The 1,148,859-nt window shown below is 41.3% G+C and overlaps 3 protein-coding genes, 1 non-coding gene and 1 pseudogene across 15 annotated transcripts; 2 read left to right on the top strand and 3 right to left on the bottom strand.

Moving 5' to 3' along the window:
- The first annotated feature begins 268,884 nt into the window (after positions 1-268,884).
- PTPRG (protein tyrosine phosphatase receptor type G) lies at positions 268,885-1,024,356 on the top strand. 3 transcript variants are annotated; one of them, XM_065933358.1, is made up of 30 exons: positions 268,885-269,680; positions 468,703-468,813; positions 693,793-693,972; positions 708,374-708,522; positions 785,967-786,062; positions 849,655-849,721; positions 872,516-872,673; positions 885,342-885,534; positions 910,691-910,875; positions 913,862-913,970; positions 918,856-918,905; positions 920,709-921,471; positions 935,275-935,404; positions 946,280-946,366; positions 962,049-962,140; positions 977,512-977,603; positions 986,367-986,463; positions 992,309-992,391; positions 992,582-992,716; positions 993,913-994,047; positions 996,182-996,354; positions 998,484-998,619; positions 999,099-999,245; positions 1,001,099-1,001,192; positions 1,002,040-1,002,116; positions 1,002,608-1,002,736; positions 1,006,648-1,006,794; positions 1,007,764-1,007,906; positions 1,019,013-1,019,148; positions 1,019,727-1,024,356. In XM_065933358.1, the coding sequence occupies exons 1-30, from the start codon at positions 269,596-269,598 to the stop codon at positions 1,019,871-1,019,873; spliced, it is 4,326 nt and encodes a 1,441-aa protein (XP_065789430.1). In that variant the 5' UTR covers positions 268,885-269,595; the 3' UTR covers positions 1,019,874-1,024,356. The 3 variants fall into 3 exon arrangements, with proteins under 3 accessions (XP_065789430.1, XP_065789429.1, XP_065789431.1); XM_065933357.1 differs by having other exon boundaries at positions 935,272-935,404; XM_065933359.1 differs by lacking the exon at positions 946,280-946,366 and having other exon boundaries at positions 935,272-935,404.
- On the bottom strand, positions 315,305-316,239 carry LOC136166344 (large ribosomal subunit protein uL14-like; annotated as a pseudogene).
- TRNAE-UUC (transfer RNA glutamic acid (anticodon UUC)) lies at positions 570,673-570,745 on the bottom strand. The gene has a single exon. It is a non-coding gene; the product is annotated as a tRNA-Glu (tRNA).
- A 41,460-nt stretch (positions 1,024,357-1,065,816) lies between the features above and the next one.
- On the top strand, positions 1,065,817-1,080,435 carry CEP15 (centrosomal protein 15). 10 transcript variants are annotated; one of them, XM_065935315.1, is made up of 6 exons: positions 1,065,817-1,066,168; positions 1,066,537-1,066,649; positions 1,067,276-1,067,360; positions 1,068,706-1,068,829; positions 1,077,914-1,077,988; positions 1,080,038-1,080,435. In XM_065935315.1, the coding sequence occupies exons 3-6, from the start codon at positions 1,067,308-1,067,310 to the stop codon at positions 1,080,170-1,080,172; spliced, it is 387 nt and encodes a 128-aa protein (XP_065791387.1). In that variant the 5' UTR covers positions 1,065,817-1,066,168; positions 1,066,537-1,066,649; positions 1,067,276-1,067,307; the 3' UTR covers positions 1,080,173-1,080,435. The 10 variants fall into 10 exon arrangements, with proteins under 10 accessions (XP_065791387.1, XP_065791386.1, XP_065791389.1 ...); XM_065935314.1 differs by having other exon boundaries at positions 1,066,516-1,066,649; XM_065935316.1 differs by having other exon boundaries at positions 1,065,869-1,065,886; positions 1,066,516-1,066,649.
- Positions 1,080,436-1,125,141: 44,706 nt separating this feature from the next.
- Positions 1,125,142-1,127,955, bottom strand: FEZF2 (FEZ family zinc finger 2). Its single transcript, XM_065935312.1, has 4 exons — positions 1,127,098-1,127,955; positions 1,126,612-1,126,746; positions 1,126,277-1,126,409; positions 1,125,142-1,125,395 (listed from the first exon to the last, which is right to left on the bottom strand). Exons 1-4 carry the CDS (start codon positions 1,127,953-1,127,955, stop codon positions 1,125,142-1,125,144), a joined length of 1,380 nt encoding a protein of 459 aa, XP_065791384.1.
- Positions 1,127,956-1,148,859: the final 20,904 nt, after the last annotated feature.

Raw genomic sequence — 1,148,859 nt, 5'->3', positions numbered from 1 at the left:
AGGAGAAGGGGACGACAGAGGATGAGATGGCTAGATGGTGTCACCGACTCGATGGACATGAGTTTGAGTAAACTCCGGGAGTTGGTGATAGACAGGGAGACCTGGCGTGCTGCGATTCATGGAGTTACAAAGAGTCGGACTCGACTGAGCAACTGAACTGAACTGAACTGAAACCATAAAGTGAAGCAGCAAAAGTAACCCAGCAATAACCTCTGATTATCACAAAGCTTAGGACCATCCTGATGTGTAAAAACCCTGGTCATCACACACTCTGCTGCTTTAGTCAAACACTCCTGACAGCTCACAGGACCTACAAAGAAATCTTTACCGTGAAAACAATTTCAAAACTGGAAAGGCCTAGAGGTCTGAGTGTTGAACCCTCTACATAATTCATCTCAGCCATATATTGCAGTTATAATGCAGACTTTTGGACAAGAATCTTAGAGGTATTTTTTTAACTGGAAAAAATCATATCTAATAGGAAAATATAGTATTGGAATAAAGAAAAATGATGCATTGTTTTTGTAACAAGAGTATAAAAAGGTTGGGAAACAGCTGTACTCAAATGTTCCTGCCTCCTTCACAAATTTCTCACCTCATAATCACTCAGCTTTTTGACTGCTATTGGAGAATTCTGATTGTTAATAAAAGCCACCTGAAAATTCTAAAATTTTCCCCTAACTTTTTCTTTAATTCTCTCATCATATTTATCCACTTGTTGTTCTGTATTAGATATATTCCTTGGATAGATTTGTTCATCAGATATTTAGAGAGTAGTCTATTCCCTATAGTTAGTGAACATATGCATGCTGTCTCCTTTTAACTATGCCTCATAAATAATCACATTTAATCCTTCTTAGTGCCATCCTTTGCAATCATCTTCCAGTTACCTAGAACATAAGGTGCATAAAACTAAGCTCAGTGTCCAAGCTGTGATCTCACTAGGGTGGCTCAGAGATAAGCTATGATTTTTCATCACTCTCCTTCAAGAAATTATGCCTCTAAACATATTCCCCTGGTTTCACTGCAGCTTTAAAGGCATTTCTTCATTCTACAGGATAAAATCCACTCTAAGCATTTCTTAAAAATTAAAAAGCATATTTCCTTAGTAGAGAATTTACTTCAGAATGGGATACAACTACAATTCAGCTTACTTTTTCATGGATTGAGGGTTCCTCTGGGTCAGTCACTGTGCAAAGGGACAGGAGTCACCAGATAATCAGATGCAGTCCCTGGTGTTATATTTCACTGGAGGCCATAAACACATAAATAGGTGAGCGTATCAATATGATACAATAGAAGTCAATACCAGAAGGAGTCAATCCTGCTACATACAGTGGAGGACAAAGGGGGTTCTAGGCAGAAGCAAAGATAGCATATGGCAAGTGCCAGAGCTCAGACACAGTAGATTCACCAGGCCCAAATCTAGAATGGAGTTAGGGCAATGGGAAAAGAGGCTAGAAGTGTCCCAAGGGTCAGCTTATGGGAGTTAGATAGGCATCCTTTTTAATTTGCCATAAGAGCAACTGAGAGCCTTGTAACTATTAAATAAATTGCTAGACTTGGAGGCAAAAGAAAAATTGAATTTGATAAATACTTATTGAGCACCTACTGCATATCAGGCATTGTTCTAAGTGCTAGGGATACAGCAGTAAATAAGCCATAAAAAACATTTCCTACTTGTATGGAACTTCTAGTGGAAAAGACAGACCATACACTAGTAAAAACAATTCACGATATGTCATAAATTTTGATTTTTTTAAATGCTATGAAAAATAAGCAGTGTGAGGGACTAAATGATGAATGGCCTTCTCTTAGATAGGGTGGTCAGGAAGGCCCCTTTGAAGAGGAGTCACTTGAACAAACATCTCAGTAAAGTGAGAAAGCCAACCAGGAGAGAATCTATGGAAGAATGTTCCAGGCAGAGGAATCAGTGTAAAGGCCTTAAATAGGAAGAAGCTTGACAGGGTGAGAGAAGAGCAGGGAGGCCCAGGTAGCTAGAGGAAAATGAGAGGAAAAGTCATGAGAGATTAGGTCAAAGGTCACAAGAAGCCAGACTGTGTAGACCATGGTAAAGTCTTCAGGGAAAATGTTGAACTATTTCATAAATACATTTGCCAGGCAGTATATATGGAATGATCTATTAATATAAACAAAAGGACTGTGTGTTACAAAATTGTCACGATCCATAATCACTCATCCAAAATTCTGTGGACAGGTCACTTTTGAAAATTAATGGGTTTTTTTTTTTTTTTTTTTTTTTGGTTATTTGAAAGGTAATATATGCTCATAGTACCTAGTTTTTAACATTCCTGGAACAGTCTTGGGATAGCACCCTGTCATCAAAGATTAATACTTCTGCAGTGAAACACATACAAGATAAACAAACACTATAAATACCCCCATTTAGGTCAGCCTTTTGGTTTTCAGACCTTTTTGGAATTCAGAATTACAGATATATGACATTGTGGATTTGTGGTTACATGTGTATGGAAAACTGCTGCTGCTGCTAAGTCGCTTCAGTCATATCTGACTCTGTGTCACCCCGTAGACGGCAGCCCACCAGGCTCCTCTGTCCCTGGGATTCTCCAGGCATGAATACTGGAGTGGGTTGCCGTCTCCTTCTCCAAAGCATGCATGCCTGCCAAGTCGCTTCAGTCATGTCTGACTCTGTGTGACCCTATGGACAGCAGCCTCTGTCCCTATGGACAGGCTCCTCTGTCCACGGAATTCTCTAGGCAAGAATACTGGAGTGGATTGCCATTTCCTTCTCCGGAAAACTTCTGAGAGCATCCCAAATGTCTTTGAACAATGATTGGAGCAATAAGATGGGATTGGTGGCATAAGTATCTTTTATTTACTTTATAATGTTTGTTTTTTGACTTCTGAACTTTCTTTTTTAACCATACATTAGTTATGTCATTGAAGTAATACTTGTTTAAATTAAAAATAAAATGTGGATGTTAATGTTTTTGTTCATGTAGTTTTTGGGTAGTCAACAATATGGATGGCATGAAGGGAAAATACTTTAAACAAAAATGTAATAGAAAAGATTTCAAATATACATTACAAAATTGCTTTTAAATTTGAGTATTTTAGTCATGACATTCAGCTTTTACTGTGTCCTCTGTATGCTCTTAAATTTTCATTTTTAAATATATTTATGGAGAGAGTCATAGTATCAAGATGATTTTGTAAGGGATAGGAAAAATCTGTTTTAAACTTATTTTTTTAATTTATGGTAAATCATATTTCCTCATGTTTCAAGAAGTTTCTTCTGTTTCCATATAGAACATGGTCCATTCTCATGACTTGTGGTTGTTTGTGTTTTGTTTTTAAAGCAAATCTGTGGGGGTTTTGTCTGTTTTGATAACAGGATGTCATGCTTGTGATAAATACTTGCCTGAAAGAGATTTATAATGTACAAGCCCCTAAAATATTTAGACATTTTAAAATTGCAATTTGCAACCTCCCTATTTCCTTCCACTCTCCCCCCAAAATTCAGAGAGATGTATTTAACAGAAGCCGTGTTTCATGGTGAATGTTATTGGCTGTGTGACTGAAAACTGTAATTAGCCATGCCTCACTGATTCATACATGAATCGTTTTGAGGTTTTTTATTCCACTGGAATGTTAATGAACATGAATACAAAATACTCTGATTTTCTTTTTATCTTTGTAAAGTACATATGGGAAGGGGGGAAATTATTTAAAATAATTAATGAAAAAATATTTGGTGTATATAACTAGATCCTTTATTTTTTTGAATAGTAAATAAGACTGCATAATTTATTGAAGCCTCTTCTCTATGTACAATGACTTTACATACATTAATTTAAAAAATTTCAGGACCCCTACCATGTAAATGTTAATAAAACCCAGGAGTCCTAACTTTACTGACCCTTCACTTTAGTTTTCAGATGAGACTGTAGCTGACTAAGATGCCTCTACATCTTTGTCAACAAAATGTTCATGAAACCAACATTCAGAGTTCAGATGTCATTTATGAGTAGCATTCTCTCATGAACCTAGTTGAAAATAAAAGTAATTTAGGGAAAATGATATTTCATCACTGCCTTAATCTAGGAGGGATTTTCTTATTGAGAAAATTAAACCAAACACAAACTGGAAGTATGACTTAACTGGGCCTGCTTCTGCATTTAGGGTCACCAAAGCATACTGTAAATGGAAATCAGATTGCTTTAGAATCCAAGAACAAACTCTACTTTTGACCTTTACAAAGCTCATGATGTATATGCCCACAAAATAAACAAAATAATTTCAAAGTAAATTCGTTGAATGCACCTGACCTTTGAAATAGAGCAGATGATGTTAATCAGATTTGTACAACTTTAATCTAGCTCAGCCTCCATCTCTCCATGTAGTTTTTAAAATATCATAAAGAAGAATCTCACAAAAGGGAATCTTTCAAATCAGAATAGATTAAAAAATGGAACAGGATGTACGCCTTGCTTCAAACAATGAAGTACAATTCAGACATGTAAGCAAGTGAGCATTATGACTGTAAACCAATATACTATGCTCTTGATGAAAAGTGATTTTTTAAAAATATTAACCTAAGAACACTGTAGGCAGTTCTCCATATTATGATAAATATGGTTTGAGTCCTGATGATGTATAAAGTACCTTTGGGGAACTTTGAGTTGAAAATGGCCTGCATATTATAAAAAGGTGTTCCATCTGATCGTTGCATCTGTTTTTTTCCCAGCCATATCATTTCTGCGTTTTGGACCTCAAATGTTTGAGCAGTGGCTTTTCTACATGTTTAGTAACTTGGTAGATGCATGCTTATCTTCCCAAGATTGCCTCCTTTGGGTAACCAACCCTGGCCTGTAACACAGTAATCCTTCTTAATCCAAAGTGTCTCTAGTGGGACTAATCACATATGTTCCTTCCCAAAGGAGCAGGTGAAGGGGGTATTCAGAGGAAACAAACTTGGCCAAACAAACTACTTGGCCACACGATTGGTTAAGAGATCTGCTTATGGCCCAAGCGGAGCCAATTTCTTCAGAGACAATTTCATCAGAGACCATCAAAGATGGTCCCTCCTTTTCTTTGATCACAAGTTATACCATATTTGCTATGTGGGGCTGCTGGCTATCTTGCCCACCTAGGAGTTAAGTCAAACAGGGACACACAGAGATGAAGAGAGATGAAAAGAGCCCAGGTGGTACTGCATCCCAGACTCCATCTTTACCTAAAGCTACCCCTTGGATTTGAAAGTTAAATGAGACTTGTCTTATTTAAGTTGGTTTGTGTTATGTTTTTGTTACTTGCAGCCATAACTAATTCATAAAGTTCAGCTTATAGATAAACTCTTAAACTAACCAGAAAAGGAAAGTGAAATGAAAGATAAGCAGATTGCTTTAGAAAGTCAAGAAATCCAAACATCAACCTCTGCTCTACCAGCACCAAAACTGTGCAAGAAACACAGTGTAGTCATCTGAAGAACTGGAGATATTTAGCCTAAAAAAGAAGATTCAAAAATAAATTTAAAAAATAAAAAAATTTTAAAATAAAAATTAAAAAGAGAAGACTCAAGATGTTCTTACTGGGCTCAACCATGAGAAGATCTATTTTGTGGAAAGGGAGTTGAATTCATTCTGTAGAGTTAAAACTCAGACCCACAAGTGCTTGTCACTGAGAGGAATTTTCTATTCAACATGAGAGATAAATTTCTAACAACAAAAGTTATCATGGAAAACATAATGAGACCCTCTACCAGCAACAACACTTCTTTTGCTAAATGAGTGGTCAGACAAAGTGACATCTAAAATCTTGTCTAACTCTGTGATTCCCTGATATTAAAGAATACTATTGTAAATAAATAATTTTCCATGTCTTTTCTTAAATTTTGCTTATTTATTTATTTTTGTCTGTGCTAGGTCTCCCTTGCTGCCTGGGCTTTTTTCCTCTAATTGCAGCTAGCAGGGCTATTGTCTAGTTGTGGTGCTTGGGCTTATCAATGGTTGTGTCTCCCATAGTGTGACACAGGGGCTTAGTTTCTATGCAGCATGTGAGGATCTTCCCAGATCAGCAATAGAAACCATGTTTCTTGCATTGGCAGGTGGACTGGCAGAATCCACCACTGAGCCACCAAGGAAACCCTCCTGTGTCTTTTGAGTATGTTTTAAGGCATATGCTGCTGCTGCTGCTGCTGCTGCTAAGTCGCTTCAGTCGTGTCCGACTCTGTGCGACCCCATAGACGGCAGCCCACCAGGCTCCCCTGTCCCTGGGATTCTCCAGGCAAGAACACTGGAGTGGGTTGCCATTTCCTTCTCCATTGAGGCATATAGCTGCCTATAAATGAGCATTAACAAAGCAATTATTTCTAAACCCTCTCAGCCAATGAATGTGAGCCTCCACTATTGCACTTTACCACTCAACTTTGAGTAGAGTACCAGTGTTTTGAGTACTAGAAATTTATTTTATATCCTTAAAAGCATCTTTGACATGCAGTGCTTAACCATACGTAACTGACAGCACCATGCTAAAATACAAGGACTGAAGTTCAGGGTGCCTTCAAGAAGTGTTCAAGAAGACAGAATCAGGCAAATTGGGACTTACAGATATCTTTTTGGCACTATGAAGGGAAGTGTAAACTCAGCTGTAGCCAAGGAGCTTCAACAAAAATTTTATGAAAGTTACTTAGAAGAAATTGTTGTTGGAAGGCACATTGAGATTCAGGAGTTTAACAGAGAGCAGAAGTGTAGCTGCCATGTGAGGGGCTGGAACAGGTCTCCATGGGGACCATGATAAGAAGGTCTAGTACAGTGCTGATCACAGTAGCACACTTTCATTTTCAGAAATGGAACACTCCATCCATCTCCTGCCTTCTCTCTAAACAGGCTTTCTAAGTGTTGCAACCAAAGAGGGGGAAAGGCATTCAAGAAAGAATAGCATGTGGAAAAGAAAAGAAATGTGAAGCTGGCATTTTAGAGAACTGTAAATAATTTTACTCAAGAGGAGGATATGGGAAAGAGGGTGAAAATGAGACTGGAAATGTAAGCAAAAGATTATTATGGAAGGGCTGATAAAATCCCTAGACCAAGGACTTGACCTGCTAAAGGATGGGGGACCAGTGATTGGCCTTAGTATGCAAGTGATTCGATGAAGTTTGAATTTTAGGGAAAAATCTTTCTAGAAGCACTGTGAAGTCTTCATTAGAATTGGGATATGGCTCCAGGAAGATCGGTGAGGAAGTCATTGTTAACAGTTAGACAGTTTTTTGACCTGACAAATGACTAACAATAATGATAATAATAATACTCACCTCAGTTAGCATAATAAATGGGTAAACTTCCCAAAAGCTATTTGAAATACACAAGTCAACTAAAAACTTTTTTCTTGGGATTAACCAAAAGATCATACCCTCTGACCCAATCATGCTATTTCCGGGAATTGACAGTTAAGAGAATAGAGGTGCAGACAGAATTATATGCTCAGTGATGTTTCTTCTCACAGTTTTCTTTCTGAAAAATGAGAAATTATTTTAATGTTCAACAAAACAGCAATGGTTAAATAAATGATATAAGCTACTGTCATTTAAAATGTTCAACAAAACAGCAATGGTTAAATAAATGAAATAAGCTACTGTCATTTAAAATGTTTCTAAAAATGTTCAATGACATGGATAATTGCCCAAGAAATACTATTAAATGAAAGTTCAGAGAACAAGATTAAATATATGGTATAAGCTCAGTCTTCAGAAAATTATATACATTTGAAAACTGGGAAACACATAAAACTGTAATTGCTGCTTATCCTCAGGTGGTGAAATTATTGATGATTTTCATTTTGAACTTTCTATCATTCTGTATCTTTGATTTACTCTCATGAACATGTATTACTCTTGCAAACAAGTGTAAGGTTGAATCGTTTGAAATAACCTTCTGTGGACTGAAGTGTACCTCCTAAGCCATTCATATGTTGAGATCCTACCCTTTGATGTGACGATGTTGGAAATCAGGTTTTTGAGAGATAATTAGCTTTAAATAAGATCATAAAGTTGAGGCCTGCATGATGAGATTCAGTTCAGTTCAGTCACTCAGTTGTGTCCAACTGTGCAACCCCATGGACTGCAGCACGCCAGGCTTCCCTGTCCATCACCAACTCCCGAAGCTTGCTCAAACTCATGTCCATCAAAGCAGTGATGCCATCCAACCATCTAATCCTCTGTCATCCCCTTACTCCTGCCTTCAATCTTTCCCAGGATCAGGGTCTTTTCAAATGAGTCAGTTCTTTGCATCAGGTGGCCAGAGTATTGGAGTTTTAGCTTCAGCATCAGTCCTTCCAAAGAATTTTCAGGACTGATTTCCTTTAGGATTGACTGGTTTGATATCCTTGCAGTCCAAGAGACTGTCAAGAGTCTTCTCCAACACCACAGTTCAAAAGCATCAATTCTTTGGTGCTCAGCTTTCTTTATAGTCCAACTCTCACATCCATACATGACTACTGGAAAAACCATAACTTTGACTAGATAGACCTTTGTCAGCAGAGTAATGTCTCTGCCTTTTAATATGCTGTCTAGGTTGGTCATAGCTTTTCTTCCAAGGAACAAGTTTCTTTTAATTTCACAGCTGCACTCTCCGTCTGCAGTGCTTTTGGAGCCCCCCGAAATAAAGTCTGTCACTGTTTCCATTGTTTCCCCGTCTATTTGCCATGAAGTGATGGAACTGGCTGCCATGATCTTAGTTTTCTGAATGTTGAGTTTTAAGCCAGCTTTTTCACTCTCCTCTTTCACTTTCATCAAGAGGCTCTAGTTTTTCTTCACTTTCTGCCTTAAGGGTGGTGTCATCTGCATATCTGAGGTTATTGATGTTTCTTCCGGCAATCTTGATTCCAGCTTGTGGTTCATCCAGCCCAGCATTTCACATGATGTACTCTGCATATAAGCTGAATAAGCAGAGGAGGGGACTTCCTGGTGGTCCTGTGGTTAAGACTTCATCTTTCAGTGCAGGGGGTGTGGGTTTGATTCCTGATGGGAGATCCCACGTACCTCTCAGCCAAAAAACCAAAACATTAAAAAAATGAAACAGTATCATAACAAACCCAATTAAGATTTTGAGGGGAAAAAAGGAAAAAAAGGAGAAAAGGAAGAGACACCGCAATGCTTTCTCTCTGCATGCACTCAGAGAAGAAATCACATGAGCACAGTGAGATTATGGCCACCTACAAGTCAGGAAGAGATCCTCACTGGAACCCAACCATTCTAACACCTTAATATTGGGCTTCTGGCATCCAGAACTATGAGAAAATGAACCACTATTGTTTAAGCCGGTTAGTCTATGGTATTTTGGTTATGGCCACTCAAGTTGATGAATACACTGTTAAAACTGACTCCAGAAAATGGCAATGCCATATATGACTCAACCTACTTAAAAGAGAAATCAAACAAGAGATAGTCATTGAAAATGCACTTGAAATGGATGCTAAGGATCAGAACTAAAGCAGTAACAATAAAGATGTAAATGCAAAGGATATTAAGATAATAGAATCTGTAATTTCATGATGGAGTAGTGTTAGTGAATAAGAACATCTAGAAAATGAATCCAAAGTTTTACACTAAGAAACTGGGTGATGGCAATGGTATTCAAGACAAGGAGTATTCAGAAAAACCTGTTTGGGAACTCGCCTCTAAAATGCCCCACAATAAGTCCATAAATCCAAAATAACTCTTAACAATAGAGTTCTAAACATGTAAAAACTGATTAATCACATTAATGCTTGGACACATGACAGAAGAAAGGAGAAATAGAATGCAATGGACTGAATGTTTTTGTCTCTCCAAAATTCATATATTGAAATCCTAAGTCTCAGAAAGTGGGTCTTTTGGGAGGAAATTAGGACATAAGGGTAGAACCCTCCTGATTGGGGTTAGTGCCCTTATAAAAGGAATTCCAGAGACCTCTCTAGCCCTCTCTTTCCATCAAGTAAGGCTACAGAAAGTTGGTAGCGTGCAGACTGGAAGAAAACCTTACAGGACCCAAACATACAGGCTTGTAATCTTGGACTTACAGCCTCCAGAACTGTGTGAAATGAATTTCTGTTATTTATAAGCGACCCAGTTCATGACACGTTGTTACAGCAGCCTGAACTAAGACACAGAAAATGTAATAAAGAGAATCAGTCCATTTAAGCCTGAGTATATAGACCATGATGTCTGGTCTCTAGTGTGGTACTAAAATAATCCTATAAATACATACACACACAAACACACACATCCCAGATTTTACAAAACTAACTCATATTCTTTTCATCCCGGGGCTCAATGAAAGATAGAAGGAATTTGTGAATTTCTGGAATACACAATAGGCCTGATGAGAATGAAATCAGAAAAGTCTGGAGTACTCTTCAGAGATAACTTTATTAAAAATTAAAAAATTCTAGCCAAATGTAAGCAAAGATTCACAAGAAACCTTTCTGTCTCTGGATAAAACCACAAAAGCTGAGAAAAAAGAGGCAGGAAGGCCACCAAGTTAATCCACTGCCCATCTAAGGAGGGATTGGATCTTGCAACTCTCATTTACTAAAGTCTAGTTTCATTTGACCTCTCTTCAGCCACCCAGCTCTCGTAGCATTTGGTTCAAAGACTACCTAATTAGGTACAACAAATAAGAATTTCCGTTCCAGAGTGTGACTGGTTTTTCTTTATTTTATATCATTTCATAATTCACTTTGATATTCCTTGTACTACTTCCATAAAATTTGCAGCTTTCAAATAATGGAAGGTAGTTAGCATTATCATGTACATTCCATTTAACTAAATCATAGTCGGGCAGCTTTAACCTCTTTTAAAAAGAAATAGAAAGGTTATCTTTGACCTTCTATCTTAACTGTAATTAAGATATCATCTCCAGTGTTTCCCTCTAGCAAATCAATAAATAAAATATGAATTTATACAGCAAATTCATTCATACTGAAAACTAAATAACAGTATTTTTCATCATTCTTTTGCAGTCAAACAGAAGGACTCCTGGCTGTGTAACCTTTAGAAAAACATTTAACCTTCCTATGCTTTGGCTTTCTAATCTGTGATAGGGCAATATTTCCTATTTTTAAGATTGAGGACCAGTTGAGATTATATGACTCTCTTTCTACAATACAAGTATTATTATCTGTAATATCTCTCAGGTATGAATAAAATTACTTGGATTTCCTTTTTCAAAAATACTTAATATTTCATTAGTGCCTCATCACCTAAAACCCTTATGAAAAGCTTTTGTCTGTTGACTTCTTTTTAGATTTTGAATTATGAGCAGCTACTGAGTTGCAGCTTCCCAAGATGCAGTGGGCAGCACCATGATAGGATGTGTGCAGAAATATACATGTATGCACATGTGCATGACTCTATATACATATACATATATTTGCATATATGTGAAAACACCAACAATGGAGTGTGGTGAAGAAAGACAGATTTATACTGAAGCAGATTCAGTTCACTTCAGTTCAGTTGTTCAGTCTTGTCCGACTCTTTGTGACCCCATGGACTGCAGTACTCCAGACCTCCCTGTCCATCACCAACTCCCAGAGTTTACCCAAACTCATGTCCATTAAGTCGGTGATGCCATCCAACCATCTCATCTTCTGTTGCCCCCTTCTCTTCTTGCCTTCAATCTTTCCCAGCATCAAGGTCTTTTCCAGTGAGTCAGTTCTTTATATCAGGTGGCAAAAGTATTGGCGTTTCAGCTTCAGCATCAGTCCTTCCAATGAACACCCAGGACTGATCTCCTTTAGGATGAACTGGTTGGATCTCCTTGCAGTCCAAGGGACTCTCAAGAGTCTTCTCCAACACCACAGTTCAAAAGCATCAATTCTTCAGTGCTCAGCTCTCTTAATAGTCCAACTCTCACATGAACACATGACTACTGGAAAAACCTTAGCCTTGACTAGACGGACCTTTGTTGGCAAAGTAATGTCTGCTTTTTAATATGCTGTCTAGGTTGCTCATAACTTTCCTTCCAAGGAGTAAGCATCTTTTAATTTCATGGCTGTAGTCACCATCTGCAGTGATTTTGGAGACCAAAAAAATAAAATCTGACACTGTTTCCACTGTTTCCCCATCTATTTGCCATGAAGTGATGGGACCAGATGCCATGATCTTAGTTTTCTGAATCTTGAGCCTTAAGCCAACTTTTTCACTCTTCTCTTGCACTTTCATCAAGAGGCTTTTTAGTTCTTTTTCACTTTCTGCCATAAGGGTAGTGGCATCTGCATATCTGAGGTTATTGATATTTCTCCCAGCAATCTTGATTCCAGCTTGTAATTCATCCAGCCCAGCCTTTCTCATGATGTACTCTGCATATAAGTTAAATAAACAGGGTGCCAATATACAGCCTTGACGTACTCCTTTTCCTATTTGGAACCAGTCTGTTGTTCCATGTCCAGTTCTAACTGTTTCTTCCTGACCTGCATACAGGTTTCTCAAGAGGCAGGTCAGGTGGTCTGGTATTCCCATCTCTTTCAGAATTTTTCACAGTTTGTTGTGATCCATACAGTCAAAGGCTTTGGCATAGTTAGATTACTTGTATATTTGTCTATTTGGTTGTTCTGGTTTGGGGAAGACATGGTTATTCCTGTATACAGCCATTGTTGTTGTTTAGTTGCTAGGTTGTGTTTGACTCTTTATGTGACCCCATGGACTATAGCTCACCAAGCTTCTCTGTCTATGGGATTCTCCAGGCAAGAATACTGGAGTGGGTTGCCATTTCCTTTTCCAGGGGATCTTCCTGACCCAAGGATTGAACCCGAGGCTCCTGCTGTGTCTCCTGCATTGCAGGTGAATTCTTTACCACTGAGCCACTGGTGAAGCCTCATATACAGTCATAACTAAGAACAAAAATGGTTCCTCTGTGAGCTGCCCTTTCTGCTGCCAAAGCATCTATTGCAGACAGTTTATTCCTTTGCCTCTTCTCTTTACAGTCTTATTTCTCATTTCCCTGAAAGAAAGCTTGAGCTACATTCATGAGGAGCAGAAGAGTGAACTAGGAGAGCTCAGGCTCTGAAGCCCCTTTGATTTGTCTTCAAAAACAAACACTGATACTTACTAGCTATAAAACTGTGGCTAAGTTGCTGACTTTATCTGAACTTAGTTTACCCTTTTGCAAAATGGAAATAAAGAGACAACTCACCTCCATACAATTATATTGAGTATTCAATGTAATAACATATGTGAAACACAGGGCCTAGCACCCAGTAAGCCCTTAATGAAAGCTGGTGGTGGTTGTTGCACGAGACAGGATTTAGGCTCCAGCTGTTACAATGAATAACAAAGACCCAAATATAACAAAGATTTAATTAAACAAGACAGAATTGTATTTCTCCTCACACAAAACTGACATGAAAACTCTGTGGCTCCCCCTTTTTTTTAAGGTGGAAATACACTTTTATTCAACATAGGTTCTTAATTGCTATTTTGTAAATTTATAAAATCTTATTTGGATTTTATAAATTTCAGCCTTTATACCCCTCCTTTGTCTCTCTTTTTTAAAATTAATTTTATTTTAATTGGAGGCTAATTACAATATTGTGGTGGTCTGTGGCTCCTTTTATCTTGTCTTTTTGCATAATGAAGTGGTAGCTTCCTTCTCTGAGTTCAAAATGGCTACTCCAGTTTCTGCCATCTTGTCCACATTTCACAAAGGGAAGGTGAAAAAAGGTTGTGTAGTCATGTGTTCATCTATTTTTCTAACTATATATTTTTATGTAATAAACAAACAAAAAGTGACATAGAATAACAATCAATCATCTGTCATGGATTCTGCACCTGCATGACAAGCCATCATGAAGGGCACACCCAGAATGGCTTGTCTCTTTGTTCTACAATGTCCAGAACCTCATCTGGGAAGAATCAAGTGTTGGGGGTGAGTCAGTGGGTAAGGGTTTTAGTCATCTCTAGGGCTTCCTAATTCACATCTCTAGCAGTGGATGCTGGCTACCAGCTGGGACCTCAGCTGAGGTTATTAGCCAGGACACCTCCATGTGGCGTCTCTTTGAGTCTTCTTGGGTTTCCTAAGTGTATAGTTGCTGGGTTCTAAAGAGAGCAATTCAAAGAGAACCAGATGGAAGCGTCACCTTTTTTATGATCTAGCCTCAGGCATAAATAAATAGCCACACTTCCACTGCAGTCACAAATCTGCCCAAATTCAAGAGGGGGAACATAAACCCCACCTATCAAAGGGCAGGGTGTCAAAGTCACAGTGAAATGAGATCATAGAGATAGGAGATTGTAGTGAACATTTTTGGAAATACAGTCCCAGACAATCAGCCTGTGAATGACACAGCAACTTTATGGTAGTTATTATTTGTTCATTCATTCTTTTAACTGATACTTTTATTTACTTATTTAGCTGTGTCAGGTGTTAGTTGTGGCTTGTGGGATCTTCCTTGCATCATGCCAGATCTTTTATTCCAACACATGGACTCTAGTTGAGGTACACAGGTTTAGTAGTTGCAATGCATAGGCTTAGTAGCTTTGCCAGCATGTGGGATTTTAGTTCCCCAACCAGGGGTCAAAACTACATCTCCTGCCTTGCAAAGTGGAGTCGTAACCACTGGACCTTAAGTTAAGTCCCTTAACTGATATTTTTTGAGTGCCCGCAATTGTGAGGCACTGTTCCAGGTTCTAGGGATACAGGGTGAACAAAACCAAGTCCCTGCCCTCATGAGTAAATACATTCTAGTGGGAGAGACAGACAATGAACAAATATATAATAAACTGTTGAGTAGCAATGAATGCTACAAAGAAAACAGTGAAAGTATGGAAAATGACAGCATGTAATGTTATGTAGATTGTATGGTAAGAAAAGACTTTCTAAGGAAGTGACAGGTGAACAGCAACCTCACTGGTTAGATGGACCAGCCATGCAAGAGCTGGGAGAAGAAAATTCTAGGCAGAGGTCACTTCCCAAGTAAAGATCTGAGGTGGAATACATTTGACTTCTCTTGGCCCAGCAATGTACACATATACACATGTACTTCTCATAGTACATAGACACATGTACTTCTCATAGTACACATAGGAGTGAAATATAAAGATTCTGTAGATGAGAATCAGTCTACCAACAAGAAGTTGTTGGTTGTTTTTTTAAAGCTCATTCTGGCCACTACGTGAGAGACTAAGCGTGAAAGTAGAGGTTATTCTAGTAGTCCAAGCAAAAGGTGGGAGGGTCACCCTGGAGATGAGAAGAAGTAGCAGATTTGGAATCTGTTTGAAAGGTAGGGGCAACAGGACTTTATTGATGGATCAGGTGTGCAGTATGAAAGATAGAGAAACATAGGGGATGACTATTAGGCTTGAGGCTCTGGTTTGCAATGGAAGTCTCCATAGCACATCAAAGCTAGAGGCGGTATCATACAGTGGCAGTATCCTGTGCCTTGATACAGAGGCTCAAGGTCAAAACATAATTGAGACAGCCCAGCAGTGACCTTGAGTTCCTTCCATTGCCACCAAGCAAGGTCAGAACCAGCCCCACACACTGAAGTTTAGCTAGCAGAGGGAGGAACTACGCCTCTTAGATGAGGAGAGAAGAAGGAAGCAAAGGAGTGAGCTAGGAGTATGAGAGACTATAGCAGTGGCACAAAGGAGTCAGGCCACTCCCAGAGCAAAGCACAATGGAGCCCCACAGAAATCAGGCCTGGGAATCTCTCAGAATCATGGCCTTTGCTCCATTTATGCCAGGCACCCAGGGGGCACTCCGTAAACACCATTGACCACAAAAGTGGTGATGTTGACTGGGCAGCACTGCCACTCATTTGACCAGTTATTTATGATCATTCAGCTGATTTCCCACTCTGGTAATAGTCTTCAATTTTACTGCAAACACAATTAGGGCACGCCAACACAAATGCTTTACCACCACAAAAGTAGATCTTACCTCCCACTGGATACCTTTATGCACTAAATTTGTGGCTAACAGACCCACTATCAAAGTCCCAGGCAGTGTTCTCCTGCCTGCAGATGATGATGGTTGTAGGAAAAGTCAGTAGACTGAGGTCAGCCATACTAGTGTAGGATGGAATCTACATTTTCTTTTTTAGCAATCTTAGTCCATCTACTTCTTTCCCACCATTTTATTATAACCTCCTAATATATATATATATATATATATATATACATTTTTTCTTTCATTTCAAATACCAAATCTCAACTGATACAGAATGGCAGAGTTCTATTTTTGTGCTCTCTGTATGTCTTTCTCTTATGTTTCACACTCAAGTCAAATTGACGAGAAAAAGTTTGAAATTATATAATTCTTTAAAGTCTTAAAATTGAATCTTTTTCTTTAGAATGTCTATTTCTCCCTTTCCAGATTTCCTCCTAGTGTTTATTTCCTTGGTATGCTTATGAAATGTTTCTTTCTTTCTTTTTGGCTGCACTGGATCTTCATTGCTGTGCGTGGGCTTTCTCTAGTTGTGGCCAGCAGGGGCTACTCTCTCTAGTTGTGGTGCTCAGGCTTCTCATTGTAGTGACTCCCTTTGTTGCAGAGCACAGGCTCTAGAGCTTGAACTCAGTAGTTTTGGACCATGGCCCAGTTACTCTGAGGCATGTGAGAATCTTCCCAGACCAGAGATCAAACCTGTGTCCCCTGTATTGGCCAGTAGACTCTCAACCACTGGACCACCAGGGAAGTCCCTGGAATGTTATTCCTTGATGTCAAAACATATTGCAGCTTAGATCCTACACTACCTTTCTTGACCAGCCATAACTGACAAAAAATAAAATAAGACAAGTGCAGATCCAAAAGGCTGGCTTCCCTTTGGGCTACAGTATACCCACCCATTTCTACCCCAAACCCTTTAATTCACAGATAACTAGGGAAATCAACCTCCTAATAATAATTCCAGAACACATTTCAAACAAGAAAAGAACTGTGAATCCTCTAAATCGTAATATCTAGGGCCAAATGGAAAAAAAAAAAAAATGGGGATAATCCAAAAACTTTCAATTGGCACAGCTAATCAATATTTGATTTATATTTCTTTGAGACATTTAAACCATAGGTTTTCTTCCCTTCCTTTGAGATTTCTCAACAAACTCTGCAAAACTACCCTATGTGTGACAAATAATCTCAACTATCTCTCCGGGATGGATGGTCTAAGCTTCACTAGTTCTCATTTAACTGTTTTTGGTTTATTTTTTAGATCGATAATTAAGGAATACCTATCTCATCAAAACTGGCTTATTAATATTTGTGAGTGAATAAATAACTGATTGATTCTCTAAACTTAGAGACTGAAAGCTTAGTGGTTTTAACAAATTGAGACTCTAATCCTTACCCTCGCCTTATTTCCCTCCTACCCTAGAAGTAACTCTTATCTGCTCTACTAGAGTCTCATTGCCCTTTAAACCATGTTTCAATTTACACATTAGTCGCATGTCAAAATAATAGCTCATTGGAAAAGACCCTGATGTTGGGAGGGATTGGGGGCAGGAGGAGAAGGGGACGACAGAGGATGAGATGGCTGGATTGCATCACCAACTTGATGGACATGAGTTTGAGTAAACTCTGGGAGTTGGTGATGGACAGGGAGGCCTGGCATGCTGCGATTCATGGAGTCACAAAGAATCGGACATGACTGAGCGACTGAACTGAACTGAACTGAACTGAAGAAAGAAAACATAGAATCAAAGTATGATTTCCACAGTCTGTTGTAGTTTTTAAATATGTTCATAATGTTTCGATTGGGATGGACTTGTGACTCACTTTCAACAAAGAGAATATGCACAGATGTCTGTGTGTGACTTTCTAGATCAGGTCATGAACGTCATTGCCGCTTCTACCTTGGGTTACTTCCTTGGGAAGCACCCAGTTGCCATGGCATAAAGTCACTCAAGCAGCCATGAAGAGTATTCCAAATGACAAGGAACTGAAGCTTCTTATGAACAGCCATGTAAATGAACCATCTTGGAAATGAACCTTCCAGCCCCAGTCAAGCTTTCTAATGGCTGCCGCTCTGGCCAGTGCCTTCATTGCACCGTCATGAGAGACTGTGAGCCAGAGCCACACAGCAAAGCTGCTCCCGAACTTCTATCCCATAGAAACTATGAGGTGATAAATATTTATTGTTTTAAACTGATAAGTTTTTGGATAATTTGTTATGCAGCAGTAGATAACTAATGTACTGATTATTTCACTGATGCATTACCTCTTCCCTATTTGATCATGCATTCAGTTCAGTTCAGTTCAGTTCAGTCACTCAGTCGTGTCCAACTCTTTGCAACCCCATGGACTGCAGTACGCCAGGCCTCCCTGTCCATCACCAACTCCCAGAGCTTGCTCAAACTCATGTCCATCGAGTCGGTGACGCCATCCAACCATCTCATCCTCTGTCGTCCCCTTCTCCTCCTGCCTTCAATCTTTCCCAGCATCAGGGTCTTTTCCAATGCGTTAGCTTTTTGCATCAAGTGGCCAAAGTTTTGGAGTTTCAGCTTCAGCATCAGTCCTTCCAATGAATATTCAGGACTGATCTCCTTTAGGATGGACTGGCTGGATCTCCTTGCTGTCCAAGGGACTCTCAAGAGTCTTCTCCAACACCACAGTTCAAAAGCATCTATTCTTCGGTGCTCAGCTTTCTTTATAGTCCATACATCTTACAGTTACCTTTCTATAAGCCCCTCTAGTCATGACAGTTGACTATGGCACAGAATATCTGTGCAACATTTAATTGATTAAAAAATATATGCAAATATGTGTATGTGTTAAATTAGAAAAATATATATTTTAAATATTTATTTGGCTGTGCCAGGTTTTAGTTGTGGCACCCAGGATCTTGATCTTCCTTGTGGCATGCAGGATCTTTAGTAGTGGCATGCAAACTCTGAGTTGCAGCTTATGAGATCTAGTTCCCCAACCAGAGATTGAACCCAGGCCCCCTGCATTGGGAGTGCAGAGTCTTAGCCAATGAACCACTAGGAAAGTCCCCTAAAATATTTTTTAGTTATCATCTCTCTGATAGAAAATCCTAATAATAATTATTGTTGTTCAGTAGCTCAGTCGTGTCCGATTCTTTGCAACCCCATGGATCGCAGCAAACAGGCTATTGGTTATCAATGTGTCGGAGGCAATTATGTTATATTTATAAATACTATATAATTATACATTAGAAACTACATTATAATCTTATGTTATATGTTATTAAATTTTTATATTATAAAATTATTTCATTTTACACTCATCACAGCCTTTGCAATTGGCATCTTTATCCACATTTTATAGAGGAGAAAATTAAGTCTCAGAGAAGTTGAGAAACTCAACTGCTTAATAAATGACAAAGTTGGAACTCAAAATCATATCTTGGAAGACCACATTTCATGCTCTTTTTTTATGACCACCTGAAGATTCCTACTTTAAACTCTCCACCTGATGAAAGAGTAACCCAATACTTAATATGTGACTTTGAATTTAAACACATAACTTATCAGACAAGGTAACTCACCATCTTACAGTAACACAGTAATCAAGAGCCTAAATTATTATATTACTGTCTTCATCCAGTTAGATTATTTTTGCATCCTTGTTAATGAGTTTGAACATATCAAATGAATGTGGGAACTGTTCTTCTTAGCTGCCCCCAAATTTACCTCTTGCAGGAAGGAAAATTCTTTTACATTTTAATGAGCTTACTGGTACCACTGTTAACCAATTTCATTCTCTCTTACTCTCATATAGACTATAAAAATATTAGCAAGTTGTTGGGAAAAATTAATTCAAACATCTATATCATGAATGATAAAATAATGTTTCTTTAGAAATCTATCTCAATTTCTGAAATAAGCTATATGGAAGTGCACTAGAATATATGGATATTTTTCCACCATCAAAATGATCCTTCAGTTAATTCTGCTCAAAACAAGAATAAAAGTTGAGATGCTGGTTAGAATATTTTTTTCTCAAACTACTCTATTTTTTTTATATCAAGACTGACAATTAGCAATGGTTTCCTACATTCACTATGTTCACTGGTGAATTATTTTCTATAATTTCTAAAAGAAGTAACCCAAAATGAAGTATTTCTAGAGAGCTATATTATTGTGTTTGTTTTTCTAACTTCACATTTTTTAATTGAATCAAAGACTAAATGGATTTTTAAGCTTTTTCAACAATGGATCTCATTGTCTTACATTTTTATTCACACAATTCTTCATACTAGCAGATTTTTTTCCTTTCATATTTTCAGTTTGACACTCCAGATTGTTCAATTTGTTGAAAGACAGAAGACTTAAGAAGCACATTAATTTGTTTTTCTGAAACTGTGGAGCTCCTATAGTCTCCTTCTAAAATATGCATAATAAAAAGTACATTAGTATTTCTGGGAAATAAAAAAATTTTCCAAGTTTAGCTATTAGGCAATTTCTTCTGCATTTCTCAGTACAGAAAAAAAAAAAAAAAAAAAAACTTAGTAACTGGAAGATCAAACTAGGAAAACCCAGTTATTGTATAGTAATTCCTCTACCATTTTACTTGCAACTGGTCATTTAAGGACATATACCTTCTTAAATTTTGCTCTGGATTATTTATATAAATGTCTATTTTCTTCCCCAGAACATTATAATCAGTGTATAAGCAGGGCTCCTCTTTCAGAAGTTTGGATTTTCTTCAGATCCTAACTGATATGTAAAATTAAATATCTCTCAAATTAAAAAGATCTTTTTTAGACATTTAGCCCTGTAGGATTTCAGATGCAATATTAACAAAAAAAAAAAAAGAAATGGAATTGGTCTCTATGTGAAACTTTTGAAATTTGTTACTAACCCATTCTTCAAAAGTCTCTATGGTAGATTAAACTATTGGTTCCAGTTCTTCACTCTCCTATGATAGAATTAGCCACGTAAGTGTACATTTCTCTTTTGTACATTTCTCTCCCGCTGTGAGTGAAGCATGCTTCTCTGCCGTGTTGATATCACATTTGGGTCATTGGCATACTTGCTTTTGCCAGTGAAATGTTAGTGGGAGTCATAAATGTGGTCCCATAAAATTGGCTTGCTTCTTACATTCTTGCTATCCATCATGTGAGGAACATTCTAGGGGTAGATTCTGTTTCAAATGAGGATAAGAGAAATGTGGAATAAATTTGCACCCAAAATGTATACTGGAACCAAGGTCAGCTAATGCTGACCAAGCACAGCAGAACCTTAGCCAATGTCAGTCCATAAGCAAAACAAAATTAAATGCTTGCTATTATAAGCACTCAAATTTGGGAGAGCTTGTTACACAGCACTATGATAGCAATAACTGTCTGTTACAGTGTTCTCCCATTAGTTATACTGTCTTCATTGAAAAGATTAATAAGTTAATATATTTCAAGCCCTCAGTATATATTGTTTACTGTTATTCTGTCTAGTCCTAGATATAAGTGATAAATTGAGAGACACCAAACCCCAAATGTGCAAAAGTATGTTGCCTGCTGGGCTGTCCAAGTAGTACTATCCACACATACTCATAATATGATGTAGTGCATGGCGCAGCTAATTTCAGAGACAAATGAATTTTATTACAGGCCAACTGAGATGTAGTACAGAAAACAAAAATCTAAGCACAAACTCAACTACTGAGAAGTGACTTTCTTAAAATCACAAGCAAAAACATTTTGTAAGGGAAATAGAGTTAAAAGGTGGACATTGATATGACTTCATCTAAATAGCAATTCAGCTTCAATAATCTATCTACAATAAAATGAAGAGTTAATTTCTATTCCTGCTGTGCCCAAAGATTTATCTCTATAGTTATCTCAGCATTATTTTAAAAGCGAAATGTTGGAAACAACATAAATGTACAATAGGGAATTAATTAAATAAATTTTGATATAGATATAGAATGGTATAGTACAAAGCCTATTGCAGAAAAATGTTGCATAATATAGAAGCATACCCATTAATATTGCTTAAGTGAAAAAAACTATAAAATGTTATTTATGGTTTGATTCCAAATTTTTAAAAAAACATACATTCAAAATGTGAAAAAAATACTCAAGTTCATGCCTATATGAAAAATGCAAATTAAACTAGATAAAAAACAATTTTCACTTACTGGATTTCCAAAGATCCAGCGGGCAATAACACATTATATAAGAGGTTAAGAGAGACAGTATGTTCATCCATTGCTCATGAAAACTATAAATTGCTGCAATTTTTATAGAGGATAACTTGGCAATATCCATAAAAATTACAAGCATATCTAACCTTTGATTCAACTATCTGAATTCTAGAAGTTTGTCCCCAAATACACTTTTATTATGTGCAAAGTGATATATACAACAGGTATTGTAGATTGAACTGTGTCCCTCTCAAAAATTTCATATTAAAGTCCTAAACCCACTACCTCAGAACATGACCATATTTGGAGATAGGGTCCTTAGAAGGTAATGAAGTTAAAATGAGATAATTAAGGTGGGTCCTAACTCATTATAGTGCATCCCTGTGGCTCAGTTGGTAAAGGATCTGCCTGCAGTGTGGGAGACCCAGGTTCAGTCCCTGGGTTGGAAAGATCTTCTGGAGAAGGGAATGGCTACCCACTCCAGTATTTTTGCCTGGAGAACTACATGGAATAGAGGAGCCTGGCAGATTACAGTTCATGGGGTTGCAAAGAGTCAGACATGATTGAGCGACTAACCCTAATCCATTATGGCTGGTGTAAAAAGAGGAAATTTGAACACAGAGGCACACATGGAAGGAAGATGATGTGCAAAGACCTAGGGAAAGGTGGGTGTCTATAAGCCAAGGAGAGAGGCGTGGAGCTAGATCTTTTTCTCGAGCCTTCAGAAGGAACCAATGCTGCCAGCACTTCAATTTTAGATTTTGAGCCTCAGAACTCTGAGATAATAGATTTCTATTGATAAGCTACTCAGTTCACTGTGCTTTGGCCCAGCAGCCCTAGTAAGCTAATACACAAGATCACTCATTGTAGAACTACAAAAACACAAGATTGGAAACAACTTAAATAACCATTAATAGGGAACTGACTAAATAAATTATATATCTGCATTATATATTTAATGCTATACATCATTTTTAACAGAAGACATACTGTATTAATATGGAAATATCTCTAAGATAGATTATAAAATGAAAAAACACAAGGCACAGGACAGTTTGAATATTAAGCTACTATTTGGATTGGGGAGAAGGAAAATATATACATAAAGTTATTTAAATCTGCTTAAAGTATCTCTGCAAGAAGAAAGAATGGAGAACATTGGAGCCTCCATGGAAAGGAGCTAGAGAACTAAGGTTCTGAAGGAGGAAGATTTTTAATTTTACAATATATTTATCTTTTGAATTTTGATCCACAAAACTGATTCAGATATAATCCATGTGTATGTGTGCATGTGTATACTATATTAGAGAAATTAATTGAAAAATACAAGCATATAATCTTAAGGCAGTGAGATGCAAATGTTTTTAAAATTCTTGTCTTCTTTTTACTTAAAGTACTACCCTGGCAATTATATAAATGACTATATTTTTAAAATATTATGTCACTTTAAAATAGGAACATACAAACAATAAGAAAAGGACTGTTTTGTTTTGCTTTGCTTTTTAATCAATATGGTAGCTGGAAGTACACTAATATAAGTACTTTAGGGAAAAACCTCCCAGCCATATTTTGGCCTGAGAAACAGAAAACAAAAACAATATTAAATAATTGTCATGGTTATTGTAAATTCCACTCGTACTAAATCAAGGAGAAACTTTTTCTTTCAATAGATACAAGTACAACAACATAGCTTAATTCATTTGCTCAAAATACATAAAGTGAAAGTTGCTCAGTTGTGTTCGACTCTTTACAACCCCATGGACTATACAGTCCATTGAATTCTCCAGGCCAGAATACTGTAGTGGGTAACCTTTCCCTTCTTAGGGGATCTTCCCAACCCAGGGATCAAACCCAGGTCTCCTACATTGTGGGCAGTTTCTTTACCAGCTGAGCCACCAGAGAAGCCCAAGAATACTGGAGCGGGTAGCCTATCCCTTCTCTAGTGGGTCTTCCCGAGCCAGGAATCAAACTGGGGTCTCCTGCGTTGCAAGCAGATAAACCATTGTTCATTAGGATGCCACTAAAATAAAGCTGACATGCATATACTCTGAAATTTAGTCTACTTAGCACTACTTTTTTTTTTTAGCACTAGTTTTAATCTAATACTGCAAGTGTAGTAGTAGTGAAAGTTGGACTATAAAGAAAGCTGAGTGCCGAAGAATTGATGCTTTTGAACTGTGGTGTTGGGAAGAGTCTTGAGAGTCCCTTGGAGTGCAAGGAGATCCAACCAGTCCATCCTAAAGGAAATCAGTCCTGAATATTCATTGGAAGTACTGATGCTGAAGCTGAAACTCCTGTACTTTGGCCACCTGATGCAAAGAACTGATTAATTGGAAAAGACCCTGGTGCTGGGAAAGACTGAAGACAGGAGGAGAAGGGGGCGACAGAGGATGAGTTGGTTGGATGGCATCACTGACTCAATGGACATGAATTTGAGCAAGCTCCAGAAGTTGGTGATAGACTGGCGTACTGGAGTCCATGGAGTCACAAAAAGTCAGACACGACTGAGCAACTGGACTGACTGACTACAAGTGAGAAGAAATAGAAGTCTTACCATGTGTGAAATACATTAACAAACTGTATCGTATCTGAAAGATTGTCTCTCAGAAGAAAGAAATAAAATTGAGGGCAGGTAGTTGAGCCCTTATCAGTTCATTAATGAACTAGCAAACTCTTCTGTATAATAGATAACACCACAGGGCCCACAGAGCTAAAGCCAGCAGTGATACAATTGTACGTGGAGCTAAACAGCTCCCACAGGCACTCTCTAAGATAAACCGTGAAAAAGAAAACTGAATAATGTGAATTTTAATACTGACTTTGAAAAGATTTCATTTTTCTATAGGATAATCTAGGTCAGCAAAAGACATTTACAGTTTTGCTAGTATTAAAGGTCTATAGAAGGAAACCGCTATTTTTTTTTTTTAAAGACAGCACGATGTGTATTCTCTTGATTTTATAAAGCAGACAACATATCATTCATGGCCTCATATTTATCTTTAATATGCAGCTATTCAAAAACGAGGTAGTCCAAATGGGTTTTTCGTTTGCTGGGTTAGAAATAAAATCTTGTCAAACTCAGTAGAGAATTTACAGAGCACTAGGTAAGATTAGTTTTGCGTTACAGGTAGATTTAACGTCCCAGTTTCTTGAGTCAGATCCAAGTGCTTCTCAGTTCTTGTCCCCCAATAGCAACTGAAATAAAATTCTTGGCTGTGTTTCAAACGAGAAATAATGCATTGATATTTGATACTGGGCTTCCTTGGTGGTTCAGCTGGTAAAGAATCTGCCTGCAGTGTGGGAGACCTGGGTTTGATCCTTGGGTTGGGAAGATTCCCTAGAGAAGGGAACAGCTACCCACTCCAGTATTCTGGCCTGGAGAATTCCATGGACTGTATAGTCCATGGGGACACAAAGAGTGGCCTGTATAGTCCATGGGGTCGCAAAGAGTTGGACACAACTGAGAGACTTTCACTTTCACTTTTCTCCATGAGGATAACAGAGCCAAAATCATGTTTCCATAACTCCCAGTATTATGAAGAATGTTGAAGTATCTGGACAGTGCCTAATCCCGGAAATCACCTTGAGCAACAAGAGGAAGACTCTTCCAGTGCACTTTATCATGGTTTTAAAACATGTGTACAACTTTTTTGACACTCTTCCCTTAAGAGATGAGGGTCTGGGTCCCCTCCTCCAAATCTGCACTGCTCTTAGTGATGTTGTGCACACAAGAATGCTGTGGATATAGTGCCGCACACTTCTGAGGTTAGGTCGAAAAGGCCACACAACTTCTGCTTTGTTTTCTTAGGATGCTCATTCTGGGAAAGTCAAGTGCCATGTAAGAAACCTGACTACCTCTGAGATCACCATGCAGATGCCATGTGTAGGCAAACACAAGGTAGACAAACTTGTTGAGCTCCCAGGCAATAGTCAACATCAACTGCAGCTGGGTGAATGAACCATCTTGGATGTCCTACCCAGATATCTTTGTCCCAGCCAACACCTGACTGTAATCACATGAGAGATCCCCAAATAATAGCTGCCCAACTCAACCCTTCCCTATTTCCTGACTCACCCAGTAATGAGCAAAATAAAATGATTGTTTTATGCTACTCAGTTTGGGGGAAATTTATTACAAGGCCGTAACAGTCAGAGTACTGCTTTACACAAACTATGAAAAAAATAGATAATGGTTCAGGCTTTTAGTGTGTATAAAATCTAGGATCAGTAATCAACCTTCATTCTCTAAAAAGCAGTTGTATCTTTCCAGCTCTGATACTCCTGAGTTCTCAATATTCCATTGGTACTCAAATCTAGAGTTTAGACTGGGCTAGAAAAGATTGGGCTGAGATGCCAATAACTTCAAGAACAACTATTGGTCTCATTTACCAGCCAATAAAATTGACTATACATGAAAGCTGAACAAATGCTACTTTAGCAAGAAATCAGCACAGAGGAAGCCATCGTTCAGGAAATGCTCAAGGGTCTAAGAATATTGACTAGCTAGAAATACCTCACTTGAGCAGAGACATTACTCTCATGTCTTTTCTTATCCCTTAACGTTTTCCATTCTCTATCTATATTATTCAAAGTCAGAATAAAGTTTGGGGATTTTTTTATTGGCCCCAAAGTACAGCCATTTCTAAGTACACAGGGCACATCTAGAGATGGCAGAGTTTATGATAAAATTTAGATAATGGCTCATGGTTCATCCATATAACTGATTGTTGCAGGACATTTAAAGCCCCAAACCTAGATTTATCCTGCATAAAAGTGGGATGGTTAGATAGATTCAATGAGCTTCACTTCTCACTTGATTTGCCAGTGAAGCTAAGAACTTCCAGAGATGGGTGAGCATTTTTAAATGATAAATGACATAGCACCTTGGCCACATCCATTTAGATAACCTTTATACAGTGCTAGAAAGAACTCAGGCAAAATAGACTGAATTTTACAGTTCTGGGTCCAGTTCACTTATGACATTTGTCTCATCATAATGATAAATTTTCAAGCAGATAAGCAGAGGAGCCAAACCTGTGTCTCGGCTACAAAGCAATTTTAAGAATCTTCCCTGAGTTGTAATATTCTGTATGAATGATGTACTGCTTCAAAGATGTTCTCTTGCAAAGAAAATTCAGATTTCTTCTTTACAGACATTTTAATGATTTTCAATCACATAACCTCTTTTTAGATCACTTTCTCTACATATAATGTGAAATTCAAGTTATTGGTTAAAGAGCTTATTCAAAATTATTCAAAAAAAAAGAGGTTAAAATTACAAATCAGTTTGGGTAGTTTCTTTGGTAAACTTTCAGATAAAGAGCCCTGCGTGATACATGCTAAGTCACTTCAGTTGTGTCTGACTCTTCGTGACCCTATAGACCGTAGCCCACCAGGCTCCTCTGTCCATGGGTTCCTCCAGGCAAGAATACTGAAGTGTGTTGCCATGCCCTCCTCCAGAGGATCTTCGTCACCCAGGGATTGAAACTGTTTCTTGCATCTCCCCCACTGGTAGGCAGGCTCTTTAGCACTAGCGCCACCTGAGAAACCAGGTGATGTGATATTTATTACCTGCTTACTGCCCTTAATAACTCATTTATTGAGTGCTTATTGGATGTCCTTGATAGCTGATGAAAGATGAACCTATACTGTGTTTTCCCGACCTGCATTCACCTCTCGTTACACTGGCAACAGAACCCTTATTTTCACTGGGGGAAATTACCCTTTCTTCATTCATATGCCATACATTTTTCGTGGTGTAGACCCTGCTCCATGCCCTCCATTTCCACATGTAGATATGTATATGAACCAGGGCTTGCCAATCAGAATATTGGGAGTAGTGAGGGTATCACAAGTGGTGAGTGATAAATAAACAGTTCCTTCAGAGGGGTAGATGCAGGTGAACACAGGATGAATTCCCTGGAGTGTGGAATTCAGGGGAGGGGTGTGGAGAAAGGTAAGGGATGGTGGCCTCGGATGTCTGCTGAGGAGTCTGGAATATGTGCTGGGAGCCATGTGACAGCTTTCGACAGGGAAGATAGGAGATCGTAGATGTGTTTTTGTAAAGTAACTCAGTCTGCATTGTGGAGAATGATTTTTAGGGGCCCAAGATAGAATCAGGGAGACAGTCGGGGAGAGAGCTGTAGTTGTCTCAGATGTGATCATTATGTGCTGAACCAAGGTTCTGATATAATGGGGAGGAAGAGAAGAAATGTTGAGGTGGTAAAAGCCGGCTGTGATTGACTAAGGAGAGGAGTGAGGGGAGGAGGAAGTATACACGGGCTGCTTATTTACAAACTTTGAATTTGTTGTCAATCTCTTGGGGTGGAACTCATGTGTGTTTCTTTTCGGTATCTCATTTAGGGAGGGCTTGTTTGAATCCAATATAATGGGGTGCTTAGGAGACCAGATTCCAAAGCCAAACAGCCTGTGCTGAGTCTAGCTCTGCCAATTACTGATTGTGTGACTTATGCCTTTGATGCCTCAGTTTCCTCATCTGCAAAATAGAGGAGATACCTGTAGCTACCTCATAGAGTAGTTGGACATATTGAAAGAGCTATTCCATGTGTAATACTTAGAAGAGTTCTGGAACATAGCAAGTACTCTACAAGTGTTATCTATTATTATTAATATAGTGTACTTGTAATATGTGACTCATTGGTAAAGAATCCACCTGCCAAGCAGGAGACATATATTTGATCCCTGGGTTGGGAAGATCCCCTGGAGAAGTAAATGGCAAGCTACTCCTGTATTCTTGCCTGGAAAATTCCATGGACAGAGGAGCCTGGTGGAGTATAGTCCATGGGGTCACAGAGTCAGGCAACACTTAAGTGACTAAACAGCAGCAGCATATTTTCAATAAATATTATAATAACCAATTGACATTACCCCCAACACATATATTCCAGGGGAAAATAAAAAGATGTTTTTTGACATGATGTTTATCTTGGTTATCTTCTTCTTGGTGCTGAAAGTTACAGGTTACTTTCTGCATATACATGTATATATATTATTATTATTATTTTAGCAAGAAAAAAAATGACAGAATGAAAAAATAGCTGCTAACAGGCCAGAGTCAAATTGGGAAAAGCAAGAAGCCAGAAGGCAAAAGCTGAAGCACAAGCTATTTAATATCTTTATTAATGATCTGAAGCACAAAGTAAATTGTACATTATTCTTATTTGCAGAAAATCATAAACAGTGAAAAATAGATCAACAGTACAGAATAATCTAGAGACCTTGGAGAGGCACACACGTTTAAGTGTGATGAGTTCAATTTACAAAAACATAAAACAATACACTTTGGGGAAAATACAGTGAAGCACAGACATAAACTGAGAATTCTTCTAAAGAGCAAAAAGGCTTAAGAGGATTTGGAGATGAGAGTTGATAACAAATTCACAAGAGCTTACAATGTGCTGCTAGTAGCAAAAGAAAAAGGCAGGGGAGGTAAATAGCAGAGGAGAAGTGTGAAATTACTGAAACTGAGAGAACAGAATAATACTATGCAATAATCTAAGTTATTCCAAATCTCCCCATGATTTTCCAATTTCTGGTTTAGAAAAGTACCTAGCAATATATCCCTCACTATGAAAATGTATGTCTTCATCTCTGTATTCCTGAAATAGCAAGGGAACATAAAAAATAAGCCTGAGCAAATGGAAATAAACAAGACTCTTTTCATAGCGGAAATAGGGCTCCCAGATATTAATAAAACTTGTCCTTTAGTTTAAGGAATTTGGGTGAAAAATAATGTAGCACTATTAGAAGCTAGTTAGTGTCTACAAAGATGTAATTATTATAGACATTAGGTCTTGCCATCATTATCTGTAAGGGAAAAATACTTTGCCTTCATTTATTTATGTGGTCAGCAAATTTCATTGAGAAATAATGTAAATTATAATGAAGCCAGATGTTATACAGTGCATAGAGATCAAAAATGAATGAGATATAGTCCTTCTGCAAGAACCGTGACCTTAAAGCTGTTCATCGTAATCCCATGTGGTGAATCTACTGCCAGACATACAGACAGGAATAGAGCTTTAAAACTGCATGGTGGGGACAGCAGCACAAAGCTAAGGTAGGCAATGCTCTAAGCAGCAGCAGGTCTAGGCTGAGAGATGTGAGAAGTTAACACTGAAGAACCACCAGGTCCTTAAGGAGTCACTGAAGAGTGTTAAGCCGGGAAGGATAAGAGCAGTTTGGGGTTTTATGGGGGTCACTCTGAGCCAGCATGGAGACTGAATTTGAGAGAAACAAGTTTGGAGATAAATGACATCTAAGTCCCCAGGTATCGGGTATTACAAGTAACATCTGGTGTTTTTACCTGTGCTGTGTCCATGAGTGGACACCTTCCTTTGGTTAGAGCAGCTGGCTTTCTCCTGGGGAAGATCCTTCCCCAGTGGCTTCAGGCTTGATGAGGAGATGTGGGCAGAAGACTCAGGCTAGGCTGACCATACTCATCCTTTCTCTCTCCCCAGAATTTGAATCATGAGACAAGGGACAAATGAACTGAAAACAAAGGGAATTTCTTTGCCCCTACAGCAATGTCCTCACAAAACTGTTTTCTTTCTCCTATTTCCCCTGCACTCCCTTATTGCCTTTCTGTGCCCCTGCTGGCCCCTCCATAGGCCTCAGCTTTTCCCCCTGGATTCTGAGAACTGCTTCTTTAAGTTTTTGGTTTCAGTTAGCCAAATTCCCATTCTGTTACCTGCAACTAAAGGAGACAAACTAATAAAGGTCTGAGAAATAGTTAAAATAACCAGGGCACAGAGGTTCCCCTGGTGGCTTGGTGGTGAAGAATTTGCCTGCCAATGCAGGAGACATGGGTTCAACCCCTGATCTGGGAAGATTCCATATGCCACGGAGCAAGTAAGCCTGTGCTCCACAACTACTGAGGCTGCGCTCTGGAGCCTGGGAGCTGCAGCTGCTGGGCCCATATGCCTAGAGCCTGTGCTCCACAACAAGAGAAACCACTGCAGTGAGAAGTCTGCACATGGCAGCTAGAGACTAGCCCCTGCTTGCTGCAACTGCAAAAAAGCCCATGAAGCAATGAAGAGCCAGCACAGGCAAACATAAATAAATAAATAAAATTATTAAAAAAGAAAAAATACGCAGGGCATAGTTTCTATGTTTCAAACTATGCTTTATTAAGAAGTAGGGCTAGGAATATATATATTATACATATATAGTTATATATATGTATAATATATATATAACTCTCTATATATAGTTTCTAAAAGAGTATGTACAGTTTCTAAAAGAGTGTGTGTGATTATATATATATATATATATATATTTTTTTTTTTTTTTTTTTTTCTGAAAGAGTATGTACCAAATTGCAAACATTACAAAGTTCTACAACTGGCAGGAAAAAGAAATAGCAAGCATTCATAAACTATTTCAAATGCATCATTCCAAAAAATTATTTGTGAAATTCCTGTTTTTAAGGCACAAAGTAATTTAACTTTCAAAGATATGGGTTTTCCCAGCTAGCATTGGAAAATGCTTAAAGCTCTACTCCAAATGCCTTAAAAGCATATTGAAGGGACATGTAAAATCAAGGCATGATATTAGAACTATTGAACAGTGGGCTCCCCAAGCATTTTCCCTTAGGGAAAATAGGTAGAGTACTTAAAATTATTTTTTCCATTAGGTATAGAAATGAATGAATTTGAAATTATTGAGTATGCAACATTGCAGCACAGAGGAATAATGTTCTGGAAGTCTTACTTAAATTACTGACATCAGATATTTGAAAATGAATGACTATGAAATCTGCCTACAGGTAAGACACCATGTATGCAATTATTCATTCAATTTCAACTAGAGAGACATGCTTTTAAAAGCTTAAAATGAAAAGTTTTTTAAATTACATTAGCCATTGTAAGTATAATTGTACAATCATGGACACAGGGCCCTTCTCTTTCTCTAATAATTGGATATTTTAAAGTGAGAGTCACCCCCACTCAGGAGTTAAGTACCAGCAAGATATGTAACATCTGGCTACACTCTTGTTTAAAAATCTTTAAGGATTCTCCATTTCCCTCAGAACTAGTTCACACTGTTTATATGTAACTTTCAAGGATGTCTGTCAATTAACAAGATCTTTCAAATTTTGAGCTGAGGCATTGACCAAAATGTGTTCAATCCTACTCTACTCTCTGCCCCTGGATCCCTTTCTTGTGCCACTGTTTCCATCTGTCTGTCTGTACAAAACCAGTCAGTCCTTTAAAGATCACCTTAGAGTTTATCTCCTCTACAAAGATCATTGTAGCCATCAAACCACCCTGACTTCTTTTTCTTTAAACTCTTCTTAGCATTCACTGGCATGGATCAAACATCATTTTGTGTCACTATTTTTCTTTTTTTCTCTGATCATATCATGTGACATGTAGGAACTTACTTCCCCCAACCAGGGATCGAACTGATGCTCCCTGCATTTGAGCACAGCATCTTAACCACTGGACTACCAGGGAAGTCTGCTATCTTTCTTGTTACACGTTCACCTATCATTTCCGTGACTAGAGTGTTTATTCATTCATCAAATATTGCCTGAATTCCTACTCTGTGCAGATATGGTCCTTCATACAGAGAATCCAACAGTGAGCAAATAAGATATAGATACAAAAAAAAAAAAAAAAAAGATATAGATACATATAATCTGGTTGGGGAGAGAGATGGGAATTGATTTTTTCTTATTAATCAAATAACCAAACAGTTGAGAAAGAATTTTATTGTATCCATGAAGATAACTCTAGATTCAAGTGACAAAATCTTCATCTCAAATTGGCAAAAACAGTTTGGACATTTGCCACCTCTCAGGGGACATCTGACAGTAGGATGACTCCACCTGCTTGCAGGTGTCTCAGCGCTGCCTACCTCTTTCTGTGGTCTCCATCCACCAGCTAGCAGGAGAGCAGGATAGCAGAAGCTGTTCCAAGCAGCTCATTCTAGTCAGCAGAGGCAGAAAGATACTGTTTCCTTCTGAGTCCTCTCCTTAACAGCAAGAAACACTCCCTGCAGCCACCTGGCACACATCCCTTTCCGTTTCATGATCCAAAACTTGGTTATGTACCCATCCCTTAACCAGTCCTTGTCAAGGAGATTCACTGTGAGCTGGGAATAAGGTCATACTCACCTGAGTCACACAGGGAAGGGCAGATACCTGAACAAAATTCAGGCTTTTTAACTAAGGAAAAAGTTTTAAATGAATGGTGATTAGGCAACTATCTGTGCCTGATGGCAACTATCTACCAACCACGACTCGGTGCCATGACAGGAGGAAACGTGATGTCATGAGAATAGCACAGAACAGGACATAGACTGCAGGACTGTGGACTGAAGTGGTCAGATTCACGAGAGATACAGGAGGTAAAGTTAACGGGCCTCAATGAATCGGACAGCACGGTAAGAAGGACAGCAGCTTCAGAGATGACTTCCAGTCTTCTGGCTTGCATCTACCTGGAATAAGTCAAATAGAACTGGGGCCATTTCCCAAGCTAGAAAACACTGGAAGACCAAGTTTGGAAAATAACTTAGTTATTTTGTTGTATGTGTGTGCTTTCCTATCCTTTGAGACATCCAGGAAATAATATCCATGAAGCAGTGCAGTGTATGTGTTTGGAGTTAGGGGAGTGATCGGGCTGAAGAGGTAAATTTGTGAAACATCTATTTGTTAGAGGCCCTTTAAGCTGTGGGCATGAGTAAGATTTTCCAGACAAAGCGAAGAGAGTAAAGGATGTGACTCAGGACTGAGTGTGGAGAAGCCTCAGTGTTTAGTGGCCAGAAATAAAAACAGCTGAAAGGGGGATAGAGAAGGAACTGCCAGAAGGCGATAGCGTGTCCTACACAGGACATGTATATCGTATTTCTTCATTGACTATGGTTACTCTTTCCTGCTGCTGCTGCTGCTGCTAAGTTGCTTCAGTCGTGTCAAACTCTGTGCGACCCCCCATAGACGGCAGCCCACCAGGCTCCGCCATCCCTGGGATTCTCCAGGCAAGAACACTGGAGTGGGTTGCCATTTCCTTCTCCAATGCATGAAAGTGAAAGTGAAGTTGCTCAGTTGTGTCCAACTCTTAGCGACCCCATGGACTGCAGCCCACCAGGCTCCTCTGTCCATGGGATTTTCCAGGCAAGAGTACTGGAGTGGGGTGCCATTGTCTTCTACTCTTTCCATTTAAACTCAATTAATGATCATCACAATTAGCACCTTTGAAAAGTACTGTTATTCTCAAATTATCTCCACTATACAATTTAGCACTTCATTTTACCCATATGCATTACAGCTGTGTAGAACTGCACATCTACTGCATGCTTTTGTTTATTTCCCAGCCAGACAGTGAACTCTCCACTGGCAGTGACCAGCTCTTATATTTTATTTCCTTTGTTCTCAAGATTATAACACAATTTTCTTCCCACAGAAGTCATTCAGCAGATAATTAAATTAATTCTAACACATCCCATACGTTTATTTTTATTTTATTTTTTTGGCTGTGCTGCACAGCAGGCAGAATCTTAGTTCCCCAACCAGAGATGAAAACTGTGCCCCCTGCAGTGGAAGCGTGGGGTCTTAACCCATGGACCACCAGGGAAGTCCCTCTTGTACATTTATAATGTCCTTCATTCTAGGCTATGGAAAAGCCTTACTCTTCTTGTTCTGAGTTTAGTACCAGGCCTACCTGATGGTACAGTGTAAAGAACTAAGATGAGGAACCAACCAGTCTATCTCTCATGCATACCCATCACATTCCCAATATAAAAATTATCAAACGGCATTTTTTTTTTTACTAACTATGCCTTTGCCATTTAATCTGCAGCTTCTCATTATTTTTCTAATAGAATGGTTAATAATTTACAAAGTACAAAAATGAAGATTGTGCCTTCCAAGAAACATGACCCCTCCCTTTTTTAACTAGATAAGAATTGCTAATAACATTAGACTGCTGTCAGTCAAGCTACACCATTCTAATTTTATGCTCCTAAAATGCATTAGAACTCATTTCTTCTCTGTCCCTTCAATGGCCAACTTTTCAAATTAATTTTACAAACTCGATGCATAATGACTATAGGCCATCCCACTTTTAAGAAGCTGGGTCTTAAACACAACCTGTGGTCATTCAGTCAACATCTATCCACTTTGGCATCTCCAGTGGAGACATAACAAAAGCAGTTGTCTCAGGAACCTTAGAATCATTTTAAGTAAAGTAACAGGAAAATCCCTATTCAAATGGGCACCATAAAAATGTTATTGTCTGAATATTAAGAGGGAAATATTTTCACTCCAATCACCAGGAAAACAGAGGAGACATGGTAAGGTCAGCAGTGAAGAAGAGTTAGTGACCACTGCTAGCAGCTCTTGCCATGAAAATAGCCAAGCCAGGAACTCCAGAAGAGTTCTTGCCAAGTCTGTTGAAATTCCATAGCAATATCTCTGACAGTTTTCAGTAGGAAAAAAAAAGAACAGAAAACTGCCCCACATTTTCATCATTTGTAAGGACACAAACACAAAAGCGCAGGGTTTTTTATTGATGCTTTGTTGTTGTTCGCTCCCTAAGCTGTGTCTCACTTTTGTGACCCCATGGACTGCAGCACGCCAGGCTCCTCTGTCCTTCATTATCTCCCAGAGTTTGCTCAAATTCATGTCCATTGAGTCTGTGATGCCACCCAACCATCTCATCCTCTGCCGCCCCCTTCTCCTTTCACCTTCAATCTTTCCCAGCATCAGAGTCTTTTCCAATGAGTCGCCTCTTCGCCTTATGTGGCCAAAGTATTGGAGCTTCAGCTTCAGCATCAGCCCTTCCAGTGAATATTCAGGGTTGACTTCCTGAATATTGACTGGTTTGATCTCTTTGCTGTCCAAGGAACTCTCAAGAGTCTTCTCCAGCACTACAATTCAAAAGCATCAATTCTTTGGCACTCAGCCTTCTTTATAGTTCAACTCTCACATCTATACATGACTACTGGAAAAACCATAGCTTTGACTACACCAACCTTTGTTGGCAAAGTAATGTCTCTGCTATTTAATACACTAAGTTTGTCATAGCTTTTCTTCCAAGAAGCCAGCGTCTTTTAATTTCATGAATGCTTTGTACCAACCTGTACACTTACCTGCTTTGTGTCCTTAAGCTCTGTGCCCAGTAGGCCATCAGTTAGGCTGTCAATCAATCTGCACACCAATATTGAGAGCCTTCTGCAAGTCTGTGTGGAGAGGAGGCGAGGCTGTGGAAGCAAGCTTTCCAATCTGGCACCTTTCATTAAATTCCAGAGTCACTTGTCTTTGTCTCTGTATTAAAAGAAATGATTTCATGTCCAGTCCCTCCTTGAAAAAGTGACAGAACTCAACTATGCAATATTCATTAGCTCTTTTTGGCAATCCCATTAAGCTAATGGAAAATCAGGTACATTTATATGCAATTATTAGATATTGAAAAATTAGAAAATGTCCAACTTCTCTTTTTATAGCACACACATATTTCCAGGTTTCCCTCTATGGTTGTGAAATAAACACATGCAGCTGAGACATGTCTATAACCCATTGTAGAATTGGCAGGCTTTCAGTTTGCTTCATTTACATGCCATGTGACTAGCAGTCAGCTGGAACTGCTTTTGTTGGTTTAACTTTCCTGTACTTTTTCAAGCAAAGCTATGCAACTACTAACCCCAAATTTATCCATAGTAGAAGGTTTGAGGGGTGTCCTGAAGTGGGGAACTGTGTACCATTTCTATACTTCTTGTCATGGTCACCAAAAGGGCAGTGATTGAGAGACAGGTCTGCATTAGTGGTTAACAGTGCTCACCTTGGAGATACCTGGGGTCACCCAAGTGACTTAGAAGCATCTGCTTCATGTGTCTGAGCCTCAGCCTCTTCATCTGTAAAATGGAAATAATACTAGGGTGAAAGCCAGGCACATTAGCCTCAGGAACAAAAGTTAAGAGGATGCCCAAAACTCAGACATCAAGGAAAATCACATTTTAATCCAATATTTTAAGAAATCAAATTGAAAGTCTACAGCCACATGCTTTTTTTTTACTTAATTTATTTATTTTAATTGAAGGATAATCTCTTTACAATATTGCATACAGTCACCTGTTTTTATACATAAAGTTTTATTGAAACAAAGGCCAGCATTAGAGTGAAACAAGTGAGTCAGGGTCATGCAAGTCCAGGCTCAGTTCTGTCTTTATTTAAAAGGTTGACATTTTGTTTAGCATGATTTGTAGACATTGATTATGGGTTTTTCAAATATTGTCTTAAAATATGATTTATCTCAGTTACTGTTTTTCAACACTCACTCACTTGACTGTAGCCCCAGTTGTCACTAGTACCCACTTCCTGGTGTTATTGGAAAGACTGAATGAGATAGTGCCTCTAGATATTGGCTGTTGGCCACTCTTGTGACCCATCGTTCTTTTCTTCCTCACTCCCGATCTTCTTGGTCCACCCAAACTACAGTGCACTGGGTTCAGATGTGCTGACAACTCCCCACCTCAGGTGCCAGCCTCTCTCCTTCTCTATCTGAGGCTTCCCTCCCACAACAGGGGCGCTTACATAGCCCTGAGTGAGACATTCAGAGATGCCAGAAATTTAATGCCTCCAAAGGGAACCCTCAACCAATGAGAACAGTTGGTTGGTGGACAAATAGGCCATGGGGACTTCCCTACCAGTTCAGTGGTTAAGACTCCATCCATATTTCCAACGCAGGGGGTGCTCACTTGATCCCTCGCCAGGGAGCTAAGATTCCACATGCTGTAAAACATGGCCGAAAACAAAAAATAGGTCCTTCATTATATGGAGGTTTCTTCCTACAGGCTGTTGACAAATAGGACTAGGGTGAAACAAGTGAGGCACTATTTCAGGAGCAAACTTTAAGGGGGTACCCAAAAACTCAGTATCAGGATAGAGTTTTTCTTTTTTTTTTATTGAGGTATAATTGACATATTAGTTTCAGGTATATAAATAATCATTCAGTATTTGTACACATCACAAAATGATCACCATAAGTCTAATTAATATTCCTCACCATGCATAGTTACAAAAATTTTTTATTCTTGTGATGAGAAGTTTTAAGACCTACTCTCCTAGCAACTTTCAATATGCCTTGCAGTATTATTAACTATACTATGCAGCGCATTACATTCTCTGTCTTATTTTATAATTGGAAGTTTGTACCTTTTGACAGCCCTTCACTCTTTTTTCCCATCCCTCACCATCTCTGACAACCAACAATCTGTTCTCTATGTCTATGAGCTTGATTTTGTTTGGTTGTGGTGGTGGTTGTTGTTTAGATTCTATATAAAAGTGAGATCATATCATATTTGTTTTTCTCTGTCTGACTTATTTCACTTAGCATAATGTCTTCAAGTTTCATCTATTAACACAAATGGTGAGATTTTGTTTTTATGACTGAATAATATTCCATTGTATGAATATACTGTAGCTTCTTTATCCATTCACCCATTATTGGACCCTTAGATTGTGTTCATGTCTTGGGTACTTGTCAAGTATGTGGCAATGAACATGGAAATATATATATATATCTTTACAAGTTAACATTTTTGTTTTCTTTGGACAAATACCCAGAAATGGAATTGCTGTTTCCCAGGTGGCACTAGTGGTAAAGAATCCAGCTACCAATTCAGGAGACCTAAGAGACACCGGTTCGATCCCTGGGTCGAGAAGCTCCCCTGAAGGAGGGTGGGGCAACCACTCCCTTATTCCTGCCTGGAGAATCCCATGGACAGAAGAGCCTGGAGGGCTACAGTCCATGGAGTTGCAAAAAGTTGGACATGACTGAAGTGACTTGCCATGTCCCATGGTAGTTCTATTTTTAATTTTTTGAAGAACCTCCATATTTTCCATAGTGACTGTGCCAATTCACAATCCTACCAATAGTACACAAAGGTTCCCTTTCCTCCACATCCTTGCTAACACTTGGTATTTTCTTTTTGATAATAGCCATTCTAACAGGTGTAAAGTGATATTTCATTGTGGTTTTGACTTGCATTTCCCTGATTTGACTTGAAAATATTTTCATCACCTGTGTGTCTTCTTTGAATAGAAGTTGTAAAAATATTTATTTATTTGGCTGTGCCAGGTCTTATTTGCAATATGCAGGATCTTTAGATGCAGCACACAAACTCTTACTTGGGGCATGTTAGATCTAGTTCCCTGGCCAGGGATCGAACCCAGGCCCCCTGCATTGGGAACTCAGAGTCTTAGACAATGGCCAACCAGGAAAGTCCCCTTGAATAGAGTTTTAATGCAATATTTTAAAAGTAATGTACCATAACATTTAAGGACAGAAATTAAGATTGATTTGAGGTTGATGCAAATCTTACACTCCACATCCTTTCATCGCAATCCTGAAAGTAGAGCTAGAAATTTAGAGTTTCAGATTTAATATAAGAAACAAGTGAGGAGAAATAATGAGGGAAAACCTAAGCTCCAACATGCCAGGGATTCTCTTCATTTTCCATTCCCAACATCATAACACATTTCCCTAACAGCAAACTACTCATTACATATGAAAATATGACTGCAGTGTTTTTGCAAAGCAGACAATGAGGTGTAATCAAACACATTTAGCCCCCAAAACATTTTTTCCCTTCAGCCAAAAATCCTTTTTTACTTCTTTGATAAGAGAAGAAAACAAATTCACATATGTGAAGCAAATGAAAGGTCTCCATGTGTGTTTGAATTACTTAGTTTCTCCAATTCAACCTAGTTTTTAAAGAGAAGCCAAGTAGAGCCTGTCAAGAGCACGTATGGTATGCCTAGTTCAGTGGATGTTGAAAGTGCTAACTCTTTTCTTGTTTATACTCAATGCCTGACAACTTAAGAAAACCTAAACATAAGATTTTCCTCTCCACAATCCTTCACAGTGGCACAAGATTTTAATATTTTTCTTGTTCTCGCCAGTTCTACCTCACTCTGACATGGAGCCAAGTGCTTAGGAAAAATCAGTGCTTTTGCTGCCAAGGAGATCGGAAGGGCTGTCTGGAACAGAGATGCATGGGAAATGTAGTTTGTTTTATATTTACCTCTAAGTTTTCCATAAAAAACATGTTATCTTAAATAATCCTAGAGGGCTTGTAATGTAAAACATATGTATGTCTTTGCTCTGTCAGAAGTGTGGCATCTTCGACTTCTTCTTGATCTTAGCCCAGTTTCCTGGGAGAACCTACATTCATTCACATAGCACCTCACTGAGCTCTTTCTATTCAACCTGGGACATAATCTTCCTTGCTCCTCCACTTGTTTTCCACTGCTGCTGCCTCCATGATTATGACACAACCAGTCAGCATTTCTTTCAACTCAGGATATTAGCTTCATCCTATTTGCATCTAAAATCTAAAGACACATTCCCAGGAGAATCCATGCAGAAAGCACTGATGAAAGTCAATAATAAATAAGACTAGTTGTGATGGCCCACTAAATTCAGCAGTCCTCTGGTAACCTTCCTGAAAATAAATGCAGGTTGTAAAGGGCTGTTTTTTTTCCAAATAAATTTCAAAGTATTTTAGTCAAACACTCAATAAGATTAAAAGATGAGCAAGATTTGGTTTTTCTCATATACTATTAAGCTACATTAACTTGGTATAAAATGAATCCCATTTTAATACAAGTTAGATATCAAAAACAAATCCTTTTTTTTTTTTTTTTTTAGAGAAAGGTGAACTTTTTTTTTTCCCATTTACTTTATTAGTTGGAGGCTAATTACTTTACAGCATTGTAGTGGTTTTTGCCATACATTGACATGAATCAGTCATGGATTTCCATGTGTTCCCCAACCTGATCCCCCCTCCCGCCTCCCTCTCCATGCCATCCCTCTGGGTCTTCCCAGTGCACCAGCCCTGAGCACTTGTCTCATGCATCCAACCTGAGCTGGTGATCTGTTTCACCCCTGATAGTATATTTGTTTCAATGCTGTTCTCTCTGAACATCCCACCCTCACCTTCTCCCACAGAGTCTAAAAGTCTGTTCTGTACATCTGTGTCTCTTTTTCTGTTTTGCACATAGGGTTATCATTACTATCTTTTTAAATTCCATATATATGCATTAGTATACTGTATTGGTCTTTATCTTTCTGGCTTATTTCACTCTGTATAATGGGCTCCAGTTTCATCCATCTCATTAGAACTGGTTCAAATGAATTCTTTTTAATGGCTGAGTAATATTCCATAGTGTATATGTACCACAACTTCCTTATCCATTCGTCTGCTGATGGGCATCTAGGTTGCTTCCATGTCCTGGCTATTATAAACAGTGCTGCGATGAACATTGGGGTGCACGTGTCTCTTTCAGATCTGGTTTCCTCGGTGTGTATGCCCAGGAGTGGGATTGCTGGGTCATATGGCAGTTCTATTTCCAGTTTTTTAAGGAATCTCCACACTGTTCTCCATAGAGGCTGTACTAGTTTGCATTCCCACCAACAGTGTAAGAGGGTTCCCTTTTCTCCACACCCTCTCCAGCATTTATTGCTTGTAGACTTTTGGATAGCAGCCATTCTGACTGGTGTGTAATGGCACCTCATTGAGGTTTTGATTTGCATTTCTCTGATAATGAGTGATGTTGAGCATCTTTTCATGTGTTTGTTAGCCATCTGTATGTCTTCTTTGCAGAAATGTCTGATTTGATCTTTGGCCCATTTTTTACTGGGTCATTTATTTTTCTGGAATTGAGCTGCAGGAGTTGCTTGTATATTTTTGAGATTAATCCTTTGTTGCTTCATTTGCTATTATTTTCTCCCATTCTGAGGGCTGTCTTTTCACCTTGCTTATAGTTTCCTTTGTTGTGCAAAAGCTTTTAAGTTTAATTAGGTCCCATTTGTTTATTTTTGCTTTTATTTCCAATATTCTGGGAGGTGGGTCATAGAGGATCTTGTTGTGATTTATGTCAGAGAGTGTTTTGCCTATGTTCTCTTCTAGGAGTTTTATAGTTTCTGGTCTTACATTTAGATCTTTAATCCATTTTGAGTTTATTTTTGTGTATGGTGTTAGAAAGTGTTCTAGTTTCATTCTTTTACAAGTGGTTGACCAGTTTTCCCAGCACCACTTGTTAAAGAGGTTGTCTTTTTTCAATTGTATATTCTTGCCTCCTTTGTCGAAGATAAGGTGTCCGTAGGTACATGGTTTTATCTCTGGGCAGTTGGAAAATTAGTCTTAAAAGCAAGTGATAATGGGCTCTAACCCTATATGCAAAGCAGAAAAAGAGACACAGATGTACAGAACAGACTTTTGGACTCTGTGGGAGAAGGCGAGGGTGGGATGTTTCGAGAGAACAGCATCGAAACATGTATATTATCTAGGATGAAACAGATCACCAGCCCAGGTTGGATGCAGGAGACAAGTTCTCGGGCCTGGTGCACTGGGAAGACCCAGAGGGATAGGGTAGAGAGGGAGGCGGGAGTGGGGATCAGGATGGGGAATACATGTAAATCCATGGCTAATTCATGTCAATGTATGACAGAAATCACTACAATATTGTAAAGTAATTAGCCTCCAACTAATAAAAATAAATGAAAAAAAAAGCAAGTGATAAAATAGTGTTATAAAAGTAAAATCTGAAACTGAAGAAATTGACTAGATTTTTTTAGAAGGTTGAACAAACATGATCATATTGGAAAAACTTGTATTGGTTGCTTAGTTTTTGTCCTGTCAAAATCAGAATTTTGTTGTTGTTGTTGAATCTGTGAATATTATGTAGATTAGCCAAGGGTTTTGCTTTTGTTTTCTTTTAATTAGCTGGTTTAACTATCTCTTTACAAGCAGCAAAGCATTATGTGCATGGTGAGTGTTCTAATGTTCCTTAGTTTTCTCTGGGAACTTTGTGAGAATCTGGGAAGTGGTAAAAAGGTATCCTGGTGCATAGTAATAATTAGTAATAATTGAGTACTAAGATGATGCTGTGAAAGTGCTGCACTCCATATGCCAGCAAATTTGGAAAACCCAGCAATGGCCACAGGACTAGAAAAGGTCAGTTTTCATTCCAGTCCCTAAGAAAGGCAATGCCAAAGAATGCTCAAACTACTGCACAATTGTACTCATCTCACATGCTAGTAAAGTAATGCTCAAAATTCTCCAAGCCAGGCTTCAACAGTACGTGAACCATGAAATTCCAGATGTTCAAGCTGGACTTACAAAAGGCAGAGAAACCAGAGATCAAATTGCCAGCATCTGTTGGATCATAGAAAAATCAAGAGAGTTCCAAAAAATATCTACTTCTGCTTTATTGACTACGCCAAAGCCTTTGACTGTGTGGATAACAACAAACTGTGGAAAATTCCAAAATAGATAGGAATACCAGGGTTCCTGACCTGCCTCTTGAGAAATCTTTATGCAGGTCAGGAAGCAACAGTTAGAATTGGACACAGAACAACAGATTGGTTCCAAATTGGGAAAGGAGCACATCAAGGCTGTATATTGTCACCCTGCTTATTTAACTTACATGCAGAGTACATCATGACAAACACTGGGCTGGAAGAAGCACAAGCTGGAATCAAGATTGCCGGGAGAAATATCAATAACCTCAGATATGCAGATGACACCGCCCTTATGGCAGCAAGCGAAGAACTAAAGAGCCTCCTGATGAAAGTCAAAGAGGAGAGTGAAAAAGTTGCCTTAAAACTCAACGTTCAGAAAACTAAGATCATGGCATCTGATCCCATCACTTCATGGCAAATGGATGGGGAAACAGTGACTGACTTTATTTTGGGGGGCTCAAAAATCACTGCAGATGGTGAGTGCAGCCATGAAATTAAATGATGCTTACTCCTTGGAAGAAAAGCTATGACCAACCTAGACAGCATATTAAAAAACAGAGACATTACTTTGCTGACAAAGGTCCATCTATACAAAGCTATGGTTTTTCCAGGAGTCATGTATGGATGTGAGAGTTGGACTATAAAGAAATCTGAGCACCGAAGAATTGATGCTTTTGAACTGTGATGTTGGAGAAGACTCTTGAGAGTCCCTTGGACTGCAGGGAGATCCAACCAATCAATCCTAGAGGAAAGCAGTCCTAAATATTCATTGGGAAGACTGATGCTGAAGCTGAAACTCCAATCCTTTGGCCACCTGATGGAAAGAACTGACTCATTGGAAAAGACCCTGATGCTGGGAAAGATTGAAGGCGGGAGGAGAAGGGGATGACAGAGGATGAGATGGTTGGATAGCATCACTGTCTCAATGGACATGAGTTTGAGCAAGCTTCAGGAGTTGGTGGTAGGCAGGGAAGCCTGGTGTGCTGCAGTCCATGGAGTCGCAAAGAGTTAGACACGACTGAGCGACTGGACTGAACTGAATTCAGTTCTGAATGCACTCAGAACCTTCTGTGCATTACCTCATTTCATCTTTCTAACAACTCTCTGAAGTAGTACTATATTTTCATTTCACAGATGAGAAAATTAAGAACTAGGGAGGGAAAGATACCAGCACATGCTCACCCAACAAGGAAGGGGCAGAAGAGTGAGTCACAGTCAGGTCCACAGAATAGCATAAGCCCATGTTCTTATATTCTGTACTCAATTGCATCTCTGTTTTCCTTCATTAATTCTCAAGTAGGTATCGATGGTGACCTATAAATAAACTGTGTGCTATTTGGACTACAAATAAATAGGAAATGACAAGCTGAGAAGTATTGCTGCTCTGTCCCCTTTCCCTCTCTCTTCTGCTTTCCCACTTAAGAAACCCAGCCAGGCCATCTACTGCATGCCGATTGTGTTGTCACTCCCTCATATATTTCCTTGAATGGTTGCTGGAAAGTAAAATGAAACCATCATTTGGGCACAGAAAGGCAATTTAAGTGTAAACAGCCCAAATAGGTAATATTGATCAAGGGAGCTAAATGTAACATGAATAACATGAAATACTGTACATGGGAGGGTTAAAAAGATGAAAAGCAATCACCCAAAGTCTAACTTGCACACAAATGCAAATTATTCTACTCCTTAAGTGTTCATGGAAGAGTGGATCAAGGAAATAATGAATTTATGCTCTCAAGAAGCTCAGACTCTTGTTGGAGAAACAAAACTCTCCTGGATGAAACTGTTAAGGGAAAAAAAAATTATTCAGTCATAGTTCAGTACCAATAATAAGTGTTTCAGAGGACTCTGGGTAAGAAAGAAAATGTGGTTAGTAATTGTCCTCAGTCTTCTAGTTTCTCCAAGAAAACCCTAAGTAAACCTGGACTCCCGCCAAGAGGTGATGGAAATCAGTCAGTGCCTGCTTTCAAAAATGGCATATCTCTGCCAGAAACTTCAGGTCAATAAAGCACTGAGAACATCCTGTTGTGACTCTCCAAATGGTTGTCTTCTCAAGATTTGCCTCCACAAGTGGCACCCAAGGAAATAAAAGCAACCATGAGTGTCATCAACATTAGATAATAATATGGCCAGGTTGGTGGTGGTGCTGGCTCTGGTCTCCAGCACCTGTGGGATTTGGACATAGACCAGGGCATCCTGCCGCAGCTTCTAGATGGCTCATGAAGGCAGGGTCTGTGTCTGGCTCTCTCCTCTGCCCCCAATGCCTGAGGCATTGCCTGGCATACAGGGGGCTCTCAATAAATCAACCAAATGAATGAAGCTACCCAATCCAGTGGAAAACTAAAGACTAGTTTGGGGACAGTATTCACTTCTGTAGATTCTTCCTATGTCTTTATGATTCTCATTTCAAGCAGAGAACCAGACTTTGGGCTTTCTTGTCTCAGGGGAGATCTGAAGGCAGCAGCAATTCCTATCTTGTGTGGAAACCCAAAGTCACTGAAATGATTATTGTGGGCTTTCTGGAGTTGAAGGGGAGAGGGAAGCATTTGTCAGAGTTGATGGGGAAGAGAACAAATGTTGGGGATCCTTTGTTTGGTTGGGATATAAAGCCTAACCATGACAGCATTCTGGGAGCACTAAGATCTCAGAGAGTCCTACTCTGGGATGCTTAAGCAGGCTGGAAGCCAGGTGCCCAGGTTCCACCTCTGCCCCAACCCTGGTGCCTTAGCCTGAGAAGGTGCTGCAGCATAATAGAATGGTACCCCATGCTCTCTTTAAGACCGTGGGAGACCTTTGCACAGCACCCTTGGTACAGGGTGGTGGGAGGGAACATGGGGGAAAAAACTGTTCTGGTAATGACTGAGGCTGAAATTGGACCAACTATGGCAGGATGAGAAAGCTTAAGCAACGATTTAAGAAAATCATGAAATGCAGTCATTCTCCCACATGTGAGATTATAGGTGGCAGGTCATGACTGCCATAGTCACTTGGTACGCAAATTGCAAGCGTGTGTAAAGTCCTCTGAGGCTGATGCACTTCTCACTTGGCGAAGCCTGACAAGCTGATCAATGTCACTTAGCAGGAAGAGCAGCCACGCAGAACTGCGCTGGGGCGTGGGGACGCCATCGTCAGCTCTGCTGGGGGACACGGCTGCCGGGGGCCTGACTTCAGTCTCACAGGGCTCCAGTTCGGAGCCTCAGGGCAGGGTACCCCACAGGAGGCCAGATCCAGCAGTTTCTTCAGCCCCTTCTTGCCTGACGACTCAAGTTGTACATCAACTCCCAAGGATTTAGACCTTCATTTTGGTGCTGGAATTTATGCTTCAGCATTGCAGTCATTCCATTGCCTGATGATTGGCACCTAATTAATGCTAATAATGAGGCTTCCCAGGCCTCTCAGTGGTAAAGAATCCACCTGCCAATGCAGGAGACACAGATTTGATTTCTGGGTTGGGAAGATCCCCTGGAGAAGGAAATGGAACCCACTTCAATATTCTTGCCTGGAAAATCCCATGGACAGAGGAGCCTGGCAGGCTACAGTCCATGGGGCCTCAAAGAGTTGGACACGACTGAGCGACTAAACAACAACAACAACAATTAGTGCTAGTAATAACAACACAACCAACAACAATGATGATGAAAATAACAAAAACAATAATAGTGATAATGTTGCTGAATTCATACTCTTGCCAGGGAATGTACTCATCTCTTTACATGATCAGTAAGGTGAAAAACAAAAAAAAAACAAAACCCTCTTGTGCTACCACTTTACAAAGGAGAGGATTAGTTTTATCTCCACTTTGAAGACCAGGAAATGGAGACTTAGAACTGCTTTAAACTCACCCACAGTCCCAAATAAGCAGATAGTAGACCTGGGTTTGATCCCTGGGTCGGGAAGATCCCTGGAGAAGGAAATGGCAACCCACTCCAGTATCCTTGCCTGGAGAATCCCATGGACCGAGGAGCCTGGTAGGCTACAGTCCACAGGGTCGCAAAGAGTCGGACATGACTGAGCAACTTCACTCAAAGACAGGATTATGATCCAGGCAGTCTGATTCCAGAGCTCCTGGTTTTAGTTACTACAGAAGATGCCTTTGCTTTAGTATGCAGTAATCAACAAATAAATAAATGTTGATGTTCAAAGATGACCCCAGGTTCAGTGTAACGTACTTTGCAAACTACAAAGATTGACACAGGCCAAACATGCCGTGTCCCCTGATTCCCCAGTTTCCCATGAAATGCTGGTGAGAAGGCAACCACTATCCACTTTATCTACCTGCCTCCAGGTAAACTCCCTTTGGTCTAAAGGAATACTGTTCTCTATCCAGACACACACTGCAGCAACCAAGGGGGCGTTCTTCCTCCTATGAACCAGACCACTCAGCTTTAGAGATTTCCAAGAGGGGCTGGAGTGTGGGCTTGGGGTAGTTCCCCTGGGAAGACATATCACATCTGCAGGAAGGAGGTAGTTTAAAGTGCAAACTATAACATTTTATATTAAAATATAAAAAATGCAATATTATTTATTTATAAAAATAAAATAGTTTTTGAAAAGTACAAATCACATACTGCTTTATAACATATCCTATTGAAAGACCCTATGGAAAGACTCTGATGCTGGGAAAGATCGAAGGCAAGAGGAGAAAGGGGTGGCAAAGAATAAGATGGTTAGATGATATGACTGATTCTCATTTGAGTGGACTCTGGGAGATAATGAAGGACAGAGGAGCCTGGTGTGCTGCAGTCCACGGGGTCACAAAGTTAGCGACTAAACAACACCAAAAACAAGAGCTAACACCTCTATGAGAGGAGCCCTTATCTTAGTTTGGGTCCCCAAACTAAGACTTTGTGTGAAAGTAAAGGAAATGGCAACCCAATCCAGTATTCTTTCCTGGGAAATACCATGGACAGAGGAGCCTGCCAGGATACAGTCCATGGGGTCACAAACTGAGTCAACTCAGTTGGATGCAACTGAGCAACTAAACAACAAGGGAAGAGGAACCCTTATTTTAATTTGGGTTCCCAAACTGAGAATTTCTGTGAAAGTGTTAAAGTGTTCCATGACTAGTAGGCATGGAGAGAGAAATGAGAAAGCAGAGTAGGGAAGGGAAGAAGAGGAAAGAAGATTGTCATATAAGCAAAGTCTCCTCTCAAGGAGGTGGTTCACCCCTCAGAGCAGCTCTGGAGATCATGTATGTCAGTGATTCTCAAAGTGTGGTCCCCAGACCAGCAGCATCAACATCGCCCAGGAATTTGTTAGAAGTGCAGATTCTCGGGTCTGCACCCCTGGTTGCTAAATGAGAAACCCTGAGGTAGGACCAGCATGTTGGATTTTACCAAGCCCTCCTGGGATTGTGATGTATACTAACGTGTTGGTGTAGGACACCTCAGAGTTGTCCTGATCGGGCAAGGGAGCCAAGAGTGTTTAGACCTCACAGCTGTTCATAATTAGTTCTGTGCTGGGTGGCAGAGTGGAGGGAATGTGTAGTGGGAGAGAAAACCCACCAGCAGGTGGCAAGAGATTCAGAGAGACTCGGGGTGGGGGAGGTCCCTTCTTTTCAAATTGGTCAGTGAGGCAGTGTGACTTGCCCAAGGCCGCACAGTTTATCAGTGCCAAAGTCAAGATTCAAGTCTACTTCCATGTGACAGGAGAAACACCACACTGCTTTCAGAGGGCATGAATGAAAAAATGGATGGGCAGATACCACTGCATCGGCTCAGGCGCCCCTCCTCTTTTCTCCCCCGCCCCCACCTCCACCCCTAGCTCTTTTCCTCAAGTAAACACTCTCTATGAATAAATCAGTCACTTAAGTTTAAACTATCAATGAAGTAAGTAAGTGTATCTACCTGCCTATCAGCGATAAAGCTGCATCCCTTATTTAGAGTCTGCCGTGGTCTCTACCCTACCAAATCGGTGAAGGAAGAAGAACTTTTTTCTTAGTTTGGAAGTGTGAAAAAGACATTCTAAATACAATACCAGAAATAGAAAGGCTTGCCTTCTAGTCCTACCTGTAGTGGGACCTATTTATATACTGATGAGAGGAAACATGTAAAATGAAGATTATATAAATTGGTTTTGCAAGTGATCCAATATAGCTGCTTGGAAAGAATCATGATCTATGAAGATTTTCTAAATAATAACCTTTGTAGTGCTAATGTAGCAGCAACCGAGGAAACTGGGAGAAGAGTCACTTCATAAATGTGGATTATTGATTGACAAACTGCCATGAAACATGTAGTGCAATTTTTCTCAATTTGGGTTTTATAGGCACCCCAAGAGTTCATAGACTTTACATTGCAGTTCACATGTTACACAAGTATTTTATATTTTCACCTAAATTATAGTCTAAATTGCTATGATGTTTCTTAAATGAAAGACAGTTTAATAGAATTAGATTCCAGTTTATCCATGGTGTTTCTGTAGGCAGCATCCCAAGATTTCCACCTATATTTTCTAAACAGAGTCCATATAATACTCAAGCATGGGAACCACTGTGTGGTGGCTTAGACAATTGCTTCTCAAACTGTGGTCCCTGGATCATCAGCATTGGCATCTCTAGGGGATGATCAGATATGTAGAACTCAAGGCTTCCTCCTGCATCCACAGAATCAGAATCTGTACTGGGTTCCAACCCAGACAGTGCAGGGGTTAGATCCCAGCTCCAGCACTTAACAAATTTTTATTTAACCTTTTTCAGGCTGAGGCTGTAACTGAAGATAATAATGTAAAATCCTATTTCATAGGTTTGCTATGGGAACTAAATGAAAGAATGAACATAAAAGTGTCACTCATACAGTATAACCCAATGCTCTCAATAAATACTAGCTATTGTATTTTCATCAAAACAATAAGAAAGAATAGAAAAATGCTTTATCAGAAAAGTGACTTTCTACTTCAGCCAATAAAATGACGCATCTCCAACAATGCTTGTGGCTGACATTGCCTTCAGTGTTCGAAGAAGAAATGCTCAGATTTCCTACTAATTTGTTAATGGATGATAGACTCAATATTGATTTGCTTAATGGCAACGTGAAACCTAATAGCTTATCAAATTCTTGGTGTAGTGAAAGTAGATTTCCAGAAACAGCATTTAAGCTCTGCTTCATAGAATGCTCTTGTTTGATGGAGAAATGAGGAGAGTAAATTGGAAGTTCTCTTACTGGCAAACTCACATTCAGACAAGAAATCAGTCCATACAATTCATATTTACATCTTTTCTTCAAAACCCCTGCAATATTGACTCATTTTAAAACATGACGTCAAGTCAGATTCAGTGTGACTGAAATTAAGCCACACGGACAGCCTCATCATGTCGTTAAGCAACTTCTCACACAACTTGTCCTTGTAGTCACTGAACAATTGCTAATTTCCTTGCTTTGTGAGGAAGCCTGTGTTGCTTTCTCAGAAGGCTCATCCTGGTAACAAAGGAAATTGTGTATGATGGTGATAGAAATGGTCACAATAGTAACTTTTGTAAGAATAGTATTTCATTATTAGTCACAATTTGCATTTAAATTTGTTTTCTTCTTCAGCATGCCATTTGTGTTGGTGTTGGCTTCCAATAGCCCAGCTGACTTCAGCTATAGGGCTTGGTTGGAACTTTGCTTCCTTTTCTAAAACCCAGGCTGATAAAAAAAAAAAAGCATGAAAATATCTCTAACTAAAAAGGGATTTTAGACCAGTCTGTGATTAGAAGCTGAGCATCTTAAAAGCTGAGATAGAAGCTTTCTCTTCTTTGTATCTTTCAGTCTAACCACCATGTTTACTGGATGAACAATGGAGAATCATTGAAAATCTAGGTGCATGGGCTTTCCAGGTGGTGCAGTGGTAAAGAATCTGCCTGCCAATGCAGGAAATTCTAGGTGTATTTTGACATTATTTTCATCTTTTTCAGAGTGCATAAGAATTATTTTAATATTTCACTTTTGCAGGGTTCCAGGGGAATAATTTAGTAAACAAATTAGCAATGCTGAACGTAAAGGTGAAGATGTTTAAAACAAGCATCTTTATTTCTCAAACACTAAAAAGTCTAAGGGTTTGTTCTAGATTGAAAGGAAACCAAAGAGACATGATAACTAAATATAATGTGGGATCTTCAGTTAAATCCTGGATTGGAAAAAAAAAAAAGGTGGGGGGTCGGGGTTATGACCCAGAAAGGATATGACTGGGACAACTGGACAAATCTGCATATGCACAAAATACTAGATGGTCTTAAATTAAGGTTAAATGTCCCAAATATATAGTCATGGCATATTGTCCATTATGGACGAAAATTTTCTTGTTCTCAGAATATGACTCTTGAAGGATTTGTTACAATGTCTGCAGCCAATTCTCAAATGGTTCAGAAAAATTATGTATATATACATATATACCTTACACATACACACATCCACACACATTTACAGAAAGATGTATTACAGAAAAACAAAGAAAGCAAGTGTGGCAAAGTGCTAACAACTGATGAATCTAGGTGAATAGTATAAAGCTGATTGTTGTACTACACTTACAGATTTTCTCTTAGAAACAAAAGGAAAGGGTGGGAAGTCCTTGATGGTGAAAAGCTTCAAATCTGTAGGGAGAGAAATGACCATAGAAACCAACAACAACAACAACCAAGATCTGGTAATTGGGTAACAGTATAATACGATGATCTGAAAGTATAAGAAATCATACAAAAGATTTGTGGAGACCAAAAGTATCCACATAAGATGAGTCTCCATAGAGACTACATTAGATCCTAAATATATAAATAGATTTTATTACACAGAAGAAAACACCTTAAAAATAACAGAACTAAAGTGAGATAATGTAAGACTTCTTACAGAAGCACCAGAAATAGTCATATAGTCATTCAAGTCAAGAGAGAGGAATAGATATCTTGGACTTGTTTTCTTAGATGAGGAGTCCATAGACAGAGGACTGGCACAGCCTTCAACCACTCATGTCAAGTGACTGACATCAATTGCATAACCTCTTGCAAAAACGCCTAATCCCACGCAATCACTAAACTTATGAGATCATAAGCTTTCTAAACAGAAGAAAAGATCCAATAAATCAATATCATTTCTCAAATTCATCTCAATAATGGATGTAAATCTGACAAATGCTTCTTCTGTTCATGTCTGTTCTTGTAAATTGTTTTCAGATTGAAAAAAAAATGATCAGTCTATTTCTTCTTTCAGTTACATTTTTCAAAAATCATTAATATGCAATATAATAGACTGGTAAAAGGTATAGGCTCTGAAGTCAGGCTACCAGAGATTGAAATTTACTAGCTATCAGATCTTTCAACCTGAATCTTCACATCCTCATCTGTAAAATGGGAAAGAGAAATACCTGGAATCTCACAGACTTCCTGTGCTAATTTAAAGTGATGCTTTGGGGACTTCCCTGGTGGCCCACTGGTTAAGAACCCTCCTGCTAATGCAGGAGACGTGGGCTCAACCCTGGACCAGGAACGTTCTGTGTGCTTCAGGGATCTAAGCCGGGGTGCCACAACTACTGAGCCTGCACTCTAGAGCCTACAAACCACAACTACCAAAGCCCACACGGTGCGGACTCTTAGGCTTTGGAAGTGTGCTAGCATCAGCTAGCGTTTATAACTCATTTCAGTGTATCTACATTCACATATTTTCTAAGGCAAAAGACAGGAATATTTAAGGGTGACACAGGGACCCTGGTGGTCCAGTGGTAAAGAATCCGCCTTCTGGTGCAGGGAACTTGAGTTTGATTCCTGGTCAGGGAACTAAGATCCCACATGCCTCAGGGCAACTAAGCCTGCGCACCATAGCTAGAGAAACCTACAAGATGCAACAAAGAGCCTGCACATTGCAATGAAGACCTAACAAGAAAAAACAAAACAAAAAAATATCTCTACACATAGCAGAATACCTTGCCTGTGATAAAAAAGACTAGCAAGAATACTAACTCATAATTATCTACCTGGCTGCCATATAGAGTGGGAGAAACTACATAGGCTTTGGAGTTTTAGAAACCTGAATTTGAATCTAATTGCTTCTCTTTCGCTATGCGTTCTCTGGCAACTACTTAAGATCTTTCTGGTTCCATCTCCTCATCTGGAAAATAGGAATAATATCACCTTCCCTACACTGAGATGACAAACTGTACATACAATGCCTGTCCTACTGCAGGCAATCAGGAAATAGAAACCATAATCATTCTCATTCGACCAGCCTACTGAGCAGAAAAGCTTATCCAATAACAAGTATACAAAATTTTAATAATAGTAATGTATCAGATAGTCTCAGATATAGTCCATAGCCACTGCAAGTGTTTATTAAAGATTTTGGTAACTGACTTGGTAAACACCGTAATTGTTTCATTTTGCTTGGGCCCATTTTTTAAGTGCACTCATCACAAGGGTACAGCTTGATCAACTTTTACAAAATACATACATACACATCCATATATCCAACACCCAAGATCTTCATCCTATAGAACACATTCAGGATCTTCAGGACCTTTCCAATCATTAGTCATCCTCAGGGGTAACCACTACTCTGACTTCTGTCTCCACAGTTCAGTTTAGCCTATTCTTGAAACACGTAAATGTAATGGTACAATGCGTGCACTTTTTTTTGTAGTAAACAGTATGTACCCTTTTCAAAACACATTCAAATTCCCAGCATGTTTCTAATGAGGTATATCCATGGGCTCTTTCCCTTTGTATTATTATTTTTTTACTTGTAATTGGAAACCCCTTGTCTTGGTTTCATATTCACTTGCTGTTTGCTTTCAGATCAATTTTCTGGACATGCTTTGAAATTAATGGAATGCATCCAACCATCTTTCAGGAACTAAATGATAACTACTTGTGTTGTTCTATTGAAAGGAAAAACATGGGTGTGGGCATTCAAGTACATCCTCTAGAAAAAGAACACACAAGTGGCTGGTGGGTGCTATTATATAACCAACAGGCATATTCTGTTATACAAGGTTTAAAGAATAAATGTTTTCTTTTGGGGAAAGAAAAGCAAAAATCCAGTTGTGTAGAGTTTGGGGAAAAGAATTCACAATATGAAGAAGATATAACTCCAGGAGATGGCTGAAAGGAGATGACTTAGAGAAGCAAAAGAAGCAAGAATTATGGCAAAGCCTTCTAAATATAAAATAGGATGTTATGCCCAAGAAAAAAATAAAAGGCTACTTTTGTGAAACCAGGGATGAGAGCATATTATGAAAGATGCAAAGAATAGTGAATATGGAACTACTCTCTTGTCTCTGCCTTTAACACAAAGAATGAAGGAAGTAGGAGCTCGGCAAGATAAATATTAATGAGTCTCTGGGAGTATCAAGAAACGGAATTAATAAGAGGCAGGTAAAAGAATACTTATACAATTTAAATATTTATAAATCAGCAGAGCTGGATGAGATTCATTTGAACACATTCAACAAACTGGCTAAGGCAGGACATACTTCCAGGACTAGTGTTTGTCGTGGAGACTTATGTACTGGGAAATTTTAAGCAGGCTGATTTAGTGTTGAAGATAAAGCAACCAACAGCAGATCCAGGAAAAGGTGGGCTAGTTAACGTATCCAAACTACCAGTCAAATCCTTAAATGAAACCATAAATCAGTCCATGAGCACCTTGAGGAAAATAACATAGTAAGTAATAGCCAGAGAGGTTCATAAAAAATAGAGCCTGTCAAAGCAACTTAATCCATTTTTGGATATGCTAAGAAATTTGGGGAAGGTAATGGATGTTACAGACGTCGTTTAGGGAGGCCCTGCAGATACCACCAGACCATTCATTTGGGACCCATCTCATTGATGCTGTTGCTGTTGTTCTCACACTTCTCAGCAGTGAAAGACAGTGTCACTTCCACATTTAATACGTGGGGATAGGACTGTCATTTACACCCTGTGACACCCCAGCATGGAATTTAGTTATCAGGTAAATGCAGTCTGCACCTAAAAGTACAAAGTAAATGCTACCTAAATGAGAATGAGAGGTAGAGATTATACTGGGACAAACTGGACTGACATCTTTTGGAAGAGGTGTGTGTGTGTGTGTGTGTGTGGTGTGTGGTGTGTGTCTGCAATTATCAGCATAACTGAGGCAAAACCAAATGTTTTTCTTTGAATTCTCATATCATTATAAAAAACATAAAAGAACATTGAGAAAAGGCCCTGTTTAAAAAAACGTGCAGATCTGATCATATCAGCAGGTCCTGCTGAAAGCAAACATTGACTTCCCATTTCTCTTAGACCAGAATGCTTAGCCTGCCCAAAAGGTCTGCCTAGCTGGCCTGTACTTACCTCTCAGCCTTCCTCATTCCCTACTCCTCTTCCCCCTCCTCCTCCTCCTTCTGGGCTAGCCAGTTCCCCTGGCATCTTTCAGTTCTTCCAAGGCAACATGTTATTCTTACCTCTGGGCCTTTGCAGAGTCTATCCCTTCTTTCTTTACTTATTCATTCTTCAGCTTTCTACTCAAAGCTCACCTGGTGGAGTGGGAAACTTTTTTAACCTCTCAGACCATATGGTTCCCATTGTAGTTTGCTCTGATAAAATTATATATCTTTCGCAAAAGTGTTTTTTTTTTTTTGGAATGTTAATTTAATACTTATTTTAAATAATTAATATAGTTCTTCCCTGCTAGACTATAAGCCCCACAAGAGGAGGGACTGACTAGGAGTTTTTTTCAAGGTTGTATCCCCAAGACCTAGTACAGTATCAAGCACAATATCTGTGATCTGATAAAAGAAAAAAAAAAAACTAGAAATATATACACAGAGGAGTTCCCTTCATAAAGAGTTAACTGGAAAGAACATCTCTCTATCCTGAATATTATAATATTCTCCAGTCTTTTTTTCAAGTAGAATAATGGGGGAAAGTCTTTAATGAGGGTCTTGTTGACAGAGGTGTAAAAACACGAGGCAGTGAAAACTCAAATTGTTGAATTCTACATTTGCACATTATATTTACCTCTGATGTGTTCCAAAATTTCATTTCATGGTGATAATGAATCTGTGGGAAATTAGCATTCTATCGCTCTTCACATAAGAGTGTTAGTGAAGGTTTTCCAAGCCCCGTATCATGCAGGAAACGAAATACTTTTCGAGTAACTAACTTTGTAACACATCCTTACTGCTTCAACAGTGTTCATCTTTACACCTTGGAGGGATGGAAACCTAGAATTAGAGAGAGCCATCAAGTTGGAGACAACACTTTGTTCCAAAATCAGTCACTGATGGGGAATTTTCTCCTTTTAAAATAACGCTTGGATTTGAAATTTAAAAAAAAATATATGAATTTGTAAGTTCATAAGGAACTAAATGGCTGTATGTGAGGTTTTGATATAGTCAAGGTCACACAGAAATTAGTGATCCAGCGGAGACTAGAATTCAGGCTTCTAGATTCAGTCTATTGTTCTTTCACTAGTTCCTTCCTTCATTCAGCAAATGAGACCTGAAGGGCTCCCATGAGTCTGGCACTGTGCTAAGCACTGTGGAGACGGAGATGAAGGATCTTTCCTTGTAGGATTCAGTAGTCTGTGGGAGAAAGCAGGCAAGAAGCAATGATTTCAGTACAGCTGTGATAAATGCTGCTTGTAGCTGCATTGGCTGGAGCCCCAGGCTGAATGCTCTCAGTGCTTCTCAGACTTCAGCTGCGACTGTGGTGGACAGCTCCAGGCCTGCTGGTGGCTTCCTGAGCACGAGAGCTCACTTAGCAGGGAGGGATGTGACCGCCCTGAAGGGCAGCCCTCAAACAGAGGATGCTGCAAGTTGGTGGATAAATGTCCCATTCTTCAGAAGGACAAATCTGAGGGGCATTCTACGCAGTGCTTCAGAGTCCCCTGGAGACTGAGCCTCACAGGCCACAACAATAACCAGCTCAGTAATGTACCTTTTCTGGCTTTTTGTCCGTCCGTGGCTCACTCTCTCCATTCCTCCACTCCTGCTCCCCAAGATCACCTTCTAAACAAGCTCCCTGCCCCCAACCCTTTGTTTCAGGCTCTGCTTTTAGAGGAGTGGATACCATTACATAGTAACAGTGAAGGAGCATGTGAACAAGTTAATGAATGCAGAGGAAACATGAGGGCCAAGGTTGCAAACTGCAGCATCTTTTGTTGGCTGTCCACAAGGTCACTGTCTACAGTGCATTGGTTTGTGTGTGTGTGTGTGTGTGTGTGTGTGTGTGTAAACCTCCCTGGAGATCATGTTAAGTGTTGGGTGTGGGGATGTAAGATTGGAGCATCCAGGTCAGAGGTGAATTGCTCTCCTGAAGAAATAGATACGTATGTGTGGGAGGAAGAAGATTCAGGAGCAGAGAAGGCTGGGCTGGTGCACCCGTTGGCCTAGATAGGAAATGGATGGAGAGACAGAAACAGTGAGCAGAGGAGAGGGTGTCAAAGATCTGGGTATTGAGGACTGCTTTTGGTAGGAGTGTTGTGGTGTGGTATAAAATCCCCTGACCTTTCCCCAGGCATAGACTGGACACTGTGTGCCTCCCAAGCTGCTGGGACCACCTCATAGGACATGGTTGCAGAGTCACTTCTGTGACTCCACTCTGAGCTTGTGGGAATAACTGTTGCTTACAAGGATCCCTACCAAACAAAGGACGCTGAATGGGAAATCAGAGGACAAAGGTGGAATTAAATGTCTGGTGAGGGCTAGCATTCCTTAGGCTTTTCTGTGAAAACTAGTGCTTATTTGCAAGTCATGCCTTACAGGACTGGAATAAAGATTTAGCCTCAGGGAAGTAGTCCCAATCAACTGAAACTGGATCTGGTCATTCCCCTACAATGCTTTCTGTCATATTGAGATGCTATCTGCACTGGAGCCCCAGCACCCAGCATGGTACCTGGCACACAGTGGTACTCAATACATATGTTTATGAAACACAACTGGAAGAAAAGGAGGAAGGGAAATAATCAGTAGTTAAACAATTAATGCATCATCAATCAAAAGATTTTAACACTGGTGGAAACTTAGGATCAATGCACAGAACCCAGGAAATCAAATCTTCTGAGGACAAAGACAATAACATAATTAAGGATCTCCTTGAACCCTGTGGTTGGAGATGGCTATGGGGACTGAGGAGTAGGTGGAGGAAACACTGTTCCTATGAAGAAGGTAGAAAAGGTGATTTTTTTTTTTCATTCAGAAAACATCAGTGGATAAGACGATGCTCTCTTATTGGTAACGAGACATGGGCTTCTTTCCAGAGAGTGACAGAGATCCTTCCAGCAAATCTTGTTGTCTTTGATGTGAGCTCTGCTGAGAAAATACCTTCCGCTGAGCAAGGATGGGAGAGAAATTTGAAGAAGGTGTTTTATGTTCTCCTTGCATCTTTGATGTACACAAAGGATTTAGTCCTGGAAGATGAAGACTTTATCCATGTTCTTCTTGCTAAGGAGAGCTTTGTTCCATGTTTCCCTGTTGGGTATGATCCTGGTGAGCAGGTGACAGATAATTATAGGATTTTCTCATTATCTAAGTAACCATTACACAAGTCCCCACAGGCAACATGTTGCAGAGAAAAGCAAAAGTCATTGTAACACAAAAATATTTACTAATAAACTTATCATTTATAATAATACCTCTGACTAAAATCTGTCCTGTCAATTACAAATATCCATGTTACACTATAAATTCAAAGCAAATCAACTATGAAGATAATCTCAAACTCTTTTAAGGGATACAGTTTCATAAAGTCAATCAAGTGATCTGGGAGAAGCACTCTAAGTACAGGCAAAGCTTTTGGCAAATGACAAATCAGCCTACTTAAACCAGTTACCGTGTGGCAGGGGGCGGGGTGGGGGGGGGCGGAAATAAAGGGGATGACACAATAGCACTTCAAAAAGAAAATAATTGAACAGCAGAAAATGATCCCATTGGGGAAACTGACAAACCCAAATATGTACACCAGATGATCTCCATTATGAACTTATTGCAAAACTTAAACATGAAGTGAAAGATGTCATTGAACTGTTATAAAATTTGTGTTGAAAATTATGCCCTCTAAACTCCTGATTTATTCACCTTAAACATTAGTTCATACTTGTGATTATAAACTTTAAAATTATTTATCATATTAAAGTGGGGTTTTAAAAAATAATTTATTTATTGGGCTGTGCCAGGTCTAAGTTGCAGCATGTGGGATCTAGTTTCCAGACCAGGGAACAACCCTGGGCCCCTACACTGGGAGCATGGAGTCTTAGCACTGGACCACCAGGGAAGTCCTTAAATAGGGATTGTTAAATGATTTAAAAAAAAAAAAAAAAACTTTAATTTTTTCAAGTTAGAGTTTGAATCAAGTCTTTTGCCCTTGCTATTTACTTGAAAAACTGGCCCCTGTATTAAATGACTTTACTTTTTGTAGTCTATTCCAGGTATCAATTATCCTTGCAGAAAGACCTCCTCTTCTCATGAATCTCTCTCCTTCTTCCTCCTGTAATGTGACTTCCTTAATCAAGTCCACCATTGTTTCTCACTTGGATTGTTATTAATACAATCACCTCCTATGGCTCCTGCCTCCTGGCTTGCCCTTCTCCAGTTCTTCCTCCTAGTTGTAGCCATATGGCGGTTTCTAAAATACAAACATGAGGATGGCACTCCTCTACTTGCAGTCCTTTTAGGCGGCCCATCTGCCCACCATGTGCACGTGTCTTGGCATATCTTGCAATGCCTTCATCCACCTCTTTCCAACATCCTCAGCTTCATTTCCAACATCCTCTTCGTTTCAGCTTCTCATCATCTCTAATGTACTATCGTGCCACAGATCTGGCCATTGCACAAGCCTAATGCCTACTCAGCTTTCAGTTCTCACCTTAGAGGTCAATTCCTCCAGGAAGCCTTCCCAGATCACTTGGGTCTGATGTGTCTCCCTTGTGGTCAGTCCCACAGTATCCTGCACTAACTGTACCAAAGCCCTTATGAAACAATATTATCATCAATAATGGATGAGGGCACTGGAACTGATACTTCAAGAATCTACAGCTCAGCATCTGGCCCAGAATACACACCTTAGTCCTTGTGTGTGTGTTAGTTGCTCAGTTGTATCCGACTCTTTGTGACCCCATGCACTGTAGCTCACCAGACTCCTATGTCCATGGAATTCTCCAGGCAAGAATACTGGAATGGGTTGCCATTCTCTTCTCCTGGGGATCTTTCCGACCCAGGAATCAAACTTGGGTCTTCCACATTGCAGGCAGACTGTTTACCATCTGAGCCACCAGAGAAGCCCACTCTTGTCCTTAGTATATGCTTAATTAAAGGAATGACTGAATAAGTGTAGCACCAAGCAAAGCAAACCAAAATTAACAGTGTCATGAAAGCAGTAAAGCCTTGCAATTAAATGAGACATTTCCAAGTCTGGTAGGTAAAGAATATGAAAGTTAAGACATCAAAACTCTTCCCAGAGGTCATTTCTGGGGAGTGTGATTGGGACAGTGCAAACAGAGAATTTTGTTTTTTTACTTTATATACCAAACAGTTGATATTGCTATAAGAATGCATTACCAGTGTAACAGTTTTTTTTTTAATAAATGCCCATAACCAAGTATTTACTGTTAGTTATTAAATAGCCTCTGATCTTCTTGTCGGACATGACTTAGAGACTAAAAAACAACAACAAAATCTTCTTGCTTTTTTAATTTTATTAGAGTTGATTTACAATGTTGTGTTAATTTCAGGTGTACAGCCAAGTGATTCAGTTATACATATACATATATTCGTTCTTTTTCAGATTCTTTTTCTCATATGGGTTATCACACAATATTGAGTAGAATTCCCTGTGCTTTATAGTACATCCTTGGTGGATAGTGGTTATCTATGTTATATATAGTAGTTATCTATCTTATATATAGCAGTATCTTATATATAGTAGTGTAGTCTATCTTATATATAGTAGATATATATATCTTATATATATAAGATATATCTTATATATAGTAGTGTATAGTAGTGTTCATTTGTAAGTCTGTTTCTGTTTTTTAAGTAAAAATTCATTTGTGTCAGTTTTTTTTTTTCAATTAGATTCCACATTTAAGTGATATCATATGACATTTGTCTTTCTCTAACTTATTCCACTTAGTATGATCATCTCTAGGTCCAACTGTGTTGCTGCAAATGACTTTCATTTTTTATGGTTGAGTAATATTCCATTGTGTATATATAACACATCTTCTTTATCAACTCCTTATCAATTTCTCTGTCGATGGACATTTAAGCTTCCATGTCTTGGCTACTGTAAAAATAGTGCTAAAATGAACACTGGGGTGCACATATCTTCTCAGATTATGGTTTTCTCCAGATACATGCCCAGGAGTGGGATTGCTGGATCATACAGTAGTTTTTAGTTTTTTAGAGAACCTCTATACTGTTCTCCACAGTGGCTTTACTGATTTACATTCCCACCACCAGTGTAGGAGGGCTCCCTTTTCTCCATACCCTCTCCAGCATTTATGTTTGTAGACTTTTTGATGATGGCCTCCTCTTCTTAATTTGAATAGTTCCATTTGTTAAGCTTTTTCTAACAAAAGAAAAAAACAGAAAAACTTTAAAATGAAAGCTATCCTAAAGAAACAAAATATTCTGAACATTTTTAGCTTACCTGTATAAGATGTTTATATAAAATCTTCACGATTTCTGCTTGTCATGGAAAGTTTTAGGATGTTCTGAATAATTGTGTGTAATGAAAATTTAATCTTGTTTCTTCAAGAGAGTGCAATTGACTTAGGGGGAAGAATATACATTTGGAGGGAAGGAACTTTTATTTTTCACTGTATTATTATTCTGTACTATTATTCATTATTATTATCATTCTCTACTATTCAAAAACTTTCTAAGAAGCTCCTATTACCTTTATAATAAAATAAAAACTAATTAAAAATTTAAAAGTGAATATTGGCAAGCATTTTATGAAGCTTTTAAAAAATACATTAATATTCCTGTCAACTTTGCAAGGTAGATATAATCAGCATTTTAAAGATGGAAGAAACCTAGGCTACAAGAAGTTCTGTGACTTGTTTAAGGTCAAAGTGGTAATAAGGGGCAAACTGAGGGCTCAACCCCAAATCTAATTGTAACGCCAAGATATAATTCTTTAAAAATGTAATACACTGTGTCTTCTTGTTTTATTAAACAAGTAAATAGTAGTTTGCTAGAGGATAAGTGTATTACTTTAGGGATGGAGAGAGATTTATTTTCTTAGTTTAAGGCAGTAGTAATGCTTAGGGATTCAAAATAAATGCTTTCCTTGACCAAGGTACCAAAGAGGAATCATATTAGCTGCCAAATTGAAAACAAATTTCCTCCTAACATTCTTAATAGTGTCTTAAACCTTATCATATTTCCTAAATATTCTTTCTCATCTTTATCAACAACAAAGCCTTAGACATAAAGCCTTAAATATAGGAAGCAATCAATATTGACTTTAAATTTGTTAAAGTATAAATGTGTGTGTTTTTATGTACATGTATGTGTGTTTTCATACAAGTGTGTATTTGTATAGCGTAGAAAATATATATACCAGATTTAAATGTTGTTAGACTTGACTAAGGCAATTATAAATGTTTTAATTTCTCTGGAATTTCCTGTATCTGTTAATTTGTCTAAAAACGGACAATTTACTAATTTGTAATAAGAAGAAAAAAGAGTGGGGATTGTTACACAAGATAATGAGATTAATTATAAAGTCATAGTAATCATGTATACTGGCTCAGGAATAGACAAACTGACCAAAGAAACACAATACAAAGTGTAGAAATACACACAGAAATTTGACATATGAGAGTAATATGGTAGCCATGTGGGATCAGGGGAGGAGGCAAGATCATTCAATAAGTTGAACTGGAAAAAAGAAACATATCCATAATAGAAAAATATGATTTTGAATCCTTAACTCAAATCATACTCAAAAGTCAATTACAGATAGAGTAAGGATTTAAACGCCAAAGGGAAACAGAAAAGATTGAGAGAAATTCTTAAATTAGATATAAAGAGTGCTAATCATTAAAGAAAAGACTGATAAGCTCAATTCCATTAAAACTAAGAACTTATGCTAAGAATACCCTAAAGAAAGTGAAAAGGCAAGTCATAAGCAGGAAGAAAATATCTGCAAGGATACAAACACCATATTAGTCAGGGTCTCCAACAAAAAGGAGATGTGTGCACATATGAGATTTATGACAGGAATTGGCTCACGCGATTATGGCAGCTCAGAAGTCTCACAATCTGCCTTCTGCAAGCTGGAGACTCAGAAAGGCTGGTGATGTAATTCAGTCTGTTCCTGAGGGCCTGAGTACTAGGAACCTAGATGTCTGAGAGCAGGAAATGATGGACATCCCAACACAAACAGAGAGCATATTTTCTCTTTACATTTTTATTCTATCTAGTCCCTCAAAGGATTATGTGATGTTCATTCACCCAAAGAGGGTGATCTTATACTCAGTGTATGCATTCACATGCTAATCTCTTACAAAAACACCCTCACAGACACACCCAGAAATATTTTATCAGCTATCTGTAAATCTTTTGGCCCAGTCAAGTTGATACATAAAACTAACTATCATAACCACCAACAGATTAAAGTACAAATATATCAAGTACTTCTATAAACCAATAGGAGAAAGCAAACAAATCAATAGAAAAGCAAGAGACATGAACAGACATCTCACAGAAAAGGAGACATTTATGGCCAATTAATACAAAAAGAGGCCATCAACCTTATTAGTAATCAGAAAATACAGATCAAGATCAAAATACCATTTTATACCTAATAGCTTAAGGAAGGGGCTTCCCTGGTGGCTCTGGCGGTAGAGAGCCTGCTTGCAATGCAGGAAACCCAGCTTCAATCCCTGGATGGGGAAGATCTCCTGGAGAAGGAACTGCTTTAAAAAGAAACAAGAATACCAAGAGTAGGGGAGGATGTAACTCAACAGGAAAGCTTACACATTCTGGTGGGAGTATACATTATTACAGTCACTTTGGAGAATAATTTCATATTATTTGGTAAAGCTGAACATTCATTTATCCCCAATCCAGCATTTCTACTCCTGAGTGTGAACTCCTGAGAGAAAATCCTCTTTGTGTGCCCATGAAGACGTGTTTGAGAAGGTCCACAAGAGAAGAACTCTTCATAACAGCAAAAAAAGAAAGAAAGAGAGGAAATTACTAAATTGCCCACTGAGAAGAGAACAGATACAAGTAAGTATCTAACATAGCCATCTGGCACACAGTAAACAATCAATAAATGGCAGCCCTTACCATTAGCCCTGAGTATGAGTTTCATCATGCTAAATACAGCAATAATAATACCTATTTTACAGTAACATATAAAAGATTAAATGAGAAACAGATGTAAGTCCTTGGCACACAGATAGCATTTGACAAATGTTACTGCCTCCTTATGGATCTAGGTGAAGTTTGGGAGCTATCAGCTTGGTGACGGAAGAGTGTGCATATGTGATGCTGCCCAGCAAGGCCTACCCTTAGCAGGCTTCCAAGGCTGGCTGTTTTTGTCTTGAAACAGAGAGTATGCCCACTCCATGTCTGAAAACCACCTTCTGACGCGGTATTTTATACTATTGTTTCCATTGTACTGAGCCGTGAGAAGTAAGATGGCTTGCCTCAGGTCATCCAGCTCAGAAGCAGATATGGATTTGAACTCAGACTATCTGATCCTCAATATCAGCACCCTCTGTGTACTAAGTCACTTCAACTGTGTCTGACTCTGTGTGACCCTATGGTCTGTAGCCCACCAGCTGTCCATGGGATTCTCCAGGCAAGAATACTGGAGTGCACTGCCATTTCCTTCTCCAGGGGATCTTCCCAACCCAGGGATTGAACCAAAGTCTCTTACTTTTCCTGCATTGGCAGGCAGGTTCTTGACCCCTAGCACCACCTGGGGAGCCCACCAGTACCCTCTATCGCTTTCCAAATGTTACCAGATCTCAACATCACCTCTAACAGAAAGGCAACATAATCTCAACTGGCAGGGATTTCAGAACCCTTCTTCTAGTTCCAGTTCCTGTCCCCACCTGAGGGGGACAGTGTGTGTGTGTGTCTGCCTGTCTGTCTGTCTGTGTTGGGAAAGGGAGAAGACCCAGGCTTGACAAAACCAATGGGTGACCCTGGAGCAACTGTCAGGTCGAAGAGCAGAGGTCACAAATGGTTAATGGCATTATTCCCCGAAGGGCACCAGAAAGTCAAGTAAACCATTCTTGACCTTTCAGAAGCTATTATGAGGAAAACATAAAGAAACAATTCTGTGGGCTTAATGAAGGAACGCTGTGAAAAGTGTAATGGGCTATTTATGAACATCTCAAAAGCATCATATAATTTGCCACAATTGGCAGTCTATTCTCCAGCAAGGCCAAGCAGTGTGTTGCTCCTTTAGGCCCAAAGTGCCTTGGCAAAGCCAGGACCCCACCTCCATCCTTTCTCTAAAGCCGAGGGTGTCTATGATTTAATTTCTGAGGCTTAAACAGCAGCTGCTGAAACGAAATGTGGCACTGGCTCATTCATTTTCCCCAAGTGCTAAAATATGTTTTTTGCTTCAAAATATAAGCCCTATTCTGGTGTTGGGTTTTTTCCCACCACACACACAGAGTTCTTCTTCTTTTTAAAGTTACATTTTCAAGCAATTAGTTTATTCTATTGACTCAGCTCTTCATGACTTTGGTGGGGGCTGGTAGAATAGTGAGGTGGTAGAGTACTTCATTATTTTTAAAAATGGTTATTGGCCATGCTCAGCTCTCATATTTCATTCCCAATTTCAGAAGGGCATTTAGTATGCAATGTCTCCGAGTAAGACCATCAGCTGCCACATTAGCACAATGGCTCTTTGGAGTTGTAACAGTCGACCACAGAAATGATCCGTGGGTTATATAAGTCTATAAGGTCCAATACACTTACAGTTTTTAACCCTTCTCCATTATTTATTCCTCATTAGGCTTCCCCCTCCCTTTTTTCTGCTCTTAAAAACAAATGCAAAATTAACACCCAAAGCCAGGAAGAAATACATCGAAAGTATGTTTAACCAGAGCTAAGAGAAGGCTAAGAAAATGATTCTACAAAAGCAATGATTTTCAGCTAACTCTTACCTTCAGACTATGTTGTGTCCCGGCAGAGTTTCTGTTCACATTTCATATTGCCTCCCAAATAGAGGAATAGGTGACTTTGGATGCCAGGGTTTCTAGCTTTTTGTAGTCTGTTCCGCAGTCTGGGAAACTGTTGTGTGACCAGTCGTGTTCCTAAGGTGACTATTAAAGATTTGAATCTATTTCAGATTCCCGGCTGTTCTAAAACTGAGTGATAAAGGTAGGAAGCAAAACTGGTAACTATGTCTTCTGATAACATGAGCATTTGTAATCAACTTACTTAAAAGGTTAAAAATGGTTATTGGCCATGTTCAGTTCTCAGATAGAAAACTTGGTCTTAAGATGCCAGAGATCAGTGGGCAGAGAGCAAGCTGAAATATCCTCAGTGGCTCGAGCTGGGCCAGGACTGAGAGTCCAGGTTTGCTGAAGCCATAAACAAAGGCAGCAAAGTGATTTAATAACAGAAATATGTCCCAGACAACTGTCACTGCCCATATTTGATCTAGATAATTCTTCACCAGTTGTACAGCCTTGGCCTTCACTTCTGACACCAGAGAACAGATTGTTTTCTTAGAAATGGAATATTCAAGTGAAAGGTATTTTTAGACATCTGTAGAAGTGCATCCACTAGGAACAGAGGGTTGACCATCAGCATTTATCATCTCTCCCTGTCAAAACCCAATACATGATAGTGAAAGAATGAACCCATAACCAAGACAAGCACAGAAAGGAGGCTATCAGTGAGTAAGGCACCTGGAAAAATTTCTGATGGATGAGTTGAGGGTAGGAGGCTGTTGATGGACGAAGGAGAAGGAGCAAGGGAGTCGCTACAGAGTTTGCAGGAGGAGACTCCGGAGAAGGGAGACATGACTTAGGGGAGCCCTAAAGAAACCACAGTCAGGATGGGCTGAGTCAGCAGAAGCTAGGAATGAGAAAGAGGTTGACTGAAAGTATTTTTGGAAGGACTATTCCCATCGGCTCCCTCCCTCTCTTTCCCCCTTCCCAATCCTGCTGCAAACAGAGCAGCACTAGGTTGATGGGGCAACTGTGGCTCCAACACTCCCCGGCAAGTCCTCCTGTCCCCAGGCAAGTAAAGCTGAGTTGCCCTCCTGCTGCCACTTTCCAACTGCAGTATTTTGCCCCCAGGCTGAAAAACTAGAGATTCTTATCTAAAGAAGCTGAACAACTGCCTAGAGAGGAAGAGATGCTTGGTCAGATGCAGGTCCTACAGTAGAAAAGTACCTTTTGGCATTTGGGAACCTTGCTTGGAATCCACGCCCACACTGCTGAATTCATTCTCTCTGAAGTGAAATCAGCCCAGCAGGAATCCTTGTCCTTATCCTCAGAGCTTCCAGGAAGCCTGCCCATTCAAAGGCTAACAGTACAGAGACCTACTACCCCAGGCCACAGTCAGTAGTCATCCCTGAGGTCATCATCAGTGTCATCACCATCATCAAACACTTACTGAACACTGACATCACTCTAAGATCAAAGTGTTAGTCACTCAGTCGTGTCCGACTCTTCGCAACCACACAGATTGTGGAAGTCCACCAGGTTCCTGCCCATAGGATTCTCCTGGCAAGACTACCGGAGTGGGTTGCCATGCCCTCCTTCAGGGGAATCTCCTGACCCAGGGACGAACCCAGGTCTCCTGCACTGCAGGCAGATTCTTTACCGCTGAGCCACTGGAGAGGCCCAGTAGAACTGTGGCAGTGTTTTTTTAAAAATGTGTGCTCCCTTAAAAAAATTAAACACAGAATTATCAACTGATCCAGCACTTGCACTTCTGAGCATACACCCAAGGGAACTGAAAGGAAGCCTCAGGCAGACACCGGCACAGCCATGCTCACAGCAGCATTACTCACAACGGCTAAAGAGCAGAAACAATCCAAGTGCTCACTGTCTGAAGAATGGAAGAATAGAATATGGTATATACATACAGGGGAATATTACTCAGCCTTAGAAAGGAAGGACATTCTGGCATATGCTACAACCAGGATGAACCTTAAATACATGACACTAATAGCCAGCCACAAAAGGACAAATATTGCATGACTCTACTCACGTAAGGTTCTAAAGTATTCAAATTCATATAAACAGAAAGTAGAATGGTGTTTGCCAGAGGCTGAGGGGTTCGGGGAATAAGGAGTCACTGTTTAATGGGTACAGAGTTTCATCTGGAGAAGATGAAGTCCTGGAGATGGATGGTGGTAATGCCTGCAGAGCACTGTGAGTGTATTTAACACTACTGAATCATATATCTAAAAATGATAAGAATGGTAAATTTTATGTTATATGTATTTTACCAATAAGAAACCTAACAACAAACAAACCCACCCGAAATAATACAATTATTGAAATGTGAGTTCATCTGTTAAATATATGAGGTTTTAATAGATGAAATAATATATATTGCTTTAAAATCATGTGGTGAGGGGAGAGGTTGAGGAATGTAAGGGAAATGGAGGGTGAGGGATGGGGAGCTGACACAAGACTGTCCAAACACAAAATCACTGTTAACTGTGATGGTATATATGGGTGCATGATATGTGTATACTACTTTGTGTATGTTTGAACTTTTCCATGAAAGAAAACAAAACAGTTCATTTCATTTGACACCCTGCATGGTTTGCAGGATCTTAAGTTACCTGACCAGAGACTGAATTCACGCCTTTGGTAGTTAAACCACAGAGTTCTACCCACTGGACAACCAGGGAATTCCCTTGAAAAATCTCATCCCAGTAGATAACAGGACAGTAGCTGTCATCATATTTATTAAACTTTCAAATAGAGACAGGGCCATGGAAGGAAGCTTTCCTCTCAGCCCATTCCACGATGCTCCTGAGAACATACCCAACTGCTCACCAGTAAGGATTTCACCCTCAGAGTCCCTTAGAGAACTCTCAGAACCTTTACTATCAGCAGCTGCCCACCCAAGGTGATTTCAAGGGTTGGGAGAAATAAAAAGTATTCCCTTCTAGTGAACTACCATGTATAGAAAACTGTTTCATCCTGTAATACAAAAAGGAAAATGGCAGAGAAGGTCCACATCAAGAATCTTACCTAAAAGGTACATCTGCTTCATGTCATGGGACTCATCAAGTCAACAGCAACAACAAAAAACATATTTAAACTACAAAATTAAGGAATCCATGTTGCTGTGAATGTATTTTTTTCTGAGCTTTCTCTCTTTTTCACACACACACACACACACACACACACACACACACACACACACGCCACACACGCCATCTGCCTTGGCCAAGCAATCACAATGAGTTGGGAATTGGTCACATAAGCAAATAGTGAACACTCTACTCATTGCTTCATTTATTCATGGTTTAACAAGTATTTGCTGAGTACCATTGGTAATTAAGGCACAGTATCAATACTAGGTGCTAGGTAAAGTGCAGACCCACTCAGACCCTCAGAGCTGATATGAAGATCAACTGAAATAAAAACATTTGAGATTGAATAGATCCAGAAAGAAGCCTTTATTTATTTAGCTGTGCCCAGTCTTAGTTGTGGCATGAGGGATCTTTAGTTGTGGTATGCAAACTCTTGGTTGCAGCATGTAGGATACAGTTCCCTGACCAGGGATCAGCCCCACAGCTTGAGGGTGATGTCTTAGCCACTAGACACACCACCAGGGGAGTCCCCAGAAAGCAACCTGTTTTGGAGCTTCACTTACCTGATTAAAGGCAGACACTCCTGGAAATGAGGCTGTCATAAATACCCTCTGGGGCAGCTTCATTCTGAAGAAGGAAACTTAGAGTGGAATTGCCACAAATCTTCTCTTGGGGTGGCTTTTACTAACTAGAAAGAAGTGGGAGGTGAGTACTTGCACCTGCATTAAGAAACATAATCACAAATTTTCTATCTCCCATTTTGTCTCCTAAAAGCCCATCTGTCTTTCCTTAAGAAAACTCATTTGTTCTTCCCATTAAATCTTTTGTCTCCCCTCCCTTTCCCATTATTCAGTAAATATATAAACCCCTATCTTCGGCTGTTTGTTGAATCACATTTTTTCTGTTAACTCCCACATTTATAAGTGAATAAAAATCTGTCTTTTCTAATGCTAATCTCTGTAAGTTTAATTCACAGGCCCTCAACCACTGAATTTAAGAGGGTAGAGTGTGAGGCTGCCAGGGTTAATTCCATGACAGGCAGCCTGGACCTAAGTTTTAGCTTTCCCCGAAATGGTAAGATTCCCCACCCCCATCAGGTAACCTGAAGCCAGCCAATCAATATGCGCCCAGTAAGAGACAAAGGGAAAGCTGAAAAGCCCGCGAAAGCCCAGGTTTGAGAAAGCCCGCGAAAGCCCAGGTTTGAAAAAGCCCGCGAAAGTCTGTACCAATAGAATTGCTTTGTAAACATGTAACCAATCCGCTTAAGCCAGCTACTAATTGATTATGCATGTCTTATAAATTTCTGTAACAGCTTGGGCTCAGGGCTTTTCTGACCCTGCACCACTGTGATGGCAGAGGCAGAAGGCCCTGGCTCGAGTCAGTAATAAACTTCCCTTTTTTTGCGAGTTGCATTGCCTTGGAAGCCTTCTCTCTTCCCGCTCGGGGATTCGGACATCGGGCATAACAAGAGGAAAAGGTTTTCCTCCCTGACAGTGACAAAGACAGAAAAATTCTGGCTCTTGTGGAAACTGCATTCTATGAGGGAATATACACAGAAGGAGCAAATGCACAAATATTTATTTACATTTTGTCATTATTGCCTGATCAAATAATGGGTCAGTTAAGAGTTGGATTCACCTAGTTAGCCTCAGTACAAGAAAACAATATGTTAATACTGGAGTCTGTTCTGATCAGTTGGTACCTATACCTAAGGATGGTTAAAATATGTACATCATCACATTAAGTGGTCTAGAAAAGCCTCTCTAAGGAATGATACTTAGGCTGAGTCCAAAAGCATGAAGAAAAAAACAGTATTAGGAGACACAGGGAGGAGCATTCTGAATAAAGGGAGGAAGGGAAACATCACACAGGACATGGAAGTGTTTGTGTGTGTAGAGGAGGTCAGAATTTGTGAGGGTTACCACCGAAATCATGATCCTCTGTGATGGGTGAGGGATAGAGGGTGGGAGAAACTCACACTTACAGCCAAGTAAAGAGAGATTTAAAGTTAAACTGAGAGTAAAGTTGACAGAGGATATCCAAGATAGGAGATCAAGTTAAGCATTAAACAGTAAATTCAACAACAAAGACCTGATGGTAGTTACAGACATCAGTTAGAAAGTAGGGGATTTCCCTGATGCTCCAGTGATTAAGACTCCATGCTTCCAATGCAGGGGTTGTAAATTCAATGCCCCTACACCCTCTAAGGGGGGACTAAGATCCCACATGACTTGTGGTGCAGTATAAAAAAAAATAGAAGTAGAAGCTATCTTACCCCATAGAAACTAGGGAGGGTTGAAAGGTTAGGGGGCAGGGAAGAGTCCTTATAATTGTTTTGGCCACTTCATCCCAAGGCCTTACAATTTCATCCTATAGTTGGCTTGAATCCTAAGGAGGGGCCAGATGAAGCTGAATCCACAGGCAGAAATATAAAGTTCAGGTGCATTTATCAAGCCATGCAATATGGTTCACAAACATTTCACCCACTGTTGTGTTTTGGTTTTACTTTATACGAAGAATATAAAAAGGCAGATTCACACATTAACTTCAGGACTCAAGAGAAAGAATATTAGAGTTTCATCAAGTAAATAAAGTCCTTATTTCCCCTGGAGACAGGCCCTAGAAGCCTAGACTGTAGGCAGGGCTGCTTTATGCCATATATTTACATGCAGCATTGGGAAAGAGTCCACAAGAACACAACTCCGTCGTTCCTAGAATTCAGTTCATAGTTCTTCAGTAAAGACCTGGGCTTACTTTTTCTAAAGGAGAATGAATTTTATGTCATCCTACAGGAAGCGCAATATTTAAAGTTAACCTTATCACAGGAGGAATTCCTGGGAAAATATAATAAAATCCAACAGTTGGTGGATTCAAGCTGGAGGTCACCCTAATTAAGACAGTAAAGAGTAAATGGAATGCAAACAATCCTATTTCACACTAAACAATTCAACGTGGGGAATCATTTTAACATAATGACTCAAGGGTAGATTACATTCCCCCATGCATAGGCACAGCCCCCACTGACTACCAGCAGAGACACTGATGCATATCCAGAAACAGTTTGAGACCTAGAGGCTGGTGAAATAAATTGTGTGAATCAATTTAAAATGCAGCCAGATGTTTTTTTTTTTTACTCCAAAAATGAAAAGACAGGGGCTCCACAAAGCCCACGTGGCAGAAGACTGAGGCATACCGTTTTAAAGTCAGCCATAAATTGGTGAACTTGACCTCTTTTCCTATCTTGCCATCTTTTTATTCTGTTTAAGAAAGAATGCATATTAATAAGCTATTTCATTTTTAAGCATTTTGGGAGGCCTCTTCATTTTAAAGCACTCTGAGGAAAACAGAGATGGACTGACCTGAATGCTGATCTCAAGAAGTTCAAAACTTGGCTAGTAAGAGAAATGATCTGTATGTGTACAAGATTAAACAGGGAGACATTCAGAAAATAGTCACAGATGTGTGAATAAAGTTGCCTACAGGGATTTCATGGAAGTCATTATTGTAGTGAAAAACTACTCAGTAGAGAGTAGTTAAGAGTCATACTTTTTTAATCGCTCCCTATTACCTTTTCTTTTGGCCGCACTGCTTGGCATGCAGGATCTTTGTTCCCTAACCAGGGATTGAACTCTTGCCTTCTGTAGTGGATGCACAGAATCTTATTAATAGCTGGACTGCCAAGGAAGTCCTAAGATTGATATTTTTTTTTTAAGTATCTATTATTAATGATGGAATAGTTTGCAGCTACTATATTAATGTAGGAAAAAATATTTAAGGACTGCAAAACTGTTGATGAAATATTAAGTTTAAAAATAGCTAACCAAATACTATGTACACCGCACTCCATTTTTGAAAGAAAAAAAATATTTTTGTTGACGCAGTCCAAACACAGGTTGGAAAAGAATTTCCAGACACATAGCATTTCAGAAGGGAGTGAGTTTATTAAGAAAAAAGCAGCGATACGGTGGGTACTGCGAGCACAGCAGGCCAACCTCCTCACAGACCAGGGAGAGTCGACTGTTTTCGTGAGATAATAGCCAATTTTTATAGCCTCAAGACAAAGAAAATTCCTCCTGGAAGCGTGGCATTAAGTGATTGGTTAGGGGGCTACAGCATGTTCACGGAGTGGGCATCTTTGCCTAATTAGAGTCAGAAAGCTTATTAGGGATGATCAGGGGCTTTTAGCAACAGTTATAAAGGGACTGAGTTAGCTTTGGAGGTGACTTGGTTCTGGGCTCCACTTCTGTGGTCTTGGTACAAGGCCTCACACCTTGGCCTGGGGAGGGACTCAACAATTCTTACATTGATTTCTTTGTACAAGGAAGAAACAAGTATTTATTTAGAGAATATTAACAATGCATATCTTCTGGTGGTATCACTTAGTGATTGTTTACTTTCTTTTTACTTTTTAAAAAAATCATCTATATTTTCTGCAATAAAAATACATTATTTTTGAAAACAAAAAAAGAAAAGAAAATCAGAGTTATAGGGACAGAAATAAAACACAGAGGAATTTACAAGAGGGAGAAAATGTCAGTCTGTTTCAACAAGGGTCCTCCCTAGTGGAGTTGCTTGAGCCAATAGGATGAGACCCAAGTTCAGAAGAAAAGGTAAGTTCCAATCTTAGATCAAAGAATGAAGAGGGGTGAGCTCTGGCTCTAGAGCACACGCCATCCAGAAGGGCCCGGGTAGGGCTGCTATATAGAGTTCTTGTTCCTGGGCACGGGGTAAACTTCTTGTGGCTTGGGCACAGAGGAGAGCACAGGCAGGCACAGTGCCCGGCGCAGCGTCTCCGCACACAGCCCACTGCTGCCATCCTGAATGGAGCGTCCCGTGACTGCTGCACACCCTCAGCTGAGGGGCCAGCACAGCCATTAAGTGCCAGGAGCTCTGGTCTGAAGTGCTGGGGGCAAGGCCTCTGCATGTGGCCCCCTATGAGCTAGTGAAACTAGACTAAGCACAAAGGAAAAGAAATAGGAAAAAATGTCAGATTTTATTACCCAAATTCTACTTTTATTTTCTGGAAACTGCTAATGGGCTTTGCCAATGACAAATCCCTCATCTGGCTTTCGTCCTGCTCCTAATTCTTGAGGGGCTCTGAAGCGAAGCGGTCTCCTGTAGCTGCTTCCTGCAGTCAAATTTTCCCTAAAGACACTGGTATCTAGATCTATAGCATGTCTGCAGAGCACTCTAACGCTATGCTCACTGCCAGGCCCTTTATCTCCCTGGTCATATCTCTGTTGTTTTCCAGAAGAGAAACTTCAGATTACAGAGAGGTTTGCAGAAGCAGTTAGTCAAGTTGTTGCCCAAGGTTCTCTCCTTGGAGTTTGGTGCTTGGTGGTGGGGGGGCAGCGGGGGGTTGTCTCTTCACTCAAGTGCTATGTCCCCACTGAGTGAACCCCAGTGGCTTCAGGACAGAATGGGTGATGGGATCACAAGTGGAGCCCATTCCATCCAGGAGTGAACAGGTCTTGCCGGCTGACGGTTTGTCAGGTTTTTAGGTCTCAGGCTGGAAGCCATGTGGGGCCAGACTGGTGGGCGCCGGAGCGCCTGGTGACCATACTCCGTGAGTGCTTTCATGGTTTCTTCTACCTGGAGGATACACCTGAGTTGTTCCATTGTAACAGCTGTTCCTTCTCTTGGGCTTGGGTAATGGGCCTGCCACAGAGGAGTTCAGAATGTCATTCCCCTACTGATCTCTTAGGTCTTTTGCTAAAGCTTCCCCAAAGACAGTGCGGGAATTTTTGAGCACTTGAGACAGGACTCTCCAGCAGTACTGTTGTTTCCCTGTGTGTCTGACTCCTGCCATTCAAAGGCCAAAATATCTTGTCACTCTGGGCTAATGGAATACAGAAGACGATGTCCTTTTTTTTTTTTAAGGTTTTTTTTTTTTTTTTTTACTTATTTTGCTGTGCTGGATCTTCATTACTGCAACAGGGCTTTCTCAAATTGTGGGCTTCTCATTGCAGTGGCTTCTCTTGTTGTGTGGCACAGGCTGTAGGCACTTGGGCTTCAGTAGTTGTGGTATGTAGGCTCTGGAGCACAGGCCCAGCAGTTGTGGCACATGGGCTTAGCTGCTCCACAGCGTGTGAGATTTTACCGGACGATCAATTGAACCCGTGGCCCGTGCACTGGCAGGTGGATTCTTAACCCCTGGCCCACCAAGGAAGGCCACAAAGGCATTTTTTAAATGTAACACAGAATCCCAGGTCCCTGTGGACAGCAGAGTAGCCTGTAGGGTGTAGATTGGATGTGTATCCTCAGTGGCTTTCAGTACCATCCAGTATTTCCCACTGGGTTTCCTTACGGGGAGAATAAGGGTATTGCAGGCTGACTGCCATGGTCTGATAAGGCCCTGACAGGGGCAGTGCCCAGCAAAGCCTCTTGATGGAGAAGGTACTGGTTTTTATTGGATCATGAGTGTACTTCTCCAGTTACACAGATCAGAAGTGGTAAGTGGGATATGTACCTAGATGAGCCCGCCTTCTCCATTGGGAACCTGCCTCAAAAGGAGGTAGGTCCTTTGTACTTTTCCTGGCGGGTTGTTGGACCCTGGCTGGTAATTAGTACCGCTTTGTGTAGTTGCTTAACTGGGCTATGGCAGAAGGGACTTGTACGGAGGGAATCCCTGGGGCCTAGGGCCCAGGTTGGGACACAGGAAGGAAGAGGGTAGGGAGAGAAGAGCAGGAGAAGGATTAATGAAGATATCAAGAAGGTTCTCAGGGGGAGGGTCAAGCACCGCTATTACTGCAGTGGAGGAGAGCCCACATCCCTTTGGATTTTTTTCCGGGTGTGCTGCACAGGATGCGGGATTTTAGTTCTCCAGGCAAGGATTGAACTCACCACCTTTCCTTGAGTTGGAAGTGTGGAGTCCTAACCACTGGGTCACCAGGGAAGTCTCAGAAGGCCACTGTTCTGAGGCCATAAAAAAAGACAGACATAGGCAATTTCATCCCATTTTTTGTCTTTGGTATGGCAGGTCCAACTGAAAAACAGTGTTTATTAGAGACCCATCGACGGACCAACTTTCCCCATCTCCAAGCCACATACTGGGGCCAAGTGGTAAAACATAGGAAGATAAATGTTTTGGGGTTGAGGGTAATACTGGAAAAACTCCAGTTCTGCAGGATATACCCCAAGGGGCTATCCTTTCGTATTGAAGACATTTGGTTACCCATACCTTAGATGTTCTGTTTTTGATATGTTTCCAACTACTGGTTAAGGGCGGGGGCAGCAAATGTTATAAGATTTGGCCAAATAAGAATTCAGGCTTGGGAAATTTGGAACCAGCACCAAACTGTTAATGGATTCCTTGAAAGACCAATATAGGAAGCGTCCAAATGTCATGAACTCCGATGTAACTGGGGTCTCTCTTGAATGTATAATGGCACGTGCTTGAGATAGGCACCTCTCACAGGAGGTGAGACAGGACTGCCTCTTGGCCAGAGCAGCTTAGCCACATTAGTTCCTAACCAACTTGGTCTGTTAGTGGGTGGCACACATGTGAGAAGTGGGGGTCTTCTCTTTCCTTCTTTTAGTCAAAAAGGAGGAATTCATGGACTTCCCTGTGGTGAGAGCTAAAAGTACATGGAGTTCCCATGCGACACTCACCGGATCACTGGGGCAGCTGGCATTCTGTTTTGATACTGGGAGATGTACCTGTGGAACTTTGGTTGATAAAGAAAGGATCATCCCAGACAGGGAGAAGAGGTCAGACGGTGGATGTTTTCTGTTCTTGCCAGCAGTTCACAGTGTTTCTGGATGACGGGGTTCCTGGTCTTGCAACCAGCTCACAGGGCTCCCCAGCTCACTTCAGTGAAACCAACCTGACCAAAAAAGGTCAAGTTATGGGCGAACCTACCTTGGGAACCTTTTGCATTCAAGCGTCTCTGGTGCCTTTTCTTCAACTCAAAGCCAGCGTCCTTGTTTTGTTTCGTCAGGCGGTCCTAATTACCTGGGATTTTCCCAGCCTTATCTCCTAGCTCACAGGTCTGGCCACTTTCCTTTACCAAACTGAAACTGACTATGGAGAATGCTATTGTTGGCTCCTGGAGGTCTGCAAGGTGGGCAACAAGCCCTGACGTGGCAACTAGTGCCTTGTACAGAGGACAGCACTACTGGTGAGGCAGGAGCAAGACTGCCATGGCTCCTCACACCCATAGGTCCCATCATCCCCAGGTATCTTTTATCACTGGAAGGCCAGCCAGAGGCAGCAGGGAGACACGCCTGAGTTTCAGTCTCTGACCCCCAACCATGCCACAGCATGATCATCTCAAAGGAGTGCAGTCCAGATGACTCTAGGGGCTATGCTGTATGAGAACCACACCCGGGCATCAGGTTGCTGGGCAGAGTTGTTCTGAACTCGGCTAAAGACTGTTGCTGTTCTAACCTATCAGAGTGTACTCAAAGACCAGAGGCAGTCATTCCCAAGTGAACCTTCAAAGCCTACACCATCCACGGACTAGAGCCCTGAGCTCCAACGAGCCCAGAGCTGAGTGGATCGGTACAGATGAAAAAGCCATCTGGGTTGCCAAAAGTTGATCCTTTTGGGTCAGGTCCCAGGGTCCTCCTGCCTGGAGTCATTCCAGCTAATAAAACGAGTCCAAGTTCCATTCAGAAGCAAAGCAAAGTTTTATTCTTTGATGATCAAATGGAGAAGTGCAAGCTTGAGCTCAAGAGTACATGTTTATTCCAAACAGCCGTTGGCAGGGCTGCTTTATAGGGTTCTTATAGTGGGGAGAGGAGGATGGAGTTCTTGTTCTGCTGCTCGTGGCTCCAGATCCAAATTCGAGGTGCAGCATCTCTGCCATCTTAAAGTGTTGCGCACAGTATTTCTGCACGGGGTACATCAAGTTTAAGTGTTAGGCGCAGCTGTTTTGCATTAGGAACTCTGGTCTGAAGTGCTGGGTGCAGGCCCCTGCACTTGGCACCCTGTGAGTTAAGTGAAACTAGATTAAGCACAAAGGAAAAGAAAGAAAAAAAGGTTAGACTTATTTTGATTTCCCAGATTCTATTTTAATTTTCTGGAAATCATTAAAGACCTTTGCCAGTGGCAAGCTGAAATGGAACTGGGAATCAGGGATGGAATTGAAAGATGTCATGTTGGAGCTGGTTCAAGGAAGGAGAGACAGAACTGAAGGCAAAATGTCCAAAGTTGATTTCTCTCACCAAATTTCCAACCACTCCTGTTTTGTGGCCTTACTATAGCAGTAAGTAGGCAGGGCCACCGTGCCACAAGTATTAGAGGGCACCATCTACGCTGAGTCCATGTACATACTCCTCGAGTTGTACAACCTATATAGCCCAGTGGAAAAACTGGCTCCTTTCAGAAATTACGGCGTTGCTCTTACATACAAGCAAAAAGCAAAAGAAATCCAGCCAGCCAGCCAGGGAAATTCCAGTCACTTTATTGGTCTAGATCTGCAGAGACTAGGATTCCAATAAAGATGCCTCATGGGCATCAGGCAGAGACAGGCTTACTGGGTACGATTCTGGACTAATCTCCCCCAGCCCCACTTCCATAGCCAGCTACATAGGCTGCAGCGTTCTGAGCAAAATGAAATGTGAAATCCCTTCCCTTTCCAAAAAGCAGGGGGAAAATGCAAGTTATTTGAAAAGACTCAGAATATACCACTGTAGGATAAATATAACTTTGAGCTGAAAACATCTGAAAATCAACAGATGCAGGAAGAAGTTTTGTTTGTGCTCTCATTTTCTTTCTAAAACAGAGGCTTCCAAAAGAACTCAACTGCCAAAAACCCTCCTCCAAGGGACATGTCCTGTATCAGGGGCAAACAGTGACTCCTGTCGACTTTAAGGAAAAATGCACACCGTCAAGGGTTGTGAGTTTAGCTTTCCTGCAGGGGCCTTACTAACAGCTATCACCTGGGAAACAGTCCCCCAGTCACTCTGCTCCAAAGAGGCAGGGAAGCAACCAGCTTACCTATGCTTCTGGGCTAGTGAAAACATGCAGTCAAGCATTTTTCTCTGTAAAAGATTATGGCCAGTTACAGAAAACAGACATCTCAAGTTAATAAGTTTAGTGCTTTTGTACATATGGCAAGATGCACAAATCTGGGTTCATTAGAATACTTCCTGAGATACACATCTAACTTTGGAAGGGGCTGGTCTTCCAAAACACAGAGTACCTCATCTTGTTTTTCATCCTAAATTCCTCTCAAGGGGCATTGTTGGTCAGCAATATGATAATATGAAGTTAATAATATGATAACTTAATCCTATAGAGCTGGGTACAAGCAACCAGAACTCTTTGATCTTCTCACCTCCTGTCACCAGGTAAGAAAGATGGCTCTAGGGTAAGAAATTGTATAAATAGGCTTTACAAAAACAAAGCTTACCTTCTATTAAATTCCCCCCCCCTCCCATATATTTCTCTGTGCCTACCATTTACTGTCCCTTGAAATCCTAACCCTTTTCCTTGTAAAGATGGTATATACACCCCAAATTCTATCCATTGCTTCATTATAGTTTTCTGTGCACTTCTGTATATGTATGTGAATAAAGATCTATCTTTCCTCTTGCTAGGTTAACCTGTCTCTTGTCAGTTTAATTTGCAGGCCTCGAAGCACTGAAGCTAACAGGGAAGAGGAAAGGTTTTCCTCCCTCCCAACAATATTAAAACATAAAACTCTTTCTTCCTTCTTTGGTTTCTCTTTTGCTTTGTCATAGTGTCTTTAGTTGCTTCTTAGTGCTACTTTATATAAAGAAATTTAAAATTTAAATTATTAACATGAATTGTACCATTTACCTTTATATTGTACAGTGTAGTTTTAAGTGCAAATATAACCGCATTTGTGCAAAAATCACTGAAATTATACAATTTACATTTTGTAGCTCATTCATGCATATGTATTTTATTTTTATAAGAACAATGGAAGAGCTGCACAAAAATAACTCAACTGTTTTATATTTTACTTCTTAATGTTCACATATTCTATTAATACCAATACTCTCTACCATGACTTATGGATGACTAAGGAAGGACTGCTAAGAAAAACAACTATGGATTGCTCATCTTTCCCTTTCTTTTTCTGTAATTTTTGGTATAAGTGGTTGGATGATACAGAGAAGTAACAAGAAAAAGAAAGGATATGTTAGGGTTCCTTGGTCACTTAGGTCTCTCAGAATGCCACAGCCTTCTTTCTCTGTCAGAAGCAAGTTCGATTTGAATGAAAAATGTGGCCTCAGCCTCTACTTAGTCATAGATGTAAACCACTTACCTTGAAATGGCGTTGAGTCTCACTGAACTCCCACACATCCTTGGTCCATCAGGATTCTGTGTTCATGTGGCTCGTCTGGCACTATGTGCAAACGCATGGCAAGAAACTGAGGACTGCACACTGCACTATCCCCTCTGCTCATGTGTGCGCGCCCCGGTCCCCACGGACTGCACCTACAAAAAACATAAATTCAAATGTACAATTATTAAGAATTTTCAGGATGATTTCAGGGCCCTAGACATTTAAACCACGGGGCCCTTTTGAACAGGGCACCCTCTATAACTGCACAACTACATGTGGCTAGTAGTTACCATGTTAGATAGTACAGGTCTACAATACATAAGGAATTCTTTCAATTCAATAACTCCTATTAGGTTCAATACCTGCATTAGGAAGATCCCCTGGAGGAGGAAATGGCCACCCACTCCAATGTTCCTGAAGGGATAATCCCATGGACAGAGGAGCCTGACAGGCTACAGTTCATGGGGTTGCAAAGAGCTGGACACAAATGAGTGACTGAGCATGCACACAATGTCAATTCCTGTAGGAAAAGGGGTAAAGGATATGAAAAGGCAATTTACAAAGAGAAAGTACTACTAAGATACAAAAAGATGCTCAAAATTATTACTAAATTCAAAAAATCAAATTAAATCCATGAGCCCAGAAAAATCACAAAGTTGGACAATGCTAAATGTTGGTGGGGATACAGGTATAAGGTGTCATCATTAGCTGGGGGTTGGGGAGGATGGGCAAGTGCATACATTATGAACAGTGACTTAGTCAAATTAAATACATGAGAACAATTAATTCTGCTGCTAGCTATTTATCCTAAAAAAACAGACATTTCTTTTTGTGTTGATTGTCTTCTCCACTTGACTATAAGCTCCACTGAGAGCAGGGACTTTATTTAGGTCATCCAGCTCAAGTGGTAAAGAACCTGCCTGCAATACAAGAGACAAAGGAGGCTAGTGTTCGATCCCTGGTCAGGAAGATCCCCTGAAGGAGGAAATGGCAACCCACTCCAGTATCCTTGCCTGGGAAATCCCATAGACAGGAGAGCCTGGCAGGCTACAGACCACAGGATCACAGAGTTGGACATGACTATGATTGAGCGCACACACAGTCAAGTCCAATGTAGGGATCAGGGCTGGCACACAGTAGATGCTCAATAAGTACTTGCAAAATGAATGAACGAATGCTGCAGTCATTACAGAAACCCAGTGAAGCATGAGTTTTACAAATGAAGAAAATGAAACTCAGAGCTACCGTCATGATTCCAACATCATATGTCCAGTTGGAGGCAGAGTTGGCATCAGCAGAAGGTCCAAAAGGCTGACTCCCAGGCATCATCCATTTATTATTTCAACCTTTCTTACTGCATATCTCAGGGAAAATCAGCCTACAAGAACTGGAGAGAGCAACTGCACAATCACAATTTCAGGGTTTAAATTTGAGCCTATCTCAATATAGAAAGAGTCTACTAGGTAAGGCTTTCCTCTAATGCCTTCCTGAGTTCTTGAGTGGTGCCTTTTCCAAGAGTTGCTACTTTTTTAAAAAGATGAAAAAGGGATACAAGGAAAGGGAAAGATAGGAAGCTATCTAATAAACTTAAGGTTTTAATTTTACTGCACATATTCAGCCGTTCAGAAACAAAACAGGCAGACTCAGACAGAACCAATTCACAGCTTTATGTTACAGCCTTAATGTTAAAAAGGGTTAACATTTACCCGCCAGCTTGTTTGCTTTTTGCCTTTCACTTTCTCTCTGTAGTTTTGATGAGTTATCTTTTGAAAATAGTTTGAGTACTTGCTTCAGTTTTCTCAGCTCTTTTTGGCGATCCTTCCCTTGGCAGGTCGCACCTTATTTGGGTCTAAGTACTCACTCTACACCTTCTCTCCACCTGCTATTTCATGAATCAAGTGTTAACTAAGTTTGTAGCAAAACAAATCCATCTGGAAATTGGCATTTATATGATGTGTTCCTAAAACTGCCGTTTATTATTCCTGGCGTGTGCGCGTGTGTAAAAAACTCAGAATAATTTAAAGCAGGAAGTGCTGAAATGGCTGGGTGTGCGTTTAGAAGCTGGAATGCATGCCATAAGGGGAGGGCATACACGGAGAGCTCTGAAGGTTGAATGACTATCGTTGGTATCAGGCATGCTAAATATTTGACCATTTTAACTAAACACTGTTAGTCTGAACATGTTCTATCTTCTCTATTTACTTAAGGATTATTTTCCAATTGCAAAAAGGATTACAGTTGTACCAAGTCAAAATACATAGCCTCTTTTCTTCATTAGTTAATTTATTTATACCCACCCCTGCTTATGGCAAGAGGATTTGAACTAGCTCAAACATGGTGTGATGGACTGGATTATCTGGGGAAGCATTCTTTTCCTATACTGATTCCTACTTCCAAATGGATAACAGTACTAAAATTAATAACAAAATAATGATTCAGAATCACTAATATCCTCTGAGTGCCTACCATGTGCCAGGCTCTTTGCCAAGTACTATCCATATATTTTCTCATGCAGTCCTCACAACAAACCAGAAGTAGACACTACTTTTGACTCCATTTCATTGATAATAAAATGAAGTTTAGAGAAATAGAGTGAGCAACAGCATTTATTATAATGTAAGCAGTGAAGATGGGAATGAATGCAATCCTGTTCCAGGAGGTTTCCTCCCTACCAGCCCTATTCAGTACAGTCCTGGTGGAAGATGTTCTGGCTGGAGAAGACGTTCATAATCATTCACTTGAATCCAGGGGACACTTACTGACAGATTAGAGGAGAAGGACAACTAAGGCTGGAGGTACAGAGACAAACTGTGTGGTTATCTCAACTTGCTCATATCCAGTGGGAGGAATATAACAAGTTCCCACACACAGTTTTCCCCATGGCATCTCTCTGAGATTTCAAATAGTGAGCACATCTATTATACTGACCAGTCTATCCCTTGGAACATTTGTGTTTGATGGGTATTTGTTAAATGAATAAATATACCATTGGGTTCATCAACTCAGAAAAGAAACCTTCTTAGGAGGTGAGTGTCTAGAGGTACTACCTTCAGGAATTAAAGAAGGAAGACAAGTGAATTTCCCTCTAGTAGACAACTTCTAAGAATAAATGTTTCATATTTCAGTTTCTGTGCGTCAGAAGCACCCAATTAATGCTTGTATTCTGGACCCACAGAAATTGTGAAATATGAAACATTTATTGTTTCAGATAGATAGGTTTCAGTCTAATTTGTCATGCAGCAATAAATAACTAACACTTTTCCTGATAACTTCGACAGTAAAGAATCTGCCTGCAATGTAGGAGACAAGACTGAGGTTCAATCCCTGAGTCAGGAAGATCTGCTGGAGAAGGGAATGGCAACCCACTCCAGTATTCTTGCCTGGAGAATCCCATGGACAGAAGAACCTGGTGGGCTTTCCCAAGCATGGGCTTCCCTGGTGGCTCAGATGGTAAAGAGCCTGCCTGCAGTGTGGGAGATTCAGGTTTGATCCCTGGGTCGGGAAGATCCCTGGGAGAAGGAAATGGCATCCCACTCCAGTATCCTTGCCTGGAAAATTCCATGGACGGAGGGGCCTGGTGTATAGTCGTGGATTTGTAAAGAGTTAGACTCAACTGAGCGACTTCACTTTCACTTTCCAATGTAACAAGGACTATTAAAAGGAACTGAAGCTATGGAAATGGTTAAGACCATTTATAACTGACCTGTTTGTTATTTCCTGGCTGATTTACCCAGAGTAATTATCTGTAAACATCCTTACAACAGAAGGGGACAATGTGCTTATTTTCAGAGGCAACAAAAGGGAGAGGAGGCCTCAGGACCTTCAGTCCCATTCCACAGTCAGTCCTGGAAGAAAGGACACACAAGAAAATGAGCATGTCATCACAGCTTCGGACAGGGAAGATAGCCATGCATAGGGAGTATGTCCAAGAGTAACAATTAACTCTATGGAAAAATTCATCCTGGTTTCCAAATACTCTTTAACCCTGAAGTTGGGTGATGCATCAACTGGATTAGGTTCAGCTATGTAAAACAGAAAGCTCTCAAGTAACATAGGAAAATGAGCTTGCTTCTCGGTTACCTAGAATTCTCACATAGGACGAGGTCATTTGAGGACTGGTCTAGCAGCTCAGGGATGTCTTGCAGGTCCAGTCTCCCCCATTCATCCCTGAGGAGATGCCTAGAGGGCAGCCCCACTCTCCCAGTCCAACATGACTGTTTGATTTCTGTGTGTACATTGTCATTCTTACAACAGGATGGAGGAAAGCGCAAGGAAGAGTATACTCATCCGCTTCAACAGACCTCCTAGAGTCCCATGACTCTTCTGTTTATTTCTTATTGGCCAGAACTTATCCATGTGGACGCCGATAGCTGTAAAGGAGGCAGTGAAATGTGTCCAGATAAATATCAAGGTTCTGTTACTAAAAGCAAGGGGAGGAAAGAAGTAACCTTTGCTACAGGTAACAGGACTGTCAGAGCAGCAGATGGCTTGTTAATTCTAAGATTTCTAGGATCTGACACATTTCACATTTTCAGTTCTCTCTCTCGCCTTTAATTCTATCAAACAAGACTAGACACCACTCTCTTTGCCCTTCCATCTTCATACCTCTGCCTCTGCTGGTGCTGCTGCTGGAGTCCCAGCCCCCACCATCCATATTCATCCAGCAATATTGTCACTTCTGTGATTCTTTTCTCAATCTTCTCCCTCTTCTGAAAACTCACAGCACTGATTTGTACTTTTATCCACTTACTAGAGGAAATAAATATTACCATGTGCTTTTCAACTACTAGACACTCTGTCGGGAATGCAAATATGAATTAGGTAAGGACCCAGCCATTGAAAGAATGTTTGGTGAGAACAAGTGATAAATGTTTGCTAAATAACAAATGACTAATCTGCCTTGAAGCCTCATACTAAGAACTGATTATATATGGTTTTCGTAGTCATATGCATTATGAAGGATGAAATGTGGCCCATGTGCATCTAACTGAACAGGATTTCTTTAATACCTCCTGTGTGTTTGGTACTGTGATTTGCACATGACTCGTCCATCATACACTCACATGTTTAACAACAATGTGGCTGACATTATGCAAGGTGCTTGGCATAAGAAGAAATGCCTGATCCTTTTCCCTTAGAAACTCAGGGAATAGACAAATAAACAGATTATTACAACCTGTTGCAATAAAGAACTAGGCTGGAGACACCTATGGAGTGATAACAATATGAAACCTAGCCTATAAGGGGCAGAATGCCCCAATAAGAAAGTGGCATTTAAATCTGAAAGATAACTAGAAAGTGGCCAAACTCAGAAGAAAAGGGTTGAGGGAGCATCTCCTCCAAAGGCCCAGTGGTGAACAACAGAACATGGGGCACTTATGGTACAGTAGCATGGAGAAGGCAATGGCACCCCACTCCAGTACTCTTGCCTGGAAAATCCCATGGACGGAGGAGCCTGGTGGGCTGCAGTCCATGGGGTCACCAAGAGTCGGACACGACTGAATGACTCCACTTTCATTTTTCACTTTCATGCATTGGAGAAGGAAATGGCAACCCACTCCAGTGTTCTTGCCTGGAGAATCCCAGGGACCGCAGAGCCTGGTGGGCTGCCGTCTATGGGGTCACATGGATTCGGACACGACTGAAGCGACTTAGCAGCAGCAGCAGCAGCAGCAGCAGCAGCAGCATGGCCCCACATCAGGATTCCAGGTTGGGACCAATAGGAGGTGAAGCTGGAGGTGTATTAGGTAGACAGCTGTATAAAATCAGTAACGAACTATATTTGATGTGAATAACAGTCACCCAAAGTGTGTCTTAAACAAAAGATTATATTTTTCTATTTAATTTTTAACTTTCTCTAGCATTACTGAGGTAGAACTGACAAATAATTCATATTTAAGGTATACAATGTGATGTTTTCACATAAACATATTATGTGAAATGTTTACTAAAATCAAGTTAAATAACAGATTCAACACCTTACATAGTCACCCTGGTCTTTTGGGTGAGAACAATTAAGATACACACTGCTAGTAAATTTCAAACATACAATACATACATTATTATCAACTATAATCACTCTGTTGTACATAAGATCCCCGGAACTTACTATCCTGCATATCTGAAGTTTCATATCCTTTGGCCAACTTTAAAAGCTTCAAGTTTTTTTTCCCTAGTACAATGACTCCCAGGTTAGGCAGTTTAGAACTGATATAGAAGCCTAATGGTGCCACAAGGGACTCAGGGCCCTTCTGTCACTCAGCACAGCATCCTTAGGACATACTTGATCCTTGTGGTCAGAGGATGGTCATTCCACCTTCAGCATCTCCTCAACCACCAGAAACTAGGCAAGAAGCATGAAGCATTTCTCCCTCAGAGCTTCCAGAAGGAACCAAGCTTACTGACACCTTCACTTTGGACTCCTAAATTCCTGAAATGTGAAAGAATAAAGCTCTGCTGACTGTACCACTGAGTCTGTGGTAATCTGCTACAGCAGCTAATACAAGATTTAAATAAATGTTAAGGAGACTAAATCAACAAGACTGAGTGGGCATGAAAAAGATTCCCTGCTTTCTGGTTTGGCCAACTAGGCAAATGGTGGTGCTTTTGCTGAGGTGAGAAAACACAAGAGGAAGGACAGAATTGGAAGCACAAAAAAAGGTTCAGCTGCAGACAAGTTGCTTTGGAGACACCTACGGGACATGGAGGCGACAGGTCGGGATGGAGATTAGATGCAGCAGCACCTGAAGCCATCAGAGCGGATCTTGCCTGCAAGCTGCCTAAGACTTTTCCAGAGGGATGAGACTTTCATGTGTGAAGTGATTCAGGAACACCCGAGACAGTGTGTACTAAAATGCCCAAATGTGGAGCATAACTATTTCAGGAGGTCTGAATTGGGGAAAATTAATGTAAGGTGGAAAAAATGGCCCATGATTCTATACTAATGAGCAAGGTTGTTTCATTTTTATTATTAATTGGCACAAACGCACATTAGCCTCTGACCAAACAGGCTGCACCGACTCGAGAGGATGGTTTTCATCATGTGTGTGGATGCTCGCAGAATGTTAGAACCAGAGAGGACACATCCTGTTCAACCTCCTCCCCTCACAGATGGAAAAGCAGAGACTCTGAAGGAGAAGCACTTGCCAAAGTCAGTAAAGAAGATCAAATGAGATCCCAGCACAGGCTTGACCTCCACCCTGAAACTCACTTGAGAAAACAAATTGTGAAAAACTTTATCTGAAGGAAAATGATGCATGGTTTGATGTATAAAAGTCGAATGAGGAGGAAAATGAGCAGATGAAAATCCTGTCAGGCTCCAGAGCCAGAAACACCTGGTTTCAAACCCAAATGTAATCAGGGCATATCTGTAAGAATGCTTTTGGTTTGTTTTTTATTAATCACAAAGATAAGATGATTATTGGTTGGCACAATTGAGTAAGTCCAGTGGCAGGGAAGACTTTGAGTGTGGTTTAAGCAGGGCTCCAGTTTTGTTTCTGCTGCTAAGTTTTTCTCTGCCCTTCGCAGTTTCACTCTCAGACTAGTTTCCCACTGCAGCTGTACCTGACTGCATCTCACCACCCAGAGCACATGTACAGAGGTACACTGAGGGCGAGAGCAGGGGTGGTCCACGCATTAACTGTAGACAATCTTAAAACAGCAGTAAAACCAACGAAATTAGATCTATTATTATCATTACAACACAGAGGCCTTTTGACACAAGGTGAGTGATGAAGTGCTCCTCCCACCTAAGTCAACTGCAGCCACACCCAATGCGTGGCACCCCAGTGTAACTGTGCCCCAGAATTTCCAACACAAGTCAAGAGAGCCGTACTCACTGTAGATTAAACCACCTGCCTACTCCTAAACCCAAGTGTGGCCAGTGAAAGTATGGATGTGCTGACTGGCCTAATGTAAGTTACAGGCTGATTCCAGAGATGGAATCAGCTTTCCCAAACTTCTAAAAGTTCCCAGTTGAAACCTGGAATGGGTGAGATGGGGAAAGATGAACAGAGGCTGGTGAAGAAGCCATCAGATGTTCACCACACCTTGTGACCTTAAGAAAGGTCACGAGTGTCAAATATGTGCTAGATACTATCTTAAGAGTTCCACATGTAGGTATCAATACATTCTAACCCAGGATAGCTATTCTGATTATCTCCACGTATCAACCACAAGCCTAACAGAAAGCAAACAGCACACTTAAGTTAAAACACTTTGACAAGGGCTTATTTACAAAGAGACTATTTACAAAGGTGTAGGCTGTATGTGATCATGATGGCGTGACCACTCACCTAGAGCCAGACATTCTGGAATGCGAAGTCAAGTGGGCCTAAGGAAGCATCACTACGAACAAAGCTAGTGGAGGTGATGGAATTCCAGTTGAGCTATTTCAAATCCTAAAAGATGATGCTGTTCAAGTGCTGCACTCAATATGACAGCAAATTTGGGAAACTCTGCAGTGGCCACAGGACTGGAAAAGGGCAGTTTTCATTCCAATTCCAAAGAAAGGCAATGCCAAAGAATGCTCAAACTACCTCACAATTGCACTCATCTCACAGGCTAGAAGAGTAATGCTCAAAATTCTTCAAGCCAGGCTTCAACAGTGCATGAACCATGAACTTCCAGATGTTCAAGTTGGATTTAGAAAAGTAAGAGGAACGAGAGATCAAATTGCCAATATCCGTTGATCATCGAAAAAGCAAGAGAGTTTCAGAGAAACATCTACTTCTGCTTTACTGACTATGCCAAAGCCTTTGACTGTGTGGATCACAACAACCTGTGGAAAATTCTTCAAGAGATGGGAATACCAGACCACCTGACCTGCCTCCTGCGAAATGTATATGCAGGTCAAGAAGCAACAGTTAGAACTGGACATGGAACAACAGACTGGTTCCAAATTGGGAAAGGTGTGGGTCAAGGATGTATATTGTCACCCTGCTTATTTAACTTATATGCAGAGTTCATCATGAGAAATGCTGGTCTGGATGAAGCACAAGCTGGAATCAAGACTGCTGGGAGAAATATCAATAACCTCAGATATGCAGATGACACCACCCTTATGGCAGAAAGCAAAGAACTAAAGAGTCTCTTGATGAAAATGAAAGAGGACAGTGAAAGAATTGGCTTCAAGCTCAACATTCAGAAAACTAAGATCATGGCATCTGGTCCCATCACTTCATGGCAAATAGATGGGGAAACAGTGGAAACAGTGGCAGACTTTATTTTTCAGGGCTCCAAAATCACTGCACATGTTGAGTGCAGCCATGACATTAAATGATGCTTACTCCTTGGAAGGAAAGTTATGAGCAACCTAGACAGCATATTAAAAAGCAGAGACATTACTTTGCCAACAAAGGTCCTCTAGTCAAAACTATGGCTTTTCTTTTTTTTTTTTTTTTTAATTTATTTTTATTAGTTGGAGGCTAATTACTTCACAACATTGCTTCAAGTAGTCATGTATGGATGTGAGAGTTGGACTATAAAGAAAGTTGAGCACTGAAGAACTGATGCTTTTGAACTGTGGTGTTGGAGAAGACTCTTGAGAGTCCCTTGGACAGCAAGGAGATACAACCAGATAATCCTAAAGGAAATCAGTCCTGAATATTCATTGGAAGGACTGATATTGAAGCTGAAACTCCAATACTTTGACCACCTGATGCGAAGAACTGACTCCTTGGAAAAGACCTAATGCTGGGAAAGATTGCAGACAGGAGGAGAAGGGGACAACAGAGGATGAGATGGTTGGATGGCATCACCAACTCAATGGACATGAGTTTGAGTAAGCTCTGGGAGTTGGTGATAGACAGGGAAGCCTGGTATGCTGCAGTCCATGAGGTCACAAAGAGTTGGACACAACTCAGTGACTGAACTGAACTGAATTGAGGCTGTGTGTTAAAGAAGGAAATGGCAACCCACTGCAGTATTCTTGCCTGGGAAATCCCAAGGACAGAGGAGCCTGGTGGGCTATAATACATGAAGTCACAAGAGTCAGACATGACTTAGAGACTAAATAACAAAAGCAGCTTGTTGAGTGTAGAAAACTATGAAGGAGCACACAGGGACCTAAGAATAGGAGCAACAGAGCTGTCACCACCCTTAGCCCTACAGGGACACGGGGAGGAAGGAGTTATCGGAAGCTGAAAAAGAGAGTAAGATGTAAAGAGATGGTTCCAGAAACTTGACAGAAGTCATGGCATTTGGCTAAAAACGCAGTTAACCCAAGGCAGGTTCACAGCAAGAGAACCTAGGGAGTAAATAATCTCCCCTCATTCCTCTTCCTCCCAGCCATGGTGGGGGCTGTGTGCTGGTCAACCTGAATAGGAAGCATAGGGTGCCACAGCCTGCAGATGACACCAGACAGTCTCCTGGGTGGAAATCAGAGCAGAAAGGGTGGAGAGTAGATTTGGAGGGACAGAGAAATAACATCTAACCCATTCCATTTTACAGATGAGGAAATTGAGACTGGAAAGTTTAAGTTACTTTGTGTGGTCCAGAGCATATACTCTTTTTTTTTCTTTTTTCTAGCTTTACTGAGGAATACCTAGCAGAGAGGAGCATATTCTTTTAATCACTATACTATGTAATCTCTCTGAGCAAATAAAAATCCAGGCAGAGTGCCATATACATAAAACATGCTTCACAGATGTTATTTTTCCACTTCATTTTAGCCTCCACTGGCAAAGAGAAACCACTGATAAAATCAGAGTGTCCAGATTTTCCCCCAGCAAACCAACTAAAGCTCCCTCCCAGGGAGTCAGCCCACATCTCACAGTCCACACAGTTCCAAAGCACCGGGGAGGCCACAATATAAATGTAAAAGACATGCTGCCTTTCCTCTCTGCATTTCTAAACTAACTTGAATCACTGGCTGTACCACAAAAATAAATCAAAACGTGAGAGCTTGTGAACAATTGCCATTCAAGGTGCAGTTGAACTGTTACACAATGTACAGGGTAACCAGAGGCACACAGACCAGGCAGACAGGGTGTCTGACAATGTGTGCAGACGCCGGCAAGCAGCGCCTGCACGGGCCGCTCTAAGAAAATCAAAGCATTTGACTGGTTTCTTCTTAATCCAATTCATGCTCTTGCTTCACTCTTGTCAGGAAGGTGGGTGGCAGACATTATTTATCATTCCAGTGTCACCAGTGGGCTCAAAGAGTGACATGATTTACCTATCGTCAAAGGAGTTTTCAAAACAGCCCAACTCCATTTGACACATTCTTTTCAGCAAGCCAAATATGCTGTCGGTCCATACCTTCAATGTGTCAATATTATTTGCAAGCGACACCCACATCCCCATCCCATGTGATAGAGTTAGGTTAGTCATTTGAAAGAGTTGATAGGGAGGTTATTCAGAAAAGAGGAATGCTGGAAAATTTGTACTTTGGAGGCTACTCATCACATGGCTGAGAGGTTGATAATTATAATGCTGATACGTACAGGAGATGGCTGCAGAGGGTACCTCAAGTGAGTGTGCATATGACCCCACTTAAGGCTCAAAAGCACCCCAAGAAGGGGTACTACCGTCTCTATCATTTTACAAAACAGGAACATGAGTCCAGAGAGATTAAGTAACTCACCTGGAGACAGGGTCGGATTCTTGGACATGCAACTTTAGAAGGGACCAGCATTTGGTTCAGGGCTCTACTGTAGCCATCATGAAATTCCTGAAATTCATCATGAAATGCATTTTAATTTTGACCTGCATTTTATTTACCAGGCCCTGCAAATAATGTAGCAGGCTCTGCTTGGAGGCATCTATCCTATAAATACCTACATGCTGTCCCAGGAAGAGGGGGATGACAAGATGTTCAGGTCCCTGGTCTCATGAAGCTGCCATTCCACAGAGGGAGAAAGATGACAACAGCAAGATAATGACAGACGGTGAAGACTGCTATAAAGAAAGTAAACAGGGGGGTGAGATAAAGTAAACGTGGATGGGTAGGTGCTACTTCATATAGGGTGATCACCTGTGAACAGGTAGCACTTAATGAGACCGAGACTGAGAAGGAGCTAGCCTGTCAGGACCCAGAGCCAGGCTCAGGACAAGGGGGTGCAAACAAGGGTGAAGGAACAAAGGAGGCAGGAGCGGGACGCATGTGCAGGGGTCCAGGAAGAGTCCTCAGGGACTTCACTGGTGTGACGGGACCTCAAGTGTGGAGAGTGAGAGGAGAGGTGCAAGTTGAAGTGAAGGGTTAGGCAGAAATCATATCATTAGGGTTTTTAGGACAAGATTAGGAACTAGGATTTGAAGTTCCTGCACTGTGAGGTTAGCAAAGCATATATTAATCAAGGGCATGAGACAAGGTGATGCAATTTTAAGATCACACAGGCTATTGTGTGGAGAACAGATTAAATGAGGGCAGAAAACCAGGAGTAAATCACAACTATAACCCACCAGCACACATCACAGCTTCCAACAGAACCAGTTAGACAGAATGGGAGGATTTCAGGAAGGGCTCCAGAGAATCTACATGAAACTGAATCACATTTCATGTGCATGTGTGTGTACTTGCACACACACGCACACTTATAAGTCATCTGGAGAATCCACATATAATTGATTCACATTTCATATGAGTATAAAGATAAATTTTAAATAAAATGTTAAAAAAACAAAATATACATAAATATATCATATTCCAAAATTACATTCATTAATTTGTGAAGCTGGATTAACTCAAATTTGTATATTAACCTGAGATTTAAAATTCCTTTGCTATCTCTGCTTATTAGAAGAGTCTCCTAGGATTACATGATGAGATAATTAACAACACCATCACTATTTAAAAACATTATTAAGTGCTTCCTAATACTGTACAACCTGAACAAAATAAATAGGATGCTGCTGGGACCAACAGAAAATTGTATCTCTTATCCAAAGTTCGCAATTTCACATTTGGTGATCCCGAGCTTATCACTGGCTATTTTTAAAAAAGTAAGATGCCATGTGTTTAAAGGCATATACTTCTTTTGTATTCTTAAAGAATTTTCTATTTAATGTTGACATAGCAAATGATAATACTGACACATAAGGCAGGTCCATTCCTAAAGTTGCACATATATATTCACTCATATAACCCGAAAACAGCAAAAAGACTCTATTATTAGCCCCCTTTTCACAGATGAAGAAACTGAACTACAGAGAACTTAACTCTTCATATTAATAACTGAATAGCAACGTTGAATGTGTGTGTTCAGTCGCTGAATCGTGTCCAACTCTTTGTGACCCCATGGACTGCAGCCTGACAGGCTCCTCTGTCCACGGTATGTTCAGGCAAGAATACAGGAGTGGGTTGCCTTGTCCTCCTCCAGGGGATCTTCCCGATCCAGGGATAGAACCTACGTCTCCTGTGGCTACTCCATTGGCAGGTGGATTCTTTACCACTGAGCCACCTGTGAAGCCCCAAATAACAAGGCGGCACTGCTTTTAAGCAGTCGTTTCAGAAGAAACACCCAGGTAGTCCAGTTGTAGAGTTCACCTGTAAAGTACAGGTGGGAAGATACGGGTGGTAAACTACAGCCCAGAGGCCAAATCTGGTCCTCTGTTTTTGTAAATAAAGTTTTATTGGAACAGCCACACTCACTGGTTTGTTTATAGGTTGTTCAAGTTTGTTGTAGCAAACCTGATTTCGCTACACCAGCAGAGTGGGCTGTCATAGCAAAGATAATATGGTCCAAAAACCCTAAAGTATTTACTACCTGGTCCTTTCTACAGGACAAGTTTACTGAACCCTGCCCCAAACTATACTGCATGTACTACTTGTCAGGCACTGTTCAAGCACCAGGGATGACACGCAGATAGAACAAATGAGACTCCTGTTCTCACGGTGCTTACAATTTTATAATGGATTTTCTAAGATTGTATGTGTGGGTGTGTGTGCACGCATGCGCTTGTTTGTATATGGACACACGCAGGGGAGCAATAGTCTGCTGCTATAAATTTTGACCATCCAAATACAGATGATCCCTTACACTTTAGCCTTTGTTTAAAAAAAAAAAAAATCTAGTAGTAGCAGAGCCTTGGGTGTCTTAGAATTGCTTTGAAAGGGAAAACAACTGATATCATTCTAGGGCCTTCTGTCACAGGCAAGATACAAAGAGCGTGGCTCTGACACAGCAGAGTAATTCTCATGTATAAAATACACCTGCCTATTAGAACTGTACAGCTGCCTTGTTCTTGACAAGCATGCCAATAAAAGGCTAATTAATAAAAACAAAGATTGCTAAAATTGATAAATGTTTATAATAACCAAATCTGAGCTTGCAACTGAAAAAGGAAACCTGGCTAGTACTGCAGGAATTAAAATATTTCTCAATCAAAACTCTACCTGCAAGGTTTATTTTTTCCTTACACCCTTAGTAAGATGCTATTAAGATTTTGTGATTGTCAACATTACCATGGCAACCTGTTTGAGAAGGGATGCAAAAAGATGCACTTAAGGCTTCTCTATAGCTGATACTCACCAATAGTGCTCATCTTTGATTAAAAGGGTGAAGTACAAATTCTTGATGTAACCAGTATCCTATGCCAAAGAACTTGCTCTTTTTTTTGGCACATTATCAGATAATTAAGAAATTCATTGAATTCCTAATACGAGCTGAATCCTGGTAAAATTTCACACTTGTAATCAAAACGTGGTGAAAATCCATCGGTAGAGAATAGTTTGCTGATCATATTATCATAATTGTTGATTGATAGATGACATTAACAGTCTAAACACAGATTTTCTTCTCTCTTTAAAACTGCATTCTTAATTCTAACATGTGGCCTTACCTCGTGAATTTTGAAGCCACTCATCTAGAATTTGTGATTCAAATTCAATCAGAATGTATTGAGTTCCTACCAGGTGCCTTCACAAGCATCTTTTACTGAGTTCTCTCAGCTATACAACCATTCTTGGAAGTAGACATTATCACACCTATTTTGTAGATGAGTAAATAGAAGCTCAGAGAGGCTAAGTAACTTGCCGAAGGTCACCCAGTGAGAGAAGGGCACAGCCAAGAGTCAAATACTACTCTGTTTATGATACTTTCAGGTCCAATCTAATGTCTATCATTCACTCCTCAGCAATGTTTTCTTAATAGACTATTGATTATATATAGGACAGAGGAAAGGGCAGTATTAAAATAAGTGAGACAATTATTTTCAAGAAGCTCAAGCTCTTTAACATCTAACACCACTATTCAAATCCCTACATGTTTGATGATTATAAATAGTTCTCTTACTTGTTAAACCTTGAAACAAACTGTGCCGAATATTCTCCAGTCATCCCTTCAGACACACCCTCCATCATTTTCCACCCTATTCCATGCTAGGGAAGGCCTTTCTTGCCCTCTAGCTTTCTTGTGGGTTCAGTCAATGGACAGCACCACAGAAGATCAAAGGACAGAAAGCAAGTCAGGGTATTTATTCCCCTACCTTCCTACAAGTTGGCAGTGGCTTCATTCCTTTGATAAATGTCAAGCACCTTCCAGGCCACTTTATCCTCGAGCTGCAGTTCTCACCAGGTTTCAGCAGAAACTGTCTACTTCTGTGCCTCCAGGCCTATAGGGTAACAGCACTTTCTTGCCACTGGTATCCTGGGGTGCTTCACCATCCCTTGTGAGTTTCCTTTAACCCAGCCTTTTATCAACAGTCCCTTCACTGACTGCTATTCAATCAAGGTTCTTCAGGTAAGACCTTCGATTACTCATTTAAGATCTTTCCTCTTTTCTAAAACAAGCATTAATGCTATAAATTTTCCTCTCGGCACTGCTTTTGCTGTGTCCTACAAATTTGATACGAATTCTTTTACTCAGTTCAATGTTTTATTTCCCTTGAGGCATTCTTTTTCAACCACAGATTATTTAAAAGTGTGGTGGTTTAGTTTAAAATCGTTGGGAGATTTTTCTGTTATCTTTCTGATACTAGTTTTCTGTTCCATTTCTGGTCAAGTTCATTCCACATGGTTTCAGTGCTTTTAAATTTATTGAGGTTTGTTTCACGGCCCACATATAGTTTATTTAGTATATGTACCATGAGAACTCAAAAACAATGTGTATTCTGCTTTGTTGGATAGAGTGTTCCATGTATGTCAGTTAGATTACTTGGTCAGTGGTGATGATGAGCTCTTCATCCTTGCTGATTTTCTGTCAAGTTGCTCTATAAATTTTCAATTATAATCATCGATTTGTCCATTTCATGTCTTAGCTCTATCATTTTTTTTTTTTTTTTTGCTTATTGTGCAGCTCTGTTGCTTTGGCACCTCAGTAATCACCTGGTGAGGATGGGGCTCAGTCCCTTAGTCCATTTTCATAGGTGGGAATAAGGATAGGACAGTAATTTTTCAGTACAGCAGCTGTTTTCTAAAAGATTTTTGTCTTGCTAGGCTGCCCTTTTCCAGTCTTTTGGGTAAAGAAAGCAGGCTTTTGTTGGAGCTCATTTTGCCTGGACCCACTGGTCATTTCAAGTTGCCAGTTTCTTTGGCAGCCTGTCTGGGATGTGGGAGACAGAATAAACAAATACCCAAAACCCAGGGGACTCACTGCCATGTTATTATTTGGGTCCTGAGGTCTCTAGTCAGTTTGCCTTTCACAGTATTCTTATATATTCTATATATGTGTAACATAATACATTATAATAATGATTATACATATATATGCGTAATTTACAATATATGTAGTTAGTATTTATATAAATGTTAAATTACCTTATTTCTAGGGTTTTTAGTTATACTAAGCAAAAGGAATAGGACAAAATATGTCTATTCCATCTTCCCTGAAGCAGAAGTCTTCAGGTCAGGTAGTTTGAAACAGAAATTTTAATATAGGAAACTAGTTACAAAAGGTTGGATGAGCTGAAAAGCTAAACAGCAAATAAGGAGACCACCCAAAGATCTGCAACAGCAGAAAGTGGCTTCTACCGTAGGACTAGGGGTACACACAGAGTAGGTGTTGTAATCACAGCCTAAAGGTTGGAGCTGCCCAATGGGAGACTGGACCACAGAGGGAAAGGACTGTCCTACAGAGAGTCTGAAGCAGCTGGAGACCAGTTATGGACTACCCCCAACCCGAGGAAGAGACAGAGGGAGAAAAAATACATTGGCTTCTCCCCTGACATCTCTTCCTCAATAGCCAAAACAGCTGGAAGCCCCATGTCAGAGGAAATGTCATTCACAGGAGTTAGAAATCTTGGACACTGTGTAGAGAAGGGTGAGGAAGGGAGCAAATATGGAGGCAAATAGATGCCTGGCACAAAGATGAATACAGTTATTTTAGAGCTGCCTTGGATCTGAAGTCAACAATCCTTAAGAGAAGTATGTGCTAATGGCAAGAACATAGTAAATATTTCAGAAGCTATAAGTATATATTATTGGGTGGCCTGTGTGTGTCTGGAGTAGGAGGAAAACCAACCTAACATACCCTAAAACATTCAGATTATTTCCTTAAAATCCATCCACTTTACTCTGGCTATAATGTCGTAGCTTGAAAGATAACCACAAATATTTATTCTTGTGACTATGCTATCTTTAGACTCTGGTGTTCTGATAACTGGGGAAAAATAAGCCCAAAGGTATTGCTGTGCCCACCTCAGTAATTATTCTTTACTGGGCTAGAAGTCTTGTGATGTTTTGTTTTTTGTTGTTTCCGATCATCAGTGAAACTAACTACCTGCATGGTAGTTTTCATGCACGGAGATGATCTGAGTAGAAGCTGGCTATGTTTCCCTTTCAGTTGGATACATGAACTTAAAAAGGGCACTAGAAAATGTTCTGTTTGAACAGGGAAAAGTTTAACAAATAGATGTTCCATGAAAAAGGGCACTAGAAAATGTTCTGTTTGAACAGGGAAAAGTTTAACAAATAGATGTTCCATGCCTATGAGTAGATCAGTCCACAGACAAGACCAACAGATTTTAGACGGACAGCTACCACTGCATCAGCAGTGTTAATTTGGTGACAATCCATGTGAAATGTCTTGGAAAGGGTCTGGTAGAAAGTTTAATTCAGCAGAACCATAAAGTTAACAATGAAGAATGATGAGTGGAAGAACTTAAACCAAATGTTGTAAAGAATGCATTCAAAGAACCCATTTTAACGAACAACTACTGTATCCATCTAAATTCTTATCCTTTCACTATATTTTGAGAATATATTTCTAAACCTGGGAGACTAAATCAACATTCCTATACGATTATTTTATAGCTCAGACTTGTTGTTACACTTCTCTCAACTGTGTGTGTGTGGGGGGGGGAAGGGTTGTGTAAGAGAACTTATGTACAGGACAATAAGCTCTCTCTGTTCTCACAAACGAGTAATTGCCTTGACTGTTTTTCCCAATTAGTACAGCAACCTAGAGCTGACTATACTAGTGTTAGAAGACCAGTACATAAATTATCCTTCAACTGTCATTCAAGACAAATATCAAGACAGAACTAAATATCAGGCAGGGGGGAAAAAAGCATGGTATGCATGGTTTAATAATAATATACAAGGATAGCCAACACAGTACTTGAATAAGATGGAGGTGACAAAAGTCAATTAAAATTGGGAGACAGTTTTTGAGATTTGGAATATTAATTAGCAAAAGCAACAACAGAATACTGGCATAAACAGGCACATATTTTGAAATCTTGTTTGTAGTTCAAGGAGCCATTTTTTAAAGAGCACTTGAGAGACTGAAAAGACGCATCTAGAAAAGAAAGCAATTAAAATAATTCAGAACTGGAAGACTTTAGGTCAGCCTGGCACATGTAATCCAAAAGGATATGGTAGTCAGCAGGGCATACCAGGAAAACTACTAGGACAGCTATTTCCGTGGGACCCGAAAGTGTTTATTTTTTTCTGGCAAAAGCCACTTTAAAAACACAAATGTGAGAAAGTCCGTTACAAGCCTATAGTGTTGTAAACCATTATGAATTGCCTCTTTCAAGCATAAGTGAAAGAAAGGCCATTTCTGCTCTGGTTAAGCAAATCATATTTGTCCACAATAGGATTAGAGATGCCACAGACTGGGTAGTTTGGCTCTATTTCTGTGACAGGATGTCTACCCTGCAAAAATAAAAATAACTAACATCTTTCAAGAGCCTTCTTGTATACCAAGAACTACAGTAAGCTTCTAAATGCACTCAGCCTTCCAGAATGTAAACTACAGGAAGGCAGGGAAACTTGCTTGTCTTAAACATTATTGCACTCTTACACCCAGCACATAGTAGGAACTCAATATATATTTTATCAATGAATGGCGTTTTTTTCAATAGTTGAATTTTTATGTGTTTATCACGTCTGCAATCAGGAAAAAATAAACTGTAGCTTACTACCTCTTGATAGTCATGCCTTTGTGTAAGTCCCTCTCCTTGAGGGTGGGCTGGATCGACTGGCTCACTTTTAACAAGAATAGAGTGAAAGTAATGGAATGTCACTTCTGAGATTAGCTTAGAAAATGACTCGGATTTCTGTCTTGTCCTCTACTGCTCTTTGGCTTGCTTATTCTGATGGAAGCCAGCTGCCATGCTGTGACTCACCCTACCGAAGGGTCCATGTGACAAGGCCCTGAGGGAGGCCGCTGGCCAACAGCCAGTGAGGAAATGAGGCCATTAGTCCAGAGGCCACTGAGGAACTGGATTCTGTCATCAATGACATGAGAGAACTTGGAAGTAGACTCTCCAGCCTAAGTTGAGTCTAGAGATGACTGCAATACTGGCCATGAAATCTTTTGAGACCCTGAGCCACAGTTACCCACCCAATCCATCCCTTAATACCTGACACACAGAAACTATGAGATGAAAAGCACTTGTTTGAGCTGATAAGAATGCATAATTTATTATATAGCCATAGACAGCTAATACATAAATCTATAGGAAAACATCTTCTGTCACATTTTCCATTTTTTCCCCTCTAAGGCATTGTCATTATCTACTTTCTGCTCTTCATGGAATTACTTCTGTCTCTCAAAAATTGACTTGGCAATGTGGTAACAGCTGCTCCTTCCAAGACCAAAAGATGGAGGCTGTATTACAACTGAATGCTTTCTTATTTTAATATGGTGCCCTAGCACATTTACAAAGGGAGTCTTAAACAGTTCCTGGAAAATTATAATTAAATCAAAGTTCAGAAGCTACTTTAAAATCCATTAAGTTTATTCATTAAAACACTGTACATATCACAATGATGCTAAGTGTTAAAATTGATCTTCAGCCTCCTTCCTATTGAAGTTAAAATGGGTTCTCCCTATCTAGTTCCATCTATGGTATAATGACATCCATCTGTTTTCTTTCTAATAGCCAGACAACAGCTGTACAAAAGAGTCCTAAGGATTCACACCAATTCACCATTCCATTCTAAATATAGTTAACACTCTGTTGTCTGGTCCCCAAAGTCCAATAATATGTATACATTACAGCTTACTTGTGCGTTGCCAACATATAAGCCCTTAAATTCTGTAAGATACATCTGATACTAAAATGAAAGCATAATAATTTAACCTTTGAAACTGGAAGGGTCTTATGAGTTGCCATTATGAATAGAAAATATTATTTTATTTCATTAATGTGGGTCTCTTATAATGTAGCTTTATCACAGGCCTTTTGCTTATCTCCCTGGACTAGAGATATTCTATTTTATCCCCCCGGGACTATCTGACATACAGTAGAAACTCAGAAATAAATGCCTAATGATTTAATACATGAACTCCACCCTCATATCTTCATTCAAAGATATTTCAGCATGGTCCTAGCTCTCAAAAAGTGACAAGACAGGGGAGGAAATACACAAATAACAATGACATACTGAATAAAGCAGTAATAAGAACTGCTTTGGGAAGTATTAAAAATGATATTAGGAATTTATTAAAAACATACAAATCCCTGGACAAATCCCTCCAGGTGAATTTCTAATTTCATATGTGAGGGAGCTGCAAGCAAACTTTTCTTTTCATTTTTCCTCCCTAATGTTTATTTATTTGTTTGGCTTCATTGTGGGATCGCCAATCTTTGTTGTGGCATGTGGGCTCAAGTTCTCTGACCAGGGGTCAAACCTGGGCCCCCTGCATTGGGAGGATGGAGCCTTAGCCACTGGACCACTGGGAAGTCCTAGCAAATTTTTTCTATAAAACAGCCATAGAGTAAGTATTTGAGGCTTTGCCAGTCATATATTTCTGTTACAGCTAATCAAAGCTACTACTCTAGTGTGAAAGCGTCTGTGGACAACAGATAAGTGAACAAACATGGCCATATTCCAATAAAACATAATATGTAGGCATTGAAATCTGAATTTCAGAAATTTTTCATCACATTGTTCTTTAATTTTTTTTAACCATTATAAAAATATAATAACCATTCTTTGCTCCTGGACTATACAAAAACAGACAGCTGGCCATATTTGGCCTTCAGGCCATAGTGGAAAACCCTTGGCACAGATGAAAGAGCACAAACTCTGGAATCTTGGTGATCTAAGTTAGCATTCCACCTCTGAGCCTTTCTAGCGGGGGACTTGGGCAAGCTACTTCCCCATATGCACCTGTCTCTTCACCTGAGAGTTCACCTGACAGTAATATCTACTTCATCCATAGGATGACAAGAAACTTGAAGACCAAAAAAAAAAAAGAAAAGAGGGTAAAAGGCCTGTCTGCTAAAACAACAACTGTGCTACTTGAATTATCATAGTAAACATGTTTTCTTTTAACATGCCAATCAGAGAACTAATTTGGACATGGGATTTAATTAAATGCAGTTGGCTGCATCACTAATAAACTCCTCTCTCTTCATCATATTCTATTACACAGTAGTCACTTCTTTTTGGCATTTGTTATTGTAATGTGATGAGACCTCACCATAGCGTGTCATGGAGTGCACCAGGCAGCATCTTTTATTTTTATATGACTAGGTTTTAATGGGATTTTACAATTTAGCTCTAGGATGTCTAGCTTGCCAAATCATTCAGCAAATGCTAAGGAAATTGTCTTAACTAGCATACTGCAAGTAAATGGTTCAATTTAATATATCATAAAAATAATAAAAAGAGGAAAATAAAATGGATAGAAAAAAACCATTTTGGAGAAAAGCCTAGTTTTCTACTGAATTAAGATGTTAAGAAACACAGTTTATCTTTTATTTCTTCCATTTATAGAGGGAGAAGCATTATAGCTACTGTGATCACGATTCCCTGCAAACCTCTCCCCTCCCAAAAGACACGTTCTTAGTTTAATCACATTTACTTTACACCAGGCCTGACAAGTAGTCAGTCACCCAGGCTCTTTTCACAATCTTTCCCTGATAAAGAGGAGTCTTAAAGGAATGTGTTAACTCAAGGAAATGAATATCTAAATAACAGAACGTTAAGCATTAGACCACAAGCAAGTATGCAGTGGTGAGGGTAGTGAGACAGTACAGTTACAGGTAGAAAGTAAGCCCACCTCTGTTATTTGCAGGACCCAGGGAAGGAGCACAAACGGAGAACACATAGCATGTTTGAATATTTAGAAATTATAAATCAAGCAGCATCTCACCCAAAGTGCTAGGCCCAATATCTAGGTCTCGCCCTCCAGCCTGGATGTTAAAAGCCTGCTGGACTGTGTAATAGCACAGATATGCTGGGCAAGACAGGATGGAACCTAGACCTCGGTTCCCACCCTGGACTTCTGAGTGGTAACTGAACTTAAACACCATTAGAACTCATGATTGAGTTCAGCAAGGTCACAGGATACAAGATCAATGTGTAAAAATCAATGATATTTTAAGACACTAGCAATGAAAAATACAAAGCCAAAATTAAGAAAGCAATTCCATTCACAGTAGCATCAAAGATAAAATACTTAGACATAAACTTCATAAGTATCAAGTGTATACTCTTTAGGAAACATTATTGAAAGAAATTAAAGAAGACCTAAATAAATGGAAAAGACATTCCGTATTCAAGTATTACTAAAGTAAATACTGTTAAGGTAGTAATACAGTCTAACTTGGACAGATTCAATGCAATCCATATCAAAATCTCAGCTGGCCTTTTTTGCAGAAATCGACAACTTGGGCCTACATTTCACATGGAAATGAAAGGAACTCAGAATAGCTAAACCAACTTTGAAAAAAGAAGAGCAAACTTGGAAGATTCAATTCTCAATTTCAAAATTAACTATACAGCTATAGTAATCAAGACAGTGGTAATAGATGGACAGATGTATAAATCAATAAAATAGACTTAAAAATCCACAAGTGTAACCTCAATTGATTTATGGTCAGTTGATTTTTCATAAGAGTGCCAAGACAATTCAATGGGGGATATACTTGTCTTCTCAACAAATGGTTTGGGGATATTCACCAAGTAAAGAGGTTTAATCCCCACAATCTAGAAAATCTGACTCAAAATGGATTACAGAACTAAACATAAGAGGTATACTATGAAACTTTTAGAAGAAAATATAGAAGTAAATCTTTATGACTGTGTTAGGCAAAGTCCTCTGAGATATTACATCAAAAGCACAAAAAACAGAAGAAAAAAAACAGATAAATTAGACTTCATAAAAAATTAAGACCATTTGTGCTTCAGAGGACACCATGAATAAAATGAAAAAGCATGGACTGAGAAAAAAATACTTGCAAGTCATATATCTGATAAAGGACTTGTGTTCAGAATATATAAAGAACGCTTACAAATCAATAATTGAAAAGTAACGCAATTTAGAAATGGGCAAAGATTTTGAAGAGACATTTCTCCCAAGAAGGTATACAAACGGCTAATAAGCATTTGGGAAAATGCCCAATATCATTATTCATTAGGGAAATACAAATCAAAGCCACAAAGAGATACCATTTCATACCCACTAGAATGGCTATAACCAAAAGACAGAAGAAAGATAAAGTTGGAACCCTCAAACATTTCTGGTGTGAATATAAAATAATGCAACCACCATGGAAAATATTTGGCACTTCCTCAAAAAGTTAAACATGGAGTTATCATGTGACGCAGAACTTCTACTCCAAGGAAGCCAAGAGAAGTAAAAATACATGGACACACAAAAACTTGTACATGAACGTTCACAGCAACAGTATTCTTAATAGCCGAAAGGTGGAAACAACCCACATATCCATTAACTGAAGAATGGACAATGGAATATATGACAATAAAAAGGGGTGACATAGCTGTACGTGCTATGACATAGATGAGCCTTGAAAACATTACGTTAAGTGAAAGTAGTCACAAGATACCATATATTGTATGATTCCCGAAACAGGCAAAGCTCTAAGGACAGATACTACATTAGAAATTGTCTACTGCTGAGGTGGCTGGGAGGAAATGGGGAGTGACTGCTAATAGATACAGGTTTTGTTTTGGTGTGATGAAAGTTTTCTAAAGTTGATTGTTGTGATGGTTACACAACTGTGAATACACTAAAAACCACTGAATTGTACATTTTAAATGGATGAGTTGTATGATATGTGAATATATCAAAAAGTTGTTTTAAAAAAACCCAAAATTATACCACCCAGTTATCTGAGGAACATGGGCTGTCTAGACACCTGCTTGTTTATGTATTCATTAGATCATCAGATGTTTATGATTGCCCACTGTGTACAAAGTGTGAGACTGGGACTTTCTGTGGGCATGAAACTCGGTGTCTTGCTCACCCCTGTCCCTCGTGTCTAGAACTGTGTCTAGCACAGGGACTGTGAATTTCTCCCAGCCCCCACCTCCCACACTTGGAAGATTTCAGTCTTGAATCCTCAAAGGTCATTCTCTTCCTTAGTTGCCATACATTCAACCGTTTACTCAACTTTCTTACAAGAATGAAAAGAAAAAACAATCTTCATGCCTGGATATTTGTCATATGTGGGATCATTTAAAATTCGGTTCTTCTCTTGCCTGTGTCTAACAGTGGAACCAGCAGAAACTTTGGGGATGTCCACTACAGCACACAGGCAAGGCAGTCAGAGAGTCACTGGACACTCACTAAACTTCTCCTTGTTTCTCAGGGAATATGAAGGACGGGTAATGTCCCCCTCTCATTGGGAGGTTGAGCACGGCCAAGCAGATCAGGTCACGTGACCCCCACACTACGCACCCAGGCCCCTGAGTTCTCAATGTTCTTTACCTTAAATCCAAAGACAATCTAACTGATCTAGGGTAGAAACCAGAAAACTTTTTCATAAAGGAGCAGACATCACACATTTTAATCTTGAGGGACACACATCTAGTCTGTGGCTACTTTTTACTACAACACAACTTAAACAAATGGGAATGGCTGTTGCTGCAATAAAATTTTATTTATAAAATCAAGCAAGGGCCCTTAGAAGCCTAGTTTGCCAATTCTTGGTCTTGGGAGCTCTGCACTATCTTAAAACCAATACTTCTAATGTGACAAGGTACACAGGTACACCACCTTGTAAATCTGTAAACCACCTTGGTATTTTTCTCCTATCCTCCCTGGAGTGGAGGCAAGGCTTTGTATTTGGAGAACTCAGAGCTGGAATCTTTGTTTTTAAAAACCTTCATATCACACAGCAATATAATGATGTTTATAAAATAGCTGATATTTACTAACTGCCATGCACAATGGAAAGTAATCTTTAAGACAAATTATCTCATCCTCACCTCAACCTTATGCAGTAGGATTTATTATCATTTCCAATAGCTAGAAAACTGAGGTTTAGGAAGGTCCAAGGCAAAATAGCTGTGGAAAAAGTTAACAGTTTCAACCTGGGCAGAGCCTATGATTTTAACTACTACACATACTAGAATGCGAGAACCTCATTGTGGCCCAGGCATAGATTTTCAAAAACTGAAGGGAAGGAAAGTATTCTGATCCCTTAGATAGTTGGATCCTCCTAAAATCAGGGAAATGGAAGGGCTCACTAAAGATGAAGATGCCCCATATCCACACAAACCCATGGGTAAGCAAAAGCTTTGATGGGGTGAATATACAGGACTGAGCATCAAGCTTAATGGTATTGAAAGATGGTATGAAGCTCCAGTTTCTAAGTCTGGCATGGCAAAAGGGGATGAGGCGTATCTTCAGAGTTTCCCTCCTTCAAATGAATCCAGGTTAGGGAGAAGTATAACAGTCACTACTAACTGGTTTTTCTGGACACTGAAGTGCCTGGGACCATTCTCCAGCCCTGAGAAGAGGGCTGAAAACAATGCTGATTAGACATCATGCCAACTAGATTGCTGAGGTCTGAGTTAGACCCAGTTTAGTTGGGCAAACTACAGAAATATGTTTCCTTATAATGAAGGATCACAGAACAAATGCACACTACAAAATCTGGGGGTCATGAAGAGGAATGATAAAGAGATGTTATCTGGTGACTGAACAAAAAGTAGAAGGTTTAAGTTTCTTACATGAAAGAGTCGAATAAGTCACTGGAGGAATTAGCTTTGATGAGGTAAGGAGGTGATGTGAATAACCTATTTCAATCTTCATGAATCATACCAAGAAGTTACTCAACACTGTCCTTAGCACTCAGACCAAACTTGATTTCTGCTTCTGTGCTAGGCAATATTAGAACCAAACTATAAATAACTTAAGTCATTTGCTCCAAGGAATACCTGCTCCTGGAAGATAAGACTCATGTAACTTACAAAGTCAAACACCATGCTCATCAACATTTGCTTTAAAATTTCATCTTGTACCCACCAACCCAAAATAAGTATCCCACAAAACTCAGCCCAATTCCAATCAGTTTCCACCTTGCAAGTCTTGCCTTAAAATCATCCAGAGCTCTATAAAATAGTCTTCTCTGATCTTACCTTTCTAAGAAACTTATAAGATTCTGTGACAGTGTCCTCCCTGCTACAGTAATTCTAATAAGTTAATTTTGCTTGATCAACAGATGTTTCTGGTGGTCTGCTGATATCTTCAGTCAACAATCCAAAATGGATAAATTAAACAGGTGTAGGAAATGAGTGTTGTTACATTTAGATATGGCTTCCCTGATAGCTCAGGTGGAAAAGAATCCACCTGCAATGCAAGAGATACCAGCTCCATTCCTAGGTAGGGAAGATCCGCTGCAAAAGGGACAGAATACACACTCCAGTATTCTTGGGCCTCCTTTGTGGCTCAGCTGGTAAAGAATCTGCTTGCAATGTGGGAGACCTGGGTTCAATCCCTGGGTTGGGAAGATCCCCTGGAGAAGGGAAAGGCTACCCACTCCAGTATTCTGGCTTGGAGAATTCCATGGACTGTCTAGGACATGGGGTCCCAAAGAATCAGACACAACTGAGAAACTTTCACTTCACTCTCATATTTAGATATATTAAAGTAATCACCTAAAAACAAAAATGGCTGAAAGAGTAGCGAGGAAGAGCAGAGGAGGGGGCAACCGCATTTCATGTTCAGTCTTTGATATATGAATTTGTTTCAAAATGCGTGCATATTACTCTGATTGTTGTTCAGTCACTCAGTTGTGTTCAACTCTTTACAACTCCATGGACTGCAGCACACCAGGCTTCCCTATCCTTCACCATCTCCCGGAGCTTGCTCAAACTCATGTCTCTTGAGTAGGTGATGTCATCCAAACATCTCATCCTCTGTTATCCCCTTGTCCTCCTGCCTTCAATATTTTCCAGCAACAGGGTCTTTTCCGGTGAGTTGGTTCTTCACATCAGATAGCCAAAGTTTTGGAGCTTCAGCATCAGTCCTTCCAAAGAATATTCAGGACTGATTTCCTTTAGGATTGACTGGTTTGATCTCTCTGCAGTCCAAGGGACTCTCGAGAGTCTTCTCCAACACCACAGTTCAAAAGCATCAATTCCTCAGTGCTCGGCTGTCTTTACGGTCCAACTCTCACATCCATACATGACTACTGGAAAAATCATAGCTTTGATTATATGGACCTTAGGAGGCAAAGTAATATCTCTTTTTAATAATATGCTATCTAGGTTGGTCACAGCTTTTCTTCCAAGGAGCAAATGTCTTTTAATTTCATGGCTGCTGTCACTGTCCACAGTGATTTTGGAGCATAAGAAAATAGTCTGTCACTGTTTCCATTGTTTCCCCATTCTATTCTGGACCAGATGCCATGATCTTCATTTTTTGAATGTTAAGTTTTAAGTCAGCTTTTTCACTCTCCTCTTTCACCTTGAACAAGAGGCTCTTTAGTTCCTCTTTGCTTTCTGTCATAAAGGTGGTGTCATCTGCATATCTGAGGTTATTGATATTTCCTCCAGCCATCTTGATTATACCTTGAGCTTCATACAGCCTAGCATTTTGCATGATATACTCTGCATATAAGTTAAATAAGCAGGGTGACAATATACAGCCTTGACGCACTCCTTTCCCAAATCTGAAACAGTCCATTGTTCCATGTCTGGGTCTAACAGTTGCTTCAGTTACCGTTGCTGCATACAGATTTCACAGGAGGCAGGTAAGGTGGTCTGGTTATTCCCATCTCTTTAAGAATTTTCCACAGTTTGTTGTGATCCACACAGTCAAAGGTTTTAGCGTAGTCAGTGAAGCAAAAGTAGATGTTTATCTGGAATTCTCTTGCTTTTTCTATGATTCAACGGATGTTGGCAACTTGATTTCTCATTCTTCTGCCTTTTCTAAATCCAACTTGTATATGTGGAATTTCTCAGTTCACGTACTGTTGAAGCCTAGCTTGAAAGGATTCTGAGCATTAGCTTGCTAGCGCCAGCATGTGAATGAGTGCAATTGTGCGGCAGTCTGAACTTTCTTTGGCATTGCCCTTTTTTGAGATTGGAATGAAAACTGACCTTTTCCAGTCTTGTGACCACTGCTGAGTTTTCCAAATTTGCTGGCATACTGAATGAAACATTTTCACAGTATCATCTTTTAGGATCTGAAATACCTCAGCTGGAATTCCATCACCTTCACTAGCTTTATTTGTAGTGATGCTTCCTTAAGGCTCACTTGACTTCACACCCCAGGATGTCTGACTCTTGGTGAGTGATCACACCATCATGGTTATCTGCATCATTAATACTATACTTTATGTATAGTTTCTCTGTGTATTCTTCCCACCTCTTAATATTATCTGCTTCTGTTAGGTCCATACCATTTCTGTCCTTTATTGTGTCCATCTTTCCATGAAAATTCCCTTGGTATCTCTAATTTTCTTGAAGAGATCTCTAGTCTTTCCCATTCTTTCGTTTTCCTCTATTCTTGGCATTGTTCACTTAGGAAGGCTTTCTTATCTCCTTGCTATTCTTTGGAACTCTGCATTCAGATGGGTATATCTTTCCCCTTCTCCTTTGCCTTTTGCTTCTCTTCTTTTCTCAGCTATTTGTAAAGCCTCCTCACAAACCGTTTTGCCTCTTTGCATTTCTATTTCTTAGGGATGGTTTTGATCACTGCCTCCTGTAAAATGTTACAAACCTCTACCCATAGTTCTTCAGGCACTCTGTATATCAGATCTAATCTTTGAATCTATTTATCACTTCCACTGTATAATCCTAAGGGATTTGATTTAGATCATACCTAAATGGTCTAGTGGTTTTCCCTACTTTCTTCAATTTAAGTCTGAATTTTGCAATGAGTTCATGATCTGAGCCACAACACAACTCCCGGTCTTATTTTTCCTGACTATAGAGCTTCTCCATCTCTGGCTGCAAAGAATATAATCAATCTGATTTCAGTATTGACCATCTAGTGATGTCCATGTATAGTTAGTTACCTCTCGTGTTATTGAAAGAGGGTGTTTGCTATGACCTGTGTGTTCTCTTGGCAAAATCTTTTGGTCTTTGTCCTGCTTCATTTTGTACTCCAAGGCCAAACTTGCCTGTAACTCCGGTTATCTCCTGACTTTCTACTTTTGCATTCCAGTCCCCTATGATGAAAAGACATTATTTTGTCAACAAAGGTCGTGTAGTCAAAGCTATGGTTTTTCCAGTGGTCATGTATGGATGTAAGAGTTGGACTATAAAGAAAGCTGAGCGCTGAAGAATTGATGCTTTTGAACTGTGGTGTTGGAGAAGACTCTTAAGACTCCCTTGGACTGCAAGGAGATCCAACCAGTCCATCCTAAAGGAGATCAGTCCTGGGTATTCATTGGAGAGACTGATGTTGAAGCTGAAACTACAATACTTTGGCCACCTGATGCGAAGAGTTGACTCATTTGAAAAGACCCTGATGCCGGGAAGGATTGAGGGCGGGAGGAGAAGGGGACGACAGAGGATGAGATGGTTGGATGGCCGACTCAATGTACATGGATTTAGGTAGACTGCAGGAGTTGGCCATGGACAAAGAGGCCTGGAGTGCTGCGGTTCATGGAGTTGCAAAGAGTCGGACACGACTGACTGACTGAACTGATGATGAAAAGAACATCTTTTTTTTGGTGTTAGTTCTAGAAGGTCTTGTAGGTCTTCAAAGAACCGTTCAATTTCCACACTTCAGCATTAGGGGTTGGGGCATAGACTTGGATTACTCTGATACTGAATGGTTTGCCTCGGAAATGAACCAAGATCATTCTGTCAATTTTGAGGTTGCACCCAAGTACTTACTGCATTTTGGACTCAATGTTGACTATGAGGGCTACTCCATTTCTTCTAAGGGATTTTTGCCCACAGTAGTAGATATAATGGTCATCTGAATTAAATTCACCCATTCCCGTCCATTTTAGTTCACTGATTCCTAAAATGTCACTGTTCACTCTTGCCATCTCCTGTTTGATCACTTCCAATTTATCTTGATTCATGGACCTAACATTCCAGGTTCTTATGCAATTATGTTCTTTACAGCATCAGACTTTACTTTCACCACCAGACACATCCACAACTGGGTATTGTTTCCACTTTGGCTCAGCCTCTTCATTCCTTCTGGAGCTATATCTTTGCTCTTCTCCAACAGCATACTGGGCACCTACCGACCTGGGAGTTCATCTTTCAGTGTCATATCTCTTTACCTTTCATACTGTTCATGGGGTTCTCAAGGCAAGAATGATGAAGTGGTTTGCCCTTCCCTTCTCCAGTGGCCCACATTTTGTCAGAACTCCCCATCATGACCCATCTGTCTTGGCTGGCCCTACAGGGCATGGCTCACAGTTTCAGAGTTAGACAAGACTGTGATCCATGTGATCAGTTTGGTTAGTTTTCTGTGATTGTGGCTTTTATTCTGTCTGCCCTCTGATGGATGAGCATTAGAAGCCTGTAGAAACTTCCTGATGGGAAGGACTGGTTGTGGGGAAAATCGGGTCTTGCTCTGGTGGGCAAAACCATGTTCAGTAAATCTTTAATCGAATTTTCTGCTGATTGGTGGGGCTGTGTTCCCTCCCTGTAGTTTGGCCCTAGCCCAAACTATGGTAGGGGTAATTATATATTAAAAAATATAAAACCATTTAAAAATATTAGTAAACAGTAAGGCAGTGGCTAAGAAGCAATTTCCCTAACTTTTGTATCATATCAGGAGAGCTGGCATTCTTTGTTCTGAATTTAGCCCTGAAAACATAATACTGAGCTAACAAATAAACATTACAAGTTATGTCCATTCCTGTTACACAAACATAAAAGTCACAGTATAATAGGCATGTTTTACAGGCAGAGATGAGGTCAAGAAAATCGAAAAGACAATTGAAAGAGTCCATATTACCCTTCATCTCTTGCAGGGGGACTTCCTAGGTACTATGTCTTATTAATTGACCTAAACAAGTTTGGGACTGGGTTCCCCTTTGCCTGCCTATTCCCAACAAGAAAATATCACAAAGGAAAAAGTCATTTTTCTTGTAGGACAGACCATTTTCCTGAGCCCCAATTATTTTTTAATCTTAAACCTGAGAGAGGAAATTACCTTTTTAAATTGGAAACTGTAGTTTCTGCCTAGCTCCACTTTGAGTTTACATATGAAGTACATACTCTGCTATGAGGTGGTACTGGGAAGGCTGATGGGAGAACTGAGAGGGGGTTATGGAAGTCATTTAAGGGATCTCAGCAGACCAAATGCAAATACATTGCAGTTCAAAGAATAAAGAAGTGTGTGAAAAATTTCCAAAGTCCCTGCTACAAAAAGTCCCAATATAGTACTTCACACATAGTGGGCACATCATAAATCTTTGATGATTAAATGAATCAACAAAATGTTTTAAAATTTTAAGTCAAAAGATAATAAAATCACACTTAAGCATTAGAGTTTTCTAATCCTTTTAAAATTTCTTTTAAAAGTTGAGAAAATATTCATTTCTGAGAAGTATCATAACACTATCTTAGGGAGATACAAACTCCATATACAATTTTATTTAAATACACACACATACACACACACACATACACATATATCTCACTCCATAAGAAGGAAAAATCTCTAATGCAACAATCCAAAATATTAACTGTAATTTCCTTTAGGATTAGACAATATTTTTTTTATTTTTACTTTTACATCTTTTAATTTTTCTGTATTAAGCATACATTCTTTGAATAAGAAGGGAAAACTATTTTTAAAAGAAAAATATTTCTATAGTAACTCTTTACTTAGCAATGGAACTAAGACCTTCAGAAACATACTGGATTGACAACTTTGCCTATCAACAATGTGCTTAACACCACAAGACAACTTTTTTTTCCCTCAAATTTTTTCTCTGCGTGGTGAGGAAGTTCCTAATTCACAGAAAAGGAACTTGCAACTCTACCTCCAAGAAGAAACCAGAGAAGAAAAAAGCTCCACAGCACAGAATCCAGGCAACAATGAGGAACTTGTTTAAGGCAGCATATACCTGACACAAGAGAGCTCTTAACAATCACACAGGGTTGGAAACATTGTCAAATGATCTCTTGTTATTTTTATTTCATCTGTTCCCTAGCTCATGAAACTCATAATAGTATATTTCATATTCAGTTTCTATAAAAAGAAACTTTCTTTAAAACATTAATGGTAGGTATCATGGAATAAACAGATGCTAACAATTACAAGAATAGTTAATGTTTCTGCATGCCTGCTATGTTCCAGGCACCACGCCCTCTATTGTGCACACCATGCATGCATTATTTCGTTTAATCCTCAGCGCCATGAAATAGGTACTATTATCCATCACATCTGGAGATAAGGAAGCACAGAATAAGGAACTCACCCCAGATCACAATGCTGCATGGAAGAGGAGTCCTCAAACCCAGGTCTAACTGCATCTCGTATTCCTAATGATTAAGAGTCTTAGTTACTTACTATTATTTTTCTCTTCTTGTACCACAAAAAAATGTTCAGACCATGATATTAGACATTTCTTTCCAAAAACTGAGGAGAGAAAACACAAGGTTTAAGCATTTAGCAACCTCGAAGTCACTTAGTTGTGTCTGACTCTTTGCGACCCCGTGGACTGTAGCCCACTAGGCTTCTCCATCCATGGGATTCTCCAGGCAAGAAAACTGGAGTGGGTTGCCAGTTCCTTCTCCAGGGGATCTTGCCGACCCAGGGATCGAACCCAGGTCTCCCACATTGCAGGCAGACGCTTTAACCTCTGAGCCACCAGGGAAGCCCGTTTATCCCTTTATCCATGTTTTCTTCATTTTTTTTTTCAAGAAAGTGATGCTTTGAGGGATGGAAACATGCTAAAATTATTCTTTTTAATCTGAAAAAGTTAGCTGTAAAATGATACATGATCATTTCCACATCATTTTTTGTCTTATATTTTATAATGAAAAAAATACATGCCTTGGTATTTCTACCATTCTCAAGGCATCCGATATAGAAAACTGTGTAGGCAGAAAAATACTCCTTCTGATGAATTTACTGCTTCAACTTAACATTTAGAATGTAGTAGAAAGAATCAATAGGCATATACTCTTCTTGGGAGCCATAAACATTTATTTAAACAAACTCAATGTTCCTTTTGTGTATATTCAACACATAAACAATTTGAAATTGACTAGAAAAGGAACTATACTCTTAAAAATCTCAGATGAAATACTAGTGAATGGGAGAAGAACTATATGACAAGAGCAGCATTTATACACTGCAGGAGCATGAGTCTTTTCTATTACCCGATATTTGTACAAATGTGGTAGGTCAGTTTTGGATAAAACGTTAGAGCAAAGAGCAGTAGTTCACAACCTCAGGGCCCTAAAGAAAAATGGAAACTCATTACCTCACATTTCAGGGAGTCTGCCTGCTCTGGCATCTGAGAATCTATACTTGACAGGTGTCCCCTGGGATGGGGATGCAGGTGGCACATGATTCATACTTCCAGAAATACTGCTATGAATAACAGCAAATAAGAGCACGGGCTCCAGAGGCAACTGTACCAGTCTGAACCATGGCTCCCCACTCAGGCACAGAGTGTCCTTAGTTAGGCAGCTTAATCTCTCTAAACCTCAGTTTCTTCATCTGTGAAATGTGAGGACAGCAAGAGTATCTTCCATACTTGTGAGAATTTTTAAAAGGATTGTACAATATCTTATCTATCTTGAGATACACACACACACACACGGAGAGGCAGAGAAGGGAAGAAATTTCCCTTACTGCACAACAAAAAGTAAATGTTCAGGAACTGTATCTTGCTGATATTAAATTACTGTTCTAAATGAGGAAGCCCCAAAGCTCTAAAACCTCTGTTGTCATGCTCTCTACATTTCTCAATCTCCTCTCGGGGATACCGAGTCACCTTCATATTTTCTCTTAGTTAAATCTTCCGTTGAGTATTAATTCTAACTCGCTTTGATTGTGAGGTGCCAGCATTTTGTAAAAGCACCATTAGGCATTCAAACAGTTCTTCCCATATTTCAAAATATTAGAAAATCAGGACAATCTATGGCTCAATTTAGCCTTAGTTGGTACAATAATTGCAACTGGTCTCCCTGGATCCAATTATGCTATGAGTAAAATAAATCCCAGAGCACAAAAAGCAGATTAACTAGTGATCAAAGTACTGTGCAGATATTTTCTACCAAGATTATTCTATATATTGTTTGATTTGTAAAGGACACACATATGCACTCAAGAATAGACACTCAACTGTTTCTTTCTATTATCTTTGAATAATACAATAGCTGCATTCCATTTCTAAATCTTATAGAATTTTTGCCTAAAACATTTTGTTATAATTTGTATTATTCAGCAGAGAGGGTAAAAATGTTTTAATTTTTATTGAAATTCAAGTTTCCGGGGGAATTTGTGTTTTTGACCTTTTTATTGATAATATTCATGCAATTAAATGCACAAATCTTAAGGGTACTGCTCAGTGGATTCTAACCAAGTTAACATATTCCTGTAACCACTAGTGAGGCTGAGATTAGAAAACCAACACCTCAGAAAGCTCCCTCTTACTCCTCGAAATCACTACCTTCCCCACAGTTCAGTTCAGTTGCTCAGTCGTGTCCAGCTCTTTGCAACCCCATGGACTGCAACATGCCAGGCTTCTCTGTCCATCACCAACTCCCAGAGCTTGCTCAAGCTCATGTCCATCATGTACCTTCCCCACGGGTAACCACTAGTCCAACCTCCATCACCAATGATCAATTCCATTTGCTTTGGAACTTCAAATAAATGGAACCAGAGAGTGTGCATTTCCTCTACAACATTAAGTCTGTGAGATTCATTCATATTTTTGTTTATAACAGTAGTTCATATTTTTATCATCAGTATCTAGTGTTTCATTGTATAGCTGTGTCACAAGTTATCTATGGACATTTCTGTTTGGGGCTATTTTGAGTAAGGTGACTCTGAACATTCCTGTCCATGTTTATTTAGTACACATGTGTGCTTAAACTGCTGGGTGGTAAGTTGGCTTACATGCAATACTAGCTTACACTGTCAAAAAAAAGTTTACAATGATGATCTTAACAATTTATGCTCCCACTGACAGAGTATGAGAGTTCCATTCACTCAGCCAATTTTGCTATTGTCTGTCGTTTCCATTTTAGTTACATTGGAGGATGTGTAGTAGTACTGCATTGAGGTTTTAATTTGCATTTTTCTCATAAGTGATTACATTGATCATCTTTTCTTGTCTGTATTGGACATCTCAATATTAGCTTTGAGTTCCAAGTTTTTGCTTATGTTTGTACTGAGTTGTCCACCTCTTTTTATTTTTAGTAAGTTCTGGGGCAGTAAGGACAGCTTCAAATTCACAGAAAAACTGATATGAGAAAGATGGAAAGTGATAGGATATGCAAACAATAAAAGAAAGGTGTTTACCTGTAACAGTGGTAGACAAAGTTTGATCCAAGAACTATTACTAGAGATAAAAAACATCATTTCATAATGATTAAGAGATAATTCAAAAGGAGGATATAACAATGTCAAATTTGTTACGCCTCATGTCATAGACTCAAATACACAAAAGTGAAAACAGATATAAGTAAAAGGAAAAATAGACAAATCCATAATCATAGAGATTTTAATACATTTTTCTCAAAGAATTTAGTAGAAATATAAAATATTTGAGCAATACAATTAACAAACTTGACTGTGTACATATGTTTGTGTTGTATACCATGCACTAAACAAATGCAAAATATACACATTCTTTTTCAGGTGTACATGGAACATTTATTAAAATAAACCATCCACTGAGTCATAAAGCAAGTATTAACAAATGTCAGATTATTCCTTCCAAAACCCATAATCTCTATCCAATCATAAGGAAACTATCAAAATGAAATTCAGGGACGTTCTACAAAATACCAACAGATACTTCTCAAAACTGTGAAAGTTACAAAAACAAAGAGGACTGAAAAATTATATGGACCAGGGGAAACCAACGATACATAATGACTAAATACAGTTTGTTAGCCTGGTTTGGATGATGCAAGAGGAAAACAACAGTATAGTTCTTACATTTAAGGCATGTTATTTTTTACATCCAATCTGACAATCTTTGCTTTTAAAAATATCTCACTCATTTACAGTTAACGTAATTACTAACATTAGGTTGACCGAAATGTTCATCTAGGTTCTTCTGTAAGGTGGTACAGAAAAACCCAAATGAACTTTTTGGCCAACTCAATATTTGCATTTTTGTTTTGTTTTTTAATATCTGCATTTAAACCTACCGCCTTACTCTTTGTTTTCCATTTGTCCAGTCTCTTTTGTGTTCTTTTTTTTCTGCTTTCTTGCGAACTTTCTGACTACGTGAGTAATTTTTATCATTCCATTTTATTTTTTTAATCAGATTGTTAATTATACATTCTTTTTTGTTTATTTAGTATTTACCCTAGATACTGCAACATATATCCAGGACTTATTAATCTGCCTTAAATTACTAACCATACCACGTCCTAGATAATGCAAGAATCTTACAACACTTCAATGACCAATACTCCTCTCCTGCCTTTTGTGCTACTGTTGTCATGCATTTTAATTCTGCACATAGTTTAAGCCCACTGAACCTTATTGTTTTATAAAGTCAACATTTATTTAGACTTTTAAATATTTATTTACTTATTTAGATATATTTATCTTTGCTGTTGCTCTTCATTCCTTCTTGCATTTCCATCTAAGATCATTAACTTTCTGCTGAAAAACACCTTGTAGTGATTATTTTAGTGTGGGTTTTCTAGTAACAATTTCTCTCCATTTTTATTTGAATGAAAATGTCTTTATTTTACCTTCATTTTTGAAGGATACTTTCAGTGGGCATAGAATTTTTCTTTGGCAGTTATTTTCTTTCAATTGTGTATGTACACATCACTCTTTATCCAGGAGCTCTCATCATTTCTTTTGAAAGGTCAATTGTCAGTTTACTGTTGCTCTTTTAAAGGGAATTTATCTTAGATTTTCTCTTTATAGGTGTCATCACATTTTGTTATGATACTTTGTATTTATTTTGTTTGAGGTTTACAGGGCTTGGTGAATCTGCAGTGTTATCTTTCTTTAGTTTTGAGAGATTGTGGCCAGTTTATCTTCAAACATTTCTTCAGCTCTACTGCCCCTCTCGTTTATTTCCATTCATTTTATTCTCTGCACTTCTTACTTAGTATTTTCTACTTACCTATTTTCAGCTCACTAATTCTCTATTCTGCTGTGTTTAATCTGCAGTTAAACATATCTTTTGACTTTTAATTATTTCTGCTACAACTTCTATTTGGTAATACTTCCACAGATGCTAATTTTATGGTGACAGTGTCTACTCTTTATCTAGTTTCTTTAACTTAATAATCATATTTATTTCAAAATTTTATTTTTATTAACCACAATATCTGTATTACATATAGGCCTATTTTTCTTGCTATTTCTTTATTGTTTTTCTTGGCCGTGCCCTTGGCAATAAAAGCACAGAGTACTAACCACTGGACCACCAGGGAATTCCATAAAAGCCTATTTCTACTGTCAATTTTTTTCTCTTAGCTTTTGTCATTTGGTCTTATTTCCTGGCATAGTTGGTAATTTGGGGTTGAATGCTGACATTAAGCATGAGTGATTTCAGAGACTGTGGATGATCTTATATTTCTCCAGAGAATATTTTATTTTCTTTTGCCTGACAGGCAGGAAACTTTAGTCCAATCAGAAACTGAAATAATTAGAGGTGGTGTTTAAGACTTTGTGAGGCCTCATCTATTACTAATTTACCTCTATCATCAGCTGTAATACTTCAGAGGGCTGTTTTAAAAGCCTGAGGAATTTACTGGGATATATTCTCCTTGGCAGTTTCTAAATTGTAATGTTTGTCTCTCCTTAGAATCAAAAGCTAAGAGGACCCAAAGCTGTGATTATTTTTTTAGTCCCTTAGCAACTACTCTTTGGTGTTTCTTAGCCTCTCACTCCACGCACGCCCAGCTTAGGAATTAGCTAATTCCTTGAACGGAAATTGCATAGAGAATTCTGGATCGCTTCTCTCAAGTTCCCATTTCTTCAGATTTTTGGCTCCTTAAGTCTTGGCTATCTAAATAGCCCTGAAGTTAAGTCTGAGGTTCCCATTCCAGTAATATTGCTGTCTCTGCTTTCCCTATTTCAGTTTCCAAGTCTTGCAAGGCAAATAAACAAAGGTCCTAAAGGTAAAAGCATCAGTAAATGCAGGACTCACTTTATGCTTGTCCCTTCTCTTTAAGATGATCATCCTTCAAGTTTTAGGCACCTTTATTGTCTGATGGCTTCAAACAGCTGTTATTTTGAATTATACTGAGATTTTTATCACTGTTTTCAGTGGGAAGGTCAGACTAATGCTAGAGAATTTGGTTCTAGTTCACCTTACAACTAACTCAACCACTAACAAAACTGAAGCCAACCTTTGAATAGGATGATACCATATCCCAGTTTGTGTGGGATGGTTCTGATTCATGGCTTTTATTCTGTAACAGTGATTACTAGTGCCCCCTTTCATGTTCAAAAGTGTCCAATATGTGCAGTAAATTATATGATCACTTTACCTTCAAAGGTGATTTTTATCCTTTTTCCTGCCTCCATTAAAATAACTATTAATTACTTATAAAAGAATGCCATATGATCAAACGACTAAAAAACATATATTTCCTATGTATTGTTTGTATGACTGTGAAGAAAGCTGAGTGCCAAAAAATTGATGCTTTTGAACTGTGGTGTTGGAGAAGACTCTTGAGAGTCCCTTGGACTGCAAGGAGATCCAACCAATCCATCCTAAAGGAAACCAGTCCTGGGTATTCATTGGAAGGACTGACGCTGAAGCTGAAACTCCAGAACTTTGGCCACCTCATGCGAAGAGTTGACTCATTGGAAAAGACCCTGATGCTGGGAGAGACTGGGGGCAGGAGGAGAAGGGGACGACAGAGGATGAGATGGTTGGATGGCATGACTGACTCAATGGACAGGGGTTTGGGTAGACTCCAGAAGTTGGTGATGGACAGGGAGGCCTGGCATGCTGTGATTCATGGGGTCGCAAAGAGTGGGACACGACTGAGCAACTGAATTGAACTGAGAATTAGCATTTCTTCTATTTACTTGTATGTCTGACACATCATTCTGAAGCCAAACAAACAAAAAGGAATTTTTATTTTTAAAGATCAAGGAGATTTCCATAGATTGAATAATCAATCCCAATGTCTAAAACCATAACATCATGCATGTAAACATAAACATACATATAAATACAATGTGTTCATTTGCAAAAATCAAATTCTTTTCTATATGTATAATTTTCATGGTCTTTCGGGACTAGAAGAAACCACAAGATGACTGAACTCTGCCATACATTCCTTTTACAGAAAAAGACACTGAGGTCCCAAAAGTTAGTTTAGGATGACCTAAATGATTTGTCCAGCATCACAGGTATATTCTGAACTGTCTTGGCTTCTAGTTCAAAGTAGTTACACTACTTAACCCAGTGTTTGTGTATCAGCAGAATCTTCCTGCTCCTATAACCACCAATACCTCCCGTTCCTATATACTAGTATACAAGGATAAAAGGACTGGGGAATCCTTCCAAGTTGGGATATAAAGGGCAAGATTTGGACCTTTCATACTAGGATATAAAGGGCAAAAGCTCTTCTTGTGAATTTCATAAAGTAACCATTTACATTTTATTCACTTAGTGTTTGCCAGATTACCTATTGAGTAGCCCCCAAGGATTTGGAGTTGCAGATGGTTCATTAAGAATCTTCATTTATTTCAAATAGAAGAATTCACAGAGTACATGATTTATTAGGTAGCTGCAGCAGACACATCTGGTGCCCTGAGTCACATCCACTTACACTTATGCCTGATTTTAACCAGGTTGAAGTAGATAATTCAATGCAAGCTTAGATCTGTTTCCCTGATAGCATCTCACCTACAGCCAACTCTGAGTATCCTTACTTTCTGTTCTGTGACTTTCTTGCATGTTGGTGGGAGTTTTTGTACATGTGTGGAAAGAGCAGGGGCCATCTTAGACAATTCTTAGACTCACTCTTCTTAGGATGTTCATGTGCTTCCCAGGATGTTTCCGTGGAATTAAGCCCTGTTGCCCAAATATCACCCTTATGTTTTTCCTTTTTCTTCTCTCCAATCTCATTCTTCCTGCTCCCTCATTCTTGCCCCCTCCCTCAACATCACCTCTCAAATCCATTCACACACACGTCTTTATGTCAAAGCATGCTTTTGGAGGAACCTGTTGGAGAAGACTCTTGAGAGTCCCTTGGACTGCAAGGAGATCCAACCAGTCCATCCTAAAGGAGATCAGTCCTGGGTGTTCACTGGAAGGACTGATGTTGAAGCTGAAACTCCAATACTTTGGCCACCTGATGTGAAGAGTTGACTCATTTGAAAAGATCCTGATGCTAGGAAAGATTGAGGGCAGGAGGAGAAGGGGACGACAGAAGATGAGATGGTTGGATGGCATGACTGACTCAATGGACATGAGTTTGGGTGGACTCCAAGAGTTGGTGATGGACAGGGAGGCCTGGTGTGCTGCAGTTCATGGTGTCACAAAGAGTTGGACAACAACTGAGCGACTGAACTGAAACTGAACTGAAACTACATAATGTTCACACCCTATAAATTCTTCCACTTATAAAATGTCCCTATTTCAAACCCCTCTCAACTTCAGACTCGCATGTGAAGACTACTCCTTAGCTTCTATTTCTATGCCAGGTCTTCCTAGACAGTAAAGGAGAACTATAATGAATGTGTTCTATTACAGTGCCATCTAGTGGCAAGGATGAATCAAAACTCATGGCATCCTGTAAATACTAAACTTAAACTGGTTATTTCATATTATACAAGAAAGATAGATGTATTAAAGAGCAGGCAATCTTACAGTTCCATTGAAGGTCAAAAAGATAAATGTTTGTGACAGGGTATTAAAAGGTTGGGATAATTTTATGATATGTAGGTAACACAAGCTAAAACACTGATAAAGATAATGAAATCTCATGCATGAAAAGGCAAAAGCTAATCGCCAACAAGGTCAGGTAGAGGTTTACCTCTGTGTTTTGATTTACCTGAGCACAAAGCCATATTAAACATACAAAGTTGGTTCACACAGCATAGAAATCTGCCCCAACAGGCAGTGCTTAAGAGATCTCAGAACAGAAATCAGAAGTAACGCTAAATAATAATTACAACAATAACAACAGCAGCTACCATTTAAGGAGTACTTACTATGTTCCAGTCCCTATGCTAAACATTTAATCCATGTGGGCTCATTTAATTTTTACAACAGCCCTGTAAGGTAGGTACTACTGATACCTTCATTTTTTAGATAAAGAAAAGTAGATTCAGCAAAATTGGTGAAGTTCTCAACGTCACACACCCAATAAAGAGCAGAAGGAGATTCAAACCTAGTTTTGCCTGGCTGCAAGATCTGTTCTTTTATCCAGTTCACATTTCATGCTGCATCAGAAATGATGACCAATTTTATGCCAAGTACATTGTGAGTGATTGTTATCAATAACAACCCCCCATTTTACAGACAGAGTGATGAAACAGTCATGGTTAAATATTGCTTTAGGCCACCTGTAAATCAGTGACCTGCCTGAATTAAGATTCTTTGGTCATTAGACTCTAGTCAAAACATATATTCTTTCTCTTGACTGACTTCTGTCAGCAATTAATTTATATCCCTAAGCAAAAGATCTGATTGCCTTATCTAAGATTGTGTAACTAAAAATGCTATTATTAGATAAGATACTCTACAGAACTATGGAAAAAAAATCTGTCCTAGAGAATTTAATTGTGTGCCATTTTCTGACAGTGAGTTTCATAGTTCAACCAAGTTTTGGATAAATTAGAACTCAATGGTCAGGATTTATGGTCCCAGTAGGTCATCCTAACATAAGAACCAGGGACAAGATGGACTTATCATCAAAGGGCATATGGACCTTGATCATGACCAAAAATAGAATCTTCTTAGTTATACAGGCATGTCTCACTGAAGAAAGAAGAAATATGCTTTTGGATTCTGCTGAACAATCATTAGTACAACCTTGGGTAAGATATTTAACCTTTTGGGGCCTTAGTTTTTCACCTTTGAAGGGGAAAAATGAAACTAACTTCACAGAGTGGAGGCGGTGGTAAATTCAACCAAGAATAACATATGATACATAGTAAAACTTAAATGGTTTTCCTTTTCCATCCTTTCTTCATTTCATAAATATGTTTAAGCTGCTTATGAAAACAGTCTCAAAAAATGTTTTCTTTCTTCTTCCTTCCTCTGGTTCAAAGAAGAAAAGTTCTTGCAGCAATCTGAATAGTGTAAGGACCTAATAAAAAAATACTTCTGAAATACATGGCCTTGCCAGTGGAGGAAAATTTAGCAGTATCTAACAACTTATAAAGGCAAATACTATTTGATCTAGCAAATCTACCTGTAGGAATCTATCCTACACATAAATGATTTATGGGCAAGGCGATTCACTGAAGGATTAATTTAAACAGCCAAATATTTTTTAAAATCTGAATGTATATCAATAGAAGATTGCTTACATGAATTATGGTACATGGTATATCAATACAAGGGTATAATATGCAAATGGAAAAAAATCACAGGATATATTTTTAAGTAATAAAGCAAAGTATAGAACATTATGCATAATATACTACTACTGCATAAAAAGAGAAAATAAATATAAATTAATGTTTGTTTGCATGTGCACAAATTCTAAAAAAGACACCCTGAAAATTGTGGTTTCTAGTAAGCAAGGTGAGAGAAAACTGGATCCATGTGTGAAAAGAAAGATTTCACTGTATTTCACCTTTTTTAAATCAGTAGCAAAAATTTAATAAATTAACTACATCTAAAACATGTTTTGTTTGGATTTGTACCCACTTCCAACAGCTAGTAAGATCTTCAAGTCTGCCTCCTTATCTCATATAGTTTACAATAGAGAGATGGAAAAACTGAGCCATAAATTACCAGATTTCCCCACAGTTTTTTTTAAAAGTGAATTTAGCAAGATTATAGAACATAAGGTCAATATATAAAAATTAATTGTATTTCTCTATATTAGTGACAATTAAAATTTAAAATACCATTTGTAATAACATAACAAACATAAACACTTACGAGTTTAAGGGGAAAAAAGTACAACCTATACACTGAAAACAATACAATACTGCTGAGAGAAATTAAAGAAGGCATAAATAAATGAAGAGGCACACCATTTTCATGGATTAGAAGATTCAGTATTACTAAAATGTCAGTTCTCTTTAAATGAATCTGGATTCAACAATCCTGATCAAAATCTTATCAGATTTCTCTTGTAGAAATAGACAAAGTAATTTTAACATTTATTTGGAATTTCAGAGCTTAGAATACATCTTTAAAAACACTAAATTGAAAGACTCATCTGATTTCAAGACTTACTGTAAACCTACTGTAATTAAGACAAAAATAGCAAGATAATTCAATGGGGGGAGAAAAGAGTTGTTTCAACCAACTGTGCTACATCAAAAGTATACTGTATGGGAAAAAATGAAACTCAACATCTGCCTCACACTATACACAAAATTTACTTGAATTTACTTGAAATGAAAGATAGACCTAAACATAAAACTAAATGATGATACTTCTAGAAAAAAAAATGTAGAATACCTTCACAAATACCTCACCTTTTGAAGTAGGCAAATATTTCTTAGATAAGACAATGGAAAAGCATTAATCATAAAGAAAAAAATTAGTGAACCAGGCTATAACAAAATTTAAAACATAGCTTTTCAAAAGATCGTGGAGAGAAACTGAAAAGGCAAACCTCAGATTGAGTGAAAATATTTGACAAAGATCTCAAATAAAGAATAAATATATCAATGAACTGCGTACTTTACTAAAACGATAAACTGTATGTTATGAATATTTTAACAATAAAGGCAAAACAAGGAGAATATATACAGCACTCTTAAATCTCAATAATAAAAGATGCTCAACTTTATTAGTGACCAAGAAGATGTACATTAAAATCACAAAAAATGCTACTGTACTCCTCATAGGATGGTTAAAATTAAAAAGACTGACAATACCAAGAGTTGGCAAGGATGCAAAACAACTGCTACTTTCATAACTTGTTGCTGGGAATGCAAAATTGCACAATTTCATTATAAAAGCGTTTAGATGTTTCCTTAAATTTTAAATATGTATCTAAACCAAGTTTTCTCAGACTCAACACTACTGAGATTTTTGGTCAGATGGTTCTTTGCTATGGGAGCTGTCCTGTGCATTCCAAAATGTCTTGAAGTGTTCCTGGCCTCTACTTGTCTGATGCTACTAGCACCTCCACATTCATGACAAACATGTCCCCAAACACTGTCAAATGTCCTCTAGAGTGCAAAATTGTCCCCAGCTGAAAACCACTTAGCTATTCTATGGCCAAGCCACTGAACAACTAGTTACTTACTGAAAAGAAAACATATTTCCAAAAAGAGACTTGTGCATAAAAATCCGTATCATATATTTTCTTAATAACTAAAAAAAAAAAAAAACCAGAAATAATCCAAATGTCCCTTAACAGGTAAATGGATAAGAAAATTGTAATACATTCATTCATACAGTAGACTAACTCATGAATAATGTTGCTATGAACATTGGTATACAAGCATCTGTTTGAGACTATATTCTTAATTCTTTGGGGTGTTTACCTACAAGTGGAATTGCTAGATTACACAGTAATTCTTTGTTTAACTTTTTGAGAAGTCTACAATAACTTTCAAGAGTATAAAGGGATCTGAGATTTTTTAAAAGTTGAGAACTGCTGTCCTAGAACATTCCAGCTTTGCCTGCATAATTTCTGCTTGTATATTCAACATAAAGACAGGTATCATCTGCTGTGCTATGAGGCCCTCCTACGTGTAGCTTATGCATACCTTCATCTTGGCTCTTGGTATGCTATATTTTAATCACCTGTTAGCTCCACTCTCCCCTCTCTAAACTATATACTCTTTAAGGCTGAGATTCAGGTCTTTTCTATTTGTGTGTATACCCAATGTCTGGAACGTAATAATGCACAAGAAGTATTTGTGACATATTTTTGAAGGAAATTAAAGATGATTATTTGAAATGTTCTATAGAAGAGGATGGATAAAGATTTCACTCATATGTCATCTCTAATTGCCTAGTAATGGCTGCCTGCAGGTCTGTGTTGAAAAGGATCCTGGGGTCATCTACAGGCTTAGCAGGAAGGAATGCAGAGACTAATTAGCAATGTTACTGAGATGTGGAAAAATTCATACTTACACTAGATGCTAAATCCCCTCTCAGTTCTAACATTCCATGCAGGAAAAGCAATTATTTTTGCCTTCAAATCTCATCCTTATTAATTTAGTCTAAAAAATCTGATACCTCTTTTATTAGTAAATTAAATGTGACAATGTTGCAAAATCCACTAGATAAGAAACACAAATATTCCCTTTTCAGTCTGCATCCCTACCCCTGGATCCTGTCAAGATCAAAAGCCCCTTATAGAATTCTTCATGGATTTTTACAAATACATCAACACGATTTTATGATAATATGAGGTTGTTAGATTTGAAATGACTCATACTGCTTTCATCTGGGGACTCATTCCTTACCCAAGTAGCATTCAGAGAAAAATATATACAGCCTACATTTTCATTTTATTTCTAGTTTCATGTCTTTGGCTTTATTTATAAAAAGCTACACATTGCTAGAAAATGAAAATCATTCCACTGTATTATTACATTATTTCTTCAATCTCCTTTTACAGATGGACAGCTATTGGAGTTAAAGAAATTACTTGCTAAGATAAAAAAAATAATAATTATGACTTAGAAATCAGAAGATATATTTGAATGGGGAGTCCGAAATCATTATGGCCTCCATTTCAGGAAAAAATGGGGGGGAGAAATCTATAAATTAAGTGTGGGTATATTATCATTCACATAGGTGACATGTTGATATATCATGGTATTAATTTAATGACACTGACCCAAAGATGTTACTCCCAGAAAGATCCTTTCATTTGTGCTGTTTAGATTTCTGCAAAGATGACTAGGCCTCAGAGAATGAGCAATGTACTTATCTTAAACTCACCCTGTATGGTACAGAAACACTAAATGAGGAATTGAGAATTTCATGACAATCTAAATGATGCTACCTTCATAAAGGAACAGAAAATTTTTTTTTCTAATTTCTTGAGGATAGGAAAGAGCAGCAGGAATGCTTTTTCCATATGCATATGTGTGCAGAAGAGCTAATAAACTATGACTGTGATAGAAAACAATTTTGCAGCCAAGGCACAAAAAAATACCACCTTGAATTTTACAGCACTTTTTGCTTTTTAAAAACATGCTCACATTCATTATTTCATTTTATCCTCCCAAGAAACCTGTGAGGTAGGTAAGTCAAGTTTCATTATCTCCTAGATTTATCTAACTCTTGCCACTACTACTTTATGACACGGTTCGTGCATCCAGAGAGAAGAATTCCTTGCATTACAGTCATAGTAAATGACTCAGAAGAATTAGAGAAATGAATTAACAAATATGCATTACGAGGGACAGGGATGCTCTTTCTTAACTTGGGAGTTGACTTTCCCTTATAAATATTCTACCAGTAAAACATTAGCAATAAATACATTTGTCCTGGTGTATTGCAGTGGGGATTTTCAGACAAACCACAGTTGAATTGCCAGCACAGCACAGGGGGATAACTATATAAAAAGTGACCCCCATGACTATGTGCAACAAAAGCAATGACTCTTAATTTCTTATCCTCTTTCTCTTTTTTCTTACTTAACCCTCTTTCTGGCTTTTAAAAGATCAAAATCTAAGAGAAGAGGAGAGGAGCATTTTAGGTAAGACAATGCAATGAATAAAAATTGCCCATGATTCTATTTAATGTAAAACTACTATACATATTATTTATCCCATGCCTTATTAGAAATACAAATGAACAGTGCTTATTTAATTCTAATAATATAGCAGGCAGACTAAAGAAATTTGCTTATAAAAATACCACCTCAAAGTTTGTTCTTCTATCACAGTGAGGATGGGGAACACATGTACACCCATGGCAGATTCATGTCAATGTATGGCAAAACCACTACAATATTGTAAAGTAATTAGCTTCCAATTAAAATTAATAAATTCATATTAAAAAAGAAAAAAGAAAAGCATTTCTTTAGGAGTTGGGATAGAAAGAGGTTTTGGTCAGCTGTGCTTATCAGTATAGCCCGTTCACTTGTTTATCGTCAAAGCATTTCACCTCTGTGTGTAAAGTAGAGGGGCCACTGCACTCAGAGGTCTCTGCTCTAGACCCCCCAAGCTCTGACCCCCACAATTCCCGCTCGCCAAGTTCATATCTGAGATGAACATGGCTAAGAGACTGTCTATACTGGGTCTTAGAACCAAACTCAGTTTTTCTGCTGATGGCTTATATTTTTTGGAGGCAATAAGAATGTTATGTGATCATACTATATAGTAAGACACAAAGTTAAATTTGACAATATTCCAGGAAGCCTTCATGAACTGTTGTTTTTACCTGTAGTTGAAAATATCTAGCTAAAAGGTTTTCCTGCTCCTCCCCATCAGCTCAGTCTGGTTAGACAATGCTATTTGGACACAGAGCAACTAGAACTTTGTTCTTGTTGGCAGCAATTCACCCCTAAACAATGAGAGGGGAATGCTATCTTCTCTCCCTTCCTCACCCCTGCTATGCTTCAGAATCTAGTGATTAAGGCCTGGGATTTGTGTTTCAGCACCTCTCCTTTCTGACTTTAGAAAATAATTTATGTGGGCATTAGTTTCCTGATTTGTAAATGAGGATTCTGAAAGGCCCTGCCTCATAGGGGGTTGTGAGAATAAAATGAGGTCATCCTTAGGGCAGAGTGCCCAGAATGTTGTAAGTGCTCAATGTTAGAAGGGTACATTTATATAGTTAAAAATGTGGTTTTTCTCGATCCTGACAGCAGGCAACCTTAGGAGAGGTGAAATTTGTTGTTGTTGTTTCAGTTGCCTAGTCGTGTCCAACTCTTTACAACCCCATGAACTGTAGCATGCCACACCGCACTGTCCCTCATCATCTCCCACAGTTTGCCTAAGTTCATGTTCACTGCATTGGTGATGCCGTCCAGCCATCTCATCCTCTACCACCCTCTTCTCCTTCTGCCCTCAACCTTTCCCAGCATCAGGGACTTATTTTCTGACAACTTTTCAGACAGGGCCCAAGGCCAGTATGTATCTATAGTGTTGACTTCTGAAACCATGCTAAAATATAACACTGCTTTTTTATACCTTATGTAACCAATTCTTTCCTATCTCAATCTTCCGTTGTACCTCATGTTCAGCTACATATCATTCTACACAACTGTCCTGTTCATTATTTTGTCCTATCTCAGAGAATGGGCATGCGAAGAATGGAGGTCTTTTACTTAATGTTAGTTTCTGCTACTCTAGATCCACAGAAGTTCTTACACTGATTGCCTAAGATTTCCATGGTGCCCATAACCAAAATATTTTTCAGTCCTGATTTTCCTGGATCTATTTCTCCATTGTACCCAACTGACTACTCAGGGTTTCTTGAAACCTTCAAGAAGCTACTTTTACCTAATGCTCCTCCTCCCTCCCTCCCTATTTTTTCTTCTCCTTCTCTGCCCAACCACCAAATATCAGTATTCCCACTGGGCAGCAGCTTAAAAGGAAGAGGGAGTTTGTGCTGATGTAGATAAATTTCTAAAGTATCTCATGAACTTTTAAAAAGAGATGCTTTCACTTATCATTAGCTTTCTATGCTTATTTTTATATAACCCAACCATGTATATTAGTTTTGTGGGGCTGTTATGACAAAGAACCATAAATTGGGTGGATTAGCAAAACATAAATTTATTTTCTCATAGTTCTGTAGGCTGGAAGTCTGAGATTAATGTGTCAACAGGGTTGGCTCTTTTGGGGAGACTCTGGGGGAGAATCTCTTGCTTGCCATCTTCCTAGCTTCCACCCCTTGCTGGCAATTCTTAGCATTCTTTGGCTTGTAGATTCAACACCCCAATTTCTGCCTCTGTTGTAATATGGCATTCACCTCTGTGTGTGTCTGTGTCCAAATTTTTTCTTATCTTACAAAGACACCTGTGACTGTATTAGGATCTCCCCTCTCTGATCCCGTATGACTACATCTTAACTTGATGACACCTGCAGAGAACCTATTTTCGATTAAAGTCAAACTCACAGGTCCTGGGGGTTAGGATTTCAACATATCTTTCTGAAGAAAACAGTTCAACCCACAACACTATGCTTAACTTTTAACTGGTTTAAAATGTTAACAGAGGTAATCCAAGCAGTGGGTTTCTACAACTCATTTTCAATTTCTTCTCTGTGTCTTGTATATTTTTCTTAATCTAACAAATATTACACATATACACACAAGTATTGATATCTACATATGCATGTATATATATTGACATAAAATAATTAGTACCTTGCAACTTTCTATCCTTGGGTCACCTGGGTCTCCATTCTTGGATCAACTTCCTTTCTACTCACTCAGCAGTTTCACCCATTCTCATGAATTTAGTTCTGGCCTGTGCACTAAAGACTCCAAAATCAATGTCTCTAGCCCTTTGAAGGGTTTCAAATATGTATCATTTAATATGTCCACAACAAAATTATCACTGGCTTTTCCTTTCCTGTCCTCCTTCTGCCCAAACCAGACACCAGAGAGTCCTCTGAGGGCTCCTTGTCCCTCAGCTCTCACATCCAATCAAGCACCACTCTGCTGGTTCTTTCTCACTGACATCTCTCAATCCAAGTGATCCTCTCCATCCAACTGCAATTGCCTAAGTCCAGGCACTCATGATCTCTTACCTGGACTATGAAATAACTTACTAACTGCTTCCCCTGCAACCAGTTTTAACCCTTTAAATCCATCACTTTCAGGTTAGGCAGAGTTAGTTGTACATGTGTGTGTTAGTTGCTCAGTCTGTCTGACTCTTTGCAACCTCTTGGACTGCAGCCCGTCAGGCTCCTCTGTCCATGGGATTCTCCAGGCAATAATACTGGAATGGGTAGCCATGCCCTTCTCCAGGGAACATTCCTGACTCAGGGACTGAACCTGGGTCTTCTGCACTGCAGGCAGATTCTGTGCCATTTGAGCTCCCCAGGAAGCGCCAGAGTTAGATATATGAAATGCAAATTAGACTATATCGCTTTGCTGCTTAAAACCTGTGTCCTTTAGCTCCTGAGTCTGCACACAAGACTCTCCATCACTGTCCTCCTGATGCCTTCAGCCTTGTCTCCTGCCTCTCCTCGCTTTCAACACTCACTACTAACATCAGACAGCTTGCTAGTTCGGCTTCACACTCCTCCTCCTCTGCTGTGCTAGTCCCTCGGCCAACAAAGTCCATTCTTTCTCTTTAGGATGCATTCCAGGTGTACCATGTCTTCCGAGAAGCCTCTTTGAAACCCAGGTCAAAGAGTGTTCTTAGTATGTAGGACCAGAGCACCCTGTGACATTGCTCTTTCAATCTTTCCCATATATATCAAACGCCAAATTTTATGTCTGTCTCTCTGACTGTAAGCAGAACAGTGAACGCCAATTATTTTAACCAAGTGTCTACAGTGTCTAGTCCAGTGCCTGGAATGAAGGAGAGGCTAAAGAAATGCTGGTTTAGTGAAAAAGGAAAGCGTTTTACTATTCGGGGATTTCCACAAACTTAATTAACAAAGGAATAAATTACCATTTAGTTTTATGTTAATAACATCTCAAAACACTTATTTTATACAGAACAGGGTCTCTTGACCTTGGTACTAGTGACATTAGGGCTGGATGATACTTTAAGAACTGTTCTAAGCATTGCAGAACATTTAGCAGAATCACTGGCCTCTACACACTAGATATCTGTAGCTTCCCAATTCCAAGTTGTAACTATCAAAAACTATCCCCTAGTATCCCCTGGTGGGAAAGGAGGGACAGAATTAACCCAGCTAAGAGGAACTAGTGTAGATTGGTATTTAGTATAGATCTTAAATTTTATAACATCTGTGAAGGCAGGATTTCCCATAACATTTTATTTGATCCCAAGGGATATCAATTATTCTTTGTAACATGAAATCTGCCACTGTTTATTATATGTTTTTAAAGGCATTTAAATCAACTGTATGTAAAACTTTAAAGCATTTTTCCAATATAATTACCTTGTAAAAAGATGAGATCATGTCATTTGTTGTTCTAAAAAAATATAGGTTTGCTTTAAAAAAAAAAAACATATATATGTGCTAATTCTCATTTGGAAAGAAAAGATGCCATCCTCTGGCTGTGAGAGAAGGAAGGAGAGAGAGAGAAAAGGTATAAGAGAGGTGGTGAGGGAGAGGCTTGTTTTAATTCAAAATTCAGGTGTTTCTTTTTTTAATGTTAACTCCCAATTTCCTTTGCTTTCTGCGTGATTCTAACCCACTGTTATTGACCAGGGTGGTCAACATTAAACAAAGAACAGTGAACTCGATTACACAGCCTAGTCAGGTAAAGGTCAATCCAATATTCCAATTGACAGAGTTTCCAATATTCAGAGTATTCTACTATTCATAAACACCCTGAACATGAAAACTGTATGAAAATAGTTTAGAAATTCTGAGGCAAGGGGAGCACCTCCTATGGCCAGGAATTATAGATTTTTTTTTTTTTAATGAGCCACAGATATGAGCTCTCTTCTCTGAAAGTTTATGGTCTAGTAGGTGGATATAAAAGTTAATGAAACAGTCACAATGATGGGGGTATAATTAGAAACTGAATAAGTGCTATGAAGGAAAATAATTGAGGAACATGACCTGAACTTAGGGAAGTGACACAAGATCTGAAGAAGGAATTGAAAGAACTAACTAAAAGTGACAGAAGACAGCCAGCTGCAGGTGGAGGGGATAGCATGAGTAGGTGCCCTTGGCAGCAGGGAGCATGTCAGAATGCAAAGAGAACAGAGGAGCCTGATGGAGCTGGGGAGCTTGGCCAGGGCAGCCAGGTAGGACCTACTGGGCCATGTCACGGGTAGATAAGATACAAAGGCCATCAACTGACATAGATGAAACAAATCATTCTGCTGTGGTGTAGAGAATGTATTGGTAAAAGCAGAGCGGAAAGGATGCATGGAGACTAGCACCAGCATCTTACCAAATCACTATTTCTTGAAAGCTCAGGCAAAAGAGTTCCAGTTTTACAGCAGGGATGAGCCTTGAAAACACGATGCTGGACTTCCTTGGTGGTACAGTGGATAGGAATGCACCTGCCGATGCAGGGGACACTGGTTCAGTTCCTGGTCCGGGAGGATTCCATATGCCGCAGAGCAATAAAAGCCTATGCACCGAGAGTCTGGGCTCTGCAGCGGGAAAAGCCACCGCAAGGAGAAGCTGATGCACTGCAGCCAAGAGTGGCCCCTGCTTGCCACGAGAGAAGGCCTGCACACAGCAACAAAGACCCAATGCCAACAAAAATAAAGAAACACAATGCTAAGTGGAAAAAGCCGATCACAAAAGGCCACAAGTTGAATAACTCCATCTACATGAAATGTCTGGAATAAGTAAATCCATAGAAACAGAAAGATCAGTGGTTGTCAGGGGCTGGGGTGAGAAGGGACAGAGGAGAATGCTAGTGGGTACGGAGTTTCTTTATGGGAAGATAAAAAATGTTTTAGAAATAGATAGTAACAATGGCTGCACAACTTTGCTAATACACTGAAAACCAATGAACCAAACATTTCATAAGAGTGAATTTTATGGCATGTGAATTATATCTCAAAGCTGTTACAAAAAAAAAAAAAAAAAAAACCCTCCTATTATGCCATGGGAGAAAACAACTTCTAAATCTCTAAGCAAAAATAAGGTAAAGAACTGACTTTTAAAAGTCTTTAATTTTAAAGTCATGTTTTTTAAAATGCTTCTTGCATTCTAAAATTCAATGAGCCAAAATTTAACAATTATATTGAAAAAGGCATTCAAACACGAACAGCTGATCAATGATTTAGAGAGAGAGCCCTATAATTCCCAAATAAAAGTTTTTTTTTTGTTTTGTTTTTTTAATCTAAAAGCACCAGCCACTGGGAGTTAGATCAATTGGAATTTTACTATTTTGTCAATTCAGTCAAAGAATGGATTTTAACTTTCAGCACGATTTTAATTTTCTACCCAGACAGCCACTTAGCAGATATGTGATATCAATCCTGATTTCCAACTTCAGCTTTCTGTATGAATTTAATGGGGGAAATAATTGTGCAAGAATGTGTTTTAAAACACAAATCTCAACTACCCTATTATTACATTTACAGCTGATTACCATGTGAATTGCTTTTATGCTATGCTAGAATATCACAAATACTATTCTTTCAAGGAGTACAGTATGAAGTAAAGGATGTATGCAACAGCCTCTAACAACAATGACACTGGCTAACACTTAGTTTTAAATTCACATTTACATTAAAATTATTATCTAAGAAAAAGTAACATGTGGGGCACTTTCTACATCAGGACTCTTCTGGTGTATGTGAAAATCCAACTCAAAACAACACAGTGGAAATACAACACACTGACTTTCTTAACTGCAAAGTTCAGTGGTGATGCTTCCATCAGGCACAGCTGGATGCAGGGCTCCCAGGCTGGTTTTCTGACAGACTGGTTTCATTTTCAGACCCAAAGGTTGTCCCTGCTGATGGCAGGATGGGAGCAGCAGCTCCCCCCGATGCGCTCCCGCATTCTTAAGAAAAGACTCACTGTGGTTGCCAGGTTCTAATTGAACCCTGTGCTCAGTCCTGGACCAACCACCACACACAGCAGGATGAAGCATGTTGACTGACTCAGGCCCAGGTCACACACACAGCCCTGCAGGACAGAATCCCATTCCAGCCATACAGACTGACAACAGGGGAAGAATGAATCCTCCGGGTAGGGGTTTGGGGGTGGGAAACAGCAAGTATTGCTACTAGAAAGGATAATGGAGACTGGAAGGGGAAAATAACAAATGTCCCCTTCAAAGATGGGGCCATTTCCAGTTAAAGATGGGCCAACAGATAGGGCATGGGGAGGCAAACTGACAATGAGTTAGGAAGTACAGTGGACCCTTCTGAGGGTATCTTCACATTGGTTTCCCTCTCTGAGAATTTTTCCATTTGCCTCATGATCTGAACCAGATTCCTTCTATTTGCCCCTCCAGAGCCACTCTGCATCCTTCAAGCCCTGCTTCCTATTCCAGAAGCCTGAACTGAAAGGATGACAGAAACAGTTTCTGGACCCTCTCTCTGACTTTTTGGTTGGGGTTGGTAAGTGGGGAACACCTGCATAAGATCTAAGGGAAGAAGGAAGGGATTCTTTCAGTCTTGTTCTATCCCTCAACCAACCATCATAACTCCTCCCGACCCCTATCCTCATGGAGATATAACTGAAATGTGACACTGTGTAAGTTTAAGACGGACATGATGATATGACACACACATCTATATTTCAAAATAATTACCACAATAAGGTTAGTTAACATATTCCCCACCTCACATAACTACCTTTGTTGTTCTGGTAGTGGTAGTGAGAACATTTAAGATCTACTTTCAAGTATACAATATGGTATTATTAACAACTGCCACCATGCTGTACATTTCATCCCCTTTTATGACTGCCCTTTATACACAAACTTTTCTTCCTAGCTCTGGTAACCACTCCCCAGGTTGTCCTTTTAGGCCTAGACATGATCAGGGATTCTAGAATACTACATTATTCTTTATGAGTTTTCCTAAACCATGCCCAAAGCTTTGAAAATTGTCCCATAATTAAACCCTCTTTGAATTAGCACATTTGAGTGCACCATCTGTTTCCTGCTGGGACCCTGACAGATAAGTAATAAACATTGCAGCCATATTCCTTAATGCATGACCTCAATTTACATATTATTCTGAATTCTCACATTTGTTTAGCGAAATAGGCATTCTTAATCCTATTTGATCTAAAACGGAACAGAGGCTCAGAGAGGTTAAGTACCTTGACCAAGATCCCAAAGCTACTAAGGGACCCAACAGACACTAGTCTAATTTCTCATTCTGCATGTCCAAGATACATCATCTGTGGCCTGGATCATGACTTCCACTCTTGCCTTTCTTATAGTCTTTCTCCTCACAGTAGCCAAACACCACACAATAGATCTGCCAAGGTTGTTACCACATGTCAATGAAATAACAAGCAATTAACAGTAAAGTGCTTTACAGATTTAATAAATTAGCTCACTGAATATATATGTATGTGTGTGTGGGTATATATGTGTGTATGAGTGTGTGTGTGTGTGAATGAGAGATCAATCCTCTGACCACTTTCAGAATCAGACTCCCTGAAGATGGAGGATGTGGAGGAGACTTTGAAGGAATTGATTCTAGGGATCCAATCCTTCTGTACTCAGCTCACCCATCATCTTCTCTTGGAAGTCTTTCTGATACTCCTGGAAGGGTGAGGTACCCATTCTAGGCTCCCATAGTATTTATCCTACCCCAGCATTTATCCCATGTTATATAATTATTCTTTGCTTTCCTTCTTTTATCCCACATTCTGCCCCACTGTAATTGCCCATGTGTTTCTCCCTTTCTAGAATACAAATTTCTAGAAGGCAAGAGTCATATCTATTATTTCTGTATCCCTAAGGTCTGATATATACCCTTAGCTAGGTGCTAAATAGTTATCTGTTAAATGTGTGACAATATACTTCTGAACAAAACTCATGACAAGGAGTTTCCCAAGATGGGCTGTCAGGGACAAGATTGAAGGGATTCCCTCAAGAGGAAGAAGAGAAACTGTGACTGCTGAGATGACATCTAAACTCTAAAATTACATGATTCTGGATAATAGAGCTCCACAAATTACAGGAACTATGTTTCTTTCAAGGGGTAACAGTTAATAATTTTAAAACCACCTCATGTCATTTTTGCTAACACTGATCAAATAACAAAAGATAAGTGTAAATAATAAAACCTAGTTTTTCACTGTTGAAGAAAAAGACTATAGTGAAAAATCTGATGGAATTTTAATAAGATCTTTAATGTAGTTAACAGTATAACACCAATGTTAATTTCCTGGTTCTGATCACTACATTACAGTTATACAAGATATTAACATGAGGAGAAGCTGGGTGAGGGATAATGAAAACTTTTTTTTAATTTTCTAAAAAAATTTTTAAATTTACTTTTGACTACACTAGGTCTTTGTTGCTGCACGTAGGCTTTCTCTAGTTCTGGAAAGCAGGGGCCACTCTCTAGTTGGGGTGCTCAAGCTTCTCATTGTGGAGGCTTCCCTTGCTGCAGAGCACAAGCTTTAAGGCATGGATTTCAGTAGCTGCAGCTCAGCGGCCCTCGAGTGTGGGCTCAGTAGTTGCGGCCCACGGGCTTCGTGGCCCTGGGGCAGGTGGAATCTTCCCAGACCAGGGATTGAACTATGTCCCCTGCATTGGCAGGCAGATTTTTAACCACTACTGGACCACCAGGGAAGTCCAAAACTTTTTTTGAACTATTCGTAAAACTTTTCTCTAAGTCTAAAATAAGTTCAAAATTCAACTGTCTATGGTACATTCTTTTAAAGTCATACTCTAAGAATCTAACATAGGTGATAAAATTTCACCAAGAAGTACATGGGGGTGTAACACCTTAACAGCTTTCTGTGTTACTCAGAATGACAGAATTTTACAGTTTAAACTAAATCATGGCAGTCCCAGTCCATTACTCTACTCTTGAGGGAACCCCCTCAGTATTATCCCTGACAGCCTAAAGCCTTTGCTAAAATGTCTCCAAGGACAGCAGTGTACCTCTATCCTAAAAATGAATTACTGGAAGAACAGCTTGAATTGTTGGAAAGATCGTCCTCCTTTTACCCACCAAAGTGAAATTAGCCTCATGTTGACTCTCTGGACCCCACATGGTGACCCTTCAGATTCAAGAAAATAGTCAGCATCATTCCAACCTGTGGTTTCTCTTCTTCAAACAAAGCACCCCCAATCCCTCTCCAGATGATATAATGATGTTTTAACAGGGGCCACTGATGCTTTGATGCAGTCATTTCTAAACTTTCTTCTCAGCCACAGAACTCCTCATCAAAGAAATTCTCAGGTAGAAGTGAAAGTTGCTCAGTCATGTCCAACTCCTTGCAACCCCATGGACTGTAGCCTGCCAGGCTCCTGTCCATGGAATTCTCTAGGCAAGCCCCTCATGTAGAAGTCAGTATGTAAAACAGATAAAACTTCTCTGCTAGAGGTAGTAGGTAAGAAGACCTAGGGTTATCTGATCCCCTCACCCCTTCCCTTCCCTAGTGGTCCTTAAAGCACAACTGTTGGAACATTTAAAACCTCCAGAATACAAACTCTTCCTTAAACCAAACTCTTCCTTAAACCAAAGGTATGAAAGAGCATGGGCACCTCAGAAACCAAGGCAGGGGTAGAGGGAAGATGTTTTGAGTACCTGCTTTCTATTGTCTCCAAATCATACCATGTGGACAATCCCTGGCTCACCTGTTGGGCCACAAGTGGTAATGATCATGACAATAAGAACTAAGACTTTATATGTATTAACTGAAGAATCCTATGATACAGATCTTAGGCATATTCCATGTTATAAATGAGAAAACAAAGGCCTAACATAGATAAACCAACTTATTCAGTAGAAGTGGTAGAACTGGATTTATAACCCGTATCTCTCTGACTCTGAACTATGCCCTTAACTGCTGTATTCTCCTGCCTCTCAGGAACAGAAATCTCGAAGGATTATGGGACTCCAGCCTACTCATCTAGCATCCTCACCTATACAATAGTCACTTTACAACCTGGAATCATCCTGGAGTGGATTCACTAGGGAATCCATTGTAAACACTCTACTCCTGACATCAAGCCTCTACAATATAATCCGTCTCCCTTTCTTCAGACATATTTCAGTTCTCAATTTAACAATATCACCTTGGAATCTGAGATCCTAAGGATTAAGCATTCTTGGAATGGTCGGTCCATATATAAGGAAGGGTCATCTATAGATACTCTTAGGCTAATGCCCAGCAGGGAAATGGTTTGCAAGGAACCCAAGCACCCCATGTAGTTCTGACCTATCGCTGTTTTATGCTTTTACACAGGGCAGATGCTCGGTGAGCCTCAGTATTCAGACTCTCCTCCTCAAGTAAGGGCTGGGATGGTGTTCATTTGTTGTAAATGCCCTCCTGTGCTTCCTTTCGGTGGAAACCCCCTACCTTAACACTTCAGTATTTGGCGTTTGCATCATCAGACCTCACTTTCCAAGTTCCACCCCAGAGCACATACTTTGCTGAGCCTAGATAAATAGCATACTAACAGTTCCATGTGATCCTAGCCAGATCAATAAGACTCAATATCAAGACGTGTTGGAACCACTGGAAAAGACATGCCTTTTCCCTAGGACCTCTGAGTTAAGAGATTATAAATCTAGCAGCCATCTTGTTACCAGGAGACTACCAGCTCAATGTTGAAACCAAAGAGAAGAAAGCAAAGTCAAGATGTGAAACAGATTTCAGAAATCTTCACTTCAGACACCACATCCAGCTGTGCTTAGGGATGGACTCATTATATTTATGTGAACTAATAAATTCCCTTTGTAGTATAACCCATTCTAATTGGAAGTATGACCTTTGAATTCTCTATAAGCCTCTCCTGCTCATCCTTTATAAAATTATAACCTTCACCATACCGTGGTGCTCCCTAAACCCCTTCCTACACTTATCTTTTTTTCCTAAGCACTTATCTAATACACTACAAGCTTTACTTATTTGCCTCATTTATTTTCTGTCTCCCCAACTAAACTCCATAAAGGCAGAGCTTAGGCCTACTTGTTCATAGCTTACCTTGAAAGGAATGGCCCCAGAATACAGCAGGTACTCAATAAATATCAATGTTTGTGAAATGAGTGAGTGAGAGAACCTGGAAATCAGATAGTTCTAAATGGTTTATATGGAAATTCTCTTTGAGCATTATAAAGTCAGGATGGAAGCTTCCCCTGTGACCGAACATGAGGCAATTTCTCTTCTAATTTCAAATATATATTTAATAAGCATGTATGGAACACTTATCTAGCTCATCACTGTGCTAAACACAAAGATAAATACAGTCCCACCCTCCAGTAGCTTCGAAAGTGATGCTACTGTCTTGCACAATAGCCAGCTGGAGAAGCACCAGCTTTCAAGCATGAACATCCTTCCAGAGGAAGGCAAGGTAGTCTCTGGCCCCCTCCTTCTCCCTCTCCCATGTTTATAGGGTGATCTACAAACTCGAAGCGAAGATTCACAGATATCCCAGTCTGGAAACTGTGAGACAAGCAAAAAAGGGAAAGATACAGCTTAATTAAGGAGAGGAGAGGAAAAGTAATAATAATAGAATCTCATCAAGAACAGTGGAACTGACTGTCACTCCTCATGAGGACTGAACCGGACTCCTCTGGGACCTAAGACACCTTAGCCATCTGGTTATCCTGTGGTTTCCTCAGCGTCCCCTAGAGTTCTGCTGTTGGCATAACTCAGCCTTTCTTGGTCCATCTCTGTTTCTCTTGGTTTGCTTGCTCTCACATTCACGCCCTCTTTCCCCTCTTCTTTCCCCCCCTTTTCTTTCCTCATTTCCTTCCTTTCTTCCCTTCCTCCTCCCTCTCACTCTCCTACTCTTCCTTCCTTCCTTCACTTGTTTGAGTTATAACTGACATATTTAAAATTCAGCTCGCTAAATTTTTACATATACACACATCTGTGAATTTACCATCACAATTAAAAAGTAAACATATCTGTCATTCCCCAAATTTCCTAAATCTTTTCTTAATCCTCTTTGCCTCTGTCTGCTTCCTCTAGCCACGCCCATGCAATTGCTCACAGACAGTACAGGTTGTAGTTTCCGAACTTTCTTATAAAAAGAATCATGCAGTATGTACTCATTTGGTTTCTTTTACTCAGCACACTTATTTTGAGATTTATCCATGACATTGCCTATAGCAACATTCCACTCCTTCTTCCCTGTGGCCTGACAGTATTCCACTACAGGGACATACCACAGTTTGTTCATCCATTTACCTATTGATGGCTATTTGGATTGTTTTTAGTTATTTGACTAATAATGAATAAGATGTCTATGAATATTTGTGTACAATCTCTGTATAAACACACATTTTTGCTGTGATTCAGTAAATACCTGGGATTGGAATAGCTGGGTCTCATAGGAAGTGCTTATTTAAACTGTTAAGAAACTGCTGGTGAACACTTTTCCAAAATGGTTGTACCATTTTACATTCCCACCCAATGTATGGGAGTTCTAGTTGTTCCACACCCCCACCAACATTTGTCATCTCAATCGTTTTTTAACTCTAGCCATTCTAATCAGTGTGATGCTACTTACTTGTGGTTTTAATTTGCATTCTCTAGTGAATAATAATGTTGAGTATCTTTTTATGTGCCTAATTGCCATCTGTACATCTTCATTGCTGAAGTACACATTCAAATCTTTTGCCCGCTTTATTAGGTTATTTGTTTTCTTATTGTGCTTTGAGAATTCTTTAGATATTTTGGATATAAATTATTTCCCACGTATGTGATTTGTTAATATTCTCTCCCACTCTGTGGTTTACTTTCTCATTCCTTTACAGTAGAAGAAATTCATAATTTGATAAAGTCCAATTTATTACTTTTATTATGGTTCATGCTTTTGATGTTATATCTAAAACATACACTGAACTCAAGGTCACAAGGTACTCTTTTTTTCTCAAAGAAATTTTACACTTTTTGGTTTTATATTTAGGTCTATGGATCATTTCCAGTCAATTATTGTATATAGTATGAGGTATGGATTGAGGTTTATTTTGTGGCACATGGATATACAATTGTTCTGCAACAATTTGTTGGAAAAATTGTTCTTTCTCCATTGAACTGCCTTTTGAGGGGCCTTTGTCAGAAAATCTATTAATCAGATATGCTTGGGTCAATTTCTGGAGTCTGTATCTACTTCATTAATCTACTTATCTACCTTGGCTTCAATACCATACTGTCTTGATTATTATAGCTTTACAGTAAATCTTACAATCAGGTATGCTAGTTTAATTCTTTTTTTTTTTTTAATTTCTTTTGGCTCTTAAAACAATCTGCTGGAATTTCAAATGGGATTACAAAGACTATAGTTTAATTTGGGGAGAATCAGCACTTTAATAATGAATCTTTCAATTCATGTTAAGGATTCTCTCTTCATTTTGTGTACCACCTGTAATTTCTCTCAGCAATGTTCTATAGTTTTCAGTATACAGATCTGTAACATCTTTTGTCAAATTTACCCCCTAAGTATTTCATTTTTCCAATGCAGTGTAAACAGACTTTATTTTGTAATTTTAATTTCCAGTTGTTTGTTGCTAGAAGAGTTTGTTTTTGTTTCATTTCTATTTAGAGCAGATCTTATAAAACCAAGCCATTTCTTAAGGCACTGGCCCAAGTTGTTGTCTGAGATGTGGAATGAACCCAGTCCAGTCAGCTACAGCTAAGAGTGCAGAGTCATATGGTACAGATCAGGTACATATCTTTGCTCACCTCAGGGATGGTCCAGGGTCACTGACCCTCAGCAGGATTGGCCCTTGGTGAACCCATTTCATACCCTGTGTTAAATGATCACAAACAAATCAGTAAAATGATGAGAACTAAATGTTAATTCTGTCCTTTTAAATTTTGCACAGGAAACTTATATGGCTGTTTGGGAGGGCCAGCAAAAAAAGAATCTTGCATTGGAAGTCAAGTATTTATTTCTGTTGGCATCTCTAAATACAACCATATGGTCCTAGAGGCCAGAATGTTACAAATTCCACCTACTACAGGAAAATCTAAATTCCTAGGAGACCATATGTCTAATGATGTATCCCAGCCCCTTAATTTACACGCTTTTTTACAATAAACTCTGCTTTAACTGGTCTGCTAAGCTTAGAAGGCAGCAAAGTCAAAGGGATGCCCAGGGTAAAATAAATAGCAAGACTTAGAACTTTGTGACCATACGACTGCCCACCAAAAAAGGATATCTTGAGTCAAATACAATTTTAAAGGAAGGCATTTTTAAGCTGAGTTTTCTTAGTGAATTATGTTTTTCAGCACATGATTATGCCTTTTTTTTTAATTCTCATGCATTCATTCATTTCTTCATTCAGCAGTTGTCCATGTAAAGCTAATGTGGATCTCAATACTACGGTGGTGGTAGGGGTGGGAGGTAACACCAAGATTCATAATGCAGGATTCCTGTTCCTAGGTAGGGAAACACACAGACCAGTACAACATGAATAAAGATACAAAGTGGAATATTTGGCACTGTGATTTGTAAAATATAAGGCAGTATTCCAATGTCTGTTATTTCACAGCTCAGAAGCAAAGACAGCACTGTAGAGAGTTGAGAAAGGCCTTCTGGAGAATGGAGGGAGACATGACCTGGTTCAACAGATGCAGAGGAATTCCTTAACTGGGTGACAGGACAATGTCTACCCAGTTCTCCAAAGAGCTCAGTCTACGTGCTGGAGGAACACTGAGAGGAGGATGTGGTAGAAGGATGTGATCAATCACATTTTCAAAGATGGCCACACTCCTCATCAGGAGACAGAATCTAATTCTCTCCTTGAATGTGAGTGGGCTTTTGTGACTGTTCAACCAGTAGCAAATGGCAGACACAATACTACTTGGAAGATTCAGTCATAAAATTCCATGTCTGCCCTTTTCACCAGAACACTCTTGCTAGAGCCCTGAGCTACTGTGGGAGAACTCCCAGAGCCCTGAAGGTGCCATGCTACGTGGAGGCCCAGTCTACTTGATCCACAGACTGCATCGAGAAACCCTGACAAAGAAATGTCTAGTTGGCCCTCAGATGCTCTGGTCCCAGCCACCTCTGACTGCAACTGCATGAAACACTCGAAGTCAAACTGCCTAGCTGGGCCTTTCCCAAATTACTGACCCAGAGAAACCATGACAAATAAAGAAACAGCTGTTGTTGTTTTAAGCCACTAACTTTCAGGGTGATTGGTTACACTCAGTAACAGATGATCAGAACAAGGAAGTAAGAAGTGACGTGGCTGCTTTTATTTTTGTCCTTTCATGTCAGATTTGGGCTGACTGGGATTTGATGACAAGTCTGATTCCACAATGCAAAAGAGGTAGTTAGAATACACCCAACAGTAGAAGTAGTATCTAGATAATTGGTCAAGAAGATGGTAGAGGAAGAGGCTTTACAAAGCTTTGGGGACAAGACAGAACCACCACTGAAGCAGGTTGGCCTCACACACAGGAGGCAAAGGCAGAGAATCCACTACCCAAACCCATGACAAGATTACACAAAAATAAGCAAGTGAAGCTTGAGGAAGTGTGACCTGACACTGAGTTATGAAGATCTAGCTACAGTGTTTCTCCCAGCAAGGGATACAGAATGATCTCAGAGCCTGGAGCAAGATGGGACCTTTGACACCACCTGTGTGGATTAGATGGGAGTCATATCAGGGGAGGTGCCAATCAGTTTATTTTGTTTCCAGTCAACCCAGATTAACTGCCTATCCCACTCTACCCTACTTCTCTACTTGGAGAAGGAAATGGCAACCCACTCTAGTATTCTTGCCTGTAGAATCTCCATGGACAGAGGTGTCTGGAGGGTTACAGTCCATGGGGTCACAAAGAGATGGACATGACTGTGTGACTAAGCACCACTCTACCTATCCTCCAGCAAAAGGAAAAAAAAAGAGGCCAGAAGACCAAGAAAGTAAGTCTAAGAAAAAAAGAAGGTACTATGCAAAAAGGGAAGATATTATGGATGGCATTCTAGTATAGTACACATTCTCCAAAAAATCAAATTAGGGAACATATATTAATTTGGCAATATGCATCAAAACATTTCAGGCAACATGGTCAAAAACATTTTTAAAAGAATAGAATGCAAACACTTAAGTAACTGAAGAATGATCAATTTGATCAAACGTTTACAACAGCTACATTCACACCTTAAAAGGGGAACATTCAACAATCTAATTGTCCAACAGATTAGCAAAATTACAGAATAGTATGCAGCCTGTTTTGAAAATTATGTTATACAACATGAGAAAACACTACCAAAATATTGTTTAGTGTAAAATTTTTCCTTAATAGCACATTCTGGGCCTGTTCCTTTAAAGATACCTGTAAGAATTCCTCACACCAGTTGGTACTCAAGAAATGTTGGTTCCCTAAATGAATTCTATAGTTAATTTTCAGTGAGGACCTATTACATGCCAGGCATGGTTTTATGTTCCCTCCACATAATCTCTTTCACCTCCACGTAATCCTAGGAAGTAGATACTATTACCATCCCTGTTTTGAATGGGTGAAAATAGTGGCAGAAGATTAAGAAATATGCCCAGTAAAATGGTAACACTGGGGCAGCTAGGGACACACAGTCTGGATCCACAACACAGTATTGTCTCTTAGGCTAGACAACTCCTAAAATAAGTAATCTTTGAAAAACTAAAATTTAGTTTTGTCCCCATCAAGACTTTATTTACCCTCAATCATCAAGAAAAAAAAGTAGTAGTAATATTCACTAGGTCGCATGATTATTGGCAACAAATCTTTCAGAACTAAGGGCAGAGGGAATGGTAACCAAGATTCCAGAATGAAGAAGGAGAAGGTGGAGGGATCCAAGTATATTCATTATTTACATTTTTTTCATTTTCTTCACTGGCCTGGGGAAATAGAGAAAGCAGAAGGAAGGAGGATAAAAAGGAAAGCAAATCTGTTACTAGGTACTTTGGAATCATTATACAGGAAAGATTTCAGTAAAAACATTTTAAATGCATTATCTTGGGGTCTTCTACTTGCAGATTCATTTTATCTCCCTACTTATCCGTATGCATTTGTTTCAGCACCGATTACACTGGCGTAGTTTGTCGTAAATTAATTTAGGTCTGTTCAGGAAATTTTAAAAATCTTACCACCAAGAATTAAGATGAAATGAGAATAAAGAAACAGCTGATCACCGTCCCCTCAAGAGACTATCTCATGCTGTTTCTCAGTTGTTTCTAGACTCAGGTTAAGACCCTCAACTCGAAAACAGGATTAGTGCTACATGCACATTTGCAGCTTGAAATGCGGATGGCGCCAGCAAGTCGCTATTTCCCTCTCACACCTCCCGATTTCTCTGTCAGCATTGGGAATTGGGACTGACTTGAAGTGTGGGTGGTGGAAAGTGGGAAGTATTAACCAAAATTACCCCTCCCTCAACTTCTGTATGGCACTCACGCATGTATTATGCCACCCTAACGCTCTCCATACCGTCCAAGGGGAGAGCATATGGAGCCTCGCAATATATTTTACTTCATTTCTCCCTTCATTCTCACACTCAAAAAGAAACGGGTAAGGTTAGATAAAATTGCTACTTAATAAGGTGTTACTGAGTGTGTAATTGCTCCCAGAGTGTTTTTAGAGTGATAGTCCGCCGGTAGGAGCCAAGTTTGCTATAAAGAATCTCGCTAAACTGCCCAACGACTGCAATTCCATTCATTTGTGGTTGAGGAACACACCAAAGATTAAGCAGTATCTTTTACTAAAATACTTTTCCTCCCACCTCATTTCAAACAGGTCAGCAAATTCAGAAGTTCAAGGTTTCAGTCCTTAAGTTGCGAGGGAACAGGTTCTGAAGTTAGTGCTAAAGTGACTTCAGAACCTCCTTTCTAGCAGCAGCAATTTACTAGCAAGCACATGTGATCTTCGACGGGGCTGCAGGCAGAATCAAGGCACTGTATAATTTTTTCAGAGCTTAAGAAATCTTAAAGATCATGATTGCGTTCACGTGCCCTATTTCACAAAGTAGGTCACCCAGCTGGAAGTGGATGTTAGTTCTGCTGTTAACTTACTCCTCTTCCTATGTCCTCCCCAACAGAGGCATGGCAGACCCGGAACAATGTCGTGGTGGGCCGAGGGATGGGCATAGTCTGACTTGGCAGGTAGGCTTCTGCTTAAATTGACACAGTTCTCACTCAGCATTAAAGTTTCTCTTGATGAAAACCGTGCCAATTTCAGAGCCTCAGAAATGGTTTTAGCCCTTCCCCACCCTCCCCCACACATACCTTGTCGCTTTCAAGCCTTTCCTTCATAGCTCTGTCCAGAGGGTGCCAGGTGGGGACTGTCCAGGCCTCCCCATTCTCCTGCTGGACGCTTTTGGAGGTGGCGTAGAGCTACCCTAGAATCCCTGAGTTTTGGTTTCCTCTTGAATGTGTCTAAATTGCGCAGTTCACATCAAGCTGTTCATCAGAGAAGCACCGCCCGGGAAACGGCAGCTGTTTCCTCACTTCCGGTCATGGGACTTTCACTTCCGCAGGAGATAACGTAGCTAAGCACGTCACGTTCACCTGCTTTCCCAGCGTCCTTTTCAAAGTGCTTTGGTCAGGAGTGCAGGAAAAGCAAGGAAACTTGTTGGTGTATCTGCATGTCTAGGTAACGGAGTCTATGAGAGGCCTCAGCTTTTGCGGACTCCTGTCAATTTCTGGGGAGTCAGATAGATTTAGGGACTAGGACTACAGCCCCGCCACCCACCATCTTTCCAATCACTCTAAAATCTTGGAGGAGCTATTTTTTTCTGCTTTGGGAGTTTTCTCCAGAGCCTCCACTCTGAATTTTATTACTTTAATTTAACCTCCTTTGTTCTGTTGCTTTAGGTGAATTATTTTTGCTTATTTTTACAGTGTCGCTCGAGACTATACCCCTTGGGAAAGTTCACCAAGGTCAGGACCCTCCTGTTCATTTCATCTTTGCAAATGCCATGGACAGTGTCTGGAGTAGGTAGGCAGCCTACAGCTATTTGTAAAAATGAGTAATTGTGAGGTATTCAAAGGATATGAATATCTATTTTTTTAGTCTCCACAAAGTGAGCTATGAAATTTGAGAGGGGGAAGGGGAGGAGGTGTACTAGTGATTTGCTTTGTACATTTTACTGTTTACATTTACTAATATGCATAATTAAACACTGTGTGTCCATGGAAAGAAAAAAAGTGATAAGTCATGGTAATTGGAAAGGCCTGATTACAAGTCTCTAAGAGTGAGAATGTTCACAGAGGGATCATGAGTTAGCAGTTCAGCTGTTGCCTTCTAGTTCTTCATTTATAAGCAGCAGAAAACTTTGAGTAAATAGCTCAAGTGAAAATGGGAGGTGGAGGTTTACTGTAATGCTGCAGAAATCTCACAGAATCCAAGAAGCGGAAACAAAGCTTAGTTAAACTGTATGCAGCTCAGAACTTGGAGAACAGAAAAACCAAGATTTCTCGACAAGAGTTTTCTCATTTCTTCATCTCAGAGTCAGCGTCTTCACCTTTCTCACACTTGGCTTCCTCTGTCTAGCCATCTTAGGCAATATCCAGCAGTGATATCCTCAGATTCCAGATTATTTGGCGACTCTAGTGCTCATCTTCTATGACAACCTCTCTGAGAGGGTATGTGAGCAGCGCAAATCATCTGACTTTTTTAGTGTTGCCTCAGAAATCATAGATAGGTGGCCAGCCAATGGAGTGGCCATCTTCAGGTCAGATGTTCACCTCTAGTCCAACCTGCAGGCAAGGAGGGCAAGGAAGGAAGAATATATATTACCTAGAAAGCTTTATGAGTAGATTAGACTATGAAACATATCTAGTAGTTTTATATTTCTAGTAGTCTATGAATTCCTCAGTTTTAGAGGTGGTGTTCTATTCTTCTTTGTATGCTTGGCTGGTACATAGTAAATATTCAGCAACTATCTGATGAATGAATGAATGATGCATGGATGAGACTGACTGCCCATTAAATTCTTTGAGATACCATGAGACACGCAAGAATATTGATAACCAAAAAAACACAAAGAAAAAAGACAATAACAAGGGTTGACAAGGATGTAGAGAAGCAAACCTTCATACATTACTGGTGAGAAGATAAAATGATGCAACTTCTTTGCAAAACAGTTTATAACTTTCTTAAAATATTAAATATAATTTAACATATGACACAGCATAGTCATTTCCAGGTATTTAACCAAGAAAACTGAAAAAATACATCCACATAATAACTTGCACACAAGTACTCACAATAGCCAAGAAATAAAAACAACCAGTGAGTGGATAAATGAAATATGCCATATTCATACAATGGAATACTATAAAAATGAACTGCATATTATTAAGTGTTACAATGGAGGTGAACCAAAAAATATCATGCTGAGTAAAAAAAGACAATTACAGAAAACCACATATTATACGATTCAATTTATGTGAAATATTCAGAAAAGACAAATCTGTAGAGACAAAATAGATTAACAGTTGCCGAAAGGTGGGGATGGAAATAAGGAGTGACCGCAAATAGGGATTTTTTGGAGAGTGATAAAAATGTTCAAAAATTAGATTGTTGTGATCATCACACAGCTATAAATTTTCTGAAAATGATTGAATCATACACTTAAAATGAGCAAATGTTAGGGTTTGTAAATATACCTCAGTAAGCTTTTTTTAAAATCCATGGAAGAAAAATTGACCATACAGGTTCTGTAAGATAAAGTCCTTTGGCTGATCCTTAATTATATTTTTCTCTGTTTTCTGAATGGTCTTGCACCCAGTCTTCTGTTGGTTTCACATCTTCGTATAGTCTGGCTTGTACAGAAATGATCGTAGCAGAATCAGAGTGGACAAACTGGTTTGAGTGGACAAACCGTTCATTTGGGACTATAAAGAATAATGAAATTGTGTTGAGATAACATCACTAACTAAAGCTAAGATAGTATTTTTTATTGGAATATAATTGCTTTACAATGTTGTGTTAGTTTCTGGTTTTACAACAAAGTGAATCAGCAATATGCATAAATATATTCACTCCCTCTTGAACCTTCTTCCACCCCACCTCCATTGACTGTGGTAGCTTCTTCTTCATCTTCATGGCCCAGATGACCAGTAAAATCTTTCCCTACAATATAAATAATTTATTCATCTGGGGAGGTATTTTACACACTGTTATTATACGGACCATTTCCTTGCTCCAGAAAGTAGAAGCAGCTGGTCATTTCAAGCATCCATAGAGACTATAATGTAATTGCCTAATACAGAATGCCACATTACTGTATATAGAATGCACATTACATTCTTCACCAATATATATTGTGATGCTTCTATAATATCTTTAACATAAATAATCTTTCCATGTAGAAGAGTTTAAGCCTGAAGATGACATAAAGATGTGAAAGTACAAGTGGCTCAGTTGTGTCCAACTCTCTGTGACCCCATGAACTATACAATCCATGGAATTCTCCTGGCCAGAATACTGGACTAGGTAGCCCTTCCCTTCTCCAGGGGATCTTCCCAAACCAGGGACTGAACCCAGGTCTCCCCCATTGCAGGTGGATCCTTTACCAACTGAGCCACAAGGGACATAAAGATGTAGAAATAATCAAAATATGAATCAGTCACCATTCATTCCCTGAGTGGTAAAGGAGGATGATGTTGAGTAAATACTGATTTTAAAAATAGCAATATCACTTCTAGATATTTTATAGATACTTTTATAATTCAATTTTTAAAATTACTCTTATACATTCAATTGGCTATAACTCCAATCTTGCAACTCAAACAGTGCTTGAATACATGATTTGAAAGTAAAGAATTACTCAACTGTTCTGTTCTTTCTACCCTTTGCCACAGAGTGTTGTGCTCTAAATTTTTTTTATAGTTTTTCCTAATTTCATGGATGAATCATAAATTATGCCAGGTATGATATAAAGAATATTGACCTTTTTTTTTTTTTTTTTTGGTCACAACACACAGCTTGCTGAATCTTAGTTCCCCTGACCAGGAATTGAACTAGGACCATGGCAGTGAAAACATCAATTCCTAACCACTGAACCATCAGAAAATTCCCTAAAACTGACTTTAAAAATAAAACATGTTGTGAATACCCTAAACAGGTTGATTAGTTGGGTTTTAAAATTTCTAATGCATATGTAATTCTGAAAGAGATGGGAATACCAGAGCACCTGACCTGCCTCTTGAGAAACCTGTATGCAGGTCAGGAAGCGACAGTTAGAACTGCACATGGAACAACAGACTGGTTTCAAATAGGAAAAGGAGTACGTCAAGGCTGTATATTGTCACCCTGATTGTTTAACTTATATGCAGAGTACATCATGAGAAATGCTGGGCTGGAAGAAGCACAAGCTGGAATCAAGATCGCCGGGAGAAATATCAATAACTTCAGATATGCAGATGACACCACCCTTATGGCAGAAAGTGAAGAGGAACTAAAAAGCCTCTTGATGAAAGTGAAAAAGGAGAGTGAAAAAGTTGGCTTAAAGCTCAAGATTCAGAAAACTAAGATTATGGCATCTGGTCCCATCACTTCATGGGAAATAGATGGGGAAACAGTGAAAACAGTGTCAGACTTTATTTTTGGGGGCTCCAAGATCACTGCAGATGGTGATTGCAGCCATGAAATTAAAAGACGCTTACTCCTTGGAAGGAAAGTTATGACCAACATAGATAGCATATTAAAAAGCAGAGACATTACTTTGCCAACAAAGGTCCATCTGGTCAAGGCTATGGTTTTTCCAGTGGTCATGTATAAATGTGAGAGTTGGACTGTGAAGAAAGCTGAGCGCAGAAAAATTGATGCTTTTGAACTGTGGTGTTGGAGGAGACTCTTGAGAGTCCCTTGGACTGCAAGGAGATCCAACCAGTCCATCCTAAAGGAGATCAGTCCTGAATATTCACTGGAAGGACTGATGCTGAAGCTGAAACTCCAATACTTTGGCCACCTCATGCGAAGAGTTGACTCATTGGAAAAGACCCTGATGCTGGGAGGGATTGGAGGCAGGAGGAGGAGGGGACAACAGTGGATGAGGTGGCTGGATGGCATCACTGACTCGATGGACGTGAATTTGAGTGAACTCCGGGAGTTGGTGATGAACAGGGAGGCCTGGCGTGCTGCAATTCATGGGGTCGCAAAGGGTCGGACATGACTGAGTGACTGAATTGAACTGAACTGAAGTATGCATATATAAATATGCGTTCAATGTGTATGTTTGTATGTTCTATACTCAACTGCTCCAGCTGGTATGATATGGGTCCCTCTAAGATTTTTTCTCTGATGACCAAATTGAGCCAGTAAATGTTTGATTAATTCCTTTGATGAGCCCCATAAAAGGCAGTCACAGATAGAAAGGATAGTTAAGGAGGGAACAGATAGTTAAGGAGATTTTTTAAGGCTTAGAGTAGAACCTAGAGTCAAATAGAACAGAAAAGGATTAGCATCAAAAGAGAGTGAAAACCCAAAATTACTGGTCTCAGTCTCTAGAAATGCACAACAAAAACTCCCCCAAAAAACAAAAGAAAAAAACAAGAGTTGAGAATTCTTAAATGCAAAGACAAATAATAAAATGTTTCTTAATTAACCAGAGCACCTTGAATATATTGATTATAACTTAGTAAAATAATGAACTTGTACGTCATAAATCAAACAGAACATATTCCTTAAGGCATGATGGATGGAAAACAATGGAATGAACTTATTAAAAAGTTCATTACAAAAACAAAGGTATTTCAATGGTAAACTGATTATACTTCCTGTTTATCATATGATCTTCCAAAATGAAACAGATCTTGAAACACATTTTTCAAAAGCCTAGATACTGATCTTCCTACATTAATGGAAAATGAAGAAAGGAAATATATCAATCAAGCCAAAACATTACATGACTTAATGTCTTAGGGACATAATGGAATTAGAAATAAGTCTGTAATTGAGGTGTCTGTCTTTAAGGGTTAGTATTCAAGATATTTATCTTTATCTTATTGTGTTTAAAAGATACCTAGTTTAAAATGAAAGAGTTGGAAATAATCACATTTTTTGAAAACGGAAACCACTTTTAAATAGTATGGGGATGGAGGAATAAGTATTTGAGAGTTTGTATACTGTAAAATGGCTAATTTGGGTTAATGAGTATAAAGCTGGTCTAAATTAGTAAAATGTGAACATAAAAATAAGTGAAAAGAAAACGTTTTTCTAGTACATGCCCTTGAAATGAAAAAATGGCTAACAAAGTACTGGGCCTGATATTAGCGCTAGTTTAATTGGTATATGAGACACGTTTGTAAATGTACATTAATTGCTTCTTTTCACCTATATTAATCAAGAAGTTTTTACTAAGGTCCTTACTCCATGCCCACAAAATGCTGGGCAAGACATCAGTGAAACGTAAGAGAACTTTGTAAATCTGGTTTTCTTAGGGATGATTTATTGAGTAGCCCACCCAATCAGAGGGTCAAATATTTATAAAACAGTCAGAGACCCCCCAATATTATAAAAGAAGCTATTTCATAATCACTGATAATCATTGGCATTTGTTACATGTGTACTACCCTTCAGTGGGACTTACAAGAACTGTTACGGAGCAAATAGTCCTTGAAATATTTTTAGTCACTTGGTGTCTTGGTGTCTTCTTCAATTACTGCTTGTATGCCTTTAGGAAGAACCCTGCTCCATTCTAATTTACTGCTTACCCTCTCCATTATAATGGAAAACTGCATAGTTTCCCATTTTATTTTCATCTTAATCATTTTCATTACTTTAATCAAATCATGATTTAATTATTTACTGATACATTTATTTTTTTAATTTATTTTCAAAGTAATAATTATAATGGTAGCAACAGATATTCCTATATGATGCCAGCCTCTATGTTAACCTTCTCTGATGAACATCTGACTTTTGTCTACAGGCATCCATTTCCTTTTCTTTTGAAAATAGCATTTAGATTTCATTTTGCTTCATTTAGGTGAGTGGACTTGTGATACAGGTTGGCCTTCTCAAGATATCCCATCTCCCCAATTATGGTCATTAGTCAGGGCTGAGCCAGATTGATCCAAGAGATTTGCTCCCTGTCTTGATGAAACTTTCTGGAGGGAGATGATCTCCTTCTACTATGATGACTAGCTATAAAAATAATAATGAAAACTTGGAAAGTTCTCATGAAAATGAAGCCAACAGAGAAGAAAGCAAAAGCTAGATATGGAAAAAGAGGCTGAATCATGACAACATTAAGTCCCCTGGATTCAGCTGTACCTGAAATGCTCTCCTAGAGTTTTCAGTTATATGAGCCATTATAACCTCCTTTGGGCTTATGCCATTTTGGGTTCTATTTCTGACCCTTGCAATTATAAATACCTGCTTAATAGACATTCTCTATTTCATTTGTTCTCTCATTGTCAGGAGAAGACATTGTATCAATAACTCTCTATATTTTAGGTATCAGAAATCTGAGCCTCACAGAGATTAGGAATTTTTCCCAGTGACCCAGCCATTAAGTGATACAGTCATTGCTGCTGCTGCTAAGTTGCTACAGTTGTGTCTGACTCTTTGCGACCCCATAGACGGCAGCCCACCAGGCTCTGCCATCCCTAGGATTCTCCAGGCAAGAACACTGGAGTGGGCTGCCATTTCCTTTTCCAATGCATGAAAGTGAAAAGTGAAAGTGAAGTTGCTCAGTAGTGTCCAACTCTTTGCGACCCCATGGACTGCAGCCCACCAGGCTCCTCTGCCCATGGGATCTTCCACGCAAGAGTACTAGAGTGGGTTGCCATGTCCTTCTCCGGATACAGTCGTTAGACAGAGTCAAATCCATGAGTCATTAGATAGGCTCAAATCCATGTCTATCTAACACCAGTGTCCATGTTCTTAACCCCTGCAGCCATCTGCCTTCATGCTTCATTTCTCTGTCTCTTTAGCATTTAACACAACTTCTGACATATACTTAATGTTTTTTCAATGTTTTATGAACTAGTTGGCATTAGAGGAGAGAGGAACAGACTTTCCTGCCTAATGGACAAAGGCATATAATAAAATAGCAAGAAAGAAGGTAAATTGGAGAGTGAAAGATTTAAAGGAGTGAGGAATGTAATAAAACAGTTTGACTACAGCAAAAAGTTTTGGAGAATTCCTGGAAACTGGCCCAGTTAAATCCTTAAAAAACAGTTGATTCTCAAAAGTGGGTTCAACATTTACCCAAGCTAGCTTATTTATCTGATTCGTTTACTTTATAACCCCATACTTCATAGATAATACAAAAAAACAGAATGGTTAAATTTGCCCAAATTCCTAACAAGTAAAATCAACATATTCTTCTCCATATTTAAGATAAGCTTTCCACTCTGTTACTGTATTATGACATAGCTTTTTTTTTAAACTCACACTAGTTAATGATCCTGAAAGAAGCTACTTTTTGCTCATGTTCCAAAGGCTGTAATGCTTATCTGAGAGCAGATCTCTCACAGAGTTGAAAGGGAACTCATCCCTCAGATATGCTCTGTGGAATTGTGTAGCAAGATAAGAAACAACCTCTTAGATGGACATGTCCTAATTAAATAATGGTCTGTCCTAATTAAACAAATTAAACATGGTCTGTCCTAATTAAATAATACCCCATGTAGTCTCTGGTTTAATCATATCACCAAATGCAACACAAATATCACTTACCCCAACATAAAGACAGATATATGAGGACCAGCGCTGTGACATGAGGAAAGAATGTGCAGTGTGAGAATGGCTGCTAAATTATATCCATGTCATGGATCTCTGCCAAGGATGGCTGAGAAGCCTTACCTATCTGGTTCACTCATCCTTTGCAGGTCTAAGTCCATTAGGCAGATGATGGGGGAGTGAGACTAAAGCAAACTGAAGATATTAAGGCTCCATACATCCATGAAAATGGATGATTGCATGGAGATTTCATCCCAAGTGATAGCCTGGAAGGCAAAGAACTCATTGAAAAACTCCATAAATTGTCCTTATTATTTAGCATATGTAAAATATGTGTAATCATACTAGTAGTTTCAACTCACTGAAGCTTGCTGTAGTCAAGCACTTTGCTAAGCATCCTGCATTCCTTATCCCATCCTCATGACTCTCCAAGGGTTTGTTGCTGCTGTTAATCATACAGATTCCAGAGCTAGGGAGGATGAGGCTCAGTGAAGTCAGCAACTTATCTAAGGTCACACAATTCATAAGTGATGGGGTTGAGGTTCAATCTTATGGCTGGCTGTCTCGAGAATGAGGCTACTTATTCACCATATTATACAGCGCCTATGAAAGACTGCACAAAACATTAAAGATATCCTCTGGAACGTAATTTGGTTCAATTGCATTCCTTTTACTTTTTTTTTGTTGTGGTAAAATATACATAACTGATGCCTTATGTGTCTAGAACATGAATCATCAAACTTAACATTTGAAGGCCAAATCAAGCCCTCCCCCTGTTTTTGTATGGCCTATGAGCTAAGTATGGCTTTTACATTTTTATATGGTTGTAGAAAAATCAAGGGAAGAATATTTCACGACACGAAAATTATATGAAATTTGTATATAGTGTCCATAAATAAAATTTTGTTGGGAAGCAGCCACACTCTCTCATTTACATCTTGTCTATGGCTTCTTTCATGCTTCAGCTGCAGAACTGAATAGCTGTGAGAGAGACCACCACACACGCAAAGCGGAAGATATTCACTCGCTAGTATTTACAGAAAAGTTCCCTGATTCCTGCTGTAAAGTAAGGTCACCGCCAGCCTTGTACTGTTATGTGAGCCCCCCAAATTTAAGCTAATGGGAGTTCGATCTCTATCGCTTTCAACAAAGTGTTTCCCCAAAAATATCCTCTTGATGTGAAGGATGAGACACATGAAAGTTAGAAGGACCAAGTGACTGGCTTGGTCATATAGTTGGTGACAGAACTGAACCTGTATCCTCTTAGCCCGCTGCTGTCTAGGCTGGCTTCATGGGTGTACACCTGTACAGTTGCCCAGGGTCCTCCCTCCTCTCACTGAGACAGTTCTGCACTTGGATTCATGTGCTGTTATCTTTTTAATTAATTAATTAATTTGGCTGGGTCAGATCTTAGTTGTTGCATGTGTGGTCTTAGTTGCAAAGCATGGGTTTAATTGCCACTCAGCATGTGGGATCTTATTTCCCCAACCAGAGCTCAAACCCACGTTCCCTGCCCTGGAAGGCGGATTCTTAACCACTGGACTGCAGGACGTCCCAGTGCTGTTGTCTTAATCTTGAGGTTCTTAATACATTTCAAATGAGGAGTCTTGCATTTCATTTTATACTGGGCCCCGCAGATCATGTCATAATGCTACCCACACAGCCTTCCTAACCCTACAAACCTTACTGTTTCCTAATCCTATTCTATGTCCACAGTACAATTTTCAATCACCTGAGCACATTCAAATTAGAAGAAGTCACAGTGTAATGCCTCTACGTTTTAATGCCAACATAATTTATATATAGTTGAAAAGAAACATTTTCCTACCTTTATATACAAAATTATGTTTCTCCAGGATTCAAGTAAAATAGCTAAACTTTGATTTTTCATGTGATTTAGTAATTCTCATCACCGTCATTGTTTTGTATTTATTTTTGTATTTCACTTATACTCTGAGAGTGGTATGGCCCAAGAAATGGATTCAGTGACTCTACAAGTTCATAAATTGTAAATACAATTTCAAAAGTTGTGCCTGTTACAGAAGCATCTGTCTGCAGTGATACTTAAAAGGAAAACATTTATAAAGTGCTTAGATATCTCTGTAGCAGAGCAATGTGTGGGTCAAGAAATTTACAGCACAGGGCAAATCACAAGGTTTATTTGCCTAGTCAAACCTAAATCTCTTGTCCAAAACAATTGGGGCCACACACACACAAAAAGAACCCAAGAAATGTAAGAGAAAGAACAAGTTAAATTACATAGTACAATATTGTCCTCCATTTTTTCAAACATTGGCCTATTCAGGCTATGTTAGGTTTTTATGTTTCTCTTTCTCTCTCTCTCTCTCTCCTTTCTTTCTTTCCTTATCACTTTTGCAACTTTTACCATTATTGTAAATTACCAAAGTAATGTAGGATATTTTTTAAGTAAAGGTAAGGAAAAATAAGAACATAAAACCACCCATGGTTTTATTACCCAAAATAGCCATGGCTAACATCAACTTTTCCATTGCCAGTGTTTAGAAGATGTCCTTTCTAATCAACTTTCTATACACAAAACTTTAGAAAATGAAATCTCACTGTATACACCATTAGGAATGGACTTGTGAGCATTTCCCGATGTCTTCATTCTTCTTCTTCATTGCCGTTTTAATGACTACAATGTATATCACTGTGATAGTTAATTTTATGTGTTAGCCTGTCTGGGCTAAAGGGATGCCCAGAGAGCTGGCAAAACATTATTTCTGGGCCAGTCTGCGAGAGTGCTTCTGGAAGAGATTAGCATTTGAGTCAATAGGCTGAGTAAAGAAGATCTGTGCTCTTCAGTGTGGGTGGGCAATCATGCAATCTGTCGAGGGCCCGAATAGAACAAAAAGATGGAGGAAGGGCAGATTTTCTCTTTCTCTTCTTAAGCTGACTCATCCATCTTCCCCTGCCCTCAGACATCAGAGCTCCTGTATCTAGGGCTTTCAGCCTTGGATTGGGAGTTACACCGTCTGCTCCCCTGGTTCTCAAACGTTCTCCTTCAGACTAAATTATACCACCAACTTTCCTGATTATGCAGCTTGAGATAACATATCATGGGGCTTCTCAGCCTCCATAATCCTGTGAGGCAAATCCAACAGTAAACTGCCTCTTACATATCTATATATACCCTATTGGTTCTGTTTCTCTGGAGAATCCTAACACAATCACTTATTTAACAAATTCCCAGTTGATGGACGTTTGGGTTGTTTCCAATTTTCAGCTATTCGAAACAGTACTGCAGTGTTTAGTATAGTACTAATAGCTATATCGATAGCTATACCTGTGTTTCCTTTTCTCATTTCATGCACTGTGCTGTGCTAAGTCGCATCAGTCATCTCTGATTCTTTGCCACCCTATGTACTGTAGCTCACCGGGCTTCTCTGTCCATGCGATTCTCCAGGCAAGAAGACTGCAGTGTGTTGACATGCCCTCCTCCAGGAGACCTTCCCAGCCTAGAGAGCGAATCTGCGTCTCTTACGTCTCCTGTATTAGCAGGCGGATTCTTTACCACTAGCACGACCTGGGAAGCCCCTTTGTTTCACACCAAAGGCTGAAAGAAATGCCCCTTAATCTATGTAATCAAACAAGTTTATTTTGGCAACACTACTGACAAGGTAGCTTGGATGAAAGTATATATTAATATAATACTAAACAGTTGCATAACATAGTGCCTACCTATATAGTACTTGCTCAACAAATGGTGGCTGTTAAGAATGCCAAGGTGAAATTTCCTGATGATTCAGTGGTTTAGGACTCCACTCTTCCACTGCAGGGGCCGAGGGTTTGTTCCCTGGTCTGGGAACTGAGATCCTGTATGCAGTATGGTGCATCAAAAAAAAAAGCTCCAAAAATGAGTAACCTTTCTGACATCAAACTCAAAGAGCCACTTTCCTCAGCTGCCATATAAACTTTGACATAGCATTTTTAAAAAGCAATTTAAATGATTGTGTTAAACCATTCTTCAGGAAACAGGTTCCATTAATTTAGTACTTACGTGAAAAAAAGATTTCCTTCGCCCCACCTATATTTCAGTATCACCCTCCTCCTAATATTTCAAGATTAAGATGAATCTATTCTTAACTCAAAGTACATACAAAACTTACAAACTTATGGGGACATATTATATGCAAAACAGAGTTCACTATTTCTCTTTTTTTAATGGATTGTGATACTTTTAGAAAGAAAAATCCAGTCACATCAATAGAAATTAATAAATGAGGCTTAGGATTTTCACTTTTAATGTTAAATATATCTAAAATATTTTATTATAACTGACAGATAATTTTAATTTTTGAATTGGATTAAGTATTGTTAGTAAGAGGGCTAAATGCCTTCCCTATATGGTTCAATATCCTACAAAGGACCTGTGTCTTTTAGACTTTCAAGTAACCAAGCTTTCAAACTGGCAAATCTTCATTTAGATGTTAGCAAAGATCTTCTATAATCTCAGGTTTCTGATGAATGTCTAAAGTAATAATCACTTTAGGCACATTAGGAGCTAGTTTGGAGAGTACCACAGCCTAGTGATCAGCTTGTGTGTGTGCATGCTAAGTCGCTTCCGTCGTGTTCAACTCTTTGCGACCCTATGGACTGTAGCTCACCAGGCTCCTCTGTCCATGGGATTCTTGAGGCAAGAATACTGGAGTGGGTTGCCATGCCCTCCTCCAGGGGATCTTCCTGACCCAGAGATCAAACCCACATCCCTTATATCTCCTGCATTAGCAGGCAGGGTTTTTTTTACCACTAGAGCCAGCTGGGAAGTCCAGTAGTGATCAGCTTGGGCCTGGTATGTAGATAACAGTTAAATTTTTTATTAATGAATAAATGAGTGAGTCTACATCACCAGGTAACCAGGAAAGTTTTTATTCCTTCTCTTTATTTATCATCACCATTGATTCATAACTTCCCTTGGCTCTCTCATCTGTAAAATGGGAATAGTAATACTGCTTTGCTTAATTGTTGTGGGTATTCAGTAATGTAGTACATGTGAAGCACCTGCAGCAAGCTTGGTACTTGATAAGCCCTCAACAAATATTAGCTGTGTTATATTAACAGGAGGACAGTCATCATCATCATTATCATTAACAGCATCATCATCATCATTCTGGAATGCAAATGCCATTTGTCCTGCTCTCTTTTCAAGCAGGCTTGAGTCTTATTTTCTCTCTGAGAAGAAGGTTATTTGACTACAGTGGAGTTTCCAATACCTTCCCCACCTAAGGGCATGATGTGGAAGAGAGTCAGAATGTAAGAGCTGGAGGAGAAAGGGAGCCCATTATCTTGGGAAAAGCAACAAGTTCCAGAAAACCTTGGCCTAGTGTATGGGGAAAATGAACTTAGTAATTACAACTGTTATGAAACTTTCTGTTTTATAGAGCTACAGGCTAGAAGTGTGCAATAAAACAACTCTGAAATATCAAAACATCACTTTGGGTGGACTGCCAATGGATTATAGACATGACTTTTATATTGAGAGGGATTGTCTGGCATTGAATCGGAAGAACTATATGGTTTGAGCAGCAGGATATCAGTAGCTAGTTTGGGCTTAAATTTTTAAAAAATCGAAAGTGGCAAGTCAGTACGGCATAAGCAAAACCTAAGAGATTTGTTATGTACAGTGTAAAGTAAGAGAGAGTTCTATAAACATCCAACTCTGGAGGAAAATGCTGGAGATTTTTATTTAAATCATTTCTTTCAGCACACTGAAGCTTTTCAAGGACTTAATTGATTTTTAGGGAGACATTTAACATTACAATCTGTAGGGGAATGTTCGTCAAGTTAATTTAGGAGGAAATTTATCATAAAAGCTCATTTTTCTAATTATTGAGGGGAGAGTAAAAAAGATTGCATGTTGGAGAGAGACATGGCAAAGCCCAGTTTAAAAAAAAAAAATCTCTCCAGTTTCCTAACACAAAAGGAGAAAGGAAGTGCAGAATTGTCCTTCATTGAAAGCCACACCTGTGAAAATTAATGAGAACATGGCATTGTTATGTCTGTGAACTACTGACATTTGATAACACCTAGTTCAAAATGGAAACAAAAGCATGCACAAGTTTTAGCCATTATTTGGGCAGCTTCCAAAATTTAGCTTGCTGCTCCCTCTCCTCAAGACAGTCTACTGATCCACTTGCCATTCAAGTTCTAAATTCATATTTGCAGCAACCATGGCCATTTCTTATCCACAAGAATGAAACATATACCAAATATACAGTAGGGTGGCGAAATAGAGTTATGTCTTGGTATTCTTAGAAGCCAAGTGTTCCTTGTTTAGTCAGGTAAATTACAAAATAGAGGAGGTTATTAGTACTGAAACTGAACACAAACAATCCACCATTTCTCCCTGGAAATTTTCAAAATGGTTTTTGGCAATGAGTTACTCTATTCTAACAAAGAGGAGAGTTCTGGACCTTGTAAATGATGTTGTTATACCTGTAGGAAGCCATCTTCAAGAAACAGACTTTTATAATATTAGCACATTTGAAATGTTATGATTGGAGTCTAGTCCACCTTAGTTAGTTAGTTCAGTCGCTCAGTCGTGTCCGACTCTTTGTGACCCCATGAATTGCAGCACGTCAGGCCTCCCTATCCATCACCAACTCCGAGTTTACTCAAGCTCATGCCCATCGAGTCGGTGATGTCATCCAGCCACCTCATCCTTTGTCGTTCCCTTCTCATCCTGCCCCCAATCCCTCCCAGCATCAGGGTCTTTTCCAATGAGTCAACTCTTCACATGAGGTAGCCAAAGTACTGGAGTTTCAGCTTCAGCATCAGTCCTTCCAGTGAATATTCAGGACTGATCTCCTTTAGGATGGACTGGTTGGATCTCCTTGCAGTCCAAGGGACTCTCAAGAGTCTCCTCCAACACCACAGTTCAAAAGCATCAATTTTTTAGCACTCAGCTTTCTTCACAGTCCAACTCTCACATTTATACATGACCACTGGAAAAACCACAGCCTTGACGAGATGGACCTTTGTTGCCAAAGTAATGTCTCTGCTTTTTAATATGCTATCTAGGTTGGTCATAAACCTAGGGGGTTAAAAATGGAAGGCTTGTTATGTTACAGTCTTGTATACCAAAATGTCCTACAACCAAACCTGTTTGACTGGAGATTCATCCATTGACTTCCCAGTCTTTCCAGATTGTCTGAATGACTGCTTGATTGCAGCTAATTAGCTCAGCTTCAGCCAGTACATATACACGTTTCCACCCCAGACTCTTCTATCAGTGTTGGGAAGAAAATAAGAATTCTCTTTTTAAACTCTGACTAATCTTGCTGTTACCAGCCTTACCTCTTTGGATCAATCCTCCACAGTGCCTTCAGAGATACCTTTCTAAAATATAAATCTGATATTGTCAGGACTCTGTTTTAAAAATCTTTAGCGGCAAACCACTTTCTTACTGGATTAAGTCCAAAATCCTTATAATAACCATTTGTAAAAACCTATATTCTGGGCATTTTATAAACATTTCATTTAATAGCATAACAATTACAGTATTTTTATAAACTACTAAGCAATGATTTTTAAAATTTCTCTTAAATGATGTGCCCTGTGGCTTTTCATCTAATGAGTGAATGGCTTCGGTTTTTCTTGAGTGGAGCAGATACAGAGTAGAGCAGTGGATTTCAACCGGGGATAATTCATCCCCCAGAGAACATGTAATGTTCAGACATTTTTGATCTCCACTACTGGGAAGGGATGACTCGTCTCTAGTGAGTGGAGACTTAAGGATGCTGCTCAACATGCTACAGTGCAAACGACAGCCCCCCACCCCGACCCCAACAAATTATTACCCAGTACAAAATGTGGTTAGTGTTGAGGCTGAGAAACCCTGAGCTAAAGCAATAAAATATATTGCTCAGCTATGACCATGAAATTTGGGTTTGGAGTTTCATGCCACAAGGGTGGACCTCAGAGGCTGATGGGTGGGTCCCTCTGGGAATTTCCCTTTGCTTCATTCAGGGTTACGGTGAACACTAAGGAAGGAGTTGGGACTATGTTGCTCCAATATATATGGCACAGCTGGTGGGTCAGAATCTCCAGATGAGTCAGACAGGAAAAGGGGGCAGTGTGCCTGCATGTTCAGTCCCTCAGCTGTGTCTGACTTTTTGCGACCCCATAGACTGTAGCCCACCAGGTTCCTCCATCCATGGAATTTTTCAGGCAAGAATACTGGAGTGGGTTGCTGTTTCCTCCTCCAGAGAAAGAGGTCAGAAGAGTTAGAAAAAAATTAGAATGGCAAAGGGACATCTCATATGGGTGGGGAGCACTCCTCACTTAGCACAGTTAGGAGCATTCATTGCTGTAGGCTCTTATGAAGAACTTGGGGGAACTGCGAAGCCATCCCTCTGAGAGCATGCAGTGACAAATTCTGCTCGAGCTAATGGTCTGTTTCTACATTCTTTGCCATTTAAGATTCTTACATCCTCCAACTTCATCTGTTGGTGTTTCCATTAATCACCGTCTCTTTAGGACATGACGCACCAGTGAAACAATGATTTTTGGAAGCTAGGCTGAGTTGAGAAAGAAAAGGCAGTTCTAAAATCTCCTTTTAATGTATCAAAGATTAAGCTTTAACATCAGACTACACATTTTTTTTCTTTTTTGCTTTGTTTTCAGACTACACATTTTTAACAGAAGCCATAGGAACCTGGAAATTATGATATGACATAAGGAAATTTCCCAGCAACCCAGACACGCAATGAGGGGATTTTCATAATAGGGGAATCTGGAACTAATGTGGAGATAGAGGTAAGGAGGTCAGTGGTCAGGCACAAGGGTGATTTCCCTTCAGGATCAAGAGCTTGGATGGTTTGGGTGAAAGGCAGTGAAAATGCCAGAGAGCATTAGGTGGGAGCTGAAAGTTTCAGGGATTTGAAACCCAGTTCCTTCTTGTCATTCTGGAAGATCATTTTCAGCGTTCTTCTGACAAATGTACAACAGTGGAAGAAAAGAAAAGCGTGGCAAGTTGGTGGCAGAGATGGCATGGAAGGAGTCCAGATGTGTCCACATGCACCTGGTGAGGAATACAAAAGGATAACTAGATTATCCTCCAAGGTTTAGACTCAGCAGTTCAACAAGAGTTGACTTTATAGAAGAGGCTAGGAGCAGACAACCAGACCAGGCACTCAGATGCAGGATGTTGCTGAGATTCAGCGGACCTCATCAAGAAAGCCCATATCAGCATAGGAAGGGAGGAAAACACACCAAAGAAAACTAACCAAAAAAATAAAACAAAAGTTTTACCATCTCTCAACTTCAATGACAGTTACCAAGTGGGACCAAAGAAATCTTCACGAACCCAACAAAGTCCTGGAAGGACCAACCTTGTGGATTTGCAATCCAGGAGTCAGTCCATGACAGTGCATGTGATACATATACACAGGCACCAGCTTAGGAGAAAGAGGAAGAAAGGTAATGTTTTGAGAGAACCAGAGCTGAAATGTCTGTCAGACAGACATGTCAGACTATCCAAACGTCTAAGCAAAGTTAAACAAATGGACACTCAAGAATTTTAGATAAATTATGGGAAATAAAGAAGCTATTTTCTTGGTATATCTAAATTATAGTTGTTAAAATGTTGATACTCATTTCAGTAGAAAGCTCTACAGATAGAATTATGAGGAAACTGGAGCACAAAAAAATAACCTAACTTGCCCAAGTTCAAAGAACCAGTATGTGGAGGAGCTCTAACTCCAAAGACAAAGGGTATTTCCACTGTGCCCCCTCTTTAACATAGCATCTCAGCAGACCCTTGGCAGTCTGGCCTTATTTACCTCTACAATCTTCATAGTCCCTTTGTTTCAGTCACGGGACTATTTCTGAAACATGACATACATTTTTCCTCTTTCATGCTTTTAAACAAGTTTTCCCTGCTGCTTTAATGGACTTCCAAGCTACCTTTTTTTTCTTCCCCCTGTTGATTTTCTCTTCCATACAACTTGACACCTTTGAGTAGGCTTGAACCCTCTTTGTTGGCTAAAGGTGGAAAGTATTGAGAAACCTAGATAGCATATTGAACATTAGAGACATCACTTTGTCGACAAAGGTCCGTCTAGTCAAAGTTATGGTTTTTCCAGTAGTCATGTGTGGATGTGAGAGTTGGACCATAAAGAAAGACGATCACTGAAGAGCTGATGCTTTTGAACTGTGATGTTGGAGAAGACTCTTGAGAGTCCCTTGGACAACAAGGAGATCAAACCAGTCAATAAATCATAAAGGAAATCAGTCCTGAATATTCACTGGCAGGACTGATGCTGAAGCTGTGAAGCTCCAAAACTTTGGCCACCTGATGTGAAGAACTGACTCATTGGAAAAGACCCTGATGCTGGGAAAGATCGAAGGCAGGAGGAGAAGGGGATGACAGAGGATGAGATGGTTGGATGGCGTCACCGACTCGATGGACGTGAGTTTGAGCAAGCTCCGGGAGTTGGTGATGGACAGGGAGGCCTGGTGTGCTGCAGTCCATGGGCTTTTCACAGAGAGTTAGACATGACTGAGTGACTGAACTGAACTGATTGAGAAAAAAGCTGACAAAACTTAGTTCCCCAAGTCAAGTCCCAGAGAGGACTGCTGTCTCACCCACTTCGGTTTCCTCTGGGCAGAGGCTGCCATGTCAGCAGACAAGACCACCTACCTTGTTTTCAATAACTTCTACCATATCAGCAGAGTCTGCAGATCTGGTGAGTTCTCAGACTCAAAAAGGTGGATCAGTCATCCTGTTTAAAGCTCCACCATTCCCTTGATAGTCATCCTGCTTCTTCTGGATCACATGCCTCCTCAATTTCTCCCCAGCTTTCCTTCACCATGAAACTAGTCAGCCCACCAACAATTCCTGTTTATCTCTTTCCACATGGCCTTTCTCCTTACAGTGTCAGTAATATGACATGAAAACCCCTCCAACTAGGACAATCAGAAATGTGTCAGTCAAATCCTCTGCTTTACTTGGTTTATCTCCATCTGGCTTATCTCACTCTCATGGTCACAAGAATCTAAGCACCCCGCAACCTCTTCTCCTACTGACCTTCATGAGGTCTTCCTACAACTGCTTTGATCAACTCTTGTTCTCCTAAAGCCAATTAGGTTAGTACAACACTTTCCAAAAGAACTTGCTATGGTGATGGAAAATTTTGTGTCTGCACAGTCCAGTATGGGACCCACTAGCCATATGTGGCCACTGAACCTTTGAAATGTGGCTACTGTTATCAGGAAACTGATTTTTTTACATTTTAATTAACTATACATGTAAATAGCCATCTGCAGCTGGTGACTACAAGACTGAACAAATGCAAGGTTGGAACATTCCTCTTTGACCAATGTAACATAAAAAATATTTCCTAGTGTATATTCAAAGCACTCATGATATATTTATATAGGCACTAACCAAATATATCTTACATACTTAATACTTAACCTAAAATATTTTCCTTCCTCCAATACAGTAATTTTTCCTTTTCTTCAACGATAGCTATCAGCTATTCAGTTCAGTTCAGTCGCTCAGTCTTGTCCAACTCTTTGAGACCCATGGACTGTAGCACGCTAGGCCTCCCTGTCCATCACTAACTCCTGGAGCTTACTCAAACGCATGTCCATTGAGTTGGTGATGTCATCCAACCATCTCATCCTCTGTTGGCCCCTTCTCCTCCTGCCTTCAATCTTTCCCACCATCAGGGTCTTTTCAAATGAGTCAGTTCTTCACATCAGGTGGCCACAGTATTGGAGTTTCAGTTTCAACACCAGTTCTTCCAATGAACACTCGGGACTGATCTCCTTTAGGATGAACTGGTTGGATCTCCTTGCAGTCCAAGGGACTCTTAAGAGTCTTCTCTAGCACCACAATTCAAAAGCATCAGTTTTTCGGCACTCAGCTTTCTTTATGATCCAACTCTCATATTCATACATGACTACTGGAAAAACCATAGCCTTGACTAGACGGACCTTTGTTAGCAAAGTAATGTCTCTACTTTTTAATATGCTGTCTAGATTGGTCGTAACTTTCCTTCCAAGGAGTAAGCATCTTTTAATTTCATGGCTATTATAAGTAAGCAAAAATTATCCCCTAAGCAAAGCTTCCCTGTCACCACTATGGAAGCAGTCATCACTCTAAGACTCAAACATCATTTTATATGTATGTATCTATCACAGAACTCATCACAGTGTATTAGATCAGTGTTTACATTTTGATTCCCCCCATCTCTAACAGAATGTAAGCAATGATCTAATATGCTGTCCCACCCCTCCTGTTATAGGGCTTCCCTGGCGGCTCAGTGGTAAAGAATCCGATTACTAATGCAGGAGACAATGGGTTCGATCCCTGGGTCAGGATGATCCCTTAGAGAAGGAAATGCCAACCCTCTGCAGTATTCTTGCCTGGGAAATGGACAGAAGAGCCTCGACAGAGGAGCCTGGCAGGCTACAGTCCATGGGGTTGCAAAAGAGTCAGACAAGGCTTAGCGACCAAACAACTCCTATTAGAATGTGTTCTCTCAGAAAGAGAGGAGAGGCTCTTTTACTCCTCTTGGATTCACCAATACCTAGAGCAAGTGTGGACATAGGAAACATGAAACTGTCTGATGAGTAAATGAATGAAAAATAACTAAAGGCAAGATAGGTAGAAAGGTTAAAACTTTTTTTTTTTTTTTGAATGAACACAGGAAGGATAAAATCTAGCTGGGGCAGAGATAATTAAAGCATCATCTGTTTTATGTCTTTTTTTTCTTCCACATTTCTTTTTATGGAAGTCACTGTGATCTATTTGAGAGATGATGTAGAATTCTAATTGCCAATGAGAGCTCTGTGGAGGCCAGCATTAAACAGTATTTGAGTTGTCACTTAGCAAATGTTGGTAATAGATGGGAGACAACATGCCTGGTGGAACTGTTCTCACCACGGTTGTTATCTGTTACACACACCAACCCAAGACATTTCTCAGCAGACTTCTGAGTCACAGTTAATTTACTGGAGTGTTGCCATCACTCCAGCCCCCTCTAATCCTTTTTTGACATCGCTTCAGTGGTCTTTTAAATGCAAGAGGTATTGGGTCATGTTCGTGATTAAAATCCACTGCTGCCCAAACTCCTTAACATGAGTTGCAAGACCCTGTGTGATCTGATACCCAACTCAGCTCTCTACCACTCTAGCCTTTTTTAGCCTGTCTTTGCCGAGTTCTTCTGGCCTCAGAGCATATGCTCTTTCAATTCACGCTCCCTAGAATTCTCTTCACTCTCTTTTTTGCCTAGTTATTGTCAGCTCAGACATCACATTTCTTGGTGCCTGGACAAGGCTTATTATAAATCACACTTACCTCTCCATATTAAAAACACTCATCACTGATGGTTTTACATTGTATTTGTGAGTATTTGATACAAGTCAGTCTCTACCCCCAAATGCTTAGATCCACGGAGACATGAGTATGTTTAGTTTTGCTCCTAACACTGCCTGGCACAAAGTGGACACCCAGTAAATGTCTGTTTGATGAATTAATGAATGATTGATAAAAAAAAAAAAATCTCCCTTAAAAGCATAAACCCAACAACTAAATATTTTTAAAGATCACGACTCAAGTGCCTAAAGATCACAAAGGTTAGGTCCCTGATAAAGAAAAAAAAAAAAAAAACCCATACCAATCATGGCCTTTTTGCTAGTAAAAGACAGTAATGACTCTCAGGCAAAGGATAAGGTTCCAAGATCACTTAACAGATTCTATCTTATTCTAGGAAGTGACTCACTTGGTGTGCATGCTAAGTCGCTTCATCCGTATCCGACTTTGTGACCCCATGAACTATAGTCCACCAAGCTCCTCTGTCCATGGAATTTTCCAGGTAAGAATACTGGAGTAGGTTGCCATTTCCTACTCCAGGGGAGCTTCCCCACCCAGGGACTGAACCCACTTCTCTTATGTCTCCTTCATTGGCAGACAGGTTCTTTACCACTTGTGACACCTGGGAAGCTCTCACCTAGAGGTCACTAAATCAACACACCACATCACCATCTGCAGTGACCAGACAGATGCTTCCAGGGATAATTAGAAGCACTGATGTTAAAATATCCACAAATTTTCATTGTGGAATTTACTTCAGGTGTCAAGGATATGGACCTTTTAGCTTAAGTGTTTCCTGATGGTTAAAACAAGAGAAATGGCAAATCCCACGTTTCACATTTTGCATCTGGTTTTGCATATACTATGAATTTTGTAAGCATACAGTAAAACACATTGATTACATACTGACAGTCACTCATTCACTCATTCATCAACTATTCAATGACTCATTAATACTGCCCAGCCGTGGTGGACACACAGGGACACTATGTCTGGTCTCATGGTGCCTACACTCCAGTGGATGATAACAGCTAACATTTATTGAGTGAATGCTCTCATTCCAAGCACTGTGCTAAGAGCTGCATTACCTCATCTTAATGTTTCTGCAAATCATGTAAGTTAATATATGGGCATTAAGTTAATAAGTGGGCATTTTTTTGTTTGTTTGTTTGAAGACTGCCTAGAATCCACAGTTCTTAACAGCAACTGTTTCTCTTGAGAAATTATTCTTCCCAGAGACATTCTCTAGTTGGGACCATTGGACAAAGGCGCCATCCTCCCCAGTCAAGTGTCAAAATGTAACCCAGGCTTCTAAACCAAGCAAATGATCCCTCCCTGGAATCTGAATATTGGGCAGGGAGAGAGTGAGATGGAAAGGGGCTGCATTCAAACCAGACTTCTTTGATTGAGACATAATTTGGGCTTCCTTCTTCTTAATGCCCTATGTATGCTGCCATTAGATCCATGATATCATCATAATTAACTCTTCTTGCATAAGTTAGAGTCAGTTTCTGTTGCTTATAACTCTAGAATATTAGTTATCACTGAAAAGTTGACAAGATGTGTTGAGAAATGTTTCCAAGTTCATACAGCTGCAAAATGGTGGGGTTAGGACAGAAATAAAACTAGAACTCATGCAGTCTGATTCTAGAACTCTTATTCTTACTGGAAATTAAGATGCTGTCCGTAGGTGCCATGGCTCATAGGGTAAGTTCCAGCAGTTTCTATGCTGTCCTGTCTTGATCGAGGTTTTATGACTGTACCACCATCAGCTCTTGGTGGAGTCTCTGCCTCACACCCTTGTTTGAGTGTTTGAAGGGACTGCTAGAGCAGAACATGGAGGTTTCCTCTATGCAATAGACTGGTTGACATTTGTGAACAGGATTAGCCAGAGTCTCCAAGACACCGACTCCTGTCACTTCAAACTGGACACAGCAGCAGATGAGCTGGCCACTGGTAGTCTGTAGTTTCCTCTGCATAGCAACCAAAGTGACCTTGGAACAGAATCAGCTACAGGTCTAGCTGATTCTAGCTGAATGGAGCCTCCCTCTCCTTTCCCATGTTCCCTAGCCAGAAGTTTATCAAGTTCTAGGGAGTAGAGAAACTTGCTCCAAAAACATCCACCTAAAATCTTTGAGCCATAAATCTCTTTCTCTGAGTATTAAAGTCCTTGCTGCAGCTTCCAAAGTGAGTGAGTCAAGCCTGTGGGAAGAAAAAAGCCTTGGAGAACCAGCAAGGAGGCACAGGGGGAGGAATAACTACCAAGCCAGGGTTATAATCCTGCCCCATGACCTTAAGGACCTTGTCAATTCATGAGAGGAAGAAACACATATAAATACATTGTTGGAGTCCAGTGAAGAATCCAAGAGCATTTCTTTGGCTGTGTTGGTTGTGGATTTCTCATGCATACAATAACAAGTTTCTGGCTTCCCTGGCACATATGCTTGAGCAATGTGTTGCTGTGTCTCTGACAGTTGGTGACATTTCCTTTGCAGTCAGTAAGCAAGATTCATACAGAGGCTGTGTGTCCAACGAAGAAATCAACATCCTGAGTCCCATATTGGCTGTTAGTCATCATTTGTACCTCCATCCAAAACACATTCATTGAACACCTACTGTGTGCACAGCCTAGGGAAAACAAAGATGGATCTGAAGCAGTTCCTGCTCCCTCAAGGAGATGACACATGTACTTAAATAACTATATTACACAGTGATATTATTAATTAGAAGAGCTGCAATTAACATTTAATTGTGCCAAGAACTACTCTAAAATATTTTGCATGCAATATTTCTTTTAACCTTCACAGTAGTTATGCTATTATACCATTTTATAGATGAGAAGTATGGAGAAAATGTGTAATTTCCCCAAGATCATACTAGTACAATAAGAATGGGGGCAAAGTACTTCTGGATTCCGGGACAGTCACATAGAAGAGTAACAGGAAGATTTTGTAGTGAAGACAGTATGTGAACTGATCCTAAAACTCTACCATCTATTAAGCTGGTGTTAAGGAAACATGATCATATTTCTATTGTGATTCCTACCCTCAAGAATCATTGTTAACCTACATTCTTCATCTGAAAATTTCTTTTAAATCTGCTGGTACTGACAACAGACTTAACATGAAGGCTTTAGACTTATATTGATCTTTTTTTCAAAGCTTGAAAAAGCTCATTCTATTGTTCTGTGTTTGAGATCTGAGAATTCAGTAAATTGATTAAAAAATTAACACAAAGTTAGAAGATCAACTGAAAAACTGATACCTTGATGGATTTATCTATTGGCCACAAGGCCATTCAACAATGAGGATCTTTCCATCCAGTGAGACTCTGGACATAAACCAATCCATCACTTCCAATTTAAAAATGAAAGAATGAAGACATATAGAAGTAAAAGAGACTTGTCCAAGGATACACTCAGACTTTATATAAGAGCCAGGACTGGTGCCCTTACCTTCTGATTTTTAATCCAACATTCTTTTTTTATTTAAAAAAAAAAAAAAAACAGTAGCTTAATTTACTGAAGTATAATTGAAAGACGCAAAATCATATATTTTAAAGTATACAACTTGACCCATTTTGACATGTGCATCACCTCTGAAAGCATCACTAGAACAGACATAAATATTTTCATTGTCTTCAAAATTTTCATTATGCCTCTTTACCCCTCCGTATACCTCCATTCCCAGGCAACCACTGATCTACTCTCTATCACTGTAAGTTTTCTTTTTTGGGAATTTTATACAAATGGAATCATACACTATGTGCCTTTTTTTTTTTTTTTTTGGCTGGCTTCTTTTACACACATACTTACTCTGAAATCCTTCCACACTGTGTGTGTGTCCATAGCTCATCCCTTTTCGGTGCTGAATAATATTTCATTATGTGACTATAATGCAATTGTTCAGCCATTCATCTGTTAATGTACACTTGTGTTGTTTTTTATTATGAGCTGTTGTAAATAAATCCATGGTAAACATTCCTGTACTTACGTTCCTGTAAGTGTTTGTATGGACATATGCATTCATTTCTCTTGGACAAATACCCAGGAGTACGGTGGTTGAATCGTATAATAACTGTGTTTACCTTTTTCAGAAACTACCAAACTACTTTCCCAAAGTTGTACCATTTCACATCCCCACCAACACTGCATGTGACTTCTACATGCTCCCTGTCCCCTCCAACATGTAGCACCAATTTTCTCTTCAGTATTATTTTTATTAGCTGATAACGATTCCCATCACAACTGACTAGTAAAGTCTTTAATGCACAAGTAGAGGAACACCTTTCAGCGTCTGAGTTCTGACATGATTTTCTTACCCCTCGCCCTTTTCTTTTCTCTCCTCATTGGTTTTGGGAGGATAGCCTTTGCTCAAGTTGAGTAAAAAGAGTAGCTTTTTTTTTAGAGGAAAGGTCAGTGTGAAAAAGAGAAAGCTCTGACTTTCTTAGAGGTGCTCCCCTTTGGTGAATATGAAAGTTTGCTCATTCAGCACACAGGAAGAGCTTTGCATTACCACCAGACTGGAGCTAGGAAAAGCTCACTGACCTGAGGCTAGGAGTCTAAAGGGTCCTAGACTCTTTAGAAAAAAGAAGCAGGGAGACCAGTGAGAAGGCTCTCCATATTCCATTCTGGTAGGATCTTTATAGACCAAAAGGTAACCACCTTTTTCCTTCTGGATGTCTTCTCTTGGTTACCCCTGTAAGAAATCCATAAATACCTAACATTAGTTATTGAATCATAACAACTACTACTAAATTAGCAGAGACCTCATGTCAGGAACTGTACTAAGAATTTCACATTCAGTATCTCATTTTCTTTCTCAGAACAACCATGCGAGGTTGGTATTCCAAATCTTATTTGACAAAGAGGAGAGTGAAACAGAGATGTTAAGAGACTTGTCCATGACCATCAACCTAGTAACTGAATAGAATTTGAACCTAGTTCTGACTGATTTCAGAACCCAAGTGCCTAACCACTCAACCACCTTTTCCAATGACTGAATATGGATGTTGTGAACATAAGTGAATAGTAAATGAGTATGACCCCCCACTTCCAAGTCTAACCCTCAATGAGTTTATTCTGTAGTGTCATGGATTGATTGCAGGCATTGCATGCCAAATATTCAAGGAATTTCTGCAATCCTTAAATGTTTGCCAAGAATAGGTCCTTCGTGCTTTCTAAAAAATTCTGGAGGGAAGGGAAAATCCATATTTAGAACTTCAGTTACTAGCTGCATCGATCTTTTCTGCCTACTCATTCAAGCTTATATTTCAGAAATTGCTGTAGTTTTTTCCGCTCTGTGTACCCCTGCCCACAATGTTCAGTGATTCTCCACTTTTGATATACGTGTCTCACCTGGGGAGCTTGTTAAAAACAAAAATGCCAGGGCTTCACATTCTGAGATGCTCATTCCATAAGACAGGTTTTGAACCCAGCCTCAGTATTTTCAAGGAGCATCCTACCTAAATAGAGAGGCAACTGTTACTTTGTAGCTGCCATTACCCATTTCCTAACCTAAAATCAACCCAATTTTATTTGAGAGAATTACTTCTATACTGGGCTTGATCCCAGTGGGAGGGTAAATCCAGGCGCTCATTCTCATAGAAGCCAAACCCCTTTTCCCATCGGTTGGTTTTGCTAAGGAATTTTCAGGTAAACTAAGGTTAGCCAATCATGTGGCCTCTCGCAAGACTTTGAATTTTCAGGGAAGAAAAAAAAAAAGGAAATGTTGCAGCTCAACAAAGATGTCCTGTTCCATCCAAGAGTTTCCTTGAACCTAACTTGTCCCACATCCTACTTGCCCAAATATCTTTTCAACAAATATTTCCTGCTCAAGTTACCCAATCAGTTTCTGATTCTTGCAACTAAAGTGATACTCTGTTAGTATCACAACTTTCACAATGCAAGTTGTGAAAGAATTCATAGAAATATTAGCAAGAGGAGAAAAGAGAGTTTTTATTCACTTTCCAAGAGAAGAAAGGGACGAGACTCATAGAGTGGCATTTGCACTGAAAGGGGGGTTTGAGTCTTGTATTGAGCTTCAAAGGGCAAAATGCAGGAAAAGCGGGTAGGTTCATCTCTATTTTGGTCCACAGTAGTACTCAGCTTGCTGTGTCTCTATAGCAAGTCGATTTTTGGAGAACAGACTTACAGTCTTCAGTAATTTTCTAGTCCGTGAATGTCTGAAAGAGGCTTGATAGTGACTCTTGCGCTGTTCTATTTTGAACCATGTTAGATGCGTTGACATGTGTGTGTTAGTCACTCAGTCTTGTCCAACTCTTTGCAACCCCATGGACTGCAACCCTCCAGGCCCCTCTGTCCATGGGCTTTTCCAGGCAAGAATACTGGAGTAGATTGCTGTTTCTTTCTCCAGAGGATTTTTCCAACCCAGGGATCGAACCCAGGTCTCCTGCATTGGATGCAGATTCTTTCCCATTTGAGCCACCAGGGACGCCCAGGGGTCTGCATATTCCATGATAACTCTGGAAAGAGATCCAAAGGCCCGCCTTTGAGAAATATGGCCTTTAATTTTTAGTACTTCTCTACCTGGTCATTTTGTAAAAGGGTCTGTAATCAGTTCTGGCTATCTCTAGCCATTATTCCCACATGAGTAAACTTGTCAAATCTTTTCAAAAATAAAAGGATACCCAATGTTCACAATATTTTAATCTTTTTTTTGTTGTTGTCTTTGTATATAGTAAGGATCCTTTTTTTTTTCTTTTGCCGTGTTCACTCTTAAATAAGAACTCCAACATGCTGTTCTTAGGCTGACAAACTCACAATTACTCTTACTAGCTTTTCTCTGTTTGTGCACATCAGGAGCTGCTATTATACTAAAAGTACAGAAACCAAGTGGACATCTGACAACCCACTAATTAGCTAGCTGGTGGTGTGTTGATGTAGGCCATGACCTCTAGGAACTGACTGCAATGTGAAGATCCATAGGAAAGCATGGAAAACCAAAAGAGTCATGTTATTAGCAACTCCTCATGAAATGATGACATTCCAATGATAACAATAGATGCTAATTGTTCCCTCAAAGGAAGTTTCTATGGTAATGAGCACATGGTCACAGATTTTTGGCTAAAGAGTTAGTCGTTGCAGAACAAATTGTAGCAGAAAAGAATAAGGACTATGACCCTCGTTTCCCCCAGCTAAGGCGATCTTCTTTACTTTTGTGTTATGTACTGTTGTTAACAAACTAGTTCCAAAGACCGCAGTTATCTTGCTCTTCAGAAGAATGAGCTTCTGGTGGGTTGTGGACCTCTGAGGTTTGAGCAAGGGGTGGGGTGGGATGTAATTATTTATTTGGTAGTGCCAGGCCTTAGTTGCAGCACTGGAGATCTTCAATCTTCATTGTGGCATGTGGGATATTTAGTTGTGGCTTGAAAACCCCATAGTTCTGGCATGCAGGATCTAGTTTTCTGTTCAGGGATCAAACCCCAGCCCCGTGCTTTGGAAGCACAGAGTCTTAGCCACTGGACCACCAAGAAAGTCCCCTCTGAGGTTTTTGACTGGCCACCATCTTTATTTTTCCCCTTCTCTGAGAGTGACATCCACGTATGCTTCTGGGAGACCACCATTTGCCCATCATAGTCTGTGTATGTTCAGTGAGGGTAACACCACCTTATTATTTCCAAGAATGGGAGTAGAACCTAGGCCTGGCTAGTCAGGCATTCAGTTTCCCTGGCCAAAGTGACTGATTCAAGATAGACAGTATTGCACAAGACAGACCAGTGACCCTCTTGGGCTAGAGCCTTTGGGAAGATGGTTCTTTCAGCTGAGTTCTTTAAGCTAGCTAGACCCAGGCCATTTTTGCCATCAGGAAGGGAGAGCCAATTTCAGAATCAAATCAACTCAGAGAAAAGCAGAACCAGGAGACTGAGAAAGACATATTCCTGATATCATTGTACAAATCATTGAATCCAGCCATGACTGAGGTAGTTCTACCACCTGGCGTTTTCAACTACACCAGCCACCAAATTCCTGTTTAATTTTGCTTAAGTTATTTTTTAATTGGCGTCTGTGTCACTTGCAACTACAAAAATCTTGCGTAATTCACGTGAGAAGCAATATATTGACCCCCCTCCCCAATAAAGACTATTTGATGAAATTATTCTTCTATCCATCTGGAACTTTCTGAACTACTCTTTCTGGTCTAGGGGGAACAGTGGTATAGGCATAAGGGAAGGACAGGAAGCTCTTATAATTGAATTCTCCTGCTACAAACACTTTCCCACACATTTCCAAAGCTCTTCAGCAAAATCTCGTTTCCTTGCCTTCCTTCTGCACAATGTTTTCAAATTCAGAACATATGCTGAAACATTCCAAATGAACTTGACTTCTGCTGTTTCTCTCTCTTAACGAAAGCATTTCATTTTGTGTGAATGATTGGCCTCCTCATCACCTGATGCCTTTCTTCCGGTTGTGTTTTTCTGTAAGAAGCGAGAACAGCTTCCTATGAGGCCAAGGTCATTAAACCCATCATGACCACCCAATACTTCAGGCAAAGTCTCCATCAGAGTGAGTCACAGAGAGAAGACTCAGAGAACACAGGTCAGGGTCACCTCCTTGTATCTATCCTAATGTGCACATTCCACTTCTTAATGCATTCACACCCCAGTGAGGGACACTAGATCTTTGGTATTTAATGGCTCTTCTGATGTGATGAGATGAACTAGTGAGTAGTCCAACATACCTCACTAGTACGAAGTTATAAAGTCAGTTTGCAGCTTATCACCATTCTTGACCCCTCACAAGTAATTTATTGCCATACCATGTGATTTCTGTCAAGAAACTTAACAGTGAAGCTCAGAATGCTTTAATGAAAACACAAGCGGACTTTCCTCGTGGTCCAATGGCTAAGACTCCTCAGTCCCAATGCAGGGGGACCCGGGTTCAATCCCTGATCAGGGAACTAGATCCCACCTGCCGCGACTAAGAGAGCCTGCATGCCACAAAACAAAGATCAAAGATCCCACACCTGGAACTAAGACCCAGCTCAGCCAAATAAATAGATAAATATTAAAAAGAAAAAAGAAAAGAAAAAGAAAACACAGGGGATTTCCATACCTCTGGACAATAGTTTACTTGGCCCAAAGAGCATCTGCTTTACACACATAACAAAAATAAAATCTAAAACCTTGTGGAGAATGACTACAGACGAAGAAAAGATTGGGGAAATGTGAAAGAAAAAATAGTAAAATCTGGCAAAAACTGGACTGGGAATACAAAGAAAAAGACAAATTAGAAATCATGCTGGAGTTTGTTGCTTAGGAAGCTAGACATAAAGTAGAAAACAGCCATAAATTAGAGCTCACAAATTTAAAAGTATTGCTTTCATTTCTTTTACAAAGAGAATGCTGTTTAATTGTGGAAATAGAAATTCCCTATAATCACACTGCCCAAAGATAAACACAATTAAAACTTTAGTGCGTTTCTTTTTTTTTTAATTGGGGTATAATTACTTTATGATGTTGTGTTAGTTTCAGCTATACAGCCGTGTGAATCACCCGTATTTGTACATATACCCCCTCCTCCCTTGCCTCCCTCCATCCTTCCCCTGTAGGTCACCATGGAGCGCTGAGATGAGCTCTCTGTGCCATAGAGCGGCTTCCCACTAGCTGTCTATTTTATACACTGGCTAGTGCATTTCTTTTACAACCAGATTTACACACTATTTAGAAAGCTATGATTATGTTAGCATTATTTATTACAACCTATTTGTTTAAACATAATATTTTATGATCATTATTCCACATCATTAAAAATTCTAAATGCTACTTTTACATTTTATTTTTTCAGTTAATTATTCAACATCTCAGATATTTGAAGAGGCATAAGGAACAATACCATGAGCACCCTATACCCACTCCCCAGCTTAAGAAATTAGTTATTACAAACTCAGTTGAAGCTTTCTGTATAAACTTCTGGAGTAACATTCCTATCTTCTCTCCACTAAGTATGGAGTTTTTCTGGGTGCATAATGTTCCCTCATAGAAATGTATCATAACCTATACATAATCAGTGTATCATAATTAACCATTATTTTTCTTTTAAATTTTTTAACTTTTTATTTTGTATTTGGGTATAGCCGATAAAGACTGCTGTGATAGATTTAGGTGAACAGTGAAGGGACTCAGCCATGCATACATATATAGCCATCCTCCCCCAAACTCCCTTGCAATCCAGGCAGCCACATAACCTTGAGCAGAGTGTAATGTGCTGTATAGTAGGTCCTTGTTGATTATCCATTTTAAATATAGCAATGTGTAATGTCCATTCCGTGGATGAACCTAGAGATTATCATATTGAGTGAAGTAAGGCATACAGATATATTCCCTGGTGGCTCAGAGGTTAAAGCATCTGCCCGCAGTGCAGGAGACCTGGGTTCGACCCCTGGGTCGGGAAGATCCCCTGGAGAAGGAAATGCAACCCACTCCAGTACCCTTGCCTGGAGAATCCCATGGATGGAGGAGCCTGGTGGGCTACAGTCCACAGGGTCGCAAAGAGTTGGACACAACTGAGCAACTTCACTTTCACTTCAAGGCATACAGAAAAGGAGAAATATTGTATGACAACCCTTATATGCAGAAATATTGTATGACAACCCTTATATACAGAAAGAAATGATACAAATAAACTTACAAAACAAAAACTAACTAACAGTCTTAGAGAAGGAATTTATGGGTGCCGTTGCTAGGAAAAGAATGGGGGTAAGGGACAGTTAGCGAGTTTGGAATTAACCAGCTTTTTATTGCTGTTTTTCACAATTATGTATATTAGTGCAATGAATATCATTAAATATACATTTTTTACATACACATGTGTCATTATTTCAGGCTTCTCGGGTGGCACAGGTGGTAAAGAACCCGTCTGCCAATGTAGGACACATAAGAGATGCGAGTTCAATCCCTGGGTTGGGAGGATCCCCTGGAAGAGGGCATGGCGATCCACTCCAGTGTTCTTACCTGGAGAACCCCATGGACAGAGGAGCCTGGTGGGCTACAGTCCATAGTGTCACAAAGAGCCGAACACGACTGAAGTGACTTAGCACGCACACACATGTGATTATTTCCTTAAGACAAATTCCTAGAAGTAAAATTGCTTTTGCCCAATAGTAAGAACATTTTGCTCCATATTGTTAAGTGGCCACCAAAAAAAGTTCGGGCTGAGTACACCCCATCTCACCTGAGCATTGTCTGAAAGAGCTTATGAGATAGCTGCACATGGAATACTAGGTAAGCATCATAAATTTTGTTTCTATACCGTCTTTTTACCTGGCCTACAGAGTGTCTGTTTCTGGGCACAGGTTCTATACCCAGTGCTGGAGATACTGAAGTCAATAAAGCTCTGTCAGTTTAGCAGGGAACAGCGCTGGAGTGCAAGGCAGATGTGGGTGCTGGAGAGGCCGCCTAGCAAAGTGATTAGAGCACCGCTGTGGCAGCCAGGCTTCCCACTTGGGCTTCCCACTTCCGCTTCTCTGGGTCGCAGTTTGCTTATCTATGAAATATAGGGACAACAAATCAAACTTGTCCAGTATAACCCATAAATCTAAGTCTGAAAGTCAAAGTGAGAGTTGCTTTGTCGTATCGGACTCTTTACAACCCCATGGACTATACAGTCCATGGAATTCTCCAGGCCAGAATACTGGAGTGAGTAGCCTTTCCCTTCTCCAGGGGATTTTCCTAATTCAGGGATCGAACCCAGGTCTCCCACATTGCAGGCGGATTCTTTACCAGTTGAGCCATAACAGAAGTCCAAGAATACTGGAGTGGGTAGCCTATCCCTTCTCCAGCGAATCTTCCCAACCCAGGAATCGAACCGGGGTCTCCTCCATTGAAAGTGGATTCTTCACCAACTGAGCTATGAGAGAAGTCCCAGTCTAAGTCTAGAAAGACACAGTGCACAGTCCCACTGGATTGAAATGCATGTTACTAATTCATATACAGGGGCCTCACAGGTGATGCAGTTGTAAAGAATCTGCCTGTCAATGTAGGAGACATGGATTCTTCCCTGGGTCAGGAGGAGTCCCTGGAGTAGGAAGTAGCAACCCACTTCAGTATTCTTGCCTGGGAAATCTAGGGACAGAGGAGCCTGGTGGGCTACAGTCCATGGAGTGCCAAAGAATTGGACATGACTGAGTGACTGAGCACACACACGTACACAACTCACCTACATGCCCAGCATCTTAGGAGAAAGTAAGGGACCGAAAGGACGGGCAGAGTAGCAAGTCAGAAAATAAAAACAAGAAAGGGGAGATGGGCAGGGAGGAGAGCAGCAAGGTGCTCACAGCACAAAAATTCACTTACTCTACTAAGTTAGGGGGCCCAGGAAACACCCCATGACAGTTCTCCTGGGTCCCTGCCTGTGTGGCACCCCCAAAGCAGATGAGCTAAATGCTTCATGACTGTGATCTACTCTGCCTGCCTGAGGCTTCCTCTGAGCCGTGCAGAGGCAAGTTACTACAAGGGCTTTGGTTCCCATGAAGAGGAGTGTGCACTCTGCTGACAAGAAGAAAGGAAAATATGCCCTCTCGTTGCACATCCAGTGTAATCTCCCATGTACCATCACACAGAAAGAAAGCAGGCTGAAGACAATATGCTGCATGTGATCTCATGTATATGCATGTGAAACTATCATTCATTCATCCATACAGTGATTCCTTCAAAAGTCTTTATTGAGGTCTTGTTATGTGCCAGGCCCTGTACTTCCTGCAGAATATGGTCATTGTTGTAGGGGAGTTTCCATTCCAGTGGCTGAAACTGACATCAATATCCTATATACTTGAGACCACTTGAATTTTTTCTTATGTAATGATTAGATATTACTGGGCTAATACAAACTAATTTTTTTTTTTTTTTTTTGCTTTTGGAATGTGAATAGTCTGCAGCAGCTATTAAGACAGAGATAGAAGAAACAAATGAAAACACAAAACAAAGCAAGGAATAAACCAGATCATGGGGATGAGAGAGGGGTTCAAGAAGGAGGGGACATATATATACCTATGGCTGATTCATGTTGACATATGGCAGAAACCAACACAATACTGTAAAACAATTATCCTCCAACTGAAAATAAATAAAAATAACTGAATTTAAATAAACAGATAATCCAGTTCAAAGAATACTAGGAAAAAACCCACAATTGAAAAGAAAGCAGGCAGTTTAGGAAGGACAGGGGCTTAAAAATGAATCTGCTGTTGATAAGAATCTTGTTTAGTGATCTATTCTAGACCAGCAGTCAGTAAACGTTTTCTTTAAAGGGCTTGATCGTAAATATTTTAAGCTTTTCGGGCTACCCAGTTCCTGCTGAACTATTAATATTGTCCTCAACTCTGTCATGGAAGGGTTGAAGACAGTCAGCAACAGTACATTGATGGATTGGCTTGGCTATGTTCCAAAAAATCTTTATGAATGAACATAGTGATTTGAATCTCATATGATTTTCACGTGTCATGAGATATATTTCTTCTTTGAATTTTTTAACCATTTAAAACTACAAAAAAATCTCTCTTAATTCCTGAGGCAGATTTGGTCTGTGGGCCATAGATTGTCATCTGCTGATTTAAACAATAGCCCATTCCATGGGTACTCCAAAATACTTTGACCAGATCCCCAGCTGGTGACATCTAGATCATTTCCATTTTTCCCTATTGCATGCAGTGCTGTGATGAGCATCCTTATACATATACCTTTTGCATCCTTGAGTGTGTAAATAACTATCTTCTGTCTCTGAATCCATGCCTGTGTCCCTAGCAGGAGCCCATTCGAAAAAATTATATGGGAGGGGTTCTTAAGACAGTCCTGCTGAGCTCCAAATGCTAAGCATCATAATGGCTCTTTTATTCACTAACCTAATAATTCCATTTTTAAAGGGCTGTCAAACTGCCCAACATGAGTTATTTCCTGTGAAACCTGCTGCTCGTTTTCAGAAATCCATCGTCCTCTGTGTTTGCAGAATTGTCAAGATGGCCTTCACAGTTTTCTCCAGGAGGCTGTCAGAAACTTCAAGTCCACTCTCCAGTCCTCCCTGCCTCACTGAGAGACCTCTACCCACAGCGTCTCTCACCAGGCTCCTCACCCTGCCTTCATTTTAAGCATTCAGTCAGCTTGACATGCGATTACCCTCCCACTTGCACTGTGACTCAAATACTTGGATAGGTGTTTGCTACATTTGTAGATTTTTTTCCCCAACAATCCTCAACTTCTACTTACATATATATGGCAATCACCATCGTGTCTACACAGTTTTCAATTTTTTTCCCTTTGTTTAAATCACTTTGTGTTTTTCTTTCCAAAAAGGTATATTTTAAAATTATTTTTGCAAAAGGAATACCAGTTTGTAAGAAAAACAAATGCAAGCTCATTAAACTTCATAAAATATTAGTTGCTCAGTCATGTCCAACTCTTTGTGACCCCACGGCCTGTAGCCCACCAGGTCCATGGAATTCTCTAGGCAAGAATAGTGGCGTAGGTTGCTATTCCCTTCTCCAGGGGATCTTCCAGACATAGGGATTAAATCTGGGTCTCCTGCATTGCAGGCAGATTCTTTACCATCAGAGGCACCAGGGAAGCGCTCACCTTCATAAAATAGAACGTAAAATTTTTCCCTTCTCTGTCCCACCAGTAACTCCCAACCCCAGAAGCAGCCATTATTCTCAGACAAACTGGGGCTTTAGCAGGATATCTCCTTATCTTTGTGAACTCAGACAAGTCACTTAACTTCTCTGAATCTTAAGGTCTCCATTTGTAAAATAGGAGTGATGATTCCTATTACCACATATCTGAATCATACTTGTGCGGTTTAAGCCATAGTGCAGTGTCTGGCTGCAGGGAATGCTCAGGAAACAGTAGCTACGTTAGTATTCTTGATAGTTATAGCCTTACATTATCATTCCTCTGCAAATGTGGTCATAATTTTTCAACATAGCGTCTGATTTTTAATGCGGATGGTATCATTCTGTGTGTGTGTTTAAAAAATTGTCGGTTAATTTATCTGGGACATCTATCTCTATTTTGGCCCCATCGGGTCTTAGTCGGGGCTCACGGGACCGTTCTTTGCAATGCCGGAAATCTCTAGTTGCAGGAGGCAGCCTCAGTATTTTCAGTACTTGGGCTTAGTTGCTCTGCAGCACGTGGGATCTTAGTTTCCCGACCAGGGATCACCCCAGCATCCCCTGTATTGCAAGGTAGATTCTTAACCACTGCGACCACTAGGAAAGTTCCTTGGGACACCTATCTTCAACTTTTTAATACATTATAGAATACCAGTGCATCCATTACTGGCTTAATCATTTCACTATTGACAGTTATTTAGGCTTTCAAATCAGGCTCACAGTGCTGAAAGGAACATTCTTGAACACAAAGGTTTGAGTTTCTATGGGAGTGTTTTCTCAGTGGAATCTCAAAAATGGAACTGTTGTGTCCATTTTTAATTTTAATAGTTCTGACCCAAGGCAGTCATCTGTTTCGCTCCCAGAATATTTCCAGCGTTCTGCCTTCCAAGGCCTCATGGGGCTTCACCTCCTGGTCCTTTAGCCAGTAGAAAGGCTATGTGACTTGATCAGTAAACTGTGAGTGCAAGGGATACACGTCATCACCATTCTATTGCCAGTTTGAAGCCTTGCAGGCATTCTTTATCTTCTGCCACAGTGACCAGCAATGTTCCAGATAGTGGCTGCCTCACCGGCCTGAGTCCTGTAGTGAGGACAGTGTGGGACAGAGCCTCAGCTGACTCACCAAGAACGCACAGAATCATTGAGAGGTAAATGTGTTGTTTCAAACTACCATCATTTTGATTGTTGGTTACTGTGTCATAATTTGATTGACACATTGCCAAATTTCTCTATGTAAAAGTTTTTTTTTCCTCCAATTTACACTTGTACATAAAGTAAGTAAAAGAGTCTCATTATTGTGTACTCCTTGTGCAATTTTTCTTAATTTTACCAATTTTTCTTTTTGATTAGTCTTATTAGATATGAACAGAAAAAATGGGGTTTAATGCCTTAGCCACTTACCAAAACTTTATTAATTTCACCCCCTCCTTACTTGTTAGCAAATCCCATTTTTTTCAAAAATACCCTACATGCTAATATGCAACTAAAAGTCCTTTTCATACACTTTAATTGCCTTTTCCCTCCACATTGCCTAATTTCCTTTGTCAGCCTCATCTTAAATTTGCTAGCCTTAATAAGTGTGTATCACATCCATATCTCTCCCCACTACCTTGATTTTCACAACATATTTCCTCCCCATAGAGAAATGAGGAGTCACTCTATTTTATATGTGACTGTCTTGAATGGTCCTTTGTGAAAAATTCACTCTAACTCCATACGTCTTAGCATTATTCTTCATAAGATGGAACAAATTTAAGTGTGTATCCAGACCCTGGCAACTCTTTAAGAACCAGCTCAAATGCCACCTACTTCTTTAAGCCTGTCCTCTATCATCCCCAGCTCAAGGCAAGAACTCCCTCCTCGAAATACCCGTGATTTTTCTATATCTCTTTCAGGTCACTCACTTTGTTGAACTGCAATTAGAAAAGTCTGCTCTGTGAACTGACCCTTCCTGTGTCCCTTTTGAAGCACATTATTCACTTACATGTAAGGTATTTTGCTATCACTGCGTTACGAAGTTGCATTATTGAGTAGCAGCTCTCACTGGGAGAGAGGGAAGGCAAGTGATCAGAATACAAGTGCGAAGGCAGGGTCTTCCAGAGAGTTATTTGGGAAAAGCCTCAAAGCTTTAAAATATGAATGCTCTCTCAAACTCCCAGGACATTCTTGTATTTGTCTCATGGAAATTATTCTAATGATAAAATTCAGGAAGAGAAGAAACAGGGTGGATTTTATAACCATTGGTGTCTAAACAAAGTCTCCACCAGGATGTGTCTACCTCTGGCTTGGGAGGATATAGTAACAATGTGAACTTATTCAGGCCAATTTGCTTAAGTACAAACTACTAGGTTTATTTAATAGAATGTAAGTTCCAGGAAGGGACATAATAGTTGTTCAGTAAGTAATTTTTTAATTGGCGTATAATTGCTCTACACTGGTGCGTTTGTTTCTGCTGTACAACAGAGTGAATCAGCTATGTGGATGTACATATTTCCTCTTTCTTGTACCTCCCTACCTCTGCTATCACACTCTTCTGGGTCTTCGCGGAGCTTCGAGCTGAGCTCCCTTTGCTACATAACAGGTTCCCACTAGATATCTGTTTTACACACAGTAATGTATACATGTCAACCCTACTCCCCCAATTTACCCTCTCTTTCCCCCACTGTCCATGTGTCCATTCTCTACATCTATATCTCTACTGATTCCCCACAAACAGGGTCATCTGTACCATCTTTCTATATTCTTTACATATGCATTAATATACAGTATCTGTTTTTCTCTTTCTGACTTCACTCTGTATGATAGATTCTAGGTCCATCCATATCACTACAAGTGACCCAATTTTCTTCCTTTTTATGGCTGAGTAATATTATATTGTATATATACCACATCTTCTTCATCTGTTTATCTGTCGGTGGACATTTAGGTTGCTTCAGTATGCCTTTTAATAGTTAGAGATAGGTAACTGTAAACTGCCTCCCCCAAACCTTGCTGCAATAAAAGTATATCCAGTACTAAGTTCAATCCCACAGACATTTATTAGATAAGTATTTATCAGCAAAGAGGCACAAAACAGTCAAATAATCTCTATGCTTGATAACATCCCTGCTCTCTGTTCTTTAATGTGTTTCAATCATTCTTTGCATGACAAATTATCTTGCGATAAACACAACGTTCTTGAGGAAAGATTCAGTAAGCTTCCTAGAATCATCAGGCAAACAGAATCATCTCACTCAGTGAATGGAGATAGGACCATATTAGAGTCAAACCACAGGCATAATTTTGAAAGTTGAAGGGTAAAAGACTCATTAGAGTTGTAAGTCTTCTTCATGTAAGATTGAGAAATGTCTCTAAAATATTTTAGCCAATCTACAAATCTTGAGCACCAGTCGTTTTACTAGTGAAGACCCACTTCTAACATTGTTATAATAATTAATGAGACCTTTGGTATTGGTCAAGGATAAATATAGTTAAAGCACTTGTGATTAAATTCATCTGGAGTCCGATCTTATGAAGAAATGCAAACTGGCCATCTCTGGAACACATTCCCAATCAGAGACTGACTGCCCCTAGGGTGTAGCTTAAACTAATCAACCACATGCTTAGATCATACTATTTCAGCTAGCCTAATGTAAAATCAATTACAGGCACCAGAACACAAGGGGTCACTCATGTCAGATTCTCAAGCACAGAAATTAGAGTGTTTAAACTCAGCTTCCGAAACCAGGAGGAGATGAACAATAGGCTCAGTAGGCACCTCTCTGTTTGTCTCTGATCATATTAGCTTTTGTGACTGTGAAATAAAAAGGAGAATTTGATACACCAGGAAGACAGTTCTCCTGATAAATTGACTGTATATAATGGAAACAGCTAAGAGTGAGCCTCGGCTCTCCAGATTTCTCAGACTTTATCCCATATGTTTCTTCCCATCCCCACCACCCCATCTCATCACAAACTCTGGAAGATTTCTAACACACGGCTCTAAAACTGGGGATACAAGGCAGTAGATGCTTTATTCCTTCTTCATTTTCTGTAAGAAGGATGTAACGGAGAACAGACCTTCTCTTGGCCCTTCACTAAACTTGCTCCTTCTCACCCCATGTGCATCTCCCCTCCCCAGTACAGATGCGAAGTTGATGTAGAGGTAGAAGAAGTGGCTCTGGACAACCCTTACTCTCATGCTCCTCTCCCCTCATCACTCCTCACAATGAAGGATATACTTTTTATGTCCATGGTATTTTATGCAACATCTAACTGTACCCCTAAAATTCCTCCACCAAGCCAAAGCTCAACATTTTAAGGTGCAAATGATTGCCCATGGCTTTTTATTATTCCTTCAGTATTTACATAATGCCTTTTAAGTGTTTTTAAAATGTGTTTTAGATCAGTGTTAATGGATAAAAAAGTGTTGAGTGGTAAGGCTCTGAGCATGTATCTAGATTTTTTTTTACAATAGTTCTTATGGAAACAATTTCCCATTATAAATCTTTGCACTGTTAAGTTGCATTTGACGTGTGATACAAACTCCCTGTCTTCTCAGGCAAGTCGTCTCTCCCCATCAGAGTGTAACAAGAGCAGGATCTACACCTCTTTCTAGCTTCGTGTGTCCAGTTTCTAGATCAGTGTAATTTAACACAGCAGGCCTTCAGTATGAATTTCTGGGCTTCCCTGGTGGCTCATTAGTAAAGAATCCGCCTGCCAATGGAAGAGACTGAGATTCGAACCCTGATCTGGGAAGATCCCACATGCTGCAGGGCAACTAAGCCTGTGCACCACAACCTTGGGCTCTAGAGCCCAGGAGCTGCAACTAAAGAAGCCTGTGTGCCTAGACTCCACGCTCTGCAACAAGAGGAGCCACCGTGACGAGAAGCCCCAGTCTCTGCTCTCCACAAGCAGAGAAAAGCCCATGCAGCAATGAGGACCCAGTACAGCCAAAAATAAATAAATAAAAATACATACACGCCAGTCAGGATGGCTGCTATCCAAAAGTCTACAAGCAATACATGCTGGAGAGGGTGTGGAGAAAAGGGAACCCTCTTACACTGTTGGTGGGAATGCAAACTAGTACAGCCGCTATGGAGAACAGTGTGGAGATTTCTTAAAAAACTGGAAATAGAACTGCCATATGACCCAGCAATCCCACTTCTGGGCATACACACCGAGGAAACCAGATCTGAAAGAGACACGTGCACCCCAATGTTCATCGCAGCACTGTTTATAATAGCCAGGACATGGAAGCAACCTAGATGCCCATCAGCAGACGAATGAATAAGGAAGCTGTGGTACATATACACTATGGAATATTACTCAGCCATTAAAAAGAATTCATTTGAATCAGTTCTAATGAGATGGATGAAACTGGAGCCCATTATACAGAGTGAAGTAAGCCAGAAAGATAAAGACCATTACAGCATACTAACACATATATGTGGAATTTAGAAAGATGGTAACGATAACCCTATATGCAAAACAGAAAAAGAGACACAGAAGTACAGAACAGAATTTTGGACTCTGTGGGAGAAGGCGAGGGTGGGATGTTTCAAGAGAACAGCATCGAAACATGTATATTATCTAGGGTGAAACAGATCACCAGCCCAGGCTGGATGCTTGAGACAAGTGCTCGGGCCTGGTGGGCTGGGAAGACCCAGAGGAATTGGGTGGAGAGGGAGGTGGGAGGGGGGATCGGGATGGGGAATACATGTAAATCCATGGCTGATTCATGTCAATGTATGACAAAAACCACTACAATATTGTAAAGTAATTAGCCTCCAACTAATAAAAATAAATGGAAAAAAAAAGTGACAGACTATGAAGCATGACAGTAAATGAAATAAATCAGCCACATTGATCATGAAAAATAAGTAAATAAATAAAAATACATAAAATTATAAAAAATATGAATTTCTAGAGTAGGTTGATGAATACTTATGTGATCATGAGCAATTGGGGGCTGTTTTTGCTTAGTTGGACTATGATTCTGCATATAGACTTACCTTTGTTCTGAAATTATTTTCACAGTTCAACATGCTTAACTGTATCCTAAGTGCACATAGAAGTTAAGAAGTGTGGTTTATTTTATTTTTCTCCAATACTAATTCTACATTTTTATAGAAGTATGGTAAGCATTATGCCAATCCTACATTATTTTTGCATAAAATTAATTCAGTGTAGTTGCCATTTTTTAAAAAGACTCCAAACTGTGAGGAGAATTGGTAGCTAAGCAATTTTATAACTAGAGGAAACCTTGGAGATTATTTAGTAATACTGGTTTACATCTATTGTGTACTGACTATAGCAGAAGGCTTTGTGCTAAATACCTTACAAGCAGGGTCTCATTTAATCCTTTTTCTTTTTGCCTCAGACTCCAAAACAGCACTATTACTGATAATATCCTTATTGAAAATGTTCATGATAAATTTTTGCATTACTTTTGGTTTTTAAAATACGGTATTAAACCATTATTTATCTTGACTGCTGAGTGTTTGGCATCCCCTTACATTTTGCACTCTATTCCTGGCAACAACCTTAGAAGGTGAGGACTATTATTTCTCCCTTTAGAAATGAGAACCCTGGAAATCAGACTAGTTACAATTGCCCAAGTCTTACTAATTACAATTGCCAGTAATGGTGGAACCAAGATTGGAACCCACATGATCTAGACATATCAGCTCTCACCCACATAGTTTCACAGTTGGGAAAACTGAGAAGCAGAGAGGCATGAGAATGTTTGGAGTCACGTGACAACTCTGCTGTCGAGCCAAACTAGAGCCCAGAGTTCCTCCCCTGTCACTGAAATACAGCATTATGAGCCATTCACTGTAGATGCATTGTACTTATTCTCTACGCCACACCAGGCTGCAGAATTTATTCTCTCAATAATTTTACTAAGCATCTCCTAGCTACTGCACTCTATTTACATGGTATAATGATGGCTGACTTCCTCAGCAAAGAAGCTAGGAAAGGAAGTCTTGGAAGGCATTTGCCCATTACTAGGAAAAGGAAGTCTTAGAAGGCATTCATTCACTCTACTGTGTGATACACAGTGGAGTAAGATTCAAAAGGTTCATTGACAAAGGACACAGATATACAACTGAAAATTTGACATAAAGTATGATGGCATCACCAAATCAATGGACATGACTTTGGGCAAAGTCCGGGAGATAGTGAAGGACAGGAAAGCCTCACGTACTGCAATCCTGGGGTCGAAGATTCGGACATTACTTAGCAACTCAACGACAACAAAATGATAAGCACAACCATGGAAGGGTTCAAAAGTTCAGATTCTATCCAGAATCTGAAGTTGAATAGCTTTAGTAAGTACCTTCAGAATTTAAAACACTGTGCTAATATGATTGAGAGAATGTAAGATTCTCTGCCTTTGAGGAATTTATAGTTGACTTGAAGAAAAAGATCATATGTACATATGTCCTGTATGTACCTGATCTCTAATTAGGTAGTTGACACTTCTAAGAATTCTTGTAGTTTATAGCACTGCAGTCATTTCTTCTTTCCTTCATTCATTAAGAATGTATTGTGTGCCTACATGTGCTAGGCATTTTTTTAGGTATTGGGGATACAAGCATGAATCAAATGGGCAGAGCCTCTGTTCTCAAGAAGTTTTATAAACAAAGAAACTAGCTTTGTATAACAATGAATACCCAGGGACTACCCTGATGGTCCAGTGATTTAGAGTCCACCTTCCAATGCATGGGACACGGGTTCAGTCCCTGGTCTGGGAACTAAGATCCCACGTCCCACGGGGCCCCTAAACCCAAGCTCCACAACTAGAGAGTCCTTGCACAGCAACCACTGGACGTGCATGCTCTAGAGCCTGTGTGCCATAACTAGGGAGAAGCCTCTGCACCACACCGAAAGATCTTGCATGCCACAACTAGGACCCAGTGTAGCCATATTTAAAACAAAAAAAGCAATACATACCTAAAAATGGGCAAAGAGACAGTGTGGTCACGGAAGTCTTCTCCAGGCATTGATGGTTGAGCTGAGGCCCAAATAATAAGAAAGATCCATTCAGTGATGATGTGGAACGAGAGCAGAGGAAGCAGCAGATACAAAGACTAAGTGAGACTGACCATGGCTGTGCCAGTAGGAGGATGGGAGTTGCTCGGTCAAGCGCAAATCTTTGTGACCCCGTGGATTGTAGCCCATCAGGCTCCTCTGTTCATGGGATTCTCCAGGCAAGAATACTGGAGTGGGTTGCCATTCCCTTCTCCAGAGAATCTTCCTGAGCCAGGGATTGAACCCAGGTCTCCTGCATTGAAGGCGGATTCTTTAACGTCTGAGTCACCAAGGAAACCCTTGGTAAGAGCAAGGAGGAAGGTTGAAGATAAGGTAAAAAGATAGACAAGGACCAGACCCCATGAGGCCTCATAGGCCACAGTAAGGACTTAAGATTTTAGTCAAATTTATCCATCTTATAACTGTTCAACATCTACCCTCCACACCAGAAAATAAGATCCCTGAGGACAGGGCTTTGTTCCTTTTTTCTCCATGACATTCTCAGCACTCAGAGTAAGAAATGGATAGAACTGGTACTCGATGCTTATTTGGGGAATAAAGAAGAATAAGCAGAAGTAAATCATTTAGAAATTGTGTCATTCTGATTGAAATTGTGGACACATATTCCCCCCTTTAAATGTTTCTTTTGATTTATTTATTTTTGGCATTTTTTCCCCCTCAAATGCCAACTTGAATCATCATCTGTGTCTCCATGTGCAAAAATGATACAAGACAGTTCTTGTAGGGTAGTAGGGTAAGTGTTCTCACTGAAAAGTCTAAGCCTTAGCATTTGACTTAAGTAAGAAGATGTATGGTCTACTCCAACATGAGGTTTTAAGAATCTAGCAAATATTCAACTCTGTGTATAAAGGCCAGACTGTTTGAGCCTAATGCAGTATGCATGGTAGTCAATACTCACCTTAGAATTCCCCACCAGGCTGGATGAAAATTGCGTGGGAATCTTCTTCCACTTAGCTGTCCTGCTTTCTCCTCCTTTTTTCACAGTTTTGATCCCTAGCAAACATCTTGTATGCAAAGCTCTATCTTTGCATCTGCTTCTGGAGAACCCAACTGGTAACATATTCCAGATGCTTGGGCCATTTCCTAGCACATGGATCATAAACATTCAAAAACATTATTATTATTATTGTTATCAGTATTATTATTATTGGCCCTAATGAAGGCAAGAATAAAACTGCTTGCTTGTACTCAATGTGATTTTCTTCAATGGTACTGAGATTAAATTTTTTCAGTGGCGTTGCCAGGAAGTTTGAACCTAATTCATCTTTGCTCTCTCTCTTTCTCGGAGTGCATGTGGTTTCATTTATTTATTCTAAACCATGACTGACTACTATGGGCCACCCTCTGAGCTATGCCAGAAATGAGAATAATACAACCAGCCTTGCAAGGCATTTTAATTGGCCTCAACTAGACACTAAGGTGAGTGTGGGACTTACTGCCCTCAGTAAGTGATCTTGTAAATGCTGTTTATCCCTGAAACATGGACCCCAATGAGGAATGGAAAGGAAGCAGGGGCTCTACAGAATGTGATAACAGTAAATTATTCTACCTCTGTTGACACAAAGAGAAAAGTTATAGTCAGCCAAGATAGATGCATCTTTTACTACCTCCCTTGGTTTTCTCTCAAGTTTATGCATAGAGGAAGCACATAATTCCCCAAGCAGATGGAAATTCTGGTTTCAACTATGGCCAAACTGATGAAGAATAACATAGAAATAGGCAAGAATATAGAAATACAGTGGGAAGAAGAAAAAAAAAACACTTCAAAGGCAACCAATTATTTCATTCTATCATTTCATAAGCATGCTGGATGCAAAGACCAGCTATGATCCTGGGTGTAAGAGACACAGAAATAAATAAGACAGCTCTTAGCCTCAAGAAACTCAAGGCTCTTAGACACTGAGACCTATATAGACTTACACTGTAGATTTCTAATGGGTGTTTGTGTAAGAGCATCACATATGCATGAATATAAGGTAAGTTTTCATTTTCTCAAATGGTTATCCACCAAAGTGAAGAGAGTTGATATGTGTTTGAGTCCTTATCAAATCTCTCAATATAGGACATGTGCTCAAATATTTTAATTTAAAGAACAAATTATTAAAACAGAACCAACTTCAACAATGTTGGTTTGGGTTGATTATGGAGGTCACCTGATAATGTTTTTTAAAACAAATTAAAAGACAGGGAAATTTAAGACAGATTTAGAAAGTATTCCTAAATGTATAACTTCACAAATCCAAGAGTTATATTATTTATAAACAAGTCTTTGAGAATCCATTTTAGAAAGCAATTCAGGACTTTGATTTCACCAGGGCAGACACTAAATAAACAACACTGCTGAATGAAACAAGTAAGAAGCTGGATTAAAAATATAAAAACCATCTGTTTAAGTGCTTTGCTGGACTGGAATGGAAAGACAGATTCTCCAGAGGCCAAGAACGGAAAAGCAGGGTTCCTGGGAGACATTCTTCTGAGACTATAGATACTGATTTTTGGAAATAAAAGCAGTTCAGAGTGAGTTCCTGAGGGGATGGGGCCGGGGGTGTAGAGGGGTGCTGAGTTGGTGTACCAGGTGAAGGTGTAGAAAGTAGAGACCCAAACAGGCTGTACTTTCAGTGCAAGGAGCAAGGAGAAATAAACCTGTGTACTGAAATGAATCAGAAGAAAACAGCTCTGGGTGAGCAGGGAAAAAGTTCCCCTGAGAGTCTCCAACTACAAGCCAGCCTTCACCTGGGTTTGCAGTCTGCATTCTACCTGTGTGATCCAGCAACACTTCCAGAATAAAATTAAACACAAAATAGGACAGGATAATTTAAAAAACTGTGTCTTTTCATCCTTAAAACTACAATAATTTTTAAAAAAACATTCATTTTTTGTTACACAGGTATACTTAACTATCATATCTTTAAAAAACAGAAAATACAAAAAGAAAAAAATATGTGAACAGTTTTCAAGAAAAGCTATGCATTCATCTGAATGAATAAGAAATCACAGAGAGTTTTAAGGACGGCAGCCAAAGGTAGCTATGACAGCAAAATGTTGAAAAGTAGCTTCACATAAAAAATAACTGAACTATTTTCCTAACTGTCTTTACTTTTTTTTTTTTTTTTTTCACCCTTTCATGTGAGAAAAATGATATAAAACTTTTGGGGATATTTTGGAGCAAAGTGAAATGATGCTTCTTGTTAATTTGCTAAATTAATAAGAGTTCATAGTTTTCTTTAATTATATCAATATTCAGGCTCACCAGAAATAATAATAGACTTATCTGGGCACTGGGGAAGCATTTAACACCAGGAATATCTCAAAAGCTTGTATAAGACAAATGAAGAAGAGGAAAAGAAGTTAGATCCCTACATGTATTCAGGTCACCAGGGATAATTAGTATAAAGGGAATAATTACCTTGACATATCTGTGTTTTCCTCTGATAATTGCACACTTTCAGATATTCAAATTTACTTTATTTGTTCAAAGAGAATCAGTGAAGGCCATAAAGCACATCGTTTAAATAATCAGGCTCTGAACTTCATCCAAATGGATTTTTTTTTTTTTTGCCTCTATTACATGTTTTGCCCACCCTTCAACATTTTTTTTACAGACATTCCTAATACATATAATTTCAAGTAATTCAAGCATCACCATAAATTTATCTATTGATGGACAATGAAATGAGGCTAATGTTCACCAATGCCTAAATAATTTGTAGCTCTATTCTGAGGACATAGCTTGAAAGTCTGGATGGAACTGTTTTAAATCCAAAATCAAGAGTCTCAGCATGATTCCATTCAAACTTTAAAAATAGGTCTGCGTGGTATTTCATTAAACACAAAGATAGTTCTTTAATGAATTAAGATTAATCTTATCTTTCTGATGGATGTCTTCAATAGAAAAAGTTAGAGCCCACCCTCTTAATCTGGCTCTTTGTGTGTGTGCTCATTCGTGTAGAACTGTTTGCAACCCCATGAGCTGTAGCCCACCAGGCTCCTCTGTTTATGAGATTCTCCAGGGAAGACTACTGGAGTGGGTTGCCATTTCCTCCTCCAGGGGATCTTGCCGACCCAGGGATCGAACCCACGTCTCCTGCATATCCTGCATTGGCAGGCGGATTCCTTACTACAAGCGCCACCTGGGAAGCACTTTATCTCTAAGGCAGTCTAAAATAGGTTGGTGGATGACTGCTTTCTAACTAAAGCCAGACATCTGACCACAATCATCAAAACTTGTCAAAAGGGGTATTGCACTGCAATCTGGGGAAGACCATGAAATGAATATGCCTTGAAATAGAGGCAGTTTGGAGAGAACATATTTTGGTTGCCTTCTCCACATACCTTCTAGCCTTCTCTCTTTAAAAACAAAAACAAACCCACAAACTTCTCAGTCATGAGGTTTGGCTGGAATTGAACTCTCCTAAGAATCTAAAGACAGGCTGTTCAACCTGTGCTTCCTTCTCCCAGCCGGAGTGACTGGTTTTTTGGAGGAATTCTGAGAAGAAAGTGTCCTCTCTTTTCTGGAGAAGCTACTAAAATAATTCTTTCTCCTCTCTGCTAAAACAGAAAAGTGTGGGCCGTATCCCTGCTTCCAGCCTTTTGTGGACATCTTTAAATGAAAAGCCTTCCCTGGTGGACCAGTGATTAAGACTCTGTGCTTCAATGCAAAGGGTCATGGGTTCAATCCCTGGTCTGGGAACTAAGATCCCATATGCCGTGTGTCATGGCCAAGGAAATATGAAAGAAAAAGAGGAGGGGAAAGGAAAGTGAAGATGGAAAGGACAATACGGAGAAACAAAAAGAAACTAGGCCCCTAGTGATATGAGTGAACTACTAGATCAATCTATACCTGAAGTTTGTACCACTACTTTTCAGTTAAATAAGCTGATAAATTCCCTTTATTGTTTAAGATAATTCAAATTGGGCTTGCTGTTACTTGCAACCAAATAATTGCAAGTAACAGATACTTGTAATCTAGTTAATTATTAACAGAAGCTGAAACCAGACTAGAAGAACCTTAAAAACCCACAGAGTTGAATAAAATTATCCAGATTCAAAGCTTAGACAGCATAGGGCATTTTACTTGACAAGCAAATGTAGCCTGATTTTTAGAAAAGTTTACTTTATTACAATGAAAAGATTCTAACACTAGCATGTAGAAAAGTCTATTATTGCTTATAAAATGGCACATTTTGTTAAAACATTTTAGTTCACCGTGGAAAAAAAGAGCTGAGGCTAATACCTCAGTCCATTCACTATACACGGGCTGTGAAGAAGAAAAAGAACAAGTGTATAATTTCCTCTATCATCTCCATGGAAATTTGCAGTCTCCTTCATGAAATGTTTAATCCAAGAACACTATTTTGTTTTGTTTTTAAGAAGAAAGATAAGAATTCCCTTCTCAAAAATGAAAAAAAAAAGAAGAAAGATAAGAATTCACAGAGATATTCTTTGAACAACCAAGATAAAACAAAGACTGTTTTGCTTTTTTTTGGTTTTTTGTTTTTTTTTTTTGTCTGCTTCGTTTTTCCCTTTTCCTACTGAACACCACCAAGAAGTAGCACATTTAAAGGGAATTTCTTTGACATATCGTATACCAGGCTGTCTGGCCAGTGTCCACCACCTGACCCCTTTTCTCTCTCCACCTGGTTACCACGCTAGATTCCTGGCAACTGTGGTTAGCCCTGCCCACTCTTGTTGTTCAGTCACTCTGTCATGTCCAGCTCTTTGCAACTCCATGGACTGCAGCACGCCAGACTTCCCTGACCTTCACCATCTCCTGGAGTTTGCTCAAACTCATGTCCATCGAGTCAGTGATGCCATCCAACCATCTTGTCCTCTGCTGATCTTCAATCTTCTTCTCCTGCCTTCACTCTTTCCCAGCATCAGGGTCTTTTCCAGTGAGTCAGCTCTTCACATCAGATGGCAAAAGTATTGGAGCTTCAGCTTCAGCATCAGTCCTTCCAGTGAACACCCAGGACTGATCTCCTTTAGGATGGACTGGTTGGATCTCCTTGCAGTCCAAGGGACTCTCAAGAGTCTTCTCCAACACTTCAGTTCAAAAACATCAATTCTTCAGCACTCAGCCTTCTTTATGGTCCAGCTCTCACATCCGTATGTAACTACTGGAGAAACCATAGCTTTCACTATACAAACCTTTAGATTTAGTTTATTAGGCCTGAAATGCATGTCCATTCCAACAAGTCAAGGGCTCATCTTTAGAAATTTGACTTTGGAACTAAGAGAATGTCAAGTTAATTTCTTCCCTGTGACTAGTGCAGAAACCTATAAAATCAGTAGGACTGAGTGGTCATTCTTAACCATACAAACTGGAAAGTTAAGAAATCAAGCTTACAGTCACGTACTACAATAAGAAGAATTCAAAGAACAAATAGTTGCTGAGTGCTTAGTAAGTAGCAGGCTCTTTGATAAGTCCTTTGTGTGCATCACTGCTTACTGCTAAGAATCACCTTTAAGGAAGCTGCTATTATATCCATTTTTTTCAGGTGAGCTCTCTGAGTTAAGTAAACTGTTCAAGATCAGAGTTGTGTCAGAGCAAAGACTCAAACTCAATCTGTCTTCAGAGCATTTGCTTTAAACCACCACATCCCTTCTCTCGTTCCATTTTGTGCCTGTTTCAGATGTGTCTCTCTCTTTGCATGCTATAAAAGTCACTCAGTACTTCTGTCATAAACTCTCCCATTTTCTTTAGTTTAACGTGGCTTCTGTTTCATGCAGCCAAAAATGTCTTAAGGAGCACATTAGTGACAATCAGACATCAAACATTTATAGTTCCTAAGAAGTTGATAAACAGTGAGTAAACAGATAAATGAACAAATTAATGTCTTATTACCAGAAATCCCCCTTTGCTGCGGGCTACTGGACACTAATTCACAACAACTTCAGACTCAGATTCTCTGAGCAGTGCTTCTTATTTGTGCCCTGTATAGAGCAGATGCTCCATCCCTGGGCATTTTGGTAGTAGGTGGATAATTTCCTGGAAATTAATCAAATTCTTCATGTTCTTAAGAGGTGGCCAGAGACAATACCCTCCTCTGCAGTCTTGGCATTTTGAAGGACAGAAGCAGAACTCAGTCAGCAGTGAGAATCCAGGAGGAAAAAGACAGGTTAAATTTTTGAAAAATAAAACCCTATTACTTACGGCAAGGTTAACTCAAGGCTGAGAATTGAGCTTTGGAGGCAAGTAATTCTGATTCTGAACTCCCACCATCTCCACCCCTAGCAGCTTTCTGATATTAGACAACTTTCCTAATGTTTCTCTAACTGTTATGCATTTTTAAAGTATTGCTTTGGGAATTTAAAAAGTACCCCAAAAAAGAACAAAGAAAGAAATAATAATGAGCAATACTTACCCCAGAACTAATTGCCACTACATCTTGACTTGGGGCTTCCCAGGTGATGCTTGTGGTAAAGAACCTGTCTTCTAATACAGGAGATGCAAGAGATGGGGGTTTGATCCCTGGGTCAAAAAGATCCCCTGGAGTAGGAAATGGCAACCAACTCCAGTATTCTGGCCTGGAAAATTCCAAGGCCAGAGGAGCCTGGTGGGCTACAGTCCATAGGGTCGCAGAGATTCGGACATAACTCGGCACATACACAAACACACACACACATCTTGGCTTATTTGCCCCCATTTTCCATGTTTGCTTTCTAGGTTAGTTGGTTGACTCAAGAAAAATCACAAAATGATGTTCACAAAGAATGATATGTGTTCGATGTAAAGAATCTGAACAATGCAGGAAAAAAAGAAGGAAGTTTATTTTAATCACACTAAATTTCACCATGTAGAGATTATTATTGTTTACATCAGGTGAGCAATATTATGGACATTCTTCTATGTATGTACACTGAAAGGTTGGCTATATAGATAAATAAATTGTTTGAAAAATACTTTATTAAAATCTGATAGTTTCAATAGTTTTTAAATAAAATATTTGATTTTATTTGACTTCAATAGAAAAAATAAACTAAGGGAGCATTAGAGGAATTATTATAAGTAATTTTTAACTTTTAATTTTCTTAGCTTAAAAGCCTCAAATTCCAGATGATGCTTATGTAAATATCTCTACACTCCCTCACATTTACGTTACCTAAATTTCAGAAGAAATAAGACTTTCAGATTGTCCCATGGCATATTTTTTTTAATTATGACAAATTGTACATACCATTAAACTTACCATTTAAACCACTTTAAAGTATACAGTGGCATTTAAAACATTCGCAATGTTGTACAACCACCACCTCTTTCTAGTTATAAAATATTTTTATCACCTCAAAAAGAAAATCCTACAGCCATTAAACATCCACTCCCCACCCACCTCCTTCTAGGAGGAAGGATAGGCTCTCCCCAAAATATCTCCTCAAAATAGTCATGGACACAGGAAAGTACAGAAGCCCCTTTCCTCAATATTGCTGGCTAATAGGTAATATTAATAATTCAATCTGACAAATATTAACTCATTTACTAAGTAGTCGTTGTGAGCCAGGCACTGACTCTGCATTTCACACAGTTCTCCTTGAATCCTCACCATAACCCTACAGTTCAATAGGCACTATGACCATCCCTTTCAGGTTAGAAAACAGGCTCAGAATGGGCTTGCTGCTTCTCTGCAGGTGGCCTAAGTAACGTTTAAATACATCCTCAGTCTGATGCCAAACCCATGATCTTAACTCATACACTATCAGCCCATAGCTGAACGTCCCAAAAAAGCAAGTTTTCAAGCACAATACAAAAATGAGTTCAGGAGAAGACGCCTCTGAGAAACTAATTTGAGTATATTGACAAGGAAGAAGTGAAATGAAATATCGTTAACCCTGATACACCCAACCCATGAGCTTCACCAGACGTTAGATGGTGCAAGTCAAAAGCATTATCTCCAAATACATAATACATGACATAACAACGTTCAATCTCATCTCTTTCCAACATATTTCAATATAAATAAAAACAGATGTAATCATGCTATCTTTTAATCATTTAAGCCACATTCATGGACCACTACTCTGTGCCAGGCACTGTGCTGGGTAGGTGACACTTTTAAATCTGTTGAAAGTTGATTTATCCCATGTATTTAACTATTAGATATGCTGTAAGTTTCAGGAAGACCAGTTGTAAGTTTCATGAGGACCACTGAATGTGCTGTAGTCACAGCTTTCTTTTTGAGGGGCTTGGTAATTAGATACTAGGAATGAAATTAAAGAGGAATTTGAGTTAGTATTTAAAACTTTTCTCAGTATCTCCATCAATATTCTTGTAATTTGATTAATCCTTATCCCTTTTCTAATGCAAAAATTAAATGTCAGCTATGTCTAAGAATTTCACATTAAAAAAATATCAAGTCAGTATGAAACAATTCAAGCATGTTATCAGAATGAGACTACACGTACATGTTCTTACACCCTTGTTGTGGAAGGCAGAATAACAGCTCCCAAAGATGTCCACATGCTAGTCTGTGGAACCTGCAAATATGCTATTTTCCATGGCAGAAAGGACTTTGCAGATGCGATTAAGGGTCTTGAAATGAAAAGATTGTCCTGAATTATTCAGGTGGGCCCAAAGTAATCACAGATGTCTTCATTAAGAAGGAGACAGGCAAGTCAAAGAGATTAGTACATAAGATGAAAAAAAGAGAGGTCTAAGTGATACAGGGTCATAATTCAGGGAAGCACACAGCCTCTAGAAACTGGAAAAGACAAGGAAATGGACTCTCCCCTATATTCTCCAGAAGGAAGGTAGCCCTGTCAACACCTTGATTTTAGTACACTGAGACTGATTGTGGATCTCCAGAGCTGTAAGAAAATATTTGTACTATTTTAACTCCCTTAATTTGTGGTAGTTTGTTACAGCACCACTAAAATCTTGCAGACATACCTTTCTGAATCACATGAGGGTTAGCTTTTTTTCTGATCGGAGTATAGTTTCTTTACCATGTTGTGTTCATTTCTATTGTACAGTAAGTAAATCAGCTATGCAAACACATGTATCCCCTCTTTTTTGGATTTCCTTCCCATCTAGGTCACTACAGAGCATTGAGTAGAGTTCCCTGTGCTATACAGTAGGTTCTCATTAGTTATCTATTTTAGACATACTAGTATGTATATATGAAAATCCCAATCTCCCAATTCATCCCAACCCACCTTTTTCTCCCTTCAGCGTCCATAAGTTTGTTCTCTATTTTTACTTTGCAAATAGGTTCTTCTGTACCATTTTTCGAGATTCCATATATAGGCATTAATATATCATATTTGTTTTTCTCTTTCTGACTTACTTCACTTTGTATGACAGTCTATAGGCCCATCCATGTCTCTGCAAATGGCACAGTTTCATTCTTTTTTATATATTCCACTGTATATATGTAGGGGTCGTTAGATGTTAAATTACCTCTGAATGTACGGTCATCATTTAAAAAAGGAAAAAAAAAAAGGTGTCTTTTCATACTAGTCTTTTTAAATCTTGAGAAATTGAAATATTCCTTTTGTGAAGGCAAAGGGAAGAGGAAGGCAGAATGGCACAAGGTGAAGTCTTACCTTTCAGCGAGCTCAGGACATTGTCTATAAAAATGGGGATTCCATGAGTTTAAGACTGCTATGAACGTAACTCATACAAAATCTACACAAACCCCTACTATGTGGTCCAGTTTCAACACAGAGTCATATTCAAAGAAACACAACCAGATAAACAGAACAGACTTTTGAACTCTGGGGGAGAACGTGAGGGTGGGATGTTTTGAAAGAACAGCATGTATATTATCTAAGGTGAAACAGACCACCAGCCCAGGTGGGATGCATGAGTCAAGTGCTCGGGCCTGGTGCACCGGGAAGACCCAGAGGAATCGGGTGGAGAGGGAGGTGGGAGGGGGGATCGGGATGGGGAATACGTGTAACTATATGGCTGATTCATGTCAAAGTATGACAAAACCCACTGAAATGTTGTGAAGTGATTGGCCTCCAACTAATAAAATAATATTTAAAAAAAAAAAAATCACAATTCAGAGCAAGTAAAACCGTGATGCAAACTTTCAAGACGATTATAAAGGAGAAAATTTGCTAATAACTTCTCAAAATTTTTCTCAAAAATCTGTAGCAGTGGCTCCAAAAATTGTCCTTTTTATCTTTCTACCCCCTAAAATTGTCCTCATCACCACTCCATCACCTGGTGATGCTCCCTCTACCCTCCAGGTCTCAATCCTTAAACACGTATATCTGTGATTCTCAAGTAGGGACCAGGGTTGCCAATAAAACACCCTATGATGCATCTGACAGCCTCCAGAACAAAGAACTATTTGGCACAAGACATCAAGGTGTCAAGGATGTAGATGAGTCTCTCCATCTCTTGATTTTCTTTTCATTGTGGAACACCTGGACCCTGCACTACAGAGGTAGCTCCTTAACCAATGCAGCAGCCTTCCTCTTTTAGAAATGGGGGGAGGAAATCACCTGCGATCTCTTATAATTCAATATATTTTCTTTATCCCTATCCTATAAGGATAAATGCAGGAGCAAGTATAAATTTCCCAGCATGGTCACTCAAACCATGGATGCTAATGGGTGCTCAAAAATTATTAGTTCCCAACCCTTTTCCAGAAGGGAATGAAGAATCCAATTTATTCTTAATATGGTGTCCCCAAGATAAAAGCATCTCCCTACTGTGTCCTCCCACTCCAAAGTCACCTCAGATTTTTGAATATTTAAATTATAGACACTGTTCATCTGCTAAAAGGGAGTAATACATTCCCCAGGAGAATTATGTTTTAGAAATAAGAACATCAGAAAAACAGCAGAGAAGAGGATTACTGAAATCCGGTGTTTGGCTGTTGAATACTGAAGGCTTCAGTTAATATGTTTCAATATTTAAAATAAACAAAAATTTTATCAAGTTGCAGTCACAATGCATAAAAAGGGAAATGACTTATACCTGTCTTCAAAAATGTCTCATTTTTATTGTGATGACCATGAAGCTCTTAAAATTTGTCTGAATATATGGAATTTCAGTTTCTCTGTATAGATTTTTTTTACATTGAAATCATATATACATATCATAAACTTTACCATTGTAACCATTTTCCAGTGTACAGTGTAGTGGCATTGAGTGCAATCACATCATTGGGTAAACATCAACATCATCTATCCTCAGAACTTTTTTCCTCTTATAAAACTAAAGCAATAAATCCCCACTTCCCCTTTCCCAGTCCTGGCAGTTACCATCCCATTTTCTGTCTCTATGAATTTCATTGTTCTAGGTACCTCCTATAAATCAAATGATACAGTATTTGTCCTTTTATGCCTAGTTTAATTTCACTTAATGTCCTCAAGTTTTATCTCTGTTGTAGCACGTGACAGGATTATATGTATATACTACATTTTGTTTATCTATTCATTCATCAGTGAACACTTGGGTTGCTTCCACCTTTTGTCTATTGTGAATTATACTGCTAGGAATATGGCATTTGTTTTAAATGCACGTCACAATGATTGTGTTTATTTTTGTACATGTTTAAGGAAAGCTATGACCAACCTAGATAAAATATTAAAAAGCAGAGACATTACTTTGCCAACAAAGGTCCATCTAGTCAAGGCTATGGTTTTTCCAGTAGTCATGTATGCATGTGAGAGTTGGACTATAAAGTAAGCTGAGTGCAGAAGAATTGATGCTTTTGAACTGTGGAATTGGAGAAGAATCTTGAGAGTTCCTTGGATTGCAAGGAAATCCAACCAGTCCCTCCTAAAGGAGATCAGTCCTGGGTGTTCATTGGAGGGACTGATGCTGAAGCTGAAACTCCAATACTTTGGCCACCTGATGCAAAGAGCTGACTCATTTGAAAAGACCCTGATGCTGGGAAAGATTGAGGGCAGGAATAGGAGGGGATGATAGAGGATGAGATGGTTGGATGGCATCACCAACTCAATGGACATGAGTTTGGGTGAACTTCAGGAGTTGGCGATGGACAGGGAAGCCTGGTGTGGTGCAGTTCATGGGGTTGCAAAGAGTCGGACACGACTGAGCGACTGAACTAAAACTGAAAGTATGAAATTCAAGTTTTACTTTTACTGGCTGGTAATATTGCAACAAGTTAAGTTTTCTGAAACAAAATTAAACAAAACAGCTTCAACTAGAGATGACATAATTACAATAAATTCAAGAATATCTGTATAGTATTTTAAGGGTTAAAAGGATGGTGCTCTTTAGTGAGTCTGGCCATATGCAACTCTGGGTGAGTAACTTCACCTTCCAATAATAATTTTAATTTTTTATTGAGTAGTTACTAAGCAGCAGATTTTTTCCAGAGTTTGTTGTGGTCCACACAATCGGAGGCTTTGGTATAGTCAATAAAGCAGAAGTAGATATTTTTCTAGAACTCTCTTGCTTTTTCAATGATTCAACGGATGTTGGCAATTTGATCTCTCTTTCCTCTGCCTTTTCTAAATCTAGCTTGAACATCTGGAAGTTCATGGTTCATGTACTGTTGAAGCCTGACTTGGAGAATTTTGAACATTACTTTACTAGCATGTGAGATGAGTACAATTGTATGGTAGTTTGAACATTCTTTGACATTGCCTTTCTTTGGAATTGGAATGAAAACTGCCCTTTTCCAGTCCTGTGGCCACTGATGAATTTTCCAAATTTGCTGGCATATGGAGTGCAGCACTTTCACAGCATCAACTTTTATAACTCAACTGGAATTCCATCACACGTCCACTATCTTTGTTGGTAGTGATGTTCCTAAGGCCTACTTTGCATTCCAGAATTTCTGGCTCTAGGCTGGTGATCACACTATCGTGATTATCTGGATTGTGAAGATCTTTTCTGTATAGTTTTTCTGTGTATTCTTGCCACCTCTTTTTAATATCTTCTGCTTCTGTTAGGTCCATGCCATTTCTGTCCTTTATTGTACCCATCTTTGCATGAAATGTTCCCTTGGTATCTCTAATTTTCTTGAAGAGATCTCTAGATTTTCTTATTCTATTGTTTTCCTCTATTTCTTTGCACTGTTTGCTGAGAAGAGCTTTCTTATCTCTCCTTGTTCTTTTTTGGAACTGTGCATTCAAATAGGTATATCTTTCCTTTTCTCCTTTGCCTTTCACTTCTCTTTTATTCACAGCTATTTGTAAGGCTTCCTCAGAAAACCATTTTGCCTTTTTGCATTTCTTTTTCTTGGGGATGGTCTTGATCCCTTCCTCCTATACAATGTCATGAACCTCCATACAAAGTAGGCTTAAAACTCAACATTCAGAAAACTAAGATCATGGCATCTGGTCCCATCACTTCATGGCAAATAGATGGGGAGACAATGGAAACAGTGACAGACTTTATTTTCTTGGGCACAAAATCACAGTGACTGGTGACTACAGCCCTGAAATTAAAAGATGCTTGCTCCTTGGAAGAAAAGTTACGACCAACCTAAATAGCATATTAAAAAGCAGAGACATTACTTTGCCAACAAAGGTCTGTCTAGTGAAAGCTATGGTTTTTCCAGTAGTCATGTATGCATGCGGAGAGTTGGACTATACAGAAAGTTGAGCACCGAAGATCTGATGCTTTTGAACTGTGGTGTTGGAGAGGATTCTTGAGAGTCCCTTGGAGTGCAAGGAGATTCAACCAGTCCATCCTAAAGGAAATCAATCCTTAATATTCATTGGAAGGACTGATGCTGAAGCTGAAACTCCAATACTTTGACCACCTGATGTGAAGAACTGACTAATCTGAAAAGACCCTGATGCTGGGAAAGATTGAAGACAGGAGGAGAAGGGGATGACAGAGGATGAGATGGTTGGATGGCATCACCAACTCATTGGACATGAGTCTGAGTAAACTCCAGGAGCTGGGAATGGACAGGGAGGCCTGGCATGCTGCAGTCCATGGGGTCACAAAGAGTCAGATATGACTGAGCGACTGAACTGGACAGAAACAGCAGATGTTGAAGTAGACACTGATGTGCATTAACTCTTGAAATGATCATAACGGTGCTATGAGAAATACAGCATTATTATCCCCACTGTACTAAGCCTAGCAGTTGAGACCAGTAGAGTCATACTGCCTACGTCTAAATCATAGCTCCTTTACCTACCAGCTGTAAAACCCTGGTCAAGGTAATTAGTTGTGCACTAACTTCCTCAAAGGTAAGATAGAAATGATATTATCTGCTTTAATATTCTGTTATAAGGACTGAAACAATGCATGTGAACTCTTCTCTCAGCACCTTGCATGTATTTAGTACTCAATGTATATCACATGTTAATATTTGCAGCTACTCTTCATAGAGTGAATACAATATTTGCAACCTACTCTTAATATTAGCTTAATCCAAACATAATTAAGAAATGTTGGGATTCTCAAGGTTGATATTTATGTCAAGCATCAGTCATCAAAGTTGTATGAAATTCTTTTTTTGGTAAGCCCTATACCTTTGGATCTAACCTAATAAGACCCTACTTCCATCAAACAATATCACGCCCTAATTCCCTCAACCCTATTCAACAGAAAGGAAACAAGACCAGTATATGTGTGCAGTGTTAGTCGCTAAGTCATATCCAACTCTTTACGATCCCATGGACTGTAGACTGCCGGGCTCCTCTGAGCATGTAATTCTCTAGGCATGAATACTAGAGTGGGTAGCCATTCCCTTCTCTAGAAGATCTTCCTGGCCCAGGAATTGGACCCAGGGATCAAACCCAGGTCTCCCTGGGTTGAAGCAGATTCCTTACTGTCTGAACCAACCGTTTGGATACATGTGCAAGATAAAACCTTTTTATATGGATTGGATTCTGCTGAGTTAGTAAGCTACTCTTTGAAAAATAATTTCCACTCCCTCTAGTAAGAAATACCTAGACACTTCCCTGGTGGTCCAGTGTCTAAGACTCCATGCTCCCAAAGCAGGGGGACTGGGTTCAATCTCTGGTCAGGTAACTAGATCCAACTTGCCACATCTAAGACTTGGAACAGCCAAATAAATTATTTAATTTTTTTTGAAGAAATTCCTAGATGGCCTCTGTACAGAGATGACTCTTGATCAAGTGTATCAATTGCTTCCTATCTCTTCACCAGTATGAATGAAAGAGCTGGCATTTTGAAGTTTTGCTCACCAGAAGAGCATGCACAAAGCCTGCGACAGATGGATTTAACACCCTCTGACTCCCCAAATCCTAGGCCTTTTCATGTGCCATTTCATCCATCAGGCATATCCTTCCTTGCTGTGGAACTACTATCCATCTTTCAAGGCCCAGGTCCAACATGATGCTCCTCCATGAAATCTTCTAAAGCCTAGCAATTTGTAGGGTTCTTTCTCTGTTCAGCTCCGATAGTATTAATTCTTGCATCTCTATTGATCTTTATCATATACTTCCTTGCTTGATTTGCATATGTCTAGGAAACTTGCCTTTTTCATCTCCAGAATCCTCACAGTGCTTAACTCCACATGTTACAGATGCTCAACAAACATTGACTGGTTGATACTATCATAGACCATCTGCAGCTAGGTGCTACCTGTGAAATTGAATCAGGGAATTTATTGCATTTATCCCATTTATGTACCCCACAATCACCCTCCGAGTCACTGTTAGATTGATTTATTTTGACCAGATTATTTGTTTAGGATTATTTTCACACTGTTTAAATCTCCTTGGTCAGAAAAGTGTGAAAATGAGAAACGCAGAAAATCAGGAGCATCTTTGTTTCCCCGGATGGGAAAATCTTCTCACACTTGTTTCAGTGCTATTCTTAATGACTTAAAGAATGGAAAAACAGACATCAACTGGATGACCAATAGTATGCTGTGAAGTTTCCTGAAGATAAATAATCAAAAAACAGATGATTTCAGAAGTCATTATGAATAATCTCAGTGGACACTGAGCTGGGCCAGATGTCATTGCAAATAAACAAGTTTGGATAGGAAGACTGGTTGGAGATACTCAAACATGGACCAATACCAATTTGCAACTTCTGTGAAGAGAAAGTGGATGGCCTTTTGGATTTATCAAACCTGTTTATAAAAATCCATGAGGCAATGAATTAAGCATAGAGAACTAGAGAATTGGCAAGATATAAAAATCCATTGGCTGATGCTACCCAGAACTTAAGTGTTGAAAGTTGTCTCTCTACTTTACCTTGAAGGATTGAGTGATACATAATACAAAAGGAAGAAAGTCACACGCAATCAAAGATGGGAGTCATCAGATTCAATATAAACAAAGATGTCAATTGGCAAGCAATATTCATCTTGAATAATTAAATCTAGAATTGGCTGAAGGCAGATTCCAAGTAATTCCTTAATGTAAAACCAAATTCACTGAATAACCTCCAGGGAACTTCCCCATGTGTTAGGTGGAAATCAGAGTCCCAGGATTCTGGACACGGCTCTTGGAAAGAAAACAAGCTGGCTACATTTCTGATGTTATCACCATAGAGTCCTGCCCACATGCTCAGTGGGTTAGATGCCCAATATTTCTTTTTTTCTCAAGTTAAAATTGTATAAGGATGAAATGATCATTGTACTTTAACCAGTTCAGCATATTCTATTAAAGACATTTGTACTTGAACAGTTCATACAACTCAACAACAACAACAAAACAGATAACTGGGCTTCCCTGGTGGTCTAGTGGTTAAGAACCCACCTGCCAATGCAGAGGACATGGGTTTGGTCCCTAGTCCAGGACAATTCCAAATGCTGCGGGGCAACTAAGCCCATGCAGCAGCTACTGAGCCTGTGAGCCCCGGCTACTAAGCCTGCTTGCTGCAACTACTGAAGCCTGTGCACTCTACAGCCTCTGCTTCACAACAACAGAAGCCTCTGCAATGAGAAGCCTGCCCACCACAAGTAGAGAGTGGCCCCCACTTGCCGCAATTAGAGAAAGCCTGAACACAGCACCGAAGACCCAGCACAGCCAAAAATAAACAAATAAATAAAATTTAAAATGGGCAGAGATTAAAAGAGGTTTCTCCAATGCATCTACAATTAATTTAAAAAACTGTTTGTCAATTCCTATTAAAAAGAAGACAAATTTAAACTGGGATCATGTTGAATTTATAGATGAATTGGTATGAATTGACATCCTAACAATATTTAATGTTACAACCCATGAACATGGTATTTGTATATCCATTTATTTAGGTCTTTAAAATATCAGCAATATTTTCATTGTAAAAGTCTTGGATAGCATTAGTAGGTTTTCAAGAAGTTTATGTTTGGGAGCACTACTGTACATGGAATTTAAATTTTATTTTTTATTTGCAACCCTAGTGGCTCAGATGGTAAAGAATCTGCCTGCAATGCAGCAGACCCAGGTTTGATTCCTGAGTTGGGAAGATCCCCTGAAGAAGGGATTGGCTACCGTCTCAAGCATTCTTGTCTGGAGAATCCCCATGGACAGAGGAGCCTGGCAGTCCACTGGATCACAAACAGTCAGATACAACTGAGAGACTAACACTTTCACTTTTTCACTTTAGCATATAAATGCCCTATTTGGTCATGATATCTGATCCTTTTTATATTGTCACTTTCAATTTGCTTATTTTTTGATAAGAATTTTTGCATCAACGCTTCTGAGGGATATTGATCTGTAATTTTTTTTTAGTAATGTCTCTCTCGGGTTTGAGTATTAAGGTTATGCTGACCTCATAAAAGGAGTAAGGATGTATTCTCTCCTCTTTCCTGAGAAAGATTGTGTAATAGTGGTTTTATATCTTCCATAAGTGTTTGATACCATTCACCAGTGAAATCATCTGGGCTTAGGGAGTGTTTTATTTGTGGGAAGAACTTTGATAATGTATTTCATTTCTCTAAGAGAAATAAAACTATTGAGATTTTCTGCTTTGTCTTGTATTAGTTTAGGTAAATTGTATTTTTCATAAAATTGCCAGTTTCATCCAGCCTGTTGAATTTGTTGGCATAAAGTTATTTATAATATTATATTATCCTTTTACTGCCTGTGGGATCTGTAACAAAAACATCTATTTAAATCCTGATGTTGATGTTTTGTGTTTTGTTTTTCCATTGATCATTCTAGCTTGCGTGTCATCAATTTTGTTGATTGATTTTATATAAAATCGATATATATAAAATATATAAACAACAAAAATATAAATATTTTATATATATAAATATTTTATTTATATATAAATAATATGTATAATTTATTTATAAATATATAAATGTTTTATATATAAAATATAAAAACAATATAAAAAGACTCAACTTCTTGATTGGTTAATTCTCCTTATTCTTTATCTGTTTTTAATTTACTGATCCCTTATCTTTTATTTTCCCCCTTTTTTAGTGTGTGTGTTAGTCACTCAGACATGTCCAACTCTTTGTGACCTCATTGTCTGTCCATGGAATTCTCCAGGCAAGAATACTGGAGTGGGTTGCCATTCCCTTCTTCAGGGGATCTTCCTGACCCAGGGATTGAACCCAGATCTCCTGCACTGCAGGAAGACTCTTTACTGACTGAGATATAAAGGAAGATCCCCCTTTTGTCTTTAGTCTAGCTACTTGTAAATATATAATTTTTGGTCACTGATGAAAAGTGAAACTGAAAGTCATGTCTCACGCTGCAACCCCATGAACTACACAGTCCATAGAATTCTGCAGGCCAGAATACTGGAGTGGGTAGCTTTTCCCTTCTCCAGGGGATCTTCCCAACCCAGGGATCGAACCTAGGTCTCCCACACTGCAGGTAGATTCTTTACCAGCTGAGCCACAAGGGAAATCTAAGACTACTGGAATGGGTAGTCTATCCCTTCTCCAGTGGAGCTTCCCAACCTAGGAATCAAACCATGGTCTCCTAAATTGCAGGCAGATTCTTCACCAACTGAGCTATGAGGGAAGCCCTTTGGTCACTGATATAAACATTTAAACTTTTATCTTTTCTTCTAAATGCTGTTTTGGCTTCATCCTACAAATACCTGTTCAGTTCTGTTCAGTCACTCAGTAATGTCCGACCCTTTGTGACCCCATGGGCTGCAGCATTCCAGGCTTCCCTGTCCATCACCAACTCCTAGAGCTTACTCAAATTCATGTCCATTGAGTTGGTGATGCCATCCAACCATCTCATCCTCTGTTGGCCCCTTCTCCCACCTTCACTCTTTCCCACATCAGGGTCTTTTCAAATGAGTCAGTTCTTTGCATAGGGGGCCAAACTATTGGAGTTTCAGCTTCAGCATCAGTCCTTCAATGAATATTCAGATTGATTTCCTTTAGGATGAACTGATTGGATCTCCTTGCACTCCAAGGGACTCTCTAAAGTCTTCTCCAATACCACAGTTCAAAAGCATCAATTCTTCAGTGCTCAGCTTTCTTTATAGTCCAACTCTCACATGCATACATGACTACTGGAAAAACCATAGCTTTGACTATACAGACCTTCGTCGGCAAAGTAATGTCTCTGCTTTTTAATATGCTGTCTAGGTTGGTCATAACTTTTCTTCCAAGGAGCAAGCATCTTTTAATTTCAGGGTGCAGTCACCAGTCACTGTGATTTTGTGCCCAAGAAAATAAAGTCTGTCACTGTTTCCATTGTTTTCCCATCTATTTGCCACAAAGTGATGGGACCAGATGCCATGATCTTAGTTTTCTGAATGTTGAGTTTTGAACCAACTTTTTCACTCTCTCTTTCACTTTCATCAAGGGGCTCTTTAGTTCTTCTTCACTTTCTGCCATAAGTGTGGTATCATCTGCATATCTGAAGTTATTAATATTTCTCCTGGCAATCTTGATTCCAGTTTCATCCAGTCAGTAACAAATAACTGTTACATATTCTTTATCATATAGTTCAAAATATTTTCTACCTTTCTTTGTAATTTCTTCCTTGACTCATGAATTATTTAGAAGTATGCTGTTTAATTTTTGAGTATTTAATATTTTCCTAGATATTGTATTGTTTTTAATTTTAAATTTAAGTCCTCTGCAGTCAGAAATCATCTTTGCATGATTTAATTTCCTATACATTTACTGAGACTTGTTTTATGACCTAGTTTATAGTCTATTTTTAAGAATGTATAGTGAGACCTTGAAAAGAATGTGCATTCTGCATTTCTTGTATAGTATCCTATTATTAATCAGACCAATGTGGTTGGTAGTGTTGTTATTCTACATCTTTACTAAATATTTTGGTCTAGTTTTTGTGTCAATTCTTGTGATGGAATATTAAAAATTAGACCTATAGCTGTAAAATTATCTTTCTCCTTTTAATTCTGTCTTTGTTCCCTCATGTATTTTGAAGCATAGAAATAAGAAACAGCAGGATATAGTTAGGAAACCTTCATTCAAAGCTGGGTAAGACTGGGCATGGAGCAATGTTGGAGCTATTAATTTTCATCTTTATTAAATAATGATTGCATGGGTAGCAATAACAACATTATCATGCTGTTCCCAGCTCAGCCTGTAAAACTTTATTACAATAAAAATAGTGTTATCAGGAGAATCTGCAGGCACTTCTAGAAAAAAATAACATTAGATGGAGTTTAAATGAGATTCTTTATAGAAGATTATCTTAAAATGTATAAACACAAGTAGGAGTTATAATCATCACCATCATCATTATAAAATCATAGTCCTCTTCTATCCAATTCCAACCTAAAAAAGGTTATGTTCTATCAAGAATTTAGTATTCTTAAAGTTTATTAGAGCCATTTTTAAAACTCTTTAAAGAGTCATTATAGTGTTAGTCAAGAAGAGTTCTTTTCTGTGAAAAAAAGGGGGAGTGGAAGATAAAAATATTCTGAAAATTGCAAAAGGTACATTATATGAATATAATATTTGATAATAAATTAAATAAATTTATACATAAGCATATGGAAAGCTGAGTAGGACATATTGATAAATTAATAAAAACAGTTGTAGAACAATACATAATGTTGTTTTTTAAAAAATTCATGTCTGTAAATGCATAAGTATATTTGTATAGTCCTAGATCAAGAATTAGTGTTTCCTGGTAGGTCAGCTGGTAAAGAATCTACCTGCAATGTGGGAGACCTGGGTTCAATCCCTGGGTTGGAAAGATCCCCTGGAAAAGGGAAAGTCTGCCCACTCCAGCATTCTGGCCTGGAGAATTCCATGGACTGTATAGTCCATGGGGTCGCACAAAGTTGGACATGACTGAGTGACTTGCACATATCAAAAATTCAATTATTAGCTGTAGGCAGCTCTGTGAAGGGGCCTTTCAGGATGGAGAACTGGCTGGGGTGCAAGGGATGCAGATGAGAGAGGGGCACTTTTCCTTTTAACTTTCTGTAGTTTTAGATTATTTGTGTTCTTTCTTGCAGTGAGCATGCATTGTTAAACAATATTTTCTATTTAAAGATTTAAACAGACCTTTATCCTGTGACTCTCACTGACCACTCAATCCAACTAAGTACTGAGTTAGTGTTGCTCTGACTAGGGAGCCCTATGTGTCTTCCTCCTTCATGCTTCTGTAGAATTTGTGATCCCCTGAGCCAATTTAATTTAATTAATCTAATAAATGACAGCACAGGAGAAGGTTGCTTTAACAATTTCATTTAAATGGACCTAGGTTCTTTCCATCTTTCTGCTCTGCCATTTCCAGGGTATCAGTGACAGTGTTGGTTCAAAGATATAAGAAAGTTGCTACAGGAGCAAACAGCAACAGTGTCAAAAAGCAGGAAGAAAGATATCTTTCAATCATTTCTTTCTTCATCCCAGAAAATATCCCCAGAAAATATAATATAATTTAAACAATATTTTTTATTTGCACAAATAACAATTGATCAAAAAGGTGGAAAATGTGTAAACATAAGCTAAATTTTCTAATATTAGGACAGAGCAGAATCTTGAATAAAAACAAAGAGGAATTCTTCAGTGAATTTACCTCTAAATTCCAAGGTTAGATAAGATTACTGGAGTATTTTTTTCATAAGTATATGAAAACAATCTGCTCTGAAATTAATGATAATTATACATTGTAACCTGTTTGTTTTATTGAATTTTTAATCAAACTTAAAAAAAAAGCAAATACAGAGTTACCTCCTGAGCATTGTGGCAGAAAAGCAAACTTCTCCTGTGCTGTCATTTGTTAGATTAATTAAATTAAATTGGCTCAGAAGGTCACAAATTCTACAGAAGCATAAAGGAGGAACACACATAGGGTTCCCTAGTCAGGGCAACATGGAATCAGGACTTGGTTGGAGCGGTCAGTGAGAGACACAGGATTTGCTTGCCGACAGAAACATCTTTAAGCAAATTCATTTTATCCCAATAAGCTATGCCAGCCTGCTCAAGTGTGGTCGATTAAAGTGATTAGGTAACAAAAAGTGCAATTACCACTGTGTCAAAAAGCAGACAGTTTTAGCTGCCAACCTAACAGTCATATTCCTACCCTTCTTTCTTGCCGGCAGAGCCTTCCTGTTTTCCAAGGGAAGCTGAAAATCCAGATGTTTAATATCTGAGCCTCTTTGAAGTTAATGTATATTGTAACTCAGCCCTGTCCAGTAGGACTGAAAGGGGGATATTTTCTGGGATGAGGAAAGAAATGATTGAAAGAAATTTTTCTTCCTGCCTTTTGATACTGTTGCTTTTTGCTACTGTAGCAGCTTTCTTATACCTTTGAATGAACACTGTCACTGATACACTGGAAAGAGCAGAGCAGAAAGCTAGAAAGAACATAGGTCCATAAATCAGCTAGAAAACTCCACCTTGAAATCACGTACTTCCATGCTTCTATTTTGCTTGGGGAGATAGAGTAGTCTGTGGTCAGATCAAGTGTTGAGCAGAAAATGGGGGCAAATAGGAAAAGTCAGGTGTTATCCACCTCTTTGACACAGCTTAGAAAATGGCCACATTATTGCAGCAGAGGTATCAGATATGTGAACAAGGAAAGCTCCTGAGTCACCCATTGTAGTCTAGGAAGGTACTGAAGACAATGCAGCTGGAAATGGCAAATGAAATACCCACGGGGAAATACCCACGGGGCAGCCTGCTTCCCATCCCAAAACAGAGTTGCATTTACAAGGGGGAATTACATCTGTCAGGCCAATCAGGAATGAGATATAACCTACTTACCTGGTTGTTTAAAGCAGATGCCAGATCCATCCAATATACCTCTGTGCAAGTCATTCTTTGTGCAGAATTTCTCACTGTTGTCTTCAAGACCACACATCCTCCATGGTTTCACTAAGAATCCTCACAGCCTTCTTCTATGGTCCTGAAGATCTCTGTACCTCACTGTTACTCCAGCTGATGGCTCTAACTCCTGGGCAATAACAATATAATAATGAAATAGCTAGGGTTCATGGAGCACTCATTCCATGCCAAGTGATATTTTAAGTGCTTTAATGTGTGTCTCCGTGTGTGTACGTTCAGTCTCTCAGTCATGTCCAGCTCTTTGCGACCCTATGGACGATAACCCACCAGGCTTCTCTGTCCCTGGGTTTTCCAGGTGAGATTACTGGAGCAGGTTGCCATTTCCTTCTCCAGGGGATCTTCCCAATGCAGGGACTGAACCTGCATCTCTTGTGTCTCCTGCATTGGCAGGCGGATTATTTACCAGCTCACAATAATTCAATAAAGAGGATTCTATATATGTGAGGAAATAAAGATGCTGAGTAACCTGTCCAGCTCATATTTAGAGGGTAGCAGAGCTGAGCTATAATCCCTGGCAGTTTGGCTCCAATGCCTGTATATCCCGCCCCTACACAAAACTGCCTCACAAAAATAAGCCTATTTCAGAAGGAAGAGGCGGAAATGAGGAATTAGTCCAAAGAACAGATGTGTAGGAAGTCAGAGAGGCTCCAAATGTAAGAAGTAACACGGGAAAAAATGACTAACAATGTGAGAGACTTTCCCTGTATCACCAAATCATTCTAAGCGCAATCCTCCGTATTTCCACTTTTTTCTGAAAAAGCAGAGAAGGCACCACTGTAGTCAAAATATCTCCCTCACCAGCTTGCCAAGGTCACCAACGTCTTCTCCCGAAACTCCTACTTTTATGCTGTCCATCCCTTCATTACTCTTTGTTTAATAATGTATTTATCATCTGATAGACTTCAGGTGTAGGGTGCTGTTTTACTTATTGTTTTGGACACACTAGACTGTGTTGCCCTTTTGTGGCATATGACAAGGACTTGGATTTAGTTTTCTTAAACACAAAGGAGCCACAACAGTGAGAAGATATAGAAGAAATGTCCCTTTTTCCTAGTGTATGTCTCACCTAAGAACACAGTCAACATAAGACTAGTCCCCAAACATTATCTCTCTCCAACAACACCCAATCACATCCACTTTTCCGAGTGAGAATCCTGAGGCAACAAAGAGACTAGATCAGAAATGGTTTCAGTAGAACTTCTCTTAAGACAGTGATTGTCAACACCAAGTAATGTTAGGATCACCTGGGGAGCTTGAAAAAAAGAACAAACAGAGTGGATGCCAGTCCCAGGTCAATCACATCAGAATCTTTGGAGGAAGAACCAAATAAACAGAGTCCAGAGATAAATAAGGATAGAATTGACCAAGCCTATACATCTCTAGTCAATTGATTTTTGACAAAGGTGCTAGGACCACTTAATGAAGAAAGAATAGTCTCTTCAAAAATTGATCCTGGTAAAACTGATTACCCACATGCAAAAGAATTAAGTTGGACTTTTGACTCATACCATATACAAAAATGAACTCAAAATGGATCAAAGACCTAAAACTATAAAACCTAGAAGAAAACAAAGGAGTAAATCTTCATGACTTTGGATTTGACAATGTTTTCTTAGATATGACACCAAAAGCACAAGCAACAAACATAGCCAAAAATAAACTGAACTTTATCAAGAGAATGAGAAGACAACCCACAAAATGGGAGAAAATATTTGAAGATCATATATGTGATAGGAGTTTATTTAATGTCCAGAATATATAAAGAATACTTATAAACTCAACAACAGAAAGACAAACAACCCAATTTAAAAATAACAACAACAACAAAAAAATAGCAAAGGACTTGAAAAGATGTCTCCAAAGAAGACATACAAATGACCAACAAACACATAAAAAAATGCTCAATGTCATTAGTCATTATAGTAATACAAATTAACACCACAATGAGATCACATCCTCTAGATTGGTCACAGCCCTTAGAAAAGGAAAATAAATGTTGACAGGAATATGAAGAAATTGGAACACCTGTTATTGTCATTGGGAATGTAAAATGCGATAGCCACTATGGAAAACAGTTTGGTGGTTCCTCAGAAACTTAAACATAAAATTGCTACACGACCTAGCATTTCCAATCCAAGGTATATACCCAAAAGAATTAAACACAGATATTCAAACTAATACTTATATGAGAATGATCACAATAACACTGTTCATGGTAGCCAAAAGGTGGAAAGAACCCAATGTCCATCAACAGATGAATGGATAAACAAAATGTGAGCTAAATGTACTGTGGAAGGTTACCCGGTCATAAACAGGCATGAAATACTGATACATGCTACAGCATAGATAATCTCAAAAACATACTAAATGAAAGGAGCTAGACACAAAAGAAATATGCAGAGTAGGCAACTCCACAGGGACAGAGAGCAGATCAGTGGTTAACAGGAGATGGGAATATGGTGGAATGGGGATTTACTGTTTAATGGGTACAGAGTTTCCTTCTCGGGTGATGAAAATGTTCTAGAACTAGATAGAGGAGACTGTTGCACAAGATTCTGAACGTACTAAATTTGACTAAATTGCACACTTTAAAATAGTTAATGGTTAATTTTCTGTTGTATGAATTTTGCCTCAATTTTTTTTGCAGAATTGATTAATGTCCAACAAAATCATAAAGTGTACCCTTTATGGTCCTCTGTTCTACCAGATAGAATTTAATTTCATCTGGCTAAATCCTATCAGACAAAAATATACAAAATCTCTTCCTCCTATGAGTGATAAAATGTCCCTGACAGTGTCCAGTCAATCTAACACTGAACTAAATAACATTCAGGAACATCTTTCCTATTTCTAAATTTTAGATTTTTTTTTTTTTTTTTTTTTTTTTTTTTTTTTTTTTGCAGACTTACATATAGAGTCTGCATTATCAGTTCAGACTTCACCCTAATGAGAGTTAGTTTCACCTTTGGAGAGGGGTGCCTTTTTTTTTTTTTTTTTTTTTAACTCACTGGCCTCATTCAGGTCCTCCCCAATCAATTAGAAATATTGAACATACTGAAACTGGGAAGGGAAAGTATTAGTATCCAGATATTTTTCTTCCCTAAGGATTTCTTCACCATCTTTGGCTGCAAAGAATATTATCAATCCGATTCAATATTGACCATGTGGTAATGTTCATGTGTAAACTCTTCTCTTGTGTTGTTGGAAGAGGGTGTTTGCTATGACCAGTGCATTTCTCTTGGCAAAACTCTGTTAGCCCTTGACCTGCTTCGTTTTGTACTCCAAGGCCAAATTTGCCTGTTACTCCAGGTATCTCTTGACCTCCTACTTTTGCATGCCAGTCCCCTATAACGAAAAGGACATCTTTTTTGGGTGTTAGTTCTAGAAGGTCTTGTGGGTCTTCCTAGACCTGTTCACCTTCAGCTTCTTCAGCTTTACTAATTGGGGCATAGACTTGAATTACTGTAATATTGAATGGTTTGCCTTGGAAACAAACAGAGATCATTCTGTCATTTTTGAGACTGCATCCTAGTACTGCATTTCAAACTCTTTTCTTGACTATGAGGGCTACCCCATTTCTTCTAAGGGATTTTTGCCCAGAGTAATAGATATAATGGTCATCTGAGTTAAATTCACCCATTCCAATCCATTTTAGTTAACTGACTCCTAATATGCCAATGTTCACTCTTGCCATCTCCTGTTTGACCACTTCTAATGTGTCTTGATTCGTGGACCTAATATTCCAGGTTCCTATACAATATGACTCTTTACAGCGTTGTACTTTACTTCCATCACCAGTCACATCCACAACTGGGTGTTGTTTTTGCTTTGGCTCCATCTCTTCATTCTCTCTGGAGTTATTTCTCCACTGATCTCCAGTAGTATACTGGGCAGCTATCAACCTGGGGAGTTCATCCAAAGTTGGAGAAGCTCTATACAGTCAGCAAAAACAAGACCAGGAGTTGACAGAGGCTCAGATCATGAAATCCTTATTGCCAAATTCAGAGTTAAATTTAAGAAAGTAGGGGAAAACCACAAGGCCATTCAGTTATGACCTAAATAAAATCCCTCACGATTATACAGTGGAAGTGACAAATAGATTTAAGGGATTAAATCTAATAGACAGAGTGTCTGAAGAACTATGGATGGAGGTTCATGACATTGTACAGGAGGCAGTGACCAAGACCATCCCCAAGAAAAAGAAATGCAAAAGGCAAAACAGTTGTCTGAGGAGGCCTTACACATAGCTGAGAAAAGAAGAGAAGTGAAAGGCAAAGGAGAAAAGGAAAGATATACCCATCTGAATGCAAAGTTCCAAAGAATAGCAAGGAGAGATAAGAAAACCTTCCTCAGCCATCAGTGCAAAGAAATAGAGGAAAATAGTAGAATGGGAAAGACTAGAGATCTCTTCAAGAAAATTAGAGATACCAAAGAACATTTCATGCAAAGATGGGCACAATAAAGGACAGAAATGGTATGGACCTAACATAAGCAGAAGATATTAAGAAGAGGTGACAAGAATATACAGAAGAACTATACGAAAATGATTTTCATGACCCAGATAACCTCGATGGTGTGATCACTCACCTAGATCCAGACATTCTGGAATGCGAAGTCAAGTGGGCCTTAGGAAGCATCATTACGAATAAAGCTAGTGGAGGTGATGGAATTCCAGTTGAGCTATTTCAAATCCTAAAAGTTGATGCTGTGAAAGTGCTGTACTCAATGTGCCAGCAAATTTGGAAAACTCACCAGCAGACACAGGGCTGGAAAAGGGCAGTTTTTATTCCAATTCCAAAGAAAGGCAATGCCAAAGAATGCTCAAACTACCATACAGTTGCACTCATCTCATATGCTAGCGAAGTAATGCTCAAAATTCTCCAAGCCAAGCTTCAGCAGTATGTGAACCATGAAATTCCAGATGTTCAAGCTGGATTTAGAAAACGCAGAGGAACCAGAGATCAAATTGCCAATATCCGTTGGTTCATCGAAAAAGCAAAAGAGTTTGAGGAAAACATCTACTTCTGCTTTATTGACTATGCCAGAGCCTTTGACTGTGTGGATCACAGCAAACTGTGGAAAATTCTTTAAGAGATGGGAATACCAGATCACCTGACCTGCCTCCTGAGAAATCTGTATGCAGGCCAAGAAGCAACAGTTAGAACTGGACATGGAACAATTTATTTCTACCAAACTATACAATTAGATTGAATGGTTCTTGACTTGGTAAACGTTGGACTATTTCAGGAAGAAAAAAAATGTCAGAATGTATTTTCTTTTTGAGTTTAAAGTTAAAAGTAAGATTTACTTTGCATGCACCATTAAAGGTGGTAAATCTTGCAGCTTCAGTTAAGAACATAGCAGCGTCAAATGTCATAGAAATTCTTTCTTTATGCCACTTATTTCATTTTGAAATTTAAAGTAGCAGTTAAGATCTTTTTAAAAAGGTCATGGAGTTGATGAACATAACTTCTGGAAAGATGAGGAAAGCTACAAAACCAGGGCTAGTCATCAGCTGCCATGCATCAGTACCCAGTGTGGGGTTTCACATAAGGTATCTCTTCTCTTCGGGCTTCCCAGGTGGCTGAGTGGTAACAAATCTGCCTGCCAACACAGGAGACGAAGGTTTGATCCCTGAGTCGGAAGATCCCCTGGAAAAGGAAATGGCAACCCACTCCAGTATTCTTGCCTTGGAAATTCCATGGACAGAGGAACCTGGCGGGCTACAGTCCATGGGTTTTCAAAGACTGAGCAGGCACATGTCCCTTCTCTTTGGGCAGGTGTCCATTCTAATTGATCAGGCATCTCCAGTTTCAACACTGAAAATCCAACATCCTGGAAACCCTTTCAGTTCTGGGGAAACTGGGACAACTGTCACCCTAATGAACCATTTCAGCAAAACCCAACACTATTAATTTAAAAGCATCTCAAGTCCACATTTTGTATAAACAGTTGACCCTCTTCAGGTTTGTAATACACCCCAGAGATTTCTTTTTTTAATACTCAAGACATATTTAAGATAAGAATGGAAATCACATGAGTATCATGTCAGAGAAGCCTGGTAGCAGAAAGACTAATTTGCATTGGCATTTATAATGGAGAAAATTTACATATTACTTGTGAAATTAAAAATAAAGATTGTTTTAAGAGACAGATTTGGAAATATGCCTAAATGTTGTTAATCTGTAAGAAGTATAAAATAGAATTTCTTCTGAAGCTGAGATGTGTTATTGTTTTAAAATTTGAATTGTACTGATTGGAGTAGGTGTAAATTTACGTAGTACAAAAGTTCAAAGGAACAAACAGAAAATGAGCAATGAAACATCTTTCCTCCCACCCTTGTTTCCCAGCCATTCCACTGCCTAAACAATTGTTATTAATTTCTAATAATTGTCCAGAGATATTTTGTGCAAATATAAACAAAAAATAGAATTTTTAGAGGGTAAAATAATTACTGAAGATGAGATTAGAGCAGTGCAAAGATGCTGAGTTTGGAGTTGAAGGATAGGAGTTAGTCAAGCTGAAAAAGGCAAGGAAGAGCAAAAGAACAGCATGCATGAAGGGACAGGGTATGAAGTATCTTGGTGCACTTAGGCAGCTGCAAGCCGTCAGGTCAGAGCTAAGGCACAAAATCAGGGGCAGCACTGAGAGATTAATCTGGAGAGTCTGCAAAGCTAACACAATTTTTTCATGATAAAAGTATAATTTTCGTTTTAAATGACTAAGAACCAAAGAAAAGCAGCTTAAGTCTTCTAGGCGCTCGGGGTGAGGGTCTTGATAGGCAGTTCTCCAAGTCCATTTTCTACAAACCTCTGGATGATGTTTTAGATAGTTGGGAGGGGAAGGATATCTACATTCAAGACCAAACTGAGTTTCTTCCAAGGCTGATATCCATCTCTGTTAAGCGAACCACAAGCAAAGCTTTGGCAACGGTAGACATCAGAGGGAATCATTTCAGCAAGGGCCCCTACTTACATGCAGAGTGCCTTGACAAACACTGTTTATCTTGAGAGTGTTGAAAAATGCTGCTTTACACAGCTCCCATGAGCCTTGCCTCCCACAATCGTAGCTCAACAGATGTCATAGCTATGATCTTTTAGAAGGTGTTCTCTGTGACTGAAAGTCTCCATTTGAGAGACTTAGGGGACACTATCCTCACTTGTGCATTCCCTCTGCATGTCAATAGGCTTCTGGCAACTGTGAACATGTTCCCAGTTACTGAGCCGATAAACAGGGACTCCTGTTCTAGAGAGAATGACTTGCACCATCGCATAGTAATTTCTAAGAAAAAAGAAAGAGTTGCCACAATGCAACGCAGGAATTCCTTAACCTGGCTCTTGAAAACTAAAAGCACACAACACACAAACCCGTAATTCAAAACATTAAAAACACACAACACACACAAACCCATTATTCAGGGCATCAACTTTGAGGTATTAGCTCAGAATGGAGGATGAGCAATAAGTGTATCTTTTTAAAAGAGCACCCCTTAAAAAAATAAAGTAAAATAAAAGAACACCCCAGAGATTATAATGATCAGTCAGATTTGGGAGACCCCATCTATTAATTCAAAATGGGACAATCCTCAAACACTCTTTTGTAATCATGGACTCATTCCAAAGGATCCTGATTGCACTGAGGGTGTTGAAAGGTATCTAATCACTTAGGTTGTGAGACTCTATAACTTCTTGGCAATTTGGTAGTCTCCACAGCAGAGGAAATGGCCAGTGGAGAAAAAAATACTTATAGAAACCCATTGGCGATGGGTCATTGAACTGTATTGGTGTACCTTAATACAGTAGATGTGTTCCAGAAAAAAGAGTGTATGAATCAAATTTTTATAAGTGGATTTTTTTTCAAGTGTACTACAAGACCTAAAGATTTAAGGGAATCATGTGGGGGCATTTTTCAAGTCAGTATTTTATTTTAAATGTAATATATGCTCATGGTTTTTTTTTTTTTTTAAATCCCACTTATAGGAGAGAGGAAAATAATATGAAAAATAATATCACTTCTTTCTCTTCTTACTCTTCCCAAGTAGTCAATTTTAATACTTTCTTGTTTTCTAGCCACTTCTGCTGCATATTTCAGTATGATTTTATAGAATATTTGCCTTTTTAAAATTCACCCATATGTGATAAACTCCACTCCATGTTAGGACATAGAGAACCCCCTCATTCTTTCAACTGCTGAATGGATGTACCATGTACAATCTATGTTAGTATTGCTCTATCTAGGGAAATTTGGGTGATTTTCCCTCTTTCTCCTCTTTCTCTTTCTCTGTCTTTCTCTCTCTCTCACACACACACACAGAGCAATGCTCCAATATATATCCTTGCCCATATATGCAAGTATGCCTCTAGGATAATTACCAAGTGAAATGGCTGAGTGAAAGAGCATGTACATTTTACATTTGGTAAATATTCTCAAAATATATTCTTCAAAAGAGTATATCCACTTCCACTGCCATCAGCAGTATATGGGTCCCTATGCTCCCACTTCCTCTCCATTTTATCAAATAGTTTCATCTAGGTCATTTCATTGGTGAAAAATAGCATCTCATTCTTACTTTACTAGTATTTATTTTAGTATGAGGGAAGATGAGTGTTTCTTCCTATTTCTACTGGCCACTTAGCTCTCCCCCCAACCCTGGCCCCAGGCTATTGAGAATTCTTTTGCAAAGACTCATTTTTCAAAGTGATCCTTCAAGCACCATGATTTATTCCTTTTTAAGTTTCAGTCATCACAAATCAGCCTGAATAAGTCATTTCCTATGGATAACTGCACACAAGTCACTCTTATTTTGAAAAAGCCATTATTTGATCCTATTCACATCCCATTTCTCTCCTTTGCTTTGCTGCCAAGAGGCTGGTTCTTATCTCCTCTCCATCAGTACCTTCCTCAGTCCCGAAGATCTGGTATCTCTCCCCACCACTCTATTGAACGTGCTCCCTGGAACGCCACCAAGGGCTTCCTTATTGCTAAACCCACAAACTCTGCTCAATAATCATTCTCCTTCATCTGTAGTGGCAGATGGGTACTCCTCTGCTCCTTAACCTCTCTGGACTTCAAATTCCTCAAGAGATACTGATAACACCCTTTCTGTCTTGGGTTTGTTCAGAGGTTTAAATGAAAACATATGAATGTGCTTCATAAGCTATACAAAAACTACATAAATAAAAATTGTCATTACTGTTTGCCTGTGCCCCTGCATTTTCCTTCATAGGTTTAGCCATTAAGAGAAGTCGGTCTCCTGAGGCACTCCCCTAGATCCCTCTCCTGTTCTCCCCCTCCCTCTGACAAACTGACTTTTATTAAGCACCTACTGTGTGCCATGCAACATGCAGGGTGCTGGGGAAACAGCACTAACCACTTACGGGAAACGTTCGGTAACTATTGACAATGTGCCAGTGGGGTTCTTAGAAGCCCATAGGGATAACAATGCTTAGTCCTTATATTAAGTCTCAGAGTCAAGTATTATTTTACCTTGTTTCTTTTTTTTAATTTTTAAAGAGTTTTATTTATTTATTTATTTTTGGCTGTGCAGGATCTTTCTTGCTGCGAGGCCTTTCTCTCGTTGTGAGGAGTATTGGCTACTCTAGTTGCAGTGCATGGGCTTCTCACTGTAGTGCAAACTCTAGGGAGTGTGTGCTCAGTAGTTGCAGCTGTGTGGACTCTAAAGTCCGTGCTTCAGTAGTTGTGGTGCACGGACTTAATGACCCATTGCTGTGTGAGACTTTTCCAGATCAGGGATTGAACACGTGTCCCCTACACTGGCAGGCAGATTTACTGCACCACCAAGGAGGTCTCCTTACCTCTGTTTTAAAGTTAGGAGTCTGAGATCCAGAGAGGTTAAGCAACTTATCTGAAGCTACACAGCTAGTAAGTAGAGAAGTAAGTATTTAAATGCAAATCTCTATGGCTGTTCCATATAACGGCCATTACCCTGCATCCTGTCTTATATGGCTATAGGTGGGTGAGATCATGTAGATGTTTAATGAGATGATGTAGATGGGAATGAGATGTTGCTGTTCAGTCACCAAGTCAGGTCCAACTTTTTGTGACCCATGGACTGCACCCCATGGACTGAAGCACACCAGGCTGTCCAGTCTTTCACTATCTCCTGGAGTTTGTTCAAACTCATGTCCATTGAGTTGGTGATGCTACCAAACCATCACATCTTCTGCTGCCTTCTTCTCCTTTTGCCTTCAATCCTTCCCAGCATAAAGGTCTTTGCAGTGAGTTGGCTTTTCGTATCAGGTGGCCAAAATATTGAAACTTCAGCTTCAGCATCAGTCCTTCCAATGAATATTCAGTGTTGATTTCTTTTAGTGTTGTTTGATCTCCTTGCAGTCTAAGGGACTCTCAAAAGTCTTCTTCAACACCACAATTTGAAAACATCAGTTTTTTGACACTCAGCCTTCTTGATGGTCCAGCTCTCACATCTGTACCTGACAACTGGAAAAATCATAATTATATGGACCTTCGTTGACAATGTGATGTCTCTGCTTTTTAATATGCCATCCAGGTTTGTCATTGCTTTTCTTCCAAGGAGCAAGCATCTTTTAATTGTGTGGCTGCAGTCACCATTGGCAGTGGTTTTAGACCCCAAGAATATAAAATCTGTCACTGCTTCCACTTTTCCCCCTTCTATTAATATTTGCCATGAAATGATGAGACCGGATACCATTATCTTAGTTTGTTGAATGTTGAGTTTTAATCCAGCTTTTTCACTCTTCTCTTTCACCCTCATCAAGAGGCTTTTTAGTTCCTCTTCACTTTCTGCCATTAGAGTGGTATCATCTGCCTATCTGAGGTTGTTGATATTTCTCCTGGTAATCTTGATTCCAGCTTGTGATTCATCCAGCCTGGCATTTCACATGATGCACTCTGCATACAAGTTAAATATCAGAGTGGCGATATACGGCCTTGTCACACTCCTTTCCCAATTTTGAAACAGTCCATTGTTCCATGTCCAGTTCTAACTGTTGCTTCTTGACCTGCATACAGATTTCTCAGGAGGCAGGTAAGGTGGTCTGGTATTCCCATCTCTTGAAGAATTTTCCACAGTTTGTTGTGATCCACACAGTCAAAGGCTTTGTTGTTATTCAGTCGCTCAGTCATGTCCGACTCTTTGTGACCCCATGGCCTGCAGCACACCAGGCTTCTCTGTCTGCTTTAGCATAATCAATGAAGCAGAAGTAGATGTTTTTCTGGTATTCTCTTGCTTTCCCTATAATCCAACAAATGTTGGCAATTTGATCTCTGGTTCCTCTGCCTTTTCTAAACCCAGCTTGTACATCTGGAAGTTCTCGATTCACGTACTGCTGAAGCCTAGCTTGAAGGAGTTTGAGCATAACTTTACTAGCGTGCAAGATGAGCACAATTGTATGGTAGTTTGAACATTGTTTGGCCCCGTCCTTCTTTGGGATTGGAATGAAAACTGACCTTTTCCAGTAGGTGCTAATGAAGGTAGACTCTTACTAGCAAGAATATCAACATGGTCAATTCAAGGAAGAGCAGATTCCAGACAAGATTGGCAGAGCTGGTATACAGGCCGGGGATGGTTGGAGGGGAACTTTGACATTTCAAATGAGCATAACAGCAGCACTGCATGATGATCAGCTTGGGCCACAGCAATTACCTGTTTTCTTCTCTGCCACAGGAGTCCATGACGATTCTGTCTTGTCCACTCATGTATTGGCCTCTCACTGGAGGGAACAACAAAGGGATCAGATGTCACACCACAGTCCTGAGTCCCAAGAAAGACTTTTGAATTAGATGCCTGCAGGCAGAGAGAGCAGGCTGCTTTTTCAGGGGAGAAACTTAAGCACTTTTTGTGTGGATAGTATTCTCTTGAAGCAGGCACTCAGAACTAGCAACTCTGGGTCATTCTGCAGACTCATCTGCTAGGTCAAAGAGAGACAAAATTCGTTGGCCAGCCACCACTCCAAACAATGAAAAAACTACTTAGACGTTGCTATACAGTTCTATCAAGGATACACAAGTCCTGTGGCACAATAATCCAAGTGCGATTATGATACTGATGGCTGTAGCCATTTCTCATTCAACCTAAAACAGCATGAATTGTACAATATGATACTTTTTAATGCACCACCAAGGAAAAGGGATTCCCAGGAGGCTCAGTGGTAAAGAGTCCACCTACCAATGCAGGAGACACAGGAGAAGTGAGTTCGATCCTTGGGTCAGGAAGATCTCCTGGAAAAGGAAATGGCAACCTAGTCCAGTATTTTCACCTGGAGGATCCCATGGACAGAGGAGTCTGGTGGGCTAGAGTCCTTGGGGTCTCAAAGAGTTGGATACAACTGAGCATGCATGCCAACCTCACCAACCAAGAAAAAGGTCTACTACTTAACTTGCTGTGTGCCACTGATTGTGAGACACAGCCACATTTCTGAAAAGGTTAAAAATGGGGAAAAGACAATGTACATCTAAGAATTGACAAAATTGGTAATAGTAAGAACAGCTAAAATGTTAGCGGGCATTCTGGCTGGGCAGTCTGGCAGGTGCTTTGGATAACTTATGTTATTTCATCTTCAGAAGCTAGCGAGGGAGGCCTTACACTCCCTCTTTCACAGGTGAGGACACCCTGTGAGGCTTGGAAACACCCACTTCACACACACCAGAACACAGACACGGCGGAACCCAGACCTGTCCACACCCAAGCGCTCTTTCTGTCACCACCCTCTGTTGGTTTGGAAAAGGTCAGTGTGTCCTTTGCAATGCCCAGCAGACAACGTGGCATCTCCAAGACCAAGTTGGAGAATGAGCGGTGATGGGAACAGTGCCCAGAGCTGCCACCTGCCAAATGAGCCTGGGACGTATGGCAGATGACACATGTGGCTTCCTGAAGTTTCCCCAAGGTCATCTAACATGGAAGAACAAGAGAAAAGTTCAAGATGAGTTCTGGAATGTAGTTTTACTAACAGGCCATGATGAATCTCAAGCAGTGAGCTGACAGTGAGGGTGACAGCGAGCACGGTGGGTGGAAGGGACTCAGCCCTTCCTAACTTCATTTAATGAAGCTGAATTCTGGAAGGCTAGGAGCATCCACAGACAAGTCGGACTGGTTAGATAGGAAACAGAAGGAAGCACGCTCCTTTTGAACATGTTCTCTGAGACACTTCGAATGAATGCCCTAAAAACAGTTGGCTATAATCGTATTTGCTTCTATTATTAAATCTCCTACAAACTGATACTTTTGAATTGTGGTGCTGGAAAAGACTCTTGAGAGTCACTTGGAGTGCAAGGAGATCCAACCGGTCCATCCTAAAACAACCCTGAATATTCATTGGAAGGACTGATGCTGAAGCTGAAGCTCCAATAGTTTGGCCACCTGATGCGAAGAACTGATTCATCGAAAAAGACCCTGATGCTGGGAGAGATTGTGGGCAGGAGGAGAAAGGGGCAACAGAGGATGAGATGGCTGGATGGCATCACTGACTCAATGGACATGAGTTTGAGCAAACTCTGGGAGATAGCGGAGGACAGGGAAGCCTGGTGTGCTGCAGTCCATGATGCTGCAGTCAGTCATGACTTACCAACTGAACAACAACAACACTCTGAGCTCACCCTCTCCACATCCTTGCATGGAGCCCCTCATCCTCACTGGTACAGCTGAGGAAATGAACGAGAACAAAGTCATCCAAATAGGGGTCACAGGGAACTAAAAGTCAGTCCCCTGGCTGCCCAGTCCCATTCAAGCCAGTTGGTCTCTCGAGGAAAAAAAAAAAAAAGGCTGGATATTTTTACAAGGGAAATCAGTTCCCTGATTAATAAGGGGCAGGAAGCCCTCAAGCAACTCTCCCAGCAGACCTAATCTTAGGGATCCCCTGGGGAATCTCATTTAAATTGCTGGTGCTTGCACCCTCTCCTCCCATGTACACTACATCAAATTATCTAAGAATAGATCTAAAATTTGTATTTTTTTTTAAAAAGTGCCCTTGGTGATTCTTCTGAGCTGGATAGTTTGGAAAACCTTGCCCCGACGGCAGTTCTTGTTTCAACAGTTGGAGGGTCATTGGAGTAGGGTTACCCAGGGTGGGCAAATTGATGGACTGCATACTAGTCCTCTGGACAAATGGAAAATGGAAGGTTGCTGGTTCTCTTTTTTTTGTTTCAGTTTTATTTATTGTTTTCTTTTTGGCTGTGCTGGGTCTTTGTTGCTGGACGTGGCTTTCTCTAGTTGCAGCGAGCAAGGTCTCCTCTCTAGTTGCAGTGCATGGGCTTCTCAGTGCTGTGGCTTCCCTCGTTGTGGAGCACACGTTCTAGGCACATGCGCTTCAGTAGTTGCAGCTCTCGGGCTCTGGCGCGTGGGCTCAGTCGTTGTGGCACACGGGCTTAGGTGCCCCGCACCATATGGGATCTTCCTGGACCAGGGATTGAACCTGTGTCCTCTGCATTGGCAGGTGAATTCTTTATTCTTTATCACTAGACCACCAGGGAAAAATCCAGGTTGTTGATTCTTTACCATTATTTTCTCTTTAAAAAAGGTCTTCCAGCCAATTACCTGGACATGGGTGAGGATGAGTTGTACCCTTAGTGGCTACAGCACAAAAAGAATATTCAAGATTGTGAATCAGGGACTGTTTTACTGGCTACCGTTACTCTTCATGAAAACAGTTGGTAGTTGGTATGTTCTGTTATTCTTCCAATTTTACAGATGAGAATTCCAAAGCCCAAAGAGCCTCCTGGTGAGGAGTCAAGTATGAAAGAAGCAAATGGAAGCTGAAGAGATAGGAAGGAGTCTAAGCTTGAAACTGTCATTCAAGTAAATATAGTTTCCATTTGGAAATCTTATCTCAGGCTTCTTAAAAATCACTGGGCTTTGAGTTAAGAGGCATAAACCCTACTCTAAAGTAAATTAGCTTCCAACATGTTCTGCCATTTTAATTCACTTGGAAAAAAGTGACCAAAGCCCCACCATGACCAAATATTCTAAATTTTCTTCAGGTGTCACCTGATGAATTTTTTTTTAATTGGCCCACTGCCTTATCATCCTTATTAATAAGAATGGAGAAGATATTCTTTGCACTTCATCTATACCCATTTGCGGTTCTAATTGCAGACTTATAAGAAAGAACATCAACTTCTACACAAAGAACTTTAACTTCTATCCAGACAAGGCTACTCCATCCTTCTGAGTGTTGTTAAAATAATTCCTTAGTTCTGTTGATTGAAGTTCAGTGTGCAGAAGAATCCTTGTGCAGTTTGTTTAAAATGCACATTCCTGGACCCCAGATCCTGCAATTTTATTTCAATAGCTGAGGTCTCCAGTGAAGCCCAGAAATGTAATAATAAACTGCCCAGTTGAATCTCACAGTGAAGTGAAAAGTGAGTGTTAGTCACTCAGTGGCAACCGACTGTTTGCAACCCCGTAACTATAGCTCACCAGGCTCCTCCGTCCATGGAATTCTCCGGGCAAGAATACTGGGAGTGGGTTGCCATTCCCTTCTCCAGGGGATCTACCTGACCCAGAGATCAAACCTGGGTTTCCCACCTTGTGGGCAGATTCTTTACCATCTGAGCCACCAGGGAATCCCTTAATGAGGACCCCTTTATGAGAGTCTGTGTTAGTAAAACTTATTTGTAACTGCTTTTGACGCCTACAGTTTCCTTTCAGTCCAAGGAAGCCTGTTTTTACATTCAACTCACAACATGTCAGAGGTGGCATGAGTTTGAGGAACAGGTGAATTACCAGCAGAGTGATTTATGAAGAGAAATAGCTCCCTCATTTAGGCAAATCAGCTCCCCCTTGTGGAATGTGTTCTACGGCAGGTTCAGGCCTCATAAAGGAACCATAGGTTCTGGTTCTGAGTTGATCCACACAACTCAACCACGAATATTCTTATGGTTGTTGGACCTAGAATTATGGGAAAACCATTTGGTTTCCAATGTCCTGCTGGAACAGGACACTGGACTGCTTGTATCTGATTTGATGCTTAGAGTTCTTGTTTCACTGATGACATGAATAGAAATTAACTGAATTAGCCAGTCTCCAGTTTTCATTTGCACAAACTCACTTTGAATTTAATTCTGCAATGACTCCTTTCTCAGAACCCTCTCTTTTTAGAGGTAAAATCCCTAGATAAACAAACCACCAACAAAAAGCTTTTCCCCTTGGCTATTTCCAAAGATAGGTAAGCTAAAAGAATTTCATACAATAGGTTCCATCATCATTTCTCAAACCAGTAATTTTTTTTCCAAAATCGCTTAATTCTATGATAATCTCTTGTAATGTGTGTTTGCTGTATTATTTAAGATTATTCAATTCTGCAATGGAAAGTAAGAGAAGCAAATAGGGAGAAGAGATGAAACTAAACATAGAAGCAAGTATCTTATGAGCTACATTTGACATAGACAAACGAACTAGAGGAATATACATGCTAAACATAGACAGGAAGCGAGAGGAAAAATCTAGAGGCACCAGATATTCCTGCTATACACATAAGGACAAGATTTTTTTAAGGGTATTGTGTAGGAAATTACACTGATGCAGTTGCCTCCAGGTACATGAATCATGCACTACTCAATCTGTGAGGTCTTAATTGCTTCCTATTAATGACACTCATTCTGGTTCCAGGGTTTCTGCCCCAAAATAGGTTTTCTGCTCATCTGACTTTCTGGAGTACAGGTGTTGACCAGGGGTACTTGCAGGCATCTCAGAGCAAGTGTGTGTCTTGTCCCTGGTACCTTTCATTTTAGGGTGTTTTACTCAAACCTCACTTCTGGGGCTCATAAACACACCATTGCCAGGAAGACTGCTGTGGCAGAGACAGAGGGAGAAGGAGAGCCAGAGTAAGAGAGAAGGAACATGCAGACATGGTTTGAGCCTTTCAGCTCTTGGGTACCCTATATTATTATGTTAATCTGTCCCATCCTGTCCCCCTTGCTTTGCAATGTGTTTTTTTTTTTTTTTAATATTTATTTTTACTTCTTTATTTATTTGGCTGCACTGGGTCTTAGTTGAGGCACATGGGATCTTCGATCTTCACTGCAGCAGGTGGGATCTTTCAGCTGTGGTATGCAAACTCATTAGCTGTGTGCGGTATGCACACTCTCAGTTGAGGCATGTGGGATCTAGTTCCCTGACAAGGGATCAAACCCAGGCCCCCTACATTGGGAGCTCGGAATCTTGGCCATTGGACCACAGGGGGAGACCCTGCAATGTGTGTTTTAAATTACTTCAATAAGCCACATGATTTGAACATCTTGCTTGGTATATGAGGCTTTTAGTTAAGTATTCTGTGAGTTAGTTTGCCTGGCCGTTTGTTTGGAGACTATCATTGCATCCAGGTAATTTCCCATAAACATCTGTTGTTTCTATATTGTCTGTAACTTGTTTCCAAACATGTCAGTAGAGACATTAAGAGACATAAAGACAAAGGGGACTTCCCTGTCAGTCCATTGGTTAAGACTTCACCTTCCAATGCCGGAGGCATGGGTTCAATCCCTGGTCGAGGAGCTAAGACCCCCATATGCCTCAGGGCCAAAAAACCAAAAACGTAAAGCAGACACAATACTGTAACAAGTTCAATAAAGACTTTAAAAAGACAAAAAAGTATATGCGTTATCTATGTTCACTGCCCAAGGTGTGGTGAATTACCATACAAAGTACAGTAAACAAGAATCCACACTCAGTTGGCAATGAAGGATTTTAATCAGGAAGCAACACACTGGAAAAGCCCCTTCACCTAGAGCTTCAAATATCCCTAACTGAATCCACACCAGAAGTTTCATTAATTAACATAAGAGATGTTAAAAATAAGTTCTTGTGTGTGAAATGATGTGAAGTTGGCAGGAAATTTTGTACAGGCAGTTCATTCTGGCGTGGATGAGGTATAATTATCTGGTGAGCCCAGAAGCCTACCGCCCCCTGAGTGACACCTGAAGTTTATAACTCATTTCAGTTTTGTGTCACCCAGACCGACTTTCTGGAGGATTCTTTCATCCAATTCAGCTGGAAGGTTAGTCAACCCTGCCATTGCAACAAAGTCACATTTATCTCGGAATAAACCTTTCATGTGAAATACTATTAATATCAATCGGCCTAAAATGACAAAGGACGGGGACTTTACTGAGTTCAGAAGGCTCAATGTGTGATTATTTTGTTTCTACTTGTCTCCAGCCACAGAATTAGATCTGAGGTTTGCCATTGTCTTTTTGTTCAGTCATATTGTCAGGAAGAACTAGAGCCCTCACCTACTCTAATTATTGGAGGTTACCAATATTCATCAAAAAGAACACATGAATTGTGAACAACCAAATTGACTCAGGTTAATTTGAGGCATGTATTAGGGTGGCAGAGGATGAGATGGTTAGGTACCATCACCAACTCAATGGACAGAGAGTCGGACACGTCTTGAACAGTTGAACAAGAACAAATCAGTTATCTAGTGCTATGTAACAAATTACCTCAAAATTCACTGGCTTAAGAACATAAGCATTTTATATCTTTCCATTTCCACGGGTCAGGAATTCAAGAGTGGCTTAGCTGGGCAGTCTTGGCTCAGAGTCTCTTACGGAGGTTGTTGTCAAGATGTCAATCAAGACTGCAGTCACCTGGCTGAATCTGGCAGGTCCACTTCCAAGGTGGCTCACTCACATGCCCGGAAGGATGGGACTAGATGGTGACAGGAGACCTCTCTCCATAGGAATCCCTGAGTGTCCTCAGGATATTGAGGATGACTCTCCCAGAGTGAATGAGCCAAAAGACAGCAAGGTGACAATGACAATATCTTGTACAATACAGACGTAGGAATCACACATATGGCCACCACCACGTCCTATTCATTAGAAGTAAGTGATTAACTGTACAGTACAGGGCGCTCGCCTCAGTGCTCTGTAGTACCTAAATGGGAAGGAAATCCAGTAGACAGGGGATGTGTGTATTCAGATACCTGATTCACTTTCCTGTAGAGTAGAAACAGACACTGTGTAAAGCAACTATTTTCCAATTAAAAAAAAAGTGAGTAAGTCTGTCCCACACTCAAGGGAAGGAGAATTAGTTTCTACCTTTTATAGGGAGAAGGGTGAATTAAATTGTAGACATATTTGAAAACCTCCACAAGGCACTTACTTGATCTTCATCTTTGCAAGTGTAATAGTGTTTGTTCTATCCATGTTCATACAATAAATATTTATCAAGCACTTACTGTGTGCCAGGTTTTGCCTTAGAAATTAGGAATACATCTCTAAACAAAACAGATGAGGTAGGAGGTGAAGCAGGGTGGAGGAGACCACAAACCCATGTTTAAGGAAAGGGAGGTGACAAGTATAAGAATATGTAATAGTTGTTGTTCAGTCACTCAGTCATGTCTGACTTTTGTGACCCCATGGAATGCAGAATGCCAGGCTTCTGTGACCTTCATCATCTCCCAGAGCTTGCTCAGACTCATGTCCCTCTAGTCAGTGATGCCATCCAACCATCTGATCCTCTGTCGTCCTCTTCTCCTCCGGCCTTCAATCTTTCCCAGCATCAGGGTCTTTTCAAATGAGTCAGCCTTTCGAATCAGGTGGTTAAATTATTGGAGTTGCAGCTTCAGCATCCATCTTTCCAGTGAATATTCAGGATTGATTTCCTTTAGGATTGACTGACTTGATCTCCTTGCAGTCCAAGGGACTCTCAAGAGTCTTCTCCAACATCACAGTTCAAAACCATCAATTCTTTGGTGCCCAGCTTTCTTTATATTCCAACTCTCACATGCATACATGACTACTGGAAAAACCATAGCTTTGACTATATGGACCTTGGCCAACAAAGTAATGTCTCTGCTTTTTAATATGCTGTCTAGGTTGGTCATAGTTTTTCTTCTAAGGAGCAAGTGTCTTTTAATTTCATGCCTGTAGTCACCATCTGCAGTGATTTTGTGCCCAAGAAAATAATGTCTCTCACTGTTTCCATTATTTCCCCATCTATTTGCCATGAAGTGATAGACTGGATGCCATATCTTAGTTTTTTATGTTGAGTTTTAAGCCAGCTTTTTCACTCTCCTCTTTCACCTCCATCAAGAGGTTCTTCAGTTTCTCTTGATTTTCTGCCATAAGGGTGGTGTCATCTGCATATCTGAAGTTATTGATGTTTCTCCCGGCAATCTTGATTCCAGCTTGTGCTTCATCCAGCCAGGCATTTCACATGATGTACTTTGCATCTAAGTTAAATAAGTAATCAGGGTGACAATATATACCCTTGATATACTCCTTTCCCAATTTTGAACCAGGTGATTGTTCCATGTCTGGTTCTAACAATTGCTTCTTTACCTGCATACAGATTTCTCAGGAGGCAGGTAAGGTGGTCTGGTATTCCCATCTCTTTAAGAATTTTCCACAGTTTGTTGTGATCCACACAGTCAAAGGCTTTAGTGTAGTCAGTGAAGCAAAAGTAGATGTTTTTATGGTATTCTCTTTGATCTGATTCTGCTTTCTCTATGATCCCGTGGATGTTGGCAAATTGATCTCTGGTTCCTCTGCGTTTTCTAAATCCAGTTTGAACATCTGGAAGTTCTCGGTTTACATACTATTAAAGTCTAGCTTGAAGGATTTTGAGTATTACTTTGCTAGCATGTGAAATGAGTGCAATTGTGTGGTGGTTTGAGTATTCTTTGGCATTGCCTTTGTTTGGGATTGGAATGAAAACTGCCCTTTACCAGTCCTGTGGCCACTGCTGAATTTTCCAAATTTGCTGGCATATTGAGTGCAGCACTTTCACAGCATCATCTTTAAGGACTTGAAATAGCTCAGCTGGAATTTCATCACCTCCACTAGCTTTATTCGTAGTGATGCTTCCTAATGACCACTTGACTTCACATTCCAAAATGTCTGATTTTAGTTGAGTGATCACACCATCGAGGTTATCCGAGTCATGCAAATCATTTTTGTATAGTTCTTCTGTGTATTCTTGCCACCTCTTCTTAATGTCTTCTGCTTCTGTTAGGCCCATACCATTTCTGTCCTTTATTATGCCCATCTTTGCATGAAATGTTCCCTTGGTATCTCTGATTTTCTTGAAGCGATCTCTAGGCTTTCCCTTTCTATTGTTCTCCTCTATTTCTTTGCATTGTTCACTTAGGAAGGCTTTCTTATCTCTCCTTGCTATTCTTTGGAACTTTGCATTCAGATGGGTATATCTTTCCTTTTCTTCTTTGCCTTTCACTTCTCTTCTTTTCTCAGCTATTTGTAAAGCCTCCTCAGACAGCCATTTTGCCTTCTTGCATTTCTTTTTCTTGGGGATGGTTTTGATCACTGTCTCCTATACAATGTTATAAACCTCCCTCCATAGTTCTTTAGGCACCCTATCAGACCTAATCCTTTGAATCTATTTGTCACTTCCACTGTATATTGTAAGGGATTTGATTTAGGTCGTATCTGAATGGCCTAGTGGTTTTTCCCTTTCTTTGATATAAGTCTGAATTTTGCAATAAGGAGTTCATGATCTGAGCTACAGTCAGCTCCTGGTCTTATATTTTGACCACTTAGAGCTTCTCCATCTTCGGTTGCAAAGAATATAATCAATCTGATTTTGGTGTTGACCATCTGGTGATGTCCATGCGAAGAGTCATCTTTTGTATTGTTGGAAGAGTATTCACTATGACTAGTGCGTTCTCTTGACAAAACTCTATTAGCTTTTGCCCTACTTCATTTTGTACTCCATGGCCAAACCTGCCTGTAACTCTAGGTATCTTTTGACTTCCTACTTCTGCATTCCAGTCCCCTATGATGAAAAGGGCATGCTTTTTTTGGTGTTAGTTCTAGAAGGTCTTGTAGGTCTTCATAGAACCATTCAACTTCACCTTCTGCAGCATTAGTGGTTGGGGCATAGACTTGGATTACTGTGATATTGAATGGTTTGCCTTGGAAACAAACCAAAATCATCCTGTTGTTTTTGAGCACCCAAGTACTGCATTTTGGACTCTTTTGTTGACTACAAGGGCTACTCCACTTCTTCTAAGGGATTCTTGCCCACAGTAGTAGATATAATGCTCATCTGAATTAAATTTGCCCATTCTCATCCATTTCAGTTCACTGATTCCTAAAATGTCGATGTTCACTCTTGCCGTCTCCCGTTTGATCACTTCCAATTTACCTTGATTCATGAACCTAATATTCTAGGTTCCTATTCAATATTGTTTTTTTACAGCATTGGACTTTACTTTCTCCACCAGACACATCCACAACTGGGCATTGTTTTCCCTTTGACTCAGCTTTTTCATTCCTTCCATAGCTATTTCTCCACTCTTCTCCAGTAGCATATTGGGCACATACTGACCTGAGGAGTCATCTTTCAGTGTCATATCCTTTTCATACTATTCATGGGGTTCTCAAGGCAAGAATGCTGAAGTGACTTGCCATTCCTTTCTCCAGTGAATAACATTTTGTCAGAACTCTCCACCATGACCCACCCAATACATGGGTGGCCCTACATATAATGTAATAATAGGGATGGGTGAAATGGAGAATATGTAACCTATTCACAGAAGGCATTCTCTGCCAAGTCATATGGAACAATATGGGCTCAGTCTACCCAGATCTTCTGATTTTTCAAGAGACAGTGAAAAGTAAAGACCTGTGTATGAAATTTCCAGAATTTTAATGTTAGTAAATAGTTCAAATGTTATCAAAACATTCTGAGGGAAAAAAGTCAATGGACCTAATTCAACCACAGTTTGCCATTATACAATGTCTAAATGTTTACTAGAAAACAAAATTTCTGGATGACATGAGCAAAAGTAGGGATATGATACTGTTGTTGTTTAATCACTAAGTCATGTCCAACTGTTTTGCGACTCCATGAACTGCAGCTCACCAGGCTCCGATGTCCATGGGGTTTCCCAGGCAAAAATAGTGGAGTGCGTTGTTATTCCTCTCCAGGGGATCTTCCTGAACCTGGTATATAGTAATTGCTTGATAGATTTTTATTGTATGAATATGTATAGACCAAGTACCATTAGACTTGCAAACATGAAGATCAAGTAAGAAAGGACATGATAAGCAAGGTCTAAATGATAAAGTAACTCTTTAGCTAAGATGGAGAAAGATGAGATGTTCATATATAAATCTCAGATAGACAAAAGTATTCACAGAAAGCTCTGCTGTCATCTTAGTGTTACTAATGAGCTTGTACACTAATAGAGGCCTAAGTTTTTTAATGTTATAATGTCTTTAAGGCTTGCCACAGAGATCTTCGAGAAATAGAGTAGAAACAAATGGTATCTGGAAGAAATTGAAATCTTCTGCATTTCAATAACATGAATTTACAATCAAGTATACAATATTCTGGATAATTTTTGCCCTTTCCCTTTACTGAAAATAAAGCAATTATGGTATTTTTTAGAAATAGATGGAAATAGGGACTTCCCTGGTGGTCCAGTGGTAAATTGTTTCCAATGCTGGGGCTCCTTGTTTGGGAACTAAGATCCCTTATTTGGGAACTATGATCCCATGTGACTTGCAGCATGACCAAAAGTGAACAACAACAATAATAAAATATACCCCATGTATGTCAGCTAGAAGCAAGGACCATATTATACATTTCTCTGGAACTAGTTCTGAGCATAACATGTAGTATTTCAACAAATAATGAATGAACAAGTGAAAACTACTCTTTAAAAATAGATGGAATTAGAAGTAGATAAAGATATAGAGATACAGATATGTCCTAAACTCAGATTCTTGATTTTGGTGATTTAAATATCAGAGCTATTGGAAATTCTCTGGTCGTCCAGTGGCTAGGACTTAGCTGGGAGCTGGTTCAATCCCTAAGATCCCAGAAGCCACAAGACATGGCTGAAAAAAATAAAAATAAATAAAAATAAAAGCCATTAATACTCTTGCATGATCAATGTCCTTGTCATTCTTTTCATCTCCAAAATTATTTATTCTGTTCTAAAATGCAGCTTACAATTAAGAAATAGAAATAATGATGTAGCATGTCTTGCTTCAACAATGTGAACCATGGAGCCAGTAAGATTTAATCTACCAGGATTTCAAATTTAAATAAGAAATCATTATGATTGACAGTCTGTAAATGAAGCAGAGTGGGTGTGGATATTTGGTTTAGAAGGTGAATGACATCTACAGATATAATCACAGGATTAACATCATGAGGGTATCAGTTAGAATTTTAGGTTTTAGCTTCAATTTCTTGGTTCAATTTTAACCTTTAGGCAGATTGTTATATCTCTGTAAGGTTTTTATTTTTTAATTTGCAAAATGGAGATAATAAGGTGCACAATTCATCCCATTGGAGAGATAATGAGGTCAAGCAAGTAAAGTTCTGCACATACTATCAATGCTCAAGAAATGTTAGCTATGGCTATTGCTGGGCCATTTGTCTTCCATATGGCCGCCTCCTGGGAAGGAAATCAACCTGCCTTGTATAGCTCTTTCTTACCCTCAAAATCCACAGGATTCATTGTAGGCCTCAATTTGAGCCAACAGCTGCTTTCTTCAAAGGCAGCTTAACATCACCAGGTGGGTGTTTGTTAAGTCCCTGAAAAATTACCTTAATGGTCCTTGTACAGGTTCAAATCCTTGGAATTCTGTCTGTGACCTCTTCTCTAAGAAAGGGTAAATCACTTAAATTCTCAGCTTGTTTGCCTGGAGAAAAGAATAAAAAGTCACTTCCCCAACTGTGATATTAATTAGTAGAAGTAAAGTGTTTTGAAAATGCAGAATATGGTTAATTTTCAAAGGGTAAAACATAAATGCTAAGCGCAAAGGAATTTTATCATGTTGTGGAGGGAATGTAACTGTTTCGACACTTTTTTTTCCCCAGCAAAACATGGATGGCAGTGATAATGCTTTGCTTTTGGGAGTCAGGATTCATTTTGAACAGAGCCAAGAAGAGCCTTGGAAGATGAGGCAAGTTTTTTTTAATTTATTAATTTCTTTGGCTGCATTGGGTCTTAAGTTACTGCACGCATATGGGATCTTCATTGCATCATCCGAGATATTTTCTTGTGGCACATGGACTCTCTTGCTGTGGCACTCAAGCTTAGTAGCTGTGGCGAATGGGCTTAGTTGCTCCAAGGCATGTGGGATCTTAGCTCCCCGACCAGGGATTGAACTTTTATCCCCAGTATTGCAAGGTGGATTCTTAACCACTGGACCACCAGAGAAGTCTCATGAGGCAAGTTTTTAAAAATTGGAGGGGAAAAAAAAAAGCACTAGGAATTTTACATAATTGCTTTATCCATGAGATCCCTTTTGTAAAAGTGAATTTTTTTTTTCCAGTTTCCAAAGATTCCCAGTACTGAATACCTCTAGCTTTTAATATGGGCATAATAGCACTCAAATTTCTTCTTTGTCACAAAGAGGCTCTCTGTTGAGTATTAAATTGCTCATTTTACTTGTGGAAGTGAGGGTCCCTGAGTCACCAAGTCAATGTAATAGATTTTACGAGCTGGTTTAGATTGGTGAGGTGTTCCAGAATAATGACTTGCTTAAAGAACTATTTAGCCTTTCAACATGGAGGCATTATCCATTTGACCAGTAAAGTGCACAAAGAAATCCCGAGTGAGGGAATCATTGCCGTGGCACACACACGCAAAACAACGGTTGCTTATGAGCAAGGACACTGATCTGTTTTTATTTTGTAAGCGTGCTGATTTTATTATACCAGCCTTTAAAAATCCCCTGTAGAATAAAAGAGCAATATTGTCCCCATTGACTGGAGGAAATAGGGGCTTTTGGGCTTGGCGACTTTTCCTGACTTTGTGATGGAAGCTAATGAAAGAGCCAAAATTAGAATCACTAAGTTCCTGCATACTCTCCGCTGCCGCTGGCTCTACTGAACCCCCACCACTCCCCGCAAAAGCACTTCACTTGACTGTTTCCTGTTTGGTTTTGGAGGAGTTCAGCCCCTCCCTATTCTTTCTCCTTTTGTCTGACCTTCCGAAGACAGGAATATTCATCAAAATCCTCTCTCCAAATGATCTGGTTGGCATTAACCACTTTCAGATTTACCATAAAGAACAGGCTGGCGGCCCGCCAGAACTTGGTGAATTTGTTTCAGAGAGACAGTGTGCCTTCAAAAAGGGACAGTCCATGATGACAAGGGGTGGGGGATGGGTTTTATGAGAGAATGAAATTAGCTGAGGAAAGGAAAATAAAATCCAAAGCAAGCCTGGAAGAGGAAGTATTAAGGAAAAAGAAACATAGTAACTGGTGTTCTCTAGTGATTGGGAACAGAGCTGGAAATCAAAAGATTTAAATTGCAGGAAAGAGGTTAAAAGAGTAGGAAATGTTCGGTTTCCTGGCTCAGTGAAGAAACCTGGATAACTTGATGATGATAGCCATCAAGACTTAGAGATTTTGAATGCAATGCTGCCTGGGGCAAGGGGGCAGACTAAGTGAGTCTGGTTAAGCCACAAGGTTTCAGGCAGTGCAAAAAGTTGAAAGATGAGAGACAGAGGCACAAGGATCTTGGTCAAATGCAGAGTCTGGTTTAGTACCCTTGAATGGGACTCAAGCATAAATTTCTTTTTCTTTTGACTTTTTATTATTTATTTATTTGGCTGTGCCGGGTCTTAGTTGTGGCACGGCACGATCTTCAATCTTCGTTGTAGCTTGTGGGATCCTTAGTGGCTGCATCTGAACTCTTAGTTTTGGTGTGTGGGATCTAGTTCCCAAACCAGAGATCGAAACTGGACCCTCTACATTGGGTGCGCAAAGCCTTCACCACTGGACCACCAGGGAAGTACCCAAGCCCACATTTCTAACAGGCTGCCAGAAGACGCTGTTGCTACCGGTCTGTGGATCACATTTTGAATAGTAAAGCCCCAGAGCTACACTGTTATATGGAAATATAATGTGAACCGCATATGTAATTTATGGTATTCTAGTAGCTGTCTATGGGGTCGCACAGAGTCAGACACGACTGAAGCGATTTAGCAGCAGCAGCAGCAGTAGCTATCTTACAAAAATAAAACAAATTAATTTTAATATATTTTATTTCACCTAATTTATATAAAATATATTTTAACATGAACTCAATATAAAATTATGATAAGATTTTCTAGTAAGTCTTTGGAACCTGATATGTATTTCACACTGACAGAACATCTCAATTTGGACCAGCCACATGTAGCTGATGGCTTCTGTTTGGAGCAGTGCAGGTCTAGCCAAACTTGGCAGAAACTTAGCCAGTCCAAAGGCTGAGAAAAACTGTGCTTTCGCCACCAGAACCCACTTAAGTAGGATCCAAGAATTCCCAGAGCCTTAAGGAATTCCCTGCTGTGGAACAAAAGTCCTCAAAATATGATTATTCAACAGGATCTCCTGAGGACAGGGTTAAAATGCAGATTCCTTGGCTTCACCCCCAATTATTATTTTTTAATCTTTTTATTATAAAAATGTTAACAGGGGACTTCCCTGGCAACCCAATGGTTAAGACTCTGCGCTTCCATTGCAGGGGATATGGGTTGGATCCCTAGTTGGGAAACTAAGATCTCCCATGCCACAGGGTATGGCCAAATTTTTTTTTTCTTAACTGTGAATATCTGTGTCCTGAAATAGAGACACTGGAGTATCAGATGTCTTCTGCCTTTGTAATGCCATTGATGTTTCTATTAGAGAAACTGGGTTGCCACCCCTCCTTGACTTGGTGGGTTGCTTCCCTAAGGCATTATTTCGCCTGTCCTATGTCCCGCATTTCCTGAAAGCGGGCTTTAATTGCTGAAGAATTCACGAGATGCAGGTTCCAGAGATTCTAACTGGGGCAGAGATTCTCACTCCTGGCTCCACATGGGAAACAACACAGAGCTTTAAAAATGTCATATGCCAGGGATCCTCACCTAGAGCTTCTAATGTCATTGGTATGGGGTATGATCTGCACATAAGGCTTTTAAAAAAGCTTCTGATGGTTCTAGTAGAGCAAGGGTGGAGAACCACTAGATGAGACTAAGTGACTTGAAAAAGAGTCAAGGGCTCTGTAAAGATCTGGAAACAGGCCTTCTCTCCCTTTTCACTCTGATCGAAACAGCCTTGCAAGGTTAGCCTCAGAGACTGCTCCATGCTAAGAATTAGAGTCACCTGGGGAACTGAAACTACTCTCGACGTCCAGATTCCATGACCAGAGAATCTGATATAATTGTTCAAGGAAGGGCTCTGGTATCTTTCAGGTGCCCCCTGCTTTAATGGTGATTTAATGTATAGCAAGCATTTAATTTAAATATCTCCCAGGATTTAATGGTTTTTCTAATGTATAGCAAGGTTTGAGCTCTGAGACAGTGCTCCAATTGTAATGAGCATATCAATCAACTGAGGATTGTGTTAAAATACAGATTCTGACTTTGCAAGTCCGGATGGATGCTCAGGTTCTTCATTACTATTGAACCCCCAGGTTGTGTTGACACTGCTGGGACCAGTTTGAGGAGCTAGGGTGTAGACGGAAAATGTCTACTATAGAACCGGAAAGAACTGGCTTTGAATTCTGCTTTTGCAGCTTACTATTTTGTGTGGCTTTTAGTACTTCACCTCTCTGAGCCTTTTTCCTCATCTATGAAATAGGGTTCTGTAATGATACCTACCTTTACCCATCCCATGCCAGGTGTTCAGGAAACGGGACCCTCTTATACTGGCTGACATCAGTAGCCCAGGAACCTAGTTGAATGTTGAGTCTTTTTCCAAGCGCTTACCAACTGATGCTAGATCAGAAATTTGGGGAAGTTTGTTTGCCTTTCAATTGATTCTTTGCTTGAAATCCACACTGGATTTCACCAAGGACTCTTACCTTTAGACCTTTGCACATGCCGTTCATTCACTGTGCCTAGAATACCCTTTCCCTGGTGACTCAGATGGTAAAGAATCCTCCTGCAATGTAGGAGACACAGGTTCTATCCCTGGGTGGGGAAGATCCCCTGGAGGAGGATCTCCAGGGGAGAAGAACACCCCTCTGCAGTGTTCTTATGGAGTGCTTAGTAGGTTCCAGACAATGTACAAAGTGCTTATACATGATCTAATTTAGTCCTGATTCATTCTCAGTCATGTCCTCCTCTTTGCAACCACATGGCTTGTACCCTGCCAGGCTCCTCTGTCCATGGGATTCTCCAGGCAGGAGTACTGGAATGGGTTGCCATTCCCTTCTCCAGGAGATCTTCCCAATCCAGAGATTGAACCCGGGTCTCCTGAATTGCACGCAGAAATTCTTTACCATCTGAGCCACCAAAGGCATTCTATGGACAGAGGAGCCTGGCAGGCTATAGTCCATGGAGCCACACAAGAATCTGACACAACAGAGGCCGGAATCCGTATTCCTCTCCTTGTTGCCAGGGTTTCTGCTTGGCAAAGCGGAATTCTAGGTTATCCATGACCTGTCTCTTCACTTCTAGTCCTCCTTACCTCGGATTGGTTTCCCTCCCACTCTGCTTTCCCCAACACTCTGGATGAATTGTCTTTATGTCACCATAAATCACAGCCAGCACCACGTGTTTCTATGACTATGCTGAAATAAAAACCCTTTTCTCATCATCTGCCTGACTTGCCCCCACATCTGAATCTCAGAGAGTTGTTCATGCCATGACTTTCAGGGCTCAGAACACATGCCAAAAGGAAGGCATCTATCCTGAGGTTGAGGAAGAAAGCCTCCTGTTAGCATCTTATGAACTACAAGTTCAGATCCTCTATTTTTAGCCCCATGGAACAGTTTGGAACCCGATTAAACACATGACCGTGTAAACTAAAGTAAAACCACCTCTTTCTCACACTTACAAAAAAGTTTATTTTATTTTTTTTCTGTTTTCTAAAGTTGACAGACCAAAAAAAAAAAGTTTGCTGTGGCTTTCTGACTTTACAAATGTGTCTTCCAGGGGCTTTCAACATTGTTCTGAGTGTTAACAGTTCACAATGGAAACTGATTAACACCATTAATAGTTTTCCAGTTCAACAGCCCTCTCCTGTCTGAATGACTTTTAATATTTGTTTCTTTCCATGTGCTCCCCACTCAGGTACCTGACTTCCTCTCAATTTCAAGTTTTCGTTGTGTCTTTTGAGGAATCAAATAAATTAAAAGATTTTTTAATTTGTTTCCCAGTAGAGATGTCCTATGCTAAGTAAAGTGACTCAATATGCATTTTCTTTTCAAGTTAGAGGGGAGAAAAAAACACTCTCCCTATCAGTATTTTCAAAGCAAACTATTCACTGATTCAATAAGCAATTATTGGATGTTTGCTGTGTTAAGAATGCTGTGCTGAGTGCTAGGGAGGGCACCTAGAGAGATGAAAATAATGCAAATAAAGTTTGTCTCGAAGGACCTGAAAATCTAGGAAGGGAGAGAAATCTACATATAGGAGCACCTATAATATGAACACAAAGTGAAAGATGTTTCTCAAAGCCTTCCGAAGTCCTCTGAGATTTTCCTTGTACACTCTGTTTACAATGTAAATGTTAACCATTGGGTTAGTTTTGTTTGTTGTTTTGAAGGGAGCCCTCCTACACTGTGGGTGGGAATGTAAGTCGGTGCAGCCACTATAGAAAACAGTATGGAAGTTCCTCAGAAAACTAAAAATAGAACTACCATACAATCCAGCAATCCCACTCCTGGGCATGCACTTGGACAAAACTATCATTCAAAAAGATACATGCCTCTCTATCTTCATAGGAGCACTGTTCACAATGGCCAAGACTTGGAAATAACCTAAATGTCCATTGACAGGTGAATGGTAAACCATTGTGTTTTGAGTACTTGCCTCACCTATGTCTCCTTGGGAGGGCTGTAAGAACTCTGAGGTCACAAGTCTTATTTGACTACCTGTCTGGTTTAAGCAGATTCTAAGGTGCTGGATGAAAGAATGGGGCGGGGGAGGAGGGCCGGGGAGGAGAGAGCGTGCATTAGTGGCAGAGCGGGGACCCTAAGGGTAAGAAGCTGTTCCTGTGCTCCAGACATTCAAAGCTTCTCCAAAGAGGGAGGTAAAATTTAAGTCAGATTTTCAAGTCTGGGAAGAATAAAATTGGCTAAAAATGAGGGAAAAGACACTCAGGCTTAAGAAATGATATGAGGAGAAGAATGGAGGCAGGAAAGTCAGGGCTCATCTGAGGAATAATTCCTAAGTTTGCTGCTCCCATTAAACCCAAGATAGAGACATTAAGAAATGTTAAGAGGGGGATTAAGAAGTAGAAACCCTCAGTAGCAGAAATGCCAGTGACTGAGCTGGTAAAAAGCCTGTTGGCGATCCCTCTTTCATTCATTAAGCCAACCTGTTTAACTGTACATATTGAGCCCTAATTATATGCGTGTTATTATCCATGTTCTGAGGGCTCAGTGGTGATCGATTCAGATTTGTGAGTTTCCTGTCTGCATAGGACTCATGCTCCACTGAAGTAAATAAACCAACAAAACCAGACACATATATTATGCGCTAATTTACTGTGAAAGAGATAGTGTGCAGTGACAGAAAGTGACCAGTTTGATACGGTGGTCAGGGAATGACACTTTAGCAATGATTAACCTGGACCCCACAGCTGTTGCAAATTATGATTTTGGGTGGATAAAGTATTTCTTCTAATAACTTCAAAAAAAACCCCAAGTCATTGGTTTTGGTTGCTTTTCCCAGCTCTCTGCTATTCCAATAACAGAGCAAAAAATGATCTCTTCTGAGAGCTTCAAGAAAAAAATGTCCAAACAATTGGCCCGTACATTCTGTGGATCAACAAAATTCCTGTAGTGAAGAGGAATCCAGAAAATGAAATCTAGTTTAACCTTGTTAAATCCAATTCTTCAGTCTTCTGTCATGTATCTTTAAGGCTCTTTTGCCCACCCAAATTGCTAATGTAGGAAGAAAGACACCTTCATTACTGAGAACTCAGACATGATGGATGATGATGTAATGATTGATTTGCCATTGCTGGAAAACTGAGCTGTACATGTTAAAACCTCATTGGAGAGAAGCAAGATTAAACAAGAATGTGGCTATTAATGTGGTTCAAAGAAACATGAAATACTGTGCCTTTAGAAGCTTTTAATGCATACATAAACATATACTTCTATAAACATACTCATAAATACTTAGTTATCAGTCATTCTATCACTCATGTATGCTACAAATACTACAGAGCACCTACTAAGTTGAAAAAAAAATGTGTATGATGTTGGAATAGAAAAAGAAAAACAAGACAGTGAGAACTTGGTTTCACAGAATGCATGGCTTATAACTGAGGTATGGCATACACCCAGAGTCCCCAACCTTTTTGGTACCAGTGTCTGGCTTCATGCAAGACAAGTTTTCCATGGACCAGTGGGCACTGTGTGTGTGTGTGTGTGTGTGTGTGTGTGTGTGTGTGTGTGGGCACTCATGTTGGGGAAGTGGCTTCCGGATGGCTCAAATGTATTGCATTTATTGTATACTTTATTTTTATGATTGTTACATCAGTTCCACCTCAGATCATCAGGCATTACATCTTGGAGGCTGCGGACCCCTGACATGGACAACAGTGTATAATATAATCCCAAATTAAAGAAATGCTGGATGGAAGACAGGTATCTATAATTTCTGCCTGTCTAGCATATATTCTCTTTATTTTAGTAATAGCAAGTTGATTTTTCTTCAGGGAGCAACAGCCCCCACATCGTCTGTCCTTGTGGACTGGATCAATTTGGCTCTCACTTACCCTCATGCCCCTTGTTATCGATGTCCCTCACTCTGATAGCAGTAGACATATGACCAGGCTGAGCCAGTCGGCATATTCCATCCTTTGGCTGAAGCGTGGCTTGGTCCAAAATTCCAGGAAGACAACGGACTTACGGTGGTCAAATGCTAGTCACTTCCATCAAAGGGAAGGCCAAGTTTAGAATAAATCCAGCCTAGAATAAGAGAGACAAAAGTTAGAGAGAGGCTAATTCTTTCTGACATTGGGTAAGCCCTTACATTCATTTTTTTCTGAAGTCAGTATTTCCTGACCCACTTTAAAAAATATTATTTTTATTGCATTTATATACAGTAAATTTTACTTAATTTTTGGTGCACGGTTCTATAAGTTTAAACACAGGCATATATTCACATAAATGCCAGCACAATTAGGATACGAAACAACTTCCTCACCTGAAAAACTCACTTCCTTATGCTGAAACCCTCTGTATAACCCTCACCCCTGGCAAATATTGATTTGTTCTCTACTCTTACAGTCTTAATCATTCCAGAATGTTACACAACCATACAAATACAACTTTATGAGACTAGCTTCTTACATTCAGGATAATGCTTTTGAAATTCATCCAAGTTGTAGTGTATATTAATAATAGTTCATACCTTTATATTGCTGAGTAATCTTCCAGTAAATAAGCAGGGTGACAATATATAGCCTTAACGTACTCCTTTCCCAATTTTGAACCAGTCCATTGTTCCAAGTTAGATTCTAATTGTTGCTTCTTGACCTGTATACAGGTTTCTCAGGAGACAGGTAAGGTGATCTGGTATTCCCATCTCTTTAAGAATTTTCCACAGTTTGTTGTGATCCACACAGTCAAAGGCTTTAGCATAGTCGATGAAGCAGAAGTAGATGTTTTACCGGAATTCCCTTGCTTTCTCTCTGATCCAACAAATGTTGGCAATTTGGTCTCTGGTTCCTCTGCCTTTTCTAAACCCAGCTTGTACATCTGGAATTTCTCAGTTCACACACTGCTGAAGCCTGGCTTGAAGGATTTTGACCATAACTTTACTTGCACGAGTCTTCCCTGACAGCTTAGTTGGTAAAGAACCCGCCTGCAATGCTAGAAGACCCAGGTTTAATTCCTGGGTTGGGAAGATCCCCTGGAGAAGGGATAGGCTACCCACTCCAGTATTCTTGGGCTTCGCTTGTGGCTCAGCTGGCAAAGAATCCGCCTGCAATGTGGGAGACCTGGGTTTGATCCCCAGGTTGGGAAGGTTCCCTGGAGAAGGGAAAGGCTACCCATTCCAGTCCATGGGGTTGCAAAGGAGTCAGACACAACTGAGCGACTTTCACTTTCTTTTCTTTGCTTGCATGGGAAATGAGCACAAATGTATGGTAGTTTGAATATTCTTTGATATTTCCCTTCTTTGGGACTGGAATTGAAAACTACCCTTTTCCAGTCCTCTGGCCACTGCTGAGTTTTCCAAATTTGCTGACATATTGAGTGCAGCCCTTTAGGATTTTAAATAGCTCACCTGGAATTTCGTCACCTCCACTAACTTTTTCATAGTAATGCTTCCCAAGGCCCACTTGACTTCATATTCCAGGATGTCAGGCTCTAGGTGAGTGACCACACCATCATGGTTATCCTGGTCATTAAGACCTTTTTTGTATAGTTCTTCTGTGTGTTCTAACACCTCCTCTTAATATCTTCTGCTTCTGTTAGGTCTGTACCATTTCTGTCCTTTATCTCGCCCGTCTTTGCATGAAATTTTCCCTTGATATCTCTTGATAATTTTCTGTTCATCTACTTCTTTGCATTGTTTATTTAAAAAGATCTTATCTCTCCTTGCTATTCTCTGAAACTCTTCATTCAGTTGGGTATTTCTTTCCCTTTCTCCCTTGCTTTTCCCTTCTCTTCTTTTCTCACATATTTGTAAAGCCTCCTCAGACAATACTTTGCCTTCCTGCATTTCTTTTTCTTGCAGATGGTTTTGGTCACCACCTCCTGTACAATGTTACAAACTTCTGTCCATTGTTCTTCAGGCACTTTTCTACCAGATCTAATCCTTTGAACCTGTTCATCACCTCCACTGTATAATCATAAGGAATTTGATTTAGATCATACCTGAACGGCCTAGTGCTTTTCCCAAGTTTCTTCAAGTCTGAACTTTGCAGTTAGGAGCTAATGATCTGAGTCATAGTCAGCTCCAGGTCTTGTTTTTGCTGACTGTATAGAGCTTCTCCATCTTCGGCTGCAAAGAATATAATCAATGTGATTTCGGTATTGATCATTTGGTGATGTCTATATGTAGAGTCGTCTCTTGTATTGTTGGAAGAGCGATTTGTTATGACTGGTGTGTTCCGTTGACAAAACTCTGTTAACTTTTGCCCTACTTCATTTTGTACTCCAAGGCCAAATTTGTCTGTGACTCCAGGTATCACTTGATTTTGTACTTTTGCATTCCAATCCCTACCAGCAACAGATGAGAGTTTTGTATGCCAGGCATTCTAGCCACCACTTGGTATTGTCAATCTTTTTTTTAAAGTCATTTTAATAGGTGTACAGTGATACCTTATAACTTAATTTTCATTTTCATAATGGATTATAACGTTGAACAACTTTTCACATGCTTACTTGTCATCTATATATCCTCTTTGGTGAAATGTCTATTCATTTGTTTGCTCATTTCTGCTTGTTTCCTTGTTGAGTTTTGAGAATTCTTTAAAAATCCTAGATACAAGTGTTTTGTTAGATATGTAATTTGCAAATATTTTCTCAGAATCTTTAGCTTGACTTTTCATTCTCTTAACAGTATCTTTTTTTATCTTGATGACAAGTTTTTTATTTTGATAAAGTCTTATTAACCATTTTTTTTCTTTTTATGGACCGTGTTTTGGTGTCTTATTGAAGAATTCTTTGTCTAACTCAAGATAGAAAAGATTCTGACCTCTAAATTTGTTATTATTTTATGTTTTACCTGTAGATTTATAACCCATTTTGTTATTTTATTTTATTTTATTTATTTTTTTTTGTTATTTTATTTTTTAATTCAAGTCTAGTTGATTTACAATGTTGTGTTAATCACTTCTGTAATCAGTAAAGTGATTCAGTTATGCATGGATACACTTTCTTTTCTTTTTTTATATGCTTTCCCGCTACAGTTTTTCATAGAATATTAAATATAGTTCTCTGTGCTATGCAGTAGGACCTTGTTGTTTATCTATCCTATATTAAAAGCATACATCCACTAACTCCAATCTTCCACTCCATCCCTCCCCTGATTTCCTCCCCCAATAACCACCATTCTATATTTATAAACCATTTTGAGTTAATTTTTGGTTAAGGTGTGAGGTTTAGACTGAGGATTTTTTTTGCATATGGATGTCCAATAGTTTCATTCCATTTGTTGAAAAAATTGTCTTTACTACTGACATTATATTAAATCATCTTTGCAGTTCTGTGAAAATCAATTTGCCGTGCTGATGTGAGTCTATTTCTGGGATCTCTGTTCTATATATTTTACTCTTCTATGGGCATATACCTCCACCAACATCATATTGCCTTGATTAGTATAGTTTTATAGTACATCTTACAATCAAGCAATGTGTGAATTTCCAACTCTGTTCTTCTTTTTCATCATTAGTTGCCTATTCTATTTCATTTTTTTTCCATAAATTTAGAGCCACATTTAGAGTCTGTATTTACAAAAAGTCCTGCTTGGATTTTGATTGGAGATGCATTAAATTAGTAGTTTGGGATTAAAATATACACACTACATATGTAAAACAGCTAACCAACAAGGACCTATTGTATAGCACAGGGAGCTATGCTCAGTGCCTTGTAGTAACCTATAAAGGAAGAGAATGTATATAAGAGAACTTATATTTTTTACATATATATATAAAACTGAATCATTTTTCTGTACACTTGAAACTATCACAGTATTATAAATCAACTATAATTCAATAAAATGTTTTTAAAAATGAAAATTGTTAAAGAAATGCATTAAATCTATAGATTCGTTGAAAATTTACATCTTAACTGTAATGACTGTTCAAATTCATGAACATAATATGTCTCTCATTTATTCAGCTCTACTTTGATATCTTCCATTGGCATTTTGTAGTTTTCAGCATACTAATTTTGCACATTTTGTTAGCTTTATACCAAGGTATTTCATTTTCTTAGATGTATTATCAATAAGTTTTTGAATATCAGTTTTCAGTTATTCACTGTTTATGTGAAAACATAAAAGTTAATTTTGTAGGTTGACCTTGAATCTTAGAACCTTTGTAAGTTGATTTATTAGCACCAGAAACTTTTTTTGTAGATCCCTTGGACTTCCCAGGTGGTGCTGGTTGTAAAGAACCCACTTGCCAATGCAGGAGACATAAAAGACTCAGGTTCAATCCCTGGGTTGGGAAGATTCCCTGGAGGAGGGCGTGGAAACCCACCCCAATACTCTTGCCTGAAGAATCCCATGGATAGAAGAACCTGGCAGGCTTAGTCCTTAGGTTCTCAAAGAGTCATATACAATTGAAGCAAATTAGCATGCACAGGGGACCCCTATATAGAGAAACATGTCATCATCAAAATAGGGACAGTTTTATTTCTTGCTTTCTAATATGTATGCCTTTTTTGCAGTGTCTAAATGTCTAGAATAATGGTGAATAAGAGTGATGAGAGTGGATATCCTTGCCTTGTTGTGTGTCTTGAGGGCAAAGAATTTAGTCTCTTACAATTTACTCATACAAAGTACGACTTTAGTTGTTGATTTTTTTGTAGATGCTCTTTATCAGATAATGGAATTTCCCTTTTTCCTAGTTTTCTAACAGTTTTCTTTTTTTTAATCATGAATGGCTGTTGAATTTTGTCAAACCCTATCTCTGCTTTAATTAATATCACCATGTAGTCTTCTTTAGTCTGTTAATATGATGAAATATAATGACTGATTTTTCAAATATTGAATCAGTCTTATATTCCTGGGATAAATTATACTTGAAAATGGTATATTATTCTTATTATACATTGCAGGACTCAACTTGCCAATATTTTGAGTAGAGTCCCATTTTTTTGTTTAAGCCAATTTGAGTTGGGTTTCTGTAACTTATGAGTCCTGACTAGTATTTATAGGTTCAAACAAGTACTGTGACAATTCCTAAGAAAGTACAATAATTTCTGAAAGTTGTGAATAGGAAAGCTTACATAAAAGAGTAAAGTTCTCTCCTATTTCACAAGCAGTGAAGATAGAAATTATATAGTAAAATTAAATCACTGTGTAAGTTTCTATAATTGTTTTAGTAAATATTCCTAGACTTACATCACAATACTAAATTGTTTCTAAAGTTTAGAAATAATTTTATTTTTGAGATTGTACATGTAGTATATACAAGTTATAAGAAATTTAAACAACAAAATGTAAAAAATAGTATATATAGATTACCTGCAGTATTATTAGTTTATTATATTATCACATAACCACATTAGTACAATTTTATATGTACTGTCTATAATGGTATTTATCAAACATTGCTGCAAATTAGAATTACCTAGGAAGTTTTGAAGATATTGACATCTGTGATCTACCTGTAAAGATCAGGGTTGCGACCTCTGACTCAAGACTTTTGAAAACTCTTTCAGTGATTCTAATATGCAGCCAAGTTTGGCAAATGCTGCTTTAGAACTTAGTTCTTATGTGTACCCAGTAACATATGCATGTGTTTGTTACTGTATAAAAATTGAATCAGATATTCTTTAATGTTTGCAACTTATTTTTTAAAAATTAAACATTATTTTCAGATAATTGTATTCGATACACAGTTATAACAAATAACAGAATTCCTCAAAGTATAAAACATAGTTTTACAATATGACCCAACAATTCCATTCATTAATATATACCCAAGGGAATGAAAATATATGTCCACACAAAAATCTGTGTACAAATGCTTATGACAGCATTATTCATAATAGGTGAAAAGTGGAAATGACCCAAATAGTCATCAACTCTTGAATGGATAATCAACTGATGAATGGATAAAATATGGTATATCAAGACAATGAAATAATATTCAGCCATAAAGAGAAATGAAGTACTGATACATGCTACAAGGCAGATGACCCTTAAAAATATTATGCTAAGTGAAAGAGGCCACACACAAAAGGTCACATAGGGTATGGTTCCGTTTATATGAAATAACCACAGCAGACAAATCCATAAGACAGAAAGCCATGAGACAGGAGCTTGCAAGAAGCTAGAGAAGATAAGGTGATGGGGGATAGGGAGTAAGCGCTTAATAGGTATAGGGTTTCTTCTGAGGTTGATGAAAATCTTCTAGAATTAGATAGGAGTGTTGGCTGAACAACCTTGTGAGTATACTAAAAGCCACTGAAGGTGACTTGCACATTTTTGAATTTAAAAATTTATGATATGTGAATTATATCTCAATAAAGCTGTTGTTAAAAGGTAGAACAGAAAAATAATACTGTGAGGTCTCAGATACCCTTTACCCAGTTTCTCCCAGTGGTGACATCTACTAAAACTGTAATAATATAATATTAGAACCAGGATACTGATGGTGATACAGTCAAGATACAGAAAAATTCCATTTGCTATCTGTATATTCTCTTGGGTGAAATGTCTCTTCATTGCTTTTGTTCATTTTCTAATTGGTTTATTTGTTTTTACTCTGGAGTTTTGAGATGTCTTTAAATATTTTAGATACTAGACCTCTGTTGGATATATGGTGTGTAAATATTTTCTTTCACTCTGGAACTTATCTTCTGAATCTCGTCTTATGAGTTTTCAGAGAGTAAAAGTTTTAAATTTTTGATGAGGTCAAATTTAATCAATTTCTTTCTTTTTTTTTTGGATTTGGCTATTGGTGTTGTTTCTAACAACTCTTTCCTTAGCCCTGAACTCTGAAGGTTTTCACATTTTTCCTCTAAAATTTTATACTTTTATATTTCACACTTAAATCTATGATCCTTTTTAATTAATTTTTATGCAAATTGTCAAGTTTAAGCACAGGTTTATTCTTTTATAGATATATATAATTTTTTAATGGAGGTACAGTTGATTCACAGTTGTGTTAATTTCTGCTATTTGGCAAAGTGATTCAGTTATACATATACAATAACTACATTCTTTTTCAATATTCTTTTTCATTATGTTTATCACAGGTTATTGAATATAGTTCCCTGTGCTATACACAGGATGTTGCTGTTTACCCATTTTATATATATTAGTTTTCATCTACTAACCCCAAGCTCCCACTCCATCCCTCCCTACCTCCCCTTGGTAAACACAAGTCCATTTTCTGTGTCTGTAAGTCTGTTTCTTTGTTACTAGATAAGTTCATTTGTGTCATACTTTAGTGATATATTTATAATTTATATATATAATTAATTTTATTGACTTTAAATTTAATACCATATTATATATATATATATATATATATATATATATATATATATGTATATATAATTAAACTGTGGATGTACAACTGTTCCAGCCTTTTGTTGAAAAGACTGTCCTTCCTCCATTGAATTACTTCTGCACATTTGTTAAATACATCCTGGTCTAATCCAGTAGCACCTTCTGCAATGCTGGAAATGTTCTACTTCTGCACTCTACCATACAGTGTGTTCTATGTGTGTCTGCTAAGTCAATTTGGTTGAAAGAATGGTTCAAGTCTAACATTTCATTGTTGACTTTCTGTGTGGATGGTCTATCCATTGGTGACAGTGGCGAATTTAAGTTTCCTACTATTATTGTATTGTGTGCTTCTCCCTTGAAATCTGTTAATATTTGCTCAATGTATTTAGGTGTGCTGATATTGGATGTGTATATATTTATGATGGTTATCTCTCTTAATAAGTTGACCCCTTTGTAACTATATAATGATCCTCTTTGTGTCTAATTACCATTTTTTGGCTTAAAGTCTATGTTGTCTCAGTATAGCTACCTCTGCCTTTTTTTGATTTCCACTTGCATGAAATATCTTTTTCCATCCACTTACTTTGAGCCTATGTGTTTCCTTAAAGCTGCAGTGAGTCTTTTGTAGGTAGTACATAGACAGGTATGCTTTTTTTTTTTTTTTTTAAATCCATTATCCAGTCTTTAGATTGGAGAATTCAGTTTATTTACATTTACAGCAATTACTGATAAGTAAGGGTTTCCCTCATAGCTCAGTTGGTGAAGAATTTGCCTGAAGTGCAGGAAACCCAGGTTCGATTCCTGGGTCAGGAAGATCCCCTGGAGAAGGAAATGGCAACCCACTCCAGTATTCTTACCTGGAGAATCCCATGGACAGAGGAGCCTGGCAGGCTACAGTCCATGGGGTCGCAAGAGTTGGACACGACTTAGTGACTAAACCACCATCACCAAGGAGTTACTGCTTCCTGGAGAGATCAGCAGGTAAAGAATTGGCCTGCAACACAGGAGACAGGAGATGCAGGATTGATCCCTGGGTTGGGAGGATCCTCTGGAGTAGGGCATGGCAACCCACTCCGGTATTCTTGCCTGGGAAATCCCTTGGACAGAGAAGCCTGGCGGGCTACGGTTCATGGGGTCACAAAGAGTTAGAAACGACTGAAGCAGCTGAGAACGCACCCAAGGACTCACTAGTGTCGTATTACTCTTTTCTGTAGTTATTGCTTTCTACCTCTGTTGCCGCCTTTCTCTGTGATTTGATGATTTTGGGGTAGTAGTATCCTAATTCTAGTATTAGGATTCTCTTCTCTTTACTGTTTGTGAATGTATTATAGATTTTTGCTTTGTATAGTTACTGTGAAGCTTCCATGAAACATCCCATAGCTGTAATAGTCTATTACACACTGGTAAGTACTTAATTTCAAACACAAAGACTCTACCCTTTTATTCTCTTGTCCTTTATGGTTTTTTGGTTTTTTTTTTTTTTTTTTTTTTGTTTGGGGGTTTAGTTTGTTTATTTCATTTTTTTGAATGTCAAAATTTACTTCTTTCTGTATTGTGTATTCATTAACAAATTATTATAGCTATGATTATATTTAATACTCTTTTCCTTTAACCTTTATACTAGGATTAATTGGTTAACACTTCAGCAGATTACAGTCTGATAGTATTCTGAATTTGACTGTATACTTACCTTTATCAGTATGTTGTATATTTTCATCTTTCTGTTTCATCTTAAAGAATTTCCTGCAGCATTTCTCTTAAGGCAGATCTAGTGGTGGTGAATTCTCTTAGCTTTAGTTTGCCTAAGAAAATCTTTCTGTCTTTATTGCTGAAGGACAGCTTTGCCCAGCGAAGTACTCCTGGTTAGCAGTTTTTTTGTTTTTTTCTTTCAAAACTTTGAATATATCAACTCATTCTCTTTCGATGTATAAGATTTATGTTGAGAAATCTGCTGGTAACCTTATGGGGGATCACTTTAAATTACAAGATTTTTTTCTCTTACTGCTTTAAAGATTCTTTTTTTTTTTAATATATTTTACAATTTTATTATAATTTGTCTTGGACAAGTTCTCTTCAAATTGATTTTGTTTGGTTTGTTTGGTGACCTATGAAGTTCATGAAGTCAGATATCCAAATCTCTGCCCAGATTTGGAAAACTCAGCCATTATTTCTTTAGGTAAGTTTTCTTTCCCCCTTTCCATCTGGAACTTTAATAATTTGCAGTTTGCTTCTTTTGCTAGTATTCCATATATCATATAAGCATTCTTCATTCTTTTTCATGTTTTCCCCTTTGCTTCCCAATGATTGGATAATGTCAAAGTTCCTGTCTTCTGCCTCAGATTCTTTATTCTGGCTTGATCTATTTTGATATTGATGCACTCTGTCACAGTTTGAAGTTTTATTCACTGTATTCTTCAGCCCTGGAATTTCTGTTTGATTCTTTTTTTTTTTTTGTCATGATTCCTATCTCTTTCTTAAATTTCTCACTTTGTTATTGTTTTCCTGACTTCAGTGAATTATCTTTCTGTATTTTCTTGTAGCTCATTGAGTTTGTTTAAAATACCTATTTGAATTCTTCATCCAGTACATTTCTGATTTCCATGTCTGTAGCTTTGGCTATAAAAAGATTATTGTGATTCTTTGAAGAGTTCATGTTTCCTTGATCTTTCCAAGTTCCTTAATGTTTTTGTTGCTGTCTTTGCATTTCTAGTGGAAATGGCAACCCACTCCAGTACTCTTGCCTGGAAAATCCCATGGATGGAGAAGCCTGGTAGGCTACAATCCATGGGGTCACAAAGAGTCAGACATGACTGAGCGACTTCACTTTTGCATTATACCTTCTCCAGTCTTTACTAATTACCCATTCCAGTGTGTCCACTCATATATATATATATATATATATATATATTTTTTTTTTTTTTTTTTTCTCCAATGGTATGCTGTAATTTCTCCTGGAAACATGAACTCCCATATAGGCTTTGTCATTCATGGGAGATTTTCCAAGTGTTTTCCAGGAGTTCCCAAGTGTCGCTGAGAGGGGCTGGAGTGTGTTCACAGGCTACTTCAGTCCCAGTCAGGACTGAGGTCGGACTACACACTACCCAATGCATGGCACCTTCCAGGTGCCTTGGTGTATAATGCTGGATCCCGCAACCCTTTTGTGGATGAATGCCAAATTTTTGTTGTTTGGGGGTGCAAAGATGAGGAATATCTTGTTGCCACTACAAATGTTTCTGTTTTTTAAAAACACGGTCCTCATAGAAAAGTGCAAATGTGTTAGAAATGTAAAGAAGAAAATAAAAATCAGTGGTAATTTTACCAGCCTAAGATAAACATTTAAAATGTTGCAGTGTATCTTCTCCCAATCATTTTAGATATATAAAATGTCTTCATAAACATCATTTAAATGGCTGTGCAGTAATCTATAGTAGGTGTTTCAACATACTGTTATATACAACTTGGGTTATAAATACTTTTGCAAAGAATATCTTTGTAAATATTTTTGAGGCATTTGTGGTTATCTCTGATCATGTGTGTGTGTGTGTGTGTGTGTGTGTGAGTGTGCCCACTTTGTCACTCAGACGTGTCCAACTCTTTGCAACCCCACGAACTGTAGCCTGCCAGGTTCCTCTGTCCATGGTATTCTTCAGGCAAAAATACTGGAACCAGTTGCCATTTCCAACTGTAGGGGATCTTCCCGACCCAAGGATCTAACCAGAATCTCTTGCGTCTCTTGCATTGGCTAGCGTGTTCTTTACCACTGAGCCACCTGGGAAACCCTGTCTCCGATTATCTCTGTTTTAAGTGTACTAAGTTTAATTTGGGGTCAAGTGATACGAATGTTTTTGATACACACTGGCCATTTGTCTTTCAGAACATCTACAATTTGTCTTCCACTGATATATAGAAGTACGCTTTTCACTGCATGTTACCAAAATTTAGTATTATTAAGGAATACTTTATTTAAGAGCTCCCCTGGTTGCTCAGCAGTAAAGAATCTGTCTGCAATGCAGGAGATGCAGATTCGATCCCTGGGTCAGAAAGATCTGCTGGAGGAGGGCATGGCAACCCACTCTAGTATTCTTGCCTGGAGAATCCCATGGACAGAAGAGCCTGGCAGGCTACAGTCCATGGGGTCTCAGAGTCGTATATGACTAAATAGACTGAACACGCACACACACTCCTTTTTTTAAACAAATGTTTGTTTACGTATTTGGCTGCACCAGTTGGAGCAAGAGGGATCTTGTTGCGGTATGAGGGATCTAGTTCCCTAATCAGAATTGAACCCAGGTCCCTTGCATTGGGAACCAGGAGTCTTACACTACTGGACCACTTGGGAAGTCCCAGGAATACTTTACATGTAAATTTTCTTCCTTGTTTGCTTTTTTAAGAGGTTGGGTTGCCGAGATATTTTATAGGTCTGAAAAATCAGCCATTTCAGAAAATAATTGGGATTCTTCTTCACTAATAGAAAAATATTAAACAGAAAGAACTAAACCCACGGCTTTCACATTATTTCATATTTTTTTGTGAAATTGTGGAAAAGATTACTACAGCTGTATGAAAAATATTTTAGGGTTTAACACATTCAATGTCAAAAGCAATTTGTGAATAGCAGCATAATATTCCACTAAACAGGTAAATAATTATTTAATTGACCCCCCCACACAGTTGAACATTAATTTTTTTCTACTCTTTACCTGGAAATACTGAGATGAGGCTTCTTGTTCATGAATTGTTATCACCATCTGTGATTACTCTGGATCGATGATGTTTGTGAGTCATGTTATGATTTTTGGCTTTGACTCCTTTAGCATTTAGGTCTGGTAACTAGGTTTCAGGACTTATGTCTGAGCTTAAGTTACTCCAGTGACCGAACTGCTTTAATCCTCAGATCCTTGTTAGCCTCACTTCAAAGTACCTAACCTCTCAATCCTTTACTTTTTACCTATTCCCATTATTCCCTTAAAATCGGGATAATAATCTTTCCAATCTGAAAAAAGACTGTTGTCAGGAAGTTTCTTTCCTGACTATCCCTTTGTTCTCCTAATGTGATGGAAATCAAAAGGGAGTCCTGCCTCCATCACCAGGTTTGTCAAGTCCAGTACTTTGGTCCAGGCAGTTATGGGACCCAAGAGAGGGATATCAAAATATATCCAGCGGAATCAATATGGACACTGGGGAAGATCCTTTTTTGAGAACAGGAGTCACAGGAGCCAGTCAAGGAAATCAAAGTAAGGGAAAGCAGAACCATGAGATCTTAAGCAGAAGCATGAAGGCACCACTGGAGCCCACGCATCCAGTCTAACCCCAAGTCTTGAGTTTGCAAGCAGTGTCAAATCAATAACTTCCTTTCTTGGCTCCAGTTGACTTGTTTTAGGCTTCCTGCTCATTAAAAAAAAGAGCCTCATCAGTCATGTTTGCTGTTAGTATTGAATTTGACTTCTGAAATAGTATATTAAACTAACCCCACTACTTGTTTATTCTGTTTAGGCAGCTGGATATAGAGTTTTATGTAAGAATGGATATCATTATTATTAGAGGACTTTGAGGTTTTTCTTTGTCAGTTTTTTCAGAATAAGCAGTTATGCTAAGTCTAAATTTCTTTTCTCCTAAAATGAAACATCGCCTCAAAATGCAAAGTCAGTGTGACTAGAATAGGTTTTCTGTACAGTTTTGCAAACATTCATTTGTGAGGTGGAAAATATGGTCACAACTGTGATTTGTCTACACATGAAAACCATTTAAGGGCTCCGTTTAGGTTTCCTAGAGTTGCTGTAACAAAGCACCACAAATTGGGTTGCTTAAAACAATACAAATGTATTGTCTCAAAGTTCAGGAGGCTCGGAGTCCAAAATCAAAGTGTCGACAGGGCCATGCTCCCTCTGAAACATGGAGGGGAAATCTTTCTTACCTCTTCCTAGTTTCTGGTATTTGCCATCAATCCTTGGTGCTCCTCAACTTGTAGATGCGTCCCTGCAGTCACACAACCACTTCTGCCCATGTGTTTGCACATCAGTTTCTCTCTGTGCCTATCTGTTGTTGTTGTTGCTCAGTCATGTGCAACTCGTTGTGACCCCGTGGACTGTAGCCTGCCAGGCTCCTCTGTCCATGGGATTTCCCAGGCAAGAACACTGGAGTGGGTAGTCATTCCCTTCTCCAGGGGATCTTCCCGACTCAGAGATCGAACCCCCATCTCCTGTGTCTCCTGCATTGGCAGGCAGATTCTTGACCACTGTGCCACTCGGGAAGCCTACTCCCCGCAAGGACTACGGCCTATTTCCCCTGCATCTGGGCTTTTAGATTTGCTTTGACCAACAGAATGCTCTGGAAGGGACTTCCCTGGTGGTCCGGTGGCTAAGACTCCGCACCTAGGTTCAATCCCTGGTCAGGGAATTAGATTCCATACACCGCAAGTAAGACCCAGCACAGCCAAATAAATAAATATTTTTTTAAAATGCTGTGCAAGTGATGTAATGCCACTGCTAAGTCTAGATCTCAAGATGCCTTGCAGCTTCCACCTTCTGTCCTACTGGCCCGAGAGTTCTGTGTGAACAAGTCTGAGAGAGGTTACTGGAGAAGTCATTGGCTGAGATCTGAGGGGCCTCAGCCAACAGCCAACACCAGTTGGCAGGCATGTGACTGAGGCTATCTTGTCCTGTGCAGACCTAGCTGAGCATTGGAAGCTGGTGCCAATGCTGCATGTGTGACCTCAGAGAAAACTAGCAGAGCTGCCGAGCTGAGCTCAGCCCAGATTACTGGCCTACAAAATCAAGAACAAACAGAATGGCTATTGTTTCAAGTGACTAAATTTTGGATTGATTTTTTTTTACACAAGAAAGACATGATTGCTACCGTAGGTTGGGTGTCAGAAGCTGGAGTCTTCTGTTGTTTGTTATGTCAATCACCTCAGGTAAATTACTTAATTTTAAGAGCTCCTGCTTCTTTCTCTATAAAAAAATATAAAACGTGGATATTTCACTAGTCTTTTGCCATACGTCCCAGGTTTCAAGTTTTTAGTTCCAATTGAATAAAAACCCAAAGTAAAGAGGTAAAAAGAATAAAAGGAATTTAGCAGCGTAAGAAACTGAAAAGTCCAGCATCTGACCTGGGTTTAAGTAAGATTAACCCAAAGACACAAGTGATGCTATCAGAAGCTTGTTGGCCCCTAGCACTCCCACACCCCACCCCACTTTCCTCTGTGTCAACTTCACCCCAAGCAGGTTCTTCCCAAGCCTTCCTGCTTCTCAAGCCTGAAGTTCATCCAGCTTGGATAAACCCAGGAGGAAATTTGACTTTCACTGGACCAGGTAGAAACAGGTGGTCATATCTAAGTCAGTCAGGCCAGAAGGTTGAGATGGTCCAAACAGTCAAGCTGGGACACGTGAGGTGAGCCAGTGAGATGGAGAGGCAGAGGGTAGAGATGGGGGGAAGAAGGGGTTAGGCTTTCCAAGACCATCTGGGAGATTAGCACAAAGGAAGGTGGAATGCATTTCTTAGAAGAAAAGAAATGGGAGCTGAGCAGGTAAAAAAATAACAGATGTTCACTCCTTATTTCTAAAGCTTATTAAGAAGATAACAGTAATAGTTTATGTTTATTAATTGCTTATTAGGAACCTGACACTGCTCAAATTATTTTGTTCTGTTTAACTCCTTCTAATCTTCTCAATTTAAGTGTAGGTGTAGTTATTATTCCCTGTTGACACATGGGGAAACTGAGGCACTCAAGTGATGAAAAGTTAAGTGGTTAAGTTGCCCACAGTCAAGCAGATATAAGTATCAGAATCCAAAGAGATTGGCTTGGGAGCTGTTGCCAACTATCAGTCTGTACCCAAAACAGGGGCCTTCCGAGTGCTCTGGTGGTAAAGAATCTACCTGCCAATGCAGAAGACACAAGAGATGAGGATTCAATCCCTGGGTCGGGAAGATCCCTTGAAAGAGGAAATGGCAACCCACTCCAGTATGCTTGCCTGGAAAATCCCATGGACAGAGGAGCTTGGAAGGTTACAGTCTGTGAGGTCGAAAGGAGTTGAATACAACTTAGTGACTGAAGATGAAATACTCAAAAGAGATCAACAGCACTATGATAGGAAGAATTCTAAGATGATCCTCAAGATTCTTACCCCTGGTATATAATCCTCTTCTTATATGGGTGAGACCTGTGAATGTGAAAGGATAGTCACTCCTTAATTAGGTTACATCATATGGCAAATGTGTTGGAATTGTCATTCCCAAAATTCCTTCACAGCAAACTGGAGGGAGATTCTCTTGTTTTATTTATTTTTTTAAAATTAATTTTGACTGGAATACGGTTGCTTTGCAATGTAGTGTTAGCTTCTACCATACAACAAAATGCATCAGCTATACATATACATATATCCCCTCTTTTTTGGATTTCCTTTCCATTTAAGTTACCGCAGAGCATAGAGTAGGATTCCCTGAGCTATACACTAGGTTCTCATCAGTTATCTATTTTATACATAGTATCAATAGTGTGGCTTCCCTGGTTGACCAGTGGTAAAGAATCCGCCTGCCAATACAGATGACCCAGTTTCATTCTGTTTCATGTCTCAGTAACATTCCACTGTATATATGTACCACAGCTTCTTTATCTATTTCTCTCTTGATGGACATTCAGGTTGCTTCCATGTCCTGGCTATTGTGAATAGCGCTACAGTGAACATTGGGTTTGTGTGTCTTTTGGAATTACAGTTTTCTCTGGGTGTATGCCCTGTGGTGGGATTGCTGGGTCATATGGTAGTTCTTTAATACTTTGGCCACCGGATAGGAAGCGATGACTCATTGGAAAAGACCCTCATACTGGGAAAGATTGAAGCCAAAAGGAGAAAGGGGCAGCAGAGGATGAGATGGTTAGATGGCATCACCTACTCAATGGACATGAATCTGAGCAAACTGGGAAATAGTGAAGGACAGAGGAGCCTGATGTGCTGCAGTCCATGAAGTCACAGAGTTTGACATGACTGAACAACACAACAACAAATACTAACTCTATTTTTAATTTTTTTAAGGAACCTCCATATGGTTCTCAGAAATGGCTGTATCAATTTACATTTTCACCAACAGTGCAAGAGGGTTCCTTTAACTCCACACCCTCTCCAGCATTTATTGTTTGTAGATTTTTTAAATAGTTCTGACAGGTGTGAGGTGATACTTCATTGTAGTTTTGATTTCCATTTCTAGTGCAAATTGATTAGTCGAGCATCTTTTGATGTACTTAGTTGATCATCTTTTCAAGTGTTTGTTGGTCATCTGAACATCTTCGAAGAAATGTCTATTTAGGTCTTTCATCCATTTTTTGGTTGGGTGGTTTGCTTTTTTGATATTGAGCTGCATGAGCTGTTTGTACATTTTGGAGATTAATCCTCTATCAGTTGCTTCATTTGCAAATATTTTCTCCCATTATGAGGGTTGTCTTCTCATTTTTTTTAATGGTTTCCTTTACTGTACAAAAGCTTAAAAGTTTAAGTAGGCCCCATTTGATTATTTTTATTTTCATTTCTCTAGGAGGTGGGTCAAAAAATATCTTGCTGTGATTTATGTCAAAGGGTATTCCTGCCTATGTTTTCCTGTAGGTTTATATATAGTGTTTTACATTCAGGTCTTTGATCCATTTTGAGTTTATTTTTGTGTTTGGTGTTAGGGAGTGTTCTAATTTCATGCTTTTACATGCACCTGTCTAGTTTTCCCAGCACCACTTATTGAACATTCTGTCTTCTCTTTCTTGTCTTGTTGGTTTTAAAGAGATAAGATGTTACATTGTTAGGGGGCCATGTGGCTGGGACCGGAATGCAGCTTCTAGCTGAGACATACTTCTAGCCAACAGCTATTAGAGCAAGAAAATAGGGACCTCTAAACAACTCAAGTCATAAAATGAAAGCAAGAAACTGAATTCTGTCAATTATGTGAATGAGTTTCGAAGAGGATCCTGAACTCCAGAAGAGAACCTCTGGCCAACATCTTGATTTCAGCCTAGGGAGACCTGGAACAGAGGCACCCAGTTAGGCTGTAGCCCAGCTTCTGATCTACAGAGCCGTGAGATAATAAACGGATACTAGATTGTTTTAAGCCACTAAGTTGGGGAATAATTTATTACCAAAACCAGCACCTTCTGTCTACAGCCTTATTTTCACCCGGGGTAGATAAGCACTCCCAGGGCTGTTCACACCTTTGTTGGCACTCACAGGCTCCTTCACACCAACCACCCTGGAGTGCTCTCTGTATGATGCAGCCCCTGACATCACCTGGGGGGAGGGGGTCGTAATCAGCAGGTGAGAGCATTGTCAGGTCCACTGCCTGTCATTTTGTGCTGCTAACACTTGACACAATGTCTGGTGTGTAGGAACTGTTCTGTAATTGGTTGTAGAATGAATGAAAACGCTTCTCATGCGGTATGCCTGTAACATTGTATTTTATCATGGAAACTGATGGACCTGGGTTGTGGGCGGGTGCTTCCAAGAGCAGTTTCTGGTATACTTCAGCCTAGGGCCACCATAGTCATCAGCCCAGACCTAATTAAATGTTAATTTTGATTGTGGGCCTTCTATGTTTTAAGGGTAGTGCTAATTCACTCTCCTAACCCATGGGAAGTTTTCCCTACTCTGAAGTCATTTCTCCTCATCCCACATTTCAGTGTCTTCTCAAACCATCATTTCTTTGCCTTTCACGTCTATGGAGGCAGACAGACCTGAATACCTTAGCTTTGCTTCTCACTGGCTGGGGATCTGTTATTTTACGCCTCTGTGCATGGTTACTTGTCTACAATGGGGAGAATAATTCTTACAGCTCTAAGAACTGTTGTAGGGTTTTGAGGGAGTGAATCCTTACTTTGGAAGGTCCACACACGTCATGGGCCTCCTCTTTTTGTTCATGGCTGTGTCCCCAGTGGCCCCTTCCCTTCCTCAATAATTGCTCAATGAATTTATAGAATGAACAATTTAGAGAAATAATTTAGCACAGTACCTGGTAGATGGTACGCATTCCACAACCGGCAGTTTTTATTATGTTATTTTGCAGAGGAAACTCACTAGGGTATGTCTATCCAGGTGTTCTGTCCTGATTCAAATTCCAGAGATTTCCCCGTTTTATCACTCAGTTTTTAACGAGCTACTCAAGACACGCAGGGGTCCTATGCACCTCTCTGAAAGCTCCTACTGACCAATGGACATCCCTTAAACACAACACCCCCAAGAAAACTGACCCTCTCTGAGCATTTATGGGGGAGTCGGGATTCGAACAAAAGCAGGAAGGGCCAAATGCCAAAGCAAACAAACGATTCGTTCTCCACCCTGGGGGAGAGTGTTCTCCCCCGTTTTGCTAAAGATAGAGCGCGGGCCCTCCCCGGGAACTTCCTGGCTTTTATTAGTTCGTAATCCCAAATGTAACTTTTCAAAGGTTTTTCTTTTGGAAGTGTGGGTGTGAAAGTGCTTCCCTAATAACATCTTGCGGGAGGCTCTTGAACATCTGTACTTTTGAAAACCTAGCATCCGGTTGCCTGTTTGGGTGGGGGACCCTGCGGGGTGGGATGAAGCAGCAGGGGCAAGTTAACAACAAGTCTAGATGGCTTTTAAACAGAGGCAGAAAAATTAGGCAAAAATTACAAATGGCTAATTACTTTGGCTCAGTTACACGTTTAATCAAAAGCCTGCCTCCCCCACTTTTAGCACCGGCGTTAAGAGGGGAAAAGAGGGCGCTTAGAAGTCTAAGCGATAAAGATCTTTCTCTCCACGAACTAAGGGACGAAACTCATTACAGATAAGCCCTGTACTCCCATTTCCCTCGCATGCCTCTCCACGATTGCTAAAGAGGTTGCCGCTCCCCGCGTAGCTGCCAGGAAATCGGTCCAGCCCCGCGGCGCAGCTTTCACCCAGCCGGGGGTAAGAGGCGCACTTCCTGCGTCCTCCCCGCCACCAGGCTGGAGTGCGGGAACCTTCCCTCCTCTTGTGGGGCGGCGAGTTGGGAAAACTCGGCCACTGATCAGCCGTGGCGTGGGGAAAGGGGGCGTGGGGCTCGAAAAGGCTGGATCTTGCAAGCCTAGGATCGGTATTCCTCCCCTCCCCCACGCCTCCCCAGCCGGGAACAAGGCCAATGGAAGCCCGAAAAGGAAAAAAAAAAAAAAAAAAAAATTAAATTGCAAAGTGGAGCCGGAGTGCAAAGGCCGCTCAGCTTTGTTTCCTGGCGGGGGAATTCGTCGGGCTGGGGGCGCGAGCAGGGAGAGCAGGGGGCAAGCAGGGCGCGCCCCGCCGTGGCGCTGCCAGGGCGAAGAAACCCAGCCTAAAACCTTGCCGCCCTATAAACGCAGCTGGCCGCCTCTTCCTCTCCTCAAACCCGAGCCGGGGTCCCCCCGAGGCTCACCATCCGCGAGCAACGCAGACGGGGGCGGAGGGAGACCGAGTCAAGCCCGCTCAAAGAGTGGCGTCTTTAAGAGCTCGAAGGACGGGAAACAGGCAAAGACGTCGCCCCGCGAAGGCAGTCGCCCTCCTCCCTCTCTCCGAGACCCGACCAGAGCGGGTCCCCAGTCCCGAAACTGCCCCTGCCGGCTCAGCAGCGCGCGGGGAGAACCTAGTTGTGGGAAGCCCGAGAGGCGGGAGCCCCGCGCTGCAGCTTTAAGAGCTCGGGGCGCGCGCGCCCGCGACCGGCAGCCCGGCTGCGCGTCCCCGTCGCCGCCGCGCGCCCACTGCTCGCGCGCCGCCGCGCGTCCCCTGCTCGCTCGCTCGCCGGCTTTAAAGTCTCTGCCAGGATCCATGCTCACATGTTACTTCCTGTATGGAGGCATGGCTAGTTTGCAGCCCCGCGCTCCCCGATCCTCCCCAGCTCGCGCCAGAGCCACAACTTTCAGGAGCATGGACTGAAGGCGCCCTCGCCCCTGCGCCCCTCTGAGATCCTTTGTGTTTTCCTCGGTTTCCTCCGGCTGTTCTATTTTGGGGGCTCTTCGCTCTCCCCCCGCCTCTACCCTCCCCTTCCCCGCTTGCAAACATGCCTCCTTCCTTCCCGGGGCCCTGGAAGGAGCTGCCTGCCTGAAGCTCGGAGACGCCGCGCCGCGCTCAGCCCCGCCGCCGCCCGCCGGCTCTCGGGCTCCGCTGCCGACTCAAGTTGGGGATCTTCGGCTACTCGCCGCCGTCGCCGGCGGTCTCTGCCTGCCCGGGGCTCCGGGCATCGCCGCCGCCCGCCGACTCCTCGCCCTGCCCGCTCGACTCGCTCCTTTTTGAACATAAAGCAGCCTTTCTCCGCCGAGGATCGTCCCCAGCGTGGCTCCGCGTTCTCGGCCACTTTTTGAGATTTTCCGGGGGGCGCTCGGCGGCTTCCCGGATTCCAGGGGGGACTCGGGCCGCCGAGCGCGGGGGCCCCGTAGAGCAGGCGAGCAGGCGTAGAGCCGGGGCTCAGCGGAGGCTCACACCGAGGCAAGAACTTATTCAACAAGTTTACCCCCCCTGCCTTTCTCTTTTCGATGTGCGTTTTCGGACATGCGGAGGTTACTGGAACCGTGTTGGTGGATTTTGTTCCTGAAAATCACCAGTTCCGTGCTCCATTATGTCGTGTGCTTCCCCGGTGAGTGCTGACCGCCGAGGGGACGCGGCCCTGGCCAGCGCGCAAGGGGGAAGCGGAGTTGCCGCCGGGGCTTGGAGCTCAGGCGCCCGTCCCGGGGACCCCGGAGAGGGTTAAGTGGGGGTCGAGCACCCGGGGAGGAAAGAGGGATCCGCTCCGCTGACTCTGGCGGCGTAATTTAGGGAGGCTCGTGATTGGGAAGGGTGGAAGCAAAGAGCTGGCCGGGGAGAGGAACGGGGGCCGCAGGGGTCTATCTCTCGCTCGGCTTTGGGGGCCTGGGGGAGCCGGAGTCGGAAGAAAAGACTCGTTCGCTGCTCCGCCGCTGTGCAGGAGAGCTAGAGCTCTGAGGCTGTTGGGGAGAGTGGGGCCATGGGGAGGATGCCTCTGTGGGTTTGGGGGGATGCCTCTCTGGGTTTGGGGGGGCCCTGGGTGCGTTCTCCGCTCACGAGAGGATTGAAGGAGCTCAGAAGGGGGGATTGGATTTGTTGCTCCGCGACTCTTTGGAGGGGCTGATGTTCGGGGAGTGGAAGCTGGAGGCTCTCCGTGGAGGATTGGGGATGTCGGGAGCAGCCTGCGTTCGGGTCTCGGGGGTCAGGGACGACCTCAGCTCGGGGCTGGGGCGCGGGCTGCGCTTCGGTGCTGGCGCGGGGACCTGGGCGCGGTGGGAGAGCAGGGAACAGGAGGTTTAGGGAGATCCGTGACTCCTCATCCCGGGCCCGCGGCCCCCTTTGCTTGGCTGGGCTGCTCGGGCTGGGGCGTTGGTGGGGGGCCGGGTCGGCGGCTGGGTTGCTGTTCGCGCCCGGGCGTATTTTTTCTGTCTCGAGCCCTGCCTCGCGCCCTGTCTACCTGCGTCTTTGCCTTTTTGCAGGCTGTTTGCAGCTGGCGGACCCACACCCGCACCTTTCTGGTCGGGTTAAGACAGGAACACTGTTGACCATTGATGAAGATAATAAATCACCACACGCAGGGTGTGCGGCTCGGCGATCCTCCACTTCCAGCCCTCCATCGGCCGACCCGCCTTCTTTCTGCTAGGGGAGGGCAGAGGCCAGCTGCCTCCCTCTTTCCTCTTGCAGCCCCCTTTACACCAGGCTGCAGCCCTGAGCTCCCTTGAATCTGTCCGACTCCCTCTCCCCAGTGGAGGCCACGTCCCCTCTCCTAGTCGGGGACGGGGTGGGAAGAAGGGGACCATTCATATTTAATCCTTTGCTCTCCTAAGGACAGGGAAGCCCCCGTTTTTCTGCCTTCTCATCCACCAGCTCCTGGATATTCGGAGGTGGGGGTTATCCAGAAAAAAAGGAACGTTCCCCCCCCCCCCATGTTTGTGCTCCCCCTGGCCACAGCCGCCTGTCCCCTGGTGGCCCGAGCGCAGATTTTGGTGCAGCGGGTCCCCCAGCGGCGTCCTGCGCCCTGGAGCAGCGTGCGGGCGCTCTTGCTTGCTCTCGGGGATTGGCAGCGAGGGCCCCCTTTGCAGGCAAGTGGGTGCCTCGAGGGGCAGAGAGGCAAAGCGCGGTCTTTTCTTCGGCACCCCGCTTTTCCCTCTGCGCATCCTCCTGTCCCTGGACCCGCACAGAACTCCTGCCACAGTCCTGAATCCCAGCTCGAATGCGGAGCCAGGACGTGTGTCCACACTCGACCCGAGGCCTGGGTTTGTCCACCAGGCTCCTGCCTCCACAGGGGGCTGGAGGGGGTTTTGGCATTTACTCCTAAACATTCCCTCCACCACCACTCAGTATTTGTGTTAAGCATCTGCTCCTTCTAGACTCTTCTTTGCCGTGGACTTGCCGGCAGAGTGGGCTCAGAAGCACACACACTGGGGTTTAGCTTTGTAAGGGTCACGCTTTAATGGGGGCAGCGGGACGCAGCCAGAGAGCAGCCTTGCGAAATACAAGGAATTTCTGATTCCACTTCTGGCGTTCACCTTACACTCGGGTGTACAGTCAGTGGGCCAGCCGGGATTTTTCTTTTTCCTGATGTCTGAGGAAGCCTAAAATCCAAAATGGGACCGCCAGTGATGCCTCCTGCTTTGGGCTGGGATAGTTTTCATCTTCCACGTTTCCTATGCATGCCCTCGCTGCGAGGTAAACAAAGAGCCCGTTCCGTAGTCCGGGAGCCAAAGGCTGTCTATAAGGGAAAGGGCAGCGGTGCCCGGGGAAGGAGGGCTGTGGTTTGGAAGAGTGCCGCCGGAGAGGGTGCAGCGGCAGGCTTTGCAACCAAAGTTAAAATGTCAGAGCCGGAGACGTCGGCTTTCGGTTTTCCGAAAGTGTCGCGACGCCGCTGGACCTCAGGGGGCGCCCCCGAGCCACTTGTCAGGCTCCCGCCACCTCCGCCCGTCGGACTCGGCCGCCTCGGTGCGGTTGGGGCCGCGGCGGGAATGGGGCTGGGGCGCTCGGCTGGGTCCAGAGGCGCGGCAGCTGTAGATGCGCCCGGGAGCGGAGACGCGGTCTCTGCTCCTCCCGGCTGCTCCTTGGGGCTCTAAACCGCCCAGGAGCGGTGGGGACTTGAGTTCGCTTGGGACGCCCCCCTCAAACCTGGAAAGCGTTTAGTCTGGTTGGTACCAGGGATAAAGATGCTTCTGCTTAGGGTTAGGGTCCTCCTTGTGACATCTTAACCAAAATCCCTTGTTATTTTGTCTTCCCTCTCAGAATCGCGCCAACTTTTCTTATAACGTTTTGTTCTCAGCTCCTGTTCAGGATACAGGGTAGCTGTAATTTGGAAGGGTTTTGGAAACATCGCCCTGGAGTGAGTTTTTCTCCAGAGGATGGGAAACAGTGGCTTTTAGTTTCTCAACAACGGTGTGGCGGCTGTGGGACCCGCATCACCCTTAGTGTTTCCTGCTTTGCAGAGCATAAGGGTCATCTACATGGTGTAGTGCCTAGTATCTTGTTTTCTGACATCTTAAAAAAATACTTTTATGGAAGATTTTATGAAAATGGAGAAACTTAATGGGCCCCTGAGAATCCTCTGTCCAGCTGTAACAATTACAACTCAGTTTTTGCTCTTCCATTACCCCCAATACCCCATTATTTTAAAGCAAATCTTATCCATAATTCATTAGGGATTTGGTATATATCTCTAATCATTGGGAGTTTAAGTGCATCTTACAGCATATACATTGTTACTTGAAAGGGTTAACATTTTGTGTATTTTATATTCTTAAACTTTTAAAAGAAACTTACAATTTCTTTTAAGTTGATTTCTCTTTCCATCCTCAGAAATGCTTCTCTATGATTCTGGCATGTTTTGTAGGATATTTACATCTAGGAGGTTGATACTGGAAATGTTTTAGATGGATAAGCTCTGCTGTGTACCTTGATGTGTCAGACTCAGAGGATCTGTGATTGATGTCCCAAGAGTCTGCCTCTGAGCTGGCTCTTGGTATATTTGCATGTACATGCTTTGGTCCTGGTGGCCATCCTTCATGGCCTTATTAGAAACATGCAGAAGTAATGTTTATAAGTCAGCAGTCTTGCTCTTGAGGGATGGTGCATGAAAAATCATGCACCTCCAACTCCTTTCCCAAAGTGTGTGGTTTGAAAATGAAAGATTTTTGTCCAGCCTTGAAACTGGGTCCCTTTGATGCAGTGATGGAATGGAGTAAAATCTTTGCTGTTTCCTTGTAAACAGTGTTCATGTCACAGAGTTGATTAAGTTAGAATATTAGTACAAATAGACATGACAGAAAGAAGTCGGGAAGTTACTCTTGGTGGAGGCAGAATGGTTATTGGGAAGGCTGGCTGAAATGAGAAAAAGAACTAACCAATTGTGAAGCTCTGGGTAACTCCCCTTAATTATGGGCCCATTTTCACAGAGTAAAAGATAATGTTTACATGAGGCAGTACAGGGAATGCTGATGATTTAACACAGCAAAATAAAACAAAAACCCTTTCTGATTTCATCTTTCTATTTCTATTCTGAAAAACTCCCAAGTTTATGTGGTATAATCAGTTACATATCAGTGCACTAATTGAAATGAAGCTTCTCACCTCTCATGAAAGAGCATTTAAGATGCCCCAGAGCAATTGCTGTTAGGGATCTCCTACTTCCTTACCCTTCCTCCTCATTTTCCTAGAAACTTCTTGACCAAAAGGACAATCTGGACATGTCAGCCAGACCTAGGGTGAGGAAAGAAATTAAATGTTGCTGGTGCTTTGTTGTTTTCCTATTTCCTTTTATGGTGAAATTAAAAAAGAAAACCTGAATACATAACATTCAACATTTTAGTTACAGCATGCTGGACAATGCAGTGTCATTTTTAAGCAGGATAAAGTTGTAATAGGGGTGTGCTTTCTGAGTTGCAAAACTGAAAAAAACTGTGATTAACACTTTAATCCTAAGGCATATCTTTCATAGAGTCACATTTCAAAAATCAGTTTATGGTAGAAATTCACAGCATCTGAAGTTATCTCAGGAGGGTTTGATCCCCCACCCTCCCCCCAGCATACACCTTGCTATGCTTCGGTTATAGACTGAACATTACTAGGTGATGGGTGGTAATGACCTGAAACTTCACTTTTGATTGTCTGTGTAGAGAATAAAAGGCCTGTGTATCCCACAATATAAAGGAAGCCAAGAAAATGTGCCTGCCTCCACTTTCAGTTCTCCGTCTAAGCTTGATTTAGGCAAAGCTGGTAACTATGCAGGGAGGGCCTCGGGAAAATGAGACTGTTCTTCTGAGAGGAGCCTGCCCCCAACAGGCAGTGAGAGCTGCTTGTGGAATTCTGCGGCTGTTGCAGAACCAGAATGAGGCACTGGAACCAGAAGGAGGTTGCCTGAGCACACATTAGGCCCTCAGTAAGTAATCCCAAAGGATTAAATGATCTGATACCTTTGTTTGCCTGAGAAATGGAGGTGACTCTTTTGCTTGGTATAAGACCCAGGCCCAGAACTATGGCAGTGTTCTGTGCCCTCAGAAGATCAGATGCACGTGTGAAAAAAAGTTACCTGTTACAGACTGTGCTTTGACGCTTGTATTTTTTAGTTTCCATGGAGGTGAGCACACATCCTTCTCCTCTATCATCTTGAACCACTCTTATTTATGTGCAGTTGTAACCTAAAAATTACTTGAAAAACAATGTATATTTTAAATACCCTGTTTACTTCTCCCTGCTTTTTTCTTACAATTCCATTTTGTTTAAAATTTTCAAGACCAAGGATTTGTTTATGTCTTAAAAAAAAGAAAAAGGTCTGAAGGTAATGTAGGTGGATTTCATTTTCAAAATGAAATGTGATGACCGAAATATATAACGGGTAAATTTGTGGTTTTTCTCCTCTGATGAAAAGGGTGGTGAGGTTTATCAATGATGGATGTGCAAGATTGCTTGAGGTAGCTAGAGGGCTCCGTGTGCAAGTCTCCTCCTGTAGGGACACCTCTAATCGGAAAGGCCATTTCCTTGGTATCATTTATAGCAAAATGTTTGGTGTTTTGACAGAAAAAAAAAAAAACTATGAGAGTTGGCTTGTCGGACCTTTGCAGGCTCGGAAATTTTTAGGACTACATACAGCACTTGACATGACTACTTTAAAAAACATTGTGAAAAGTGTTTTTAGGGCTGGTTAGGGGAGTGCCAGTCAGCTCACCAGGTTTTAGATGTGCCTGATTTCTCTTTTCGAAGCCCTCTTAACTAAATTGGGTAGTGTTCGTGCTGAACTACCCACTCCAGTATTCTTGGGCTTCCCTTGTGGCTCAGCTGGTAAAGAATCTGCCTGCAATGTGGGAGACCTGGCTTCTATCCCTGGGTTGGGAAGATCCCCTGGAGAAGGGAAAGGCTACCCACTCCAGTATTCTGGCCTGGAGAATTCCATACACAGACTGTACAGTCCAGGGGATTGCAAAGAGTTAGACCCAACTGAGCAACTTTCACTTTCCCTTTCATTTGCCTGCTGTACTTGGGGTGGACGATGGGAGGGAACTTCCACATTGAAAGAGAATCACTGTGCTGTTTTATTTGCTTATGGAAAGGAGAAATCTCGGTTCATTTGCTTAGTTGTGTCCGACTCTTTGCGAACCCATGGACTGCAGCATGCCAGGCTTCCCTGTCCATCACCTGACTCCCGGATCTTGCTCAAACTCATGTTCATCAAGTTGGTGATGCCATCCAACCATCTCATCCCCTGTCATCCTCTTCTCCTCCTACCTTCAATTTTTCCCAGCATCAGGATCTTTTCCAATGAGTTGACTCGTCATATCAGGTGGTTAAAGCTTCAGCATCAGTCCTTCCAATGACTATTCAGGACTGATTTCCTTTAGAATTGATTGGTTGGATCTCCTTGCAGTCCAAGGGACTCTCAGGAGTCTTCTCCAACACCACAGTTCCAAAGTATCAATTGTTTGGTGCTCAGCTTTCTTTATGGTTCGATTCTCACATCCATACATGACTCCTGGAAAAACCATAGCCTTGACCAGATGGACCTTTGTCGGCAAAGTAATGTCTCTGCTTTTTAATATGCTGTCTAGGTTGGTCATAACTTTCTTCCAAGGAGCAAGCGTCATAACTTTCTTCCGAGGAGCAAGCGTCTTTTAATTTCATGACTTCAGTCACCATCTGCATGATTTTGGAGCCCCCCCCAAATAAAGTCTGTCACTGTTTCCATTGTTTCCCCATCTATTTGCCATGAAGTGATGGGACCGGGTGCCATGATCTTAGCTTTTTGAATGTTGTTAATACTTAATACCTTTTCTTTCCTTTCTAAATCAGGTAGCTATGGAAAATTGTTTAAAATAAATTGGAATATCATCTCAAGCCAGTTGGGCTCTGCCATTACTGCCTGTACTGCTTTAGACGAGTTACTTAATCTCTCTGTACCTTGCTTCCCCCCCCCCCCCCCCCCTGCAAAATGGCATCGTGAAAGGACCTTGACTTCCAAGGTCTTCATGAAGCTTGGAATGAGCATGCCTGCCAAACGACTTAGCTCTGTGCATGGTGAACAGTAAGTGCTCAATAAAGTAACCATGTTTATTTTTTGTGTATTGAAGAGAGTTGAGTTAGGAGTATGCATAAAGGAGAAAATTGAACTAAAAAAAGACAACTATATGTAAAAACAAAAACATTTTCAAAAAATTCATATGAACTTGCTTGATAGGTTTTGTGCCTGGATTTGCTCTTGAGGGCAAGCTAGGCTGGCAAGGGGACATTTCATGTATACTTAGTAAAATGGTTACATTTTGAGGTTTAAAGAAATGAGACAGCCTCTGTGAAGTGGGAGATACCTCCTTACTCCCATCTCAAAGGAGGTCTGTTCTTTCCCTGCTTAAAGATGAGAAATGGTATCTGCAGGCTTAAAATAAATATACCATGTGAATCTTCCAGGTCCGTGTGTGGTGTTACCCACTGTAGAAAGTGTTGCTTGGCCTTGCACCCAGGAATGCCCACCCCCCCTTTAAGACCTCTGTACTGTGTGGTAATTAAGGAGGAGGATCTACCTGTGACTCTCATTTCTGGATTTTAGTTGTATGCTACTACTGGGAAGCAAGCAGTGGTCTTTGGGTGTTGCTTTTATTTTGTACTTGACACTTGAACACATCATGCCTTTGTCTCCATATCTTCAGACCTGCAGCGTATCCAAGAGAGAGGCACACACTGTGTGTGCAAAACTCCTGCCCTCTAATCAGATTTTTTCAGACAAATCAGCATGATGGTTTTCTGACCAAACAACAGAATAGAATTTAAACTACTCAACTTAGCTATTTCGGGGCTGCAGCAAAGTGACACAGTTGGCTGCTGAAATTTAGCAACTAAGAAAGAAGCAATGAAAGCATAGTTCATGGAATATGTAACACTTCCATATGAGAAAATAGAACAACTGGTCTTATTTTTGGGTCTGTGATACTGTTTTCTTAAGGAGGAGGAGGAAACAGGTTGCTAACCGATACTGCAGTGGGTATACTTTTGAGGAATTCATACGAGTTATTAGATGAATCTAAGAGGTATTTGATTTCTGACACCATTGCAGCCACATGAATTTCACAGTGTACTTAAATCAGATAAACTCATCAGTGTAGAGTAATTTGGACAGGAGACATAGCTGTTAGCCATTTACCAAATATAAAAGCATAATCCAGATTAATGAGGAAATGTCATTGACTTTTCAAGAGTCAAGTTAGTCTCGAGTCATCAAAAGGATTTATTTTCAAAGCAATAGTTATTTATAACAAATGAGTTCTGTTCTTTTTAAGTATCACTTTTCCTGAAGTGTTTAGGTTAAATGAATGTGGACGTTAGAGCTGGCCATGCCCTTGGCTATGTCACTGGTTAGCTGGCATGTCACTATGCCACTGGGCAAATGCCTCCAACATCCTGTTGAAGTGGGGTTGGGTGGTAGTGGGGATCTGTGAGTCCCAGTTATACACACCTCTTATTCAGGAGCTACACTAGGACCTCAGAGGTCCAGGTTGAAATTCTATGTTAATTCTAGGTTATGTTGCTATGTTGAGAAAATGGCCTCATTTTTTTAATCTCTAAAGTGGGGACATTGGTTATAACAGCCCACACACACCAAGCACTTGCCATAATCTTGCTGCTGTGTGTGAGTTTTTTATATTCCTTTAATCCCTTCTGAAAAGAAACCATGAATATCCTCACTTAAGGATGAGGAAACTGAAACCAAAAGGAAGTTGTTGCTTGTTCAAGGTCACCTTTGTTCTTAGTGAGGGTAGCCAAAATGTCTCTTTAATTGTCTCTCAGAATTATTTTGAATCAGAATGCTTTCTGTTCATTTGGAAGATGTTTTTCCTAATTCCACAGGAAGGCAGATTAAAAGACCCAGCCTTTCCTATTTCATGCTTTTGCTTTTCCCATAGAAGCCAAGTACCATAAACACTGGGTGAAATAAAGGTGTCTTCCTGTATTTGCTACAATTAAATAAAGAAGTAATGCAATTACTATAGGATTTTATTTGGTTACATTGAAGAGATGACCTTTCTGCAAATTACTTTAGCTTCTGAATAAGCTGATAATAACTGTGGATAGAGTGAGTTTGTTGGTGGTTTTTCTGACTCCTCTTCAAAAGGATCTAAATTGGTTTAGTTTATAATTTGAGAACTTTTGTTTGGGGTGCTAAAGATAGTTATGTTATAATAATGGGGTGTTATTATCATCCCATCTATCATTTAAATGTGGGCTGCAGGCTCGAGTTATGACTTCAGGAAAATGTCTAAGGGAAGTTGTACTTGGCTGGAGAAAGTTTGGGTTCTGGATTTTTCCTTTGGAGTTAGAACTCGCCATGGAAGCCCGCCAAGCCAGCTGTGGAATCTGGGCAAGATCCTAGGTTTCTTTGGGGTTGTCTTCTTCACCCATAATGAAATGGCTTCTAACATTCTTCTGGAATTTTAGGGATTGTTGATTCCACACGGGATGGTTTCAGAGGTTGTGACTTTTGTGCTACGCTTGAGTCCAATGCCCAGTCTATATTATAATGCGATTTGTCAGGGGTCCTTCTGGTTAGTTTTACTATGACCGTTGCTTTTTAAGGCACTAAGAACCCTTTCATTATTTCTCAAGCCCTGCTGCAGAATATCCTGAGGGAATTAGCAAATGGGATAGTGAGTGGATCTTGGTTAATGAATTGCCTGTAAGCTGTTTTTTTTTTAAACAGGAAACCTCATTTCTCCTGGAGCCCTTGTTTTTTTTTTTTTAAACTTACTGAATGTGATTTAGGATGGGGAGAGTGGTGGCAGGGGTCTTTATCTAAAATGAAACACCCAAGCTAGTTCCAGAGCGGGCTCTGGAAAAGAGAAACGGAGAAGGGACAGTCATTCGGGTTGTCTGGAACTCTGCAGGGGGCATCTGGCATTTTTGGCTGTACTGTGTTGAGAAAAAGGTTGAATTAAAAATTGGAGCATTTCTCATTCATGTCATCAACAAGTGTGTCCTGAATACCTGCAGTACACCAGGCACTGGGGAGATAGCGGTGACCAAAACAGATGGAGAGGCCTGCTTTCACGGGGGCTTCTCGTAAAAATCTAGGTAACTCCTGGGAAATCGGCAGGTACAGCAGCCTAGGGAACGTGTCTTCCTTCGAGACAATAGTAGGCTGGAATTAAATGGTGGCTGCCCCTTGAGAGAGGGGCACTCACCTGGCCCGCAGTGGTTATTTACACTACTCAGCTGATCCCTGGAGGTGTTTGCCACCAGCATTTCTAGATTTCTAGATTTCTACCCGAGGGACACTCTTTTTTAAAAAAAAAAAAAATTTTTTTGCTGTTGCTTATTGGGGGTTTTGTATTGCCCAGATTGGCTGTGTGTAATTATGTATGTGTGCGCATGCGCTAGCGCGACGGAGCCCATCATTGGCTGAAGCCGTGACGTCATTCCCGTCTGTCTGAGGTCCAGCCGTCCTGGGTCTGTCATTTTTTGACTCTGCGCGTAGGTTGCTGCTTGGGTGCTTCATCGTAATGTGGCAGATTCCCTGCTGATCTAAATCGCAGTTGGCTTGTTCAGTTTAAAAAAGTTACATTTCTTTTTTTACAAAAGTTTCATTTTGAAGAACTAGGGCCCTTGGTCACTTTGTTGTTACCAAACCACCCAAGGCGGGGAAGATACGGGAAGGCCAGTGACCGCTCCAGTGGAATGTGAGTAAAGTAATATTGGAGATGTCACCTTCCCGAGGAGCTTCATTTTTAACATAAAATCCCTGACCCAGTAATTTTTTCACACGTGACACCTATGTGTGGATTTCTGATACATGACAGAAATATCAGGAATCTTAAGTTTTCCAACAGCTACATAGGAAAACCTGGACTATGGATGGAGCAGTGTGTATGGCTTTTGATGTGAGCAGTTGGAAGGTTGAGGAGGTGATTTCTTCACCCTAATTCCAGCTCCTTTTGTCATTATAATATGTCATCTATGTGAATTGTTCTCTAATGATTTACAGCCAAATTACATTCTACTGTTTGCCCTCTGAGGGCAGGAATTCCATCCTCCCTCTGCCTACTGAGTCCTCAGTGTTTAGGTGATGGTAGTCATATTTGACCACTGATAAAAAGTGAAAGTGTTAACCACTCAATCGTGTTCAACTCTTTGTGACTCCGGGGACTGTATAGTTGTCTGAGCATGGAATTTTCAAGGCAAGAATCCAGGAGTGGGTAGCACTCCAGGGCATCTTCCCAACCCAGGGATTGAACCTGAGTCTCCCATGTTGCGGGTGGATTCTTTTCCATTTGAGCTCAGTTTCCCTGAGCAAAATTACAAAATTAGAAAAATTACAGGACATTGTACAAGACTGTGATACCCTTGTATGTGTTTTCCAGAAATGTCACATTGTATCCTCTTAAGAGACATGTTACTCAAACTCAATATCTTTATTAAGAGAATTCAGAATGTATATAATATATGTTGTCATGGTGTTTGAAGTCCATCTTTGAAAACAGAAGCTAAATGGATGCTGTTACTCATCACCAAGGTATTTATTGCTGAAAATGACATATTCTAATTAAAGGTCAGATGTCTTACGTGGCAGCAGGACTAGGTTTTGATGGTCACCAATCTTCTATTATCTTCTCTTGTGGAATAATTTAGGCTAAATTCTGTGAATTTGGTGTTCATTTGCATCAGAAATGCCCTTGGCTGTAGGGTTGGCCCAGAAGAATTAGGCAGTCTTATTTCTGCTTTGGTTGTCCTGGTGTCAGTGACACTGATATGTAGAGGACAGCAGAGCTTCCTAGAGCTGAGTGTAGATCTGTTGCTTGGTAATGGCTTTGGGCAGATTGGTCTAGGAAAAGGACTGAAAATGACCACTTAGGCTTACTTGCCAGGTACTGGTTGACTATCCTGTCAGTTACCCTTGATTAATCAGATGTTGACTGTGCATCTTGTCATTCCAAAAATGCTTAGGCAGAAGTTAAGTTTTCTAGAACACATTGCTAGTCGATGCCTGCCTTCTTTCATTCCTCTCCCAACTAGTTTTTTTCTCTTCTAAAACTAGTCATTTTCTCAGCTTACATATGTGCAAGGGCCGTATGTGGAGGGTGCGGAAAATCACTTGACAGTTTTAGGCATCAGCCCCTCATTTTCTCAATTGGTCAATTTGCGCAGAAGCTGCTGAAATTGTTTTATGTGATAGAGGGTGGCTAACTCCGGCATGAGAGTTCTTCCTGAATGCTTTTTAGCTTGTGCTCTTTAAAAAGAAAAACACCTCAGTTACTGCAGTGAATTAACCAACTTGAGGGAGCTGCTGGTTCCTGAGGTTTCTGCCTTCACTCGAGATGCTGAGCGGAGGTAAAATTGATTTTTGGAGAATCTGGGGGAACTGTAAGCACTCTGACCAGATAAACAAAGCAGTTTGTGGAAATAACTCTCAGATGCCTGGGGACCTTTAACAGGATTTTGAGGAAATGAGACTTGAGATGGGTGGATTCAGATGAAAGAAGCCAGTGGCAAATGCATGTTCTTAGAATTGCACAGATCTGTCAGTCAGGTTAACTGGCTCAAGTTAGTGAATCTTAGTTTTGGCCTGTAGTAACTTGGCCCTGAACCTACTTGATTGGTTTTCTCATCTGTAGAATGGAGATACTGAGAGTTTCAGTCTCCCAGACTCCTTGTGAAAATGGAATGAAATTCTGTATGCAAAGCACCAGGAAAGCATTAAGCACATAGGACAGTATAAGTGGTACCTTCTTTTAGTAGCTGTTGGTTAAGATTTGTGAAAGAAGCATTTGCATAGCTATACTGTCAGTTAACCCCATGCAACCCTGAGAAAAGATAGGAGGGCTGGAGCTTGGGGAGAACAGAGATCCCCAGTTAATGAAGTATTGCAACAGAATTGAACTTTGCTTTCTGGATGATATCATATTCCTCCTCTGCTAGCAGAGTAGGCAGTGGATGAATTAAGGTACACGTGGCCACTCAGGAGCATTGTCTGTTGACAATCTCTGTTAGCTCGCATCTCTGTTAGCATGAGGCTGTTCACATCCGTGGGTAGGATGCACGTGCCTTGTGTATCTGTTAGTATGAGGCTATTCACATCCCCTGTGTGCGTACAGATGGAAACATTCAGTGACAGTCTGTACTGTGCTTTGTGTGTTTTTCTCTTTCCTGCCCCTGTGTTATTTTGTCGTTTTTTTCTACCCAGGGGTTGCAAATTGACATGTGAGGCCCTTCATTGTTACCCATACTCATGGCAGATACTGCTCATTGATCACAGAACTCTTTCCTGCTAAGGCCTGAACTGGGTCTTAGAGTCCTTTGCAAGGGTTGAACTGAGGGAGGACTTACTGTGAAAATAGTATTAGGAGAGGCAGATCTAGGGAGCTTTTGTATCCTTGCAAATACGTTTGCTGCTATATAAGCAATTTTAAAGCTGTATAGCTATTTTGAAATTGACCAAAATAGCAGGTATTGATAGCAAGTACCTTGTGCAAAGGTTTCCTGATCCATGAAATTGATTTGGGCTTATATTTGACTCACATTCATTTATTTAGTGGAAAGGAAGTCCAATCTCTTGGTGGTGGTTACATCATATTCTGATGGGTAAGCCTTACTAATGGAGATTTGGGGATCTAAAATTAGTTGCTTATTTTTCCTTTCTTCAAAGCCCAGAGGTTTTGCATCATATTATGGCTTTTGTAGGACTGTTTATATTCCAAAGCAACACCTTTCTGAATTCTTAGCTATTTAAGTAAGTGTTAAGTATAGGCTTGGTGACAGCAGTTTTTAAAACTGTGACTGAATAAATGGATCCTTTTCCTCTGTTGTTTATACCTGGTAAAGTATCTTGTGTTTACTGTGAATACATTCATTGTTCCCTTTAGGGTAGCTTGTTTCTCAAACTTTGAGTGGTCCTCTGACCAGTATTGTTTCTGATAAGGAAACTGGAGAGTTAGGATAAAAGGCAAAAGGAATTCTTTTGTGAAGTTGACATCAGATAAATTTGTGGTGTTCTTAATGCACCAAGTATTAATACTTGGGTGACACCAGGTGAGCCCATATTTGTTTCCTGGGTGTGGATTTTCCCCCCAGAGATCCCTTCCAATGTTGTTTAGTTGCACAGTCATGTCCAAGTCTTTCGCCACCCCCTTGGACTGTAGCCCTCCAGGCTCGTCTGTCTATGGGATTACCATTTCCTTCTCCAGGAGATCTTCCAGACGTAAGGATCAAACCCGCGTCTCCTGCATTGGCAGATGGATTCTTTACCACTAAACCACTTGGGAAGCCTTCTACTGTTGTACAGTTCAGTCAAGTCGTGTCCGGCTCTTTGTGAGCCCATGGACTGCAGCACGCTAGGCCTCCCTGTCCATCACCAACTCCGGGAACTCACTCAGACTCATGTCCATCGAGTAGATGATGCCATCCAAGCATCTCATCCTCTGTAGTCCCCTTCTTCTCCTGCCTTCGATCTTTCCCAGCATTGGGGTCTTTCCAAGTGAGTCAGTTCTTCGCATGAGGTGGCCAAAGTATTGGAGCTTCAGCTTTAGTATTAGTCCTTCCAATGATTACTCAGGACTGATTTCCTTTAGGATGGACTGGTTGGATCTCCTTGCAGTCCAAGGGACTCTTAAGAGTCTTCTCCAACACCATAGTTCAAAAGCATCAGTTCTTTGGGGCTCAGCTTTCTTTATAGTCCAACTCTCACATCCATATGTGGAAAACCATAGCCTTGACTAGATGGACCTTTGTTGGCAAAGTAAAGTCTCTGCTTTTTCATATGCTGTCTAGGTTGGTGATAGCTTTTCTTCCAAGGAGCAAACATCTTTTAATTTCATGGCTTCAGTCACCATCTGCAGTGATTTTGGAGCCCAGGAAAATAGTCTGTCACTGTATCCATTGTTTCCTCATCTATTTGCCATGAAATGATGGGACCGGATGGCATGATCTTAGTTTTCTGAATGTTGAGTTTTAAGCCCAACTTTTTCACTCTTCCTCTCTCACTTTCATCAAGAGGCTCTTTAGTTCTTCTTTGTTTTCTGCCATAAGGGTGGTATCATCTGCGTATCTGAGGTTATTGATAGAGCTCCTGGCAATCTTAATTCCAGCCTGCAGTTCATCCAGCCCGGCATTTCTCATGATGTACTCTGCATATAAGTTAAATAAGCAGGGTGACAATATACAGCCTTGACATACTCCTTTCCCGATTTAGAACCAGTGTGTTGTTCCATGTCCAGTTCTAAGTGTTGCTTCTTGACCTGCATATACATTTCACAGGAGGCAGGTCAGGTGGTCTGGTATTTCCATCTCTTGAAGAATTTTCCACAGTTTGCTGTGATCCACAACAAATCATAGGCTTTGGAGTAGTCAATAAAGCAAAAGTAGATGTTTTTCTGGAAGTCTCTTGCTTTTTTGATGACCCAGTGGATGTTGGCAATTTGATCTCTGGTTTCTCTGCCTTTTCTAAAACCAGCTTGAACATCTGGAAGTTCATGGTTCACATACTGTTGAAGCCTGACTTGGAGGATTTTGAGCATTTCTTTGCTAGCGTGTGAGAGGAGTGCAATTGTGCATTGTACTGCCGAGCCTTAGCTGATTTAACAGTATGTACTGTTGAGCCTTTGCTAATTTACTGTGAAATGTCTGTGAAGCTGTGCTATCCAGTATGGGACACCCCCCGCCCCCAGCCACATGTGGCCATTGAGCACTTGAAATGTGACTTGTCCGAATTGAGATGTGCTTTAAGTATGAAATTCACCTTGTATTTCAGAGATACATGAAACAAGTAGGTGTGTACCTAATTGCTCAGTCTTTGTAGGTCAGGAAGATCTGGAGAAGGGAACAGCAACCCACTCTGATATTCTTGCCTGGAGAATCCCCATGGATGGAGGAGCCTGGCAAGCTGTAGTTTATGTGACCCTATGGACTGTAGCCTGCCAGGCTTGTCTGTCTATGGGATTCTCCAGGCAAGAATACTGGAGTGGGTTGTTACCCTTCTCCAGGAGATCTTCCTGACCAAGGAAATGAACCTGGGTCTCCAGCATTGCAGATGGATTTTTTACCATCTGAACCACCAGGGAATCCCTGAAACAAGTATGTATAATATTAAAGTTTTATATTGTCTATTGAAATGATGATATTTTAAATATATAGGGTTAAATGTACAACATTAAGATGAATATCACTGCCTTTTTATTGTTTCACATGAGTATCATAAAATTTAAAAGAATATATGTGGCTCCCTTTCGTGGCTTGCACTGTGTCTTCATCGGATAGTGCTGGTCTAGGGCGTTCCTTCAGACTTTTCCTGACCTTTCACAAGAGCATTTCATAGCTGTCGTCCCTGTGTGACAGCAATCACATCTTCCATTCCTGCCCCTTGAATCCACAGGACCAAGAGAGACCCTTGTCATTGATAAGAGCATTTCCTTCTGAGAAGGACTGTCACTGGGAAGCATTTGAGTCTGGGTGGTGTCAGGATAGAGGGCTGGGGCTTTGTTGCCTGACTGTGAAAGGGGGTAATAGTCCCTGCTCCGAGAGGTTGTTGAAGGAGTAATTGAGGTAAGTCATGGAATGCATTTGACACAGGCCTGGCAAACACGAAGCACTTGAAAATAATGGCCATTATCGTTTTAGCTCCTGAGTGGGCATTTAGCAGAGCTCCAGACTTCTGTGTCTCCCCTTCCTGGTATCTAGCTGGTGATGCCTTGAGGGACCTGTGGAGGGTTACAAACAGGCCTGAATGCTCTTAAGATGCCAGCCTCTGCTGCAGAGGAAATCTAGGACTGTATAGAGTTGAGCATTCTGCATCCTTGCTCAACAGTTCAAAAAGCAGAGGGGACCTTAGAGATCTCTGGAGATTGCAGGGGTCCGCAGAGGTCTGCAGAAACTCCCTGACAAGATTGCGAATGGGTCACAGTGCCCATTGTCTCCTGCTGGTGGGAGAAGCCATCGAATCCTTCCTCACACAGCCTCCCAGGCTCTTGCATCTACTCTCCTGGATGTTTGGATTTACTGTGGCCCAAGTTCCCATTTTTAGCCAGTCTCATAGCAGATCCAAACACTGAACTCTACATATTACCAGGGAGCGGTCCAAGCTTTAACACAGCTGTGGAATTGTTGAGATGGATTGGGTGGTCGTCTCTGCATTAGTACAGTGTAGAGACGTCCTAAACGTCTCTAGAGGTTGTTTGATTCCTTCTTCCAACAGACTGTTAAAATGAGAGGCTCATATACGGATATGAGAGTTGGACCATACAGAAGGCTGAGCACCAAATAATTGATGCTTTCAAGCTGTGGTGTTGGAGAAGACTCCTGAGAGTCCCTTGGACTGCAAGGAGATCAAACAACTCAATCCTAAAGGAAAACAACCCTTAATATTCATTGGAAGGACTGATGGCCGAAGCTGAAGCTCCAATATTTTGGCCACCTGATGCCAAGAGCCGACTCATTGGAAAAGACCCTGATGCTGGCAAAGACTGAGGGCGGGAGGAGAAGGGGATGACAAATGATGAGATGGTTGGATGGCATAATCGACTGAGTGGACATGAGTTCTTGCAAACTTTGGGAGATAGTGAAGGATAGAAGCCTGCCATGCTGCAGTCCATGGGGTCATAAAGAGTAGGACACGACTGAGCTACTGAAGAACAACAAATTTGCCCACCTGCTCCTTAATTTGGATGTGGAAAATAGGGTGACTGCAAGAAACGAACATACTTGTATCAGAAAGCTCAGGTCTGCCTACAAGGGTTTCTAGCCAGGGTCCTGCATATCTCCAGGCCAAGAATTTGGGCAGGAGATGATGCTGCTGGGGAGCAGAGCAAGCAGTGAGCTGGCTGGGAAAATCCACCCCTGTTTATTTGTTCTTTTGGGTTGTGGATGGGGCCACTTCCTTCCCAGGGGACGATGGGCAGGGTGGACACATTTGGTGCAGCTGATAAGAACCTGGGCTTCAGTAGTAAGTTCATTTATAAGGGACAACCAAGGATGTTGAAGTCTTCAAGCTAGGGTGTTGAAGGGGTGTCAGTGGCGCTTCAGTCCCTATCCCCTCCCCGAGCCTACCTTGGAAACCCAGGGGAGAGATGATGAGAGCAGCTGTATGTACCCACATGGGAAGGGAAAGACAAGGAGCTCCCTACGGACCTTTTCACTCTTCAGCAGAGCCAGATTTCAGAGTGACTCTTAAAGGCAAATAGCCCTCCAGACCTTTCTGTCCACACAGAGCTTTCCTGTCTCCCTTGCTGAGTTGAGGCAGGTCCGTCCCTTTTCAGGGATGGTGTGATCGCCTGTGTGTGCTGATACTGACAGCTGCCCACTTCCTTGTCCTTTCTCTGGGTCTGGGAGTTTTATTCCTGGGTAGTATTTTCTGCTTCAAGCCCTGATTTCTTTTCTCTCTTTCTTTATTTTTTGGCTGTGCTGGGTCTTTGTTGCTGCGTGGGCTTTTCTCTAGTTGTGGAGAGTGGGGGCTTCTCTTGTTGCAGAGCAAGGGCTCTGGGCTGTGTTGGCTTCAGTAGCTGTGGCTCCCCAGCTCTAGGGCACAGACTTAATAGTTGTGCATGGGCCTGGTTGACTTTGCAGCATATGTGATCTTCCTGGATCAGGGATTGAACCCGTGTCTCTTGCATTGGCAGGTGGATTCTTTACCACTGATGCCCCAGAAAGCCCCAAGCCCTGATTTCTAGCATGAACACCCTTTTGCCCAGCCAGTTTTCCAGGGAAGAGGGAGCGTATCTTGAAATACTGCTATTACTCCTGCAGATGTGTTTACAGTGGTGTTGTTGAGTCGCTAAGTAAAGTCCGAATCTTTGCAACCCCATGGCCTGGGGCACACCGGGCTTCCCTGTCCTTCGCCATCTCCCGGATCTTGCTCAGCCTCATGCCCATTGAGTCAGTGATGCTAAGAATGGTATGGCCATTTATCGAGCACCTACTACCAGCATGGTTAGCATCATGCTAGGGGCTGGACCCATCTAATTTGAAATTCATCCTTATGCTTCCAGGTGAACACATGGAAGTTTTGCTTAATTAAGAAACTTACCCAGCATCAGATACCTTTGAACGTGGTGGAATCAGACTTCTGCCTCCAAAGCTAATGATGTTTTTCCTAACAACTTGTTATTGATACTCAGATGGTAAAGAATCTGCCTGTAGTGTAGGAGACCCAGGTTTGATCTGTGGGTCAGGAAGATCCCTTGGAGAAGGGAAGGGCAACCCACTCCAGTATTCCTGCCTGGAGGATTCCATGGACAGAGGAGCCTGGAGGGCTACAGTCCATGGAGTTGCAAAGAGTCGGACATGACTGAGTGACTGACACTTTCATTTTCACTGTTATTGATACTTATTCATACATAGATGACTACCTCCACACATATGAATAGCACTTACTGGATTGAACTCTGTGTAGTTTGAGACTGATATCTGAGTTCTGAAAAGGGGAAAGGCCAGGTGAGTGAGGACTGAAGGTCAAGTTGGCCAGATGTCTTCATTCTTTTATTCTTGGCCACTGTACGGGATCCACTCTGTGTGTATTCTGACGGAAGGTGGATGAAATGCTCGATTGCACTTTAAACTCAATAAGTGATTATGTGTCTTAATAGAAGTAAGGAAAAAAAGCTTTACTGGGTAAGTGTATTTTATTCCTATGGCTAAGAATAAAAAAATAAAAGGACTTATAAAAACTTTTCTTTTGGTCGCAGAAACCTTTCAGGAGTTCTTGGTAAGTTACCTTGGGTAACAGGATATAATTATACTTTTTGTCTGAGGAGGGCATGTTTGCGAGTTAGTGTGTGATTTGTGCTTAGTTTTTGGAGGTTTCTGAGTAGGTAGAAAAGTATTGTCTTTGATGGAGGTAAAGTATTTGTGCCTCCTTCATTGTTGTCTTACCCCAGAGCCTGGCAAACACATGTTCTCATCTTCTGATTGCTCCTGGGCTTCAGACTTCTGCTCAAATGTTTCTGTCCATGATGTTTGGGGCACCATCTGTAGTCAAGGGAGCCATCATTTAGTTGGGGATGAAGTCTTTAACGTTTGCTTCTTGGTGGTGGGTCCTTTGAAAGTCTGAATAGGTGGACTCTGTGAATAATGAACTCGCCTCACCGAGTTCTCTGCCAGTTCTGTCCTAAAGGAGCTGTTGTAAATCTAGAGTCATCAATTCCCTGAGAGAAAGTTGCCAAGGTTTGTTTTTTTCCTGCTTGCTTTCTTGCCACACCTGTTAATTAGTTCCAGACACTAGCTAATCAGCCGGCAAGCGTGAAAGCTCAGGGGTGAGAAGGAAGGTCAGATCAGCTTTGTCTCCTTACCACCAAAGCCCTTGTTTTAATAGAAAGGTTTTGCGGTCTCCTTTTTCCTCTGCTCCTGCCTCGGTGTTTGAGTCATTTCTGAGTGCAGGGCTATAGACAGCTGTGGGGCTTTTTCCGCTGTGATGTAAGATTTGTGCTTGGCAGTTTGGGAGCATGTGACCACAAGAATGTGAGCAGGAGAGAGCAGTGGCAAAGAATGCGAAGGGTAAATGAGAGCACCCAGAATTGTGTCTTTTATCTTGGTGGTTCCTGTGTCCCTGTCTTTTTAACTGGAAATGCTGAATATATAAAATATTCAGGTATATTGCAGTATATGTATGTAAGTATATGTGCTCAGTCATGTCTGACTCTGTGATCCCATGGACTACAGCCTGCCAGGCTTCACTGTCCATGGAATTCTCCAGGCAAACATACTGGAGTAGGTTGCCATTTCCTCCTCCAAGGGGTCTTCCTGATCCAGGGGTGAAACCTGCATCTCCTGGATTGTAGGCAAGATGCTTTTATGTTGAGCTACCAGGGAAGCCCATATTGTAGTATATCAGTGTTAAAAATCACAAAGGTATCAGTAGATTTGGGCAGAGCGATAAATTTTTTTTCAATACATTATTTCTCATCACATTAGAATGACTCTGAGATGCATACTCCTTGTCTTGGAGGACAGAGGGACAGTAAGAGATGGATCCATTTGGCCACGAAGGCAAAATGGAGCTAGGAAGTAGCATAATTTGAACTCAGCAAGCCTTTGCCTATGTTTGGCAAGAATGGGATCAGTGTCGAATTAAACCATGTACTCCTGTGTCACTGAGATGCTGCGAAACAAAGGATCAACAGGCTCACTCTTGGGTGAAATCAGTGACTTCTGGACTTTACTGTTTTGAGTCCATAGATAAAAAAATGAAGGCCTGAGCTGTTCAGTGGGGCGGCATGTTCTTTAACTTCAAAAGGTGGACATCCTCTTGCACGGTATTGCAAGGAAAGTTACAGGTTCAAGTCAAATGTAAATGGAAACTTCACATGTATAGATAGCACTTTGCTTGGTGTTACCGGGGTTCTAAAAACGTGTGCAAATTGGGAAAATAAAGTGAAAGCCCCTAAATCCATAAAATAGAGCTCCGAAATACTGATTCAGTCCCTTAGTGTTCAGGAGCAAAAGAGTAATGAGAATGATACCTTCCTGGGAGTAGGTACTTTAAAGCCTGGATACTATTTTATATATTTATACCCAGGGAACTGGTGAGCAGAGGCAGTAATGAGCTGGTGAAGGTGGTTGACTAGTGGGCAGAGTAATGCAGTTCTGGCACTCAGACTGGGTCTACCTTGTATCTTGGCTACTTCCTTATGGCATAAAACCAATAGTGACTGTCATCTTCAATGTGGACACTGTTGCGATTTGCGAGGTTCTCAATGTTGGATGCATTGACTGGATTTTGAATGCCAGGCTTAGGCATTTGGGCTTGAATTTGGTGGCGCTAGTGGTAAAGAATCCATGTGCTTGAGTTGGGAAGATCTCCTGCATTAGGAAATGGCAACCTGCTCCAGTATTCTTGCTGGGAAGATTCCATGGACAGAGGAGCCTGGTGGGCTACAGTCCTTGGGGCCAGAAAGAGTTGGACATGACTGAGTGACTGAACAAACACCCACTGTTGTCTAGAGACTGTAAGTTAGCACATGGAACAGCTGAATGACTTTCTCATGGTGGTCCTGTGTGCTGAGACTGTGATGTCATCTTGCTTTGTCATGGATTGTGTGTCCTTAAGCCCCTATTTCCTCATCTACGAGATAGACTAATGATTGCTGTCTCAAAGAGTTGATGTGAAAATTAAATGAGAATATAAGGCTCTGACCCTAGCAAGCACATAACTGTCATTAGTTGTTAGTTATTTATTTGTTTTTGAAGCAAAACAAGTAAAGTGTTCATTAGGAGGAAACAGTACATGTGGGTAGACACATGGGCTGGCTCAGAGAGAGTTGCTTATTATTACTGTGCCCTTGTTTTTGCCTGCTCAGCATCCCATTACCATTTCTTTCCCTCCTCTTTGGGTATTGATCCCTCCTCCATGGTCTTGAGGGGACCTTTTGCACATCAGGAAAATCTTGGATTTCCCTGGTGGCTCAGACGGTTAAGTGTCTGCCTGCAATGCAGGAGACCCAGGTTCGATCCCTGCGTCGGGAAGATCCTCTGGAGAAAGAAATGACAGTACTCTTGCCTGGAAAATCCCATGGAGGGAGGAGCCTGGTAGGCTACAGTCCACGGGGTCACAAGAGTCAGATATGACTGAGTGACTTCACTTCTGCACATCAACGGGCTCTGTCTACCCCTATTTGAGGTCCAAAAGCCAGGCTAGGCCAGTCATACCTTCTTTCCCTGGAACTGGACACTTGAGGCAAATGACATGAAGGTCTCTCTCTCACTTCCTCCTGCCTGAAACCCTGAGCTACTCTGTTCCTTGCCTTTCTGAAGCTGAATTATTTGATGGTTGATTGGATTCTTTGAGATGTCCACTTCAGTTCGGTTCAATTGCTTAGTCATGTCTGACTCTTTGCAACCCCATGGACTGCAGCACGCCAGGCTTCCCTGTCCATCACCAGCTCCCAGAGTTTATTCAAATTCATGTTCATTGAGTCGGTGATGCTATCCAACCATCTCTTCCTCTGTCATCCCCTTCTCAACCTGCCTTCAATCTTTCCCAGCATCAGGATCTTTACCAATGAGTCAGTTCTTCACTTCAGTTGGCCAAAGTATTGGAGTTTCAGCCTTAGCATCAGTCCTTCCAATGAATATTCAGGACTGATTTCCTTTAGGACTGGCTGATTTGATCTCCTTGCAGTCCAAGGAACTCTCAAGAGTCTTCTCCAACACCACAGTTCAAAAGTATCGATTGTTTGGTGCTCAGCTTTCTTATAGTCCAACTCTCACATCCATATATGACTATTGGAAAAACCATAGCTTTGGCTAGACAGACCTTTCTTGGCAAAGTAAAGTCTCTGCTTTTTCATATGCTGTCTAGGTTGGTCATAGCTTTTCTTCCAAAGAGCAAGTGTCTTTTAATTTTATGCCTGTAGTCAGCATGTGCAGTGATTTTGGAGCCCCCCAAAATAAAGTCTGTTTCCATTGTTTCCCCGTCTATTTGCCATAAAGTGATGGGACTGGATGCCATGATCTTAGTTTTCTAAATGTTGAGTTTCAAGCCAACTTTTTCCTCTCCTCTTTCACTTTCATCAAGAGGCTCTTTAGTTCTTCTTCACTTTCTGCCATAAAGCTGGCATCATCTACATATGTGAGATTATTGATATTTCTCCCAGCAATCTTGATTCCAGCTTATGCTTCATCCAGCCCGGCATTTCTCATGATGTACTCTGTATATAAGTTAAATAAACAGGGTGATAATGTACAGCCTTGACACACTCCTTTCCTGATTTGGAGCCAGTCTGTTGTTCATGTCTAGTTCTAACTGTTGCTTCTTGATCTGTATATAGATTTCTCAGGAGGCAGGTCAGGTGGTCTGGTATTCCTATCTCTTGAAGAGTTTTCCACAGTTTCTGTGATCCACACAGTCAAAGGCTTTGGCATAATCAATAAAGCAGAAGTAGATGTTTTCTGGAACTCTCTTGCTTTTTCGATGATCCAGTAGATATTGGCAATTCAATCTCTCGTTCCTCTGCCTTTTCTAAATCCAGCTTGAACATTTGGAAGTTCATGATTCACATACTGTTGAAGCTTGGCTTGGAGAATTTTGAGCATTACTCTGCTAGTGTGTGAGATGAGTACAATTGTGCGGTAGTTTGAACATTTTTTGGCATTGCCTTTGTTTGGGATTGGAATGAAAACTGCCCTTTTCCAGTCCTGTGGCCACTGCTGAGTTTTACAAATTTGCTGGCAAATTGAGTGCAGCACTTTCACAGCATCAACTTTTATAACTCAACTGGAATTCCATCACCTCCACTACCTTTGTTTGTGGTGATGCTTCCTAAGGCCCACCAGACCTCTCATTGCACAATGTTTGGCTCTAGGTGAGTGATCACACCATCGTGGTTATCTGGATCATGAAGATCTTTTTTGTACAGTTCTTCTGTTTATTCGTGCCATCTCTTCATAATATCTTCTGCTTCTGTTAGGCCCATACCATTTCTGTCCTTTATTGTGCCCATCTTTGCATGAAATGTTCCCTGGTATATCTAATTTTCTTGAAGAGGTCTCTAGTCTTTCCCATTCTATTGTTTTCCTCTATTTCTTTGCATTGATCACTGAGGAAGCCTTTTTTACCTCTCCTTGGTATTCTTTAGAACTCTACATTCAAATAGGTGTATCTTTCCTTTTCTCCATTGACTTTTGTATCTTTTCTTTCTCAGGTATTTGTAAGGAGATGTCCAAGAATCTTTCAGTACATTGTATTTCTGCTTATGTTAACCAAAGATTGATTTGGGTCATTTTCAATCAAAGGACACCAGGATCAGCTAGAAACTACATCAAAGGGAAGGTAACTAGGTGCATTGAGGACAGAAACCATCTCCCTTGCCTGCCAAAAATAGTCCTTTCTCCCTTTGATTTTTTGAGTTCATTCATTTTGAGCTTTTTATCTCTAGGAATAGGAGGACTTTTATTTTGGTGCAGAGGACAGCCTCTCTTGAGGAGACATGCTGATAACACTTAGCCTTAACTGCATCTCTTGATTTTATTTGTAAATGAGAATCCTAAGGATCTGTAAGGAAATGAGTAAAACTTAATTGAGCAACATTTAGAGCTGAAATTTAAAAAAATAATAAAAAGAGTCCATAATGGTAAGAGGCCCTGGAGGATGAGATGAATGGAAAATGGTGCATCTGGGTGTCTGTTCTGCCCGCACCTAATCCTGTCTATCACATTTTAACTACAGCTGAGACCGGAGGTTGGCCGAGTATCTGATGGCCTCTAGAGTTTGTCTCTCTTATCATATCTTGTCCTCACTCACAGTTTCCTTTGCTGGCGTTATTGGACAGCAAGTGTTCCAGCCTAAATTAAAATCAATAGGAAGCAATTTCATTTGTTTTTAACTATGGAGACAAGTGCTTCCAGCAGAGTACTGTACTTCCAAGTAAAGTTCAGTTGTGTTTTGGTTTGGTTTTTTTCGCTTCTTTCTGGCTGGAGCCCAAAAGGCATTCATTTTTCAGTGTGGGCTTTGCTAGTGTTGCCCTTCTTTGATTTAAGGCTTTGTTACCATCATCGTCTCTTTAAAACTAGGATTGTTGGCATGTGAATTACTTTTTTGTGTTTTATAGAGTCTTGGCAATCAAAGCACCACTGGGTTTGTCCAGCTATTGCGGGGGAGCTTGCTAGAAATTTTAGTCTTCAGCCGCACCCTAGTCTAATGGAACTGGAATTTGTCTTTCAGCAAAAGCTTCAGGTGACTTGGGAGCACCTTGGAGTTTAAAGACTGCTCTCTGTTTGAATGAGAATGTTATTTTCATCTACTTGGCTTTCATTTTTTTTTCTTTAATAGAAATGTAATAAATGTTCACTGTAGAAAATAGAATTCATAAAGGCACATAGAGAAAAAAGAAAATCATCTGTAACTTCAACACATTTATTTACTTGTTGGTCTACAGCCTTTTGGTGGGTTGTTGGTATCATTTTGTGAAAGATGTTAAAATGTCATAAATTCAGCATAAAGCTTAATTCTTAGGAAATGAAAGATGAAGGTCCAAGTTCTCCTTTGGTCAAGGACAGGAGATTCTTAGTGAGAAAGAGCTTCTCTACTCCCTAACCTGTATCATTTGTTAGGGACCAGCTATGTGCCAAGTACTGCCACCTGCCTATGGGACCCACATTTTGGTAATCAGAGAGTAAGATGACAATTTAGACACTGACTGGACTTTTGAACCCTAACATGCATTTTCTGGACAGTTGAGACCAAGGGAATTATTAATAAGGCTTGCATTTTGCTTCACTATCGTCCTTTTTATTTATTTATTTTTTGGTCTTGTTTTGCTGCTGTGGATTTTGAATTACTTGCCAGTTTAATTGCTTTCATTAAGTGATAGGTTCCTCTGATTGAGCAGACCTTTCCATCCAAAAATAGCTAGGATTTGAAACTTTAGGTCAGGAAGGATAACTTCTCCAACAGGGGAGAGGGAAAACGGTGGTTGTCTTGGCAGCGGAAGCTTGCTAATTTCGCTGCAAGTTGTAGTATCTATTTCTGATGGAGGCACTGGAGACCCAATTAGCAGGTCATTCTCATGTGAGGGTTTGGGAATTGAACTCTGGTGTGGAAGATGGAATGGCAACCAGCGAGCACCTTCTCAGTGCAAGGGAATTGGGGATGGTTTTAGATCCTGTCGCCTGGGATTGCCACAGGTCACTGATAGGAGAGAGAAGCTCTGCTGTTCTTCTGTCTCTCTGAACCAACAGGTTCTAAAGTTGTGTTGTCTACAGGGCCGCCAGTGTGCAAAAGTTGCTACTGTTAAGAGAGGCCGCCTTTCCGAAAAGGAACTGGCCATGTGATGAGAGGAGGCCGGGAGAGTCGTGAGAAGCAACAGACTGGAATTAAAGGAACAGGACCTGCTGGGGACAGTCTTTTGTCTGGTTTCCCATTTGTCTTGGGTAGGGGGGTGGTAAGGGAAGGAGACTCCCTTCCCTGGAAGGAATCTACCTGGATTCTTGGACTAGTGTTATTATGCAAATGGCAGGACATCAAGAGACAAGACTGAACCTTTTTCTCTCCTTGTTTATTCCTTTATCATTTATGGGGCCAGGTATCCCCCAGGTGGGTCTGCTTGCTTCCACCCCTCGGCCAACAGGAGGAGTGTAGAAGGAATGTGACCGACCTGGTGGGTGCCCCAGGCAGAGCGGTTGTCTGTGATGGCCTCACTGTTAGGGCTTGAGGGTATCTTGACTTGTTTTTAGTCTTGTGAAGGGCTTCTGTGATAGCTTTGTTGATAGAGAATCCGCCTGCAATGCAGGAGATCCTGATTCAATTCCCGGGTTAGGAAGATCCGCTGGAAAAAGGTAGGTTACCCACTCCAGTGTTCTTGGGCTTCCCTGGTGGTTCAGCTGGTAAAGAATCCGCCTGCAATGTGGGAGACCTGGGTTGGGACCATCTCCTGGAGAAGGGAAAGGCTACCCACTCCAGTATTCTGGCCTGGAGAATTCCATGGACTATATATATAGTCCATGGGGTCGCAAAGAGTCGGACACGACTGAGCATCTTTCACTTCACTTCACTTTAGTCTTGTGAAGACATGAGACACTGTCTTGATATTAGCTGATGTTAGCTGATTTATAGGAGTTGGTGATGGACAGGGAAGCCTGGCGTACTGCAGTCCATGGGGTTGCAAAGAGGCAGACGTGACTGAGTGACTGAACTGAACTAATAGTCGTTTTTTGTTGTTTAGTCACTAAGTCATGTCCAACTCTGTGACTCCATGGACTGCAGCATGCCAGGCTTCCCTGCCCTTCACTGTCTCCTGGAGTTTGCTCAAATTCATCTCCATTGAGTCAGTGATGCTATCTAACCATCTCATTCTTTGCCATCTTTTTCTTCTTTTGCCTTCAGTCTTTCCCACCATCAGTCTTTTCCAAAGAGTCAGCTCTTTGCATCAAGTGGCCAAAGTATTTTTTACAGTATTTAATAAATAAAAAATATTTACAGTATTAATGGCACATGTCACCTTCCATAGGCAAATTTTTGCCTTCCATTTTGTAAAATAGAAACAACAGAAATCAAATAGGCATGCTCTTTATATACGGTCTTTAGGCAGAGAACTTGTTGAAATCATTTATTCTTGGTCCTTAGATTTTTAAAGTTTGAAATGATTTCAGATTTCCCAAGAAGGTACAAAAATAGTACAAGGAATTTCTGTATCTCTTTCTGCCCAGAGAATCCAAATATTAAGCTTAGCACATTTACTTTCTGTTTAGTTTCTTCTGGGCAATTTGAGAGGAAATGGCAGATATGTGTTTATTTATATATATGTATATATACACATACATGTATATACATACATATGTGTCTATGAATGCTTAGTTGTTTTTTTTTCCCTTCAAGTAGCCCGGTGCTGGAGACTCCTGCAACAACTAGCAGTTAACAGTTCTTGTTTAGTTGCAAAGTTGCGTCCGACTCTTTTGTAACCCCACTGTCTGTAGCTCACCGGGCTCCTCTGTCCATGGATTCCCCAGGCAAGAATACTGGAGTGGGTTGCCATTTCCTTCTCTGGGGGATCTTCCCGACCAAGGGATCCAACCCGCGTCTCCTGCCGTGTCAGGCCAGTTCTTTACTGCTGAGTTGCCAGGGAAGCTAGTTATAGCTCTACAGACAGGAAAAACTTGTTATGTGATAGGAGTCTCTCTAGTTCGTAGGATTTCTTCTAATACAGGAGTCAGCAAACTGTAGACTAGGCCCAAATCAGACCTGCTCTTTGTTTTTGCCCAAGCCAGTGTGCTAAAAATGTTATTTTACATTTCTGAACTGTTGAAAAAATTAAAAAAATAATTTGAGACATGAAAATACGTCATTCACGTTAAAGGTCGGTAAATCATGTTTTATTGCAGCATAACCACACTTGTGGGCTTGCAAGCAGGAAAGTACTGTCTGACCTGCAGGCTTTAACTATTTAATGTGTGTAATATATAAACTCTGACCCATTAAAGCAAAAGTTTGCAAACTCCTCCCATAATGCCATGTTATTAATGAAACTACCACTTGCTGAATGATATGTTCCAGGTCATGAACTTAGAGCTATGCAGGTATTAATTTAACCCTTACCACAACCCCATGAGGAAGAGGTCTCCTAAGATACCTCCTTCAGGGATATTATGTCCATCCAAAAATGAGAACCTTGGAGCTTTGAAGAGAGCAAAATTTGCCCCAGTTACATAGTGAGATGAAGGGGCTGGAGTTTGAAAGCAGCTGCTCTGTACCTTAGCTCTTGGTGGTTCAGGCTCACTCTGGACTTGGAGAATTTGGGTGATGACTGGGATGGGTTGGGTGTGGATGCAGGTAGCCTGGACCACTAGACTGGTCTGTGCGGTCGGGATAATCTTCCCCATTGCTGTGTCTTTGGCATGCTGGGCATGGGGCAACTGCTTGGTGTGAAAGGATAGATGAATGGATGGAGAGATGATGCCCAAACCCAGCCTGGAAAGCGGAAGTGGAATACGGGGCGGTGGTTAGAGTCAGTCATTAGATTTGTCAAGAACAGCCTCTTCAAGATGGTCTAGATGAGCGTCTCATAGCCTTAGGACATCTGAGGCAAGAAGTTGAGGAGGTAGTGAGAGATGAGGCTGGAAGCACCAAGGGTGTCAAACCTAAGGTTTCCTGCATATTCGAGTGAGTGGTGACCGAGGACAGCACAGTCCTTTGCTAATGCCTGGGTGTAGTGTCTGTTTCAAGCGCTGGTGCCTTCTCAGGATGCATCTTATGTTTCTAATAGAAATAATAGGCCAGGAGCACAGGGCATCTACTGTTGGCTCTTGACACCCCCTGTCCTTTATTTTTTTCTTTAAAAAATTGCATATAATATATGAATATGTTTTTTCTTACAACATTTCAGCCAGATCTTTAATCTGTCAACTACTTCTTATCCTGCCTTCCCAAAGTGTGAAGCTATTTTAATAGACTTACATATAGTTATAAAAAAATATGGGCTTTCCAGGTGGCGATAGTGGTAAAGAACCCGCCAACCAACGCAGGAGACTTGAGAGACTTGGGTTTGATCCGTGGGTTGGGAAGATCCTCTGGAGGAAGGCATGGCTACCACTCCAGTATTCTTGCCTGGAGAATCCCATGGACAGAGGAGCCTGGTGGGCAACAGTCCATGGGGTCGCACATAGTTGGACATGACTGAAATGACTTAGCATGCAGTCACGCATGCAAGAATCTGCCTGTGATCCAGGAGAACCAAGTTCAGTCCCTGGATTGGGAAGATCCCCTGGAGAAGGCAATGGCAACCCATTCCAGTTCTCTTGCCTGGAGAATTCCATGGACGGAGAAGCCTGGCAGGCTACAGTCCATGGGGTCACAAAGAGTCAGACATGACTGAGCGACTAACCCTTTCACACACACTTACAAATGTATAGATTATTTTTACATAAATAATATATTGTATCAATCATGCTGCTGCTTTTTGGAGGGATTCAGCAATGATTTAAAAATTTTTTTTCATGGATGATACCTGATAATTTTAACACAGTCCTGTTACTTGCAGCATGGGGTTCCATTGTTAAGACTAGGCTGCAGAGCCTATTCTTGCTGGTGGTCCCTGAAGTCAGTTGACACAGAATAGTCTTTATGGATATCTCTTGGTGCACATGTGTCAGTATTGGCTCAGGGTCAACACAGACAATTAGAACTGCGGGGTCATAGGTTCATAGAAATGCGGGTCTTGATAAGTTCGTCCCTCCGCCTGGTCTTGGACACCCTAGGGTATGATTCTGTTTCTTTTTCTTTTTGGAGGTTGAGAGGGCAGGAAGATAAGCTTGCTGTGGTATTTGCAGGCCAAGTGTGCAGGAGTCCAGGGCTGTCCCCTGTACTGTGTCACTGGCCTCTTGATGGGTTTTCTTCCCTCGGTTTGTTGTGTCACAGAGATGTGTCACATTTGCCTGGGCATCCTTGCCTTCATGCTGGCCTGTTTTAGCAAGAATGGCCCAGAGCTGCCCACCTCCAGTTCAGTGGTGTGAAAACTAGTTGAAGTGGCAGCAGAAAGAGGGGGAGGGCAGTGAGGGGTGTAGAGCAACTAGAAAAGAGCTGCAGGTGACAGGTTTTGAACTTGACAGTGAACGCATGATCTGTTCCTCTTTAGAAATGCCGTGCTCACTAAAGCACTATGACGCAGTTGCGGGGTGGGAGTGGTATATAGGCTTTGGAACTGGATATCAGATTTTGTTTGAATCCTGTTTTTATGTTTAACCAGTTAAGGTAGTCATCCTGCTCTGAACCCGAGTTTCCATGAGGATCCTTGAGAATTATTCCTCAAGGGTGAGATTCTAGAAGATAATGGATGTGAAGGGCTACCCACAGTTGCCTAACGTTTTACTAAGTGCTAACTGTTGATTCTGGAGAAGGCAATGGCACCCCACTCCAGTACTCTTGCCTGGACAATCCCATGGGTGGGGGAGCCTGGTGGGCTGCAGTCCATGGGGTCGCTAAGAGTCGGACACGACTGAGTGACTTCACTTTCACTTTTTACTTTCATGCAGTGGAGAAGGAAATGGCAGTCCACTCCAGTGTTCTTGCCTGGAGAATCCCAGGGACGGGGGAGCCTGGTGGGCTGCCGTCTATGGGGTCGCACAGAGTCGGGCACGACTGAAGCGACTTAGCAGCAGCAGCAGCAGCAACTGTTGATTCTATGTTCCGTCCCAGTTACTGAGCTTGGTGCTGAGGTTAGAACGGGTAATTTAGACACATAACTGAATGAGTGAAGTGTTGAAAAAAGTAATGAAAGTGTTAGTCCCTCAGTTCTGTCTGACTGTTTGCGACCCCATGGACTGTAGCCTGCCAGACGCCTCTGTCCATGGGATTCTCCAGGCAAGAATACTGCAGTGGATAGCCAGTCCCTTCTCTAGGGAATCTTCCTGACTCGGATTGAACCCGGGTCTCCTTCATTGCAGGTGGATTCTTTACCGTCTGAGCCACCACAATGAGCTCAAAAGAGACAGAGAAACTGCTTGGAGTTTGCTCTGTTAGAGGCACTGGAGAAAAAAACTAAACAAAACATGTCTGAATCTTCTCTCTCTGCATCTTAAGCTGTGGTAAAGCAAGTAGATTCTGCAGCATACCAGTTTTGTTTTTATGTGAAGTTTATACAGAATCAGAATGATTTTAAATTATTTTCTTAGTCATTGTAAGAAACACCCATCTTGGGGGAAAGGAGATGGATCTGTCCCCTCTTGTGAACTTGATACACAGGTTGTCTTTGAGAATCACCTTCTCTTTGTCAGTACACCCCAATAAAGCTGTGGGGGATGGTGGAGGAAAAGAAACCACCTTCTTATACCTCCCTGAAGTCTGATTGGTTTTCTGTAGCCCCGAAGTAGATGCTGGGCAGGCAAAACCAATATAGGATAGTTATTTTAGATAGTTCCAAGTCTTCAGAGCCAAAGTGTCATTGTTTGATCAGCAGCATCAACATCACCCAGAAACTTGTTAGAAACACGGTTCTTAACCGTCTCAGCCTCCACTCTGGATCTGTTCTTAGTAAAACTGCCCAAGTGATTCCTTAGCACATGGAAAGTTTTGAGCAGACAGGGCCACTTGACCCCCATCTATATATTCCTTCTCTGCCGCATTTCCCCACATAACCATAGGCACCTCTGTCCCCCATCAGGACAGACACCTTTGAAATCCTAAAACTGTGTGTGTCAGGAAAGGCCCAGCTGGGGTGAATTACTTTTACAAAGCCCTGTACTTTGCTTCGCTTTCCCAGGCGGCCCAGTGGTAAAGAACTCGTCTCCCAATGCAGGAGACGTAGGTTCAATCCCTGGGTCGAGAATGTTCCCTAGAGGAGGGAATGGCAGCTGACACCAGTAATCTTGCCTGGGAAATTTCGTGGACAGAGAAGCCTGACAGTCTGTGGCTACAGTCCGTGGGGTCACAAATGAGTCAGATAAAACTAAGCGACCAACAACAGCAATACTTCCCTTCGGCCCAGAAATCAGCATTTCCGTTGTCGACTAGATAAAAATAATTAAATTACCAAAAAAGGACAAAAGGTGGTCCTAACTGTCAAAAAAGAGCTGTAGTGGCGTAGGTTGCAGTCACTGCTTCAGACTTAAAGGTCTGCTCCTTAAAGGTAAGCTGTGTGTTTATACAGTTGTCTTTTTCTTAGCTAAACAAAATGAAATGGGATTTTGAAAATTGGGGATAGATGAATGAGGTCTTTATTAATAATCACTTGCATTTACTCTTCAGTTCTTGTTCTTGCTCTCTTCATTTCCTTTCAGATGGAAGCATTTTTAATGAGATAAGTTGGAAAAAGGGGGTCAGGGAAACGAAAAGACAAAAATTCTGCTGAGCTTGGTAGCTGTTCTCAGTTCTTAAAGTGCTTGAAAAGTAATATTTTGTTGCTACTAAATCTAATTAATAGCTAGCTGGTACTCATCAAGACCTCATTTCTTTCGACCTGGAAGGCAGTTGGGAAGATATACAGATCTGTGTATTATCACAGCAAATGAAGTCTCTCTTTTTCCCTTAATGACTTAGAGCTTTATCGGCAATGTCGGCAGCAGATAGACAGCTGGCTTTAAAAAATAGAATGCATCTCAGGGTGTTCACTGTGGCATGTAATAAAATGGGTATTGATAGAATTACTTAAAAAAAAAAATACAGTTTTGAAATTGGAGTCTAAACTGTGTACCAAGCAGCCCTGATTCTCTACTGAGTCTCCAACTTCTTCCTGAATATTTGGATCAACAAGTCTTTGGGAGCCTGTTCTCTGCCCAGCGCCGACTAATCAGAATGCTGTGGACTAAAATGGATTTAAACACAAAGAGAGGGTGAAAATGCTCATCCGGGAGGAGGGGGGCCCAGCCGGGGGATTACAGTGCCCGGCGCTGCATCTCTACCAGTGTGGGGTGCAGCTGTGGGCTCTTAGTGGCGAGGGCATCTCCTGCATTCTGAGCAGACCACGTATGAATTGACTGAGTGAGCTGATGTGCTGCTGGCTCCAGTAAAGCAGCTCAGGCCCTAATTGTAGCCATCAGACGTGGGGAGTCCAGGCAGAAGAGGGGGGCAACGATTGCAAATGCTTATTTCAAGGGCCAGAGCTGCTTCCGAGGGCTGCCTGAGCACCCCGTCTTCACTCACCACCTCCCTCATCCAAATCAATTATTTCTGTTGAAGCACACCCAGGACTGGATGATGTTTCGTGTTTGTCAAGTAGAGTGTTACTCAGTTTGGCAAATATTTGTTGTGAAGTATCTACTTTGTGCCAGGTGTTTGGTGTAGCACTTTAAGCCTCAGATCCACCATTTGTTCGTCACGAGAGCACAGCCAACATCCATCAGTGCTTTGCATGTCCGTAATTTATACTATGGTAATAATCTGGCAGCCCTGCTTTCAGGCCCGACTCTTATCAATAAAGCATGACAGAGAAATCTGCACAGTGTGTTTGGGGAAATAGCTTTCAGGAAGAAACACGATGTTACAGCAAAATTGGCCTGATCCAAGCATAGCTAAGGTCTGACATGGACAGGGAATGGTTACAATTAATTAAGAAAAAAATTTTTTTTTTTGGTTAAATCATTTTTAATCTATTGTAGGAAAATGGAAGTTTTTCTTAATCCAGATGAACAGTGAGAACGTCTGTCTGTTTGCAGATGTTTGTCATTTAGTTCAAACACACAGATGATAGTCTGCATATTTTGGTTTCCATCTGGACACGCTCCGTGTGCCTGAGTACAGAGCACAGTGATAATTTCCCACCTCCCTGGACAGAACTGAGCGAGGCGTGGGGTATTTCCTTTGTAGCCTGAATGTAGCTTTGCCATCTGTGATGCCGGTGGACGTTGGGATCAGCACAGTCATTAACATGTGAAGAATTTTATTCCTTGTTTTCTTACTTTTTGCCTATAGGGAGAACAGTCTGATTATATAGTGTTACTGCTCAAAGAAATGAACTGTAAAACCATGGAAACACTATCATGTCTTTCCTTACAATTGGGAGTGTGCCCTCAAAGTTTGGGTGTTCTCCATGCTGTGTCAGCAATGTTGCAGGTCCAGGAAGGGGACCAGAACCTTTGGTAAATGGATATTTCTTACTGCTACTTGAGGGAACGTGTAAGAGAATTTCATTTATAACTTGGTAGTTTGGCCCTAGGCCTTGACCCTTCTACTAAATGAAGTAATGTCGTATTCATAAGCTATTCAGTAGAAGGCAGAGTACCATTTATAAACACACATCAGCTGTGTAGGTCTTGGTGGAACTACGTTTAAAGATTTCCATATAGGGTTAGATTTGAGTTTTAGTCTTGTATTAGTTTCATAGGTTTGGGTAGCTGTTTTATATAATGAGTAAGAAGTCTAGTTAATATTCTCCTCAAGATAAAGGTTAGAAAATTTATTTAGTACCATTGTATTCTTTAGCACAATCTGAAAATTAAAATATTTTTTAGAAGAAAGCATCTTTTCTTTTAGTTTATACACCTTCAAAGCAAAACCTATTTAGGCAGGTGGATAATTAGTTTTGAAAACAAATTTGAACACTCTCCATCCAAATTGAATGTCAGCAGGTATGGCAAAAGGTATGATTTTTACAACAATTTTCAGTAACTCTGGCCAAGAAATATCTCAAGACAAAGTTTTCTTCAAAAGTTGCTTAGTTTGAAATGCTTGGGTTAAGGCAAAAATTCATCTCTGGTCTCCCCTTTCTTGAATTCCCCTATAATTAGTTTCAGCTTTGTTTTCTCTCTCTGTATGTGGAGACACTAGATACCACATTTAGCTTAAAAATAAGCGGAATCTTGAAGTTCGCATTACTTATGTGATTGTGAAACAATATACACATTACATTCATTTCTACAAGTTATGGGATTACTTTTGAAAAAAGTAAAAGACCAAACTTAGCAATGGATTTCAAAGTTTTTTTTTAAAGCATGGAATGCTTCCTTCAAATTTCATTGTTCTTGTTGAAGCACAGACTATGAAACACATAAAATGTCTTATGTATTTGGCAAATAATTGGGAGGCTGCTCATGAGACCCCTGCCATCTTAGAGTTTACAATAGGTATCGGTTTTGTTTTTTTTTTTAAGCATTTTTATTTATTTCTTTTTGACTGCACGAGCTTTCCTTTCTCAGTTGTGGTGAGTGGGGGCTGCTCTTCTGTTGTGATATGCAGGCTTAGTTCCTCCATGGCGTGTGAAATCTTCCCCGACCAGGGATTGAACCTGTGCCCCCTGCATTGGCAAGTGGATTCTCATCCACCACCAGGCAAGTCCCAGTATTTGTTTTTGATATTATAGGCCAGACCTTCCCTTGTTTTTTTGATGGAGGTTAGTGAGGTCTAAGGTGTCTGAGACTCATTCAGATTAGTGAGTGAGTGGTAGAGGTGGGTTTGAACCTCACAACTCTTAGTTGCTATTCCTGATTATTTCCTCTTTGACAGATAGAAAGGATGATGAACAAAAATGATAATTGGACACATACAATTTTCAAATCTCAGCTGTTTTTCAGAATTGAATAATTTTCTCAAGGGTTTTATGCCATTTAACTCAACTTTTAGTAACTATGTAAGTGATTGATGTAAATGGTATAGAACATTTAATGTCAGTTTTCACTTTTCCCCTGGTCTGTTAGCAGTAGGTTACTGCTAACTGTCCACGTTGTCTAAGGCAGCCAAGTTCATTTGTTAAAAGGTTTGATTTAATCTTTTTACCATGTCAAATCTGGTGGTATGTCATTGTCCTGAATTTAGAAAACTTGTTTTAACAGCCTATGTGTTGTTTGCTTATAGCATGTTTATTTAAATCAATTAAACTGGACAAATTTGCAAGGGCATTGAAGATCCTGTATGTCTTTGATAAATTTGTGAGCCATTTAATTGTTTTATTTTAGCCTTATAGTGATATTTATGTCAAAATGCATAGACAGAGTGCTTTATGTTAGTAATTAGAGTCATTTCCCTAATATGAAACTTACCCCTCAAAGCCTTTGGAACCATTATCTTGGAATATAAAACATAACAAAACATTATTCTAGCATGGGAAATTCACTTAACGGGCACAGTTATTGCCATAGTTTGTTTTTCTTTACCAACTAAGATAGGCCTTTGGAACCAAGGGACATTGGCTATGGGAAGGACCACTGGCATGCAGTGAATAGAAATTTTGCACATGCTTGTTTTGAAACTAGACTGCTTCTGTTCAAGGTTGACTGGTCTCAGTGGTAACAAGCTTAAAATGAAATAATGCCTTTTTACCAACACCATCTTGATTCTTCTTGTATGGACTGCTTGAGCCAATGTAACACATAATGTAGAGCAAAACAAGGAATCGATAAAGCCATTAAGCGGCTCACTGTCTGGCCAGGAATGTTGATGAATGGGTTTTCATTTCCCCTTGGGTGTTTTTATTCACCACGGGAAGAAAAGGAGTGGGCCAACAAAGTAGAGAAATTGAGAAGAACGGCTTTTCTTGCTTGAGGGAGGCAGTGCAGCTCCCATCTCTGTCTTGTTCCCTTGGAGACGCCTTTCTCTTCTTACCTGTGAACCAGGACATGGGGTTGCTCGTCGTGTGCTGCCCCCTTCCTGTCCCTTACTTTAAGGTTTATTAGTGATGATAGACTGGAGTTATGTCACACATGCTCATTAACTCATGAGTCAGTTAAATTGGTAACTCTGCTTAGAGTCACAGGACCAGTGCCGAAGACCTTGGGTGCAATGGCCTGTCGTGGGACCACAGGAGAAAATGTCAGTTGGGTCGTCATATTCATTTGCTTGGGCTGCAGTAAAAGGGTACCACAGTTTGGATGGCTTACGCAGTAGAGATGTGTTGTCTCATTGGCTCGAAGTCCAAACTCAAAGGGTGGGTGGCATTGGTTCATTTTGAGTGCTGTGAGAAGGATGTGTTCCCTGCCTCTCTCCTAGCTTTTGGTGGTTTGCTGGCAGTCTGGCATTCCTTGGCTTGTAGAAGCATCGCCCTGATCTCTACCTTTGTGTTCGCATACTGGTCTCCCTGTGTGCACATTTCCCCTTTTTGTAAGGGTGTTAGTTGTATTGGATTAGGGTCTACCTAATGACTTCATCTTTAAAAAAAATTAATTTCTTTTATCTGTAGTTATTTTTGGTTGTGCTGGGACTTTGTGTCGTGGACTTGGTTGCTCCATGGCATGTGGGATCCTTCCGGACCAGGGATTGACCTGGTGTTCCCTGCATTGCCAGGTGGGTTTCTTAACCACCAGATTACCAGGGTAGTGCCATGACTTCATCTTTAATTACTTCTGTGATGACTCTCTTTCTTGCTGAGCCCATATTCTGAGGTACTGGGGAATTCAGTCCTGGGGTTGGAATGTATGAATTTGGGGAATGCAGTTCATGTGGTAACATGGCTGGTTTTATGTCTGTAAAATTCAAGTCAGAGTGGTTTCATTCAAGCCATCTACAGATTGAAAATGAGTAAGCATACACTGTATTTTACATTTTTTTCTAGGGAAAAAACACACAGGTTTCACATAACCTATGTTCCTTACTATAGCAAACAAATATATTCATGTGTATGAAGCTAATACAGACTTGATAATGGAATAGAATTCAGTAAACCCTATAGATGAACAGGAGCACTCTAGAATCTTTTCATCTGTTTTTTCCCTGGGTATCAAAAAGCATAATAGTTCTAATCTGTAGTTGCTTGCATGAAGACTTTGATTTACTTTATTCATGTTCAGTGGGGGGGACAGATGTTGGTATTATGCAATATGTGTACAATATTATAACATGAAAACACGCACTGCACTTTTTGGGTGATTTCAAGGGAATTGACAAGGATAATTCTGACTGTTGAAACCTTGTACACTGACTTTTGAATGTAACCTCATTACCCAAGCTGGTAATCCATGCTAATTAAGTGAATGTTTAATCATGATGGGTGTTTTTTTGATGGCGGGGGCAGGCAAAAAAATGTCTTAAGATCGAGTGTTTTCAAGTCTGCTATTAGCAGTGGAACTTATTTTGCAAATAGGACAGACAGCTCACTTGCCTGTGTAATCCTGTTTGGACCCCACAGTAGCCCTGTGAGAGCAGATACTGTAATGATGAAGCTGAGGCTCAAGTTGTCCACGAATTTTCCTGGTGGCTCAGTGGTAAAGAATCTGCCTGCAGCTCAGGAGACTCAGGTTCAATCCCTGGGTCAGGAAGATTCCCTGGAAAAGGAAATGGTAACCCACTCCAGTATTCTTGCCTGGAGAATCCCATGGACAGAGGAGCTTGGCAGGCTACTGTCTGTGGGGTCAAAGAAAGTCGGATACGACTGAGCGCCTAAGTATGCATGCAAGCTGTCCAAGATCAAGGGCCTTGGCAACAATGGTGGGATTCCAGCCAGGGGTGCAAGATGCACCAGGCTCATTGAACCCATGTCCCTCTGTGACTGTGTTAATGGGACGTTCTTAGGCCTCTGTTTCAGGCCCCCTTCGCCTTTCAATGGGTCACGGTGTTCAGAGCAGGGGAAGACCGGTTTCCTCATGGTGGATTCAGTCAGGCATGCGGCTGTGTGGTAGAATCCTGCAGCATGCTGGGCTGGGGCTCGCGGCGGCCGCCTCACATACATGGGCATCTGATTTTCTCTGTGTGTCCCACTGAATAGTCCATTGTTCATCAAGGGGAGGGGAAATTGATTTCGAATTACTCCTGTATTGGTTAAAACCCAAACTGCCACGAATGCTTTATGGGATCAGGGAGAAGATAGGCCCTGGGTTTTAGCTGCACTAAAACCTGCTTAATTAACCGAACACTGTGTATTACCATCCGACAGCAAGAGTGACCACTCTTCTGCAGAAGAGCTTGAGTTTGAAGATCAAACTCCCGAGGGCCAGGAGTGGTTGAGACCTGTGAGGGTGGAGGATTTATGCTTTGTGTGCTTCCCTTCTGCTCTGTGCATTCTTGGCCTGGGGTCAGGGAGCTGCTTGTGCAACCTGGGGAGAGCTGGTGGTGAAGTTCTTGGGAACTTTGTGAGCTGGTTGTTAAAATACAGTCTTATAAAGCACAATGTTACATAAAATTTACAACCAAGTCATACTTACAAAGTAAAAAATACTGCTCAATTCATTATTTCAGTTTAAAATTTTATGTATTTTTGGCCATGTTGGGGTTGCTGAGGGTTTTTCCTCTAGTTGCGGAGAGCAGGGGCTTCTCATTGCCGTGTCTTCTCTTGTGGTGGCGCGCAGGCTGCAGGACACGAGGGCTTCAGTAGTTGAGGCTCAGAGTACAGGCTCAGTCGTTGTGGTGTGTGGGCTTAGTTTTCCTGTGGCACGCGGGATCTGCCCCGATCTGGAATTGAACCTGTGCCTCCTGCATTGGCAGGCGAGTTCTTTACCACTGAACCACAAGCCAAGCCCCCTAAGTATTTGAATGCATTTTATTATTGTCTGTGCGCTTGAGCTTCTGTCTGGCGTATCTGCGGTAGAGATGCTGCCTGACGATGGGCTGCTGTAGACCTCTTTCCTGTTCACTCTTAGCGCTGTCGCGTGAGCAGGGTGAAATGAGCTGTGGTGGGAACGTTTACACGATGGTCATCAGCAAATGCTACAGGGGAGCACTGTATTGAAGTTTCAGCTGGAAAGGAAAGAGATCGACAGAAAGTGGATAGAAGACCTTATTGATGCCATATTGGAAGGTTCAGGCATGGCTGGATTCGGGTCCTCCATCCGTGTATCAGGTCTCTCTTTTCCTTTTTAACTAACTACCCTGTTTGGGCAGTTCTTGTGATATTGATAAATGGCCACCTTCAATCCCCCAACATCTGCAGATTTTGTTGACATAGTGCTCCATATTTCATTTTTTTTTCAACAACAACAAAATTTTGTCCATGCTGCATGTCATGTGAGATCCTAGTTCCCCAACCAGTGCCCCCTGCATTGGAAGCACGGAGTCTTTTTAACTACTGGACCATCAGGGAGATCGCCTCTCTCTATATATTTTTTAGGTTAATTAATTTTTCTATTGAAGGATAATTCCTTTCTAGAATTTTGTTTTCTCTCAAACTCAACCTGAATCAGGGTGATTCTCTCCCTTTTGAACTTCCCTCCCATCTCCCTCCCCATCCCACCCTCCTAGGTTGATACAGAGCCCCTGTTTGAGTTTCCTGACCCATACAGGAAATTCCCGTTGGCTATCTATTTGACATATGGTAATGTAAGTTTCCTTGTTACTCTTTCCATCCATCTCCCCCTTTCCTCCCCTTCCCCATGTCCACAAGTCTATTCTCTCTGTCTGTTTCTCCACCGCCGCCCTGTAAGTAAATTCTTCAGTACCATTTTTCTAGATTCTTTATATATGTGTTAGAATACGATATTTCTTTTTCTGACTTACTTCACTCTGTGTAATAGGTTCTGGGTTCATCCACCTCATTAGAACTGACTCAAAGGCGTTCCTTTTAATGGCTGAGTAATAATGCATTGTGTATATAGACCACAACTTCTTTATCCGTTCATCTGGTGATGGGCATCTAGGTTGCTTCCGTGTTTTAGCTATTGTCAATAGTGCTGCAGTGAACATGGATACATGTGTCTTTTTGAATTTTCTCCTCCATATTTTTACAGAGAAGAAATCTCCCTGAGCCTAGATATCATGCCTTACTCTTAATTATCAAGACTTGGGTCATATTTGGCTGGACTAACAACTGGACAGGCTCAGGTAATGTCCTCAGCACTGTTGACTGAGGTAAAAGGTAACTTCCCTGCCTTACCCTGTTGGAATGGGTTTCTCTTAGAAAAGACGGGTCTTTGCCAAAGGGAGAGAGAAGGAGCATTGAACAAGTGAAAGTTCTGCTTTGGACCCTGGAGTGACAGACACATCCTGAGTGAATGACCCTGATAAAATTTCGGGAGTCTGGACTTGGAATTCCTTATCCCTCCTTCCTTAGCACCATTGCCAGTGAAACAGAAATGGTTTGGACAGCGCCTGTGAAATACAAGCTTTGAGTAACGGGCAGTCCCTGGTAGGTTTTTATTTTTGTGTAAATCCTCCATCTTCTTGACATGGGTCTCCTTTAAAGACTTATAAACACTGTCCTGAGAAAATGCCACATGGATTCGGAAGTTGGATCAAGCTATGTTCTTTGGGATTCATTAAAGCTGAAATGCCTGGGGCTAGATCCTGGCCAGAGGGATCAAATGTTGCACCAAATCTGAGGCTTCACAGAGTGGGAGCGCAGCGACATGCTCATTTTATAGGATTTTTCTTTGCCATGAAAGGGCAGCTCCACAAACTCTTTAAATCTTACATGACTTTGTTTTCAGGGGGTCTGAGAATGTAGCTGGACATTTTTGATTAGGAACCTCTCTCTCATGCTTCTCCTTAGAATTAAATTCCCTGTGAGTCAGCCTGTCAGTTCAGTCGCTCGGTTGTGTCTAACTCTTTGCAACCTCATGGACTGCAGCACACAGGCCTCCCTGTCCATCACCAACTCCTGGAGCTTGCTCAAACTTACGTCCATCGAGTCGGGGATGCCATCCAACCATCTCATCCTCTGTCATCCTTTTCTTCTCCTACCTTCAGTCTTTGCCAGCCTCAGGGTCTTTTCCAGTGAATCAGTTCTTTGCATCAGGTGGCCAAAGTATTGGAATGTCAGTTTCAGCATCAGTCCTTCCAGTGAATATTCAGGACTGATCTCCTTTAGGATGGACTGGTTGGATCTCCTTGCAGTCCAAGGGACTCTCAAGAGTCTTCTCCAGCACCACAGTTCAAAAGCATCGATTCTTTGGTGCTCAGCTTTCTTTATGGTCCAGCTCTCAGTCAGTCAGTCAGTTCAGTCACTCAGTCCTGTCCGACTCTTTGCAACCCCAGCTCTCACATCCGTACATACAAGGCGGACATTATTCCCCTTGATGAAGTCACATTTGAGGAGGGCCAACCTGGAAAGGAAGGGAAGAAGCTGGATTCTTGTTGATGTCTTTGAGCTGCTGAATCTACCTGAGGCCTACCCTTCCAGTGGACTTGATTTTATGTAACATAACAAATTCTTTTTTTGGGCTCCAAAATCACTGCAGATGGTGATTGCAGCCATGAAATTAAAAGACACTTACTCCTTGGAAGGAAAGTTATGACCAACCTAGATAGCATATTAAAAAGCAGAGACATTACTTTGCCAACAAAGGTCTGTCTAGTCAAAGCTATGGTTTTTCCAGTGGTCATGTATGGATGTGAGAGTTGGACTGTGAAGAAATCTGAGTGCCGAAGAATTGATGCTTTTGAACTGCAGTGTTGGAGAAGACTCTTGAGAATCCCTTGGACTTCAAGGAAATCCAACCAGTCCATCCTAAAAGGAGGTCAGTCCTGGGTGTTTATTGGAAAGACTGATGGTGAGGCTGAAACTCCAATACTTTGGCCGCCTCATGTGAAGAGTTGACTCATTGGAAAAGACCCTGATGCTGGGAGGGATTGGGGGCGGGAGGAGAAGGGGACGACAGAGGATGAGATGGCTGGATGGCATCACTGACTCGATGGATATGAGTTTGAGTAAACTCAGGAGTTAGTGATGGACAGGGAGGCCTGGTGTGCTGCGATTCGTGGGGTCGCAAAGAGTTGGACACGACTGAGCGACTGAACTGAAGTGAATAAATTCTTGATTGTTAAATCAGTGCTGGTCAGGCTGAGAAGTTGACCAGGGAGAGGGCCTTAGTCCATTTCTAGACTCAGTGAACTGATGGTGATAAAGGTAGGGCTCTAAGCCCCGCTACCATCTTCTATGATGCTGGGCTGTGCTGTCAGTGATGTAAGGTTAGGTGCTAAAAGAATGTCTCATACCTTTACTCTGATCCCTTGTTATTGGTTGCCTGGCTCTGTCTAGTGTTATCTAAATAATACTGCATCCTTTTGTTGAGAGGGATGAACTCTGTGGGGAAGGGGAGCTTTGTCAATTATATCCACCAAACGGGAAGGAGGTTCAGAGTGTGAAGTGGGGAGCAACACTGTATGTTTGCCACGTGGTCAGATTCAGCCTGAACCCGTTACTGAGGTCTTTGGCCTCTGTAGTGGGTTCGATACAGGTTAATATAAAACTATAATAAAATATAAAAACTATAATAAAACGTTTCCGTTCATGAAAATTATTCTTCAGGTTTATAAGCCTTCATTATGGGAAGAGCCTCACCCTTTACGAGTCCATGGACTGTAGTCTTCCAGGCTCCTCTGTCCATGGAATTCTTCAGGCAAGAATATTGGAGTGAGTTGCCATTTCCTTCTCCAGGGGATCTTCCTGACCCAAAGATCAAACCCGGGTCTCCTGCGTTGCAGGCAGATTCTTTACTGTCTCAGCCACTGCTGCCTCTATACCCAAGGAATGACTGAGTTGTGTTTAACGTCATCCAAAAAGTTTCAGGCTCTTGGAACAGTATAAAACAGAAAGAGGTCCCTGTCTGACCTTTACTGTGAAGGTGAATCAGCTGGAAGCGTCCCCACCATCTCTAAACAGTTCAGATGTTTCTTGTTCCTTTTTCAAATAAGCAATAACATTGTGTTTTATTTATTTTTAAAAATACTTATTCATTTATTTGGCTGCTCCAGGTCTTTGTTGCAGCATGCAAAACCTGGGCTCCCTGCATGGGGAGTTCAGAGTCTTAGCCACTGGATTACCAGGAAAGTCCCTAACACTGCATTTTAGAGAAACTGTTTTCTTATTTTTATAGGTTTCTGCAGGTTATTCTTCACACTCTGTTTCCAATTGTTTAAAAATTAAAGATAGTCCTTCTACTCGTAATAATACAGGCAAGCCTGGTTATGCGCAATGGATTTTCACATTTAAATGTTTTGATTTGACCTGATGGGGAAATGCAGTGAGGTGTCAACTCCCATCTGTACTACCTGGTTTTGAATCCCGGCTCTGCCACCTGCTGGCTGTGGGAGCTTCGCAAATTGCTTAATTTCTTTTTGCCTCAGTTTCCTGATCCGTAAAATAAAAGCAATTATAGAGCTGACCTTGTAGGGGTGTGCAGATTAACAGTTTAATACATGAGCCCATTTAAAGTGCTTGGACCAGTGCCTGGGACACTGTCAGTGCTCCGTGTATTTGGTACTAGCCATCATCACAGTAATGATAATAAAATCTGCAAGGCTGCTGCTCCTGGCTGTATCATCAGGTTTTGTTAAGAGATTTTGAAAGACCTGAATCACTTGGTAGATGTAGTGTCGCTCTCTCTTAGATTACGAGTGATTTATCTCTGGATATAAAAAATTGCCCTGGGAAGTGAGCATGGGAGAAGGAGTGCCCATAGGGCAGGGATGCTGGTCCACAGCCAGCAGTCCTCATAGCAGATGGATAAAGAGATTATGTAGTGTGTTTGCCTAGATGGATTTGGCTGTACTCGGGGTGATGGTAAGTACAGGAACTGATTGTTACTTAAGAGCTCAACACTGAAGCATGCAGCATTTAATAAAACAAACATTTGTCTGTTAAATGGCTGTTCCTTTCAAAGGTAGGTCATTTTCTCATTTTATTCACTTAAATGTTACTTATTCTCTTACCTTCTCATTCTTTTTCTCTGGATGGCAAAACCAGTATGAGTTTTTGAACAGAAATCCTAGTCTCCTTATAATAGTTGAAACGTATGGGGTTGAGAGCTGACAAAACCTGGGTTCCAGGTCTGAAGACATATGTTCTGCCATGACCTTAGACAACCTCTTTAGGGCTCAGTCTGTCATCTGTAAAATGGGGATAACGTGTCCTCAGAACCTTGATGTGCTCATCAAATGGAATCCTGTATGTAAAGAGACTTGCACGGTGCCTTCCTTGTCAAATTTTTTTTTGAGCAAGTAATTTTTATTTAATTTTTTCCCCCCAAATACACTGAAGAATCATTCAGTGCTGCCGGCATTTGATTCAATCCTGGGCTAGAAGTCTACCCATTCCTTTTCAACTGGTCCTGTGATGGCAGAACCTGTCATCTCACCTCTATTGTTTACTATGATCTCTGCGTTATCTTCAGAATAAAGGACCACACCGTCTTTTCTCTGGTGTGACCTCTGTTGTCACGTTACCACTGCTGGATGTACCTTCTTTCTGAGCTCTGGTTTACTTTTCTTGAATGTGACCATCACCATGTCACCCACACCAGCAGCAGGAAGTCTTATTTAGCGTCCCTCAATCCCCTTCACAGAGTTGATATACAAATTTTTGGCTCTTGTGTTGTTGGCACAATTGATCATGGCCCCAGCCGGAAACAGAAAAGTGTTAGTTGATCAGTTGTGTCCGACTCTTTGTGACCCCATGGACTATAGCCCGCCAGGCTACTCTGTACATGAGATTTTCAGGCAAGAATACTGGAGTGGGTAGCCATTCCCTTCTCCAGGAGATCTTCCTGACCCAGACATCAAACCAGGTCTCCTACATTGCAGGAAATTCTTTACCTGCAATGATAAACACTGGTCCACTGTCTCCTTTCTCAGTCTTCAAGCTAAGAACGGTTCTTATATTTTTTTAATGGTTAGGAAAAAGTCAAAAGAATAATATCTTGTAACACAGGAAAGGTTTACGGAATTAAAATTTCAGTGTCTGTAAATAACATCTCATCGGAACCCTGTCATGCCCGATCACTGATGTATCTTCCCTGGTTACTTTCAAGCTACAAAGGAATGAGTAGGTACAGTTGCAATGCGAGGCCTAGAAAGTCAAAAATCTCTACGTGGCTCTTGACAGAGTTTGCAAATGCCTGCCATCTGAGCCACCAGGAAAGCCCCAAGGAGATTGGGAATTTTGCACCAAAAGACTCACCATGTCCTTGCTTTGACATCTTGAATGCCAGAAAGGGACAGAAAGTTTCCTTATCATTAGTTATATCTTTTTTGCCGCTTTATTTCAAACCACTGTCTTGCCACCAAATAAGCAAACTTAAAAGCTTTGCTGGGAATTTTATGTACATTTTGCCATTTTTTGCTGAGTTTTCTGAGAAGGGAGCCTAGTTAGAGGGCAGAGAGCAATTTTCCTTTCATATTTTCCTTAGCTTGAAGAGTGTGAGAAAGGAGACAGTGGACCAGTGTTTGTTGACTCTAGCATTAAAGTTTTGATAAGTCATATAATAATGTGTGCAGTGATGAGGGCTCTAGAGCTTGTCTAGCCAGTGTCTTGGAATCAGAAGCACCTTTGAGTAATATTCATGGCGATTCTGCAGTGTGATCACTATTTTCTCTGATGGCCTTGGTCCATAGTGAGGTGCCTGCCTGTTTCTGATTCAGGGTACATATGACCTCTTTCCAGTTAGGAAAATTAGTGCTATGAGCCCGGGTAGCTGCTGGTCATGAATTGCCTGATTGCCTCCCTCAAAAGTTGTTAACTTCCCCACTGCTTTTGAAAGGAACTTCAGCTTTATGCTTTCTCCAGCCTGTTTTGTTCCTTGTTTTTTTTTTTTTTCTCCCCCTCCTGTCTTCTCCACATTAAAGGTGCATTAGTGTATTCTCAGAGCAACACTTTAGAGTTTTTGGAATGGGCAGTGAGTAGTTATATCCCATAACAGCAGGATAATCAATGGAAAGAGATAGATTGCCAGATTGTAAATCATGTGAGAGAATTTGATGATATCAGCTTCGGGGGGAATGAGATCTTATTACTTGTTCTGAATTCTCTGGTTCCTGGAATTAATTTTTTTTCTTTTTTTTTTTCTTTGTAATCATTTGGTGGAACAGCCTTTGCTGTGAACCAGAGGATGACAAAGAACAGGTCAGCTGTCCTGCACATGCTCTCCTTTTCGCTCTATCTGTGCTCACCCTGGTAAAATTTCAGATCTGGAATGTGAAATGCTATTACTATAGCCATGGTCGGCACTGCAGAGTGGAATAGACTTAGGCTGTCAGAGTTCAAAGAACATTTTTTCCTCCATATTCAAAAGTGAAGAAAATCACACCCTTCACACTAGGACACTCAAAAATCTAGCAGCATTCTAGCTAATGCAGTTAACCAGCAATAGAAAGCAAAGGACTTTTTTTTTCTCCCCATTTTTAAGAGAAGTAGACTGTACCTTTTACTTTCTGACTTAATACAGAGAGATAAAAAAATGCTAAAGACATTTTCTTTTTTTTTTAAGGCCTAAACCAGAGACATTTTGGAGTCTTTTCATCTCGCAAATCCAACTTCCCTCTTTAAAGCAGAGCATCAGGATTGCTTCAATATTTAGGTATTAATTTTCCCTTGTGGCTCAGTCAGCTCTTTGAAAATGAATTTCTCGGCAGTGCTGTCACAATTAAGGAAGACATGCTGAGGTGAAAGGGAATTTGTGTGTTTCTTAGATTGGAAGGATGTGTTGAGTCAAATGAACATTCTTTCAAGGTTAAATTATCTATTTAAAACCCTCCCAATTACAGTGCCAGGTATAATCTTTGATGAGATTCAGGCAGAACAGATGACTTAATCTGTGGGAAAGAGATTCTCTTTGTAAGGAAGAAAGCTGTGAAATCATAATGAAGTGGACATTGTTTATGATCGGGGGAAAACAGTTACATCGATTGAGCGTGGTGTAGTCTCAGTAAACCATGTGCCATTATTGGGTCAGTGGAGGCCTCATAATACAAAAGGATGGGTGGGTTCTTTGTCCTGTTTTTTTCTTTTAAGAATCAGGAGATGATGATCATCAGAAAACCACCAGCAGTATACTGTGACCTGTATGCACTCTGACCCAAGGAACCAGGATGTTATATACAGTTTTGTTTAGAAGGTGGACTCAACACCTGGCTTTCTAAAACAATTATCCAAGTCCTACTGGCTTTACCTCAAAAATAAATCTGGTCAGAGCTCTCTGTCTCGCTGTGATATTGACTTGGTCTTGGCCACCATCCTGCCTAGGAGACACCTTCTAAGTGGTCTCCCTGCTTCAGAAGCATCTTCTGTGATACATGATAAACCCAGATTCTCACCTATGTTCTTGTTTTCCCTTGCATTATGTTGTCCTCATCCCCATTCCCTCCCTCCCTCCCTCCTTCCAGTTTTGTGGCTAGGATGGTCCAAAAGTTCTGTCTCCGTCCTGTCTCTGCATCCTGACAGTTAAATTTCCTGGGGTTGCCTTCATGTATTACTTTAAGTATAGACCCTGGAGCCACACTGGTAGGTTCAGATCCTGGTTGTGCTACTGACTAACCTGGATGAGTTACTGAAACCTTTGTCTCAGCTTCCTCATCTTTAAGTTGGGTGTAACACTTAATTCTACTTGAAGTATTTAATAAAAATTCTGCAAAAGGTCATTGTGAGGAATAAATGAGTTAAATTATGGAGAGCACTTAGACCTTTGCTTTACACTCAGTAAGACTGCATAAGAGTTAGAGGATGATAGCATTTTGTTGTATAGTCAGCATCATAATTGTCTTCTCCACCCCTAGGATTTTGTGTGTTTTTGTGTGTTTGGTCCTTCTCATGTATATCTCAGCACAAGTGTCCTTTCTGAGTCACCTTCCCTGTTCACTTTCTGAAAGTACTCATGCCTTCCATAGCCACCTTGCACTCTACCCATTACACTTTAAAAAAGTTTTTTTTTTTCAACCATAGAAGAAAAGACAGCCTACAGGATGGGAGAAAATATTTGCAAACAGTGCAACTGACAAGGGGTTAATTTGCAAAATATAGAAACAACTTACATAACTCAATATGAAAACGCCTGGTGGTGCAGTGAGTAAGAATCTGCCTGCCAACGCAGGGGACATGGGTTCACTCCTTGGTTCAGAATGATTCCATGTGCCACAGAGCAACTAAGCCAATGTGTTATGATTTCTGAGTCCACACTCTGGAGCTCCCGAGCCACATCTACTAAAGCCCGCATGCTCTAGAGTCTGCTCTGCAATAAGAGAAACCACTGCAATGAGAAGCTTGCATACAACAAGAAGAGTAGCCCTCCACTCCTTGCTCCATGTAACCAGAGAAAGCAGGAGCAACAATGAAGACCCAGCATAGCCAAAAATAAATAGGTAAACAATTAAATAAAAAACAGAATTCTAGTTAAAAAATGGACAGAAGACCTGAATAGACATTTCTCCAAAGAAGGATTGCAGGTGGTCAAGAGGCAGATGAAAATCGATGCTCAACATCACTAATTATTAGCAAAATGCATAGCACCGGTCAGAATGTCTACAAACATTTGTCTATAGAATTTGCTGTCTACAAGCAGTAAATGCTGGAGAGAATGTGGGCAAAAAGGAGCTTTCCTACACTGTTGGTGGGAAAGGAAATTGGTGCAGGCACTAAGGAAAACAATGTAAAGGGTCTTTTAAAAACTAAAAAGAGAGCTACCGTGTGATCCAGCAGTCCCATCCTGGGCATGTATCTGTAAAAGACAAAAACTCTCATCCAAAAAGACACATACACCCCAGTGTTAACAGCCACACGAATGACTGAGACTTGGAAGCAACCTAAATGTCCATCAACAGAAGAATGGATAAAGAAGATGTGGTACATCTAAACAGTGGAATATTACTCAGCCATTAAAAGAATCGAACATTGCCATTTGTAGCAGCATGGATGCACCTAGAGAATATTATACTGAGTGAAATAGATCAGACAAAGACAAATACTGTATGATAGCACTTAAATGTGGAATTGTAAAATAATACAAATGGATTTACTTACAAGATGAATACCCTCATAGACATAGAAAACAAAGTTACCAAAGGGAAAAGGGGGCCATGGGGGACATATGGGATTAACAGATACACACTGTGTATAAAATAGATAAACAATGAGGATTTACTGTATAGCACTGGGAACTATATTCAATGTTATAATAGCTTCAGTTGGAAAATAATCTGAGAAAGTATATAAATAAGTTTGCTGTACCCTTGAAACCAACATAATATTGTAAATTAATTATACTGTAATTTAAAAAAAAAAGGGCTTCCCTGGTGGTTCAGTGGTAAAGAGACATGAGTTCAATCTGTGATCCAGGAAGATCCCACCTGCTGGGCAGCCACTAAGCCTGTGAGTTACAACTATTGAGCCTGTGGTTTGCAGAGCTCGGAAGCTGCAACTACTGAAGCCTGAGTGCCTAGCCTCCGCAGTGGGAAGCCCGCACGCCACAGCTAGAGAGTAGCCCCCACCCCCCTCAACTAGAGAAAAGGCCTCACAGCAGTGAAGACCCAGCATAGCCAAAAATAAATAAATACAATTTTTAAAAATAAGTTGCAACAAATAAACCTTTCCCGCCTGCAAACCAGTTTGAATTTATTGCCAACCTTGTGCACTGTTGTCTCTGAAGACTTGTATGTGTTTCCTAATACAAGGATACTCCCCTGTAGGGCCATACTATGCCCGTCACAACTGAGAAAGTAACTTTGATACAACATTATCATTTAAATATCGGACCTCATTCAAATGTGCCCAGAATCTCCCAATTAATAAAGGAGCCATTTGAGATCCTGTGCCAGTCTCCTTTATTTCTGGAAGAATTCCTCAGGCTTTCTTGGACTTTCATGACCACTATTTTGAAGTTGACAAACCCAATGGTTTTGTAGACTGTCCATCAATTTGGGTTTATCTGAGGACTCTTCACCAGTAGATTTGGTTAATGTGTCAGGGCAGAAATATCACTGAAATAACGCTCTGTTCCTTTCATTGAATCTTAATCAGGTGGCATGTGATTTCCTTGTGTCCCTTTGCTGGTGATGTTGATAAGGACAACATCTTCCAGGCTTCTCTATTGTAGTTACTCCCCCCCCCCCCCCCCCCCCCGGCCCTGCCCCGCCCCCCGGCCTGCCTTTAAAGTCTTTATTAAAGTTATTACAATAGTGCTTCTGTTTTACATTTTGATTCTTTTACTTCGAGGCATGTGGGATCTGAGTTTCCTGACCAGAGAGTGAGCCCATACCTCCTGCATTGGAAGGCAAAGCCCCAACCACTGGACCACGAGGAAAGTGTCTTTCCTCCACTTGAAGGCCATTCTCTTGAAACTTTCGTACTGTTTATTTATACATCAGTTGGAAGTCATGAATTTCTGTTTCACTTAATGGGTTACTATCTGTTGCTATCCTTATTTTGATGCTCACAGCCCCCCCACATTTAGGTAGTGGGTGTTCCTTCCAGCCGGTTCCTGTGTCCTTTTGACATGTGTTGCTCTCATTATTTCAGTGCTTCCTTACTTTCTGGAACAAGAAGTTCTAGGTTTGTTTTGTTTGGCTAAGGTGTTGAGGAGCCATGGAGCTCTGATTCCTTTTAGAGGACAATGAAATTGACAAACCAAGAACTGGGCATTATATAGAAGTTCATTGCTCCTGAGATGTTACAGTTCCCAGACCCTCTTAGTGGACATAAATAGGGATTGTATATGTCTATGTATGTGGGGCTTCCCACTTGGCAGTAGTGGTAAAGAATCTGCCTGCCAGCAAATCAGACATAAGAGATACGGGTTTGATCCTTGGCTCCGGAAGATCCCCTGGAGAAGGGCATGGCAACCCACTCCAGTATTCTTGCCTGGAGAATCCTATGGACAGAGGAGCCTAGCGGGCTACAGTCCATAGGGTCACAAAGAGTCAGATACAACTGAAGCCATTTAGCATTGCATGCACAGTAGTCTTATCCATGCACACACATTTACATCTATGCATTACTGGGTTTTTATGTATTAGGAATCACAAGTTCACTACCTCCGATTCCATTTTGACACCACCTGGCTCAATTTAGTTTTCTCTTTTCTGTAACTCCCTTTCTCTAGCAGTGAGAAACTCAAACTATCTTGAATATAGTTAGTTATTCAATGACTTGCTCCGTATGTTGGGCCACTCTTCCATAAAGACACCCTTTTTAACTGTCAGATACCAATAATCCGTCCTTTTAACTCAGATACCAATAGTCCATCCAAGTCCTTCACCCTACCCCTTTCCCTCACTCCCCTTGTCCCCCAGACCCAGAAGTCTCCTTCACTGTACTTGGGCTCCCCTTGTGAACAGATTGTGCTTTTATGGAAAGAAAATGGCAGCGCTATCTCTTGACAGAGAGCAGCCCTATGCCGAGGTACTCAACTTGGCAAATGGAGGATGTGGGCTGCATTTCACTACTCTAGGTTGACCTTTGTCTTGTCCATCGAGTATCCAAGTTTATATGGTTCTTGAGTCTCCTCCTGGGCTACACTGGATTGATCGATGGTGGGCTCCTAACCCACTGCTGCTATTCTCAGAGATTCGCTGCTGTGCTGAACCAAGGAGATTTGATTACTGGAGGACGTTGGCAACTTGAGATAGGATTTTACTGGTAGCTGACTTCTTGCCTTTGGCCCTGAAAGACAAGAAATTGGTTGGACAAAAAAAGAAAAAAGAAGAAAAGTTGATGCAAAGAGAGAACATGGAGATGGAGGACTTTTGGAGACTTGGTAGAGGAATTGAGTGCCTGATCCTAGTTTGTGTCTGAGGCTAGCTGCATCCCTGTTTTGGTGTTGAGCGATAGCCCCATGTTCTTAACTAAATTCACTCTTGAAGCTAAATTACCTCAATGCAAGTCTTGTGTTCAAGCCCCACGTCGAGGGTCAGAGACGTTCTCTGTGGAACTGCAGGCTGGCAAAGAACCTGGATGCAGGGGTAAATTATCCAGTACACCGTGAAGAGGTCAAATTGTTTGCCAAAGGCTAACCTGTTAATAAGTGACAGAGCTAGGAATCAAATGAGGTCTGTCCAGTTAGGACGTCGGCATTTAATCACTCTTGTATTGCTTCTGGATATGATAGTCAGGGACTTGATTTGCATGTGGGTTTATCAGGGTGTGCAGGCAGTTTAAAAGGGGATTCCTCTCCTTGCTCTCTCCTGCTCTCGTTTGGAGGAAGTTTACTTTCAAGAAGATAGCGTTAGTCAGATACAGAACTTCTTCCAAGAACCAGATGGCCTTCATTTCTTTCTTCCTGATTAGCTATATAAAGCTAATTGTCCAACTGAGAGAGGCTTAATTTTACAGGCTTACATGGGAGGCGCGCTTATCGTTTACAGCTTTTCACCCCCTCTTGACTTCCTTGCCAGAGGCTCTGCTCCAGCAGGGAGACCTGAACCTAGTGTTAATGAATTTTGGAAGTTGGATTTTTAGAAAGAGTCATCACATACTGGATAGATATGAGAGCTGCTGCTGCTGCTGCTGCTGCTAAGTCTCCTCAGTCGTGTCTGACTCTGTGTGACCTCATAGACGGCAGCCCATCAGACTCCCCCGTCTCTGGAATTTTCCAGGCAAGAACACTGGAGTGGGTTGCCATTTCCTTCTCCAATGCATGAAAGTGAAAAGTGAAAGTGAAGTCGCTCAGTTGTGTTCGACTCTTCGCGACCCTGTGGATTGCAGCCTACCAGGCTCCTCCATCCATGGGATTTTCCAGACAAGAGTACTGGAGTGGGGTGCCATTGCCTTCTCCGAGATATGAGAGCACTTCTCTTTAATTCTGTGGGTTAAAAGCTGGCACATGTTCTTCTGAGGTTGTCCATTCTATGTCTTCTTTCATTTGTCTTATTTTAAGTGGCTTCGACTGATGGCTGGAGTTTGTGAGGTGGTTTTCAGATAGCGCCTGCATTAATGTTCTGTAGGCAGAGGGTTGATTGTACTGGAGACCATATTAAGGAGTTGTAATATAAAAATTACACCAAATTATAAACATGCAGGGGCACATTATTATAACTAATTGCTAAGCTTACAAAGAGGCCAAGTGGTACTTGGTAAATCTTATTATTTAGCATGGTGGAAAAACTGTTTTCCATCAGTGGAAATATTATACTGAAACATCGTGCCTTTTATGCAGAGTAAAGAGTGTAGTGGCTGGAATGCAGGATCAGCCATGTGCTGTGTGAAAGATGGCAGGCTTAGAAAAACTATTTGTATTTCTGGCAAATTGTCTTAACATAATCCTTATGGCTTTCTGATTTAAAATATGAAAGTTAAAGTTAATACTGAAGTTACATCCATTAAGAAACTGGTAAAACAGTTAAGTCTCCCAAGCCTAGAATCTACTGTGGGGGGTGTGTATATGTGTGTTGCTTACATAGGTATTGTGAATTCACATTGCATTCCCTTGTAAGGATTTGCCATTTTTAATTAAGACTAAAACATGATGGGGTATTCTAAATGAGGCCTGATTATAATTGCAGATGGCAATTGAGCTTTTGGAAGCTGGTTTCTTTAACAGTTAAATAAGAATTGTCTTTTTTAGTATTGGTTTGTAGAAGTTCAGCAGTGGTGGTTTGGGGAGAAAAAAGCAAGACTTTTACTAAACTCTTCATTTCCATTAAAGTGAATCTCAGAGTAAATCCATCTTCTTTTAAGTGGGTTTGACTCTGAAAACATTTTTCTGAGGGCTTTTCTTGACAATTGATTAAATAAAAATTTTTGGCCCATAAAACTGTACTTTCTGGGGATTTTCTGTTGTTGAATATGAAAAACTGTGACAGATAAATTCCAAGTGTTCTTCTCTGGGTAGTTATTGATCCAGTGCAATAATGTGGTAGATTTTTTTTTTAAAGATAAAGAGTATCTTTCACTATTCGTTGACCTTTACTGATAAAAATTAGCCTAACCATCTTCTATTTGGCAAGCAAACTTGACATTGTTCAGTGTCCCAGAAAGGTCTGTAGTTGTGATAGACATTGCTTGAGTATGCAGTGGATTTTCATTTCTTGTTCTCTGTGTAACCAGGCGTTCACAGTTTTGTCCCCCCACCTCCACCTTTTTCAAGGGGACATTTGGTAATGCGTGGAAACAGAACTGGCAGGTAGTGATACTGTCCTTTGCTTGGTTGAGGTTAAGGGGCTGCTAAGCGTCCTGCAGTGTACAGGCCAGCCTCCCACAGGGAAGAATGATCTGGTATAAAATGTCAGTAATGAGGCTGTAGAGAAGCCCAGCATTAAGCAGAAAACTTACCCTGCCTTTGTTCCCCACTGTCAGAATGGGTATGGGTTTTCCACGGACCAGCTTTCCTGGTGGCTCATGCTAAAGAATCTGGCTTCAATCAATGCAGGTGACCTGGGTTCAGTCCCTGGGTTGGCAGGACCCCCTGGAGACGGGAATGTCAATCCACTCCAGTATTCTTGCCTGGAGAATCCCATGGACAGAGGAGCCTGGCTGGCTACAGTCCATGGGGTCACAAAGAGTTGGATAGGACTGAGACAATAACACACATACTCCATCTTAACCTCCCATTGTAGTACCAGTGGGTAGTGCATTAAAATAAACATGAATTCTTAAGAAATAGTATTTCGTGGAAGAATTCATTAAGGAAGTTGCAAGGAGTGATGAACCAGGTATGTGTGGTTTGGAGAGAGCCAGAGTTTGTGTAACCAGCCTTGGGGACAGTGGATTGCTTTGTCTCCTCTTGGAAGTCTCTCTTTATTAAAGTAGATGTCACCCTTAAATATTAACTTAGAGGTGGTGGATTCATCAAAAGTTGATGATGAAAACATCTTAATGAACGACATCACACAACCATGTTCCTCCTTCACAATGAATTCTGCCTAATGAAGATTGGCTGTGTACAGCCACCACTGCTTAATTTTGTTGCATTTTGTGTACACAGCTCAGAAAATTAAGAGACCAGAGAAGTAGTCTTGAGCAGAATAATAAAAGGACTTTCTTGAATGGCAGCACGTTTGATGTGTGGTTTTTTTTCTTTTTACCCCGACATACGTGACTGGAGGAATAAGAGAGGAAGATGTCATGGGACTTATAAACAGCTGATAACAACAGGCTTCATTTACATTTTGTAGCTTGCATGGCCCCCCTGCTCCTTCAAGCACATGTGTAGGGAATTGAAATTGCAGTTTGCCTATTATGTGTTGGCAGTAATCTTTCCAAAAAAATTTTATGTTTCAAAATTAGGCAGCCAACAGCAGTAGCCAGTGATATATGGAGCTATTGATGTGAATTGAATTTGCAGAGGGAAAATGGGATTTGGTTGCAGTATGAACTCGTAATGAGGTGGCCCCACAGATTTGAAATGGTCAGCCATTGTTTGTCAGCTAGGAATCAAATACCTTTCAAAGGAAGACTGAAATAAAACTTGAGTTCTCTCTCTCTCTCTCTCTCTTTTTTTTTTAAAAACTAGCTAATGGAGTGGTTCCAAAGTGATGTCACTTAGTTTGGCTCTTGAGGGCACAGGAAGTTAACAAATTACCCTTTTAATAGACATGTGGACCAGTGGTCTTCACTGACCTCCTTCATTGTCTTGTAAGAAAAAAATTGGACCCTTGCCCTCATTATATGTATATATATTTTTACCATTTATGTATATGTGTTGTTACACTAAAACATTATATAAATTATAAAATGTGAGACACTGTAACACATGAAGTAAATACATTTATGGGGAAAAGATTGAATTTTTCTTATCCCCAAGGGATCATCTTACATCCCCCTGGGTGGCTGGCGCTGAAAACGACAAGCACTGGTATCGCCTTAGGTGACACTGTCGGGTGCTGGAGAAGATTGGGCTGCCTTCCTTCCATTTTGCAGGCGTCTCGTTAAAATAAGTAACTTAATCTTGAAACTTTACTGTGATTGTGTGCTGTGTACTGCAAATGGAATTGGATTAATATTAAAGATTCAGAAGTGGTTCTCCTCCCCAGTTGTGAAGTGTGGAACAGAAATAGAGTAAGTCAGCTAAAGCTGACCTCATGTTTTATCTGAATTCTATGCCTTAGAAGTTTACCTTCTGATTTATCTCAGTTATTTTCCTTTTTTTTCCCTTTTAGTCCCTACCTCTCTAACTTCTTTCCTTTCCTGCCTTTTTTTTTTTTTTTTTTTTGGTGCTAAGGGAAAACTGGGACACGGTAAATAATTCCAAATATATTTCTTCTCTGAGAATCAATTAGATTTTGTGGTTAAGAGTAGAGGGTTTGGGGTTTCACTGGTGATTCAGTGGTTAAGACTGTGCACTTCCACTGCACAGGACATGGGTTCAACTCCTGGTCAGGGAACTAAGATCCTGCATGCTGTGGGTGCAGACAGGAAAAAAAAAAAAAAGAGAAATAGGAGGTTTCAAGTTAAAATAATTACAGCCAATGAATAAGTGGATGTAAGAATTAGTGGATTTACCCCTTAGTGAAAACTATGTTGCTTAGATGATTTTGGTGGGCAGGCTGGTAAATTCCTCTTATTCTCTTGTTTCTTTATCTGTGAAGTGGGGATCATGGCCAACCCCTGTAGTTTTCTGTAGTGTTAAGTGAGGTGTGTGTGAAATAGCCAGCACAGGGCCTGGCATTGGGTAAATGCCCATATATTTATGGTGTAATTATTCTCAGCAGTCCCTGTTCTTTTTGGAATTCTTGGAAGTATTTCTTGAATTGTCTTCACTCACTCTAACTAACACTGATTTCCCCGACCTCTGTCTGAGCTGTCCGAGTGGTGCAGTGTAGCCACAGGCACAGTTATCACGTCATTCACGTAAGTGTTCTTTCCCTTTCCTTCGCCCCAGGTAAATTCAGTTTCTGGAGGGTGGAAACCATGTCTTCTCTTCACCTTTTCTTGCCTCCCTCCCCAGCACCAGGCTGAGTGAGTGATCTAGGAACTCAAAACTGTTCATTGTAAGGGGAAAAGGCATGTGTGGAGTCAGAAGACCTAGCTTTTGTTTTTATCAGAAGACCTGCTTTGGAATTAGAGAAGGTGAATGAGTTGCGGGGAGCTGAAAGAAGCATTTCAGAAAAGAGATTCTGCTGGTTGCAATTAGTGCTCAGCAGAAGTTGGTACACTTCTGTAGTTTCCTGTTGTCAATCACTTTGGATGATAATTTTTTTTTTTTGCTATTATTTTTAAGTGACAGATTGCAGTACATATTTTAGGACCTGCCACCCACTTTGATATGAAAGATTATGTTGTTAGAATTTTAGACAGTGCAGGTAAAGACCTAATTTTACTAAATAACAGAGACTTGAGAATCTTGTAAATTGCTTTCCTCTTGCCACGGAAAGTGTTTTTCTCTGATTTATTATGCAAATTACGGCAAACCCTAGAACTGAGCAAAGTAAAAGCTTTTCATGTCTTTTAGAGTCTGTTTTCTGGTTTTGCTCATTCTGTGACGGTCTTACCTTCATAGGCAAGAAGTATAAATTGGGTGGACTAGTGAGCAAAGATAAAGGACAGTATATTTTGGTTATTTCCAGTTAGCAACCAGCCTCTTTATGAATCAGATTAAGTGCCTCAGTCACTTCCTCTTTTTCAGGTTGTCTTTAGGAAGACAAGTACCCTAAGTACAGTAAAACCAAATTAGTATTTTGCTACTTTTACAAAAAGTGGTAATATTCTTGTTTCCCTATTAAAGAATTTCAGGCGTCACCCCCCTGAAGCTGAGGGAGAGGCTAAGTTTCCACAATGTGTCTTTTTTTTTTTTCCCACAATGTGTCTTAATATCAGGGAATTATCTCATTCACATATCATATTGATAGAAGGAGGTTTTCCTGATTGCTAGTAATGGGGCGGCTTCTGAGGGACTTAGTCAAAATTTAGCTTCGGAAGGGCACTGCAGGTTTATTCTAAGGATGAATGAAAAATGAGATCACCGACTTGGGAACGCCTGGAACCAGGACAGGGAGCTGATGACCAGTGGGTCTTGGAAAGAATCGGCACCTCCTATGTCTTGTTTTTAGGGAAGATGCTCTGCTCACGATTAAGATCCATTTCTAGGAGAGGTTCTGGTTTGCTTGACTGGGGAGGACAGGATGCCTGCATGGATATTGCAGAGGAAAATTGGGGGATCATGGCAAATAGAAGGGGAAAAAGTAGAAGCAATGATGGATTTTATTTTCTTGGGCTACAAAATCACTGTGGATGGTGCCTGCAGCCATGAAATTATTAGGAAAATTAATAGAAGACTCCTTGGTCTCTCCTTGGTTCCTTGCTGCTTGGAAGGAAAGCTGTGACAAACCCAGACAAGCATATTAAAAAGCAAGAGACATCACTTTGCTGGCAAAGGTTTATACAGATCAGGCTATGGTTTATCCAGTGATCATGTATGGGTGTGAGAGTTGGATCATAAACAAGGCTGAGTGTTGAAGAATTGATGCTTTTGAATTTTGGTGCTGGTAAAGACTCCTGAGAGCCCCTTGGGCTGCACAGAGATCAAACCAGTCCATCCTAAAGGAAATTAGTCTTGAATAGTCATGGGAAGGACTGATGCTGAAGTTGAAACTCCAGTATTTTGGTCATCTGAGGCAAAGAGCTGACTCATTGGGAAAGACCCTGATGCTGGGAAAGCTTGAGGGCAGGAGAAGAAAGCGGGCAACAGAGGATGAGAAAGTTAGATAGCATCACTGACTCAATGGACATGAATCTGAGCCAACTCCAGGAGATAGTGAAGGACAGGGGAGTCTGGTGTGCTGAACTCCATGGGGTTGCAAAGAGTTGGACATGCTGAATGAATGAACAGCAACCTGGACAAGTGAGTGGAAAGGACCATGAGGTTAACTACGCCAGAGATGTCTTTCTCTTAAGGTTATCCTCACCGTGGCTCCAGTCATAGAGTGGATTGCCAAATGTTGGAACAGGAAGGGCTCCAAGCCCCTCAGGGGAATGAGTGGGTGACTTTTTCAGGGGGACGCTACAGCTGTGAGTGATGGCTTAGCTTGGTTTTTGTTACCTTTGCATCTAGCGTCAGGCTAAAGAACGTAGTTTCTTTTTTATTTTAATTTTTAATTTTTTTCCCATTTATTTTTATTAGTTGGAGGCTAACTACTTTATAATATTGTAGTGGTTTTTGCCATACATTGACATGAATCAGCCATGGATTTACATGTGTTCCCCATCCCGATCCCCCCTCCCGCCTCCCTCTCCATCCCATCCCTCTGGGGTAATGTTATCTGACATTGGGGATGAAAACCTCTTTGAGTTAGCAGAGATTGACAAGGTAAGTGGATGGATTGCCTATAAATGCAAGCCTTCTACAATTGGAAAGGTGCAGTTAAAGAAGAGGTGAAGAAAACTTCCAGTTGCTGTTTGTAGAAACCAATAAGCCAAGTAAAGGACTACCTATGAAAGGCTTCACCTGTTTGAGGATTATAAATATTACTTGACTAAACAAACATCCAAGGGATTAGTAGCCGGCAGGGTAGGTGTATTCCTAAATTTTACTGCCAAGCACTGAAAGAAGCCTCTAGTATTGGGTAGGCCGGAAAGTTCACTTGGGTTTTTCTGTAATGCCTGAGTGGACTTTTTTGCCAACCTGGTATTTATGCAGAAAACACTGATGTTTGAGGGCACATCTGAGGAGCTCTTGGTCCTATGGCTTTCTTGGATACTCAAGAGTGCTCACGTTACCCAGAAACTCAAAAGGAGAGGCCACTGAACTCAGGAGCCACTTCTGGGATCCTCAACTCACTCTTAACTCTTTTTCAGTTAGGACTACTCTTTCATAAGGTTTTGGGTTTTTGAGGGTTGCAGCATAGCATGGTAGTTCCAGGTATGGCCCCACTTAATGGTTGTGAACTTGGGCAAGTTTCACCTCTCTGGGCCTCTGATAGATTTGCTTAATCAAGAGTCATTCTCTCCTTCCTTCTAATTTATCTTTGTACTATTGGGGACTGCAGTAAACCTAATAAGAACCCCTTCATTTCTTACCCTCCCCTGCTAGTAAGGATGATTGATGAGTTACAAGTGGAAGTTGTTATTTGGGATTTCCAGGAAAGTTGTTCTGAAAGGATTCATTCATTTGGGAAGTGTGTGCTTTTTGATATTTCATATTTTGCATTCCTAATGTGAAATCAAGATGTGATAGCTTGGAGCTGCAGCATCCATTTTAAGACCATGAGGGAAAGGCCGAGGGAATTGCAGGGACTGAGATGTCTTTCCCTGTAGGCCCCTACCTCCAGACTTGTTATATGAAATAACTCTTAGGTCTTTTAAGTCTCTAGTGGGTCTCTGGTAGTAGCATCAGAATATAGTTCCTGCCTTCTACACTGTTTGTGAGAGTGTAAATTGGTGCAGACACTATGGAAAACTGTACGGAGCTTCCTCCAAAATGAAAAATAAGAATAGCTGTATGATCCTGCAGTCCTTTCTGGGCATATATCCAGGGAAAGCTGTATTTTGAAAAGACACGTGTACCCCAGTGTTCACTGCAGCAGTATTTACATAGCCGAGACATGTAAACAACCTAAATGTCCATTGACATAACAGCATGGTACGTGTATACAAAGGAATGCTATTCAGCCATAAAAAAGAAGGAAATAATGCCATTTGCAGCAGTACCTATGGACCTAGAGATTACCATAGTAAGTCAGAAAGAGAAAGGCAATGACCATATGATATCACTTATATGTGGAATCTAAAACACAATAAAAATGAGCTTATCTATGAAATAGAAGCAGAGTCACAGATACAGAGAACAGACTTGTTCCCAGGAAGGAGGGGACATGAGTAAGGGAAAGATTGGGAGTTCAGGCTAAGCAGATACAAACTGTTATATATAGAATGGATACCAGTAAGGTCCTACTGTATGTTACAGGGAACTATATTCAATATCCTGTGGTAATCCTTAATGGAAAAGAATATGAAAAAGAATGTATATATAACTGAATCACTTTGTTGTGCACCAGAAATTAATACCACATTGTAAATCAACTATAATTCAATAAAATTTTAAAAAAGGAATATAGGTTCCTGATATTAAACCTCAGGTTCCTTGTCTGCAAAATGAGATAGTAGAACTTATACTATGGGATCATTGTAAGTATGTAATGATAGCAGGTGCAAAGAGTTGATTATTACCATCATGATTGACAGATGCTATTTTTGTTTTGAAATTACACTGCTAGCATTATCACACATGACATACCTGTTACATATAGGTATGTGAGTTTGTTCCCTAAGGTTGCTGTAACAAAGAACCACAAACTGGGTGGCTCAAAGAGCAGAAATGTAACTGTCTCACAGTTCTGGAGGCCAAAAGACCTACATCAAGGTGTCTTCCCACAGTCGGAGGGCTGTGACAGAAGGGTCTGTGCCAGGTCTTTCTCCTTGACTAGGAGATGGCTGTCTTCTCTCTGTATGCATGTCTGTGTACAGATACCCCCTTTTTTTATAATGGATTATAATGGTCATATGGATTAGGGCACTCTAAAGAACTCATTGTAATTTGATCACCTCTATAAAGATGCTGTCTCCAAACAAGGTCATTTTGTTAGGTACAGAGGATATATCCAGTATATGCTTTGCGGGGTGGACATGATTCAGCTTTTAACAGTACATGTGTAGTGTGTTATCAGTGAGGTTTCAGTCTCTCACCCTTTTTCTGATAAAAACTCTTGAGCAAAAAAAAATCAGATATTATTTATGAAAAATTACCCCCCAAGTGTCTTTTTTTTTTTTGTTAATGACTTTTAGCTTACTTGTTTCTAGATCCTGAAATCAGCAAGGGCTTCCAAATTCATTGTCGGCTTTGGGCAGTCGTTTGTTTGTTCTTAAAACTCTCTTGGATTTGGGTGTTCTCTTGGGTAGGTTTCAAGCTCATTACTGAGAAATACAGTAGTCTACTGTGCATCAGTCCAGAGTCTTTGGAATGCCTTAGAATATTTAATTTGTAAGCATGTATTCTTTCTTTATGTGGCTACACTGTGTCTCTGTTGCTGTGTGCAGGCTTTCTCTAGTTGAAGCCGGTAGGGGCTACTCTTGAGTTGCTGTGTGTGGGCTTCTCATTGTGGTGGCTTCTCCTGTTGCTGAGCATGGGCTTCAGGGTGCTTGGGCTTCAGTAGCTGTGGTGCATGGGCTTAGTTGCCCCGTAGCGTGTTGGATCTTCCCCGACTGGGAATTGAACCCATGTCCCCCTGCACTGGATTCTCGAGCACTGGACCACCAGGCGAGTCCTAGAACAGAGTATTGATGTGGCTACAGTCATACCCGTGGGCTGGTGGGTGAATTCGTGTGACTGAGATGTCCCAGAGTGTCCCCTACTGTGTTTCAAAGTCTCGATGCCCCAGGCTACAGCATCTATAACAATACCCGTGAACAACTTCGTTTACGTGGTGACAGAGGACCTGTTTAAATCCTATTCTGAGCATAATTATTTAAAAATGTTGACGTTGCCACCATTGGAGAATCACCTCAACTCTCTTTAAACCTGGAACTCAGTTAAGGCAGTGTTCTTACAGCTCCTTTCTTTTCCTTTGCAAATCCTTTAAGCATTTACCTCTGGAGCGAAGCAGACTACTTTGTATGTTACATAAATAATTTTCCTGTCCCAACAGCGTTTTTCTTTGAAGCTCACTTTTAGGTGACTTTACGTGTTTGGAGAGGATTGTCTTCAAATGAAAGGCATAACCGAAGCACAGTTGAATCTGTAGAGTGGGATTCAAATATAAGGTAAAATCGATGACATCCGTTATTGTTTTATAAATGAGTTACTTTTATGGTGGTCTAGTTCTTCATAAGGGCTTCCCAGGTGGCTCAGTGGTAAAGGATCCACCTGCCAATGCCGGAGACGCAGGTTCGATCCCTGGGTCAGGAAGATGCCCTGGAGAAGGAAATGGCAACCCACTCTAGTATTCTTGCCTGGGAAATCCCATCAACAGAGGAGCCCGGTGGACTGCAGTCCATGGGGCCGCAAAGAGTTGGACACATCTTAGCAACTAAACAGCAGCAGCAAAGTTCTCAATAAAGCCTTTTTTAAAAGTGAAAACTGCATTTTTCAATACTCTTAATTGTCCATCCTGATAGCAGTCAAAAAGAAGGGCTGCTCTTATCCCCTTCCTTACCATTTACAGTAGACGTTGCTTATTGCTTGAAAATCTATTTTTGCCTGCTGGTTTGCCATTAAAAAGGGATTTTGTAACCTGAATTCCATTTTTTAATTGAACATAAAGTGTTACATTTTCCATATTAGCAGGTTGTGGAATAGGTAGGTGACTTGAATATGGTCTTTTTTTCATTGGGTGTTACTAACTGTTCAAAATCTCTGTGTACAAGGAACTGGGAACGGTTTGCATGTGAGCAGGAAGAAGATGATACTGGGGTTAGTTCTCGGCATCCCCCCAGTTACTAAGCTTCTCAGACTAGGGAGCTCACCCCGAGGAGGAAGACCACCCCTCTTTAACTGATGTGCTGAGTTTTGCTGCTGGGTGCCAATGTTCCAGCAACATCAGGAGTAAAGACTTGGTGGAGGGGAGGGATGTCTCTCATATTGACGAGACATTAAATTGTCAGTTTAATTTATATGATCCATCTCACCACTTACGATGTATTTTTGGAAAAAAAGAGTAAATGGAATCAGATCAAGCTTCTCCATCAGATGCTAAGGATAGAGCATGATGTAAAAGGACAGACCTGGCATGCCATGAGCAAAACTCACAACGAGGGAAATTTTATACTTTAAACCACCCACCTTTGTTCAACAAATACTGGGTTGGCCAAAAAGTTCGTTCTGGTTTTCCTGCAAGGTGTTACAGAAACCCTGAACAACCCTTTTATTTAATTCAATATGTTGAACAGTTTAGAGAGACAGAGAACCTTTGGATTAAAAGAGTTTAAAGGAACGTAGCAACCAAATGCAGTCTGTGAACTTTGGGAATTAGCTCCTGACATGATCAAATCGATGTTAAACTTTTTCTTTTTTTGTTTTTTGAGATGGGAAATTTTGAATTAGATATTATCTGACTTATGGCATTATCACTTTTTTAGGGATAGACAAGATAGGAATGTTGGAATTATATTTTTTAAAAGTCCTTATCATTTAGTGATAGATATTGAATTAGTTATGGGGGAAATCATGATGTCTGGAATTTGTTTCAGGTTAATCCAGTCAGAGCAGGGAGTGGGTCAAGGTAAAAAGAAATAGGATTTTCAATATATGATAATTGTTGAAGGTAGGAGATAGGTATGTGGGGACTCTAATATTTTTGAATGTTTGAAATTTCCATAGCAAAAAATTGAATTGTATGAATGACCTACCTGTCTTCTATTCTTCATGATGGCTGTTGACTTTACAAGACCTACTTCATTTTAAGTTTTTTTGGGATAATGAATATTTTAATATATAACCTTTTACCTCAAAGTAATCCAGATATAAATATGGTCACTAACTGCAGCAACCCAGCCTCCAGGAATTGACAGGTTTTGCTTAATGACTCATTTTCCTTCATTTGAACTCAGCCCTGTGGAATAACAGGAATGTTTTATTCATCAGACTTCACTTTTTATAAATTTTCAGATGCCTTGGTAGGAATTAGCAGGTGTTTAATTATCAATGGGAGGATTCTTTATTTGCTGAATGCAGTGGAAGGTCATTAAAAGAAGTTGGAAGTATGGAAAAATCAAATGGGGGAACTTGCTGGGGGTAGGGAGTGAATAAATGTTCTCTTGTGTCCTGGGTTTATTAAGGTCAAATGAGGTGCGGCTTAATGTTTTGCAGCTTCATTGTAAACTGAGCCAAAAGGAAAGTTTTTCTGCCCTTTGGTTCAACATTCCTGTGTGAAGAGAACAACAGCTACAGTGGAACTCTGCCAAGTTTTTTTTTTTTTTTTTTTTTGAGTCATACCTTAGACCTTAGGTTATGATGGTTGAGATAAGCTGGGATTTATGTACAGATTTATTCCCTTTCTCAGTGTTGAGGTACTATTTCCATTTTCTTTCATGCTAAGTGGTTTTTTGTTGTTGTTCTTCTGTGTGTGTGTGTGTGTGTATGAAGTACCCGCTGTGTAATCAGCTCTGGGCTAGGCACTGAAGACCAAAACAAACTGAAATTAAATTTTTTTTGCTCTTTTCTCTTAAGTTGATTGTAAACTGTCTTTTGCGCCTTCTCATCTCTCCCCATTGCTATCCCCCCATTCTCTTGTCTTAGTTACTTTTCTCTTTTTCTGGTAACATTGCCCTTGCAGTTTGTAATGACTAAGTTTGTAATCCCTTATCTCACTTTGTAATCCCTAAGATGATCAATTATTTGGGTCTGGGATAAAGGTGTGATTAAGTTAAAGCAGTTGAGAGTTGGGTGGAGAACTACCATGTATGCGCTCTGACTGCGTACCAGCTACTACCCAGAGAAATACCTCCTTTGTGCCATCCCCAAATTCTGTGAGGTTAAGAATCATGCTTGTTTTACAAGGAAGGAGAGGAAGCTCAGGGAGCCTTAGTGACCTGATCAGTCCTCACGACTCCTGAGTATCTCTGCTGGTCAGTGTGCCCTTGTCTGTGCAGAACGGTGCTTTTAACCAACTCACCATGTATGTTTCCCAGGGCGAAGGTGATGAGGGCAGTTTTTCAGTGAAAGCCCAGCCATCCGTTTTCTCTATGGTGTTGCTTCGTATTGATTCTATATGGGAGCTTGAATGGCAGGGAGAGGGGTCAGGCTTTTGTGGTTTCACCCTGTACACCTGCTGGAATTTCAGGTTGGCCTAAATTGATGTTTAACTGAAATACCTTTTGGACAGAACAGGGGCACAGGAAGGACAGACAGACACTGGTGACTTGGTTACTGTAAAGTAGATTGGCTAGCTCCTTGTTTGCAGCACTGCTTTGTCTCAACCAGAGAGTTCAAAGGGTCTCCATGATGAGATCTTTGTGAACATATAAGATGCTTATGAGCCTTAGGCATTGCTGAAAAGCAGTATCTTCTTTTCAAAGAATTTTTAAAAAATTATGTATTTTAAAATTTCTTGGCTGCACCATGCAGTGTGTGGGGCCTTAATTCACCAGCCAGGGATCGAATCCGTGTCTTCTGCATTCGAAGCACTGAATCTTAACCACTGGACCACCAGGAGAGTCCAGCAGTATCTTCTTAAGGCTTGCAACGGGTGGTAACTTTTGTGGTCTCTGGTAAGGAGGAGATAAAAAGAGTAAAGGCTTCCTGAAGATTGTTTTGAAGGCCTGGGGTGTTGTGAAGTGTAGTGAACAAATTCTAGTTAATCTAGAAGCTCTCCAAGTTAACTAGTGTTGTGAGTATGCCGTCTTCAACTTTGGGCTCCTTCTGCATTCAAGACCTCTTCTATCAGGCTGGTGAGGAGCTTTGTGCCAGGAATGAAGCCTGGTGTTGGAGCAGAACGTTTGAAAACAGTTAGATGGAGAACAGCAATTTCAAGTAATGGACAGTAAATCATCAAATTGGAGAAGTTACTCCAGCTTTGATGCTGTGCCCGAGGATGCCAAGCACAGGCTGATGACGGAGACGGGCACTTAAGTAGTGTTTCTTGGCCACGGGGCAGCAGGAATGGGTCAGCTGGATGTGTGCTTTAAATGGATGGTGTTATTAGTAGGAAATAAAATGATGGGGAGAGGACTGGAGGCTTGCTTTCTGGACCTTACTGCAAATCTTTTCGATGGAGTTGTTGGCTGGAGCAGATTTTGAGAAAGTACTCATTTAGATAAGGAGATTGTCATGCTCTTTATTCTGAAAGAGTTTACTTGAGCTAAGTCACTTAATATGAACAGATTCCACTGTACTGGCAGTGATGTTCCTATATGATTTAAAAAGCAACAGAGGAATAAAACTAACCTCTCTTCGGTGTTTTAGGTATTAATCTGCAAGATGTCTCTTTAGGACTATAGTATTCCATGCTTTCCTATTATAATGACTTTTTTCCCAAGTCAAAGATTCTTTGTCTTGTCATCCACCCCCAGTCACAAAAGAAGTTACTGTCTTGTTTTTCTTTTTTTTGGAGAGTTCTTTGGGGGGTCTTTTAAAAGATTGATTCAGTGGAAGAAATTTTCCAACTCAGTTGACATTTTTTGCAATGTGTTTGTAGTTTGGCATGGTTGAAAATATGTATCCTGTCAAGTTTCTTTGACACCAAGGGTAGAAAGAAATGTTAGTGTACTTTCCCCAAAGTGCTCTAGTAATTGTCCACTACTTAAGAAATGTATCTTTAATGTGAGAGGAGAACATCTTGCCATTTGTGATGACCTGGATGAACCTTGGGACCTTAAAGTGCATTATGCCAAGTGAGATAAGTCAAGCAGAAAGACAAAGACTGTGTGATATCTACTTGTATGTGGAATCTAAAAAAGCCAAAGTTTAAAAAAAAATAAAATCTGTCTAAAGGGAGTTCCCTGGTGGTCTAGTGGTCAGGGCAGGGTTCTCTGCTTTCACTGCTGTGACCCAGGTTCAATCCCTGGGGAGGGAGTTGGTATCCTGAAAGCCACGTGGTCCAAAAAAAAAAAAAAAAAATCAATAAGAACTCAAATTCTTTATCTCAGTTAGTAGTCCCCTAAAGCAGTAGCCCTGTGATATGGAGAAGGAAATGGCAACCCACTCCAGTGTTCTTGCTTGGGAAACCCTACGGACCGAGGAGCCTGGTGGGCCACAGCGTGAAGAAGAGTCATACAGAACTTGGCGACCAAGCCTGCATACAGTAAGTCCTGTATCTCAACTTACACGTAAGGAACCTGAATCATAGAAAGGAAGCAACTTGCTTGTGGACACAGAAGTATTAATTATACTCAGGTGTTAAGAACCCAGGACACAGAAACTATTTGTGTCAGTTCTTTCTCTGACTTAAATCTTTAACCACTGTGTTATCCTCCTGTCTGATAGATTCTGGCTTCCTTGCATTGTCTGTTTTCTAGACATTCCCCAGCGTTTCCTTTAGACTGGCTAGGTACTTAACTGTGAAATAAGTTATGAACATCAGATCAGGGATTTTATAGAAGATTTGAAACATGAGGCACCACAAACTCTTTGCCTCTTTATAGTCTAGATTCAAATCTAATGATTCTAGTTTTCTCTATCTAGAATGCTTGTTTCACTTGTTTCTTTTGGAAAATTGTTAAAAGTTTTAATTGACGCATAGCCTCCTCTTTAGATCCTTTTATGATACCCTAAGATAAACAGGTTCTTATCCCCCATTATACATGACTTTGCTGAAACATAATTGTTCTAAAAATTATTTTCCTGAAGTTTGTAAGTTCTGTGGAGTGTGAGAGGCCCTTTTTAGTTTGCATAGCACAGTGGTTCTCAGACTTCAGTACACATCAGAATTATCCGGGACTCTAAACACAGGTTGTTTACTCCTCCCATTCTCCCCACTCCTCCCCCCACCCCCGAGATTCTAACTCTGTAGGTCTGGGGTGGGATGGTGTTTCTCACATCACTGTTGTTGTCTCTAGGCTGGGCTGAAATTTGAGAATTTCTCACCTACCAGCAGATACATAAAACCTTGTGAGAGGAACACCTGGCTGTAGGTGGATATTTATTCCTCATAACATGTTGCTAATGAGTTTTCCGTATGAAAAGGATGAGCTATTAATAGTATTGATCAGGCATGCAACTGACTCCTGCCCAGCGAGAAGGGCCTCAGGAGAGACTGTGGACGCACACTGAGTTTCATTTTCGTCTCCAGTCTTCCTGCCCTGTTGTTTCCAACTGAATAGAACGTGGGAACGAGTGCGTGCCCAGCTGTGTCCTCTTCCTTGCAACCCTATGGACTGTAGCCCATCAGACTCCTCTGTCCATGGGATTTCCCAGGCAAAAGCACTGGAATGGGTTGCCATTTTCTTCTCCAGGGAATCTTCCTGACCCAGGGGTTGAACCTGTGTCTCTTGTGTCTTCTGCATCGGCAGGCAGATTCTTTACCACTAGCTCCACCGGGAAAGCCCAAGAAAGTAGAAAGATAGACTTCTAACTTAGAAAAGAGGAGTTTCAGACTTCTGTGTCTTCTGCCTTGTGTCTGTAAGTACTTCGATGCATCTGTCTGTTTGCATGATTTTGGTGGGGTGGATATCACTCAGTAGGAATTGGATTTTAAACATTTTTTGGAAACCATTAGATTTAAAATAATTGTGCCTACATGAAATCAAGTTAATTATTTGGTGTTTTTCAATAAAATAACTTACATTTTTTTTTTTTTTTTACATTTTGTGTTTTAAAAAAAAAGTGTAAAAGCCAAATGCATAAAAACAGAAGAATGTTCTGATTATCAGGGTGTGAAGGTGGGGGGATAAGACAGATGTTTAAGGATACGAGGTTACAACAAGTAATAAATAAGCCCTAGAGAGCTAATGTACAGCATAGTGACTACAGACACTACTTTACTATAACCAAGAAACTTGCCAAGATATAGAACTTAATTATTCCTAAGATACTAAAACTTAATTATTCCAACCACTAAAGAAGAGATAATTATGTAATGTGATAGAGGTGTTAATTAGCACTGCAATGATAGTCATATTACAACATATGTGTAACAAATTTATGTGTTCTACACCTTAAATTCACACAATGTTATATATCAAGTATGTTGCCATTCAAAAAGATTATGTCTTGAAGATTAACTGAAATCCAAATCTTCAGACTGTAGGGTAGGACCTATCATTGTCACTGAGCAATCAGAACTAATGGTTCTGGTTTTACTCACTTGAAATTGATTAGTTATTAAAAAAGGGTAAATGAATAAGTCGCTAGCAACTTTTGATTCTCAGATTTGTTAAGTGAGTTATTGTTTTCTAAAAATTATGTTTGCTATCTACAGACAGACGTTGCCGAAGTTTTCAAAGTGCCCCCTTTTAAAAATTTTTATTTGTTTGGTCGTGCTGGGTTTTAGTTTCAGTATGTGAGATCTAGTTCCCTGAGCAGGGCTACAACCCAGGCCTCTCCTGCATTGGGAGCTCAGGGTCTTGACCACTGGACCACCAAGGAAACCCTTTGTTTTTATAAACAGTTAGGTTGCCATCAGAGTCTTTATTCTACTCACATGGTATGGAGACTCTTATTCAGTAGAGAAAAGGAATATTGTAGACACATGGAAAGCATACCCTTGGTTTTTCAGTGATGTAGCTAGTGGTGATATAGCTTTGAACAAGACATGAATCCGTCCTTTAAACAATTCATAGTCTGGTGACGAGGACAGGTAAATAATCAATTGCATTAAAATGATACAGATGCTCTGCTTGTAGTTTAGAATGGAGGCAGTAGGAATCAGTAATAGGGAGTTATCAATTCTGCCAAAGTGAGATTTGAGTCAACAGTCTTAACATCTAGAAGAGGTGATAAGATACATAGATAACGCTTACAATATTGAATAAAAAGTAATGTGTTAAAAGAGGTAGACAATTAAAGTGCTCTGTGTTTCTTGAGAAAGAAATTACTTTTGTTTTAGATTAGGGATGCCTCAGTATGATTAGTGATAATTTTGCTGTACATTCAGCAGCAACTTTCCGGTGGCATTGAACTTTCAAAGTATTGCATTGGACGAAATGTTCATTCAGATTTCTCTGTACCATTGTATGGAAAAACCCAAATGAACTGTTTGGTCAATCCAATATATCATCTGCTAGTTCCACAGAAAATCTGGGAGGCAGTTGAGATGTATTAGATATTGACCCAGAGAGGTAGGGTAACATACCGAGGGTCACACAGCAGGTGATTACACAAGCCTGTGTTTTGAGTTCAGCGTTTCTGACCTTTATTCCACAAAGAACCAGAGTTATCACATCATGACTTCCATTGTTCTCCTCTCCCCTCCTTGCCCCGAGCTTCAGCGGATGAAGCTTTCACTCTGGATCTTGGCCTGTAAGGCTCCATATGATGTGGCTCCTGTTTTCTACTAGGACTAGCCTTGGACAAGCTCCCGTGGCTCACCCCCGTCGACCCTGTGTTCTGGCTGTTTCAGGAACATAACAGGCTTATTTCCACCACTGCATTCTTTTTTATTTATTTATTTATTTTTGGCTGTGCTGGGTCTTCATTGCCGCTAGGGGTTTTTTCTACTTTGGACAAGCAGGGGCAACTTTCTAATTGGAATGGGTGGGCTTCTCGTTGTGGTGGCTTCTCGTTGTGGAGCATGGACTTTAGGGTGGGGGCTTCGGTTCTTGTGTTAACGTGGGCTCAGTAGTTTTGATGCCAGGGCTCTAAGCTGTTGTGGATGCACGGGCTTAGTTGCTCTGCAGCGTGTGGAATCTTCCAGGACCAGGGAGGGAACCGACGTCTCCTGCATCGTAAGGCAGATTCTTTACCACTGAGCCTCGAGGGGAGCCCCACCACAGCTTCTTCATTCTTACACGTGATTTGCTGCTGCTGCTAAGTTGCTTCAGTCGTGTCCGACTCTGTGCGACCCCATAGATGGCAGCCCACCAGGCTCCCCTGTCCCTGGGATTCTCCAGGCAAGAACACTGGAGTGGGTTGCCATTGCCTTCTCCAATGCATGAAAGTGAAAAGTGAAAGTGAAGTCGCTCAGTCGTGTCCTAGTCTTCGAGACCCCATGGACTGCAGCCTACCAGCCTCTTCCATCCATGGGATTTTCCAGGCAAGAGTACTGGAGTGGGATGCCATTGCCATCTCCGTATGATTTTCTAGTTGCATTGAAAACCAACTCCACCTGCCTTCTTGCTTTGGTTCGTTGTTAAAAACCTCAGGGAAACTTCCTTGAGCTCTGCATTCTAAAGCTCCCCCCAGCTTCTCATCAGCCTCCATCTTTGTTTTCTCTGCTACTTTTGTGACATTTAGCACTATCAGAAGTTTTAGTTTTCTGTTCATCTGTTGAATGTCTTGTATTCCTAACTGGAATGTGAATTATATAAAGTGGGTTGGCAGAAATTTCTTTTTTTTTTTTTTTTGTTTTGTTTTGTTCACTGATGTTTCCCTTGTAGCTGGGATATAGGAAATACTTGGTAAGTGTTTACTGAATAAACAAGAGTCTTTCATTGCTTAAGGTATGATTGGAATAGTTTTCCACGAGCCAGAAATGAATATCACTGAAGTGACTTTATAATTTTCTGTTTATAGATTGGAAATCTGGAGTTTAGGATAAGTTTGATGTGAAACACAAACTTTCAATCTTTGAATTGTTCATTGCTAATGTATAGAACTGTGATTGATTTTGCATATTCATCTTGTATCCTGCGACTGTGTGGAACAGTTAGCTCTGATAGGTATTTTTTTTGTTTTTTGGTGGATTCCTTAGAGTTTTCTGTATGCAGGATCATGACACCTGCAAACAGATAGTTTTGCTTCTTCCTTTCTAGTCTGGAAGCCGTTTTTTTTCTTTCTCTTGCCTAATCGCCCTGCCTAGCACCTCTGTTGTAGAAGTGAATCAGCGTGGCCCCTGGAATAGAAGTGGGGTGGGAGCAGACACTCTTACCTTGTTAGTGCTGGTGGAAAAGCATACAGTTTTTTGAGTATGATGTTCTCTGTGGGTTTTCCATGGACCTCCTGTATCAGTTTGAGGAAGTTCACTTTTATTCCTCTTTTGCCAAGTGCTTTTATTATGGAAGGGTATTGGATTTTGTCCAGTGATTTTTCTGCAGAAACTTCAACTTTTAGACTAGCACTCTTCTTTTTAAAGCACCACTTGTAAGATACTTGCTTGACCCCCGCTCAGCAGAGGTTTAGGAGTTTGCACCTTTCCTCCTGTGAGCGCCCTGTCTGGAACATCATTTGTCTCGGGCTGCACTGTCCAAGAATGACGGCCTGTGTTGCCCTCTGGGAGCAGTGCTAGTGATGAGATGTTTCCCTATATGTCTTGGAAACAAACGGCTGGACGGTGATGCCATATCCGATGTGCATGCGCTGCCATGTTTGTTTTGTGGGTGTTATCACACTGTCAAAGTGCTGTTGAGTGAGCGGATTCCGAGCTGTTGATATAGTTCAGACCTTGGCAGTTCTCTAATCTCCTTGAAGCTTTAGTGTTTGATTGCATTCCTTTGCCCTGCAAACAGTCAACGGTGTAAGTGATCTCAGAGAGAGAATATATCTAAAGCCTGTATTTATAATAGACAAGGTTCGATGGAGAGTGGAGACCTTGTAAAACACGCAGATGGACTTCCTGAACGAGTAATAAAGACCTAACTTCTACTTGATAGATCCTGTCAAACAGCCATATTACAGGCGTGATTGGGTTGCATGAGACTTCAATTCTTGATGGTAAAATAACATCCAGGAAAATGAGATGGTGAAAAAACAAGCTGTCAGGCCTGAGCAAGAAGGAAAAAGGAGGTTATCCATATAAGTGTGTCCTGTTAATTTAGTAAGATCAAAAGTTTGAGCCACTTTAGTATTTTTGTTGGGAACATTCCACTGTCCAATATGATACTATGTCTTCATTGTGGTATTAAAAGAGCAGTAATATTTTTTAGAACCTTTGGATATTTATTGGAAAAATATGTATATGTTGGGATCTCTGTTGAGGAGACAGTTCTGTCCCTTATAATTAGTGAATGCTATTGGGTGGTATGTTAATTTTAGTTAGAAATTGTTATATAGTTGATGTGGTGGTACTAAAACTACTGAGAGGTTATGGTGATGGCTCATAAAATTAAAATTAAGTGAGATGCTCTGGGAAAAGCCTCATCATCATGTTGGTTTTTATCAACTGTCCAGTCTTGATTTATGTTTTTATTGACTCCATTTTTTTCCCCCATGGAAGATATGTTTTCAGCTTGGATCCAATTTTTTTTAAATCAACTTTTAAAAAAAATTACATTTTAATTGGAGGAAATCCATTTTATAAAACAAAAAACTGAGTTTTGAGCTGATTGCTTCAGTAAGGTCATACATACCGTTATATGGTGGAGTGTGGGTGTGAGCCCAGGCAGCTCCTCCATGGCCCAGTGATAAAGAATCCACTTGTCACTGCAGGTGATGCAAGAGACTTGGGTTTGACTCCTGGGTCAAGAAGATTTCCTGGAGAAGGAAATGGTAACCCACTCCAGTGTTCTTGCCTGAAAAAATCCCATGGACAGAGGAGCCTGGAGGGCTCCATACAGTCCAGGGGGTATCAAAGAGTCAGACATGACTGAGTCCGTGCACACGCGCACACACACAGAGCTTACCTCCACATTTAGTACTTAAAAATTTTTTTTATTGAAATATAGTTGATTTACAATGTTGTGTTAGTTACAGATGTACAGCAAAATTATTGTCATACATATATAAATATATTTTTAACATTCTCTTTTGTTACAGCTTGTCACAAGATAATGAATATGGTTCCCTGTGTCATATAGTCGGTTCTTGTTAGTTACCTATTTTACATACAATAGTGTCTGTATTTTAATCTCAGACTCCTAATTTATCCTCCTCCCCTTCCTCTTTGGTAACCATAAGTTTATTTTCTATATGTGTGACTCTTATTTCTCTTTTGTAAATAAGTTCATTTGTATCATTTTATCAGTTTTTACAGTTCCACATAAAAGCAAAATCAGACTATTTGTCTTTCTCTGCCTAACTTATTTTACTCAATATGATAATCTCGAGGTCCATCCTTGTTGCTGCAAATGGTGTTACTTCGTTCTTTTTTATGGCTGCATATGATATACCTCTGTGTGTGCGCGCCACATCTTTATCCTTTCATCCACATGCAAAACTAAACTGAAAATGGATTGAAGATTCAAACGTAAAGCTGGACACTGTAAAACTCCTACATGTTTTGTACTTAAACATTCTTAATTCAGTGTCTAATTCTGCAATCACTTAGGTGTCATCCATGACAGATACTAGAATTTTAGCATTTTAGAGACAGTTTCTTCCGGCTTTCAGCCCACAATTGAAATAAATACCTTTGGTTGTAGTCTGACTGAAATGTCCATTAGTCTCTGCTTAAATTCTTTCAGTGCTGAAGAACTCACTACAGCATGTTGGTGATCTTTTTTACTGTTGTGTAAGTTCTTTCTTACTCTGAGCCAATCTGAGGGTCAAGTTAGGTTTCTTAACAATTATAATATATTGCTGTCTCTGTTTAAATTTATAGGCAACTGAATACTCCAACTTTTTTTTGAAGAGGGATGTAGTTCAGCTATATTGACATAGAATTTATATGCCATGTCATTCACCCATCTAAACTATTTTTCTTAAATTTACACCGTTGTGTCACCACTGTTTCTTTTCTATTTTAGTTGCTCAGTTGTGTCTGACTCTCCGTGACCCCGTGGACTGTAGTCTGCCAGACTCCTCTGTCCATGGAATTCTCCAGGCAAATGTACAGCAAAATGATTCAGTTATACATATATAAATATATATGTATTTTCAACATTGTCTTATAGTTTGTTATGAGGTAATGAATATAGTTCCCTGTGTCATATAGTAGGTCCTTGTTACTTATCTATTTTATATATAGTACTGTATAAAATACTACTGTAGCTATTCCATTCTCCAGGGGATCTTCCTGACCCAGGGCTCGAACCTGGGTCTCCCACACTGCTGGTAGATTCTTAACCGTCTGTCCCACCAGGGAAGCCACCACCACAAGGTTCAATTTAAGAACATTTTCATCACCCTCAGAAGAAGCTCTTTACTTTTTCTCAGTCATCCCATCCTCATTTTCCCTTAATCCCACCTAGCTCTAGGCAGCTACTAATCTATTGTATTTTTATAAATTTGCCTATTCCAGACATTTCCTAAAAATGAAATCATAAATATGTGGCCTTTTGTCCCTGACTTTTTTCACATAGTAGAATGCTTTTCAAGGTTCATCTGTCTTGTTGCATGTATCAGAACTTTATTCCTTTTTACGGACAAATAATAGTCCACTCATGAATATACCATGTCATGTTTATCCATTCATCACTTGATGGGCATTTGAGTAGTTTTCACTATTTGGCTATAAAGAATCATGCCAGTATTAACATTTGTTCCAAATGCTTTTTGACTGAACAGTCTGGTCTTTTAGTGTTTCTGGACTGCATTTCTTATTGATCAATCTGAATACAGTATTTTATATGGTTAAAATCTCCTATTGTTGGTTTTTAGTCAGGTGCCACTTTGCTGAATTCTTTGACATTTTGGTTCTTTGATTGATTGTGTGATCTGTTCATTTCAACCTTTGTATACTGTCTGTTCTTTAAATTTCCAGCCTCTGGCCTCATCCAAATCATAGATCAAAATAGTGTTCAGTGTCGGGTGTCTTCTCAGCCACGTGACTTGTTACTGTGGAGGACGTAACGTCTTCTCCAGCCACTGGTCTGTATGCAAATAGGGAAACAAAAAAATTTACCTAGAAGAGTATTTATTTATTTTTTCGCAGCATTGCACAGCATGTGGGCTCTTACTTTCCTGATCAGGTATTGAACCTGGACCCCCTGCTTTGGAAGCATGGAGTCCTGACCACTGGACCACTATGGAAGTTATGGAACTGGTATTCTTTTATGCTAAGATGAAGTATTTAAGGCTGTAAAAATGTCCCTTTTATTTTTTCCAGTGCCAAGTTGTCCTGATATGACCGGTTATCTGTGCCAGTTTCTTCTATGGAGTTGTTTCATATTCCAGCTCGGATGAGAATTTGAGTCCTGACTCGCGCACCATTTATTATCAGAATGACCTTGGGCAGGTTACCTGCAGTTTACTTTGGTATGTTTTCTCATCTGGGAAGTGAGGCCAGTAGGAGCGCTTGTTTTACAAGGTTACTGAGCGAACTGCGTGAAAGGATCCTAACCAGGTGTTCGGTGTGTGGGGGGCACGTTGGTAGGGGCTATATTTCAGGGAAGAAGATGGAAGGTAGAGAACTTTCTGTGGCTGTCCCAGTGCCAGAGCTGGAGCCACACGGATCAGGCAGGTCCTGTGGCTTGGGAGCCTCTTTCCCTTAGGACTTAGGTTTCTGAAGGGAATGAAGCTGCTGGTGATTGTGGAGCACACACCTATGGACCTTCTGACTTCCTGGGAGTTGCCCAGATTCCGAGGCTTTCCAGGTTACTTAGCGGAAAAGAATCAGTCTGCCAATGTCGGAGACATGGGTTCGATCTGTGGGTTGGGGAGATTCCCTTGGAGGAGGGCATGGCACCCCTCTCCAATATCTTGCCTGGAGCATCCCCATGGACAGAGCAGGTCACAAAGAGTTGGATACGCATACACGCAATCCCAGTTTCCACACGAGCCCCTCCTCTGCGGCGGTGTCCGGCATTTTCGTGTGTGTTTATCATCGTTGCCTTTGTGCTGCAGAGATGTCAGTCTCATCTGAAACTCAGCTGGTCACTGTGTTCAGAAAAGTCCCGCACTAGAACACAGTCCAGGTTTGACCAAGGATCTTACCTGCTTGTGATGATGATAAACCAGGATAGCCACCTTATCGTTCAAATCTGAAATTGTTACTTATTCACACTGGACTAATCTCGTTAGGAAAACTGTATATAATCTCTGCATTGTAATTGGATTTCAGTTATCACTTGGAACTCTGACTCAGTCTTGTGGAATTTTAAGGACATAATTTAAAGAAGACATTCCTGGTTACCTTTTATTTATTTATTTATTTATTTTTACCACGCAGAGCATTCTTTTTTCAGATTTTGTTTTTCATTTATTTTTGTTAGTTGGAGGCTAATTACTTTACAATATTGTAGTGGTTTTTGTCATACATTGACATGAATCAGCCGTGGATTTACATGTGTTCCCCATCCCGATCCCCCCTCCCACCTCCCTCCCCATCCCATCCCTCTGGGTCTTCCCAGTGCACCAGCCCTGAGCACTTGTCTCATGCATCCAACCTGGGCTGGTGATCTGTTTCACCCTAGATAATATACATGTTTCAATGCTATTCTCTCAGATCATCCCACGCTCGCCTTCTCCCACAGAGTCCAAAAGTCTGTTCTATCCTTTTAAAACACAGTTTCTTGTCCTTAGATTTGTTAAACCTTCAGCCATAGTTTTGTGGTCCTAAATTACCATTTGCAGATATTCATATAGCCTGGTCCTTTGAGGGCTTAGAAAAATCAAAAAGCCTGAGGGAAGAGAGGCATCTTTTTCCTGATTCTCTTTAGATATTGTCATGGAAATGATTCTGAGTTGTTGTGGTTGTTTTTTTTTTTTGGTATCCAAGGTTAAGAATATTTAAATTAATATCTGTATGTAGATGTTTTCTCTCTGTTTAGTGAAATGTCAGAACTGTACAGAGAGTAGTATTTCTCAGATTTACATACAGACCCCTTATCAAAGGGGGAGATACTTGGCAAGAACTCTGTGAATTTATCCAATCCCCACAGACAGAAGATGCTTGTTTTATGGCGTTGAAATGTCTTTTGACTGCCATTTATCAGAGTTCTTGCTTGGTTTGGTGTTCATAAATGGGGATGCTTTTTTGTTTTTTTTCGATTATTGTAGAAATAAAAGTCCTTGAACTTGTTTTGAAAATACCCCAGTGGTCTTTCGACCCTATTTTGAGAAACACTGCCCCAGAGATCAGCCTTTTGATAGAAAGTGAGGGGTCTGATTGTTTGCGGGAGGTTGCAGGCTGTACATCCTTGAAACTCTGGTTATAAGATGTGTCCTTTTCCGTGATTTTGTAAACCAGAGGTTTTCAAGTTTGCAGGTGATTAAAACATAATTAAATGCATATGTGTGTGTGTATAATATAAATAGGTATTTATCAATCTCAATTATCAGTCTTATCCACAACCAACATTCACGCTTTCTTTGAGTTCAGTCGTGTCTGACTTTTTTCGACCCCATGGACTGCAGCGCAGCAGGCTTCCCTGTCCATCACCAACTCCTGGAGCTTGCTCAAACTCAGGTCCGTCGAGTCGGTGATGCCATCCAACCATCTCATCCTCTCTTGTCCTGCTCTTCTCCTGCCTTCAGTCTTTCCCCGCATCAGGGTCTTTTCTTTACTTTCCTGATGGTCCTGTTGTACTATCTTTTGTTCTTTCCTAGCCCTTTGAGCTGCGCTGTTGCTCCGTTGCTTTCTGACACAGTTCTTTCCTTCATACTTGCCTGGTTGAACGTGTGACTCTGAGGCTAATTGAGAGGAAAGAAATGGTGACTCAGCTCTGTGACCTGTGAATGAGGTAACTGTTTTAGTTTCTTAGGGCACACAGCAAAACTTCAAACGTGAAGTCAAAAGTCAAGGTGGTGGGAAGGTCCTGCTCTCGCTGAAGGGTCTCAAGGACAGTCTGTTCGCCTCTTCCAGCTGCTGGTAGTTGTCGCATCCCTTGACTTGTGGCTCCATCGCTGTCTCTGTGGTCCCACTGCCACCTTCTCTCCTGCCTTGGCTTCTCTCTTCACATCTCCCTTGGCTTCACTCTTACAAGGTTACTTGTTAGGGCGTTTAGGGCCCACCTGGATAATCTGGGACAAATTCCTCTTCTCAAAATCCTTAACTTAATCACATCGTTTGCTAAGTAAAGTGATAGTTACTCTTTGACCGTGTAAGGTGACGTTTCCAGGTTCTGGGCGTTACTCTGTGGATTTATCTTCTTGGTGGTGGGATAGTACTATTCAGTCCACTTCTGTAGACCCGAAGCACTGGATTGTTTTAGCTGACAAAAGCCACCACTTGTGTATATAACGAGTACGCTGAAAGGATATTTTATGCAACACAGGCAATAGAGCCAGTATTTTATAATAACTATAAAGAGAGTATAACCTTAAAAAATTGTGAATCACTATGCTGTTCACCCGTAGCTTACATAATTTTGTACATAAACTATATTGCAATTAAAAAAATAAAAACAACAAAAAAGAAAAGGATCAGTGTACACTACTGGATGCTCAGTGGAAGAATATCACTCGCTCTTGAGAGCTGCCACTTTTCCTTCCAGGGATCAAGGTGATGCGTTAGTCTCCTGTTGCATCATTTTCTGTTTTTTGTTCTGTAAAAACTTAGCAGGTACCAGGCTCGGGGGTAGGCATGGGGGGATGCCCTTCAGAGCAGCCGAGATGCTATGCCTGTCTTTAATTGGGTCTGTATTCCTCTGGAGATGTAGTGTGTTGCCTCCTACCATTTGCCAGCCTTCTAGACATTTCTCTCACCCTGTCTTCCCCTCTCAGAGTGTCCTGCCCACAGTCCACGATTGACAGCCTCGTTTCCCGGTTGAGCGCTTCATGTGAACATAAAAATTCATAGCAGCCTTAAGGGAGGAAATGAAGCTGAAGCGGTTGGTGGGCAAGGGACAGCCATCACTGTCTTGTCTCTCCCCAGAATGAAAGCTACCCTCTGGAGAAATCAAGAGTTGGACATGGGGTTTATAACCTGGGTGTTTCCAACACTAAAAATAGGCCTTCTCTCTTGTGTGTGAGAAATATGCATTCATCATCTTCATCTTCATTGTCATCTTCATCGTGTTCATTTTTCTCTTCCTCCTGCTGAACACAACTTGTTAAGCATACATTGGGGTCAGACTCTGTTCTTTTTGTACAGTATCATATTTAATCCTCATATGACCCTGCAAAGGGGCTACTGTGATCCCATTTGACTGAGGAGGTAGACAAGGATTAGAGGAAAGAAGTCACCTATTGACAGATGCTTGTGATGCACGTGTCTACATTGTTTGATTCACAGCCTGAGTTTTATCATTAAGTAATCCTCCCTCTTTGTTCATTTTGGATTTCAGATTTTTAGGAAATGAATCTTAACACAGAAATAGGGCCTCCGTCTTTGGAGTTCCTTTCCTCCTCCAGTGCTTTAGGTGGGAAGGTGTTTGCAGATCAGAGAAGCTGATGAATTGCGTGGCGCCCCTTCACTGTTTGTGGCGGGGGGCTCTGAAGAAGATAGTGTGGAGATTGGCAGATCGGGGGAAAGCTCTGCCAATTTCATCTGGAGAAGGTCTAGGCAGGTTTTCTGATTTCCTGAAATTGAAGACTTGCAGAGAGGAATCTGAAGCTTAGCTCTTTGGCCATCTCCTTGGAGTATCCTGTTAGCTCCGAAACACCCCTGATTCTAGTGAAATCAATAAAATTCCTGTCTACCTTCTTCATTTCCCCACCTTTTCTCAACTATGTAGAGAACACCCACCATAAAGCATTATTCCTGGAACTGAGGTGTGACGATCAACAGAGACAGATGGAAACCTTTGCCCCTTTGCGTGCTTATGTGACTGTGTGTGTTTGCTCAGTCGTGTCCAACTCTTTGAGACCCTCTGGACTGTAGCCCGCCAGGCTCCTCTGTCCATGGGATTTTCCAGGCAAGAATACTGGAGTGGGTTGCCTTGTCCTACTCCAGGGGATCTTCCTGACCCAGGGATCGAACCTGTGCCTCTTGTGTCTCACGCATTGGCAGGCTTCTTTACCACTGTGCCACCTGTGAGCTGCCTTTATGTGCATGGGACGAAATGAAAACCTCAGGAGAGCGGGAAGCCACAACACATGGCTCTCCTGCGGAGGACAGGTGCATTGTGAGTGGTTGGTTAGCTAATAATTCCATATGTTAGTTTGACAAAGAGAGATCTTGCAAATGTGTATTGCTTTCTTCTGTGCCATCCTTTTTTATTAATTTTGAAGGAAAAGCACTCAGTTTGTTCTGAATCTCATTTAGGTAAATGTTTCCAGTTCGTTTAAGACTTACAATCGTTTCTGTTTTGACCTGCTCCAGATAGGCTTGTGGCTCTTGTTTAAAAAGATGGTCCTTTTGTATTTATATAGAAACTTAATCCGGTTTAGGAGTGTCAGCAGATGCCCCCTGAAATCTGACAGTGATTAAGGGAAAAAAAACCAATTTCTTTGTTTGGTTTGGGAAGAGTGGAGCCCAAATCTAGAGGCATACTCCTGGCTGTTAGAATTTCGTTGCTTATGCCTCTTAGAAAAATTAAAAGCAGGAAGTCAGTTCTGCCTGCTGCACAGAGCTGAGATTTAGGATGGATGGGTCTAATGTTTTGCACTTGTATTTAATGGCTCGGGCCCCTTCCTGTGGGCTGATGTACATTTAGCTAATGAATGCTTTCTGAGGAGACCTGGTGGACAGTAAGGAGGTCATGGCCAGCCTCCCCGTGGAAGCCCCAGAGAGGGATCCTGTGGACTGGCCGCGGAAGCCAAGGAAGGCCTTACCTGTGGTGGTGTTTTCATGCTCCCCACTCGCCTATATTGTTAGTTTATAGAAATCAAAGGAGCAAGGCAGAAGCCCATGTGCTGACCCTGTTATTAAGTCTGCTCCTCTGGCCATTTCTTACAGCCTCGGAGCTGCCCTGCAGCCGCAGAACCTGACCCTATGGTGGGCTGTGCGTCGTCCTTGCCTCGGGCCCGCCAGCCTCTCGATTTGTAAAGCCGTCGTTAAATTGCGTGGCGGCTGTGGATTCCATTTTTCTCATGTGCAGATTGTCACTGCTCTCTGCTCTGCTGCCCTCCTGCGAGGACTTTTCTCTGCTGGCCTCTGGGGATTTTCTGTGGGGTTTGTGATGCCTGTCTCCGGTTTGGGGTGTAGCCCAGGGTGCTCTGAGGGTTCCGGCAGAGCCATGGAGGAGCGGGCTGCTTCCCAGAGCTGGACTCAGCCAGGCCCGTGTCGGGGGGAGGTGGCCCCCCATGTCTGCACTGTGCTGCAGAGAGAGAGTCCCATGTGGATTGCATGTGTGTGCCCTAGGCTGCCCTTTGTGGTGCGTGTAACCCTGCAGGACCCCCCGAGGCCGCCCTGGGACAGGCCCTTCCCTCGTCCCCTCTGCTTTAGCTCCTCTCTGAAGTTCTTAGATCATAGTATCAGGCACACATTTCCTGAGTTGTTTTACAGGTGCTAAACCTCCCCCACCAAATGCAAGAAATAAACTGTTTGATGACCTTGAGCCCCCAGACCTAATGGAGACAAAGGGTTGATCACGTTACTAACCCCCTGTGACACCATCAGCCAGTCAGAGAATTGTGCACCGGCTGATCACAACTCCTGGGCCCCTTTTTCCTCACTTTTCCTTTAAATATGCTTTCCTGAAACTCAGGAGGGTTTAGGATTTTTGAGTATTAGCTGTCAGATTCCTTGTCCTGGTGAAAGTCAAAGTTGCTCAGTCATGTCCAATTGTTTGCGACCCCGTGGACTGTACAGTCCAAGGAATTCTCCAGGCCAGAATACTGGAGTGGGTAGCCTTTCCCTTCTCCAGGAGATCTTCCCAACCCAGGGATCAAATCCAGGTCTCCCACATTGCAGGTGGATTCTTTACCAGCTGAGTCACAAGGTAAGCCCAAGAATACTGGAGTGGGTATCCTATCCCTTCTCCAGGGGATCTCCTGGAGATAATAAATGCTACACTTTCCTTCTCCACTACCCGGGGTCAGTAGGCAGGCTTTCCTGTGCTCAGGCGAGCAGACCGAAGTGACTTAAATTCAGGTGCTTCCATCCTGACCTTTTGGGGCATCCCTTGAACTCCAGACTTCACTTCACGGTAATGAGGCTTTTGATTGGAGCCTCTGATTGTTCTCGGTGTAGTGGAAGCTTAGATGTCCATGTATGTGTGTATTTTAAAACTTAAGAATAGCTCCTAATATTGAGTAACCGAGTTGTGGTTGAGGGGATGTTTTCCTCTATGAAATTAGTGTAGCTAAAAATGATGAATGATTCAGTAACAAAAATTGGGGATGGCCGTTTTGCATTCCACTTGGGAACTGATCTAGGCATGGGGTGTCAATGTGTAATATCACGGAGGGAACAGAATATGAAACTTTAATGGTGGAACACATTAACCTCTTCAGAAGTACTCTTGTAATACCCTGCTCCTCCTGCCATAAGTAAAAACAAAACACCTGGACCTGTTCAAGTGTCCAACTACCAATTTCCAGGAACTAGAGAGGACTGGAAAACATGGTAAATGACACTGCAAGAATACAATAGGCAAATTCTAAACTAGCTAAGGATCTGGATTTTTTAAAGAAAAAATTGCAGGGACAAAAGAAGAGGAAAACCTGTAAAGATCTAAGACATATCAATGACTCTGGATAGACCTTACTTGAATCCTAATTCAAATGAATTAACTAGTAAAAACTAGGCATTAGAAATGGGATAGTATTAGGGAACTATCTTTAAATTATTAGGGGGTGATAATAGTTCTGGTGTGTGTATTTTTAAAACTCCCTGTCTTTTAAATATTTTTGGATGAAATTGTATAGTGCATATTTTTTTTAGAGAATCTTTGCTGTGTGTGCTCACTCATGCCCAATTCTTTGCGGCCCCATGAACTGTAGCCCACCAGGCTCCTCTATCCATGGAGTTTTCCAGGCAAGAATGCTGGAGTGGATTGCCAATTCCTCCTCCAGGGGTTCTCCCTGACCCAGGGATCAAACCCACAACTCCTGTGTCTCCTGCATTGGCAGGTGGGTTCTTACTGCTAGTGCCACCTGGGAAGCCCATAATTCAGATAGGTGGCAGGTAATCTCAGGAGGGAATATATGTAGGCATTGTGGAACATGATTGGTTGTGGGTTCATGATCTGCGAGGCTGGGCCTTGAGTATATGGGGCTTCTATTTATCTCAGTGTTGGAAATTTTTCATAATTGGAAATAAGAAGACAGATATAAGATCTCTCCAGAAAAGCTTTCCCTAGTATGAAAGCCATATGTGTTCATTTTAATAAATGCAGATAAAATAATCTTTGAGTTAGTTGCTTTGAATATTTTGGTTTATTTGTATCTGTATACGTGTCTAGGTTTTTCTTTTTTGGGTGAAAGTGAATACTGTTATCCTCTGTTATAACCTGCTATTTTCAGTGAATTGTTTATTTTCCATGTTGTCCTAGGTCATTAACTACTGTTCTAAAACTTTGAAAATTGACTGTCAATAAGTCTTTAATGCTTGTATGATTATTTTATTGAGCAATTTTTTATTGTTAAATGGTGCTTATGATTTTTGTATTATAATGAGTGCTGTAATTAAAATTCTTCTAACTAAATCTGAGCACATATCTTTCTTTCCTTAAACAAATTCCTTGGAAGTGCTAAGGCAATAACCATCCATCCCCAGTGTTTCTGATAGCTTTTGCTTACATGCTTTGCATGTGAAGTGTTCTTAATTTTCTTCTGGATAAATTTCTTTTTTCTTCCAGAATAGTAAGTTTCTTGAATTCAGGCCCCATATTTTCAGTATCCTTGTATATGGTAAACTTGTCTAGGTGTCCGTGGACATTCACACAGCTACTTTTCCCCTGGATTTTCAAAAGAAGCAGTATTCTTATTGGAGCCTGGCAAGGAAGCTGCCATTTCTGTTAGTTACAAGTGGCCGTGTAGCACCAAAAAATGTACTGAATATTCAATATTTTCATCCAGCTAAAATCAATGAGCCCCAGCCTGTGCTCTCATATGTGTTCATCTGGAGGTAAAATTCCCTTTGTAAGAAAGGAACATTGAGAATGAAACAGCAAGATGACTCTATGGTGCTCATATTTCGTGCAGGTTTGGAAAAAGACTCACTTGGTGTTTCAGATTGCTTTGCGTTGGGTGGCTTGGGTGCAGCCAGCTGCTAGGGTTGTTTAGAGACTTTGTCGAAACTTTTAGTTTGTGATCAGAGTTCTGCCCCTTGCATATCTCTGTCCTGTTTTCTCCTTTTCTCACGCTGGTCTGAATGTGGGCCTTGGTCATCCTGGGAAGGATGGATATGACATTGGTTTGTGTTTCCAAATTCCCCCCAAGATCCTGTCCTTTTCTCATCTCTGCAGAAGGGAACTTGAGTAACTGTAGCTTGAGATGTTTGGTTTGGAGGTGGGAGGGTGTTGAGAGAGGTTTTTTTGTGCCTGTGAACAACAGAAACATTATAGGAGGCTCATTTTATTTTTTAATTTTTATTTAACAAATATTAAAAAATTTTTTTTGACTGTTCCGGTTTTAGTTGTGGCAATGGGATAGTGATCTTTGTTGCGGCTTGCAGGATCTTTTAGTTAAGACATTTGAACTCTTAGGTGCAGCGTGTGTGATCCAGATCCCTGACCAGGGATCAAATCCAGGCCCTCTGCATTGGGATCATGGGGTCTTAGTCACTGGACCACCAAGGAAGTCCCATGAGTCCCATTTTAAAAAATGAAAGGCAGTACCATCCAGAGATGAAGTCACTCATCTAAAGTCACAGTATTGATGGTGAAAGCATGACCCCCCAACCAAGCCTTCTGTGAAGGGAGCCAAGCAGACAGGGGGTCCTCAGGACCCCTCCTTAGCCTTATAAACCCCTTGTTGTGGATTCGGTCAAAAGCCTCAGAGGACAGTGGTCAACTCTAGCATAGTGGTAAAAAGCAAAGGCTGTCATGTACATAGAACTGAGTTTGGAAACCGGCGTGCCACATGCAGTTTCGTGATTTTGACAAGACACATGAACCCGTGCCTCAGTTTCCCCATATGTAAAATGGTGGATAAGAATTGGGCCCACCTCACCGAGTGCTTGTGAGGAGTAAATGAAATAATAAATGAAGTACTGCGTGTGTTTAAAGTGATTAGAGGGGTGCCTGGTATGTAATAATGGCTTTATAAATAATAATTATAGATACGGTAGCTTTCTGAGAAGCATTTAAGGCATCTAATCTAGCACTGGGGGCTGTAGTGAGCATATGCATGTTACATGGTCAGTTTGATTGTATTTTATGATACTTTAGTTTATCTCTTCCAGATCTGCTGGGACACCGTTTCTGCCTGAGTTGACCATTTCCACCCTGAAGAAAAGAAGAGATTAGGCTCCCAATCCCCCCAACCCTGCCACCATCCTTGCCCTTCAGGCTCTGTGAAATCAAATCTATTATGTATACAGCACCTACCCTAACAGATAATCACAATCACATGTAAATTATGTTGCGCACCTACAGAGATTCAGCAGATGTGTGAATATTTAGTTATTAATAACTAATTGGGTGCTAATTATGTGCCCTGGAGTTCTTGGAGCTGATAAAGAGGTGTCACCTACTCTGTCAGGCCTCTGTTCAGCTCTGGAAAATCATTTTTGGCAGATGTACTGAAGTTACCTTTGGGCTTTAAGTTTCGAATGTTGTCTCCCACAACTCTTGGTTTTATCTTTTTTTTTTGGATTGTGACATCTTCCTTTGAAATTGATGTGGCTTCCCATGAGCAGAGATTCCATGCCCCGTTTCTGAAGAGGAGGGTCGCTGATATGTGACCATAGTTTTTCATCTCTTAAGGAAAGAGGGACCCCCATGAACTATGAGTCATCCAGAGGAAGAACGAAAAGCTACTGAAGGGAATTCAAGGGTGATTCTAAAACCCAGTGGGTGTTGGTGTATTTTGGGGAAATGACTATTTTTGAAGGGCCTTGATCTTAGATCTTGTAAGATCTGGCTTCAGCACTGAGGATATCCATCTCATATATGCCCCACACCAGCCTCACCCCATAGTTCCACTTCCATCCCAGTTGGTAATAGTTTGGCTTTCATTAACTGGAAGTTAATGACATCTTTCAGTTAGGAATCCTAGATGCGGAATATGATCCTTGCTATCTTAAGATTTATGGAACCATATGAAATGAAAGGATGCTGTGAATGAGATAATCTTTGAAAATACCACCTTCTCCCCCCTTTGTCTCTCTTTACTTGCAAGCTTTACATTGCTGGACGTTTTTGCCTCCTGCTTTGTACAGACAAGATAGTCATTTGTCTTAAAGTCAATCCAACGAGAGAAGAAGGTGTTGCGTTCTGGTTGACAGAACCTGTTTGCTGCTGGGAAGTCGTTAGAACATTAAGTCAGCCTGGTTTGCTCTGTCTTTTAAAATTAGCTTCATAAGCACACACGATTGAAGAGACTCCTGAGCTTCGATATTGCCTTTCCTGTCTACCCAAGTAAGAACATTTAAAATAATCGAAGCATTTCTAGGCTAAGGATAAAAAATGTAAAAGATATAAGGAAAAACTGAAAATGGAAGTACACAAATAGAAGCCCAGGCTTAGCAAATATTGACAACAATTAACACCTCTTATTGGTCAAGTTGGCAGTAAACCCAGTGTTTGGGTTCAACCGCAGAAAATAATAACTACCCAGCTGGGTTGTGGTTGATGGTCTTGTCCACACTCCACATCCCTGTTCTCTGTTGTGTTTTTGGCTGCTTGCTCTCTGAGATCACTTTCTTGATGGGGCTTTCCCCATGGTATGAGTCCTGGTGCAGGCATAGTCTGTGTGATGCTCAAGTTTCCAGCCTCCCTTGCAGCTAGGGTGGGACATGTAACCTGGACTCAACCAGTGACAATGACATACAGCTGTTCTGGACTTTGGATCCGTTGTTAGTTTTGCAAAGACAAAGAGCAGGGAAGTCATCGGTTTTGTCAGGTACTACAACGGTGGTGGCAGTGGAGGGGCCTAATTGACTTCAGTGGGTTGGTTCCAGAGCTTGGTTACCTCTCTCTTTTAAAAAATTGTCTTGGCGCAGCATGTGGGGTCTTAGTTCTCCTACAGGAATCGAACCTGCACCCCTTGCATTGGAAGCATGGCATTGTAACCGCTGGATCGCCAGGCAAGTCTCCTGAGCTTGGTTATTGAGCCCAGGGCTTGGCTTGTTGGTTTTTTTTTTTTTTTTTTTTTTTTTCTATAAAAGGTCTCCTAGTAAATATTTCAGGCTCTGTGGGACATACAGTCTTTGTTAGAGCTAATCAATCTTGCCTTTAGAGTATGAAAGGGGCTGTAGACCATGTGTGTGTTTGGCTATAGTTTGCCAATCCCAAATCATGCCTGCCCAATGATCCTGGGAGATGAGCTACCTAATGCTTTCCATAAATTCTTTTTCTTAGATTGGAGTAGATTTATTTTGCTTGCCTCTAGGATATGCATTTTTACTTCCAGATTCCTTAGTTCTAATTTACTGTGTGTAGGGGCTGTAAAATCCTACCTGCTTTACATAGACACAAATAGGACTGTCCTATCTCCAAAGAGATGGCAGCTCTTTGAGAGTAAAATACGACTCACTCCTGATTCTCTGCAGTACATAATTTAAATCTTAATTGAAAGTATTCTCTTTGCTCAAAGCTCTGGAATTACACATCCAGAAGTACTTCCATTCAAGCTTTTTCCCCTGCAAGGGTCCTGGATACACAGTACCCAGTCTCCCTCAATGGTACATTCTTTATAACTGTAGTATATCAAAACCAAGAAATTGACACTGTCACATCCACAAACTTTATTCAGACTTCACCAGTTTACATGTACCCAGTTATGTCTGTAGGGTGTGTGTGTATGTGTATGTGTAGTTCTCTGCTTTTTTTTTTGTTTGTTTGTTTTAATAGCTGCACTGAGCCTTTTTTGCTGCTCGACTAAGCCTTTTTTGCTGCTCACGGGCTTTCCCTAGTTGTGGTGAGCCAGGGTTAGTCTTTATTGCTGTGTTTGGGCTTTTCATCACGGTCGCTTCTCTTGGTGTGGAGCATGGGCTATAGGGGCTTGGGCTTAAGTAGTTGTACCACTCAGGCTAAGTAGCTGTGGGGCATGGGCTTTGTTGCTCCATGGCATGTGGCATCTTCCTGGACCAGCAATTGAACCTGTATCCCGTGTTGGCAAGCAGATTCTTAACTGCTGGACCACCAGGGAAGCCCAGTTCTTTGCCTTTTTATTATATGCATAGATTCATGTAATCATCACTACAAGTAAGGTATAAGACTTTTCCACCATCACAAAGATTCCTCTGTTGCCCTTTACAGCCACTTGGAGCCCACGCTTGACCCCTGACTCTCAGTTACCTTTTGTCACTTCAAGCATATTGCGTGAATATAGTGGTACAGTATGTTGTTTTTTGGGGTTGGCTGTTCACTCCACAGTAATTCACCTGACCGCCAGGTTGGTGGTCCCTTTCCCCCACCCCTCAGTGATATTCTGTGGTACAGATGGATGTAACTCAGTTTGTTCAATCATTCATCTGTTGAAAGGCATCTGGGTTTTTCTAGAATTGGACTATCGCAAATAAAGCTCCTATAGACATAAGTTTACAGTTTTTTTGAGTTCAACCTAGATGTTTGTTTCTTTGAGATAAATGCCTGAGAGTCCAATTGCTAGGTCAGGTAGTAAATGCATGTTCAGTTTTATACAAAACCGCCAAACTCTTAGAGGCACGTGATAACTTGAATTGGCAGTTTTCAAAATGTTCTGTCTTTCATTTTCCTCTCTTTCAAGCTATTATCTCAATTAATTTTCCCAAATAGTGATTGCAGTTCTCCTACATCACAGATACTATACTAAGCACTGTAACTATACTATCTTATTTAATCCTCATAATAACTCTCCAAAGGAGGGTTGATACCATTACTTCTCTAGAGAGGGAAACTGAATCAGTGTGTAATTAACTTGTTCAAGTTCATCCAGGTCATCAAGAGGCAGATTCAGCAGCTCACATTCTGTCTTGGAGTCAGTGTTGTTAACCGCCTTGCTAGAATGCCTTTCTAAAGTGCACCGAATGTTCAATGTACTTGATGCATTGAGATCTTTCCCAGAAAGTGTCCTGATTCTTTTCATGGCCTTTTCGGTGCTAAGTTGTTTCAGTTGTTTCCGACTCTATGTGACCATATGGACTGTAGCCCACCGGGCTCCTCTGTCCATATGATTCTCCAGGCAAGAATACTGGAGTGGGCTGCCATGCCCTCCTGCAGGGGATCTTCCTGCTCCAGGGACTGAATCTGCATCTCTTGTATTGTCTCCTGCGTTGCTGGCAGATTCCGAGGTAAGTCTTGGATGGCTTACACTGAGCCACTGAGGAAGCTCCGTGGCCTTTTTGGGGGCCCATTATAGCCTGCCCACCTACTGACATTCCTTTGTACCTATGCACGAATCCTTCGCCATTTTGGATTGTTTTTGCCCATTTGCTTTTGACATAAATGAAGCCCAAGGCATTCCACTAGTTCGGAAGTGGAGGCGTAATGTTTGGTCTAACGAATCCTGCTACTTAATCACTTGAGAAGGTCTTCAGAAGGGAAGTCGTGAAGAATTACTGTTGGATGGTGTCGAGAGCTACACTGAGAATGAACACTTTTTTTTAAGAGATTAAAATAATCCCAACACACTCCTGCAGCTCGTAGGTTTGTTACCCATGTGACCCTGTTCCGTGCCCAAGCCCTCATATCTAGCTGTCAGTACCTAAGTACAGAAGAGTCCCTGGCTTACCCAAGGAACCCATCTTTTCCTTGATGCCTTCATGTGTTTCATGCACAGTTCTAGGCTCCAAGGATCCAGCTAGAAGACAGCCTGCCCCTCTCAGGGTGCACACATTTACCCCAAGAAGGAGCCATGGAAACTGAACAGTAAAAGAGAATATCCAGGGAAAGAAGGAAATGTTCCCAACTGCTTATGGGATAGGAGACATTTTCTTCTGGAATGCACATGTTAAAATACCTAAATTCCTTTATCCTGAGAAAAAAGGCTTTTTATTTTGTGCCAGCAGCTAAATGCAGTTTTTTTTTTTTTTTTTAATTGGGATGACCCCAGGCTAACAAACCAAGGGTATGCCTGCATCTCCTCCGAGTTCTGCTGCTCAGCCCACACTACTGATCACCCATTTGGCTGCGATCTGGAGTACACTGCTTCCAAATAGAGGGGGTGGAAAATGTTCTCTTAGGTTCTATTACTTGGTATTGGAAGAAGAATGGCGTATTGTTTGACTCTTTTTCCAGAGACTATCTTCATGTGCTCCTCGTGTATTTCAAACTCCAAATAGGAAGCATCGTGGTGGCCATGGTGAGTGAGGGCTTGGATAGTGCCTCTCCACTTTAGATTCTGATCGTTGTTGAAGCAGTAGCCCTGTCCTTTCCTTGAAGTTCCACAGCAAGCCCACAAGCTAAGAAATGCATGCAGGTTTAATATAGTATATATAGTGATGCTAAGGACTAGTCAGATGTGAGTTTACTACCAAAGTTAAAAAAAAAAAAAATCTAGTGGCAACTTTGAGTTCCATTGGAATAAAAACTAGGGCTTCATTGTGCTAAAATGTAGCACCAGGTTCTTTGGTTGTATCATGACTCCTCTCAAGTAGTTTGTCCTGTTTTACAGATTAGCAAAGTGATTTAACATTTTAATTTTTCTGCTCAGGATCATATAGCTGGTGACAGGGCTTGTATGAATAACTGGAGGAGCCCTGGCTTGGAGTTTGGACCTTGCTTTGTGATGTCCTTAAGCCTGTTATTTCAACCAGCAGGTGATGTTCTGGCTCATGAAAAGCAGATTATAAATAAAGATCACCCTTTACAAAGAATAGCCCCCAAATCCTAATAAACATGACACTGGGTTTTACTCCTAAACTTAGTAAGTGGCATCTTTGGTTTCTCATGATGTCTCCTTGTTCTTAATTCTCTCTTTTCTTCCCCCCCGCCCCCCCCAAAAATTAAAGCTTTTAAGCACCAAGGGTTACAATGCTGAGTAGTTGTGTTTTTCCCAGTAGAAATGCAGTGATGCAGAGTGAAAGTATGAGGGGCAGAGCTGCATGCTGCTGTTGAGAAATGATCTTTTGATGCATCTGAGTCATAAAACTGAATCAAGATAGTTAAGAGTGGAGGCTGCATATACCATAATCCTAAAAACGTTGAATGCCAGCGAAGGATTATGGTATTGGCCACTGCCACGTCCCCGGGAACATCAGCTGGAATGTGTAACACAAGATTTTTGTCGAATGAGACTAATGTTTGAAAAGTGTGGTGGAGAGTTCTGTGCAAAACTGCTGAGAAGCAGCCCAAGGGGAAAAAAAAAAAAAGGAGCTCGTGAATGATTGAGCCCTGGCCAGGAAAAGGGGAATTTGGCACCTAATTTAACAGGATGTGATAGGTCTCCAACTGTTGGACGCATCTGCAGTTTTCATGAGGAACACCATGGGACCTCAGGGTGATGACTGTGCCAGCAAGAAGTTTCGTGTTTGAGCCCATGTGTTTCTAACCAGCAGTGTTCTTTTCTGCGGAATAGTTTCCGAGCACTGGTGTGAACATATAATCAAATTAACTAAACATCTCATCATCAAATGTGCAGTCAAGTTTTATTTTAAAATTTATTAATGCCATCATTTTCTGCTGCTTTGTGCTGACTCTTGACTTGCAAATGCGCTTCTTTGTCAAATGTGTCCCTTTGCAAGGGCCTTTCACCACTGTTTGGCTTTATAGCTTGCTTTTTTTATTTACTCTGTGCTGTAAACTTAAACTACCAATAAAAGTTTTAGGAATCCTATTTACATCTGAACAATGATTCAGCAACTTGAACATACATTTTTTTGCCGTGAAGCTGTCTAGTAAAAAGTTTATATGATTCAGCTCACTCTAATGACTTAGATGAGTTATACATTTATCTGTGTGTTTGTTTATATTTCCTTCCTCATTGCCTTAGACTTTTAGGACCCTATTCATCGACCTCAATTACACAGGTGTAGGTGGACAATCTCTTTCTCTCTTTTTATTTTTAAAGGAAAAACACAATTTCTATTTGTTTCCAGATGTGTGTGTGGCTATAAGATAAAAATCCCAAAATACTTAGCAGACCATCTGGTGTCTTGGTGTTGAGTTTGTTGATTAAGTCCTTGAGTACTGATTTCTATTCTTAGCAGAGGTAATCTTATTCCCCTTTGGATTTCTACTTGAGAAAAGTTTTTTGTATTTTGTCCTATTGTTAATCTTTTTTTAGAACTTTCATAAACAGTTTTGGTGGTAGAGGGCACCAGCCTTGTTTACATGTTGGTGCATTTCCCAGTTGACTGGTGATCAGATGTCTGAAAAGGCCCAATAAGGCTGGAACATTAAACTCATGGGACATAACTTTCTTGAGGAGATGGCACCTGGTCTGTATGGGAATCTACTTTCCCTGGATTCATTGGCATTGAGCTTGAAGCTAAGCAGTTTCCATTCACCCACCTGTTGGAAGTTTGGAGGTATGTATGTTGAACTTCGTCGGTCACCTCTTAATGTCGTGGCTCTTGTGTATCTTGGACGGTGTTAAAAGCTTCGTAAACATTATTCCCTGGAAGTCATATAAGAATTAAATGAATAGTGCTCTCATTCTCATTTTGCAGATACAGAGTGTGTTAACTGTTGTTAGAGCCGATCTTCAAGTCTCCATGTGCCTGGCTTTGCAGTTGGAATTTTCTCTCCAGTGCAGCTCCGTGTTCTCTTGGATGGGGCACGTGCTGAGCCCCAGCTCTGTGCTGTGGACAGTGGTTAAGGGGCCATAAAAGAACAAATGTTTCCCATCTCTGTCCTCTGTAAAACTTGGTCTGCTGGTAATGAAGCATTTTAAGAACAGTTAATAATAATTTTTCTTTTCCTCTTTCTTTTTAGGATAGGCCTTTAGACTCCCCACAGAAAGATTTTCATCCTAAAAGTCTCAGATGGAGTTCTTTAACCTTGGCACCATTGTTGTTGTTGCCGTTGTTGAGTCACTTAAGTCATGTCTGACTCTTTGCAACCCCATGGACTATAGTCCGCCAGGTTCTCCTGTCCTTCACCATCTCCCGGAGTTTGCTCAAACTCATGTCCATTGAGTAAGTGATGCCATCCAACCATGTCAACCTCTGGCATCCTCTTCTCCTGCCCTCAATCTTTCCCAGCATCAGGGTCTTTTCTGATAAGTCGGCTCTCCACATCAGCACCATTGGGGTCCAGTCATTCTGTGTTGTGGGGAGCTGCCCTGTGCCTTGTGGGATTTTTAGGAGCATCTCTGGCCTCTACTCAGCTGATGCCTCTAACACTTGCCCTGCCCCTCAGATGGACAACCAAAAGGATCTCCAGTCACTGCCAGATGCCTCCTGGGGACAAATGCCCCCCATCGGGGAACCACTCTTCTAAAGGAACTGCCAGCTATTTGTCACTGGGTGAAGGGTCAGAAGCCTGTTTTGGCAGCTGCAGAATCTCCCTGTCAAAGGAGGGGAGATTTACGGCACAACCTCCACATGTCATGGAGGTAGGAATTATGTCAGCCAAGAAATTCGTATTTATACTAGAACATTTTATAAATATGAGATGGGGAAAGGCAATGTTTAAAAAGTACTTGTAAGTAAAACACAGAGGAACATTTAAGAAATCATCTCACCATCTAGAGATAGCAGTGGCTTGGCATTTTGCTCTTCATCTTGCTAGTGTTCTATCTATATGTATTATGTCTAAGAAAGACACGGTCTTCAGACAGGCATGGGAGGGATATATTGTCCATGGTGTTTTGCTGTCTACTCTTTCACTTTATGTTGTGAACACTTCTCATTTCTTTTAAGTCTGCTTCTCCAGCAGGGTTTATAATGGATAGTACACCTTCTCAGCTATTGCTCGTCATTTTTTAACAGCTGCAATAGTAATCCTCAGTTAATGGGACAATGTCTATCTTTCTGCTGGACATTTAAATTTTTTCAGGGTTTTTTGTTTTCCTTGTTCCTAATAATGCTTTCATTTATTCCCCAAGTGTTCATTTATAATGTTCTAGGTACCAAGCATTCCTATTTTAGGTGCCCAAGAGAGAACAAGTGAACAAAAACAACCTCTGCGCTGAAGGTTCTTACAGTCCAGCTAATGTTTGTAGCTCGGCATTGTATGTATCTTCCTTTGTTTTGTTGGGGTTCACTGTGCCCTCTGCTTTCTGCTAGACCTATATGTTGTCTCCCACTCTGATTTCCTTTGCTCTTCTGGACAGCAGCTTTGTAGTGTAAGGGCTCAGCCTCTGTGAAAGGGAAGCTGTAGAATCTGCTTGCTTGTGAGGTTTGAATTAGCCTTGGCTCAGACTGCTCCCGGTTTTCTAGTGAAATCCACATGAGTCAGAATCTACGGGAAACAGCATGTGTATGCTTGGTTGACTGGGGGAGCTGTCAGGAAACATGTAAGGCTAATTAAGGAATTTAGTCAGTTATTATTACATAGAGAGTGACTGAATGGTGTCTTTCTTGACCTGCTTTTCTTGGCTGGCCTCATGGGAGGCCCGTGCAGCACGGGAGAAGCATGAAGAGGGTGTGAGGTTGCATGCCTTTCCTGAGTCTTTGACCTTGGCAAATAACTTAGTCTCTTTGGGCCTTGGTTTACTCTTGTGCCTCTAAGAGTTGTTGCTAGATGTGGATCAGATGTGGGAGTTGCATTTGGAATGGGGTCTGGGAAGTGGTGATCACTCGAGAAAATGGAGACTGGTCTTGTTCCCATTCCACCTTTGGAGAGCATTTTGCATCACCCTGTGAGTACCTGCTGTGGACATGCTGTAGAGAAGATATTTGCCATTCTTTCCTTCCTTTTTTTTTTTTTTTAAAGTGGACCATTTTTTAAGTCTTTATTGAAATTTTTACAACGTTGTTTCAGTTTTATGTTTTGGGTTTTTTTTTTGACCGTGGGGCATTAGGATCTTCCCTCACCAAACAGAGATTGAACCCACACCCCCTGCATTGGAAGGTGAAGTCTTAACCACTGGACCACCAGGAAAGTAAGTCCCTTGACATGCATTCTCATAGATCAACATAGGCGGAATTCTGTGCATTTTTGCTTCATCTATTTTGAGGCTCAGTTGTTAATGAATATACATTTGTAACATCTTTCTGGTCTGTTGACCATTCTGTCCACGTGACCTAGGGCCTGATTGGCTTTAACTTCCAGCCTCTGACAAATAAGGCTTTCTCCATGCTTTGTTATCAGCTTGTCTAGATGTGAGGCGGAAGGGACCCTGATTGCCTAGTAATCTTGCAGGTGGGATGGTTGAGTCTCTGAGGCCCGGTTGGTCCTGAGTTTCACATGGCGTGTTGTTATTCAGTCACTCAGTTGTGTCTGACTCTTTGTGACCCCATGGACTGCAGCACGCCAGGCTTGCCTATCCTTCACCATCTCCCAGAGCTTGCCTCAAACTCATGTCTATTGAGTCAGTGATGCCATCCAACCATCTCATCCTCTGTTGTCCCTTTCTCCTCCTGACTTCAATCTTTCCCAGCATCAGGGTCTTTTCTAATCAGTCAGTCTTCGAATCAGGTGGCCAAAGTATTAGTGCTTCAGCATCAGTCCTTCCAAAGAATATTCAGAACTGATTTCCTTTAGGATTGACTGGTTTGATCTCCAGCCCCACAGTTCAAAAGCATCAATTCTTCGATGCATGGCATAGCACTGCCTTAAAGACTGTTCTCTTTCCCTCCACTATTTCTCATTTCATCTCTCATGCTCCTCTTACCAGCATTTCACCACATTTGTAAGTTACATTTTTTCACATATTTGTTTACCTGTTCATGGATCTTCCTTTATCCTGTAGATTAATATACGATTGACACTATCCATTTTGTTCATTTCTATACTGTATGTTCCTATAACAGTGCCTGACACCAAGTAGGTACTTAAAGATATGATTGAGTGAATGTTATTATTGAAACGTCTCAGTGAAGAAGGAATGTCAGTTCGACTCAGTTGTTTCCTTTGATGATGTATTCAAGTTGATATATGCTAATGCCTGGGTGCACAGTTTGGTTGTTTCACTCTTACTGGCGGATGCCATTTATTGCATCAAAGGGTTTCCATCCCACTCCTGATGCAAAAGGTGAGGTGACACAGAAGTGGTCCAAGTCTTAGGGATTAGAAAATGTAGAATTGCATTGCTTGTATAACCTCCAGTTTATATATGAATGATTTAAGAGCTGATTGTTCCACAAAATTGGAAACTAGCAAGAATGCATTTTAAGGAACAAATCCTGTGGTGAATGGGTTTCCAGAGCAAAGAGGAGGTACTAGTGCCAATTACTTGACATTAATGCTGGCTATTCCCCTTCGTTGACATTATTTAAAAAAATTAACTTTTAGGAGTTTCTTCTCCAGGTTCAACCTCCTAATAGTTCACCCTGATTTTGTTTGATGAATCTATTAGAATTCAAATTCTATGTGATTTTGAAACATTAATTTTTTGTTTTAGATGGATTGCCTGGATGGTGTTCAATATTCCTGTGTATTGAGGATATTTTTTTTTTCTTTCCTTTCTGGCCTCACAGACTTTAATTTTTTTCATTATTTATTTGCTTTTTGAAACACTGTTTTTACTTATTCTCCAGATACTATTTACAACCTACTTTATACCAGGCACCCAGGGTAGAACAGTGAACTGAACAGATCCTGCCCTCATGGTGCTTATATTCTATTTAATAGTACAAGTTCACAGCTAGATCATTGTCTGTATCTTGGATTTGTTTTCAGAGAATTCATTCTGCCCTCTTCTCCCTTAGATGTGCTTTCTCCCTTTCCTCCAGCTTTTTTAGTTTAAAATGAAATCGGTTGATTAAAAATGAAATGAATACAGGAGACTTTCAAGCAGTTATTCACAGCGGCACATTTGGATTTTCTCTTCTTAGCGAGTGTGGTCCATATGGCTGCTGAGAGTGCTGTGTGGGCCTCCTTGTCCTCAGGCCGATAGACAGCAGTCAGCAGTAGAGATGCCTGTGCTTTGCTTTCTGAAAAGTGGGCCGCTGAGCAGTGGGGCTTTACTTGGATGGGCCTTTCTGCTGTTGGTATGTGAGTGTGCACTTCCACAGGGGTTGCTGTGCTGTCCTGGGCACATAGAATGAATACCCACCCTGTGGACATCTCCATGAAGAAGATGTTTGGGAAATACAAAAACTCCCGGCTCTGTAATGGATTGAAAGAGGACCTAACTTGCAGGGGCTGTGAAAGCCGCCAGGACAGGAAAGTTCTAGCCTGGACCAAGTGGGTTACCAATTCCTCCATCTTCAGAGCTGGTCTTGCAGTTGGACCTTGTGAGTCCAGATGTCCCACACAGGAAGGTGTCCAGGGGAGTGACTATGTGAAGTCTCAGCAACAAGTACAGGGTTATAGGAGGCATTGTGCTATCCTGATCAGGAGCTTGGGCTGGCCCTTCAGTCAGGTAGCTGTGGATTCAACTTCCAGTTCTGCCATTAACTGTTTTCTGTGACCTTGGCAAAGCTGGAGGACACCTAGAGCTCATCTTCTATTTCTCCATCCTTCAATTGGGGTCTAAATATCTCACTTAGCCACCCTGGTTTCTGTGGCCCCCCTAACCCACCCCGATCAGTCATTCTTGTGATTTCAAGTTTTATTTATCATTTATAGCCAAGATAGGTGTTTTTTGTTGTTGTTTATTTCTCCAACTTGGATATAAATTCTTTGAGAGGCAGGGATTTTATTCACTTATTTTTCACCGCTCTATCCCAGCACCCAGCACATAATAGCTAAAATATTTGTAAAGGAAAGAAATGTTTGCTAGAGGCTTGTGGGCATTATGCTGTGCTCCCTGGTCCATGTGTCTTTGCTGCTTCCAAGAAAGGGTCATCTTTAAGTAAGAACTCAGCCTATGTCTGTGTTTTAGACTTGCATTCTGCCCATCATGTCCTTGGTATTTAACTTCTGAGCCTGTCTTCAGACCAAGAATGTAACCCTCATTCTCTTGGCCTGCTCTGGAGGATGTCTTTGGGAGTAGTCGCTGACACTTCTCTGTTTGAGTTCTGCTGTCTTTTCTCCTGCCACTGCCTCATTTCTTGTTCCTGTTTTTCTGACATTGCCCCACGGCCTGGCAGGGGCACCCTGGGACTCCTGCAGCTTCAGAGACCTGCTGATCCCTTATTTTTAAGGGTCCTGAGCTGTGACCTGATGAACATCAAAGACAGAATGCTGGTGGGTTTTTTTTTTTTTTTTAACTCCACAGCTGTCAGTTTGATTGGATGTTCTCAGGGCTTCATATAGGCATCGAAAATGTGTGTTTTCTTTCATCAACAAAGGCAATGAGTGTGCAAGTCCAAAAAGTGCCTCTCACTTGAGTACTTTCTAGTTCAATTTTCGATAGCTCTTGACCGACTGCATTCTGTTCTGTTGGAGAGGAAGATGGTTTGATGGTGCTGAGTACGTTTCTTAAAGTGAAAAAGGCTTCGCAGATAGTTTCTCCAGGCAGTGGAGCACAGAAGAGAGGAGAGTTAGAAAATAAGAACCTGGGTCCTGATTTTGAGCAATCACAGCCTCCAACTCCCCACCCTTCCTAAAAAGAAACCCTCAGGCAGATAAACATTAAAAACAAGCAAACAAACAAAAAACTTCTAAGTGTCAAATTCTTCCTCTGTCTGAAGAGTGGATTAGATTCTATATAGTTTGGCACTAGATTTCATTTTGCATTTTCCTGGTGGTTAGCAGGTAGAGACTGCCTGGAACATTATGCTGAGAAGGATTCTGAAGTCATATCTGAACCTGGTGGGAAAGTGTCATGATTGACTTATTTCTGGTGACTTTTTACCTGAATCAAATGATGCTAGTTTTTCATAACTGGATGTCATGTAAAATTTCTTTTTTAAAAAAACAAAAACCAAGTTCATTTAATTGGAAGTACTGAGTTGATTTTTAAAATAAGGATAGGTGTGGGTTCTAAGGGAACATGTCAATATGGTGGAAACCATGAACATAGTCTGAGAGAGAATGAAATTCTGGAAATATTGAGTAGATGAGTGTTAACTTTCCTGACAGAATTGTTTTGGGGTTTTTAGGACAGGTGGGAGTTTGTGATTTCTAAATGCACGTTTGCGTTCTCAGTCGTGTCTGACTTTTTGTGACCCCATGGACTTTTACCCGCCAGACTACTCTGTCCATGGGATTTCCCAGGCAAGAATACTGGAGTGAGTTGCCATTTCCTACTCCAGGGGATCTTCCCACCCAGGGACTGAAGCCACATTTCCTGCATTGTCAGGCAGATTCTTTACCCCTGAGCCACCTGGGAAGGCCTTTTCTAAAGACGGTGCAGAGGCATTGTGTTGTGTTCAGTTTCTTTTTCGACTGAGGTTAGATCTGAACTCAAAGCCTACTTAAGCACTCTCTAAGAGGCCTTACATACAGAGTTTGAACAGCAGTGAGGAAGAGTGGTCAAAAGCGTGCGCTCTGAAGCTGGACTGCCTAATGAATGCTCATGTACCTAATGAGTGATCAAATTATTTAACTGCCCTGTGCCTCAGTTTCTGCTTCATGAATATGGACAAAATAGGCATGCCTACCTAGTGTTCAGTTACAACCCAGTTCAGTTAGCTCGCTAGTCTCCTCTGTCCCTGGAATTCTCCAAGCAAGAATACTGGAGTGGGTTGCCATTCTCTTCTCCAGGGGATCTTCCCAACCCAGAGATTGAACCCAGGGCTCCTGCATTTCAGGCAGATTCTTTACTGTCTGCGCCATCAGGAAAGCCCACATTCGACCATATGTTGACAATAATGAGGATTATTGGACATAGGAAACTGTAAAGGGTTCATTAAGCAGGTTTGAACATCCCCCCCTCCCCACACTTTAAAAAAGCTGGCCTTACTGATTGCTGATGCTATTCTGAAGTCTAACGTTTTATTTATTTATTTTTTTTGAAAGTTGGCCTTTTTTGTTTAAAGGAATTGTTTCTGGATGGAGGAGTTGCAGGTCTTGACTTTGGTGAATATGTTATTTCTCTCCTAGTTTCTATATGCTCTTTCTTGTGCTTGTGTATGTCTTATTTATCTGGCTGCCTGAGGCAGTTCAGAATATGTAAGCATTTATGCAACTGAATATTTCTGAGAATTATGGCATCTTTGGTGAATAACTCTAGGCTGAGACATTTTATTATGCTATAAATATCAAACACTAGAAATTAAAAAATCAGTTTATTTCATTTTTGTTTGTAAATCCTACCCCCTTTATTTTGCAGGAAATAAAAGACTTTGTTTGCAAATCACTTAGCTTTTGTTGTCCTTTTGATAGAGTGAGTAAAAGGTAGATATCCATTTGTGCATAGATATCAATATTCTCATGTAAAGAATTCAGTCTCAGATGCATAAAAACTCAGCACCTATGAAATAGTTCTGAAACATGATTGTGGAAAAGAGAATGATGGTTTAGGAACAGTGGTCTGTCATAAAAACCAATCTCTTCCAGTTTCTTTTCAAAACACCAATAATTTAAATTTTAATAAGTATAGGTCTAAAACCTCATTAAGGATGATATTCTTTCCTTGTAATCATACACACCTAGCTGCAGCTAACTTTCAATGAGATCTACTTAGCAGACCAACCAAAGAAACCAATTCTAAACTTCTAGGTCTCAATTTCTGGTTAACAGACTTGAGTTTTCCTGAAGCTCTAATATCTTCTCATCTTAGGGTTATAAGTTTGTAGTCATCTTGCAATATGTCCACAATTTCTTTGATATTCTTTGTTTCAGGAGCTGAAGTTAATTCTCTTCTTATTGAGCATGGACTGGACTTAGCGACACAATGCTAAGGAAAAGAATATAGGTGATAGTACCTTTATAGATTCGGTCTCTAAAGAGACTTGCTTTCCTCGGCCACTCACTCTGGGGAAAGCCACCTGATCGAGGATACTCGAGCAGCCCTTAGAGAGGCTCATGTGGTGAGAAGCAGGCCTTCTGCTGATAGCCATGCGAGTGTGGAAGTGCATCTTCCATTCAAAGTCAGCCACTTAGACCACAGCCTGGTTGACACCCCGACTGCAACCTCATGAGAACTCCTGAGCCAGAGCCACCCCCACCCCCGCCTCAACTAAACTGCCGTGGAGTCCATGACCCACAGAAATGTGATGTTTGTCATTAGAAGCCATTCTGTCCTGGGATAATTTGTTACACAGCAATAGATACCTAATACAAGTTAATGGTTGGGCCACATAGATAAGAACAATTGTTCATTACTGAATCCATAAGCAGATTCGTTTCCTTGACATACTCTTTAAATGGAAGCCAGCAATGGTGGGGACCCTGGGAAAGTCCTTTCTAGAGCCAGAGTGGAGATAGTTTCGGGGTCTGATTTGGTACTTTGCATGCAGAATGAAGATCTCTTCCAATTGCAGTTTTTAAAGATCCTCCATCTAAGAGATGATGGTGACTTGACATGTCTGGCTGTCAGTCTGTAGGTAAACAAGGGCAGGCAGAGCAGGTGCTCTAGATGCAGAATACAAACATTGGCTTCTGGTTTAGCTTGAAGTCTCCAGTACCTTCTGAAGTGACGCATTTATAGAGTTTTCAGTATCGTTGGAAATAACAAGAATGTTGACATTCCACTCAGACTTGAGTATGAAATCCTGTGTTGCCGCTTGAATTGTACTTGCCACCAAGAGCATGATGTGTCTGTGTCATTAACTTCTGAATGTCTGGTGTCATGGAATATGGAATGGACATTATCATGTGATTTTGAGCTGATGATATAATCTCTTTTAGCTTCCATCTTCTGCTCTGTGTTATGGGGATAACTAATTCCTATCTCACAAGGTTACTACAAGGTCTGGAGACCATGTGTTTAAAGCAGGTCCTGGAATGAATGGCCGACAGGAGGTGGGCATATATTTCTCAAAGTCCTCAGAATTAATTCTGGTTGTGTTGGTCTGAGAATGAATGTGAAACTGGTCATGTTGCACTTTCTGCTTTGGCAGAATGAGTCTGGGTATTTTAGTTCCTTAAATTGTCAGTGATGAGCTCAGAAAGTGAATGGATGGATTTGATTTCATATATGTATCATATTAAGTGGATTATCACCAAGCTTCCACTCCCCAAGTTCCTTTCAGATGAGCTGATGTCACACAGCCTTCTCATTTCCAGCTCTGAGTCATTGTTATCCAAAGGCAGGGACGGACATTCCTGGGCCTCATTTATGGGACAACTGGGATCAGAGCCGTCAATACTGATGAACCATCTCCTGTTCTTACAATCTTCAGTCCAAGAGGCTGCCCAGATAATTTTCCTTTCACCAATATTGTTTCAATCAAGTGACCTCGTAGAAATCTTGGGATATTCAGTAAAAACAGTTCTACTTTTTTGCGGTAATTAATACTTAACGAATGATAGTTTCAGTTTCGAGGTTAAAAAAAGGAAACATGAAAAAATAGTAGGAATTTTCTGTGTAAAGGGTTGCAAGAAGGTTAACCAATTGGACAAACACTATTTTTGTGTTAGGTATGTTTGTTTTGGTACTTCTAGCAAATAATTTTCTGATAATTCTTAGCACTACTATTAGTGTCACCCCCGTTTGAATGGGGATTGTTTTGGGGGATTTGTATTTAATGTCAGGTTTATTTCTTAGTATCTATATATTTTATTAAATTACCGTTGACTTAACAATGTTTTGGGTGCACAGCAAGGCAATTCATCATACGTATACACATTTTACTATGTTTGAAATTCTTTTCCATTATAGGTCATTGCAAGATATTGACTGTACTTCCCTGTGCTATACAGGAAACCTTTGTTGCTTGCTGCATATCTATATTTTTTAAAAATTAGAAATCTAGCATCCTATTCATACTAAATAAATCAAACAAGTGGAAACAAAATGTCAATTTTTTTAGTTAGAACAAAATTGGTAAGTTTTCTAAAATATATATATTATACATACTATCCCCTGGGGGCTCAGTTGGTAAATAATCCACCTGCATTGTAGGAGACCCAGCTTCTATCCATGGATGGGGAGAATCCCCTGGGGAAGGCTAAGGCAGCCCGCTCCAGGATTCTTGCCTGGAGAAACCCATGGACAGAGGAGCCTGGTGGGCTATAGTCCATAGGGTTGCAAAGAGTTGGACACGACTGAGCAGCTAAGCATACAAACGCATACATATTATTTATACATATGTATACAAAAACTTTTCTACTATTCTTGATAAAGGCTTGGGAATGTCAGATTTCGTTTTGTGTTTTTTTTTTTTTTTTCTTTTTTTTCTGGTATTGCAGTGAGGTTAGGGGTGACATTCTAAGGAAAGAAAATCTTGTGTAGTAGGTGGGAGTCATCTTGATTTGCGAGCTCTTAGCTTTATACTGTTTAGAACTGGAGAACCTGGAAGAGGTAAGACATGTGGATTCGAGAAAGACATCGTCTGACCTTCTGCAATTCTTGCCTGTCTCTGTGTTTTCACAGTCCACTTCCTGGAAATGTGATTTTCAATCTACTGCAAAAAGCCAGAGAAACAGGTTTGTTTTAGTCGGTGGTTCTTTTATAAAGATGTGTGTACCTTTTATGGAAGCTCAGTTGCAAGTTTGGTCCGAATTCTGACTTTAAAAGTATAAAGCAAAGACACTGAGTTCAAACACACAAAGACATATTTAAAGATTTTATTTTTCTAAAAATTAAATGTACAGATGAAACTCTTTTACTGGGAATTTTATGTGTGAATTCGAGAAGTCCCCAAAATCACATCAAATAACATTATATTGGAAAGGATATAAGTCTGGTTCTTGAAGTCTCACTTTTCTTTGCATTAGTGGCTAATTACACTGGGAACCAGAGGCAGGTGGCTGTGTATCTTACTTGGTAAATAAAGAACGAGGTTAACCTCTCTCCAGAATGCTGGTGGCTATTGAGTTTGGGCAGAAAATCCTATAAAGGAGAAGGAGCTGCAGAGTGTAATAAACTCCCAGGAGCTCGATAAAGCCCCTGTTCCTCTTATGCTGGCTGGTCAAGATCCAGGGCACCACTGCTGAGCTATGGAAGGCTCCTTCCTTGTTTGAAGGTGATGAGTTTTCTCCCCTCCCGCTATCTGTCTGAATTACTTCTGGACCTGATGGAGATGGGGACTCTTCTTTTGATAGCAGTTCAGAGACTCTGGATATCTTATTTCTTTGAAGTTAGACCTACCAGTCTTCATTTGCCAAATAATTTCCACCTCTGCGAAGAGTGTGTAGTAAACCTGCCAAGGTTGTTTTCAGTTCTCTGCTGTTAGTTGCTTTGGGTCCCTGGTGTCTGGAGCAGGCAGACCACCCTCACCTCTCTCTGTGCCATCTTTTCTGATGTTTGCCAGTGGACCAAAGGTAAACCAACTTTGTAGAGTTGTTATGTAGGTGAAATGAAGTGATAAACACATTGTACTTGATAAGTGATTTATTCCATTATTGGTTTTCTCAAAGACTAAAGCAGGGTTTCTCAAGCTTAGCACAATTGCTATCTTGGGCTGGATAATTCTTTGTAGGGGAGCACCATATGTACCATAGGATGCTGAGCAGCCTCACTGATCTCTTCCCACTAGATTCTGGTTGGAACCTCCTTCCCCCTACTTGTGATACCAAAGATAGTTCCAGACAGATTTGGTTATGATCACCGGTGAAAAGGTACTTTTGGAAAGCCTGATGTCAGATTTCCCCCTTTGATCCAAAATGGTGTAGAAGTTGGAATGAATGGATGACTTTCATTTACTATTACCTCCTGTAAAGAAATGCTGTAATGGTAATATGTACTCATTCATTGAATTGATGATTTAAAAGGTGATTTTATTAATACTTAAGCCAAGCCATCTGCTACTTCCTCTTGCTTGAGTTAAACTAACATTAATTGCTTTGGGGTGGACTTTGAAAATAATAGGAGTAATGCTCTCCTGTGATTTCAAATAGTACTAGAACAACTCAAATCCAAAGCGAATCATAAAAATCTTAAGAATAAGTTCAAAAGGTAACCTCATTCCCAACAAACTGATAAAAAGTTAGTTCTGTTTGACATTTTAACCTCCATAAATCTCTTTTAAAAACTTGTTTCTCAGGTGTTGACATAGGGATGAAGAGAAAATTTCCAACTTCTCCTAGAAAGTCTGGCATCTTTAACATAGGCATAGTAGAAATAAAAATATATGTATTTGGTACTGATTCCGGGATAAAGACATTAGTAACATTAAAAATAATGCTTATAGTGAACTTTATGGTACTTAAAAATGTGCCAGCTTCTGTTTCTGTATTGATTCTCTTACTTCTCAGAATAATTCTGTGAGGTAGGTTCTGTCTTGGTGGCATCTCTCTCTGCATTTTATAGATAAGGAAACCAAAGCAAAGAAAAAAGTAACTTGCCCACACTTACTTCACTATTAAGTGGCAGCTTATATCTTTAACTTCATTTCTATGAGTTCTAAGACTTGATTCTCAAGACCTGGGGTTGGCAGATCACAGCCAGTGGGCAAATATCTGGCCCCCTGCTTATTTTTGTTAATAACATTTTATTAATGCAGCCGTACTGTACTGTTTGTTGACTTCCTGTCTGTGGCTGTTGTTTTGCTACAGTGGCGAAGTTGAGCGGGTGTGATAGAGGCCTTATGGCCACCATCTGGGTTCTTTACAGAAAAAGTGTGTCCATTCCTGCACAAGAGCAAGACTGTTCTCATCCACTGATGTGGTCCATAAGGGTAGGAAAATGAAAGAAATCATACTTCTATTAACTTTTAAATAGGACTTAGCTAACATTCATCTTATACATTGAAGGTCCAAATATTTGGTGTCATTGTTAGTGTTACGGTAGATGTCAAAGTGCTTATAGGCTGCATGTCTTCTTCAGGGCACTCCCAGCAATTCTTTCTGGGAGAGGGGAAAGGAATTCGTAGAGTTAAATATGTGAAAATTGGGAGAGAGCTTGGCAAAACATATAGAGAGAGACTTGTCAGTGAGTGTGTAATTAAGGCACTGCAGAAATAGGAATGGGTGTGGACAGAAGAATTGCTTTACAAAATGGGTTTCAACTCCTTGCAAAATTTTAAAATCGCCCTCTTCAGTTTTCCATTCTTCTTCGAGCTTTTCTGCAAGAGCTTCAGAATAGAACCTGATCGCCTGTGGAGTTTTTTTTTGGAAAGTAAATGGCAGCCTGAAGGGTGGATCTTTATAACACCATGGCTCAAGGTTGGGGGAGGGAGAGACAAGAAATGAGTTTCTTTTATCAAATCAGAAATTATGCAAATTTTACAAAAAGTATTAGAGGAAATGTGTAAAGCTTTAATTGGTTTTATGGTTTTATCGCTTTCTTTAAAAGGTTGCTTTGTGAACATTACCCTCTGCTGAACATTGTAGACACTTCCCGAAGTTTAATGAGATCTTTTAGTAAAAGCACAACAAATGTGACTCTTCAGTATTTTCAAGAGACGATATTATTTTGGGTTAAAAGTATGTTACGGGAGGCTTCATTTACCGGGAGGATTCACTCCACCACACAAGCGCCTCTTTATCTGAAATTACTATGAGCTGCAGCTATAAGGCTTTCTGCTCACACCTAATTCACGGAATACTTATTTAGTATATATTAAATCAACGGTGGCCTGATTTTTTTGGCTCCTTTATTACGCTGAATTTTACTTAATGTAGAAATGCTTTATAATTATAATTCTGTCCCCTGGTAAAACTAACACTGTGCGTTGCATTCTTATTATTGACAACTCCTTAGTCCTTGTGAGCGAAGGATTCTAGCCACTCTTTTGAATTGGTTATTTGCAATTTTTATTTTTGGTTGAAGGGGGACTCATCAAAACTGCTCTTGTGTAGATCAAAACAGAAATAAAAGTGCAGAAAGGTTTGTTTCAGCGGAGATTTTTTTCCTTTGCCTGCCTTCCTCTTGGATTGATGGATGGTGTTTGTAGTTTCGAGCTTGAGATGTTACGGGTCACTCACTGAGGCCCAGAATTGAGTCAGAAGGACCAATTCCAAACAGTGTGGCGTGCTTGGGTGCTGGTCTTGTAATTGAGAGGCTGGAAGGAACACTGAGCATCCTCATAGTAATGACAGCACAGTGACACCTGCTGCCTGCCCATGGCTGTCAGCGCCTGCAGGGACTCCAGTCCTTTCTTCTCACGCCCGTCACAGCCTGATCACCACAGTTAATTGCATTTCTGTGTCTATTTCAGTCAGTGTATTTAAAAGTTTACTAGGAGACCCCAATACTTACAATATACTGTTTAATGTATGAGTGTTTTGACTGTTTCTTTGAATCAAGGAATTCCTGCTTATAATCAATTACATCATATAGGTTTATCACAGCATTTTATAGAACATGTAACTTTTTTGATGTATGTGCCCTTCATTGCTGCAAAAATTAGACAGACTGGCCCAGATTGAGAAGGCACGTGTCATGTCCTGGCATCACAGGTGACTGGTTGGCAATGAAGAGGTGGCAGGTGGGGCTGGGAGGTCCCACGGGTCAGAAGGTGTTTTGTCTGGGAATGAGCGCAGGGGTGTGCGGCCGCTCCTGCTGGCGAAGGGGCAGCTTGATAAGGTGCTTAAAGCCTCAGTCCTGGAGTCCAGCCGACCCACACCTGGCCCACTGGCTTGTTTGACCTTGGACAACTTTATTCAGCCCCTTTCAGCATTAGTTTCTGTTTCAGGCCATTTGGGCTGCTCTAACAAAAATATCATCAACCGAGTGGCTTATGAACAAGCTTATTTCTCACGGTTCTGGAGGCTAGGAAGTCCAGGGTCAAGTTGACCTGTGGCATATGGAGTCTTCCTAGACCAGGGATCAGACCAGCATCCCCTGCAATTGCAAGGCAGATTCTTAATCACTGGACCACCAGGAAGGCCTTGGGGCCTCAGTTTTAAGGGCACTAGTTTATTTATTTATTTTTTTTAAGGGCACTAATTTAAATCATGAGGGCTTTGCTCTCCTGGCTAAATCCTCCTCCTGGTAGTCGTACTACCATCACTCGGGGGATTAGGATTTCAATATAAGTCTTCGGGGGGACACAAACACTTAGAGCATAGTCTCCTTGTCTTTTTGTTAGGGTTAAACACCTGCTTCATATAGCGTCTTGGGAAAGTGTTAGTAATGAAAAACTATACGGGGTCTGCTTTGCAGTAAATGCTCTCTACACATTAACTTTTTAAATTTGAATTTGAAGGATTGGGACTTAGTCTGTAGGTTTGTGGCTAATCTTCAAATACTTGGGAAAACCCACAAAGGGGTTGACTTATCCTAAAATCAAGTTCTTCTTGAAATTCTTTCAGGCCAGCAAGGCGTCATCTAAGGATGCCAGAGAATTAACTCATTCTCAGTGGTCTCAAAATGTCACCATAGCTTTCATATATACCAAAGTTATTCTTAAGAACACCTTGCTTGGGAGGAGTGCGTTTTGTAATATTTGTTTAAATTATGCTACAGAGCTTTGTGGACTTGTAATCTGTGTTCAAAACAGCATTATCTGCCCCCATATTGATCAGCATTACATATTTTACTTGCTTATCTCTGCTTGCCATATGGTCAAACTCCAAAGCTAGACCTTGAGGAGACCTACTAACTCATTAACCTCTCTGACATGAGAAATAAGCCTTCCTGAAGAGAACTGGCTGTGGGAGACACAGGATTTAAAATCTCTTTCAGGCCTACTGCGTGTTCCTGAGTCCCAGTCAGAGGCGTTAGCCTTAGTGCAGATTTTCATACAACAGGCACAAATTTGGGATGGGCGAGTCTATGCTGCCATTTAAAAACGGTTGCTTTGTTTTTTTTGACATAATTAAGTATAACAGCAGAGAGGACCCTCTCCGTGATGTTTTTTGTTCTCATTGTGGTTGTTGAAATCTCACCCTTCTCTGGACTCGCCCTTACCTGGGGGAGACATGAAGGAAAAACACTGGAAAAGTGGAAGAATTGGGCCAGGGAAGGCAAGGTTCAGTTGACTCCAGTTGAGAACTTGATGGTCTCCAGGCTGAAGTGGGATCCTGGAGGGACTTAGATGTTCATGGGAAGCCATTTTTTTCTTAGTGATTTGATTATTGTTTGAGGTCTTAGAATTTTCCTTGACATGGGGTGAAAGCTTTGCAGAGAACACTATTTCTTAGAGCACCTCATAGTTTGAAGAACAGAAGTTGTCAGTTGTCTCTGTGTAAGTGTCCGACTCTGTATGTAAAGCAAAAGTTGTCCCTGCTTCTAAAGCCAGTTCTTCCTACTTTCTCAAAGGAACTAAACTTTCTGTGGAATCATGGCTTAGTCAAGGTTCTTTCTAAAACTCTGAATTTTTGGTAAATAACCAAGAACCTGAATGATTCCAAAATACTAGATTTGAGACTTTCCAAAGATGGGAGCCCATTGTGATATTTCAGCCCGCTAATTGAGGGCAGTACATGATAGATGTTACTATGTAGGTATGTTCAGTCATGTCAGACTCTTTGCAACCCCGTGGACTGTAGCCCGCCTTGCTTCTTGTGCATGGGGTTTTCCAGGAAAGAATACTGGAGCAGGTTGCCATTTCCTGCTGTAAGGGAGTTTTCAAACCCGGGACTGAACCGTTGTCTCCGGTGTCTTCTACATTGTCAGGTGCATTCTTTACCACTGAGCCATCTGAGAAATCCTAGTTGCTATAATTCAGCATTGAGTGCAAACTTGACTTTAGGTATCAGACTGAGTAGAAAATAAAACCTTAAAAAAAAAATAAAACCTTATATAATCATCTTCTTAAATATGGAATTCTGAAATAACACTTGATTGGATGGGAAATGTTGACTTGAGTAGAACGATTTGAATACTGATTCTTATTACCTCCTCTTTCAGTGTTGGGTTTTGCAATTTCCTTATGTAGCTAAAACCAGAATTACTTGTTGTTGTTTCATTGCTAAGTCGCTAAGTCATGTGCAGCTCTTTTCAATCCGCCAGGCTTTTCCATGTATGGAATTTCCCAGGCAAAAATATTGGAGTAGGTTGTCATTTTCTTCTCCAGAGGATCTTCCTGACCCTGGGGTTGAACCTGAGTCTCCTGCACTGGCAGATAGATTCTTTACTGCTGATCTACCAGGAGGCATAAATATGTACTCTATTTTTCTTTTTTTTTAAATTAACTTTTATTAGACTATAGTTGCTTTATAATGTTGTTAGTTTCTGATGTACAGCAGAGTGAATCAGTTACACACATACATGCACCCACTGTTTTTTAGATTCTTTCTCCATATAGGTCCATATGATAATTAAGTACGGTTCCCTGTGCTATACAGTAGGTTCTTATTAGTTACCAATTTATATATACTAGTGTGTATGTATCAGTCTCAATCCCCCAATTATCCCCCATCCTTTCCCCTCTGTAACTATAAATTGATTTTCTACATCTGTGACTCTATTTTTGTTGTGTAAATGACATACACTATTTTTATGGTGTTGAGGTCGAAAGAGAAGAGTCCTCATTCTTCCAAAAAGTTAAATTGATGTGGTGCTGGTGTCTGTTTATTTAGCACCTCTTTGTTGCACACCTGATTGTTGAATTGGTTGCAAATGAATTTAAAATAATTTTATCTGGACCTTTAATTTCCTTTTTGCAGTTTCTCTATCACCTTATGAAGTAGTTGGAGAAGTCCTGGAATGCCTTTCAATTTCTGAATGGGAATGACTGTTTAGAAGTCGCCAGCGAGTGTCACTAGGTGATAATTCTTCTCTGTGTGCGTGTCATGGTTACAGTATGCTTTTTTTCCCCCCTCTAAAAGAACAATTATATTCAAGAAATTTTCTGGTGCATTTAAAAACAGCTGGGTGAAAGTCGTTTTAAATCCCCAAATCCAACACATTAGTTCTTTTATGCATTTAATTAAGCAGAAGTTAAAATAAATTAGAACAGAAGACATTCAGTGCTGATTGTTGAATCAACAAAGCAAGAAACAGCCTAGCATTACCCTACCACAGATGTCTGTCACTCAGCACTGTTGCCCTATAAATTTGCATCAACTCTTAACATTTTTTGAATAATGATTTCTTTTCTAGTAAAAACTGGCACGTGATGTATAGCAAGCAAGGTTATTTATACAAACTTTATTTCTGCATTTGCGTTCTTGCCTGTGTACATACTATTTTTTTCCACTTGTAGTACGTTTACATTGCTGGATCCTTTTTGGGTGGGAGGGGAGACTAACCTAGAATGGTAAGGTTTAGAAGACTTTGCAAATACATAAATAAGATATATCAGTACATTTGGATTATTATTAGTGGAGATGACTGCTGAGATTGTTTCCTTTTTAGTATTAAAATATTCTTAAGGACAAGATGAGTTTGAGTTTGACTTTATAATGTGAGTACTATATGATTGGTTCATTATAGGAGTAGTTGATGAAAACCACACCATCTGGAAACTTAGCCCTATATTCTCCTCATCCATAGCTATCAGTGTTACCATTTGGGTGACTTTTTTTTTTCCTAATATATATGTACTTTTGACTTTTTTTTTTTTTTTTTTTATAAATTTATTTATTTATAGGCTGTGCTGGGTCTTTGTAGCTGTGCTGGCTTTTCTTGAGTAGCAGTGATCTCTAGCTGCAATTTGCAGGCCCCTCACCATGGTGGCTTCTCTTTTTGCAGAGCACAGGCTCTAGGGTGTATGGGCTCCATAGCCATAGCTCGGGCACTCTAGAGCTCAGGCTCTGTAGTTGTGGCTCACAGGCTTAGTTGCTCTGTGGCATGTGGGATCTTCCCAGACCAGGGATCGAACCCATGTCTTTGGCATTGGCAGGTGAATTCTTTACCACTGAGCCACCGGGGAAGCCCCTACTTTTGACTTTTTAAAGTACAAGATTAAGCTTTATAGGCAGCCTTATATTACCTTTCCCCTCCATTTAATAGAGTTTCACAGTTGATATGGTATCTGGTATTGCCTTTCAAATAATTGAGGAGCACCATGAGGGTATGTCTAGTGTTTCCGCTGAAACAAGATTTAGGCTTGATTTTTCAAAAACTTTCTTCAGCTGGGTAATGGGTACATAGAGATTTATTATACTCTTATTTTGCACAAATTTTGAGTTTTCTTTAATAAAATAATTTGTGTGTGTGTGTGTCAGTTAGTCATAAACATCTTCCCAGGTCTATAGATGAAGAGTGCTGTTATTCATTCATTTGAACCACATGTGATGCTGTTAACAGCATCGACCCTAATTTATCGCATAGTTACAATGTAACCATCATTGAGTTGTTAGATCAGTTTTAAGGTCATTCTTGCAAATGGGTGCAAACTTGTTTGGTCATTCTCTTAAGAGTTCGTTGGTTAAAATTTTATTTTTTTCATTAACACCAAGGAATCTTAAGTTCTGATAACTTAAAGATGAGCACCAGAAATCTTTATTTAGAAAAGTTATTAAAGTTTATGAAATTAGTACATTCTCTGAATGCTTAGTTGTAAATCAATTGAATGTTGCAGTTTCTCTCTCTCTTGCATATGCACACATATACACACATGTGTGCATGCATGCATGCCCACCAAATAATTTTTATTTCCATTGGTCTTATTAGCCTTGGTATATTTTAACAGTGTGTTGCAGTTGGCTCCCCTGGAAACATTTATCAGGTCCATGGAGATTGGATAGTTTATGGGTGGTATTTCATCTTTGTACTGTTTATTCATCACAAGCTACTAATTCCCACTTTTCTACAGAGGGCTATTCTAGGCCTTCCCTGGTCAGAGGGTAATAGAGCAGGAATAGAGACCGAGTAACTTGTGTGTACATGGGTCAGCCATTTTTTACCTATTTCCCCAGTTAGTGATTGAGAATTCTGAGTGAGGAATATCATGTATCCCATGAATCTCAAAGGTAATTTGGGTAAGAATATATTGTAGTGACTTTCCTGGTGGGTCAAACTGTGAAGAATCCACCTGCAATGCAGGAGACCCCAGTTTGATCCCTGGGTCGGGAAGATCCCCTAGAGAAGGACATGGCAACCCACTCCGGTATTCTTGCCTGGGAAATCCCACGGACAGAGGAGCCTGGTGGGCTACGGTCCATGGGGTCGCAAAGAGTCAGACATGACTGAACAACTAAATATGCCTGGTGGTCTGGTGGGTGAGAATTCACCTTGCAATGCAGTGGATGTGGGTTTGATTCCTGGTCAGGAAACTAAGACCCCACATGCCCCAGGGCAACTGAGATCACAAGGCCCAACTAGCAAGAACCCTGCATGCCACAGCGATGATCCCACTTGCCACAGCTAAGACCTGACTCAGCCAAAAATAAATAAATATTAAAAAAGGAATATTAATTACTACTTCATGCATGAACTTAAATATGGGACAGACTCTGTGCTATATATGGTACTTGCTTCATCCAACTGAATCTTCACAACAGTCTCAGAGGCAGTTTCTAGTCTTCCCATTTTTCAGATGAGAAAGTGAAGCTTAGAGTGGTAAAAAGCAACTTGCTCAGTGAAGGTGACGCTGCTAAATACAGATGTTGGAACACTATGCATGCATGCGTGCTAAGTCGGTTCAGTCGTGTCCGACTCTGTGGGACGCTATGGACTGTAGATTGCCAGTCTCCTCTGTTCATGGGATTCTCCCGGCAAGAATTCTGAAGTAGGATCCCATGCCCTCCTCCTGGGGATCTTTCCGATACAGGGATCGAACCGGCATCTCTTATGTCTGCTGCAAGGGCAGGCAGAATCTTTATCACTAGTGCCACCTGGGAAGCATATAGTGAACGCATTTGGTAGTCTGAATCAAAATCTCAGTGGATCTGTGGTGAAGGTTTGGTTGATGTGTATTTACTTACTAATTATAATGTATGCAAATGGAGTGCACTGGATGTTAGCCCTGGGATTAAAATCTGCCCTGTGATTACCTGTCTAAAAGTTTCTTTCGTATTCATGCCTCAGTTGCTAAATCTTAGCCTCATTCCATTGTCATTCTCTCTTGATTTGGAATAAATCTGATTTCTAAGGTGCAGGGTCCCAGAGTGCTAGAGTGGCTTGCTTGTGTGTCAGCAGTTTCCGAAAACTGGCAGCCCCCTTTGATGTGGAAGACCTAGAACAGACATCAGTTATAAACAGTGTTTATGATTACTGGGCCATGAGATGGGAGGGGAAGGGAAGTGACCGGCAGAGTTTTGAAAAGTAGCTTCTGTTCAGCAATTCCTCCGAATTAAAATTTATGAAGGCCGTTTGGGAAATTCAATACCCAGAGGTACAGACACCTCGTTTGGAAACACAGCTAGCAGTGCGTAGGGCCTGAGCAGAGCCTCATGTAGAGCAAATGGGATGCTTAATCATCATTAGACATAGGGTGCAGGCCAACCAGTCCATTGAGGCTGTGGCTGGGAGTAGCTGAGTCCTCGGGGACAGCTTCCAGTCATCGCTACGCCAAAGCCATGGGTGCCATTGACCCCCCAGCGCTGAACGAACATGGATGAGGCATGTAAAATGCCTGTCTTTTTGAACACCAATAGCTGGGAAAACCATTCAGAATGCCTGATGGGGTAGCCTGGTGAGTTTTTAAAAATGGATGAAGGGGTAAATAAATGTTCATGCTTGATCCAGGGAAGAAGTCATCAATGTGTGTTTTAAAACGCCTGCTCAGTAGTCTAGCTCTTTACAAATAAAGTTGTCTGAGCCACAGAGAGAGAGTTAAGAACAGGGAGGAGCAAGGTGGGATTAGAATTGTCAATTCTAATGGGATTGATGGGATTTCCCTGCATCCTCCTCTTTATTTTGAAAGAAATTATGTCCATTGTAACTTTTCCCTTTCTCTTTGGGTCTCTGAGCTTTCTAGCTCCAAGTATCATTCAACAAGAGGGACACCTCTGAAATAAAAAGTTCACTGACTCAGAACCCGAAGTGCACCTCCTATCTGGGCTTCCAAGTTTCTCACTTTGTCATCCCATGTTTTCAGAAAAGAATTTCTTGAGCTATTTTGCAATCCTGTTATAACCATGTGCCACTTTGATGACTATTGAAAGTAACCCTTTGTTAACTATTGAAAGTAACCCTTTGTTCTTCCACTTTCTGTTGGTAGGTTGACTGAAGCTTTATTATTTTAATGTATTTAAAAATTCTTATTTTCTTTATTTATTAGACTGCACCTTGTCTCAGTTGCAGCAGGCAGGATCTTCTAGTTTTGGCACGCGAACTCTTAGTTGCGGCATGTGGGATCCAGTTCCTGGACCAGGGATTGAACTTGGGCCCCCTGAATTGGAAGCGTGGAGTCTTAAACCACTGGACCACCAGGGAAGTCCCTAAAGCTTTATTTTTGTTTTCCAAAAGAAAATGCCTGTCCTAGAACCTACTGTACTCTTTGAGACTGTATTTTCTACCCCTAAGTTACAGATGCCTCTGAATGTCCACTCTTCAATACAAATCTCTGTATTAGATTTTTTTTTTCTTTTTTCTTACTCATACACTTTTCTGGAATAGTGGCTTTCTTCTCCCCCTTTAATGAAGACAATCATCGCTAAGTTAAGTTTAAATGACCAGGAGAAGGAGAGAGATTCACGAGGACCTGATATTCACCAGGCTGATGTGGTTGTAGAGTCTGATAGAAACACCGCAAGGCTGTGCCGTAGTCAAATTGGATACTGTGGAAAGCTTGCTGCCTTAGGGATGGACGTGTATGAAAAGTCCCAAACGGGTACATTAATTTATTTTGATTACACGACTCCAAAGCTCTAGCATTTCAAACTGTTTTCAAGCTAATGGCTGCTGCATTTGGTATGGGATCCAACTGTGCGTTGAGTTCATTATAAAAGGAGCTCTTGATAACTCATCAGGACGACAGGATGAGTGCTAGGTTTCTTGAGGAGTTGTTTAGTTTCAGTGGAGCTTGTATTGCTTTTCCTGAAAAGATTCTATATGTTTTGCACCCCTGCCACCAGCCAGATGAGAGTGACTGTGGTTGGCACTCGAAGAACCTTAACAGTGTGGTTGCAAAGTTTCTTCATTAGATTCCAGCTAACCTCTGTAATCAGAGGTTCACTAGGTTTAATCGAATTCGATGGAAAGTTTAGGAAGATCCCCAGGAGAAGTAAAAATCCTTGACACTTTGGCCCCTTCATCTTGTCCCACTTTTCCTCAACTGCCCCACTACTGGAACATTTTCTCAATTTCGATTGTCCCCTTAAGCAATGTACTAATTAGACATTACAATATCCCAGCCTCTCAATCCCAAAGCAAAACTGATGAACACAGCAAACCACAGTGTTCGGGCTAGAAAGGAACAAAGACGTGCCTGCTGCAGAGATCTGAAGCCGGGGTCAATATTGGGAGCCTGAGTAGGGTGACCATGTGTCCCGCTAATGCCAGCTTGTGCTTGTGTGATTATTAACACTCCCTCCTCTTCACACTCAAAGGCATCCTGTTTTAGCTGATTATTTGGTCACCATAGGAAAGGGTGAGGGTGAGTGAAGTAGGCTGCCAGGGGGTGGCAGGATGTGGTGTGTGGATGGGTCCTCATCGGGGGAGGGTGTGGTGGCGGCTGGCACTCCTGTTGACCAGCAGTGCTCTGGCTGGTTGTATACCCAGCGTTGCCCGATTGAGTCTCAATAGAAGTCAGGAATCTGGATTTTTAGGCAAAGCTTTTAAAGATCTTAAATTGTTGGCAGTTATTTAGCTTTATAATTAATTTTAATTAAAATTATTCAACTTTATAATACACTGTGGGGCAGGCAAAATATGTGCGTGACCCCATTGGCTGCTTTTGAAGAGAGTCCTCCATTTCCTTCAAAAACTGAAAGGAAAACAAAAGCAAAACTCAGAAAACCACTGACACAGGTGATGAAGGGGGAAGAAGAAGACATGGGTAGATACCGGCCCCTAATATGGGATTCATTGGTGAGCAGACTTTTCCTGTGCCTGTGGTACAGAAGTGCTGGGTGACGATGACTAGAGATGCAGGAAGCAGAAGAATAATACTGGTACCCGTGTGGCTTTTGGTGGCGATGTATAACCTGCTGGGTGATGGAAATTTGTACATGGTGTGTTTAATGGGGAATAAGAGTGGAGTAGAAATCATTATTTTTCAAATGTGGCCATGGCTTGTAGGTCGTGAATTTTTGTTTCTTTCCACAACATGTTTTAGGTGAACAGCTTTGATTTTGTGTCCGGTTGAGTTAATCTTATATCTTTATGTTCTTTAAAAAAAAAATGTAATAATGTCCCGGCTTCCCTGGAGCCATTTCTGTCTTTGTGAAATAGGCGATTTAAGGTCCATCCCGTCCTAAAAGCTTTTAGCCTGTGAAAAGCTTCTTTTCTTGCTTTTAAAACCTTTACTCTATGTTTAGAATAAATGACATTCCTGGATCTGTTAAATAGGCAGTTAATAATGCCATAGAAGCTGCCCATTGTACAGCCAACCATAAAACTTGCTCTGAGGGCAGGACATGTATTGGAATATTCTGTAATAATCAAATGCTGAAACATTACAATCAGCCGTGACCCTACAATCTGCATTCTTAATTGCAGTCTTCATTTACAGTGGAGTATTGATCTGCTTTTAGTAGTTTGTCCTGAAGGTTGACTGGATTTCCGTAATCTATTCATGTCAGAGTGCCTGCTAGGACCAGCTTTAATTCCGCTCCTTAGAGGCATCCCTGTCATAGGGATAAGTCTAGGTTTGTTTCACCTTGATGTATTTTCTCATATATGGTAAGTTCTCTGGGGATAGGTTTTCATTCCTCTTTCATAAAATGTGGATTATAAGCACTCCTGCCCCATGCAGTTTTTTATTAATTTATGGCTGTGCTGAGTCTTCGATGCTGCGTGGGCTTTTCTCTCCTTGGCATGAGCGGGCGCCACTCTCTAGTTGCAGTGCATGGGCTTCTGCTTGCGGTGGCTTCTCGTGCTTCGGAGCACAGGCTCTAGGCCAGTGGGCTTCAACAGTTGCGGCACACAAGCTCAATACTTACAGCTCGAGGGCCCTCAAGTGCTCAGACTTCAGGAATTGTGTCCTGTGGGCTCTAGAGTGCAAGGTCAGTAGTTGTGGTGCACAGATTTAGTCACTCTGCAGCGTATGGAATCTTCCCACACCAAGGATTGAACCTCTGTCCACTGCATTGGCCGGTGGGTTCTTATCCCCTGTACCACCAAGGAAGTCTGAGGTTTTTTTCCTTTATTTTAATGGGGCATAAATGAGCTAATTCATATGAAATGTTTGATATGAGAACATAGTAAGCATCAGATAAATGGTAGCCATTTTGATTTCTCTTACCTCAGATTTAAATTTCTTTCTTTTTTAACCTCTGAGCCACCAGGGAAGGAGACTAGGTTAAGGGCAATTTCTTTCTTTTTTAAATCTTGAGTTTTGGGTTAATGCTTTTGTTGACCAGCAAGGAGAGTTAAAAAATGATATTGATTTCATTTTCTTGATTATTGAAATACGAGCTAGTAATGAAAATAAGCAGAACATATTAAGAAGAGGTGGCAAGAATACACAGAAGAACTGTACAAAAAAGATCTTCATGACCCAGATAATCATAATGGTGTGATCACCCACGTAGACATCCTGGAATGTGAAGTCAAGTGGGCCTTAGGAAGCATCAACACGAACAAAGCTAGTGGAGGTGATGGAATTCCAGTTGAGCTATTTCCAGTTGTAAAAGGTGATGCTGTTAAAGTGTTGAACTCAATATGCCAGCAAATTTGGAAAACTCAGCAGTGACCACAGGACTGGAAAAGGTCAGTTTTCATTCCAATCACAAAGAAAGGCAATGCCAAAGAATGCTCAAACTACTGCACAATTGCACTCTTGTCACACTCTAGCAAAGTTCTAGCAAAGTAATGCTCAAAATTCTCCAAGCCAGCCTTCAATAGTTTGTGAACTGTGAACTTCCAGATGTTCAGGCTGGATTTAGAAAAGGCAGAGGAACCAGAGATCAAATTGCCAGCATCTGCTGGATATGCCAAAGCCTTTGAATATGTGGATCACAACAAACTGTGGAAAGTTATTCAAGAGATGGGAATACCAGACCACTTGGCCTGCTTCCTGAGAAATCTGTATGCAGGTCAAGAAGTAACAGTTAAAATTGGATATGGAACAACAGACTGGTTCTAAATTGGGAAAGGAGTTCCTCAAGGCTGCATATTTGTTACCCTACTTGTTTAACTTACATGCAGAGTACATCATGTGAAATGCCAGGCTGGATGAAGCGAAAGCTGGAATCAAGATTGCCGGGAGAAATATCAATAACCTCAGATACGCAGATGTCACCACCCTTATGGCAGAGAGCAAAGAGGAACTAAGCCTCTTGATGAAAGTGAAAGAGAATGAAAAAGTTGGCTTAAAACTCAACATTCAGAAAACTAAGATCTTGGCATCCGATCTCATCACTTCATGGCAAATAGATGGGGAAACAGTGGAAACATTGAGACACTTTATTTTTGGGGGACTTTTGGGCTCTAAAATCACTGCAGATGGTGAATGTGGCCATGAAATTAAAAGACACTTGCTCCTTGGAAGAAAAGCTATGACCAACCTAGGTGGCATTTTAAAAAGCAGAAACATTACTTTGCCAACAAAGGTCCATCTAGTCAGAGCTATGGTTTTTCCGGTAGTCATATATGGATGTAAGAGTTGGACTATAAAGAAAGCTGAGCACCGAATAATTGATGCTTTTGAACTGTGGTGTTGGAGAAAACTGTTGAGAGTCTCTTGGACCCCAAGGAGATCCAGCCAGTCCATCCTAAAGGAAATCAGTCCAGAATATTCTTTGGAAGGGCTGATGCTGAAGCTGAAGCACCAATCCTTTGGCCACCTGATGCAAAGAACCGACTCACTGGAAAATACCCTGATGGTGGGAAAGATTGAAGGTGGGAGGAGAAGGAGATGACAGAGGATTAGATGGTTGGATGACATCACTGACTTGATGGACATGAGTTTGAACAAGCTCTGGGAGTTGGTGATGGACAGGAAAGCCTGGTGTGCTGCAGTCCATGGGTTCACAATGAGTTGGACACGATTGAGAGACTGAACTGAACTGAATGAAAGCAAATGACATAAGATTTGAAGGAAGATTGAAATTCAAATATAGACTGTGTATTAAATTATGGCAATATTTAAATTTCCTGAACTTGATAGTTGTACTATAGTTATGTAAGAGAATGTGCCAATTCTCAAGAAATGCACTGATGTATTTGGGGTTGAAGGGGTGTGATGCCTGCAGCTTGCTCTCAAATGGTTGAGGTAAAAAATGTGTATGTAGAGAATATGAAGCAGGTGCACCTAAATGGTGACAATGATGGGTGTGGGTGAAGAATATATAGGAGTTATTTTTCCTATTCACCATAAACTTTGTTTTTTTGGAAACAGTGAGACAGTGCAAAAAACATACAGCTGGAACTTATTCACCAGGTAAACCTATTGGTTCAATTAAGTTCTCTTAGAGCCTCCTGTCAAAAAGTGGTTTCTACAGTAAATCCTCATTTATCTTATATGTGATCGTGTACATCTGTTAATCCCTTACTCCCAATATGTCCCTCCTTTCCCCTTTACTCAGTTGTGTCTGATTCTTTGTGACCCCGTGGACTGCAGTCCTCCAGGCTCCTCTGTCCACAGGATTTCCCAGGCAAGCACACTGGAGTGGGTTGCCATGCCCTTCTCCAGTGGATCATCCCGATCCAAGTATTGAACCCGAGTCTCCTACATTGCAGGTGGATTCTTTACTTTCTGAGCTACAAGGGAAGCCCTCACTTAGTATAATAGTCTCTAGATCCATCCATGTTGCCACAGATGGCATTGTTTCATTCTCTTTTATGGCTGAGTAGTATAGTCCATTGTGTTTTTATACACACACACCCCCCCCCCCCGTCTTTTTCCACAGCGCAGGCTGCTATAGTAAATATTTTATAATAACCTTAATGGAAAAGATTCCGTAAAAGAGTATATATGTATATATAACTGAATCAAACGTTGCCGTTCACCAGAAAGTAACACAATATTGTAAATCAACTACACTTCAATTAAAAAAAAAAATAATTAAAAAATAAGTGAGTTCCTCCGTATTAAAGAGCTTTCTGTCCTGCTGTCCTTTCCCACCCTTCAATTCTTCACTCCTGGGTACGGTTATTTGAAACGTGGAACTTCTTTGCCCAGTGGTTAATGTTCCCACTGTTTCATTTCCAACTCCAAATCATAGTCTTTTGTTCCTGACTTTATAATCATCGCCACAAGTGGCTAATTGTGATGTCACAAACGGGGGATTATGACTCAAATGAGGAAAAAACGGCAGGGGTGGATTAATTTCTAAGCAACGAAGAAGATTCTGTTTGGTGCAAATACCCTAGGGTAATAAAACTGAAAACCAGAAAAGAGGCAAGAGGAAGACAAAGCTGAACATATGTGATCTATTAGCCAAATTGTCTTTGAGTGGAAAGCTTTTTTTCCCTCTTCCCCTCCTTACTTAATTTTCCATGTGGTGTGAATAGCTCCTCTATGGCAGATAAACGGATTTGTTTTTAGGTCTAACGAAGCTCAAGGTGTCTTGCTGACTAATTATGGGGATGTCACACCTGGGCTGAAAAAGTGCGTCATTACGGAGCCATCGAGGTGTGTTTATTTTCCGTAAAGTGGAGTTGCTCTTTGCAGTCTGCATCGCAAAAGTCGGGCTATAAAGATGAATATAGTGGCTGCAGACAGCTGGGCTGAGCATTGACAGCCGCCCCAGTCTGGAAGCCCGAGCGCTTATGGCCACAGCAGAATGAGCATAACACCCTTCGCTCAGGCTCAGGACAGTTTTCTGAATGGGTGACATGTAAATGAAGCGCAGATAACAGCTGTTGCTATGGATTGGCCTAGAATTAGTAGTCAATTCTCCATGGAACTGTAATTTTCAATTCCAAGTCAAGGATGTATTTTTTTCCCCATTTTAGGAAATGTGTGGTTCCCATGCTCTTTGGTTAACCAACATCCAAATTCTGCTGCAGATGACAGTTAACAGCTCCTTTATCCCTGGGGTTGTTCGGCTGTCTCAGGAGTACTCTTGAAATTTGTGGCCTTTTTAAAAACCATGGTTTCAGTAGCCAAACTAAACTGGAAATCCCTTTGAATTTATTTTTCCCCCCGCTCATCAGAGGACATCATGTTCCCTTCTCCCGTCTGTTACGGTCTGTTGTGCTCTTGGAGCCCTCTCTCCAGTTAGGACTTAAACCTCTTCTGGATTTTGGAAGACTTCTTGAAAAACACTAAGAAAAGAGTTGAGGCTCCGGTTTGGCATTGAGTGAGCCAATAAACCCACATTTAAAAAACATGGTAAATTTAGTTATAAGAAAGACTTCCCATTTGAGTCTAGGCATTTAATAATAACCTTGCTGCACAAAGTAGGAATTATGTGATTATTATCTTGGGGCTGTGATTAGAATATGTTGTTATATTGGTGACGTTTAAAAACCTTGTAACTTCATCCATGGTTTAGATGAAACTGCTCTGTGGTACCAGCAGACACGGCGTGATTTGGTCTTGTCATCCTCACTGTTGTGACATTCCCCGGGGACAGAATAGCCTTGAGAAAGCCAGGCCTCCAGTTGCCACTGTTTTCTCCTGACTTCTGCAGTGACTGGGGATGTTTTCTGGATTTTTCAGAGTGGCTCAAACAGAAGGGTCGCTTTCTGTCTTATGAGGCCATGGCCATCTCTCCTGTTACTAATGTGGGGGTATGGGTGGGGTGTGGGGGTACTGGTAGTTTTACCTGCTGTTTCCCTATTAGCATACCGTGGTCAGCATGCAGGGCTATGTCTGTGTCCTTTGGGAAGTGGCCGGCTGTTCTTTCAAGTGAACCTATGTTTAGTTTTTCCTTGGAGGATTTTGTTTGGAGCATTTAAGGCTCTTCAAAAATACAGTTATTTGAGTGTGGGTTTTCTGTGAACCAGTAGTCACCCCACTCCAGTGACTTTAGGAAAAACACAGGAAACGTGTTCAAGTCCAGAGGGGCTCTTTCTGCACATGACAGGAGCTTCCAGACCTGGATCCTATTGTGGGAAGTCTCACCCAAGTACTGCAGGAAATGAACGAGTCATGAACGTGGTGGCCTCCCATCCGGGAGTATTCACAGCTCTGAGTGGGAACCCAAACTAGACCATGGGAAACCTCTCAGAACAGGTTCAAAACCAAGAGTCAGCAAATGTGGATTAATGTAGATTGCCTGTGAGATTCCAAGGACTTGAGGATTTCAGTTTTTTTGAGAAGGATTCCTGGAGTGGCTGGGTCTGGGTGAGTGAAAGTGAAGTGGCTCAGTCATGTCCGACTCTGTGACCCCGTGGACTCTAGCCTACGAGGTTCCTCCGTCCATGGGATTTTCCTGTCAAGAATACTGGAATGGGTTGCCATTTCCTTCTTCAGAGAATGTTCCTGACCCAGGGATCAAACCCGGGTCTCCTGCATTGTAGGCAGACGCTTTACTATTTGGCCACCGGGGAAGTCCCAGGGTTTGGGTACCAAGTTTTTAAAGACTTTGTAGAAGACAGTGAAGATGGTCATGGTGTATGTCACCAGAGGCGTGAGTTCCTTCTCTGCCATTGACTGAACCTTAGACACATTATTTAAATTAAGTCTAGTCTTCTGGAGGTGATTCTCTCTCTCTCCCTCTCCTTCACTTTGTCTCTGTTTCCCTGTTTGCACTCCCGCTCTTGTTTTCTTGAACGCAAGAGTACCTACCTGCCCCGTAAGGTGATTTTGATGATCACTTGGGCCAGTGCCTATGATGAGTTGGGCAGAGTGCCTGTGCTTATTAATTGAGAATTTGGCATTATCAGTGGATGCAGAAAGTGGGCAAGATTGGGAAGCTGGCATGTATAAACAGGAGTGCTCATGAAGAAGGCAGACTGAGAGCCCTATTGTGGAGGGCGGGTTAGCTTGGTTGGAAAGGAAGATCTGATGGGGAAGGTGAGGAGGGTTTGATGTAGATGAAGAGGGTGCCCTTGATGAACCCAACAGGGTACCCTATTTACGTCAGTTCAGGGGTGTAGATGCTGAGTTACTGGTGCAAGGAGTGCATAGCAGGAGAGGGGGAGTTAGTTTGTGACCGATAAAGGGACAGAAGGCAAGACTGAATAGGGAGAGCCTCCAAACTAACTGTAGACCTGACACAGTGCCAGCCCACCCCATGGGAAACTCTGGAGAAAAGCTGGCTCATTGTTTATTATATGAGAACGGCTTTGGGCAGAAACGGAGAAGGCAATGGCACCCCACTCCAGTACTCTTGCCTGGAAAATCCCATGGACAGAGGAGCCTGGTAGGCTGCAGTCCATGGGGTCTCGAAGAGTCAGACATGACTGAGTGACTTCACTTTCACTTTTCACTTTTATGCATTGGAGAAGGAAATGGCAACCCACTCCAGTGTTCTAGCCTGGAGAATCCCAGGGATGGGGTCACACAGAGTTGGACACGACTGAAGTGACTTAGCAGTTGGGCAGAAATAACCAAGTCCCAGTACCCCTACCCTCTGTAGCCCCTTGTCTTGGCCCCAAAGTTGCTTGGATCTTGAAGGCATCATGCAGCCGAGTAGCAAGTTTTTCCTTGACAGGGTTTCCAAGTGGCAGTCACCCCCTCCCAACCCTCCCCGCTAACTGTAGCTGCTGTGCCATCTATACGGGAGTCTCTGTTCTGTCTTAGTTTCCATCTTGTTTTTCTTCACAGCCTTTTATCATCAACTGTAATAAAAATTCTGTATGCGTTCTCTCTCCTACCAGAGTGTAGCCCCGTGCCTGTCTAACTGGTTGCCGGCACACCGTATGGGCACAGAGTGAGCATTTCTGGGCAGCCAGGCATCGAACGGGGTCAGGTGTCCTATTGCCATTCTCTCTTCTTTGGGCTTGGAAGGATTACTTACCAGTTGTTGGACGCAGCCCTTGGGAACTCTGGCTGAGCTTCATGGGGCCATGGTTTGTGGTTGTCTTGTTTAATCCTCCCTGCATTCCAGCATGGGGAGGGACCAGCGTGTAGTTGTTAGTAGAAGGATACATGCATGTGTGACCACTTTATGGAGGAGGAAATTTGAGTTTAGAGAACCTAGATATTCAGACTCTCCAGGGTCACTCGGCTTCCGGGTGGCAGAGATGGGACTTCAGCTCTTTTTGCCTGTGAGTCCAGTGATCTGCATTGCTCTGCTGTGTTGAAGCAGATGGGACTGGGAGTTAGTGGAGGGAAGTGAAGGAAGTTTTGGTCCACACCAGCGCCCTGAATCTCTCATTGTTCTCTCTGCTTGCATGCATAGCTTTTTCGGATTGACCTCTGCTGTGAATAGTTGGTGAGACTGTGGGGATTTGGGTAACCTGAGGTGTCACTAGCAGAGATTTGAGATTGGTATGGTTTCTATGAAAGCATTAGGCTATGTTCATCACCATTATACATACACATGACCTTTTATCCAGCAACTCTGCCCCCAGGTGCTTTTCCTGCATGTGATGTCCCACAAGTGCAAAATGACTACTTTCAGGGTTATTCATTGTAGCAGTCTTTGAACTTGAAGAGGTTTATAAACAACCTGATAGCCCATTGCTAGGGGCTGTTTTAATAAATTGTCGTTGCTTACTCTGTCAGTCATGTCTGACTTTTGCCACCCCATGGACTAGGCTGGGAGGCTCCTCTGTCCATGGGATTTCCCAGGCAAGAATACTGGAATGGGTTGCCATTTCCTTCTCCATGAGATGTTTCTGATGCAGGGACTGAACGCACGTCTCCTATACTGGCAGACGGATTCTTTACCGCTGAGCTACTGGGGAAGCTCATTTTATTAAATTGTGGTAAGCTAAATAATGGCATATGTGTTGCTGTTAAAATCAGTTAAAATCATATGAATGGATACATATGTTTATCCAAGTACCCCATCTTTATTTCCTTGCATATCTTGTTAATTGGTGCGGGGCGGGGAATGGGGTGGGGGTGGAGGAAAGCAAGGTCCATAACAGTACTTGGGTTAGGTTACTTTTCCCTAGCATCTTGGCAGTCGGTGTTGCCATGAGGGGTGTATTGGAACGAGGTGAGGGAAGAAGAGAAAGTATCCACTGTCGATTTTGACTTTGACTTTTTAAATATATGTGTGTGTGATCCATTCAAAAAATTCAATTAAGAAATCTGCCCAAACTAATTAACCCAAAATGAATTAGGTATTGACCATTAGGACTAGAAAGAAATCATATATACTTGATCAGTTAGACATTGACATAAAAGGAAAGCTCTCTTTATTTCCTGTTGCAGGAAAAGCATCATGGAGATTCTCACCAAATTTGGAGGAAATACTCGGAATGATTCCACTTGAAAATCTTTTTTTTTAAATTTAATTTAATTTAATTTTATTTTTTATTTTTATTTTTTTGAAAATCTTTTTATCTGGCTTGTCTGGAATTTGCTCTGGGGGGCCTTCAGTGGCACCTCAAACTGGAATGTAGCCATTTGCCAGGGTGCTCACAGACCCAGATTTGCAGTACAGCGTCATGTGCTGTTTGTGTTAGCTGTGTTCAAGATAACAATGGTTAGTAATTCTTCCCGGCTGGGTGGGGCTGTCTACCATCCAGATGTGTCTCTCAAGACCATAAATCAACTTTGGGGTGGACATTAGGGAACCTGGCCTGACCTGAGTAGATGTGGCTTTGGGACCCTTCAGTTTCTTTTTTTAATTTTTAAATTTCTTATTAAAGTATAGTTGATTTATACGTATATATGGGGGGAGTTGCTCATTGGAGGGACTGATGTTGAAGCTGAAACTCCAATACTTTGGCCACCTGATGCGGAGAGCTGACTCATTTGAAAAGACCCTGATGCTGGAAAAGATTGAGGGCAGGACGACAGAGGGATGAGATGGTTGGATGGTATCACCGACACAATGGACGTAGGTTTGGGTGGACTCTGGGAGTTGGTGATGGACAGGGAGGCCTGGCATACTGCGGTTCATGGGGTTGCAAAGAGTCAGACATGACTGAGCGACTGAACTGAACGGAACTGATGGGGCTTCCCTTGGAGCTCAGCTGGTAAAGAATCCTCCTGCAATGCAGGAGACATCGGTTCAATTCCTAGGTTGGGGAGATCCCCTGGAGCAGGGCATCACAACCCACTCCGGTATTCTTACCTGGAGAATCTCTATGGACAGAGGAGCCTGGTGGGCTACAGTCCATGGGGTTGAAAAGAGTCAGATACTACTAAGCGAATAAGCATAACACAGCAAAGCATACATACATATATACAGGTAAGCCTGGCATGCTGTAGTCCATGGGGTCAGAAAGAATCAGACATGAGTTAGCAACTGAACAACAACAAAACCTTTATATGTGTGTGTGTGTATACACACACACTTTCTTTTTATACTCTTTTCCATTATGGTTTATCATAGGATATTGAATATATCCTATGTGCTATACAGTAGGACCTTGCTGTGTTCCATTCTATATGTAAAAACTACATCTGTTAATCCCAATCTCCCATGCTATCCCTCTTCCAACCCCCTCCCCACTGGCATCGGCCAGTCTGTACTCTGTGTGGGACCGTTTTGAAAGTTACTGGTTGATGTTACTTTCTTCTCCCAAACAAAGTGACTGCAATGCAAGGTAAATGAAATCCTGAACTTTCCTATTTATACAAAAGTATGAAAAAGAACGAGAAGTTAGGAAAGCGTGAATTATTTCTTAAGTAGGACTTCACAGCTTCATTGGTCATAGAAATCTTTTTATTAACACATTAGACAAATTCTTTAGAGGCCAATTTGCATTCACTTAGAGAAACATTTGCGGGGGTGGTGTATACTATGCAGCCATACCTGCTGCTTTTCGGGAAATCAATTTGTTAAATAGCTCTCAAACTATGACAGCTTTATGGTAGGATTATGACTTTTTTTTGTTTCCATGTCTCCTCAAGGGCTAACAGAATAAGACAGTTTAATCACATGCCATTATGTTGATAGGGGTGTGGGAAGCTCAGATGAGCCTCCAGAAGTGAAATTTGGTACCTGGCTATTACAATCTGCTTCTTAGCAGGAGTGATTGAAGTACAGCTCCTCGATAATTACATGGTTTGGGGATGTACCCACTGAGGCCCTTCTTCTAAGGGGGTCTGACCTTTCTGAGCTGTGGCTGACATCAGCTTCTCTACCCGGGGCCCATGGAGGTGGGTGTCAGGGATCGTGTGTTGCTGATGCCAGAACCTTAGCTTCTGTGTATCTGTGGATGTGCTTAGTCGCTCAGTCGTGTCCAACTCTTTCGTAACCCCATGGACTCCAAGCCAGGCTTCAGCAATACATGAACTGTGAACTTCAGATGTTCAAGCTGGTTTTAGAAAAGGCAGAGGAACCAGAGATCAAATTGCCAACATCCGCTGGATCATCGAAAAAGCAAGAGAGTTTCAGAAAAACATCTCTTTCTGCTTTATTGACTATGCCAAAGCCTTTGACTATGTGGACCACAATAAACTGTGGGAAATTCTGAAAGAGATGGGAATACCAGACCACCTGACCTGCCTCTTGAGAAATCTGTATGCAGGTCAGGAAGCAACAGTAAGAACTGGACATGGAACAACAAACTGGTTCCAAATAGGAGAAGGAGTACGTCAAGGCTGAATATTGTCACCCTGCTTATTTAACTTATATGCAGAGTACATCATGAGAAACTCTGGACTGGAAGAAGCACAAGCTGGAATCAAGATTGCTGGGAGAAATATCAGTAACCTCAGATATGCTGATGGCACCACATTTATGGCAGAAAGTGAAGAAGAACTAAAGAGCCTCTTGTTGAAAATGGAAGAGGAGAGTGGAAAAAGTTGGCTTAAAGCTCAACATTCAGAAAACTAAGATCATGACATCTGGTCTCATGACTTCCTGGCAAATAGATGGGGAAACAGTGGAAACAGCGGCTGACTTTATCTTTTGGGGGGCTCCAAAATCACTGCAGATAGTGAGTGCAGCCATGAAATTGAAAGACACTTACTCCTTGGAAAGAAAATCATGACCAACCTAGACAGCATGTTAAAAAGCAGAGACATTACTTTGCCAACAATGATCTGTCTCATCAAGGCTATGGTTTTTCCAGTAGTCATGTTTGGCTGTGAGAGTTGGACTATAGAGAAAGCTGAGCACCGAAGAATTGATGCTTTTGAACTGCAGTGTTGGAGAAGACTCTTGAGAGTCCTTTGGACTGCAAGGAGATCCAGTCAGTCCATCCTAAAGGAGATCAGTCCTTGGTGTTCATTGGAAGGACTGATGTTGAAGCTGAAACTCCAATCCTTTGACCACCTGATGTGAAGAGCTGACTCATTTGAAAAGACCCTGATGCTGAGAAAGATTGAGGGCAGCAGGAGAAGGGGACGACAGAAGATGAGATAGTTGGGTGGCATCACTGACTCCATAGAGATGAGTTTGAATAAGCTCCGGGAGTTGATGATGGACAGGGGGGCCCGGTGTTCTGCAGTCCCTAGGGTCGTGAAGAGTCAGACACGAGTGAGCAACTGAACTGAACTGGACTGGACTGTAGCCTGCCAGGCTCCTCTGTCGATGGGATTTTCCAGGCAAGGATACTGGAGTGGGTAGCCATTCCCTTCTCCAGGGCATCTTCCTGAACAAGGTAGCAAACCTCTGTCTCCCACGTTGCAGGTGGATTATTTACCATCTAGCCACTAGGAATGCCCACAGCTTCTCTGTACACTGGTGCCAAATCAAATCTCTGAGACAGAATTTTGGGCGAAGTAGAAACAGGTAGCTTTATTACTTTGCCAGATAGAGGGTGCCACAGTGGGTTAATGTCCTCAAAACTGTTGTGTCCTAACTTGGGGAAGATAGTAAGAAGTGTTATAGTAACTGTGCAAAGAGGGCATGACCAGCTCATGGGCATTCTTCTGATGGGTTGGTGATGAGGTAGGCAGGAGTCAACATCATCAACCTTCAGGTCCTACTGGTTTGGGGTCTGCATTCTTGTGGGCAGCATACCATCATTAATCATTACCTTTTTCCTTTGAGAAGGGGTTTCAGTATCTACAGAACAGCTTAAAGATATTGTTGTGTGTATCTGTTCATGGGGAAACAGGACTCTATTCCAAGGCTGGTCTTGACTATTTATCCCTGGTCTTGCATCCCCTTCCTTCCCTAGTTAACAACTGCTTGCATCTGTCCACTGGAACCAAGGGACGGTCATGGAAGGTGAAAGAAGGCTGTTTCCTGTAATCAGAGAAATGGGGGACACAGAAAGTCCTTGTTCCCAGGAACCCTGCAGGGCCCTGCATGGTATCTTTGCCAGTTGGGGATGTTGTCACCAGAGAGAACCCTCCCCACACCCCCAGAGTAATCCATGTTTTCAGCCAGATTTATATTATTTACTGGGGGTTAGGCAAAGACCAGGATTTAGACTGGTCTTGCCCTTGAGAGTCCCTTGGACTGCAAGAAGATCCAACCAGTCCATCCTGAAGGAGGTAAGTCCTGGGTGTTCATTGGAAGGACTGATGCTGAAGCTGAAACTCCAATACTTTGGCCATCTCATGTGAAGAGTTGACTCATTGGAAAAGCCCCTGATGCTTGGAGGGATTGTGGGCAGGACGAGAAGGGGACGACAGAGGATGAGATGGCTGGATGGCATCACCGACTCGATGGGCATGAGTTTGAGTAAACTCTGGGAGTTTGTGATGGACAGGGAGGCCTGGCGTGCTGCGATTCATGGGGTCGCAAAGAGTCGGACAGGACTGAGCGACTGAACTGACTGACTGACTGACTGCCTTGGAAAATAGTTACTGGACCTCACGTCACAAAAGGGCTGTGTCCTGGCCAACCTAGGAAGCAGGTCTCCAAGTGGCAACCTCGACTCTGTATCCAGAAGTTTGTCATCCCAGCTGGGGATCTTTGAGGAATCAGAGCAGGTAAAGCATGAGCTCATCCGAGGCCCCGATTCCTTGGCCGCCTCCATCTTTCCTGTGACTCTCCAATGACAGAGACTGCCAGCCGTGAAAGTGGTCTTGAACTTTGTCAGTGATTAGCCATTCAGTGGGGAAGGCCCTTCGTGTTTTTCTCTGGCCCGGGGCTCTTTGATGGATTTGTTGTCGGTCAGTCGCTCAGTTGTGTCTGACTCTTTGAGACCCTATGAACTGCAGCATGCCAGATTTCCCTGTCCTTCACCATCTCCCAGAGCTTGCTCAAACTCATGTCCGTTGAGTCAGTCATGCCATCCAACCATCTCATCCTCTGTCATCCTGTTCTCCTTCTGCCTCAGTCTTTCCCAGCGTCAGGGTCTTTTCCAGTGGATCGGCTCGCTGCATCAGGTGGCCAAAATATTAGAGCTTCAGCCTCAGCTTCATTGGTGCCAGCTAATCTGGCTACTCACCGAAAGGGATGTGGGCAACTCCAGGTCCAGTCCTCCCTCCCTAGTGTTTTCCATACAAGATGACGTAACTCTTACATTTGCAGGATTCAGTTGTGAGTGGCCTTGTCAGCTGCTACTGTAAATTCTGTGTCCTTTCCCCTTTTCTGGGTCATCGCCGAGTAAATGGCAACATTGCCATACTCTAGCTTTCTTTTTCTAGATTGTTTTGTGTGAGAGTTATCCATAGCAGAAATCGTAGGATGGGTTGACCTTGACTTTTGCCTGCAGAATTCATGGATTGTCCTACCTCGATTCTCAGTGCATCAGGGAACATATCCTAACGTGTTTGGTGTAACCTTTCACTTTACTGAGAGAATGAAGGTTGAGGGGGTTTGGCAGTTGACCCTGCCATGGGTTAAGGAGACCGTGTTGGTGCATTGACCTTCCTTAGCCCTCGGGTCTTGGGTCCTGTTTGAGGACTCCTATTATCATAATAATCCGTCACTTTTGGCTTCATGTTCTAGGAATGAAAATTATATTTACCATTAGCCTTGGGAATATGTTTTGCAGTTCACATTTGGACCTCCTGTAACAAAGATCCCTAATGCCAGCCAGAATTGATTTGATGATTGGAATTACCTGTTTGGGGGAATGATTAATATAACTCTATCATCATTATCTATCAATGATAATATAATATAACTCTACCATAATCTGTAATAAAGTGTTGAAACTCTGTATACATTCACACACATGTGTGTACATACACACACACACACACATATCATGACAGTTTGTTTACTGAATCCTAGAAAAACTCTAGAAGGATTTTCAGTAAGACTGCATGCATATTTATGATAGTTTGTGGCATACATGAAATTCACTTTGGAGGGGGCATTGGGAAAGCACCCCCAAATTAATAGATAATCAGGTTCGTCTAGGGAGCTGGAATGGAATGAGACTCAGTGTGAGGCTGATGGTGTCTGCCCAGCTAGGAAGAGTAGATCTCTGTGATGTGATGTTGACACCTTAGCATCCTTCGAAATTTAGGCACCAAAGCTGAAGTGTCAAGGGCAAATGTGAATTACAGGCATTGATTTACATTGTATCTACTTCTCTCAGGGGGCATTTCTGTGTTGCATCAGAAATTCTAGTCTTTCGATTTATTGACAGTGAATAATTTTCTCAAGAAATGCGGGAGAACAAGCTAGTACAATAATCACAGTGATGAGAGAATAGAAATCTGTCTCCTTGTAGAGTGTACTTACTCCATCATTGAATTATTTGGTCAGAGAACTTGAGGATTTAACCAGCTTTTAATTATTTTTAGTGGAAGGATTTGGGAAAATCAGTTTGTGTTCTGAAAAAATTCTTCAGCTATGAAGTGGGGTTAGTAGAGTTAGAAATAGTATTCCTCTCAAATGCTTTGGATTGAAAGCACAGCAGCAGAAGGATCATCAGTCAGGGAAGGGGCACGCCTTCTGCTTGCCTGTTTCCTGCCTCCCTCGGCACTGTCCAAACCCTCCCCTGGGTTAGGTGGTAAGGGAGAACTTCACCAGGCTTTCTTCTGGCATTAGTCCCAATCAGGCAGAGGACTTCGCTTGTTGTGACATCTTGACCAACTTCTTATTGTTTGCAGCAGATGGCTTTGAATGCATATGTGATGGTTTGGGTGGTTGCTATTACTTTTTTTAAGTGCCAAGGTTCCTTGGCTCTTCCAGGAGACTAAAGCCAATAAGGGAGAGAGAGAGAGAGATGGCAGAAACCGACAAAGGGGCAGAGTCAAATGCCTTTTTTAGTGTTTATTTCAGGGTAGCCCATCAACCCATTCTCTCCAGGACAAGAGGCAATTGCTTCATTGTGCCTTGCTTGATGGGGACACGTGGTTGTACAACAGCTGTTTCAGGACCTTCTCTTTCTTGTTTTCCATCTCTTGGACATCTGATGCATGCAAAGTGGAGAAAATGTGTGAAACAGTGGAAGGTGGGTTGAGCAAACACGAACAAAACCAGGCAGAGCCTGGGACCCTAAAACCACTCAGTGTTTTCACTCTTCAGGTCCATGAAATGTTGAATTGATGCTTCCTTCTCCTAATCACCACTCATCAAGGCCAGCATTGTGCTATTTGTAGGTTATACATCTTGAGAGAAAACCGTGCACTCACCGTTTCTGGTGGTTGACTCCAGTTCTCTTTGAAGTGCCCTTCAAAGGATTTGACCGGAAACAAAGCTCTTTGAGTTAGAACAACCCTCTGTTGGCTTTTTAGCTTGTGTCAGGTTTTTGCTAGGAAATATGTTTTTTAAAGGAAATTAATAGATGATACTCAATGCCTGGCTGTTTTAGATTTCAGCACCATCTTCCTCGAAAGCCGCATTAGTATTTTTTTTTTTTTAACCTTAGATGAAACTGCTTAGAGATTGATTGATTTTTGTGGAGAACTGCTGTGTTTTTACATTGACAAAAGAAAAATCACTCTATCTGTCAATATAGGAATGATTAAATAAAATATGACACTACAAAAATGTGCAATATTAGGCACTTTCAAATGATATTAATCTGTGTATACAGACTTGGAAAAATTACTGTATTGTTGAATGATAAAGGAAACTTGTACAATACAGAGTATGGTCCTCTTTGTGTTTTAAAAGGGTTGTAAAGACCAGCCTATATATGTACATGTATTTCTGTGTATTTGTATATGTATTGTAATCATAGACAAATTTCTGTGTATATATTTGTGTGTGTATTTGTAAACACTTAGCTATAAACTAATCTGTGTTCTTTCAGAAACATGAAAGAGCATTGAGTAGAAGGGGCAAAGTGTGGCCAACATGCTTCGTTTGAACCTATGCACTGTCCTAATGCTGTGCAGCGAGGATATATTTATTCACCATTGTTGTTGTTCAGTCGATAAGTTGTGTCTGGCTCTTTGGGACCCCATGGATTATAGCATGCCAGACTCCCCTGACCTCCACTATCTCCTGGAGTATGCTCAGATTCATGTCCATTCAGTCGTTGATGCCATCCAACCTCTGCCACCTTCTTCTCCTTTTGCCTTCAGCTTTTTTCCCAGCATAAGAATCTTTTCCAATGTGTCCCTTCTTCGCATCTGATGGCCAAAGTATTGGAGCTTCAGCATCTGTCCTTCTAATGAATATTCAGGGTTGATTTCCTTTAGGATTGACTAGTTTGATCTCCTTGCAGTCCAAGGGATTCTCAAGAGTCTTTTCTAACACCACAGTTCAAAGGCTTCCCTTAAGGCTCAGTGGTAAAGAATCCTCTGTCAAGCAGGAGAAGTAGATTCAGTCCCAGGATCCAGAAGATCCCCTGGAGAAGGAAATAGCAGACCACTCCAGTATTCTTGCCTGGGAAATCCCACGGACAAAGGAGCCCTGTAGGCCACAATCCATAGGGTTGCAAAGAGTCGGATGCAACTAAACAACAGTATATGTATATACTCAGTTCAGTTCAGTTGCTCAGTCGTGTCTGACTCTTTGCAACCCCATGGACTGCAGCACGCCAGGCTTCTCTGTCCATCACGAACTCCCAGAGTTTACTGAATACTCATGTCCATTGCATCAGTGATGCCATCCAATGATCTCATCCTCTGTTATCCCCTTCTCCTCCTGCCTCCAATGTTTCCCAGCATCAGGGTCTTTTCCTGTGAGTCAGTTCTTTGCATCAGGTGGCCAAAGGATTGGAGTTTCAGCTTCAGCAGCAGTCCTTCCAATAAATATTCAGGCGTGATTTCCTTTAGGATGAACTGGTTGGATCTCCTTGCAGTCCAAGGGATTCTCAAGAGTCTTCTCCAACACCACAGTTCAAAAGCATCAGTTCTTCAACTCTTATCTGTCTTTATAGTCCAACTCTCACATCCATACATGATTCCTGGAAAAACTATAGCTTTAACTAGACAGACCTTTGTTGGCATATAAATTCTGGAAAGTATCCCAACAAGACAAATGCTGTCAGTTTGTCTTTGGTTACTATTTGGGTTCCCACGAGGAACAGATAGATTACCAAGTATTCTGGGGCAATTTTAATACCTTGAAGGGCAGGTGGGGCTTTGCAAAGAGCTGGTAGGTATATTGAAATAATATTAATAAAGAGGAATAATCTTTGAAGTCTGACTCATAAAGAATTTACTTGGGGGTACAGAAGTGGCATATTACTTCATGTACAGATTGAAATACTTTTTAGGTTATGAAGACTACATAAGAAGGATAAAGAATGAGCATTACATGCTGTATTAACAGTTATTTTTCCTTTTGTACATTCCAGTGCCAAACTGTACATAATATATGATTAAAAACAAATTGTCTTCTACTCATATATAGTGTCCTCTCTTTAAGGGTTCAGCTGCCCTTCAGTATATATGGTGCCAGTCAGTGGTTTGATACAGAGTTTTGTGTTGTACATGAGTCACAAAATAACATTTTTAAAATTTGAAAACATAAAGAACTGGCAGTTTGTAAGACACAAGGAGTTGAAATTTAGGTGGTGCTCAAGATCATGCCTTATGGATTTGGACAAATCGTTGGTCAAATTTCCCTTATACAATTTGTGATACATTCTTGTAATAAGGTGTCAGCTGGAGGTTTTCAGTTATGAAGTGTGATTAAAAAAAATCACTTAACTGTATACAGTTGATGTGAGTATTAAGTGAAGTAGTGTCCAACTTACGTACAGTTTATGGCAGTGTTGTTGATAGCTATTAACCTGCTATTACTGTGGAAATGATCAGAAGTGAAAAATTCTTGGCAAATTTTAGCTACTTCTGTGTAAGCACATGTAAAACTTTGAGTATGGTGTACATTTTATTCAGTATCTTCACAGTCCTTTCGTTAATCATTGTTTTTATAGCAATAGGATATGATGTGAGACTAAGAATTTTTATTAATTGGTTGCTATTCCTTGGAATCAAAATGAAGAAAAGATTAACAGTGAAAGAATATTAAAAATGCAATTTGCTCATTTGTTACATTAGACGATTCAGTTTTATGGAGAGGTAGGCATTGTATTAATGTCCAACTATTTAGCAAGATGTATAAATGATTAATATATGAGAAATTCTGAATTTAGTACCTGTCCAAAGCTTGTTAGAATAAATGATTTTTATGTTTCCATTAGGTTTTGTGATGGGAAATAATATATTTTATGTTAGAGAATATTCAAATACTCCTGCTTATTACCCATGAGATGTCCTAAAAGTTGGCAGTGTATTCCTTATCTGCTAATATATTTTGCACTCTTACGGTGAAATGCCTAGGTAACGTGTTTGAATTGAATATACATGCATTATCTCTATTGTCTGTTAGCCAGGATCCAGTAGATTAAGCAGGCATTTTCTTTCCATTAAGCGGCTGGATTAGAGTGCTAATAAACCCCAAAAGAAGGTTGATCCTTGTCCTGGAAAGGTGGGCTAAAATATCCCAAGAAAAGAGAGAGATGTGTAATCTTCTGCAGAACAAAGATATTAAAAACTGTCTGTGTTGGAGTTGGTGAGGGAGAGGAGGAAGACAACAGTGAAATCTAACTCTGCTTGGGCTCCTGTATGGATATGAGGTAAAGGAGGCAAGCTGTTCAAAAGTAAGTGAAGTTTGAATTGTGTAGGAAATGACCCAGTTGTGCTTGAAAATTCTTTCTGCTATAAGATTAATAAACTGTGAAGACCTATGTAAAATATGGTTATTATATCGGATAATACTGTTGTATAATAGAAATTTGCTAAGAGAGTGGAATTGCATGTTTTTTCTCCCTTATAAACACACACAGACACACACACAGACACACACACAAATACATATGTGAGTTGATGGATGTGTTAATCAGCTAGAAGGGGGGAGTCCTTTCACAATGTATATATCTATAAAATCATCATGATGTACACATTAAATATAATTTTACTTGTCAGTAATAGCTCAGTGAAGCTGAAATGAAAGAACTGCTAGGTAAATATAATTTTTCATGATCCATACTCCAGCCTTTCCTAATTTGGTAGCCCATGTTTTCCAGTCTCTTCCTCTCCAAACTAGATACTTGAAAGGAAGGAGAGCGATTTTTCTTCCTTCCTACTAAAGTTGAATTCTACCATACTGTTTAACCATATATTATACTTTTTAATTCAGTACAGTCACATAAATATCACTTTCAATTGTTAATATAAACACTTTTTAGAATGTGTTAAAAGGTGGAGAGGAGAAAAAAAGAAACAGTAAGAAGCTAGGATATTTATAGTTTAAGTTAGCATCAATCCATTTTATTCACACAGAGACACACAGACTTCTCCCTACACACTTCTACCTACATCTTTCTGATAACTAATTATACTCATACATTCCAAGTCTACTTTTTTTGATTTCACTTTTTCTTTCCTCTTCTGATCCAGAATTGACCAGAGTTTGTTTTTTACTACCTTGGTGTTTAATATTTAGGAATAAAATTAAAGCTGGTAAGGGATGATACAGGAATGGATTTTCTAAAATTCCCTTACATATTGAAGCTCTAGTGAGATTACATATTAATGAGTGACAAAGAACAACATGTTTGATAAAACATCAAATTAGTTAGAGTGTGTATTAAAAGTACAGTTTACCCTTGAACAATGCAGGAGATAGGGGTACTGACCACCTTCACCTCCACTGAACATCAGTATATAACTTTACAGTTGGCCCTATGTATGCACACTTCTCTGTATCCACAGCTCCTCATTTGTGGACCAACTGTAGATCATGTAGCACTGTAATATTTACTATTGAACAAAATCTGCGCATAAGTGGACCCATGCAGTTCAAACCCATGTTGTTCAGGGGTCAGCTGTATTCTTATTATGTACCTACTACTGGCCTAGAACAGTGTCAGTGGAAATAGATATTTGGTTCTGTAATCTTTGAAAGACAGCCTGTAAGCTTCCACAGAAAGTGAAAAATACACATATGTTATTGTATTTCCCACTTATGGGAATGGTAGGAAATACATGTTCCCACTTATAGGAATTTATCCTGTGATAAATAAACCTGCATATCTGTACCAAGATTTACATTCATTGATGGTAAATGCAGCCCTCTTGGGGCTAGCATGAACCCCGAAACCACCTGAATATACGTATTTGGGATTCTTGCTTGTGATGTACTTGTATATGGTATGCCACGTGTAGCCATCTTGAAGAATAGAGGTGACTATGTAGGTATTGGTTTAGAAGGATTTCTGAGTGCCTGGTGCTGTCAGAACCCCTGCGACCCAAACGGCTGCACCATCTCCACACCTGGCCCTCACGAGAGCAAACCCAAGTCCTCCAGGGCAGCCTCAGGAGCAAACCCCAGTGGACGACTCACATGCAGAGGTGGACATAAAACCACAATTGAAACCACAGGGCAGTGTGGCTAAGGAAGACGATCCCAAACGTTCCCACTGACTGTACAAGCTACAGATTAAATCCACACAATCAACTAGGCAGACGGTCTGTGGAATAAATAAAAGGTCACTGAGAGCTCCCACACAAAAAAACTCACTAGTTCTGATAGCTGTGGACATTGGAGGCAAGAACACACAGGAGCAGGACCAGATTAGAATCTGAGCTGCCCCCATAGCAGGTCCAGAGATCAGCATGATGTTGGAGGGCATCCTAGGGAGGCTAGGTGGATGGTGACCCCCAGTGAGGGAAAGGACTCTGACAGCAGTGATTCAAGATAAACATTTATTATTCGTATGTTTTGACTTGTTCTGTTGTTTCCTTTGTGTTTTTCTCTTTTTTCCCCCCCTTTCCCCCCCTCTGTTCTAGTTGTTGATTTTATTGGAACTATGAAATCTAATTAAGCTATTGAGCTTTTTTTTTTTCCCTCAGTCACATTTTTTATTGTTTTTATAAACCTTTGCCTCTATGTTGGGCTTTTGCAGTTCTGGGTACTATTCCTTTTCTTCTTCTTCTTTTTTTTTAATTTTAGTTTTTAATTTTTTAAACCTATTATTATTTTTTCTGCATTTATTTTTTTGTTTGCATTTCCTTCTGTTCTTTTCCCCTTGCAGTTAATCTTTAATGTATATAAATCTTCATCTACCTTTATTTAAATTTGCATATCTATTCTTTCTTTCTTTTCCTCTCAACATATTTTCATTGCTTTTTCATTATATTTTCATTGTTTTATTTGTTTTCCAGTTTTTGCTTTAGTCAGTTTTGTTCGGGTAGATATAATTTTTGGTTTCCTGTGTTTGCCAGATCAGTCCATTGCACTTTATTTTTATTGGACTGTTTTGATTTTATTTATGGATGTATATGTATATGTGTATATTCAGTCACACTTTTTATTGTTGTTATAAACCTCTGCCTGTGTGTTGGGCTTTTGCAGTTCTGTGGAGTTTTCCTGTTTTTTCTTTTTTCTTTCTTCTGTTTTTTTTCTTTTCTCTTTTGAAAATTTTAATTATTTATACTTATTATATTTTTTCTACATTTATTCCTTTCTTTGCCTTTATTACTATTCTTTTCCCCTTTCAGTTAATCTTTATGTAAATCTTCTTCATCTACCTCTATCTAACTTTACATATCTATTCTTTCTTTCTTTTCTTTTCTCTCGACATATTCGTTAATTTTATTTTCATTGCTTTATTCCTCACTTGGCACTTTGCTTTAGTTTTGTTTTCCAGTTTGCACTGTAGTTACTTTTGTTCATAACTGGTAAATAATAATTTTTGATTTCCTTTGTCACCAGGTCAATCTACTGTACTTTATTTTTGTTGTACTGTTTTGACTTTGCTCATGGGTGTCTATGTATACGTGTACATTCCATTATTTTAATTATTATTTGGCTGATTTTGTAACTGCCATTTTCCTGGGGTTCATCTTTGGTTCTTGTTTTTGGATATTTGTTTTAATCTCACTTAATGCCATAACAAACCACTTGTGGAATCTTCATTGCTGATGAGGTCAACCCTGAGCCTTTGGAGTGGGAGCATTGACTCCAAGACCCTTGTCTACCAGAAAACTAACCCTGCTGCTGCTGCTGCCGCTGCTAAGTCGCTTCAGCCGTGTCTGACTCTGTGTGACCCCATAGATGGCAGCCCACGAGGCTCCCCCGTCCATGGGATTCTCCAGGCAAGAACACTGGAGTGGGTTGCTATTTCCTTCTCCAATGCGCGAAAGTGAAAAGTGAAAGTGAAGTCGCTCAGTCATGTCCGACTCTTAGTGACCCCATGGACTGCAGCCTACCAGGCTCCTCCGCCCATGGGATTGTCCAGGCAAGAGTACTGGAGTGGGCTGCCATTGCCTTCTCCGAACTAACCCTAGGGAGTATGAAATACTGAGATCTCACACAAAGGAAACCACCTGAATACAAGACATGGCATCACCTAACCACCAGTAGCACCTGTGCAGGGATGCCTCATCTAAACAACAAAGAAAACAAAAATACAAACTTAATCATCAGCAGACAGAATTACCACCTCACCTCAGCCTTGCCCATCAGAGGAAAAACAAACCAACAAAAACTCAGCACAAATCTCACCTTATAGGAAACTGACACAAACCACGGGGCCAACCTTAGGAGGACAGAAACCAAAAAGAGGAAAAATTCAACCTTGAATCTTGGGAAAAGGAGACCTCAGACACAATAAGTTAAATAATGAAAAGGCAGAGAAATACTGCACAAATGAAGCAAAAAAGTAGAAACTCAGAAGTCCAAATAAGTGATGAGGAAACAGGCATACTACCTGAAAAAGAATTCAGAATAATGATAGTAAAGATGATCAAAAACCTTGAAAACAAAAGGGAGAAAATACAAGAATCAATTAGCAAAGACTGAGAAGAATTACAGAGTAAATATACAGAGACAAACAACACAATTACTGAAATTAAAAATACTCTAGAAGGAATCAGTAGCAGAATATCTGAAGCAGAAGAACGAATCAGGAAGCTGGAAGTTAAAATGGTGGAAATAACTTTTGATGAGCAAAATAAAGTTAAAAGAATGAAGTGACCTGAGGATAGTTTCAGAGACCTCTGGGATAATATCAAAGATACCAACATTCAAATTACAGGGGTTCCAGAGGAAGAAGAGAAAAGAAAAGGGTATGAGAAAATTTTTGAAGAGATTATAGTTGAAAATTTCCCCAACATGGAAAAGAAAATAGTCAATCAAGTCCAAGAGGCACAGAGCGTCCCATACAGGATACACCCAAGGAGATACCAAGACACATACTAATCAAACTAACAAAGACTAAAACACAAAGAATATTAAGAGCAGAAAGGGAGAAGCAACAAGTAACATACAAGGAAACCCCATACACTTAACAGCTGATCTTTCAGCAGAAACCCTGCAGGCCAGAAGGGAATGGCAGGATATATTTAAAGTACTGAAAAGAAAAAATCTACAACCAAGATTACTGTAGCTGGCAAGGATCTCATTCAGAATTGATGGACAAATAAAAAACTTTACAGACAAGCAAAAGTTAAGAGAATTCAGTACCACCAAATCAGCTTTACAACAAATGTTAAAGGGACTTACATAGTCAAGAAATACAAGACAAGAAAAAAGATCTACAAAATCAACCCCAAACAATTAAGAAAATGGCAATAGGAACATATATATCAATAACTAGTTTAAATGTAAATGGATTCAATGCTCCAACCAAAACACACACACTGGCTGAGTGGATACAAAAATAAGACCCATATGTATGCTGTCTATAAGAAACCCATTTCAGACCTATAGACACATATAGACTGAGAATGAGAGGATGGAAAAATATATTCCATGCAAATGGGAAGCACATGACAGCTGGAGTACCAATCCTCTTATCAGACAAAATAGACCTTAAAGTAAAGAAGATTACAAGAGATAAGGAAGGACACTACATAATGATCAAGGGATCAATCAAGAAGAAGACAATTGTAAATATCTATGCACCCAACATAGGAGCACCTCAATACCTAAGACAAACAATAACAGACATAAAAGGAGAAATTGACAGTAACACAATAATAGTAGGAGACTTTAATACCCCACTCACACCAATGGATAGATCATGAAAACAGAAAGTTAATAAGGAAACACAAGTCATAAATGATACATTAGATGAGATGGATCCCATTGATATCTTCAGGACATTGTATCCAAATGCAGAAGAATACACCTTCTTCTGAAGTGCATATAGAGCATTCTCCAGGATAGACCACATCTTGGGTCACAAATCAAACCTCAGTAAATTTAAGAAAATTGAAATTGTGTCTCTTCTCCAACCACAGTACTATGAGACTAGATAGCAACTACAGGGGAAAAAACTAAGCAACACAAACACATGGAGATTAAACAACACATGTCTAAATAATCAACAGGTTACTGAAGAAATCAAAAGGGAAATCAGAAAATTTCTAGAAACAAATGACAATGAAAACACGACACCTCAAAACCTGTAGGATGCAGGAAAAGCAGTTCTAAGAGGGAAGTTGATAGCAGTATGAAGTTGATAGCAGCATGATCCTACCTCAAGAAACAAGAAAAATATCGAAAAACATCGACAACCGAACTTTACACCTAAAACAACTGGAAAAAGGAGAACAGAAAAACCCCAAAGTTAGTAGGCGGAAAGAAATCATAAAGATCTGAGCAGAAGTAAATGTAAAAGAAATGAAAGAAACAGTAGTAAAGATTAATAAAAGTAAAAGCTGGTTCTTTGAGAAGATAAAATTGACAAGCCTTTAGCCAGACTCATCAAGAAAAAAAAAGAGAATCAAATCAACAAAATTAGAAATGAAAAAGGAGAAGTTACAACAGACAATGCAGAAATACAAAGGATTATAAGAGACTATTATGAGCAACTATATGGCGATAAAATGGATAACCTGGAAGAAATGGACAGATTCTTAGAGAAGTTCAATCTTCCAAGACTGAACCAGGAAGAAATAGAAATTATGAACAACCCAATTACAAGCACTGAAAATTGAACCTGTGATCAAAAATCTCCCCCAAAACAAAAGCCCAGGACCAGATGGCTTCACAGGAGAATTCTCTCAAACATTTAGAGACGAGCTAATGCCCGTCCTACTGCTGCTACTGCTAAGTCACTTCAGTCGTGTCAGACTCTGTGCGACCCCACCCCTGGGTTTCTCCAGGCAAGAACACTGGAGTGGGTTGCCATTTTCTCCAATGCATGAAAGTGAAGTCTCTCAGTCGTGTCCAACTCTTCGTGACCCCATGGACTGCAGCCTACCAGGCTCCTCCATCCATGGGATTTTCCAGGGAAGAGTACTGGAGTGGGGTGCCAGTGCCTTTTCCGGCCCATCCGTCTAAAACTATTTCAAAAAACTGCAGAGGAAGGATCACTTCCAAACTCATTCTACGAGGCCACCATCACCCTGATATCTAAACCAGACAAAGACAACACAAACAAAGAAAACCTCAGGCCAATATCACTGATGAACATAAATGCAAAAATTCTCAACAAAATTTTAGCAAACAGAATTCAGCAACACATCAAAAAGCTCATACACCATGATCAAGTTGGTTTATTCCAAGAATGCAAGGATTCTTCAATATATGCAAATTAATCAATGTGATAAACCTTATTAACAAATTGAAATTAAGAACCATATTATCATCTCCATAGATGCAGAAAAAGCCTTTGACAAAAATTCCTAGATGTCCACCGACCGATGAATGGATAAAAAAGTAGTAGTACATATACACAATGGAATATTACTCAGCCATAAAAATGAACGAATTAGAGTCAGTGATGAAATGGACGAGCTCAGAAGCTATTATACAGAGTGAAGTGAGTCGGAGAAAGATAAATGTCATATTCTAGTGCATATATGTGGAATATAGAAAAGTGGTACTGAAGATTTTATTTACAGGGCAGCAGTGGAGAAACAGACAAAGAATAGACTTATTGACGTGGGGACGGGAGGAGATGGTGAGATGTATGGAAAGAGTTGCTTGGAAACTTACATTGCCATATGTAAAATTGATAGCCAATGGGAATTTGCTGTGTGGCTTAGGAAACTCAAACGGGGTTGTATCCATCTCAAGGGGTGGAATGGGGCAGGAGATGAGATAGAGGTTCGAAAGAGAATGGACATATGTTTACCTATGGCTGATGCATGTTGAGGGTTGACAGAAAACAAAATTCTGTAAAGCAAATATCCTTCAATACCCTCCCCCCTCAAAAAAAAATTCCTGCAATTGGCATGAGGCTTCCTGATGTCTTAAAAGCGTTGTACTTTGTGGTCCAGTTATATCCCATGCTCTGCTGCTTAATTTAGTTTCTAGGTCTCAGTTTTCTTCCCGTGCGAAGGAGTTCCTCTGACTGAAGGATTTCTCTTTTCCTTTGTCATCTCTGTGCCTGTGGGACCCCATTTACCCCCTGCATTTGAAATATTGCTTTCATAGTTCAGATTAATAATACACTATTATAGTAAATACACACCGAATTTAAGTACCCATTAATATATTTCTGGTTCAAAAACAGTAGAGAGAATGAGTGATTGAATATTATTTTGGCAAGAGAGTTGGATATAGGGATTTAAGGAAACATTTTGTGAACGTTCTGTTGCCCCATCAATGTGGGGTTGAGTTGGTTGGAATATAAACACATTATTTTTGATGGAAAATATTTAATCATTTTGACTGTGCTGGGTTTTGGTTGCTGTGTGCAGACTTTCTCGTGTTGGGACTGTTCTCTAGTTGTGGCGCTCTGGCTCATTGCGGTGGCTTCTCCTAGAGCGCGGGCTCCAGGACATGTGGGCTTCAGGAGATGTGGCTCACGGGCTCAGTAGTTGCAGCTCTCAGACTCTAGAGCGCAGGCTAAGTAGTTGTGGCCCACAAGCTTAGTCGCTCTGCTGCCTGTGGGATCTTCCAGGACCACGGATCGAACGGATGGCCCCTGCTTTGCAGGGTGGATTCTCACCACTGAACCACCAGGGAAGCTCAGACACAGAGCTTTTAAAATAATACTTCGAGGGTCTTTTGAGGAGAAGCCTCATCACGTGGTTCTGCTCATGTTGTAGAACTTACAACTTGCCTAGTGCTTCTCTGGTTATGATAAACTATTTTTGTTACTGTAGAGGCCTACACATGGACATCTTAAGCGCATAGCCATTTAAAAAATTCAAACCACATGCCCTTTTCTTTTTTCTTTAGCAGCAGAAGGGAAATTTATTAACCTTGTTAACTGTGTGCTAAGTTGCTTAAGTTGCGTCTGACTCTTTGCCACCCTATGACCTGTAGGGTACCAGACTCCTCCATCCATAGGGTTTCCCAGGCAACAATACTAGAGTGGGTTGCCATGCCCTCCTCCAGGTGATCTTCTAGATCCGAGGATCAAAGCTGCCTCTGTCTCTTGCCTTGGCAGGTGGGTTCTTTACCACTAGCATCACCTGAGAAGCCGGATCTTGTAAGTAGTCCTTGCCAAGTGTGTACAAACAACATCTCATTCAAGGCCAATATTAAAACTTGTCCTCAGAGATCAAGAATGGTAAAGGATTCCTATTTTCACCACCCCTATGGCTTCTTCCTTCTCCTAACTTTGTTGTGGTGTAATTGGTATTTTAAAAACCCAACAAAAACCATGTGGTCATTTCTAATGTGATACTGTCCTTCGTTTCATAAGGCTTTCTCACTGATGGGGTGTGTCGACCAAGAGATGTGGATGGTTGAAAACAAGAGAAGAGTTTTATTTCAGGGCTTAGAAATTGCCGAGATACAGATTTGGGTAACATAAAAAAGAGTATTCTGGCGAAGAGAGTCACAAAGACTGTTTTGTCATAAAGTCGAAGAGTTATGAAGGTATTACCACAATGTTGTTAGAGTTGTCTGGCCATGATTATGATGGACTTTGATGCAAAAAAGGGAATCTTTGTCCTTCAGGCACAGGCTGTGAGGAGTTATTTTAGGGAGGGGGTCTGATAAGTAGATAGGCTGTCAGGAGTTATTTTAGGGTAAAGGTTCCAATAATTATCTGGAGTTTCTAGAACATAGAGCAAATGTTCTGGATGCCTGCGTTACACGCAAGTGTTCAAAGTTTGCGTTTCCATTTAGGCTGAGATGCGCGTAAATCATGCTTCGTCAGTGACCTGCTGGTTCTCTGTTAGGGAGCTCTCTCAGCAGTACTGATTCTCATTTTGATTTTCCTTTCACAGTTGCATGGAGCCCCTACCTGCATGTGTAGACTAGGTAGGAAGCATGACTGACATACTGCGCTCTCATCAATGGAAAAATACCTTTTCCTGGCTTTTGCTAGTGTAGGGCGGTGTACAAAAAAGAGTTATCTTTTTTTTCCCCAGAGAGTGTTTTGGAAAGCTAGCCTGTTTAGTGTTTTCATGCTTGCCTTGTTCATGGTTGATCTTGGAGTCACACCTGGTTGTGAATACTGCCTGCTCCAGTGATACAGTCCTGTGATCTGAAAGTGCCTTCACCTCTGAGCTTTCAGTGTTTCATCTCTCTAGTGGGAAGGTGGCAACTCTGCCTTCATGCATTTGCTGGAAGGGTTGATGGGACCCGTGGAAAGTGGGTGACACAGTGTCTGGCATATGGGATATGGGCAGTTATGATTGATCAGCCGTTGCCACTTTCATTGTTGTGGTCTGTGCATGGGCTGGAAAAGCATTTCCGGACATGAGGCAGAATGAGAGAGGAATACAGTTTATTAGAGTGGGAGATGCTATTAGAACAGTGAGCCAGCTCAAGGGAAAGCCAACCCCTTTCGTGAACAAGTCGCCAATTTTTATAGCCTCAAGACAGGAAGGGTGGCCTTAGGTGATTGGGTCGGATGCTCCAAGGTGGGTAATAGGGTGTATATTTTGCCTGATGTGGGGTCAGGAAACAGGATGTATAGATCCAGAGGCTCACAGCAACAGTTGTTATGGGGTTCAGTCAGTTCCAGAGATTTTTGTTCCGTGACCGTGGTTCAGGGCTCCACACCTGTGACCTTGGGGTGGTGCTGCAGTCATCATCATCATCTTTTTCTGGAAAGGACCGGGTAGTGAGTATTTTAGGCTTTCTGTGCCATACTATCTTAGCACAACTGCTGAACAGCCATGGATGATACCTCAGTGAATGGGTGTGACTGTGTCCTAGCATATTAAAAAGCAGAGACATTACTTCGCCGACAAAGGTCTATCTAGTCAGAGCTGTGGTTTTTCCAGTAGTCATGTATGGATATGAGAGTTGTATTATAAAGAAAGCTGAGCACCAAAGAATTGATGCTTTTAAACTGTGATGTTGGAGAAGACTCTTGAGAGTCCCTTGGATTGCATGGAGGTCAAACCAGTCAGTCCTAAAGGAAATCAGTCCTGAATATTCATTGGAAGGACTGATGCTGAAGCTGAAGCTCCAATCCTTTGGCCACCTGATGGAAATAACTGACTCATTGGAAAAGACCCTGATGCTGGGAAAGATTGAAGGTGGGAGGAGAAGGGGATGACAGAGGATGAGATGGTTGGATGGCATCACTGACTCGATGGACATGAGTTTGAGCAAGCTCCGGGAGATGGTGATGGACAGGGAAGCCTGGTGTAGTGCAGTCCATGGGATTGCAAAGAGTCAGATATGACCGAGCGACTGAACTGAACTGATGTCCTAGTAAAATTTTATTCATTAAGAACATTTATGAAACATTTATAAAAATAGACTGGATTTGGCTCATATATACTGTGTAAAGAGACGAAGGTGTTTGTCAGTAACACCTTACTTACAAAAGCAGGCAGATTAAATTTGGCCCATGGGATGTGGTCTGCTAATCCTTTGTTGCAGTAGTTCTCAAACCTTTTAAACTCAGGAGTCCTTTATAGACTTTAAAATTAAGGAGGACCCCCTAAGAGCTTTTGTTGATGTGGACTGTTTCTGTTGATATTTACTGTATTAACATTTTTAAATTGAGCTATTTAAAAGTTATTAAGTCATGAAAATAATACCAATAAAACCATTGCATGTTGACATAATTTTCATGAAAAGCAACTATTTTCCAAAGCAGGAAATGTTACTGGGAAGACTTTCACTGCTTTACATTTTTACAAATCTCTTCAATGTCTGACTCAATAAAAGACAGCTGGATTTCCGTAACTGCTTTTGCACTCAATCTGTTGTGATGTTCCAAGCCATATAGTTTCTGAGAAACTCCCAGTCTATTTCCTGAAAGCATCTTGGGAACCTCAGGGGGCCATTTTGAGACCCCCTTTGTTTCTTAAAGGATACTTTGAGAATCATTGTTCTATTGACATTGTTAAGAGGAATTAAATTAGGTATTACCTTATAAGCCCAGCTGTTTTTACCGGTTATTTCCAAGTTCCTTTGTCATCTTATTCTGAGCTGGAAGTGAAGGCTGCAGTGTTTTCCCCTTCCTCCTGTCACAGAAAGCATATTTAAGTCATGTGGTAGGAGTTTATGAAAGCGCGCTTGCTTTATTTTCTGAAATGATTGTCACCTTAGCTTAAATTGTCTGCTGCTGCATCACAATAGAATTTTACTACTGTAGAGAAACAAAAGCCTGCAGATAGTCTGAATTCATTGGAGTAAAGAGGAACAAAAGAGAGGAGCTTCAGAGCAGAATAAATGCCTCCGATGACAAAGAAGCCTCCAGGAATGATTTGCATAAAAGTGAAACACTTGAAAAGCTCCAAGAAATTAAGGTTAAATACAAAAGGAGATTCAACCCTAGAATGGCTGCTTTTGAAATTACTTTTCAGGATTTTCAAGAGCAGATGTTTTGTACATTAGTGTTGAGGGCCCTTGAACTCTAGGGCAAAGACACCTGTAACTGTGGATTCTTTGGGGAAGAGAGTGTGTTTTCCTGGTCTTGGAATGAATCCTTATTTAGTTAACTTGGAAAACCTTGAGAGTATTCATATCTGTTTTGTCCATATTCCTCTGTGCAGCCACTATCACTCAAGGGTTTCCATTTGCTTGTAAGCCTTGACTTTTGAACTAATTAATAAGTTGACTCATGCATTGCTAAAACCATTCTGTGAAATGTTAATACAATCCCTTAAATGTGAGGTTTTCCTTGTAAAGGTAGAATTACTTTGTCCAGAGTATTTTTTTGTTGCTGTTCTTAGATGTTTGTGAGTAAATAGATTGGGAATAAAACTGCAAATAAGCTGAGAATGTTCAACAGTGAGGTTGCTTGTAGCACTGACTAGACAGAAAAGATGATTAAAGTAATTCAGCACAGGGCTAAAAGCCTGAACCTAAATTGCCTTTTCTTTATATTTAGCTTAACTTTAAGGGAAATTTATAACTAAATTGGGCTCAATGAATTCCCTGGTTGCCTAATTTTATTACACATTATAACATATTTCTGTTTAATTTACCTCTTAGAGGCATTGATACTTGGGTAAGAATATGACTATATATTTGGGAGATAGTTAACTTGACTGGCTTTGGAGGTTGAACTTTAGTTTAGTTCAGTTCAGCTCAGTCTCTCAGTTGTGTCCGACTCTGTGACCCCATGAATCGCAGCACGCCAGGCCTCCCTGTCCATCACCAACTCCCAGAGTCTGCCCAAACCCATGTCCATTGAGTTGGTGATGCCATCCAGCCATCTCATCCTCTGTTGTCACCTTCTCCTCCAGCCCTCAATCCTTCCCAGGATTAGGGTCTTTTCCAGTGAGTCAACTCTTCGCATGAGGTGGCCAAAGTATTGGAGTTTCAGCTTCAACATCAGTCCTTTCAATGAACACCCAGGACTGATCTCACTTTAGGATGGACTGGTTGGATCTCCTTGCGGTCAAAGGGACTCTCAAGAGACTTCTCCAGCATCACAGTTTAAAAGCATCAGTTCTTCGGCACTCAGCTTTCTTCACAGTCCAACTCTCACATCCATACATGACTACTGGAAAAACCATAGCCTTGACTAGATGGACCTTTGTTGGCAAAGTAATGTCTCTGCTTTTAAATATGCTATCCAGGTTGGTCAAAACTTTCCTTCCAAGGAATAAGCGTCTTTTAATTTCATGGCTGCAGTCACCATCTGCAGTGATTTTGTAGCCCCACAAAATAAAGTCTGACACTGTTTCCACTGTTACCCCATCTATTTCCCATGAAGTGATCAGGCCAGATGCCATGATCTTAGTTTTTTGAATGCTGAGTTTGAAGCCAATTTTTTTCACTCTCCTCTTTCACTTTCATCAAGAGGCTTTTTAGTTCCTCTTCACTTTCTGCCATAAGGGTGGTGTCATCTGCATATCTGAGGTTATTGATATGTCTCCTGGCAGTTTTGATTCCAATTTGTGCTTCATCCAGCCCAGCGTTTCTCATGATGTACTCTGCATATAAGTTAAATAAGCAGGGTGACAATATACAGCCTTGATGTACTCCTTTTCCTATTTGGAACCAGTCAGTTGTTCCATGTCCTGTTCTAACTGTTGCTTCCTGACCTGCATACAGGTTTCTTAAGAGGCAGGTCAGGTGGTTTGGCATTCCCATCTCTTGAAGAATTTTCCACAGTTTATTGTGATCCACACAGTCAAAGGCTTTGGCATAGTCAGTGAAACAGAAATAGATGTTTTTCTGGAACTCTCTTGCTTTTTCTATGATCTAGCAGATGTTGGCAATTTGATCTGTGGTTCCTCTGCCTTTTCTAAAACCAGCTTGAACATCTGGCGGTTCACGGTTCACATATTGCTGAAGCCTGGCTTGGAGAATTTTGAGCATTGCTTTACTAGTGTGTGAGATGAGTGCAATTGTGTGGTAGTTGGAGCATTCTTTGGCATTGCCTTTCTTTGGGATTAGGATGAAAACTGACCTTTTCCAGTCTGTTATAAAAAGCCGGGGGCGGGGGTGGGGGGTGGGGGCAACTATGAAGCAATCCTCTGTTGTTCCAGAGTGTTCTCATTTTGGGTTTTGTCTTCTCAGTGTGGAGGGATAAAGTACCCTCATTTTCTCAGACAGGTTTAGCTGTGTCACTTTCATTTTATGTAGCCTCCCTTTCCCCATTTGTTACATCTGTTCTTGTATTTCCCTTTGCCTCTGTGAATGCTGCATGGTGTGCTTTTATACTCCACAGGAAATACATGTAAAACATGCTAACAACTCTGGTAGAAACAGATGCACATCCCCATTGTTAAAGCTACAGCTGTAAGCTTTGCCTCCAGCCGGGTCCAAAGGCCTTACCATATAGGGAACCCCAGCAGTCAGCCACCCAGTGCAAACAGTGCAGGAGGGTAAGGCTCCTGGTTTTCTGGAAACGTGTGCAGTGGAAGATTTAGGTTGCTATTTCCGCGCCCCCCCCCCCATCCTACCCCTACCCTTCTCTTTTGCCCTTCAGTCTGTTTACTGCTGGTTGCATGTTTCTCCCTGTGTGTTGATGGCACCCTCCACCATCAGACCATATGGGCTTTTTCCTCTGGTGATTAATCAGTCTGCCTACTGGGCAATCTGATCTCTGGGGACTTGTTTCCTCATGGTCTTGTCAGAACATGCAGAATAGCAGCGTGAGACTTCTCACATTTGCACCCACTGCTAACAAGGTATCTGGCAATTCCTCAGCAGCAGCACTTTGATCGTAGGCATGGAGCTGCAGTTGGAAGAGTCTGGTCTCATTTCACAATCTCTGTTAGGTCTGAGTTGGAAGCGGACCTGGTGACATTTCCTTATTTATGATGTGTCTCTGGTTGCATATAATTATCACAATAGTACATCTTCTGTTTTTGCTGGGTTTTGTTGTGAACCAGAAGATCGGGGTTTAAAAAACCACAGCCCACATTCAGTGGCTAGTTCTTACTGCTGCAGTATATTAATAACCTGATATAAGTGCAGAAATATCTTTGAGAATTGTTATCTATCATCATAATGATGATAGAAATCATACAGCCTATGTGTGCTGAGGCGTCATGGTAAAATTTCACTTGTCCTTACCCTGGTCACAGTCTTACACCACTTCATAAGAAAGGGAACTCTAAAATGTTATCTCCATTTTTGACACTGGGAATTTGAGGCCCTGGAAGTTAAGTATCTTGCTTTCACTATCTTAGGTAGTAAGTAATAGCTAGATTTTTTCCTTTGTCCTTTTCTTTAAACAATTAAAAGTTAGTTTTGTAATTGACTTAAAACATAGGTTGACATGCAAATCAAGTTATGTATTTATATGCAAATTAATGTGTTTCTTTGCAAATATACATTTATATGCAGATTGATTTAGAACATGAATTACTACTAATCACAATATTATCATTACAGACAATATATTATAAATACGCACTGTGCTTAGTTGCTCAGTTGTGTCCCACTCTTTGCAACCCCTCCAGGCTCCTCTGTCCATGGGATTCTCCAGGCAAGAAGACTGGAGTGGGTTGCCATGCCCTCCTCCAGGGGATCTTCCCAGCCCAGGGATCAAACGCAGGTCTCCCGCATTGCAGCTGGATTCTTTATCATCTGAGCCAAATATGTAACATAAAATAAATAAAAAATGTTAATTAAAGTATCTAATGTATGTGTGCAGCACACTGGAAGTATGTGGCTGGAGATATTCATATAGGCGAGTTACTGTTTGCACCTGAGTGATCACCTTCCAGATGATACCGTTTTCAGCTCCCCAGCCACAGCGGTCACTCCTTTTCACCCCTAATAAAATAACTGCTGTTCCTCACCATAGGCAAGATTGACTCTTCTAGAACTGCAGACAAATGGAACCACACAGTATGTTCTCTTTGGCGTCTGAGTTCTCTTCCTCAGTATATTGCCTGTGAGTCATTCATGTTGTGTGGGGTCCCTTGTTCTTCTGTGGTTGTCATTGCTCAGTCATTTCTGACTCTTTGTGACCCCATGGACCGAAGCACGCCAGACTTCCCTGTCCTTCACCTTCTCCTGAAGTTTGCTCAAACTGATGTCGATTGAGTTGGTGATGCTATCCAACCATCTCATCTTCTGTCACTTCGTCTCATTCTGCCCTCCGTCTTTCTCTTGAGTTTTCATTTAATATGTGCATACATCACAGTTGACCTTTCCTGCTGGTAGATCTTTGGGTTCTTTCCAGTTTTTAGGAATCAACTGCAAAGAACATTCTTGTAAACGCCCATCGGTGCACATTCATAGGCAATATCCTTGGGTTCCTACCTTTGGGAATCATATGGTTGGTGCAGAGCTTGGATTTGAGCCTTGGTCCTTTATCCTCAGAGCCATGGCAATGTACCACTGCCCTTTGCTGCTCCCCATAGTTTAAAAATCTCCTGAGGTGATGGAGTTCCGGTTGTTCTGGTGAAAGCTTGGCGAACTGGTCCTTTGAGATGTGAGAAGACAGAAATCTGTTTCCTCCTCTCCTGTCTGCTGTTGCCACAATTTCACAACTTTGCACCAGACATTGGAATTTCTCCCTACCAGGCAATCTATCCTGTTCTCTGCAGACACTAACTGGCTGTCCTATGGTTTAATTCAGTCTGCTTGGACATGGCATCAGATGCCACAGGATCAATGCTTAGTCCCACAAGCCAGATCCTCTTGCTCCACCACACACACACACACAGACACACACACACACACTTATCAGATGACAGGTGGGCCCCCAGGTTACCCAGAACTTCTGTCCAACTTGACTACAATATGGAGCTACTCACAACCCCTTCCTCTGATTTAATCATTTCCTATTTGATACTTTCAAGTTGTGGTCTTGAATAAGACTCTTGAGAGCCCCTGGGACAGCAAGGAGATCAAACCAGTCAATCCTAAAGGAAATCAACCCTGAATATTCACTGATGCTGAAAATCCAATACTTTGGCCACCTGATGGGAAGAACCCACTCACTGGAAAACACCCTGATGCTGGAAAAGGTTGAAGGCAAGAGGAAAAACGGAAGACAGAGGGTGAGATGGTTTGGATGGCATCACCGACTCAATGAACATGAGTTGGAGCAACCTCCGGGAGATAGCGAAGGACAGGGAAGCCTGGCGTGCTGCAGTCCATGGTGTTGAAAAGAGTTGGTGCGACTTAGCGACTGAACAGCAACAAGAATGGCTCACAGAACTTGCGAAAAGTTTTACTTACTGATTGCTAGTTTATTACAAAGGATGTATTACAGCTTATAAATGAAGAGTCAGGTCAAGCGATATGTAGGGTGTGGAAAGGTCCCAAGAATATGAGCTTCTGTCCCTATCGAGTTTGGAGGCTTGTCAGCTTCCTGGTTCTTGGTTCCATCCTGGCTCACCAACCAGAAAGCTGTCTACCTCCTCTTCTGGGGATTTTATTGAGGCTTACTAAAAGTCGCCTTATTAACATAAGCTCAGGTGTGGTTGAAAGGGGCTGGTTATGAATAGCAAAACACTGCTTTCATCTTTATAGCTTTTATCACTTAGGAAATTCCAAGGGTTTTAGAGCTTAATGTCAGGAACTGGGACAAAGACCAAACCTCTGTTTGTTATTATAGGTCATAACATCACAGATGTTTCTTAGCAACTTGTGTTTGCCCCACTTTTACCAGACCATTAAACTGTCTATCATTTTCAGTTTGTTTTCAACCTGATGCTTTTTTGTAAAATAAATAAGGAACACGAGAGGACAGCATCTTATCAGTATTGCTTGTTTAAAAGGTTTTGAAATTTCAGTTATAATAATGTCCAATTCCACAAGATTAGAACTACATAACTGTGTTTCACTAGACTGATGCTTTTTCTATTATGACTTTATTTTATTTAATAGTAAGCCTTGGGACTAAATGTTGAGTGATTCATTTTCATAAAGGAGAAAGGATGTTTCTAAGACCTTCTCTGATGGTGGGAAAGATTGAGGGCCAGAGGAGAACGTGTTGACAGAGGAAGAGATGGTTGGGTGGCATCACTGACTCAATGGTCATGAGTTTGAGAAAACTTGGGGAGATGGTGAGGAACAGGGAAGCCTGGTATGCTGCACTCCATGGGGTCACAAGGAGCTGGACATGACTGAGCGACAGAACAGCAGCAAGAATTCCCACGGATTGGGGGACTTGACATGATCTATCGTTTGATCCCTTTTTGCCAGTTGGTTGTGTGGCCTTGTGACAGCCACTTCCCCCTCCTTTTTGAAATAAGGTGTATGGCAGTCTTCTCTTTGAAGTATTTTCATTTATTTATGTTTGGCAGTGCTGAGTCTTTGTTCTAGTTATGGAGGTGACAGTGAATACTCTTGGTTACAACACGTGGGCCTCTCTCTGCCGTAGCTTCTCTTATTGTGCCACACGGGCTCTAGGGCACAGTCTGAGTAGTTGTGGTGTACGGGCTTAGTTGTTCCGAGACCTGTGGAATCTCTCCAATCAGGGTTTGAACCCGTGTCTCCTGCTTTGGCAGGTTAATTCTTTACCACTGAGCCACCAGGGAAGCCCCAGATATATAGAATTCTTCACCTTGCCTTGGTGGTTCAGATCCCTTTGGCAATCTGAAGGGTGACTCTCTCCTTTGAAAAACAAATACAAATTTCTGTTAAATTTCATGTGAGCTTGTTCATGCATATTTGCTGAGGATTTCTTGATTATACAGGATATTTCCAATTCTAATGTTAGATGGAAGTTCACCTCTCTGCATTTGAAGGAGAAATCTTTTTTTGTATGAGATGTTTTGTCTGGGGGATGGCAGTATATACTGTCATTACCAAAATGAAGATGATATTCCATAGTCACACAGTAACCAATGTGAACTGGATGCAATCGTTGGTCCAATGTTAAGAACATCTGTGAGGACTGCTACTCCGAGGCAGCCTTGTGCTGGGGTTGTGGAAAAGCAAATAAGCCATACTCCAATCCTGTCTTTCTGAGGATTCCTGTTGCAGTGAAAGGACCTGACTTGGTGAATGACTGCTGGGAGGTCAGGCAGCACCGTAGTCAAGAGCACAGGTTCTGGAGGTAGACACAGGTAGACCAGACTGGCATCTGTGATCTACACGGGCCAGTCATTTATCACTCTCTATGCCTCAATTTGTTAACCTGTTATCATAAGAGTATGATAACTACCCACCCATAAGGATGGTTGAGGCTTTACACGAGTCCATCCCCGGGGACCCACGCTTAGTAGTGTGACACCCTGGACCATATCGCTGTTTGGAGCCTGTCCTGCACATTTTAGGATGATGAGCAGCATCCTTGGCCTCCGCTCACTAGGTTCCTTCATTTGTAGCAGTCAGAGATGTCTTTAGGCATTAGCTTTCCTGTGGGGTGAGTGCCTCTCCTCAATCCTTTGAGAACCACTAGTCTTCCCTTACGGGCTTCCCAGGTGGCTCAGCAGGAAAGAATCCACCTGCAATATAGAAAACGCTGGTTCGATCCCTGGGTCGGAAAGATCCCCTGGAGAAGGAAATGGCAACCCACTCCAATATTCTTGCCTGGAAAATCCTGTGGACGGAGGAGCCTGGCAGGCTACAGACTTCGGGGTCACAAAGGGTTGGATGTGACTTAGTGATTAAACAACAACACAAAGTCTTCTGTTAAATTCAGTTTTCTTTAATGCTTTGGAGAAATTATTAGTGACACTTCCTTTAAAGGAAAAACTCCTTTGAATAAGTCATAATTCCTTCCCTGATGTCCTCTTGATGGAAAGAAAAAGAAAATGCTGACAAAGCCCAGGTAACAAAAGTGTTTGTACCCTGCTGACTGAATTATTGATGCGCTCTATGAGATGAACCACATTCATTCAGGTGGGATTAGAACCTACCTGCCTCTTGGAGAACAGTAATATCACCTGGCGCCTGCCCCTGGCTGCCGTGTTTAATGTGATGGTTTCTGCGACCTGCTCGTTTGCAGCCCAGCCTCCTCGGCATCCTGCAGACAGTGTTCGTTCTTGTCCCTTGTCCTGGCTCAGAACAGACCTCCTAAGTCATGAGAGAGCCAGGCTGCTTTGCTGAGAGCATAACCTGTTAGGGTGTGTGGGCACAGGTGACAGGCAGCGGGTGAGCTTAGCCGACACACACAGCAAGGATGGGGTGGTTGAGACACAAGCGGTGTTAACCACCACACACCCCAGAGGCATCAAAGTGTCTGGGGCACCTGGGGCTTGGAGTTGGTGAGGGTGCCTGTGGTGGGTGTGAAGAATAGGTGGAAATAACACTGCTGAGAAAGCACTTGGAGACTCAGGAGTGCAATAGCACGTTCTGATGGGTTTTGGTTGTTGAGGGGGCGGGAGTCAGATGTTGGAAAGTGCATGAGTAGATTCAGATTCTTTCTTTAATTGCCCTTTCTTTGTTCAAGGATATTATTTGGTTTCTGGGTTTGGATTTTGTGGACCAGTTTAAGGTAACATTGGAGGACTGATGTTTTACATCAGTAACTAGTTTTTAAGATTGTTCAATAAAAATGTTTAAAGGGGAAAAAAAAGTTACTCTGTATTGTCATCAGCGTTGCACAAAGGAAAAAAATGTCTTGTCACCAAACAAGTAGGAGGAACATGACTATAGAATAAAGAGGAGTTGTTTCTGTTGAACAAATACAGGATTATGGAGCGTTGCCAGTGGTCCTGATTTTTTCTTCCTCCACCTCGGACAGGTAAAGATGTCATCATAGACTGCTCCATTTCTTTTACTGCCTGAAGGGGGGACTGGTTTATTAACGAACAGTAGTGTTTTTTATTTGCCTCTTGTTGACGACTGGTGGTTGAGCAGAGGCTTTGTGATGCCCCGTGCATTTGAGCCAGCCTGGGTCAGGGCATTCATCTCTCATTTTCCCTGCCCTCCTCTCTCTGCCCTTGTCTTTTGCCCTTTCTGGAGCTGCCCTGGCAAAATTGAAGCAATACACAAGCATCCCTCTGCATCCCAAGATGTCGCAAGTCTCTCTCTGCCTTTTGCTTCCCATTGTTTGTATGTACCCTCTGGGACAGGTGTGTTGTCAAGGAGCGAGTCCCCTGGTGTCCTCCCCACCCAGGTCTGGAGAGGGATGGCTGATCTGAAAAGCCTAATGCAGTCAGGATTCAGTGCCTATAGCCTGTTCACATTCTGAAATGCTTTAGGCACTGAGGCTTAACAGAGAGCTTTTAGAGTTGGGGGTGAAGTGAAGTGAAGTGAATTCGCTCAGTCGTGTCTGACTCTTTGCGACACCGTGGACTGTAGCCTACCAGGCTCCTCAGTCCATGGAATTTTTCAGGCAAGAATACTGGAGTGGGTTGCCATTTCCTTCTCCAGGGCATCTTCCTGACCCAGGGATCGAACCCCAGTCTCCCGCATTGCAGGCAGACGCTTTACTGTCCAGGTCACAAGGGAAGCCCAGAGTTGGGGGTACCTGTGATTAAAAAAAAAATCCATTAAAAAAAATCCCTGGGAGAATGCCCAGGGTGCAGCTGCACGCTGACCCCTTGAACAAACATTTGGTAGGAACTACCTCTGCAATCCTAGCCAAGGCCCTGACCTGTGTTTTTTAATCGTAATTAGATGATATATAGTGATGTGGAATCTCTATAAAGCTATACGCGAAGGAAGACCTTAATTTCTTCCTTTGGATAATGAGCATAGAAATAACATAAACTCAATTTCTTTCCTTGATTTGGTTTTTTTTTTTTTTTAGTTATTTGCATGACATGTGGGATCTTTGTTTTCAAACCAGGAATTGAATCCTGGCTCTCTGCATTGTGGGGGGTAGAGTCTTAACCTCTGGACCCCAGGGAAGTCCCTCTTCCTTTAATTTTATCTTTCTGTTTTTACCAGAGTATTAAAATTTTGATTTTTTTTTTTTTAGATAAAAAAGGAAAAAGTAATCTGATTATTTTCCAGTTAAAAGAATACTAACAATAGACAAATGCAGTTGCCCAGCCCCTCCTAATTCCAGACACTTCTGAAAAATAAATGTGAGTTTTGTGCATGCACTGTGCTTTTACATTACGAAAATACCTAATTTTCATATTACATAAATCATGTATGTGTATTGTAGACAATCTGTGTGTTTCCTCCACTTAATATATCTTGGAAATTGCAGAGGTCATTCTGTAAATAGTGTCCGCATCTTTCTTAACTGCTGCATTTTATTCTACAGTACAGATATTCCATGATTTATAGAGCACATAGCTGTTCAGAGTTGTATGCTACAAATAATGGTGCAGTAAAAGATTGACTTAGTACATGCATCTTTGTGCACCTGTGTATTTTTATCTGTGATTAAACATATAGAAGATGAGCTGTTATTAGAGGGTATTTTTCATTTTCTAAAGTATAGTATACCTCCTCCAAAATGCTATGTCACCTTATGTTACTTCCTCAGCAATGACTGAGAAGACCATGCTCCTTTCTCCATATTCTAGCCAACTGGTCATCGAAGTTTGTTATAAAATCACTGTGGTGTGGTGACTTGAATATTGTTAATCTGTAAGAATGCAGCAAGTGTTGTGGTTAGGTCATCACTTGAGCAGTGATCCCCGCCTCCAGGACTGGCTGTGGATCTCCAGCGACACTTTCACACCCCAACAGGTAGATCGTTAATTCACCAAAACCTTGCTTTGTTGGATCTTTCCTAATGGGCTGGCTCTCAATTAAGTGGAGCAGTATGTTAAGTTTAATTCACAACGGAAATCAGTCTGGGTTTCTTAAAATGTCTTGGAAGCATACTATTTTTCATGTGGTTACTTCTAAATTGCCTTTGAGGGCCTTGCCCTAAGCATAAAAATCAGACTTTGTGATAATTTTAGAAAGTGTCACGAAGTCTGGCCAGTTTGAATTCTAAATCTGTTAGAGGAAGTAAACACCCGTGGTGAGACCATAGTAAAAACAAAGTAGAAGGTAGGTTATTTCCTCAATAAGCCAGTGGATGGCTGGGCTCTTCTTGTTTCCATTCATTGTTTTACTCTTTCCTGCAGCCTGATGGAGTCAGAGCTACTGTGTTCCCCACTTTGCAGATGAGTCCACCGAGGCAGGCAGGAAGCAGCATGCAGGGTGGGGATACAATTAGTAAGGGGTAAGCCAGACAAATGCATGTGATGAAAGTCTGCCTAATTCTAATTCCTGACCAGGGATCAAGAAATGTGACCTACCACCTGCTTTTTGTACAGCCAACCAACTAGGAATGGGCTTTATATTTTTCAATGGTTGCATTTTCAGGGATTAAATAAATGCCTACATTGTCTTGATTTTGCCTCTTGCCCCATAGAGCCTAAGATGTTTAATATTTAGCCCTTTACACGAAACTTTTGCAATTTCTTCTCTTGACTATTAGTCCTTAACTACCTAAGACTGAAAAGAAATACTTTCACTCAAGTGGGGAAGTTGGCTAGGCCAGTGGTTCTCAAATATTAGCATGGGTCAGAACCACGTGGTGGGTATGGGGTGAGTTCCAACACAGATTTCTGGGCCTCTCCCTGAGGTCTGCAGTGGGACCTCAGAAGTGGGATTAACAGCTTCCCAGGGGGTTGGACTCTGCTGGGACCAAACCAGAAGCACTGAGCAAGGGGGATGGAGTGGAATTAGGGATATTGGCCGTGGAACTGTGGGAGGGTCTCAGCCCAGTTATTTGCAGTTGCAGCCCCTCCAAATTAGTGCCCTAGGCTTGTAGACTGACAAAATGTGCATTCAGCAAAGAAGGCTTCTCTGTTGACAAGGAAGAAATTTAACCTGTGTTGGCAACAGCTGTCTGATAGTGGAGATGGAGCTTCAGAACTTCAACTTTTTCATTCACTTAATGATAAATATTGTTGAAGATACATTTAAACATCTCTGTTATTTAAGTGATAATTGGTATCAATTAACTGATAATTTGCTATTTGCTAGGCTCTGCACAGAACTTTTACAATAATCCTATGAGGTTAGATGATAGTATCCTCACTTTAAAAGTAAGGAAGGACTTCCCTGGTGGTCTAGTGGTTAGGACTCTGCTTTCACTACTGAAGACATTGGTTCGATCATTGGTCAGGGACCTGTGATCTTGCAAGCCACGGGGTGTGGCCAAATGTGAGATGTAAGAAGGAACTTCCTGTCACAGTTGTGGCCAGTGGCCACAGATAATTTAGAGTCTTGTTTATAATACAGCTTCCCCCCCTGCATTCACCCTCCACCATGGCTACCACATGAGAATCCTGTCTGTGTCTTTCAGCTTAGAAAAATGTTGTTCTGGGGGGAAAAGGGCCCATTTAGCAAAATGTTGTTAGTGTTATCCTTTTCTTAGAAAATGCTTCTGTGACTACCATAACCGTCACAATTGTTTTTAAAACTTTGAATTATGGAAAACTCTTTACTGAGAGAAGATACACCATACACTCACAGTTTACAGATGTGAGCACGTTGTCACTGTTTGTATGGTCAGGCCACTCATGATGGCTGTTCTCTTGCTCTCTGTCCATCCGTGGCCCACCCAGCGTCTGCTTCACCTGTGTCTTACACACCTGGGTCCCTGCCCCAGGCCCCAGCTGCTGGTTGTTCCCATCAAAGGGGTGGTGAGCTGCACGCTTCCTTACTGGTTGCCCTGGTAACTAATGAGCCCACCTGAAGTCAGTGTCAGTTCCCTCATCACTGGTAATCCCGCCTCCGCCTCCAGCCCTCTGGGAGAGAAGCCTGCCGCCTTGTTCCCGCCGCTGTCTTGCGCCAGGTGGGGTGTTGCTGAGACGTGTAAGGTCCCACATTCACCTAACTCCTTATGTTGCTGTTGCTGACTCTGGGCTCTTTTCTTTGATCTTGAAGCTGGGCTAGCGCAGGACTTTGAGGCCTGTGGGGTGCAGCCCAACACAGTTGTTTAAAAGATTTTTCTTTTTTCAGGAGTTAACACTAGAGAATTGTTCCATCCCTAAACATCTTTTCTCTTTCCTTTCCTACCCAAAACGATGCCTGGTTTTGTGTATGCGTACTTACAGATAACTAGCCCTTCAGTCGTGTCTGCCTCTTTGCAACCCCTTGGACTGTAGCACAGGCCAGAATACCAGAGTAGGTTGCCATTCCTTTTTCCAGGGAAACTTCCCAACTCAGGGGTTGAACCCATGTCTCCTGCATTGCAGGCAGATTATGTACCATCCAAGCCTCTAGGGAAGCCCATGCATACTTATATATGTAGCAAGACTAAAAGAAATGTAAGGGAAGTCACATGCTGAAGCATATGACATTATAGTTGGTTGTGTGTTGACAATTTATTGAGTAAGTACTCTGAGAAATTAGATGAGTCATGTTTTATGATGTTCTGGGGATTTGAGGCCAGTGTATTTACAATCTTATACCAACTTCAGGAATTCCTGTCGGGCACCACAGATCCCCCCCTTTCATGATAATATTTTATTGTTTTGATTTTCTGGTGTCTTGCAAATTCCTAGAACGCATGTCTTTGGGTTTCGTATCTTTAAGTTCTTATCAGAATTTTGACAGATCCTTTGAAGCAACAAATACTTTTGACTCTCTGTGGGTGCCAGGCATTTTGCCAGAGTGGGGCAGATACTGGAGAGAGAGAGACAGATAACTAACCCTCCCCCATCGAGTCTATATTCAGGTGATTACAATTTTCATCTCTGTTCCTCCAATTTATTGTAGTATGAGTTTTCTAGAAATTAGTAATGAAAGTGTATTAGTCCCTCAGTTTTGTCCAACTCTTTCCCACCCCATGGACTGTAGCCCCTCCAGGCTCCTCTGTCCGTAGAATTCCTCAGATCAGAATACTGGAGTGTGTAGCCGTTCGTCAGTACTTAGAATCATTTCTGTTTGTGGCAGGCCGTGTCCCAGTTTTTGGTTCATAGAAGGTGGTCACCTTATCTATTATGTGGTAATGAGGCATCTACGCTCTTATTAAATGCCTTGCAAAAGTTATGTGCCCATTTCCCTTTGTTATTAGACATTGTGCTAATTGCACGGGTGATTTAAATGTTAAAAAGGCATTAAAGCAGTTGTTGTAATAATTAACAAAGGATTGGTAGGTTACAAATGAATGATAATGCCATATTTTAAAAATACAGCATTATATATCTCTGGAAAGTGGTATATGTTATGAAACATTAATATTCAAATGAGAGATTTGAACTGAATGCTCTCTAAAATCCTTTCCAGTAAGTTCTTCCTGGTGTTTGAAAGTAAGAGCTCCACATGAATGGTGTCACACTTCTGGAAACCTCAAGGAGAGGCCACAGCCTGCCTTTTGATCCTTGGATAGTGGTCTAGAGATTGCTGATTCTCTTCTTTCTCAGATATAGCAACTCTGTTTTTCTCAGTGAACACAGAGCTACATGGAATAAAGACCAGACTTCTGCTGTGGTAGTTAGTTAGGTGTGATTTTAATTTTACTTTATTTGAATATAAGTGAATATAGCATGCAGTTTCCAGAAAGTTCCCTTAAAGGGAAGGAGGCAAGTCCTTAATATCTTCTTGTTTGTTGTCAGCCTGAATGTGAATGTGATGGCTGAATCTTGAGCATTTTCTTATGACCTTGAGGTTGGTATTTCAGGCAGAGTCACAGGATAGAAGCAATACAGGCAATGCTGTATACACAATTCTACAGTGGTTTTGTAGAAGGGCCTCTGGCTGAGAAGTTGATTAAGGGACTGAAGTTCATTCCAGGCTCTGCTTCTCAAGGAGTGTACATGGAGAAAGGTTGGACCTTCTCCTTCCCACAAAAAGATCATGTGCTTAAAAATCTGTGTACCTACAGGACTGCTTTCAACTGGAGTGGTACCTTTTTTCTAGTTTTTCAGAGATACCACAGGAGCCCTCTTACTATGGAGTGCTGCCTCATCTCCAGACCGCCCTGCATGCCATTAATGGTAGATGGTAGTAACCCTGTAGCTTGTTGAGCCTTGCTTGGAAAATTGCACGGGCAGAGGAGCCCGGCGGGCTACAGTCCATGGGTTCGCAAAGAATCTGATACGACTGAAGAAGTGAGCAGCAGCAGCTTGTCCAGCCACTGTTGTTTTCACATTTTCATCACTGGTGAGAGTGAAAGTCGCTCGGTCGTGTCTGACTCTTTGCGACCCCATGATCTATACAGTCCATGGAATTCTCCAGGCCAGAATACTGGAGTGGGGAGCTGTTCCCTTCTCCAGCGGATCTTCCCGACCCAGGAATCGAACCGGAGTCTCCTGCACTGCAGGCGGATTCTTTACCAGCTGAGCTACCAGGGAGGCCCATTGGTGGTACTTGAACCTCAATTGGTCAGTAGATCACTGTCTTTTCCATTGCATGGATTTCTTTGATTTTTGGGGGTCTATGTTTTGCTGATTTGTGAACAAAAGACACCACCTCTGGGCAATGTATGTTGATTGAAGTGTTTGATTTTTTTTTTAAATGGAGATATAATTGCTTTACAATGCTGTGTTTCTGCTCTACAACCATGTGAATCAGCTAAATGTATACATACATCTTCTTCCCCTGAACCTCCCTCCCACACCTCTAGGTCCTCACAGAGCACCAAGCCTCACTCCCTGTGCTATGCAGCAGCTTTCCACTAGCGGGCTGTTTTACACATGGTGATGTATGTATGTTGGTGCTACTCTGCTCAGTCATCCCATCCTCTCCTTCCCCCACAGTCCACAAGTCCTTTTTCTATGTCTGCATCTCTCTTCATGCTCTTCAAAGAGGTTCCTCGGTGTTGCTTTTCTTTAGATTCCATACATATATGTTAATAAATGATATTCGTTTTTCTCTTTCTGACTTCATTCTGAATGGCAGACTCTAGGTCCATTCACAATTCTACCAAATGACCCAATTCCATTCCTTTTCGTGGCCGAGTACTATTCCACTGTATATACGTACCACATCTTTATCCATTCATTTGTCATTGGGCATTTAGGTTGCTGGTTGAAGTGTTCTGCAAGGTTATCAGAAGCCTACAGAATAGAGAGGCAACTGAAATAATCAACACTGGCTGTGGACTGGGAGAGAAGAAATTAGGGGAGGTTAGGAACTGAGTGCTGCAGTTTGGCACCCTTGGAGGTGGGCGTCTGCTCAGAGGTGCGGGTCCTGTGGTCTGGGACGATGAAGTGCAGCCTTGCCTCTGCTCTGTCAGGAGCTCGTTCTTCATCCAGAATTCCCGTGAGAGCAGGGCGTCCACATAGCGAGGTGTGCATCCGTGTCCTGGCTCTTTCCCTCTGGCTCCTGTACTGGGCACGTGCTTATCTGGGTCAACTATATACCTACAGTGAGGGTGCACAGTTCCCACAGATGAACTGAAGCTGCTGCTGAGCTGGGGGATGGATGATGACTATCAAAAAGAAATAAAAGGCAAAAAGAAGAGAAAGAAGTAAAAGAATATAATGACAGTATGTGACCATACCACTGTGTACTCTGTGAAGCAGTGGAATGTATACTAATTTCCCACCAAGGGCCTACTTTTTGGTATTTAATTTCCCACCCTCAGGAAGTGAGTGCTAAGTCTGTTTGTATTTGCTCACAGCTCCATCGGCTGATCCTGTGTGACTGCCTGCTATGCACAGGGCGCTGTGTCAGATACAAGGGGGATGTGATGACGTAATAGGTGGAGAGGGTCCTCCCTGTGGTGAAGTAGCCCCGGGCTCCCTAATATGCATCTATGTAATGGCATCTTGTGGGTAGAGGGAAATGATTACATGTAGGATGGATAGACAACAAGGTCCTTGTATATTCAATATCCTGTGATAAACCATAATGGAAAAGGATATTTAAAAAGAATACATATATGTATGATGTAGTTACTTTGCTGCACATAAGAAATTCAAACAACACTGTGACTCTACCATACTGCAATAAAATTAAAAGGCAGAATCACGTGGAAACTGAGGAAATGGTTTTGCTGTCTTTGCTGCACTGCCATCTGCCACTCCCCTTCCCTTTAGAGCTCTTCAGGGAATGGTTTGTTTGCTCTTTTCCCAGAAAAGGGGCTTCATTCTCAACTCTTAAGAGTCTTAAGTCATCTTGAGCCCTGTGGAGGTATGTTTCTGGCCTCTGAAGTGCTATTTTGTGGTAATTTTATGATTTTTCTTTATGAATAATTTACCCGGAGAGTCCTAATATCTTTGGAAGCCAGTGAATTTTGGTGTTTATCAAGGAAATGTCTCAACCTGAAGAGAGAAATCAATTTCTTATTACAAAGCAAAGCAAAACATATGAGGTCATCTACCCTATGGGAAAGCAGTATATTTTGTAAGCGTTTTTTATTATTATTAAGTCAGGACCTCAAATTATTGTCCCTTCTTGTAAAGATATTGTATATTTGTTAATCTCATTTGTGTCCTCACTGTTTACTCTATTTAGGATTATGAAGCATTTTATATTCACAGCATTTTAGGGCTGAAAGACCAACTTGTGCTTAATTTGTAAAAATATTTGCCTAATCTTTTTATAAAATTTCCCAATAATGTTGACTCCATAACCTATTTTGGTGACTTTTTTCTCTCAAGCTCTTCTACCCTTCGTTGCAAGAGATAAATGATACTCCTGTCCAATTTTCATAAATGTTTCTTGGAATCACATGTTATGAGAAGTTTTTATGCCTCTTCAATCAAACAGTCCAGTGTAGCTATTTTTCTCTTCCTCCTATTGTTCATCTCTGAACGCCCAAAGGAAAGTCAAATAGTAGTACTAATAGTCATGGTTACAACTTACGAAGTGCCTCCCAAGCAATGCATCACCCTGACCATGACCCAGTGAGATATAGTCTGTTGTTATTTCCATTTTATTGATGAGGAAACTAGGACCCAAGTTCCCTGGACCAAAGGCAAGAAGATTCAGAACTTGAGAGATCTCTGCCTCAAAATTAGTTCTAGGGTAAATCAAAATCACTCCTTCTTATGAACAGTAGATTGTTACCTACTTTACTTTTATGCTTGAAAGAAAAACAAGGCTGTTATTGTAAGAAGTGGTTTGTAATTTCTTTATGGGTATTAGAATATATTAAGCTCTTGTTTGAATCAAAACATAATTCACAAAAAAGTAAGACTCAGAGAACCATAACAGATTTAGAAACATCTTCATTTTCTGTTTGTGTGTTGCATTCAGGGGAGAATTTGTTAATGACATTACTTCTTTTATTAAAAGATTCCTTTCATATTCTTAACTCTGCTTCACTTTAGCCCTCTGCAATGGCGGGGGTAGAAATGAATGGCAAAATGTCATGTAGGTTCTTACTGTGTGCTGGGGAAGGCAGGATTCCACATGTCATATCCACTTTAATGCATTTTCGGTTTTCGTGAGTTAAAATGGTGTGGTGTCTTGATACCATCCTTTAGCTTTAAAATCCTGGACTCTTTAATATTTTTTATGGAGATTGAAAAGGAAAGCAGGGAAGATGGAAATTTTGCCAGTATCTCTGTTGCTCTGAAAGAAGTCAGAGAAATTGGTGTGTCCTGAAAAGCAGCTTGGGGACGAGATTCGTGCTTAGCAACTTTTCTTTGGCAACTAGAAACCAGGTCCTTTGGAAGACAGAGGGCAATGACGTGGCTCAGAGGTTTCTAGGACAGCTTGATGAGCTCGCCCAGGCGAGCTGGATTTTCTTTTTTCGTTTCTTTCTTTTAAAAGGCTGCATGGCCCAGCATGTAGGATCTTAGTTCCCCCACTGGGGATTGATCGTTCACCCCCTGCAGTGAAAGCGACCATTCGTAACCACTGGACCCCCAGGGAAGTCCTGAGAGCTGGAGTTTGCAGCGAGGTTTTGATGTCCTTTTGGCCTGGTGCTCTGTCCCTCTCATCCTGGCCCATTTGTAATAGAAACATGGAATTCAATACTATTGACTGGGAACAGTTGTTGAATTGTGATGTGTGCAGTTAATTTGAAGCCCGGGTCTTAAGTTGAACGGGGATAAATAATGAACATTGAATGCTTACCTGTTACAGCTTTATTGGTTTTATAAATTGTCCCCAGCGATCCCTCTTGAATGGTACAGATACCAGCCATCCACCTGGCTTTATGGAAAATTCTAGAAATCCTTAAGCCTCATTCCAGGCAAGGATCTCTTTTAACTCTTATAAAAGCTTTCACAAACAGCGTGAATTCCATATATGTACTGTTAGTTGCTCTGCCTGCTGCTGAACCATAAAATCTTACCATGGAGAGAGACGAAGGGCAGTTAAGTATGACTCACACACACTTTGGGAAAAGAATTTCTTTGTTCACTGGTGTTGTGTATGACATTAGTGTTGTATATGAAAGTGTAATCGAGGCACGACTCTTAAATTGAAAGGAAAAGAGTCCCCGAGTTCTCACGCATTCATCAAGGGGCCTTGACCTTGGAGTTGTGGGAGTGACTGAGGTGTGGAGTCCTTTTCCTATGGAAGCTGCTGGGGAGTAGTGTCTTCCAGAGCTCATGTCCTTTGTGCTTTGTGGTTGCTATAGGCTCTTCTAGGTCTCCTTGATCCTGCTGTCTGCCTCGGTGCACCATGAGATCAGGGCTTTGGTGGCAGGCTTGGTAGTGGCCAAGAAAGGGAACCAGAAGGAGGTGGAATAAATCTCTGTGGTGGCTGACTTCACTTTGTTTCCTTACCCTTTTTATAATTTTTTCATGCCATTTTCTCTTCAGAGCGGTTGTATGTTCATCACTTCAGATCTGAAGTCTTGTCTCTGAACTGTGTCTGTGTGTGAGGCTTGGGGAAGTTGGAGCTAACAGTTGAGTTTCTCTGATCATCACTTTTTTAGGAAAAAACAATTTTATTTATGGTTATGCCTGATCTTCGTTGTGTTGTGGTGTATGGGATCTAATTCCTTAACCAGAGATTGAACCAGACCTCCTGCACTGGGAGCACGGAGTCTTAGCCAGTGGACAACCGGGGAAGTCCCCTCTCTGATCATCACTGTAATGGATCTTTATTGAGTGACAGAAAAGTGTTACAGGGGCAGGGAGAGCAGCAAGTTCTTTCCTTTTTTGCTTCTCTTCTCTCTTGTATTCCTTCAAAAATTCCAAAACGTCTGTCGCTTCCTCATTATTGCAGTGTGTCTCAACTGGGGGCCAATTTTGTTACTCAGGATACATTTGGTGATGTGGAGACATTCTGGGTTGTTACATCTTGGGCGGGAAGTGAAGTCATTTAGTCGTGTCCAACTCTTTGTGACCCCATGGGCTGTAGCCTACCAGGCTCCTCCGTCCATGGGATTCCTCAGGCAAGAATACTGGAGTGGGTTGCCATTTCCTTCTCCAAGGGATCTTCCCAACCCAGGGATCGAACCCTGGTCTCCCGCACTGCAGGCAGACGCTTTACCATCTGAGCCGCCAGGGAAGCTCATCTTGGGGGGAGGGGTTTGGTAAATCTAGTGCTTTAAGGCTATCAGTGCTGCTTAACATCCCACAATGCCCAGGACAGTCCCCAGTGAAATAATGACCTGCCTCAAATGTCATAAGTGCCCAAATCGAGAAGCCCTGCCCTACTGAAGCATCTCTCTGGCCAACATATGGGCCTGTCTTGCCTGGCCTGTGTTTCACTTGCTGGTTTATCTGTCTGAAGTATATCAAAATACATCAAACTGGTTTCCTAAACCAGTTTATCATGTTTGTTTTAATGTGGATTGCCAATCCTTTAAACAAGGCCAAACTAATCATTGCCCCCAAAGAATCACAATTTCTAAATTAGTGTATTCAGAATTAGAGGTCTTACTCTGTTCGAGTCATGCCAATTATGAATCATCTAGACAGAGATGCTTCAACAATCCACAGTGAACGTCTCCAGCATATTATGGGTTGGTGAGTAAGAGGAGAGATTTTGCATTTCTAATGGTAGTCCAGCTAGAAGCTGTCATCACTCGGGTTCATCACGTATGTGCCAAGCCGTGGACTTTGTTACATTTCTGGCCTCCCTTGCACCACACCATTTGTTCCATTGGCCTTACCTTGGTTCCTAACTTCCTCCAGAAAGCTTTCTTTCCTTCCTGAAGTTTGGAGTCATGGCTCCTCCCATGCACCTACCCTTTCGGTGACATGACTCTTGACTCCTTGGATCGTGATGGCTGGCTGTTGACTTTGAGGGCCAGCCTCTGCTACCTAATTCGCTCCTGCCAGACACATAGGAGGGCCTCTGTAAATACTTGTGGGATGACTGAACGGAGGAAAACTGAAAGCTAGCAGTTTACTTGGTTACAAAAAGAAGTGTAGTAGGGAAAAAAAGTAAAAACTCAGAGCCCAGAAAACATGTGCTTTGGTGTTGGTTCTCTGATTCTCACTTGTCAGACAAGTGGATAAATAAGTGGGTTGAATGAAATGATTCTAAATGGGGAGCCTTTGTGTTTCTCATGAGCACTCTCTTGTGTACAGTGCTGTCACAATGAAAGTTGATCTGCATCATTAGAAAGCAAAAGGGTGTCTGTGTATCTGGAATCACAGCAAACAGTGTATTGTTTAAACATCAACTCAGATCTTGTCACTCCTCTGAACGACACGCCTCTTCCAAGCGACAGTTCCTACCATGAGCATCAAGCCTCTATGCCGGCCGGTCCCCAGCCCCTCTTTGCCTCCCCCCTACTGCCATTACTTCTCCACCTCACTCTGCTCCGGCCACACTGGCCTCACTCACTGATCATCACATGCCCCAAGCACCCTCCTACCTCAGTGATTTATAGTTGCTTTTCCTTTTGCCTGGAATGATCTTTACCAGCAAGACCTGCATGGCTCCTTCTAGACTACCTGTGAGTCTGTGTTTGGGTGTCCCATGTTGGGATTGAAGGCAAAAGGAGAAGAAGGTGGCAGGTGGCAGAGGATGAGATGGTTGGATAGCATCACTGATTCAAGGGACATGAATTTGGGTGAACTCTGGGAGATGGTGAGGGACAGGGAGGCCTGGCGTGCTGCAGTCCATGGGGTCAGTCACAAAGAGTAAGACACGACTTAGTCAGTAAACAGCAGCAACCCATGTTTGGAAGGCGTTCTCTGGACACTCCATCTCAAATTACAGCCACTCCCCAGTCATCTTATTTCCTCTCTCTGATGGGCTTTTATCCTCCTGAGCTTCTTTTGGCATTCTATCTATTTAACTTATTTCTATCTCTTCCTCTGTCCCCTCCACCTCCAACCTCCTTAGACTACAAGTGCCATGATTCCATTCATTTTTATTGAATGGCAGTAGGCAAATGTAAAAGTTTACGTATCACAGTGAACTCAACACATGATCACAATCTAAATATACCCATGTAACTAGCCACCAGTGACTTGGTGATCAAGAACCTGCCTGCCAATACGGGAGACACAGGTTTGATTTCTTGGTTGAGAAGATGCCCTGGAGAAGGAAATGGCAGCCCACTCCAGTATTCTTGTCTGGGAAATCCCATGGACAGAGGAGCTTGGCGGGCTACAGTCTATGGGGTTCTGAAAGAGTTGGAACGACTTAGCGACTCAGCAACAGTAGCAGCACAGAAAACCCCATTCATTCCTCTTTCTAGTCACTCCTTTCCATTTTCAGGGCTGCCACCACCCTGAGTCCCTGGAAGGGAGTTTTCACTGCTGTATCCATAGCACATGGTGGGCACAGAGTCAACACTAGTTGAGGTTATTGAAAACACTGGGAGAGAAACCTGTACGTCTAGATTTCTAATGCTGGTCTCTAATTGTAGATTAATCTCAGTCATTGGAAAATGCAATTAGAGGCTTTTGAAGTATCTATTTGCCAGACACTGGCTACTATAACTTAGCCTATTAGATGTGTCACTTGTTTCTGCTGTGTTGGCCTTGATTATTTAAGTATTTTACCTGTGATCTCTGTAAGTTCACTCTTCCTGCTTGTAGTTTTAATTTACTGTCTATTCTGTTTGCTAGGCACTTAATCAGACATCTCTCTGGTGATTGTCTTAGAGGATTATTTAACTTCTTCTGGCCTTTCAACTACATTGTAAATTCAGCCAAGTGTAATAAATTTGTACCAAAACTTGCTCTCTGGTCTTGATTCTTTCCTAGCTGAAATTATTGCACATTTCTGTCCCTGGTTACTGGCCACTATCCGGGACCCTGGGAGCGTGGGTTTCTCCTCCAATTGGTTGCCTGCGTTAGGTTTGCAACCTGTACCGTAAGTAGTGTCATCAGATTTGATTATACTGGCAACCATTTGAGATGTGATATTGAGTTTAAGGATGCAGTGGCTTCTAGGAATTTTGGTTAGTACTTCCTCTAAATGTGTATGTGCCTGCAAACTCAAGAAACAGTATGTCATTAATGAGTGAAGTTATTGGGCCTTTATCCCAGCAAATAGCAGAGAAGTGTCCAGAGTTACTCATACAAAGCAACATATCAGCTGGCTGGGGGTCTTAACTGTCCACTGGATGGAATATTATGCAGTCATTAAAGATCAGAAAGAAAAGCAATATATTTTAAGACCAATTTTGTGTTCTCTTTTTCTAAAACCTTGTCTTGTGTACTTCCCTAAGCCATGAAATGCCCGGAGTACTTGATTCTCTTAATACTCAGCATACCCCCTGGTAGGGCTGTCCTGTAAGCAAGACCCAAGTATCACTTAGAATGCTCTCAGCTGCAAGTCAGGGGAGACTCAACCCTGAGCAGTGAGGAAATATAGAAAAATGTTGCCATTCATACTAGATATCCAGAGGTGGTAGATTTCCAGGTAATCAATGGCCAGCCACTCTTCATTGTGAATGCAAGTGGTTTCCATCTTTATGCTCTGCCACCTGTTTTTTCCCCAGAGATATTCTTTTCGAGGTGGAAAATGGAGCTATACAAAATCTGTCATCCAAACCCGCAGATGGTGATAGGCCTGTTTGGACCACCTTACCCAGAGTTGAGATTTAAGGCAGCCTCTTTGAAGCTCACAGCTGAGTGGTGGAGGATGGACTCAGGCGAGCGAACATGGGTTCTGACCTGGAGGAGGAAGAGGGCTGAGGAAGTTGGGGGAACACATGGGCTTTCATCCCACCTGCTGGGGTGAGAATTGGGCATTTGGAGCATTGTTTTTGAGTGAACTCAAAAAGTGAAGAGCGAACAACTTCAGAGTGAACCTGTTAGTGTGATATTGTGATTGGGGAATTAATAATAGTAACTTCTTTAATATCTATTTTGGTTAAAATTTAAAACTTAGATGTCTTAAAAAATGATTTAGTTTACTATGTGGCACACAGATTCTTAGTGTGTTAACTGTGTAAAGGTGCTAGCCTGCAGATAGCAGCTTTGTTTGACTTTAAATGATTTGGGGGATAGAAATGGGAATTTAAAGATTTGGGGAAGAGGGTTCATGGGGTTGGGCGAATTTGGATAGGAGTTGGTTTTGTAACATGTCCCTGTATTAAAACTATCCAGTATTCAATCTAGGCCAGATATTTAGGTCTTTGCTTGTTTTCCTTTCTTCATTCTTTTCAAGAAATGTCTCTATTGTAGAAATTTATATAATGCATCCTCTAATTGTTACATTGTTTAAAGGCCTGTTAATGTGTCACTCTCATATTTTACTTCCAGTATTTTGTCAGATGATCAGCAGAAAATTTAAAGTAATGGTGGATTCTCTACTTTTTTCCTATTACAACATCACTAATTTTCATGGTTGGATTATCTGTGAGAATGTATTTCCAAGAAGTTGCTAAATGTCTGTGCTCTTACCAGTCCTGACTCCTTGATATTACTATTGTAGATAGGATATGTGTACATTTTAGGGAGAATAAGAAAAATGAAAACTCTCATGGACTCACTGGTCCCAAACATACATTTTGCCTGACACGATTTCCTTACTTCTGTGTGGAGTTATCAAAATGGGTTGGTTAAAAAGCAAAAAGTGTGCCCATCGTTAGACGATCTGTCAAAAGTGTTCACACGTTAAACCCAAAAGCGTTCAGTTTTGAAATAACTGCAGAACAGTGTAAAAACAGTACAGAGAAGTTATATGTATTCCTCTCCAGGTTTCTTCCATTGGTTCAATCTTACTTAATTATTGTGACAGTATCAAAAAGAGGAATTTGACATTGGTACAAGGTGTGTATATAGTTCTCTGCTGTTTTATCAGTGCAGATTGCTGTAACCACTACTGGAATAAGATACAGAATGATTTCATCATTACAAAGATCTTCTTCATTCTGTCCCTTTACAATCTCACAGTTGTCCTCCCCCACCATCCCCAATCCTCTAATCTGTTTTATATCTGAAAGGCAGCTATGCTCACCGGTATACCACCATTGTCTGTGTTTGTACTTCTGTATGGTTTTGTCATTTTGAGAATGTTATACGTCTGGAATCATATAGAAGGGACCTTTTGAAATTGGCCGTTGTCACTCAGCATAATGTCCCCAATCACCATCCAGGTTGCTGTGTGCACTGATTTTTGAGCAGTATTCCTTCATGTGGATGTAGCCAAGTTTGTGTAAACCTTCACCCTTTACAGAACATTTTTTTCCCCCCTAAATCCTGGTGGCTTCTGCACAAAGTTAATTATTAATAGTTGTGTACGGATGTTGGTGTGGACATTAGTTTTCACTTTTCTGGCCTAAATAGACAAGTACAAATGGGGAATGTATTTATTTATATTTTAACAAAACTGGGAAACTGTTTTCCAGCAATACCTGGACCATTCCGTATCCCCACCTGCTGTGCGTGAGAGATCTGTGGTTCCTGCATCCCCACCAGCTCTTAGAGTTGTCACTGTTTTTCATTTCAGTTTTTCCAGTAGGTGTGCAGTGGTATCTCATCATGGCTGTAATTTGCATTTCCCTTATGGCTAATGGCATGGAATATCCCTTCATACGCTCATTTGCTATCCTCTGGTGAAATATCTCTTCGTGTCGCTTGCTCACTTTCTAATTGGATTTTGTTTTTTTTTCTATTGGATTTTGAACGTCTGTATACATACTCCTGATGTCACTTGTTGTATGTGGTTTGCAAATATTTTTTCACTGTCTGTAACCTGTCCCCTCATCCTTTCCACAAACCCCTTAGTAGAGCAGATGCTGTTAATATTGAGGAAGTTTAACTTACTCATTTCTTTGAATCCTACTTTTGGTATCATATCTAAGAACTCTTCACTAAGCCCCAGGTCCAGAAGATCATCTCTTATTCTACCCCCTTAAAAAGTTTTATATTTTTACATCTAATGTTAAAATTTATGATCTGTTTTGAGTTAATATTTGTACAAAGTATGAGATTCAGGTCAGTGTGATGCTTCTTTTTATTCTACTTTCTCCTCCATTTTCTTCCTTCCCTTTCTTCTCCTCCCTTTTCTTCCTCCTCCTCAATTCTTCCACCTCCTATTTTCCTTTATCATATGCACATCTAGTTTATTTAATGTTATTTTTTGAAAAAGACTATGCCCCATATAGTGAATTACTTTTGCTCCTTTGTCAAAAATCATCGACTGTACGGTGCTGGTCTCTCTATGGGTTCTCTTTTCTGTTCTATTGATATATGTGTCTGTCTGTCTGTTAATACCACAGTATTGATTGCTATGGCTGTATAACCAGTCTTAAACTTGAGTGGACAGATTTCTCACACTCTTCTCCTCTCTGATGATTATATTCTCTTTAGAAGACTTGATTCTCTGTCCTCCCCCTTTTGTTGTTGTTGCCTGGATTGATCACTGTGATCAGTGCAGATGACTTGAGTGTGTCCGTCCCCCTAACCTCCCGGGAAGGCCTGACTTTAACGTGGCATATTTTATCCTGAGGGTTACTTCCGATGGATTAGTGATGTCTGCTTACAGTCTGGTATGTTTTGTTCTCTTTCTGGAATCCGGTTGTGCTGTGAAATGTGAGTGCTGTCTGCCTTGCATTTAGGATGGGCACATGGTTGAGGCAACGCTGGGTGTTTGTCTTCTTGGTATCAGATAAGGCGCTGTTGAATCTTAGCTGGAGAAGAGCCAGAAGTTTATGACATGGCTGAGATGGGTGGTGGAGGGCAGGCCTTGCCCACACATTTAATCTAACTTAAATATTTCCAGTGAATCATCATCCTCTATGACCTTGTAACATAAATCTGAGAGGAGCTGTAGTTCTTATCTTCAAACTGCAGCGAAGTTTCATTACTGTGGCTTATGTGTAGTGGCTTTGTCTTCTGGGCATCTGGTTATCCTTCTGTCTGCTGTTTAATATCCCTTTCATGTGAAAGGATCTCTTGATTTATGACTTGATTTTTTTTATCACTCTCCCACGATGGGTAGAGATGTACATGGATTAATGGCTAAAAACCATTCATTGGCTTGGGCCTGGTGCACTGGGAAGACCCAGAGGGCTCGGGTAGAGAGGGAGGTGGGAGGGGGGATCAGGATGGGGAATACATGTAAATCCATGGCTGATTCATGTCAATGTATGACAAAAACCACTACAATATTGTAAAGTAATTAGCCTCCAACTAATAAAAATAAATGAAAAAAAAATCTTAAAAAAAAAACCCATTCATTGTTAGAGTATAGCAAGAAAAGTTGGATGAATAATTTTAAGGGAATGTACTATCTTATCTCACTTGTCTTAAGGGTTTTTGTATTAAAACTATACAACCATTAATTAGGAAGTACCATCATATTGCTAAGCATGATTATAAGTAGACAGTTTTCTACTTAGGATGAATAAGATGTTTGTAAAACCATTTTATAATCTATTATAGGCTAGTGGTTGAATTCTGTTGTCTTTAAATTAGGATTGTTCATATTTATTTGCATGGCTAGAAATCTTCTCTATTGGACTGTCTTATTTTCCTGGAGATTCTGATGTGTTAAGGTGTTCCACATACTAAGATTGAGCTGTAGAATTTAATTTTAATTTTCTGTGGCATGTTTCTATTTACAGTAGTTTGGAAATGGAAGAGAGGAAAGAGGCGCTTGTAGTCCTAGTTACTCAGAAAAGTGGTTTAAGGCATTGCAGTATTGAATTATGATATTAATTTAAAAAGTTAAAACCATGACTCTTATTCAAATGGAATTAACCCATATAAAATTCAAGTAATTAATGAGACAATAATATAGCCAAGCTGGTTGGGAGGGCATTTGGAAGCAGTATTTGTAGCTCACAGTGAAAATGTGATTGCTACCTTTGATTCAATAGTAGTTTGTCTCCTACAGAGTTATAAAACCATAACTTATTTCTCTTTCTTGAAACTGGTTCCCAATCTACAAGTTAATCTGTAACTTCACTGAGCCTGGTCTTTAATTGTAGTGAATAGCAAGTCAAACAATTATACCTTCCTGTAGAAATTAAATAATATTGAGATGACTTTGTTAAACACAACTCCAGTGACATTGAGGACATGCTGTGTTCTCTTTACCTTATTTCCACGTTTGGGGTAATTTTTTCTCATCAGCTGTTTGTGAGGTATTGTCACACCATGGAGACGGCAGTGCCTGAGTTTTATTCACTTTACACTCCTGTGGATGGCTAGTCCACCTGTCCTAAAGGTGAAGCCATTTACAAGGTTGTAGTTGAACTATTTGTGATATTTTCATTACTTTCCCCCTTCTCTATTGACTTCGGGTACTTTCAGTCTTATCCCTATCCTCACTTCCTTCTTCACTCTGTTAGAAAGCATTCATGTCTTTCATATTGACCTAGCTTATTGTTACTCTTAGAAGAATGGGTTATTGGAGAAGATTGAAGTATAGAGTCCTGAACAATTTACTTCCTATGCTGTCCTGGACTTGGGCATGACTTTGCCATGTCCTTTTCACGTATGTTACCATGAGCACATCAGTTAACCTCTCAACCTCTATTTTGGTCATCTAAAATGGGTTGAATAGTCGTACTTACTTTGTAGGGATATTGTGAGAATTGAAAGACGAAAGGATAAAAATGGTGCTTAGCACTGTAGTATGTGTTTGATTAAGATGATCTCTAAGTTAGCTGTATACAGACATACGTATATATATATGGGGGCGAATCTTGTTTTATACACTAGATGTTCCCTAAAGGGTTTGCAAACTCACTCACTTAAAAGCACCAGGGGGGCACGCAGTAACTTTCTGAAAATAAGACACAGGAGCAGGAACAGTTGGCCTCCCAGCTGATGAAAGATTAGTGATTGCTGGGGATGCTGGTGGAGAGTCCTGAAACTGTGTCTTGGGCCAACTGTCGTCATATGGTTCTGTATGACTTGATATTAACATTTTGAAAGGGAGAAGTAAAGCTTGGATTGTCACATGTCCTTTTCCTTTTGTAAATGTTGGAGCTGATTGACATACAGGAAACATTGAACATTGTGCTCTGGGCTGTATGTAGTGGGCCACCAGTTCACCAGTTTGCTGTGTTTGCCTTTGGTTGCTTTAGATTATTCCATGAGAAAGGTATAGTTGTTCACAGTAGACCATGTCAGAATTTAAAGTGATCACAGCATTTTCCTAGTCTTCCTGCCTTTTTTTTTTTTTTTTTTTTTACGAGACAGTTGCATTTGGATGGAGTCATGTGGCCCATTAGTGGTGGTACTTGTAATTTTTATGAAAATAGACTATATTTGTCCATATTCTTCCACTTTGGGGGTTATAAGGTTTAACACATATTCATTTTTGAAAGATTTGCCACACATTTAAAAAAAAGGCATTGATTATTGAGACAGGGGTGGGAAATAAACCAACATTGTAACAGTGGTTATGGTTATTTTTATTTTCTTGTTTATGGTTTTTAATGTACCCTCTTGTCTGTTTAATGTACTCTGCTCATTAATGTACTTTGCCTAATGTGCTTCTACGACAAATATTTACTGCTTTTATAATCAGAAATAGCAATAAATGCTATTAGAAAAAGAATATATCACGGGAATGCCTTGACGTGTGATAATATGATTATTGATCAGTTTCACTTCCCCAAGATTGTTGCTAGCAAAGTAATGGTTCATTATTTCATTTGCTCCTGGATAATGATGGTGCATCTGATTGTGCTATTTAGGTATGCTCAGATGGGTCTTCCTAGGCCTGCAGTGATTTTGTTGATGGAATGGGTTTGTGGTTACCGTGGGGCATGTGAGTTGCTGGACCTGCTCCTGGGCAGCTGGCCTGCAGAGGAGACCGTCTGTTTTGGCAGAGCCGAGGGCTGTCCTACTGGGCTGTAGCCCACCAACTGTTGCAGCCACAGCGCCTCAGCTGTTGTGCTTTTTTACACACTGTTATTAGCCATGCAGACCTTTATGGTTCAAACCAGGCCACATCTGTTGTCAGTCCCATGACCTTCAAAATCCAAAGCGGAAAGAAATGCAGAACACACTTTTTATCTGAAGGCTTTCTGCGGACATGTCAGTTAACAGGGCTTAGTTAAAAATATTTTTCTAAACTTATTTTGTAAAAGATTTTCATTTTCTTTGCCTGTCTTTAGCAGTGGGTTTTTAAATTAATGATGACTTGAGCAAATTAGTGCTCCTTAGAGTGTGGTCTGTTGATCTCCTACATTTGATCCCACAAGGAGTTGGTAAAAAAACTTATTCTGGAGCCTCCTGTAGACCAAGAGAACTGTGATCTTAGGGGTGTATTCCTGCACCAAAACTTGAAGCCAGAGATTTGGACTTCTGGCTTCCCTGGTGGCTCAGACGGTAAAGAATCTGCCTGTAATACTGGAGACCTGGATTTGATCCCTAGGTTGAGAAGATCTCCTGTAGAAGGGAATGGCTACCCACTCCAGTATTCTTGCCTGGAGCATTCCATGGATAAGAGGAGACTGGTGGGCTACAATCCATAGGGTCACAAAGAGTAAGACACAACTGAGAGATTGACATGTTCACTTTGGGCTTTTAGGATTGTGTGACCCCAGGCACCTCCTATTGTGTCGAGGTAGGCATGAAGTTAGAAAGCCAATACTGAGATATAGGCAACTGGGCACCCTCGGGAATACCAAGACTTCTTAGAAAAAGTTTGCTTTTGGATGAAAGATTTTGGGAATGATCCTAAAGGCATGTGCTGTGCTGTGCTTAGATGCTCAGTCCTGTCTGACTCTTTGTGACCCCATGGACTGTAGCCCGCCAGACTCCTCTGTCCATGGGGATTCTCCAGGCAAGAATACTGGAGTGGGTTGCAGTGCCCTCCAGGGGATCTTCCCAACCCAGGGATTGAACCCAGGTCTCCCGCATTGCGGGCGAATTCTTTACCAACTGAGCTACTAGGCAAACACTGACAGTCCTTGTAGAAAGAGCAACTGTATTCCCAGGGTGAACATAGTGATTCATTAGTTATGTTTCCCAGAAATAGTAATGTCTAAATTGAAATTGTTCTCTTCTCTGTATATGCTCTGTGTCCTCTCAACTTAGTTCCTTCTGAAAAAGAGTGGTCCAAATGCCATATTCTGTTTTTTTTTTCTCTATTCTTCATTGCCAAGGCATCAGACCTCCAGGCATATTCATGAGCCCTACATTTGCAAAGCTAGAGCGGTGGAGAAACGAGGGGACCAGATCCCTCTATAAAAATACATCCCCCTCAACGCCCCATTGGGTTAGCTTCTTACCCAATAGAAGAGGGAAAAAAGAAGCAATTGATTTCCTCTAATTTGTGGGACTGGGGTCGGTAGAAAGAAAGAAAAGGGAGGGTTTCACTAGGTCACCTTTTATCTTGGGGGCAGGAGTGTTAAGAGAAAGTAAGCAACATGTTTCCAACAGTTTCGGTGGAGATTCATTTTATACAGTATATTCAAAATATCATTTTGACATATATCCCAAACAAAATATTAATACGATACTTTATAATAATTTTTTTCTTACTAAGCATTTGAAATCCTTTTGTGGGTTTTATAGCACATAGAGTTCAGGGTTGCCCCAGGTAACTCCTGTATTTGACAATATAGTTGGAAGGGTTTCTTCTAATCCCGAGTTCTCAGTTCAGATGTGAACATATGCCTTTGTGGAACATCCTATATTTCTGTTGTAGCGAGAATGAGTTGTTTTCTCAGCATTTAGTTGGTGTTAGGGTAATGCCTTCCTGTGTAGGCTGTAGTGTTAGAATTCTCTTTGCAAGCTCTTGTAATAATTTTCAGGAAATTATCACTTTTATCATAGTATTTTTAGTTGCAACTAGAGAGTTTTATAGGAGATTCTTTCAGTGTGAAATCTCTTGAAGGACAATAGAAAATACACTGTTTCATCTGGGACATAGGTTGGGGCAACTGCAGTATCTTGAGGGGTCCTTGGAACAGAATGTGTAATATGACAATGGACCTGGTTCAGAGGTCACTGTAGTAGTCCAAACATGTTCTGTGTTAATGTTTAGGTCTGTAAAATTTTTTTTAAAAAAGAACTAATTATGCACCATCTATTTCCCTGTTATAGGCCCTCAGACTTTATAGGGAGGTCTCAGTGGAGCTTCATTTTTGCTATTCTGTCTCTTTAAAATGTCTGGGTTTGAATTCCTTTCTCTGTCCTGTGCAGTGTAATGTGACTTTGACAAGGTTCTTAACAATTTTGTGCCTTGGGAACTAGAAAGCTGGGAGGATTTACCCCTCAAAGTTCTGCTGAAGATTAAATGAGATCATCCAACTAAAGAATGCAGTGCCTCCCAATACATAGTTAAGTGCTAAAGAAATATTAGCTATCTCAGCATCTTTATTAATTATTTTTGTTAATTTTAGAGACTTAAAGCACTGTAGGAGGAATTATAGGAATGATTTTTTTTTTTTTTTGATGTTGGGATAGAGGTTAAAAAAATACTTTTTCCTGAAACATATTAACAACCTTTTTTTTTCCCCTTCCACAGTATCTTTAGCTCCACTCCCCCATTCCATTACTGTTTTGTCCTGGGTTTAGCATAGTTCTACTCTGGGTAAAATTATTTTAATATGAACTCTCTGGTTATAGCATCTCTATTAAAGGCCCTTCTCCCATACTGAGTGAAGGGAAAAGTCCTCAGTGCATCTCACAAGGTCCTTTCTCAGAAACATTGGTTCCTGAGTAAAACCTGAGAGGTCATATATGATTTCTACATTGCCTAAAATATGCAGCCTTTTTGGTTCCATTGTGGGAAACATCAGAAGAATGGTTTGCCTGACTGTGGGGTGGTGCAAAAGGAAAACCTCAAGTTTCTGGCAGCTTCTAACCCCACCCATTGTTCTCACATTTTCACCTACTACTCACTTGCTGATTATGCAGAAGTGATATTTAAGAGTGACTGTGTTTAATAAACCTCTGCAAGCAATATTTAAAGGAGTGTTTATTTTTCAAAATTCACTCAGGATTTCTGTAATCTTCAGGCCTGTAGTTCTAGTACATGGTTTGTACCAATTTGTTTCAGAGTGTTTTATTGCATATCTTTCTCATCTGCTGTCTAAAAATCAAGGGAACAGTTTGTTCCATTCAATTTGCCTGATAGGGGAGCCTCCAAAGATACAAAGTTGCCTTTTGGCATCACTATATTAAAAAAAAAAAAAAAAACTGTCTTCTTATTCCCCCTCCTAACCCCACTTTGACTATATTGCAGAGTCATAAAAGGATTTACATTGAGAGTTGAAATTGTCTCCTTGAAATTGATTTTATTCAGCTTCTTGTATACAAATAGTTAGGAGAGGAGAACAGAACTGAACTTTCAATTTTGAACTTAACTGTTCTAAAGTCATAAAACTGCTTTTCCATTTGACTCTTCAAATGGATCTTGCAGTATAATTGGTCAGAGTCAGACGTTTTAGAAAAGGCACAACCAGAAATGAAAACAAGAATAAAATTGCTTATTTAGTAGCTGCCAGTTGTTCATCAGAAGCAGACTTTTGGTTAAATACTTCTTTTTCCTAAAAAAGCAAAATGAGCCTTTTTCATACCATTAGTTTGAAGCCATTACTTATAGAGCTAGTTAAAGCTGATTTAGAGATAAATGCTTTAGCCATCTTGATGTGATCTGATGAAAATTTCCATGTGGTTAGAGTTTTTAATTAAATCATTTTATTTAAGATTATAATAGCCCTTTTAAATTATTTTCCTTGAGACTTGCTTTGTGTTATTTGAAGTTAATAAGTCCTCTTGAAGCAAAGCAGAATGCACGATATTTCTTCTGATGATTTCTTTCTGCAGTTGAGAAAAAAGCAAACCACATTATTGCTGGGAAGGAAGTGAAGCTAATGCCTAATACAAATGGAGATAACAGAAAGTGCTTGCAGCCCTGGGATATTCTGAATATCAACATTAAAGTGGTCACCTGGGCAATACTACCCTATTGCTTGGGTAATTTTTTTTCTCTTAAGTTTCAGGAAGTAGAAATGGTCCTGTAGATGGACTTAGAATACCGAAGAGAGGAGTATTTTGGCATTTTATTGCCCTACCAGTCACCAAGTATACTTGTCCCTGAAAACTTTTTTATAACTATAGACATTCCTGCACAGTTCCTAAAGACAAAATTTCTGTACTTATGCAAAGATGAACTCCTGTGGTTTAATTTATTAATTATTCTTCACTCGGGTTCCTCACTATCTATCCTATTGCTCACACTTGTGGAAGAGACAGGGCTCTTTTGGTCATTGTTGTGACAGTGGAGTGTGGCTTTTGATTTTAAGGTCGATAACATAACTTATTCATTAACTTGAGGTAAAATTGGTATATAATGTGAGCTTCAGCTGTAGAACATTACCATCCTGTGTTTGTATATTCTTCAAAGTGATCCCCACCATTAGTTGCCACCCATCACCGTGAAGTTCACCCCCACACCCCTATTCCCTCCCCCCGTGCTCCCTCCCAGCCTGCTTTTGTATCTGTGATTTTTGTATCTGTGATTTTTGTTGTTGTTTTAGATTGTTTGTTCATTTGTTTTGCTTGTTAGATTTTATATGAGTGAAATCATAGTGTTTTATCTTTTTCTACCTTATTTCACTTAGGATAATACCCTCAAGTCCATCCATTTTGTTGCAGATGGCAAGATTTCTCCTTTTTTTTTTTACGTTGTATTCCATCAGCTTCCCGGGTGGTGAGAGTGGTACAGAACCTGCCTGGAAATTGAGGAGATGCAAGAGATGCAGGTTAGATCTTTGGATTAGGAAGATCCCTCTGGTGTAGGAAGTGGCAGCCTGGAAATCCCATGGACAGAGGTGTCTGGTGGGTTACAGCCTCAGTTCAGATCAGTCGCTCAGTCGTGTCCGACTCTTTATGACTCCATGAATGCTGCGGTCTCTGGGGCCACAAAAAGTTGGACATGACTGAGCGACTTAGCACACAGTCTTTAACTGTGTATCTGCTACATCTTCTCATCCATTTATCTGTCAATGAACGCTTAGCTTGTCTCCATACTTTGGCTGTTGTAAATAATACTACGGTGGACATAGCAGTACATATATCCTTTTAAATTAGTGTTTTCTTATTCTTTGGATAAATACCCAGAAGTAGAATAACTGGACCATATGGTAGTTCTATTTTTAATATTTAGAGCAATCTCTGTATTAGTTTCTATAGTGGCTGCAGTTTACAATTCCACACATAATATACGAGTTCCCTTTTCTCTACATCCTTGCTACCACTTGTAATTTGCTGTCTTTTTGATGACAGCCATTCTGACAGGTGTGAGATGATACGTCACTGTTGTTTTGATTTGCATTTCCCTGATAGTGATGTTGAACATCTTTCCACCTGTTACCTGCCTCTTGACTATCTGTATGTCTTCTTTGAAAAAAAGTCTGTTTGGCCTTTGCCCGTTTTTTAAATTGGGTTCTTTTGTTGTTGTTGAGTTACATGAGTTATTTCTGATATTAATCTTTATTGAATATATCATTCACAAGTATCTTCTCTCATTCAGCTGGTTACCTCTTTATTTCACGGATGCGTCCTTTACTGTGCATAAGCTGTTGAATTTGATGTAGTCCCATCTGTTTATTTTTGCTTTTGTTTCTCTTGACTTTGGAGTCATATCTCCTCCCTTTAAAAAAAAAAGAATCTTTAAGACCAACATGAAGGAGATTACCGCCTCTGTTTGCTTGTAGGAATTGTATGGATTCAGGTCTCACGTTCAAGTCTGCAATCCAGTTTGAGTTGATTGTGGTGTATGGTGTAATATAGTGGCCTGTTTTAATTCTTTTGCATATGGCTGTCCAGTTTTTTCAGCACCACTTTTTTGAAGAGACTTCTTTCCCCATTGTATATTCTTGGCTCTTTTGTTGTAAAGTTAATTGTCCATATCTGTGTGGGTTTTTTCTGGGCTCTTTAGGGTTCCATTGATCTGTGTGTCTGCCTTTATGCCAATATAGAGGGTTTTTTCTTTTTTTTTTTTTTTTTAAGAGAATCATTTGGGGAGGCAGAGAGAAGCCAGTTGGGCTTAAAGCCATATGCTTGTCCATGTTTAAACAATGATAAAATTGCTTAAAAAAACATTCAGCCACCTTCAGTGTCCATAGTAGGGTATTGTATACCTCTGTAAGCATAATATAGGCAGGTAATTTTTTTCTTATACAATACTGAGAATATAGTTATGCACTTTTTAGCTTTAAAAGAAAATATAGTGATGGTAAGTATTCTTACCTTCTTTTCCTCCACTGTGTTTGTAAATAGGTGTTTCTGATTTGCCTCTAATTAATTACTTTTTGCTAATTGGACATGTAAAAGCAATTAATTGCTTGATTAAACTAGTGCAAATCCTAATTCAGGTGAAAAGGGGCAAAGGGGATATTTGTAGAAAGTAATAGTAAAATAAAACTGAAAATAAGCCAAGTAGGCTTTTGGTCAGGTGTATGTGAATATTAGGCTACTATTTGTTTTAAATTCTCCCTCTGTGAGCAACCTTTTCCCACCCCCACCCCCACCCCCGACACAGCTGCAAACGTAGATTTTATGAATGATTTGTCTTCGCTCACCCTGGGGGCCTAGGTGATGAGCCACTGTTTTCTGCTCTTACCAGTATCCCCACCAGGGCAGAGTCACGTTTTCAAAGCATACACTGAGGAAAATGTTATACAGTTAGATTATGGTAATGGTTGCACAGCTCTGTAAATATACTAAGGCCCATTATGTATCAAGAAAGCTGTTTTAAAGGAAGGCACGTGTGAGACATTGATTGCTCACTTGGAGTCCTTCATTGCTTTCCCAGACTGACTCAAAGCTCATCCTGCAGGGTCTTGCACGTGTTCCACCTCCTCCTCCTCCTCCTCCTCCCCCTCCCCCCCCTCCTCCGCCTCCCCACACCGGCTCTCCGAGTTTCAGCCAGGCTGGCCTCTGTACGCCACCCTCCTTCCTGACTCAGTATCCTCATCCATGTTCCCCCCCCCTGCCCCCCCAATCTTGACCTCAGCTAAAGTGATATCTCCTTTATTGATTGATCTGTTTACTTTCCTTCCCTACTAGTATTTTTCCCTATTGCATCATCATCATGCTTCTTTCACTTAATTTTTGTATCTGTTTTACCATGTACACAAATGATAATTTATGTATGGATTGATGGAACCTGCTAGTGGAAAGAAAGCTTCAAGATGGTGGGGGTAATGTTCAGTCAGTTCAGTCGCTCAGTCGTGTCTGACTCTCTGCGACCCCATGGCCTGCAGCATACCAGGCTTCCCTGTATGGTATGTGTTGTTGAGTTCCTTGGTGTTGTATTCTGCCTTGGAAATTTCGACCTGCCTTACCATGTTTGCTAGAAATCTTCCTTCTGGCAAGAGAAGGATAGGAACTACTGAGACAGATAGTGTGGAGGTCCAGTGGGTATTTTGTTGCCTAGCAACACAGAACTCTTGAGACACAGACAGCTGGAGGCCACAGGGTTTATACAGTGCCTGTAACGTGGCCGCAGAGGCACAGGGGTCTGGGTTCACTAGGCTAGTTAGGTCTGACCACGCCGTGCCTGGCTGGTGTCTAGGGAAAAGCTGTGTTGTGGTTGGAATGCCCTGTGTGTGTGTTCCCGGAGCCCAGGGGCTTAGGGCTTGTGCCTCCAGCATGTTTTCTACCATCTACCATGGTCAGGAGTTATCTTGGTGGGTATTTTTGTCACTTACTCCCTTCAAATTCTGGAAATGTGCATTATGGCACATTTGGCTAAGCTTGATAAGATGCACCATAGTTTTAAAATGGACACCCAACAATACTTAAGTAGACTTTTTTTCTTTGCTGGTTTCTTTTTGTTCTATGAAAAATACCCATCTCATTGAATATTTTTCATTCAATATTTCATTGGGACTATCTGGAGAAGGACATGGCAACCCACTCCAGCATTCTTGCCTGGGAAATCCCATGGACAGAGGAGCCTGGGGGGCTACAGTCCATGGGGTCGCAAAGAGTCGGACTCAACTGAGCAACTGAAGATGAAGAAGATAAGTATATATATCCTTCAGCTATATAAAAGGCCCAAGTTCTAAAGTTTATTCTTTGTTTCTCGGGGATAAAACGTTGTCAGGCAGTCCCAGCTATAGATTTTAAACAAAAGAAAATATGAATAAAGGAAGCTTATTAATTCGTGTCTCAGTTTGTTTTCGTAACTGAAATTTAACTTCGTATTTCTTTCTGCTTTAATGTAAGAGACTTTTCTTTTTATACACAAATTACCAATGTTGGTATAATTATAATTGGATATTTTCCACATCATGTTAGGAAAATCACCGTACTTTTTTCTGGTGGGACTATCAGAACATGATTGTATCTCACACAATTGGCAACAGTGGTGGGAGGAAGTGGCTTTGACAAATTCTTTCTTTTGAAATTGTTAGGGTTTTAGTTTCCAGAGGCCCATGGAGAAACTTTATCACTTGTGATGCTTATTTAGTTTTGAGCAGGTGGAGTAACTATTAATTCACAGATGTTGTTATGAATCCTAAAAGTCAAGTTTTGTGAAGAATTGTTGTAGCATAGGGTCAGTTATGCAGGCTTGAGAGGAATGTCTGGTTCAAGGCTATCTGTTCTTAACAAAAGTTACATGCCTTTTCTGAATAATTGTACCTAAGCCACAGGATTATTGGAAGAAGTATGTGAATCATTGTGTTGATGGTAGTTTTAGTAGTGCCTTTTTCATAGACAAAGACTGAAGTTAGTAACTAACTTATTACTGAGTTAGGCCATGGGTGGAAAACCCAGATGCCTATAGAAACTAGATAAGAAATATACATCATCAATGGGACTGGATGGGGTCATGATTCTTCTCTGAAGATACACTCACTGCTTATATAGCGCATTTTTTTCTGTTTGAGAACAAAGTTCATATTTCTCGTCAATAAATACAGATACTAGAGTTCTTTCTCAGATTTTCTCATGTTGACAAGTAGTTAAACACAAATACATGTATACACCTACAGTGGGTGAAAAAACATCTGACTCCATGGCTGTATTCACCATGGTGGACACCAGTTGGGACGGCTAAGCTGAATCTGCCAGTTCTGTTGATCACTAAGGATTCAAACAGGTGGCACAGTTGTAAAATGAGAAGTGCAGATTTGTGGCAGTTGACATGATTGCAATATTATCTATGCATGATCTTCCCAGGAATCTTGTAGAAACTAGAGACTTGATTCTTGGAGAGCCAAGCAGTAGTAGAATGGACTGGGAGGGTTGGTTATTTCTGTATGATGTTTGAAGTCAGGAGTCCAGTTCTTTTTTAGGAGGGTGCCTCTGAGCAAGAGTGAACCGTGATATTTTTCAGATTTTCATCACACGTGTAATGAGCCCCCATTTAAATCAGTTATTTAAGGGTACCTTTTCTTGGATTTATTGTGAAGTGTGTTTTTTTATTTCTGAACTTTTTAAAACTGTGACATAGTTGATAGCAGATGAATCACTCTAGTTTTTTGTGTTTCTTTTAGCTCTGTCAGATTTAAAAGGAAAAAAAATCTTCCTTTTTTTAATCAGTGTTATTTTAGCATAAAATGCGGAAGAGAAGTTTATTATTTTGCCTCTCTACCTGTCTGAAGCCATTTTTACAAGCCTGTAAAATGTTTTCTGTTTCCCTCTAGGATACTATATTGCTGTGTGATTTCTTCTTTCTTTGAACTGCCTTTGGGTTTTAGTAATCTGTTTTACTTAAAAAAGTCATGGCTCTTTATTAGGCTCTTTATTAGGTATCTTTATCACTTTAGATGATGAAAAATACTTTTTTTGTTGTAGTTGGGACAGTAGGTACATTTGAATGTGATAAAATAGGTAATCTGCTGTAATAGAATCTATTGTATTTGATGTTAGCTCAGTATCACAAACAACTGGAGGGAACATTTGTAATGCAGTAGTTACAAAGGAATGCACTTTTTGATTCTACTTTTTGGGAAGCTCACTAAGTACTTTTCCTGCAATTAATTGAAATACAGGCACAAAAGGAGATGAGAGCCTGATGGAATATTTAATTACTTTAACTATAATTTGATACTTTTGCCCATTGTAGTCACAAAAAAGATAAAGATTTATTCATTTTAGACTATTGTGTGGGATTTAATGTTGTTAAATGCTCTCAAAATTTAGACGATTATACTTGACAGAGATTTCACCATCCTTATCCTTGAGGGATCTTTAATTTGTTTGTTGTATGAGCAGTTATAATAGATATAAACAGCCTGCTTAACTGCTTGTCTGCCATTCTGGAAATAGACATTCTGCATTTGAAAATGTGAGTGCATATTACTTATATTGTAGTGAGCTTCTTTTTGGCAGTAACTCTGGCAGAGAACTAGGACTCTTAATATGAGAGCCATCCATCCATTGTCCTATGTAATTTCCATCCTGGCACTGGGGAACCAGAATTTCTTTGATGTTTTCATTTTTGGATGGAAGCTGACCAATTCTCCCAGGCTTCTAAGTCCCTTTAGAATTACCTAGAACTGGACATATAGTTAGGTGGAAATACCTTCAAGTGTCTACTATTTTGTTTTGGATACAAGATATGTGACTGTGTTGTAAATGGAGTTCAGGGCTGTTCTCTTCATAAACAGACTCTGGTTTCACCTTGACATAACTACCATCACACCCCTATTCTGCTATAGGAGATCAAAAACAGACATTAGTTGAACTCTGTAATTTCTGTTCACACATTTGTAATTTTGAAAGAGAGCATTATGTATCAATCCGTAACTATTTTTGTGTAGCTTCAGTGATCTTTCTCTCATAGGGAAACCTATGGAAAGACATTGATGTCAGGAACGTTATTTAATGTGTTGTTAAATGAGCCAGTGTCTTTGTGTGAGAAATATTCAGCCAGTAAGTTAACATGGCTTGAAACTTTTTTCCCCTCTCAAGTCAACATTTCTGTAAAACACTGAAAGTAAAGAATGACACCAAATCCTTCTGAAGATATTGTTAAGGCAGATGGGATACACAGCTGCCTTTATATTCCCAGAATAAAAACATTTATTGTTACAAACTCAGTCCGGTGGCTGTGGGAAATTAAATCATGCACATAGGAAATCATTTTGTTGGTATCTTCTGTGGTAGGTAAGCTCTTAGGATATTTTTATAGGGAAGGATTGGGCCCTTGGGTCTGGAAACATTTTTATCTTTTTCGCTTTAGGCTGGAAATGCGGTAGGCTCTGTAGAAGTTGTGAGAGGTGATAGAGTTTATGAACACTCCCTGATGAAAAGACCTGTCACTCAGTCAGCTTTCTGCATAACAACCAGCTTAAGATTTCCCCCTGCTGAGTGAGACATGGGAATCATTGGCTAGTTAACGCTATTGGTTTTGAAATCTCTACGTTTATCCTGTCAGCATTGAGAGACACATTCTCTTGGGTGATGGGTGTAGCTGGACTTTACCTTGGTAAAATCATATTCTCATATTATTATTATACTATCCAGACTCTTGAAAGCTACCCATGTTTGATAGTCCTCATGTCCAGGTTTGTTATCTGTGTGTGTCGGTTCAAGTGTCATCAGACACAACCTCTTTCAAGAGGAGTGCATAGCAGGGTATAGTGTTGGGCATTCTTTCTTTCTTCTCCACCTGTTATATCATTGTGAACCCTATTTCTTGAAGTATTATAAACCACTGCAAGCTCTCCTGAGCTTCTTGCTCTCAGATGACTTCACCTCCATAAGCCACAGTAGGCTTGGTGCTGCAGAACTTGGAAGAATATGGAATATATGTTTGCATAACAACAACCCCTCCCTCTTGACAGTCACCTGATAACCATAGGCAGATTTACACTTCCTGTCTGTTCTAAGAAGTAAAACTGGATATTTTCATAAGCATGCACCATTTTTAATTGTGTAATTAAGTTGCTGACATAAGCAAGTAAGCAGTTTCACATTAAGGTAAGGATCCGTAAAGGCATGCATTTACATAATTTAATTTTCTGCACAGAAGATATTGAAAATCAATAGCATGATTCATAACCTCACCATATCATTGCCATGCTGCCGTTGGTTGGCTGTTGGAGTTTAGAAGAGTACAGAGAGTATTAAAATTGATTGAATTTGGCATGCTGAGTCTGTATCTTTACTTGGGAACCACAGATTGTTTCTTTTTGTAAATCTTTGCTCCTTGCCAATGAGATGTTAGGTTGCTTAATATACTCTGTATACAGTTTTTGACTGCTGTTCAAATAATTTTTAAAAGTTGCTTTTAGGGAGCACTTTGTCATATGATCACAATAAATTTGAAAAAGGGACTTGAAATTGTGTTTTCAGTAATGCGGTACAAGTAATACATGATTATGTTCTCATGAGGGGGAGAAATCACACACCACTGACATAGATGGAATAAAAGGAAAAACTAAATATAGTTACCTTTAATGAATAGCTGATGTGTTAAAAGAAATCTGGTGCTGGGGTGGTAAAGATCTTTGCCACCTGGTTCATTTCTGAGATGCTTCCTAAAAATTGCCTGTTGGATACTCCAGCTAGTTTCTTCTAGCTTCATGTTTTAGATGTTTATTCTTTCTGATAGTTGAGCAGGGATTAAAAAGCTAGACAGTAGGGAAGAAGACTGTTCTTGCTTATGGCTCATGAAAGCACACATTCACACACACACACACACACACACACACACACACACACACAGACTCTAGACTCTAACATAGGCATCACCACTTTTTCTGGTGTTTATGTATTCATTCACTCACTCACTCACTCACTCATTACTGAACGCATCCCATCTATCAAGCTCTGTCATGTGAGGTAGGCTGAGAGCTCTTTGTCTCAGGGACCTTGACACGCTTCATAGGTTATACAGCATGTCCTTCCAAAGCAGGTCTTCCTGCCCTTTCTCACCTTGCTGGGTTCAACCTATGTCATTCCTAAGTACTTTGGGGGATGTGATGACCAAGTTAACCCACTCTCCGTGGGATGGCCCCAGCCTCTGTCACTTCTGGTCTGTTGGTCTTTATACAGCAAAGCCATGCCCCTTATTTTTGGCCCAAGTGAAACCCCCTTTAGACAGGCCGTCCCACTGCCCAGAGCAGATGCCTTGCACTCCCTTGTGATGTGTTTGGATGGCTGGGGAAATAACTGCACTTCGGGGTATGGGTTCTGTTCCTTCACACAGTCAGGGGAGGCATCTTCTGACGTGTACCTCCCTTGTGTCTTGAGTTGGCCATATCTTTGTAGACGTGCTTTGTCACTAATAGTTTAGTGGGCTTGGACAGCTGCCGGATGTGAGACCCTAAAGCCTCTGGCTTGTATGCAGTCAGGTAAAGAGTGTTGGGACTACCATCTCCTTCTAAGTACTTGGCTAAAGTACTTACCTGATGAAGCTTTGGCCTCCGTAGCGCCACATTGCGGGCAAGATGGGTAATGCAACCGCTGGTGGGCTTTGTTCTTCTTTGCTGCTCCCTGATATTCGCAAAGGTTCTGAGAAATAAAGGGGCTTCCCAGGTAAAGAACCTGCCTACCAATGCAGGAAATGCAGGAGATGTGGGTTGATCCCTGAGTCAGGAAGATCCCCTGGAGGAGGAAATGGCAATCCACTCCAGTATTCTTAGGGTTTCCCTGATATCTCGGTTGGTAAAGAATCCACCTGCAATGCAGGAGACCCCGGTTCGATTCCTGGGTCAGGAAGATCCGCTGGAGAAGAGACAGGCTACCCACTCCAGTATTCTTGGGCTTCCCTTGAGGCTCAACTGGTAAAGAATGTGCCTGCAATGTGTGAGACTTGGGTTCGATCCCTAGGTTGGGAAGATCCCCTGGAGAAGGGAAAGGCTACCCACTCCACTATTCTGGCCTGGAGAATTCCATGGACTATACAGTCCAGGGGGTCACAAAGAGTCAGACACAACTGAGCAACTTCTACTTTTTACTTTCCGTTATTCTTGCCTGGAGAACCCTATCATGGACAGAAGAGTGTGGTGGGCTACAGTTCATAGGATCACATAGAGTCAGACATGACTGAATCAACTTAGCATGCACACATGCTTAATGTATGACTGACTGAGAAATAAAACACTTACTTTCTAGCAAAAAAAAAAAAAAAAATTGGGGTACTGGGAGTGGAGAATGTGATTCTAGTGGGTCTGGTATAAAGTGTATAAATTAATATCCTTTAGGATAACCTTATTCCTTCTTTTTTTATATATACCTGGTTCATTTGTTTGTGAGCAGAATCTGGCTGGAACTCTGGTTCAGTTCATATTTGTCTTAAGTGCTCAGGTTGATGCCACACTGGTGTGATTCTTGCAGTAGGCCATTCATTTCTTTGGCCAGTTCTTTACTAAAATTAAAATAGGCTTATTTAACCTGGTAAGTTACAGGCTGTGAGCATGAGTGGACAGTGTCACGATGTACAGGGCCTAACGTCCAGCTCCACAGGGAGGTTTGTGGTTCTTATCGCTGGCTGAAAAACAGAATAGCCTGGGAAACTTTTAGCAACAACAACAAAAACTACTGCTATTTTGATTCCACACCTTAGACTAAAGATGAATCTCTGGAGGCAGGGTCCAGCACATAGGGTCTTTATTTTTTGTTCTGTTTTTAAAGCAGCTGGGGTTGAGAGAGCTGTAGTCCAACAATAGCATTTTCTGCATGGAAAAATTGATTCTTGGGTGTTGTATCCTGTTTGAAGGCCACCAAGGTCACATTAATGACTTTGGGGGGGAAAGTGAGCATTGGGAGGTAATTGGTCATGTAACTATAAGCCTTCCAGGGGTTGATTTCAAATTGGCTTTGTCTTGAGCTTCAATATTTTCAGCAGAATTGATCCGTAGATTTTGCATTTTCTGGCTTGGTTCCATTTTGAGCACCTTTGCTGATCCTGTGCTTGACTTTCAACCACCCCCATGAGGCTTCAACTTTTGTCATAATACCTTCAGTAAGAGAGAGAAGACTCTTTCTGACTGCCTGGTGTCCCCATTCCCAAACATCTATATCACTGAGCTAAACATACCAACCTCACAGGATTGGCATAAAGAATGACACCAGGGACTCTTGAGCAAAGCAATTTTTCAGCTCTGGGCATGTGGTACTTTTTAAATACCTGATAACATAGTGGAAATTTGTTGCAGTGTCTCTGTTTTGGTAATCTGCATACCCTACTCCACCAGCTAGGTCACAAGTCATGGATGGGATAGCCAGTCCTGTTGCCCTGGCAGCTCCAAAGGTGGGCTTTGTTTGACTTACGCTGCTGAATCACTGCAAAGCATGCCCCTGACCCCATGGTATATATGGGAATGGGGGCACGGTTTTTAGTCATTTTCCTAGTACAAAGAGGAAGGATTATTTGGGAATAACTATTTAGATGAGATCTGGCGCGTTCAGGGTGGTATGGCCATAGACTGGGAGTAACTATTCAGAGTGAATTAGCTCTAAGAAGTGTAGTAAACAGATACATAAAATGTCTCCCATATACACAGAAATAAGCTGAACAATTAGGAAACTTTTTAATGGTTATTTGGCTATGTGGGTAAACCTCAGTTTCCCTATCTGTAAAATAGAGCTAAAAATACCAACCTCTAGGGTCATTATGAAGATAACACAAGTTACTATGAACAGACCTTGAAGTCAACCAACTGGTTTGCTTCAGTGGAGGAAAAAAATAGACGAAGAGATGGGAAATTTTGTTTTTGATCCCTGGAAGCTTAGAATGACCAACTTCCTGAGATTCTGAATGGCTCGCCTGCAAGAGCGTAGGATGGATCGGGATCATATGTACCTAAACCTTCATCATTCTTATAAAATGGTTAGTAACTGAGGTTTTGACTCTGTCATTCAGGACCAAACAGCGGGCATACATGACACCCGGTTTACTTTGCTGATGTTATGTTTGGATTTTATAAGATTCTCATTTCCCTCTAAAGGGCTTGTATCTGTGGAATAGCTCTTGTTCAAGCTTTATTTCTTTTAAATCCAGTCTTGGCAATTGACATGGAAGCAAAAAGTGTAATGCTTACATATTTCCTGATTTTCCTTCATGACCATCACATTGTGAACAAAATTAATGCCATCATGGTGAGATGATTATTATTATCACTACTCTGGCTAATTTGGGTAGAGAATGTATTGTGCTTTCCTGGTGCCTTCAGAGTCTTAAACTGAATATATAGTTCCTCTAAGCATTTTCCTTGCTTTTCAAAGGCACACTTGATTTTGTTTGGGTGCATTTAAATATTAACACAAGACAGCTGGGAGGTATTGTTTGAAGTGTAGTTCCAATTCATTTTGGATTCTGGGCACCTGTGATGCTTGTCTTCTGACACATCAGTGCAGTCAGGTGTGGGCTCACCACAGAAGAAATTTGCATCCATGAAGTGGCTAGGAGGGGAGGGCTTTTGAACACTGTAGCAGGCAGATGGAAGCTCTTGATATTGGGGTAGAAAATTGGATTCATTTTGAGTTTTCAAAGAAATACATCATTAAACAGTCCCTCTTTTCTGAGCATTGCTGGCCTTGGAGGGTTTCAAGTTTCACATCTTCAGATATAATAGGTGACTCTCTGGGATCCAGAGTTTGTGGAGGACTGGGTTCTTACCACGGGGTGGCTCCCAGGCCTGAGACTGTGCTGTGTTTGGATGGTAGAGGCCCGAGCTTTGTGGCTTGCATGCTTATGTTGGATTCCTTGATCTGCTGCATACTCAGTGTCACTGAGCGTTCCTTCCTCCATCTGTAAAAGAGATGGAATGACTCCTTGCTCAGTGAACATTCAATAAGGCTGGAAGCACTTTGCACCTAGGATATAGGCTTATACACACAGTTGTAACCGAAACTGCGAGTTCCAGGTCTACTAGTTGTTAAAGTTACTCAACTCCTCTAAGCTTTAGTTTGCTTATCAATAGAATGGGCCCGTTACTGAAACACTGCATTTGTTGCCTGGTGGTGTGTTGTAAATTACATAAGATAATGCATGTAAAGGGTTTAGTGCACCTCGGGTTCATGGTTGGGAGAAAAGTTTCATGGTAGTTCAGTCAGACAGTGAAGAATCTGCCTACCAGTGTAGGAGACCAGGATTCGAACCCTGGGTCAAGAAGATCTTGGAGAAGGGAATGGCAACCCACTCCAGTATTCTTACCCCTGAACAGAGGAGCCTGGCAGGCTACAATCGATGGGGTCGCGAAGAGTTGGACATGACTGAGCGCCCTAACACATACACAAGCTATTGTTTGTATTAATGATAATCCTGGTGATCTGTCGAGGTTCTGCTGCAGTTGTTCTTCTATAACGTCAGCAAGTTCTATTCAGCTACCCCAGGGTCTGTGCTTCTAGGAGGTCCCAGGGCTGTGTGCATTTGACACCCGTCCTGGTGCAGCGGGCTGACGGTTTTGACTCACTGCAGCTCTCCTGTCTTGCAGCGTTGACGGAGGGCTACGTGGGGACCCTGCACCAGAACAGACAGGGCAGCTCGGTGCAGGCGCAGATCCGCAGGCGCAAGGCTTCCGGCGACCCGTACTGGGCCTACTCGGGTAAGTTGACTTGCTCCCATCGCGATCATACGGGTCAGTTCACGTCCCATTACACTCGCTCAAAGGCATGCTTTTAATCAGTTTCACGCCTGATTTCTGTTTGTTCCAACCTTTTGTGGTTCCCTGAAAGTTGAAATATTCAAGCCTGTTTTTCCTCAATGTGATAAGTACCTTAATTTATCTCTCCCACCTGTTTCTCCACCCTGCCTTTTCCCCTCAATTTGCATTTATTTCTGAACTTTACTTGTTAATGAGTTATTGTACCAAACTTGTAATTTTCTGAAAGACGTGGCCTTTTCTTGTCTCTTCCCAGAGGCTGTGATTTCAGAGAGCAGAAAATATAAGCCTTGTCTTGAGCTACTAAATATCTGCTAAATATTACAAAGCCTCACGTATCAAAATGACCTATTATGCTTTAATCTAAGAAATGCAACTTTATTTTCTAATAAGCTCTTGCTAGTTTTATATATTTCAGCCCACTGCGATATTTCTGTAGCTCTTTTCAATTTTTATTTTCACTTTTCGCCTTCGAGTCAGTGAAGAGAGAATACACATTGTTACAACTCTGAATACTAATTTGAAAATAATTTTCTTACATTTTAAGGGGCAAGAGAAAAAATATCTACAAGAATATACAGGCCTTTCTAGTTTATGCATCTAACAACTGTCAAAAAGAAGATAGGTGGATTGTTATTTCTAAAAGAGATTTTGATGCTCGGAAATAGATGGGAAATGTATTTTTAGCTAATTAAGGAGGAATTCTTGAGCAAGACAGACCACTTTGGAAATCCCTGTAGCACTGAATAATTCAAATTTTTTTAATGAAAGTGCTTGGAGGCACAGAGTATTAGTCTCAATAATAAATGTATGCATTTTCTATGTTGTTGCTCGTAGAACTGAAAGGTATTATTGTCGTTATTATACCCTGGCCTTAAACCCTGAATTTCTACCTGCAAATCCTGTTACATTTATGTCAGTGTAAAATTTATAGGCCTGATCTTTAATTACACCTTATCTATTGGCTTTTTGCATCCTTTTGTCTATTGATAAATCTTCTGCCCCTCTAGGGAGAATAGCCTATCTGTTTTGTTTTGCAAGGAACAGATAGTGATTCTGAAGTCTTCCATCACACCCCATTCCTTGTGATTAGAAGTATCTAATTAGAACCTTTTTGTCACCATTTCTGATAAATGAAGGAAATTGGGAGATGAAAGTCGAAGTTACATATATATGGCTTCCTGGCAAGAAACCCAAAGAAAATTTATCATTTTGTTCTCTATGGTTCTGATAGAAGTTAAGAAGAGGCATAGAGTGGCCTGCTGTTTACAGTTCATCAATTTTGAAAATAATGCTGTTGGGGGATTGGAAATTCTATGACATCAGCATGTACAGTTGCAGATGGCCGTGACTTTTAGTTAAGACTGGGCATAATTAGTAGTATGGTCTTTTGGGTGGAGAAGGGGTTGATCTTCTTAACTCTGGACTTGATGAGTCTCCATTTTGTATTTCTGGAATGCATTGTGTCTGGGTTTGAAAACTTCTATTGGTGGAAAAGCTAATAGTTTATCTTCAGTGGGTTGGCATGCTCTTCATAAAGAATCTGGTAGTCTTGGGCTTTGCAGGGCATGTGGTCTCTGTTGCTGCTATTCAACTCTGTCGTCATAGTGGAGAGGCAGCCATAGGTAGATGGACAAACTAGCTGTGTCCTCATGGAAATGTATTTGTGACAGTGAAATTTGAATTTATTATAATTTTCATGTGTCAGGAAATCTTATATTTTAGACTTTTTGCCCTCAACCTTTTAAAAATAGAGAAACCATTCTTACTTTGCAGACTGTACTAAAATTGGTGGCTGGTTGGATAGGCTATAGTTTGTCAACCCTTGTTTTAGCTGTGTTTTTTTCTGGAGCCAAGATAAGGCAGTTATTTGAAGAATCCCTTAGAAGAGTATAGACTGGCTTGGAAGAATCACCGAAGTAGCTTGCTAGGCATAATGGGAAAAACAAAAGTAAAAGGAGAAGAAAAGCATAAGAGAGTAACCAGTTGAGGTTTATAGTCATCTTCTTGAACATTCTGTGATATCAATTGTTATTTTCAGCGAAGTGATGAAATATTAATTTTCACATCAAGAACTCTTAGGGTGTTCTTTGGCACTTGAACTGCCAAACGAAAGGTCATTATTTGTAGAGGGAAATGGTTTTAAATTGAGCAATAGTGAAGTAGTCCACTTCATGAGAGAGGGGTTTAATGGCCCAAATGTTAACCTCATGACTTTAATTCACAAATCTGTATTAGTTCTTCCTAAGATAAGGTACTGGTATACTTTGGAGAGGGGGCAGTGTTGTGTGTGACAGTGTGAATTTTCAAGTCACGTATGTAGACTGTGGTTCAAATCTACCATTAATACCTCTTAATATCTTTATGAGGTTGGGAAGGCATTTAACTGCTTGGAGCCTCAGTCTTCCCATCTTTGAAAAAGGAATAATTAATAGCACTTCCCTCATAAAGCTGTTAATGGGAATGAAATGAGGTGTGTGTGAAAAATTTAACAAATTCCAGGCATAAATGTTACTTTTTGCTGTTTCTCACACTATTAGTACTTTTGCTACTGGTGATACTGTTGTTATTGGAATTCTGTTCTAGGTACTATGATTGTTACTGGGAGATCCTTAGGTAATACTTGGGCCTCAGCAAGCTAGATTCTATCAGCCATACTTCATAAGAATTACTCATTTGAGATTTGGGAATGAGGGTTCAGCAAACAAACTGTCCTCAAGTTCAGGGCTTGCCAGACTGCCAACGTCCACCTGTATTTGTGTGTAAAGTTTTATTGGAACACAACCGTATCCATTTTGTTGGCTATTGTTGATGACTGCTTTCATGTTAAGACTGCAGAGCTGAGTAGTTACCACACAGAAATTTGACCAAGAAGCCTGGACTGTTATCATCTAGCCCTTTACGGAAAAGGTTTGCCAGCTCCTGATCACACTGGTACAGCCTGGGGTTTTGAGCAGCTGTTAGCCTGACTCAGAAACAAAACTGTGTGGAGATTTGGAACATGCCTCTCTTTTTCTTCTGGCCTTGTATTTCCCTTGAGCTGAAATGTCCCCAGCAAATGTTCTAGTTAGCATTCACAGTGATTCTTGTGTTCCCACTTTTGAAACGTTCCGGGAAGAATACAGATGAGGAAGTGATGTGTTTTAGGAGGTGGAACGGGGAGAGGAGTTGGTGTTGGTGGTCCTGGGGCCCCTGGGTTGTGCTGTCCTTCCTCATCATTAAGTTGCCTTTGGGTACAGGGTGGCGTTTGGTGAATGATGCTGGTCTGGTTATTTTGGTAGCAGCCCACCCGGTCAGCCCACTGGTCACTTGAGGAGAGTTACGTAAGTAGTTGAGCTGTGGAGAACTTGTTTTAAGGATACTGTCATGATCGTGCCACGTTAGGACTAGCTGAGTGATTTCAGTGTCACTGCATCATCTAGGATAATGTCTGCGTCCTATTTATATTTGAAAATGATCAACAACCTTACTTCATAGTCTTATCGTATGATGCCACTGTGAACACCAGCAGCTTTTGGATCGAGGACTGTTTATTGAGGAGCCTGGAGACTGGTGTTTCAGTCCTATTGCACCCATCTGAGGATAAACTGTCTCTCTGGCTCTTAGTTATTTCTACTCTAAAAAATAGTGGTCATAATGTCTAAGTTTAGGGTGAAAACATCATGCATAGGAGAAATGAAACAGAACATAAATGTAAGATTATTATCATTAACTGTTAATAATAATGTAATTTCAAGATTGCTTTCTATCTTTGGATGTATTTTCCTTATACCAAGAACAGGAAAAAGGAGGGGAACACCTTTTGATATATTTCATACAGAATTACACTGAGAAAAACAGTTAGCAATAATTTAGGTGTCTATTAGAAATATTAAAACGCCTGTAGTGCAGGAGACCTGGGCTCGATTCCTGGATTGGGAAGATCCCCTGGAGAAGGGAATGGCTACCTACTCCAGTATTCTGGCCTGGAGAAATCCATAGACTGTATAGTACCTGGGGTCACAAGCAGTCTGACACGACTGAGCGACTTTCGCTTTTTAAAATTCTCTTCTGTTGGTTTTCTTGACTAAAATACAGATATTTTTTCAGTGTTATTTGAGGTGATGACAGCTCATGAATTTTGGAGTTTGCCCAGAACTTCTGTAATTATGACACAAAATGTAACACATGCTAGGTAGGTCATTGTTGCTGGAAAGGGAACTGAGAAACAAATTTGGAGCAAGTTCAAGTAGAAATCTGAGGCATTTTTATAAAGCTTTCTGTTTTCTCTCCACCCCCTCAAAGACTTAGGGAAAAACAGGTGGTGGGTTTCTCCTCCCACACTGTTTTAACTAATCGTCTTCGGTGGTTTTCTTCATTTTTAATAATCTTCATCTCATGTTCCTTTTGTGTAGATAGATTATGTGAATCAATACAAGGGGGGCATTTCTCACTTTTAGAGGACTCCAAAATTGAGACATGCCTTGACCAAAATTCCTTGAAAGAAGTGTCTGGTATTGCATTAGGTGAAGGTCAAGCAGGATTGCTCTAAGAGGCATTGAGGGACGAGATTTCCAAGGGCCTTTCTGATTGTCCTGGGGTTTGATGACTTGCTCAGCTGTGAAATGGAGATAAAAGGACATACCTTGTATGGCTTTGAGAGGTAGCAGTAATATATGTAATCATCTGGTATGATTGTTAATCACATGGCCACCCCACTGTACTATGCATATGAACATCTTGCTTTGTAACATGCATGTGTGTGTATGCTTGTGTGTGAGAGAGAGAAGGAGAAAGGGAAGGGGAAGAGGCAGAGAGAGATTTCCCGAACTAAATGTAGAGTTTTTAAGGACAAAGATTATGGCTTATTATTTCTTGTTTTTCCTGCTGTGTGCCAGAATATCTCCTCTTGTATATATTTGGAACATATTTTTCAAGTAGGTGAATGCATGGATGGGTACATGAATTCATACCAGAGTCTGTGCTCGGGATCTCCCTAAGGGGATCTTGCCCATGAAATCCAGATAAGTTAGTGGGTGATTTACAAAAAGTTTGACTGTTGGATCCTTTTAAGTAAGGAGCTCCCCTGGTGAACTTAAGACATAATTAAATTCCTAAAATAACATTTCCATGCCTATTTTTAATAACATCTATACGGGCTAAAGTAAAATACGCAAATGCCTTCCTAAGTCTGCTTTTGTCATTAGACGAGTGGAAGGCACTCTGAAACATTACAGTTTAATGTTAATATGGTCATGTTGTTTGCCCCTCTCCTGATAACCTCCTACAAAGTCTCTTAAGGGAATCATTTCCCCGGAGACATTCCCTTTGCAGTAGAGACCTTCTGATCTGATGGGACCACACTGTTGAGATTGATACTCCTACTAAGTCCTGGCTCAAGGGTATGTCTACCTGACCCCACTCTCTTAACTCATCAGTTTCCTCTTTATTTTTGACAGCGAATTTGTATCTTCTTTACAATTCTCTAGTAATCTATTTGCAGTTTTCAAGTAGAAGTTACTGTGTGCCAGGTGGTGTGGTGTAGTGGGAGGGGCCAGAGAAATTCCTCAGAATGGCTCTTGCCAGGTTCCATTAGAGATGGACAAGTGTTTTCCAGAATGAGCAGAGGCCTGGAGGCATAAAACGACCTAGCCGTGACTGGGGAGCTGGAAATACCTCAGTGGGTCTGGGGATGTGGTCAAGTGAAACGAGTTAAGGGAATGATGCCAAGTATGGAAAGTCGACCAGGAGGGCTCTAGCAGAATTCTACTGGAGACCTAGAGCATCTTTCTGAGGGAGTCATTTAAGGATTTTATGGTGAAAATGGTCTAAGTTGGTTTTACGTTTGAGTGAGACCTCAGGTTGTAGGATTAAGGCTTGGTCAGCGGGGGAAGAGAGCAGAAACTATGAGAAATGTTGAGGTTGTATCGTCAGGAGTTTGAGAGATGAAAGAGCCTGTGGGAATTGATTACATTTTGTATATGAAAGAGAAAGCAAAATGAATTGTCTGGGATGGTCCCCAGAATGATTGAAGAGGGCATTGCATTTAATTTAAATGAGTAAATGAGGAATGGTGGGTTGGTCGCAAAGATAAATTTGGACTTGAACCTATTAAGACATGGTATAGTATTTTGTTCATATTTCTTACACCCTTTAAACTTTATGTTCCTTGAGCAGAACCTTTGTCTGTAATTAATCTTTGTATCTCCCTATTTCTACCTTAATGTTTTGAAATAGAAGTAGTTTGTAGGACAAAGTACAAGCTATTTTTTCCTGTAGGTACTTGTTTTTTTTTTTTTTTTTTTCTTTTTGCACTTGGTCTGTGATTACAAGGATAGATTGAGAAAAAAACACATGTGGTCACACACTAATCAGGACTTGATGTATAAAAGAGAGAAATGTGGTGCCATATGCTTAAGGTACCTTCAACATTTTTCAGTGCAGACTTGGCTTTTTTCTCTTCCGTCGTTTGAATGAAATTATTCTCGTAACTTAGAGATGTGTTCTTTATCTTCTTCTTTTTAACTTTGTTCTAATCTGTGCTACTTGAGTTCAAACATTTCTTAGCATCTTCTCTCTGGAGGTGGTTTCACAAGTGTTTGTAAAGCTAACAGATACTATTGTATGTTGTAAGAGTGCATCAATAAACTCCTTAGGGTCCTTGTGACCCTTGGCAGAAGCGTATTAGAAGATGAAGTTTTATTCAATGTTGGGTTGGTATCAAGTGCTGTGTAACAGTGATAAAAGTTTCAATTGTTGCTATGATGAGATGTTTAAAACATGGGTAAATGGAAGGCTGAAAGTTTGGGTTTTAAATCAGCCTTGAAAGTAGCAGGTTGATGGAGCCTTTTTTTTTGTTTTTTTTTTTAAGGACTCTGGCATAATCTATGAAAATATTGAATGTTGATAGTCTTTGATCTAGTGCCTCTGCTTCTAGGAATTTGTCTTTCAGAAACACTTGTATGTATCCCCAGTGTGCCACTGTGAGCGGAACAGCCTAAATAACCATCAGTAGGGACTTGGGTGATTTTAGTACATCCTTATCATGAAATGCTTAGTAAACAGATACCAATATGAACGAGGTTGAGCTCTACAAGATATATGAAATAATTTGGGTAATAAGATCTCATCACTAAATAGAATTGAGAAGTTGAGAAACTGCACACAAAGGTTAATTGTGATTCTTAGTGAGAAATGATGGATACTGCCATTTTACATTTATATGTATACAATATTGTAATATCATATAGAATTATATCTGGAATATTTTATTTTATTATGCCAATACATAATATTTCCTAAAATAATTCTTTTATGGTAGACGGCTGAGTTTCATCAAATTTAGCCAGTTTTCTTTGTAACTTTTAATATTTCGAGGGGAGAGGAAGAAGAAAAAACTGCAAAGAAAGCCAGAAGGAAAGGAAAAGCCTTTTTTTGTCTCTTTAATTGGGTATATCTACATTTTTCAAGTGAAACATTTTCACTGACATTTCAAATTTTATAAGATGCTGATATGAGCCATGCAGAAATTAATGCACTGATATTGATGCAGTTTGAACATCAAGATTTATTGTACAAAGCAGTAAATATTGATGCAGGCAGAGGTAAGGTCAATATTTGCTTTGATATAACATAAATCTTAATATTTAGTAATCTTTACATTTAGTGGGTCTACAGAAGGCATACAGAGAATTATCTACAAGTATGTATTTTTCATACCTGTGATGGATCAAAGTCAGACATCTTTTTTCCTGGTCGTAAATTTGAAAGGATGATACTCTCTCCTTTAAAACTGATATCTTTGGGGTAGGGGCCTGGTGAGTCTGGGTTAGTAGAGGAACATGATTAATTTAAAGGTTCAAAGGAATAACATACCTAGCCTTCCACATGCATAATAATTGGAGAGCCAGTGATTTGCAATGTGCTGTGTGATTTACTTAAAGGCTACTCATTTTCCTTTGTAACCTAACAAAACGTACTCATTTATTATATATAATTTGGCTCGTAAAACCCACTTGCTGACTGTATAAAAGAGAGGAACGTTTCTGTCATTCCCTTTGGATATTGTTAAGTTTTGTTATGTGGAATTTTTTGGCAAATAAGATATGATTCATATATATCTTGCTGAGTAACATTTTATTGGGTTTCCCTTGCAATCATTAAGATGAACTACACCCTTATTCCTTGTCTCTTCTCTTGCTGAGGTGAGCCTTACAAAAGTAAGGGAAAGCTTACTGAATTTCATTAGCGTTTGAACTTTTATCAATAGTATTGCCATTATGTGGCTGGAATAAGTATATACTGTGTGCCTAATGAGGGCTAGTCTATTTGTTTACATATAGACAGGAACTTAGTTTATGGGGTCAAGTTTAATCTTGTATTTGAACAAAAATGTTAAGGGATATATAGTCGCGTTGTGGTGAGTCCACTGGGAATATTGTTCCTGCCTGATACCCATGCAAAATGCTGTCGTTCTTCTTCAATAGTTTGTTAAGTGATCCTGAAATTAATCTCACTTCCATCTCTCAGCTGCTAATTTCCCATGACCCTATTCGAGATCAATAGCATTAAACATAGTACATCTTCTTGGTTGTCTTTCTTGCTATTAAAAGTTAACCTTTCCTCCATTTAAGTTATATTAAACTCTGTATTTTATCATGTAATTAAGACTTTGTTTAGGTGAAAATAAAACAAATCAGTAGTAGGTTTATCATGTGGAACCTTGCCTTCTTGACAAATGCTTTCTGGTAACTTCAGGAATCCTTGCTTTTCATTAATAATACTACAGTGTGTAATAAATACTGTTTTCCCTGAGTGTAGTATTAAATGTGATTTTTATGTCATGTGAAAAATGACTCTGCTGTGGTATAAGTACTTGACTTTAGCATAATAAAGTCATTTCTTCTTAAGTTCTCTATCAAGGAGAAACTCACAATTTAGTGCTAATAGGTCTATAATAATTGTCTGTCACTTGCCAATATCACTTTTAAAAAGAAACAGGTCTTGCCCAGGGCCTTCACCTGGAAGAGTATTTTAGAATTTGATCCTGTGGCCTTCATTATATCCTGGTATCCCTAATTTATGAAAGGCTATGCCAGTTTTCTGTTTTGATGTATTAAGTTTCCTATTAATTACATATTTAAGATTTTATAAAAAGTTAGCCAGTTTAAAAATAAAAGTTAAAAGTCAGCAATTGTACAGCTGGATGTTCCAAGATCTCAAAGTAAGTCTTCTCTAGGAGAATGTTATCACCATTTTGGAAGGATTGAAAAGCCTCTTATATGCCATACAATCAACCTGAATCTCTGCTGAGAAAAAAATCATGAAGGTTATCAGTCAGTTTAGTTCAGTTCAGTCGCTCAGTCGTGCCCGACTCTTTCTAACCCCATGAATCGCAGCAGGCCAGGCCTCCCTGTCCATCACCAACTCCTGGAGTTTACTCAAACTCATGTCCATTGAGTTGGTGATGCCATCCAGCCATCTCATCCTCTGTCGTCCCCTTCTCCTCCTGCCCCCAATCTGTCCCAGCATCAGGGTCTTTTCCAATGAGTCAACTCAACTCTTTGCATGAGGTGACCAAAGTATTGGAGTTTCAGCTTCAGCATCAGTCCTTCCAATGAACACCCAGGACTGATCTTCTTCAGGATGAACTGGTTGGATCTCCTTGCAGTTCAAGGGACTGTCAAGAGTCTTCTCCAACACCACAGTTCAAAAGCATTAATTTTTCGGCACTCAGCTTTCTTCACAGTCCAACTCTCACATCCATACATGACCACTGGAAAAACTATATAGAGATTCTTAAATTGGCTTAAAAATTTAGGAGATTATTTAGTGTCCTAATTTTAAGAAGTATAACTGTGTGTGTGTCCTGGCTCTGGTACAGCCATGTAGATGATTAAAAATCCTAAAAACCCACTGGTCCAGTCCCTCTGAATTTCCTCTTCATCTCTGCCTCGACCACTCCTCCTGTCCTGGGACCTTACGATTGAATACCTGTCCTCTTCCATCCATTGTTAGTGTTCATTGCCTCTGATTTGTTAAACATTTTACATTATCATCCCTGCAACCATGATGGAGTGAATTTCAGACAGTGAATGTGTGATCTGTGGGCTGTTTTAAGTTATGTGTTATCCTCTGCGACCCACTTAATGAATTTTGTTTACGTTGAGATCTTCACTGAGTTTGGGAAGCCACTGCATCCAAATTTCCTGTTTGTGTTACTCCACATTCTCCCAGTCTGATGGCCATTCCCTGGGAGGAAAATGAGCTTCTTCTTGAAACTGCCTGAAAATTTGCTGCTCCCAAAGGTATTATTTGGTTGCTCTGTCCCAGTTACTGTTGGCCTCTTTCCCTCCTGGAACCACTGCGTTTCTGTCCCACCCTTCCCCCTAGTTCCGAGTGTTAGGACAGCACTCCTCCTTCGAGCAGGGTGTGCTTGCCATTAGTACATTTCATATTAATTGGTTGTTGAGAAGCTTTAGCAGGAAAATGAAATATGAGCCTCTAGTAACTAGACTCTATGAGGAGTATCTGCAAAGATGAGAGAGAAGCCATTTGTGGTGTGTTTCTGCTTCTGGGACTCTCTGTGATAATGGGAGGTATTTTTTCCTCACTGTTGCAAAGTGCACGGTCCACACTCTCCTCTCGGGAAGTAATTTTGACACTTATGGAATGTCCTGTGGCTTTTATATTCTTACACCACCTCCTAATGAGCTATCTTTATAACATCCTTTTTGTGTAAAGTTTGCTCTTTCTCTCACCATTCACTAGGGTGTGAAAAGGACGTTTCAACACTTGTGGCCAGTTGGACCATGGACCTGCTGTGCCAGCAAGAACAAGTCAAGATTAGCTTCTTTTGTCCTGAGGATTCCTGGCTGGCAGTATTACCAGGATTTTTTCTCCCTAGTTCATACTACAGTCATTTCCAGGGGCATGTTTGTGTATAAGGATTTTCTTTTGTATCGGTTACCACAGTTTAGCTTCTGGAAAAGACCTGCGGACTCTCCTGTCTTAATAGTAAGAGCAATGTATCTCTAAATTTGTGTCTCTAGAGTGTCAGTAAGGTACACTCCATGTTGTTTCTTTCTGTTGCACCAACCTTAGCTGGGAGAGTTGGTACTTTGAATCCCTTTCCTCATGACTGTAATATAGCTTCCGCAGTTCTGGAGGTCAAATGCTGAGGTATAAAGTCCAGAGAAGGAGAAAGTATCCCTTTCTGATGTCTCTGTTTAACAGCAAGTAAAATCTGCCTCAGAGCACCCCTCCCTTGGACTATTCACCTCATTGGGCAGAACCTTCACCACCTCATTGGGCAGAACTGAATCACATGTTCAAGATTCATCTAGTCATTGGCAAGAGAAATGGAGTTAGCTTGATTGGCTCAGACCAGTCAAGGTGTACCTAGAGGAAGCAGGGGGCATGCAAGGCAGTTGGCTGAGCAAGCCCTTGTTGTCTTTTCAGGTCTTGAAAGCTAAGCGATCTCACGGAACTTAAAGGGAAGGAGTTACAGGGAAGACATTTCTTTCCTTTTGAGCTGAGTTCTTGATTTCAGAAGTCTGAAGTGGTTGTAAATAAAGTAGTAAACTTCCATGAACTATGGAGTCTTTATAACATTCAGGGTTGTACTGTCTAGTTAATCCTGTCACCACTGGTTATACCTGGCTATTTCCATTTAATTAGAATCAAATGAAAAATCACACTAGTTGAAATTTGAATTTTTGATAGCCACAAATGGCTAATGGCTACCTTTTTATACTGCTCAAGATATAGAACTTTTTCATCATTGCACAAAAAACTTCTGAACAGTGCTATTCAGAGGAGTTACACATTACATGCAAGGCAGCAGTTGACATTTACTGAGTCTGTCTCAGGCACTGGGGGTAATTGGTTTGTCTCTATTGACTGCTGTTCACACCAGCCCTCTGAGTTCCCCCCATTTTACAGAAAGGCAAGTCTCTGTGGGGACGTGGCTTCCCAAGGAGCAAGTTAGAGGCCTCTCCTGGGTAGTCACCCCTGTCTGCCTGTCCCATGCTCCTAGTCACTGGAGCTCAGTTTGGAAGTGGGACAATCTGATACTTGCATCCATTCCCCTAAGTGGAAAGCATTAGGTGCAGATGTTCATTTATGATCTTCCTGAAAAACTTGCATATGCTTCAGGTGTTTAAGATTCTCAAATTCAGGAATGACCCCATAGACCTCACTTCACTTTGTTGGTCTTAGGGATTTATAGCTCTTAAGCATGAATTTTGCCAAGGATCTGTATCTTTGCCTAAAATAAGAACTGACAGTGATTGACTTGTGTATATGTGTGTGTTCTCTCTGGAGTTCAACGTATTGAATTTTTCACTGAAAGGGTGTTGCTCAAAAACTGGCTACAAGGCATGCTTAAGTCCAGGTTCTAGGGTCACAACAGAGAATAAAATACACAAAATTCCATTTTTACTGGGTGGAGACTGCCAGTGTTACATGCACAAAATAATACGTAATCTCATTAAATAATACTATAAAAAATACTCTTTAACTCCAGCAAAGGGAAGCGAGGCCCACATGGGGCATTCCTGAATTGAGACTCTTGTGTATGTTTGAAAAGCATGCATATGTCTTGGATCATATGTCCCTTTTTTCAGGAAGATCTTAAATCAACATCTGTACTTAATGCTTTCCACTTAGGAGAATGGATGCCAGTATCAGGTTGTCCCACTTCCAAATTTGGCTCCAATGACTAGGAGAGTGGGCCGGGCAGACAGGTCATTGCTTGGGAGCGGCCTCTAGCTTGCTCCCCAGGAAGTAAAAGAAGGCCAGCAAGATTCACGACGTGGAACCAGAAGGGGAAGCTGGCGAAGGTCTCTTTGATGAGGTGGTGTTAGAGGAGCAACCTTGCATGTAATGACCAAGGCAAGTGGATACTCGGGCCAGGCAGTGAAGGCAGAAGCAAAGTGGAGAGAGCATGGACCTTGAAAGCCGACCCTATTGCCTTTAGTTGGGACTTACTCTAGAACTTCCAGTCGCCCAGGGTGCTCCTTAGTGTCTCACCACGCACAGCAGAGACCCCACAAGAAAGTTATCTGGCCCCAAATGTCATAGTGTCAAGGTCGAGAAACTGCATGTTGGAGGCTCGCCAGAGTTCCTTGCTTTCTTAAAATTCTGTCCCCCATGATGCTGTAAGAAAGTTGCCCCTTTCTAGCCAGCTACGGATCCATTTCCTGAACAGAGCAAGTATTCTATGATGAGCTGTGTTGTGCAGATTGCCTAAGGTATTACAGGACCAGGTGAGTGGCATGTTGTTCAGCCCTCTCTGAAGACTGGAGAGGAGAAATAGAAAGCTTGACAAGTTGACCATTTTGGAAATCTTTGCATGAAATCATAAAGGAATGCATCACAACTCTGGTTGTGGTGAAACGCCCACATCTCATATTGTGTGGAGGCAATGAATGATAGCCAGGCTGCAATAAAGAGGTGATGGGATTGCTTTCATTATTACTGTTGTATTTTTGAGGTCCCTGGTGAGTATTCCATGTGTCAATCCTTTGACCTAAGAGGCTGTTAGGAAATAATACCTGTCTCAGTATTGCTAACCATGAAGGACCCTCCAGAATAGCTGATCAAGCTGCTGTAGCATCATGAGAAAATTTAGTTACCTGGTTTGAACCGTGGTAAGTCACTTCAGAGTTGAGCAGGGCATAGTACACTTTCTTGGGTGATCACTTTTAACAAAGGGAGTGGAAAGGAAAATAGAGCTGTGAATGATGACAGACAGGTAATCATAAACCAGCATTTTGTCAAATGTCAGCAGCTAAATATTTTACTTATGTACATGTTTTAATAATGACCACAAGTTCCTCCTAGAAAGGATTCCTTACCTTGTGTGTAGGGCCTAAACAAAAAGTATGCTGTGTGTTGGGGGGTATAAGAGTGTGTAATGTGTCTGTACATGTCACGGTGCCCTTAACTTTCTACAGAGCACGTGGTTATTATCTACTTGCTGTGTCACAAACCTTCTTGTTCATGCTTAGATATAAAGACAGATTCGTGTGGTCACTGCCTCCAGGAGGTCAGAGCCTCTTTTCTTCTGTTTTGAAAATGAAATTCATTATCAGTGATACTCAGTGACTTAGAAGGTTGAAGATACCAACGTTGAATATATTTATCCTGATACTTGTATATTGCTATAGAAGTATTACTCTCTACTGAGAGCTTGAAAAGGTGTAAGGTCATGCATACACCAGGGTGACCCAGAAATACTCTTTCTTTAAATTGGAATAACATCTTACCCGAGTATTTACATCTCCCTTTCAATTGTATTCAGACTTGCATTATTGCAGCTCCCTCCATCTCCTATTTAGGATTCAAATCCAGATGCCTATTTATGGTGAAGGTCATGTGAGAAGCACATTTCTTCCCAAAGAAAAGTTGGAATTATCATTGTGTCTTTTTCCTACCCTGAATTCTCTCTCATATCCAAGACTAACTCCAAAGGGCTTTGTCATTACTGTTGACAGGAGACTTTGTTTTTGGAATATTCTTTGACTTTTAAGTTTTTTTCTCCTAGATTTTTGAATCTAACAGCTCTGATTGATGCCATCTTTTCCAGGTCTCCATCTATATATAAAAGGGATAGATTTGGGATTTCCCATCCGTCCGATGGAAATGCAGACTAAATTATAAAAGGACAGTCTGCTCCTATTACAAATGTATTATATGTTTTTCCCATTTAAAAATGCTTAGTACAAAACATGTTTATTATTAAAATTTTACTTAAAATAAGAAGATAACCACACTCCATTTTTTAAAATAAGTAATTTTTTGTAGTAAGAAAGGAACACCATGCTCTTTTACACTGTCTTTTCTTGGCTTATTCAAATACATCATGATTTCACTGTAGTAATTATTTTTCCTAATTTCATCATGCAGACGATGACAAAATGCATAGATTCTCAATTAAGTAATTTGTCTAAAGGTAGCTGCAACTGAGTGCTGCCCTTTGCAGAATATGTTTTACTGGATCTTAAGAGCATTTAAGGTATCTTTTTTCATAGAAATTGCTTGACTTTTACGTATTTTAAGTGATTTTCATGAATCAAGTGCAGCTGTAATACAAAAGGTAGAAAATATACACTTTCAGGGTTCAAAGACACTTCAGTGGGTTGTAGAATGCTTAAAATGCAAGTTCAGATGAATATTTGGTATTTGATTTTGAGCTCTCATTACAGAACAAAATAGATTTATGCAGTGGGAGGACAGGAAATATAATAATGAAAAATATATTAATTGATTTCAGATTTCTGTCTGTAAAATCCTGGTCATAAATACAGTTATTAGAACCCATGTTTATGGTCTTGAATTTGATAGGGAGAGAGTTATTCATCTGAAAAGCCAGCAGTCCCACCATTTATCACAATGGATTGTGAATTTATATTTCTGGAACTTACAGGTGTGATGTATGTCTCTTTTTGGTCGGGACATTTACTGCAGGAATTAATTTTAGACATTGGGAGACTTTTATGACCATTTCAACTGTTAGTTACTTAAAGATTTAAATAATTTTACTGATTTCTTGGTGTTAGCCTTTTCATTCTGTGAACAAAAAGAGTATCATCAGTATGGAATCGAGTGAGTATCTCTGTTTCCCTCTGAACTGAGTCTCATTGTAAGCAGTCTTTGGCAGAGGGCCAAGTAAAGGTGAGTTCAGAGAGTTTTCCCCAGTCTGTGCCACCTGTGTTCAGTAGGTGGTTAAAAAGCTTTTTATGGCAGGAAAGTCCTGGTGGCAAGAAAGGTCGGGAATTGCTGAGGTGCAGGTATTTTTACTGCAGGATTTGTCAGAGCCTTGAATAATCCACTCTTACTAAAGAGTTGGACACATCTCCTTCATTGTGCACTCATGCACTCCATTAAGAAGGGAGGGGAAGACAAAAGAGGCAAAGGGGCCTGGGGTGGGGTGTATGTGGGTTCGAGATTGGCTCTCATGAGCCAGATTAGAGTGGGAGAGAAAAGGACTTGAACGGTAGAACACATTTCCATACCTTGCCCCAAGGGGCCCCAGTGCAGATTCACTCTTGATTGAGAATCACTTCTGTGCTGTGTCACTCAGTCATGTCCGACTCTTTTCAACCCCATCAAGTGTAGCCCGCCAGGCTCCTCTGTCCATGGGGATTCTCCAAGCAAGAATACTGGAGTGGATTGCCATGTCCCTCTCCAAGGGATCTTTCCAACCCAAAGGTTGAACCCGGATCTGCCACATTGCTGGTGGATTCTTTACTGCCTGAACCACCAGGGAAGCCCAAAACATAATAATATTAGGTCATAACAGGATAGCATATCATGGAATTTTTAAGTGGTAAAGTTGACTACCTGACAAGCTTTTTAATTATCTTTATAATTGTGAAAAGTTCCTTATTGCAAGTGGGTGACTTTAAGTATTTCTTACCTTTTTTTGGGGGGGAGGGGTAACAAATGTGGCATGGATTTCATTTCCCTTTGATTTCTGCCATGTCAGCCTTGGAAAGCATGGATGAAATTGATTGTAACTCACACTGGAGATGAAGAACAATGATTGCCGAATTAATCCCTGGGTTGAAAGATCCCTTGGAGACAAAGTGGCAACCCATTCTGTCCAGTTTTCTTGCTTGATAATCTCATGGATGGAGGAGCCTGGCTGGGCTGCAGTTCATGGGGTTGCAAAGACATGACTGATCATGCACACACACTTACATGTTCACCCCTGATCTGTGTAGTTAAAATATGTTGCCTGAATTAAATCACAACAGTAGATAAGCCCATACTATTACTTATCTGAGTATGTTGGCTTGCATCATATACAACCATGTATACATATACTTGTTGGTGGGTCTGATAGTGGGCCTGATTTTTTGGATGATTTTCTTAATTTCACATATAGTTTCCCCCCCCTGCATATAATCTCATTCCATTCAGAACATCTCTAATTTCGGTGGAAATGGCTTCATAAAGAATTTAAAACGAGCTGTGATTTGAGATCTTCTTAAAAAAAAAAACGGAAATTAGATTTATCCAGGTTAGAATTTTATCTAGAATTATAGCTTAATAACTCTTAATATTTTCTAATTCATATTTGAATGCAATTAAAAGTTGGCTTTTTAATTTTGGGAGTGTAAAGGGAGCTTTTTAAACTTTTCTTTTTGCCTGCCAGGCCATCTTTTTTCTTGGCATGGATAGGAGTGCCCTCTGTCACACCTTTTTTTTTAAAAAAAACCTTCTGCCCTTGGGTCCTGGGCCTTTAAACTCTGTTGGCAGAATTTTCTCCCTTCCCCACTTCCTTTCCCCTGGACCTTGAGGTTATCGCTTTCTCTGACCCTTGTTCCTCTCCTAAGACAGCTGCACCTCAGTATCGGCCGTGGTCTGCTTTACTTCTACTTGTGCTTTACTTCTCTTTGGGGAGGTTGATGCAAGGTGGGGAGACTCGAGTTCAGTGAAAAGAAAGTGAATTCTTTTCTCTCTATTACACTGTACAATGCCTTTTTAAAAAGCAGAACAAAGCGAAAATAAGATGCATTATGATGAAACTTTTGACTCTTGACCATAATTAAGCTTTTAGTTCCCATAATGTTGAGTGGAGGCTGGAAAATCTGCCAAACCTCTTATTCTGTGTTCAGCTTAAGTTTGCTCTGACACCTCGGAAGGAAGAAAAAAAGGGTTGCAGAAACTGGATGATTTTATCTTGTCCTTTTTTATAAAAGAAAAAATAAAAAGCTTTGTATGCTTTGAATGGCATATTAATTTCATATTCTGGTAGTTCTTTGAGTTTTGTTTAAACCATGCAAGCCGATCATATGTGACTTCTGTCTGTGTGTTAATGCACATTTAAAGATCCTTAAGGTGCTAGGGGTTAGTTAGTACTTGAATCCTTCGGTTTCCCTCATAACTTATTTTGTTTTGCAGTTTAGTTACCATGGAGATGATATATAAATCTAATACCAAAAATAATTATTGTACCTACACAACTCACATTTGCCACCTTGGCTTAGTGTGTTCTTTGCTACTTCAGTGAACTGTTTTTGGAACAATGTTAAAATGGCACCATATTCCTGTTTTCTCTCTTTCTCCATTTTCTTTCCTGAAGGTTTGGGGTAGCTTTAGCAGATAGAAAAGCTGTGATAACTGCTTTAACTTTTGTTCACACACACACATGGTTTTCTTTTTTAAACATTTGATTTTTGGTAACATTCTGTTAATCTAGAATAGATAACTTATCTGGATGAATACATAAAAATTCATGTTTTAAAAAATAACCTGATGAACTTCCCTAGTGGTCCAGTGGTTAAGAATTCACTTGCCCAGGCAGGAGACATGGGTTCCATCCCTGGTCTGAGAAGATCCCACATGCCATGGGGCAGCTAAGCCTGTGCGCCATAGCTACCAAGCTTGTGTTCTAGAGCCTGTACTTTGCACCAAGAAAAGCCACCGCAGTTAGAAACCAATGCACTGCAATGGAGACGTGACCCCCCTCACTAAAGATAGAGAAAACCCGTGCACAGCAATGAAGATCCAGCACAGTCAAAAATAAATAAATAAATTTATTAAAAAAAAAATCATGTCATTCTCTCATATAGATGTAGATACACCATAAGTTATCTGAACATTTCCTCACTGATCAGCATTTGCATTGCATCCAGCTCTCTAATACCACCACAGTGCCCCAGTATTAATCCTGATAAGCTAGTGCTTTTAGTTTTGTAAAAGAGGGTGTCAAACATAGGGCTGCTGGATCAGGGAATATGGTATTAATTTTTTCCTGTGCCCTTTGGTACTTGGCTTTTAAGATTTGATTCTTTATCACAAAGAATGGAGGAAATGAGTGGAACAGCTCCATGATACAGAGGCTGAAAATAAGTGAATTGATCAACCATGAAAAAATTGCTTTTATTGGCAAACGTCAGATGTTGGTTTGCAGAACAGGCCGTTGCTTGTCTTATCAAGTGTATGTCTTGAGGGCTAGTGTAGGGTAGTGTGGCAGGTATGTTTTTGGGGGGAACTGAACCTATGCTATAAACTCTTTGAAAGGGTTTCCAGACAAATGTAGTCAGATGGAAACTATTCAGAAAAAAGTGACAAAGTCTTTACAAAATAATTACTTCTGAATTAGAGACTTAGGAGATAGAATTTTATCAGATATGATATTTGAGAAATTGAAGTGATCCAATAGTTTGCTTGTTTTATTGTATGCTGTTCATAGCTTTGAAACTATTTTTTACTTGAGCTGATGTAAAGGAGGGAGAAAAAGGAAAGATTAAGCTATTAATCTTTTGATTAGTTGACCTACTTATTGATCAGTGATAGCAAAGTAATAAAGAACTCCAGTTTGGTAGAAAGACATGGTGGAAAGTTCCAGGGTTGCTGTTGAGTTGGAAGTTTGATACATGTAGCCAAAATGAGAGCCTTTGGATTGAAAGTGTTTATTGGAAAAATATTAATTTATTGAATATTACCTTTATATATAGGTGTTTCAGGTGAATGATGTCTCTTAATTTCCTCCATAAGTCCTGGGGCGTTACTATGGTGACTTTGGTTTGAAAATCAAGGAATACAGTTAAGTAACTTGCCTTTTGCGCATGGCTTTATCCTCAGATCCTAGAAAAGGACTTATTAGCACACAGTAAAAATTTGGTCCATGAGTTAAGAAAACTTCAAAGCTTCTACTTGTCCATCCATGCCAGGCTTTGAGAGTGTCTAAGAGATTACAGTCCTTCCCTAAAGTCAACCACACAGAACACAGCAAAAGATGACACTGAAGGTTTTTTTCCCCTCAAAACCTAGTTAATTTTCCAATGCAGAGTGTGAATGAGTTTGACCAAGAGGTCTCCCCAGTGTGAGACATTCATGCTAGTCTGGCCAGGACACTGGGACAGGACCAGACAGCATCATTATTCATTTATATGCTTCAGCTAATCCTTTTTGCAGAAGACAGTTGGGGTATATATAAATGTCTCACCTGGAGTCTGTTGCTGGCACTTGGAAATGTGGCTCTTTCCTTAAGTAACGTGAGAGTCGGTGCTGCGGCTCTTGTGTGAGCCTCACCAGAGCAGCACCAGACCGCGCCTGGGGCTCACCGGTTTCCTGGCGATGTCGTGCACACTCTCTTGGGAGGTTTCAGTGTTAAAATCATTGTTTCATAATCAGCGTCCATATATCGACACCCGGAATGTGACATGGGTTTGTGCAGGCAGCCAGCAGGGAGTGAAGTGGGCTTGCCTGCCATGTCTGCTCCCAGCTCCTGTCTACAGGCGACTGTTGAGCCACTCCTCAGGTGGTTGTGAAATCACAGTCCTGTAAAGGTTGTTAAAACAAGATTGAAATAGGGACCTAAGTGACCCAGGGATGGCATTATATCTGATCTTGTCTTCTAGTGAACAGTTTATTCTTTCATAATTTAATTGTCCACCTTATTCCAAGTTGGGCTCCTTTTCTGTGCCTTCTGTGGTTCTCAGTTCCCAGCAAGTCTCCTCTCCTCTCACCCCCAATTAATCATTTCGATCAGCTTGTCATTATGTCTGATGCTTTTATTCCTTAAAGAAAATGCTTTCAACTTTTTAACTTGCAAGACTGTAGGAAAACCTGTGAAGCAGCATAGATACGGCTGCCTCATTTCCGGAATGTGGATATGTCTTCTTAAAAGGAAGGACTTCCCTGGTGGCTCAGTGGTAAAGAATCTACCTGCCAGTGCAGGAGACGTTGGTTCGATTCCTGGGTCGGGAAGATCCCCTGGACAACGAAATGGCAACCCACTCCAGGCTTCTTGCCTGGGAAATCCCATGGACAGAGGCACCTTGCGGGCTATGGTCAATGGAGTATGGAAAGAGATGACCGAGCGACTCGATAACTTTTTGATAATACTGAAATAGTGTTGCTAGAGAAATGTTTGGGAAATCTTCCTTTTGATAACTTAGCTGTTATAAAAAGATAAGTTCAGTCTTACCAAAGGCTCACCAGTCTTAAAAATAGCTTCACATATCTAGCTCATTTCTATGTAAAACAAACACTATCAGATCTTGGCTGAGTTGAAGGTTCTGATTGCAGTGTATTAGTTTGGTCTGGATCCCTATGCATCTCCAGTAGGGAATGATGTGGAGGCCAAGAGATACTGTTTGCTAAGGAAAAGTAGTATTAGACAGTACTGTATTAGTATTAGAAAATCAGACAGAGTATTTTCCAATATTTTTATACTACTGGAAAACAGTATTAGATGGTACTTCTGTCCCGTCCAAACTCACTTTTATCAGTTTTTTCCCTTTCGATGAATTGGTCATGAAATTGACTTGCCTCCTTAAGCGGTTAGATGATTTCTGTTAACCCCAAGTTCCCATTATGAGTAGAATTTAATTTAATTTAATTTAATTTTTTTCCTAATCCAGATTTTATTTTATTTTTTTATGAGTGGAAATTTAAATTTGGTTTTCTTGAAAAGGTTGATACTGACATAGGTCCTTCCCCTGTTGCCAGAGGAGTAGAAATTCTAGGTATCATTTGGTGGTTATTGGAAGGACCAGTTGTGTCTGTTCATTCTCTTGATCGGACTAGTCCCTCAGACTTAAAACTCAGCAGCTAACATGGAGAGGGAGCCAGGAAGCTACTTTCTGCCCTGGAGCCTTACGAAGGGCCTCTCCACGTTTTTTCTATGCAACAAATCCTGTCCCTTTAACTGGATGCTCCAGTTTTTTGATGTTCTGTGGTTGTGATGATCTGTAGCCTTATATTTTGCCACTCTTTCTCTATACTTCATACTTCAGCCCCAAGAGCATTTGTCATTCCCGAACATTCTCTGATTTTTTCTCTGCAGCTGAATCTTAATTTACACAGATTTTTGAATCTGAAATCACTTTTTTTTATTATATCTTAAAATCTTCCTTGTCTTATGTATTTCAAAAACCACTTCTTTGCCTATATGTTGCCAGATTTTAAAATTTTAATCCAATTTGACCTAATGACTACATGTGTATTATTTTTGCACTGACTTTTTAGCTAGTTATTGACTGGACTGCTTTGCTTTGCATACTTATTTGTGAAGTTCTTGAGAGGCAAGCTTCAAGTTTCCTTCCTCTTTGAAAATTTGCTGGGCCTGGCTTGGTACCACACATAGAGAAATTCCTAAATAAATATTTCAAGGACTTTATTGAATTAGGTGTCTCTGTGGAACACAGAAATAACATTTCTTCTAATCAATAAATAATAAAATATTTACTTGGCAGCTTTATTTTGTAAAGATCCATATCAGGGCAGTATAGTAGAATTCTTTTTGATGATGGAAATATTCTGTCCTGTCCTAACACAGTAACCAGTAACCAGACGTGGCCATTGAGCACCAGAAATTTGGCTAGTGTGACTCAGAGACAGAATTTTAAACTTAATTTAATTTTAATTAACTTTAAATAGTGGCTATTGGCTGGTGGCTACTGTCTTGTACAGCACAGGCAGAGAAATATTTTAATTTGGGTCATTTCCTCTTTCATTTCAGCCATCTTTATTAAACACCTATTAGGTAAATGATGCTTTTTCTAGACCGTGAAGATACCAGGTATGTTTATTAATTCCAGTACTCAGGAAGCCCTTGGAATACTGCAGAGAAGCTGACAAGATCCCTGCAGTCATTAATACAGGACACAAAGTGTGAAGCTGTCAAGATAGAATTGGAACATATAGAAGAGGGTTATACAAATGTATGGATCATTTGTAGCTGAAATCATGAAACTGGGCAGTACTGGAGAGGTCAAGGTGGGCACCACAGAGGAAGGTCACTGGAAGTGAGCCTGTCTACTGGGACACAGCAAGAGTGAATTAGCAGTCTGTTTATAGATGCTTGAAACATCGTAGGTGTTCCTCAAGCAACCGATTAACTGTATCCAAAGAAGACTCCCATAAAAGTCCTATTACTTTGTCCGTTTCTTTGTCTGTAAGTTGTAGCACTTAAACTTCCAAGGCTTCAGGTACCAGGTGTACTTAGCATATATAGTTGACCCTTGGACAACCAAAGGTTTATCTGAATATAATTTATAGTTGGTCCTCTGTGTCAGCGGTTCCTTTGCCTGCAAGGGTTCAACCAGCCATGGGACCATGCAGTTCTGTAGTATTTCCTATTGAAAAATGCTCACCTGTCAGTCAGTAGACCTGGAGTGGTTCAAACCACCTGTTCTATAAGGGTCAACTGTAATTGAATCTAAGACAGTACCTGTCATGTGGAAGGGGCACAGGAAACTCATTTCTTCGCTAATTCACTCATTGATCTGTATATCAAATACCTGCTCCAGTCCAGGTGCTGTGACTGCCTTGGAGAACATGACCATTTTGGTCCCAGGTTCTGTGAGCCCCACTTTAGTGGGTCATTTGGTCAAGAAATTCCTGAATATCAATAGATAAAACTGATCTCCTGTAGTCATGAAGGAAATGAATGGGCTTGTGATAGACAGAAGCTATATGCAATCTATTTTACGTAGACAGTGAGTGGAAATCTCCCAATCATGTGATGCTTTAGGGAGAAAGAATTCCAGGCTAAAAGAGCCAGCCCAACAAAGATCATGTGGTAGGAGAAAGTGCATGGGTTGCTCCAGCATCTTGCTGAAGACCGTGACACTCTAAGTAAAGGAGATTGGCATACTCTGAGTTGAGGCCCCAGAGGGAGAGAAGGAGACAGGCAGGAGCCAGATTCTACAAAATCTTCTAGGATGTATTACAGAGAATGAAATCCTAAGGAATCTGAGAAATCATTAAGAGTGGGCAATATTTATATTTGCTTCAAGAAGATTTGCTTACACACACACTCAAAAGGATAGAAATGTGCAGAGTCTTAATTGATCTTAAAATTTCCTGTACACTTGTGATCCCTTGTGTTGCTATTTTGAGGTAGCCTCCTCTTGGCCTTAGATGAAGATCTGTTAAGAAACTGCACAGAGTTCTACGTTCTCATGGGAATGCTTGAAGCTAAGCAGACTGGGGGAACATCTGATGAATCCTTGGAGAAACAAAAATGGAGGACATAATACTGCACAAGTAGGTTTTGACTCCTGGTCTAATTTTAAGTGTTACCCCCTGTGAGAGCCAGTAGCTGCCCCAAAGAGTGATTGTCCCTAACTGCCTCCCTAGTTACACATCCCTGTGTTGGGAGCTGAAGACCTGGTGCTTGGCACTGTATGTCATGGGTGACTCGTCCCTAGAGAGAGGAGACTAAACTATGTCCCAAGGATGAGCCTTTTTTAAGTCCTCCAGGCAGTGGGAATGCTGACAGAGGGGGAGTTGAGTGATGTACATTATATAGAAGGACTTTGCAGGTAGGGAGACATGAGCCAGCCCAGAGAGTACCCATCCCATCAAACCTTCTAGCATTAGGAAGATTGATTTCTGAACTTTTCTTATTTAAGCCTTTGCCATAATCAGTAGAGTATGCCAAGAAGTTGAAGTAGCATAGATGCTGTTGCATTCTGTTCATATTCCCTCTTCTCTTTTCCAAGCCCCCATTTTTTGTTTTGCTTGCTTTCCTTTTTTTGCATGCTGGCGTGCATTTCACCAGCTGACACTTGCAGGTCTTTGCTTGAGGGTTCTCCAGGGCCACAGGAACCTGCACGTGATAGTTGGGAAGGGCTGGGGAAATAAATGCGTGCCCTGGAGCCAATAGCTTTCCACCATTGATTGATCAGATTTGAATAATAACTCCCTGTCTCCCGGTTCTGGTTGTTTCCTGGGTCACCTCTCAAATGAAGTACTACTACTTGAGTCTTGGCTTCAGGGTCTGTTTCTGAGGAGTCCTAGACTAAGAAGATATTAAGAAGAGTTGACACACTTCACGGCCACAAGACTTCATTATCAGATAAGGAAGTCACATATGAAATGAAGGTTGAATTTGTCTGAAAAAGACAAAGTCAGGATTATTATATAAAGTATAATCAGGTCATGAAAATTTGCTTGAAATTAGTCATTTAATCAGTAGCTCTAGGTGATGACAATCAGACTTTGCTTTGTCATTTTGCAGGAAAGACCTTTTTGTAAAGTGAAGCTGGAAAATAGAATATTGAGTGGGGGACAGGCAGACGTTTAGGTGCTTTGTGAAAACTTGGGGAGTGCTCCGTTCCATGGAAGCTGTTGTGAGTGTCCTGTGTGAGACAAGTCAGAGGCAAACTAGATTCTACTTCATTTGGTCTACAAATTGTGTGTCTGTCTTTAAACTAGTTTCTATGTTTTATTTAAAATTTAAAAAAGAAAAAAAAAAATTTCCCCACTGTGTGGCATATGGAATCTTAATTCCCCAAGTGGGAATTGTCTGTGGCCCCTGCTGTGGAAGCACAGAGTCCTAACCACTGGACTGCCAGGGTATTCCTGGTTTTCCAACTTTTAAAAATTGGGGATTTTCATTTAAAAGGCCACTCTTAATATCTTCCTCCAGTGAAAATCACAGTGCACACATTCTAAATGGAACTGTAAAAGTGAGACATTCTGGCCACATGGAACCCTCATTCCTGCACGACTGTAATGCTCCTTTCTAGTCCCACCCTGCTGCTCAGTCATTTCTTTCACTGTGCCTTTTCCATTATCTGTCTGGCCTAGGGAGATAGTTGAATTTGCATCCATGATCTAAGAATCTGTTTTCAGTTCATTCACTATTTGAAAAACTTAATTCTTAAGGCACTCCTGCCAATTAGCTTTCAATATGAAGATAAAAGATCTGTGAAATTAAAATGCATCTCTGTCCATCCTCTTTGTTTTAGAGAGCGATCTACTTAATGGTGTGATACTATGAGTTAATAGGGTTCTGTTAATGAAAACATTGGCTAGCTCAGAACTCTCCCAGAACTTGCCTCCGGAAGGAATGGAGAGGGATTTTTGTTATTATATAGCTCCTAGAGTGTCTAACTTGTTTCTCTAGTTAGTTAATTTCAGCTGACTTAAGAGTGTCTGCCAAAAAGCTGAGGGAATGTGTAGATATTAAAAAGATTTGGATAGAAAAGGGTCTGTGATGACCTCTGTAGGGAGAAGGATGCTGTTGCTGTTATATACTGGGAAATTCATCTTTCATTTCCTTCTACCTACATTTAAAAAGTTCATAAACCTTTAGGAGTGGAAGAGCCAGTGAAATGGAACTTGCATGGTGGTTCCTATAAAATCGGTTTACTTGTGTGTGCATTTCAGTTAAACCATTGAAGAATGACTGGGTTTATGAGCATTCAAAGTCTTGTGTTTTCTAGGAATAAATGATAGGGAAAAAAAAAACCCTGTAACTTCAGTTTGAGGACTGTCCTTTGAAAGATCATTGTTTCAAGTCTGTTGTATTTTCTGGAGACTGATGAGGAATATTCTCTGTGGAATAACAGATTTGGGACACATATCATTTCTTCTCCTGTTGTGGTTCCTTCATTGAAGAAAATTTTGTCTATCATGATGGTAAGCTTTTTACCAGCATGATAACAAGACTTAGTTATAAATATACGCAAAGAGTTGATTTTCAACTGAATTGTGAGGAGTGTTCATTACTTCAATTAACTGAATTAGTTAATAACTATTCTTCCCATTTTTCTTAATAAATGTGATTTAAATCTTTCAGGGCTTTGCTTATCAATAGTTGACCAGTGGTACCTCTAAGTGAATATAATTGCAGTTGTGAGCAAAGATGTTCACATCTTTGTAGGTAATTTGCAGAAGTGCTGTGTTAAAAGGGAAACATTCATTCCAGCATTACTTTTTAGGATTTGTACAGCAAGGGGCCAGGTCCTTCGTGCTTCTGTCTTTCTTTCACTTTCATGAAAAAATTTTAAAAAATGTTGTTATAAATATTATTTACTTGGCTGTGCCAGGTCATGTCTGTGGTATGTGGGAGCTTTAGTTGCGGCACCTGGGGTCTAGTTCCCTGACCAAGGATCAAACCTAGGCCCCCCTGCATTGGGAGCACAGAGTCTTAGCCACTGGGCCTCCAGGGAAGTCCCTAAAACTTGTTTTGCATTTGCTACGTCAGATGTTTATTTTGCAAACCATCACTAGGCTAATTTGACAAAACCATCAGTGCTAATTCAATAATAGATGATTACAGTGCTTTATGCATCAGCTGAATCATGTGTTAAGTCAGTCAATAAATTGAGTGTGAACCATCAGCTAGGCTGGTGAACCCGGCCTTCCCACTCAGGGGGGATGAAAGACAGACATGAGACAAATACTGTCACCACACATTGATTTAGAGGAAGAGTTTGGTGTGTAGTTAAACAAGAGTGTAGGGTGAGCCAGAAACTGTGAAGTGTTAAGGAATAGAGAAATCAGTGGTGGTAATTGAGGCAGAGTGGTCTAGAGGGACAAGGATCAAAGAAAGTATTTAAGAAGAAGATGTAACCTAGTTGACCTGGGTCATCACAGAGCTCTTGCTTGCCAGTGTGATATTTTAGCTCAAGGTTATATCCAGGATGTGCCCTTTCTTCCAGGGTAACTGTTACATGAGTGTGGTTGTTTGTATCATTTTGTAATTCACTTTTTAAAGTATGTATATACAATCCACTTTATGCTAACCACTGTCCTGGATCCTCAAGGACTTAATGGGTATTCACTGCAGTTAGGGTGGGAGAGACACAGAGGACAGTTCACACGCTGTTATGTGATAAGTGCAGTACTATGAAAGTGTATATGGCATTTGGGACTGAGCTAGAAATTGTCCTAAGGTGTTAGATGGTGGACAAAGAAAATTTGTGGGTAAGAGGGTGATTCTTGTCCTGAATCACAGGGATTAACTGGAGGTCACTTGGCTGAGAAAGATTGGATGAAGTGTGTTGGCGGTTGGGAATGAGATTGCTTTCAGTGGGATAGGAGCTGTTTGCAGCATGTTTGTTGCAGTGGACAAAGTGTGAGAATGATGTGGAGATGAGAGCTGGCCAGGTTCACACTGGGGAGACAGACATCCCCCAAGCCCTGGAATGAATTTGAGGGCAGGCAGTGGAGGTCCATGAGCTTGGATTTCCAACCAGGAGCCTTCTTGTTGGGAGTCTTTGTGCCCTGTCTTCAAATTTGAAGTGGAGAACGAAGAACTGAATCTGTGCAGGAGATTGACTGGGTTAATTTGGGGTACTAGCAGGGTGTCCTATTGGAAAAGTCCAGCGGGCCATTGGCTATTTGAGCCTGAGGTTTCGGGTGGGATGAAGATTTGGGATTAGTTGAAGTCATTGAAGGGTAATTTATAGAGCAACATTCCTTTTGAGAAATGTTGATTTTTAAGGAGCCATTAATGGACAAGAGACCTCAAAAGAGAAGGCTATGGTGCACTGGGAAGACCCAGAGGAATCGGGTGGAGAGGGACGTGGGAGGGGGGATCGGGATGGGGAATACATGTAACTCCATGGCTGATTCATGTCAGTGTATGACAAAACCCACTGCAATGTTGTGAAGTAATTAGCCTCCAACTAATAAAAATAATTGGAAAAATAAATAAATAAATATGACAAGTTAGAAAAAAAAAAGAGAGAAGGCTAGAGAAGAGTGAGATTGGAGTGTTGGGTGAGGCACAAACTGTTTCAGAAATTTTAAGGAGGAGCCTTAATTGATGCCACTGGAACCTGACTCATAGGAGTCTGCCTCCTTTTCTGAGGACTTAACCTGCACGGCAAAGCTACATGATATTGGGGTGGTGGTGGTGGTGGTTTTTATTGGTCAAGAAGTAGCTGCTGCTGCTGCTAAGTCACTTCAGTCGTGTCCAACTCGGTGCGACCCCATAGACGGCAGCCCACCAGGCTCCCGCGTCCCTGGGATTCTTCAGGCAAGAACACTGGAGTGGGTTGCCATTTCCTTCTCCAATGCATAAAAGTGAAAAGTGAAAGTGAAGTCGCTCAGCAACCCCATGGACTGCAGCCTACCAGGCTCCTCCATCCATGGGATTTTCCAGGCAAGAAGTAGCTATTCTCTAACTAATAGTTTTCTAAATGTGCATCATCATAGATAAATGTTTTTGATTTTGCAAAGGCATGTTTTTAACCTCAGAAGTATGTCTGTGTGTAAAAGGTATCATAGGTTATTCCTGGAAAGGGTATCGTAAATAGAGAAATTGAGGCAGACTTACAAGCTGCCATCTGTGTTTTACCGTTAGCTTTTATGAGGCACAAAACTAGGTGTAAGTTTGTTGATCTTCATTGTTAATCATTTTTAAGTTTCTTGTGTATGGTACTGGGAAATTCGAAGCTTGATAGTATCATCCGGTGATCATGATCTGTTTCTTCTATGCACCCCCCCCCCCACCTTTTTTACATGTAGAAGCAAATACCATTAACAGCCAAAATGACCCATTTACTCTCATTATGAGATACAATTCTTTTCAAGAATTTAGTATGCATATCCTTGACCTTTTTTTGGAATTGAAAATTATCTTGAAAATTTACCTCTCCATCTGTAATTTCTGTGGTGTGCTCAAGAACAGCTTAATAGTCTGAAAACGGATGAATTTAAAATTAGAGAGTTGAAGGTCGTAACCCAGCAGTGATAACTCAGCTAATGAAATATTCATTTCCAACTAGGAAGTGGCACCGTATATCAATATGTTGTCACTGTCTGTCATTGTTACGTAGAGTGCAGGTATATTTATGCATTTATAAATAGCAGAGGGGAAAAAAAAGAGGCTAATTACATGCAAAACTGTGATGGAAATTTTCAGGGCTGTGCTTCTAACAGGCAACTGCAAACCATTTTTCCAGGCCACGTTTATGAATTAAGTATAGGTTCTGCACATTAACCTCTGCTGTATTTGGTTTGCCGAATGATGTAATTAGACAGAGGACAATTCAGGAGATACACACGCTTTTTTAGGTCATAGCCACACCAGGGGTTTGTTTATACAATTGTAAAATGAAGTGCAGAATTTACCACTTACCTCAGAAATTTAAACGAGAAACCCTTTGGGTTGAATAATCTAGAAAATTGTAGAAGACATATATTTATATAATTAGCTTTACCAATTAGGAATGAATTTAGCTTAGCAAAAATCAATGTAATTATCCAGATAATTCAAGCTAATTAAAGTCTTTCCCAAATCCTTAGATTTTCATTAGCTGCATATTTCTGGTAAAAGCAGATTTTTGGGTGTTAAATTAGCTTTATAATTTGTGCCAGTCTTGCTGTATTTTGTAGTAGACCTGGCTTCAATTGATAGTGCCCTTTTGAACAACAGATGTTCTTCAGGGACAAGATACAGTGGGAAATATAAAACATTACCTATCACATCAGAAGCCTGCTCACCCTCATATTGATAAACCTTAGAATACAGCAGCATCTTTATATCAACATATACACAGACAGCAATAAAGAATTCATTAGAAGTCATATAAACAGGGGTGAACACATATATAGAGTTGTGATAATATCCTAATGAACAGACTGTTTTACACACACACACACACACACACACGAGCATTTACTGGAAATGAACTCAATCTCATCGCACCCCTTCTCTTACTTTGATTTCTGTGCTTCCCTTGGCCTGGTGGGAGCCTCCCCTTTCCCCCCAATGTGGCTACCCGTTATCCTTTTTCCTGTAGCCCCCTCTCTAAACCGACAGTGACAGCCAGTAGTTAGATTTATAAATAAATGCCACCTTAAATGGATGTCCTATATAGGTTCCCAAATCATATGTGCCTCTAGCCTTTTCTTCCCATCCGCTGTGGAATTTCAGAAAACATACTTTTCCCCGGTTATCTGAGGGAGGTGGAGTAGGTGGTGTCAGATGTTCTCATCATCTTGGTTGCTCAGAAATTAAAAGAGGAAAATTTGCCTTGGGCAGTTGTTACTTTATTTTAGCTTCTGGAAATTTCATTTTGTTCTTTTTCTTCTGTCTTGTTCCCAGCTTCTAACATGAGAAGAGAACACAGCTTGTAGCTTGAGCTCACCCGTGACCAGGAAAGCACATAACACAACCACACTGAGTTTTGTGCAGTGTTGGACTGTGGGTTGGCGTAATGGCTAAGCCATCCAAAGTATTTTGTTATCAGTTAGTCACTTTCTCTAGTTATGGTCCTTTCTCTTTGGAGAGCTTTAAGAAAAACTGTAAAGTGACCGCTTGGGTTTCTCGTAATTGTAGGAATTCAAGGGTGGTTGGAGAGTCAAGGCAGGGGAGATCTGGAAAAGAGGAAAGAAACGCACCCCATGGAGCGAGTGTTTGGAACAGGCAGGAGTATGATTTTTGGAGGAAAGGGCTGCTTTTCCTTGCATGGTCCTTCTCTTTTTATATTTGTATCTAATGATTTTTATTTAAACATAAGGAATGACATCTGCCTATCAAGTTTTCAAATTATAATACATTTTAAAGTAATTATTCTCTGCCTTATTATGTCAATTTAGAATATGCTAAATCTGAGGAAAATTAGCATGTTGTCTCTGAAATGTCCCACTGGGAATGGCAGTTGCTCACACTAGTGTGCTTAAATGACAGGGACGGAGGATGTGCCGAGCTCTTCCTGCGTTACCGCCGTGGTGATATTCCAGGTCTCACTGCTGGCTTTTCTAAGCCAAGTACAGTTTCAGCTGTTAACATATTCCCCTAAGGGGTAAATAGTAGGTAATCTGATGTGCTCCCTACCGCTGTCTTGCCTCTCCCACTTTTTCTCTCCCCATAGTAACCACTAGGTTGTCCTCTACTTATATTCCTCATATTTCCTCTTTATGATTAAAGTTATGGAAAATGACTTCAGAAAGAATCTAGCAATGAGAAAAACTCTGTACAAGGAATATTGAATTCATGCTGTTACTCCCTTTTCTGCGTTTTTTCTGAGAAGACCTGATTTGGTCTGCTCAAAACATTTTCTCAGTTTGAGAAAACTCCTCTGTGTTTAGTTTCAGTGGATCGGTTACCTCACAGGCGTCTGAAATGGTGGAGGTTCCTAGTGGTATCATTACTGTTTGTATCTGCAGGGATCTGTGGAATGTCCCTGTGAACACGGAACTGTGCAGACAGTAACCAAGTCACTGGGATCTGCTTTATTAGATGCTTCTGGGGGGGCACATAAATGCTTCCTCACTGACCCCATGGACTGTAAATGTCTGCCTTTGCCTGTTATGGACCTTAATGATCATTCCTTATTAGAAGCCTTTCATTTTGATGTGATGGACCCAACGATATCACAATGGTTCCTATGGAGTTGTTAAAGTCAATTTGTTCTTTGAAACTTCTTAAAAAGGCCGATTTATTGACTCGATGGGCTGTAAAGCTACTTCCATCTGTGACAAGAATTACCGTTTTAGGCAGGCATCATGCCCACGATGGCTGTACCTCGTTACCCAGTGGAGGCCTGTTAAAGTCTTGAAAGTAGGCTGTTTATTCCCCCAAAGACATTGTCTCCACTGTTGTACTTGTTTCTTGAAGATGGTGCCCGAAGTGCGGAAGAGTACCAACAAGTGGCTCTGTCTGAGAGCAATAAAGATCTGTAGTGGTTTAGTTGCTGAGTCGTGTTCGATTCTTGCAGCCCCATGGACTGTAGCCTGCCAGGCTCCTCTGTCCATGGAATTCTCCAGGCAGGAACATTGGAGTGGGTTGCCATTTCCTTCTCCAGAGGATCTTCCTGATCCATGAATCAAACCCAGGTCTCCTGCATTGCAGGTAGATTCTTTGCCAACTGAGCTACAAGGGAAGCCCTAAAAATCTGTAGCAATAATCAAAGCAACTGTAGACAATAGCTCCCAGTTTCAGAGACTCCTGCTCCTTACTTCTTCTGTCTTAAGAATTGGCTTGTTGGCCAACTTCTTCCCTTTCCCAGTTTAATAGCTATTTATCCCCATGGTTCCAACTCTATTTTTCAGCTTCAGAGGGTGCAATCTTAGTATCAAGGCTGGGATTCACATTTCATGCCACTTTCATTCATAATCAATATTTTTAACTGCAGAAATTGGAGTATGTAGTGTTTCAGAGGGCACTGCTTGTACTGAGACAATCAAGAGTATTACAGTTTGTGATTTGGTAATACAAGAACTGTTTTAAGAAATATATTACCTAATAAGATCTCATGTGAAGTGAAAGTTGCTCAGTCATGTCCGACTCTTTGCAACTTCATGGACTATACAGTCCATGGAATTCTCCAGGCCAGAATACTGGAGTGGGTAGCCTTTCCCTTCTCCAGAGGATCTTCCCAATCCAGCGATCGAACTCAGGTCTCCCGCATTGCAGGCTGATTCTTTACCAACTGAGTCACAAGGGAAGGGGTCAAGACTCCAGGTCATTTCAACCTGCCTGGTACTTTCCAGACCTCATAGCAGGTCTAACAACTATGTTAATGTAGAAATTGTCATGAATGCACATGACATTTTGAGATTCCTACAGCAGCTGTCATGTGAATGGTTTCTGATGATACATTCTCAAGTATGTACTGCTAAAAGTACTGTGGTTTTGCTTAGGTTCGTAAATTGAAAGAAATGCTTAATTCAATAATCCATGTGATGTTGTTGAGAATAAAAAGAATTTTTTTTTTCCTTCCGAGTTCTTACTACAGGTTGTTCTAGACCAAGGTCACAAACTTTTCCTGTAGACAGCAACATAATAAATACTTTCGACTTTGTTGGGTATATAGCCCCTGCTGCAGCTACTCAGCTCTGCCTCGTGACAGCAGCCGGAGACAACACCTCAACCAATGATCATGGCTGTGTTCCAATAAAACTTGATTTAGATAGACAGAGATCTGACCTTTGCCCGTGGCCATTGTTTGCTGCTCCTTTTCTGGAGGAAATTTCTTCTTGCCAAGACTCACTTATCAACTTTGGTGACAAATCCTCACTTTGGAACTTAATCACTGATACTGCTGTTTGTTTTGCACATGACTTTCTTATCGTTCCTGTTTGGGTCCTGTGTCCATCTTACATTTCTTTTGCACTACATTCAATTTAATGAACATATGCCTCAAGCCCTGCCGTCTCCGGTTTCTTAAAATACAAAAAGATGACTAAGACATACTCTCTGCCCTTACAGAACCTTATACTAGTTGGGGAGATCAACACATAAATCGGTAACTTTAGTGTCATTATTGCTACAGTAGCTGTGCATAAAATGTTACTGGGTCCATGAAAGGGCAAAAATTAATACCATATTTCTTCTTCAGGTGACTTCTCAGTCCTTTGCACTTAGTCCTTTTTAAAGGAAAGAGTTTTATCTTTTCATGGCCCAATGTATCGGAAAATCAATCTATATCTAAATAAATGTTTTATTTGAAAAGAGCAGAGAGTTTAGAAATCATAGGTGTCTAGATTATGGTCATGGAGGATTATTCACAGATAGTGATAACAGATTACTTTGGATATACTTTGTTTCAGAAGAGTAGGTGTTAATTTTAGGTTTCTCTTTCAAATGAGGAGAGGTAAAGATCACATGTAAAACACAGTCCTCTAATCTGGGGGAATGAATTTTGTGCAACGAGTGCATTTCCACAGCTGGTGTATGCTACCTTGCTTAGGATCCTGTTCATCAGGTTATTCAGGACTTCGCTTTGAGCAGCTCTTTCCTGTTACTATCAGTGTCTCTGTGGCCATTGGGTGTTTATCTGCTGGGTTTATCCCAGTGGATGGTGTTCACCTGAGTGTCAGGAGTTCACAGGCTACGGCTGGGCTCCGTGGGGTAGACGTGCGATCACTTGGCGGGTTCTGTCCTGTCGGCGGGGGTGGAGGATGGCTGCCCTCCCCCTCGCTCACACCTAAACTGCAGGAAGCCTGAGGACTGAGTGCTTTTCCATTGACTGAATAAATCTTTATCCACTGAGGTTTGGGGATGCACTGCCGCGTGGTGGGCTAGTAGGCTTTGTATGTGTGGTCAGGCCACTCAAAGATGGCTGTTCTCTTGCCCTCTGTCCATCCCCTGCCTGATCAGTGCTGGCTTCACCTGTGCTGAGGCATGTGACTGGTCTTCCTGGGTCCTTGCCCCAGGCCCCAGCTGTGGACTGTTCTTATCAAAGGGGTGAGGGCTGCCTGCGCCTCCACTGGTTTCCATGGTAACTAACCTGAGGTCAGTGTCAGTTCCCTTATTACTGGGAATCCAGCCTCCCCTTCCACATTCCTCAGGGAGTGAAGATGCCTTTGGCCGCCGTGTCCTGCCCTCTGGGTACTGCTCGAGGTGTGGTGTCGCTCCAGGACCTTGCTTCAGACCTGTAAGCTCCCACATCCATTTAACTATTGATGTCTCTGTTGTTGTCTCTGAGCTCTTTCTTTGGCCTTTAAACGGTGCAGGCACAAAGCTTGTAGACCCGCGGGGTGCAGCCCAACAAGTTGCTGGTTTCTTCCCTGCGTTCTTTTTGTCACAAGCCCAGGGTCCATATGAGATCTGTCTTGTCTTCCCAGCTATCCTAAGACCCTATTTATCATGAATTTGCAGTTGAATGAAAGGTGCTTTTGTCCCGTGGTTTGGTTTAAAATCACACTTGATGGCAAAACGCAGGCCAGAAGCTATTTTTCTGAAAACATCAACATTGAGTTTGTTTCAGCTTCAAGAGTTAGAATAAGAACTATTGTGGAGAACAGAATTGCTGCTGATATGTTACCGAGCTTCCTAGTTAAACTCTGGATCAAATATTTCTTCTAAAGTGATGAATATATAATTTCTATACGTGTGCGTGCATGCTAAGTCAGTTCAGTCATGTCCAACTCTTGGTGACCCTATAGACTGTAGCCTGCCGGCCTCCTCTGTCCGTGGGATTCTCCAGGCAAGAACACTGGAGTGGGTTGCCATGCCCTCCTCAGGGGGTCTTCCCAGTCCAGGGGTTGAATCCATGTCTGTTGTGTCGCCTGCATTGGCAGGCGGGTTCCTTACCAGTAGCACCCCCTGGGAGGCTCTGTATGTTTACATGCACAAGTGACTGAATGCATCTGGAGCACTGGGTCATTACAGCTACTTACTTTGCCATTGATTTCACAGTTTCCTTCACCAAGACATCTTCTCGGCCTCTGAATGCCTTCCATCTCTAAAGTACTTTGGCTTTTCTGACTTTTTTTTTTTTTTTTTGGTAGTTTTTTTCCTGGAATTCAGGTACTCATGTTGTGGTTTAATTATTTTATGTAGGAAAGTATGTCCAAATAAGTCTTCATCTCTTCCGTAAATAGGTAGAATGATTGATCTGTTAAGTCTCTGTATATCAATAAGATGAAGATAAGGTAAAATCTGATCTTTTGATCTGTGGTATATTACCAAAGGAATTCTTGGTTGAGATGAATTATAAATCACCACCTCTTTTTTCCTCTTACTGTGTTAAGATGAGTCATGGATCATCAGTTTAAAATAACAGTCCAGTCAAGTCCAATCAGTTGTTGTAAATTAACCTTGAAAGAGGGGAAAGGAGTATGATGTGATGGGATTTTTGTTATTTGATTTTACTTATGTGCATGTATTTATGTAATTCATCCTAAACTCTTAGATCTCTAGATTTGGGGGTGGCTCTGAGGAGCCGGAAACCAACATTTTTTTAGTGGGTTGGATGAACAAAGTCAGCATTTATGTGGGATGCTTAGAATGTCTTGTTTCTTAGATTTGTAATTCAGGTTTGCTCCCACAGAGATTGGAGATGATTTCCTATTATAAAGATGAGTTCTTTGAGACATGTTCCAACCTTTGATTCAACATCATAAAGTAATTGGAGTAACTAAAACAGTCCTATTGCATAGATAATCTGCTTGAGGCAGAGATTGGACAGGTATTGGTAACAGCTTCAGGTTCTCAGGACAGCTTAATTCAGAATAAATGTATCTGTAGTCAATGATCATTCTACAAACTGCAAGTCTGTGTGCTAGCTGTGATGTTAAGGCGTTCTTTTGTATGCAGAGGTATTTATTACTGAATTTATTTTAATCTTATCCCATTTTTTGGATTTAGTTAATGATTTGCAGAGCTTTAAGAGAAGAAGGAAGCAGGAAAGTACATATTTAAATGCATCGTCATGAATAATAAAGCGAGATCCTGAGTTCTAGAGGCTGGAGCGTCTCAGTCCTTTGAGCTCATCTTCTGCTTGGGTTGCTGTGGCCTCAGAGGACAGAGCTTTGGGGGCCAGAATGATAGGCTCTGTAGCCTTACAGTTGGTGCAGTGTCTCCAAAAGGGGCCCTGGTAAGGACAGGGATGCTGAGCCCTAACCCCGTCCTCAGCTCTTGAGACTTTCTGGCTTCGTTCAGCCTTGAGCCTCCCCTTGGTGACCTGTGGGCACATGCCTTGTTTCTCTCAGATCTTGGCCCTTGCCACCAATGAATTCAGGAATTTGCGTTCAGGTCTTAGATGTGTTTTAAACATTCTCTTTAACTCTATTTTCCATGAAACACTTTTCTGTTTTCTTCTCCCAGCCCATAGCTTGCCATTCATTCATTAAATAGCATATTGAAAGAAAGGTGTTGAGTTGAGAGTGGCACAAGAAACTAGGGGAGGACCAGTCTCTGGGATTGAGTGGGCATCATTGTTGGAGTTATCTCAAGATAACGTCTCTCTTGGTCCAGTCTATCCATTCCCTAGGTCCCCTCTTCATCCCACCCTCTGCACAGTTCTCATCTGGCTGTCCATCACAGGGTTCTGAACAAGTGTGGGCCACTTAACTAGCCCAGTGGTAGTTAACACATGTTGTTCCCACCTTTGCTACCATATTATCAAATAACTCAGCGAGCTAAAACGATTCTATTGCATAGATAATCTGCTCGAGACAGAGATTAGGCAGCTATTTGTAACAGTTTGGGATTCTTGGGACTACTTTATTCATATTAAAAGTATTTTGTTCTGGTTGTATGTCCCAGGTGAGACTGATAAGTGTCTCACTTTAGTTGGCTGGGTGGACTCCTTACAGAGAGTTTATCTTCTTTGGCATGTGTTTATTATCCAGAGGAGAGTGTGTTTTGGTTTTGGCTTTCTGAGGTCAGCTTCTTGGTCTGAAAATTACAAAGAAAATCTGCAGCCTCTTGAACCAGCTGTACCTGAAGGCTCGTATCTTCAGGTTCCAATTTAAGTCAGTTAATTCCCTTTATCTCCTCTTAATCCACTTACATTCATGTCCCTTTCAATCAGAAGCTACCGAAGTATTATACTAGGGAGAGGGGCACACAATGTCACTGATTTTAAAAAATAACAACAAGCTAGTATTCCCAGCACAGGACTTTAACCTGCAAATTGACAGGGGTCCAGATACAGCTCTCTGGATGTGGTCTACTTGTCTCTGCTGTGGCTGCCGCCATCACCACCACCCCACCCTTCTTTGCCAGTTTCCTTTTAGCTGAAAGGATCAAAATTAATTCCAAGTTTGGCTAGGTTATAAAAAAGAAACTGTGAGTCATGTGCTCTCTTTCTCCCTGCTGTACAGAAATAAATACCATTTTGATTATTAAATTGTAGCAAAACGGATGTTTTCCCATGGCATGTTGAAGTTGTTCCCACCAGATAATGTTTGTGGAGTGAGCTGGTGGTCACGGAAGGGGTGGCATCCTCCACAGTGGGTAATGACCCAGTTTCCGTGTATCTGCTTAGTGCTGGAGGCTCACTTTTGTGTTCCGTTTGCTCAAGGGCCTCATGGCTCTGTGAGCACAGAAGATGATTTTAGTTAAATGCTTTTATCTAAATCCTATCTTTTTTCCCTTTTTTTTTTTTTTAATGACTTTCTACTGGTTTTTTATACTCACCCCCATTTTACTATTTTAAAGAATCAGTAAAATTTATGATGATTAATTATTATGAACAGGTCTTCAGGGTATCTTTTTTTTTAAAAGGACATGTGAGATTTATTGTTAATTTAAAAATTTTCCTTGTCTTTATTTTTCTGTTGCCATCTGTTGGTTTAAATTTTCTCAGAGTGTTTACAGTTCCAGTGTTCCCTCCATACATTCTCTGGCATTTGGCTCTCCTTTCCTGACATAATAGGTCAGGTTTTCAAAAATCTGGCCCCTGTGTAACTTGACTTTCTCCATAGTCAACACACTGCCTATGCCTTCTGAAGTCTTCTATCTCTTAGGTCTTTGAGCAGATGTTAACTGTTTAAATATTTTGTTGTTTGGGTGTAAAGAAAATTGAAATGTAAGACGTCAGTGATAGCATGCTTTGCTTATACCCGAGCAGATTGCTGCCTTCAAATTAAACACGCACACGTATTTAAAACATGGAGAGCTCCCCTTATGCATTTTAACCATAATCTACAGGTTGTATACTCTGAAAAATGAGTTAAATCCATCCGGTTATAATGGAGATTTTGTTGCATCCAGAGGATATCTAAAAAGTGGTTTGTTTATTCTCTGAATTGGTTTACAACAATGGGCCTTTCCTGGTGATGAATTCAGACTTCCCCATGGGAATGAGAAAGGAATCTGGGTGTGGTTTATACTCTGGTTTATGTATTAGTGATGGTATTTGGTCATCACATGAATGGCTAAACTAAATGAGTAGTAAGTTATTGACATATAATCAGCTGGGGATGCGATATTGCCCTTGGTGTAGTGGTAGTGGCTTGAGTAGGATCAGTGACTAGCTTCATGGTCTGCCTGACATTGTGTGCAGGGTCCTGTTGAATCCTCCAGACAGCTCGCTTGTGTTGCTCCCCATGATGGCCTCGTTTTAGAGATGAGAGAGCTAAGGTGAGACTGGTTAGCTAGCTTTTCTAGGTCATACAACTGCAAAATGGTGGAACTGGGGCTTTAGCCCGGGAGGTCCGAGTCCAGTCTTTGCATTGCACTTCTGTGTGGTGTAGACTTGAAGAGCATAGGCTGCTAAGGTGAGGAGGAGTTGGAGCCTCTCAATGTTAGGTTTTTCATCTGTAGAAAGTAGATGGAAACAGTAGCTGCCTTCAGAGTGAGGTTAAATGACAAAGTACAGATGCCTGACTGGTAAGTGCTCAGTAAATACTAACTATTATCATTGTAATTAAGGCTATTGATTAGTATTGTCTATAGAACTAGATATATATTGTGCGTCCTCCTGCCCTAAGCCCACCCCACCATGATGTAGAGGCCCCAGGATAGTAAAAGTTCATTATAGCTTTGAGTGTAATCATATCTTCAGGTAGATAATGCATCACTACCTCTGTCGTACATGATATATTAAAATATTGAATAGCAGTAGATTTCTCCTTAACTTTATTCAGATTTTGTCCTTGGCCTGTTCACCACCAGCCAAATTGAGGAGAAATTTGTAGCTTGGTCCCTCAAGTTGAAAGTGGGCATTAATATTAGCAAATTCCCTTTAATAATCATCACATTAAATTTGATGACCAGAGGGGACATCCTTATAGCTTATAACTGAAAATAATGTCTCTGGGAGACGAGGGAGCGTTTCCCAAATGTTCACCACTGAGCAAGATTAAAGAGACCAGAGACTGGGGCGCCCAATAGCTGGTGTTATTAATCCACTGGTCCACCGGCACGTAACCGGCTTTGGGTTTCCTGAGCATGTGGCCCTTTAATCTTCACTGCAGAAATAGAAAACAAGGTTGTAGAAACCTGTCTTGGAGCAAAGATTATTGATACTTTTTCCTCTTACATGACTCAAAACAAAAGAGGGCTGTGATAAATAATGACTGTGGTTCTTGGGGTTATTGAAGAGGAATCATTAAATCCAGCAGTTTGGAGAGCTGATAGCTGTCGATTCGAGATCCTGAATGGGTAGAACCTGGTTCCTTGGGGCAGATGAAATCATGTAATTGCTCAGAGAGGGTGAAGGCCTGTGTAGCCTCTGGGTGAGAAGTGAATGTTTGGCGAGGTGGCTGAATCCTCTCTCTTTCCAGTGCAAGCAAATGTGTTAGTTGGTCTAATCGGACTCTTTGAGACCCCATGGACTCCTTTGCAGCCCGCCAGGCTCCTCTGTCCATGGGATTCTCCAGGCCAGAAGACTGGAGTGGGCTGCCATCCCAGCCCAGGGGTCAAACCTGCATCTCCTGCGCTGCAGGCGGATCTGTTACCGCCTAAGCCACCAGTGCAGCCCAGGTTAGATGTGAATTCTGAAGTGTGGCCTCTCCAGAGCACTCTTACCTACGTACGTCACTTGGTGTCATTGCTACCACCTTGTTTATTGTTTCTGTCTCTTACTAGACACCAGGGTGAGGACTTTGTCTCTCCACTGTCTACTCGGAATCACTACAGGGCCTGCTGACACTTTGTTCTCAAAAGCAATTTGAATGCTAGCATCAGTGGTTGGTTTACTTCAAGATACCACTGTTTTCTCCCAGTTGAAGGGTTACTTTTTGGCCCCACCTTCATAAGTGTGGAAGATAATCAGGTTGAAGGGCCATAGGAAAAGGCAGAAAGCACATCCCTATTCTCTCAGGTTATTAGAGACCGAGGATCACACACATGTTCTTGTTACTCTCCGTGACTAAGAAGTCCATCATAACTCTTGGGGCCTGATTTCCATTTTATCCCTGAATGACAGAGATAATGTTTACCATGTTGCAGTCTTCCCCTGAGGACTAAATGATGTCATGGATTTCATTGATGCTGAAGTTTTCCTCCCTTCTTCTTCACCTTTTAATATCTCTGAAGTCAGGATGTAATTTCCATCTAGTAGTGTTTGAAAACTATTGTCTGGGGCTTTTTTTTTTTTAAACATCTGAACATCAGTGGAATTGGGATGGTGTCTTCAACTTCATGAAATAATGTAGTTACTGGAGGTGTATCGCGGTTAGATCTATAAATGTTTGTTTCCTTATCTTTGTCCTCAGTGACAAAGGAGAAGGGAACATGGGTACAGACATCACTGTGAGAAAGAAAGGCACCTTCCTGTGGAAGGAGAAGCACAGGCCTTGGAACTGGGAGTCTGGTTCCTTCGCGGTATCAGCATTAGCTGTAGGTGGTGGTCCTTCCCCGTCCCTCTGCCTGGTTTTGTCAGTCAAGGATCTGGCTTTGCAAAGAGGTTCCCTCCACAGTGCCACTGATTGCCACTGGCTCATTGGAGCTGTTTGTTTGGAGTTGTGAAGCCAAGCCCCAGGACTGTAGGCAGATGTCAGAATTGTTCTGTGCTGGCTGCCGTGAGCCTGATGTGCAGAAGAGCACTTAAGAGCAGTCAGCATTTCCATTCCTGGGTTCCCTGGTCTTTGGCTCTAATCCGTAATGTCACAAAGACAGAGAGATGAGTGGGGCTTGAAGAAGGAGAAAATGAAGGAAGAAAGGAAGGAGAGCAAAGAAAGAAAAGAAAAGCAGGGTGTATGGAATTTTTCCAGTATAAAGTATAAGATGTCAGGAATTTTGAGACTGTCTGCTGAATCTAAGCATGTAGTAGTTTGGTTGGGACACTGTTTACTTACTTTTTTCTTTCTTATTTCTCTGCATTTTAACACAGAGATAATTGCATGAACTATTTCTTACAGGAATAAACTTTTATTGTCTTCTTTTTCTAAAATCTTACCCTGCCCAGTCTAGTTTGGGGCTTCTAAAGGGTTTGCTGACTGTGATGTGGGAAAGAAATGTTTCAGATGATTGTTAGAAGTAATGAACACAACTGGAAATGTACATTCTAACTCAACATTCTAGACCTCCTTCTCTCCCATAAATTCCCACCAAAATACTGTATGTGACAGTAAATGACAATTAGTTAATTTTTTGGGAGTAGTTAACAAAGGTTCATTAGGCATTGAATTAGTGTCAGTCATAAAGTTACTGTGCCAACAGAGGTGCATATAAGTCAAAGCGATAGTTTTTCCAGTAGTCATGTATGGATGTGAGAGTTGAACCATAAAGAAGGCTGAGTGCTGACGAATCGAAGCTTTTGAACTGTGGTGTTGGAGAAGACTCATTAGAGTCCCTGGAACTGCAAGGATATCAAACCAGTCCATCCTAAAGGAAATCAATCCAGAATATCCATTGGAAGGGCTGATGCTGAAGCTGAAACTCTGATACTTTGATACTTTAATACCAGATTCAAAGAGCTGACTCATTGGAAAAGATTCGGATGATGAGAAAGATTGAGGTCATGAGGAGAAGGGGTGACAGAGGATGAGATGGTTCGATGGTATGACCGACTCAATGGCTGTGAATTTGAGCAAACTCCAGGAGATGGTGAAGGACAGGGAGGCCTGACATGCTGTCGTGCATGGAGTCACAAAGAGTTGGATACGACTGAACAACTAAACAACAACAACAACCACATGAAATTATCAGGGTATTGCTGGTTGAAATCATTTGCAACTTATCACCCTTCCTCTGCAGCTTGTGTACCAAAGCTGGCTCAAGCGGGAATTAAAAATTTTCAGTCCCCTTACTTTTTAAAAAGCCTGTTGTTGGCCGTACTCCTTAAAGACATTCAAAATGTTGTTGATTTAAAAATTTTTTAATCTTTCAGTTTTACCTTTGTATTGGAAAGGTCCTGTAAGGAAAGTTGTTTGTTTTCGTTTTTAAATGTGTTCAGTTGATAGTTAGCTCAAAAAAAAAAAAAAAAGTGACTTAAATTATCAGCTTTTATGAATGAGTAACTAGAGAATAGAGCTGTCAGTAGAACAGCGTGGACGCAGGATGGGTCTTAGAGTGCCTGTTGATAAGGCAGTGCTGTGTAGTCAGGCCAGCCTCTGCGCCTGAACATAGTTCCCCAGTCCTAGGACTGGAATTTTGAAGGATTTCTTGACTTGTGTACTTTCTTCCAAGTTTTAGGGACAGTGTTATTCAGTCACTAAGTCATGTCCAAATCTTTGCAGCCCCACGGACTGTAGCCTACTAGGCTCCTCTTTCCATGGGATTTTCCAGGCAAGAGTACTGGAGTGGGTTGCCATTTCCTTCTCCAGGGGATCTTCCTGACCCAGGGATTGAACCCAGGTCTCCCTCACTGGCAGGCTGGTTCTTTACCACTGAGCCACCAGGAAAGCCTATTAGAGATAGAAACAATTATTAATATAAACATTTTATTTTAGAATACTTTTAGGTTTATGGAAACATTGAGAAAATCTTTCATAGGGTTCTCAAATACTCCATATCCAGTTTTTGCTGAAAATGTTGACCTATTTATTTTACCATCACTATTGAGCCAAAGTTGATCCATTGTTGCTAAACTCTCCACTTACTCAGATTTTCTCACTTTTTACCTAGTGTCCTTTCCTGTTCTAGGGTTCCATCCAGGATGTAGCATTACATTTAGTTGTCATGTCTCCTGAGCTTCTGCTGGGCTGTGACAGTTTCTCAGACTTTCCTTGTTTCTGATGATCTTGACAGTTTTGAAGAGTACTTGTCAAGTACTTTGTAGAATGTCCTTCAGTTTGGGTTTGTCTGGTGTTTTCCTCGTGATTGGATTGGGGTTGCAGATTTTTGGGTGGTAGGTCACAGGCGTAAAGTACCATTTTCATTACTTCATATCAAAAGTGCATTCTATTAACACTATGATTGTTGATGTTGGTGCTGGTCACTGGCGGTGTTTGTTAGGTTTCTTCACTGTCAATTTATCTTCCACCCCACTACACACACACACTATACTCTTTGGAGAGAATTCAGTCATGACTTTAAGGAGCTGGGTGTTTTGCTCTACCTTCTTGAGAGTGTCTTCTCCCTCTCCTGAAAAAAATGTGTATTGATTAATAAGGAGTTAATTTGATTCTTAATTTGAAGAATACCTAAAATGAAGAATACGTCTTCATTTCAGAGGGGGTATTCTATTATAGTTAAGAGTGAAGATGATGAAGCCAGACCAGTGGGATGTGAATTTCATCTCTGCTATTTCCTGCCTGTGTAATAGGGGTCCTAACATAATAAGCATAGCGGCCACGAAATGAAATACTCTATGGTGCAGTGCTTAGCCCAGGACCTGGCAAATTCTTAACATGTATTGCTTAATAAATACCATTGTGATTATATAAACAAACTAGTTTCTACATGTCTGGTCTTAAATTGATTTCAATGTGTTTTTTCATAAAGGCAATTTTGTAGTAGGTGGTAGGATTTCTAGGTGAGTTGAAGACAGGTGACAGGCTGCTGCAGTCCCAGTTTCAAAATTGAGAACAATCAAATAAGAAACCGTGGTTTAAAAATATCCTGAGCCCTGGTAGAAAATAGAGTTTTCATGAGAAGGGAGTAGGTGTGGAGACTACATAGACTCTCAGAGACTCATCTCAGCGCCTTTGCTGCTTTAGAGGTTGGTTGGTCTTGATGAACGAGCCTCCAGAGCCTGCGAGTTCTCTGTGAGGTTGTCCCAGCTCTCCTTCCCGTATCTCAGGATGGGTGTTTCAAGCTGGAGGAAGGAAGTAACATTTCCCCGTGGTGTTAGGATGCAGAGAGGACTGACCTGTGCTGTGGACATAACTCTGTAACAGTCCCTTTATGGAGGGAGAAGGATCAGAAGGAAACCACAGTGTGTTCAAAGTTGTATTTGAGGTGTTGCTAGGCGGGAGCCCCCGACCCTGCCCTGCGGGTTTGTGTCCATCTGGGAAGTGACTTTCTGATGAGGTACAGAGTGTGTGTGACCAGCTGTTCCTATGAACAGAGGCACTGGCAGCCCAGGGAGGTACTTGTGAGGTGGAAAATGGTTCCTGACTGCTTAACATAGCTTCAAGAGCATGTGTATTTTCATGATACTTTCCAGTGGTCTGTACCTGGAGGGTATAGATGTGTATGCGTGTGCTCATCTCTCAGTCTTGTTCAATTCTTTGCGACCCCATGGACTGTGGTTTGCTACAGTCTGGATTTTCCAGGCAAGAATAATTTAGTGGGTTGTCATTTTTTCCTCCCAGGATCTTCTCCCAAGGATGGAACCTGCATATTTGTGTCTGCTACTTTGGTAGGTGGATTCTTTAGCTCTGAGCCACCTGGGAAGCCCATAACCACTCATAGACCTTCCAGATACAGATCAGTGGGAAAAAAGTGGAGGAGAGGAGGAAGGCGTTGGTTTTAGGAATCCCCCCTTGACAAGGTAAAGCAGAAACTCAACCCAAGCCAGTTTCAACAGTACAGGAAAAAGATAAACTTTGTTGTCCTCAATTTTCATTGGTTCCAGCTGCTCAGGCCCATGGCGAGAGATGCTGTCTATTTCTGTCTCTGAGCTCTGCCACCCACGGTGTCTGCCTTATCCTGATGCAGGCTCCCCATTGTAATGGCAGTGTTGCTGCCCACAGCAGCTGGTTATCTTAGGCTAACTGAAGTGCATCTGCAACCTGGACGGTGGGGTGTAACCTTGAAAATCAATTTTTAAACTATGAAAATGATCAGTAGCACACAGAAGTCAAGAGAGCAGTGTCCCAGCCCTCAAACTCATTATGCAGCTTGGGTGGAGATGGTTTTAATCATGAGGCCATGATTTGGATAGGGAAGGTGTGGCCGACCTAGATAAACTCTAGGATTGTCACCCAGACATGTTGAAATTGGTTATCAGGAAGATGACCGGAGGGGGTTGAAGCCCACCACTGTGCTCCTTCCACAGGCACTGGGTAAGGCCAGCCCCATTAGACGTGTCAGGCTGGGTTTGTTTAATAGTAATACGCGGTGCTGCAGAGGAAATGGCCGCTGCTTTCTCTTTCTTGTTCATGTCTGCATGCTCGAGAAAGTTGACCATATTTTTGTTGTAGGCCTAGGTTTCTTTTATCAGTAGGAATCAGTATATACTTTCTGATGGAAGTCTATTAATCCAACTTTAATTATTAATTAAAACTCCATTTCTGCCTCAGAAATGATATGGTTTGGGTGAGTAATGATAGGAGTCAACTGATGGTAGCCCTTGATAGAAACTCCCAGTATCTGATTCCATGACCATGTGGCTCTTTGGCGTGCCACTTCCTAGGACATCGCTTTCACAGAGGGATACATGCACATGGCCACGGTATGAGGCAGGTCAGGTAGACTTGGTGAGTGATGGGGGACCGTGGGATCGGAAACAGCCAGGCCCGGTCTAAAGATACTCACGTTTAGGTTTGCTCAAGACTCATGCTGGATATAAAAACGTATATGAGACTAAATTCATATCACATGCCCTTGATGTATTCCTCTTCCTCTTTATAGGAAGCTGTTAACGATCTGGTCCCTGAGAAGGAGGCCAGCTGGGGCTCACAGGCCAAATTCATCTGCCTGGTTTGCAAATAAAATGTCACTGAAACACAGCTGTACCCACTTGTTTATATATTGTCCATGCTGCTTTGGCACCGTACACAGAGAGTCTGAAATATTTACCGTCAGGCCCATACAGAAAGTTTGCCGATTCCCATTGTAGAACAGTGCTTCCATTAGGAATCTCGTGGGAACCATAGATGTGAGTCACACTTGTAATTTAAATTTTCTAGTGACTTCATTCAGTTCAGCTCAGTGGCTCGGTTGTGTCTGACTCTTTGCGACCCCATGGACTGCAGCACGCCAGGCTTCCCTGTCCATCACCAACTCCCGGAGTTCACCCAAACTCTTGTCCATTGAGTCCCAACCATCTCATCCTCTCTTGTCCCCTCCTCCTCCTGCTCTCTATCTTTCCCAGCATCAGGGTCTTTTCAAATGAGTCAACTCTTCACATCAGGTGGCCAAAGTATTGGACTTTCAGCTTCAACATCAGTCCTTCCAATGAACACTCAGGACTGATCTCCTTTAGGATAGACTGGTTGGATCTCCTTGCAGTGCAAGTGACTTCATTAGAAAAGTAAAAAAGAAAAAAAAGTGAAATTAAGTATAATACTATATTTTATTCAACCCAGTATTTCCAAAGTATTATCTTTTCAGCATATCATTGATCAAAAAATTATCAGTGAGATGTTTTACGTTCTTTTTCTTACTAAGTCTTGGAAATCCAGTGTGTATCTAGCACTTAATGACACCTCAGTTTGGACTAAGCCACATTTCAAGTGCCTAATCGGCCATAGGTTGCTTGTGGCCACCATATTGGATAATGTGGTTCTAGAAAGTATGTTGGAAGCCTTTCTCTGAGCCTGCTGCAACTCTGTAGTACCTTTTCAATTTATGTTCATGTTTTATTGAACAGTTGATGAGGTGTTTTTCCTGAAAGGATTTTTCTTACTGTTTCCTGAATATTGCTTTTGTACAAGAACAGTGTGGCAATGTGAACATCCATTGGGTCGGCTAGGCTCTCTTTACTGGCGATATGATGTCTGGGGGTGGCTTCCTGGTGCTGTTAAGTCATTTCTTCCTCAAGAGGATTCAAAATATCTATTTGTCTTAGATCTTGATCTGTTAGAATAATTACCACGCATTTGGGAAGTTAACAGTAGCAACGCTAGGGTCTTTTTTACTTCCTCTAGGATGTAACCGTCAGGTATGAAAAATCTGCCGTGGCTGGATCCATTTACTGTATTAATCACTACCTTTCCCTTGGAGTTGATTTATGGTTCAGTGGGAAGTTCTGGAAAATGCATTGTGCAGCCAAGACCACATTCATTCATGGAGAATTTAGAATACACATTTGAAGAATAAGGACAGTGTCCAGGGCCCTTAGGAAAAAGTGTTCTCTCACTTAATTTCCCATGAACTTTCTGTAAGAACCTTGAACCTTGTCCTGTGTATTAGTTTTCTAGCATCTTACAAGAGAAGGGGAGTAGTGTTAAGTATTCCTGGCCAACTCACTATAAAAGGTACCTTTGGATTTATCCCAGGTTGCCATTGCCATTAAAGAAATGTCTTTAAATTTATTTACTTGGCTGCACCAGGTCTTAGTTGTGGCATGATATTTGTTGAGGCACATGGGATCTTTAGTTGTGCCATCTGAACTCTTAGTTGCAACACGTGGAATCTAGTTCCCTGACCAGGGATTGAACCTGGTCCCGCTGCATTGAGAGGACTGAGTCTTACCCACTGGACCACCAAGGAAGTCCCACCATTGTCACTGGAGGTTTGATACATTAAGACTTACTTCCCAGACTACATTTCTTATTAGGAGGATTCTGACTTTGTGGTGCAGTCTGGGGTTAATGATTAGAACTAGATTTAGCATTCTCTTCACTGGGCTCTGAGTTCTATCACCTGAATAACTCAGTATGTTGGGCAAAGAGGGTCATCTCATGTCCTAGTCGGATGTGGTTTGCTTTACTATCTCCCAACAGGCTTTGCATCCATCTTTATCCCAGTGGTACCATGTGCTAGACTGGATTCAGCAACCTCTTCTGCCAAGGGGTTAAAATAAACCTGGTCATCAGTGCCTTTTTGTTTAAGGGTAGTTTAAAAGTGCTGCTGGTTAGCTTTACTTTCTCGTATGCTCATTCTTTATTTTTACAGCAGGAGTTACTTTTTTTTTTCTGTCTCTCAAAAAAATCTTTATTGATTCATCAAAAAGATGAAAAGATGTTATAAGTGTACTTTGACTTTTTCGTTTCTTTGTGGCTTCCCTTTCCCCAGCTTTTCAAAATAGGTCTCAGAGCATCAGGCATTTACCAAAGCAGCAGTTTTGAAGCCTAGAATTTCCCACTTTCCTGGTGTATAAAGGCTACATATCTCTTGGCATTTGCCTTTTGGGGGGTTTCCATTTTATGTTAGCACACATTGTGAAGAGTTTGGCAGATCATTTGGGTAAAGATAGGTCTGTTGCTGTTTTTGGGACCAAGCGTACTTGGTGATGGCTGCAGAGGCATTGGAGATCCCCAGAGACTGGGTGGACCTGCAAATACTCCTCAGCAACGCTAGGAGTGGCCTAAGTAAGTTAAAAGGGACTGTCTCGTTAGCTCTAAAGTCTTGGTTGTCAACTGGGGCCGTTTTCTCTCCAGGATGACGTTTGACAATGTCTAGAGACATTTTTGGTTGTTCCCATCAGGGCTGGGACTACCAGCATGTAATGGATTGAGGCCTGAGATCCTATACATCCGCATGGTACAGAACAGCCTCCCGCAGCAAAGAAGCATCTGGCTTGAACTGTCCCTAGTGAGGAGGTTGAGAAGCCTGGCTATAAGGATGCTTTCTAGGGTTGAGCTGTGGCCTGTATGTGTGTTTCTCCTCTGTTTTTCTGTTTCTTAAATATGCTAAAAAGTGAAAAGCCACCAACTATATCCATAATAAATTTCATCTTAAAGAAAATCCCAAGTCTACTTTTCCTGCAAAAAGGAGAGGGGAAAAAACACACACACACACACAGAAGTGGCCCCATGGTACGAGTTACCCACGGATGATATTAAATCTTTCCCTCTGAGGACTGTTTTCTTGGTTGGGGTAATTAACAGAGTCCGGAAAGTCATGAAATCTCTTCCAAAGGGTGTCACAGATTTGGTCCCCAGATGAGCCAGCCCACTAGGAAGTGTAATGGTACAAGCTGCCGTTATACCTCATGATGTATATATTTTCTGTTTTCTAGAAGCAGTGTTCTCTAGTCATTCATACTAGAAGAAAACTCATACTTTTTTTGTTTTAATGTGTGCTTTCTTGTGAATGGTAGGTGTTTGATAGCGAAAAAGGGGGAAATGAATTTACAAATGTTACACTTTGCAAAGTGTGACATGACCTTTTGCTTTTACCTTGTGCAACTATGTTTTCTGTTAAGCTGTCAATCTTATTTTCTCTTTGCCATTTCAGACGAGACCACAGACCATTTTGCAGATTTTGATGCATAGTAAGAAGATTTGGTGGGATGATTGCTAAAGTTCTAGGATAGACTTTTGAACCTTTTTTTTTTTTTTTTGAATGGACAAGTATCAAATGTGCTAAGTATGGTGTTATGTGCCTGGGTGTCTAGTAGGGCTTGCATTCAGTCTTTAACCTGTGTTCATGGGACAGGGACAACTTCAATGATACTTCAGTATTACCATTTTGTTCTTTCAGGAGGGGGGGAGGCAGGGAGAGAGAGAGAATCCAATTATAGCAAGAACACTTGATTGAATAATCTTGGAGTGGACTTTGTGGGCACTAGTGGTGTTGGGTGGAAACAGAGTTGGGTTTCTAAAGTTAGTGAATGTGTCCATCTGTCAGAACAAGTGCATGTGGGCAATCTCCTTCCAGAATAAATCAAAGCCTGTTTGCAGAAGAGAGGTTTAAGACTTTGTTTCGCCATCCTCCTCTTCCAAGTTCTAAATACATATGCCCTGTCTGTTCTGGGACTCATTTAAGATGCAACGAGTGGAAAATTGAATTTAATGATTAAGTCCCTTTGATTTCTGAGTCGTGGAAATTCTTGTGATTTTTGTGCTTCTGGATTTTCCGTGCATCTTAATGAGTATCTCTTTTTTTTTTTTTTCTCCTTAAATGATCTTAAAAATATGATTGAATAGTTAGTGGGTTATGCTGGTTATGTTCATGGCCTAATGAAGGAAGAGGAGGTGAGAAAATAGTTTTCCATGAGCCCTGGCTGAAATAGAGAGTGGTAATTATTCTTTAAATACTAAAATAGAGTTTTACTTATTAGAAGCATAAAACCAGCATCCACCATCTCTCTGATTTTTGCTGTTGATGTAATTTTAGGAAATTGAATGAACCGAGATGGAAATTAGGTTTCATCCTCAGCGGCTTGTATACCCCGAGTTCTATTAGGTTTAACAGGAGTTTTGCAGGTGGAGACACAGCAGGACCACAGCTTTTATCACTTCATAAAGAGAGAATACAGGATCATCCCCTTTATCTTGCTTTTAAAAATTCTATTTTTTCTGCACCCAAGTTATTTATCGCCTGCTTGGAGCAGACAATTCAGGATATTGTGTTTTGAAAAAGAAAAAGAGAAGCCATTCAAATTCCTGTTAAAATGAATGGCATTAGCTGTACATCACTTTCTCATTTCTGAGGCTCCTTATAAATCACAGAGAGAGAAAGGGCATTGGTCAGCGGAAGAATGGGAAATTTAATAGTTTGTCAAAGATTAATAAGAAAGGATTACTGCTTGCAAAGACCCTGACTTAGTGAGCAAGTTCGTTTTGAAGTTCATCAAGCTCATAAGCAGATGGAGAGTTTAATTAAAGTTACTTGTCATTACTCACGTTGGCTTCTCCTCAGGCCCTGGGACAGACGTGTGTTAACTGTGCCAGTGTCTTTTTCAGAACTTAGGTTTGACCTCTAGAGGTGTGGGTTTTTCTTTTTATCCTCTCTGCATGCTTCTTGTGATGATTTAGGAGCTGGTGACTATCTCTTAATCTTGGTCACTTCTCTGTCACAGGTGTTAATCAATGTAAGTCTTAGCGGTTTTAACTTTATTAACGTATGTTTTTATTATTTTGTTTTATTTAAGAATTTTAATTTTTATTGGAGTATAGTCATTTTATAGGGCTGTTAGTTTCTGCTATATTTATAACAGACCAGATGTATGTGTAAATATATGTGTGTGTACATATATGTTTATATGTATGTATTTGAATGTTATTGGTATGAGATTTACTCTTTCAAACTCTGAACTGCATATTCAGACTGTTTATACCATTCTTACAAGCAAAGCTCTTTCTCTTTCCCTGCAAGCGGCTTAGAGAATGACTTTATCTGTGAGGATGCAGTTTAGATCTTGTGTGGAGTCAGGAGCACTTTGACATATGGTTCAGCAAAGGTGCACAGGCTTAGGTGGTCAGCACTCGTGGTGCTTCTGTTAGCGCCTGTTTATCAGATTATTGAAAGCCAAGCTGCTTTCCTCAGAATGTGCTCCCTGAGTTTGTGTAATCCTATCCAGACAGCTTCCTGATATCTGAATATAATCAACTCTTAGCATGTGTTACCGGAACTCAGAGTGGATTCTTCAGGGTCAGGGCTTTTGTGTGGAAGTAACCAAATATGCAGGAGACATGATAACCCTTGTCCTGACCTTTTCAAAACTGTAGTTGCTGGAGACAGGAGCCAAAAACGATAAGAGAATCAACTGATTTTTTTTTTTCCTGCACAGTTATTTTCAAGCAAGTAGGTACAAAAGTGTTAGCGGTTAAGGTGTAGAGTACGCTAGAATCCAGGAGTTCTCAAGTCTTGCACCCCTGGGGACCTTTGTAAGTGACACCCCTCCCTCATTCCATAACTATGAAATCTGATGTTTTTTTCCCCGAGCATCCCAGAAAATTTGTATGCAGGTGGTCCCTTGGTTTGATTTGGGAATCCCTAATACAGGTTATCAACCTCATCATAACGTTCTCTGGCAGGAATTGATTTCTTTGAATGTAAGTCATTTAAATTCCATAATGCAATATTGGATCTTAGAGCAGATTTAATTATGTAACACAGACTGCTGTTTTTCACAAAATACGCAAAGTGAGGCCTGCAGTCTTTGGAACATACGGAACATTGAGCACAGAGTTTTTGGCCTAGATAACATTGAATTAAACTCTGCCCTTTCTTGCCCTCCCACACAGAAATTGGGTAAGGTATTCCAGTGAAGGTTATCCTCAAGCCCAAGCCTGTTATTCATATCTGGCCATGAAAAGGGCTTTTAAACTTGGTTCCTCTCCTAATGGAGCCTTTTGATCCAAGTGGTTTGAGTTAGATCTTTTGTTATCTTAGTTAGTGAAAGCTGGGGTGTTAATATAACATTTACTTAAAAAAAGTTATTTCTTATGGAACCTCTTGGGTTTGAATCTTTTTATTCCATTAGATGTGTAACCTTAGGCAGGTAACTCTACCTTACCACACCTTGTTTTCTACCCTATAGAGATGAGGGTAATAGAATTTGTAAAGATATCACAGGAATAAGTAAAAGAATGTGTAAAGCATTATCTTCTGCATAGAAAAGACTCAATTAATGTCGTCTCTTCTTACTGTCCTGGGAGGTGTGGAGATTATAGAATGAATGTGTAGCTGATCATACTGTAGTCAGGAGCCTGCAGCCTCAAATTTCGTGTAAGATATAGTTAAATTACCATAGTACAAGTAAGAAGGACTGAAGACTATGAAGGGAAAAGAAAAAACTGATTGCACTTTTTATCAAAGGAGAACGCAATTGCTTATGGTTTTTGCAGCATCTTGTGAGAGGTAGTAACTTTCATCTTTGTGACATGGCTTTTTGAGTTAAGCCCAGAGGGAGTGGTCTAAAGGAGTAGGATCATTAGAAAGATAAACTGGTAGTGGAAATGATATCATGTATTAGTGTCTGGTACATAGAAGGTACCCACGAAACAATGTTTGAAAAGTGGGCTTGGTGGAGAGAAACTTGCATTGAGTTCTCGTCCTATGATTTGTGTTATGGGTGTGTTAACACTGACCGCCTTGGATTGTATGGAGTAAGTAAGTGAATACTGTATGTAGCGTGTGTAGCAGGCCATTTGGTGCATCGTAAGCTCTCAGTACCAGTGGTTAGTCATATAATTATTCCCAATTGATGTGAAGGGAAATAGAAAGACATCAACTGGCAAGATAGATGTGCCCTGGATAATGAAGGCATTTTAATACTGACCTCAGGAGTTTAGGTTTTGTTTACTTGATAGGTGGGAACTAGGGAAGCATTTTGATCACATTCAGAGACCTTGATGCTCTGTGCTCTCATGATTTCAATACAATGCCTGGGAGAATATCAGAAACAGAACAGTTTCTTTCCACAGATATCTTCCTGTCAGGAAGTCAGACCTTCTCCAGAAGCCCCATTGAACATTCCACCTTGGGTCCCTTCTGCTTGGGATTTTATCTCCTGCCCATCTCATAGCTCTACAAAAGAGGTTCCTGGAATGTGGTGAAGCAGCTGGTGGTATCTGTCCCTAATGGTATGTTGTAGCCCCAAAGTGTGCTCAGTAGGAGATGCAAGAGAAAAGAAGAAAATACCATTGATAAAGAGCATATGGGCGGTGGTAGAGGGTTGTGTAGATGCCTGGTAAATTCGTTCCAGACCCAGAGTGAGTTCAGGGGAAAGTAGGCTATCCAGGAAGAAGTGGTCCACAGGCAGTAGAAATTTTGGATTTGAGTGCACAGCTGCAAGTGTTGATTTGGAAATCATTCACTTGAAAGGTTACAAAGAAATACCAAGATTCCCAAACAAGAAGAGATGAGAGAGGGATGGATGAAAAACAAATAATAACCCTAAGGGAGTGATTTCTTTTTAAGGGGCTTCTCAAAGGCAGTGACATTGCTAAAGGGAATCTGGAATCCTCATTTAATATTTGTAAAGAAAAAAAAAAATCCATTAGTCCCAGTCTCCTTTGAGACACATGCCCTCAGTAAGAACAGGGATGTGCGAATTTTACAATCTGTGCTAGAAGACAAGTATCTGGGTCTGGGGGCCCACTCCTAGACTCAACTCTTTGGACAGATTTCTCCTGTCATCACTGTCTAGATAGAAATTCTGTTGTTGCCACTGTGGCCTCTTTACAGACCATACTGGCAAGTGACAGAGCCACTGAAACTAATTGGAATGAGTGGGCATTTATTATGATGTATTATAGGGAATTCAAGGACAAAGAAATCTAGTCACCAAGAAGGACTATAAATAGATCAGTTGAAGTTGCTTTTGTGGACTATATTACTTTAGGGTTCTATCACCACGTGAACAGCAGAGAGAGAGAATGAGGATCCGAATGGCACCTGTCAGCCCATGAATGGTTTATTCCTGCATCCCACGTCCTCTTAGTGTATTTCCATGTGCCTGTGGTGGAAAATGAGAGGCTGTCAGCAGGAGGGCAAGCTCAGGTGAACTGTGCAGATCTGATGATTGTGTGTGGGCAGAACTGATGGTTGGTGCAGACGGGATGCTCTCTTCCTGTAACTGCCCTTGCACCCCTTGGCTGAGTGATTCTGCTAGGCCTCCAGGTAGGTGGGCACTTTTCTGTCCCCTAGACTTTGGACTGGACTTTGTCTTGTGGGATATACTGGAAGCCTGTGGGTAGAGGGCTTCCATGTCCTTGTGTGATGTTTCTTGGTCTCTGTCCTGCCGCCTGCCTTAAGTGGACCATGACCCAGGTTGCTGCTGGTCCCACAATGAGAGATACAGGGGGCATCCTGGCCCCGACCTTTAGCTTTGTGCATCATGATGTCACCCAGTGTACCTGAACCCCAGTGAGCAAGAAAGCAGCCTTCCTGTTGTCCACTGCCATACTTCTTTTCTTTTTGGGGGAGTCACACAGTATTATTGGAACAGAAATGTGACCAGTTCAACAGCCAAGTTGACTAATAAAGTATCTGTTCTTTGTTCAGAAAACTGAGGAGCGGGCGTGGTCAGCCATGTGGGAAAATGAATCCATCTCTTTCAAGGTCACGTAACCCGCTCTCTGTTTGACCGAAGCTGAATTCCAGCGAAGCCCCGGCATCAATCATGCCTGTTTTCAGTTCTGCGAGATGATCTGCTTTTCCACAAAATACAACTTTCGCTTTCGTTTTCTGATTAACAAAGGCTGGTATGCATTATTAGACTTAATTTAAAGGTATAATCGGCTGTGCCAGTCAGATAAGGAAAAAAATAGTACCATGGACCTTTTCCAAATTCCCGCAGGCTTCAGATATAAAAACTCCCTCCAGAGTGCTGACAACACACCTTGCCTGTTATTACGGCTTGGATTTGTTTTGTTCCTCTGCCAGAACCAGAATATCATTAGGTTACAAATCAGATCTAACGGGTTAGATTATTGTTCATCTTGAGCTGTGTGCTTTCTCTCCATTAGTTGTGGCATAACAGAAGTAATTTAATTTATTATTAGGCCGTCTTCAAAAGAAGCTTTTATTTCACAGTGTGCTCGAGGACATAGTGGCGAGAACCATGAGTCTTCCCTCCGTGTCTCGGGAGGTATAAGTGCTAGCACAGAACAGATTTTGAAATGCTTGTGGTTTTGCAGGATGAAGAGATGTTTGTACCCTGATGGAGCACATCCTTGCTGCAAAGAACAGATTTCTTGGCAGCTTCTTTTTGGTGGTTTTAGTTTTTTTTGTTTGTTTTGTTTTTAGTGTCATAGCAATGACATTAGATTTATTGTCCTCGAGGTAATTGAGCAAGGGCTCCTGCCATTCACTCATTCATTCGCTGTCAGTCCATCTGTTAGCCATTCAACAAATAACAAATATTTATTCTCCACCTTCATTCCAGGGCACAATCAATTTTCCTTTTGTACATAATCATCTGTCATACAAGGTTGAAGATTATTCAAAATGGATATGGACATTTTACAGTACAATGAAAACTCAGCCAGTTTTAACTCAGATTTGTTATTAGATTTCCTAAGCTTGCATATAATGCCTTGAAGAGCTGCTTTGTTCAGTAGAGGTTGAGGATTGTTCTGCAAATACGTGTCTTTGCTCACCAACTTGAACTCAGATTCAACATTAAATTCCTTAAGTTTTCAGGGCGCTCAATTAGCTGCTTTCCACAGGACAGGGAAGCCTGGAGAGCTGCAGTCCATGGGGCTGCAAAGAGTTGGACACGGCTGGCTGACTGAGCAACAGCAACCACAGTACAGATCCTCCAGAGGCATCGTGCGTGCGAAGTCACTTCAGTTGTGTCTGAACCTTTGCGACCCCTTGGCTTCTCTGTTCATGGGATTCTCCGGGCAAGAATACTGGAGTGGCTTGTCATTTCTTCCTCCAGGGATTCTTCCTAAACCAGGGGTCGAACCCACCTCTCTTACTTCTCCTTCTTGGCAGGTGGACTCTTTGCCTCTCGTGCCTCCTGGGAAGTCCCTGAGGGGCAGCCTCATCACCTAAATGGTCTGGGTCTTCAAAGAAGTTCTGAGCCCTCAGGGCTCCTCTGAGAATCCACCTTCTGTAGTCCTTCCCAAGTTGGTCAGAGCCTGGAGTTAAACTGGGTGATACGGATAAAAGTGTGGAAGTGTCTGAGGTCACTGAAGCTGATGAAAATGCTGTGAACAACTGTTTTGTTGGTCTGATGAATGTTTAATGTGCGCCTACTGGTTCAGACGCTGGATTCATTTAAATGTGCATACCTGTCTTATGGTCTTAAATGCCCCATGCCTTATGGAGAAATTTAAATTTTAAATCCAAAGATCAGTATTGTTACACTCACTGAATAATTGCTTAGATTACCTTAAGCAACTTTTCATCCATTATTTAGCAAACACCAGGGTCTTGAGACACTAGGACAGGTTAGTATGGTGTAGGATATAAACCTTCTAGAAGGATAATAAACCTTCTAGAATGAGTTATTGCATGGGGCTCAACTAATGGCAGAGGATGGGGAACAAGGTTTTATAAAGAGTGAGGAATAGAAGAACTAAAATCTGTGTGTGTCTGTGTGTACATGTTTACTTCTACTGATTTATTTTTCAGCCATCTTAGTTTTGAAGAGATCTGGATGCCTTTAAAATAACAGTAGTAGTTCTATTTGAAGTGCTAATAGTCATTTATTGAACTAACACTGTGGTCCTGGCCCAGTGCTATATGCTTTACGTGAACTATTTTGTTTGATTTATCCCACCAATCTTATGATGAAGGGGCAGTTAATATTCTTACATGACAAACGAAGTGTTTCTTTATGTCCCAAACATTTACATAATGTTTTAGTATGTGCCAAGCTTTCTCCTAAGTGCCTTTCAACTATTACATTAATCCTTACAGAAATCTTCTGAGATATTATTTTTAAAGACAATGAAATTGAAGTGGAGAAAAGTTAAGGGACCTGTCCAAAGTCACAGTTAATAAATGATGGAGGAGGATTTGAACTTGGGCCTTCTGGCTGTGGAGAGGGCTCCTCAACTGTGTCCATCGTTAACTAGCCCTGCATGGACATCGCCCCGGATGTATTCTTGGACCATCTTGCACAGGAGCTTGTATTCGGTGGTTTTTAGTTGCTAAGTCGTGTTTGACTCTGCGACCCCATGGACTGTAGCCCGCCAGGCTCCTCCATCCATGGGCTTTTTCAAGCAAGAATTCTGGAGTGGGTTGCCATTTCCTTCTCCAGAGGATATTCCTGACCCAGGGATTGAACCGGTGTCTCCTGCATTGTGGGTAGATTCTGTAGCCTGGAAAGACATTTGTATTCTGTAGCCATTACATTATTCCAACTCTTGTATAACAGAACAGATTCAAGGACGAACTTTGCTTGTTTTTAACAGAAAGCAAATCTGAAATTCACCAAGAGAACTATGTCTAGTGGCAACTTTACTTCATTGAGATTTGATCTGCTGTGGTTCAGCCTCTCTTTAGTCGTCCCATATGTTTTTTTACTTAGTTTTTGTTTATCCTTTAAGATCTGCTCTTAAAGTCTACTCAGACCTTAGGGAACTGTGAGTTATGTGGAAGGCTGCTTAAAATTGTTAAGTTTGGTTTAGCTACCTAGGGTGTGTAGTCTTTTTTGTATAAGCAAAAGGGGAAAGATGTACATATGTAAAAACATACCCTCGTGGAGTATTTCTCTTCTTTTCTACTTCTGTCTTTTTTTCTTTTTTTTTTTTTTTTTTACACCGTTGTTTATTTATCTAGGATGATTGGAAGGGACTCTGGAAGAAAAATTTCATTGCATGACTGCTTTGTGCTAAGTATATTGCCAAGTGCTTTGTGTGCCTGATCTCATCACCCCAGGCAGCAACTCTGTGAGGGAGCTACAGTTTTCATCCCAGTTTTTTCTAGATTCTCAGACTTAGGCCAGTAGGGGAGACAGGATTCAAACTTACATTTGTCCAGCTCCAGATCTAGTATATATTCCCCTCTTGAAAGGCTATTTCAGACCTCGAGTTCTGTGACCTGCCTCCTAGTTTGGTTGTTAATGGCTTTTGGTTTCTCAAATTTAGTTTTATTATTAAAAGAAATCCCATTGCTTCTTTTTACGGTTGTAATCCCATTTCTACTGCAGGGTGGAGATGGGCGTTACATTGCAGTGCAGATTACCATTTCCCAGTGCCATCTCTGATTTGAGCTAACAGGAGAATATGAGCTTATATTTTGCTAAGGTTTAGGAATTCAGATAATGGGGCTTCATTGTTTCTCTGAGCAAAAAGGAGTTTATCCATTCCGTATTGCCAGAGCTTGTTGAGAAACCATATTGCTCTTGTGATCTTGGTCATTACCAGACATGATGAAAGATACTGTGGCTTTTATTAGGTTTGGAGAGGCCAATTCATCCATCCAACAAATATTTATAAAATTCCTGTTACATGCTAGGCAGTGTTATAGGCACTGTGGATACAGCTGTGAACAAAGCAGATCACTTTTTTAATTTGCTTCGAAACATGACTAGTGCTTAGAAATTCTAGAATGTACATCTAATTATTTTCTCACTTATTTAATTGCAGTTTATTTCATAAGGATAAAGAGTCTGCCCACAATGTGGGAGACCTGGGTTTGATCCCGGGGTCGGGAAGATCCCTGGAAAAGGGAATGGCAACCCACTCCAGTATTCTTGTCTGGAGATTTCCACAGATAGAGGACCCTGGCAGGCTGAGAGGACCCTGGCAGGCTGCAGTCCATGGGGTTGCAGAGTCAGACAGGACTGAGTGGCTAACACTTTCACTTTTACACCTGTTTCATAAACTCAGTGGTTACTGACCATCCTTAACCCCTGAAAATATTAATGCAAATGAAGATCATTCAGTAGCGGAAGTAATGCCTTTAGTTTGCTGGTGTTCCTCGCCTGCAGTCAAATAACTTTTTAAAGTTTGTTATGAAATCTATAAAGATGACTTCAAGATTGTCTATGGAAGTTTTTACATGTATCTGGTGAGGAAATTGAGACCCAAGGATATGGAGTTCAGATAGCAAGGTAGCTTTACTTTAGTTCAGAGGAGAAATTTTGACTTGTTGCTGTTTTGTGTCTTGGTATTCCTGAAAAGAATTCATAGTATCAGAAAAATGGCAGACTGTTAAGCTGTATCCCATGAAAGGTACAATATTAGCTCTACTGGTGTTTAAGGTTTAGGAGGCCAAGTATTCCTTGGACATCTCCCCAGAAAAATACCGTTGTGTGCCAGATCTCATTACCCCAGGCAGCAGCTCTATCAGGGAGCAACAGTTATCATCCCAGTTTTATAAAGATGCTAAGACTTAGGCCAATAATGGAGATAGAATTGAGACTCATATTTGCCTAGTTCCAAATCCAGTACCTTTTACCTCTTGGAAGGCTGCTTTAGACTCAGATTCTGTGTGCTCCTTGCTAGTTTGGTTGTATATTCAATTTATTTCTGTATTATTTGAAAATGGATTGAAGAGGGATATAGATGGCTGGTTTTGTAGTGACTTTGAGAGATGATGAAACTTTGGTTGAGAATGGTAATGGGATAAAGGGTAAGCAGGTTTGAAGGCTGATGTCTCAGTGAGCTGATTAGAACGGTTTTACTTGAAAATGTATATGGAAATGGAATTGTTTTTTGGGGGGAATTTTTTTCACAACATTAAATTTAATGCTCTGAAGTTTTTTGGTAGGTACATAAGGGTTTCATTAGTTGATTCTCTTGTGTGTTTGTGTATTTCATGATAAATTTACAAAGGGCTAATGATAATCTTAGAAAAACTCATTGCTAAATCTTTTAGTTTAATCTCTAAAATAATTTCATGTTGAAAAGCAAAAAATATCATCGAAAACATGAGGAGGTGGGGGTCTTTGGTTTAGTGAGAGCTGGAATATTTTAATGTAAGAAATACTAAAAGTTTAATTGGTTGGCTTTGAACTCATTATAAATTGAGTTTCCAGTGAATTCTGGGAAGTGACACCAGTAGTAATAGTTTTTAAACCTCAAACTTCTCCATGAAAAAAAATGCACCAACTAGGAGAGCTGACATAGAAACCCACAAACAATATTTGCTATAAAACTAGGATCTAAGGTATCTTCATTAGTCTCAGAGTATGTGTAGATGAGACAAACCAGTGACAGCTTGTAAGACCTGTGTGGGAATTGGCCTTGGAAGGGAGTGAATGATCCGAAATCCCCCAAGTCAACTGCAGATCCCAAAGAAAAGTGTGATGAGCCCATAAGAATTATGTAGAAAAGCTGAGAGTTGTAACAGGCTCTCTAGTTCTCGGGTGAGGGCAAGGAGACTGGGAAACAGTAAGGTCTGGTAATCTCTCAGCTCTGTTATTTTATAAACTAACATCCTGAATGTCCCTTCCAAGGTTAAGAGTCAGCATCAAGGGAGAAGTGCTGGGAGTAGAGCCCAGAGTGAATAAAATGGGGCAATGAGGGTCAAGGAGAAAGAGGGTTTTGGTAAATGTGTGGGCATTGAAAAGACAGATCTGTAAAAGCAGAAGGTCACAGCTTTTGACACTCTTTGTGACAGCACTTATAGTCATTTGAACGAGAACACAGCTACAGACCCTCCCCATATTTGGGAGTATTTATTTTACAGAAAAAAGATGGGAATAGGATATTAACTCCATACAAAGTTATAATTAAAAAGAAAATAAGGAGCAGTACTCACACGACTGAAAACTGTATACCTGATCTTTTAAAATGGGACAAAGTATTAGCATGGTGGAAGTGTGAAAGATCATTATATATCAGTATTAGAGAAACAGAAATGACTTGAAAAGAAAGATGGGAGAGTTTATGAAAAAAGTACAGATAAAACTGATTTTTAGAAATTAAGAGTAAACTAGAAAAATAGGCAGGAGCAGGTAAACAGAACAGTTTATACTTTGAGAAAAGTAGAGGAAGATGAGATGAAATGTTTTAACAGTTAAACAAAAATATAGTAATGAAAAGAATTTAAGGAAATATTGTATAGAAACTATCTAAAGAAGTACCAAGTATGTATAACAGGAGACCTATAAGATGAGATTGAAATTAAGCAGAAAAAAACTAATATAAAAAACCATTAGAAAACTTGATTGAAGAAAGAATCTTTGAAGCTGTGTATTGAAAGGGCCACTTTGTTCCTCATGAAATCATCTCAAATCATCACTGAGATAAAATATAGTTAAAGTATGCTCTTTAATGCAAGGAATACATACCTTTGAGCTTCCAAGCAAAAAGACTTTGTCACTATAAGGAAGAAAATTAGGTTCGCATGAGACTTTTTTTGACAGCAGTGCTTTATGCCAGTTAAGCAATAGAACATCATAAATAAGATAATCATGGAAAGAAGTGTGAGTCATGGAAGTTATAACTAACCAAGCAGATCTTCAAGTATAAACCAGCGGACATATTATTGTGAATGTGATAGAAATGAGGGAATATCATTCCTCTGAGCTCTTCCTGGAGAGTTTAGTGAAGTCTTAGCTTCTTTGTGCTCCTTGGTTCAGTCAACCTTAAAGTCTGAAGAAACGCTGATGAAATAAGTATACCCAGGTAACTAAATGGACTTCCTAGGTGGTGCAGTGGTAGAGAATCTGTCTGTCAATGCAGGAGATGCAAGAGGTATAAGTTTGATCCCTGGGTTGGGAAGATCCCCTGGAGGAGGGCATGGCAGTCCACTCCAGTATTCTTGAGTAGAGAATCCCATGGACAGAGGAGCCTGGTGGGCCATAGTTCATAGGGGTCTCAAAAAGTTGGACATGATTGAGAGGCTGAAGACACCCACACAGGTATCTAATGGTCAGTAAAGAATCTTCCTCTTTTAGAAGTACTTCAAATAATAAATCTCAGCTCTGTCTTTAAGATTACTAGAATTGTAATTTCCAGTGGATTCAGAGAGAATTGTGCCAGTAGTGATATAGTTTTGCCACCCCTGATAAATTTGCAGATGTAGGCAATGATCATTGAGGGCCTCTATCATTATAAATATGGGAACACCTAAACATGATGTACTTCTTGATAGATAGATACAACTCTATCAATGAAGTAGTCTTGCCAAAAATGAAACTTGAGTGTGATCAAGCCTCTAGGTCTGTCATTTACAGAAAATAAATAGTGGTAACAAGTTAAATGACACCATGGGGATGTAATCAGTAAAACTAGCAAAATTCAGAACATGGAAACTTTACAAAAGACTTAGGTCTTAAAGCACAGTGGATAAAGGAGATAAAAGGGAAACTTATAGGTTAAAAGAGATTTAAGCCGGCCTCAATTTATGTATGGACCTTTTTTGGATCCTGGATCAATTCAGCAAACTGTGAAACAGAGAAAAAGATCTATTATAATTGGGAAAATGTGAATATTGAATTTTGTTTTGAATTGGTCATTTGTATTTTTAAATATTTTATTGTCTTTTGGCTTTTGTTAGCAGTAGTGAAAAGAGTAAATTTAGGGGAAAAAGTCTGGGCAACCACTTAGAGATTATAGGCTTTTGGTAGATGTATTAGAGTGAACAGAATCAGTAGGATGCGTATAAATCAAAGTTAAACCGGACAAATGAAAGTAGAAAGATTTTTTAATATAGGATTGGCTCACTTGATTATGAAAGCTGAAATGTCCCATGACACCCAGCAGAGCCTCTGGTGTGAGATCCGTCTGAATCTGAAGCCTTCAGAAGAGCAAAATCCCAGCTCAGCAGTCAGGAAGAGCTTGATTTCTTGTTCCTCGGCCTTTTTGTTCTATTCAGATCCTCAACAGCTTGGATGTTGCTCACCCACATTGAGGAGGGCCATCTGCTTTACTCAGTCTGTGGATTTAAATGCTAATTTCATCTAGAATCACCCTTATGGACACACCCAGAAAAAGTGTTTCCCAAATATCTGGGTAATCAAGTTGACATAAAACTAAAGCATTTTTATTTCCCATCCCTATTGTTCATTTTGTCCTCCTGGCTGTAGGTGATCACACCTACATTCATTGGTGTTGAAGCACTGTGGTCCTCAGAAAAGAAAAAGCAGGTTTTGCTACTCAGTAAATTGAGGCTCCTGGTGCCTGGGGATCTCTCCAGTAAAAGCTCCAGTGTTCACATTCAGGGGTCCATTTTTTGCACTTCCTCTGTTAAGGTAGTGGGAAATTGAATATGAGTGAAATTTCCTATCTTTTGTGCACGTTTTGGTGAACTTGTTACTTGCTACCTCTTGCTACTTTATAAGACATGTTTTGTTTTGACTCACTGTGGACATATATGGGCTTGCTCCCTTTTGTACGCCAAGGATGTCAAATATTACTTTCCTTAGTTTTTTTTAAGTTTATTTTTTATGTTTATTTCTCTATTGACGTGTAGTTGATTTACGTTGTTACCTTAGTTTCAGGTGTGTAACAGTGACTCAGTATTTTAGTTATACTACATTTTAAAGTTTTTATGAAATACTGGCTCTATTCCCTGTGTTGTACAATATAGCCTTGTAGCTTGTTTATATGTAATAGTTTATACTTCTTAATCCCCTGCTCTATTTTCTTCCTCTCCACTTCCCTCTCGCCTCTGTCTGTTCTCTGTATTTGTGAGTCTGCTTCTTTTTTGTTACATTCGTTCATTGGTTTTGTTTTTTTAGATTCCATATATAAGTGATAACATGGAGTATTTGTCTTCTGTGTCTTTCTTAGTCAGAACTTTTAAATGCCATTTTTTTAAACGCCATTTTTAATAGACTTTATATTTTGTACTATTCATCTCAATGTTGGTTTACTGTAGCTATTGAGGGCTACTTCTTCACCTTAAGAATCTTAAGTTGTTCAGAAAAAGTAACACTAATAACAAAATCATGCTTATTTCATTTTCATTTGTTCTCCATAATTTCTAAATTGCCTACTCTTCTCAGATTGACAGAAAGCCTGATAAGTTTTACATTTTTGATATTATTTAAAATTCTGGAACATCATATTTCTTTCCTTTTGGAATGCCAGAAAACTGGAGATTAAGTGATAAGCGGTTGTTATGAAATAAAATCTAAAGGGAGAGAGTTAGATTGAATCTAGGGGGACTTTAAAGAGGCAGGTGATGAGGGAGAGACAGAAATGTTAAAAAGTGTAAACATTAGGAGTAGTGAGTTGTGAGCCAGCTGGTGAATGAGAGGCTTCCCAGATGGTGCTCATGGTAAATGGGTTCGATCCGTGGGTGGGGAAGATCGGCTGGAGGAGGGCATGGCAACCCACTCCAGTATTCTTGCCTGGAGAATCCCATGGACAAAGGAGCCTGGAGGGTTACAGTCCATAAGATTGCCAAGGGTTGGACACAATGGAAGCGACTTAACATGCACCCTCATGTGAATAAGGAAAACTATAAGTGATGACAGTACTAATGACCATAACGATAGATAACGCTGTCCCAGGAAGGATGCTCAGACCTCCTGGATTTCATGTACCTCTATCAGATTCCCACCATTATTTTCTCCATTGTACAGATGAGTAAATGGAGGCACTGGGATTTATGTAACTTGCCCTGGGTAGGCTTAGCCAAGAGGTCTGGGGCCATGACTCAGTAATGTTACTTCCTTTCACACATCCTAGTGAGGTGTCCAAATCCTCCTCCCAGGGATTAAGTGCCCTAGACAGGTTAAGCAACTTCCCTAAGCACTTACGTTTCCATCAATGGCAGAGCCAAGAAAAGCTTCCTTGTTTTCTGACAGGGAAGCGTTATTTTGACTTTTCTCAAAGAGTTTGTTTGTGGAATAACTCCTTTAAGGCCACATTCTTGTCTTCTCAGTACAGTTTCTTTGACTTCCTTGCCAGTTTGTTACTGTTCACGTCTTCACTTTCCATCCAAGTTCCCAAGTAGGAAGTCAGTAACATTTGGGTTTCACACAATACTTGCAAAAGATAGAAGGTAATCTGAAAGTAATCTGGCCTGTTGGGAAGACCAACTTGACGTTGAAAAAGTTTTCTTTCTTGTCCCTGACTCAAGGCTTAACTTTCCCTTTAATGAGGAGTAACGTGTTCCTGGTGTCCCTGAACTTTATTTGTGATAACTCACCAGTGGGAGCGCTCACAGCCAGCACTGGTGATGAATGTTCACAGCGACCTTCTGTAGAAAAGGAAAGAAGGAAATCTTTTTTGTTCTCACAGGGATCTTTCCTGTTTGGAAAAACCAGAGGAACAGAAAAAATAAATGAGGCACTCGAAGGAAAGGAGCTTCATTCTTGAGAAAGTTGTATTTGTGAAAGTGCTAGTAGCCTAGAGATTTTCTTTCCAATTTAAGCACTGAGCAATTTTCCAATGTGAAGTTATTTTTCATATGGCCATTAATCGGGTATTTTCGGTGCAGCTCATTGGTGCAGCAGTCTTTACTCTTCTGGCTGTACACAGCAGGAGAATTTCCTCTATAACTGTGTCCTCAGACCTTCCCCCGAAAAAGGAGACAAGGATAAAGGGAGTATTGGTTTTAGACAGATCCTTTCCATGGCTGAGGGTGTCTCTCTTCGGGAAAAAAGAACAAAGTTGCAGTGGGCAAGCCTCTGTACAATATTTTTTGTGCTACGTTTCCTAGTCAGGACTTTTCAAGGCATATTATTATCCTGGGTAGAGTATTTTGTGCCTTGTACTTCATCCCATTTTGTGCACTTTGCTCCTGAAAGTTTGGCTATGTTAGGAGATGGATGGCATTAGAGTTAATGACGAGTTGTACAAGGGTTATTAATTAATGGAATCTTATTACTCAATGCAAAGGCAAGTAGAGCTTAATGGGCTATGCATTTCTGGTGTGAGAAGTATGTGCAATTAAAATGGAGTAAATTTGAGCTTCAGAAAAGTGATGGGAAACTAAAAAGTTGTGGTTGTTTATCTTTATATTGTAGACAGCAAAACAAATAAAGATAAAACAAAACAAATTAGAACATCCCCCCCCCAAAAAAAACCCCTGCTTATCATGAAGATAAAATTTACATGGATTGACAATGGAAGTAGAAATTGATAAAGCAGGACATGTAGAAATATCTTTAGCACTTAGATTTATCTGTGCAGCCAATTTACTGATGATATATATCTATGGGTTTAAAAAATATTTTTTATTTAGTCTTATATTTTAAATTTAAGTTTAACTGTGGTATAATTGACAAAACTGTAAGATACCAAGTATATGCTATGGCAATTTGATATATCTATAATATATCAGCTTTTTAATGAGTTTAAAAAATTGACACTTGTGAGATTTGGGACAGAGGACCATGAATCATTTTGCAAACCAGACCAAGTATTCCTGTTGAATAATTTGAACATATTCCCGGACTTTTTTTTTTAATAGAAAATACTTACTTCTTAAATGAACATGTTCATTCTGTCTGGGAATGGGAAGTGAGGTTGAACTTTCATATTTTAGTTTCCTTGGCTGGCAAGATTGTATTTCATAAGACAGTAAGCAGCTTTCACCCGCAAACCATGTAGAGCCTTCTACCACCAGGCTGCTCAAGTAGGACAGTTAAGTCAAAGCAAACCAAAATTTACATTGAAGGTGGCTCCCCATGCAGTAGGAAAAACCTAGTTGCAAGTTTGTTCCACTGTGAGAGTTTTCAGTGTCAGTGGGATGCTTAAGTAAAATTGTAATTTCTCCACAATCAGTTGCATAGGAGATAAGCTAAAACTCCTTGACATGCTCATGCTCATAAGCTATCCAGTGTCCAGCTGGCTTCTGTAAATTTCATGACCTGCTTAAGACAGAGCCAGAACAGTAGAGGAGATATGCTCTTGGACGTTTGATTTCATGAAGTATGGCCCAGAGTCTTGTGCTGAGGTATGGACAGTGACAGAATGGCAGACAGATGTAAACCTTCCAGAGTAGTGATAAGGGGACATTGTCCTCCAGCCTTGGCTCCCAAAGTTGTCTGCTCTAAGAATTATGTGTGAGATCATTCAGAACCCTGAAGATGGACCAGGAAGCTTACTTCCTTTGTTTCCAAGGTCTGGAGAGATTCTGGGGTGTTTACCCTTCTAAGTGTCTCAGCACTTTTAGAAATCATCAAAGAAAAACCCAATGAGGTTAATATTTCCTCAGATATTATTTTATTGCCGAGAAAGTTAAATGCTTAAAGTAGAAGGCTAGTCCAATGGAATACAGAATAAATGGGACAACTCCAGAAAAATGCAAATAGATCCTTATGATCATCTTAAGAGGTGAGTTTTCTTCTGGTCATGATCCATAGAAGTAGTAAAAACTCAAACATACAGGGAAGCATGGACATTTAAGTATTTCATATATAATTGTTTGGTTTTACAATATGTATTAAGAGTTAAAATTGTCTCTTACGTAGGAGACAATATTATGTGGTAGCTAAATTTCACAAAATTTGAGTAAGACCAAGATTTGATCTCATTTATTCGATTCCTGATTCTATAATATTGTTAATAAAATGAAAATAAAACTAAGAATTTTGTAAGATTCATAGAAATACTCTGTGTAAATTGCTTAGTATGCATGGCACATAGAGTGCTTAAAATTTCTTGGCCATCATTGTCTTTAACAAGTGTCTGTATAGTTTTCAGAGGATAAATAGGTTTCTGAAATTTTTAGAAAAATCTTAATTATTGATGAATGTAGTTTTTGGATGGCGGGGCCTGGAGAAGCTTCTTCATTTGTTCTCCTGAAGATTCAGTTTGTATATGCTAAAAACATAGTCCCTTTTCTGTCAAAGGGACCTGTCTTCCCAATGATGAGTTGCATATGGTGAATATCAATGTATTGATATTCAAGATTTGAATACATTCAAATCTTGGAGGCACCAGGATATTAACCTGCAGTGACGCTAAGTGGATCTGACATGATCGTGACACGGAGGTCATTGATGATTAATGTAGGTCACAAGGGATCACAGGGAAATGCATTTGTCCTCTCACCCGACCCTCCCACCCCTGCAGATGGTTTTGACAGTAACTTTGGGATCACCCAAAACTGTGTGTTTCTGCACATCTTCTAGAACTTAAGAATCTGATGTCTTTACTGTTTTTCCCCTTTCCACTGTGGCTAAATGTTTCGTGTTTATGTTAATGTCAGCCTGAACTTAAGTAAGACTTTTTTATGGTGATAAAAATACTTGTTATCCTATCACTTGTTTGTTCTCCCACCCTGTATAACCTTTTCTGTAAGCAAAGATGAGTGACTCCACATACCATCTATTTAGGTACGCTAGGTTTGAAGTTCCCGTGGCACATACATGGAAATGTTAAGAAATTGGTCAGTTCAGTTCAGTTGCTCAGCCGTGTCCAACTGTTTGCGACCCCATAGACTGCAGCATGCCAGGCCTCTCTGTCCATCACCAACTCCTGGAGTTTACTCAAACTCACGTCCATTCAGTCAGTGATGCCATCATATGATTGCAAAACCTAATTTGTCCTGAAACTGTTTGGTGCCTGAAGTAGTAATTACTGTGCTTCAGGAAATATTTTGAGCTCTACCCCCCTGGGCAGATGTCCCTGGGCTCTTCCGAGGTGGGTGTGGTCTGCCCTCATATCTATCTCATATATCTGCCTCATATCTGTCTGTCTAGAAGGCTCTACCTTACCTGTCTGTTTCTTGGTATTAGATTATGCAGCTATCAAAATAATATAAATATTAATATCAAGTAGATAAATGCAAAGATTTTGTCTTCTGAAATAATGCCTTGTCACTGGTAGTTCTGTCATTGTAGAGCTAGTTTAGGGACCAATGAGATGCTGTCTATTTTGTAGAATTATTTCAGGAACAGAGTACATGCTGTGCTCATTTTACATTACCTTAAAAACATCTTTATTAAGAGATAATAAGTGGTGCGTTATCTCATGTACTACTTGAAGAGAGATGTTTAGTCTTACTTTATTGGAAAGTGTTAGGTATTGTTCTTACCACTGAACTATGTTTTTCCTTCAGTTGTTTCCTTAAATCAACTCATGATCCTTGGATCAAGTCAATTATGCTCAATTGCCTTATGTCACACGTACAGTAATTAGTTTTGTTTTGCTGTGAATACTGAGTCACTGCTACATTTTTGCCGAGAGTATGTGATTTTACTCTTCTATGTGCCTTTTCTCTGTGTATCGAGATACATTACATGGATTTTACACTGCAAGCATTTCTGTGAAATAAAATAACTGTCATTCATATTTTAAAGGTTTAAAAGTCTAGGATTTCAAACAGGTAAGTCACTTTTCCATCTGCAGTGGTCAAACCTGGGTGACATGGTAGGAAACATATTTAATATATATCTACCTGTCCCTCCTTGCCCATAGCCACATGTGTTGTATAACTGTAGGTACCAGGCATAGTCGGTTGCATCTGGGAATATATAGATGAAGAAGATGTCAAGTCCTCTCTGTTCCACGGGGAGAATTCAGACTAGAGTGAAATGAGGTAGAGAGGGTTTGCACAGTGCCTGGCAGATGATTCGCACCAAATAATGACCAAGAGAATTTCAGCTCGCAACAGACAGTTGCCACCCCCCGGCAGGTGTTTTATTTAGCCTCAAGGAGCCACTGTGTGAACCCAGAGGAGGGAGTGACTGCGTGTACAGTGTGTGTGCACTGCTGGGGTGGGACGTATTAGAAAGGCTTCAAGTAGGATGATACTGGAGTTGAGCCAGTGGGAATTGGCTTGGTGAAGGCTTATGGGAGAGAGAGTGACAAGTCTTGCCTGCAGTGACAGCAGCTTCTTTGAAGGCCCAGTGGCAAAGATTTTGTGAAGAAAAGATGAACTGTGGTTGTCACTTCCCTGAGGAATCCTTTATTTGGGCCAACATCTTTTGTATTTCTTTTGTTTCACTTGGTCATGGGTGTAATATAGTTACTTATGTGATGGAGCCTCAACTCAGAAGAGGTCAAGGCTCAGAATGGACCATTTCGCCAATACTATGAGGATTATGTTTTGTTAGTATCTGCTTGCATTGATACAGATATACAACCTTAGCACACGCGCGTGTGTGTGTGTGCGCGCATGCGCGAGCATGCGTGCATGCTAATTTGATTGAGGACAAACAGACTTGGTATGCGGTAAAGAAGACATTTGGTGTTTGTTCAGATCCATTCATCCCAACAAAGGAGAAGATCCGTGGTATCCTACATAAAACCTGAAGCACTAAATAATATCGAGAGCCTTTCTGAGCCCGCCACGAAAAGTACATTAATGTCAAGGAAGCGTTGAGGAATTCCCAGAGAGCATTGTAGTTCAATAATGACCACTATTTATCACAGACGTACACTCTGTTTGTTCACATTGGGTAATGAATGACCTTTCTGTCTCCATGGTCAGGGCCAAACGGGCCTGTGTTGCCTCTGGTGCAGGCTGGGGGCCATTCATCACACCTCACTTAGCTTACCGCTGCCTTGAGCCATACCACCAGGGAAAATATTCCTCAGGCTTGAAGTATCATTCCGAAAGAAAGTCTTTGTGGGTTAATCACTTCAAAGGCCAATACTGCCTGACCCTCCCTACTGCCTCTGTCTCTGTCTTATAAACAGAGACACAGATTTGACTAGAGTTTGAATAAAGTCACTGGATAGTGCTGTCAAGAAGCAAGTCTTAATTCACCCCAAAAGTCCATGTCCACCATGAATGACCCTTGCAGAGTTTGCTGGTTTGTTTTGTAGGGCACAGTTGCCTGTAAAGATTTTTTTTTTCCCCACTGAAAATTTTTATCCACCTTCAAAGAATAGGGCTGAAGTCCAGAAATTTGCTTAGTAAATTTAATTAGCTGGTTTGTCATGACCCTGAACTTGGAGGAAAAGTCAATTTTGCTTGTGACTTATTTGACTCTGTTGGTTCCGCATACAACTAAGGAAGACCATTCCTTTCATTATAGTTTGATAAGTTCATGACGGTATGGTTCAGAGAAGACAAAAGTCTTTGCATGGGATGATCATACAGTGCAGTGTGAAGATAGCATCTTTCTTATACAACAGTAATTGTCCCCAAAAGTTAGATTTGCCTCAAAGCTTCGTCAAATTTACTCACTTAAAAATGTATTTAAAAGCTGCTTCTGAGAAATGCTGTGATGTCACCTGGCATAACCCTGGAACACTGCCATTCCTGAGAACTTGAGTAGCAAATCAGAAGTGTCATAGTTTTGGAAGCCTCGCTATGTGAATTTTGAAATGGCTAGGCTTTGGAGTTGTATGCTGTGAGCTGTGTTTACTCTCTCGTAGTGAAGGATGCTATCGTCTTTTAGGTTAATAATGTTTAATTTAGTTGTGTGGCTACATTTCAAGTGTAAAACAGGAAAGAAAACATACATATTAAATACATGTGTCTGTACATTTTTTAAAAATGGAAAGTGGAGAGTCTTCTCTAGTATTGCTGATCCTTGACAGATTTGTTGACAATTTTGCTCTCTTTTTTTGACTGCATCGTATAAAACTGGTATGTCTCTCCTCATCAGAAGCTAAGAGATAAGCTACATCATGGTTTGTAGAGCCAAAGTGAAATTTGTGCTTTGATTTTGCTTGGTGGCTTCTTTTCTGTTTTAAGATTCAGTGAGAGCATTTACACAAATACTTCTAGTTCAGCTTTTGAAGCCTTACCTTTCTCAGTCTGGTATCCTCAAGTTTTTGAAGCCTGTCAGGACAGGGGTGGACATTTAGTGGTAAAGTATATATATATTTTTAATGATCTGTATACTTAAAGCTGATGTAATACCATTTATATATCTATCATATTTTAATGAAGATATCAAATTCATAATACTCCTAGCTGATGTTATAGACTTTTCCACTGTAATATGTTAATAATATGTGTAAAACATTTGCTTTACAAACTTTATGAGACAGTACAATACCCACTTATGATGAAGAGAAAGAATAAGATGATTAAGACATCTAGTAGTTAAATGAACAGTTTTTAAGTCATACAACTTGCATAAAAAACAGAATTTTTACCTATTAATACTATAAGCCTATCACAAACAGAATAATGGGCCTTTTGTTGCACTTTTTATTTCAGGTGACCCCTGCTTTTTACTCCATATCACTTCTCTTGCTTCATGCTCAACCCAGTTGAGAGTGAAGTTAGACCATTCATTCTTCTTTCATGAGTCTCATTCATCTGTTATCCTTTTGTGTTGTTAATCCAGTTGCTACATTTATAAATGTTTCCCACTTGGAAATATCAGGAATGGGTGAGTTGGGATAATGCCAGTGACCACTGAAACACAGACAAAGCACTACCAAATTTAGGGTGTTTTTTGGACCTCTCTTTTATGGGAGATGACAGTTTTGAAACTTTTTCCTCATTGAAAAAAGGATAGATTTTTAATAGGAATTGTTGATTCTAACAATGTTTGTGTGTACATATAGTTATACACATAGAGACATACATCAACACTGATATGATGGATATTTATGGTGGTAGGATTTTTCTAATGGCTTAGGGTAGGAAAACTAAAAAAAAAATATTTATTGAGGGAGAAAAGAGGATAAATTCACTTTTAATTGTTTATAATTGTTCCAGGTAGAGTTTAAAAAAAAAACAGTGAAATATTTTAAAAGATATTTCCAGATGAAGAATTTAATTTATACATTGATTTCTTATAAAATATCCCAGAAAAAGTCAATCAAGAAATTATATCTGCCAAAATAAGTGTAATCATGGTGTTCAGCCTAACAAGAATTAGGAGGTTCTTTGCATGCACAATTCCATGCAAATGAATTCACATTTCCATCTCGTTGTTCTGGGCATATTCTCTCCACAGCTGTGCTTTTAGTTTTGACATGGTGATAGAAGCTCCACTTTGAAAATTATTGGATTTTGAAATAGGGTTTGTAATTTGAATTTCCTGCCTAAAATAATGTCTATTTTTTTGGAAAAAAGTGTTTATGTGCCAGGTATTGCTGAAAAACCCACACCTGTCCTAGTTCATATAAATCTGCTAGCAACCCAGAGGCAGGTACTGTTACAATCTCCTTTTTGGTGAGTCCGCAGGCTTAGAGAGGGTAAACATTTGGTCTGGTGCTCATATGGCTGGTAAGAGACGGGTCTGAGTTGGAATCTAGGCTTTTCTGGCTTTAGAGGTCACCCTGTAATCTGCTGCCTTCAGGATTCAGGCCCTTATCTCGCATCATCCCTCCTGTTTCCCCCAGTGTCCATATAGGTTAGGTGTTATCTTCATTTTACAGCTAGAAAACTGGGACGCAGAGTAAATCCACTGAGTCTAGGGAGTTCGTGGTATTCTTATCTTCTCTATTTTCCTGTTTCTTCTTGGGGGATAGATGGAGTAGAGTTGGATGAGGTGTAGGTGAAGTGCCTTGATTGAAAGTTTTAGAGTGAATTCTGCACAAGAGACTGAATATTCTGTAGGGCATATACCTTAGTGCCCATAGTTTTGCAGGGCAATTTGATACATCTGTCAAAACTAGGCACATCCTTTTGGTGTAGCACATCGAGTTAAAATATTGCAGAAGAAATTGCAAGGGCACTTACTAGTTTTTTACTGATTTAATCTAGTTTTTTCAGAAACTTAGGTTTTATGCTCAGGTTCTACACTAATGCAGGGACCCTGCAAGGTTGTTTGCAATCCATGTATGCATCCGCCGGTGTGACTTTTATCCCCATCCCTTCTCTTGCATCCCTTTGTATCTCTTGCCTTTAGCATGGCAGTGTTTTCCATGCAACCTCATCTATTAAAAGATTGCTCTGCTTAAATGTTGGGTATTATTATTCACAAGGTTATGGATTTTCCTAATTTCTTACCTCCATTACCGGTTCAGTTAGTAACTGCTTATAACTACTTAGATTAGTGAAGTGTGAAGGTCAGTTTTAGGACTTCAGAAAGTAAGTAAACATAGGTAGCTTATTATATCCTTTCTTTTAGCTTCTTTGTCAAAAAACTACATTTGCCTTGAAAGGAAATTATTTGTTATAGCATCTTCTTTTGACATGCTGCCTCTCTGAAGTCATTTCTTGACAAAAAACACCTCCTGCAGTTAAAATTGTTTGGATGAATTTTGATAAAAAGTAAAAATTGGTCTTAGTGTCACCTGGAGTATTTTTATTGTCAGGTTTGTTCCTGAAGATTTCTTTTTTAGTCTTAAGATTATTTCTCTCTTAGAAATATTCTCCCTGGTAGGTGGGCAATTTAAAGTAAAGAGCTTTCTTTACTGTTGAGCTTAATTTATTTAGAAATCTGGTTCTGATGCATGATGCTGAGTTTGGTTGCTCATCCTGAGAGTTTAAACAGGAATCCCAAGACTCATGGCTTGGGTGGTTTTATTTCAGCCAGATTGTATTTCCAAGCCTTAATTTGTAGGCTTTACTTATTCATATTTTGGGCTTTCTTTCCTACTAGCATAACTTTTGCCTGTGTTTTCCATCATTAATTCAACTAAAAACCATAGTCCAGCATCATAAATATCAGGTCTACTGAAAGATTATTTGCCTTTGTGTTCAGAATTATCTTGAGAAGTTTGGCAGTTTCCTGGTCTCTATCGCATTGGGTGAGAGGCTGTCTGGCATTTGGTAGCCCCGTTGCTGTGATTCCATCTCAGGGTTTTCTTGGAAGAACAGGAGTGAGATTATTGCATCAGCTTCTGGTCAGCGCTTCCTGCATCTGATGTTCTATGGTAGAGTCAGTTTTCTCAGTGAGGCAAGTCATGTCATTGCCACCATCTGTTGCAGGAAGGGGGACCCCTTCCAGGGCCCGAAACTGGGCTCTTGTCTAACACTCGGAAATGAATTGTCCGAGGAGACACATCTGCTGACAAAGCAAGAGATTTTATTGGGAAAGGGCACCCGGGTGGAGAGCAGGAGGGTAAGGGGACCCAGGAGAACTGCTCTGCCGCGTGGCTCGCAGTCTTGGGTTTTATGGTAATGGGATTCATTTCCGGGTGGTCTTTGGCCAATCATTTTAGTTCAGAGTCTTTCCTGGTGGCGCACGCATTGCTCAGCCAAGGTGGATGCCAGCGAGAGGGATTCTGGGAAGTGGACGGACAGGTAGTGTCTCCTTTCAATCTTTCCTGAACTCTTCCGGCTGGTGGTGGCTTATTAGTTCCGTATTCCTTATCAGGATCTCCTGTCATAAAACAACTCATGCAAATGGTTACTATGGTGCCTGGCCAGGGTGGGCGGTTTCAGTCAGTGTGCTTCCCCTAACACATCCAGCTCCTTGAAGGTCAGGCCTTGGTTCTCAGAGTGACTCACCATCAGGACAATTTTGAGTGTGTGTGAAAAGTACAGGTACTTTGGCCTCACAGCAAGCTCTTTGGATGTTTTCAAACATTGTTCTTAGATCTGTGACTGGGTTCTTACCTGCCCGGGCTTGTCTCCTCTTTTCAAACCTCATTCTCAGTCTATGGCTATTAATCTTGTCTGTCTCATCCACTAGCCACTGACCTTTCTAGTTTAGGCACCCCTGACTTACCCCCTTGTTTTTGCCCCTGTAGCACACTTGGAAATAAACGTCTGGAGGGAATGCGGTTTGAGATTGTAATATTCTGAGTTGTAGGGTTGGTGATCAAGGGTGGTAGACTTAATTCCAGAACAAGCCACTAGGTTTTCGTCTCTCCTGCCTGCCAGCCAATTTCATTTAAGGTTAGTGATACTAAGTATGCGTGTGTGTGCTCACTCAATCATGTCTGGCTCTTTGTGACCTCCATGGACTGTAGCCTGCCATGCTCCTCTGTCCATGGGATTCTCCAGGCAAGAATACTGGAGTGGGTTGCCATGCTCCCCTCCAGGGGATCTTCCTTATCCAGGGATTAAACCTATATCTTCTGCATCTCTTGGGTTGGCAGGCAGATGTGCCACCTGGGAAGTCTGTTATTAAGTATAGCAGCTACTATTTATGACACTTACATTGTCTTCTAGACACGTTTTTAGTTTCCATCGACGAATTCTTCAGTTTTGGGGAATCCACAAAAATAGGTGAGGAAACTGCAGTCAGTTGCATGCATCTGCTTGGATGGCCACTCCAAAACACCGCAGATGAGGTGCCTTAAACAGCCAGTTTTGTTTTCTCACAGTGTGGGAGACTGGAGGTCCACAGTCAAGGTATGGGCAGGTTTGGTTTCTCCTGAGGCCTTTCTCCTTGCCTCGCTGGCTGCTCTCAGCTCACTTGGTCCTCATACTTCTTTCGTCTATGTGCCTGCTTCTCCTTACAGAGACACCAGTCCTGTTGGCTTGGGGCTCCATCCTGATGACTGCATCCTTAATTACTTCTGTAAATGCTCTGTCTCCAAACACTATGATACACTGGCTTAGGGCTTCAACTTATGAATGGTGGAGGGGTGGCAGAATTTAGTCCATAACACCAGGGGAGGTTAAATGACGGGCCTGAAATTCTAGATACCATGAATGAGAGGGAACTGGACCAGGAAGTCAGAAATTTACCAGAAACCTTCTGGGAAGTGTACCAGAAGCATTGTCTTCAACTTAGTGTGAAGCAGTTACTGTGGGAAGGTTGTACTGTTGGGTGGCCTACCTCCAATCCATTGAAGAATTGTTCTTTATATTAAATGATTAATTCCAGAGGTTAGATCTGACTGTAAATAAGGGCACCAAAGCTGCACAGATGTATATGTGTGTCTGTATTTGGTCTGAATGTTCTCTTTTTGAATTTAATTACAAAATAACATTGTCAGATTTAACCTAGTAAGTTTAAGCATGCCATTGAGTTTTCCATGTTCTTGAATCAGTTAAACTGCTTCTGCAAACTTGCCTAAAACGAATGGAGTGCCTCAAGTGTCATATTCTGGCCTGTGTGGTGATTAAAACCAGGCTTTTCCTTTAAAACTCTACATAGGAGTTTATGACTACAAATCCCTTAAGTAAAGATGATCCTTTAAGTAAGTAATATACTTAAATATGCTGATGTGGACTAAACCTGTTGAGGCAAACCAAGTTAGAAAAACTTTTTAAAAATAGCTGACCAAGTTTAATTTCAATAGCATCATAATATTTTATATCATGTTACTGGTCAAAAAAATGAGAAATTGAGTATTATTACCATTCTCCCTAAGGTTTTTCTTTTTCATTTGCTTTCTTCTGCTAAAACTGTCATTTGGAATTAGTTCTTGTCTTGTGTTTCTGTAAATAAAATTGATAGCATGTTATTAGTGTCTTTGTTTCCAGAAATCTGAGAGATTGCATTTAAAAGGGAGCCATGTAAAATCTTAAGCTTTTCATGCTTAACGCTTACTGGGTTGGTCTTTAAAAAGTGAACAATAGTGTGAAGTTAGCACATATTAATTAAAATGTCTGGAAGACTAGTGCTTTATGAATTCAATAAAGACGGAAAGAAGGATGCAGGTTTCTGATATTTGTGTTACTATCAGATAATTTTTAATGTAAGCAGATCTAAAACCAAGAAGGTCTATCTCTTGTATAAGATAATAGCTTTCATTTACAGGTTTTAAAAAGCTGAATTGTGATACAAAACATCATTGTAAAGAGAAATAGGATTTTTTTGTTTCACAGGAAACTGTCATTTTTATTAGTGGCAGGAGAAGCTTACCTGATGTATTAACTATATTACATAGCTCTTGAGTTGATTATAGCTGAAAAATATTTGCTGTTCAATTGATCTAAGTTTGGCCTCTCTAAAATGAAAGTCAGCCTCTTATTTCAGATGCATTGGGCATGAAGATATTGTTCAGTTTCTTTAAAAACGTACAGCTGCTCCTGGAAGCCTCAGATCATCATGGAAGATAAATGCAAAAACAAACTTAAGTAAAACAGTAAATATTCTCCAGCTTCCAAAAGAGTGGAATTTCTAGGGTGGACCAGCTCCAAGAACTTTGGCCCAAAATGTAAACTGAGCTTGATAGAGTTGGGGCTTGAACTGAAAAGATAGGAATTTGCTTAATACAGGTTTATAGAAGCAACATTACTTTTCTTGTTTGAAACAATGCCTTGAAAATACTTTTGATGACGTTTAAGGTTAGAGGTAATGAGTGCTCAATACAGAAAAGTGGAAAAGAAAGAAATATAGAGAAATAAAATATGCCAATAAATTTTATTGAGGAAAAAGAATTGCTTTTGCCAGTTTGTGGATTTTTTTGCAGTTGCTTTTTCCTACCAGGTACTCTTTCAGCTCTCATCCTCCGACTCTTAGATTTTCTTCATTATAAAATCACCCTTCTCACACATTTGGATTGTTTTGTAGTCCTAATGCGTCTTAGAGTTGTGTGTATTTTATGTGGTGCTATTTCTTTTTCCTCCCCCAAAAAGCTGCTATTAAAACGACTGAATTTCAGAATTCATGGAGTCTTGGAATTTAGGGAACAGAGCACACATATATTTATAGCCACACTTAAAATTTATATGCACGTATATATTTCAATGTGTACCTGCATTTTCCCCTTGATATTGTGCATGTGCATTCCCTAGTAGTATTAAGGTCTTACCAGCACTCTTAACAGCTCAACCTTCTTACTTTGCATGGTTGTGCCTACAGTAATAAGATTCAGGCATAGTCGTTTAGGTTGCTTTTATAAGGTTAGGCTTTTTAATTTTTTTAATTTTTTAATTTTTTTTTTAAGGTTAGGCTTTTAAATGTAATTAAGCTCGTTAAGGATGTCCTTTGTGAATTCTCTGTCTGAATATCCATGACCTGTTGCATTGGCATTCTTCCAGTTACTGAATCTTTCAAGTTTAAAATACTGGAGGTTGTAAACTCGTGTTACCTAAAAGGTGAATGTTGAATTATGATTTGGGCAAGTTTATCATATTTTAGGGCAACAAAAAATTAGGCTTTCATCTCTTAAGCTAAGTGATTTAGTATGTAATGAGGATGATTGCTTTTTATTATAAATAATGTCAGAATGTGAATTGTGTAACTATTTTTTGCTTTGGTCATGCTGATTTGAGCATGGGATAAAGAATCTTTTATTGAGTACAGAATTATTGATTGCATAATGCTGTCCCAGATATTTTGTAGGTGTGAGTTAATGAGAGAGAATTATTACTATTATTTTTTTGAAGTTGCCATTGGAGGAGGGAGGAATGGTGTTGAGGTAGAGGATGTGTTAGTAAACAAATATAGACGATACAGATAATTTCAGATAGACGTTTCTGTCTTTTTTTTTTAAGGATACCTTTTATTGAGCATTTCGCTGAGTAGAACAAATAGGAAAATATTAAAAAAAAAAAAATCCACTCATGCATTGTGACTGTTGAGAAGCGAAAACAAAAAATCTTAAAGAGGTATTTTATGTGTATCTAAGATAATGCCATTATATTAAGGAGACAAAAGGAGAAGAGGGTGGCAGAGGATGAGATGGTTAGGTAGCATCACCCAACTCAATGGATGTGAACTTGAGCAAACTCTGAGAGAGAGTGGTGGGCAAGGAGACCTGGCCCGCAGTCCTTGGGATTGTAAAGAGTTGGACATGACCTCGCAACTGAACACTGACAACAAAAACTTTTCTTTGGTTTTCCAAGTCCGCTGCTGGTTGAATGGACATGAGTTAAAATGAAGACTTCCAGTGCATGCTCTGGGAGGAGAAATTAAGAGATAGTTGCTTCCTCTACAGTAATTTTAGTTTAAAGGAGTTTCTTTCTTTCAAAAGAAAAGAGAAAAATAAAATCTCTGCTGTAGGTATAAAGCCATTACTGAGACTAATGAGGCATTGAACTACAGGGCAGACTCTGTTTTAAACCTTTTTACTGATTTCTTTTTATATATATATATATATATATATATATATATATATATATATATTTTTTTTTTTTTTTATTGATTTCTTTTGACTGTCAAGTTAAAGGAGATGTGATTAAACTTAGCCCTCTTCACCACCACCCTGTTGCCCCCAAGAAGTGTTTTCATGCTTAGGAAGTGGCACCAAAAAAAGAACAGTTACGTGTTTCCATCCACTGGCAGTTTGCTAAGTGAAATTAACTAAGAGTAAGAGACTGCCATGGAATGGTGAAGTTTCTTGGGTACCAGTAACCCCTTAACCAAAGGACTAGAAGTGGATGTGTGACATGGGGAAGGGAACTCACTGTGGGCGGAACGCTCACTTTTCTTGCTGCTTCAGTGTGAGGTTGACTTAGGAGCTGTGATCTACTTGAAAAGCTACTCTGAGGTCCGGGGGACAGCCGCAGCCAGAGCCCAGGGGAGATTCTAGAGGCATTGTTGGGGTGGGTCAAGTATTTTTTGTAGAATCAAGGAAGGCAAGTGTGGACTGTCAACAGAGTTAGAGTCAAAGGCTGTTTAGCTGGGTGGAGGGGGAGGGGTGCCAGAGTCCGCAGGAAGGGTAGGACCAACAGCAAGGCTTTTGGGATGCTCAGAAATAGGCTGACTGCCTGCCAGGCTGGTGGCTTAGGAGCCTGGCCTGTGTCCAGTGTCAGGGTGGAGAGAGGCATGAGATGGAAGACAGGGTAGATTGGGAACCCAGATATTGGATTTCTTAAAGCTAGAAATTAATGTGTGAATTCTTGGGAAATCCAGGGAAAGTACCACCATGACTTTTTATCAAAATTGACAACTGATTCTAAAATTCATTGGAAACATACAGAATCAGAATAGCCAAAACAAATTTGAAAAGGAAGAAGAGTCAGAGGACTCAAACTACTTGATTTCAAAACTCTATGTAAAGATTCAGTGACTAAAGCAGTGAGGCCCACAAAAACCTTGTTGAGACTGTTACGCAATTGGTAAAAACCTGAAAGAACTCAACTGTGCATCAACTGGTGAGTACAGAATTTGTGGTGTATCCATGCAGAGAGATTCAGCTCAGCGGTAGAAAGGACCATACTGCAAACACACACAGCAGCATGAATGAATCTGAAAAACATCATGTGTGAAAGAAGCCAGACGTAAAAGACAGTATACTTCATGGTTCCCCTTCTATAGCATTCTAGAGAAAATAAAACTATAATGGAAATTGTCTGGGTAGTGTGCAGGTGTTAGGGAGAAAATTGACCACAAAGGCATTAGAACATATTGGGTTATGGAAATGTTGTATAACTTGATTGTGGTGCTGCTTATACAATTGCCTTTTTTATTAAATAATCAAATTGTACACTTAAAGGGGTGAATCTTATTTTATGTAAATTATACCTTAAGTTGATATCAAATGAAAACGAGAGCTAGGTAGACAGACTTCCAAACTTTCCTCTTTGAATGTATCCTTGAACGGAGGGTTTGGAAAAATGTTTCTTTGAATAGCTGTAAATTATGAATTTTCTAAGCTATCCATGGTATGAACATAAACTGCAATGTTACTGTTCTTTTCCTGCCTTTTATGGCCTTTCAGTGCCTGGAATTGATAACTTTGGGAACATTTTTTTTTTTTTTAAGAAACATTCAACTTTTAAGTGATTTTCTGCTTGAGTACCTGGGGTATCAGGTGTTAGCGTCAACTAATAATGTATTTCACTGGAGCTCTGTTAGAGAAGATATTAGAGTAGTAAAGGAAAAATCTTTTGTAGTCAATAGAATCCTACTGATAAAAGAAATAGTTTTGGTTTGGTAATTAAAAAGAGAGGAAAATTGCCTTGGGGATAGATCTCATGGATTTGGGGAGGGCTGAACAATTTGGGAACTGCCAAATACCTTACATACAAGCACAATCAGCAGTTCAGCTTCTTCACCAAAACATTTCAGTTACTTTTCCCTACTGTAAGTTGTCTCAAAATGCCCCCCAAAGTTAAATACTATCTCATATTCATTTATAGTTCTCTCAGTTCCCATTTGTACCTGAGGCTGTTCTAGGCCCTGCGTGTATGTTTTATTTATCTATTAGCTTTTGCTTTGTCAGTACTAAATACAGGCTATACTTTTTATAATGTGATTGCTTCATATTTATTTTCTTTCTTTCAAATTTCCTTATGGTGCATGAACTGTACATTTAACCTAGCCATTTCCAAACATTGGTGATAATGAAGGAATTGGAGGCTTATAGAAATTTAAATGGACACATGACACCAAACTGGGTTTTCTTTGCAGAATAATTCAACATGAAATAGAGACTTTTTCTCTAAAATGGAGAAGTTTTCTAAATCATGCTGGAAGGACAGAGTCATAAGAAAGATTTCTTTAAATTTCATTTCATGAAATAGAACTTAGATTTCCACTTGCACTGCAGAAGCTTGAGTATATCTTAATACAGTAGTGGCTCTAACAGGTTCTTCTATCAGTTTCACAGACTAAAGTTTGTTTTTAATGCATGCAAAGTTAGTCTTTCAAGTCTTGGTTCTCATGAACACACCCCGGCTCCTCCTGTCTTGTAGCTCAGCTTCCCCCTCCAGCTTGGAGCATTGTAGACTCCAGTTCAAGAAGCTGTGCACATCACATTAGCTTTCTATAATGCACATAGGTCAGTAATAATGAAAGAGTTTGAGAAATGCACTCGATTTGGATCTGCAAGGAGAAAAGGAAACAGGTTTATTGTAGCAGTGGATGTCTCTGCAGCATTTAAGTCAGTGTCCAGCACACACTAACAGAAATTGGGTTGCTTTGATGAGGACCCTGAGAATATTGCCTCTCTGGCTCTGGAATAAAAGTGATACAGAGCGAAGGTACATTTGGACCGTTTTCCCTTGAGCACATTTCTGGTACTGACTACAGTCAAGTGTGAAGATTGAGCCGAGGAATGCTGCTCACCAGGCTGGTGCTAGGAAAGATTGAGGGCAGGAGGAGAAGGGGGCGATGGAGGATGAGATAGTTGGATGGCATCAGTGGCTCAGTGGACATGAATTTGAGCAAACACTGGGAGATGGTGAAGGTCAGGGAAGCCTGGCCTGCTGTAGTCCTTGGGGCTCACACAGAGTCGGATAGGACTTAGCGACTGAACGATAACAACAGGCTGGTGAGAGAAGGTACATGTGCATCTGTGTGTATATTTACATGTATGTGTGGCAGAGAATCTAGCTCCTTGAAGCGTGTGGCACTCTGTAGAAACAGTAAGAAATTTTACTACTGCCAAGTGATGGATGCACACAGAATTGATGACTGTTTGGAGGAGCAGGTTGCTAACCTTGACTTACTTGAATTGAATGTGATGTAGGGTGTGATAGCATACTTAAAGGCAGGCTTATTTATCTCTTGTCCTGTTCAACAGTGCATTGTTTTCTATAACACGTTTGTCCAGAAAATTTAGAAACCACAATGCCATAAACAAAACATTTAAACCTTTCACTTTTGGTTCACCCAGGGAATTCCATTCACAAGTGTCATGGGATTGGATAGTGACCCAGGTTCTCTTGTTGTGTGTTTCCACCATTTATACTGATGATTGTTATGTAGTATTTTGCCTAAAATTCTTAACTCTTAGAGCTCTGGTACCAAAACCTATATTTCATGTTTGTTTTACATCCTATTATTGGTTAAATGATGTGTTAAGTTTGCCAGATCCAATATAGGACATACTTATTGTTGTTCAGTCACTAAGTCATGTCTGAGTTTTGTGACACTGTGGACTGTAGCCCGCCAGACTCCTCTTTCCATGGGATTGCCCAGGCAAGAATACTGGAGTGGGTTGCTACTTCCTTCCTGACCTAGGAATCGAACCTGTGTCTTGTGTTGGCAGGTGGATTCTTTACCACTGAGTCACCTGTAAACCCCAGGATATACTTCGTAGAAGAATAAAAAATCATTTGTCTTTTATCAGAAGTTCAAATTTAACTGGTCATGTGTATTTTATTTACTAAACCTGGCAAACTAGTTTCATCATATGATTTAAAAACAGATTTCAAATGCTTTGATACTGTGGGGATAACTGAATTAAATATTGCAATACTGAAATGTTAAGACTGTATAAACTTGGATAAGCCTCTATCTCATTTGTTTCTTCATTCCTAATCTTACTACAATTCCTATCATATAGTAGGTGCTCAGTATCCATTTCTTTTTTTATAAATTTATTTTAATTGAAGGATGATTACAATATTGTGATGGTTTTTGTGATACATCAACATGACTGATTAAAGGAAAAAGTCCTTCATTCGTTTTGTCATCCTGTTTCTTTTAGGTTTGTAGCGCCTTCCCTGGTAGCCCATTTTAATCATCTTGTGGGTGGAGGTTGTTTCGTGTTATTTCTGTTTGTTTTCAATGTATGAGTGACTTGAAAGGCACCTTGGTACATAATGCACAGTTCCGTGAAAGAAGAGTTGCCAGTCAACGGTTTTCAGTGGATGCATAACCACTGAGAGGGGATTTTTTTTTTGGAGAGCAGCTTGTGATTACCATGTGGAAATTTAACACGAAGAATGTTAGACTATAGATGTGAACAGAAAACCTAACAGGAGGACGATTAAACTGTGGGGTAGCCTCACAAGGCAAACTGTGGAGACTGTTGCTTTAGTCAGTTGGAGGCAGTGCCTCCAACTGGGAAGCTGTCTATTGATCTTATTATCTGGGGACTTGAAATAGGGTTTCAATTTTCCCCTTGAAAAGCCATGATGTTGTTTGTTTTCTTTTCCTTTTTTTTAAAATCACATGCTTCATCCTTAAACTCTCATGCAGAAACCATTACTTGGGCTAAACCTTTCTTGCTAGAAATATCTTCAAGGAACACACTTGACATAAGGATGTGTATTATAGAAGGTTAGAAAAAAAAAGTGTTTTTGTTCTCTGTGTTAAATGGCAGGGGCTCTTGGCAAGGTGAATGCCTTTGGAACCTATGAAAATCTTCGTATAATATAGTCTTTTCCATTCTTTTTACTGGTAAGTTAGTGTGTATTAATAGGTTGTATGAAATCAAACAGCAGCGTGGTCCAGTGAGAGGGTTTGGGAATCCTAACAGATGTGAGTTGAGAACTATTCTTTCGTCTTGTCACCTGAAGCAAACCGCTTAACCTTTGAAAGCCTGTTTGCTCATCTACTAAAGTAGGGACAATAATAGAAGTTAATGAAATTGAAGTATGTCTATATAATGCAATACTCACTTCACTGTCAAACGTCTGAGAAATGCTGTAAAATTTTCAATTGCTCTGTTTTATTTATACACATACTGTTCAAGAGGTAATTATTGTTAACATTGTTTAAGACCCAAAGCTCCAAAACAAGTGATTAATCCTGATAATAGCAATTAATATCTGAGTGATGCATTATCTTCCCATAAGAAGCAGCTAGAAATACAATCATCCATGTGGCTGTTGTGTGTTCCTGGACAGTTTCAGAAGTTAAAGTGTAAATGGAAGCAGCTGCTGTATCAGCTCAAGGCATGGGCTTGTGTGAAGTAAGAAAGCGCCATGTGCTAAATCAAGTCCTGACTTACAGGCTCTGTGTCCTTGGACAGAGTATACATATTTACCCTCTCTAAAGTTGAAAGTGAAAGTCACTCAGTTGTGTCTGAGTCTTTGCAGCCCCATGGACGGTACAGTCCTTGGAATTCTCCAGGCCAGAATACTGGAGTGGGTAGCCTTTCCCTTCTCCAGGGCATCTTCCCAACCCAGGGATCGAATCCAGGTCTCCTGCATTGCAGGCGGATTCTTTACCAGCTGAGCCACAAGGGAAGCCCGACTCTAAAGTTAGGCTTGGGTAACTGGTGGTGACGGTACTGCCTGTGCATTGAGCTTCACATAGTGCCCTGGATACAGTAAGCCATGCGTGAGGTCAGTACAGTGAAAGAGGAAATATTCTAGGCCTATGCTGTCTAATACAGTAGCACCTAGTCACAGGTGATCTTTTAAATAGTAACAAATTAGAATGAAATAAAAATAAGATCCTCAGAAAACCATAGTTTGAAAAGACACATGTATCCCAATGTTCATTGCAGCACTATTTACAATAGTCAGTACATGGAAGCAACCTAAATGTCTATTGGCAGAGGAATGGATAAAGATGTTGTGCCTATATACAATGAAATATTACTCAGCCGTAACAAGAAGAAAATAGTGCCAGTTGTAGCAACATGGATGGGCCTAGGGATGATCATACTGAGGGAAGTAAATCAGACATGGAAAGACAATTATCATATGATATCCCTTATATGTGGAATCTAACATAAAGAGTACACATTTACAAAACAGAAATAGAGTTACAGATATAGAAAGCAAACTTAGGGTTACCAGGAGGTAAGCAAGGTGGAGAGGTTAATTGGGAGATTGGCACTGGCATACGAAACACTACTATATATAAAATAGGTAGCTATTATGGATAGTAAGAGCCTGCCATAAAGCACTCTACGCAGTACTCTGAAATGACCTGTGTGGCAAAAGAATAAAAAAAGTGTGTGTGTGTGTGTGTGTGTATACCTGATTCACTTTGCTGTACAGTGGAAACTAACTTCGTAACAACACTGTAAATCAACTATACTCCAACAAAATTTTAAAAAATTAAAAAAAGATCCTCAGACTTTTGGATTGAATTGCATTCTCTCCAGATTTGTGTGTTGGGGTCCTACTTAGCACCTCAAATGTACTTATTTGGCAATAGTCATTGCAGGTATAATTAGTTAAAATGAGATTATAATGGAATAGGACGAGCCCTTAATGCAGTGTGACTAGCTTCCTTATAAAAAGGGGGAATTTGGACGCAAATGTATACACAAGGAGAATGCACTTGTGAACTTGAAGGCAGAAATTGGCGTGCTGCTTCTACAAGCCAAGCAGCACTGAAGATGGCCTACAACACCACTGGGGACTAGTAGATGTGCCTGGGACAGGTTGTCCTCACAGACCTCAAGAGGAATCAACCCCGTTTGCTCCTTGATTTCAGACTTCTAGCTTCCAGAATCATGAGACAGTGAATTTTAGTTTTTTAAGCCAACTACTTTGTTGTTGTTGTTGTTGGATCATAATTTACGATGTTGCCGTTTGTTTCTGTTGTACAACAAAGTGAACCAGCTGTATGTATACACGTATCCCTTCCCTCCCGAGCTTCCCTCCCACCTCTGTCATCACAGGTGTGGGTGAGCTCCCCGAGCTATATGACAGGCTCCCACTCGGTGTCTGGTTTACACGTGCTCGTGTATACATGTCACTGCTACTTCTCAAGTTTTCCCATGTTCCCCTGCCCCCTCTGTGTTCACATGTCCACAGACTTCTACCTCTGCATCTCTGTTCCAGCTCTGCAAACAGATTCATCTGTGTCATTTTTCTAGAGTCTATATATATATGCTTAATGTGCAATAAGACCACCCACTTTGCGATACTTTGTTACACTCATTTCACTTGCCACTTCCAAGTGGCACTTCCACTGAGTCGCCACATGTGGCTGCTGCATTGGATGGTGAAGATACACTGAGCGTTGCTGTCGTTACTGAAAGCGCTCTTGGACAGTACTCTTCAGGGGATTCCATGCTGTTCATAGTTTAAGCAAAAAAAAAAAAAAAAAAAAAGGTATGAAAGGTTGAATGAGTTAAATGAAGTATGTTCCTTGTCCTAAAATTCAGGGCAAAGCATGTAAGTGATGTAAAAGTTAAAAAAAAAAAAACAACAAAAAACCTCTTAAATCTGTGCTGGTCAGACAGCCAAGTATTCATGGGGACTTCCTGTTCTGGGGGAGATGGAGAAACCGGCCAAGGCAGCCTTGTCTTCTGTGCAGGATGAATTTCTGATTCTGCTTCCCTGGTTAAGCTCTTACATAATTGCATTCTATATATAGAGCTTTCCTTTGTATCCAGCTCTACTTTCCCCCCTTGTTTTCTTCTGCAACTGTATAAGTGTTTGCAAGATGCTTTGCTTCTCCCTGTCCTCCCCGTCCTCCAATCCTCCCATGAGCTGTAAATAGACAGGACGGATGAGGGTTTGCTGCTCCAGGTTTATAAGTGCTTCACCATGTGGAAGGGTCACGGAGTCCTTCCTAGTTCCCAGCCATGGCTGAGGACATACTGTGAAATTCTCATGGCCCCTTTACTTTGGCTGGCGAGTGAGTGCCTGAGAACCTGTCTGGGGATAGGGCTGGCAGTGAAAAGCCTCCTTGGAGCAGAGGTGAAAACTTCCCTGTGGGCGCTGCCCTTCATCCTGGAGGGGATTTGAATTGACTGGCAGTGGTTGTGACCTCTGGTGGGGCAGAGTCACCATCCTTCCTGCAGTCCGTGCCCTCTTTTCAGGAGGTTATGCCTTGGAAGCTGGGAGAGCTCTGAAGGTCCTTAATCCAGGGAAATCAGTTTGCGTACCTGATCTTTCACCTGCTCCTTTCGACCCCGAAATGCCTCTGTTGGGAAACTTGGCCTTCAATGAGTCAGAATTAAAGGAAGATGCTGAGAAATGTTTGCATTTTTTACCTTTTCAAGTTAAGGATGTTCTTTTGAAAGTGGGGTGATTCATTTTTAATATCCCTTTTTAAACAACTAATGTCTTGAAAAATTATTTTGTCTTTTCACGTTACATTTGTTATTTCAGGCCACTTTTCTCATAACTTTTGTTAAGTTGAAGTCATTGCTATAATGAATATGGAACATAAAGTAATACCCTTTCCTAAATAGCTCAGTATTCTCTTTCTTGAGTTGTTCTATACTCAATCTATTACTCTATTTAGGGGGAAAAATATGTGTGTGTGTGTGTGTGTTATAATAAAACCATCATCATGCCATACTGTGTGCCAGGCATTCTGCTCAGCTCAAGGCATTCATTTTAACCTTTAACAATAAATCTTCTAAAGAGACAGATATAATAATTATCTTAAAACCAAGATGAGGAAACTGGCAATTAGGGAAGTCTCATGACAGATAGCAGGGCTTCCCCAGTGGCTCAGTGGTGAAGAACCCTCCTGCAGTGCAGGAGATGTGGGTTCCATCCCTGGATCTGAAAGATAGCCCTGGGGGAGGACATGGTAGCCCATTCCGGTATTCTTGGCTGGAGAACCCACGGACAGAGGAAACTGGCGAGCTACAGTTCATAGGGTTGCAAAGAGTCGGACATGACTGAAGCGACTGAGCACGCATATACACGGAACAGATCCACTGGCTGGCGATCAGCAGAACGCTTATCCGACATCACAGCACAGCCCCCCACTCCCCGAGAGCTTGTGAACAAGCAACTCCATTAAGTATTGTTGAATTAAAAATTATGTTTGTTCTTGGAGTCTTTGGAGTACATGGGGGCCTTTTTGCAGTCGGAACAAGCCCATTTCCTTTCTCAGTGGGAAACACTCCAAGTATTCCTCTTGAAACAAAAAACGCCAAGGATTATTTTTGCAGACTTCTGTAGAGTGGTTTTTGGACAACACCCTGGAACAGGAAGCCACAGTTTCTCCTAAATTTGTACAGGATGGAAATAGATAACATTCTTTAGAAAACCACTGCCACAATTAGTACTTTCAAATCAACATAATGGTGGATGGTTCAATTTATACATTTCTTACCTGAATAAAGGATTGGAACCTGCTGCATGAGAAATTCATGAATATTTTTCCAGCGCTTTATTTTATAAACTGGAAATGCAGCGAAAAGATAGGGGTAGTTGAGGGAAAGGAGTGTGGTATGATTTAAACTATTTGAAAGCATTCCCTGGAAAATGGATTTGAAATAGAACAGGATGCTGTAGCATAAGTGATGAGAACACAATTTGCTGTGACTTTCCTAATGCCCAGAAGCTGCTTATTGTTATTGAAAAGAATGAATGAACTCAGTGAAATAGGAGGCCATGACATGTGAGGGACATTTACACATTAAGCAAAAAACGACTGTCCTTAGACACTGGATTTTTTTTTTTTTTTTAATAAAGATACAGTAGCCAAAACTCTGCATAAGACATATGGTAGGTGTACTCATAGGCTTCCCTGGTGGCCCAGCAGTAAAGAATCCACCTATAATGCAGGAGACACGGTTCCATCCCTGGTTTGGAAAGATCCTCTGAAGGGGGGAACATGGCAATCCGCCCCAGTATTCTTGCCTAGGAAATCCAATAGACAGAAGAGCCTGGTAGCCTATAGTCCATGGGGGTCACAAAGAGTCAGACACGACTTAGAGGCTCAACAGCAACAACAAGGTATTCCCATGACAACTCCAGAAGTATTGGGGTTACTTAACTAACCTCAAGTCTTCATGCTTAGAGTCATCTTTCCATAGTGGTTGAAACTCCTTTTACATTTGGAGTCTGTTTCTACAACGTTCTGATAGCTTAATTGAGCCTTTTCAGATTACTATACTTTTATGATTACTTTTTAATTATTGTAAGCAAGACATGGTTATATACTGGTGACAAAGACGGAAATGATTTGCACAAACCTCATTCCTTGATTCGTTCCCTAATTCCAGGCCCCACTTTTTGTCGTTCCTCTGAAAAGCTATGTTTTGTAAATATTGCTGTTTTGCTCTTAATGTGTTATGTGAATGTCTTCATATCTCTTTGGAAAATATTTAATATCTTTTTTTTAGCTGTGGAAGGTGTAATCTGTATGATTCTGTTTATGTTTGTGTAAATATTATGCATTTAAAATCTTTTCCCCCTGTTTGTGCCTTGCATATGTTGTCCACATTGGTTCATATTTGTTTGCTTCATGTTTTAAACTGCTCCATAGATATTTTCTTACTGTGGCTGCTTCCTGGTGCTTTATTTGCTTATCCATTACTTGATGTTTACATTGCTTCTATTTTATTGACATTAAGAAAGAAAATTGACTGAACATCTGTCCACCCTGCCCCCTTATACACATGTGCTATTGTTTTGGGGATGCACATTTAAAATTTTGGTAAACACTGCAAAAATGAGACCACCATCATTCAGCAGTTTGAGGGGGACTGTTTGCAAAGTGAAACGTGCCTTTGTGTGAAATAGGATGCATTTAAAAGTGGATCTCAGCTCTGCTTCCCTGTAAGATGCCTGATAAAGGACGCTCCCGTGGGTGCCTGCCACTAGGTTTCTCGAGAGCTGACAGCATCTGTGATGAGCTCAGGTCCATGTAAGGTGGGCTTTTCACAAGGCAGACAGTTCCTGTCGCTCTTTCTGCCCGCTCACTGAGCACAGTGCCCTGTCTGGCACACTTCTGCTCCGCGCCGTCACCACTGTGTCCACAAGTAACAGGAAAGTAAGTCGTGCTGCATCGAGTCACAGTTGCAAGCAACAGAAGTCTACTCTGGCTAAACTTCAAGAAAGATGGACTTTATTGCAGAAAGATAAGGGGCCTGGTGAAAATTCTGGCCAAGGTGAAAAAGTCCCTCAAAAAGTAATAATTTCTGGGATGAATCTGCTCTAGACTTACTTGAAATGTCTGTGTCTAAAAGACATCGGTTGCATGATGGGCCTAGTGTAGGAGAAGGTGTATATCCTGCTTGCATGGCCCATCAAGAGAAGACCCAGCTGGGAGAAAAAAAGGTACACAGAAGGAAATCCAGCTACTTTGAGCAAAAGGCAGAACACAGATGCTAGGTGGCCAGAAGACACACTATCTGCTGCCGTTGAATACCACACACCCACAGAACAATTTAGTTTTGACAAATATATTTTATAGCTTATGTTATCAATACCTACCATTTCAAAATTCAACTTTCACATCTAATACTTGTTTACTTGCATAGCTGGGGAACTGCTTGTTTGAAATAAACATTTTCAAAGAATTAGACTAAGATGAAGTGCATGTAATACCTTTGAATTTTTAAATGACTGAGAACTGGCATTAAGTGGCTTGGAATTATTAGACTCTTTTTGCTGGATCTGTGATTCTTTATTTAAAATGATAGAAAACAAATGTTCTGATTGGGATTCTGGCAGAGCTAGCATGCTCAGTTTGTTCTTTTCTTTTGTCCTTTGATGGCATAATTTTGAAAGTAAAAAATTAGAAAGCGTGGTTAAGAAATAATAACTGTAAATTGGAGCCACTTAATTGTCTCCTATTATATGAGTGTGATTATGTAGGTAGGATGACCCTCAGAAATTGTGATGTAATAAATGTTAGTTCTTTGAGGTTACCAAGTTTTCAGGTAGTTTGTTACACAACACTTGGTAGTAAATGTAGTACTGATACAATTGAGGCTATATTTTTGGGTGATGGGAACATTTCTGATGATTTTGGGACTTGATTTTAGAGAGTTTAATAAAACCATCTGTGTTAACAGCCTTTTTTTTAAGATGTTTAAAAGAAAATACTAAATATTCTGTTTTCTCTCTCTGCTGCCACCATTTTCTAAAAATAACTTTTGAACAGGAGCATTTTACATGTTGCCCACTGTGCTTTTCCAAGAGATCTGACTTTCTCTTGTTCTGGTCAGTTCCAAAGGACTGTCATGAGGATTATTTTGACGTTGCTTGAGGGTCAGTCATGGTGGATTGTCTTCGAAGCGTGCTGTACAGAGAGTATAAGATGGGGCCACAACCTTGGGTAACAGTTGAAAAACTAAATTGCTCTGTTGTGTGTGTGTGTTTTTTAGCTTGCCCTGCTAGGAGGACTGTACTAGTGTACTATATATTATATGTATATATGTGTGTGTGTATTTATATATGTATACACACATAATTGTGTGGCATTAAAAATGTGTAGACTTATCAAGAGCTATTCTTAGTGGACAGACATTGGTAAGACGTAAACCGGTCTTGTCCTGTATATAATCATTCCCAGTGGGCAGTACTTACCTGAGGTTTAAACCAGCTGCCAGGTCAGAGTATTACTCTATGGAGAACCACATATCCTAACAATCTAGGATGAGGGATGTGTAGAGAAGGGGAATAATGTCAGAGCAGTGGAGAGGGACTTGCTGTATTTCTGGTTTCCAAAACAGCCGTAGGTATATCGACTTTAGTGGTTAGTTGCTTGGTCATGTCCGACTCTTTGCGATCCCATGAACTGTAGGCCACCAGGCTCTTCTGTTCATGGAATTCTCCAGGCAAGGATACTGGAGAAGGGTTTCCATTTGCTTCTCCAGGGGATCTTCCCAACCCAATGATCAAACCCAGGTCTCCTGCATTCTAGGCAGATTATTTACCGTCTGAGCCACCAGGGAAGCCCATATCTACCTTATGCATATCTGACACTCTTCAGATTAAATACTCCATTTGTTCTAGTCTTTTTCCCCCTTTGCTGACCGAATCAAATATTTGCATTAATTTTTCTCGTGAAGCTGGAGAATTGCTGGTGTATAGAGATATGGATTTCTTTTTTTAAAGATGGCTATGATTTAGCTTTTCCTTATTTTCATTTCATTGGAAGGAGAGCACAGTTACTGTACAGGTCTCAGTTTTGGTAACAAGGCTTTCCTTGTCTGTTGTGCCCAGACCCATGTTTAGGGCCCTTAAAAGACTGCTAAACTCTCTGGTCTATACTGACCTGAGCACCTAGGGAATGAGAGTAGTAAGATGAAAAGCTTTCAGTGGACAACTGAACTGTTTTTATTGTTCTTCTCTGCTGGGTTTTTGTTCTGCACCGCCCTCCACCCCCCGACTTTTCTGAGATTCACAGATTTTTTGATCATCTCATTGCAACTTACCCATCAGCCTTTTGAAGTTAACCTCTTCCTTGTTTTCATGGTATAGATGGAGATGCTCTCATCTTTCTAAAAACAACAGGATTCTTGCCCAGGTCTGGTGGTTTTCAGAGTGTATCTTAGAATGCTCCGACTCTTTGGAGTCTTACAGAATTTTACTTCCTTTATTTTGGTTTTCTATTTACAGCTTCAAAGCTCAGTTTGAAAGAGCTTTAAGAAGTTCATGTTAAAGTAGACCTGAGAGTTTTGTAATATTTTACTCAGGGAGCTACAGTAATATGACAGGTGAGACCTTTTAAAAGTAAAGAACATACGTAATTATAATAATTTCTTTTACTTCTCATGTTCTTGGTTTGAATAGTGCTTCAAGCCTCACAAAGGGATCTTGCTGAGGTTAAAAGCCTTGGGTTGTTTGAACAGTATCTGGCAGGGGGTTGGCAGAGAACCTGGGGCAGAATTGACAAGTATTAAACCAAGGAAGCTTAAGGGGAGACTCTTGGTGGATCTTCGGGTGTTGTAGAGCCTGGGATTGGGCTTACTGTGAGTTATGGGTAAGCAAATATCTAAATATCCCTCTGGGCTCACCTGGGTTTCCACCTCTTTCTGTTCTTAGAAGAACTTACAAAGTTCCTTTCCTCCTGTAACTGTTTCCTTGGTTGCTTCAGTATCAGCTGGTGGAGGTTCTAGTGACCACAGTCTCTCTACTTCCACCGAATGTGAAGATCATGAATTTTTAAATTGTGGAAATTCCATTCCTGGACAGTCGAACAGTTAGGACTCCACGCTTTCACCGAGGGTGTAGGCTCAATCCCTGGTCAGTGAACTAAGATCCTGCAAGGTGCATTGTGCACCACACCCCCCCCACCCCAAAATACCTAGAAGAGTTTTTAAATTGAAAAATATATTTAAGATAAAATTTATCATTTAAACAATTTAAAATTGTGCAGTTCAGGGGCTTAGTTCATTCATGGTGTGGTGCAGCCAGCACCATTATCTAGTTCCAGAACTTTTTCATCACCACAAATGGAAACTCCATACCCATTAAGCATTCATTCTCCATTTCCTACTCCCCCCAGCTCCTGCCAGCCACTGACTGACTTTTCAAGAATTGTTGAAGATAATTGACAATTAAAAACATTTATCTTTTTAAGCTACAGCATAAGAACTAGCCCAAAGAACAAATCTGAAGTGAATCCCACGGTGTAACCCACAATTTCAGTTTTCTTTTTACCACCCTTCTTCCCCCAATCTCAGTGCTAAACATTTTGGAATGTGTCTTTCACACTGTTTTTTTTTTTTTTTTTTTAATAGCCTGCACACACACATGTTCACATATCTTTGATTCATTTCCTTATTTCTTATGAATATGGGATTGTTGTATACACATCTCTCTGCAACTAGCTTTATATACATATGTGGGCTTCCCTGGTAGTTCAGACGGTAAAGAATCAGCCGGCAATGTGGGAGACCTGGCTTCGATCCCTGGGTTTGGAAGATCCCCTGGAAGAAGGCATGGCAGCCCACTCAGTATTCTTGCCTGGAGCATGCCCATGGGCAGAGGAGCCTGGCAGGCCGCAGTCTATGGGGTCGCAAAGAGTCAGACACAATTGAGTGGCTAAGCACAGCAGCATATATATATTATGAACATCTCTCCAGTCTGTTGCAAGCAACTTCAACTCATTCACTTTGCAGCTCTGTAATGTTTCGTAGTTTGGATCATCCATAAATTACTCAATCATGCTGCTCTTCGTGACCTTTTGAAGGTTCAGTAATTAATTTAAAGAAAGTCTTGTGACAAGGGATGGGCAATTGCAATTAGCCCTTTTTGTCTATATGGACAATAAACCTCAGAGAGATTAAATTATTTATCTTATAGAGTCACAGACATATTACTGTTCTATGACGTGATTACTCAAAGTAAGGTCTTAAGAATCTAATTCCAGTGAGTTTTCTCCATTACTGAATGCTGTTCCTTTATTTTTTTTAGAAAATAATGCCCTTTTTCCATTGGACATTTATTTTCTGGTCAGTTCCCATGCTACTCTCCTTTTCTGCGTGTCTAGTCTTCTTTACTCTATCTGCATAGCCTTAGTCATTTAGTATTTAGCAGTTCTGCAGTTGAAGTGCAAAATACCTTAATTACTCCAGAAATGCTATATTGTAACATCTTATTTAAAATTCAAATAAAAGATTCTTTAAAGATTCCTTAAGGAATGTTATATAATTAAAGGAAATAGACCCAGAGAGCTTATGTGACTTTCAGTTCATGCAGCTCTTCAGTGACCAAGGCAAGACTTGAACTCAGTCCTCCTGAAATCATATCTCATCATGGATGTCAGATGTGCATCTCCCACGCCAGTTCCGTGGACTGGAGCACCACATAAGAAGAATTGAGACTTTGATCAGTTAATGATGCCTGCCATGAATGGGAGTAGAGACGACCAACTGTGGTAGACATGCCATACACCGTGCCCCAACATGCCACACTGACACGGATGGTTCTTAAGTATGGCTTGAAAATTGAGAACCCTTATTACATGTCAAGGGATGCAAGAGTCAGCTTGGGAGACCAGTCACAAAGTCAAGTTGAGGTCTTCTTCCTTACATGGGTTTTGGACCAGTAGGCCAACATGTGCTTTAGTGTGTGTTTGTTTGTTTGTTTTAATGAGCATTTGAATTATAAATCGCTCTTGGGGGTTGTTATCATATCTTTATACTAGTCTTGACAAGAATAATGTAATTCCTAATATTTTAACCACTATTAATCACTACATTGCTGTTGAATGTTGGGTTTGTGAAATTGGCTTTTTTATTTTTTGTTCTGCCATCATATATGGCTTTCTTTTGCCTTTGGAAGAAAGGATATACTGGTTTTAATTAAATCTGGGGGTCTCAACATCAGTGCTGTGGGTATTGGGGCTGGGTAATTCTCCCTTGTGAGGGGGTGTCCTGCGCAGTTCAGGATGCTTTACCAGCATCCCCAGCTTCTTCCTACCAGCATCTCTGCACCTCAGGGATCCTGTGAGTCTCTCCAGACATTGACAGATTCCTCCGGGAAAAAGATCACCCCTGTATGATAGCCACGGAGTTAAACTGATTCATACTTGAAATGGGTTGTAATGCATTTTTTAAAAGGTTAGTTTCTCTGTAGACCATTTGTACTTCGGGTGTTGGAAGTGACAGGAAAGAATGAAGGAAAATAAACACTCATTATCTTGAAAAAGACAGTAGGACGCTTTGCTTCCCTATGGAAAGAAATAGGAAATCTTCAAATACAGAAGCTCGTTTTTTAACAATAGGTGGCACACTGCTACCAGAAGCTCCTTCAGAAAGTTCATGAGAAGAGAGTTGAAGGAGTAAGTGTATTTCCGTCCATTTTTACTAGCAATATCACCAACTCCTTTTATTTCTTTTCAAAGGATATGCAACTTTAGCAGTGCTTCTACAGTTAAATTTATTCCTGGAAATGAATACAAATTGGCCACTGAGTGGGAAAAATCCAACCTATAATAATATAGTATTTGTAATAAAAAGATTATATTGTCATGGGTAGTAAACCAAATTAGCTTTGATCTGTCAGGTGTTTTCTCAGTGTGGTATAGAAAAAGACATTTTTTGTCTTCCCTATGAGATGAGGTATTCTGTCTCATTTTGGAAACAGATAAATGAAGTTTTACTCACTTTTAGCACTTTGAGTTAAGATGCTCTCTAATACACTACGTGGCTTCTGTTGAAAGCATGTCATCAGATGCCAGTTGGGGTTAGCTGAGTTGCGGCACCCTAATGCCTCGTTTATACTAGTAAAATAGCCTTAACTTTAATTATGATGCTGTTGTGTGTAATTGGATCCGACTATAAATTCAATTTTAAAGATAACAACCATGGTACGTATATTTTGCATGATAGACTAGCTCATTACACACTTCCTTTTAATAAACTGCTCACCAATAAATTTAAGAGTAAAGACTATTCTTTCCTTTTCCTGGTTTAGCAAACATGACTTTTATTGTTTTGTATATGCAGGTCATAATGAGAAAATAAGGAAGTAGAGACAAAAAATTTTCTGAACTAACACTGAAATTTTTATGGTGGTGTCTTATGACTTTAAGCTGCTTAAGGGTTGGTTTTTTAAAAACTTGAAGTGGAGACTCTCAGAAAGAGCAATAGTTTTCTTTTGCAAAATAATTAAGTATATTTTAACATGAGCCTCAGAGCTCCTGGGATCTTAGTTCTCTGGGCCCTAAGCAGTGAAAGTGTTGAGCCCCAACCACTGGATGGGCAGGGAATTTCCAGTATTAACGTTTTGAATGTTTAAAGATGCTTGGGAATTGTTGATCATCAGAATTGATTATTTATTATGCACCCACTATGTGCCAGGCATTAAGGCCTTCGGGGCATTGTCTCACTGTAATCCATATGATAATTTTGTAGGAATGTGGAAATTGAGACACAGGGAAAATTATTAAATAGCTCATGTTACAGTGTTATCTGAATCACAGACCTGAGATTCAAACCAGGTTTGATTTAAAATTACCTTTTATCTTAAATCATGGAATATCACAAGGAAAAATCAGAGTCATCATGAAATAAAATTATACTTCTTCCCATAGCTCTGCTGTGTATACATCTGATGAAAGCAGAGCTTCTTGCTTGAAGCCCTGGTTAAGGAATCCATAGTTTTGGTTGCTAGGAGTTTGCTTATCAACCAATGAAGTGGTCACTGATCAAGACTCTTGTTTTGTTTGTTTGTTGTTTTAAATAAGGGAAATAAGTTAAGAATGGGAAGCTGGTGAATGGCAGGCACATTGAAATAGTTATAAGAACTAATGACCTGAACCCAACAACAGCTTGTCTTATGTCATTAGTTTTGATCAATAGAGCACATCATTTCTTAGCTAGCGTATCATTTAAAAAAAAATGTGAACCATTTTTGAAGTCTTTATTGAACTTTTTTGAATATTATTTTGTTTCTACATTTTGTTTTTTTTTGGCTGCAAGATATTTGGCATCCCAGCATCCCAATCAGGGATCAAACCAGCACCGCTTGCATTGGAAGGCAAAGACTCGATCACCAGGGAAGTCCCACATCACCTTTTAAAATTTCATGAACTTTGGAACGACACTGAGGTTTTCTGACTTGTACATCAATCCATAAAATCATGCATGATCGCTTTGTCATGTTACTAAAGACGGTGAGATAATAGAGGAGGAAACATTCTATGCTTGTTTCTGAATGAAAAGTTGTGCCTCAAGGTAAGGATGCGAAATTGAATTCGTTGATATGAGTGATGTCAACTCCTAATGAGTTGATATGAGTGCTAGACTGAGAAGGAAATCCTTTTCTTAAATTTTAGCATGTCCTCCGGTCATCATATTTTATTTTGCTGACAGTTGCTCTTGTCCTTTTTTGCTGCCATAGACTCTTCGATGATTCCTTCTTTGCCTTTAGCAAAGGGGGCAAAAAGACTTTTTTTCCCCCTTCTAGGACTTAGAGGTACAGCTGATGTTTTTAAATAAAAAATTTTGAGGTAACTGATACTTCATGCATTTGTAGTTTCTTCCATTGGTGACATTTTGCAGAATTAATGTGTAATTGTACACCCAGGACATTGACATTGATAACAATCCCCTGTCACATTTAGTGATAAGATTTTCTTGTATTCATTTGTGTGTATGTGCATGCATGTGTGTGCACAATGTGCACTAGTGTGTGTGCATATTAACATCCTCCATGATTTTATCACCTTTGTAGGTTTATGTATCCACCACCACATTCAGCAGTTGCAACCCCACAAGGATCCCCACAAGGTACTGCCCTTTTATCCCCACACCTACTTTCTCTTAGCCTCCAATCCCTATCCACCTCTAATACAGCTCCATTTCTAAAGTTTTGAACATTTTCAAAATGTTATATGAACAGACTCATACAATAAATCACCTTTTGTTTGGTATTGGCTTTTTCTACTTAAGTCTGACTTTGTAGTGAATCACCCCAGTTGCTGTATATTAATAAGTGGTTTCTTCTTATCGCCAACTGAAGAAAATATGGACTGCTATTTTTAAATGGTCCGTTAGAAAACCAGCTTTTAATATGAGAGTTTCAGTGACCTAAGGCGTCAAAGACAGATTGTTTGCTGTAATTGTCATTCTCCAGGGTTTCCAATGAACAGCTTTTATTGAGCCCCCCAAATTGGCACAGACACCACTCTTCAAAGCTTTTGTCAAACTGGGGGCCCACAAACAAAACCCTTCAAAGACGTTGATCAAAGATACCAGTGTTGGAGTCAGTCCTTGAGGGCAGAAGATGCGGTCTGCCTTTGACTTTCTCGCCATGGTGCTTTTCCTGGAGCCTTGTCCTTTGTCTTCAAAGCTTTGGAGAAATCCTCCACATAAAAGAAAACGATGTAGGGGTCAATGAAGAGGCTTGCCTTTGTTGTCATCTATGTGGAAAGTATTGTTTTCTGCTATTGACAAAGTAATTTTCATCTCTAGGTGAGCCCAGATCAGTTGCAGTGATTTTCATAAGCCTTAAAAGAAGGCATAGACTGGTGTTATTTAGAGATGGAAGAGGAGAGGAGAACATGTGGCTGGAAACGCCATCAGCGTGGCATTCCTTCTGGAGACTGGGTTCACTCTTCGGCAGTCGTGGCAGTTACCGCATGCCGATGCCAGTGGGTTTTATCACACTATTTAGGTTTCTGCCGTGTATCCTCATGATTGGAATGCACTAATGGTTTTGATATTCATTGTCTGCATGTACAGTCACGTGTGACTCTTTGTGACCCAATGGACTATAACCTGCCAGCTTCCCCTGTCCATGGAATTTTCCAGGCAAGAATATTGGAGTGGGTCGAAGTTTCGTCCTGCAGGGTATCTTCCCTATCCAGGGATCGAACCCACATCTCTTGCATCTCCTGCCTTGACAGGTTGGATTCTTTACCACTGAGCCACCTGGGAGGCCCAGAGATCCATTATGTGTTGTCAGATGAGACTGAAAGAATCTTCTAGGGGCAGAATTAAGATAAGACATAAGCAGAGGCTGACAGGGTTTTTATACTTCGTATTATCATGTAATAAATGTTGTGAAAACCTTTTTACATTGTCACCTAGAAGAACGGTCTTTTTTGAATTTTGACTAAGGAACCCTATTTAGCATTAAAAGATCATTGCTACAATGTGAGTGTTTCCCAGACTCTTATTTGTTTGTTGGTTTGTTCATTCATTCATTGACTTTTGGCCACTGCTCTGCTTGCAGAATTGTAGTTCTCCGACCAGGAATTGAACCTGGGCCCATGGCAGTGAAAGTGCCAAGTCCTCCCCACTGTACCACCAAGGAATTCCCTCCCAGACTTTTGAAAGAGTGACAGAATACAGTTGGATTTTGCTCATTAAAACCTGTTGCAAAGCATTTCCCTCCTGTGGGGTTAGTTTTTATCTGCCATCAGGCCAATTTGTATTTTAGGAAATACTCCAGGCATCTTATCGGAGAGTTTTAATTCCTCCCGGTTATGGAATCCATATGTGATTCTATATGGCATTTAACCTCTTGAAATCTTATTTGCCTCAAGTGTACAGTAAAAGATTAGGTTTCACTGGGTGAGCCCAAACTCCTCTTCAGTTCAAGCAGTGAAAGTAAATCTGTGGGTATAAAGTAGAAGACCTACTGGGCTTTCTCTGCATTGAAGGTGATGAGATGATATGGTTGGCTGAAATTCTCTGTGGCCATCCAGGAAGTGCCCCTGAGCAACGGAGCCAGTCCCGTCAGATTGCTGGTGCTCAGCTTCAGACACGGGGTGGACGTGTCTGATGATAAGTTGGCGATGACCTGATGCTGTGGCTTCCCCTTTCTTCACCTCTGTCTTGCCTGACCTGTGCATCTGCCTTGGTGATGTCAAGGAGAGCTTTGAGGTGGTGGGCATGTAGGTGTTCACTCTAAAACTTCTTCCAATTTTATATGTTTGAACATTCTCAAAATAATAGGAAGGGGGGGAAAATGTAGTGGGAATTTTATTGCTGTAACTTTGGGACCAAAGCAGAGTGTGTATTTAGGCCCAGGTTCTAATAGCATAGACTCAGTTCCTGGCTGTTGCGTGCTCATCAGGGCTCACCTCTGGAGAGACAGGTGTCTCCAGGGCAGGGATTTGTAGTGGGTGAAGGATGCCTCCACGTTCCCTGTGTCTTCCCTGCCAATCTGCCGTGTAAGGCAGCACATCCCAGCTTCCCATTGTGGGGCTCCAGAACCCCTGTGTTACCATGAGCAACACGACTCTGGGGTCCCAAGATAGGGCTCTGCTCCTGCTTGCTCTTTTCAAGCCTTGGGATGAGTCTTCCTGCCCTGGGATGGGGGTGTCATCATTGAATTCTGAACACGTCATTTAAACATTTAAAAGAAAGGTCAGATTTGTATGTATAGTGAACCTTCAATTCAACTGTTTTCCACTTTCACTAGAAGAGAGTTCAGCAGTAAGAATATTACCTGGAATGAACCTCAGAGGTGCCTTACATATTTAGCAGAACTCATTCATCTATATCAACTCTGAAGAGGTTGTCCAAGGTTATGTGCATGCTGGTTAAGAAGAAGGGCAGTAAGATCGAGGTAGCTCAAGGTCCCAACCCTAGATCGTGCTCTCCCCTAAGTTAATGGAACTTGAGACAAATCAGTTAACTCCTTTGCATCCCTCATTCTTCTCTGTTGTAAAGTGGGGAGAATAAAATCACTTACCATGTGGGATGTTTATGAGAACAAAACCAAACAGCCCTTCCTGTGGCACTTGTCATTGATAAGGATCAGTGAATGTTTGTTAGGGTGGTAGAATTCTTCCTGCCACATAATTATGGCCTATTCTTTCATCTTACTCCTTCATTTACTCATCCAGGACTTCAATTCAGTAGCCCAGAAGAGAAAAGTGTTCCAGTGTCTCACAGCACTGTTGGGATTTGGCTTGTGATACTAAAGATGTCCATCTTTGTATATCGATCAGTCTATTGATCAGTGGATCATGCTCCCCCTGACACCTGACTGCTGGGCCTGGAGACCCTCAGTCTTCTAATGCTGCTTAATTGTAAGCAAATCAGTTACACTGAGCATCTCAGGGATTCTGGGGGAATTAAGGCAAATCCCAGAGGGATTAGGGAACCGGAGTCATTTGCTTGTCACTTGATTTTGCTCTAAAAAATGAACAAGTTCTACTTTGTGTAGTGAACTGAGTTTGTTTCAGCTCTTGATTTTTCACCTTGTAGCTGTAATTTTCTGGCTGCTATTGCCCTCTTAAAATCTGGTTCAGCAGTCACCCGGAGTGTTCAATAACCTAAACGTTTTAAGGTTTTTTTCTTCAACATCTGTGCTCTGCACATTGAGAGGAAATGAAAGATTCGAAATACACTCTGAAGGAGACTCCAGGATCCAGCTCCGTGTAACATGCAGCGTCGGTTTCCTTTTCTTCCTAGATTACTCCCGGGTGTTCCTGTCCACACTATTCCAGTGCTTCTGCAGAAGGTGTCTTGTGAGGTTTCAGTGTCTTGGAAGGGCCATTTGTGTCAGCTTGCCAGTGTCAAATTGTCATTCCCTCATCCACCCCCTCTGCCACCCCAGCTCTTTCCCCTCCAATCTACGGGTTCATAGCGGTTTCCAGGTATCCAGAGACCAGGGATAATTTTTGTTGATCACTGGGGATGATGATGCTTTTTGTCCAGAAACAAGCTGGGGAACTGCATCATGTATGTGACCAGTGAATCTGTGGGGTCAAAGACAGTGCAGCTTAGAATGTAACTTGATGTAACCCTGTTACATCAACTATCACCACAACAGTGATAGTAACAGTCATAGTAAAGCAGCTACCATTTAGATAGCTCCATTGTTCTCATCTTCTCTAAAAGTCACTTGAGGAGAGTACTCTTATTTTTCTCCTTTTCTAGCTGAGAAAGCTGAGTGCTAGAGGTCTCAGTCTGAAGCACATACCTAGTGAGTGGTGAAGCCAAGTTGCAAACTCAGACCACCTCTGCCTAACGTCAAGTGGGTACTGACTGTGCACCATCCCATTACTCTCTGCAGTGGAGTAAGTGGGGCAAGGCTTCCTCCTGCTCCAGATGGCCTCTTACCTGATCATCATAAAATCCTGTGTTGGACTAGGGTACCCCCCATGCTGGCAGGCAGGTGGCAACAAGCTGCTTCTCCATGAGCAAGGCAGAGCGTGTTTGCCTTCTCATTGACTAAGTTCTCCTGCTTTGCTATGTCGGCACCTTGTACCACTGGGGCCGGATCTCTGAGCTGAGCCCATTACCCCAAGGATAAAGGATAACTCCAATGATGGCCATGTAGCCAGGACAGCCACAGAAGGCCTGGGGTGTTGTACTGGGGTTAATGTCTGTGGAGTTAAGTCAGTGGTGATCCAGGCTTCCTTCGCCAGACAGAGGGACTCTGGTTTGTCCATAGATATAACCTTCAATCTTATATGGCCAGCATAAGAATATGGTGACCTCTGATGGGGCTGCTTTGTAAATGAACCAGGGAGTTCACCTATCCCTGCTTCCATGTGCAATGGGTAATTCATGCAGCGCCATTCCCACTCCATCCAGGAACAGGCTGAATTTGCTCTGTCCACTCTTTAGGAACTCTTCCTCTTGTTGCTGTCACCGGCTATTAGTTTATTACTTCACCCTGCCTATTAAATATCTGTACTTCCCTTTCCCCACTCCTGATACGTGTGAAGATGCATTCTTCATTTTGCCCCGGTCATACACACTTTTATTTTCTCTCGACCCTGATCGCATTCCTTAACTCTCATGTCATAGAGAGGCATAAGGTGGTGTTGGTTTAGGAATTGGAAGGCTTCTGACCCATCCTGTCCAGACAGGTGAGGTTGAGACAGGGGCTGAGGACCACAAAGAAGAAGGGCAAGCACATCGCCATCTTAGAACACTTGGGGAAGTTAGCACAGAGAAGTCAGCATTGCTCCTTCCTGTAAAAATTACACTTCACAGGGTTTTCCCCTCTTTGGAACTGGATGCTGTTTTATCCTATTGGAGACATGTGTTTGTGGGAAGAGAGACCACAGCAGCACTGGGCCCCAGGTCATAGGAGGCTTGGATGTGGGATTCAAGTCTTGTTGGCTGGGTGGAACATCAGGTTCCCAGCCAGGCATCATGCTTCATCAGATTGCCCAGGACTGGGACAGCAGCCCTACCAGATGGCCTCCTGGCCCCAGAAGTTCCTTCTGGAACCCATCAGGGTGTTCTTGTCACTGTGATTCAGCAGCAGCAGGCTTGATGGCATCCCCGCTGGGGGCCTGGCATGGCTTCTCCCCCCTGCTGTCTGCAGCCCGCCTCCATGGCCAAGGAGTGGCTACACGTGGAGACATACCAGCGGCCCCCGTTGAGCTGACTTGGTTGCCTGAAGTGAGAATGGGTAAATGGGTAACTGATGGAAGGAAAGCCAGGGGAGGCAGGTCCCTGCTGGGTAGCTGGTTCACTGTGAGGGGATGTGTGTATGGAGCAGGCGCAGGAGTGGGTGACCTTTGCAGAACATGAGCCTGTCCCCTTCTCTTCTTTCCCTCCCTTTTGTCTTATAATAACTTTCATTCCTCACTGCTTTTTATGAACCATACACTATAGCTCTTTTCATCCATTACTCATTTGATCTTTTGATGACTCTGATCTCCCTAGGAAAACTAGGGAATCAGGTCATTTTGGGGAATGGCAGGAGTGGGCCTTGGGTGGGTCTGACTCCCTGACAATTCAAGCCTTTACCCTGCAGCTCTTCCCCATCTCGCTGTGATCCCTCTCCCCCTCCCTTCCTCAGGGATCTCCCTAGAGCATTCATCCTGTATCAGCTACTGGTGGAGTTCATAGAGATAGGGGACATAGACCTTCTCTAAGTGCATGGGTGTGTTGTATGTGACTGTTTGTGACCTCATGGACTGTAGACCACCAGTCTCCTGTGTCCATGGAATTTTCTAGGCAAGAATATTGGAGCAGATTGCCATTTCCTGCTCCAAGGGATCTTCTCAATCCAGGGATCAAACCCTCCTCTCTTCCATCTCTTGCATTGGCAGGTGGATTCTTTACCACTGCACCACCTGGGAAGCCCTTCTTTTAAAAAACGCTCACAGTTAACTTGTCATAGGACAGACACGTGCTTCTGACCCATGGAAGATGAGCGACAGCCCAGGGCTGTGTGGGGCTTGTTGATGAGTTCCTGCCTGAGCCTGGGGCCTAGAGGTGGGTTGTCAAGTTTGAGGCTAGTGGTCTGTCTTCCACTGAGAGTCTGAGCCCTTGTGTCCTTGCTGGACTGAGCACCTTTCTCCCAGCAGCCCAGAGCATGAGACATAGGGATGGTTGCCTTCTTCCGTGACTGTCCTGTGGTTTAACAAGTAGATTTAGCTAGTATACCCTGGTTTTTAAGATCTCTTGTTCTACTTAAGCTTCCTCCTTCTGCCCTACCCCCAAATAGTCCCTTCACCAAGGAGAAGAGAGGGTACATGTCTTGAGACCCAGGTTTGTGCCAGGCTCTGGATTGGACATACAAATTGTTAGTTATCTCATATGATCCGTATACAAACTGTGTGCAGTGAGTCATGTTCTGTCCCACCTGATGATGGAAGAGCCCCAAGATCAGAGACTGTCAGGTATCTTTTTATGTCACTTCTTTGCCCACAGTCCTCGTGGGATTCCTTTCCTTTCTCAGAATTGATTCCACAGTCCCTAGGTTTTAGAAGAAAAGGTCTTCTGTGGCCGTACCCCTGGTGGGCTTGCTGATTTTGCTTCTTTCCAGTCATCGCCCCCCGCCCCCGCCCCCTGCACCCGGCCTCCCTGCTGTCTTCTTGGGTGGCCGGGCTCCCCACCCAGGGCTTTGGATCCCAGTGCCCCCTCTTGCCTTCCTGGTTCCCTCTCTTGTTCCTCTCCCCACCTTCTGGGCTCTCACCTCTCCCTGTTATATTTTTCCTGTGTGAGTTTGAGTCTGAAGGTTTTGTTGGGCAAAGTGAACACATTTGACCTGTAGAATTACCCTGAGGCTAATTTGGAACAGAAAATTGTTAGTAAAGATATGGGGCTTTTTTGGTTGTTTAAGTAAGCACAAGTAATGCAACAATTCAGGGTCAAGGTCAAATGCTGTTTCTTACAGTTTTCGAAGTTTCTAGGGCCAGGCTTTCTGAAACTCATGTTATTTTGAATTCCTTTGGGCACTGGTCTTTGTACCTGAAATAGCTTCATTTTTAATTCAGCAGGCACATTTATAACAAGGTCTTATTTGATGACTTGCTTAGAATTTTTTATAGATTTTAGCAGCATTGTAGGATCACAGGCTTTGAGGTTGGTTACCTCTAGGAACTGGTAAATTAAGCCTATTCTCTCTGTGGATTCCCTGTTTTGCTTAACCTGAGAAGGATGGGGTTTGGTCGTCACTATGGCTTTTTCTGCTGTGGGTTTTATTTTTGCTCTGATGTACCTGTTATTGGGCTCCAGTAACTCCTCAGCTCTAAAATCACTGTGAATGGTGATTGCAGCCATGAAATTAAAATGGTCCTTGGAAGAAAAGCTATGACCAACCTAGACGCATATACAAAAGCAGAGACATTACTTTGCCAAGAAAGGTTCGTCTAGTCAAAGCTATGATTTTTCCAGTAGTCATGTATGACGTATGCAGGTGAGAGTTGGACCATAAAGAAAACTGGGCGCTGAAGAATTGATGCTTTTGAACTATGGTGTTGGAGAAGACTCTTGAGAGTCCCTTGGACTGACTGCAAGGAGATTCAACCAGTCCATCCTGAAGGAAATAAACCCTGAATATTCATTGGAAGGACTGATACTGAAACTGAAGCTCTAATACTTTGGCCACCTGATGCAAAGAACTGACTGATTGGAAAGGACCCTGATGCTGGGAAAGATTTAAGGCAGGAGGAGAAGGGGATGACAGAGGACAAGACGGTTGGATGCCATCACCGACTCAATGGACATGAGTTTGAGCAAACTCAGGGAGATGGTGAAGGGTAGGGAAGCCTGGTGTGCTGCAGTCTATGGGCTTACAAAGAGTCAGACTGAGCAACTGAACAACCACAAGAACATGCTTGTGTATAAAGTGAACTCACTTCCATTGTTCAGCAATGACATGTGTGCTGAGATGCAGGTCACAACCACGCGGATGGATGCAAAGACTGTTCCTGGTCCCTCATGAGGATTCCCTTGCACCCCTTCCTTATCTGTAAACTCCCCTCTCCCTGAGGGAAGCACTCTTCTCATTTTTGCGGCCCATTGATGAGCTTTGCCTGTTCTTGATCTTCCTACAAATGGAATCATACCATATGTACTTTATGTTTCTGGATTTTCTTTCTTCGTGTCTGTGAGATTTGTCTATGATGTTACTCATGCTTATGTTGTCTGTTGTCTCTCTTCCTATGTCCTGGTTTATTGCATGTTTCTACCACAGTTTGCTGTTCTGTGCATCTTGTTGATGGACATCTGGACTCTTTCCAGTTTATGACTGCAATTAATAAATCTGTTGTGAACTTAAGTTTGCTTTGGTGAACCGTCTGTATTTTTATTTCTCTTGATTTATAAATTAGTATCAGTCTTCCCTGATAGCTCAGTTGGTAAAGAATCTGCCTGCAGTGCAGCACATCCTGGTTCAATTCCTGGGTCGGGAAGATCCCCTGGAGAAGGGATAGGCTACCCACTCCAGTATTCTTGGGCTTCCCTTGTGGCTCAGCTGGTAAAGAGTCAGCTCAAATAGCTTTATCCAGGTGTGTGCATATTACAGCTTTTACAGTTTAAAACACTTAAATATGTAGTTCTAAAAGTGAAATACAAGTAACTTTAAATGAGGGAGTAGACTAGATGTTGTATATTGTCTTATTTAATTGTAAAAGTGTTATAATTTTAGATCATCCAAGCAATTGTACATGTGAAATACAAAATTCTCGGCATTGTCTTTTACATCATTTTAGGGAAAAAGTATCTATATGTGCTACTTAACAATGGAAAGCTCCGAGTCAGTGAAGTATATTGTGTATTAAAACTATTAACATGTATTTCCAGCAAAAGGCAAGAAAACAATGTTATTGTGTCTATATATGCTACTAAAATAACATTTGTTTTCTTGCCTTTTGCTGGAAATACATGTTAATAGTTTTAATACATAATATACTTCACTAACTCTGAGTTTTCCATTGTTAAGTGGGAAAAATGATTCTTACTTCCCAGTTCTGTGACAGTGCTATACAAACTCTAAAGTTCTTTTGAAATGTTAGTTAGAATTGTAAAAATTACCAATAGCCAGGTTGTCTGTGCCTTACATTGTGAAATCAATTAAGTCATTTACAGAAAGATCCCTTAATGACTATGAAATCTGTTTTAAAACATTGTTGTTTTGAAATCAAAAGTGAAACAGAATTGCAGATGAAGTTCAAAGCAGAGGTTTTAGGAAAAGAAGGGAATCATTGGTTCAGATTGTCAGTCTCTTGTACTTCAGTTTCCTGACTTCTAGAATGGAGGGTCATTAAGTAGAACATCTTGAAGATCCCTTCAGGGCTCCAGTTTCTTCTTGCTTTCTTTTGTTGTTAAAAAGCGTAAAAGTGCTGACTCTCCACTGGGTACTTGATCCTAGTAGGGAAAATATCATCCTCTGGGCCCAGTTGGATGACGGGATGGATCATTTGACAGAATCTGTAGTGACTTCCATGAAATGAAGAAAGTTTGATGTGTTTAAAAAATATTTGCTCTGTCTCTCTTGCCAGGACTGAGCTGTCATGTTCGGATCTGTTGGGTTCCAGCTAAGTTACCTTAAAAGTGACAGGTTTGCACGGGGGAAAAGGGAAGAGACCGGTTTCTCGCTCATATTACGTTTTAGAATTCATCTTGTGTCCCGCTAACCGATCGATTCTGGGTTTTGAGTCGTGGTCATCAGGGCAGCCAGTTCTGGGAATCGCCGAGGCCTTTTAGAATCGTGGCTCCCAAGCAACACCACCAGCTTGCAGTGCATTTTGCAGGAGATAAATGACTCTTTCTATCTCGCTTTCCTTTCTGTGTCTCAGCACAGCTGTTTAACTTTAAAGGCCACAGGCAGTCAGATTTCAGGGATCTGTATTTCATACCTGAGTGTTTTCGCCCAGCATTTCTGATGCCCAGCTCAAAGCTCTCGACAGGAGAAAATACCTCCTCACTCTGTGTAAGTGATAAGCAGACAGCGAATTCTTGGATCACAGAGCTTTCTCCATAAACTTCATTTACTGTTGGAACCTCAGTAAGAGAAACACTGGTCAAAAGGTCTTGCTATGGAGTCGATTGGGCCAGATAAATATATTTCCTGTGGAAGTAACATGCACTTGTACTAAATGCAGTGTCTGTCCCGCAGTGGGTGTTTGAAATGCAGTATTGTTGATTTGGGAGTTAGGATGAATTGCTTTTGTCGTGTTTGGCTCCGTGACTTGCTGGCCTTATGATCTTAGACAAATTACTTACGCATTTTGAGCCCCAATTTCTGCATCTATAAAATGGCATCACACTTAGTTTTGAGGCTGGTTTGGTGATTGTGTCAGTGCTTGGCTTGTCTGGCCCTTTCTTTGTGCTCACTTAGCATATGGCACAATCATCCCTGAGGTGTATCGTTGTATACGATGGTGGTGGTAATTTAGTCATTAGATCTTGTCTGACTCTTTGCGACTTCTTGGGCGGTAGCCCGCCAAGCTCCTCTGTCCGTGGGATTTCTGAGGCAAGAATGATGGACTGGGTAACATTCCCTTCTCCAGGGAAGACCCCGTATGTGTGTGAAGGGTCACAGCAGTTTCTTCTCAGTGAGCTGGGCCAGGATGTGTGTGAGCCTTCTGCAACATCTAGCTGTGTGTTCCCAGAAGAATCCAGAGGTCGTGGCACAAATAGAATACCCAGCTTGGTGAAACAGCTATGTTTGGAAAGAAAGAGCTTTTTCTTGAAATTATGTTTCTCATTTGCAGTTCCATCTTCAGAAAATCTGAGGCGTTTGTTTTGAAGCAGAACCATCCATCTCTGGACTGACGAAGAGTTAAAAAGTGAAGTAGTTGAGTTGCCAAATGTGTCTTATGTTTTCTTCGTCTTTCAGAAGAGGCATTGGATGGGAGCAAATGGATTCCACCGTTTGGGGAAGCTCTTCACTCAAATTGAAGATTTCTCTGCTTTTTGATCAAATAATTCCATTTGTAGCTGAGAAAAACTCTTAATACAAGTAGCTGAGTGACATATCAGATACTCACCACAGTACAATTTGTGATGCAGAAAACTGGCCACAACCTCAATGACTCTCACCACGCAGTTGGTAAATCCATGTGTTACATTCATGCCTTGGGGGACCAGGCAGCTGCTGAAACGAGTAAATAAGACACATCGGTCAACTTGAATAAACTTGTAGCTTTACCTGTAATGTTTCATTTCTTTAATGTTAAAACAAATCTAAAGCAAATATTATGGAGAAGGAAGTAGCAACCCACTCCAGTATTCTTGCCTGGGAAGTCCCACGGACAGAGGAGCCTGGTGAGTTATAGTCCATGGGGGCCGCAAAAGAGTTGGACACAACTTAACGACTAAACAACAAAACATCAAAAGTAAATATACTGAAACATTGAATCCTGTTAAATAAATAGTGGTAGTCGTATTTTTTTCTGGACATGAGAAGCATTTTTCAACTTTAGGTAGCTGGTAGGAAAAGAAAAGTACTGTAGAATGGCTTATGGGTTGCATTTGGCATTTATTTTATGTTATAAAATATTATTTCCTTCAGGAAAGTAAATTGGGAATGTGTGGTATAGTGATGAATGTGGGTGTATGTTTCTGGGAGCGCCGAAGGAAGGTAGATTTTTCCACCTCATTTCTCTTACTTATCAGGCAGACGTTTTTACCGATTAGCTCTCTAACCTGACTAAGAATGAGTGACATTTCCGAAGGCAGTGTGGATGAGCAGCTAAGTGATCAGGCTGCCGAGTCAGCTTTTCTGGGTTCACATCAGTTCCCACCCCTCCTGACGGCACAATGAGGGGAGAGAGCCTCGGTCGTCTTCTGTCTGCTCTGCTGCCTCTCTGTCGAACAGTGTCCAGGAGAACAGTGGTCATGAATGGGATTATTTCTGGTGATTCAAATCCTAGACAGTGTTTGACATAGCAGAAATGTCAGCTGTTTCTGTTACTATGGTTTTTGGTGGCGAAAGGGACTCTGAAACTAGTTGTAGAGCCTAGCAGTGAGAGCTGTGGATCAGACCGTCCCAGCCACAGGGATGCAGAACCCTGAGCAGGACGCTTTGCTCCATCATCTGCTCATCTCGGGCCAGTGTCATCAACAAGGTCCTTTCCCCGTGTTCTGTCTATTTCAGCCCTTGAGATGTGGGCTTGGCCTGGCAGCCTGTGTTGGATTCTCTCCACCACCTCTGGGAAGCTTATCTCCTCAAGTTTGACTGGGTCTCATCACAAGTTTTTCTTCCCAGGATTTTGTCTACCTTATGCAGATTGGTTTTCAGTGTTGCTCTTGGGTTCTGTATTTACTATCTCCAGGCTAATTTCACATCTATAGGGACTTCTGGGGTGGGGGTGGTTTTTGGATCAGAGAGGTAAATTGTCTTCCTTTTCACTTAAATATCTACAATACTTTTTTCTTTTTCTCCCTTTCCCTTTTTCCCTTACCTTTTTCTTTGACTATGCCAAGACTTTAAGAGGTGTACCGGATCAGTAGGAATAAAAAATCGTTGCCGTTAGAAATTCTCCTTCCTCTCTTCCTTCTGCCACATGCCCTTATCTAAAGACGGGAGATTCAAGGTGGATAAAGATCTCATGAAATCTCTTGCTCTGGCTTTTGATCCCTCTTCTCCTTTACTTCCTCTCTTTTCAGTGGGTAGAAATCATACACCAAAGCACAAGACCCGCTTAGAATATGGAGTGTTTGTAAAGGCTGCAGACCTCTTTCTCGGCATCCCGTTTCAGCAACTGACACTTGAAAAAGTGGTTCCTATTGATATCATGCAGGGAAGCGTTTCAGAAGGGCTCTGGGATTGCCTGGAGATGGTGTCAGGAGTACTTGAGTGCCATCTGCGAGGCAAAAGGCTTTGAGAGAGGATCCTCGTTTAAAAGAATCATAATGTTTTTAATGATAACTACGCCAGCTACTTGATTAATCAGTAAATGTCTATCTTTGTAAAGGAGAGAAACTGGCAAGTGTTTCAAAGGGAAGTTACCTCGTGTTTTGAAAGAAGTGTTTGCTCTATATTTGTGTTTTGGTGTTTGGGTAGTTAGTGATTCAGACATCTATCAGATGGAGGGGTCCCTGCTTGGAGGTGTGCCTCAGTGATACACGCGCACACGTTTCACAGACGGGCTTCAAGCCTTTGCCAAGGGTCTTTCCATTCTTATTTTTAAGAGTGCCATCATTCCTTTCTAGGGATGTAACTGGAGAACAAATCTTGCAGAGATGGTTGACTTTTTTTCTACTCCCTCCATGTACCTAAAATCATTGTGAAGTAGTGGCCTGATGCCCCCTTGATACAAAGAACCAACCCAGTGTGAGGGACATGAGTGGCGATGGGGAAACCTTACAACTGAAATCCATTTCCTACTTTTTTGAAGTCTTAACCATGATTCACTAAAAGCAGTTTCTCTCTCTCAAAAAAAAAAAAAAAAGGCATTACAAATAATGCTAATAAATGTGAGCATTCAATAACCCAATGTCAATGAAAGATTCTCTTAGAAACAGTAATCAGGAAGGATACAGTTTTACTTCTATGATATTCTTGCCAAAATAGCATAATGTTACTCCAGTCCTGGGATTCTGTCAGATACCGCAAACTGAGGGTCATGCTATGGATCAGGATTCTTCTGTTGAGATGGTGAGAGATCAGGAAAAACGGAGAAACCGTTACAGACGGGAGGAGACTAAGGAGGAATTACCGAATGCAATATGGGATTCTTGAACTAGAAAAGATATGAATGGAAACCTGGAACATTTCATGTAAGGTCTGTCTTTCAGTTCATTGTGTCTTGCCAATGTTAATTTTCTGGTTTTCATCATTGGAATGTGGTTATATAAGATGACATTTGGGGAAGCTGAGTGAAGGAAATGATACTATTTTTGCAACTTTTCTATAGTTCTAAAATCTGTTCAGTGTAAATTGGTTGCTTTCAAAAGCAGTAATTATTGTCTAGAGTGAAACAAGTTAAATAGTTTCTGTTGTTCGCTCATCCAGATATAGTTTAAATACCATTTCATATAAATAGTTCACAAATGTGTTAGTTTTATGAATTATAAAACCATGGAAGTATTAATTCCAAATATTAAATGGCTTTTTTTTTTTTTTTTTACAGTGGAGTACATTAGGAAACTGTGTGTGTTTAGTACTTGGAATGTAAAATAATTATAGAAGTAGCAGACTTAATTTGAAAAATTGGATAATGAAAAGTAGAAACAAGTGTTCTTACTCAATTCCTTTTTGCACTCTGCCTTACTTACAGCTCACACCTCCCTTTGTTAAAAATGAAGTACAAATTCAGGATTTCAAGTTCGCCAGTGTCTGTCTAGGTAGTATGTATTAGAATGTGATCACATTGTCAAAGCCTTTCTATAACTTACCTTCCTCTTCTCCCACCTAACATTAATTCATGGCTTTCTTCAATACCCGTATTTCTACCTTATGTCATTTATTTGCTGTCAAGTATCACTTCTTTTGCATCTTTTATAACAGTGTGTTTTGTTCAATCAGTAAGTCATGTCCAACTCTTTGAGACCCCATGGACTGTAGCATGCCAGGCTTCCCTATCCTTCACTATCTCCTGGAATTCATTCAAACTCATGTTCACTGGGTCAGATAATAATGTGTCTGACTACTTATTTATTGGAATTTCAGCTGTCTTCCAATTATATTCATGAAGTATTCACATCTCGTCCCCTCTGTGTATTCTTATTTTTTTAATATTAAGAAAGGTAACTTTTAATTCAGGCCTACATTTTTAAATCAGAAAGAAAGTCTGGGTCTTTGCCTTGTGCAGTCTTTGTAGTCCTTTTAAAAACTTCTTTTGTATCTGAAGTGTATCTAAAGTGTAAATTCCTAGATATCAAATGCCAGGGTCCAAATGTAAGAACATTTCCCATTCAGTCTACCAAGAAGAAAAGGCATGTTTAAATGATGTGATTCTTCACTTTTATGTAATTTTAGTCCAATGTGGACCCATCAGAAGCACAGACACATGACTTTGTGTCTTTATTGCTATTCCCTAAGTATTGAGGTCGTGAATGTTCTGCATCAGTGGAGAGGTATTGGACAATGCTAACCTGGCCCTCAGAAGTTAATTTTGTGTTTTGAACTTTGGTACAAATGCTTAGGTCCCCAGTAGGGGGTTAATATGTAAACTGCAGAGAAACCACACAGGTGCCTAATTTTGGTTGTTTTGTAGTTTATCATTAAGCCAGAAATGGGGAGGAAACAGCTGACCAAACAGCTTGCAGAAATTTATCATCTTTGAGTGTTTGATAAAAATACACTAAATAGAATAATGTTCAGTAGTTGTGTGTAGGCCTTGGTAGTAAAAGCATTAATTGTTCAATTGCATGTCAGAAACACACTCAGGGGATGTTAATGTGTTTACATATGGAAACTTCTGATGCAATGGGGTGGAAACAATGAAAATATTGGCAGTTAGGAGAGACTATAAAATGAATGCTAGTTGGTGAAATAAAATACCTCTTCATTTCCAAAATATTTAAACATTGAGCAAGCTGTGTGTTTGTAGAATTTATTGGATTAGCAGTGACAACTTTCAACATGAGGAGGACCTTATTTTGAATATAGAACGCTGGCATAATTACTGAAAGTACAGTAAATGTCCCGCTCATTCTTTCGGTTTAATCTTAACATAATTAGCTCCTTGCACAATAGAGTATTTAATTTGAAACGCTGCCAAGGCTTATTAAGTGAGAGAAGTACTTCCTGAGATCTCTGTTGTTAAATTTGGGACTTTCTATAGGAGATAATTTGCACCCAAAGTGTCAGGGTATCAGAATTGTTGCACATATTCTGGCATTTATCACCAAAACTCACTGAAACACTTAACATTTTCAGTTTTATTGATGGAGCCTTTTATGAATATTGGCGAATTTGCTGCATCTCGTGGAAAGAAATTAATTTTGGGAGTCCTGACAAGCCTGAGTGATAGATCCCTTTGCCCTGGAGAGCCTTCTTCATTCCGTGACTTGGGTAGTGATGATGAACCAGTAGGATTTCATTCTTTTTTTCTGCTTTCAGTTCTCTTTAGTGGTTCACTGTAGAATTAGTTATCTTATAGGAAATACAATATGTGAACACCAGTTTTCTTTGATTTGCATTTCTCTTTTTGTTGTTACTTGACATTTTCCCTGGACTTGTAAAGCACAACAGAATTATCCCACATTCTGAAGTTGGAATGCAGGAAATTTAGTTGCCTTGTCACTTGATAGATGTATCAAGTGACATGGTTTCACCAGTAATGCCTTTTTTTCTATAAGATCACCAACCTGTGTATCAGAATTCCTTGGTCTTTTCAACTAGTGTCATATAGTAATAGAAAAAAGTCTAATTAGGGTTATAAAAATTGCAAAGTAGCCAATGTAGGTTCACCACGAATAAAACCTGTGGAATTTACCTCATTTCCTATTTTGATAGGAAAGAAAGCAAACATGTGAAAATTCTTTATGAAAATCATTGGAAATTGTGGTATTTACATGGTGATCAAACCATTTGAGCCTTGATTAATAAGATGATTAAAACCTTAAAGGATAGCTTTCTTCATAGGCTTCTAGGCTATCTATCTCTGTGTCCTCAGAATCAGTTCCAATTAAAACACTGGAATAATTTAAAGTCTAATGTGTGAACAGGGGATGTCTGTCATTTTACTTAGGTCTTTAATTGGTTTTTATGATTTCATTGTAGTTTTCAATGCACTAATGTTATACTTAAGTAAAATTTATTCTGAGAGATTTTATTCTTTTTCCTGTTTTCAATTTCATTTTTGGATTGTTCATTTACAGGGTATAGTTTCATATATTTATCTGAAATGCTTCACTCATTTATTGGGTCTGATCATTTCTTGGTGGTTTTCTTTGAGATCATCTATATGTAAAATTGTATCTTCTGTGACTGGAGGTAGTTTTACTTCTCCCTTTATGATCTAGATGACTTTTATTTCTTCCCTTGTATGATTGCCTTGGCTAGAACTTCAGGGACAGCATTGAAAAGCAGTGGTAAGATTGGCCATCATTGGCTTCCTTAGGTATTTTAAGGTGCATTTTTTTTGCTTCCCAGATTGTTTATATAATCTTATATGGTATTTTTATAATTTTTCTTGTTAGAAGGAAACAAACTCAAAATAATTTATAATTGAGGATGTAGAAGACTGTACCGGAGGTTGTTTTCACTGTAGCATACCCCCTTTTTCTGAACTTTACCTGTTCTGTGTTCATGTAAAAGTTGACCTGGTGATGATTCTGGTGACAGTCTATTTTTCTGTATGTCTTCATTGTATTGTACTGTAAAAAAGAGCATAACACTCTCTGCTTTATTAATAGAATGGTCACATCAGGCATACTAATCAGGATTTAAATATTCATTTAGTCAGCAAATGTTTATTGCATACTTACCAAATCTCAGGCATGATTGATATTCTGGAGAAATAGCAGTTTGTAAGAAACTTAGAGGCTATTTGCTGGAGGCAGACTGATTAACAAATTGATAGATATAAGATGTGCTTTGTCTGTTTGTCTCCTCCTCACCCACCACCTTTTCTAGAATTTTTATTTTCAGGTGCATTCAGGAAAGGCCATATGGCATGGTGAGAAGGTATAAAATAATGTATTGTGAGGAAGAGCCAGCAGCATCAGAAAGGGATCGCCTGCTGTTTAGCCAAGAATCTTGGGATGTGGGTGAGGAGAGAATGAAGTTACCTATTAGTGGTTACAAGTATTTGTCCTCTGGATGCAGGAACATACTGATCAGCTTTCAGACTGGTGGCTAATGGGTGGATGTTAGAGTGAGAGAGATTTTAGTATTGTTAAATAAGGAGATATCCACTGGGTCACTGTCTCTTTGGCTGCAACCAGTTAGATGGGTAGCCACTGACTGCTTTAGATAAAGCATGCTTTTTCTCCCCCTACAGTTCCTTCCATTCCTTATTGTCTCCTTCAGACATGTCTCACTCATTCGTTACCTTCTTGACATCCTTGTCATGTTGTTTTATAGGGGGATTTTTCTAGCTGTTCAAATGGTCCATGGGCAGAATAGGGAGGAGTTTAGTGGCAGTAAGAGTAATAGCCTATTTTTCAAAAGAATATTTTAGTTACCATTTTTCCTGGAAATACAGAGTTGACTAGATTGATTACTTTAGGTATGGAGTTCTTCACTCAAATACTTATATACAACACCCTTGCTCCCCAGTATACACAAGTGAAGAGAGAATTTTAATCCAGATCTGTATCCTCTTGACTTCCTTTTCGTTCGCTTAGATAGCTCCCAATGGGCCTCTTAAGGACCATGGACACAGAAAGTCACTGGTTCTGATAATCCCTGGAGATCTGCATTCCTCTACAGTAGTCTTCCTCAGTCTCACCATTATTGAATGTTGCTGGTGCTGTTCAGTCGCTCAGTCATGTTGGACTCTTTGTGACCCCATGGACTGCAGCACACCAGGCTTCCCTGTCCTTCATCATCTCCTGGAGCTTGCTCAAACTCATGTCTATTGAGTCAGTGATACCTTCCAACCATCTCGTCATTTTTTTTTTTTTTAACCATCTCGTCTTCTAAGGTCCCCTTCTTCTCCTGCCTTCAATCTTTCCCAGCATCAGGGTCTTTTCTAATGAGTCAGCTGTTTGTATCAGGTGGCCGGCCAAAGTATTGGAGCTTCAACTTCAGCATTAGTCCTTCCAATGAGTATTCAGGGTTGATTTCCTTTAGGATTGACTGGTTTGATCTCCTTGCAGTTCAAGGGACTCTCAAGGGTCTTCTCCAACACCATACTTCAAAGGCATAAATTCTTCATATTGACATTTCAGTTCAGTTCAGTTGCTCAGTTGTGTCTTGACTCTTTGCAACCCCATGAATCGCAGCATGCCAGGCCTCCCTGTCTATCACCAACTCCCGGAGGTTACTCAAACTCATGTCCATCAAGTCGGTGATGCCATCCAGCCATCTCATCCTCTGTCGTCCCCTTCCCTCCCTGCCCCCAATCCCTCCCGGCACTAGAGTCTTTTTCCAATGAGTCAACTCTTCGCATGAGGTGGCCAAAGTATTGGAGTTTCAGCTTCAGCATCAGTCGTTCCAATGAACACCCAGGACTGATCTCCTTTAGGATGGACTGGTTGGATCTCCTTGCAGTCCAAGGGAGTCTCAAGAGTCTTCTCCAACACCACAGTTCAAAAGCATCAATTTTTCAGCACTCAGCTTTTTTCACACTCCAACTCTCACATCCATACATGACCATTGGAAAAACCATAGCCTTGACCAGACGGACATTTGTTGGCAAAGTAATGTCTCTGCTTTTTAATATACTGTCTAGGTTGGTCATAACTTCGCTTCCAAGGAGTAAGCGTCTTTTAATTTCATGGCTACGATCACCATCTGCAGTGATTTTGGAGCCCCAAAAAATAAAGTCTGACACTGTTTCCACTGTTTTCCCATCTATTTGCCATGAAGTCATGGAGCCAGATGCCATGACCTTGGTTTTCTGAATGTTGAGCTTTAAGCAACCTTTTTCACTCTCCTCTTTCACTTTCATCAAGAGGCTCTTTAGTTCCTCTTCACTTTCTGCCATAAGGGTGGTGTCATCTGCATATCTGAGGTTATTGATATTTCTCTTGGCAATCTTGATTCCAACTTGTGCTTCTTCCAGCCCAGCATTTCTCATGATGTATTCTGCATATAAGTTAAATAAGCAGAGTCACAATATAGAGCCTTGATGTACTCCTTTTCCTATTTGAAACCAGTCTGTTGTTCCATATGCAGTTCGGGTCCATTTAATTCACTGATTGGGCTTCACTGGTGGCTCAGTGGTAGAGCATCCACCTCCCAGTGCAGGAGATGTGGGTTTGATTCCTGGGTCAAGAAGATCCCCTGGAGAAGGGCATGGCAAACCACTCCAGTATTCTTGCCTGGAAAATTCTATGGTCCGAGGAGCCTGGCAGGCTACAGACCACGATGTTGCAAAGAGTTGTACACAACAGAGTGACTAAGCACGCACAGACACAGTTCGCTGATTGGGGTGGAGGCTCTCCTCTGTACTGTAGGATGTTTAGCATCACTGGTGGCTGTCGACCCACTAGATGCCTGTATTTCTTGCCTCCTCAAGTCATGATAATCCAAATGGTTCCAGACATTGCAAATGTTCCCAAGGGCCAGAGGTAGGTAAGATGTAAAAATTGGTTCTGGTAGAGAACCACTGGGTCTATATTAGTTTAGTTACATCTTTTAAGTCTGTAATACCAAGTTGAGGATATTTACCAGTTTTTAGTGATGAAGCATCAACTTTAGTAAAAGACTGATGATGGGTTTGATTCCTCCATGGTTTATCTTTAAAATGGATTTTAGTAATATTTTCCTCATAGGGCTCATGAAAGTAAATACAAACAGAGCAGATGGTATAGAACTTGGAAATAGAGAACAAACACTATAATAGATGGTTTTGTTAGTGTGTTTATTTCTAATTTGTGTGTATGTGTGTGTGTTTATAAGCGATTTCTAAACATTCTTGTAACTCCTTTGAAAGAAATGTTTATTTCAGGGTTTTAATCCTCGTTTTTGTTACCCACTCCTATGAAATACACTCTTACAATCTCCTACCCCCACCCCCAGTCATGTGCAGATAACAACAGGCACATATAAAAGAACTGCTGCTTCCCCCCTGCTGGGAGTAAGGACTCTGTGTGATGGGAATTCCACATTTGGTTCACTCCCAGGTACACAGCACTGGTACCGATAATGTCCCTCCTTCTCAATAAAGTACATGCCAAATCTTTCATTTCCTGAGAACATAAGCTGGGAGCAATTTTCCGAATGGAAAATTTGTTTGGCATTTTGAAACATAATTAAAGAGCATCTGGGTAACTCATAAATTGTGGGTCAGTCAACGGCATGTATTGTTTCCACAATGCCAGTGACTGACTGGCTGGAAAGCTATTTCCCCTGAACTTAATGGCTTGCTTAGATGGATTTGCTTTCTGCAAGGCTAGGTTTGTTAAAATCACTTTATACCCTTTAGGAGGCCGAAACGTCCTGGAAACTGTACTGTCCTGATATGACATACTTTGAAACTACACTAATGCATTTACTGTGGCATTACTCCTAATTGAATTAGGTAGATGAGTCATGGATCTTGTATATAGATGTAGGTTTGACTTGATCCAATCTTGGTGACACAGCATGAAGTATAAGGGCTTTCAAGCTGTGTGCTACTTGTCTCATCTTTATTTTTTTCAAAAGAGTTTAGAAGCCCCACACATTCCCATGGATGTCAATATTCATAAATTGTGGATTTATGTGCTTCCCTGCTTCAGCGGTAAAGGAACCCACCTGCAATTCAGGAGACGTGCCAGGAGATATGGGGAATGAAATGGCAGCCTGCTGTGGTATTCTTGCCTGGGAAGTCCCATGGACAGCCCTTGGCATTGCAAAAGAGTCATACGTGACTTAGCAGCTACGCAATAGTAGCAAAAATTATGTATCTAAGTACCTTGCAGCTCACACTGGTTGACATCTTGGTTTTCAGAGTGTTTCCTCTCTGGATTCTCGGTGCTCTGGGTTTCCCTCTGTTCGAATCCCCATTAGTATTGTAATGGCCAGTTCACTTGCTTGTCTTTCCCATTGTTGTTGGGAATGGTTGTTTTTGCCTGTTTCTGTGTCATGCATGTACGCACAGGAGATGTTTGCTGATTATAGGAATGACCCAGGCTCCTCAGGCTTTACCTCCTGACTCTGTTCCAGTGCTTGGCCTCTGTCTTCCATTTCATCTGCTGCCATTTCAGGCCTCTGCCTTTGTGACTGGGCAGCTTCAGGAGATGCTTGATGGTCACTGTAAGGCCAGGCTTCCTCTGAGCAGATAGAGCTCACTTTATAACCTTCAGCTTTCTGAACTTGTCATGAAAGCTGCTCATATCCACGGGAGGTCACCAGCTCATCCTTGGAAGTTCATTTGGACAGAGGTTTTGAGGCTGGACCAACAGTTGTATCCTTCTTGAGGATTAAAAAAAAGAAAAACACAAACATTTTTTAAAAAATTTACTAGTATAAAGTTAATAGAACCTTTGGGGTAAAACAAACAAAAAAAGAAAAATGAAACTTACATGCTGAATTATATTTCCTGTTTCCTGTCTTCTAATCAAGTCACCCCTCAACTTCTCTCTGTTCTCATTAATGTGTCAGACTGTTTGCCACTTGTCTACTGGCAGGGCTTCTTGTGTTCCCAGTTGTTCTTCATTTAGAAATTCAGCAGTCACCTTGTTTCCAAGAAAGGAATTAAGGTGGTTTACAGGGTAAGTGTCAATAAACATTTCATAGGGACAGAAACCAATATCTTTGAGAGTTAGTATATAAAATACAGCTAGAGATTATGTCAATGTAAAAATACATGTTATAAAAGTTTGAGATACCTGTTATAGGTACATATACATGCATAGATACCTGTTACTTGTTACAGGACTTAGCTTGTTATATTCTTAGTAATATTCTTACTCCCTTCAGTTTTTGGTGATTTGCTTTTGGTGATTCAGGTGGCAGAGGGCGATGATAGTGCCTGACGTCTTCTGGACACTTGCAGCTCTGTCTCTCCTCTTCCCTACATTGTTTTGGGAGTTGCACATTTTTTCTCTTGCCTTCCTCTTTTCATCCCCCTCTTCAAACTGACCTATATGATTGATAAATTGCTATCTATGTTACTGCAGTCAAATGCTGTAGGAGACAGAATATTGATTTAGTAACTGAGTTAAAATTGGTGTTTTTCACTTGCCACGAAAGCATATGATGTGTCAGCTGCATGTAAATCAGCTTTACGGTTATAAAATGCTGGATCTGCCCTAGATTTGAGTCTAGGGGGCAGACTGCAAAAGGTAAGAAATGAATTAATTAAACCAGGGGTTCCCAACTTCTGGAGTCTTAATACCTGATGGTCTGAGGTGGACCTGATGCAATAATAATAGAAATAAAGTGCACGGTAAATAGAATGCATTTGAATCATTCCCAAATCATCGTCCCTTACTTCCTTGTGGAAAACTTGTCTTCCTTGAAATTGGTCCCTGATGCCAAAAAGTTTGGGGTTCTTTGCATTAAATGGTTAGAGATTGTCGTGAGACCTTTGGAGTAAGACAGTTCTGAGACAATTGGTCTGTCTTGAATAGAGGTTGTGGAAGGTCTTTTCACGGTACATATAAGCTGAGCCATGAGGTGGGCATGTTGTCTCTGGCAGAAGGGGAGAGAGGAGTTTACACAAAGGCCTCGATCCAGCCTGGCAGTAGCTTGATAAGTTTGAAGAACTGAGGAATGTCTGTGTAATTGGAGTAGTAATTTAAATGCTTTTGGAAAATTCAACATTGTCTTTAAAGGCATGCACTTTTTGTGTCTGAAGGCCCTCATCTCTTTTTGGTTTGAAAAAGCAGATGTTTGTTTATACAAGGTTACACCGTGCTTCAAAATTTCCACATGCCACTTCTAGTAAACTCTAAGGCACTGATCTTCAAATTTGATTCCTGACAGATTTTAAATGCCCCTAGCAAAAGAAAACCCCAGGGGAAAAGCATGGTTAAGGTTTGGGAAAGAGGGAAGCTGAAGTTTAATCAGAGGACCTGCTCTTCTGCCCAGAGCTGCTTATAAGATCTGTCCTGCATTTGTAGTTGGTAAATAATCTTGACAAGGGGTGCTTGCTTTCATTGTCGGCTAGAGCAAAATGTCATTTATTTCCATCTGCCAATTCAAAAACCATGCTCTTTTAGGAAAATGCAAGCAGATGAGGTGTACAGGTGCGGTTTTTGCTATCTTTTCAACCAATTTGTAAATTTCATAGATCACATAACACCATAAACTGTGACGGTTTTGCTTAAAACCAGCAAAAATTTATTTGAAGTTTTGCCTGTAAAATCTCTATTCTACTGTACTGTTTCCGAAAACACTTGTGTGGGTTTCTTTTCAGTATTGTAGAATATTTGGAATATACTCCAACAGTTCAAGAAGGAAAAATGATTACCTGTTCTCCTGCCGCCAAGGGCTAGCCATCATTGGTGTGTTTTTTTTCCTAGTTTGTTTTTCTGTACATGCATATTTACATTAATTTATGTAAGAACTCATGCGTGTGTGGTCTTATTATCCTTTCTTGTTATCCTTTCACCCAGCTTTGAGATAAAGATCAGGTATCAGATCAAAACTGTTTAATCAAAAGTAATGCTGATTGGATGTCACCATTTGTATCTACAGTCATAGTGGAGCATCTTTAAACTTCATATTAAGTGCAAATCTTAGGACCATGAGGAGGTGGGGCATTCAAGGAAGACCTAGACAACACTGCAGGAACATGTTGCATGTCTCATACCACTTAGAGAAAGGGAACTAAAATGAATAAGTTACCCTCAAAAGTTAGAGACCCTGTAAAATACTGACTGTACTTCCTTGTCGGTATACAAGTTACTTCTCCTTTTACAGGAGAATCTTAGGTGAGGGGATTTGATGGAGAAGTTGCTACTCTGTTATAGGGAAGGAGTGTAAAACTATTTTAGTTTATTTGAGTTCAGTTGCTTAGTCATGTCTGACTCTTTGCCACCCCGTGAACTGCAGCACACCAGGCCTCCCTGTCCATCAGCAAGTCCCGGAGTTTACTCAAACACACGTCCATTGTGTTGATGATGCCATCCAACCATCTTATCCTCTGTTGTCCCCTTCTCCTCCTGCCTTCAGTCTATTTAAAGATATACATGAAGGTCCGTCTAGTCAAGGCTATGGTTTTTCCAGTAGTCATATGTGGATGTGAAAGTTGGACTGTAAAGAAAGCTGAATGCTGCAAAATTGATGCTTTTGAATTGTGGTGTTGGAGAAGACTCTTGAGAGTCCCTTGGACTGCAGGGAGATCCAACCAGTCCATCCTAAAAGAGATCAGTCCTGGGTGTTCATTGAAAGGACTGATGTTGAAGCTGAAACTCCAATACTTTGGCCACCTCATGCGAAGAGTTGACTCGCTGGAAAAGACCCTGATGCTGGGAAAGATTGAAGGTGGGAGGAAAAGGGGACGACAGAGGATGAGACGGTTCGATGGCATCACCGACTCAATGGACAGGAGTTTGGGGAAGCTCCGGGAGCTGGTGATTGATAGGGAGACCTGGCATGCTGGAGCGCATGGGGTCACAGATTGGACACGACTGAGCGACTGAACTGAACTGATGAAAGTAAACATTTCCTGACTGTCCTGGTGGTTCAGACTCTTTAAGTGTCCAGTGCAGGGGGCATGGGTTCAGTCCTTGGTTGGGGAAGTTCCACTTGCTATGCAGTGTCGCCAAAAAAAAAAAGAGTAAGCATTTTCTCTTGGAATTTTCCAGTTTTAATGTCATATTTAATGATTGTCTAATAGTTCATTTACTTACCAGCATTTTGACCATACCTTTTTATGGTATTTTTGTTTTATTGAATATATATATGTGTGTGTGTGTGTGTGTGTGTGTGTGTGTGTGTGTGTGTATTTTTGAGATCCAAAGGAAACCATTGCAAAAATAGATGGCCTAGAGTAAATAGAAGAGTGATCAGAGACACTTAACAGCTGATGTTGGTTGTTCTACATCTTAGGTGCCTGCTAGAGCCCACCTGTAGGTGTTTCGATCCACAGGAATGAAAGAGGGAAGGGTTGACAACTTGAACCACAGAAACAGAAAGCTTGTAGATTATTTGACAGTGAGACATGTGGTTGGGGGAATATTTCCTGGTTAGTCAAGAACCACAATCATCTTGAGCTTTATTAACTACCCTTTCTATTTTCTGTTTCTTTTCAGATTTGTGTTTTATAATCTTCTTCCAAATAGAAGGGTTTTATTTTCTGCTTAATTGAGTGTAAGCAATTGATTACATGTTTGCTTCATAGACTCTGAGTGTTGTGGTATTTTTCTGCCATTAGAGAATTGATAAGGAAGAGGACTGGAGTTCTCTCTCTCTTTTTTTAAGTGAAGTTTTGATTAGGGATGAAGTCCAGCAGTGCTCAGTGTTCATGGATGATCAAGCAAACCGATGAAGCATCTTTCGTGCTCTGCTAATAATAATAAGGAAAATAAAAAAAAAAAACCTCTCCAACTCTACTTTTCTGATTGCCTTCCACTTAAACATTATCTGGAAGTACTATTTTTAAAGTATAAATAACCATAGCATCTTATTTTTCAGTGCCATCTTTAATATCCATTTCAGCCTGCTAAGACAAATTCAGCCCTTTATGAGGGAAGGTAAAGAAAGTGAAAACAGATCTGCAGGATGAACCTCTGCTGTGATTTCTAAACTGCTGGCAGTCTTTTCTTTGCCCTAACTAGGAGTCATTTAACCAATTTTAACAAGACCTCTAGACACAGCGAAACGCTAAGAATAAAGAGTCCAGCAAAACTTTAGAGGATTTTCTCACTGAGCGATTTCCCAGTGCTCGGTTTACAAACATGTCCCAGTCTTGAAGTGTGTTCAGATTTCTTAAGGCAAACATGGACTAAAAACACACTCATCAGAAGGGACATTTACTTACCAATTAATGAAATTGTGAGGACTGTGGATGTGAGCTGCTGTTTAACCTTTTGTTGGATTTAGGGGTGGCTTTGAGCAATAATAACATTACATGGTTGAACTACTGCTGTTTTGCAAATTGTAAGCCAAGTGTTACCAAGCTTTAATTATGGATGATTACTTTCAGTAAGCCAAAGAGAGAGAAAAGGGGGAAAAGAGTGAAGAGTTAAATCATCCATGTTTATTTAGGCCAGAAAAACAGGACCTCAGTATTTTTGCATATATTTTTCCCTCTTAAACAAAAATTAATATACTACTTATCTAAATATTGCTGAGGTCACATTCCTAGAAATGCAAAGATGTTAAAGGAACATTACTCAGTTTAATTTTTCACAAGAACAATGCTATAGATTGAATTCAAAAGTTCTGTAGATTATCAAAATGAATTGATGTAAAATCAAATCAGGGACATGTGTTAAAAAAATAGAAGCAATCAGAGATATAGAAGGTACATATTTTGTAACTGAGTAATTATTCATGTCTTTTTCTGTGTCCTTGAGAGTTTTGGAGACCTTTTGTTTAAAAAAAAAAAAGAATCATTTCAAACTTCACAAAGAAGTTGCAACAATTGTGGAAAACCATTTTTGTATCTCTGATCCAGATTAACCGTTTTTTTGTTAACCAGTGTATTACTTTCTACCTATGAAACTATTTTGAAAGGAAAATTTTTTTCTAGTTATCCAGCCTTGTAATTAAATAATTTTGAATAGCCAAAAAAAATAAATAAAAATCATTTTTTTCCTCTGTATGACACTGTGTGTATGTATGTATGTATTTTATATAGCTAACAATATGCCTGAATAGTTACAAATAATTCATTATTTATATCCTAGGAATAAGAATTTTTTTGTGCACCAACAGTAAATTATCTAAATCAGGAAAATTTGGTGTTGCTATGACACCATTAGGTTCCTTGGTGGCTCAGTGGTAAAGAATCTGCCTGCCAATGCAATCCACGTTTCACCCTTGGATCAGAAAGATCCCCTGAAGGAGGAAATGACAACCCACTCCAGTATTCTTGCCTGGGAAATCCCACGGACAGAGCCTGGCGGGCTGCAGCCCATGGGGTCACAAAAGAGTCGGACAGAACTTAGCAACTGAACAACAGCCGTGACACTGTTACATAAATCCACTGTCCGTGTTCAGATTGTGCTGTTCGTCCCTATTGTATCCTTTGACTGCTTGCTCTCCAGTACAGAGTCATACATGGCCCTTTTTTGTCTTGTCCCTTTAGTCTTCTTTAATCTGGAGCAGATGAGGCTGACATCTTGAAGAGTATAGACTAGCTATTTCTCAGAGTATCACTCAAATTAGATTTTCCCCAGTGCTTCCTTTGATTATATTTAGGTCATGCACCTTAGGCAGGAATAGGTGATGCTGTGTTTTTTTCAGTGCGTCTCATCACAGCACACAGTGACGTGGATTTTCAAAATTTAAGATGAAATCTTGTGACTACCAGATCTCTGAACTTTAAAACTACTCCTTTCCTGAGTTGTTTGTCAAATGATACTTTGCAGCTGTATTAATATGCTATTTTTCATTAAATGTTTCCCACTAGTTTTAATATCCATTGAAAATTGCTGATACTGCTATGAAGGTGGCCAAATGGTGGTGGTTTCTAAGTCTGTGATTCCTTCTTATTTATTTCTCTATGTCAGTTGGCATTCTACTAAAAGGAAGTACTTTCTTCCCCAGTTATTCCCCACTCGCTGATGTTTATCATTAGGACTCATACATTATTTCTTTATTGAGTGGGATATAATCTATTACTGTGATTATTTTGGTGTTGAAATTGATTGTTCCAGATTTGACCAATGCGATTGCTTTAAGCTGATTCCTTTGTTGTTTGTGTGTGTCCATATTGTGTTTGATTTGATTAGGAAAGTTAAAATTTCACACGTATTTCTACACGATGTAAAGACTTAACCTTTATCATGTTGTTCTGTTCTACCAGTATTTTACTTTGCTAGTTCAAAAGGCTGTTATTATTTTTGGTGTGTTTGTTGGAGTCGTTAGCTGATTTAGACATTAGCGTCTACTTAGAGTTAATTAATGTTGTCTTAAAGTGGATTTTTCCAGTAAGTGGATGATTCTTATGAGGATGGCAACATGCTCTGGCCCAGAAGTCAGTCATGCTCTGCTCAAGTATTTCCATAATGAACCACAGATGTGACTTTGTATTTCCTTCTTGTTATTTTAATATTTAGCTTATTTCCCTCGTCACTTCTGCAGCAGACCCAGATTCATAATCTAGATTTAATTTAAAAAAAAAAAAAACAGAGACTTCTGATACAGACGCATACCTGCAGACAAGTTACAGAACTGAAGTCTGAGAAAGCGCGTGGGGAGGATTCTCTGTGAAGCACGTGGCACCATTTCAGCCAGCGCGCTGCTGAGGTGCCGGCACAGCCTGAGATTTTGCACATAACTATTCTCATGCTTTCTGAAGAAAGATATTTTCAGTTTCTCCCACTTCAGCTTTTCTGCAGGGTGTATGGGGCCAGCTGTTGCATTCTTTTTAGTAGCAGAGTATGATTTATTTTGCCGTCTGAAGGTCAGACTTGAAACTCAATTGCTCTCCTTGAGGTATTTATTGGATGGGAAATAATCTATAGCTTGATATTTAAGGTTAACCAGATCGCCCAATTTAACTATAGAAACAACGTAGCAAAGGATGCAGTCATTTCTGTTCTTTGATTAATCTTGTCTGCCTTTTCAGTGAATACCTGTCTTAGCGCGTTGGATAAGCCAATCATTCAGCAGTTTTCCACACAAGGTGATGGGTGATGGGGGTATTTGTGGGGGTTTGTGGCCTTTTCGTTGTAAGGTTTTGTCAATTTTTAAGCCCTAACTCAGTAGCTCTATCGTCTTTGAGCTAAGACATCTGGAAGCTTTAACAACAGTGAAATTACAGGCATTCCTTGAGATAGCTGTGTTACTCTGCTTCATCCCTTTTTGTTCCAAATGTGCAGAGGGTTGAAATCCAGTCTTCACGAACTCTTGCATTTGAGAAAGGGTATTTGGTATAAAAATGGGCTTTTTACAGCTGACTTGGACTCAAACCCTGTTTTAGCCATTGACTTTCTGACAGAAGACATAGCTTACGTCAGCATGGGGAAACAGGAGGGTGTTTTTGCAAATTGTGTTTGCACTGCCAGTACTTTACATCAGTGTAAAATGATCCCTCTTTGTTTTATAATTAGTTGTGTTCCTTTGCAGACTTTGACCAGTTTAATATCATTACATTTGTTATTGAAAATTTAGTGTTTTTATGGATAGAAGCTGTTGACTTCCAATTTCTGTTTTATCTGTTTTAAAAAACATAAAGGCTAATCTCCCTGTGGCTTTTCTCATCCTTCATTCCACTGCGCATTTGATCTCAGTTGGCTCAGGTCTACCCCCTAAGCAATCTTTTTCTTATGTTCTGAATGATAGGAGTCTACATGGGTTTTTTTTATGTGCAAACAGTTTACTTTTTGTCTTACAGTAGAAAAGACAAGTCTGCAGGCTAAAGTCTTAGTCATTTTTTGATAAGTCAACTTGGCAATGCCCTAGTGGTGGTGAACAGATACATGATTTAGAGAATGAAGATCTAGGTCAAGAAATGTTCTTATGTAGATGCCTATATTCTGGAAAGAGCATGGGGTGACTGAGAGCAATGGAGAGAGAACCAGAAGTTGGTTTTAAAGTGGAAAAGGCATATTCATCTAGAATCTTAGGGAGATGATTCTAGTACAGGCCAATATGATTTGTAAGCCTGCAATTTATACATCTGGTACTTAGTGAAAGTTTTTTACCTTACTATGCAAAACATTCACTTTTTCACTTTAATGAAGATTGTTGATATAAGATGTTCACCCACGTAAGTGTCAATCCTTCTGCAAGCTAGCACTTTTTAAAGAACAGTTGTGTGACTTCTCTAAAATCATTGTTATTTTATTTTATTTTTTTGGCATAAATGAATTTAGCTGAGTTTTTAAATAATTTCATAGCAGTCACTATGAAAATAATAATAACTTTGTTTTACTCTGTGTGAATGAATAATGTGCTCAGCGCTGTGCTATTTTTAAGAAAAAAATTTACTGGATCTTTTCAATAACTTTATGAAGTAGTATTGTTATCTCCATTTTACAGGTGAGAAAATAAGCCTCAGAGAGCTCAAGGAACATTTTCCAATCCGTCCAGTTAGTTAAAGTAGAGGAAATTAGATGTCCGTCTCACCCTGTGTGGTTGTAACGCTGACAGAGTTTAACCCTGTTGTTGGTTATCAGTATCTACATGCATCAGTTAATGGGATAAAACATTAAGCTCTGTTCAGTTTTTAGTAAGATGGTCTTAAGGATTTAGGCTGGCAGGTAACTAGGAGAGGATATAATACAGAATAAGAATCAGACCTGATGTGTTCAAGGCATCCAGTCTCAGTTTCTAAGTAGCAAGGGAGCAGATGGAGTTGCATTTGGACTGTTACTTTGATGGGTGGCACATTGCTATCGCCACCTGCTAATGAAGTGCAGATGCCTGCTGCTGGGAGCTGTGTGCTGCAGGGGGCATGGGAGGGGAGTTCTAATTGGAATGCTCAGAGTGTGGAAAATTTAAGAACTTACTGAAGTTTTAGGAGGTGTAGCATGTTTTGGGAAAGGATATGTGTCTACAAGATGCTGAAAGACATTCTAGTACATGCTTGAAAGAATCAAGAGCTACAAAAGGCCAAGATTATAAAATTCAAATTCCTTTGCTAATAAGCATAATAATAGCATCGTTGATTACCAGCTGGTATTCAACTGCATAGGTAATAACTAATTTGATCCTCATAAGAACCCCACAAGGTAGGTACTTTTGTTACCTCTTTTCAACAGTCTGAGTAAATAACACCCAGAATGGTTAGATTATACCTGGAAGTACCTGGAAGAACTATAACCTGGCTTTGGTGCTTGAGTTCTTAACCAAGTTTCTGGATTCAGCTGCCTTGGTGGTTTGATGTTTTTGCTAAGAGTCACTTGAAGACTGGGTGGTATTTCCTGTAACAGGAAGGTTTTCTTTCATCCAATTAGTTATCCTGGTGCATTTTTGAGTCTTAAGATAGAAACATTTCCTTTTAAACCTTGAAGCAGCAGTGCCTGTGTGTTCACCATTTTATTCTTAGTATCCAGCGCTGCCAGCCCGTCAGTGGCGTGTGATAAATATTTGTTTGCCAGACTTTGAATTCTGAGCTGAGGCATCTAGTTTGCATCTTTAGGGTCCAAAATAAGCATTTTATTTATATGGACAACTCTTTAGGAATGTAACTGCAAAACTGTTAGTCTCAAGTGTTCTGAACTGCTTTGATCATAGAAAAGGTGTTTGTCTCATAATTAAGGTTATCCCTAATATAAGAATATTAGTGAAGTGAGTTACGTGGCTGATAAAGATGCTTAGTGGGGTTTTTCACAGAGAAAGCAAATGACACTAAGTTTATGTCATGAGAAATGGGCAGCTCTTACTGAGTGCTGGAAGAGAGGAAACTAAGCTAAAAGAGTTATCCGATTTATCTTGAAAAACATGAAGAATAAGAAGTGTCTGACTTTGCTAAGAAATAAAAAGACAGTGGGGCGAGAAAGGCAGAGAACTCAATCGCAGTAACAAATACAGGTTCTTTGACACCTCATATCTTATTTATTTTTCTAAGAGCTCTTAGAAAGAAGAACAGCTATGTTCCTTTACATGTAATAACTGAGACTTACCAAACATATTTTTCCAATGTCACTCAGATACTACAGAGCAAAGCTGAAATTTCGACTTGGGCTTTGTGGCTTGAGAAGCGATGTTGTTAAAATAATGGTCAAAAAGAGCATCATCTTCTTGGAGTTGAGTCAGAAGATGGAGGACTAAGAGCCACCTTTGTCCTGGAGGTCACTTCCCCTTGATAGCGCTAAGTTATTGGCTATAAATAGCTCTAAATATTTGTCCCCATATTTTACATTGTCTGTGAGTATTCCTGTGGTTAGACCTAACTCAAGTATCCCTCCGTGGCAAGGAGTTTAAACTCAGCACCAGTGACATTTGGCCCCCATTATTCTTGGTTTGTGCGGGCTGCTCTTAACCTTGCAGAGCGTTAAGGCATCCGTGGCTGCCACTCCCCAGAGGCCAGTAGCACAACCAGCCCCGCCCTGCGCCCCAGCTGTGACGACAGAAATGTCTTCAGACCACTGTCTGAAGGAGAGACCAAGAAATTGTAAGCAAGTGTTTAAACAGGGTCCTGTGACTTCGTGTGTATAAATAAAGTCGCTTGGTAGCTTCTTCAGTGTGGTTCTTTTTGAGCACTACTCTGATTTAGTTGGTCCAGGCAGGAACTAAGGAAACTGCAAAGTGATTTATGTGGCTTAGTTCTTGATCCTGTGTTTGGAAGAAATGCCCCCAAAGAGTTGACTCTCACATCTTTTCCTACAAGGCGTTTGTGCTTCCAGAGTGCAGTACCTTTGTGGGTATTTAAATGCTTTTCTCCCTGTCCTTTTAATCTTCCTTAGATCTGCCAGCCTGTCTTGCCTCTGATTAAGTTTACAGTTCAGCTAATGATTTGCTCCGAATTCCCCAGCTTGTAAAATCGCATGCGGTGCATATAAATGTGTAGGATTTTGACCTCACAAACCGAGTAGCAGTTATCGGCATATCTTAAGACAGAGGCGGCCACCTTTTTACTTTGAAAATACCACCACAAGGACGTCTTATGTTAGGAAGTCAGCTTTGGTGTTCCTAAATATCTGTGTGGGGCTTTCTTGGTAGCAGTTTAGGGCAAAATTTTAGTATGACTAGAGGTTGAGACCATTGATTAAAAATGAGGCCTGGGATTCAGTGATGTGCTGTGACTCACCTCCTCTGGCTGCAGATAAGCAAGAGTTGCTTCTCTGGGTGACTTCGGCTAGTTCCTAGTATTCAGTATTCTGCTAGCAAAATCTCAATGGGAAGGGTGTTGTATTGGAAGTGATCCTTCGCCTTTACAGGGAGTCCTTGGCTTTTCAAAACACACTTTGGGCTTGGCTTTGATGAATTTTAAAGTGATACTCTTCATGTTTCTAAGTCTATATCTTTTTAAAAAATTTAAGCCTGTATCTTTTTTTTTTAATTTACATATCTTTTGAGATTGAAGATTCACATGCAGTTGTACAGAATAATACAGGGAGACCTCATCCATGTTTCAGTTGCTTCTCCGAAAGGTAACATTTTGCAAAACTGTAGTGTATCACAGAATCTTGACATTATATCGTGTGTGTGTGTGTGTTCTGTACAGTTTTATCATCTGTTTAGGTTTATGTATCCACCACCATAGTCAAGATGCTGAAGAGTTTCAACACCATTGAGATCTCTCAAGTTTCCCTTTTATCAGCCACACCCAGCTCCCTCTTACCTCCTGCCCCCTGTTGCTGGAAACCACTGATCTGTCCTTCATTTAAAAAAAAAAAGTATCACTTCAAAATTTACATAGTTGGAATCAGACAGTGTGTAAGCTATGGATCAGCTTTTTTTCACTCAGTAATTTGGTGGGATATACAAATTGTATGCATCAGTAGTTTATCTCTTTTTACTACTGAGCCAGTGTAACAGTGTAATAGTAGTGTAGATATGGGTGTTAGAGTTCAACCTGTTACTTGGTAAAGCACATCTGGGCTTATTACAGTATCTTTTATAAATAAAACTGCTGTGCATATTCTTGTAGATGTTTTCGTGTGAGCCTTAGTTTTCATTTTTCTGGGATAAATGTTCCACGTCTGCAATTGCTGGCTTGTATGGTCATCATGTGTAGTTTCACAAGGAACTGGTGAATGGTTTTCTAGAGGGACTGCATCATTTTACATTCTTTACAGCACTGTATGAGTGGTCCAGTTTTTCCTGCATCCCTGCAAGTTTTGCATTGTTCCTGTGTTTTATCTTATCATTCTCATAGGTGTGTAGTGATCAGTGTGGTTTTCATTCGTGTTTCCCTGATGGCAGATGATGTGGGTCATCATTTGCTGTGCTTGTCTTCCAGTCTGGTTGGTGTCTTCACTGCAATATCTTTTCATATCTTCTTCCCAATTTCTTTTCTAATTGCCCTTTTTTTTTTCTTTTTACTTTGAATTTTGAGAGTTCTTTATGTATTCTAAATATTAGTCCTTTGTTGGATTTGTGATTTGTAAATATTATCCCCAGTCTGTATCTTGGCTTTTTATCCCCTTTGTATGGGTTTTCCTTCATAGAGCATAAGTTTTTATTAATCTTGATTAGCTCTATTATGTCAGCTTTTTCTTTTATGGATCATACTTTTGATTTCAAGTCTAGTAACTCTTTGGTTAGTCCTCGATCCCAAAGCTTTTCTTAAAAGTTTTAGCATTTTACCTTTAGGCTCGTGATCCATTTTAAATGAAATTTTGTGTTAGGTTAGTGTGCTTTTTTTTTTTTCCAATAGGTGTCAGCTACAGCACATAATGTGTCTGAAAACACCATATACTTCCTTAATCCTAAGTCTTTGTTAAAAGGAGTCGAATGTATTTCTGTGGGTCTATTTCTGGGTCCTCTCTTCTGTTCCATTGATGTATGCATCTGTCTTTCCCCAGTGCCACACAGTCTTGATCACTGTGACTCTATAGTAAGTCTTAATATCAGGCAGAGTGATTCTTCACTTTTTATTCTTCTTTGTCAAGACTTTTTTTTAGCTCTTCTAGGGCTTGTGCCTTTCCATATAAATGTTACAATAAGCTTGTTTATGTCTGCAAAAACTTTGCTGGGAGTTTTATAGGGATTTCATTAGCACTATAGATCAGTGTGCGGAGAATTGGCATTTTTACTATGTCGTGTCATACAGTCTGTGAACACAGTGTGTCTCCATTTGGTTAGGTTTTCTGTGATTTCTTTCAGGGCCATTGGTATTGTTAGCACACAGACCCTGTACATATTTTGTCCAGAGTGTACCTAAGTATTTTATTTACTTTGGGATAATTGTAAATGGTATTATGTGCATTTCTGTTTGCTCAGTGTTTGTATATAGAACTATGTTGTATTTTTCTATGCTAATTTTTCCCCCCTGAAACCTTACTGAATTCACTTATTTCTAGGATGTCTTCTTTTGTACAATCTTGGGGCTTTTCTATATGGACAGTCATCTCATCTTCAAATGGAGATAATTTTCTTTCTTCATGTTCTGTCTTTCCTTCTTTTTTTTGTGCCTTATTTTATCAGCTAGAACTTGGTACTATGATATTTTAGCAGCTGAAACTTGCATTACCTTGCATTGCCTTGGTCTCAGTCTTAGAATAAATATGTTCAGTTCTTTATCCTTAAGTATATGTTAGCCGAACTCCCTTATTTTTTGGTATATGCTCTGTATTACATTGGGGTAATTTCCCTCCATTGCTCAGTTCCTGAGTTTTTATCATAAATGCATATTCAATTTTGTCATGCCTTTTCTATGGCAATGAATATGATCACACGATTTTTTTTTTGTTTAAGTTTATTCCATGGCCTATATATATATATATTTTTTTTTTTTTTAAATTCGGTTTCACATTTATTTTCGTGACATCAGACTTCAGAAAGGAAAGTCATGAAGCCTGCATCTTCATCAGCATTGCACAGAGGTACACTTGCTTCATTGTTCGCCTTTGTGCCTCTTCTAATTCTGTCTTCATCTTGTTCTGACTTTATCTTTGTTTCTCTTGTCATATTTATTCAAGTTACGCTTCATATAGTCCAAGCCAGAAAAGTTGAAGGAGGTACAGTTAGCTTGAGACATCTGAATCATCTGAGTTCATACTTAAAGCGAGCCTTTCTGATTTGACCGTGAAAATGGGTGTGACAGGTTTCACGGCGTTGTTTCTTCCAGCCATTGCACCTCCTCACTATGTGATTTTTCCATGGTTTCTCTTTTTCTCAGCGGCAGAAGCTCATGGGGAAAAACTTTTAAGTGGAAAGAAGGACACTTTTTAAAAAAATATTCCCTTGCTACTGATATAATTAAATACAGAGGAAGAAAGACTAAAAAGAGAAGTTTAACAAACAACAATAAAGAAAAAGTGTTTGTGTTGTTTCTGGGTTTCGGCTTGAACCTGAAACCTGGGAATTAATATTGGTATGTCCTGGGGCAACTTGTTTAGCCTTTTACTATTTTTAAAAATCTGTGAAGTGGGGCATCTCTCAGAGGGTAGGTTTAATGAAATAATGGAAGTGGCTTGTGCCGCCTGATGCTGAGGAGCCTTGTATGCTCACTTGAAACGGTGCTGAGTTCTGGTCACACTGTGCTTGCTGTGTGTGGAATCAGTGAATAATTCTAGCAGGGAGGAAGAATAAATAGGAGAGGTGGTCACAGAATGAATGCTGAAATGTAATTGCTCCTTTTATCAGGTCAGAGGCTCCTAAGGGACATTATTTCCGGATAAAAGCCAAAATACTTGAAACAGTTGTTTTGAGAGGGAGCGTGTTGGACGCATGTGACTTGAAAGCGGTTTCGAATGCCTTTGCTTCCTGAGAGGGAGCTGCCCGTTTCTGCTCTGGCAAGGTCTCAGAGTGGAGGTGCGGCGCTCGTGGTGAAGAACCCGCCTGCCAATGCAGGAGCCATAAGAGACGCAGGTTCAAAACCTGGGCTGGGAAGAGCCCCTGGAGGAGGGCCTGGCAACCCACTCCAGTATTCTTGCCTGGAAAGTCCTAGGGACAGAGAAGCCTGGTGGGCTACAGCCCACAGGGTGGCGAAGAGTCAGACACGACTGAAATGACCTAGCATGCACACACAACTTGATTATAATGGTACTGATTGTTCTCAGCCGCTTTGCAGGATGAAGGGGTGAGCCTTTCCAAAGAACCACCAAGAGTGGTTCCCCCACTAGGTTGCCCTGCAGACTCATCTGGGGAACACCTGTTCCATGAACAGATTTTCAGAATCTGCTTGCTGGATTCTTTAGGAAGTAGGTTTGGAGGAGGGCCCAGGATGCTACATAGAGACAAAGATCCCAAAAAATTATGAAAGAAAATTAAAAGGAGGAGAATGAGAACCACTGGGATGACATCATCATTAGACATTTAGCAGCTGTCATAGCTTCATAAGTTCCATTACCAATTTTGTGTGCAATCCTAGGAAAACTGCTTAACCTTTTTGTACCTTTCTTTTTCTAAATTATTTATTTGGCTTCACTGGTTCTTAGTTTCAGCACGTGAGATCACATTCCCTGACCAGGAATTGAACTCATACCCCCTCCTTTGGGAGCATGAAGTCTCAGCCACTGGACCACTAGGGAAGTTCCCTTTTGTAACTAGCTTTTTGAAAGAGGAGGCATGAGGGATAAAAATTTCAACCTACTTTACATGGTTGTTGTAAAGAATTACTTACAAAAAAAAAAAACAAGGACACACACAAAGTAGAAGCGCTTTGCAAATAGAAATTGTTCTATACATGCATTTTAAAAGAAATGTAATTTTCTCACACAGTTTTAAACACAAATAGTCTTGTCAAGTACATCAGCTCAAATTACAAGTATCCAATGACATGGTATCATGGTGGCCAGAACCCAAAGTTTGGAGACATCAAGGAAACAGGCTAAGGTGATAATGTCTTCCTTTATTTGTTTTGTCATTAAAAAAATAATGCTGATGCCAACCTCTGAAATCCACATTTTCCCTTTTGGTTTGTTTTGTATTTTAAATAGGCCACTCCCACCAATTTGAGAATTTAATTGGAAAAATAAATGACTTCTTCCATTGTTGCTGTGATGTTCATCCTCCCTCCCCCAGTCTCTCAATTAAAGGCTTGCTCCCCCTGTCACAGACACAACTGTGGATCTGCTAGAAGTCTATAAATGGGTGCAGTGTCTCTGCAGTGTTGGCAGAGACACTCTTGGTCCTGTCCCCTGATGCAAGCTGTGTTCTCTTATCATTCATTCATCCTGGCATGAGAGCTTGAAAGTGCTCCCCTGCACATATGCCCCAGCACTTTCCCCACACCACCCCTTTCTTTCATAGTAAGGCAGTGGAAGCCCATCAGTGCAGGGGAGCAGAAGTTACATCTGGGATTTACAGATTGTAAACTCATTTTCCACCCCCAAAATTGCTGGCAGAGTTGTTGAGGTTACACCAGCTGTCAGACAGGTTAGGCAGGCGTATCCGTAGCAATTCAGAACACACTTTTTTTAGCATTTGTCTCTATATTCATATCCTGTAGTTTTAAAAAGAAATGTAGGTGGCAGTATAGAATACTTGCTTTGAGATTGGACTGGCTAGTCCCAAGAGATTTCACCTCACCAAGCATCCTTTACCTCTTCTTTAATCTGGGAAGGCTACCAGTAATTATCTCACAGAAGTGTTTTGAAGATCAATGGAAATAAGCATAGAAATTTCTTCTTTGGAGGCTTGGTGCATATTAAGTGTTCCACATTGCCGAGAAGGCATATCTGCTGATAAATGCAATGATCCCTTATAGAAGTACAAAGTAAGAGCATGTGGATCTCAGAGGTTGGATTGGTCTGCCTTGAAATATTGTTAAACCCAGGAACCAACAAATGTATCTATGTGTATTTTTTGCATTTTTATAATACTTTCTCTTGAATTACATTTTGAATATGGGGGAAGTGTGTTTGCAGTCGTCAGTACAGATGGAAACCACAGAGAGTGATGCTATCGTATGGATCGTTTTCACATTGTGTTTATAGGCCAGTGAGCATGAAGGTTGGATTGGTAAGTGAAGAGCTGCCTCTATTTCTGACTTTTCTTGTCAAAAATGTTATCACATGGCTGTCCAATCAATGGATGTCTCTATTGACAGCTGAGGTTAGGAAAGTGTTATCAGTTGCTCCCTCTGGGTGCGATACGTATTTTGATCAGGTAGAATTAGAAGGAAGAAAACATTAGAAAGTAGTACTTGAGCGCCCTTGCAGAAGGTAAATCTGCAGGGTAGCTGTACAGTCTACGTGCTCCCCAGCTTCTACTGGAGACCCCTCAGCCTGCAGAGAAATGGTCTCCTGTTGCACTGTCCGTTGAGACTGCAATACGTGTGAATAGCAGCCCAGAATCTTCAGTCCAGGAAGCTTAGAGACTTTTCACACTGTCTTGCAGGTAGACCTGTTTGCCACCTATTCTCCCACGGTGACCACCTGCTTCTAGGGTCTGAACCATCCTGTTTTAGACAAATTCAGGGTTCACTTCTCTGGAATACCTTCTCTTTCTTTTATGTTTTAACATGGGTATCATTGCCAGATATTTGCTTCATTAAAAGAGCAGAAAGAATCTACTTAATAAAAAATGACATTTAAAAATAATATTTTGTCACAGTTGTGATCACCCAATTTTAATGCCTTTTTTTCTCATTGGAGATTTTTCTCTTGTGATGAAACATGGCAATAAAGAGCAAATTGCAGGGATAGTTACGTAGTTTGGATGGTCATGTACACACTACTATATTTAAAAAGGACAACTAATAAGGAGCTACTGTAGGGCCCAGGGAGCTCTGCCCAAACGTCATGTGGCAGCCTGGATGGGAAGGGAGATGGGGGAGAGTGGACACATGTGTATGTGTGGCTGAGTCCCTTCACTGTTCTCCTGAACCCGTCACAACACTGTTAATCAGCTATATCCCAATGCAAAATAAAAAGTGAAAAATGTAGAGCAAAGTAGACAACAAGGTACTGTATTCTGCTATCAGCTTGGCTTGAAAAGACTGAATAGGTTGACACTGGTTGGTTGGCTATCACCCAGTAGGAGTTGTCCTTATCTCTCCCACCATGGCCCACCACATGCAGACCTGTGAGCTTGCTCTGAAAGAGAGAGCCTCCCTGTGTTTTCTCATGGGTGGATTAGAACTGAGAAAGATGGCATGGCTGTCAGGGTAGCTTTGGAGAATCTTTGTGCGTGCTTGGAGGAAAGCATGTGGTCAGAGAATAGACAAAGAACAGCTTTCCATAGTGTGGCTGTTGACTCACTATTGACTTGGGTGAGTTTTATACTATGCTTATTTCCATTGATCTAATACCTGTGGCCTGCAATGGATGTAAGTGGATATTGAAGCACTCTGGTCAATAACATTTGGAAAACAGAAGAGGTATTAATGTATCTCTGGTCAATAATGTGTTAATACTGCATCGCTGAGAAGCATAGTGCAGAGGAGTACATGCCTGGACATGTCTAGATCCAAGGGAGCAAACTTAAATTCATGGAGCCTTAGTTTTTATAACCTGTACCTTGGGATTTACTAATCCTTTTACTGTTTCATCAAATTAGTCATTAATTATACTTATATTTATCCACTGTTTTTAAAACTTAACCACTCTTTTATGTACCACTAAGAAAGAAATCTCAGTACTAATTTACCTATGACATTGCAGTGGATGGCTTTCCCTGGTAGCTCAGATGGTGAAGAATCCACCTTCAGCGTAGGAGACCCAAGTTCAATCCCTGGGTTGGGAAGATCCCCTGGAGAAGAAAATGACAACCCACTGCAGTGTTCTTGCCTGAAAAATTCCATGTACAGAGGAGCCTGGCAGTCTACAGTCCATGGGTCGCAAAGAGTCAGACACACACGAATGAGCGACTAAACACATGTTGCTAAGGATTCCGTCAGTTCTAGCATCTGTCCTGATTTCAGGGAGATAAGGATATGAGTTGTAGAATGTGTAAGGAATCATATCACAAATTTGTAAGGACCATGATAGTTAAGACATTGCTCATATGTTACCAGTATTAACACATAGCGAGTGCTAAGTCATCATTAACTTACTGCTCTGTCCCAGTGGGGTTTTCTTCCTTATCGGTAAATCTTTTTTGAGTGTATAATACATGCCTGGTGTGTTCTTTGTATTTTGCACCTATCAGTGAACAAAGTAGACATAAATCTTACTAATGGTGCCGCTTGCACTCTTCCTTGTAGACAAAAAAGGACCCTCCACCTCCTTAGCAAGCAGCATGGTTGACCCTGAGCTCAGCTCTCCTTCTCCACCAGAAAGAGTTACTTTTCTTGGCCATATCCTTAGGGTTGAATGTGTGTGTCAGTAGCATATATACACACAACATCTGCCAAGCTCTTTACAGTCTTGTTACCTTCCAGCATTTTCTGTGTACCTCTCTATCTGGACATCTTGTCTCTCGCACAAACCAGACCATGCCCCAGCTCCCTCCTCTTCCCCTTGCTCTTTTGTCCCTCCATCTTGCCCTTGGCCATGTACACGAAAGTTCCCTAGCAGTCCCAGAAGCTACCTCTTCCCCTAAGCCTTTCCTAATCTGAGTGCAGTTTTTCTTCCTAGATTGTCCCCCTGTACTTCTGTGCCCTTGTTTCTGTGATGGTACCCTCTGCATGTAATATAATAGCCACATAAATACAGGTTAAGGAAGCCCAGTGAAAAACAATTACACACCAGAGGTAGGTGTTTTTGTTAACGCACCATCAGCAAGTCACACCGAATCACACCAATGAATATTCTCTGGTTTCAGCAATGAAGTCCATGGCCTTCCGGTTGGGTCATATGGCAGTCCTGCACTGGCTCAATTATTTTTATATTTTATTAACAGGAAGCATGTCATTAAAATCTGAAGGCCCTCTGCCACGCTGTTTCCTTTTTATGTGTATGTGTTCTGTCTTCTCACATTTCTGGACTGACTTAAACTTGTCATCTGGAAAGATGGCTGTCATTCAGGTACTGGCAGGAAGAGGAGCTTCTGTAAATAGTCTTTTTCACATCTGGGTGTTCAGTTTCCCCTGCTGGTGCTGAGAGAATCTGATGAGCTTTGGATATTTTTGTCCCCCATACCCAGGACAGATCCAGCCTGGGCTGCTCTCTGCCTCCGCCCCGGCAGAACCTCATTCTGTTCTTCCTTGTCTTCAGCACCCAAGTGCAGCGGTGGAACTCTTCCTCAGCCTCAGACCTGCCAGTCCTCACCACTTGAAACTGGGCCCTGCTGTGATTTTAAATCTCCATTCAGAAGGAGCTGAGTAGTTGGTTTTTTTTTTTTTTTCCCTTACCCCACCCCCCCACCACCGCAGGATTCAAGAGACTGTGAAAGTCTCGTGAAAAGAAAAAATTTTGTGCCAAGAGAAAGAAGTGCAAACACCCTCTGTCTTCTGCCTCTGAAAGCAGGGCCTGTGGTTTCCGCTGTGTTTTTTTTAATGTCTTTTGACTAACCATCTCCCTGCAGGCCCAAGCAAATGGGGGCAGTGCTGATGCAGCCTCCCAGGATCCTTTGAGACTTACTGTGATACAGTATTTTGCTGTTTGCAGCATGACTATAGATTGCCTCTTTTAGAGGATTTAAAACCTTCCTGTCAGATGCCCACAGGCCTCCGGCTCATATCTACCTAGTTTGGTGGTCAGCTTTCTAACTGTTACATAATCCCCAAGCATACAGCTGGGGTTTTCACTGCTTTTAAACTGTTACTCAGAATTTACTGTAGTCTTTTAAAAAAGCCAGCCCCTAGGTGGTTTACAAAGGTGTAAATCCAGTCTGTAAAAGCCAGGAAAGGCATATATATGTGTATAGTTGGCATTTAAATATATGTATATGTGTATATATATATATATAGGCATTTCACATATGTATGTATTTGCAGTTGACAAAAATCAACCTCCTAATTTTACACTTGGTTTTCATCTCAGGCAAGTAGATTGTTAAATATTACCAAAGTATAAAGTGATCTTTGATTTTAATCAGAAAGACTTTCTTTTTGATGCTTAAGAGCCAAGTTGTAAATGGGTGGAAAATTGTACATTTGGTTCCCGCCGTCTACCTTTCCCTGCACTTTGATGAAGGAAGGGCTTTTATCAGCACTAGGAAGACCTCAAAGAAGCTGCTTTTTTTTTTTTCCTTAAAGGAAAAGGCTCCTCCCTGCTCAAAAGGTAGCTGTACTATGCTGCTGCTGCTAAGTCACATCAGTCGTGTCCGACTCTGTGCGACCCCATAGACGGCAGCCCACCAGGCTCCCGTCCCTGGGATTCTCCAGGCAAGAACACTGGAGTGGGTTGCCATTTCCTTCTCCAGTGCATGAAAGTGAAAAGTGAAAGTGAAGTCGCTCAGTCTGTCCGACTCTTTGCGACCCCACGGACTGCAGCCTACCGGGCTCCTCCGTCCATGGGACTCTCCAGGCAAGAGTACTGGAGTGGAGTGCCATTGCCTTCTCTATACATAATTGAAAATCAGATGTAATCATTTGAAGAGGATTTTGGCAATCTGACTGCAATGACGCGTATAGTATATGTTACAGTCATGTATATGTTACTCGAGGAGAGCTAAGCTGGGCATGTCTACTTCATTAGGGTCAACTGAGGTTAGAGAAGTGTAGGGGCTTGCCTGTGATCCTATGACCATTACCCCTGTGAACCCAGGACTCCAAGATTAATTTCTGCTCCTTTAAATAGTCTTTCCGTGTACTTTCCAGGAGCCACGTTAGAATCTTCTGTCCAAGCACATGTCTGGTGACTGATTAGTTCTTTTAGGATTGCCTCCCCTTCTGTCTTCTGATTCTGTTTGTTCAGTCCTCAGGATCCTTTGTCTGCCTTCCACACTTAATTTCCCAGATTGAACTTTCATCTTCTCAGGATGTAGGTGGTTCTTTAAATAACGTTTGCTTGCCATAGTTTACTAGTTCGTCCATTTCTTTGTCATACACTGAACATCAATCCCCAGAGCTTAAGTGTCTTAAGTGAATCTTGGAGAATCTTTTCCAAGCTTTGGCGTTTATCTGAATGAAAGATCTATACATTCTGAGATGAAACCTACAGAATTCAGATATTTGCCCACTTGTAGTTGATTTTCAGTCTTGCTATTGTGGGATAAACAGAGGTACTATCAGGAAACTTTCAGTGCTGTCAGTAGAAATTAAAGGAAGAACCAATGATTCTTTGCTCTTTTCTATGTCCATTTGACTGTCCAAATACTTGCCTAGAAGAAGTGAAACATATTTAATATTTGAATACTCACTTCATATATTCATTGTGTTTTCAGGAAGCAAGTCCTCTGTGTTTCAGAGGAAATATTCTCTTCAGAAAGAACCAGGTGAATATTAATTTTCTCATTAATGTGTTTAATTTTAGAGAGCTGTAAATGTACTTAGCTTTATTTCTTAAGTTTTCATTTAGCTTCAAGGTTGCATGTGTTATCATTAGAGTTGGAAAGGATTTTTCTTCATCGGAGAAAGTAAGGTTTTAGAGAAACGAAATCTTATTTGAAGAACACATTTTAGTACCTGAAATTTTTATATCATGAGATTGTATTCATAGTAGTCAACCTATTTGAGTTAGGTTTTTAAAGGTCTGACTACTGTTACTTCTGGCTTAAACATTTTAAGAAAAGTGTTCAGCTTTCTCTTTGGAAAGAGCTCTGTTTTTCTCCCTTAATAGGAAACAGAATTGACTGATCCACTAAGTGATGTGGTTGCATGCTTGAGTTGGACAATTTAAAACACACAAGTTTGAAATGATGCAGCATTTTCTTGAGCAGTTGTTTCTGGGGTAGCCTTGTCTGTTTCATTGTGCTCCCGCCTTCTCAGTTTCCTTCTCTTCTCCTTTCATATTAATGGTCTTCCACAATAAATACTCATTATAGAATACGCCTGGTTTGTACTGTTACTAAGAAAAACTTAAGAGTGAGTCTCAAAGACTCATTTTAAACCCAGCAATTGGAAAGCCTTAATCCTAGATTAATGCTACAAGTATTTCCTCTTTCTCTGTGCTCAAGGAAGTGAAAGTGAAAGTCGCTTAGTCCTGTCTGAGTCTTTGCGACCCATGGACTGTATAGTTCATGGAATTCTCCAGGCCTGAATACTGGAGTGGGTAGCCTTTCCCTTCTCCAGCAGATCTTCCCAACCCAGGGATCAAACCCAGGTGTCCTGCATTGCATGGGGATTCTTTACCTGCTGAGTGGCAAGGGAAGCCCAAGAATACTGGAGTGGGTGGCCTATCCCTTCTCCAGCAGATCTTCCCAACCCATGAATTGAAACCAAGTCTTCTGTGTTGCAGGCGGATTCTTTACCAGTGGATCTGTCTTTTTAGCAGGGTCCAATTTACCCTCCTGATTCTTCTCAGCATTGCTCTGCACACTGACTCCCTGCTGAGATGAAATCTGCATGTCATCTTTGAATGCGTTTATTTTTATTGTAGGTCATTTTATTAGGCAAAACTCTCCTGAAGGGAAGTGCAGAAAATTACTTTATTCTATGAATTTATTTTTCCAGTTTTGATGGCTACTCCAACACCAGGTAGAACCATAAGCCAAGTACAGATAAAGCTCCTGTAATTAGAACACAGATGATCACTCTCCACCCTGGAAAATTCTGAGCCGCTCTGATTTTATTTGAAATCAGACTTGTCTCTGGAAGTTCTTTCTCAATTGTAATAAAAGCTAAAGAACTTGTTTCCTTTTTAAGTGTTCAGCAGGGACAGGTTTGAATCCATATTTAAAATCAGTATCCTAGAAATGGAAATCTGGTTATGATACATATGTTGGGGAGGGTCACAGGCTACATTTGACCCCAATTCTGGGTATAACTTTGGAGGGCATGGTTAGAATCGTGAGTAATTTGGGACCAGCATTTCAATCCTGTGTTATTTAGTGACTCAGCACAGTAATAAACCCTGGAACCTTCTGCTTCTGTGTTTCTTCTCTGCAGGAATTAAGGGCAGATAGGAAGAAAGCAAACATGAATTAATTTGATTTTTATGTGCTTAAGCAGACATAATGAGAATCTGTTGGTGTGGCAGAAGTTACCACCAATCTACATAAAAATGAATAATACTGACATTAAAAGACAGAGCATTAATTATGTTGCTGTGGTTGCCAACTTAAATCATTTCAGGGGCTCAGGCTTACACACGAGGGCCCCAAGTCCCTGAATGCCAGACACCGTGTGGAAGCTGACACGGCATGGACCCTGAAACGTTGCCCTGCAGTGTGACACCCCATGACCCGTTTCATGGGCTGTTCCTCTCCTTGACTCTGCTTCGTGCTTAATACCATCTTGTCTCAGAAACTCTGAAAAGGCTTTGGTGTTTTCAAAGTGTAATATTGAAGTGGATTTTCCCACCTCTTTTGAATAACCAGGTACTTTTAATAGCAAGGCTATTCCTGGCATCAGTCCTTGGCCGATTTTGTGATAACTTTTTGAGCATGTTGGAGCTCACATACTCTGTGAAAAATCAGAGATCAGTTACCAAATATTTCAGATTTCCTGTTAGGAGGTCAAGGAAATGATACAAGTTATGTAAATGTTTTCTGAGACCATAAAGGAACTGTTCTCTTAGGCTAAATGTACCCTTTCTAGCAAGCTAATATGAATCTCTGTCAACTCAGCTTTTTACATTTTTAGTACTGTGCAGTTTAGATGTGAAAGGTAGTACAGTCATTTAAAAAAACCTCAAATTGGTAAGATTTATTAGAAAAGTACAGTTGATAATATTAGTACCATGATATTTATCACTGGAAAAGATTAAAGTTAATTTCAAAATAATTTAAAAATTTAGTTTGTAAAATTTGGGCCTGTGATTCAGAAGGCATCAAATACTTTATGGTGTGTTATCATCCTCAGTTTGTGAAAAGTTCCTACATGTTCATTATTTTTTTCCCTTCATTCTGATTGCATTTTTTCTTTTCCAAAGAACCTCACTAGTAATGGTTTTACTTCACCTGAATGTTTTGTGTTTAGAACTCAATTTGTTATTGTGCAGTTTCAATCAATGTCAGCTTTGAAAATTTATCTCCACTGTTTTATGTACATCTTATTTGTTCATTGTTTTTGATTGCCTTACTGTGTTCCATGTAGCCAGCCATCCCATTCTGCTTACCCATTCCCACAGGAAAAGTCCCCTTGATTGTCTATAACTTGTGTTTTTCATTCACAGTGCTACCATGGGGATCTTTATACCTGTTGCCTTATGGACCTTTTATGTATAAAGATGTATATGTATAGAGGTACATGGCAACACCAACTCGATGGACATGAGTTTGAGCAAACTGCAGGAGTTGATGAACGACAGGGAAGCCTGGTGTGTTACAGTTCATGGGTTCGCAAAGAGTCAGACACGACTGAGCAACTGAACTGAACTTGTGTGTGTGTATGTGTGTGTGATGGCTAGCAGGTAAAGAATTTGCCTCCAATGCAGAGACATGGGTTTGATCCCTGGGTCGGACAGATCCCCTGGAGGAGGAAAATAGCTATATGTGTGTGTGTGTGCATGTTTGTACATTTGTGTATTCATCCATCCAAAGTGGGCTTCTTGAGTTTTACTATTGAACTGGGTTATTACCAAATTTCACCACAATCTACTTGGTCCCTGGCTAGAATGAGCATGCTGCTGCAGCTGCTGCTTAATCCCTTCAGCTGTGTCCAACTTAGTGTGACCCCATGGACTGCAGCCCAGCAGGCTTCTCTGTCCGTGGGATTGTCTAGGCGTGAGTACTGGAGTGGGTTTCCATGCCCTCCTCCAGGGGATCTTCCTGACCCAGTGACTGAACCCAGGTCTCCTTTATTACAGTGGGGTTCCTTACTGTCTGAGCCACCATATCACCCTATTATGCTTTCCTCCTTTGTATCTGGAATTCAATGAGTATACCAGTAATTTGCCTAATTTTCTAATGGTTACCAACCCAGTGGGTATAAAATGGTAGCTCATTCTTTTACTTCTCGCTTCCTTTTGTTGATCTTGAGGTTGAACATCATTTTACATCTTTAACCATTACATTTTCCCCTCTTGGACATTGCTTCCTTAAATCTATTTCTGTTTTAAGCTTTCTGTTTCCCTTCCTTTTTTTGTAGTAGTTACTGTGTTTTCTTAACTGTGTTGAAGAAGCTGAGCATGCAGTCACTCCTGCAGCCCTTGGGTCTGACTTTGTGGCTGACTCTGTGGCCGCACGATACCCCTGAGATTAACCCGAGCCCTCCTTTTTGCCTTGAACAACCTCATGTCTTGCTCCTCCTGCATAGCAGCTCCTTCCATAAGCTCCTGCCTCCCTGCAGTGCAGCCCAGCAGAAGTGAGCAAACCCTGTCAGGTCCCTGCTTGGCTGAAAAGCTCCAGTGGGTCCCCTTGGCTTTTAGGGGAAAGGTCTGCATCTTGGCTGGGTCTCAGCATCCCCCCTTGTTTAATGCTTGAGTCTGGTCATCCCCAGGCCGGTGTTGCAGCCCCAAGCGGCTCCTTCCTTACCCTTCCAGGGACTTCTCCGGCCCTGCCTGCTGGGCCCTGTGCTCCCACTGCCGAGCTGTTCCTCCTCGATAAGCTCTCCTCCCGATTTCTCACAGCATCTCCAGGAAAGCCCTCCTGTATCCTCACACTAGGTGAGGTCTCTCCAAATTCCCCCACAGCAGCCTCTGCTTCCTTCTTTGAAACTCCTTCTCTACCCATGATAGCTAATCCTTTTTCTGCTTAAAGACAGAAGGGTGAGGACAGAGGCATTTGGGAATTTCATGAGGTCAGTACTGGTGTCTTTGTTCTTTTCTGTCGTTTCCCAAGCATCTAACTTAGCACTTGAGACACGGAAGCGCAATTAATCTTTGTTGATACAGGAATAAAAATGGATGCACATTAAATGCAAATTTCCTGACTCTGGCTTCGTGACTCATTTTCACTAAACATTTGGATAGATTTATCCGTTTGAGCCTTCTTTCAATGCTGCTTTTTACATTTACGATATAAAATACCTTTAATTGCATTTTCCTTGTTGATCGAATATGTTTACTTAAATACATTTCTCTCTGTTATTAACACTGTCTACAGGTTTAATTTTTAATAGGGTTGTGTGTGCAGAATATTAGCTTAAATATCGTTACATACGGTGCTGCTGTGTCACAGTTTGTATAATTGTTCCCCTATTTTGAAGCATTAGGTTGTTTTCAATTTCATTACTCTATAATGAAATATAATATTTCTTGGTATAAATTAATTTCTTTTTTCCCCAAGTTATTTCTTTGGAATTACTGCTTTTGAACAGCTCTTATTAAAGACTGCTAGATCATTAAGAAAGATTGAAGTTGGTTTCATTGCCAGGCAGTGTGTACCTGTTTATCTAGAGCTCCACCAAAATTGAGTTTTATAATTTCATTGTATTTTAATAGCTCTGAAGTGTAACTCTAAAGCTGTTTCAATTTACATTTCTTTCTCTGCTGTTAAATCTGTGCGTTTTTCACCAGGATGATTTACGCCTTCTCTTTCCTCTATTCAAATTGTTGGTATGCATCCTTTGATGTCCTCCCAAAGTAATCAAATCTCTTCTTTCTGTGAGTGGTGTAAGGTACAGGTAGTCAGGACCCCATTCTGATTACTGTGTTTTAAAAGTGTTTCTAGAACCTTGCAGGATATATTTCTAAGAATATTCTCTGATAGTTTTCAAAAATATGTAACAATATACAGTCAGCTCTGGGATATGCTCCTTCTTTATGAATAATTCCCATTTAAATATAGTCATGGCCCCTTAGCACTGCTAAAACTAAACCCAAACAGTAGGGCTTCTGTTCATTTGGGTGAGAAATTTTCCCCTGAAAAGATAGAAATTCATATATCAGAGAGTGTGTTTTCTTGGTTCCCTTTTAAATGTAAAAATTATTTATGGATTCGCATTCCATAGTATCTCACCATCGTTTAGAATTAGGCTTTGCTTACTGAACTCAAACTGCAAAGCTTCACTTAAGCATGACTCAATTACCCTTTAATGTATCAAGAAAAAAAAAAGGAAAAGGAAAAAATCCATCGAAATTTGTCATTATGATTGATTCTGGTGCACAGAAGACTGGCAGTCTTTTCCAAAACTTTCATGGTTGTTTTTTTGATCTTTGCCTTTTTGTTTGATATACTTGAATAATCTGCATAGTTTTGATATTTAATTCCCCTTATTCTTGTCAGTTGGGAGCTAGGTTTGGGAGGCTGGCATTTCTTTATTCTCCATGCAGTTAGGGGTTTCTTCTAAGGCATTTAAATTATGCAGAGCCTAGAGTTATTCCAAGAGTGGTTTGCTAAGGGTATTTTGGGTTACCGGGAGGAAACGGACTACGTGGATTTGAAACAAGTCATAGCTTGACGGTTAGGTTTGAAGTTATTTTTTTTCCCCCACCATTTAAAAATATTTCTTTTTCTTCTAGTTTCTTTTCTCTTTACTGATTTCTCTCAGGCTGAAAATAACATGGACTTTTGCATGTGATAGAAGGGCTGCCGTTGACAGCTGGGCAGGATGTTCACTGTGCAGAAGCAGTGTCCAAGGGCAGATGAGGGCGGCATTTCAGAGCACAGGGCACTTTTCCCCACCTCATACAAACACACTGTGTATGTATAGCCACCCTACAGATATGTGACTTCAGCAACTGCTAAGAGTTTTCTGGGTATTTCTGTCAGGGTTTCTTTTCCTTTGTCTTTTTGCAGTCTTGCTTTTATGATCTTCCAAGAAGAGATACCTAGTGGTCTGGACCTTATTTTTGTTTGTTTGTTTGTCTATAGCATATTCCTCAATAAGTCAACACTTTGACTAGATTCTTGTCCTGTTCATCTAAGTTCAAAGGAGTGTCCTTCATTATGTTACTAACCTCTGAGGGAATACTCTCAGCTTTCAGTTCTTTTCAGTGCTTTCTTGTCACCAGTGGGAATGTCTGGTTTTTTCAAAGCCATGTAAAATGAGAGGTATGATCTTAGGAGAAAAGTTTGGCTCTTGGAGATTAGCCCAAGTCTGCTAGAGAGTTTCCTTTTGTGTCTGTGCTACAACAAAAAGAAAACTTCCTCTTTTTCCAGGCTAATTGGGTGTATTTCACAGTGGGAGCACAAAGGCTCCGGTTTATTCCCTCTCTGAGTCCAAACAGAGGTGGTGGAGCTTCTTGTCGGAGGCATTTCAGTCCCCATCTTCAGCAGACCAGGACTCAGGCAGATGGTTCTGTTACAGACGTTAGGATCAGAAATCGGATGAAGGTCAAGATAAAGATGCCACTGATGGCTGACTTTTTTTTTTTTTTTTTCATTTTATTTTATTATTATTTTTTTAAATTTTTATTTTTCAGTGGGTTTTGTCATACATTGATGTGAATCAGCCATAGAGTTACACGAATTCCCCATCCCGGTCTCCCATCCCACCTCCCTCTCCACCCGATTCCTCTGGATCTTCCCAGCCCAACAGGCCCGAGCACTTGACTCATGCCTCCCACCTGGGCTGGTGGTCTGTTTCACCACAGATAATATACATGCTGTTCTTTCGAAACATCCCACCCTCCCCTTCTCCCACAGAGTTCAAAAGTCTGTTCTGTACTTCTGCGTCTCTTCTTCTGCCCTGCATATAGGGCCATCGTTACCATCTTTCTAAATTCCATATATATCTGTTAGTATACTGTAATGTTCTTTATCTTTCTGGCTCACCTCACTCTGTATAATGGGCTCCAGTTTCATCCATCTCATTAGAACTGATTCAAATGAATTCTTTTTAACAGCTGAGTAATATTCCATGGTGTATATGTACCACAGCTTCCTTATCCATTCATCTGCTGATGGGCATCTAGGTTGCTTCCATGTCCTGGCTATTATAAACAGTGCTGCGATGAACATTGGGGTGCACGTGTCTCTTTCAGATCTGGATTCCTCAGTGTGTATGCCCAGAAGTGGTATTGCTGGGTCATATGGCTGACTTTTAACGTCCTCTGACCCACTTTTCTTGTGTTGGAAGGAGTTCATTTTACTTGACATATCATTTCTTTGTGATTTTACGTTGGAATCATATATAAGGTTCATTGATGTTCTTGGAGATGAGTCTTTTACTCTAAGACCCAGTTCAAATCAGTGCCCTCCAGGGATTGAAGATTTCTGCTCCTTGCTCATTTTATAGACCCGTGCTGGGGACTCTCAGCTCTGTTCGGGAGTTCGTTGCCATCTGGTTGTCATCACTGTCGAGGTCTCCTTTCCTGCTGCAAAGGCAGCCGTGTAGGAGGGAGGGATCTGCCCATCCCCTTGTTTTCCTGCTTAAGCATCTGATAGTATTCTTCCTAAGTCAGAACCAGCTTTATCATCATGAATAAAGATGTTGTTCTGAAATGACATGAGTGTCTTTCTTTTTCGGAGTGAACTACCTGCCTGATTTTATTAGCTCAGTATTCGTCCTAGCTTAATACCAAGTAAAAGATGGATCCTCAAGAAAAGATGTGTTACCTTAATATTTAAATGAGTTATACAAAGATCGGGCTTCCCTGGTCGCTCATACGGTAACGAATCTGCCCGCAATCTGGGAGGCTTGGGTTCAATCTCTTGGTCAGGAAGATCCCCTGGAGAAGGGAATGGCTCCCTACTCCAATATTGCTGCCTGGAGAATTCCATGAATAGAGGAGCCTGGAGAGCTGCAGCCCATGGGATTGCAAACATTTGGACATGACTGAGTGACTGATACTGTAGAGAGATAAGGAAGTGTATATATGTGTATATATATATATATACACACACACGCACACACACACATGCACATAAGAAATTGCTACCTCTGCCCTGAAGAGGAGAGGGGAAGGGTGGGGAGAAAGATGCAGGCTTTATAAGGGATTCATTTTGGTTTCACCAAATATGACTAAATTCACTCTTTTAAAATGAAAATCTGTTTCTTCAAACTAATTTTTATGTGGACAGAATTTTAAAATGCATTTTAAGATAAAGAGCTCTATAGATTAATCCTGCCTTCCCTGCCCTTGCAGCATGTTCTGAAGGAAGGCAGTCTTTCTCAACCACTTGGGTTTGTTCTGTGTTTACAGAGTATTTCAGAATATCTCTCATTTTTTCTCTTGTTGGCTGGAGCATAGCGGTGGTGGGGGAGTTGAACTGAAATCCTGATTAATGTATTTGTGTTTCTTTACCATTTTTAGCAAGAGACGGCTTCGACTTGCAGGAAGGCGTTGTTGTTCTGTAAATAGAGCTGCGGAATATATCTTATTTGTCATCATCTTATTATTCCTTGGCCTGTTTCTAGAGATTAGCACAGTAAAAGTTTGTGAATCCTTCTTCAGAAGCTATAGTTTTGGCCTTTGCTGAGTGAGGCTTAATAAGAACTCCCCAACCCCAGCCCCACAAGTTCAGGGAGTGTTATTTTTCAGATGGTATGGAAATTGAAATTAATTTTTCAATGAGAGCACTACATGTTAGGAGATGTTATTCGAGTTTACCAAGCTTCATTCATATTATCATTTGATTTAAAGTCAAATACCTGAAACTGAATGTAGCAGAGTGGCAAAGAATCTGCCTGCCAGTGCCGGAGACAAAAGAGATGGGGGTTCGATTGCTTGGTTGGGAAGATCCCCTGGAGTGGGAAATGGAAACCGACTGATAGTCTTGCCTGGAAAATTCCATGGACAGGAGCCTGGTAGGCTACCGCCCATGGGATTGCAAACAGTCAGACATGACTAGGCGAGTACACACAGACACACACACACGAATCTGAATAATATAGGAGATCCCATATAGCGACTGTGAGTTTAAGGTAGCTTAGGTTGCTTTCACAGCTCCTAAGAGAACAGTACAAATAATCGCAGCCCATTCTTGAATGAACGTGTCTAGGTCTGTGTGACTTAGCACATATAAGGGGAAAATTGTCAAGTAAACCATTCACCTGTTGATTCTTATAATATATGCAGAAAGCACTGTTAAGTCAGATGAGAATATTATGGCACTTCAGTCCCGCAGCCCGAGTTGAATCAGTTGCATTTGACATGGAAGAAATTTTAATTAACCCTTTAGTCAGGAAACTGAAGGAACATTCTTCTCTTGAGCTGTTAAAAGCTGACTCTGTATATTTGTTGTTGTTGTTGGCATTTGTAAATTGAGTTTTTACCATGACCTAGACTTCCTTTGGGCTCTGTGTAGAGCGCCATAGTATTTCATGAAAATATAGGTTGATTCAGAACTAGGACAGTGTTGGAAATCATTTTAGTTAGAAGATTATTATAGGTGTAAGTTAATTTTGAAAATCCTAATTTTAGTGCTAAGTGGCACCCTAGAGGCCATCTGTTTTGACCTCCCCCTCCAGTGTTTTTTATAAATGAATTCTATAGGAGAAGCCATGACAGAACTGTGCTGAGAAGAAAATCTCCTGTTTAAATCAGGCACCTTCTTTTGTGCCCTGTAACATGAAATAGTGATCATTTAGGGTCCAGATGGAGTTCTGTAGATGTCTAGTTATTTCTCTTTAAATCTGTTTTGGGCGAAAACTCCCATGTAATTGCTATTATATGTTTCGGTACATAATATATACATTATACATCTGTATATTATACATCTGTATATAATATATACATTTTAATCACTAGCTTATGTTAGACTCCATACATGTTCAGAATCCCTATGTATATTTAACTCTACATCCTGGTCTGGGGCAGTATAGGCACTTTTTTTTTTTTTTTTTTCAGTATAGACACTTTTATCATGCCCATTTTTTTAAATGAAGAAACTGAAGTATAGAAGTATTAAGTGACTTGCCTTGGCATGTGATGGATCCATCTCCATTCCAGATCTCAAGCTTTTAAACACTAATTTTAAACCTCTAGTCAATACCCTGATAAGTTTAAACATTCTGAAATTTTAAAATTTAAGTCTAAAAATGTTTTTAAATTCTGAAAATGTGATGTGAAAATAACAGAAGCCAGAGTGATGGTGAAGGATGCCCTTTCCTGTGGAAATCTTTCCTTGTGTTCCGAGCCATTCGTTCTCCTTTTAAGCCTTTGACCTGTCTTTGTCCCAGTGACGCTATGGAATCAGCCGTCCAGGCTGATGGCAGGTGTGTTTGGGGTCAAGGTGGCAGCCGATGCTTTCTGGGTCCCCTGCAGCTGTGCAGACAGTCTGAATCTGTGCGGTGGAGGTCTGCCAAGTTAGATGCGAGAGACTCCTCCTTATGCTTCAGGAACTCACACTTTCCACAAACCTCCTGCCCTGCAGCGGCTCACATCAGTGCATTGCTATGTCAGGCTGAATAATTCGCAGCATTTAGCACTTAAATTGGCTCATTGCAGACAATCCAATTAGAATAAAGTCTATTATCGTTTGGGTACCTTGGAATGAAATGGAGTGTTTAAGGGATGAACATGCCACGTTGCCTGGCAGTCGCTCTGTGCCCAACTCATCTTCTTTGTCTTGCAGGTTCTCTGCGTCTTGCTAAAATGACACCCTGCCTTGGTGTGAGCCATGTATGATGTCTGGTAACACACCTTCCTCATACAAACTTTCTCTGGATGTGTTAATATCGGGAGGATCCCGAGAGCTCCACAAACACCTCTTCAAATAGCGGTTATGTGTGTCTTGCTCACAAGGACTGTTTAATTAAGGTTGCTTTTCGGATTGAAGTCCACAATCCAAACAGACATTGATCCAGGGGGTGATCACACCCTGAAAAAAGACATAAAATCTTTAGTGATCAGTAAAATTGAGGCAGGAAAAATTTGAGTAATAAGCAGGTTATAGCAGCAGTTCCCAAACTTTTTGGCACCAGGGACCGGTTTTGTGGAAGACAGTTTTTCCACAGATGGGACTGCGGGTGGTTTTGGGATGATTCAAGCACATTACACTTAATTGTGCATGTTGTTTCTATTAGTATTATATCAGCTCCACCTCAGGTCATCAGGCATTGGATCCAGGTGGTTGGGGACCCCTGGTTTATAGAACTCCTATATTTCCCCTCCTATATGTTGGCCAGTGATGAATGAGCAGCAGGGAAGTAATGAGTAGAGTCAGTGTGGTGCAGACATGATTCAAGAAAGAAGCTTGACAGAAAGTCCTTGCATTGGGTGCAGAGAGAAAGATGATTTCTAGGTGTGGTGGTCAGTTTGTGGGCAGAAATTTTGATGTCAGCAGCAAGGGGTGTTGCATTGTTGGGAGACTCACAAGGAGAGAAAAGTTGTTCCTAAATGATGATGTGAGGACACAGATGTATTTCTACTCGTCAGGTTACAAATGAGGAAGAAGTCAATTTTTGACTGAAGATAAATATTTTTTTTTAATGTATTTATTTTTAATTACCCTCAGATGCATGCTAAAAAACTTGGATTTGACATTCAGCTCCATCATTTTTTAGTTGTGTGATGTACCAGCTAGAGAGATAGCAATGAATCTTTCCCAGCTTCATCTAATAAGGAGTATAACATCCCTCTGTACATAGAATAGAGAAGACAGGAAATAGTATGTAAATGCCATATGCCTTTAGTAAAATCCGCAAATGTCTATCTGTTTCAGCCATGAGCTCAGAAATCACATGGACAAGGAAGATGCCTGGAATAGAGTCCTCTGCACCTTTAAGGTTTTGAAAAGGCTGTATTTGAATTAGTCACCATGAATGGACTGGAGGGCAGGAGCGGGAAATGCCCTGCCATCCTCTGAATATGGCAGTGATTTAAACCATCTCTCTCTACCTCTCCTTCCTTTTTGTCTAACATATACTTTATATCGCTGGCCAACTGATTCTCATTGATTCCTTTTACACTGTGAGTCAAAAAGCTACCTCATTTCCTGGGGAAAACCCAGTTCTCTAAATATCCTTTTATCCTTCTGTAAATGCTGTCAATGACTTCTTGAGGAAAACTCTATGGCTGTGAGAATGGGACTGGGACATTTTGCAGCCTGCTCCCACACTATAATAGGTGAGTTGCTTTTTCACTTGGTCCCCAGTGGCGGAAGTGCTCCTGAAAGGTCAGGGCATCGGTGCCTGTAATTCTTGTGATCCCCTGCTTTTGAAGTTAGAGACCTGAACCAGAAGGGTGCTGTCCTTGGTAATCAAGGCTTTGGAGCTGCAAAGAGACTGTTTTTATAGGAAGTCTGGTTGACAGATAATCACTTCTCTTGCTGCATTCCAGGTGCTGTGTGGGAGGCATTGGAAAGAAATGCAGATGTGACGGGCGGCGTGTGGTCACTTGGGAGAGTGCCGTAGGCCTTTCCAAAGGAAGGGATGTAATGGAAATAGCAGGACACCTAGAGAGTAGTCAGATGGTTAGTTTTAGTGTATGCCACAGCATCTAGAAAGCCAAGAAAGAACCAGATCATACCCAGGTTTCATTTATTTGTGGACCTACTTAGCCACTACTCGACTGTCATATTAATTAAACAAGGAGGCCATGAGACTGAGGTGGCGCTGAGGCCCTAGTGGCCCGTGTAAGGAACCCAAAGCCAAACCTGCACGTGCCTCGGGGTTATGAAATTGACACCTAACGCCAACCAATCACAAACTACTAGTTGGGCTTCAGCCAATCAGTAATTTCCTTATTTTGTTTCTACTTTTTCTCTATGAAAGTCTCTCCTCAGCTCCTGCCAGTGAATATTGTCCTATGTGAGTTGACTTTTGATTAAATAAACTCTTGAAATTTTTTTTATGCTTCAATTTTTCTTTGAATACTACCCACTCACCTAGTATAAGAAGCAACATTTAAAGAAAAACTTTTCTCCATGTAGCACGTGGGACCTTAGTTTCCTAACCAGGGGTCTAACCCGCACCCCCTGCATTGGCAGAGCTGGATCTTAAGTGCTGGGCCACCAGGGAAATCCAGGAAAGCAACTTTTTTGAATAAAAAGTGGTTACCCTTGGGATTTCCCTGGTGGTCTAGTGGCTGAAACTCAGCACTCCCAACGTAGGGACCTCAGGTTTGATCCCTGGTCAGGGAACTAGATCCCACGTGCTGCAGCTGGAGTGAGTGAGTGAGTAAGTACTGAGTCAGTAAGTTTGCATGTTATTGTCCTGGGACCCAAGGAGAACCCTTCTTTGGAACAGACTCACTAGCCTGCACTTACTATTTCCTGTCTGGATCATGTTTCCCTCTTCCCCTGTAGCTGACCTTCACCACAGGGCATGGAACTTACTCTTTCACTCAATTCTTGTCTCTGTTCAAACCTCACCTTCCCAGGACGGCCTCACGTAAGCCCCTGTAGGACAGTACTCCTGTCTGCTCTCTGTCATTTTCTGCACTTCCTTTAATTGTCTTCAGGGAGATTACCCCACCAGCCATTAGTACCATGTTCCACTCTTAGAACTTAACCCTTTGAAACATGTTTTCTTAGTGCCTAGAGTTCAGTGGGAACTGATTACATTTATTTGTTACTTAATGCTGATACATCAGCTCAGTCCATTTCATAAATTGAGCCCTTTAAAACACTTTCTTTCTTTCCCCTAAACACCACAAAACTAAGCTTGTGTCTGGAAGGTGCTTAGGCTGTGACTCTGAGCCGTGTAATGAGAAATCATGTCTTTAGAGTGGTGCTCGCCGTGGGCTCAAATATACATGATATTTACTGCTCCTGGGCATTTCTTTACTTCCTGAGTGAAGCTGCTAACCTTCTCCCAAAAGGAAAGGCCTCATATTGAAACTGTCTATCTCTTATTCATGTTTCTTTGAGGAAGAATATTGAGACATAGCCTGCCATAGATTAATGATCCGCTATATATTACTGAGACGGGTGGGACAGGTTGGGAGAGTAGCGTTGACATATATATACACCACCCTGTATAAAATAGATAGCTGGTAAGTAGCTACTCAAGACTTTAAAACATCTATATTCCAATTAAAAAAAAAAACTATATATTACTTGTAATAACTTTTCAGGCACAGGTATATAATACAGCGTGAGGGAGATTCCTTTTTGATAATGTCAGCAGTGTGTAGGGAAAGATAAAAGTAAAATTTTTAAAAGTTAAAGGTTGATAGGTAATGCATTTCAATGATTTCTATGTGTTCTTTACTTTAAAAATAGCAACAATGATATATCGCTACCATCTATTGAGTATTCACCTCAACAAATGTGTAAGAGAAGTGTTAGTATTATGTCTATTTTATGGATTAGAAAACTGAGGCCAAATTATTTACCCCCATCCCTAAGCAGGAACTCCAGCCAAGTTCCAGCTCTATAGTGCATGGCTTTTTTTTGTTTGGGTTTTTTTTTTTTTTCCTTCTTCATCATTGTGTTATTAGGCTACAAAAATATAGTAAAAGGAATGTATCAACTGCTAATTCTGTGAAGAAATCTCGTTATCTTTGAATATAACTAGTAAGCATCCATTTCTATCATAGCATTTTGCAACAAGATACTTTTATAATAATGTTCAGAGTTCTCTTTAAGGCATCCTCTGGTAGCTCTTTTGCTGTAGGAAGCTGGGCCTTTTATCACCCTGGGATCTCCTACTTCTTTTTCCTTTTCTTCCTTTATTCAAAATTTATGTTTCCTCTTGGGCTCACAGAAGGCTGCCTACTATTGTGTGTTCTCTCTGCTGTGGACTCAAGTTGGCTGGCGAGCAGGCCGTCCATCGCGCTGTTGGCTGAGGGACTTGCGATCATGCAAATTCTGACCTGGACTTCCAGGCCCCAGGCTGTATTGCTTCTGGATACAGTGCGTCCGGATTTGGCAGCTCCATTCTGTCCTGCCTGTAACTGATCGGAGAGGAAGGAAGTGGTATTTGTGGAGGATGAAAAGCAGGTTATTGCTATTAATAGGATGTTATATTAAGCACTGTCATTTTTAGCATATTCTAAAGACTGAATATTGAAGAGCCAGAGAAAGGAGCACAGACTTGGAGATATCTTGATTAAAACATTGGAGCTTCATTACAAATTGTACAACTCATTGCGCAGCCCCTGTGGGCCTGGTACTGTGCTCCGAACCGGCAGATAGTAGTAAACAAGATAGCTGAGGAGTTTATTGTCCAACAGGGGAGGAAGCTATTGAAACAGTCACGCGGGTGAAATGCAGGATGGGATGAAGCATATGGGGCGGTGATTTAACGATCTAGGCCAGGGGTCAGCAAAATTCTTCCGAAGAGGGCCTGGTTATAAACACTGGAGGCTTGGAGAGCCATATGGCCTCAGCTGCAGCTTGGCATCTTTGTCACTGAGGCATAAACCTAACCATAAACAGTAGACGGATGGGCATGGTTCTGCTCTAATAAAACTTTATTTACAAAAACAGACAGCAGTCTGGACTTGGCCTGTGGCTCATAACTTTGTGACCTTTTTATCTTGGCCTCTCCTGTGGAGTTCGCTCTGTGGTCTTCTGTACGTGACCTTTCACCTCGTCCTTGGCTTTCAGATGGTTCCCTCGGCCCCTTGTAGCCCAGACTCACATGGCAGAGGCTGCCACGGGAGCAAAGCTGGGAGGGACGTCCAGCCGACTTCCCCATAAAAATCATTGGCTCAAGCTGGACCCTGTGCCTACCCTACACCCTACACTAGCAGAGAGGACTCCAGTTCCTGGGACTGGGTTGGCTCCAGCCTGACTCAGCCCTCAGGTTGATTAGGTTGCCGCTCTTTGATAAGACAGAGAAAGCTGCCAGTTGGGAGCCCACAGTGTTTCCATAGTTACTGAGCTCCCGGCTATGCACAGCTTGATCTTTGGACCAAGGGCATCGGCATCTCCTGGAAGCTTGTTGGAACTGCAAGAACTTGGCACCCCACCCAGAATCAGAATAGAAACTGCTTTAAAACAAGAGTCTCAGGTGGTTTGCAGACACTTTCAAGTTGGAGAAGTACAGTCTACAGGGTCAAAAAAGGCCACTTTGAGGATGGTTAAACCGAGAATGGGTGATGGAGTGGAATGAGTGGTTGTGGTTGGTGAATCTCACCTTGGCTTCTGTTTAAGCACCTGAATGTGCCCTTATAATTCCAGTTTGTAATGTTATTATGCACTTAAACTCAGTGCTTTTTATGGCGTTCAGTGTTCAAAGTGGACCACAATTATTCAGAGGACCTATCTCATTCCTTCTCCCCAGGAATTCCTAGCAGTGTTCATGGTGGTATGGGATTGAAAATAAAATCAAAGTGGAGAGAATAAAACAAGATTTGTAGACATTGTCATTGCTTCTGTTTTGACCCACGTTATAGTGCATATTGGTGACATGCCGTGTCTAGCTTTTATCTTGAAAATAATTCGCCATCTTTCATGACCGGTCACTGCGTGAATTCATGTGACCATCAAGTGTCTGGATTCTATTTTTGACGACAGGAAACTCCACATAAGCAGCCGAATTGCATTTCAGGATTCTGTTTCTATTTTTTGTTCTGTTCGTTTGATCTTTTCCATCGATAGGCATGTTACCTTCTCAGGCATGAAGAAGAAAAAAAAAAGTTGTTTTTTTTCTAGCTTTCTTCTATTCAACATGCTGAGGGCTTCCCCAGGAAACTGAAGCCTGTCTAACTGGAAATATGGTTGGCCTCCTGGTACATCTGTGGGATCCGGACAACAGTCTGTGCCTGTTGTCGTCTTTCTAAGACTCGCCCCACTTTCTAGAACTCTCAACTGACCCTTGGAATTCCATTAGCCAGTGTGCTTTGGGAGCTCAGTGTGGGGAGAGGCCTATTGAAGACTCTTTGCCAAGCGGGCAAGTCTCCCACTTGGCTGTTTGGAGAAGGGTTATATCCTGTACTGTTGAAGCAGGATGAACTTGGCCATGAGTGTCAGCCAGAAGCCCTCTATCCCATTTATGCGGCGGTGCTGGCTGGGATCTGAGAAGTACATGATTTCATTTGGGAGCTGACTGTGGTTTGCTGCTAACCATCTGAGTCTGCAAAATGATGCCTTTTGAGCATGACCGGGACAAAATAACCCTGGGGCTGTATTTGGTGTGGTTTGTCGATTAGGTTTAAAAGCTCACTATAGGATTTCCTTGATTTATAAAATTGAGGCCTCCTTTAAAGTTGTGTCATTTCTATGGTTTATAAATCGGATTATCTTCCTCTTGTACTGGTGGTCGTTTACATTTAATAGAAACAGGAGATAAGATTCATCTATAAAGATGTCATAATTATTTGGTAAAGTTGGGTGTTTTCACTTCTCAAAGTGCAGTGTACTTGTACTCAAAGAGAAGAGACCTGGGAGGTGGTGGGTGAGGGCCCTTTCAGAAGCCCTCTGTACCTTGGGTGTTCTTTCTCTGTCGGCCACCCATCTGATTCTGATGGAGAGTTTTCCATGTAGTTGTGGAGGAAGATAAATTAGCCAGGTGATAGATTGCTAGCCATCCTTCTTCTGCTGTAAGGAGTGTGAGGCGAGAGGTTAAGTGACACAGTTCATTTCTCAATGGAGGACAAAACAGAGGTGCATAGCTCACTCTAGTGCCTGCACCCTGCTGCTTATGTTGTTGCCCCTTGACTCTCTCCCCCTTCTTTTCCCTGAGAGCATACCCCAGAAACCTCGGAGGCATGCTGATGTAGCATGCCTGGTCTCCCCTACTCTAAGGCAGCTCCACCGTGAGAGCTCGGGAAACCCAGAGGTGGCAACTGGCATGTATCTGTGAACCACACCGGATGCGACCATTTTCCATCTCAAGTGAGCATAGACTGAAACCCAATCATATTTCCCAATTAAACTTGTCATTTTGCCTCTTTGTCCCTCCCTTTTTTAATCCCCGACTTTCTATTGGGCAGATTAAATTACATGAATTTATTGAAACAAAAAATCATAGCAGGTGTCAGACTGCAAGAGGAGGGAATTTAATTTATCTTTCAGGAATGGGACCAGTGTTTCCCAGACCCGGTTACTGAAGTTTATGAGTTTGTACACGATAGGATGTTGTTTGGTGGTCTCCATAAAACGAAAGCTTTTTTTTTTTTAAATCACCCCTGTGATAATAAGAGTAGGAGAAGACCACGACACTGGTGGGTGCTTTTTTTTTTTTTCTTCATTTTATTTTTTCCTTCTATTTAAAAAGTTTTAAAGGTGTTTTACAAATTACAAAGATGTTGGAGATAAGGAGGCTGAAAATGCCTTACCTCTTTTCAAACTTGATATGTTTTTATAAAGGTATAAACTGTATTGTGACAGTCTTCAGATGTAACCAAGTGACATTTAAGTATAAAACAGTGTGATTGCGGTAGCACAGTCTTCTCAATTAAAGGTGATTTTCTTCTTTCTTTCTTGCCCTGCTGAAGAAGTTTGGCAGTGGCGACATTTGTGGTTATCACAATAGGAAGGGCTCCTGGCACTTAGCGGGTAGAGGCTGGGGATGCTGCTGAAAGTCCTACCGTGCTCAGGACAGGACCACCCCCCGACACACACCAGTGAGTTAACGTGGCCAGAAATACTAATACTAATGCTATTGAGAAACCTTGCGGTGTCACAGCCAAAACCAAATGCTCTGTCTCTGAGCTTTCGTTCTTTCACGTGACATTTATGACATTACCAAAAGCATGTCCGGAATGCCACATATCACAGGGAGAAGGCATTGTTTTCTAACATAATAAGCGTGAGACTCGTGAGCCTCATTGTTTCCTAGAACTTGTTCTCTCTTCAGGGAAGGAAGACTGACATTTGCCTTTTACGTTCTGCATTCCTGGTATATTGTGAGGCCTTATGTTTACGCTTTTTAGAATAACATTGGTTTACCAGGTGGACTTTGCAAGATTTCTTTGGCCATATTCTATTAATTCAGTGATTTTCCCAACAAACCCACATATTCTGTTACTTCAGTGATTTTCCAGCGAACCCATATTTAGTTCTAGGGTTCCTTTCCCAGACTGGAAGTCAACATTTCATTGTAAAAGGAACACACCATTCTGGTTCCACATGCTTTTCATCGTGAATGTCCTCTGAGAAAAGCCCATTAATTGAGCCAAATTGTCCTCTGGATGTGGGTTTTTCAGTGTGGATCCCTGCCCGAGAGGTGGTGAATTAAATTGTTCTGCCCTTTACAGTTGTGACCTGAGATGAACAGACGTGCATTTGAAAAATGAGGCACAGGTTGTCGTTCAGGCACTGCACGAGCCCCGTGTCTTCAGACTCCGTGCAGGTATCACGGCTCCTCTGGCCCTTGGGCTGCAATGTCTGAGGAGAAAGATGGGTGGGTTCTTTGCAAAGTGACGTCCTTTTGACCTTGAACAGCATTGACATTTTCATACATACAATTTGAACTGCCTGATTTTTATTTTCTTTTGGTATGTATCCTATGGGAACAGATTCATGTATCCCAGTTTCTATTTAATAAAAGGGCACTGAGTTATCAGTAATAGAATATCAACTTTTAATTAAAATTATGCCCTTTCTTGCTCTGGGTGCATAGATATTGACACATGTGATGATAGTATAACAGACAGTGTTTTTTTTTTTTTTTAAACGCCTACAAATTGCTTTTAATTCTCCACGATCTGGTTGACAATTGCCAGTGTAAGTATTTATAGAGAAAGATAAAGATGGAGCTACCTACACTGTATCTATAAATACAGCTGAACGTACAAAAAGTGATGGTGACAGCCATCTTGGCTGTATCAGATGTGCGTGTTTCTAAGATTTCAGTGTAGAAGATCTGTATTTATATAAATTAGTTTTCGTGTTTTGTATGAGGTTTTCCCTTTAAAGGTGACTTTGGAAGAAAATTTGACCTGTGACACCAGAAAATTAGTTCCAACAAATTTCATCTGGAAGAATGTTGGTGATTTTTGGATGATCAAAGTCGTGGCTCTTTGTGTGTGTGTGTCTGTCTGTCTGTCTGTCTCGCTGTTTTTATCTTCCTCTCTCTTCTCAGGAGTGTCATGAAGAATTAATAGCCCAAGGATGATCCCCTCAGTTCACTTTGGGGTGTAGGACTGGATGTTACCAGTTACCTTTTACTTTTGACTTATTCCTAAAACTATTTTCCTTGTCAGATGGCTAGAGATACAAATTTTAAGCAAGACTGGAGGAAGAATGTTGAAGGGTATTTGAAAATCAAAATATCTCAAAACTCTGAATGGACCGTGGCCTGTGATTCTTTCTGTGTGGCGCTGGATGTCATCTCTGGATGTTGCAAAATTTAAGTTAAGGTATAGGGGTCATAGTGCTGTTGAACCACTGCAAATGGGACGTTTTAAGCGAAGGCATGCTGTCTTCATGCATTGCTGGGAAAGGATTGAGGCCTCTGGGTACCCAGTGAATCTTGATGTCTGGCTCCTGCCATACGTACCCCCTCCCCGCCGACTTCGTCTCCCATCACCCAGTCTCTGCTCTCCATTCTCGAAGTTGCTGCTCTTGGCTCTTGCCAGTTGAATTTCTTCTCACCCTCAGCATCTCCTCTTAAAGGCTTGTTCCTTGTTGTAGCTGTCTCTAAGTTATCTTGTTGACTTTTTAGTCACTCTGGAATAATAATAATTATTATTTTACAGTTTTGTATCAGGAATGTTAATTCTGTGAAGGAAGTTGTTGTGCTTGCCTGGTTCCATCTTCTATTCCTCCTACCTCATGGAGTGATTAGACAGATACACTTTTACCCCAAATCACTTGTGTCATAATGATTTTCACTTTTTTTTTTTTTATTAGTTGGAGGCTAATTACTTCACAACATTTCAGTGGGTTTTTGACTTTAACATTTAAAGGAGTAGAAATCTGGAAATTCCCTGGTGAACCAGTGGTAGGTGCTCTGTGCTTTCATTGTTGAGGTCCTGAATTCAGTCCTGGTTGAGGAGGTAAGAGCCTGTAAACCATCTGGTGCAGCCCAAACAAACAAACCAACCAAAAATAAAAGAGTAGACAACCATTTTTCTGGAGTTTTGCTTGACAGTATTTGATAAATAGACTATTGTTAAGCACAGTTTGGGTTTCCCAGGTGGCTCAGTGGTACAGAATCAGCCTGCCAAGCAGGAGACGCAGGTTTGATTCCTTGATTGGGAAGCTCCCCTGGAGAAGGGAATGGCTACTAACTCCAATGTGCTTGCCTGGAGAAGTCCATGGATGGAGGAGCCTGGCGGGCTCCAAGTCCATGGGGTCCCAAAGAGCTGGTCACAACCGAGCGACTGAATTACAAAAGCGCAAACTGCAGTTTCATCCCGTTTAATGCTAGGAGGCGATGGCGTGTCCACAGACGCTAGGTTTCTGCCCTACTTAGTTCTGCCCACTGTGTCCTCCATGTATTCCTCTGGAGTGAAGTTCAGCTCACTGGATCTTTCGGAAAGGCTGTGGTGTGCGTGGCTCCAGGCACAGGTCCTGCCTCTTCTTAGCGCTGCCTTCCCAGCCGCCTCATGACCAGGCTGTGTCCTCATTTTTCTCCGCCCAGGGAGGACAGTATTTATGTTCCACCTTGATTGCATTTTTCGGGAGCACCAAAGCAGCAGTGAAGTCAGTGCTATGTACTTTGTAGTAAAATCCCCGCTCACCCCGACCAAAAAGCCAAACCCAAACCAAAGACCATGGCAGGAGATTACAGAGCGATGCCTGTGGTGGGACTTCCTGGTGTTCTGGTGCTTAGGCATCAGCGCTTCCACTGTAGGGGGCGCAGGTTCCATCCCTGGTCAGGAAACTCAGAACTAGCTTGCTGTGTGAAGCATCCAAAGAAAAAGGAGTGATGATAATGTAAATTGTACTCAGTGTTTCCCTCCCTGTAGGTTGTTGGGTGAATACCGTAACAACCTCGTGGTGTTCTGTTCTTATCGCCAAAGGGAAAGCTTTCAGCCTAACATTTTAACATTCTTGAATCATGGCTCGTCTGTGTTGCTGTCCTTTCTTATCAATTGGCAGCATTTATTTTATCTTAAATATGGCAATTGTTCTTCATTTGTGTTTTTGATTTTTCACTTTTTGTTTTTGCTATTTGGAACACATTTTTTGTGGAAAGCATTTCCTCTGCCAAAAGCTGCTTCCTCCTTTTAAACGAGTAAGATCAGAATTACTCTTCAGGTCAATTAAAGAGCTATTGCTAGGTGACTGTATGATGGGGTCTACGGATGTGGTGCTAGCTTGCTTCTTTTTTTTTCCTTTTAAATCAGATAGTTTGGTAAAGCTTTGTTGGCCTGGGAACTGCATCTCTGGATTGGATATTGCATAAATTCTTGTTACACAGCACTGCATGGAATTATCCCAATGTGGGCATTGGTGTTGAACACAGCCGACCATAAAATTCCATTTCGTTTCTGTTGCATAAACATGGGATCACAAATAGTGTGATTATTTCTGGCAGCCTCAGGCATCTTAGCTAGGAGGAAGATGTAGGAAAATATGAATACTTAAATGTATTATGAGCTTCCCAGCATGAGCTGACCAAGTGCCTTTGGCACTAGCCTTTAAAAGGGTCAAGTAGAAAAACATCTAATCCCCATCATTTGCTGAGTTCTGACCGTGCAAGGCACTGTTTTCATGGTTCATTTGCCTTATCACAGCTGGTCCTCACCACAGTACTGTGTTAGATTCTTATTTTATAACTGAGGGGATGGCGGCCCAGAGAGGTCAAGAGACTTGCAAAAATTGTATGGAAAGAGAAAGAGGTAGGATTAATTAATCCATGTTCTTTGACTCCAGAATTTACAGCCACGAATGTAATGCAGCAGTCTTGGTCACAAGGTCAGAACTAGTTGGCTTTCCTCACCATTTCTTTGATCTTTATTGGCTTTCTCTTGGAGATTTCCAGGGGTATCATGCCCTGTTCTTTTCCTCCTCTCTGTATCTTCTGAGGGGCAGATGGGCCCTTAGACCGAGGGGGAAATCTTATCTTGACCAGATCAGAGTTGAAAGCAACCCCCTCACTTGCTGTCTTTCTTTGTGTTTATAGAAGCCATGTACACGATGGCTATGCCGTCTGTCTGGAGAGCGGGCTGCCAATTAGGAAACCCATATGGCTAAGGATTTGTGGTCAGGCAAGCAGAAGTATTTGAGCAGAATGTCTGCTGCAATTCTATGATTGGGGTTCCAGAAGCAAATAAATATCTGCAAGAAGGCCAGTCAGGAATGATAAATGTGTCACACAGGGGAGGTAGAAGACAGGAGATTGATGGAGCCCTAGCCTATATGGTAGGGTGAGTGCTCTTTTTAAGTTAATAAAATAACAAAGACAAATTTTTAAAAATACCCTAGCAGATCTGAATGTTGCTAAGATCCAAGTTCATGCTTTCTGAAGAAATAATGTTGGCCTGTGAAGTCAGAGACTTTGTCTTTTTTTATCCTTTTTTGCTCACAGTTAGTAATTGTACACAGTACTGTGTAGATGCTCATTAACTACATTGTTAATTAATTGTAAGCTTTAGTTTCCTCATCTGTCAAATGCCCATCCAAACTAATAGTTTATAGGATTGTTGAGGGGATAAGCTGTATGGAGTATATTTTGCTTATAATGTCCTGTGAATGTAAATGATAGCTCAAATATTGGCTTTTAAAAATAGTTTCCACTCATTGATTATTGCTTCCTACCACATCACTCTTTGCTTTACTTGCTAGCGATAAACTTTTGGAAGCAGTCATCTGAGTCCAGCCAGGTATGATTCCCTTTGACTGTGGTCACTGTCACCCATCTCCTGCTGCTCTTTTAGTTCCATTGTTTCTCTCCATTTTGGAGGGTGTATTTCAGACTCTATATCTCACCCATAGTATTAAGATAATCTAAGAGATTTCCCTCTTGTTTCCTCAATGATGCCCGTGTTTTCTTTCTTTGGCATTTATATCAAACATGTAATCAGTAGATCAGCTAGTTTGAAAATAGTCTCCACTGTAGAAAATCACCCCATTAGATATCTGTGCCATCAAGCCCAGGGAAAAGCAAATTTCCTCTCGGCAAGTTAACCACATGTGGGTCAGCCTGGGGTCCCATCTCTCACTCCTGCACCTGTGTTTTCATGCCTGAATATTTTATGGACTCAAACATGCAGTTATAATTACCTCGCTTGTGAGAACATTTAGCTTGTTCTACTGGGTGTTTTGAGTCTCAGTGATGGGGGAAATGTATGCAAGTTACATATCCTCGTTAGCTTAAAAAAAAAGGTATCAATCTTAAACACAGCTTTCATCACATTAAGTTCTATATATGTATATATATGTGTGCATGTATATGTATTTATATAAATTAGAATCTCTGACATTACATATTCTGCTGAATATTCTGAATGCCCCTTGAGAAGGATGCTTAAGTAATTTACAGACTGAATTATGTTCTGGCATTTGCTCTGAAACTTGGATTTTCTAGTACTGGTCTGTCATTCACAAAATCACAGTGTCTTTTCTAGGCATCTGTATTTGGATTTTTGTTCATCTGTTATAACAGTAGCCCTAGTAGCAGTGATTTAAATAGTCTAGTGGATTTCATTGTCATGGAATAGCCTGTGTGTGTGCTAAGTCACTTTCAGTCGTGTCCGACTCTTTGCAACCCTATGGCCTGTAGCCCACCAGGCTCCTCTGTCCTTGGGATTCTCCAGGCAAGAATACTGAAGTGAGTTGCCATGCCCTCCTCCAGGATGGAATAGTCTACACCCAGGCAATTGAATGTTGATACAGTGAAAGTGTCAGAGGCCCAGGCTGCATCTATAGTAAGACTGAGGATCTCCGGTGGTTGCCCCAGCTCCCGCCCTGCCATTATATGTGTCCTCCAGCCAGCTGGAAGGTGTGTAGGGGAAAGAGAAGGTCTGAGGTGTACATGCTGCTTTCATTCTTGTCCTTTGATCATACTTGCAAATACATTCCTAGCTGCATGGGATACTGGGAAAAGTAGTCACGAGCTTGGGTGGGTAAAACTTAGGAGATCTATTACTCATTTCTTTCAATTAAGCTGACTTCTCTAATCTTCTCACTGTGAGGAGCCTATTGAGCGACATGATTGCTGGCACGTCATCCATGCATGTATTGCTTGAATGAATGAATAACATGGAGCCCAAAGCCCATCTCAGTTTTGGAGCTTCCTGTGTGGATTTCCACACAAATCTCTTCCATCTCCTTTTCATCACTCTTTCTATTCCAGGGTTTTATAGAATGACTCCATCCCCCATCCCACGTATGTGTCTTTACTTGGTTTAAAGACAACTGCCAAGTGCAACTCCCCCTCCTCCAGGCCCAGCACCCACATTTCTTTTAGCTGTTACACATTTTCGTAAGCATTTCCTGAGGTCCTTCCGCCATCCTTGTCTCTCACCTCCGAGTACATTCCAGTTTTGCTCATTTCTCATTTAAAAGTGTGATCTACAGAGCGGAGCACAGCTTCTCAGCTTTGCAAGTAACAGATGGACAGAAAGCGGTCTGTTTCATGTGCTTTTGATGGACACCCTGTCTTCTCCAAACTCTCGACTGCCGCTTCTTTCCATGTGGCTCAGGGTGGCAAAGATACGCATGTGCATTCATACCCACCCACACATGCGACCCTGCCAGAAATACACATTACATAACCTCCGTAGCACGTGGAGGCAGTGAACTTGCTGGGCCCTTCTCTAGAAGCTGGAAGAAGTACCATTTACGCAGTGCAGAGAGCCTAGGCATAAACGCTGCTCGGTCAGTGCTGCCTTCCATATCACTCAGTGTAATAGCGCCAGTGTAGGGTTTTTGCTGCTGATTTTGTTTCCTTTTTCCTGCCCTCATTCGTAGATGCTCTCACATTTTCATCTTCTTAGTGTTTTGATTTCTTACATATTTGCAGAATGTCTCAATTGTGAAGAGCTGCTCTTTATGTATGTCTTAAGATTATATTACCATTTGCCACCCTCACCTAACCCTGAGTAAGACCTGGACTTTGGTCTAGGCATTTTATTTAGAATGTGTAGTAACCTCCTAGTGGAAGGGATAGCATTTCCATTCTCTCAAAGAAAACTGAGCCTGCTACTGCTAAGTCGCTCAGTCGTGGCCGACTCTTTGCGACCCCATGGACTGCAGCCCACCAGGCTCCTCTGCCCGTGGGTTTTCCAGGCAAGAGTACTCGAGTGGTGTGCCATTGCCTTTTCCGAAAACTGAGCCTAAGCAAGGCAAATACCAGCCCAGTTTCTTCTTTTTTCAGAGATGAGATTCAGTACCAAGAGGTCTGATTCTAGGCCTCATGCTTTTGATGATCATTCAGCCCCACTGTATTCACTCACAGCTTTGGAGCTTAGCTTTTACCAGGGCACCCCATGGCTGTCATGCTAGTTCGTGCATATTAAAGAAATGGTAAATGAAAGCCAGACAACAGTCACAGCAACCCTTGCTCTTCCCCGGTGAGCATACCTGTACACACATGTATGTACCCACCAGTCAAAACAGAACTGAGCCTGGTTCACTGGAGATACGAAGGAGGACCGGACTGGAGAGCTATGTGTTGAAAAGGCCTGATTTCCATGGCAGCTGCATTGCTACAATCACATCTCTCTGCTCTTCCTTAACATGTCTTTTTGAAAGGTGGGTAATCACATTTGACCCTTTTTAACACTGTGATGGCTCTGAGTTCTTTCTCAGAGCTCTAAATTCTGGAAGTGGAAGTTGTGTAGTTTATAGCCAACATGTGAAGAGAATTACCAAAAGCGATAATGGGGAAGGAATACCTTCTGTGGTTTTTCGAACTGTCTTCTCTAAAGACAGGGCATTGTTGCCCCCTGTCACTTCGATGAGATACCCAATCATAAGAAAGCGCTCAGTATTTCAGCTGCAAATGTGTTTCCTTGAAAGATACAGAACTTGGAGGACTTCTAGTCTATGAAGTTCAGCTCAGTCGTGTCTGACTCTCTACAACCCCATGGACTGCAGCATGCCAGGCCTCCCTGTCCATCACCAACCCCTGGAGCCTAGTCAAACTCATGTCCATTGCATCGGTGATGCCATCCAACCATCTCATCCTCTGTCATACCCTTCTCCTGCCTTCAGTCTTTCCCAGCATCAGGGTCTTTTCCAAGGACTCAGTTCTTCACATCAGGTGGCCAAAGTATTGGACTTTCAGTCTTTCCTATGAATATTAGTCTTTTCAATGAGTATTCAGGACTGATTTCCTCTAGGGTGGACTGGTTGAATCTCCTTGCAGTCCAAGGGACTTTCAAGAGTCTTCTCCAAGACCACATTTCAAAAGTGTCAGTTCTTCGGCACTCAGCTTTCTTTATAGTCCAGTTCTCACATCCATGCATGACTACTGGATATAGCTTTGACTAGATGGACCTTTGTTGGCAAAGTAATGTCTCTGCTTTTTAATATGCTGTCTAGGTTGGTCATAACTTTTCTTCCAAGGAGCAAGCATCTTTGAATTTTATGGCTGCAGTCACCATCTGCAGTGATTTTGGAGCCCCCCAAAATAAAGTCTGTCACTGTTTCCATTGTTCCTCATATACTTGTCTATGAAAGTGACTGCCTTTTTGAAAGTCAGCAAGTGAAGGGATTGAATATGGCTGCAGATTTGACTTCCCTGCCAGTTGGCTTTAAGGAGGAATTACCATCCATTTCACTTTGACTCTGGTTTCACCACTGTTGCAAACCATCTTTCTGAATACCAAGGGTGCTCCGACAGGACTCGTTGCTTTCTCCCATCACAGACACTTTGAACTGCAGTCCTTACGTCAACTAAGCGCAGAGTCTGACCCAAAACACCCTTAGATACTGGTTGTCAGATCCAGAGTCTTCTAAACAATTTGAAATATCCTTCTCCTCACTGAGAATTTAAAGCTGATTGTAGTTCCATTCTTTAAAACAAATGTTTAGAAACGTAAACTCAACTTACCTTTGATGAATGCAACTGAAACACCCCCCCTTATGAGTTCTCTGTTCACATCTTTGTAACTTAGAAACTTGCAGAAATTTTCACAGTTTTTTGCTTATTTTAGAGGCAAGAAACATGCAGTCAGAGTGATCACATTTTTAGATTCATAACAGGTGACAGCAAACAGAACTACTGGTGCCACTTCCAAGGCCCAACTCTGGGATATTTATTAACATCTTTTGAGCAACGTCTTAAAATTATCTATTAGGTACAATTTTTCACCCATTCTGACAGATTACTGGTGCTGCCAAGAAGCTTTTAAGCTGTAAATGAAAAGAAAAGACAATCCTGCATTTGATCTTGATTTTTTTTCTTCCTCTTCTTTGAATTATCTTTGAATAGTCTTTTGCTGTGGGTGCTTTTATTGAAATTTAAGAGTATAATACTATCTTTTACTTCTGTGTGGACTTAAGATTCCCCACTGTTCTAAGGCTGCATTTGAAGTTCTCTATCTTACATTGATAAAGGTTTTAAAAGTATTCTTCATTTTAATCGAAATTTCTTCTCTCTGTAGTTAGCCAAGTCTGAGTGGCTCTTGCTAACAAAGATTTTTTTTTAATGTGTTTGTTTTCTTGGATGTATTTTCCCTCTTTCTAGGTCTCCTTTTTTTTTTAACTTCCAAAATTTTCTTCAGATTTGCTGAGATAACCATGCGGTCTGGGTATATAAATTTGTGTGTGTATCCATGAACCTTGAAAATGGGTTTTAACAAAGTATTTACATAGTCTTACCCTGCGAATTAGAGACTTTCTGATCTGGAGAAGAACTTAAGGTATGTCTCATCTATTTCCCTGGAGTTTTATGTAAATTGAAATTTATTATGAATCAAGTTCTATTTTAGGTATTCTTAAGGAATCTATAAATGCCAGTAGAGAAGGGAAATTGATTTGACATTCGGGATGTGATGAATATCTGTGATGAATATCATAGTGTTTGAAATGTGTAAGTGCTCTCCTTATATTGGTTCTATTTTCCTAATAACCTTTCAGAAGTGCTGGCTAATGAAAGCTGTTGCCAGTTCTTCATTTAGGGTGTGGTCAGAGCTTAAAATGGAAAATGGTAGTTTTTATTATCATGATCTATTTTTCTAGAAGAAACAAACAGTTTGATCTTCTGGGATGGGAAGAGATGTTAGCATAGCTTAACGTTTTCATCATTCAGTGTCTAGGTGTTGCTGGTGTCCAGATTTATGCTTTGGGCACAAAAAGCTTCATATGTGGCTTTGTATTCCCATTGTGTTTCTGTGAATGGAAGGTAAATTCAGACATCAACAATAATTACTTGAAGTTGCCCGCTCCAGTTCAGTGTAAATGTGTCATTTCAGTGATTACACGTGGAAATTACCGAGGCTGGTTGCAAACCAGAAATTGGTACTGCTGCATGTCCATCTCACCATTTTGGCAGTGGTGTGAATACTGTGAAGACTAGACCACACTGGGGTCACACTGCAGTGGGTTTTGGATGGGTTCTTTTTGACAAATTAAGGAAGTTTTAAAAGTGAAACCTTGTTTTCTGGTGCAGACACCTTGTAGTTACGCTGGGATTGCAAAGCTCAGTGCAGTAAGGTGACATGAGATGAGTCCAAGCAAACCTTAGACAAGCTCCTTTCCTCCAATCAGTCTTACAAGAGGATGCTTACATTGTACAATTGAGTAAATATGTGCAGAGCTCATAAAAAGTCAAATGTGATTGAACCTAAAGAAAAAGCCAATGCTTAATGAAATTGCAGTGTGAAGATATACTGCTTAATCTAGCCTCAGAGCAAAATGCCAGGCAAAATACACAGAAATTGCTTAAGACTTTATATAACTTTTTTGAGTTCTCAGCATGTAAAAGAAATAAGGCACTTCATTTTAGAGAAAGTAATCTATACTCTGTTTCTGAAATCATGGTCTTCCAGTTTTTATTATTAATGTTAATAATAAAACATATTAATTAAACTATTAGGTGTTTATTAATAATGAAATGTTTTGAGAGGTTTGTTTAACTTTCTTCTGCTTTAAGACGAGGGTCCAAGTCATACTGACTTTTATTAAGCAATAGTAATTGTTTGGTTTGGAATGTTAAATGGCAACCTCTAGCTTGCTTCTTGATGAAGAATTGGAGTTTCTGCTCCATGTGCTTCCTGCTGACCTCAGTGCCTATGGTTGGTCTCCACATGATAGATGTGGAGACAGAACAAAGGCAAATGCTGGAGACCTTTTGAATTGAATGAGATCTGGACTGGGTCCACATCTTGTCTTCATCACCAACTTGTTTTTAATGTGGTTTTGTTGCTTAATTCCTCTGTACTCCCTGTAGCTTTAAAAGAATACAAGTCATTTTATAGGAAAACACTGCTTCCCTAAGTGGCATGGTGGTAAAGAATCCGTCTGCCAGTGTAGAAGATGCAAGAGATGCAGGTTCGATCACTGGGTCGGGAAGATCCCCTGGAGAAGGACATGGCAACCCACTCTGGTGTTCTTGCCTGCAGAATCCCACGGACAGAGGAGCCTGGCGGGCTGCAGTCTGTGGGGTCATAAAGAGGTGGACAGGACTGAGCACATAAAGTGCACTGAGGAGATAAATCATTTAGGTGGTATTTTGTTAGGGCACCAACTGAAAGGCCACACATGAATGAATGAAATTTGAGTGACATTGGGCTTCAGAACTTCTGGTTGCAAAACTTTGAGAATACTTTGAAAGCAGTTCTGAGATGTCATTCTGATCAATTGGTGACTTTTGCCCTAATTGTTACTGTACTTGATTTGGCATTTCCTCATATACATCTTGTGAGTCTTTACAGTTTCATTATATTGATAGAATTATACATTTTTCTCCAGACGAGACCACATTTTATTCTTTTTTTTTTTTTTAACTGCGTTCTCTGGATTCAGCAGATGCTATTTGCTGTATATGGTGGTGAAACAGATGTGGTCCGGTGGAAGCAATTTTGCACTTGAGGTGGTACAGATTGGCATCCTAATCCCAACAGCAGCCGTTGGTGCTACTTGAGCGAATTAATTGACAGCTCTGTACATTCATCGTGTATGACATGGGGAAAGAAAAGTCTTCAAGCCTGTTGAGTGGGTCAAAGATGACAACCCACTATGACTGTAGGAACCATTTTCCGGTAATTCCCTAACGTGTCATTTATATAAAGGGCTTAGCCTCATTCTGAAAAATAAAACTTTATAATTTTAAAAATAGAAGAAAAAGAAGCTAGTGATTTAGGGGTGCCATAAAATGACACTTTGTACTGAAATGATTGCTTAAATTTAGCCAGCAATCATTCCCCACTACCCGCACCCCCACCTTTCTTTTTCTTTTTTAGAGTAGTTTCTAAATTGTCCATCTTGGACATATATGGTTCTTAGTTTGACTCATACTTTAGTTAATACTTTGTTTTCAAATAAATGTTTGATGTGTTATCCCACAGGTAAAAACAGATTTTACTTTATTTTCTGAAATAATCATAGTACTTTGCATCATGAGAAAAATTAGAGCCAAGGTGGTACTCTTCTCTTTCCCTGGACACGTGCTATCATGTTAGCTGTGGTCCCCATCTTTACCTGCTGAGCTCTGAGTGAGAGGCCACAAAGTTAATGGTTATTTGTAACCACACATTTAGTGTTGTTTTCCAGGTAGCAGGACTAAGAAGTGAAATACCTGTGTTTTTCATATCCTGTTTAGTATTTGCCATGACCGTCTTCACTCCTCTTAAGTTAACTTTATGGTTATTTTGGTCATTGTGATTTTGCAGATGTTGTTAGTAGTTTGGTCATTTTGAGTTTGCAGATGTTATTAGTAGATAAAAATCAGGTTCAACTAATACTTATTGTCTACTTTATGCTACTATCTCATTCAACCACCCAGTCTTTGAAATACATAATTATTTCACGTTTTTTAAGAGGTGAAGAATTAAGGCTCAGAGAAGATTGTGAATGAACCTGAATGTACACAGCTCTAAAGTAGAAGAGTCAGACAGGTTATTTTTTGTCTCTGTTGCAGTAGAGAAACTCTTCCCCCACATCTTGAACCAAAGAAATGGTCATGGAAAACAATTATCCTCCAATTAAAAATACGTTTTTAAAAATGGTCAGTTTTCATTTAAATGTTAAAAATAAACCAGAAAACATTGCTTTTTTATTAACTGTGTTTTTTTTTTATCTATGTTTTTTAAAACAACAATCCTTGGTATGGAAATGTGACTTTTCCCCTAAAAGTTAGGATGAGATTTCTTCCCAAAGCTAAATGAGGATGGGAAATAAACAGTGAAATCTCTTTGGAGTATACATTTCAGATTTCAAGGCTATTGTTTGCTAGCCGGGAGAGGGGCAGTCTTCATCACTGGAAGGAGGAAACTGGTGCTCACAGATTTTTGTCATGTGACTGAGAGTGGATCTGCTCACCAGATGCAGAATGTTGTCTTTGCCTTGCAACTAGTTATGCCAGTGGGTCATATGTGTATAGGTCATTGTGTTTTCGTTTCAAGTTTTCACCCCCGCCTCTGATGTTAACGTTTCAGATTTGCAGAAAAATCCCCATATAAAAAAGTAGATATCTTTAAAAAATGATTATTTGTAGTATGTAGAGTACTGAATTTGGGGATGGGGTTTGGCAGGTTTTGGCCTAATAACCACATCCTACTTGGCATTTGGTCATATCATTTTATTGTACTAAGCCTGCTTTCTGAAAATGCTAATAAAAATATGTAATATTGGGTTGGCCAAAAAGTTCTTTTGGATTTTTCCTAACCATCTTATAAGCCCTGAACGAACTTTTTGGCCAACCCAATATTACAGTCCTTCCCTTGTAGGGTTACAAGGCAATACTAAGGAACACAAAGCAATTAATAATTTTTTAAACTGTAACTGTGTTTATTTATGGCCGTGCTGGGTCTTTGCTGTGTGGGCTTTTTGCTGGTTGCATGAACTGGGTTACTCTCTAGCTGCAGTACATGAGCTTCTCGTTGTGGTGGCTGCCCTTGCTGCGGAGCGTGGACTTTAGGGTACACAGACGTGAGTAACTGCAGTATGCGGGCTCAGTAGTTGTGAGCTCAATAACTGTGGCACATGACCCCATTTGCTCTGCAGCATGTGGGATCCTCCCAGATCAGGGATGCAAACGATGTCTCCTTCATTGGCAGACAGATTCTTTACCACTGAGCCACCAGGGAAACCCCAATAAATTCTTAATAAAACATATTTTCATTGTGTCATTGATTTGCCACCACCATCGTCATGCCCTAAAATATTTCATTGTCTTGATGGGATACTTGGAAATTTTTCATACCACTCACTTTGTGGGTCATCTTAAAAAACAAAGCCGGAATGAAATGAGAAGACATAGACTCTCAGAGGATTGGGTAGCTGGTATTTAGCTCATCGGGTGGAAATGATCACCAGTCACCAGAAGTGGAAAACAGAGAAAACCAAGAAGTAAGAGTTTTGGGGGCAGTCTCAAAGGTGCGATTATGCATTATATTTCCCCCTTGTTCACATTTAATACATTGATCAATGACTGTAAGTCTGGAATACAGCAGCAAACAAAATACCATATTTCATTGGTAATAGCTGAGTTTCACCTGAGCATTACTGACATTTTGTGGCTTCTGTCCTGTGCTTTTGTAGGATGTTTCACAACACCCTTGGCCTCTACCCACTTGCCAGTAGTATCACCTCCCAGTTGTGACAGTCACATCTCTCCTGACATTGTCCAAATGTCCCCTGGAGAATAGAAACACCCCTGCTTGACAGCTACTGAGTTTCATGATTCACACTTTTCATGTACTAGTGATCCTGTCACGGGGATGCATCTTAAACAAGTGATGACCGACCCCCTGTAAGTAGGATTGGCAGAGGTGATTCCTCATGGTGCGTAAATGGAATTGTGTGCTGGATGAACACAGTGCTTCAGCAGCAGCATCTTTTCCTATCACCCTGGTCTCAGAGCTCATGGTCGCCTGGCTGCAGGAGAAGTCTGGAGACTAGATTAGGTGAATTGAAGTTCCTCTCAGTTTGAAGAACTCTGTGACTTTTTCACAGACTGACTCTCCCTTTTCCAAAGGGTCAGACACACAGTGATCAATTGTCTGTCCAGCCCTTGAATTCATCAGGGAAAATGACTGGGATAGTTGTCAAGCTCTATATTGCGCAAATAAAATTCTGAAAAAATTGTTTTTCAGTGTATTCCTGTGAAATGTCATAGACTGGATCTGGTTTAAATCCAGTAACAGGTTGGATCTGGTTTAAATAGTTTTTACTTGCATGATGTTGCATTTATCTGTGTGAATTTAGCTACTGAATGAAAACTCTTGGGGACCCAGATAAGATGGCCAGCTGTTGTCCCCTCTCCACACCCCACTTCCTCCACCCCCTGCTGGAATCCTCATGGTGTTAGAGATGTTTTGTAAAGTGCTCCCTGAGTTCTGTCCTACAGAAGTGAGTAGACTGAGGAAAAAAAGTCATTACATTTAGGGGTGTGTTTCCCTTTCTTCTTTAATTCACCTTCCTTGTCTGTGAAACATCCCGGCAGTGGACGGCAAAGGGCAGAGCTGACTTTGTGACCATTAAACGGACTGTCAGTACATGTTTCAAGGCATACAGTCTTGGCTGACAAGCTTTAAGCAAAGTACCAGAAACATTCTAGTTTAGTAAGAACTCCTGTGTTCTTTCACAAACATCTGATGACTTACCTGATCCCGCTGATGGGGAAGGCCCTTGGAAGGAAAACTTTAAATTGAGGCGCATCTGGGAAATTGTGGAAACTGACCTGAACCACAAAGGGTTCATCTACATGTTTCTCTGGGAAACTATGATGATATATGATAAGCATACATTTACTTACTTGTAAAAATATTTATTTATTTATATGTATTTATTTATTTGACTGTGCTGGGTCATGGTTGCGCCATGCGGAATCTTTATCTTAATTGTAACAATCAGGACACTCAGTCTTCCTTGTGGCAGCCTGTGGGATCTAGGTCCCTGGTCAGGGATCAAACTTGGGCCGCCTGAGTTGGGAACGCAGAGTCTTAGCCACTGGACCACCAGGGAAGTTCCATTTATTTTCTCTATTCAAGTAGTGTTGCTAAATTAATAAAGTTTGCAAGAGTTTTTGTTTGTGGACCACCTAATGTTTACCCAGGCGCTGTCCTGAGAACTCTGAATGTAGAATTAACACTGACAGCACCCATAAGGCTAGTCTCATCAGTAGGTAGACACGATCCCCAATTCTGTCTCAGAGATGAGGGAAGTGAAACACAGAAACATGATGTGGCTTGCCCAAGCTCTGCACTTAATAAACATCACCGTTGAAATGGTCTTTCCTCTGTCTTGCCAGGTTTTTTGATGGTGTCATTCATAACTGTTTGTACTCTTCTCTCACTCCTGGTACCCAACCACAAAGTATTACTTAGAACATTGGACTTGTGATTCGGTTACTGAATATTCAGACAGCACCAAATTAAGAACTCATTTTACTGGAAGGTTTTTAAGACACAGTGGAAGGTTAGTATTGTGTTTGCTTCCTCCATTCCCAAAGTCAGCTGCACCCTCAGTATCAGTAAATGGAGTCATAGGAGATAACGCGTTTGAGATTGTCTGTCTGTCAGATGTATCATCAAGGCTGTGCTCTGAGTCAGTTCCCAACTGGCTGGAGCTGAGACACAAAATACAGTTTTTCATGTGATAAATAAAAATGTTAATTCCGGCTCTGCCTCAGAGGTTTGGAGTGGGGAATAGAAAAGGATTTCACATAGGGAGCGAGCAAGATTTAATTTAGAAATGATTTCATACGGATCTTGGTTATAATTAAAAAGAATGAAGGGAGAGTATCAGGCCCCCAAGCCCACACTTTTTGGGGATCTGTTTTACAGGGAGTTTACTTCTATCTCCAGACATCTCCCTGTTGCAGGGATATCTGTGCATTTTCATCCAGATGGAATATTTATCTGCAACTAAGACAAGTACAGGTATATTCCATTGCCATGCATTTAGCTCTGTCTCAATTTTATAATTGAGAGGCCAAAAATACCTTGCTTAGTAATTAGTATCGCTTTCTGCATCCGCGTGCTGTTTTGGCACTGCTGTCTCCTGTTGCAGAGACGTGAAGACATCTGTTTACTTTCAACTCTGGAAGACCTTTCCAAGCGCACGAAATATGTAGGACACGAGCTTTCTGAGGTTGAGTCCCTTTCGGTACCTCATCTCTTCTAGAACATTTCTACCAAATTATTGAAAATGAGTGAAAACATTTGAACAAATTTAGACATGCTATGATGAGAAATGACAGCTTCTAATAAAGGAAAGAGTATTCATCTAAAAATCTCTTTTGGGGGGAGGTGTGTGCTCTGGTGAAGTCAGGCAGGGTTTCAGAGGTTTCCAGCAGAGATTTAGTCCTTTAAAGACAAGGCCTAGGTTTCTTTTTTAAAAAATCAGCAAAGTGGGCTGACTGGGATGATAGTGCTTTTATTAGTGGTGATAATTAGTCCAGCTTAATTATGTCATCTATCGGGGTTTTGATCCCCTGCTAATTTGTGAGCCTGTAGAAGGAGATAAACTTTTGCAGACTAAAGATCAGTTTTGCAGCTGGCCTGTGTAATGAACATCTCTTCAAAGCATATAGAATGATTGTTTAAAAATTCACAACAATTTCCAAAACTGCCTTACAGCACAGAGTGGACAGTTCTTGATTTGTTTGTGAGGAATTACAGGTAAAATATACAGGATACCAGGGATGGATTGATTTGAGCGGGAGGGTTCTGATCAACAATGCCGGGGCAGTGGAGGATGAGAGATTGAGATCAAGTGCAAAGAGGTTCTTAGTGAAGGAGTTTGGGTGATATTTAGAGAATCTGCAGATTTGGGATGGCCCAGATGAAGGTGAGAGGAGGTACATGTATCCTTTTGGACTTGTTCAGGAGTGTGTAACAGAAAATCCAGGACATACTTCACTGGAGCAAAAATGGCATGTACTGACTAAAGTAACTGGAACGTTCGGGACTGGGTCTGAGTGGGTTGAGACTCATTCAGCTTGAATGGGTCTTTTTGCCTCTCCTGGAGTGGCTTTCCTTGTGGTGGCCCCTGTCCTCCATAGACTTAAATCATCCTAATGGCTTGCAATAACAGTGTCATGGGAACTTGTTTCTCTGGTGTTTCCTGCGAAGGTCTCATCCGTGGACTCCTACATCTAGAGGGATGAATGTGTCTAGTTATTAGCTTTGGATATCTGTCTGCCTGCTTTTTCAGAGGACATCAAGACTTTGGTTGCCTTTTTTGAGAAAAACTGAGTGTGGATTAAGGAGATAGTTGCCCAAAAGGAAATCTGAGTGTGTCATCAGAAGGGCAGGAATTGATGCAGGCTGCGTATGAACACCAGCCGTTTTGTAGGGAATCAAAAAAGAAACTGCAGTCTGATCATTCATTCATTCCCTCATCCTTTCAACACACACTTATTGGGTACCTCTCATGGCCAGGCCTCATTCTAGGTGCCCGGAGTCTAGTGGTGCACAAAACTCCCCTAAATCCTTTTCTTTGTAGAGCTTATTACATTTTCATGCTGTTGGAAGAGGCAGGAATGGAGTATGTTCTCCAGATATGGAGTGGTGGTTGCTATAGATACAGTAAAGGGCAGAGGGATTGACTGCTTCTCAAGTGGCCGAAGTAATCAAGGAAACAGGAGATGGGGTGTATTAGAGACAAGGAGAGAAAGGATGGAGGGAGGGTTGAATGCTGCCAAAGAGGAGGCTGACATCGGATACCTAAAGTATTTTATACAGCACAGAGGGATTTAGCATAAGTGTGTAAAGAGCCCCTTTGTTAATTGGGAGTGAGAGTTAATGTATTTACCTTTGAGGAGGCAGTCATGATACTGTGTTATTTTAGATACTTTGCCTGCCTTGGAAGAAGAACCAAGTTGATGATCTAATAGCTTGTTACCACAGTTAATGTCTATGATTATCTTTGTCACAGTGGGAATATAGCTGTCAGGGAAAGAGAAAGGCATTTCTTCTTCACTTTCAGTAAGGGAGCTCAACTTGCTAACACTCCAAAGAAGATGCAAAGGTAGTTTGTGAAATATATAAGCAAAATCATGCCTTGGGGCATTAACATGTGGTGGTTTTTAATGGGAATGTCCAAAGGGTGTCACCAATGACCCGATTTTCCCCCCAAATGATCTTTTCTGTTTAAGAGTCTGATGCAAGGACTTAACAGCAGCAACAGAATGAGTGTGATACGGGGCTTTTTATAACTGAGAAAAGAATCAGATTTAAATGAGCATGTGGAAGAATAAAAAGAAGACAGGTTTTTTTTTTGTTGATGGTAAAAGAATGAGACTTCTGTAGCTGTTTATTTTTTGAGGAATGTACAAATATGAAGGGTCTGATACAGGCTGATAAGGATAGGAGCATCAGAAATCAAGTCTGTGGAGGGGAATTAGGGATGGATATCTTTGAGGGGGAGAAACCATAGTTCAGGTGAGGCTTTGAGTAACTTGAACCTGGTTCCTCTTGCTTCCCAAGAGCCTGGAGTATCTTATTTTATGCTCAGTGCACCCTGCCTGGAAATCAGTTTTTCCTAATGGTACATATGAGCTTCCCTGGTGCCTCAGCTGGTAAAGAAGTTGACTGCAATGTGATGCAAAGAATCTGCCTGGGTTCGATCCCTGGGTTGGGAAGATCCCCTGGAGACGGGAATGGCTACCCACTCCAGTGTTCTGGCCTGGAGAATTCCAAGGACTGTATAGTCCATGGGGTCACAAAGAGTCAAAAACGAGGAATTTGCAATGGAGAGAGGTTATGGAGCTAAGTTCCCACTGGTGACAAATGGCAGTTCAGACAGAGAAGGTCAGGACATTTCTTCTTCCTAAGCTTTTGGGTTTTAGCCACTGCCCTGAATTTCTGAAACCATCTGGTAAAGTTTGCAAAGGTGATCAGGTCTCGGCCTCTAAGGGTTCCCTGCATGACTTTGCATGGTCAGTGGGATAAAGTCTCAAATTCCTTCACCTGGATTACAGAGTCCTGTCTGAACCTGCTCCGTTATGTGGTCCCCACCTTGGCACGAAATCGTTCTCTCCTTCCTGACCTTCGTTTTGCTTCCGCCTCTCCTCTATTTCCAGATTACTGTCCTCTTGTTTCCTGCTAAGCCCTGCCCCTGTGCTTTCAGCTCTGTTATGAGGAGGATGCCTCCAATTGTATTTTTTCGTACTCCTTGATGTGGGAGTTTTAGGGGTATTCCAGTCTTGCAGAAGTTGTATCTTGTTATTTTTTTCCACATAGTAGATACCTGTTGAAGTGAATATGGAAAGAAAATATATAAATGGTAGGCTTGAGAGGGTTTGTAATCGTTGGTATTTCTTTTCAGACTAAAGCCCCAAGAAGAAGTTTAGGAGCAGCAATCTTGCTTTAAATGTTTTTTTATTAATATTTTTTAAAAATGATCAACTCTAGGTTATTTTTGTATGTTTGTATCAGGAACCGATTACATTTGCTTTCCTGTGCTCCTAGTAATTGGATGAAAAAATCTTCATTCACCTGGGAAATCTTGATGTGTACCTGAACTGGCTGATTCAGTCCTTGCAGTTATTTCACCGTATTTATGCTTGCCAGTAAAAATGTGAGATTGGGTATTTTTAGGTCTTTAGGTTTTTTTGTTTTTCATTTATTTTTATTAATTGAAGGCTAATTACTTTATAGTATTGTAGTGGTTTTTACCATACACTGACATGAATCAGCCATGGATTTACATGTGTTCCCCATCCCAATCCTACCTCCTGCCTCCCTCCCCATCCCATCCCTCTGGGTCTTCCCAGTGCACCAGCCCTGAGCACTTGTCTCATGCATCCAACCTGGGCTGGTGATCTCTTTTACACCTGATAATACACGTTTCAATGCTATTCTCTATCGTTAATATTAGGAATCAAAATTGGAAAAAGAGCTCAGGTGATACATGGCATGCTATATTCATAAACATTTTCATGTTAGTAAATACCATGTCCTGAGATAAACCATGGGGACTTTGCAATAATTCTTTGTCTTGTGGTATAGACAAGGAGTTTTGGTATAGGTGAACCCAGGAGTCTCCAAACCATATCATTTTTCCCTTCCAATGCACTAGTTTTGTGAAACTTGCAGGAACTTAGATCCGAATAAAAACTAATTTTCTTCAGTAGTAGAAGAGGTCATGGATTGTCCCAGTAATCATTGCTAGGTTTTCATGCACACCCATGCAGAATTTAGGACTGTTTCTTTTTCAGCTAGTTCTCATCTTAACTTTTCTATTAGAAAAAAATTTTCTTTACTCCCAGTTGAACTCTTTCTCCTAGATACTAGAATTAAAAGTGCCAATCACTTCTAATCCAGTCTGTCCAGTGTTTTCTATGAGCCCTTTTCTGTCACTGTTGAGAAAGGGCATTGTTGTTTCCTAGTGGACTAGGGAACCCTTCAAGCTGAAGCTTCTCATGGTCTTGGTTTTGTAATAATCCTAGCTCTTCAAAATTGGCTTCGTATTCCCATTTCTTTAGCCTCTATCAACTTTATCTTTGTGCTCTTTGGGAAATCAGTTCTTTCACTGGTGTTGTAGACTTCACATCACGGCTGTGTTTTTCTTCAGGCAGCCTTTTCACAAACACTCTTCATCTTTGTGTGGTGGTAGGAGTTCTTCACATGTGTAGATCTGGACCATTGGCAGCAGGATGTATTCCCGTCTATCCCTCTTTGATCTTCCAGAGAGGACCCCGAATATTCCTGTGTACATGCAGTGTCTGGCTGTAAGGCAGTCTTCACACAGTGTTCACAGGGGAAGGTGCAAGGATTTCTTCTTGGCAACAGTAGAGTAGCTACTGGTTTTGTAGGAAATGCTGAAAGTCGTTACTCTGTTGCTGATGGGGTTGTTGATCTGTTCCATGACTGGTGTTAAGATATAGCTCAAGCCCAAACCAAAAATGCCAGAGTTATTTGCTGCCATGCCTTGGACCTCCGAAGTGGACACAGGTCATGCTCGGCAGCATTAGGGAGAATGGTAACCTCAGGACCCGAGGAGACCACTACTGACCTCATGGGCCCACCTTGGCACTTGACCTATCAGTCAGGATTTTAAAGTGTTTGTGGCAGTTTTGCTTTGAGCAATACAGGAGGACTTTTGGCAGTTTTGTGGCCTGGGAATGCACAGAAATCTGGAGCAACTGTTAAAAGTGGAACTATGACCACGCGACTCCAGTGTTGACAACCTTTCAAGTGATTTTTCCTTCCGTCCGAGGATCCATTCCAGCAGTGGATTTTCTCTGCGACATCACCCTGCCCGCCTCCCTTGCTCTACCTCGGGTACACAGTTTCCCCTGGGAGCCCTTCATCACCCTCTAAGTCTGCTGAAGGTCTTTTCCCTCCTTCCAGCCTTGCGTCTCCGCTGTCACCTGGTTAGAGTCTAACTCAACGTCAAGGCTCAGCTTAAATTACTTCTCTCACTTCCCGTCAGGCCAGAGCGTTTTGCTTGTTCTCCTGACACTGTACATTGTTGTTCCACTGCTGATGGTCAAGGTTTGCTTGAGAGGAGCAAAAACAGAAGGAAAAGAGACACTGGTGTAGGGATTCAGGCCAAAGGGATGGAAAGGCTTGTTCTTGTTTACTTTCTTCTTTGGTAGTTAAAAACCTGGGCTTCACTTGAAGAGGCTACATACTACATGATTCCAGTTATATAACATTCTGGAAAAGACCCAACTATACAAACAGTAAAATGATAGACTAGTGGTTACCAGGGCTTAGTGGTTGGGGTATAGATGAATCGTCAGACCACAGAGAATCTTTTCAAATGTGTTTATTTGGCTGTGCCGGGTCTTAGTGGTGGTAGGCGGAATCTTTTGCATGTGAACTTTTAGCTGCAACATGTGGGATCTAGTTCCATCACCAGGAATAAAACCTGACTTCCCTTTATTGGGAGCACGGGGTATTAGCCCGGTGGACCACCACGGAGGTCCCAGGGCAGAGAGGATTTTTAGGGCAGGGAACACATTCTGTATACTGCTGTAATGATAGATGTATGTTGTTATACATTTGTCCAGTGTCAGATTTGGGCACGTTTATTTACGGGTGATGGTAGTGTAGACGGAGTAGTCTGAACAGGCAAGGGTGTTGAATCGATCCTAGGGTCCCTGACTCTCAGGACTGGGAAAAGCTCTGAATACCATCTGCTCCCATCACAGAGATGTACTGTGTAAGGTAAAATGATAGATAAAAGCAGTGTTGGCTCGTAGAGCTTTCCTATTTAATGAAGTAAGCAATAGGGACCTGCGAGAGATTCATGCGAGAGACATTTCTTGCAACCCTGAAAAATGGCACTGTTTGGCAGGCAAGATTGGAGGGGGGAGCCCAGACTCAAGAGAGGCAAGGGGGAGAATTTTAAGATGGAAGATTTTTCAGAGGCTGACACTCATAAGATACTTCCCTTTATCCCTTATGAAATCCCAAACTATACCCATTATTCTTTCTTGAGCTCAGATATAGCAGAGGTCCACTGGAAATATTTTGTGGTGAAATGATGGGAATTCTGCTGCATAAAGTAGAAGGATCAGAGGATGTACAGGAGAGGACATCTCAATGAGGTGTGGGGCCAAGGGCTTAACAAATCAGATGGGGAAGGAGATGGTGAAGAGAAATCAATTCCAGTAAAAAGGGATGCATGTGTCAGAGTTTGATTGAACAACACCAACATATCCTGGGAAACTGCCCTCATAATGGTCTGATCGAATCAACTTGTGATACACTGTTATAATCATAGAGTATTACTTCAATTTAATGACCATGCATAATGACATCTCCCAGCAGTTAATCTAACATTAACCCCCATCCTAGGTCTTAAATATAAGCTGTAGTTTAGGCTGAAAACATGATGGATAAGAATTACTGACTGTTCTGGACCTGTGTATATGTGTCATATCATTGAAGTTTATTATTGTTATTTTTTTCTAGTTCCATCTTTTTCAAATCTTTATCACTGAGAGCCAGTCTTTATTGTTTGTGACTCAGTAGGCTGTTAGATGTTTTTAACTAGAAAGTGTTAATGACCATTTTTTTATGAGAAGTAAATGTTGTATAAATTGAATTTTAATGTTCTCATTGTCCCAGAGGAAGATGAAAACCATTAGCTAATGATGATGGTAATGTTCAGATTGTTTTTAATTTTAAAATAATATTTATAACCTGTAATACTATGCTGTCTCATTTTGGATTTAGGAAAAATTTATGAACATCTACGTATATGTATGTGAATTAGGCACCAGGAAGAAGATGGCTTAAAAGTATAACTATAGTTTAAATCTATTTATATGTATGTTTTGAACTTGAACAATATATGTATCTGGCTAGAAGCCTGCCTGCTCAATTATGACTAAATGTCTGATTCCCCTTCAGTTACCCATTATTAAAAATACCCTTTTCTTAAATTTACTTTGGCAGGGAAATGTACGTGTTAGTTATCATACTGTGTTACTCTGGGGAATTCAAGATATGTATTATGTTTCAGTTCTACTGAAATAATAGCATTTTCAGGTACACACACATCTGTGTGTATATACAAATGTGCTTGAGAAAGTTCTCCTTTAACAATAGCTGATGTTAGTATTGTCTGAAGATGAACGTGTTTTGCTTCATGTCACTGTGGAATATCCCAGAATTCTTGTTTTTTTCTTCACTCCTAAAATAGGTAACACAACATAATATGTTATGCTCATTAAAGAGCAGAATTTCAGTTTCTGAGACAGAGTTGCCAAGTTCATTATTTCTTTGGAAAGGAATAAATACCCTCTCTTAGTTTAACCTGTGAAATGAAAGAGTATATGAATTGAATGAAATGTATTTATTAAAAAAATGAATTTTTTGCCTTGCAGTTATCTTGTGTGTCTTTATTTCTAACAGACATGTGATCACCATCCGCCCAACAGTGCCATGAGGAATTATGTTTAATTTTTGTTCAATTAATTATTTACATTGCTTCTATCCTCATGGCACCCAGCTCTCATACAAGTACACATCAACATGCGTGCTCACCATTTGCTCAGACATTTGTTCCAAAGGGAAAGAAAGAAGAGACAAGGTTTGATACTGATAGTGCAGCTATATGCAGAATGAACTCAGGATCTTCTTGCTGAAACGTTTGATTCGACTTACCATCTGTGTCTTTCAGTGTCACTACTTATTGAAGAAATAGTTAATGAGGATCCAGTAGATCATAGTCTAGTTAATTCAAGTGATCTAAAAAGGCTGGTCATTTACCAGTTTCTATTCTAAAAATGAGTTGAATATTCCACTCAATGGATGCATCAGGCCCTAAATCTAGAGATGAAATGTAGGAGAATCAAATAACCTAAGGATGATGTAGTGTGGCACAAAGGACTGTTACTGGTCTGTTAAAATGAAAGAATATTCTAAGAAAGACTTCCACATCCATATGTTGAGGTTTTTGTCACCATTGGAAGAGGAGGAAGGCCTGCCTTTATCTTCAGAGGCATCTCAGGACATGCAGACAATTCTGACCAGACTAATTATGTGACACCCAGGAGGGGGTTTTAGTTATTGGCTCTTTAGCTGTCTTTCTTTGTCCTGGAATAGTGAGCGAGTGAGTTCTAAGTCGCTTCGGATGTGTACGACTCTGCGACTTCATGGACCGTAGCCCATCAGGCTTTGTACATGGGATTCTCTAGGCAACAACACTGAAGTGGGTTGCCATGTCATTCTCCAGAAGATCTTCCCAACCCAGGAATCAAACTGTTGCCTCTTGCACCTCCTACATTGGCAGGTGGGTGCTTTACCATCAGTACCACCTGGGAAGGCCCCCTAGAATAGTACCTCAATGCATCTGTCACTCCTTCTAACATTGATTAATGAAATTGCTTTGTGTCATTGCCATTTCTATGATTTGCTTCCTTTATTCTGTTAACTTGTTTAAGGTAAATAGGAAGTTGGGTTGAAAATCTGTTGGTATTCCACATTAATATTAACTTCAAGTCTGTCCCTCATATCAATGAATTACTACAAATAAAAACTGGTAATGTGATGTATGTTGTTTGTCTATAAATATCACCTGAAACAGAGAGCAAATAAAGCCGTGTATGTTTAACTGGGAAGAGTTGAAAATTAATGCGAAATTAAAATATTGTCACACAGATTAGTAGAGGCATCCTCACAGTCAGTCAGTCTCTGATGCCATTCCCTTTACTGTGAACACTGAATAATAATTATTTTATGAAAGTAGTGCATTGTAAATATTTATAAACAGAAATGTAAAACAGTGAGACCACAGTGAATAAATTATTTTGAAATATTTTAAAATCCAGTTTTTATATGCTTTTTTAGTAAAAATTATTCATGGTGATCAATATTTCTTTCTCACTTGCCATCTGCTCTGCTTCTTTGGCTGTGCAGTTCTAGGTGAATGATGCACTGTGCTGTATAATGCACTCCACCAATTTATTGACTTGGATGCTGCATTTTTACAGAGAGCATGCAAACATGTAATTGCTGAACATAAGTCTTCTGGGGTAGGTAATTGCCAATTCTTCCCCATCCCTGGGAACAATTAGGTAATCATTACATTTGCCATGAAATGCCTGTCTCCTCTCAGTGCAGGTGGCAGTCAGTAGCTTCTCTATTAGGAAGGTGGAAGAAATTCACTCCTCATTTTCCTAGAATGCACATGCATGGTCCAAAAGAATTGTGTGTATCCTGTGTGTTGCAGCCAATTTTGGTATTTTTTTCTGTTGTGTCTGTTTGTAAAGAGGCCCCATTTTCATGCAATTCCATTTTCATTGATTTTCAGCAGCCAGTTTTGCACTGTTGAAAATCACCCCCACCTGAAAGCCTCAGATAGGGTCTTTGGGCTAGAAGAATGGCACTTAGGTGGTTTGGCCACCTCTTTCTTAATCTGAAAGCAGATGTCTGTAGCCAGTTAATAGCCTGTGACTCTTGTTCTTTCCTTTCTTTTATCTGGCTTAGAGGATTTGCCTTAATGAGGTTTATGTGTTTTGCTGGGTTGTTGGATACACTTTCCATTCCCCCAAGCAAACCATTGTCAGCTTTATTATTATTATTTTTATTTCTGCCTGCCATTGGGCTGGCTACTAATTTTTAAGGAATTTTCTTGAATCTGGTAAAATGATAGCAACACAATGATGTTTCCTGTGTTTGCAGACAGATGAGGGTCAACGATTTTTTATGCTTCCTCTCCTGTGAAGCCATCATTGATTCTCTTAGTTTAAATAACTAGCCCTCTTTTGGATTCTTCCATTGTTGTGGATTTTTTTCCCCCGTTACCTTCTTCCATGAGCCTGACCTGCAAAAGTTGCCTTTATGACCATCTCCCTACTGCATGTCAGAGTTTTCTGAGACAAGAACTGACTCTCATTCATCTTTACTTCGCTCTGCAGAACACAGAATACATGCTTGATAATTGCGTGTTAAATTGGAGATGGTCAAATTTTCTAGACTGAATGCCCCCAGAATCCTCACTGTACCAGTCTAGGATTGCTGGGTGGGATGAATGAAAACCTACATCCACTGTCTTTGGGCAAAGGCAGGGATTTATTTGGAGGATTCAGGGGTTTCCGTCAGACACAGGACTGAACAGTAGATTTGGCCAGGACTCAGGATGGAATCCGCTGGACGGGGGAGCTGGGAGGGCTACAGTCAATGGGGTCACAAGAGTCGGACATGACTTAGCGACTACACCACCACCGCCACCACAGGATGGAACAGAGACTGTTTATGGGAAAGCCCAGCCAACTCCATTCTCTGTCTGTCTGTGCGTATCTCTTGAACTGGTTGCCGTGTTGTGATCTCAGCCTCTGTGGAGTCTGTCTCTATAGTTCTTGTTTCCTTCCTGGACCAGTGGAGCCCAGAATAATCTTGCTCTTCTTTCAACTTTTAGAGAAATACACAGAGATGTTACTTTGCCAACAAAGGTCCATCTAGTCAAGGCTATGGTTTTTCCAGTGGTCATGTATGGATGTGAGAGTTGTACTATAAAGAAAGCTGAGCACCGAAGAATTGATGCTTTTGAACTGTGGTATTGGAGAAGACTCTTCAGAGTCCCTTGAACTGGAAGGAGATTCAGCAAGTCCATCCTAAAGGAAATCAGTCCTGAATACTCATTGGAAGGACTGATGCTGAAGCTGAAACTCCAATACTCTGGCCACCTGATGCGAAGAGCTGACTCATTGGAAAAGACCCTGATGCTGGGAAAGATTGAAGGCGGGAGGAGAAGGGGACGACAGAGGATGAGATGGTTGGATGGCATCACCAAGTCAAGGGACATGAGTTTGAGTAAACTCCGGGAGTTGGTGATGGACAGGGAAGCCTGGTGTGCTGCAGTCGATGGGGTCACAAAGAGTTGGTCACGACCGAGCAACTGAACTGAACTGACGGGTCATTCATTTCACGTCTGTTTTCTGCCGATCCCTACCCTGCTCCCCAGCTCTCCGTGCTGCTCTTAGGTTTGTCTTTTGCATCACAGCTTCTGTTCATACTCTTCCACATGTCCAGAATACTTCTCCATCATCTTTCATATAGAAGATGTGTTTATTTATCCATTTCTGACTGCACTGGGTCCTCGCCATGGCACACTGACTTTCTCTCTAGTTATGATGAGCAGGGGCCACACTCGAGTTGTGGTGTGTGGGCATCTCATTGCAGCAGCTTGTCGTATTATGGAGCATGGGCCCTGGAGCCTGTGGGCTCAGTGTTTGGCATGCACTGGGAGCCCCATTGATGCGGCTTTAACGTGTGCTTGTCCCGCTGCCGTCCATCTCTCAGAGGTGTAACACAGCCTCTTCTAGAACAACTGAGACTGAACTGTGCATCAGGCCATTGGTATCAGGGTGATGGATTCCCTGTTTGTGTAGTCGGCTGCCCTGCCACGAATCCAGCACTCTGTAATGTGCATAATAGAATCATTTAGCTTTTGGGGTTGTTTTTCTGCATCATTTGATAAAGTCATAAACTTAAGTTATGAAGTCAACTCTAGAGATGAAGTCTAAGTAAAACAGATCAATGGGATCTGTCTCAGGAGCCAGAAATTTAATACACTCCACTTGACAGCCAACTAGAGTCATTGTTTTTGCTTCCCAAATGCAGGGCTAATAGTCCAGATATGACAAGGGTGGTTTGTATTTCTGCTGAGCAAGGTAAGCAGTTTCGTCTTCCTTGCTTCTGGGTCAGAGGATGAGATGGTTTGGGCCTACTGTTCTTGCTGGTGAGGAATAACCACTTGGTATTAGGACTTGGGGGGCGGTTTATGAGTCCCTATGTTTCTGATCAAGGTTGCCAAGTATCCCAGCTTCTGAACTCTTACAAGTAAGGGCAGCTAGTGGTGTGGTTTGCCCACTACAGACTGGGTTCAAATCCCAGCCCCTCCACTGATCAGCTTCATTATCTGCAGCAAATAATTTATCAGCCTCCTTTCTTCATTTATAAGCCTGTCTGTGCAGGGATCTAGTTACAGATTCAGATGATTGGTACTATCAACACAAGGCCAGCAGTTGAGTGTTGTGTAAGCTTTGACATCATCACCAGCATCATCTCTCAGAGAGATCCCTAAAAGGAGGCACAGCTAATACCTGGAAGGAGGCCAGGAGGTACAGGGTGATACTGAAATGGGTGTATACATTATCTTGGGCAAGATAAATATTTCTAAATATGAATTCATTTATCACTCACTGCTTTGAATTTATCTTCACCTATTGTTTCTGAATGATGCCTTTAGGGGTTGATTGTGGGGACAGACCTGTGTGCTATTGTCCCTCAGCTGCAGGGATCTCTTATGGCTGAGATACACACGTGGTCATCTGAAAATCCACCAATTCCCTTGACTGTGTAGAGCAAAAGGAGACCATTTTATGTCACTTTATCACCCACGTCAGACTGGGTTCTTTTTCCTTGGGGCAAGTGTGACTTGATGCTTTGTTTTGTCCCCTAAATGTTACTAATCACTTTTAGGTACATCATTTCTCAAGGGTTAGACACTCTTGGTTGAAGTCTTATTCTGTACACTGTTTTAAAAATAAACATTTAATGGGAAAAGCCAGTCTTGCTTGAAAGGTATTAAAGTTTTTCTGGATCTCCCTCATTTAGTTTCAACAGTGGGCTGGAGATGAAAGGAAGGTGATCTGTTGAGATTGGTTGTTCTTAAAGTGTGGTCCCTGGACCAGCATCACCTGGGAACTTGTTTAGGAAAAAGAAAAAAAAAAGCAAAGCACATTTCCAGATTCTTGCCCAAGGCTTCTAAGTTTGAAATTCTCAGACTCTTTTTTGTTCTGGTAATGTCCACAGAGCTAGAGTTTGAGTAGCATTATTTGGGCCATCGCTCGTGACCTGATATCTTCCACAGTCCTCAGTCTTCTCTGGTATACACCCAGCTTTACTCCCTGCGTTAAATGATCTCCCTTGTACCTAGAGGTATTTTTGTCTGGGGACTGGTTTGGGTTTTAGAGCTGGGTTGCCTTGTGTGCTAATTTACGTTCAACTTCAAACAGATCCGACACCTTAAGCTTTTCAGTCCCCGGAGCTTCTCTAAGCCTGAGAACGAATTTCATGGTGCGAGGGATTTATCTCTAAGAGTCTGTTTAACGTTGTGGAAGACTGTTGACAGCTGTGTTCACTCTCAAGACAAGATCTGGATAATAGACTGCCTAAAGACAGTATATTAATTTTATTCTTTCAGATAGAAGAGAATCAGATCTTCCCAAGTACCCTGGAGAGCTGGGGTTTGGATGAGGCACAGTTGGCTGGGAAACCTCAACTTTGCTCCTTAAACTGCAAAGCTTAAATGAACTCTCTTAACCTCTCTGAGTAGAGCTTTGCTCATCTGTGAAATGGGTATAATACAACCAATATCAAACGGTGAGAATTCACTAGTATGCATACAGGAAATATCTTTACTTCAAGGTTCATTTTTTATGTTCACCATCAAGCTCTTTATAGTCAAAATTGGTGAACTTATTTCTCGATTAATCAATAAGCAATATATTTCATAAATCCTACATGACTCATTTTTGTTGATGTGTTTGAATGCTTACTTGGTACTGGGCACTATTCTAGAAGCTAGCATAACACAGAGAAGTAACTATTGAGACAAGATCCATGCATTTATGGTGCTTCCAACTTGGAGAGGGAGGGAAAAGACAATAAACAAGCATAAGAATAAATGAATGTTGTGATTTTACTTATGCTCTCAAATAGCATTGTTTACAGTGCTTTAGCAACAGTAGCTTGTTCAAAGTATCCAGGAAAGGATCACTTGCCAGGAATCAACCATGTGGCATCTGCTTCGGAAGGAGCCGACCACAACAGTTACTGTGTGATCTTCTCAGGAATGTAAAACTAAATCCGTGAAATGGAGCAGACAGTTTCATTCTGTCATCATAAAGTGGTTCAGAGACTTTCCCAACAATATCGCCAAGATGGCTTCATAAACATAAACTGTGACTTAGAGAGGGTAAGATTAGTCAGTAGTCATCACTGAGGTGTAAAGTGGTGAATGAGGTGGGAAACACCCAGAGGAAGAATTTCTTGAATGATCCTCCCTATAGTGGCCACTCCTGGGCAACGTTGTCATGTATATTTATTGTGGGGTTATGAGTTAATGGTCACTGCATCTGCATTTTTTCATAGCAAAATGTTAGTTGGAGATCAAAACCCCATGTCCAACGTTGCTGAATTCCAAACATCTGAGCTGCCCTTCACTGTAGGAGAAAGTGATAATGACCTCCTCCGCATTTCTCCAGGTGCCTCTGAAGCCAATAATTCTCCTTTCATGTGTGTCTCCTCTTGTCTCTGTTGCCTCAGCCTCCTTTCTCCACTCTTTATTGTGGTTTCTTTGTCCTTGTTGTGTCATGGCTTTACACAAGTGGCTCAGCCTGAGCTTGAGGCTTTGTTCTCTCTACTTTTTAAAAAAACTTTTTGATGATTTGCTGGGTAGTTCCAACCCTCATTATTGTCGTTTGATCGCCTATCCTTTCATTGCCCTAGAATTTTAGAGGAAAATGCAGTCTAGATTAATGTCCAAAGAATTATTTGGCCTTTATTTTTATTTATTTATTTTAATTTGGCCTTTAAAAGAAAAAAAAGTTCAACTCAAACGAGATAGTTGTGTAGTTAGTAAGAAATCTAGACCATGCACAATGTTCATTTGACACTCTTGGAAGGGACTTGCATCGATGAGTAGAGAATGTATGAGTTGTTTGGATGTGGGTTCCTTCTCAAGTATCTGTAGAGACAGTTTTATGTTTGCTCAGTCATTTTGGGGGCCTGCTGTGTGTTCTGTATCGGGTATTAATGTTCAGGGAAAAGACCTTGATGCTGAGTAAGATTGAAGGCAAGAGGAGATGGGTTCGACAGAGGACAAGATGGTTGGATTGCATCACGGACTCAATGGACATGAGTTTGAGCAGGTTTGGGAGATGCTGAATGTCCAGGAAGCCTGGCATGCTGCAGTCCATGGGGTCACAAAGAGTAGGACACGATTGAGCAACTGAACATAACAATAGATGGTCAGGGTACTAATAGTTAATTCTTCACATGTCATATGCTCAGTGTTTGCAAGGCATCATTTTAAGAATTTTGCTTCATTATCGCACTGTGGGTTAGGTATTGTTACCATTCCCATTTTACAAGTAAGAACTGAAGTTCAGAGAAGTTAAGTCACTTGCTCAGGTCATTACCTGTCAAGTGGCAAAGTTGAGGTTTGGTGGTCTAGCTCTAGAATTCATGATCTTTACCCTTAAGCTATGCATGGCTTCTTTTCTTATTGAAGTGTTAATGTTAGTTGCTGGGTCCTGTCTGACTCTTGGTGACCTCATGGACTGTAGCCCTCCAGGCTTTTCTGTCCATGGAATTCTTCAGGCAAGAACACTGGAGTGGGTGGCCATTTCCTTCTCCAGGGGATCTTCCTGACCCAGGGATTGAACCAGGGGCTCCTGCATTGCAGGCAGATTCTTTACTCTGAGCCAACAGGAAGGTTCTTTTCTTACTGAACTTGTCATCTAGTTGAACCTATCCCATATAGTTTTATTTCCAGGACACGAAGCATACCTTTCTTCCATAACCAAAACAAGTTGTTATTCCAGCTCTGCATTGCCATAGGTTTCGGATTAACGGAGTTCAAAGGAATAAGATTTAACCACAGTTACCATGCCGCCCCAGCTGACATGTGACTTCCGTGTCAACAAGGTCTTCCATATTGAGTGACACTTACATGTGATATTTGGTTATCGGGTTTAAATCAGGAAGCAGCTTGCATGCTTAACTACCTGCGGCTGAATTTTCCAGTGTCACGGGATGTGTCAGAACCAGCGGAGCATTACGAGTTAATTACCTGTATGCACAGTGGGCAGTGCTGCAGATGGGCAGCCCCCAGTGATAGGAAGATGAGAGACTTGACTTGAGATACCTGAGACTGGGCTGTAAATGAGTCATCTTGATGAGCAGAGAACGGGGCATGTCAAGAGGGCTAGGCACGCCTTGTTCTGATGCAGTGTTGAGCCTGTGAACCAGTGTTTTACGTAGGTGTGATGATGTGAGGCTGACTTCTGGCGGCACTTGTACGCCTGGTATTTATAATGCCACTTATAATGCCACATCAATTCCATATGAAGAAATGTGTTCCGAGCAATAGAGCTTCCGATTTAGTTCCCACTCATCTATTAGTTTGCTTCTCACTTTATTCAGTCAAGAAGGATTTACTAGGTGCCTGTTATGTGCCAGATGCTTTTACTACCCTCTTGGGAATAATGAGGAGCAAAATGGGCAGGTGGCTCTAGAATTTTTATATAAGGTTCAGCCACTACCGCCTGGGTGGAAGTTGGAGCTATTGGAGTTTGTCTTGCAGTAATATTGGTATGGCAAGCACTACTCTGCTTTTATTTAGCTTGTATGTTTGGTTTTTAAACAAACAGACATTGGTTATTTGTTTCGCTGTGCTGGATCTTAGTTGCACATGGGTGTGAGGAATCTTCAGTTGTGGCATACAGACTCTTCCAGTTGTGCCGTGTGGGATCTAGTTCCCTGACCAGGGATCACAGTTGGGTTCCCTTTACTGGAAACACAGAGTCTTAGCCACTGGACCAGCAGGGAAGTCCCAACTTGTATGTTTATTTAGGTGATCTTGGAGAGGTCCACAGGCAGAGGTCTCTTGTAGCTATTAGTGAAATGAAGTCTGCCATGACAGTTACAGTTGGGTTGGTGGGAGGCTGGAGTTGTTATGAACAATATAGGTTTAAATTCTTTTATGAGAATGAATGACATTTAAGAGTAGTCCCAGAGGAAAGCAGCATGACTTTCTGCAGTTTATGACCAAGTAAACTGACCTAGAAATGGGGACCAAGGAAGAATTCCTTGATTAAAGTCTCTACAGCTGTAATTTTTACATGTGACCCAGAGGCTAGGCTGAGCTGGGCCAGTGGGACACCACATACCAGTTCTAGCACAAGTGTCCTTGGCTGACCCGTATCCACATTGCTGGTGGGGAAATGGGCCTGTCGTGGAGACTTCTGATTGCCTGGGATTTGATTTCTCACATTGAACTGTAAAACCTTTTTAATAAACTAGGCAGAATGGAGTGTTAAAAATCTCTGTGAGAAAAATTTTATTATTACTCATTTTATCACTAAGACCTTCAATTCATCTCAGCTTTTTCAGCTCCCTAATCTTTGCTCTACTTGTCAGAAGTGGTAAGAAATATTAACCCACCATAGGAATGGTCTCAAGCCTCATTTCAAATGTTAGTAATGCATCAACACCCTAAGCTGCATTTTAGATGTCTAAATTCATTCCCTCATTGGGAAGAGAAGGTAGATCATTTAAACACAAAAACGGACTAATGATAATTGATAATCATGACCTTCTGATCAGACATGAGTGCCATTCTCCTGGATTTAGTGCACGTGAGTGATGCCAAACACTGACTAAATTTAAATTTCACTACTTGAGACAAATGCTTTCCATGTTAATTAAGGGAGCCATGTTTATCTCTGACTAATGTTATAGAAAAATGTTCTAAGGAGTGGAGTTCATGGATCAAAGTCACTGGATGTTTTTAAAGATGGTGATGTAAAAGGGTGCATGTATTTTGTGAATACATAGGTATTTACATGTATATAAATGGCTTTTAGGTTTTCTCTAGTGAGCATGTCAAAGAAGTATTTCAAATAGCAATAAAAATGCTATATGACTAACATTCAGTATAATATCGTGGTCTTCTTGGGGAATGTTTATGTTAATGTTTCAAGCATAAGCATGCCTTACTGGAAGTTGAATTTGAATGAGGAGAAATTGTGCCACGAAGATACCTTTTTTTTTCATGAAATAACTGTTTCTACCATAAAGCTAAGTGGTTGATGCCATTTTGATCCTGTGAAAGTACTACATTTAACTAATAAAATGGCCCGTACCCTTAAACGTAAAGTGTGTTATTTTATCAAAACTTTGTGATTGTTTGTAGAGTCATGGTGGATATTTTATTTTATATTGTTTTTTTCCTGCCTTTCAGTATCTCTTCTCTTGCTGAATGGCCTTCCTGGCTATGTTTCAGAGCTATGCTATATTCCACCAAATGATTACAGCCTCTCGTTTTTGAGCCAGGAAGTTTGTTCTTCCTTTTAGCATTATGAATCAGGATATGAAGTCTATCTGTGGATATAACCCTCTTCTTTTATTAAATTGAGTTTTCTTAGGTTCTTAGATTCCCACATAAAGATCCACTAGATTTAAATGTGAAAATTGTGAAGGCATTAAGTACATATTGTAAGAATTCTTTCCAAAATATATGTGGTGCCTCTGGAATTGTCTGCGGGTACGTCTAGCCTTGTACTCTTGATTAGTGGTAGTTTTCTTGTGTGAGAAGATCTGTTTGATAAAGGTTCTGAACATGGTAAAACCAAGGTGCTACCATTTTTGAGTTGCCTTTGGGCTGTTCACTGAAGCCCTGTTCCCTGTTGAATGGGAAATAAGGAAGGCCATGGAGAAGGATTATGATGTAGTAATACTTCCTAGCATCAGTGGTGCTGTTTCAGGGGATTATACAAACGTGAATGTGTGGAAACAATTAATCCACCTTCAAAAACATGTGATAAGAGGACAGCAGGGGATGAGATGTCTAGATAGCATCATTAACTCAATGGACATGAATTTGGTCAAACTCCAGGAGATAATGGAGGACAGAAGAGCCTGGCGAGCTAACATGCAGTCCCTGAAGTTGCAAAGAGTTGGACACAACTTAGCAACTGAATAAGAACAACTAAAGAACATGTGCAGGGTAATTAGTTTCATAACCTACCCTCATTTAAACCCTTAATTTCTTCTGAGACATGGTGTCTGCACCACACATTTTATTGAAAATTAGATGTCATGTATGATTGAGTACAAATGAGTCATAGATTCAGTGGAATTTGTATTCCTACCCAATGTGACTTCTTCATGCATCAGTTTCCACATCTGTATAATGGAAATGCAACTATATTTGACACAGATTGGGATGAGGAGTAAAATGAAATGTTGCAGGCCGATTGTCTGGTTGAGTGAATGGTTCACTGCCAGCAGCAGCCGCGTAGTATTGATGTATCTATTGCGGCAGTAGTTGTAGGCACGAGAATGTGTTTTCTATTCAGGCAGAAAGCTTTATCCCTCCACAGAGTTCCAGTATACCTGGATGCAGAGCTCAGTAAAAATGAGCCCTGAAGAAAAAAAAACCTTGCATGTGATATTTGTAGCAATGAATGCATAATGGGGACAGTAAATGATTAACAGTGTGTTATGAGCAAGTTAATTATTCTTCTTGGGGAATTTTAATTATTTCCACACAACAACAGTTGGGCACACAGGAGTCCAGTGCTGAATTGTGTGATTCAAGTTACCTTTCTCAGAAAAAGCATCAAGGAAGATGGGAAAGGCTTTATTGAGAGGAGCAGGATATGGGCAGATTGGTTAGTGGAGGGTGTTCAGAAAATACAGTGAGAAGGGGAGATGAGTCTGCGCTTCACAAAGGACAGCACGTAGGATGATCTTTCCACAAACATGCTGCAGACTCGGTGTCCTTCGTTTCCTCCGTCTTGCGTGTGCTCCGGGAACCCTGGGGAGCACATCTGGCGGTTCAGGACTGAGACGTGTGGCTCGGTCTCCCTGCAGCGGCAGCCCGTGGAGCCGAGCACCTGGCCCGGCATGCCTCGTGACTCTGATGGGGAAGAGAGATACCTGGATGATGCCTTTCCCCTTGAAAAGCTGCAGTGGGGATATGGAACTCACCCATGTGCCTTCTCTGTTATATGTGTAACATTGATTTATTTACATGAGTGTGCAAATTAATACGAAATCAGGGAGGTTGTTTTTGAGATATTTCAAAGTAAGCATGGGATAATTGGGAAGCTCTTCTGTCTCAAGCCATACACAGATTCCTGTTGTTTCCTTTGAGCATGGATAATCGTTCATTTCTCTTTAGCCATAAATTTCTTGAGCAAGTTAATGAAGTGCTGAAATGCCACTTTTTTGGGAATTGTCTGAGGTATATCTCCCAGTTGCTGGTGTTTATAATGTCAATTCAGGTTTCCTTGATTGACTGGAATAGGATACCTGGTGACTTTTGGGATGGTGTTGAGAAACTACATCTCCCATGAGGAAAAGGAAAGAATGATTTTAACTCCTTTGTAACATCCTGCCTTCTGTCTGTGTTTCAGAGTTAGGGAAAAGACCATTCTCAAGGAATTTTCCTTTCTCCCTTGTCTTAAAAAATAAAGAAATGCAGCAGACAGAGAGGAACATCTCTTTTTAAAGAGGCTTGAAGAAAACACAGTTGTCTTATCTTCAAATTGGTTTTAATATTTGCTGTTTTTTGGAAGCCAATTTAATAGCTTCATCTGCTGTGAATAGTAATACTTGAAAGACACCCAGTGTGTTTTGCTTGGAAATTTTAATTGTTAATGTGCAACAAATTATACATAAATATGGACAGGAAAAAAATCACCTTTGGGATTAGAAAGAGTTGTTTGACATAACTAATAATGGTCGATCAGTTCAGTTGCTCAGTCATGTCTGACTCTTTGCGACTCCATGGACTGCAACATGCCAGGCCTCCCTGCCCATCACCAACTCCCGGAGTTTACTCAAACTCATGTCCGTCACGTCAGTGATGCCATCCAACCATCTCATCCTCTGTTGTCCCCTTCTTCTCCCACCTTCAGTCTTTCCCAGCATCAGGGTCTTTTCCAAGGAGTCAATTCTTCGCATCAGGTGGACAAAGTATTGGAGTTTCAGCTTCAGCATCAGTCCTTCCAATGAATATTCAGGACTGGTTTCCTTTAATATGATTTGATGGATATCCTTGCAGTCCAAGGGACTCTCAAGAGTCTTCTCCAACACTGCAGTTCAAAAGCATCAGTTCTTAGGTGCTTAGCTTTCTTTATAGTCCAGCTCTCACATCCATACATGACTATTGGAAAAACCATAGCTTTGACTAGATGGACCTTTTTTGGCAAAGTAATGTCTGTAATTTTTAATATGCTGTCTAGATTGGTCATAACTTTTCTTCTTTTAATTTCATGGCTGCAGTCACCATCTGCAGTGATTGTGGAGTCCCCAAAAATAAAGTCTCTCACTGTTTCCATTGTTTCCCCATCTATTTGCCATGAAATGATGGGACCAGTTGCTGTGTGTGTGATCTTAGTTTTCTGAATGTTGAGTTTTAAGCCAACTTTTTCACTCTCCTCTTTCACTTTCATCAAGAGGCTCTTTAGTTCTTCTTCACTTTCTGCCATAAGGGTGGTGTCATCTGCATATCTGAGGTTATTGATATTTCTCCCAGCAATCTTGATTCCAGCTTGTGCTTCAGCCAGCCAGGCACTTCACATGATGTACTCTGCATATAAGTTAAATAAGCAGGGTGACAATATACAGCCTTGACCTATTCCTTTCCCAATTTGGAACGACTCTGATTTTTCATGTTCAGTTCTAACTGTTGCTTCTTGACCTGCTTACAGATTTCTCAGGAGGCAGGTAAGGTGGTCTGGCATTCCCATCTCTTGAAGAATTTTCCACAGTTTGTTGTGATCCACATAGTGAAAGGCTTTGGCATAGTCAGTAAAGCAGAAGTAGATGTTTTTCTGGAACTCTCTTGCTTTTTCAGTGATCCAGTGGATTGTGACAATTTGGTCTCTGCTTCCTCTGCCTTTTCTCAAACCAGCTTGAACACCTGGAAGTTCACTGTTCATGTACTGTTGAAGCCTGGCTTTGAGAATTTTAAGCATGACTTTGCTAGTGTGTGAGATGAGTGCAATTGTGTGGTAGTTTAAACATTCTTTGGCATTGCCTTTCTTTGCAATTGGAATGAAAACTGTCCTTTTCCAGTCCTGTGGCCACTGCTGAGTTTTCCAAATTTGCTGGCATATTGAGTGCAGCACTTTCACAGCATCATCTTTCAGGATTTGAAATAGCTCCACTGGAATTCCATGACCTCCACAAGCTTTGTTCATAGTGATGCTTCTTAAGGCCCACCTGACTTTGGATTCCAGAATGTCTGGCTCTAGGTAAGTTATCACACCATCATGATTACCTGGGTTGTGAAGATCTTTTTTTGAGTAGTTCTTTTGTGTTTTCTTGCCATCTCTTCTTAATATCTTCTTCTTCTAGGTCCATACCATTTCTGTCCTTTACTGTGCCCATCTTTGCATGAAATTTTCCCTTGGTATCTTTAATTTTCTTGAAGAGATCTCTAGTCTTTCCTATTCTATTGTTTTCCTCTTTTCTTTGCATTGATAAGCACGGAAGGCTTTCTTATCTCTCCTTGGTATTCTTTGGAACTCTGCATTCAAATGGGTATATCTTTCCTTTTCTCTTTTGCCTTTAGCTTCTCTTCTTTTCTCAGCTATTTGTAAGGCCTCCTCAGCCAACCATTTTCCTTTTTGCATTTCTTTTTCTTGGGGATGGTCTTGATCACTGCCTCCTGTACAATATCACGAACCTCTGTCCATAGTTCTTCAGGCACTCTATTAGGTCTAATCACTTGAATCTATTTGTCACTTCCACTGTATAATTGTAAGGGATTTCATTTAGGTCATACCCGAATGGTCTAATGATTTTCCCTACTTTCTTCAACTTAAGTCTGAATTTGGCAATGAGGTGTTTATGATCTGAGCCACAGTCAGCTCCTGGTCTTGTTTTTGGTGACTGTATAGAGCTTCTCCATCTTTGGCTGCAAAGAATATAATCAATCTGATTTTGGTGTTGACCATCTGGTGATGTCCATGCGTAGAATCTTCTCTTGTGTTATTGGAAGAGGGTGTTTGCTATGACCAGTGTGTTCTCTTGGCAAAACTGTTTAGCCTTTTACCTGCTTCATTTCATACTCCAATGCCAAATTTGCCTGTTACTCCAGGTGTCTCTTGACTTCTTACTTTTGCATTCCTGTCCTTCTAATGAAAAGGAAATCTTTTTTGGATGTTAGTTCTAGAAGGTCTTGTGGGTCTCCATAGAACTGAGTGTAGACCTGGATTACTGTGATATTGAATGGTTTGCCTTGGAAATGAACAGAGATCATTCTGTCGTTTTTGAGATTGCATCCAAGTACTGCATTTCGTACTCTTTTGTTTATTATGATGGCTCCTCCATTTCTTCTGAGGGATTCTTGCCCACAGTAGTAGATATAATGGTCATCTGAGTTAACTTCACCCATTCCAGTTCCATTTTACTTCACTGATTCCTATAATTTGGTGTTCATTCTTGTCATCTCCTGTTTGACCACTTCCAATTTGCCTTGATTCATGGACCTAACATTCCAGGTTCCTTTGCAATATTGCTCTTTACAGCAGTGGACTTTACTTCCATCACCAGTCACATCCACAACTGGGTATTGTTTTTGCTTTGGCTCCGTCTTTTCATTCTCTCTGGAGTTATTTCTCCACTGATCTCCATTAGCATATTGGGCACCTACCAATGTGGGGAGTTCATCTTTCAGTGTCCTATCTTTTTGCCTTTTCATACTGTTCATGGGGCTCTCAATGCAAGAATACTGAAGTGGTTTGCCATTCCCTTCTCCAGTGGACCTCATTTTGTCAGAACTCTCTCCCATGACTAGTCCATCTCTGGTGGCCCTCTGCAGCATGGCTCATAGTTTCATTGAGTTAGACAAGGCTGTTGTCCATGTGATCACTTCAGTTAGTTTTTGTGATTGTGGTTTTCATTCTGTCTGCTGCCTGATGGATAAGGACAAGAGGCTTATGGAAGCTTCCTCATGGGAGAGAGTAACTGAGAGGGAACTGGTCCTTGCTCAGTAAATGTTTAATCCAATTTTCTTTTGAAGGGCGGGACTGTGTTCCCTCCCTCCTGTTTGACCTGAGACCAAACTATGTTGGAGGTAATGAAGATAGTGGCAACCTCCTTCAAAAGGTCCCATGCATGCACTGCCCCCGACCCTACAGCAGGCCACAGTCAACCCACGCCTTCACTGGAGACTTCTGGACAGTCATGGGCAAGTCTGGGTCTGTCTGTTGTGGGGTTACCAGTCCTTTCTCCTGGATCTTGGTGCACACAAGGTTCTTTTTGTTCCCTCCACGCGTCTGTTTCCCCAGTTCTGGAATTGAACCAGGGTCTCCTGCATTGCAGGCAGATTCTTTAGCAGCTGAGCTACCAGGGAAGCCCAAGGTAGATTAGTGCTGGTTTCTTAATTGTAATTTTTTAAGGTGGATGTTCAGTATTTATTTTAAACTCTCCCTGAAAATTCTAGTTTCTGTATCTGCATCTTAAAGGCATATTTATTTCTTGGCTTTGAGCTTGGTAGGGCCGAGTTGGCAGGCTTGGAAGAAAACACAAAGTAAAGGAATATGATCCAAGTTCAAATATAAGAATTCTACCTGCCACTTAGACTATATAAGAACTTTTACCTCCCACTTAGGCTAAATTTCTTGAACTATTCAAAAACTCTAAGGTTCAAAGTCCCATATTGATTAACTTTTTATTTTCTGTCCCTTCATTAGTTCATTAAAGTGTCAAGATGGCTTGAATGTTAGTGAATAGTAGTTTCAAGCAGCACTTGGTTTCCAAAGTTTAGGATGCTAACTGTAGACTCCTGATCATGGAAAGTCATAGCTGGGTCTATCTGAGCAAAGGACAGTTGAGGAACCGGGTCCCATTGGGAATATATCCAACCATTCAGTGAAGAAGATCTTTTCCCTATTTGATAGAGGTAATGTTAGGAATTCAGTGTTTGTGCAGTAATTTCCTGTATGTATTACCCATGTTTGTGGTTAAAGAACAGGATTCAAATTCTAGTCATCTTACTTCCATGAATTTCAGTGATCTGGGTACTGTATATGAACGAAAAAGAAGTCAGCATTTTGAAACAAAAGGAAATTGTGGATTGATGAGTACCAGTTCATGAACAAGTTACTTCATATTCAGTGTTCCTAGAAGTTTTATTGTGTTGTGTCATACAACAAGGGAGATGTCACATAGGTAGCTACCCAATTAAAACTTCCACTTCAAATCATTTGATATAATGGAAGTGATGTGAAACTGATTTGTGGTGTTTGTTGGTTGCATAACGCTGTAAATTTACTAAAATAGTCATTGAACTGTATACTCGAAATGGTTGAATTTCAGCGTATATGTTATATACCTCAATAAAGTTGTTTAAAAACTTTCTATTGTAAACTAAGACTACATTGTTGTTTATATTTGTCAGGCTATTTCTTGACCTGTGAATATATAGCAAGGCACCTAACAGGTGTTTCCCTGTCCTTGTAGAGTTCATATGTCAGAGGAAACGGTGAATAGACAACAGACAGTAAATAAATGAAATAAGTATGTTACAATATGAGCAAATGAGTGCTACAGAGGAAAAGATAAAGAGAGAGCACATAGGCATGAAGGATGCAATTTGAGTGGCAGGACGTTGAAAAAAATGATGTGAGTTATGATCTCAAGAAGGTGAGGGGTTACTTGTTACCTTAGATAGGACATGCTTGACATGTTCAAGGGAGAGGCAGGTGGCCTGTCTGGCTTTCATAGAGTCAATGCGGAGAGAAGTGGGAGCTGTGATCAGGAAGGTAATTGGGGGCAGGGAGCAGATGTGTGTGGCCTTGCAGACTATTTTCCAGGTCTTAGGCTTTTCCCTCTGAATGTCAAAGGATGCTGTTGAAGGATTTTAAGCAACTGAGTGACATGACTGGACTTATGTTTTAGTAAGATCACTGGCTGCTGGGTTGATATTAGAGCAATGAGACAAGGTGGAAGATAGCCACAGCAGTCCCTAGGAGAGGTGACGGTGACTTGGACCAGAGTGGTAGCAGGTGGAAATGAGGAGAAGTAGTCACCTTCTGGATCTCTGTGAAGGTAGAGGCTAGCATTTGCTGCTGAACCTGTTGAATACTATCAAAGAAGGAATGAGGAAGGACATCAAGGGTTTTGCCATGAGTGTTGAAGGATGCTTGTAAGATAGTCCAGGCCACATTGTGCCAAGTTTAGGGTAGAGGAAAGCTTTGGAAACTTTTAGGTTTATGCTTGTAATACATGAAATGGGTTCAAGACATGGGTTTTGTGATCGGTTGTCCCCAAGGGCCTGCAGCTTCTGCTGAGCATCTCATGAGGGTTTGGAACAGTAGCCATCCCAGCTTGCAGGGAACTGTTAGGCTGAGGTTAACAGAGATTCCTTTATCCACCCCTAGTCTTAGATTTACACATGCCCTGCCCACTGGGGTTCAGGACCTTTTTCATTATCGAGAACTTCAGGCCAAGAGCAGTGCAGGTATTACGTTTTACTGGTTATTGGCTTTCATTGTGTATGAACAGCCAGTGTAGTAGTTTATTTGATTTCACTTGCTATCCTGGAATTATTTCTCTTTGGGATCTCACCCAAGGGTGGAAACAGCCCTAATAACACATATTGCAAAGCAAATTCAGAATGGAATATTAAGTACAGTACTTTAAGTGGTCCTTAAAACCACAATAGTTTAGGGGTTCTGCCCTGTGATCCAGTAAATATGGTTAAGAGATTGCTGCTTAAAGAACTAGTCTGTTCTTTTGGAAAGTTTTTTTCCTTATTTTTCTGATTTAGGTGTTTTTGGAGGGATTTGGAGAGAAAATTTAGTGCTAATAAATGAAAACAACCTCTTTTACCTAGATATTCAAAAGGTCTACATTCCTTCCTTAGAAGGTGTCCCACAGTTGACTATAAAGCTTGCAAAAAGAATGAAAGCTGATTACAGCACATTCCTCCTCTTTGTCCAGCATCTTCTGAAAATGATAATTTTATATTAAGTCTTTGCCTGCATTAGCAACTTTATCTGCAAGGAACGGACTTCTAAAATGCTAATTAAAGAGCTTGTTTTTCACAGCCAAGAGCCTATTGTTTTGAAAATCACTAAAACATTCTCTCTGGGATATAAGGTCCCCAAGTAAAAAATTCCTGCTAAGTCCATTATGATGATGACCAGAACTTGACTTAAGCTGTATTGTTCATGGTTGGAGTTCTAAAAATGCAAAAGAAAAATGTATGTTCTGTCTCCTGCTTAATCCCATGCTGTGGATCCTAAATTCAATTTCTTATTAGTCATATTTCTTATGTATCTTGTCAAATGCAATTCTTCATTCAGTTGTCTGAAAAAATAGTTTCTCCTCTTTTTTTTCGTTAAGCATTTCATGCGTATAGAAAGTTCCCGATATAACTGTGGAATTGTACTATGTCTTCTTAATAATGTACCTCAAATGTAGTCAGAAGGAAATTTTTTTTCTCATGGTATTACTGGCACTAAATCACCTAGTTGAAGAATTACAAGACCAACACTGCATAGCCATACCTTAAGCCAAAGTTTGTTCATTTCATGCACATGTTTAACGCAGTTAAACTCCTTTAAAGTGAGTTGATAATGTTTTAAAAATCTTTTATTACCTGAAATTGGTTAGTCCCTCTTTAATATGCAAAGATAAGGGATTTTTTTTTTAGATACTCATGTAATTTGCCCATCCCATTCCTTCAGTGGTAATCTCTCAGTGTTCATGGCATTAGTCTTCTCAGGCTTAGTAGGGTAATTCTGGGATGTTAGACCTTTCTGTGACCACGGTTGCTTACTTAGTTTCCCTGATCAACCTGCCTAGCTTTGGACCCCACCTGCAGACACATGGTTTTATTGAAGAATGTTAGTACTTTGATAATAGCATTTTCTTTGCTGACTATGAAGAACCAAAGTCAAAGATATTAGTAGGCTGTTCAAAATTTGTGGTGCAGATTTTTGGACCTGGACACATAACCTCAGTTGAAATTGACCTCCAGATTTGGCTAACGTCCGAACTGTCTAGAAGTATCCACCTATTCAAGTATTACTATATCAGAATATTTAAAGAGTTGTCGGTGGAGCCATCTAAGTTTGACTTCTGGCTCCCACTACTTACTTAATGGATTAACCTAAATACCAGATAAATAAACCTTTCTAGGTGTAGTATCTTCATCCATAAAATGATCAGGAGCAAATAAGATAATCCTGGATTCTGATTGCTTGTCAGTGACCCATAAATGTTAGTATATAAAGAATGCATTTGAAGTGGGGGTTAAAAGCTGCTTACTAGGGGAATCATCTTGAGCAGATTAGAATACTTCTGATCTTCCTCATAATATTGGGTTGGCCAAAAGTTTGTTTCAACTATTTTATAACACCCTACAGAAAAACCTGAATGAACTCTTTGGCCAACCCAGTATTTAATGAGGATAATAAGGATAATAGTGAAGTTTATTGCTTACATTTGATTTCAGGAGATGATTCTTGAAAAACACAATGTCTTTAGTGACAGTGTCAGTTCTTCATACTGTTCCTGGCTATTTTCTGTTTCTTATTTTTGGTTTCCTTGATCCCGCTCTGGAAGGTGCTGATATGAGAGCGCAGAAATATCGGTTTTGTTTTTTCAACTTTTTTTGTGTGTTGGAGTATAGCCTGTTGAGAATATTGCAGTAGTTTCAGGTGGACAGCAAAGGGACTCAGCCATCTTTCTCCCCAGACCCACGTCCCATACAGGCTGCCATGTCACACTGGGCAGAGTTCCACGTGCTATAGTAGGTCCTCCTTGGTTATCCATTTTAAGTAAAGCAGTGTGTACCCGTAGGAATATGCGTTATATTCGTTTCTTAAAACTTTTATTGTAAGATAGTTGCTTTCCAATATTGTGCGGGTTTCTGCCATACATCAACATGAATCAGCCACAGGTATTCATGTGATGTGTATGCATTGTTTTTAGTGAAGTTTTCTGATCATTACGTCCATCTCTGGGCTTTGGGGCATCATTTTGTAATCACTGTTTCTATCATTCTTGGTCGAAAGTGGGCTACCACTTCCTGCCACTTCAATCCTGAAATGAAAGTCTGTTTCACCTGAAGATAAATTCCTTGCTATTTTTCCTGTACACTTTTGTTTTTCACGGTGACCACTTTCTTTGCTGTCAATATAAATAGATCCCATCTGTCCCTCCTACAGTTGCATTTGTTTCGTCCTCATCACTGATCAGTTCAGTCCCTCTAAGTATAATAGTGATTCCTGAAGTTGATGAGATTTCCATCAGAAATCTTATTTTGATCACAAATTTCTGGCAGAATGAGAAACAGAGCTGGCCATGTTGTCATCTCACTGATTTGCTGCTTTTGTATATTCCCGTTCTATGTCCTATTTCTGTCATGCAACCTTTAGTTATCCACTGCCTGCTCTTCCTAGGATGGGTAACAGGGGTGAGGAAATTAAAGTGTGTCCTGCCCTCAAAGCACTGTGCGCTGATATGTGCAGGAAGGTCTTTGTTCACACCTCTCCCTGTTTAAAGCTCTGCCACATACCGAAAACATTGCTGAATTTTCAAGCACAACCAACACAGGCTTCTGTATTTCAGAGAGAAGCCTTGACGTGCTCTCTCTTGATATTCTTAGAGTTAAGACGGAGAAATGAGGATTCTCGGTAGATTGAAAAACTCTTCCCACGGAATTCTGGATAATGCTCCACTGTAATGATGGAGAGTTCTATCTTGGGCCCTGGCCTTTTGAGCATTTTTATCATCGACTTGACAAAGGAGATGGATTTATTAAATTTGCAGCTGGCATGTTACCGGGAGGCCTATGGCTGAAATTAGATGACAAAATCAGGATCTCTCCAGCTCCTGTGAGGCAGGAATGATGGGTAAAAATTCAATAGGATGTAGGAGAGAAGCAACAGGTACTTCAGCCAAAACAAAGAGTTATAGTTGTGCAAACTTGGGTTCAAATCATAGCCTCAAGTACTTGCACTCCAAGTAAGGGAATCTGTTTTCTTCTTGTAATAATGGGTATGTTAGTGGTATTATTAGTATATTAGTATTATGATGGAATAATGGAAGATAAAATGGAATGATAGTAGAATGATGAAAACAATTATTCCGAAATGATCAGTGCTGGGCTTGATGACTAGAAAACTTCATGAAAAATGAAACCCATATTCCTATAGGTACACACTACTATATTTACAATGGATAATCCTAATATACCATAGGATTTTCCTATGGGTTTATGACATAAAATTACAGTGAGGAACATGTGACTTCTCAGTAGTATTGGCTTTTTCAATAGTTGTCTCAGTTTAAAGTTGAAATAGAAGATCTACTTTCACATGCATCTGATTCAACAGTCACATGAAGAAGACCTGTGGAACATTCAAAGCCGTTGGTCTAGGACAACCCAGGGGGATGGGATGGGGAGGGAGGTGGGAGAGGATGGAGGGACACATGTGGACCCATGGCTGATTCATGTTGATGTATGGCAGAAAACCGCCACAAAGTAATTATCCTCCAATTAAAATAAATGAATTAATAACAAAGGAAAAAGACTTGAGGATCTGTTTTGCCTACAGAATTCTTCAGTCTTTTTCTTCTCAACCTTATTTTCTGTTACTGCCCACTGCCTGATTAGATATTTTTACACGGTAGTTTTTGTAAAACACACTCTCTTTTGTAGTAGTTAGTACTGTGTCAGCTCTTGGTACTGTTTGTGACTTATTTCACTGTTCTCAGAACAGTTTCCTGGATCGCACTCTTGAAGGTGCTGCAATGGGAGCTCAAGAAAATGGATTTTATTTTTAATGAGGTTTTAAATATTTTCCCCCTAATCACCCCTTAGCATGTGAAATTTTAACTTTATAGATTACATCCTCTTAATCACCTCCATCTGATTACACACATACATACATGCCTGTGCTTTAAAGATGAAAATAGTAATATATTTTCGTGCAAAGAACAAACTTTTACCCTCCTAGAGCCCCTGTTAGAATGATGCCATCATGTATTAAGACCTCAGGACTTCCAGAGTCCCTCAAGAATATTCTTAGGTCAAAATCTCAGAAGTGTGTATCCAAAATTAAAAAAAAAAAAATTGTTGTTGTTAAAGCACTACATGCATGTATCCTCAAAATAAATATCTGTGGATCATATTAGCATGTTTTATTCATGTGTAAGTAATTTGTTTCATGTTAGCTGCCTAGGTGTTCGTTTCAACCTTCCACACACATTCATGTACGTGCATCTTTCAACTCCTATCCTGGAGCTAACCACCATTTACAGTTTAGAAAGCTTCTTTGTAATCTTTGTTTTTTGTCACTGGTTTTAATTTTATTTAATTTTTTTCTGTACATGATCTGATATACTTCTGCAGTATTTGCTCTGTAGTATTACCACTGAATGGTATCAGGTACTCCTCCATGCATGTTAAGTTTCTATGTGTACTTAAGTTTTCCTGTTAAATAGGTTAGTATATCACAAAGGGCATAAAAGAATAAGTAGTGAAAAATATCCTGTTCTTATTTCCTCTTCATTTACTAGTATTATGCTTTCTGAAATATGCTTCCAGGGGTATTTTATATACCTACAGTAAGAATATATGTGTATACGTATATAGTTATATACATGATCATTTATTTTCTCATTTTTTAAAACATAAGCCCGCCTGGACCCCCTGTCCATGAAATTCTCCAGTAAGAATACTGGCGTGGATTGCCATGCCCTCCTCCAGCGATCTTCCTGACCCAGGGATTGAAGCTGTGCTCTTAGGTCTCCTGCATTATCAAGCAAGTTCTTTACCACTAGCGCCACCTGGGACGCCCCTAACTAACCTTAACCTTAACTTGTATGAATACAAGTATACCTGAAGAGTTAACCGCGGGCTCAAAGGAGTGCACATTTTTCCTTTCAGTGTGCATGTGTGTACTAAGTTGCTCAGTCATTTCTGACTCTGTGCGACCTCATGAACTACAGCCTTCCAGGCTCCTCTGTCCGTGGGATTCCCCAGGCCAGAAGACTGGAGTGGGTTGCCATTTCCTTCCCTCGGGTATCTTCCCAACCCAGGGATTGAACTCACGTATCTTGCATCTCCTGCATTTGTCGGGGAGTTCTTTACCACTGGCGCCACCTGGGAAGCCATATCCTTTAAATACTTGTTATCCAATTTTCTTTTATGAAGATTGTTTCAATCTCTCTGTGGCATAAATGAATGTACTTACTCGAACACATCAGTGTATATTTAAACATCTTGGTGTTTCCAGATTGAGTGAGTAAAAGAATGCATCTATACCGTTTTAATTTGTGTTTCTTATTATTAGTGTGGCAGAGAAGCACTTCCTGTGTTAAGGGGCCATTTGTGTTTTCCTTTTTTATTTCAAGTGTTGATTCATACCTGTTGCCCATTTTTATGTCCAGTTTTGGATTTATCAGTTTCTAGAATCCCTTGGTATAATAAAGACATTTTCCTTTTTGTGGTTTGAATTGCAAATGTTTTTGCAGATCATTTCTTTTTAGTTGTTTCTTTAGGTGCATTCTGCTGTCAGAAAATTAAATATTTCTTTAATATATTTGATTTTATTAGTCTTTCTGATGCTTAGGATTTTACATATGTAGAAATACTTTTCCTACTTCAAACTTCCTCACGACTGCTTCTTGTACCTTTACTTATTTTAAATATTTAAAACTTGCAACCATTGGGAGTTTATCTGAGAATAGGATTTGTATACTTTTGAACTGTTAAGTATGGAAGTAGTTTGCTTAGCAAGCCCCTACTGTTAGATATTTACATTATTGCCAGTTTTTTCATTTTCTAAACAAAAGGCTAGATGGTAAATATTTTAGAGGGGTTTTTTTGTTTTATTGATTTATTTTTTTGGTCTCTCTTAAGACTATTTAACTCTGGAGTTACAATCTGGAAAAAACCATGGATAATACATATGTGAATGGCTGTGACTATATTCCAATAAATCTTTATTTACAAAAACACATGGTGGGCTATATGTGACCCACGTGCTGTAGTTTGCGAGCTCTTGTTTTATAGCGTGGGTTATTCCAATATATCCGAAATTGACTCCATGGTCTGTCACTATGTGAGGGCAAGTTTCCTAGCTGCTCAGCTTCAATTTCTTAACCTGAGAGAGAAAGAAACATATATACTTGACACAAGTTTTTGAAAGGCTCAAAGAAAATATAACAAGTTTCATCACGATTCCTGGCATGTAATGACTCTTCTCTGAATGGAATCTCCTTATTCATGTCATTTGATGGCTGTATACTCTTAAATGTCAGTCAGTCAGTTTTAGTAGGGCTGGGACTAGAGTATCAAAATAAACTCCATAATCAAGAGAAATTACATTTTAATGCAATATTTGCCATTGCTGGTTTTTACTTTTGCCTCAGACTCCAGTAGGACTCTGTACAGGACTTTGTTACTGACAATATCTTGTTGAACAATATCTTTAATTTTTTTTAATATTTTGCTCATCATAGGTTTTTTTTTTTTTTTTGCATTCACTTCAAACTTTAAAATACTTCATTGGAATATTATCTATTTTGATAACTGAGTTTTAGCGAGTGCTTCACCTTAATGCTGGCCCTTTTGATGCTTATTTATTGAGTGCTTTCTGGGTACTGAGTGAACCAAGCAATCAATTATCTAACATCATGGAGGTTATTTTCTCATGAATTGTATACTCGAAAGAGAAATGCACGAGGTCAAGGAAATACAGCTTGCATGAGGGGGCTATCTTAAAAAGCTAAGTTAGCAGAGTGTCCTGTGATTTGATGAACTGAAAGGAGTTTATGTTCCTTTTTTTCACTGTCGCTTCTGCTGATTTCTCCAGGTTTTCCTTATAGATCCCCTTCATTGGATGTTACCTACACTATAAATTGATTGAAATAGAGGAGAGTGTAAGTTGAAGTGAACTGTTCACAATGTGTCACAGAGGCGCAGAATCCATCATGTTGTTTTGGCTTCACCTCATAAATGTGGCACTTTATGTCTAGACATTTCCCCAGATGGCACTCAATAGTTAATACATTTTGGAGCATACATTCCTCCTTTTATAGTTGTTGCAGGAAGGGTGTGAATCATCCTGTCTGTACCCTCTGAAGTGCTTCCCAGACCCACACACCCCATCCACCCCAGCTCAGCTGTTGAGTGAACACCTCATAAAATGATTTTTAATTCCTTGTTCTTTTCCTCTCAGCCCTCATATCATGGGGTTGGTCTGTACATTCTTAGCCCTTGCAAACGCCGAACTCCTAAACTGTGTCTGGGAACGTTTCCCTGTTCCTTCTCATGATGGTGATTTCTCATAAGCTAAAGTAGCTTCTGTTCCACAACACAGTGTGAGGCTAGGTACTTACTATAGAGTGAAATGGTGTGAAAAAGGCCTTCCACTCAAAGACAGGAAGTCCCAGCATTGTCTGAGCCAGACTGAACTAGACCCTAATTGTCTGTCTTGTTTGCCCCACCCTGAGATGAAATTGTGACCTTTGGAAATCATGCATGGTCACCTCAGCAGGTCTTCCCTAGGTAGTGACTTGGTTGTGGCTTGTCGCTTAGGCCGAAGACTTCCGAGAGAGGCATCTGGTCCCATTAAGTCAGGGATTCCTGTCCCGTGACCTCTGTGTTACCCACTGTGGATTTATAGCCAGGGACTTCAGGACCTGTTCCTCTTTTTTTGTCTAAATGAGATCTTAAAAGCCTTACCAAGTTTATCCTCTCCTCTAGGGAGAGAGGAAAGCAAGGGGAATCAGGAGATATTATCCTTATACATTCCATCCAGCATGCGTTCCTGATTTTTATCTTTATAATTTGACATTTTCTTCCTAGTGATGAATGTGGAAAGCACTGAGTGATTTAACTGTTGGTATTTTTAAACTAACATTCTGATTATCTCCTGTATTTCTTCAGTCACAAATAGCAGAAAGCCTAATCAAGAAGTTTTGACTCCAAAGACACTTAAAATTGAGAAGTCTAGAGATGAAATTTGAATTTCAGCATTTGTTTGGTCAGGTCCTCTCCCTTCTCCTCACCGCCTGCCTTTTTCCTTGTCAGCTTTGGCCTCCACCTCATTCAGTCTTGGTTCAAAGTCAGTCCATTCTTGCCTCTTCTCTATTCCCATTCAGGGAGTAGGTAGGTTGTTCCCTCAGACTCAGAACAAAAATCTGGAGCCTGGTTTTGAATGTTGTAGTTCGGTTGCTAAGTCGTGTCTGACTTTCTGTGACCTGATGGACTGCCTCATGCCAGGTTTCCCTGCCCTTCACTATCTCCTGGAATTTGCTCAAAGTCGTATCCATTGAGTCAGTGATGCCATCTAACCGTCTCATCCTCTGCTGTCCCCTTCTCCTTTTTCTTTCAATCTCTCCCAGCACCAGGGTCTTTTCCAGTGAGTCAGCTCTTTGCATCCGGTGGCCAGAGAATTGGAGCTTCAGCATTAGTCTTTCCAATGAATATTCAGAGTTTATTTCCTTTAGGATTGACTGGTTTGGTTTCCTTGCAGTCCAAGGGACTCTCAAGAGTCTTCTCCAGCACCACACTTCAAAGGCATCAATTATTCATGCTCACCCTTCTTTATGATTCACCTCTCACATCTGTATATGTCTACTGGAAAAGCCATAGATTTGAGTATACAGACCTTTTGTCGGCAAAGGTTAGGTTGAATCCTATCAATTCACTTCAATTTAGTCATGTCCAACTCTTTGCAACTCCGTGCACTGTAGTACGCCAGGCTTCCCTGTCCATCACCAACTCCCAGAGCTTGCTCAATTCAAGCTCATATCCTTTGAGTCAGTGATGCCACCCAGCCATCTCATCCTCTGTCGTCCTCTTCTCCCTCTGCCTTCAATCTTTCCCAGCATCAGGGACTTTTCCAATGAGCCAGTTCTTCGCATCAGGTGGCCAAAGTATTCGAGTTTCAGCTTCAGCATCAGTCCTTCTGATGAATATTCAGGACTGCTTTTCTTCAGGATTGACTGGTATGATCTCCTTGCAATCCAAGGGACTCTCAAGAGTCTTCTTTAAACCTCCCGCCTAAAACATTTCCTCGGACCTGGGAAATCCCCTCTACGCAGTGCTTTAGTCCTGGATTAACGCTCCTTCCTGAGTCAATCTCTTGTCAAGGACAATGGAATTAAACTAATGGCCAGATAAGCAATCAGGTGCTATTTTTGGAGCCCTGGAACAGGGTCACATCATCCAGAATTTAGTTTTGGTTGTGGTTTCCAGATGAAAGTATAAATAATCATGCTTACCGAGCACTGTTAGCATGTGTCATGTACTGATGGATGCACTCTGTGTGTGATTATCTGTGTCATCCTCACCAGATCCTTGTGGTTACTTTCAGGACTGTATACAGTGAGAGTGAATGTTAGCTAAAATGACAACAGAATTTAATATGCCTGTTTCATTCTTCTAGATGTTACAGGAAGGTTTCTTGTAATATTTAGAACTCTTTGGAGTTTTAGAGATGATCTGGGGATCAGCAACATGAATGCTTTTTAGTCCTTCCGTTTTTCATGTATACAGTGTTTTAATGTAACAACACATAATTAGCTACCAGGGGTGGAAAATGCACCATAAGAATGCACCAGAAGAATCATAAGTTAAGTCCCATAAAGTTTTTTAATTAAAAAATAGAGTAGTTTAAATACATGCTTTAGATTTTGGAGAAAAAACATTAATTATACTGTTAGGTTAAAAAATGAATATACATTATTTTTGGATTGTTGCTGTTGGTTAAAAGTAGACAACCAAGATGCCTGGATCAAGGTAATGCTTTTAATGTAAATTCCTTGAGGGAGGCATTAATAAGCATATTTGACTAGAAACAGCATATAACATGTATATTAGTTTTGTTTTTAATTAGATTTAGACAGAATTCATTATTTTTAATGGCTTTTCATTAGTGAATAGAAACCATTATTTGGATATGTTATTAGTAAAATAAATTCAAGGTGTGTGCTTATTTTCTGCAAAAAGTCTCTTATGTATTTAAAGAAACCATTGTTTGGAATACAAATCATAGACATTTGAAACTCTTTGCTTTTAGACAAAAGTATGATTTATATGCTCTACAGATAGTACTTTTATCTCTTTTTCTCAGCTCAGGTATTAATAATGAACTATACTGAAGTGAGATGTTTTGCTTACAGTATACAAAGGTCTTATTGCTAACCAGTTATATTTGCTCCTCTTAGTTTTTCAAGTAATGTTGTTGGAGATGTGGAGGGGGTTGAGATGTGTCTCTCAAATTTTTATTTTTCTTTTAATGCATTAGCTTAGTTTGGGTTCAGAACGTATGCATATCAACCAAGTTCTTTGAGTTAAATATGCCTTAAAGAAGCAGTTCACATTAAGCAGGATCTCAGACATGAACCCAGATTTACAGTATTTGCCATTATTTTCACATGGGGAATTGTCTACCTTAAACAGGCCAGTTGGAATTAATCTCCAGTTGTGTGATTTATTCAGCCTCCTATAGAAATATGTCTTCCTGGTGCTAGTCCTACTGCATTGTAAGCATCTCAAAATGAGAAAATACAGTGACTTGTTAATGGTCCACCCTGGAGGTAGAGGTGGGTGCTTTTCATGCACAAATGAGCCATAAATTAAGCTAATAATGTTTTTCCTTAGCTATAATTTGTCCAACTTTTGAAGGTTTTTATGTAACCTTAAATAATGAAATATCCTTCTTTAGGCCCCCTCTCTTTTCCTTTGGCATTGCTCTGTGTAAATTTCTTTCTTACAAAGAGAGTATGACAATAAGCACAGCATTATCTGTAAATCAATATCCATCTCCTTCTTCCACTAGGCCACAGAGCTACCCCCAAATATATAACAGTAAAGTCAGTAAAATACAGATATTAAAATGTAGCCCACTTAAGAACAGTTAAGTTTTATTTGCTTTCTGTGAGTTTGATAAATATGTCGTCTTCTTTCTTCCAACCTTTATTCGGAGCTCATGGGTTTTCTGACTAATTTCCATGTTTGGTTCCATTATTTAGTCTCAAATACCACATTGCAGTTTTGGTCTCAACTCCTAAATCTTCTTTGGTCTGTGACAGTTTTTTATTGTCTTCCCTTGCTTGTCATCATTTCAAGGTTTTTAAAGGAATATTGGTCAAGTGTTCTGTAGAATGTTCCGTGCCTCAGTTTGGGTTTGTCTGATGTTTTCCTCGTCATGGGAGTTACGGATTTTTAAAAAAGAATCCGAGAGTGGTTCTGTACCCTTACTTACCACACCCTATCAAGATGTGCATGATAATCCGTGATACCGAAGGTGGGGTTGACCTCCATCACTTGGCTGAGGTGCTATTTACCGGGCTTCTCCATTAAGAGGTTGCCTTCCCCCCCTCCCCCTTTTCTGCCTTATTCTTGTGAAGCAAGTCCCTAAATGCAGCAGGTGCTAGGGTTAAACTTCACCTCCTGAAGGGGTCAGCAGTACTTTTGACTCTTGTCCTCTGCCCATGCGGGAAGCACTTGGACCTAGTAAGTTTCTGTCCACTTCCGGTGTGAATTTCTCTCCTTCAAGTGTGTCTCCTCTCTCCCTGTGTAGCGCATAATGCCTGCCTCCGCCTACCTTAGTCCTTGCTTGGGTTATTTCCTTCATTATATATGGTCGGGTTCTTGAGGGATTGCTATGTATTTTATAACACAGGAACAGTGGCAATAATCATACCAGCCACCACGTATCGAGTTTCTATTGTTTTTTTCTTATGCTGAGTATCTTCTGTGGATTATCTCATCTGATCCTCATAACCAGCCTTTGAGGTCAAATCACTGATGTTCCCCGTTCATTGTACAGATGAGCTGACAGAGGCATCTGTCACATCTCCACCCCCAATCACCATTTCTTAGAACTGAGCCTGGTACTGAGCATTTGTTGAGTCAGTGTTGAAGTGACTTTGGTGATGAAGTAATGAACAAGACTAAGTTTCCTCCTTGATTCACCTTCTTTGATTAGAGAGCTCTGCTAAAGTGTAGGAAAAATGAACGTCTTAAAAATGACCATTTCCCAAAAGGTTTTGAAAGCAAAGTTTTATCTCATTCCTTTCTTTTAAAAAACTTTCACTGCTGTTGGTGGACTTGTTAAGTTTGCACATAGATTCTACCCTGCATATCATGTCTTTGCTGATACAGTGTTACTGTATCACTGTTCAGATTAATGTAATGTCTTAATGAATAAATGAGTGTTTACTTTGAAAGCTGACATCTTGAGTCCAGGAAATGAAGACTAGGAAGAAATCAGCAGATAGAAGTGTAAAATTAAAACCAAAGTAATAACAGAGAACATGTCATGAGTGACAGACCTGTGGAAGATTTCTTAAGGTCATCTTCCAATTCATGTATTTGTGGTAAAATTATGTATACTAGGAGCTCATTGTCTATAAAGTTCTATGCTAGAGAGTAGAATCAAGTCAAACAATGTAGAGAAGGAACCTGTTCTCATAGAGTAATGAGCCGGTGAGGAAGCCAGACACTTAAGAATAAATAATTACATTCATGATAAGATGTCCTTAGGCAAACAAGAATCCATTGCCAGGAGAATACAGAACCCTGTGCATTTCTCACGAAAGCCTCCTTGGCAAAGGGATATTTACACTGAGGTCAAAACCTTCAGCCAGGAGTTTCGGATGTATTCATTGAATGTATTAAAAGGAAAATGCTGGGAATTCCCTGGTAGTCCAGTGACTAAGACTCCGCACGTCTACTGCATGGGGCATGGGTTCGAGCCCTGGTCAGGGAATTAAGATCTCCCTTGTGTCCAGCCCCAAAAAAAGAAAATATTTTTCATTCTAGATTGAGGGGAAGTCACTGTTCAATTCCCTTGGTACTAATCTGTTGGCAGTATGTCTCAATCAGATCTAATTCATACCAGACTCTTAACAGGTAAACAGGGAGTTACTCTTGGCAGCCAAGCTCCCCTGCGGTTTCTACCTCTGAGCCCCATGCTTCCCCATTTTGAGAAGATAGCCTTGCACATTAGATTGTCATGTCAGAGTTGGTGAACTGCTCTAAATAGGTCCAGCTGTTAAAATGCAGATATTCTAAGAAAGAGTCAGTAAGAAGAAACCAAAATGCACATGACTTTTTCTTCTTCTTTTAGGTGGGTAATCCCAGATCTGAGAGAGGAAAGCTTCTTGCTGATTGCTTTCCCTCCTTCAAACCTAGGTTTCAGTCAACCACAGTGGTTTGGTTTTGTTTTGAGTCATGTTTTTTGCTTAAAGGCATTATTCAAAGTTTTGAAAAACAAAGCATTCAATGCTATGAGACTTGTGTATCTGGAAATGATTAATGATATAATTCTCAGTCCTTTATAAAGTGTCTGAACACTGAAGAGATTTATACAGTGTGGAACGGCCGTGGTGCTTCAGCGTGAGAATAGGTAATCGATACCTGCAAGCTTGAAAAAAGTGTTCTATTTCCTCCACTAATGACATAAGGGGTTTTGCAAAGCAAGGGTGTCTGGAGCATGAAGCACTCCAAAGAAGAATTAATTTAAAATCTGAAGTGAAAGATCAGTTTCAATTAAAATTGCACTTGAGCTTTTATTGGGTAGAAGTGTGAAAGCAAGCATGGTAGTTGGCTTAAATCTTCAGATTTTTACCAGTGAATAAATGAATCTCACTGATATGAACCCTGATTATATTTTTATAGAGTGCTAACTTATATTTCACCCATGCCTGACAGATTATGAGAAATACTGTGAATGGCAAGTATCTATCAGAGGTTACAGAGTTTTTTTGTTTGTTTGTTTTCTTTTTTTTTTTTTTTCAGTAGGATAACTACCAGGTGTCTAGGTGTTTTTACAAATGATGGCTTATGTTCTTAGTTCTTTGGAGTCACATGTGTTAGAATTGGTTTTTTACCATGTATTTTTTTCCCATTGAGTGTAATTTTATTGTAGTAGTGAGTTTCTGAAAGACATAATATACATACATAAACACACACAATATTCTAGCACTTCAGTTTCCATATTTCCAACATACAGGCCCAGTTGTAGCTTAGCCAGAATTAACATAGTGCTCAGCTATCAAATACATCAACGGCACTTTATTCAATTTTTTAAGCAATCTTTTTGGTATGTGGAAGAAAATCTAGAGCAAATAGGATAATTGGAGCTATTCCCATCCGCTTTCATCTCCTTTTTTTCTTCAACTATATTCATGCAAGGTGAAACATACACAAATGCACACTCTGTTCCTTCGTGACTCATCTCACACAGTCTTAGGGAATTTGACCAAGAGGTGACATGACATGAGGAAACAGCCCTTGAAAATTCCTAATGTAGTTGGAATCCTACGGTAAAGGAAGTGGTGATGCTAAGTTTTTGCAGAAAGTCTTCTGGCACTTAAAATTGTGAAACGTGCCCTGAGGTCGCTAAATCTTTGCCCGACAGTGAATGTGTTCTTTCTGATCGTCTCTTTTATCTTAGTCTTTGGGATGAGGATTAGGGAAAAGGACCCAGGCATAGAGTGAGGCTGAGCTCTTTGCCAGACAGCCAGCATTTGAATCATTTTGGGGGCAGCTTTGTCAGTTACTTTTGCAGCCATGAAGCTTCCATTACTGTGACTGAAAAGGTTTTTTGTGGTCACCCCTTTGTTCATGGTACCCCTATTTGTATCTGCTGTGAGCTGTATCAGACTTAGGGGAATGGGGAAATCCATGGCCAGTGAGTGTGTGGTGGGTGTCGGGCTCAGGTGTGGACTCTTCCTTGGTAAGAGGGAGACCTAAGACGTCCTCCTGTCTTCCATCGTGCAAGGCTAAGCATGGAATGAGGCAGAAAGGAATGGGTTCATGGATGAGTTGATCACCTAAGGTTGCTTTGGTCATTCATCCTCTTTTATTTGATATGTGAAGAAATTTAAAGCTTAGAAAACCCCGCTAGGAATACAAGTATGTGTATATGTTTATTTATACGCTAAACTGTGTTGATTGAGAAGCCTCAGTTTTATCTTCTAATTATTTTACAGTTATTACATGCTGCTATATATAAAATAGATAATTAAGAAGGACCTATAGTATAGCACTGGGAACTACTCAATATTCTGTAATGACTTCTATGCAAAAAGAATCTGAAAAAGAATATATATGTATATGTATAATTGAATCAATTTGCAGTACAACCTGAAACTAACACAACATTGTAAATCAACTGTACTCCAATATAAAATAAAAAATTGAAAAATTATACTGTTTTGACCTATTATATATCTGGTTTTCAAACAAAAAATTTATCTTAATCTCTCTAGTAAATGATTTTTTTCTAGTTGACTACTTCTGCTTTTGTCATGTCACGAACGTTGTAAAATTTTCTCTCCCTGTGCCTGCTTGACACTCATTAGGGTTATGCATGATAGCTGCATTCTCTTTGTCTATTTCCATGGAATATGTCCCTCCAAAATCTTTATTTATATGAATGAGTCTAGTCTTAAGGTAGCTTTGTATCCCCAACTCCTATGACAGAGAGGGGCTGAGAAAGAGAAATGAGTGCCTTAATACCTAAGTGTTCAAACTGGCTATAGTGAAAAATCTCACAATTAGCCAAAGGAAAACCATATCCTATTGAGTACATTGTTTGTAGTGACTTTCATCTAGTGTTGTGTTGCTTTTAATTTTTTTTCCAGTTCAGAAATTCCTAGAAACATAACAAAAAGTTGTGTTTCATATAATGTTCACAATAGCAGAACATGCTAAATTGATGAAGGTGTTTTCTTGTGAATATGTTCTGTTTATTTTAGGAAAATTATTTTTAAAACCATTTTTTTTAATGTGAATAACTCCGACAACCCTTCTGCTTGATTTTCTTAATTGGGTAATAGAAAAAATGAGCAAATATTTGATTACAAATCAAGAAGCCAGACTATCTTAAGTGAGATTTTTTACTTACATTTTCTTGCCCTATCCAGCAAGTGGCTTGGGCTGAGCTTTCCAGTGCAGTAACATCGTTAGGGTGGGGATACATAGGAAAATGTATCTTGGCAGATGAAGTGTTTGACTTTTGTGTGTCTTATTCATTCCATCCGTGCCCTTTGAGCCACAGGAATTGAAATCTTGTCTTCTCTTAACAGGTGCCTACGGTCCTGAGCACTGGGTCACGTCCAGTGTCAGCTGTGGGGGCCGTCAGCAGTCGCCTATAGACATTTCGGACCAGCATGCGCGTGTCAGTGAAGAGTACCAGGACCTGCAACTTGATGGCTTCGACAATGAGTCTTCTAACAAAACCTGGATGAAAAACACAGGGAAAACAGGTAAACTGCATCTTCTTTACCTGTCTGTAGGACAACATGAAATGTTTCTGGTGTCTCTGGTCTGTACCTTAACCAGGACTTGTTCGTTTAGTTGTGCACGTTACTGTAGACAACATAAAGCTGAGTGAGAGTTCTGGAACTGACCCTCGGTTTAAGAACTGGCTGCTTGCTATACTAGCTGTGTGATTTTGGGCAAACTGCCTAACCACTTTGTGAGTAAAAGATTTTTTTTTTTTCAATGTGACAGGGTAAAAATATAAAGATAAAAATGTATGTGGATAATAATGTATATGTATCAATCTCATAGAATTGTTAAGATTTGAGTGGGTCAGTCCATGTAAATTATATAGAGTGAACTTTGAGACCTCTGTTCTAATATGGTGGCCACTAGCCATATGTAGCTATATTTAAATTTAAATTAATTAAAGCTAAGCAAGATTAAAATTTGTTCCCTTAGTTTTTGTAGCTGTGTATAGTTTTGTTTTTGTTTCCTGCCTTCTTAGGGTGTCTGTTTGTAGTGTTGGAAAGCAGAGGAGACACACACTAAGATCTTTGTATTTTGGGGGTAGAGGTGTAGGGGTCACCTTTATTTTTTTCCGGCTTTGTTAAGATATAGGACTTCCCGAGCGGCGCTAGTGGTAAAGAATCCGCCTGCCAGTGCAGGAAATGCAAGAGACATGCATTAGATCACTGGGTCGGGAAGGTCCCTGGAGTCAGAAATAGCAACCCACTACAGTATTCTTGCCTGGAAAATTCCTTGGGCAGGGGAGCCTGGCGGGCTACAATCCATGGGGCTGCAACGAGTCAGACATGACTGAGTACCTGAGCACACATTAAGATATAACTGGCATATAGCTATTTCATTTTTATTGGTCATTTCTCTTGCAGTGCAGAGGTTTTTATTTTGGTGAGTCCCATTTGTTTGTTTTTGCTTTTGTCCTGTGTTCTGTTAGTGTCATATCCAAATTATCATTGACATGACCAATGTCAAGGAGCTTTCTCTCTATGTTTTCTTCTAGGAGTTTTATAGTTTCAGGTCTTAAATTTAAGTCTTTAATCCATTTCAAGTTACTTTTCATGAGGGATGTAAGGTAGTGGTCCAGCTTCATTCTTGTATATGAATGTCTCATTTTTCCAACACCATTTACTGACAAGACTATCCTTTTCCCATTGAGTATTCTTGGCTCTTTTTGTCAATTATGAGCAAATAGTCGTATGTGTGGGTTTATTTCTTAGACTCTAGATTGTATTTCATTGGTTGATGTGTTTATTTGTATGCCAGTTCCATACTGTTTTGATTATCATAGCTTTGGAGTATCATTTGAAATTAAGAAGTATAATGCCTCCAGCTTTGTTCTTCTTTCTAAGGATTCCTTTTCTTATTCAGGGTCTTTGGAGGTTCCATAGGAATTTTAGGATGGTTTTAACTTTCTCTGTGAAAAACACCATTGGAATTTTGATAGGAATTTCAAAGAACCTGTAGATCTCTTTGGGCAGTATTGTACTAGTCACATTTCATATGTTTGGTAACCACATTTAGCTAGTGGCTACCATAACAGGCCACACAGTCAGAGAGCATTCTATCTTTACAGAAATTTCTACTAGACATCACCATGCCAAATGCACAGATGGAAATGCATTTCTTATCTTCCTTGAGAATTTGATTTGTTATTATTTGTTTTGTATTACAATACAGATGAACACTGTCTTATCCCGTTGTGTATCAGACCGGCAGTTTGATCCTCCGGCTTCCTTTTACCTACCTCACCTTTCACTTAGGGTCCATGAATATGAAATACCACATTTTCAGAATTGCTAATGCAAAGTGCTTCCTTCTTAATCACTGCCATGCAAATAACAGTTACAGACTGTTGATGGAAGTAGCAGAGATTGCCTTGCTGTGCCCCACTGTTTGATTTGAAAATAACTGCCTGAGTGTTATATTACATTTGTGCCTAGTGTTAACTGGAATTCTGTGGTGCTAAAGGTATTTTTTCTTATCTTATTTTTCTACTCTTATAACCCAACCCATTAAAACTGACTCACTCTCTCTCTCTTTGAAACAATTCCTTTGTAACCAAGGATATCAGTACAGAGCACTCCAAGCAATCCCTCTAGGAGCGTTGGCTGTGAAGCCCTCATGCGAAGCTAAAATGACTTCATTATCTGTCTTTTGGTCCCATTCATGTTGTGGGTCACTGAGTTGCCTTTAAAAAACACCACCACCAGCACCTAAGTGGCTGCACGTACAACTTTAGGGCTCCATCTACTTTGTCTGAACCAGCATTTGTCAGAGACTTTTTGTGGCTGATTGCTTTGGGTTGGTCTGACTTGATCTTGGAATTGTTTCCCACTCAACACAGTGGTTCCTGGCTTCGAGCTCTTTTTCATAATGTCCCCATAAACAGGTCTTCGAGCGTTATAGCAGGCTACTTTCTCCTGTACCTTGATTCATCCGTTTGAGCAGCTGCTCGGGACAAACCTGTATACCAATGATATTATTTATACACACCTTTTTACCTGCCCTTTTCTACTCCCTGAGTTTAGATGGTGTGTTTATAGCTACAATTCAGATCTTCTCTAGCAGTAGCTTTGCTGTGTGTTTCAAATGTGAGTGTCCTTTGGAGATCCGTGATGGGAATATCACTCCACAGTCAGTCTGAATGTGGTGGACCAGAGCTTTGCTATGCTGGGGTAATCGGATCTGGGGGATGAGTGCCACCTTGGTGCCACATTCCGGAAACCTGCCAAAGGCAATTTGCTGGGCTCTCTGATATGGTTTTCTACTTGACTTGAAACGCTTGACAGCCTTCTGCAAAGATAACATGTTTCAGTGACAGCTTTCAGCCTGGTATCTCCAATGACAGGTTTTAGACAAGTGTAGGGTTCACTCAGTGCAAGTTGATTCATGACCTTGGTCTTCCAGAAGCTTCTTATCAATCTCTGTCACTCTGCTGGCCTCCAGAGCGATCCACAAGTTGTTGCCTATCTGTGGGAGCATGCGCCTGACTTTAGGGTACAGCCATCCAAACATGAACGCAGCTGTCTCTGAAATTCAGAAGTACGGCTTTCTGAGAAGCAGAAATAAATCTTTTTTACTTCTCAAACTGTGCTTATGACATCAAAATTTATGACATCATACTAGACAGGCTAATAGCCCATAAATAATCAACCTAACATGATTCCATAGGAGTGATTTTTTTTTTAAAGTACCAATCATTAAAAAAAAAATTTATTTATTTTAATTGCAGGCTAATTACTTTACATTATTGTGGTGACTTTTGCAGTAGATTTGCATGAATCAGCCACGGGTGTACATGTGTCCCCCATCCTGAACCCCCCTCCCACCTCCCTCCCCATCCCATCCCTCTGGGTTGTCCTGGTGCATCAGCTGTGAGTGCCCTGTCTCATACATAGAACTTGAACTGGTGATCTATTTCACATATGGTAATATACATGTTTCAATGCTATCCTCTCAAATCACCCCACCCTTGCCTTCTCCCACAGAGTCCAAAAGTCTGCCCTTTTTATGCGTCTCATTCACTCTTGTATATAGGGTTGTCATCACCATCTTTCTAAATTCCATATATATGTGTTAATATACTGTACTGGTGTTTTTCTCTCTGACTTACTTCACTCTGTAATAGCCTCCAGTTTCATCCACCTCATTAGAATTGATTCAAATGTGTTGTTTTTAATAGCTGAGTAATATTCCACTGTGTATATGTATCGGAACTTTCTTATCCATTTGTCTGCTGATGGACATCTAGGTTGCTTCCACTTCCTAGCTTTTGTCAACAGTGCTGCAGTGAACATTGGGGTATGCAGTGTTAAATGTGAACATTGAATTGTATTTTCTGTTCTCTTAAAAGAGTTTTAGTGTATGTTTCTCTAGAAACTTGGGTGCTGAAAAACCTGTCTTGTTCCTGGTTTTTTTTTGAATATGCATGAACCTAGGAACAGCTTTATTCTGTTCTTAAAATGTCAGATGAGTTCATAAATATTCCAGCATTTTTAGAGAAATGAAGATCCATTTGCTTTGTCTATTACTCCTGGATCATATAAATTGAGTTGAACACAGCACAAATACAGGGCAGGATGCTGTGTATCTGAATTAAATGTGGGAGTTGATAATATCAACAGTGAATAGTATTGATAGGCAAGCTGGATAATATTTGTTAAAAAAAGAGTACATATCATTGTACTTTAGTTTTATAAGATTTGACTGAGGAAATTGAATAAAGGGGACACAGGACCTCTATATTATTTCTTAAAACTACATGTGGATCTACAGTTATCAGGAAGATTAAAAGTTTAATTAAAAAAAAGTGTATCATGAGCCACATTGTCTTTGTTATCATCATTCATTTTGGATCTAACTTTCTTGCCTAGATGCCAAAAAACCTTATTTTTCTTCAGTCATTAATTTTTGAGCCCCAAAAGTCTTTCCTTGAAGCTTGCACTTCCACAAAATAAATTCAGGAAGAGATACTCATTTTTTCTGTTGGAAATTTACAGGTCACTTATCTGTAAAATAGACTGTCTCTTGGATATTAAAATATGAATACAGAAAGTTAATATTTAAAGCGGCCTGTAACATACAGACAGTAACTTTCCCATAAAGCAGTTTTAATGTTCATATCTGTCTTAACCTGTGGAGAGGACCATATATCCAATCCGGCATAATCAATAGAGCAGTGTGGTTGTCCGTAGTCCACTTCTCGAAAGTTGTCTAAAATATCTTTAGAAGACAGATAGCATCTCTCTGTTTCTTTCCGAACAGCCATAACGCTCTATTGTGCCAGTTCTCATTTGATTTCATCTCAAGTTACTTCCCTTTCTTTCATCTTTGTAGAATGAAAAGATAATGCATTCAACAAAAACGTTTCAAGATAATCTTGCTGTTCCTAGCATTAGCTTCTAACTAAATGATTGGAATTTCAGATGTAGATCGTGATTCTGGTCTATTGTTAATAAGCCATGGTCTCCTGTGAGTTTTAAGCATTTGGAGGGTGTTTTTTACTTTTTATTTTTCCACCTCTTTCTCTTTTACCTTACACTAAGGACAGACAGTAAATACAGTTGCCAAAATGCATGTTACTACTCTTTCCACACTTCATATTTTTGCTCTATTTTTTTTGCTCTATTTTTTCTTTGCCTACATTCTTTCTTATTTGTCTACATATACCTGACATAGATGGATTCAAAAAGTAGTTGTTAAATTAATAAAAGTAGATCAACAATTGAGAAAGTCTGCATAGGTAAATTGTGGAGGAACCATGTCCTAATATGTTGCTGAGCCCATATAATTCAGACAAAGATTAGGATACTGTTGCATCTACTTTATTTCACCTAGTCCTTGGAGCTTTTATGATAAAGCAGTTCCATAAGAACCCACAGACTTAAACCAAGTCTCAATGAACCGCCTCACTGCAGGCTGGTATAAAGAGAAAAGTACAGTCTTAAAAACAACCTCAGTCATTTCCACATGCTCGTTCCATGACTGAGCATGTCACCCTAGCTCAGTGCAAGAGGAGCATCTGACGCTGCTTCTCTTTTTGCTCACATGGTAAGCCCCACTCCACCCCCAGCCAAGCGAGTGTCTGACCAGAAAGGACACTGCATTCATTGCAGTTGCTGCTTGACCAACTGCTGCCTCCATGGTGCCCTGAAGAGTCAGTGTTTTGACCAAGGTTGGTGGAGAAACTGGCGCGAACCTTACTGAGAGCCATCATGGGCTCCTTACAGCGTTTCCAGTGGTGATTTTCATGATGCTTGATTTCTCTCCACACTCACAGACTTCTGTGCTCAGCCCTCACTCAGGAGGGAGTTCCATAGTTTCAGCATAACTGTCCTGGTGTCACATGCATAGAAAAGCCTTTAACAACTCTGAGATTCGTAAGGAATATTCTAGGAATTCTCTGTGTGCTTGTCTTCTTGACTCTCAATATTTGCGCTTCCTCTTCTTTTACTTTGTAGTCTATTTTTGTCTGTTCATGAGTATATCTCCACATGCTTTCTTTTTTTGTGGTTTCGCTCTCTCCCATCTTTTCTCTCACATCTCCTTGAATTTCCCCTCTCTTGTGACAAGACTGGCTCTTGCCTGTTGGTCTGTCTTTACTCCCAGCTCCTAACTTTGTCCCCTTTCTCTTCCTTCTTCCTGTTGTCCTTATAGCTAGTCCCAGATGAGAACCATGGTTTGAAAAGGGGTTTTGTTTACTCTGTGCACGGAGTAGAGAGTCCAGCATTGATGGTGAAAATCTAAGTATGTCCTCATTCCAATAAAACCTCTTTGTTGATGTAGGACAGGTTTTTGGTACAAGTGAAAATACACAGTGATCTCCCAAGTCCATATTCTTAGGGTTCCCAATTTGCCTTGATAAGAAACTGTTACTTATTTTTATTTTTTTTTTGTTACTCATTTTTATTCTATCACCCACCACCCTATTGCAGTTATCTCAGTGATCCTTGATAGGTACTGAAGAGGGACCAGCATTGAATCTTTTTCCCTGGATCACATTTTCTTCTTCAAGCTGTGAGTTTTATTTATGCCATTTATGAGTTGGTCGTTTTGCTCACAAAGCGGCTGCCAAGGTTAGAAGCCGAGCCTCAGCCAAGTAGACAGATGTTTGAAAGCATCTGGATGTTCAGCAGCATTGACACTGGGCCTGCCCAACCCTGTGTTTGTAATACCCTGCAGCACCTCTGGTTAGCTCAAGGCTGCCCAAAAAAGAAAATTTAAGTGTAATTAAGAAAAAATTCCGTTCTTCTTTGGGGGATGCTAAATGCGCTTTGGTTCTTCACTTTTTAAAGTTTCCTGTTTAAAATATCTAGATCCCTTATTATTTAGCCATTAAAAAGAGTGAAATAATGCCATTTACAGCAACGTAGGTGGACCTAGAAATTATAATACTGAGTGAAGTAAGTCAGAGAGAGGAGGAGAAATATCATATGACATCCTTTATATGTGGAATTTAAAAAGAAATTACACAAATGAACTTACTTACAAAACAGAAGCAGACTCACAGACTTGGAGAACGAACTTAGGGTTGCAAGGGAGAGGGATAGTTAGGGTGTTTGGGATGAACATGTACACATTGCTGTATTTTAAATGGATAACCAGCAGGGACCTACTGTATAACACACAGAAATCTGCTCAGCGTTAAACGGCAGCCTGGATGGGAGGGGAATTTGGGGGAGAACAGATACTTGTGTATGTATGGCTGAGTGCCTTCGCTGTTCATCTGAAATTGTCACAACATTGTTAATTGGCTATACCCCAATACAACAGGAAAAGTTTTTAAAAATTCAGATATCCAGATTCTTGGATTCTTGTCAGCCTGTTAGTGTTCAGTCTTGCCTGAACCCTGCAATTCAGGTTGGAGCTATTTCCCTAGATCTCTGCTTGCAAGTCATACTGTAAGTTCTGTTCCTGCCTGCCAAGCTCTAGATCCTTCCTGTTATTCCCTCAGCCCTAGCCCTGCACTCAGGTAGTAGCAGCTATCTTCTGAATAAACTGAAGCTTTATTTACCAATTACAGAATGGGCAAACCAGCGCTTTGTTGCATAACTTGACTCATGTAGGTTTTGAACTTGGAAGATAATTTTTAAAGTTCACTTTTCTGTGTTTTAGGGCACAGAACCTTCTACTGGGTTGTCATCCAACATATTTTATGATTAAAAGGTCAGCTATTCTGCCTTGTCCATCTTGCTTAGTTTCAGTTCAGTTCAGTTGCTCAGTTGTGTCCAACTCTGCGACCTCATGGACTGCAGCACGCCAGGCTTCCCTGTCCATCACCAACTCCCGGAGTCTACTCAAACTCATGTCCATTGAGTTGGTGATGCCATCCAACCATCTCATCCTCTGTTGTCCCCTTCTCCTCCTGCCCTCAGTCTTTCCCAGCATCAGGGTCTTTTCCAATGACTCAGTTCTTTGCATCAGGTCCTGTGGCCTGTTTTCCCCACGAGCTATACACTCTGTGAGGGCAGGAGATGATACCTCATTTAAAATCTTTCCTTTGCTTCCCCAGTAGTTACTGGTAAATATTAGATAAAGTAAATGCTGATGCCTATAGGGAAGTCAGTAGAAGATTAGCACTTGAGCTAGTGTGTCTTGACCATCAGACCACGGCATTTCTCTTTTGACCAGGAGCCCTAAAGCATTCCCTGATGGACACTGGAACTGCGGGTGGCTGGGGGGTCTCAGCATTAATGATCCAATAATGGTAGTCTTTCCCCATCTTGTAGTGTTGGAAGCTGGTTGACAAGTGGTGGAGGTAAGATACTGAGGAACTTATTTTCCTTCTCACATCGATTTTTTAAAAACTTTTGGCATCTGTCGCTATTTAGTCAGATTTTAGTGGGACTACTTGCTTTAGGCCAGCTTTATTTAGATGCATTGAGTATAATTTATTAACCATTAATGGATGTCCTGCAAAGAATGCAGCGAATGCCTGGTCCTCAGTCACTTCGTCAAATTCGGAAAGTAATTCCTTATCCATGGTGTGACTCGTATGTCTCCCCTGCCCCTATGCAGAGCATTATTGCATTATGGGAAGCCCTGAACACAGGGGGAATCTATGAAAGCTATGGATCCTCTTCCTGGAAGAACTGTTATAAACAGTAGTTATACAATGCCATCTATTTTTAAAATATAATCTTGAGGTATACAGTATTATAATCTGACATCTATGTATACTACAAGGTGATCAGCACTCCAAGTCTCATTTATCATCAGTCACCGTACAGTCGATTCCCCCCACACATTTCACCCACCCTTGGTAACTGCACCTCTGATCTCTGTATCTATGAGTTTATTTCCATTTTAGTTTGCTCTTTTTTTTTTTTTTTTTTTTGAGTTTCCACACATAACTGAAATAATGCACATCTGTCTTTCTCCTTCTGGCTTATTTCACTTAGAGTAATATCTTCAAAGTTCATTCATGTTGTTGCAAATGGCAAGGCTTCTTTCTTTTTTATGGCTGAGTAGTATTCCACTGTGTATGCATATCCCACATCTTCTTTATCTATTCGTCTATCTTTGAGCACTTAGGTTGTTTCTATATCATGGCTGTTTTAAACATAGAGGTTCACATACCTTATCAAATTAGTTTTCATGTGCTTAGGATAAATGCCCAAATGGAATAGGTAGGTCAAATGACAGTTCTGTTCTTACTTATTCTTACTGTTTTCTATAGTGGAAAAATTCCCACCAACAGTGCACAAAGTTCCCCTTTTCTCCACACCATTGCCAATACTTATTTCTTGTCTTTTTGGCGATCACCGTTGTAACAGGTGTGAGGTGATCTGCATCGTGATTCTGTTTTGCATTTTCCTATTCATTAGTCATGTTGAACATCTTTTCATGTGCCTGCTGGCCATGTGTATGTCTTTTCTGGAAAAATGTCTACTTAGATCCTCTACCTAATTTTCAATCAGATTGTTTGTCTTGTTGTCTTTGAATTCTGTGAGTTCTTTGTATTTAACCCCTTATTGGGTATACACATTGCTAGCACCGTCTCCTATTTAATAGGTTGCCTGTTCTTTTCTTTTGGATTGTGTTTCCTTTTTTTAAAGATGTGTATTTATTTATTTTACAGCTGCACTGTGTCTTCATTGCTTCGCGAGCACTTTTCTCTAGTTGTGGCGAGTGGGAGCTGCTCTCTGCTTGCGGTGTGCGGGCTTCTCCCGGCAGTGGTTTCTCTCGTTGCGGAGTATAGGCTCTAGGCGCACGGGCTTCAGTAGTTGTGGCATATAGAATTAGTTGCTCTGCGGCATGTGGGATCTTCCCAGAATGGGTGTTGAACCCGTGCCCCCTGCAGTAGCAGGCGGATTCCTAAACATTGAGCCAGCCAGGGAAGCCCCTGCTTTTTCATTTTGATGATGGTTTCTTTCTCTGTGCAGAAGCTTTTCACTTTGATGTATTCTCATTTGTTTAATTTTGCTTTTGTTTTTCTTGTCTTTGTAGTCAGATCCAGAAAAGAAGGAGTAAGACCCATGTCAAAGTGTTTACCACCTATGTTTTCTTCTAGGAAGTTTATGGTTTCGGTCTTATATTCAGGTCTTTAATTCATTTTGAATTATTCTTTGCATATGATATGAAGTGGTAGTATTCATTCTTTTGTATGTGACTGCCCAGTTTTCCCAACACCATTTGTTGAAAAGTCTATCCTCTCTCCATCATATGTTCTTTGCTCCTTGTAAAGTAATTGCCCATATATGTATGGATTTATTTCTGGGCTTTTACAATGCCATCTTCATGCAGTAATGTGGTGAATGAATTACTCTTCTGGGCATTCACCCTATGTCAACTATTGTGAACCCACAACAAACTTGTGAAGTTGCTGTTGGACGGTTCCAGTTTTACAGAATAGGAACTGAAATACCCAGAATTGCAGTAACTTTGTCAAAACTGGATAGTGGCAGATCTAGGACTGAAATCCAGACCGAAGCAACTCAATAGTTCAGCTCCATTTATGTCCCCGTGCTCAGAATTTTACCTCGTATTTCAGGAGGGCATGGGCCCCCAAATCTGTGAGCAGCTGTTGCTGTGGACTTTGGACTCCAGGTTAGGTATCCTGAATTTGAAACCTGAGGTTCCTTCCACTTCCTCCACCATTCTGTTTCGACTTCATCAAAATCCATGTTAGCAGCTGAATAGCCAGAGGGCCTCGTTCTATAAAGTCCCTCCTAGGTAACTTGCCTGCCTCCTCATCCTCCTCCTAGCCCATCTTTTCCCAGTCTTTAGCTGTTGCTTGCTACCATCTTTGTTGCTTGCTACCTTCTTAAATGTCGCCTTACCCAGTTTCACTTTTTTGTGCAATTGTTTTAAAATTTAAATTAAAATGTATTTATTTATTATTATCATAGTATCATTTACCTATCATACTATATTACTGTTTTGCAGTTGACTCCCTTCATCTTAATTAAAATGAATTGATTTTAAAACAAAACATGTTATCAACACCTTATTGCAAAAACCCATACTATTTGACATGTGATAGTTAAGTCGCTCAGTTCTTGTCCGACTCTCTGCGACCCCGTGGACCGTAGCCCACCAGGCTCCTCCATCCATGGGATTCTCCAGGCAAGAATACTGGAGTGGGTTGCCATTTCCTTCTCCAGGTTGACATGTGATAGACGTATGTAAAAAATTATGCCTATAAGCTGTGAAAATAAATCAAAGGTACCAATGTTGTTATTTTCTAGCTTAAATACTTCTGGTAAAAGGGGAAAATGAATGAGTATCATTTGAAGTGTGGAGTGCATATTAGACATCAAATTGAGATTTCTTTTCTATTGATAAGCCCAAAAGGATACAAGTAATGGAAATACGTTTTTTACTCGATGTTACAGTAAATTCAAAGTAGCTACTCAACACTTAACATCTCAAGTATTTGGGCCACATCTGCTTTTGCTGTTTGTTGTTTCTCCTCAAGGACAGTTTTGTTTTGTGGGAAAAACAATATTGCTTTAGAGTGGAACTCTGTCTGAGAGTGAAAGTACAGGTGTGGTCACCCATCTGCACGGTGCATAGTTTGACAAGAACCCACATTGACCGTGCCGTTGCTGAATTGCTGGCGCTGTGTTCAGCGCTTCTTGTGTATGATTTCCTTCAAACATCAAAACAGCCTCCCCAGGTGTAGGCACTGTTGATGCCATTTGAGCAATGATGGAAACCGAGACACAGAGAAGTCAGGTAGCTTGCCCAAGGTCACCCAGCTTTTAAGTGGCAGGAGAAGATTCTCACCCAGGTGTGTCCGTCCTCTGAGCTCGAGGCTCTTGCCACAGTCTGCTCTGCAGCAACTCCCTTTGGTACATTTTGTTGTGAAACAGAGCTGTGTTATCTGTGGTCAGCAGAAACTTGTTGCATGGTAGCTGAGCAACTTCTCGCTTCCTAGTGTTCCATGTAAAGGAAAATGTAAGCCGTAAGCTGCTTTCGGAAGGTGGGGGCTGTATGTGCTTGTAGCATGCTGTGTTCTCTAGTGAGAGATACTGTAAAATGAAAAATGAGATTAGTGTTTCAGGTTGTACGGTTGCCTAATTATGCTTTTAATTATTCATGTAAAACAAGTAAAATGACCCCTGACAGAGACATAAATGATTTAGGTAAAATCAAATATTTATAAGATGCTGCTGAGTCCCTGGATGTATTGTAACAGATGCACTCCAAATGCTTTGCCTCCGTCCTTTGGATGCAAAATGGTTATGTATAGAATCTGTAACCGGCTGAGAATCATCAGCAGTGTTTAGGACACTACTGAGCTAATTCATAGGTATTTTGACTTTGGCACATAGGTTCAATATAATAGTTTATCTTCTAAAATATACTGTATCCTAGGGATCACCAAACGACAACCCCCTCCTGCTTGTTCTTACCTTTTTTTAATGGTTGGGAAAAGAAAGAAACGAAAAAGAGAAGAATATTCCATAATCTGTGAAAATTATATCCAAATTGTAGTATGGATAAATTTTCATTGGAACAAAGCCTCACCTGAGCATTTACTTACTGTGTTTCGCTGCTTCTGTGTTATGAACGCTGGTAAGTACTTGAAACAGGAGCCATAGGACCCACCAGTCCTTAAGTATGTCTTAACCTTCTACAGAAAAAGTTCGCCAACCCTTGTTCTAAACCATGCTAGCAGAAATAAAGGTGGAACCATGCTGTAGCATATTCAATCAGCCTAAGAAACACTTTCATTTCATCTTATCCTTTAATCTCTATTCTACTAATTGAATATTTTTCAGAAGTTGGAGGAAAACTGCCTTTTGAATGCAGTAAAAAGGAATTTACACAAACAGGTTTCCTTCACTTGCTTTTAGTGCTCCCTTTATATAGAGAAGTGCTGAAACTAATTATACTTGTTTTAGAAATGGGTCATTAGTTTAGTCCCTATCTTTTATGGAGACCTAATTTTCATGCTGGATTTCTCTCTAAGACTCGAACTGGGATCTCTTTAGGAAGAGCAGATGATGAGGGTATGCAAGGTTTTCCTTGCCTTAAAAAAGCTTAGCTTTTGATCACAAACCATTTAATATATTTGTTGGAACTTAATGTGTATTTAGCAGCCAATAAGTGTTTGAATGAATGAATTCATTTCAAACAAAATGGAGGGGGAAATATATGACTTACAAAATAAAATCTTTTTTATCCACTTGGGTATTCAATTCCTTCTGGAAAAATAATTTTTTGCTAGTCTAAGTCCATGTTTTTTGTTCTTGATTTCTCTTTTCCAGGCTTTAAGGGAGAGAGATGTGATTTTGAAATTTAGGATTTGAATTGATTGATGTTTTTTCAGATGGGCTAAGCAAAAGTTTCTTGGAATTAAAAGAAATAGTAAAGTGAAACTATTAAACTGCAGTTATTTGAGTGACTTAATGAGAATTTTAACTGCACTTTCCTGGACACCATATCAAATATGAACACTTTCCCCAGCCCTGGCTGTCTTCCCTTTATTGTTGCCTTAATATTGGTTTCTTGTTGTAGTCACTAAGTCACTAACTCCTTATAACGCAATGGACTGTAGGCAGCCAGGCTTCTCTCTCCATGGAACTTCACAGCAAGGATGCTGGAGTGCATTGCCATTTCCTCATCCAGGGGATCTTCCTGACCCAGAGATTGAACCTGAATCTCCTGCATTGGCAGATGGATTTTTTACTACTGAAAAGCCCACCTTAGTATTTGTAAACCCTGCAAGTTTTATTACCTGATACATTGCCTAAGTTTTCTGATTAAAGAAACATGTCTTTTGCATCCAGCTTATGTGTATTTCCCATCTCATTCCAGAGTGAATCTTGGGGTGGCAAGATTCAGGTGAAAGAAGTGAAAGTGTTAGTCACTCAGTTGTGTCTGACTCTGCGATCCCATGGTCTGTAGCCCGCCAGGCTCCACTGTCCATGGGCTTCTTCTGGCAAGAATACTGGAGTGGTTTGACATTTCCTTCTCCATGGGATCTTTCCAACCCAGGGATAGAACCCAGGTCTCCTGTACTGCAAGCAGATTCCTTGCCATCTGAGCCATTAGGGAAACCCTAGGAATCAGTGTTTAAGAAAGAGAAATAATTTTGATCATCAAGCAGATTTAGGAGACCTGATTCAAAGCAACTTACTCTGTCATTGTCTGTAGTTTGTGTTTGTTTTTTCTTTTCCAACTATGAAATGGATAAATTCTGAGACCATTCCCTGGGAATTTTCAGATGTTAGAATCAACTGACTGTTGAGAGCATTCTTTACCTAGAATGTGATAATGTATGCAAGCTGATGTTTTTGACTTGCGTTTTAACAGGTGCATGAGGAAGTAATTCACATCATATAACCATGAGCTTTATTTAATGCAACAAAAGATATCTTTTAAGTTTGGTTTGAAACTCATTGTTTCACCCCCGCACCCTATTTTTCACAGTTGCCATCCTGCTGAAAGATGACTATTTTGTCAGCGGCGCTGGCCTGCCTGGCAGATTCAAAGCTGAGAAGGTGGAGTTTCACTGGGGCCACAGCAATGGTTCCGCCGGCTCTGAACACAGTGTCAACAGCAGGCGGTTTCCCGTGGAGGTGAGTGCACCCTGAGATTTCAGGGGCAGCTGTGTCTTGGGCCTTGGCATTAACGGAGAGCTTTGTCTTTACCCCCCAGACATTTTGCGAGTGAAACTTGTACCGTCCTTTCCTTTGTGTCTGGAGATCCTACACATACAGCATGACAGAGGGATAACTGTTCGCAAATTTCTCATCTTTGTTTAATGGGCACAAACATTGTGGTCTGAGTCGACTTAAACCCTTGGTGGATGATTTCAAACCCTTGGTTTCATTTGACACGATTTCTTCTCCCTGTCCATTTCTGAAACTCTGCTCTCTAAAAGTGAAATTCTGTCTTCGTTTTGACTTTTTAGAAAAGCGAAAAGGTAGTTGATACGTGAAGGGGAGTGTCAGAACCATCTCTCAACAGGGAAGCTGCTTGAAAGGCTTGTGTACTGCTGAGGAAGATGCTGTGGCCTCTGGTCATATGACTCACTGTTACCTTTCTGGGGTTGATGGTGTCATTTTGCCTCCTCTATGTCAGTTTTCTCAGAGATCCATGCAGAAGAAAGGGTGGGTGCGTTAGGTCATGTGTATCCTTTCGATGAGAGAGGAAAGGAGCAGTTCTCCAAGCTCTTGTTTTAGTCGTTGGTGGGGACAACGCATCTGCTTCATTGCTAGCCTCATTTTTTTATATCTTTAATCACAGTCAGTATGTAAATATTCTTTCTTGGGGACAAGCATATTTGTTGATTATTTGAATTCCCACATGATAAGCTTTACAAAACTTTTTGTGAGTAGTAGGTAGGCTTGTACCCAGGCCTGTGACTAAACTCAAAACATGGAATGGCAACTCTGTTAGTGTTTCATGACTTCAGTAAGTCATGGTCTACTTGGGTCATCTGATGAATATTTTCAATCCTTCTCCATAGAGAAAAAATATAAATGTGTATTTGCATGTAATCTGTAGGGTTTTGTCACTCACCCTCACTCCTCAAGCACATTCATGGGCCTTTTAGGTAACCTTGAAGCTTAAGTGAAAAATCCCTACGAGAGGTGGAGATGAATAGTATTTCTTTGCTTATACATGTTTATGTTCACATACTGATTTGTCTCTTATCCATGATTGCTGGAGAAACCAGAGATCACCATTCTGAGAAAGTGCTGCATATTTTTTTTTTTTTTATGTTGTTGAGCTGATGAATTCACAGTATTAAAAATTCTTTCTGCATTAGTATTCCTCTATCATGGGACTTCCTGTCCGAGTCACATTAATGTTATGCCTTATGAGTGGAGTTTCTACTTAATGGGCTCTTTTTTCTCCTTTTTATGTTGAATGAATCATTTCTTAGAAATCTTAGCTTGATTTGTACTTGGAAAACTTGATTGCTAGAAGCCAAGTTGCATCAGGTTTTGAAGTTTGGGGTTTCTCTTTTGTTCCTGTTGGCCAGTTTGCATTGGCAGTGTAGCCGAAGGGAAAGTTTCTGTCCAGCTAGGTTTGCTTTAAAGCTTCTTTATCTTAGAATTGGGTTGCCATTTGTCTAGTTAATGTTGATCTGGACAAAAGACCTGTGCTTGAAAGTTGGGGAAACGTAATTTGGCAGCTGTCTTGGAAAAGAAAAACTCTGGAGAAAGGAACTGGAAACTCCTGCCTCATGCTGAAATCACATTTCCTAGTGCCTATTTCCTCCTCCTGTTTGATTCTGGAAAGATGAATAGACTAGATACATATTCTTTTGAAAATTTATTGCTTTAAATGAATTTTTTTAACTCAGAAAGGGCCATGAAATTTAGAAACTAATTAGAAATGGCAGCTACAATGCCCAGACTTACTGTTTGACCAAGCTCTTTGAATTTATTTCTTCTCAGTAATGTCAGATGGTAAGCTGCCTATATTAATTGGGTGCTTCATTGAAACCCATCTGGTTCCTAGCTTGTTTTTCTTTTTAATGTGATAAATATGTTAAATTACTTAGTGGTTGTAGTTGGAGGAACTTGAATTTCAGAGATCAAAAGTAACAGGATCAAATTTAATTGTAAAATACGCACAGAAATGTTGCTCATTTTTGCACAAGAATTAAATTGCTTTGAGTTCCTGATTAACACCAGGTCTTCCTGAGATTTTTACACTGTTTGAACATCTCAGACTTGGTTTATATCTTTCCACATAACTACACTGCTTTTCAAGAGGTTAAAACGAAAGGGAGAAAATCATAATGTACCATATGGTAATTTATCAGCATTGGGGATATTATTGGTCTTTTATAGAGAGCCAGAGAAGGAAGAGCTGTTGTGGACAACTGGGCTGGGATTGGTCAAACACAGCATTGATTCTCCACTGGAGATAGCATCCTCCCCTCCGGAGGACGTTAGGCGTTTTCTGGTTGTCACCGTTGTGGGCAGTGGTGTGCTGTCAGCATCTAGTGGACAGAGGCCAGGGATGATGCTAAACATCCCAGTTCATAGGATAGCCCGCTGTCACTATTGGGAGGCTCTCAGGAAGAGAAAGCTCTGTGTGTAGTGGAATCCAGCCTTCCTTTACTTGTGTGGCATCATTTTAAGTAGATTTGCGTAAAGAAGCCTCATGGCAGAGTTGTTCCATCCTCCTGCGGTTTTTAGAGAGGAAATTGCCTCTCTTGCCTCCTGGGTCAGTCTTGCTGGTCCTGGTTCCTTTAGATTCCATTTGGAATAAAGTCATGACCTTGAGTATTTCCTATTTCCTCAGTTGCCTCGGCCCCAGCACTGCAGGTTGGATTTTAAGTTTATGCCCCATGAGATTCTGGATCTGCTCCCTGAGGGTAAACTGCTACAAACCCAACCTTGTATGTTTTTGCTGCTTCCCAGGAATTCTTTGAGGTCATCTGCAACAACTTTGTACACATTTAGAAATTAAACCTCTCCGTGTTTTCCTGGCTGAAATCCTGGATTCAGCCTTGTCGTTCCTGCACTTAAAAACATCCAGCCTAACAGAAAAAATAAATGTCCTTGTTAAAACAAAACAAAAGCCTTTCAATAGTGGCATTTTTTTACAGCTCAGTTAAAATTAGAAAAGAAAGTCAAAATCAGATGACAAGGCTAGGAGACTAGACCCACTTTGGGTCCTCAGATGCACTCACCTCCTAGTATTCAGCTTTATCTCTTGTCTAGAAGCAAATTTGTCTGGTGTGCCTTCTGTTATGTGGATGCTGGGTTATAATGATGAGGCAGAGAGCCTTTTGATCGAGATAATTATACTCGAGTCACGACACAGATATTGACCAAACACTAACATATACAGGTTTGTAATACTGGTTGTGAAACAGTCTCTGAGGGAGAAGGGCATTTTGTCATGAGATGGAAGACATCAGTGGAGACAGGTATTTATTAAGAGGGAAGAGATTAATTGGAGCCTGCCCAAAGAACAGAGGTGTGCAAAGGCCCTGAGACAGGTGATACCTAATTGCTTACAGGTACCTTTAAGCAATTAAGAGAGATCAGTTGGGATTTTGATAGGATAAGACCCTCCCCCAAACAATGTTCACTCACTAATTTCTGAAACCTGTGAACTTATTTGTTACTTTATCCGGTAAAAGGGACTTTGCAGATGTGATTAAGCATCCTTAAAGTCAGAAGGTTTAGAATATTTCTATGATTAGGACAGGGGTTCTGTTTGAGTCTTTCCATGGTACTCCACTTTGATTTACCTGTCCAATCAGCTATCTGTGATGGCTCTGTCCTGAATATTCTCCCTGCTCCATACTCATTCCCTGTTTTAAATAAAAGTTCATGTAGCACTAATAGGAATTGAATCATGCCATGTTTTCGCTAATAACTGAAGTTGGAGTTAATGCAAAGAGAAACCTCCAGATGAAACCCTCTGAGAGCTCCATTAAGGTGGAGGTTCATTGCATGCTTATTTTCTGAGGTAATTAAAATCTTGTTTATTACAATAAGAGATCATGGGAGTTGTTGATTCAGACTTATCGGTGCTTTATGAGTTGAAGTCTTCAATAAGCTTAAATGATCCAAATTGATTATGTGTGCCCTTTCCAGTGAAACTCACAGCTGGTTCACTTCAGTTCAGTTCAGAGCATCTTAGCCAGTGAGTAGAAGCAAAGACATTTTTCCTAATACATACCGTGCACACAGTACCATATGGCGCAGGTCTGCAATGCCTTAGCCGAAACCCTTGGGACCAGATGTTTTAGAATTCAGTATCTTTTTTAGAAAGGCATGATGGTGCATATGCCATATATATTTACAGAAGGCACATAGGGGGGTCTGGGACTATACCCCTTGAATGCATTTATATTTTTGCAGCATGCAGATGAATATTCACACAAGTAGGAAATATCAATATTCTAAATGGCTTCACATCTCTCCACCTCTGATTTTACTACTGAATTAGTTTTGCACCACAATTATATATATCAATAATAACAACACCTTTGATCTCGGAAGCTTTTGAGGTTTCATAGTCACTGATAAAGGATTTATGGACCTACATTTTAAAAATTGGTCCACAGTGTAGCACTGGTTTATGTTCCAAAGAGTATAGGTTATTTCCACCCATGCCACAAGCACACACTAAATTCTTTGTCTCCCTGATGGGCTGTGTATGTCTGGGTCCCCCTCTCATCCTGCTCCATGCTCTGCTCTGCCATGATACCATACAACATTCTTAGTCAAAGTTAGGTTTTGTCCAGGGGGCAAGAAGGTGCTAGTGTTAACCTGACCTCAATGTGTGATTCAGTCCCATTTTAGCGTTCTATTTGAGCCTGCATTCTCCTCCAGTATCCACGTCTGTGGATATGTTACCTGGACCTACTCTGTATTCATTCTTGTCTGCCCAACACCTAACTTTGTGCTTAGAGTCAGACTGATGATTTTCCTTTCATTTTGTGAAATGAATTTTGTTCTTCCAGTGCTTCTGTCCTATTCTGGTTGGAAAGTTGACTTACCTTAAACCCCTAGGTTATGTCCAGGTAACTCACATCTGCCTTCCTTCTCCCAGGTAAGATGCTAAAAACAACCTAAAGGGATGATAAGAAAAACAGTGACATAATGTACAAGTAAAATGAATCCTAGTTAAGATTTTGGAGACATTGGAACCCAGATTCTCGAGTTCTAACACTACACTTCAGCTGGGGCATTTAGCATCCAGGAAGCTCAGCTGTGCCACCTGTAAGATGGGTGTGATAAGAATACACTCATGCTCTTGGGACACACACAGGGGCTTCACACTCTGTCACCATCTCTCCACTCATACAAGCATGGCAGCTACTGCATAACTCAGATGTGAACCAGTCCTGCCAGGGTTCGAAGTGCCATGTAGAGTCCTAGCTTCAGTAGCATGACATTCTAGAACAGGACTAAGTGGGCTGAAGGCAGTTTGCCCATTACTCTTGTGTGAATTTCTTTTTTTCTGCTGGAAATAAAGGTTGACATATGAAACGTTTTCTTGAAGACTTACTGTATACAATGGCATTGCAACGGCTATTAGAAGTCCTCCATTGAAATGTGTTTGACAAGTGAAGGTGAAGTTGCTTAGTCATGTCCGACTCTTTGCAACCCCATGGACTGTAGCCTACCAGGCTCCTCTGTCCATAGAATTTTCCAGGTAAGAGTACTAGAGTCGGTTGCCATTTCCTTCTCCAGGGGATCTTCCCAACCCAGGAATCGAACACAGGTCTCCCACATTGTGGGCATTCACTTTACTGCCTGAGCCACCAGGGAAGTGGAAATGTGTTTACCTTTGTGTAAATTAGTCTTTTTCTGAACTTATATAACTACTGTCTCCTTCCTTTGTCAGTGTAAGTTAGACATATCACTCTTTCAGCAATGAGATTCATAAGTTTCTCCTCTCCTCCCTCAGTCCATTTTCCTTGTAAGAAGTTGAGTCCTCTTCAAATAAATGTTTTTAGGGGACAGACAGGATGATTTGGATTTCTGTCATGTTGAAAACTGTAAAACCAGCAAGGCTTGGTCACAAAATAGTTGTTTAGTGTCTTTATAAACTCGATGCTGTCTTGCTTTGTCATTACAGAGAACTGTCATTAAAGGGAGATTGAGACATTTTCTACTAAAAATAATTTTTGCAGTACCATGCTTTTTCTTTGGCCTTGCCTTGTTCTTCACATACATTCCTGCAGTTGTTACAGGTTCTTGGAAAAGCTGCTTTGTATGCAGAGATTCCTCAGTCGGTGGAGCGCAGGACAGGGCCTGGTTTCCTTGTCTTGCCCCATCCTGGAACATAGAAAGAAATTGTTACTCGGTTGTCTAGTGTTGGCTCTTCGGAGATGTGTCCAGTCCTGTTTTTATTTAGTGGCTTCCATCACATGGCAAGAGAATTGGTTGGACTTTAAATAATGACTTTATTGAAATAAGCATTCCATGAAATATTTAATTTCCATCTGACTGATTTTTGTTAATGCGTATGTCCCATGTTAATTGGATTTCTTTCCCTGATGGCTGCAGTAAAGAATCTGCCTGCCAATGCAGGAGATACAAGTTCGATCCCTTGGTTGGGAAGATCTCTTGGAGAAAGGAATGGCAACTCACCCCAGTATTCTTGTCTGGGAAATCCCACGGACCAGAGGAGCCTGGGGGGCTAGTCCACGGTGTTGCAGAAGAGTCAGACATGACTGAGTGAGCACACATGCGCGCCTGTGTTAGTGAAGAAGAGCATTTGAGGAGGCCCCAGTACCTAATGCTTATCTCCAAGGATGGAGGAACCTGGCCGGCTACAGTCCATGGGGTCGCTCAGAGTCGGGCACGACTGAGCGCGTAAGCACACACAGCAGCTAAAGTATGCTCAGTGGAGGAGCTCCGGCCTGGCTGTACAGGCCCGGAGAGGAGATTTTGTGAGATGGAAGCAGTGTCGGTCCCCCACGTGAAGATGTCTGGGGAGTCCGGCAGTCCTCATCACGCGCCGTCGTCCTGAGATCTGAACTTGACTCTGGACTGCTTGGTGCGGTGTCTCTGTCGCGTGGGGTCTGGTAACTGATTGCATTGAACTGAAAGGCTCAGACAAGCAGAGGACACGCTCTGAAAACCAACTTGGTTAAATTGGAAACATTCTCCATATAGAAACGTGAAGCCTTCGCGATGGGGGTGGGGAGGGCGGCTTGGACAACCAAAAAGAAGACTTAGGGAGGCCGTGATGGTGCCAGAGGTGGTGCTGCGGTTACCGACTCAGGTCCTTGGACTCGTGGTTCAATAGAAAGTGATAAGGCCACGGGTGGAATTCACACAACGCTTCACTGGAAATAGTGCTGAGGGAACCCGAGGAGCTTGGGCTGGTTCCTTAAAAGGGGTGAGGGTAAGGGCAGATTGCTGGGTCAGGCTGGAGGGTTGGTTAGGTGGTCTGCCTGCCCCTGGGCTGCTGTGCGCAGGGACCGCACCTTGCTTTTGCTCTTGCATCTCAGAAATGGCAGTTTGGTTTTTGGCCCTTTGGTATCTTACTGGTAATAATTGTTCTGACTGGGACTGCTGCATTCATGTGGTTATTTTTATTTATTTATTTTTTAATTTATACTTTAAAATTTTTTTATTTCTGGCTGCACTGCATCTTCATTGCTGCACATGGGCCTTCCCTAATCATGGTGAGCAGGGTCCACTCTGCTGTGGTACCCAGGCTTCTCATGGCTGTGACTTCACTTATTGCAGAGCTCGGGCTCTAGACCGTGTTGGCTCAGTAGTCACCGCCCTCAGGGTTAGTTGCTTTGTAGCATGTGGGGTTGTCCCAGACCAGGGATCAATCAAATCCCTGTCTCCTGCATTGACAGGTGGATTCTTAACCACTGGAAGTCCCTGGTTAGTTTTAGACCTTTATAGTGTCTTTGTATTTTGTTGCTTGAGGAGACAGTTGTCCAGGTGCAAAAACTGCAGCTAAGGGTCCCAGGTTCCAACCTGTCTCACTGGGAGTTATGACTGTGTAACAGCGATACTACAGACACCATATAATGAGCGTTACTTGTGTCTAGAATGTTTCAGATATTTAATTTTCTCATGTGCCTTATGAAGGCGGTGCTCTCATGATACCCATCTTAGCCATGGCACATCTGACCTTCTGGGATGCTAAATGACTTAGCTGAGGTCTACTGTTAGTACTCCAGAATCTTAATGATTATGACCATTCATTTTGTTTGATAAGTTATTTCACTGTTTTTCTTATCATCACTTTAGGTTGTTTTTAGTATCACCAGTAGAAATAGTTTTGTTGACATCATAACCACTGTTTATTGTATAACAGGAGAAAAAAAAAAAAATCAAAGAACTTAAAATGTCCAAAGATGATTGAACCAGCAGTAAAACATACAGTTAAAAAAAAAAAAAAAAAAAGAGGAGAAGTGAACAAAATACCATCAGCTCCTTGCCAAGAGGTATCTGTAGCAACCACTACACGTTTTATCTGGCTTGACCACTTTAGTCTATTCTTTATCATGTAGAGAGAGACACTGTCTGACAGAAAATATAATATGACCTATACATTGTAATTTAAAATTTTGGGGAGTCACTTTAAAAGAGGTAAAAAGAAGTGGTTTTATTTGATTTTAATAATTCATTTTACTTTCTATAACATATAATAATAATCATCACTGATACAACTTTAATCATCTATTATTTTTACCAAATACATTAAAATTTTGGGCTTCCTGGACAATACTAGTGGTAAAGAATCCACCTGCCAATGAAGGAGATGCAGGTTCAATCCCTGATTCAGGGAGATCCCCTGGAAAAGGGATAGGGCTACCCGCTCCAGTATTCTTGCCTGGAGAATTCCATGGACCAAGGAGCCTGGTGGGCTATAGTCCATGGGGCAGCAATGCGTAAAATTTTATTATTTCAACATGTCATTGTTGTTTTTCAGTTGCTCAGTAGTGTCTGACTCTTTGCAACCCCATGGACTATAGCACACCAGGCTTCTTCACCATCTCCCGGAGCTTACTCAAACTCATGTCGATTGAGTTGGTGATACCATCCAACCATCTCATCCTCTGTCGTCCCCTTCTCCTCCTGCCTTCAGTCTTTCCCAGCATCAGGGTCTTTTCCAATAAGCTGACTCGTTTCATCAGGTGGCCAAAGTATTGGAGCTTTAGCATCAGTTCTTTGAATGAATCTTCAGGGTTGATCTCCTTTAAGATTGACTGGTTTGATCTCTTTTCAGTCCAAGGGACTCTCAAGAGTCTTCTCCAACACCACAGTTAGAAAGCACCAATTCTTTGGCACCTTTTTTATGGGCCAACTCTCACATCTGTACGTGACTACTGGAAAAACCATAGTTTTTACTATACAGACCTTTGTTGGTCAAATGATCTCTCTGTTTTTTCATATGTTGTCTAGGTTTGTCATAGCTTTTTCTTTTAAGGAGCAAGCGTCTTTTTAATCTCATGGCTGCAGTCATCATCTGCAGTGATTTTGGAGCCCAAGGAAATAAAGTCTGTCACTGTTTTCATTGTTTCCCCTTCTCTTTGCCATAAAGTGATGGGACCTGATGCTGTGATCTTCATTTTTGACTGTTAAGTTTTAAGCCAACTTTTTCATTCTCCTCTTTCACTTTCATCTAGAGGCTCTTTAATTCTTCTTCGCTTTCTGCCATAATGGTGGTGTCATCCGTGTATCTGAGGTTATTGATGTTTCTGCTGGGAATCTTGATTCCAGTTCATGCTTCATCCAGCCTGGCATTTCCCATGATATACTCTGCGTATAAGTTAAATAAGCAGGGTGACAATATACAGCCTTGATGTACTCCTTTCTCAATATGGAGCTAGTCTGTTCCATATCTGGTTCTAACTGTTGCTTTTTGACCTGTATACAGATTTCTCAGGAGGCAAGTAAGGTAGACTGGTATTCCCATCTCTTGAAGAATTTTCCACAGTTTGTTGTGATCCACACAGTCAAAGGCTTTGGCGTAGCCAATGAAGCAGAAGTAGATGCTTTTCTGGAATTCTCTGGATATTTCTATGAGCCAGTGATTAGTGGCCATTTGATCTCTGGTTCCTCTGCCTTTTCTAAATCCAGTTTGTGTATCTGGAAGTTCTCTGTTCACGTACTGTTGAAGCCTGGCTTGGAGGATTTCAACATGTAATCAAGATTAAAAGCTGAGATATTTCATGTTCTTTTTTTTTTCTTTAATCGATATATATTTTAGACTTAAGAGATCCTCTCAAGTCAGACGGATTGCATTTCAGAGGTTCAAGATCCATGTACAGCTTGTGGTTACTGTACCCACAATGTTGAAGACTTGAGGGCACCAGATCTCAATAGCAAAATTTAGATAATAAGCTGGGGCTTCCTTGGTAGCTAAGCTGGTGTAAAGAATCTATCCTTCTACAATGCTGGAGACACCAGTTCGATCCCTGGGTTGGGAAAATCCACTGGAGAAGGGATCGGCTACCCACTCCAGTATTCCTGGGCTTTCCTGGTGGCTCAGACGGTAAAGAATCTGCTTGCAATGCGGAATACCTGGGTTTAATCCCTGGGTCAGGAAGATACTCTGGAGAAGGGAACAGCTACCCACTCCATTATTGTTGCCTGGAGAATCCCACGGACAGAGGAGCCTGGTGGGCTACAATCCACAGGGTCGGAGAGTCGGACAGGAATGAAGCAACTGAAAACAGCACACACAGTTAATAAACTAGCCAAAAGAGTGGCAGGAATTCTTTAAGAGAAATCTTTGTGCTGGATTTCTGGTAATTTTTGCACTTCTACTCTCCCAGCAATAAAACAGGCTCAGTAGTTCACTTTTGTGTTGGGATCTGAGTTGGTTGTTGAGAAGCCTTCCCCCGGATGTGATACAGAATTTCTTTTGTTCCTTTATAGACTTTCAGGTCGTTTCCCATTGTTTAATTTTACAACATTCATTCCTGGGTCTGTGAGCACTATTCTTCTTAGAATCTATTTCCAGACTGAGGAAGTCCAATAAAGCATGCTGGGGAGACCTCTGTGCCCTGGGGGCAGGGATGGACCTCAGGCAGCCAGATGGGATGCATTGTAAGTTCAGGTCAAGCGGATTTGTGGACACTGGACTGAGAAACACCTACCATCTCAGACAGACATCACTATCATTTTTTCTTTTTTTTTTTTGATCCTGTCAAAATTTGAGCAGGAAGGTTTCAAGTCATCTTAAATCTAAAGCCTTTAGCTAGTTCTTTAGTGTCAGCATCACTCACAAAAGACAGTCGGAAACATTTATAAGGAATAGAAAGAAGTCTGGATTGAAAGAAAGTCTGTTTCCTCCCTCCCCTTTAAATCCCTGGCACAGAATTCATTGCATCCCCTGTTAACGAGATGGGAGCAGATCCCTCTAGCTTCCCACTCCAATTGCATGGCCTGGCACCCTGTCTGTGCAGCAGAGATACCAGTCTGGGTGCATTTCCTGTGATGTACTGAGGCCAGCTGGGCAAAGTCACCAAAACTCCATTTTAGTTAAAAATGCAAAATTTTATCTCCTGAGTTTTTGAGGATGTCTGAGAAGACTGGGCTGTAAAACTCAGGTTAATACATGAAAGATACCTGGGTTAATAGTAAAATACCTTCTAAATCCCAGCCCTTTCTATTCAGACTGAGCTTAGGTTTTTTAATTTCCCTATTAAAACCTTTACTGCTTCAGTTAGTAAAGTTAAACATTCATGGAATCTTCTTAATTTATGCCTTGGTGTTGGCCATTCTCTGATCAAGAAAAGCTCAGGGTGAGAAAAAAAAAGAACTCATCCTGTGATTTTCTGACATTGCTCATGCTGCCTCTGACTTTAATTTTGCCAGTCTCTATCTCCCTGTCTCTTTCTTTTTTCTTTTCTTGTTTTTCGTCACCTTATTTATGTTTACTTTTCTGGCCAACATGGGCTGAAATATCATAACTATACATAGGCAGTGCCCTTAGAAAAATACACCTTTGGTCTGTTTTCTAGATTGTTGTTGTTTAGTCGCTAAGTCGTGTCTGACTCTCCGCGGCCCCATGGACTGCAGCACATCAGGCTTCCCTGTCCTTCCGCATCTCCCGGAGTTTTCTCAAACTCTTGTGCATTGAGCTGGTGATGCCTCCAACCACCTCATCCTCTGTCACCCTCTTCCTTCTTGTTAGTGGGTATAAATGTATAAAAAGTGGTCTTTGGTCAGATAGATGTAGGAAATCCTGCTTGTTATGTCTTCCTCTTATATTAATAGCTTGAGAGTCAGCTAATATGGTAATACTTGAGAAATATTTCAGTAGAGTAGCCTGCTTAATTTTCATCTGACTTGGAATTTCCCAAGCTCAGGTGACCATGGAACTCTTCTTACTGGTGCCTTCTGAGAAACTAATGAGAATAAATACTCAGGGACACGCAGTGTCACATAGTTCCAAGGACAACTCCTCTTGATGTCTAGCTGCTAGCTATGTAATGTTTAAATAACTTCCTTTATGTGTCTGAATTATCATGAGTGTCTGCTTGTTAAGTAAGTGGACAGAGCCTTCTCTACATGGACCAGAAAATGCCCTGGTCTCAGGGAACCTTTATTTTAGCAGGTGCTATGGCCCTGAGACAGCAGCTTGCCTCTCCTGCTTGAGCAAGCAAAGGGCAGAGTGATAGGAACAAAGTCAGCAAAACAGTCAAGGTCCTGATGATACGAGCTCTCATGGACCGTGTGAAGCTCCGAGGTGAGTGACCAGAGGAGCGACGTTATCTGGCTTATACTCGAGAAGGATCTTTCTGGCTGCACTTGAGTGTAGGGAACAGAAATCAGAAGATGATTGTAGTATTCCCAGAGAGAGGATCCTGGCGTGTGTGTTCCATAGATGGCACCAGTGGCAAGAGGCTGAATTGTGGTTATTTGACAAAAGAGTATGTTAATCAAGGGAGATATAATATTATCTCAGGAGAAAAAGTTTGTATGTCTTGATTAGGGAAAAAAATACAATTTGAGGACAGAAAACTGTGAATCAGTCACTGGTCTGTAGGATTTTCTTGTATTTCATTTAGCTTTTAAATATTCTTTTATATCTTTCTTGAATGTTTTATGGTATTCAGATGGTGTTTGTGTAATAGGTGTTACATACCCGTTTTGAGTATATACTATTAAGTTCAGTTCAGTTGCTCAGTTGTGTCCGACTCCTTGCAACCCTGTGGACTGCAGCACGCCAGGCCTCCCTGTCCATTGCCAACTCCCAGAGTTTACTCAAACTCATGTCCATTGAGTCGGTTTTGCCATCCAACCATCTCATCCTCTGTCGTCCCCTTCTCCTCCCGCCTTCATTTTTTCCCAGCATCAGGGTCTTTCCCAGGGAGTCAGTTCTTCACATCAGGTGGCCAAAAGTATTGGAGTTTCAGCTTCAACATCAGTCCTTCCAATGAACACCCAGGACTGATCTCATTTAGGATAGACTTGTTGGATCTCCTTGCAGTCCAAAGGACTCTCAAGAGTCTTCTCCAACAGCACAGTTCAAAAGCATCAGTTCTTTGGTGCTCAGCTTTTTTTATAGTCCAACTGACACATCCATACATGACTACTGGAAAGACCATAGCTTTGACTAGATGGACCTTTGTTGGCAAAGTAATGTCTCTGCTTTTTAATATAATTTCTAGGTTGTTCATAACTTTTCTTCTAAGGACTAAGCATCTTTTAACTTCATGGCTGCAGTCAGCATCTGCAGTGATTTTGGAGACCCCCAAAATGAAGTCTGTCACTGTTTCTACTGTTATCCCATCTATTTGCCATGAAGTGATGGAACTAGATGCCATGATCTTAGTTTTCTGAATGTTGAGTTTTAAGCCAACATTTTCAATCTCGCCCTTTCACTTTCATCAAGAGGCTCTTTAGTTCTTCTTCAATTTCTGCCATAAGGGTGGTGTCATCCATATATCTGAGGTTATTGATATTTCTCCTGGCAGTCTTGATTCCAGCTTGTGCTTGCTCCAGCCCAGCATTTCTCATGATGTACTCTGCATTTAAGTTAAATAATCAGGGTGACAATATACAGCCTTGACCTACTCCTTTCCCAATTTGGAACCAGTCTGTTGTTCCATGTCCAGTTCTAACTGTTGCTTCTTGACCTTAACATGTCAAGAAATCTTGACAGATTTCTCAAGAGGCAGGTCAGGTGGTCTGGTATTCCCATCTCTTAAAGAATTTTCCAGTTTGTTGTGGTTCACATAGTTAAAGGCTTTGACTTAGTTAATAAATCAGAAATAGATGTTTTTCTGGAACTCTTGCTTTTTCGATGATTCAGCAGATGTTGGCAATTTGATATCTGGTTCCTCTGCCTTTTCTAAATCCAGCTTGAACATCTGGAAGTTCACAGTTCATGTACTGTTGAAGCCTGACTTGGCAAATTTTGAGCATAACTTTACTAATGTGTGAGAGGAGTGCAATTGTGAGGTAGTTTGAGCTTTCTTTGTCATTGCCTTTCTTTGGAATTGTAATGAAAACTGCCCTTTTCCAGTCCTGTCACCACTGCTGAGTTTTCCAAATTTGCTGGCCTATTGAGTGCAGCACTTTCACAGCATCATCTTTTAAGTTTTGATATAGCTGCTCAACTATTTCAAATTCTGTTACCTCTACTAGCTTTGTTCATAGTGATGCTTCTTAAGTGTATTCCTAGGTATATATTATTAGGTATACACCAAGGAAGAGTGTAGCATAGAGAAATGATTACACATGACAGTGATGAGACAAACCCCATCCTGGAAGGCTTCATTTGAGTTAGTAGCTGTGGAGTGCTGCAGCAGAATTGGAATATTCTAAGAGTGTGTTCGATATTCCCCATTCCCTTATTATGTACAAATCTGCTCCTTCTATGAGGCCTGAGATCCTTAATCCATCTGTTTATTGTATTTGCCCCTGTTGTCACCCAGGTTTCATCCATCCCCATCTCTGACTTTGACTATTGCTGTAATTTCTTCTAAGGTCTGTCTTGCCCACCCACGCCTCTCCATAGCAATCCACTCCTTATTCAGTATCGACAGTTTTAAACCCTTGAATTGCATTACATTTTTTCTTTAAGATCTTCCAGTGGTTTCTGATCCCATGTTGAACAAATCCCAAAATCCTGCCTCGCCTTACAGACTCCTTCATCTGGCTCCTACCCTGCTGACCCCTCTGCTTTCACTGGCTGCTTCCTCAGTGGAGGATATTCACTCCCTGATTATCCCTTTTCCTTGCTCATTCCTTTCCTAATCCTACCTATTACAGCTAACATTGCATGCTTACTCCCCTCCCAACTCAGCCACTTTGTTTCCTATTTAACCCAGTTTCATTTTCTTCATAATGCCAGTCCCTTTTTGAAATTGATTATTGTTTTATTTCCTTGTTTATTAACTTACCACTGCCTCCCACCCCTGTATGCTGCATGTAAGCTTCTGGAGGGGAGAGGAATCTGTCTGTCTTGTTCACTGCTTCATCTTCACGCCCACGGATGCGACCCCAGAAAAGGTTGAGCAGAATACCTATTAGGAAGCCAACATCCTCATATTGAATCTTCATCTTGTCCTCTCAGTGACTTCAGGGTGAGGAACTCTAATCCCTGAGAATAAAAAGTTACAATTCATTCCTATAAAGGACATTTAAAGAAACAAATCCTACCCTCCCCTGTCAGACTACCTCTTGTATTAAGGATGTGAAAGACCCAAATGAATTAGTTACACTCGCCAGTAAACACATTCATTCTGTTGCCTCATGCTGCTAGGCTGAGGGCTAGTCATACAGCTTGGAAAACTGATTTTTTTAAGGTCTGTTATTCCAGAGTGGAGATCTTATATTAACAACCATTATATCTACATATCAAGACAGATTGTTCCAATTAGTCAGTGAGGTCCAGGTTTTTGAGAGTTGTTAATATGGACATGAGGAATTATTGTAGCAGAGTTAAAAAGGTGTGCCTTTGGGAATTTTGGATTATCAGATTCATGCATGAACTAAGGCAGGAGCCCTGAGAATTAAGTGTAGCAATTCTTCACCAATTTAGGCGCTAGAAGTTTCTCCTGTATCCACACACAAGGATTATGGGGTTGCCAGTTCCCCTCCTCTGCCTCACTCTCGCCCGCATCCCGGACCAGTGCCTTCCTCTGTAATTGTCTACAACCAGACACTGTGTTGAGCATCAGGAGATTTTGTAGTGAACAAGATAAACAAGCCCCTTGACTTCAGGGCACCTGAGAGACCAGCAGAGAGAATCTCAACTGGAATTTACATCAAAATCAAGTCGGCATTTTTTAATTTTCCTAAACCAAGTTCAAGTGGTTTCCATTCATTCCTAATTAATGGTAAATGAAGGGGAAAAAAATTAAACAAAAATGCTTCATTGATGGTCGGTATTTCTACATTCCAATAAAATGCCATGTATTCCTCCTGTGGGCATCATGCCTCTTCCCTGTGCTCAGATGCTCAGATGCTCTGTCTCCTTTTAGAGTTTACTAGAATCTTGTAATGGAAGCCAGCACTGGATTTGCAGTTTTAAAAAAAAGAAAATGATTTGTAGATCCTGGGGGTAATGCTACCTCTTTTAAGAAGGCCAGTCTCTTTGAATGATTGTGCTTCTCCAAGTTTATCTTAAGGTTTGGTGTCTAAAATTCTTCTATCTGTGCTCAAGTATTCCTGCCTCTTCAAATGCTAATATAAGGGAAAGAACAAAATATGAGAGTTGTTATCTCTTGAACACATGAATAAAACTAAACAGATCCTACTTCAGAGGTAACGCAAAAAGAATAAGATGTAAAATAGGGCCTTCCCTGGAGGTCCAGTCGTTAAGACTCTTTGCTTCCAATGCAGGGGACGCGGGTTTGATTACTGGTCAGGGGACAAAGAGCCCGCATGATGCACTGTGCTACCCCAAAAAAGAAAAACAAAGGTGGACAGGGCTGGATACCATGCTTCCTGTGGGAGAGGGAAAGTCCGGATATATGAATGGGGCTGTGAACTGGAGAGAAAGTGAAAGTTGCTCAATCGTGTCTGACTGTTTGCGACCCGATGGACTTCTCCAGGCCAGAATACTGGAATGGGTAGCCTTTTCCTTCTCCAGGGGATGTTCCCAACCCAGAGATCAAACCCAGGTCTGTGGCACTGCAGACAGTTTCTTTACCAGCTGAGCCACCAGGGAAGCCCAAGAATCCTGGAGTGGGTAGTCTATTCCTTCTCCAGGGGATCTTCCTGACCCAGGAATCGAACCAGGGTCTCCTGCACTGCAGGTGGATTCTTTACCAACTGAGCTACCAGGGAATGATTGGAGAGAGGAGGCCTTCAATCCAGTAGTGATTGGACCTGTCTGTCAGTGAGCCAGCCACACCTGGAGAGCAGATGATCTGAATGAACAGGGGGGTGTGCAGAGTGTGAGCGTGAGTCTCCTTATTTGTGAAGGGAGTCTCAAATTGAAATAAAAAATTACCTTAGTACTTGGGAGCCCAGAATGGAACCAAGACCAATAGCAGCTGACCCTACTAAAGAAACTGGTTACAGCCCAGGCACAGCACGCAAGCCAGAAGCAGTAACCTGCCATGGCTCCCTCTTTATCAAATAATTCAGGGGGGATTTTTCAACATCTAATTTTCTCAGTCCCTTTTGGGAACTTCAGAGTCAGATGGTGAGAGGCAAAGGCTATTCTTCCAACTTCTGCCATCAAAAGCTGCACCTGGGATGATAAAGATGGTTAACTTTGCAAAAAAGTACTTCCTGTGTATACTTAGAGCATTCTTCACACATTATGTCATTCAGTCATCACTTATTAAAAATATCCTTCCATGAAGACAGAAGTTAATAACAAGTATCTCTATTTTTCTGGTAAGAAAAATGAGGTTAGAGGGATCCCGAGACACATCCTAGTAGATCCTGAAGTTGTTTTGGTAGAAATCATGTACGAAGGCTAATAGTCTGTTTAAATGTTGTTTTCTACTGATCATAGAATTATCCCTGTTAACATTTTGATGTATTTCCTTCCAGTATTTGGCAGGAGGGTGAGAAAAGATACAACTATGGTCAGTATGAAAGTGAATACAATCATCACCTGCTTTATTACTTCACATATTGTGAACATTTTCCAAGTTTTGAAATATTTTTCACTTCTTCAAAAATTTTAATTTTCTTGCTTGTCATTGCTACAGTCTACCAATTTTTTGTAATTAATACATTTTACTTTAAGATCTGGGGGGAAAAAATAAGCAGAACAATGAACCTAATTTAATGTCATTTCTGAGACCTTATTTTCCTAAGTGAAAACAAGTACAACAGCAGCATATTGAAAGCATTAAAAATATTTCTTTTCTGACTATGCAAATAGTTTTGTAGTTTTTTTTTTATTTTCAAGGTAATATATGTTCATTATAAAGTAATTGAAGCAATAGACTAGTTAAGAAACTTTTTTTTCTGGCAAACATGTAGCACTCTTTAGAAATGCCAATATGATGTGCATAGTTTTTTTTTTTTTTTTTCTTTTTCTGCATAGTTTTATAGGCTCATTTCCCCCTCTAGATGAGAGAAGTCTCCCATTGATGGTAAGTAGCTCTCCACATCATGCTATTTAAACGTTGCATAGCTTGGGGTCTGAGGAAGAGTATTGGAGTTCAGATCTCATCACTGCCACTTTATAGCTTTGTGACTTTTGGGAATCTACTTAACCTGCTCCTGTGTCTGTAAACCAACATTTAGTAGTACTAATATCTATCTGACAAAGATTTTTTGGAGGAATTAAAAGTACTATGTTTACAAAATGCTTGGTTTAGTGTCACACAGTAGGATGATAGGTAAATGTTTGCCTCTCCATGGTGTGAATGTGACATTGGTTAGTTTAGCAATGCTTTGTTGATGGAACTTTTGGCTGTTTCCAGTTTTCTCTGTTAGAACCATCATAGCTATTTAAAAGCATGTATTTGAGATTAACTCAGGTTCTCTAGGGACATGTGACATGAATGTGAAAGGCTGGAATTGTCCTAAATGCTATTTGACTTGTTGACATTTGAGAATAAAGCAACATGAGTCAGAAATTTTGGCTTTTTCAAAAGAAGCTGAAAAATCTCTGGTTGAAAAGGCCCCAATCTCTGCATTTATGTGGATACTACAGTCTTTATGTAAAATGTACTCTCTTGGTCTTCACAACTTATTGGTGGGCTAGAATTGATCAGTTGAATTTCCTATGCAGGATGTTTAATCTCAAAGACCAAGTTCCTTGTGTTATAGTTCACTCTGCCTTTACCTTCATGAAATAAGAATATTCAGGATGCTATAGGAAAAGTTGATTTGTTTGTTATTATATCATGTGGCTTTATATATAGTTTCTAAAACTGTCTATAATAATAATAATTAGTTTCTCTCATCAGAATGCAGTATATGAGTTCCTAATATGTGACTAATAAACTTCCTGAAATTCCATGTGAAATTTTGTACATTTTCATGTCTTCTTTTAATGGACTGCTTCCTTCAGACTCTAGTATTGTCTTCTGATTCTCTTTCTGACCCTCATCCCTGAAAGAGTGAAGAATTTGGAAAGCAAGCAAGATTTTTTTATAGGACATTTGTTTTTTGCTTTCTTATGTTTTGAATATATAAAACTTGCATAGTTTTATTCATAACCTCATTAGTAGTCTCATGGATTTTCTACAGTTTTGAAAATTCACAGTGAAGGCAGACTTGAGTGGCTATTCTGCCACCATCCAATGGACAAGGACCATCATTTTCTCATTAGTTTCTATACTCTCAGCTCCAAGCACAGAACACTGGACACCATTGGTGCCATATGTAAATTTTTTGTAAAGTTAAAGAATGGATCCATTGCTCTTTATTTTAGTTAATACATACAAGGAGTCTTCCAGCTCAGGTTCACAAGAACTAGCTCACAAAACGTGTCTTTCAGTCAAAGCTAGTTCTTGGTGCACCAGCATCAGTGCCGATTGGGATTGTGTTTTGACATAGTAAGTGGCAGGCACAACGCTTGTCACCTTCCATTGACTCAGCAGAGGATGGAAAGTTGAGCAGGTCCTACTCAACCGGCTTTGTTCAATTTAAGTAGATTATAGAGTGAACGATGGAGAAGAGGACAGGCAAAGAGCTGGAATTTGAATAGGAGGTTTTGACATGTCTAATGTTCTTATGAATGGGAATGGAACCTTGGTGTTTGGTGCTAAGCAGAAAGATTGGCTATAGAATTGATAGTCTTGGCTGGATTAGTAAAGTGATTTGCTAAGAACTAGAATGATACACCTTTTTGGTCTGAAATTCACCTGGCAACAGCTTAAGATAAGAAACATAGTGGCTCTAGTACTTCAAAGGCATTTTGTACATAAGCTAAGTGGCTTTTCTGTAGAACTACAATTTCTACAGAAATAAAAGCTGGTATTTTCCTTAATAAAAGTGGGTAATTGATTTCTTGGTGACATATTGCTTATCTGAAGCATTTTGTTTTTCCTGACTGTTCTTTTTTGAAAATATGTTCTTTAACCTTCTCATTGCATATTTATTAAAATAATATGATAAATTCAAATTAAAAGGAACTCATTACTTAGAAAAATACTTCACTAATTAATTAAATTTAACCTCCAAAGGCTACAGTTTAATTTTACTGATACATATGTTTTGGTTAAATTACCTGTTCCAAATAGTTTAATAAAATAGGAAAAAGCAGTAGTACTTATTATCTATTCAGTGAACTAAACCTTTCTGTTATATTTACATGTAACCCTGAATCAACCTCAGTAATAAATGTATTAGTAAGCAGATACTGAGGTTTTTATCTTTATGGTCTTATTGACAATATCAGGAAATCAGAATTTTCCTTGGCTAGAGATGGGATTGATCAAAAATAGATGTATGGTGACATTTACGTCAGCTGTCTGTTAGCACTAGTAATACAAATATATATTTCCTCAGTGGGTAGCTTTTTAGAAATTTCACCCAAAGACCTCTGTCTTTTCCAGTTCTCTTTACATCTTCTTGATAGGATTTCAATAAGCATTTTTATTTTAAAGTTATTAGTACATGGTCCATGTGGTTCAGAATATTTCTTATTGATATGTGTTTATTCAAGTATTATTTTTAAATAGGTATTACTTTTTCCTCTTCATCATCCCTGTGTATTTCTATATATAAATATATTTTAAAGAAAATCATTTCCAGCATAGGTTACCTAATATAACTTAATTTTCTGAATTATAGCAGTATCCAAAATCTGCCCTTTTTTCTTTTTGTTTCTTTCTTTTTTTTCTTTTACTAATATGGAAACCCAGAGAGGCAGAGTGTTTTGAGATCCCAGGAACAACTTTGGCAGTGCCAAGACTTGAATATGAAAAGGTTAAAACACATAGTTCTGGTTTATGGTAAATTTAAAGAAGGTGCTAGTTTCCATACTGTTTTAGAATATAGTAAATGCTAAATAAATAATTGTTTTATAAAATACAAATAAAATTACAAGTATCGTGTAATAATCCTTCAATAATTGTGTTATGAATCATATTCCTAATGGGAAATATTTAAATCTTCATTGAAAAGCAGATTTACCTGAGGTCATGTCATAATTGCCTTCACAGATACGAAGAGATTCAAGGAAGTCCAGCTTTGGTCATTACTGGAAAGATGAATGAAATGAGGTTACTTAGAGAGTGTCTGTGTAGTGTTACCAACTCTTTCTAGACTCTTACTGTTATCTTTTTCCAAGTCTTTTTGGTCTTAATTCAGTATACTCGGTTTAACTCAACGTGCTGGTGGTAATGAATTGAGCTTTTTTAAATATCAAGTCACTGCTACTGATTCCCATCTCCTCACTTTTCCATAATGTGATTAATTTTGGTAATAGTTATAATAAGAGTTCACTTTATTATCTTTTGGGTGTTTTAGTACTGGAAAAACGCCAGCTAACATCTAAAAAACATTTGACTCTGTTACTATCATTAACTGTTTTGATTTTCCATTCCATCAAACTTAGGAAAACAATACTAAAGTGTGAATGAAGCACTAGATTTAAAAAAAGAGAAAAAGACACCTCAGTGTACTTCTAAGTAGAAATGGAATGAAACATAAACTCAAATTAGAATTGATCAGAGTTTCATCAGCTGTTTGTGGATTTTCCAGCTGTTTACTTCACTGTGGAATCTTTTGATCATTTCATTGCTTGTTACCCTTTATATCAAGTGAGTATTTGAAGAAAGTGAATAGTTTTGACTTCAAGTCTTTGCTTTCTAACCCCGAACATGTTCTCTGATATGTAAAGGTTGATTAGTTAATGAATGGATTTAAACTTCATAGATCTGATAAATGCTTTAGATTTGAATTCATGTTCATGTTTAGCATCAGAAACGGCTTTATTTTGTGTAATTCAGTGTAAGATTTTCTTATTTCTCAGTGTCAGATAATGGGAAATTATTTTCCATATTTTCAGTAATAATCTAAAAACAGGTTGCTACCTTTGTCATTTAGACTTCACTAGAGCAATATCCTGCTGTGGATTATTGTTGTTCAGTCACTAAGTACTGTCCAGCTCATTGCGACCCATGGACTGCAGCATGCCAGGCTTCCCTACCCTTCATTATCTCCCAGAGTTTGCTCAAACTCATGTCCATGGTGTTGGTGATGCTATTTAATTATCAGATCCTCTGTCGCTCCCTTCTTCTGCTTCCCACAGTCTTTTGCAGCATCACAGTCTTTTCTAGTAAGTCAGCTGTTCACATCAGGTGGCCAGAGTATTGGAGCTTCAGCTTCAGCATCAGTCCTTCCAATGAATATTCAATTCAAGGTTGATTTTCTTTAGAATTGACTGGTTTGATCTTACAGTCCAAAGGACTCTCAGGACTATTCCCTGGCATTACCATTCAAAACCATCTATTCTTCAGTGCTCAGCCTTCTTTGTGGTCCAGCTCTCACATCTATACATGACTGCCAGAAAAACCATAGCTTTGACTATACAGACATTTGTCAGCAAAGTGATATCCCTGCTTTTTAATATGGTGAGTTAGTCATAGCTTTTTTTTTTTCCCAAGGAGCAAGTGTCTTAATTTCATGGCTACAGTCACCATCTGCAGTGATTTTGGAGCTGAAGAAAAGAAAATCTATCACTGCTTCCATTGTTTCCACTTCTGTTTGCCATGAAGTGATGGGACTGGATGCCATGATCTTAGTTTTTTTGAATGTTGCGTTTCAAGTCAGCTCTTACACTCTTCTTTTCACGCTCACCAAGAGGCTTTTTAGTTCCTCTTCTTTTTCTGCCATTAGGGTGTTATCATCTGCATATGTGAGGTTGATATTTCTTCCAGCAATCTTGATTCCAGCTTGTGAGCCCTTAAGCCCAGCATTTCACATGATGTACTCTTGCATATAAGTTAAAATAGCAAGGTGACAGTATACAGCCTTGACGTACTCCTTTCCCAATTTTGAACTAGTCCGTTGTCACATGTCTGGTTCTAACTGTTGCTTCTTGACCTGCACTTTCACTTTCAGGTTTCTCTGGAGACAGGTGAGCTGGTCTAATAGTCCCATCTCTTTAAGAATTTTCCACAGTTTGTTGTGATCCACACACTCAAAGACTTTAGTGTAGTCAATGAAGCAGAAGTAAATGTTTTTCTGAAATTCCCTTGCTTTCTCTATGATCCAGCAGATGTTGGCAATGTGACCTCTGATTCCTCTGCCTTTTCTAAACCCAGCCCTGGAAGTTCTGGGTTCACTTAGTGCTGAAGCCTAGCTTGAATAATTTTGAGTATAACTTTGCTAGCATGTGAAATGAGCACAATTGTACAGTAGTTTGAACATTCTTTGGCATTGCCCTTCTTTGGCATTGGAATGAAAACTGATCTTTTCCAGTCCTGTGACCTTTGCTGAGTTTTCCAAATTTGCTGACATTAAGTGCAGCACTTTCACAGCATCATCTTTTAGGATTTTAAATGACCCTGCTGAAATTCTATCACCTCTACTATTTTTTCATAGTAATGCTTCCTCTAAGGCCCACCTGACTTCACACTCCAGATTGTCTGGGTCTAGGTGAGTGACCATTCCATCGTGATTATCCAAGTCATAAAGATCTTTTTTGTTTTTTCTATAGTTCTTCTGTGTAGTCTTGCCACCTCTTCTTATTCTCTTCTGCTTTGCTAGGTCCTTACTGTATGAGAGATATCGTTGTGAAGTATAAAAGCCATGCTTGTGACCCCAGTTATAAGGGAGACATTTATGTAATAGGTTGGGAGGTAGACCAGAAGGCTTTCATATGTGGGCAGTGAAGTTAAACACTATAAAAGGGAGCAGGATGAAGCACTAGAAATTTTTAATATGTGGTGTCTTAGGCTGTCACTCACCATCTCTGCTTAAGAGAAGAACGTATTATAAAAAAATTATAGGTTTGAATGTGTATATATAGCAATAAACATATTGTTGATGCAGATGTACTGTTATTATGGGGAATCTTGCTTTACGTTTCGCTTTGGCATTTGAAAATTCAGCTTTGCAACCTTGGCAGAAAGACTGGGACTCGAGAATGTTTGTTGTTTGTGTTTTTCTACCTATAATTATTTTTTAGGAATTCTCAATTCAGTACAGTGGAAAGTCACTTTTTAGTTCCTTTCATGACTGTTTTTCCTTTGTTTTAGTAACCAAATTTTCATCTGTATTTTTGAGTTGATATGACCTGATTTTAAGACTTCAAAAGGGATCCAAGGTTTTGTTCTGTTGACAAACATGAAATGTAACTGTTCTCAAGCAATTTTTTCCCTTTGAATTCTTTCCAATTGACGTCAGTTATTCTACTGGGTTTTCTCTTGAATGTCTACCTATCCTTAAAGATCATCTAGTTTCAAAACAGCTCTCTTTTGAACTAATGTAAAAAGTATAAATGTTTTAGCATAAAGACACAATAAAACTAATCTGATTTGAAAAAATTGTTGGATAGGCTACGTGTAGACTTCAATGATAACCTGACTAAATTTGATCAGAATTGTAAGAGAAAACCTTAAGCGGTGTCCTCATCAAGTATTGGCTTGTAAAAGCAAAATCGTTTTTATATTCTTTTTTATATTTTACTGATACATTTCTAATCACAAGTTTTGCAAAAAGTTAACAAAAATTGCAGTGCTTTATTGCTGTGATGCTTAAATGATTTCTTTTTCAATAAAGCATATGTTATTAAAGAGAAAAATGATTTTGTAACCCATGCATTAAGAAATGCAGTGCCATCTGTCTTAAGGCTTGGTAATCAATGATGTAAGTGAGGCTAGTTTATTTTTCATAGATTTACTGGTGTCACTGCATAAATAGCCATAATGGAATTGATCTCTTAGGGCGAAGCAGCTTTTATCACATACTAGGGTTTGATGATAACTGTATTAAACATTGGCCTTTGATTATTAGGCTTCCCTGGTGGCTCAGATGGTAAAGAATCTGTCTGCAGTGTGGGACACCTGGGCTCAGTCCCTGGATTTGGAAGATCCCCAGGAGAAGGTTATGGCTACACACTCCAGTGTTCTTGCCTGGGAAATCCCATGGACAGAGGAGCCTGGCGGGCTACAGTCCATGGGTTCTCAAAGAATCAGACATGACTTGGCGACTAACACTTTGATTATTCTTAGTCTTTCTTGGATACAGAGGTTCCAGAACTTCATGGTTATAGATTGAAAATGCACATTTTTTACATTAGTTACTAGTCTTGAATACTACTTCCTAGACATGTCCTTATGTTGCGTGTCTCTCGACTTTTCTGTAACTCCGTGAAGTGCTGTGGTTACCCTACCATGGCCATCTCCATTGTGTTCACTTCAGAGGCACAAAGAATGGAGTGGTGATAAGTGTATAATATTTGAACTCAGACGTGTGTGCCTGGGTTTCAGGAGTGCCTTCATCCTACTTGTATGACCTGAGCAAGTGACTTGATTTCTGCAGGCCTCCGGTTTCTCATTTTAAAATTGGATATGGGAATTTCCCTGGTGGTCCAGCGGTTAGGTTTCAGCGCTTTCACTCATGGAACTGGGTTCAATAATAAGCTGGGGAACTCTGATCTTGCACGCCATGCTGTGCTGTCAATTAAAAAAAAAGATATGAAAATCCTACTTATAAGATTGTTGTACAAAAAGAAAAAAAAAATTGTTGTACAAAACAAAGCAAATATGTGTTGATCATACTTGGCAGAGTGCCTAACATAGGGGCAAAGTGAAAAGTGAAAGTCGCTCAGTCATGTCCGACTCTTTTCAACCCCATGAACTATACAGTCCATGGAATTCTCCAGGCCAGGATACTAGAGTGGGTAGAGTCATTCCCTTCTCCAGGGAATCTTCCCAACCCAGGGATCTAACCCAGGTCTCCCACATTGTAGGCGTATTCTTTACCAGCTGAGCTACCAGGGAAGCCCCAGAACATAGGAACAAATAAGTGGTAAAAATTATTAATATTGTTATTGCTTCTACTACTACTATTATTATCTGCTCTTATTATTTCTACTACTGTGTCAAAACAAGACTTACTCACAGTAATCATCTAGAGGCCTCATATGTGTTTTATTCTCCTGAGAAAAAGGGGGAAAAAAGTAATTCTGTTTTATCCCATTTTCCTGCGGTGTAGTATTTTTTACCATGTGTGGCTATTTAATAGGGTAAATTGGGGATGCCTCTCATTTTGTTCATCGAAAATTGTTTCTCTGCAAAAGATTAAAAAAACAAAATCACCGGTGAATAAAGCAGTAAAGGCCTCCCTTCTGTGCAGATCTAGGTCTGGAGAACATTGTGAGGGCGAGGGAAGCTGAGTTTCGTCCACTGCTCCCAGAGCAGTCCTGCCTAAACTGGCCTGCACAGTCTACACTTTATTTTGGTCATGGAAGGTGACTGACTGGAAGCTCCACTTCTGTTTGCTGGCCCCAGTGTGCCTCCCGACACCCCTACCCCCTCTGCTGGAAAATGGAATTCCTACCCAGCGAGCTTGTATCTGCGGACTTTGTCTCCTCAGACCCCCAGTTAGCAGTCAGACTGAGGGTTGAAGATGTTCGGGATCCTGGCTGAAAGCAAGTGTGCTTGAAAATAATCTGTCCCTTACCTGGAAAGCCTCTATCCCATGGTAAACTTAATTTCTCCAAATGTTTTCGAGTGCCGACTCCTATTTTAAGCCAAGCAGCTGACAAAAATTTGCCTGTAGCCTAGCTCCATCAGACTGTAACCTAGTCTGAGGCCCAGCCAAAGAAAGAAACTTCTTTCACAAGGAGAGATTTTTCAAATCTGTCAAAACATGTGCCCCAGGTCCTGTGTGAATTTATTTTTTTAAAGGGATTTGCTAAATGGTAACCCAGGAAATGTGTGTGTGCGTTTATAGGACAAGGCCAGTGGTTAGAAGAGAGGCACGTTTTTGTGTTTCAGTAAGTAATTTTCCTTGTTATAATAAAAAATCACATCCCTTGTTGGAAATCTGGTCGGTGCCCAAATGCTCCAGGCAAGTGTTTTCAACTCGTGATTATTTATTCCCCGGATCTGTTTAGATGTGCTATGTGTGAATCAGCCCAGCCTGCATTTAAGGTTTGAAAAATGTTCTCTAGGATTCCTTGGTATCAAAGCATCCATTAATTACTGAAAGGATAAGCTAGTGGTTTACGGGAAGTCTGAATCTGCGTGGCTTTTTGTTCTGACAGGGAGAAACGGAGTCGTCCAGAGAAAGGAAAACCACTTTTAAAGTTATCCTTTTAATATCCTGTTGAAAGAGATGTATTTTTTAGTTATAAAGAATTTTTTCAAAATGATCTTTCTGTAGTGACATCCACGTTATACTGGAAAATATTCCTGTGTTTCTGGCAACGATACACTAATTACTGCCTATACATTTTTAATCTGTCATATTCTAAGAGGGAAGTGACTCTGACTCCAAACAGGTGAAATGCATGACCAAACACATTACACGATATGTAGTTTCATTAAATCCTGTTGTTAATTCAGTGAGAAGAAATTTCTTTAGTTGATCAGAGGAACAGGAGTACCAAGGTATTATGATTGCATTTCCAAATATGCACATACCTTACTATTCATTGTCAAATTTTATCATGATAATCTAATATACTGCTTTGGGAGCTTCAAGAAAAGGAAGACCTGTCACAATTTGAAAGGAAAACATTGTCATAGATGGTAGTTCTCTTAGTACTCATGGGTTGCATAGAAGAGAAACCTACTGAAGTCAACTTAAACATAAAAGGATAGTTTATTATAAAAACATAGGAGTGTCTCATGGAATTCAAGGGCACAGATGTGACTAGAAAGCAGCTGAAATTTCTGCTTCGTGTCTCCATGGTTTCTTCTTTTGTATCTTCTGCTCTGAGCAGGTTCTCTGAGTCTCTCTGATGCATTCTGGTTCTTGATACTTGCTGAGTTTGTGGATGATGGGTTGATACTCACCCATAACCCTTTGGGCCTAACACCAGAGACCCAAAAATGACAGCGTGATTGGTCCAGTTGGGTCAGGAGGTCCATACCTTTTCTGAACTCGGTCTAGCAAGCGTGACTGACCTGGGTCTGCATTAGAGTCAACCAGGAGACACTGCTTATTATTTAATTCTCACAAATCCATCTCCCATCTTCAGAAGCTTCAAACTAGCCTCCTTAGAAGAGAAGAGAAAGATATCTATTATTTAAGGACGGACTCATTATCGAAAGGTTACCAGGGATGTCCTAGCTGCAATTCACATTCCTCGCACGCCCTTAAGAACTGCTAAAATATTAGGTATTATTTATGGACGAGTCAGAATAGCAGCATGTTCTCTGAAGGGATGCCTAGGTTATTTATTTATTAATTTATCTGTCTCCGTTGGAAAACTTACCATCTGGATGTTGTCCACATTGAAGAAATACATAAATTAAAATCTAAGGCAAATTGACTACAACATGGGTGACCTTGAAACCCCTCTCATGCCAGCCAGCCACTTCCTGTTGTGATTGCACTAAAAGGCAGGAGAAAAGAGGAGAAATACAGATACAAATATTTGTCTGCTCCTATTTATTTGGTGAGATCAGATCTTCCTTCTTAAGACCTTGCGTTTACTTTAAACTTTGTATTATAGATAATGAGAAAATGTGAAGTATGAATACCACGCTAAGGTAACACTCTGGCAACAGCACAATGCCTTTTCTCTTGCCTGGCCCCCCTTCCCCCTTCACAAGGCATTGTCCAATCTGATTTTCCAACCTGCATTTCAGGCTCTGCTTGAATGACTGCATAAATTGCTTTTATGATTATCCTTAAGGTCTGTGAAAGGATACAAGTTTGATGAGTAAATACATTGTTTACAATGCTTCTATCATTTGTGTATTCTGAGCTGCTCTCTTTTAAATTGCATGAGGTTTTTGGGGAAATCATGTGTATCCAAACACAAGTTTAACTTTTTGCAGCTACGTGTGCTACATAGAGAAACAGTTCTTAAATGATGGAAGGGGGCTTACTGTCAGTCCAGTGGTTAAGAGTTTGCCTTCCAAAGCAGGGGATGAGGGTTCAGTCCCTGCTGGGGAAGCTAAGAACCCACATGCCTCATGGCCAAAAAATCGAAACACAAAGCAAAAGCAATATTGCAGCAAATTCATTAAAGACTTTAAGAATGGCCCACATTAAAAAATAAGAATAAAATAAAGCGATGGAAGAGTTTTCCCTCTGTTTTTAAACTTAAGTCACTTTCTTTTATTAAAGTCCATTTAGACATATTATGCCCCCCCCAAAAAAATTTAGTTTATTAAAAAATGTTTTTGTTGTTACTGATATTTGTATGAGAACTTGATTTCACCCTCAGTGTCAAAATTCTCATCGATTAATTAACTGTAAGAACAGTCTAATTGAAATATTTCTTTAGGGAAATGTTAGGGGTAGGTAAGAGGACATAATATACATAAAACTAATTAACATTTTCCAATAGATGGTACATTTCTATAAATCAGAACTTTCAGCCTAGGGATTTATTGTGGGATTGTGGTTAAAGAGGGATTAGTCAGCTTGAGCATGTTTCATAATGATGAGTAGAAGGAATTGGGTTTTTACTGTAAATGCCATCATTGATCAATCAGTTGACTTTCAAACAAATCTTGAGGAGGCATAGGTCTTTGAGTGGTAGTGGGGAGTCAAACATCATAAAATCCAGTTCGGGATACCAGACACCATCGTGAACAGTTAATGCATAGCAAACGGGGTGAAATAAAGAATGTTGCATTGTAGACAAACCCAAGGAGATGATGTGAGTGTCTATAGGGGGAGTAATTGTGGAAGAATCTGAACAAGACAAGGAGCTGTCATTGACTTCTTTTCAGATGAAGGCTACTTGACCTCTGGAATGAGGCAGTAATTTAGACCGAATCCCACTGCCTTTGTGATAGTCAGCCAAGGGGCAGCAGTCTGTACTGGGTGAACAAGGCAGAACTAGTTGTTGTTTAGTTGCTCAGTCATGTCCAAATCTTTTGTGACCCCCATGGACTGTAGTCTGCCATGCTCCTCTGTCCATGGAATTTCCCAGGCAAGAATACTGGAGTGGATTCCCATTTCCTTCTCCAGGGGATCTTCCAACCCATTGACCAAACCTTTGTGTCCTGCATTGGCAGCCAGTTCTTTACCACTGAAACCACCAGGGACACCCCGGCAGAAGTGGAGTGAGTGAAAGCTGCTCATTTCATGTCCAACTCTTTGCGATCCCATGGACTATACAGTTCTTAGAATTCTCCAGGCCAGAATACTGGAGTGGGTAGCCTTTCCCTTCTCCAGGGGAGCTTCCCAACCCAGGGATCGAACCCAGGTCTCCTGCATTGAGGGTGGATTCTTTACCAGCTGAGTCAGAAGGGAGGCCCAAGAATACTGGAGTGGGTAGCCTATTCCTTCTCCAGTGGATCGTCCCAACCCAGAAATCGAACTGGGGTCTCCTGCATTGCAAGTGGATTGTTTACCAGCTGAGCTATGAGGGAGGCCCTGGCAGATGTAGTACTCTTTAATAATTGTACTTACAAAGCAACAGGTGACCTATAGTGGAGGAAAATGACACGAGTCATCATCTAGCCGAGAAGCTCAGGGACTCTTTCCTGAGAGGACTTCCATATTTCCTGAAACCTGAAGAATGTAGAAGAATGGGTGAGGGGAGCCTGGGGAATGGGATGTTGTAGGCAAAGGGAAGAACAAGTGAAGGCTCAGAGTTTAGGGAGAGAATGACATAGAGGAGGGGAAAAGTCCAGGACAGCTAGTTGAGCGGACAGAGTGACAACGTGTTAAGAAAGAAGCCTAGAGATGTCAACAGAGGGATTTGACATTAATGAATTTGGATTATATCCTAAGGAAAATGAAAATCCTTTAAAGCGCTCTGAAGAAGGAGAGTGATGTGATCAGCGTTATCTCTTGGGTAGCGACTAGGACTGTGGTGTGAACGGTACCCAGCAGAGTGAGGTCCCCTGGGGAGGCTCCTGAGTGGTAGAGGTACATGATGGTGGATCTGACTGGAGGCAGAGGCCTGGAAAGAAGTCGGTTGATTTGAGCACTATTTGGGAAATGAGGTTGACAAGTCTTGGTGTTGGATGTGGAGAGAAAATAGATGATGTCAGTGTTTAGGTTTGCACATGTGAGTCCAAGACAGTGCTCTGTGGAAACCATGGGCCCTGTGGAAGGGGCGGGATGTGTTTTGGTCTAGAGGTACAAGGTGTATTCGACTGGATGTGTCTAAGAAACCGATTGGTTAGATGGATCTGCCACTCAGGATACAAGTCTGAACCAGAAATAAAGATTTGAGAGGCATGTGCACCCATGTGGAAGTGAATGGCTTGGTGCTGATGAGCGTGACAAAGAGGCCGTTATGTTGAATGAGAACCAGTCTTCCCAAGCCACCAGCCTTCAGGACACACCTAAGGGAAGAGGTACCTTCAGAGGAGACAGACATATCTTGGCCCAAGAAGTCAACAGAAAACCTGAGCATACACATATGGCTAGGGACAGACACATTTGTTCTGCGAAACACAGGAGCAGTCCATGGTGTCAGGTGGGAGTAAGAAGTGGGACAGAATTCAATTACAGGAAAACTTAGTGGTGATCCCCACCCTGCCCCCAAACAGTTGCTTTAGACTTAATCAATATGGATTTAAACAGAAGTATTCAATGCACCACTTGCTGAACCAACCTGAATAGTGAATACACAATTACAGGAAAGTTTAAAGGTCCCAGTGGCCACAGTGGCAAAACTGATAGACTCTTTGTGGCCAAGGAAGGAATGAAGCAACGGGGTTTTATTGGAGAGTGTTCCAATTTCACAAAAGTATTGAAGGAAGGAGGGAAGCAACAAATCTGATTTACTGAAGACATTTTCCTTGACAGCAAGATTTACTCCTGGGTTATAAATTTGCCATGATAGAGACTAAAATGCAGTGAAAGTTAAATTTCACCTATATCTCATTCAACGCCTAACGTGATTTAAATGACAAGATTTCAGAAGTGACATGTAGCCTTGGATCTAAATATATTTTTTATGGCTGGAAATCTTAATTTCAGATCAGTGAAAAATCATGACGCCTCTTCATGTGTAAGAGACTTAAAGAGTGGAGCATTAGGCCGGTGCAGATGGTTTTGTCAGGCAGAACTATTAATGCTAAGGGGAGTCAGATGGCAGAATTTGCACAGGCTTATCTATAAATTCGCTCCTGCAAGATAATATTGAAATGGTTGAATGACCGACCTAGTTCTAAGATAGAGACACGATGAGTTCATCTTGTTTTAATCTCACATTGGATGTTCAATTTGCCCATGACACGCTGGTGCAGATATCCTGTAAAAAAGTATTACGTGTGTGTGACCCCCGTTCCTGCCTCCCAGCCCAGCTGCATCTGGAAATACTTTTTCTCTTATTATTTCCGCTCCAGTTTCAGTGGCCTTTTCCTTCCAAGGGGTTTGCTTCTTTCTGCCTCAGGACCTTTGGACCTTCTCGGCTGCCTCCCCCTTTAAATGTCTCCATTCACCTTGTAATTCTTGGTGGAAGCCTTTTCTCTCACTTCCTTCCTGAGTTCTAAGATCCCTATTATTTATTAATTTTTATTATTGTTGTTTTTAACCATTCCACATGGCGTGTGGAATCTTAGTTCTCCACCCATGGATTCAACCTGCTCGCCATACATTGGTAGCACAGAACCTTAACCACTGGACTGCCAGGGAGATCCAGGTCCCTGTTATTTACTCTTATTGTCCCCTGAGCTTTCGTGAGTGGAGGGAGGGAAGAAGGGAGAGAATTTGGTAGCAGCCAACTCTGACTTCTCTTGGGTTTTCATGACCCTTCTTGTTAACTAATGATTTCCATAGAGAAGATGATGTTAGGAGTCGATGTTTATTGGGTGCTCATTGCATGCTGAGCATAGGGATTATCTGAATTCTCACAGGAACCCTTCAGTGTTGGTACTCTGCTCCTGTGTGCTATATGGGGAAACTGAGGCACAAAGAGGGTACGTCTCCCAGCTAGTAAATGCACTGAGTGCCATTTCAGACCTTGGCGTGGCTTCCTCAATGAGGTCTGATGGTGGGGTTTTTTTTTTTTTTTAAGGCTGCTACACTCAGCCATGTTCTGAGTCAGTCGGTAGGAGGTGTTTTAAGCCCCTCTCTCTTCGGGTGTTTCGAGCTCTTCAAAGTTATACTTACTTAGCAGTCGATGTCCATTATAATTCTCTGTCCATTAGATTGCTCTGTTGTGATGGTGACTAATCCAGTCAAGTTATTGAGACAAAGAAATTCCAGCAGTCAGCGCCCCCTCCCCTGAAAGAAAGTTTAAAAATATCCATCCCAACAGAAAAAAACTATGAATGATTTTAAAATAAATAAGATCAACGCCATGACTTTGCTGGGTTTTCCAGATGATTGTCTGCGGTGGACTTGGCCAGTCATTGGAGATGCCGGTTCGATAAATGTAATGGGAGCAATCTCACTCTATTACTTTTAAATTAACTTAGTCCGTGTGGTTGTCCTCATCCGCGGCTCACTCTTGGGGAGCGGGACGGTACCATATTGATTCAGCTGATAGATGAGAATATTAAGCGTTCACAGGCAGTATGAGGGCCCGGCATCGTGGCCTCCACCGTGTGCAGACCCCTCGCTTCTGAGTAAGTAAGCGCTGCTGGATGATGACAGAGCAACCGGGGGGTAGATTTAAAGTTAAAAGCTTAACATCAACGCTTTGCTTGCACATTGAAAATGACAATTTTTAGACTCAAGTTGAAGCTAGAACAAAATGACGTGAATTCCTGGTCATCAGGCAAGACTGATATTTCACAATCTTCCCAGCACCTGAGAACAAGAAGGTAGCTCTTCCAAACATAAAAGCCAACCAAGACAGTTCGGCTTTCACGCCCAGAGAAATGACCAGGGTGGGGTGGGTGAGATGGTGTAAAGATTCTTCCAAGACATTGCAGAGTAATTGTAACAATAAAACATTAAAGTGTCAGGAGGGGAGCTGACTAATTGAATTTGCCTTCATTTTTCTCCTCTATTTGCTTTTGGTCCTGTCTTCACTGTCCTCTATTTAAAAAAAAAAATCCAAATTGTCCTGCTTTGCCCAGTCCCCGGCATTCTCTCTGATGTCTTTTATTATTGCAAAGTGACATATGTGAAGCCTTGCCACTGACATTCATAGACTTATAATCCCGCTCCTTCAGTTGCTTTATTAATGCCTTGGCTTTTAGCATAGAAGCCAGCACATTGAAAACCACAGAAAATTTCTGATGATGACAGTGACATTTGTCATTCTCTAATGGAGAAGTGGTAGCTTCCAGGTGGAAAGCTGGGGAGTGCGTTCAATGCAAAATTCCTCCTTTTAAATGCATTCCTTACTGAGAGTAGCTGTTCTCTCTCACTGGAATATTCTTAAGCCTCACACAGTTGTAGGTGCATGTCTGACAAATTGGTGGGAGCACTGTTAATAATTTTTAACTATCGATTTTATGGGTGAAGAATTGATGCCATGTTAACACATTATTGACTGGGGTATTTGTGCAGAAACCAATGCCTATGGCCAGGGATTTGTTATGTAAGTGAATATTGAAACACTCTGGTCAGTAATGTTCAGGGGACAAAAGACATATTAATATGTGTCTGGTCAATAGGTTGTTAGTTCAGTGATGTATTTAACGTAAGTCCTTTCTATGTGTCAGACACCATTATATACACTTGGGATATGTCAGTAAATTGACAAAAATTCTTTTGCTCTACATTCTAGCAAAGGGTAGGGAGACCAAAAACAAACAAACAAAACACGAATTATCGTATGTTAGAAGGTGTTAACTATTAAATTTGGGGAGACAATAGAGTAAGTAATGCAATTTCATTGAGCTAGGGATTTGTTCCTGCTTGGGGGTTACAGTTTAAGAGGCCTCATTGAAAAATTGACATTTAGGCAGAGGCCCTGAGGGAAGTGAATCTGATCTGGAGTATCTCAGAACTCTCACAAGGAATTCCAGATTGCGTGGGCAAAAAAAAATCCACGTTGGAAAGTAATAAATCCTGGGTCACTGGAACCTGAAAATGCTTTCCCTTTTTTCCTTTTCAACTCGAGTTCTTTTTCCTTCTGTCCAATCCCTGGCATTATTTGGGGACAGTGGCCCACCCTCTGCCCCCCACCCCACTGACAGGAATGGGATGATGAAATCCTGAGAATTCAGAATGTGACCTTGGTGTGTGACATTCACAGATTGTCAGGAAATCCATTCAAGAGTTAAACAGATGGGAGGAGGTGTTGGCTTCAGGCATGCTTTTGCCTCACTTTTATTGGCGTTCACTGTGATTCACTGACCTGATTCAGTTCTAATGGTTCACTTATACATGCAGCTTATTGGGAAGGAAAAAGATAAAAATGTCCCCAGAGCAGTTTTACTGCGATTTTGGTCCAAAAAAAGAAACAGTGTAAATAAACAGCAAGAAAAGCCTTGTGCTCAGGAACAAGCCGAGAGACAAATGCAGGGTAATTTGTACCATCCTCTGATTAAATGGCCATGAGCAAATCCTGGAGCCTCCAGGGCATCTCCTTTCCTCTTGGCTGGGCAGTGAAAGGGCTTCCCAGGTGGCGGTCATGGTAAAGAATCTGCCTGCCAATGCAGGAGACTCAGGAGATGCAAGATCTCTGGCTTGAGAAGATCCCCTGGAGGAGGAAATGGCAACCCGCTCCAGAATTCTTGCCTGGAAAAGTCCGTGGGCAGGGGAGCCTAGCAGGCCACAGTCCGTGGGATCTCAGAGTCAGAAATGGCTGAGAGACTGAGCATACGTGGGCACAGCTCTGCACTGAGATAACTCAGGCCCGGTTGCTACTACTCCCCTGCACCTTGAGTACCACAAACGTAGTGTTCCCTGATGTACCCAAGCCAGTTACCGTGCTTCAGTTCAGTTCAGTCGCTCAGTCGTGTCCGACTCTTTGCAACCCCATGAACTGCAGCACACCAGGCCTGCCTATCTGTCACCAACTCCCGGAGTCCACCCAAACCCACGTCCATCGAGTCGATAATACCATCCAACCATCTCTTCCTCATCCTCTGTCGTCTCCTTCTCCTCCTGTCCTCAGTCTTTGCCAGCATCAGGTCTTTTTCAATGAGTCAGCTTTTCACATCAGGTGGCCAAAGTATTGGAGTCTCAGCTTCAGCATCAGTCCTTCCAATGAACACCCAGGACTGATCTCCTTTAGGATGGACTGGTTGGATCTCCTTGCAGTCCAAGGGACTCTCAAGAGTCTTCTCCAACACCACAGTTCAAAAGCATCAATTATTCAGTGCTCAGCTTTCTTCACAGTCCAACTCTCATATCGATACATGACCACTGGAAAAACCATAGCCTTAACTAGATGGACCTTTGTTGACAAAGTAATGTCTCTGCTTTTTAATATGCTGTCTAGGTTGGTCATAACTTTCCTTCCAAGGAGTAAGTGTCTTTTAATTTCATGACTGCAATCACTATCTGCAGTGATTTTGGAGCCCAGAAAAATAAAGTCAGCCACTGTTTCCATTGTTTCCCCATCAATCTGTCATGAAGTGATGGGACTGGATGCCATGATCTTAGTTTTCTGAATGTTGAGCTTTAAGTGAACTTTTTCACTCTCCTCTTTCACTTTCATCAAGAGGCTCTGTAGTTCTTCTTCACTTTCTGCCATAAGGGTGGTGTCATCTGCATATTCTGAGGTTATTGATATTTCTCTCGACAATCTTGATTCCAGTTTGTGCTTCTTCCAACCCAGCATTTCTCATGATGTACTCTGCATATAAGTTAAATAAGCAGGGTGACAATATGCAGCCTTGACAGACTCCTTTTCCTATTTGGAACCAGTCTGTTGTTCCATGTCCAGTTCTAACTGTTGCTTCCTGACCTGCATACAGGTTTCTCAAGAGGCAGGTCAGGTGGTCTGGTATTCCCATCTCCTTCACACAGTTGAAGGCTTTGGCGTAGTCAGTAAAGCAGAAATAGATGTTTTTCTGGAACTCTCTTGCTTTTTCAGTGATCCAGCAGATATTGGCAATTTGATCTCTGGTTCCTCTGCCTTTTCTAAAACCAGCTTGAACATCTGGAAGTTCTCGGTTCACATATTGCTGAAGCCTGGCTTGGAGAATTTTGAACATTACCTTACTAGTGTGTGAGATGAGTGCAATTGTGCGGTAGTTTGAGCATTCTTTGGGATTGCCATTCTTAGGGATTGGAATGAAAACTGGCCTTTCCAGTCCTGCGGCCACTGCTGAGTTTCCCAAATTTGCTGGCATATTGAGTGCAGCACTTTCACAGCATCATCTTTCAGGATTTGAAATAGCTCAAGTGGAATTCCATCACCTCCACTCGCTTTGTTTGTCGTGGTGCTTTATAATGCCCACTTGACTTCACATTCGAGGATGTGATTATCTTCACGTTGTGATTATCTGGGTCGTGAAGATCTTGTTTTGTACAGTTCTTCTGTGTATTCTTGCCACCTCTTCTTAATATCTTCTACTTCTGTTAGGTCCATACCATTTCTATCCTTTATTGAGCCCATTTTTGTATGAAATGTTCCCTTGGTATCTCTAATTTTCTTGAAGAGATCTCTAGTCTTTCCCATTCTGTTGTTTTCCTCTATTTCTTTGCATTGATCGCTGAGGAAGGCTTTCTTATCTCTCCTGGCTATTCTTTGGAACTCTGCATTCAAATGGGAATATCTTTCCTTTTCTCCTTTGCTTTTCGCTTCTCTTTGTTTCACAGCTATTTGTAAGGCCTCCTCAAACAACCATTTTGCCCTTTTGCATTTCTTTTCCATGGGGATGGTCTTGATCCCTGTGTCTCCTGTACAGTGTCATGAACCTCTGTCCATAGTTCATCAGGCTCTCTGTCTATCAGATCTATTCCCTTAAATCTATTTCTCACTTCCACTATATAGTCATAAGGGATTTGATTTAGGTCATACCTGAATGGTCTAGTGGTTTTCCCTACTTTCTTCAGTTTAAGTCTGAATTTGGCAATAAAGAGTTCATGATCTGAGCCACAGTCAGCTCCTGGTGTTGTTTTTGCTGACTGTATAGAGCTGCTCCATCTTTGGCTGCAAAGAATATAATCAATCTGATTTTGGTGTTGACCATCTGGTGATGTCCGTGTGTAGAGTCTTCTCTTGTGTTGTTGGAAGAGGGTGTTTGTTATGACCAGTGTGTTCTCTTGGCAAAACTCTATTAGCTTTTGCCCTGCTTCATTCCGTACTCCAAGGCCAAATTTGCCTGTTACTCCAGATGTTTCTTGACTTCCTACTTTTGCATTCCAGTCCCCTATAATGAGAAGGAAATCTTTTTTGGGTGTTAGTTCTAATAGGTCTTGTAGGTCTTCATAGAACCGTTCAGCTTCTTCAGCGTTACTGGTTGGGGCATAGGCTTGGATTACATGATATTGAATGGTTTGCTTTGGAAACGAACAGAGATCACTCTGTCGTTTTTGAGATTGCATCCAAGTACTGCATTTCGGACTCTTGTTGACTGTGATGGCTACTCCATTTCTTCTAAGGGATTCCTGCCCACAGTAGTAGATATAATGGTCATCTGAGTTAAATTCACCCATTCCAGTCCATTTTAGTTTGCTGTTTCCTAGAATGTGGATGTTCACTCTTGCCATCTCCTGTTTGACCACTTCAAATTTGCCTTGATTCATGGACCTAACATTCCAGGTTCCTATGCAATATTGCTCTTTACAGCATTGGACCTTGCTTCTATCAGCAGTCCCATCCACAACTGGGTTTTGTTTTTGCCTTGGCTCCATCTCTTCATTCTTTCTGGAATTATTTCTCCACTGATTTCCAGTAGCATATTGGGCACCTACCGACCTGGGGAGTTCCTCTTTCAGTATCCTATCATTTTGCTTTCTCATGCTGTTCATGGGGTTCTCAAGGCAAGAATGCTGAAGTGGTTTGCCATTCCTTTCTCCAGTGGACCACATTCTGTCAGACCTCTCCACCATAACCCGGCCGTCTTGGGTGGCCCCACACGGCATGGCTTAGTTTCATTGAGTTAGACAAGACTGTGGTCCTTTGATCAGATTGGCTAGGTGTCTGTGATTATGGTTTTAGTGTGTCTGCCCTCTGATGCCCTCTCGCAATACCTACCGTCTTGGGTTTCTCTTACCTTGAACGTGGGGTATCTCTTCATGGCTGCTCCAGCAAAGTAAAAGAAGTGCTTTATTTTTTTCCCTTTTTTTATAGTTTTTATTTTTGTCACAGCTTTATTGAAATATAATTCACATACCATAGAATTCACAAATTTAGAGTGTATAAACTGAATAATAATCAGTATATTCAAAGAGTTGTGCAACCAGTTAACTATTCAGGCAAAAATAGGTATGATGTATGGACACATGCTCTAACATTGATGAACCAGATGCTAAGAGAAAGAAGTCAATTGCAAAATACCATGTATTTTGAGATTCTGTTCACATAAATTGTTCAGAATAGGCAAATCTACCGAGGAATGCTTTTTTTAATCCTAAGTTTACAGATGGGGTTGCTGTGGAAACTCAGACAACCTGGCACCATAGGTCAAGCAAGAATACATTCAGTTATATCCAGTTAAATCCTTTTTGTTGACATGATGCTAGACAATAGTGTTCATGGAACTGGTCTCTTGATATTCTGCTTCTTGATTGGCTGGTTTAACTTCTCAAGCCCTCCTCTTACCTTTCATCTTCATCTCCTTGCTGATGTGTCTTCTTTACACAGATGTCCCTTCCCTTCCTCTAAAAATCTCATGAGTTTAGAGCTCATCAGATTGAGGGTTGGGGGAAGGCTGCCATACAGCTTATAGGATCTTATTTCCCCAGTCAGGGAATGAACTCAAGCCCCTGGCAGTGAAAGCACTGAATCCTAACCACTGGGCAACCAAAGAATTCCCATATAACTCTTTATAAAAAGTTGGTCACCTTAGCCCACTGTAATTTTCTCATAGTGTTTCTGGGAAATCTTAATTGCTTTTGCTGACTACAAAGATACATGAAGAAAGACCAGTACATGCATGTTGTTGTTGTTGTTGTTTTGTAGCTACTGGCAGTGCCTGGCAGAACTCAATATGTACTTGTTGAATTTACCCAGATCCTCCTTCAGAAGTGTTTGTCCAGGGTCTCTTATGTGTCAGGTAGTACTTGGGAGCAAGCACTCAATGCAACACCACTGATGTTGAGCATGGTGGTTCTCTGCTGTGAGGGGCCATCCTGTGATCTGAAGGATGTTAGGTAATATCCCTGGCCTTAACTCAGTAGGTCCCAGTAGCACCTCTTGCAAATTTTGACAATTAAGTGTCCCCCAGCTTTGCCACGAGGGCAGAATCACTCCCTCATTGAGGGACCTGCGGTCTGGATGCTCAGTTTACACAGACCTGCTCTCATGTGCCAAAATTAAACTTTTCATCTCCAGTCCAACTTCTCATTTATCTGGAAACTGTTCCAGGTGGAACAGTTGTGACTGAGTGTCAGTGAGTGAGAGTCAGTTTGGGCGATCATAAACAACTACCAGAGACTGGGTGGCGTAGACCACAGACTTTCATTTTTCACAGTTCAGAAGGCTGGGACGTCCCAGGGCAAGGTAGGGCTTATTCTGTGACCTCTTCTCTTGGTTTCTAGACAGAATCCATTTCAGTCAGTGCTCCCAGGGCCTCTTCATGCACTCGGGGAGAGAGAACAAGCTGTGTGGTGTCATCTTCCAAGGGCCCTAATCTCACTACAAGAGCCCCACCGTCATGTCAGCATTTGACACGGATCACCTCCCCAAGGCCCGCCTCCAAATGCCATCATATTAGGAGTTAGGGCATCAGCTTGTGAGGGAGACAGACGATCAGTCCACGACACTGGGCCTCAATATGTTGAAAGGATAAAGAAGGAGCATGAAGTCAAATAGATAGAAGTTCACTCATGTTCCAGCTTATTTAGACATGTTATCTAACCTTTCTTAGCTTGTTTCCTGACCTGCTATTAATAAGTGGGGATAAAACGATTTGCTTCATGGGTTTGTTTTGGAGATTAAATGGAACAATCTAAACGGTCTCATTTCTACTAGGAAAGGGATATTTGGTCTGCTCTCTCTTAAAGTCTCCTCATACATACCCTGGGTGGGTGATGCAGGCCTACCTTCAAAGTTCAAAAACCATATCAGCATTTTTTTTGTAGTTTGTAGTATTTGGTGTAGTCTTTGCATAGCATTTTGTTAAATGTATTCTAATTTATGCAGTGAATAATTATGCTTTATTTTTTGGTCACCATAACTGTTACACAAATAAATGGGGCAGAAAGAAAGTGATGGAGAAAGAGAAGGAGTGCTTAAATGTACTACTTGAGCAAAAAAATATATACATATACACACACGCATATATATATGTGAAAAAGAAGCTTCTGGAAAGTTTCTTACCATATCTGTAAGAAACAGAGTTTTCATGCAATAGAGGAAAAATCCATTTTCTTCTAATAAAGCTGTGGAAACAAGATGAGTAATAACAATGCGACAACATAGGGTGTTTTCCAAATACTCTGGTGTTTGTCCCACATTTTCTTTCACTTCAGGCAGATCGTGGCCTTGTACACAAATTTGAACTTCAGATCCATTTTTTGTAGACATGAAGAGAGTCTGTGTACAGAACTGTTATTTGCCATCCTGAGGAATTAACTTCATAGACAATGGCTAAACAAATGTGGCTGTATGTCGGTCTCAGAGTACATTTGGGGCGATCCGCTATGCAGGGACTCCTAGAGCTGTTGAGCCTTTAAATGTGCTTTATAACAATCTCTGTCTGCTGCCAGCACAGCTGTAAACACTTGGCTCCTTTCCTCTGTAATAGTTACAGCACTTGCCTTTTTTTTACCCAGATTTAGAACAGGGCTAATCATTAAGTATGTTTAATAAAAAATATCTTCCTAGCCTCCAAGTGACTCTATGTGTTAAATATTTTAAAAAGTTACTGCACTCAGTGAGACACTCTTGACATTAAATAGATTTAATAAGAAATTGTTGGTTTCTGATGGTTTTCAGTGTTAAGTATTTTTTATAGGTAGTTACTTTTCCAGCTGACAGCCAGCTCCAAGTCTTCAATATTTAAAAAGTTGCTTTTATAGCTGCTTTGGTGCATCTGTGTAGAAAACATAAGATGAGCATTGCCTCTAAATTTTGAAAGACTCCTCTTAATGAACATAAGAAGAAAGCATTTTCATTTTCTAAGCATGTTTATATTTCATACACCAAAGTGGATTCCAAGTTGCACAAATTGGAGACAATTTCCCCCCAAATAACAGTTTTCATATCTTGTAAGTTGCCACACACAGCGGCGCACTTGAAGAAATGTATTTATCTAGCGTTGAGTACCTATGGGGAGTGTGCTGTGGGTGATGATTAAGGCATATAATTTTGTTTCCCATGGAAGCTCTGAGACATCGCAGATAAGTTAATCTGCCTTTACAGAGTTTATTCCAACTTGCACATGCTTCTCGTGAGTAGATATTTAAGGTAGAACACAGGGCAGTCAAGTACAGGAATTCAGAGCTCACTCAATGATCTCAGAGAAAGCTGGGCCCACCCCTTGGATTCTGTTTTGAGAGCTTCGTCCTAGGCCTTCATGGTGTTGAGCTCAAAGTTGGGATGAACTCTCTACAGACCATTGTTAAGTCGCTAAGCCATGTCCGACGCTGTGACCGCACGGGTTGTAGCCCGCCAGGCTCTTCTGTCCGTGGGGTTCTCAGGCAGGAATACTGGAGTGGGTTGCCATTTCCTTCTCCAGGGGATCTTCTTGGATTAGGGATCAAACCCGTGTCTCCTGCACTGTCCGGCAGATTCTTTCCCACCGAGCCACCTTGGAAGCCCCATGTTTATAGCGGCTGTCAATAATTTTGGCAGTTTTGATGGGCTAGCTGACTCCGGCTAAACCCTGGCGTTGTTCTGTTACAGGAGGCAAGTGTAGAGGGTAGACATTAGGGGATGGTGATGGATAGAGCGAGCTTTGAGACCTGACTGTCCACTTTGCTGAGTGTGTCTGAGTCAAGGCACTTAACCCCTCAGTATGTCAGCCTATTGCTCTGTAATATGTGAGTAATGATATCTGATTCTTCTGGGTTTTGTGAGTATTAAATTAGCTGATGCATACTGAGATTTTCTATTCAGCACCCACAGTATATTGTGTTTGTCATTTACTGTTTTATCTTGTGTTTTTGCCATTGAATTGCAGAGTTCATTGTTTGCATCCATGCTTCACAGAAAGACTGACTTGCAGACTTAGGAGCCTCTTCAGTGCCAAATTTGATCGCTCTAGTACGCACAGCTTTGTCACTTCTCTTACAGGACTTGACGAACATCAGTATATTTTCCCACATGTGAGCAGATTGGTGTCAGAAGTTTGGGATGATACCATGCATGAATTCTAGGGATATATAGGACGCTCAGCCTGAAATTAACAAAGGTCTGAGGCTGTCTGTGGAGATCTTCCCCATTGTAAAAGTTGCTCAGTCGTGTCTGACTCTTTGTGACCCCATGGACTGTACAATCCATGGAATTCTCCAGACCAGAATACTGGAGTGGGTAGCCTTTTTCTTCTCCAGGGGATATTCCCAACCCAGGGATCAAACCCAGGTCTCCCGCATTGAGGGCAGATTCTTTACCAGCTGAGCCACAAGGGAAGCCTTCCCCTTTGTAATGCAAGGAAATTCTCCAAAATCTCTTCCCTCCAAGAAAACATGTGACCCCTTTTTCTTCATGTTCATATTTCTCCCACTTTGCTTAAAATTTGCCTTTTTGTCATTTTCCGCAGTATCTGACACTCAAGGATGTTCTCCTGGATTAATGTGGTGAGCTAAAAAGATCTCATTTCTGCCTCCAAAATCTCTCACTGGACCTTTGTGCTCAGATGTGATGTGGTGGTGAATATGGAGATGGTACCTGCCTTGTGACAGTCATCATGTGACTGGTATGATGCTAAGTTCCTGAGCTCGTAGGCTCTTCACCATCCCTCCTGAATGGGCAGGCTTTAGTTTACCCAGGACTTTAACCCAGGAAGTGGTGAGCTCGTATTAGAACCCAGACCCTACTTCAGCTCCTGTGGAAGAGTGGGGGGGGGGGGGGGCTGGCGGTCACTGAAAATCCTTCTGGAGCTCCTAGGATTAGGGGTAAGCTCAGATTTAGGCAAAGTTGACCTGGAACTTCCCCTCCAGCTATGGAGGTAGTCATGAACAAGGTTTCCAGCACTATCGTGGCCTCTCCTAAAGCCGTGTCCAAGAGCCGGCATGGAATAAATCTGGGCTTTGGAGGTGGGATTCCACAGACCATTTGCCTTCAGAACAAGTCCACGGTGGCTTACCATTCATATGTTAAAGAACTGTGATTTCTACCGTGAGTCCTTATGCTGAAAACCACGCTGTGTTTAGCCTTTCAGATCATTTAACAATGATTCCAGGTCTTGAGCTCCCTTTCTATGTAAATGATCTGTAAACATGTTGTTCCTTTGCCCCTGCCCAAAACTTCCTTCCTGCTTCTCCCCCAGCTCACAGAGAGCCAGCCTTTACTCTTGCTTTTCCTCTGGGTCTGGCCCTAACTACCTCATCCTTACACCTTTTGTCTTCGGCTTCCTATCTGGTACCTCTCTTCCCTGGTGCTGTTCTCCTCTCACGGCCGCCTTCACATTTTGCGGAAAGTGCTCATTTCCTCCTTGTCTTTCTCAGAGATCATGAGCTTCCTGGTGATGCTAAGTCTTGTGGCATCTCTTCATCCCTGTGTGCTCAGCAATTAGCACCTGCCTCGGTCTAGTCAGTATCTGTTGCCTGTTTGAATGAATTCATGTCACATTGGCACCTCAGAACCACTTCAAGGAGCATGGAATTAAGGAACTGGCATTATGACTTTTTATCTTTTGACCTACATCTTAAAAGGGTCAAATTCTCCAGTTACATACAACCCATCACAGTGTAGTAAAAATACATTTCCTGTTGAAAGATGCTCTTCAAGGGTACGCTTTGTTTCTAAGTAATGTGTCAAGGAAGTTATTGGACTAGATGTAGATGATAAGTTCATCAGTTTGAAATGTTCATTTTTAAAAGACAGAAGGCATAAGGAAAGGCAAAACTCATTTTCCTCTTCTATTTAATTTCATCACATAAAAATTATCTCAACAAATACAAGGAAGCCCAATATGTTTTTCCATTAGGCTTCTCTGTTTATTTTGTAGAATCAACTCTATGGATGTACCTCCAGTGTTTTGTCATCTAGCATGCAATATTGTTTATTTTCATATCCTATTTTCTCTCTCCAGCAGCACATCAAGACTTTTTAAATCAACATTCAATTATCACCAAATGACTTTTCTGCCTGTTTTGGAATGATTTTAATGTGGCAATGTTTATTTTATTAAAGAGTTTTTATATCTGCCTTGGGATAATGCAATTAAAATTTTTCCTTTTACGCAATTTCTACAGAACCCTTTGCTTGAGAGAATAAAGACAATAGAGAAGGAAAATGGTTTTGGTTTATTTTAAAAGGGCAGTTAAGATGTCCTCTGTTTTTTAAAGTCTTTTTTTGGCCCTCTGTTTAAAACAGCCTATCAGTGGATTATATCATGCACTTAAGATTTAAGGCATCTTGATGTAGGTATCCAAAAACAAGCTTTAGTCATGGCTCAAATTCTTACGGTCTGCCAGCTTTACTATTGGGACCGTGATAGCCTCCTGTGGGTTTCAAAAAAAGTAAAAGACCCAACCCTTGTCCAAGGGGTAGTATAATTTCATTAGAAAGAAACTACATGAAGGAGAAAAAATAGTCTTAGGAAAGAAGTTTTGAAATCTTCATCAGAAGCTATTAGAAAACAAGACAGCTTTTCAAAAATCTTACTGGGCCAGTGCAGGTGGGTAACACACAAAAATAACTAGAAGCAACCAGAATGATTACGATGGACAGTGTCAGTTTTCTTGGATAAAGGCACTTGGAGGCTCATTTGCTCCCAATAAGAATGGAGCCAGGGAATCCCCTGGTGGTCCTGTGGTTAGGACTCCACACTTCCACCGCAGGGGGCATGGGTTCCATCGCTGGTTGGTGAACTAAGATCCTGCATAGTGCAGTCCAAAGAAATAAATAAATAGATAATCAGTTAATTAAAAATGATCATGGAGCCAGCACCCTCTAATCTGGCACGAGCCCCTCCCATTTTCTTCTCTTCTCTCTCTGGAAGCTTTCTTTTTCCCAGAATCTGATTATGAATGCACATCCTCAGCTCTGCTCCTTACTAGCTGTGCACTCCTGAGCAAGTCATATAGCTTCTCTGTGCTCACTTTCCCCATTTTTAACATCAAGGCAATAGTGACGCTAGAGATCACTGTAGGATCAAATGAACTGTCACATTTAAATCAACTAGTTCAGCAATGGCCACATGGTAAATACCCCCAAAATCTTAGCCATGGCTATTAAAAAATAAAAATAATCAATGACATATATTATGCAGCCATATTGTCATTGTTGTTAATATCTCTCTAATCTCATATATGTCATTGCTCAGCCCAAATGCCAGCTCGTCCATTAAGCTTTCCCTCTTCACCCACTGGAATTAATTACCCTTCTGTATTTTATACTTTTTATGTATGTTTATTGTAGTCCTTACTACTTGATGGATTTTGTTAGAAATGTCCTAGAAACTTGGGACCACTTCTTATGCATCCTTTTAATCAAGCCTGACCACAGTAATTATTTTAAATTAAACAGCATTGTGGTAGCGGGAAGGATAAAAGATCGTGACCTGCATGAGTGTTTTAGATGGCTTTCAGTGCCAGACTAGGAAGGTGATAATACTGTGAGGTGAAGGCAGCTATTTCCTGAAACTCAGGAGAGTTGCTCTGGAGGTTAGCTACTTTCACTGAGCTGTGTGTTTGGATATTTGCTTAGATTTCAGCTGTTGCTTTTCAAATGATGCAAACTCTGTCCTAGGTTGAATATTCGTTATGCAATTCAGGAAGAAGTTTCCCCCAGATGGAAAGCCTTGAATTATTGATGCAGTGTTTATCTCTGAGTTTACTTCCCATCACAACCAATTAAGGCTATTTGGTTTCATTAAAAATAGCATTTTCTCATTTGGGGAAACATTTTATCTGAAATTTAAATTTACGCAGTTGGAAGCTTCAAAGCTGGTGTCAAGTTAGCCATACAGCCTTTAGCCAAGAAACAAAAAAAGGAAGCATGCGTTTTTCTCCTCACTAGACTGGTTTTTTTCTTCCTTAATTCTTTAAGACTTGAATTACATAAATCCAATCTCATTTTGTCTAGTTTTTAGATTAAAATCTCTACAAATCAGAAAGCATATAAATGGCTTACATGTATAAATACATGTAAGTATATTGCATTCACCCTGAAAACTGCTGTTTTCTGTACCATGTCAAGTGCTCTTAATATGAGTTATGATAGCTTAATACATGGAGAATGGTATCAGTCTCTCAGCACTTATCATTGTCCAGTCATTACCTTGAGTAAAATGTGTTTGATCTTCTCTTCGTAGGTCATGATCTGTATAACTCGTGATTCTGAGCTCCTCCCTCTCCCGAGTTCTAGCAGTATTCCATGAAAAGCCATATTGAAGCTTTAACATTTATTATTCAGATTTTGCATTCATTCGTAGACACCATATTTGAAATGAGACTGAGTTACACTTTGGAAGGGCCAAGAGGAGCACAGCAGTAAGGCCCCAAACTGTAGTGACCATTTGGTGAGGTCATCTCCAGGACACTGCTCTAGCTGGGCCAGGAAAGTCTCAGGTTTTTCATCAAGAGGCAGTTGATTCCCATGACATGCTCTACTCCCTTGCCCTCCGCTCATGCAGTGGTTACATGAAGCAGCATCTGACTGTCGTGTTGCCACTGAAGGCCCTAATGTCAGCCATGGGATGCTCCAGTTAGCTCTCCACGCTACCCTCTCTGCACTCAACGTTCTGCAGAAAGCCAGTTATTTTAGGGAAGAATGGAAGTAGCATAAAGCTCACGTTGGATGCTGTTGGTAATTAATATCAGGCTGTCTCCCACGAAGATTATCTAGTGGTGCACACCCAACTGCCCTGTCCTTCAAGGAACACACGGGGATGAATTCTACAGGATTCTTCAGTTTACCTCCCTTTCATGTGACTACCCATCTTTTCTTTCTTTAGGGAGGAACCCATATCTGCTGGATTTGCAAGTTTCATCTCAAAGTTAAATCGGTCTTTCTGTGTAATATATTCGGTGTGACCCAATCCCCTTTACTTCTATGTAATTGCCCTATTCTGAATTTGAAAGTAGCTTCTAGAGTGCAGGAATGATTGTCATTTCTTGGTTCGCAACTTCCTGTTGTTTACACAGTATCCCCGGATGTCTTGCTCACAGTTCCAGACTTGCATGAAGTTCAAGTTTTTGTAAGACTTTTATACTCCATTCAGCCGTCACCTTATGTAACATGCATTTGCCCTTGTCTTTAATGCTGGTGTCAGTGCTGAGTTCTTCCGAGATAGTACATGCCTCAGGATGGTAGGACCCCTTCGTCCCAGATGTAAATCATCCAGCAGAGGCCTTTGAGTTCATAAATAGAGTAAGCTTTTTCTATTTTCCTACCCTTCCTGCTCCCTCCCCTGCCTTCTTAAAACAGATTTTAGGTTTAGATTTACAGAAATACAAAAAACCAGCATGGTTGTTTAGCTCCAATCTGCAGTTAAAACAGTGGGATGCATAGCTAACTTCACTCATATTTTTTTAGTGTGCATTAGTAAGCTGACACTCCATTAATTACTATATTTCACGTTGGAAAGCTAAACTTGCTTTTCATAGAAGCCTGCTGAAAGTAAGACAATTACCTCTGCAAGCCACCTAAGAGTGTTTCATATTTAATATAGCATGTTAACAAAATCTGCTTCATGGAGAAAGGAGGGTAAATTATATACTGATAATAAAAACCCTGCTTTAAAAAATAAATTTAGAAAGAAAAGAAAGTGGAAATGAATGTTGCTCTGTCCCAGGAGGCAGCATCTACACAAGTCAGAAAAAAACTAGTCTGGTTCAGGTAGGTTGTTGTAACCTGCCTCTGGCAATTTGTGGCTTTTCTTCTACTTGGCTTTGACTCTAGTGGGGTGAGGGTGGCCAGTAACAAAACAGTCTAGATCACATCCTTATTTCTCCTGTGATACAGACTTTGTGACCTCTCAGCATAGATGAGATAGGTAAAAAGGAAATCCTCTGTCTGTCAGTGGAAAACTGCAGAAACTATTAATCACTTCTTGTAAAGTTGAGATGAAGGAAAACACTGTGATGTTATCATCAGGAAGAACAACCTTTTATATACGTTTACATCTTCTTTCCACCTTTTTAATTTACTATCCAGTTCATTTTAATTCCAGGAAGTCGCTCGATCACATGTAGACTGAAAATGAATGAGACAATGTATTAAAACACTGTGACTGTCTTTAGAAGATGTTTGTGGTCCTTTATTCTTCATCTGGAATCAAGCAAGTTACCTGCACCACATAACTGCTGTGTCATCACATTTTCATTTTCTCTGTAAAGGCGAGCATGTTTTTTCCCCGTCCCGCAAGGAGCAAAGTCAGAGAGTATGTATAATTCAAAAATTGGTCCAGTGAAGGCACATAATTTTCATTTAATTAAGGACTCTGAATAAAGGAAGTTTGAGATAAGGTTGAACAAGTGACCAGCTGCCTGTTTCTCTCTCTGGCCCTTTCAAAAGGGACACAATGTATAACTGAGGATTTCGTGAACTGAATGAGGAAATATTAAAAAAGGAGAAATGACTTTGACAGAAATTTGAAGATGACAATCTTGAGAAAGAGTGAGTAAAGATTCTGAAAAGTATTTTCTTTAAACCAGAATCTGGGAAATTAAAGTGTTCTCATTGTTCTCCTTTTGTATCCTTCAACTAATGCGTGACTCAAACTATTTCCTGCCCATTTGAGATCTAGGTAATGCAAGCTATGTGTATGCTCTTTTAAGGTTTTAACCCAGATTACGCAAACCTCTCTTGCTTTTGAAGATGAGTTGTGGTGTATCGTTTTTCAATTTCCAGATAAATTAATAGGTATGTAGCCTTTTGACATACTGAGTAGAGAAAATTTGTTCAGAAATAATTTTGAAAGTCCCAGTTTGGTTATTTTCCATTGGATGTATTTGCATGGCAGTACACATATAATGGAAGTTTACTCTGAAAGGTGCTTGTTGTTTCCTGTAATTAAATGCATTTTTACATGGTCACTTTTCAAGTGATGTGTAGGATTTTCATTGTTCTGTGCCCATTAAAATCATCAGCTGGAATGGAACAGCTTGATAAGTTGCAAAAGACGCTGAGAGGTAATTTGTTTTTGAACTTGGCTAAGTTTGGAATACCATAACATGTTGATGTGAAAGCTTTCAAGGGAAATGTACATGTAAAACATTTTGAGTTCTGCAGAACTCAGCCTATATGATAAGTCAAAGGGAATTCCAAGCAGGCAAGAAAAATATTTCTGAACTGTAGAGATAAATTTGGAGGAAAATTAAAATTTGTTGGTTGATGTAAAGTGGTGTTGCAAACTAATTTTCATGTGGCTCTCATACACGCACGCGCGCACACACACACACACACACACACACACACACACACATACATACTCATGTGCTTGTGTGCCTTGTTGTGTCTGACTGAGCAGATAGGGAGTGTGTCTGGCTCTGAGACTCCATGGACTGTAACTCGCCAGGTTCCTCTTTCCATGGATTTTACAGGCAAGATTACTGGAGTGGGTTGCCGTGCCCTCGTCCAGGGAATCTTCCTGACCCAGGGATCCAACCTGCAGCTCCTTCCTTGGCAGGTGGATTCTTTACCATTTGAGCCATCTATCTATCTTATCTATCTATCTAGAGCGCAAACACCACACTATGCAGCTTTGGTTCCCTGACCAGGAATTAAATGCATGTCCCCTGCAGTAGAAGCATGGAGTCCTAACCATTCTACCACCATGGAATTCCCTTACGTCACTTTCTATAGAATCTCTCTCACTTGTTTCTCCCAAGCCTCGAAAATCATCCAAAAATGTTGTTTAATTGGGGAATATTAGAAATAATTGAAGACGTGACTAAATTGATGGCAAGAAGGTTGTTAAAGATGCCAGTGGATTGAAGAGTTAAGCTTGTTGAGCGTTTTAGTGGACATCAGTAGTCTCAAAAAAGGATAATAACTAAATATGGAAATTGATAAAGACAAAAAGGGATTCCTAGAGATTATCATACTAAGTGAAGTGAGACAGAGGAAAACAAATATATGATATTGCTTATATGTGGAAGCTAAAAAAATGATAGAGATCACTTTATTCATAAAACAGGAATTGACTCACAGACATAGAAGACCAAGTTACGGTTACCAAAGGGGACGGCAGGGAGGGGTAACTTAGGAGTTGGCTCTAGGTCCATCCACCTCGTTAGAATCGACTCCAACGCATTGCTTTGTATGGCTGAGTAATATTCCATTGTTTATCTGTACCACAGCTTCTTCAACCATTCATCTGTTGATGGACACCTAGGTTGCTTCCGTGTCCTAGGTATTGTAAACAGTGCTGCAGCGAACCCTGGGATACATGTGTCTTTTCAGTTACGGTTTCCTCAGGGTATCTGCCCAGTTTGTGATTGCAGAGTCATATGGTACTTCTGTTGCTAGTTTTTTAAGGAACCTGGAGCCTGTTATACAAAGTGAAGTATGTCAGAATGAGAAATACCGTATATTAACACATATATATGGACACACACACACACATACATATACACGTATATATATGGAATCTATAAAGATGATACTGATGAACCTATCTTTAGGGCAGCAGTGGAGATACAGACATAGAGAACAGACTTCTGGGCACAGTGTGGGGAGAGAGAAGATGGGATGATTTGAGAGAGTAGCCCTGAAACATAGACATTGCATTATGTAAAGTAGGTAGCCAGTGGGAATTTGCTGTATGATGCAGATGCAGGGAACCCAAAGCTGGTGCTCTGTGACAACCTAGAGGATGGGATGGGGAGGTAGGTGTGAGGGAGGGGACATGTGTATGCCTGTGGCCGATTCATGTTGATGTGTGGCAGAAAGCATCACTATATTGTGAAGTAGTTATCTTCCAATTAGAAATAAAATAAAAGACTATAAAAAATTAGGAGTCTGGGATTAAAATATGCACACTGCTACATATAAAATAACCCACAAATACCTACTGTATAGCACAGGGAACTCTGCTCAGTATTCTGTAATAACTAGGTTATTAGAGGATGGGAAAAGAATTTGAAAAATGAACAGATATGTGTATGTATAACTGAATCACTTTGCTGTACACCAAACACAACACAAGTTGTAAATCAACTATATTTCAGTAATTTTTTTAATGGAAAAATTGCAAAACAAAGAAACCAAAAAATGGATTAAACTGTTCAGCTTCTAGCCACTCTGAGGCTTTGTGTACTAAAATAAACATATATCCTCAATAGAAAAATAAAAAGGTCAACAAGTAAAGCCCAATAGAGACGTGTAGAAAATAATAGAAACACAGACTTACAGGGGCTTGAGAGACAGCCTGGTGACCTTATTTTTTTACGAAAATTGAGGGACATGATTACTAAGTGGTTTTCACCATTGTGTTAGTGTTGCTTTGGTTAGGAACCACAGCATCCGTTCCCATTTAGCTTAAGAAAATTATGGGGATTTAATGGCTCACTTAACTGAAAAGTCCAGAGGTGAAACTGATGTATCGCAGCGAAGACAAATGACCACCACGAAGGTGTTCTGTGACCTAGCTCCTCCTCTTGGGCAGGCTGTCTCCTTGAGGTTGCCTCCTTCAGCTCCAGCATACCCTCCTAGGTTCACACTGAATGGGAAATCCTGTCTTGAGTATTTCCTGGAAAGCACCCCTCCCCACCATCACTAATTTTTCCTGTGTCTGAGTGGATCACATTTCCATTCCTCTAGCCTGGGTGTGTTTCTTCTAAAGATAGGGAAGAAACGGGTATCCAAAGAAAGTTGGAACTTGGTTAACAGAGGCGAGGGTCACACCTCCTCGTGTCCTGAAGGTTGCACTTCAAGCTACCTGGGGGCAGAACTGAGGCTCATCTCCGGCTCCTGACTGTATCGGACTGCCCTTCTTTCCATTGGGACCATTAATCTAAAACGTATTTGAGTGTCATCCACAAGCAAGATGTAGAAAGTAGCAAGAGTCTCATTGCCAAATTGATTCCAGTGTGGATCGGAGTGTCACTAGGGCACTGATGTCCGAAGTTGTTTGCCATGGGTCTTGTCTGGCACAGCTACTCTGGACCTAGTAAATCACAATCTCTGGCACAGGAGCCCAGAAATGTGCTATTTCAATGAGCATCCTGATGACACAGATAAGCAGCCAGTTTGGAGAACTGCTGTGCTAGGAAGAAGTGCTCTAAATAAGAATACATGCCTCTAAGGGTCATTTGTGGATTATTTCTGTCATACCTGCAAACCATGTTGGAGTTTCTCAAAGTGAGGAGTGCGGAGTTCCTGATTTACCACGTTAGACTCTTCAGTTTTCAAGGGCCTCTGCATGCGTGCTCAGCCGCTCAGTCATGTCTGACTGCAACCCCATCGACTGTAGCCTGCCAGGCTCCTCTGTCCATGGGATTTCCCAGGCAGGAATACGAGATGAGGTTGCCATTTCCTTGTCCAGGGGTTCTTCCCAACCCAGGGATCTAACCTGCATCTCCTGCATTGGCAGGTGGATTCTTTGTCCCTGAGCCACCTGGTAAGGCCTTTCAAGGGCTCCTATTCTACACCTATTGGAATGTCTACTCTTGAGTTCAGGAGTCTGTATTTTTTCTCAGCTTCCCTGGGGAATTTGAATACATGATAAAACTGTTCCCCCAAATGGGCTGTGCAACGCTGACCCATTGAAGCTGAGAAAGAGTGTGCGTTCTTTTTATTTTTGTCAGTTCAAAGGAAGCTTTACTAATATCTGATATATCCATGGCAGCTGGCACTCACACGTGGTCTGTGCGCCAGGCGGTCACATGCCTCATGTGGCAGGTATCCAATGGAAAGAATAGGAGTGCCAGAATACATGAGCATTCAATTGCCTTCAGCATATTGCAGTCAGTTGCATTTTATGTATGCCTCTATAACTGAATCTATGTGTTAATATTATGTTTGTAACTGAATCCTCACTCCCAAAATAGGCAAATGGCTTAATCAGCATGCTGTCAGCCTTCTTACAGGTAAAAATTAAGATCTAATCAGATCTGACATGAGAGCTATAAATTATCAAGACAATTTGATATATGCTTTTTTGTCCCTTATCATTAGCCATCAACCTCATGTGAAATATATTTTCTGAAGTATTATTAAATGGTGTGGTTGTTTAATATTTTGAAATAATATTTGTTTCACCCTTACTGCATCCATTTTTTTTTTTTTTCTACCTCTGTGCTTTAGAATGAGAGCATCGTGTTTAGTGCAGTAATGTAAGCCTATAAATTATCAATAAACAAAAGTATTGGGAAAGCTTGCACACACAAAATTTCTATCAGTGGGCTGGGCGTATGACCTAAATAATAGAAACCACTGCTTTGTAAAAAAGAAATAGCTAGTCTTTAGAGCTCTGGCTCCCATAGTATGGTACATTTGATCAGCCTTTCATTTCCTTATTGCTTGGCTTTAAAATAAAACTACCATTTAGTGTTAGATTTAAACCATAAGGAAAATAACTCCTCCGTCTTCACATGTTCGTAAATTGCCTTCACTCCGTCAGATTTACTTGCATATTTCTTTGCTCTGTTGGTAGAACAGAGGGAGATGCCCAGAGTAGCCAGATCAGCTCATATAACACATTAATTCTTAAAGTGTTCTTTAGATCAGAGTCTCTTAAATTCATTGGTTTTTCCAGCTGCAGTACCATTTGACAAATGCTGTGTTCATTTGCGTTCCCTCTGGCTTTGAAATTTTTTTTCTAAGGGTACATCAAACTCTTGACAGATACTTGAGTGTCATTTTTCTCGGTTTAATATAGACGGTATTCATATTTATAAATGCAATTGCTCTCTAAAGGAAATCAGTAATTTGTAGGCGATTATCCGTATTTCAAACTTCACTGCCTTGCTTTTACTACATGTGAAACTTCTGTAACTGGTGCTTAATATTCCGAAGGCACAATTTGTTTCCTGTCAGAAAGATAAGCGTGACTTCTTTTTCACACCTGTGGTGTGCTCAAAAGCATGCAATGAGCTATATTCAGGGTTCTTCACTGGCTCTCCAGAGAACGGTGTCCATTCTGAGATTTCTTCTCATTTAAATGTAAACAGAAATCTAAACATCCCCGATACTCTCCCTCAACTGTACACTTTTAAAGGGTCTGGAGGTTCAACCTGGCTGGTAGATAATTTGGCTTCCCAGCTCCGCCAAGAAAACTGTTTATACAGTGCTGAATTTAAAAATTTTTCTATTGTGATATAACATACCTGTAGTCAAGTTGTCATGTAATAAGTGTTCAACTTGATGGATTTTACATGTATGTAGGGTTTCTCTGGTGGCTCAGCGGTAAAGAACCTGCCTTCCAATGCAGGAGACAAGGGTTCAATGCCTGGGTAGGGAAGATCCCCTGGAGGAGGAAATAGCAACCCACAGAAATCCCACGGACAGAGGATCCTGGCAGGCCATACCCTGGGGGGAGGGGGGGGGGGGTTTGTGAAAGAGTCAGATACAGCTTAGTGACTAAACAATGACAACAACCAGGTAACTACCATCCACAACAAGATATTAAACTTTTCCATCACTCTTAACATCTGCCAAGTGTCTCTTCCTGGTCAGTAACCTGGTCCTTACCCATAAGGGCTCCTTCAGGGGGTTCCCTGGTGGTTCAGATGGTAAAAAATCTGCCTGCAGTGCAGGAGACCTGGGCTCGATCCCTGGGCCAGAAAGATTCTCTGGAGAAAGGGAATGGCTACCTGCTCCAGTGTTTTTACCTGGAAAATTCCATGGACAGAGGAGCCTGGTGAGCTGCAATCTGTGGAGTCGCAAAGAATCAGATATGACTGAGTGACGTAACAGTTTCACTTTCTGCTGACTTTGGGCCTTTCTGCCCCCTTTTGTCTGCTCATGACCAAAGTTAATTGCTGCTGATACCCTAGTTCTTTTTGGGTTAGAATAGTATTACTGGTACACTAAACTTCTAGTTTCTATAGTGCTGAACCTAGGGAAAAGCCCTGTCTGCCTTCAGAATCTTCTCGTGGGCTTTCAATAGTATGGATGGCATCCATTATTAGTTGGCTAGTAATTTAAATTGTAACTTTATCTTCTGTCTCCAATTGGTCCTCAGTGTACATGCCACCAGCTCAGAGTAGCTTGTTAAGATATTAGTGTCTGCAGATTCATTTGTAACAATCAGTCAATGTCATGAACTTGCTGATGGTAGTGGGGGCCTCCAGGCAGAGAAATGTGGGCCAGATAATTTGATGAAGAGGAAAGAATCTGGAAAGTCTGCCGTTCTTCTGGGTGTCTCTTGACTTCACCTGGTTACCCAGGAAGATTAAGGAGGAAGGGGCAAGGTTAAAAGCAGAGATCGAGACAGCTTCTCTTTGGGACATTTGAATTCCTTGAGGTTTATGGAAATGGAAACAAAATGGGAATCCCTATTATGTTTGTCCCAGGTGGCTCACTGGTAAAGCACCCTCCTGCAACGCAGGAGATGCCGGTTCAATCCCTGAGTCAGGAAGATCCCCATGAGGAGGAAATGGCAACCCACTGCCGTTTTCAAGAGCCTGAGAAATCCCATGGACAGAGGAGCCTGGTGTGCTATGGTCCAAGGGGTCGCAAAGAGTTGGACAAGGCTGAACACAAACACGCATGCACCCGTTATGTTTGTACCTTTTAAAGCATCACAATTCACAGTCTGAACAGAACCGCGTTATTTTTTTAAATTTGTTAACCATGTGACGACACACGATAGGGGATTCAAAGATGAAAAAGATGCGGTTTCTTACTGTTTGGTTCTTAGACGGGAGAGGCTTGTGTTTTGCCAAATCAGTCTATAGATGACTTTTCAAGTCTGAATTGGACACAGAAAGTCATCCCTGCCTCCGGAGTTCTGAGGGGAGGCTGGCTGGTCTGGCGTATTTCTTAAGAAATACTTTACATAGCAGGTAACACTTAATTTGAATCTTGAAAGATGATGAGTAGGCGTTTTCCAGGTAAAATTACATCTTGAGCTTTCCTGATTCTGGTTGTTCTGGATTGATACCCTCACATCATAAATTGTTGTTGTCGTTAATATTGTAATTAAGGCCCAATTATGTTTCAAGTATTAGCAGAATTGAGTCCACGCTTTCACTGCATTGCAGAATTTAAAGCGGTAATTAATATAAGACTATTGTTGTAGCATTACACTTGTTTTAAAGATGACATCATACTTCTTTACATTTTGGATTAGAATTGCAAAATGTGTTGGGAAAAAAAAAAAGATGAATGTGTCCTAGAAGTGGAGCTTCACCAGTTCTAGTCACTGATGGTGGGGGTTCTGATGTGAGAAGAGTTCCTGCCTGTTGAGCATCTAACGTGGGCTAGTCACTTTGCTTCCTTTGTCACATGTGATTTTCACAGCAGCCTCAAGAACTGGATACTGTTACGTTTAATGCCACTTAACAGATACTGAAAACTGAGACACATGCAAAGGTCGCTGTATTGGCTTTCTAGGGCTCCTTTAACAAAGTATCGTAAGTGGGTGCGCTTTAAACAATAGAGATTTACTGTTTCTCACTTCTGGAAGCTACAAGTTTGAGATCAAGGTGTCAGCAGGGTTGGTTCCTTCTGAGCACTTTGAAAGAGAATCTGATCCGTGCTTCCCTATTGACTTCTGTGGGCTTGCTGGCCATCTGTAGCATTCTGTGACTTACAAATGCATCACCCCCCTTCCCCTTCCCACGGCATTCTCCCTGTGTGTGTCTTCATGTCCAGATTTTTTCCTTTTTATAAGGACACAGTCATACTGGTTTGGAACCCATTCTCGTGACCCCATCTTCACTTGTTTGTGGGCAAGGACCCCTTTTCCAAATGAGGTAACACTCACAGGTAGGATTTAGAATTACCGCATCATTTTTTAAAAGACTTTTATTTACTTATTCAGTGGCTGCGCTGGGTCGCTGCGGCGCATGGGCTTTCTCCCGTTGTGGCAAGCAGATGCTCCTGTCTAGCTGTGTTTTGCAGGCTTCTCATTGCAGCGGTGTCTCTCGTTGAGGACGGTGTGTCCGTAGTTGTGGCGCATGGGCTTAGTTGCTCTCCGGCATGTGGGATCCTGAAACAGTTCCAACATGGAGTCAGAATTGGCTCTTCCTTGCAAAATCTTAGTTCCCCAACCAGGGATCAAACCCATGTCCCCTGCATTGTAAGGCAGATTCTTAACCGCTGGGCCACCAGGGAAGTCCCCACAACATCTTTTCAGCCCATAGCTTTACATGAGTTCACCCAGGTAGAATGCAGTAGAGACAGTAATCCAACTCAAGTTCACATTGGCTCTGCAGCTCAAGGCTCTGACCACCTCGTCATCATGCGTTAGCCCCATTTTTTTGTACCCAAGTGCATCATATGCTTCTTAACTTGGCAGTCAGTAGGCAAACATCATGATGTGAACATCTTGTCCAGACAGGATTGATTTGGGAATAGGCAGGGAAAGAAATGTTAGTCCAGTCATCTTGAAATTGGAAATTTTTGTCCAACCTCCTGTGTATGAGGAGCTTCTGATCCATTGTCCACTGAGTCTGAATAGAACAGAGAAAGTCAACCTTATCAGAGAAACTTATGATATTTTGGGCTGGATAATTCTCAGTTGCATCATGTACATTGTAAGGTGTTTACTAGCATTCTCAGCCTCTACCTGGGCTTCCCAGGTCACGCAGTGGTGAAGAATCCACCTGCAATGCAGGAGACTCAGGTTCAGTCCCTAGGTTGGGAAGATCTTTGGAGGAAGGAAATGGCAAATCACTCCAGTATTCTTGCCTAGGAAATCCCGTGGACAGAGGAGGCTGGTGGGGCGTCGTCCAAGGGGTTTCAAAGAGTCGAACCAGCTTAGTGACTCAGCAACAACACGAGCCTGTACCTACGACAGGTCAGCAGCACCCAAGCCACCGTGTGTCAGTCTGAAATATCTGCACACCTTACCAGGTGTCCTCTGGAGAGCAGCATCACCCCTATTTGAGAATCAGTGGTGTACAAAGAGAGGAATGGCATTATGGATAAATGCTGCTGTCCTGGCACTTTCTGTGTTGTGCCTAGACTCCGTCTTTATTTAAAGGGGTTGCTGGTGGAGAGCATAGGGAAGACAGCTATTTTTGTTGCATTTATAGCTATTTTGTGCTGTCCATGGACATGAGAAGGAAGACAACAGGCAGGATGGAGAGTTGAAGACCCAGTGCACATTAAACATGCTCTCTGAACAATACGATGATTTTTCAAACAAGCAGGTTGTTTTGGAATAAATTTAAGATTAAAAACTAAGGGTCTTTCATCTGAACACAAGGGTTATCCACATTTTTAGAAAAACGCAAATGATTCTGATGGCAGACCTGAAGTTAATGTTTTTTCCTTACTCTTTTGGGAGATATTTGCAATTAAGATCAGGGTTTTGATGGGTCCTCTAAGGAAGGGATAGTAAACCCTGGTCATATCTACAGGAGAGTTTGTGAGTTTTTTTCTGGATATTTATGGTGAAAAGCCACAACCATTCTCAGCTGAAGACAGGAGTGTTCTTGGGAAATTCTGACTTAAGGTTCATCTCATCCTTCATCCTCCCATTGCCACTCTTTTCTCCTGTTCAAGAAGATGGAGAGGCTTCTTGGGTGGCTCAGCGGTAAGGAGTCTGCCTGCCAGTACAGGAGACATGGATTCATTCCCGAATGTGGGAAGATCCCGCATGCCATGGAGCAAGTAAGCAAATAGCCACAGCTATTGAGCCTGTGCTCTAGAGCCCAGAAACCACAACTACTGAAGCCCACGTGCCCTAGAACACGTGTTCCTCAACAAGAGAAGCCACTGCAGTGAAGCCCACAGACCGGAACGAGAGAATAGCCCTTGCTCACTGCAACTAGAGAAAATCCTGCACAGCAGCAAAGACCCAGCATAGCCAATAAATAAATAAAATTGTTTTTTAAAAAAGAAGAGAAAATGGAGAACTATAACTCTTCTTTTAGGAGAAATGCTTCTTTGTGGGTTACTTTGCCAGGGTACCCAGAGAACCCTGTTTCCCAAGATGTGTTGGGGTATCTACACCCCAGGGTTGCCAGGCCCCCACATCAGTCGGTGTGTTTTCTCTTGTCCCCCCAACTGTGAACACGGTTGTGTACACTGGTAACAGTTCATAAAACTGGAAAATGAGCTCAGAGCTTCACCGCCAGGAAAGCCAGTTCACAAAGATAACGCTGCCAGAGCAGGACCTGAAGAGGTTCACAGCTCCGAGAGCCCCAGTGCTGATGGCCTGGAAGCCCAGTAGAATGGCTCTGCAGAAGGCAGAAATCCATCTGCTGTGCGGTTAATGTTCCAAAAAGGTAATGCCCAAGAGCTCCAGATGGGTGTTAACATGCTGTTTAAGACTCAGAAAATTGAGAGAGCTGAATGTTCTACACCATCCTGTGCTCGCAGACTGAGAACAAAAAACTGTATTTCCGTGCAGCACAAATAGACAATCATGGGGAGGAATCCGTGGGTAGGAATCATTGAGCCAGCATGTTAAAAATACTTGAGGTGTAGGTGTTTGAAGAAATAACAGAGCCCGATATTCCAACCTTTAGACCAGGACATGTGCTGTATTAAGGTAGAATACAGTGGGCTTCCCGGGTGGCTCAGGGGTCAAGAATCCCCCTGCCGTTGCAGGTTCCATCCACGGGCTCGGAAGATCCCATGGAGAAGGAAATGGGAACCCACTCCAGTATTCTTGCCTGGAGAATCCTTTGGACAGAGGAGCCTGGTGGGCTGTAGTCCATGGGGTTCGCAAAAGTGTCGGACACGACTTACCGACTAAACAACAGTGCTGTGAATAAAAATATACCCCTCTACCAGTGACCCCTTTAAATATACCAATGCATGTATGAATGTATTTCCCTGGGCATGCAAATCGCTCTGGATCCAGCCTTTAGAGACAGGATGGACAATTCTGTTTACCTAGCCATGTGTCTGGTACAACTCCATCCCTAACCTCTGCTCAGTAACTATGGAAGCAAGCTAAGTTACCTTACAGTGAAGAGGGACCTTGATGACCGATGACATTTGACTGGATGTTCAGTTTAATTGCGTCTGTTCTTGAATTCTAAATGCTTCCCCTCTCCCCGATTTTGCTAGTGTCCAGAGTCCTGTGACCTCTGCTGGTTCTTGTTCTTGGCTTACGTTTGTGGCCCTGGGTTGTTTCTGTACCGAGTAGATGAAGACGGCTTCTGCTGAGCTGCAGTGCATGCCTAGCTGCTGATGGTTTGCATGACTTTACTAGGCAGTTAGGACCAGGGTGAGTTCAGGGTGCTCACAGCATCTCACAGATAGGACAGAACTTTAATTGGAAGCAAAGCAGTTGGTGAGACAAAATCCGTCCATGCTCCCTGAAGAAAGAAAATAGAGCACTAGTGATCAGAGCTGACTCAAGCTGAGATCCTTCAGTGAGACTTTTCGCGGTTGGGTGTGCTCTGCGCTGTGGCCATGAGTGGTCATCACACCAGGAAGAGTCAGGGGCTGCACAGTAGAATTGCCTTTGATGGGCTGAAGTGAATAGTCCTCCAGCATCTGACGGGTCCCACGGGGCACATCCCAGGTGTCTGATCTGTTGGGGAGCAGCAAGGCTGGGTTCCCGCTGCTCACCAGCTGTTCCTAGAAGCAGTTTCTACACTTTTCTGCATCTCCCCTTTCCTGTCTCTAAAATGAGGACAGAAGCAGTAGCGCCTCCCTGTCAGAGTTGTTATGACTGAAAAAGTGCCCTAATTTTTGTCAAGCACATGGCCCGGTGGCTGTTTCATAAGCAGAGCACACAGAAGTATGGGTGATGACTCTGAGACATGGACTGTCTCACATTCCTGTTTCTTAGGACCTCCTCCTATGTACCTCCTAGCAATCATCTTGAAAATAGCTCAAAAGGGTGCCCCTAAAGGATCTGAAACACTCTAACAAACCCCCATCATCCATAAAAAAAGCCAGGAAACAAGAACCCACTGATCTTCCAGCTGTCACCCTTGTAAGAATGTGGACTGAAGTCTGGTGGCAAAGAGAGGACTTGCTTTAAAGCATCGTAGAATCTCTTGTTTAAAATGAGCTGAAAAGCTATCTGGTTAGAAGGATGAATCTCTGCTAGTGGATGTCAGGAGATGGTTACTCTTGTTTGAGGGTAGCGACCAGATGGAAACAGATGGGGCTTCTGGGGTCCAGAAGTGTTGCATGAGTGCTCACTCTGAAACTTCACCCAGGTAACTTACAAGTGCATTTACTCTGGGCACTGTTCTGTATGAATGTCAATACTTCGTAAAATTTGATGATGCATCTTGTCCTCTGTACGTTGTTTGACTCCGGTTTAAGTCTTTCTCTGTTGTTGCTGTTTTTTGTTTATTATCTTAAATACTTACAAAAGAAAGTTTTCTCATTGAAACAATCTTTAAGCAGTACTGAACATATGAAGTAAAAATGGAATCCATTGTGTCATCTCTGCATTTTTAGTTCTCAAAGGTAACCATGGTTGTGCTTCTTATAGATTGTTCCAATGTTTTCTTCTTCCTCACTGTTGGTGTTTCTGTGTTTTTTCCCTTTTCTTGAACAATCAGATGATTACGTACATAGTGTTCCATAACTTCAGTTTTTGACTTAATGGTATATCCATGAGCATCTTTGCATGTCAGATGTAGAATAAACATCATTCTTTTTAAGAGCTGCATAATATTCCACAGTTTGCTCCCAGTTTATTGAGTCATTTTCTCATTGATTGACAATGAGTTTATCTACATTTTTTAATAGAAGTATAGTTGCTTTACAGTGTTGTGATTCTGCTATTCAGGGAACTGAATCAGCTATGTGTACACATACATCCCCTCGCTTTTGAACCTTCCTCCCATCCCACCCCTCTAGGTCATCACCGAGCTGAGCTACCTCTGCTATAGAGCAGCTTCTCACTGCCTATTTTACACACGATGCTGATGATACATCAGTGCTGCTGTCACAACTCGCCTTCCCCTTCCCTTCTCCCGCTGTGTCCACGTGTCTGTTCTCTATTCCTGCCCTGCTGACATGCTCATCTGCCCCATCTTTCTAAACTCCATACATGTGCATTAATATACAGTATTTGTTTTTCCCTCTCTTACTCTCTTTACTCTGTATGACAGACTCTCAGTCCATCCACATCTCTATGAATGACCCAATTTCATTTTGTTTATATTGAGTAATATTCTACTGTATATATATATATACACACCATATCTTCTTTATCTATTCATTTGTTGATGGGCATCTAGGTTACTTCCATGTCCTGGCTATTATGAATAGTGCTGCAGTGAACCCCATGTACACTGGGGTACATGTGTCTGTTTGAATTATGGTTTTCTCAGGGTATACGCCCAGTAGTGGGATTGCTGGGCCATATGACCGTCCCATTTTAAATTTTTTAAGAAACCTCTATACTGTTCTCCCTAGCGATTGTACCAATCTATATCCCCACCAGCAGTGCATAGGGCTTCCCTTTTCACTACATCCTCTCCAGCATTTACTGTTTGTAGATTTTTTTGGTGATAGTCATTCTTACTGGTGTGAGGTGGTACCTCACTGTAGTTTTGGTTTGCAAAAAATTTCTCTAATAATGAATGGTGTTGACCATCTTTTCATGTGTTTGTTGGCCATCTTTACGTCGTCTTTGGAGAAATGTCTTATTTGCCACCCACTTTTTTGATTACCTTGTTTGTTTTTTTTGATATTGAGCTGCGTGAGCTGTTTGTATATTTTGGAGATATATATTTTTGTCCATCTCTGTCCGTTGCTTTGTTTGCAGATATTTTTTTTTCTCTTCTGAAGGTTCTCTTTTCTTCTTGTTTATGGTTTCCTTTGCTGTGCAAAAGCTTTTCAGTTTAATTGTGTCCCATTTGCTTATTTTTGCTTTTAGTTTCGGTACTGTAGGAGGTGGGTCAAAAAAGACCTTCCTGTGTGTTCTGTCAAAGAATGTTTTTCTTACGTTCCCTGTAAGAGTTTTATACTGTCCCATCTTAGCTTTCGGTCTTTGATCCACTTTGAGTTTATTTTTGTGTATGGTTTTAGGTAGTGTTCTAATTTCTTTCTTTTACATGTAGCTGTCTAGTTTTCCCAGCACCAAGTATTTTGCGGTCATAAATCAGACTTCTTGAACTCCATGAATCTTTCTAGTAACATACACAACTCTGCTTGAATCCCAACTAAAACAGCCAATTTTAAGCTCCTTTTGATTTAAAAGTACCTTCTTCGTTAAGATCTTGGGCTGGAGTTCTGTGGGGAAGACCCTCTTCGGCGGCTGAATCTCAAATGGGGAGATAATGAATCAAGCTTCCTGGATAGACTGCTGGGTGTGTTCACTGTTACATTATGTATTATAAATTCAAGGCAAGTGAAACAAGCGTTGAGGCATAGTTACACTTAATGTATAGTCTCTCTGGATGTGTTCTGGTATTAGCTCATCAGAGTGCGGCATGAATGGAGCCAATCACTAACATGATTATTGACTAACACTGTCTCCCATAGACTCTTGGTTTCTTCAAGACCTAGCTTTGATATTTTGTTGTTTTTGTCCCATCCTTTAAACTCTGTCTTTATTCCAAATTATGAACAGTTCCCTGCAGAGATATAGCTATCAGAATCTTAAGATGTTCTCATTAATGGAGTTATTAACCCCCTTGCAAACCAGCAAGACATTCCCTGGCTTGGACCCAAAGCCTGGAAAACATTGCCTGGCTTCCTCTTAATATTGAGGTAACTAGTTGGCTGCCTGAAAGTGCTAATTTTTTTTCCCTTTAAAATGCAGTACCTGATCAAATGCCTGGGTAGAGGAACCGGTTGTTATTTGATAAAGCAAGTTTCTTAGAATATTAGTGTTAGAATCTAGTTGGCAGTATATAGGTGTTCACAGTAATATTCTTCAACTTTGCTCTTATGTTTGAAACTTCTTCATAAAAATATGTTGCGAGGGGGAAGGAATATGGAACAGAATGGGAAATGAGAAAATGTAATCAGTAGAGGACTTTGCTCTAAAATCATACAGTCAGTGAATTTAGTACTACATAGCGAGCTGAACAGAGACATGTATTTTTTAAAAGGATTTTCATGTAATAATTATTATAGCCAGAGTAATAATGAGGGAGAAGTTATTAATATCATCCATAGGTTTTGTGGTATTTAATCCTAACATCAAACCTGTACACTTAGAGTCAGTCATCAAACCTCTTTTTAAGTCATCATCATTGAAATTAACCTAATAACATCATCTCAGTTTTTCATATTTAGAAACAGGGATCTAGAAAATATTAAGTGATTTGCCTCCGATTGTAACACAAGATGAGGCAGAGTTTGAACTGGAACTTAGATGTTCTTATCATATCTGTGTTACTCCATCATGTGTTTGCTCTGATTATAAGATCCCGAAATTCAAAATCATACCCTGGGGAATTCATGGAAAGGAGGATCATTCAGCAAGAATATTATGAACGACGATCAAAGCACTGTTGGCGGCAGAACTCTGTCCTCATTACCACCGAGGCCTGCAGCCATTTCCTAAGAGCTTCTTCCTAAATCACTGCTTTCAGGTTATACTCAGGCCATCAGCAGAGCCATGCTTTGCCCAGCTTTGGGCAGCCTTGCTTTCCTCCTTAATTTGCTGGTGTTTTCCTGACCAAATATACAGTCTGTGAGCATTAATACTCTGTGTTTACTAGGTGTGCACACTGTAATTTTATGGCCAGGTAGGTGGGAAACTATTAGTCTAAATAAATATACTTTTCAACAGAGCAGCTGTGTTAAGTGAATTGAATAGTCTGTGTAGGTCAGAAACAGTAGCTCTATCTTTTTCTTTTTTTTCCCTTCCTCCTTTGGAGTGTTACTGAACTTGAATAGTCGTGTTTCACTGCAGGCAGAAATAAATGAAGAGTGGATAGTGTCAGAGTGAAGTCAGGAGTAGAGCAGGATCATAGCCTGTGTGACGCTGTGCTGTCTGTCGCTAGGGGCTGATGGATTCATTCCTTTGGAGCACTTTGCTGATAACACAGATTTTCTGAGTTTGGTCCCCCAAATGAATCCATTAGCTTCACCTTCCCCCTCTGCAGTAGTGATGGGGATTTTGATTCTGTTCTTTTATTTTTCAGTTCTTCCCTTTCCTTTCTGTCATTTTGAGGAACACCCCCCCCCCAAACACAGAGAAACTATTATTTAGAGCCAGCAAGTATTTTAAACCATTGGAATAGAACAAACTACCTTCCTTGGCCCCAAACCAATCCAAGTCCCCTCTCTAGAGAAAACCACTGTTACGAGTTGGTGTTATTTTCCAGAGCCTTTTCTTTCCTTACTATTGTATATCTGTGCAGATGCATTTGTTGTTGTTCAGTTGCTAAGTTGTGTCAGACTCTTTGTAACCCCATGGGCTGTAGCACGCCAGGGTTCCCTCTGCTTCACCATCTCCCAGAGCTTGCTCAGACTCCTGTCCATTGAGTCGGTGAGGCCATCCAACCATCTCGTCCTCTGTCGCCCCCTTCTCCTCCTGCCTTCAATCTTTCCCAGCATCAGGGTCTTTTCCTGTGAGTCAGCTCCTCACATCAGGTAGCCAAAGTATTGGAACTTCGGCATCAGTCCTTCCAGCGAATATTCAGGGTTGATTGCCTTTAGGATTCACTGATGCAGACAGATACACAACAAATATTTTGTTGTGGGGCTTTTTAAAAATCAAATGTGAATATATCCTGCATCTTGACTTTCTTCATTACTAATAAATCTTCAAGAAGTTTAAATGTCAGTGCTCGCTTGTGAATTTCTTTTCTCCACCCCATTATTTATCTTATCAGTTCTCCTATTTATGATGCATGTGAACTTTTTTTCCTGATGTGTATGGGGCAAATATATGTACTTGTCTGTCTTTGTATTTGCTACACTTCTGGCAAATCTTAAATTTTCTTAGTCGAGGGCCTCCTTAAATCATAGAAAGGAAAATCATTAGAAAAAAAAATGAATTAAGATTCTCATTCTTACTGATTATCAGGAAAATGAAAACAGAAATAAATGTTCACCCAATGTGTAAAAAATAAGGATCTGCCAATCCAGTGTTAGCAGTGGTGTGGGGAGATAGTATTCTTTTCCATTCCTGCTAGAATATAAAAGGTGTGTACCCTTTTCAGGGGAAAATTTGAACTACTTCTAGGGATCTGTCTTAGCGAAAAGATTTTGTGCTCATAGAGGCATATTCACTTATTTTTTGTATCAGTGATTCTTGCCGTTTCTGGCTTGTAGGACCTGTGAAGATTTTGATGAAAGCCATTGACCACGTGGCATCAGGACTGAAAATGTGGTAATAGGTATAACCATAAGAGTTTATCTGATGAAAAAGGAGACAGTGTCCAGTGCACACACGGACAACCCTTGGCAGTATCTCAAGGGGTGTGCAGAACCCCAGTTTATAGCTCCATAAATTGGTTTTCCCCCTCCTGCCAGTTATCTACCCAAAGCTGTTGTCTATAAGGGAAACTTAAAAATCAGAAAGAGTTTGAATAGAGCAAGGCAGTGCATTTCCTCCTGTGCAAGAAATAAGCTCTTTCCATTAATTTATTCCACAGTCATTTAATGAGTAACTACTGTATGTTTGGTCCTGGAGCCAGTACTGTACAGTGGGAGAGGTCCCAGCCCATCGAACCTCAAAGAGTCCATTGTAAGGGAACCTCATGAGCTGTGCTCAGGCGCTCAGTCATGTCCGACTCTTTGTGACCCCATGGACTGCAGCCCGCCAGGCTCCTCTTGTCCATGGGATTCTCTAGGCAAGAATACTGGAGTGGGTTACCATCCCCTTGTCCAGGGGATCTTCCCAACCCAGCGATCAAATTTGGGATTCCTAAGTCTCCTGCGTTGGCAGGTGAATTCTTTACCCCTAGTGCCCCCCTTCAGTAAAATTAAACAGAAAATCTGAGTAGCAGAGAGCTGCTTTAAGGAGCAGATGTTCTAGTTCAACTGACCCAGCTAATCTAAAAAATGCCTCCTGTGGAGATTACCCTTAGAACATAAGAGGGTGAGGTTTTGATTTATAGAAGTCTGAGAAGCTTTGGAAACCATCCATATTGTCTCACATGTCCATTCTCAGACATGTTTTGCATAAACCTGTTTCTTTGGGAGAGCTTAATTTGGCAACATTTAGCTGCAAAGGGCATAATGCAGTTTTCTGGGTAAAAGTGCACAGCTTCTCTTTGTGTGAAGCTTTCTGGCAGACTTTTGGCTGGGAGAAAGGGAGGAATACAACTAATTCTATACCTGCGCTAATTTTATTTAGCTTGATTGCAGATTCACGGCATCATCATTTCCCCAGAACCTATCGGGGGGTAGAAAGTGCAATATCAGAAATGAGGACAGAACCATAATGAGAATTTTGGGTGAGTCAGTAACAAACTGTATTTCAGGTTTCTTGTATTTCAAAGTGGGAGACATATTGCTGATTCCTCGTTGGTTTTGAATGATTTATAACCTTTTATTTGTGGTTGAGTGTCGCAGTCTATGTTGTCATGGAAATTCTATTGAATTTATAGGTCCATTTATCCAAAATGATTTTCCAGACTTCATTTCATGGTGAATCATGTGGCTGTTACTCCCAAGTACAAAGCAATTTCTAAAAAGTTTCACATTACAAAGAGCACAAACACTGAGGTGGTTATTTTCCTGTTTTTGAAAGACAAATGAGTTCCAGATGCACCTAGGGCTCCCCACCCCCTCCGCTGTGTCCAGAGCATTAAGCTCCACTGCATTTCAGAACCAGGCTTAGGTACAAAATAGCAAGCAAGGATAGGTTGTTTTAATAGAAAAGAAGGTTATTACAGTCACTCCAGTAGGTGAAAGAGGTCTTAAGTTACTGCTTTATGGGTAAGGGCAAGACCCTGCAGTCTTTGAGCCCCATTATAGCAGACTTGTTCCTCCTCCCTGTAAGGTCAGTAGTAGGAAAGAGAAAGACTATCACAGAGCTTTCCCATAGCCATTGACTAGCCTTCCTGTGGCAGTGGGTGTAGGCATGGTTTGTGCACCTCAGCAGTATTGACATTTTAGGCTGGATAATTAGTTGCTTTGGCGAGGAGTATCCTATGCATTGTAGGGTGTTTAGAAACCTCGCCGGCCTCTCCCCAGTAGACGCCAGCAGTAGCATCTAACCCCAAGTGACACCAACCGCAGATGTCTTCAGACATCGACAGATGTCCCTGGGGTCCAAAAATCAGCCTGTTTGAGAATACTACCTTAGAAGCTTTGTACCAAGATCCTAGCAGTTGCTAATAGGTCATGCTCATGACTTATGGGGATTCTGGTCAGGATGATCTACCAAGAGGACTTTTAAAGTGTGGACTCTGGGTTTGACTCCCAGCTTAATTTCTTAACAGAGAAGACATAATATCTCAGCCTGAATTTTCTTTTGTTAAAAATGGGGAGAATAATAATACTTTCCCTGGTAAAGAATCCACCTGCAGTGTTGGAGACCTGAGTTCGATTCCCGGGTTGGGAAGTTCCCCTGGAGAAAGGAAAGGCTACCCACTCCAGTATTCTGGCCCGGAGAATTCCATGGTCTGTATGTATAGTCCATGGAGTCACAAAGAGTTGGACATGACTGAGCAACTTTCACTCACTCACTCATCCTCCATATATGCCAAGGATTGAAGGGATGAATTCATGTAAAGTATTGTAAAGAGTTGGATATGATACGTTTCGGCAGCCCTCTGCTGCTGCCTCTTAGCTTTATTCTGCAGCGTCTGCCTCAAGGGGTTGGGTGGAAAGAAGCAGAGTTGGGCCCATGTCACTGTTATTTGGTCCTAGGCAGGGGTGATTCTGCACACACCTCCACTCATCCACCCTAATTTGCTCTTTGAAGCAAATCAGTTCTCTGTAGCTATACCCCCCTGTTGGGAGCAGCCTCTGTTGTATGGAATGGGTACAGAACAGGGAAACAATGTCACCCTACTCCTTTATTATAGGAGAAGATTATATTCTGTTTATCCCAGTTTCAAAATTACAGCTATTTCACTAATTTTATTTCTTTTTCTTTCTTTAATGTAGATCACTTTTTTTGAAATCTTTATTGAATTCATTACAATATTACGTCTGTTTTATGTTTTGGTTTTTTGGCCGCAAGGTTTGTGGGATCTTAGCTTCCCAACCAGGGATTGATCCTGCATCCCCTGCATTGGAAGGTGAAGTCTTAACCACTGGACCTGCCCCACCCGGGGAGGGTCCCTAATTTTATTTCTTTATTAGAGAAATATATATATATAGAGAGAGAAATTCACAGATGATCAGTGCAGCTAAATGAATTTTCACGCTCTTGGAACCAGGCCCCAGATCAAGAAAAAACACTTTCTCACCGGCTTCTCCCCAGGACCCCTCTTCCAGTTACCACCCGCCAGGTGTTGGCTTGTAACTGCAAGAGTTTTTCCTGATTTTGTACTTCATTGCAGGAGGATCACAGAGTATATCCTTTCTGTTAAAAGAAAAAAAAAATCAGGTTTCTTTGTCTCAGCATGGTTTGTGTTTGTGAGGTGCGTTCATATGCTATGTGCCATTGTTGTGTGTTCTATTAGGTAGTCCATTATTGACTGGCATCTGGGTAATGCCCAATTTGGGGTTATTGAAAACAACCCGTGCACTAATGTATTGGGGTTTTTTCCTCTCCTTTTCCCGTCCATTAACTACTTTTTAAAGACATATGATTCATTAGCGGGCCTATTGTATGTCAGCTATTGTAGGAAGCACTTTACTTATTTTATTTAATCCTCAGTGTAGCCCAATGACCTGTTTCCGATCCTCAGTTTCCTGCTAAGCTGCCAAGACTCAGAGAGGGTGACTAACTTCATCTGGGTCACACAGCTATAACATGGGAGAGCTACAACTTACTCCCTCTTTCTGGAGTCCATGATAAGGGATCAACCATAGCAGATGCTTAACCTACCTCATTTGTGTCCAAACTTAACGCTGAACTCTTAAGAAATAGCTCACGAATCACACATAGTAAATCCTTCACTGATGGAAGCAAGAGCCTGAACTTTTCCCTACCAGGAAGCAGCTGAAAAAGCTAAATATGTATTTGACTAATCAGATGCAGAAATTAAAAAAACACACACAACTAATAAACAGCATAAACAAGTTACACACAGGAGACTTTTGAAAGGGATTCCCTCAAATACCTTGATACCCTATTGTATAGGAGTCATGGCGCTATGGTACACGTGGGGTTCTTCTTCTCCAAAAAGTTTGGATTCCTGCTGTTTACAGTTGAAGATAATTCCATATTACAGAGCAGGGGAAAGGGGGGAAATAATTAAGGATTGGTGCACCCCATGGTTAATGATATAAAGCAAATGCTTCAGAATGTTTATTTAAATGCTGTCTTGCCTGTAAAGATGTTGAATGCCATCTATTCTTTGGGTCAAGTTTCTTCTAAAAATATTCTTGGAATGAAGGCTGTGTGAAGCCCACACACAGGTTTCTTTGCTACATCTTGTGGCATGACTCATTGGGATTGTTGGCTGGTCCCTGGAAACAATTTATTTTCACCTGAATTTGCATCTCTCTCCTGGTCTGAAGAAAGTAAGAAAGATACATAGTAATAAAAACTGAGGGCTCTGGAGTTTCTTCTTACTGTTCCCAAGCATGCAGTAGTGTTCTTTATTACAACCATCCCATGAGGTATGCATTACCTCTGTTTGACAGAAGGGGAACAGTGAGCCTTGGAGACCTCAGGCGTCTTCCGTATACAAATCAGTTCTGATTCTGTGGCCCATGTCGTTTGGTCTTCATTTTATATCACCCAGTTGTGTTGTCTGTCAGTTTCATGGATGTTTTTCTGTAGGTCGTAGGAGTGTGAACTGGGTTGTAATAGGGCCTCCATTCTCCAGGGGAGAACCTTGTTAGAAAGAGACAAATGAAGAGGATAAAGCTCAGAGCTCAAGAAACTCAAAAAGGAATGATGTTACAGGACATTTTCTAAGGTGAAGCACAGAGACATATAGATATATTGGGATACATTTTGCTTAAGATCAGACATTTAGGGTTGTATTAGTGAGAGTTCACCAGAGAAATGAGACCAATGTGAGAGAGAGAGACTGAGGTTTTGTTTTTGTTTTTTTTTTGAGACTGAGGTTTTAAGGAAGTGGTTGTGCATCAGTTTTGGGGTTGGGCAAGTATGAAATATGCGGAGCAGGCTGGAAATTTCAGCCTTGCTGAAGAATTGTGTTGAAGAGTTGACGTTGCAGGCTGAAGACTGAAGGCTGGAAGCTTGGGCAGAATTTCTCTGTTGCAATCTAGCGGCAGAATTCCTACCTTTTCCTCCAGGTTTCAAGTGATTGGATGTGGCTCCCACTGTATGGAGAGTCTCGTGATGTAAACAGTAATCACATTTAAAACAATACCTTCACAGCAACACGTGGAATACTGTTGGACCAAACAAATAGGCAGCATAGCTAGGGCAAAGTCAACACATTAAAATTAACCCTCACAGGGGATAAAAATATAATCATGACGCTTTAAAAAAAAGTTACTGGGAGTAAAGACTGTTGATTGATACAAAAGAAAATACCTATATCATAGTTCTGAATTCAAAGTATTCCTTATATATAGTGTACATAGTGGGTGTTTATAATTTTTCTCACAATTTAGGCGACTAGATTTTCTTTTGTTGGATCATTAAAATTTCAGGCTAGAGTTGCTTGGGTAGAAAACAGTTTGAAATTCCTTACAGATTAAAGAGAAAGGAATGTTGCTGGTGTTTAGCAGAACCATACCTGGTTCCACTTAGTCATTTCATAATGATTGTGGGTTATATTGCACCTTCTTGAACATTTTCTCCAGCAGTTTTAAGTCCATTCATTCTCTTAATATCCTTATTTCTCTTTGCTATTCATCTCACTGTATAATTTATTCCTGGAAATAGCAAGACCCTCAATGTAATGATTGTGACTTTATCATTCGACTGTCCTTGCTTGCAGTCATCTAGAGTCCCCACTCATTTTATTCATTCCACGAATGAGTTAATGAATTTGCAAGAACAGCACTGTTCAAGACAAAGTCTTTAACTAAGCAGGTAGCCTTCCTGCCCTCATCAGTCTTGCTGTCTGATGGCAGTGACAGAATGAAGGAATCGTTGAACGTGTGTGATCTGACTCTTCAGTCGTTAAGGTACAGCATAATCTAAAAATAAAGTTAGAGTAAGAACTTGTTATTCTAAACTTTGTGACATCATCATTTGCAAATCATCCAACAAATAGCACCAGCAGATCATTAACTGTGTTTGGATTTTTTTCTTTGTCTTTACTACACATTTTTATCCTTGGGTGACTTTTTGGTCCACTACTGTGTTCTCAGCTGGCTGGCTACTTGGTAGCCCCAAACACGATCAGAAAAATACATTTCACCTCTTCAGTCCTGTTACATACTGCCTCCTCGGTGACTTTTAATTCTGCCTTTACCCTTTCCATCACCATCTTTACCTCATCGTGTTTACGTCTCATTTGTTCTTTTCCTGTAACTTTTCCTATGTGTTCTTCTGTTTTATTAAGGATGAACAACAGTATCCTGGAAGTGTCTGATGAATCTACCAGTGTATTGCCTATCCTCTGGACTGTCTGCATGCCATTTCCTTAATTCATCATATATTTTTCTTGGTTCATGTATATGGGAGGAGAGCACATTGGAGAAATATGTGTTCTGAGAGGAAATTAAAATGTAGAGCTTTCTGAATCACCAGGGAAAGTTCTGTTGGGTTTCCCACTCTTGCATTGGAATCATTTCCTCTTGCTGCCATTACAACAGGCATATGAGAGCTGATTTAAACAAACCTCTACAGCATTAGAAAATAGGAAGTCCAACTTCAGCAAAATGCCCCCTTACCTGGTCCGTGCCCTGTGTTATTCTATATTCATTTAATGTATGCCTCACATGACCCTGAACCATTTACTACCTTATGCTTTATTGTGGTACATTTACATATGACTCAACCTGAATCTAATAATGAGAAACCACGAAACTGACCCCATTTCTACTTAATAACTGGCCTTGCACCCTTCAAGCTACCTAAAAAAGAAAAAGGCTGAGTAACTGTCCCAAATGAAAGTTGGGGGTCGGAGGGGTCATTATAAAGAGACGTGGCAACTGAATGCAAAGTTTGATTCTCTATTAGATTCCTGGACCAAGATACAAATAATGATCTATAATGGACTTTATTTGGTCACTTGCCAAAAGTTGAAAATGGACTGTGAAAATGATTAATAGTATTATATCAAAGTAAAACTTGCTAATTTTAATAATTTTATTGTGGATATATAAAAGAATATTCTTATTCTTAGAAACAGTACACTTAAGTATGCATTGGTAAAGAGGCATATTTTCTCCCACTTATTATTAAATGATTCAGGGGTAATGTTTGTGGGGATTGAGGAAACATGCAAATAAGGTAAAATAGAAATAATTGGTGGTCCGGGTAAAGGATATAGGGAACACTTAATAGATTTCTTTATTGCCCAGTTTCTCAGGTCTTTTCTTCAGCTTCTGTTCACCATGTTTCTTCAGAAGGAGGATTTCTCCATAGTCAGCATCACTTTAGTTCATATGTTTAGAAAGAACACACTTTGGAGAAAGCTGAAGGAATGCTCCGAACATGGCACTTGCAAGCAGATGTAGAAAATGGATGGGCTACTCAAAATGCTCAGTAGCTACCAGGACCGTTCCCAAAATGTTTTTGTAAAATAAGTTTCCAGACTATGCCTGGATTTGTCTCATCAGCGGTAACAACAAAATAATTTAAAGTCCAATCCCTCAGCAAGACTCCATCTACTTACTTTCACATTTAAGATATCTTTAAAAGTTAACAAAATTCAGTAGACTGCAACTTGAGAGAGATGCTGATGGCAAGGAAAATTGATATTTCAGACCTATGGCTGCTGTTCTCTTTATGAGACATTTTATTATCCTGATGGGTGGAGCCATGATTCAAAGACATTTTCTAAAAATGAATTTCCTCACCCAGTTGTAAATGAAAATGCCCTTGAAGAGGTCTGAAAGTATTTTGTATCACACACTATTCAGGTGATGCATTAAACAATGCCGCCCCTGCTCCTGGACTGAAGAATAAGAAAACCTTGTGTGAACTTCATCTGAGGGTCTGGGTTTTAAAAGGGAAGTGAAGTGTAATTTTCTGAATATACCTATGCAGAGTTTCTTTTCTGGGTTAGTCTCATTGTCCCCAGAGTAATTCACCCAGTATTAAACTATTTTAATCTGCATCTCATTCCATTCATTTTTCTCAGAGTAAATTCATGATGTCTGTAGCTGTCCAGACATAAAGGTAACACATTTGTAAGTGGGTGGTGCTAGGGTCAATGGAAATTCACAATCTAAGGAGAACAATTCTGCATAAGAAAGTATATAATCTCCAAAAGAATCTACCATCCTCCAGTCTACTTGGGTGTCTGACTTTTCCTAGGAAGTGTCCTGATTTGGGCTCCCTGATCACACCCTTCAGGGAAAAAAATGTCGGCTTGTTCATAACGTGTGGGTGAATTCAGTCAGCAGGACTCTTCGCGTTTGACCTGTATTTCAGCTAGCCTGTCTGACTTCCCTTTTCCCACTGGGTAGTTATCATTTAACATCAAGTCTCCATATTCCATCTGGGGTGTGGTTGTTCAGAAAATAGCATCATGTCATTTGGGAAAGTGGAAAAATAAAGGTCATAGACGAGAACCAGTGATAGCAGGAGTTTTGATTTTCTGTAAGGAGTAGGAGTGATTCAAGAAGATTCAGTGGAATTATACTTCTGTTAGAAATCTTAAGATGCCTGCCAGGTGTTAATGTGATGGTGATGGTGCTTTGTGGACCTCTAAGGTCCAGGCATAGTGCACACACCATGTCCTATACTGACATGTTTAATCCCCACACTCATCTTACCAAGGGTAAGAATGTGATTCTATACATAAGGAATAATGCTTAGAAATTAGTTTACTTGCCTGGGATCTCACATGCAAGTAAATGAGGAAGCTGGAATTAGGGCCCCAAATCTTTTATTCTTATCTCATACATAATCTCTCAAGAATACTCTGTGATCTGTTTTTGTTCTCTGAATTGTATTAGGTATCAAGGAATGTCCAGGCATTCAAATTGTATAATGATTTTAAGTTGATTTACCTTGAAGGATGAGGAGCCCTTATCAAAGGTCAGAGAAGGTATTCAAGGTGGGGATGAGAGCACCAGGAGTTTGCACTCTTCACTGATGTTTTTGTCTTAACCAAGTGAGCATCAGGTTTATGAAGCACTTTCTTCATGTGTAACTTGAGTGTAGTCATTTCTGCCTAGCCTTCACGGGAATTGTTAGATGGATTAAGTGAGATCAGGAATGGGATGGCTTTTTGTGAACTGTAAAATCAAGAGTATTATTATCATCATTACCATTAAATTTTTGTGGATTGACTAGAATAGCCCATATTGGCTATTTCTTAAAGCTGAGAGCCCCCATCAAATTCTTATCATCAAAATGATACTTGTCTCTAAAGACATGTCCATTTAAGCCTTTAAAATTTTAACGTGTGAACTGAATCTCACAGCCTTGGTTTTCTACCTTAGCGTGTTTTAACTCCATTAAAATCTGGCTTCTTAGTAGAGACCATTCACCATGACATGAGTATTAGGTAATAAGATGTTGGGTGTTATTTTTGTGTGTGACCTAAAGTCGTCGTAGTTATGTGAAAAGACATGTATTTTATTGTATCTACTGAAGTATGTAGGAGTAGAATGATAAAGTGTCTAGGGTTTGCTGTCAAATACTTTAGCAAAGAGAAATATGGATAGATAAATACATTGGTCAAAATCTTATTATGTTGGGGAATCTGAGTACACTGTACTATTCTCTCTACTTCTGCATAGGTTTTCCTGGTATATTCTCCTGATATGTTTTTTATTGTTCTTTTTACAGATGCAGATTTTCTTTTACAATCCAGATGATTTTGACAGTTTTCAAACCGCCATTTCTGAAAACAGAATAATTGGAGCTATGGCTATATTTTTTCAAGTAAGTTAACAATGGCTCAAATACTTCAACCAGAGTTCTTTGAGTATTTTTTTTTTAATTCACCGAATTGTTCCATGTTTAATGAATGCATCTGTTTTCTAGTTCACACCTGTCTAAATGAAAGATATTTCATATTGTCTAATGTGTGATTTAAAATGTAAATAAGTATGTTTAGAAACATAATGAAAAATTTTGCATGAATTATTCTGATTTTATTGCTACTTGACTGGTGCACAGATTGAAGAACACATTTATCATCTAAGTTACTTCACTCCTGAAGCGTTTTGAACAGGTTCCTTCAGCATATTAAGAGGCTGATGTTTTTTAAAAAAAGTGGTTTTCTTTGGAGCAACTTTAAAATTTGACATTACTTGCAAGTAGATTAATAAATCGCATCAGTCATTTCTCTAAAGAGGCTTCATTTCTACCCCCTCGTTCCCCTCCAGAAATCCCCATGGTAACTAAAATTTTTATTGAGACTGTTTCCACGTTAGTATGTTTATGATCTCCCAGACTTTTTTTCTCTTTTTTGTTGTATTTGTATTAAGGAGTTTTCCTGGCTCATGTGTTGGTTCCATATCTAGAAGTGAAATGTTGCATCCTTCCATAGATAATACTGTCCAGGCTTCTTAGTGTTGATCAGTGGGTGTCTTAACCAAGTAGCCTGGAGGAGACCTGGTGCTTTTTTTGTGTGGGAAGGTAATCTGAGTAGGAGGTGTATGGCTTGTCTTTCAGTCTTGCAATTTGCCTAAAGACCACTTACAAGTGTTCCTTTTACCAGTGAGTCATCATGGGGAAATTATGCCTTTCTGACAACTCAAAGGAACATTAAAGACATCAGAACCTTCTTCAATATGTGTCTTTAACCTCCTCCTTTTGAGGCAAGCTTCTTTGTCATTGAGATGGAGCCACTCTTGTGTGGAGCGTGTTAATTTCACTGCCCTTTTTAGTGAGTGACACAGAATGCACAATTCTCTTTACTGTTTGTCTCTCTCTCTTAATACCCTCTCCCTTTCTTTTCTTGGATAAAGGCTCAAAGGGGATGTGATTTTTGAAAAATTGAAAAGCCTAATATCCTATCCAAACTTCAGAAACAATAAGACTGGCGTTCTACAGCATTGGTTATGACACTAATTTTCATACTAAGGTTTCTGACCTAGTAGTGTGCCGTGAAATCATTTCAGTGAGTCTTGACCAGCATTTTTAAAATAAATAGAATAATACAGAACAGAAAGTATTCAAGTGTACCACACACAGTAAGGGTAAATAATTTCTTTGAACTTGTTTTTTCATTGCTCATACACAGACATGCAAGCAATTGGGTCATTATACTAAATGTGTTTTTCATTGTGGGTGATACTGAAATATTTTGAAATATTTTGTTTACATTGTGTATTATGATAATCTCCTCATTGTTCCTACTGTTTGCCCAGGCATTTCTTCCCTTGCCTATTTTCATGAACCACAGTAGAGCGTAGTGTTCTAAAAGCTTACTCAGTAGAGTAAAAAATACGTGCATTTGAATCTCATCTTTTCCACTTAACTGCATAATGATGATGTAGTTGTTTAAACTTTTTGTTTTATTTTATTTTTTGACCACACCATGTGACTCACAGCATCCTAGTTCTCTGACCAGGGATCAAACCTATACAATAGGCATTGAAAGCACTGAGGCCTACCCTTGGACTTGCTGGGGAATTTCTAAACTTTTCAACCACAGCATTGTTATCTGTGAAATGAGGATGGCAACTTCTACATCATCAAGACTGTAGTCGTTAAATGAAGTCCCTAGTGCGGGTTTTGGCACATAGTAGACATTTGGTAAATGCCAAACAAAATATGTACCCATATCCAGCCACTTCTGTTTCTCTGAGATGGAGACCCCATGGTGTATGTGTCTTCTCTGCATAAACAGAAGTCTATTCTGGGCACAGCCCTGCTAGCAATTCAGTTGGGTTCTGTCATAACCCCTTGTGCATCTAAAGTGTGATAGATGTGTGGTTGGCATTACTGAGGTTACTTGAACTTCTCAGACTGTTTGTACTTGTGTATGTGTGAGCGTGCTCTCAGTCATGTTCAACTCTTTGCAGCCCCTTGAATTGTAGCCCATCAGACTTCTCTGTGCGTGGAATTTTCCAGGCTAGAAAACGGGAGTGGGTTGCCATCTCCTCCTCAGGGATCTTCCTGACCCAGGGATCAAACCTGTGTCTCTTGCATCTCTTGCATTGGCAGGCGGATTCTTTACCACTGTGCCACCTGGGAAGCCCTTGCACTCACATAGTTTCCCTTACTTTTTATCACTTTCCTCTTAGCACACTGTTTTTCATATTGCTGGATCTCTACTCCTGCAGCCCTGCTTTCATACCTACCCTTTCCTCCTTTTCTGTCATGCCCACCCATGCCTCATCCAACCTGGTTCTATTAATACTTTATAGGTCACCTTTTTTTTTATAGGAAAATAAAATTTTTAAATGTTATTTGTGAGTACTGGAAAGTCTATTCCACAGCATGCTCTACCCAAAAGGCTTCTATTTTTCCAGCTCTAGAAAGTCTTCTTAAATATAAGACCAATTAGAGTATGGGCAGGAGAGGCACATTGGTGTAAAAACCAGCAAAAGACCTCAGTGTGAAATCTATGCTTTGGATTTTTAAAGTATTTCCAGGACACAAGTGCTTGTTCACATACATAGAAATATAATGTGTATTTCATCTGGTTAGTCCTCTCAGTTTTGGCTTGCTATCCTATGGACACAAAATAGAGGGCAGATAATAAAAAATAGAATAGTTGTTTTTTGTTTGTTTGTTTTTTTAAGATAGCAGCTGCATGAAGCTACTTTCTTTGTTTTTCTTATAAGTTCACATGCACATTTATACATCTGAGTTCACACTATGTCATTGCAGTGGAAAGAAGATGATATCATTGCTATTTTAATTTGGTAGTCTTTTTAGAACCTGTATTTTGAGATCTTTGTGTTTTGAATCTTTCTAATAAGAATGCTTGATTTGGGACTTTGATATTTCTCCCCCAGGTAAAGAAATCTTGATGTACATTTCCAAATTGAAACCTAGTACCTTCCATTTGGGTCTTAAAGAAGTATTTATCATTCTCTCGGGAATGATTTGATGACATGTATGGTATCACTTACTACATTAAATAGAAGTGGTAAGTGTAGTCACCTCCTGCCCACTAGAAGTGGGTCATAGTCCTATGTGATAATGGCTCAAAAGAGGTAAGAGGAGAAGGTCTCCTACTCATGAATCGGCTGTACGCTGCTCTGGAGCCCATAAATGCACAGATTCATTGTTGAGAATCACAGGACATGAATGACCTACAAGTGCATGTCTAGGCAAGGCTAAGTTCTGTGTAGATGCTGTGGCTTTGATGCCAGCTTGCTCTACACACTAGAATAATTTCCCCAACAATTTCAGTTTTTCATTATCTGTGTTTCTTTTTTTTCCCCCCTGATCATCTGGCTGTTACTCCAAGGAGTTTTGGCTCTCTTACTGCCTTTGCTGTAGTTAGGTATGATGAGGTTCTTAGGTTTCCAAAATGCCACAGCACACACACACCTAACAGACACATGGTCGACCAGGGAACATATTGGCTGAGTGCCGGTGGTCCTATTGTAGCTCATAGACATAATGATGGATGCTCCAGTGTGCTTACAATTATTTTCTTCAGTTAAACATGGAATATTTCCTATAAGATTTCCTGATGATGCTGTAACAATGGAGATCTGAGTAGTGACTGTCTCCTTTGCAGGGGGTGTGAATTTCCATGATAATAACCCATTCTCTAAGCACTTTCCATGGCTTCACTGTCAGCATGACCTTGATTTCATGACCCCAGCCTGGGCCCCAGTAACCTTGAATAGTGCCTGACATCCTTTGGTTGTGGACAGAATTGAAGGTCAGTCTCAATGTTGAAATGTAGTGATCCAGCTTTACCCTGAATGCTTTGTGTGAACACCAGTAAAGGCAGGATCGCCTCCAGGTACAGAGCAGAGCAAATCATGGCAGCCCCACCAGGGTTTATGCTCTGGGGCCCACACAGTGCTAAAAGGCACATTCATTTCATGGATAACTACTGCTGAGTGGAATGTTACAGTTTTCCAACACATGTTACTAAATGCATCTGGAGAAAGAACACCCTTTTCCAGTTCACACACCTTTGGGCTAGTGACCCTCTGGAAGATAAAGGAGGAAGGAAGGGTCAAGTTTGATTTAAAAGGATTTTCTAAATAAAATAGCGTAAAATAAGAAATAGGCGAGGGATGAAGATACTTGTTAAATCACTAAGAGAATAAATAGCTGCTTGTTTAGCTAATTTATTAGTACAAAAACTGAGTATTTTCTGTTTCTTAAAATAAAATCTTCTCTGTTAGCCTGTTTTGGAGTCCTGTAGAAATGTAAAAAGCCAAAAGTCATCAAAATGCGCTTTTAATGTGTTCTCGCATTTGGATAACACGCTCTTTAAAGAAGAAGGATGAAAGCCTGTGTTTATAGGACAGTTAGAATGACAGTGGACTGATTAGGCAATTTGTTGATGATACTTTGTTTTGAAAATAACTCAAAAAGGTTTAATTAATTTTGATGTAAAGTTACAAATCTTCCTTGACAAGTTGAGGTTTCCTCCTGATAAACATTGTAAATTTAAAACATAGCAAGTTGAAAGTGCGTTTAATACACCTAACTTACTGAATGTCAAACCATCATATCTTGGCCCAGCCTACCTTAATATGTGCTTAGAATATTTTCATTAGCCAATGGTTGAACCCGTTTATCTAACACAAAGCCTGTTATTGTTAACAAAATGTATAGCGCAGCCTGAAGTTTTCATTGTCTCATGGAATTTACTGAATACTGAAAGGGAAAAAAGGAAGGATCATCTGATACAGAAAGGTTGTATATGTATTGGTTATTTACCCTGTGACCACATGACTGACAGGAAGCTGTGGCTCACTGCCTTGCCTGTCATCAGAAGACAGTTTATCTTACCATCTTCCTAGCTTGGGAAAAGACCAAAATTCGAAATAATGTGTATCACTTTCACAGCATCATCAAGTCAAAATTATAAGTTAGGGACTCTGTATAGAGCAGAGACTACTCAATTCTCAGAGTGACCTTATGTTTAACGTGACCTGTATTTTTTTTAGATCAAGAATCTTCTATCATCGCCCTTGAAATTGGGTTCTGGTTTGATTTTTCTGTCTTGCAATCTGTTTCTTCATCATTTCTCTTTGAACTGTTTCCTCCATTATCCCCATGAGCATCAAAATGCCTTGAACCATGCAACCATCTTAATGACTTTCAATCTGTTGCTTATAGAAGTTTGGGATTCCCAAGCTTGTGAAATTTTGATTTTATAGGTTTGATTTTTGTGGGTTTTTTTTTTTTTTTCTTTTGAGGAAGGACATGATTATCTTTGAATATGTGATGGTGAAGGAATCTCGTTTGTATTGCTACCCAGTTACCGTTGTTATTTAAATGCAGAAATTTTATTTATATTTCCTGATTCTATTGAACTTCAGAATTATAAATGCATTATTCTTTAAAAGCATCTACATTTAGAAACTTTTCTCAGGTGGTTTTCTTTTCAGCTTCTTTGTTAGACCTTGTTGGGTATAATCACTTCTGAATCTTTGCATCAGACACAAAGAAAATTTTTATCATGTCTGCATCCAGGGGCCCAATCAATAGCATGTTTCTTATACATTTAAGAAATAAGTTGAGGTATTTATAGGTTGTCTTATAGTACTTCTTTTTGACAACCTGTCTTCAGCAACTCCATTGAAGCTTTTCTCATTTAATACTAGCTTCTACTTCTTCCGGGAGCATTGAGCCCCTTTGCACAAGTATTTTTTTCTTCCTATTCAAATTTCTATCCACAGACTGACTGCTGTCATTGGATTTTCACTAAGGTCAGTTGCTCATGCATTTGGACCTTCCTCACTCTGTCCTAGGAGAAGACAATGGCACCCCACTCCAGTACTCTTGCCTGGAAAATCCCATGGACTGAGGAGCCTGGTAGGCTGCAGTCCATGGGGTCATAAAAAGTCAGACACGACTGAGTGACTTCACTTTCACTTTTCACTTTCATGCATTGAAGAAGGAAATGGCAACCCACTCCAGCGTTCTTGCCTGGAGAATCCTAGGGGTGGCAGAGCCTGGTGGACTGCTGTCTATGGGGTCGCACAGAATTGGACACGACTGAAGTGACTTAGCAGCAGCACTCTGTCCTTCCTTCATAGTTGAAAGCAAACTTCAAAACTCAAATGTTTCCCGAGTTACTAACCCATTCTTTATACCACTCAGTGGTGCAGACTGCTTAATTATTTTTCTCCATCTGGAGAGGCTTAGTAATTAAATGAAATGGCAGCACCTGGGATTATTTATAGATGTGGAGAAGGCAGGAGGAGTTCTTGATGACTCATCCAAGGGCTGGCAAGGAAGGCTTTTTCTCCACTTCCCTGGGTCTCCCCCCACCAAAGGAGCTGTGATTTGTCCTTCCTCTAACCCACTACTTTTATCACTCCATCTCACAGTCATGCTGTGGTTTCAGTCAGTTTCTTCTGACTTTGTACCGTGAATTCACTGAGGACTGGGAGCCTCTGCTTACTCATCAGGTGCATCTCTTGCGGGTGACTCCCATTGTGGGTTGGTTGTGCAAGTACTTAGGTGAATTCAGTGCAAACATATTCAGGCTGTCTCGAATCTTAACTGGAAAGGTGCACGCTGATAACGTGGTAGCGAAGAAGTGATTAGAAACTGGCGTTAAGGGAGTATTGTTGTTTAGTCACTAAGTCATGTCCGACTCTTTTTGCGACCCCTTGGACTGTAGCCCACCAGGCTCCTCTGTCCATGGAATTTTCCGGGCAAGGATATTGGAGTGGGTTACCATTTCCTTCTCAAGGGAATCCTTCCGACCCAGGAATCAAACCCGCGTCTCCTTCTTGGCAAGTGGATTCTTTACAACTGAGTCACCTGAGAAGCCCCTGAAGGAGTGTAGGACCTGAGAAGACTGGACTACAGTCTTGTAGGTGGAGGTCCATGTCTTGTTCTTCTGCTCTCTGTTCCACCATCCACCTTTCTCTAGCCCTCACTGCAGTGTCTTGACCTCACTTGTTGCTCAGGATATTTGTAGTGGATAGGACTAAGTTACAGGAAGCCTTTTAGGATCCCACCACAAGACTGATGATTTGAGTTTTGGAAAAGCACATGCCTAGGTAACTGCGTAAGCTTCAGCTGAAAAAGGTGTAAGGCTTTTGAAATGGTGAAGGACACTGACCATGAAGATTCTCAGACTGCTGATCCATTGAGGAGGCAGTTCTAACTTGGGACTCCACTGTGTCTAACATTACTCTCAACTGTATCTCTGCTTATGCCTGTAGTTGGGAAAAGCATCAGGGCTTGAAACTTCTTAAAAGGTACAGTGCATTCAGAGGCCTTAAAGGAATGTGTTAGTGCCAAGAATATCGGGGTCTATCTATGTCTGAAATTGTTATTATAAAGTTTCCCACTGGGAATTCCCTGGCAGTCCAGTGGTTAGGACTCTACTTCCATGGGGGGTGGGTGGGTGGGTGTTCTCTGCCTGGTCGGGGAACTAAGACCCCACAGGCAGCGGTATGGCCAATTAAAAAAAAAAAATTAAGTTTCCCACCAAAATGATTTTATCTCAGTAGATGATGGGTGGAGAGAGAAGCTTTTTTGCATTGTTTAGCTCTTTTTCATTCTACCATGACTCTTTTTCTTGTGCATTTCCTTCCTAGGGTTAGTTTCTTTATATTTCAGTGCATCTGTATATATGACTTTTTTCTTGCTTCTGCTGTATCTCTGCTTGTGTTGACTCATTTTGCTCATTCTGCATTATGTTAAAACACCTTCTTCCTGCCATTCTTCATTAGCATGGCGAATGTATCCTCAGAACTGTAGCTTGCCCTCAAGGTAGTTAGGTAACCATAAGCTTTGAAAAGAGGTGGCCTTTGAATTCTTGCTTTACTGGTAGCATCATTTTTTCATTGGGAGGTAGGGGAAGACAGATCAAAATAAGTAGATAAAGTATTGAGAAAAGAGTATAAGAATTGTGTCTTTATATATCTGTATAATTTCAGAATGATAAATATTTAATTATAAGAGTATGAATTTCCTATTTGTGAGTTTTAGAACTGGAGTTTCCTCCATCTTTCATTTTCCTCCCATTTTTCTACAAAGCATAACATCAGTATAAACCACCCTTTTTTATTTATGGTGACCAGCAAAGTCACCTTTTCACTTTGTTTGTTTTTTTACCCATCCTGAGAAATAGTTTTTCTCTGTTTGATGAACAGCACATTTTCTATCATGGCTATAGATAATTTTCTTTTTTTTTCCCTTAAAGACTGGACCTATGGCCAAGGTGAAATGAGCATCTCTACCCCATAGAATGAAGGGAGAAGGAAGGGAGCAGAGATACAAAAAGAAGGAGAAGGAGAAAAGTAAGGAGTGAGAAGGGAAGGAAGGAAAAAAATATTAAACCCACTACCAAACACCCAGCAAAAAAAAAAAAAAATCCAAGAACCATTTTTGAGTCAGAGACTGAGTGAATTTGTGTCAGGGACTCGTGATGGATTTTTACAACTTCTTCCCTAGACTGCTTTTGGGGATAATTGAAGTAAACTAATATGATTCTTAATTTATCCCTTTCCAGTCACTGCTGTTTGAATATCATCCTTCTCACATTTTCCACATCCTTGGTTTTATCCAGTTATAAGTTCAGTTCTTTCACTACATTACCTAGAAGTGTAATTTTGGAATGTTTTGGGCTAATTAAGAGACTTTTTTTAAAAATACAAATGCAAAAATTAAAATACATATGTTCCAATTAAACTATTTTAACAGCTAATTGATTTCACAAGACCTACCATTAAGTAAAGGCCAGAGTCATCGTTAATGTTCAGGTGCAATTGTGGAATAGATGTGTGGATGTACAACGTTGCATCTAATGCCCTATGAGGTATTTTCACTACATCTCCTGTCTGCAAATGGCCTATAATTCAGATTTCCTCTTAGTGGACATTATAGAGGACTATAATTGGTGAAGCATTGCATAATTAAGAAACTTTGAAAAAAAAATGTGAAAATCTTCTTTAATTAAATCATTGCACTTCAAGGACAGTCACCAAGTTCTTTGCCTTTGTACATCACTAAATCATAGTTTAGATTCTACCATTTACTTTAGAACTTAGATGTTTTGGCCAGTCATTGAATATGATTGTCATAGTCTCAGATGAAATACTAGGAACTCTATAGTGATCCCGTTAAAAGGACAGAAGAGAGACTGGCGGTCTGAGAGCGAAGTGGTTGGTCACGGTCCCATAGCTCTTTGAAATCTACTAAGCTAAGAATTCTAGTTTTGTTACTCTGAATCCAGTTGTCTGATTTTTCTTAAGCTCTGATTTCCCTGAAGTAGGTGTACATACCTTAACTATTAATAATTAGATCTCTTGGGACAACTCTACACACAAAGCATCTTGCATCCCAAGGTTAGAAGTGAGTGACAACTCTCTTCTTTTCCTTCTCTTTCCTCTAGGTAAACTAGTTCAAAAGATGCTTCATAAGTAGAATGCGAGCACTACTAATAAAAGTTAGTGTTCATCACAGACTTAATTCGTGTAATCTTCACTGGGACCCCCCCTTACGGTATTATTGTATCTATTTTACTGATGTACAAGGTGAGGCATGGAACTTCTTTCATTATAAATTACTCAACATCATATCAGCCAATAAATGTTGAAGCCAGGATTTCAACAGCAGTAGGGTATCTCCAGGGTCTGTACTCTTTATGTAAAACTGAATCAGAAAATTTGTCCTTTCTGTTGGAGAGGGTAGAGAAAGAGGTATATATCATTGGTACCAGTTATTGTATATGTATATGTGCTTCGGAACCTCTCTTAATTTTTCTGGTACTGGAAAGTTATTTTCTCGTAACTTTAAATTTTGTCCTTACTCTTTTTGCCTATAATTAAAACCTTTGATCTCATTCTAAATTCCCTTAGACTCTGTGCCTATAATTATTTTATAGATTTGATGACTGCTTTTTTTCTTCTGCCTTTTCCCTTTTATGAAAAGGCTATAAAGGTAACCCAATGATTGGTATGGTTAGATAAGGATACTGTGAGTGAACAGAGCTAAGATTTGAACAATCCTTTGTTAACTTTTTTAATGCCAGTGGTTCTTTGAGGGAAGGGTGCAGGGGATTTCCCCCCAGAGGACCTGAAGCCATGCCTGGCCACACTTCAGTTTGTCCCACTGGGGTAGTGATGCTACTGGAATCTAGTGGGTAGAAGCCAGGGATGCTGCTCAGAATACTGCAGTGCACAAGAGAGCCCTTCACAGCTCGGTTTGATCTGGCCCAGATGTCAGCGCTCACATTGAGAAACCCAGCTTTGTGTGAGGACACCAGAGGGTTTCCATCTCAATCGATGTGGGCTCTCTGGGGTTATTCTGCCAGCTGATGGCTGTAGGAATAACTAAATCATCCCATGCCTGAGAAGTCCCCTAGGACTCTGGTCAACGAGGGTTTAGTTGACTGGATTCTAAGATAAGACTTAAAGACTTAGATGCCTGTTTGCAGGGAAGGAATGAAAATGTAGATATAGATAACGGACTTGCAGACACAGTGGGGGAAGGAAAGAGTGGGCTGAACAGAGAAAATAGCATCACTGTATATACACTGCCTTGTGTCAAATGTATAGTGAAAAGTCACGGTATGCCCCGCCTGGTGCTCTGGGATGACCTCAAGGGGTGGGACGTGGAGAAGGGAGGGAGGCTCCCAAGAGAGGGGTGTATGTATAATTATGACTGATCTGTGTTGTTGGTGGGGCAAAAACCAGCCCAGCACTGTAGAGCAATTTAAATCCACCCTGCTTCTACATATTCCAACCTCACCTCAGCCCCTAGAAATTAAAGAACCCAGGGGAAATGTGTTCCCAGGCACTGCAGTGATTTGTGAAACAAGCACTGATTTAATAGTACATTCACTTAGACCTAGAAAAGTAAACAAAGCTTGAGAGCATGGGCAGATGCCTTTGAACTAGACTTCAGTGGGGGCTGGTTTGAAAATCTGAGATCAAGGAAGCTCCCCTGGTGGAGGCAGTAGGAGACTGTCTCCGTGAATCACAGGATGCTCTTGTTCCCACGGTCCCCGCGCTTTCCTAGGGCAGGATGTTAAAGCTGTTAACACTGGTTTTATTTCAGAGGTCTGTTACGGCTTCTCTCAAAAGGTTTTGACTCTTTGGCCATCTCGGCATTGTCCCAGAGGAGTGAGGAACCGTCTTGAGCTGGATGAATCCGATTGTTACTCACCTGTGGTGCTGCTAAATTAAGTTGCCCAAATGAGAAGCTTGCAATTCTGAGTTCAGGGTTTACATGAAAACTCCTGTTTGTTTTCTTTGCCTGTAGCATCTTAATACATATGATACAAGTGCACTCATCTGAAGCCCAGAGCTTTTGTTGCTCTGTATGTTCTGGATGATGCGTACCTGTCTTCTGTTAATGTTGTTTGTTATGGAATGTGCTACATCTTCATTGCTGCCCAGGCTTGCTCTAGTTGCGGAGAGTAGGGGCTACTCTGTAGTTGAGGTGTGCTGGCTTCTCATCGTGGTGGCTTGTCTTGTTGTGAAGCTTGGGCGTTAGGTGCGAGGACTTCAGTAGTTGTAGCGTGTGGGCTCGGTAGTGCTATACTTGGGCTCATTACTTGTTACACATGGGCTTAGTTACTCCCAGCACATGGGATCTTCCAGGACCGGGGATCAAACTGGTGTCCTCTGCATTGCAAGGCAGATTCTTAATCACTGGAGCACCAGAGGAGCCCTATCTTTTTTTTCTTTTTTTTTTTTTTTTAGTATTTATTTGGCTGCACTGGGTCTTATTTGCAGTATATGGGATCTTTAGTTGCAGCATGTGGGATCTAGTTCCTTGACTAGGGATTGAACCCGGGCCTCCCTGAATCAGGAAAGTGGAGTCTTAGCCACTGGACCACCCGGGAAATTCCAATACCTGCCTTACTTGAGCATACCTTTGACCCGTACTCCCAAAGCACTTGTCTGGTACACCACAGGGATTCAGTGTAAAGACAAACTGTTTTGCACAGCTCTTTTTAGTTGGTAGAAATCCATTCAACTATTTTTCCATGATGTGGTAACAAATGAAGAAGAAACTTCGTTTTATTTATATGAGCTGCTGCTGCTGCCGCTGCTAAGTCCCTTCAGTCGTGTCCGACTCTGTGTGACCCCATAGATGGCAGCCCACCAGGCTCCCCCGTCCCTGGGATTCTCCAGGCAAGAACACTGGAGTGGGTTGCCATTCCCTTCTCCAATGCATGAAAGTGAAAAGTGAAAGTGACGTCGCTCAGTCGTGTCCAACTCTTTGCGACCCCTGGACTGCAGCCTACCAGGCTCCTCTGTCCATGGGATTTTCCAGGCAAGAGTACTGGAGTGGGGTGCCTTTGCCTTCTATTTATATGAGACTTTTCCTCATTTCCCTAGTACCCACTTCTTCCTCTGTCATCTTGATCTTGGTAATACCATCTGGCCAGCTGTGATATTTTTCAGGAATGCAGTCCTGTGGTTTGTGAGAGAAACAAGAGACTATTTGGAGAACTTCCATAAAGCTTAAACCCTCCTATCTTTCACTTGCAACAAGTAAGCACCCAAATGTGATACAGTAAAACACACAGTATTTGGGGTGTCTATTACTTTTTATTGAAGTATAGTTGATTTACAATGTTGTGTTAATTTCTGCCATACAACAAAGTGAATCAGTTTTACATACACATATATATCCACCCTTTTTTAGATTCTTTTCCCACACAGGCCATTCCAGAGCACTGAGTACAGTTCCCTCCACTGTATAGTAGGTTCTTATTAGTTATCTGTTTTATATACAGTAGCGTGTATGTGTCAATCTCACTGACCCCCTTACTTTGTTTATACATTTGTAACTTATTTCTATTTTGGAGATCACTTTGTTTTCTTTTTATTTTAGATTCCACATATAAGCACTATCACATGAGATTTGTCTTTGTCTGATTTTCTCCCTTAGTATGACTGTCTCCAGATCCGTCCTTGTTGCTACAAATGGCATTATTTCATTCTGTTTTTTTTTATGGCGGAGTAACATTCCCATTGTTTCTTTATTAGGACTGCCTAGCTGTCTTTTGAGAAAGATATTAGCATTGACTTCCCCTCCTTTGGGTTTTGTGGGAGTCCTAAACATACCTATCCATTGACTTGCCTGAGCACATTTATATAGCAGATTCTATTTTTCTCAGTCCTTTGAGTTCTCTGAATATGTATTAAGTTATGTGATTTTTATGTTCATGCAAATTCCTAGGTTGCTGCATATAAAATCATAGAGTTAATTAATTTAGATCTCGCTTATTTGGCATCTGGGTTTGTCCAAAGTTGAGGTAAGCTGGAACTTACTTAAAGCATTAATTAGACACATAAGTATTATAGATTGCATTGCAGTGAGAGGAACTGCTTAATCTGTGTGTATCAACTGAATATTATCGACCAATTTTATGTAGTATTCATTTGATACCAATCTTCTGGTTCTAACAGAGAACTCTTACATATCATATAAATGGGTTTGGTGAGGAGCACTCCTAAAAGCACATCAGTGTGAGCTACATATAATGAAATAAAAACCTCTGTCTCTAGAGACCTCTTCATGGACCCCACCCTTGTTGTGGTGAAGGGGCTTGAACCGTAAAGAAGGCTGATACAGAAGCTGAGCACCAAAGAATTGAGGCTTTCAAATTGTGGTGCTGGAGAAGGCTCTTGAGAGTCCCTTGGGCTGCAAGGAGATCAAAGCAGTCAATCCTAAAAGAAATTCACCCTGAACATTCATTGGAAAGACTGATGCTAAAGCTGAAGCTCCAATGCTTTGGCCACCTTAGGCGGAGAGCCAAGTCATTGGAAAAGACCTTGATGGTGGGAAAGATTGAAGGCAAAAGAAGGAGGGTGCAGCAGAGGATAAGATGGTTAGATAGCATTATCGACTCAATGGACATATATTTGAGCAAACTCTGGGAGATCCTGGAGGACAAAGGGACCTAGTGTGTTGCAGTTCATGGGCTGGCAAAGAGTCAGACACAACTTCGTGACTGAACAGCAACAATTTCTAAAGTGAAAGTGAAAGTTCAGACTCTTATTGCTGAGTCTTTTTTATTTGTATTTGTGAGTTCTTACTTGACTTTCTGCAGGGTTTTCCCAAGCAGCTTGGAGTCCTTGAGCACCATTCTGATAAGGTTTCAGTGAATTATTTCTATTTTTAGGCACCTCTCCAATGGTGGCTGCCAGGCACTAGTTCTTTTTTTTCTTGACTACTGATTATCAGGTTTAGTGCCAGGTGTCTCAGGAATGCAAGCAGCTAACTAACACACTGTCAATTACTAGATCGTTCAGGAAAGGAAACGAATGTCTTGGGCCACATCTGAACTTGGTGACCTGTCTACCCTCCTTTTTTTTTAAATGGCAATCAACCTAAAGCTTTGGTTCCTCTCTGTTTTATGTTGTACAGGTGAAAGATGTCCTCACCCCACTAAAGTGCTTCAGACGGGTAAAATTCCAAGACTTCTAAAAAAGAATTACAATTTCCAATTCTCTATGAATATAAACAAACAAACGAAAAATAAATCCAGCAGGTGGTAGTTGTGGATCCTGGTCAAGAGACTGTTCTGCCAAGCATTGTACATGCATTATCTCTTGTAATGCTCCTGCCAGTCCTCTGAGAAGGAGTTTCTGATTCCAGAACTTTTCTCTGATGCTTAGATTTCCTTTGATTGTGAAATCAATGTTTAGGAAGAAATTTTTGGTAAGGGTTGTCATTTTGGAATGATAGTTCAATCCTAAAATTTAGATTTGCCCCTCACTGGCCTGTTCATTTGGACAAAGCTATTCCTTCTCTCGCTGCCTCAATTTCTTTGTCTGTAAAATGGAGATACTGCTATCCTGTTGATTTGTCATGAGCTTCAAATAAAATCATGTCTAGGAAAGTGCTATGGAGCAGAATTTGAACCGCTCTATAAAATTTGTAGTATTTCAATGACTATAAGTAAGTAATCATTTACATGATATTGATAATGAGTAACAACTAGAGTCCAGATGCTAAAATAAAAGGTAATACTTTGTTCTTTTTTTTAAAAACGAACTTTTAATTTTATATTGGAGTATAGCCAATTAACAATGTCGTGGTAGTTTCAGGTGAACCCTGAAAGGACTCAGCCATGCATATACATGTATCCACTCTCCCCTCAAGCCCCCCTCCAATCCAGGCTGCCAAATAACATTTAGCAGAGTACCCTGTGATATACAGTAGGTCCTTTTTGGTTAACCATTTTAAATATAGCAGGGTGTACATGTCCGTCCCAAACTCCGTAACTATCCCTTCCCCTCATCCTTCCCTCCCTGCTCCCTGGCAGCCATAAATCTGTTCATTCTCTAGTCTGTGAGTCTTTTTCTGTTTTATAAAGTGAGTTCATTTGTTTCATTTCTAAAAGGGAATACTCTGAATGGTTGCTTCCCTGTACCCTGAAGCCTGGCCCAGAATAGATACATTAAAATAATCATACTGCTTTGGGCACATCAAGTATATGCATTTTCCCAGGCTCCTTGTGTTTGGTGGAGGGTGCTTCAGCTCTCTGATTACCTTGACTGTGAGACAAGGTTCTGAAGTCTAAGTGTTGTTATTGGTGCTATAATTCAGGAGGAGGTAACCAGATTCAAATTTCCTCAAGGAGCATCTACACATCTCTCTTATTCCTTTAAAGAGGAGCTAAAGTAATTACTCCTAACACCTTGGATGGTGAAATAAATAGTTATTTAATTGGAGCAGGCAGTCAGCTGGGGCAGAAACAAGGAACATATTGACATGGGCCCAGATGCCTGCACATGGTGAATGAGGGGTGCTCTTTGGAAGTCAGAGGGACCCCATCAGCTCTGCCCCCAAGTGACTGCTGAATTCCTAGTCGTGAATTTCACTCTAGTGTCAAAGTTGTAAACCAGGTATCCTTTATGTGGCCTTATTTGTTCTGGAAATGTATCCTCTCTTTGGAGATCCTTCATTATTGTCTGCTTGGTTAGAGACAGTGCCAGCAATAATGATGTGATTGCCGGAGGCTTCTTAATCCTATGGCATGAGAGAGATACTATGGCAATCCACTTCATCTGTCCCCACGGTCACTGCGCCATTCATTGTGTTGAGTGGGAGGTGCTTCTGCGTTTTGCCGCTCTAACTCTCTGTTCGTCCTTGTCCAAGGGGATATGATCGGCCCACACACATGTCCGTCTCTCCTCTCCTGTGGCTGTTCCACTGCCTTCTTTGTTCATTACCTTTGCAAAGGTGCAGAGTCCACATGGTGTCCCATGTACTGTGGGCAGCATGGTGTCTAGAGAATTGAATAGACTATGGACCCTGTGACATGTTATCAAGGACGTGACTCCATGCACACTCACATGGATGTGTGTGTGCACACACGCACACACACCCCTGTAAGCTGTTTAGGACACGAACCTTTCTCTGTTTGCTGTTGGTCTCACCGGTACCACAGAGGTGTTGTGCTGTGTGCTCAGTCACTCAGTTGTGTCTGAGTCTTTCTGATACCATGGACTGTGGCTTGCCAGGCTCCTCTGTTCCTGGGGTTCTTAGGCAAGAATACTGGAGTGGGTTGCCATGCCCTTCTCCAGGGCATCTGCCCCAGCCAGGGATCGAACCCACATCTCTTGGGTCTCCTGCCTTGGCAGGCGGGTTCTTTACCACCAGTGCCTCCTGGGAAGCCCTCAGAGGTACTGAACACAAGCAGAAGTCACTACTTGCAAGAGTCTGCTTCTGCCCCTCAGTTTTCTCACCTAGACAATGGAACAGATCGAAAGAGACCTACCTTTCAGGATTGCCGTGAGGACTGTATTCGTGAAAATACATGGAATAAATTTGTGCGTGGTGCAGAGTAGGTTCTCAGTACATGTGAGTTCCTGTTGTAATCTAGGCAGTAGCAGGTATCATTATGTACGCAGTAACAAAAACTGGTCACCGAGAGCTGCGATCATGTGGAAGGAAGAGCCAAGAACCCACATTGTGTGAAAGAGGAAAGGCGTTGTCCCCTGCACTGGGGTCATGACTCCTTATCTGTGGTTTGTTCTTCCTCTTCCTCTCCAAGCTCAGGGACTGGCAAGAGCAAAGAAGCCTGTCCTCCCCAGTGACTGCACAGTGGGATCACTGAAAGAGCTGTGACTCTCCTGGTATTTGGGGCCCCCTCCCAGGATTTAGGTGTCATTGGTCTGGGCGGTGGTCTGAGCAGCAGTCTTTCTCCCCACCCTCGCCCCAGCCCTTGCTCTTGTGTAATTCTTAGATGCAGTGCACAGCCAGGGACTGGCTCCCGGGACTCCCTTGCATGCATGCTCAGTCTCTTAAGTCATGTCTGACTCTTTGCAACCCTATAGACTGTAGCCTGCCAGGCTCCTCTGTCCATGGGTTTCTTCAGGCAAAAATACTGGAGTGGGTTGCCATGCCATGTCCTCCTCCAGGGGATCTTCCTGACTCAGGGATGGAACCCTCATCTCCAGCACTTCTGCAGAGCCGGAGAATTCTTTACTGCTGAGCCACTGGGGAAGTCCCCGGAACTCCCTTGGGTTCCGTGAATTGCCCTCACCCCCTCCCACCTCCCCCCACCCCCTGCATTCCCGCTGAGACAGCTGATGACTCACTGGGGCCTTACTCGACAGTCTCCTTAACAGAGCATGTTCTCTGCTATGACACCCCCAGGACCCTCCCTCTCTCACATCCCAGGGCAGCACCGGTCCCACTTGCATTGTGTTCTCAGTTTGCAGTGAACAGTTTCAGGAAGTGCTGTTGTCTGTGGGTGACTCCACCTCATCCTATCACCCAGGATGGCGATGATCTCCTAGGTGTAGAGGAGCCTTGTCATCTTTCCTACCTCCTAGTTTGTGCCAGAAGAAATGCGGGTGTAGAGTTGTTAGTGATGAGGCAGATGGAAGGAGACTGCAACAGAGGATCAGGTGAGTCTACAAGCTTCCCCCCACCTGGAGAGGATGAGTAGGCAGAGCAAGGCCAAGCTGATGCATTAACCCAGGCGCAAGGCCTTGGGACTGTTGTCTTGGGCTGGCTGCTCAGTGCGGAGACCAGAAGCCCAGCCTTCCCCTCTGGCTGGGGTTTGGCTGTGGGAACTGGGAAGACAGTGTAGGGAGAAGAACTGAGCTTGCTTTTCTTCAAATAGTTGTATTTAGGGGGGCTTCCCTGACTTGGGCGGACTTCCCTGGTAACTCAGATGGCAAGGAATCCACCTACACTGTGGGAGATCCAGATTCGATCCCTGGGTCAGAACGATCCCACGGAGAAGGAAATGGAAATCCACTGCAGTATTCTTGCCTGGAGTATTCCATGGACAGAGGAGCCTGGCGGGCTACAGTCTTAAAAGATCGCAAAGTTGGACATGACTGAGTGACTAAGACTTTCACTTCTTTCCCTAACTTAGACAGGGGCTTGTAGAGGGGAGCTAGAAGCAGAGTTCCAAGGAAGAGAGAGAGCAGTTCCCCAGGCCCTTCTGGATAAATCCTTGTTGGGACAGATCCCCACTTCTGGCAAGCCCGGAGGAAATGGAGAAGAGAATAGGGTTAGGGTGCATTTTGTGTCTTCATCCTCCAGCTTACTGCCTGTTACTGATCACATTAGGGAGGAAAGTCGTCTGTTTGTCTGGCCAGTCCACACCTGTTATCTGCTTTGACGCTCAGACCTGTGAAGTAAGAACTTGCGCTCCTGACTGACAAATGATACTAAGGAACAGACAGTTTCTAACTTGCCCTGAGTCACACAAGTACTAATGGAAAACAGTGGGATCAGGACCTATTCTTCCTGCTCTGGAGTCTTTTCCTATCTTGCCAACCTCAGTTGGATCTGCTCCTACCATCTGCTCCACCTCCCTGCTTTTTCTTCCCAGGAGTGTGGACCTGGGGTGGGACCAGTTCCTCAAAGCATTTCTGCTCAGCCCTCGAGGTGGGCTCTGTAGTGATAGCACTCAGGACATCAGGTGATGAGAACTTTCAGGAAAAGACTTTATTGGGGAAACTTATATTTTGGAGTCACTTCTGCCAGCAGCTCTCTTAACATTTGGAAGATGCTGAGGCTGGAGAGCTAAGTGTTTTCCACTACCTGCCTCCAAAGCACATGATTTTAATTGGCTACCCGTAGAACTCTACTGCAAGCCCATCCACATTGGGTTTTTATACTTGTTGCCATGCAGCTCCCCGAGTGTGGTTGCTTCAGTGGAAGATTATGGATGTTCTCTGCTCGGCTATTCCAGGCACTAGCAGTGTCTGCTCCAGATCTTGGGAGCCGAGCTAGACCTCCCCCCAGCCCAGTGTCCCCACTGAGGCCACGTGCAGGGCTGATGCTGAGAAGTCAGCTCAGACCCTGGGCCAAGAAAGGTGTTTGGGTTGGGAGACTTGGGGAGGCCCTGGGAGTTCTCAGTTGGCTGGGGGACCCCTCAGCGTGGCTGAAACTTTCTGGAAGCCCAGAAGCAGTGTTGCTCACATCTGGGCTGTGGTGTGCCAACAGGCTTTTCTTTTTTGATATTTCTGGATCAGAAAGGCTGTGACCTGCTGCAGAGGAGCACTTCCATCCACAGGCTGCCTTAGCCTAGAGGAACGAAAATCCACCTTCGGTGCGTTTATCTGCCAGAACAGCCCCGCCGTAATCATCTTCTCCTCTCCAGCTTTACACATGATGAAGTGCTGCCCAGCCTTCTTCTGTCGGGTGAATGTGTAAAATCGGCCCAGATTCCCGGCAAAGTACTGTGCCTTCAATTACCTCCTTGTTATAAAAGCTTCATTTAAAAGTTCTTGGGCCATAAAGCAAAGCAAGAGAGCAGTGTTTACAATCGCAAGTTGTTAAGTAGAAGATCTTGGTGTCAGAGGGCACTCTGGTAGGCAGCAATGGTATCAGTTCTGGAGCATTTCCGAGCCACACCCACTGTGTGGCCTCCAGTGAGGCAAATGCAGGATGCTCTACAAAGAGATTCCTGCAGCTTGCCCTGGATGTCACCTCACTGTCAACTTCCAAGGCTTTTCCGGCTGTAAAAAACAGTATTGGGAGACATCCCTGATGGTTGAGTGGTTAAGAATCTGCCTTCCAATGCAGTGGACGTGGGTTTGACCCCGGTCGGGGAAAAGATCCCCCATACCTTGGGGCAACTAAGCCCATGAGCCGCAACTAGAAAAGCCAGCATGCCGCAAGAGCCTGTGTGCTGCCATGAAGACCCAGCAAGGCCAGAAAAATGTTCTTTAAGGGAATATTGGAACGTTACACTAGTACAGTGGATCATGTAGTATCTTGAGTTCTCACTGGAAGAAGCGTGTTAACTGTCTAGACCTTTCCAGCGCGTGTATATAGAATTAGCTGACCTCTTTCAATGTTCACCAAATATCCTTGTAGCCCAGCATGGGCCAGGTGCTCTGCTTGGCCCCAGGGCTGCCTTGGTGAGGACACACCCATGCAGCCCTGGTCCTTGTGGACATCCCAGTCTGTTCAGAAAATAGATATTAGTCACATAAATGTGCTTTGTATATGTGCTGCTGAAGCGAGCACATAATCATATAAATGTGCTTTGGATGCAGGATTAAAGTTGTGTTGAACTCAGTGAAGGAAAGAGACATTCAGTGCTTTGAGAGCATGTCTCAGGGTCCAGGCCCCATTTGGGGGTCAGAAGAGGCTTCCTGAAGAAGGTGTGACTGCCCAGAATTTCACTAGGTCAAGAAGCTTCAAGGGAGTAGTAGTGTGTGCCATGGTCCCAAGGCAGGAGAACAGAATGCCAGTGGACCTGAGAAGAAACCACAGGGCGGGGAGCTGGACCCCACAGAGCCCAGAGGCCATCTCCTCTGGGGTTTTATCCAGGGGAGCCATTGAGAAACTGGCTGGGGAGCCTAAGTTGTTAGCCTTGTGGCGCTAACAAGCTGTGGCTGGGGGAGAAGCTGGAGAGAAACCCAAGCAGAATGCACTGTCATCCGTTTGTCATAAAGAAAAGAGATGGCGGTGGCTGGGACCTGGGGAAAAATGATCTCTTTCTATTACCAAGACTGTAGGAATTTTATGTTCTTATGTAGGAGGAAGAAAATTAGTTTCAGGCTCTGGGAGAGTGCATTTGAAGCAACTTGGTGACGAATGAAAAGAATACTTCTGGGGTAGGAAAGCAGGTCAGAGGGGTTTTATGAATGCTGCTCACAATCAAGTTGGTAGTAACATCCTCATTGTTGTTTGGAGGCAGGCAATTGATCTGCATTCACTTTTCACTGATCGTTGCGTTGGATGTTTTTTTCCTGTTGTGTGTATTTCTTGTTTTATGTGCATTGCGCAAGGGTGTTGAATGGGCCTTCTGTCTTCATCGGGTTCCATTTTAATTTTGGAGAGCTGGACAAGGGTCTGATTATAATGTTCAGTTCATGTGTGTGTTTCGCCATGCCCTGTCTCTGCAAATACAAGCTGACTGCTTTCTATTGTGAAAAGTGAATTTCGCAGCCATATTGTTAAACCCGTAAGCCTATAGACCGAACTTCATGGGAATTTCATTAGTGTGTTTCTACAAATAGTCTTCGGATGTCTAATATATAAAAATTAGGGATGTCATTCAGAATGTCATGTTAGCTCTTCACCCTCTGTTAAACAACAGATGGATGACCGAACTGAAGCTTCATTATAATTATCAGAATAAAAGAACAAATTAAGTGAGCGGTCCCAAGCTACAGTGGCCTTTTAATCCCAATCAGATTTTATACTCTCTTACAGTTTACCGTTCCAAAACCTTCCATTTTGGTTTTGTCAATAGCACAGAAGGATTTTTAAACAAACACAGTTTACTAGCTCATTTTATTTTTTATTTTTATTTTTTTTTTTAAGGAGTTAGTAATTTTTAATTTTTTTTATTTTTTTTTTTAATTTATTAGTTGGAGGCCAATTACTTCACAACATTTCAGTGGGTTTTGTCATACATTAACACGAATCAGCCATAGAGTTACACGTATTCCCCATCCCGATCACCCCTCCCACCCCCCCTCCACCCGATTCCTCTGGGTCCTCCCAGTGCACCAGGCCCGAGCACTGGTCTCATGCATCTCACCCGGGCTAGTGATCTGTTTCACCATAGATAATATACATGCTGTTCTTTTGAAACATCCCACCCTCACCTTCTCCCACAGAGTTCAAAAGTCTGTTCTGTATTTCTGTGTCTCTTTTTCTGTTTTGCATATAGGGTTATCGCCACCATCTATCTAAATTCCGTATATATGTGTTAGTGTGCTGTAATGTTCTTTATCTTTCTGGCTTACTTCACTCTGTATAATGGGCTCCAGTTTCATCCATCTCATTAGAACTGATTCAAATGAATTCTTTTTAACGGCTGAGTAATATTCCATGGTGTATATGTACCACAGCTTCCTTATCCATTCATCTGCTGATGGGCATCTAGGTTGCTTCCATGTCCTGGCTATTATAAACAGTGCTGCGATGAACATTGGGGTGCACGTGTCTCTTTCAGATCTGGTTTCTTCGGTGTGTATGCCCGGAAGTGGGATTGCTGGGTCATATGGCAGTTCTATTTCCAGTTTTTTAAGAAATCTCCACACTGTTTTCCATAGTGGCTGTACTAGTTTGCATTCCCACCAACAGTGTAAGAGGGTTCCCTTTTCTCCACACCCTCTCCAGCATTTATTGCTTGTAGACTTTTGGATAGCAGCCATCCTGACTGGTGTGTAATGGTACCTCATTGTGGTTTTGATTTGCATTTCTCTGATAATGAGTGATGTTGAGCATCTTTTCATGTGTTTGTTAGCCATCTGTATGTCTTCTTTGGAGAAATGTCTGTTCAGTTCTTTGGCCCATTTTTTGATTGGGTCATTTATTTTTCTGGAATTGAGCTGCAGGAGTTGCTTGTATATTTTTGAGATTAATCCTTTGTCTGTTTCTTCATTTGCTATTATTTTCTCCCAATCTGAGGGCTGTCTTTTCACCTTGCTTATAGTTTCCTTTGTAGTGCAGAAGCTTTTAAGTTTCATTAGGTCCCATTTGTTTAGTTTTGCTTTTATTTCCAATATTCTGGGAGGTGGGTCATAGAGGACCCCACTGAGATTTATGTCGGAGAGTGTTTTGCCTATGTTCTCCTCTAGGAGTTTTATAGTTTCTGGTCTTACATTTAGATCTTTAATCCATTTTGAGTTTATTTTTGTGTATGGTGTTAGAAAGTGTTCTAGTTTCATTCTTTTACAAGTGGTTGACCAGTTTTCCCAGCACCACTTGTTAAAGAGGTTGTCTTTTTTCCATTGTATATTCTTGCCTCCTTTGTCAAAGATAAGGTGTCCCTAGGTTCGTGGATTTATCTCTGGGCTTTCTATTCTGTTCCATTGATCTATAATTCTGTCTTTGTGCCAGTACCATACTGTCTTAGTGACTGTGGCTTTGTAGTAGAGTTTGAAATCAGGCAGGTTGATTCCTCCAGTTCCATTCTTCTTTCTCAAGATTACTTTGGCTATTCGTGGTTTTCTGTATTTCCATACAAATTGTGAAATTATTTGTTCTAGTTCTGTGAAAAATACCGTTGGTAGCTTGATAGGGATTGCATTGAATCTATAGATTGCTTTGGGTAGAATAGCCATTTTGACAATATTGATTCTTCCAATCCATGAACACGGTATGTTTCTCCATCTGTTTGTGTCCTCTTTGATTTCTTTCATCAGTGTTTTATAGTTTTCTATGTACAGGTCTTTTGTTTCTTTAGGTAGGTATACTCCTAAGTATTTTATTCTTTTTGTTGCAATGGTGAATGGTATTGTTTCCTTCTAGCAAACAGAATCCAACAACATATTAAAAAAATCATACACCATGACCAAGTGGGCTTTATCCCAGGAATGCAAGGATTCTTTAATATCCGCAAGTCAATCAATGTAATACACCACATTAACAAATTGAAAGATAAAAACCATATGATTATCTCAATAGATGCAGAGAAAGCCTTTGACAAAATTCAGCACTCATTTATGATTAAAACTCTCCAGAAAGCAGGAATAGAGGGAACATACCTCAACATAATAAAAGCTATATATGACAAACCCACAGCAAACATCACCCTCAATGGTGAAAAATTGAAAGCATTTCCTCTGAAATCAGGAACAAGACAAGGATGCCCACTCTCACCACTACTATTCAACATAGTCTTGGAAGTTTTGGCCACAGCAATCAGAGCAGAAAAAGAAGTAAAAGGAATCCAGATAGGAAAAGAAGAAGTGAAACTCTTGCTGTTTGCAGATGACATGATCCTCTACATAGAAAACCCTAAAGACTCTTCCAGAAAATTACTAGAGCTAATTAATGAATATAGTAAAGTTGCAGGATATAAAATTAACACACAGAAATCCCTTGCATTCCTATATACTAACAATGAAAAAACAGAAAGAGAAATTAAGGAAACTAGCTCATTTTAAAAACAAAGCAAAGAGCTCTCCATCTTAAAAGTGAAATGACAGAGCTGAGCTGGCTGAAGATGACACCATTAGGAACCCACTGTCAGAAACAGCAGGAAGCCCCCTAAGGAAATCAACCCTGAATATTCATTGGGAGGACTGATGCTGAAGCTCTGATACTGTGGCTCCCTAATGGGAAAGATGCTGGGAAAGATTGAGAGCAGGAGGAAAAGGGGGCAGCAGAATATTCATTGGGAGGACTGATGCTGAAGCTCCGATACTGTGGTTCCCTGATGGGAAAGATGCTGGGAAAGATTGAGAGCAGGAGGAGAAGGGGTCAGCAGAGGATAAGATGGTTAGATAGCATCACTGACTCAATGGACATGAATTTGTGCAAACTGCAGGAGATAGTGAAGGACAGAGGAGCCTGACATGCTGCAGTCCATGGGATTGCAAAGAGTTGGACATGACTTAGTGACTGAACAACAACAAGAAGCAGAGGGTGAACTCAGATTCTCTTTGAACCTGGTTGCCTTGTTCCACTTAGTCCTGTGAAGGATATACTGGTTGTAAAACATAATGGTACAGAATTGAGTTACTAAAGGATGGCCTTCCTGGTTCCTTTATAAAGATCTTGCTCATGTCGTCTTCCAGCTGAGAAGTGAGAATATGATTCCTATTAAATGCTGTTCAGGATGTTCTGCCAAAGTGATATTGCTTCAAACCTGGGGCTGGTCCAGCAAATGAAAACCTAAATAAACTCCGCAAGAGCACCCAGTGTTCTTTGAAGGACTCCTGGCCTGAGTGTTTCCACATAAATAAATGAACACTGGGTGAGTAATGTTGCATTTTTGACATGCTCTTGTTATTGCTCTATAAGTACAAATTAGAAGGTCATGTTCCCCTAGTGGCAAAAGCGAAACCCCTCCACATTCCTTTCCCAAATTAAAAGTACCATAGCAGAGTAGGACCTGTCTTTTTTATTTTTTATTGAAGTATAATTAATTTATAATGTTTTGCCAGCTTCTCCTATACAGCAGAGTGACTCAGTTACAAACATGTAGACATGCTTTTTTAAATATCCTTTTCTGTTACACTTTATCACAGGGTATTGAATATAGTTCCCTGTACTATACAGTAGGATGTTGCTGTTTATCCATTCTGTATACAATAGTTTACATCTGCTAAGTTCAGAGTCCCAGTTCTTCCCTTAAAAGTAAGTTTTCTAGATGAAATAAACTGCACTCCGTTTTTGGTACTGTTGATATCTAGAGTGCTCGGCAAAAAGAATTTTCAAGAAACCTAACAGTCCAGTAATTAACTTCACTATATTTTGGATATTAAATAATAATGAACATCATATTATATCTTAAGTAAATAATAAATATGGACTAATGTGGTCAGAAAATATCTAAAAACTAGAAATTCATTTTGGTAGAGGATCTTTTCTATGCAATTTCTATTCTACTATGCACTATTCAAAACTAAGTTAAACTACATTTACTCATTTTTAATACAGAGAGGTGGTGTTGATTTTCCTCTTCAGTCTTTCTTTAATTTTTCTATTATTTTGTTAGGTACAAAAAGTATATTATCTATGTTTTTATAAATATTTAAATGGATAACAGGCATAGCCAAACAATCTCATGAAGAACTCTCTAGAAGAGGAGGCATTTGTGATTCTCAAAAGTACTTTTGGTTAAAAATAGTTTTTTTCAATGTACAATATAATGCTAGGAAATTCAGTCATGAAAATAAGCAGTAAATATCTCAGAACAATAATTACTGTCATTATACCTTTCTAGGTTCAAGTGGTCACTATTTGGAGATTTACTAATCCTAATTAGAGATGATCTTCATAAAGGATAATAAGCTTTTGAGAGATTACAGACTAATTGGTAAAAAAAAAAAAAAAACTACAACAAATATTTTAATATCAATTCACCTTTCTATAGAGCATGGCAATTTATCACAAGTGTTTACTTGTATTGTTTGGTTCTTAAGTTGGTAAATAAGGCATGGTGGATCCCCTCACACCCTTCATCCTGGCCCCAGCTTTTCTTCTCGTCATTTTCTTAGCAGGTTTTGGGAAAGAAATATAGGAGGTCATGTGACTTGCCCAAGGTCACAGAGTTAAAACTAGCACCCAGACTTTTATGCCTATATCCTTTACTGCCTTCCAGGAAAGCTGATGTTTCTATAACTGTTGGCCTTAGGTTCCATGGATGGATGGGTTAAAAGAATATTCTGGAGGCCATGCCAAGTGTCTTTGTATATAATCTCAGGAAAATATCAGTCTTTGATAGTTCCTAGACTTCCATGCTTATATCTCATCCCTAACAAATGGTAGAACTGAATTGGATGCTTCAACTGAGAGGGTTGCAGCCACAGAATGTGTTCAGACTTTAGAGATAGCTGAATTAAGATATAAGATGTCTTAGAAACAAAAGTGCATATCTAAATGTCACTGGACAAACAAATCCCAAAATGATGAATTTTTATGCAAATGTAGAATTTGGACTTATTTGAGACAGGCGGTAGTTCTGATTGCCACCAGCCTAAAAATACAGCTGTGTTTCCTGATTTACTTATAAAATTCCCACAATTGGGAATTCTCACCATTAGTGCTAGAATTGGTGCCCTTGTCTAGAATTTGACTGTGTAAGGAGAATTTGCTTGTACTTGTGAGTCTGACTGCTAACTGCTATAGTTCAAAGTAGGGTTAGTTTAGGATTTTTATAACCATCTTTCTGCTTTTACCACAAATTCTGATAGAAACAAACCCTCAGTATGGAGTCTGGTTCTTTAATTCCTTACCACATATCACTATATATACTAGTCTTTCAAAATGGTATGTTAGACCTGAAATTCAATCCTAAGAAAATAACGCAAATGTCAGGAAAGTTTTGGATACAAAGGTGTTGATTACACTATTGTTTTTGATAGTTAAAATTGGTGGAAAAAGCCCATATGCCCAACATTTTGGAAATGATTAAATGAGCTCATCCTGAAGTTGGAATATTATATAGCTATTAAAAGTTATGCTGTATGGGGAGTTTTAGTGACATCAGTCACATTATTGCTTAATACTATTTTGATAAAATGGCAGTACTGTAAGTAAACAAAACAATAAAGAATAGCAAACATATATATGGTACCTGTTACTAGGAGTACATCTAAGCACTTTATATGTATCATCACTTTGAGGTAAACACTCATAGTACTTGTGAAGGAAATACTTTTGGTAACTTTGTTTTTAGATAATAAAAAACTAGACACCAGCTGTTAGGTCACACATCTAGTAAGTGGAGGAGTGGAGTTCAACCCCTCAACTCAGCTATTACTACTGCTCTGCCCCATGTAATATTCCTAACACATGATGTCAGGTGCTGTAAAATGTGTTCACATGTGCATGGAAAATTTGGAAGGACGAGTGACCCAGTTTCCAGCACTGATGACCTGTGTGGTGGGAGTTTGTGAGGTTCAATCCTGGTCTAGTCTTTTCTGTATCTTATAAGGAACATGCGATATTTCTGTTCTTAGAACATAATGCAGTTTTTAAAATTTTTACTTATTTACTTATTTTTAGCTGTACTGGATCTTCATTGCTTTTTCTTGTACTTGAGCTTTTTCTAGTTGCAGTGAGTGAGGCTATTCTCTAGCTGTGATGCACAGGCTCTGGGACATGTGGGCTCAGTAACTGAGGCACATGGGCTTAGTTGATCCACTTGACATGTGGACTCTTTCTGGACAAGGACTTGAACCCTTGTCCCCTGCATTGGTAGGCAGATTCTTTTTTTTTCCCCCATTTATTTTTATTAGTTGGAAGCTAATTACTTTACAATATTGTAGTGGTTTTTGCCATACATTGACATGAATCAGCCATGGATTTACATGTATTCCCCATCCCAATCCCCCCTCCCACCTCCCTCTCCATCCCATCCCTCTGGGTCTTCCCAGTGTACCAGCCCCGAGCGCTTGTCTCATGCATCCAACCTGGGCTGGTGATCTGTTTCACTCTTGATAATATACATGTTTCAATGCTGTTCTCTCAAAACATTTCACCCTCACCTTCTCCCACAGAGTCCAAAAGTCTGTTCTGTACATCTGTGTCTCCTTTTCTGTTTTGCATAAATGGTTATCATTACCATCTTTCTAAATTCCATATATATGCATTAGTTTACTGTATTGGTCTTTATCTTTCTGGCTTACTTCACTCTGTATAATGGGCTCCAGTTTCATCCATCTCATTAGAACTGATTCAAATGAATTCTTTTTAATGGCTGAGTAATATTCCATGGTGTATATGTACCACAGCTTCCTTATCCATTCATCTGCTGATGGGCATCTAGGTTGCTTCCATGTCCTGGCTATTATAAACAGTGCTGCGATGAACATTGGGGTGCACGTGTCTCTTTCAGATCTGGTTTCCTCGGTGTGTATGCCCAGAAGTGGGATTGCTGGGTCATATGGCAGTTCTATTTCCAGTTTTTTAAGGACTCTCCACACTGTTCTCCATAGTGGCTGTACTAGTTTGCATTCCCACCAACAGTGTAAGAGGGTTCCCTTTTCTCCACACCCTCTCCAGCATTTATTGCTTGTAGACTTTTGGATAGCAGTCATCCTGACTGGCGTGTAATGGTACCTCATTGTGGTTTTGATTTGCATTTCTCTGATAATGAGTGGTGTTGAGCATCTTTTCATGTGTTTGTTAGCCATCTGTATGTCTTCTTTGGAGAAATGTCTGTTCAGTTCTTTGGCCCATTTTTTGATTGGGTCATTTATTTTTCTGGAATTGAGCTGCAGGAGTTGCTTGTATATTTTTGAGATTAATCCTTTGTCTGTTGCTTCTTTTGCTATTATTTTCTCTCATTCTGAGGGCTGTCTTTTCACCTTGCTTATAGTTTCCTTTGTTGTGCAAAAGCTTTTAAGTTTCATTAGGTCCCATTTGTTTATTTTTGCTTTTATTTTCAATCTTCTTGGAGGTGGGTCATAGAGTATCCTGCTGTGATTTATGTCGGAGAGTGTTTTGCCTATGTTCTCCTCTAGGAGTTTTATAGTTTCTGGTTTTACATTTAGATCTTTAATCCATTTTGAGTTTATTTTTGTGTATGATGTTAGAAAGTGTTCTAGTTTCATTCTTTTACAAGTGGTTGACCAGTTTTCCCAGCACCACTTGTTAAAGAGGTTGTCTTTTTTTCGTTGTATATTCTTGCCTCCATTATCGAAGATAAGGTGTCCCTAGGTTCATGGATTTATCTCTGGGCTTTCTAGTCTGTTCCACTGATCTATATTTCTGTCTTTGTGCCAGTACCATACTGTCTTGATGACTGTGGCTTTGTAGTATAGTCTGAAGTCAGGCAGGTTGATTCCTCCAGTTCCATTCTTCTTTCTAAGATTACTTTGGCTATTCGAGGTTTTTTGTGTTTCCATACAAATTGTGAAATTATTTGTTCTAGTTTTGTGAAAAATACTGCTGGTAGCTTGATAGGGATTGCATTGAATCTATAGATTGCTTTGGGTAGTATAGTCATTTTGACAATATTGATTCTTCCAATCCATGAACACGGTATGTTTCTCCATCTGTTTGTGTCCTCTTTGATTTCTTTCATCAGTGTTTTATAGTTTTCTATGTATAGGTCTTTTGTTTCTTTAGGTAGATATACTCCTAAGTATTTTATTCTTTTTGTTGCAATGGTGAATGGTATTGTTTCCTTAATTTCTCTTTCTATTTTCTCATTGTTAGTGTATAGGAATGCAAAGGATTTCTGTGTGTTAATTTTTTATGGCAGGTGGATTCTTAACCTCTGGACCACCAAGGAAGTCTATAATGCATTGTTATATAAGTGAGTACATAGAAGCCTTCTTTATGTTTCCCAGAATCTCCTTGCCACTGAGTGAAAAGCCATCCCTATGCTGGCATGTCCATGTCTTCATTTCTGAGAAGTCAAACCACAGTAGTTAGGTTTCCTCTACCATGACATACATTGCATCAGTCAGAGAGTGCCTCTGACCATATACCAAGCAAGTCTGCCTAGATATTTCTGTGCTTTTCAATCATAAACAAAAATTCATGGGGCACTTGGGAATGTCTGATCAGGATTCTGGATTTCTCGGTTCCCATCTCATAATTTTTTAGTTTTTTTGCTAAATGCACTGAATTTTAGCCATGGGATAAATACTAGTGAAGACCTCGTGGAATGAATAATGCGAGGCATTTTTCAGTGGTGCACTGTTTCCATTGGGCGATGGGCAGATGGGTTGTTTATGCTCTTTCAAATACAGCCTGGTGTTTGTTTCTGTTTTTCTTTTGCTGGTGAAAAGTAGAACCAGAGTTCTTTTGTTTCTTCTTTTTTTTTTTAACTCTATCTCTCTGCTAAGCCTTATTTAAATATTTTCCTCTGTAAATTAATTTGCAATGATAAAGTAGCACCCCAAATGCTAAAGGAATCTATTAAAAGGCATTTGAAAGAGTCCCTTTCATTTAAGAATACATGTGAAAATATTTACCAAGAAATTGTAATTGAGGAGTTCCTTCAACATATTTGGAAGAGGATAAGGATGTAAATGAAAGGATTGGTCATGAAGCATAGTGACGAGGACACAGGGGCTCATTAGAGGACTCTATTTTTGTTTATGTTGAAGAATTACCATCATAAAAAAGTGAAGCAGAGGCTTCACTGCCATCTTAGCGATTCTACTGCATCATGGAAAACAACACATTCAGTTTGAAAGGCAAACGTTCAGAGAAGTCACATAGAACTTTAATCTGTAAGATGCCAAAACAAACCATTGAAATGTGATAAATTCTGACAGTCTATCACACTGTTTGCATACAAGGCTCAACCATGCCAAAGAATAATTGACTGTTTTTTTTTTCCAGTTCAACTAATCTTATGAGAATAGTTTTAATGAATTTTTATATATGTTCAAGTTGTGCTTTTGAACGATAAGCCTTTTAGAACCTCTTACTCCTATCTGACCTGCGGACTTTATAAAAGTATCTGAAATGTTCACCTTTTTTTAAAAGATATTAAAAAAGTTCTTTTTCATATTGGCGTGTAGGTGGTTAGCAGTGTTGTTAGTTTCAGGTGTACAACAGAGTGATTCAGCTGCGTGTACATATACGTATATCTGTGTTCACTTAGATTTCAGACTCTCCGCCTCCACGCCACTGTGTGCTTCTTCAAAAGTAGCAGCACTTTCCCCTTACCATTCTTATCTAGACCTTGGCAGTGGATCTCTAATTACCTGTGAATAAAATCCAGATGTTCTAGTCTGGCCCAAACTTACCCCTGCAAATGGGCTTTTTTTCCTCCTACCAGCCATTTCTTACAGATCAAACCACACAGGCACAAGAGAATAGGCTATTTTAAAACCCCTGAAATTTGTTTCTGAACAATTTCTAAAATATTTGTGTGAAATTGTACTCCCACCGAGTACATAGCAGTGCTCATGTCACCATACTCACATGAATAGTAGGTATTATTATCTTCCAAAATACCTTCCTGTAAAGTAAATCCTTTTTCTTAAAATTGTCTCTGAAGATGGGCCTTTTTCAGATTTTCATTGAGATTCATTGTTTTTAATTTAATATGTATTTATGTCTTTCCCTACTGTATTATTACTATATTCTATAGTAATATTTTACAGCTGAATAAAGGTTAATTATTTGTTCTCAAATGTAGATTTTTTGAGAGGTCCTTGTGTGCGACTCATTTCTCACCCTCTGTACCTGGTCTTGAGCTCACTGCTGGGTGGGTAGTTAAATATCTGTTTTCCTGGTGGCTCTGACAGTAATGAATCCACGTGCCAATGCAGGAGACCAGAATTTGATCCCTGGGTTGGGAAGATCCCCTGGAGAAAAAGTCATGGTTACCCACTCCATTATTCTTGCTTGGAGAATCCCTTGGACAGAGGAGCCTGGTGGTCTATGAGGTCGCCAAGAGTCAGATATGACTGAGTGACTAACACTTTCACTGTCACTATTCACTTGTTAGCATCTTTCTTTTGGAAGTGAGAGGAATAGAATGGGGTTTATTAGGAGTCAGAAATTCTTTAATACTCCTTGGGAGGAAGTATTTTTTATCACTACTCCTGAGAGGTGGCCAGTGGAGCAGTTCTGCGAGGGCAGTGGCTATAACTCAGGAACAGTTGCCCTTGAGATTCTGAGCTTTGCTTCCCATACCAGGAACCTCGTGTAGGCAATGGGAGTGTACTGTGCTGCAACTTGAACGTTGGTTCTTTTACATGACACTTACCAGTAACATCTCTCGCACTCATGCCATCACCTAAATTGGAGACTTAGTATGATTGACAAGTTTTGATAAGATTTCTTTAGCTGGAAGCTCTAGATTATTTTAGTGACTTTTTAAAACCCATTTCTCGATGTTTGTACTAAAAATTAGAAGTCACATCATCATCTTTTTTGTTGTGTCTTATGATCCCATGCGTGCTACTATTCTACTTCCCGTCTGTCCTCTGTCATTTTTAGTTCTCTAAAAAATTTTTAACAGGGATTTTCTCATAAATTCTGTTTCTCATCACATTTATTTTGTAATTCTAGCTTTTTTGAACAGTCAGCCTAAAGACTCTGGTCTTTGTACAGCATGCTTGGACTCTTTTTATGACGCGGGGAAGCCAGCCTTCTGCATGCTGGCTGTGCTGAATAGATGTCCATTAACTCAAAGTCTTAATGAGACTTTGTAACCCTCAACTCTCGCCAGCTCCCCACCAACTACAGTGTTAAGCAGGGTTTTACCCATCTCATCCCACACATGTCTACACTGAATTCTTCTAGAGGAATAAAATAAGAGTGATACACTTCAAACACCTGAGATTCCAATCTCATTTTTAAAAAAATCTTTCATTTTCCCATGTCTGAGATGTTCCTAGTAAGGCCAGCCCTAGAAAGGACTATTTAATTACCCCCTAGTTTTTTCCCTCTCCTCGGTTCCCATGAAGAAATTCAAGCCTATAATGTTTTCTTCTTTTTGATATCATTTTGTGACAGATGGTGAATAAAACCAGTGAGTCCAGGCCAGGTGGCAGAGGGTCTGTGTCTGCATTTTGATGACACCTGTCAGTGGAGAATCCAGGAACATAGATATTAATCCTGTCTGGGGACAAAGGCAGAGAAAATAGGCAGCCTGGGAAGCCCACCAGCTGAGGAGCTGTATTGGGGTCCCAACAGCTTAGGTAATTTTGATGTGATTTTGTAGTCAGATCCAAATTTGTAAACAGCCTGCATAATGCAAGAGTTGCTCATAATTTGAATCATGTTTTCTCTTATGTAATTTTCTTATAATCAGGTGCAGCATCCTGTTGGAATAAAATCATCAATGAAAGAGAAGTGCAGTCAGCTTTGTGCCATTGCTTCTAATGGACCAACATTGTTACTAGCTCAGGTTCTACAATGTTGGGTATATCTTTGATTCTCCAGCCTAGCTGTTCAGAACTATGCTTTGGCAGAGAGTAAGTTGGAATTTCGCCCCTAGACATATCTGTTATCAAGTCAGCATGTCATTTTCAAGTCAGCTGAACTGTCCAACCTAAAAGGCTCCTCTTGCAAAGTTCTGTCCCTAACTTCTTGCCAAGCTAATATCCTGGAAGGTAGCATGGAAACAGAAGAGCTGCTGACTTTGAACTCTTGCCATTATACCCTTTTCTAACATAAGGGAGGAAAGGAAGAGGATGCTTAAGTTTTCTCTGTAATCAGCTATGTCTTTTTATCGACCTCCAAGTACTCTGTTATTCCCTGTTCCTCTGTCTCTCTATTTCAAATCATTTTTATGTATGTATAATTTTAGCTACTTACACTCTCCTAAATGTCACCAACAGTGCGTTCTAAGACTCTAAGTTATAACAAAGCTTTTCCAACTTGACCTGGTAAAATGGATTCAGCATGTCTCTGTACTCTGACCGTAGGGGAAAGAGTAAGCTGTGCCTGATTTTGAATCTGAAGGAAGTGATGTGACTTATTTGTCTCACAAGAGTTATTTGTATGGTTTCCTCTGCTTCAAAGCACACATCACACTGGAGCCTACGCTTTCTTTAAAAAATATTTTTTAAAAAAATTCTTGGCTGCACTGAGTCTTTCTGGCTGTGTGCAGGCTTTTTCCAGTTGCAGCTCGTGGGGGCTACTCTCCAGTTGCAGTGCTCTGACTTCTTATTGTGGACTGGGCTTCAGGGTTTGTGGTGTGCAGGCTTGGTTGTTCCACTGAAAGTATAATCTTTCTGGACCACGGCTCAAACCCAGGTTTGCTGCTTTGTAAGCTGGATTCTTAACTGATGGGCCACCAGTGAAGTCTAGGACTACGGTTTCTGCTACATAGAAGGGAGCCCTATGTGCTTTACTTCCTATTGAATTACAAAATGCATCTTTATGGCAAACTACTTGGGAATCTTTGTATTCCAAAATGTTTTTTTTTTTCATTATTATAAATGGCAGAAGGACATGGCTGTGGTGCTCTGTCACCCAACTCGTGGACTCATGGTGAAATGCCAGTATGAGAGAGAGCATGGCTTTCCTTTCATCCTGGACTACCGTGATGTGCACTCACTGTCTTCGTTTGCTTTGTTTTGTGAACCAAATTCAGGCATGAAGTCCTATAGCACTGGAAGTTCCAGAATCATACTCTAATAGCCAGAGTTAAGTTGCAGCTCTACATGCTACTGAGAAGTCCGTCCTAAAGGGCTTTTGGTCGCTCGCCTCGTTTTCTGGAAATCGGCTTTCCCTGCGTTAATTATCTTGGCTTTATCCAATTGCTGATTCACTCATTCACATAGTAAATTACATGAAATGGCTAGTACGCAGCAGGCACTGTTAAGGTTTTTTCATGACGATGTCAGTAGTGTTTAGTGGAGAACGGAAGAGTACTGGTTGTGTTTGTGACATCAAGAGCCATTTAAAAGTTCTTTTTTGTTTATTTATGATGGTTGGCTGTGCTGGACCTTTGTTGTTGCGCTTGGGCTTTCTCCAGTTGGAGCAGGCGGCAGCTAGTCTTCACGGAGCTGCTCCGGCTTCTCCTTGTGGCGGCTTGTCTTGTTACAGAACACAGGGTCTAGACCGTGTGTCTAGACGGCTCAGTAGTTGTCACACACAAGCTTAGTTGCCCAGTGGCATGTGGGATCTCTTCGGACTAGGGAATCGAACCCAGCTTCCTTCATTGGCAGGTGGATTCTTAACCACTGGACCACCAGCGAAGTCCTACAGTCATTTATAATGGTGTACTTGAGCCCAGTTCTCTGCTGCTTTTTTAGACTTGCTTTTGATGGGGAACAGAGTTCACTTAAACACTCCATTGGGAAAAGTCCTCCCAAACAGTGCTTTTGAGAGTGAAATCTAGAACTGTCTTCCATGCCACTTGTGACCATGGATCCAGAATTGTAGAGCTTTATGTATTATTATTATTTTTTTTTAACTAGGAAAGTCTACTGCTAGAAGTTTATCCTGAGGAAATTAATATGGATATGTACCTAGCCATGAAGATGTTCATTCACACTTAAAAAAAAAATCATAGTAGTGAAAGTTTAAAATAAACCCTGTGTCCAGTAATGGGATGGGTTACATGCATTATGGTCTATCTGTTCAGCCACTAAAAGTGCTGTTGAAGAATAGTGAAGCTTTTTTTTTCTTGCATATACTTTTCATACACTTGGGAAACATAAAGGGGTCACCTGAGAATTCAGCTCCACTGTTGATGGTATGGTGACTATTGGAAAGTGACTTAATATCTAGTATAAGCCTGAAGTTTTCCTTATCCTTAAAATGGTAATACTTAATCAGTTAAGTAGTATCATTGTGAAAATTAATGAGAAAATTTACCTAAAGTGCTTTTAGCATGGTGCTATGCTGTATTCACTTGATTCAGTTGTGTCGCACTCTTTTTGATTCTGTGGATTGTAGCCCACCAAGCTCCTCAGTCCATGAGGATTCCCCAGGCAAGAATACTGGAATACATTGTCAAACCCTCCTCCAGGTGATCTTCCCAACCCAGTTATCAAACTCATGTCTCCTGCATTGCAGGCGGATGCTTTACCCACTGAAAGCCCTGGAAAGCCCTGTAGCACAGTACTTGGCATTTAATACATGTTAAGAAATAATTATGTAACTAGAGTTTTAAGGGAAAACACCTTAATTAAAGAAGTGTGGTCATTTGCGGCTTATGAGTACCTACATTTTATACCAAAAGATGTAGGAACTTTATTGTTAGTAGAACTGGGAGGATCCAACAATTTCCCACAGATATTTATGGCTGGAGTTTCACTAAGACAAAAGAATATGATTTAGTTGTCGTCGGTGGGAAAATTCATTGTATTTCTAGGGCATGTGTATTAGCAGCAGTGGCCGAATAGCTATATTAAATGTTCTGGTGTGTGATTTGGGTTAATTACTGTCATAGTTTTATTAGGCTTTGACATGACTTTTTTTCCCCTGCAAATAAAACACAAGGAAATTCAAGATTGGTGTTAACTGTCTTGCTGCAAATGAATTTCTAATATAGACAACTGAAATCAACAGCTGTAAAACCACACTGTCCATAAGAAGGTGAAGATTTCCTCATTTAATGTTGAAAACCTCTTTTTGATTTTCCCTTCCCCTTGAATATGTGTTGGGCTTCCCTGATGGCACAGACGGCAAAGAATCTGCCTGCCACGCAGGAGATCTGGGTTCGATCCCTGGGTCGAGAAGATTCCCTGGAGAAGGGAATGGCAACCCACTCCATCCAGTATTCTTGCCTGGAGAATCCCATAGACAGAGGAGCCTAGCGGGTTGTGGACCATGGGGTCACAAAGAGTTGGACATGACTGGGAGACTAACACTTGAATATGTGTAATACATTCTGGAGAGAGGTATGGTGAAGTTGCCTCTGAGTGGGTAAGAAAAGAACTAGACTCAAAGCCTTATATAACCTATAATGGAAAAGAATCTGAATGGTATATACACACACACACACACACACACACACACATATATTTAAAAAATCCGAATCACTTTACTGTACACCTTGAACTAATGCAACATTGTACTGTAATTTAAAAAAAAGTTCTTTAAAGAAAATATCTTTTTTTTCCATTTATTTTTATTAGCTGGAGGCTAATTACTTTACAATATTGTAGTGGTTTTTGTCATACATTGACATGAATCAGCCATGGAGTTACATGTATTCCCCATCCCGATCCCCCCTCCCACCTCCCTCTCTACCCGATCCCTCTGGGTCTTCCCAGTGCACCAGGCCCGAGCGCTTGTCTCATGGATCCAACCTGGGCTGGTGATCTGTTTCAAAATCTTAAAGGGGCATAGAGTAGAGCCTCTATCTGGGTGGATTCAGTATTTCCAATTTGTTCAGCTGATCCTACAACCTTTGAAGATGAGGTGGAACCCTTGACATGTGTTTTGGACCATCAGGAACTACTGACTTATCTAGTAACAAGTGGTCTGTTGTTCACACTACAGCTTGGATCTTGGGCTCTTCTCCATTTTCTCTTTTTGAAACATTATTTCCTGTTGGCTGCACTCACTCTTTGTTGTTGTACACAGGCTTTTTTCTAGTTGCGGTGAGCGGGGTTACTTTTCCTTGTGGTGCTCTGGCTTTTATTGCAGAGCACAGGTTCTAGGTGCTTGGGCTTCAGTATTTATGGTATACTGGCTTAGTTGCCTTGTAGCATGTGAGATCCTCCCGGACCTGGAATCAAACCCATGTTCTGTGCATTGGCAGGCGGATTCCTTACCACTGGACTACCAGGGAAGTCCCTTCAGTTTTCTTCATCTGTTAAATGAATCCTGTACTATGTGATTAATTAGGATACAGCAGTGAGCATGGCAGATGCAATTCTGGCTTTCATGTGAGAATTTCTGGTACAATTATTTTCTGTTGTAATAGTCACAAATGTCAGGATTATTGCTACCTTTCTTATCAATGTCAAAGTTATATCACAAAAGCTGATCTTTATTATCATATATTTAAAATACAGTCCCCAAATTTGTCTTTCATGGTCACCCAACTGAATCTGAGTATTGCATAATATTGTGAAAATATATTTTGCCCAGGTAAAGTTACATGCTCTATTCGAAAACTGAAAAGGAGGGGATGCAGGCAGATTTTCTACCACATCCATGGTTTTGCCATCAAGAACACAGTTGGAATGTAGAGAGGGGAAGGGAGGGTATTCCTGACTCATGGTGGGTGATTTTTTTCTTGTTTAACGTTAGCTGTGCTCGAGCATCAGGGTGAGTTAGCCTGTTGGTGGACTGTCTCGGCAGATACCACACACCAAGGAGGGAAGTGCTGAGAAGCCTGCCTCAGACAGGAAAGTCAGATCAGTGTGGATAGAGCTCCATTAGGGATGCACTGACTGATTGTTCTCTTTCTTGGGGTGTCATGATTCTCTTCCGGCCCTGGTCCTGGTTTCATTTGGTCCCCTGTGACTTTGAGAGACGTCAAAAATGCCTTTAGTAAAGCTGTGTTTTCCCTAAAAGCAGATACCTGATCTGTTTCCTGGAACGTAACTCTTTGCAATGTAACCATTTCATGTTGAAGATCATGTTAATTTGATTTATTTCGTAGCACTGAATATTTTGGGGTGTACAGCTTATACCCACTCTCCTTTCTAAGGGTTCATATGGTTTTATGAGAAGAGTATAAAAATTGATAGTCATGTAAGAACTTTATTGAAAAGAAGAATGGTAGCTGTCTGGTTCCTTGATTATCTTCACTAGAAATATCAATGTCAGACTACTCTCAGCATTAAGAACTTGATTTCCTGTATCGAACTATGATCTCTCTCACCTGTAAATTAGAAGTGTTCAAGATGTTCCAATTAATATTGAGAGCAGGAGAAATGTGAAACAGCCAGTTGTAGAAATGGAAATTATAGGCTTATGGTTGCTTATATCTCACTGTGCACAATGGACATGCCTGTGATGGATTATGTCTCAATAAAAATTTTGTCAATAGAATTAGATTATTAGGTGCATCATGGGAGCTTGCTGTTCCAACCGTTTGTGTGGTAAATTATTTATACCATGTAGCATACTCCCGTAAAATGATTAATCATCTCCAAATTTCAGTTGCAATTTTATGTCCCCCATGTTTTCATAAAAAGGAAACTTCTGGGCCAGAAAATGTATACTGATATGCCTACAGCATAAAAAATGTATATGAAATACAATGTATACTGTGATGATAAAGGCAGCTTTTTATAATTCAACCAAAATGTTTCTAACTTCCAGGCAATAACTTAATAACTTGAAGAAATGTTTTTTCAGCTTTAAATAACATTACATAAAATGGATTAAGACTTCTCTGGAGATAATTTTCCATGTGAATTGAGTTTTCAGTAATATATGATACATATAGTAAGTTTTTCTAGCTTACCCTGTAATGAAGAGAAAGTGCAAAATATATTTTCTCTTGTCTGAACACAGATATTTCCTCCAGCAGCTGGTAAACAAACCAGTGTCCTGGTCAAAGATAAAACACTGCAAACATGTATGTGTTTATTGTTCATTCATTGATTACAAATCCAGTGAGCAGGTACAGGCATTGTGCCAAGAGCTTGTGCTCTGCTACGTCTCTTCCATTGTGTCCGACGCTTTGTGACCCCATGGACTTCTCTGTGACCCACCGGGCTCCTCTGTCCATCAGATGCTCCGGGCAAGAATATAGGAGTGGGTTGCCATGCCCTTCTCCAGAGGATCTTCCCAACCCAGGGAAAGAACCCTTAGGTCTTCTGCATTGGCAGTCGGATTCTTTACCACTCGTGCCACATTACTCTTTCCCAATTCTTTTACAGAGAGAGAGTTTTTCATCAACATTTTATTAAATTTTGGGCATCTGCTGATGAATCCATGGAAGTTTCTAGCTTCTCGGTCAAACTCTTTTAACAGGGAGCTGTTTTCCGGCTCTCAGTTACAAATCCACCGTTCTTTGCCTACTGTGATACTTGATCTAAGCCCTGCGAACATTTCTCTTTCAGCTAGTGCAGCGGTGGGTTTTGTCGCTAGAGGGAGCCAGGGCACACCACGAGGTGAGAGATTCCCCTCCTGCCCCGTGGTGGAGTGGTGGGCAGCTGGGTAGCAGAGGGCGGCCCTGTGGCTCTCTTCGTAGCAGCTGTCACAGCAGCTCCAGCCCACACCTTCCAGCGAGTTTCTTCACCTCTGGGTGGGCTGCTCCTTTAGGGCAACCGCAGCCCGCGTGATTCCTCAGCAGTTTGTCCGTCCTATGCTGTGCTCCTCGGTTCTCTGTGCTTCCCCCCCATCTAACAAACCGTGCATCTGGAGGTTGTCCGGCCAGCTCTCGCTTCTCTGCTAACCAGGGAGCCAGTGTCCTGGGCCGTCGCTGGCACACACTAGCAGGCTGCATGCTGTGGGCTCCAGATCATGTTGCTGTGACATCCACACCCTCCCCAAGAAGGTCTCAGTGCCAGCCTTCTGAGTCCATCATTTCCTCCTTTGCCCACTCTCTATCTGGTCTAAAGTTAGTGGCTACTTTCTGCATTTGCTTCCCCTATTCCCTTCAGAGTCCTTTCTCTTCCCTCCACCCTGCCTCCACCCTCCCCCTTTTTGGGAGTTAACCACCTTTTAGTTGATAGCGATTCTTTATATTAAATTTTCCCTGTTCAGATTACCAACATGATCTCTGTCTCCTGAATGGACCTTGAATGAAAGGAAAGGAACAAGCAAAAAGCCTCCTGCAAAAAGAATTACTTGCTATTAAACTGCCAGCCCATGACCAGTACTGTAGTTTCTTTGACCTTCTTTGATATTTCTGCTTAATACCTAATTTTATTTTAGTGTGGCTTATATCAGACATGCCAGAATCAGGTGCAGAATATTCCCACCAGTATCACTCCTCTGAGTACGAAACAGGTAAATACCCTTTTATGCATTTATAGTATGAAGGCATTTATCCACTCAGCAGAGATTTATTTAGCAGCACCGGCGTACTTGGCACTGGTGTAGGTGCTTAAAAAAGGCATGATACTCAGGTCCTGCCTTGCAAGTTTGTCAGGGAGACAGGACCTGGGTGTGTGAAAAGTTAACCAACAAAGCAATAGGGTTTGCATTAGCATTTGTATTGCTTCATATTTCTAGACTAAGTAATGTCACAGAACAGCAGTATTCTATTCTGTACAATCCATTCACATTGCTAAGCGTGTGAGCATTCATTTGTCTTTTCAATTGTTTCCTGTTTTCTCTACATCCACAGTAGTTGCTGGGAGGAGTTTTAGGGGCTGCAAATTGGTAGGTCCTCTGTAGTCAATGAAAATAGCTTATGACACTAGATCTTTGAAATGGTATCTGAATATGCACACTTTGGGACTTCAGGAAGCATTTCTTTTACTGTATAAATTACTAGAAGCCAGCTGCGCAGGATGAGGCAGGAGTGCTGGTGGGATCTCATTGGTTTGGGGAGTGTGGGGCTCTGTGTGAGGTGATTCTACTTTTGAAGCCTTTATGCAGACAAGATACATGAAGCCAGATTGGGAGTCTGGTATCCCGTCAGAGATGCACACTCTGCAGAGTGATATTTAAGATGTTCCCTTCCCAGAGTTGTCCTAGTGAGTCCCTTGAGTGGAATGGTGTGCTGTTCTCTGTGCAGTTCTTGCAGAGAAGTTAAATCACACAGGCAGTGCCTTCGCAGGCTGCAGCTCTGAACCACTGCTGAAGGTGGTGCTCTGAAATTGACTCAACCAGCCCTTCCCGGCATATACCTGAAAGAGCACTAGTCTTGGAAGATGCTTGGCCCTGATTGAAACCTAGGCAATGTTTTCTAGTCTAGAATATCCTCCTCCTCTCAGAGACAGTTCAGTTTTCACATCAGAAGCACTCTCTGATAAGTCCAGAAATGAAGGGAACCTGACATTTTCCAACATGGTATGTCTTAAATATTGCTCACCCTTTTTTTTTTTCTCTTAAATGTCTGTTGTCCCATCAACGTTTTGTTTTCCCTATGTGAATTTGGGAACTTGGCCACTTTTGCATATCTTTCTTTCTTTTTTTTTTTTTTTTAAATTTTTTTTTTATTTTTCAGTGGGTTTTGTCATACATTGATGTGAATCAGCCATAGAGTTACACGAATTCCCCATCCCGGTCTCCCATCCCACCTCCCTCTCCACCCGATTCCTCTGGATCTTCCCAGCCCAACAGGCCCGAGCACTTGACTCATGCCTCCCACCTGGGCTGGTGATCTGTTTCACCACAGATAATATACATGCTGTTCTTTCGAAACATCCCACCCTCCCCTTCTCCCACAGAGTTCAAAAGTCTGTTCTGTACTTCTGCGTCTCTTCTTCTGCCCTGCATATAGGGCCATTGTTACCATCTTTCTAAATTCCGTATATATGTGTTAGTATACTGTAATGTTCTTTATCTTTCTGGCTCACCTCACTCTGTATAATGGGCTCCAGTTTCATCCATCTCATTATCTTTCTTTAAAGAAGCTTCTACCTACCTCTGTGTGTGTGTGTGTATGTACCATATGGCCTTTTAAGAAAATATTTGCTGATTGATTGATTGATTGGTTTTGCTTGATTTCTTTGGCTGCACTGGGACTTAGGAGCAGCATGCAGGGTCTTCAGCCTTCATCTGGCACACAGAATCTTTAGTTACGGCATATGAACTCTTAGTTGTGGCATATGGAATCTAGTTACCTGAGCAGGGATTGAATCCAGGCCCCCTGCATTGAGAGCACAAAATCCTAGCCAATGGCCACCTGGGAAGTCCCTCATATTACTTTTTAAAAAGATTTTTCATGGTCCCTATCACCCTTAAGACTTTGAAGGATTGGGTAAATGGCCTTGGGGCTAGAAGGGAAACCATGCATATGGGAAAGAGGAATTACGACAATGTAGGCAATGTCTTAGGATATGCCAGCAAGACCCCTCTACCACCTATTAGTAGGTGTGTGTTGGTGGTTCTGATATAGTGCCTAAGTTGTGTCTGACTCCTGTTGACCCTGTGGACTGTGACATTTGGCCAAAACCACTTTTTCTGTCCAGGTCTTAGTTTTTGAATCTGTTACAGGAGAGTGTTGATTTGTTCTTGATAGAAGGTTGTTGTGAGCAAAGTGAAATAATGACCACAGAGCACTAGGTGTACTGTGAGATACATTGTAACTTCAGTAGATACTGTTTTTTATGTTGAAAAAGAACAGATTGTGGCTGGTATTTGGGGGTGGTTCTCTGCAGATCCTCCCTGGATGTGAGAGAGGCAGTGACCAAAATCATTTTGAGCTAGGTTGGCAGAGGTTCTGCTGGTAAAATGGAAGAGACTGTAGGTGTCACCAGGTTAAGCCAGATACATTACTGTGTCGCTGAGATGGGTGTATCTGTGTGTGGGGGATGGCGGGCGGTGCAGATGTCTGTGAAGAGGGATCCCTGAGGAACAGGCAAGAAAACAGCAGCTCCCACTGCAGTTGCTCCTCCAGATTGGCATCGCATGTCTACCCTGGTCCCATCTGCTCTGGTGGCTCTTCCAGCGGTCAGTTTAAGGTGCGTTTGTTTAGGTCTTATCTGCTTTTCACTGTAAACCATGTCACCTCATGCCCTATCCCAGTACAGAGAATCACATACATCACAATTCATAGGTGAAAAGTAACGATTCCTCTCCGGGAGCTGATTTCACTCTTGGCCTCTCTGGGGAAAGAGCATCTAATGCTCTGCAAATCATTGTCTTGTTTTCCTTGCCCAGGCCAGGGGGAGGCTGGGCTCGCTTTAGTCCACTGATGTTTTCAGTAATGGCATTTTCCGCCCCAGCCAGGTCCACGTGGGAGGAAAGGGGGATTATAGATGAGTAGTGCAGGCATGTGACCTGTCGTCAGCCACCCAAAAGCCATGCTCTGGTTTTACAACCCCTGACTATGTGTCAGAATGACTCCATTTGGTCAGAAAGAACCAAAATGGAACTTTGGTTCTATTGGAAACAAAAACAGCACTGCTGCCACCACTTACCCTGGGCTCTCTTTGCCAAAACACTTGCTTGCCATAATATAGGCATATATGTTTTTCATTTATCATTTATATACTTGATATAAACATACCAAATTTGAAATGTATGCAAATCAGGATCACAAAATGCACATATCAAGTTTGATGAATATACAAATCTATCAAAGTTGGTATCTACATATGTATCAACATTCAAATACAGTGTTTTTCCAGAATGCGAACAGATTTTTTTCTAGTTCTAAAAAGAATCACGTTGTACAAATTTCAAGCAGCATGAGGTTCCATTAAGGAGAAGGGGAAAATGGTATGCCCTTGAAACCAACCTCCAGAGAGAATTGCTGATGTTTGCTCTATCTGCCATCTAAAGTTTTAAGAACATTTGTAAACAAGCATCTCCCAAAGAGGATGAAATTCTACTGCAAAGTGTTTTTTACCCTAATAATATATCATAGCCATGTCTTGATGCTGGAAGACACATGTTTTCCTTATCCTTTTTAAGCTTCATAGTGTTACATTGAATGGCAATACCATAATCCATTTAACCAGTTTGCTTTTAATGGATTTTTTTTTAGTTGTTTCCAGTATAATGAACAACATCAAAGTGTTGTATTCATATCTTTTTGCCTTTTCTCCATGTATTCAGATTTTTTTTTCCTTAGGAGATTCCCTGGGTCAGTGAATGTGCCCAGGCTTCATTTTAAAAAGGTGTGACCAGATTATAACACTCAAATAAGCATGCCGAGCTCCTTTGATGCGTTTCTTATCAACATGAAGCATTTTTTATTTGTTATCAACATGAGGCATTTTTGATTTGATTTTCCAAGTATATTATATATATTGTACTATTGTTATACAGAAATAGCCAGTGTTGGAGTGAGTTACTTAAAGTAAGAGTGATTGCATCTGTTTTCATGACAGCAGTGAGAGGTTGCTTAATTCACAAGGTGATTGTGCTGTTATTGAACCTCATTCTTCCCCCTTGGTATTTGTGTATCTATGTACTTCATATGCCTCAACTATTTACGTTATATAAGAAAATCAGTAGGAAACTTTTGACTAGAAATGAAAGAAATATTGACCTATAAACATACTAAGTTAATATAAAAAGTAACTTTTTTAAGCCAAAATAAATATGGCAGTTTACTCAGTTGGGCTAGTATTAGTGATCATAGCTTTGCTAAAATGGGATTGAACTGAATGCTCCCATTGTACAGAGGCACAAAGCTTGTGGATTTTTAGGTCATCAAGAAAATACAGATTTTTTAGCCATCTTGTCTGTCTCCTCTCTTTATCGTCCTACCTCCCAATTATTCCTTACCCCAGTGGTCTAACTTCCAGCCAGACAGAATTTTTTATCTCTCTCTGTCTTCCTAGGAGGTAGTATATATTATATCTAAAATTCATAGATAAACGTCCTCTTGGTTTATCATCTCAATACTTAATGCAATTGACTGAAGATCACAAAGAAAAAGTTTCCTTTCCCTCAGGAGATTATAAAGAATGTTTATCTTTGGCACAGACTCTCAACTAAGATTTTGTTCTGTAGTTTTGAATATCAACAGAGTTTCAAAGGGCTGGGAATCATAAGCAGGTGGGTAACTGCTTTGTGAAAAGTGATTGATGATGGAGCAAAGACTGTGAAACTCATGTTTGCTCTTCACTGAACCCAAGCAAGAGAAATTATTATTTTATTATTACTCTCTTTGTTCTGTAAGAATTTCAACTTAGATTGTGGAGTGTAATTGTGCCAGGCACAGTACTGGTGGTTCCAAGGCACATTCCTGTAGTGGGAGACTGTAAGTGAGAGAAATGTCCAGAAATAAGCTTACTGTGGGATTTCCCTGCAGGGCCAGTGGTTAAGACTGTGCTTCCAATGCAGGGGGAAGGGGTTTGATCCCTGGTTGGGAAACTAAGGTCCCACATGCCATATAGCATGGCCAAAAAAATTTTTTTTTAATGAATAGAGTAAGAATGATAAAATGTTTTAAAAAATAAGCTTACTGTGATGTTTTTAACTGTCAATCAGTTTTACTGAAAACAACTTTTCCAGGTATATTGTATATATTGTACTATTGTTATACAGAAATAACCAGTGTTGGAGTTGCTTACTTAAAGCATGAATGATTGCATCTGTTTTAATAACAGAAGTAAGGGGTTACTGATGATTCTCTTCGAAGTTGAAGGCATTGAGTCTCAGGGTTAAGTGACTTGCCCACGTCAGTCGGGTAGCCTAAACGCTAACGTTCTGCCCAACTCTTGTTACAGTCCCTGAGCTTGACAGTGATGCTCCCCTGACTGCCGTGGTCAAGGCTCTGATTGAGAATCGTGACCTAGATACCATCTGAACAAAAGTCAAGTTCAGTGTCGTTTCTGTGCTCCTTGCTTGCCTGAAATATTATATCCCACCCTGATGTGCTTTCTTGACTGAAAACCTTCTTTCCATAAACTGCCTGAGGTTGGTGATGGTTTATATGACAGAGAAATAATTGCCCGCTGAAACAACAGAGTATTGGATACGTAAGGAATCGTACATTAATATGATTAAATTCTCTGTAGTAGGCAATAAGAGCAAACTACTCTTCCCTGGAACTTGGGTGAATCTCACAGATACAGTGATGAGTGAAAGTGGGTGAAACAAGTTCAGTTCAGTTCAGTTTCTCAGTCATGTCCGACTCTTTGAGACCCCATGAACCGCAGCACGCCAGGCCTCCCTGTCCATCACCAACTCCCGGAGTCCACCCAACCCATGCCCATTGTGTCGGTAATACCATCCAACCATCTCATCCTCTGTTGTCCCCTTCTCCTCCTGCCCTCAATCTTTCCCAGCATCGGGGTCTTTTTAAATGAGTCAGCTTTCCACATCAGGTGGCCAAAGTATTGGAGTTTCAGCTTCAGCATCAGTCCCTCAAGAGACTGGTGTATAATTCCATTATTGTATATGTGTAATATGGGGCTGCCTGCTGGGAGGGGGTCATAAAAGAGCCCTCTGGGGTACTGGAAATATCTGTCTTCATTTGGACTGAGATGTGTCTCTATGTCTGTGAAAATTCATACAGCTGTGCACTTAAGATTTGTGTACTTGACTATTTTGTGTTACATCTCCATTAAAAATCAACCTAAAAAGTAAATCACAGCACACATTTCATCCAGGGACCCAGTGTCTGTGAAGGGTGATTTAATCTATGGACCTCTGCATCTCAGAGTCGATGCCTAATGAGACTTCTTACTGGCATCCAACTTATGTGCGGATCAGTTATCTGACAACCTTGAGAAGCTTATACGCAGGAGGTAACTTAAAAATACTGAAGTTCCAGAGGAACCAGTTTATGCATCTGTCCACCCATATCCTAAAGCGCATATACTGCATTCACGAGGGAACTCTCCAAGCAGACTCTCCCTTCTGGTGACACCTGGCAAGGATACATACACCCTCAGACTCTGGCTTTGTGAGAACTTTTGTCACCTAATTATAATTCAAAAGGACCAGCTTTAATCATAAGAGTTACATTTGAAGCAACACGAAGGACTAGAGATTGTCATACTGAGTGAAGTAAGTCGGACAAAGAAGGAGAAATACCATGACATTTCTAACGTGCGGAATCTTAAAAAGAAATGAAACAAATGAACTTACTTACAAAACAGAAGCAGACTCATAGACTTAGAGAAGAAACTTGTGATTGCCTGCAGGGGTAGGAGGGCAGCGATAGTTAAAGCGGTTGGGATGGCCATGTACACAGTGTTATATTTGAAATGGATTGCCAGCAGGGACCTACTGTGTAGCATGGGAACCTGCTCTGTGTTCTGCGGCACCATGGGCAGGAGTGGGGTTTGGGGGAGACCGGATACACGTGTATGCATGGCTGAGTCCCCTCACTGTTCACCAGAAACTACCACAGCGTTGTTATTCAGCTGTACACCAACACAAAGTAAAAAATTAAAAAAAAAAAAAACATTTACTAAGGCTTAGATTGTTTTGGAGAAGGCAGTAGCTTTTCCAGAGATTTTATCTGAAGTTGTGAGAAGGCTGGAGTGCCTAAAGGGGACCTCTGCAAGCTCACTGACAGACTACTTTCCGTGGCTCATTCTCCACGCTGTTCTGCCAGCAGAATTATCGCGCTGCGCCTCACCTCACAGTGTGGAGCTCTGCAGACTTAATGTTCGAAAACAGCCCTTGCATTTTGCAGTGCACTCATAGCCTTTGGAATGACTTTCGCAGTGATACCAAGATCTGAGTAACACACCACCTGTGAAAAACTCTCTCTAGATTTGGGGCGATTTTCATGTGGTGTTTACAGATAGACACAGTTCATCTATGACATCAGAAAACTGGGGCAGTTTCACATCATCACTGGAAGCCTCCCTACTTGGAAGTTAAACCTTTTGTAACAACCGTCCATCAGTCAGTCATTCCCCCAGAGATTTTTTAAAGGCTTCCCGATACAGTGTCTCTTCAAATAAAACAAAAGTCAAAGTCTTGTCGACATAGAGCTAGTACTGTAACTGCTAATACTCGTATCTTATAACTCCCAGGCTGTGAGGACATTGCAGATAGATATTTTTCATTCTTTTCTTTTCTTTTTGCTTTTGTTCATGTGATAGATATATCCGCAGTCAAATATATTCTAGTTCAATTATTGGCACTTGTCAGATGCTTAGTATTTGTTGAATGTATGAGTTACTGAGTGAATTAATGAATGAGTATAGTTAGATGGTTGAAGGGATGGAGTTTATTGCTTATTTATTATTCAGAATTTATTTAGTTCATATATGCTTGGCACTGTGTGAAGTATTTTACGTGGGTTATCTCATTTGATTGTCTCCACAGCTCTGTTAAAGAAAATACTGTTAGTATCTCCATTTCATAGATCCAGGAAACTGATGCTTAAGGGAAGTTAAGTAATTTATTTGTGTAAAGCTGGGCTTCTTTAACTTTCTTTAAAGCGCTAGATAGTCAATGTTTTTGGTTTTTCAGGTCATTAAGTTTCTGTGCCAACTGCTCCATGCTGTCTTATACTGCAAAAGCAGCCATGGGCAGTTTGTAAACTGATGGGCAGGGTTGTGTTACAATAAAACTTTATTTACAAACATAGATGGTGGGATTGTCCCAATGGCTATAGTTTGCTGATCAGTTGGAGTTTGCTGACCCCTGTCACATCTCGTCATTGATGGCACTTTGATTTGAACCAAAGCAACATGACTCTGAAGACTGTGTTTAATTAGGAGTAAATTGCAATCTGTTAAAAAAGAAAGCGGGAAACTTGCTTTAGCTGTCCTTTACTAATTCTCCTCTTCCTCCTATTATCATTGCTATTGAATTTTGTTTTTTGATTTTAGCTTTCAAAACCTCCTTCAAAGAAAATAAAATGAAAGCCCATCTCAGTGAAACGTCTGATTAAGTCACTTAACCTCAGGTCACACAGCCAACATACAACCAGGACTTGAATCAGAAATCCCAGAGTTCTCTCAGCTCTCTAGATACCCTGGCTAAAGTTTTCTTTAAACTCTTTCTCCCTTTTTTCTTTCCCCTTCTTCACCTCTTCAATGACTACATGTTTTGCTTTTCGTAAAACAGACATTGTTAGTGCCTACTCTGTGCACTAAAATGAAGCTGGTAATAGAAAATCAAATTAAAGAATGCAGTAACCAAATTTTCAGAAACGGGGACCAGATTGAAATAGAAAGGGATTTATTTGGGGTTTGCTGGGACTGTAGCCTGAGAGACACAGATTTATGGAACACTTGACTTGTGTTCCATTGGGCTAGAAAATGAGGCTTTTAAAGGCAGAAAAACATCATAAGGTTATAGTTAGTTACATGAGTTGTTAATCAAGAATTAGTTAACTGGAGCTGGCAAGAAGTGAGGGTGCTTGTTAAGCAAGGGTTGACTGGGGTCCAAAATGGTTCATGAGACCAGCAGGTTGCAGCTGACTGGTGTTCTGAAGAGGCCTGGTGGTGTCCATTGGTCTGGTACAGTTCAGAGAAAGTTTAAGTTCTAGTGGTACAGTGATGTGTCTGAGACCAGATTCTCCATGACAGCCCCATTACACTTTTGCATGCCTGAACTGTGGTTATTCCATTGTAATCTCAATTTGTCATTGAAAGTATGAGCCCTGCCTTCAGGGAGACAGTCAGGAGAGCAGTTAGAAAATAGGTGTTTCAATAGGTCATTAAAGTAAGAGGAAGTGCTGTGAGAGAGCAGGTGTTACAGGTGAAACCTCGGTGACACATGGAGGGGGTGAGGACCTCTGACCTGCTGAATTTCTTGGACCCTTCATCCTGGCTTGGCTCTGATGCACTGACCACCTGGGCTAGACCTTGTCCTTCATTCAGGTGTTGACAGGCAGAGAGATCGGTGCTTGCAGGGAGCTAAGCAGAGTCGTGGTTAACATATACATAGGATGGGCCAGTTTGGATGGGCGCTCAGGGAAGGTTTCTTGATAGAATCAGACTTAACCAAGGTCTGAAAAGTGAAAACTGTCCTGCATAGAGCTAAATGAGGAACATTCTCAACCAAGGATCAGTGGGGCAAAGGCCTGAAGGCAGTGAAATATTCAGGGTATTTCAAAAAGAGGAGGGAGGTCAATGAGGCTGGACTGTAGTGAACCTTGGGAATAAGAATTAAGACTTTGCAATAAGAATCTATAGGTGACCTTGGCCCAGATCCTGGTGAACTTCTAAGCAGGGCTGTGTTGTCATTGGATTTACTTTTTAAAAGATAATTGTGGGAAATTTCCTGGCAGTCTGGTGGTTAGGACTCGGTGCTTCCACTGCAGAGGGCACAGGGTCGATCTCTGTTGGGAGAACTCGGATCATAAAAGACAAACTAAAAGTAATAAGTAATAGATAATTCTAACTCAGTGACTCTCAGAATCACCTAGAGAGCTTTTAAATACCCAGAAGCCCAGACCACAGCTCAGGTCAGTCGGAACAGCTGTGGTTGTCTGTTTCTGTTCTTCTCTGAAAACTGATTAGAAGTGATAGCAGTGGGCTGCCAGGGAGAACCATTGGCATAAACTGCTGTACAGAGAAGGACTGCCTGGAGGGTGCAGTAAAGAAATCAGGGAAACCAGTTAGGTAAGGCAGTCAGTGTTTGTTTAGGTTCAGAGTGGTGGTGGCCTGGGCTCGAGTGAGATTGAAGGAGCTGGAGAACCAGCTGAAGTCGTGTTTAGGAGACAGAGTCGTCTGGACTTTCTGATGTATCATCATAGGTATGGAAAGAAAGGGAGGAGTCAAAATAATTCCCAGTTTTGGCAATTAATCTACTGGGTTGAAAGATACCATTTTATTGCATTGGAATTTTGACATGAAGGTGAAAGGGTCATGATGGACTGAATTTAGCTTCAGTTCAGTTCAGTTGCTCAGTCATGTCCAACTCTTTGCAACACCATGGACTGCAGCATGCCAGGCTACCCTGTCCATCACCAACTCCCAGAGCTTACTCAAATTCATGTCTATTGAGTAGATAATGCCATCCAACCATCCATCCCCTTCTCCTGCCTTCAATCTTTCCCAGCATCAGGGTCTTTTCCGGTCAGTCTGTTCTTCACATCAGGTTGCTGAAGTATTGGAGCTTCATCATCAGTCCTTCCAGTGAATATTCAGGACTGATCTCCTTTAGGATGGACTGGTTGGATCTCCTTGCAGTCCAAGGAACTCTCAGGGGTCTTCTTCAATACCACAGTTCAAAAGCATGAATTCTTTGACGCTCAGCTTTCTTTACAGTCCAACTCTCACATCCATACATGACTACTGGAAAAACCATAGCTTTGACTACACAGACTATTGTTGGCAAAGTAATGTCTCTGCTTTTTAATATGCTGTCTAGGTTGGTCATAGCTTTCTTCCAAGGAACAAGTATCTTTTAATTTCATGGCTGCAGCTTCCCCGGTAGTTCAGCTGGTAAAGGCTGCCTGCAATTCAGAAGACTCCAGTTCAATTCCTGGGTTGGGAAGATCCACTGGAGAAGGGACAGCTACCCATTCCAGTATTCTTAGGCTTCCCTGATTTCTCAGATGCTGAAGAATCTGCCTGAAATGCAGGAGACACAGGTTTGATCCCTGGGTTGGGAAGATACCCTGGAGAAGGGAATTTAGCTTGGAATTCCCCAAACTGTTGGTGTGTCTGCAACCCAAAGTAGAGTCTTATTTGTTTCTTTGTGTATGTTTGTGTGTGCCTGGTCATGGTACCTCTTTGGGGGCAAGTAAGGCTTTATCTACTTTTGTAAATAATCTTGGACATACTAGTCATTGTGCTAAACATTAATTTAACCACACTCTGAGGTTATGGGGGAATAGTCTTATTTTACTCATGAGGAAACTGAGGCACAGTGAGATTATAATTAACTTTCCCATGAGCATGAGTCCCATTGAGTGACTAAGCACTTAGTTCAGTTGATAAAGAGTCTGCTTACAATGCAGGAGACCCAGGCTCAATTCCTGGGTTGACAAGATCCCCTGGAGAAGGAAATGGCAATCTGCTCCAGTATTCTTGCCTGGAGAACCCCATGAACAAAGGAGCCTGCCAGGCTATAGTCCATGGGGTCACAAGAGTCGGACGACTTAGCGACTAAACCACCACTACCAGTGCCATGAGCATACAGCTATTACGTGAAAAAGTTAAGTTTCAATCCTGGGTCTACCTACCTAGTTTCCAAGACTCTGTGCTTAGTCACAGCACTAGTGTTAGAAACCCAAGTTGCTGTTTTGGGTAAGTTCATGACATTCAACTCCAGGAGACCTATTTGCATTGTTTTTAAGGAGTGACTTATTCTCAGGCTATTGTCAACAGCTGTTTGTATAAAATAAGCTTCATCCTGGTTAAATGTTACCTGCACTTACCCCACTGGGGCCATTTTTTCCAACTGAGATGCTGGAGGAATTCAAAAATCCTGAAGTACTGTTGCTTAAATAAGTAGACTACATGCTCTGTGAGGAAGTCATATTATTTTCTCAAAGGAGAGAAAGTTGGCCCAGTGAGGCAATGATTGCTAGAAACAAACTTTCTGTTTTTCCCTTTTGTTCTGCTACAAATGGCACGTTCTATCAATCAAGGCCTGCTGGGAAAGATTTTTGTCTTTCCTTTTTGCAGTTTAATTTTATCCTCTGCTGAACTCAGGTGCATTTTAAATACAAAGCCGGGACTGTTCAGTTACTATCCATCTGTGTCCTCCTTGAGATGGGGCTGGCTTTTATTGAGAGATATCACTTACTTAGAGGGAATTTCTTTTAATTTATGGATTTGAAGACACTTGTCCACTTAGATAATCTTTTTGTATTCCCCACCAAAATGTTGTTTAGTGAAGGCTGTTTAATCAGACACTCTGACAGCTTTAACAATGTCCGCTGAAAGCAGTTTTCATCGGTTTATTGGTGGATGAAGTGGGATGTTTAGAACAGTTCAGGGGTTGATTTTAGAGGACCATGACAAGTAACAGGCACCTTAGAGTCACAGGCACCGAAGCCCTCCCGTGGGCTTGGAATAGGAAATGCCCTTTGAGGTATTGCTTGGGAGAGTGGATTGATACTTAATCAATCTTCAGAGACTACACTATAGGAGCAATCATTCAGTACTCCAAACAAAGCACAGAGTAGAAATACCCCCTCCAAAGGAAAAAGAAAAAAAGGCATCGGGAAGTGTAATTAGTTTGCACTTGGCTTGCTTACCATGACTCAGAAACAGCAGCTGCTCACACCCATGCATTTCGCTGTGCACCTTGCCCAGGAACAGATTTCATCAAGAAGGCATTAGGTTTTGCGCTGCCCCTTACTGGTTTTCTATGTTTGTTTAAACAAAAAAGCTACTGAAAACTGTTCACTCACAATGCATTATCAATGACTATTGACACTGTTTAAGAATTGCTGATTTTTTTTTTTTTACCACATTTTCCTGGTTAGAACTTAGATTCTAAACATATTGCTTCCCCTTAAACTCTAGAGCTGTGATGTAACATAGCAGCTTAGGTCTGAAAGGGATAAGGGTTTACTCAGAAGGGTGGGAGCTGCGTTTCAATTGTTGGTGCAGAGTGAGGACAGTGACGAAGTGTGGATTCTCTAAGGAATCCTGGGCGCTCATCCCATCTATGTGAGTTTGAGCTAGACTCCCAGCTCTGAAAGGATAAGCATCATGATTTGTCCAGCATCATATCCCAGTGCCCTGTTCTTGACATGTGCGTGTCTACTGCTGTATCACAAATTACTAGATGCTTAGAGGCTAAACCAACACATATTTGCCATCTCACAGTTTCTGTGAGCCTTCTGCTTCATGGTTTCTCAGAAACCTGCAATCAGGGTGTCAGCCGGGCAGGTGTCTCATCTGAAAGTTCAGCTGGGGAAGGATCCATTCCATTCTCACTCGGGTTGTTGGCAGAATTCTGTTCTTCCAGGGCTGTTTTCCTGAGGACATCGGTTTCCTGCAGTTGCTTGCCACACCTGCCCCTCTAGCATGGTTGTGTTCTTCACAGCAGAGTAGGGACTGGTGACAGTCTGCTAGCAAGATGGAGGTTAGAATCCCTTGTTGCCTGATCACAGAAGTGACTTCCCTTTGCTTTTGCCTCATTCTACTATTGTAAAATACAGTGAGACCCCTACAATGTTCAAAGATGCAAACATCCCACTGTATGCCAGCTGACATACTGTAGTGTTGTAATTTTCAAGGTGTTGTGAGATTGAGACTTCCCTGGTGGTTCAGTGGCAAAGAATCTGCCTGGTATGTAGGAGATGCAGGTTCAGTCCTGGGGTTGGGAAGATGCTCTGGAGAAGGAAATGGCAACCTACTCTTCTATTCTTACCTGAAGAATCTCATGGATAGAGGAGCCTGATAGGAGACCATCCATGGGGTCACAAAGAGTCAAACACAACTTAGCCACTACACAGCAACTACAACTGTAAGATTAAAAATATTTTCTTTACTTTTGTGTTTGTTATGTATTGTTTGTAAAGTATTAGAAAACTATTACAGTTCAGTACTATATAGCTGATGGTGTTAGTTGGGTACCTAGGCTAACTTTGTTGGACTTACAAACAAATCAGATTTGAAAACACACTCTTGGAACAAAACTAGCTTGTATATATAGGGGACTTAGTGTAGGCCACTAGATCAGCCTGGCCTCAGAGAGTGGAGACTTCTAGGGTCTGAGTACCTGGAGTGGGGATCATTGGGAGATTCGTTAAGAGTCAGCCTGTCACAGCATACAACAGGCACTCAATGAGTGTGTGTTGAGTAAATGATCATAAGAGGTGGGTTCTGATGATTTGAGCTAAAGAGATCCTATCATTTCCCCTCTCCCCCACCCTGCCATCACATATGTAACTATAAGATGAGCAAGGTTTGTTTTAATAATTTATATATGATACTGATGTGGTATTTATATAGTCTTCCCCCATCCTTCATAATGCCATTCAGATCTTTGGTTACTGGACTTAAAGTTTATCCAAAATGATGACCTGACCTATTCCTAAGGAGGAATCTCTTCAAGGAAAGGGTCATATGCTTTGCCTCCTTGTGTTTTTCTTGCTGCATATGTGGTGGGGATTTAAAATAGTCCCCACATCCTGCTTCCTGGATTCTGAGTCTTTTGTAAATGGACTGCCCTGAGCAGCTTTTTGATTCAAGGGAATGGAAAATCAGGAGTGAGAGTTCACATTTAATGTGTTTTAGTTGAAGTCACTTGCTACATGTGGAAACTGTCGGCTCTGCTTTCTCTCCAAGCCCCTCATATTGTTGGAGCTTTTCAGTGCATGGCAGGATTATGAGCAAGAGAAAGTCAACATTGTCCAACATTGCGATACCAAATCAAGAGAAACTTGCAGGCAACGCACTGAACCTGAAATAAGCTTCTCTTGCCCCAGGCTTCTCAATTTTTTTTTTTGTTTGTTTGTTTAATTTCAAAGGTCATGAGAACATCTGTGTGAAACAGTAGCTTAAGACTCTGGGTCACACTTTGCTGGCTTAGAATTTCTCTTTTGCTTCTTCCCGGTACAACAGCAGCCTTTACATTGAGAAGACTGGCAGGGGTAGGACAGGCAGGCTCAGGGACACCCCCAACTCCCACCACCCCCACTATCTTCTTGGCTCTGAAACACAATGCATTAAAAAGACAAAGAAGGACAAAAATCAGCATGTGGGCCCCTGTGGAAGTCCCATTTGCCAGGTGCCCCTGTCTGCCCACTCCTTCCCTTTCTGCTGCTTTGGCTTTGAAACCGAGTGTTGAGTGAGGCCACAGCTAGAGGAAATGGCACTGCAGACCGAGCCCAGGGCAGTTTGATTCTCATGAAAATGAGAAATCGCCTATATTGACAGTAGGCATGCTTGCTGCTGGCAAGATCTGCAGTCATGCAGATTCGCTCCTGGGCCTCCCTGTCACCCTGCCGGGTTGGCTTTTCCGGTAATAGACTCCTCCAAGCCAAGTCTGACAATTAAGTGGTCAGCCCTCTGGTGAGCTGGGGAGGTGGGAACAGAGGGATAGAGAGTGGTCAGTTTAAGCAGACCAAGAGCTTTAAATTTATTTCATCTGTAGCCTTCTCTGGCATGCACCTCAATTCTCTGGAGATGAAGAAGTTGTGAATTGACTAGTCTCCGTGAATATTATGAATTAACAGGAAGTAATCCCGTGTCCATGCTCAAGGGCCACTGGAAGTGAGGAGGGTGAATTTTATTAGCATTTATAATTGTGTTGCTTTTTCATATTAATCCCTTCCCGTGGCTGAGGAGTTAGGAATTTTCTCATCTGCTGATGGAAACCAGTCCCAGGAGTGTGTCCTGTCAAGTGCTGGAAAATAGATGATGATATAGGGCCGTGACCTTTCCCTCTGACAGGAAGTCTTCCTTCTCTGGTGAGACACCTCTGTGATGTTTTGCATATCTATTAGATTAGGCTTAACTATGATTCTGGAAATTTTTGATTTGAAGTTAATCCAAGCCTCCCGCTCAGGAATTCTTACTTGGTTACTTGCCACTACTTGATCAGGAGACTAAAATCATTCATTTCAGAAGTCCGGCAGCCTTTCAGAGCTCTTCTTCATCAGCCATGACTCCTTCTGGGTTGTGTCTCTGTTTTCTCCTTGACTTTATTCTATGGCAGCGTGGGCTGCCAAAGGCACTTTAGTACCTCTGATTCCACTTTTTGCAATCCCACTGCATCAGTGACAGTCCAGAGAGAATCAGAGAGAGTAGAAAATGTTATTGTGATGTCAAAAGGGAAAACGAAATTTCTACCTTAGAAACTGAGAGTATGGGGTGTGCAAGAAGAAAAGTCATATTTGTGAGTATTAAAAAGGAGTCAAGCAAACAGTGATGTTTTCAATATAGATCAGTGTTATATAGATCAATATAGTTCAATATAGATCAGCATTGTTTCAACAGTGTCAGTAGTTTTATGCTCTTATCTTCTTGAACATGGATATATTTTGAAATTATTGACAAGCATTTCATTTATTAATGGCTTCCTTATTGGCTTAGATGGTCAAGAACCTGCCTGCAATGTCAGAGACCCGGGTTCGATCCCTGGGTCGGTCAGATCCCCTGGAAAAGGGAATGGCAACCCACTCTAGTATTCTTGCTGGGATTATCCCATGGACAGAGGAGCCGGGTGGGCTGCAGTTCATGGGGTTGCAAAAGAGTTGGATACAACTCTTTATTAATAAAGGAATGTGGTCGGTGCTCAGTCTCTGGATAAGGCTTAACTTGGAATGCAGTTTTGTAAAAATAGCCAAGTTATTCATGTTTTTTTGTCAGGAACGTCTTGAGAACAACTTGAACTCTGGTGAGTGGTACCCAAGGTGCTGGAGTCAGAATGGAAGAAGCTGCAGCATCCTTGCTATGTGGCTCTTTAAGTGATAGCTGTGGGTGAAGAGAAGAATCACATCTGAAATCAGATCACCTGAGAAATGCCTGCCCTTTTCTTGATAAACACTTTAGCTTCTGAATTCACAGTTACCTGCTAACCATCACTGTGGATGGATCATCATTGCTGCAATCCAGGAAGGACATGCAGAGCCTCTGGGCCTGCTGTTTGTCACTTTCCCCCATAGCCGTGGTTAATGGTGTAGCCATTCGCCCTCAGCAGGCATAAATCCTTTTTCCCACATGAGGGTATTGGCTGGATATGACGTTTACAGGACTAACGGAGCAGCTGGCAATGTCGGATTCAAGGCAGCTATGTTGTCTTGGCCATCCTATTCAGCAGATGGCCAGGACTTGATAGATTGAAGATTATTAGGATCCAAGTCAAGGGCCACATGGCACAGTGAATGGAAAAACTAAATGGCAGCTCATCTCCGAATGCAGACACACGCAATCTGGCAGGGCCTCTCTACTTCCATGTTGTTTTGCTTCCAGCAGGAATAAATGCATGTCTGCCTGTAGAGCCTAGATTATAGAGAGACATCTCTGGAGATTATCAGTAACTTGGTTACTTAATTGACAGCTGACTGAATCCTTACAACTGTAATTTAGAAAGAAAATTTTATGAAGTTTAGGCGTCATCCGTGTTTATGTAAATTTGCCCTTTTGCCCAAACCTACATGTCATGGTTTCCTGGATTGCTGATATCCCTATGTCTTCTGGTTATATCCAAAGATATAACTTAAAAGCTTTAATTCAGAGCCCTCTGTTGCGTCCGCATGCTGTCCTTTTGAAGATGACTAAAAGCAGCCATGAAAGCTGCTCCGAATTGGGAGTGCCCAAAGCTGCGTTTTGCAACGAGAGCAGCAAAGGACTGCTCTCAGGGAAAGCAGTATCCATTTCTCCTCGTCCATTCTAGGCTCATTTGTGCAATTGCTGCCTTCTCCATATTACCACATAACTTCTTTGACTCTAAAGTGGAAGGAAGCAAATTTCAAAAGCCAGGAAAACGCCTCATGTGGTTTTAGCGGGAGCGGCATATTACAAAATGGAGTGGATGTCAAATAAATTTGCATCTTTTGAAAATTGAACTCAAGGAGGTATTATTGCTTTTAGATCCAAGAGCATTAAGAAGTCTCAGGGATAAGATGGCTAGTGTAGTCAGGTTGTTACCCAGTCCTATGCAGCCCATATGGAATGTTGCATTTGGACTCAGCATTATACCCCAAGCTTCATACATTGCTTTCTCATAACTTGATGAGATTGGGGACTTCCCTGGTGATCTGGTGGCTAAGACTCAGCTCCTAATCAGGAGGCCTGGTTCGATTCCTGATCAAGAAACTAGATCCCACAGGTCACAAGTGAAAGATCCTGCCTGCAACAGCTAGGACCTGGTGCAACCAAATAAATAGATAAAATTTTTAAAAATATATCATTAAAAAAAAACCCATGAGATTGTATCCCCATGTCACAGATGAAGGCACTGAAGCTCTAAGATTTCCATCTTCCCCCATCCCTTGGCCTCCTCTATCCTGGGCAGAGATCAGAAGTCACCTTGTACACCTTCTCTGTAGGCATATTTCAGAGCTGCCCAAATTGCTTAGCTACTGTCTCTGAGGTTTTTTAAGTGGCACATTGCTTGAAGCAGTGAGTGGAAGAGATTATCTCAGTTAGTCTTATGCCTTCCTGGAATAAACCCACTTATTAATATGCTCTTGGGATTCTAATCCTGATTTTTAAATCCAAGACATGAACTGGAAAGTAGGTTCCATATTATTAGTAAGTTATTTTGACCAGCCAGTAATCTTCCTTTTTCTCCCTCTTTGTGTCTGTCTTCTAAACCTCAACCATATAAACCAGCAATAGAGGCTGTGTAGGTAAATGGACATTGTAGAAAGCTTTTCATTTTCGGGATTGCTTAGAATCTAGGGTCTGGCTCTTGAGCCTGAATGAGACCAGTCTTGAGTAATCAAAGACAGAGATAGTAGAGTCAGAAGCAACCAGAAATTGAAGGCGGATTAGGGTGCCAGGTAATTTTCTTTTTTCATGGGCTACAGCATTATTGGTGGATGTAAGTCACAAGGAATTAGAACACTTTCTCTCTGAACTTTCACATCATCTGATAAGCCTAAATGCATTAAAGGGCTCCCCTCATTACAGAACACACCCCTATTATTGGGATCAAAAATCAGAGTATCCAGGGGACTTTCTTGGTGGTCCAGTGGTTAAGACCACATGCTTCCAGCGCAGAGGGCACAGGGGTCCATCTATGGTTAGGGCACCAAGATCCCACATTCTGCAGGGTGTGGCCAAAAAATAGGAAAGAAAAATCAGAGTATCTGTTAAATGTTGCCACAGTGAAAGAAGGGTAACACCATTTTGTAGAAGCACATGAGTTGATCAAGTTGATTGTAAATGTTGTGTCTTGTGATGTGAGATCTCATTGAGAAACCATCCAGACAAGCCATAAATAAGCAAAGTGTATTAATTAAGAGAATGGTTAAGAAAAAAAAGAAAGAAAGAAAATGGTTGATATTACAGCCTGTCCCCCATCTTCCACCTCTGTACACAGTCATGAAACTGAGGTAAATGTTGCTCTTTAGTAAATGATCCCAATTAGCTCGTTGGTGCTTCTGGTCAAGGCCAACTTGGCTGGTCTTTGCAGACTGCAGTTGGTCCTTCTAAGGCTGGATGGTCTGAAATAGACTTACTCTCCTGTCTGGTCATTGACCTCGGTCTAGGATGGCTTCAGCTGAGACTGCATGTGTCCACTCCTGTGGTCTCTTGTCCTAGCCACAGAGGTGGCTAGCCTGGCATTCCTCACCTGGTGGTTTCCAGATTTCAAAGATTAACAAGACAGTATAAACCCTTGCACCTGACTGCCTGTATAAGCCTCTCTCTGCATCGTGTCTGCTAATGTCTTTTTGGCCAAAGCAAATGTGGTCATGCCCAGTTTCAAAGAGTAGAGAAATTGATCTGCACTCTTGATGAGAGGAGTAGAAAATTACCTTTCCAAAGTGTGTGTGACAGGGGAGTCAGGAGTTGGTGGCCATCTGCCATTTCCCACATACGTTAGAATAACTTTAAGTAGTTGAACTGGCATTAACATGTTCAGCAGCCTGAATCTGGACAAGGGAGAAGGGGGACCATGTTTTTGTCTCTAACTTCAATTTGATACAGGGTGTTTGGAGTCTTGCTTTATTCTATCACTCTTAAAGTTCGGCCATTCACTGATAGACTCTCTTATCTTGCATTCTTGAATTGTATTTCCATTTTGGTTAAGTTTTAAGATTTTTGAGTAGTCTATGCTATGGTGCAAATATGATTATTTTTTCCCATTGTGTGGTGTTCTGTGGATGTTTGCCTTTCAGGAATGTTTTGTTCTACAACCAGTGTATTAAACCCCTGGTTTGAGCTTCCCCTCAGGCTATTTTGGAGGTACACTCATGACAGCTTCCGGATTTCTACCTTTGTGCTCTGATACAGTGATCCCTTTTTTTTTTTTAATACTTGTAGTCTTTTTGATGTAGTGTCAAGTTCCACCTCATTTTATTAGTCTATAAACATAACCCCATACACAGTGACAACTGTGTTTGAATTTAGTCATAACTCAGGGCTCCAGACATTAAAATGTAATGACTGTTAACTCAGAGCATCCATTCTGTGTTTGTGTCTCAACTTAATGCGTGGTTGGAATCATGGGCTAGTTAATTCCTTGCATTTTTCTGAGTGTTATTGGATGTTTAGCAGCAGCCCTGCCTCTGCCCCCTTGATGCTTATAGCCTCACCCCCGCTACCCTTACTCATAACAACCAACAGTGTCTACAGACATGACTACATGTCCCCTGGGTGGGGATGGGGAGTGGGGGATAGGTAAAAATGCCTCCAGTTGAACCACTGCTGAGGCGGAAGAGAGACTTCTTATTAGAGAGCAAACTAGGACTGGCAACCAGACAAGGAGAATTGCAGGGGAGGAAGAGGTGCACTCATTTGTTCAGTTACCTTAAAATTTAACCTACGGTGGCCCCGGATTCCCCTGGACTAACCAGGAAATTAGACTAACCAGATCAAGTTGGATCTTGCTACATGCTGAAAGGTTCATCAGTATCTCAACTTCATTATGTTAGAAGTGGCTTAAATGTAAATAACATCCCTGAAACAAAAAGAAGTTTCAGGAGATACACTGGTCATAGATAATGGATTTGGAGAAACTCAGTTGGAAGAAGTTCAGTATACACAAAAGCAGAGAAAATCATATCATGGCCCTTCTGATTCTCATGCCCTAAGATCCTAAATGTGATTAATGGCCAGTCCTAATGCGTGTGTGCCCTGCTCGCTTCCCCTGCTCCCCATGGCTGAATTCTTTGGAAGCAAAAATCATTTCATTTGTTGCTATTTCAATATGTGTCTCAAAAAAAGAACTTAAAAACAAAAATTACAACATGCTGGTTAAATTGTAATCTTCTGGAAAAGAGAAGATTGAGAGTTATACTGAGCAGTATCAGAAGTGAAGGGGAAAGGATGTGAGTCAGGATCAAAGAAGCTTGACATTTGAGGGGATTAAAAACTCCAGGAGGAGGAGAAAGGGGTGTTCCCTGGTGCTTTAATGGTTAGGATTGGCGCTTCCAGTGCTGTGGCCTGCATTTCGTCCCTGGTCTGGGAACTGAAATATCTGGCAAACTGTGCAACACGGCCAAAATTTTAAAAAGAAAAGAAAAAAAAAAAAAAGAAAGCCCCAGGGGGGATCAAGGTTGGAGACACTGTCTCTTTGAGCTCCTTTCTTCACTGTTTCCTCTGCCTGAGTGACTCTTGGAAATGCCACTTTGAGCATAAATTAAGGCACATGGGACTGGGATCCTTAAAAAGGAAAGAAGGCTGGCAGGGAACAAATCCATTTTCAAAAAAAAAAAGAGAAAAAAAAATCACAGAAAGGTATTAAAATATTCGGTCAATGATGGATTGCTCTCTGATGACTTTCAATGAATTTTTAGCCAGTTGGGGTCTACTTTTAATAAAACAAAGCAAGGGGAAAGTCAGCTTGCTTTTTAAGATCTTGCTGGGACCACAGTGTTTCTCTCCTGTTCTGATGTATTCTGAGAAGTTTCTCTCTTTTGATTTAGCCCTCCTCACTTGATTTTATGATGTCATAAATCTCCTGTGTTTGGTGAGAGGCATGGTGTGTGTGAGACCCAGGAAGCTTGCTCGATAGCATCCCCCCCCTTCTGTTTAGAAGATTAAATTGAGACCCTTGTGTCTGATGCCAGAACAGATTTAACCAGTCATGTTTCCTTTACATATAGGTCAGTCCACGGGACAATTCCGCACTGGATCCTATTATCCACGGGTTGAAGGGCGTCGTCCATCACGGTAAGGCAGCTGCGTACACTTCCCTTTGGCTGGGGTGGGGAGGGCTAAGGTCTCCACCTGAAGGAGTGGGTTATCTTGCAGAGGACAGAGCGTGACACCCATTCCTCACGCCCTGATGGTGAAGGGCATGAGAGCCATTATTTGATGGGTAAAGAGCACACCCATTTATTACCTGCAAATGGATCTGGGTTAACAGTAAGCCATTTGTTTCTCTTCAGGTACCACTCAGAATGCCTATGTTATAAATAAGAACCTCTTTAGAGGTACCATTCATACACACTGAACCTGCCACCTGCCACCTGCCTCATAGCTATCCTAAATTGATTCCCTTTTCAAGTAACTTTTCATTTATGAATTTCTTGATTTGCCTCTGAGATTTTGGGGAATAAGTTTAAGTAACCCTGACAAGTCATTAAACTTTGCTGTGTGTGAACAAGTACCATCAGCTACTGGAATGGAAAATGCTGGGCCGTATTCTGTGCAGTAGACATGTCTTATCCTCAAGCATAAAACTGCGAGAGAAAGTAAGATAGATGGGTTTTGTCTTACCCAACCTTTTTTTATTGGAGGAATTTCCCTGCAACTTTATTATTGGCGATGCATCATTACCTATGACATCAGGATCATCTAATTTCAAAAGTACCCTGTCACGGGGAGGTGTGGAGTCGAGAACTAATGTAATGATTTGCAAAGTTTTAATAATCTAATTAGAATTCCAAAGACATTGACAGAAGTAGCATTAGTAACCATAATAAATCTCCCCTTCACCTCCGTGGCTGTGATAAAACATCTTCACACCTTTCTGGGAGGGTGTCTCTCCACATTAGCCAACTCTGCCGAGCTTAACAAACATCTGACCCGCTTTCTCTCAGGGAAACAAAACCAGTTTTCAGTGTTCAGTGGAAGCAAGTAGGATTTGGGATTAATTCTTCTGCTGTTAGAACTGTTCAATCGTACAGCAGGTAACAAGAGTAAACCTAGTAAATGTAGAAAAGTAGGGTGAGTTGAAAACACCCCATTGAGGTCTTCACTGTAGGAAATTTCCATTGCTTCTCCATTTCTAAAGAAATCTCCTCACACGAAATTGGGGAGTAGGTGGTATGGACAGCTCCCTTAGGGAGCAAAACACTTTTGCCAACTCTTAGGCTGTCTGCCCCTTGGTGACTTGACGTTGATAGCAGTATAGGAGGAGATTTGCATTGTACTCTGAACAGTTTCAAAAATGCACATGGTGTTGATTTCATGGGCAACATGCTGTGTTCTCTGAGCTGTTTCTCAGAGGATGCCCTAGAAATCTCCATTGATGAAATAGCTTCTTGAAATTCCAGCCCATTGTGTAGATGATGAGTTTGGGGGAGGTTCCAATATACTGAATGATGGACAGGCCTTCCTTCCCCCTGGCTCTTCTTGTTGTTATAATGCAGTCACCCCACAAAGAACTCTAGAATCTTTGAAACAGGGACCTCTTCTTCAGCCTAAGAGGAAGTGCTCCATCAGCTGTGGCACTTGAATGGGTCTGTGTCACCTGTCACTGGTTCCACCATGATCAGTGAAGGAGATTCCATATGTTGGAGAGAAGCAGTAGGCTTCCTTTAGCCCCCAAGTCCCCAGATCTCAGCAAACGCACTGCCTTGTGATCCTTTAGTTCATGAGCTGAAGGCTGGCATGATCATGTTATCCTTTGTCATTCTCCACAATTACCCTCTAAGAGGCTGTTATGTGTAGAGACATGGTACCTGTTCTGGCAGGGATGCCCATGATGTGGTTTCAACTCTGCCTCCTAATTGAAAAGTCAGAGGAGACCTGTGAAAAATAACTGCAAAGGAAAATCACTTCTTCTTTTTCTTTTTTTTAAGTTTTAGAACTCAGCATTCATGTCAGTGTAACTCAGAAGTCATTATCCCCTGGAGGGGTGGACAGATTTCTTCTTTGAGACACAAGGGAATGTGTTTCTTTTGTCTCTTAAAATCTGGAAATGCTCTTTTTTTTTTTTTAACTTTTTGTGTTGAGGTACAGCCGATTAACGATGCTGTGATAGTTTCAAGTGAACAACTAAAGGACTCAGCCGTACATATACATGTATCTATTCTTCCCCAAATCTGTTTATTAATCATTGATATTTGACAGGAAGGCTTGAGCATTCCTATTTGTGAGTATGTTTGGTTCCGCTTTAGTCTTCTGGTCAAAGTCTGCTCTTGGTTTGGGCACACGTGGCTGGCGTAGCTCTAGGGCTTCCTTGAATTATTCATCGTGCCCAGTTGTGGAACTCGGATCAAGGTTTCTAATGTCTGGCTTTTATCCTGATTTTGTTAAGTAACATATACCGCAAAGGGCACCCAGACGTGTGCCAAGCTGAGGTGAGGACCCGCAAAGTCACTTCTGCGAATGGAGGGACCTAGCCTTGGGAGGACTCCCAGCCATTCTGGGAGAGGACGCCTTCCATGTTCTAGCACAGGTCTCATCAGGGCCTTGTGGGGGGTGGGGGGAGAGTGTGGGCTTTGGAGCCAGGCTGGCCTTGGTGGGGATCTCGGCTTTGCCACTTCCTAGCTGGATCAGCAGCTGCCTCTTGAGCCCCTCTGAGCAAGTTCACTGGTTTATTCCGCAGGAGTGTTGCATGCCCACTCAGTCTGATTGCTGGACTGATGCACTGGTGAAGACAGACACAGGCCAGCCCTCAGGGACCCAGGAGGAGGTGAATGCCACCCCTTCCCCCTAGCCTGCCCAGACTGTCACCCCTTTCAGTCTTTGCATCTGCTGTTTCTGTTTCCTCTGCCAGATAAGTTCAAATCAGAACCCAGGTGTCTTCCTCTAATTATTTCAGGTCTTGGTTCAGATCTTGCTTCCTCAGACAATTCTTCCTGTATCCTACCCAACTCCCCACTGGCTCCCTACTCCCATCATTCCTTGTCATCTCATCTTAGGTATCTTTCTTGGAAGCTCTTAAAGGTATCTGAATTAATGTTGTTTATTTACTCCTGTGTGAGTGTGTTCAGTTGCTCAGTTGTGTCCAACTCTTGGCAACCCTGAAGACTGTAGGCCCCCAGGCTCCTCTGTCCGTGGGATTTCCCAGGCAAGAGTACTGGAGTAGGTTGCCATGCCCTCCCCCAGGGCATCTTCTTCACCCAGAGGTCGAACCATCATCTCCAGGAGGTGGCACTGAGCCCCAGGGAAGTCCATTTACCCTGTATTATCTCCTAAAGTATAAGCTTCATGGGAGCAGAACCCATGTGTATTTAACATCTTCAGGAACATTAGCCAAAAGAGTGAATCCAGTAAAGATACAAATAGGTGAAAAACATCAAAATATAAAATTGGAAAAAGAAGAGGAGGAACTAAAGGCTGCATAGGCTTTGCTTTCACTGGGAAGAAAAAGAAGTAGGATAATATCTTGGAAACTTGGATTTTGCCCTCTGTTCCTGGGTGTGGCTGACTCACGTTTTGATAACTCCCATCACTTCTGTCATTCTTCCAAAAGAGAAGAAACATCTGAAATTGCTTTTTTTAAAAAAACAAAAAAGCTTCTCTTGGAACTAGAAGTGTTTTGAGTTGAAGGTCCTACGAGGGATTTGAATGCTCTGTTAATGTGATGAGACATAAATAATCATGCCCTTCACAGAGTGTCTGGCTTGGGAATGATGATAGAGACATGCACAAAGAAGAAATCAATACGGATTTCTGTTCCAGTTCACCATTGTCTTTTATTTCCTCAGCTCTGGGAGTCTTAATCTTAGAATGTTAAGTTCTCATTAAGTGAATTTTTTTTTTTAATAGGAAAAATCTTACCTATTCCTCCAGCTGAAATAGCAATGAGGAATCTGGTTCCACTAGCCAACCACTGGCCTGTGGCCACTAGTGTCCCCTGTGAAGCAAATGCCAAGGTTGATTTCAAGGGCAGGCCATGATTTTGGTAGGAAGGGACTGCCTGGAAAGGATAAAGAGGAGAGGGAGCGGGAGTGGGTGGGGAGAGCATTAGAACCCCAACATAGGTCTGACACCTCCAAAGAGAGGGAAGCTAGGAGGACTGGCTGAAAGCATCTCTGAGGAAGTTTCAGCTGGGCCCTCGGAGAACCCCAAAGATAAGGCTGCCCGTAAGAAGAGTCCTCTATGTGCAGCAGTGACCCCACCTTACCTGACGTGGTCACTGACTAAAACATCCTAACACGACCGTTCTCCCTGGAAGCACAGCGGCCGACAAGCCTCCTCACAGCAGCTTGTCTCTAGAAGGAAGATCTCAGGGGTTCTCCCGTGACTGGTCCAGCCGTACACACATTTTCCTTCCAAAGACGTTTTCCTGATCACCTTGCCAAAAAGCTGATGACTTGTGCCTCTCACTTTTCAAATGTGCAGAGCTTCTTACAGGCGCTGTTTGCTCCTTCTGTGCGCACTTATTAAGCTCCTACAAGTACACCATGAAGCCACGCATAGAGAGCACAGTTGAGTTTATAGGCAGTCAGGAGAGACACAAGGTTAAATGTGTAATTACAGACTTTACTCAGACTTGGGATTACAGAGCAGGCATCTTAGACACAATGACCCCTGAGACCTAAAGAGTTCATAAACGTTGTCCAGGCAGAGAAGGGAGCTTAAGGTTTCAAGCAGCAGCAGCATAGAGGTGGCGTGTTTGAGACTCTGAGCTCTGAGACCTGGCTTCTCTCATGCTGGGGAGAGATACCTGGAAACCTCTTGGCAGCAGAAAGTGCGCTCTCTTAAGGGTTCATTTTTCTATGTAAATTGTGGTTTTTACAAACTTGAGAGGCGTGAAGAAATAGAATGAAGAGAGGTGATTTGCCATTGATTCTGGTCCTGTCTATCCCTTGAGCCACAGATTGAAGCACTAAACTGTATCTAATCAGAGAATTTATTTACACTACCACTAGCATCTGCTGGAAAGGAAAGAAATTGTGAATCATATTCACTGCACTGACTCAGTCATTCACAATGCTTTTTGTATGTAAGAACCAGGACTTGTGAGCAGCCACACCTGATAGAAATAATTGGTTTCAAAGAATTTAGTCTTAATTCTAATTTTCTCAAAACCCATTAAAAAAATAAACTTGTATGTGAATTGGTATAAAAGCCTGAATTAGTATAAAAACATACCAATTCCCTTATAAGTAGTTTGTACCCAATTGACCAGTGCTAAGAAATAGACACTATATAATCTTTCCGTGAAAAGGGATGTTTTATTTTTCTTTCAATTTTCAGATTGTCTGCTTTCTATTCTTTTTCATAATATCTACCCAAAGAAAATCCAGCAGACTCGACATACACCTAGTCTAGAATGCTGCTGGGCATCGGAAGACAAACCATTCCCTCCTGTCAGTCATCTAAGAAAGATTTCTGTTTTTTGGTTTGTTTTGGAAGGAGCTTTGATAGTAGTGATAGTTTGATTGTTGACCTTTGACTGTCTTTTTTTTTTTAATTTGGTGTTTTTTGACATTCATTTTTATTTACTTATTTGGCTGTGCCGTGTCTTAGTTGAGGCATGCGGGATCTTTAGTTCTGTCATGCAGGACCTTAGTTGTGGCATGTGGGATCTAGTTCCCTGACCAGGAACTGAACGTTGCATTGGGAGTGCAGACTTAGCCACTGCACCATCAGGGAAGTCCTGAGCTTTGACTGTCTATTTCTCTTTTGTCATCCCTTTGCTCTTTGTGATTTCTTCTTCCACTGAATGTACTACTTTAATGAGCAGGAAGGTATCGACCTCATTCACAGGAAACGTAAGGAAGACAGTTAGAAATTGCTTCAGCCATCAGGCTCAACGAGATGGCTCTTCTCTCTGTCTTCCCTTCCCGCACACTTCTGAGAAAGTTTCAGTGAAAGCGCACATACATTATCACCTGAGAATGACTTTCTAGTGGTATCACACGATGAGGCTCCTACAGGCTTTTCTTGTTAAAACTCAGCACAGCGGAAGTTGATTCTATGAAAGATCAAAACTTTCTTTGCAGAACGCCTCCCCTAACTGACTAGTTTATTCACTGGGCTCACTTAGAGGGTATTTTTTACTCATCTTCTCTCCTGCTCTGAGATACTCATCCACTCACCAGGTCTATGGACGAAGTCCAAGAATAGCTAGACTCAATCTAGGCACCTCGCAGAAAGGGAAGTGATGACATGAATCCTGCAAATCTATGTGACTGCCAGCCAAGGGTTTTCATTCAGTGGTGAGATCTGGTGTGTTCTCCATATCTGTTCTGTTCTCCATATCCTACCTGCGAGGATTGAGGTGTCCTTGATCGACACTAACCTGTAAGAGACTCCAGTCCTGAAACAATCTGAATTCCTTCTAAAGTGATGGGTAGGCTGTCTTGTCAGCTGCCACTGCCACAGATAGACTATTTAAAAAAACTAGCCCTGAGCACGGCACTGTTGACACTCCAGGACAGGTACTGTGGGGACTGCAGATGCTGCAGCCTTTCTAAAGGCTGTGTAGCCTTCCCCTCTGAGCCAGCAATTCTGCATGTAGGTATATACCCAAGAGAAATGTCCACAGAAGCATTTGTACACAGGAGCTTTGTTTATAATGGCCCCCAAGTGGAAACAGCCCAGATGTCCTCTAAGAGGAGCCTAGATATACAAGGTTTGGTCTATTCATAATGAGGGAATAGTCTACAGCAGTGTAAAATGATGAACTTGATTCACACAAAAATGAAAGAGCATGTGCTGCATGGTTCTATTTATGTAGAATTCAAACATAGACAAAACTAATCTTGGTAATAAGAGGCAGAATAGTGGGGTAAAGGCGTACATATATTAAATGAGAAAGGACCCAAAGAAATCTCCCAGGCAGTAACAGTATTATAGGTCTGGGAAATGATTAGATGTCATAAGTATAGTATAAACATTTACCATACTGTCCCCTTAGATTCGTGCATTTGACCATTTGCAAACTAAAGAATAGCACATGTGTATTATGTTAATTTCTCAAAGATATTACATTCACAAAGATCAAAAATAATCTGGCACCATGCTCCAGGTAGTCAAATATTAAAAATCCTGACCATATCAAGTGTTGGCAAGGATATGAATGCCAGGAATTCTCAGATCTCCTGGAAATGGTTTGGCAGTGTCTAGTCGAATTGATTCAGTAGTTGCACTGCTGTATATGTCCCCTAGAAAATCTCAGATGAAAGCACACCATGAGCTGTGTATGAGAATGTAGCATTCATTGTTTTTCCTGACTGCCAAAACCCAGAAGTGCCTCTGATGCCTGTTGTTAGCAAGCTGGATAAATACAATGAAGTGTGGTCATACAACGAAACAATTCACCCCAGTGAAAAACGCGTGGAATCTTGCATCTCTCGCCAACATGGGCACATCTGAAAACTGTAAAGTGATGCAGGAGCCTGAAGAATGCACAGGATGTTCTCCAAATGTCAAAAAAAAAAAAAAAAAAAAAGGTAGGGGTGGGGAACCAGAAACCAACACAACATTGTAAAGCAGTTTTCTAGCAATTAAAAAATAAAACTTTTTAAAAAAGAAAGGGAAGACCTAGTCTGTTGTTTAGGAGTGCATATGTAGGTGGTAAAAGTATAAGAAAAGCAAATAGTGATTATCTAAAAGCAAAGGGTGGTGGTTACTTTTTGGGGTGGGGAAGGAGAACGGTGAGGACCTGACCCTGGGAGGGGTGGCAGGTCTCTTCATGTTCAGAGTAGTGGTCAGTCCAGGGTTCACTTTGGAATTATTGGTCAGCAGGACGTTTATGTCTGTGCTCCTGTCTGCATGTGTGTTAAATTTCACCATCAGAGAAGACACTGATGAGCATTAGAAAGTCAGAGATGCAGACAGTGCTTTCTTCTGGGACATATCAAGTACCAAGTGGCCTCACAGCAAGCAAACAGTGTTTTTGTTTTTACAAACTTTTTATCATAAATACCCCTGACACGTAGTTTGTTCTCTCTACAAATTGATTGCAAGACCCAGGAAAGAACTGTGGCTATCTCGGGTTTGTATCATTGAGTGATGACTTTGGAAGCCAATAGTTCCTTGTGGAATTCAGAAAAAAGAAATCAGAAGCCAAGGGGATGGGGTAGCAGGTGACAGGTTTGAAAACAGAGACTCCTCACCGCCAGTGTGCTGGTACATGCTGGCTCTGCACCAGGTCAGGATGTGATTTGCCCTGCAGCCATCACTAAATCCTCTGGAAGCCTTCTGAGATTCAACTCTCACGTTCCCCATTACCTAGAAAGGCAAGGAAAGCAGGCAGTACCTGGGTGACTTGAACCAAGGTCTTCATGACTTCAGACTGCCTCTTGTTACTCCCAGGCCAGCTCCTGCTCTGTTCTTGGCCAGGGTTACCATTTGCATCTTTTAGTTGATTGAAGCCCATCATATAGACTTGTTGAATGCCGGGGTCCAGCCTCGGCAGGATCCAGGGGGTACCCTCAGGATGAACGGCGTCGGCGAGAGAGAGAGACGTGAGACTAGCCTTGATAGGGCCAAGTCTGCGAGGGAGAGAGAGAGAAAGAGAGAGAGAGAGAGAGAATGACCAGAAGGGAGTGCAGAGTCTGGAAGAGTCTGGCAATGCTTTATTTTTTACCATAGCTTTTATACCCTAAGTTAGTACATTTCTAAGGGGAAGATAGTTTAACATTACGTCAGCTTGTCCTTCACGAAACCAGGGTGTTTTCTGCATACTTCTTTGTTTATGAGGGCCTTGTACATTATCTTCTGGCCTTGGGGCCTATCAACACTTTTGCAGGTCAGGTGATTGTAAACCTATTTTCTGTTTTTATGGTGACCTTAACTGAAAGGTAACAGGGTCATAGGGAAGTAGTACAGAGTATTCTTGTTAATACAAAAATTAATCTTTCTGCAAAAGTTGTCAGTTGCGTTTATTTAAGAAGTTTACCCCATACTGACTCTGCGACTTTGGTGAGGCAGCTTCTGCCTAGCACTCCTGGCTGACAATTAACAACCATCTCATTGTTACCACACTAGGGCTAAGTTTCTTATTTCCCTAGATCTTTAACTATATTAACAATGGTTTTTATAACACAACCTTAGCACATTAAAGGAAAAAATACAGCAAGCAAAAAACAGCAAGCAAAACATAGCAAGCAAATCACAACCCAATAACCACCTATAGCATAATTTTCTTATGTTTTCTAATAGGACTCCTTTACCCTTTAAAAGGGCTCTGTATCTATTAGGGCTTTTATATAATCAGATTCTTTATGCTATTTTATGATTAGGATATTATAAGCAATCATGCATATTAGTACCAAGCGCATAAAGGCATTTGGCTAACAAAACTACCAGCAAAGGAGTTTGAATTAAAACACTCCTTTCACCCTAAATAATTTCATAAAATACCACCATCTGGGAAACTTATTGATTAAAATTCTAAATTGATTCTTGTTTGGGAAGAGATCGGGGAAGGCCTTCCTGCCTGTGTCAGAGAAATTAGAGAGTAGTCCATTGAGGCAGGCATCAGAAAGACAGATATCATCTTTAAGGTGAGAGCCGGGGGCAGCTTTCTGAAATCCCTGAAAACCTGATCTGCCTTGCCTGTCAGGCTTTCTCCTCGTGACCTTGTCATGGGTGGGATCTCATGAGCTGGCCTTTTCGAAAAACCCCTGAAAATCTAATACGCCTTGCCCGTCAGGTTTTTTCCCTTACGGCCTTGTTAGGGGCAGGGTCTCGTGTGTTGGCTCCCGGCAGTTGAAGGGGCAAGTGAAGAAATACTTGAGGACCATATTTTCATCATCACTCCCAACACCATTTTGATTATCCTTGAAGCAAAGAGCTTAGCCTGAACTTTCTGTTCAAGACTTAATGGCTAAATCTCCTGAAAATATCTTGCATGGACTTTGGAAGAAGATATCCTAGCACAAGGAACATTGGTAGCAAAGTATACTAGTTGGAAATGGCTGTCTGTGTTATTATAATCCAGCAGCAAGGAGATAGAAGAGAGATGAATTGATGTGATTTGAGGGGTTCTTACCTGTTTTGTGTAAGTGAGGTTTAAACCCCTTTGATCATAGTGTCCATCCATCAAATGCTTAATAAGTGCTAGTTTGGGTGTTGAGGGCGAGATGATCAATTAGATGTCCTCTGCCTTGCGAAAAATTTTAATCTCGTGAGGATTTTTTTTTTTTTTTTTTTTTGGTTCTTGCCATTCTTGTTGTTGAAGGTCAAAGAGATGATTATTTGACTACAGAGTCATCTCATGTGTTCGCATGACTATAGTTGGCACTTTGAAGTTGGTTCTCTTTGTCCCTGAGGTTTCACCTGGGGGCATGGTGATTATGAAAGTATCTGCCTCGTATTAATGATAAATGCTTTAAGACAGGGAAAGTACTGAGAAGGGTGCCTGGCATGTGTCCACTGTCCTTGAAATCAGAGGTCAGGAAATACAATCTGTAGGCCAGATTTGGCCCACTGCCTTGTTTTTGTAAGTAAAGTTTTATTGGAACACAGCCACACCCATTCATTTACTTACTCTCTGTGACTCGGGCTTCCCTGGTGGCTCAGACAATAAGAGTCTACCTGCAATGCAGGAGACCCAGGTTCAATCCCTGGGTCTGGAAGATCCCCTGGAGAAGGGAATAGAAACTCACTCCAGTATCCTTGCCTGGAGAATCCCATGGACAGAGGAACCTGGCAAGCTACATACAGTTCATGAGGTCACAAAGAGTCTGACACAACTGAGAATTAACACTTTCATGACTGCTTTTACACTATAATGGCAGAGTTTTATAACAGAGAGACTCTTTGGCCTGCAAAGCGTTAAATATTTACTTACTCGCTGGTTCTTTACAGAAGAACATTGTCAACCCTGCCTTGTCTAAATGGTAGCTATTCTAGGTCTACTAATAGTGTTACTTCATGCAGTGGTATGTGCATTACTTACCATTTGATACACTCTACAGAGATGGGCTTCAGTTTAGATTTTGCCCAAATTGCTACATCATCCAAATATATTTCAGTAGAATTAAAGAGGGTTCTGTTTTAATGTTAACCTTCAAGAAAGAAATTATTCAAGTTTTCTCCCTCTTGAACGGAAAAACCAGTACTCTATTATTTACAGGCCACTGATAGTTTTGAACATCTTAACACGCGACAAAATTTCCCCTTTGAAGTTTATGTTTCCAGCATCTAATTACATGGAAGTTTCCTGAAGTGTGCTATAAATACGCAGCACCCTGCTCTGGACTAATTGGCTTATGTCTGTTGTGGATCCGGGAAGGGCAGATGCTTATCTGAACCCCCTTTGATCTCAAAAATCTTCTAGAAACAGGCCACTTAAGCCATTTCCACAGTTTCCTGGATTTAGGTGTGTCAGAACCACCACCATAGATGTGGGCTGCTTCCATGTCTTGTCTTAGCCAAAGCCAGGAAATGGGATGCTGTGGGCTTTGATCACTAGTAACGCTGTTAACAATCATTGAGACAGAAAAGGCCTTCAGAAGTGATTCCTTTTAGGTTAGATTTGAATTTGGAGGCTTCATCTCATTTAACCAGGCTTGTTTATCAATATGTCGTCACAAGAACAGGATTGTGGGGGCCCAGGGAAATGCCCTTTTCCTGGTTGTTTCACTGGGGTGTGGAGAGCAGAGAGACAGTTTTAAAATGTCTCCATTGAGTCCTGCAGAAGCACTTGGTAAAGTGCCTGGGGCTCCCCAGATGACTTTGTACCCTGGTCTGTGCACGTCACCTTGGTATAGTAGAAGCAGGGTCATGTCATGGCCAAGAGCAGATGCTCTGGGTTTGAGTTTCAGTTCTGCTTTTGACTAGTTGTACAACCTGCACAAATCACTTCATCTCTTTGTGTTTAAATTTTCTTAACCGTGTAAAGTGGTAATAGTAACACCACTTACTGGTTTGTCTCACAGAGCCAATGACTTACTGTACATACTTGATCCTGGTACACGGTCAGCACCCAGCGTCAGCGGTTATCACTGCCCTCCCCTACCCCAAGCGACAAGTTACTGTTGTTACTTGGGATTTTTTTTTTAATTAATTTATTTATTTTTAATTTGTCTGCACTGGGTCCTAGCTGCAGCACTTGGGATCTTTGATCTTCATTGCAGCATGCAGGATATTTAGTTGCAGCAGGTGAACTCTTAGTTGTGGCATGTGGGACCTAGCTCCCTGACCAGGGATGGAACCTGGCCCCCCTGCATGGGGAGTCTGGAGTCTTAAGCTCTGGGCCAGCAGGGAAGTCCCTGTTGTTACTTGTTGATGTGAGTATGGGTATGGTAGAGGCCATGAGGTGACAGGAAATGATTGTGGATCTCTAAGTTCTGCCCCATCACCACCTGGCTTTTGAAACAGTATGTGTGTTGCTTGACTTAGTTGGGTCTTTCAAAAATAAAATTAAGTGATGGGGAAAATGGTCACAAAGTTGATTCGGGATAGCCGGTCCCTTTGAGGTCAGGGCATAGGGGAGTGGACCAGGGGCCAGAAAGAGGCTGAAAGAAACGGGAACCTTTTATCTGTTAACCTCTTGCTGTGTGCTGAGCTCTGCCTGGATGTTTTAAACATAGAGTGTCATTTAATCTCGACAGTAGCCCAGGGAGATACGAATTCTGAATCCGTGGTACAGATGGGTAAACTGAGCCTCATAGCGCTGTCTCATTTGTCCCAACTCGTGGCAGTGGAACAGTAATTTGAACCCATTTGTATTAGACTCAGATTCATTCTGCTGGACCAATTTTCATTTCCATCCTCGACTGTCTTCCTAATTATTGTCAGAATCACTTAACTCTGGGTTTCTGCCTAGGTTTCTCCTCTGTGAATTAGGTCATTGACTGAGTATCTAAAAGAATATACACACCATGTCAGTTATGGCCACCAGATCCATGTCAGGGAGAGAGGCAGTCAGTGAAACTGTTAACTGGTAACATTGGGTCTTTGTTACTGTATAACTATATGATCTCAATGTCATGTTCATTTTAATTGTTGATGGGACTCTGCGCTCTTTGTGTAGTTTCCCTTTGGAAATGTTAATGTCAGCATATGCTTCACTCAAACACCAATCCTTAAATCCAAATATCACAGTTGGCCATCTGAAGCTGCCAATAACCTCAAGGAGGTTAGATGTCTTTGAACCTGGGTAAAGTGGCTGTTAACCTTGGAGGGCCACCCTAGGTCCTTGAATTCAGGGGTCTGATTATCAGGTGAGCACCCTCCTGCGCAGGCCGCCCTTGCTCAGGCCCTGCAGTGAGATGCCATCATGGGAGCGGCTCAGATTTTCTCAGGTCATGCCTGTGGTGAAGGCCAAGGGGCATGTGTTAAAGTCTCCACCCGCCGGCAGAGGCTGTTTCAGAGGCTCCACAAGCCTGTGTCAGCGTGTAGTTTGCTCCATTTATGCAGGATCGCTTGTCCCCAGCCCTTCTCAACACTCTGCCCTTCACACAGGAGCAAGTGTCAGCAAAGTTTCTCAGTAAAAGGACTGATGGCGAAATTGTTTAGGCTCTGCCGGCCATCCATTGTGTCCTGCAACAACTCAGCTGCCCAGTTTTAGCCTGAAAGCAGCCAGAGATAATGGCATGGCTGTGTTCCAGTAAAACTTTATTTACAAAAGCGGGTACTAGACAGGATTCGGCTTCGGGGCACAGTTTCCCCACTTCTGAATTGGAGCTCCTTAGTGACTTGGTTTGATCAATGTTTTCAGTCATGGGTAATGGACCTTTTCTCTCAGGTACAGTCCTGGGCCCTGGGGATACGATAAGAAATCACAGTCTTGGTGTAATAGAGCTTCCAGTTTGCTTTAAAAAAAAAAAAAAAAAGCTACTGTTAACCAATTACACAGATTGTATAGCTATGACCATTGTTTAATTAGCAACTTGTTGCCTTTATTAATGACTTTTGAGGTTATGATTCATCTTACAATTGATGGTGACATGAATATGAAGAAATCTAGGATTTATTGGTTATTTAAAATACACCAGCTGCTGTGTTTGTTCCTTCGTTCTCTTTTCACAGTGATTGGGCATCTACTCTGTTTTGGGCAGTGTTTTAGTTGCTGGATGTACAGGGTACCCAAAAAAGATGAGGTATTCTTCTCTTGTGGAATTATCCCACTCTTGAGAAGAGACCAACAGTGAATAAACACAGGAAGGAAAAGATAATGAAAAGGTGAGGAGGAAGGTGATGGTCAACAAGGGAGAGGGTGGAGAGATGTTGGGCTGCAGAGTTAGGTCCTGGAGGGCCTCATGGCTGTGGTGAGAAGCTTGGATTTTACTGTAGATGAAATGGGAAGCCACTGGAGGATTCTGAGCTGGGCAGTGTCAGGAGTAGATCTGTGTCTACGAGGTTAAATGAGTTCTTCAGTCTTCAGAGAGATTTCTTCACCTGATCATGTTTGTATCTGCTGCAGGCAAAGTGCCCAGAGACATGGAATCAGGTAGTAGAAAGGGATACCAGACTCCCTCACACTTCCCTGTGTGATCTTGGGTCACTCACCTTCCCTCTTCGGACCTCATTTTCTTTATTTGTACATGAAATAGAACTAGCATCCTTTGAAACTCTGGAGAACCCCGCAGTTCTCTGTGGTTCTTGGTGACCCCTCAGGGATCCCCTTGTTGTAACCTCAGTGTAGTACTTGTTCCTCAAAATCATGTCATGAAGCCTTGCTGAAGCTACACCTTGAAAATGGTCCAGCTTCACTTGGTTGCCCCATCTTTGCCATTTTATCCTAATTTTTTTTTCCATCCTCCTTATAGATGAGAGATGACATGTCTGATAGTCACCATCCAGTCAGATGGAGCAAGCTTCATTTCTTAAATTTAGATCATGAAATGAGTTCCTTGAGTCCCTCTGCCACCATCATAGTTATAATGTAATGCTCTCTAACCTCCGTGGGGGCTTCTAGGTGCCAGGCTCCTGAAATCCTGGAGTTCTGGCCCTCAGGCTCTTTCTCCCCATTATGAGTTCCCATTTCTTGTTTCTGTTCGGCAGGCCCTTCTGTCACCAGCTTGTCTGACCCATCGCCACTCCCAGGTCACACAGTCCACATGTGCCTAGTCCAGGCTTTACCCAGAGCTGCTGACTTCAGTTGAGTGTTTTGACCTCTTCACAATTTTTAGCCAAATTCCAGATTATCCTTAACCAGCAGCTGATTTTTCCCCCCCTCCTTGAGTTGTCGGATTCGGGCTCTTGAACTTTTCTTCCAGTTTTCCTTTTCCTCTGCTTCACTTCACCACACACCACCCTTTGCAGTGGCCTTTCTCTCTGCCAAGAATGTGGTTCGTTTCAATCTTCAGGTTTTTCAATCAGAGGCTTCCATCTCAAGGGGTCTGTGCTTAAAATCCCATTTTCAGAACAATAGTCAGAGAGAGTCACCTGATTGAGAAATGTGTCATTCAAATATAAGTAAGTTGTTGGCAGCTGAATTTGGTCTCAAACCCAGCCATGAATAGAGCAGTGGGAAAAAAAAATGTTTTAGGCTGCGTGGAGAGGCAGTGCAAAGGGCCTGGGGTGGTGTGATCATGGAGTAACCAGAGGTCCATGTGGCTCAGCCTAAGGGTCAGAAAGTAGCAGAGGATGAGGCTGCAGAAGGCAGAGGAGCCCACTAACACAGCCCTCATGAAAACTGACTTCTCAGGTGTGATCAGCATTATTAAATATGCAGAATCTCAGTCCCCATTCCCAAGCCTACTGGCTCAGAATCTGTAGGCTTCTACAATATAACAGGCGCCCCAGGTGATTTGCATGCACATTGATTTTGAGCAGCAGTATCATCAGTCCTCTCCCATTTAGCATCACCCAATCCCCAGTTTTGTCCAATGTCATTCTCTCTGTGCCTTGTATGAAACAGAAGGCCAGTCCTACCCCAGTGATTTTGAGCTTTTAGGGAAAAATAAATAGCTTTTCCTTATAAGAAGTTTTGGGAAACACTGAAGAAACCAGTCCTTAGGCTAAATATCGAAGTTTGGGCTTTCTCTTCTTAGTTTTTTCATATATGTCCCTAAAATAGGTTGAGTTCTTATTTTGAGGGTTTTCCTCCCTTTGACACCATCACATTCTGTCCATACTCTTTTTTTACAATGCGACGCTGTGTTCATTGCTGTGTGTGCGTATGTTTTCAGTATAATTCCGTAGGTCTTGATTAGTGCATAGGTCTGCTCCCTGTGTTGATTGTTCATCATATTTTATAAAGGCTTTCTTTTTTCCTATATAACCAAAGCATTGAAAATATTAGGTTATTAACACACTGAAAAACGCAATCAATCAGATGATTATCGTCTAATGTTTTAATGATCACATTTTTAATCCAATTATGCATGTTTGAATCTTTCAAATTTTCTTTAATTAAAGATTGCCTCCTGGCACTGCTATCAGAAATAAGAAATTGAACAGAATTGAGCCAGATATAATTTAATGTTGAAAGGAAGCTGCAAGGATAACTGGGCCTCTCTGCATTTAATGGTTGACCATGACTTTAAAGCCCTCATACAAAATTTTCTAATTGATAAGAAAAATTTAATCATCTCCAGATATACTCCGTTTGCATTCAAATAAGGTATTTCTTTTTCTAAATAAACCTCCCCTAACTGATTATTCATATTGTCGTTCAAAATGCTTAAAAATGAACGACAGAGTTGGGTGAAATGTAGACTACTTAATACAGTGTGTATTTAATAAAAAAGTCATACATTATTCATTTTTGCAATTTGAATAACTTTGAATTTAGCATCCCTGTTCCTCATCTTTTTCTTTGATGAACAATTAATTATTAAAATATAATATTGTCTGCATACAGCACTGGGATCCTTGAAAGTGGAATATGAGATTCATTCCTTTTCAGTTCTTTTATCTAGTAATGCACAGTACCTGCTTATTATGGTATAATGGAATGAATGGTGGGATAAGCAGAGTGTTTCAAATATTTTTCTCAACTAGTTAAGTGTCTGGGACAGCAATGTTTCAAATTCAAATTACTAATTAGGATAAAAGTTGGAGGCAGAGTGTCCTAATCTGGATGGCTTTAGAGTCACACTGCCCTTTTATAATAGGATTCGTTTTAACAAGTACTTATCTGTGCTTATTCTGTGCTTTCCTAAGCTCTCAACTAATGCTGATTCATGTAATACTCTCCTGATAAGATAAGCCTTCAGATGAGTCACTATTATAATCCCATTTTACAGATGAGGAAACAGTTGCAGAAAGATTAAAGTAACTTGTCTTAGGTCAGGCCTTTAGGTAGACTGATTAGGTTTCAATTCCAGAGGCCTGGCTCTAGCAGCTCCTCCATTTACAAGATGTACATTTATTAAGATTTTCTTAGGGAGTGTAAATTTTTAGATGAAAAGTGCGTTCTTTATTTCCAATGACTATATTCAGAAACTCTCGGTCTTGGGTCCAGCCAGTTAAGTGCCTTGTGGCTTTGAAGGGCTTTGTGGGCAGTGCTAGAAATACTGGGTACCATTTCTAAAGTTATTTCTAACAATTAAGCATTATGAGTGCCCCATCTTGCCAATGGAGCGCTCCTATGGGACTGAGCAAAAAACGGAATTTTCAGAAATAGCAGTAATAATTAATGTTTGAGTTGAACTTAGAAAACTCAAGGGAAAAAGAAAACAACTTGGGAGTTAATTCTGTAATGTATGTTCATAGAAGAAACTCTCATTAATGATGGAGGCCCCTGAACATGTAGCGTGGCCCACCCCCACTTCTTGCTGTGGCTCTAGTATGGCTTTCTAACATTACCCCCGCTTCACCCTCCAATACTTCGCTTAAAATCGGGAGTGTGCACAATTCGACCCTGTGACCAAATCGGTGTCACTGTTTTTGTATGGCTCCTGAGCTAAGAATGGGTTCTCATATGTGAACCTTAATTAAGCAAAACCTTATTCCTGCCTTCTCCCTAGTCCTAAAGAATTCCATTCTTCCCCTTAGCAGATGTATATTTTTTTAACCGTCCTCAGTTGTTACTAGCATTTTGAACATCGTTAATAAAGTCGTGGAAATGTGTTTGTTATATAGCTACCTATGTACCATCTTTGGTTTTGCCTCTTGGCCTGCAAAACCTAAAATATTGCTGTCTGGCACCATCTCGGAAACATTTGCTAGTCCCTGGCTTAAAACACAAACTAATCTCGGCTGCAAGCCACTGTGCTAATAAGAATGTCATGTTTGTTAGTCTGATTAATTGTCACTCCTGAGGGGTAAATAGCCTCAGTTTTCCCATTTTACAGATAAGGGAAGTAGCTCAGAGAGGTTAAGAAGTTTTCCTAAGGCCACGCAGCTATTGAATATCAGTTGATTCTGAAGCTCATTCTAGAGCTTTGACAAAGAAAACTGTCACTTACAGTGCTCAGACCAATGGAGACTATATCAGACATGCTGTGCTTTTAAGGCACTAGTAATTCTGTTTGGGGAAAAAAAAAAAGGAAAACACATGCAGAAACATTCAAGGAAGTACATGGCTAAGTATAGGCTTAGTAGTTTAGAGGAATAATAATAGTAATAATACAAGTAGTAAGAATTAGAGTGAGAATCATATCTGTCGTTTATGAGATGTTTGCTCTGTTTCCAGCTCTTTCTGAACTCCATTCTCATACTGATTTATTTAATCTTCACAACAGCCTGGGAAGGTTTAGTAACTAGGATCACACAGTTCACAGATGGAAGAGTTGGGATCTGAACCCAGTAGAATGAGAATCTGCTCGTTTCACCAGTTTCTGTAGGAATGGAGAAGTGAAGATGCCGATGAAGTTTTCAGCGTTCCGTGACATTTTCTGCTCACTGACTTAACTGTTTCTGATTCTCAGTGGTATCTTTGAAGAAGGAATCCAGTCCCAACCTCTGTATTCTCCTTAAATTTTTGACCTTTGGTTCATTATTCCTCTTTGGTCTCCTATTTGCCCAGCTGTAAAATGAAAGAATTGGACTACATAGGTGGTTTTCCAAATGTCCCTGGGGTTTCCAGCTCAGCTTCAGCCTTGGAGACTGCACTCTGACTGTTTGACTTGCCTGGCTCCTGTGTAAGATGAGGTTTGAAGAAAGGGTTCTTGGGTTCCCGAAGCCAGTGACCCGGGAGGTCTAACAGTAGTGACAGAGGTGATAACAATAAGTACGGAAGCCCCTCCCTTTTTTGTCCATCACTAGGTCTACCTGCCCCGCCAATCATCTTACTGCACCTTTTTTTTTTTAAATTAATTTTTAGGTGCTTTTCAATGTTGTTAGTTTTTGTTGAACAGCAAAGTGAATCGGCTGTGTGTATGCCTACATCCCCCCTTTTTTGGATTTCCCTCCCGTTTAGGTCACCGCAGAGCACTGAGTTCCCTGAGCCGTAGGGTAGGTTCTCTTTTAATCAATAAGATTGGAACCTGTGTTTAAAGCCCTTCGGTTGATTAAGGACAGAGAAACACTGCTGTGTTTGTAGCAGTGGTCCTGCCTGCAGTTCCCATCAGTCCTTGCCGAATTCAAGAGCCCCTATAGGAATGTATACAAGAGTCCCGATTCCCTTGAAACAGTGAAATTCACCTTTTGGAAATTCACCCACCTCTGATTGGCAGGTCTGACTTATCTGTCTGTATTCTTTAAAGCCGCAGCCTCTTCCCAGAGGTGGGTGCTTTCGATGGGGGCTCTGCTGCCCCGGGCTTACAGGGATTGTCCAGTCACTACCTGTCTGCATACGGCGTGCTCAACTGCGACCCTAATATTAGGTCAGGCCCCTCGGGGAAAACTCAGAAGATTTTCCTGTCCTTCAGTCTAGAGCCCTTGATCCTCAGGCAGGTTGGTGTGCTGCGATGTGATGCCAGGTTTATGTACAACGCTTAGAGAAATGAAGGTGGCAGTTTTTGATGTCAGACCTTGCGCCCCCTGTATTGCCTGGGGCTTTGTGTTGACTATTTGCACAGCCCAGGAAGTCCAGAAGCAGCAAGCAGAGGCCAAAAGGGTTCTTCTTCCCAGCCAAGCCAGTCCCGGCCAAGCACGCTAACAGAGATTTCCCCTATCATTAGGTGGCTGGTAACCAGGTTAAATTAAAGCCTAGATTTGCCAGTGGGTAGAGGGGTGACTCTGTTATTTCTGGCCTTCTATCCCACAGAAATTGCTTTTGTCGTTTTGATTACAGCACCCTGTGATGCATTTATTAGCTAACATTTAATTTTCCCCTTTAAAAAACGAACTGAAAACCTTTGCAGAATCTGCCGAAGTTTCTGAGCCTCATGAATAACTACTGGTGCTTTATTCTTCACTAGTGACCCAGGGCTTATTGATTTAACCCCTCCGTGCCTTAAATTCTACATCTGGAAAATTGGAATATTCAAAGTACATACTCTAAAGGTTTGTAAAGGGAAAGGGTGTGATGATGGCCTCAGGCTAATGAAAGCCTGGATTCCAAACTCCGCTACATGGTTGTACATGACAGGACTGTGCATTGGAGATGGTAATAGTAATCCCATGGTGTCATGCTTCATAGGACTTTTTGAAGTATTAAATAAATCAGTCTTTGCAAAACTCTTAGAACAGGGCCTGGCACATACAGCAAGTGCTGCTTAAATGTCTGTGGTGTGCTGTGCTAAGTTGCTTCAATCATGTCCAACTCTGTGCAACTCCATGGACCTACAAGGCTCCTTTGTCCATGTGATTCTCCAGGCAAGAATACTGAAGTGGGTCGCCGTACTCTTCTCCAGAGAATCTTCCCAATCCAGGAATCGAACCCTCCGTCTCTTAGGTCTCCTGTGTTGAAAAGCAGGTTCTTTATCACTAGCGCTACCTGGGAAACCAGTTTAAATGTCTGCAACATGTATATACTCAGAAGTGTGCTTGGTATGTAGTAAAAGTGAAATAAGTACTAGGTTTTGTTCAACAAATCTCTACCAAAAGGAAATTTTCATTTTCATTATTCTAATATAGTTGATTTCTGTTGGTTTTTTGCCTTAACCCTCAATTACATAGACCTCTTGAGTCTAAGGATAACACATTTGCCCAAATACCTGTACTGGTTGTTCTAAAGGAAAAGGAGGGAGGAGGTGTGAGGCTGCAAAGACTGTTACTGTGAGTCACAGGTTGGGTCTGTGCAGTTACCTGGAGCCTTGCAGTCCCCAAGAAGTGTCCAGGGGCACTTGTGGAGGAGGCCATCAAGGAGCTAAGACAAACTGTTAGCAGGTCTGGGCTTCCCAGGTGGCTCAGTGGTAAAGATCCGCCTGCCAATGCTGGAGACACAGGAGATGAGGGTTCAATCCCTGGGGTGGGAAGGTCACCTGGAGAAGAAGTGGCAACCCACTCCAGTATTCTTGCCTGGAAGATCCCATGGACAAAGGATCCTGGTGGGCCACGGTCCATAGGATCACAAAAGAGTCGGATATGACTTAGTGACTAAACAACAGTAACCTTATTATAGCGCTAAAAGGATTGAGGGAAGAATTCCAGACTGGACATTTGAATAGCCAGGTAGAGGTCACAACCTTCTCTGACTTATGAGAGAAGCTAGGTGATCTACCATGTCTAATGTGGAGAGTTATAGTATAGTCCCCTAATCTCTTGTGCTGTTTCTTCCTGCCTCAGGACCTTTGCACATGCTGTTCATGCAGCTTAAAATGCTCTTCTTTTCCTGTTCAGTATTCACCTGGTTAACTTTCGCTCCTTTAGCTGAGTCAGAATTGTGCAAGCTCTGGTGTCAAGGTGCCTGGGCTCATAGCCCAGCTCTGCTACATAGGAACTGAGCTCTTCTCTCCCTTGTTTTCCTCACAGAGTTATTGTGCAATATCAGTCTTGGGTCTCAGCTTAAATGGCATTTCCACTACCTAAGAGAAGACCCCTTCACTTTTGTAAAAAGAAGAAGCCTATATTCTAGGCCATCATTTTATAAATTCAGGGCCCATGCCTTGGTTTGGTTTCACTTTGATTTGAGTAAGCCTTGGATGAAGTTATAATGAAACCATTACCAACTTTGGAAATGCAGTTTACTGTTGCCTTACTTTCCTTTTCCTACTTCATCACATGGGTGTCCCAGAGTTTGTTCACCTGATTATTAGTTCATTAAGTATTAGATGGAAAAGGGGTCTATGATGCAACAAGGGTGGGTATAGCTGAATCACTTCGCTGTACACCTAAAACTAACACAACATTGTAAGTCAACTATATTTCAATAAATAATGTTTAAACATTAGAACAACGTGAAAAATGGACTTAGCACAACTCTGCTATGTTTAAAATGGGTAACCAACAAGGACCTACTGTATAGCACAGGGAACTCTGCTCAATGTTACATGGCAGCCTGGATGGGAGGGGCATTTGGGGGAGAAAGGATACGTGTATATGTGTGGCTGAGCCCCTTTGCTATTCACCTGAAACTGTCTTAACACTGCTAACCAGCTGCACCCCACAATATAAAATAAAAAGTTAAATAGAAAACCTTAGTTAAAAAAATATAAAATATCTCATTAATAATTTTAACTGTGATTAAATATTGAAATAATATTTAAAATACAGTGGATCAATTAAAATTTATGAAAGCTGAAAAAAAATTGGAAAGGAATGAGGTAAACAAAACCACGTCTGTTTCTTTTCTGCTGGAATCACTGACTCAACTGTGCTAATGTTTTGTCTGTTTCCTGGGGAAAGAGAGAGGGGTTGCAGTGTTGCCCTCTGTTGTTCACCGTGGAACCTGTTTTTCATGAAATGCAGCGCCGTGCGGTCTCAGAACACGCCCTGGGAAACGCTGATGTGTTTTCCGCATCTCCCACCACCAAATGCTTGTGCTTCTCGGGGTGTAAACACGCACACGTCTTGTGATGGGGCACCCGCGTGCCGAGGGTTTTGACTGTGTGTCTGCCGCCTAGAAGGACTTAACCACTGTGCTTTTCTTTTCCCTCTTCTCCCAAACAGAGAAAGAGACCTTTCTGGATCCTTTCATCCTCCGGGACCTCCTGCCTGCATCCCTGGGCAGCTATTACCGGTACACAGGTTCTCTGACGACCCCGCCGTGTAGCGAAATTGTGGAGTGGATAGTGTTCCGGAGGCCCGTCCCCATCTCTTACCATCAGGTAGCTATTTAGCCCCCAGAGGGCTTCCATACTTAACTTGTTTTATGTTGACTTAACCTAATGACATTGCTAGAATATAACCAGGATAACGATTTTGTTTTTTTGGTATTCTTTGCTTCTCACTGGTTCTTTACATTCTTTCCAAGAAACATATTTTTGCACCCAAGAGTTGTAAAATTTAAGACATGCTCGCTCAGCCACAAATGAACTTAGTTGAAGAGAATTGCAGGCATGAAATCTGATACCTTGTAAGTATTCAGTCTTGAGCAGATAAAAGCCACCCCCTGTGAAGATGAGACCTTATGCCAGCAACTGTTGAGCTCTTTATATGCGTGAACTCATTTAGTCTTCATGAGCAGTCTTATGAGGTACGTGCTGTTCGTACCTTCATTTTACAGAAGAGACACAACAGAAGTGAAGTGATCTGCCAAGGTCACCCAGCCAGCTGCGAGGCCAGGACGTCTGACCCCCAAGCTCATGCTCTGAGCTACTAAACCTCCCCAAAGTTCAGAAAAGAGAAGTTGGTATACATGAAGAAATGAAAGAAAATAAAATGCCACCAATGGAGCTCTTTCTGTGTGATAGGCATTTTACATGCAATCAACTTAGTTGCAAAACACCATTGAGAGTTAGGTATATTGCACACAGGTTGTACAAATAAGGAAAACATCATGGTGTGGAGAGATTGGGTAACATGCCCAAGGATTCATAGTCAATGAAGGTTGAAGCCAGAAAACCAAGCCTGAGTTTGTCTAATTGCAAACCTGTGTTGCCAGCCCCTACATTGAACTGTGTCTCTCTGAGTGTGGTCTGGCAGATGTCAATAGGAAGGTGGGCTTAGGCTGAGCTGTTAACTGTGGGTAGGAATTTGGTGAAATGCGGATGAGATTGGGAGAAAATATCAGATAAAGAGGATCCACCAGGGGGTGAGAGAACTTGATATCACCTTACCCCATGAAGATTAATAGATGGAAGGGGAAAATATGATTTTTGATGAAAAATGCAATGTGTATTGCAGTAAAATAAGAGTAGATTTCTCCTCCATAATTTCATAAAATAGAACCAAGAACGATTGGTCGGATTTGTACGACAGTGGATTTGAGCTGTTGACCCAGGACTATTTGAAAAATGGAACATTCTTATCAGAGACATCCATACAAAATGCATCCTTAAAGTTGGTCAGCTAAGAATACAGCTAATCCATGGCTGATTCATGTCAATGTATGACAAAAACCAGTACAATATTGAAAAGTAATTAGCCTCCAACTAATAAAAATAAATGGAAAAAAAAACATAAAAAAAAGAATAAAGCTAATGTAGAGGAAGGGGGAAGTTTTGAAATTACATGATAAATTAATATAATGGAAGAAGACACAGGCAACAAGATTAAGAACCTGGCTGACATGGGAAATAGTCCAAAGATTTTCATAACAAGGGCAGAGAATACAGTAAAGGGAATGGGAGAAATAGGATTGGATTGTGCCCTGGTCAGGGCTGTTTGGGGTGTCAGAAACAGAAACTCGCTTAAAATAACTTCAGAAGAGGGAATATTTGTACGAAACCAGAGGTAGGGACATCCTGAGATGAAGACATCATGACCAGGACTGTTACTAGCAAGTGAGGCACAAGTTTTACTCTCTGTCTTTTAGGGGCCAGCTCTTACATCTTAAGAGTTTCTGCCACAGCTTTGTGATTCTGTCCTTTTGCAAAACTCTGGTACCATCTCTCTCTCTCTCAGTTTGAGTGTGGTTTTCTTTGGAGGGGATTGGAGCCTAATAAGGTTTGTTGTTCATTTGCTAAGTTGTGTCCAGCTCTTTGCAACCCCATGAACAAAAACACACCAGGCTTCCCTGTCCTTCACAATCTTCCAGAGTTTGCTTAACCTCATGTCCATTGAGTCGGTGATGCCATCCAACCACCTCATCCTGTCGCCCCCTCCTCCTCTTACCCTCAGTCTTTGTCAGCATCAGGGTCTTTTCTAACGAGTTGACTGTTCACATCAACTGCCCAAGTATTGGAGCTTCAGCGTCAGCATCAGCCCTTTCAGTGAATGAACATTCAGGGTTGATTTCCTTTAGGATTAACTGGTTTGATTTCCTGCTGTCCAAGCAACTCTGAGGAGTCTTCTGCAGCACCACCCAGCTGCCAGTTGTTAGTGGTCTGGATCTTGTATCAAGTATTCAGGAAGATAGATCTGAGTAGAACTTGGCCAACAGCAAGTTGGATGGCCTTGGTCTTGTGTCCATTTCTTAATAAATCAGCAGAGGGGCTGGCTGTGTCCGGAGACATCAGTGTTTGTTGCCATTTTGGGTGGGGAGGGAGGTGGGAATGGAACAGATTATCTAGAAGGACCTATGTGAAGGAGAGAGAGCCCACTAGAAAAAGTAGGTGTTGTGGGACCAGAGGAAACAGATTAATCTGGCCTTACTACAGTTGGCAGACATTTTACTTTCAGAGTTTTCTTTTTTTCCTTTTAATTCCATTGTGATGAAAAAAGAAGGACTAGCAATTTGGTTGCTGAACAGGATCTGCTGGCTTTAAGGAGATAATGAAATATAAAACAAATTTTCTTCCTCATGGTGAGGCCAGCATTGTTTTATTAAAATGTAAGAAAACTACAGTCCAAATATTTATATCCTCAAGGTTCGGGGCGGGGGACAGAGCTTTGAAATGGGACCCTTTTTGTCGATCAAGATAAATGCTTTTGTCTTCAAAGATACAAAGGCTTGGGATAATGAGGTTAGAAAATTCAAGTTTGGCTTTTCTTGTTTTGTTTTCTTTGGAGGGTACCATGTGAGGGGGAGACAGAGAGAGGTAATTGTTTGACTGAGGTGAAATAGACCTTTAACACATACTGGGTTTTATTGCAGTTTGGTGAAGCTTAAACAAAAGACAGAGTTTTAGGCTTGGATTTCTTGTCAAGTACTTGTCAATGAGAAGCATTTTGACATTTGGGAACTGGGTATCTTAAAACGTGCTTTGTTAACATCTTTTTATGCTTCTACTCTGTTACTCATACTCTCAAAGAGAAATAATGGAAGATTTTTTTTTTTCCTGCGATTTTCAGTATATGACCTCTCTGTAGGTACTATTGTTTCAAGAGAACAGTGAAGAAATAAATTAGTCATACTGGCTCCCCTGTTTCTTGCCTCTAAAGACGGCTTGTCTTTAGATAATGCTTCATTTGCATCAAGCACAGCTTCATATATCCTTTCCTGTTTCCCGAGGGAGGAAGCACCTCGTTTTCTTGTGGCCACCCTGGTTCCCGGCTGGTGACCTGAGTGGAGGTCACTTGCTATGTCAGTCCTCAGACAGGAAAGTGTTAGCCATCCAAGTATGACCGTTTCAGCCCTTCCCACCTTGAGCCTGCCAACATTCTTTCTGAAGTTAGCACAGAATGTTCATTTCAGACAGGCAAATGGCCAATTCAGAGAAGACAAGTAGGCAGAACTCCATGTCTGCTTCTGTCAGGAAAAAAATAGCCTTCCTAGTCATTCATCCTTCCTTTTCTCCAAAGACTCTTCTCTTGTACAGGGTGGGGACCTGCCAGCCGTGAAAAGGAGAGCAGGTTCACCCTAAAATAGAGTGCTGAGCGCTTACTGTTGACTTGTATGATGTGGATTTCTATGATGTGGATGTCTTCCTGAGTAAATATGAGCCTCTTTTGTGGGTTTCCTTGGGCATTCAAACCAGCCTTGCAGCCAGTGAGCTCTGACACTGACTTCTGTGATTTGAATGTGGTGTAGGTAATAGAAGCATGTTGGTTGGCTTGGTTGGTCAGCAGTCAGCGTGGCTTGTCTGGCTCCCTTCAAGGTCAACTGTAAATATCAGGCAAAAATCCAGCCGTGATTTGTCACCCAAACAAAACAGCGGCACCCTCAGTCCTGGTCTAGGAGGCCAAAGGGACAGGGACCAGCACATTAAGATGGGTCCCTGCCTTGTATTCATGATCAGTCAGGGAACTTGATAATTTTTAGTCTACTATCTAGGATGTGTTTTATTCTATAACAGTGGCTGTCAGGTGGTGATACTTTGGCCATTGGAGACTACCCCAACCTTCATTTTCCAAGACTGTTGGCTTCTATAGTTTGAAATATGACACTGCATATAATCTCCCCTAGCATCAGTTTTGTTGAAGTGCTTCTTGGAGGTTATATCAAAAAGACTTTGTTTTATTTGCATGACTTCTAAAAAATTGAAGTTAGTTGATTTTTTATTGGAGTTCATAGTTGATTTACAATATTGTGCTAGTTTCAGATGTACAGCAAAGTGCTTCAGGTATATATATATATTTTTCAGATTATTTTCCATTATAGGTTATTACAAGAGGTCCAGTATTGTTCTCTATGTTACATAGTAAATCCTGTTACTTGCCTGTTTTATGTACAGTAGTTTGTTAATCCCATACTCTAAAATCCTTCTCCTACCCCACTTTCCTCTTTGGTAACCATACGTTTGTCTTCTATGTCTATAAGTCTATTTCTGCTTTGTATATATTATTCATTTGTATTATTTTTTATATTCCACATATAAGTCATATCATATAATGTTTGTCTTTTTCTCTGTGACTTACTTCATTTAGTATGATATTCTCTAGGTCCATCTATGTTGTTGCAAATGGCAATATTTCATTCTTTTATATGACTGAGTAATATTCCATTGTGCATTTGTGAAGGGGGGCACATCCTAAACTGGTGCTCTATTAATGGGCATTTGGGTTGCTTCCATGACTTGGCTGTTGTAAATAATGTTACTATGAACATTGGGATGCATGTGTCTTTTCAAATTAGTTTTTGTCTTTTCCAGATATATGCCCAGGAGTGGGAATGCTAGATCATATAGTAGCTCTATTTTTAGTATTTTAAGGAACCTCCATGCTATTTTCCATAGTGGTTGTACCAATTTACACTCCCACCCAATAGTATAAGAAGGTTCCCTTTTCTCACATTTTGATAATAGCTATTCTTACCAGTGTGAGGTGATACTCATTGTAGTTTAAATTTGCATGTCTATAACAAGTAACAATATTGAGCATCTTTCATGTCTTCATTGGAGAAATGTCTAGGTCTTCTACTCATTTTTTGATTGGGTCATTTGTTTTTTTTGATGTTGAGTTGTATATTTTGGAAATTAACCCTTTGTCAGGCACATTGTTTCCAAATATTTTCTCCCATATCATAGGTTGTGCTTTTGCTTCATTGATGGTTTCCTTTGCTATGCAAAAGCTTTTAAGTTTGATTAGGTTCCATTTGTTTATTTTTGCTTTTGCCTTGGGAAAGTGACCTAAGAAAACATTGCTACAATTAATGTCTGAAAATGTTTTGCCTATTTTCTCTTCCAGGAATTTTATGGTGTTATATCTTATATTTAAGCCTTTAAGCCATTTGTGGTTTTATGTGAGGGTGTGTCCTAACTTCATTGATTTACATGCAGCTGTCCAGCTTTCCCAACACTAGTTGCTGAAGAGATGTTCTTTTCCCCTTTATATATTTCTGCTTCCTTTGTTGTAGATTAATTGACCATTGGCATATGGGTTTATTTCTGGGCTCTCTCATCTGTTCTGTTGATCCATACATCTGTTTGTATGCCAATAACATGCTGTTTTGATTATTGTAGTTTTGTAATATTGTCTTAAGTCTGGGAGGGTAATGCTTCCAGCTTTTATTTCTGCCCCACACCCCTCCAGGATTATTTTAGCAATACAGGGTCTTGTGTAGTTTCATATAAAGTTTAGGAATATTTGTTCTAGTTCTGTGGAAAATGTCATGGGTTATTTGATAGGGATCATGTTAAATCTATAGATTGTTCTGGGTAATCTGGCCATTTAAACACTTCTTCCAGTCCACAAGCATGGGATATCTTTCCATTTCTTTGGATCATCTTCAATTTCCCTTATGTGTGTCTTATAGTTCTCAGCAGATAGGTCTTTCACCTAATGATTAGGTTTATTCCTAGATATTTTGTTTTCTGATGCAATTTTAAAATGGTTTTTTTTTTGTTTGTTTTTGTCTTTACTTTCTGGCATTTCATTGTTAATGTAAACAAATACAACAGATTTCTGAATATTTATCTTGTATCCTTGTACTTTGCTGAATTCATGTATTAGTTTTAATAGTGTTTGTGTGGGGTCTTTAAGTGACATGACTTTTTTTTATTTCAACCAATATTGTCCCTGTCACAAAGAGTAGAGCAACTCTTCTGAATTAAGACCATGTTCCATATGGGGCCAGGCTGTTACGTTTTTGGCTATAGTCTTCATCCAAGTTAATCAATTGATCTACTAACTCTGTGCCTAAACGTCCATCTGTAAAATGGAAATAATAATAATACCTACTTTATGGAGCCATTATAGAGATTCATTGATGGAGTGCATGTAGGATATGCTCAAGACTAGTGCCTGGCACCACAGGAAGTACTCAGAGATATTAGGTGGGATTCTTTGTTGCTTTTTTTTTTTTTTTTAATTGATGAAGCCACTCAGACAGCACTGTCCAGTATCAACAAACAAGCCACATATATCACTTTAAAATTTCTGATAGCCACACTAAAATATTTAAAGATAAGCAGGTGAAATTAATTTTAATATGTTTTATTTAACCTCATGTATCCAAAATACTATTATTTCAATGTGTAGGACTAGCCACATTTCCAGCGGAATGGCCCTGTGTGACTGGTGATGGTTGGGCCTCTCATATTTATCTATCTCAAGGCCATTAACTGATGAATCACGTAATTCAAAAAGTTTCTGTTCCAACACTACACAACGTGCAATGATTTGAATAAAGACTTTCTTTTAATAGTGAGTGAAGATGCTATTATTAGCCCATAACAGGTAGGTTTCATGGTTGATTATGGTTAAATCCTCTTCTTTCTGTAGAAGGCCTTTCTATAATCACCTTCACCCAAAACTGTCCGTAGCTGCGGGGAGAGAGCACATCCGCAGACGTGGAGCATTCTCAGATTTTATTTTTATAGCCATGGTTCAATAAGTAAAACTTTGAATGCTCCAGGCTACTGGGAATTTCATATTCCCTCGTTATTATCTTGTTTACTCATGCGGCAACCAAACCATACATACCTCTTTTTTTTTTTTTTTTTTTAACTCCCATACCTCTTAAATGTATGACAAAACTCACGTCCCCATGACCTTAGGTGTGACATTATAGATCCTAATGTTTACCCTGGAGTTTATTATTATTCTTTTAATGGACTCTGGCTTTGTTTAATTGCCCTTCTATATCCAGCCTATAAAGTATTGTGCACATCAGCCTTTCAGTGGTTGGTAATTACATTACTTTTAATTTTCTCTCATTTGCCCCCTTCAACCATGATAGTTCTCTCTCACATCTTATGGACCAGATCTTACAAACAGTCTGAATAGTTTTCAAATTTCCTTTGACTCAAACTGACAGATTAAAAACTAATTATTCTCTGTAATATTTTTACAATAAAAAGTTAAGTTGAATTGATTTATATACACTTCCAGCCAGCACATTTGCAATTCAAGGTTAAAATTGTTCTTGAAACAGCACCAGTTAAAATGCAATTACAACTCCCCAAGCAGGGATAAAAGAAGGAAATGTTTTACATGTTCACTTCAAAAGTTAAAAAGTCAATTTAATATTATAGAAATGAAAACTTTCATTTATTTTCCCTAAATGATAAAGAGTTCGTTAATTATATTCAAGGTAAATCCAAGTGTGTTTATTACGTGCCTCTGGAAAAGAATAAGGGAAAGAAAAGTACAGGCTTTGTGAGGTGAATTCTGTTTTCTGTTTGCACCTCCTGTCTTGTTGATAGTTCCTGATTCTTCCTGTGTTGGGTTGTAGGCTGTTTCTTTCCAGAGTGCAGAAAAATGTGAATAGATGTATATTGCCCGCAGTGAAAGGGCAGTAGTGGGTGCCCAGCCTGGTAGGGTCTTTGGAGGGCAGCTAAAAGGAACGGTTTAGGGACTTCTGTACTAACATCAAATTCCATTTGTCCACGACAGTGTTGCTCTTTCAGTGAATAATACTGAAGACCTGTTGTGCGTGTGGCATAAAGTGACTGAAAGTGTGAAAAAACAGAGCCACATAGACCCGGGCTTCTAACGCTCACTTCTCCTCTCGGTTTCTGTGTGATTCTGAGCGAGTGACTTAATGTCTCTAAGCCCAAGTTCCTACTCAGTCAAAACAATATAATACAAAACAGTAAAAAACGATGATAATGTCACCAACAGTACTGGATTTATATGAGGATTGAGAGGAGAAAGCAGATAACATTCTTAGCACAAAAATTGTGCCTAATCAACGCTCAGTAAATATTAGTTTCTAGTGTTAGTGATATCATAATAATATTATGAATAATGTCACTGTAATGTTTTTATTTTGAGCCAAGGCTAAGTTAGAAACCAAAGCAATGTGTATGAAGTGCTTGACAAAGGTACCTGGCACATGAGTTTGATAAGATGCAAATATTCATGATACATATACATAGACACATTACATATATACAGTGTATATATAATGATATTATACATGTAACTACATATGTATTGTTTACTGTATATATAATGTACATTGTTAATATATATGAATATATGTACTACAAGAAAGAAAAGGAAAAAGAAGCTGCAGAGAACTTCTCTGGTTGTTGTAAGCTTAGCCCACAATCAGTTACTACATTCTTCACAAAATAATAATAGTAATGACAGATGGCACAGCAGTACAGAATCCCCCTGCCAGTGCAGGAGATGCAGAGGACTTGGGTTTGATCCCTGGGTTGTGAAGATCCCCTGAAGGAGGAAATGGCAACCCACTCCAGTATTCTTGCCTGGGGAATCCTAAGGACAGAGGATCCTAGTGAGCTACAGCCCATGGGACCACAGAAGAGCCAGACGTGACTTAGGCATTCACTAATGACAATAATATTTACTGAGTACCTTTTCTGTGTCAGGAATTATTCCAGGCAGGAAAATGTTTACTGATAATTCCTGTCTAAAGGTGTTGGACCAAGGTACATTTGAGAAGGATCACTGTGTTAGCTAGATCTAGAAGAACTGAACAGATTACACACCAAATCAGAGGTGGACCAATCAGAGGCCGGAGAGACACAGCTTTTTAGTTTGTTCTAGGTCTCGTGCTTTACATGGGGCTGCCTTGTTGCCCAGTTCTTCTAGGCACCTTCCTATTGTCGCCTGCCCTGTGAATGGCGTCCCATGGAATCCAGCAAAGTCAGGGTCGCGGTGGTGGTCAGGTTTACCTTTAGCAACTGTGGGTTTCAAGGCAAGGTTAAGGACTGAGGGACAATATGCAGCAGCTGTGTGATGAGCTGTAGAAGTTGTCTGGTCCAGATGACCACTGACCTCCTGCCCAAGTGAAAAATACAGGTTCCGCTTGCCAGTCTGGAGACCATGGAAGCTTCCACTCAATGACCAAGCATGCCCATCACCAGCAGGAGAGGCCACTGGCAATTTTTATCCAACTGAGAGGAGTGACAGAGTTTCCGTTAACGCTGCCAATACCGAAGGACATTTGATGAGCCTGCTAAGCTTGTCCTCCTTTTTTCCTCTTTTATGCGACTGTCAAGAGAAGCTACGATCCAAGTGACAATATAATATCGCCCAGGTCATCAGTTCACTCTCAGAACCATCACGTCCTTCCTTTGAAATCTTCGGGCAAGTTGAGTTAATGACAAGGATGTGGCTGAGCTTTTAAGCCATTGCATGTCATTAAACTGTAAGAGCAATTTGAGCGAAATCACTTCTGTGCTGAATTCAGAACCTGCCTCTTTTTACAGTTATATGACTAATTCTTTCCTGAGGCATCAGAAATAAACTTTTCAGGAGTACTAAATGAGAGCTGCGAAAGAAGCAAGTATTCAAGAGAATAAACAAACCTTGGAGTCACTTTGCTGAGGGTCTCCCAGGCCATCCTTTCCTGGCATCCCAGAGATGAAAGAATTTGATGACAGATGGCTGTCCCTTCTAAAAAATTTCTGGTCTGACTTGCTCTGTAAGACAGCCCGCTCTTCTTTAAAAAAAAAAAAAATCACCCTGAAGTTAAGGAATTCCTTCCTCTATTCAATTCACATCTCTTAAGGCTTTAATGCAAACCAATTTTCTCTTATTTGGCCTTCTCTGGATGTGGATAAGAGCTGGTCATCATCTTTCACATACAAGGCCTTTAATCAAATTATTCCTTACTCGCCTTTTCTTCAGGCGAAACAATTCCTCTTCCTTTAACCTTTCCACACGGAATTGTGCTCTTTCCCTTTCATCACGTTGGTTGGTCTTTCCCTTGGCTGCCTCCAGAAGCTCTTTGTTAATTCCTTTCATGTAATTTTTAGGACTTATTTTCTCTGAGAAAATCCTGAAGCCCTTCTCACTTTGAGATGCTTTCAGTTCTGATTTTGGTAGCCTCTACCAAGTGTGTGCACCTTGCTTGGTTGAGTTGATTTTTCCTTTTAGCACCTCCAATTATTTTCATCTGAATAGGTCACCTTTAGACAGAGTAAACAGTCCAGTTTTCTTAATTATTCTGCTTTTATTGCCTTTCTCCCTTCATGATACATCAACAGGGGCCATCAGAAGGAAGAATGGAATGGAAGAAAGACAAATTCTAAATAGCAACCACGTGAGTTGTTAGAAGTTCTATGAATTGTAGAGACCTAGAATAAAAGGGGAATAACAGGCTACTTTTGCATGAAAGACCACCCTGCTTCTATTCCCTTGAAAAAAAGGCAGAAAAAGTTTCATGGTTTATTATCACTTTCCACGTGCAGGAGAATTGGGAGAGGAGCTGGAATGATAAGTGAATCCGTATACTTAAATAATTTTTCTTGACGGTGTAAATTCAGTGCCTTCTCATGCAAAGAGAGGAGTTTCAGACTGTAAGCCAGTCATTTTCTGTCATTCTGTGAGGCTGTTAGAGAAACACTGGGGTTCGTTCCAGGCTTCAAGACGCCCATCCAGAAATCCCAGTCCCAATTCTCTTATTATCCATTGGCTTAACGACCTCCTGGTCCTGTAAGTTTAGGGCAGCCACTCCATCTCAGCTTGGGAAGTGGTTTTCTAATACCATTTCCCCTTGTAATTCTCTCCTGCAGAAAGCATTCTGATTTGGCATTCAAGGAGCCGGTTGGGCCAGAAAGCGATCATTCAGTTTCTCTATTTATTTCATTTTTAACCCCAGCGCAAGGAGTTGGTATTTTGGTGGCTGGACATTTTATGTTATACTCCATTTCTCTGGTTACAAGAGTATCTTTGTGGTCGGTTGAGAACAAATCTCTATCACTTAGCCCTTGTTCTATTCCTCTTATATAATAGAATGATCTTTTCTTTAAAAAAAAAAATTATTGGATTATAATGTTGTGTTAGCTTCTGCTCTACAGCAAAGTGAATCAACTCTACTTATACATACATCCCCTCTTTTTAAGATTTCCTTCTCATTTAGGTCACCACAGAGCATTGAGTATAGTTCCCTGTGTAGGTGCTCATTAGTTACCTGTTTTATACATAGTAGTATATATATGTCTCCTAGTTTCCCAATTCATCCCACTGCCACCCTTTACCCCTTACTGTACATACATGTATTCTGTACCTCTGTGTCTGTTTCTGCTTCGAGAATAGGTTCATCTATACTATTTTTATAGATTCCCTATGACCGTTTTTATATCATGCAGAATGTTGAGGGTCACAAAGAATCCTTTTTTGGTAATATAAATAGGATCCTGGAGCCCTGAATTTTTCTTTGATTTCCCCTAAAAGTTTAGATAGCAGTCTTAAAGAAAATGTTTCCTAGTAATATTAATAATAATGACACCTAATCTTTACCATGGGCTTACTGGCTGCTTCATAGATTTTAATCTTTTTAGCAACCTTAAGAAAGGCAGTACTAGTACCATATCCATTTTATAGATGAGGAAACCTGTGTTACAGAAAGCTTGAATAATTTGCTTATGATTACCCATCCGGTAAATGTTGAACCTCAATAGTTTGAAGCCCTGCACATCGTGGGCTTGTCAACTTGTGACTTAGTAACTGCTGAACTCTATCCCTAGTATATAAGGAGGTACTTAGTAAGAATTATTGCTAAATTGTGACTATTTCTAAAGCTCTTCTGTTCCTGGAACTGTTTTAATGACCACGCATGGATAATCTCATTTACTGCTGACCCAAACCCTATCCGGTCGATGTTGCAGTAATTCTCACCATTTTACCAAGGAAGATTTGAGGCTCAAGAGAAGTTAAACAACTTTTTCAGGGTCACAGAGTGGTTGAGCCATGGAGCTAGAATTCCCATCCAGGAAGTCTTGAGTCTCAAACTTCGCAGTTTCACTATATAACTCTGTGCTGCTTCCTGTAATACTGAAGTTTTTGCCAGGGGTTGGGGTGGGGATGGCTGAGGGGTTGCTGCAGAAAGACCCAGCCTCTTGTCTGAGACACGAGCTGCAAGAGTTCTAAGCACCTTCCAATGAAGTGTTTTCCTTTTCAGTTGACAGAAAGGTATCCACAGCCAGATAAGCCCATTGGCAGTGATTCCAGCAGGCAACTTGTGTCTGGTTGAGTTTGTCCCACTTGACTTCGGGTACCTCCCACACCTTGTGTTCTTATCACCCCTCCTGGCTTTGGACCACGTAGTCTTCTAACCAAATTTCTTTGTTCTCCTTTTCTCTGGTTCTATGTTCAGCTCGAGGCTTTTTATTCCATCTTCACCACGGAGCAGCAAGACCACGTCAAGTCAGTGGAGTATCTGAGAAATAACTTCCGGCCACAGCAGGACCTGAATAACAGGGTGGTGTACAAGTCTGCCGTCCGTGACGCCTGGAACCACGACATGACAGACTTCTTAGAAAACCCACTGGGGACGGAAGCCTCTAAAGGTACATTTGGATTCAGTGCCCTTGCCCAGAGGAAGATTTCCTTATCATAAATTATTTTAAGTGAAAAGGAGTTCGGAACCAGCCAAGAATTGGAACTTGGCATTAAAAGCATGTTTCTCTGCTAAAAGAGACTTGTCTGGGTGATAAATAGAAGCATTTGTGGGAATAACTTCAGTTAAATAGATATGTTCAGAATTGCCCTTTTGACTAGCGACGTATCAGTCCTTCTCTCTATAATTTGACCTTGTAGCGTCAGCACTAAACTCGTTGATGTCTTAAAGCTTTTTGGTGTCTTACTTTTTAACTATTTCCCTGCTGCAATCAGGTGTTGGTCTCTGAGCTCAAACATCAAGACCTCAGACTTGCTTTCAACACCCCGGGTCTTCAGCTTTCTTACTAACTTCCATAGTAGGCAAGAAGTCCCCCTCCAGCTGTCAGCCTCCACCAGACATCACGTAACCTTTGAAATCTATTGTTAAACAGTTCAATTCCCAGATCTGAAAAACATGTTTCATAACTTGCTTGTGTCCTAATCTTTTTCCATTTCTCCTTTCTCATGGGAAACGGTCATGAATTTCTCTCCCAGGAAATTGAAAAGTCTGATTCTACCCTCACAGCCCAACCTTCAAGCTCTGTGATTTGTTGTAAGATCACGGAGCTCAGGAAACCCTTGGAGGAATAAGGCTTGTCAAAGTCCCAGTATTTGGAAGGGAGGAAGGAAAAAGAAGGTATTTTCTTTGGGTTTGAAGAGGTGGGTCTTGCCCAAGTCAGCTTTCTCCTTTGAAATAGTGAGCTTGGGTGATGTGGGAAGCGCATGTGTCATTTATTGACATTGGCAGTAGACTGTGGTACGTCATAAGTTGTATGCAAGGGCTTTATTTCAGGAGTACATACCCCTACCCCCAATAAAAGGAACCAGTTTACTGGCATATGACCTTTATGGGAACAAGGGGAGTGAGTTGATATTCCAGAAATAACTGCATTGACATGCCTTTTGATGATAAGAATGAGCCCATTTTCCAGCCTCGTGTATCTGCAAAAGAGCTGAAAGAAGAGGAAAGGGAGTTTTAACAATGTGATCATCTCCTTCCTGTCGGTGTAGTTTTGTCAGACGACTGTATGAAGAAGCTAGTCTGGCCAGGTTCCGTCAAGACATATTTGAGAGTCAACAAATTTGGGGCTGACACTTTGTCAAGGGCATCATTTATCAACTGGGAACAGCAGGAAGGTTGAGAAGCACGCAAACCTGTAAAATATCTTGGATTGGACTGGCATGAAGAACCTTATTTGGCTTTTTTTTTTTTTAATCCAAGTTAAAAATAAAGCAAATGGCCAAACTCTAACGCTTTCTCCCAAGAGAACGTGCTTAGGGAAAGGACGACTCTTAGGGCTGACTATGTTGCAAGAGGTGGGGCATTCGGAGGATGGGGAATTTTTATCACAAGTGAGTAAGGATCTGGTAGCTTGGAAATGCTGACGTTATGAGAGTTACAAAGTTCTTTCCTAATAAATGGGCTTGAGCATCTGATATACCAGCTGTGCAGAGAGGGCGCATAGTCCTTCTCACCCAAGGAGATTAAAGAGGACACTGGTTTCCATTGTGTTAAATTGTCAGAGTGGGCAGGATCCTCCACCGAATGGACTTTCTCTGATTTTGAACAGAACTAAGGACCAGTCTTCTTTTTAATTTTTTTAATGTAGGGTTGGAGTGTAACCTACAGAAACGTGCACACACAGCATGCATACAACTTGGTGACTTTTCAAACACTCAATATACTTGAGTGACACACACCCAGATCCAGAAGCTAACATCACATCAGCTTCCCAAAGCACATTCTTCTCCCCATTCCTAGTCACTGCCCATTCACAAGGATAACCATGATCATACTCTTGCCTCCTGATCAATTACGTATAAATAGAATCAGTTCACCAAGTTCTTTTGTGTGTCTTGCTTCTGTTGCTTTTTACTGCTTTGAAGAGTCACCTATGCTAGTTCATGTAGTTGTAGTTTGTTCTTGTTGCTGAATTTCAGTGTGTGACTGTACCTGAATTTATCCATTTTAATATACATGAATTTATAGATTATTTTTTCATATGTTGGTAATTATGAAAAAAACTTTTTTTAATTACTTATTTGACTGTGCCGGGTCTTGGCTGCTAAACACGGAATCTTTTTAGTTGTGGCCTGCGAACCCTTAACTGAAGCATGTTGGGACCTAGTTCCCTGACCAGGGATCAAACCCGTGTCTCCTGCATTGGGAGCATGGAGTCCTAGCCATCAGGGAAGTTCTTGAACATGCCTTTTAATCAGCATGTGGACGCATCTCTGTTGGTTATGCACCCTGTAGTAAAATGACTGCAGCCTAAAGCAAACATGTGTGTTTGGATCTGATTAGATACTGAACAGTTTCCCAGAATGACTCTATATACCACTTTACAATTCTGTCAGTGATGTAAGAAAGTTTTCTATTTTTTTTTTAACACTTTTTTCAAGACCTAATTCACATATCATAAAGTTCTGGTGTACTGAATGTGCAATTCAGTAATTTTTATCAAACTTATAGCTATGCAGCCATCACCACATCTACTCTTAGAACATTCTCTTCACCCCAGCAAGTTCCTTCATGTCCGTTTGCGGTCAGTTCTTTCTCCTAACCTCAACTCTGCCTTTGACTTTAGAATTTTAGGATTTATCTGTGTTGTAGATCAATAGCTCATTTCTTTTTGCTGCTGAATAGTATCCCTATTTGTTCTTTAAAATAACAGCTTTATTGAGATTTAATTCACATACCATATAGTTTATTCTTTTACATTGTACCCTTCAGTGGTATTCTGTATTCACAAAGCTATGTCATCATCACTAGTATCTCCTTCAGAACTTTTTGTACCCTCAAAAGAAATTCCATCCCTCTTAGCAGTCATTCCTTTTTCTCCTATGCCTGCTTCCTGCCCAGGCCCAGGAAACCAATAATGTGCCTTTTGTCTGTATGGAGTTGCCTGTTATGGAGATTGCACATAAATGGAATCCTCCAATACTTGACTTTTTTGTTTCTGGCTTCTTTCACTTAGAATCATATTTTCAAGATTTATCCATATTTGCACGTGTGTCAGAATTTCATTTCATTTCATGAACAAACTATACATCATTGTAGGGATATACCACATTTTGCTTATCCATTTGTCAATTGATAGATCCCACTTTTGGCTCATTATGAATATCATTGCTTTGCACATGCATGTTCATATTTTTGTCTGGATGTATGCTATCATTTCTCTTGAATATAAACCTAGGAGTAGAATTGCTGAGTCATAGGGCAACTATGTTTGCTTTTTTTTTTAAGAACCGCTGAACAGTTTTCCCAAAGCAGCTCTACCAGTCTACATTCCCATCAGCATCATGTGAAGCTTCTGATTTCTCCACATCTTCACCAACACTTGTTATATATCTTTTTTGTTGTAGTCATCCTAATGGATATGAAATAGTATCTTTCTAGTTTTGTTTTTTTTTTTCTATTTATTTATTTATTTATTTTCAAATCTTTTATTTTTCAGTGTCTTTCTAGTTTTGATTTGCACTTTCCTGCTGACTACTGATGTCCCTGTTTGTTTTTTAAATATTTATTTATGTGTTTATTTACTTGGCTGTGCCGGGTCTTGGTTGTGGTTAGTTGCAGCATGTGGAACCTTTAGTTGTTGCATGCAAGGTCTTTTAGTTGCAGTGTGTGGACTCCTTAATTGCAGCATGTGGGACCTAGTTCCCGAACCAGGGATCAAACCCAGGCCCCGTATATTGGGAGCACAGAGTCTTAGCCACTGGACCACCAGGGAACTTCCTTCCATCCCTTGCATTTAAATGATCTTTCTGTTTGTTTTAAATGTCATAGAACCATGGTCCACATGACCAAATTCTCCTCCTGGTATTCCACCAAGAAAACTCAGGTATTTCCATGGCACCAAAGGCTGAAAGCCAGTCACCAATGCTGGCAATTTTCAGGAATCCTGGAGGGCTTCAATTATTGAGCTTAGTGATTTGAGTAGAGAAAAGCCAATACAAAGGAGGAGTCTCTTTATTTATTTATTTTTAGCTGTGCTACATCTTCATTGCTATGTGGGCTTTTCTCTAGTTGTGGCAAGTGGGGGCTACTCTCTAGTTGCAGTGTATGGGCTTCTCATTGCAGTGGCTTCTCTAGTGAGAGCAAAGTCTCTAGGCCATGTGGGCTTTCATAGTTGCAGCTCCGGGGGTCTAGAGTGTACACTCAATAGTTGTGACACTTGGACTTAGTTGCTCTGTGGAATGTAGAATCTTCTTGGATTAGAACCCATGTCTCCTACACTGGCGGGTGGATTCTTTACCACTGAGTCACCAGGGAAACCCAGTAAGCTTTTTTGATTAAGGACCAGGAATTGGGCCATGTAATCTCTTGTTGCAACTTCTCAGCTCTGCCCCTGTAGCATCAAGGCAGCTGTAGGCAGCACATACATGAGTAGGTGTAGAAAATGTCTCCTAATAAAACTTTATCTGTAACAATAGGTGGCAGTCCAGAATTAGCCATGGAACAATAGTTTACCTACCCCTGCTCTCAGGGATGGCTCAGACTTAGATGGAAAAATCCAATCTTAGGTGCATTTGAAGGTATTTTCATGGTGGCCATGACTGTGCAAGTGTCCATGGCTTGGTTCTGCCTTTCCAAGACACTGCAAGAGGTTTATCAGCTTGGTAACCATTCACTGACCAGTCCACCGTAAGATCTGCTCGTCTTCCACTCCAGATGTGTAAGCAGAGCCTCAGTAGACTGAGCCCCACCTCCCTCATTCCCTGACTGTGATCATCAACTGGCGTTCATTGAGCAGCACTGTGGAAGCTGCCTGAGTTAAGGTGCCCCCATCCTGCCCTTCTGTCAGGATGATCTGACATACTGGAACAAAAAAAAGCAGAATCAAGCTTTCAGACCCAAGCAGGAGATGCATGGCCTCACACGACACCCAAAGAGGGGGAGAACTCATCCTAATATTGTATTGATGCCTGAGACAGACTTATAATGGATATCATCTGTAAAAAGATATAAAGCTTTAGTTTCCAGGAAATGGAAACAACATTTAGACTCAGTGGATTGTTCACGGGACGTCCAAGTCACCACTCTACCCTTTGTCGGTAAATAACTTGGATAGACTTTAAGATTTAATGGGCTGTCATTTTAGTTGCTCTTAACACATCCCGAGCACATGGAAAGGCACGTCAGTGATTAAGTGCTAAATACTGTCTATTGTGAAGACTTTTGGAACAGTGAACAGAGAAAAATAACTTTCCTTCCAACAACATGAAACATATTGTTTATTAATGTAACGAAACCTGTTCAAACCACAGTGGAATCAAAAGCACTTGATCTGATAATGTGATTTGATGGCTTAATTAAAGTGACACTGTATAATGTAATAAAAGCAAAGGAAGAGGACAGTGAGCTGCCAGGGTGCCGCCTAGGCTCCTAAAGCCACTGCCGTGGTTTTTGGAGAATGATTTTTGCTTTTTTTTTTTTTTTGCTGAATGAGGAATGTCTTTGTTAGCTATATTTTTAGTGCTAAAGATTGCTTCCTATCTTGGTTAAAAGGCAGTTTTTAAGGACATGTACCAGTGTGAGAATGCCTAAGTAACTAGCCTATTTTAAATCAGAACACATTGAGAAAGAGCATCCCATTTTCCACCCAAATTAGCAAACAACGAAGTAAATCCATGGTTGCTTTTCAAAAGAATTTGACATTGAAATCATGGTTTTCTGCTATTTTAGGAGAAAATATTAATGTTGTTCTATTTTCAGTTTAATCATTTTCACTCACCAGATTAATGAGCTTGAATCACTTTATCTTCATAAAAGAGATTCTGATATGAGCACTTAATTCCTTTGTAGGCAGCTGCCCTCCCAGAAACTTTTCCCAAAAGTTACCTTTTACTTCTAGAAAGTTTCAACATAGAGAAGTATAAGGAAAATAACATTTTAAATGCAGCCCCTTAGAAGATTGTTACCTGTCTTCTTTTAAAAGTGGCTTCCGTGGTAACTCAGGTGGTAATGCCTCTCCTGGTAATGCAGGAGACCCCAGTTCAATTCCTGGGTCGGGAAGATCCCCTGGAGAAGGGAACAGCTACACACTTCAGTATTCTGCCGTGGAGAATTCCATGGATGTATATAGTCCATGGTGTCACAAAGAGTTGGACATGACTGAGCGACTTTCACTTTTACATTTTTTTTAAAAGTATTACTAGCTGTTACTTTTTATTCTTGGAAGTGATTAAGAAAGAAGTAAAAAGAAAAAAAATAAGGCTGGTTTTTTAAGACTCTCCAGCATCCTGGGTTCCCATACTTTTTTTTTTCTATTTTTTTAATTGGAGGGTAATTGCTGTTCTCTTGTTCTTAGTGGCTCTTAGTTGTATCTGACTCTTTGTGACCCCCATGGACTGTAGCCCACCAGGCTTTTCTGTCCATGGGGATTCTCCAGGCAAGAATGCTAGAGTGGGTTGCCATGCCCATCTTGAAAGTGATTAAGAAAGAAGTAAAAAAAAAAAAGGCGGCTGGTTTTTTAAGAATCTCCAACATCCTGGCTTCTCATGCTTTTTTTTTTTTAACTGGAGGGTAATTACTTTACAATATTATGGTTTTTGCCATACACCAACATGAATCAGCCATAGATATACACGTGTCCCCTCCCTCTTGATCTCCCCTCCCACCACCCTGCCCACGCCATCCCTCTAGGTTGTCACAGAGCACTCGCTTTGGTTCCATGTGCCATAGATCAAACCCCCACTGGATATCTACTTACATATGGTAATGTATATGTTTCAATGCTGTTCTCTCAAATTCTGGGTTCTCACACTGTTGAAGGTCATGCCATATTCTATCAAGCACTTTTACATGCTCAGATACCCATGATGATTAATTTTATGTGAATAGGTAGAGAGTTGGTATAAGTTTCCTTTGATTGGTTGGCATGAAGTTGATAGTTGACATCTAACATAGCTTTAACTACTTTAGGCTCATGTTTGTAGGCAGTGAATTTCTTTTCATGTCTCAGGCAACTTCATCTACAATGCAGCGCTTTCTCTAGGAGCTATGCCTGCTTGCACCTATGATTTAAAAGGCTACATAGAGATTTTCATGGACCAGATGCTGTACTGGCCTTTTCCATTCATATATGTTTTATTTAATCCTCAAAACAGCCTCTGTCAGGATTCACATTCATTTATCAAATATTTGTTGAGCATCTACTATGAACAAATATTAGGCAGTAGACATAAGGCTGAACAAGGGAGAAGAGTCTCTTATGGAGCTTAAGTTTTAAGGCGAAGAAAGAAACGAACAGGTCAGCCAATGATAAAGCTCCAGTATTCTGCAGATCCGATCCGGTGGTTTGCTGGGAGTGGCAGAGTGTAGTGAGGCCATGGGGAAGCAAGCTTCCCTGGATAGAGTGACTGTTCTATCGCTCAGTTGTGTCTAACTCTGTGATCCTATGGACTGCAGCACTCCAGGCTTTCCGGTCCTTCAGTGTCTCCCAGAATTTGCACGTCCATTGAGTCGGTGATGGCATCCAACCATCTCATCCTCTGCCATCCCCTTCTCCTCCTGCCCTTCAATCTTTCCCAGCATCAGGGTCTTTTCCAACGAGTTGGCTCTTCGCATCAGGTGGCCAAATTATTGGAGCTTCACCTTCAGCATCAGTCCTTCCAATGAATATTCAGAGTTGATTTTCTTTAGAATTGAGTGGTTTGATCTCCTTGCAGTCCAAGGGACTCTCAAGAGTCTTCTCTAGCACCACAGTTTGAAAGCATCAGTTTTTCAGCACTCAGCCTTCTCTGTGGTCCAACTGGTGGGCTAGTCTACAAAGTTCTGAGAGGGAAAAGTCCTTTGCAAAGGCCTTGCCTGAGACATAGGAACCAGTGAGGGTGAAATCTCGAAAGACCTCCCTTGGTAAGGGAAGACTTAAGACGATGCTCTTAGTGCGATGCCTTTGAAGGGTGCTAAGCAGGGCTGTGGAACCATCTGACCAGGTTTTTAAACCCATTGCTGCCTGTTAGGTGAGGAATGTTTGCAGTGGACGTGGGGAGAAATTGGCAAGACAGCAGGAGGCTGATAGAAATACTCCTGGCAGAATGATACTGGTTGGATGAGGGCGATCCGAATGAAGGTAGAAGTCATCTGTTAGGGTTGCATTTTATCATAGAGCCTCTAATATTTACTAACACATTGGATGCAGGGTTGGTGGGGGCAAGCAAAGAGAGAAATGCAGTGTTACTGTTTAACAGATGAGGTATCTAAGATTCCGAAAGAACAGGTGGTCATCCAGAGCCTCCCAGCAAGGACGTAGAGCTGAGACGTGAACCCAGATCCCTTTGTGTTCAGATACAGTGTTCTTTCTGTTTCACGAGGGACTGCCAGCTCCCGTATGGATCCACAAGCAGTGGCCTCTGGTTTTAAATGTCATCACGTGGCTTGAGCTGCACAGTTTATTACTCTTTCTCTGAATGAAGGAGCTTTAAAACTAAACGTCCTTGCGGCAATCAGATACCCTTCCTAAAGATCAGGCTTATCCTCCTGAAAGGAATCACTGGACTCTCTCTATCCGCTTGACTTACTTTTGACAGGTTATCTTGAGTCCTCAAGGCGGGGGCTACTGAGGCCTTGATCGCTGGGTTGCTCCCAGGGAGGGCCAGGGAACCCGCCTGATGGGGATGGTAGAGCCTCCTAGACTGAGGATTCTGTGCATCCTTGAATCAACAGGACCTGACACAGTTCCTAAACCATGAGCAAACAGTTACTGTTCGTTGAATGAATGAATGGGGAGATGATATAAGGCCGGTGGGTACGAACGTAGATTTTGAAATCAAGCACATCTGGACTCAAATTCCAGGCGAGTCGTTTACTCCTACATGTCTTTGCTCTAGTAAATATCTAAGCCTCCATTTCCTTTCTGTAGTGTGGAGCTAATAATCACATTTCCTTCTCTGACTTTTAAGTGAGACAGTGTGCCTCAGCCCAGACACTGTCAAGGCATTGGTATGTTTCTTTTGTAGCACTTCTCAACATCAAAATTTTACATTCATTTGTGTACTTTTTCCCCCTAATACCTAGCTCTCCCACTACCTTATAAGCTCCATAAATGGTAAAATTGTTCTTTTGTTTTGTGTTGGTTTTTCTTTGTTAGAGAGAGGGTGCAGTGCTCACTGTTAGCTCCACAGGAAATATTGGAATGGATGGATGGATGAAGCTAATCTATACATGCCAAGTGGCCAGGAGTAAAAGAATTCTTGCTACAAGAGGTGGCACAGTTGAGGCATTTATAATCTAGCCCAGACCAGGTGCTGTAATGGGGGGAGCATGGCCAGGCACTTGGAGTAGGGTTCCACACCTCTCCCAGGCTTCCCCAGTAGTTCCACGATAAAGAATCCGCCTGCAGTGCAGGAGATTCAGAAGACGCATGTGCAGATCCCTGGGTCAGGAAGATCCCCTGGAGGAGGAAATGACAAACCACTCCAGTATTCTTGCCTGGAGAATCCCATGGACAGAGGAACCTGGCAGGCTACAGTCCACTGGGTGGCGTAGAGTCGGACACAACTTAGCCACTGAGCACTTCACGCCTTTCCCAGGACCTGAACTCAGAAAAGCCTCTAGGATTTGGAAAGGCATGACTCCACCATGCAAAGAAGGCTTTCCTCTCAGTCCCAAGGAACAACCATGCTGCCCAACTCCTCCACCGCTGCCAAAAGCAGAGGAAGGAGGCACCGGATGAGTCAGACGCTGGTGTCAGGATGCTCGCAGGCAGATCCGCTTTATGGTTTGGAAGCTGTTGAGCTGGTACTGGTACCAGACGCTCACGGCTGTCTATCGATTTCACACGTTATAGATATCCCCTAATTACTGAATCTTCTGTCTCCAGGCAGGTGGGCAGAGTTTCACCTTCAGGGCCGACATAACCACCCTCTCACAGCTTCAGCTTTTCTCTGCCCTCTAGAAAACACCTTCCCTGACATTGGGTTTGTTTGTGTGGGCACTGTGATGCTTGTGTACCGCAGCCTGGAAGTTAATAAAGGCCACCAGCATCCTTCCTCCCAGAGCAGCATACCTCCCCTTTCTGTCGCTAACTAGCGGCTCACAGCCCGAGAAGCAGGAGGCGCCGAGATGCCTGCGTGCGTCCCCGCGGAGTCATGCGAGGAAGGTAGCTGGGAGACAGATGATCTGTCTGCTCCATTCTTCCATTCATTCTTCCATGAGCAAACACAGGCTCCTTGAGGCTGATTTTTCTCTAGGTACAAGGAACATGGCCTGAACCCTTGGCTTTTTCAGGGCGTAAGCAGTGCAGTCACTCCCCAGCGCCCGAGACTGTGTGTAAAGACACTGGGCGGAAGCCCACGGTGAGGCCTCTGGAATCATCGTTTTCTCTCGCTTAAAAAGAAGAAAGACTTATCTATCTATTGGGCTGCACTAGGTCTTAGGTGCAGCCCGTGGGGGTTTTAGTTGCGGCATGTGAAGTCTAGTTGTAGCATGTGGCATCTAGTCCCCTGACCAGGGACCCAGCCTGGGCCCCCTGCATTGGGAATGTGGACTCTTAGTCTCCAGGCCACCAGGGAAGTCCCCATCTTTTCCTCTTTCTTTCTAAGCACAGCCAGGGGTCGCCACAGTTCCTGGCTTCACTCCTGGGTCCTCTTGGGACTGGTTTGTGATCCCAAAGCACTGGCTTGGACCCCCATAAGCGTCGTGGCCCGTGTCACATGTACATCTGTGGGAGAGAAGGTGCTGTCTGCCCATCGACACAGTGCTAACAGGTATTGTCTATGAAGTGGACGGAACCCCGTGGTTTCCATGCAGAACTGGCTTCTGAGAAGAGAGGAGCCTTCTCCATGAGGAGTGTACTGAGCATCTCAAACTGTTGGTTTTCACCATTCATCTAGAAGCCCAGCTCCTCAGAGCATATGGATCTGTGTGCCCAGGGGTGGGGATGGGGTAGCTAGGAGTCAGAAGTGGGGCTGTTGCTCCCAAATGCTGAGCAGGTGATTTCCCCCCTGGGGCCCACTAGGAGTGCTGCTTGATCGCATCCTGGTCTCTCCAATGTAAGTGGCATTTCTGATCTCTTGGGTCCTCTTACCCAAGGCCAGGTGGGGTTGCTTGAGGCCAGTCCTCAGGTGTGGAAGACCCTGGACCAGACCAGAGAGGGCCATCCTTACCAAATGACCTGTTGGTACAGGTGCCACATCTAGGGATTGAAACAAGGTTGGAATTCAACCAGTGGAGCACATCCAGTAAGAAACGCAGGTGCCAGGAATCAGATTGAGAGCTGGTGAGGTGAGAGCCAGAACACTCCTTCTAGATAGAGTCGGTACCTGAGTGATGCCTAATTCTAGGAGGAAAGCTACTTTAAGGACCAAATTCAAGCAAAGGAGTAAGAGTCATAGTCATCTAGAACCAAAGATTTAAATAAAAGCCTGGCTAAACACATCAGTGTGGTTCACTAGTTGTTCTGTTGACATGGCCACTGGGATCACTTAAGAAGATAGCTCATGGGGTCTTAGATCTTGGGTGGTGTTTAGAAAAGTCTCCCAGTACTGAGGACAACGTTTGTTGTTCAGTTGCTAAGTTCTGTCTGACTCTTTATGACCCCATGAACTGCAGCACTGCAGGCTTTCCTCTTCTTCACCATCTCCCAGAGTTTGCGCAAACTCATGTTCATTGAGACGGTGATACCATCCAACCATCTCATCCTCTGTTGCCCTCTTCTCCTCTTGCCCTCAATTTTTCCCAGCATCCCCATCTTTTCCAATGAGTCGGATGTTTCTTCATGATAAATGAGACCATAACATCATGTCAGCTGTGGAAACTAGGAGGCTAGTCAAGAGAAGGCCCAGCTTCAGGCTCAGGGCACTGGGCATTGGCCCACCTCAGGCCTGCAGCCTGCTTTCTGGTACTGACCCTCCGTTGCAGCCCATGACTAGAGCAAGACTGCAGGTGAAGTTAAGAGGCACCACGGAGAAAGGATGCTGTGCTTAGTTAAAGGTTCGCTGTGCCCTTTTGGCCGGCAAGCACACCACATTATTGTTGGGACGGAGGGAAGGGCTCTCGGGCACATGGAATCCAGCCTTGCACCCAGGGTATGAGAAGCAGCTTTTCTTAGGCAGGATTGGGATGATGCATCACTCTGAACTTGGCCACCTCCCTTAGCGCCAAGCTGAACAATGCTATTTCCTGCACAGGACAGAGGTACCTCCCCTGGCCTTTAGCTCTCAGAGGAAGACGGATATCATGCAGACACAAAGACTCCAAGGAAGAGGGAGAGGTCCGGACGAGCAGAATGTGGGAAAGTCAAACCTGCGTGTTTGGAGGACTCTGGCTGCTGCTGGGTTTTTTTTTGTTGTTGTTGTTGTTTTAATATTTGTTTACTCATTTACTTCGCTGTGCCAGGTCTTAGCTGCAGTGCCCGGAATCTTCAGTCTTGATTGTGGCATGCAGGATCTTTTTTTATTTGTGGCATGTGGAAGTTTTAGTTGAGACATGTGGAGTCTCGTTCCCTGACAAGGAATCAAACCTGGGCCCCCTCCATTGGTCGTGTGGAGTCTTATCCACTGGACCACAGGGAAGTCCCCTGATGTGTTTTGAGCCTGTGACTCCATCATACGCACCGTGCAGACAACCGATGGGATGAGGAAGTTTTCTGGTTTGCTGTCTCCCATGGTAGTTGCCACAAAGCTTCTGGTACTCAATTGTTGACCGAAAAACTGAATTGTGTTAACGCATCAAAGCTTGTTCGAGGGAATAGGGAGGATGCCATTAGGTGACAAAGAAAAGAACCCCAAGGGTGTGTTAGGAAAACTGCGTTTTCCCTCCTGGGTAGGTTCTCCACCTCCTGGGTGTTTCTCCTTTCCCTTTAGGCAGAATCCTTCATTCCTGGTCACTAAATGTAGGGGCAGGGGTTTCCCCACGACAAGTAATTCCCTGCAGCACCAGCTGAGTGTCCTACCATGTAACCCAGGCCCACAAGACTGCTCCCATCCCACTTCAGACACCAGCCACCAAGGAGCGGATTCCCAAATTACCCGTAACTACTGTCTGATTTGGTTACAAACTGGGGATTCACATTGTTTTCTCCTCTGCTTTGATTAATTTGCTAGGGAGGCTCACAGAACTGAGGGAGACATGTTTGCCAGTTTTTTGACAGGTGTGACCAAGGTGGCAGATGAACAGAGATGAAGGGAGACACGGGGTGAGGTCTGAGCAGGTCCCACTGCTTTTGGGTGTGCTCACCCTCCCAGGGTATGGGTGTGTTTTCCTCTCTGTTTGAAGAAAACAAAACCACTAACTTGAAAAAGGTAAATCCACCCTCGTGTTCATTGGATTATTTACAAATACCCAAGATATGGAAACAACCTAAGTGACTATTGATTGTTGTTGTTCAGCAACAAAATGTCATGTCCAAGTCTTTGCGACTTCATGGATTGCAGCACGCTAGGCTCTGCTTTCCTCCACCATCTCCCGGAGCTTGCTCAAACTCATGTCCATTGAGTCAGTGATGCCATCCAACCATCTTGTCCTCTTTTCTCCCCTTCTCCTCCATCTTCACTTTTTCTCAGCATCAGGGTTTTTTCCAGTGAGTTGGCTCTTCACATGAGGTGGCAAAAGTATTGTAGCTTCAGCTTCAGCGTCAGTCCTTTCCGTGAATATTCAGGGTTGATTTCCTTTAGGATGGACTGGTTTGATCTCCTTGCTATCCAAGGGACTTGCAAGAGTCTTCTCTAGCACCCGAATTCAAGATGAATGGATAAAAAAAATGTGTATGTGTGTGAGTGTATACACACATATATATTTAATATATATTTATTTATTTATAATGGAATAGTATTCTGCTGTAGAGAAGAATGAAATCTTGCCAGTTGCAACAGCATGGGTGAACGTTCAATGGCTTCCCAGATGGCGCTAGTGGTTAAAAAACCCACCTGCAGAGAGGGGGGATCAGGATGGGGAACACATGTAAATCCATGGCTGATTCATGTCAATGTATGGCAAAAACCACTACAATATTGTAAACTAATTAGCCTCCAACTAATAAAAATAAATGGAAAAAAAAAACTAAATAAATCATTTTTATGCAGATGTTAATTATACCTAAGAAAAAAAAAACAAAAAAAAACCCCCACCTGCCAGTGCAGGAGACATAAGTTAGCCAGGTTCGATCCCTGGGTCTGGAAGTTCCCCTGGAGGAGGGTATGGCAACCCACTCCAGTATTCTTGCCTGGAGAATCCCATGGACAGAGGAGCATAGCAGGCTTTGGTCCATAGGGTCACAAAGAGTCCGACACGACTAAAGCGACTTGGCATGCACACGGGGGTGGACTTTGAAGGCATTATGCTAAGAAAAAAAAGTCAGACAGAGAAAGATGAATACCATATGATCTCATTTATATGTGAAAACAAAAACCAAGGACATAGATATAGGGAACTGACAGGAGTGAGGTTTGGGGGTGGGAAAAAGAAGTGAGCTAGTTTTTGTTTTGTTTTTTGGTTTAAATAAATTGAACGATTTTGAAAGGAAATTTTTGAAAAGAGTAAGAGATGTTTCTAGCATCACTTGGGAAATTATAAGGTTTTAGGAGCTATGTGCCAGGAACCCATGGCAAAGACCAATATATATTTATTTTCTATTGTAACAGGTTAGAGTTTGCATGATTTAAGACAGCATAGATTTAAAACTTGAAAACAGTTGTCCTCATGCTTGGGGGAACTTGGGGTCTCCCACATCTTGAGAAAGTGGTCCTCGAGTCAGAGCTGGCAGGGATGGACTCAGCTCCACACACTTTCCTTTGAGACCTGGGTCTCCACCATCCTCCTCCTCATTCTCTGCTTGCCAAGTCATGGTAGTATTCTTCCCAATATAATCTTCCCAATAATCTTCCCAATTTTCCCACCTCAGGGACTTTGCACAAGCTCTTTTTCTGTCTTCCATATGTAAGTTTCCTTCCTTCCTGCTCATATTATAAACCTCTAATCACTGTTCAGATTTCAGTTCAAGTGTCACTGTGCTTGGTCAGCTTTTCCTAACCAGTCTCTCCAATCTAGGTCATAGTTCTTTATTAAACCATTTTACAGAGTGACTATGACATTTTCCTTAAAAGCATGTAATCACATACTCCTTACTGCTGGGAGTATTTAACCTTTTTGATGCCATGGACTCTTTTAGCTATCGGGTGAATCCCATAGACTTCTAGATTTCTCATACTGATGGTTTTCGATCGATTACTGAAGAAGCCAATTATCCTCAGATAATATGAAAGTAATTTTTAATTGTAATATAATAATTGATCTGTTTCTTGATGAAGACATTCAATTATAAAACCTTGCAGCAGATCTAATAACCATTATAATTTCAAAATAATAATGAGCATGAAGGAAAATTTGAAGTATTAGCAATAACTGCAATCAAATAGGAATGTATCTGATTTCTATTGGTGATGTCACACAGTTTCTGCTGACACTACAGCAGTTTCCAACATTTGAAATATAAAGAAATGCTAAATTGTAGTTAGAGATTAGCAAAAATAAAAATGTATTTTTTTCCCATCCAAATTAACACATTCCTGTGGATTCTATCCAGAGCCCCTGAGGAGCCCCAAATTAAGAAGCCAGTTTTAACTGGGGTAAAGCAGTTAATGTCTGTTTCCCCTCTGGGCTGTAATCTCCAGACGATCAGAGGCCGTGTCATCGTGTGTTCACATATATTCCTAGTTCCTGCTGTATAGTAGGTGCTTAATAAATATTTAACAGTTGCTACTTCTTATAGCATCCTGGCAACACAGCAGCCAGTGTGTGCTTGCACGTCTCATAGATTTATTCCTGATGCTTCCACCCAAGCTTTATCCCAAACCACTCCACTTGCCGTGTCCAGAGCCGAAAGAGTCTGACTTCAGAGTGACAAAGTGAGTGAATGACCCTCTTGAATCTCAGACTCTAGAACAGAGGTAATGATGGAACCAGCAGCCCCGCAGAATGACCTGAGGATGTGATGATGTAATTTGTGAAACACACAAACTCGGCCCGGAACCAAGCTCCTCAGATAGGACTCGTGACAGTTGCAATGTTGTCGGAGAACAACACAGTCAAAGGCCCTGGGGTGGGCACCCTCCACTACCACTCCTGTGTCCAGCTTCCACGTGGTGGCTTGAGGGGACCACAAGCTTAGTTTGTATTTCTGATGGAGGGGAACTGTACTTGGGCTGCGCCCAGTCTTGAAAGTGAAAGTGAAGTCACTCAGTCGTGTCCAACTCTTTGCGACCCCACAGACTGTAGCCCACCAGGCTTCTCTGTCCATGGGATTTTCCAGGCAAGAATACTGGAGTGGGTTGCCATTTCCTTCTCCAAAGGAGTTAGAGGCTACACTGAAAATTGTCAAGATATGCACACTCTCATCTGTCACTGAGAACAAAGAAAATCAGAAAGAAGAGGTGGGAAGAAAGCTTTTTTGCACAGAGTATTGTTAAGCAGGGGGCTTTCCACTTAGCTGTGTGGTAAAGAATCTGCCTGCCAATGCAGGAGACACAAGTTCAGTCCCTAGGTCAGGAAGATCCCCTGGAGAAGGAAATGGCAGTCCACTCCAGTATTTCTGCCTGGGAAATCCCATGGACAGAGGAGCCTGGCGGGCTCCAGTCCATGGAGTCAGACACGACTTAGCAGCTAAACAACAACATTAACCAGGGAGGAGGCACAGAGCTGAGGCTGGAGCGGGGATGTACTGTGTCTGTATGGGACATTTTCCACCTTTCAAGCCCTTTGAATAACCCTCCTGACCTCTTCAGTACCCTTCTGACCTCTTCAGCACTGTCTTGCAGATGGGAGAACAGACCTGGGAGGTGTTGATGGAGAGAGTATGTGTGATCACCGCACCTATCTTCTTGGTATGGAATACGGCAGGCTGGGGCCAGTTCTGAGACCCCCCTCCCACTCGGGGTGCACAGCCCAGCCCAGTGGCTTGATCTCTCTGAATGCCAGTGTCTTCATTCATCTTTCGGGGAGAGGGTGGCCCTGTGGACCATCTGAGAGGAAGGCACGGAGCCTGACCCCTGGCGGGCACGTGGCACCTCCATCTAGATAAGAGTCCCGGTGTTGTCCTTCCCCCAAATGCCAGGGCTGGGACCCTGCTTTGACCTGGTTCTGGCACTTTGCCCATGTGGTTTCCTCCCTTTCAGGAGCTCTTGGGCAGTTTTGGGGGAGGTGACCCCCCCACCCCCGAGCCCCCGCAGAGTACCACGATGCCAGGTTTGAAGTCCTACACGATCAGCTTTGGGGGACTTCGTGTTTACCCAGACCTTTTTGATACAGCCCTTCAGAAACAGAAATCCTTCCCCGAGGCCATTTCTTTGGAAATTTTCCCTAAAGCGCCCCATATTCAAGGGTTCTTGAGTTAGGCCAGGCGAGAAAGCAGTGACAGGCATTAGGTGGTCTGAGGCTAGGCTGGTGGCTGAGAGGTTCCCACCTGCTCACGAGGACATCGTACTCCTGCTCTCCCTCCCCTGCCTCCCCTGCGGTCCTCCGCTGGCTCTGTGTGATGTCACCCCCATCCGGTCCCCACCCGGTCCCCACTTCACAGGAGGCAGCAGTCTCTTGTCCGTTGACAAGCTCTGTGAGAGCGGATGGCCCAAATCCCTATGCTAGAGCTGTGCTGTTCATTTGACGCCTGATCAATAATTGCCCGTTGCCTCAGGTGCAAAACTCGAAGGGTCTGGTGGCGGGAGGAGACCTCCAGGGAGGATTTCAAATCCAAATCATGTCAGGCACTTGGAACTTACACTGGCTTTCACAGAGAAAGTCTCCCATTAGTTTATATCTAAGGCCCCAAATGAAGAGGATTGGGGGTGGAAGGGAGAATCTCTCATGTATTTGTGGAACCGCCGAGAAAATATCCCTGATGTTGATTGAGAATCAGAGGACCTTGGGTGCTTGGCTAGAAGCCTCTTCATTATGTAATGAGGGCTGGGATCATAATTAAAGGTGGTTTAGAAGGAAGGTAGAGATTCTCGGAGCTGGCGCCCAGCATCAGCCAAGATGCCTGTGAAATGCAATCAGACTCCAATGGGAAGGTAATCAGGCCCCCAGAAGGGGAGGCTGATGTCAGGAGCACCTCACAGGGGATGGTTGTTCAGAGAGCCGGGTGTGGTGCCTCCTGCCTGGTTAAAAGGCTTTGATTTTGCGCAAAAGGATGTATCAGGATTGGCCGACGCCCTGTGGTAGGTGCAGTGGTGATGGTCATCGTCAAGGGCATTGGGCATCTGCTTCGTTAGGGCCAGGCAGCTGTGAGTGAAGGCAAAGGAGGGCGGTGGGAACTGCAGCAAATACGAGGGCCCAGCCCCATCTGAAGGTGGAGCTCTGGGAAACCACTGCTGTGTGTGGATGCAGGCCCAATTGAAAAGCTGGTTCTACATGTAAAATATACAGGTTTTTAACAACTTACGGACCAGAGATGTATTAATACGTCTCTTGTTTCCCAAATGTTATTGGCCGAAGTGTTTCGATATTTGCTTACATAACAAATCACCAGCCACAGGTGTTAGTTTCTGCAAAAATCCCCTGGTCAGTAATCCCCGTGTGGGCCTGGCGGTTTGTCCTTGCATGTTCCGCTGGGCCTTGGGCCCTCAGCTTCTGGCTGAGCCACAGTGGCCCCTGTGATCTTTACCCCAACCCTGTGAGGAGGGTGCTGCCAGGTACCAGCCACCCATTTTGCAGATGAGAATACAGGGGTCTTTATGAGTCTGGCTCCAAAGTCCACTCTTTATTCATTATCCCAACTCTTCTAAGCTGTCCCTTCTGTGATGTACCTCAGTGCCACTTGTATCTGACGGATAGTTGGAATTTTGATGGAGGTTTTGTAGGAAGGAAGGGTGTGCGTCCCTGAAAAGGCCGGCGAAGTGTGGAAGCACACGGCCAGAGCGCCCTGGAGACCGGGTGGCCCGGTCTGGCCCGAGAGGAGTCCGTGAGGAGGACGGGGAAGGCCCTGAGGCTGGAGACATCGGAGCGGCCACGTCACAGGGGACCTGTGGGCCGGGGCGAGACCACGGAGTCAGTTCCATCCACGCCATTCATTCAGCCCACGTTTACAGGGAGCCCGCTGGTTGCCAGGCTCTGATTGGGTGCCAGGGAGAGTGTAGTAAACAGAAATGTGCAACTCTTCAGGGAGCTCACATTCTAGCAGTGAAGTGTCATCACTCACTGCAGGCAGCTCCTGAGGTCACTGGTAGGAAGCACTCTCTGGGAAGGGCGCCTCTCAGGCTGGGAAGGGGGCAGAATGCAGTGCAGAGAACACACATGCGGGCAGTATGGTTGGATGGCATCACCAACTCAATGGACATGAGTTTGAGCACACTGCAGGAGATAGTGAAGGACATGGAAGCCTGGCGTGCTGCAGTCCATGGGGTTGCAAAGAGTCGGACACGACTTAGCCACAGAATCACAAACTGTGTTTCAAACAAAGATTTAGCCTCCCTTTAGCTTCTGTGTATGGCATCAAGAAACCATTGATCCACAGGCCGAAACTCTCCCCACCAGCACCTTTTGTGCACCCAGGAGTTGAGAGTGGTGTTTATAGGTTAAACAGTTGAAGAAAATCAAGAAAGAAGAAGATTTCATGGCACATGAAAATGGTATGAAATGGAAATGCAGGATCCATAGCCAGTTTCATTGGAGCACATACACGCTTGTCACGTACAGATGAGCTGGGCCTCCTCTGTGTTTCAAAAGCAGAGCCGTGTAGTGGTGACAGACGCTACATGGCTGGAAAGGTCAGGCCCACTGCTGTCCTGCCCTTCACAGGGCAAGCGTGCCCACCCCCGTCCTAAGTCCTCCTCGTGATCTGCAAGTGCTTTCTCCCAGTCTAGCCCAGAACATCCACCGTCTCAGGGAGGAGGAGAGCAGAAGGGCAATTTCTGCCCCACCTGCTCTTCCCTTAGGCTTAGCTGGGGGTCCTCAGCCTGCAGGCCCCTGGCCTCTGCTTCCATGTATAACCTTTGACAAGCTTGCGTCTTTGGAGGCCCCTTCAGTTAGGGCTCAGATGGTAAAGAATCCATTGCAATGCAGGAAATCAGGGTTCAATTCAGGGGTCAGGGAGATCCCCTGTAGAAGGGAATGGCAACCCACTCCAGTATTCTTGGTTGGAAAATTCAGTAGAGGAGCCTGGAGAGCTGTAGTCCATGGGATCACAAAGAGTCGGACACGAGTGGGCACCTAACACTTTTTTCAGTTACTGAATTCTCTCTGTGGCAGGTGGTCTCGTTAGAGTGAGGCCAGACCTGCCTGTTTTGTGAACTTAAACCAATATTTTCTAGCCCTTTAAGACAGTGGAATTCTATACTGTCATCAAAACAGAAATACCAAATTCTTTTTTTAATATATATATTTATTTGTTTATTTGCCTATGCTGGATCTTAGTTACAACATTCAAATTCTTAGTTGTGGCATGTGGGATCTAGTTCCCTGAGCAGGTATCAAACCCAGGCCCCTGCTTTGAAAGTGTAGATCTTAGCCACTGGGTCACCAGGGAAGCCCCCCACATTCTTCTTGATAAGACAATATTTCTATGACTTACTGAGTAAAATAAAATGACAAGAAACTCACTCACAGAGCCACAATGCTTTATATCCCATTTATGTCAAATTGTATGTATATGTTTTTGCAAATGTACGAAGATGTTGGATCCCCAGAAAGTTAACAGTAGTTATCTCTGGATACTGAGATTATGGGTGATATTTTTAAAACTTTCTTCTTACTTTTTTGGATGACTTTGGTTGCTTTTTAAAAACATTAGCATGAATCATCTTAATCAGTAAAGAAAAAGCCAGCTATTTTAATTTCAAAGAACAAATAAGAAGAATGGTTGCATCCGCCTGTGGGTGATAGAATTATTTATGTGGTTGTGATGTAACTGGTAGAGACACATGCATTCCCATTCGGCTCATCCCTAATTGCATCTTCGGAATAAAGGAGATAAGTTAGAACATGGGAGAAAGTGGGAAAAGATCTAGAAGTCAGAAAATCTGACATGGTCATCATTGGAGGGGACACAGTCTTTCCAATATGTAGATCTCCTTGGTTCATTATTGGTATTTGGATAGATGGGAATGTAGATCTTTTCCTGGTTTGCCTCCACCTGCGCCCCAACCTTTACACTCTAGAGAAACTAAGCCACGTAGGGTTTTTTTTAATGATGTGTTGGCGCCACCTAGTGTCAGCACCCTGTCATCTCACGCCCTGTCTCCGGAGGAGCCGACCCTCACATTCTTTGTTTGATGTCCCTGCTGTGGTGGCATTTGCGCAGCAGGCAGCGAAATGCCTCCCGGGGTTCTGCAGGGCGGTGGGGATGCCTCATTAATTTATCCCTTCCTTCCTATCTCAGTTGCACAAAGCGAATCTGTCCGACTGAAGTGGGGTTTGGCAGTTGAAGAGCAAAAAAAGGGATGCCTCCCTGTCAAAACCAGTCTCCGCTTTTCTCCAGCAGCTAGCTCCTTAAAGCCCGTCCCTGCTTTTCTGGCAGGAAAGCCATCTTCCCCAGGGCTCCCTTGGGCTTGGGACTCCCATGTAGCAAATAGGGGGCTCTGGCTCGTGTGGGCTGCTTGGCTTGTAGTTGGGCTCCGGGAAGAAGCCAACACCAAGCTCTTGTCCTCCAGGCTGCCTCCCTCCTGCTTGCCACGGCGCGCTGTCGTCCTGCCTGACTCCCTCGCCCCCATGCTCCTCCTCGTCCAGAGCATCATCGGCTTTGTCTGTTTGCTCTAGAACCCGGTCCTGTACGCCTTTTCTCTCCCAGCTCGACGAGCACCCCCACTGTCTGCAGCACCTCCTCCCGGGCCTCTCCCCTCCTCTCTTAGCCCCTCGGGGTTCTTCTTTGCTCAGCTGAAGCTCCAGGGAACTTTGTGAAGTGCCCACCTTCTGTGGTTCAGATCTTGCCCGTGGCTTCTGGGTGCTGTAGGGTAAAGGCTGGCATTTCCCTCTGGGCGTGCAAGGCCTCCCACCTTGTTGCCTGCGCCCTGATTCAGCCCCACTGCCTGTCTTTGGTTCCCCCAGGCCTTCTGCCTCCTGAGGTCCCTTGGCTCTACCTCCCCCGACTCCCACATAGTGAGTGTCCACTCAGCCCTCAGTGGGATGTGTCTTCTTCAAAGGGCCCTTCCCCAGACCGCATCGCATGAGTCAAATCTCCTAAATAAGTGCTTGGAACATGCAGCACGGCTCTCCTCCCCTTGCCCGCCCTATCCTGCTGTAACAGTAACTCCACACGTGTCATTCTCTGCTGAATCGCTGTCTTCCCCCCTTTAGACCAGTGGTTCTCAGCCAGGGGAGGTTGGCCCCCTGGGGACATTTGTGGTTGCTTTAACTTGGGAGGAGAGCTACACGCATCAAGTGGGTAGGCGCCGGGATGCTGCTAATGATACAGGGCACACGGCAGCCCGCAGGAGCAGAGACTCTTTCATCTGGCCTGAGAGGCCACTGGATTGCTCAGCTATAAAAAGGAAGGCATTGGAGTCAGTTCTAATGGGGTGGATGAACCTAGGGCCTATTGTACAGAGTGAAGTAGGTCAGAAAGAAATATATTGATTATTAACACTATATACATATGGAATCTAGAAAGATGGAACAACGATCCTGTGTGCAGGACAGCAAAGCAGACACAGATGTAAAAGACTGACTTTTGGACTCAGTGGGAGAAGGAGAGGGTGGGATGACTTGAGAGAATAGCATTAAAAACATGTGCTTCCTTGGTGGCTCAGATGATAAAGAATCTGACCGCAATGCCAGAGACCTGGATTTGATCCCTGGGTTGGAAAGATCCCCTGGAGGAGGGCATGGCAACCCACTCCAGTGTTCTTGCCTGGAGAATCCCCATGGACAGAGGAGCCTGGCGGGCTACAGCCCATGGGATCACAAAGAGTCAGACACAAGTGAGTGACTACAGACAGCACGGCGCCTGCACGTTGCCACATGTAAACCAGATTACCAGTGCGCGTTTGATGAATGACGCAGGGCACCCGAAGCCAGTGCTCCGTGACAACCTGGAGGAATGGGGCGGGGAGAACCCTGTCTCTGAGTGGAAGCCCCATGGAGGCAGGAACCATGGCCACTGTGAAGGTGGATGTCTGGAGAGCCAAAAATGCCATTGAAAGGCTGACTCGGCACTCTTGGCCCTTAAATGGGCTTATCCATAGACAGGTACAGAACCACCGCATCCCTTCAGAACTGCCGGCCACAAGGAATAAGTGGGAGGATGAGCCTGACTTTTCCTTGTGCTCTACCTGCATCAGGATAGTTATTCAGAGTCCTGCTGCTCCCAAGAGCGTCATCCTGACCTTTTGTGCCTTTGCTTTAAAAATGATTTGAAGTCCCATTTTTAATTTTGCTTACACTCTGGTCTATTTACAGTAAAATTTGATCTACTAGTTTTAGTCAAGACCTTCCACAAGTCAAACGGCCTTGGTTTCTAACAAAAATTTTGTTGTGGAAGCAAAGGCCAGATGACTAGGCAAGATTAAAAGAGGTTAACGCATTATAACAGCTGAATCTAACCTGTGATGTGGGGCAAAGGGTTGTGGACAACCTTTTGGAGACAAGTGGGGAAATTGGAATGTGCACGGTATATCAGATAATACCAAGTTAGTGTTTGTTTTCTTAGGTACGAGAGTAGTCAGCATGGGCTGCTATATCACACACCATAGACTGGGTGTCTGAAAACAACAGAAGTTTATTTCTCACAGTTCTGGGGGCTGGGGGGTCTGACTTCAAGGTGCCGGACTCGCTCTCCGGTGAGGACTTCCTTCTGATGCACAGGCGGCGGTCTTCTCGCTGTGTCGTCATGTGGGGAAGGGGTGAGGGAGCTCCCTGGGGTCTCATCGGGATATTCATCCCACTCTCGGAGGCTCCCCCGTCACGACCTACTTGCCTCCCCACGCTCCACCTCCTATTACCATCTCGTTGGACATTAGGTTTCAGCACATGGATTTAGGGGCACACAGATACTCAGATCCTCGTCATTACAGAAGAGAATGTCCTTATTCTTGGGAGATACAGACCCAAGTATTAAGGAGTGAAGTTCAGAATGTATATACCTTGTTCTCAGGGATAAAGCAGGAAAATGTGTGTGTGTATGTGTGTTGTGTGTCTGTGTGTGTCTGTGTGTTGTGTGTCTGTGTGTTGTGTGTGTGTCTGTGTGTGTTGTGTGTCCATGTGTGTGTTGTGTGTGTGTCTGTGTGTGTCTGTGTGTTGTGTGTGTGTCTGTGTGTTGTGTGTCTGTATGTGTGTGTTATATGTCTCTGTGTGTCTGTGTTCTGTGTTGTGTGTGTGTCTGTGTGTGTGTCTGTATGTGTGTGTTGTGTGTCTGTGTGGTGTGTGTCTGTGTGTGTGTCTGTTGTATGTGTGTCTGTGTGTTGTGTGTGTGTGTGTCTGTGTGTTGTGTGTGTCTGTGTGTTGTGTGTGTGTCTGTGTTGTGTGTGTGTTTCTTGTGTGTCTGTGTGTTATTTGTGTGTCTGTGTGTTGTGTGTGTGTCTTGTGTGTGTGTGTCTGGTGTGTGTGTGTCTGTGTGTGTGTCTGTGTGTTGTGTGTGTGTCTTGTGTGTATGTGTCTGGTGTGTGTATGTCTTTGTGTTGTGTGTGTGTCTGGTGTGTGTGTGTGTCTGTGTGTTGTTTGTGTGTCTGTGTTGTGTGTGTGTCTGTTGTGTCTGTGTGTCTGTGTGTGTCTGTGTGTTGTGTGTGTGTGTCTAGTGTGTGTGTCTGTGTGTGTTGTGTGTCTGTGTGTTGTGTGTGTGTCTGATGTGTGTGTCTGTGTTGTGTGTGTGTCTGATGTGTCTGGTGTGTGTGTGTGTGTCTGTTGTGTGTGTCTGTTGTGTGTGTGTGTGTCTGTGTGTGTCTGGTGTGTGTGTGTGTCTGTGTTGTGTGTGTGTGTCTGTGTGTTGTGTGTGTGTGTGTGTACAGAGGGAGGCGGGCAGAGGGAAGACAGGTGTGGGGCAGTGCTAGCCGCGGGGGCTCTAGGTGGCCCGCGGGGGGCGCGGGGTGGCGGGGGGCGCGGGGTGCCGACGGGTGCCGCGGGGCGCGGGGTGCCGAGGGGTGCCGAGGGGTGCCGCGGGGCGCGGGGGGCCCGCGCTGAGCCCGGCCGCGTGTGTCCAGTCTGCAGCTCCCCGCCCGTGCACATGAAGGTGCAGCCGCTGAACCGGACCACGCTGCAGGTGTCCTGGAGCCGGCCGGAGACCGTCTACCACCCGCCCATCATGAATTACATGGTGTCCTACAGCTGGACCAAGAACGAGGACGAGAAGGAGAAGACGTTCACCAAGGACAGCGACAAGGACTTGGTGAGGCCTCCGTGTTCCGAGTCAGGGCGTCCGCGGCCGGGGGCCCCGTGTGTCTCCTGGGGTGCCGCCTCTGTGACGTGCCAGCCCCCTGCCGCCGTCCTGGTGAAGGCGGGCACCACCGCGGGCAGCACTGGGATGCCACGGCTCCCCCGCCCTTAAACTCGCCGGCCACACCACCAGAAAAAGAGTTAATCTGTTTGTAGTTAGGCCCTTCAAAACTGACTACTTTTTCTTTCGTTATTTAAAAAAAAGACGGCAGAAAGCCCCCTGGAAGCCCTCGTCATCTGATGCATTATCGTACATGTTGCGTGGGTTGCACAGCTGTACAGTGGGGCTGGGCAGGGCGCGAGCGCCGTCAGTACTGGCTGTTAGCATCACCGCAGTTATTCCCCCTCTGCCTCCCTCCTCCCCACTCCTACTCTTGTCAGCCCCCCCAGGCAACCCTCTGCAGTCCCCACCGCTCCCTCCTGTCACATGTCATCTGCCTCACACCTTCCTACCTGCGAGACCCCGGCGACCACGCCATTTTTAACCACTGTTCTCAGGCTCTCAGACCCTGTAATACCTGACTTCACTTTTGAGCTACACGTGCCCAATTCCGTGTCTCACCTTAGATGTGCATAAATATTTAGTGGCCAGCCCCCAATAAGGCCCTTGAGAACAGATGTTTGCAGAAGCCAAGTCTTCTTCCCCTAGAAAAGCAATCAGTCCAACAAGCGCTGGTCTTCACATCTTTGCCTGGAAACTCAAAGCGACACGTTTGGGTGTGAAAGCCTGGCGTTTATCGTTAATCAAAAGAAGTCTTTGGGATAATGAAGCCCATCATTGTATATGTACATGAAAAATGTAATAGCACCGAGTGGGATTCTTAATGACTGTTACTGCTTTTTTTCCTTCCAATACAGAGTCCCCAGGGCCCATTCAATCACTTACAGAATAATACTTTTCGTATTGCTTCAGATGACGATTCTTTTACTTCATTTCCATTTATATTTTCAATTTCCCCACTAGACGTTGTTATCTGGGTCACATTAGGGAATGATGAGCTTCATGAAATCGGAGAGGAATCTGTTGAAAGGCACCCAAGGTTGTGATGTGTTTTAACCTTTTCTCTTGTCAGGACCAGAAGTCCAGGAGGGAGGTTTCTCTTTCTGAGCTAAGGGGGGCTTGCATTAATCAGCAGAAACTAGCTAGGCACTGATTCGGTTTCTTATACTAAGTGGGAGATAATTAAACATGCAAAGATGAATAGATACCGGCTCAGAGTGAATTCTAATAAATCCCTGCTTAGAGGAAGCAAAGATTTTTACTCTGCACAGAAGACGAGGTCACAGGTTTAGAGACTGAGGCATAAATGAGTTTCAGAGAAGGAGAGAGATGTAGAGAAAAACATGCTTTGACAGCAAGTTCTTTTTTTATAAGGATTTCTAGGGGTGGTTCTTTTCTTTTGGGACACACAAAATTAATTTTCTTAATTCCTCAAGAAGTCCAGAGTGCTGACTTAGTGGCAGCCAAGTTTTTCTCCAATTTAGAATTCTTGTGGCCAGAAACATTTCCCAAACATTTTCCTGGCTTTTGCCAGCATCCTCCCGACACACACACCCTCACTGCCAACCTGGGGAACAGGTGTTACTGCCTGCCTTTTCCGAAAGGTAGGCTGAAAGTGAAATAACTGGACCCCAACCTCCTGCTCTCCCCAGGAATACATTTGCTAGGCAGCAGGCAGCAGGCATGGCCCCAGTAACTTGTTAATGCCTCTTCAGAGGTTTTCAATAGCTACCTTGGGGAAAACCCACTCAGTGGTTAAGCTCCCAGAGCTGATTTCTGGATCTGGCCCAGAATTCGGTGACGAGACATTTCATCATCAGGGAGTCTTTAAAAAATCAGTTGCTTTTGCTTATTTGTTTCTTTCGGCAGGCAAGCCCTGCCAGCTTTTCAGGCATTTTCCATTTTCTGATTTTTAAAAGTCTCTTGGAGTAAAGCTTTGCGGGATGGGGATCTGGATTTGGCTCCTGACTTGGGACCAGGGATTGGGAAACTTTTCTCTTGAAAGAGTCAGAGAGTTAAGATGTTAGGTTTTAAGGCCTCTGTGGGCAGCTGCTCAACTCTGCCACTGAAGGGTGAAAGCTGCCACAGCAACAGGGAAATGAATGGGTGTGGCCGTGTGCCAATAAAACTTTATTTACAAGAAACAAACAGCGGGCCAGATTGGGGCTGTAGGCTGTCACTTGTGAACCCCTGTGTTAGACCAGGGCCGTGGTGTCTATTATGTGGTGAGGACTACCAGTGTACAAGGCTCGCTTGACCTCTGTTGTACAGAAGTCCCAAGAACCCTGCGAGGGAAGTCTTACTCTTTCCGCTTAACAGCTGGAGGGAGCAGAGGCCAAAAGACATTGAGCAGCTGATTCAGAATCACACAGCTGGTGAGTGGCATGGCACAGGTACCTCCCTTGTCCTCTGACTTCCCGTCAAGTATTCTTCCAGCTTCGTGCCTTGTGTTATCCAAGGTCAAGGTACAACAGTGCCTTTAAACTGCAAAGAAACAGTAACGCGGAGACTTCGTTGTGGCTGCTCTCAACTCTGCGTGGCCCTGGAAATTCAGTACACTTGATGATTCTAGACGGTAAATCATTATCGTTTACAAGGTAGAGCAGTTTTGATAGAAGTCCCAGCCTCATGGATACAAACAGGGCTGAAGGCACGCGCCAAGACAGGGTCAAGCATCTGTGTCGAGACTGGTGTTCCCTTCTCTTACTCTACGTGTTTTTGTGTTGAAAGCATATTCCCAGGTGAGGTTACTGCTGAATGCTTGTTCCTTTCAGGGCGAGCCTTTGGTCAGTGAGGAAGCACGATGTTCGTTGGGCTTTGCCATGGTACCCAGAAACCTACACGTGATGCTTAACAGTCTTTGCTGTTCGGCTTTGGGACATACGGTGTGCTCTGGCCTTTAGCACCAGCTCACGCCTCTCCTTTCCTCCCCCTGCAGAAAGCCACCATCAGCCACGTCTCACCTGACAGCCTGTACCTGTTCCGGGTCCAGGCCGTGTGTCGCAACGACATGAGGAGTGACTTCAGCCAGACCATGCTCTTCCAAGGTGAGGAGCTGGCCTTCTCGTCTGCCCTGGGCCCTTCTCCTTTGGGCTTTTCTTCCTGTTCGGGTACTTGCACGTGAGACTACGAACCTGGCCTAAATATCAGCGTGGGCTTTGCGGTCACACCAGAAAAGCCTGGGCCGTTTAGACCTGTCTTTTAGGTAGGGGGTTTCACAGGCCAGAGGAGGGGAAGAAAGGTGAAGTGATCGTTTTTAAAAATTACCGTGATTTTCCAACTGTGGAGATCCAAGCATGTATCTACCACTGTGTCAGATCATAGAATCATCTCCTAGTCACGTGGAGGAGTACTGTCTCTGGATTTCCAGCATAATTCAGTTAGCTGATTTAGGGTCTAGTGGAATGTTTCAGGTCAGCTTTGAGGCATGGCAAGAGGAGAATTCACTTTGCTGAAGAATTTAAAGGAACTCTTAAAAAGTTTGTCATCAAGATGTCATTACAGATGTCATCTTTAAATGGAATATTTTTTAAACCAAAATCAATGTAAAATACCCATGAACAGCAATAAAAAATCAAAATTTTGCATGAAGACAGGATATTCTCTATCTTACTGGCCCCACGATCATCTCAGTCCTGGTTCCAATAAAACTTGATTAACAAAAATTGGCAGCTGGCCTGTGGGCTGTAGTTGGCAGACCTGGTTTTGTGCAGGGCACAAAGACCAGTGTGGAGGGAGCTACCAGGGCATCAGGCTTTGTTCTGCCTGTCTGATGTCCCCCTTGGGAAGGTTACTTACTTCCTAGATCCTTGGTTTCAGAGACACAAACCAGGCCAGTGCTTCTTAACATTTGTGAGTTATGTATCTGGGATGAAGGCTTTGGACATTTTTCCTAGAAAATGCCAGAAGTTTGCGTGTCACAGCTTCTGGGGTCTCAGAAAACCTGTAGATCGTAGATCCGTCTTCACTGTCTGGAATCCTGTGAGCAGTGCACGTTCACAGGCCCCTCCCAGACTAATCATCTCGGAATCTCAGAGGATGAGGCCCAGGAATCTGAATTTGAAGCAGATGGCTCAGGTACCAAGCATGCACATGAGAGATGGAGAAGTTGCTGACTCAGAGCCGGGGCCCTGACTTGAGGGCCCCAAGTTGAGTCCTGGCTGCCACTTAAGTCTTTCTGTGACTCTGAAAATGTTGACTAATGTCTCTAAGCTGCAGTTTCACAGTCTGAAAGTGGTAGTTAGGGGAGTACTGCCCCCATGGGGTCCTTGTCAGTGACAGGGTGATGCATGTCACGTAATTAGCACAGAGCCTAGAACCAGTGCTCAATATACCCTTAGTGTGAGGCTTAATATAAAAAATAATATGTGATGAACCCAGAGTAGGAACCCCCTCAGCTGAGATTCCCTCCAAGGATCCCTTCTAGGTTTGCATCTAGTATTGAAAGAGCCTTTGCTGACATTCACATCAGCTTGTTCTTTCGTTTAAGCTACTTGAAATGAGCATAGCTGTATTTTTTTCATGAGTAAATCACACTCAGCGTTTGTCTACCTGAATGTACGGGCCCATCTGCTTGTGTTGAGCAGAGGCCACAGGCCAAGGCCAGGTCTGTCTGGGCCAGCCCACAGGAGCCAGCAGGCGAAGCCAGAGTGTGAGCTCGCTGAGGCCGGGGCCCAGCAACTTTGGGCACATAAATCATGATTAGGCCACTCATGCGCTCTAACTAGGAGCCCGGAATCTGCAAAACCGCCTTTCCTGATTAATAGGCCCCTGAGCTCACTGGCTTCTGCACAGACTTTGAAAAATGAAATGTTTGTAATATAATGCAGTTCCCAAAAGCCTCGTCAGCTGTAAATTCCAAGCACGGAATAGTTAAAATGTCTGATCACGGTGACTCCTTAAAGATGGCAGTGCCTCCTTTGCCTAAAGACTTCCCTTGCGCAGGGGTGGACATGCATTCACTCATTTTCCGTATCAGCGTTTGTCCCTGCATGTTGACAAAGGGACACACAGTGGCTTTGGGATCTTCCCTGCACCTTCCAGTGGGCAGTGGAAAAACGAAATCTGCCAGTTAGCTAGCACACCTTTTCTGGTGAGCCAGCTAGGAGCTTGTAAGCAGTAGAGGCCAGAGTTCAAAACAGATCAACTTTTAAGAGTTCAGTGTTAAAAGGTAAAGAAATAAACTTGGGGAATTTCATGGACACTTTGTCAAGAATAATTAGGTTTCCCCTTGATAAAGTTTGCCTCTGATTTGGCAGCATGAGAAAGCCATGTGGAATATTTTCATTATTATAGTAAATAACACGGGTTTCCCCGGTGACTCAGTGGTAAAGAATCCGCCTGCAGTGCAGGAGATATAGGATACGTAGGTTTCATCCCTGGGTTGGGAATATCCCCTGAAAGAGGAAATGGCAACCCACTCCAGTATTCTTGCCTGGAACATCCCATAGACACAGAAGCCTGGCGGGCTGTGGTCCATGGGGTCACAAAGAGTCAGACACAACTGAAGCGACACAGCACAGTACATAGCAAATAACACAATATTTATGTCCTGTGTGACATAATAAAAAAGTTATGCTTACTTTACTGTAGTAAGTATGATAATAATAATGGTGATCATTGTCTGTGGAGTGGCTCCCAGTTACAGAGCGTTTGGCCCTAAGTCATCTCATCTGACCTCATGGCAGCTTGTAATGCAGATTTTATTTTCTAGAGGGGGAAATGATGTTCTGAGCAATCGAGTAACTTGCCCCCCCCCCAAAAAAAATCATTTGACTACTAAGCAGAGTTCAATTTCTTATTCCAAAGCCCAGTCATTTATACACAATGACAGACCACCCCTAAAGCATAAATATTATGCTGTTAAAGCATAAATATTAAACCATTGTCTTCAACAAACAGCTCAAAAGATTGATTGCCAAGTGTTCAAAAGGTTTTTTGCAGGTCTCAACTGTCATGGAAAATAAGGGCTTGTAAGCCTTCTCTTTGAGCCACAGACCCATCAGGCATCCTGGCCAAGCCATCAGATGCTCTCTCAGGATGGTTTAAAATAAATAATTAAAATATATAGGAAAGGAAACCAATTGCACTTAGATACAGTTGTCAAAATATTTTAAACACGCAAATCGGCAACATAGTCATTGCTCCGCTTCTTTTATGAAAGTATTAAATGACAAGTGGTGGGTCTGTTAGCGATGGTGATTTCTGAGTAGCAATGAACATAAATGATACTTCAAAATAGCTCCAGCAACTGTAAGGCAGCGGGAAAATATCCCATTTCAATCACAGACAGAGCATCCAGGATGGTGCTGCTAAATAGAGCCGAGATTCCTAGCTTCCGTTCCTCTTGGAAGAAGAAGCGACATCTCCCTGACAGCTCAGGGGAAACACGTGTCTCCTTTTCCCCCCATCCCTGAATTCCACCAGGCCGATGGACTGGTGATCTGAAAGGCCCTGTAGAAGCTTCCTAGTCATCACGACTAGAACTGACCCCAATGGGAGTTGTTCAAGATCAGTGAAAAGCAGGCACAGTGATGGAGTGGCCACTGAGTTTGTTGGCCTTAAATTAAGGCCTTTGTAAAGGGCAGGAAAAGCAGATCTCTTAGGAAGCTTTCTTCCTGTGTTAACAAAGGGAGGTGTGTATACCTGTCTGAGGCAGCACAGTATTGATCCCGATGCAGCTCACTGATGGTGGGAGGTTATATTTAGTGCCAGGCAAGGACTGTTTGCTTCCTGGGCTGCCTCATCTGACCTGGTTGTATTGACGTGTAGATCAGTCTATTCCCCACAGTTGTCTCTTTACACGTTTCACTTTCCAGCTGAGCAAAGTGACTATATCGTTAAGTTGGGGGCTGCAAATGTAGACGCCCTGTGGCCCAGCAGGGAACCACATACAAATGAGGGGGGACCATCATGGAAAACTGAAGAGGTGCCCTTTGAAAGGGGGTGATGGATGCTTAGCGCCTACCAAATGTTGTCCTCCAAGAAGGTGAACTCGGTTTTGCCAAAAATTGTGATTTTTTTTTCAGGATAAGCAGAAAATTGGGATTTTCAGGTTAAAGCTGCTGTTTAAAATGTTTACAGTGAATTCATTGTTGTTGTTGTTTCTTTTTCAAAAAGCTTTCAGGGCAAATAAAAAATAGTTCAAGTACTTGCCCCACTAATTTAGGTAAAAACTCCAGCAGATACAAATGTTATTTATTTGGGAATTTAGTGGGTTTTGCACCTTTTTCAATGCCATGTATGTATGGGAAGCAAATGTTTATTTTGTATAGGACTATTGTTTTTGAGATCAGCACAAAAAGGGAGTCTGACAAATAGCTTACAGTTCTTACATTTTTTAAGGAAGACATAAAAAGTACTAGTTTCAGGTAAATTGTAATAAGTTTAGAATGCATATTATAGTCCCTGAAAGGATACTATAAGACATTATCACCAAAAAAAGACAATAGAGAGTAACAATGGAGTAATATGAAGTTCAAAACCAGACAAAATGTTGACAAAGGTCAGAGCGGTCCTGAGAATACCTCCATGGAGGCATGGAGAATGTCTGTATTTTAATATGAGGGCAAGTTATACAGCAGTAAAAATTAATTTGACTCGACACTGAAGATTTGTGCATTTTGCTGTATATAAGTTTTATCTCAATTTAAAAAATGATTACAATTTTGTAAAGTTTTAAACTAAGAGCTTAAGACGAGAGTCAGAAACTGTGGCCCACAGATATGGCCAGAAACGGCCATCTGCATGTTTTTTGATGACTCACAAACTGAGAAGGGTTTCACATTTTTTGATAGTTGGGCAAAAAAAAATAAAGAGGAGTATTTATAACATGTAAAAATTGTTTTTCAGGTTTGTGTAGGTAAGTACAGTTTTGTTGGAACAACAACAAGAAAGTTCTGCTGTTTACAATATAATTTCTTTGCTTCTCAGCTAATACCACTCGAATATTCCAAGGGACCAGAATTGTCAAAACAGGAGTGGTAAGTAGAGAATGTAATTGCTTTGTCATGGGTGGTTGGTAGTTTTCATGCATTTAGAACTGTCACCACAAGGTGGCAGTATGATGTTGTCAAACTGCTCAGTGAGAAGTGGTTAAAATACTGAATAAATTAACTATACACTCCGTATAATTCAGTGCAATACATTATTTTAAAAAGCTGTGCAACAGAGTTAAGCCAGCAATGTTATACTGTATTGTTTTTGTCGAGATAAAAATTTTTTAATAGTTTATAATTTGTGAGATCATAGGATGTAAGAATGCAAAGGAGTAAGGACAGGATAAGATTTAAAGTTTGTTATTTGACCAAAGTTATATGAATTTGCACATGTCTTGAGCCTCAGTATCTAAATTTTCTCCTTTCTAGTACAACTAATAATTGTAATAATAATTGCAATTTTTTGGTAATAACAAATCCTACAATATATTAAGTTTTTCCTGGGTTTCAGGCACAGAGTATTAGTTTATTTACCCCTCACGGCATCCCACAAGTTTGGTATTACTATGACTCCCATTTTATGGATGAGGAAGCTGAGGCTCAGTGAGTTAATGTGCCCAGCATCTCCCAGAGAGCAAGTGAGGTATCATGCTCAAGCCAGACTGTCTCACTGCTCTGTCTCCAGTGCCTTATCGTGGGTGGCACCTGGCATTTCATTGACCAACTTCAAAACTCATCATTTGCTAACTTGATCATCCTTAAACTACAGACTTTTCAAACTGAAACTTGAGACAGTGGTGAAATCTAAGTGGTTCTGGCTGTATTACTTTGAACTACATAAATGATGGGATGGAATTCTGGATTCCGCATATGAGGTTTCAAAAACTAAAATTAAATGAGTAAGTCAGAGCAGCACTTATATTTGTAAGATACCGTGTTCAAATACAGTCCCTCCATGAAGCCTGATTCAGTAGGATGGGAAGAAAGAGCTGAGACTTGTACCTAGTCAGCCGCACCTCTGCCCCTTAATCTCTCTATGCCCTATTTTCCTCACCTGTAAAGTGGGGTGATGTTCACGTGTGTCCCCAGGAGAGCCTGGGATGCCCAGGCACACAGTTGGAGCTTTTTAAATGGAACTCTTACTGTCATCTATACAAGCATGTATTTCTCTGTGATTAAATCTGGAGAGCCTGAAATCACATACAGCGCCCGACACAGGGATGCGGGTGTAAACCGGCTCCCGAGGCCTGCAGTGTAGAGCGCGGCCTGACTTCTGACCTGGCTACTGCAGACACGTACCGGCCACTGTCCTCTGCCCACCCACTTCCTCACTTCCAAGATGTGCAGCCGGGTCCTGGAGAGCTTCTGTAGACCTCAGGGCTGCAAATTGTCCACAAGTGCCACAATGTGTGCAGAAGCTCCTGCCTCCTCCAGGGTCACCCCAGCAGCACGTGACTGTCCAGTGTTGCCTGCGTGTTGCTTATTTGCTGTTTGTCTTTCAGACAGGGTTTCCCAGGTGGGTAGAGAACCCGGTAGCATGAACGCAGCTTATTTTTTTGCCACTTAGCCTCCTCTTCCTGAGCAATATCAGTGAAAAGTTGAAGTTGGGTTTGATATGTAGATTACAAATTTTAAGTAATTATAAAAACATGAAGAGTGGTGATGGTCAGCCACGGATGGCCTGTTAGCTTTGGCACCAGGCTTTGGGAGACCCTGAGAATAAAGGTGAAGATGAGTGGAAGCCCTTGGAGGGTCGCGTCCAGAGCCTTGTTCCCAATCCCAGTGACTGACACTCGGCTTTCTCTACCTCCCTCCCTTCCCCCCACCTCCCTGGGCAACCCCTTCAAGCCCACAGTGTCGCCGGCCTCTTCAGCCGACATGGCCCCCATCAGCTCAGGCTCCTCCACCTGGACATCCTCCGGCATCCCCTTCTCCTTTGTCTCCATGGCGACCGGGATGGGCCCATCGTCCAGCGGCAGCCAGGCGACCGTGGCCTCGGTGGTCACCAGCACGCTCCTGGCCGGCCTGGGCTTCAGCGGCGGCGGCATCTCCTCCTTCCCCAGCACCGTGTGGCCCACGCGCCTGCCCACGGCCGCCTCGGCCAGCAAGCAGGCCGGCAGACCCGTCCTGGCCACGACCGAGGCCCTGGCCAGCCCCGGCGCCGACGGCGATTCGGCGCCCAGCAAGGACGGCGAGGGCGCGGAGGAGGGCGAAAAGGACGAGAAGAGCGAGAGCGAGGACGGCGAGCGGGAGCACGAGGAGGAAGGCGAGAAGGACTCCGAGAAGAAGGAGCGGAGCGGGGTGACCCACGCCCCGCGGGCGCGCAGCCACACCCAGCCCAGCGCCGCGCCCTCGGCCCCCGGCACCGCCGCCCAGGAGGGCGCGCATCAGACTACACCCGGGCGCGAGCGGGCCCGCACTGCCAGCCCCACCGCCCGGCCCCAGGACGCCCTGGACCCCCGCTCGGCCACCCCCACCCAAGTGCCCCCCACAGTCACAGAGGAGCAGGACGAAGACAGTGACCCCGCGGGCCCCGAGGTGCCATCCAGGAGGCCCGTGCCCCCCGGGGACCGGTTTCCCGAGGACAGCAGGTTCATCACTGTGAACCCAGGTAAGCGGCCGCCCCTCCCGAGCCTGCAGGCTGATGTGAACAGTCTTACCCTTGAAGAAGTACGTGAGGGTAGGGAGTGAAGATCCGGAGAGTGCTTAGAATTCCTGGAATGGTGTGCCTGTGTGGGTCTCTTTTTATTTTCTCCTGGTAAAAATTGCCTCTTCTCTTAAAGTGGCCGGACCAAGTCTTGCCCTATACTTGCTTGCTGGTAAAGTCGACTTGCCTCAGAGTAACTCCAGGCACTTCAGCCACACCATGAAGTAAATGATGGAAAAAACATCCATCTTAAGAAATGTATTCTTTCAGATTTCTTTCCTTAGGCTTTTATCCAGCCCCTGTGTTTCTGGGCTGTCTGAGTGGTGCCAGTCGCTGGCCGGGGTGCTGACCGAGGTGAGCGTGATACCTGCAGCTTGACGCTCAGAGGGTAAAAGCGGAGCCCAAATGCAGGGAAGTTAGGAGACAGAAAGGTTGGGAAGCAAGCAAGCAAATCCATGGGCAAGCCAGAAGCCTAGCTAACTGTTGTTGGAGACTGTGAACGGTCACCATAAAGCCAAGATACAGGGTGGTGTCAAAGAAAATAATCAGGAAGGGGGCAGGGAGCTATTTTAACCGCCAAGGGCCACTCGGGGGAAGTGACTTTATATTAAACCTAAAAGGGTGAGAAGCTCCAGCGTGGGGAGAACTGGGATTAGTTCATCCCAGCCTAAGAAATAGTACCCTATTTGCTCTGTGAATTGTGCATTTTACGGATGATGACCCCAGGGCACGGCTGGCCTGCCCTCCTCAGGAAGGACATGATCCCCGTCTTCCTGGCCAGGGGTGATTTTGTGGCTCTGTCCTAGGCTCACATGTTATTGAAACATCCTGTTAGTTTTTACAAGGGAGTCCTGAACATGAGGGGTTGTTATTGTTGTGAGGGTTTTCTTAATAAGAAAGTCTCTCTTTTGCCAGACTACAAGATGTTTAGTAACAATTTTTTTTTCTTTTTCTTTTTCTTTTTTTTTTTTTTTTTGCATCTAAGCTGTTGTGGAGTTATAAGAGTGCAAAAAAAAAAAAAGCAACTGGTAAATATTTATTTGCTTTTGCACTTGTAAACATTAAAATTCATCTAAAGCTGAGACCTCGTATGTTAAGATACAACTTAGAATAAATTTTCATGTTTTGAATTACGTTCCTCCTTAAAGCTGGTATGGACTCATGTTTTGAAGTGTGGGTCTGCTGTGGGTGCTGCTCACTTTGTCCCAGTTTTAGGGGAAGGTGCAGAGTAGTCCTCTAAGGATCAAGTAAAGGAAATATCAAGCCACTTGGGAAGCTGTTTGCAGCTCTTTCTGCAGGAGCAGTGACATTCCCTCCAGGAATTGATGTGGAAAAGTTGAATTTCTTGCGTTTGGAGATATTAAAAGAGATATTTGTGGAATACCCACTGAATCCCAGGTGCTGGACTAGGCGTTGGGAATAGACTCTAGATCTAGTCAGGCTTGTGTCCTCCTGAGGTTTATTTTCTAATGGAAAAGCTTGAGAGTGTTCCAGTAAATAAACACGTTAACGTCAAGTGCTGGAGTTGGGGTCAGGGACAGTTTTCATCCGGTGGTCGAGGAAGGGCATCTGAGTGGAGACCCAGGTGGTGAGAAGGAGCTGGCTAGGCAGTGACTCATGGAAGAACATTCTGGGCTGTCGGAGCAGCAGGTCCAGAGACCCTAAAGTGGGGGCTAATTTGGATCAGCCAGGGAGCCATCAGAGGGCCAGTGTGTCGGGACCCCCGAGATCAGGGATGCAGGAGTCAGAGCAGAGCTTAGTTCAGGAAGGGGTTTGTCAGCCATGCTGAGGCTTGGGTTCTAAGCCATGTGGAAAACCAGTGGTGGATTTCCCCAGCAGAGTTACTCATCTGATGAACTTTTTCAGAAGGTCATTTCGGCCTCTCTGTGGCTGTTTAGGGAGGCAGGAGTGGACACAGGAAGCTGAGTTAGGAGGTGATGACTGAGGCAGTTTGGACCAGTGTGGTTTCTCCACAGACAGTAGTGGACCTGGAGTTGATTTTCAGGCTGAACAGTTTCGCCTGCAGACTAGGGGCTCTGGCAAAGTAGCCTTCTCATCTGGCTCCTCTTAAACGTTCCTTTGTCCACACTCCTGAAAAGCTCTCCAAGCGATGAGCTTGAAGCTTTGGCAGTTTGAGAAACTGGTGAGGGTGGGGGCCTGGGATTCAGTCCAGGTGAGAGGAAATGAGTCCTTGCAGAGGCAGTCAAGTTCCTGATTCCAGGGAGAGGGGAGCGGAAACAATTGGTAAGTCCTGCGGAGGCTTCTGCCTTCAGGTACAGGAACTGTGCATCTCCAGCTTCAGCCCTGCACGCATCTGAGTGTCCACGGTCTTGGCAGAGTAGCTTGTGGAGTCAGATCCTCCCAGGAGGCTCTGCCCTTTATTCTCACAGGGTCCGCGGGCCAGTCTTGTGCTCAGCATCCTCATCTGTAAGGTGGACGTAACTAGAGCCCTTAGTGCTGAAGGCGGTGCAGATAAACGGAGTCACCCGTCTGGTCAGTGACACGGGAAGAGGAGCTTTATGCAGCCCGAGGCTCACATGACGGCAGTGGCGACTGTGCGGCAGCCTTTTGCGGGTCTTCTGCAGTCATCCTGGGACTTTAAAGAGCAGGTGGAGATTGTGGTCCCCAGTGAGCTGGTGCTGGAAACAATCTCCAGAAACTCCAGTCTGTCCCCAGCGTTGGTAAAGCAGAGCATCTACCTTTCCACCTTTATCTTGATGGGGAAGTCCATTTCTTCCCAAAGTCAGAAGGGTCTTCCTTTAGAATTTCGGGCAGTTTCAATTTGAGAGTGGTGGTGGGGCTGGGGCTTGGTTAAGCCAGAGATGAGCAAACTTTTTCTGCAAACAGCCAGAGAGTGGACATTTCCAGATTTGTGGATTGTAAGTCTTTGTTGCAACTATACCTCTTTGCAAGGTGTCATGTGAGCAGCCTGAAACACCCCACAAATGGGCGGATGTGCTTTGAGTTCTGATAAAACTCAGCTTTCAAAAACAGGCAGTGGGCCTGATTTGATCAGCACGCTATCATTTGCTGACCCCTGTGGCTTTACACAGAAGTGTTGCTCAGTCATGTCTGACTCTTGGGGACCCCATGGACTGCAGCACACCAGGCCTCCCTGTCTCTCACTGTCTCCCGGCATTAGCCCATTACCCATTTGCCCATCACGTTCATTGAATTGGTGATGCTATCCAATCATCTCATCCTCTTCCACTCTCTTCTCCTTGTGCCTTCAGATACTTTGGCCACCTGATGGCCAGCTGACTCATTGGAAAAGACCCTGATGCTAGGCAAGATTGAAGGCAAATATATGTGTTGGTTGGTTAATATATATGTTAACCATATGTGGCCCATTGGTTAATAAAAGATATAAGTAACTTGAGGGTGAAACCCCACATTGTGCATGACCCCCAAGGTCTCACTTTGCCTCGATCCATCTTGCCGTTTTCTCCATCTGCCTCCTCCAGCTTGGTGTTTATTTTTTTAAACGAAATCCCCATCATTTTAATGTTAGTGGCGACTTCTTTTAAAGACTCTGGATGTACATTTGTGTAAATCTCTTCCACATTTATTTTTTCTTCATGTTAAAAACAATTCTTCCAGTCGATATTTAGTCTCTTCAAAAAAAAGCGTTAACGTTAAACAAATTGTGTTATTTTTTTTACCAGCCTCTCCAAAAGGCTTATTTAAATCCCCTTGATGTTTGATAACATCTTTTCAAAAAACATCCTATGAATAGTATCTTCAGTATTAACTTGCAGGGAAGAAGAGAGAACGATTCTCTAGAAGAAAGGGGCCAGTTCAGACACATGCAGAAATCAGGCAGGTAACAGCCAGGGTCCCTCCCTTAGCAGCACAGCCCAGATGTGGTACAGACACCCCCAAAGGCCTGTTGATGCAATACAGTGTTCTCGGGGTGAAATGCAACATGCCCTGGCAGTAGCACAGTCTACAAACTCATCATTTAACGCTGGGGTTTTCCCTTTTTCTTTCCTTATATCTGGGAAACTCCTTTTTCAGACTGCATCTTGCTCAGAACCCCATTATGTAAACACTCATTCATCAAAAGCTGGCTGAGTGCCTCCTCTAGTTCAGGGGTCGGGAGAGTACAGTCTCCAGACCAGATCTGGCCCTTGACTGACTTTGGTCCTAACCCTGAGCTAGGAATGGGCTTCCCCAGTGCCCCAGTGATAAAGAATCCCCCTGTAATGCAGGAGACTGAGGTTCGATCCGTGGATCGGGAAGATTCCCTGGAGGAGGACATGGCAACCCACTACAGTATTCTTGCTTGGAGAATTCCGTGGACAGGGACCTGGGAGGCTACAGTCCACGGGGTCGCAAAGAGTCAAAAGGACACAGCTGAAGCAGCTGAGCACACGCATAAGTCAGAAATAGACTGAGTTGGTCAGAGACTTGGAGCTGCTCTTCTGCTCTGACTCAGAGTCGAGGATGCTAACCTCCAGCCTCCTCTCTCCTTTGGGAAAACCTTGGGTACCTCTTGGGAACACTTAGGCTCTAAGGAAGGCCAGCTTGAAAATCTTTACTTCTAGAAACAGTTGCATCACTGCTTAATATTTGTTCCATGCTGGTGATGTGGGTGCTAAAAGTCAAAATGTGATGTCACTTATCCTGCACAACCCCAGGCGTCCTCTGCTGTCCTTGTGGCCCTTAGACCAGTGAGGAAACCAAGGCGTGCATGCTAAGTCGCTTCAGTCATATCCAGCTCTTTGAAACCCTAGGGATTGTAGCCCACTAGGCTCCTCTGTCCATTCTCCAGGTAAGAAGACTGGAGTGGGTTGCCATTCCCTCCCTTAGGGGATCTTCCCCACCCAGGGATTGAACTAGAGCCTCTTATGTCTCCTGCATTGGCGCCACCTGGGAAGCCTCAGGAGACCAAGGCTCAGAGCTTAAGGAATTTGCCTGAGCAAGACGTGGAGAGACGGGGGGTCAGACACAGGCCCTGAACCCACCTGGTGCTGCTGGCCTCCTGCCCTTGGGGCTTATTCGCCAAGCGGGCAAACCGGGATGGTTTCAGATGAATTATTAGGTATTAAGCGAGTATTTGAATGTGTCCTTGTAAAAAGAAATCATTTTTTCACTTTTGGCACAGACTCTCAAGATCACCTAGAGATGAGCTTGTTCCCTTTCCTCACAGGGATATTTAGCGATATCTGGAAACATTTTCAGTTATCATGACTGAGGCTGGGCCTGCTCCTAGCATTACATGGATGCTACTGGACATTCTGCAGAGCACAGACCAGCCCCAATAACAACGAAGAATTTCTTGGTCCAAAATGTCCATCGTGCCATGGTGGAGAAACTCAGATTTATAGGTTGACATAAAATTGCTTTTCAAAGAGGTTTACTTGGGAGGGAAAAATAGGAGGTAATTTAAGGTCAGAAGTAAGTAGCAATACAGGCTCATGAAGACAGAGCAGACGTCATGACTGTGAAATTTAGCTGGGGTTTGTGGAGGGGGGAGATGCTTCATGCTTGGTTTGATTGGCTGGTTTTTTGGCTCTGCTGGGTCTTAGTTGCTGTACGTGGGATCTTCAGCCTTCATTGTGGCATGCAGAATGTTTAGTTATGGCATGCAAACTCTTAGTTGTGGCACGTGGGGCCTAGTTCCCTGGCCAGGGATCGAGCCTGGGCCCCCTGCACTGGTTTCACAGAGTCCTAGCCCTGGCCCAGCAGGGAAGTCCCTGCATGCTTTACTTAAAGTAAATTAGACCCGGCACTTGCATGGACTGTCTTCGCAGTTTTCAGCCTGGCTGGTTCTGTTGCTCAGGCTTCTTTTGTGGGGAGAACTTTCCTACATCATATGGCTTGCCCCAGCTCCTGACTGTGATTTTCCTGCAAGTGTTGGAAAGAACTCGCTTGGGTGCCCTGAAGGCTCCAGTGTGGTTTAGTTTCCTCCTAGAAAGTATCTGGGTCCTTGGAAGTTTCTGTTCCTCACTGAGTGATCTCGGAACTAGGACGGATTGTATATCTCTTGATGTCGGAAAGCAGACCTCACCAAGAACAAGCAAGTTTCCAGAGAGGCTGTGGAGCAAAGGATTCCGGTTCTAAGGGGCTGTGTGTCTGACAGGAGTCCTCATTAATGGCAGAGACACATGATGTTGCGATGAAGTGTCTATGGTGGTGATTTCCGGTAGGTCGGGACCCAGGACCTGCCGTGTTTATGGAACTTGAATTAAATTGGGATTATCAAGTGCCTTCAGTGTTCCAATGCCTTATTGAAACACAGGTGACACTTGCCTTGTTTTGAGTCCGAGCTCTGTGAGAAGTGGTAAGGGGCTTATTGATGACAACTCCTAGTGGTGATGGAAATGGAAAGACATGGATGCTCCAAGTCGAGCTCAGACATGGTGATGGGAACATGAAACCCATGTCCCGTTGCAGGAGAATATATGTATTTGTCCTCACAGTCATGTCTCTGCAACAGCGATTTATCTAATGCCAGGGCCTCAGAAAATAAAGACAAGTTTTGTGGCCCTATTAAAAAAAAGCAGCTTTCCTTTCACTTCACAACTGTCAGGGGGTACTGGCACAAAACTCAAAAAACAAAACAGAGATCAACAAGTGTTGTTGAGAATGTGGCAAAATGAAGATTGTCATGCCCTGTTGAGGGGAATGTCAGATGGTGCAGCCACTTGGGAAACGGTATGGAAGTTCTTAATAAAACTAAAAATAGAATTGCCGTATGATCCAGAAATCCTGTTCTTGGGTATTTACCCAAAAGGATTGAAAGTTGGGTCTTGAGGAGATATTTGAACTATCATGTTCATAGCAGTATTATTTATAGTGGCCAAGTTTCCAAGGAATGGAAACAACCCACATGTTCGATGACTGATGAATTGATAAATAAATGTGGTATACACATAGAGTGGAATGTCGTTCAGCTTTAAGAAGGAAGGAAACCCTGTCACAGAGCTACAACATAGATGGACCTTGGGCCAGTCACAACACACACACACACGAGTCCACTTACATGAGTTACCTACAGTAGAGTACTCAGGTCATACAGAAAGTTGAATGGTGGTTGCCAGGGGCTGGGGCTGATGGGAATTGTTGTTTCATCAGTACAGAGTTGCAGTTTTGCAGATGAAAAACAGATTTCTTTGAAATCAGTTGATCAACACTGTGATATGCTTAACCCTACTGAACTGTACTCCTGGAGATGGTAAAGATGCTAACTTTTATGTGTGTTTTACCACTATTTTTTTTTTTAAGTAGCACCTTAATTTATAGCTGCAGCTGGTTTTGAAGGAGTGGCATTATCCAAACACCATCTAGTTTTTCGTGACTTAAACCCAGCTACAGATTTTGAGTGTGCACATTGTCCTGCTCTGAATCTCCCTTGAAATGTGACTGAATCCACCTTTCCCCAGCCCCTGAGAGCAGCCTGTCAGGATCTAAGCCCCTTTCAGTCTTGACCACGTAGAGGTTCTTGTCCCGAAGCAGAAGTTGAGCCCTTCCTGCAGGGTGGGAAGCATCTCCTACGGGTCCATCTGATATTTCCCTGCCTGTAGCATTTATAGTACATTGTACTCCGTTTTTATTTGCTTCTACTGGGATGAGAGCCAAGCCAGTAAAAGGCAAACAGCATTAATTCAGTGATGACATATGCCACTGAAAACTGTTTTTCTTTTCTTTTTTTTTTTTTTTGAGAAAGCAGAATGGAGGCAGTTTACTCAGATTCTTGTGGATGCTTAAATAAAAGAGGAAGATGATCTGTGGGGAGGTCATTCACCCTCCCCCTGCTCTACACACAAATGCTCAAAGAAGATTATATATTAGCATTTTGCTCTACATTTCCACTGGAAGATGTTTCTGAAACTGGATCATTCTCTGAGTCCCAGGCCTGCCTGGCCTGACATCTTCTGACCCTCCTAGCAGCCCCTCATCACATCCATGGGAGGAGAAGGGGGCATAAATTGATATCCTCTTCCCATTTTTATCCTCTTAGACAGAACAGCAAGATGCAGCCTGGAAAGAGTATGAAAAGGTTCTAGGTTCACAAAGAGGAATGGCCCACGCTGTAAAGATGGAGCAGCAATCTGACTCACTTCTCATTGGTTGAAAACTCAAATCATTTTCAGGATAAAAGCTGGGTTGGGAAAACTGCCTGGTACAGCCTCTCTCGTGAGCCAAGTTCGTGTCTTCAGAATCCTGGTCAGGAGTTGGATTAAACCGTGACTTTTGCTTTTGATGATAAGGCTTTTGTAAAAGCCCCAGGTGTATGCGCGTGCGTGTGTCTTCCTGCTGCTTCCTTGGGTCAGAGTGCCATGTTGCAGATTGAAATTCGACTGGCCAGAGGGCGCTGGCCGCTGGAGTCAGGGGTAAAGAAAGCAGGTCTTCTGCTGCATTAGGGAGCAGTGAGGACTGTGGCAAACCAGTGAGCCATAGCTTGCCTTAGAGAGTATGCTCCTTGCTTCCAGCTGATGTTTGCCATCTGGGAATTTAGATCTGTGATATGGGAGAAGATTTGGGGTAGTTTTTTTTTTTTAATTTATTTTTGATTCTGATTTTTTGCTGAACTCTCTTGTTTGTGAAATCTTGGCACCTACCTCACAATTTAATAATTCCCAGGGGAAGGGTGCCAACACACACATCTGTGGGCTGCCAGTTCACACTGCCCATGGCAGGCAGGAATGGCTGGGCTGGTTCTGCTGGTAAAACTGGACCAACTGGACAGACCAGAGACGGAGGCAAGAAGGTGCTGTGTTAACCCAGCGGTCCTGGCACGTCCTGGTGTCAGAGTTTGGGCATCACAAAGAGAGGCAGACTCTCCTGGAGCTGGACACCCCAGCTCTGCTGTACCATTCAGGAGGTAACTGGGTTGTAAGTGAAGCTCTGAGTACGAGTGAGCTGCTCCTAACTGTTGTTCCATCGCTCAGTCATGTCTGACTCTGCAACTTCATAGACTACAGCATGCCAGACCTCCCTGTCCTTCACTGTCTCCCAGAGGTGGCTCAAATTCATGTCCATTGAGTTGGTGATGCCATCCAACCATCTCATCTTCTGTCATCCCCTTCTCCTCCCGCCTTTGATCTTTCCCAGCATCAGGGTATTTTCTACTCCTAACAGTTTGGAGCATCTCATTTTATCACAGTCAGCAATGTCGCCTGGTTGAAAGGAAGAAAAGAACAAATGTTCTCTGGACGCAGGTACTGGGCTGAATGCTTGACTGCTCAGGGCCGGCTTTCTGAGGATGCAGCCCATGTGGTCACACAGCCCTGTGCTCAGAAGGCCCTGTGTTTACATGTATGTTCTGCTGTCACCGTTTGAAACTCTTCAGTAATTTTTGAAAAAGAGGCCCCATGATTTCCTTTTGCATCTCGCATAGTCTGCTTTGCGTAGGTTATCTTATTTAATTCCCCTAAGTCCCTCGAGAGGTGAGCATTGTCCTCTGTTTCCCTTTGATAGAGGAGTGACCAGAGGCTCAGAGACAGACAGTCACTTACCCAAAGTCACAGAGTGGAAAAGGCCTGAGGCCGGATTTGTAGTCAGAATTTGTGATCTGGAGGGCAGGATCTTGGTTTCTCTGAAAAGTCAGTAGTATGTTCTAGCGTTTGGGGCCTTGGCGAGGGGAAGATTGCTGGGAGACCGAGGGTTTGGGGGGAAGAGTGTAGACCCAGCTCAGCTGGCAGGTTCTGTGTTCCTAGTTAATTTCTAGTAGTTGACTGTGTGATGGCACCTTCTCCTTGGAGGGCCTGCTGGGCCATACCCCGAGTCACACAACAGGGTTTCTTCCTGAAGCACGGCAAGAAGCAGGGTGCAGTCTAGTCCTAGGACAGACTTTGAGGTTCTGGCTCTTCACTGGAGGTCACCTCACAGGCCGCCTCCACTGCCGACACCCCCAGAATCCACCTGCGGTTCTGTGTGATTGCCACGCGTGCCCTCGTATTTTATAGGGGGATTCAGATTCTGCAGACACCTGACCAGTGCTCTCATCTGCCTGGTGCTATGCTAGGGTGCTGAAGGGGGAGAGGACGGTGGTGGTGATGATGGTTGTCACAGTTGATATGGTTAAGTAGGTGCTTATGGGTGCCAGGCAGCTCGCTAAGGGTTTTATCGAATTAACTCATGTAATCATCACACCCCCTCCCACCCAACTGTAGTGGGAAGTATCATTATTTCCATTTACAGATGACAAAACTGATGCCCAAACAGCTTAAGTAACTCCCCAGGTGTTGCGTGACTAGGAAGAGACAGAGCTTTATTACTGTTCTGTACGGAGACCATCAGGCCTGCTCTGGGGGCCCTTAGAGTAAGTAATAGGAGAGCGCTTAGAATTACATGTGCCATAAGAAAAGTGCATGATGACAACCACCATGGCGAGGATTAGAGGATTTACTTAGTATTTGCTCAGTGCCGGGCACACGTCTAAGCATTCTGCTTGTGTCTTGAGTTTTCCCACCACATCAGGGAAATAGGTTCTTGTCTCCCCCTTTTATAGATGAAGAACTCCAGGCCCCGAGTGATGCAAGTTATCGTTTAGAGGTCATGTAGAAAGTGGCAGAGCAAGGGTTCAAGCCTGTTATCTTAACTGTGCCTTCCAGAGAGCACAGACCAAGGGTTTGGGGAGGCTTCACAGAGGAGCTGATCCCTACACCTGAGCCAGGACGGAGGGATCAGCAGGAGCTTCTGGGGACAGGATGGAGCAGTGTTCCCGGGGGTGAGCTCAGCAGGGTCAGAGGTCGAGAGGAGGGATCATGGCCCAGCTGGTCACTGGATGGGTGGATGTGGCTGGAACCCATTGCAGCGGAGGTGGGGTAGCAGGAGATGATGGGGTGGATGGGGGGGGGGGGGAGGCTCACTCATGGAGGACCTTGCTGTCCCCAGGGGCAGTGCGGGGTTCCTCAGGAGAGATGCACTTGACTCTGTGGTCATGGAGTGAAGCTCCAGGCTCCTGGTACCGTGAAGACGAAGCAGGACTCTGAGTGTTAACATGCAGTCAGCTTTGTTGTGTCCAAGTGGAAATCCAGCGGCACTCCTATTTTTGCCTGGCGTTTATGTAGACAACCTCGGCAGATCCCGCTGCCCGTCGTTAGTCCAGGTGGAGAACAAACTGCTGTCAAAATAATCCTTAGCTTTTTCTCTCTCACTGCCAGCTGCTGCTGGTCTGAGTTCTCCTCCACAAATGCCACCATTCAAGGGGCTCTCTTGCGAGGGACTTCAGATATGTTTACTCCCTAAACCTCTCAAAAAAAAAAAAGGAAAAGTGCTCACACAGGCATGATGAAATGTTAGAAACAGCTCCTTTGTGAAATTGGAGGGAGTTTTGGGCAAGGGTCATTTTCAGTGATTTGAGGATGAGCAGGACAGGGACTTTGTCTTCTGCCTCCTCCCCACCCCTGCCTAACCATGCAGTAGCCCAGACAAGAAGCCTCTTCTGTGAGAAGGAGAGAAGAGAAATAAGACACTGGGTATATACCAGGGCTTCTCGTGGTGGAAAGTGAGTTCCCTGGTCGTAAGGCGTTTACGTCAGCCCTCCTGCCATATTTTCCATGAACGGCACCATCCCCGCTAAGGTTCCCCACCACCGGCCACATGATTACCTGGCCAGGCTGCCCCCTGCTGGAGTCCTGCAAAATTCTTATTTGCAACTCTGATTCTGTGGCCGGTGACCAGAGGTTCGCAATGAAAGCATGATACATAGAGAGAGATTGTACATCTGACGCTTGTCCGCCTCAGCTTACAATCTTGCAGGACATGTCCTCTGGCCTAAAACCAGTTCCCTTCATCCAGCCTACAAACCCTGGCTGATGGGGCCTCCAACTCTCCATTTTGGATCCCCCCTCTTCATTCTCATACCCCCTCTACTTCAGCTTTCTATCTCCAGAACACATCCGTGCTTGCCCTTGACCTGGCTAACTCACCTTCATCCTTCAACTGCCATCTGAACATCAAGAAGCCCCACCAGAATCCCTGGGCTGAGACCACTGTTCCCCTGGACCCCATGTGCTGCCCCTGGCATCACTTTCATTTATTCCAATTGCTTGTTCTTGCGTCTGCTCCTCTCCCTTTAAATTCCCACCCCACAGACACAGAGTTGTTCCCGTCTGATGTTTTCCTGCCTCCACAACCCGTCTCACCATGCCGGGCATGCAGTCGAGACTTGTCAGATAGATGCCTGATGGAAACCTCTGGGGCATGGTATCGCGAGAAATGGGCTAGCACAGTTAGGAAGGTTCTTTATAAACCTCCGATTGCTCTGCTGAGGATTTTCATCAGAGTGCGCCTGCCTCTGTCTTGTCACCTGTGAGCTGGGCATACATCTGGTCCCACCTGTGCATGAAACAAAGGAGGGGATCAAGGTCAATTACATTTGAGGAAACCCAGGAAAAAAGGCTGTAACCCATTTCTTCCTCACTCCAGGTCTTGCCTCTTTAATCATCTGCTCCTGGGGCCAATTATCTCTTTCCTGCTCAGCCCACCCCCTTGCTCCTGGAAATTCAGCCTGATTAGCCCTTCACGTAGTCCATCTAGCACAGGGGTGCTTGGGGCTGGCTGAATGCTGGCCTCATTTTTGCAGAGCAGGAGGAATCCTCGCTGAGCCCTGCAGCCAGCAGTGGAGGTGTCTGTGGGCTTCTCCCTGCGATCACAGGGAACCTTTGCTTTCTCACCACATGCTTCTCCTGACCGTCTCTGTGCTCCTGGGCTCCTCCCAACCCCACGCCGCCCTCTGAGCTTCCTGCGGACCACCTGGAGATTTCCAGGCATCGACCCCACTGTTCATAGATTAGGTTCTCACCTGAGTCTGCTGGGAACTTGTGAAGATCCTTGGGACCTGAGAGAGAGGAGGAGGAGCTGCTGGGTAAGAGGTGCTAGCCGACCCGAGAGAATCTTCAACTGGTCCGCACGCTTCCCCTCTTAACCCCCAGACTGGCTACTGTTGAGGGGCTGATGGGTGCTGGGAGCAGAGAGAGATGGGGCTGCCTGTCTGAGAGCCTTTAGAAGGATGGGGTGAGGGGGCAGGTGGGAAATGGGATCAAAGAAAAAGCTTTTGAACCAGATTTGAGGGAAAAACGGGGCCTCTGGGGATCTGGGTGGTGGGAGCTGATGGGCGGAGGAATCTGGGTGCTTTTGCTTGGGTGTGCTATTGTTCAGACTTTGAGAGGCTGGTTGAGATTCTAGGTTGAAAGCCCCATTGCTCCAACTTGAGTCCTGCTCCTTCCCCTTGGCCGGGAGACTGGGGGATCCACTCTTGGACAGTTGTCCCACAAGGACTGTTAGGGAGGGTGGTTTCCCACAGCAGGACTAGAGGAGGGGGTAACGGATGCTGAGCAAAGAAATGCACACCCGATCAGTCACAGACGGTTATCTCAGTAAAATCCATCTTTCCTTCCCTCCCTCCTGCCCTGGCAAACCTGCCCGGCTCCCGTGTCCATTTTCCAGAAGCGGGTTCCGTGCTTCGTTCAGACCCGAGCACATTTCTTCAGTATATCCAGAGGCCACTCAGGGTCAGTCGCGTTCTCAGAGCGAGGCTGGGTCTCTGGCATCGGCTCAAGTCTTTTCACAAACATCTGGACCTCTTATCTTCAAACCCATCCCACTGGCGACTGCGGGGTGCAGCCTGCACCCCGCCTGGCTTGGGACTCCCCAGGAAACGGCGAGGACAGTGGCTTGCCCTTCATCACCAGCAGCCCCGTTCCAGGAACCACCCAAAAGTGGAGCAGAGGTCTCCAGCACACTCAGGCTCCCCTGGCTCCCGTGCTCAGCTCGCCTCTGCCCTCTAACTGGCACGGTTTCTCTTTGCAGCAGAGAAGAACACCTCTGGGATGATAAGCCGGCCTTCCCCGGGGAGGATGGAGTGGATCATCCCTCTGATTGTGGTATCAGCCTTGACCTTCGTGTGCCTCATCCTTCTCATTGCTGTGCTTGTTTACTGGAGGTGAGTCGCCAGGCCGCCCTGGCGTGGGGCTCGGGTTCCACCGTCAGCACGTGCCCAGTTAGGGGGGCTTAACCAAGGGGAGGGGACGCCCATGGCCTCATCGCTCAGAAAGGTAAGGCGGCTGCAGTGCTTCTTGTGTTACCACATGGGAGACCCGCTTTATCTGCAAGAAGCTGGCGATACAGAGCCGCTGTTGAGATTAAGGCACCCATGATGAGCTCCTAGAATTTAGTGCCAAAGAGGCTTTTGCTCAAAAATCAGGGAGATGCGAGTTCAGATACCAGCCCTGCTACTTGCTGGCTACAAATCCCATTTCCCACTTTGAGCTTTAGTTTCTGAACCCGCAAAATGAGTTAATAAGTTTTTGAGCTTTCCCAGTTTCTCTGAGACCGTGCTCTACTCTGTCATAACCAGATAATAGCGCCTCTTGACCTGAAAAATTTTTTCATAGCCTTTTATTGAAAATTCAGTGATAGAACATTTATCATATTCTGTGGCATTTAGTACACATAAAGATGTGTAATACACATAAAGATGGCTGATGGTAAGTCATCCTTATGCTAGCATCATCCTTGAACTGGTTCTCACTGCTTCCCGAGGGAAGCCTATTTGAAGCTTCCATTTAAAAGTTGTGTGTTTTTTCAGCTCCACACTGTCAGCCAGTTTAACTGAGTGAGATAGGCTGGCCCACTTCGCTGCCCTGGCAGGATTCACCTCTCAGACTGATGTAGGAAGCTTCTGCCCTTTAACAAGCTTCATCAGTAATGAACAGGGGTCATGTTCCCCTTGCTTCTGTCCATTCATTCAATGAATTTTGAGCCCCTGTTGTGTGCCAGACATTCTTCTCTCATGGAGCTCACATTTTAGTAGAGGAGACAGGGAATAAGTAAAGCAAACAAGATGATGTTAAGTGTGCAATGAGAAAAGTCAGTCTGGAAGGTGGAGGGGGATGCTGAGGCTTTAGGGTGAATGGTCAGAGTGGTGGTGGTGGTGGTTGCTTGGTTGCTAGGTCATCTCCGACTCTTTGCAACCCCATGACTGGAACCCTCCAGGCTCCTCTGTCCATGGGATTTCCCAGGCAAGAATACTGGAGTGGGTTGCCATTTCCTTCTCCAGGAGATCTTCCCAACCCAGGGATCAAACCTTCGTCTGCTCTTGGCAGGCAGGTTCTTTACCACTGAGCCACCTGGGAAGCCCTCAGAGTGGTTAAAGAAGGCCTTATCCCTGGTAAGGGGTATTTGTCCAAAGGAGTCAAATGGGCTCCATCTGGGGCAGGTTCCAAGCAGAGGAAACAGCATGTGTAAAGGCCCTGAGGCAGGAATGTGCCTGCTATGTTCCAGGAAGAGCCAAGAGCTGTGGCTGGAGCAGATGAGTGTGGGAAGAGAGTGTAGGAAAGGGTATCAGGAAGAAGCAGGATAAAGGGGAGTTGGGTCATGTACAGCTTTGTGAACACTCCAGATCGCTGGAACACATTGCCTTTTACCATGACAGAAGGACTGTTTGGTAGAGAAGTGTTGTGATTCAGGATTCCTTGGCTGTGTTGCAAAGACCCCGGAAAAGGAGCAGAGGCTGAGAGACCAGCCAGGAGACTATGGACTTGTCCAAGAGGGAGTGACAGTGGCTCGGATGAGGGCAGCCATGCAGGTTGGGAACTGATGGACTGTAGATATATCCTGAAGGTGGGATCAACAGAATCTGTGAACAGATGGTGTCCCTGAGTTTGTTCTCAAGAAAGGTCAAGACAATAAGGAAGGGTTCATCTGAGGCCTTCCCCTGGCGTCTAAGGCTAACCGTGATGCTGTTCACGCTATAGACCAGCTAGGTGATAGCTGACATTGTGTTTCAGGGTGAGCCTAGGAACACTAGACTCACGTCCCTGTCACCCTTTCTCCGGGACATGATGGTTTACAAACAGATATTGTCTGGAGCCTGCTGATTGGTACATCGGAGGCTGCCTAACATGATCTGCCTGGGGTTAAACTGAGCGCCTAGAGCTAACGAAAGGTCTGCACACCCTCCCCTTTTCTCTGCTTAGTGCTGTGTGGTTTTAGTTGCAGATTCTCCCCGGGGAAGAAGCAGAGAGGACCCACCGCTGCCCCAGGCTTGGTAACCCTAGCAGCTCCAGTGTGAAAAAGTTGCTGTTCCCAGTAGTTCTAGCACAAACCTCAGTGTTTTTCTGCTTGGCCCACCTTGGTTCTCTGCCTACCTGATAAGGATCATGCTGGCCACTGAGGACCGTGGCTGTTTGGCCAAGCAGATGTGGATACCAGGCTGACCAGACAGACGTGTTGATGGCAAGCTGCTTACCAGAAGGGGCTGTGCAATGTCGCAAAGAGAGCTTTTAAGACTCTTCGCTTCAAGATGTATTTCCCCATGAGAAATTCATACTGTGTATATTTTTGAAAAACTCAGTGAGTCTGAATTGCACATACATATTGAATAATATATTATTTCATGGTTAAAATGTTTATAATGTTTTGTACATGTTATTTACACGTTAGTTAGTTACTATTAGTTGCTCAGTCACGTCCAACTCTTTGCGACCCCATGGACTGTAGCCTGCCAGTGTCGTCTATCCATGGGATTCTCCAGGCAAGAATACTGAAGTAGGTTGCCATTCCCTTCTTCAGGGGATCTTCCTGACCCAGGGATCAAACCCAGGTCTCCTGCATTGCAGGAAGATTGTTTCTCATCTGAGCCAGTAGATGTCACATGTGTATATTCAAAGCTTGCTTTAAAGTAACAAGAGGTTTAAACCTCCTTCAGTAGCTACTGCCTATGAGTTGAGGTGTTTTGTTGTTGCTGTTGTTTTGGAGGGGGGGTTCTTTTTGAATGCATGATTTTCTTTTTTTTAAACAATTTTATTTGTTTACTTTTGGCTGTGCTGGGTCTTTGTTGCTATGCGGGCACTTCTTTTGTTGCAGCGACTGGGGTTCCTTTCTGGCTGCAGTTTGGAGGCTTCTCCTTGCTGTGGTTTCTCCGACTGTGGAGCACAAGCTCTAGGGCGCACAGGCTTCAGTAGCTGCAGCGCATGGACCCAGTAGCTGTGGTTCCCAGGCCCTAGAGCACAGGCTCAATCGTTGTGGCGCACGGGCGTGGTTGCTCCGCAGCACGTGGGGTCTTCCCAGATCAGGAATCAGACCCATTGTCCTGCGTTGACAGGCGGATTCTTTACCACTGAGCCACCAGGGAAGCCCTGCCTGTGAGTTTTTACCAGACTCCTCACATGCCAGTACACAGGAATGAGTGCAAAGGAGAAACTTCTTTCAGGACAAGCAAAATGAAGTTGAATTAGCATCAGGACAGATGAGCTGGCCAATCATGAGAACAGCCTAGAGGGAACAAGGATCTTTTTTTTCTTTTTCAAATATTTTTTTTTCTTTATTATTAACGTGAAAGAGAGATGTGTTGGGAGAATACACAGAGAAAATGCATCATGCTGAAGGGATGGGTGTTCCCCTCTAGCGATGCGGTTTTGAGGCTGAAACAACAGGGCTCCTCTCCTGCCTTTGAGGCACCGTGAGAGCAGATGACTGGCGAGCAGACTTGACATAAGTAGAACACAGAGGCAGATGAGGACCTCCTGGAGTGTTTCCTCAGGTGGCAGGCCTGACGCTAACTCGCCATGGTGGCAGTTTCCGTAAACGAGGACTGAGTCTTCGCAGCTATTGCTGTGGTTTCTGCGTGTTCACTGAGGCTGGACTGCATGGCCCAGAAGTGTAACCCTTCACTCCCATTGGCCAGACATGGTCGCACAGCCCCAAGAACATGGGGGAAGTGGGAGAGTTCGCTGGTATTCTTGGAGCACCACCAGAAGTTGGCATTATTGGGTTGGGTATTATTGGGTTTCTTGAAAAGGACACCTTTGGAGGCCAAATACTAGTTTTGTTACATTTGGCCAAAACTGAAAAATACAGGATGCGAAGCCCAGGTGGCTCAGCGGCAGAGAACCCACGTGCAATGCAGGAGACATGGGAGACGGCAGTTCCATCCCTGGGGTTGGGAAGATCCCCTGGAGAAGGAAATGGCTCCCCACTCTAGTATTCTTGCCTGGGAAATCCCGTGGACAGGGGAGCCTGGTGGGCATGGGGTCTCAAAGGGTCGGACCTCAACTTAGTGATTCAACCTGCAAAAAGTATAGGTGGAGCCCTCAGATATTTTTGTTCCACTGGAAGGTGTACAGAGGTCCACTGGGGACTATCTGAGCAGTATTTTCACAGCTATCAACAGGGGTTTGTGGGAGAAATTTGTTTTGAAACATGATTGGCTGAGATGTTACTAGTAGTTCCCTCTCAAATTCTCCTTGCCAGGGTCCGCCTTGAAGAGATGTAGTCAAATCCCTAACAGTGCAAAAGTTGCTGCGAAGCTAGAAATCAACATGCAGAGCCTTTTGGGACAAGGGACAGAGTGGTGGGGCGGCTAATCAGGATTAACTCCGGGAAGATCTTGCCTCCTTTTACAAGGGGTGCCCTGTGTGTGCCTTTTAAACAGTGCAGCCCATGTCAGCATGCGACAGTGCAGAGCTGTACTCGTTGCTGTTGAAATGAGGGAGGAGAAATCAATTCCGTACTTTCTAAAGTGTGCCATTTTGGCCCTGTTCCTCCAGACAGTAACAAAATGCACCTTTTGAATGACTACAGTCACAAAGTACATTCTGAGAGCCCCAGCCCCAGTCTCACCAAGACAAGCTGTTTATATGGCACTAATGTGCTGGCATTCCTGAAAAGATTGGGAGCAGCCCAGCTGCTGCCACTCAGAAACAAGAGGAAATTTTGGAGAAGGTTTCTTTGCGATTTGCATCTCTTAAGGCTGATGCTGGGGAAAGAGCTGTATATAGGACGTCCAGTCCATATGCTAGGGCACGCACCTTGTTTGTTTATTGTCTTGGAATAGGTTAACACTGTGTAAGTAAGACATTAGCGTCCACTTAGAATTTTCAGGATTGGAAAGATATTTTTTTTTTCCTGTAACCTTGAAGAAAATTGCTTTGAAGGTAGCTCTTCTCTCTCTGATGAGCAAAGAAGGTCTTACCCCTGAAATGGCTTCATATATCTTAAGGTCTAAACAGCCAAGAGTCTTTTACTGAGTATTCAGCATATCACACATGTGCTACAGGGATTTCATTGCCACGTAATTAAACATTCAAATCCTAGGGAATTATTACATCCATTTTGCAGATCAGAAAACTAAAGTTTGGTAAAATCACAAGTGAGAGCATTCATCTCTAGTGGCTACTGGATTTGAACGCAGCCAATGTGACTTCGGGTGGCACAGGGGTAAAGAATCTGCCTGCCAGTGCAGGAGATGCAAGAGATACAGGTTCAGTCCCTAGTCTGGAAGATCCCCTGGAGTAGGAAATGGCAACCCACTTCCGTATTCTTGCCTGGAGAACCCCACAGACAGAGGCGCCTGGAGGGCTCCAGTCCATGGGGTCACAGAGTCAGACACGACTGAATGACTGAGCGCACAGCAGAGGGTGACTTCGTTGCACTGTGTGAATCATTGCATTATTTGACCTCGATGAGGGATAGCTTGTCTGAAGGCATTCACTTCCTTCCACAGTCTGTTTTTATAGCTCATTTGCTTGTTGAAAAGACCTTATGGTTTGGACTTGCCAAAGTCGCAAAGGAGAAAACTTGAGGACCAGCTCTATTTTCAGGTGTTTAAGAAGCAGGATAGATTTTGATGCTGAGTAACACCTCCTACCTGTCCTATTCTTCGTCCCAGCTCATCAGTGCTATCTTACCTTGATGACAAATTGAGCATCTCATTGACCATAATTGTAGCTTGGGAGAGAACTTTTCAGAAGTGTAAAACAGCTTTACTTCTCAGGTTCAGAGTGAGCTGAGCTAAGTACAGAGACTCCAGAAGAGCAACCTGGAAAATCTTAAGTGGGAACTGTAAAAAGTAACCCCCGTTGGTTGAAGTTTGGTAGTAGAAGGATTTCACTTTCTGGTCTGAGAAAGCCGCATCCCTCTTGAGCACACGACTGAGCCATCTGTAAATTCCATGGTACATCAGTCCATACCAGTTTAGCTTCATAGACAGGTGGAAAAAGGTCTCTCTTTTTACTCTCATCTTTAGACTCCCAGAAATTTTGCCCTCTGTCAATGCCTCCTCATTTAGAATGCTGTTCGTGAAAGCAAGTGTGTTTTGTTGACACGGCAATTATTCTCTCTGCTAGATGTCTGGGGTAGACAGTGTAATAAATAGGAAGGAACATACACTGCAAATGTGTGCGGGGTTTGAGTTGGCATGACAGAGGCTCCGGCAAACAGACAGATGCACATGAGGTCAAGTGTGGGCATGTGCCGACATACTTCTTGCTGGAGGAACGGTTGACCACGTGTGCCCAGCAGAGCTCGGGTCCCTCCTGGGGTCCACAGTAGCAGCAGCGACACTCAGCACTGTGAGCCGGGTGCAGGCTCTCTGCCCGTCTGCTCTAGCGGCGGGTTCTTCCAAGCCTGCTCTCCAATCACTGGATTTGATTTAGACATTTGTCTCCCACCCCCATCCCAGGAAGGTCACAAAGGAGCTGGTGCAGTAGCAGTGATTCCTCCTGTGCATGACTATGAATGAGCTAGCAAGGAGGAAGCATGATAATAGTAAGTCACAATAATAATAATATTATTATTAAATAATGATAATAATAAGTCACAATAATAATAATATTATTATTAAATAATGATAATAATAAGCACAATAATAATAAGTCACAGCAGCCAATAGTGGTGAATTAGCATAAAGCTAACGTGACGTGACTTAATCCTCACAGCAGCCACGGATGTTAGCCACGGTGTTAGGGACTGTTCCTTCCTTTGCATTGGAGGAAACGATGTCCAGAAGGGGAATGGACTTTCCCAGGATCACAAGCTAGTACCTTTGAGAAGTGCAATTGACCTTGTTTTTTTTTTGGCTGTGCCATGCAGCATGTGAATTCTTAGTTCCCTGACCAGGGATTGAACCCATGCTCCCTGCAGGGGAAGTGTGGATGGAGTCTTAACCATTGGACCACGAGGGAAGTCCCTACAGTTGACCTTTGAACAACGCAGGTTTGAACTGCAAGGATCGACTTATACTTTGAGTTTTTTCTAGTAGTCAACACTGCAGGACTATGCAGTCTGCTGTTGGGTTGAATCCATGGAATCACAAATGTCAAGGAACTGTGGATACAGAGGGCCAAGTACATTGTATGCAGATTTTTGACTGTGCAAAATGCTGGCACCCTTATCCCCATGTTCCAGGGTCAGCTGTACTCAAACCTAGGCCTTTGTTTTGTTTTATTGACTGAAAAGACCCTTTACAGGTGGCTCATGTATTCCTTCCTTCCTTCGTTTATTTGAAGACATTTCTTAAGCATCTAGTTCGTGTCAGGCACTGGAGATATGGCGAGAAGACAGAGGGGCTGTCTCAAGGAGTGTGTAGGCAGTCTTCCTGGTGGCTCTGTGGTAAGGAATCCACCTGCCAATACAGAAGACACAGGTTTGATCCCTAGTCGAAGATCCCACATGTCTTGGAGCAGCCAAGCCCATCCGCCACAGTTATTGAGCCTGTGCTCTAGAGTCCAGGAACCCCAACTATTGAGTGGGTTGGAGGTGGGAACCCCAACCCCATGTCTTGCAGCTACTGAGGCCCACATGCCCTAGGGCCCTTGCTCTGAAGCAAGAGGAGCCATTGCAATAAGAAGCCTGCATGCCACAGTCAGAACATAGCTCCAGCTTGCTGCAACTAAAGAAAAAGCCCACGTAGCATCAAAGACCCAGCACAGCCAAAAATAAATAAATAAAGTTATATTTTTAAAAAGTGCATAGGTTAACAGAATAGATGAACAGGTAGAAAAAGGTTGTCTCAAGTAGAGGTTACAAACTGGTGGCCTGTTTTACTGCTTTTGTGTAGCTGACCTCTTCTTTTTAGAAATGAGGATTACTTTGAAAATGGGGAGATTTTGTTGAAACTCCCACTGCCTGGATTCTCATGAGCAACACTGAGGTGTGAGGTCGCTGTTCTCACACTCTCTCATGACACTAGTGGGCTGCACAGACCTGACCATGGTCCCCTGCTCGCGGGTCTGCCCATCTCCGCCCTGCCCTCGTATGTGCATTCCCAAGGTCAGTGGTGATGAAGGGAAACTCTGCTCTGGGAGGTACTTGACCATCGCCAGAGCTGGGCAGAAGGGAGTCAGGGAAGGCTTCTTGGAGGAGATGTTTGGCTCTGATGTTCATAGAACTGAGAAGAAGGACAGGTGTTCAGAGTGGAGGAAACTGTGTGAGCTGATAGAGCGGCATGTGTTCTTGTGTTTGGTACTCCTTGGGGAAAAACACTGGGACTGCCCTTCCTCGTTGCAAAATGAAGTCCACTTTCATGGGCAGCCTCAGATTCTTTATAAGGGAATCTGGGGCATGTACAAAGGTACTGGGTCAATCTGAGCTGCTCTTCTGCGTCTCATGTGAGGGAGGCAATGAGGATCAAAGATAGATTTGCATGCAGCTTTTCTCAAGTCTGGAAAAAGCCAAGTTTCCAAGTCATAATTTTTGGTGGCTTTGTGTGATCACCTTTATCATTTTGGAAGCAAACCTCCCTCAGGGCCACCTGTATTCCAAGCATCATTTTTTTCTTTTATAATCTGATAAATGCTCATGTCACTCACCTCTGTCCAAAACATGTACCTGTAGCCATAGTTCAAGAAGGTCTTAATGTAATCATTAGGAATAATTGCTGCAATCCAGCTCTTCAAAGCCTGACAGTGTCTGGAGCCAGTGGGGAGAAGAAAGTGCATTTCCTAATGCTGAAACGTGGCTTGCCTCAGAGGATTATTTTCTAATGACTCGGTTGTGTCTTGCTCTGAGATGCTAAAAGACCGTGGGGGTGGGGAGACTTTAGAGACCCCAGCTGTTCCTGAAGATGGCTACCTGCTTTTTTTTTCTTTTCTTTTCTCTGGACAGCTGTGTGCAGGGGAATCTGGGTCACGTGGCAGATCCCGGGCAACTTTTTGCTCAATAACTGTTTCCCAAGTGGCTACTCAGGACCCTTTCAGAATTCAGGAGACCCATCCGTTGTTATAGTAACCAGCCCCCCTGCTGTGGAGTTGGCCCTGAGATGCCAGCCGAAGCTCTTGGAACCAGGGAACACGTAGTCACTTAGACAAAAGCAGAGAGAAACTCACCACTAAAGATTGCCATTTATGCACTGTGATACTTAAGAGACAGGACTGAGTCTGTGAAGAAGTGAATGGATACATTTTTCAGCCACGCTGGCTTTGCAGGAAAGGGAAGCTCCTAGACATAATCAGTGTCGGCAGCATCACCGGTGCCTTTCTTTGGATTTCTCAGAATGAAGAGTCCTCCCTCCCAGGGTTGATGAGGTCTGTCTTGTTGGGTTTCTCAGGTAGCCCCCCTCGATTATTCGGGATATTAGTTTTTAGCATTTGCTTCTCAGCGGAGTGTTGTCAGTTTACAGGGTGGGAGTTTGAAGCGCCTGCGATTGTGTGTGAGGAGAAACTGCGGAGATAGCCGGCTCAGCTCCAAAATTCCTGAAAGAGTGAGTCTGGCAGAATTCAGAGTAGGGCTAAGGGTTGAGAAGAAGTCTAAATATTTTAGGAAGCTGCAAATTTCAAGTTCTTATGAAAATTTGCAAAAACACTCCCAACACCCTCGTGATTCCCCGGGATTAATGTTGGTAGCCGCGCTGTGTGTGAGAGAGAGGTTTTGAGGACATTTGTTGCAGTTCCCCAGTGTGCTCAATAGAGGGAGACAAGGAGTTCTGAATTATAGCACCCTCCCCCCTCCACTGCTTTTTAATCATTTTCCCAAGTTTTGACTTATCCCTCATTTCATTTCGGCACCAAGCTCTTTTACCCACCATTGAGGCTATTAATTATCAACATAAAGGAAACCTTATATTGATGGGGAGAAAAAAACTAACAGTTATGCATTAGCGAAAGTCCATTCCGAGGAGCAGGAAGCCTCCAAGACAATCAGAAGTTCACAAATGTTCTTTGAAATCACGTCCTGAATGCAGAGTTCTGCATGAGATTAAGAAGAACCTCCAAAAAGGAGAATGTTTCCATATCCTTGTTAGTCTTTACTGTTCTATTAATGGAGTTGAGAAAGAATAGAAAATCCTTTCGATGTGAAATCCTGTAGCCTAGGTGGTTTGGGGGTTACATATAATTAAAGCGACATTTCTCAGGGTGACTTTTTGACCACAGTGCATCTTTTCAAATACTAGAGCCAAACCTCCAGTGCTCTGCTTATTTAAGTGTTAAGAGGAAATTAAATGTCAGACCTAGTGTGCTGCAGTCACTTGCCCACTGCTACCCCAACCCCTGTATCTGAGGTGCCCTCGTGTGATTCCACCCCCTGTATTGTGAATCAAAGTGTCTTTCCAGAGATGAGAGATTTGCACGGGGAAAAGACCAAGCCCCAGACCAGTCTCACAGCACCAGTTTCAGAGAAATTTGTGGCGGAACTGAGGTTCATTCAAATGGCGCCCAACCTGTTCCTGCCAAGCTGTGTTTATCCCAGTGGTGTTTTAAGCCATCCTATCTGCCAGAGGAGTTTGTCAAAGGTGGGAGGCTCATCAGAAGCCGTTATTGGGTCGGTGGTATCCTTACCTTCTGATCACACTGGGGGTGATAACAGATTGCTAGTATCTTAAAGACAGCTTTTTAAGAGCAGAATTTCCCTGTTTGCATGTCTAACCTCAGTTGTGAAAAACCTTAAGAAGCCCAGTTATCTTTGTGGGTAAACCCTTCTCTTTGGAGCATGCCCCCAGCGAGGCCCAGTGGTGGGGTTGGTCTGTGAGATGGGAGGGAGGGGTGGCCGATTGAAAGTACTGTCTTCTACACCTGTTCTCTTCTGTTTTTTGTCCATTTAGAGGGTGTAACAAAATAAAGTCCAAGGGCTTTCCCAGACGTTTCCGTGAAGTGCCTTCTTCTGGGGAGAGAGGAGAGAAGGGGAGCAGGTGAGGGGCAGTCAAGCTGAAGGTGGGGAGGGGATCTCTTTGGCCGGGACTGGCTTGCCGGATTTTTGTTCTGTTGCCATGGGGAGTCAAGCCTTCCAGACAGCGCAGCGCTGAAACTCACCTGTTCTACCCCAGCTCCCAAAAGGATGGCTTGCAAACACCAGCGCGGCTGGCGGGCAGCGGGTAGCGATGCCAGTATGTCCCGTGTGTGCTTGCTTTGCCTGATTTTGCCGTTAGAGGGGGATGTTTTTTATTTCTAGGATGGGGATGGTCTATGTTTATGTGTTTGTATGTCTCTTGCATCCCTTTTCTTTCTGAAATTTCAGATGTTTGCATGTTTGAGAGCTTTAAAACCACTTTATGCATGCATTTAGCCTTATGAGTGAAAGGTATCTTGTAGAAACCTAAATTTGTCAATGAGTTAAAGAAGAAGCGCCGGAAGAAAACAGAGAAATAAATGGGGTTACAGCATGTTTTTTTCCATAAGAAGGCTAAAATTAAAATAAATACAAGAGTTTCTGATGACTTGAGTACTTGAAAAAATGATTGTCCTGGAGAGATTTATAATAAACCTTTAGAAGTCAGGGTTATGTAATCTTAATCACCACACGTAAGCCCTTGATACTTTATGTAAGGCTTATCTAGGCAAACTCTACTTAAGATGATAATTAATACTTTAATATTAAATGGCCACTTAGAATAATTCACTAATCAATGTTTCGTTGTGAGTAGACCCTTGTTCCTTTTCAATGAACCAGTTTATTGAATTTATATTCGACTTTTTGCATGAACTTATTTGTCTCCATTGGTGTGGGTAAAACAGATGATAAGATTAAATTGTAGCTATGTACCCACTATAATTGGGGATAACTGTGAGATCTAAGAAGGTATAGTATAAGAATTGTGGAAGATTAATGAGAAATTCTATGATCTATCTTCTTTTAACCTGAACGGTGCGATTTTGGGCTTTTAGGGAAAGACAGTAACTGCTAACTGGTAATGCAATTATTCTTTCTATCATCTCTTTTTCCTTATTGAAGTCTTTAATTTTGAATCCCATTTTCAGCACTTCAAGAGTAAAACTTGAAATAGAAACCCCTCTGTATAAGTTTTAGATTCAAAGGTCTAGTCTTAAGAGAAAGACCTTGGACCTCACTTAAATGACCAACTTTCATGCCCAGCTCATTAAAAATATAATGTAGTTTTGACTGTTAACACTTTAAAAAGCCATCATTACCTTGTGAATGGCACAAAGATAAATGCCCATCCAGTTTCTAAGTCCTTTCCAGACATAATGCCACAGCGAGGTGGACTGTTACTAGCTCTAATTTTTGTACTTGGCCCCGAATGAGCGAGTGGGCTCGTTAGAGAGGCTTTTTTTTTTGTTATAAAGCACTCAGTCCCTCTGGTATCTTCTCTACCTCTAAGTGCCAGAAGCTTGGGGGAAGAACAGTTTTATGTAGGTCTAGAAGTTTCCCGAGGACTATCTTGGGAAACTGCAAGTATTTATAGAATTCACCTACTTGTGAATCATAGTTTTGACTTTACTTTTTTTTAATAGTGTAGCAGCTAAGACAGACCTTGGCTCAGGGAGCAGTAGCTTCTAACTGCAGCTCTGCCTCTTTTGTGACTCTATGACCTTGAGTTCTTTACCTAAGCTCTCTGAGCCTCAATGGACTCCTCCAGAAAGTGGGTCTGTGATGGTTCCTTGTCGTGGAGTTGTTGTGAGGAGTAAATGTAATAGGTATAAAATGCTGACTGTGTGAGATCTATTACGCCATTGGAAGACAAGGAGATCGAGGCTCTGAGAAGTTATTTGTTAGGGCCACGCTGCTCAGGCGACCCAGTGGGGACGGCGCCCTCTGTGGTCTGAGTCCTGAGCGATGACTCTTCTCACACCCCCACGTGCTGTGCTAACCACTCCCTGCTGAAGACCTGGGCCCCATGCTGACCTGATCTGCAAGTCTCTGCTCTCCCTCCTCCTGGCTACCCCACCACACTCTCTCTCTCCCAGGCTGCTGCAGGAAGCTGCCCTTCCATCGGCCCCTCTGGCTCCCACCTTGTCTCCTTTGTCTAACCTCACTGGCCTTAACACTCCTCCTCCTCCTTTGTGGGTGAGAGGGCCCCGGGCAGTCCCAGAGTGGACATGATAGCCAGTGCAGGACCAGGGCTGTAAGAAGTCGTTGTTGATGATACCCTCCAGAAAGGAGAAGAAAAAGCAGTAAAAATCAGATCCAAATATTTACTTTCTCAAACAAGTTGTACGTTTAAATTTGGAATAGGTATTCCAATTGGAATTGGAATTCCAATTGGAATAGGTATAAAAAATTATATTTACACTTGGATCACTATCTCTTCACCCCAACACCCACCTGCTTCCTGCCCCGTTGTAGACAAGTAACCATTCAATTCAGTTTAGTCGCTCAGTCGTGTCCGAATCTTTGTGACCCAGTGGACTGCAGCACGCCAGGCTTCCCTGTCCATCACCAACTCCCGGAGCTTGCTTGAACTCATGTCCATCGAGTCAGTGATGCCATCTTCTGTCATCCTCCTCTCCTCCTGCTTTCAATCTTTGCCAGCATCAGGGTCTTTTCCAATGAGTCAGTTCTTCACATCAGGTGGTCAAAATATTGATGCTTCAACTTCAACATCAGTCCTTCCAATGAGTATTCAGGACTGATTTCCTTTAGGATTGACTGGCTGGATCTCCTTGCAGTACGAGGGACTCTCAAGAGTCTTCTCCAACACCACAGTTCAAAAGCATCAATTCTTTGACCCTCAGCTTTCTTTATGGTCCAACTCTCACATCCGTACATGACTACTGGGAAAGCCATAGCTTTGACTACACAAACCTTTGTCGGCAAAGTAACATCTCTGCTTTCTAATGTGCTGTCTGGATTGGTCATAGCTTTTCTTCCAAGGAATAAGTGTCTTTTAATTTCATGGCTGTAGTCACCATCTGCAGACATTTTCAAACCCAAGAAAATAGTCTCTCACTGTTTCCATTGTTTCCCCTTCTATTTGCCATGAAGTGATGGGCCTGGATGCCATGACCTTATTTTCAGCTTTTTCATCTCCTTTTTCACTTTCATCAAGAGGCTCTTTAGATCCTCTTCACTTTCTGCTATAAGGGTGGTGTCATCTGCATATCTGAGGTTATTGATATTTCTCCTGGCAATCTTGATTCCAGCTTGTGCTTCATCCAGTCCAGCATTTTGCATGATGTACTCTGCGTATAAGTTAAATAAGCAGAGTGACAATGTACAGCTTTGACATATTCCTTTCCCAGTTTAGAATGAGTCCATTGTTGCATGTCTGTTTCTAACTGTTGCTTCTTGACCTGAATACAAATTTCTCAGGAGGCAGGTGAGGTAGTCCAGAATTCCCATCTCTCTTGAAGAATTTCCCACAGTTTGCTGTGATCCACACAGTCAAAGGCTTTCGCATAGTCAATAAAGCAGAAGAAGATGTTTATTTGGAACTCTTGCTTTTTCTATGATGTTGGCAATTTGACCTCTGGTTCCTCTGCCTTTTCTAAATCCAGATTGAACATCTGGAAGTTCTCGGTTCACATACTGTTGAAGCCTGGCTTGGGGAATTTTGAGCATTGCATTGCTAGCATGTGAAATGAGTACAGTTCTGGACTAGTTTGAACATTAGTTTGTGCAGTAGTTTGGCATTGCCTTTCTTTGGGATTTGAGTGAAGACTGACCTTTTCCAGTCCTGTGGCCATGACTGAATTTTCCAAATTTGCTGGCATATTGAGTGTAGCACTTTAACAGCATCATCTCTTATGGTTTGAAATAACTCAACTGAAATTCCATCACCTTTACTAACTTTGTTCGTTACGGTGCTTCCTAAGGCCCACTTGACTTCGCATTCCAGGATGTCTGGCTCTAGGTGAGTGATCACACCATCGTGGTTATCTGAGTCATTAAGATCTTTTTTGTATAGTTCTTCTGTGTATTCTTGCCACCTCTTTTTAATATTGTCTGCTTCTGTTAGGTCATACCATTTGTGTCCTTTACTGTGCCCATCTTTGCATGAAATGTTCCCTTGGTATCTCTAATTTTCTTGAAGAGATCTCTAGTCTTTCCCATTCTATTGTTTTCCTCTGTTCTTTGCGTTGATCACTGAAGAAGGCTTTCTTATCTCTCCTTGCTATTCTTTGGAACACTGCTTTCATATGGGTATATCTTTCACTTTCTCCTTTGCCTTTAGCTTATCTTTTTTCAGCTATTTGTAAGGCCACCTCAGACACTTTGCCTTTTTGCATTTCTTTTTCCTGGGGGAGGTCTTGATCACTGCCTCCTATATAATGTCACGAAGCTCCATCCATAGTTCTTCAGGTACTCTGTCTATCAGATCTAATCCCTTGAATCTATTTGTCACTTCACTGTATAATCGTAAGGAATTTGATTTAGGTCACACCTGAATGGTCTAGTGGTTTTGCCTACTTTCTTCAATTTAAGTCTGAATTAGGCAATAAGGAGTTCATGATCTGAGCCACAGTCAGCTCCCAGACTTGTTCTTGCTGACTGTATAGAGCTTCTCTGTCTTTGGCTACAAAGAATATAATCAATCTGATTTGGGTTTTGACCATCTGGTGATAACCATGTTCACAGTCTTCTCTTGTGTTATTGGAAGAGTGTGTTTGCTATGACTAGTGCATTTTCTTCGCAAAACTGTTAGCCTTTGCTCTGCTTCATTTTGTATTCCAAGGCCAAACTTGACTATTATTCCAGGTATCTCTTGACTTCCTACTTTTGCATTCCAGTCCCCTATGATGAAAAGGACATCTTTTTTGGGTGTTAGTTCTGTAAGGTCTTGTAGGTCATAGAACTGTTCAGCATTATTGATTGGGGCATAGACTTGGATTCCTGTGATATTGAATGGTTGGCCTTGGAAACGAACAGAAATCATTCTGTCGTTTTTGAGATTGCACTCAAGTACTGCATTTTGGACTCTTTTGTTGACTTTGAGGGCTACTCTGTTTCTTCTAAGGGATTCTTGCCCACAGTAGTATCTGTGGTCAAGAATTAAACTAGGTCATCTGAATTAAACTCTCCCATTCCAGTCCATTTTAGTTTGTTGATTCCTATAATGTCAATGTTCACTCTTGCCCTCTTCTGTTTGACCACTTCCAGTTTACCTTGATTCATTGACCTAACATTCCAGCTTCCTATGCGATTGTTCTTTACAGCATTGGACCTTACTTCTATCACCTGTCATATCCACAACTGGGTGTTGGTTTTGTTTTGGCTCCCATGTCTTCATTTTTTCTGGAGTTATTTCTCCACTCTTCTCCAGTATCATATCGGCACCTACTGACCTGGTGAGTTCATCTTTCAGTGTCCTGTCTTTTCACCTTTTCACACTGTTCATAGTTACCATTAGTACTAGTTAATTGCTCTCAGAGATGGTTGTGTGTGTGTGTGTGTGGATATATATGAATTTACTCAGTATATTCCCTTATCTCCTTTTACAGAGCAGAATACTACATATGCTATCAGAAACCTTTGTTTCACATCACATGATTTTTTTCTCTATGCACATGTAGTTCTCATTCTTTTTTTACAGAAGCACAATGTTTTTTTGTTTTTTGTTTTTTTTTTGTATAGTTGTGTTGTGATTTATTGCACCGTTCCCCCATGGCGGTCATTTTGGTTGCTTCCAAGTCTTATTATGACTGACAGTAGTGTGGTGAATAACTTGATATGTTCTTTTGTAAGTTGATAGATCTGTTTCTAGTGTAAATTCAAGACACTGTTTGTATTCTGAGCCACATGCTTTCATGACTTTGCTAGTGCCCGTTTGCCCTGCCCAGGGCAAGGCGGGCTTCTGCCAGCAATGCATGAGCCTGCCTGTTTACCCACAGCTTCTCCAGCACAGCATGCTGTCAAATTTTGGTATTTTTGTTAACTTCACAGGTGAAAAGGAAAAATGTCTCTGAGTGTATTTTATCAGTGAGGTTACATATCTTTCCTATGGCTCTGCCACTTATATTTCTTTTACTATAAATTGTCGATCTTTTGCTCATTCTTTCTTTGCATTGTTGGTCATCTTCTAATCAAGAGAGATCTCTTGTCAGCAGTACAGGTTGCAAATGTATTTTCCTAACCTGTACATTGCCTTTTAACTGTGTTTATGCTGCTTCTTTGATGTTGATATAATCAGATTTATCCATAAAGTCTTCTTTTGCTTTCTGAGTTTTGAATTCTCATTAGAAAGTCTTTCCCCCAACCGAGGTTACTTTTTTTTTTTAAGGTACTTTTATGGCTTCAAATGTTAATGTGAAATTCTTAAATCACTTGGAATGAAACCTGACTGATAGTGTGATGTCTGAATCATTTTTTTCCCCCAGATGGTCCCAAATATTTTAAAAGTACTACAATCTGGGGCTGTTTAGTGGAGAGGCACATAACACCTCAGTCGATCCTTAAAATAGCTCTCACAGCAAAAACCTGACGGACTTAGTTCAGTCACTATGTTCATGAAATAAGTACTTGGCAAAGGTTTTTACCGGACCACTTTATGATACAGATACTCAGTCATACGTGCAGTACATGAAATGTGAATTTGCATTTACTGGCTCCTGCCTGAAATAAGCTGGACTGTCCTGTCCCTGTTAACACTTCCAGTCAGCGGGATGTTCTGTCAGTCTCTTGCAACAGTGGAAAAGATAAGGTGAAGAGTTCCTGAAGCCTCAGTTCAGAAATGGAGAACATCCAGATCAGCACACTAACCGAACAGGAGTGGACTTGAGGCGCTCTTTCTGGGTATCAGCTGGGAGTACGGCAAGGACTGTCGAGTGCTCACTTTCTTAAGACCAGCTAGAATGTACACATTGCCCTGTTCAAGTTCTGGTTTTGTCAAAATATGGTTCATGAAATTACCTTTTCCTCTCGTATCTCCCGGAAAGCATTACCAATACTTGAGGGTGTCTGCAAGGGTTTCGGGGCAAACTTAATGTCTAGCCTGGAAGTTTGCTGCTGCTTCTCTGCATATTATTTGTTAATTTTCTCCCACCTTCCTAAGATGTTAATTGCAGGCAGTTTGTATCCTCCAATAAAATTCTCATTGCAGAAGTCAGAGTCTTGTCCCTTCCAGCTTTAACCAGAGTTGGATGGGACATCTCTCCTATCCACATGAGATCCAAACTATTTCCAAACATTTTCTCCTTATTTAATATGTTTGCTCTGTCACCCCACCCACCCATCATTTCCAAAACAATTTTGTTCACTTTTCTCTTCCTTTCTCCCATCATCTCCTCCTCACACCAGACAAGCCCCACTGATCCAGGGTATGACAGTCATCTGTCCTAGGATGCCTGGGAGCGCCCTCATGTGAATTATGCCATTAGATTCTGCCCACAAGGATATTAGTATTTGTCAGATCTCAACGTCCCTTTGAAGGTTTAAAGAATATGCAAATAAGAAGCACAGGTCTGAATTCCTTTTTTCTGGAAGATGCCTTCCTGAAGAGATACTCTTGAGTATAAACTGAGTTTTACCAAGTGATTTCAGATGCAATAAAGGGAACTTAACACGAGTGAGTGGTTGCACATGAAAGCGTCTCAGCTGAGAACTGACACGGGCCTGCTTTCCAAGGCGGGACCCCTGAATTATTTCTAGGAGACCCTCCTCTTTGAGGAAAAAGCCCATCAACTCCCACAGCCTTTCCCTTCTATTGTTGTCTTTGTCGGTTTGATTTCTTGAGATGTTTTGCCATAATAAATCAATCTGTGTCTGTTTCACATAGCCCTCAATCATCTTCCTCGAAGGCACATGAATGTGCTCCCACTTTCTATTTATAAGTGGCTCTTATTCACACACGGTTTACTACAGCAGCTCCATTTGCAAAAGTAAATATTAACATGATTTCTGTGCTTGACGGCATGAGAATGAATGAGATTATTAGCAAGCATGCCACCGTGACGTTAGGTGAGGGCAGTATACAGATCAGTTAAGATTACTTAATTAATATTCAGCAGCAGCTCAGCCACTCGCCTGTTCTAGCCTCCAATTAGCATTTTGAGCTGCACACCATGGACAAACTCCTTGTCAGTCCAATGTGATTACAGAGCCATTGAAGTGAATTTGAAGACAGTGACTTGGTTCCTATCCCTGTGTATCAGTATTTGGTAGTTTCATAATCCCGGGCTTCCCTGATAGCTCAGTTGGTAAAGAATCTGTCCGCAGTGCAGGAGACCCTGGTTTAATTCCTGGGTCGGGAAGATCCCCTGGAGAAGGGATAGGCTATCCACTCCAGTATTCTGGCCTAGAGAATTCCATGGACTGTACAGTCCATGGGGTTGCAAAGGGTCAGACACGACTGAGTGACTTTCACTTTCACTTCCATAATCCCAGGTTTTCATAGGAGTCTGCATATTGTCCTGTGGTCACCCATGCCCCATCAGTTATAGTGACGCTGAGGGAAGTGTTACCATAAGCCGAGGACCCTGAATGAGAACAGGGTCTCAAGCTCACCAAAGAGATGTCCAATTTGACCCAGGTGTCTAGAGGCTTCAGAAAGTCTCGTATAAGCAGATCCAGATGTCTGCCATCAGCGGCAGTGGAGTTCCAGACAGCTACGAGGTAGAGTCTTCCTGGACTGGAGGTCAGCACTTAGCTTTTGAAACGTATCTTGTGTCTAAAGTATCCTGAGCTTCCTGTTAGAGGGGCAGAAAGAGATCTGAGTAAGGAAATTGTGAGGACGTGTGAGAGGCTTATTGGGGCAGGTACCCAGGAAACCAGGAGGGGCAGAAAGGAAAGCCTTTTGCAGAAGACTGGTCCTTCTGGGTGATTCTTGCAAAGAAATGCGAGGCCAGGAGGGAGAACCTGGAGGGTTCCTGCTTATCTCCGTAGTTTTGTTTGAATAGGAAGCCTCTGTAACTGGAGTCTGTTTATTAACACTGGGCACCACCAGAGCAGCTGGGTGTGTGTGTGGGGTTGGGGGGGAGGTTCATTTGTCAAGAGGGCCAATTAAACACCCCAGTCTGTCCTGTGCTGGCAGCATGCGCGTTCCCATGGGGAGCTCTGGGGACTGGCGTTGATGGCTTTCGCATCTCAGTCCATATCTGCTGCATCTTGACGGGAAGATGTCCTTGGTACACAGGCTGTGCTGTCTCAAGAGTAGGATTTTTGATTCCTGAAAAACTCTCTCTGCAAAGTATCTGCCTGATTTGAAAGACTGGAAAATTGTTTTTAGAAATTTCAATCTGACACCCATTGTTTGTGACTGTAAACTGAAAACATCTATGGGTTTTTAAAAGCCCGGCTGATCCATACATACATACCCAGTCCTACCACGAGGCCTTCAGACCCTGGATGGGTTCTGGGCCCCAGGTAGTGGGGTGTGGTCTTGAAACCAAGGAGCTTCTATCCAGGATCCATGTGCATCTGATCACATGGAGAGAAATGTAGGGCACCATCCTCTTGACTTCTAGTCAAAGCTTGCTTATACATCTTAAAACCCAGGAGCCCATGCTGGTTTTCTCAGAAAGAATGAATGAATGGAGAGTAATACAGAAAGCCTGTTTCCACTTAGCTACTTAGAGCTTCCTGTAAGATGCACAGAGTGGACCACCTTTGGTCAAAAAATAGAGGCAGTTGGCTTGTATTCAGGGGCTGTGTTGTATGAGATGTGCATACGTTTGAGTGTCAGACTCTCCAAGGTGAGAAATGCTTACTCTGTGAGAGGCTCAAGGAAAGTGGGACCCACAGACTTACATCTCCTGTTTCATTTTCATTCTGATCCAGCTCCCACTTGAGTTGAACTGAGGAAAAGTCTCTCCTGCCAACTTGGAATGCCTCTTCCTTACATCCATCTGGGAGCATTCAGTGAATGTGTGGTGGAACTCTTTATTGTGGTACTTGCTTCCTAGGGATGGGTTTTAGAAAGCCCTCTAACTCGATTGGTTTTCATTGTTCAAGTGGCAGGACGCTTGCAATTGAGGACATCACAACGTCATGAACTACTTGACAGTCAAGTTCCTATCTATAACTGGAATTCCTTCATGGAAACTAAAATTTATTTTGCTGGCAGACAAGCAGAGCCATAAAGCCACAAAGGTGGCTTAAAAGGTAGCTATAGGAGGAACAACTTTCATTTGAGAAATCTAACTTTTTTCTGTGCTCTGAAACTTGTTTTCCATACAGTGGCAGCACACTTGGTCTCTCTTAGAGAATTCCATGCTATGTCTGAGAACTTAGGTTCTCACAGAAGCAAAGCAGGAAGACTTTCCGTGGTTTTGTTCAAGTTATGTGCAGTACAGTTTTTCTTTCTGTGTTTGAGATGAGCTTGTGTTAACATCCTTGAATTCTTAATCCTATTTCATTTTCTCATACAGGACCCTTTAAATTCTAGAGTCTTCACTGGGCATTTTAAAGGTGCCCGCCACCCAGGATTGTTTTATTTCTTTAGGGCTTTCTTAGTCCTGGAGACTCTCGGGAACCGTTTTTTCTCTCGCAGTGGTCCTTCGCCAGAGACAATCACTCCCGAATTCGGGGACAGTTTTTGCAGAAGACACAGATCTGTGTCCCCACCCTGGGCCTGCCCAGCTAGAATCACCAGGAACAGGACTCCCCAACATGGGATTTTAAAAGCTGCCCGAGGCAAAGAGCTCCTTGCTGCTGAGTGATAACTGCTACTTGATTGAAACTTCAGTGGGGAATGTTCTTGTGTGTGTGAGAGAGAGAGGGGGGCTGACTGACTTCAGGACCCTCCAAAACTAAGGTGAACTTTGAAAATTCCTAAATTGAATGTAAAATAGATAGCCAATGGGAATTTGCTGCACGGCTCAGGAGACTCAAACAGGGGCTCTGTATCAACCTAGATGGATGGGATGGTGCGGGAGATGGGAGGGAGGTTCAAATCGGAGGGGATGTATGTATTCTCTGGCTGGTTCATGTTGAGGTTTGACAGAAAACAGCAAAATTCTATAAAGCAATTATCCTTCAATAAAAAAATAAATTACAAAAGAAAAAAATAGTAGTAGAAAGTAAGGTTAAACCAAGTAATTTTATTTGCCTTTTTTGTTTGTTTTTGCTCTTAGTAATATGAGTTGTGAAGTAAGCCTTTTCTCCTCTTTTGCTTAGCTGGTTTCCACATCTGAAAATGACTTAGCTAGTTCAGCATGGGAGTAAATACTATATTTGTAATCTTAAAGAAATAAAAGAAATTATTAGGGAAAAAAACAGATTCCTAAATTGGGAAGCACAGAGTATCAGGAAAATACTTGCTGAAAGGTAGATGAGGGGAAGTAAAAGATAACTAATTTAGATCATTCCTGAGCCAGTCAGGGTCAGTGGGAAAAAAGAAAAGATCTGTCTTCAAGTTCTTAAAGCAGTCATGGTGGGAGGGGCAGAGAAAAAGGAAAGAAAGAAAAGGGAGAAGAGGTGAATACAAAATTTATGGTGAGTATCCAGGGGACTATAATTTGTAGTTAAACTTAAAAATGTTTTTTGGTTTTTCTATTCCAAACACGATTGAGTTTATTTCCCTGTTCGAGGTACTGGCATAAAACAAATGCTCAGTGTGAAGAAATAATGTTATAGGATGGCTCTTGAGCAGAAGAATCTGTTTCCTTCAAAGAGAAATATTAGAGTCAGTAACTTGAAGGAGAACTAGACCTAAATAGAACTTTGAAATTGCATGCTTGGTGACACACTGAGGCATTTTCAGAAGTTTTCTCTCCATTTCCCTGAATTCAGAATTAGAGACAATACAGCCTCTTGGAACCCATCACAATTTAGATATTTAGAGGCATTAAAACTCACACTTTCTTTTCATCTTCTCCAAAATCACTTGCCTTCACTTTTTTAAATTTCTGGTTACTACTGAAGGTTTAAAAAAAAAAAGAAGGGGCAAAAAAACCCCCAAAACATCTCCTGAGACTTCTCTGAGATGAGCAAGTCAAATAAAATGTGTGGTAATGACTCTGAACCAGCCACTTTCCTTAGGTGTTAAACCCACAGTGTAGAATTTGTACCCACAGAAGATTCATCTCCACGTGGTCAGTGGTAGTGGAAAGGAGGCCAGAACCCAGCAAAATCATCGGTCTCTTGACCACAGTAGACCCCCCCCCCCACCAACACTTATTCAAGAAATAGAAAGTTAGACATCTAACAGTGTAGTGTGTCCATAAAGTGGAGACATAAGCAGGCTGAGGATGTCAGTTCATATTTGTTAGCAAGGAGATGGTATAATATGATCTCATTTTGTTAAAAGACCTGTCTGCCTGGCGGCATGTGGATGAGATTCCAGCAGTAGCCCCTGCTGGCTCTCCCCGCTCCGCTCTTGCTGCTCTGTACTGCGTTCATCATGCGGCAGCCAGAGCGTGCGCTTTGAAGGGGGTGAGTGAGAACGTTCCAGTCTGTGCATTAAAGCCCTCTGTTGGCTCTCCATCGCTCACAGATGCTAGCAAAGTTTATGGCCTTGGATCTGGCATGACCTGCCTCTTGCCCACCTCTCTGGGTCTACTTCTGTCCCTGCTCTCAAGTCTGCCTTCCTTTCAGTTCCTGCAGTGGATAAGCCCGCTCTGCGCTCAGGCTCTTTAACCAGCTCCTGGTCTTCCCTGCACCTTCCCATGACCCTTCCTCCTTAATCGCGTCTCAGCTCTGAGGCCACCTCGTCAGGGAGGACCCCTCCCTCGCCTCCCCCGTCAGTTATCACCACCTCATCCTGTTGTGTTTTGTTCATAGCTCTTGATGCTTTGAAACTGTTTGTTTACTTGTTTGTGGTTGATTTCCCCGAAAGAACATAAGCACCACGAGGGCGAGACCTTGTCTATCTTTTGTTTATCGTTCTGCTCCTTTGTCATTATCAATGATCAAAGAACAGTCACTAGATGAGGAAAAGTGTGGAGTGATACACCCCACAAACAGCAGTAATAAAGATTACTAAGAGAAGGATGAAAGTAACTTGGATTTTTTTTCTCCTTTTTTTCATTTGTATCAATAGTTCCTAATTTTTCTGCAGAAAAGTTGTGTGCACAACATAATTCGCTAAATTACTCAAATGCTTAGCCAGGCTCAAAGGAGGTGTTTTTAAAGCTCCCAGAAAGAGAATGTGTTCTCTGAATGCACCATGCTAAGCAGTGGGTGCCGAATAAATGCTCGCTGGGTCCACAGAAACCTCTTTTCCGAGGGAAGACGTTTGCCACCGAGTTCTGTAGCTGGGTGCCCATCCGAGTCCGTGTGAGGGAGGGGAGCGGAGCACGGTGACCTGCCTCGGGGTGCGGGTGTAGGGGCCTCGGGCCCGGAGCTTCTGACCTTCATCCGCAGGGTGTGCTCTTCTCTGGCAATCCCAGAGCCCTCTGCCCCAGGGAAAATCCTTTATGATCGTCCACACTTGGAGCATGCGATGTGCTTCAGTCCATGCTGCTTTTTTCAAAGAGGACGTGGAGCCTCTGGCCTCACGTGTAACCGAGGGTCTGAGCGAACCGTCTGCCTGTTTTCTTCCAGGAAAAGAACCTGCCATGTCAATTTGTGCTTTCCAGGTCGTTTGATGTTAACAGTCACTTGGCCAATGCGGATTGTTTTGACGAATGCTTTGTATTTTAGAAATCTATCAGGCAGTGTAATTATGGTCTTAGAATAGTTAATTCTTTGTTGTGTGGTATCTTTTTGGCACTTTTTTTTCCCCCTTTTTGTGCATAGTTCAAATCTGAGCTGGTAACCTGGGCCATTCATTTCACTATCATACAGTACTTTTTTGGGTTACTAAATACTTCAGTGGTCCACTATCTTAAGAAAAATCGACATTCCTAGGCCATGACACTGGGTGGTTACGGTTGTAACTGGTTGGTAAAGTCTCCATCCTCCTTGTTTTAACTCTAAGGTTACATTCTGGAAATCTGTGTAAACTGGGGACAGGGACATGGAGGTGGCAGGGACGGAGAAGTAGAAAGTTTGATGAAGAGCTTAAACAGAAACTATACGTAAAATCACAAAATCATGGGTTTTTTTTTTTTTTTTTTTCCACATGGATCTGCTTCATTTCACATCCAGTAGAAGATCCCGTCACTACCATAGCCCTAAAATACTTTGTACGTTTCACGTCCTTCTAGCTTAAGCCAGACTGACTGTTCCTTCCAAATTTAGGGGTAGACAGCTAGACGGTGAGCGGTGAAAACGTGTTCTATTATTTATACTACAAATGCCAAGCAGTGCATAGGAAAAAACCATTGTTCAGTGCTCTGTGAGAGCAGTCCCATGAGATGTGTGCCAGGAGAGGGAGTGATTTATGTCGCGGAGCCTCTCATGGCAGGGAGCAGCCCTCCAGACTGCTTCCATAGCCGTTCCTGGGCATGCAGTTGGTTAGAACTACTTCCTGTCTGAACAGAGGCACTGCTTAAAGGAAAACACTTCCCACTGGGACTTGTGAGCCTTCTTGATTGTGCGTAGCTATAACAGCTCCGTGCAAACCTACAGTTCCAATAATCTGCAGAACTCAGAGCCTTCCTCACTCCCACCAAGATCTCCCATACTCTCTGAGGTTCCCTGGTATCTCCTCTCCCCCCCAAACCCCTCTGCTTTGGCTTCATAGAAACATGAGACAGTCAAGAGAATCACCGCAAGAGTACTTGCGATCAGGTGAGCCAAGACAACTCCAAAGAAAAGTTGCCTTACTCCAGTGGCAGGGGTACCCGTTGCCTCCCCCCGAGAAAGTGAAGCTCTAGCTGGGTGTACACGGGGCTCCTGGGAGACGCCAGAGGAGTGGCGTGGGTCCCCGGGACCCCAAGCACCAGAAGGCTGCCGCCTGCTTGTCTCAAAGACCCAGCAGTGGGGCCAGCTATTGTGAAGCCCCTCTGCCAGATGAACAGGGACCCGTCTCTGGTCACAATAGCCATTCACGCTGAGCAGCCTCATTAAATATTCAGCCGGTGCTTCCGGCAGCTCATTAGGGCCGCAGTGAGCGGTGACGTGGCCGCGGGAACACCGAGGGCCGGCCGGCGGCAGCAGGCAGAGGCTGAGCGAGCCGCCGATGGCTTTCCTGCTCCCCGCCTGTCCAGTGATGACCAGTGTCTGCTCCCTGCTTTGTCTTAAGTCCAGGTAAAAATCAGACAGAACCCCTGACATGCAGACGACACTCGACAGCGCTGGGTGCGGGTCTCTGATGTGGTCTGGCCAGGGTGCTTGCCCCTGGAAGCCCTCTGACCCCCGTGGAGAGCTGTCTGGGGCTCGGGGTGGGGGCCTCCGCTGAGCGCTAACAATGAGGTGCTATTGTGTGTTTGGGCCGTTTGATGACTGCATTTGGGAGGGTTCGAGGTATGGTGTGAACTTGGGTGCTGAGAGGTTAGAATAGCGAATAATTCTTCCTCTGGAACAGGGTGAATTGGGGAAGATTGTGAGCTAATCCTTGCAGTTCACACAGTTTCCGCAGTTCATGCCAACTTTTCATGTGTCTCAGTGGCTCATGACTAACTTCTGTCCCTTTTAACTCTCAGGATGGGTATAGTGTAATAAAAAGTGGATATTCTTCAGCTGTGGCTGGGGGGGGGGGGGTCCTTCCAATCTGCTGGACATCGTCCTCCTGTATCTTGTTCCTTTCCCATGGGTGTGTACTCAGTGCTGGGTGAAACAGAAAGCCGGGAGAGTCTGAAAGAATTGAAAGATGGTGAACTCAGACAAAGTGTATTTCTCTTCTCTCACTGTTTGTTTCTCTCTTTCCTGCACAGAAAATGTTTTCAGACAGCTCATTTCTACGTGGAAGATAGCAGTTCACCTCGGGTGGTCCCCAATGAAAGTATTCCAATCATTCCTATTCCGGGTAAGTAAGACACGACTCCTGTTTCCAGTGGGCTGATTGTTTTTCTTTTTTGTTCTCAGTGTTATGTGACAGCCATGACAAAATATTATTTTTATAGCCTTTTCAAGCTCGCCCAGTCTAAGAGAGCCTTAACTAAGGGTAATTTAATGAAATCTTTGCTCCTTTACATATCTTCCATGTAATGAAATCATCTTTCAGAGAACAGATGACTATGAGTTCACATGATGTAGAGTCTCATGAAGAAAGGAAAGAAAGAGTAGAAAAAAGGGGAAAACGTACTTATGTATTTGCAGTCTACTTGGACTCAATTTTGTTATTACAGGCAATGTGTGCTTGCTTTAAAAAAAATTGAAATACTGTTACATATATATTTTAAAGTTTTATCCTAAGCTTCCTTACTCTGAAAATAATTACATGATGGTTGAAAGTTTTCGTACTTAGGCTCTTTGTATGGGGGTCCAGAGAGATGTTCTTGGTCTGGTATCTGTTTCATTTGTCCTTGGTACAAATAGGGAATGCTCAGGGGCTGTTGGGGTAGGGATTGGTGAAAAGTGTTAGTCACTCAGTCATGTCCGACTCTTTATGACCTCATGGCCCATAGCCCACCAGGCTCCTCTGTCCTTGGAATTCTCCAGGCAAGAATACTGGAGTGGGTAGCCATTCCCTTCTCCAGGGATCTTCCCGACCCAGGGATCAAACCCAGGTCTCCTGCATTGCAGGCAGGACACTAGTGAATCTTAGCTGATGCCACAGAGGGGAGAAGTTCATCAATGGCTTAACTCTGATGGATGGTGTGAGTGATTTGAAGGTGGCCCCCAGTGTTTTTTGGGTTTCTCTGGGGGCTCAGATGGTAAAGAATCTGCCTGCAACTGCAACGCAGGAGATCCAGGTTCGATCCCTGGATCAGGAAGATCCCTGGAGAAGGGAATGGCTACCCACTCCAGTATTCTTGCCTGGAGAATTCCATTCCACCAGGACAGAGGAACCTGGTGGGCTATAGTCCATGGGGTCGCAAAGGGTCAGACACGACTGAGCAGCTAACACTCACTTCACTTCTCCATCGTTTTTATTTGCAGTCATCTTCCTGTTGTGCCAGAATTGAGCGTTCTTCCTCTGGGTTGCATTCTGTACTTGGAAACACGTATTTTAATTGTATACATTCATCCTTTTGTATTTTACAGTGGAGTAGTACAGCCTATTAACAATGTTGTCACAGTTTCAGGTATACAATAAAGCGACTCAGCCACACATAATACCCGTATCCATGCTCCCCTAAACAGCCACACATAATACCCGTATCCATGCTCCCATCCAGGCTGCCAGGTAACACTGAGCCTAGTCCCCTGTGCTGTACGGTAGGTCCTTGTCGGTTGTCCATTTTATTTAAATATTTTACTCATCTGTCTGCACCAGGTTTCAGTTGTCGGATCTTTAGTTGACACCTGGGATCTAGTTCCCTGACCAGGAGTTGAACCCGGGCCCCCTGCATTGGGGGCACAGTCTTAACCACTGGACCACCAGGGAAGTCCAAGTTATCCATTTTACATATAGCGGTGTGTACACGGATCCTCTTGACATCATTCTTTTGTAAGCAGGGGTGCCGTCTCCCACTCCCCTGCAGACCCTGGATCCCAGCTGTCTGCCTCGTTCTCTAGAATGGTTTTTTTCATCATCTAGTACACCATACCTTTTACTTGGTTTGTGGTCTCCCCCAACTACAATGAGAGCTTCCCGAAGGCAAATGGATGTCTTCTTAGTGCAAAAATAAATACCTGGCATGTGGTAGGCATTGTCAAACTCTGGATGAATGATGAATATGAGCAAAGCTTTCTTACAGTTCTTTCAAGACCTTTGCCATGAGGCTCGGAGATGCAGTACTTTTCTGAGTCCCCAGAAGGAACACTGCTGTTGTTTGCACATCTTCTCTAGATATGGTTGGGGACTGGTTTGGCCCTGTATGTCTCTGTAGGTTAAGACATTAGATGTTGCTGGAATTGGCTGTGTTCTCACCATTCTGTGAGCTTCTCACTAAAGCTTGTCACACAGCAATGAGAGGGTAGCAGAAGTCTCTGGGTAAGTCCCTCACTGGATCGTTCTGTGGCTGCTAAACAATTCCCATACAGATGGGTAGGTTTTGTGTTAGGTTTGTTCTTCTCCACTAACCCTCACCCTTTATTACATTCTTTGCATTTGAGAGGAGGCAGACAGGAACCAGCCCCCCATCCCCATGGAATAAGTTTTGTTGACTCTACCGCATTTGTGCAGCAGTGCGTGTATAATCATTTTCCTCTCGCATCACCTAGAATATGTGTTGACCTCTGGAAAATGCCCGAGGCCTCTCCCCTCTGAATTGATTCAGCCAACAAACACAGCTGTTTCGTAGCTAAGCAGTTGAAATCCATTTTAAAAGGTTAAGTGGTGAGATACTTCTTGCACTGTCTTTGCATTTTTAGTTTCTTTCCCCCTGGATAGGGAATCAGAACACCAAGGATCTCACCCTGCCTCCACCATGAAACCTAGGTCAATGACTTGACCTCTCTGAGCCTAGTTTCCAGAATCTGCAAAGTGAGCAGGATATTAAAGATTGCATGAGGTGGTACACATCAGGGCAGTTTGAAAGATTCATGGAAGCCAAGTTGTCAGCTCTGGATGCTGTCCTTCCCAAATCGTGGTATCATTCCTCCCAGCATTTGTGGACAGCAAGCATTTGCACAGTCCCCAGGTTAAGACTGTCCCAAACACAGATCCACATCCACTGGGTACAGCCGGCTTCACTGTGTTCTTGGGCTTGGATTTTAGGACTTTTAGTTCCCTGGAATCCTCAGAAAATGTCATCAGTCGTGGCCGCTTTGCCACACCTCTGAGTAGGTGTCTTAGACCAGAAATGCTCTTTGAATGTTCTCTGCTTCATTTCCCAGCAGCAAGTAAAAAAAAAAACCTCACAATCCAACAGCATATCTATTTAAATGTGAGAGTCTCGCTCACTGATGGTAGAAATACGTGAAAGGAACAATCCCACGGCGTAAGATTCTCCACTAACTGAGAAATCCACAGAATCCAGTTGAACCTCCCTTGGCGTAGTAGATGCATCCTTTTTTTGAAATAAGATATTTAATATAGGTCCCTGTGCTATATAGTAAATCCTTGTTGCTTACCTAGTTTATTAATGTTTCGGCCATGCCACAAGGCATGTGGGGTCTTAGTTCCCCAACCAGGGATCGAACCCTTGCCCTGTGCATTGCAAGTGAAGTGTCCTAACCATTGGACTGCTAGGGAAATCCTAGTAGACACATCCCCTTGATGAGTTGTGACACATTTGTGAGAATGAATGACTTTAAATGCTGTATTGTTAGAGGACTTACCTGGAGAAACCAAACGTGAGATGGCTCTTCCAGGGTTTTGTCAAGTTTTTATAGATAGCAGTAGCCTTCCGTGGGGATGTGCCTAGACAGAGAACTTATTTCACCCTTCACCGAGAAGAAGTTGCCTTATATGACCTTTCTTTAAAAATCTTTCAACCAGATCACAATCCCTTATTTTTCTTAAAACTACACAGTCCTATTTAGTAAATTTGTAACATAGCTTGTAATTTCATTAAGTTTCAGCACAGTTTTTCTTTAACTGAGACCTCCTTAGTATCCTTTTAAATGATTTACCTTAGGAATTATCTAATTTTTATAATTTTTTCTTTGTGGACCAGTTTTACAGTCTTTATTGAATTTGTTACAGCACTGCTTCTGTTTTGTGTCTTGGTTTTTTGGCCATGAGGCATATGGAATCTTAGTTCCCCAAATAGGGATCAAACCTGTACCTCTTGCATTGGAAGGCAAAATCTTTTTTTTTTTTTTTTTTCTTTTGGATTTTAACCCCTTATTTTTATTGTTTATTTATTTATTTATTTAACTTTACAATATTGTATTGGTTTTGCCATACATTGACTAAAATCCACCATGGGTGTACATGTGTTCCCCGTCCTGAACCCCCCTCCCACCTCCCTCCCCATCCCATCCCTCCGGGTCATCCCAGTGCACCAGCCCTGAGCACCCTGTCTCATGCATCAAACCTGGACTGGCGATTTGTTTCACATATGATAATTTACATGTTTCAATGCCATTCTCCCATATCATCCTGCCCTCACACTCTCCCACAGAGTCCAAAAGACTGTTCTATACATCTGTGTCTCTTCTGCTGTCTTGCATATATGGTTACCGTTACCATCTTTCTAAATTCCATATATATGCATTAGTATACTGTATTGATGTTTTTCTGTTTGGCTTCTTCACTCTGTATAGTAGGCTCCAGTTTCATCCACCTTAGAACTGATTCAAATGTATTCTTTTTAATGGCTGAGTAATATTCCATGGTGTATAGGTACCACAGCTTTCTATCCATTCATCTGCTGATGGACATCTAGGTTGCTTCCATGTCCTGGTTATTGTAAACAGTGCTGCGAAGAACATTGGGGTGCACGTGTCTCTTTCAACTCTGGTTTCCTCGGTGTGTATGCCCAGAAGTGGGATTGCTGGGTCATATGGCAGTTCTATTCCCAGTTTTTTAAGGAATCTCCACACTGTTTTCCATAGTGGCTGTACTAGTTTGCATTCCCACCAACAGTGTAAGAGGGTTCCCTTTTCTCCACACCCTCTCCAGCATGTATTGCTTGTAGACTTTTGGATAGTAGTTGTTCTGACTGGCGTGAGATGGTACCTCATTGTGGTTTTGATTTGCATTTCTCTGATAATGAGTGATGTTGAGCATCTTTTCATGTGTTTGTTAGCCATTTGTATGTGTTCTTTGGAGAAATGTCTGTTTAGTTCTTTGGCTGACTTTTTGATTGGGTCATTTATTTTTCTGGAATTGAGCTGCAGGAGTTGCTTGTATATTTTTGAGATTAATTCTTTGTCTGTTGCTTTGTTTGCTATTATTTTCTCCCATTCTGAAGGCTGTCTTTTCACCTTGCTTATAGTTTCCTTTGTTTTGCAGAAGCTTTTAATTTTAATTAGGTCCCATTTGTTTATTTTTGCTTTTATTCCCAATATTCTGGAAGGTGGGTCATAGAGGATCCTGCTGTGGTTTATGTTGGAGAGTGTTTTGCCTATGTTTTCCTCTAGGAGTTTAATAGTTTCTGATCTTACATTTAGATCTTTAATCCATTTTGAGTTTATTTCTGTGTATGGTGTTAGAAAGTGTTCTAGTTTCATTCTTTTACGAGTAGTTGACCAGTTTTCCCAGCACGACTTGTTAAAGAGATTGTCTTTTCTCCATTGTATATTCTTGCCTCCTTTGTCAAAGATAAAGTGTCCATAGGTGCGTGGATTTTTCTATTTTGTTCCATTGATCTATATTTTTGTCTTTGTGCCAGTACCATATTGTCTTGATGACTGTGGCTTTGTAGTAGAGTCTGAAGTCAGGCAGGTTGATTCCTCCAGTTCCATTCTTCTTTCTCAAGATTGCTCTGGCTATTCGAGGTTTTTTTATTTCCATACAAATTGTGAAATTATTTGTTCTCTGAAAAATACCGTTGGTATTTTTTTTATTTCGATAGGGATTGCCTTGAATCTATAGATTATTTTGGGTAGTACACTCATTTAAGATTTCGTCTTCCGATCCATGTTCATGGATCAGAAGGCAAAATCTTAACCACTGGACTGCCAGGGAAGTTCCTCTAATTGTTTTTATGTCTAAAAGTAGTAGGATATTTATAGAACTAATATGGAATACTTACCCTGCCCCCTGGATCTCACTTATTTGTCCATATTCGAAACCTAACAGGAAGACTTCTAGGTCCTAGATGTATCAAGTTAAGTTATTTCATCATTTGAACCCCTCCCTTTCTATCACTGATTTTTCAAAAAAGGTATTTCCAGACAATGACTAGTAAGCTGAACCATTACACAGTTTTGAAGTGTGGGCAACAGAGACTGAAAATTCAGCTACCGAACTGTTGTAGAGTCCCAAAGTCATCATTATAAAATGTGTAACATACTCTGATCCTAGAACTTACTTTGCATTTAGCCTTCCTCAGAAAATATCATCATCATCTAATATTTATTGAGTATTTATTGATCAAAACTATGTGGTTTATGGGTTTGTTTTTTTGTAACATCAATTTTAGGGAAAGTGGTGCAATCCATACCCCCATTTCACAGATGAAGAAACCGAGGCTCAGAGATATCCTTTAATTTGCCCGAGGTTGCATGGATAAAGGGTGGGCTAGCATTGGAATTCTCTGTGTGACTTCAAAGCACAGATGCTTAGAAATGGCTCTGCCACCTCTTGGCATGTTCCTCTGACAGTTCTGATACCTGAGGACTTCAGCCTCATTTGGATTTTGCTTCCTTAAATCAAGGCATCTTCAAATACATGTGACTGTTCTCTTAAAATTTTTTCTGGATTTTCTTCTTTCAGTAGCACTGACCACTTGCTTTTCCACTAAATTCTCCTTCATCCTCCATGAGAGCGTTTCATCATTCTTCTGCTGAAGTTTCCTCCATACCCAAAATTTAAAAAAAAAAAAAAAATTTCCTCTGTTTCCTAGTCATCTTTATTCTTTTCTTTCCTAAGAAAAAGACTCCCGCCCCCCAATATCTCCATTCCCTGTGCCAAGTAGGAATTTGTTTTATTTATTTATTTATTTTTAATGCTCCAGGTCTTAGTTACCACACATGGGGTCTTCGCTCTTTGTTGGGACATACTGACTCTTCTGATTGTGGCATGCAAGCTCTTAGTTTCAGCATGTGGAGTCTAGTTCCCTGACCAGGGATTGAACCTGGGCCCCCTGCATTGGGAGCACAGAGTCTTAAACACTATGCTGCCAGGGAAGTCCCAGGGCTGTGTGATTTAAATGACTTGGAGAACAGCTCAGAAACATGTTGAATATTGAATAAATTTAGACTCTAAATCACCAACTTTTGGATGATTCTGCTGTGGTGCAAATTCACGGATAAACAGCTCTGATCTTGAAATCCCAAAGCATAAGTAGAACCAGCAAGTTACACTGGCTCTTAAAAAAATATTATAAAATAGATGAAAGGTTAAGGAAAGCTTTGCTAAATAACCTTTTGATACTCCTCTCTTGGAGACAGATGTTTATAGGAACCTTTGAGGAAATTTGAGTTATCAGGTTTACTAGCTGTAACTGAAATTTAGGAATTTAGACTCTTCATAGTGTCCTGGTTTAATTGGCAAAGATAGTGCTGTAAGAATGAAGACTTTTTTTTTCACCTAAATCCTGTACAGTGTGGAAATTATAAACCCAATGTGGCAGCGAAGGTTGGTTAGCCAAGCATATGAGAGAGAACTCCTTATGCAAACATTTTACCAGACAGTTCCAATCACTAGAGAAGTGACATCAATTCTTTTATTAGGAAATTTTTTTAAAAAAATTCATTCATTTCTTTGGCTGTGCTGGGTCTTAGTTGCAGCATGTGGGATCTTGAGTTACAAAATGCAGGATCTTTAGTTGTGGCATGCAGACTCTAGTTCCCTAACCAAGGACTGAACCAAGGTCCCCTGCATTGGGAGCAAAGACTCTTAGCCACTGGACCACCAGGATAGTCCCTGTCATGAAATTTTTTAAATTGCGAAATCTGCTCTGTGTATAATGCTTGAGAAAAGTATGCAGTCTTCTTCCAGATAAGTTAAACTGTGACTTCTTCAGGAGAATTAAAGGGGCTTTGACTCTTCATACATCCCACTAATGGCTTTTCAAAATCAGTTGTTCCATGCTTATTGATCTCCCATTGTTGCTCTGGGAAGATAAAGCATAATTGAATGTAATAACCTAGCTATCAGCCCCATTCTAGTAGTCTGTCTTCTAAGATATTGAAGTAGTCACAAACTTGTGTCCTTTAAGATCATCATCATCATCTTTATTTTGACCACGCTGTGCAGTTTGCAGGATTTCAGTTCCCCAGCCAGGGATTGAACGCAGGCCATGGCAGTTGGATCCATATTATTATTAAATTGATATTAATATCTGCAAGTATTTTTAAAAATCTGTTTCCACCTTTGGGGTAATCTTTTGAAACACCAAGCTTGTGTTATATTTTCACTGCAGTTATTAATTAAGGAATTACATTTTCACTCTAGTTATTAATGAAGCATTATATATAATATGTCATCTACAAATTATATTCAGTGTATTATGCTACTTATTCTTTTAGACTTTCATCATATGTAGCTTTTTAAAATCAGAACTCAGCTCATTGAATTAGCCTGTTTATAGAGCATGTTGAAAGAGCTTTTACAAATGTGCCTATTGTCAAACACAAATGTCCTTATAAATGTTTTTCTCTGGAAATTAGAAAATCTAACTTTCTAACAAGAACATTACAAAACAAAATGTTGCTGCTAACCGTTAGTTTAGAAATCCAGAAATGATTCGTGCCTTTCCCGCAGTTAAAACACATCTTAATAATTTGAAGGTCACTGGCTTCAGCAGGGTGCCAACACATAAAGGGGTTTTAAACATGCAGTTTAAACCCTTGGGATTAGACCAACCTTGTTGGCATATTTTATTTATACAGAGATTATCTCCAAAGGAGATTCATTGGTCTTTTGACTATAATGAAGCCCTTTCTTTATTGACTTCATTGTGTCATAAATGAAAGAGATTTCTTTTTTATGGCAGGAAATAAAATGTCCTCATCTCCACAGCACTCCTTGCATGCTAAGAGTCTGATTTAGACAAAAATCTATTGTGTCCTAAATCAGGAGCTAGAAATCTCGATAATCGTATTTACTGTTTGCTTTATCTGCTTAAGTTGACACAGGTATTACCAAGCAGAGAGAGAGGCCTGAACTTGGCTTCTGAGATGAGAGGCTGATCCCTCCTCAGCCAGGAAGGAGACTGAGTTCTCAATAGTAAGGTCTGTCCACCACAGGGGTGCTCAGCAGTCCCTGAAAACAGCCTAGTCATGGGGCTTGGGGTCAGGGGGATGCCTGCGTGTGATTGAACTGGACCCAAGTACTGGGCTCTCCCTGCCCTCATATAGATTTGGTTGGAATAGGGTTGAAGGAACTGTTAACCATTAAATGAAGTTCGCACAGGTTGGCCTCAGTAAGTGACTGAAGGCCTTCTGGAATGTTCGTGGTAAATTTATATGTATGCCCACAGCCTGCCAGAATAAACACGCAGCAATAATTTTCTGAAACAGACCTGAGGCCAATCAACCCCACAGCTAAGCATCTTGGAAGGCAGGAAGGTAAATATCATGGTGTTTTATTTACCTGGCATCTTAAGGGTGACCAGAATATCAGTGTGAATTTTCCAGGTAAACCAGAGTTTACCTTTGAAGCCAAAATGATTCATTTCAGCCCATTTTTGTTGGAGAACTTCTTTAACACGTATTGTAAGGTTTTTTGCCCTCTCACTGTATATGTTCAATTTAAGACCTAGAGAGGTCACATTAAGGCCCAAGAAGCCAGCTTTGGGCTCAGCCTGGCCCAGCCAGTTGATGACGGTGGACCTTGGCCAGGTTCTTTGTTTCTCCTAGCCCCTAGATCATAGGATCTCGCATGCATAGTGATTCTCACCTCATAGTAAATCATAGCTTTATGTACTTACTAAATGCCAAGCTCTCTGCTAAGTACTTATGTTTTCCAGTTTGTTCTGCATAGCACTCTGAATTCGCTGGTTCTGATTTCCAATTAGATGAGGAACAGCAGTCACAGAGAGGTAAGGTCCTGTATTACCAGGCCTGCTGATTCTGGCTTTTTCCTCTTACACACTAGCTCTGGGTGCCTAATGCACAGGAAGCATTCCGGCGGTACCTGATGCTCAGGAGGCATTCCGGCCGTGGTGAGAGTAAGAGCTAGAGTTACACGGAGCTGCAGGCTAAAGACCCTCCCGCCCTGCAGGGTGCTAGGCAAGGCCCTCTGCAGCGCCCCCCTGTGGTGGGCGTCCAGGGACCGCCTCAGTGCTGACGTTTTTTCTTTGGAATTTCAAAGGAAAAATTGCTGAGTTTTTCCTTTTGGTTTATCTGTTGTTCCTTAATACTAAGAGCCTGCAAATTTAGCATGGGTGAGTTCTCTCTAATGGAATGGGTCTGAGCACGCAAGCACAACAGAGATATAATCACAGATTTTAGAAGCAACGTTTTTTTTCTTTCTGCTTTTATTGAAGTATAGTTGATTCACAAAGTGATGCAGTTATACATACACGCCCATGTATATGTATTCATTTTCATGTTCTTTTCCATTATAGTTTATTACATATTGCATATAGTTCCCTGTGCTATATAGTAGGACCCTATTGTTTATCCCTTCTATATATAGTAGTGTATATATGTCAGTCCCAAACTTCTAATTTATCCCTCCTCCATTCTCTTCCCCCTTTGGGAACTGCATGTTTGTTTTCTACGTCTTGTGACTTTGTGTCCATTTTACAAATAAATTCATTTGTATCACATTTTAGATTCTACGTGTAAGTAATGTGTCTGTCTTTTTCTTTCTGACTTATTTCACTTAGTGTGACAATCTCTGTGTCCATCTATGTTGCTGCAAATGACAAAATTTTATTCTTTGTTATGGCTAAGCAGTATTCCCTTGTGTGTGTGTGTATGTGTGTGTATATATACCGTATCTTCTTCATTCATCTGTCAACGGACATTTAGTTTGTAAAAGCAGCTTTTCTTTATGTTCACATGCATTTCTCTCTATTTTTTGCAGATTTGCATTTGAGGTAAACATTAACCAGCTCTTTTCTCCCTCTTGGAATCTCTCACCTTCATACTTTGTTTTCAGTAGAGGTTCAGCCTCTTACAATGCTCTGCTTTTGATGCGTACAAACCAGAAACTACTTCCAGGCTTCATCAGAAGTGGTACATAAGGATGTTTTGTTGTGGACTGACCAAAATGGAGGACCTCTAATGTGCTCAATTTAATTCCAAGCACAAAAGGCTAAAATCTTGGGAAAAAGTATAAATAATATTATTTAAGACCAGCAAGCCCACTTTTCCTTATCCTCAACTGACTGTATCAAGTATTTTGTAATAGGGTAATGTAGTGGTGATAGTAGTTATCCCATTTTTGCCTTATTTAAACCTTTGGTATCTGAAAGGTCTATACTTAAAAATATTGGCACAAAATTATACTGTGTGGTAACATTTTATCACATTAACTGACACTCTGCCTAATTTCTTGCTTTTCCTTGCACCCGTGGTCTGAGAACGAAGGCGGTGTGTCCCATCACATGGGAGCACAGGCTTTGGGCTTAATACACCAGGATTCGAATGTCAGCTCTGCCGCTTAGCAGTGGTGTCGCTTTGGACAAGTTGCCTCAGGTTCCTTATGTGTAAGTTGAAGATGATGGCATCCTCTGTGCCTGGTCCTGGTGAAGATGCGTGTATGCAAAAGGCTGAGCATAATCCCTGGCAATCAGTAAGGGCTTCCTTCACATTTCTTTCAACTCTATCATTAGACATTTCACTGTATCATAGTAACCCAGCGTCTAACCTGTAGTCAGTGAAACCATCTTTGTTTTTGTTTAAATCATTTTATTTATTTGTCTGTGCCAGGTCTTAATTATAGCACATAAGATCTTCAATCGTGGCATGTGAAAGCTCTTAGCTGTGGCATGTGGCATCTAGTTCCCTGACTAGCCCAGGGATGGAACCTGGACCCCCTGCATTGGGGGACGCTGAGTCTTAGCCGCTGGACCACCAAGGAAATCCCAAGACATCTTCATTTTGATTCCAGCTCTTTTCCTGTTCTTTATTTCTCCCCAGTCACCAAGTTATCAAACCCACCTGTTTTCAGACACTGGCAGTCTTCACCTTGTCATTTCCCATGGTGCTTGCTCTCACTTTCTTCTGTTCACTAGAACACGATGCCCTTGAGCAGACACCATCTCGCTAATATCTGGCTGAGTCCTAGGGGCCCACTAAACACCTCTTCCAGTGGTTTCCCCTTCAGTGTGACCTAGACGACAGCCGCTCTCTCCCACCAGAAGCACTCTGCCTTGGCTCCGCACCCAGCTGCCACCGCCACACGCCAGGCTTCAGTTCATCTTTCCAAACTTGTGTTTTCAACTCTTAAGCTGAGTATGAAAACAGTGCCTATCTCTTAGGGCTGCTGGGAGGAGTGAGTACATGTTAACGCACATAAAGGGCACAGAAGGTGCCTGGTCCAGAGTTAGGGCAGCTGATAGTTGGGACATTTGTTAATGGAACTCGGCTGTAGAGGTGGAAATGACATCTCACAGATGGGTATCTTCTTGTAACAGGCTCTCTGCAGATCTCAACTGAGCAGATCAGGTCTACGATGCTGTCCTAATTGCTTGGCCTTCTGGCTAGTTAGAGTAATTTTATAATTATCTAGCTCATGTTGAGAGAAATTTAATAGAAGACCAGTGTAAGAGGGAAACTATTAGGACTTCTAATTAGCTTCAGCCTTATATTTATCTTAATATCGAAGGAAAAAAGATTTACGACCCTTCAGTTTCATTTATCTTGATTGAAAGACAAAAATGTGTTATCTGGGTGGTCACTGTACCACGCGTGTTTGTGTGTGTGTATGTATCTTTCTGTTTGGTTGTTGGGTAGTTTTGTGATGTTACTGGTGGTGCTTGGAAACCTAGAGGATTGTGATTAGACTTCTTTGGATAAAGAACCAAACGTGAGAGACTAATGAGTCGTGTATTTCCATATGCAGTTCTCAAACTGAGCTCTGCTGGGTTTTGCTGCTTCTAACCATGGGAGGAGTGGACCGACTGATTTATAGGCATGTATAGTGTTAGCTTAGATAGTATAGTTGAGCATTTTGTAGGAAAAAATAATAAATTGTTAACCTTAAAGTGATTTTTTTTTTTTTTAGTGACTTGAGCAGGACTCTGCCCTTTAAAACGGTGTGGTATGTACCTTGGAGTAAAATAACTCTGAAGCTGAACTAGAGTCTTATTTTGAACTAGAAGAGTCCATGTACTTAATCATGGCATGCATGCCTGCTAAGTCGCTTCAGTTGTGTCTGATTCTTTGTGACCCCGTGGACTGTAGCCTGTCAGGCTTATCTGTCCATGGGATTCTCCAGGCAAGAATACTGGAGTGGATTGCCATGCCCTCCTTCAGGGAATCTTTCTGACCCAGATTTGGAACCCACATTTCTTGATATCTTCTGCACTGGCAGGAGGGTTCTTTACCACTAACGCTACCTGGAAGTCCATGTACTTAATCATGGCACCTGAAGTTTATTGGGGATTTCCAGTTCTAAACTATCATTACAGAATAAATGTTGCCCTCGACATATTACACTATTTTTTTTAAACTTATTTTGTACTGGGGTATAGGTAAAGAATTCACCTGCAGTGCAGGAGACGCAAGTTCCATCCCTGGGCGGGAAGATGCCCTGGAGGAGGAAATGGCAACCCACTCCACTATTCTTGCCTGGAAAATCCCATGGATGGAGGAGCCTGCTGGGTTACAGTCCATGGGGTCCCAGAGAGTCAGACCCGACTGAAGTGACTTGAGCACAAGTGCACATAGCCGATTAACAGTTTTGTGATAGTTTCAAGTCGGCCCAAAGGGACTCAGGCATGCAACCTATTAAACTATTTACCATGTCACTCCAGTTTAGGAAACAGTGTCTTTCATGAAATGTCTTTCATTTCAAAATAAACAGGGGAAAAGTGTTGCTTGTAGTCTGTAGGCTGGAGTGTTTGTGGGGCCAGGTTGTGTCCCATCTTATTTATGTCGCCTCTTATTCAAAGATGAGTTTATTCTTGGGTTAACCTCTTAGACACACTCCAGTTTTGTACACATTAGTTCTTTTCTCAACTTAAGATCTTTTCTTTGCCACTTGATCTTTATTATAGAATTTGCTTACTTCTAAACATTTTAAGTGAAGTGATCAGATAATTTGGGAAATTTTTCTTGAACTGTGCATTCTGCTAAATATTCCGGGGAAACATTTTGGCTCAGCTCACTTTGTTAATGCCGGTTACATCATTATGGGCGCTATAGATTTCTTGGGCGTGCAAAATGATTGCATATTCATGAACATCTTCAATCCTGAAATATTTGTAAATAACTTGGCAATTTTTTTTTCATAAGGAGGCCTGTTAAAATGATTAGGTCTTTAATGGTTCACGCAGAAAGAATTGGTACTTACAAGGCACCCCCTATTTGATAAGTCACATTTCTGCACTAAGCAGTTTGGATTAGGAACGTTTATAAGTCACCTTCCTCAAACAAAGTATATGAGAGACGCTTCTTTTCCTCTTAGGAATGATTCAAGTTTGAAAATGTCAATAGATGCAAAAAGCCACCCTTAGAGCTTTGCTCTCTCGAAAGAAAGTCGAGAAGGAATGACATAGTCAATGTTAACTGTCACCAGATGAAGAGAAATCAGATTGTCAAGCCTGGATCTATAACATTCTTGCCAAAGTAGGACCTCATTTACACATACAGATCTTCATACCCTTTGCTAAGAAAAGCATCTGTGGCAGTTTAGATGTTTGTGCGTTTGCCAAAGATCTTTCACTCTGAATAAAGTAAATGTCATGTCTGTTGTTTATCTCAAATTCAGCAGAGTATTTTTAAAAGGAAATATTTGCGGGGGAGGGGCGAGGGAAGGAGAGGAGGGGGATGTCGGGCAGATCCAGTGAGTGGGGTGTGGTTGTTTTCCGGCCGTCCTCAAGGTGCAGAGTGGAGCTGGATAAATCGATATAAAACACTCATGAGGCTCACAAACTGAAAACGTCCTTTTGAAGTGACAGCATTACAAATAAATTAGAATGTGGAGTCTTCCCGAATTTGTACCTAGTTCTGTCAACACCAAAAGAAAATCCAGTTAATTCCATCAAACTGGTTGTTTGGCATTGTGTAGACACAGCTGTCTCGCACGAAAATTGTGAACACGTAAACGTAGATGGCAGTATACCCAAAGCCAGCTGGTACAATGGCACCTGTCTGTGACTGACTGTGATTGTGTATAAAGACTGCATAGACTTCAAAGATCAGAAACAGAACTGAGTTGTTCCAACTTCAGTCTGGACCCCACTGAATAGCAAATTCTTGAAAAACCTAGGTCGTGATAACATTTCTTAACAAACAGTACACTTGGTAAATTCAGTTTTAGTTAAAAGTATGATGTGATTTAAGTATGTAAATTGCCTTGAATATGAAAACTAAAAGTAATTCTTTACAGACCATTTTAAAAACCATACTTAGCTTTTAGGCATTCAAAAATCATAATGAGACCCCAATGTCAAGTAAATCCAGAAAAGGCATTTTTCTGGAAGATGTCTATTTCAGGTAATACAATTATATCACTCTTTGCAGAAATCAAATACCTGTCTTCAGGAATTCCCTTACTGGTGTCATTTGTTTCTGAAAGGACTCTATGTGACTCTGAATATTATTTTATTCCCACAGATGACATGGAAGCCATTCCTGTCAAACAGTTTGTTAAACACATCGGTGAGCTGTATTCTAATAACCAGCACGGCTTCTCCGAGGATTTTGAGGTATGCTTCAAAACCGGACTTTCCAGAAAGCTAACTCTTCTTTTACGGGGATTTGTCTGTAAACTTAAAATGAATGTATCTCGAGCGTCACAAAAGCAGTCACCGAGGAAAGTGGGAACTGGCTCTCTCTTCCTCACACTGAGCGTTCTCATGGGCCTTCCTTTCCCAGTGCAAGTGAGGTGAAGGCGAGCTGGTTGCACATTTCCTGAGCGTGCACTTCTGTGAGAAAACAGGCTCAGCGGCAGGAAAGAGGCAGACCCGGATTCTGTCCTCTGCACTCTCGCTGGGACAGCGGTCGTCGGGCAGAGGACAGGCTCCTAACTCCACATCCGTTCTGGGGGCACGCGGTGTAGGGGAGAGCGCAGGTTGTTAGTCTGAGGAGTCAGACGCCGGCTCCACCAGTAGTCATCTTTATCGTTCTGGGGTCAGTCATTTCACCTCTGACCCCGTTTCCTCCTTTTTTTATGGTTTTACTTATTTATTTGGCTGTGCTGGGTCTTTGTAGCGTCACAGGCTTTCCCTAGCTATGGAGAGCAGGGGTCACTTTCTAGTTGAGATACACCAGCTGCTCATTGTGACAGCTTCTCTCCTTGCAGAGCACGGGCTCCAGGCTGTGCAGGCTTCAGTAGTCGCGGCTCCCAGCCTCTAAAGCACAGGCTCAGTAGTTGGGGCACATGGGCTTTAGCTATTCCACGGCACATGGAATCTTCCCGGACCAGGCATCGAACCCATGTCTCCTGCACCGGCAGGCAGGTTCTTCACCACCGAGCCACCACAGAAGCCCCCCCACCCTCCGGCCTTCATTTTTGAAAGTGGCAGTGACCTCCTACCCCAACCTGTTGGCAGAAATGAATGATGAACATCCCAGAGAGTACTAGGTTAACAGTTAAGCCCGTGCAAAAGTGAATTGTTCTTGTTTTCGCGATTATTAAGCCATGGAGAGGAGACACGGGTGAACACAGCCCCCTGATTTTGAGAGCTGGTGTGTAGGAAGCAAGGTAGAGAGCAGCACGCACCACCCTGCCAGCTCCGGGTCCCGTGCCAGCTCGGCAGTGACAGGGCGTCAATGGGGAGCTATTAAACAGACTGCCCTTTTCTTCACTGAGGCGCTTCACTGAGCCACATCTCTGGCAGCATGAGTGGTGCGGAGGGGGCCAAGTTTTCGTGGCAGCTCAGCTGTCTTCTAGCTTTGTGGGTAAGTCAGTTCCTTTCTGTCTAATTTCTCCTTTAAAATGGAAATGACGCCGAGGGTGCTAACCTGCCCACCTCTTTTCACAAAATTGGTCCAGGGGCTCACTTGCAATAATGGAAGGGAAGCCCTTGGAGATCACCTAGGAACCATACGGCTGGGAGGCTCAATTATTTTCGCACAGAGAAGGAGCGAGAAAAAAGAAGACCAGAAGCCCTGTTTCTATGCAAATTTGGGAGTCCCTGAAGGCCATCCTAAAGGCAATTATACTGACAACTTGTTTTAAATGAAATCCCTCTCCTAGCTTTTTGGTTCTTTGTTTATTTCTGGAGCAGAAGCAGAGCAAAGGTGGTAGAGAGAAGGACCCCTCTGATGTATTCTGCAGAGTCATATGTTTCCTGGAAAAAGAAAAAAAAAAACAAAAAACACACATGTCAAGTGCTTAATGCGGCTATTAGATGCTGACCCAAAAAAAGGTGCCCGTCCAAGTACGGAGGACATGGTGTGAAGTCAGACATTTTGCATTCATGAGGACAGCACATGTGTGGGGTGTTCGAGTGATTTAGTTCAATTGACTGTTGGCTGGATGACTGAGCAAGAATATTGAGGCATTTAACAATGTTGATGGTATTCCGGACAAACATTCATCCTCTCGAGACAAGAATTTGATCAGGATGATCAAATGCAGCTCCAGTTTCTCAATTATTTATGATTTGAGACCCCAGTGCTATTCATCACAGCTGGTTTTGACACCATTTAATTATTCAAAATAATCAGCTACACCTCTGTAAACTGGCTCTGACTTAAAATGGGCTTCACTGCATCAAAATCACGCCTCTTAACAAATCCTGGGCATCTGCACCCTATTTCTATCCTTAAAAAAATTACTGGGGCTGTAGCTTTTGTCACCTATATTGAAGTCTATAGCTTATCACCTGGTGTGTTTGGGACTGGAACGGGAGGGCGGGGAGAAGGGTGGCTTTGTTCTAGCATTGTTATTTCACAGGCTGTGCTGGTTTGAAAGGTTTCGAGTCAGGGCTCTTCACCCTAGCAAGAACATCCTTTCTTCCAAAAAAAAAATAGTAAGACAGTCATGCAGAGAAGGAAATGAGACAGTAGAAAAGCCTACTACTATACTGTCAGTCTTCTGATTTAGGAGAAATTTGAAGTATTTTAAAATAGTAGTAGCGCTCCTTTTGCATAGCTCTGCTAAAAAGGAAAACGGTAATAGCATCTTTAACAAACTATCAGGGCTGGTTTTTTTTTTTGTCTGCACCATGCAGCTTGATCTCTGTTCCCTGCCCAGGGACTGAACCCAAGTGCTCAGCTGTCAACACTGGACCACGAGGAGATTCCCCTAACAAGGCTATTTTATAGACAAGAGATAGTCATAGACTGTAAAAAACTAATAATAAGGTCAGGACAAGAGATGTTGCATAATTCAACAAGAATAAAACAAAACCCTCATTGTGTTAAGAGAGTAGAAACCTCAACTCCAGATTTCCAGGTCTTTTTATGTGGAGTAATTACAGCCAGTATCTGCTTGGCACCATTGCTCAGATTACTTCACTCATTCCTCAGACATAACCCCCGTGAGCTGTGAGCTGTTTTGTCCCCATTTTTCAGATGAGGAAGACTGAGGCATTTGTTAGTTCAGTAATGAAGTGGCAGCAGTAGGACCATTTGATTCAAACCCACATGTTTAAGCCTAAGGCCGTCCAGACTCTTCATTTAAGTAAGTAGTATCCTGTAGTGAGGAGAATTAACCAAGATGATCAGTGGCTATCTAAAACTGATCATGCAGCTGACAGATCAATAAATTCCTCGGCAAGAAAAGTAGAAGAGGGAGGTTAGAATAAAGGAGCTACCCCACCCCCCACCCCATCCCACAGCTAAGAGTACTGGGAGCCCAGTACATGATCTTTGTTGTCTAGAGCCTTCCCAAAGGGCTGAGAATCTGACTTACAAAAATCTTACATAACTTCTGAATAGAGGCCTGAAATTAGTCCAAGAATGAATCTTAAGATTATAGGAAAAAACCACTTAACAGTTAATATCTGCCCAGGTTTTCATTCGGTCGCTCAGTCATGTCCGACTCTGTGCCCCCATGGACTGCAGCACGCCAGGCTTCCCTGTCCTTCATTATCTCCCAGAGATTGCTCAGACTCATGTCCGTTGAGTCCATGATGCCAGCCAACCATCTCATTCTCTGTCGTCCCCTTCTCCTCTTGCCCTCAATCTTTCCCAGCATCAGGGTCTTTTCCAGTTTGCCCATGAAAAGGCGTTGAAGGCAGTCATTCTAGAGTTACTGAGTCCCTGCTATTCTCTGGATGTGGTATAAGGCACAAAGATGGACTGGACAGAGAACTCGCCCCCAGAGAGTTCATTCTGGTTGGGGGAGACCAAAGTGAACACAGCTAATGCAGAACGAGGGCAAAGCAAAAGGAGTGCCAATCTAGGAATGAAGTTCTGCCAGGAAAGCAGAGGAGAAAGGCTACTAGGAATTTTGATTGGGTTTTTCGGCAAAAGTTCTATTATTTGCCCCATCTTGTTTTTAGATCGTGGAGGGAAATGGAAAAAAAAAAATTGGTGAATACCTGTCATATGTTCAGAATTTTGCTGCTTACAGGAGAATGAGAAATGATTCGTTGGTAATTTTGAGTCTTTGTCTAGAGGTGATGCTGAATGCAAGCTTTTTGTCCTTGTCAGATAAATTTTGGAGGCTGTTAAAAAGCTGGGGACATTATACGTCTAGCAGATTTTGCAGGCCCTGGAAATAGCATCAATCCTGGTGTCAGGATAGTGTTCAATGACTATTCCCTTGGCTACCTCAGCTGACTTCAGCCTCACTCTTCCCCCGCCTCCCAGGTCATGATCAAGGAGGCTTCCAGAGGCTCAGTGCTAGCATATAATCTTTCAAAATCAGGGGAGCTGTAAGGCCCTGTGGGTCAGTAGAATTAATAGGCAGGGGTCAGGAGTATCACAGGCTTAAAGGTGGAGTGCAGAGATGAGGCCAGAGGTCCAATACCTCCTTGACAAGACCCTTTGGGGAATCGAGTCTGTTAAAATTAACTCCAGCTCAGCTGAATTTGGGCCAGTTGCTCCTCTTAAATCAAGAGAACAAAGCTTTGTCCACCCGAGCCCAGGCACCAAGGGGCCAGTGGCCACAATCGCCTTATGTAAGATGCAGAGTTCCCTTGATGCTGATGACACATACTAGGGAGTTCCTGACAGAGGCGGAAAACTGCAGGAAGAAGGCTGCCTGCAGACTGGCAGTTTCCTGAGCTTCAGTGACAAAATGCCAGTGTGGGTCTTACATGACCCAAAGGAACACTTTGTAAACCCTTATCATGAGAGAAATCACAGGTGATGAAGTTGAGGTTTTTAAGTTGAGGCTTTTACGAAGAGTGAGGAAAAACGTGTATTAGTCAAGTTGTACAGGAAAAAATAATTCTGTTTTATAGACCAGCTGTAGGACAGTAGACCCTGGGCTAGTTTCTTCAGAGATGGGTTGATATTCTGGAGGGTAAGGCAGACACTTGAGATAAAGACATGTGGATTTAGAGGGGGATGAAGAGGAGCACAGGCTTTCCTGAGTAAGGAAAATTGCAATGAAGCAGAGAGCAGGAGGTGGTACAGGCTGTTCAAAGGGCACCGAGTTAAAACTGTCCGGCGTTGGGAAGGAGGAGGTACATAGGTGGGGGCCCTGAAACCCTGACTCGGGGGTTTGGAATCTCTCTAAGAGGTGTCTGAGCAAGAGAAAAAGACAGGGAAGCAGCCTTGGAAGAAAACCAGTATGGCAGCAGTGGTTGCCTGAGCAGAGGGGAGGAGAGGCCGGAAGATGGGGTGACCAGTACCTGGTGAGGGCCAGCTCCGCGTCCGACACTCAGCACGCGCCCGCTGCGGGCCTGACTTAGGCTCCGGCGGAACAGACCCCTGAACCTAGACGGGGGCTGCCTGAGCTCAGACGCTGCGGCTGGTGTACACACTCGGCCCAACACTTGGTCACCAGGCCCAAAACATTTCCTTCTCAGCTTGCTTCACTGTGAAGCTGAGTAACCTGAAAGATTTCTAGATCTGTTTCGGCTATTTTTGTTGTTGTTGTTTAAATTAAGCTTCTGAATGAGAGGACAGGAGGTCAGCACGTGCCTTTGGACAGACTCCTCCGTCTACAACTCCAAGCAGGAGGTGATGTAGCCCGTATCACCTCCCAAGAACTCTGTGTCTGTCAATTTGGAGTTTCCTATTTTTCCTTTGGGTTCATTTTTTTAAGTTATGCTTTGTTGCACGTCTTTTCAGTTGGCTGTTCTTGGTGGTGGTGTGTCCTGGTGATTTCGCAGAGTATTCATTTTGAGAATTCCAGTTCTGTTATAGAGACAGTAAAGTGCAAACAAGCTTAAGTCTTAAACTTTTTATCCGGGTACTGACTGAGTAACTGGACTATACACATTCTATTGGCCAGTGTCACTTCCAAGGGTCTTAACACCTATTAAAATCACATTAACTTGGAAATGCCAGTTCAGCTGGAGAAAAAGCACTCCAGGATCGGATGATATTATCAGCTTGTAAATGAACCAGGCGGTACTGCAAGGAATTACAGATGACATTATTATCCACAAGACAAAATCAGAAGGCCGTAGGCCGACCCCTTGGGTTCTCATAAAATCAGATTTAGCATTATTTATGGCCATTCTTTGTTTTCTGTCATTCACATAATTGGAAAAGTGAAATAGAGGCGACAGATCAGACCAAGGGTTTTAGATAGCGCAGACTTTGATTGGCCGTGTTGAATGGCCGCTTTAAACAGTGCAGACAGCTGCTCCCACACAGGCTCGGCCAATTGCATTAGACTGTAATAGAGGCCCCACCTCAGTCCAGTGAGTGTGGTCAGAGTCACACAATGGGGAAAAAAATATCAATAAGGCGAATCTCCAACTAAAGTACTCAAAGCTGAAATCTCAGCATAAGATATCTGAACAGCTCAGCCCAGAAGAGGCACATGCTAAAGGTATGACCTTCAGAACCCAGGAACCAAAGCATGTCAGCTTATTTCAGAGATTTGTGTACAGGCTGAATTAATGTCTTCCGGAATACAAATCCATTTTCAAAGGTTTTCAGCCCCCGAAACTATTCAGAAGAGTACGCCTGGGGCTTTCAAGGCAATCCTGAATGGCAGATACTCAGAGTGCGGCTAGCATTGCTCCCGTTCCTGGAGATGTTAAAACAGCAGACTCATTAAGTTACGCTTACATTTTATGTCTATTTTAGAGAAAACAGCCAAAGGCAGCCTTCAGGCCTTTTAAACCAGCATTCGCCAAACTGTAGGTTATAAACCATTTTAGATAGAATAGCAGGTATCAGAGTTTATCACATTTAGTCAAAGTAAAAAAAGATAACGCACTGTCATGAAATACACACTTTCTCCAGAGAGATGTATTGAATTAATGGATGTGGCTTTTCTCTCTCTCTCTCTCTCTCTCCTTCCTTCCTTCTCTCTCTCCCCTTTTTTTTAATCCATAATTTTGTGTATTTAGTTTTGGCCGTGCTGGGTCTTCACTGCTGCACGGGCGTTTCTGTGGTTGCGGGGAGCCAGGGCAGCTCTTCGCTGCAGCGCTCTGGCTCCTGGTGCGGTTCCTGGGCTCTAGAGCCCAGTAACCATGTGCACGGGCTTAGTTGCTCCGTGGCACGTGGGGTCCTCCCAGACCAGGGGTCAAAGCCACGTCTCCTGCATTTGCAGGCAGATTCTTTACCGCAGAGCCACCTGGGAAGCCCCCTCTTTTTCTTCCTTTCGTTCTTTCTCATTCTCCCTTCCACTGGGAGTGCCTCCGATTCTGAAAAACTGAGTGTACATCCTCCAGGAATCAGGTGTCTGTGAACATGGTGTTGAATACGTAGTGACCTGTTGTTTTTTGCCTCCGTTCTTCGATCATGGTGAGCCCCTCATACGTACTTTGTGAATAAAAGACAGCCGGTCCCTTACTGGTTTCCCTTGCATGGTGAACATGCTCTGGGCATCATCCCTACCTGCCGTGCAGCTCCTTTGTGAAGAAAAGTCTGCACACTGGTAAACTCTGCTACATCTGTCACAGGTCAAAGGTTTTTCCCGGTCCCCTCGTGTCGCTCTGCCCTGCTCTTTGTCGCAGCTGTGCACTGCAAATGACTTCCTTTATTACTTAGCGCCAGTGATTTATTGGGATTTGAAGCATATGGTGTAGAAAAATTTGGCTTTTTTAGCAATCTTTTATTAGGCTAATGGATAATGTTTCTATCCATGGCAAAGGTAATAGAAGAAGAGAGTTGCTTCTTCCATGACTGTTTTTCTAAAGAAGGATCATGTAAATAAAATTAGGGTAAAAAATCAGTGCATCAGAAAACAGAAAAAGAGACACAGATGTACAGAACAGACTTTGGAACTCTGTGGGAGAAGGCGAGGGTGGGATGTTCTGAGAGAAAAGCACTGAAACAAGTACACTATCAAGGGTGAGACAGATCACCAGCCCAGGTTGGATGCTTGAGACAAGTGCTCAGGGCTGGTGCACTGGGAAGACCCAGAGGGATGGGATGGAGAGGGAGGCGGGAGGGGGGATCAGGATGGGGAACACATGTAAATCCATGGCTGATTCATGTCAGTGTATGGCAAAAACCACTACAATATTGTAAAGTAATTAGCCTCCAACTAATAAAAATAAATGAAAAATAAAATTAGTGCATCAGAGCCATATGTGGTTAAGTCAGATATGACAGTTTCTAGGTTGTATTAGTGTCATTTTAGGGCTTCCCGGGTATCACTGGTGATGAAGAACCTGCTTGGCAGTGCAGGAGACATAAGAGACACGGGTTCGATCCATGGGTCAGAAAGATTCCCTGGAGGAGAGCATGGCAACGCTTTCCAGTGTTCTTGGCGTGGAGAATCCCACAGACAGGAGCCCGGTGGGCTCCAATCCACGGGGTCACAAAGAGTCAGATGCGACTGAGGCAACTTAGCGCGCGCACACACACACTGTCTTTTCAGGGCTGAGGATAGTCACTTTGTAGTCTGCTATAAAACAAGGCTGTGCTGACCATAATATAAGCATATTGCAAATCATGGTGGAGATGATTCTTCTGTCTGGAATATTCCTGTTCATCTTTTTAAGACCCAGGTGAATTATCTCCCACCTAAACCTTCTTCTGTGTTCCTATCCATTTCTTCAGGCCTCTCTTCTATAATCACATTTGACTATCATCATGCTTTTATATGTTTTTCTCACCCATTTGACTGCAACATATTCAAAAAGAGACACTATTTCTGTAATCCCCATGCCTACGTCAGATCTGAAGCAAAATGAATGGTTGATGAATTAGTAAAGAATGAAATCCTCTTATTTTGTTTTCATCCTTCATACCTCTGTTATGAATATGTTAGTATTCATTTCTGAAGTTGAGTTTGGGGAGGTGATGGTGGCCAGTGACTGGGGAGTGAGTAAAGGCTCTGGGCTTTTGGGTGTCTATAGTTTCTTTCTTTCGGCTGTTGTTCAGCATCTAAAATCATGTCTAAAAATCTTGGTAATCTCCCTGTTTATTTCCTTCTCTAGGAAGTCCAGCGCTGCACGGCTGATATGAATATCACTGCAGAACATTCCAACCATCCAGATAACAAGCACAAAAACAGATACATCAATATTTTAGCATGTGAGTAATAAACTAAACTATCTTCAACTGCAAGGAAATGAAATCTTCCTGCTGGCTCATTACACTTGCAAGTTTACCTCTCATTGGCCTGTCTTCTTCAACAATGTATAAGAAGTGGGGACATCCTCTGCCCCCTTAGTGTTTCATGAAGCTGTCAGATCTCTGCTGTCATAATCAGGCCATCGAAGAAAATGTTCTGAGCTTTACTGTTTTTACATAAAGTGATTTCATATCCAGTGTCGGGAACCAAACTTTAACGTTATGTAGTTATCCTAGCATTGTTTTTAACCAGTGAGAGCCAAGCCTTTTAATGCAAATGGAAATACTGACAGCTGAATCGAGGAAGTTGAATTTCAGAGCAGTCTTTCAAAGATTAGGTAACTGGTTTATTCCAGTCCTTGTGGCCTATGTGTTTAGTCCTGTCTAAAACATTTCCAGGGCCATGAGTACCCTGGAAGTTCAGGAGAAAATAAATGAGAGTTCTTTTTACAGAGCCTCAAGGATGCTAGGAGGACAGGCCACTTCTGTGATTGGAAGGCCACTTTTCACAGACACAAAGACTTGACTCACTGGTCGAAAATACACACTTTGACTTAAGGGCAGGAGCACAGATGTTTATGGTTAATGTATACTATGATAAGGAACACAGTACATACAATTTCATGTAATAGTGCATTTAAAGTTACACATTACTGTAGATGGATTTTTAATACTACTTAGTGAGATATAATTTATGTAACATACAAAATTCATCCATTTTAAAGATAATTTGATTTTAAATTTAATTTCAGTGGTTTTTAGTATAGAGTTGTACAATCATCACCACTATCTGATTTTAGAATATTTTAATCACCCCAGCATGAAACCCCTTATTCATGAGCAGTCACTTCTAATTCTTCCTCCTGCTCCCAAGTCCCTGAAAACCACACCTACTTTCTTTCTCAGTGTATTTGCCTATCCTGAGTATTTCACATGAATGGAATCATACTATACGTGCCCTTGTGTCTGGCTGCTTCTCCTCAGCATGATGTTGTTAAAATATACACATGGAGTTGCCTTTATGCCTGAATAATGCTTCATAGTGTAGATACACCATGTTGTGTTTATTCATTTCTCATTTGGTGGACATTCGAGTTGTTCCTACTTTCTGTCATTAATAATGCTGTGATGAACATTTGTGTATAAGGTTTTATATAGACAGCTGTTTTCAGTTCTCTGGGGTATATACTTAGGATTAGAATACCTAGGTCATGTGATAACTTTATATTTAATATTTTGAGGAACTGCTCAGCTGTTTACCAAAGTGGCTGCACCATTTTACATTCTCAGCAACAATATATGCAGGTTCTAGTGTTTCCACATCCTTGCCAACACTTGTTACTTTGTTTTTTTCCCTGATAATAGCCATCCTAATGAGCGTGAAGTGGTATCTCACTGTAGTTTTAGTTTTGATTGGCATTTCCCAATGATTAGTGATGATGAACATTTTTTCATGTGTCTATCGGCCACCTTTCTGTCTTTTTTAGAGAAATGTCTATTTAGATCCTTTGCTCATTTTTATATATGTTTACTCATCTTTCTATTGTTGAATTCTTGATAAATTCTAGGTACAACTAACATATATATAATTTGGAAATATTTTCTTACATTCTGTGTGTCCTCTTTTCACTTCCTTGATAAATGTCCTTTAAAGTACCAACTTTTAAAACCTTGGTGAAACCCAGTTTTTTGTTTTTTTTTTTCTTTTGTTTCCTGGGCTCTTGTTGTCATATGTAATGAACCAGTGCCTAATCCAAGATCGTAAATATATACCTGGGATTTTTTTGTCAGCATCTTCTGGTCTTAGCTCTTACATTTAGGTCTTTGACCCGTTTGAATTAATTTTTGTATATAGTATGAGGTAGGGGTCCAGCTTCATTCTTCTGTATGTTAATACCCATTTGTCTCAGCACCATTTTTTAAAAAGTTTCTTCTTTCTCCCCATCGAATTGTCTTAAGCACTCCACAGAAAATCAATTGACCATAAGTGTGAGGGTTTATTATCATACTTTCTTTTCCACTGATCTTTGTCAGTGTCACACTGTCTTGATTACTTACTGACCATGACTTTGTAATAAGTTTTGAAATTGGAAACTGAATCCTTCAACTTTAGTCTTCTTTGTCAAGATTCTTTTGGCTATTTTGGATCCTTTGTTTTTCATATGAATTTCAGGATCTCCTTATTACTACAGAAAGTGTAGCTGGGATTTTAATACAGATTATGTTCATTCTGTAGACTGATATGGACAACACTGCCATATTAATAGAATTAGTTCTGCCAATTTATGAAGATAGGGCATCTCTCCATTTATGTAGGTCATCTTTTATTTCTTTCAGCAATGCCTTATAATCTGTATGTTACAAGTATTAAGCTTTCATTGAATCTATTTCTAAGTATATTATTTTTTTTTGCATAGAGTTGTTTCCTTGGTGTTTTCAGACTGTGAATAGAAATGTGATTTCTGTATGTTGACCTTGTATCTTACCAACTTGACTGAGCTTATTTATTAGTTCTAACAGTTGTTTAATACTTACTTCTTGTCTTTTTGATCATAGCCATTCTAACAGGTGTGAGATGCGCATTTCCCTGAAGATTGGTGATGGTTGAGCTTCTTTTCATGTGCCCATTGGCCATCTATATATCTTTGGGAACATATATATTTAGGTTCTCTGTCTATGTTTTAATCGATTGCTGGTTTTGCCAGCTATTGATTTGTATGAGTTCTTTTTATATTTTGGTTATCAACCCCTTGTCAGACATATGATTTACAAATACTTTCTCCCCCATTCAGTAAGCTGCCTTTTTCTTTTGTTGATGCTTTCTTTTGCTGTACAGAAGTTTTTTAGTTTGATGTGGTCCCACCTGCGTATTTTTGCTTTTGTTGCTTTTGGTGTCAGACTAAAAATATCACTGCCAAGACCTATGTCAAGGAGCTTTCTCTTCTGTTCTCCCCTAGGATTTCAGGCCTTAAATTCAGTTTCAATCCATTTTGACTTACTTTTTACGTATGTTGTAATACAGTAATCCAGTTTCATTCTTTTGCATATGACTGCCCATTTTTCCCAGCCCCACTTATTGAAGAGACTGTCCTTTCCCCATTGTGTGTTCTTGGCTTCTTTGTCACAAATTGATTGATTGTGTATGTGTGGGTTTATTTCTGGACTCTCTAATCTATTTCATTGATATATGTGTCTGTCTTTATGCAAGTACTTTTCAAATTATTATAGCTTTGTAATATAATTTGAAACCAGGGGTGTGATGCCTCGAGCCTTCTTTCTCAAGATTGCTTTGGCTGTTTGAGTTCCTCTATGGTTCCATACACATTTTAGGATTGTTTGTTCTGTTTCTGTGGAAAGTGGCATTGGAATTTTGATAGGGATTGCTCTGAATCTGTAGACTGATTTGGGTAATATGGACATGTTAACAATAGTAGTTCTTCTAGTCCATCCATGAGCACAGCATAGCTTTCCATTAATTTGTCTTCAGTTTCATTTTAGTGTTTTAGAGTTTTCAACATACAGGTCTTTCACCTCATTAGATAAGTTTATTCCTAGGTATTTTCTTCTTTTTGAGACAGTAATAAATGGGATTTTTCCCCTCAATTTATCTTTCTGATAATTCATTCTTAGTGTATAGAAATTCAGTAGATTTCTGTGTGTTGATTTTGTATGTTGCAACTTTACCACATTCCTTTATTAGTTCTAACAGTTTTTTCATGGAGTCTTTCATAGTCTTCTATATATAATGTCACGTCATCCGCAAATGGTGACAGTTTTACTCCTTCCTTTCAGTTTGGATGTTTTTCATTTCTTTTTCTTGCCTAAATTCTCTGGCTAGGACTTCCAACACCATGACAAATAAAAATGGCAAGAATGGACATCCTTGTCTTGTTCCCATTCTTAGAGGGAAAACTTTCAGCTTTTCATCGTTGAGTATGATGTTAGCTGTGGACTTGTCTTATACGACCTTAGGGTTTCTATGTACAACTTTATGTCATCTGTGAGTGTAGTTTTACTTCTAGAAAAAGGTTTAAATGAACTGAAGGTCATCTTTTAATAAGAGCATTTGTTTCAGTTATCTGAGAGAATGAGGAGGAGAAAGAGAGAACAAGGAAGAAGAGTCAAACTTTACTTTTCGCATCAGTCTTTGGATGGATTGACTCGGGAAGCGATTGTTGACCAACTCAGTCAAGGCTCACCTCCCTGAGATTGTCAGGAATTGTGCATCTACAGACCTCATATCTGACCATAGAAGTCAGGCAGAGATATACACATGTATATGCCTCACATATGTCCACATCATCTCTCCATCATGGCAACCTCTACTTCTAGTGACCTCACTGCCTTAGCGAAAAGTATGTGGCAAAGAGGGAGGAAGTCAGAGCAACTCTGTGTGATGTGCTCAAGGGTCATCATATTTTGCCCGAAAACCACCATTTCTGGTTAGATGTGTTTGTACTTTCACAAGTTTACTTGAGGTATAATTTTCACAAATTCAAATTAGATGTTTTATTTTCACAAGTTCAGTGAGTTAGATTTTGGTACTATCTTGGCTACTTGGTCGGATTCTGGGCACATCACCCATCACTTTGGTCTTCCCCTATATTAATGCTTTCTTATAGCAGAGAATAGCATGGAAATGTCATGGAACAAGTAGAATTAGTCCATGAATGTGCTGGATACACAATATAGGAAGAGCCTTTTCTCATGGAACCATCACACCTTTCAAAGAAGACCTGTATGCCATCTCCAGTATTTATCTTTTTTAGCCAGTCTTTTACCTTTTTGATTGACTATGAAGGATGCACCTTGAGTATGTGCTCTTATTTGTTTTTCTGTGAAACAACAATATAAGGCTAAAGAGTTTGAATCCAGATGCCTCAGGAGAATATTTTCGTGTGGGGCCCCTGTTTAGATTCAACAGGCAGCCCCTGCTTAGATTCACTGCAGTGTGTGCATTTCTCAGCACAAAAGCAGTTCACAGTTGAAGAATGTGGAGGGCTTCCCAGAAGTGCATGATGTAGTCTGAGGTCAGTAATGTCCATGCTAAATCCACTCATTGGACTTCTTTTCAAACTAGCCTTTTATGATCATGATTATAAACAGAAATGTAAATCAGCTTTTGCCCATTCTCTTTCTAGCTAGGGGGGAGAAAAAAAAGTATGACCTCAGCTTTCTTCTGTTTGTTACCTTATAAATACAAGCTCCTTCTGTTGGACAACCAGAGGCACGTATCAGCGCTCACCTTTTGTTCACAGGCAGAGGTTAAGTGGGTCTTGAATCTGATCATGGGCTTCAGATGCCCGTGATGAGATTACTCTGAGAAGCAAGCTCCAGTTCCCTCAGTTACTCAGGGTGGTGGGGAGTCCAGCTGAGTGGCATCACCCAAAAATTGATGTTCTGGATTTGATATAAGAAGCACCCTTTTATATCTGTGTCAATGGACAGAGGGGATGGAACATAGGTATTCAAAGATCTTGGAAATTTGTTTTAAAATGTAGGATATGGGAATTTCAGAGGGTTGCATCTTGAATCATTCTACATGAATTAATAAGGACCAACATTTGCATTTCTTGCATATCTGCACTCACAGGTCAGAGCATGCGGTGAGAGTGTCCCCATGACATGGAGATGGGTTCGAATGCTGTAGCTTTGACGTTTTAGTTGTTTTTCAGCCCAAAGGTTTCTCGGGGCGCCCTGGGAGATGCCACGTTGCCTCTTTGCTTTGTTGTGTGCTTTAGAATGCTGCTAGTTTCTGAATCATAAATTTTGTTTTTGCTTTTTTTTTCTTTCTTACCCTCTATAGATGATCACAGTAGGGTGAAGTTAAGACCTTTACCAGGAAAAGACTCTAAGCACAGCGACTACATTAATGCAAACTATGTCGATGTAAGTCAGAAATGTTTTCCTACACCTGTTTCTGATAAATGAAGAGTGCTGCTGAGACGGTTGAATGTGCTTTCATACTGCACAGAGCGCTCATGAAAAACACAGCCTATTCAGTGTGGAAGGCACTTGAATTATTTACCCGGTCTGTCGTGCTGCTTTCATCTTACTGTGCGCTGTGTCTTCTTTGAAGGGTTACAACAAAGCGAAAGCCTACATCGCCACCCAGGGACCGTTAAAGTCCACATTTGAAGATTTCTGGAGGATGATTTGGGAACAGAACACTGGAATCATTGTCATGATTACAAACCTCGTGGAGAAAGGAAGAGTAAGAACTTTTACTCATGTCCCTTCATTCAAAAAACTACTTGTAGAGCGTCTGCTGTGGGGCAGAAACTTGATAAGGCCAAAAGAGTTAGAGAAAAGAGGTGTCCTCCATGCCAGGAAAGTGGACACTGACCAGAGTGGATTAAACATGATGATCAAGGTGAACAGGGTATCTTCAGGTGTTAATCTGTCTTTCTGAAATAGATTAACAATACATTTATAAAAGGCTTTAAAAAAAGATGAATAAGGTATTAATTAGGAGAATGCTGCAAAATGCATGGACGTATTCTATAGTACAGATATCTTTTTAAAGAGCTAATGTTTGAGGTGAGATTTAAGCAATGAAAGAGAAGGCAGGACATTCTAAGTACAGTGGATAGAAAGAAAAAAGTAGGGATGGTGGAAGAAACAGTATATAATCAAGGAACTACTAGTAGTTCAAATCCAGGGGAGTAAAGACTGCTTCAACACCTCGACCATCACTAAGAGAATCTTTTTTTAAGATGATGAGTCATATTTTAACTTATCGGATTTTGAACTTACATTAGATATTAATTAATTAATGGAATAGAATAAGGTTCCAGGCTCTAGTCCCTTACTCAGAATAACTACTGCCTCACTTCATGGAGTCAAAATTGGTGACCAGTTTTTAACACAAAGGCTGTCACAGTTATAAGAGATGTCCTATTTTCCCCCCTTAGTGTATTTAGCCACATATGGTATGGCATATCGGATCCTAGTTCCCCAATGAGGGATCCTGCTTGCACCCCCTGTATTGCAAGTGCAGAATGTTAACCCCTGGGCCACCAGAAGTCCCACAAGAGACTTTCTTTTACCTGTAAATGCAGGCCAACCTCTCAAATGATACTTAAACTTCCTTGGCAACATATCATGCCTACATCTTGTATGGGTCGAATATATAGGACTTTTCTTAGACCCTCTTTAAGGTACATCATGAGATGCAGGATGGCATTCCTGCATTCCTCAAATGATCTAGCCCACATGTGTCCCAAGATTAACCTCTGCAGGGGTCGCAGCTGCCTTCCAGGACTTAAGCCCATTCATTCCTGATTTAGTCAGCCACACAGTGATAGTACCTGTGTTTCAGCACTGCCATTAGAAATCACATTACCAACAGTGGAACTGTGGTATCGATTGCAGTTATAATTTACAACTTTATTAATCTTTTTTTTGCAGCGAAAATGTGATCAGTATTGGCCCACAGAGAACAGTGAGGAGTATGGAAACATCATTGTCACCCTGAAGAGCACAAAAGTACATGCCTGCTATACTATTCGTCGTTTCTCAGTCAGAAACACAAAAGTGAAAAAGGTACTGAAGGGTTGGGTGGGCTGCCAGGGCGTCTCTTTTTAAACTAGCATGAAAATCACGGTGCGACCAAGGCCAACTCTCATAACCAACTTGGTTTTTTTTAAAAAGTATTTTTGAAACGTTTTCTCACAACTCTCTTGATTGACATCAGTGTATGGTGTGAAAGATACTGGCAAAGCACATAACAGAATTTAACTGGCCTGATTGAGTTCTTTAATCTCTTCATGAAGGAGGCTTCATTTGGGGCGGGGGAGGGACCAAAGGTCCTCTGAGGTTTAGGTAAACAGCAAATATGACAGCATCTGTGTGGTAATTTAGCTTTTTAAATATAATTTTCTGACAGCTTTAAAGCATTGTTTCCCAAAGTGTATCCCAAGGAATACTAGCCCTGCAATATGCTTGCAAGACTCAAATTCTGTGATTCAGTAAGTGTGGAAAATGAGTACTACATGAGCCTGAATTCTCCCTTAAAAATTTACAAGGAAAACAAGTACCCAGAGTGCCAGAGTAAGGAAATTGATGTAACTTTGTCATGTTTCCTGATGTGATTTAACAATAAAAGTACCATTACCATCCTGAGAATCACACTTGTGGAAATGCCACTTTCAAGTTTTCTCAGTTTCTCTTGTTGAAAATCCACTGTCCCATTGAGACTCAGAGATCACTCTAGCAGTACTAGGAACTCAGGACAGATGCTCATTAGGACAATGTGGGAGTGTCACTTACTCTGTGGAGTCTTCGGTAGGCAGCTGTTGGGAGCAGTGGCTCCTCATTTATTTTTCTAGGGTTGGGCATCTTTGGGAATGTGATAAAACTGTCTGCCCCAGAAGAATTCACATTTACTCGGGTTTTTATATACAATTTCAGTGGCTCTGAAACCCATTCATGGTCCAAGGTTAACAGTCCTTTCCATGTCTAGTTTTTTTCCCAAGAATGGCAGAGGTATTATAAAGATCATTAGCACTGTCTTTATCTGTGTTCTGTATACCAGAGTTGTGAGTTGGTTCAAGCTAACCAACAACCAGTTTATACTCATGAAGTATAACGTCCATTAGTCATGGAAACACCTCAGGTATTTAAATGTGGCCCACTTACTCTTATTTTAGAAATAGCTTAAGTCAGAGGAGGATATCAAATAGGAATGTCAGGTGTTTTGCACACTGACAGTAGTAACTGAAAATGAGGAAGAAAAAGAAAAAGGAGAGGCGACTGGAGAATTAATAATCAAGGACATCCAAGCCCTGTGGCACGGGGCCAAGCACTCTACAATGTTCAATGTCGATGGGTTAATGTCCCTGAATCATCAAAAACATTTTTAAATTTTACAGGTATTGATAATAATAATAATAAAACACATCACAGCAACTGACCTATTTGAGGAAGATGGTCAACCAAAGTGGTTGAGATGTAAAAAGTTCAGCCACTTAGGAAAACAACTCTAAAAAATTCATCTTGAAAGGGACAGATAAATTGACTGTTGCCTTGGACTCTAGAGGTTGAGAAGGATCTTCCCCACACTTCCTGGAGGTTGCACAGCACCCGCTCTGAGGCTCCTAAAGGATCAGCCTAGACAGCAGAGAAGGAATGGGAGTCCTGGCACACAGTCAGAGGAGCTGGGGCAGGAAGTTAGGAGATGGAAGTTGTTTAGTTGCTGAGTCGTGTCAGACTCTCTGTGACCCCATGGACTGCAGCCCGCCAGCCTCCTCTATCCGTGGGATTTCCCAGGCAAGAAGACTGGAGTGGGTTGCCATTCCCTTCTCCAGGGGATCTTCCTGACCCAGAGACAGAACCCCGTGTCTCCTGCACTGGCAGGTGGTACCGCTGAGCCATCAGGGAAGCACCTAGCAAATGGAAATTTTGTAGGGAAATTACTGAGCTCTTTAGATAAGTGCGAAAACAAAATGCGAAGCATTCATTCTTGGTGCAGACTGAAACCATATTCTCTTCTATGAGGTATCTGAGCCTTCTTCTCCCGCTGGGTCATGTCCTTATCTGTGGCCTGAGAGGACCACAGAGAGGATGTCAGCATTAGGGCGAACGGGAACAGAGGTGGCGATTCCTGCCGTCCTTACAGCATCTTCATCTAGAATGCCCGCTCTCAGCTTAAAGACATCCTCTCTTGCCTTTCTCTTAGGGTCAGAAGGGAAATCCCAAGGGGCGGCAGAATGAACGTATAGTGATCCAGTACCACTACACGCAGTGGCCCGACATGGGGGTTCCGGAGTACGCCCTCCCGGTCCTGACCTTCGTGCGGAGGTCCTCGGCCGCCCGCACGCCGGAGATGGGCCCTGCGCTGGTGCACTGCAGGTGAGGAGCCAGCCGGCTCGAAGAGCAGGGGCTGTGGGCCTTGGGACCCGGAGCCGCTGGAGGCCTGCCGCTGCTTTGTTTGACACAGAAATAGAGTCTTCCACCCAAAACTGGGACCGGCGAGACTTGTCAGGGTTAAAGGAGGTCACTCTAGTCCTCTCACAGTAAGAAAGCAGCTGCTGCTTGTGAGGGTAAAATAGAATGAACTCTTAGAGGGTAAGTCTCCAGTTTTTATAACACCATCTCATTATTGATAAAATCCAGTGTTATTTTATAAGGCAGTTGTTGGTAGCTCCTAATATATAAGGAAATTGCAACCCACTCCAGTATTCTTGCCTGGAGAATCCCATGGACGGAGGAGCCTGGTGGGCTACAGTCCACGGGGTCGCAAAGAGTCGGACACGACTGAGCGACTTAACTAATATATAAAAACCATAAACACAAGATTAGAACTCCCCACACTAGAAACTTTGAGGCTTTTTGTTGTTGTTGTTTGGTTTTTAATTTTTACTGAAGTATAGTTGCTATAGAGTGTTTGTTAGTTTCTGCTGTAACAGCAAAGTGAATCGGCTATATGAATACATATATCCCCTGTTTTTTGCATTTCCTTTCCATTTAGGTCACCACAGAGCATTGAAGAGCTTTTGAGTTTTTGAATATGGCTTTTCTGTAGGGTTCCTTCAAAGAATAGTATTTATTTTCTGGGTAAAAGGCTTTGCGGTTATAGGTACTATATAAAATACCTTTGTAAAGCACGTATAAAGCCTGTTTTCCCTTCTAAACTACCTTAAACAACCTTAGTAAATATTAACATTAATTTCAGTTGTGTCCGACTCTGGGACCCCATACCCTCCAGGCTCCTCTGCCGTGGGGTTTCTCAAGCAAGAATACTGGAGTGGGTTGCCATTTCCTTCTCCAGGGGAATCTCCCTAACCCAGGGATTGAACCCATGTCTCTTGTGTCTCCTGCATTGGCAGGTGGATTCTTTACGCTGAGCCATCTGGAAATCAACCTCAGCTGGTTGTTTAAAAATCCTTTTATTGTATTTTTAAAATTTTTTTATTGAAGGATAATTGCTTTACAGAATTTTGTTGTTTTCTGTCAAACCTCAACATGAATCAGCCACAGGTATACATACATCCCCTCCCTTTTGAGCCTCCCTCCCATCTCCTCCCCATCCCGCCCCTCTGGGTTCATACAGAGCCCCTGTTTGGGTTTCCTGAGCCGTGCTGGATGGCTTGGCTCTGGCGTTGAGCAGATGTTGCTGCTTCTGTGATGGATGTTACATGGCCGCACAGCTTCCCTGGCATGTCTTTGGGGTGGCTCCCCTAACAGGTGCCCACAGAGCAGCAGGGGTTGGAACCTGTCTTCTGTTTAGAGTGCCACGAGAACGCTCCATTTTTGCTAATCCATTTACAATCGCTGAAATAGAAGAGAGTCTACCAGAGAGCTTGTGTATCAGCAGAGTTGTGTCAGACGGGGAACCTGCTATGGGGATGGGGGCAGAGAGTCTGCCAAAAAGAAGTCTGTTGTTCAATATGGCAGGACTCGGGTCTCCCTGGGGGTCTCTCCTAGGCCACCTCTGGATTATGAAAGGAAAGTATCCTTTTCAGCAGGAACTTTCCAATACTGGGCCCATTGGGGAGTCTGGAGAGCAGAGAACGGGTGTGTTGAAAGGACGATGGGCTCCCCCAGGATTGCTGGGGGAGCGGGAGACCCAAGTGATGCCTCCGTGGGAGGGGTTCTGGTGTGGGCATGCGGCTGCCAGGAGGGATGCCTTGGGCTCCCTAGCATCATGGACTTAGATCCTTTTGCTTGAGCTACAAGGAAGGCCAAGAAAGCTCGTATGTAGCTTATATATACATATATATATTTTTTTTAAGTCTACATAGTCTCTATTTTCTTGCAAGGTTTGAAGGTAGTCTTCCCTCCACATCAAGACTCAAGAGGGAGGAAGGACCCTCTTGTGGTTTGTGGCTCCCCTGCATACATCGTAACCTGCGCCAGGTCCCCCAAACAACGGGGTTACTTCTCAGGGCCTCAGAGGCCGGGAGGCTGTCTCTGCAGTCCGCGGAGTGTGCCCGGCCCGAGCAGCAGGGCTGCTAGCTGAGCATCTGCCTCTCTTCCAGCGCTGGTGTGGGCAGGACAGGTACCTACATCGTCATTGACAGCATGCTGCAACAGATAAAAGACAAAAGCACAGTCAACGTCCTGGGATTCCTGAAGCATATCAGGACTCAGCGCAACTACCTCGTGCAGACTGAGGTGAGGAGAGACGGCTGCCCCCGTGGGCTTCCCGTGAGCTGGAGCGGAAGGGTGAGGGGGCGTCAGCGGACAGAGCCGGGAGGAACCCACAGGGGTTGGGATGGGAAGGTGTCCTCACGAGGATATCTGCTCGTTCCCCACTTCTGTGCGGATGTGAAATGAAGCCGGGACACTGTACCTAGTGCTGTGTGTTCGCTGCTCTGGGAGTTAAGCTCTCTGGCCCTAGAGGATGGTTCTAAAGCCCTCCAGGGAACACGCGTTTCCCCACTGCGTGTTCGGGGCGTGGTGTGGAGTACAGAACCGAAGCCAATGCGGTCCCTGCCCTCGAGTCGCCTCTGGCGGATTAGGAAGTAAGCACTGAGGGAATTCTCGGAGAGGTCCCTGCCCGGGAAGAGCTCCTTGAAGGCAGGGTTCCTGCAGGAAACGGCTGGTACGCCGGCACAGCTCACCTCGGTGGCCGTCTCGCCCTTGCCTTTCAGGAGCAGTACATCTTCATCCACGATGCCTTGTTGGAAGCCATTCTCGGGAAGGAGACTGAAGTGTCTTCCAGTCAGCTGCATAGTTACGTTAACAGCATCCTCATACCAGGAGTCGGGGGCAAGACACGGCTGGAGAAACAGTTCAAGGTAGTGCTTTGTGCATTTCTTTGGGCAAAAAGCACGGAGGCAAAGAAATGCCTTGAGTTTAGGGGTCGTGTCTTTTCGGCATGAATGTTTAGACTGAGATGGGTGACTTGGTGTACTCCTGAGATGTAATACATGGGAAAATCAAGCTGCGGCTTGTTTGTAGCTATGAGTACAGAGTGCTGTGCTGTATTTTCTTCTGTGAAGTTTACAACTCACTTGAACGTAAACACTTGCCCCTGGCCACAATGACATAATATGCTGTTAGTTGTTCCAATCAAAAAAAAAAAAAAATCCCCTGTATTTTTTCTGACCTAATTTATCTTACCCTTATGAAGAATGGCTATTTGTTGACATTATCTTAAAAGCTGAGCTCTTTGAAAGACTATCCCAGTAGATGATTTAGAAACTAAAAGACTTACTAAGCAATACTAGAGAAAAGGTTAATTTTTCCTAAATGGGGTTTTATATCTTTGATAGGGGCACCAGGTGGGAAGACAGTTAGGGTTATACAGAATTGAGTGAAATAAGGTGAAAAGAGCAACTATAAGAACTATTAAAGTAATTAAGGTCAAGCAGCTTAGCCATCTCAAAAGTATTGAATGCCTCCTATTTAGTAGTCTCTCATTAGACTTTAAATATCTGTCTTTTTTGAACATTGTTCTATTTCTCATTTTGTGTCAAGATAAAAAGAATGAGATGAATCGCTGCAGTTTTCATTTTCATGGTAAAACTTTCCATAGACACTGAAACCTTCCTTTGAATCTCAGCTGAAGAAATGAGACTGTCAAGCAAATGATAACAAGTGATAGCAAATGAAAAATAGATTAATTTCACCAGGTTCAGTCATAACAACTTTACATTTCCAGGTCTCCTTTTATAATGTCCTACACACTCTAAAAACCATTAAGTTAATTAATAGTGAGGACATAGTGTCTTATTTTGAATGTTGAAAATGCATTCTTAAAAAACTAATGTTTCTTTTTTTAAAAAAATCATTTTTTATTGGGGCAGAGCCAGTTAACAATGTTGTGATAGTTTAAGGGGGACAGCAAAGGGACTCAGCCGTCTACAGACAAGTATCCATGCTCCCCCACACTCCCCTCCCATCTGGGCTGCCACATAACATTGAGCAGAGTTCCCTGGGCTATAGGGTAGCTCCTTGTTGGTTGTCCATTTTAAATACAGCAGTGTTGAGTACCAATATTTTTTAAATTCTGCCTTTTGTTTCTGAAACATTTGTTTATATCTTGTTTTAAAAAATTCATCAAAGGAGATGGGGTTGTTTATTCTTTTACAGGTATAGAACTTACCTAGAAAGAAAACACAAGAAACAGAAACTCAGGCTGCCTCCAGGGCCCTGGACAGTGTAGAGCAGGAGACCATTCGCATACACTCTAGTAGAGAGCGTATGGGGAAAGTCCACATGAATTCAATAAATCCAAAGAATTCATTCAGTAAATCCACATTAATTCAATAAATACTGCTTACATAGAGCCTGCCGTCAAGAAGCCTAAGGCCTAAAAGTGAGTAAAACAAGATGCAATCCACTGAGCCAGCTGAGGGAAGTACTGCTAGTGAGACACAAACTGTTCTTAGGGTGCAAAAATGTTTAAAAGTCATTAGTTATCTGATTATTAGCGTTTTTGCCAGATCATCAAGCAGATGCTATCAACTATAGCTTTGTTTTTGTTCTGTTGTCTTTCCCAGCTTTACTGAGATAGAATTCTAAGTTTAGGGGATGCAAGGTATGATTTGACGTTTATGTACATACTGAAAAATGTTTGCCACAGTAAGTTAACACATGCACAAATATAGTCCTTTGAATGAGGACGAAAATGTTGCTTTTCTTTCAGCTGGTCACACAATGCAATGCAAAATATGTGGAATGCTTCAGTGCTCAGAAAGAGTGCAACAAAGAAAAGAACCGTAACTCTTCAGTCGTGCCATGTAAGATCTTAATATCGGTTCAACTTGACTGTGTTTGTTTTTTCTTGAGATTTTATGTGTTAGGTAAAGAGGCAACCACCACCATGGAGAAGAGTTATGCTTAGGACAAATTGAACAGATGGGAGGGGTAGCTGTCAGCACCAGGAGGTTGCTGTATCTATGGGACAAGAAATCTAGCTTCAAGTTCACCTCGAGACTGAAGAGTTAGGCTACCATGGCTTAGCTTAAAACCCTAAAAACAAAGGTAAAGTCATTATCACTGTGGCATGAGTGCTCTCTTAAAATAGAGAGTCCTGGTTTAATCTGTCCAACTGGAACTACAATTATTAAATTATCTTGTCAACTGAGACCAAGACACTTGATAGGTGGTGACCACTGTGTAAGTAACTTGGGACTCAGCAGAGGATACTGTACGTATGCTATAGAAACAGACATAGGGAATCGGTGGAGAGATTCTCTTGATCGAAAAACGCCAAGATTTTCTAAGTGCTTCCTGAACAGAAAGATAAAGGTAAGGGGATGCAGAAGGGCAGAGGACAATATGTTGGTCTAATTGTAGGAACATCAAACCAGGGTCAGCAGTGACCTCAACTCCTCTTTCGTCTCTAGCTTCTTTGTGACCTCCTGAGAAAGTGTCTCCCACAGTTGCGTGTTATTCCCATAATGCCTGCGTCCTTCTGGGCACAGGCAGATGGGTGTGTAACGTTTCCTTTTACATTCAGTCTTAGCTGATAATGCCTTAGCTTGGTTAACAACATAGGTATGGCTCATCAGGTAACTCTGAGAAGGTGCTGTTGATGGTGTGTGGGTAACCAAGGCAAATGTGTTTTTGTTTTTTCTGTCATAGCTGAACGTGCTCGAGTGGGTCTTGCACCGTTGCCTGGAATGAAAGGAACTGACTACATTAATGCTTCTTATATCATGGTGAGAGTCAACAGTTGGTTATAAGTAAAGTCGCTTACATTGAATGGTGCTAAAGAGCAGACACCACCTATGCAGCTTTGGTATTTCAAATACTTTCTTGGTGTGTAATATCAAAATTGGAGAGATTTCTGCATCTGGAAACCTTAACAAAGGATACCTAATCCATGAGGACACAAAAATGCTTAAGAAACAAGCTTGTTAAGGAAGTGATCGTTTTACTGATTTCACCCATCTAGTCTTGGAGTAAATGTTGAAATTACCGTTAAGTAAAAACAGCAGGGGGAATGAGAAGTGAATAGGACACAGAGAGAAAACTGTCTCTACATGTTAGCAGAAGTATGTCTAAAAATTAGCCAAGTGCACTGAAAGCCTCTTTGGATTGTTTCAGTGAGGTTAGCACCATGCTGGTCTTATTTCATGAATGTGTTTTACTACCAGGGAGTTAGAATAAGACACTCATAATCGCTGGTTTTTCATCTTCCTAACTAAAGGGCTATTACAGGAGCAATGAGTTTATTATAACCCAGCACCCTCTGCCGCACACTACCAAGGATTTCTGGAGGATGATTTGGGATCACAATGCGCAGATCATCGTCATGCTGCCGGACAACCAGAGCTTGGTAAGTGAGGCACACCTGCTCTGCATTCATGAGCTTGCGGTAGTGTCTGCATGAGCTGGGGAGGGAATGTAGACTGCTCATTTCATAGGTCTGCTCCAGTCCTTGATTCCTGATTCCTAGTGGTAGAACCCCTCAACTCTACTGTACACAGTAGGTGACAGAAGGTTTTGGAAAAAAGTTCTTTTTCCAACCTCACTAGTGTATGAACTGACACTGATCTCTTCGTTGCTATATGTCACTGTTGAAAAACAAAACGAGTAATAATAGCAGTCAACATGTATTGATTATATATGACCTTGTTTTTACATGTATTAACTCATTAAATCATTTCTACAACTTGATGACATAGGTACTGTCTTCACCTCCTTTAGGAGCTCAGAAAACTGAGGGAACTAGTTTGCCCAGGGGCATATACAAATAATTACAGCCATGATTTGAGTCACTTGTCTTATTTTGTTATTGTATATGTTCAACCCCACCTCATAGAAATGTTTCCCAGCCCCCCCCAAAAAAAATCAGTATCAAAAGTACTAATAATGTATCATCATTTCCCCCCACTCCATAGGCAAGTCAGATCTGTTACAGGGAAGGAGAAAAGGAGAGACTTTTTTGTTGGAAATTAACAGTGCTTTTTAAAGACCTCAACTAAGCTACTAATTCTTTCTCCTTCCTTTAGTCCTTCCCTATCGAGGTCTCCAGACTTTCCAGGTGTATCAGAGGTAAAGAATCCACCTGCCAATGCAGGAGACGTGGGTTCGATCCCTGGGTTGGGAAGATCCCCTGGAGAAGGCAGTGGCACCCCACTCTAGTAGTCTTGCCTGGGAAATCCCATGCACAGAGGAGCCTGGCAGGCTACAGTCCAGAGAGTCACAAAGAGTCAGACACGATTTAGCAACTAAACAACAGTTGAGGTCTCTAAGACCCTAGAGGAGAAGGGTGAGCACGTTTTTGAAAATAAGTTTTAAGTGATACCACTGCACTCTCATTGCCTCAAGTTTTCAATCAGTTGGGTCTTCAGAAGTTACTACGAGGACATGGAAGCACACAGAGTAAAAACAAAAACAAAAATGATCTGCTTCCTTGAGTGTCAGGAGTAGTGAGTTTTTTAATCAGAAAGAACAGCATGTGACTGAACCCCTAGTCTTGATGACATGCGTTTGACTATGTGCCCAGTCAGTAGGAACTTCACTTCGTCGCTTTCTGCTCCAGCTTCAGAATACCAAGACTGCTTCTGTGTGATAGAATGGCAACAGAGTTGAGAATCTTAAGCTAAAAACTGGAGTGTAAATTTTCAAATTAGCTGGCAATAGGGGTCTATTCTGTTTGGCATATGGAAATTGGAGGCATTTAGGGTTGTTAAAACGTGCATTTGTTGGATGAGTCAGTGTTTTTTGTTATCCTCGCGGAACAGAGGACAGCCACTGAGAGCGTCTACCCACAGGCTCATTTGCATGGGCAGGCGAGTGGGAGCCTGGATCCGGTGAGCCTGCTGTGCGGGCTGCAGGGCCCGGCCCGTCACTGCCGGGTCTCTCTCCGGCCCAAGGAGGCGATGCTGGAGTCCTGCACGTCCGAGCTCATAGCTCAGAGGTGGAAAGTCAGATTCAGTACCGCGTAGCGTTTTCTAAGGGCTTTCCTGCTGGCTGAGTCTAAAGAATCTGCCTGCAGCGTATAAGACCTGGGTTTGATCCCTGGGTCAGGAAGATCCCCTGGAGGAGGAAATGGCAACCCACTCCAGTATTCTTGCCTGGAGAATCACATGGATAGAGGAGCCTGGCGGACTATGGCCCATGGGGTCACAGAGAGTCAGACATGATAATGTCTCTGCATTTTTTGTGTGGTTTGTTATTTATCACTGCTGTAACTTTACAAGACCATGGTTCTGTGGATGGTCCAAAAGTCACTGTGGCCAAGACATCTCTGCCTTATCCATAAGCAAAATGCTGAAGTCAGTGGCATTGTTTCTTTGTAATAGTCTGTCAAGTGGAGCCATTATTCCCTAGTTTACTGTCATATGTTCAAAACTGTTTTTCTGCCTTTCTTTCACCTTTTTGTCAGTTGCTCGGTTGTGGGGTTTGTGACCTCATGGACTGTAACCCACCAGGCTCCTCTGTCCAAGGGGTTCTCCAGGCAAGAAGACTCAAGTGGGTTGCCATTTCCTCCACCATTACTAACTCCTTTTGGCAGGTGTTAGGCCAATTAGAGAATTTCTAATTCATATTGTCATCATAATAGTTATTTGAGTTATATAGTTTTATTATTCCCACTTTTCCAATATGGAAATTAAGGCTTAGATTATTCAGGATCATATCCAGTCCTATGCTTAATCTGTGTATTTGGTCAAATTTAGAGGCCTTGTTCATCATTATGTCTTTGTTGTTGTTTTAGTTGCTAAGTGGTGTTTGACTTTGTAACCCTATGGACCAGCCCTATGTAACCCTATGTAGCCAGCCAGGCTCCTCTGTCCATGGGAATTCCCAGGCAAGAATACTGGAGTGGGTTCCTATGCCCTCCTCCAGGGGATCTTCCTGACTCAGGGATCAAACCCACGTCTCCTGCATGGCAAGTGTATTCTTTACTGCTGATCCACCAGAATATCTGGTAAAAGGGTCCTAATTCCACATCCTAGGGCACAGTGTATTAAAATCCAAGACAGTTACAGACTTCTTTTGTATAGACTAAACCCGATTGCTAATCTGTTTCCCCTTATGCTGAGCTTTAAAAATAAAAATGTACTTGGCAATAAGCTATATTGAAACTTGAAAGGGTGATAAGTCTTATTGGACTGTTGGCTCATTTCTAATGCAACAATGTAAGATTAAACAAAACCTTGCTTTGAACATTATTCAGAATTATTTCTGACTTCACTAGTATAGTGTCTAGGCTTTTTCAGGAAAATGCCCATAGAAATCTATATATTACAAGCAAACTGTAATTTGCCATTTGAACTGATGAGAAAAAGGAGACAAGCCTCATCATAATGATTGTATTTCTCAGTCTCCAACCTAGGCAACGGTTATCTTTTTCTTAGGCATTCATAGTTTTCAGGGAGAGAATTCAAGTATCAAGCCTGAATACTGTATTAGTTTCAGACATATAGCTAAGTGATTCAGTTATTTTTTCTGATTCTTTTCCATTACAGGTTATTACAAGATACTTGAATATTGCTCTCTGAGCTGTAAATTGCCATTGCTTGTCTATTTTATGTACTGTAGTTTCTGTTACTGAATATTTATGTTTACTCTTAAAAGAGATAAACATTTAAAGCTTGCCTGATTCAAGACTGAAAGGCTTGAAGTCTTAACACTGACAGCTTAACTTCCCTTTTACAAAGCACCTTATACTTAGAGCCAGCATGCTTATTTATGGACCCGAGCCTTGGTGTTTTCATCTACAAAGACAGAAGATAAAAACTGCCTTCCCTCACTAGTATATTAAGAAAAGTACATAAGATAATGCTTACAAAAAGTCTTTTGGAAAATGCTAGTCAACTGTAGAACTCTTAATAACATAATCCATAGAACAACAATTAGTGTATCTTAGTTGCATTAAGCCACTGTGAAATAATAAAATTGATAGGATAGGAGATCATATCTCCTTTTTTATTTTCCCACTTACCATTACACAGCATTTCTCAGCTAGGGGTTAGACATCCCCTACAGAAGGAGCCTCTTTGGTTGTTAGAGTAACATAGATGAGAGGTGCCAAAAAACAGTGATTGTGTTTTACAATAAAATATAATAACCACTGACCGCAGCAAGATGCAATATGGGTATATCAATAATTCTATGAACCCAACTTAAAAGATGATCTGGGAATTATGGGAAATTTGCAAACATTAAGAAGTTGGTAAGAAAATTCAAGAACAAATGGTTGACAGCCCTGCAATTAATTTTTTTCTTTGGTGCCTGTAGGCTGAAGATGAGTTTGTGTACTGGCCCAGTCGAGAAGAATCCATGAACTGTGAGGCCTTTACCGTCACCCTTATCAGCAAAGACAGACTGTGCCTCTCTAATGAAGAGCAAATTATCATCCATGACTTTATCCTTGAAGCTACACAGGTAACCTCAACCTCAGGTCCTTGGTAACAGCTGTACCTGGATCCTGGGTGATTCTAAGTCACAATGAAGTAATCTATGACCCTGATTACAGGCCCAGGCAGGCGTCTTGAGTATGACCTAATTTTAAATGTGCACATTTCCTTTTTTGCTTCCTTCAAGTATTTGCTTTTTCCAGGTGGAAGGATGAAATGTAGCAGTTCCTCTGATTGAGCATGCATACAAATGGGCTTGTTGACCTAATTATAAAAACAAGATACTAGAGCTCTGTAGTTACTTTGCCATCAGAAATGTAAACCTTACAATATGTTGCAGAGGGGATAGTATTAAGACTATACATTAAAAAAAGAAAATACACAACATTTTGATGAGTAATTAACTATCTTCCTATGGAGTGGTTAAGAAGGGAGCTATCTTATTCAGTAAATTAAATACTGATGTCCTTACCCCTTCCTTGTTTTTCTTTTTATAGATAAGATAGAATAGGATATAAAGTCTTTTATAGTTTGTTGTCCCTTAAAACGTTTGCCTGAACAGGATTCTATTTCACTATGATAACCTCATTTGTTGCCTCCCTGGTGGCCTGGCAGTAAAGAATCTGCCGGCAGTGCAGGAGACACAGGTTCCGTCACTGGGACAGGAAGCTCCCCTGGAGAAGGAAATGGCAACCCTCTCCAGTATCCTTGCCTGGGAAATCCCATGGACAGAGGGGCACGACCAGAGTTCATGGCATCAGAAAGGATTCGGACACAACTGTAGCAACTAAACTTCCACACCACCAGCCTCATTCGCTAACTGTCAGGCAGACCTCTCTAGTCTTTCCTCCTCAGAGTAGTTTGGGTCTCCTGGCAATGATGGCATTCTTCAGTTATCTAGACCATGTACTTCCCCAGGAGCAAGTTCTGGCTGTTAAAAGACTATAGATAGGATGAGGTGAAGGATGACCTGTGACTCGTGTCATACTGGTTGCAGGATGACTATGTCCTCGAAGTTCGACATTTCCAGTGTCCCAAATGGCCCAACCCGGATGCCCCCATCAGCAGTACTTTTGAGCTTATCAACGTCATCAAGGAAGAGGCCTTGACAAGGGATGGCCCCACCATTGTGCACGATGAGTATGTACCAGTTTTTTCATTTTCCTGTTGCACTGTGATAGGAGGAGGGAGGAAAGAGAGACTTTACAAACCCTCTCTCTGTGTGACAATTCCAGGGTATTTCTAATGTGCACGTTGTGGTTTCTACCGGGTACATGCGGTTTCTAGTGTACCTGTGGAAAATATTATTCATTTAATTTGTCAAAGGCTTCAGGTTCTCCTAGAGTATAGGTTCATCTTTCTAGATAGGACTGTATATTAGCCTACTACAATGCATCTGCATGCTTTCCTAGGTTTTCTGTTTCAGAAATGCAAACTAGACAATAATTTACATGTCACAGTTTATATTATCTTTAAATCCTTACAGTGATTTTCAACAAACACTAGGTAGAAAACCTTTTAAAATATGTTTAGCTGATGAGTAATCAAAAAGTTAACTCTTAATAATATTTATAGTTTACAATGTGTTTTGAAGTTTACCGTCTCTGGAGGTTTAAAGGCAAAGCATGATTTGCTTCTAGCTCAAAGCTGCTAAGTGTCTGAATGGAGTTCAAACCCAGCGCACTCTCACTTTAATGAGAGGGACAGGGTCCTAGATATACCTAATGGTGTATGAATATCTGGAGTCAAAAATCATAGATGGGACTTGACCTGCAAGACAGTGGCAGATGGTTTCAAATCTCACAAGCCTCTAGCCCAAGTTCCAAGGTAGGTAGCTTCCTTAGTCAGCAAGTTGTTAGGCATTTACTATGTAAATTACCACCCTCTCTGCTAGTGTAGATATTAATACATTTCACAGTAACGCTTTTAAAATAAGCCTTTGCCTTGACCTGATGCTGTCACAGGAAGTGAACAGAGACTTCTGGCTGAGGTCCGTACTGTCACCAGTTTGAAGCAAGCCACATGATGGGCTCCTTCCAAGGAGTCTGATTGTCTTTTTAAGTGACTATGTAAAAACGTTTGCCTGCCTCTTAATTAGATTAAGAAGAATTAAGAGGCTACAGTCTATGATGTCCCAAGAGTTCGACACAAGTTAGCAACTAAACCACCACCAGTGTTTAAATGACACAGACAGCCTCAAAATAACTAGGTACTTGCTCCTAGTCTGTGTAGCTGTAGGATATGCAGTTATAGCAGAAAGTGAGGACTGCTTCTAGAGTACCCCCCCACTAATCTGGGTTAGCTTTTCAAATACCTTCTGGATTTTACCAGCTTTTAGCAATTCAGACCAAATTCTAATGTTGCTGCCCAGTTTTGTGACGGATTTTGCGGTACTAATAGTACTCCAAGGATCTGCCCTTAAGTCAGGAATGCAGCTGATCTTATATTAGAGAACAGAGAAAGGGGGGGAAAAGAACAACTTTAACAAAACTGTTTGATTCATTTATCTATATACAGCTTTGGGGTGGATTGTTTTAAGCAGTGATTTTCATTTTACACTACATGCTGCATATGTTACCTCTGGACTTAATCAGATATAGCTTGCTCTTAGGTCTAAATAAGAAAAGAGCAAGTTAATCCTGTACTAGTGCATCTTCACATGTGATATAGGTAAGCCGGATGAAAAGCCCCTGAAGATCAAGTGTTCATTCATTTATCCACCATCTTTAAGAGAGAAGTGAGTCCATTAAAATTATTTTTCTACATTACTTGAGCAAATTTGAAGTTTTTAAGTAGTTGCTAGCTCTAGTACACCACTCTGAATGCCAATTACCTTTCAGTTTCCATCTTACTTGCCTTTTGCACCCCTAAATATCCCTTGCTGCTAGCCTACAGACACCGCAAGTCTAGTATCTGTAAGTCCAAACTCGCCCTCCCAGCCTACTCCCATCCACTTGGTTGTACAAACCAGAAACACGTCAAAGTTCTTCCTTGTGCCCCTCACCTCCACATACCATTGGCCCCCAGGACACTTTCCAAATCCTTCTGCAATCTGGTTGAAGTTTACTGCCCCAGCTATCATCCCAGTCCTCCTGTCCTCTCATTCAACACACACCTCAAAAGGCACTCTCTTTGAAACTGTCTCTAATTCACCCCAGAGGTGATCCTTCACAGACAACACATCTTTACCAGTGCCATTCCTGTTCATCATATCCGCTTCTCACTGCTTGTTTACATGACTTGTCAGCCCCACACTGCAGAGGCCAGCAGTGCTAACTCATTTGTCCCATTCTGCACAGAGTGAAGTCCCATGCCTGACACACAGTAGGTAGTAGATAAATACTGGTATGAGTTGGTACTGTGCTTCAAGCTAGGATGACTCACCCATTATTCAGGATATGTGCTTATATATGAACTTTCCCCGGAGAGCCTTGTTTCTATTTTGGTTATTGTTATTTTACCTGCCTACATTCATCTGTGGACTATAAAGCTAATTTACAAAGTTTTTAAACCTCTGTCAAAAAATAGATGGGGAAAAAAAAATAGATGGGGGCAGGCTTGGAAAGAAGGCCTGGGTGCCTCCACTGAAAGTTAAACTTTTAGCACACAAACTGTGATATCTGCCTGGTCCTCACAGCTGTGTGCCAGGTGAATGGAGTTTCTAGATAAAACGATCTCTAAGGATAAAACTTCCTCAACAAAAAGTAAACTCATTCTGTGTGAGCACAGGTTAAAGTCAAACTCCTCTGTTCTCAGCTTCCTGTGTTCGTCTGCTCAAGACAGTTCTATCCAGAGGCTGATCTGTATCATTACTGTCAAATGTTAAACACGGAGCCTATTTTCCTAAGAAGAGTGTGGAACACAGTCATGGTGTAAGAAACACCGTTTTATGAGACAGTGGTAGATTAGACCTTCACTTACATAACGAAAAGCTAGTTTCTTGTGTGAATACTCCCCACCCTGTTGGATGCTAGAGTGGGCTGATTTCATTCAGCAGTTCTCAGAGTGGGATCTGAGGGTCCCTGATTGGGAAGGGTGGCGGGGTGGTCTCTTAAGACCCTCCCAGGTGATCTAAGCAGACACAGAGTTTTCAGAACAATACAATTCTTCACTCTTATTCTGTCTTGAGTGTGCAGTGGAGTTTTTCAGAGCAACGTGACCCAGCTGACATGCCCACTCTGACAGCGAAGGGAATGTGTGCTTGTATGGTTGTGTGTTTCAATGTTTTCTCAGCTCTGATGTCTGATACAGTAAAGACTGACAGCTAAAGCCCAAATAAGCAAAAGCTCTTTTAGGGGGTTTTCAATAATTGTTAATTTTGACCTGAGATGGTCTGTAGCAAATGCTGAAATAGATGGACTACTTTCTGTACCAGCTGCTGTAAAGACACCCCCTCTCAAGTTAGAACTAATTGAGTCCTTCTTTTAATCCTCAAAATCACCCCACGAGGGGAGTAATTTTAGGATCCACTCTTCCTGTGTGAGGAAATGAAGGCTGCAGAGGTAGGTCCTGTGTGCACAGGCATCTGGTTGGTAAGGGTCAGAGCCAGCACCAGCTACTAACGTGTAAGGTCCAGAGTAAAGTGAAAACATAGGACCCCCTTGCTCAAAAATTATTACCAGTAAAGAATTTCCAGTTAAAGAAACAATCCTATTTACCATCACATCAACAAGAATAAAATACCTAGGAATAAACTACTGCACAATTGCACTCATTTCACATGATAGTAAGGTATATAATGCTCGAAATCCTCCAAGCTAGATTTCAATAGTACGTGAACCGAGAACTTCCAGATGTACAAGCTGAATCTAGAAAAGGCAGAGGAACCTGAGATTAAACTGCCAACAAGCAATGGATCACGGAAAAAGCAAGAGAATTCCAGAAAAACATCTACTTCTGCTTCAATGACGATGCAAAAGGCTGATGTGGATCACAACACACTGTGGAAAATTCTTAAAGAGATGGGACACGGTACCTGCCTCCTGAGAAATCTGTATACAGGTCAAGAAGCAACAGTTAGAACCAGACATGGAACAACAGACTGGTTCCAAATTGGGAAAGGAGTATATCAAGGCTGTATATTGTCACCCTGCTCATTTAACTTATATGCAGAGTACATCATGAGAAATGCTGGGCTGGAAGAAGCACAAGCTGGAATCAAGATTGCTGGGAGAAATATCAATAACCTCAGATATGCAGATGACACCACTCTTATATGGCAGAAAGTGAAGAACTAAAGAGCCTCTTGATGAAAGTGCAAGAGGAGAGTGAAAGAACTAGCTTAATACACAACATTCAAAAAACTAGTATCATGGCATCTGGTCCCATCACTTCATGGCAAATAGATGGGGAAACAATGGAAACAGTGACAGACTTTGTTTTTGGGGGCTCCAAAATCACTGCAGATGGTGACTGCAGCCATGAAATTAAAAGATGCTTGCTCCTTGGAAGAAAAGCTGTGACAAACCTGCACAGCACATTAAACAGCAGAAACATTACTTGCCGACAACGGTCCGTCTAGTCAAGACTACGGTTTTTCCAGTAGGCATGTATGAATGTGACAGCTGGACCATAAAGAAGGCTGAGTGCCAAAGAATTGATGCTTTTGAACTGTGGTGTTGGAGAAGACTCTTGAGAGTCCCTTGGACTGCAAGCAGATCCAACCAGTCCGTCCTAAAGGAAATCAACCCTGAATATTCTTTATAAGGACTGATGCTGAAGTTCCCATACTTTGGCCACCTGATGTCAAGAGCCAACTCATTGGAAAAGACTCTGATGCTGGGAAAGATTGAAGGCAGGAGAAGAAGAGGACGACAGAGGACGAGATCATTGGATGGCATCACTGACTCAATGGATATGAGTCTGAACACACTCTGGGAGATGGTGATGGCCAGGGAAGCCTGGCTGCTCCAGTCCATGGGGTCACAAAGAGTCGGACACGACTGAGCAACTGAACCACCACAGCTAACACCATACAAAAAAACAATTCTAAACGAATTAAAAACCTACAGGCAAGACCAGACACTATAAAGTTCTTAGAAGAAAATATAGAACAACATTCTTTGACGTAAGTCACAACAGTATCTGTTTTGATCCATGTCCTGTATAATGGAAATAAGAAACACACGAGACCTAATTAAACTCAAAAGCTTTTGCACAAATAAAGGAAACCACAGAAAACAAAAAGACAGCCCCCAGAATGGGAGAAAATACTTGCAAACTCTGTAACCAACTAGGGATTAGTCTCCAAAACATACAAACAGCTCATACAGCTCAATATCCTAAACCAAACAAACAAAAAGTGGGCAGAAGACCTAAGTAGACATTTCTCAAAGGAGACATACGGATGACCAACAGGCACATGAAAAGATGCTCAGCACTGCTCATTATTAGAGAAACGCAAATCAAAGTTACAGTTAGGTAGGTCTCCCACAGTCAGAGTAACTTGCCTTTATTTTCTCATCTACTTCCAAAAGTCTTATAAGCTTGCATTGCCATTATTCCAAGATTAATTTATGTTCAAGCTTTAACTCTGTTTTCCTTCCTGCCATAATGATTTTGAAAGGAAGCCTCACTTCCTTCATAGTGACAGGGTTTTTATCCCTGCATTGCCATCTTGGTTATGATTTTTAAAACATCGTATAAGCAAAACAACAATAATTGTAATTATACGAAGTAGTTGCTTTCAACAATAATTATATGAAGTAGTAAACAGTGTAATTAAATGGCAAGAGGCCATAGGTATTATACACCCTGGTGATACAAGGAACCCCAGTGTCTCTTCAAATGAATATAGACAGAGCCACTTGAAAACATTCCTCTACATTGGGACCTTGCTTTCATTTCTTTGAGGCATTGACAGAGGAAGATGAGAATACATTTTAACAGATAAGAGTTAAAGAACTGTTGCTCTCAAGGGGCCCTTTAAGAAAGTGGTAAACTACCAAACCAGTGAATTTATATACTATTCTTTTATTAGCGAAGTTATAAATTACCTGTGTCACTTTTTCACCAAGTCTTTGTGAAGTGCAAATGCGTGAGGCTTGACAAACACCCTTTAATCCTACTGAATTCCCTAACTTCTGAAAAAGGATGGCCTTTTTCAGTCTTTCGAGACTGATACTTTAAAGTATCTGTGCATTTGATTGATTTGACCTAGTTTCTAGTCGTGTTTAAAGTCTCATTTTGTAGGAATTTCCTTTTATTTAGGTACTTATTTAAGAGTGGCTAAGTATTAAGGAAAGACAACCCAGGCAAAGGGCAGAATAATCCCACATGGAGTGCGCACTGCATAATAAAACACATAATACCTGACTTTCCTAACTAATGGCTATGGTTAGCTTAAAGGGGAGAAGGAAGAAAGATCCTTACAGTTCACTAGAATAGATGAAGCAGAGATTAAAAGGTTAAATATTGAAAAAAATTAATACAAATGATTGGGGTGGAGGAGGTGGGGAATCCCAGCTATGCTACGATGAGAAGGTAAACCCAGTTCATTTTAGAATCTGAAGAAAGGCAACATGATGAACAAGAAGAAAAAATACACTGAATCCGAGTTAAAAGAGCAGTCATAACTGTTTTAAAATAATACATACAGAGATCTAGAGAGTTAATGAAATGAATCAAAAACACTTATTATGAAATTGGAACAAATTAGAGGCTAATAAATGGAAAGGTTAAGAGATGGGCTATAGTAGAATGGACAAAGCTGCAATTAGACTCAGATACGGAAGTCAGATACAGAAGTTCTGACATCAGTCTAAGGGATGATCTATGGAGAGATAGATGAAAGAGGAAGGGAAAACACTGATAAACAGTCATGGCTGAAGATTCTCTAACAACTGAATAAAGGGATGAGATATTAAAATGCATTATCAGGATACAATGAATAGTAACATTCAGAGGAAAGATCTGAAAACCATAATTAACAAGGCTGATCCAGTAGTGATCTGCAACAGTATGTCCCCATCAGCAGAGGAATGGATAAAGAAGGGGAACACACACACACTGGAACACTACACTTGCATTAAAGGGAATGAAACAATGCCATCTGCAGCAACATGGATGGACCTAGAGAATATCATACTAAGGGAAGTAAGTCAGAGAGAGAAAGACAAATGCCATGTGGTATCGCTTATTTATGCAATTTAAAATATGGCAGAGACGCACCTACCTGCAAACCAGAAAAAGACTCACACAGAGGTCAGACTTGTGCTTGCAAAGCAGGAGAAGGGGAGTGGAAGGGGTAGGTGGGGAGTTTGGGGTCTGTAGATGCAACCTGTTATACAGAGGACAGATAAATAACAAGGTCAGATCATATATACCGCAGGGAACTTTCTGGCATAAACTCTCATGGAAAAGAGTTAAAAAATAAAAAAAGAATGTATACATGTGTTTAACTGAGTCACTTTGCTATACCGCAGAGGTTGGCACAACATTATAAGTCAACTATACTTTGTTTCTAAAGTTCTACTTTTTAATTTAAACATTTCTAAATTAAATACATAAATGTTACAGTCTGTACCCAAGAGAAGGAAGGACATTCCAAGTACAGGGGCAGAAAGACAAAAGCAGGGACAGTGGAAGAAACACAGTGTATAGTGAAGGAACTACTAGTAGTTCAGATGGGGGCAGTAAAGACTGCTTCAACACCTCGACCATCACTGAGAGTCTCTTAAGATGATGATTCATATTTAAACGTTACTGGATTTTGAACTTAGAATAGTTGTTTATTTAAGCTGGAATAAGGATCCAGACTACAGTCCATTACTCAGAATCAGTACTGCCTCACTTTGATCATGGAGTTAAATTGGTGACCAATTTTTAATATGAAGGCTTTGATCGTTACAAGAGTTTCTTCAGACACAGATGGTTTATTTATAATTACTCACCATAAATGGAACTTGACTATATTGTTTTTAAAAAAAAAAACTGGTAAATTACACAAGGCAACATTCATTGATTATAATGCATTATTTAGAAACCAACAAAGAAATGAGACCCCAAATTGTTACACCCAGACCCTGAAGTCCTTACATCTGCTATTAGAGATAACTCATAGGTTAAAGAGGTAGTTAAAATAGAAATTACGGATTCCTAGAACTAAATGATGCTGAAGGCACTACATTTAAAAACCTAACAGGACACACACTCAGAGGGGGAATAAAAATGTATAGCCTAGGTTGCATATATTGGAGAAAATATTTTAGAGAAAACAAAAAAACTAAGCTTTCAATTGGAGAAGCCAGAAAAAGAACCAAATATATCCACAAAATGTACTAAGAAAAGCAAATAGTAATGAAATGGAAGTAAGGATGAGATAACTTCATTGCTTGAATTTTGTTAACAAGAGATACAACTTTGGAAAATGGTGAAAAAAGCAGAAAAGGCATAATTTATCATTGGGGAAGAAAAAAAATCTACCACTTAACTGTAGTCCTCAAATGTTTTAAAAATTGTTATTTAAGTGTGATAAAGATGTTTATTTTTAAAGTCCTTATCTTTTGAAATTTTATACTGATTTATTAACAAATAAGAAATCTGGGGTTTGCTTCAAAACACATGTGGCAGAAATAGACATGAAACAACACCAGCTGCAAGCTGGTGATTGTTTTAGTTTAGTGACAGAGCCATGAGGGTTACTGTACTTTGTATTTTATAATACTATACCAATAAATTGTTAAGCCTACCTAATCATAATAAACGATACTTAGTGAACATATGGCACTTACCAGTCTCTGTTCTGAGCCCCTGACGTGTATCAGCTCCAGTAAAACAAAAAAAACCCTCATCTCCCGAGCTATGACCCCAATTACTTACCTGGATGTGCATTGTTTATTCAACCTCAAAATGGGGATATTAATAGTACCTGGATTTTTCTGAGGATTAAAATCATTGGCACATATAAAGTACTTATAAGCCTGGTACATAGAGTTTTCAACCTGTCAAGGCCCGCTACGTTTTGACCAGGCTACACTTGAACAGGAGCATACGGAGAAAACATGTAATGTAACCTTGATTAAGAAAACAGACAAAGCTAACACCAGAATGGAACAGTATAAGCCATTGTTGCTTACTTGAATATGGGTACAAAGATCTGAAGAAAATGCTGTCAGATAAAACCCAGTGTGTTATATTGAAAGAATTACATACATCATTTATAAAGATTCCTCCCAGAAATACAGAGCTAGTTAACTGGTACCAAAAACTGCTCTCAGTGAATTCAGGACTTTAGGAACTTTTTTAAACTTGTAGATGTTTGAAAACATACAATAAAATGAAACCCATTCATAATCCCCATCCCCAAAAGAAAACACTCTTAGCAAACTGAAAGTCAAAAGCATTCTCTTTAACTTGTTAAATGTCACTTCTCAGACGCCTATAGAAATACTTTTACTTAATATCAAGAAAGTAGAAGCTTTACCATAACACAACATGGTACCTCTTTACAGTGTCAGAATGGAAGACTATTGATATCCTATCCAATGCAGTAAACGCAAAAGATGTAAGAGGTATAAAAGAAAGACATAATTGGTATTATTGGCAGATGACGGTGCAGCCAACTAACCAAGAGAAGCCACAGATTTTTAGAACTTAAAAAATGTTCTACATGGCTGAATACTAGTGCACCATGTGAAATCAGTAACTTCCCTATATATCCACTGAAACCAAACACTGATGTCCTAAAGAGAGGCCATTCTTTGGAGTAACAGAACCTACCTAGGAGTCACCCTAAAATGACATTAGCAAAAACTATACAGAAAACTGGGCTTTCGTGATGGCTCAGTGGTAAAGAACCTGCCTGCCAATGTAGGAGGGTTTGATCGCTGGGTCAGGAAAATCCCCTGGAGAAGGAAATGGCAGTATTCTTGTCGGGAGAATCCCATGGACGGAAGAGCGTGGTGGGCTATAATCCATGGGGTCCCAAGAGAGTCAGACACGACTTTCCAACTGAACAATAACATGCAGAAAACTATAAAATCTAATTGAAAACTACAAAAGACCTGAGTAAATGGAAAGAAAGATAACGTTCATGAACAGAAAAACTCAAAAAGAGATTTCCACAGATCTACTTCAGATATTCAATGCAACCTAACCAAAATCCCAACAACTTTTTATATTCCTTGACAGTTCATTATCAGTTAATATAAGGTAGAATGGGATGAGGTAGGAGGGTAGAGGTGTATGGAAATAAGTGTACAAGGTACACTCATGTCCAAAGCCCTAAAAGTGAAACAGTAACTGTACCTCTAGCAGCCAAGACTATTGTATAAACCTGCTTCATCAAGTATCAAGACTACTAAAACCCTATGGTAATTTAAACAACTGTGGGGAAATGCAGGATCAAAAAACAGAGAAGCAGATGAAAGGGCCAAACTAGAGAGTTCAGAAATAGGCTTGTGTATATGAGAATTTGGCAAATTATTAAAAAGGGAGCTTAAATCCACGAGGCAAGAGGAGATTATTCACTATAATATGCTGGCACAAGTGGTTATCTATTGGAAAAATCACTAAAATCAGACCCCTACCTTACATCAAAACAAAAATAAGATTCCAATGGATTAAACAATTAAATGTAATGAAGTAGAAAATTGTAGGAGAATATTTTTTAAATACTGGGGTCAAGAAAGCATTTTGAAATGGCCTGATGAAAATACCTGCTACCCTCTCTAAGCCTTTTTTGTGCCTTGGAAACATATTTTTCCAAGAATTTTATAGAAGGTGGTCATACTTGGAATGTTCCACTTCCATGCCAGAAATAATTACTAAATATGGAACTCACTGAAAATTTTCTGATTGCCTTTTGAGCCATAGGTTTCTATTTTTATTCAGATTCTGGAAGTTCAGTTTAGCCATTTGGAATTTAAAAAAAAATTTTTTTCCAGAGCTTTTTGCCTCTTTCTACTTACCTTATAGCCTTCAGTTGAAATCCTCATATTATTTTTCCTATCCCATCACCCAACTCCTCCCTCACTTCAAATCTTCTTACTGCCCTTGTAAGTCTAATTTTGAACTTTTCAAATTAGACATAAAGTTAAAGAGGCCACATTTATAAACAAGTGTCACCTTTACGCTAACCTTAAAATCTCTCCTCTTGTCGGCATTTCATTCATTTCTGTGTTCTAGAATAGGTATCAATACAGTCTCCCTAGCTTCTATAGAAATACGTGATGGTAACCTCATTCCAATATATTCAGTCTTTCAGCGATTCTGAAATAGCTTTTTCATTTTTTTTGCCTCCCCAAGGTATGGCGCAGTTTCAGCAGGAATGCTGTGTGCTCTTACCACCTTGTCCCAGCAACTGGAGAATGAAAATGCCGTGGATGTTTTCCAGGTTGCAAAAATGATCAATCTGATGAGGCCTGGAGTATTTACAGACATTGTAAGTACTGTTTATTTGCAAAACCTGTACAACATCAGCTGAAACTCAGCCTCACCCTGTACAACAGTAGTTCTCAATGGGGGTGGGGGTGGAGTGATTTTGCCCCCAGGGGATGTTGGGCAATGTCGGAGACCCTTTTTTAATGATCACCAATAGGGATGGAGTTAAGTGAGTAGAGCCCAGGGACACTGCTAAACATACCACAACACCTAAGATGGCCCTCTACAATAAAGGATTCTCTGGCCCACATGTCAAAAGTGCTGAGCTTGACAAACTCTGCTTTCTAGAGTATATAGTGTTTTCTGATGATAAAGTACAGATTTCATATTATCTTAGTGGACCATCAACACTGAGAACTCATTCCAAGGTAAGAGAGATGAAAAGGACACAAAGCAGGTGTAGGTTTTGATCGCAAAGGATTCCACAGATGATTCTGTAAGTTTCTTAAAGAGCGCAGACATATTCCTGTGTCTCTAGTGTATTTTTCACAGTTACATTTTTAATCAGTATTTTTACCTGCAGTGAAATGAGATGAAGCTGTTCTTCGGCTCCAAAATCATCTTCCTCTCGTTTTCCAGGAACAGTACCAGTTTGTCTACAAAGCGATGCTCAGCTTGGTCAGCACGAAAGAGAATGGGAACGGCCCCATGACAGTGGACAGGAACGGCGCTGCTCTCACCGCGGACGAGTCAGACCCTGCCGAGAGCATGGAGTCGCTGGTGTGACTGGAATCGTGAAAGAGTGCTTCATTTGTAAACCTTCTGAGACTGAGAACTTTTTTGAGGCCTTTTTTTTGCCAGACTCTAGGTCTAGGTTATATGATAACCCAGTTACTTTTTTACACTGATAAAAAGTTTTGATATTTATTTTTTGCCATTTTCTGTCTTAATGGTATCCTACTGAGCATATGCACCTCTGTTCATTTCCCACAGTGAAACGCGGTTTTACCTAGTTTGCACTATCTGATCAGTGTTACTGCCTATAATCTGATACTAAAGCAAACCCTGACGTGACATTCCACGACACCATACATGCTACTTTTTAATTCAGTATAGTGAAGGTCTTTGTTAGGACAGTGACTCTTGATTTTTTTTTTTTTTTTAATTATTACTCTTGCTAAAGCAGCTGCATCCTCCTAGCAGGCAATGCTGTCCTTTTCCTCAGTCCTCTCCTATTTTTTAAGGCACTGTTCAATACTTCTGTATGCCTTCTGTGTTTTAATGGAGTGGATGAGCACTGTTTTCTTTTAAACAATAGTGGGGTGGGGGCGCTACTCTGAAGGTCTGTCAATGTCATGGCCTTGAGAGAGTCCCATTTGTGATGCTGAAGGTGTCCATTAAGAAACAAGAAGGTTTAAGAGTCATCTGATGTGAACATCACTTCCTAGTTTCAAAGTTATATTCCTAGCTTTAAAAAATGCCCAACTGTGTCAAAATAAAGGATATCTCTGTATTACAGTTTTCACAGTAGCTATGTGGACAGTGTGTGTTATTTCCATTTTGATTCTCTCAAATAGTTACATCACTGCCCCCCAAATCAGGGCCATCTTTTACAAGAGGTGGCAATATTTTACATAACTCCAGTTATGAAACTCTTTAGTGAGTCTTCATTAATGCCTCATGGTTTATAATTTCATACCTCTTGGCAGGTGGACTAATGCAAATCTTGGCAGGTGTGTAATTTTGAAAGTAGTCATAGAAAATATTCCTATTACTCATATAGCAATCTAATAAAAAAACTACCTATAGAGTTAACATTCTTACATTCTTTTCTTTCTTTTTTTTTTGCCAAATATTTCATGATAAAGTTCATTAATTACATGCATTCTTCTATTTAAACTGAAAATATTGTATTAATTAGCAAAAAGTCTTGGGACTATCTAGGTTCCTCCACATGGAGAAATCTGACTTGAAGAGAGACAATTAGGATTTTGAGTGAAAGGTAACAGTGACATTTTCAAAGAGTTCTTAGCAGTAGGAGACAGCTTTGTATGCTTTTATGTATTCTAGCCTCAAAAACAGGTTAACTTCAGTAAAAGAGACTGCTCATAGGGACACAGAGCCCAGGGTGGTAATCGCCCAGAGCCACATTCACCCTGCCGTCCATCATGGGAAAATCGGAAGCACTCACAAGAAATTTCAGTTCAGCAAGTTAGAAAGATAAGCTACTTACTGAGATCCGTTTCTTCTGCTGCATATTTTTGCTTTTGAGGGGTGACTTCTGTCAGAAGTTAAGCCATCACCAGGACTGAGCCTGTGAAGAGGAAAAGGGTTTTGGTTATTTTTATTTTTTTATGTCAATAAAACATCAACCAACAGGTCACACTGGCTATGACCATACTGTCTGGCTAGGCTTTAAAACATCCGTGATAAGCAGCACTGAGACTGTTTATCCTGAGTTGGTTTTCTATGAAGTTTGTCAGAGCGGAGCTGAAAGGACCAAAGCTGCTGAGGCCTCCTGGCCCGGGATTTCTAACACACGGGCCAGGTCAACCACGTTTTCCTAAACGACATAACTTGCCAGGATTCCTCTCATCTTCCCATCGCGCAGACTCAGCCACACGGGGTAGTCCACCATTCACGAACTGTGAGGGCTTGCTGGAGAGAGTGTGGACAGGTGGGCCCAGTCTCCTCAGCTGTTACGTGGCGGAGGACAGACACACTCACCGTCCCTCCGCTCCCGTCAGAGGTGACGTGCGGAACCTCTGCCTAACACCTGAGGGAAAAACCCTGACCTCCCGAACGCTACCGCGACCGGCTGGCTGAGGGAGATCAGGCAGCGGAAGGTTTCAGCCTGGTTTCACCTCAGCGCCGCAAGAGCTAGGCCTCCGCCGTCCGTTACGGAGGTCGCTTCCGCTGTACGGAGCGCTGACGTGAGCTGACTCTTCTCAGTAGATGGCACGGGGGGACCTGACTTTCAGAAGTAACGTTCAAGTTGGGGTTTGTGGCCCCTGTAATTTTTTCAGACACATGGCAAGTATTCCCTTCTGGGCTATTTTTGTTTTCAGTCACTCATGTCCGCCCCTTCGCAACCCCGTGGACTGCAGCCCGCCAGGCTTCCCTCTCCTTCATCTGTGCTATTACAGAGGGTCCAATTCATGGAAATTCCTACCCTCCAGTTCTGTGACCATCTCTTCCATGGGTATCAGAATCATGGTAAAAGAGAGAGAGAGGTCGGGGATAAAGCAGAAACATCACAGGGATGGCTGAGAATTTATTTCTCTGTGAGCATTCGAGTGTCTGTAGTGGGCCTGAACCAAAGTCTACAAACCCTAACCCACTGAACCACAAGCAACTGCTGTTTGCCCATCTTGCCAAAATGGCCCAAACACACTTAGGGGAGGATGATTATAGTCAACAGTTCCTCACTTTGACTATAGAGTGTATCCTATTATTCTTCATATGGCATTGGCAAATAGACGCTTGTATCTTTCCAGAGGCAAAGAGTTTCAAAGATGGTGTTTTCTTTGAGACAGAAGCACATTGCTTAACTAAATAACAAGGTTATTAGCCCATGCACTCAGGAGGCAAGGAAATAGCTATTGCAAATTACTGTGTGCTATGTTAGAAAAATAAGCTTTTAGAGTGTATGAGTTCTAGGTAAGCAGAAGTCACACATTCAAAATGAATTGCAAAGATCAAGACAAGCGGCCATGCTGGACATCAGAGAAACACACCTTATCGCCACCAAGAACCTTACCTGCATCTAAAAGTTAAGATTCTGTCTTTCATATTTAAAAAAAGGTTTCCTTCTGAAATTTAGGATGATTAAGGTGAGGTGAATTGCTTTTCCTAATTTTTATGCCTTGGAGCTTTCAGAGTCAATTTAAAGCTGGAAAGTCCAGCAAGGTCAGAGATGTTTATGGCATTTAGGGTCTGGTGGCTGGTGGTTTTAGCCCGGAGTGATGTACTGAAATCAACAGATAACCTTAATTATTTTATAATGACACAGCACAACTGCCTTGTTATGAATTTTTTTGAATGCATATATACTGTATTTAAAACTTAAAATATAGATAACCAATTTACCAAAGACACATACTAATTGTAAGCAAAAAATTTTAAGAAAGAAGCCCAAACTCATCATAATTTAGGAAATAATAATCAAAACGTAGTTTGTCTTAAGAATCTAGCAAGTTATATTGAAAAATGCATTTCCAACTCCTAAGTCCTAAAGTTTATGTTCAAATGGTGCCAGTGAATTTTTATATGAAGGGAAAATGCCTGCTTTTTTTTTTTTTTTTAAAACAGCTGTAATCTCACTTGCCCCTTTGCGCTTGCCCATAGCTGCCATCTAACATACAATACTGGCTTCACTTATCTCTAGAGAGAAGGCATGCAACAAACCAGAAGGAGTTGTAAGAATGGTATTTGGCCTCTACTTTGTCTTAGCTGTTAAACTGTTTTTAGTATTTTTGTTAAATATTTGCAAAGGGAAGCATTTTCTACAGAGGATAATTAATTTCAAGAAAAATAATCTTGAGTTTTAAGAAATAAAACATCTCCAGAAAAGGAGACAAACGATTTTATAAAATGTCGCAACTCTCCAACATTTGGGGTGGTGACTCCTTTTTTGTTAGGACATTTGAAACTAGCAAGTAGCCATTGTTTCTTAAAAAAGAAAAAAAAATTCAGCCTTTGTGTGGATTCATGTTTCTTTCACTTCATTTTGAAATAGCGAAAATCATTAAAACTGTAAATATTTTGTTGCTTGGATAAGCATCTTCTGGGAACTTTGTATCTATGGTATATAATCATAGAATTTTATATTTTCATATAAAGCTAATTTTTTTCTAGTTTCAATTCTGTCATAGTTTTGTTTTTTTTTTTCCTTTGTGGTGGATATGTGAATTCAACTTTCTGTGTATTGAAGTAGCAAGAACCATCTTTGCATTCCAAAAGAATCCAACATGTGTTATTTCTTTGAGGCAGTGATTGTGACAGTTGGGTTTTCTTTTTTAATTTCATTGACCATTTGTGCAATAGGAATTAGACATAATTAGTCACACTGAATACATTTGTTGCATTGACCCATTTGGATAAAGTGCTGTTTTTGTTTTTTTTAATTTGTTTGGGGGGAGGGGTTTTGTAACCTGAAATTTTTCCCTTTTTTCTTCTGTTTAAAAGTATATCAAATCATTCTATTATAGTGTTATTTAATATGTAAATTGTATTGCTATACATAAAATAAAGTATGGTTTTTGATGTATTCATTAGTGCTGAGCATTTTTAAGAAAATACCTACATCCAATAATATCAGATTACTCATTTCTTTTAATAGGTCACATTTATGCACACAGACCCTTGGTCTTAGTTTTCATGGTAGTAAATCATTATTAGAAGTCATCTTCACACAGGCAGAAAACCACAGAAATGTAAAGAGTAAACAGTAATATTTTACCTGCATGTCAAATGAAACTTTGCTCACTTTATGAACCTGCTGCTAAATTATAAGCAGAATTATTGTCTTATCCAGGGTATCAACTAGATTTGGAGCAACTCCTCCCTCTAAACATTTACTTTGTAGAATGAGAGACATTTGCTGGCAAGACTTCGTGAGGATCTATGAAATACATACATAAGATCCTGTAACTCCTACTGAGCAGAAATTTTGCCATCTCCAAACACAAGTCCCCAGCTGGGCAGCTAGGGTCCACCACTGTCTGAACTTTGAGCAGCACTACGTCAGGAATTCAACTCCAATCTTTCTTTCCAGCAAGATAAAGAACTGATGGTTCACTCTCCAAAAGTAACTGGGAATTTAACAAGCAGCATATTAATCCTTCTTGTGGTACCTACAACAACAATGAGCACAGAAGAATGACACTCTCTACTGATGGAACCCTTTGAGTGCGCGCTCAGTTGCCCTGTCGTGTCTGACTCTTCGTGACCCTATGGACCGTAGCCTGCCAGTTCGCGGGATTCTCCAGGCAAGAATACCAAACTGGGTCGCCATTTCCTTCCCCAGGGGCTCTTCCCGGCCAAGGGATCGAACCCCCATCTCCTGCATCTCCAGCACTGGCAGGTGGATCCTTTACCACTAGCTCCACCTGGGAAGCCGGGTCTTCCTCAAACACCCACAGGGACTCAATCCTCTCTATCACAGAGTATACCAGTGGTCACAAATTGTTGATCATATTCACTCTACAAATATATTGCGGCCATCATCTTTATCACAGTCATTAGTTTCCAACATCTAAAAAGTGAAAACTTTTTACAGTAAGATTCAGATTTCAAGCTCTTTTCGAAAACGCGCGTGGTGTTACAGCCCCAGGCCCCTGTCCTCACTGGGGCGTCATGAGCCGTAGAGGCGGCGCTGTTGCCCCTTTTAGGTGGTGCGTGTTCTCTCCAGTTCACCAGTGCCTATGCCTGTCCCACTACATCAATCTGCCCATCACCAGTCTACCTTGCCTGGATCCTCCGAGCAGCTGCACATGAATTTTCAGACCATCATCTGCCTCAGGCTGGTAAATCGTCAACCAAAAGGAGCAGCGAAGGATTTATGCTGGTCTTCCATCATTAAAATAATAGGAAGCCAGCAAGGGGCAAAGAGGAGTTTTAAGAGGCAGGAGGTATGACTGCTCAAAATAATTAACAAATCTATTCTCTACTCCACGGCTTTTAAAGGAAATAAACCAAGACAAGGAAACTTCATTTTTGTTACAAAGAATGGGGCAAAGAAACGAGGGCCAAAAGCCACTGGTCCAAAACCCCATTTTCAAACAGTTACGTTAGACTGTTGAGCACGTGAATATTTAGGAACAAGTCACTACTAACCAAGCCTGGATTCAGAGACAGAATTGAAAGCACTGTTTTTATATTTCTGCCTGTTTTGGTGAAATAACACAAAGGTACTAGAAAATGATAGCAACTAGAAATCAAGAACCAACAAGGTAAAACTGACTTTTGTGATCATGAAGTTTGGCCACAAGGGCACGCCCACAGTTTATTAGGATCTAACAACTGTATTTGAACTGTATTTGAACTCCTTGAGAGTCCCTTGGACTGCAAGGAGAGCCAACGCGTCCATCCTAAAGGAAATCAGTCCTGAATATTCATTAGAAGGACTGATACTGAAGCTGAAACTCCAATACTCTGGCCACCTGATGCGAAGAACTGACTCATCTGAAAAGACCCTGATGCTGGGAAAGATTAAGGCAGGAGGAAAAGAGGACGACAGAGGATGAGATGGTTGGATGGCATCACTGATTCAATGGACATGAGTTTGAGTAAACTCCGGGAGTTGGTGATGGACAGGGAAGCCTGGCGTGCTGCAGTCCATGGGGTTGCAAAGAGTCAGACACGACTGAGCAACTGAACTGAAAAAGAGAAACGGATGTTTTCCTCGCAGGACTGCTGCAAGGAGTGAATGAGAAGTTCTTGAGAAAGTCAGTGAATACCAACTTACATACCTAACCTATAAAGTTTGGTTTAGTTTTAAAAAATTGCTTACAGACCTTTCTTCAACCACGAAATACAAAGTCAATTACCTTCACTTACTCATCTAACAGTAGTGGTGAGGAATTTCCTTCACTGGTAAGGAAGCTGAGCACTTCAAACCAGATCAGGGGATGATGGGGACAGAACTGGATGGTGAGCGTGACCCAGACAGCTTCCTGTCCAGAAACGGGAGTGGCAGAACAGATGGTCAAGGTGCCCGAGCCTGAGTGTCTAAGCTTCTAATGGCTGAAATCTCCATTCCAAGGAAGTTTATTGTTTTCTTAAGAACAAGCTTCGTAATTTCAGAAGAGTGAAGCCAAAAGCTTCGTATTTGTTAACATCCAACACCAAGGGCAGAATATTGTGTGGCCCTATTTTAAAAATGAATGCTGTTTCCACCTCTGGTGACAGTACCCTACCTCAACCCTCAAGGCCTAAACACTTGTATACTAGTGACAATTCCTTTTTCCTCATTAACTTTTATCTTCTTTACTTCCCACTGCTTTCAATTTATCACTGTCGTCATCAACCATCGTGTTTCCTCACCCCAGACCTATGCGGCCTCTGACGATCCTACTGTGAAGAAGTGACCATAAATTAGAGACCTTTCCTTTTTCTTTACCAGATTCTTAAAGCCTATAAATCACATTATTTCAGAGTATCTGATTATATATGCAAGACAATCTGTCCCTCTGCCAAGGCTTTATTGAATAAATAGGAATAAATAATTAGAATACATAATAAATATTTATATTTGAACTCTTGCTATATTTCACTGTAATTGTTTTAAATGTACACCTTTACCTCTTTCTGTTCACATGTTTATATATATATGTCTATATATATATATATGCACCAACACACATATATGAATAGAAACTGGAATTGTTACTATCTGATAATTCAAAGAAGATATTTTAATCTCTGTATTTTTCTGCAACTTTAGAACTTCACGAAAAGGTTATCAGGGAAAAAAATATTACTTTCTATCTCACTGAACAGAACATCTCATACTGTTCAACCTAAGTTCTCTTATATGAATATAACCTCCTGGAGGGAAGACAGTCTGGGAAATAATTCTAAGAAATTAAAAAAATATTGATGCCTCATGCTTTAATTTTAAAAGTCTTGAGAGTTTATAATTTTATTTGTAACATTTAAAATCTTATTTCAATATTAAATACACTTTAATTCCATGAAAAATAGAATTAAAAACACATATCCTAATACTTAATATTTTCATGATTCACAAATCCTGTAAATGTCTCAAAATTTATCTTCTAAAAATAATATGAGATGAGCTGTTACAATAGGATATTAGGTATGAAACACCATTTTTCATAGAAAGATGCATAATAACTGTAAAATTAAATGAACTTAGTAGTAGGATTGATTATTTCTCAAGATGCCTTTTGGTGGGACATAACTCTCAACATTGCCTAAGAATATTTGAACTGTATTTTTTTTTAAAGGAATATTTGAACTGTATTTTTTGTTGGGCTATTGCAACAAGTTGCATAGGATTCTTTACTTCTAAAGTTTTAACCAAACCAATAATCAACTGTTCCCTACTAGAAAAAGCATGTGATATTAACGGTTTCACTTTTTCAATACTTTCTCTGGGTGCAGACATGAGATCACCCAGGCCATGTTTTTCTGAAACCATCCCCTGACTTTCAAGAATTTTTCCAGGAATTTTAATGGACGAAAGATATATTTTTTTAACACCTCCCACAGTAAAGAAAATAAAAACAAACATAAACAAATGGGAACTAACGAGACTTAAAACCTGCAGCACAGCAAAGGAAACCATTGTCAGGACAAAAAGACAAGCCTCAAAATAAGAGAAAATAGTTGCAAACGAGCAATGAAAATGGGGTTAATCTTGAAAATTCATGAAGTGATCATACAGCTCAACACCAAAAAAATAAACAATCTTAAAAAAATATAGGCAGAAGACTCAAACACATTCGTCCACAGAAGACATAATGGCCAAGAAGCATATGAAAAAATGCTCAGTATCACTAATTACTACAAAAACACACATGAAACTGCACTGATGTATTCATGTAACAAGGATCAGAATGGCCATCATCAGAAATTCTATGAACAATAAATGCTATAGAACGTCTGGAGAAAGAAACAGACCCTACAAAGTTCTGGTGACATAAACTGGGAACAGCCAAAACACAGAACACTATGGATATTCCTTAAAAAAATTTGAAAACTGACCTATCACTTGACTCTATCATACCACCTGGGGGCAGATACTCAAAGAAAACACAAATACATGCTGCCTGCTAATCTCTGCAGTCATGTCCGACTCCTTGTGACCCCGTGGACTGTAGCCCGCCAGACTCCTCTGTCCATGGGGTTCTCCAGGCAAGGTACTGGAGTGGACTGCCATGCCCTCCTCCAGGGGATCTTCCAAACCCAGGAATTGCACCCACATCTCTTATGTCTCCTGCATTGGCAGGCACCACTAGCGCCACTTGGGAAACCCACAAAAAAAATAAGCGCACCACCAATTTTCCTTGCAGCGCTGTTCGCAATAGCAGGATGCTGAAGCAAAACAAAGCATCAGCAAAAGGATGCATAAAGAGGTGGCACATATATACAGCAAAACATGCCTCAGATATAAATAAGAAATGTCCTGTGGTAGGTAACCCAAAATCACTTCAGTACAGGGCAAACCCTCAAGAGACCAACCTCAAGGGGTGAACATGAATGAAAACTGTCTTTTCCCTCCCTCCCTCCGTGTCACTCTAAAAAAGAGAAAGAAAAAACACACAGGTAATTTTGACCCACATCATTATCTATTATGGAACTGCAAATCAAAACTACCACAGGTATCACCTTGCACTGGTCAGAACGGCAATCCTCAAGAAAATTACAGACAGTAAAAGTGGGAGATGGCATGGGGAAAAGAGAACCATCCTGCCCTGATTTGGGGAACAGAAACCGGTGACAGCCAGGATAAAGGACAGTATGGAGGTTCGTTCAATACGTTAAGTTGGGCTACCACAGGACCTGGAATTCTCACTCCTTCACTTGATGAGAAACCATAATATGAATCAACACAGCCTCCCCGTGGTCACTGGAGCACTATTTACACCGGACGAGACACGGAAGAATCGAAACGTTCACCAACAGACTGATGGGTACAGAAGACGTGGCACATGCGTATAATACACATACCGTGGAATACGCCTCAGCCATAGGGAAGAACGGGACAATGGCCTTTTTTCGTCCACACGAAAGGAAGGACACATGGATACACTGAGAGATGATCACGCTAAGTGAAGGAAGCCAGAGAGAAAAGGCCGGGTAGCCTATGCTATCACTTCTGGGTGGAATCTAAAAATCGGTATCAACAACTCATTTACAATCCAGAAACAGTCTCACAGGCCTAGAAAACAAACCTCTGCTTACCAAAGGGAAAGGTGGGGCGGAGGGAGGCATCCATTAGGAGGTAAAGATGAATATACGCACAGTAATATACATACAGAACACCATCAACAAGACCTACTGTCTGCTCGAGAAGACTTCAGTGTCCCTTGGACAGGAAGGGGATCAAACTAGTCAGTCTTAAAGAATATCAACCCTGAATGTTCACTGGAAGGACTGAAGCTGAAGCTCCAACACTTTGGCCACGTGATGCTAAGACCTGACTCATTGGAAGAGACCCTGATGCTGGGAAAGATTGAGGACAGGAGAAGGGGGTGGCGGAGGATGAGATGGTCGGATGGCATCACCGACTCAATGGACATAAATGCCAGCAAATTCCTGGAGATACTGAAGGACAGCAGAGCCTGGCATACTGCAGTCCACAGTGTTACAGAGTCGGACATGAACTTCCGACTGCACGACCTCATCAGCAACAACTGCAGAGCGCAGTGAACGCTACTCACCGCTCTGTGATCACCTACGTGCGACATGAAACTGAAGAATACATAGATGCATATGGATAACTGCATCAGGGGATTTAAAAGACACCCGATGGAGAAGGAAATGGCAACCCACTCCATTATTCTTGCCTGGAGAATCCCATGGGCAGAGGAGCCAGGAAGGCTACAGTCCAAGGGGTCTTAAAGAATCAGACAGGTCTGAGCCACTTTCACTTCCACTTAACAGAATGATTTTCAAGTCAAAACTCACTGTCATAATAAAGTTCTCTTTAAACATAAATAAATAAATAAAGACACCCGAATAAATTCACTGGACTCCACTATAAAATAAAAAATTAACATGCAAAATTTTTACAAATGCCAGCAGGATACCCCTCAGGCCTGAGTGACCTGCCTCCTGCTTATCCCTGGAGTATGAGCAGTCTTGAGTCCCAGGTGGGACTGGGTTGGCCTGAGGGAGGTGGGGAGGAGATGCCAGGAAAGGAGCTCCCCTTGGACCTGGAATAACTGCTCCCCTGTGGTTGGGACCCCAATCTCCAGATCCAGGCGGGCCCTCCTAGAGCTCACCCAGGCCTAGGACACCCAGAAAAAGATGGACCTGCCTCTTGCTCCTCCCTGAAGCCTGAGCAGTCTTGAGTCCCAGGTGGGACTGGGTTGTCCTGAGGGAGCTGGGGAGTATGTGCCAGCAAAGGAGGCCCCCTTGGACCTGGAGTGATTGATCCCCTGTGGATGGAACCTCAGTCTCCAGATCCAGGCTGACCTCCTAGAGCTCACTTTTGCCAAAAACCGATGGACCCAGTGGGCAGGAAGAGCTCTGCAACGTCACTTGGTCTCCAAGTCTGGTGGTGGTGGTCTGACCAATAGCCTCCATCCACGAAGTCTCCATACCTAAGTACCACAGCGCCCTCAACGGCACAGTTTGGGGAGGGCTTGGGATTTCTCTGAATGCAGCAGGGGAAGGGAAACAGGTCATGAGACAGGAGCCCTGGCACGTTCCACTCTCAACTAACCCTGCATCCTGACTTTCTGCACGACTCCCATCACCAGAGGACCCGAGTGGGGCAGGGAGAAGTGCTGCCGCCTTGCGGACATTTTCAGTCATTACAACCTGAATACTGGTGCCTGCAGCGATTCAAATTCACAAGGCCTGCGGGGCTGGAAAGGACACCTTCTCTGGGGTTGCAAACAAAAAAGCAACTCAAAATAAGGCCAGCCTTAAGAGACTAATCACGGGGATCAACATTAACACACTGTGATTTTTGTCTCCATCCTTATCCTGCCCCCCCAAAAAAGAAAAAAAAATGGAAGGATGCTCTACATTGCTAATTATTAGAAAACAGCAAATCAAAATTACCACGAGGTATCATCTCTCCCTGGTCAGAACGGTCATCCTCAAAGGACTACAGACAGTGAAAGAGGGAGACAGCTTGAAGAAGACGGAAGGCTCCTACCCTGTTTTGGGGAATGTAATTGGTAACACCCAGGACACTGTGTGGGTGCATTAAATACTTTACACCGGGCTGCCACAGGACCTGGCATTCTCACGCCTCAGCCTATACTTGAATAGCAAGCATAGTATGAATCCATACAGGCTCCCCAAGTTTCCAGTAAACCTACTTAAACTGGACGACATAGGTAACCAATCAAAACCAAAATGTCCACCAACAGACTGAAGGATACAGAAGATGTGGCGTCCACACACACACACACACACACACCATGGAGTATGAGCCTGCCACAGAAAGAATGAAAGAATGCCTTCTGGAGCAACACAGATACACCAGGTGAGGACTGTACTAACTGAAGGAAGTCAGAGAGAAAAGGCCGAGTAGCCTATGACATCACTGCCAGGTAGAATCTAAATACTGATACCAAACAACTCATTACATTCTGAAACAGCTTCAGAGTTGCAGAAAAGAAAACTCTGTTAGTAAAGGGGAAAGGTGGGGTGGATGGAGGCATACCTTAGAGGGTGAAGATGACCATATATATGCACAATAACATACATATGGAACAAGACCTACGGTAAAGCACAGGGAACTCACTTAACACTGTGATAACCTACCTTGCAAAGGAAACTAAAGAAGAATACACATATCCATAGGTATGACTGAACCAGGGGTTTTAGAGGGCACTGCCAAACCACTGGATTCCACCATACAATAAAAAGTAGCATGTAAAAAATTTAAAAGGCCAGCAGTCTTCTTCTCAGGCCTGGGTACCTGGACTGCTTGCACATCCCTGGAACCTGAGCAGCCTCGGGTCTCAAGGTGGTACTGGGTTGGCCCGAGGGAGCTGCAGAGGACGTGCTAGCAAAGGAGCCCCCTTGGATCTGGAGTGATTGGTTCCTGTGACGGGACCCCCATCTTTAGATTTAGGTGAGCCCTCCGGGAGCAAATCCATGCCTAGGGCACTTTAAAAAAATTATGGACCCCATAGGCAGGAAGAGCTCTGAAATGTCACCTGGTCTCCAAGCCTCCCCAGGCCTGGCATATTGCTCTCATCCACAGCCCTGCAAGGGGACTTGCTCAAGGGCTCCAGGTGCACGAGGAACCCAAGAGGGGCATGAAGTGCTGCCGCCTTGTGGACATTTCCCATAACTACAACTTGAATACAGCAGCCTGTGGGCAATCCAAACGCACAAGGCCTGTGGGGCTGGAAAGGACACCTGCCCTCAGGCAATGGCCTGGGTTTGCTAACCAAAAAGCAACTCAAATCAGGGCGAGACTTAAGAGACCAATCTCAAGGGGTCAACTGTAACACACTTTGTCTTTGCCTCCATTACCCCTGTGTCCCTCTCTCTCTTTAAAAAACAAAAAACCCACCCACAGGAGAGGATGCTCTAATCGCTAATTATTAAAGAACGGCAAATCAGAACTAACATGACGTTATCACTTCCCACTGCTCAGAATGGGCATCCTCCGAACGTCTACAGGCAGTAAAAGTGGGAGAAGGAATGGAGAAAACCGAACCCTCCAAACCTATTTTTAGGAATGTAAATTGGTAAAAGCCAGGAAAAAGGACACTATGGAGATTCCTTAAAATACTTTAAATTGGGCTATCTCAGGACCTGGCATTCTCACTCTTGGGCCTCCATGTGATGAGAAACTAATATGAATGGACACATGCTCCCCATGGCTCATTGTAGCACTATTTACCCCACATGAGACATGGAAGAATCAAACTGTTCACCAACAGACTGACAGATACAGAAGATGTGACACATGGATGTGTACACCATGGAATATGCCACAGCCATAGAAAAGAATGAAAGAATGCCTTTTGCAGTAACACAGATATACCATGGGATGATCACACTTAGCAAAAAAAGGCAGAAAGAATATGCCAGGTAGCCTATGATGTCACTTCTAGGTAGAATCTAAAAATTGATACCAAACAATGCATTTACAGACCAGAAACAGTCTCAGAGTCAGAAAACAAACCTCTGGTTTCCAAAGGTGAAAGCTGGTGTAGAGGGAGACATCTTATGGGGTGAAGATGACCATCTGTGCAGAAATATACATACAGAACACAATCAACAAGACCTACTACAGAGCACGGGGAGCTCTACTCAAGACTTTGTGATTGCCTGCACTGATATGGAAACCAAAGACGACGACATATATGCATGTGCATGACTGAATCAGGGGTTTTCCAGGATACTGTGAATCCAATGGTTCCATTATACAATAAAAATTAACATGTAAAATTTTTAAATTGCCAGCAGTATTCTCGCGCCTGGGTGACGTGGGCTACACACACATCCCTGAAATCCTAAGTAGCCTCCGATCCCAAGGTGGGTCTGTGTTGGCCTGAGGGAGCTGGGGAGGATGTGCCAGCAAAGGAGGCCAGCTGGGGAGGATGTGCCAGGTCCTCTTGGACCTGGAGCGATTGGTCCCCGGTGGATGGGACCCCAATCTTCAGATTCAGGCGGGCCTTCCAGGAGCACATTCATGCATAGGGCACTGAAAAAAAAGATGCATCCGCTGGGAAAGAAGAGCTTTGAAATGTCACCTGGCCTCTAAGTCTCCCAGCCCTGGCACTTTCCACTCTAACCCACGACCCTGCAAGGGTACTTTCTGTAGGGCTCCAGTTGCGGGAGGAGTTCAAGCGGGGCATGAAGAAGTGCTGCCGCCTTGTGGACATGTCCTGTAACTACAAGTTGAATACAGGCGCCCGGGGGTAACTCAGAAGGCCTGAGGGCTGGAAAGGACGCAGCCTTCAGGCAATGTCCGAGGAGAATGTGTTGCCCCAACAATTTAGAGACTATGCCCCTAACAGCAGGAAGTAGTTATGGAATGAAAACGACGCCCCTTTCCCTTGGCAACATAATTCTCCTAAAAGAAAAGAGGGGAATGAGAGAGTCATTTCCTAGGCAGGTTGATAAGAAGTCTAGGGGTCCCCAAGGAGAGAGAGGTCTGGGATATTCAAGGAGGAAGAAAGGACAAACTTTTTTTACTTTTTTCCTCTACATTCCTTAGGGTTATATAACGATAATGTATCCTGCCTGGCGACAGTCTTTGGATTAAACCCTTTGGCTAATTCTGTTATCTTAAAACGTAAATTATGGGAGTAGGTCTGGTCTTTACAAGGATGTATCCTGCCTGAGGACAATCTTTGGATTAAACCTTCTGGCCAACTCTGTTATCTTAAAATGTAAATTATGGGAGTAGGTCTGGTGAGGTCTTTGCAACCTCCAGATATTCTTTGGATTCACTGGAGAGTATATAACTCCATTGCTAACACTAGCAAGGAGGTACTCTTTCTAGCCCCTTCTGATGTCTATGTCAGAAGCTTTCTCTATCTCCTTTATACTTTAATAAAACTTTATTGCACCAAAAAAAAAAGAAGTAAAAAATAAATAAATAAAGCAATTCAAACAACAAACCTGGACAACCTTAAGAGATCAATCTCAAGGAATCAACTTTAACACACACTGATTTTTGCCTCCTTCCCTCCTGTCCTCTCTTTCTCTTTAAAAGAAGAAAAAATACCAAATCAACAGAGGAAAGGAGCTCTACACTGCTCATTATTAGAGAATGGGAAATCAAAACTATCACGAGGTATCCCCTCTCACTGGTCAGAATGGTCATCCTCGAAAGACTACAGACAGTAACCATGGGAGAGGGCTTGAAGGACACAGAAGGCTCCTACCCTGTTTGGGGGAATGTAAATTGGTAATTTACATGTCCCGGATAAAGGACGCTATGGAGGCTCCTTATAATACTTTAAATTGGGCCATACTTACTGTTCAGGCGCTCGGTCGTGTCTGACTCTCTGAGGCCAACGGACTGAGCCCAGGATCTTGCACTCTTACTCCTGGACCGCCACTCAGACAGTAAACACAATAATATGAATCAACACATGCTCCCCGAGGTTCAAGCAGAACTGTGTACACTGTGCAAGACAGGCAAGCAACCCCAAATGTCCACTGACAGACCGCTGGCCACAGCAGACATGGTATACACACACCAGGACTTCCCAGGTGCCGCTGGTGGTAAAGAACCCACCTGCTGGTGCAGAAAACCTAAGAGTTTGAACCCAGGGTTGGGAAGATCCCCTGGAGGAAGTCATGGCAACCCTCTCCAGTATTCTTGCGTGGAGAATCCCAGGGACAGAGGAGCCTGCCGGGCTATAGTCCATAAGGTCACAAAGAGTCAGAGGCAAATGAAGTGACTCAGCAAAGCACATGCCTCAGCCACAGGGAAGTATTGAAGGAATGCCTTTTGCAGCAACAGGGATACACCTGGTGATGATCATCCTAAAGAAGGAAGCCAGAGAGAAAAGTCCGGGTAGCCTATGATAACACTTTTGGTACAATCTAAAAATCGATAACAAACAACTCATTTACAAAACAGACACAGCCTCACAGTCATCGAAAACAAACCTCTGGCCACCAAAGGAGAAAGGTGAGGTGAGAGGGAGGCACATCTTGGGGGTGACGATGAACATACGCACAGTAACATGCATATAGAACATAATCAGCAAGACCGAATATAGAGCACAGGCAACTCTGCTCAACACTCTGTGATAATCTACATGGGATGGGAAAATGAAGGAGAACACATACATGCTTATGTAAACTGAGTCAGCGGTTTTCCAGGCCACTGTAAGACCACTGGATTCCATTATAAAATAAAAAATAACATGCAAGAATTTTAAAGTACCAGTGGTATTCCCCTCAAGCCTGGGTGATGTGCTGAGATCCCAGGAGCCTGAGCAGCCTTGGGTCTCAAGGCAAGACTGGATTGGACTTGGGGAGCTGGGAGGATGTGCCAGCTTGGACCTGGAGTGATTGATCCCTTGTGGATGGGACCCCCAATCTCCAGATCCAGGCAGGCCCTCCAAGAGCTCATCTATGGCTTGCAACTCCGTGGACTGTAGCCTGCCAGGCTCCTCTGTCCATGGGATTCTCCAGACAAGAATACTGGAGTACACTGCCATTCCCTTCCTCAGGGGATCCTCCTGACCCAGGGATTAAACCCGGGTCTCCCGCACTGCAGGCAAATTCTTTACTGTCTGATCCACCAGGGGAGCCCCAACCACTCCCAGGCCAAAAAACGGTGGTCCCGCTGGGCAGGAAGAGCTTTGAAGTGCCATCTGGTCTCCAAGCCTCCTGGTGGTAGGGCTCCCACCAGTAGCCTCCTTCCCCAGAGTCACCGCACATAAGTACCACAGCACCGTCAGCAGGGCAGTGTGGAGAGTGCTTGGGATTTCTCCGAGCAGTGCAGGGAAAAGGGATGAAGTCATGAGATGGGAGCCCCGGCAAACTGCACGCTCATCTACAACCTTGCAATGGGACTTTCTCTAGGGCTCTCGTTGCAGGAGGCATGCAAGTGGGGCCTGAAATGCTGCCGCCTTGTGGAAATTTCCTGTAACTACAACTTGAATGCAGGTGCCTAGGGAGATCAGTCCTGGGTGTTCACTGGAAGGACTGATGCTGAAGTTTAAACTCCAGTACTTTGGCCACCTTATGCGAAGAGTTGACTCATTGGAAAAGACCCTGATGCTGGGAGGGATTGGGGGCAGGAGGAGAAGGGGACGACAGAGGATGAGATGGCTGGATGGCATCACTGACTCGATGAACATGGATTTGGGTGGACTCCAGGAGTTGGTGACAGACAGGGAGGCCTGGCGTGCTGCGATTCATGGGGTCCCAAGGAGTTGGACATGACTGAGTGACTGAACTGAAATGAAGGGCAACTCAATACGCCAGTGAATTTTGAAAACTCAGCAAAGGCCACAGAACTGGAAAACATCAGCTTTCATTCCAATCCCAAAAAAGGGCAGTGCCAAAGAATGTTCAAACTACCACACAATTGTACTCATTTCACACACTAGCAAGGTAATGCTCAAAATCCTCCATGCCAGTCTTCAACAGTATATGAACTAAGGACTTCCAGAGGTTAAAGCTGGATATAGAAAAGGCAGAGGAACCAGAGATCAAATTGCCAACATCCATTGGATCACGGAAAAAGCAAATGAATTCCAGAAAAACAGCTACTTCTGCTTCATTGACTATGCTAAATCTTTAACCGTGTGGATGAAAACAAACTGGAAAATTCTTAAAGAGATGGCAATACCAGACCACATTAACTGCCTTCTGAGAAGTCTGTATGCAGCTCAAGAAGCAACAGTTAGAATCAGACATGGAACAATGGAGTGGTTTCAAATTGGGAAAGGAGTATGTCAAGGCTGTATATTGTCACCTGCTTATTTAACTTATAAGCATAGTATATCATGTGAAATGCTTGGCGGATGAAGCTCAAGCTGGAATCAAGACTGCTGGGAGAAATATCAATAACCTCAGATACACAGATGACATCACCCTTATAGCAGAAAGCAAGAGGAACTGAAGAGGCTCTTGATGACAGTGAGAAAGGAGAGTGAAAAAACTGGCTTAAAACTCAACATTCAAAAAACTATGATCATGGCATCCAGTCCCATCACTTCAGGGCAAAATACATGGGGAAACAGTGACAGACTATTTTAGTGGGCTCCAAAATAACTGTGGACAGTGCAGCCATTGAAATTAATTTAATGGTGCAGCCGTGAAACTAAAAGACATTTGCCCCTTGCAAGAAAAGCTATGACAAACCTAGAGAGTCTATTAAAAAGTAAAGATATTATTTTGCCAACAAAGGTCCGTCTAGTCAAAGCTATGGTTTTCCCAGTAGTCATGTACAGATGTGAGAGTTGGATCATAAAGAAAGCTGAGTGCTGAAGAATTGATGCTTTTGAACTGTGGTGTTGGAGCAGACTCTTGAGAGTCCCTTAGAAGGAGATCAAACCAGTCCATCCTAAAGGAAAGTAACCCTGAATAGTCATTGGAAGGACTGATGCTGAAGCTCCAGTACTTTGGCACCTGATACAAAGAGCTGACTCACTGGAAAAGACCCTGACTCTGGGAAAAATTGAGGGCAGGAGGGCAAGGGGACGACAGAGGACGAGATGGTTGAATGGCATCACTGACTCAATGGACATGAGCTTGAGCCAGCTCTGGGAGATGGTGAAGGACAGGGAAGCCTGCAGTGCTGCAGTCCACGGGGTTGCAAACAGTCAGACATGACCGAGGGACTGAACAACAGGCAGTTCAAATTCACAAGGCGTGAGGGACTGAAAAGGACACTTTCCCTCAGGCAATGTCCTGGCATTACTAATAAAAAACCAAATCAAACCAGGGCAACCTTAAGAGACTGATCAGAAGTGGCCAACTTTAACATACACTGACTTTTGTCTCAGTTCTTACTGCCCTCTTTAAAAAAAAAAAAAAGAAATCATCGTAAGAATGTTCTACATCACTCACTATTAGAGAATGGCAAATCAAAATTATCACGAGGTGCTACCTCTCACTGTTCAGATGGCCATTCTCAAAATGACTTTGGACAGGAAGAGTGGGAAAAGGCTTGAGGAAGATAGAAGGCTCCTAGACTGTTTTGGGGATTGTAAATTGTTAACAGCCAGGATAAAGAACACTATTGTTGCTGTTCACTCACTCAGTTGTGTCTGACTTTTTGAGACCCCATGGACTGCAGCACACCAGGCTTCCCTGTCCTTCACCATCTCCCAGAGCTTGCACAAACTCATGTCCATTGAGTCGGTGATGCCATCCAGCCATCTCATCCTCTGTCATCCCCTTCTCCTCCTGCCTTCAGTCTCTCCAAGTATAGGGACTTCTCCAATGAGTCAGCTCTTCACATCAGGTGGCCCAAGTATTGGAGCTTCAGCATCAGTCCTTCCAATGACTATTCAGGGTTACTTTCCTTTAGGATGGACTGGTTTGATCTCCTTGAAGTTCAAGGGACTCTCAAGAGTCTTCTCCAACACCACAGTTCAAAAGCATCAGTTCTTCGGCACTCAGCCTTCTTTATGATCCAAATTTCACATTCGTATGTAACTACTGGAAAAACCATAGCTTTCCCTAGATAGACCTTTGTTGGCAAAGCAATGTCTCTGCTTCTTAATATACTGTCTAGGTTGGTCATAGCTTTTCCCCCAAGGAGCGAGCATCTTTCAATTTCTTGGCTTCAGTCACCATCTGCAATAATTTTGGAGCCCAAAAAAATAGTCTCTCACTGTTTCACTTGTTTCCCCATCTACTTGCCATGAAGTGATGGGACCAGATGTCATGATCTTAGTTTTCTGAATGTTGAGTTTTAAGACAGTTTTTGCACTCTCCTCTTTCACCTTCATCAAGAGGCTGTTTAGTTCCAATTTGCTTTCTGCCATAAGGGTGGTATCACTGCATATCTGAGGTTATTGATATTTCTCCCTGCAACAGATTCCAGCTTGTGCTTCATTCAGCCTGGCATTTCACATGATGCACTCTGCATACAAGTTAAATAAGCAGGGTGACAATATACAGCCTTGATGTACTCATTTTCCAATTCTGACCTAGTAGGTTGTTCCATGTCCGATTCTAACTGCAGCTTCTTGATTTGCATAAAGGTTTCACAGGAGGCAGGTAAAGTGGTCTGGTATTCTCATCTCTTTAAGAATTTTCCAGTTTGTTGTGATCCACACAGTCAAGCGCTTCAGCATAGTCAATGAAGCAGTGGATATGTTTTTCTAGAATTACCTTGCTTTTTCTGTGATCCAACACATGTTGGCAAGTTGATCTCTGGATTCTCTGTTTTTTCTCAATCCAGCCTGAAAATCTGGAAGTTCTCGGTTCACGTACTGTTGAAGCCTAGCTTGGAGAATTTTAAGCATTACTTCGCTGGTGTGTGAAATGAGTGCAACAGTGCAGTAGTCTGAACACTCTCTGCACTGCCCTTTGTTCGGACTGGAATGAAAACTGACCTTTTCCAGTCCTGTGGCCACTGCTGAGTTTTCCAAGTTTGCTGGCATATTGAGTGCAGCACTTTCACAGCATCATCTTCTGGGATCAGGAGTAGCTCAACTGGAATTCCATCACCTCCACTAGCTTTCTTTATAGTGATGGTTCCTAAGGCCCACTTGACTTTGCATTCCAGGATGTCTGGCTCTAGGTGAGTGATCACACCATCGTGGTTATCTGGGTCATGAAGATCTTTCCTGTATAGTTCTTCTGTGTATTCTTGCCACCTCTTCTTAATATCTTCTGTTTCTTTTAGGTTCACACTGTTTCTGTCCTTTACTGTACCCATCTCTGCATGAAATGTTCCCCTGGGATCTCTAATTGCACGTTCCTTAGAACACTTTACACTGGGCTACCACAGGGCCTGACACTCTCACCCTGTGGCCACCCCTCGGATAGTAAACGTATGAATTGACACACGCTCCACAAGGTTCAAGTAGGAGGATTTCCAATGAATGAGACAGGCGAGCAACCAAAACATCCACTGACAGACTGATGGATACAGAAGATATGGCACATACATACACTGTATATACCATGGACTATGACTCGGCCACTGAAAAGAATGAAAGAATGCCTTTTGCAGCAACATGGATTCACTGGGTGATGAAGGAAGGAAGGAAGATAGAGTGGTGAAGAAAGAGTGAAGGAAGCCAGAGAGAAAGGGCTGGGTAGCCGATGATATCACTTCTGGGGAGAATGTAAAAAATCAATGCCAACAACTCACTTATGGACCAGAAACAGCCGCATAGTCCTAAAAACAATCCTCTGATTTCCAAAGGTGGAAAGGTGGGCCAGAGGTAGGCATATCTTATGGGGGAAGATGACCATATACACATTAATACACATAAAGAACACAATCGACAAGACCTACTCTAGGGCACAGGGAACTCTACACGCTGTGACCACCTGTATGGGACACGAGACCGAAGAATAATACGTATATGAACACACGTAACTGACCAGGGCTTTTACAAGGTACTCTAAATCCACGGGACTCCATTATACAATACAAATTAACATGCAAAATTTAAAGAACTGGCAATGGTGTTCCTCTCAGGCCTGGGTGACCTGGGCTTCCTGCACATCCCTGGAGCCTGAGCAGCCTCAGGTCCCCAGATGGGAGTGGGTTGGCCTGAGGTAGCTCAGGAGGATCACCAGGAAAGGAGCCCCTCCTCGGACCTTGACTGACTGGTCCCGGTGGATGGGACCGCAATCTCCAGATCCAGTTGGGCCCTCCTAGAGCTCATCCGCACCTGGAAAACCTAGAAAACGATGAATTACTACAAACTGCCAAAGGTATACCCCTGAGGCCTCGGTGACCTGACCTCTTGCACATCCCTGGACCCTGAGCAGCGGCGGGTCCCTAGGCTGGACGGCACTGAATCAGAGGGTATTAGGGAGGACAGATCAGCAAAGGAGCTGCCCTTTGGAGGAGGAGTCCCTTGTGGCCTGTGGATGAGACCCCAATCTCCAGATCTAGGCGGTCCCTCCTAGAGTTCATGCACGCCTAGGGCACCCCCAAAGTGGTGGATCCACTGGACAAAAAGAACTTCCAAATGGCACCTGGTCTCCAAGCCTCCCAGCGGTGGCTTCCCACCAGCAGCTTCCTTCCTTGGAGCTGCCCCACCTAAGTACCACAGCACCCTCTGAGTGCAGTTCAGGGAGACCGTGCGATTCTCTGGGGGTAGCGGGAGGGGGAGAAGTCATGAGTCACCAGCCTTGGCACAGATTCTTTACCAGTTGAGCTACCAGGGAAGCCCAAGCCTCAGCACATTCCACTCCCACGTACGACCCTGCAACGGGGACACTCTCTAGGGTCAGCTCCTTACCCTGGTCGGACAGGAGAAGGTGCTGCCGCCGTGTGGTCGTTTCCTGTAAGTACAACTTAAACAACAGAGCCTGCAGGCAATTCAAATGCACACGGTGGGCCCTCAGGCAGAGCCCTGGGTGTGCTAATAAAGTGAAGTCACTCAGTCGTGTCTGACTCTTTGCGACCCCATGGACTGCAGCCTATCAGGCTCCTCCATCCATGGGATTCTCCAGGCAAGAATACTGGAGCGGGTTGCCATTTCCTTCTCCAGGGGATCTTCTCAACCCAGGGATCGAACCCGGGTCTCCCACATTGCAGGCAGACACTAACAAAAAGGCAACTCAAAACAGGGAGAGCCTTAAGAGACCAATCTCCAGGAGAAAACTTTAATGCACACTGTCTTTTGCCTCCATTTCCCTTGCCCTCTCTTTTTCTCTAAAAAATAAAAATAAGTTAAATAAATTGACACAGGAAAGGATGCTCTAGATCATTATTAGAGAACGGCAAATCAAAACTACCATGAGTTATCACTTGCCACTGCTCAGAATGGGCATCCTCAAAATGCCTGCAGGCAGCCAAGGTGGGAGAAGGCACAGAAAACGGAACCCTCCTCAGTTCAGTTCAGTCGCTCGGTCGTGTCCGACTCTTCGCGACCCCACAGACTGCAGCACGCTAGGCTTCCCTGTCCATCACCAACTCCCAGAGCTTACTCAAGCTCATGTCCATTGAGTCCATGATGCCATCCAACTATCGCATCCTCTGTCGTCCCCTTCTCCTCACGCCTTCAATCTTGCCCAGCATCAGGGTCTTTTCCAAGGAGAACCCTCCTACCCTGCTTCTAAGAATATAAATTGGTAAGAGCCAGGAAAAAGGACACTATGGACATTCCTTAAAGTACTTTATACTGGGCTACCTCAGGACCTGGCATTCTCACTAGTGGGCCCCACATGATGAGATACCATAATATGAATCAACACACATTCCCTGTGGTTCACTGTAGCACTATTTACCCTGCATGAGACATAGAACAATCAAACTGTTCACCAACAGACTGAAAGATACAGAAAATGTGGCACATACATATAATCTATATAACATGGAATATGCCATAGAACAGAATGCAAGAATGTCTTCTGCAGTAACATGAATACACCAGGTGATGGTCATACTAAATGAAAGAAGACAGAAGAAAAAGTCCGGGTCACCTATGATATCACTAACACGTAGGATCTAAAAGTCATTTATGGACCAGAAACAGCCTCACAGTCTTAGAAAACAAACCTCTGGTCACCAAAGGGGAAAGGCCAGGCAGAGGGAGGCATACCTTACGGGGTGCAGATGGACATAGACACAGTAACATACATACAGAACACAATCAATAGGACCTACTGCGGAGCACAGAGAACTCTCCTCAACACTCTGTGATAACCTATATGGAAAAAGAAACGGAAGAGGAATACATATATGCACTTGTATACCTGAACCAGGGGCTTGAATTCACTATTTAATAAAAAACTAACATGCACATTTTTTAAAAAATGCCACTAGCGTTCCTCTCAGGCCTTGGTGACCTGGACTTTTCCGCATCCCTGGAGCCTGAGCGGCCCTGAGTCCCAAGGACCCCAAGACTAGGTTGGCCTGGGGGAGCTGAGGAGGATGTGCCAGCAAAGAAACTCCTCCTGGACCTGGAGTGACTGGTCCCCTGTGGATGGAACCCCAATCTTCAGATTCAGGTGGGACTTCCAGGAGCACAGTCATGCAGAGGGCACCGAAAAAAAATGCATCCACTGGGAAGGAAGAGCTCTGAAATATCACCTGGTCTCCAAGTCTCCTCAGCCCTGGCCCCTTCCACTCTAATATACAATTTAGCAAGGGGACTTTCTCTTGGGCTCCAGCTGCAGGAGGAATTCAAGTGGGGTATGAAGAAGTGCTGCCACCTTTTGGACATGTCCTGTAACTACAACTTGAACATAGGTGCCTGTGAGAAATACAAACTCACAAGGCCTTTGGGGCTGGAAAGGTCACTGCTCTCAGGCAATGTCCTGGGTTTGCTTAAGAAAAAAAAAGGCAATTCAAATCAGGGCAACCTTAAGAGATCAATCTCAAGGGGTCAACTTTAACACACATTGATCTTTGCCTCTGTCCCCGCTGCCCTCTTTCTCTCTCTTTAAAAGAAGAAAAAAACCAAATCAACGATGCAAAGGATGCTCTAAATTCCTCATTATTAGAGAATGGCAAATCAAAACTATCACAAAGTACCATCTCTCACTGGTCAGAATCAGTTCAGTTGCGCAGTTGTGTCCAACTCTTTGTGACCCCATGAATCACAGCATGCCAGGCCTCCCTGTCCATCACCAACTCCCGGAGTTTACCCAAACTCATGTCCATTGAGTCGGTGATGCCATCCAGCCATCTCATCCTCTGTCGTCCCCTTCTCCTCCTGCCCCCAATCCCTCCCAGCATCATGGTCTTTTCCAATGAGTCAACTCTTCAATGAGGTGGCCAAAGTACTGGAGTTTCAGCTTCAGCATCAGCCCTTCCAATGAACACTCAGGACTGATCTCCTTTAGGATGGACTGGTTGGATCTCCTTGCAGCCCAAGGGACTCTCAAGAGCCTTCTCCAACATCACAGTTCAAAAGCATCAATTCTTCGGCGCTCAGCTTTCTTCACAGTCCAACTCTCACATCCATACATGAGCACTGGAAAAACCATAGCCTTGACTAAACGGACCTTTGTTGGCAAAGTAATGTCTCTGCTTTGTGATATGCTGTCTCGGTTGGTCCTAACGTTCCTTCCAAGGAGTAAGTGTCTATTAATTTCATGGCTGCAATCACCATCTGCAGTGATTTTGGAGCCCAAAATAATAGTCAGCCACTGTTTCCCCATCTATTTGCCATGAAGTGATGGGACCAGATGCCATGATCTTAGCTTTCTGAATGTTGAGCTTTAAGCCAACTTTTTCACTCTCCTCTTTCACTTTCATCAAGAGGCTGTTCAGTTCCTCTTCACTTTCTTCCATAAGGGTGGTGTCATCTGCAAATAGTCACCCTCCAAACGACCGGGACAATCAGGGGGAGAAGGCTTGAAGAAGAGGGAAGGCTCCTGCCCTGTTCTGGGGGAATGTAAACTGGTAACGGCCCAGATAAAGGATATGATGGAGGTTCCTTAAAATACTTTAAATTGGGTTACCACAGGACCTGGCATTCTCACTCCTCGGCCTCCACTTTGATAGGAAACATAAACATGATATGAATCCACACATGCTCCACAAGGTTCAAGTAGAAGTATTTACACTAGATGAGATAGATAAGCAACCAGAATGTCCACGACAGACTGATGGATACAGAAGATGTGGCACACAGATACAATGTATATAACATGTAATCCATAGAAAAGAATGAAATAATGCCTTTTGCAGCAATGGGGATACACCGGGTGATGATCATACTAAGTGAAGGAAGATAGAGAGAAGAGGCTGGGTAGCCTATGACATCACTTCTGGGTAGAATCTAAAAATCGGTACCAACAACCTCTTTATGGAAAAGAAATAGCCTCAGAGTCATAGAAAACAAAGCTCTGGCTACCAGAGGGGAAAGCTGGGGGGAAGGGAGGCACACCTCGCGGGGTGAAGATGGCCGTACGCACAGTGGCGTCCATTAGAACATAATCACTGAGCGCTCCTGTAGAGCACATGGAACTCACACTTTGTAATCACCTACATGAAAAGGAAGCCAAAGAAGAATATGTATGTGCATATTTATGACTGAATCAGGGGTTTTAAAAGACACTGAGAATCCACTGGATTCCCCTATACAATAAAAACTAACATGCAAAGTGTTAGAAGTGTCAACAGTTATTTCCCTCATTCTGGGTGACCTGGGATCCAGTCACATCCCTGGAGCCTGAGCAGCCTCGGGTCCCAAGGCAGGAGTGTGTTGGCCTGAGGCAGCTGGGCAGGATGTGCCAACCATGGAGTGCCCCTTGGGCCTGGAGTGACTGGTCCTCTGCGGATGGGACCCCAATCTCCAGATCCAGGTAGGCCTACGAGCACCTAAAAAACGGTGGACCTTCTGCGCATGAAGAGCTGTGAAACGGCACCTGGTCTCCAAATCTCCCAGTGGCGGGGTTCCCACCAGCAGCTTCCTTCCACGGAGTCACCCCACCTAAGCTCACAGCACCCTCAGGAGCAGTGTGGACAGACCTCGGGATTTCTCTAGGGGTTGCAGGGGAAGGGGAAGAAGTCATGAGACATGAGGCCTGTGACATCCCATCTAATCTGCAGCCCTGTAGAGGGGTTTCTCTCTCGGGCTCCCGTTGCCTGAGGAACCCACGGCGGGGCGTGAAGAGGTGCTGCAGGCGTGTGAGCTGTTTCCATGACTACAACTTAAATACCAGGGTGCTGTTCAGTCACTTAGGTCATGTCTGACTCTCTGCAACCCCACGGACTGCAGCATGCCACGTCTCCCAGAGTTTGCCCACACTCGTGTCCACTGAGTCGATGACGCCATCCAACCATCTCACCCTCTGGGCAATTCAAATTCATAAGGCCTGGGGGGCTGGAAAGGACACCTGCCCTCAAGCAAAGTCCCAGGCTTGTAACAAAAAAGCAACTGAAAACAGGGCTAGCTCTAAGAGGCCTTCTCAAGGAGTAAACTTTAACACACTCTGACTTTTTGTCTCTGTACTTCCTGGACCCTGGTTCCAAAGCTAAATCTTCTTTGGAGATCAAGAATCTGACATTGTTCACGGTAAGCTATCATCTCTGTGTGTGTGTATATATAGGTGTGTATGTGTATACCTTTCTATATATAAATATATATTTATATGCACACACACACATAGCTTGAGATGTGACTCAGTCATGAAAAAAATGACAGAATGCCTCTCCCAGTAACACAGTTGGACCCGGAGATTATCACACTAACTGATGTAAGTCAGAGAATGGCAAATATCTTATGACATCAGTCATATGTGATTTCTAAGTTTAAAAATGATACAAATGAACTAATGTACAAAACAGAGGGGTTCACACATATGGAAAACAAACTTCTGGTTCCAAAGGGGAAATGGTTTTGGAGGCACAGTGTGGGTGGGTGTGGGGATAAATTAAGAGCTTGGAATCAAGATCCTGTCACTAGTCAATATGGGCTAGATAATCACCAAGGACATACTTCTGCAGCAGCAGATCTACTCAGTATTCTTCAATAACCTATAAGCATAGGGCTATCAGAAAGATGGGGATCTATATGTGCAGAACTGAATCACTGCACTGTTCACTTGGAAGAAACACAACATTGTAAATCAACTATACTTCAGTATTTTCTTAAAAGTTAATAAAAAGAAAACAAATATGACGCCAAGAAAGACCATGAAACCACCGTTTTTCTGTCTGTTTTTTTTGCAGTGCCAGGGGGTGTGAGAGGTCTCAGGGTGGGGTAGAACGGATCACCCCTGTAATGGGAGCGCCAAGTCTGAAGCGCTGGGCCACCAGGGAAGTCCCGAAAGAGAGTATTTTTCTCAGTCAAGCCAGTTTTCTCCATTTTCTTTTTTCATGAAAACATTCCTCTTTTGAAAGACAGGATTTTCCTGAACATCTTTGGATAAGGCTCACTCTACTTAAAGCTGTCCCTAGGAATGACTTCAAAATCTGAATACAAATACTTGTTGTTCGGTCACTAGGTCATGTCTGACTCTTTGCAACCCCATGGACTGCAACATGCCAGGCTTTCCTGTCCTTCACTATCTCCCTCTTTTAAACAATTACGCCAGAAATAAGTGAATTTCTTTTCAGCCATCTAGGGATTAAAAAGTGTTACACTTTTGTGCTTCCAAGCGATACCTCAAACTCCAACAGACTTGTTAACTCTACTCTCTTGGAAATCCTTACAATGTGCATTTAAAAACTTTTAAAAATTAAGTTTAGATTATTCACTTTATCAGTCACTTTTGAGAATTAAATTTTGTAAGTTTCAAAATGAAAAGTGGATACTCAGTTCTTTTGAGTCTATAAAGCATGAGAAAATTAGTTCACAAAGTCTAATAAAAAGCTCAGGATACTATTTAAAGATTTATTGTCAAAACTGTACCTTTATTTGCATGCTTAATAAATATATATTTTTCCCCCACATACTAGCTTATCCATCCTTTCAGGTGGTTATTCAGAGATGAGAGAAAATACTATCTTTGAAAAGACATGAATCAGAAATTCAAAGAATAAATCAGAACTAAAATATAACTGAGCCTTATATGTGGTAATTAAAATATACCACAGCCTTGCTGTGAAGGAAACTTTAGTCCATGAGATCCAACTATGTTCTAAATTTCACAATTTCTGTTTATTGTTTTACCACATGGAACAAGACTATGTGGGATACAGTGTAATAAAATAGATCTGCTTTACCACGACACCCACTCAAAAAAGAAAATCTTGCATGCCGCGGTGTCTCTCAATTCTGAAGGCGCATTCATATGCATTTTTTCCATACTTGGGCCCTCACAAGTATCAGCTGAAGTTGAGAGAGATGGTAATGTTTTCTCTGTCTGGTCAATGAAGAAACAGCTCTTAAGCAGGAAATCTGGAGCTAGAAGCCGTGTTTTCTGATTTGGCGACCTGGCTGCTTTACCACACTGCCTCTCTGGCAAATATCAGGTCCCGGTTCCTCAGTATTTCTGTTGTAAAGGTCAAACTCTTTAGTTTTATTCACAACATAAACTGGGTCAACATTTGTAAAAGGTCTGTGATAGGAAAATTAGCTATTTTTAAACTTCCTCTATATGTGTCATGTTTAAGGTTGACCTACTGTGAGTCAAGGTAGAAATTTTATAAGGATATAGTTATGTATAGCAAAGTTGGCACAGACATAAATTAATATAAATTACATGTTTTTTCTTCACAGAACTTTCTGTAAAGTCTCAAAAGTTCTATCAATAGACTATGTTTAAACCATCAATGAAAAGAAAATGATGGGCTTAAAAAAACTGAAAAACATTCCCAAAGGTCAGAAAAAAAACTTCTCTTACACAAACTGATAAAAAGTTCACATGCAAAACTAGATTACAAAAAAAACTACAAGGGAATACCTTGATTTCAACAATGCTGAAATACTTTAACAATTTAACATATCTTCTGTGGTACGTCTACTGAGAATTATTTCTCTACCAAGAACTTATATACTGATATGTGAAACAAAAAAAATTATATAAGTAATTATTTACTCTTATTTCTCTAAATCCTTAATTATTTGACATCAATGCAAAGTATTACTATGAAACACCTCCAGGATTTTATGGTGAACATCAAATATTAACACGAAAGTGTAATTTCAGAAAGGATAACTTTCTAATAGATTTTACATCATAACTATTCCACGTATAAAATCACACCATGAATTCAGGAAGTCACTTAGGTGAGTGTAGTTGTGCAAAGCATGTTTAACATATCATTTTTAAATACTAGCATATAATACAAATAAAAAAAAAAAACCACTGGGGTCAGTGCCTACAGTGATGGGCAACTACGTCGAATGCACAGCACTGAGGCACTTGAGCCAGAACTTCGCTTCTGCACACTTTTCCAAACTTGAGGAGTCTCTTCTAGCACTCATTATCAAAGTGGCTGCCTAGATCTTCTTTATTCACTTATTTGACAATACTGTTATGTGGCGTAGGGCTAGCGGCTGTTCTAGGTACTGAGGAATCAGCAGTCAGGAAGACAAACTTCCTGCTCTCATCAAATTTATATTCTAGTGGGCAAGACAGACAAGTCAGTCAATATAGCAGCTATATGTATTTATGTCTATATGTTCACACACACATGTCCACAAATATCCATCAGGGAGAGGTAAGTGCTATAAAAACAATTGAAGAGAAGATGATGGTGAAGGGATTATTTTTAACAAGGTGGGGAAGAAGGGACCCTCTCAGGGAGTGACATATGAAGACCCTGAAAAACTGTGGAAGATGTTCCTGGCAGTGAGAACTCTGAGTGCAAAGGTTCTTGAGGTAGGATGGGGTTGGCGGGCATCAGCAAGATCACAGTAAATGAGGGGTGATCTGGTCAAAGATCAGAACACAGGTAACCAGGCCTGACTGAGCAGGGCTGTGGGAAGGAGCACGGATCGTCCTTGAAGGGCAACGAAAGATCACCTCAGGGTTTGAGGATGAGAGTTACAAGTTCTGACTCATGTTTTGAAAAAGAAAACAAAAAAAAAATCCCACTGTTACTGGAGAGAAGACTGAAGAAAGGGAAAAAAGTAGAAAGAAAAACTAACGAGGAGGTTTTTATGCACTAGTCTCTAGTACTTGCATATTTGAACCTAATGTAGGTGGCATGTGCTACCCGCAACAAATTACTTCCAAAACCTAATTTAAGGTTATTCTCTGAAAGTGAAGTTAGGAAGAATCAAACTGTAAAGGATGGGGCAGATATCTGCAGCTATTACTCAAGAGAATGATAGTGAAGATGAAATTGAAGACTTTTAGAAAGCTCCCCAAACCTAATTTTAAGAGAACTGAAGAGCAATCTCAAGAAAGTATGGTTAGATGACAACCATAACTAAAAGATCCAACATGTTATTTGAAAAATGGGCTTACAAAGTGAGAGTGGTACATACTGAGCCATCAGACCACTGGTATGTAGGTGCATGTGTGTGTGTGTTTTGTTTGGTATTGGAATTAGTTGCTAACGCTGAAATATTGGAAAATTTCACATAAAAATTCAAATTTCTGTCTTCACTTAAAAAAAAAATTAGAAGCTCCACTAATTTATATTCAAGCAAGGAAACATGAGCAGCAACTGCATCAATCATTATAAAATTCTAACGGAAACTTCTGTATAATAAATGGATAAAGTTTTGGGGGTAACATAGGACTGTTTTTATGTTACTTAAAAAGAGGAAAAGAAACAAAGCATTTATCATGCTGCCAAGTTATATTCAACAAACATTCATCAAGAAACTATTATAAACCAACACCTGTTATTAGGAGTGTGCAGTCTGGGGAAATAACTCCAACAGCACTGGGGACTCTACAGCGGGATCACATCTCTTATTACAAAGTCGGCTTCACATGTTTCCTACCAACTCAGGGGCTCACGTTCACGCTCAGGCGCCTCAGTCGTGTCTGACTCTTTGGGACCCTGTGGACTGTAGCCCTGCAGCCTCCTCTGTCCATGGGATTCTCTAGGCAAAGTGCTAGCTCCAGGACCTGAGCTGTTCGAGGCTACTTGGAACCTCTGAATCTTCGTGTCCGGGGCTTTCCAGGCGGTGCAGGTGGTGAAGTTTCCTCCTGCCAACGCAGGAGACAAAAGAGACACGCAGAGGGCTGCTCCTGTTTTGCTCTAAAGGAGTCACGGTTCGCCCTGAGTTGGTTGCTTTTTCTCCCTTGACCTTTGTGCTGCCAAAGGTTGTTTCAGGGGGCAAAGTAAGCAATCCTCAGTTTACGCTTCCCTTATGTTTTATGAAAACTGGATTTTTTCAAAGCCAGTATGTCATAACTCTCTTAATTAAGCAGCTGACAATTCCTCTTTCAGTGTTTATTGCTGAATACTAGCATACAGCACAGGCAAAACCCCTTTCCCTTCAAGGGTGAGTGTCACTGTGGGACTGTCTTGTCACTGCTAACTCACTCTGCTGCAGAGAGCCTTAGGGCCCACTGGGGCTGCCAGCAAAAGGGAAGATTCGCTTTCCACCACTTTGATAGAACTTTCACACCAAATTCAGCGACATACCTGACCTATGTTTGTTTAGAAGTCCTTTCTACGAATCTTTTTGAAGGTTAAGCACTTTTGCAAACCATCAGCTTAACTGTCTATTAAAGCCTTAAAACACAAAATTAATGATCTCATCACATGTTAACAAAGAAGTTCAATCAAGTTGCTGTGATACAACCAGAATTATGGCTGACAGATTATACCAGGACATGTAGTAACATTTACCCATAGAGTATAATCTTAGAAGGCTTATCATTCATTAGAAAACACTTCCCATGTAACTCAACATACGGAATAAAATTAATTATATATTCCTCCTTGAGGTGCCTTAAGGGCTTCCTAATGAACCTCAAAGTTAGCTGAAACTCGAAAGAAATTTAATTAAAATTTGATATTTGGAAAGTTTGTCAAAAGTTTCAAAATACTTGGTCAAATAAGACCATTGGTGACTGTATTTCAGTATAGTTTAAAGTTAATGTATACTATGGCACAAGATCTAGTACTCAATTAATACTTAATAAATGGATGACTAAAGAATAAATAAATGTGGTGAGATTGGTTAATACTGCTATCACCTATGTCTTCATTAGCAATCTTGTAAAATTTGATGTTGCTGTTCTGTCACTAAGTCAGGTCTGACTCTTTGCACCCCATGGACAGCAGCACACCAGGCTTCCCTGTCCTTCACTATCTCACAAAGTTTGCTCAGACTCATATCCATTGAGTCAGTGATGCCATCCAACCATCTCATCCTCTGTTGCCCCCTTATCCTCTTGCCCTCAATCTTTCCCAGCATCAGAATCAGCTCTTTGCATCAGGTGGTCCAAGTATTGGAGCTTCAGCTTCAGCACCAATCCTTTCAATGAATTTTCAGCACTGATTTCCTTTAGGATTGACTGGTTTGATCTCCGTGCTGTCCAAGGGACTCTTGTAAAAATAATGGAGCCCAAATTTCTCCAAGTTGCTCCTCCCAATGTGGATCTTTGCTTAGTGGTTGAAGATTTTGGAGGAAACCTGAAATGCTCATAACTATAGGTTCAAAGGAACCTCCTCTGAAAATACATATTGATATTATCTCCTCTTGGAAACGAAACCTCCTTCAAGTTACAGCATTTTAATGCAGTGCTGACTGCATGGAAACTTCCCAGAAGTTAAAGTTTCTTAAGCAGTTCTTACGCTAGCAACAAAGGAGAAATCCTTAATTGGTAGAACAGAGACAACTATTTTCTGACAAGGAGGCACATTTCAAACCTGTATGTCAGGAGGATATTACTGAACTGCAACGCTAAAGCTGATGGAGATCTCCTTAGGAAATTGGTCTCAGCCTTAGGAATGACTGCCTTTTTGAAGTAAAAAGACCAATATCTGACATAGTTTGCAATCCCAACATCCCATGCTATGAGTCACTACAAGATTGATTCCTAATCCAATGTTTGCCTTTTTTTTCTATTATAAACCTTATTAATGCAGAAAACTTGAAAGAAGAAAACAAAATCATTCACCATTCAAAGAAAGTCAGCATTAAAATCTGGAGTATTTCTCACCTGTCATTTTTCTATGTGTATTTTAGCATAATTATGTTTGTGTATTACCTGGAAAGATTTTACATTCTGATTTTTTCCAATTTAACATGATGATATAGCATTTCTTCATATTTTCTGCAAAATATCCACATATTAACAAAATCAATTTATCTAATTTTAATCTAAACTCTGCCTGATCTACATAAAACTCCTTTTTACTCAAAACGTATATCCTACAATCCTACTATATATTGAAAACTTTCCCCTTTCTTTTTAGTAGCTTTAACTACATATTTAGCTTAGAATCCTCAACTCTAAAACATCTTAATTTTTAGTGAAAACCAAGAAGCAAGTGATTGCAAATTGTCTGTCATACCAGCATTTTCTGATTGTAAACTTATGCTTTAGATTTCCTCTCCTAAGAAGGCAAAGGTTAGTACACTCAGATTTTCCCAGTAACAAAATGTTCTAATATTTTATCCTATTTGAAATGACCCAGATAATCAATGAATTCTTGCCATTTAACTTAATTCAGTTTCAATGTACCAAAATCTAGAGAGGCTCTTTTTGACAGACTTGACGTTTCATTATATCAAGTTACTGATATTTTCTTGCTGACAAGTTTGCAACAGATATAAGGTCTTACTTGATCTCTAACAAACCTAGGTACAACAGTACCACTACATTTAGCAAAACAACAAACTCAAGCTAGCTTCAATATGAGATATCAATTCAGTACTCAATATTTCTCACATCATGAGGACTGGAAATTCATTTTGGCCTATTTTCTAAATATTATCAAGTATTTAATTTGCAAGTGCTTACTTTTGAGTCAGTTAATAGAGCTCATTTGCAAATTAACTCAGAAGTATTATAACAAAAAATGATCCATTTCTGGAGAATGTACCTCAAGGGACTACGTTCAGGAAACAAATTTGAGTTTCCATAGCATGTACACTAACACACAAGACAAATACAAACACACAAAGAACAAAATCTAATTCCTGCAGGACAAAAACAAAAGGGTGAAGATCAACAACTTCCTCAATTTTTTCAAAGATTCCTCTTAGTAATAATAAACAATGTGCAAATGCAAAGACAGGAAATCACGACCACATATGTCTTGGCAATTCACCTGACAAAAACAAAACCAGAAATAACAGCTGGAATAAGTTAAATTTATTGAGTTGACTTCATGCTTTCTTCTAGAAATATTTTTATTTTCTCAGTATCAGAATTCTGAAAAAAGTATTTCATCAAGCCAGCTTTCTCAAACTGCATATGCAAAAAGAACCAGTTTTGGAATTTCAGAAGTTTCATCTTAACCAAAGTCCATCTTCCCTCCTCCAGAGTCTAAAGAGTGGCCACACAGTGTAAAGAAATCTTTTTTCTTATACCCTAAGGGAACTATAACATGAAATAGAGCTCTGATTATCACAGCAGGTGTTATCAAATAACAACAACAACAACAAATGCAAGGCAAAATGGTCTCCTTGATAGCTCCATTGATAAAGAATCCGCCTGCAATGCAGGAGACCGGGGTTTGATTCCTGGGTTTGGAAGATCTGTTGGAGAAGGGACAGGCTACCCACTCCAGTATTCTTGGCTTCCCTGGTGGTTCAGCTGGTAAAGAATTTACCTGCAATGCGGGAGACCTGGGTCCAATCCCTGGGTTGGGAAGATCGCCTGGAGAAGGGAAAGGCTACCCATGCCAGTATTCTGGCCTAGAGAATTCCATGGACTGTGTAGTCCATGGGCTCGCAAAGAGTCGGACATGACTGAGCAACTTTCACCAAAATAGTCTCTCAGGATCACAGTTCCCTAGAACCAGAAAGGGAGATACCCACACACTGTCAAGGGAAAGTGCCAATCCATGTTCTACCACAGGCAAAACCCAAAGCAGTAGCGAAGGATACCTGGTGTTGTCACGTGCAAGCTCCATTATTCAAAGACATCTCAGCCAGCCAGCACAAATACTGACTCACACACATACAACAGACAGACAACACACACGGTCCCACACACAGACGGACAAACTGGAGGGCTCACCCCAAAGCGACTCACACACAAACACCAACCACACATAACCTACAGTCACAGAGACAGGAAATCACAGGAGGAGGAGTCTAAACTCCACTTCCCTCCTGGACAGAGGCCTCCAAGCAGAGAGGCCCAGCTCTCAGAACAGAAGGGACTCACTTCCTGCAAGGGAAGCAGCCCAAACGGAGTAGACGAAATTCCTAGCCCTCACAAGCCTGATTGGCACCAAACGTGGACCACAGCTCTGGACCTTTCTCAGCTCCAACAGCCTCCTGCCTTGGGGTGGCCCGGCGCCTGGCAGGGAGAGTCCTTCCTGGTTCCCTGGAGCAAAATAAACTCTGGCAGGTGCTGGGAACTTGGGAAGGGGCCGCCCCTGCCTGGGATCAACCTGCCATGGGCACGGATCTCCTGGCTGGCTCGCCTGCTCTGTTACATTACCACTGTGAACTAAATACTAACACGTAAAAAAGCCTATTTTCAAAGACAAAGCAAAGCAAAAATGATCCCAAATGAATACGCTGGGATATCTGTGCCAGGTTTTGGAGTGGACTTTTATGGAACACCTTGTTTATGAAAATAAGCTTTGCTTGTATTAAAAATTTTCAAGACGTTAAATATGTAACAGTTTTCCCAGTGGCAGATGGCTTGAATTGATATTGGTAAATAACTGTACATAAAATAAAACTACACTGAATTAAATGTTAGCAAAAATGGCAAAATAAAATACAGGCTCTATACTACTGCACAGGTGTATGCCATATTACCAGCTGAAAAAATCTTGCAATTACAGGCTTCCACTATTTATTTCATTTGTGTGCAATTACATTTTATACATGTTTGTTTAGTAATATCGATCCAAGACATCATTTTGAGAAATATAATTAACTGGACGGTAGAACAGAATGTGTGTGTGTTTTACTGTTTTTGTATTTCTGTATTTCAAACAAGTTGGTCTATGTTAGTTGTGTTTAACTGCCATCTAGAGTTAAAATGAATCCATTTCCTTTCCCCTCTACTACTCTTCAAAATTTTAGGCATATGAGCCAACATGTTTGACACCTTCATCATAACAAATATTCTTCAAACAACAAAACTGTAAAAGGATAACTATTCAACTTTTCTAAGCACTATTAAATTTCTACTGGCTGTAAATATTTTAAGCAAAAAGTGAGGCTCACATCTAATCTAATTAAAACATTATTTCTGAATGTATAAACAAATCAATGAGCAACTAATACACATTTAGACTTGGGGAAATACAATAAAAACCTGAACTTTCTATTTCTATATACATAGCCTATTTGTATTTTTTTCAGAGTCTGAAAAAAGCACTCATATATAAAGATATTATAGAATTATTCCATTTTTATATCTGAAAAATTTGATTTTGAAAATCAGCCAAATTCCAAGTGTATATTTATCTAATTAACATTTTTTATATTCTTATGTTAAAAGTGGCATCCAGGGACTTCCCTGGTGGTCCAGTGGTTAAGACTTCTCGCTTCCAAGGCAGGGGTGCAGATTTGATCCCTGGTCAAGGAACAAAGATCTCACAGGCTGCATAACACAGAAAAAAAAAAAAAATTAAAAGTGGGGTTTGTATTCAAATCTGAGGAGAAGGTTTGCAAGAATAAATTGTCAGTAAATTGCTCAGCTTTCAGCTTAAGAAAAACATGATTGAAAAGCAGTACCACCTAACCTGACACTTAAGCAAGTAGATAAAGAAGAACAAACAAAACCCAAAGTTAGTAGAATGAAAGAGATCATAAAGATCAGAGGAGAAATCAAAGAAAGAGGAATGATGGAAAAAATGGAAAAGACCAATACAATTAAAAGCTGGTCCTCTGAAAAGATAAGAATTGATAAACCTTTAGCCGAACTCAGCAGAAAAAAAAAAAAGCAGGAGAGGGGCTCAAATCAATAAAATTAGAAATGAAAAAGAAGTTGCAACTGATGCCACAGAAATACAAAGGATCATAAGAGACCATTTCAAGCAACCATATGCCAATAAAATGGACAACATAGAAGAAATGAACAAATTCTTAGAAAGGTACAATCTTCCAAAACTGAACTAGGAAGAAATAGAAACTGTGAACAGACCAATCACAAGTACTCAAATTGAAACTAGTTTAAAAACTTCCAACCAACAGAAGTCTAGCGCCAGAGGGCTTCACAGAAGAATCCTACTGAACATTTAAGGAAAAGTTAACACCTATCCTTCTGAAAGTCTTCTAAAACTTTCCAGAGAAAGGAACACTCCCAAGCTCATTCTATGAGGCCACCATCACCCTGATACCAAAACCAGACAAAGATACCACACACAAAATAAGAAAATTACAGGCCAATATCACTGATGAATATAGATGCAAAATCCTCAACAAAACACTAGCAAACCAAACACAATAATATATTAAAAGGATCATACACCATGATCAAGTGGGATTTATCCCAGGGATGTAAGGATTCTTCAAATATGCAAATCAATGTTATATGGGTGTTTTCTTTTTTTTAACCTGTGCCAAACACATTAAACCACAGTAATTTCCTTGACAATATTTTTACAAATCATTAGGTCCTGAAACTAAGAAGTTCTAATGCAGTAAAAATGCCAGTTTTGTTCTTTCAAAAGGAAAGTACTTAAAGTTTTCAAATAGATACATATACCAAACAATAACGATGAAAAACCAGCTGGAGCAAATAACCGTGAAAGGTCTGGATTAACACAATGGCACTGCATTACAAAAAGGTGGACTACCTCACCAAGTAGTCAAGCACACATTTAAGAAAGCTTTCAACTGCTTAATCAATACTGGACTAACTATAAAGCTGTTACAGAATTTATAAGAGCAAAATGGGGGGGAGGTGGAGATGGAGAAAATAACAGGCAGGAAGGCTCTGAAAGAGAAAATTCTTCAAGAAAAATCCGAGTTAAACAGTTATAGTGAAACTTGTGAATGAATTAAAAGCCACTGCGAAAACAAGGAGACAGGACTGAAGTGAGGGGATTAAAAAGGACTTTATAAATTATTCACAGCTATGAGCACGTTGCTTTGAGGCAGAAGAATCACATGAGCTTTGAATCACTAAAACTTGGGAAGTAACAAGTATATATTTCTATGTATACAATATACAAATAATTTGCTGCAAATTATCATGTATGCTGTCAACTTTAAAATTCTAATACTGCTTCAAGTGAATTTTTGAACTAGTGAGGTTTTTTTTATTTGATACCCCCCAACCCAAGGAATAAGCAGGGTGACAATATACAGCCTTGACATACTCCTTTTCCTATTTGGAAACAGTCTGTTGTTTCATGTCCAATTCTAACTGTTGCTTCCTGACCTGCACACAGGTTTCTCAAGAGGCAGGTCAGGTGGTCTGGTATTCCCATCTCCTTCAGAATTTTCCACAGTTTATTGTGATCTACACAGTCAAAGGCTTTGGCATAGTCAATAAAGCAGAAATAGATGTTTTTCTGGAACTCTCCTGCTTTTTTGATGATCCAACGGATGTTGGCAATTTGATCTCTGGTTCCTCTGCCTTTTCTAAAACCAGCTTGAACATCTGGAAGTTCTTGGTTCACATATTGCTGAAGCTTGGCATGGAGAATCTTGAGCATTACCTTACTAGTGTGTGAAATGAGTGTAATTGTGCGGTAGTTTGAGCATTCTTTGGGATTGCCTTTCTTAGGGATTGGAATGAAAACTGACCTTTTCCAGTCCTGTGGCCACTGCTGAGTTTTCCAAATTTGCTGGCATATTGAGTGCAGCACTTTCACAGGATCATCTTTCAGGATTTAAAATAGCTCAACTGGAATTTCATCACCTCCACTAGCTTTGTTCGTAGTGATGCTTTCTAAGGGCCACTTGACTTTACATTCCAGGATGTCTAGCTCTAGGTCAGTGATCACACCATTGTGATTATCTGGGTCATGAAGATCTTTTTTGTACAGTTCTTCTGTGTATTCTTGCCACATCTTCTTAATATATTCGGCTTCTTTTAGCTCCATACCATTTCTGTCCTTTATCGAACTCATCTTTGCATGAAATGTTCCCTTTTATATGCAGAGTACATCATGAGAAATGTTGGGCTGGAAGAAGCACAAGATGGAATCAAGATTGCCAGGAGAAATATCAATAACCTCAGATATGCAGATAACACCACCCTTATGGCAGAAAGTGAAGAGGAACTAAAAAGCCTCTTGATGAAAGTGAAAGAGGAGAGTGAAAAAGTTGGCTTAAAGCTCAACATTCAGAAAACTAAGATCATGGCATCTGGTCCCATCACTTCATGGCAAATAGATGGGGAAACAGTGGAAACAGTGTCAGATTTTATTTTGGGGGGCTCCAAAATCACTGCAGATGGTGATTGCAGCCATGAAATTAATAGACACTTACCCCTTGGAAAGAAAGTTATGACCAACCTAGACAGCATATCACAAAGCAGAGACATTAGTTTGCCAACAAAGGTCCATCTAGTCAAGGCTGTGGTTTTTCCAGTGGTCATGTATGGAGGTGAGAATTGGACTGTGAAGAAAGCTGAGTGCCGAAGAACTGATGCTTTCGAACTGTGGTGTTGGAGAAGATTCTTGAGAGTCCCTTGGGCTGCAAGGAGATCCAACCAGTCCATCCTAAAGGAGATCAGTCCTGGGTGTTCATTGGAAGGACTGACACTGAAGCTGAAACTCCAGTACTTTGGCCACCTCATGCGAAGAGTTGACTCATTGGAAAAGACCGTGATGCTGGGAGGGATTGGGGGCAGGAGGAGAAGGGGACGACAGAGGATGAGATGGCTGGATGGCATCACCAACTCGATGGGCATGAGTCTGAGTAGACTCAGGGAGTTGGCGATGGACAGGAAGGCCTGGCGTGCTGCGATTCATGGGGTCGCAAAGAGTCGGACACGACTGAGTGACTGAACCGAACTGAACTGAAATGAACCCAAGGAAAAGGCATATGCAAATATGCAGTGGAACTCTCCAGGACTGAGCACAGCTCTGTCAGCATGGCCTTGTCCTCCCATCTACAATGCTGGCACCAACTGTGATAATAGTTTCTCAATGCAGAACTCTTTTCCTGCAATGGACAGATTGGACCTATCTGATAGCTAACTGATAGTTTTATCTGCTTGGACAAAGACTGACAGCTTACTCACTGACCAAAGATCCCAAAGAGGTATCTAGTTGTAAATTCTCTCTAAACAAAACCCACCAGCAAACAATTTAAAGCATTTCAGATCTACCTGGACTGTATAAAATTTTTCCATAGTGAAATGGATAGTGCGCATCTATGGAAAAAGATTCTTATGATTCTCATTCAAAGTGAACAAAAGCAGAAATATAGGTAAGCAGACCCACTTTTCAAATTTCACCTGGGACTTCATGAAATAGGAAGAAAAACCGACTCCATTTCAGGCATGAGGTCTCTATTTTTTTTAATTTGGCTTCCCTCATGGTTCAGAAGGTAAAGAACCTGCCTGCGATGTGGGAGACTCAGATTCAATCCCCGGGTCAGAAACATACCCCGGAGAAGGGAATGGCCACCCACTCCAGTATTCTTGACTAGAGAATCCCATGGACAGAGGAGCCTGGCAGGCTGCAGTCCACGGGGTGAAAAGAGTCGGACACGGCTGAGCGACTGACACACAGAATAAACCCAAATGAAGTCTAAAATGACGGCCTTTGTACAAAGCGTAACAGAATTTACTGTTAGTAACTTGGAGTCTTTGAAATTGTCAAGGATTCTGAAATTCTTTCAGTTATTTCTTACTCTACAGCATGTCCTGCCTTTTTCATCATCAAGCCTTCCTCTTTTGTCATCATTTCTATTCTCCACTCATCAGTCTCATCTACAAAAACACTCCCTCTCTTTATTACTGTCAATCCTCTATTTTCATATTCTCTGGCACTAGAAATGAAACCTTTAAAATAGGGGGGGGGGGGGAGAGGGGAAAACACTCTTCTCAACGCTTCCTTTCTACTGACCCTCATTCCAGGTGTTTTCTCAAGCACACACTCCTGTGCCCACTGAACCCTTCATACAGAACACTTCACACCCCACTCACCCCATACATCCAATCACAAAAACAGACCTCCAAACTCCATCCATTTGCAAAGTCTCCAAGTCCCACCCACTTTTCAAACTCCACCACAGTCTCCCAAAATGCCATCGAGACTATCCCAAGTCAAACTCATCTCTCCTGCCTTTTCTAGCTCTCTCAATATCCGAATGATATATTTTAATTACACATTCTCAAGACAATATACATAACTACTTAGAATACTAACATCAAACAAGCTGGAATCCATTTACTAGCAGTGGGCTCTAAAGTCATTTAAGTTAGTCAAAACTTAAGTCTCGGTTTTCTCAACTATGAACACGGGGATAGTAAGAGTCTGGCACTGTTGCTCATGGAGTAGTTACGAGGATTAGAAGAGTAATTCATGCAAAGAGCCTACTACAGAACATGCACTCAATAGGTATTTATTAGCCCATTTTTATGCTGTCAATCATCATCCTTTAGCTTCACATATGCCTTAACAGCCCAGCCAGACTCTAGGCCCTTGAGGGCAGAGACTGCATTTTACACATGCTTAATAAATACATCTTTATAACTAAATCACACGTGTTAGTCACTCAGCTGTGTGCAACTCTTTCCGACCCCATTGACTGTAAACCTGCCAGGCTGCTCACTCCATGGAATTCCCCATGGACATGAAAGGCTAAGGGGATAATTATGGCATACTAATGCACAGAACTAGTCTAGGGCTAGGAAGCAATAACCACCACATACTGAGAGAAGGCCTCATTATGGACCAAGTGATACTTAGTAGGTTATGATAATTTTCATGGCATGCCATGAATAGCTCACTCCAGAAAGTACCTAAACTTACACAGCAAACACAGAAGCTATATGTTAATAGCTAGCCTGTGAATTGCCAGAGATTCTTCTCCCAGCCAGGCATCTCACAGGATCAACCATGGAAGAGGGAGCCTATCAGGGGGAGGGGACCTATCAGAGCAGATCTTCAGGCAGAGAGTAAATACTGGAGAATAAATTCTAAGTGTCTGTGAGGTAGCCCTACTTATATTCTCCTAAAAATTGCAAGAAAATTTCTAAAGCATTCCATAGTTCAATGCCAAGGCATGATATGACTGAAAGAAACTGGATTCAAAGGTCAAAGGCCTGGATTTGACCCAGTTGTGTCACTACGCAAGCTTACATAAAGGAGAGAGGTGAGAAGTTTGTTTTAAGCAACATACCAAAGTTTTAATATGCTGTCTCTCAGCTCCCTACTTCATGCAACGCATTACCAATTTAAGAAAAATCCTTATTTTTTAACTTCAATAAAAGATAAACAAGAATGCCTTGTAACCATGCAATAACTCCCTTCTATTTCTACAATACAAGACCATTTAGAGGTCTATTTTTTAATCTTTACCAAGTAAAGCTAAAGGTATATACTATCATCCTGCTTATTTAAGTTATATGCAGAGTGCATCATGTGAAATGCCAGGCTGGATGAAGTACAAGCTGGAATCAAGACTGCCGGGAGAAAAATCAATAACCTCAGATATGCAGATGACACCACCCTTATGGTAGAAAGTGAAGAACTAAACAGCCTCTTGATTAAAGTGAAAGAGAAGAGTGAAAAAGCTAGCTTAAAACTCAACATTCAAAAAACTAAGATCATGGTATCTGGTCCCATCACTTCAAGGCAAATAGATGGGGAAATAATGGAAGCAGAGACAGACTATTTTCTTGGGCTCCAAAATCACTGCAGATGGCAACTGCAGCCATGAAATTAAAAGAAGCTTCCTCCTTGGAAGAAAAGCTATGACCAATCTAGACAGCATATTAAAAAGCAGAGGCATTACCTTACCAACAAAGGTCTGTCTAGTCAAAGCTATGGTTTTTCCAGTAGTCATGTATGAATGTGAGAGTTGGACCATAAAGAAGGTGACCACCAAAGAATTGATGCTTACAAACTGTGGTGTTGGAGAAGACTCTCGAGAGTCCCTTGGACTGCAGGAAATCAAACCAGTGTAGGATCCTAAAGGAAATCAATGCTGAATATTCGTTGGAAGGACTGATGCTGAAGCTCCAATACTGTGGCCACCTGATGTGAAGAGCTGACTCATTGGAAAAGACCCTGATGCTGGGAATGATTGAAGGCAGGAAGAGAAAGGGATGACAGAGGATGAGATGGTTCGATGGCATCACTGATTTGATGGACATGAGTTTGAGCAAGCTCTGGGAGTTGGTGATGGACAGGAAAGCCTGGAATGCTGCAATCCATGGAATCCCAAAGAGTCAGACATAATTGAGCAACTGAACTGAAGTAAAGCTAAAGTCCTAGCAACTGAAGACACAGCTGTCTTACATTATGATGAAATTTCAACAGGAGGAGTTATTTAATCCATTCATTCAAAAATATTTACTGAGCACCTATAGTCAGGTAGTTTCAACAGTTCAGTAAATAAAAAGAGACAATTAAAAGGAAGTTCAAATTCCAGTTGGAGGTGCCTAGTAAACAAATAAACAAGTGGTTAGAAAATATGTGGAATGATACTATGTTCTGGAGAGAAGTATAGCAGGAGAAAGAGCATGAAGGGTGAAGAGACAGACTTGTGATCCTCCACTGGAGGTTCAGGGACTTCGCTGAGGAAGCAGCACTGAAAGATGAGAACTGAGTTTATGTCAGTATCTGGGGAAAGGGCGTTCCAAACAAAGAAAACACACGAGTGCAGTAGTCCTCAAGCAGGAGATAAATTTAATGTAGATATTCTGGAAGAAAAAACAAAATTTAAACACCTAGAATGGAGTCCTAGCTCTTTGCCCTTTACCAACTCAGTAACCTTCAGAAAGAAAACATTACCCCTCCAGAACCTCAACATTTTACTCTGTAATTAAAGATACTACCATGTAACTTACAAAGTTCTTTCAATAGGAATATTTAAGAATGTACTTTACAACACCGAAGGATTATTCCCAAATGTTTTTGTCCCTAGGGTTGTGGGAAATCAAATGGAGGCTCTGATGGCTTCCAGCTACAACTTAAATCAATGATCAAGTTTGTTTCCTTGTTTGTCAAACGCGGAGAATGACATCTATCTCACCAGGCCTTGTGGGGATTCAGTTAATGAGATCATCCATAGAAATACAGGAACTGATACGCATATTTCTCAACAAGTGAAAGATCAGCATTATTATCCCTATGGGGGCTGCCCTACAAGCAGGAAGACCTCTGCTGTCCGGCTCAGCAACAGACGCCCAGGGTGAAGCGTTCTGAAGCTATTCCTTGGGCAAGTGTGGACCTGATTGGGCTTACGTGGTTAGTCACTTCAATCGTGTCTGACTCTTTGCGATCCCACGGACTGTAGCCCACCAGGCTCCTCTGTCCATGGGATTCTCCAGGCAAGAATACTGGAGTGGGCCACCATTTCCACCTCCAGGGGATCTTCCCAACCCACGGATCAAAGCGCCTCTCCTAATCTCCTGCTTTGGCAGGCGAGTTCTTACCACTAGCGCCACCTGGGAAGCCCTGATTGTAAAGTCTGTTTCAACACTTTGCAGGACTCACTGTTTTTCTCTCCTCCACATTCTACTGTGATGTTCTGGCTTGTAAGAAACCATTTTCATTCTCTAAAGTCTTTTCAATACATGCAGATACGCTTAAAAGAGGTTTGAAATTAAGCTACCACCAAAGGGATTTTCCACCCAGTTTGTGACGTCTTCACCGCCCTTCTTCGGAGCCGCCTTACTTCAGTAGCGTTTGGTGATAGACGCGCTCCTTTTATAAGTACGTGATGACATCACTTCGCGTCGCGCTTGCGCAGCTTGGTGGCGTGGCCACGCCCACGCCTGCGCGGAGACCTAACGTCCGCACAGTCTGTGGCGCGCCTTCCCGGAAGAAGTCAGTACGGGGCTCGGTGAGTGAGGTCCGACAGTAGGACGGCCGGCGGGTGAGTGCCCCGAGTGTCCGAAGGACAGCTGTGCGCTGGTGGCGAGGATGCTGTTACAGGGGAAAGAGGTAGGGTGACGAGGAAAGTTCCCGAGCCCTTCCAGAGTAAGCGAGAGTTGCAGTGGTTGGTCAGCTGATGACTCCGAAAAGCTGCGGATCTTCGGCTCAGAAGGCAGACTTTTTCTGAAGTGCTGATGCGGGTCGCCACAGAAAAGAAGTTACCATGGACTCACTTCCAGCGATTTCCTTGACACTGCATTCGAAACTGGGAGAAAGGCCTGAGGTGATTTCGTCGAAGTATCTGTAATTCGACCCCTTCCTGGCTAGCCTGCGCGCGACTGCTGTCCGCGGTGCTGAAAACAGCGGTATCTTCAGGAAGAAACCCGTTGAGGGCAGGGCAGTATATTTCCATTTTCCTCGACTTTGCTCAGAGACCTACGCTCTGTGTGTGTGCTGAAAGTAGGGCTTTTTTTTTTTTTTTTTTTTTAAATCAGTGCTGGAAACGCAGGCGACGAGCAGACAACCAGTATTAGTTTCATAAAATTTAGGAAAGCCAGTGCTTCATTCTAAGACTGAATTTTCATTCTTTTTTTTTTTTTTTTTTTTTTAAATTATATTATTTCGGCTTAGCTGCATTCTCCCTTTGTGCAGTCAGGAAACTTCGGTCCTTGCACCCAACCAGATGATTTGGCTTCAGACTCACAGCCATCCAAGTAGTTCACTAGACTTCTGTCTGTATTGGCCCAGGTACTTCTACTACCAAGGTGAGCTTGCTAATGGTGTAGTGTTTTGTGAAAATGGGTTTTCCCAAACTCCGCTGATGAAGAGTCCAGAGCAGCCAGGGTAAGGTGAAACCACTTTAAGATACTTTTCTCCACAGTTAGGCATGAAAAATACTTCCCCATCTGGAAGAGAGATAGTAGAACTGGGCAGTCTTCCAATAAAGGAAAAACCACGAGTTTCCAGTTGGTTTTCATACTTGTTTGTCTCTCTGTGTGTCTGAGGGATGGTATTTCTCTGAATTATACACAGTGGATTTTTTTTTTTTTCTGTTTTGTTGATTCAGTAAAATGTTTACTAGTCTTGGTACCAGCTGCTTGTTTTGAATTCTGATTAAGGTTAAAGTGTATGTGTGGTTGGGGGTGGGGGACAGGGGAAGTATGCTGTGTTTACCTGTGTCAGTGTTCTGGGATGCATATGGCATCTGGAAAACTATGCATTGTGAGTAAACATATGTAAAATGAAAGAATGCATTTAAAAACATCATCACAGGCCAAGCTGTATTTTTCCCTTCTGAGACAGAACCAATAGATTGAGATGCTGAATGATCAAAATGTTGCAAAGCTAAGACCATGGGGTAGAAATAACTGTAAATGTCCTTACTATTTAGCAGAAAGCTTATCAAGGCAGCTTTGATTAAAGATGACGTCTCTGCTCACTCAAGAAATTCGCCTTTCTAAAAGACATGAAGAAATGTAAGTTGTTGTTGTTTTAAAAAGGCTAATCTCAATGTATGCACTGTACTGGTTTTATTAGTGACACTGTGTGCACAGGAAAACCTAAAAATCTGTAAGTGTGTCAATTTTTGTGACACTTGAGAGATTTTGGTTTTAAGGAATGTCATTACCCCTCAAGAACAACAAAGATTAAAAGGTCTGATTATGTTTTATGTCTTTAATTTCTTGTTACTAGTATCTAGATAAATTCACTCTCCCTCTTAGCTGCTCTATGCTCTACACTGCAGTTCAGTGAACTTCTCTAAGCCTTTTACCAAGACCAGCTTTCATGAGTATGTGACCTGTATAGACACAGGCCCTGCACTAGATTTAGCCTAGGAGCAACCTTTTCATTTTGCACTGGGCTCTGCAAATTATATGGCCAGTCCGGCACTGTTATTTAGTATTAACCCTTCGCTAACCGCTGTTTGTGGGCTCTCATGTTTTGCTTTTCTTTAAATAACTACCAGCCTCTCTGCCATGGCCTTCTAAGGTTTTTTTTTTTATGAAAATGACTTTTCAAAGACCTGGCTTTTTATTTCTACTCTCAAGAACAACCCTGAGAAATATACTGTTTCCTGAGAATCTCCTCAACTCTTTGAGAAATAGCTAGACCGTTACTGTACCATTTGGGTATGTTTTCCCATTTGATCACTTAATAAGACTAAACACTTATAAAAGGAGCATTTAACCATGGAGAAACTTTTGAAGTCCGTTATATATAACCAAGTGGTTTGATGATTTATTTACAACTTTCTACATCTTCAATTAGTTTTACCATGTTGTGAGTATGCATGTGTACACACAGCCTCTCACTCATACATGGAACTATCATCTTTCTCTTGGAAAAAGAGGAAAAAAATATTTTTATTGCTGCTTCAAACATATGGAAGTTTAGCACAATTCTAAATGTGTAACATAAGATTCAGGGGTACTGAAGTGTTAAGCAGAAGGTTTTGTATAGCAAGTCATACCAATGTCTGTGTGGGGAGGTATATTTAAGTGTGTGTACAAAGGGGTATGGATTACAGTTTGCATTTGCACTAAATATTTTCCAACACTTTAAAATACTTTCAAGACTAGAGAGGTTAAAAAAACACAAGTGTGTACTTACAGTGTAAATATGAAAATAAAAATAATTTCACTGAGACTGAAGACTTCCTGAACTACCTAAGTTTTTCACTGTCTTATTAACTGACATATAGTAACTGGCTTTAAAAGTAGGTTGAACTGGAAGTGAGGTGCAATTAAGAAATGATTTATATTGGCCAAGCAATAAAATGTTTCTTTTTAAAATCTTTACATAATCTTCATTTTTTTGTAGAGTATCACAAAGATTAATGTTACTTCAACGAATGGAGAATAAACCTGAAGATCAAAACAAGGGAAAGGCCTCACAGACACAAGCAGCTAACGCTGCTTTACGAAGGAATGTTAGTCTTTTAAAGGTAAGATTCTCTGAATGAATGAAACCTATTTTCCCCACTTTTGCAAAAAGGTTTTAATTCAATTTCATTACTTTGATTTATGTAATTCCTTTGAGTAACAAATAGAATTAATGATACACTACTATTTAACTTCATGTTAACTGGAAAAGAAGCATGGATTTTCACTTATTAAAATGAGAGCCTTGACGTTTGCTTAGGCTAATGAAAAATCAATAACTATAAAGAGAACTTTAAAGCCATCTTTGTACAAGAAGTAATAAATACAAGACATAGCTTCTGGGGACTTCCCTGGCAGCCCAGTGGTTAAGAATCTGTCTTCTCATGCAGGGTACATGAGTTGGATCCCTGGTCAGGGAACTAAGATTCCTCATGCCCATATCGCAACTAAGACCTAACGCAACCAAAAAAAGAAAAAAAAAGACATAACTTCTATCTTCCATCTTCTTTTATTTGTAGGGAGATTCTGAAACATGATAAAGTACCTATCATATGCTCGAAACAATTTGATTTTGCCCTCCTGGGGCCACAGTCAATGTACAGATTTCGTATCTGAGGTAACAGATTTCCCAGGATCTTCTTTGATGGTGATGGAGGAGGTGGTCAAAGTATGTGACTGCGCAGGGCCTCACCATTTGGCCAGTGTGCCCATTTGGAGTAAAATCATATGTGTAACATTTTTGGCTGCTTGCTGTACTTTGCTTCCAGAATTGTATGGCTTCATCCATAATTAAAACCCTAAAGTTTGCTTCCATTCGAGCTTCCAAGAGATCCTATGACTAAAACATTTGGTAGTAAGGCTATATTATTTAAGTTATAAAGCAGTGTTTTCAGTTTTTTATTGTTAAATATTTTCATCGATAGGCATGATGTAGTTCTCTTCTGTCCTCACTAGAGGATAAAGGAAGAGGAAAATTCAGTTATCTTCTCAGCTTCTGGCAGTTTGATCCACAGTAATTTAAGTCACAGCCATAGTGCTACCAAAGCATTCTATATTGCCATATGTCTTACTTGCCCAATGGTATTTGCAATATTTATTTTTAAATGGAAATATATAGGGTAATCTAGAAGTTGCTCTGAAAAGTCAGAAAATCCAAATTGGAAGTCTTCACGGCTTGCTTGCTACTTGTTACGGTAAGTGCAGGTAATATCGGCTAGTGCAGGTAATATTGTCTTCCTTTTAATGCCCAAGTATTTGACGAATGCCCAGCTCTTTACTCTTGAGCTAGTTTTGAGCAGAAAGTGAAGGTAACAAAGTAACTACAAGTTAGGTCCTTTACATCAAATAGCTTACAGGCTCTGTTCATGACCTAAAATATATGCAAAACAAAGACCCTGTATGATCAAACATTAATTACACGCTGTGAAATACTCAGTACTTTGCTGTGTGCTCAGTCGCTCAGCTGTGTCCTCCTCTTTGTGACCCCGTGGACTGTAACCCGCCAGGCCCTCTGTCCATGGAGATTTTCCAGGCAAGAATACTGGAGTGGGTTGCCATGCCCTCCTCCAGGGTACTCAGCACTTTAGGAGTGTTAAAGTACTTAGCACTTTAGAAGTGTTAAAAACTCTTGAGAGCTAGAATATTCTATGAGGTCTCAGAGAAGAAGCTAAGCTAAGCGGGAAGACATTCCATTGAGTTCTCAAGGACCAGCCAAGACCAGAAGAAGAATGAACGGCCTATTAATGTTTACGGGATCCTAAGCTAACTGGCCCCAGTTAACTGCAAGGCCCCAAGAAACAGGCTGAATGTATATTGTGAGATGAAATGAAGTTGAGACTTGGTATGTAGAGATAATATAAAAAAAAAAAAAAAAGCAAGACTTAAACATGTGAAAGAGTTTTTAAGAAAGATTCATTTGCTATTTAGCAAAGTAATTTCAAAAATGGAGAGATTTAAGGAGGTAGCTAAGAAATCACTGTCATATCTAAAAGGAAGGTAATGAATCTAGTTTCGTAGTCTTAAGAAACCAGTTTGGTATGGTGTTTTTTCCCTTAATTATCAAAATAATATACTCTTATTATAAAAAAACTTGAAAGAGCCAAGATGGAAAACCTTCTATATCATCTGCCTGTCCAGAAACTAGTATATTTTTCTATATTTCCTTTCAGCTTTTTATAAACATTTTTTAACTCTCTTACATCCCAGGTAAAGTTACAGATGCAGTTTCCCCCTAGTTTTTAACATGTGTGCTTAGTCACTTTGAATAATTGGATATGCAACCTTTTTTTGTCCTTCTTTCCCTCATATATAATTTTTATATACAAGGGATATAATTTTAGTGGCTCTCCCACAGAAGTTATTGTTAAGATAAATAGGACTTGATTACAGAATTTGAGCTGGGAAAGACTGTAAAAAGCATATAGCTTTAGATTCTTATCTAAAGTCTTTTTTGTTTTGCTTTGTTTTGTTTTTTAGCATAAAAACTTTTCCCACAGATGTAAAATAAAGGTCTTCCCCGATGCTTAGTGGTAAACAACCCACTTGCCAATGCAGGAGATGCGAGTTCAACCCCTGGGTCAGGAAGATCCCCTGAAGGAGGGAATGGCAATCTACTCCAGTATTCTTGCCTGGGAAATACTGTGGACAGAGGAGCCTGGCGGGCAACAGTCCAAAGGGTCACAAAGATTCAGACATGACTGAGCACACACAGTAGATAAAAGTGGTCCTGCTTTGGCCCAAAGTCCTACAGTCCCTTCCTTGACTGTACTGCCGGGTCTCTAGAGAACTGGGAAAACCACTGATCTGGGCGAATCCCTTAATTTATAGAGATGAGAAAACCATAATGTATCACTCCTAACATCCCTTTGCAAGAACAGATTAAATAGGATTTCCTGGGCAGTTCAGTGGTTAAGACTCTGCTCCCAGTGCAGGGGGCACAGATTTGATCCACAATCAAGGAATAAGAGCCTCCTGAACACACACACACACACAGATTAAGTTAGAGCAGGATAGGTACTTAAGTACCAAGTGCAATTGAAAATGGTGCCCTTAAAACCTGGTAGCACTCCTATAATATAGTAAACAAAGTAAGGATGACTGTATACTGTCCATTATCTGCCTTTATTCCCATGTTCTGAACAGTATCATGAACACTAAAAGGGCATGAGCTTTAACTTTAAGAAAGAAAGATATAACACTAGCATCTTTCAATGACATGTCTTTATACTTAAGAGAAGCCAAGGTTGTTTCAAAACTAGTATGAGTTGAGTAAAATTAATGGGTAAAACATAGACATATAAAAATCAATAGCAATCCTATGTATACAGGTGGAAAATAGAGATCACATTCACGTTAGCAATAAAATTATAAAATACATACTTGGGAATGCTCTTAACAAAGGATCTGTATGACTGCTATGAAGATAATTATTACACTTCAGTGGCAGTTTTAAGGGAAAACTTAAATGAAGACATAAGCCTTAATCCTGACTGGGGAAACTATTATTTTTTCTAAGTCATCTGTCACAAAATTATTTTTAGATTTAGTAAAATCCCAACAAAAAGTGTCTTTAATTGCATTTGAATAAATAAATTAGCACAAATATCAAAGACTGATTTTAAAAGGGGAATGAGAGTAATCCCATCAAAGATTCAAACTTAGTAAAAAAATGTATATGAATGTAAGTAGTGAAGAAAATTCATAGTGAGGGTTTAGTCAGTAAATGTCATGGAAGACAGTGGATTTTGAAAACTGGCTCAGTGATTTTTTTTTTTCTGTTACCGTTAATACAATGAACTCTATTTGCCTTTTAAAATCAAACTTAAATGGACTTAGAAGCCTGAAAATATTTTATTCTACAAATATTTCCATGATATAAACCACCCTCTCTCCCACCTTTCACTCTACAAAATTTAGTTTAAACCCCACAAGATGCTTTGTTGGCAACAGGTCCATCTCTTGTGAGATAAACCAATAGGACAGAGTGAGGAAGAACGAGAGTGTCCTCCAGCAGGTCAGACACACAGCCGGGGCTCTCCTTCGGGGACGTCCTGGAAGCCTCCACGGGGCAGCTGGCAGTCACGACTGCCACCCAGGATGGCCAGTATTTGCCGGCCCAGGCCTCTGCTCTTTCCTCTCACATTTCTCACTTGCCCCAATGCGTATGTTTAACACATGCGTTCTCTGTACCAATGACCCTTACACTTCATGTCTTTAATATCTTATTTTTTGTATCCCAGAAATTGCCACTCCAGCAGCTTAAAAGATTAAACCCAGCCCAGCCGCAGCTCGATGGGGAGGGAGGGATGTAGGCAGGGAGGAGCAAAGACATATCTTGGTACATGATGCTTTGTGCTCCTTCCTTTTCCTATTCAGGAGTCAATTTGTTTATACAGGCTCCCGAGTCATGCCATAGAGTAACAGTTATACTGTCACCCACTGGAAGCTTGTTTTTTAATTGCTATGAAAAATCTCACAACTATGCAAAAGAAGGGATAGAAGAATATTTCCATGCACTTATCACTCACATTCAATCATTGTCAGAACACAGCCAGCTTGTTTTGTCTATACTCTTCACCTCTACCCCCTCACATCACTTTGAAGCTAACCTTCAGACACTGCATTGTTTCACCTGTAAGTATTTCTGTACATCCCTTTATTTCAGTGTCTGTCACTAAAAGATAAGGACTGTCTTAACCAAAATCAAAATGTCAGTATCAACCTAAGAAATTAACAATAAGCCCTCAAATAGCTAATCAGGTTCCAAATAAAATTCAACTTGTAATTGATAGAGGTTTCCTAAATTTCTCACAGTTCTCCCTGCTCTTTTATCCCCACTTTTAATATATTTGTTAAAGGAATTGGGTCATTTGTCCCGTTAGAGTTTCTGGGTATCACTACTTCCATCACTGAGGTACTCATTTAACATGTTGCTCTGTTTCCCCTCATTCCTTTTAATATAATTGACAGATCTAAATTGTGTTGTGTAACAGAAATGTGGTGCAAGCCACATATGTAATTTTAAATTTCCAAGGAACTAATTTTAATAATGTCAACCTGAACAGACTAAATAAAATGTTAAGACTTCAAACATATTTCAAATGTAATTGCTATAAAAAGTTAGTAAATATTTTATATTCTATTTTCTTACTAGACCCTTAAAATTCAGTGTGTATTGTACATCACAACACATCTTAATTCAGACTTGTATATTTCAAGTGCTCAGCAGCTACTTGAGGCTAAGAAATACTCCATTAGCAGTACAGATTATAGAGAGGTCTGAGCAGATTCAGATTCTATGTTTTTGGGAAGAACACTTCCATAATGCCAGCTGTCTCTCTTTTTTTGGAATGTTAGGCATTGATGATCACTGCCCAAGTATACTCATTAGGGGTTATGAAAAGCAATATTCAAATTCTTTTATTCCTTCTCATTCAACTGCTGATTAGTTATATTAAGAGACACTTGTCCTCATAATTATTTGATTACACTGAGGTATATTTCATAGAGGAATAAGCATGACGAATGCTTGATTCTATTTAGTTTTCAGAATAATAGGTTGGCTCTCTACTGTCCTGCAAAAGTGACCAATTAGGTGTTGTTGGTTTTGGTTGGTTTTTTATATTGTTTTGTGTTTTGTTGCTGCTGTTTTTTAAGGTGTCCTGGGTTGGAAATGTTTCAGTTCATTTCAGTATTTATTCCCGTTTATTGTCAACTTGTCCCATTTTAAACAAGTGGGAACCTCTTCAGATTAGCTCCTGAATGCCTCTGCTGAGATCTCAGCAGCATGACAGTTTCCTTTCTGTTCTGATGAAACATTCCAGGCTCATCATGTGCATTTGTTGCTGAGATCTGGAACAGCCACTGTTCCAAGAAGCCCTGGATCCTTTTGGTAGGAAATATGTTCGGAGCCCTCTCTCTGGGCAATGGTGGTGTTTATTTTGACCCTTTTTTTTTTTTTTTTTAAAGATAAGAGCTCCTATCAGAAATTCCAGGATTCCAATTTGCAAGGCTTTTAACTTAAAATCATAGATTTTATACCTCTAACTTCTTTTTCTGAAATCCAAAATCTGTTCCCAAAAAAGTTTCCAACACCAGCACAGCTACTTCTGTACCTTATATCCTAGGATCCAGACAGCACCGTCACTGTCCATGTGATTATAAAGAATCGTTTTCAGTAACATGCTTTTACTAAGATTCTTTTTGTCCTTAGGGTGTATCTCACTAGGGGTGCTCACTCAAAATATTGTGTTCTAAGGTCAACTGATATATTTATTCTCTGTGTAGCTATGCCACCTACTAGACAGCAGTTAGATCTGTTTATTTTCAAGCTGTAGGGACTGCTTTGTCAGCTGTTTTCTAACTGCATACAATTTTAAAAGGTCTAGTGACAAGTCTGTACAACAACAAGGGAGTCAGGTAAAGCTGGCCAGCAAGCCCCTGTTCTCCTTTCTTCCTTTTCTTCCCCCACCCCCTTGGGTACTTTTTTCTTTTTCTTTAAAGTTTCTGATTTATACTCAGGATTCTTTGACCCTTCAGCCTGTATTTACTTAATGAACATTTCAGTACCTAGTACATACCCTGCACTTATTAGATTCTCAGATGCTTAAAGGTTATATAAGACATAGTCCTTTCCTTTAGGCAGCGTATAGTGAAAAAGAAGGTTCTTATGTCGAAGGATTAAGATACAACTTGCTACAGAAGGATGCTGTCAAATTGCTGAGATTCTGAGTCAGGCTAAGGAATGCCTGCTTGATCCTCTGTGTTGTGGGTACCAATTTATCTTTTTTTAAATCTAAGGGAGGACATATGTAAAGTAGCTTTTAGCAGAACTAATCAATTCCAAGTTAAGTATGTATTAAAGTACGATATGGTCTAGGCATGAGTACAAGTAAGCATTAAGTATTTGTGGAATGAATAAGTGTAATCAGAAGGCCACAGCATTAACAATCACATGAAAAGGCCAGAGGAGACATCCTGAAAGAACAATATAGGGAGCGCTGAATTTTTAAATGGCAGGAATAAGATTTGGAATTACACGATACAGCACAGGTATCTGAGTGGATAGAATTCCCACTAGTACACGTTTAATACATTCAGTGGAAAAAGATGAGTTTAGTTTTATCAGGTTTAGAATTAAGGGCCAGGAAGAGAAATTAACCATCCTTCTATAATAATAATTGATACTGGATCAGAGACAATCTTGGAGGCAGAAAAAGTGAAAAGCTGGGGCCAGATGTCTCAAATCTTAAGAAAGCCCACACTGAGGATTAATGAGAGAAAAAAAGAGCCAGCCAAGGAGCAGAGGGGGAGGAGTCCGAGAGGTAAGCGAAACACTGAAGGAAGTGAAATATGACTTGAGCTAAGGAAGAAGTTCTCTCGAGGGGTGATAATCCCTTGTCCAAACGCTGCAGAGATGACAGACGGGTTTGGTGGACTTGGGCCTGCTTTTCCAGGCCATGCGTCCCTCTCCTCCTGTCTGCTCTTTCCACTGCAAATCTGCTCTTCTCTACAAGAAACTCAGTATTCTTATTCTCTGATCTTTAAGAAAAATATTTAATCTTGCCTATAGGTCGCAAAGAGTCGGACACGACTGAGCGACTGAACTGAACTGATAGGTGCTAATAGCACCTAGATCTCCCAGTTCAGGTAACTTTGCAACTGTTCTTAGAATAATGGTAACATTGGGATTGTGAGTTTTGTTTGATTCCTAGATGTATAAAGCGGTTTTTCCAGAACCCTGTTGAATCTCAGCGTAAACAGAAGAGTTGGTATCCCGTGTCTGTTGTATCATTGACATCAAAAGCCCTCTCTAAGCCTGCGTGTTGGTCGTGAACTGCTGGTATGGGATAGAGATGCTAATAGATGAGCTTTTTATCCCTAAATCATTTTCTTTCCCCTTCAAATCACCTTCCTCCAGACAGCAGGTGCACTAATGGCTGTGCAACTTTGGGGAGTCCCTTTAGGGAATTTCCTGTTTTTCCCTTTTCCATTTCACACCCATCCCTTGCTCCCGCCGCTGCCATCTGCTATCTCTTTTCTCCTGTTCAGCGTTGGCTTCTTCACACCCCACTCCCACGCCCTTTTCCATCGCTCTCCTTCTGTCCAACAGCCCTGTACTCAGATCGCTCCTGTGCTTCTACATGGAGCAGAGAACTTTTTCTTTTCTATCAACTTATTAAGCTGAGAGACAGAATTTACACAGCCTTCCCACCAGTGGCCGTGAACTGGACAAACCTGAGCAAGCACGAGACAACAGAGGTGCTGATTTGGGGAGAATTTACTACACGGGGCTTGAGTGTCTCTCTAACAACTTGTAAAGTCTTACATTTCTGGGCATGAACTTTATGTACAGATCTAGATAAAATCGTTCCTGAAGTATGAATCAAGCTTAAATACTCTTGTGTTTCCACATTCATAAGAGAAAACATAAGTATCTACATGTTTAAGTACTTAGTAACACATAGTGCTTGAATGCCATGAGCTGAAGGATATACTACCTCGCAATAAAATTTGCCTTTGAGATTAGCTTAGAAATCTGGTACTAAAAGTCTAAATAGCGTAGCGAAAGGTTCTTATTGCAGAGTACTCAGGTACCTCATGGACCTTTTAAATATAGGGACTATTTGCCTATGTATAAAATTCAAATATGAAGCCTTGCATAAATGAAAGGTGTGTCATTAATATACCATGTGCATGATCTAGACAGACTAGAACTCTCCACTTTGAAGGTTAGCCTAGCGTGGGTCTGAGGATCTGATTGTTTTTAGTATCGGAATATTTGACTATTTTATCCATCTGGCTGTTTTTAAAGGATTTTAAAGCTAAGTTAGTCCTCTGAGCAGTTTTAGAGGAAGTTCTTTTTCCAAGAATTATTGGCATTTACTAACTACTTAAAATGAAAAAGGCAGAACTTAGATGTACCACCCCCATCCCCTGCCTTTTATTTTAAAATAAGAAACGCTTGGTTCTCTATTTGCAACTGGTTAATTAAGCAGTGATCAGTTCTCTGTCAGCATCATCTCCATGAGTTTAAACTGTGTATGCAGAGGAGAGTTGAAGCAAGAGATTAGAAATATATAGCTATTGCTATTAGAGGTGCTGTGTGTGTCTGTGAATGTTTTGAAAAATGCTTCTATCTGTTTCAGGATATAGAAGCAGCAGAAAAGTCTCTACAGACCCGGATTCATTCAGTGCTACCAGCTGAGGTGGCTGCTCTTGAGGTGAGAATCTTAAAGAACAAATGTCCAACAAGAGACTCCTATTCTGTCAGTAGTGCATTTTAAGTGGCTCTGTGTATTTCCCAGCTTTCTGCATCCAATAAAATACACAAAATGTATCTGATTGATCTCTCTGTCCACAGTGCCATACCTTGTACGATGTAGTAGTCTGTAAGTATTTTGGTTTTAAAAAATTTTTACATCAAGTGAAAATTTTATCAAGACCTTGTGTCTTTTCACCAAGTCACTTAGAAACTACTTTCGTGTTAAATCCTAACAGACAATATACACTAAATCTTAAGATGACAGCCTCACCAAAATGCTTTTCCTGTTGGCTGATGTTACAAGTAGCAGCTCAGTCTCTTCACCGAAAAATGCAACCAGCGCTATTTAAATGCATATTATCATGCAGCACAGCGTGGCTTTTGTCTGTTTGATTTTGCTCTGTTCAAGAACAGATTGAGAAGATGGCTGGCAAAAATAAACCATAGTTGGTATATGCATGTATGTGTGCCGAAAGGGAATTTGCTACATATAAAATAGTTTCACTATATTTTTAATGACCTTTTTCTAAGTGCAGTTTTGCCTGCTGCCTAACCAAGGAGGTGAACAGACTCAAAAATGCAAGGCTGAGAATTTGCCCCGCAATCTTCTGTGTCATCTAGGGTAATAAGAAAAGGCAGTGATCAAGGACAGAAAAAACTCCCGTTCAAAGTTGTGCCCTGGGCATGTCTTTGTCTTTGTTGAATTTTCCAATACCTTAGCCTGGCCTGCACAGGGCCACACAATAGGGGTTAATCCAGCCATGAATGGCGGAGAAACACCCAACCACAGGCCTCGGCTGGTGTTTTTCTAGGCGAGTCTCGCGCAGCAGGATGGCCCTGCTTTAAGTACGTCAGGCTGCTTCTCAGACCACATGCACAGACGCCTAGATAAATGGAGGCCCATACCATCTTCGGCTTGCAGAACTCTCGTTATCTCTTTTTTCCAAATGACAGTATTTTATTTTTTGGTCATGCAGCACATGGAATCTTAGTTCTCTGACCACAGGTTGAACCCAAGCCCCCTACTGTGGAAGCGCCGCATCCTAACCACTGGACCACTAGGAAATTCCTCCCACCCCATACCTTTTTATTGCTCAGAGTGTGTCCCCAGTGCTCTCTAACTCTTTGAATTTCCCAAGATGAGACTGATAGTGACGATCTCATATAAAATGCCCTCCTATGACACACAGTTTTTGGCAACTTACTTAGGACAGTCAACCAAGAAACCACCCAGCTCATGGACAGCTATCCAGTGATGCAATTGGAGCTTCTGTAGCTTAAGGACTGCTCCAGCCAAGGCAGAAACACAGCACCTCAATTTCCAAGTTATTTGAATTAAAAATAGCTAGGTGATGTTGGTATTATTTTGTCATTATCCAAAGAAGTGTGGGAAGAAGCTACCATTTGCCACATCAAGTGCTGTTCTAAAAGATAGAGTGGATACGTATTTTTAATGTTTCTCCCTCATACAGCTAAGGGGTTAATTCATCCGAATCCTGTTAGCATCCTCTTTATATTTCAGTTCCTGATCTCATCCCAGGTCACTTCTTTTTCTGTTAATTCTAAAGCAGTTGTTCACAGTGAATCATTTCATTGTGATAATTATAGTATGAAGAGTCATTTGGTGCGGGATTAGAAACATTAAACAAGAACTTTTAATGATTTTTGTGGCCATAAATGATACTACTGGGAATAATCACATGATTGGCCACAAGAGGGCGTGTAAAATCACAATAAAATTGTAAAACCTGTAATTCTGCCAGGCTCTGGTTTTACTGAGAAATTTGAAAATTAACACTAGTAAGTAGCCAGATTTTTTTTCTAAAATTAACATAAAATATTCTGCAGAGGAAGTGCATTCTACGTATGTGTGTGAGTGTGTGTGAGTGTGTGTGTACACGCACACACGCACACTTAAGGGAATAAACATTTAGACTATTATGAAGAGCCAAGTTCAATTGCTTGATATGCTTTTTCACTTTTTGGATGTTTTTTTTTTCTCCCCCAGACTCTTTACTGGGCATCAGTAGAAGAATATATTCCCAAATGGGAACAGTTTCTTTTAGGAAGAGCACCGTATCCTGCTAGTAGTGAAAATGGAAATGAAGCAGAAGATACCATTCAAAAGAGGGCGCAGCAATAGCTTCTCCACATAGTATTTCAGAAACCTATCTAGTAAAGCTGTATATTAAAGAGTATTCAGGTCACTGCGGGGACTTTAGGAGTCAGAGAGATTGCCTTATTACGTCCTCTGCGACAATGAAGGTTTGAGAATCTACTGGCAACTTTCAGGTTATCACTGGAAGATCTACTGCCATTTCAGTGTCATAAACTTATTTTCTACCAAACCCATGGAAATGTTAAAAGCTGATATTGGAAAATGGGCTGTTGATTAAATAAGTTGCTAACTGAGTGTTGTGTGCTGTTTTTTTTTTTTTTTTTCTAATCATATACCATGATTCTCATCTAAAGAGTGAATACCAGATTATACATTTTCTAGAACCTTTACTTTTCAGTTATTTTATTAAGAGGATAAGGCACAAGATCCAAGAGGTTTGCTTACATTTTAGTTTTTTAACAGGTGAAAAGACAATAACAACTGGTTTAGTATAGTAACACTGATTAGGAAATGAGTCATAGGATTTCATCCCTCATAGATAACTGATCCTGTAAAACATTCTGGAAGAAAGAAGTAAACTGATAAGTGTTCAATAAGCAGCTAGTTTCAGCAGGGCTCAGACTGGGTTCTGAAAAAGAACTGGTAGAGCTGAGAATGGTCACTGGATTTTGAGTTGATTATTTAAAGAGCGCCAACCTGTGAATACAAGCAACTCCTCTCTTATCTTTTCATCTTTAAATCTGCCCTTCCCTCTCCCTTCTATTTTTGTTATTTCTCAAACAGCTGTCAGTCAGAAAGCTTTGGGTCACAACCCTGAACAACCCTGAGACTGTTCAATCCACCACTGCTGGAGAGCTCAAAAAAAAAAAAAAATTTTAATTTTTCTAATTATAAAAGCAGCTCCTGCTTAGTAAAGGGAGTCCACATCACAATGAAAGACTTTCCATTTCAAACTGGTTTGTAGTTTTATAAGATGACAATAGGACAAGCTGGGAAAAAAAAAAAATCCATTGTGCTGATAGTTCCTTTAAACTACCATCTTGGAAATATCCTGTTGAGTGGGTGTTGGTGTGGGTAACAATAATGTTGTTTTCATAATATGTGCTGGCAGATGAGCACACTTCTCTCCAGTGCTAACAGTTGTAATTAAGGAATAAACAGCACAGAGTGTCAGTCCGATGACAATTTCATCTATAGTGTCACAATACAAAATGTCACAAAATATTAGAACTGTTACATAACTATAAAAAGGATCGGCTTAAAAGCCGAAAGCCCTTTAAAAAGCAAGACAGAGAAAGGAAGAAAAAAGAAAACTGGCATAGAGACCAGGACAATTTTATACCTTCTCAAGAATGTTCTGTCACGAAAATAAATTGATATATATTTTTTTTTCCTGTTACATTACAGTTTGGTTTCTAGCCATCCAGTTGATTTAGCAGGAGAATGCAGGGCTTTTTAGCAGCTTCGAATTGGTAAACAGATTTAGATGTAGTAGGGAGAACATGAGGAAGTTTTTTTTTTTCTTAACATCCAATCTTTCCCAGCATATGCACATAAGAAGGTGAATGAAGCAATGTGAAACTTATTTCTCTTTAGTCAAGTGAAAAAAAAAGGCTAAACATTTGTTGAGATGGTAAAATATTGTGTCAAGCAAGTAGGCACATTCCAAAATTAAACAGTGGTTGATACGTGAACGTCCTCAAATATTTGAGCATTACGCTTCCTTTGAGTTCTGTAAATTAAATCACCAGTAGGTTAGATTAAAATACAAAATGAACAGCAATGTAACCATCTCAGAAAAGGTTCAGGTTTTTTCTCCCCCAAATTGATCAACTTGCTAAATTGTGTTTTCAATAAGCCTAAGTTTAATGTTCCCCAGGTTATGATTTAGGGCAGAGGGGAAGGGATTTCTGGGCTTTGGCTGTTCCATTTCCCCCATTTCTAGTTAGTACCTCAACAACTCCCAGAGAGGACTTTATTCCTGGCCCCCACAGAGCTTCTTCCCAGGCCCCTCCTTGTAGCCTGGAACAGATTGCACCACATGGTGTATGTTAAAAAAAAAAATCCCCAAAGGGACCTGGATACCCCCATTAAAGGGCGTTATAGTCTTCATGTCAAATTAGCTTTAGATAGGAATTTCCAAATATATTTTTTCTGTAAGGAGGGGAGAAATACCATATCTAATACAGATTTTGTACATAATTAGTAGGAAAAAGACAAGGAAAAAGAAATGCCATCCACTGAATTTTTTTCCTCTCTAGTCAGTGCCCTTACATATACTATATTGTATATCCACTAGCCTTTATGAAAACTATGAGTTTTTTTTTTCTTCAGAATAATGGGGTTTTCTAAATAAAGCTTGTTCCAAGAATTTTTCATAGCCTTTCTTGGGTTACTGCAAATGCATAAATATTCAAAGCTCATTCAAAGCTGAAACACTTCTAGTGTATGATATTATTAAGCTACAAAATGCTAAAGATCAGAAGAAGCTGTAGTTTTTCTCCGAAATATTAATTTTACTAAAGTACTCAGGGAAAAGCCTAATGCTCTGGAAACCAGACATCTGCTCTTTCCCATGCGTAGGGAGCAGTGTGAATGAAAGTGATGTCAAAGGACAGTTTTTCTCTGCTTTCTATACAAGGTGTTTTAACTTGCTAGCTTAAGATTTAGATGAGAATTAAAATAATCTTTAACAGTCTTTACCATTTTGTATTCTCTGCTTCATTCTCCTTTTTCTATTAAGAAAAAAGGTGTGTGGGTATATTTATTTTTTGATTCAAAATTAAATTTATTTGGAGATTATTTTATCACTTTTGAGGCAACTGGAGACAGATTAAGGGTAGAGTGAGGGAACATTTATGTGAAAAACCAGGGTACACAATCATTAATTTTAGACAGGAGGAAGATATATATTAGCATTAAACCCACAGTACGGTGGGTTATATTGTGTAAAATTTAATGCACAAGGCCATGAATTTGTCTTATCTACAAAATACATTCTTTTCCTTCCTAAGTCTATTGTCTTTTTACTCTAAGCCAATTCACATCCTTCTATTTTTATTTTTTTTTTTAAAGAAATCCTCTTGTTTGGAACAAAAAGTTCTAAATCTCCCTGAAGAGTTTTCCCCAGCTTTTCAAGAACTGCCCAAACATAATACCTACACGACTTAAAACATTCTTCATTTCAGTAGTCTATTTTGACTCTTCCACTTTAATTAGGATACTAAGTTTATTTTTAAGAATTGCTGACCAAAATCTCCTCTTCAGAGAAGGTAGTAACTGGATGGTGAATTCAAACAGTAAAAGAAAGTCTGTGGAAAATATGGAGAAGGGGCAGAGGAGAGAAATTACTTTTAGAAAGCTTCAAATTGAAACATGAAAGTGTGTCTGTGCCTCTCCCTTTGGTGGTGGTTTTGTTTCTAATTTAGAAGTCAATTTGTCTACATAGGAAATTTAATTCCCCACTGCTAATAAGAGAACAGTTAAGAGTTTCATGGGACAAACATGGAGACATGTCAAACTTCAGCAATTATGGAGAGGACTGATTTGTGAATTTGACACCTGGCATTGTGATCTCCCTTTCTAACTGGAGCTGAGATTATATCCTTAGTAAAATCCAAGACAAGGAAAACCAGTCCAACAAAAAAGAGGCTAAAAAATGCTTCCGGACATCATCTTACCTCTCAGAATCAAGTTTCCTTGCTTACAAGAGAAAGGACTGGGTTTCCAACATTGTAATAATGTTTTAAAGTTCTTGCTATTTTAAAAACTCTTAATTTGTGTCTCAGGCAGAGTCTGTGACTGCTGAAGTAGTAGCCTCATCACAGTGCAAATCAATAAAAAGTTGCAGAGAGGAAACAATGAAGGGTTCCTATTTTAGAAAGCAAGAATGATAGTTGCTCTCATCTTGACAACTATGATCCAACTGAATCATTTAACCTCCACCTGTATAGTCAAAGGTTTTTTTTTTAATTACTCTTTAATAAGTCTAAGCTATCAATGTTGAAAAATTTCTGATGTTTTACATAATACCACTTTGGAGACAATCATATTAAGTTAGAAGGAAGCAAACTTACACTTGTTTTGTCTAGTCTATCTCTGGCTTCTTTCATCTCCCAATAAGTATTTTTTATACCTTGTCTCTTTTTACGATTACAAGGTCTATAATACTTACAAGCATATTTTGTACTAGAATGTTTTACTCCAGGAAAACAAATACTGAGTTATTCAAAAGAAGCCAAATCTAGAGCCTTTTAAAATGATATCCAGTAAACACAATGCTTGAGCATCATTCACGCATTCCCTAGACCTTACTGACTGCCTACTGTGTGTAGGCACAGTTCTAAGCACCGGGAATATAGCAATACACAATACAGCCAAAAAACAACAAGCCTGTCATGGAATTTACATTCTGGAATGGGCAATGGGTGGGAGGAGTTGAAGATGGCGAAACAAAAAAGAATACATGATCTTTAGATGACGATAATGTCTAATAACGTATGAACTTCTAAAATGTCTTCTCTATGGAAAAAAAGAAAGCAAATGTCATGGTTTCACAGAAAATATGACTGGAATAGAGACTCCCCCCATCTGCATTCATAGATCTCGAGTTAGGGTTGTCCAGTGAAGCAACACTTCCACTGCTACTAATTTGGAAGCGATGTAATCTTAATGGATAGGGAGGTAGTTGGTGAAACATACAATCTACCAGGACAGAATCATGAATAGAAAACCTGAACAAACCAATAATAAGGAAACTGATCAGTAATCAAAACCTCCCAACAAAGAAAAAAGCCCAGGACCAGATGGCTCCACTGGTGAATTCCACCATGTATTTAAGTAAGAATTAAGGTGAATCCCTCTCAAACTCTTAAAAAAAAAAAAAATTAGAGGAAGAAACATTCCAAAACTCATTTTACAAGCCCAGCATTACCCTGACATCAAAGCCAGATAAGGACACCACAAAAAAAAAAAAAAAAACTTAGACCAATATCCCTGATGAACACAGAGACAAAAATTGTCAATGAAATATTAGCAAACTGAATTTACCAACACATTAAAGGGATCATACACCATGACCAAGTGGCATTTATCCCTGTGACACAGGGACGGATCGGCAAAAACATCAAAACTGTCATCTAGTATTCATGCTCAGTCAGTTAGTCTTTCCCAACTCTGTGCAACCCTGTGGACTGTAGCCCATCAGACTCCTCTGTCCATGGAATTTCCCAGGCAAGCACGCTGGAGTAGGTTGCCATTTCCTACTCCAGGGGATCCTCCTGAATCAGGAATTGAACCTGGGTCTCTTGCATTTCCTGCATTGGTAGGCAGATTCTTTACCACTACACCACCTGGGATGCCCCCAATAAATGTAATACATCACATTAACGGACTGAAAGATACACACACACACACACACACACACACACACATATGGTCATCACAATAGATGCAGCAAAAGGATTTTACAAAATCCTCTCATGATTAAAAATCCTCAACTGGGTAGAAACCTCAACATAAGAATAAACATATTCTAATAAACAACATACACGATAAACTGACAGCTAACATCATACTCAATGGTGAAAGACTGAAAGCTTTTCATCTAAAATCAGGAACAAGAAAAGAAAGCTCCCTCTCACCACTCTATTTAAACATAATACTGAAACTCCTAGCTAGAGCAATGAGGCAAGACAAAAGAAAAAAAGTCATCCAAATCAGAAAGGATTAAGTAAAACTGTGCAATACGCACATGGTAAGTACTTGATATGGCCTATATATATACACACACAATTTCTAAAGACTCAACCAAAAAAGTCTTAGAATTAGTTGATGAATTCATTAATCAGTAAATGCAGGACATACAAATATACAGAAATTAATTGCATTTCTACACACGAACAGCATATCTGAAAAATAAATAAAAATTGTCCAATTTGAAACAGCATCAAAGATAATAAAATACTCAGAAATAAATTTAACCAAGGAAGTAAAAGATTGAACAATGAAAACTATAAGATTTTGCTGAAAGAACCTTAAGAAAACACAAATAAATGGAGAGCTATCCTATGTTCATGCATCAGAAAAATTATTTAAAATGTCCATACCACCCAAAGGCATCTATGAATTTGATGCAACCTCTATCAAAACTCAAATGGCATTTTTCACAGAAATAGAGAAAACCACCCTAAAGTTCTTATGGACCCACAGTTCAGTTCAGTTGCTCAGTTGTGTCCAACTCTTTGCAACCCCGTGGACTGCAGCATGCCAGGCCTCCCTGTCCATCACGAACTCCCGGAGTTTACTTAAACTCATGTCCATTGAATCGGTGATGCCATCCAACCATCTCATCCTCTGTCATCCCCTTCTCCTGCCGCCTTCAATCTTTCCCAGCATCAGGGTCTTTTCAAATGAGTCAGTTCTTCCTATCAGGTGACCAAAGTATTGGAGTTTCAGCGTCAGTATCAGTCTTTCCAAAGAACACCCAGAACTGATTTCCTTTAGGATGGACTGGTTGGATCTCCTTGCTGACCAAGGGACTCTCCAGAATCTTCTCCAACACAACAGTTCAAAACCATCAATTCTTTGGCACTCAGCTCTCTTTATAGTCCAACTCTCACAACCATACATGACTACCAGAAAACCACAGCCTTGACTAGACGGACCTTTGTTGGCAAAGTAATGTCTCTGCTTTTTAATATACTGTCCAGGTTGGTCATAACTTTTTTTCCAAGGAGCAAGCATCTTTTAATTTCATGGCTGCAGTTACCATCTGCAGTGATTTTGGAGCCCCCCAAAATAAAGTCTCTCACTGTTTCCACTGTTTCCCCATCTATTTGCCATGAAGTAATGGGACTAGATGCCATGATTTTAGTTTTCTGAATGTTGAGTTTTAAGCCAACTTTTTCACTCTCCTCTTTCACTTTCATTAAGAGGCTCTTAAGTTCTTCGCTTTCTGCCATAAGGGTGGTATCATCTGCATATCTGAAGTTACTGATATTTCTCCCAGCAATCTTGATTCCAGCTTGTGCTTCATCCAGCCCAGCATTTTTCATGATGTACTCTGCATGTAAGTTAAATAAAGAGGGTGACAATATACAGCTTTGATGAACTCTTTTCCCGATTTGGAACCAGTCTGTGGTTCCATGTCCAGTTCTAACTGTTGCTTCTTGACCTGCATACAGATTTCTCAGGAGGCAGGTCAGGTGGTCTGGTATTCCTGCCTCTTCCAGAATTTTCCACAGTTTATTGTGATCCACACAGTCAAAGGCTGTGGCATAGTCAATAAAGCAGAAGTAGATGCTTTTTTGGAACTCTCTTGCTTTTTCGATGATCCAACAGATGTTGGCAATTTGATCTCTGGTTCCTCTGCCTTTTCTAAATCGAGCGTGAACATCTGGAAGTTCATGGTTCAAAGACTGTTGAAGCATGGCTTGGAGAATTTTGAGCATTACTTTTCTAGCGTGTGAGATGAGTGCAATTGTGTGGTAGTTTGAGCATTCTTTGGCATTGTCCTTCTTTGGGACTGACATGTAAACTGACCTTTTCCAATCCTGTGGCCACTGCTGAGCTTTCCAAATTTGCTGGCATACTGAGTGCAGCACTTTCACAGCATCATCTTTTAGGATTTGAAATAGCTCAACTGGAATTCCACCACTTCCACTAGTTTTGTTCGTAGTGATGCTTCCTAAGGCCCACTTGACTTCGCATTCCAGGATGTCTGGCTCTAGGTCAGTGATCAGACTATTGTGATTATCTGAGTCGTGATGATCTTTTTTGTACAGTTCTTCTGGGTCTTCTTGCCACCTCTTCTTAATATCTTCTGCTTCTGTTAGGTGTATACCATTTCTGTCCTTTATTATGCCCATCTTTGCATGAAATGTTCCCTTGGTATCTCTAATTTTCTTGAAGAGATCTCTAGTCTTTCCCATTCTATTGTTTTCCTCTATTTGTTTGCAATGATCACTGAGGAAGGCTTTCTTATCTCTCCTTGCTATTCTTTGGAACTCTGCATTCAAATGGGTATATCTTTCCTCTTCTCTTTTGCTTTTCACTTCTCTTCCTTTCACAGCTATTTTTAAGGCCTCCTTAAACAACCATTTTGCCTTTTTGCATTTCTTTTTCTTGGGGATGGTCTTGACCCCTGTTTCCCATACAATATCATCACGAACCTCCGTCCATAGTTCTTCTGGCACTCTATCAGATCTAATCTGAATTTGGCAATAAGGAGTTGATGATCTGAGCCACAGTCAGCTCCCAGTCTTGTTTTTGCTGACTGTATAGAGCTTCTCCATCTTTGACTGTAAAGAATATAATCAATCTGATTTCAGTGTTGACCATCTGGTGATGTCCATGTGTAGACTCATCTCTTGCGCTGTTGGAAGAGGCTGTTTGCTATGACCAGTGCCTTCTCTTGGCAAAACTCTATTAGCCTTTTCCCTGCTTCATTCTGTACTCCAAGGCCAAATTTGCCTGTTACTCCAGGTATTTCCTGACTTCCTACTTCTGTGTTCGAGTCCCCTATAATGGAAAGGACATCTTTTTTGGGTGTTAGTTCTAGAAGGTCTTGTAGGTCTTCATAGAACCGTTCAGCTTCTTCAGCATTACTGGTTGGGGCATAGGCTTGGATTACTTTATATTGAATGGTTTGCCTTGGAAACGAACAGGGATTATTGTGTCAGTTTTGAGATTACATCCAAGTACTGCATTTCAGAGTTCTATAGTAATTAAGACAGTATAGTAAAAAAAAAAAAAAGAAGAAGAAGAAGAAGAAATAATAACAGATACATGGACCAAAGAAACAGAATCAAGAGTTTGGAAGTAAACCCTCACATATACAGTCAACTAATATTTCATAGAGGAGCCATGAACACTCATGGGAAAGGATAGTCTTTTCAACAAATGGTAAGAAAACTACATAACCACATGAGAAAAAATGAAATTGGACTTTAACACCACTCACAAAAATTAACTCAAAATGGGTTAAAGACCTAAACATAAGATCTGATAAAACAAAACTCCTTGACATTGGTCTTGGCAATGATTTTTTGGATATAACACCAAAAGCAGAAGCAGTAAAAGCAAAACAAACAAACAAGCATGACTACATCAAACTAAAAAAAAAACTTCTTCACAAAAAAACAAATAATAAGCAAAATGATGAGGCAAACTACGGGAGAAAATATTTTCAGACCATATAATGAATAAGGGGTTAATATCCAAAATATATAAAGAACTCACACAACTCAATAGTAACACCACCAAAAATAAGTAATGCTATTTAAAAAAAAAAAGAGAAACTTATGACATTTTTCCAAAGAAAATATCTAAATGGACAAGAAGTACATGAAAAAGTACTCAACATCACTAGTCATCAGAGAATCAAAACCAAAAATGAGGTATCTGTTAGAAGGGCTACTATCAAGAAAAAACATACAAAAACCCCACAAATGTTAGGGAGACTATGGAGAAAAAGGAACCCTTGTAGACCAATGGCAGGAATGTAAGTTGGTTCAGCCCCTATGAAAAATAGTTTGGAGGTTCCTCAAATTAAAAATACAACCACCACAGGATCCAGAAATCCCACTTCAGGTACACAACCAAAGGAAGTGAAAATAGAATATCAAAAAGATATCTACATTATTCACTGCAGCATTATTCACAGTAATCAAGATAGGAAAAAGCCTAAGTGCCCATCAAGAGACGAACGGATAAAGAAAACATGGCAGAGAAACATTTATATGTATAACTGATTCACTTTTCTGTATACCTGAAACTGGTGAAACAGTGTAAATCAACTATATACCAATAAAAAAAAAAAATAGATACCAACAGGGACCTACTGTGTAGCATAAGCAACTCTACTCAATACTTTGTAAGAATGTAAATCGGAAAAGAATCTGAAAAAGAATAAATACATGTATATGTATAACTGATTCATTTTGCTGTACATCTGAAGCTAACACAACACTGTTAACCAACTATATTCCAATATACAATAAAAATTAAAAAAAAAGAAATTTGGTATACATTGTAATATTATTTGGTCTTAAGAAGGAAGGAAATCCTGTCATTTTTGACAACATGAATGGACCTTGAGAGTGTTATTCCAAGGGAGATAAGTCAGACAGACAAAGACAAATATTGTATGATATCATTTCTATTCAGAATCTTTAAAAAGCCAAACTCATAGAAACAGACAGCAAAATATGGTGGCTGGGGCTTGGGGGAATTGGAAAGATGTGGAAGAAGAATGAGTTCTGGAGATCCAATGCACAGCAGCATATTGATTACAGTTTGTAATACAGTACCTAATACTTCAAAACTAGTGAGAGTCTAGATCTCAAATGTTCTCATCACACACAAAAAGAAGCAATATTACATAACAGGAACTAAAGTTGTTAGCTAAAGCTACAGTGGCACTCATAAGACAGTAAATAAATGTATCAATTCAACATGTACATCTTGAATTTATACAATGTTACAGGTCAATTATATCTTAACTTTGAAATGTGGCTTATCCATAAAATAGAATATTATTTGGGAAAGAAATTCTGACACATTCTACAACATGGAGGAACCCTGAAGACATTAGCTGACATAAACCAGACCGAAAAGGACACGTGTTGTATGATTCCACTTACATAAGATACCTAGAGTAACCAAAGTCACAGAGACGAACTGAGTGGCTCCCAGCAGTGGTTTTGTGTCTATGAAACTCCTTATAAACAACATTCTCGCCCCAAGTCTGCCACTAGCTACCACTCTGTTTCCTCCGGGGTTTGAATTAGAGCTGTGTGGTGCAACAGAACTTTCCGCGAAATGTTGAAATGTTGAACATTTGAAATGGTTGAAATGTCCTGTGTCTATGCTGTTCAAACTGACAGCCACGAACCACATGTGGCTACTGAGTATTTAAAATCGAGCTAATGCCCCTGAGAAGCTAAATTTTTATTTAAGTTTAAATTTGAAGAAAAAAATCTTTAAATATGTCTGTAATAATTTTAACTGTTTTATGAAATCTAAAAAGATATCAGGTATTTCCAATGAAAATTTCATATCCAAGTGCAGATGTACTATCAGTGTAAAATATACACTGGATTTCAAAGACGGTATTAACAAAGCATTGGTTTTATCTTGTTAATTTTGTACTGATGACATATTGAGATACTTTCAATACAGTGGGTTAAATGTATTATTAAAATTAATTTCACTTATTTCTTTTTATTTTGTCTAAAGTAACTGCTAGAAAGGTCAAAGTTCCATACGGGTCTTACAATATATTTTACTGAAGAGTATGAAACTAGACAATTTCTCAGAGCCACAGCAATTCCCTGAATCAGGAGCTTTATAAACATTTCCTAAAGTCCACTCTAATATTTAAGAACAAAGACAATAATTACTGAATTGGGGGGGGTAATTTAAAATAGTTAGTGGACATTTCATACTTCCAACATTTCACAAGTGAAAGTTTTTTTAATACTATTTTATCCTCAGAGTTGTATTTAGACACATTCATTTTTAGAATCTTAAGTCCAAGTACAATGATAAGAGATACTAGATGTTCAATAAATATGTTGCATCAATATTAAAATGAGGACTTGCATTTTGACCAGACTCCTAGTTAAGGTACATTTGATGAGATTATTATTATTAAAGATCAAGTGGCACAAAGCCTCAACCCAGATAAAATAATTTTGCATTGGTTTTCCTATGGTACAAGGTAAAAAGAAGTTGGCTACTTAAATCAAAGCTCTATTTTTCCTCAGAACAACTTAATAATCATTGGAAGTAATATTAATACTTGGTGATAACAGCATCTTTTATAGGAAAAGTACATTACTGACTACTATTAATCATCACCTTGAAGATGGTGAAATGGAAGGACTGTGACATTAAGTGACAAGTCACGTCAAGGGTTCTCTTATACCTGGGTACTCAGCACTGTTAGTTTCTCTTTCCCATATTCCCATTCCCACACCTACAGGTTCTCCAGAGGAACCATAGAGAAGCAATTACCAGTTAAAATTAGGTGGAAAGGAAACACTGTTTCACAAAGCACATGTTTCAACTTCATAAACTAATAAACAGCCTGAGTCCAAAATGGGATTAGCATCATTGTCACTCCCTAGTGAAAGGCTCTGAGCAAAGCCCTTTGGGTTAACCTTTATTTGAAATTCTCTTTTTTTTAAAACAAGCAGATACACCAGGTTCTTGAAGTGTCTTACTCCGCTGGTATGGCAAGACCAACGTCAGGAGGTATGGTGCTGTTTTTGTATCAACTGTAACTGCCTGCTCATCTAATGGAATGTATTTTCTTCATCCACTCCCCTACAATGCTCATCCAACTCAGACTCTCCTTTAACTAGAACAAAACCTCCTTTATCTCATCCCCCCTTTTAAAATGGAATTTGGAGTGAAATTCAATTCAAGAAATAATTATTACTGAGACCCAGAAGAGCCTAAGGATTACGGATGGAGACTGACCACATGGCTGCCCCGGAGCCTCCTGTCTTTAGGGGGGTCACCTGGGGAGAGAGAGAAAGTGGAGAGTGCTAACAAGACCAAGGTGGGACTGCCAATGCAGTCTGAGGAATGGCAGGAGGTGGGGGGATGACAGGCGTGGGGAGCTGGAAGCTGGGAGAGAGAGGAAGCCAGGGCTACATTCTAAGCAGCTCTGAGCAGAAGAGCAGAAATCGACCAAGGCCCTTCCAGCCTTCAGAGAGCAGAGAAGCAAAGACCACAGCTCTCTCACTGTACCCAACCTTTATCACCGTGGGGAATCTCCACTTTATCACGTGATTTTTTCCCCAGCTCTCTCCACTGAGACTTCTCAAGTCAAGTCACAACTGTCCTCTGTCTCACCAAGTCCAATGTGTGTCCTAAGTATGCATCTTCCTCAATCTTTTAACAGCATACGACACATTCCCTTCCTCATTCCTGAACTCCTTCTCCTGGTTTCCAGAGCCCTGACAATCCTGTCTGCTGTCTTCTCCTCCCTAGTCTCTGCCTCCAGATATTGGAGGAGCCCTCAGCTCTTTCTCTGACCCTATTCTTCTCTCTATTCCTCCAGTGATAACACCCAGTCTGTGGGATTAAGCATGCTCCCTCAAGGCTAGAGCTAGTGTTAGTCACTCAGTCGTGTCCGCCTCTTTGCGATACCATGGACTGTAGCCCATGGGCTCCTCTGTTCATGGAATTCTCCAGGCAAGAAAACTGGACTGGGTAGCCATTTCCTTCTCTAGGGCATCTTCCCAATCCAGAAATTAAACCAGATCTCCTACATCACAGGCAGATGCTTTACCATCTGAGCCACCAGGAAAGCCCATTAAGGGGACTACTCTCAAATATATATTCCCAGTGTTTTTTTTTTTTTTTTTTTAGTTTAATACCAACTCAACACCTACAGCTATTAGGTTGTTGCAAAAGTAACTGCAGCTTTTGCACTGTTGAAATTTGCCTTTGAGATTGGAATACATTCTTAAATAAATGTGGTTATGTTACACATCATTTAATGCACATTTCTTGCTTTATGGTTTTTTTTTTTTGACTGAAAACTTATTACTTGCTGTTTATTTTATATTTATTTTTGACTATGGAAATGATGTTAGACAAAAAGCAAATTCTAGCAATTTTCTTGAGCTCAAAATGGGTTGCAAAGCAGTGGAGACAATGCATTTGGCCCAGGAACTGCTAATGAACATACAGTGCAATGATAGTTGAAGAAGTTTTGCAAAGGAGATGAGACCCTTGAAGATGAGGAGCATAGTGGAAATTGACAATAACCAACTGAGAGCCACCACTGAAGCTGATCCTCTTACAACTACATGAAACTTGCCAAAGAATTCAACATCGACCATTCTATGCTCACTCCGCATTCGAAGCAAACTGGAAAGGTGAAAAAGCTCAGTAAGTGGGTGCCTCATGAGCTCACTGAAAATCAAAAAATATCACTGCTTTGAAGTGTCATCCTCTCTTATTCCATGCAACAACAATGAACCATCAACCTACCAAACTGTATCATGTGATGAAAAGTTGATGTTATACAGCAACCCGCAATGACCAGCTCAGTGGTTGGACTAAGGAGCGGCTCCAAAGCAGTTCCCAAAGCTGAACTTGCACCAAAAAAAGGTCATGGTCACTGTGTGGTGGTTTCCTGCCTGTCTGATCCACTACAGTTTTCTGGGAAAACCATTATATCTGAAAAGTATGCTCAGCAAATTGATGAGACGCATTGAAAGCTGCAACACCTACACCTAACACTGGTCAACAGAAATGGCCCAATTTTTTTCCATGACAACGCCTGACCACACATCATCACACAACCAACACTTCAAAAATTGAACGAATCGGGCTACAAAGTTTTGCCTCATCTGCCATATTCGCGTAAACTCTCGCCAACTGACTACCACTTCTTTAAGCATCTGGACAACTTTTTTGCAGGGAAAAACGGTTCTACAACCAACAGGGTGCAGAAAATGCTTTCCAAGAGTTCATCAAATCCCCAAGCACAGATTTTTACACTACAGTAATAAAGTTATCTCTTGTTGGTAAGTATGTGTTGACTGTAACGGTTCCTACTTTGATTAATGAAGATGTGTTTGAGCCTAGTTATATGATTTAAAATTCATGGTCCAAAACTGCAATTACATTTGTACCAACCTAATAGTAGGCATGTCAAATGTAACATTTCCCAGAGCTCTAGATTTGTCCCCTCAAGCCTGCTCCCCTCACAAGTCTTCTCTACATTCTAAGTGTCACCAGTCTCCTTGAGTAGCTCACATCACTCTTGGAGTCACCCTCTTCTCTGCCTTTTCCCCCTCGGACCATACATACACATGTATCATCCACCATCATCCATCAGCCACTCATGCCAGCTCCACCTACAAAATACATCCCGCATCTCACTCCTCCTCACGACCTCCAATGCCGTGACCCCAGACACGCTCGCCTGGGCGTCTGCAATGCTTCCTGCAACACGCACTCGGCTGTTCTCCATGCTGCCACACTCATCCCTCTTCCCACCACCAGAGTCACCTAAGAAACACTGTCCCAGCTGCAAACCTCCATACCCTGGAAATAAAAGCACCCTGATCGTGGACCTCAATGTCCTTCATGGTTTGGATCCTGGCTACCTCTGTGACCTCATTTCCTGCAGTCTGCCCCTTGGCCTCTGGGCTCCGGCCACACCAACATCCCTCGGAGCCCTCACTTTCACCTCAGCGCTTCGACACTTGCTGATGCACCTCCTGGGACGGCTCTTCTTTCCCTCACTACACTCAGGTCTTTGCTCAGGTCTCCCCTCTTAGTAAGGGCTTTCCTGGCCACCTTCTCCCTGCCTTACGCCCACAACCTTCATCACTTCATTCACCTCGTCTCCACAGGACGTGACACTGCGCCTCATACCCTTAATACCCGGTCTCTTTCTCCCACTGAAATGCAAACCCCAGGGAGGCAGAGGCCCTTGCACTGTCACCGCTCTGTCTGCTGTAGGGCCTGGCACCTAGCAGGCACTTGAGGGATATTATTTTAAATGACTTTAAGGAGAAAGAAGCTAATACCTTCCTTCTGCTTCAAGTTATACTTGAGCAGAGTATACCTCTGGAGGAAAAAATTGGCAAATAGCCAGAAACAGAGAGAGAGCAGAGAAGCTACAGCAGAGAACCAGGGTCCAAACAAGCAGTAGCCAGCAGAGAGAGCCAGAGGCAAAAGAGGTGCAGAGAGAAAAGTGCAACTGCCACCCCAGGTAGGAAATGATGTCAAGTCTTGAGAATAATCCTGGACACATGAGCTACACCAAGATACCATTTCTCACTCATCAGAGGGGAGCAAGTAACACAGAATGGTATCAGTAAGTGGTAACAACATGGGGAAAACATCCTCTCGGATGCTGCTGGTATGACTGTAAAGAGGGGCAGTACAGCCACTTTGCAGGGCAGTTTTTCAGTATCTATAAAATCCCCAAATTCATACAGCCTATCATCTGATATTTTCCTTTATAGGCTAGAGCTGTTCACACAGCTCGACAGTGAGGCACATACAGGAATCTGCCTGGAGCTTGGTTTGTAGTATTTAACAGGTTAGGACCAACTTGGACATCCTCAGTAGAAGAATGGAGACAAGCATGCTATCTACTCATATAATGGGGTATTATACAGTTGTTAAAAGGCACAAGCTCGATCTACATATAACAACACGGATACCACTCTGAGACACATTTCTAAGTGGAAAAGGGAATATGCAGCCATTATTCACTGTATCATTTCTACTAAAAATGTGTACATACAATTGATGAACATATCTGCAGAGCAGCAACGGAGAGACAGACGTAGAGAACAGAGGTATGGACACAGCTGTGGGGGAGGAAGGAGAGGTGGGATGTACAGAGAGAGGAACATGGAAACGCACATTACCATATGTCAAATAGACAGCCAATGGGAATTTGCTATATGACTCAGGGAATTCAAACCGGAGCTCAGTGACAACCTAGAGGGGTGGGGTGGGGAGGGCAGTGGGAGGGACGCTCAAGTGCGAGGGGACAGCTAAACCTACGGTTGATTCATGCTGATATTTGGTAGAAACCAGCATAATACTGTAAAGCTAGTATCCCTCAATTAAAAATAAGCAAATAAAAAAATAAAAAAGGCTTGCAGATAAGAATCAAAAGCTAAAATATTTGTAATGTTTGCAAATACACCCTATGAGACACGCTTGTAATATAACAGTAAATGATAAAAACAGAATTTCAAATCCTATCTACATACCATATTGTTTAACATTTTAGAAATGAAATACAAAATAATGGATTTAAGAGGCACATTAAAAAAAATGTATGCACATAAGATTACTACACGTCTCACAAGGATATAATGTTTTTTTTATGCTGGAGGACACAAAATCAAGTAAATTGTCCAAGGGGAGCTCATCTTTATATGTAACACCTTAATATCTTACAGGTAATTTACAGAGAGAACTGTTGTTGTTGTTTAGTCGCTAAGATGTGTCTGACTCTTTTGCGACCCATGGACTGTAGCCCCCCAGGCTTCTCTATCCATAGAGTGGGTTGCCATTTTCTTCTGCAGGGAATCTTCCTGACCCAGGGACTGAACCTGCGTCTCTTATGTCTCCTGCACCGGCAGGCAGATTCTTTGCCACTGAGCTACTAGGAAAGCCCACATATACATTTTATTATTTTAAGAACACATATGGGCTTCCGTGGTGGCTCAAGAATCTTCATGCAATGTGTGAGACCTGGGTTTGATCCCTGGGTTGGGAAGATCCTCTGGAGGAAGGCATGGCAACCCACTCCAGTATTCTTGCCTGGAGAATCCCCATGGACAGAGCAGCCTGGTGGGCTACAGTCAGTGGGGTCACAAAGAATCAGACACGACTGAGCAGCTAAGCACAGAAGAATACATAGGTATATATTCCTGGAGCAGGAAGACTGACGCAAGTGTAGCAGTAATTGAGACGAGGCGGCTACCTGGGGCAAGCAGTGAACAGGCTAGTGTACCAGGCTAAGTCATGCAGACTTCATTCAATGATTCTACACCATTCATCCATTTCTCCAGTTTAATCTGTAGCTTTGAGAACCAAGAGAAATTTCTCAATAATTAGGACTGACCCTACACATTTTAAAAATGTATTTGAAATGATTACATTGTCTTGCAGCCTTCTACAACCATCACGCCTATAAGCTCCTCTTATGATGTACAAAAGTTGCCCTGCTAAAAGCATTATATTCTTTTAGACGTCATTAAAAAAAAAAAAAAAAACCCACCAGAGGCTGAATATGGCACCTATTAAATTACCCTGCCCTATCTCTTTGAAATTCCAGGAAAAAACTTGAAGTTGAAAGAAAAACGAGGATGCTTAATTATAAAGATGTTTTCAGCCTGCATAATTAACTGCTTTATAGTGACAGCATTCAGTCTATTAGTCAGCATGTCATTCACCCAAACTGGTGCTGAGCTCAGTGGTATTAGGTATTCAGACTACACTGATGAGCAAGGACAATCCCCACTCTCATGGAATTTAAGACTAGGAAGGGAAAGGTATTAGACATATTACTGCAACAACGAATGTAAAACTGCAACACGAGCTGACTGTGGCTCAGATAATGAACTCCTTATTGCAAAATTCAGGCTGAAATTCAAACCACTAGGCCATTCAGGTATGACCTAAATCAAATCCATTATGATTATACAGTGGAAGGGACAAACAGATTCAAGGGATTAGATCTGACAGAGTGCCTAAAGAACTACGGATGGAGGTTCATAACACTGTACAGGAGGAGGTGGTGATCAAAACCGTCACAAGAAAAAGAGACTCAAGAAGGGAAAATGGCTGTCTGAGCAGGCCTTCCAAATAGCAAAGAAAAGAAGAGGAGCAAAAGGCAAAGGAGAAAAGGAAAGATATACCCATCCGAATACAGAGTTCCAAAGAATAGCAAGGAGAGATAAGAAAGCCTTCCTCAGTGATCAATGCAAAGAAATAGAGGAAAACAACAGAATGGGAAAGACTAGAGATCTCTTCAAGAAAACTGGAGCTACCAAGGGAATATTTCATGCAAAGATGGGCACAATAAAGGACGGAAATGGTATGGACCTAACAGAAACAGAAAATATTAAGAAGAGGTGGCAAGAATATACAGAAGAACTATACAAAAAAGGTCTTCATGACCCAGATAACCATGATGGTGTGATCACTCACCTAGAGTCAGACATCCTGGAGTGTGAAGTCAAGTGGGCTTAGTAACGTGAACAGAGAACTTCCTGATGTATAAGCTGGACTGAGAAAAGGCAGAGGAACCAGAGATCAAATTGCCAACATGTGTTAGACCACAGAAAAAGCAAGGGAATTCCAAAAAAACATCTACTTCTGCTTTATTGACTATGCCAAAGCCTTTGACTGTTTGGATCACAACAAACTGTAGAAAATTCTTAAAGAGATGGGAATACCAGACCACCTTACCTGCCTCTTGAGAAACTTGTATGGAAGTCAAAAAGCAACAGTTAGAGCTGAACATGGAACAATGGACTGGCTTCAAACTGGGAAAAGAGTATGTCAAGGTTGCATATTGTCACCCTGCTTATTTAACATATATGCAGAATACATCATGGGAAATGCCAGACTGGATGAAGCACAAGCTGGAATCAAGACTGCTGGGAGAAATATCAATAACTTCAGATATGCAGATGACCCCACCCTTCTGGCAAAAAACCATGAGGAACTAAAGAGCCTCTTGATAAAGGTGAAAGAGGAGAGTGGAAAAATGAAGATAATGGCATCTAGTTACCTCACTTCATGGCAAATAGATGGGGAAAGACTGGAAACAATAACAGACTTTATTTTCTTGTGCTCCAAAGATACTGCGGACCATGCCAGCAGCCATGAAATTAAAACTCACTTGCTCCTTGGAAGAAAAGCTATGACAAATCTAGACAGCATATCAAAAAAGCAGAGACATCACTTTCTAACAAAGGTCTGCATGGTTATAGCTATGGTTTTTCCAGTAATGTATGGATGTGAAAGTTGGACCATAAATAAGGCTGAACGCCGAAGAATTGATGCTTTAGAACTGTGGTGCCGCAGAAGACTCTTGAGAGTCCCTTGGACTGCAAGGAGATCAAACCAGTCCATCCTAAAGGAAATCAACCCTGAATATTCATTTAAGGACAGATGCTGAAGTTCTAAGACTTTGGCCACCTGATGCAAAGAGCCAACTCACTGGAAAAGACCCTGATGCTGGGAAAGACCGAAGGCAGGAGAAGAGGACAACAGAGGATGAGATGGTTGGATGGCACCACCGATTCAATGAACATGAGTTTGAGCAAACTCTGGGAGATGAAGGATAGGGAAGCCTGGTGTGCTGCAGTTCATGGGGTCCCAAAGAGTCGGACAGAATTAAGCGACTGAACAACAAAAACAATAAATAAGTTCTACAAAAGAATGACCCGTGGTGTTTTGAGCACATAATGGGAGAATATGCCTTAAGAAGGTCACAAAGTTTTTCTGGAGAAGTAGAGACTGCGATTTAAAAGAAGAAAAGAAAAAAAAACTATGTTCTGCAGCAGTGGATAAGGCAGTTAATTCCTCTTGATAAATGGAACAGCATATGTAAACATCCTGTGGCCCCATATGCAAAATGCTAAGATTTCAAAGGGCCTTTGAGGACACAATAGCTGAAAAAAAAATGGTTTTGTTTGTTTGATTTTTGCTGTTTCCTAATTTCTTTACCTGGAGAAAAATGACGAGAATATAAAATTGATATATCATGTAACTAAATACTTGAGCTTGTCATCTTGCTCTGAATCATGTTTTTTTTTTTTTTTTTTTTTTAAAGTGCCAAACAAGGCTTTAAATCCACTACTTCAGAATGAGACTACAAATCTGAGGCTGCTTCATCTTCTCTGATCTGACTTACTTAATCAAGCTCCATAAAAAGTCAAATCAATAACCTCTTAGAATGAGTAGCCTGTATATTCGTAATATAAGAAAAATTCTTATACCTCATGGCGGGGGCAGGTGGGTGGAGAGTCAAAGCATTTCTATAGCTCCATATAAAAGACACAGCAACTGATGGCTGAAATTTTAACTTTGGGCTACCTCCTGGCATGTACAGAAACTGCCTGTCTACAAGAAGAAAAGTTTGTTCTTGAGTTCCCAACAAGCATCAGTCAATGTCCTGAAGAATAACTTTCCAGAATGTTCTTGACTACAACCTATATTAAGAAAGCTATCTCTCATTGTGACTTCCCACAGAGATATAGACACATAAATAAAAGTTTTATGTTTCAAATAAACCAACTATAAAAAGATTTTTTTAAAAAGAGTTCATTGGGGCCTATGGTCAACTAATCTATGAAAAAGAGGCAGGAATATATAGTGCAGTAAAGACAGTCTCTTCACTAAGTGATGCTGGATGGAGATGCAGATAGGGAACAGACTTCTGGACACAGCAGGCGTGGAGGGGTAGGAAGGAGCGTGTGGGATGAATGGAGAGAGTAGCATGCAAATATATACACTAACATATGTAGAACAGATAGCCAGTGGGAATTTGTTGTATGACTCAGAGAACTCCAACCAGGGCTCTGTGACAACCCAGAGGGGTGGGATGAGGTGGGAGGTGACATACACATGCTCACGGCTGATCCATGTTGATGCACGCAAGAAACCTACACAGTATCATGATTATTCTTCCATTAAAAATAAATTTTTAAAAGGTAAGTGGTGCTGGGAAAACTGGACAGCCACATGTAAAAGAACGAAATTAGCATACTCTCTAATACCACACATGAAAATAAACTTGAAATGGATCAGATACACAAGGCTGGATACTATAAAATTTTAGAGGAAAATATAGGAAGAAGACTCTCTGACATAAATCACAGCAAGATCTTTCTGGATCCACCTCCGAGAGTAATGAAAATAAAAACAAAAACAAACAGAAGAGAACCTACAGAATGCAAGAACATATTTGCAAACCAAGCAACTGACGAGGATTAACATCCAAAATAAACAAAGAGCAACTCAGTATCAATAAAACAACCCAATCAAAAATGGGTGGAAGATCTAAATAGATATTTCTCCAAAGATGACATATAGATAACCAAAAAGTACATGAAATGATGTTCAATATCTAATCAACACTACTTATAAGAGAATGCAAATCAAAACTATAATGAGGTATCACCTCATACTGATCACAATGGGCATCATCAAAAAAAAAAAAAAAAATCTACAAGCAGGAGTTCCCCGGTGGCACAGTGCATAAGAATCCGCCTGCCAGTGTAGGGGACAGGGGTTCGATCCCTGATGGGGAAAGATTCCACGTGCCTTGGAGCAGCTGAGCCCTTAATTACTGAAGCCTGAGCACTCGAGGGCCCCTGAATCACAACTAATGAGCCCCTGTGTGACAACTACTGGAGCCCGTGCACCCTAGAGTCCAAGCTCCACAACAACAGAAGCCACCTCAATGAGAAGCCCACAGCTAGAGAGGAGCCCCCGCTCACCACAACTAGAGAAAGCCTGCATGCAGCAATGAAGACCCAGAGCAGCCAAAAATAAAATAAATAAATAAAAAATAAATGTGGTAGTGTGCACATGTCAAAAATAAATTTTTTTTTAAAAATATACAAACAGTAAGTGTTGGAGAGGGTGTGGTGAAAAGGGAACCCTCCTATTCTATTGGTGGGAATGTAAATTGGTGCAGCCATTACAGAGAACAGTACAGAGGTGACTTTGAAAGCTAAAAGCAGAACTACCATATGATCCAGCAATCCCACTCTTGGGCATATGTTTGGAGAAAACCATAACTCCAAAAGACACATACATCCCAGTGTTCACTGCAGCACTATTTACAATAGCCGAGATGTGGAAGCAACATAAATGTCCACTGACAGAGGAACAGATGAATTAGATGTGGTACATACATACAATGGAATGCTATGAACATTCAAACAACAAAATAATGCTTTTTGCAGCAACATGGATGAACCTAGACACTGTCATACTGAGTGAAGTCAATCAGAGAAAGACAAGTATCATGATGATTGCTTATATATGGAATCCAGGGGAACAAAATGGTCCAAGTGAACTGACAAAACAGAAATAGTCTCACAGATGCAGAAAACTAACTTCCTGTTCCCTGGGAGAAAGCGGGGCGGGTAACTTGGGAGGTAGGGATGGACATATACACACACCTCTATATAAAACAAACAACCAATAAGGACCTACTGAGGGCTGCCCAGGTGGCACAAGTGCTAAAGAATCCACCTGGCAATACAGGAGATGCAAGAGGCGTGGGTTCAACCCCTGGGTCAGGAAGATTCCCCTGAGCAGGAAATGGCACCCCTCCAGGATGCCTGTCTGGAAAATTTCATGGGCAGAGGAGCGTGGCAGGCTACTATCTACTGGGCCACAAAGATTCAGACATGACCAAGCACACACAAGGACCTACTGAGCACAAGGAGCTCAATACTCAGTAACAACCCACATGGGAAAAGAATCTGAAAAAGAGGAGACACATGCAAATGTATAACTCATTCACTCTACACCTGAAACTAACACAAATTGTAAATGAGGGACTTCCCTGGTGGTCCAGTGGTTAAGATTCTGTGCTTCCACTGCAGGAAGCAGGGGTTCGATCCCTGGTTGGGGAACTAAGATTCCCACATGCTATATAACGTGGTCAAAAATAAATAAAGTTTTAAAAATAAAGCTTTGTATGGATGACGTCTCAAACGTATTAAATAACGTTATTTTAATTAATATTATAAATTAATTATACTCCAATTAATTGCTCTTAAAAAAGAGTTCACTGGGGAAATTAGAATATTTGGGTATTCTAGAGATTGGCTATTACATATTAACTGTTAATTTTATTAGGTTTGGTAACAATTACATTGTGGTTTTGTAAGAAAATGCACACACTTAAAAATATATATACATCCTGAAATATATGAGAGTAAAATGAAGTAATGTCTGGGATTTACTTTAAAATATAATTGGCCAAAAAAGAGATAAAACTGGTATGGCACAAATCTTGACAACTGTTGGATCTGGGTGATGAACATATGTGAGTTTATTATATTATTCTCTCTACTTTTGTATATGCTTGAACTTTTTCATAATAAAAAAATTAAGTTCAAAGGAAATGAATATACTCTTACCCTAGCTATGTATAATGCTCTTTCATATTTCTGGGTTTTTTTTAAACTAAATAATAGAAGGGGAAAAGAATGGTGGTGGTGACCCTCTAAGTTAATTTTATGATGCTCTAAAGGTTCGTGGTACATGGTTTGAGACTTCTAGCTACCTGGTCTTTGCTCTGCCCATATGGAATCATTCTATCACAAAAGAGACATCTTGGTCACTTGAATGCAAATCAAAAACAAAAAGCCTAATTCTATTCAATGTTTCCAACTTCCAAAAATGTAATGCTTCCTGACATTTCCATAGTTGTCTATTTAAGTTCAATGTAAATAGCTGCTGCTACTTTGGGAGTGCCTGATAATGTCTATCACAGTACAAGGATGCATGTCTCTCTGCTGACATCTAAATGTTGATCTTGTAAATTCTACAGCAACACATAATGTAGTACAAGGATATGCCAAGTAGCATCAAAAACATTTTTTTTTTTCAAAAGCTGGGTTTAATATAAATGTCAAATCAACTCAGAGGAAAACAAATTACAAAATGTATTCAGATGACTTCAGCTAATTAATTATCTCCATTGATAATATTTTGAACTTTGGATGCATAGGTTATCAAATGCATCGTTTCTGTTGTTAGTTATAATTGCTAACTTACACAACACAGTGATTGTGTATGCTGCTAAAATGTAAGACAAATTATTTTTTATTTTTATTTTTTTATGTGGGAATTTTATATTTTTATGTGGGAATTTCCAACATTAAATTTATATATACCGAGTGTTTTTATTGTACTGAGACATGGATTGAAAAAAATGCTCATGATTCCAAAGATAAATATATCACATTAGGCTTTCCTTTTGATCACCCGGGGGAAATCACCCATCAGTTCCAAAATGCCACTGTCACTTTGTGAATGTGACTGGCTATCTAACATTTATAACACTGCTTCCTCCACCTGCAACTTTATTTTATTCAAATATCACCTTTTCCCAAACCTCAAGCACTTTAGGGAAGCTGGGTTACATAAACCCTTTTATCTAAACCAGTTATGGCAATCCCCTTCTCCCTGACATTGATTGGTTTAGGAATGAACATGTGATAAAATTCTGGCCAATGAAATAGGAGAGTAAGCCAGTTGGGGGGCGGGCGCTGGGAAAGTTTCTCCTGCTCCTCTTAAGAGGTTAAATATCATTCGCTTGGACACTGTCAGAGCTGCACATGAGGCTGGGTCCCCTGCAGCATCTTTCTACCAGCCTCAAAGAGAACTTCATCTCATAGAAGAGAACCAATCTAAGACAACCACACATAAAAAGACTTGAGGCTCCTACTTCTGAGCTTCTTACAATGTGAAATGGTCAGTTTCCTTACCCTTTAAGCCTCTAGCATGTTACTCTAGTATTTTAAACTAAACTTCCTATCTATTACTTATTAAGTAAACTGTGAGCTTAAACTGAGTGGATCTGTGCGACTCCAGAACAGCTGGTCATTTCAGCTCGAAACACAAGTTGAGATGGGGTCAAAGAAAAACACTAATGTACCAGTCTCTGAGAAATTTAGGAGTACTCTAGCCAACAGGGTGAGGCTGAGTAGAGAGAAGAAAAGATCAACAACAAAAAAATTGGTGCCTAGGTTAACTCTATTAGAACAAGGGGGCAAAAACTCAAGCGTCTGAATTTCATATATCATGGATCTCAAAATGTCTGGAGGCATGACTATAAGGTGTCAGCTGCAAGTGAGAAAGATCTCAGCTAATGATCTCAGACTACATGGTACTGTGTGGTGTATCAAAGCAGGTGACTTCTGAAGTTAAGTATTAACAGAGGGAGAGATGATCTAATCTAAGGGCTGGAGAGAGAGAAGGAAAACGACTGAATTTTGACAAGAGATCTTTTTGTGGGAAAGGGGATGCAAGGCCACCCTCATTTCGCAACTGATGAGAAACAATTAGCTAGGCAAGGAATGGGCAGAAGTGCTCTATCACTCTGTCTTCACCAAGGACTCTTCATAATTTTTAGAAAGGCATGCCAGGTGTAGGAAAAAGTAGGTAGCACTTGGTTTTCATTAAGTTCAGGAGGATAATGTGAAGATAACTGTTTTGATTCAAAAAACATCTTGAGCTCCTTGAAAGAAAGGAATGATGTCATTTCTAAATGGGAATTATGTATTTTATGTAAAGGAGTTATATGCTTGGCTTATGCTATTTAAAGCAAAATGATCACAGCATATGTTTTGTTTTTTTGTTACTTAAGTGACTTTCAATGTTAGAACATCACCCAACACATAGTAGGCATGCAGATTCTGGTTGAAAAAAATATTTCTTGAGTATTTACTAGAAAAAGTTGGAAAGGTGGAACATTTATTCAGCCAAACATAGGGGCAAAAGCTTTCTTAACATATAAAATTTCTAAATAAATTTTAAATCTTTTCCTTTTTGTGTGTGTGCAAAATACACCTTTTAGAATAAATTATTTCTATTATTACTTCTGGGTTTTTTTTTTAAGCTGACAGTTTTTTAAACTAGCAAATATATTTTTAAACAGTTTCTAAATCTAAAGAAAGCTTGATAATTAGGTGTAAATAGAGATGTGAGTGGCAATTCTATTTAAACTCTTTAAAATCCATTCTACACTTGTTAGTATTAATACAACATTTGATTTTTAGTAGAATTTGAATGGAGATAATGTATAGCTATATCTGCCTGTGACAGAAGCTATCATGGATTTCAAATATGTTTATTATTTAAAATCCCATAAAATAAATCTAATGGTTCAACAGGGATTTTCATTAATAGGGACAAGACTTTATAAACCACATTTGCAAAGTGTACAAAGCACATTTAAATCTAATCTGACCCACACATGTACAATTTCTTAGAAGCTTATCAAATCCAAGCCTTTGAAAATGCATACACTGTAACAGATTTTTCAAAAACATGATGGAAAATATATACCACCCAGCTAAACACTCTCTTGATTTAGAATCGAGGCCTATATGTTTCTATTTCCATAGTGACTATTGCTGTGGAATCGACATGTTTTAATTTAGATTTGAGATTATAAACATCGTTTGGAGACAGAATTTATTTTCTCTCCTACAACTTCTGAAAATTGATCAGTCTAAGTGCTACAGAACAGAAGCAATTCTGAAGTAAGATTTAGAAATTATTTGGCTTAAGGGGCATTTTTTTATTAACAGAAGATGAGTTTTTATGAAAATTCATGACTTTTTAACCCTCACAATTTTTTCATGAATGTTCATACTTTGTAAAAATACTCTAAAGAAGGGATTTCTAACAGGCCTCTCTCAGAAGCATTTAAACTGTGCTAAGATGTAATTATTTTGTTTTGTTTTTTAAATCAAGGTCATGAGATAAGGATTCTGCAAATATTTTTGCCTAAATTTCTTAAAAGGTTAAAATGGGACTTTTCTTTCCTTCATTCCTCATCTGAGAAGGGTAGTTAGAATGTGACTCACATTTAGCAATGTAAGTTAGCAACCCAAATGACTAATGAAACGAGGAGAATGAATTATATTGTTTAAAATCCTTATTTATTTTGCGGGCGGGAGAATTGATGCATGGCAACTTTCATCCTTTCTGGTTAGCTCCTTGCTTCTGTCACGTCTATGTCTCCTCAATTCCTTTTTTGGCCATACCCCACAGCGTGTGGGAACTTAGTTCCCTAGCCAGGGATGCAACCTGCACCCCCTGCAGTGGAAGCGCAGAGCCTTAACCACTGCACCTCCAGGGAAGTCCCTACTCTTTTTATTAATGTCTTCCATGAGCTTTCTTTTTCTTTTGGAACCCCTACTCTCCCTCTGCTCAAGAAGCTTATAAATGAGGATGGGCAGGGGCGAGGAAGGTGGTGAAAGCAGCCGAGGTTGTCAAGTGCTAGGGTGGAGAGCAGCTCAAGATGCTGGCGGAGAAGAAAGAGCAAACCCAAGGACAAAAGTGAACCCCGGGAGAAAACGAGGTGAGCAGGAACACGTCCCAAGAGCTCTACGAAAGGAAAATGTTTTATACCCTGAAAGGAAGGTCTACTTCTGCAAATAAACAAAAACAAACTCAGACAACTTCCCTTTACAAGGTTCATATGACCCACACAGCCCAGCTGCTGCAGAAGCAGCTGCCAGTCCACAACTTGGGACCTGCAGGGACTAGAAAGCCATACTAATTAAGGTCACTTTTGAATTACAGCTTTTAGTTTTGGAGAAATAAGGTTGAAAAATGCTTCATAAATCCACCCTCTTCAACAATTTCTGATTTTTTTGTTCTCTCTGAAGAATAAAGTTAAACCAAAAGTTTATACACCCCAGTTCATTGATAGAACTGCTCCATTCTCAGAAGTCAGCTTCTCAGCCCAGAGATGGTCTTCAATGAAAAGAAACCGTGAGTCCGCAGAGGGGAAGCCAGGAGAGATGTCAAGGAGAGGAGAAAAAAGATAGCAAGACATTTTGTTTCATTCATGATTAGCCAGACTCACCAATGATAACTGAAAGTTAAGGCTTTGCAGTATTACTGCAATATTATTTCTCTCAAAGACTATGAAGTATTTGCTGAAGATCTGTGTGTGTGTGTGTGTGTTTGTGAGCATGTGTGAGCAATATCAAGCAGGCCTGGAGCGAGTGAGGGGGAACAGGCCGACGAGCTCAGACGCCAATTTAAGGGGATGGGTGCGGGACCTTGAAAGTCAGAATTAGGCTTTTATTCTGAGCGGTAAATGATATTTACCCATTCAAGGGCTTTAAGCAGAGGAGTGACGTGATCTGATATCTTGCAGCGAACAGTTCCTGGGCATCTCCTGTGGGCCAGGCGCTGTGCTAGTCCAGACATGTGGGTGCTGGGGATGTGCCACCAGCATGGAAGACATGGTCCCTGTCCTCGTGGAGCTTAGACTGGAGAAGGACAGAAACACAAGCAAGAAAACCAGCTGACAAAAATGGCTAACTGTGATCATTCTGAAAACAAAAGCCAGGTCCTTGCATCATTGCATAATGCTAGATGAGGTTAGAGAATGGGTCTAGGCGTTGAGGAAGACATCTTCAAGGAGGTGATAATGGAGGTAGGTGAGTCTTCAATGAGACAGAGGAGCTAAATATAATGATGGGGAACAGAGTACATCGGGCATTTCATGCTAAGTCACTTCAGTTGTGTCCGACTGTTTGCGACCCCATGGACTCTAGCCTGCCAGGCTCCTCTGTCCATGGGATTCTCCATGCAAGAATACTGGAAGGGGTTCCCACGTTCTTCTCCAGGAGATCTTTCCAACATCAGGCAGAGGGGACTGTATATTCTAGAGCCCGAGATATGAACAGGTGTGGCTTGTTGCAAGGACAGAAAGACACCAAGACAGCTAGTCCACAAAGCATGAAGGACAGCAGACACAGGATGGGATTGTAGCCTCAGGCTGCAGGCAGACCGGAAAGTGCTTGAGTCCCGGGGAAGTGATCTGAAGAAGACGTTGGTGATCCAAGGAAGAAAAATGTCAGACATCATACAAGAGCTACAGACAAAAAGCTGTGACTTTTCAATGAGGCACTTGGAGGAAGGAAGTTATGTTGAACTGAGCTTTGAGGGGCAGAGAATTGAGGCACGTCAGGAGGGGAGAGGACCCTGTGAAGGCGGGAAGACCACAGAAGGAGTGAACCCTGTCATCAGCACTCGCCCCAAAACAGCTGGGCCCCACTGCAGTCTTTGGGAACTCCCCTTTCCCCTAAATAAAAGGGCATGTGCCCGGAAGCTTTGAGAGAAATAAAAACTACTATTCACAAAATTCTTGGGCATAGTAAATGCCAAACAAATACTCGTTCTCATGTGTTAGTCATTCAGCCGTGTCCAACTCTTTGCTACCCCATGAACTATAGCCTGCCAGGTTCCTCTGTCCACAGGATTGTCCAGGCAAGAATATTGGAGTGGGTAGCCACACCCCACCCTTCTCCAGGGGATCTTCCCAACCCAGGAATTGAACCCGAGTCTCCTGCACTGGCAGGCAGATTCTTTATCATCTGAGCCACCAGGGAAGCCCATGAGTTCTCATGATAGAAAATAAATGCTGCTGATTTAAGTTCTCGTCCCCTAATTAGAGACGAGGGAACCAGCAACAGTTATCTTCTGAACTTTGTATATCCTTTGTATATCCTTTTCAACACTCGATTTTTTTTAATTTTTTTTTTAAGGAGGAAGTACCTAGCTTCATTCAGACCTAGATTTGATGAGCGTGGAACTGGGCACAGGACATACATGGCTGACAACCCCACACTGTGGTCCTCCCAGTGAAAACAAGAAAGGAAAAATTAACCATGACTTAACACAAGTCCACCTAGGATTAATGAGGTGGAGTGAGGGGAACCAGGGGTCTTTTCAAGGATAAGCCTCACAAAGACCAGACCCACCCCCAATGTTACTATCAAGTTTATATTATGTACATCCTTCCTTTCCAAAAAGACCTCTGTGATGCAGGCTATGCTCAAAGGATGAGCAGGATCCAGCCACAAGGACAGTGAGGGAGAGGAGGAGGCCACTTTATAGCCGAGAACAAGAAGCACAGGTGCAAACTATCAGATGTGGGGAAGACTCCAATCAAACAAAACCAGCCACAATTAAAAAATAAAAAACAAAAACTCAAGGGGAAATGAAAATCTCTTCTCTCTTGCAGGCACTCTGGCATCTATTTTCCCAGAGGACGGAATACCTAACACTGACTTCTGAAGCTATTGATTTCCCATGATCTAAGCAGAAGTGATGTGAGGAGTACTTTAAGCACAGAGCTTCCACTTGTGAGTTCCGAGGAGCACCCCTCGAGGGACGCAACTGCAAACAGCAGTGCATTCTTCTTCCAACACAATATTCCTTTGCAGTAGATCGTCAGTGGTCTTATGTCAATTTTAAAGATTTGAGAGAAAGCCATCGAGACCCTGCATCTTCTTCAAATTAATCTTCGGCCTACAGTTTTAAATCCCACGTTTACTCTGGCTCACTCAAGACATCCAACTCCGCTCTGCTCTCCTCCCCAGAGAGAACCTGCACATGTTATCACAGACGTGTAGTATGTGAGAAGTTTATGTGAAAGAAAATTCAGGCCAAGAGGACAATTTATCTAAAAGTCATGCATTTTCATGAATTAGCCACAAGTCAGAGCATTTTGACTTTCCACATTTTTTTCCCTCTGTGAGCTCTGGACATGACAGAAGTCGGCTGGCACCTTCTACTTATTACTATACAACCCAGCTGGTGTTAACCTGTACGCGGGTTTCTGGGTGCACACTTCACAATATTCAAGACCAAAGTGCTAACTTGAAACCTATTAGGACAAATCTGATCAAGGAAGCTGTTCTGTTTTCTGGCGTCTCTTGGACAATGTCAGAATATAACCCACTGTCCTTCCTTATGGCTACCAGGAAGTCCAGTGTCTGTCACCATCAGTAACCCTTTCTCTCAGTAACCTAGTAGCTCATCTATTTTCCTCCCATATGTTACCTTGACTTAATATTTTTATTGACTACCTTATTAAAAAGTGGTTTTGAGTGAAATTAGATTGATTTACTTCTGGAAAGGGACAAATGATAAATGATGGTTCTTGGCTCTTAGGTCCACCAGGTTTTAGGGTCCATGTCCTTCAACAAACAAGGCACAGACTTCTAGGTTCAGACCCCAGGAAAGGAAACCAGCCTTCTTCCATGGTACTGCTTGACCTCAGTCAGTATCTTCCTAAAGTTTACGCTGAGATGTCCTCTTTTTCAGTCAACCACACTTAAATTGTTCCTACATCATGGGAGTACTGCAAAAAATAACTAGATTATATCCTAAGAGCTCAAACTTCTTTACTGTTTTGGTGGGGAAGAGGGGTATCTTATTGTTTCTCCCAAAGTTCTATTGAGATAAACTGACACAACGTTGTATCAATTATAAGATGCATGACATGCTGATCTGATACACGTATATTGTGAAATGATCACCGCTACAGTGTTAGCTAACACCTCCATCACGTCACATAATCACCATTTATATTGTGTGGTGAGAACATTGAATATTTGCTCTCTTAGCAACTTTCAAGTATAAAATGCAGTATTGTTAACTAGACTTACAGTGCTGTCTATCAGATCCCCAAAACGTATGAAACTTCTAACTGAAAGTTTATACCCTTTGATCAGTATTTCCCCATTTCCCTCCCTGAGAAATTTTCCTAGAGCTCATCATGGTGGTGCTGTATTTTTAACTTTTCCCTGAGTTCCTTGGCTGAGCCTCAGCCCCACCTCTGAAGACATTTTTATTCTGTATATAAATATGATGTGTGGATAGGGTTATAGAGTTTTCTTCCTCTAAACTTCTTTCACGTCGCAAAGTAGGACATGTCTACTTGAAAGATTCTCACAACCAGAAGAAGGGATTTAGGCAGACTATAAAAATGAAGCACATGGAAAACCGATCTTGAACTTCAGATGTTCTAAGGATTACAAAGAGAAGGTGAGTCATGGGTGAGATTACTGTACTAGTCAATATTTTTGGTTATAAACTACAGAAGAGAATTCTGGCCAATTTATGTGGAAAATTAATTCATTGGAAGGTTATGAGGGAGCTAGCAGAACAGAAGGGAAGGTTGTAATAGAAGGTTTGGAAGGGCAGGAATTAGGGCAACTCAGGATATGTAACAGGCTGACCCTCAGGTCTCCTTGAAATGAATGAGGTCCAGTCATCTGTAGTCTTGTCCCTCTGCTCAAGAGTTGAATTCCTAATAAAGCATCTGCATAATTCAACTTAAGCTCCACACCTGTCCCCTGGCTGGTGGACATGAGCCGGGGGGACTTCTTCACAATACCAAGGATCTGTGCTCAGCGGAGAACGGCAGCTCCCTCAAAGCAAAACCAGAAGGCTGATAACCAGGAGGGAAAGCAGACAATGCTCAGGCGAAAACAAACAATGCAACCGTGCTTATGCTTATGAAGCATCATTAGCGGCAGTCACTGGCATGAGGGCACCCTACAAACCTCATCATTCCATGAGCTGGGTGACAATTCGCTCTGTCACTCCCCTCTCCTGACACGAGGGCCAGGTCTCTGACTTCTGTGACTTCAGGAAGTGAGAGAAAAAGACTGGTATCCTGGAAAGCTCTCACCCAAAAGTCTGTTAAGAGTCTCAAGTTCCTAAGACAAGCAACCACCTCCTTGTGGAAAAATATGGCCTACCCAATATAACTGTTAAACAGTCACATTTAAGTCAAGGATGTGTTGCTTCGGTGATTCCATCTGGAGACTTGGCTGAGAAACGCGCGCTTTAAAAACATGGCAGCAGTATCTCTTTCTATAAATTTTTTTTTTAACTTTGATCAATTACCGTGTCATTCAGTGGGGAAATGATATGTGGGTCAATGGCCTATAGCACTCACTGCCCAGGGGTGCTTTTTCTTTTGTGTATCATACCATGGAAAACCCTTTTACCAGGTCCCAAGCAGATTTTAGCGGTACCAACCAGTGGATAATTAGGAGTTGTGGGGGAGGAGAGGCGTTGAGATTAAGTTCAAGTGGATTAACTCCAGGGGCCAACTTGAGTTGTGTTGATGCTTCTCTTAGCTGGTGCCTGGATACAACAGGGTCTTGAATGGTATCATGACTGGTACCAACGACTTATTTCAAGTAGCCTTCTCCCACATATATGTTCTATCAAGTCGCCCTCTTTGATTTCCTTCCTGGTGTTTACTAGCATCTGAATTTGTCTCCTGTTTCTTGGCTTCTTCATCACCTGTGTCCCACCATTAGGATGTTAAGATCCACAAGGTCAGAGTCTGCCATGTTCACGGCTGTATCCTCACCACAACGGCTGGCACATAGTAAGCCTTCAGTAAATGTTTTAGGACTGAACTGTTACAAGATGAGGGTGCCAGTGGCTGCCCGGAAGACGGGGCAGGTAACCTCCGTGGAAGTTCTTAGCCAGCTCATTTTCGTGTACCTACTATGTGCCAAGCATTGGGCACACGGCAGTGAACAAGGCAGACAGCCTTGCCCTTGTAGTGCTTACTTTGCTAAAGAGCTTGCAGGGCTTGCAGCGCTCAGTGGTAAAGAACCCCACATGCCCGTGGGCCACAACTACCGAGCCCACGTGCTGAAGCTGCTGAAGCCCATGTGCCCTAGTGCCTGTGCTCTGAAACAAGCGAAGCCACCACAATGAAAAGCCCGAGCAATGCAACTAGAGAGCAGCCCCTGCAGCAACGAAGACCCAGCCCAGCCCAAAATAAATCAAGTTACCAAAAAAACAAAGCATTGCATCACGTATCTCAAAATTTGAAGGGTAACAACTGTAGTATTAGCAAGTAGTAGAAAGCTATAATTTATTGCATGTCAACTATGCGCCAGCCACTTTACACATATTATCTCACTTAAGTCCTTCTAACAACATTGCTATTGGCAAAGAATTTAAAGATGAGGCAACTGGGTCTCAATGTTAGAAGCTTAGTCATGCAGCTTAGTCTAGGGTACTCCACAAAGTCAATGATATTTGATCTATATTCCCTGCTTTACTCAGAAATAGGCAGGCTTCAGCAGCCAGGCAGATGCTGACAGGGGGCTAAGGTACCAATTTTTGCCCTAAGACACCTCAAACTCCAGCAGAACACTGCATTGGACCACGTGGGATATTAGAACGCCAACAGTCCCTCCCCCTTAAACCACATCATTGATATGTGGTTTGTCTTTTGTTATCTGAACATTATTGACCAGGGATATATCAATTTGTTTTAGACAGTGATACAATTAACATCACTAGAGCTGTGATGTTTGTTAGAGCTTAAATTCATCAAAGGTTCATTATACAACTTATTACTATCATTATCACATTTTGCTCCGTTAGGTTTGTTTCCAACTCATGTATATTATAAACTCAAGTTTATTACTGAAAAAATTTCAAAAATGGCACATGGTGAAATTTTGAATGAACAAGAATTTTTCGGTGAATTTCATGAGATACTTTCTCTGATTGTTCAAGTGACACATACACTAGTGTCTCTGAAGAGGACAGTTCTTCAGAATATAGTTCCAATCAGGTGACCTCAATATTAGACCAAGAGAAAGACAAAAACCTTAGTGATTGACTGTTACGGGAAGTGAAAACGAAACTCATGGTACATGAGAAGACTTTACAGGTATGTTGGGTGTAATTTATTGGGTGTGATACTCCACAAAGTGTTAATTAAATAACGATTAGTTTTTGGTTTGTCAAAATAAAAATTGCCAGCCACAAGCAGTAGTATCAGCAAGAATCACCTGGTCAATAACGAGTTGAGGTGATAATCACATTCCGGTGATAATCATCAGTCATTTACCTAAACACCTGTAACGGATCAGGTGTTTGATTAGCCCCACTGCACTGAATCCTTATGGGCCACGTTATTGCACCCATTTTGCAGAGAAGAAATCTCAGGTTCAGAGAAGGTAAGACTGTAGTGCAGTTTTACAGTTGCTCAGAGGCACAACTAAATTTCAAAGTCACACTTCTCCATATTAAACGCAGCCACACCCAACCACATCTAGACGCATCATCTCACTGTCCTTTCACCTACGGGCTTTCACGTGGGCTGCATGAGATGGCTCTTCTTCCATTTCTCCATTGGTAATGCCTCCTTCCTGGCGATGACTCAACGTAGGGACGACTTTCTCTAACCAAGCATCTCACACTTCCCTTTTTTCTGCCCAATGTCCATCAGGAGTCACAGAAGTGAGAGCTGGGAGACTCCATTTTAGAGCAAATAGCCATGAAGTCCCTGTGTGCCTTGGGCTTCAATCATACCAGAGTCCAACTGGGTCTTTCCGGGCCACCTTTCGATTCCTCTCCCTCTCCACCTCTAATACTTTTAGTACGGGAAGGTCTGAATATCGTAACAAACATGCACAACCCACAACACTGTAACAAACACGTGTACACCGGTCCCCAGATTTAGGCTGAATCCACTCGCCAACCCCAGGAGAACGGCGTCCGCCTTGACCCACGCCAGGACGCAACTTGCAAGGCTCTGATTGGGTCACGTGACCGGCCCTGAGCCAGTCACCGTGGCCAGGGAGACGCCAAACTGTGATTGGTCAGACCTGGGTCACGTGCCCACCGTGGGGCGGGACCCACCTTAACCATACAGATGGAGAGTGGAGGGGAGGTGGTGTCTCAGAAGGAAATGTTGAATGTTGTTACCAGAGGGGAGAATGATGCTCAGCAGGCAAAAGTAGCAGATGTCCACTACACACCCCACTCCAGACAGGACTGAATGCCGAATTTCATCTTCATGACCAGGTATCATATGGGGATTTTTGTTGTATGTGATTTCCACCCCTACTCTATTATAAAGGGCTTCCCTGCTGGCTCAGAGGTTAAAGTGTCTGCCTGCAATGTGGCAGACCAGGGTTCAATCCCTGGGTCGGGAAGATCCCCTGGAGAAGGAAATGGCAACCCACTCCAGTATTCTTGCCTGGAGAATCCCATGGACGGAGGAGCCTGATGGGCTACTGTCCACAGGGTCGCAAAGAGTCGGACACAACTGAGCGACTTAACTTTCACTTTCACACTTTTCTATTATAAACTCTGAGGCAGAGGCTATGTTCTTCTCTTCCTTGTAATTCCAGCACCCAGCATAGTGTCTGACACATTGGAGGTGTTCTTATCATATTTGTTGGATGAATGAGTGTATTAATTTATGAAGCCCTCCGGAGAAGGCAATGGCAGCCCACTCCAGTACTCTTGCCTGGAAAATCCCATGGACAGAGGAGCCTGGTAGGCTGCAGTCCATGGGGTCGCTAAGAGTCGGACATGACTGAGTGACTTCACTTTCACTTTTCACTTTCATGCAGTGGAGAAGGAAATGGCAACCCACTGCAGTGTTCTTGCCTGGAGAATCCCAGGGACGGGGAGCCTGGTGGGCTGCCGTCTATGGGGTCGCACAGAGTCGGACACTACTGGAGCGACTTAGCAGCAGCAGCAGCAGCAGCAAATGGTGTTATTGGGGCTTCCCAGGTGGCACAGTGGTAAAGAATCCACCTGCCAATGCAGGAGTCACGGGTTTGATCGCTGGGTTGGGAAGATCCCCTGGAATAGGAAATGGCAACCCACTTGAGTATTCTTGCCTGGAAAATTCAATGGACAGAGGAGCCTAGTGGGCCACAGTCCTTTTATCTTTTAAAGGCAGCATCATTGTGAGGTGGAAAGAACACAGATGCTAAATCAGTGTTTCTTAAGGGTAGTCAGGAAGCAACTGCTTCAGGTTACAGTGCAGATTCTTGGGCTACAAAACAGAACTGTCCACCCTGCATCTCAGTAAATTGAATTCAGGTGCCTTTTTCTTTTTTAAAAGTTTCTTTTATTGGAATGTAATTGCTTTACAATGTTGTGTTTCTGCTGTATGATGAAGTGAATCAGCCTTATGCATACATATATACCCTCCCTCTAGGACCTCCCTCCCACCCGAGCCCCCCCCCATCCCACCCATCTGGGTCATCAGAGAGCATGAACTCAGCTTCTGTGCCTTATTGCAGGTTCCCACTAGCTATCTATTTTATATTAATACATGGTAGTGTACATATGTCAACCCTAATCTCCCAGTTCGTCCTACCCTCCCTTCCCACTCTGTGTCTACATGTCCATTCTCTACATCTGCATCTTTATTCCTGCCTTGGAAATAGGTTCATCTGTACCATTTTTCTAGATTTCATGTATGTGTGTTAATCACGGTATTTATTGCTCTCTTTCTGACTTACTTCACTCTGTATGACAGACTCTAGGTTCATCCACATGTCCACAAATGACCCTATTTCATTCCTGTTGGTGGCCGAGTAATATTCCATCGTGTGTATGTACCACATATTCCTTATCCATTCGTCTCTTAATCGACTTTCAGGTTGTTCCCATGTCCTGGCTATCATAAATGGTGCTGAAATGAGCACTGGGGTACATGTGTCCTTTTGGATTATGGCTTTTTCAGAGTATGTGCCCAGTAGTGGGATTACTGGATCATATGGTAGTTCTATGTTTAGTCTTTTTTTTTTTTTTGGTTCCATCTGGTCTTAGTTGCAGCACATGGGATCTTCATTGCATCACACGGGCTCTTTCATAGTGGCATGCATGCTTAGTTGCCCTGCAGCATGTGGGATCATAGTTCTCTGACCAGGGATCAGGGATCTGCTATCCCAAAGCACACTCTTAACCACCAAGGAAATCCCCTATATTTAATTTTTAAGGAACCTCTGTACTCTTCTCCACAGTGACTGCATCAATTTATGTTCCCATCAGATGCATTTTAAACAAAAATGTTATTTGGTTATTGTATACCTTCCTTTTAAAACCATGACCCATATTTAGACAGAATCATCTCAGTATGAGTCCCCAGTCCATCGCTTTCCAGTCATGTGAACTAACAGAAATCATACCTTCTCAGCAACTAGGTTTGCCTCTCTTTAAAATGGGGCTGAGAAAACTTACGTAATGAATATGTAATGAGGAGTCAACAAGATAACACAGGTAAAATTTCTTTAGAAAGCTCTGCCTTCATGTTTTGCTACTTGAGTTTTTCTAATAATTACTGCTAACTTCTGGAATTCTTCCTGTGTACATGCCAGGTGCTATTCTAAGTTCTAATTATATGTGTTAACTCATTTAAGCCTCACAACAGCCCTGTGAGAAAAAAAATTTTTTTTCTTTTTAAGGTACAATTGACACAGAACGTTATATTAGTTTCAGGCATGATAGGAAACTATTCCTATGCTGCAAATGAAGAAACAGACAAGGTAGTCTTCCCTGAGAAGTATCTGAGCTAGGATTTGAACTCAGCTGTTTTGATGCCAGACCCCAGGCTCCTAACCACTCACTGGATTTTCTCCTTATAAATAAGAAGTTATCTCTTCCAAAGCAGTTCATCAACACCCACCTTGTGGGGGTGGGGCAAAATGAGGACAGTGAAACTCCTTGAGGAAAAAAAGAATTCCAAAAATGACCCAGGACTGAAAAACATTAAAGGAGAGAAACCACAAAGATCATGTGTCAGGTCACATGGCCTTCACAGGATGCCCCGATAAAAAACAAATTATATCAGATTCTGATTGATCTACAATAGAAAAGTCTCACTTTGTCCTCTGTTTCCTGAAATCTACCTTTCTAGATTGTATAACACCTCTATGCTTTGAAAACCAGAACTAGTCTTTCATCCTAGATGACTCTCTTTATTTTGAATTGGTATACTTTTTCTTCCCCATTCTTTACTTCTAGGCACCAATACATTTTTTTCATGAAGCGTGAGCAAAACCTGAAGTGCAAGCCAAGACCTCAGAAATGTGATCGCTGTTACCAAGGATTTGAGAGTAAGAATACAAAACCCAGAATCAAGATTTCAATGCTGCACTCTAGTATCTGAGGTGGCACCGGTCCCACGTCAAATATGGAATAAATAAGGCATTAGACAACCGCATGATTTGTTCTGGGTTCCTTAGCTGAAAGTTGGGCTTCCCTGGTGGCGCAGACACTAAAGAATCTGCCTGCAATGCGGGAGACCTGGGTTCAATTCCTGAGTAGAGACGATCCCCTGGAGAAGGAAATGGCTACCCCCTGCAGTATTCTTGCCTGGAGAATTCCATGGACAAAGGAACCTGGCGGGCTATAGTCTATGGGGTTGCAAAGAGTTGGACACTTAACACACTCCTTAGTTGGAAGTGGAAAACCCTACCACACACCATTAGGTTCTCTTTACCTGGCTTTACTGAACACTGAGTGTAAAAAAACCCCAAACACTTCCGCTGTTGGGAATGTCTGGACATTTATGTTTAATTGAGATGTAATATGCATCTGAAATAGACAGATATGTTGACCTACTTTGTTAAAAAGTGGAAACATTAAAAAAAAAAAAAAGTGGAAACATTAAAGTGACGCAGCCTCTTAATGCCAGATGAGCTAGGAGAAATAATTTAAGTACTTGATCACCTGGTCCACAAAGCCGTGGGTGATGAGTGTCTTTCCACTTCTGTGCCCTGAGTAGAATTAGGAAGGCAGTCACCTGGGGGGTGACAGTTTTGAATGGTCACTAGGAGGGAGGGTAGAAGAACTGAATGTGAATTAGTGACATCTGGTATCCCGGTGGGTGATAGCAGGGTGGCTTCTATAGCTCTAGAAGAGAGAGAGGTATAGTTCGAAGAATGCTGGGAGCTAATAACCAGATTACCAGAACTTGTAGGGAGTCCTCAAAGGCTAGGCTGATACATTTTTTACTTATGAAAGAAACATCCAGAGGGTTGGTGGTGGGCACCAAGAGCTTCAGATCAGCGCCACCAAAGGTGTGCGACTCGTGGTGGAGTTTGCCCTGTGCTGGCAAGCCCACCTTTCTGCCTAGTTCTTCGTTCTTGGCTGGTTGAGTTCTGCGTCTGTCTGTCCAGTGTCCACCAAGGGGCCTGGCGGCGGCTCCCTTTTCTTGGGCTATGTACTTTCAACCAGTTTTGAGCAGCCCCATTTCAGATTGGCCTTTTTATGTTTGATATAAAGAATAGTTGTTGGCCAATTTCATCTTTTCATCGCTGTTCTCTAGGCCTGAATCCAAGCAGTTTGTCAGATGCTCATTAACTCCCCCTTTGGCTCTTTCTAGTGTGTCTCCTAAGCTCATTGTGCCAAGAACTAACGCTTTCTTTTACACGATTCTCTTTCTCTGCTCCATCAGGGAGACAAATTACTTTCCAAAAGGGATCGCCAGGGATGGTTTAATGAGAATTTCTTTGGGGCTAGGCATGGAACGCAATGTAGTTAACATTCGGTGGACTTAATTGGACTTTTCTTTTCTGCCTCTTTTTAAAAAAATCTGAAGCTATCCTGTTAATCTCTCATTTGTAATCAATTGTGTTGACTAAACAAAAGTCTAGGTCGTCTTTTCTTCCTGTCCCAGACAATCCTTTGTTGCCTCTAAATGCCTCATTCTTGAGTGATCCTGGTCGCGTAGATGGGCCCGATTGTTGACAGTTCATTATTGCGCTTTTGTCCATTAATCTTTCTTGCTGTGTTTTGCATGTGCATGCCTTAATGAGCTCCGTTGGCAATTAACATGTTTCTAGGAGCAAACTGGTTGCTCAGACGTTTGAGAGGGAAGTGCAGGGAAAAGGGCAACGCAGCTGCCTTGAGGTTGTTTATTTCCCAGCGTTTTCTCAAGACTCCAGTCCTCTCTCTGGCAGCAACCCCCCCACCCCTCACTGTTATTCACTCCCCAGCTCATTCACCACCAGCACACCTGGATGCCTTGTTGCTGTGATTCTCGGGCCTGGCACAGGCGACTCCCTATCCTCTTGTGAGCCAAACAGCAAAATGGGGACCTTACAGACACACTTCTGCAGCCGAGGCAAGAGTGAGCACAAGTGCCCCCCAAAATGCGTCTGGATGCTGGCAACTTCTCTGTGTCGCTCTTTGCAGAGAGGAACCTCTTACCCGCCTAAGGCAATAGGACTGTACAATCTGTTATGTACAAGGCTGTGGCTTTGGAAGAAGGAGGGTTTTTTTTTTTTGAGTCTTGCTGGCAAGATTGCTGAAGTGTGAGCAGTCATGGACAGAACAAACATCTTGTAGGGGAAAAGATAATTGGAGTCTTTTTTGTGTCTGTGACAGGATTCCCCTCCCCCGCAATTTGATTTTTTTAAAATATTTTTTAAGGGCGGCCTCTTCAATTTAATCAAGGTTAGAATATTAATATGTGGCTGATGACTACCTTGTTTAAGTCATTTGTTAATAATGCAAACTACAAGTCATGCAAACAGCTTAATATTAAGAGGCAAAAAAAAAACAACCAAAAACACCAAAACCCCCAGAAAATAGAACCTTTAACCCATCAATTCCGATGCATGGGGAATAACCTAGAAGGATCTCAGTGAGGACAGTTACTTACAACAGTTTAGCGTTGGTGTCAGAACCTGCACTGGCTGTGAAAGGTGTTTAGTCATACATAGAGAAGGTTCCTTTTCTCCTCACACTACTTTCCAGGTGAAGAAATCCTTTTTTGAATCCCCCCCCCAACTGAAGGAAGCAGGTATCTTAAACTGAGGAGGAGGGACTTCAGGCGAAGCAGCGCTAAGCCCTATAGATATGGAAGAACTCTTGTTTATCTACAATTACTGCCAGATGTGAAATAACACCTTCTCAGGAGAGAGCGATTGACAGGCACTGGTGTGAAGGTTAAGTAACAATCAGGTTATCAGGGAAAAACCTCAAGAGGTTGGAGTAGTCAGGTAACTCTGCTCAGGTTCCACTCAGAGCTCTGATTCCTTACCTCTCCCCGACGGCAGAGAGAGATGAGCGGTCCAAGAGAGAAATGCCTCCTGTTCCACGAATTAGTATTATCTCATTTGCAGTCCTTTGCAAACATGGGGCATCTTCAACCTTCTTCAGAACTGTCACCTGGAAATAAATGTCTCCAGTTTATGAGATGGGCAACCCTTTTAGTACTTCTCCTATGAAAACATTACAGAAGAATTTCTTCAGAGAACCATTCTCTCATTTGATGGTTAGAAAGTTATTTCCCTGGATGGGAGTGCCCCATCTATTTTTTATTTATCTTTTCTTCTTAAGGAGAAAGAGGAGAACCGAATCACCTTTCCCGAATGCAGGCCAAATTTTTAAACCCAATTCTCTAAGAATTCTCTAAGAGGAGGCTTCTGCACTAAATTTTGTGGTGTCTGCCCCTTGCCCAAAGGTCTGGAACTATTTAGGACGAAGGTGGGCTTGCCCTGGCCAGTGTCTGGTCTCCAAGAAGCCCCTCTGCCAAGGATCCTTCCAGAGATGCAAGAAGCAAAGGATTTTTGATTGAGCCAGTCGGAGGGCACCCAAGAGCTCCCAGAAATGGGGGAGGGGTGTGTATCTGTGAGGCGGGGCTAATAAAACCTAGGGAAATAAAACGGATAGGATCGGACTCCTCAAAGCAGCCCGCAAGCCCCCTGGGGATAGATGTCTGGGAAGAGCAAGGCGCTATTTCCGTATCTTTAGCCGCCAAGTCCTCCTCGCCCAATGTGGGGTTTCCTGGGGTTTGTGGCATCCACCGAGATTTCGGAGTTAAATCTGCATATCCCTCTGGGTCCCAATCTCCCCTCAGCGAAATGCAGCCAGAACGAGCTAACATTTAAATTCCTCCTCGCTTCCTCGCCCCCCGCCCCTGGCTGCGTCTTCCCAGACTTGGGAGGGGGAGAGGAATACAAAAAAAAAACGAGGACGCTCTCCTTTCAGGAAATGGAATTCTAATGTACACGTTCCTATTTCTGAATCGGAGGTACTAAAAATACCCCCGCGACAGCCTGAGGAAGCTGTCGCTGTCCTCTGTGCAAACAAAATCGACAATTCTCCTTCCCCGCGCAATGGGTCTGCGAATCCGGCGGGGGTTGGGGTGAGGACCCAACCTTTGGCTGTGACCTGTACGGAGCTTGCACCCAGCAGTCGAACGTCTTCTCCCGAGTCCCAACTGGGCCATTCCTCCCCCACCAACGAGGACTGAAGGCAGTTGGGATTTTCTAAAAGCCTTGACTCCGGTTCCTGACCCTACCTAGTCCTGGGACACTAGGCAGGTCATTTGGTTTTAATCTCTGCCTCAATTTCTCCATCCTTCCACAGGGTGAAAATAATCACCCCTCAGCTTGCGGGCCGTGAACGTTCGAAAGAATGTGGTTTGAGTGGCGTGGAGCAAGCGCTCCGGCTATGTGAGCTGCTTTGATTGTGGGAGCCGCTGGCGCAAGCAGCGCTGAGCGCCTACTGTATACCGGGCTCTGGCATAATCCCCTCTCAAGTCACTTTCAGACTTACTTGGGGGTTTCCTTTTGCATCAACCATCTTTCCCTCCAAATACCCTCTACCTGCAGTGGGAATTCGCGTGGGATCAGCGCCCAGACGCCGCCGCCCTAGCCCTTGCAGTGGCGAGGCTGCCTGGAAGCCCACTCCCCGGCCCCGCGCCACATTTCCTTCTGGCGCTGGGGAACATTGTTCCAGAAAACGTGGACTGAATCGCGGCGCGAATATTAGGGGCGGGAGGAGAAGGCCCGGCGCGCCGAGCCAGTAATCCGAGCTCTTGATTATCCAGATTCGGATCAAACGGGGCGGCGGCGGCCGGCCCCCTCCTGGGAATGATTAGATGATTAATGTAATGCTGTTTGAAGGGTCTCTGTTTTCTCTCTTAATTTGGGTCATTACTTAGAAAGCAAGCGTGAGATCATTTCATCAGCGTGCTCGGCGGCGGAGATAGCTATTCAGGAAATGGGCTAACTGCGCGGTAATCAGAACTCGGGGCGGCGGCGGCGGCGGCGGCCGCGAGCTGCGGGAGCCCGGGTGCGCCCTCCCGCGGCAGGGCGCACAGCACCCGGAGGCTGGCCCCAGACCACAGCGCGGGCCGCGGAGCCCCAAAGCCCCGGATGGGCTGGGACACTTGGCCCCCAGTTCTTGCCGCCAGGAATGATTGAATGGAAGAGTGCCTCCCCTTACATCACCCAGACAAGAGGGTGTGCCCAGAAGCGCCCCGGCGCGGGTAGTGCCCCTGCCATTTACCCCACTGTGGTGCGGCTCTTTGCTCTAGGACACGCACCTCAAACCTGCTCTCCAACACCTAGCCACTTTTAATCCCTTCTTTTTAAAAAACTCACCCAAATATGGCAACACCCAGAATCCCTTGGTCATAACAGTTAGCAAATAAAAACTTGGTACAACGTGAGGGCCGTTGCAGGCCGTTGCATCCTTGGTTCCTGGGGGGATCTGAACACGTTAGCGTGGCAGGAGGACCCATCTGGCCTCACCCTGGTCCCAGTGCCTCCAGAAGACGTCGCATGTGGGCGGCCGAGAAATGCTAAAAATGCCTATTTCTTTTTCATTCTTTAGGGTTGCTGAGCTGACTTGCGGCGAGGGGAGAGGGGGGGAAAGAAAAGACGCACTAAGGATTCTGTTTATTGAGTTATATATGTATATATTCCGTGTTCGTGTGTACAGGAGAATTTACATGGCAGTATAAAGATGGCTGGGGGCGCCGCGCTCTTCCGGGACGTTCACGTGACAGGCTGGGGTTAAAACCCACCGCCGCCGGAGGAGAAGCCAGAAGCCGAGGCCTGGAATTAAATACGTTTCGGCGCGCTGGGTTTAAATAAGTTTCCCGAATATACAAAGGTGGGGAGCCAGGCGTTTGCTGCCAGTCATCGAGGAAACGTTTAGCTTTCCAAAAATATGCTGGTTTCGATAAATAGATTTTAGCCTTTCTGCTATAGCTTTTCTCTCTCTCTCTCTCTCTCTCTCTCTCTCCTTTCTCTTAATTTTAGAAATAAGTTTATACGTGTGATCTGTTTGGGGGTTGGATAGGACTGGAAGGGAGGGTGAGGCAGGAGCTCTCAGCTCTGCACTGTCCGGTCCTTTGTGGAGGGGGCGGCGGGGCCCACGCTGTCGTGGAGTTTGCGCACGTGTTTCTTTAAGTCAAAGTTTCTGCAAAACCCTTTGCCGCAAGTGGCACACGTGAAAGGCTTCTTGTCGTTGTGGGTGTGCATGTGGAAGGTCAGGTTGTAGACCTGGTGGAAGGCCTTGTTGCAAATGGTACATTTGTACTGCTTCTCGCCGCTGTGGGTCAGCTTGTGATTCTTGTAGTTCCCTACAGGAGACCAAAAACAAAAAGGGGGTGGGGGGGAATAAAGTGGGACGGGGAGGGGCCGGGTGTCCCGGGGTTGGCTCAGGTGCCCGCGTAAAGAAGGCGACGCTTGGCTAGGCAGGCGCGACCTCTCCGAGTGAAGAAGTTGTCAAACTTCGTACGCGTCAAGCCCCGGGCTCTCACTACAGGATGGAGGGCCGAGTCCCGCGTAGCCTCCCCGCGTCCCAGCCCCAGTGGGGCCTGAGGCCCGAACAGCATCCCTCCCGCTGAGCTCCGCCGGCCCGGAAACTTTTGTGCTGCCCAGAGACGCATGGGGCCCTTGTCTGGGCCGCCGCCTCGCTCGAAGAAATTCGCATGAACCCCGGCTTCGTCCCCTATTATTATTATTTTCTTCTTCTTATTTTTAAAGTTACTCCCTGTGGTCCCCTAACTACCACTTGGAGATCCGAACGTGCCTGGAAAAATCCAAGCAGAATGCTGGAGACAGTAGCGGTTTCCCCCAGTCTAAACTGTTCCCAGGAGGTGGGTTACGCCTCGATTTTTTTTTTTTTTTTTTTCCATTTTCAAAAGAATCCCGGGTACAAAGGGACGCTTCCTCCATAGGGCGATACCTTGTCTTTCTCCAGCTTCCTTTCCCTCTACCCCTTCCTTCTTCCCATCTCCCAAATTCAGTCTCCCCGTGCAGTCAGCTTGAGTCCAGCGAGCTCTACTAATCCAACCCGGAGAGCTTCCACCGAAACCCCGTACAACCCGATTCCAAAGAAATGCTGCGCCCGAGCCCGCGGCCCTCGCGCGCTCTCTCCAGATCCTTCTTTGCCTTCCCGCTAGCGATGACCTGCCGAGTCCCAAGGGGAGGTGAGGAGAGGGCCTCGCCCGCACGTTACCTTTTTGGTGAAAGCCTTTGCCGCAAAATTCACAGACGAAGGGCTTGTAGCCCGCGTGGATGCGAATGTGTGTGTTGAGCGTGGAGCTGCGGTTGAAGGCTTTGCCGCACTGGTTGCATTTATGCGGCTTTTCCTGCGGAGAGGGGCGTGCGCATCGTGAGGCTGAGGCCCCGGCCGGGAGAAGCCACCTTGGGGGTCACCTGGAAGGGGCACGCCGAAGGGACAGGGGCCTCTGGTGGGGGTTATAAGGGGACCCCTTGGCCATTCTCTCCCCAACCCCATCACTTAGTTCCGGGTGTTGGGTACGGGTCGGGCTGGACCCGGGGCCCACGTACCTGGGTGTGGATAATTTTGTGTCTGCAGAGCGTGCTGGCCTGGCGGAAGCCTTTGCCACAGACTTTGCACACGAACGGTCTGGCTCCGGTGTGGACTGGCATGTGGCGGGTGAGGTTATAGTGAGCGTTAAATACCTATAGAAGCACACACGGGGGCCTTGTGGCTGTCTGTCCGAGAGTCCGCCTGGCAGGGCCGTGGGGGGCGGGCGCGCAGAGACCACCTCCCCCAACCAAAAACCCCCTTCAGAAACCACAGCCCTTTTCATTTTGTAAAGAGCTTCCCAATCCACTGTTCGTGCCAGTCCTGTGAGGCCGCTGACAAAGGCATTCCCATTTTATAGAATAAGAAACTGAGGCCCAACTGTGCCTTCAATTCGGGTAGACAGCTGCTAGGGAGCTCCCCAATTTGAGAAAGGGGCTGTCCCGGCTGCCCTTCAGGGAAGCAGCTGCTCACCCGTCCCAGCCCCCCAGGACCCCGAGCCTCACCTTTCCGCACACCTCGCAGGTGAAGTTTTTAGGCTTGCCGTCCGCTGAGCCCCCGGGCAGCTTGCTGTGGCCCTTGACGCCGCCGCGCTCGGCAGTCAGGGCCGAGTTCTCCTTCAGCACCTGCTCCAGCGGCGCAGGCAAGCGCTCCTTATGGGCGTAGGGGGCTGGATGGGCAAACTTGTCCGCGGTCAGGCCGGCCAACTTGGCGTTCTCCAGCAAAAAGAGTTTGGGGTGCGCAGCCAGGGCCGCGGGGGCCTGTGTGTTGAGGAGACCGGACGGGAAGAGGTGGCCGCCGAGGAGCTCAGACGGCGGGTACGTGGCGGAGTCCAGGTAGTTGAAGTAGTAGAGCGAGCCGCTGGCCGGAAGCCCCACCGCCTGGTTGATGACCTGCGGCTTGATGACCCTGCCCGCGGGCAGCGCCGACGGTACCAGGCCCAGCTCGGCCTTGCAGCACACGCCACAGTTGGTTTTGCACAAGCCGCTGGCGCCGCACACCGGGGCCCCCCCACCGCCGCCTCCACCTCCTCCTCCTCCGCCGCCGCCGCCGCTGCCGCCCGCCCGGAGGCTGCTTTTCCAGAGCTCAGAGTAACTGAGCAGCGTCTTGGACGGCATCTCGTAGCCTAGGGGCTGGAGGGGGATCATACAGGGCAGCGGCGAGCAGAGGTTGAGCAATTTCTTGCCCTGGCCGCCCTCCGCCTCCAGTGCCCCCGGCCGGGGCTCAAAGGGCGCGCGGGGCTCCGACGTCTTGGCCATGATGCGCTCGATGGAAAAGGCCAGAGTCTTGGAAGTGGCCGGCGACGCTCCAGCGCGCGGGCAGGCCGGGGGCACCATGGTCTCCAGGGAAGCCGAGCTTGCCATGGCGCGCCGAGCCGAGTCGTACCGGACTGGGCCAGGGCGCAGCCTCTCTCCTCTAAGTCTGCATTCCGGAAAAGGCAGGGAGGGAAACCGCAATTTAATAAGCACCTTGTCGGGTCCAGGTCACCCATTTGCATTCAAATGAACAGGGGCAGAACAAAGTGCACCCAAGGGTACCAAATTACCGCCCATTAACCCGCCGCGCGAAGGAGCCCACCAGCCCCTGCCCCGGGACTTGGAAAGGGGGGAAAGGGGGAGGGCTTACAGAGGAAGGAGAGAGAGGGAGAAAAAGAAAGAAAGAAAAGAGCCTCAAATTAACCCCCTGAGCCGCTCCCTGGACCCCGGCCTCCGCCACGCGTGCTGGGAGCTAGATAGTGAAGGGGCAAAGTTAAAGAGGACCGGGAGAGCCACCTCGCATTTACCTCGTTCCCCCACCGCCAAGGAGATGCGGTCCGAGCCATGCAGCCTGTCTCCTCTGTCACATTTTGATGGCAAACATCTTCCCCTCCGCGTGAGATCACTGTCTTTTACATTCAGCTGACATCACATGAAGTCACTTGAAGTGGAATGACATGGGCGGCGGCGCGGCTCCTGTAGCGGCCCCTGTGTTCCACCGCGCCTGCCGGCCGCTGCCGCCACCGCCCCTCAAACTTTAAAAGGAGGCAACTGGCGCCCGCGCTCCCCTCGGGAAAGTGCGAGCGGTTCGCGAATCGGGAAGGAGGGAAGAGACGGGAGGGGGAGGGGGAGGAATCGTGATGGTTTTGCCGGTGGAAAAAAAAGGGGGGGGGGAGCCCAAACCCAGGCAGAGTTCCGTGCGTGATTCACAACTTTGGGGGCCTATAGGTTTGGGGGACGCGGAGAGGGCAGGGGTTCCCGGGCGCGCCGCCTCAAAGGGACCCTGGGTGTCCGTCTAGTCACCGAAGTATCCCTTAGCCCTCTGCAGCCGCGCTGGGCATCGTGCTAATAAACTGCCATTTACCCACAGAGCCGGCGCCAGCCCCGAACACGCGCAAATGATAATTACCTCATTAGGATGTGGCGCAGGGACGCGGGCGCCGCGTTTGGAGGGGGGAACTTGTTAATGGGGAAATATTAATTTATGCAAAAACAACCAGCTCGCCTTGGCTGGCGTCGGAGGTCGGGAGAGAGCTCCCGCAGCCGAAGGACGACCCCGTAGCGTCCGTAGGAGCAAGGCCGCGCGCCCAGATCCTGGGGGCTTCTGCGCCTGGAGGGTGCGCGTCCCCCTCTCCGACTCGCTCTCCGCCTGCGGCTGAGGGAGGCTGCACCCCGAGCGGGAGGGCTGTTTGAGAGCTTGATTGATCGGGATCGCTGATTTGTGATCGGGTTTCTGAGGCAAAGCCCAACTCCGCTGCGGGTTCAGGGCTGCGAGCAAGGAGGATTCCGAGGGCAGGTCTCCCCGCTGATGGGTACTTACTGTTTGTATAATTGAGACGGTCCAATCTCCACCTGTTTAAGGAGCAGATTGAAACAGCAGAACCTCCCCTGGATCCTATTAAAACGTTTTTCCTCCTAAGGCCATTCAGTCGAACCAATTTTCCGAAGTGATTCATAGAGCTGAATTCTGCCAAGGCAGCTCTTTCACTTTTAGCCACTAAAGCACCGCGTGGAACCGGGTTTTGTGTTTTTCTAAAATAAAGAGAAGGATTATCAGAGGGGAGAGGGAGGAGGGCCGAAGGGGGGCGGGCATAGACTTAGGGTGGCCAGAGGTACACGCAGAGGGAAGAAAAAGGCCCTTTTCTAGACAGGCCCCAAGTAAGTTCGGAGGAATTCAGCGTTTTGTGCCTCTCCACAAAAGCAGCGCGCTCCACGCTTGGTTTGGAGGGGCTGAATTCATCTGTTTGCAGACCATTCCACCTGCGTATCACAACAAACTGCTCAAAGACGCTCCAGCACTTTTAACAGGCCGGGTGCTCTTGGCGACAACAAAAGTGATCAAGGTTGAGGGTTCTTATGGGGAGGGGGACAGCGGCTAGCAAGAGAGCGAGGGAAAGAATTACGTTTAGGAAAGGAGGAGAAGGGGGATTCTGGGGTTAAAAAAAAAAAAAAAACTTTTGGAGGGTTTTGTTTGCTGGACAATTATATCTTGCCTGCCGGCTTTTGCAAGACCAGGAGCTTTGTAGCAGCAACTACAGTTTCAGAGGATTATGGTTGGTATAATATAAGCGAACAGGGCTGAGGGTTTGATAGTGTATTCTCTCTCCAAAGGTGTAAGATCTTGTGGCGCTCCAGAGAGTGCTGGTGGGAAAAAAAACCCTCTCCCTTCTCACTCAAGAACACGTCTTGAGGGGGCTGAGTGCCCCATCCCAGGCCTCTCTCCTGCTAAACCTCCCAGGAAAACCAGCAGGGGAAAAAGACAGGAAAGGTCTAGTTTTAAATTCAGGCAAACCACTCGTTTCTCCCCTCTGGAATTTCTCTTTCCTACCCACTCCCCCTCTGACGTGTAACTGCAGACATGATATGGATGTGGCAGGTGAAGGAAGGAAAAGTGTACCTTGAAGGCTAGGAGAGGGAGAAGAGAGAGAGGTCTCCGGGGAAAAGTGTCCTGGATGGCCACTGCCATGGTCTAATTCTTCCACCCTGCCAAGCCTGGAAACTACCCCTAAATTCAGCAGTCTTGAATCTGTTATCCAGCATTCTGTGTCCCCCCACCCCACCCCCAACTTCCAAATTTCAAAGCTAGAAAGAGGCTAACTCCTCTGGAAGAGAACATTTCCATATAGCCTATTTAATTTAGATGTTCAGAGAGGCAGAATTCCAGACTCAGTATGCCCCCATCCCTATGTTAATGTAAAAACAAGACAGATAAACTACCCCTTATCCCACCCCACCACCAAACAGGAAACGATTTAAATCAACAACTCACCCTGACATTGAAACAGTATCAATAACACCCGAAGGTCTCACAACCCGAATTTCTATCCCGACTTTCCTGTGGATCCTGTTCAGCCATCAGCACTTGCACCCCAACCCCCTTTCCAGTTTGGGTAATTGTTGATCTCGGCAGCAGCTCGAAAGATCTGCTGGTCTGAAAGCTCCATCAGGCTGAAAGGCTTCCAAAGACTTCCCATGAACCTGCCTTGCCATCCCTAGTGCTTTTTGTAGCTGCAGAAGCCATCTCTCTCTCCCCAGCATCACAAAGGAGTGCTACCTCCACAGAAAGAAAACATTTGGGTAAAAACAAGTTGCCCCTAATGTGCCTCTCTTTCCAAATGTTGGGTGAATACACTGGCTTTTATGAAAGTATTTAATTAGCTTCCACAAACTTCTCCTTCCCTGCCTGCAGATTATATTGAAGTGGAGGGTTGGAAACTATTTTACACCTTGCCACTCACATGTTAATTAATCTCTATCTAACCCTAATTGCAGTTTATTCAAGCACTGCTCAACAGCTCACCCACACAATAAACAGTGATCCTACTTTTATACATATTACTTCACGTTAACACATTGAGTAATTAACTCCAGTACCAACTAATAGTGCAAACAAATATTTTCTGTAAACGAGATGATTTCAGGCAGAATAATAGAGGACTGGGGAAACGTGGCACTCGGTGGAGGCAATGCTGAGATTTCGATTTGCTGCTCCCAGCCCTCTAAATTCATTCTCAACCGCAGCATCTTTTTCCCCCCTGAGGCTGAAATGCTTTTTAGAAAGGGGGGATGGGGAGGGACAGTATGGAAATGTGACAATTTTTTGGAGTTCTTGGAGGGATTCTTCAAGAATAAGGACAACTTTTTTCCACCCACACATTTTTAGCGAAGGAAAAAAAAATCTGGAGTAACTCGACAGTAAGGGCAATAGGAGGCTAGCTGGAGAGCAACTATCTCAGGGATGTGGATCCGTTCATGACAAGTTTTCCAAAGCCTCCTTCTCTAAGCAAGTCCTGTCCTTTTAAGCAGTGGTTCTAGGAGAGGAGTGAGCAGTGACTATCCAGATAGATAAGAAATCCCAGGCTCTCTCCCAATCCAGACTAGCCAGACTAGCATATATGTGGCTCTGAGGTGCCGGTGCCTTGGTCTCACCCCCAAACAAGGCACCTGACCTGGGGGCCCGCGGCCGCGGCGCAAGCAAGGCCCACTAGGCCTCACTCAGCGCGCCGCTCTGCCCCAGGGGCCAAATGACAGGTTGCCTGCCCGCAGTTCCGGAGCACCCGGGCCAGGGGCTGACGGCCTTGCTGGACGGCGCGGGCTGCAGCCCTTCGAGGTCGACCTGTGAGCCCTGGACCCACCGTGGGGTCCTGTTGGGCCCTGTGGCCTCAGCTTCAGGCCCTTCTCCTTCTGGGCGCCTCCGCCAAAAGCCAGACGCTTTCGTCTCGGCCCATCTGGCCCACGTTTGGGCCTCCACAGCTCGGCCGCGATGGAGAAACTCTCGGCGGCCGGCGCTCTTCCCACGCTGCAGAGCGGGGTGCCAGGGCCCGGTGCTCCGCAGCGCCGCTGGGCCTGACCCGGACCGCGACCTCGGGGATCGGCGGCTGTGGGACGCCGTGCCTGGAGCCAAGCCGCTCGCACACCACTGACTGCGGATCCAGGCTCAACCAGGGACCGGAGCGCAATGTTTTAATTGAAATCGCAGGTTTAAGCACAGCTGGCGGCTGTCTATTGATTTTGCAGAGGTTTCTCTTGTGGGAAGCATATTAAATATGACTGGCACGGCTAGAGTCTTCCTCTCTCTCCCCTCCTCCCTCGGGCCTTTTTATGGTCACTAAGCCGAACACTGTTAAGGATGACTTTTGTTTTCAAAAATGTCGTAATGCCAGAAATCGCCCTCACTTTAGAATAAATTACTTAGCAGACGCCTTCCCAGGGTGTAGACAACCTCAGAGGAAAACCCCCCTCTGGAGCAAAAGCTCACACGCTTGCATTACTTCTGAGATGGCAGAGGGAAAAGGCAAGCATTTCTGCCCCACAGAAGTGTTGCAATTCCAGCCCTGGCGGCTTGTGTCTCCTGGTTCTAGATGGCAAGAGGCACTGGTTTTGTTTTGTTTTTTCTTAGGTATTACGATTATAATTATTTCCTCACCCTATTATTAGGTTGCAATACATAATATAGCGTCCTGTGTCCTCTCCTCAGGGAGCTGAGTCGCTTGGGGGCCACGGCAGGCTGGAGGCTGCTGAGTTTGGAGAAACACCCACTGGGCAGATTTGATATTCTTTCTCACCGCTGCCCTGAAACTCGTTTGGAAACAAACAAACAAACAGAAACCAAATCAATCGAATAAACAAACCCAAACCAAACAAACTTCATGGTTTAAGGAGTCTCCCTCTCTTTCTTCTTCTTTCTAAAGGGATATTTAGGATCGGATTTACCCGGTGCTGCGTTTAATCGCTGAAAATAGATTAACTTCTGCAGAGAAATTCTTCTGCGATCTCCTTTTTTTTTTTTTTTTTTTTTTCCCCCAATCCCCTAGGAAGCATTTTATTGAAAACATTCGAACCGGCTTGCCAGCGGCGGGCTTGTCCACGGCCCAGGGGCCTCCGCCTTTAGTGCCCGCAGTGAGCTGGATTAGTGCGTCCGGGAGACAAAAGAGGCCCTGATCCCCCGGCCAGGCAAGGCCCGGAGCGCCTCGGTCCCGGTAACGCGTACCGCGCGAGCACAGTCTTGGGCCCGGGCCTCCAGGGACAGATGGGCCAGAGCCGTCTGCATCTGCCCGCGTCCTCGGGGATGCTGCGGCGCCCACAGCCAGGGTGGCGAAGCGCCCGGCCCACTGCACCCGGCTGTTTCACAGCGCCCCTCGCATCCGGGGACTGGTTTGCAAATCTCAGCGCACCCACAGACTGGTTTTCACCCTGGAAGAGGAGAGATGCCTATACATCAAGGGCAGCCGGCTTTGCTGCCAAGGAGGGAGGGGGATGGTGCTGTGAACCTATTACAGTTTCCAGGACCCTCTCAACCCCCACCTCGATTGCTGCAGAGGACTTCCACCTCTTCTTCCGAAATCGGGGGCAGTGTGCGCACTCTTTGGCCAGAGGGAACCTCCCCAGAGAGCAGATCTGCAGCCCCTACACGCAAGTTTGGTGTGCTGTCCCCTCTGCTTTTGATGCACATATAACCACACTCACGCATATATATGCACATGTAAGTATATTGTGTGTATATGTATATATGTTCACTGCTCTCCACAACCCTTCACTTAAAATGCCTTTTGATTAGTGCTCTGAATCCAATACCTGCATGTCGCAGTTTGCCAGCGGACCTGTCATTTCCTGAGCCAATAGTGGGGGCAGGTAGTCATCTTGTAAATGCCTTTTTTTCTTGCCACACGATTTCCAGGTGCAACTCAAAGGAAACAATAGTTTACAAAGAACGGTTATATTTTATATATATTTTACACACTATGGACATACATATAAGTGTACATTAAATATATATCTATATATATATATGAAATAAAAAGGCATTTTGGAGGAGTAACAGACCCTGTAGCTCGGATGCTGTCGGATTTCTAACTCCCTGGGAAGACGGCTTAGGATCCTCTGCATTATTTAACTTGGCAGCTAGTTAAACTCCGCGGTGGAGCCTGCCCAAAGGTATTAGCGTTAAGTGCTAAGAGCTGGAGTTAAGCCGGCAGTGAAAAGGAGGGACCGGAGGGGCCAAAGGGGTGAGAGGAACTGATTCCAGGTTCGCCCAAACTTCTGGAAGTCTGCCGGGCAGAGTAGGTCTGAGTTGGATGGCCTGTTGGATAAGAATCCCGAACTCTGTGATCGCTTTACAAGCAAATCTCTCGGTACTGTTTTCTTTGCTTGGTTGGTTTGGTTTGGCTTTGCTAGGTGTGCATAAGAACGGAAAAGTTCTTTCCTGCCCAGTTTTCTTGAGTTCTTACTAGTTCATGCAAATCCCATCTTCTCCTCACCTAGGTAAAGACTTCCGCCTGCGTGCTCACCTCTGGAGTTTGCAGTTGGGCTTAGGTAACAAAATAGGAACTGTAAAAGTGCTAAGTAGCGCTCCCCACCAAGAATGAATAAATCTCTTTCTGCGTCCATCCCTGTCTCCCTCTCACATACAGACCCTCCCGCTTTGGGGGTTCAGCTAGGGTGGTCATCAGTAGATGATTGCTTATTACTGAGGGCCTTTTACATGCCAGGCACAGTAGTAGCTAAACATCCACTCTAGTCAGTTTTCAGTTTTGTCCTATAAAATCAGTACCTACAGCCAATGTGCCCATTATACAGATAACATGTCCAAGGTCACATAACTGGTAAGAGACTGTTTTAAGAACCCATACTCCTAAGGACCGTGCCAAAAAAACCCACAAAAAACACCACCTAGACAATTAGCCTGAGTTGGCCGGTGGAGTGTAAACTGGGAAAATTTGGAGTAGAGTGTAAACACTTGGAAAATTGGTTGGCAGTAACAATTAAATTTGAATATGTGCATTCCTTATAATCCAGCAATTCCACTCCTCTAAGTATATACCCAGCAGAAGCATGTACTTAAGTTCACAAAAGACAGGCCCTAGAATGTTCACAGCAGCACTGTTTGTAATAGTCCTATGTTCGAAATTTCCTGAATAATCAAGTGTGGCACCCATAAATAAATCAAGATAAAATAATATACATCAATAAGAATCAGCTAACCACTACTACACGAAACATGTCAGTGAGTTTCATGAACATAATATTGACCAAAGCAGCCAGATCCAAAATACTACACACTGCATGATTTCACTTAAGGTTCAAAGCAGGCAAAATTTGGGGTCATAATGGGGACTTCTGGGGTGCTGGTAAGGGTTTGTTTTCTGATCTGAATTTTGGTTTGTGAGTATTTTTTGGACTGTGCACACTTACTATGTGAATGTTTTGTATGTGCTTGTTATACTTCTATATATCAGTTAAATACACTTATCTGTTCACATTTTAATATATCTATTATAATATCTCTTAAAGTCAAAATGTTATTCACTCAGTCACGTCCGACTCTTTGCAACACCATGGACTGTTGCCGGCCAGGCTCCTCTGTCCATGGAATTCTCCAGGCAAGAACACTGGAGTGGGTTGCCATTCCCTTCTCCAGATCTTCCCGACTCAGGGATGGAACCCAGATCTCCCGCACTGCAGGCAGATTCTTTACCATCTGAGCCACCGGGGAAGCCCAGTATCTCTGTATTTGTTAAATAAGTGGATTATCAGCCTGAATATATCTAACTTACTCCCTGTTCCCAGTTTCCCCAAAAGGTAATGCTCCTTACCTGCCTCTTGAGTAATGTGCCTTGCATTTCTTCCTTTGGACCAGACAACCACATCAATTAATTGGGCTCTCATAAAGACTTAAAAATAAGCACCTTCCAGACTTCTAAGACAATTGTCTTTGGAGCCTGGGCAGTGGATCCAACTTCCCAGGGAATCTGCAATGGGCTCAAAAATGCTTAATCAGGGGAGCTCATTTGAAGCATTCTGCTCACCCAAGATCTTAGCATAGGGGTGGCAGCTTTGAACTTGGACCTGTACCCTTTGCTGCAGGTGAAGCAGGTAAAGAACCCTTGGCCAGGAACTGCCTCAAACCTTCCAGAGACACAATCTGGCAGGTTGCGCTGGGAGATGGCGATCTGGCTGAAGGTGGTAGGATGGGATATGGGATGCTGGTAGGGACTAGCATTAATAGAAAGCCTTGGCAAATCCTTAGAGCTCAACTCACTGGTTCCTGGCCCAGAGGAGTCCAGAGGGAAAAAAGTCTTGGCTGCCTGGCAAAGTGACCCAGTTAGCAGAAGGGGCAGCCCTGCTTTAGGAGAGGGTGGGGAAGTGTATTTCAGCAGGAAAAAGCCTTGGGGCACAGAAATCAAGTATTTGACAATTCCTTTGTGTAAAGCCAAGGCGAATTCTACCAGGGGCAGTGGTTGCAAATCTGATCTCAGCACTTTAAGAAAGAAATCATAAAGAACCTACAACTAAAGCAATTAAAGAGAGGGTAAGGAGGTAAGCTATAATTAAGACAGACTAAAAAGATAAAAATTATCTGGCAAGTAGATGAGATAAGACCCAAAAGTGATGTAGTGAATGAATTTAGTTAGCCTCATCTATCTGAGACTTTCTGTACTGGGTACTTACAAGCTACATGCCAGAGATATAGTGCTTACCAAGATAGACACAATCAATACCCTCATGCCTCTTGAAGTCAGTTTAGTTGCTCAGTCGTGTCTGACTCTTTGTGACACCATGGACTGCAGCATGCCAGGCATCTCCTGAGTTTGCTCAAACTCATGTCCATCGAGTCAATGATGCCCTCCAACCACTGTCCCCTTCTCCTCCTGCCTTCAATCTTTCCCAGCATCAGGGTCTTTTCCAGTGAGTCAGTTCTTCGCATCAGGTGGCCAAAGTATTGGAGTTTCAGCATCAGTCCTTCCAATGAATATTCAGGACTGATTTCCTTTAGGATGGACTGGTTTGATCTCCTTGCAGTCCAAGGGACTCTCTAGAGTCTTCTCCAACACCACAGCTCAAAAACATCAATTCTTGGGCACTCAGCTTTCTTTATAGTCCAACTCTCACATCCATACATGACTACTGGAAAAACCATAGCCTTGACTACATGGACCTTTGTTGGCAAAGTAATGACTCTGCTTTTTAATATCCTGTCCAGGTTGGTAATAAATTTCTTCCAAGGAGCAAGCATCTTTTAATTTCATGGCTGAAGTCACCATCTGTGGTGATTTTGGACCCCCCACCCCCCAAAAAAAAGTTTCTCACTGTTTCCACTGTTTCTTTCTCCATCTATTTGCCATGAAGTGATGGGACCTGATGCCATGATCTTAGTTTTCTGAGTTTTAAGCCAACTTTTTCACTCTCCTCTTTCACTTTCATCAATATGCTCTTTAGTTCTTCTTCGCTTTCTGCCATAAGAGTGGTGTCATCTGCATATCTGAGGTTATTAATATTTCTCCTAGCAATCCTGATCCCAGCTTGTGCTTAATCCACCCCAGCATTTTGCATGATATACTCTGCATATAAGTTAAATAAACAGGGTGACAATATACAGCCTTGACATACTCCTCTCCTGATTTGGAACCAGTCTGTTGTTCCATGTCCAGTTCTAACTGTTGCTTCTTGACCTGCATACACATTTCTCAGGAGGCAGGTCAGGTGGTCTGGTATTCCCATCTCTTGAAGAGTTTTCCAGTTTATTGTGATGCACACAGTCAAAGGCTTTGGCATAGTCAATAAAGCAGAAGTAGATATTTTTCTGGAACTCTCTTGCTTTTTCAATGATCCAACGGATGTTGGCAATTTGATCTCTGGTTCATCTGCCTTTTCTAAATCCAGCTTGAACATCTGGAAGTTCATGGTTCAAGTATTGTTGAAGCCTGGCTTGGAGAATTTTGAGCATTACTTTGCTAGTGTGTGAGGTGAGTGCAATTGTGTGGTAGTTTGACCATTTTTTGGCATTGCCTTTCTTTGGGACTGGAATGAAAATTGCCCTTTTCCAGCCCTGTGGCCACTGCTGAGTTTTCCAAATTTGCTGGCGTATTGAGTGCAGCACTTTCACAGCATCATCTTTCAGGATTTGAAATAGCTCAACTGGAATTCCATCACCTCCACTAGCTTTGTTCGTAGTGACGCTTCCCAAGGCCCACTTGACTTCGCATTCCAGGATGTCTGACTCTAGGTGAGTGATCCCACTATCATGCCTCTTACATTTGTTCATTCAACCAATACACTTACATCAGTACCTTCTATAAACTAGGCTATGGGCTCAGAAATGGAGAAAAGAAAATGGGCATGGCTAGGGTAGTGCAAGATTCTCAAAGAGGGCAGAGTTTGAGGGAAAAAATAAAAAGCATACCCAAAGAACCAAAACATAACCAAAGAACTCCCTGATGGGGAAGTTAAAAAATTTAAAAGCTTCTCACTCCAGCAGAGGCCACAGGCTGAACTCATAAATACCAGTTCTCCAGAGGCATTTCCATGATGGGTGGGTAGACCTCTCTCTGACAATTTATCATCTGGTGCTTTTTTCCAGAGACAGAATTTTCTGGTTTGGATGGAGCATGGCATTTCTTAGGATATTAGGACATAGCATGAAACTCCCTTCTGGGTTTGGAAGGGCTGAGTGTCTTTGAACCAGAGAATGGTTCTAGAATCAGATCGGGTTAGAAGCCTGGCTTGTATGTGAGCTGTGGATCTACAGGCAGGTTACTAAACATCTCTTCAAGTCTGAGTTGCCCACTTTGGGCAGGAGATGAACACCTATTTGGTCTCAGGGTGGTGAGGACTAAACGAGAAAATGCAGAGAGTGCTCAGCACCCATGACTGGTCAAAGGAAAGCCTTCAGGGAACATTTGCTGTAATTATTATTTTAAGTGTTGTTATTTGTAGCTATGGTCCTTCAGTCTGATGGGTGGTGAGATGGGAGAAGACAGCTACAAACTTTTACTTTGCTCTGTACTTGTTTTACTTCTTTTGGTAAATAAAATGAGGTGGTTTTTCCTCCCCTGATTTAAAAAGTAAGCAGTGGAAAAAATATTGGAAAAAGCAGAGAATTACAAAGAAGCATATTAAAATTATATTAAAATTGTACCTAATCCTATAATTCAGAAATCACAGACAATGCTTTGGTATATATTGTTTCTTTGCCTTTGAATGGCTGCCATCATAGGATATATACTGTCTGATAATCTGCTTTTCTATTTAATATAGTATGAATGTTTCTCTGGTCTTAAATAGGCAACTGAGTCATAATTTTAATGTCTCTATGGTACTCCACTATCTGGCTTTAACAGGAGTTAGTCAGTCCTTTGTCGTTCAATATGTAGGTTGTTCACAAAAAAATTTTTTTCCCCAATAGTTCCATCAGGAACATTCTCACACATTAATTTTGTGCATAGCTAATTCCTGTAGGATAAATTCCCAGAAGGAGAAATACTGTGGCAAAAGATATGCACATTTTTAAAGCTTTAGATACCAAGTGACAAATTGCCCTTCCAAGAGGGGGTACAATGCCTCCTTCCCAGCGTCTTCACTAACATTGGGCATTGTCATCTAAAAAACCCTGACCAATCCGATAGTCCCCACATGGTATTGCATTGCTATTTCTGCCTATCTGTTCCTGCCCAGGGCAGACTCAGGTGCCAAATTATGAAGAACTTGGAATGTAGGAATGCTGGTACAGACTGGGGTGACAGAAGAGAGCAAGAAATATGGGAAAGGATGTCCCAGAGAGAGAACCATCCAGAGAAACCAGGGAGGGACAGCGTCACATATTTTGGGGGCATCCAAATGGTTCTAGCTTGCTTTAGGATTTGAGCGTTTCCTGAGAAGCCTTCTCACGCCCAGCAGAAAGTGAGCTGTTGCCTTTCTACCGCTTCTAGACCATCTGTCCCTTCCCCAGGCTGGCTTGCCCCTAGGTACTGCAGGTGGGTGCCAATCTGTAGCTGAAGGTCCAACCCCGGGAGTCCTGGGCTAAGGAGGCTAATGTGGTCTGTCTCCCTCCCAAAGGGAGCTAGACCAGTTCAAAATCTCTCACCATGCCCAGAAAAAGAATCAGAATCTCCAGGCCAAGGAAGTGACATGAAATGAGAAGCATGGTCCTGCACATGCGACACAAGTAAGGAGATTCTTGAGCTGAACTTGAGCCTCTCTGCAGGCAGAGAGCTGCATGATTTTCATCACCTCTCTACCTTTCCTGGTGATTAAAAATTAACCAAATCTTAACAGAAGTTTTCAACACACACAAAACAAATACCGAAGAATATAATGAATCCATACACAGAGTCCCAGTAAGACCAATCCACGACCAATCGTGACTCATATACGTCTCCATCCACTCATTCCCTCACATCGTTCTAAAACAAGTCCAAGACATATTATTTCGTCATCCATAAATAATTTCAGTACCATCACCTAAGATATTAACAGTAATTTCTCAACATCATCAAATGCCCAGCATTTCAATTTCTGATTTTTAAATAAATGTTAGAATTTTCAGTAATCTTTGGCTTAAATTGTGATTCAAATAAAGTCCATATATTACAATTGGTTGTTATGCCTTATAAGTCTCTTTTAATTTATAGATTTCTCTCCACCTCTTTTTTCCCCTTGCAATTTATTTCTCTAATGAAAAGTCAGGTTGTGTTGTTGCTGTTGTTTTTGTTCTATAGAGTTTTCTTTCACAGTCTGTATTTTGCTGACAATAGCTACAGTTTTGGCAATTTTAAAAACTCACGTCTCAAGATGTCGTCCTCACTGCCACTCCGTGAACCTTCCTTTGCGAGCAAACCTTTGCTAAGTCCTGAGGTCTGTGTCCTCCTGGAGGGCAGGGCCATCTCTTGTGCAGCTTTCTCACTGCAGCCACTTGCACTCACCGCTTGGACAGCAGGCACATCTGGTTGGCTGGATGAATCGAATGCCTGAAAGAATTACGTTCTTTTCATTACATTTCTGCCGGGTACATCGCTGAACTCGGCTTGCAGCCCTGCATTTTATACTACATGTATTTTTTTCCCCATGTGTGGTTTGTGTCTAAGGACAGGAGAGACCTCATGCTGCTTTTAAAAACACAGACCTTTTCTCTACTGCCACCTATAAGAATGCTCCACACAGATCAAGATTCTGAGTTATGACTAGTTCAAAGGCCAACTGACTTTTCATCCTCTGGTTCTGGAGTGTATACTGGTACTTTCATTCTCCTTATATTTTAAAGTGTTAGTCGCTCAGTCTTGTCCGACTCTTTGTGACCCCAAGGACTGTAGCCCTCCAGGCTCCTCTGTCCATGGGATTCCCCAGGCAGGAATACTGGAGTGGGTTGCCATGCCCTTCTCCAGGGCATCTTCCTGACCCAGGGATCAAACCCGCATCTCCTGTACTGCAGGCAGATTCTTTTACCATCTGAGCCACCAGGGAATCCGGCTGTTAACTGAAAAAGAAGGAAGCCCTCTCAGACTTTTCCTTGGATATTGAGAAGATATTTAATTCCAGAATAAAGATTTCCTTTAGAGCTGCTGCTCTCTCCCACCCACACCTCCATAGGTCCCCTGGGGGTGGAAGTGGAGGTGGTACGAAGTTCTGTACAGGGGAAACTTAACGTTCTATAAATAAGGGCTTGCTTAAGGAATGAAAGAAGAGCCGTAGCAAGGATGTCTCTATCCCTCTTGTTAAATTAAATTGGAGCACATGCTTATTTAACATAATCAAGTGTAGGAAGAATTCTCCTTCGATTTCCTCGCAGATTAAATTTTCACTTAGGACACATAAAGGAGTAAGTAAATTAATATCGATCACCTAGGATCTTATTGGTGGATCCAGGTTTTGTGTTTCTAGACTGAATGACTTTAATTGCTAACACTTACTGCATTCAAGTAATGTAATACGTGTGCAATGAAAATCAAGTCTCCCACCTAAATCTCTGGCCTCTTTCCCCAGAGGCAACTACTTATTATGGTTTCTTACTATGTGTCAGGTCCTGTGAGCTTAATAATTATTACCAGTTACTGTTATTATTGCATAAATAGTGTGAACTTGTAAAGCAAGTAGACCGGCTATCTTCATCTTCAGATGAAGTAAATGAGACTCAGGGGTTATTGGTAATTAGCCTAAGGCTGCATGTTTTTGGTTTTGTGTTTGTTATTTTTGGCTGCATTGTGCAGATGTGTTCACACTGTGAGGATCTATGACCAGGAATTGAACCCATGCCCCTGCAGTGGAAACACTAATCTTTTTTACCACTGGACCTCCAGGGAAGTTCCACAAGGCCACATGTTTAGGTGAGAAGCAGAGGCAACACTCAGAGCTAGCCAGCATGGGATCCTACACCCATGGTTCTTAGTCATTAACCATCCTGTCTAGAAACACAAAATTATGACCTGCTGATATCCTCGAACAGTAAATTGTAGACTATCATTTGTCAAACTGTTTTTGCCAGTTTGATGGTTTGAATTTCTTTCAAAAAATTAAAACTCTACAGCTTACATGGTTTGTATAAGAAGGGAAAAGACACAGTCCCCATTTTATAGGCAAGGAAATTAGGAAGAAATACAATGGGTAAAGCAAGGAGTGGGATGGGGAGGCAAAAGATGAAGAACTTTGGCATAAATTTTCAACTTTTCTCTGTGTGCGTATGTGCATGTGTGTGTGTGAGTGTGTTTATGTGTGTACAGTACGTAAACAGTAGACACCTCTGACAGTCTGGTAAGACTATGGACCTCTTCTCAGCATAATGCCTTTAAAGGCATAAAGTAGACATAACTGCAAAGCAGACCAACCACACTGATACACAGTTATCAAAATCTTTAAAAAAATCAATGTGTGGCATAGTGATACATGTGCTTCCTTTTCAATGCATTAAATAAGATCTGGTGGCAGGTGTAATAACTAAGGAAATTTAGAAGTACTGACGAGTGTAAATGATATTTTTGAGATACTGCAACAACTGTAATGTGATATGAAAATATCTGTGATTCCTCTTGGTGACAAAGTCACAGATGCTACTATGGTCTGCTCTTTCTTTTTTTTTATTCTTTCTTCTTCAAGTTCACAGACCTCTTGAATTCTAGCCCAACACTCCAGGTTCAGACTCCCTTGCCTGCAAGAAGACATGAGCAAAGGTTGGAGAGCAAAACTTAGCCTTCCATCCTGCATCTGCTACTCCTACTGTACTGCAAGTCCACATTTTTCTTGTCCAGATGATGCTCTGCTGGGACCCTGTTAACCGTAGATTTATTTAAATGAAACTCCTTTAAACTATTTTTAATTTGAAAGCGTATTGAGTGCACATGGTTAAAAGAACCAAACATAAAGCAGTATGCACTGAAAAATACATCCCCTCTCCCAGAGGTAGACACTGCTACCAGGTTCTTCTGAACCCCTCCCGTCCTACTCAGGGCTCTTGGCCACCAGCAGCAGAAACTGAAGAGAAGGAGCTGATGCAGTAGCTCAGAGAAGCCACTGAAAGCTGGGGAGCCAGGCTCAGCCAGGAGCCAAGGGACAAGTTAAGTGAGGCACAGACACGAGCGCCCCGGAACATTTCTGCTTGGGCTGCTGTTGGCAAATGCCTCGTCGCTGGAAACACCCTGGTCTAGCCAGCAGCCACCCTGAAGGGTGTCTGACGCTGCTTTCCCTGGGGGTCCTTCTCTAAATGAACACACTGTAACAATAGGTCATGCTTAGGGTATTGTTCTGGTTATTTCTGTTTTACACAGGAGAAAACCGAAGCCTAGGAAAGATTAGGTAATTTGTCTGAGGTCACATGGTAGGTATGCCCACTGGTTGGCTGAAATCTGAACCAAGGTGAGCCTGACTCCAGAACCTGAGCTTGTGCTCTTGATCTCGACCTGTTACTCCTTCGTGCTGTAACTGTCGCCCAAGGGTCCAGAGATCCTGCAGCCCCTGCTTTCACCTTTACTTACCATTACATAGAGTGGTTTGAACCCCTATCCTTTGTAATGACAGGATCTGGGGCCCCTCTCCATCTCAAGGATCATCTCACATTCGGGGAGCAAAGGGGTGCTTGTTTCTCATCCATTCCTGAGCCAGTTTCTAGTTCTGCCTATGCCCTCAGTTCACTATGTGGGAGGCATTCCCCTGGGATAGATACCTCCTTTTCCTTGCATTTTCCTAAAGAAATATTAATCCTGTGTGTACAGCAGTGTTGTTATAGAGGTGGTGTGGTGGCAGAGGTAGATGCAGTGTGAACTTATTCTTGTTTCTGCAGTGGAAGAATGAATTCCAATTTCAGACATGTTAAAAATGAAAAGAAAAAGGTTTGTCTTTGAATCAATGAGATGTTAAGAATTGATTTCACTTAGAGTCAAAGAAGAAATGGATCAGAGATGATTTTATTTCTTTTCAATGTAAGAAGAAACCATTTCCTTGGTTGGGAGATCATTAGTCTAGGTTAATCTCTCCAGAATTATTTTATCAGAGATATCCTGAGTTCCAGAGAGAAAGACATCTCCCCTGCCTGCCAAAAATCACTTCATAGGGGTTCAACTTATAGTATCACGAGACCAGAGACTGTCGTTTAATTAAAGCGTCCTCTGAAGAGTTCAAACTTTCCAAATACATTACGATGTCAGTATTCTCCATATGCTCTGGAATTTTTAGTCTATAATCTTGATGTTTGGTTTTTTTTGAAGGGTGGTTTTATTTAAAATGAAAGTAATTGCACTAAAGAACACGGTGGAGGAATTTATTGTGTTCCAACTTCCATTCCGGGAGGTGACTGGGGTGACTCAGTGAGGTGCCTAGTTCTGGACCATTCATACAGTGACATCAGAATTTGAGACCCAGTCATACCTTCCACCTAATCTGTACTTTTGTTTGCATGAAATACTGGCAGGATTTGTCTTTTTATATTCCCTTTGGTTTTACACGCATTCCAAAATTTCCAACACTTTCTCTGAAATCCGTACTATCTTCAATCATGTTTCCTGCTTGGAGATTTAAGCAAAGCCTTGTTTGTTCTTTGCAGTTGTATTCTCTACCCAGGAAACAAGCCAACTTGTTTCTGATGGACAGAGGGAAATATGCCAGCTTACCCATGTTTACAACTCCTTTTTGCCATCACATCATCAGTTCTTAGGAAATAAGGAAAATTTTTATTTGGGTACTCTTGGCTTTTTGTTGCCTCTGCAGTCCTCTCATTTGTAGTCGAGCGTATTAACTGTGATCATTTTATCCCTCTGTTTGCTGGTGACTGTGATTAAACGGTTGTGGAGTGTTCTTCTTTGACCTTTTCAGGATACTGTCATCAGAAGAGAGGACTCCGCTGGCTGGCAGCACTGTCGCCAGTCCTTCTCCCCTTTTCTGCTTAGTTACTACAAAGGCAGATTTACAACTTTAGTTGAAATGCATAGTTTCATAAGAAGGGAAACAGATGATAATTTTAGTATTTAGATGGAGGGAAAAAAAAACAACCTTGAATAAAAGATGAATATTGATTTTTAAAAATTTGTTTACCCAGAACTGCAGAATTGTGCATAATGTGATTTCAGTTCAGATTGGTTAATCATGTGCTGATGGAAACTGGCCACAAAGAACACTTCTTTTGGCTTTTAAAAATTTAAATAAAATGAACTTCTTAAAATTTATGCTGAAACAATAATGATACAACCCTGGCTGGTTGATTTCCTGAAATTTTTACAGAACTCCAAATTTATGACAGCCTATTCTTGTGTGCACCAGAAGTTTGGGTCATCTTAGTGACGAGGTGGATGGTTTTCCTAAGGCTGTTGAGATTCTTCATCTTTTTTTTTTATTTTGTAATTCTCTCTTTATAGACAGAGGATACTGTAATAAATTCAGTCTATACTTTCTTAATTATGATCACACTCCAGTATGCCTCTCTGATGTTCTCCCATTCAACCAACATTTACTGAAAGCCTACTATATTCCAGGCACCTGAATGGCACACACAAATAGATGCAGAGTCCCTGACCTCAAGCAGTTGGCTGTCTGTCGAGGAGACAAGACACAATAAAAAGAAAAAAAAATCAGTATAGTATAGTGCAGTTAGACTGGGATTGAATTTGGGGTGTTTCAGAAATTCTTCAGTCACATTTCAGACAGTCTCTTGGGTCACTTCCACAGATGGCTCATTTCCACCATTATGTTTTGATTCATCCTAGATTTCCTCCTGGAATTTTAGTTTATCTTATTTTGCTCTTGTTTCTTCTTTGATTAGACAATCTCCTTAAACACAGCACAACCATTAAAAGTAATACAGAAAATCTGTATGTGCAGACAGACATGGAAATGATCCTTCACTGATAAATGAAAAATATGATTTGCCTCAGTAGGCTCAGGCTGAATCCCATTTGTGAAAATATATTTCTAAATATATATATAAATATATAAAAATATAAATATATCCAACTGGATATTGGATATATGTATTATATATATAAATATATATCCAATATACTTATATATAATTTGAACATATTTGGAAGAATATAGGCCCATCTGTTAGCAATGGCTACTTTGGGGAAATGGGTTGGGGAAGGAAGAGGCTTCAACTTCGTGTTTCATAGAATTCTGCTCTATTTGATTTTTTTAACTTAAAAAATTTTTTCTTTAAATATTTTGAAAAAGTAAAAATCCTAGTTAGCACTTTGTTATGCAGACCATTAAACCCAAACTAAATGAAACTTGAAACCTTAATGCACCTTTCCCATCTTAATCTCTTCTAACCCTCTGCATAAATCTTTCCATGAAGCCAGGTTCCCATAACACACCAAGCATATTCATTAATGTCCCAAGTCAACATGTATTTGTTGAGCACTTACTATGTTCACTGGGAATCCATCAGAGGAAGGGAAAAAAAAAAAAAAAAAAAAAAAAACCAGCTTCAGCCAAGTGGCACATTCCTCTCACCTCCCTCTGTTGCTCTGGACCATGTCTCTTCCTATCCTTTCTTTGGGCTCTTCCAGGCCCCCTCCTCCAGGAAGCCTTCCTTTCCTTTTCCCTCCTCTGAATCTTAAGAGTATTCAGTATAAGTCTTTTGAAGAGTCATACTGGCTAGACTAAAGGTTCTAAGAGAACAGTAATGTGATGATTTACATTTTCATGCTTTCAGTCTTCATTATTAATCATATATGGAGTGACTACAATAAGGATAGAGCAGGGAAGTTGGCAGGGATCACATCCTCTGGCAGTGGAGAAGAGCTACATGAAACATGTAATGATGCAAACAGCCCCTCCAAGAATAGTGTGATGAACAGTATGAAAGAAAAGAAGAGCATGTCATGAAGATATATACCGGGAACGTGGATGCTGGACTGAGGGTGGGGTTTGGAAGGGCTTCCCTGGGGAAGTCAAATTTATTGAGCTGGGATGTGAAGGAAGAGATGAAGAGCTTAGGGGAGGGGCCCAGATGGGAAGCGCCATGGTGCATGGGAAGTAAAAGATGGCAGGTTCAGCTGTAACCTAGAGAGAGAGGGGAGTCGAGTTAACAGGAGGCTGGTGGGGGAGGTGAGGATCCGATCGGATATGACCTTGTATGTCCCTCAACGAATCTGGGCTTCATTCTATGGGCAAAGGGAGCCACTGAATTCTTTTAATTGGAGGATGGACAAGATCACACTTACCTTTTAGAAAGGTCCCACTGACTAATGAGAGGGAATGGATTAGAGAGCAAGCCTGGGTGTTTCTAGCACTGGCCAGATAGTAGGACTCAACTCTCTGTGGACTGATTACTAATAGAGTGAATGCTTTTCCATCAGGTTAACACTTCCCTCTAAATCTCTTACCATCCATCTGGAACTTTTTCCTACGGCCTCTTCCCTACCAGTGTTCATATAACTCTAGGATTTTCCTCTTTTAAGAAAAGGGAATAAAACTTAAACATGCAATTCATGAGAGGCTACCCAAACTGCTATTATATGTGTTAAAAGGCAATCAATTCCATTTGTGTTATCACTGAACTATAATTATAAACCACTGCACCACTTACCAGAATGATGAAAATTAAAAGTACTGACAATACTTAGTACTGTCAAGGGCAATACCTATGGTTGTCAGGGACTTTGATTCTCTGCTGGTAAGACTGTAACGCTGCTCTTGCTCTGTGGAAAACGTAGTATATCCTAAAAATGAACAACATATCTTTACCTTCTAACCCAACAATTGTACCATAAGTTATGCATAAAGAAATTCATGGCAGTATGATATAAAAGAGGCCCAAACCAAAAAAAATGAAAAAGATGTTAACATAGATAAATACACTGTAGTATAGGCAAACACTGGAGTTTATAGAGCACTGAAAAGAAATGAAGCACATCTACACCAACAGCATAACATAGAGCAAAAAGATTAGGTACTGTGAGTCTAACTGCATGAGAGTTTTAACTTAACTGATGCAATTAGAAACCAGGATAGTGGTAACCTTTGGACAGCGGCTACCCCTAAGGAGGGGGAGAGACTGGGAAGGGGCCTGGGCCTGGGTCTATCTGGGGGTGTCAT

The sequence above is a fragment of the Muntiacus reevesi genome, chromosome 4 (genome assembly GCF_963930625.1).
Source record: "Muntiacus reevesi chromosome 4, mMunRee1.1, whole genome shotgun sequence".
Lineage (NCBI taxonomy): Eukaryota > Metazoa > Chordata > Mammalia > Artiodactyla > Cervidae > Muntiacus > Muntiacus reevesi.
The sequence above is the reverse complement of the archived record's forward strand: the minus strand, read 5'-3'. Positions and strand labels throughout refer to the sequence as shown.

Excerpts from the sequence above, each read along its gene's own strand:
- CEP15 (XM_065935317.1), top strand. The coding sequence starts at position 1,067,308 with ATGACGTCTCTGCTCACTCAAGAAATTCGCCTTTCTAAAAGACATGAA. Across the intron at positions 1,067,361-1,068,705 it reads TCTAAAAGACATGAAGAAAT|AGTATCACAAAGATTAATGT; the intron begins GTAAGTTGTTGT and ends ATTTTTTTGTAG. Across the intron at positions 1,077,989-1,080,037 it reads CTGAGGTGGCTGCTCTTGAG|ACTCTTTACTGGGCATCAGT; the intron begins GTGAGAATCTTA and ends TTTCTCCCCCAG.
- FEZF2 (XM_065935312.1), bottom strand. The coding sequence starts at position 1,127,955 with ATGGCAAGCTCGGCTTCCCTGGAGACCATGGTGCCCCCGGCCTGCCCG. Across the intron at positions 1,126,747-1,127,097 it reads CCTGCGAGGTGTGCGGAAAG|GTATTTAACGCTCACTATAA; the intron begins GTGAGGCTCGGG and ends GTGCTTCTATAG. Across the intron at positions 1,125,396-1,126,276 it reads CAAAGGCTTTCACCAAAAAG|GGAACTACAAGAATCACAAG; the intron begins GTAACGTGCGGG and ends GGTCTCCTGTAG.
- PTPRG (XM_065933357.1), top strand. The coding sequence starts at position 269,596 with ATGCGGAGGTTACTGGAACCGTGTTGGTGGATTTTGTTCCTGAAAATC. Across the intron at positions 913,971-918,855 it reads CCAGACCATGCTCTTCCAAG|CTAATACCACTCGAATATTC; the intron begins GTGAGGAGCTGG and ends TTTGCTTCTCAG. Across the intron at positions 1,006,795-1,007,763 it reads TTATCCTTGAAGCTACACAG|GATGACTATGTCCTCGAAGT; the intron begins GTAACCTCAACC and ends TACTGGTTGCAG.